General features: G+C 36.0%; 8 protein-coding genes and 1 long non-coding RNA gene across 16 annotated transcripts; 6 read left to right on the top strand and 3 right to left on the bottom strand.

Moving 5' to 3' along the window:
* The first annotated feature begins 235810 nt into the window (after nt 1-235810).
* On the top strand, nt 235811-291880 carry LOC149790422 (innexin unc-9-like). Of its 4 annotated transcripts, none has more exons than XM_089972474.1 (3): nt 235811-235929; nt 283187-283397; nt 288093-291880. In XM_089972474.1, the coding sequence occupies exons 1-3, from the start codon at nt 235877-235879 to the stop codon at nt 289098-289100; spliced, it is 1272 nt and encodes a 423-aa protein (XP_089828600.1). In that variant the 5' UTR covers nt 235811-235876; the 3' UTR covers nt 289101-291880. The 4 variants fall into 4 exon arrangements, with proteins under 4 accessions (XP_089828600.1, XP_089828598.1, XP_089828597.1 ...); XM_089972472.1 differs by lacking the exon at nt 235811-235929 and adding an exon at nt 247456-247550; XM_089972471.1 differs by lacking the exon at nt 235811-235929 and adding an exon at nt 260224-260460.
* Nucleotides 291881-301389: 9509 nt separating this feature from the next.
* LOC149790421 (innexin unc-9-like) lies at nt 301390-304765 on the top strand. The gene is made up of 3 exons (XM_089973458.1): nt 301390-301505; nt 301822-302032; nt 302681-304765. The coding sequence occupies exons 1-3, from the start codon at nt 301453-301455 to the stop codon at nt 303674-303676; spliced, it is 1260 nt and encodes a 419-aa protein (XP_089829584.1). The 5' UTR covers nt 301390-301452; the 3' UTR covers nt 303677-304765.
* Nucleotides 304766-313543: 8778 nt separating this feature from the next.
* LOC149790420 (innexin unc-9-like) lies at nt 313544-319504 on the top strand. Its single transcript, XM_089973457.1, has 3 exons — nt 313544-313708; nt 315687-315897; nt 316585-319504. Exons 1-3 carry the CDS (start codon nt 313674-313676, stop codon nt 317590-317592), a joined length of 1254 nt encoding a protein of 417 aa, XP_089829583.1. The 5' UTR covers nt 313544-313673; the 3' UTR covers nt 317593-319504.
* Nucleotides 319505-328132: 8628 nt separating this feature from the next.
* Nucleotides 328133-341252, bottom strand: LOC149790419 (innexin unc-9-like). 2 transcript variants are annotated; one of them, XM_089972470.1, is made up of 3 exons: nt 341048-341252; nt 334070-334265; nt 328133-332694 (listed from the first exon to the last, which is right to left on the bottom strand). In XM_089972470.1, the coding sequence occupies exons 1-3, from the start codon at nt 341092-341094 to the stop codon at nt 331660-331662; spliced, it is 1278 nt and encodes a 425-aa protein (XP_089828596.1). In that variant the 5' UTR covers nt 341095-341252; the 3' UTR covers nt 328133-331659. The 2 variants fall into 2 exon arrangements, with proteins under 2 accessions (XP_089828596.1, XP_089828595.1); XM_089972469.1 differs by lacking the exon at nt 341048-341252 and adding an exon at nt 336298-336398.
* A 23049-nt stretch (nt 341253-364301) lies between these two features.
* LOC149790418 (kalirin-like) lies at nt 364302-900648 on the bottom strand. Of its 2 annotated transcripts, XM_089972467.1 has the most exons (67): nt 900498-900648; nt 847226-847300; nt 844838-844952; nt 834386-834476; nt 831114-831215; nt 828306-828419; nt 825475-825706; nt 823298-823479; nt 820660-820782; nt 818846-819037; nt 818240-818371; nt 814940-815068; nt 814041-814142; nt 813242-813364; nt 791070-791261; nt 769670-769839; nt 718071-718129; nt 701752-701867; nt 697784-697945; nt 696877-697059; nt 696130-696249; nt 691329-691520; nt 688467-688613; nt 687463-687574; nt 686629-686744; nt 684374-684499; nt 682593-682778; nt 682038-682159; nt 680989-681055; nt 678334-678443; nt 676652-676721; nt 673856-673945; nt 671464-671598; nt 669805-670065; nt 666674-666775; nt 665350-665489; nt 655943-656069; nt 588416-588662; nt 573681-573771; nt 569793-569922; nt 472297-472503; nt 465235-465318; nt 456147-456256; nt 453120-453186; nt 449342-449445; nt 448893-448962; nt 447983-448072; nt 446988-447080; nt 444343-444471; nt 442084-442119; nt 441350-441511; nt 440126-440306; nt 437446-437491; nt 426429-426996; nt 414307-414530; nt 412608-412746; nt 405423-405638; nt 402893-402989; nt 401816-401950; nt 398636-398803; nt 395393-395477; nt 393326-393526; nt 388676-388814; nt 382973-383148; nt 377166-377345; nt 373475-373610; nt 364302-371949 (listed from the first exon to the last, which is right to left on the bottom strand). In XM_089972467.1, exons 1-67 carry the CDS (start codon nt 900562-900564, stop codon nt 371926-371928), a joined length of 9219 nt encoding a protein of 3072 aa, XP_089828593.1. In that variant the 5' UTR covers nt 900565-900648; the 3' UTR covers nt 364302-371925. The 2 variants fall into 2 exon arrangements, with proteins under 2 accessions (XP_089828593.1, XP_089828594.1); XM_089972468.1 differs by lacking the exon at nt 465235-465318.
* A 6103-nt stretch (nt 900649-906751) lies between these two features.
* On the top strand, nt 906752-921017 carry LOC149790417 (U6 snRNA-associated Sm-like protein LSm5). Its single transcript, XM_089972465.1, has 5 exons — nt 906752-906868; nt 913107-913202; nt 915894-915921; nt 917714-917786; nt 920506-921017. The coding sequence occupies exons 1-5, from the start codon at nt 906826-906828 to the stop codon at nt 920536-920538; spliced, it is 273 nt and encodes a 90-aa protein (XP_089828591.1). The 5' UTR covers nt 906752-906825; the 3' UTR covers nt 920539-921017.
* A 4445-nt stretch (nt 921018-925462) lies between these two features.
* Nucleotides 925463-955408, bottom strand: LOC149790416 (uncharacterized). 2 transcript variants are annotated; one of them, XM_089972462.1, is made up of 9 exons: nt 955259-955408; nt 946676-946757; nt 942357-942475; nt 940090-940183; nt 933267-933336; nt 930653-932026; nt 929599-929777; nt 928271-928444; nt 925463-925968 (listed from the first exon to the last, which is right to left on the bottom strand). In XM_089972462.1, the coding sequence occupies exons 2-9, from the start codon at nt 946723-946725 to the stop codon at nt 925854-925856; spliced, it is 2175 nt and encodes a 724-aa protein (XP_089828588.1). In that variant the 5' UTR covers nt 946726-946757; nt 955259-955408; the 3' UTR covers nt 925463-925853. The 2 variants fall into 2 exon arrangements, with proteins under 2 accessions (XP_089828588.1, XP_089828589.1); XM_089972463.1 differs by having other exon boundaries at nt 928271-928441.
* Nucleotides 955409-955488: 80 nt separating this feature from the next.
* Nucleotides 955489-989930, top strand: LOC149790415 (death-associated protein 1-like). The gene is made up of 4 exons (XM_089972464.1): nt 955489-955656; nt 968566-968668; nt 972396-972453; nt 988113-989930. Exons 1-4 carry the CDS (start codon nt 955587-955589, stop codon nt 988239-988241), a joined length of 360 nt encoding a protein of 119 aa, XP_089828590.1. The 5' UTR covers nt 955489-955586; the 3' UTR covers nt 988242-989930.
* A 22096-nt stretch (nt 989931-1012026) lies between these two features.
* Nucleotides 1012027-1032670, top strand: LOC149790414 (uncharacterized). Of its 2 annotated transcripts, XR_016423839.1 has the most exons (3): nt 1012027-1012048; nt 1030583-1030685; nt 1032330-1032670. It is a non-coding gene; the product is annotated as an uncharacterized LOC149790414 (long non-coding RNA). The 2 variants fall into 2 exon arrangements; XR_016423838.1 differs by having other exon boundaries at nt 1030583-1032670.
* Nucleotides 1032671-1076619: the final 43949 nt, after the last annotated feature.

Below are 1076619 nucleotides of genomic sequence, written 5' to 3'. Positions count from 1 at the left end.
TTTTGTATACACATAGCATATAGGCAACGCAACGATTTTATAAACCTGTAGTCTTGTTTGCAGACTGATGGTTCTGCGCTCCCACACATTTGCGCATAGTCTGCCAGAGGCTAAATGTGCTTTAGAAATTCCACTTCCAGGAGGGCTTGGCTATTTATTGTGAGGGCTTTTCTGATGCAGGCTGGTGCAGCACCTATGTCTTCTTGATACTGATTATGAGAGTGTGAGTGTCACAAGCTGAAGAGAAATTGTCCGGATTCCGTGTATATCAGTCTCAGATCTGGCATTCAGGGAAAAGTCGTTAGCAAACATAAACAGTCACTTCCTGTAACTTTTCTTCGACTGTAGTATCCTCACACTGAAGAGATTTCCATCATTCTGGTATCAGATGTCGATCGTACTGTCATAGTCACGGAAAGCATCAGCAAGAATTGCAGAGAACACCTTGCGCAATTGGGTTCAGTCAACATACAGACTTGCTTGACTGTTGGTGGCTGAGAATAGTTTAATTGACTCTGTCGCACACGACACCAGCGAACATTCCATTATGGAATTGCTAAACTTTACAAAGAATTTATCTGGGCAATAAAATTTGTCCATGATTTTGTTGAGGCCCCAATGTCTACATGTGTCAAAAGCTTTCGGCAGGTAGAAGACATGTCGGAGTTGTACTTGGCATTTCTCCAGGAGTTGACGAGTTGCAAACACGATGTATGTGGTCCCTCGTCCTTTCTTGAAGCCACACGGACACTCAGTCAGGAGCCCTTGACTGGTGTGATGCACAAGCCGATTCAACATAATTCTGTCCTGGATTTTTTTGGATACTAACAGCAAGGAGATGGTCTGATGGCTGTCACAGGATTATCTGTTGAATTACTACTTATACATGTGGGCGTTGGATACATAATTGTATTCCTAGGGTATAGTTTTTTAGTCTACATTGACTTGAACAGTCCAGTCATTTATGTGTCATGTACCAGCCTCTGGCTTTGGAGGTTTCTGCTAGTATAGCATCTGATACAGATGCTTTTCCATTTTACTCAGCACTGGGTGATCAGCAAGAGATATGTTGAGTTCAACTTGGGGCAATCGATCAAGTGTCTCATCTTTGATAGATGATTATTGAATGATGTGTTCTGTCATCTTCTGAGAAATGCCTGGTTCGTGTTCACCTGTCTCACTTTGGAAACAATGAGCCTTTATGGTACTTTTATTCCATGCTCCGGTATTCATGCTTTTATGTCGCTGCACACCTGCTGTTTTATGTCGCTTGCGCATCCCCACTGGATAATAATGTATCTGTTGGAAGGGATAATGTTATGTCTTGCATGTGAGTTGTATTTAAGTGAGGACCATTTTTCCCTGTCACTTTCGAGTGTTGAAACCATCTGTGACATTCTTCGGCGATGACAAGGTTTTAAAATCAGCTGCTGTGGTGCACGTACTGGACGTCAGCTTGGCACCATTTTCATTTAGTGAAAAGTTGACATAATAATATATCTTTTGGCGAAAACCCCATGCCATGACGATCATCCATCCGGGGGAGTAATGGCAAAACCTTTTTAAAGACGATAGTTATTGCAATCGCATTGAATATACTACTGTGTCATTTTTATGTACACCCTACTATGTATCATAAGAAGTCTATTGAGGAAACCTCCCTACATATAATGCCACCTATTTGGGAGGAATAGAGATGACAATATCTTTACGATAGCTAACATGGCGATCATATTTCATTAAAGACCCATTCGACCCAATATGAACTCTTCTGATGAAATCACATGTCAAAGTTACTTTCCTTTTAAGAGGAGGGTCGAAAACAAGACGTTATAAGAAATATTTTAGTGAAAACTTCATGTTCATGTTCAGAGGGAGTAGCGATAAAAAGGTTTTTAAGATGGACATTGTGTGGTGGTCATAATCAATGTCAGGAATGGACTATTTTTATTTTTAAGACCAACTAGACATCATAATATGTCTTCTTGTGAAAACCTCACGTCAATAAGACGTTCTGTTCCGGCGGAGTTGTGATAACACGTTTTTCAAGATGGCTGCCTTGTCGACGTCTCGGATGTCAGATAAGCACCATTTTCATTTATGGCCAACTAGACCCCATAAGAAATGTTTTAGTTAAAATCACATGTTGATAAGAGAAGTAGTGATAACATGATTTTCAAGATGGCCGCCACATCAGAAGTCTGATCGGTACCACTTTTATTTTGGACCAACCAGACATCGAAATAAGTATTTTAGTGAATACCCTATCTTGATATGACCATCAATTCAGGTAATATGCACTCCCTTTAAGGAAATATGCACTCTCTTTAAGGATATATGCACTATGATATGCACTATCTTTAAGGAGTCTGGACATTTTTAAAATAAAACGTTCCCTACTTAACAATGTCGAAATGATGGAGTAACGCCATCTACACTTAGAATTAAACTTTAGCTTCTAAGAACAGGTTCTTTTTTACCTAAATTGACAAGTCGTATAATACAAATTAGATACATTCATACCTAATATGAACATTTTTTACAAAGCCCCGCAACTCTCTTTCTCTCTCTCTCTCTCTCTCTCTCTCTCTCTCTCTCTCCACATTCCACATATCCTTAACATTTATGCTCCATCGAACTGTTTCTTCTACATTTTCGTTTTGTTTTTGGGGGTGTAGAGGGTAACATCGTAATAAAAAAAAAAACATTTTATTACTCTGTAGTCTACACAGGAGCTGTAATTTACGATACACTGACATCGTAGTAGATGTAAACGAACTTTTGCTTGCAATTTGCTGCGCTTTGATGATCTGCGAATGGTCCGAAAAGCTGTCGGTACCACAGTGAAGTTAATTTGTTTCAGTGCAACGTACTCTTTTTATATTCTATTTAATTACTTAGGACGAATTAACAAAATATGATGACGCAGTCCCCCAAAACGGGGTCTTTTCTTTATCTTTCAGAGGTGCACCTTGTTGATGAGTCTTCTAAGGCTCTCGACTTTACAAAACACTCACATATATGACCTCTATACGCGTGAGTTTGAGCCTCATCTCGACCATCGTGGGCATGTGGGAAAGCTTGCCAGTAGTTTCCCGTGGGTCAGTGACTCTTCGTGGAATCTTTCTGGGTTCTTCCGCCACCATATATACTTCCCGCCGTGTACAGTTTATCATGTGGTGAAAAATGGCGTTTAACTGCACAAAAAACAACCCAATTCTGTCTGATGTCTAGGATTTTACGCACATGCCATGTGTGACGTCTATACATAATTTGCTTGTATTCAATATATATTATATCAACGGCTTTATGAGATATCCAACCAAAAACGTCATGTGATATAAAAAAAACACAACAATTATGCTAAAATTAGCTCCAAATTGTTACGTAATCTGTGAGCGTATTATACGGGCGGCTCCATCTTTCAAACACGTATGTGTGTGTGTGTGTGTGTGTGTGTGTGTGCGCGCGCGCGCTCAAGCTTTTGATAACTTTCAATCATATTTCTGCAGTGTGACGGTTATAATGATTTCCAGCACTGGTACATCATGCCGCAGACATGTAGCATGATGTCCCACCCAAACATATTATCCTGACACCAGGCCGACCAGTCCTAACACCAACCTCTTAATGCTGCACGACAAACGAGGCAGCTGCTAGCACGATTTGTATATGTCTTTGGTGTGACTCAGCAGAGGTTCGAACCCGCGACCTCCCGCATCTGAAGCAGACGCTCTAACCACTTAGGCCACAGGAGAAGTAAACATGAGAGATATAAGAGCCTAGATAATGTAAATCACCTGCGAAATTGTAATGCTTCTGCACCTCATGCGGCTGCAGGTAGTGACACTGATGTTTTTATGTCAAGGACAAATTACAATCCTAATTAATGTTACTGAGAACATGCCATCATATTAAGAATGTAATTCCTTCAGCAATATTCCTCCATGCTGGTCGTATAATATTACATAACAACTGTTGTACTTCGTTTTTGATCATCATACAGCCATACTTTATATTGTTGGCAGGTAAGCCCAATGAAAGCAAAACATTTGAAAACCTGGTTGACTTTAATCGACAGGACTTAAGGCCATAGTGCAATGTATGACGAAGAACGTTGCCCTTATTCCATCAATATTGCTCTCATACGTGTGTCGCTAGAACCAGAATATAAAGAGATTGTACTTATCAGAGACCGTATTCGATCATTTTGACCGTACCTGGCACTGCCTGACTTTGTTACCAAGTTATGCGAATACATCTGTAATATACATTTACCGACATCATAAGCGTGAATCGTCTTCCTTTGAAACATAACATTCCTCTTATGGGTCTTATGATTACAAACTAAACCCGTTTCCATAATTCTTATTACAGTCCCTTTTATTTAATGCTTTTGTTACACCTTATATTCAAATCAAGAATCGAAAATTGCGACTTCTGTTTCGAATGAATATAATACAGTTACAAAAATTAAACATCAATACGTTTATGATTTATTTCTTGCTGGTATCATGTCCACTTGTGGAGAGACACGTTGTCTTAATATAAGTGCTGAATATAATTGTCATTCTATTGGATCATGTATACAGTATGTGTAGCTTCGTTCTCCATGACTTACTGTCATTCTATTGGATCATGTATACAGTATGTGTAGCTTCGTTCTCCATGACTTACTGTCATTCTATTGGATAATGTATACAGTATGGGTAGCTTCGTTCTCCATGACTTACTGTCATTCTATTGGATCATGTATACAGTATGTGTAGCTTCGTTATCCATGACTTACTGTCATTCTATTAGATCATGTATACAGTATGTGTAGCTTCGTTCTCCATGACTTACTGTCATTCTATTAGATTATGTATACAGTATGGATAGCTTCGTTCTCCATGACTTACTGCCATTCTATTAGATCATGTCGGCTGTATGGGTAGCTTCGTTCTCTATAACTTGCTGTCATTCTATTAGATCATGTCATCTGTATAGGTAGCTTTTTTCTCCATGACTTGATGTCATTCTATTAGATCTTGTAATCTGTATCGGTGGCTTTGTTCTCCACGACTTACTGTCATTATATTAGATCTTGTCGTCTGTATTTGGTAGCTTCGTTCTCAACGACTTGCTGGCATTATATTGGGTCATGTCTACACTATAGGTAGTTCTGTTCTTCATTATTAACTTGCATTATCTTTGATCATGTCTTCTGTTTTTGTTGTTGTTGGCGGCCAGTATTAATGGTGGAGGAAGAACCCTGGAAAAACCCGGGAAGAACCACCGACCCACGAGAAGCTACTGGCAAGCTTTCTCACATACCCACATTAGCCGAATCCAAGACTCGAACCCACGCAGACAGAAGTGAGATGGCAGTGATCCGTAACGGACAGCGCTTTAGACCACTCGGCCACTCGGGGCCCCCATATCTTCTTAGTTCCCCATGCCTTGCTGTCATTTTATTTGGTCATGTCTTCGTGTTTTCTGTATGGGTAACTTAGTTCTCCGTTACTTATGCTATTGTATTAGATCATGCCTTCTGTATATTTAACGCGCTTTATAAACGTGTTATGAGATGAGCATATTCAAAACTGTATTACGTGTTATGCCACGAACATATTCAAACTGTATTACGTATTATGCCACGAACATATTCAAAACTGTATTACGTGTTATGACACGAACATATTCAAACTGTATTTATTACATTGTTAAATATGCTGAATCATTGTTGGATCAACCACTAAAAGGTTACATTCGATGCCTTAAATTTATAAATCAGAAGCCTATGTTTAAACGCATGCGCATGCATGACATGTAAGTAGCAAGAGGTTGAAAACCACAACAAGGTCATAAATCAGAAGCGAAATATGAGGGGTGGGGAGCGTATAAATGAGGGCGAAACAACCGAACTTTTCCAAGGTATCTTTAGGTGGCAGGGTCCATTTTCGTAAATTGGCCCCTGGCAAATTTCTTAACTTAAGGCTTATGGTGTGACTTTTTCATCTATTGTTGCTTACTGACTAAAGATATGGATACATTTGTGAACTAGGTGTTTCGGGTTTGTGTTGTTCTTGAAACTGATGTTAGGCACGTACACCTTCTTTAGTTACTCTGCATTCTGTAGACAGTGAAATACCAATAGTTGGCTAGGAAGAAGAGCTAGCCTCCACAGCAGTAAACAATTGCATCAGCTGTTTAGTACACACTGTTTTGCAAAATTATCATCTAGGAAAAGTGCTTGAGTTTGCCCCGTGAGCATCAAATGGTGTCAAAAATGACCTTCGGGCATGAATACTGCAGGTTTAAATTTGGGGTTGGGGTGTATGAACTTCTTCCAGTATGAACTGCCATTGACTTCTCTGGTCAAGCGGATAATATTCGTATGCTTTGCTTTAATATAAGTATCCAAACATATCGACCTTTCTGATCTCATTTGAGTATTTTATTTTTTACGACTTTTTATACTAGGCCGGTGATTGCGGCATTAAATTTGTGCATAAAAACCGGCCCCTGCCCCCTTTACAGCCAGATGGTTAGAATTATGCCCCGGAAACGCTTTCAACCCAGGAGCTTCCAGGATCTTCCCCACCTGGGCGCCCACTGTGAGTTCCATGTCACAAAATCGTTGAACTACTTTTTTCCGTACTAGGGGTCGGCAACATACGGCACGCGTACCTCAGTCAAGAGGTTTTGTGTGGCACGCGAAGGGCAGCCAAAAATCTGATTTTAACCGTGTTACTCTCTTACCGGTGGCACGCGCTCGTTCATTTTGTAATTAATCCGGAAAAAGTGGCACGCTATGCAAAACACGTGGCCGACCCCTGCCCTAAACGATATTTATGTATCCGGAAGTGGGATATAAATCATATAAATACTGGCAAAATACAAGGGGTGAAACAAAATGGCGGAAAATCCCTTATTCAAAAGTTCAGTGTGAATATTTCATTTAGGGACAGACCATTTTTCTTCGTGTATGTTTGTGTGTATGTGTTGTTGTTGGGGCGTGTTCTAAAACAAAATCTTGCACTACAGAGACGTGCATTTTTTTATTTGGTTAAGCTAAACCCGCTTTTAAAAATGTTGCATTATGGCCTTAGTTACTTTATATTGAACAATGAGAGTAAGATATCTTGCCGAATAATACAATATGGCGGCCGATCCTGCCAGATGTGGATATGTGGATCACGACACGAACCCGGTACTCGTGGTATATATATATATATATATATATATATATATATATATATATATATATATATATATATATATATATATATATATATATATATATATATATATATGAGCTATAATGTGTGGTTTACTATCGGTTTAATTTATCCCTTCAAATGGAGGCAAGACTTTCATTTAAGCCATGCAAAAAATAAATTATGGCATTGGCACATTATCACTAGTACGTAACAGGTTTTATCTTTCCGACAAGAGAAGATATCAAACAGCAAGTGAATTACAAACTTAATGGAAACATTCTTATGTCGCTTGCAGTTTTACATAATAGCAATTAGGTTTAATTCAAGGAATAACGCAAACACAAAATCACAATTAACTGCACTAATGATACCATTATATTAAGTTTTCTTTTCCCTGCAACAATAATTTCACGTGCTGGTCGTGTTGTACTGCATTAAAATGTATATTTTGCCTCGACCTTTGTGTTTTTCTAGTTTTATTTGGTAGATAAAATGCTTGTTGCAAGAAGCCTTCAATAGGTCCTGGACTTTTAATAGATTGGACAAGTATGTTAACATCGATCAAGGTACACATTGTAACAACATCATTTACCATTACTTTTGACAAGAATAAGGATACTAACTGAATGACTTGGAAAACAAGAAAAGAAAAATTATATTCTGCATCAATTTCGAATATTTTGAAATAGCAGCAAATATGGTGTTGCCTGACATGATGATCAAGTTACGTATGTCCGGTAATTGCTGAGAATCAAACACAATTGTCAAACGAACTTTCAGATACGTCACTTCCTTTCATGAAATATTACCCTGTCGATAATTACAGAACTTTGAAGAAGAAAAACTGCCAGATGCTCTCTTTATTGAGGTAAGAAGGCGGAGGGTTATCTGATACTTTCTTGCACACCTGCTTCAGCGACGTAGCTCAAGTCGATTATATCACAAAAAATCAGAGATACTATTGATCAAGAGCCAAAAATAGTGCCATCAAGAACCATTCCGGGAAGGTGCTATTTTTTACGAAGCGCTCACGCGGTGTGTATCAATCGGGTTTTTTAGTGCTACAGAATATCTTTATAGGATGAGGAACATCGCCCGTCTTAATATTGTTAATGAATCAAGGTCAAGGTCACACTGATGATTCCGGCATAAGCGAAAGCACCATTGTCCGAGGTGTATTGCAACATAGATATTGTCTTCAATCTGAAGTCTGTTTGTTGCCTGGTAAAACTTGAGGTAATCCATTCAAATCAAGAAGAATTATAATTTCAGAGACACCAAATTATTACATCATAATCATGTATTGCAGATTGTTTTGCAAGAATAAAATCTGGATTTGATGCCACAAAGGAAATAACATTAACAATTAAGCAATAGATAGATAGATAGATATGGGTCGTCCATTAATTATGTCAACACAATAGCGGGGGAGGGGGTTTGAAGAAGTTTGACAATTGTTGACATGGGGGAGGGGGGAGTTCAAGATAAATTGACGTCAACAATGTTATTTTTTACAATAAATTTAATAAATCAAAAAATAGAAAATTAGTCGGTGCGTTGGTATGGCACACACTCGCTCGCCCGTCAACCTCCCACCAGTTTAATCCTATACTGGTTGAGCTCTTGCCAAGGAAGTCTAGGAAGCTAGAATATAAACTCTCGATTTTTTCATGAATTCAAAGTGTTATAGTCAATTTGAAATCTGTTAAACAAGTAAAAAAATGTATTAAAATTTATTTGTAGACCTTTTAATTTTCATAATTCTATATTTAGCATAATAGCCAGCCGTATAAAATATTGTTAGTTTGTAAGGAGGTAAAATTTTATTAGGGGGGTCATTGAAAGTTTGACAGTTGTTGACAAGGGGGGGAGGGGGTAAAAAATTGCCTAAAAATTGTTGACATAATTAATGGACGTCCCCTATGGACAAATATTAGAAGTTACAATGGTGGGAAAATACTAGTGTTGCCATCATTCCATATCAAAGTACTCGTACATGCAGATCGAAATGGTCATATATAATTCATTCAATTTTGATCTGAATTTTTTTCTGGTGCCCCTCTTGGGTTGGTGCCCTAAGCACGAGCGTAGTGTGCTTCCGGGGTAATCCGGCAGCACTGATTGTCACTGAACCCTCTAAGGACCTTTTCCTGTTCCTTAATAGTGTTTTTGCACGCATCATCCAACCATGATTTGTAGAAAATATGTAAGAATCATACTAAAGTTTAGTTATTGTTTCCCCAGCAACATCCTGGAGAATCTTTGTAGTATCAAAATAGCTTGAAAAACAGTCTTTTGGGGGAAATGTTTCATAAAACTGAGGTAGGTAAGATATTGATATACGAGTTATTCGCCAATTATGCCTGTTGAATTCATCATCATCATCATCATCATCATCATCATCCACAGCAACAAATATAACAACAGTCTTAATGTTAACCAACACTACCTGAATCTCATCACATAGAACTGCCACAGAATAAATAGTGTTGAATAAGTTGTGACAACTAAGAATAGAAGACATATTAGACATGTCCATTGTGACAACTAAGAATAGAAGACATATTAGACATGTCCATTGTGACAACTAAGAATAGAAGACATATTAGACATGTCCATTGTGACAACTAAGAATAGAAGACATATTAGACATGTCCATTGTGACAACTAAGAATAGAAGACATATTAGACATGTCCATTGTGACAACTAAGAATAGAAGACATATTAGACATGTCCATTGTGACAACTAAGAACAGAAGACATATTAGACATGTCCATTGTGACAACTAAGAATAGAAGACATATTAAACATGTCCATTGTGACAACTAAGAATAGAAGACATATTAGACATGTCCAGCTTAAGATTTTTCCTGCGGTTTTTATATTTCTATTCTACTTAGAGTCGATTATTACACAAAAAATTCATTTTGCAACTCCCCCTCTCCCTCCCCTCCCCTCTCTCCCTCCCCTCTCTCCCTCCCCTCTCCTCTCTCCCTCCCCCTCCCCTCTCTCCCTCCCCTGCCCTCTCTCTCTCTCTCTCTCTCTCTCTCTCTCTCTCTCTCTCTCTCTCTCTCTCTCTCTCTCTCATGCGACAAATCTAAGTAACCACTTGCGAAAGAGTATCTACAACATTTTGATGTCATATGGGATTGTGGGGAGTGGGGGAGAAATCTCTAAGAGCGTGTATATTTGACGCAAGGATCTGGCAGGTTGCATCATATAGAACAGTACCATTCCCCTATGTCAAGCGGGGGGTGGGGGGTGGTACTGGATTCTTACCACTCAGTGGTAATCGAGCAGAGTACCAGTCTTGAGGTTTTGGGTGATGGGAGAGATAGGGAAGAGGGAACATGGGATAGCACACTTAAATTTTAGAGACATGACTGTAATATTAACATGGAATATTTCTGTGTTTTTTTACATTTTTTTTATATCACATCCTTGAACTTCTACAAATATTTCCTCTGTGTACTGACACTGTCTCGATATTTCCGGCTGTCAAGATTATCCAGTACTTACCCGGTGTGAGACAGTTGATCAAGGTTGCTTTTACCAGTACCCCTTTAGGGATGGTTATTTCACTATATGTGCTTCGCGGCATCATGGATTCTTTTAATCGGCAGAAGTGCATACAGACAGTTTTAGATTTCGAAAACTGGAACCTGTTCTTTTCGGTTCGCTCCTTAATACTGTCTTAAGCATGTAAGTATTCACGCTCTTTGCTATACACCGGATCAAAAAACGTCGTCGACACATAACGAGCAAACATTTCCTGGAGTAAAGCATTTTACTCTGTTGTTAATTTATACATTGAAACGGATGGCTACCAACATGGCGCCCTAAAGTACACCCATATCTAGTGAAAGCTTTCAGAAAGGGTGCGTGCCACCGACCTTAAATCTGAAACCTAGGTTGAATAGATCATTTATTATACCATAATTCCTTATGGCATCAAAGGTTTCTCGATGTCAAAGAATACGGCTATTATATGATCTTATTTATGGAAACTAATAAATGCTTCAAGTCTGACTGAGTGGTCTACTGCGCTTCCCTGACGTCTGAATCTACAATGTATGTCTGATAGTAGTTTGCCATTTATCATTCGCTCCCTTGGTTTTAAAAATGGAGCTTGTTCACTCAAAACTGTTATTGGAATGTGGGAGCATCCTCTGATGCCAACAATACAAGAAGTGAGTTTGCTCCTGACAGGTGACTCCTAAACCGATAATATTATCGCCTAATTCTTCTTCTACCGTGATTTTCTTGCCTATTGTAAATATTAACGAACATATCTGCATCGACATATTAAGATTTCTGCAAATGTTATCACGAGAAGTGAAGCTCTCAAGTTTAACTCTCTGATGTTTTCATAAGTAAAATATTAAAGTCATTCCAACTACATAATACACTTTAAAACAAAATATTCACTTGATTGAAATTGATTCACAACGTCAATTAAATCGACTACTTCGGCCTCTTCACTAGCCAAGGTTCCGATATCTTAGCCTCTCTACACCTTTGCGGATCGATCAGATATTTCAGTGTTTAGGGTCTGTGAATTTCACAAGAAAAATGTTCCTTATATGATCGAGACATGGGAGCACACAAATGGAATGGACTCATAAATAAGCAATTTTCCACTTCCGGTCAGGAAAAATACATCCTATACTGAAATACATCTCTAATGGCTTCTCTCTAAAATGTAGTCATATGTTAAACTTACAAAGTATCCTTTTGAAGTCAGTTACCTCCACCATTTTACACGCTACTGGTTAGTTGACAGTATATACAAGGGGAGGCAACTCATGAAATCCAATAGATATCGCTAGGACAAAGCAATGAAATATCTAATCTATCCGCCAAGATGTAGATAGGTTACCACATCGGAACCATGGCTAGCGAAGATGGTGCTTCGGTAGAAATATACTTTTATACATATAGAGATACTTTTATATAAGGTAATATTTTTTTCATTAGGGTTGGTTGATACTTTTATGAAAGGTAATATTTTGTTTCATTAGGAATGGTTCTTCAAACGACGGATCGATAAAGTACAAGGGAAAGTTATGGTCCGCTTTGGACATATATCACTTCATTCAGCTCTGTATCATCTCTCAGACATTTTTTTTTTTTTTTTGTTCATTAGATTGGGGCACATGGGTAAAAAAATTACCGTTATGCTTAGGGATTTATCTACGGGCAGGTGAGGTGATGATAGAGACCAGCCCATGCGGCCGTGTAAAATCGATGTTTATCTTTCCGCGGTAAAAACACGGTGCCGTCTGCTTTCTCTCACCCTAATGATGGAATATATTAAACAGATTTGTTGGTGATACAAGGGGCATATGTGCTACATCTTATCTTGTCTATAAGGCGGTATCGCACAAGAGGTTCAATAATCTTCATTACATGTGTAAATGCCATCTCTGTTTAAAGGCAAAGAATTTATATGAGATTATATTAGCTTATGACGCAGTTTCAACAGACATATCAGGGCTTTGACTATTGCTGTCTGCCATTATACGCATTTCTGTCGCAATAAGTCCCCGTTGAACTTTGATATAAATGAATACTTATCATTTTTTGCGTCCAGTCTCCAGTAGTATTTTTGATAAGATATTGCTATATCTCAGTTATCACAAATATAATTATAGCTTGCAAACCTGCTCAAGAATACGTAAATGGGGTGGGATAGATTATATGGAATGCAGTTCTAGACCAGTTGATTAGCAACTGTAACACGCTATTGGTTATTAACTATAGTCTGAATATACCTCCACGTTTATTTCTACCCGCCCCCGCCCCCCATTTACAAAACGAAAAGGACATATTTGATAAAAGATGCATACAATTAAATTTAGTCAGTTCAATTATTGATTTATAATTTTAAACCTGATTATGCCCAGGAGGCCCTAACACTGTTATCGTCTGCGCGTTTCATTCCAAACGGAGGTTTTTAGTGTAAAATACTAACCTGCTTGCCCGTCATTTCCAGTTCCTGGACAAGTCCATTTTCAACGAAGGGGTGTTTTCACGTTTACTCGTGTATGTAGATAGAAGGAAATACTATGTCGTCTGATTCCGTTATTTACAATCAAGCAAAGGAAAAGAATGACAACTACACATTTGCCTTTCACGTGGATTTAACACACAGTGTAAGTTCTATGTTCATGTGTGCAAAGGGATACAACTCTAAACTCTAAATGATATGGTAATTTACGGAATTATTTGGCAGTTACCGAATAGGATGAACTACGTCGCTATGTTGTCTGAGGAAAATAAACTAGCCCATAGTGTACGCAATATGGCGCCGTATTAGTGTGGAAAGTCTGTTAAGCATGAAAGGCGTAAAGGATGCTAGTGATAGGGCCATTCTGGTCATAGCCAGGTTAGAATTTATAAATAAATGAATGAATTGAATAAGTTATGTGCACCTTTCATCAAGTTTGATTTTCTTTTATTGAAATCGAGGAGGGTACAAGCAAACGGGGAGGTATAGTCAGACTATAACTGGGGCAGTCTTGGATATATCATGCAAATATTTGAACTGTCTAGCTTTATCATCTTTTCTGTGTATTTTGTCTTGACCCTTCCAATTTATCCTTGGTTCTTTATCCATCCATTTTAACAGTGGGTACTAGGATAGGGAGTATCAAGACAATATTACATATTTCACTGACATCCTTTCTAATGCAAATTTCTGCATTTGCAAAGGGAAATATTGTCCGAGAAAGTTTTCTTTCTCATAATTTAGGATTAAAGCTGAATCAGATATATCATTATGAGTAATCTCCATAGGATAAATTAGATACCAGCAAGAAGTAAAAGATACTTGATGAGAACAGTTTATCTTATACAGTATCCCATGAGTTCATACATCGTATACAGTATCCCATAAGCTCATACATCTTATACAGTATCCCTTGAGCTCATACATCTTATAAAGTATCCCTTGAGCTCATACATCTTATACAGTATCACATAAGCTCATACATCTTATACAATATCCCATAAGCTCATACATATTATACAATATCCCATGAGCTCATACATCTTATAAAGTATCCCTTGAGCTCATACATCTTATACAGTATCCCATGAGCTCATACATCTTATAAAGTATCCCTTGAGCTCATACATATTATACAGTATCACATAAGCTCATACATCTTATACAGTATCCCTTGAGCTCATACATCTTATACAATATCCCATAAGCTCATACATATTATACAGTATCCCATAAGCTCATACATCTTATACAGCATCCCTTGAGCTCATACATCTTATACAGTATCCCATAAGCTCATACATCTTATACAGCATCCCTTGAGCTCATACATCTTATACAGTATCCCATAAGCTCATACATCTTATAAAGTATCCCTTGAGCTCATACATCTTATACAATATCCCATAAGCTCATACATCTTATACAGCATCCCTTGAGCTCATACATCTTATACAATATCCCATAAGCTCATACATCTTATACAGTATCCCTTGAGCTCATACATCTTATACAATATCCCATAAGCTCATACATCTTATACAGCATCCCTTGAGCTCATACATCTTATACAATATCCCATAAGCTCATACATATTATACAGTATCACATAAGCTCATACATCTTATACAGTATCCCTTGAGCTCATACATCTTATACAATATCCCATAAGCTCATACATATTATACAGTATCCCATAAGCTCATACATCTTATACAGTATCCCATAAGCTCATACATCTTATACAATATCCCATAAGCTCATACATATTATACAGTATCCCATAAGCTCATACATCTTATACAGCATCCCTTGAGCTCATACATCTTATACAGTATCCCATGAGCTCATACATCTTATACAGTATCCCTTGAGCTCATACATCTTATACAGTATCCCTTGAGCTCATACATCTTATAAAGTATCCCTTGAGCTCATACATCTTATACAATATCCCATGAGCTCATACATCTTATACAGCATCCCTTGAGCTCATACATCTTATACAGTATCCCATAAGCTCATACATCTTATACAGCATCCCTTGAGCTCATACATCTTATACAGTATCCCATAAGCTCATACATCTTATACAGTATCCCTTGAGCTCATACATCTTATACAGTATCCCATGAGCTCATACATCTTATACAGTATCCCATGAGCTCATACATCTTATACAGTATCCCTTGAGCTCAAACATATTATACAGTATCCCATAAGCTCATACATCTTATACAGCATCCCTTGAGCTCATCCATCTTATACAGTATCCCATAAGCTCATACATCTTATACAGCATCCCTTGAGCTCATACATCTTATACAATATCCCATAAGCTCATACATCTTATAAAGCATCCCTTGAGCTCATACATCTTATACAATATCCCATAAGCTCATACATCTTATAAAGCATCCCTTGAGCTCATACATATTATACAGTATCCCATAAGCTCATACATCTTATAAAGCATCCCTTGAGCTCATACATATTATACAGTATCCCATAAGCTCATACATCTTATACAGCATCCCTTGAGCTCATACATCTTATACAATATCCCATAAGCTCATACATCTTATAAAGCATCCCTTGAGCTCATACATATTATACAGCATCCCATAAGCTCATACATCTTATACAACATCCCTTGAGCTCATACATCTTATACAGTATCCCATAAGCTCATACATCTTATACAGTATCCCATGAGCTCATACATCTTATACAGTATCCCATAAGCTCATACATCTTATACAGTATCCCATGAGCTCATACATCTTATACAGTATCCCATAAGCTCATACATATTATACAGTATCCCATAAGCTCATACATCTTATACAGTATCCCATAAGCTCATACATCTTATACAATATCCCATAAGCTCATACATCTTATACAGTATCCCATGAGCTCATACATCTTATACAGTATCCCTTGAGCTCATACATATTATACAGTATCACATAAGCTCATATAAATAAGCATTTAGTTAACAGAAGTCATTTGCTTCATCACTGTTACTGCCTGATTCTGGCTGTAAAAGAACAGAGGAAACAAGAAGCAAGGAATATCTCTTATCCCTCTCTCTCTCTCTCTCTCTCTCTCTCTCTCTCTACATATATATTACGGCTACGCCTTTTAACATTTTAAATATATATATATATATATATATATATATATATATATATATATATATATATATATATATATATATATATATATATATATATATATATATATATATATATATACGGATATGTACTGTCCATTTTGAAGGTCGATATAAACTGGTGTACAATATCATCAGTCAATATGTAACCAATTATTTGAAAAGATCAAACATTTTCAACCTTTGATTCCAGTAGAAATAATTATTAAAGCTTTTGTAATTTCAACGCCTTTTGTGGGTTTTTTTTTCTTTCTTTCTTTTTCGTTTCTCTGTTTTGTGTTTGCCTTTGAAAAGACTCAGCTAGAGTCGAAAGCGCTCATGCTGTTAGAAAGTAGTTTTGCACTGTTCAAGATTAATTTATTGCATTGATCTTAATCAATCCCTGATACAAACGCGATTCCTTGTTGGATTCAGTAGTGCACTTGAAAGGACAGGTGTGTGCGTGTGTGTGTGTGTGTGTGTGTGTGTGTGTGTGTGTGTGTGTGTCACCGTGTGATTTGTTTATGATGATTTCTATGATGGATATTCACTCACATATGCGTCATGTAAAGACCATTGTCGTAAAACAAAATACATAATGAGCAGGTTTTGATTCAAAAGTTATTCTTGAACTCGTTTATATTTTCATTGTTTAAACGAAGAGTTTTAATATCATGACATTTCTGTCCAATAATTTTAACAGCACGCAAAGAAGCATTTTTAAGGAATGAGCAGGAACATGTTAGAAGATACAAAAGCACAAAGACAATGTGTGATTGGTTATTACCTGAAGCAATCTGATTAAAATCAGATCTCCGCTGTCCAAAGTGAAGATCTAATAGCAACTGTGTAGAGGTCATGTTTTGTTGACCTTTGAATTAGCCAATAGAATTGCAGATTTCGGAAATTAAAAAGTGAATTTAACGTTTCTGTTAATTGATGAACGTTTATTAACAATGGAATCATGAAATTCTGATTTTAGGATATTGAGTTGGTTTAACTGACTTATTATCTGATAGATTCCACACAAATATTTTCGACTGAAACTAAAAATAAAAAATAATCTAAATTTTAGGCCAATATTTTAATAAACCTGGCTAAAGTCACCATCACATTATTAGCAATTTATACTCCCTCTGATATCTTCTATTTTGACAGATCATATTCAATGAATGCAAGGAATAGTACCCTTGTTAGACATTGCAGTTTGAATTACTTTAGTCTTATTAATTTTCAAGTATACTCCAGTGAATAAATACCACTTGAATTAGCATTATGTTGTATTATCTATTGTTGAGGGACATATATTTCATAAGTAATATCTAAACAAGAGTGTTGATGTGCTTACTAAGTATTAGATGTCACTTCCTTACTACTTCTATAACGTATCCTTTCTATCTCTATTATGTCTCCTTGCTACTTCTAAAATATATCCTTGCTTCTTCTAAAATGTATCCGTGTTACTTCTATATTGTTTGTTTGCTACTTATATAATGTATATCTGCTACTTTATAACGTATCCTTACTACCTCTATAACGTATCTTTGCTACTTCTAAAATGTATCCTTGCTACTTTCCTGCTACTTCTTAAACGTATCCCTCCTTCTTCTATAATGTTTCTCTGCTACTTCTATAATACATCTCAGCTACTTCTTAAACGTGTCTTTGCTACTTTTATAATGTCTCCTGCTTCTTTTGTAACGTTTCTAAGCTACTTCTATAAATGTATCTCTGCTACTTTTTTAATGTATCACTTCTACTTCCTTGTTACTTTTATAGGTGGCGCTATACAGTTTCGCATTTTGCATAGGGTTAGGAATTTAAAGAAAAAGAATGTCCCCGGCTTTCCTCACTGGTTATACTGGCTATTTAAAAAAGACCTTGTATATCTTAGGTATAATGCAAAGAACCTTTAATTCCCTTTATTTTGGTGTATGATTGATGGGTGTACTATGGGTTATAGAGTATACAGCTTGGCCTTACTTCAAATGTGCACCTTTCAAAAAAGTGCTAGCTCTACTTGGTCATTTTCACTTCCTGAACTTCAGAGGTCATTTGTATAAAAAAGAGCCGATAACTTTTTTTACATTTTATATATTTGGTAATTCATTCATTGCACTTTCAGAAGCTGGTATTGTCTAGTCTGGCAAAATTCATTTTCCCTATTTTAATAGCTGCTATGTATAGTGTACTTTAGACTAATTCAGACTGATTTTTTAACACAAGGGAGCAGTCATTTTAGTTAGCAGTGTGCTTAAATCATGTAAAATTTCCAAAAGTACAATATCCAAAAGAAATATCATCCACATTACATTAATGTAGCATAGAGGTATGCAAACATTCTCTCCACTGTGCATGTTTTAAATGCGAACTACTTCACCTTACATACGTCACTCTCTCAAAAGTACTTATTATCTGGTGAGCGCCACCATAAAGAAGATGTAGGTATTATTTTTTATGATTTAATTATGTTTATATGGCTGAAACATTTAAGTCGCAAGCATCAAAACAATCCTTATGAATAATTCTCCTGCTTTTTTCCCCACAGAACAGTATTTATGAGTGTCAGAGTCTCTAACAAGTCCAGCCTCCCCCCCCCCCATGATAAAAGTGAGCGATTTTAAGAATGCACATTACATTTTGTAAACATAGCAACCAATGTTATGCTGAATGATAGGAACATGAAACTAGCCAGAATTATTTCTGAGATATCAACAATGAATTTTACAATTAGAAAAGGGAGGTAACTCATCAGCTTCATAAAGGTCAAAGGTCAAAGTGTAAAATATTTGCCTATTGTTTAATATGGAAGAAGCGAATTCACTTTCTCATCATTTATTTTTTTATTTCATTGCAAATAAATGAAAAGAAACATTTTCACCATATATTTCTGTCACTTATTGCAACAGTTTTAAATTTAAGTTGACTCTATTCCTATATTCTAAGTCTTCTAATTTCCCCATAATTAAGGTCACTACTCACACAAACATACCTCATGGCAAATTATGTAAGCAAGAGAAAAATGATCATAATTAGCTTATTTTCATGCTTAAACGCAATATGAATGTACCATTTTATTCAGAACATCATACATAATTATATGAAAATAAAAAAAAATCATTGCAAACATTTTTTTATTTTCTTTAAGGTGGCGCTATACAGTTTCGCATTTTGCATAGGGTTAGGAATTTAAAGAAAAAGAATGTCCCCGGCTTTCCTCACTGGTTATACTGGCTATTTAAAAAAGACCTTGTATATCTTAGGTATAATGCAAAGAACCTTTAATTCCCTTTATTTTGGTGTATGATTGATGGGTGTACTATGGGTTATAGAGTATACAGCTTGGCCTTACTTCAAATGTGCACCTTTCAAAAAAGTGCTAGCTCTACTTGGTCATTTTCACTTCCTGAACTTCAGAGGTCATTTGTATAAAAAAGAGCCGATAACTTTTTTTACATTTTATATATTTGGTAATTCATTCATTGCACTTTCAGAAGCTGGTATTGTCTAGTCTGGCAAAATTCATTTTCCCTATTTTAATAGCTGCTATGTATAGTGTACTTTAGACTAATTCAGACTGATTTTTTAACACAAGGGAGCAGTCATTTTAGTTAGCAGTGTGCTTAAATCATGTAAAATTTCCAAAAGTACAATATCCAAAAGAAATATCATCCACATTACATTAATGTAGCATAGAGGTATGCAAACATTCTCTCCACTGTGCATGTTTTAAATGCGAACTACTTCACCTTACATACGTCACTCTCTCAAAAGTACTTATTATCTGGTGAGCGCCACCATAATGCATCCCTGCTACTTATGTAGTGTATCTCTGCTACGCCTATAGTGAATCATTGCTGCTTTGTTTTTTATATATAAAAAACAGGCATGTAATTGATGCCATATTTACAAAGAAAATTATTGAAGTGCTGTCCTTTGATACTATGATATCTGACATTTGGATCGATATTTTGGATTGGTAATATAGGTTGGGAGTTTCATATTTTGAGATTCAATTTTATGTTTTTACTCATGGTTAGATACTACAATAATGATAACCTGTAGAAACCCTACGTTGTTCGAATCTAGTCAAAATGTCAGTTGTATAGTTATACTTCGTAGAAACTGAGTTTATATAATGGCGTTAAGCTTTGTAGTAATAAAACTCTATAATGCATCAATAACGTAATGTTGAAGCAAACGATTTCTTTTAACCTGAACTGGCAATGGCCATTATGCATCAGTGGTGAGATTCTCTCGATGGGTAGATGGCTTACTGGCCAGGGACAAAGGAAAAGCCCACTTTGGGTGGTTTGAGTGAGGGTCCAAAAAGATGGAAACCACACTGTTATTGTACTTTTATGAATTCAACTGGGCAAGCGTGGAAATTTACCGGCGAGTGTTAGGAAACCACGAGATGGAAACCACACAAGATAGGCTATACATGGCGGCCAGTATAACTGGTGGAGGAAGAACCCTGAAAAACCCAGGAAAGAACTACCGACCCACAAGATGGAAACCACACTGTTATTGTACTTTTATGAATTCAACTGGGCAAGCGTGGAAATTTACCGACGAGTGTTAGGAAACCATGCAATCATTAGGTTAAAAATACATGACATGCTTTTATCCAGAATGCGTAGGAACCTTTACGATTTGTTTTTGTTGTTGTTGTAGGGTTTAACGCCATTTTTCAGCACACGATAGGCTATGCATGGCGGCCAGTATTAATGGTGGAGGAAGAACCCGTGAAAACCCCAGAAAGAACCACCGATCCACGAGAAGCTACTGGCAAGATTTCTCACAGACAGGTTACTATGTCAGATTGGGTCATTGGGGTAATGTGATCTTATTTTATTGATTTTTTTTTTTTGTTCTGGGGTTTAACGCCATTTTTCAGCACAAGATAGGCTATACATGGCGGCCAGTATAACTGGTGGAGGAAGAACCCTGAAAAACCCAGGGAAGAACTACCAACCCACGAGAAACTACAGGCAAGCTTTCCCACGTACCCACGCTAGCCGACCCTTGGACTCGAACCCACACAGACAGAGGTGAGATGGCAGTGATCCGGAACGGTGAGCGCTTTAGACCACTCGGCCACTCGGGGCCCCTAGGGGTAATCTGAAGTATTTTGTCACTCTATATGACTTTTTTTTCCCTTCAGGTTATTGCATTTTGTTAGCATTAATCTCGTTTCGGGCACCTGTGAACTCATTCAGAAGATAGAAATCAAATGAATATTAGGCACTGTTTATATCTTTGATATGTTTGTTTTACAATTTATTACATATTTTTGAATATCTTTTAACCCATCCCCTCCCACAACCTTCATCTACAAATATACTCAATCTTTCTAGCACAAAATGTTCACTTACCATATAAACGTCCATGCAGAACCCCAAAGGACCAGTAGGTTCTTATAATATCAAATGTCCTCTTAATTTCTGACCGTGCCGCTGGTCATTCTCAAACTCAGAATACTAAGATTTTAAAATGTTAATTAATGTAAATGTACCAGCAAATATCAGTTTTATTTCTCCCCCCATTAAATTCGGTATCTTTACTAGCATGGCAAATAATTATGACAATAGTAATCGTTACAGTGGAAGCAATCTGATTTTGTGTTTTGGGAGTTTTGAGTGTGTGTGTGTTTGTTTGTTTTAGTTTAGAATACGATTGCGAGAAATATTTTCATTAGCGTGTGTGCGTGTGCGCGCGTGTGTGTGTGTGTGTGTGTGTGTGTGTGTGTGTGTGTGTGTGTGTGTGATTTGATTGTTTAACATAGCCTTTAACAAGTGTTCAGTCATATCGCTACGATGTCTGCAGTGTGTCAGTTTATAGTGATGCCTTGCACTGGGGCATAATGCCACAGACGTAACATGATGTCCCACCCAGTCACATTATCCTGACACCAGGCCGACAAGTCCTAACACTAACCTCTTAATGCTGACCGCCAAGCGAGGCAGCTGTTAGGACCCTATTTTATAAGTATATGGTATGACTCGGCCGGGGTTCGAACCTGAAACCTCCCGCATCTGAGGCGGACGCTCTAACCACTTAGGACACCGGAACGATCAGCATGTGTCTTAAAGGTTTGACCGTACTTGATACATTTGTTTCATCAATTTCAGGTCAGATTTAGATTGCTGCCGATCATATCAATGGGTTCTACACATAAGTTTAAGTATTCTTGAACATTTTAGGTCGGAAACTCAAGCTCAATTTAAAAGTCCCATATGGGATACGTTTTGGTGCACATAAGCAATACAGATTTCGTGAGCTTGACCGAGTTATAAAAATTTCCTTTATTCTGTGTTCTAATTACAGTTACAGACTGCCAAAAGGTTTAGGGAGTTTTAGCTTGAACTTGGGTATTTTCCCCAAATAGTTTCCAGAAAATGCAGCCAGGCCTCAGTTTCGTTCAATTTCTCAAAAGTTCTCTAACTTTCAGATTTGATTTGATCACAATTAAGACTTTTCTCTCAGAATTTGGAATGTTTGTCAAAAGCATAGATGCTAGAAAGGACGAAATAATAACCCCCTATCTTAACAATAATGAATTCTTAAATTAGATTAAATCATTACATTTCATAAACGAAAACGTCATTTTCATTGCAACTGTAGTCCAATGATTACATTTTAGTCTATAATGAGATGTGAATATTCGTTGTTACAATCCAACCAGTACGAAATATACTATAAGGTCTCACTCTGCATATGAATATACTGGACTTTAAGTGAATGGGTTGCCGTGACTATAATCAATATATTTCATAACGAGATAGTTTCAGGTTCATGTCATACTGTTGTGACATTAAAGTGGAATAAGCGCCAGCAAAAGCTTCCAAAAAGCTAAAGATTTCATATTGGATATTAAACTGGTATGATACAAAAATGGCAAAAGTGCCAACAAAAAGGCTAAAGATTTCATCTTTCATATCAGACTGGTTGTTGTTGTTATTGTTGTTGTAGGGTTTAACGCCATTTTTTCAGCACAAGATAGGCTTTTCATGACGTCCAGTGTCAATGGTAGAGGGAGAACCCCGGGAAAACCCCGGACAGAATCACGGACCCACGAGAAGCTACTGGCAAGCTTTCTCACACACCCACATTAGCCGAACCTGAGACTCGAACCCACATTGACAGAGGTCAGATGGCAATGGTCCGTAACGGTGAGCGCTTTAGACCACTCGGCCACTCGGAGCCCCATATAAGACTGGTATGACACTAAAGTGGCATAAACGCCAGCAAAAAGCCAAGATTTCATACTGGATATCAAACTGGTGTAATACAAAAGTGACATAAGTGGCAGCAAAAAACCAAAGCTTTCCTATTGGATATCAGCTTGGTGTGATACGAAAGTGACATAAGTATCAACAAACAAAAAAAAGATTTCATCTTGCATGTTACACTCATACACTGGTATGATACTAAAGTGACATAAGCGCCAGCAAAAAGTCAAAGTTTTCATATTGGATATCACACTGGTATGATACAAAAGTGACATATGTGCCAGCAAAAGCCAAAGATCTCATTTTTTGCATGTCATACTGGCATTACGCAAAAGTGATGCAAGTGCCAGCAAAAATGAATAGATTTCATGTTGGATATCTCACCCGGAATCAATCTAGGATATATATTGTGATACACCTGTTAATTCTCGATCCTCCTGTTACATTTCGCGGTAGGAGAAACTAAGCGAAAAGGAGAAACCTAGGATTTGGCATCGGATGTTAGAGGTGAGTTAGTGTCTAAGATAAAGCATGTTCTTTCGATAATGCTTATCATGTCTGTCAACTGATGAGCTGTTTCATCAGCAAAGCAGTATTATAAAAGATGATCTTTAACTGCGATAACACAGGAAATGAGACCCTTGTAGGTTACGAAAAACAACATGTTTTGTAAAGGGAATAATCGATAGTTCTGGTATTTTCGAGCTCTCTAATACACTGTTATGGTACAATTGACCTTACGCCAGAAGGCAGATCGCTCCGCCTACCGAACACGTGACTTGACAACCTCTTAACCTCCGACAAACATTCTGTGAAAATGGCGGGCGTGATAACATTAAAAGATATACCAGACGATATTGGTGAGCAATATTATTTGCCATATGAAACAACATTGAGACAGAGACAGAAAGCGAGAGCATTTATCCATCGCTTGCACTTCTCAAAGTTACGTCGGTATGCGGAGAACATACGTTTGAAAGAACTGCTTGATATGGGTCTTTAACTAAATATCTTTCATTTGATCCAGTATGACTCGAATACTTTTCATGCTCAGATCAAACTTGTTTTTAGTCTATTAAACAAAATCCCCTTCAATGTAAATGGAAGTTGATCTGACTTAACAGGTTGCATATGTGCTACCAGTTCTAAAAATAGGTTGTAGTATCGTGATATCGTGAACGTTACAGAATACGAAATGCCTGGGGTCGGTAGTCATTGTATGTATTCTCTTCCCGTTAACGCACTATCGGTACCATTTGAAAGAAGCGGATAGTGTCACAAGATAATAAATGTCTGCAAAGTGGCAATGAGCATTGCAAACCAATTCAATGAGATATTAAAATAACGTCTGGACGAGTGAACAAGTTTAAGAGTACTGTTTGGATACAAGTGGAAAATAAATAATCTTCCCACTGAAATGTATTTTATTCTTATATCCATATACTGCGTGTCTTCATTGGAGAAAATATTTATTCAAATTCATTTAAATTGCTACAAGAACTAAGCAAAAATAAATTAAAAATTATTTTTATATCACTCTGGGCTCGTGATTGTGGAATAGACCCAATGCGTCTTCTGGAATGTCATAACGGGATTGTGGAATAGACCCAATACGTCTTCTGGAATGTCATAACGGGATTGTGGAATAGACCCAATACGTCTTCTGGAATGTCATAACGGGATTGTGGAATAGACCCAATAAGTCTTCTGGAATGTCATAACGGGATTGTGGAATAGACCCAATACGTCTTCTGGAATGTCATAACGGGATTGTGGAATAGACCCAATGCGTCTTCTGGAATGTCATAACGGCGACTGACTAGAGGCAATTCGTTTTAACCGTGGGTAGCGTCCTTTATCGTTGGAGGAGATGGTTCTTTGAGTTGAGTAGACAAAAGGCCGATGTTTACCAATCCGACGCATCACACCACTTTGGACGCAGCGCTGGCTAGACGAGTAGTCAGATGGACTGGGTCTGATCAAATGGCTAGACGAGTAATCTGATGGACGGGGTCTGATGAAATGGCTAGACAAGTAGTCGTATGGCCCGAGTCTGATCAAATGACTAGTTATACCAAGATTCAACAGCAATGTCGCAATTTTAAATTTTGCCGATCTTCATACTTTGCAAGATTTGCAATTGTAATTAAAGAAACATATTATTCTTCTTGTTATTGATCTTATTAAGAACATACACTTTGGGACCCGTGCCAAGATTCAGTTGAGTAAAGTTTCATCTTTGCTTGAGCATATCGCCAGGTGTAGCCCTGACATGGCTAACTCAGAGACAAGACAATAACTGAGCGTAAATATGTCCCCTTTTGGGGCTAGAAGGTGGGTGGAACGCACAAGTGACACAATAATAGTATTCCGTTGTGTGAAAACACACTAAAACCCTATTTAAAAAATCACGTGAGACCTGGTCGCGACAGAACCATGGATAATTCAACCACTAACTCGAGGAAACCATTCTATATCAGGAAAATCGGTCACGAGTTCTCGTTATTGAATCCAGTCACGAGCATCAAAAGTTAACCAAGCTGTCACCTTGTGTGATAGCAAAAACAATGCAAGGCTCGGTCGGAGAGCCTTAAGGTGGGCTAATTGTTAAGTGTAACTACAAAGCTCCGTCTGACAATCTGCCTCGATCAAAACGATTTGTAGATATTCCTATTAATGTAATTCTACATACATCTCTCAGCTCACCGAGATGTATAGCACGACCTGGCAGAGAATAGGATGACTGTATTGAGACTGAGATGCTTACAAATCGCAGATTACAAAACACCTCACGTATGAAATTAATGAACATTCGCCATAACGGCAAGCTGATTTCTACCAACACTTACATTCTGACGTTGGACTGTGCCATCTTATCTACATCTATCAAAGTCGGATTATTAATTATCGCAGCTGGCACACTCGTCCCTAACTATGTGCATGGTTTTAACTGCTAGAAATATGCCCACCAAAGTGATGGCGGCAGCAAGAAACCAGACTACCCCAGATGTGGACATAAAGTTGACAATAGATGCACTTTTAATATCTCTTGTGCGAATTATCATGATGACTATTCCCCTAACTGGAAACACAACAAGGAGTTTCAACGCGTGAAACAAAAAGATATTAGGCAAGGAATTTGTGCACACCTTCACTTAACACAGCAGGCAAACCCTTTGCCAGCGCTTCAAAGGTGTTGAAGAGACCTTCCACAAATATTATCCACACCCAGACATACAAATAATAACCAGATGGATATTCCAAGTTCAAAGTCTCAACGCCTCAAAAACCAGTGCGAGCCGCCATCCAAACAGGGAGTGAAGCAGACATTGCACTGAAGCAAACACTAACTCGAATGCTATAAACGAAGAAACATCCTATGAAACGAGAAGCAAACAACCTTCACCAGTGGCATATAAACAGTATGACACAGGATACCCAGCTCTACTACCGAGAAACCGGCTAGATCCCGCCCACCAAAAGAACAGCATATTTCAGGCGCTAGTGGAAACACACGCTCCAAGCAGAATAAAGTAATGACTAATGACACTACTAGACTTCTAAAAGTACCTTACAATTCATTTAAGCTGTTTAATACATTTTGGTGTCTAGACAGTACAAACACTAAACAGTCCCACTATACCACGCCAGGAAAAACTCCCAGAAGTCATGTTCGTCCACCATTTCCACAAGTATACCTGACATGATAATTACGGCTGTCAACGGGTACCGGGGTAACCGGGTACCCGACCTTAGTGAAAAACCCGGGCATTGAATATTAATGACGAGTACCCGTTCAAAAAAATAATTTGTCGACAACACTATCAAAATAGCATATATCATCAGCAGTAGGCTGGTCTGAGTTGCAGCTCCAGTCTATATTTAGGAGTAGGACCACTATGCATCAGCGGCCCACTGCTAAACAACTGCTGCACGCTGGGCTATGCGAACGGCTTCACAGTTCAAAACAATACTAATATGTAGACTACGCGTGTTAACATATCACTTATTCATCAGTTTCATCACCCTACAACAATCCAGGTTTGTGAAAAATTTGACCGTGGGGTAACTAGTGCTGTACATGTCTTTCATGTTCTAACGGTCACCCGTTAAAGGGTGCAGCGGGTACCGGGTGAAGTTTTCCGTGGTTTTTGACAGCCCTAATGATAATACAACTGTATTGGCGAGGTTTACAATGAAATATTGGCGAAATATGCCTCCTACTTAAGGAACATGATCCAATAGATGTCTACCACCAGGAGACTCTTTTAAAAGGAAATGACAGAGTTAGTCCAGCAAATGTCAAATCTTACAACAAATGTTAAAAAAGATATCGATAAGGCTTCTTGGGGAATGGTGTCCATCATCATAATAAGAAACCTCGTCAAAGGAAATTAATCTTAGTACTAAATTACATGCTATAACCGTTCGAGTGTCCATTGACAAGTCTCGCACTCAGCATATCTTCACGGAAGAACTTAATCAATCAATCAATCAATCAATCAATCAGTTAGATCTTGGCCATCTTATTTAACAGTTAATGTGCGTTACTTGACGACTTCAACGGTCACCATACACTTTGGGGCTAAAAACAACTCATTTAGTGAGGGAAGAGAGTGTGTGTGTGTGTGTGTGTGTGTGTGTGTGTGTGTGTGTGTGTGTGATTTTGATTTTTAACCTAGGTTTAAAAAATGTTCTGTCATATGACTACGATGTCTGCAGTGTGGCAGTTTATAGCGATGTCTAAAACTGAGCATCATGCCGCAGACATGTAGCATGATGTCTAACTCATGCCCTCTATCCTGACACCAGGCCGACCAGACACAACACTAATCTCTAAATGATGAGCACCTAGCGAGGCTTCTGTTACTCCCGTTTTTATAAGTATTTGGTATGAATCAGCCGGGTTTCGAACTCGCGACCTCCAGCATCCGCTCTAACCACTTGTGAGGGAAGAAAATAGAATACTTATTTCAAAATACACTCGTTGTCTTTTTGCATACGTCGCATACTAACCTGCATCCTGCTGTCGTATCCTAGTCGTCCTTAGACATAACCATCTGCAATCCATCTCTTTTACTTGACTTCTCTTCAGGAGTTGTTGAGGACCTCTTTGGTAGTGACTGGTTCTCAATATCCTTCAGACGTGTTACTCATACACCACTAGGGCTATGGCAGAGATGACAAACGAACAAGGCAGACTGGGAAATATTTCAATCTTTTTGAGGATCAAATTGACACTCGATCATTCCGAAAACAGAACCACAAAGGCTCAAGAACGATGATTGGGATACGATATAATAAAAAAAAAATGGCAATTCATAAAAGTGTCAACGAACCACGGCTTGATAATCTTGCAAAGACACAATGAGAGAAAGAAATAAAGGCCCTTAAAATGTTTCGCACCAGTCCAGTAGCTAAAATTGATATTGCAAATATTCTAAACTGCTGTTTATCCAAATACCACCATTGTAGCACCCCCACCCCACCCCAGCACCATCTTGATCTCGTTACTGGATAACACCTTCATTTGTATTGCTGGAATTATTAAAATCGTCTAACTGGATTGAAACCTCCCAACAAGTAATTTTATCTTCTCTTTGGCTTTCCGTTCAACACTAGAAGACCATAAACAATATGAAATTTGACAACACATTTTATATCCGAAATCTTCAAGAAACATAATTCCCTCTGGCAATAAAGACGAAATATTCTGTTTTCATGGTTCCCTAGTCATATAAGTATTACTGGTAATTAATCGGCAGACAAAGCAGCCAAAGCTATGCTGCAAGCACCAATTTCCGGATGGAATATTTCATTGAATGACTACAAATGCCGTATAAATCACCATGTTCTTCATAGGTTGCAAAATATTTGGAATGAAAGCTCCACCGACAAGCTATAGAACATCAAACCCAACATTAGAGGATAGTTTTCTTCCAGCACTTCCTGGAAGGTAAACCTTGACTGCGTAGTGTCCATTGACAATAAAATACTTCATTATTGAGTACATTAACTTCCACCCTGCGACACAGAAGTATTTTTTTATGAACTTCGTGAGGAAACTGTGTGATGATTTACCATCAGAGAAAATGTTAGACCTTTTTATTCAAATTCACTTTATATAAGCAATTTGTATAATGTAACTCAGTGATATTGTTTGATACTAACTAGCTAAGGTAACACTGTACAGGTGTACAGGCATACATTATTTATCGAAATGATCGTTTTTCTGTTGAGGGTGGTGGTTTGGTTTTTATTTTATAATCGAGATTAATTTCAACTGATCCAGAAGCAAAGCTTAGAGATAATTTGCATAATTTACTTTCTATCATAAGAATTTATAAGGCACAGAAGTAATTTCTTTACTAACTTTTAATATAACAAACATAACTACTCTGTGTGAATCTTTTGTTCTGCCTTTTAGATACTCGCACATGCTTTAAACAGTATCAGCCGTTTGCTTTCTGTTACCATATGCTGATCGAAGTTGTCATGTGATGATCGAAGTTGTCATGTGATGATCGAAGTTGTCATGTGATGATTGGAGTTATACCTACTGCACAGTCAACCCTTGTTGCAACGATCAAGTTGGTTTCCAGCTATAAATACATGTTGCAGCTAATCTGTATTATAAAAAACTAGGCTGTGTCAGAACAATTACCTCTCTTGTCCACTGTTGTCAAGATGGCATGTGTAAACATTTGCATTCAATGCAGTTAATGTAATCATCAAGGGCATCTAAAACCCGAATAACGGCGGAATCCAGCAATGTTTTTGCCATTGTCGGCAAGTTCACAGCTCAGGTCACTGTCATTGTAATGAGCAAAACATACAAAATATAAATGTTTGCTTCTGGGAAATAGCAATTGGAGTGATGAGCTGAATATTCCGATTTTAAGATCAAATTTACCATTTAACACAATTCCCCCCCCCCCATTTTTTATATTTAAACCTTAAAAAGGAATACCGTTTCAAAGACAATTGACCCTACAATGCTATGATATCTGAACAGCTTTTCTTTTTTACATTTAGTGTCTAAGCTAAAGTCGCAAAAGTATATGCCTGTAAAAGTATTGCAAAATGAAAGTAACCGGGTATTGCGCTGTCGTTACATCAGCTTCATACATATCCTCATGCGATATATTTCCGTTTCCTATAGTCCATGTGCTCAGTTTTAGTTGACAATTGTTTATGATCTAATGGTTTATTATTAGGTACATTGGGAGGTTATCCTATGACAAGGATATATACCCCCAGCCGTCTCCCTCCAGTCTCGGGACTCTGTAGATAAAATGTATTATACAAATTATGAAGATAAACCATATATAGGTCTGAACCATCTCATACTTAGCCTAACATAGCTACATTAATTATACACATAAAAAAGACAGTTTATGGACCGCTTTCAGTATGTACATGAAGATGTACATGCCCCCGTCCCCATCTTAAGTGCGCCGGACCTCCCCCCACCCCCCCACCAAAAAAAGAGAAATTAATCCGGTCCTGCCATTGATTTTCTTGCAAAGTTAAGTACAATTTTCCCTTCAACTTCTTTGTCAAAAGCTATATCAGATTTATAAATATTTCGGTTGTGGGAGGGCAACAAATAAAAACTGCGCAAGCCGACATCCCGATTTTGTGTAAGATGATCTATGTATATCCACGTTACGATTAAGCTGATGCGTCAGTCTGGATGTTGTTTAATGAATGCACATTGGTACGGGATAATAAAGCGAATTATCGCGATATAATCAACTTTTGATGTTATTTTAGTATATCCCGTAGATTTCTGCTTGTGGGCGCGACCTGTCCGTCACTCTCTGAGTCTCTGCCTTTCAGAGAACCATCAAAAGGTAATAATATATATTTCTATAATTAAGACAGGATATGGATATTCGTTGACGAAGATGTTAAGATAATAACCATTTAGTGACAAAAATCAATCTTTGTCTCCATTAACTCTAATCCAATCAACGAACGCTGAATATTTTTCATTTTGACAGTTGCAGGTGCTTTCAGTTATGAGTTTAACTGAATCAAATAAAATTGCAAACAAGCCAAATTATTTTAAGCCCTTTTGTGAAATCTAATACAGTTATTCAGTGTTACGTTTCCGGTACGAAGTATAATTTTCGTTATCGCAGATGTAGTGTAGTTTCCCTTTTCATTTACTCTGTAATGACACATTGGTATTATTTAGCGGAAATAATGCTTTTAGTAGATCGAACATGTATGTTCCGCGTAAACTGTAGACCGTATCTCTCTTACGTAGCCGTTAAAGACGTCATGCCACGGCATTGTTCTTTATGTTATTTGATATAATTATTCATTTCAAGTAGGTTCATAAATAAAGCCGCTTTGAACGTTTGCACTGGAGTTAGTCATTGGAATGATGGAACAGTTGACTTGTTTACAAATGCATATAAAACTTCCTTTTCCAGATCAAATATTTCATAATGAGATACCGGGTGTATCGTAATGTTTTTTGGCAGGAGATGAACTGATGATGAACAGTTTCACGCTTCGTTATTTGAAGCAGCTGTCGTATATTAAGACTGATAATTCAGCATTAAGCGTTACGCGAAAGCACAGATGTAAGAAATGCTGGAAGCTCAAGCACGTTTATAATTAGTGGAGAGCTATGCGGATAACGAGTAAGAAATCTGTGTCATAGAACATAACCAAGCTGCATATCTGGAAAAATTAGAAGAAGAAAAAAAAAACAATGCAACGAAGAAGAAGAATTTTTACGTCGAACATTTAGCTGCAGGTTCCCTGCATCCACCCTGAACCATCCATATGTTTTCTACTTGTGATCGCTAAATCCCATTTTCAATTTTATTAATCAATCGACCAGAAAGAATAATAATAATAATAATAATAATAATAATAATAATAATAATGACTTTGTATAGCGCCTAATCTTTAGAAACTCTAAGCGCTTTACAAAATTAGACAACACCTATAATATAAAAAACATATATATAGATATGATTACAAAAAATAAAACACCATGAAATTAGAAAACATTAAAAATATGCTGAAAATATTTAAGGTAGGAAACATTATTAGGTCTTTAAGTTTGTTCTTGCAGTCGAAATAGGTGAGTTTTAAGAGCACTCTTGAATGGAATCACTGTGTCTCTTTGTCTAAGTTCAGTAGGCATTCATTCCACGTTGCTGGCCGCTGGTATGCAAAAGAAAATTGTCCTTATGACTTCGTTTTCATAGTGGGAATAATATGTATACGATTGTCAGAAGAGGAGCGTAATTATCTTGCTGGTGTGTACGGGTGAGGCCGGATAGGTATGTTGGAGTGGAGTCCGTCAGTTTTACGTAGCACAGAGAACAAATTTTCTGTTTGATTCTGGATCGAATAGAGAGTAGGGTACAGAACAGCGGAGTAGGTGTACTCTGATCGTGGTACTCTAAGTATGCTCCGAGCAGCTGTGTTTTGAACTTTTTGAAGTTTCTGGAGTAGATATTGAGATGAACCAGACAGTACTGAGTTACAATAGTCCAGTCTTGAAAGTACTAATGAACAGTCTTGAAAGTACTAATGAACATCCAAGTGTGGTAGTGACATCAACTGAAAGATATTTGCGAATGGAGCTGATGCGTCTCAGCTCAAGATATGCAGCCTTGCATATGTTCATGACATGTTGGTGCAATGTGAGAGTACTGTCCAGAATAACATCTAGGTTTAGTACTGACTGTGTGAATTTAATGTTGGTGTTGCTGATATTTATTGTTTAAGGTAAAGGATGTGACTGAAAAAGTCTTTTGTTGTGATCGGAATGGGCTCAGTTTAACATCACCCGTATGCGACCTGTTACATATCATCCATGATTTCACATCAGAAATGCGCCTCTCTACACCTTGGATGGTAGCAACAATTGGTAAGATACTGGATGATGATATATGACACTTGAGAGCGGCTGAGTGTATATAATGAAGAGAACAGGTCGAAGAATAGACCCCTATGGAACACCACAACACCACAGCTGGGCTGGAGTGCATTCCATTTGCAGAAGCAATTTATGTCCTGTTGACCAAGTAGGACTTGAACCACAGTAAGGCTGTATCATGAATGCCAAATACATGCTGGAGATGATGAAGTAATATATAATGGTCTATTGTGTCAACTGCTGCAGACAAATCAAGGAGGGCGAGGACTGTAATATTTCTGCTATCCAACGCAAAGAGAATATCATTAGCTACTTTAAGAAGAGTAGTTTCAGTACTGTGGCAAGGGCGATATGAAGATTGTACATTGCTAAAATTTGAATCTAGATGATATATAAGTTGGGATAAAATAACTTTTTCTAAGAATTTTTACATGAATGGGAGATGAGAAACTGGGTGGTAGTTCTTTAAATCGTTATGGTCGACTGTTGGCTTCTTCAGCAGAGGCTTTACAATGCCAGTTTTGAAAAATGATGCGAATTCCCAGGATGAGATAGAGAGGTAATAATAACATCAGTTAGTGAATGTGATACTGGATCTAAGCACTCAAGCACCAGTGATGCTGGAATTGGATCAAGTTCACATGACTTTGGTGCACTTTGGTCAATTGAAACTGTGTTGTCAAGCTTATCTCTAGTGGTGTGTCCTTTGTCACGGAAGAAATTTGCAAACAGGTCCGGAAGGTCGACTGGAGAGAAGGTAGTTGGAAGTGGTGTACATTTGTTCCTTGACATTAGTTTATTAGTAATCTCGAAGAGCTCTTTGCAGCTGGAACTTTCCATGATCTTAGTACTGTAGTGGGCTGGTTTCGCTGCATGGACTATGTTTGTGACCTTCTTCTTAGCGGCTTCATAGATTTGCTTATGAATAGTGAGTCTGATGGAAAGCCAAAGCCTCTCAGTTTTACGGTGGTCTCTTTTAGCAGTGAGAAGCTGGTCCCTAACACTACTAAACCATGGAGAACACTTTTGATTTGATACTCCGCGCTTCGTGTCTGGGGCATGTTTGTCGAGCAATGAACACAGGCAAGTATCGAGTTGTTCTGCTAGGAGGTAAGCAAGTTGTTAGGTTTGCTTGGATGTCATGAATTAGTTTGGTTTTATTTATCATACGGAGGTTTCTCTTAGTAGCAAATAAAGGTAAAGGGTTAGGGACAGATACGTCAAGATGGCATATAATGCAGAGGTGATCTGATGCAAGTTCGTGGGATACCAGGGAGGACCGTAGAATATTAGCATCAGGTCTATCAAGAATCCAGTCTAAAATGTGACCATGTTTATGGGTGGGTTGGTTAACTGACTGTTTGAGGTTGAAAACATTAATGGAATCTAGGAGTTTTTATGTGTTTCGGTTTCCGGGACAGTCACAGTGAGAGTTGAAATCTCCAAGAATAATCAGGTTGCCACCTATCGAATTTCCACACTCCAGGAGATTCGGAAACTGCTCCAAAAACAGAGATTCAGTCCGCTTGTTTTTTCTACTAGGAGGAAGGAGGTATAGGTAGATAAAATGGACTGACCTTTGTTTCAGTGTAAGTTTAGTTTGGACTAGTTCAAACGATGTGTGGTAGAAATTGAAAGTTGTGGTCTGGTTAAGACGTTTGATCATGGAGTTCTTTGTGACGACAGCAATTCCACCTCCGCAAGAGTGGCGGGGGAACGACTTGATGGAGTGACCGGTGAGTGTTAGATCCGCGCACTTGGGCTCATCACCCGATGTTTTTAGCCATGTTTCTGTGAGGAGAAAGACGTCTATATTCTGATCGTTGATAAAATTAATTATTTCTGCGCGCTTTTCCGGCGGTCCTACTCAAATAAAATGAAGTAAAGACTCTTTCAAATGGGGGGGGGGGGGAAGGCAACGTTATACAGGCAAAATGAAACTTTTTTTTGTACATGCAGAACTGGTGGGTGGATAAAAGGCGACCTAGAAAATGTTTTTTTGTATTACAAGAACATAGGTTTATGCTACTTGACAATTCAAAAGTTTTATACAATAGCAATGTCATAGTTATCATTCAGTGTATGTAAAATTTAATAAATATGCTTATCTCCCAAGTACAGACAGTAAATAGACGAACTCCTTGGTGTCAATTTATGTACAACGGGCCAAGAAGTTTAATCGTTTCAAAGATAAACTGGCTGTAAGAGCAGTCGTTCAAAAACTCACTAAATAAGCCATTGTGTTGAACATTCAACTGTTCGTCATACTGTAATTACTCCCTTATAAAACGAGTTTAGGTATAAACTGCAAGAACCCAGATCTGCCGTCGCAAAATGTGCCGGAAGATCTGGCTTTATGCAGTTTGGATTAATGAGTACAACAAACAACCTAATGCGCCGGCAGATCTGGGTCTATGTTGTTTGCAATTGGACTCAACTTATACTTGAGTACACAATGCACTGCTGAAGAATTTTATAAAACAACGCTAATATAATATTCTATGCATTACAGTAATACATTAAAAGTTCTAAACTACATCAATACGTTTTCTTTTAGAATGGCCAGAAATTTAAATAAAAAAACAGCTTGTTTTTACTTTGAATATGCGGGAAATATTGGATTAATTCATATAGCTGAATCACAGCTGCTGAAAGAGTAAAATCCCAAGATTTATCACTAAATAATTTATGACATGTTTATCGTCAGCTATCAAAGCATGCAATTTGTAACGAAAGATAGATTGACGACCCCGCCTTTCTTATCAAGCAATAAAGTGAAAACGTTTCCAGTATGAGCTAAGAAACGAAATCTGACTAAAACCATTAAGAGATAAAACGGATCTGTTGTGTCATTGATAATATCTTGTAAATTAAAGAATGTTTCACCTATCTTGTAATATTTTAATATTTTTGTGATCGAAGTTGACGCAGTAAAATCTTTCAGACAGTAAACTGGCGATATTTGCCATTTTAAATTAATTTACCTAGCCTGACTTTGCAAAGACGTTTGAGTAGACTGTGTCTCGAATATTTTCTGAAGAGAAGAAATCAACTGATGTGCAAGACCCTGTATTTTGTAATGATTACTTAACTGCTATTCGATCGTAAAGTCTGTGTAACATGGTCGTTCACACTGCTACACGTAGGCGACCAGTCTATATAAAGAAATCTCGAATACCAGAGGAGACAGACTCTACCATGGTTGCTATATTAAATCTTCGAGTAGGAATCCTAAGTGATAGTACTCACACTGTGTTACAGAAAACTCAGAAATGATCCCAGAGATTGTTATATTTCATTTTTGTTTGAAATAATACTTCCTGCGAGAAAGCTGCTGCTTTCCTACAATAAATAATTGAGATGGATCTGCAGTGCTCCTGCTATCAATCATTTAAAAGCAAGACTTGACCTAAGTGGATCGAGCGTCCGCCTCGGATGCGGGAGGTCATGGGTTCGAACCCCGGCCGAGTAATACCAAAGACTTATATATAAAAAAATGGTACGGTACTAACAGCTGCCTCGCTAGCGCTCAGCATTAGGAGGTTAGCGTTAGGAATGGTCGGCCTGGCGTCATGATAATGTGAATGGATGGGACATCATGCTATATTTCTGCGGCATGATGCCCCAGTGCTAGACATCACAATAAACTGCCACATGGCAGACATCATAGCGATATAACTGAAAAATTGTTAAACCTATGTTAAAGATCCAAATCACACACAAAAGCTGAGAACATTCGTTCGTTGAGGAAACAATAATGCTTTTAATATTGACCCTGCTAATAATACTTGTTGTCTGTAAATACTGGGGGGGAAAAAGGTTCATCATAACGACGAGAAAACTGATATATTATCGTGATTGTTCCATTGTTTCGACAAATTTGTGTGTAGTGTCTACTAATATGAAATAATTAAGAATATTTCTTTTACTACACTTATCGAAAATTGGAATACGTTTCCGTTTGTTTTGTCAATCATTTGACAAACTAAACGTTTAAACATACATTGAAAAGATTATTTGTTTTCCATGTGAAATCTTTCAGAAAAGGAAGATGAAATTCATGAATTTCGGTAATGTTAAGATAAAAGACCAAGGAGAAACATGAGGACACATTGTATCAAAATGAGGAAGAAAACAAGTTCACATACGAACATCACTAAGGGGTTGCTAATTGAGGGGTTTTTATTGGGCTTTTTTTGAGGGGGGGGTGTTTCTGCTTTTAGTTTTTGTTTATTTTTGTGGACTTTTTTTCCAGCATGTCATTATCAACTTGATAATGTAAGATCTTCCTGCCCTTTTCTATTCTTTTTACGTATGGTGCACTCATTATCATCAGCTACGATTAATGTCAAAAACAGGATAAAGGTAGCTTTCATAGCACATTTCTTGTGACTCTGACCTTGCCAGAATGAAGCATGCAGAAATCATAGCTCGAGGCAAGCTGATAGTGAAGGCTGAGGCTAGTTGATGGTGGTGGTTGAAGCAAGTTGAGGGTGGTGGTTGAGGCAAGTTGCCAGTGAAGGTTGAGGCTAGTTGATGGTGGTGGTTGAGGCAAGTTGAGGGTGGTGGTTGAGGCAAGTTGCCAGTGAAGGCTGAGGCAAATTGGTAGTGGAGGCCAATGGTATTATATACTTAACAGTAAAAACACATGTGCAGTGATTATGCCTATAAACTTATGTGGTAATAAACAAGAAATACTTTATGAAAAATAGTCTATACAATCTATTGTCCAAAAATCAGCTTGGAAAAGCTATATATGGTAGTCCTACAAGACGTTCCGAATGTGTACGAGAAAAAAATTTATGATGAGTAGATAGCGTTCTGGTACTATGACGTCGTTCTTTCCCTCACAATCTACAGGGGAAAAAAAACGAACTGGCCGCCATTTTGGGCATGAGTCATGGCGCGTTGTGTCACACCCGCCTAATTCGTAACCTGCCACGTTCGTGGAAAATCCTCGTACATTCAAATCGTTTCACATAATTGCATTATTCAAAATATAGATGAGATCTACTATACCTGCCGTGATATTGAATAAACAATATAATTCATTGCACATTGAAACGTCGAACGCCTTTGCAATTCTTTGCATATGCATTTAAAATGATGTTGCATTCGAATGTTGTGACTGATACAAAATTACATTTATTTCCAAAATAAATACGTTGTTCAGAATCCATATATAGAAGATTGGTCTACTAACGCAGGAAAAAAGGCGGGTCGAAATTGTATAATGGTATGAAAACGTTATGATCTTTAAAGTTCATATTTGTTTTATTGCAAAAATGAAACTGAACAGGTTAAGACGCTATCCGCACTTGCTATGAAACGTTTCCACCGCAAGCTAAAAAATCAATCACGTACACACACACACACCTCAGTTATTTGACATTCAGTGCTATTTAATTGAGTTTTGTCTTTTAGGGACGAACGAATCTGAATTCAAACCAATATGTAAAATCGACAAATTGTTTTTGTGTCGTATTTTATACACACGATATCATTCCGTTGCCGTTGTACGAGTTCCTTCGTATCCATGCCTATTCGATAGCGCCCAAACTTTAAAGTTGCCACTCCGGCCATTGAAGCGTGCCGTTCCATATCGTTTCCTAACGTTTGAAAGCAGTTCCTCGTAATTATGAGTACCGCACCGTTTACGTTTCATACCGTTTCGGGCCTTAAAGTTTCATACCGTTTCCGGCCTTTAGGTTTTATACCGTTTCTGGCCTTTTGCGTACCGCATCGTGGGGACTGTTTCCAGTATGGTATTACTCATTTCTTTACTATAATAGTCGCTTAATGCATTTTAAATATGAAATCTACTATGCACACAATATGGCAATAAAGGAATTGTTAAACTCGACATACATTTTATTTGTTACTAAAAATGCGCCATTTAATCAGTCCTGTTTTAATTTTGATTAAAAAAAGAACAACCGTCCAGTAACTGATGCTGTCATTTTCTTAGTGTTAAATAGACTGCGACAATAAATGATTTAACTAAGTATCGTGGTTACAACAAAGAGCGGATATTAAAGTGTTTGTCATAAATTACTGTAACAAATATTGCCGAAAGTTGAGAAATACACTGAAACGTTAGACAGGCACTTGCTGATTATTTTTAGAGCATTGACATTGACAGGCTGGCAAATTATACTGTAAAGACTTGCAAATTATACTGTAAAGACTTGTAAATTATACTATACTGTAAAGACTTGCAAATTATACTGTAAACACTTGTAAATTATACTGTAAAGACTTGCAAATTATACTGTAAAGTCTTGTAAATTATACTGTAAAGACTTGCAAATTATACTGTAAAGACTTGTCAATTATACTGTAAAGACTTCGCGTTTTGTGTTTTCAATACTGAATTTTTAAACATTATTCATTCATGTGTTCAAAAGTGTGGCGAAGTAGACGGAAAGATTAAAATTAAACCAATGAATCGCGAGTGACCCAATCGACAACATATATCAGTTAGTTACCTGAAATCTCCATAACCAAACCGACCAATAGAAAGACATTAATAACTAAACATACATACATACATACATACATACATACATACATACATACATACATAGACAGACACACACACAGACAGACAGAGAAGTATTTATAACTTTGTTCAGACCTAGTTTCTGTGTAATAGAGAAGTAGTGATACAGCAGTGTTCTTTCCAAGGCTTGCTCTAATTCCACGCTAATTTGCACCTAACAAGGTATCAAAAACAAATTAAAGCCTCTATTTATGTTTTGCCTGTAGTAGAATTTGTGGGAATATTCTTACAAATATTGACCTTAATTTTGTAACATTGTTTAACTACTCACACCATGTCTTCGCTATTAGCTTTCTCCTTGGTTATAAGTATTGAAATTAGAAGCTGAATGATTGACATATTGAAATGGTATGTTTGAGATTGCTGCCTTTCTACCGAAATAGAATCACGCCCAATTATCTGTCAATGAGATAAAAAAAAGATATCGCAACTTGAGTCTTCTGACATTAATTGATGGTGGTCGGGATAACATACTGGATGCCAATAAATACCGTATCTATTAAATATCATCGTACCTATTAAATATAATCGTACCTATTCAATATAATCGTACCTATTAAATATCATATTGCTTCTTAATATACAAGAGCTTTATTGTGTTTCTAAGAGTATCAGCGCAACAGAGTACGCAAAGTGCGATTAAATGGAAGAACGAGGCGGTTATCTCTTTACCTTCCAACCTGCTCACTTTATTTCTTTTTCTTAGTTTGTACTTTTGTATGCCATTTTTCTCGTCCTTCTTCGTTGCCTCTTTCAGGTGGTTTGGTAATTAGCGTGACAGAGTCACTCTTGAGAGGGTCAGAATCACTCTTGAGAGGGTCAGAGTTTGAATCCTATCACTGGATCAGTCCACGTCTACTATCGTGGTTTTCTCATTGACAAGACACTTTACTCAAATTAATTCTGCACGTAATTAACGTCCCATGAGTTGCTATGCCACAGCAAATAAAACAAAACAAACAATCAACAGGGAGCAAAATTTTATGGATAACCATTTCTTCCTGGATGAATATACGTTCAAGCAGTACAAATAAATCTAAAAAGAGAAAGGTAAGACGGAAATACAGAAAGACATATATAGGCAGGGACACATTGTTCTTATACAATCAAGGTTTTTCCTTTATTTCTTATATAATATGGGTTTTAATTATTGGGTACAAAAATAAAATTTGCATCTTTTGTAATGCAAAAATGAAAATCTTATCTTACAGCCACGATCCCGTCCCGATGTGCCGTTAACGTTCTATGCGATTAACATTGTCCAAGATAAAGTAATCCGCTTAACCATTCCATTTATCATGCCGAGTTTTGCCGACATTATCAATTGTTGACCAGACACACAAAGAGAACGTTGAACCCAGTTATGTGCAGGTGTGCCAATTAGTGGTAAGAAGACATCATTACTTTCCACGAACCACTCATTACGCGAAACGTGCGATCAGTCATGACCACATATAAGATAGCGTTCAAATGCCTTTATACCATTACAAAAAATGTAGCTACACGCGCGGTACATAGGGCGAAGTGAACTTCAGCGTAGTAATCTGCAGATAAAAATAGCAGCACAAATTTTTCTTTTGTGCCTACATGTTTTATAAACACGTATCCATGAAACGTGTGGGTGGAACTTGACGAGTGTTCCTGGCTTGGGACCTTGTTAAGACTGGTTGGCCTGACTTATCGAGTATTCACAGCAGACTTGCGATTCGTATAATAAGAATATGTGGACCTGACATTCGTAACTATCACATCATAAGCAAACATCTCATTCATACAGTTGCGGTCGGTGTCTTCGCTAAAATCTAATGACAGTTTGGCTTCATCCTGTTACAAGATGATGTGAGAGTGTCGATCACCTCATTGAAGTGGCCAGTGTGGTGCACACGGAGCAATAGACATATCAGCAAATGTAGCTGAATTAACTCCAATGTATAAGCTGTAATAATTCCATTGTAAAATCTGTACTAACTCCAATGTATCAGCTGTATTCATTCCAGTGCAAAATCTGTATTAACTCCAATGTATCAGCTGTATTCATTCCAGTGCAAAATCTGTATTAACTCCAATGTATAAGCTGTATTAACTCCAATGTATAAGCTGTAACCGTTGCACTATGGAGATATAGACAAGGATTCCTTTTGAAAATAAATACATGGAATTCAATAAATCTAAAGTTTTTCATTTGAAACTTTTTCATTACAAGTGTTATCCGAACACACATCAATACACACACGTATTCATATATATATATATATATATATATATATATATATATATATATATATATATATATATATATATATATATATATATATATATATATATATATGAGTGCATATTTGTATTAAAATATTAATTCTGCCTACTGTTGTCAAGCATTCTTCTATATAAATCCAGTAGTAGCACTTTCCGTTCTGTCTGGTGTACATTTACAATTCCCTCCCCCCCCCCTCCGAAGAAACAGTAACACGAGAAAGAGTGAAAACAACAAGCTTTGAAAAAGACAATAATTTATTTCCCTTGACAAATTCTGTAAAAATGAAAAAATATGAACTTACGGTTTTAAGAATCAAATGCAAAAATAATCCAAGAATAACCCACGAATAAAATTTTAGAAGTCCTAATAACAAAATGTTCTAATGATTTCAGGACGGAGTCCCGACGAAGAATGCTAGATGGAAGACGATGACGTATGTTGTAATGTGTAGTGTTGAAGTCTACAATTCCTCGTAAACAAGAAATATCACTCCAGTTTTGGAAATCTGAATAATTTTTATAAAAACTGTCCTTGCTCAAGAATTTAAAATGAGCACACGTATTTTCCAGGGAGAAAAAGAATTAATCCTTTTGAATGCAAGTAATGGGAAATAACTCCAATCAGCAAAATATACAACTTCAGTGTAAAAGCCCAACTACTGAGAATATCTCTCCAAAACAACGGTTATATCGTATTCTAAAACGCAAAAAGGGGATCACGTGATCATGTTCCAGAACCAGAACCTCGTTGAAATTATTTACTTGTTAAAGATCACGTACACCCAGTGTGCCCCTGGCGAAAACCAATCATTTTTCTCTAAGAAATAAAATTTTGAAAATTGTTTACATCTTATGTAGTCCCGAAATGATCTCAACAACAACCAATCATTTTAAAATAAACATATAGCCTATTTAAGTTTTTGCTACTAATTTTGAATCAAGGTCAGGATCTAGGTCAACACCAGGTGTTTACTAAAACGAACAGCCAAGGTCAAACTATTTTCTGGAAAAGATATCATCTATAGTGAATAAATTTACATTACAATAGCACGTAATGAAAAATAAAATAAAAAACGGACAAACAAACGATTAAGATGAAATAAATATATATTAAATCAGACAATTAAATCAATTATACATAACAATGTGTGTGTGTGCGCGCACGCATGCGTGTGTGTGTGTGTGTGGGAGAGAGAGAGAGAGAGAGAGAGAGAGAGAGAGAGAGAAAATATGATATGGCAAATGAAAATCCTACAAATCCTTCAAACCTTTCAAGAACAATGGATCGCGTGATTCAGGGATTGGCTAAGATGAATGCAAATACTAGTCTATAACCAGCCGAGACTCTTTCAACTCCCACGGAGTCTTTGTCAAAGGCAAACGCAAAACAAAGATATCACAAACAAAGAACACAGAAAGTGTTGAAATGACAAAACATTAGACAATCATATCTTAAGGAATTAAATCATGAAAAATGTGTGATGTTTCATCTAAATGAATTTAACTTAACTGATAATGTTGTAAACTATTTCTTATTTACCTGATAAGCGAGGAGCTATAACGGGATCTGTTTCTTATTGTAAAGCAGTGTAACCGCAAATTATGGCGGATATTTTATTGTTTGTCTTAATGTGGGTAATACCATGGTAATAATAACACTAGGAAGAACTACCAATAAAAAAACACCACCACCCCCAAAAAACAAAAACAGTAATAAGCATGGGTAAGTTTAGTGATTAATGAGCAAAAGGAATGTATTACTTAACTACAGAAGTGTTGGCTCAAAACAGATATGATGAATTTTTTTGCGTGTGGTTTGCATTTTCCTTGTCTTCTTGGTTTAAACCGGATGGTTTCAAGGTTCAAAGACGGCGTATCCAGCAAGATTCCTTTGGTTCAGGAACTCCAGATCGGTTTTGAGCAATTTCAGTAAGTATTCCGCATCTGGACTTTTGTCCAGCTTCTTTGTCATCCAATCAGATATGTGAAGATTGATACTCATGTTTAGCTTTTCAGTTTCTCTGACTTACTGAAGGCTGCAGATAGTACATGTTTATCATTCTTTCTTTTGTACGTTCTGTTTGGACCAAGTAGTTTAAATTTTGCGCTCGTTGCCGTGCTAGAGAAGCAATTGGGCTTGGGCAACAATTTCTCCATCTACATAGAAAGAGCTTAATTGAATTTATGATACAGAGAGAGAGAGAGAGAGAGAGAGAGAGAGAGAGAAGAGAGAGAGAGAGAGGACCATGGGTTAAATCGATGAATATGCGTCGTAGAAAGTACTGTATCTGCAATTGAGATCAACCTTGAAATAACAGGCCAATAGTTGCAAACATAAATTGTGCTGTGTGTGTGATTTAACATTTTTTTTCAGTCGTAACGCTACGATGTCTGCAATGTGGCAGTTTGTAGCGATGTCTGGCACTGGGGCATCATGTCCCACCCAGTCACATTATCCTGACACCAGGCCGACCAGTCATAATATTAACCTCTTAATGCTGAACGCAAAGCGAGGCAGATGTTAGAACCATTTTTATAAGTCTTTGGTATGATTCGGCCGGGAATTGAACCCACGGCCGCACGCATCCAAGGCGTACGCTCTAACCACTAAGCCACCGGAGCGGGCAAACAAAAATTGTTGATTTATATCACGGAACTGTGCGTTTATCCACATAACCGTTACACACTCAAATATAATGAGATATAATTTTAGGTGCCACGCCACAATTGCATTATGACGATTTAATTAACATAATTAACATACTTCTTTAGAGCACTACATTCGTTTCCAATTCTTGCAAGGAGAATATATTGTATAAACTCGATTATCAGTCGAGTCCAACTTTAAACCACTTAGACCCTGAGTGCCGGTAGATCAGGTTCTGTGCTCTTTGTTCTACTGATTATTCTTTGCAAACTGCATAGATCTAGGTCTGCCCGCTCATCATTCGTCGGCAGATTAAAGTCCGTGCATTTTATAATCGGCCTCTACTTGTAAGCCAGCATATAAGCTAAGAGTTTCCTCTCGGCATTGACATAGATTGAATCAGTTTAGATTTGCTTGAGTTATAAGTCCTCTGATTCACATACTGATGGGGCAAGATTCAGGAAGAATTGACGGGACAAGATCTAGAAAAAATTGGTGGGGTAGGATTCAGGAGAATTAAACGGGCACGATTCAGGTAGACGACATAGGGCAATATTCAGGAAGAAATAATGGGGCAAGATTCAAGAAGATCTGATGGAACAACATTAAAAAAAAGAATTGAGTTGGTAACATTCAGGAGGAATTGATGGGGGAACATTCAGAAAGGTCTGTTCTACTCCCAATCTCAGTTTAAGGATAATGTTATTAGATTCAGATGGAAAAACAACGGGAAATATAAGTAGGCGATCAAGTAAGTAGGCAGGAAGACAAATATTTAGATAATTAAACAATAACGTAAGACGATACTTTAGGGGCTCACTAACAGTGCTCTTCTGTGTTATTATAATACAGTTTTCATATCCAGTCTTGAAATTCAAAGAACATTATAATAAACACAGACCACGACATTGGTCATTGCCTACATGCACGAATTTATATCATCTCACAGCGGTACACCAGAATGTTACGCACGAATTTATTTCATCTCACAGCTGTACATCAAAATATTACGCACGAATTTATTTCATCTCACAGCGGTACATCAAAATGTTACGCACAGCAGTGTTGACAGAAATGTAAATTTATTTTCCATTTGTTTTCAGCTATCGTGGAATGTAGATACCAATCGATTCCCGCCATTTCAATACTATGTTCGTATCATGTTTGCAAAAGGCTACCTTAAATAAATCGGAGGAATGCGGCTTATATAACAAAAATCACATGTATTTGAAGTGTTTGATATTTTACGACTCTTTTTTGTGGAACATGGGCATGCATTTTACCTTAAATTATTTCTTTTTCGCATTGCTACAATTGTGGTACTTAATGATTGGTTGGCATCATCATGTGTTTACTATGTTGCTAGGCTTCTTTAAACACTAATGCATACAGACTATCTTAACAAATGATTAATCTGCATTCTCTGCAGATAAGGTAAAGGGAAATAAATTGGATCAACGTGGGAGTTTGTAATTTTTAAGCACCAAAATTAGATTATCTATATAAGACGGATATGGTGTAAATTAAGCACGCGGGAGTACCTTACATGCATTTTGTCAGATAGGTGTAACAAGAAATGCCCGCATTGATCTAACGAAGTACGCAGTGTTTCGGTGAATAGAATAAATGATCTTTCGGCTGCGCACGGCATACGTCAATCAATAATCGCACAAAACATTACAAACACCTGCTGCCCAATCTGATCATTCAGACAGACGTCAATGTTTACCTAACTGCATTTTGCAGATATAGTGTGATGATTAGACAGGACTTTGTCTAACATAGTCATTTTGGACTATACAGCATACACAGTTACGAACTGACATAACTCCAATATAATGTGCTCCATTTTCTTGCTTTATCGAGAGAACAAAATGTAAATTAAAAATACATAAGTATGCTAATTGGTAGATTGACCTTTTCCATTAAATCCGTGGCGTCAGTTATATAATGTATGGTGAATTTTTAAAGAGTTGATTAGATGGTACCCAATACTTAATGCCATGCAGACTAACTGAGAAATCTGTTTAGAGATAAAGATTTCATCCCAAAAGGGTTAATTATTCTTTAAGAAAATAAAAAATGCTTAAAATAATATACAATAGGTTCTTATGATGTCCGAAATTTTATTTTTCCATTATTTTATTCAGTTACAACTATTAATCTAGAATTTTTTTTAAATGAAACGTAAAATTGTATTTAAGACAGACATTGGCTCCTGGTGTATTCATTCTCAACCTTTTCTCATTAGCAGATAAAAATCAAAATCTACCGTAAATAAGTCCAACCTTCGTGCCAGTGCTTCCTTGTTTCTAGACCAAGAACTTCTCGGAGCATTGGACAATCTAAATTTCCACCTGCTATGGCACTATCAATGTTTGTCTTGCTGACTCTTTTTGTTTTGTTTTGTTTTAAATTTTGTATATACTGTATGACAGACCAATACGGTCCCATTTCCAATTCAACTTTCATTATTTCTAATACATACTTTAAACTTGTTGAAAATAAGTTGGTAAGATCTTGCAGACGGCATGGAACAAACAATGCTCCTTACCTTAAAAGATATGGCGTCGTCAATGTAAAAATTGAATTGTCTGGAATGAACTTTGACCTTGCGTCAGCGTAAAAATAGTTCACACTAAGTAATTGACAAGACCCTAGTCTTCCTTGTCTTATCTTGAACTTGATGTATGAATTTTCATGCCAATAATTGTCCTATTTCAAAAGCACATTTCAAATCACAAATGTAAGGAATTTGAAATGAAATATGAAATGTGATTCATCTGGAACTTTTAAGCTTTGAACAATAATGGAATGTAACGTAAATACATGTAGATTACAAGGCGTCATAATTTCCTGCAATCGATCTTCGTTAAACATTAGAATAAAATGTAGTCCCTCGTCATAGTCCGATTCTAGTTTCCAGCAAGCTGAATTTATTTTTCAACCAATGGGACAAGCTTTTCATTTAACGTGACGGCCACGAGTAAAAAGCACCTGATAATGTCCTAGAAAATGCACCAAGAACTTATGAATCACGTGAAGCTAAACTGTATTTCTCGAGGGACGAATAGGTGGATGCATAGGGTAATTCTGGAAGTTAAGACGTAACTTTTGCCATCATTTTCTTTTACGGTCTTAATGAAGCGAAGCAAGCCAGTTCATCCTATGTTGGAGATAAGACTTGCTCTCTATTGCTAACAAGGCACTTGTCCTGAGAAAGTCACTAGAAAAAACAATTCGAGTACCAAGCCAAGTTTCATCCATCAATAGAAGCTATATATATATATATATATATATATATATATATATATATATATATATATATATATATATATATATATATATATATATATATATATATATATATATATATATATATATATAAGTCACCTTAAATCATCCAAATAATGCACAAAACAGCAAAAGACAATCATTTCATATTGTGTAATTATAATCGGTTTCCATGCCTCAATGCCTATCAAGTTTTTCGTCACGAATATAGGTATACCAATACAGCGAGCACACGAATATAGGTATACCAATACAATGAGCACACGTTTACTACAGCTATTACGAAATAAATAAATAAAGAGACAATATGCTTTTTAACCTTTGTGATATACTAATAATTATCCAATTTTTTTCTCTATATAATAATATTTACAAGTTGCTGGGTTTTTTCTTATAGTTATTTTAGAGCCTAATGTAAAATCGACTGCGGTGCGCGTGGCTTTGAGATTAATGTCATTCGGATGCTAAAAAATGCCGTGTCTAAGTAACAGACAAAGGAAAAATTTAAATATGATTACGAAACAAATTCATTTTCAAAAATAAAAGATAGCAAGGTCAAGAAAATATCGCGACCCAAATCTTTTTACCTTTGTTACTATTAATATTATTATATTCCCGTTTTGAATTTCTTTAAAATGTTGGTGGATATTTATTTCAAGCACAGCAAACAATGTCCTTTATTTCGTTTTTGGAAAGATGACCTCATTCGGTTTATCTCTATCAAGTACTGCAAAAACACCAACGCAAAAATCAGACTGAATCATATTCTGACCTAAAAGATCAGATTGACATTATGTACTCCTTTTGTTGGCACACGATACTCCTAGACCCCGCCTCTTTTTGAGGATGGGGGTAGACTTCTTAAAAATGGACGTACAATTTTGTAAATTTGTTTTCAAAGCTTCGGTTTATTTTTTGTATGAGGAATTTTGTGTTGCCAATAATCTGAGAACATTTGCGTCTAAGACAAAATGTATCCTTCCCCTCATTGAACCCCTTTTTGGAAATAATGCCAACAGTATTTTGGCGCAACTTCAAAATCTCATCGTCCTTTATATTTTAATGTAATGATACTTACTTTTTTAATTCTGCCAAAAAATACAAATTGCCTTTTTCATAACCAAATATATTCCATCGGAACAAATTCCTTACATCCTAGTTCTGAATATTTAATACTGAATCAGTATATATTATAAAATTTTGAAATATTTTGCCGAAGCAAATATACAAACGAACAGACGAACAGGTAATTTTATACTATATATTTTATGGCAACATTTCTTCCCAATTTACAAAGTTTTGTTTCAATGCTGACTTCAGTGCACCTTAGAGTCTATTTTACATAGCTAGGAAAGTAGTTTTGATTCAAATATTTTCATGAAATTTATCCAATTAATTGACACAGACGTACATACAAAATGGCGTCAAGAGCTTTCAACTTAGCTACCATACATGTGGAGAGCTCTAACCCGTTTAGACCATTCTTGGGCTAGCATAGTTAGACAAAACAGAATGTCTCGACAAAATAACTGAGTAAATAGGATATAGTCTTATATAATTCTTAGTATATTGTCTTTTGTATTTATGAGTATATTTTTTGATAAATGTTTCATGGTGTATGGTTTAAATGGGATGTTAGGTCTTAAATCACAATATGGCTGTACCAATCATTAAAAACAGTGTGCATAACGCTATCAAAGACTCGTAAATAATACCGCAATTGTCTGTTTAAAGAACATTTTCTATCTTTGTTTAAACTCAAAAAGAAACTGTCGTGAATTTATGTTATATGTTCCAAAAGATTTTTTCCCTTCATTACCTGAGAGAGTTCTTCGTGCAAAGGAGAGATCTGACTCAGGAGGATTCAAACATTAATCTTCGTTCACGTGGTTGTACCTTAGATAGAATCAAGACACACAAAAACAACGAGCTATTGAATCACTGTATAAATTTCATATTTATAAATCATATAAAATGCCTACACATCACGTGTTGTAGCTTTTATCTGTACACGACAAATTACTTTTCTATACACAGACGTAAGTGAAAATATTGTCTGGCGGAAGCAAGTGCTACTGTTGCATCATGTTATCTTCCAGATGACGCAATATACCTAGAATTATAGAAAAAGATCTAAAAGGAAACTAGTGTTTTCCAATGAGGTTAAATAGTACATACGTAGTAAAATTTACATAATCTTATAGATATGATGTATTGCAGATGTACGGGATGCTACCTTTTACCGAAATGCAACAAATTATTTTGCTCTCAAAGTAATTGCCAATGCACGGAAATTTGAAGGGGCTTTCTTCATACAGATGGCTGGAATATTGGTGCAGTTTCGGCTAGTTAGTAGTTTCCTGCTTAGATGGTAACAGTATATCCCTCTTAAGGTTGCTGAACGTATGTTATTCACCAAAATGTATTCTATTATTTTTTTTATTAGTAATAGTAGTAGTATTGCCGTTATTATTATTATTATTATTATTATTTACATCAAAAAGGGAACACGATAAATAAGCAATACGCATGGATTAGCTGACTCGAGTAAATGACATTTACATTAATTCTTTTTTTCTATCGATTGATTGCTAATACATCGGTCCAAGGTATGTAAGTTCAGTATTTTAAATTAAAAAATATAGAATGTATCTATGTAAAAGCTATAACGGTGAAAAAGTACCATGGCTTTGTAGACCTTCAATGACAGTGAACAGTGGAGATAAGTGACCTTGTCGACTGCCCGAAGGGATTGGCTAGTCACGGTGTAGATAGGCTCACCCTAATGATTTCCTAGTGCAGGTGGTTGCATCGTCTCTGCTTTCTTGACTCTGGGTGTGAGACCAAAATTGTTATTGGCTGAAGAGAAATGGTCCATACTTTGCTGCGTATCAGACTCAGATTTTGCTTAGGATCGAGTCGTTGGCAAATAGAAAATCACGAACAGTCCATTCCTGTAACTTCGTCTTCGCCAGTAGTCTCCTCAGACTGAACGCTTGCCATCAGTACGGTATTTCATGTCGATCCCAATCTCACGGTCAAGAAGCGCATCTGTAAGCATGGCAAAGAATAGCTAATGTAACCGTGAATAAACTGGTGCATGGGAATGGTGCAGATGACTCACTCTCATCCACAATACGAGTGAACATGCCATCGTTGAACTCCACAATCATTACTGTGAGTTTCCTTCGGCCACCAAACGCCACCACGACCTTACAGAGAACCTCACGAATGCCTGTGTCAAAGACTTTTCTCAGGTTTACGAATGTCCTGTACGTGTTCGAGCGCTGTTCCTTGCATTTCTCCTGAAGTTGACAAGTTGCAGGCACCATATATATTGTCCCTATTTATTTCCTGAAGTCACTCTTATTTTTAGTCAGCAACCATTGATCAATGTGATGCACAAGACGATTCTGTAAATGTCTAGCAAGGACATAATTGGCTATTAACAGCAGGATCGTCTGCTGCATTTCCGCTTGTAGAAACAAACGATGGATGCATCCTTCTAATCCTGAAATGTGGTTCCTTAAGTTTACACTGCACGGCAGAGTCAGTCATTTTCTGAGCCACGTGTGATCCTCCGGTTTCGTAGACGTCTGCTGGGATAACATCTGCTCCAGGTGCTTTGCCATTTGATAGCAGCTCAACTGCTCTCACTGATTCAGTCAGCGTTCCAGGATCAGCAAGAGCCATGTGGATTTCAGTTTGGGGCAGTTGATCAGCTGCCTCATTTGTGCCTTGATCTACATCCTGCAGACGAAGTGTGTGTGTGTGTGTGTGTGTGTGTGTGTGTGTGTGTGTGTGTGTGTAGAGTATATATAGAGAGAGGTATAAGCTTGTAGAGTCTTTGCTTCACCTAGAAGATGTGTATTGTGTTTGTTATTATACAAGACTCCTTTGTAACAATGGGGCTATTGTAAAGACAGTGATGCTGTTATAAAGGCAGTGAGGTTATTGTAAAGGCAGTGATGCTATTATAAAGGCAGTAAGGCTATTGTATTTTCTTTACTGCTTGTTTGTTTGTTCTAGGCGGTGGCTGCCATTTTGTATGTACTGTGCAGAAGAATATCAGAGTTTTCAGTCATTTATGACCGGTGTCAAGTATTCTTGATTAAATCTTAGGCAATGTTGTTTTTTATTTCACTAATGTAAACAGTTAAGTATTTATCATAAGATTTACATGATTAAAAATGCATGTAAGGATGATAGCGGCTTGAAATTGCACTGAACTAGCTTGATCTACTGTTGAAGGTTCTACATCAGCGATGTTCTTTTAACTAAATAAAATATATTTTCACTAGTGAAATGAGAGATGTTAAAGTAATACGGCGGACTCAGTCTCAGTATCAGGCAAAAGTAGTGCTATGAAAACTATAACGTTCAGATTTAATGCTACATAACAGATAACAGACTGGTAGCGTTAGAAATAGTTTTGATGTTATCGTGTAGATTGAAGAATATTTGGTGAATCTTGAAATAGTTTGATGTTTCGTAGGAGACAAATATTATACTTTGTCATTAAGATAGTGTGAATTAATGTTAAGGTGTAGTGCAGATAGTGCACTGGGAAAGTTTGAAATTTCCCATTTATATAACGAGTCTGATATATTATTTCTCAGCAGCGGTATCAACCTTTCTGTTTTTGTATAGGGGAGCAAGAATCTCTCTCTCTCTCTCTCTCTCTCTCTCTCTCTCTGTACGTTCAACTATTACGTTTGTATTGCAATTACGTAACTAAATTTCTAAATTTTCTATTTGACTTCGGAATTTTTACTTTGATAAATGAAAGCATCCTTGGAATAATTATTTCCTGACCTTGTGTAACATTAGGGAAAAACAACTTAGTACGGTCTCTCCATCTGTCTGTGTTTGTGTCAACATTCAATTATTAAGTTTGTATTGCAATTGCTGTGACTAGGTTTGATTTGTTTCATTATGATTTCAGAATATTAGGTTTGATTAACAAAGGCATCTTAAAAGTAACTACTTTTAGATTTTGTTTGGCATTAGAGAAACCAAGAGTCCCTCCAAGGGATTACCACTCTACAGGTCGAAAAGAAATTCCAGAAATTCAAAATAAGACCGAATCATAATGATAATCCATTCAGGAGGAAAAGTGATAAGAATGTTTTTAAAACAGTCGTCATAGGCTCATAGCAGCCATATTTGATGTACATCTTGCACTATTTTCATTTGAGACGAGCTAGATTTCATAAGATGTCTATTGGTGACAACTCCATGTTGATACCGCCATCCATCTGGGACCTATTGTAGCGAAAATATTGGACATCAGAGCTACCCCACTTTAATTTACGATCAAATAGACATCATATAAGTCTTTTAGTGACTGCATCATGTTAATACAACCATCCATTCAGGATGAGTGGAGTAGCAATATCAGCATTTTCGAGATGGGGCTATCTTAAATTAAGAACTAACTGGATGTCATAAGAAGTCTTTTAGTGAAACCCCCATATCAATATGACTTTCTGTTCAGGTATAATTCTCATAAGAAGATTTTTTTAGATGGATGTCATGGCGGCCAAACTGGATAACTTATCGGCACACTAGTTATTCAGAACCAGTTAGACACAATGATAAGTCTTTTAGTAAAATCCAATGTTGATATGACCATCCATTCAGGAGAAGTATTGAGAACAATATTCTCAAGATGGTTGCCTTGGCGGCCATCTTGGATGCCATATCGGCACTATTATAATTTCAACATGAGCTAGTTATAATCATTTTAGTGGAAACATAATGGTAGTTTGACCAGACTGTAGGAGTAGCGATACAGTGATTATCAAGATGGTTCACGTGGTGTGGTGGCCATGTTGAATGTCCAATCAGCACTGGTTCTACACAGTTTGTAGTAATCCTCCAAATAGTTTTGAAGGAGTAGCGATAACCGTTTTGTGCTAAGGGATTGCAGGACCATCCCATAAACTCTGGCTTATGTCGGTATTGCTGATGAAACTTAATACAATACAACTTCGATAAGCTAAATATCAATCACTCGATTAACCACATTAATCAAATTCTCACCTTCATTCCAATACTCATACCATCACTTCAATACTCAGTCGAATACGCGCCCTTTCACTCGATTAATGGATTTCTCTTAAAATAATACATTCACTTCAATATCCACCTTTCTTGTAATATTCAAACCTTCACTCGAATACCTACACATTCACTAGAATATTCAATTTTACTCGAATTCCCGTAATCACTTGTCCATAATTTTCGATCTAATATTCGCTTTCACTCAAATGAGATATTTGGCCACAGAACACTGTCTTTCAATCATCATACATTAACATGGATGTATTCATCGAAAACTCGAGCATAAATTGAGGGGCTTTTTTAAGATTGCGGTACATCGGCGTTACTTTCTCTTCGACAGTTGTTTCATAGCCTATATTAAGCACGGTTATGTAACAATTTATACAACTTTTAACATGATTTTCACAAATGTTTGGCAAATAACGTTTCGAATTATATTGTGATCGGGTTTCGAACATTATCTGTTTTCTCTCGTTGGTTTCCTGCGAGATCGTTATGTCATTTTGAAAGCAAGGAGACTCTTGTATATATGGTTCGACACACCAGTGTGCATGATAATGGTTTGCTTTTTTAAAAAATCGAGTGTTCTTATTTGCTAGTTTGTTTTTTAATGGCACTTTATATATATATTTGGTACTAAACAGCATCGTTATTGTTTGCTTATGCAGGGTTGTGAGGTGAATTTGTAGATGAATGAGACAACGAGATTGAACAGATACGTGTATATATGTTTGCGTGATTCGGTGTTGTACGGTACCGTAACACTAGTATGTTATATATTATGTGCTTTACGGCACAGTAACGCCGATTATGCTATTTATTGCCAAGGCAATTCGAATAAAATACCTTGCATGTGGACACAGCGTTGTAGCAAACCGGGCATAATTCGAGCCTACACCCTTTCGGTTTCAAAGTCATTACGCTAACCATAGAGTTTATACCTCCATTAGTTACCTCTTCCGACATAGAAGAGAGCACACAAGACCTGTATAAGTTGACCAAAAGCCCCAGTCAACAATCCTATTCTAACAGTCACGTGTTTCTTATAGAAAATCGTATATAGATAAACTTCGACAACTCGAACATCGCTAACGCGAATACGACAATGTTTTGCTCAGTCTCGGCATGGCAATAAACCCTGAAAAACTCGAAATAAACGAAAACTCGTATAAAATATTAGGTCCCTCATACCACTTGGAGTTCTCAAAGTTACTGTATCTTCAATAGGATGATATCCTTCGGTGCTTGAAGTTTAATCCGTAATTTTGTAACGTAAGCTTATATGTCTTATGGTATCACGTGACATTAGAAGGCAATACCTTTAATAGCTCTTCTTTTTGAAGTTATTTTGTGAGTAATGTCAGAGGTCGGCATGTTCGCGAGTACTAATGCTAAAAGGTATGTTTCAGCCTGTCAGGGAGCGATAAAGAGTTATTACAGGGGCGTAAGGGAGCAGCAGGTGATCTGGTTATTTTGACTGCTCCGAGTTTATTACCGAAGAATTCGCATTTCAAGAGATAGTGTCGGATCTCGGATTTCTAAAACTAGGTGATACTGTTTAGGTATTTCAGTAACTTACAGGTAAACAATAAATAGATTCTCACGTGCCAACATAAAACGCAAACATTTCACAATAAATTATCAGTATATAACCTTTAGCTCAAATGCGGATCTCGTGTGGACTTTTAGATATAAACACTCTCAGGAATACTGGGCAAAAGTAGACGATACAATATAATTCGTGACAAATATTAAGATTTATGATTTTTTTTAAACTATCCCCTGTCTGGTCGTCTAGATACTGTTTTATGGCGAAAACTGTTTATAGCAGATTCATGTGATAAGAAATCAAATTTCTCTCTTGCTTTCTAAAGATAAAAATTAAACTTGAAACGCATTATTGTGTAATCTGATGTGCGATGCTATTTGATAACTGCCAATAAATGTCTGAATAATGAAATAACGTTATCATTGATTAAACAGCACTCGTTTGTTTTCTTCACAACAGCATGAAGTGTACCATGCACAGTCTACATTAGTCATAATAAAAGAAATTCAACTTTTCTTCTTGTATAGTAAAGCATTACAACCTTTTACAATATTTATTTAAATTAATACAATGAAGATATGGCATCTACTTCCAAAATAGGGAACTAGATATTGATGCAAAGCATATTTCACAGTTGTGAGTCTCTTTCAGAAGAAAAAAAATTGGTCTTCGTGTATTTGGGCCAAGCTGGCATGTGCATAGTTCTGTAGTGAGGGTGAGACAAATACAATCGTTATTACATTTTTTACCGGTACCCACACCCACACAACCCCATGCCCCTGAAATCAAATAAGCAAACTAGGCCTGATACAAAATCCAGTGGGTCTTTACACACTACAATGGGGGCCCCGAGTGGCCGAGTGGTCTAAGCGCTGTCCGTTACGGATCACTGCCATCTCACCTCTGTCTGCGTGGGTTCGAGTCTAGGATTCGGTTAACGTGGGTATGTGAGAAAGCTCGCCAGTAACTTCTCGTGGGTCGCTGGTTCTTCCCGGGGTCTTCCCGAATTCTCATTACTGGCCGCCATGCATAGCCATGCATACTGGCCGCCATGCATAGCCTATCGTGTGCTGAAATATGGCGTTAAACCCCACAACAACAACAACAACAACGACACTACAATGGGCACATGAGCCGTGGTGGTTCGGTGGTTAGAACGCTCGACTCGCGACCGAAAGGGTGAAGGTTTGAAAGCCATCGTCTCATCATCCCGGGTCGGCTAGAGTGGTATGTTCTTAGGTAGAAAGTTTTGTCCCAGGTGCCTTGGCAGCAGATAGCATAATTGTGTTGCAATGCGGCAAAACATCATACCAGACATTTGATTCATTCTGAAACATTGCTTAGACGCATCACATAGTATGCCACTTTCTGCTCGTGAATTTGATCCTACGCGAATAGATTGTTGAGACCACCAATTCCTTTACATTCTGGAAGATCTTTAGCCTTGCTAAAAACATTAAATTTCCAACATTCGTGAAAGAAATCCATAGTAAAATCTGCTAATGTAATTATAATAAAACTGAAATTTCAATCAATGCTGAAAATACATATGATACAATTGAGTAATTAATGACGCATTAAGAATTTGGCGTCTCAACAAAACCACTTCAGTGATAGAAGGTTTCTTATCAGAATCGTAGTCCACTAAAAAATGCATTTTACTACTGACAAATAAAACTGCACACAAAGTCAACATTGAATTTTCAATAAATGAAGTACGTGTGTTGCCAATAAGTTTAGAAAGAGATATACCATTGACGAATGTTGGTAATTAACCTTAAACCACGCTTAACACAAGATCTATTATATTCCCGATCGAGGATCAAGTGTTCGGCTTTATCAAGCACAAAGGATGCCTGCATCTGTGCCAATTTAACCTAAGAAGAAAATACTTACATACACAGATAGATAGCACAAAATAGGCAAGTACGAGAGTTCTTTGGAGTTATCGTATTCAGTAGAGAACATCTTTCAGTTCCTTTAATAGCTTGATGTGTTTTAATCGACATTAATTAGGAGGCAAGTATATAATTAAAGAGATAAAAATATACAAATGTGCAACATATTTTTCACGTAAGTTTGTTTATTTTTATTCTCTCTCTCTCTCTCTCTCTCTCTCTCTCTCTCTCTCTCTCTCATCACAAGCAAACGTTTGGGCAGCAAAATGGCACTAACGCATGGATCCATTCAAAGATCTGTATACATTCCAAGAATGTAACACTATTAAACTAAACATGCTGACAAGAATAACTCAACGCAACTATTAGAATATAGTTTTAGCTTAATTTATCTTCAAAAATGTAACCAGTCGTCATGCCATTCCTAAACAGATAGATGACATTCAACTATATGTGTGCAATATTAAGTGCTTAATTGTGGTCATTACTTTCCAAAGTTAACTAACTGTGTAATCTTCAAACTGAGACACATCGTACGGTTACAATTAGACTAAACTTCAATATAAAATAAAGCAATAAAAAGACACACCTAACTACACTGACTTCAACAAAATCATAAATCAAAGATTTCAGCTACTAAATGAAGTTCCAGCATAATGGACTTTTTTAAATAAAAAACAAACAGTTTCAAAGATTAATAAAATTAACATTTATTGACAGAAACCAATGTGAACGAGAAGTAAACGTTGATACACTTTCATATGAACATAGTAAATTTGTCTCTCAATCAGGTGACATCTTATCCAAGACTAAATGGGGTTTACAAACTGTAGTAGAAAACTATCAAAATGATTACTGAAGACGTGTGTTTTAGATGGTTTGGTCTCACTAGAGCACATCCGCCGTTCAGTGAGGCGCTGAAGAAAAAAAAATTCTCATGAGGGCTAATCCCATTAGGGCGCGAAAAAATCTCACAATAGGGCGCGGAGAAGAAAATTATATATATATATATTATAATATGTACAAAAACGGCGGTCTCGTCACTATTAGAAAATAATTGCTAGACAGAAACCAAAGAACCATCAATACACATAATTTTATACAACTATTATACCGTACACCGGATTATTCTTTTTTGTACGCAAATAAACAAGTAGATAAAAAATGTAATGCAAATTAAAATATATAAAGTGGTCATTCCTAGCACAAACACGATATTACATGAATAAAACAATATAGATACACATATAACACAAACACAATACTGTAATAGATTGATCCTTGGTCAAGATCACTATAATTTAGAGACCATGTTATAGAAACCAGTCGCAAGACCTAGTGTCTGAAGAAGGAAGTATATGTCATAAAGAAATATACCGGGAAGGAAAACAAAGAAACCAGCTCCAGGGACAGTATGAGTACGACACATCGTAAAATAATAAAATGCAAAGATCAATGATCAGCCCCCTGAACGAGAATAATAAATACTTTGTTTCTTCAAAATTCTGTTGATTAGTTCGCGCTCTAGTATTACTAGTTCTTCGCGCTCTAATGGGATGCGCCCTAATAAGATTAGCTCTAGTAGAACAAAAACATTTTTTTGCGCTCTAGTGAGACGTTACCGTTTTAGATGTTGATATTCAAGAAATTACGCAAGATCTTTCTCGAAATGAAGGTCCGAGATTTCAAGTCACTTTAAAAAAAATGTATATCAAATTATTCATAGCAAATTGAGAGGAAACCTGAATGGAAAAATACATAGTACACTATACGTGAGATTAAGAGCGCATGGAAAGATACATTTTACACTATGCATGATGAAAAGTATATGGGAAGATATATGGTACGATACGCGTGAGAGGAAACGTATATGGAAAGAGACATAGTACACTTTCATAAGAGGAAAAGTGTATGGAAGGACACATGATACACTATGCACGTGAGGAAAAGTGTATGGTACGATACATGGTACACTATACATGAAAGGAAAAGTGTATGGAAAAATACGCGGTACGCTATGCAGGAGAGGAATCGTGTATGGAAAGAAACATAGTACACCATGCATGAGAAAAAGTATATGGAAAGATACATGGTAAACTATACATGAGATGGCGGGAAATATATTAGTTTCATTTCGGTAGAAGGCCCATTTTCTGAACTGATAGTTGAGAGTATTTTCCTTCAACACGAAAAGAAAAGAACCGAAATTATGTAGCCCATTTCGTGCAGACTTCGGTGAACTTCGTAATTTGCTCGGAATTTTGATCACGTGGCGGGTGGTCAGCTGACCGTAATAGGTGGTGGGCAAAATATGGCTAACGCTTCAGCATCAACTTCTGCAACTACTTCAACATCGTTTATCGAGTTGAAAAATGCATATTCAACAGCGATGCTGCCGCAGATATTGACGAAATTTAATATTGGAACCATCGTGTCTTATTTTCTGGAAACCAGGGCGGATTTCAAACCCATACGAGAAAGTAGCTTTGAGCTGTTTACATCTGGACATGTACATGTGAGTAAGGAAACGGTGTCGAAGTAAACAAATTTAATCCTGGCAATCAAAGAGCAATTTGTTCAAACTATTTCTGTGCATCCGAAAACGTCACTATAATAAAATGGGTTTCATATGAGTTTATCAGATTTGTTTGTGAAAGTCTGTCGATAATTTACATATAAATTTCAATCATTTAGTTAATTTTATTTCTGAAATATTTCTTAACAACGATGGACGCCATTTTATTATGTACATGTGCCCACCAGCGTTTGATTGGCTGGAGTATAAAGTAACTCGGGAGGTTATTCGGATAATTACGGTGCAACTCGGTATGAAATGGGCTATACGAGCAAAATATACGTACTGCAGCTACCACAATCTGACATTGATTGATGGTGGTCGTGGTAACATGCTGGGAGCCAATCAAATTTGCCCTTATCTAAGAAGAGTTTCATAGGGTCACTTGAACATTTGTTGGTGGGGGGGGGGGGCTTCCTTGAACTTCAAAACTTGAAACCTTAAACACTGGCAGTAGGAAGAATGTGGGGAGGGAGAGAGAAAGAGAGAGAAATTAGAGTTTATTACATTCCTACTTCTATATCCACTAAATTTTTCCCAATGATCATATTCATTAGTGTATTGACACACAATCTTCATTACCATCACGCACTCATTCCCTTTATTCCTTCGCTCTTTTCTTCCACTTTCCGCCCACACCCATTTTGTCATAACTTCTATCAGATCTATTCAATGTATGCATACAAACAAAATCCATACGTGAGTGACCTCACGAAGGCATCAAAACGTACTTAAAAGGAATGCATTCGTATTGCAAATGACGTACGTCGAAGTAGAGAAGGAGAAAATTAAAGAATCTGTCTCTTTCCTTTTATTTCCAAGTTTGCTTTTTATTTCCTGTATTACACTTGTAATCATTGTGAACCACTTGAAACGTACAGCCGTCTAAATTGTGCCTCGTTTTAAGAATATAAATTTTGATGTTACTGTCATTTGTGTTCTTGCTGAATAATTTGTTTTTGACTGGGTCATTTTGAGTCATTTTGTGTCCTGGCTGAGTCATATATAAAAACATGCAACACAATCGTAAGCGAAGCGGCATAAGCCATCTTGGAATCGTGAACGAATTTATTCCGCTTCGCTTTCATATTTCACCCCTACACTATCAAAGTTGACCAAACAGAAGAAATAAGAGTGTGGAACACTGTAATGTTTACTTTTGCCAATTGTTAAAAGCCTTCATTATTTTCTCAAGAACCACTAGTTCCATCAAATGTATAAGCAGTTATGGCTTGCACGGTGGCAGTTAACATCTGTTGGTATCACTGCTCCGACAAGACCGCTATAACAATGTAACAACATATGCGATCCAGATGGTGATGGAACGATGATTTGTACATTATAGCCCGTCTTGGACACACAACAAAATTGATCCCCTTCCTATTTACAAATAAAGAGTTACTTTAGTCGTTGTAGCTCTCCTTAACAAACAATAATTAATATCGTATATATGTGTGTAATTAATCTTTACCATAAACCCTTTGTTTTTGTGTATCAATGCATGGTTGACTTGACCACAAACCATTTCATTTGGTTTTGTAGTGGTCTGAGTGCTTGTGTGGGCAATACGCCTGGGTGTTACTTTGCATTTTTATGATTTTAGCGACTGATCCACAAGGAATCATTACGAAACTCAGACATCTAAAAGAATTTTATTGGGGCTAGTATGTCACTTTAATCGCTCTTGAATGGATAATCAAAATATGCTTGTTACCAAGAAATTATTCAGTGTGATTAAAACTGATATCTTTAAATTCAGCATTTACGGCAGATTGTGGTTTTCTTCAGAAAGGATAACAATAATCTGTCTATTGGGGTGTACTTTAACTGGTCATAAAGTATGAAACACACGATGTCATGTAAATACTAGTTTATATCAATATATATTGCACATAGCCGTATTCCGCGATGTGTTTATTGTGTTTGTATGTATTTTTTTATATAAAAAAACAAGGTATTAGACGCCAAGATAACGGCTTTATCATCCCCCACACCACCGCTAGTCAAGAGTTATAGGCCAATGAAGTTTCGCATGGCGGCAGTGTTTGGAAGTTTTGGCGATTTCGGTCATAATACATCAAAACGGTGTGCAAACAAATTCTTCGGTTTCAGCATAACCAAATCCTTTGGGGGAAAAAAGTGTTATGCAAATGTTTCCTGGAAACGACTTCTAAACTATGCTGCAACGTGTCTGGGGAAAGTGTACTAGTCTAAATTGAATGCACTAGATTCAACATGTAAACATATTAAACTTTCTTCTGTGAAATTACATTAATTGTAATAGCATTAATCTCTATCCTTTCATTCGAATATGCACTCGAATGCCATGAACTCGAACTATATCCCTCTTGCAAGTGTTTTGTCTTCTTGGAATAATGCAGGCATTAGATATCGATGAATAAGGTAAAGTTTACGAAATGATTAATAAATAATAATTACGACAGTTCATTTCCATCAGGAATTTCTTTTTTGGCTTGAAGGGATGAAGACATTTACAACATTAACAAAACATAACTTTCAAATCACAATCAAATATTCAGATCTCTAACAATACAAATACGAAAGTCAGTAAACAAACGACGATGCAGGGGTTTGCATCAGATAATGTTTTCGTTTTCGTATTTACTGGGATTCAGCTTTAGTTCGGGGTTGATACATTAAATTGTATCGCTCGATATTCGAACTCCTCTTCTTGCGTCGTTCAAAATCCAAAATCAAAGAATGGGCTATTAGTGTTTCCATGGATATGTTGCAAAAATAGTGGCTTAATAAGAAGCATGTCTGAGCATTTCCAGTCGAATCTTATATCGTCTTGGTTGCACATACAAAATCACTTGTGTTCTGGGTTTTACCATTGATAATTAACACAGTAACCAGACGATCTTTATTATAATTTATAATTTAATTTTTTAAAATCAAAATGCAGATGTTATGCAGGACGAACAAGCACTGCTTTAAAAACAAATATTTGTAACCGAATTTTTTCAAGCGAAGCGATGATTTGTTTGAACCAGAACAAATCATCAAAGAGCCACGGGCAGGTTTTTATCATGGTCGCTTCGGCATGATTAATTAATCAAATGTTGCCGAGAAACCAAGGTAATTAACCGGATTCATTTTTAAGGTCTAAGTCATCCCTATGGGTTGTTTTCACAGACGTAACGATTGTTTACACAAATACCCACAATGCAACAAGCGCTCATCTTGCGCCGCCATTTTGAGTCCCTAACAAACCTTTCTCAACACGAGTCATCACGTATATTCAAGTTAATAATCTGATTTAATTGTCGATTAGGATACTTACTTAATCAAAATGATGCATAGATTATACTTAAAATTAAGTGCCGCTGTAGAACGAAAATAGAAATAGAACTGTAAGTTACTTGGCTTATATCGAAAGACAGAAGAGTGAAGCTGAACCGTAATCGAGCATATTGCTATCATATATAAATGCATTTATTTTTTTAGACAAACAGACAATATTGTCTTTTAAAAACATATTTTGTGTCTTGACCCTAAGCTTGTCACCTTGAAAGAGTATTTCCGGACAATGATCTTCGGGATACAATTAGTTACGGATATAAAATTTCACAGCATGTGTATTATGCCAGAACTTTATATATATATATATATATATATATATATATATATATATATATATATATATATATATATATATATATATTTATTTATTTACAAATGGCTTTTTCACGTGAACTATACTCAAATGATTGATTTCAGCCCATGTAAATTGAAAATCATTACATGCTTCTACTTGTTTGTGCATCCATTTGTTTATGCATCTGTTTATTGATGGACTTATTTGCTTATGAAAGAATAACAAAGATGGTTGAAATTCCAATACTGTACTTGAAGAAAAAAAGGAGAAAAAGAAAAGGCACAATTTGTCTCGTGCAGTTGATATGAACAACAGAATGTGATGTTATAGTATATCCTTGCGCACAAAATGAGACATGCCTTCATAATTATGTGGGATGCAAAATGTTGTTAGGTGCCGGTTTGTATGGCTAGAGAATAAAAATGGCGGACATGAAGTACACACGTTTTGTGACGTCAGGTGAAAACAACGGATTGGCGATTTGTAAGAAATATTTGTTCGCCATAATTTACACCATCGTTAACCAAGAGTAGTCGATCCAGCTCGTTGGACATTGACTTTTTGGCACGTGTAGCTAGCCGAAACAGTTTTTTGAGCAAATGACCTCTTGCGGATGAAAGATGTGTTCCAAGATAAATCAAATGGCGAACAAGAGAGATCATGACACAAAGGGCCATGCAATGGCTGAAAAAGCTAATCCAGGAAAGTCAGAATTACTGAAATGCTGGACGCATTCTAATACGAAGTCTACTGTGTAAATTTTCTCTGCAGTCTACCGTGTAATTTCTCTCTGAACCTGTAGTGATCTCGCCACGTAGTTCCCGTTGTCTCAAATATACATCGAAAGAAAAAATAAAATAAAACATTTATTACATCACTCATGTGTTACAAATATCCACTGGACATAATCTTAATGAATCTTTTCACTTTTTTACATTAAACGTTCAAGAGGCATCTACCAGAAGAAGCGACACCATAACAGAAGAAACGTGTGAGGATCTTCCAAATTCCGTCTTTCTTTCGTTTTCAACCATCCAAGGACATGAATACTGACAACCAAGAACATCAAGCAACATGATTGATACCTTGGGTGCGAAGATACGATTGGCAACTCTTGCATAGCAACTCCAATGAACAGAATTTCAGTTGAATCACAACCATCGATCTATGAAAGTGATGAGCATCATCCTTCAGCTTTCTGATATCTAAGTAACTTAATTTTCATTTATCAATGTCAACGCTGATATGCTCTCAACGTTACTGCAGAATACCTGCACGAAGCTCGAATGAATGTTCCCTATCAACCAAACAGTTAAAATACTAAACGGTAACGAGGAGACGCATTCCGACACTTTTTTCAGTCTGTGCAAAGTATGCTACACATAACTACAATTTACTTCCATGCTTTCCACATTATCACGCAAAATGTGCGTCATATGTTACGAGTCATGGAAGAGGTCTGTGTACGTGAAAGACAAAAGAATTACGACAAACTTATATAGACATATGCAACCTGACAGAGTGTACGACAAACTTATATAGACACATGCAACCTGACAGAGTGAATTATCTCCACTATGTGTGCTCTTGGCAGATAGGTATGCTAAACATTTGTGTTCAATGAAGGGGTATCATTATGGAAGTGTTAAGACAATAGAGGTATAATTTACCGTGCATTTGCTATACATTATATGCCACGTAAATAAGTTATAACCAAAATGCATTTCACGTATGAAAAGTCATTTATGACTTAATTGGTTCAGTGCTATATATGATATGCTTAATCCTATTTTTTTCTTTCTTTGTGGACCACCAAGAGAATTTAACTGGTTGAATCCTATATTACGTATGGGAGCTTTTTCATCGCCGAATCTCGATCCCTTTCATGTAATGGATTCTTAACGTTCAATTTCAAATTAAGTTCTGCCAGACTTACAAAAAAAATCTACCGGTACTCATAGTTTCAAATTTTTTTCAGTAAACTCAGTTTTTGGTTCACTCATTGAAATAAAGAATCTTGCACTCTCGCTAAAATTTAAAGTGTTATGGCTGAAATGATAATGGGAAGGATCGGACCCATTTTTCTGAACACATGAGTTGGCATTCACGTATTTTTTTATATTTGTGTGTGTGTGTGTGTGTGGCCAAATTATATTATTCTCGGTGTGAAAGTAAAAGCAAGAAAGCTCGTTCAATTGTAAAAGAAGTCGAAAAAGTCAGTTGATGCAAATGGACAAGACAATTGTTGAGATGTTATTTTTGTCGCATTATTAAGTCTTCGGCCGGATAATATGGCTGGTTTATGGTCCAAAACTCGACATACATACACATAGATATATATAATATTCACCCTATATGTTACCGCTTGCATAGCTATATATGCAACATATGTTCCCTTGTACAACTGAAAATTGCAGGTATGCGATGTCGAATGTTGTTTTGATTTGCTTTTGCATTTTGAAGTTTGAAGATCATCGCTGTTGCTGAACATGATTTATCACCCTTACTGATAAGGTTGTCACATTCTATCTCGATGTTCCTGCAGATTTTGCATCAAAGCAGACATTAATGTGGACAACAGCCTTTTAACAAGAATTTTATACGTTTATATTTCTTTTCTCTTATATGCGCAAGAGTGCCTAACAGACTATTAACTCGAAATACTTTTTTGTATTACACCGGTATAGTCTTAATACCAAGTCATCTCTGCTATATGTACCAAATGTAGTAGTTTCTGTGTAGTATATTCTTTTCTTGAGATAAAAGATGAAATGGTAATATCACCACTCCAGATCTTTTTCAGAACGAAGTAACCGCGAAAATGCTGCTACAAAGTTGTCAGGTGAAAAGGTAGGCAACATCTTTTCTGCATATGGCAGATTTCGCATTAGTAGATTCTGTAGCAATTACAGCCCTGAAACATGCATGATTTCGGATAGATAAGAACCACAAGAACTTCTTCCACTGATGTGGCCACGTGAACAGTTCCTGGCGGTGTTCCTAATTAGTTAATTAAGAAGAACGTAATATGTGTCTGTCAAGATATGTAATTAGCTAAGTCAGTTAAATGTCACACACACACACACACACACACATATATATATATATATATATATATATTTGGTGGTTTTGTGCCGAATTCATCATAGTCCAGATTAAAACGAGATCAACCTTTGCCACATACAGTGTCCTTCCACGACTTATAATCTCACACACACGTGCTATTTTTTCTGCAGTAGTAGACGTAAAATGAACAGGCATATGCAGATGTGGTGCTGGTGTGCCTACTGAAATAATGCAGGGAGGGACTATATTAAAAGGTGACAAATCCAGCCTGCTTTTTTGGGTGTGGGGGTGGGGGTGTTTTGTTTTGTTTCGCTATGTTTTGTTTTTGTTTCAAAATTGATCTAGGTCATGATTCACTATCAGTTACCGATTGAGATATCTTAATTAAAAATTGATTTTTATTCAGCGAGTTGACGAACGAGTCTTACGTTGTGCACACATACACCCACACATAAATAAACCAGCCAGTTAATCAATACATACAAATATAGGCGCATACATAAACACACTTATACATGTATAATTCCATTTTTTTATAAATTGACTGCGTTTTCTACATTTCTGTTGGATGTAAACGGTCACGTGATACTGATCTGGAATTTTTTACACATCGATAAATTCTGTGGACTACTTTTGGTTCCAGATTTCCAAATCATTCGATGTGAAGTTTTATCTATATCAACGCCGTACACCCTATTAATAACAACAAGCTCCAACGACCCACTCCTGTGATTTCCGATCAAAAATTACAAGCCACGGTTTAAAATCGAACATTAGAAGTTAAAACAATGTAATTGCACAGACTTTCCGGCACTCCAACACTCACCTCTTTTACCGAAGAAGGCATATGGCAGGCTTTAGAAGCCAATCTTCGAAACGTATTGCATTTCATCTCGACAACATGTTACAGCAGCGATTATTAAAGGTCAAAGTCATATGTCAACCAAGGGATGTCACTAAAAATGGGCACGTTTTTGCTTTTAAAAGATAGAAATACGTAGAAAGTAACAACGATGTTGCTAAAACAACAAGCGCCATACGCAAGCGTAATTTTTTGGTGGAAAATGCATATTCCTCGTTCAACCACAACAACCATTTTTTATATATTACAATAATGATCATATCAATATATCATTGGCATGACCCTCTCTGACATTCTACCCCGTATCACTGTATAAAAGGATCGATTAATCTTGGCTAGCGAAGATAGGGCTATGAATTCTATCGCAGTTAAGAGGCTATTGAAAGAAAACTTCGATGTACATAAAAGTGAATGTTTTGTTGATTAAATCTGCTGATCTGATGTTAGAAAGGAAATTAATTGGAATTATAAGGATCAAATGATCATAGCTGGGTATTTATTCATGTGTAAATTTACCTAATCACTCACAAAGTTTGCATAAAGTCATTCGGACTTTATTTACTTTGTTGTTGTTGTTGTAGTGTTTAACGTCATTTTTCAGCACAAGATAGGCTATACATAGCGGACAGTATAACTGGTTTGAGGAAGAACCCTGGAAAACCCCGGGAAGAACCACCGACCCACGAGAAGCTACTGGCAGGCTTTCTTACATACCCACGTAAGCCGAGTTTGAGACTCGAACACACGCAGACAGAGGCGAGATGGCAGTGATCCGGAACGGTGAGCGCTTTAGACCAGTCGGCCACTCGGAGCCCCTATTTACTTCGTGAGTGATTAGGTAAAATTTACACATCGATAAATACCCAACCATGATCATTTAATCCTATAATAAAGTAGTCAGTTACATACATACATACATACATACATACATACATACATGCAACATGCATGCATGCATCCATACATACATACATACACACACACAAACATACATATATACATACATACACACACAAATACACACACACATACATACATGCATACATACATACATACATACATACATACATACATACATACATACATACATACATACATACATACATACATCGTTCCATTGATTTATTTATATTTACCTACATACATATATACATACAGACGTACGCGCATGAGTTTTTAACTCAGCGTTCACATTTACTAATATAGATTACATGTGTATTTTCGTTTCTACTCACATACGAGGGGAATTTGAAAAGTTATGAATATTGTGTTAAAACGTTATGTTTCTTGGAACTTGTCAATAAATTTTAACACCAATCGATAGACAAATTAACGTTCTTTAATAAGATCTGCAGCTGCACGTGTAGCACGATATATATATATATATATATATATATATATATATATATATATATATATATATATATATATATATATATATATATATATGTGTGTGTGTGTGTGTGTGTGTGTGTGTGTGTGTGTGTGCAGATAAATGCGTGTGGCGTAACATGGGTACATGACCGTGCTGGAAAAATGTCGGAAAGGAGACAAAATTCTGCTACTAAGCAAAGACCATACTGTAAAGTCAACACGATCTAGGGGTATTTCTTTATTGTTATCATGGCCGACATGGATGAAGTTTGCAAACGTAATTCTCTGTCATGTCATATAAAAAAGACGTTCTTTCATCGTTTAAAAGAAAGTCGCAAATCCATATAAGATGACCGGCTTTCTGAACGACCTTGTCTGCGACTTGCTATTGGGAATTGGTTGCTGTGTAGGTGACAAATGATGTTGACACTGGATACACATTGGAATATATTTTTGTATTATAGTGGAATACAATTTTATTATCACATTGGCATATATGTTTATTATCACAGTGCAATACATTTATATTACCAAACTAGCATCAATTTATATTATCACATTGGAATATATTTCTATTATCACAGTGGAATATATTTATAGTATCACAGTGGAATATATTTATATAATCACAGTTGAATAAACTAATATTATCACTGAAATATTGTTATATTATCACACTGAAATAACTTTATATTATCACATTGAAATATATTTATATCACAGTTGAATATATTTATATTTTCACAGTGGAATATAATTCCATTATCAGAGTAGAATACATTTATATAATCACAGGCATTAATTCGTCTACAGTTTATGATATATTACAAAATTATTTGAAGCACAGAATGTTTGTATGAGATGGAACCCGCATATGCCCATCAAAAATATAATGCAGATGAAATCGCCAAATAACATATCACCAAGTATAAAACATTGATCAGAAACTTTTGGATTAGACTGTCAAAGGTTATGAAATATGGATATGCTTGTTCGAACCTTACTCAAAAAGAGAAAAAAATATACCGGATCGGAGTTATAGAGCAAAAGACATAAATCGCTCCTCATAGTCGAACCGTCAACTGAGCTTTATACGCATTGTTTCTCGATGCAAAAGTCCCGATCATGACTATGCTAGTGTCACTGTGCATTTTCATGCATCCAAAGTGTTACCAAACGTTATTGAACACTAGTTAACCACCCGTCAGCGCACCGATACTCTAGATATACATGTGTACCATAATAACATACCGGCTCTTAAATACGCCGTCGGGACTGGCGACCTGAAGGTCCACATCATCCACACATTGCAATATCTTCATAGTCTTGCAGCCGTAATGGATGAACCCGGTGTCAACGTGGTCCAGTGCCTTATAGCAGTTATGCAGTGTGTGTGTGTGTGTGTGTGTGTGTGTGTGTGTGTGTGTGTTTAACGAATCTTTAACAATTGTCCGGGCATGTCGCTATGATGTCGGCAGTGTGGCAGTTTATAGTGATGTCTAGAATTGGGACATCATGCCGCAGTCATGTCACATTATCCTGACACCAGACCGACCAGTCCTGATACAAACATCTTAAAGCTGAGCGCCTAGCGAGGCAACGGTTAGTAAAATTTGTGTAAGTCTTTGATTGATTCGGCCAGGGTTCGAACCCGCGACATCTGTCATCCTAGGCGGACGCTGTAACCATTAGGCCACCGGAAAGTTTGTTCTTAGTCATATTCCTGTTCTCTGCGATCACTCGCGGAATTTATCGAATATCAGAACTGCACATCATATGTCGTTGATTTCCCTTGCGTTTTATACAAAATCTTTCATACCAGGCGATTTCTGCACTTTTTAAGAACGTGGCCGCATGGTCACAATAAGTCCTCACTTTGGATTAACAGAGAAAATGGACACTTTATAGTATTTACAACAGTACGTCTTTTACTGTGAAAGGTAAGTTAATCATTTACATAAAACACCATAGAAGCAAGCATGTAATTAATTACATCGCTATAATGTAAACATGGTGTCATTCCATCCCTATAAAGTAAACATGTAGTTATTACCTCCCTCTAAAGTAAACGTGTAGTAATTGCGTCACTGTAGATAGAGTAAACATGTAATAATTACATCCATATACAGTAAACATGTAGTTATTACATCCCTATAAAGTAACATGTGGCAATATGTAATTACCACGTTACTTTATAAGGATGTAATAACTACATGTTTACTTTATAGGGATGCAATAACTACATGTTATAAGGATGTACCCTATAAAGAATAGTAAACATGTAGTTATTACATACCTGTAAAGTAAACATGTAGCATTTACATCCATATAAAGTTACATGTGGTAATTACATCCCTATAAATTTACATGTGGTAATTACATCCCTATAAATTTACATGTGGTAATTACATCCCTATAAATTTACATGTGGTAATTACATTCCTAAAGTACGTATTCTTCATGACATGTATCAGTAATATCAACTGCCCGCATTGATCTGGCAATGTGTGCAGTTTCAAACAGTGTGTCCAATTAGCTAATTAAAATGAACGTAATACACGCCTAATAATATAAGTAAGTAAATAAATCAATTATAAAGTAATTTAAATGCTACAATTTTTCAATGAATTAGTAACTTGTTGGAAAGCTGTGTAATCTACACGAGATTTCAGATTGGCAGCACTTACTGTTGAAAGAAAGCAAGTTTTTTTTTATAAAAAAATACCACCTCCATACCCACAGCCCCGCCTCGAAAAGGATCCATATTTTATAATATTATTTTCTTTCAATTTCAGCAAATTATATATTCCGATAAATCAGTTTCTTTCTGAGCGTTCCAAACTATACGTCAGGCATGTAAGAACTCGTGTCTTTCTGAAACACATCAAACTTAGATCTTTTTTAAAAAATTTTAAGCAGCGTTTTTAAAATCCTGGATTGCTAGTTATTTAATAAGTTCGTTTAAAACAGAGGTATGTTTTCTCATCGGGTAATGCATTTGCTGTTAAGAAAGTGTACTTACTGAAATCCTCTCTTAAAGTTAATTGCCAAAATAGTTAACTGCCAAAATCGTTAACCGGTCCTAATACAAGTGAGATCAAAAATAGATAAGCAAGCTCGCTCCAACAGATAGCGACATGCGCAGCCCCGACTCAGACACCTACGTGTTATTTATTGGTAATTGCATCAATCGTATCAACTGTTTTCTACTGGAGTAGCAACACGTTATCCATAATTTTACTGTGACGCCATCGCTGACATTCAACCAATCAAAAACATCTATCTGACGCATTCGAGTAGGTGATGAACCCGGTTTTCGTCTGGTTAGGCTCATGACTATGGTAGTCAACAAAATCCTTAAAGCCTACCGTTGTTGTATAAACAACTCTTGATTTACTTTGTCTTCCGTCATCTCCTTGATCTCGTCCCAGTGATATACTGACAGACTAAATAAATAATTATACTCATCTCATCTTCTGTTCCAGTTTTCTGTACTGGTGGGGATTTTTTTTGCCTTCCTCTTTACCTTTTGCCCTATGGGTTCCATCTCAGAGATTGTCTTATGATGTATTGTTAACAACATGTTTAAAATTATTCACAAGATTTTCTAAAGTTTAGTTTTGAGAACCTGAAGGGTAAGAACCGTGCAAATGTTCCACCACCGAAAACGGGAACCCAGCCTGGCTTTACCCGTATGTTAAAATTATACATACATACATACATACATACATACATACATACATACATACATACATACATACATACATACATACATACATACATACATACATACATACATACATACACACATACATACATACATACATACATACACATGTGATTTGCATTTATACATAAATACACACATACATATACGAATGACTAGTTCAACATACGTTTTAATCGTACAACCAAAACAAGATCCGTCCTTAGTTCCATCAATTTCATCTAAGTCTGTACCTTTCTATGCACCCATAAAACTGATTGCTTACTTACCTACTTACTTACTTACTTAGTTACTTACCTACTTACTTACCAACCTACCTCTAGAATGGTATGATATACAACAGGTGTTGCAATATAAGTAATAGGGTAAAATACATAGTGTAGGTCAATGACGGATGCTATGATATACCTTTGTTGTTGTCTAAATATGCAACTTCAAATAAAGATCAATAATTGATAAGGGAAATTTGACGGCTTTTGGAAGAAGTTAACAAACACTCCCTGGAAGTTGTCCAGACATATAAATATTGAAAAGAGACAATCTGTCCGCTATTTTTACAAAGCATAGAACAATACAACTCGAGAAAAGATATAAAAAAATCGTACTTTAATTCTTTTAAATTTATGAAAATATGCTGACCAGTTAATCTGGATTTAATGGTTTTATACAAGTATATACCATTGTCTGAAGCATGAAAAGAAAAGCAAATAAAAAATCATAAAGGCGGATAATTCAATGTTAATGACCTCCAATTCTTGCCCAAATTGGCGCCACATTACCGCAGTATTTCTTTATTCACATAGATCTGGACAGTGCATGTGCAAATGTCAGAACGTATTGTCAGAATAAACAATGATGGAAACTTGGAGTTCAGAAGTTTACAGTGCTTCTTTGTGTGGACACCAAACTAAAGGCAGATATAATTAACGGTTGAAAAGTGAGTGAAACAAGGTGAAAAGACGTCGCTGATCATGACGCAGGTCATGGCTCAAATTCTGCTTAAACTCTTAGACATTTTTCTAACAACGCGTATAATAAGATTTGCACGTCTCAGATTTTACACCATACTCTTTCCGTAGCGGAGTCTCAACAAAGTGGCCAAAGCCATTAATTAACATAGCCTTAGTTCAATACAATGAAAACCACTAACTTGACTGATTCTCTGTTTCTGTGGTTGTTGTTGTTGTTGTTTTAATTTTAGGGTGGATCGTCAGGTTATAGACATAACAGGCTAATAAGTAAGAACAAATACAATTCAATTCCACCTGCTAAATGTGCATGAGGCCAATCATGTTGGACGATCATTAATCTCGTTTGCATGTAAACTATTTTATTCCCAGATTCTTTGTGAATATAGATAGTATACATGGGATCTCTTTGTGTATATAGATACATTGGATGATACAAGGCCAATCACTTTTTGTATTTTTGTATATATATATATATATATATATATATATATATATATATATATATATATATATATATATATATATATATATATATATATATATATACACATGCTGTAGATGGTACAAGACCGATCGCTTTGTGTGTGTGTGTGTGTGTGTGTGCCGTATTATGTGGTCCACAATATGATTGGCGTCACAAGGTGTCATGAGAGGTAACAAAGGTGGTGCGACCCTTGGGCCATCGAAAATGCCCACATGTGGCCCTCGGGATGGTTTGAGTTTGAGACCCCTGCTGTAGATGATACAATACCGATCGCTTTGTGTATATATATATATATATATATATATATATATATATATATATATATATATATATATATATATATATATATATATATATATATATATACTGATAATGGGCATGGTAGGAGGCTGATTGCTTTGTGAATATAGACTCTGTACATGATTTGCAAGGCCTGTTTCTCTTTATGTATGGATACTGCACAATGGTACAAGACTGATTTCTTTGTATAAATAATGTATATGGTACAAAGCCGATCTCTTTGTTTGTATAATGTATATGGTACAAAGCCGATCTCTTTGTTTGTATAGATAATGCATATGGCATAAGGCCGATCTCTTTGTTTGTATAGATAATGTATATGGTACAAAGCCGATGTCTTTGTTTGTATAGATAATGTATATGGTACAAAGCCGATCTCTTTGTTTGTATAATGTATATGGTACAAAGCCGATCTCTTTGTTTGTATAGATAATGTATTTGGTACAAAGCCGATCTCTTTGTTTGCATAGATAATGTATATGGTACAAGGCCGATTTCTTTGTACAGATAATGTATGTGGTGCAAGGCTGATTTCTTTGCATAGATAATGTATATGGTACAAGGCCGATTTCTTTGTATTAGATAATGTATATGGTAGAAGGCAGATCTCTTTGTTTGTACAGATAATGAATGTGGTATAAGGCCGATCTCTTTGTGTATATCGACTGTAGACGATGCAAGGCCGATTTCTTTTTATATATAGATACTGCACAATGGTACAAGGCCGATTTCTTTTTATATATAGATACTGCACAATGGTACAAGGCCGATTTCTTTCGTTATTACGGAGACAAAACCACCATTAGTACCAAAACCAATCCATGCTGTTGGTCAGATCTTGCAAACGGCGTAGACTGAAATGTTCATCAATTGATACTTATCGCCAAGATTGCTGTGATATGAACAACACGAATTAAATGGCACACAAATCGAAAAATAACACTCCTTGATGGATTTTAAGAGATTCACAGCTCTACAAAATATTCTGAAAGTGGTAAATTGTACCCAAAATCGTCAGGTGGTAAACTTTTCCCGAAATCTCACGTAGTAAATTGTCCCTGAAATCGTCAGGTGGTAAATTCTACCCGAAATAATGAATCATAATATGACCACAGTTTCATAAGAATTTTCCTTACATCAATCTACACGGGAATTGACTTTCGATTTAACATTTTTAAACCTTCACATCTCCCGCAGTAATTCGATTGTTTTTTCCTCAGTTAGGAAATGATACGTAAATTGCATTAATCGAGTATTGGTGCAAACAAAATGATTGCAAAAAGGGAAAAACAAACACGCAAACTAGTACACTCCCATGTTTTCAATTAACTTGGAGTAACCTTCCTATGAACGCCTCTCAAATTTTATATGGCAAAATAATTTAAGGCCTCGGATGATATCCCAAGTACTCGCCGTCAATAGATCACTTTAAAAATTTCGTCCATAGACACTCTCGCAATCCTACTAATGTGTAAAGAACTGATCAAATATTTCCCACGAACTAATTGGTGGGTTCGTGATGTGGGTCTGAAAGAAAAGACGTGAAATTTCTCACCTTCTCAATGAAACAAAGAAACACCGTTTATCACAAACATTGCCTCGACAATTTATTATTAGCTGGTGGCAAAGCGCTTCTGTTTTCAGCATGCTTGAAGCATAAAAAGTTATGAGACCAGACAGTTTTAGTACGAATCAAATTTACAGGGCTAGCTGTGGAAAGGTAGTTTACATTTTATCAAATGTATTTTGAAAGTAGCTGACCACTTTTGAAATATACTGCCAGGAATTTTAAAATATCCAAAACTTGAACGTGTTTCAGTTGTAACAATCATTAAAAAGAAAGGGAATATTGGTAAATTACTTAATATTAGTATCACCAAAAAAAAAGGAGAACATTATCATTGCATTACATATCCGTAACTCCTATACACAAGAGTTACTAGGTGACGTACATGTATATGCACAGAAGTAGTCATGAGGCACGAGACATATCCGCTACCATGGCTGTGGGTTTTTGACTCAAGATTTGATTAAAACGTCTCGACGGTACATATGGAGTCGTAAGATCGCCATGAGGGCTAAAGAAAACACGAAGAACTATTGATAAATCAATATGTGGTAACCTTAAAGCACACGTATGGTCGTAATGAGGTACAGATGTCCGACAAAACCGAAGGATTACGAATAAACGAACGATCTTCTATGGGCGGCCACTCTAGCTTGACGGCGCATTAGGAAGAGTCGGGTAATGCCAGAATATGATACGACAGAATCACAGCATGATTTGAAGATAAGAGCAGACGGAGAGGAATACAATCTACCAGACGAAGAGGAATATGCTCTTTGGGCCATCCATTTAGTACGTAAGCAAAAATCTAACAAAGTTTGCTCCACCCCACCCCCGTACACATGCGTACTTTTTTACAAGACACCCCCCCCCCCGCGTACGTACGCTTGACGCACCCCCCCCCCCATTGTTTAGAACGTCCTATATTTAATCCACGCAGAAACGATGAAGGATTAAAACTGTTAACGTTTTTAATAAAACAGATAGTCCACCGACGTTGAATGTAGGGCTGCATCAAATAAATAAGCTGCGTAACGTTAAAAAGCTTTGTCTAATGTCTGACATAATTCAAACGCCAACTGAACCCAGTCGAACAGGTTACGTATTAGACAAATTATTACCGAGGTTTCACCCCCTCCCCGTTTCCAATGCTTATGTACATTATCTGTAGGCCCCTCCCCCATATGAAAGCGTATGCATTTGGGTTAACCCACCCACCCTCCATGCGTACTTGCTAAATATTTACCATAACATACTCGCTTATAAGAAGAACCCAACTGCAAACTGCAAGACCCAGATCAGCCTATCCACAATGCATCATCCGATCTAGGTCTGCGCAGTTTGTTAGGAGTAATCAGTAGAACAAACACCAAAGATTCTGATATGAATTTGCATTATGCTTCGGCAGATCAGGATCTTTGTTGCCTGCAGTTGGACTCATCTTATAAGCTAATGGTACTTAAAATGAAGGCGCTTGCCTAAATTCTAAAGCTAACTTTTGTGAAGGAACTGATGACATAACGGTAAAGGTTTTCATCCGTTGTCTTTAGCCTAATTTGTTAAAATTTAATATCTCTTCTGTTTTCCATCTTGGTAAACGTGTGTTACGAGATATGTTTCTGGCTTTGAAAGAATCATTCAAATCGGTCATAAGAGAAGTGGGAGAAAATTCGTGAAGGCGGCAGTATGACGTTCAAATTTTAGAGGTTGGCTTTCCTTCTGTTTTGACTTTTTTTGTTCTTCTTCTGAAAATCTTAAGCTACCTATGTCTTTGAAAGAACAGTATCTCCTTTTCTGCAAATTCCGTTACAGATTCCCAGCCAGCTTGTACCAGAGCTTGTGAGCTATCTGGTACGATTGTCTTGAATATTTAGTTCAATTGCTATCAAAGTGTATATACTATTTGGTAAAAATGTTTGCATGATTAAACTTATGGAAATAAATATAACAACATTGACAGCCAAAGAGTTTATCGATGACTAAATTTGTTCAAGGTTTGAATTGAACAGTTAATTTTTTTATCACAGATACCCCTCCCCCCTCCCCCCCCCCCCCCAACTACATCTATACTCCAGTATCTGTGAAAGTTAACTCTGAACAGATAAGTGGAAACAGACAAAAAATTCTTGATGGACAAAATGATCAATCTTTTTTCGATGCCTTGGCAAAAGGCAAAATTCACTTTAACTAAGGTGACTTCCCCCTACGCCCCAAAATAAAAGCCGTTGGTTTTTAAAGATATCACGATCTTAACGATTATTTAGTGTGGCTTGACGAATGTGTTATGCCGTTACTGTGGTAGGTGTGAGGTGGGGTGCTTCCAATATTTATTTAAATTATTATAGAAGTCCCACTCAGGCTGGACTTTTGTTGGAAGTTAAATTAGTGAAAGATAGATGTAACGCTCCGATCCCCTAGTCAGCAATGCCGACGACTAAATGATTGAATTCAACTAGTAACAATTTAATGACAATTCAATAATCAAATGATTAAAATTTCCCAAGTACTTTCCTTCCGCTCGACCCTGTGATAGCCTATTGCATCATTTGATTTGTAGTTTGAGATAGCTTTCTACATGTCTTTTGTATTCTACTCATCTGTATATACTTCTCTCCTATTCCTCCAATTCCATCTCCTCTTCCTCCCGACTTTCTCCAAATTCATTCTCTCCACCGACCCCTCGATACTCCTCCTCCTTCTCCACTGTCTCCTCCTCAACTAATTTTCCTCTTCGTCCTCGTCTCTTTTCACCGACTAGACTTGTCGACTCCGACTGCTCTGCTATTTTCACTTCCGTCTCTCCTCTTAGAAACTCATGACTAAACTAAACCGAATGTTCTGTCCCCCTAAAAGCTTCCTGTGAAAACAAAAGGACGGTACAATATTTTCCTTAGCCCTCTCATTTCACACTACACACATCCTATTATCAGATAACGGCTATTAAATTTCGGCCGTCACGCATTCATTCACATCCAAATACTCATACGTTCTTGAATGGTAAAGCAACGTCATAATAAAAGCACAGTATCAATTACTTCTCATACATACATCAATAAATTGCGTCACATTAGTACATATTCCTAATCCCATTACACTAAACAATATCACACCAATCAGACGCGTTTCTTTACATTACAACTCATACAAAGTACACAAATATTCAAATATCCATGCTCTGATATACATCCATATTAACTAATCTTACACACTTCAACCATTTTCCAAATTCACAATTCAAGCATTTGTCAAATCTAACATATCACAGGAATTAATACACTAGTTTACTACGAAGTAACCTAATAGCGAATTAAAAAATTAATTCTGACCACAAGCTAACAATCCACATAATTCACTACATAATACTCAAACTCATTTCCCAAATACGCATGTAATTAAACACTGCAAAGGTAATTATACGTACTAAACGATCCTAGTAATTAAGTATACATACTGCACATAATTACAATTACAATGGCGTAATATTCGGCAAAAACTGAGCAAATAACTTACTGACCTTTACGAAGCTTTGTCTTTCCCTAGAATCTCCTCTCTAAGTTTTCCCCGCCAATCACGAGTGGCTTTCTCGGAGTAATCCTATTTGATCAGCATTCTTCCAAGAACTAAATTTTCGCTTGCTAGTTAGAAGCTATAATTCTGATAGAAATTGTTATCACACCCTCCGTTTCAATTCCGATTGGATGCCTCTTTTATTCGATCCAATCGAACTTAGCGGACAATGCCCTTCTCGCTGTCTGTCCACGTGGAGACGGATTTAGAACAAGTCCCGTCCCCTTGTCGGTTCCGCTGATGTAGGAAAAAGCTGTAACACGAAGGTGAGAAGTCGCTCGATCTAACGCCTATGCCGATTCAAGGTGCCGTGTCGTCTCTTCGGTCACGGTAACCTTGCGTAAGAGATTAAATCTAGCCTGCGGCATGTTCAGACATCAACATGGCTTGTAATAATATCTTAGTTTAACACGACTTACGAACTTGGGTTGAGAAAACGTGACATTCAGTATCGGTTTGATGGGGAGGATACAACATTTATGGATAATAATTACAATTATCCTATCTCCACCAAAATAGAAACTTGCCAGTTTGTCTGTGCACACGACAAAAGTATTAATTATCCAAACATATTCTGGTTTTGATCGATGATTATCGGGGTAAATTGTTGGGGGGTGTCAGCTAAAACAGTATTGACGATATGATTCATACTAAGCGTTACCAACTAAAAGATTGGCTATACATTTTACTGGATTTTCCAAGAAAAATGGTTTTTGATCATCCAGTGCACTGTTAGATCAGGAATGTTTATTCACTGTGCTGTCAATAAACATGAATAACAATATGGCCAAGAAAAATGTGCCATGGTTCGACGAAGGCGTGTTTTAATGGCATGTATCTCGTCCCATTCAGATGAACCAAGTTAAATGTCACATTGCGAAATATAATTTATGTCTTCATTTTTATTGAAATTGTGTGCTATTTTACATTTAATTGGGAAGAAAAATTATGCTACTAAATTATATTTCTATGTGAATATAAGCAACATAGAGCAGAACATAAAAACGGTAAACAGCTGACATTATTGAGCGGGGTACAGTAAGAAATCGGCTACTTCAATCTGCTTTACATGTCGCTAGCCAATACGTTTGAGCAAAAAATAGCAAATAAAAATAATTCTCTCGCTCGTGTAAATAACGGATATATTTCACAAATACCAGGAAATATATCCATTATTGACTCCTTTCAAGCAAACTTCCTCTCTATATTGCGAGTTAAGCATCACCAACTACAACATTATCAAAGATGCAATCCATATTGCGAGTTAAGCATCAGCAACTAAAACAATATCCAAGATACAATTCATATTGCGAGTTGAGCATTACCAACTACAACAATATCCAAGATATGATCCATATTGCGAGTTAAGCATCACCTACTACAACAATATCCAAGATATAATCCATATTGCGAGTTAAGCATTGCTCATTACAACAATATCCAAGATACGATTCATACTGCGTGTTAAGCGTCACCATCTACAACAATATCTAAGGTATGATTCATATTTCGAATTATACATCACCAGTCAAAACAATATCCAAGATATGATTCATATTGCCAGTTCAACACCAACAGCCCAAATAATATACAATATATGATTCATATTGCCAGTTCTATACCACGAGCCAAAACAATATCCAAGATATGATTCATATTGCCAGTTCTACACCACCAGCCAAAACAATATCCAAGATATGATTCATATTGCCAGCTCTACACCAACAGCCAAAACAATATCCAAGATATGATTCATATTGCCAGTTCTACACCACCAGCCAAAACAATATCCAAGATTTGAGTCATATTGCCAGTTGTACATCACAAGCCAAAACAATATCCAAGATATGATTCATGTTGCCAGTTCTACACCTCCAGCCAAAACAATATCCAAGATATGATTCATATTGCCAGCTATACATCACCAGCCAAAACAATATAAAAGACATGAATCATGTTGCCAGCTAAGCGTCAGATCGGTGCTTTATAAAGCCATCAATAACAAAGAAAAAAATAAAAGTCGAATGATGGTGCAAAGTACGATGAGAGGAGACTGAGAGGTTCACCTAACTTTATTCCTATAAAGTACCCTACTGTAATAGCATGTCACTATCATATACACACTCCACTGCGCATGCGTTCGCGTGTTTAAATTTAAAATGCGTAGAGGAAGATCTAAACACAAAAATACATCGTATAAATTTATATTTTCTAGTATTAAGAAAAAGTTCTCAGCCTAACGCAAATGATATATACACCAGTCGTGTTTTAGATACTGATATTTGGGGCGATATAGAATGTACGAAGCGAACTTAAATGATTGTACATTAGCTCTTGTACATACCACTTAACATGCTCGCGTTATTCATTATTTATTTCCTACCTTGTGTGGCAGGCTCACATAGACTAGTTGAGGACAAGAGTTATTATTGCATAAATGTATTAAAACCAATGAAATTATCAAACTTTCAATATATTGAAATATTGCTAAAACAGTCTTATCCGCCAACGTAATCAAATATGTACACATTTGGTCATTTTTTTTTTTTTTAATTACTGAGGTTAGTTCATCACTGCTTTTTTACAGTTCCTGTATCCTATTGCCATACACTATGGTATATCCAATAATTTAAACCAATTAAAAACATAACTTTTGCATGTCATGTTAAAACCATATCTATATATCTATCAGCTATTATGTCCTGGAAGACTCGTACGATAAAGGAATATACAGGCGATATATTCCATTAACCCATCATTTAACACTCCGCCATTATCAATGTTGACCAAACAGAAAAAGAAAGAAAGCGTCAAGCAATGTAAGGTATTCGTATTCATATTAGTGCTAATAACGTTTTCGTCATCCCCACAAGAATCGCACATTCCATGAAATATACGATCAATCATGACCCCCCTGGAAGGTTCTCAGCCTCCGTACCATAGTAATTAACAATGCCGCTATAATAATGTGATCAATATGGCCCAGAGAGGGTACGTGTCGAGCTTTGCAGATAGTCAGGGCAATGAATCGGTTTGTATTGAAGCATCGCGTACCTCATTGCATGCATGTACGGGATGAAGTCGTAAATCTAATTTCAGACATTTGACGAACAAGCAATCGTCTCAAAAGTGATAAACGTCAGCTTTTTCATATTTAAGGAAAAAGAATAGGTTTATTTAAACTTTGATATATTCGATGGCGTTGTAAAATGTTTTCAGTAGAGAAGCTTTAGAGAAATGATTAATATTTGATAGTTTGGCTCCACCTGCACGGTATTTTGCGCACGATGGACACAGATATTTAACATTTTATTGGATCATATATTTTTCGTGACATTTGTTTTTCTAATTCATTGTCTTTAGTTAACACTTCCAGAAAGAAACGAAAATGGCAATCATTGCAACACAAATCCTAATCAGTAAGTAGGCTTTGCACTATCGTGTATTTGTATATGGTATAAATCCAGCAAACGATTCTGATAAATCTCTTCCCGAATAATAAAGATACTGACCCGATAGGCAGCTTTGCGAATAATTTAACAAAGCCACTGCCTGTATGTGCAACTTGGACAATATTGTAAGACACCAACTAATTTGGTGTGCAACGTAGAGAATATTGTAAGACACCAACTGATTGGATATGTAACTTAGACAATATTGCAACCTAGACAATAATACTCTCGAAGCAATGCTATTCATAAACTGGATATATGGGGGGGGGGGCGAGTGGTCTAAAGCGCTCTCCGTTACGGATCACTGCCATCTCACCTATCTGTGTATGTTCGAGTCTCGGATTCGGCCGATGTTGGTATGTGAGAAAGCTTGCCAGTGGCTTCTCGAGGGTCGGTGGTTCTTACCGGGGATTTCCCGGGTTCTTCCTCCACCATTAATACTGGCCGCCATGTATAGCCTATCATGTGCTGAAAAATGGCGTTAAACCCTACAACAACAACAACAACTATTGTTTGGGGTACGTATTCTGCATATTTGTATCTTTAAAATTTGTGTCAAATGCCACTAAGTTGGCATGAAATGGCCAACGAACAGGACAATAGTTTTCTTGAACATCGATATCTTTATGTTCTCTATCAATCTGTCTTTGATCCTCGATTTTGCGTTCGATGTTAAAGTTTATTTCATGCAGCTTTTATCGACACAGTTGAAAATGATATATTTTCCCGCCTATCTTTCATACATGTGACAACTTTTATTGGTTAATTAAAAAGATGAACGATGATACATGAACGGTCGTGTTTCTTGTCTAAGTATATTAGATTCAAATGCCTCAAAACCACGGGCAACCCAAATTTCTTTTATGTAAAGTTTTGATTTTATAAAACAAAATTGGTACATTCAGCTACCATTCTTATTTTTAGATGTATCAAATAGTGTTTTACGTCAGCAGGCAAATAAAGGTACTTCGTTATACGAAATAGCACATATGTCCGTATCACGCGTAAAAGCAATTTGTCCGATACGTCATGTTTGCAAGCAATAAGGACAAGGTACTTGAAATTTATAATAAAATTAATTCATCTTACTTTTGATCTAATATTTCAATTACATGTTACAATAATTTTACTTTTTGAAAAGCAGCAGGCTATTTCTAGCTATCAAGTAGGTTCTTTCATACTACATTGAGGTTCCAAACCCCCTAACAAGTATGTGTTCTTCTGTCACACTACCCTGAGGCTTAAAAACCCTAACAAGTAGATGTTCTTCTTTCATACTACATTGAGGCTCCAAATCCTAACAAGTATGTGTTTTTCTTTCATACTACCTTGAGACTCCAGACTCTAACAAGTATGTGTTCTTTATTCATACTACCTTGAGGCTCAAAATCCTAGCAAGTATGTGTTCTTCTTTCATACTACCTTAAGGTTCCAAACCTAACAAATATGTGTTCTTTCACACTACCTTAAGGTTCCAAACCTAACAAGTAGGTGTTCTTCTTTCATACTACCTTAAGGCTCAAAACCCAAACAAACATGTGTTCTTTATTCATGCGACCTCGAGGCTCAATATCCTAGCAAGTAGGCGTTCTTCTTTCATACTACCTTAAGGCTCCAAACCCTAGAAAATAGGTGTTCTTCACTCAAACGACCTCGAGGCTCACAATCCTAGCAAGTAGGCGTTCTTCTTTCATACAACCTTGAGGCTCAAAATCCTAGCAAGTGGGTGTTCTTCTTTCATACTACCTTGAGGCTCCAAACTCTAACAAGAAGGCGTTCTTCTTTCATACTACCTTTAGGCTCCAAACTCTAACAAGTAGGCGTTCTTCTTTCACACTACATTAAGGCTCCAAACCTAACAAACAGGTGTTCTTCTTTCAAACTACCTTGAGGCTCAAAATCCTAGCAAGTATGTGTTCTTCTTTCATACTACCTTTAGACTCCAAACTCTAACAAGTAGGCGTTCTTCTTTCACACTACCTTAAGGCTCCAAACCTAACAAACAGGTGTTCTTCATTCATAAGGCCTTGAGGCTCAGAACCGTAACAAGTATGAGTTGTTATTTCATAATAGCTTGAGGCTCAAAACCCTAACCAGTAGGTGTTCTTTCATACTAACTTGAGGCTCCAAACCCTAACAATTAGCTGTTCTTCTTTCATTCTACCTAAAGGCTACAAACCCCAACAATCTGGTGTTCTTCTTTCATGCTATCGGCTCAAAAACTAATTCATGTCTATGGCAAGGCAACCTCTATAAGAGTGAGTACAGAATTTTAAATTTGTATTGCTTCCATGCCAAAGTATCATGGCATGGCTATTACATATCAACTGTCTCTCAATGCCACCATTGTTTTCACATGTACGTGCTTGACTCTCAACTAAGTGAATTGTTCCGAAGACAGTATTGTATAAGCCTGATTGATTCTTGCTAAAACAATTAGTCTCGTACTTTCTGTCGGGGTTTTGCAGGCAGTCTTCTTGACAAATGCATGGATCATAGCCAGGGTTTATTTTGTTTTTGTAGGCGGTGGGGGGGGGGGGGGGTTGCAATATAAATGACAAAATATAGTTTGTGTGCATTATGAGACACGTGGTGGTTGTTTATCATACTGGATATACAAAACCGACTGAATAACTGACTGGCCGACCGACCGACTAACCAACTAACTTAGTGACTGACTGGCTGATTAATTGATTTACTTACTTAATAGTAAAACAGATCACTTATTTCATTACCGCAATATATTCTGCGAACAACAGTAACTCAAATGGAATGTTTTTTATGATAAAGTTTCGGGAATTGGAATGGAATATTTACGACATAGGTTAGGTTCTACTGTAAAGGAAGACAACAATGTCTCTCCTGGGGTGTACTTAATCAGACGTATTATAGGCAATATACGATAGCTACTGACCATATGGTTCTCATCATTGACCACGGGTCAATAATTGTATTGGTAAATGCAGCTGAATTAAGTTGAATGCACTAGACTTAATCCTGCTTAACGTAAACATACAAAAGTACAGCCATATGTCCGCAACAGTGTAAACCATATTGTATTAGTAATTGAAACGTCCTCGGCCTTTTCTATAACACGCTAGAAAGCGATGATGTTCCAAGTGTAGATATTATGATCTTGTTCTATAAATATCTAGCCTTAGGCTAGTATTCGAATTCATCAGCATCTGTACCTGTATATGTCCTTGCATCGCGTCTGTGCATGTCTATATCCTTGCATCGCGTCTTTACATATACATGTCCTTGTATATTATCTGTCTCTTGGTCTCTTTCTTTTGGTTGTTGTTGTTGTTGTTGTACGGTTTAACGCCATTTTTCAGCACAAGATAGGCTATACATGGCGGCCAGTATTAATAGTGGAGGAAGAAACCAGGAAAACCCCAGAAAGAACCACCGACCCACGAGAAGCTACCGGCAAGCATTCTCACATATCCACATTGGCCGAACTCTTTCTTTTGGTATACATCTATTAGATTCCGTACGAAGGTATTGGTAGCTAGTTTGAAGGGTATCTAAACGGCTAGCTAGCTAGCTATTAATATATATGGCTATGCAGATTTCATGTATGTGTAGATAAAACAGCATATACTCAAATAGATTCACGGAAATTGATCAAAACGATTGATTACAATAGTCAGAAAGACACTTTGTAATTTTATAATGTTGAACCCAGACCATGCTCTATGATTACCCCATAGTCGTGCTTTATTGTACTAATTATTTGATCTACGCATGAGAATTAATTAAACTTACGGGAAATTCGGCTTGCACTCCCCAAATCCCCGAATCAATGTTATCGGGGAACGTTAAAGGTGTATCTGTGGCGTTGCTTTTTATCTTTGATTCTTGCTAATTCGCCAAAACATACAAGTTTATGGTTAATTTGCCTACATTTTCCAACACAAGAATATCCCTATATATGGTAATTTATCAATTCTGTTCTCACTCTTTCAGAAATGTCTGTAGAAAAGAATCAAAGTATCATTTATATCAAATCACTCGGTGTTCTATGCTGAAGTATGCTTAATAACAGTTCAGTTCTTATTTTTATTTTTTAGTCTTTATTTGAAAGATGTCGTTTCTATTCTTTTATTTGTATTAGCGATTTATTTAGTTTCATCCCTTGATTTCCATATCTACTAGAAATACAACAGATTTAGAGCAACCTATACAAATATGTAGACCAGTCCGCTATCCATCAAAACAGTGTCTTATAAAAGTTTATTAACTTTATGCATACAATTACAAGCGTTTTCATGAATTGAATGTGAATTGTACGAACTCAGTTTAAATGGATTGAAAGTGCATTGTACGAAGAGAAGAAAGACTTTATCATATGTTTAATAAACAAAAGAATACCGTGCACAGTTTTCTCGAAGACTTTTAGCATATGTTGAATAATGCAATATGAATTCCGGGCCCCATATTCTGGACAATTTTTAAGCCCGAAGCTCAAACTTATGTTTGAAGTCCGAAAACTTCGGAATTCTGTAACTTTGATTACGATGAAGTTAGAATCATAGATTTCCCGGGATCTTCTTAACTTTGATTCCATGCGCACTCTCCAAGTATCACATCTAATTTCGGGGCTACCGAGTATGACCTTGAGGTTCGTAATGCAAACATTTCTAAACTACAGGGACATATCTATGACCACAACACCAATTTGATCCAGATATCGTCACGGTGCAAGGAATAATGAATATATGCTTTACACTGTAGCAAAAATATTTTTTCAAACAAAATAATAATCAGAAGAACCCTGCAAACCACTGGCTAGGAACACGTATATTTGGTTCGTACCCGCGACCTCCCGCATCCGATGCGGACGCTCTAACCTCTAGACCACTGGAATTCTTATATTTAGAATGACGTCGAAATAGTACAAAGAAGTAAACGCACTTCGAGCATGAGAATGCGCATTAAGTCAAACAAATGTCTGAATTCAAACTATTATGAGTGATTACGTCAAAGCTAAATAGTTAAAGAGCAGACGTAGATATGAAAAACTGTGTCATAAATGCTTCGGTACTATCCTAGACATACCATCATCATTTGGGTCTAAACATAATTGTTGTTTTTTTTTAAATCATTGCCTTCATTGTTTTACGTCATAAGAGATAATGAGTTCTTTTGATAAGACATACCTAATAAATTGTGTACTGCAGAAGCGACTTTGTAAACAACCTTCCAACAGTTGAAAGTGAAAATAGTATATCACACGGTCAAACGACGTAACAAAAGAAATTATTGCCATGGTATTGGGAGAACAAGCATATTGGCTCGTAAAGATCTTCCTTAGTTTTGTTTAAAACAATGGATAGTTCGCGCTGGTTTTGCAAGTCATTCAAGTTTTACGTACTAGAATATTTAAAGAAATAATATCCAAGTAAGAATGGTAAAATCTCAAAGTTACTATAATATTCTAAACCAATTTTACATATACATTCAAATAAAGCACCGACACATACAATTTTGATAACACGCGGTAACAATGCAACAAAAGTGAAACCATACAACCGGGGAAATTTGTTCGTAGCGGTTGTTTCATATTATTTTATTTTTTTAAATTTTCAACACACATAATTCATAAATAATTGTAGAGGCTGAAGTCAATAGAAACGCATCCTGGTTTTCAGGAAGTGAGTGATACTAAATTACTTCACTTAATTATGAAACCAGTTCATTGGAGTTAATCCTCGAGCAGATTGCACCATCCACGTTCTCTAAATTTCAGTCGACCAAAACAGACCAGTTAAAGATCTATGCTTCCCGATAGGGTTTCAAAACCGATCGGTTATACCTGTAGGGATGGTTAGGCCACACTATCTAAGCAGACACGCGATTGACTGAACAGGTGCATATTCGTAAGTCTGTTTACCACCATAGCCAGTTAAGCAATGCCTGAGCTTTGTGAAGTCTTTGGTAACCTAGCTCATCTTTAAATACAGCAATTCTAACCGAAACGGAAAAGGAAACAAGGACAGACAACAACAACGATACGGAAACACACCAAGACTCTGACTTAGAAACGGATATAGAAGAAGGAAATGACCAAACAGAAGACGAAACAAGCTTAGAGGAAATAACCAAAGAGGAAGTACAAAAATCTAAAGAGGCTCTGGCCACAACCCAGACCCCTACTAACAAATATATATAATAAACTCTAATCCAACAAACTTAAGATAACAATACATACATGTGGATATTATAAATTACAGTGATGCGGCACCTAGTTAAGTGTAGCCTTAAAAATGAAAGAAGTAAACTTCCGAATTGCGACTATTAATAGTAACGGAATAGATAAAAAGCAAAAGTAGAAAACTTACCAAAGAAACAAACTTTGATTTGATCCTGATACAATAAACGCACAATGGAATCTCGCCAGAACTAAAATACTTATTAGAAGACAAACTAAATGCAATTGTTATCTGCAACGATTATATAAATAAGGACACTAGGGGTGGAGTAGCTATAATTATATTTTAAAAAAAAAACAAGGAATAAGTTGGAAACGTTTTGATGAGGGTATTTTTTTTAAATGTGTCTAATACATATTAAAATTTTAAAAAATGGCATATATATTATATATATATATATATATATATATATATATATATATATATATATATATATATATATATATATATATATATATATATATATATATATATATATATACCAGCAAATAGAAGCAAAAAAACCCAAATTTTTATTGAAACCTTTTTACTTATTTACAGGAATGCGCAATGGAAAACTTAATTCTAAGGGGTGATTTTAACTGGGTAGGAGATGAAATTGACAGAATATCTGATTTGACAACAGGTGATAAGCTTTTTTTTTAGAAAAGAAATGATCAACCTAATAAACAAACATAAAATGTGCGATATATATAGGAAACTGAATCTAATAAGAAGGGAATATACCTATAAATACAAACTTGGCCAAGCAAGCAGACTAGATCGATTTTATGGGACAAATTTTAATCCAACAATATATAACAATGCAAAAATAACTGATTTTAAATTATCTGATCATAATATGGTGTTTGTTGAACTAAAAATAAAAAACAGATGTAAGTGGGACCAGGACAGTGGAAAATAAACAAAAAACAATTAAAGGACGTAGAATTCACAAATATAATAAGAAATGAAATTGATGCTTTTAAATATATAGAGGCTCTCGATATAATAAAGAAATGGGACATTTTAAAGAAGTTAATAAAAATAAAAGCCATGCAATATTCAAATACAAGGGCAGAGAAATTAAAAAAATATACGAAACAATTAAAAATAAATTTAGATAAAACAAGGAATGAAGAAGATAAGAAACAATTGATAAATAACATAAAGGAAATAGAAGAAGAATTCCAGGGAAGAACTATCATGGTGGGGAAATTCACGAAAATATACAAAAAAGCGTAGGGTCTATATAAACTGAAAGAATTGAGGGGGGAAGGGGGGATAAAATCCTTTCAAAACCATGCTGGCCTTAGCGGGTATTGAACCATCGACCCTTGGATAGCGAATTCAGCGTTCTACCAATTGAGCTACCTAGGCTCCCTGAAAATGCCAAATAAAAGTAAACTATGGTGGTCTGTCTCAAATGGAAACAACTGAAATGTGAAAAATATGGCCCTTTTTATGTTTTGACGTCAGTATTCTGATTATTTGGGGTTTTATGTTCCATGTTGGTGTTATGTGCACGACCAACGTTGATACATTAGGACGCAGTCGCCGCTCTTTGATATCAAGCAGCCCAGAACCGGGGACCAGTCTCATTTTGTAGTTCGTATGCGATTGTATACCTTCTCGACACCAACGTGCAGAATAATGCCAGCAGCAGTATACACAGAATGAGTAACTGCAATACTATTCGTTTAGTACTACCGTATCATCACATGTGTGTCCCAAATTATTCCGTATCATCACATGCATGCAAAAAATGATACGTACCATCAAGTACATGCACCAAAACGATAATGTATCGTCGTGTAGATGCACCAAATGAGTTTTTTTCAAAACAATTTTCTACGTTAAACCTTATTGAGACAGCGGGTTGTTGCCTTGGGTTGACGTTTAAAACCAACGTGTATAATTTGGGGTAGCTTCAACAAATTATAACTAATATAGAATGATACACCGCAAGTAGTTAAGTGGGGCACCCTAGCGACAATGGGAATTAGCATTACAGAGACCCCTCGGCAACTCTAGCGACAATGGAAATTTAACATGGAGAAAAATCGTGGGCAAATCTAGCGACAAGGGGAATTTAACATGGAGAAAAATCGTGGGCCACTCTAGCGACAAGGGGAATTGAACATGGGGGAATAAAGTGTGGGTCTATCTAGGGACAAGGGGAATTGAACATGGGATTTTTTTGATTTTTTTTTAAAAAAAATAAAAAAAATTTTTAAAAAAATGTGTAGGCAATTGAAAGTCATTCTCTTTTCGAGAAATGTGGGTGGCCCTGAAAAGGGCCTTTGGGTTTATGTTAATGTATTCATTAACATAAAGGGCATCTGCGGCATCTTCTTGTCCTCAAGCTGCGTCTTACTCGATGGCCATAAATCAGTGTCCTCTTGAGGCAACCTTGTCTTTCTACGTACACTCTTCGTATCCACAGACTGGTGTCTGACTTGTCGACAACGGTCCACTTGGACCGGACATACATGAGCATGTCCGTCCTAAACATCATGGAAGACACAAGGGTGGATGATTCGACTGTGGTCCACATCTTGAAGCGACGAGAACAGGTGAATCAATGCAGTGAACTGCGCTTATTTATAGGTACAGGAAGGATTGAAACGGATTGAATTCATTCACCAATCCGAACACGCGTTACAAAATTCAGTCAGCTCGCATCCAATCCGAAGAGAGCAGTCTGTAACGTCACGTGGTCTATATAGATTCGTTAGCGCTTGTGTGCAGTCAATCTATGCGACAGTGATTCAACATGACGGAAACTCAGAAAACGATCCATTGGGGTGCACCAGCAGGGGAGACTGCCCAAGGGAACCCGGATTTACTTTCAGAAGAGGTGAATTGGGATTTTATGGATTTTCTTACCTCGCAAGAATTTGTTCCGGAACCTTCGTTACCTTCTTCATTACCGCAAGTGGAGAATTTTAGACAGAGACAGAAAGAAGAATTGGAGAAATTTATACAACGACAAAAGGAAGCGGAACAAGCTTTTCTCCTACAGCAGCAAGAAGAAGAGGTAAGAAAAAAAAACAACAGCAACAACAGCAAGAAGAAGTAGCAGCAAAGAAACAAGAGGGTGAAAATCAAACGGTCACGGTACTGTTGGACATTTTAGCGGAGTTAAGAAGTCTGAAACAAATGTATCAGACTTCTTTATTACGACCGAAGAGAATACGACCTTCCCGAGCTAAACACGTCAACCCTGTGACTAAGCCTACCGTACCACCCTTAGTGATTTCAACCCAATCATCATCAACATTACGCAGTCCAGAAGTAGGCTTTGGCCGTGGCAAAAGCTTAAGGCAGTTAAAGTTGATTGCTTAAACTCACCCCTACACCAAAAAAGGCCCTTTTCAGGGCCACCCACATTTCTCGAAAAGAGATAGCCTTGCAATTTGCCAATAGCTCAAAAAAAACAACCCATTTTACCCATATAGTACGTGTCTGTGTATGAGTGCGTGAGTGTACGTTCTTATTTTAAAATCATAACTCAAAGACACTTACCTTATATAATTAATTTATTCTTTTATCCATCGTTACAATCCAATTCACAATTCACAACAGAACACTTTAATTAAAAGTTCATTAACTTCTTCTTTCTCCTTGTTTAGTCTCTCTGTTTTTTGAATTTCTTCACCGTCTTTTCCTCTTCTTTCTCCTCATTTTCTTCCCTTCTTCTTTACTTCTCCTGTTTCTTTGCCTCTTGTAAATAGAATTGTCTTCTTTCTTCCTCTTCTTCCTCTGAAGAATCCCTCTCTTCCTCTGAAGAATCCCTCTCTTCTTCTGAAGAATTCCTCTTTCTTCTGACTCCTCTTGTTTCTTTTTTGGGCAATCTGGAGACCAATGTCCTTTTTCTTGACAATAATAACAGGTATCTTGACTTTTGTCTTTTTCTGCCCTTTTTTTTCTTTTTTGACGGTCTGGACACTCTGAAGACCAATGCCCTTTCTTCTGACATATATAGCAAGTATCTTGACTTTTATCTCGAAAGGAAGGAGAGTAGTCCGTCGGCTGGTCTGAAGAGAATTTCTAATGACCCCTCGCAAAGCTCTAATGAAACGTTCGATTTGGCTAGTCTCTTCCATCGTTGTGCTCGGTTTGAGAGTGAAATGAATAGTGAAAGGACAAGACACACACCCTTTTATATACGCTGGTCTGCCATGACTATAAATTAGTCCATGGTGTTTAAACTTGAGTCATCTGACGTTTTTCACTCAAGATGAAACGATCCTATTCATTCGAGAAGAAAGAAGAAGAAGAAAGTAAGAGGCAGAAACGTGATCTATCGCCTCGTACCAGGGCTGAAATCTTGGCACAAATTCATGCCAGTGATTTTGAAGAGGACATGAGTGAACCAGAATCCGAACCCTCTAAACCAAGTTCGTCACCCTTAGTCAACCCTGAAAAATACTATTCCATTCGAGAGACGGAAAAGCGCTCCTCTAGAAAATTTAGAACCACGGCTTACAAATACACGGTGAAGTTTAAAGATTTCAAGGCTGAAGTGCCGTTAGAGAAAGCAGAAGCGTTCATCACTGGGGTGTGGGATTCTTTGCTCATCGCACTCAAGCGACAATGTCAACCCAAAGAAGACGATCGCTTGAGACTTTCCATACAACACGACGGTTTGAAATCCCCTGTTTGGATCGAGTTTAGCACCCCTGCAGAATTGACCGCTTCCAAAGTCATGGACAAGATTCAACACGTACAACAATCTAATGATCAGTTTGACATCACCGATGGAAAAGCCACACTGGACATGACCCACGTCTCTCCTCCTTAAGGGACTGGACGCAAAAAGATATTATTGGTGGACGACCTTCGCAACACCAAAAACAAGTCTCGTCCGAATTAACAACCCTCATGACCAGATGTGTTTAGCCCGTGCCATCGTGGTGGGACGAACCTATGCCAACAAGAACGACACGGTAGAATGGAAAAGAACCTGGAAAACTATTCAACGATCCGATCGAGCCAAACAACGAAACGAAGCAGAACTCCTGTTACAACAAGCCGGACTGTCCAAAGACACACCCTGTGGCATTCCTGAAATGCAAAAATTGCAAGATGCCCTAGCTCCACGATACACCTTGAAAGTGCACCCTCAAGAAATGCGCGGGCCTCTGTTGTTTCGAGGCCAAGATTTTAAGGACGGAAAATACATTCATGTTTATTATCACGATGACCATTTCGATACTATTACCAGTATCACTGCATTCCTGGGATACAGTTATTACTGTGAGAAATGTGATTATGGTTATAATAATCGAGAGCAACACAAGCATTGTGGATGGAAATGCTCAGGATGTTTGGCCTCTCCACCCTGTCTGAGCGAAGGACCAGTGCCTTGTTCAACTTGTCTGCGCACGTTTGTCAGCCCTACCTGTTACCAACAACATTTGAAGACGCAAGGTTCACAGAAGAAATGTGCTTGTCAACTCCTGAGATTGTGCCCTACGTGTGGACAAGGCATACTTACCAATAATGCCAAGGCACACGTATGTCGAGGAAAGAAAAAATGTCACATTTGTCACCACATCGTGGACTTGGAACACCAATGCTACGTGCAAAAATACCAACCCCCACCAGAGAAAGAGGACGGTCACAAGAAGAAAGGCAATTTCATCTTTTTCGATTTCGAATGCATGCAAGAGACCGGCATTCACATTCCTAATTTCTGCGTGGCTCATCGAGCGTGCGAGAAGTGCATTCAAGAACCTACCTTCAGTCATTGCCCTCACTGCAGCAAGATTCCCGGAGGGCGTGAAAAAATCTTTCGGAGACCGAACACGTTAGCCGATTTTGCCCAATGGGTTTTAGACCCCGTCGACAAGACGTGGAGCCAAGAAGACATCGAACGTTACGGAGATTGTCATCGTCATGCCACGGTGATGGCTCACAATTTTTCCGGATACGATGGACAGTTTCTTTTGAGATACTATACGGAACAAGGCACCGAGTGTCCTAAAGTGACTTTGAACGGAGCCAAGATCATTTTCATGCAAGTGGGACAAGTACAGTTTAAAGATTCGATGAGCTATTTGGCCATGCCTTTGAGCCGAATGCCTAAAACGTTTGGAATCACAGAAATGGCTAAAGGGTACTTTCCACACTTTTTCAATACGGAAGCCAATCAACACGCCGTTCTACCCCATTTACCTGAGGATCACTATTACGACCCCGACAACATGCGTACCGAACAACGAGAAGCTTTCTACGCTTGGTACCAGGCTCACGCCTCGGACCCTTTCGACTTTCAGGAAGAAATGCTAAAGTATTGTCGTTCCGACGTGGACATTTTACGGCGTTGCTGTGGAAAATTTCGAGAACTGTTCATGGAACACGGAGGGGTCGATCCTTTGAAAGAAGCTTGCACCATTGTCAAAGCGTGTTCCTTAGTGTACCGGCAAGGATTCATGCCTGAAAATACCGTAGCTGTCATCAGCCCTCAAACGACCCACTATGTCAAACGTCAATACTCGGTCAAAGCCCTACGTTGGTTACATTACTTGTGCGACAAGGAAGACAAATGGATTCAGCATGCCCGCAACGGAGGGGGTGAAAAGACCATCGGAACGTATTCGGTAGATAGCTGGGACTTAGAAAACCCCAAGATCGTGTACGAGTTTAACGGTTGCTTATTTCACGGATGTCCCGTCTGTTACCCTGATCGTAGCACTAAAAATCAGTTTTTGCAACGAACCATGGAAGACTTGTACCAGGACACTTGTCAGCGGCGCCTAAAGTTAGAACAGCAAGGATACCAAGTGGTGGAAATGTGGGAACACGAGTACGATCACCGTATGAAAACCGATACCGAGTTTAAACGCCTCGTGGAAAGTTACCAGTTCATGGACCCGCTGAACCCGAGGGATAGTTTGTACGGAGGAAGGACCAATGCCACCTGTTTGCTGTACCAAGCCGACGAAGAGAAAGGAGAAGAAATCAAATACTTGGACGTGTGTTCGCTGTATCCCTACGTGTGCAAATATTGTCGTTTTCCTGTAGGGCACCCGCAATTGTTAACGGAACACATCGACCTGAAAAACATTCGACAATACGAAGGCTTGATCAAGTGCAAAGTTTTGCCTCCCACGAACCTATACCATCCCGTCTTACCTCACCATTGTCAAGGCAAACTGATGTTTCCCTTGTGCCGTACTTGTGCCGAAACGTGCAACCAAGATCAGCCTTGTCAGCACACCCAGGAAGAACGTGCCTTGACGGGAACCTGGGTCAGCGTAGAATTGTTCAAAGCTCTGGACATGGGATACCAACTGTTAGAAGTGTACGAAATTTGTCACTTTCCCAAGACACAACAATACCACAAGGGTGACCCCAGTCAGAAAGGCATTTTCGCCGACTACGTGGATGCCTTTTTGAAACTGAAGCAAGAAGCCAGCGGCTATCCGTCCTGGTGTCACACTCCCGAAAACCAAATACAATTCAAAGAGAAATACTATGAACAAGAAGGCATCTCTTTAGACCACATCGAGAAAAACGAAGGCAGGCGATCGTTTGCCAAAGTGATGTTAAATTGCTTGTGGGGTAAAATGGCACAACGACCGTGTTTACCCAAGACGGAATATTTGACAGAACCTTCCCGCTACTTCCAGATGATTCACGACAAAACCAAATACATGAAACACGTGGACGTCGTTCGCGAGGATTTGATCTTGGTCAATTACGAAGAAGATCTGGACTTTGTACAAGACGACCCTTTTGGAAATGTCATCATTGCGGCTTACGTGACAGCTCATGCTCGCTTAAAATTGTACGAAGCTTTAGAACTGTTAGGGGAACGCGTCCTGTACTTTGACACGGACAGTTGCATTTACATCCATCACCCGATTCAACAGCACCCTGACATCGAAGGAGACCGTTTAGGAGTTTCGTCAGTGGTGGTCCCAAAAATTACGGCTACGAATACCGGGACAAACAAGAAGTGCACACGACGTGCAAAGTGAAAGGACTGACTCTGAATTATCGTACCAGTCGAGTGGTCAACTTTGGGGTATTGAACGAAGCCTTGCAATCGGGAGAGGATGGAAACTTTAAAGTGACCACCTATCAACCGAACAAGATTGTACGTTTACCCACTCACCACATCGTCAGTCGGCCCTTGGAAAAAATCTATCAAATCGTGTACCAGAAGCGAGTTCGACTTCCCAATCATTTCACCTTACCGTATGGACACGTCGGTATTGGTCTGTATATAAAAAGGAACCCTTGGCAAGATCGATAGTTCATTGTGACTACCAAGACCAAGCGAACAAGATGAATACTTTGAAAGAGACATCGTTCCAGTTTGGGGAATGTAAAAAAGTTGTATCTTCCTCTAGTGTGACTAATATTGGATGGATAAGAACCATGCATTGCGACGGAAAATGTCCGGAGGGAAACTGCGATTGTCCATGTGGTTACCATTGTAATTGCGTAACGGAGTTTGCAGACGAGTGCGATTGTGAGCCTTGCGATGGGAACGATGCTGTACGCTGTGACCTTAGCGATGCCGTAAAGCATCATGGGAACTTTGTTCTCACTACCCCTATCATGGAAAGTGATGCTGTGCGTGTCAAACCTGAGGGATGCGAAAGTGATGCCCTCGTCCTCTTGGACATTTTACTGGGTTTCGTTTTAAAAGGGGATGTTCACCTTCACGTCTACCCCCCTACGGATGTCATCCAGCCCTGAGCAAACTCCGGTTCATGTCACCCAACCCTCATCGAAACGAACCTGTGAAAGACGAATATTCGTTCTCTGTGCGTTTGTCGGAATACTGCGACTTTGAAAATCGTCTTCAATCGTTCAAAGGAAAATGGCCTAAGTATCTGGGAGGACCGACCCCCGAAGAATTAGCCAGAGCCGGATTTTTCTACTTGGGCGAAGGAGATAAAGTCAAGTGCTTCAGTTGCGGTGTGTCACTTCACCACTGGGAACCGCAAGATTCGGCCTACGTAGAACATGCTCGATGGTCACCGAATTGTCATTACTTACCCTTAGTGGGACCGAGACATTAAAGTAACGTACCATGTCGTTGACGAAGAAGAAACCAGTTTGGCTAGGAGTCAAATGTTGGACATCACCGAGACCAGTATTTAAACTTCATTTCAAAAACGATATTGAATCATTACCTAAAGAACTGCAAGAGAAGATTTACAAGGAAGTTTGGCAGGGACTTGCCAGAATGAAATCTCAATGGGTCACTGTAGAACTTTTGTGCCGTGAAATTCACAAGAGGAAAGTGAAAAAAGTCAACCAGTGTGTTAGATTTCTTTGGGTCAAGGGTGCATTCGTCCTATTGTATTACTCTAGACCGTTTACATCAAAAGAGTTCAGTGAGATTCTTGGACGTTACCCTAAATGGCAGTGGTCAGAAATTACTCACTATGTGGATTACTTTTGCTCTAGGAGAAGATTATGAATTGTACGGACTGACCTATTCATGGATACTTTACAAGAGAGAAGAGTCGTGCTTTGCCTGTGGAATTGAGAGAACGCATTTACCGAGAGCTGGTCAAAATACAAGTCAAACGTAAAGAACAATTGCATCCGTTACGTCACAAGATTTTTAACCACTGGTACCTGAATGGTATAAGAGAACTGATTCGTCAGAAATTGTTTCAGTGGTCAGACCTTGTTCAATACTTCCAGGCCCCCGATGATCCACGTGTTGATCATTTTGGTTACTTCGAGATTCACCTAGTGCAACACATTGAGAAAGACAAGGTAAAGGATTACCGACATATTTTACGTGGAATCTACTTAGCGGAAGAGGAAACTTCTAAACAAAGTCTGACGTTTCGGTTACAGTATGCAACATTTAGATTCCCCATTGGAGAACGAAGATCTCTGGCTAGAAAGTACGTGTATTGCTTCCGAAACAAAGAGACTATAAAAACAGGCTGCCATGCCGCGACTTATGTCGTATGTAATCCAACAGATTCCGTGGAAGGAACTCAATGACCATATTCAAACCGTGGATCATTACCATCGATTATTACAAGAACTGTATCCATTCAATTTGGGTCGACAAGTGGTGTGTGTCTTAGTGACTTGTTTTCTGGGATTTCGTTTACCAGCCGATTCCTTGTGGACTCTTTACGAACAGTACTTACCACCTCAATGGCCTTAAATGGTCACGAGAGACTCCTTTTGCTCAAAGCCTTGCGTTTTCATCTGGATACTTCTCGACCTCAACAGGAAAAAAAGATTCGTCAACTTTTAGCTGCCCAAGACGTGTATGACGATGTGTGTGTAGCTTGCGACTTACATCCCCATTGGACAGATGTTCGTGCCTGGAAAAAATGGGATTTTGAGGCTTGGACCCAAGAAGTGGCCCAGTATGCACGAGAGTTGTTCAAGGAAAAAAGTTACTTTTCAACCTGTGTTAGTGACGGTGCCAGAAGAACCCGTCACCCAGGACAGGACTGTCGTGGACAGTCCTGAAAGACCCTTTCGGGAGGACACTTGTGTGACCTTACCCCCTACTATAGAACTGGTTAGAACATTACCCAAAACATGTTGTACAGACACTTGTGTTTATTCCACGTTAATGGTTATCATGTGCCTTTTATCCTTGTACTTAAGCCTTTGGCTTTTATGTATTTTTGTCTTTCGTATTCATGTTTGAAACATTCAATAAACGTGTTCTGAAAAAAGTATATAAACTCTCGTCTTGTTTGTTTTCGTGTCACAAGTGACATTCATAACACTATGCTACCTCTGCTGTCTCTGCTGCCTCTTCCTCTACTGTCAAAGTCATCGACGAACACTTAGATCGTGCCAGTTGGGAGGCTTTGTATCTTCGCCATCCCTTTAACATGCTCATTGCTGGACCTAGCGGTTCAGGCAAAACCGAATTCGTCAAACGTTTGATCGAACATAAACATCATTTGATCGATCGGCCACCTCAACGGATCGTGTGGTGTTACAAAGAGTGGCAATCGGCGTACAGCCTCTTGCGAGAAAGTCAAGGCGATTCCATCGTGTTTGTGGAAGCCATTCCTAAAGAAGACGGCGGTATCGTCTCTGACTCCTGTCAAACCCATTTGGTCATTTTTGACGACATGTTAGGAGAAGACGAAGAAGAAATTAAACTGTGGTTCACGCGCAAAGGGCATCACCGTAATGCCAGTGTCGTTTACATCACCCAAAATTTGTTTCAACAAAGTAAAGCCCATCGCACCATCAGTCTCAATGCGCATTACGTGGTCTTGTTTAAAAACCCTCGAGATAAATCGCAAGTGCAAGTCTTAGCCAAACAGTTAGGAACGCCTTGGCTGACTCAGGCGTACGACGATGCCACTCAAACTCCACACGCCTATTTACTCGTCGATTTGAAACCTACGACCCCCGAGGATTTGCGATTTCGTACCCATTTGTTTCACCACTGGTGCCAAGACGGAGGGCCTGTCCTGTACACGTCTCCGTCCTCGACTTAATTTCACTCCAAAAAAAAAATCTATAAAAACCTCAGACCCTTTTTCGTCTGTCTCACACAACGTCAACATGACGTCCCTTCAGTCGCATCTTCCCGTCAAATTGATTCGTGCCTTGTATGGCATCAGTCGAGAAAAAAAAATCCACAAATACGAGCTCGTGTCTTAGAAGCTAGTCTCAAAGAAGTCTTACGATGGTTCACGGTGACGGCACGTCAATTACTCCAAGGAATCATTCAGATTCCTCATCAAACCAAACCCTTCTTCGATCGAAACAAAATCGCTTTGGTCCAACTGGCCGATCCCCGCATCGACACTCAAACCAAAAAACAAATCATTTTGAAACCTGGAGGGAGCGGTACTCTAGGAGGGGTCATCATTCGCTCTCTCTTAAGATGGGATCCTAATGCCCCCAAAGTTATACCCAAGAAAAAAGTCCAACGAAGCCCCAAGAAGAAAAAGAAAAAGACCAGGTCCCCAAGGAGAACTTCTCCAGTGGCGGGACCCTCCTCTTACCAGACACCACCCCGGAAAAAGAAAAGAAGCCCCCAGAAAAAGAAACAGAGAAAAAGTCCCCAGAAAAAGAAAAGTCCACAGAAGAAAACTAGTCGCAAGAGAGGCACTTCGGCCAGGACGCAACTTTACACTCGCAAACCAGTGACTGCGTCTCCGGCATCCTCACGTTCATCCACTTCTCCGTTGATGACACCAAGAACTGAAGAGTACTTGGAGACGTTGATTACACCAAGAACTTCTCCGTTGATGACCCCAAAAAGAACTTCCCCAGTGGCAGGACCCTCCAATTTAGTGGCAGTGGCTGCTGCTCACAAAGTACCTTCTCCCAAAATCAAAGTCCAAGAAAGATCGGGCATGTTACAAAGTTTACTGGATTTGTCCAAGCAAGAACTGGCTCGATTTAGTCCGTTACGTACCCCTGCACGACGTGTCATGCCTGTCCTCAAACTAATACGACGTAAAGACAATCAGTGGCGACGCGTTCCAGTATAAAAAAAAGGCCTGTGACCAAGTCGGGGTATCAGTGTTTTTGGTGCTCCTGAAGACTCAAAGATGTCACCCTCCAGAAAACCCCAAGGAAAGAAAAGGAAAGGACTACCACCACGTTTAGTCAAACATGGGTAGATGTTCTCTGTCCTGTCCAAAGCTTCTCCACCTCTACGAAAAAAACTCATTCAATCGGCCTCCAAAGAGGTCATCGATACCGTGTGCGAATGTTGTTTGAACGTCTTGAAAGGCACGATCCCTTTGTCCAAACACCAGAAACAATGCTTAGGCAAATATCGTCACGTTCTTCGCCAAATGGTTCAAAAGAAAATTTCCATTCGTCAAAAAAGGAAGATGTTGGTCCAACGTGGAGGCATTTTACCCCTCTTGTTAGGTCCCATACTGAAAGGAGTCTTGGGAACCATGTTGGGAGGACTGGTGGGAGCAAGATAAAAAGGCCTCGGAAGTCCCAAGATCTAAGAATCGACCCCTGACAACCCAATGGAAGGACGAAAACTAGCTTTAGTGCCTTACAAACGATGGATGGAATACCATCGGTGGCAAGAACAACGCACCCCGCATTTACCTCCCAATCCCCATTTGAACGAAATGTCCCAGTTACAACACGAATTGCAGTCCTTAATGGATCTCCAAGATTTGTCCGAAACAGAAAAATCGCAAAAGTACGGTCAACTCTTGCAACGACTGCAACTCTTTCACCAGAAAGCTTTAGACGAAACAGCTCTACCCACTTTGAAAGATTTTAAGACCTTGATGAAAATTCCAGCACCATCACCAGTACCAGTACCAGTACCATCACTACCAGTGACCAAGACAGAAAAAGGAGGAGAAGAAGAAGAAGGGTTTCAAACTCCACCAGAAAAAGTACGCAACTTAACAACACCACCTACCTCCAGAATTGGATGGATTAAAAAGATGATGGCCACCCCTTCTTCATCACAAGAGAAAAAGAAAGTGAAGACAGAAATGAAGACAGAAGTGAAACAAGAACCGATATCCCCCGCTCAGACATCCTCCTCTTCAACACCTATTGCCGGTCGCACACGCAAAGCATTGCAATCCAAGAAAATACCCCAAGAGAAAAAGAGTAGCATCCTCAAAGAGTTGGTGCCTTATTAACACACCAACAAACACAAAAAAATAAAAAATGGAAAAAGTCTTAGGCAGCATTTACTACGATCCCTCGCATCCTGCAGGTTACGCAGGAGTTCAAAAATTGTATCGTGCTGCCAAAACTCGACTGTAAAGTCTCCGTTTACCTCAAGTGCAACGATGGTTACAAGAACAAGCTACCTACACTTTACACAAACCCATTCGACGCAAGTTTGCCAGAAGTCGCACCCGAGTGGAAGGCATCGATCATCAATGGCAAGCCGATTTAGCCGATGTCTCTCATTTGGCCAGCTACAATTGTGGCTACAAATATTTGTTTTGTGTCATCGACGTCTTTTCCAAATTTGCCTGGGTCGTGCCCTTGACTTCTAAATCGAGCAGCGAGTTAGTGCGAGCCCTGCAACGGGTGTTGAAACAAAGCGGTCGTCACCCTCTTCGATGGCAAACGGACAAAGGCACCGAATTTCTGAACCAAGCTTTCCAAAAAGAATTAAAGAAACGTGACATTCATTTTTTTACCACCGAGAATCCCGAAACCAAAGCCAGCATCGTGGAACGTTTTCAACGCACTTTGAAAGAACGCATGTGGAAATATTTTACGCATCACCACACTCTGAAGTACATCGACATCTTACCGCACCTGGTGCAAGCGTACAACCAATCTTACCATCGAAGCATCGGACGTGCCCCGCAAGAAGTGACTCCCGAGAACGAAGTGTTGGTGTTTGAGCGCCTGTTTGGTACGTCCCGGACGAGAGCTGTCCCCAAGAAAAGTGGAGAGTTGACCGTAGGAGATTGGGTGCGCATTGGCAAAACCAAACGCACTTTCGACAAAGGTTACTTACCTAACTGGACGACCGAATTGTTTCGTGTCACTGGACGAGTGCATGGCCGTCATCCTACCGTCTATAAATTGGAAGACATGAACGGAGAAGTGCTCAAAGGAACGTTTTATTTGCCCGAGTTACAACGTGTCACCAAAAAAGAAGACGACGTGTTACGACATCGAAAGCATTCTCGAACGCAGAACCCGTAAAGTGGGCAAACGACGTGTCAAAGAAGTCAAAGTACGTTGGAAAGGATATCCACCCAGTTTTGATTCTTGGATCGACGCTTCGCAAGTCATCGACTATAAAAAGAAGTGACCATCATGCCTTTTCACACAGACGCAGCTACGTCGACCACTCCTTCACCCAGTTCTTCTGTGCAAGATTTACAAAAACAACCCTTGTGGGTGTGGTGCGGAGAACGTGTGCCTAAAACGCAAATCGTCTTTTTCTGCCAAATCTTCGTGGTGTATTGTGTCATCGGGACAGCCATCGCCAATTTGAGTTTGCAACAAGGAGACAAACAATTGTGGGCCATTTTATTGAGCAGTTGCATCGGTTACCTGCTTCCTAATCCCTCCCTGAAATTCACCTCGAACGGGAACCACGGGAACCTTGTGTCCAGTGCCAGTGCCAGTCACCACTCCAACCACAACCAGAACCCCATTTTGGGCGGAGACACGCTTCTGACGTCCAGTAACCCCTCGGACAGCCACAGAACTCTGGAATTATGAGTCACGAAAACCAATTTTACTTAACCTTACCCAGTGACAGTTCCATGGAGGGAAGTGGCTTTAGTGGAAATCATTCACCCGACCCAAGTCCTCAATGTCCTTCCCAATCAAAATGAATTTGATGTGGAAGTTTATGACGAGCAAATGCAACAGTGGTTGGATGGCAATGTCAAATATGACAAGAAAACCCGTTCACAAAATCAAAAGTACACCACCTATCACTTGTTCATTCCCCCAGGCTATTATTTTAGCGGTCAACACCATAGCCACCAGGTTTAATGGCGTGTTTCTGAGAGCTTTGGAGATTGCCAAAAAAAGTGTCACCCTGGAATACCACAAAACAGCTCGTCCCTTCCTGATAAAATTTCCTGATGGGGGTAAAATCATGTCTTTCTTATTTTGTCCTGAATTGTTTGACATGTTGGGCGGAGACATGAACATGAGAATGACCATGATGAAGAAAAAAGAATTACCCATCGTTTATGACAACGAGTCTTTTAGCAGGTTATTTCGTACCCCAGTAGAACTGAATCAAGGACTGAATTTGATGTTCGTGTATTCCGATGTGGTGGAGTACAACGTGGTGGGACACACCTCGGTGCCGTTACTGCGTGTCATTCCTTTCAAAGTGGATTCTGCCACGAACGCTGACGAGGAAGGTGGAAACACTTATCACGTCCACCGCGAATTTGTACATCCTCACTATTTGCCTGTCAGCAAGTCGTATTTGGACACGGTCAACATTACTATAAAAGGAGATTTGGGACAAAATATTCCATTCACCAAAGGAAAAGTCACGATGAAACTCCATTTTCGAAAACGGTTCTCTCACGATTCGTAAGTCATGTATCCAGTGTACCGAGGGGTTGCTCGACAGCGAGGACACGGTTTAGGAGATATGTTAAAATCGGCCTTTCGTTCGGTGGCTCCGGTGTTGAAACCGATGGTGACACGCGGATTGCACGCCTTGAAAGATGCGGCACTGACGCAAGGCAAAGAATTTCTCCAAAATGTCATCATCGACAAACAAAACCCTAAAGAAGCCTTCATGAGGGCTGGCAAAAATGTCTTGCTGCAAACGGGCAAAGACATTTTAGGCCGACGAGACATACCTATAAATGCCCTGCACGCTACCGAGTCAGGCATTCAGCAAGGACAACGCAGAAAGAGACGACGAAGAAAACACCCTTTCACCAGACTTCAAGCTAGAAAGGCCAAGAAAAGAAGAACCGTTCGAGACTTAGACGTTTTCGATTATTGAGAAAGAGAAAAAAATGATGCACCGAGAGTCTTGCGCTTGTTCCAAGTCGGAACTGGATCTGTTTGCCATGCCCCCCACGATGATGACGATGCAAGAATCCCAGTGGGTGGAATTTCACCCCGTCTCCTCATTGACAGCCTCAGCTCCCATCGAGTTTGAAATCAAAGGACAGCCCGAAAATTACATCGATCTGAATAGCAGTTACTTGTACTTGAAAGTCAAAGTTGTCAAAGAGGACAATTCGCCCCTAGATGGCGATGAGGTAATAGCTCCCGTCAACAATTTCATGCATTCCTTGTTCAGTGGAGTGGACTTGTACTTGAATAACAAACTAGTCAGTAGCAGCATGGATACTTACCCTTATCGTGCCTACCTGGAAAATCTCTTGACGTACGGAATAGATGCTAAGAAAACTTATCTCAATGCCTGTGTGCTATGGGAAGCTGACGAAGCTGAAAAGTTTGAAACATTCGAAACTAATGCAACCAAAGACAACAATGATGGATTTGTAGAACGAAGAAACAGAATCATGGGAGCCAACAAAAGTTTAGAACTGATGGATCGTTTGCATTTGGACATGTGGTTGCAAGATAAATATTTGCTAAACGGGGTGAATGTTCGCCTGAGACTGAATCGTAGCAGTGCCGCTTTCCATTTGATAGGTACTACTGCTTGCAAAACTGTCATCGAGGAAGCCAGACTCTACGTACGACGCGTGGAAGTGTTACCTAAAGTGGGTAACGACATCAGTCAGACGTTGAGCAGAACGACCGGCAAGTATCCCATACGACGCGTGGAAGTGAAAACCTTCACCATTCCCAAGGGACAGCGATCCATGATCGAAGATCATCTGTTCCAAGGACAGTTACCCAAACGTTTGATCGTTGGTATGGTCGAGAATTCAGCCTTCAACGGAGCTGTCGAAAAAAATCCTTTCTACTTTCAACACTTTGGTGTGTCAAAGATCGAAGTCAGTCGCGATGGCAGAACCTTGTGTACCCGACCTTTCGAACCTAACTTTGAGAAGAAGAATTACATGAGATCGTACTTGTCCCTGTACGAAGCTACCGGACAATTAGGAACCAACACCAGTCACGGCATTACGTACGACGATTATGACGGAGGCTATGCTTTGTGGGCTTTCGATTTCACTCCAGACCAAGGCAGCGACGAGGGACATTTCCATCCTATAAAATCCGGCCAAATTCGTGTGGAAATTCAGTTTGCAACCCGAGACCCTGATGTAACGGTGAACGTCATCCTGTATGCAGAATTCGATAATACCATAGAAATCAACAGTTTGAGAGAAGTTATTCTAGACTATTAGAAGCTATGGAAGACTGTTATCCCTCTTTACCTAGTGGAGAAACTTTGGAGATGGAATGTGAGGAGACCATAGAAAAAGAAGAAGTGATCATGATGAAGTCAAGATGGCCAGAACAAGAAGCGCATTTAGTCTCCTGTTTTGCCAAACACTTGGTGGAAAAAATGACGGAATTGATCAAGAAAAATTGCTATGGATGTCAAAACGATCATCCCAGTCAAATTCAACACGATAAATGCCTGATGCTGAATCAAGAAGAAAAATTGGACGAGTATCTGGACGAGGCTTGGAGTCTCATCTCGGACGAAGACGTGTGACACCAGTGGTATAAAGACTTGCGTGAACATTCTTGTCCACCATTAACCACTCAAGAGATCCATCGTATCGAAGCTCTCCTGAATCAAAGTGAGGAGACGAAACGAAGAAACGGTTATTTGTCAGACATTTTCAAGCAAAAAGTCAGGGTCGAATTGATGACTTATTATTACCTGTGAAGAAGAAAAAAAACCCACACAAATCAATGGATACCTGGGAACTTTATTACCTTTTGAACCACAGTTCGTATACGGCTTCTTGGAATCCTGTCGTCTGTGCTAAAGATGAACTCCCTCATCGCAAACCTCAAGACCATCTAGCTTACGTGATCAACACGGACGACAGTCATCTCCCAGGAACCCACTGGGTAGCCGTTTACTTTCCTCAAGAAGGATGTGTGGAATATTTCGATTCGTATGGATTGCCCCCTTTGGAAGACGATATCATCGACTTTATGAGAAGAAATGCTCAGACCACCCGATTCAATAATGTGAAATTACAAGGCACAGATTCCTTGGTGTGTTGACAGTACTGTGTGTATTTTCTACATCATCGCAGCCTGGGCTATTCGTTAGAACATTTAGTGACTCATTTTGATCCTCGTTCTTCTTCTAGAAACGATGTGAAAGTAGATCGATGGTTTTGTGACCATTATGTTTATCTTTTGTCTCAAGCTAGGAAACGTAGTGTCCATCAATGGCCTAATGACTTCCAACAATGGAAATCACAATTTCATTCACAACGTTGTCAGCCCTGTTTAAAGTAGAGTGTGAATTGAGAAAAAATGTTTGTCATTTTTTTTTAAATGTTTGATGTTATAGTGTTGGATTATTGTTAAAAAATGTTAGAGTTGTTGTTTAGTGTTAAGTGATTTTTGAATAAAAATGTTGTGTTTTGAAAAAAATGCCTTTGTCTTTTGTTTGGCTATAAGAATGTTTGATTCATGCTCTTTGACTTCTTACTATCCCTCTCATGACACTCATTGAACGTTGCGGCTCGAAAACCGTGGAGGGATGTTTTCCTTCACGTCCGCGCTTTGACTTTAAGAACCGGGGCAGTTTCCAGTCTAACCATCCATTGTCGACTCATCCTCCTACGAAGATGTGCTCCAAACTAGCTAAGCTAAACGAAGCCTACGTGAATTTGCATATGGTCAGACACAGTCTGATACCGAAGCCAGAAGAGATAGAGAATGTGAGAATGTTAAAAGTCACTGAAGACCTGATAGAAGAGCTCTTCAGAGAAGAAGTGAACAGGGAGAAAGAAGAATGGACAGAGAAGTACAGACTTCAGAGACAGCAGCAACAGCAACAACAACAACAACAACAGCAGCAGCAGCAACAGCAGCAGCAGCAACCTGAACCCGACAGAGGCTTTGTCGATTGTCGTATCGACACCAAAGAGTTCTTCTGCTCTTTCCGAAGAAGCAGACCTATCGCCAGAAAGTCTATCCTCAGAGGACATCGCATTCTTAGAAACTAAAAGATTGCCATAGCAAAGAAAAAAACAGCCCTTTTCAGGGCTACCCCAATACTCTAGAAAAGAAATAACAATCACTTTGCCAATGTGTGTAGGTAGAGTAGTGTGAATATAAACACTAACTCTTTTTTATAATGTGAGGGTATGTGTTTGTGTATAGGATTGCGTGTTAGTAAGTGCTCACGTACGTTGGTGTGGATAGTAGATTAAGATCATGTCTTTCTTTTTGGTGTTTGAGGTGTGGGGAGAGTAGATTTAAGGTTAGATTGGATTGCTTTGCGTATGTGAATAGTATATTATTTGTTTAATAAAATTTTTTAGAATAGTGATGGGTAGCATAAAAAAGTGAGTGAGTGGTTCTTTTAGGTCCGCGCGTTGTTTTTTGGTTATGATCTAGGTAAGATCAATTTTATGTTTTTAGGGGGATGTTTTCCTTCACGTCCGCGCTTTCACTATAAATTGAAACTCGCTGGACAGTCTAGCAACCCTGTTCATTCGTTGACAAAACAATGAATACCAGAACTGTGAAACTGCTAGAACTCCAGATGCACCTGGAATATGCCAGGCGCATACTAAATGAACTGGCCGCGGAGGCCATTGTAGAAGAAGCAAGAATGAAAGAGGAGGAGGAGGAAAGAAGAAGAAAAGAAGAGGAGGAGAGAAGAAACAAAGAAGAGGAGAGAGGAAATTTCAGAATCCCAGAGACAGAAAATTGGGATTCTGAAGCCACATATCCCGCCTCTGCACTCCCAAGAAGAAAGGTGAAAGGAGACTGGGGAAGAAGATGTGTGTGTGGCGCCAGGCCAGGAAGGTGCCATCATTAGATAGGTGCATCTGGAGTTCAAAAAAAAACCAACAGCCCTTTTCAGGGCTACCCAATACTCTAGAAAAGAAATAACCATCAATTTGCCAATGTGTGTAGGTAGAGTAGTGTGAATATAAACACTGACTCTTTTTTATAGTGTGAGGGTATGTGTTTGTGTGTTTGTGTTTGTAAGCGCTCACGTAAGTTTGTGTGAATAGTAGATTATGGGTTTGTTTATTGTTTCTTAGCGTATGTGGAGAGTATAGTTTGGGTTTTATTATATGAAATGAGAAAGTAAGTGGGGGATATTTTCCTTAACGTCCGCGCGTTGTTTTTGGTCATGCTCTAGGTAAGATCAATTTTATGTTTTAGGGGGATGTTTTCCTTCACGTCCGCGCTTTTCGTATAAGAAATCACAAAGTTCGTCGTTCGCACCATTCTACGGAATAACAGATACAAAATGGAAGTGTCGGAGTTGTTTAATGATTTAAGAAATGTTTATTTTTGGATGATGGATGGAGAATATACTACTGAAAGGATAGAAAGAGAATGGAGGTTGAGAAAAAGTCTTGACTATGTCAATAAACTAAAATTAGCGAGGAAGATGATAAAGGAGATGATAGAGGAAGAAGTTAAGAGATTGAGAGGATTGATTAAACCAGAGTATGTAAAAGTGGGGACTATAAAAGAGTCTATGGACAAGGTAAAAGCAGTGAGATGCTATTTAGAAGAGCTAGAGAAATGGTCAGATTGGAAGTTTGTGAAAAGGGGCATTGAACAACTAAAGAAAGCGGAAGAAAAGATGAAAAAGATAATAGAGGAAGAAGTGCAGAAAATTAAGGACAGGTGGGCAAAAGATAGAAAAGAAGAAGAGAATAGAAAGAAAAAAGAAGAATATGAGAGACTGAACAATAACTGGATAAAAATCCAACAGAAGTTCCGAGCCATGGGGCACCCGGACTGGATACCGGAAAATGAAAAGAAGAGGAAGAAGAACAAAGGAATTTGGGGAAAGATTAGGGGCTGGATGAGGAAATGGAGGAAATAGAAGAAAGCCAAAGGCCCTTTTCAGGGCCACCCAGATTTCTCGAAAAGAGAATGATTTTCAGTTGCCTACCCCTTTTTTAAAAAATTTTTTTTAATTTTTTTAAAAAAAAAATTTAAAAAAATCCCATGTTCAATTCCCCTTATCCCTAGATAGACCCAAACTTTATTCCCCCATGTTCAATTCCCCTTGTCGCTAGAGTGGCCCACGATTTTTCTCCATGTTAAATTCCCCTTGTCGCTAGAGTGGCCCACGATTTTTCTCCATGTTAAATTCCCCTTGTCGCTAGATTTGCCCACGATTTTTCTCCATGTTAAATTTCCATTGTCGCTAGAGTTGCCGAGGGGTCTCTGTAATGCTAATTCCCATTGTCGCTAGGGTGCCCCACTTAACTACTACCGCATCGGCAAAACGAATAAGTGTATATATGATGGTGTAGGATATAATGGCACGTGAGCACAACGCTATATATATATATATATATATATATATATATATATATATATATATATATATATATATATATATATATATATATATATATATATATATATATATATATATATATATATATTGTCAGTTCTAACAAAGTAAAGGTAAAGAAATAATCTCCACAACAAATCCTTCAGAAGATAAACTCTTAAACTAAACGACAGACATTTGACAACATAATATCAAAGTAGATAAAAAAAAGTATAAAGTAATTAAATATAATGTCCTTAAAACATGGGGACTTTTTGGTAGAAATAAAGCATGGAGGAGACATCAAACACATTCTGACAAAATAACGTATTTCTCTGCTGACTAGAAAAAAGCAAGTTATTATTAATCAGAAGAGAACCGCTCCGGTGGCCTGGTGGTTAAAGCGTCCGCCTCGGACGTGGGAGGTCGCGGATTCAAACCCCGTCCGCGTCATATCAAAGACTTATAAAAATGGTACTAACAGTTGCCTCGCTTGGTACTCAGCATTAAGAGGTTATCCTACATGTGAGACAGGATGCCCCAGTGCAAGACATCACTATGAACTGCCACACTGCAGACATCGTAGCGATATGACTGAAAAATTGTCAAAGTTACGTTAAAAATCTAAATCACACACACACACACACGTACACGCACACGCACACGCATACGCACACACACACACACACACTTTCCTTCGATAAGGAATTTCACTTGTACCAAGCGACCCTTTATATCCTATTCACACACTGTTTTAAAAATTCTGCTTTTTTATATCTACTTTCAACAGCCACCTCCATTAATAAAACACTAAATGCCATTCCAAGCTGGTGCAAGATACCTGAGAGAAGGGTTACTGTGTTTCATCGTGTGAGAAAAGAAACAATGTTTTGTCTTCTGATAATTTGTGTAATCTACGAAAAATTCACTACGTGAGAGCCCTGCTTTTTCGTTCATATGCCAAGCTCGTTACATGAGTGTAAATCAGGTGAGATCAAAGAGATAAACCAGTTCTCCGTATCAGATGTTAACTGTGCACATCTTGAATTTACGCACCTAAATGTTGATCATTTCTCTTCGCATGTAACTCATAAGCAGATGTAATCTGCAGGACTGGAAGGCAAAATAGGCAAGAACTATGATCAGAATGAGCGAACACGTACACGTTGATATCACAGAGTATCACACGGATTTAAAAAAACAAAACAAACTCCTATTCCAAAGGTCCTACATCATTTTCTAGTTTATGTGTGGCTCAGTCTGTGTTTTTACTTCTCATTTTTTTCTTTTTTTATTTTTATGTGTATTTCCAGTTTCCATCTAAAACCAAACTACCTTAAATTGAATAATATATAGATAGATATATAGATTGAAAGGTAGGTAGGTAGATAGGTAGATAGATATATAGATAGATATGTATGTAGGTAGGTAGGTAGGTAGACCTTAGAACAGGTTCAGGATCCGAAAAACAGCATATGACGACAGTACACATGTACATTAATGACGTGACAAAAGTTGGACTACCAGCATACCGAAGGTTCAGTATTCAATATCAAACGTGTATAATCTGCCAAAGTGCTAATTAAAATTATATCGTGGTAGTATTAATTGCCCTTTCTGAAGAATACTAAGTCGCTGACTATATATATAATTTGTTACCAGCCTTATTTTCATGAGCAAACCTAAGGATGAAACGGCATTTTTCTTAAATGTTGATGCAGTTGCAAAATGTATTGTGAATAGTCGTCTATACCTTCAATACTGTGTATGATGGGCACAGGGCCGACAAGAAGAGGCGGGGCAACAGAAGATACATCCTGTTCGGCCGGGGCCCGTAAGGGAGCCCAGGAAGAACAACACTTTTTAATTGTATAAAAGAAAAATTTTGTTTGAACAAGAACTAGGAGAGCCCGAGTATGTCTTACCCCAGGGCCCGTGATTGCTCTCTACGGCCCTATACTATTACTATTGAACGAAATATCCCTCATTATGAGCTTTTATTATTTATGTAGAATATTTCCTTGACAATATATACTACATCGGGTTAGCCTGCTCCGGTAATCTAGTGGTTAGAGCGTTCGCCTCGGATGCGAGAGGTCGCGGGTTCGAACCACGGCTGAGTCATATCAAAAGACTTGGTAATAAGCCTCGCTAGGCGTTCAGCATTAAGAGTTTAGTATTAGGACTGGGCGGTCTTGGCGTCAGGCTAATGTGACTGTGTGGGACATTATGCTACATGTCTGTGGCATGATGCCCCAGTGCTAGACATCGCAATAAACTGCCACACTGCATACATCGTAGCGATATGACTGAAAATTTTGTAAAGTTAAGTTTAAATACAAATATCTCTCTCTCTCTCTCTCTCTCTCTCTCTCTCTCTCTCTCTCTCTCTCACACACACACACACACACACACACACACACACACACACACATTCTGTTTCACTTAATATGCGGTGAGAAAGCTTGCCAGTAGCTTCTCGTGGGTCGGTGGTTCTTTCCGCGGTTTTACCGGGTTCTTCCTCCACCATTAATACTGGCCGTGTGCTGAAAAATTGCGTCAAACCCTACAACGACAACAAATTAATATGCCACGTAGTGTCTTTGGGTACAATCAAATTTTAAATATCGAATCTCTCGAACAGCATACGACAGTAAAGGGCCAGTGTCGTCTGCAGTTATATTCTATTTCAAAGGAACTCTTGCATGGAATGATGCGCACCACTGTACTGCACTCAGTGAATAATTGCTATTCTATTTGCTCTGCACAGTCGTACACTTGTTATCATATGCAATGAATAATGCCACTTACAGTAGCTGTAGTTAATAGCCTTGAGTGAACATAAAAGTGGAACACTGAAAATGTTATTATCATGTGGAAGAGAGATAGAGGACAAGGATACCTTTTGGAGAATGAAAAAACATACACCATTGCAAAGAAGAGTTCGAATAGGTTAAGAATTCGAGATCGATCATGGTTACGTTGATGTAGGTTTAAGAATGAGAGCTGCTGTACGCATCATTCTGGTAAAATATGCATTTTGTAATCTAGTAACTTGTGCATTTGGTTATCTGATAAAGTGTGCAATTTCTGGAAATCAGCTTAACTACTTAATTCAGGGAAATGCGGTGTTAAGATAAATACTGAGGACGAATTTGTGGACATTTTGAGTGTGTGTGTGCATGTGTGTGTGCATATATATATATATATATATATATATATATATATATATATATATATATATATATATATATATATATATATATATATATATATATATATATATATATATATGAGAGGTAATTAAATCAAAGTCATTAAGTTCTCACATACTGTCATTTAATTACTTCGATCCGCCTTGCAAATAGGTACGTTTCATGGTGAGAGAGTGTGTAATATTGAATGAAAGCAATACTTGCAAACCTGATAGTTGTTTCATGTGCCAAACTCGTTACGTGAACCTAATTCAAGCTTGATTGAAGAAAGATAACGCAGCACCAGACCACAGTCATACATTGCTTTGATACACACACACACCTGCATGTTGATAAGCATTTCGTTCGGAAGCAGTGTTGCTGCTGTTGTTGCAACCCAGTAGAGAGTAACCTATGAAATGAATGCACACACACACTCAAAAACACACCTGTCATGTGTGTGTGCATATATATATATATATATATATATATATATATATATATATATATATATATATATATATATATATATATATATATATACATACATACATACACACACGCACATACATACATACATACATGCGTACGTACGTATATACATACATATCCACCTTATTCGTATTTACCCACATTCCCACCACTCATTTCCCTACCAACATATTACTTATTTCATTACTAGATTGATTTCGTACGTTCTCGCTTACTTACTAACATACTTACTTACTTGCATCCTCCTAGCAATAAATGAAAGAGATATGAGACTCGTTAGATCTTGATAAACGTCAAATATTCGTTTGCATAATGAATCTTCAAAGTTCACGATAAATGCCAAGATAACTCGAATGGTGCATAAATATACAACATCTGAACAAGATCGCTCACGGATAATGGGGTCTTGTTGGCTTTGTAAAGAACCAAAGCAAACATTGGAAGCTGCTGAGAAATATCAATAGGAAAGACAGACATACACGTTGCGGTAGACCTCTACCTGCCGTTAGATTATTATAATCCATTAACTCAAAGTTCCTGAGAAGACTATGCAAATCACAAGAACAGGAAGCAGAGGTATTACGTTATGTACAATTTGAAAGCAGAGGTATTACGTTATGTACAATTCGAAAGCAGAGGCATTACGTTATGTACAATTCAAAAGCAGAGGCATTACGTTATATATATTTCAAAAGCAGTGGTATTACGTTATGTACGATTCAAAAGTAGAGGTATTACGTTATGTACGATTCAAAAGTAGAGGTATTACGTTATGTACAATTCAAAAGCAGAGGCATTACGTTATATATATTTCAAAAGCAGAGGCATTACGTTATATATATTTCAAAAGCAGCGGGATTACGTTATGTACGATTAAAAAGTAGAGGTATTACGTTATGTACAATTCAAAAGCAGAGGTATTACGTTATGTACAATTCAAAAGCAGAGGCATTACGTTATATATATTTCAAAAGCAGCGGTATTACGTTATGTACGATTCAAAAGTAGAGGTATTACGTTATGTACGATTCAAAAGTAGAGGTATTACGTTATGTACGATTCAAAAGCAGAGGTATTACGTTATGTACATTTCAAAAGCAGCGGTATTACGTTATGTACGATTCAAAAGTAGAGGTATTACGTTATGTACAATTCAAAAGCAGAGGTATTACGTTTTGTACATTTCAAAAGCAGAGGTATTACGTTTTGTACAATACAAAAGCAGAAGCATTACGTTATGTACATTTCAAAAGCAGAGGTATTACGTTATGTACAATTCGAAAGCAGATGTATTATTTTATGTTGAATTCAAAAGCAAAGGCATTACATAATGTACAATTCAAAAGTAGAGGTATTACGTTATGAACATTTCAAAAGCAGATGCATTACGTTATGTAAGATTCAAGAGCAAAGGCATTACATAATGTATAATTCGAAAGCAGATGCATTACTTTATGTTGAATTCGAAAGCAGATGCATTACTTTATGTTGAATTCGAAAGCAGAGGCATTACGTAATGAAGAGGCAATGTCGTATGTAGAATTTGAAAGCATAGCCAAAGTGTTTATGTAGAAATGAAAAGCAGTCAATGCTTATGTAGAATTCGAAAGCAGAGGCATGTGTAATTCAACAGCAGAGGCAATACGTTATGTAGAATTCGAAAGCAGGTACAAAATTTTTTGTGATCGATTCGAAAGCAAAGGCAATGTTTTATAGAATTCGAAAACATAATCTCAGGATTAAACAATCCGATCCACCATGTATCGATTAAAAATAAAGATGAAGGGCCCATTAACAGAACGCTGTTCTTGATTATCAACATAGAAACAGCAAAGGATAACTTAGGGAGATGTCCTAGAGTACTTGCATATAACCAAGCAAAGATTTTCACAGTATATTTGCGCCAATTTGCAGAGTAAATATATTCCTTGTAAAATGTTAGAAATCACGAAAATCAAGTTAAAGAGCAAAATTACGTTGCCAGTAGAGGTATAAAAAAAATTGACATTTAAATATAAAATCGCATTAAAGCAGATCAGATGCCCCAGTCGTTAAGCCCTGCAATCATATATGTCAAACATAATAAAATTATTAGAAGGTATCTGACCCTTCTGGTCAATAGTTAGGTACAACTCTCTCTCTTTCTCTCTCTCTCTCTCTCTCTCTCTCTCTCTCTCTCTCTCTATATATATATATATATATATATATATATATATATATATATATATATATATATATATATATATATATATATATATTCCGGAGACCAAAAAGCCTCAAGGACATCCTAGTCAGGGCGAAGCTAACGCCAATCACTAATCAAGACCACCTTAGTCTATCTGGCCCCTGTGGCGACAAAAAGGTGCAAAACCTGTCAACATATGATAAAGACCAGGACATTTTCAACCACAGTGACTAGTGAAAAACTAAATATACATGGTCCAAACAAAACGTGCAAAACAGAGAATGTCATTTATCTCATCACATGTAAGAATTGTAGCCTTCAGTATGTCGGATAAACTGCAAAGCTACACAAAAGGATTAACCTTCATAGATCTGATTGGATGACAAAGAAGCTGTACAGAAGACCGGTCGCAGAACTCGTCTACCCTGGCCACACTTTCAGTGATATAACACTTATTGCAATTGCTCACAACCCCAACTGGAGCTCGAAACCAGGAAAGAAGAGGAATCTTACTGGATACGCCGTCTTAGAACACTGAAACCAAGCGGTTTAAACCAATGAGACTAGAAGAAGGCAGCCATGCACAGATAAAATTATCTTTTGCAGTCGACACATTTTCTTGTAAATAATTCTCTAAATTTGCCTAATAGCCTATAATTACTACTATAACAAAGAAATATCCGGGATATAATGTGTCCTTATATAAATTTTCATAAAACAACATATGTCGTTATGGCTCATCGATTTCTAAATTAATAAAAATATATTCCAGCATCTGCAACAAGTTGAAATAAACTAGCTGAAAAATAATACATTTATAGGTTTCATTCTTGTAGAAACAGCCGTGCAAACGTTTGCAAACACAACGGGTTTTGTGTTTTATTTGTTTGTCTTGTCTATGTTTTGTATTTGCCTTTGAGAAAGACTCATTTAGAGGGAATAACGCCAAAATTACTGTCTATAAAAAAATTAAATTTTTGTGCAGGAAGGAGGTTCATGTGGGTAACACCATGAGTTACCGCACTGATTGACATCAAACCACGTGACGCCAATGAGGGAGAGGACACGAAGAGTAATGCATTCCTTGTTTTCCTCTAACATGACCTGACAAAATGATGGCGTGGTACTTGGTTTTATATCCAAAGTGTAGGATGATCTGGACCTTTAAGCTGAATAATTGTTTTGTTTTTTTATACAAAGAAACAGATATAAATCATGACCATTCGTAAAGCAGTCTAACCTCTAAAGCAGTTGCGCGCGTTTGTCTAAAACAATCCACGTTTGACGGTCAATGATCTCGCTTTCCACCTGTTGCTGTGCCATACTCTATTCCCCGTCCTGACAGCTTTACATACTGCATAGTAACTTATATTTAATCGAAACCACAACAATTTCAGCTTATTTTGCAATAGAAAATGCGACTTACGCCAATATTAGGAATCTGAGAAATAAATTTAAATTCATTAGTAATCGTGACTAAAATAACTCCAAAGCATGCGAAGGTTCCTTATAGTGATCGCCAACAGATCACTTGGAAAACTGAGAATGAGATCACAAGTAAAACGTACGACAATGAGATCACTAGCAAAACTGAGAATGAGATAAAATGGACGACAATGAGATCTTTAGAATAAATCAGAAAGAGATCACAAGTAAAACGGACGACAATGTTATCACATTCAAAACTGAGAATGAGATTACAAGTAAAAACGGAAGACAATGAGATCACTATCAAAACTGAGAATGAGATAAAATGGACAACAATGAGATCACTAGAATAAATCAGAAAGAGATCACAGGACGACAATGTGATCACTAGCAAAACTGAGGACAATGAAATCACTTGCAAAATATACAAGAACATCATCAATAGGAAATCTGACGCTAGTGAGATTGTTCGAAGTTTTTAGAAGAATCGAGAATAATTAATTAATTATGTTCCCAATGGACGAATTAGCAGTTCCACGGAGTAGTTCTGAAAGTGAAGATAGAATGGTTACCATTATTTTTCGCATTCTTAATTAGCAAAGTAAAAATGGCTTTCTTAATGGCATAACTTTTCCCTCATATAACGAAAATATGTCAGAATTTCCTTTATCGACTCATAGTGTTATATTGATCCAAAATCGATCGAAACCATAGTTTCAGTTTTCAAAAGTGCTCAGACTGCAACTTTACACGAAAATACTATGATCTCCTCAATCATTTCAAAACAAAGTTTTTCAGTATTTTCCTTGCTTTTCCTTTTGTACCTGAGCCTGGATGTCAAAACTTGATATTTTGGCGGGAGGGATATTTTGGCTACAGTTCGAAAGAAACAAAACTTTATCATAACTGTCATAATGGTCAATTACGAGTCCTATCATATTGCTTATAAAATTGGTTATTTTTCGTTTTAGAAATCAGTAAAATGAGAAATGAACTGACACACATGACCTGATGCGAATAGCATCTTTATATGGAAGCAAGCACTTCCAGTGGCATACTTTTCTTTCTTATCCACCTGACGCCATCCACAACTACCGGAACATTAATGCTCGCAAAAAAGATAGGAGTGTGGTGTTTTTTTCAGACGACACTATCTGTTAAATAAACAGTAAATCTTGATAATCATACCAGTATGATGTATTACAGATGTTTGGGGCGGGATGGGGGGGGGGGCTATGCTCACCTGTTCATTCGAATGGCACAGTTATTTTGCACTTACAATAATCTTAACAACAAAGACGTTTAGAAGCGAGCAATCGCACATATGATATACTTTGGGGAATTTTGGGAGAAATAATAAAGGAAATATGCCTCCAGTGGTGTCCCAAAGCGAACTCTTTTGCCAGCCTTTCGTTCCATTGTGCATTTCATGCGTAATTGGCATACAACAAAAATGTATGTCGCAAGAATGGCGCTGTTCTCTTTAAAGATCATGATTATTTATTTTCTTCTAGTTAGTAGTAGTGGTCGTAGCAGCAGCAGCAGTAGTAGTACAAGTAGTAGGTGCATTGGTAGGGGGATTGGTAAAATTGTTTCAATCTTGCCATTCCTGCGGCCATTATCGTCAGCTCGGAGTTTTGTTGATGTGTATGTTTGTTTGTTTAGACAACTTTGGATCGAAGGAAAGACGGAAACAAATTTATAATATTATTATTGCGTCATGTTTTCATCACGATTTTGTCTCACTTAATTTGTTGTGAAAAGTAGAACTCGTTGATATTTGTGATGTTTCTGTTTTTACTTTTCCCTCATCACAAACTGTAGGTAACAAAATGCAATAAACCTTTTTTCATGTCTCCTACTGCTCAATACCCTCCCCTTCTTAAAAGCACGAGCGTGAAACAACCTGAACGCTTCCTGTAGTTAGTTTTCTTTTCAGAAAAATGGTTAAAGATATGCCGTAGAAATGCTTTAACGTGGGAAGTTCCAGGGACCTCGCCCACTAGGACTCTACCAGGGTTTCCACCCAACATATCACTTTCCTACTTGTTTTCGACGCCCCCTCCGAATAAATATATATGCATACATACATACATACATACATACATACATACATACAGCATACATACATACATACATACATACGAATTAACGATATTCCTGAATCCTTCTCTGCGACTGAGCCTATGTAAATTCGCATATCCGTTTTTGATGTTAAGAACAGGGAAAGGAAAACAAAAACGTGTGGATAGAAAAAGGAAAATTATTTGAAGAAGAAAAAATATTTTTAGATAGGATTCTAATGCTTAGTTGGAAAGTTGTAATGGATTATTTCTGAAACATCAGGTCCTCCCAGTTCGTCCTGAACATCACAGAATCTGGGAGGGAAAAAATTTATCCCTCCTAATTATTTGTTTTTTATAATAACTTCAAGCTTAACTTAAGACTTATGCTGGTGACACTGAATCCAGAAAGAATTCAGTGAACTTAACGACGTCTCCAAATTTACTGTATGGATGAAGATGACTAGCGCACACAAAACACGAAGCTCTCACATCTTTTATGATCTGTGTTATTTGCAACAATATCTTTATGTATAATACTCTACTGGAATGTGGGACCAAAGGAAGATCATAACTCAAGCATAATATAATCATTATTTGTGTATCCCCACTCACTGTATGAGTCATTACCACACTCTTCGTCATTAATTGGCATCACTGACAACGTTATAAAATCACGCATTTGCTAAACAGCTTCGAGAAACAATATTTTGGAGGTTTTGTGTCCTTCAACTATAAGCTCTGGTTTATATTTAAAGTATAACAAGCTGACAGTGAGGAACTGAAAACAATAATTATACAAATATTGAAAGAGATAAAACCACAAATAGTGTAAGATATATCATATATGACGTCTATAGCTAGAAAAGTCCGTAAGTAGGTCACATTTAGGTTATGTGCGTGAAAATTTATTTCGAATGTACACTTATTATTTTGGTGTATGTCAACCAACATATACTCCTCTACTTAGGATATTAAATGAGAGAGAGAGAGAGAGTATTTCTATTAAAAATTCCATCCCAAGGTGAATTTTGCAACAAATCCATGGATGACAATAACGGTTCTCTAATACACAGAACTAATATCAATATTATTTTTTATTATTATGACAGAATGTTTCAACATAGATCTTGCAACTCCCCCCACCTCCGACAAAATTATGCCAATATTAAAGAGCGTTAGAAAATTATGTTTTAATTAATATTTACAGTTCAACTTTTATTGAGAGAAATAAATAATATGTTTGACGCATTGTTAAAACAGCTACGCCTAATAATTTTCTACGAAAGATCTCGCTTTAATTTTCATCTTTGTCCATAATAAAAATATATTATCTTTGAAAATATACATAAATATGCACTTCCTAGAATACGCTTTTAAACTTGTTTGTAAGCAATTGAAAACAATACTGGCAAACTATCGATATGGCAACCGATATCGATTTTCCGATAGATCACTACAAGGTTCTTGGTATTACTGAAATCAAATATTGACACACTATCACTATGTCGACAGATCTTGGTTTTCCGTGATATCAATACCACAACAATGTGGTTTTCACTCCTAAAACAATTGAGAATATTATTAACAGGATTTCAATATGTCGGCCGATGTTGCAAAAGAGAGGTCCAAGATCTTACACCATATCAGATAGATTAGAAAAAAATATGTGGTTCACATATGTATGACGTGCTTCTGACCGCCTGTGTAATATTTTTTTCTTTCTTGAAGGTGTTTATTTAACTGCTGTTTTTGTATGCCGCAAACACGAAAATGTCAATATATATCAATATTATCTTTTACATAGCGTAGGAGCACATCATAAAATTATATGTATCACAACATTACCTTTTTATTGTGTCGCCACCTTCCAAGATATTCTCTTATTCGGATCCATTTCATATCGGCAGTTGTATTCCAACATCTCACATTCGAACTGTAAAGTATCCGTCATTTCCGAATAAACATCAATCCATTGCCACTCAATTCCTCCTCAAATAAAGAATCGGGGTGTATATACATACGAAATTCCTTAACTCACCTTTGAAGTTTATTCTCGATGCATAAGGATTCGAAATAAACAAATTTCAGAATTATAAGTCTGCTCAAAGCAAAGCGTGTGCAAGAGACCAAAGTCATTGCAACGGTTCCACGGTGAGAAAATTACCGAGGTAGTAAAATGCACTAGTTCATGATCAAAGGCACTCTTTCTCTCACGCCCTGAGTTTCCGAATTTAGTCCTACCACACGCTACTGAAGCCTATTCTATTAGAAGTCGTCTGCTACTCGTATCGCGCGCCAGGCGCGTGCGCTAGTTCCGAACAGATATATCCGCATTGTTTCTTATTAGAAGCCGACATAATTTTCCTGAAAAATGCATTGGTTTTCAGCTGTTTGTAAACATAATAGTACCAGTATTTTCTCACAGACTTGAGAATGTTCCTACACTTTATTTCCTCGAGTATTTATATCATTATCTCAAAGCCACAGAAAGAGAATCGTTGGATGAAAGAAATACTGTACTGGCGAGCGTCATACTGATAGATACTAAAATTGTATATATATAAATAACTAGAGATACATGGAACCGACAGGTAAATAATACGGGATATCTACGTTCTTTGAATAGGTACTGAATGACATAAGAGTCCAACTCATAACAAAACACTGCGGGGAATTGCGCCCAAAGAAATGGAAATGTAGACTCGACGACATTATCGAGTTTTGATGGGCCTTTTCAAGATCTGTTTCTTCACATTTTTTATTTAGTTGCCGTGAGCCTTTTATAATTTTGAATTACTTTTAATTATAATAATAATTACTTAAATTATCTTTAAGAATTTTGGCGGGTTGGCAATTCAAAGGATAAATTGTAAGAAACAGATATTGAACGAAACGTTCTATGAGATAAGCAAAATAGTATGAAAACAAAGCCTTTCTAAATAAGTGCATTTATTTGGATAGATGGTTGTTAGTTCTAATATTAACTTTCAACTTCGTTCATCTCAAAAGGACATATTGAAATAGCCAACAAAACTACCCTAAAAGATCGACATTAAACCCATTTCAAAAGTAAGCCTATTTCAAAATGAGGTATTCTAGTTCTGGAACATTGTGCCATCTTTAAAAAAAAGTCGCTAATAGTTTTATTATGTGTCGGATATACACAGAAGCTAATGTGCAGACAGAGGGAATGAAAGTTATGACTTCATAAATTTCAAAGGAACAGCTGATATTTAAAATTATTTATCAAAATCAAAAGAGGGAGCATGTTAACTTTATTTTATGTAAATTCAAGAATCAGTTAAAATAGAATTAGCATGCTCTCTATCAAAGTTGACAAGTATATTTTTCTTCCAATGTACATAAGTAACTTCAGATACCCAGAAACTATTTTCTAATATTTTTGCTGGAATTTATGCCGTCCCGGAAAATAAGCCGAACAAGTATTGTTTACTGAAAATAAGCCTACCTCGAATGGAAAGCGTCTCAGAAAATAAGCCGAACAAATATTATTTAATGAAAATACGCCTACCTCAAATGTAAGCCGCCCTGGAATAAAATCCAAACAAATATAATTAATGAAAATACGCCTACCTGAAATGCAAGCCATACCGGAAAATAAGCCGAACAAATATTGTTTAATGAAAATACGCATACCTCAAACTGAAGCCGTCCCGGAAAATATGCAGCAGAGAGATTGTTTAATGAATAATCCGCATCTTACTTTTGACTTTTCAGCATTATATTATCCAACAGAACACATTGGCAATACCGATATATTGAGGGTCCCTAAAATGGAAAGGTTATGTCACTTCTTGCTTTTATGACGGACTGTTTCAAAAGTCCATACCTCTTTTAATTGTATTGAAGCCCTAAAGATACGTTTAATTAAGTCCTCAAGATACTTGTATTGAAGTCCTAAAGATACTTCTACGGAAGTACTCAAGATGCTTGTAACGAGGTCCTAAATGTACTTGTATTGAACCCCTAACTATACATGTATTGAAGTACTAAATATACTTGTCATGAAGTCCTAAAGATAATTGCAATGTAGGCATAAATACACTTGTATTGAAGTCCTAAAGATACTTGTGATGAAGTTCTAAAGGTTCGTGTATTGAAGTCCTAAAGACACTTATAATGACGTTCTACAGACACTCCCAAAATGTCTTAAAGATATTTGTTTGAAGTCCTAAAGGTACCTCTAATGATGTTCGTCCTAAAGATACTTGCAAAAAGTCCTCAAGATGTGTGTAATGAAGTCTTAAATATACTTTTAATGACACATACAGATACATTTAATGAAGTCCCAAACATATTTCTAACGAAGTCACAGATGTTTGTAATGAAGTCCTACATAATAAAGTCGTACAAATGCTTCTAATGAAGTCGTACAAATACTTCTAATCAAGTCCTACAAATGCTTCTAATGAAGTCGTAAAGATACTTCTAATGAAGTCGTACAAATGCTTCTAATGAAGTCGTACAGATACTTCTAATCAAGTCATAAAAATGCTTCTAATGAAGTCCTACGGCTACTTCTAACGAAGTTCTAAAGGTACTTGTAAAAAGTCTTAAAGATACTGCTAATGGAGTTCGTCTTAAATAAACTTGTAATGACGTGCTAACGACACAGTAAATTGTTTTATCAATTAGACAGGAGGTTTTGTATTAATTGGCAATTTAAACAATACAAAAGACATGACGTTTTGTATTAATTAGCAATATAAATTATGTAAAAGACAGGATATTATGTATCAATTAGAAATATAAACTATGCAAAAGACTGGAAGTTTTGTATCAGTTATCAATACCAATTATACCAAGGCAGGAGGTTTTGTATTTATTAGCAAAATGCACTATATAAAAGACAGGAGGTTTTGTATTAAATAGCAAAATAAACTATACAAAAGAAAGGATGTAAAATATTATTAGCAATATAAACTACAAAAAAGAGAGGAGGTTTTGTGTCAGTTGTCAATAATATATTTATACAGACAGGAGATTTTGTATCAATTAGCAATATAAACGATACGAAATTCAGGTTTTGCATCAGTTATCAGTATCGTATCACTACAATGCATTGTATCATATCGCTGCACTAATTAAGCCAAACAGCTACTAATGAATTCCATTGTGCTTCCTAAGAAAATCAGACATATTTTGGCTCTGATGTTATTCAAGAGATTAGCTAACTGTTGAAGAATTCAGCTTACATTGAACAGAACGCACACTTAAAACGAGAATAAGATGTTTATTGAGTTTAGTTTTTAAAAATTTAGTAGGATGGCAAGCAAACAGGCGTGAATCTGTCCGTTCCGTAACGGTCATTCCCTCTTAAACTGACTTTAGACTAAAGTGTAACTATTTCCAGAAAATGCAAAATAACCCATGGCGATAGTTTGGATAAGTTATGGCCAAGTTAGTGTCTACTATAATTCTTTTAAAAACGTATTTGTCGATCTAAATGTATTAATTAATGCTGTGGACTTTATTTTTGTTTAAATATAGAAAAATTAAGGAATTAAGGAAATTCATAATACACACAGTCAGTATTGTGATGCCCGTAAATGCCTGAACAATGTAACTCATGTATTCCGTTGAGCAAAACATTCATTAAATACCATCTTTTAAAAAAGGCCAAATGAAGTGAATGAAGTAAAACATCTATATATTAGATTTAGTTCCGAAACAAATCGACTTAATTTTGATTATTCTTGAATATTTGTACAGCCATTATGTGGTATAGTATTCAGCTCTCGTCTGTAATAAGAAAGTAAAACTTTGAGTCAGTATCTCGAATTGAAAACTCTTGTTTCATGTGTTGTTTCATCTATGAATATGTCTCAAACTCATTTTGAAGTGGTCTCCATTTTAGCGGACGAGCATGTCTCCAAGGATTGGTCTTTTATTGTTTTACGCTTATTGAAGTACGAATCTGCAAAATGCTCATTGAAGTATGAATCTGCAAAATGCTCTTTGAAATATGAATCTGTAAAATATGAATCTGTAAAAGCTCAGTGAAGTATGAATCTGTAAAATATGAATCTGTAAAATGCTCAGTGAAGTATGAATGTGTAAAATATGAATCTGTAAAATGCTCAGTGAAGTATGAATCTGTAAAATATGAATCTGTAAAATGCTCAGTGAAGTATGAATCTGTAAAATGCTCATTGAAGTATGAATATGTAAAATGCTCATTGAATTATGAATATGTAAACTGCTCACTGAATTATGAATCTACAAAATGCTCAGTGAAGTATGAATCTGTAAAATGCTCATTGAAGTATGAATATGTAAAATGCTCACTGAATTATGAATATGTAAACTGCTCACTGAATTATGAATCTACAAAATGCTCAGTGAAGTATGAATCTGTAAAATGCTCATTGAAGTATGAATATGTAAAATGCTCATTGAATTATGAATATGTAAACTGCTCACTGAATTATGAATCTACAAAATGCTCTTTGAAGTATGAATCTGCAAAATGTTCTTTAAAGTATGAATCTGTAAAATGCTCATTGAAGTATGAATATATAAAATGTTCATTAATTTATGAATCTGTAAAATGATCAGTGAAGTGTGAATCTGTAAAATGCTTATTGAAGTATGACTCTGCAAAATGCTCTATGAAGTATGACTCTGCAAAATGCTCATTGAAGTATGACTATGTTAAATGCTCTTTGAAGTATGAATATCTTAAATGCTTATTAAATTATGAATACATAAATTGCTGATTGAAGTGTGAATATATAAAATGCTCATTGAAGTATGAATATACAAAACTCTCATGGAAGTATGAATATATAAAACACTCATGGAAGTGTCAATATCTAAAACGCTGTGCAAACAGTATCATCTAAGATGGCAAAGTAATGAATATTCTTTTTAAAAGTGTTTCCAATATACGATTATGTTGACCCTTGTCGAGCCATGCATGAATATATATAAAATAGCGAACGCTATCAATAATTTGCATGCAACCAATTAGAAGACGGTAACCAGTTGCTCAAAAACATGATGCAAAACGAATTCTGGTTATTAAACTCCTACGCGAGAGGTTTCCATCAGATCGCACACTATAATTTCACGAAGTGAAATGGTGGAGAAATACTCATATGATTAAACTGGAAAGTTAAATTCAATTTTTTTAACGTACTTTTGTCTTTGTTTCCCGATGTCGAACTTTGGACTAGAGCCTACATTTTCCAGCGAGTCTACAACATTTCTTATTAAAGAAAAGAGGTTTCATTCCTTCGCTTTTAAAAGTATAATATATAAATATATCGACTTAACAGAGTTTTTCACCGACCCCCCCCCCACACACACACACATACAGGGAGAGAGAGTCGCGATTTTTTGTGGATCTAATCAATGTTCAGTATGTTCAGTATGTTCAAGCAATCACATTTATATCAGATTGTGTTGATGAAAGCTGCTGACAAAACTTTTCTGAAGCTAAACAAGAGAGGTTGCTTGCGATTACTATCCATGAAGAATACTTTTAAACCAAAACAAAAGAAGCACTTGTTGTTGGTGTTATTGTTGGTGTCGTTTCAAAACAAACAATAGGCAGGAGTCTCATCAGGAATTACCAAACGAAGTTGTCGCACAATAGTTGGACCTATACAACTGTGACTTGCGATTCTCGAAAATCTGCCTTTGTGTGTATGTAGCCTGTCTCCGGAGGTGAGAGAGAGAGAGAGAGAGAGAGAGAGAGAGAGAGAGAGAGAGATTCTGGTTGTAGTCTCAAAAATAGAATGACTTGACTTACTTCATCAATCATCTGGTCTGAATCTGCACGGTTCGATTCAACCAGTTTTCTTCCGTAACGTATCAGTAGGTATCCTTATTGAATTCCGTCGAAAAACACTTCCACCGTCTCTATAAATTCCAGCGCAAATTTTTTGGTTTCAGCTAATTCCGCACGCCCAAAAAGCGCTCCGGATCCAACGTTTCAACAACGGTCAAAGACGGCTGCCACTGTTTTCAAGGGAGAGTAATCTAAGTCCTAACTATTAAAATATTCAAACAGATATTCAGTTAGAATTGGAGCGGAAGAGAATGCTATGTTATTTCAGTTTTTGTTTCAGGCAACACATTTATTAAAAACACGAACCTACGAGTATATGCCTGGATCCAAACTTAGCTAATTGCTAGGCGAAATTATCTAGTTGGTTCCGCCCGAATCTTCGACTCATCTTGACTTTACTAGATGTTAAAATTGGAAAAATGTAGAATATAAAATATTAGAGCCGGAGACTGACTCTCTCTCTCTCTCTCTCTTTCGTTGTTCGTCTAAAAAGGGCCGAACAGAGGAGGGAGCGGGAACCGGAACCGAACAACATTCTTTAATTATTTTTTCTTTTTACATTAAAGAATTGTCTGAACAAGAACTATGAGTGTTTCTTACCCCAGGGCCATGATCGCTTTCTACGGTCCTGGATCTAAACCAACATTATGTCAGTGTAGCTGACGCATAGGCTAATCCTCGGCAAATGTCGGAAAAAGCACCTGTGGATGGGTATACGTTATTATAAATAAAACAAATTCAGTTGATATAGGTATAAACAAAAGAAATAAAATGGTCCGGCCACTGAGATGGATGGAAATCATAATGAAGTAAGAAATGTTATTCATACACATAAACTTAGCCCACACTTTCAACAGAGCAAATTTTAATTTTCACGGATTATTGTTTCTTTGACATTCACTGGAGATTTTTACTGCACACAAATAAAAACACTTACAAGAGTGCACAATCCTGTTCTTGGAGTACAGTGTGTTTTATATAGAGTTGAAAATGACAGTGGAATTAAGAATATTTCGTTTAGTAATTTTGCCCTTAAGAGCAGTGTCTACTATCTAAAGGTGTCTACAAAGACAGGTGTTGGTGTAAATTGTAATTCAAACTTGACTGATTCGTTACAATATTTTTTTATATTTAATAACCTAAATGCACCCTTTTTTTAATGCACACGTTGAATCATACGTATCAAAATATACACGGAATAATCGCCTGGATCGAAACGTCCGTATGATTTTGACAGAAATAGATATTTCTGGCTTTGTCATCATTTGTAAGAATAATTAGCTATGTGTGGTTTTATCTTTATTAGTAAAAATAATTTCCAATAATTAAGAAATAACTTTATTAAAGTATCAAAATAGCGGGTTAAAATACTCACTTGTTTCCCATAAGCTATAGAACCAAATTATATGTCTTTTGCTTATGATGACAACATTCCTTGCTATTTTGTATAGTCTATTAGTCTATTTTTGCCTTGTGTACAAAACCTCACTTGAATCTTACATTTGTTAATTTCTTGCAGAAAGGTGTTTATGTATATATGTATATATGTATATATATATATATATATATATATATATATATATATATATATATATATATATATATATATATATATATATATATATATATATATATATATATATATATATATATATATATGTGTGTGTGTGTGTGTGTGTGTGTGTGTGTGTGCGTGCGTGCGTGCGTGCGTGCGTGCGTGCGTGTACCTAAGGTTTCGGCCAATTGACAAAAAAATAATAATCCAATGGTTACCATATGAAAAGAGGCAAATGTCACCAGAATATTCTGTTCAAAATAATATTAATTTTGGACACACCGGATAACACCCGTGTTTTCGTGACTTGCAATATGTCGGCCTATTCTACGCATAGCTTTGAAAAAATGCAATGTTTATTAATCGGGCTATGGAAATAAAAAACATTACTTTGGAATATTTCTGTTAGCATTTCGGTCGAGTAATTAGATCAGGTTTATAGCTGGTTTACAAAATTCGCCGCCTTAGAACACTGAAACCAAACGGTTTAAACCAAGAAGACTAGAAAAAGACAGCCATGCACAAAGAAAATTATCGTTTTCCAGCCAATTCGTTTTCTTTTAAATAATTCTCTAAATTTGCTTAATAGCCTATACTTACTACTATAACAATGAAATATCCGGGATATAATTTGCGCTTACACATATTTACATGAAATAACAGATGTCGTTATGGCTCATCGATTTCTTGGTAAAGAAAATATTTCCAGCATCCGCAACAAGTTGATATAAACTAGTTGAATCTTAATAAACTTAAAAGTTTAACTCCTGAGGAAACAGTCATGTAAAGTTTTGCAAACACAACGGTCTTTCTGGATATTTTTTTTTGGGGGGGGGGGGTTATTGTCTATGTTTTGTATTTGCCTTTGATATAGACTCATTAAGAGTCAAAAGCGCTCAGGCTAATTAGATACTAGTTTTGCACTGCACTACATACATACATACATACACACACACACAGAGACAGACAGACATACATATATACATATGTATGACATACATATGTATGTGACATACATACATACACACACACATACATACACACACAGAGACATACATGCATACATACATGCATACATACACACACACATACATACATACATACATACATACATACATACATACATACATACATACATACATGCATACATACATACAGGCATTTCATCTGCAACCTGGATTTCCTCAGCACATACAGTACATAGAATATCTACTATATATCTTTTTTTATACTTCACAATTTGCTTCTAATTTTTCATTGATGATAATTTAAGGATTGTTGTTTTGAAATGTTGGGGATCAAGAGATAAAGTAAAGACAATGAATGATTGCGGCATGTTTGAAACAGTAGATATAGTCAAGTTATTTACTTATCATCAGATACGATCGTTATTGATAAATGGGAGAAGCATATAAAATCGACCTGAGATAATGTATGTACCTTCGATTCCTCGTATACTGGTTAACCGCCCGCAGTTATTTTTCCGGTGGTACGTATCAAGGTACTTTTTCATTACACCGGTACGTTGATAGTTTCCGTCAGCAAGAAATGTACATAAATTCCTTAGTAATCTTGTGGCGATTTCAATAATATTAGGAATTTCATGACAGAAATAGTTTATAAAATAGTTGATATGTTTTTACAAAACAGCAGAATTTGTCACTAACTAATATTTTATATTATAAATTTAATTTTATTTATTGTCTTTTAATAATATGTATGACATGTGCCACGTATGTCAAAATAGTGGCGAAATGCGATTTTCTGAAAGATATCTAGGACAATTCAAACTTTTGAAAACATTTTGGATTTTTACAAACAAATTGATTTTGTTTAAGATTATTTATTAGCGTACCATAATGTGTGAAAAACATGTATTCCTTTGTAAGTCTAACAATCACCCTATGATTTTGTTCTGTTTGAATTTAACGTAATTTCTCGAGTGAATTTAAAAATTCCCTTTTGTTAAGTGTGTTTTATGTTTACTGGCCCTCTCTGATGAATATGTTGCTAGGGTGTTGGCATCCCACTCAAAGTTTCCCTGCCTGTTATATTAACAGCGTTAGTAGTCAATTGTAGGCTTAAGCGTAAACACTTTTTATTTTTATCGACGAGCTCTCTCACGTCAGCAAAATGTCTTTCAGATTGTGTCAGTTTTAGTGCAAGCCAAATCACCCCACTTCAGTAACAGCTTTAGAGTATAACTAAAACGACAATTAACATACAAGCAGTAAATTCCTCTATAGTAAAATACTGATCATTCAATTGCCGGGGGGGGGGGCGAAGATGGGCTGTTATGTTCATTTTACCTGATATATTGTATATTGTATCTTATATCGATACAATTAAGTAATATATCATGGTATTATTTTGCGATAAATCAGAGATAGCTATTTTTCCAGCGATTGACAGACGGAAATTTAAAAGAGAGTTTCAGGACACCAAACTGATGGTCCCTAATATAATTTTAATACGTATCGCGATATGATCGGTATACCGCGGTATACACTTTTCGAGTCACCCAGCTCTAGATAAATTAAAATCTACATTTTTACTTGGAAATAAAGACTTATATAACAAACTTCACTAATGATCATGTAATATTTCTTAATGACCTTACCGTATATCTAGATATGTGTTTATTCTTATAATTATCATAATATTCCAAGAGTCCAAGAACAAGAGAGGTTGTTCTTGATGTGTGTGCAGAACTTAACTTGATTTACATCTGAAGGGAGAGAGATATCATTTTTTACAAAATGATATAACTTCGATAAATAATAGTCCGATTTAGCTAATCAGACCAGACATTTCCTTGTTCTGGACATTATATCATTACAGTGGAAGACGAAACCGTCAAAGTACATGTCTCTATGACTCACAGCAAGTACATGTCTATATGACTCACAGCAAGTACATGTCTATATCACTCACAGCAAGTACATGTCTATATGACCCACAACAAGTACATGTCTATATGACTCACAGCAAGTACATGTCTATATGACCCACAGCACGTACATGTCTATATGACTCACAGCAAGTACATGTCTATATGACTCACAGCAACTACATGTCTATATGACTCATAGCAAGTACATGTCTATATGACTCATAGCAAGTACATGTCTATATGACTCACAGCAAGTACATGTCTATATGACTCATAGCAAGTACATGTCTATATGACTCACAGCAAGTACATGTCTATATGACTCATAGCAAGTACATGTCTATATGACTCACAGCAAGTACATGTCTATATGACTCATAGCATGTACATGTCCTGGTAAAGATGACTTTTGCTTAAAACAAGTGGAAAACAACAACAAAAAAAGCATTTTATAAATTTCAGCAGAAACTTTATCGTAAAGTTTTGTTATTTCCTAAAATAGAGTTATTCATGGCTTACTTTGCCAGCTGTATTTTAATCAAGTATTTCATAGACTTCATTTCATGCATCATTATAAGTGCTTATCTTTTATATGTAATTATGATGTTGTTCACGGTGTTCAAACATGACATCTTTGATTATAAGTGCTTATCTTTTATATGTAATTATGATGTTGTTCACGGTGTTCAAACATGACATCTTTGATTGTAAGTGCTTATCTTTAATGTGTAATTATGATGTTGTTCACGGTGTTCAAACATGACATCTTTGATTGTAAAAATAATATACTCTTGAAACAAAACTGATTTTTAGCAAGAGAACATGAAACATTTTTCAATTGCTTAAAAAGAGAAGTATTTATTTCAATAGATAAACAAAGGTTATCAACATTGCATTTGTTCATAATCCCCGAGGGAGCAAAGCCAAGGGGATTTAGTAAAGGATGTTTTAATCTAATGATATATACCTTCTTCTAAGTCATTATTTCGAATATAGAATAAAATATATAAAAAATTTATACACACGAAATGTGAAGTGTCCACTCTGTATTGCTTCTTGGAATGCTACGTCATACTTAGCGCTGACGCTTTATTGCATCCCACTTTACATCACGCAAGCGTTGGCTTATGAATCCTACGTCATGCCCTGCGTTGATTCGTATTACATCACACAAGCGTTGGATTATGGATCATACGTCATGCCCTGCGTTGATTCGTATTACATCACACAAGCGTTGGCTTATGGATCCTATGTCATGCCCTGCGTTGATTCAAATACATCAGACCAGCGTTGGCTTGTGGATCCTACGTCATGCCCTGCGTTGATTCGTATTACATCACACCAGCTTGATATGTGTCTTACTAAGCCTGACTACATCGCGCGAGCAAGGTGTTCCGAATGATCTGTCAAAGTGACCGTTGCTCATGGTGATAACAATAGGTATCTAGACTGGAAATATATAATGCTTTAAGATGTTCATACAAACATGGTGCCTGCAGATGTTTTCAGGGGTTTAAACTCTTTCACGGTGTCATTTTGAACATTTCCTGACATAGATAAAACTTCAACTTAAATGTTTACGATGTTTAAATAGCATACTAACATCTGCGAACAACAGTGTGAAAGATCTTTTGTGTGGTATGGGTTTTCAGATTTCGAAATGAAAGTGAAATCCAGTCTTTAAGACTATCAAAAGCCTCATCCTGGAAGAGAACTTCCAAAAATTAAAATTAAGCTAATTAAAATATAATTCTCCCCACATGCTACCAGAATTCTTGACTAAATTTACACACTATGAGACTCCGTATGACGCAAGCAGTAATGATATCAAGCTCCAAAACTTTGCATTCTTCGGACTGTTTAGAACGATTAACACCTGGATTCCAATTAATTCTCATACACATATCATTTTTGAATTCTTTGCTTGTCTGTCGAGTAATTGATACCGAGCGAATCGAAAACTGATACGCTTTCGCCCTTGACTTACCTAATTTTGCGATTCAAATGTGTTTTTCAGACCTTTTGGCTACTGTTGCCCGAACTCCAGAGAAAGGGAATTTGTATTAGTGTTGGAAAATATCGGTCAATAACAGGAACTGTTTGAAACAAAGTTTGATAAAATTAACATAGACTGAAACACTTTTGACGTATTAGCTAGGTTGCGACTTTAAAAAACAAATCCTGAAAAAGGCAAGCTTCATGTACAATTCGGTATTTTTAAAACAGCGTCGTTGCGTAGCTTCTTTCATATTTTGCTGCAAGTAATCCACATCCTGTATTTTGTTCCGCAAACACCATTAAAGTGTGTGTGTGTGTGTGCATGTGTGTGTGTGAAAGAAAAATGTTTCAGAATTGCAATAACGTATCTAAGGTAAAGTTCAAAAGTGGTGTAACATAATCGATATACTACTTTATTTCAAACTCATACCAAATTACACGGTTTATTCACTGTACCAAATGATGTTAAGTACTGGAACTATTTAATTGTTTTCACTGAAGCCCGCATGCCGATATGCTTCAATGCAACAAATGAAACTTTTAAAATCTTAATTATTTTGAATTAAAGTCATACTGCATTGATAAAAAAGAATGGCAATCGTAAATGATGTTTGTTATGTAATGAATACAAAATCGCATGCGTATTATTTTAGGGTATAAAGCATTTATTATAGTACGTGAAGGACTCCCGATACTACTTATAGAAAGACATTATAACCAGTCTAAAATGGGTGAACATATGATAGAGTGTAGGCGGATTGGGGAGGCCATGCTTGGTTAAGCGACACAATAATGTATTAAAACTAGCTTCTCATACATCACCCTATCATTAAGTGGAATGAGATGGAGAAAAGGTTCTACTCGCGCACTGTCGGAGGCTTTTGACTCTGGTGTCTGCGTGCAGGACTCGCGAGAAAGCGTACGGTTCGAATCCTACCATCGGATCAGCCTGGGTCGGTGTGTTGCTGTGTTGTCAAACACCAAATCAACAACATATCATACACTGTGAGTTATTTTCATTAGCTTGATTTATCGCAGTAATAAAAATAAAAAAAAAACGGTTTAATCAAAAGGTAGAGTATGGGTGATACATGTTTCAAGCACGTGTCATTTTATAAAATGCTTCTGCTAATGATAGTTTTTAATATAAAAAAATGTATTTGAAACGTTAGTAAATTTAAAAAAGACATTATTTTCACTTCACACATCTTGCCCTCACGTGTACCTTCTATGAAATCAATCTCGTAGAGATAAAGGAAATTCATTCAGGAAATATCCAACGTTTGGGGTAACTTGGTTATATGCTTCAAACACAGAAGATATATACATACAAAGGTGGCGGACGCATTTTATACAGGAGATGCTACTCTGAATGGTAATATACTATTGGTCATCGATCAATTAATTCTAAGGAACAGAGTTGAAAAAATAATAATTTAAGGATGCGACGAATTATCACATATATGATTTGATCTTCTCAAGGCTACAGGGCATGTTCGACTCGTCTAGCGCGTATCATGGGTATGAATATGTTCTTCAATGCTTGTACGACTTTCCTAGGGGCCGAGTGGTCTCACCGTTACGGATCACTGCCATCTCACCTCTGTCTGCGTGAGTTCGAGTCTCAGGCTCGGCTAACGTGGATACGTGAGAAAGCCTGCCAGTAGCTTCTCGTGGGTCGGTGGTTCTTACCGGGGTTTTCCAAGGTTCTTCCTCCACCAATTATACTGGCCGCCATGTATAGCCTATCTTGTGCTGAAAAATGGCGTTAATCCATACAACAACAACAACTTTCCTAGGGCATACCGTGGATATGAACATGTTCTACAGGACACATACGACATGTCTAGAGCGTATCATGTATATGAACATGTTCTACAAGGCATATATACTCATCTAGAGCGTATCATGGATATAAACATGTTCTGTAAGACACGTACGACCCGTCTCTTTTGCGAAATATCCTTAAATATTCAGTCATCAGAGGCAGCAAACCCCGGCAAAGCACTATACAACAAATAATTGCAATCTCAGGTTCGATAAAATAGCATCCACCAAAAACTTGCAAATATTTTCGGCATCAGACGCAATTATTGGTTAGACTTCAATGTAACTAACGTTCTCTTATGTAACATATTACCTGAATTCCAAGGTCCGAATTGCAAAGCCTATTGCACTGGGGTTAATTAGAACTTCTAATTTAACAGAGAGTGTTATGCCATTTGGATATATGTTTACCATCTGTGCATGCTGCTAAATGCTTTATTGCTCTACACAGGTGTGTTACCTATTAGCGACACGTGCTTTAACTTGTTCAACGCTTTGCAAAGTATGTTGAGAACGAGAAGCTCGTTTTCCTGCAACTTTGAATGTAAAACAAAACCCAAATAAACAAAAATAAACATTGATAATTGATTTGGATGCTGAATAACTAATCAACCAAATAAATCAACTAAATATTCAATTAATGATGTTAACTGATTAACTAAATAATTAATCAAATAACACATTCATTCACTCCTGTCAATTAAGGAATGTGCTTCACTCTTCTTGCAGAGGATTTTCAAAAGTCTTTTAAAATTTAGAGAAAGTTGTAATATCAGTATAAACTATCAAACTAGGTCAATTAACTAACCAAGTAACTAATTAGGCTAAATTATACGATACTAAGCAGCAAACATACTAACTAAACTAGCGAAACAAACTAAATTAAGTAACTAACTGAACTAGCTTCATAAGTACCTAACATTCTAACTTAACTAACCTACTAAGTAAGTCAACAAGGTAACTAAATTATTAATTAATTTAGTAACCAATTCATTAACAAACACTAAGTGAGACATCAGATGAAAACGAATAAATCGAAAGTTACATAACTATAAAAATTAAAAATACATATGGTTCGTCTTCTACTAAGTATTCGTCTGCAGTTACTATTAGCTTGACTAGTATTGTTAGTGAGACTAGTATTGTTAGCTACAGTAGTATTGCTAGGGAGACTTGTATTGTTAGCTTGACTTGTATTGTTAGTGAGACTAGTATTGTTAGCTTGACTAGTATTGTTAGCTTGACTTGTATTGTTAGCTTGAATAGTATTGTTAGTGAGACTTGTATTGTTAGGGAGCTTGTATTGCTACGAGACATGTATTGTTAGCTTGACTTGTATTGTTAGCTTGACTTGTATTGTTAGCTTGACTAGTATTGTTAGTTTGACTTGTATTGTTAGCTTGACTAGTATTGTTAGTGAGACTAGTATTGTTAGTGAGACTAGTATTGTTATCTTGACTAGTATTGTTAGCTTGACTAGAATATTAGCCTGACTAGTACTTTTAGGACTCTAGTATTGTTAGCTATACTAGTGTTGTTAGTGATACTAGTATTGTTGGCTTGACTAGTATTGTTAGCTTGACTTGTATTGTTAGTTTGAATAGTATTGTTAGTGAGACTTGTATTGTTAGGGAGCTTGTATTGCTACGAGACATGTATTGTTAGCTTGACTTGTATTGTTAGCTTGACTTGTATTGTTAGCTTGACATGTATTGTTATCTTGACTAGTATTGTTAGCTTGACTTGTATTGTTAGCTTGACTTGTATTGTTAGCTTGACTAGTATTGTTAGCTAGACTGGTATTGTTAGCTTGACTTGTATTGTTAGCTAGACTGGTATTGTTAATGAGACTAGTATTATTAGTGAGACTAGTATTGTTAGTGAGACTAGTATTGTTATCTTGACTAGTATTTTTAGCTAGACTGGTATTGTTAGTGAGACTAGTATTGTTAGTGAGACTAGTATTGTTAGCTAGACTAGTATTGTTAGTGAGACTAGTATTGTTAGTGAAACTAGTATTGTTAGCTAGACTGGTATTGTTAGCTTGACTTGTATTGTTAGTGAGACTTGTATTGTTAGTGAGACTAGTATTGTTAGTGAGACTTGTATTGTTAGCTAGACTGGTATTGTTAGTGAGACTAGTATTGTTAGTGAGACTAGTATTGTTAGCTAGACTGGTATTGTTAGTGAGACTAGTATTGTTAGTGAGACTAGTATTGTTAGCTAGACTGGTATTGTTAGCTAGACTGGTATTGTTAGCTAGACTGGTATTGTTAGTGAGACTAGTATTGTTAGTGAGACTAGTATTGTTAGTGAGACTAGTATTGTTAGTGAGACTTGTATTGTTAGCTAGACTGGTATTGTTAGCTAGACTGGTATTGTTAGTGAGACTAGTATTGTTAGTGAGACTAGTATTGTTAGCTAGACTTGTATTGTTAGCTAGACTTGTATTGTTAGTGAGACTAGTATTGTTAGTGAGACTAGTATTGTTAGCTAGACTTGTATTGTTAGTGAGACTAGTATTGTTAGTGAAACTAGTATTGTTAGTGAGACTTGTATTGTTAGCTAGACTTGTATTGTTAGTGAGACTTGTATTGTTAGAGAGACTAGTATTGTTAGCTAGATTAGTATTGTTAGTGAGACTTGTATTGTTAGTGAGACTGGCATTGTTAGTGAGACTTGCATTGTTAGTGAGACTTGTATTGTTAGTGAGACTAGTATTGGTAGTGAGACTTGTATTGTTAGTGAGACTGGTATTGTTAGCTTGACTTGTATTGTTAGTGAGACTTGTATTGTTAGCTAGACTGGTATTGTTAGCTTGACTTGTATTGTTAGTGAGACTAGTATTGTTAGTGAGACTTGTATTCTTAGCTAGACTTGTATTGTTAGTGAGACTTGTATTGTTAGTGAGACTTGTATTGTTAGCTAGACTAGTATTGTTAGTGAAACTTGTATTGTTAGTGAGACTGGTATTGTTAGTGAGACTTGTATTGTTAGTGAGACTGGTATTGTTAGTGAGACTTGTATTGTTAGTGAGACTGGTATTGTTAGCTAGACTGGCATTGTCAGTGAGACTAGTATTGTTAGCTAGACTGGTATTGTTAGCTTGACTTGTATTGTTAGTAAGACTAGTATTGTTAGTGAGACTAGTATTGTTAGTGAGACGTATTGTTAGTGAGACTTGTATTGTTAGCTAGACTGGTATTGTTAGTGAGACTTGTATTGTTAGCTAGACTGGTATTGTTAGTGAGACTTGTATTGTTAGCTAGACTGGTATTGTTAGTGAGATTTGTATTGTTAGCTAGACTGGTATTGTTAGTGAGACTTGTATTGTTAGCTAGACTGGTATTGTTAGTGAGACTCGTATTGTTTGCAAGATGAATTTTGTTAGCGAGACTAGCATGTTTCTATTCGCTTCATTCATGTAGTTTAGAGATATGCTGCGAATATCGAGGAAAACTAGCTTAAGGTACGTGGTATCTATCCTGTTCAATAACACCGATCAAAATACCTCGTTCTTTAAAAAAAGACTGGTAATATTACATTATATTCAGCATTAAAAATGCTGTAGATAAAGTACGACACAGAAGCTGCTGGAAACATGCTGCAAGTATAACGTTTTCGTCGGTTTGTAGGCTGATCCATTCGTATGATTCCCACATTCATGTTAGGAGCAGAACTCCAAGGTCGTTAAAGATATCTCTGCGAAATTTCATGAACTTATGAGACTAAGGGTCTAACCATACATGCATCATTCTTTATAAAGAAAATTCCAAATCGACAGCAACTACACATATCAAATTTTGTATGTATGTATGTATGTATGTATGTATGTATGTATGTATGTATCTATGTATGTATGTATGTATGTATGTATGTATTAAAATAATAAATAAGCTTCAGATTTCTAGTTAAGAAATGAGCCTTCTTTGATGACATTGGTACTCGGTAAAAACACATGCTGACTCGAACTGTAGCTGTTACCCAGCAACATTTTCTATAAAAGATATCTTTTTAATAATGAATTTGTTCCAACGTAAGTAAGTACACAAGAGAGTATGCTTATCACTTCCCAGCGTTTAAAATAAACATACATTGCACACGGACAAATTATTTTATTAGCAAATAAACGGAAAGTTGTTTAACGCTGTTAATTGAGACAAATGCATTGTATTAGTGAATAGCAAAATGTATACATTTTGATGTTAGATTGATATGTTATGTATAGATGAATGAAGAATCCATCAAAGATTGTCTGTTTCTGCAGTGTTCACTATATTTACGTACAACATATAATTCAATTCTCTGACCATGGTCAGGCCTCGCGAGAATAGGAATTTCCCTCGCAAGATTCTCTGGCTATAGTCAAGCGCTCAGGGAGAGCAGCTTCCTTCCCAGGATTCTCTTAATCAAGCTTGATGGATCATTTGTTAGCATTTCCTATCAACAGCATCGAATGCATGACCGGGGCTATCACATTCCTTGAACCTCATTCAAAATGGGTCATAGAGAAGTGATTTGTGCTGGTTCTGACTTCATCGTTTCGTTAGCCTTCGCGCTCCTTGTTACACAAATAACAACATCTCTGTGTAGTAGAATTAAACATAACTACTGTTGACAGGGCTATTGACCTCTCAATATTTTTAAATTAACTTTCGCAGATTTGTGTTTCTTGTCAATATTTTATGTTAAATTGTAAAACAATTCTAAGTAAATATAATTGTATTAGTATAAATGTTTGTTATATTGAATCTAATGGATAATTTAAAATGATACTTCTTTCTTTGACTTTATAAACTGATCGAGTTATGCACTCTTGACCCTAGATAGGGACCCATAATAATGTCAAAATCAATTTCAGGAAAGTTTATAAATAAAAGTCTCCTGACCAAATAGTATTGTCACACATTTAATGCACATTTTAGCATAAAGGGAGGAATATTTCCTAAGAGTCCATATAATTATGTTTCATATTATCGAATGTTACTTATCGATATTGCATACTATCGATGATACATATTATCGATATTGCATACTATCGATGATACATATTATCGATATTGTATATAATCGATGTTGCATATTATCGATGTTGCATATTATCGATGTTACATATTAACGATGTTGCATATCGATATTGCATATTAACGATGGTACATATTAATGAAGTTACATATTATTGAGCTTACATATTATTGTGGTTATACATTGATGTTACATATTATCATTATTGTGGTTATACATTGATGTTACATATTATCAGTGTTACATATTGTTGATGTTAAACTTGTTGACGTTACATATTGATGTTACACATTGATTGATGTTTAAAAAAAATGTTACATACTGATTTACGTTTTATCGATGTCACATATCGATGTTACCTATTATCGATGTTACATATTGTTATGCACATAATGCTTGTCATAATGTTAAAGAAAGCTGGAGATAAAGTTATTCAACTACATATTTGTATACATTTTAGTCTGTACCTAACGTAAACCTTTACTTCATATAGGTTATTTTAATCCAAATTGAAAACAGAAATTATATCAGAAAAGACAAGATGTTTTTCAGATAAATTTAAGAAATATGCACTTGGTTCATGTAGAATATTACCAATTGAATATATAACAAACGTTTATGTCAAATAATACTGTTTTTTACATTATAAACCGTATTTCCTAATCGAGATAGAAGAAAGACAACTTAATAAATCGTAGTGTGCTACCAAGCTATTGCTAAGAGAAAGGTAAATAAACGAATGCGACAAAAAATAAAGTCTCCCAATGGCGTGTAATCATACAGATGTAGGCCTGACATTCGCTTCCCACTGCTTTATTCATACAGTTAATAGCCAAACCTTTGCTGCCCGCTGCTCTAATCATACATTTAAAGTCATGACCTGACCTTCACATTGCTCTAATCCTACGATTGAATGCCTGACATTCCTTTTCCACTGCTCTAATCATGCAGTTTCAGGCCCGACTTTCCCTTCCCATTGCTCTACCATACAGTTGAAAGGACAGCCGTCCCTTCCCACTTCCCTAATCAGACGATTTAAGGCCTGACGTTCCCTTCTCACTGCTCTAAGCATATGGTTGAAGGAATGATTTCCCTTCCCAGTGCACTAGTCATACGGTTGAAGGCCTGACTTTCTTTCCCACCGCTCGAATCATACGGTTTAAGGCCTGACATACGATTCCTACTGCTCTAATCCTACGGTTGAAGGACTGACATTCCCTTCCCACTGATATAATCATACAACTGAGGACTAGATCTTCCATTCACACTGATCTAATCATACCGTTGAAGGCGTTCCCTTCCCTTCAAACAGCTCTAATCATACGGTTGAAGGCCTTCGATCTCCTTCCTACTGCTCTGATCATACAACTGAGGACTAGACCTTCCCTTCCCACTGCTCTAGTCATGCGATTGAAGGCCTTCCCTTCCCGTACCACTGATTTAATCACACTGTTAGAGGCCTACTCATCCCGCTGATCTAATTATACCACTGAAGGCCTTCCCTTTCCTTCCCACTGTTCTAATCATACCGTTGAAAGACTGATCATCCAAACCCACTGCTCTCTTGTCAGAGATTTTATTAATGTTGTATAAAACTGCATTTAACTAATACTGCATAAAACTGCATTTAAATAATACTGTATAAAACTACATTTAATTAATACTGTATAAAACTCCATTTAATTAATACTGTATAAAACTACATTTAATTAATACTGTATAAAACTTCATTTAATTAATACCGTATAAAACGCCATTTAATTAATACCGTATAAAACCCAATTTAATTAATACTGTATAAAACTCCATTTAATTAATACCGTATAAAACTGCATTTAATTAATACCGTATTAAACTCCATTTAATTAATACTGTATAAAACTGCATTTAATTAATACTGTATAAAACTACATTTAATTAATACTGTATAGAACTGCATTTGAGGCCTGGTTTAATACGGATATGATTAAGTTGCCATTCTAGTAAATTGCTGCCTTAATTGTGGCGCTTGCTGCTTGTAGGATACCTGTACAAAGGTGGAAACCCAATTCGTCACCGGGATCATTTGCCTATTTACCGTCTTAACAAACTCACAGAGATCGCAAATTTAAAAACTGTTTAAAAGGACACTTCATTATAGATGAGACTTGTGCATGAAAGACGGTAAGAAGATTCTCTTGGGGAAACAATTTCGTAATCAGGCTTTATACCGAGTAGCACAATTGATATGTATCTCTTCGTTCTTAGGTTCAATACTGGGCTCCGATATGTGTAAGGGAAGGCGGATGTTTATCCTCCAGTGTCAGTGGAATCCTCCGAGTTCTCTTCTTTTCGCCACCGTGAACTACTACATCATGCCAAAACCTGTGACGATTTAAGACCTTTTGTATAAATTTTATATATAAAAAAACTTATCCGAACTTTAAAAATAAGGTTAAAAATAAAGACCACTTGTCTACTGAGGACACAGACTCAAAGTTTAAAATAGAGATCACTTGTCTACTGGAGACGTACACAGATTCAATGTTTAAAAAAGATATCACTTGTCAACTGGGGACGCAGACAGACTCAGTGTGTAAATTAGAGACCACTTGACTAGTGGGGACACAGACAGACTCATGGATTAAAAACAGAGACTACTTGTCTATTGGGGACACAGACTCAAGGTTCAAAACAGAGACCACATGTCTACTGGGGACACAGACAGATTTGAGGTCAGTAGTTTTAAATATGAGTAATACATCATACGGTGAAATTGGTTACTTGTAGTGTAAAGGAATCGTGAACAACAATTTTATTCTTCTTAAAGATTGTGATTTTGTAATTTTGTTGTTGTTGTTGTGGGGTTTAACGCCATTTTGCAGCACACGATAGGCTATACATGGCGGCCAGTATTAATGGTGGAGGAAGAACCCGAGAAAACACCGGAAAGAACCACCGACCCACGAGAAGCTACTGGCAAGCTTTCTCACATACCCACATTGGCTGAATCTTAGACTCGAACCGCCGCAGACAGAGGTGAGATGGCAGTGATTCGTAACGAAGAGCGCTTTAGACCACTCGGCCACTCGGGGCCCCGATTTTGTAATGTAATAATATTTCAAATATATGGGTTTATGAAATAACATCTTTTATTTTTAGGTATAAATTCCCAGATAATTAAGTAGCTTACAGTGGAATAATTTTTCGATATATAGAATGCGAAACTAATTGAATCCGTGTGGAACTAAATCTTAGAAATATGTTCAGACGTGGTTAAGTGACAGGTATATATCTGTAAATATTTACTTTTACTGGTAAATATGTCTAAATCTATCCTATTTTTCTGTATATTCTTGAAATAAAAGTTTGACTAATCAACAATGATATCTTACATTTATTACTGTTATCGAGTACCCTTCACTAATTACAATCCCTGCAGCGACTCCAATAACATACATCTCGAGGTACTCGGAAATGTCAGTCTTACTTTTTATATTATGAAACAAAGTCAAGACGCCGGTCATTAAACCAAGAGTAAGATAACTCCGAAAGAAAATAAGCCCAGTCAGTTACTTTCTTTCTGAAGGGTTTAGAATTATTTATGTACAAAGCACCCTCGTTGTCCCTTTTAATTATGTATGTGGATTGAACATCGTCCTATTTGCTATTTTATGAAACTTAATAATAGATTCAGCTTCAGTTATAAAGAATACAAATCACACCGAGAGAGACGATAATAAAAGTGTCATGCAAATTAAAAGGTGCCTGGTTTGGCTTAAAATAGGAAACTGACAGACAGTCTGTTAGATCATTCATGTATATATATATATATGTGTGTGTGTGTGTGTGTGTGTGTGTGTGTGTGCGTGCGTGCGTGCGTGCGTGCGTGCGTGTGTGGTGAGGGTGTGAGGGTGTGGGTGCGCGCGAAGTCCCTTTCTTTCTCTTTTGGGTGTAACGAAGTCCTTTTATGGTACTGTATATGTGTGTGTATATATATATATATATATATATATATATATATATATATATATATATATATATATATATATATATAATCTTTTCACAACAATAAAACAAACATTTCGACAAAACTATATTTAGCCTCTTTTTAAGAAGGGTACCAAAGGGTAATAATTCTAGTAGAATATTTTTAAAGGACTTCCTTATAAAGAAGCTAATTATTAATTAATAAAAACATAAGAATGAAAAGGCCATAATGGTCTTGTTCCATCATTAAGAGACTTACAGCAATATGTCAGCTTTCTGCCATATTACATCACGAAACTCATCCAAGAGTCCCATGTGAGAAGTTTCATTCGCCCGGGTTCCGCTGAGTAACACAATGAATACGTCTTTTTTTTTTTTTACAGAGAATGGATGGAAGACAATATATTGCTTGCGGGATATATAGAGGATATTGCGGAAATTGAAGACCAGCCCCATCGCCAATTTTTACAGAGGACCTGGAGAGGTTGTGGTTGCTATCTTTGCATATCGAGTTTTTAGTCTGTATGCTTTTTGGCAATGCTCACCTTTTTGATCTTTTGGGTGAAACGAAGTTCTTTTCTGGTACTGTTGGGTGAAACGAAGTCCCTTTCTAGTACCTTTGGATGAAGCTAAGTTCCTTTCTGGTACACTTGGATGAAGCGATGCCCCTTTCAGGTGTAGAGGCGTACAGAAAGAAGTCTCATTTTGGAATCACAGCTGATATTTTGAGGTAACTTCCTTTCTTTGTGCATCAAAAAATGTCCAGGCAAGCAAAGCGTGTCTGATTTTAAAATTGTCTAATTTGAATTTGAGCCAAATTTACGACAAGAAATGCTGTGCGGCAGCAGAAACTATATAAGTAGTAGACCCGGTAAGTGACACTGTGTGACAGCAGGAACAATATATGAAACTAAATACAAGGCATGAAAGGAGTGAAAGGAAGATTGTTTATTCATGGATAAGAAATCTAAACCTGTTTAAAGTATTTCAAAATGTGGACAATTTTATAAGTCACCTGCTGCATCCTTCTCACGTATGATTATAGACATTTCTAGAATTGGAGCTATGTAATACCCTTTCAATGTAATATTACACTGGACAACAAATTTTTACAAAAGTCATGTTACTGAAATAAAATTAGTCAATTCTTATCAATTTTTATGTGCTGAACACGAATATGACAGTCAAATTGCAAAATTGGCTCTAGTTTTTTTGTAATCTGCAAGAAATTAATGTTTACATAACGAAATGCATTCCAATAGTAAAAGGTCAACTGTAATAGCCTACCTATAAAAAATCAAGTCATTGACTACATCTTAGATTTCTTCGCCTGTCTCTTGTACAGCTGTTCGGGAGCATCTCTGAGGAGTGTCCAGCAGTAGTCAGCCAGCATTGTAGTGGACCATTTTCCCTGGTATCTTTGTTCCATTGTTGCGATATCTTGATGAAAACGTTCGCCGTGTTCATCACTAACAATACCACAGTTGCTAGGAAAGAAATCCAAATGGGAATGAAGGAAGTGAATCTTTAGAGACATATTGCAGCCAAGTTTCTTATACTTCATCAACATGTCTTCTACTAGTTCCTTATAGTTTTCTGCCCTAACATTTCCGAGGAAGTTTGTAGAAACTAGGCGAAAAGCATTCCATGCTTGTTTCGCGTCACCTTCCAGCAAGTTGTTGAACCGGTCATCTTTGAAAAGCTCTCGAATCTGAGGACCCACAAAAACTCCCTCTTTAATCTTTGCTTCGCTGAGTCGAGGGAATTTTTCATGCAGGTATCGGAATGCTGGCAAAGTCCGGTCAATGGCTTTCACGAAGTTCTTCATCAAACCTAGTTTGATGTGAAGGGGTGGTAGCAAGATTTTCTGAGCCTCAACCAGAGCTGGGTGTTGGATATTCTTCTCTCCAATGGCTACATTCTGCCTGTGAGTCCATTCCTTCCTCATGTAGTGCATTTCCCTTGCTCGGCTATCCCACTCGCATAAGAAACACATGTATTTTGTATATCCTTGCTGCAGTCCCATTAAAAGGGCAACTACCTTCAAATCACCACAGAGGTGCCAGCTGTACTTGTTATACTCAATGGAATTCAGTAGCTGCCTTAAGTTATCGTATGTCTCTTTCATGTGGACAGCATACGCTACTGGAATAGATGGAAGAATGTTTCCATTGTGCAAAAGCACAGCCTTGAGACTCAGTTTCGAAGAGTCCACAAATAGTCTCCATTCTTGTGGGTCATGAGTGATTTTTAAAGCATTCATGAGGCCCTCAATATCGGAACAGAATATCAGATTACTTTCCTTTCTGAAGAAAGGCTCCAATTGCTGGTGGCGCTTTCGATATGCAGTAATTGTGACATCTTCTTCTAGAAGATTCCATTGTTGGAGTCTTGATCCTAGCAATTCTGCCTTGTTATTTGATAAGTCCAAATCACGAATCAGGTCATTTAGTTCTTCCTGTGTTATTCTGTGTGGGGTTGATGATGCACCACAGTGAAAATCTGGATCACTGCATGCTGATGGACCAGGAGAAGAACAGGTCGACTCACCTTTGTCTTCGTCAGATGAATCAAGAGAATATTCTGCTGGAGGTTCTGGAATAGGAAGTCCCTCACCATGTGGAACTGGTCTCAATGCAGACGGAATGTTTGGGTAGACTATTCTCGACTTCTTTCGCTTCCTTATTCCGCCGGAAAGAGGAGGAACCAAGCAGAAGTAACAGTCATTTAGGTGGTTGCTTGGCTCTCTCCACACCATTGGGACTGCAAACGGCATTGATGACCTTTTGCAATTCAACCACTGTGAAAGCTGTGTTGTACATGTAGCACAGCATATATGCGGAGCCCAAGGCTTGTCTTGGTCACCAACCTTGCATCCGAAGTAAAGATGATATGCCTTCTTCACTTGAGAATTGATACTTTTCTTCTGGTTGGCAAATGTCACTTCCCCACAAATATAGCAAAAATTGTCCGCGGTATTAACACACTTTCGAGGCATTACTGTTCTTTATTGTACGTAAATGGATAAAATAATAAGTTTTATGTAACAGTAGCTTGAACTGTCTCGCACAACGTCTAAAATATTTTAAATGCTGAACCTATCTGATTGGGCTTTATATAGTACACTGCTTACGTCAGCTTCAGCAGCCGCCTGGCATTAGTATAATAGGCCTACACATGTATAGTACACTGCTGACGTCAACTTACTTCAGTAGCCGCATGGCATTAGTATTGCATTGCATCAGAAAATGATGCAATCAACTGTGGATGATGTGAGCATGATGGTATTATGCAATGTTACATCATTATTCCGGATGTTGCTGCAGTCCTACTGGAGAAATTTACACAGTGAAACATAGAAAATGAGGTATATGAATATCTTCAAAACGAGAGCCAATACAAATTTTTCACGGTTATATTCGTGTTCGGCACACCAAAATACTACAGATTAGGGCCTTTTCAAGTCAGTAATGATTTCACTGTTGACCAGTGTTATCAATTCTGGTAGATTGCATTAACTTTATCATACGTAATCGCCAATTTCGCAAAGTTGCTTTTTAGACATACGTCAAGAAGGCTGTAGAATCAATTACATCACTCAAATAGTGATAAGGTTATCGTCTGAAATAGCTGTAGAATCCATGAAAATACTCTCGGTGATGAGGTTATCCTGTTGAACAACTAGTTGGAGAACGGAGTCTTTAATGACACTGCATGGCTCCTTATTTTATATTTGTGACAGTGTTTAAATATGCGCATTTGCGACACTTTCTAATGTATGCACGTTTGAGACACTGTCCATTGAATGTATATTTGTGACACTTTCTAATGTATGCATATTTGTGACACTTTCTATTTATGTATCTGTTACACTTTTTATTTATCCATATTTGTGACACTGTCCAATGTACGTATATTTGTGACATTTTTTATTTATGCATATTTTTGACACTGTCCAATGTATGCATATTTGTGACAGTTTTTATTTATGCATATCCGTGACACTGTCCAAAGTATGCATTTTTATGGCACTTTCCAATGTATGCATACTGGTGACATTTTCCATTTATGCATATTTGTGACACTGTCCAGTGCATGCATATTTGTGACACTTTCTAATTTATGCATATTTCTGACACTGTCCAATGTATGCATATTTCTGACACTGTCCAGTGTATGCATATTTGTGACACGTCCTACAATATGCAGATTTGTGACACTGTCCAATTTATGCATATTTGTAACACTGTCCAATTTATGCATGATTTATGGTGACGTTACTTCATCCTAAAATGGGGTTCCGAGTGGCCGAGTGGTCTAAAGCGCTCTCCGTTACGGATGACTGCCATCTCACCTCTGTCTGCGTAGGTTCGAGTCTCGGATTCGGCCAATGTGGGTATGTGAGAAAGCTTGCCAGTAGCTTCTCGAGGGTCGATGGTTCTTTCCGGGGGTTTTCCCGGTTCTTCCTCCACCATTAATACTGGCCGCCATGTATAGCCTATCGTGTGCTGAAAAATGGCGTTAAACCCTACAACAACATCATCCTTAAATATCTCTATGGTCCGTTACCTATTCCTCAAGAATGCGGCCTATAATATTGTTGTTATTGTTCCAGATTTAACGCCATTTTCAGCGCATTATAGCCTATTTATGACTGCCAGTATAACTGCTGCAGGAAGAACCCGGGAACACACACCGACAGAAAGCTACTGGTAAGTTTTCTCACATACATACCCACACTGGCCGATCCCAGAACTCGAACCTATATAATTGTTACGGTCTTCCAAATAGTGACTTTGTTGTTTCCTTTCCTTCTAATTCTGGCTCTATCGCATCTCTTTGCTTTAGTTCGACTACATGATTGTCAAAAAGCATTATTGCTTATATGCTTTGTTCTGAGTCAGTTTTATGATGCACCCGAAAACCTTGAGACACATAAAGATTTTTTTATATATCTACACTGCAGATTATTGGAACCATACGTGTGCTTTCCACCATTTCTAAAAAATACTACAGGATCTACTTGTTCCATTTGCTTCTGTGTTTCGGTTGGGATTCGAACTAAGGTCTTCTGAGTTGCAGTCAGGCAAACATACCACGAAATTTCAAGTTACAGACAAGTTTTTCTGATATTTCAATCGCCTTGATTATAGTAAAGAAGAAGCATCCAATATATCTATATCTGAAAGGTGTTCCAAGAATCGGAATAACGGACACCTCAGTTACTTCCTTTCCGATGAAAAGCTTTTCTTTTGAAAATTAAAATTATTCTATACGATCATCATAAACGCAACGTTTCTGAAGAATATATTTTTGCTTAAATGCACCAATGTTGAATGCATGGGATAGTCTGTACGGAGTGTTTTTAATATGTCATCTCAAAAACTGATGTTCGAAACATGAGTTATATAAATATATATATATATATATATATATATATATATATATATATATATATATATATATATATATATATATATATATATATGAGACAAAATGTGTTTCGTTCCGCTTTTATACAATTTGTCTCTGTGAATTTGTTTTCGAATCTACATTTGTACAAAAAAAGTGCATTATTCTGGATGCACATTTTTTGTGTATAAATGTATACTTCCTTATTATTATATGTGCACAAGTAGAATTGTCTTGCCTGGAATTAAATCTTCAAGAAAGCAACATTTGAAATATGTTGAAGGCAGTTGATTACTGATTTGATTGTTTTCTTTTGTGTGCTTGCTTCTGGTTTTAGTTTTCTCGATATTAATTTGTGCAATGCTCTTTGCTTAGTTTGGAATCTACATTTGGTACAAACAGTTATTCTCTATTGTTTTGAGTGAATATATTTTGGTTATTATATGGACTGAAACCATACACAGTATATTGAAATTCGTTATTACAAGGACTGGAAGTTTATGCGGTATATTGAAATTTGTTATCATAAGGACTTGAAGCTTACACGGTATATTGAGATTCGTTATTCCAAGTGACTGGAGTCATACATAGTATAATGAAATTCATTATTAAAGGCACTGGAAGCATACACGGTTATTGAAGGTCTTTACTGCACGAACTAGACGCATACTGGTATATAGAAATTCGTTATTATAAGGACTGGAAATATAAACGGTATATTGAAATTCGTTCATATAAGGAATGGAGAATACACGGTATATTGAAATTCATTACTACAAGGACTGGAATCTTGCACTTAATATTGAAATTCGTTCATATAAGGACTGGAGAATACACGGTATACTGAAATTCGATATTACAAGGACTGGAAGCATAAACCTTTTATTTAATTTCTTTATTGCACAGACTGGCAGCATATACGGCTTTTTGAAATTCGTTACTATTAGGACTGGAAGCTTACACATTATACTGAAATTCGTTACTATTAAGACTGTAAGCATACACGGTATATTGAAATTCTTACTATTAGGGCTGGAATTACACAGTATATTGAAATTCGTTACTATTAAGACTGGAAGCATAAATGGTTTATTGAAATTCGTTATTACAAGGGACTGGAAGCTTACGGAGTATATTGACTGTCTTTATAATAAGGACTTGAAGCGTACTCGATATATTGAGATTGATTATTACAATGACTGGAAGCTTACACGATATATTGAAATTCGTTATTACAAGTACTGTAAGCATACATAAAAGGGCTCAGCCATTTAATGGCATTAACAATGAAAGAGTTCGAGCAGTCTGTTGATGCTATTAACACTCATAGAGCTCGAACAGTCATTTGATGTCATTAACAGTGAAAGAGTTCGAGCAGTCTGTTGATGCTATTAACACTCATAGAGCTCGAACAGCCATTTGATGTCATTAACAATGAAAGAGTTCGAGCAGTCTGTTGATGCTATTAACACTCATAGAGCTCGAACAGTCATTTGATGTCATTAACAGTGAAAGAGTTCGAGCAGTCTGTTGATGCTATTAACACTCATAGAGCTCGAACAGCCATTTGATGTCATTAACAATGAAAGAGTTCGAGCAGTCTGTTGATGCTATTAACACTCATAGAGCTCGAACAGCCATTTAATGGCATTAACAGTGAAAGAGTTCGAGCAGCCTGTTGATGCTATTAACACTCATAGAGCTCGAACAGTCATTTGATGCCATTAACACTGAAATGTCTCAGTCATTTAATGTCATTAACTCTGAAAGGGTTTAAACAGTCATTTGATGCCATTAACTCTGAAAGTGTTCAAACAGTCATTTGATGCCATTAACACTTGATAGTGTCCAAACAGTCTTTGATGACATTAACAACAAAAGGATTCAAACAGTCATTCGATGCCAGTAACTCTGAAAGTGTTCAAACAGTCATTTGATGCCATTAACACTTGAAAGTGTCCAAACAGTCATTGATGACATTAACAACAAAAGGATTCTAACAGTCATTGATGACATTAACAACAAAAGGATTCTAACAGTCATTCGATGCCATTAAGTACAATCCAGTTTCGATTGTAAGTATGAATGCCATTAAATTCACGCATTCCTCATAAAATAAATATATTCAATGCGCATTTTATTGCAGGCTGTCTTGATATTCTCCAAGTCTAATCTCTTAATTTGTAATTGTGTGCCAAGAGGTTTAGTGCATTTTACATAATTGATGCACTTGTTCTGTCGGACTTGCTATTTTGGAGAGAGGATTCTATTAATAAATTCGTAAGCTAAAAATTAAATCGACTGATGATATCCTTTCAAATAGATCGTTTCAAACACGTATTTCTCTCAGCCTGATACGAAACAGTTATGCCGTTTTTTGTCTTTTCCTCTTTGAAAACACGTATAGTTGTCTTTCTCACACTATCTTTGAAAATGCATACACTTGTCATTCTTTTATTATCTTTGTAAACACAGGTACTGGCCTTTCTCATACTGTCTTTGAAAACACGTATATTCGTCATTCTCCGTCCGTTTTCAAAACACATCTTCTTCTATTTCTCCTATTATCTTTGAAAACATATCTACCTGTATTTCTCCTATTATCTTTGAAAACACATCTACATGTATTTCTCCTATTATCTTTGCAAACACTTATGTTTGTCTTTTTCTTAAGCTTATATCCCCACCCACGCATGTCTTTCATTTTTTTATTGATAGTATCAGCATAACGTTTATACATGTCTCTTCTATTGTTATATAAACTTACATTGTATGTTTAAACTTTGTCCATGATTGTAGATTGTACTTTAATACAATGGTCATTTATTCGAATGCTTAGGCAGCAGAGTTCAGACTCAGTTGTTTACAGTTAAACTTGGTTTTTCAGTTGGAAATGTGTCATATTCTTTTGGGAAATTTGTCATATTCTTTTGGGAAATGCGTAATATTTATTACGTTGTTGGTCAGATATGGGTATCTATCATTATGGGTTTGGTCAATGATTATTCATTCCTATTTTAGATCAGTCTCTGTAATTCATATGCTATCAGATATTACAAAGGTGTTATATAATTTGAGAGGAATCATTTGTTTTAATTAATCCATTGCAATTACAGTGAATGTGCTCATGGAGTTTTGGACTTGCACACTCTTTTGGAAATAGCGGAACTCGTTCAAAGACATTCTCTACTGCATCATTGTGATACATTCAAAGATTATTAAATTCATTCGGAACTTTCTATATTTTCGGAATATTCTTTATTTGTTTACGTGTGATAGGACATTTAGGACTATGGGATTTAATTCACAAAACTATGTGTTTCGTGAATTTTCTATTTTTATTGTTGAGGAAAATGTAACTGATTTTAATTAAATTGTTGGTTTCACTTCCTATCTGTAACATACTTTTAGACCCCGAATCATAATGTCTGTTTTAAAATGTTAGCATTTTCCCTTTGGGAACACCTCGAGTTTCGCAAATATCGTTAACTATACATGTTTTGCACAAGGCACATATTTTATTACACATAAAAATTATTGAGACGTTTTGCTCCCGAATGTGAGCCGTCTCTAAAATAAGTCGTCTTGAAGGTAAGTCGTTTCTAAAATAAGTCGTCTTGAAGGTAAGCCGTCTCTGAAGTAAGTCGTCTTGAAGGTAAGTCGTTTCTAAAATAAGTCGTCTTGAAGGTAAGTCGTTTCTAAAATAAGTCGTCTTGAAGGTAAGTCGTTTTTAACATAAGTCGTCTTGAAGGTAAATCGTTTCTAAAATAAGTCGTCTTGAAGGTAAGTCGTTTCTAAAATAACCCGTCTCTAAATTAATCCGTCTCTACAATAAGTCGTCTTGAAGGTAAGTCGTTTCTAAAATAAGTCGTATTGAAGGTAAGCCGTCTCTAAAATAACCGGTCTCTAAATGAATCCGTCTCTACAATAAGCAGCTGACAAGTTTATAAAGACACTGACGACGACACAGACAGTACTGTAACGATATTAAATCGGCTACGCTACCCCGAACCTCACTTTCTTGGGTTCTTTATGATAGGTATTGACCTAGTGTTACCCAGCCGGATATCGTCGTGTTTCGTAGTATTCCTGGCTTGTTCTCACCGCCTGGTCGCCAGCTAGATCTTCTTCTGAAACGCAGTTTGAATCGTCGACTGGTTCGTCTCATGGATCGCTGACTAGGTTGTAGCCTGCGTCGTCGACTGAGTCGTGGTCGCAGATCGTCACTGTCTTAAGATCGACATAGAGACGAATAGGGGCGAAGTGGTGAGAGAAGAGTGATCTTCAGTAACTATCTGTATTCTTTCAAGTTCGTGATAACAGGATCCATGTGCTTGCTGTTCTGCACTGGTCAACGAAAGACTTAGTCCCTATCATTTTTTCTGCCTTTTCCTGTTCGTCTAACTACGGCCAAATGTGCTTGCACCGGTTGGGTGGGTTATACACTGACGATGACCTATACAGTACTTATAAGACAGTGACGATGACCTAGATAGTGTATATAAGATACTGATGATGACCTATATAGCACTTATAAGACACTGACGATGACCTAGATAGTACATATAAGATACTGACGATGACCTAGATAGTACTTATAAGACACTGACGACGACCCAGACAGAACTTACAAGACACTCACGACGATCCAGACAAAACTTATAATACACTGACGACGACCCAGAGTACTTATAAGACTGACGATGACCCAGATAGTACTTATAAGACACTGACGAGGACCCAGAGAGTACTTATAAGACACTGACGATGACCCAGATAGCACTTATAAGACACTGACGATGACCAAGATAGTACTTATAGGGACACTAACGAAGACCGAGAGCGTACTTATAAGACACTGACGATGACCCAGAGAGTACGCTTAAGAGACTGACGATGATCCATAGAGTACTTATCAGACGCTGACGATGACCACGATAGTACTTATAGGGACACTAACGATGACCAGGAGAGTATATATAAGGACACTGAAGACTACCAAAAGTACATATATATGACATTTAAAGATTATCAGTCTCTACCGTATTATTAGCAATTAATGAATTTACATAACACTGATGCTAAAAGATGAAATACATCCTGCAAATAATGTGAAACTAGAGACCAAAGATATAACGAAATGTAAAGCATCAATCCATCTCAGAAAGAGATTGATGTTGAGGTACATGGATATTTACTCTGAAGTAATAAGAAGAAACATCGGAGATGTTGTTCAAGGCTAAGATCTAGTCCAGTCATGTATCCCGGCAGGCAGATGGGACTGACAAGAGAAACACGACTAATGACTATATCGTAAGCTTCGTATCTGCTGCGCCTTCAAAGCAAAACGAGAAAAACAAAGACAAGACAGATTCTGGAAGAAATAAATTGATTTTGGCACGGATTGAAGCAAATTTACTGTAACACGTTTTTAAAGATTTATCTAGGATAATTCTCCCAAATTTACTTTTAAGCGTTAAAAACGCGATGTGAAGAGGTAGTTTGCATTCCCATTAACTTGGTATCATTCCAGGGTTAACTTGTTTTCTATTTTATGTTTTGCGATAGAGTCCTTGAATAATGAGCTAAGGGGATAACTAACTACTTTAATCTTGATATTGCCTTACCGCAGCAACAAAAGCTCTTATCTAAGGACTATTATGTGCTAGAACGTCAAAGTCAATGACCATAAGGTTGAATGCCAATTATGACGAAAACATACTGCTGGGTTAAGAAGATTGAAAATTAGTGTATGTGTGTGCGTGTGTGTGTATGTTTATGTGTGTGTGATTTGGATTTTTAACGTAGCTTTAATAATTTTTCAGTCATATCGCTACGATGTCTGCAGTGTGACAGTTTATAGTGATGTCTAGCACTGGGGCATCATGCCGCAGACATGTAGCATGATGTCCCACCCAGTCACATTAACCTATTAATGCTGAGCGCCTAGCGAGGCAACTGTGAGTAACACTTTTGTAACTCTTTGGTATGACTCAGCCGGGGATCGAACCCACAACCTCCAGCATCCGAGGCGGACGCTCTAACTACTAGGCCACCGGAGTGGTCTGAAGAGAGAAAAGCTGTATATGGAAATATACTCGAGTAGAGTCTTGTTCGCTACGAAAAATGGTCACGAGATGACCCATACCATACTGTGTAAAAAAAATCAAATTATTTTTATTTGTGCAATCGACATTCTGGCTAAAGAAAATCAGACTTGCAGTAAAAGCAAATCACTTTACAGCTAAGATGGTGTCACAATATTAATTAATTAAGTCTACGTTGATTCAGGGTTAACTCTGAATCCAAGCACAAATAAAGAAAAGTTGTTTTGTATATGGAAAATGTTTACTGTTCGGGAAGACTGTGACCATGAACTTATTCAGAAACTCATGAACGTATTCTAGATTGTGGAGCCCAGTCAAGTCTTTCGACAAAATATGAATGCCAAAAATGATTACGGATGATTGCTTGTGGAATGGTGGAGTAATTTTAACATTTTAAAATGTTTATATTTTTACATAGCTAAAGGTCCAAAAATCGCTTAAAATGTACAAGTTAGTATAGAAAATCAATGTCCCGTAAGGGTCATTATTAAGAACACTAAGAGAAAAGCACATTTTTCGCTGACTGACCCAAATCTAATAGCTGAAATTCATTGAAAAAAAATTGCACAGGTTGGAATCATATACTCTTTTAATCAAATATACGAAGAACCGCTCATGTCGGTAAACGATTTGTTTTCAGAATGCCATAAGTACTGAGATCACGTCAGTTTTCCACAAGAAAAAGTATATGCGAGCGATTTACGGCAAGCCGTAAAGCGCCAAAGATTTCCCAAGGTTTTTATCTTTTTTTTTTGGTTGTTGTTGTTATTGTTAATTTTATCATTATCGTTCACATTAAAAATATTGTGATTATTTACGTTGCCTAATCATATTTCTTCATTATGTACAAAAAGACAGTGTGTGTGTGTGTGTGTGTGCGTGTGTGTGGTTTGGATTTTTAACGTAGCTTTAACAATTTTTCAGTCATATGGCTATGATGTATGCAGTGTGGCAGTGTATAGTGATGTCTAGCACTGGGGCATCATGCAGCAGACATGTAGTATCATGTCCCACCCAGTCACATTATTCTGACACCAGGCCGACCAGTCCTAATACCAACCTCTTAGTGCTGATTGCCAAGCGCCAAGACAAAAGTGGCAAATTACGTCCGATCTCTCCTAGAATTCATACATAGAACAAGTGACGTAATATGGACGACACCATAATATAATGATCACCTCATTTAGAGCAGCGTGTTAGGCGTAGATCATACAAAAGGGGACCGCCTTTACCCTAAAATTCAATGTGCAGTTTTACCACATTAAATCTGGCTGCTAGGCGAACCATGCAGGTACGTCAACAACTTCCAGAATATCGGTCTGCTGTGCATTTCCCGGTTCTATTATGCTCATAAGGCACCAGTAATCATAACAGATTTATCTTCCTGATCATCTTTGGAGGATGTGATAGAAAGAAACCGTATTTGGATAAGTATTCCCGTTCTCAGGAAAGAAGAATGTATATAAAACAATTTCTCTACAGCATTGAAACATTTGTTTTCGCACAAAGTTGGAACATCGGGATTATTGGTTTCGCGTCAAATGCTATGTCTCATTATATATAAAATGCAAATAATACTATTATACAGGTCAGAGAATGTTTAATTCGTCTCTAAGGACGTTCGAACCAAGGTCGCTTTTCCTACACTCACCTGTCCATATTCCATCATGACTAAGTAAGTCGGTGGTACATGCACTCGTGCGTAGCAGACACACACGACCTAGTCATTAATTATCTCAGTGACTTCCAAGCATTTTCGGGCCACCACGCACTTGTTTATCCTCAGCGCCCCCTTCCTTCACGTAGAAAGCTTTATCCAGCATTAGCGCCCCTACTCTGTAATCCCCCCACGGGGCGGTACCGCCCACTTTAGGAACCACTAATATATCTACAGTCATTCCGGATTCCTACGAAAGACATCAAGATTTGGTGTATAAAAGTGTGTGTGTGTGTGTGTGTGTGACGAAGTTACTTCAAGTAACTCAAACTGAGAAAGTTGTTTTAGGATCTGTTGTCATCTTGTCATCACATTGTCAGATATATTACACAGCTCAGCTAATGTACACAGTATTCTCCACGAATTGTTGTAACTAGAGATCTATACGCACGAGGTTAAAACGTCAGCTTATAAACAATGATCGGACTTTTGAAACACAGGGAGAGACAGGTCATTTATAATAACGACAGTAGTATCATCTTTGTAATAATCATTACAAAGTTTTAAATAATGATTAATAGATTTGATTTGAATGATAATCCTACGTTCAGAGAAAAAAGTTTGAAATAACGGTTAATAGATTTGATTTGAATGATAATCCTACGTTCAGAGAAAAAAGTTTGAAATAACGATTAATAGATTCGATTTGAATGATAATTCTACGTTCAGAGAAAAAAGTTCGAAATAACGATTAATAGATTCGATTTGAATGATAATCCTACGTTCAGAGAAAAAAGTCTGAAATAACGATTAATAGATTAGATTTGAATGATAATCCTACGTTCAGAGAAAAAAGTTTGAAATAACGATTAATAGATTAGATTTGAATGATAATCCTACGTTCAGAGAAAAAATGCATTACTAATGAGCTGATTCTCATCGATATAATGAGGAAATTCCTGTATATATGAAGGTGTAAACCTTGAGTGATATGAAAACTGAGGAAGACGATTTAATTATTTTACTTCGGAGAAAAACTTAGAGAAATTGAATATGCAGATGTTGAATCAGAAACCGTACGCGATGATTCCTTCTAGTTATAATGCATACAAAGTTCCGAAATTTCAGAGAAAAAATTATTTAGCGAAAAGTCAACATTTCGTGTCTTAGAGAACGTGTATATTATGAGAAAATAAAGCAATCACATAAACTATTCAGTTCAGTTGGTCACGCCATGAAAATACAATAGTGATATACAAATGAATGTTATGCTAGGCCGTGAAAAAAATGAATGGATTTTCCCCAAAAATTACCTTTGATGTCTCATCAAAGTGGAATACCAGGAATATTTTTTCACTGTCCTGTCAGTCGCCACCGATAACTTTATGGTAAAGAAAATTTGGGTTATCTTGCTTGAGTGGTCTAGTGATAAGTATGGCCGCCTCGCATACAGACGAACCAAATTCAAGTCCTGAAATCTATATACACTTTTCTTAATCATTTTTTTAATTTGCTGTTTTACCCTGCGTAAGGAAGGAAAATTATTTTACAACTGGTATTTTCTCTACGAAATTACACAAAACCCAGAAGAACATAAACGGTAAATCAGTGGCATTATCACGTGGGACAAAGTAAGAAATCTGCTACTTCAAATCTGTTATACATATTGCTAGCCACAACGTTCGAGCGTAAAATGAAAAAACAATCACGGATATATTTTACCCGCCCGAAGAAATATGTTATTCTTTCGGAACAAGCAAATGTCCTATATCTTTTACGAAAATACCTGCAGACAAATCAGCACGCAAATAGTGTCGATGTACAACGGACTAAGACTCTCTCTCTCTCTCTCTCTCTCTCTCTCTCTCTCTCACACACACACACACACACACACACACACACACACACACATGATGTTTTCTGATCTTCTATTTATCTGCAAGACAATCAGTATCAGGAAACGTTACATGGGTAATTGTAAAATTGCAAAACATGTAGTTCGAAGCGCAACTTGCCTGGCACCTCTGAACCTCAAAGCGCCCGGAGTTCGCTTATTTTATTACAAACTCTCTCGCGCTTAGCGATCCAACATTTGCAAAAACTGAAAATCAGCCTGGACCACCCTCTGAATCTCTAAAATTTCGTTTCGCACTTAGCGATTCACCAGGGGGTACGTTTACGCACAATAGAAAATTATAACAATTACCCAAGATAAGAGATATCCAACGTCATTCAACCTGGTCGTCAGGTACTCCCTTTTGCTAGTTTTTTTGTACAGTATGGTGGCTCGTACGGTGATATATATTCACACAAAACAATGTATCCTTATTTTTCACACAAAATTTATATGAAATCGATAGAGATTTACTGTAATAACTGATCTAGAAAATCCACCTTGCTAAAATTAAAACTATCAGACTTTTTATATCCTAACGCAAATGTATTTATCCCATCGGAGCAGTATATTTTATCATCAAAATTACACAAACCAGATTTTATAACAACATCTTTTTTTTTTATGACAGTTTTTATTTTATGACAATTTCATCTTATTGCCATCATCTCAACATAACTAGAATGTCCGTCTAGCGCAGCCTTATAATTACCGAATCATATCACCTTTACCTACCACATTTTTTTTTATACCCTTAGCTCGTTTCATAACTTTATTATCAGCTACTTTATACAATTTATTTTACTATGCAATCCCATAAACTATACGATAGGAATCAAAACTGTCTCATCCTTAAATTTTCCTATTACTGTTTTTATTATCATCTCAGTGAAATCTGACGGGTTTTATTTTGATAATCTGAAAGATCAATCATCACTCGGTTATCGCAAAAGTCTTGATAAATATCATCAGATTTTATATTGTACATAAGCGAGTCAGTATCTGTAAATGATAGCTCTGCATTAGGGCACTTAACCTCAACAAAATCGTAATGAAATTGGTACATTATCCATTTTGATATCTCATGTTATTCATAAGCATGAAATTGGTACATTATCCATTTTGATATCTCATGTTATTCATAAGCATGAAAAAGTGTTTTTTCTTCAAATTCTGTTTTGGCAGCTGCCCGTCGTGCTCTGTTTGAGTCTATATAACTCTTCACCCAAGGTGACTGATTGAATTTCAACACGCGATGAACTTTTCTTAATACCAGACCATGATCAAGTGCCTGTTTTAAAATTGCATAATGCAAAACGTATCTCCGTTTTTCAAGAAGATTAGGAACTGCTCTATAAACAACAGATTTACCACTAGTGCTAGAACTAGACGAATAATTTCTCTCTGTTTCTGATAATAAACTGTAATCAATCAGCAGCCACTCTGGATAGAACGGATAGTCGTTATATGTTGAGCACGAAACTCAACAAGATAGTCAACTTCAATGAGATAACTAACATTATCTGGTATAGTTTTATCAGTGTCATCAAAAAACTGTTGTTCACTAATCAGCCTAGACCAGCCAACAAGTATATATTCTGACATGGAGAAGCCATACAAGTTATTGCTATTTAGATAGGCTATACAACTTGATGGAGCTGTACTATCATAGTCGGGTAGATATTTATTAATACAACTTGATGGAGCTGTACTATCATAGTCGGGTAGATATCTATTATTATCCTTAGCATGTACATTAGTGATGACACTTATTCCGCCTCGGATTCCACTTTCGACAAGGTTCAACATATCAGGATCTGTTAGCAGCTCCAGTTTTATTTTACTGTGCTTGAGTAATGAATCGGAACTTAATCCGGGTGCCACACAAACTCGTCTAGCTATGCTGTCATAAACTGCAGACTATCAATAAATCTTAACTTGCCTAGTGTCACTGACATGTACTTCTCAGTGTTATTTGGATGCACTTTATTTTATTGTTGTTATTAATTTTTTGCGTTTTATTATATCCTTATTACGGAACGCTTCAACTATAATATGAACGTCATATCCTCTGAATTTGTGAAATACAACAGGAACGAAATCCGGTACGGTATATTTTGAATTATATTTGTCATGTGCTGAACCACGATATTTTCCAGCAATATGGCAGTGATCTTTTATTTTATCTAGAGGCAAAAGCGCCTGCTCATAAAAATGGCATATTTCTGCTTTGGAAAATTTAGCTTCTTGTTTAATTGTTAGGGGTTTCATTGTTATTGTCTTAACGAGTAACATCATCATGAGCTAAATTTCGTCGAGAAGATTCCTTAGCAACCGGACAGCTGGTTCCTCCCCACGATATATACGTACTGGTTTTGATAAAAATGAATCAACTGCACAAACGATCTCATACGCCGCTCCAAAGGGAATATGCTCATTTATTTTTGTGTCGAGGATTTATCAGGGTTATTGTCTACTCCTTGCTCTGGAAGCAAAACGGACACGAAATCTTCATATAATATTAAAGGCACTTTCATCTTATGTCTCTAATTTGTAAATTGTATTATTTTTTTCATCTTCACCATGGATAGATATTTTCTGAATATTAGAGCAGTATTCGATGTGTTTATTAAATACGTGTTGGGATATACATCCATGCAAACACCTGACACAGAAATATTTCTTTCCCTTATGCTTGTTAAACTGACATCCGAATCGCCCATTAAAGTTTTTTATCCACCCGTAGTGATATTTATAAAATGGTAAACTTAATCTCTGCTCACATAAAAGATCACTGATATATCTTGGATATATCTTTTGTTTACCGTCGACAAAGTCCTTTTCTTTATCTTTTGGGTGTAACGAAGTCCTTTTCTGGTACTGTATATATATATATATATATATATATATATATATATATATATATATATATATATATATATATATATATATATATATATATATATATATATATATATATATTCTAAAAACTTACGGTCGGGGCCCACTTGTAAGCAACACGCTTGCTGCGGATGATATATTAGCCGAACAGACCAACATAATCTTGCCCAATGTGTCAGTCAGGTTGCTATATAACTGATGTCACTGTTGGTCTAATTACAGGCATAGAAAAACATTTCATTTGTGACGTCATAATGTTTACGTGTTTATCTGATACCGACCGTTAAACACATAGGGAATAATTTAGTAGCCGACTCAAAAAAGAATTGATCGACTTTTTAAAAATACTTTTAATGGAAATAAATTCAAACTATATTCAACGTTCAATCTTACAAAATGTATACAATCTTTTCACAACAATACAACAAAAAAAATTCCGACAAAATTATATTTAGCCTCTTTTTAAGAAGGGTACCAAAGGGCAATAACTGTAGTAGAATATTTTTAAGGGACTTCTTTATAAAGAAGCTAATTATTAATTAATAAAAACATTATGACGGAAAGGCCATAACGGTCTTGTTCCATCATTAAGAGACTGACGGCAATATGCCAGCTTTCTGCCATATTACATCACGAAACTCATCCAAGAGCCCCATGTGAGAAGTTTCATTCGCCCGGGTTCCGCTGAGTAACACAATGAATACGTCATTTTTTTTATTATAGAGAATGGATGGAAGACAATATATTGCTTGCGGGATATATAGAGGATATTGCGGAAATTGAAGACCAGCCCCATCGCCATTTTTAGCAAAGAACTGGAGAGGTTGTGGTTGTTTTCTTTGCATATCGAGTTTTAGTCTGTATGCTTTTTGGCAATGCTCACCTTTTTGGTAGTTTTGTATGAAACGAAGTCCCTTTCTTGATCTTTTGGGTGAAACGAAGTTCTTTTTTGGTACTGTTGGGTGAAACGAAGTCCCTTTCTAGTACCTTTGGATGAAGCTAAGTTCCTTTCTGGTACACTTGGATGAAACGATGCCCCTTTCAGGTGTAGAGGCGTACAGATAGAAGTCTCATGTTGACATCACAGCTGATATTTTGAGGCAACTACCTTTCTTTGTGTATCAAAAATGTCCAGGCAAGCAAAGCGTGTCTGATTTTAAAATTGTCTAATTTGAATTTGAGCCAAATTTACGACAAGAAATGCTGTGCGGCATCAGAAACTGATAAGCAGTAGACCCGGTTAGTGACACTGTGTGACAGCAGGTACAATATATGAAACTAAAGACAGGGCGTGAAAGGAGTGAAAGGAAGATTGTTTATTCATGGAAAAGAAATCTAAACCTGTTTAAAGTATTTCAAAATGTGGACAATTTTATAAGTCACCTGCTGAATCATTCTCACGTATGATTATAGACATTTCTAGAATTGGAGCTATGTAATACCCTTTCAATGTAATATTATCAATTCTGGTAGATTGCATTAACTTTATCACACGTAATCACTAATTTCGCAAAAGTGCCTTTTAGACATACGTCAAGAAGGCTGTAGAATCAATTACATCACTCAAATAGTGATAAGGTTATCGTCTGAAATAGCTGTAGATTCCATGAAAATACTCTCGGTAATGAGGTTATCCTGTTGAATAGCTGATTGCAGAACGAACGCCTTAATGACACTGCATGACTCCTTATTTTATATTTGTGACAGTGTTTAAATATGCATATTTGCGAAACTTTCTAAAGTATGCATATTTGTGAAATGTCGAATGCATGCATATTTGTGATACTTTTTATTTATGCATATCTGTGACACTGTCCAAAGTATGCATTTTTGTGGCACTTTCCAATGTATGCATACTGGTGATATTTTCTATTTATGCATATTTGTGACACTGACCAATGCATGCATATTTGTAACACTTTCTAATTTATGCATATTTCTGACACTGTCCAAAGTATGCATATTTGTGACACTGTCCAGTGTACGCATATTTGTGACACGTCCTACAATATGCATATTTGTGACACTGTCCAATTTATGCATATTTATGCATGCATTTATAGTGACGTTACTTCATCCTTAAATATCTCTATGGTCCGTTACCTATTCCTCAAGAATGCGGCCTATAATATTGTTGTTATTGTTCCAGGTTTAACGCCATTTTCAGCGCATTATAGCCTATTCATGACTGCCAGTATAACTGCTGCAGGAAGAACCCGGGAACACACACCGACGGAAAGCTGCTGGTAAGTTTTCTCACATACCCACACTGGCCGATCCCGGAATTCGAACCTATATAATTGTTACGGTCTTCCAAATAGTGACTTTATTGTTTCCTTTCCTTCTAATTATGGCTCTATCGCATCTCTTTGCTTTAGTTCGACTACATGATTGTCAAAAAGCATTATTGCTTATATACTTTGTTCTGAGTCAGTTTTAAGATGCACCCGAAAACCTTGAGACACATAAAGATTTTTTTATATCTACACTGCAGATTATTGGAACCATACGTGTGCTTTCCACCATTTCTAAAAATACCACAGGATCTACTTGTTCCATTTGCATCTGTGTTTCAGTTGGGATTCGAACTAAGGTCTTCTGAGTTGCAATCAGGCACACATACCACGAAATTTCAAGTTACAGACAAGTTATGCTTATATTTAAATCGCCTTGTTTATAGTAAAGAAGAAGCATCCAATATATCTATATTTGAAAGGTGTTGCAAGAATTGGAATAATGGACACCTCAGTTACTTCCTTTCCGATGAAAAAGCTATTTTTTTGACAATTAAAAGTATTCTATACGATCTCCAGAATCTTTACAGAAACTGATGTTCTAAACATGAGTTTATATATATATATATATATATATATATATATATATATATATATATATATATATATATATATATATATATATATATATATATATATATATATATATGAATGAGACAAAATGTGTTTCCTTCCGCTTTTATACAATTTGTCTCTGTGAATTTGTTTTCGAATATACATTTGTAAAAAATTAAAATGCATTATTCTAGATGCACATTTTTGTGTATAAATGTATACTTCCTTATTATTATATGTGCACAAGTAGAATTGTCTTGCCTGGAATTAATTCTTCTAGAAAGGAACATTTGAAATATGTTGAAGGCAGTCGATTACTGATTTGATTGTTTTCTTTTGTGTGCTTGTTTCTGGTTTTAGTTTTCTCTATTTTAATTTGTGCATCGCTCTTTGCTTAGTTTGGAATCTACATTTGGTACAGACAGTTATTCTCTATTGTTTTGAGTGAATATATTTTGTTATTATATGGACTGAAACCATACACCGTATATTGAAATTCGTTATTACAAGGACTGGAATCGTATGCGGTATAATAGTGAGGTTCGTTATTACAAGTGACTGAGGCATACATGGTATATTGAAATTCATTATTACAGGCACTGGAAGCATCCACGGTTATTGAAAGTCTTTCCTGCACGGACTACAGGCATACCGGTATATAGAAATTCGTTATTATAAGGACTGGAAGCATAAACGGTACAGTGAAATTCGTTCATATAAGGACTGGAGAATACACGGTATACTGAAATTCGATATTACAAGGACTGGAAGCATAAACCTTTTATTTAAATTCTTTATTGCCCAGACTGGCAGCATATACGGCTTTTTGAAATTCGTTACAATTAGGACTGGAAACTTATACATTATACTGAAATTCGTTACTATTAGGACTGTAAGCTTACACAGTATATTGAAATTCGTTATTTTTAGGACTGGAAGCATATACATTATATTGAAATTCGTTACTATTAAGACTGGAAGCTTGCAAATTATAGTGAAATTCGTTATTAGAAGGGACTGGAAGCTTACAGGGAATATTGACTTTCCTTATAATAAGGACTTGAAGCATACTCGATATATTGAAATGATTATTACAATGACTGGAAGCTTACACGATATATTGAAATTCGTTATTACAAGTACTGGAAGCATGCATGAAAGGGCTCAGCCATTTGATGTCATTAACGATGAAAGAGCTCAAACAGTCATTTCATGTCATTAACACTCATAGAGCTCGAACAGTCATTTGATGTCATTAACACTGAAATGTCTCAGTCATTTAATGTCATTAGCTCTGAAATGGTTTAAACAGTCATTTGATGTCATTAACACTGAAATGTTTCAGTCATTTAATGTCATTAACTCTGAAAGGGTTTAAACAGTCATTTGATGTCATTAACACTGAAATGTCTCAGTCATTTAATAATAAACAGTCATTTGATATCATTAACACTGAAATGTCTCTGTCATTTAATGTCATTAACTCTGAAAGGGTTTAAACAGTCATTTGATGCCATTAACACTGAAATGTCTCAGTCATTTAATAATAAACAGTCATTTGATATCATTAACACTGAAATGTCTCTGTCATTTAATGTCATTAACTCTGAAAGGGTTTAAACAGTCATTTGATGTCATTAACCCTGAAAGGGTTTAAACAGTCAATTAATGTCATTAACTCTGAAAGTGTTCAAACAGTCATTTGATGCCATTAACTCTGAAAGTGTTCAAAGAGTCATTTGATGCCATTAACTCTGAAAGTGTTCAAACAGTCATTTGATGCCATTAACTCTGAAAGTGTTCAAACAGTCATTTGATGCCATTAACACTTGATAGTGTCCAAACAGTCATTGATGACATTAACAACAAAAGGATTCTAACAGTCATTGATGACATTAACAACAAAAGGATTCAAACAGTCATTTGATGCCATTAACACTTGATAGTGTCAAAACAGTCATTGATGACGTTAACAACAAAAGGATTCAAACAGTCATTTGATGCCATTAACACTTGATAGTGTCAAAACAGTCATTGATGACATTAACAACAAAAGGATTCTAACAGTCATTGATGCCATTAACACTTGATAGTGTCAAAACAGTCATTGATGACATTAACAACAAAAGGATTCTAACAGTCATTGATGACATTAACAGCAAAAGGATTCAAACAGTCATGTGATGCCATTAACACTTGATAGTGTCAAAACAGTCATTGATGACGTTAACAACAAAAGGATTCAAACAGTCATTCGATGCCATTAAGTACAATCCAGTTTCGATTGGCAGTATGAATGCCATTAAATTCACGCATTCCTCATAAGATAAATATATTCAATGCGCATTTTATTGCAGGCTGTCTTGATATTCTCCAAGTCTAATCTCTTAATTTTTGCAATTGTGTGCCAAGAGGTTTAGTGCATTTTACATAATTGATGCACTTGTTCTGTCGGACTTGCTATTTTGGAGAGAGGATTCTATTAATAAATTCGTAAGCTAAAAATTAAATCGACTGATGATATCCTTCCAAATAGATCGTTTCAAACACGTATTTCTCTCAGCCTGAAACGAAACAGTTATGCCGTTTTTTGTCTTTTCCTCTTTGAAAACACGTATAGTTGTCTTTCTCCCACTATCTTTGAAAATGCATACACTTGTCATTCTTTTATTATCTTTGTAAACACAGGTACTGGCCTTTCTCATACTGTCTTTGAAAACACGTATATTCATCATTCTCCGTCCGTTTTCAAAACACGTTTTCTATTTCTCATATTATCTTTGAAAACATATCTACCTGTATTTCTCCCATTATCTTTGAAAACATATCTACCTGTATTTCTCCTATTATCTTTGAAAACACATCTACATGTATTTCTCCTATTATCTTTGCAAACACTTGTTTGTCGTTTTCTTAAACTTGTCTTTCATTTTTTTTTTTTATTGATAGTATAAGAATGACGTTTAAGCATGTCTCTTCTATTGTTATATAAACTTACATTGTATGTTTAAACTTTGTCCATGATTGTAGATTGTACTTTAATACAATGGTCATTTATTCGAATGCTTAGGCAGCCATAGTTCAGACTCAGTTGTTTACAGTTAGACTTGGTTTTTCAGTTGGAAATGTGTCATATTCTTTTGGGAAATGTGCCATATTCTTTTGGGAAATGCGTAATATTTTTTACGTTGTTGGTCAGATTTGGGTATCTATAATTATGGATTTGGTCAATGAATATTCATTCCTATTTTAGATCAGTCTCTGTAATTCATATGCTATCAGATATTATAAAGGTGTTATATAATTTGAGAGGAATCATTTGTTTTAATTAATCCATTGCAATTACAATGAATGTGCTCATGGAGTTTTGGATTTGCACACTCTTTTGGAAATAGCGGAACTCGTTCAAAGACATTCTCTATTGCATCATTGTGATACATTCAAAGACTATTAAATTCATTCGGAACATTCTATATTTTCGGAACATTCTTTATTTGTTTACGTGTGATAGGACATTTAGGACTATGGGATTTAATTCACAAAACTATGTGTTTCTTGAATTTTCTATTTTTATTGTTGAGGAAAATGTAACTGATTTTAATTAAATTGTTGGTTTCACTTCCTATCTGTAACATACTTTAAAACCCCGAATCATAATGTCTGTTTTAAAATGTTAGCATTTTCCCTTTGGGAACACCTCGAGTTTCGCAAATATCGTTAACTATACATGTTTTGCACAAGGCACATATTTTATTAGACCTAAAAATTATTGCGACGTTTTGCTCCCGAATGTGAGCCATCTCTAAAATAAGTCATCGTGAAGGTAAGTCGTTTCTAAAATAAGTCGTCTTGAAGGTAAGCCGTCTCTGAAATAGGTCGTCTTGAAGGTAAGTCGTTTCTAAAATAAGTCGTCTTGAAGGTAAGCATATATAAAATAAGTCGTCTTGAAGGTAAGTCGTTTCTAAAATAAGTCGTCTTGAAGGTAAGTCGTTTCTAAAATAACCCGTCTCTAAATTAATCCGTCTCTACAATAAGTCGTCTTGAAGGTAAGTCGTTTCTAAAATAAGTCGTATTGAAGGTAAGCCGTCTCTAAAATAACCGGTCTCTAAATGAATCCGTCTCTACAATAAGCAGCTGACAAGTTTATAAAGACACTGACGACGACACAGACAGTACTGTAACGATATTAAATCGGCTACGCTACCCGGAACCTCACTTTCTTGGGTTCTTTGTGATAGGTATTGACCTAGTGTTACCCAGCCGGATATCGTCGTGTTTCGTAGTATTCCTGGCTTGTTCTCACCGCCCGGCCGCCAGCTAGATCTTCTTCTGAAACGCCGTTTGAATCGTCGACTGGTTCGTCTCATGGATCGCTGACTAGGTTGTAGCCTGCGTCGTCGACTGAGTCGTGGTCGCAGGTCGTCAGCAGCAGAGAGGGTGAATCCCACAAGTTATTTCGCTTAACAGAACCTTCTATCGAGAACATTTTAGAAAGAGATATTATTTTCACAAAATAAACCCTCTACTCAGAAACCATTACAAAATGGGCTTTCTCTGCTGACTTGAAGGGTTATCTCATGAAAATATCTACCTATACAACTATTTGTGTTATACAAGGGTCTATCTTGCGAAAACACTCGGGGATGTTTAGCCCTCTCTGCTTCTCTGTGAAAGTCCCTGGCAGGGTTTGCCTGTAGTCGCCTGTCTAGTTAAAAATTGTATCTAACCCAACTCGATACCGTGTTCGAGGATCATGTAAATTTATCGTTACAAATCCATGTGGTTTTGCCTGAGCACGACTAAAGAAATGTCTAAATTTATTTATATCCTTGTCGCCGCTGCACCAAGTCTGATGTATATTTCTCACTGTATGAGTATCAACGCCGTTAAACAGCGCAAGAATGTTATAGTTGTTCCTGATCACTTTCGGGATTTGTATATATCGTTGAGTTACATAAATCACATCCACGTTTTTATGTCTGCCGCGTGAGAATATCCTGGCAGGGTTTGTCTGTTTGTCCAACATCACATCGTCGTACACGACTAAATTATTGATGCTCCCGTCAATATCATCGATACCCGGCGACTCATCGATGTCAGTAATAAATTCAATAACATCATCACCGTCATTTATCGATTTTGCATTCTCGTTAAACTCTTTTAGCACGCTGTAGCATCGCTGATCGTCCACTGATGGAGCTACCAAATACAATTTATCCCACTTCATCCACTTCATTATTAAATTAAGTAGCAACTGCGTCTTACCCGACCCAGATGGACCTATAATAATCATTCGAATTGAGTCTGGTAGCACTGAGTTATGTTTGATTGGCTCTCGTCGTTTTGTAGCAGAAAAGTCAGTGATCTCCATTAGATATATTATAAAATAATATGGATTTATATTGTGTGAAATGTAGAACACGTACCCCAACTGCGGACATAACAATGATTACAACAAAAAATAATCGACAAGCGCTTACAGGCAAGTGTGAACGATGCGGCACAAAAAAGTTTAAATTTATTCCGAAAAAAAAGCGAGGCGGTGATATCGCAGCTAAGTTAACAAAGTTACCCGGAGCTCCGTGGGCGAAATACCCAGGAGAAAAACATCTTCCGGGATATAATTACTGTGGTCCTGGAACCCGACTTGATATCAGACTTGATGCCTTAGATCAAACAAAACCAGGTGAGTATCCTATAAACGCTATCGATAAGGCGTGTCATGCGCATGATGTAGCTTACCGAAGTAAGGATTTGCAACAGCGCCATCTCGCATATGTGAAATTAATTCACGCGTTAAATGCAATCACTGATAAATCTTTCAAAGAAAGGTTAGCTTACTGGTTAATAAAATCCGCAATGAAAGGTAAATTAGCCCTAGGTGCTGGTATATAATGGAGTCGATTTATTATTCCCCAAAGGGATATTGGAGAGGTAGCGCAGCAATTAGTAAACTCGCTGAAGCAGCAAAAGTTACGCGAGCTACTGCTATCCCGACAGGCAATATGGCAAATTTACCAAATTTACAAACCACCGCCTAAACAAATTCACTTTGCACATTTTGATGTTACTGTGCCAAATGAAGTTCACCAAGCCGATATATTATTTCTGCCACATGATACTATTAAAATCCGAAGACGTCAAAACACATACAAGTACGCGTTAACTGTAGCTGATGTTGCAAGTCGATACAAAGATGCGGAACCGTTAGCGACTAAAACAGCATCTGAGGTTGCTTCTGCGTTTGAACGAATTTGTCAGCGAGGTGGTCTGCGATGGCTAAATCTATTACAAGTTGATCCTGGCAAAGAATTTCAAGGTGCAGTATCATCGCTGATGAAGCAACATAACGTTACCATCAGACGAGGACATACTGAAATTCATCGTGATCAGGCAATTGTTGAGCGATTTAATCGAACACTTGCTGAGCGGTTATTTGGATATCAATACGCGAAGGAATTTATTCAGGATACGAGATCTCGCGAATGGGTTGCAAGATTATCAAGTGTGATAACTGCGCTAAATAATGAAATTACTCGAACAACCAACATGAAACCTGCCATCGCAATCACAAAAAAATATATACCCGTACAGCGTGATTCTTCAGCGCAGCCAATATTAGGTGATGTCACTGTGAGATATTTATATGAACCAGGTGAACTTGAAGGTGGTAAACGAAGAGCAACTGATCCTATCTGGAGTGTTACTACACATAAGATATCTAACATAACAAGATCCTCAGGTAGACCCGCAATATACAGGTTGGATTCAACTGCTCCTCAACGTGGATTCACACGTGAGCAATTACAAGTAATTCCCGAGGACACACAATTACCACCCCGATCACTTAACTAGCACCAGCACCCCGATGACCGCGACTGTTATCTTTTCTATCTACGGTAAATTGTCTTGAATTTTTATTCGAATACTGCCATAGCATTATACAATTACAGCTCGCACAGTGATTATTCTGCTGTTGTTTCAGCGCAATGACGAAGTCAGTGTCGAGGTCAAAATCGCGATTATTTTTTGTCACTCTGTTTGTAACCGGCTAAGTTTCTTTTTATTATGTCGCTGTTGTTTTCATCGCTATCAGTTATTAACTCTTCCAAGACAATTCTTCGCAGTTGAGATATTCTTCTAACTCTGGACACAGTTAAGTAAACTAAGTTTGACCATTCGATTCGATCATCAACGATCCAGACAGTTGTATCACTGATAGTCAGTCCTTGAGATGAATGAATTGTCATTGCGTATCCTAGAGTCCACGGGGATTTATTCATTTTTAGTGCGTCTTTGACAGCATTAATATCGACTAGCACAATATCATTCAATACTAAATTTTGTTTCCTTGACTCTGTCAAGTTTCCAGGAATATCAACATCTATATTCTATAACCGCCTATCAGCTGGTCTATAACATAACGGCACTGGCAACATTGGAAACTTTTCTTGTTGTAATTGAAATAGCTGCTGTTGAAGTGTGTCTCTGACTGTCTTTCTACTTGCCACTATCAAATCGTCTGGTTTCCATGTTTTCCAAAAGTCGCTCATTGAAGTTTCAGGAATCACCCCGCGCATGATTTCACATTGAATTTTATTCGGTTGTCATCTGATTAATGTTTTAAATTCCTTCAACGTTGCATCAAGTGCTCTATGATCATCAAACACTTCTTCGTAATAATTAACAAAATCTTTTAACCAATCATGTGGAGATACGCCGACAAACGGAGGTGGCTGACCGTGATCGCCGCACATTATCACTGCAGTATTCGCTGTTAGCAGCCAATCAAGAAACGTTTTTAACGTTTCCAACGGTACCGTACATATCTCATCCCAAATTATTTTCCCGGGAATATATTTTGTTCCCATTCAATCTGACGTCCATACACCACCGCTGTATTTAAAAAAGCAATGCCAAGTGCAAGAATTAACTCCTCGTTGTTTCATCTCCCTGGCGAGTCTGTGTGTAGGTGTTAGCACAATTATATCTGACGATTTTCCAAATAATTCAATCGCTTGAGTTGTCTTACCAGACCCGCCCGGTCCGTTCAAATAAACAGTTTTGTGTCTAGTGATTGGATCATGCACAGTTGGCGCGGAAGACATTTCTGATAATTCTGATTTACAATAATTATCCTTAATCGTAACATCAGCGCGGATTCACAATATCCATGTAACATCTCCGCTTTTATTCTCCACGAACTCCATGATTCATCGCAAAAGTCTTCGACTTTCTTTGTAAAACGAGCCAGTGATTCTGAATATTTTTTATTGATATAAAATGAATCTGTTGCAACTCTAACTGCGGTGTCAGAAAATCGATTTATCATTGATAGCAAATTTATAGAAACATAAGCCAGCATTGAAGATCTCAAATGTGTGTATTGAGGCGATTCTCCGCCGATATAACTTACAACTGTGCCCAACTTTTCCCCGTTGGACAAGTAAGCATCCTCCCGATTACAAAATATATTTCTCGCAACGGCGTCAGCAATTATAAAATCCAATTCAGCATCATCGATAATCAGCCGCGAGTGATGTAGTTTATGATCATATGCATCACCTTGAGTAAATTTACCGATTATTCTTCGTCCAAGATCTTTTGCTGTTTTGTCACTACTGCTGACTTTGATCTTAAGAACTTTAGGAGCCTCACCGACAATGACATCCCTGGGAGTATTTGGACTCTCTCGTGCATATTCTTCAATGACTTCATCTACACTGATACACTCCGGTGTTGGTAACCAAACTGAAGTCTGCGGTCGATATGATATGATTGCTTCACTGACAGTCAACGATACCAGTATTCGGCTGTCAAGCATATATCGCAATAACACTATTGGTACATAACGCTTTTCACTGAAGTGTCTGTCAAACCAAACATAACAGCACGGATGAAGCTTTTCAGCAAATTCAAACGAAGTTACACGAGCAAATCCTGTCAAGTCAAAGTCGGGTAAAGGACCGTTTATAGCAACTCGCGTCATCGAGTTCGCGGGATGTCCAAATCGCTTAAAATACTCGCGGCACTCGCCCATCCCGAGAAAGCTTCCCGGGTAGCACGCAATCATATCCACAGAAATCATATCCCGGTAGTCATACTGGGTATTCCACAGTCCGCCGTGTCTATACTCGACACAACTCAATTGTATATCCGAAAGAAACTCACTTCGGGTTGGTCTCCATGAATTTCTTTCTCTGGCAGCGTGGACGACAACACTCGGAACTGTAAAACAATTAACCAATAACTGCTTGGTGTTTTCTTTCGCATATTTCTCTGCGAGTTTTTTCATTTGTTGTTGCAACGACTCCGTCCGGTATAATTCACCGTTGGGTTTTACAAATTGATCATACTCGCCATCTTCGGAACTTTTAAACAACCACATCGACACAGGGTCGGTTTTGCTTATCTGTTTGATAGCATCGAATATGTTCCCGCGATAATATTTCACAACACGATTCCGCGGAAATATCGTAACTGCGTTAGTCCAAGCGTGAGCGTTATGATCAATGATATTTATAGGAGCCCCGTATCGATTATATTTCGATTCGTATAATACTTCCTTTGTTATCGTTGTTACGGTTATGGGAAATCTTAATGCGCTTTCTAGCTTGGCGACATCGTTTATTGATGCTCCTGTGTGTTTGACCCGCTCAGCCCACGCTGTTATTTTGGACTGTCTTAACGCAGTCAGACCGTTTCCCCGCATCGCATTTTTAAAATGTTCCATTACTCGCTCGGCTACACAATTCAGCGACAACGACGAAGACGTCCTCATCGGAGTGAGTTTATCAATTTTTGTTTTTTTTATCGGATAGATTCCATAAATGACCGCGGTCACAGGATATGCTCGAGCGTAATATGGTTTATCAATCCCGGTCAGCATTCCTGGTTTGGAGTCTTTACTTAACAAAATGGTCTTTCCGCTAGCAAGGACAGGGTCGAGTTTGTCACGGATAATCCAAGTATCGGAATCTGCTTGCACAATAAATTTTATTCTGAAAAAATATTTCCGACCACCTTGATGTTCATCAAAGGCGAGATAATAATTGTTTTCGCCCGTGCATCATTCACTGTAGCGTCGATGACACCTTTGGTGACTTTGTCAATGTCGCGGATAATTTTAAATGACGACCACACGTGAGATGCACCGTCGTCGCGGAATTCTTTTTTTGGCATTCCTGATAATATCAAACAGATCAGTCAGGGAACGTCGTCGAGAGTCAGGGGTTAATCCGTCAAGATCGAATCTTCCAGTACCAATGGTAGATAACCTCGAAAACTCCTCCATGTTATATTTAAGACAAATATTTAAATAAGAAATATTATATATAACATGAACCGGTGCAAGTGGCTTGGTACAAAATCATCAACTCGCTGTAATAAATCCTGCAGAGGTGAATTCTGCGGGACACATTCCCAAAGCGTACGACGTGGAAGTTCAGGGCCAATACCATGCCTGCGATGTGGTATTGGGGTCAGGGGTAAAACACAGTTATGTGCGGGTTGCGGAGGAAAACGATACCGTGAACTCAAACGATATTACAATAAAAAAATAACGATGCCGCGTTGAAATCCGAGCGCGATTATTTAAATAAGTTTTCAGACAAATTATAAATTAGACAAATATATTATTATATAGATGAGCCAAGAATTCATCCGACATCCAACCATTAAAAATTATGAAGCGAATCGTAATGGAATAGTCAGACACTGTTGATTGAAAAAACCAGTTGGGGTTGTTAATAATTCTGGTTATCTTAAATTCGGCACTGGGAATAAAAGCTATTATAATCACAGGTTCGTGTTCGAGTGTTTCCATGGAGAGATCAAAGACGATCTTGTAATTGATCACGTTGATGGACAAAAACTTAATAACTCTCTTCAAAATTTACAAGCCATCACACAGAGCGAAAATTCTACACGAGGGGGTACTGGTAAATTTAAGAGTGTTGTAAGGAGAGCTGTCAGATCTTTCAACATAAGTACCTGTGAAGAGAAAATATTTCACTCAATGAACTCAGCTGCCAGGTATTTCGGTATTAACTCGCACTCGGTTCAACGTGTCGCAGAAAAAATAAACAAATCTGTCGTCTCAAAAACATGTGGACAAAAGATTATTTTTCATTATCACTAAAATCCTCGGATTTCCAAACGGAGATAACTCCGTTAAGTATATCTCATGCGATTAGTTCCCTCCCTTTGTGCAATACTCTTTGAGATTGTGTAATACAGGTAAATTTATCCAGCGCGACTTAGCGGTATACAATTATTATTTATAACACTTCCGCGTTCACAGGTATTTTTCAATTTAAATTCAGCTTAGAATTTAAATTCAGCTTAGAATTTAAATTAACGATATACCACAGACGGGTTAAAGGTTCTTCGTGTACAGGTAACACAATCTCCAATTACTTCCCGTTGATTTTATCAAAGTGACTTCGTCAAGGTGACTTTGTCAACACCCGCGCGTGTATAATATTTTTTTTCATGGATAAAATATTTATTTTATTACACTTGTTCGGGGTTATGGTTCATCTGTATTTTCCACACGATCATATTTAAGAAAGAACATTTTAAACAAGTCACGCTGAGCTATTTTTGAACTTCCAAGTATCAGTCGGTTTATATACTATAAGGTCCGAATTATGTACGGGGTTTCGAAACCCAACAAAGTTGCACAACTTTCCCCGTTATCGCCCCTGACGGGGTGGTCTTTTGCCACTCGCGGGATTGATTTTGGGGGAGGGAGTGCAACTTTGTTGGGCGTAGAATATAACCCCGTTAGGATAAGTCGTCTTATTGTAAATAGTGTACCGTCCTTACTGTAAATACTGTAAATACTATATGTTGTACCGTCCTACCGATAAGTTAGAATTAAGTTGTATAGTGTAAATATGCTTTACTGTAAATATACAATGCTGTAAATATACAATACTGTAAATATGCTTCTACTGTAAATATACAATGCTGTAAATATTGTAAATACTATATATATCTGTACCGTCCTAGGATAAGTTAGAATTAAGTTATATAAATACTATATGTCTGTACCGTCCTAGGATAAGTTAGAATTAAGTTATATATGCAACTGTTAATATTGTAAATACAATGCTGTAAGGAATGTGCATAATTGAGAATTTGATCTCTATCACGTACTATTGTGGTAATATGCTTGCGTCTGAGATTATCCAACTGTTGCTGTGTTAGTAAGAAATCTTCGTCTCCGTATTCATCAATAAGCAATTTAACGTTAATTTCTTCTTGTGCAAATGCAGCCCTAACTGCTTGCTCGAGTGCTTGTTTGTCATACACAAAAACATCTGTGTGGTGGTACATATTTGAGATATAAATCTATAGATTTATCAATCCAATCTAAGATCTAAATACGCGTATATACTCGCGGATTTGATGTACACTGCAATGCGCTATCACAACATGATCTTTTATCAATACTTGCAGTTGCGCATCAGTCAGTATAAAATCGTCATGACAGTATATATCGACCATTATTTTTTCCGGGGTAACTTTTCCGGTTCTGACAGCTTTATCAAGAAGTTCTTTATCATGTATGAAACATTTCACACGGTGATACATTATATAATACTTGCTTGATTAATTGTGGAAATCTCCTGCGATTTTCGGTATTTTTTTTACTATATTCGTATAATTTTTACTAGCCCTATAAATTTCAGTGTTGCAGAAAATATATTTTTACTGCAATATCTTATCAAGATGATCTCGTGAAATGCACGAGTGAGCATAATTCATGATTTGGTCTGGAAGACACATGATTATCGTGATATGATTCTCTCATAGTTGTTCCAACTGCGATTCTGTCAGTAAAAAATTATCGTTGCCGTATTCATCAATAACTATTTTAACACCGCCTATCAACGATCCGCTGAATACTTTTTTGATACATTCTTCAAGTACTTGTTTGTCGTGTATAAAATATTTCACGTGCGTGTACATGCTATTTTTTTTATTGTTTAAAATAATTTATTGAAATATTTTTTATGTTGACGGTGACATCACTGCTATCATCATCACTGTCGTCGTCAGTTACGTCAGTGACATCACTGCTATCATCAATGAAATCATCACCACTGTCGTCGTCAGTGCTATCATCAATGAAATCATCATCACATTTTTTCTTCAAGGACATTATTATAATATAATATTATTAACTGAAAATCGTTTTACGATGAAAGTCCCGAAAATCGTTTACGGTTTCACAAGCAGACTAATATGTAGTGTTTCATTCCACAAATCAAGAGGATTCCCACGCTGGTCTGTCAGCGTGAAATTTATTCTGGTCAGCCACGGATTATGACATCATAGATAGACCGGATTGATTGGCTCTTGCACAACCAGAAATCCAGGTGGTTCTTTCGGAGTAAATGAATAAAGAATAAATCCTTGCTGGGCTTGATTTGATACTGTCGTGTCTGTGCTGTAACTGCCATCAATGACATCACACACAAGATTGACCGCGACCACTTCAGTTATGTTTACGATGCCCGGGGATACATGACGGCCTTGACCGGTTGGGTTATTGTTATGTCTGAGGACAGTTGGCTCCGGTAGTGTTTTTCTGTGTTGTGCGAGTATGTCATCGAAGGACTCATTGATGAGGTCAGTGACGGATTTTTTCAACTCGGGAACATTATACCCAGGAAATTTAAAATTTGGCAGCGTGGCTTCTGTCAGTGAATATGCAGCTAGAAATCGTTGTTTATAACGATTTATGTCATCAGTGTAATCAATTGTTGCCTGAATTACTCGTTGGTTAATATATTCCATGTCGGTGGCAAGCTGATTTAATATTTCAATCCGCGTAATAATTTCGCTGCGTGAACTTGTTATATCGAAAAGATGTTCTTGGAAGAGCCGCCGTAGCTGCGTTAGTTGTGTTTTATGTTCTTGATTAATGGTTTTAAAATGTTCAATAACATCGATTAGGCCAATACTCCTAGTTGCTTCTACTCCTAGTAGTTCATTAGAAAAAATCCACTGAATGTAGTCCTTGTTGATGAATTTAAACAAACTACCATCCGATGTATTTTTCATATTATCCAGATATGTTTTATATGACGGGATAACGTCAGTGACATAGTCAGACTTTTTAGGTGTTGGTGGTATTGGTTGTTCCGGTGGAGCGACTTCAGGCCATCCTAACACTGTTCTGATTGAGCTGTTGTATATATCCACGGCGTGTTTATTTCGATTGCAGATGACAGCGTTGGCTCATTAACAGTTATTTCTATTTTGGATTCCTTCCCGGTGATGTTTTTATTCGACGTTGTAATTCCTCATTGATTTCTTCGATTTGATAAGACCCGGTTGGTAACCCAATGACGTTCCAGTCTGGCGTGCCATCGGGTTTATTTTTGTATGCAAACACAAACGAATTATTTGCTCGTAATTTACCAAACGATGCTGATCTGATATTGGGCCAACTGTGATATACTCGTAATTGTGCTAACGCGATCTCGCTTACTGGAATTGCAGTTGGAAAATTAATACTGAATTCTTTCTTAGTTGAGGTTACTGTTAGCAGAGAGGTTCGCGACGGACTTGTCTTTGCGACTATCTGCTGAAGTAGCGACTCTGTCATTATTTATCTGCTGTTGTTTCAAATCAAAATTTTTGGTGTAAACCCCGTACATCTTGGCCATTTGCGCGAATTCGGAATCTGATATGATTGTGTCGTCGAGACTAGATGATATCAACGATGACAATTTCATATACGCGCTTGTGGCATCGATGTTTAATTTTTCATACTCGTGTAATTTTGTTGACGAGCACGAGGATATTTTCTTCGCGATGATATTGGCAACTCCTGCAATCTTCGTAGATGTTGAAACTGCAACTGTGATCGCGATTGCAGTTGTTACTGGTGTTAGCGTTGACAATAATTTCCCCGTGGACGCAACTACCGCGGATACCGAATACACTATTGTGTCTAACATGGTTACACGTCGACGATATTTTTTTATCTTTATCGTGCATGTGTCAATGATGGTTTTTAACTCTGAATGCCATTTTTGCACCTGACTGTATCTGTATTGTTGCGTCGTTGAGGCCATTTTATTATTTTACGCAGTAACTAATTGAGGCGTTTCAGCTACAAATTCCAAACACCACCAGTAAGATGTTGAGTTTAATGTCTCATCAGCTGCTACCAACATAAAATCCTCTTCGGTTCCTTTATTTAAAACAACAGACACAACCCCGGAATACCTGTCAGTGGAATGACACCAGGGACATGTTGTTGTAAAAATTTCAAATTTAGCGGCACTGAACACAGAAAACCTATACACGCCAGTGGCTGTTGCGATGTATTTGAACGTATTATTTTGTCGAGACCATGTTGCAAATCCAGATGATACCGTGTACACTATGTTGGTAAAATGCCCAGAAGTAACTCCAGTGGGGACTTTAATCAAACTGGTTTTTTTAACGATATCAGGAATCCCCGCTACGATGTTTTACTGTGTTTGTTTGATCGTGTCAATGTTCGTCTTGATATCAGAAAGTTTCATGTCGATGACGGGAGGGGTTCCAAAGAACTTATCCGTGGCATCATCGGTTTTTTGAAAGTTTCTTCGAAGTCTTGTAAAAGCACCCACGTGAACATCATACTCGGCCCGCAACGTTGTTAGTTTACCGTCAATGGTGCTAGTGCCTGTGTCAACATATTGTTTGTTAGTGGCGTCGGTTGGCGAGGTTGGATCTGCCAGCGTTGTTATTTTGAACCCGCCGAGGTTAAGTTCACCCTGCACCGGATTTTATTAATCGCTGTCCGATTAACAACGCAGCGATGCTATGTTGCGCATCCACGTATTGTTTGTTAGTGGCGTCGGTTGGCGAGGTTGGATCTGCCAGCGTTGTTATTTTGAACCCACCAAGATCGAGATGACCAGTCATTGTATCGCCGGATTTACTTACACGGGTTAGTGCAGCTTTTTGCGTATCATCTCGAAGCGCCGCGATTGATATCAGCGAATCTCTGATTTTTCCGCTGTCGGTGAACACAGGAAGGTTACCCGGGATAGCTCCAAGAACCCTACGAATTATTTCATGCCATTTGATATCGCTGGTTTTTAGTTTTCCGTGCCGGTCCTGAAAAATAACAACTTCATCTGGGTCTATCCCGGTTAACGTTAAAAGATTATCGATTTCATCTTTGGTCGCATATTTTGATAAATCCACGTCGGTGCGTTTTTTTTGTCTTTGTTTCGATGAGAGATCTTCCGTAAATATCAACCATTATTTGATAGAAAACTGTTTAAATCGACCCATGGTATACTCGTGCACGATTTTGTGAGGTGAACTCGCTGATTTCGAGATCGCATCAAGAACATTTAATACCTCACGGCCACATATCGGAGGATCGGTCAGTGTTTGTGTTGGTAACGTTGAATACCAAACCTTTGTCGTTGACTTTGTCAGGGGGATGCTTTTTGTATATTTTAGAAATTCATCTGGTGGTGCTAACCCATACGAATCAAAATAGATAATTCCACGTGGATCGATCGCGTAAGCAACCCAGTGAGTTCCTGGACCATAGCTGTTATCAAGATTAATAATTCCGGTTTCTGGATTATTCAGTTGTTGTGGTAATTGATCTCGCATAAAGACGCCTCTGAAATTTTTTATATTTAATTGTTTAACAGCATCGAGCAAATCAAAATTGGACATCGGTGTAAAAACACTTAGAACATTTTTGGGTACGATGATGGTGGAGTTCCTGGAAGTCTTAGACCTCTCCCCCGTTTCTTTTTTGATCGCTCCACCAGTGACTTTTTGTGCTAGTTTACTTCCTGCGTAACCAACTGCTCCTAACGCAGCGGCTTTAGCGACTGCGGGGGCAGCAGCAGCTATCAACGCTGGTATTGTTGCGAGAAGAGGAAATATACCACCGGTTTTAACCATATCTTTGACCGCGGCTGGAGAGAAATCAAGTTGAGCTCCAGTCGCTGCTTGTTTTGCTTTATTAAAATGTTTTAGCTGGGTTTTAGTCAGCGATAACTTGTTTGGACCACCCATTAGCTGATCGTGCTTTAGTGTTATTTTTGTCCCACATGTACTCGCGTTTTTCGATTGTAATTTCTTGACCTGACCAGGAGTCAGAATGACATTAACGTGACTGTATGACATTTCTTATAACTCTGCGATTGATCTAATTGCATTGCATTTAGCAATGCTACATGTTTTCCACTGGTACATCAACGAATCTCATTCGGCCGCCAGCACCTTCAAGCAACATTGCTTTATCGGAAAGTATGACCGCGATTGCTCTGTAATTAGCTATAGCTCCTAGGTCTCTATTCACTGCAGCCCGAAAGTGTATATCAACGACAGACTGTCTGGTTAAATCAAGATGCTCTAACGAGAAGTAATAGATTGGATAATGAGATATAAAATCCAATTGTGATATTTGCAAACCAGTATCGATATTTAGATCACGCGCTAGATATTTTGTCAATCGTTGATATGCACGTGCAACATGATTATTACCAAAATCTAACAGTATGTTCTCAGACGGTTCTTGATGCCCGTTTATTCTCAGAGAAACGTCAGTGATACCAAGTTGATCAAATATCATATGCGAACGTGTTTCATTACCCACCCATGCAGCATCCTGAAGAGCAATGAAAATATGTCGCGGCGCGGAAACTCCCTGCTGTGATGCTATATGCCATGTGAATAAACCGTTATTGGTATTTTGAATACTATCTGTGGTTGTTGTAAGCCACGATAACAACACTTTTCCACCTTTATCCATAAAAGAAAGCAGTCGCTGTTCTTCAGTAATTGCAGGAGTCATTACCGGCATCCACAGTGATAGTTTTGTTATGTTTACCTTACCAGCGTCACCTAGAGGTCGCCATAGCGCATCATTGTCGTTGGCTTTTCTAACAAGCACGACCGTATGGTTTGCTCCAAAAATTACCTTTCTGACATCTCTGCAAAATCCAAAGATATTCGACAGCAGAATGGCACATGAAAAATTTCTACGATTACCTTTCAATATTTGTCTACGCGTATGGAAACCTAAATTAAATTCTTCATTAGAACCATGAACCACAGGCCACACATCAGCTTCAGCGTTGTTGGCAAAGTTTCTTGGTCGTCTAATATTGTACTGATCACTGTTAGGAAAATTAGAAGTGTCCTTGGCAAACATCATTGATGGAGCAGATGATTTTGTATAATCATCAGAATATCTCGCTAGACCAATTATTGTTGTAGCAACATCGACATCCTTCTGAATCGATTCAATATTTTTTCCATCAATCATGTAGACAGCACTATCAAACAAGGCCATAATTCCGTTATTGACAAAACCGATTTTAACATTGGGTCCGTATTCTGTGTCATCGGTTTTTATAATTTCACCTTCTACTTCAATAAATGCTTCAGCGGACAGAAAATATCTACTTGTATCTTGAACCTGAAGTTCAATTCGTCCTCGTTTATTTGGCTCTCGTGCGTCATAAGAGTAATAGTGATAATCACGCACTAATTCATTTTTAAGGACCGGTTCGTCCATGTCGAATGCTTGGTCGGATTCCCGTTTAAACATTTTATTATAGAAGTTATCGTCTAAAACGAAGACCACTTCCCACCACCAAACTTGTGTTTATTTGTTCAGGATTTATCAGCGCTGCTAGTTTTTGATTTGCGGCTTCATTTATTACTTTACCAACATTTGCAGGCATGTCTGCGGTGGCTGGTAATTTTACTGGTGGAGGTTTTCTACTTATCAGTCGCGCTAGTCTGTCCTTGATTGCCAAGAATACTTTACTGGCAGCGCTACCAACAGCGCCAGTAGCTTTATCTTTGATAACATCAATAGCTTTCATTGATAATTGTTTTGTGATCGGTATTGCTTTAGGTGCCATCCTCGCGAATAAACCCCTGACAACATCGCCGAGTCCGTTTCCATAAGTCATCCTGTATACTTGTACTCGTGAATTTACAATCCTGACCATGACTGGTCACGATGAGAATTGTGTACGATCATTTTTATTTAATCAGTTATTTCTCTAATCGCGGCGACTTTCAGTCGCTGTCCGCGAGTTCATCAATAAGTTCTCGATAAATGTGAGCATCCATGATGCCGCCGCGAAATAATCGCTGACAGATATCGGCCGCTTCATTAATTATTTCTGGTGAGTTGTTTCCAGCCTGCGTTCCTCCTAAGAGAACTTCTAACCGTGATACATCATTGATGATATTATCAGGACAAATATTTAAACCCTCTCCAGTTTTTGGTCGTACAATTCTCGGGGTTAAAACATCTTGCGGTAAACATTCAGGAGATGTTGTTAAACCAATTATCGGCGACCTAGTTTTCTCGGATTTTTGACGACGTGGACTTTGTTCAGATGCAACCTCATATTCACCTAACGGGACTAGGTCAGGGTCTATTATCCTCCGCCGTGGTTGTTGCAAAGGTGTAGAAGGTTTCTGCTGGGGGGGGGGGGGGTTCTAGTTGTTTTACATATTCGTCATAAACTCTTCTTACTTCATCAAGGAGACCTCTGTATTCTAAATCATCGTCTCTGGCTTGTCTTTTGTTTTTATATATACGATATATCCATTTAATAAAATTATCATCGTTTATTTTTTCGAAACCGGGTTTTAAGATACTAGATTTATTAAACATACTAATTAATATTTTTTGGGCAATTCTTCTCTTGTAGTATTTTTAATATCTTCAGCAAAACCCTCCCTAAATTTTGCAATCAGTCCAATATTTTCCTTTATTGGTTTAGACGCGAGTTCAGTACGAATTTGTCCAATATCTTCAAGTATTTCTTCGCCGACGGGTGGAGGTTGAGCTGCAGCTATATCAGTTGGAAGATCTCGTAAAAGTTTTTTTGTTTGTTTGGCTCGCTTAGCGGTTTTTTGTAACACTGGAAGAATACCCTTTCTTCGTTCCTCTTCCTCCTTGATATCATCCTTAGGTTCTCCCAGTAAAGCTCTTTCGGTGACCACCGCAGCTTTTTCAGTAGCTGTTGTGACGGGTTTAAATAATTCTTCTGCACCTGTTGCAAATTCAACTTGTGCTTGCTGCCGTTCTTGAAGTTTTTGGTTTACACTGTCTCGTACAGGAAGAAATTTTTTATTGCTTCTAGTCGCTCTCGAGCTAGTCTAGCGGAATGTGCTTCTCCAATGTTGGCCATTATTGTTAACTTAAATTTTTAATTTACAGCAGCAGATAAGGGCGACTACAGGCAAACCCTGCCAGGGACTTTCACAGAGCAGCAGAGAGGGCTAAACATCCCCGAGTGTTTTCGCAAGATAGACCCTTGTATAACAGAAATAGTTGTATAGGTAGATATTTTCATGAGATAACCCTTCAAGTCAACAGAGAAAGCCCATTTTGTCATGTTTTCTGAATAGAGGGTTTATTTTGTGAAAATAATATCTCTATCTAAAATGTTCTCGATAGAAGGTTCTGTTAAGCGAAATCGCTTGTGGGATTCACCCTCTCTGCTGCTTCGTCACTGTCTTAAGATCGACATAGAGACGAATAGGGGCGAAGTGGTGAGAGAAGAGTGATCTTCAGTAACTATCTGTATTCTTTCAAGTTCGTGATAACAGGATCCATGTGCTTGCTGTTCTGCACTGGTCAACGAAAGACTTAGTCCCTATCATTTTTTTCTGCCTTTTCCTGTTCGTCTAAATACGGCCAAATGTGCTTGCACCGGTTGGGTGGGTTATACACTGACGATGACCTATAGAGTACTTATAAGACAGTGACGATGACCTAGATAGTATATATAAGATACTGATGATGACCTATATAGCACTTATAAGACACTGACGATGACCTAGATAGTACATATAAGATACTGACGATGACCTAGATAGTACTTATAAGACACTGACGATGACCTAGATAGTACTTATAAGACACTGACGATGACCTAGATAGTACATATAAGATACTGACGATGACCTAGATAGTACTTATAAGACACTGACGATGACCTATATAGTACTTATAAGACACTGACGATGACCTAGATAGTACATATAAGATACTGACAATGACCTAGATAGTACTTATAAGACACTGACGACGACCCAGACAGAACTTACAAGACACTCACGACGATCCAGACAGAACTTATAATACACTGACGACGACCCAGAGTACTTATAAGACTGACGATGACCCAGATAGTACTTATAAGACACTGACGATGACCCAGAGAGTACTTATAAGACACTGACGAGGACCCAGAGAGTACTTATAAGACACTGACGATGACCAAGATAGCACTTATAAGACACTGACGATGACCAAGATAGTACTTATAGGGACACTAACGAAGACCGAGAGCGTACTTATAAGACACTGACGATGACCCAGAGAGTACGCTTAAGAGACTGACGATGATCCATAGAGTACTTATCAGACGCTGATGATGACCACGATAGTACTTATAGGGACACTAACGATGACCAGGAGAGTATATATAAGGACACTGAAGACTACCAAAAGTACATATATATGACATTTAAAGATTATCAGTCTCTACCGTATTATTAGCAATTAATGAATTTACATAACACTGATGCTAAAAGATGAAATACATCCTACAAATAATGTGAAACTAAAGACCAAAGATATAACGAAATGTAAAGCATCAATCCATCTCAGAAAGAGATTGATGTTGAGGTACATGGATATTTACTCTGAAGTAATAAGAAGAAACATCGGAGATGTTGTTCAAGGCTAAGATCTAGTCCAGTCATGTATCCCGGCAGGCAGATGGGACTGACAAGAGAAACACGACTAATGACTATATCGTAAGCTTCGTATCTGCTGCGCCTTCAAAGCAAAACGAGAAAAACAAAGACAAGACAGATTCTGGAAGAAATAAATTGATTTTGGCACGGATTGATCCAAATTTACTGTAGCACGTTTTTAAAGATTTATCTAGGATAATTCTCCCAAATTTACTTTTAAGCGTTAAAAACGCGATGTGAAGAGGTAGTTTGCATTCCCATTAACTTGGTATCATTCCAGGGTTAACTTGTTTTCTATTTTATGTTTTGCGATAGAGTCCTTGAATAATGAGCTAAGGGGATAACTAACTACTTTAATCTTGATATTGCCTTACAGCAGCAACAAAAGCTCTTATCTAATGACTATTATGAGCTAGAACGTCAAAGTCAATAACCATAAGGTTGAATGCCAATTATGATGAAAACATACTGCTGGGTTAAGAAGATTGAAAATTAGTGTGTCTGTGTGTGTGTGATTTGGATTTTTAACGTAGCTTTAATAATTGTTCAGTCATATCGCTACGATGTCTGCAGTGTGACAGTTTATAGTGATGTCTAGCACTGGGGCATCATGCCGCAGACATGTAGCATGATGTCCCACCCAGTCACATTAACCTATTAATGCTGAGCGCCTAGCGAGGCAACTGTGAGTAACACTTTTGTAACTCTTTGGTATGACTCAGCCGGGGATCGAACCCACAACCTCCAGCATCCGAAGCGGACGCTCTAACTACTAGGCCACCGGAGTGGTCTGAAGAGAGAAAAGCTGTATATGGAAATATACTCGAGTAGAGTCTTGTTCGCTACGAAAAATGGTCACGAGATGACCCATACCATACTGTGTAAAAAAAAATCAAATTATTTTTATTTGTGCAATCGACATTCTGGCTAAAGAAAATCAGACTTGCAGTAAAAGCAAATCACTTTACAGCTAAGATGGTGTCACAATATTAATTAATTAAGTCTACGTTGATTCAGCGTTAACTCTGAATCCAAGCACAAATAAAGAAAAGGTGTTTTGTATATCGAAAATGTTTACTGTTAGGGAAGACTGTGACCATGAACTTATTCAGAAACTCATGAATGTATTCTAGATTGTGGAAACCAGTCAAGTCTTTCGACAAAATATGAGTGCCAAAAATGATTACGGATGATTGCTTGTGGAATGGTGGAGTAATTTTAACATTTTAAAATGTTTATAATTTTACATAGCTAAAGGTCCAAAAATCGCTTAAAATGTACAGGTTAGTATAGAAAATCAATGTCCCGTAAGGGTCATTATTAAGAACACTAAGAGAAAAGCACATTTTTCGCTGACTGACCCAAATCTAATAGCTGAAAATCATTTAAAAAATTGCACAGGTTGGAATCATATACTCTTTTCATCAAATATACGAAGAACCGCGCATGTTGGTGAACGATTTGTTTTCAGAATGCCATAAGTACTGAGATCACGTCAGTTTTCCACAAGAAAAAGTATATGCGACCGTTTTACGACAAGCCGTAAAGAGCCAAAGATTTCTCAAGATTTTTATCTCTTTTTCTGGTTGTTGTTGTTATTGTTAATTTTATCATTATCGTTCACATGAACGATATTGCGATTATTTACGTTGCCTAATCATATTTCTTCATTATGTACAAAAAGACAGTGTGTGTGTGTGTGTGTGTGTGTGCGTACGTGTGTGTGATTTGGATTTTTAACGTAGCTTTAACAATTTTTCAGTCATATGGTTATGATGTATGCAGTGTGGCAGTGTATAATGATGTCTAGCACTGGGGCATCATGCAGTAGACATGTAGTATCATGTCCCACCCAGTCACATTATTCTGACACCAGGCCGACCAGTCCTAATACCAGCCTCTTAATGCTGGTTGACCATTCGGTGCTCATTAAAAAACTTTCAGCCTACAAGTTTTCTCCAAACTCAGTTGCCTGGTTCACGTCGTATCTCACAAACAGACACCAGGTTGTTTGCACGGGTAAACATATATCCGAACCAAGTCATATCTTAAGTGGTGTTCCTCAAGGATCTATATTAGGGCCTCTTCTTTTTCTACTATTTATCAATGACTTAGCCTTGTATCCAGAGCACGCTAACACAGATCTTTTCGCTGACGATTTGACATTGCATTTATCTGATAAATCTCTAGACTCCATTAAAAATAAACTTCAAACCGACCTCAACAATATATCAGTTTGGTGTCATCAAAACAAAATGCATATTAACATCTCTAAAACGAAATGTATGACAATTGGAACAAGGCAGTGTCTATCTCCTAACATGGATTTACTTCTAACTCAAATTGGCTTAGACGTATCTATTGTCAAAAATCAAAAACTTCTTGGTATATACATTGATCAACACCTCAGATGGAATGCGCATATCGATCACTTATGTGCAATGGTAGTCAAAAGAATAACTCTATTAAAATTGCTTTCAAAATTTCTACCTCCACAATCATTTGAAATTTATTTTTCGGGTTATATACTACCACTGATAGATTACGGCTGTACCACATGGGGAAACATCAAATTATAATCTGTCCAGAATTGATAGACTCCAGAAAAGGGCAGCCCGAATAATACTGAAACTGCCTGTTATGACTCCCTCAAATGTTTTGTTTTCATGTCTGAAATGGCTACCTATACAAAAACGTATTCTTTATTTTAAAGGAATCATGACATACAAGTCTTTAAACGGTCTTTCTCCAGATTATATCTCTAACATAATTGAACTAAGATCATCAAATACTGAGCGTAATCTCCGATCGACGACAAACAACGATCTCCAGATTCCTTGGTCGAAAACCAATCATTACAAAAGCTCATTTTCTGTATCAGCACCTACTGTATGGAATTCCTTATCAATGAGGATACGTAATTCAACATCCCTTGCTTCTTTTAAATTATCATTAAAGAAATTCTTTCTAGACCAGCTGGAATGATATATTAAAAGCTCTGAATAGAAAACTTTAAAATCATATCCATAATTGATATATATTTGCATGTTTCCCAGTATTGTCACACATAGTCATTCATGTCAAATATGTACGAATGAGTGTGCGATGATACATGGTTATGTGCATGAACTTCTATTTTTATTATTTTATTACAAAAACTGAGGACCACATGGCAGATGGGTCAGCCATGACCAGATGTGTTATCCTCGTTAAAGACAGTTTTATTATATTATTATTATATTATTGCCAAGCGCCAAGACAAAAGTAGCAAATTACGTCCGATCTCTCCTAGAATTCATACATATAACAAGTGACGTAATATGGACGACGCCATAATGCAATGATCACCTCATTTAGAGCTGCGTGTTAGGCGTAGATCATGCAAAAGGGGACCGCCTTTACCCTAAAATTCAATGTGCAGTTTTACCACATTAAATCTGGCTGCTAGGCGAAGTATGCAGTTACGTCAACAACTTCCAGAATATCGGTCTGCTGTGCATTTCCCGGTTCTATTATGCTCATAAGGCACCAGTAATCATAATAGATTTGTCTTCCTAATCATCGTTGGAGGATGTGATAGAAAGAAACTGTATTTGGATAAGTATTCCCGTCCTCAGGAAAGAAGAATGTATATAAAACAATTTCTCTACAGCATTGAAACATTTGTTTTCGCACAAAGTTGGAAGATCGGAATTATTGGTTTCGCGTCAAATGCTATGTCTCATTATATATAAAATGCAAATAATACTATTATACAGGTTAGATAATATTTAATTCGTCTCTAAGGAGGTTCGAACCCAGGTCGCTTTTCCTACACTCACCTGTCCATATTCCATCATGACTAAGTAACATCACAAACATGATGCTACTAAGTCGGTGGTACATGCACTCGTGCGTAGCAGACACACACGACCTAGTCATTAATTATCTCAGTGACTTCCAAGCATTTTCGGGCCACCACGCACTTAGTTATCCTCAGCGTCCCCTTAGCGCCCCTACTCGGTAATCTTCCCACAGGGCGGTACCGCCCACTTTAGGAACCACTGATATATCTACAGTCATTCCGGATTCCTACGAAAGACATCAAGATTTGGTGTATAAAAGTGTGTGTGTGTGTGTGTGTGTGTGACGAAGTTACTTCAAGTAACTCAAACTGAGAAAGTTGTTTTAGGATCTGTTGTCATCTTGTCATCACATTGTCAGATATATTACACAGCTCAGCTAACGTACACAGTATTCTCCACGAATTGTTGTAACTAGAGATCTATACGCACGAGGTTAAAACGTCAGCTTATAAACAATGATCGGACTTTTGAAACACAGTGAGAGACAGGTCATTTATAATAACGACAGTAGTATCATCTTTGTAATAATCATTACAAAGTTTGAAATAACGATTAATAGATTAGATTTGAATGATAATCCTACGTTCAGAGAAAAAAGTTTGAAATAACGATTAATAGATTCGATTTGAATGACAATCCTACGTTCAGAGAAAAAAGTTTGAAATAACGATTAATAGATTCGATTTGAATGATAATCCTACGTTCAGAGAAAAAATGCATTACTAATGAGCTGATTCTCATCGATATAATGAGGAAATTCCTGTATATATGAACGTGTAAACCTTGAGTGATATGAAAACTGAGGAAGACGATTTAATTATTTTACTTCGGAGAAAAACTTAGAGAAATTGAAAATACAAATGTTGAATCAGAAACCGTACGCGACGAGTCCTTCTAGTTATAATGCATACAAAGTTCCGAAATTTCAGAGAAAAAATTATTTAGTGAAAAGTCAACATTTCGTGTATATTATGAGAAAATAAAGCAATCACATAAACTATTCAGTCCAATTGGTCACGCCATCAAAATACAATGGTGATATACAAATGAATGTTATGCTAGGCCGTGAAAAAAATGAATGGATTTCCCCCAAAAATTACCTTTGATGTCTCATCAAACTGGAATACCAGGAATATTTTTTCACTGTCCTGTCAGTCGCCATCGATAACTTTATGGTAAAGAAATTTGGGTTATCTTGCTTGAGTGGTCTAGTGATAAGTATGGCCGCCTCGCATACAGACGAACCAAATTCAAGTCCTGAAATCTATATACACTTTTCTTAATTATTTTTTTTTAATTTGCTGTTTTACCCTGCGTAAGGAAGGAAAATTTTCTCTGCGAATATACACAAAACCCAGAAGAACATAAACGGTAAATCAGTGGTATTATCACGTGGGACAAAGTAAGAAATCTGCTACTTCAAGTCTGTTATACATATTGCTAACCACAATGTTCGAGCGTAAAATGAAAAAAAAGAACATTTTCTTGATCAGAGCGAATCACGGATATATTTCACCCACCCGAGGAAATATATGTTATTCACTCGGAACAAGCAAATGTCCTATACATTTTATGAAAATACCTACAGACAAATGAGCACGCAATTAGTGTCGATGTACAACGGACTAAGATTCTCTCTCTCTCTCTCTCTCTCTCTGGCTGGCTGGCTCTCTCTCTCTCTCTCAAACATACACACACACACACACACACACACACACACACACACAAACATGATTTTTTCTTATCTTCTATTTATCTGCAACACTATCAGTATCAGGAAACGTTACATGGGTAATTGTAAAATTGTACAAAAATATCATTCGATGCGCAACTTGCCTGGCACCTCCGAACCTCAAAGCGCACGGGGTTCGCTTATTTTATTACAAACTCTCTCGCGCTTAGCGATCCAACAATTACAAAAACTGAAAATCAGCCTGGGCCACCCTCTGAATCTCTAAAATTTCGTTTCGCACTTAGCGATTCACCAGGGGGTACGTTTACGCACAATAGAAAATTATAACAATTACCCAAGATAAGAGATATCCAACGTCATTCAACCTGGTCGTCAGGTACTCCCTTTTGCTAGTTTTTTTGTACAGTATGGTGGCTCGTACTGTGATATATATTTCACACAAAACAATGGATCCTTATTTTTCACACAAAATTGATATGAAATCAATAGAGATTTACTGTAATAACTAATCTAGAAAATCCACCTTGCTAAAATCAAAACTATCAGACTTTTTATATCCTAACACAGATGTATTTATCCCATCGGAGCAGTATATTTTATCATCAAAATTACACAAACCAGATTTTATAATAACATCTTTTTTATTTTATGACAGTTTTTATTTTATGACAATTTGATCTTATTGACATCATCTCAACATAACTAGAATGTCCGTCTCGCGCAGCCTGATAATTACCGAATCATATCACCTTTACCTACCACATTTTTTTTTAGTATTCCCTTTGCTCGTTTCATATATTTATTATCAGCTAGTTTAGACAGCTTATTTTACTATGCAATCCCATAAACTATACGATAGGAATCAAAACTGTCTCATCCTTAAATTTTCCTATTACTGTTTTTATTATCATCACTGTGAAATCTGACGGGTTTTATTTTGATAATCTGAAAGATCAATCATCACTCGGTTATCGCAAAAGTCTTGATAAATATCATCAGATTTTATATTGTACATAAGCGAGTCAGTATCTGTAAATGATAGCTCTGCATTAGGCCATTTAACCTCAACAAAATCGTAATGAAATTGGTACATTATCCATTTTGATATCTCATGTTATTCATAAGCATGAAAAAGTGTTTTTTTATTCAAATTCTGTTTTGGCAGCTGCCCGTCGTGCTGTGTTTGAGTCTATATAACTCTTCACCCAAGGTGACTGATTGAATTTCAACACGCGATGAACTTTTCTTCATACCAGACCATGAACAAGTGCCTGTTTTAAAATTGTATAATGCAAAACGTATCTCCGTTTTTCAAGAAGATTAGGAACTGCTCTATAAACAACAGATTTACCACTAGTGCTAGAACTAGACGAACAATTTCTCTCTTTTTCTGATAATAAACTGTAATCAATCAGCAGCCACTCTGGATAGAACGGATAGTCGTTATATGTTGAGCACGAAACTCAACAAGATAGTCAACTTCAATGAGATAACTAACATTATCTGGTATAGTTTTATCAGTGTCATCAAAAAACTGTTTTTCACTAATCCGCATAGACCAGCCAACCAGTATAGATTCTGACATGCAGTAGCCATACAAGTTATTGCTATCTAGATAGGCTATACAACTTGATGGAGCTGTACTATCATAGTCGGGTACTGACATGGAGTAGCCATACAAGTTATTGCTATCTAGATAGGCTATACAACTTGATGGAGCTGTACTATCATAGTTGGATAGATATTTATTATTAGCCTTAGCATGTACATTAGTTATGACACTTATTCCGCCTCGGATTCCACTTTCGATAAAGTTGAACATATCAGGATCTGTTAGTAGCTCCAGTTTTATTTTACTGTGCTTGAGTAATGAATCGGAACTTAATCCGGGTGCCGCACAAACTCGTCTGGCTATGCTGTCATAAATGCAGACTATCAATAAATCTTAACTGACATGTACTTCTCAGTGTTATTTGGGATGCACTTTATTTTATTGTTGTTATTAATTTCTAGGCGTTTGTATTATATCCTTATTACGGAACGCTTCAACTATAATATGAACGTCATATCCTCTGAAATTGTGAAATACAACAGGAACGAAATCCGGTGCGGTATATTTTGAATTATATTTGTCATGTGCCGGACCACGATATTTTCCAGCAATATGGCAGTGATCTTTTACCTTATCTAGAGGCAAAAGCGCCTGCTCACAAATATAGCATATTTCTGCTTTGGAAAATTCAGTTTCTTGTCTTAATGTTAGTGGTTTCATTGTTACTGTCTTAGCGAGTAACATCATCCTTAGCTAAATTTCGTCGATAAGGTTCCTTAGCAACCAGACAGTTTGTTCCTTCCCACGATATATACGTACTGGTTTTGATAAAAATGTATCAACTGCACAAACGATCTTATACGCCGCTCCATAGGGAATATGCTCATTTATTTTTCTTGTCGAGGATTATCAGGGTTATTGTCTGCTCCTTGCACGAGAAGTGAAACGGACACGAAATCTGCATATACTGTAAAAGGCACCCTCAGCTTATGTCTCTAATTTGTAAATTGTATTATTTTTTCATCTTCACCAGGCATATATATTTTCTGAATATTAGAGCAGTATTCGATGTGTTTATCAAATACGTGTTGTGATATACTTCCATGCAAACACCTGACACAGAAATATTTCTTTCTCTTATGCTTGTTATACTGACCTCCGACTAGCCCATTAAGGTTTTTTATCCACCCGTAGTGATATTTATAAAATATTAAATTTAATCTCTGCTGACATGCTAGATCGCTGATATATCTTGGATATATATTTTGTTTATCGTCGACACCAAATACATTAATACCTCCAGATAACAGGAGATTATTCTATTTTTTGAATTTTGAAAATTGATATTGAGAAACAGGAAAGACGATCCCGCTAAAGTTTAGATTATTAACATGACCAGTATAATTTTATACTCGATAAGGATGATCTTCTGCTGGAAATAACGCTGATAATGTTGCTCACTTGAAACATTTTTTATTATAATTATTTACATTAATGCAACATTCCGAGTTTTTATTTTAATTGGCAACTCGACATATAAGCTACCTCGCAATGGATCATATTTCACAGTGTGGAAAAGTATTTCCGTTATCTTATCAAATTTCAGGTGAAACCCAGATGTAGTGTACTCATATTTTTTCTTCAATATCTCCTGAAATATATTATCTAAACAACGATATTAAATCTGTAAGAATTAGATTAGATTTTGATATAATATAAGGATTCTCAAGCTGCTCTGCTGCAAGGTGCTCTCACGTAGGCGTCTGATCGCTAAAACCATCTTTGGCTTGTTGTAGGGTGTGAAGGGGCAAATTTCTGGCGATCTATGAAGAAAAATGTACATTAGTTGAGACCAGTGAACAATTAATTAGATTTATGGGGACAAGCGCGTATCAAATCGCCATACTGCCATATAGATAATGTCTTTTCGAGGGAAGAATTTCATTCTTAATTAAGCATTTGTTTGTACAGCAGCCAGACGGACTATTAGGGACACGGTAACTTTGATTTCATGGTAAATTTGTCACAAATTGAGAATTTCCAGTAACCCGTAGTCGCAAAGTAGAAGGTCAAGTTGACCCCGACTATGGCGCCTCTGGAAAAAGGCTGCAAATATATTTGATTCTGATTAGTTAAGCCAAATAAGGGGCGTGTTTCCCACATTAAATTTCCTAGTTTTAATATCGCCACATCGAAATTTTAATCATCTAAGCTTTTCTGCAAGAGAAAACAAGGCAAGAAGACGGCGAGAAAATTTGAAGAGAAATTCTCTCGTAAAACTGTTGTCGAGAAAAACCGACGAACAAATTTGGTGGTATAAGCGAGGAACGCTGAAAGCTCAAAGGGAGAAAATAGCTCCTGCGACGTATGGTGCGACGTATTAATGCTGCGACGTATGGTACGATGTATTAATTCTGAGACGAATTCTGAGACGTATTCTGAGACGTATCCTGTGACGTATCTGTGAATCTACTTACTACACACAGAGTGAGGACCGAAAGAGGCAAGACCGACAAAAGTCGAAGGAACAGCTATAGTGGAAGTAGAGTGAACCGGAGAAACAGGTTATGCAATCGTACATGGCATTGACTTCGATTGTTCACTCGATCCTACGATGAACTAAATCTATCAGTAAAACGGATCGACTATTTTATTTAAATATATCTGTGTTTTGTTTGTAATTCGGTCAAAGTTTTATATCTAAAACAGAGTAAATTCCTGATGTAATGAATTTCTCACAGTTATTTTATGTAATTGAATAAATTGTTTATTTACATGTACGGGGGCTCGTGTTGGTTTGTTCTATATATCTGTTCAGATATCTATCTATTCCACCTATAAGTTTCACTACTTATATTTATATTTACTCGAACCGGGCAATGATATCGAGGGAGGTCAACCTCTAGAAAACGAAAAGAAAATTAAGCGTGACACCCGCTTACATAGGGATTCCAGAGATATATTCAGCTTAGAAAGTTTTTTTAGAACTGCACTATTATTTTAAAGCCTTTGTGCGTGGTAAGCTGGGATTGGCTGAAGCAGATGATATACGTTTGTGGCAGAGAAATTTGTAAGTAAACGTTTATTATCGAATCGAGAACTGTTATCAAAACCTGCAAATGCGATTGCATTTTAATAGCACGATATTTTTCTATCAAGAACAGGCTTTCTTTACTATATCAGCAAGTTTCAACATCCTATATCTACTGTCTTATATCTCTTTAATTGAGTGTGCTGCGAAATTTGTCAATTAGAGATTTTGGAAAGCACAATAGTATAAGATGGAAAATTTATACCAGATGCCGATAATCGTCAACGATCTTGCCAGAAATCAAGAGATTTTCTTGTGTCACCAGAGATATAATCATTTTGCTGGCAATGAACTGAGCGTTGTGATAAAAATAAAAACAAAAAATTCGATCGGAATTTATATGCCGAATGGTTATAGGATGAAAGTGAAAGGTGTTAATGATAGCGAATACATCGGGATTTTATCTGAACCTTGTTTAATGGTGAGAAATATCCAGGCGGAATCAGAGGTTACCATATCAACGGCGGTGTTACTGACAATAACATCGCCAACTTGTTTCAACCACATCCGATTTATGATTTATGCGAGACCAATGACAAAGGAATATTAAAACAACAAAAATGTTGTTGGAAGTATCTGTAGTAGCGGATATCTGACTGTAATGATCCGTGAAACTAACAGTGATTATATTAGATATTCCACACACCGGTTTGTATTAAAATATATTTATGGTCAGATTCCTTATGGATTTTTTGTGGATCATAAAAACGGCATTAAAAACGATAACCGGCTACAAAATCTTGATCGTGTGTCACAACAAGGAAACTTACGATAAGGTAGGGAGGTAGGATTGATTTTAAACCTGCTCGTCCAGTGATATCAACTAACTTAGAGACAGGAGAAGAAAAAATAGTTCCTTCTATTTCAGCAGCTGCAAAATATATTGATATTTGTTCAACATCAGTCAAACGTGTTACAGATGGCATTACAAAGTCTGCCTTTTCAATGATAACATTTGATTGAATCTTCTTTCACTACGAATCACCTGCTATTTAAAATATTTGCCACTTCACTATTTGTTAAACAAAAATTGAGATATTTATTTAAGGTTTTTATGTCGTATTCGACAAATATCTTTCCATGTCGAAGTGTATAATCAAGTTCCATACTGCTTAACAAAATCAATTTTTTCTCTCTTTCTACTTCAAAGCCAGCTACCATGTTAACATCACCACATAACACAATTCTTGCAGCCTTTTCTAGCTGTAAGGGATTTATAATATTACCTCGTGTAATAAATATGTCCATATTTTGATAATTAACACAAAATTAGAGTACAAAGCACTCCATTTATATTAATCAATTTTCAGAAAATATTTTTGATCTTTCCAAACATCAGTGTGCCTCATAATTCTGTCCCTATCATATCTTACAGATGTAGTTTTATATTTATCAAGCTCTGATACCTCAGGATCTGTCAGTAGCAGATCAAACGCCGATCATATTCAACGAGAAGATTCACATACTTTTTGTCGGTTTTTTTATTGCTCATAAACAACTTGACAGTGTCGAATAAGAAGGTCATATTTAAGATTTTTGCTCTAACAATCCCTCTTATTTCATTCGGCATTTTATTACAGTAAATTAGATAAAAGTCTTATGCATAAGATGTCTCAAACAAATTTTTGTTTGCGAAAAGACTGTTAAATTTTTACACTAATATCGATCGTGAAAGAGGGAATCAGCCAGCGATTCAGAATTTGACAAACTCCAATACTGACAGTCGGCTAATAAAACTGTCTCCGTAACCTCTATATTTAACCAAACTTTTCATACCTTTTCTTGTTATCACTCGTTCGATGATAAATATATCCTGATGTGTCCGCTGTAGTTTCTTTTTGTAAATACTTCCAATAATTTCTTCTTCTAACGAATCTTTCAGCTTATAAGTCACAGGTATTGTTGTTAAAATTTTATCCACAACGAATACTTCCTCGGACCAGTTAGGAGTGAATCCTTTTTCAAACGTTTTCCTCACCAGTGAAATTCTAACTCTACACACATGCTAAATATGTGTCTTCAGTACATAATGTCATTCGCTAGTATTAGGTTATTAATAGCTTCATTTGGTGACATACCAATTGTTTTAAGTTTTGTGTTATTGTAATCCGACACGATCTTTGGCAGATCGTCAGCATACATGTTAGTGTTTTGGGATGTAGGTTGCATGTAGATCGTTTCTTTTAGAGTACGATTAAATTTTTCGACGACGACACTTTTCCATTTGTTTCTTGTGATATATTTGACGATGTTATTTTGTTCCAGAAAAAGCTCGAATTACTTATTTAAAAACTCCGCTCCGTGATTGGTCCATACTTTATTTAGTCTTCTTTCTGTGTTGATAATATCTCTCAACGAATCATTTATGGCTTTACCTGTCTTATCTGTAACAGGCACACTAAACACGTACTTGCTAAAAAATATCTATATTCCTCAGGTACCTTTTGTTGTCATTGTGCTTTGCAATGTGTGACATTTCAGCTAGATCTATTGCCCATATATCATCAATTGAGTTTGCGACAACGTTTAGTCGAGGAATTTTTTTTATGTTTGTTAAGTTCATGTGCAAGAGTGCCCTGCGGTCCATCATCATAAAGTACATATTTACCGAGTGGGGACTTTGCAAGCCCCAATTTACACTTCGCTCCAATTATACCTTGTGCTAGCTTACGATCAATTCGCTCTCTAATCCCCTTTGGTCGCACATTGCTTAGCTTATCGAGCATAACACGGTAACATCCCGATTTATCGCTTTCGTTGTCACGGTAACATATATCATGTCGCATTGCAATTTCATCGACCTGGTTATATGGCTCCTTCACCGGGATAGGATTGTCATTTTCGTCAAGTCGTTTGTGGATTCCATGGACTGTATCCCTATGACGTGGCAGGGTCCATTCACCTTTATGTTTTGGTAATATACCAATTAACTTGTGAATATCTAAGCCGGATCCAATTACAGCCCGTTGATTGCAACACTGGCAATAAGTTACTATTTTATCTTGTTCGAGACACAGATCGTGGTCCGCTTCACATGTACACGATTTGCTTCCAAACTGATCTTGCATTTTTGTTATAATTTAATCGTCGACTAAAATAGTATTAGGCATTCTTGGTATATCCTGATCTCCAGGTAATAATGAGTTACATTGGAAAAACATGCTATTTTTCAGGCCACATATATCACAGATATTGTTCATCATAAGTCAGTTATTTTTAGTAGTTTCCGTGGTTTCATTTGTATATTCCGTTTCACTTCTGCATTTCAGGCAATACATAGATATTTTTATATTTTCTTGTTAGATAAAATTGCAATTTCATCATTTTCCAGACTTAGTTTTCGGGTATAAATTGTAACATAAATTTCATAAAATCACGCGCGGAGTGCTTTGCATCGAGTCATTTGGATTGGGATGTTTATTTGATAAACATAATGCAGTAATATCCACACAATACAATTCAAAATGGCTGTAGTTGATTAGACACATAATTGATTTTTGTACTTTTGGGACGCTAGCACGTACTGTTTGATAATATCACTTGGTGGTAGCCCAAACGAATCAAAATAGGTGTCTTCATAAAGAGCTACCCAATGCGTGCCAGTTCCGTCCTTGAAATTTTGGATATTTATAACATAACTTCTCCCTCCAGATTGAAGTGATAACTCATCTTAAGAAAATACTCCTTGAAATCCTCTGACATCCTTCAGTTTATCTAAGATCTCAAAGTTGCTCAAAGGATGGATCGCAGAATGATCGACCTCCTGGTACCGGGTAGCATTAGTCCCCTCCCACGCCATATCCCCAGCAGATTGGGAAGTAGACTTTCCGCTATTCCTGCTAGCAATTGACCTATGAATCCACCTTGGATCGCTTTCCGGTTCGTCTTTTATTTTAGTTGTTTTAAGTTTCTCTGCAGCCAGTTTGAACTGAGATTATCACAATTTCATCAATTTCGTTGACAATTTATGTGCTTGTATTCCCGGCTTCCTTTGATGACATTAATAACATCAATCTATCAATTATTTCAGCTGCAGAGTTAAAAACTTTAAGTCCATGACATTCTTTTCCAGGTATTTCCTCTGGAAGACATTTGTCTTGCCTTTTATCAGTATCCTTTAATGACTGATAAAATGGCCATTTGTATGAAATTTTCATAGGTCTATAATTGCTAGCAGTAGAAAACAGAACACCAGCAATGAACCTTTTTTTTTGTTCATCCCTTGACAACTTTGTGACCATAACATCGGTAAAACTGTTCTTTCTCTTGCTAACTCTTCCTGTCGCTTTATTAAATTAGATACAAGATTTTTTTAGTTCTTCTTGATCTCCTATTCGCTCAATAACATTTGTATGTCCTTCTTCAACTAGACAAAACATTTTAAGATGTTCCGGTGATACCGCATACAAATCTGGCTGTTTGCCAAGTACTGCTTCGGTCACTGGTCGAAAAACTCTAGTGATATAGACCCTGACGTTTCCGCTCAACCTTATTTTTGAACGCTGCTTTAGTTGCAAGAAATTTATTTGGAACCTCTATTCGTTTTGAGTCCATTTTATCGTTTAATCATTTTGTTAGACTAATTTTAGTTGTTTACCGATAGATTAATTTTCAGGCTAAAAACCTGTCCATTCCACATCTGAACATTTTGATCTCTTGCTAGCTTATCAAATAAAAAGAAAATGTGTCCGCCATCACCAGTTGCGTTATGATTAAATTCGGCAAATTTGGCTTTCAATACACCCACGCACTGTTCTCGTACTATATTTTGTACGTCGATTTTGTCTAGTCCAGCACATATTAGGAAGCATTCCGTATTTCGCCTGATAAATCGATCAATATTGTAGAAGCCTTGAGCTAGGGAGAGGGCACTACATTTTCTGTTGCGCGAGAGGGAAAAATAAGATTTTATCTTGCTTGTCTCAAAATTGTTGAGCGGAATGTCACCAAAGACAATTAATTTATGCTCGTCAGAATCTAGCTCGGAAACAGGAATTAGATATTCGGCTTGTTTAATGACAAATATATCACTGCCAACGCCAAGTTCATTTTTCAGTTTTTTGTTGTATTCGCTAAGCAGTTCGCATTTATTTTGCTTCAGATTTATTGTGTAGATATAAACTCGATCGTAGTTTAAGAGGTCTTTAAGTAATAGATTCATAAGACGGTTAGTTTTGCCTGATCCAGTTCGTTCTACTATTAAATAATTACAGTCCGGTAGGTCGTGGTTATGTTGATGTTTGATTAAGCGCTCAGTTTCAAAGTTGATTATGCTCATTCTATACCAGGTATTCACAAAAAATATATCTTGCAGTAATAATAAGAATGAGCTATTACACAAAATTTGGTACGTTAATTGACAGTTTAACCGACAAAACAACTTCAGCTACAACCACTACGGGGATTAAATCTGGGGATACAATGACCGGTAACTTAAGCATGTCAGGTCAGAGAGTAACTTTGAGATAACATATCCACCTATCAACTCAGATAACTCGATGACAGTAAGCCTTGCCCACCTTAGTGTGGTCAGTATGGTAAGTTGCCACTAACTGGTGGAAAGGTGACTGGAAATATCAACATGAGTAAAAACAGGATTGAGAATCTAGAAACTGGATACTCCATCCCAACATAAATAATTCACAAGCGGCAAGCTATGCACAGCTTAGCTCGGTAGGTAATTCTAAGTTGTCATTAGCTGGTGGGATGATGGCTGGAAGTGTAGATATGGGTGGGAAATTAATCAATCATCAACTTGATAACACTACTTTGACCAATAACTATTCTGTAACAACTGTAAGGTTTGTCACGGACAGCTTTTAATAAAGTCCGGTGAAACTATTGTGGGAATTCTGGACATGGGCTCAAATAAGGTAACACCTACGGCAATTCCATTCGCGGTGTCAGATTTAACAAACACAAATTACGTTGACGATAATCTAGCAACGAATATTGCATCACGAGTAGCAAAATCTAGTGATACGATGACAGGTATGTTAAGCATGGGATCGAATAAAATAACAACAACTTATAACCCAGTCGCCAAATTTGATCTTACAAATGAAGTTGACGCTGAAATAAGTGTAGCATCGTTAAATACAATTGCTACCACAAATGCTAATTATCTTAAAAATTTCGGTGGTACAGTTACAGGTACGATCGATATGGTCGTAAAAAAGATAGGTTATACGTATGCACCCGTTTCAACATCCAATCTTACCAATAAACAGTACGTGGATAATATTGCCGAATTGCAATCGATTGGTGGAGGTACAAAATGAGTTTTAAAAAAATAGTGTAGGTCACATTCTACATCTCGCAGATGCTATAAATAATCGTTGGGGTTTTGTTGTAACAGCGTCAAGTTATTACTCGGTGTGAAGTTCTATGTGACCCACTGGTATGCGTTCGGGTGGGATGCTCCCAATATTTATTTGAATTACTGTGGAATTCCCTCCCTGGCTCGTTTTGGTAGGAAGTGAAATTAGTGATAGAGAGAGGTAAAGCTCCGAGCCCCCAGTCAGCAATACCGACAATTAAATTATTAAGAACACCAAGGTGAAATTGAAAAGAATAACAATTTAATACAAATTAAACGATATTAATTTCTCAACCAATCTTCTTCCTCTCGACCATGTAGCAACCTATTTCATCACGTGATTATAGTGTGAGATGGCTTTCCCCTGTACTTGGTTTCTACTCATCTGTGTTTACTCCGCTAATTCCTTTCCTCCTTCCGGCGTTCTCCGTACTCCGATTCTTCCTATCCTCTTCCCCTTTTGTCTCCTTTTCTCCTCCTCCTTCTCTCTCTCTCTTCCTCCAGCAACTAGGCTTGTTCTCGGCCTACTGCCTTGTTCTATCCTTTCTCTCTGAGACTCGGGACTTGACTACCCGGTAGTTCTGTCCCCAAAAGCTTCCTGCAAAAAACACAAGGACGTTAGCATTTGTGTTAGCCATCTCGCCTCACACTACATCAACGAACAATCATCAGATAAAGGCTATCTACATATTCGGTCACGCATTCGTGCACATCGAAAACCACACACGTTCTTATAGAAAACAACGTTGCAATAACACAAACAATTTAATTCAACAATTGCAAAATCTAGAATATCACATAAATAAATACACTAGCTTAGCACGAAGTAACTAAATAGCGAATTACAATATGAATTCTGACGAGCGAGCAATCTACATAATCATAGCTCATTTTTCAAGTACGCATGTAAATTAAACAATACAAAGGTAATTCTACGTACTAACCAGTCTAGTAAGTAAATATACATACTGCACATAATTACAATTACAATGCCATCACATTCTGCAACAATCGAACAAATAACTCATTGACCTTTACGAAGCTTTCTGTCCTTGAATGTACCAAGGTTTTTCCCGCCAAATCACGAGTGGCTCCCGGAGTGAGTATATTTCTGCTTGACCAGTACGATGGCTTACAATCACTAATTCCTTCCCAGCCCAAATGACTGTTAAATTCTGGTTCGAAATGATGGCCCCACCCTTTCTCAGTTCTGATTGGATATCAATTCTACCCAGTCGGTCAAGCTTAACAGACGAGTCTCAGGCCATCTGTTAAAGCGGGGAGATTTACAACAGCATCAAGGGTCCTTTGTTCTAGAACAAAGCTTCTAACGTCTACATGTTAGTTTTGACACCTAAAGAAGAGAACTCTTGTACAAACACGAATCGCCACGACAGTACAGGGTCGACATACTCTTGGCGCTAACCCATTCCTTTGTTCCTGACTTACGTAATCGCGGGCAGGCAAACGTGACACTTGGATAATAAACCAGTTAATGCATTTGCGTTTAACAGCCCTCTATCTGACGGGTTAGAGTGGGTCACGGAAAGAGAAAAGGTGACTTTTGATCAAAATAAAGTGTCCAGCGGCCGTAGCAATATGGAAATTTCATCTACGTGGTCGAATAAATGCTGATTTTAGAGACAATTGTGAATTTGAATTACAAGGATCGAATGATGATTCAACCTGGACTAAGCTGAAGTAACAACAAACAAATACTCATATTTCAGGATTTATGTTTCAACCGTGAGGAATGGTGATTCTTACCCAGGTTTGTCGCTGTTTCCGATATATACACTCGATGACATATTATAGGTCATTGCGATTTTAATGTGATTATAATCTATAATGTATATTGATCCTCCGTCGATCAGAATGACAAGCGTTTTACAACGCTATAGTAAACCCTGAAAACAACATCGAAATAGCTGATGTTGAGGAAGCAAGAGCGATAAATATAATTGCTCGAATGAAAACATTAACTTTCCGTTCACCCGGTTTAACTGAGAACAGCGACAAATTTGCCAGAGTTTCAGAAATGAGAGGCCCTTAGCTAAAATACGCAATCAGAGGCTTTGATATAATTAGTATATACTGTCCTGTAAATGACTGTGAGGAAAGACGATTAAAAGTTGAAAAATATATTTGATAAATTCACTGCTTGAGTTCAATAAAGAAAACGTTCTGACGATCAGTAAATCTAACCTTATAAAAACAAAATGTCATGGTGGTGGAAAACCAGAGCAAGAGTGACTAAAGAAGATTCACGACCTTGACAAACTAGCTGAAACAAGAAAACACAAGTTTCTTAAAAATCACAAGCTCAAAGATGTGTGTGTGTGTGTGTGTGTGTGTGTGTGTGTGTGTGGTGATATGGATTTTTTTAACATAGCTTTAACAATTTTTCAGCCATATCGCTACGATCTCTGTAGTGTAACAGTTTATAGTGATGTCTAGCACTGGGGCATCATGCCGCAGACATGTATTATGATGTCCCACCCAGTCACATTATCCTGACACCAGGCCGACCAGTCCTAACACTAACGTCTTAATGCTGAGCGCCAAGCGAGGCAGCTGTTAGTACTATTTTTGTAAGTCTTTGGTATGACTCGGCCGTGGATCGAACCCACGACCTCCCGCAAGCTCAAGGACACATGTGCAAAACGTCTAGTATTTCGTGTACTCGGCATGGATTATTATAATAAAAAGTCGCTGTTTTTAAATAATAGATAACAGTACTGACACTAACCTGCAAACAACAGCATATCTAGGTCTGACAGACTCTCACACCGGCGATGAAGAAAAGTATGACGTATATCTCATTAATGCTGCACTAAACGTAGTATCATACATTGAAAATAGGATTCAGTTCTATGATGATGTCGAACGAAATACACTTCATCAAGAGCGTGACGATATTACAGCTGTGAAACCTGTTATTGACGAAGATTATGGAATACATTATACTTCTAAACAAATTGCGTTGAAAAACTATACAAAAGAAGCTGGAAAGTTACTGATAGAAAACAAATACAGAAATTTCAAAGAAATGACTGATAGATACCTAAATCTACTCACCATAGATGTACAGTAGACTGATATTCTCTGTCTTTCAAGTTTTGCAACAGCATACTCAATTCTTAGGCAGCATCTAATACTTTAAAATTTTAAAGTGGGTCAGTTCTATTATGTTGTTATTTATATCGACGAAACAGAAGATATTTATCGTGATAGAGTCAATGATATTACTGAAATACCAACACATTTTAACCTTCCATTTTCATCCTCAGTTATAACAGATATCAGATAAGATGATATCTCGTATGTATGCTAAGTATAGAGCGTTTCTTGCAGATCCTGTCAATAACAAATTTAGTTTCATCTGAAAATATTTTTACTACGGCTATTTAAATATTTACAGAAACAGTTTCATAGTGACGAAAAAAGAAATAATAGACTTCAATCATATTTAATCTGGTCTCCAAGACAAAAATATAGACGATCTGATCATATACTATAAATATAACCATAAAACATTTTTTTTACTAGTGGTAGTAGTAGTAGACGATAATTTCTATGCCAAAACCCTATTTTATAGTAGGACGAAAGCATACTCTGCTGTTAGACTAAACAAAAACGAAAACAATTTTGTTGAGGCACCAACGTCTATTTCACTAAGCTGTCAAGTAGTAGTAAACTATAATGGGCGTGTCTCATATATATATATATATATATATATATATATATATATATATATATATATATATATATATATATATATATATATATATATATATATATATTAATGCACACACACACACACACACACACACATATATATATATATATATATATATATATATATATATATATATATTAATGCACACACACACACACACACACACACACATATATATATATATATATATATATATATATATATATATATATATATATATATATATATATATATATATATATATATATATATATATATATATGTCATACATACATACATACATACATACATACGTGATATGTCAATAGATCTTGAGAATGGAATTTAAATCGTTATTATTATAAATAAAAAGGACTTATTAATGAATCAATCAATAGTATAATTCAGTACATATCATTGACTAATAACTTCATCAATAGTAAAGTAAATACATATCGCTGGCTAATGACTCTATCAAGAGTATAAGTAAATATATATCAATAACTAGTGACTATCAAATTCTGACCTTTCAAAAGTTGCAGAGATAAGTACCAACTAAATTCAAGTGTTCTCCCAGCAATTTATAAAAAGAAAAATTGATTGGGCCTGTAAATTTTAAATTGAGAACCTATTTATTTTATTATAATTTTGCTTACACTATTATAATATTTCTTATTCTATTACAATATTCATTATTCTATTATAAAGTTTCTTATGTAGATAACCTCATTTTAGCCATAAAGATATTTCCAAGAGTTAAACAACAGCAAGCCGGGTAATGTCAAACTCCAACGATAATTAAACTTTACAGCAAAATGTATTTATACTAACTTCATGTTTTTATATCATATTCAAAACTCTACCATATTGCGGCTCACAGAGAGCTCTTTATTATTAACTAGCTATTCAAACAGCAACATATATCTTGAATGATTCAGCGATTATATATGAAATCCCTTATCGTGTTTTGACTGAAACATCTTTCTAGCTATTCTTTGCGTACCCTGATTATACAAGGCCCAGCGTGACAATATTACGAAACATTCAAGCAAAGAGCTTCACGGGTCCAAAACTTGAAGACTTTCTGAGCGGCAGTGAAAGATGTGAAGACATGCCATGATGTAATTAAATATATGATGACTTTCCATACTTTAATGAAAGACTTGGACTCGAAGACTTGCTGTGATATAATGAAAGACGTGAGTACTTGCCATGCTGTAATTAAATATTGGATGACTTTCCATACTTTAATGAAAGACTTGGACTCGAAGACTTGCTGTGATATAATGAAAGACGTGAATACTTGCTGTGCGGTAATGAAAGACTTCAGACTTCTTGTGCCGTAATGAAAAATGTGAAGACATGCCATGCTGTAATTAAATATTGGATGGCTTTCCATACTTTAATGAAAGACTTGGACTCGAAGACTTGCTGTGATATAATGAAAGACGTGAATACTTGCGGTGCGGTAATGAAAGACTTACAGACTTCTTGTGCCGTAATGAAAAATGTGAAGACCTGCCATGCTGTAATTAAATACTGGATGACTTTCCATACTTTAATGAAAGACTTGGTCTCGAAGACTTGCTGTGATATAATGAAAGACGTGAATACTTGCTGTGCGGTAATGAAAGACTTAATTACTTTTTGTGTCGTAATGAAAAATGTGATGACTTGATATGCTGTAATTAAATACTTGAAGACTTTCCATACTTTAATGAAAGACTTGGACTCGAAGACTTGCTGTTGAATACTTGCTGTGCGGTAATGAAAGACTTAAAGACTTCTTGTGCCGTAATGAAAAATGTGATGACTTGATATGCTGTAATTAAATACTTGAAGACTTTCCATACTTTAATGAAAGACTTGGACTCGAAGACTTGCTGTTGAATACTTGCTGTGCGGTAATGAAAGACTTAAAGACTTCTTGTGCCGTAATGAAAAATGTGATGACTTGATATGCTGTAATTAAATACTTGAAGACTTTCCATACTTTAATGAAAGACTTGGACTCGAAGACTTGCTGTTGAATACTTGCTGTGCGGTAATGAAAGACTTAAAGACTTCTTGTGCCGTATTGAAAAACGTGAAGACATGCCATGCTGTAATTAAATACTTGAAGACTTTCTTTTACGGTAATGAAAGACTTGATGGCCCTCCGTGCAGTAATGAAAAACGTGAATGCTTAATGTAGGATAATGTAAGAAATGAATATTTTTGCGGAATATGAAGATTTGAAGAATTTAAGTGCGGTAATGAAAGAGGCGAACACTTGATATGCGGTAATGAAAGAAATGAAAATTGTATTGCGGAATATGAAGATTTAAATAATTGCATGATGATCTGTAGAAGACTGACATATGCAAATATGTGCATACATATATTTCAGATTCAGGTAGCTTTATCTCAAATATATTTTAGAATCTGAGTGAAAATAATTAATATCTGAAAAATGTTACTCAAAAATCTGTCAACTGGAATAGTACCGTTTGTAAGTGTATCGATATTATGCCGACTCTCTCTCTCTCTCTCTCCTTTTTTTTGTACCGATCGTTATTAACTAAATTTATTACATTGATTTTATCCAATAATAACAATAAATCAGCTTAAATCAACTTAGCTTATAATTATAGCATAACAGCAAAGGGTACTGTATTGCTTTCTGCCTTTTCCCCAAACCCTTTTGTTATTCATCTGTTGAAATTTGTATCTGATGTATTTAATTTTCTTGCAAAAATAGATATCCATCGTCATCGTCGTGGTAATCATCATCGTCGTCATCGTTGTTATAACCATCACCACCATTATGACCATCATCACCATCATCGCCGTCATCGTATTCATCATCATCATCATCATCATCATCACCGTCGTCGTCATCATCTTTAATATGTCCGAAATTAGTGTAAATGTTCTAAGATTCGGTCTTCCTAGCTTGTGTACAAAATGCAATCGTTCGAAGCTACTGTAAGGCGAACCCCATTGCCAGCACGGGGCATATTAGGAATAGCCAACAACATAAAAAAATTATATGAAGGAATTTTACTTTTTTAAACGGCACCTTAAAACCTATATAGACTATATCACGCCAATCGAATTTCGCAAGGGTTGGACTGGGCAGGTATCGAATCCGTGACCCTTGGATTAATAGTCCGAGGCTCTACCAACTGAGCTAAAGGTTTAGTTTTGATACGGTAAGATGTACTCACCGTGATATTCATTTAATAAGCAGTTTTCACGAGTGTGTATGCAAAAGATTCTACAATAATGAGGATGTAATCAGCATATCACTGTAAACGATAAAGTTATGACGGTGTGAACCACATTGACCTAGATTTAACGGTTGAGTTACCCTCATTGACACTGATGACGTAAGATAGCTGAAAACAAGAAAGCCACTCAAGCGTCAATTTTAGGGAGTTGTGGCCTAATTTTAGGATCGTCAAGTTGTTCTTAAGATACATCCAGTGTAAGTGCAACAGGATAAATTTCCATTAGTATCTCAAGCGTGAATATTAGGTCACATTGACTTTGTTTTGGCAACATTTATTTAATTTATCTGAGAGACATCCATATATCAATTTTTACAAGTGTAGGTGAAATCAAGACCAATTTATTTACAGTGTAAAGAATGAATCGCTGCAAGCTATAGTCGCTAAAATGTGAAATTTAAGTTAAATTGACCTATATGTTTCATGGTTGTGTTACATGTATCGAAATGCATCCACATTCCACTTTCCTGACTGTGTGTGAAATAGGGTTCAAGATAAAGAGGGTGTAACGAACAAACAGCTCAAAAGACATAAATCATTCAGACGTGAAACACATACTGATCCAGCTTTGTATATGGCTGAATGATCGTAGCCAATCTATGTTATCATGCGCGCAAGTGTACATGAATATGATTTATGATAGTGCGGGTGTATCGAGTGGATAACTGAATATATTCGAGTAAGGCAACGGTGTAGTTCGAGATACTGATCCAGTATTGAGCATGGCTGAGTTTCATTTCTTGAGACACAATCACGTAACAATTTTCATCCCTGTTCATAAATAAGGGTCCTAGGTATTTATGTAACGAATACACAGCTGAAAATATTTATTAAAAAAACACACTAAAACGGAATAATTGGGTCATATTGATCTAGTTCTGGTGCGGCTGAATTACTTTTGTCAAACTGTATTAGTTTTCGTGAAAGGACGGGTGAAATATGGTCTAAGATATTCAAGGTGTAAAGAAACAACAGATGAAAACACTAAAGTCATTTAAGAGGAAATTATGTCACAGTGACCTCAGTTTGGAATTAAGCTACCCTTCCTAAGATGGATTCATATATCATTTGCCATGAGTGAAGAGATAATACTCAAACTTTAAGATATTCCTCCTCTAAATAAATAAATCTGTTCCTATCGCAGATTTCAGCATTATGCAAAAAAGACTTTTTTTAAATGTCTTTTCCCGGAGACTGCTCACCTGTACATAATGCACCTGTAAAAGCCAAATAAAGCTGTAACCTAAGTGAATAAACCGTACTTAAATTTGCCATTATAATTCCTGCCTTGTCTTGGTGATTTGGCTGATCTGGGTTTTTTGTATAACTCAACCAGTTCCTAAGATATACTTTTGAAAACCACCCAACCCCCACTACATTTCTTTATGTTGAAAAAGAAATTCAAATTAAAACTCAGGAGAACTGTAATGAATCGAGAGAAGCAGGGCGAGATATGTACTACATAATTTGGTTTTTTATTACTATTTGGTATCCATTGAATTGTGACGCACTTTATGCATCGAACAATTCTATTATGAAAAAACAATCATCAGATTTTGGGACTGATGGATGGAAAATAAAATTGATTGCAGATATCCATTCTGAATTATGCATGCATTTGTTAAAAAATACAACTATCAATTTTAAATGAAATAATTACACTGAAACCACTTGTTCTCTAGTTTGTATAGAGATACCGTACTCGCTTATAAGTCGTCAAACTGCAAATAGCAAATATTTTGATCTGTCGTAGCATACTGAGCCAGCAGATCAGAGTCTTTGGTGTTTGTTCTACTGATTACTCCTAACAAACTGCACAGACCCAGGTCTGCCGACGTGTAATGCGCCGGTAGATTCTCTGTATATTTTGCAATTCGACGATATAAGAGATATATGGAGTAGTAAGTATGGCTTTTTCAGATTTTCGAAACAAAAATTCGGGTGAAAATGAAAGGCAGCAGGATAAGAGGTCAAGGTTAAAGTCATTAGCAATAGGAATGGTCATACTTCGGACGTAAAGATGAAATGTACTTCGGTATCGGACGTCACGTTAAAGAATAAGAATCAACTGAACTTTCATTTGCCATTAGAGTAACATATAGTGGCAGCGCGATCGAGGGGTTGGGCGAAGACAATTGCCGCCAGACGCCAGGCGAAAGGGGCGATGTCGGGAGATTTTAATTGTTTTTGGAAGCTGAAATTTGAATAGTAGTTCACCTTCACTGTAGTGTAACGTGGACAATTCTTCACAAATTTATATTTTAGAGGCGGGGAGGGAGGACTTGTGACATAAAAACTGTTTTCTGTAGCAAAGAAGGGGGAGGCAACTCAAGAACATTGCCGCCGGGTGCATGGTAACGGCGTCACTAAAGAACATTTCCTCGGATTCTCGCACCGCCACTGTAACCATGCTTAAAATATTGAGCCTTTTTATTATCCAGTCATAATTATATCTACCCTTCATGTATATTAAACCCTCGTGTGTATTTACCCCTCATGTATATTAACCTTTCATGTATATTTACCCATCTTGTATATTAAATCCTCATGTATATTTACCCCTCATGGATATTAACATCTCATGTATGTCTACCTCCCATGTAGACAATGTGAGGCACGTATATTTTCATCACCCTCACGTTTTATTTTTTCAAACTTTGCATCCACATCATCCCATCTCCCCCATGCAATGTTTCTCAATCGAATACAGGGAAACTGTTCTTATATCTGGCATGCTGCCTTTCAGCTAGTACAGTTGGAATATATCGCTTGTCTTCCTTAGAGAAGACCGATGTTTTTCATATATGAATTTGCGCAATGAATGACTTATACCAAGACTGAAAGTTATTTCCTCGCTAAAAAAAAAGTAATTAGTTCTAAGATAATTGTTGAGTCAGTTGAATCAAATAAAATATTAATTAAAGAACATGTAAACTTTGGATGGATATCAAGAAAATGGTAACCAAACCGCCTCTTTCCATCCTCATTTGACGTTCGAAGGTAAATTTGGAAAATTATTCCAAATAAATCTTGTTTAAAAAAAATTTGCTGTAATAAAATCTATTAAATCCGTGCCAAATCAAAATTATCTGCTTTCTGAAAGTTATGTGTATGCCCTGCGCTTGCAAAAAGCTCATTTGTTACGGGACTTTCAATTGTATCTCTAATTAAACTGTACCCTATATGTTTTTTGTTGAACAAAAACAATTATCACCGGCACAGACTTTGATTTCGAGATCATCTTTATTTTAGGTGGTCGCCAGTGCCTCGTTTGCGTTCAATATGATGGGATTTGACGAGATTAGTGGATAAATACAAAATAATGGCTTACGATGGGATCAGTAATGCAGTATGGTTTTGACACCATGTTTGTAAAATTTTAAAAATCTTTAAAAACAAAGTTAAAACCAGAAACAGATTTCTGTAATATTCTGGCAGTGAGCAGTCTGTGATGTAAGTTGAAAATCAAAGAAATTAAAGCTCCATATGTGAGAGACTTGACTTACAATGTCTTGGAGACACTAAACATTTTTGAGCCTCTGTATGTGTGTGTGTGTGTGTGTGTGTGCGTGTGTGTGTGCAAGCAGTGAATGTATAATAGGCGTCCTGGAAGCCTTTTGTCCATTGACATTACCCCCTCCCCACATACGTCCTTTATGTACGTAAGTATCTGGCACCCTGAAATCTTCAATTCATGCGAAGGTGATGAATAAATATAGTCCTAGACTACAATATTTATAATGAAGTCAATACAATATGAAGAATAGGCCACAATGTATCGTTTGCTATAAGAGAATGAGAAATGCATGTTACAAGTACTGACGGAAGAGGAATGTGTTCCGACTGATTCTGTAGGTTTAGTGTTCGGTTAAATAGTTTTACAAAGATTTTTGTCGGCCTTTTAAATATTGAACATTTTTCTGTTTTGCTTTATTGTAACGATCGAGAGGAATTATATTTGTAATTGTACACAAGTACGATCGAGCCAAATGAAATTCTCAGGCAATGCACGACATTTGTTGAGAACTCCGAGATACTTTGAATAGACTGATCATTCACTGTTTGCTGTGATCATTTTTTTTTCAAACACGAGGTGAAACAGTGTTCCGGAAAATATTGTCACATAAAAAATGTGTGGTATCATCAGTCTTGCCTATTCAATCCAAAATATAAATAGCTTTATTAGTAATCAGTAACATGACCATTCACTATAAATATTGTCACCGACATTTTTTGAGTTAAAGAAATAAATGCAAAGTGCATTACTTTCAAAACAGGTAAAATATCTTTACCCCGAAGGTATTTGACTTATGACTGTTCGCTTCTGTACAAAAGTTGTGTCTCCTGTACTACCTGACCAATAATGTTAAAAGACCAGTCTAACATGCTGCATCTCTCTATCCGACATTATCTGAAGCTATGTAGGGTAAAATAGTCATTTTCGAAATTGAATTTATTCCTCCAGATTAGGTCATCCATAACGTTTCTTAAATCACTCATATTAGTTTTTCATGATCAACCTATGAATACGGCTGAATTTTATGTGAACTTATGAAATGAGTTCGGAGAAGGGGAGTTGCTCTGGAGTTGCTCTTGTTACGTGTTTAGGCTCGAATAAACAATAACACAAGAAAGAGTGAAAACAACAAGCTTTGAAAAAAATATAATATTTATTTTACGGGAAAAATTCTGGAAAATATGGAAATAATATGAACTTACGGTTTAAAGAATCAGATCCAAAAATAATCCAAGAATAATCCAAGAATAAAATTTTTGAAGTCCTAATAACAAAATGTTCTAATGATTTCAAGTTCGATTCCCGACGAAGAATCCAAGATGGACAACGTTGACGTATGCTGTAACATGTAATGTTGAAGTCTACAGTTTCTTGTGGAAACAAGAATTATCACTCCAGTTTTGGACATTTGAATAAATTGTTATAAAAAGTGTCCTTGTTCAAAAATTTCACACACGTATTTTTCAGGATAAAAAAAATAATCCTTTTAAATCCAAATAATCTGAAATAATTCGAAACAGCACAACATACAACTTCAAGTGTAAGAAAAGGCCCAGCTTCTTCTGATAATAACTCTCCAACACAATGGTTTTATCGTCTTCTGAAACGCAGAAAGGGGGGTCACGTGATCATGTTCCAGAAGCTCGTAGAAATTAGGTACTTGTTAAAGATCACTTATACCCATTGTGGCCCTGACGAAACCCAATCATTTTACTCTAAGAAATAAAAAAAACAAATTGTTTACATCTTTAACACGTAGTCCCATCATGACCTCGACAACAGACAATGATTTTAAAATAAAAATAGAACTTCTTTACGTGGTTGCTACTAATTTTGAAACAAGGTCAGGATTTAAATCAACACCTGGTGTTTATAAAACGAACAGTCAAGGTCATTATACCTGTATTTTATCATCATTATGCCTGCATATTCTCATTTTACTTGTATATTCTCATTTTACTTGTATATTCTCATCATTATAATTGTATATTCTCATCATTATACCGGTATATGCTCATCATTATACTTGTATTTTCTCATCATTATACTTGTATATCTCATCATTATAAGTGTATATCTCATCATTATACTTGTATATTCTCATCATTATACCGGTATATCTCATCATTATAATTGTATATGCTCATCATTATACTTGTATATCTCATCATTATAAGTGTATATCTCATCATTATATTTGTATATTCTCATCATTATACCGGTATATCTCATCATTATAATTGTATATTCTCATCATTATACTTGTATATTCTCATCATTTTACCGGTATATCTCATCATTATAATTGTATATGCTCATCATTATACTTGTATATTCTCATCATTATAAGTGTATATCTCATCATTATATTTGTATATTCTCATCATTATACCGGTATATCTCATCATTATAATTGTATATTCTCATCATTATACTTGTATATTCTCATCATTTTACCGGTATATCTCATCATTATAATTGTATATGCTCATCATTATACTTGTACATATTCATCATTATACCGGTATATGCTCATCATCATAATTGTATATGCTCATCATTATACTTGTATATTCTAATCATTATACTTGCATATTCTCATCATTATACCGGCATATCTCATCATTATAATTGTATATTCTCATCATTATAACTGAATAATCTCATCATTTTACTTGTATATTCTCATTATTATACTTGTATATATGATCATATTTGTATATCTCATCATTATGCTTTATATCGCATCATATAATTGTATATTCTCATCATTGTACTTGTATATCTCATCATTATACTTGTATATCTCATCATATAATTGTATATTCTCATCATTTTACTTGTATATCTCATCATTATACTTGTATATCTCATCATTATACCAGTATATTCTCATCATTATATTTGTATATCTCATCATTATGACTGAATAATCTCATCATTTTACTTGTATATCTCACCATTATACCGGTATATCTCATCATTATACTTGTATATCTCATCATTATAAGTGTATATCTCATCATTATACTTGTATATCTTCATCATTATACTTGTATATCTCATCATTATGCTTGTATATCTTCATCATTATACTGGCATATATCTCTTATGCTTAGCATGAATTATTACGAAACTAGAACAACTCATTCTGCAACAGGCCTGTCCAACCTTTTGACCATGAGATAAAGGCAATGCTTTAATCGACATAGAGTCCGTGACTTCTTGGTGTAATTTTAAGTTATACTTCCATTCCAGTTTTAGGAGAGAGTTTTACAGTTTTGCTATCCTAAAGCTAGCAGAGAAATAATAAACGAGAGAATTGTGAGATATTAGGTACATGATGTATCAATACTTGAATTTTCGTAAAGGATAAGAAGACTGAGTAAGGAAAAAAGCTGGTTTTGTAGTTTACCATTTCATCTCGAGAAGAACTCTTTGATTGTCATGAATAGCAATAGGAAAACGAAAGAATACAAAATTATTAGAAATAGAAAGAAAATATTGCAAAACAAAGACAAAGACATATCTGTGATAAATATTCAACTCTACCAGTTACAATGAATGCTTTTGACATAAGTCACCAATGACTGTGAATAGCGTCATTTGAATTTCATGGATTTTCCAATGTATAAATATATATATATATATATATATATATATATATATATATATATATATATATATATATATATATATATATATATGGGACAAAATAGTAATAGCAAACAGGTCAGTACGGGACAGAATAGCAATAGCAAACAGGTCAGTACGGGACAGAATACTAATAGCAAACAGGTCAGTACGGGACAGAATATTAATAACAAACAGGTCAGTACGGGACAGAATAGTAATAGCAAACAGATCCATACGGGACAGAATAGTAATAGCAAACAAAACAGAACAGGGCAAGCACTCAGTCAGATTATTTATTTGTTTTTCTCATTTTGTCACTGAAAGTCAAATATTGGTGGCTTCGATCCCCATTCAAAGTTCGTCTCTCTGCAAGGGCAAATGATCATCGATGAAATTCTGAATGCATATAGAAAGGTAATCTATATCTACTTGCAAAACAAAAGTAGATTTTCTTCTTCTTGTATGTATGTATGTATGTATGTATGTATGTATGTATGTATGTATGTATGTATGTATGTATGTGTGTGTGTGTGTGTATGTATGTATGTATGTATGTATGTGTGTGTGTGTGTGTATGTGTGTGTGTGTGTGCGTGCCTGCGTGCGTGCTGCGTGACTCTTCTACCCAATAGATAATAAAAGTAGCCCATGTCCTACACTGATAAAATAATACTAGCCCATGTCCTACACGAATACCGCAGAAGAAAAGCTAATTTCAAAGCTCTCCTGTCTCCAATCAATGATAAGGATAGGCAATGTTTGCCCAAGAAGAAAAGCACCTAAACCCGATTTTCTCATCATGACAAATCCAATAATGTGTTAAAAGCGCTGTTAAAACCACTCATCCACCACCAAACCAACCATGTTCTACCACATTGTTCACGTATTTATTACATTGTTTTCCCTTTAGCCGCTTTTAAAAACCATCTCATATTTCTCCTGTACACTCTTTGGCATTATAAAACTTTCATAACTCGTTAGCAAACAGCAAGCAAGCAAGAGAAAGAAAAGCAAATCGACTGATTTTTCACAGACAAAAAACTTTAAATCAGACTACAAGAAAATTATGGTGTTATATATATATATATATATATATATATATATATATATATATATATATATATATATATATATATATATATATATATATAATTTTATTAAAGAAAACGATGCATATTTTTATGTCGAGATGATATTTTTGATTGCTAATCTAAGGTATAAGTTTTAAATAATGAATATATTCAAGCAAGATCCTTAAACGTGACCGGTATTTCCATCAGCAATGTTAGAAATCCAATATCTTGTGTATTTCGTAGAAATAAACGAGGCTGAACATAACCATCATGAAAGTATTCACGAAAAGAAATCTCGTTCAGAAACTACAGCACTGTGTTCTAATCGTATAATTTCATGAAGTTTCTAATGAATTTTGCAGTTCCACCATAGGAATTGCAGCTGTCGAAGAGGTTCTGTAAATTCCATTTCAATGCAATTGCACTATACATTGTGCATTCTAAGAGTTGCACGTTCCCTTTCATCAATGCCATTCTGCTTCTGTATATCACCATTCTTATATTTCCAAATCGATTAGGGTCTGAATGATTTTATCGACTATAACCCCAAACCGCCGTTTAAAAGGCTCGTCATGTGCAGGTGGTCAAAGTCAGTATTATCATGTGGCCATGTTTGTTATTACCTTGGTAATTTTAACACCTGTATTTCAAATAATAAAAACGATAAAGAATTGTATTGTTGTTATTATTATTATTATTATTATTTCACAATGCTAACGATGCGATTTTAGGCTGGTCTGTTCTTATCTTAAGATCGATATGTATGTATGTGTGTAATTTTGTTTCTATAAAATATTTTCAACGTAGCTTTTTTCAGTCATATCGCTACGATGTCTGCAGTGTGACAGTTTATAGTAATGTCTAGCACTGGAGCATCATGCTGCTGACACCAGGCCGACCAGTCCTAACACTAACCTCTTAATGCTGACCGCCAAGCGAGGCAGCTGTAATTACCATTTTTGCAAGTCTTTGGTATGACTCGGCCGGGGATCGAACCCACGACCTCCCGCATCCGAGGCGGACGCTCTAACCACTAGGCCACTGGAGCGGTCTAAGATCGATATGTAAAAAACCTTTGCCTACTATTCTCGCTGACCTGCTTTCTTCAGTGAGTCGGGTTGTCTTTTAGTTTTTTTTGGTGGTATTACTCCAAGTGTTCCCACTACAATTTGATCTGCGTCTGTTACTTTCTCGCTTCTGGCCAGAACACGAACTTTGGTACTTTCTCGTAATGCTTGCTTTTAGAGTGAGAGTCCTCTGGTATTAGTTATAAATATCTTTGATGTAAGTCAGTTTTCTCTTTCTTTGTCGACAAGTAGTATGTCCGAGGAGTGTTATATCATGTGGTAGGTCTGGTTGTTGATAGTTGGACTTGATGTTTTCAAGTATTTTCCCTGGCTTTTGATTGCACCACTTGTCTAATTCATGCCATATTTCCGAGAAGGTAGAGAGTGTACCTCAAGGACTAGTTTGCCATGTCGACTTTTTCTTACTGGCGCTAGTTTCCTGTATTTATTTATCTGGTGTATAACGGTATCATCTTTGCTCATGCACATTTTGCAAATAGGACAGACTTCTTGAGTTTGTGCATTCTCCCTCAGCTTATTGAAAATCTGGTCTTGATATGCCATTTGCACTTATTGTCTCTCTTGTGGACTCTACCATCCGAAGCCATTTAAATGAATCATAATCTGTGATTTTTATAATCTGCCAATGCATTGCCGCTTCTCTCTCTCTCTCTCTCTCTCTCTCTCTCTCTCTCTCTCTCTGTGCGTCCCTAGTGCTAATACTTACGTTTGTTTTCTTTATTTTTTAAGACACGGCCTTCTTTCTGCACTGAAGATATGAATACTTCACTACTCCTAATATATTCTCATTTTCTTGTTTCTACCTCAATGCATTAATTAATTCACCCACGTTTATGAAGCCTCTTCATCCAATACTCATGTGAGGATACAGTCTTTCTACGTCGTGCGTTGAATGCGTGGATGGTCATTGCCCTTTCTAGTCAATGTTTACAAATGATTTTTGTTCCAGTCTGAGATATCGGCTGTTTAACTGATGAAGCTGATTCAAACTTTCCTATTGTGTTAATGGCTTCGATCGTGTTGCAGCTCATCGGCGCTAAATGGCTTCGTCCGCGTTACCTCCGTGTACATATGAACCTAGTAATTAATCAAGTTTGCATATAATCTTTCTTTATTTTATTATGAAACGTAATAGAAAATATGCTTTCATAAAAATCCATTCAAATTTGAAAAAACGATTCCTCTTGTCAAAATTTGCTGTCATGAATAAAAGCAGATGAACCTTTCAGGACTTCTCAAGAAAATATCTTTACCCAGTTTGACTGGAGTCATCAATGTTAAGTAGACGCTGATGAAAATATATGATAAAAGCAAAGCCCGTAATAATGTTCAAAAAATGCTGCCAACGAAAGCTAATGTACATCTCGTAGCAGATGTTTACGCAATAAAAGATTATCAACGCGACAGTAATAGCAAGTATGATTTGGATTTTTAACATAGCTTTAACAGTTCTTCAGTCATATCGATACGATGTATGCAGTGTGGCAGTTTATGGTGCTGTCTAGCACTGGGGCATCATGCCGCAGACATGTGAAGTCATATCCCACCCAGTCACATTATCCTGACACCAGGCCGACCAGTCCTATCTAACCTCTTAATGCTGAGCACCAGGCGAGGTTGACCAACAAGTTGTTCTTCATCTTTTTTTTTCTTCTTTTTTTTTTTTTGACTGGCGGCGGAGACCAACGGTATTATCGCTACTTGTGCTGAAGCGTTCGCAGGTGTATCTGCGGATGATCGGACCGCGCGCTATTAATTAATAAATTTATTTAGACTTACCTTTGTATCCAGACGGTAAGTATAATCCCTCTTCTAATGATCCTCTGCGTTAAATCCTTTAGAACACTCACTTTTTTAGTATAAATCCCTGTCAGAACAGAATACCTGTGTATTCATCGGCTGTTGACCTCAGATTTGAATTACCCACGCATGCGTGTAAAGCAGCATCACCACATGACAAGAGTAACGTGTGTGACAATCAATACAAATCATATGTTAATCTAAAATACCTTCAAAGATGACTTCACGGTGAAGTTCTCGTCAAAGGTTGAATTGCTCTTTTTTTAGATGCTGGACTGTCAACATAGCAGCATGTAAACAGAACACAGATTTCACTTCCGGATCATCACCAAGGCCTTATTACTCACTGTGCACTGTCGCCGAAATACACACAGACAACAACACCCTGAGCTCATATTATCAAGAATAAACAGTTACCTTTAAATCCCTACCAAAAATGCATTAATAAAACTCTTCTATCACCACCAAAATGAGAGGAAAAAATGTTCTAAAAATAGACTAGAACTACATTCGTGGGTACTGAACTGGAAGTATTAATTGTGAACCGATTCCATGTATCACAGGAAACTGACTAATGCTTGGGTGAGAGCTGTGCCGTTACGGCAGAAATTTTAAGAGAGAGAGATACGTCATGTCAGAAATGTGAGATAGAGTGAATGATAAATAAATTGTAAAAAGACCACAAACTGTATTCAGATGTGAAAATATGCTACACAATAATAATAATAATAATAATAATAATAATAATATAAATTTATTATTATTACTAGTGGTAGTATTTTCAATCATATTTAATAACATTTACAATAGTATAAATGGAAAGTTGACATACATACACATCTACATATTAATACTTTACATTACTTATAAGAAGAACATGGTTATTATGATGAACATTATTAATAACATTTGCAATGGTATTTATGAATACATACATACATACATACATACATACATACATACGTACGTACATACATACATACACACATACATACATGTTAAAAATGCCTTCATAAAAAAGTTGACGGTACACTAAATCTTTGATATATTACTTGAAGATGGAATCTGAAGGAAACAAACTTGTTTTCACGCAGTTGTACAGCCTTTCCTTTTGTTTTGATGGGCGGATCTTACTTTTATATATATAAATAAAACACATTGTATTATGTGGGTAGATCTTTTCTATAAAAAAATATTAAAAAAAACATAAATACTAAATTCGATGAACGGGTCCTTTCTGGAGCAATGGATATTCGGATTTTTGGAATACCCCTCCAGATTAGACAGGATTTTTGTGCAACAAGAAAATTTACCGTTATAACCATCTCGGCAGGGACTTATTAATGTTTTTAGGCTAAATATAAGATGGTTTGAGTTATATGTCGGTTATTTAATAAATGTAATTTTATCCATGACACCCGGGGAGTTTCAATAAGGAGGCCCGGGGCACGTGCCCTCTGTATCTTCGCTTAATCCGGCCATGCATCCCCATACCAGAACAGTCTTTAAATATCCAGGATTAAATATATTCATACCCCTATACGAGAACATTTCTAAAACTGCTTTAAAATCGGTTAAAGCGGGGTTTGACAACTTCGTACTCCTATAGGACAATGTATCTAAGACACTATTACATTTCTGACACAATCAGTTCGTTAAAACCGTTTAAACAAACCCATACCACTGGTAGGAACTTAATCCGATTTTGACTGATTACTGTTTTTGTACTATTATCGAGTTGGTGATTGTGTACAAGATGGTAATAATGGTACAGCAACAGTTAATGTCTGGCTTAGTAAGGTTTATACTGATTGGTTTGTCCAGGAAACTATCCCCTCCCCTTCTCCTCGAACACCCAAACCACCAAGTGTTTTATAAAAGACCCGCCCATGTATATATATATATATATATATATATATATATATATATATATATATATATATATATATATATATATATATATATATATATATATAGAGAGAGAGAGAGAGAGAGAGAGAGAGAGAGAGAGAGAGAGAGATACATACATACATACATACATACTTGACTCATATGCATTTAGTATTTTAGCATCTATATGTGGCGTGTCTTTCACGTTTTTTTAAAAAAAAATATAACGATTCTGGTTTTCAGCGGTGGTTTTGAATAGATCTTGAAGCTTTGATGATGTACACGATCAGAATGGCGCTGTTGAAAGAAGCGGTGCAGCCTGTGCGATGCACAGTACATTTAGCGAAATGGTTTTGAAATGAAAAATTTGTAACAATATTAATTATTGCATCTTTTCGAGTTTCTCATATTGTGATCTTGAAAATTCCGTTATAAACTTCATCAAACGGAGAAAGGGTTGTCATTATTACTTTCGTAGCTTCTTTCAATATGTAACTGATAATAATATTTTCAACCTTAATAAAAATTACTGTGAGCACAGGAGTATAAGCCAGTCGTTTCTCTTTTTATTCTAATTTTCATATTTCTTTTATCTCACATTAGATATCTTTAAAATGGACATAAAATATATTTACGAAATACAAAAATGCATCAACATATTTATGATATGAATGCTTTTATATATATATATATATATATATATATATATATATATATATATATATATATATATATATATATATATATATATATATATATATATATATATATATATATATATATATATATATATATATATATATATTGCTGTGTTTGCTTATGGTTTAATTAACTTGTAGTGGAGAAGCCTGGTAAACCTGCGAAGGAACCACCGACACCCGGGAATCTACAGGCAAACTTTCTCAAACACCCACACTGAGAAGAGTAAAGGATTAAAGAAAACTTCATAGGGAAAAATCGCCTCTCATTTACTCATGTACGTCAAAGATTGATTATTTTTAATGCATATTATTTTTAGAAGCTCACATTTTCTCACATGTTAGAAAGGATTCGATATCAATGATTATTTTCAGAAGACACCAACAAATTAATGGCTAGCAACTAGTGGCTTGGCAACCACCATGCAACTCCCGCAACTGTCGGGGTGGGTGTAGCATATCCAGCGTGAGTAAAACAAAAAACTTCCATGAAATTTTTTCTTCCAGTGGGTGGGGGTGGCATAATTAGCTTAGTGGAGATGGGGCAGAATTTCTTACTACGTTACTACTAAAAGCAATGCAAGATGTTTTGCCTTTTTCGAAGTACATAACCACTTTCTTGCAAATTAAAAATAAATATTCAGCCTAATTTAGCTTTTTAAAAGAAAGTTTGAAAGACAATTACCAGAGAACATTTTCAATTTGTGTGTGTGTGTGTGTGATTTGGCTTTTTAACGGAGCTTTAACAATTTTTCAGTCATATCGCTACGATGTCTGCAGTGTGGCAGTTTATAGTGACGTCTAGCACTTTGGCATCATGTCGCAGACATGTAGCATGATATCCCATCCAGTTGTATTATCCTGACACCAGGCCGACCAGTCCTAACACAAACCTCGTAATGCTGAGGGCCAAGCGAGGAAGCTGTATGTACCATTTTTGTAAGTCTGTGGTATGACTCGGCTGGGGATCGAACCCAAGACCTCCCGCATCCGAGGCGGACGCTCTAACCACTAGGAGCGGTCTGAAAAATTATGAGGACTACTTTCGGTAACGATGCTCAAAAAAGAAATGTAGGTGCTTTAAAATATATATATATATTTAATGGAATCAGCTGATTTGACGTAGAAAGGAGAAAATTTGGAATTTTAAAGAGTAGATATTTCTTGAAGTATAAACCTTACCTAATTGCTCACACTGTTAACGTAAGAATTTATTAGTCTTTATGAGTTGTAGCATCACATACAAAAGCTTTCATCGGTCTATGATATTTTGTGTTAAAAAAAATGGGAGTAAAATTCTGTGCATGAATTTAATTCCAAAGACCACAAATTCTAATAACTAATTTGTGAATTTAGTTGCACAAGCAAAATGTATCAAACGACTATCATTAAAGTCACCTCACGGTTCCCAGTATGTTGTTACTTGGGACAGGGTTCAGTGTAATATTTAATAATAATAATAATAATAATAATAATGGGAAAACGGGAAAGAAAGAAAGAAAGAAAGAAAGAAAGAAAGAAAGAAAGAAAGAAAGAAAGAAAGGAAGAAAGAAAGAAAGAAAGAAAAATAAGATGATGATGATGATGTTTTTATCACCCTCTCCTAAAAGCATCCCGTACCAAGGAAGTAATGACTTTTCTCTTGCCATCTCTTACACAAAGATTATATAGCCTTCATTACTTAAGTTGTTCAAACAAACCATATTAATAACCCGTAGGCTATACCATTATACTTCACTTAATCAACTCGCTTGAGTGATGGATGAACATTCGCCATACTGATTCAATCATTCACACAAACACTGACTTCCATACACTTTCATTCATTCCTTTATTGCCCCGAGTTAACATTAAAGTAAGTGGGGATACTGGATAGAGTATACATTACTTACTGCAGTTGTGTTATTTTAAGGGAAATGTGTGTACAGATATGTACGGAATATCTGTAAAAAGTCCTGTCATTTAAACAAATCGTTACTTCTACGTTGACAGCAATTTTGTTTTTTGTTTCCGTTTCTTTTTCCTTTACATAACGTCACCATTAATGAATGTATAGAGGATCTTATATCGGAAATGATTTAATATTGAATTTATGAAACGAGTTCAATAATGTCCTGCTTTTTTTGCTTGCCTTTCAATGGGTAATTATTTAATACTGAATTTATTAAACGAGTTCAATAATGTCCTGCTTTTTTGCTTGCCTTTCAATGGGCAATGATTTAATATTGAATTTATGAAACGAGTTCAATAATGTCCTGCTTTTTTTGCTTGCCTTTCAATGGGTAATTATTTAATACTGAATTTATTAAACGAGTTCAATAATGTCCTGCTTTTTTGCTTGCCTTTCAATGGGTAATGATTTAATATTGAATTTATGAAACGAGTTGAATACTGTCCTGCTTTTTTGCTTGCCTTTCAATGGGTAATTTTATAATATTGAATTTATGAAACGAATTGATTAAAGTCCTGCTTTTTTGCTTGCCTTTCAATGGGTAATGATTTAATATTGAATTTATGAAACGAGTTCAATAATGTCCTGCATTTTTGCTGCCTTTCAATGAGTAATGATTAAATATTGAATTTATGAAACGAGTTGAATAATGTCCTGCTTTTTTTGCTTGCCTTTCAATGGGTAATGATTTAATATTGAATTTATGAAACGAGTTGAATAATGTCCAGCTTTTTTGCTTGCCTTTCAATGGGTAATTTTATAATATTGAATTTATGAAACGAATTGATTAAAGTCCTGCTTTTTTGCTTGCCTTTCAATGGGTAATGATTTAATATTGAATTTATTAAACGAGTTCAATAATGTCCTGCTTTTTTGCTTGCCTTTCAATGGGTAATGATTTAATATTGAATTTATGAAACGAGTTCAATAATGTCCTGCATTTTTGCTGCCTTTCAATGAGTAATGATTAAATATTGAATTTATGAAACGAGTTGAATAATGTCCTGCTTTTTTTGCTTGCCTTTCAATGGGTAATGATTTAATATTGAATTTATGAAACGAGTTGAATAATGTCCTGCTTTTTTGCTTGCCTTTCAATGGGTAATTTTATAATATTGAATTTATGAAACGAATTGATTAATGTTCTGCTTTTTTGCTTGCCTTTCAATGTGTAATTTTATAATATTGAATTTATGAAATGAGTTGATTAATTTCCTGCTTTTTGCTTGCCTTTCAATGGCTCGCAAAAGCTGGACATTATTAATCGAGTTTCATAAATTTCAATATTAAATTATTACCCATCTGAGATTCTGTTTATCACATAGTTTTTATTTCACTGGAAACTATTTAGATTGAATGAATAACGAATAATTTCGTTCATTCTGACAGACTTTACTGACTTCAATTGTTGTGCTTAAAAATAGTCCCAAACAATGTTTAACAAATATTAACGTTTAAAAGTAGATTATACTTTCCTTACAAACTACAAGTCAAAGAGCAATCGTCCTTCCCAATAAACGGAACATATTACACATACAAATTCGTTTTTCAACACAGAATGTCGAATGCGCTTGAGTTGACGATCCATGTTTACGTGAACTAAACATTACATTGTTGCGATATTTACGTGAAACGTTTACTGGATGCAGAAATTCCCATATTTACTGTTTGTGACCGGATATTTGCCGTATTTGATTTGGAACAATAGACTACAAAATATGTAAACAAATTTAATTTTGAGTCGGAATTGCATCACACATTTAACGCGAAAATATGCATTGGTTGGATAAACTTCTGTCAGTTCGGAGACGGTTTATTTCCACATTCTTCTGTGAACAGAGGTGAGTAAGTTAACATTTAAACCACGCTTGTATATAGGGTGGATAATTTGCTACAGGTATACAACCCCTCCACCCCCACCCATATACCCGCTATCAAATGAGCAATACCCTTAGTTTAATGTGTTGTTGTTGTTCCTCTTCTTCTTGTCTTGGGCTTTTAGCCATTTTTCATGTTATGATATGTTATACATGACATAAGAAGCCTCTGTGGTTGTAAATTGACCATGTTCAGATAGACGAGACCATTTTTATCACAATTTCTTTCGTGACTCGAATCGAAAAATGGCCGCCAAAATGTTCATTGAAAACAAAACAATTCCACAAGGCGGGATTCAACAAATTTTATCACGCTCGCAGCCAACTAGCAAAGAGAATACTGCGCGATAAGTTCAAGTGCTTATTCGGACCAATCAGAATCAAATAAAGTGATATGTTCACATGTTTTAATATCAAAATTATTAAACTTCACACAATGTAGGCAAAGTGTATGACTATGTGATAAGCTGTGCTGTCAATGATAACACACCATGACGTCATCATTAACATGATGTGTCAATCACACGTTTTATCACACCATGACGTTATAAAAATGGTAAAAAATGTAACGTCCAAAGCTTGTAAACAAATAAAGATTTTAAAAATGTAACACAGTAATCGTAATTCGTTGTAGGATAAAAAAAAGAAGCTGGCATCTTACTACGGCAGTGATTTCTAATGATATTAACTAATTTTGTTAGATTGTTTCACTAACATCTGCACTTGTGGTAAAATACAAGTGTTAAAGAGAAAATTGTAAATCACAGTTTATCATTTGATGCCTCCTCCACTGTAAAATGACATTACAAAATTAGGAATCGGTTAGAAAAGCAACTCTGATGAGTTTAATTGTACTATGGGTTTTACTATAATTATGTTGATATTATGTTGAATTGTTTCTGCTGCTTCGACATGCTATACACAACTACGACACACACTGATTTTATAAACTTGAGCATTAACATTTCCACATTTGCAAGAGACACCTTAGTCAGGTTAGATATGGGAGGTAAGCATCATATGAATGTAATTCTTTAGATCTATTCGATTTCTTGCTCTTTATTCGCCTGGTATATACTTCGAGACAAGAAATTCCGATTTTGGAATTACTTAGCAAGAAAAGCAATAATAATAATAATAATAATAAGAAGAAGAAGAAGAAGATGATGATGAAGAAGAAGAAGATGAAGAAGAAGAAGATGAAGAAGAAGAAGATGAAGAAGAAGAAGATGAAGAAGATGATGATGATGAAGAAGAAGGTGAAGAAATTTTAAATATGACAAATATCAGAGTAACAAGAAATGTTTCAATTTCTAATCGAAATCGGGTGAAAACTGTAATGTTGAAAAATGATATAAAATAATATATTATTAAAATATATATTTGGTAATGCTTGATTAAGACTGCTAAACGAAGTTTATGGAAATGTTTAGACAGCGATATAAATACATTTCAGTGCAAGAACTGACTGTGGAGATTAATGGAATGGATTAGGTTTTATAAGTATCTTAAAAGTAACCTTAGCTGACCTTGGTGTGTCGAATTTAGTTTGGTCAATCTTTTGATTACAAGAAGGAAATTTACCAGTAAAGGCAACCACGGGAAGGCTTCTCGGAATTAAATATCGCAACTGGGAAATTTGCATTTCAACTTTTCATAGATTTATGTGGAAGTAAGACAGTCTTAAATCAAGGAGGGAGGGGGCTAGTTTTTTCAATCATTTAATAAGTTTGCTGACAATAAAATCTTATATTATGAACATATCAGCAAACTCAGCGTCGACCTTGGCAAAAACAAATATCACACACACACACACACACACACTGTGCATAACGTATTTTTCGAATTGTCTATATTGTAATCATTTGAATTTCCACCTTATTCTTACTGGAAAATTGCTAGTTGTTTTCAGTACTGACGTTTATCGTCACCCTGTACTGATACAAAATAAAACATCGTTATGTATCTGTATCCACATGAGCTTTTGATATCAAGGGAGATAACGATTGTAAGGCTTATCAAGAATTCGAGTTATTCACCTTTACATGTTCTTTTCCGATCTTTGGGCTAACTTTCAGTCTTCGTCTTCTTATTAAACAGCGCCTTTGAAATGAAACAAACCATGAAAAATCTGCTTAACGCTGGTCAGACTTTCAAAAGTCTTTTTTTCTTCTTCTAGGTTTGACTGTGTCATTTGATTACTGTTAGTAAACGAAAAGGTAAACAAACTACACACGTGTCGTTAACAACGGAGGCTGCCAAGGTTATTCCCTAACTGTCTTCTACAGTAGATGTAATGAGTAATCTGATTGGATCAGTTTCTTTCAGCTGCATCCAATGAGATAGTATAGCGGCAGACACCCATTAAGAGTCGATGTGAAACAAAGTGGATCGATGGTCCAAAGCCAGCAAATATACTGAATTAATTATTGAAAAAGTGCAATTATTGGGCGACAATACTGAGCTTTCCACCCATGAGATTCACTCAATATTCAGTCAAACATTTGTATTTTTACCAGAGGTGGAATAGTGTAGCCTTGTAAAAGTTTTAACAATAATGACTTGGAAATATCGAAATAAGGGTAATCAGTTGCAAAGTGAGTATATTACGTACATGATGTATGCGGCAGACATACGAATAGCTTTACGTAAATTATACATACAGCGGCAGTGCTTAGCCATAGAACATGTACTTTTGAGAGAGTGACGTATGTAAGGTGAAGTTGTTTGCATTTAAAACTTGCACAGTGGAGAGAATGTTGGCATACCTATATGCTACATTAATGTAATGAGGCTGACATTTCATTGGATATTGTACTTTTGGAAGTTGTAAATTATCTAAGCACACTACTAAGTAAAATGACTGCTCTCTTGTGCTCCAAAAATCAGCCTGAATTTGTCTAAAGTACACTATCCTTAGCTGCTATTAAAATAGGGAAAATGAATTTTGCCAGACTAGATCATACCAGCTTCTGAAAGTGCAATGAATGAAATGCCAAATATATAACACGTAAAAAAAGTTATCGGCTCTTTTTTTTTTACAATTTACCTCTGAAGTTCAGGAAGTGAAAATGACCACGTGGACCTAGCACTATTTTGAAAGATGCACATATGGAGTAAGGCCAAGCTGTATACTCAATAACCCATATTACACCTATCAATCATACACCAAAATAAAGGGAATTAAAGGTTCTTTAAACTATACCCAGGGCCGGCGCCATACTATCTGGCGTCCTAGGCAAGGTTAGATTCTGGCGTCCCCCCCCCCCCCCCCCCGCGGTAAACTGAAGGTTTCGTATACGCGTGATTTCACGGAAAAACTCGTGGCCTATAAAAACACGCGAACGTAATTACGTCCTGAAATTATCGTATACGCACGATTTTCACTCACTCATTTTCCTTGTTCCGGTCAGCCTGGTGTTTCGGTCAGACTGAATCTACCCGATTATTTGTCCCTGTATGAAATAAACCAGTAAAACTGAAATTTACTTATTTATTTTTCAAAACTGTCGTTGATTTGGAGAAATGCGCCCCCTGAAATCAGCGCCGTAGGCGGCTGCCTAGTTTGTCTATATGGTAGTGCCGGCTCTGACTATACCTAAGATATACGAGGTCTTTCTTAAATAGCTAGTATAACCAGTGAGGAAAGCCAGAGAAATTCTTTTTCTTTAAAATGATAACCCATGCAAAATATGAAACTGTACAGCGCCACCTTATAGTCTTTCCAGATGCGGTAAACGGCAGCCGTGCGATGTTTAAAGGATGGTTCAAATTGTTAATATACGTTTTGTTATATACATTTTAGACCAGAACAACAGAGCAAAGAGTTACTTACTAGAATTCTAAAACATGTCCTCTTCCAAACGGCTATGAATAGTATCCCATTTTTTCTTTCTTTAATAGACCATCCATTTCGGGTGGGTGGGTGGCTACGGGTGCAATCATAACTTATAATTGGCAACTGTTTAGTACATCTACACTACACAAATTGGTGATATTTTTTTCAAGAAATTTAAATACAAACATGTTTATTGCTATCACTGCGTAACTTCTCACAATGTGTACTTCCAGAAGTGGGGGCCCCGAATGGCCGAGTGGTCTAAAGCGCTCACCGTTACGGATCACTGCCGTCTCACCTCTGTCTGCGTGGGTTCGAGTCTCGGACTCAGCCAGTGTGGTTACGTGAGAAAGCTTGCCAGTAGCTTCTCGTGGGTCGGTGGTTCTTTCCAGGGTTCTTATGGGTTCTTCCTCCACCATTTATACTGTCCTCCATGTATAGCCTATCCTGTGCTGAAAAATGGCCTTAAACCCTACAACAACAACAACAACAAGAACAGCAACAACTTCCAGAAGTGCTGGGCACATCAGTGTTCATTCTTGATGGTCGATTTTCATCTATTGGCGCCATATTAACAGCTGCAGAGTCTGGTTTTGTGTGTGATGTCATGACCACGTGACACGCTTTTTGGAAGAAATTATGAGATTGGTTCCAACGATTTCGCACGTTCATAGTCTGCTAGACTACCAACCAGTCAAAAATTCAGTTCCAAAATATGAGCCGCATATTCGTAGAATCTTTTCAAAGGTGCCGTGTAGCCGAGTGATCTAAAGTGCTCGCCTTCAGCGACCTCTGCCATTTCACCTCTGTCCGCGTGAGTTCGAGTCTTGGGCTCGGCCAATGCGGATATGTTAGAAAGTTTGCGAGTAGCTTTCCGAGCGTTGATTGTTCTTACCGGGTTCTACTTCCACCAGTTAGATTGGCGGCCATGCATAAGCAATCATGCGCTGAAAAATGGCGTTAACAACAATTTACAGTTTCTGAGACAATGGTTTTATATCTTATGAAAGAAAGCATTTATTTGCATTGAAATAATTTAACAAAATAAAAGCCAGGACGCACAGAGGGACGGACACTGACGCACAGAAGGATGGACAAAAGTAAATCATGCATACGTGCGTGCGTGCGTACGTACGTATGCACATGCAAACAGACATACATACATACATACATACATACATACTGAAACTTCTCTTAACTGAAAAGAGTCGAGACCTAAAATGTTTGCCGTTTTACAGAGGTGGCCGATATAAAGAGGTTTGATTAGCATTAGAACAGCCTTATTGAGCCTAAATTACACGTATTTGGCCAGTCTGCAGAAGAGACCGTGTTTTAGAGTGGGCCGGTTCAGGAAAGGTTTATACATCCTCGACGCTTCAAGTAAATTACAAGTCAACGGTATATTTCATATTATTTCTTATATATAAATGGGAATAAATCTAGTTCCAATATACGAATATTTTGTGTCTAATACGAAGGTCGACCCAAAAGATATCGAATTTGCCTTGGAACAATATTTAATTTGCCTTTGAACAATCCGCCCTCTGTTCGTTGGCGATTCATAACACCATATTTCGCTTAAGCTTAAAAAAAGATCCTCTGTGGGCCTCAAACTCGATGTCTTAATTTACTCAGCGCCTGATGTTCCCCTGTCGTTACAGTAATGGTTCCCTGGGGAGGGAGGAAAAGAAAAGGGTCTAAAACAAATATGTAGAACTTAACAAATATTAGCTTTGATAAATAAAGAAGAGGATGTATTAATTAAGCTGGAGACATTTTGTTAACAGTGACACCTCAACATTTTCAGGCAAATGCACGTCTCTCTGTATCCCCCTACCTCACCCTTGGCTAATTTAGGGAAGGGAATGTACATGTTCATTACTGTATCTGTAATAATGAGTAAGCCTGTAGAATGAGTCAGGTTCTCAGTAGAGAATAGATAAGGGTTTGGTTCATTACGATTCTTGCATTAGGGAATGGATTAGGATCTTGTTCATTTTACTTTCTCATCGACGTTGTACACAATTAATACACAGGTGCATCTGATAGTCTTTTTAAGATGCAGTTGAAAAGTGCAAAATAAGTGCTGATTTCATTTTTATTTTTCGTCCCCAAGATACTTGACCCGGTGGACTCAAATGATCAGGGTGCAACGAAATTAATCAATTGCTATATATTTTTTTTATAACATTTCATGATATGTATGTGTGCTGGCGGCAGAAGATATAAGTATTTTTACTCCATAATCTAGCGATCGCATGCTAAGAAATCGGTCATATACACATTTCTTTTCTTATATAAAACGTTTCGGACCATATTCGCTTGCCTTCAGTCACCCTTGGTACATTACTTACATTCACATATAAGTAATTAAAATAGGTGATTCTTCCAGTACAGTGCATATATAACTATGAAAGGAGAAAACATTGTTTCCTGAATCTTACCTCTTGATATTTTCAACGAACATATCCCTGACACTGCCAGCTGGCAGTGTATTGCTGTGACATAAAAGCAAAGAGCGCTTGCAAAGAAATTCTAGGAAGTTGATTTCTCGGGCAACAAAAATATGGGGAACGGATTATGCGTTGAGACCTCATCATCGTGGAGCGTTTTTGATTGGTGAGTAACGATTTGATCTTATAATATTTAAACTCTCTCTCTCTCTCTCTCTCTCTCTCTCTCTCTCACACACACACACACACACACACACACACACATGTATGTATGTATGTATGTATGTATGTATGTATGTGTGTGTGTATGTATGTATGTATGTATGTATGTATTACTAAATCAAGATTTACCCCAGAAGTATAAGTCCCTTCATTAAAGGTAAGATAGTTTCGTTTCATTCGAATGCAACGTTTTTGACGAACTCCCCATTCTCTCAAGTATGTATGGAGAAATTATTTACAAACTTTGTCCATTGTACTTGTACCTACCAAAATCTACCTGTAGCAGAGAGATTTTTAAATTCAGTTTATTTTTTCTCCCGTGATTTTCGTTTTCAGAGCATTGAGAAAGGTATATACTGTAATCTTGGATTAATAAGATAGATCATCTTGGATTAGTAAGGTAGATAAACTTGGATTAAAAGGTAGATCATGTTGGATTAATAAGGTAGATAATCTTGGATTACAAATGTAAATAATCCTGTAATCAAAAGGTTGATAATCTTAAATTTAATTGAATATTGATAATGTCTTTAAAAGGTGTGATCTTTGCATGTACAGAAAAAAAACTATCCGATGATTAATTACTGTTACAACCACATTTCAAAAGCAGGCTGAGAATGACATATAAATATATTGCTTAATTATTTAGCAATGTAAGTTAAAACCAAAAGTAAAAGTTTGTTTATAATTTTTTTCTCCATTGTATTTCAAATAGAAGAGAGTAAATTATCAATCTGTGACGACTAGTTACTACAGTCGAGCAGCTTAGAGAAAAGGAACAAAAAAGGGGATGGGGATCGTTTTCGTGTCTCTAACACTAGCTATGACAGATCATCCTGGAATCTGCTGAAAGGATGAAGAATTTCGCTTACAGATGTTATCCATATATTTACTGTCGTTTTTTTTTTTTTTCTTTTCCATCCATCAAGACGGCTGAGCTATTCGACTGCATCACGTGTCAATACAAAAGTTTCTACCGAATAAACAAACGTTCTTTCTTACAAGTGTGGAATTCATTTCCACCGTTTACTATTTATCAGATTTTTTAAAAACAAATGCATGACCATAACCCAAAAAGGTTGGAACATATAATTGCGCGCGGACGCGCACACAGAGACGCACGTGCGATTCCCGTATCTGTCTACAAGCATATCCGTTTTTGTTGGAGAAAATAAATCTTCTCCAAGTCACAAAAAAGAAAACTAGTATTTCAAGAGCTAACTTTCATTTTACATTGATAAATTGTAATTTAGATTTATTTGTAAATAACATCAAGATAAATGTTCATGCGAATGAGAAAGTACTTTCTGAGCACAATGTCTTCTTAGGCAAAGAATAAAGTCACTAGTGCGCGGCTTGGAGAACGATTATGAATATACATCACTTTGGTTTTTCCGAAGCTGATTGATTGATACAGTGACACTCTTTGCAAATGAATAGACATGACTTTGATTTTCCTAAGCTAATTGATGGATACAGTGACACTCTTTACAAATGAATAGACATGACTCTGATTGAAGCATCAACAATCTATTTGATTACATGAGAAATGATGCATTTTGCAACGCCTAAATATAAAGTAAATAAAACAATTTAAAAATTCGAAACTATTTTTGAAAAGGACTATGTTTCTAACTTAAACAAGCAAGTATTCAAAATCAGGCATGTGATATAGTCGTATACACACTGGAAAAACCTAAATACAAAAGATACAAATGATAATCATTTTTCTTTCTATGGGGTACACAATGACATAAATAAAGTTTAAACGAGTTTCAAGACTAAAAGAATGAACGGTAAAATAATATCTACACACAAAATGAAAAGAATATGATGAATCGGATAGTAGTTTGCAATTGTCTGAAAATAATGTACCATTAGATAATTCCATTTGTAAAGAATTAACAGAGACACATGCCATGTCATTGTCTGCAAACTGGTAACGTGATACCAATTTTGGACTTTTTTGAGGGTTAATTTTGGTTCTTAATAGGTTTCTAAACTTGTTATGTATCACCTGCTTTTAACAACAACACACATCACCCACCCACCCAGCCCTGCCGGCAGATCAAAATGTACAACATCTGCAAAGTGCATGATTAAAAGTTTAATTACAGTGATCGCATAATCCTTCACGCACTAAAGCACTCACAAATGTAGCCAAATATAGCTGGGCAGGATTTACGAGCGAACTCTACTATCATAAGTTACTGAAATGTTTGCTTCTATTGTGTTTGAAGAATCAAACAGCTGTTACCACGTGGTATGGCGTAATAAAGAAATAGAAGCTGATCTTAAAACAAAATGGACACTTTTTGGGATAGATTGAAATGTATTGAAAGCAACAACAATGAATGACACATATGTATGGTTTACTTGAACAACAACCAAAAATAGGTGTGTGTGTGTGTGTGTGTGTGTGTGTGTGTGTGTGTGTTCCTGACAGGTCCTATTTATTAGGCCCCTCTAAACGTGACTTTCTGTCGAGCACTTTCCATAAACACAATAGCGAATCTGTAACACATCATGTGTGGTGATGACACTCAATAAAAAGTTTCACAGTTTTGCATGGCCTTAATCCCAACAGTGGGACTTTTATTTTCACCTGCTTTATATATGTAGTGATCTCGAAAGACAACGAATTCGTTCCCAATGATATAGAAAATAGTTTCACCTCTGACAATAACCGAATCGCATGCCTTTTAATCTTTAATTGTGCACCATCCTTATATACCAAGCACGCTCAGTTTCTAACATTGTATAAATAAACTATATAAGCTTTACTTTTTATGCGCGAAGAAGTCATTTGATAATGTTTTCGCTGCACTCAGCTAAATGAAAACAGCTGCGATGCTGGTTTGATAGTCTGACAACGGTATTAAATATTTTATGTTAACATTCTCTATCACAATGCGAGTTTTTGTTCGTGAGAAAATATTATACAAGCCAGTGAATATTGAGTTTAGTATTCTTGGTTAGAGATACGCATGTATTAATTTTATAAATATACTGCGCTAGTGACTTTTTTTTTCTTTTTTAGTGTTCTTGTCTAGTGATACAAATTAATACCTTATGAAAGTGTTAATTTGTATCACTAGACAAGAACACTGTTAATGCCCTACGATATTCAGTTTCCGGTTTTAGTGCATTGAAGTCTTTATCTCTCATGTCTGCTGCTTATTTTCAAAATTTTCCCCAGCAACTTGAAATATTTACGAATATTTATTTTTTGTTTTAAAACATATCCGTATGATGCGAAAAAATCAGTATAAATGTTCAGTCTGACGTTTGTAGCGCCATGGTTAATGTGGTGAAAAGTATTTGGGAAGTGTTAGCATGGTAGGGTCGAATCAAGTAGCAAACAGTATGTGACATCCTGAAAATTAAGACTGTAAATATTATCTGTTACCTGTTAGGGTTTCGCGTATCTGTTTCGTTATCTCGATTGTCTCTTGTGTTCCTTTTTAGACTCGACATCGCTTTGTTAAATTCGAGAAACTTGACCTAAATTTTGATACTCAGGCAATGTTGAAATCAATCCTCAAGCGTGCCAGGGTTCCCATTTGTTTTCCAGCATAGATGAATATGTGAAGAGAGTTAACACTTTCAAATAACCAGTATGTTTGAATGTGTGAAATTTCACTGCAATGTAGGCGGGGGTGGGGGAACACTCAGCAACAAAAATACACAGGTCATGACAAATTCTACAGTGACATGTATAAACTTTAAAACAGTTTGAAGACGAACAGAATATACGTTAAAATAGTAGTATGAAATGAAAAGGGTATGCTGAATCGTTGTGTAACAACTGGTGACGCAGAATTTTTTTTCTAATATGGAGTTTGTTTCTACAAGCGGGCCAAGTTATGTACACGAGAGAGAGAGAGAGAGAGAGAGAGAGAGAGAGATTTATGGAGCTATCTTATTCAAGAGTTGATCTAAATGCTACGGCGAAAGGAAAGTCGTTCGGTGTAAGGGCGCACATTTCACTCCCGGGAAACAATCAACGCCTCTCTAACATAGACGATAACATAGACGATAACATAGACGATAACACTGTATCATCATATTCTAAAATTTCAATGATTTCCTTTAATTATGTATAAAGAATTCCTACATCAAGGATCGCCACAAACACAGAGGAAACAATAATCCAAAACTAGATTAGGACTACATTCGTGGGTTCTGGCTCTGACTCGGAATGTGATCCGAGTCCTATCATTCCAACTTTTTTATTTTCAATTTAACAAACTGCTATATTTGCATGCCACTCATATTTCATCCCTTCTCACCAAATTGTATTCATTTTTGAGGAAATGTGTCTCAACAAATTTTATTCATTTTCATTCAAACTATTCTCACCGAATTGTGTTCATTTCCACTGCAACTCTTCTCATCAAACTGTATTCATCTCCACGGCAAATCTCACCAAATTGTATTCATTTTCATGGAAACTCTTCTCACCAAATTGTATTCATTTTCATGGAAACTCTTCTCATCAACGTGTATTTTATTTCATGGCAAAAACTGGCTCTGAAAACTGTCAGGAAGTCTGTGGCATTGACGTGTAAATTTTGGACAAAAGCAACACTTGAGATAACAAGTTGTGTCGGGTGATGTTAATAACTATAACAGGTTGTACAGGTTGTATAGGGTAATGTTAATAAACATAACAGGTTATGTGGGGTGAAGTTAATAACCATTAAAGGTTGTATAGGTAATGTTAATAAACATAACAGGTTATGTGGGGTGAAGTTAATAACCATTAAAGGTTGTATAGGTAATGTTAATAACCATTAAAGGTTGTATAGGTAATATTAATAACCATAAAAGGTTGTATAGGGTAATGTTAATAACCATAAAAGGTTGTATAGGGTAATGTTAATAACTATAACAGGTTGTCTAAGGTAATGTTAATAAACATAACAGGTTATGTGGGGTGAAGTTAATAACCATTAAAGATTGTATAGGTAATATTAATAACCATTAAAGGTTGTATAGGTAATATTAATAACCATAAAAGGTTGTATAGGGTAATGTTAATAACCATAAAAGGTTGTCTAAGGTAATATTAATAACCATAACAGGTTGTGTGGGGTGAAGTTAATAACCATAACAGGTTGTGTAGGGTAATGTTAACCATAAAATGTTTGATAGGGTAATGTTAATAACCATAACAGGTTGTATATGGTAATACTAATAACCAAAACAGGTTGTGTGGGGTGAAGTTAATAACCATAACGGGTTGTATAGGGTAATGTTAACCATAAAATGTTGTATAGGGTAATGTTAATAACTATAACAGGTTGTATATGGTAATACTAACAAAACAGGTTGTGTGGGGTGAAGTTAATAACCACAAAAGGTGACTGTAGCAGCAACATAGAGCTACAGCAACGTTCTGCTTCGCTTAACGGTGATGAAGTTATATTTCATGTCTTTGAGGTCACTATGTTCCAGTGCGGTAGTATGACCAAATCTGGGGACTTTGGCCGGCTATATTACGCAATTTCTAATAAGACTTTAGCATCACCACCTCACTGCCAAAAGCATCTAAGCTCATCCGGCTTTAAAGCTTTGTTCCAAATGCAGTACCAGACGTGAAAAGATATAACATAGGCCTTGTTCTAAATTGGACCTAAAAATATCTGTCATATGTTTCTTTCATTTTACGGATCAATACAATGTAAGAAAATGTAGTTAAAATCAGCACCAGCCTTAGCAAACACGGGGCCCGATTTGGATCATTTTGGCGGGGCCCCTGGATTTACGCACGAGGCAATGCCTATTGGTGTCGTGTCTTGGTACTAAAAAACACCATGACAATGCCGATTGGTGGCATGTCTTGGTAATATAAAACAATGGCAATGCCTATTGGTGGCGAGTCTTTCTGCTATAAAACACCATGGCAACGCCTATTGGTCGATATTTTGTTACTATGAAACAGCATGACTTTGCTTATTGGTGGCGTGTCTTGGTATTATAAAAAGTATTAAGAAATGACAACAACGTCCATAATACTTTGGCCAAACATTTTGCAAAATGTTCTTCCTATTAGGTTGCTTTTCATGCCACGCAAACTATACATAGTTCATACAGAAAGATAGTTTCCGACTTATTCCACTGTTTTCGTGACGGCTGCAAAAATCTCGAGTGAACAACACAAGTATGGTTGGTAATACGGTTATTATCGACGTCCGTGAAATGTATGACCAATCCATTTGTTTAGTTCTGAAAGATCGTTTGCTTTGTTTGTTTTCGTTCTTCGTTTTTTTCTGTTTTTTTTTTTTTTTCTTTCTTCTTTTTTTTTTTTTTTTTTTTTGGTGCTTCGGATGGTTGTGTTTAATATGTAAACAAACAACAACAAACAAACAAAAACACAATATTGGTGACCTAAAAATATCGTCCCAATAGTATTACTAAAATTTTTATAAACGTGGACCTTTTCATATTGGTTACTGTAGATGTAGTTGTATCAAAGCATTTTAAAATTGCTATGTTTAAATGTGATTTAAAATTATTTCCTAACTCAGCGCAAACTTTCAGAATATGCTTATTTGTATTATTCTTTTTATAGTCTAATTTCGAAGTATTTTCTAATGTTATGTGTATAATTTCCTTTTATTTTCTTCTAATCAAGTTGAAATTCAAACCGAAAGCGACAAAATTAGCAATTCAATATTAATGCACCCGTTTATATTTACTCCATACGATATTAGCGTTTACTTGAATTGTCGCTGTCTAACGATGGATCCGCATGACGATATTAGCATGGAAGCTGTACAGCACACGTGTTACAGATATTTGTGTAAATGTTTTTATATCCATGTATATACATCTGGTTCACTGCAGAAACGTTTAACCACAAACTATGCAAGCTTCATCAAGTTAATGTTCTTTCCCTAAATACCACATTACGCGAAAATGCTTGAAGGATTGTGCTAGTTTTACGACATGGAATTTTTTCTGCTCCTTGTCTCCTCCCTATCTGTAATTTCACATTAATTTGCTCTGGTCTACCTGTGGGTTCTGTTGTAGAACCCGTGTACTGTGGGTTCTGTTGTAGAACCCGTGTACTAATAATATAGGAACCAGTCTAGAAATGAGTGAAGATGAAATTGCGTACATAAGGGTTTGGCTGGCTTTGATTTGTTGATAAAGAAGAGCAAAAGTTTTAGTAAAAATAATCGTTTAACAGATTATCTTAATTGTAAAAAGAAAACAGAGACAATGTTTTATTTATGGAACTTCAGTTACAGACTTTACTTTGGAATACTCTTTACTGAAATTAGCACCTGGCTTTTTTGGTGCGGGAATGAAAACACGTGTTTCAGACGCGTTTAAAAATGCCGCGGAACATATGGCTTTCTCCACATACAAATTTGCATCAAGGAATGGGCTCGTGCTGTTGAATATAAGTTTGATCTTGAGCATCGAGACATTGAAAGGTATTCAATTTTTAATAACATGTAGTTTGCAGAGACGCGGTGCCCAAGTACTTAGTTAGCGTACCGGACTCACGACCGAAAGGGTACGGTTCCGAATCCCACCAACGAACCAGCCTGGGTCAGCTATCCTGTTGTTCTTGGTCAATGCACGTTGCTCCAGTTGCCTCGGCACTAAATAACCTGCTTGTGTTCAGGTGTCGTAAAACACCGAACGAAACCAAACCGGAGTCCCGAAGAACCTACCACGGGAGATAACCCTAACGTTACAGATAACATGACTGCGTGCGACATACGCTCCAATTACGCGAGAAATACGCTCAAAACACGTGGTGGCTAAATGCTCGTCAGTGATACGTTTTGCTAAAGGTCTCCTTTTAGTTTATACTTTCCAGAAATGTTGCTGCCCATGGAAAATGTTGTTTATCTGTCTCCTAAAAATAAATAACATCAGATAAATGTGATGCGGGTCATTAGCCATTTGTTAAACACTGAATGATTTGTGTAAGCATGCGGGGCCCAAAGTTTCTGCCAAAAGTCTTTGGGGTGGGGTGGGGTGCATAATCAAGCGGGGTGGGTGGTCAGAGGTTCTTGCTGCGCGACTTTGTGTGTGTGTGTGTGTGTGTGTGTGTGTGTGTGTGTGTTCGTGTGTGTGTGTGAGAGAGAGAGAGATGGATATGTATATACCGTCAAATATATATAATGTTCTCTATGCGATATTATTCAACACGTCATCTGCCTTCATTTCAGTTCATTCTTTCTGTGCATAATATCGACATTCTAGAAGCACTAGAACTTGGTTAAGCTTGTACCAGCTACTAACCGATATTCTTCTTACGTTTATTTTGATGGGATCTTGTCAGTGTGGAATATTAGAGAAGTCAGGATCTTGTTGAGCATGGCATGCTGTTGCTTGAAACATGATCCCAACGTAAATATAATACGAGTGCAAACGTATGAAAAATAATTTAGGAATTTTTTGTGTAATCTTTTTTCCAACACATATATTATAATGTGTTATATATAATATACATCATGTGTCAAGCACATAATTGTATTTCTTAACAAGTATTATGATATCACTGGGATTTAAAAGTGGAATTTTAAAACTCGAATCATTTTCAGTTTGTAATATGTCTGAAAAGTGATTTGTTCCTGAAAGGTTACATTCATTTCGTTTTTTTTTTCTCCAAATAAGTAACGTCCAGCGAGTTATAACATCAAAGTTTGTTACCATTCCAGCAGTTAAAACCACTGCCTACCTACTTTAATTTGTGACCAAACTACGCTTCATAATCCATTTTCTTTCCGTTCCTGTTTATCTATTCGTGTCCTTTCACAGAGGAGTGGGATCTTAATTTCCATTTATAGTCTTTTTTCAAGTCATATCCTATTTTAGAAGAGTTTTATCTTAGTGTTATCATATTGTAAAAGTGGACTACATTACATATACATGAAGACAATCCAAGATGAAATACCATCATTAATTCTCCGCATTTCAACTAGTAGACACAAGACACGTACTTTTTAACGAATGGCTACAATAGGGCAGGCTGTACCAAACGCACAACCTTCTGCGATCTCGTAAGTGCAGTGCTCTCTCTCTCTCTCTCTCTCTCTCTCTCGTGTTTTCACCTCCCAAGAGTTGGTATCTGATACGGTTTAACTGAAGAATTCCTCGCGTCTTCACCTTTGACACATATTCTAACGCAGAGGTGGGCAAACTTTCCAGTGCAAGTGCCGCATACACAAATTTACACATTGTCGCGGGCCGCATAGTTCATTAAGTAAAATAATTAATATTTGAAATAGCAAAAACAAAAGGTTTTTCTAAATAACATATAATTAATTTTCAGTTGTTACTATGTTGTTAATATTTGAAAACTTAAACTTCAAAAGAAGCACATTTATTTGATAAACAGAGTAACATAAACAGAGTCAGTACGAATGATGACTTGTTCCTAGGCCGCATGAAAACCCTTGGCGGGCCGCATGAAAGCCCTTGTCATTTTTGTTTTGCACCCTGTACAATTGACTGTTCTGTGCTGTGCTAGTGATCGTTTGGTGTTCTAATTCATTTTGCTCTAAACTTGTGAGCGTAATGACTTTTGTGTTGTTCACAGAGTAGTTATAAGTCATTTAAACAAAGTTATATACAAGTGACATCTCCAGCACTATATATGTCTTAAAGTCAAAGTTATATTTAAGTACCATCTCCAGCACTCTCTATATCTTAAAGCCATGGTTAAATTTAAGTACCATCTCCATCACTCTCTATATCTTAAAGCCATGGTTAAATTTAAGTACCATCTCCAGTACTATATATGTCTTAAAGCCATGGTTAAATTTAAGTACCATCTCCAGCACTATATATATCTTAAAGCCATGGTTAAATTTAAGTACCATCTCCAGCACTATACATGTCTTAAAGCCATGGTTAAATTTAAGTACCATCTCCAGTACTATATATGTCTTAAAGCCATGGTTAAATTTAAGTACCATCTCCAGTAATATATGTCTTAAAGCCATGGTTAAATTTAAGTACCATCTCCAGTAATATATGTCTTATAGCCATGGTTAAATTTAAGTACCATCTCCAGTAATATATGTCTTAAAGACATGGTTAAATTTAAGTACCATCTCCAGTACTATCTACGTCTTAAAGCCATGGTTAAATTTAAGTACCATCTCCAGTAATATATGTCTTAAAGACATGGTTAAATTTAAGTACCATCTCCAGTACTATCTACGTCTTAAAGCCATGGTTAAATTTAAGTACCATCTCCAGTAATATATGTCTTAAAGCCATGGTTAAATTTAAGTACCATCTCCAGAGCTATATGTCTTATAGCCATGGTTATATTTAAGTACCATCTCCAGTAATATATGTCTTAAAGCCATGGTTCTATTTAAGTACCATCTCCAGCACTATCTATGTCTTATAGCCAAAACTAAATTTAAGTACCATCTCCAACACTATATATGTCTTATAGCCATGGTTATATTTAAGTACCGTCTCCAGCACTATATTATGTCTTATAGCCAATGTTATATATATGAATGAGATGAAATCACGCAATATCTCCGCTATCAGTCTGTTTGCTGACAATGTATGCAGCATAATTTTAACATAACTCAAAGTAAAAACAATTAACCTATCAATAAAAATTCGCGTTAGCTCTGAGTGCGATTACATGTATTTTGTTGATTTTTTTTTTTATATTCCTCCCCACATTGTGTTTTGCAAGGAGAAGAGCTGTCATTATCTGTGAAGGCTGAAAGACCTTACTTGCATATTGTTTTTCTCGTTCAAGTCACTATTAGAAAGGAAAGGAAACTTTTTAAGAGTGAGTGCGTGCACAGAAGGACAGTTTGTGTACATCTCTCTCTCTCTCTCTCTGTGCAATCTTCTCACCGCAAGATCATTATACTAAGGGTGACACTCCATTTGTTTTCAATTCAGTTCAATTGATTCGTCCATAATACCAAATTACGACCTGTGCTGGTATTTGGTTAAGCTCTTGTATCAGGTACGAAATAATCTTTTTCTTACAAGGTCTTATGCGAGTGGAAAATTCGAAGGATAATGTTCATGTTGGCAATTGAATGATAGTACTTTCTAGAAGACCTAATCGTAAATACGATAGGATTGCTAATATATCTAACATAATGTTTACGTTTACTGATGTAATCACAGAAACCTTTGATATAATCTTCAGTTGATTCACCTGCTTCTTTACCCCTTCGGTGGTGCTCTATTGCTTGCATATATATATATATATATATATATATATATATATATATATATATATATATATATATATATATATATATAGTGAGAGAGACAGAGAGACAGAAACAGAGAGAGAGACACAGACAGACAGACAGAGATCATGTGGATGTCGATAATCTGACATTAACAGCCTTACATCTGCGCGTTATCGCAACGTAATATGTGACTTCTACAAAGACACTCGAAAAGCAGTACTTAGCGTCATGCGATAATACCTTTAAAAGACCCGGATGTTAACTTGTAGGCGCGAAAGATAAAATACTTTGTTAAAATGGCCCAAACATGGGTGCCTTTATCGTGGACGAATGAACAACCTGCTGCTATCCCGTGAGCTTATTCTCTCTCTCTCTCTCTCTCTCTCTCTCTCTCTCTCTCTTGTTTTGTGTGTGTGTACTCACCCCCTAAGAGATCATTTCTTACATGGTTCAATTGCAGGATTTCATCACGTCTCCCGCCATTTTCGTGATACAGGGGAGTACAGTGACTGCCATATTTTAACCTGTTATATTTTAATTCATTTGTATGAAGCTTGCGAGCATCATGGCTTTGGGTATTTGTTTCTAGAAAAAAAAGTTGTTAATCATTTGCGCTTAGGTTTTAGAAAACATACCTGTAACGTGTGTACAATTTATGGGTCAAGTACCAGGTCAAGAAAATCGACGTTTTCATAAATGTATTCTGTTTCTGCTTTTTCGGAATCAATGTTCCCAAATCTGCACCAGGATTCCAGTATCGCAAATTATTATACTGATGCAAGTCTTTTTCGGAATCAATGTACCCAAATCTGCACCAGGATTCCAGTATTGCATGATTATTAAAGTGGTGCAAGTCTTTTTCGGAATCAATGTACCCAAATCTGCACCAGGTTTCCAGTATCGCAAATTATTATAGTGATGCAAATCTTTTAAGAACTTATTTACTGTAACGAGATGTATTGGGTTTAGAAAAATGCAATGTCCGTATACCGTTGTGTACGTTCCTCTTCCAAAAGGCGTCGATTTTTAATTTATTTCAATACATAAAACAGGAATCTGTATCACAAACTTTTGTGAAAATTGTTTGTATCAAAGGTTGGGAATGTGAAACACTGGATGTTACAACTTTGTCAGTCATCTGTAACTGATTAACATTATATTGTATAAACATTTAGAAATTAAGAATTGTTGTTAACACTGATTCACGTGAGTCTTTAACATCAATTATTTTACATTAATTCGTATATAAGTTGACTTGTACAAGGATCGCATCCGTATCTGTCATCAGAGTCATGATATTCATCATCATCTCTCTCTCTCTCTCTCTCTCTCTCACACACACACACACACACACACACACACACACAGAGGAACAACAGCCTTAGGTTTAGTACTAAATTTCTAAAATATATTACAATATTAAGAGGAATGCAACCACTGTCAGAGACGATTTAGATAGCTCGAGGATCAGGATTGCCTTGTTCCAGTTATCAAAATATTTGGTATATACCATAGAGCCTCGGTTGTTGTTATTATTATTATTATTATTATTATTATTATTATTATCACTATTATTATTATTATTATTATTATTATCACTTTTATTATCAATTATATCATCATCATCATCATTATTCTTATTATTATCTTCGTCATTATTATTATTATTATTATCATCATCATTATTATTATCACCATTATTACTATTATCATCATTAATAGTATCATCATCGTCATCATCACCATTATTATTATTATTATTATTATTATTATCCATCAGAGTATACTGCTGGGTATTACTATAATCGCATCACAATACGGGATGAAAGCCATTTATTAGTTATATTAAATTATCAGAACCTCTATGCCAACAGCTTGGTTGTGATAGAAGATGCAAGCCAGTGTAATATTTTCATACAGGGATCATCCAGCCGATTTTAATTATTCTTTATCCAAAAATAGCGACACTTATTTGTTTTACGAACAGCTTTATTCGTTGCCCAGAATTTTTTTATGTGCATTCATTATCTTCTTTATATGGAAGTAAGAGCACCCTAAATCAGATATGGCTGAGGGTATCTTTTTATACAAAATTAATTTATTCCCAATATATCATAAATTACGATGATGTCAACCGACTCATTGTCGACCTTGACACCATAAAAATAGCATTATACATACGTCAAAAAATGAACGGAATGATTTTTCCCGAAGGCCTATTTTATAACCGTTAATGTTTTCTACGAATTATTCCTAGAATTTTGCTTTTCAATAATGATACCCACTTTCTCACTTTACTGTATAAAACAAATTTTACGTGTAGCTATAGCCACGTGTACACAGATATCAAGGGAGGTAAGGGTTACAAGCCTTATCAAGTTTTCGAGAGTTATTCACCTTAACATATTCCAGTTCATTTGGAGAGAAAAGATCTCACTAAGCGGGCGAATGAGGGCGGGAGAGGAATGGGTGGTAGACTTTTTTGGAAATTCATCTTTTTATGAAATTGGAGTCTTTTAAACGAAATATAACAGGGATCTGCCAAACCAAATTAAAAATATTGTCAGTTGAAATTTGACCATCGTTTTGTTCTTGCGCACTTTTATTGGGTATTATGAACACTTTGAGTAAATAGACACATATACTTTTGCTGTGGTGTCCTTTCGAGGAAAGTCAGGGCCCTTTTGAAACCACCACCACCACTTGATTTGATCTGGCCCTTATGTTTACTTTGTAACGAACGGTCTTCTTTACTTACAAAGCCGTTCTCATGAACCAGCATCACATACGCTTTCAGAAAGGTCATTAGCTTGTGGACCTTAGTTGTCATATATATTTACCTGTGTGGAGTACAGTGTGGCTGCCGGTCATAGATGATAAGATCTTCCTTGCTAGGAAATGGTCTTTGATCTACTTAGTGCATCATCGACGACTGAAATGTGCACATACGCTTAAACCAAAACAATATTTCGAACATCTAGACGTTCGCTTGCAGATGCGCAAAGTCAAATGACCAATCAGACATCTCGTTGCTTAAACGTCTTCCATTTTCAATATGCTGATTTCCATAATGTTTACGTGCCTTGACTGGAAAGAAAAATTAGCTTTAAAAGGTTATAACTATATAAATGGACATGAGACACGTGTCGTTCTCAACAGGGATTGCTATTATTAGTTTTCTCAGATGCATCCGATCAGTTATCAAGGGTCAGTGTGGAATAAGTGGATTCACAACCGTTGGCCAGCTAAGATAAACCTATGCATAAGACAACCCAAATTTATATTTCAAGAAGTCGTGCTTGTTCAATATTAACACCCAAACAATCAGAAGCAATCCGAAAGCATGTTGTCTTCTCTTGGAAATAATAGATGTTTGATATTATTTTCTTGAGCTCCGAGAATTAATATCATATATACATATAATCCACTGTAACATTTATGAGCTGCAATAAGACGTTAAATAAAAGGAGACATACAGCCATACAGACACACAAACACAAAAACTGCATTCACTCCTGATTGGCATCATAACTTAGAAGAAAGGACAACTATTTTATTTAGTTTAAATACGTGTGCATCGCTGTAGTATAATATATATATATATATATATATATATATATATATATATATATATATATATATATATATATATATATATATATATATATATATATATATATATATATATATATATAATAACAATTCAATAATCAGATGCTTCAAATTCCCAATTACACTCCTTTAGTTCGACCATTCAATAGCCTATTGCATCACTTGATTTTCAGTGTGATATCGCTTTCCACCTGTCTTCGTATTCTATTCATCCGTGGTATTCTTCTCTCTTCTATTTCTCCCAACTTCTCATCTTCTTTCTCCCTGACTTTCTCCAAACTCCTTCTCCTCTTCCTCGACTTCTCTATACTCCTTCTCCTCCTCCACTTTATCCTCCAAACTCCTTTTCCTCCTCCACCACTTTTTTTCCACCTAGTAGACTTCCTTCGACTTCGACTTGTTCAGCTAGTCTCATTTCCGTCTCCGACACTTGAAGACTCGGGACTCAATCAAACCCGAAGTTTTGTGTCCCCTAAAAAGTTGTTTTGTTTTTTCCGAAGCTGTTTTATTCCTTAGAATATGCCTCTAGATTTTACCGCCAAACTGAGAATGGCTTTCTCGGAGTAATCCACTATTGCTTAGTAATCTGTCTAGGCCTAACCAAATTCATTTACAAGTTCTGAAAGTATAATTCGCGTCGAACTGTAATCACGCACTCTATCTCAATTTCTGATTGGATATCGCTGTGAACCGATCCAATCAAACTTATCGGCCAATGTTCCTCTCGCTGTATGTCAACGTGGGGACGGATGAGAACACGCCTCGTTCACACCGCGGCCTTCCCTGATTTTAGGACTAAGCTGTATCACATAGGTGTGATACGGCAAGACTTTGTTAACTGATGCGACCTGTCGCCTTCGTCAATTCAGGTTTCCGGTCTTCTGGCTGGTCACGGTAACATTGCGTAAGAGATAAACACTAGCCTGCGTCAATCTATAGACATCAAACACATGGCCGCAGTAATATTTCTAAGACAGTAGAGTATAGCTTGTATATGACTTTATAGTTGGGGCTTAGCAAACGTGACAGTGTGTTTTAAACCGTACCGGACCCTAAGACAGATGCTATTTCACCCAAAGGATAAAGTCTCAAAAGAAAGATATTTGTGAACATATCTATCATGTTAAGTGCTAAGGACATGGTGAAAGTCAGTGTCATCACGACTGTACTGGGGAAAGGGAAAGGACATTGGAAGTGAAATTTAATGAACATAGAAGACCAAGTTCAAGCTCGTCTGAAGTATCATGGCACATCCACAATGTCTGCCCTGGCCATGAGCGTTAGAGTCGAACTGTATCCGTGCGCACAGACCTACGCTGAACAGGGACGAGGGCCGTTACAACCTGCCGTATATCTGGGACAATCTGTTACCATCGCTCAGCATTCCATCGGGTGATGTTAACAGTCAGTAGAGATTAAATCAGTCTGCTGATGATGAAGTCCTTAGTGCGAGAACGAAAGCTTCAGGTTAGCTTTCTTACTACTCTGTGTGTGTGTGTGTGTGTGTGTGTGTGCGCGCGCGCGATTGAACGGTTGAAACATTATCAAAGAAAAGGACACTAATACGCGAAAATATCACAACTGAAGCACATCGCGTTTCTTAGTCCATATTATAAGTTCACAATTCGTTTTTCACAATCAACATCAAATATTTGCTATCCAAAGTTAATGTTTCTTTTGAAATATTGGTACTAAAAAATAACATCGAGGCTTAACACCTTCCTGACAGGCCACTGTTGACAAGCATAGTGGCAGACTTTCAAGTAAAGATGTTGCTTCTCAGCAGGTGCTTGATAGATTCATAAAAATCACTGTTTATTACACGAACATCCACTGATAGAGAGCAGACTTGAATACTGTGCAGATGAAATGGACGCATTAAAAAGGTATCACTGCGTTTATTAATTTCTTCAAAGTGGATATTGGAAATACTATGGAAATAGAAGGGAAACTGTGACAAATTATTCATCAGCACACAAAGCATATTTATGATATATGATTTATTGAGAATGAACATCGAAGTTAACGCTTGATGCAGAAAAGTATGTAAATGGAAACCGCAGCTAGGCAATTTCTTGTGATCTACGCTCCCTTATGATAGGATGGGAAGATATAGCATTTTTTTCTATGTTCGTCTTTATGCATCCATAGGTAGGTCAATGATAAATGTAGCAAGAAATGTTACGACTGTAGAGTTTGTACAGGTATGAAATTGACATCTTCCATGGTCGGGTTTACGCTGTCGATGTTTCTCTCATCTGTTTAGTGTCGACTCGCGGAGAGAATACAATAATAGAATCAGCGAGGGGTGCTATAACCACAGGAGTCTTACGTGTTATCACTATAGTAAAATGAAATGTCTGACAACACGAAATCACCTTATCGGTACTGTAAATTAACACTGTGAGTGCAAGCGTGAACCCAACCATCCGCTCGATTAACTTTTCTCACGCGTCTTTTATCGCTTTAGAATCACAAGAAAGATTTTGTGACCGTAATGGTGAAAATAAAGGTTAGTTTGCCGGATTAGATTTTTGCGATGGTTGTCCGAGAGTTATGCGTTGGTACGTTACTGTCTTTTGAATGGATATGTACCAAGGCCTTATTACTCACTGTGCACTGTCGCCGAAATTGGTGAAATTTCTTGTTTTTGAGACTTGTCAGTGCTGTATATCTCTGAGGATGTCTGAGGCATCTGTTATGTGGAAGAAAACTTCGGTTACGGTCGACAGTAAGCCCCACAAATTGGGTCTACTCCACAGCAGGAAGAAAACAGACATCATTATAGAGCGTTGGATCATCATTGGTTTGATGGAATCGGCATAAGTTCATGCAAATTTTCCTAGATTTCGAAAATTTGAAGCCGTTTTATTCTGATCATTTCTGAACACCTGTTAAGCTTATTTGTCGTTAACGTTCAATGGTATGCGTACTTTTTGATATATGGTAGATAAAATGGTCGTCGACAAATATAACGCACGCATTTTCGCAGTAAAGCTACCTTTGATGTCGAAGAGGGCGAAGGACAGTATGTTGCCCTGAGGATGGCTTTCAGAAAGTTGCGCTGCGTTAATCATCTCTGAAATTTCCATCTTTCCAAAAAGTTGTAGAAAAAGTAAAGCATACGCCCCTTAGACCTAAGTTGAATAGAGAATATTCAGTATGTCGCACTTCCATCAGCTTTCTCTAAGTCAACAATGAAGACAGTTGTATGTCCGTTCTTTATCTGAAAGCTTCTCTTATAAATGCTTCAAGTGTAACTGCATTGGAATCTCGAATACCACAAAGTAGTAACATATGTTTAGTGTGGATTCAGACGCCATAGATGGGGAATAGCTGGCCGGAATCGACACTAAACGTCTGTTAGCATTTGGTTGGAATCGAGATACAAGAGAAGTCGATCGTTTACCAGGCATGTAATGGTTCAGTCGAAGTGGGATGGGCTCGATAGTCTTCTATTTCTCTGGAATGTGTAAGATTTATTGCAATCTCAGATTGAGACTTTATGTTGCTGCAATGACATTGAAAAATTTAGGACCTTTTCCGTTCCTTGATTGCGTCTTTGTATGCATAATCAAACCATGATTTCTTGACACATTCTTGAATTGCCGATTATTATTTTTCGGGGTGGGGGGTATTGTATATCGAGTAACATCCCTGGAGTCTCTTTGCACGATTGTGGAATTGGATCATCTATGTTATCAAACGAATCAACTGTCAAATTTGGTTTGCAAAGGGACTAATGGCATGTGTTCCAGTCTGCCTTGTTCAGTCTTTATCCCTCCCCGTCTCCCTGAGGTTTGGAATATTACTTCCTTAGTATACTGGAAAGTGGTCACTATCATGTAGGTCGTTACCAAATTTCCAAGTGAAGTCAAATAAAATAGATGGATTACCGATGGTCCGATCTAAGAACGAGTAAGATCATGTGACACGATACATGTAGGTAAATGACTTATCATTTAGAAGGCAACGATTGTGTTTGAAACAAAGTCTTCTATTTTCCTTTCGCTCTCATCGTTATCTTTGCAGCCCAAAGTATATGGTCACCCCTAAAGTTGCCTAGTAACTTTTCAATATGATGGTTAATATCAGTGTAATTCATTGAAGAAATTGCTTTGAGGGATATGTAATGAGGAAAGTTTAATGAGTTTTGTGTACGGACACACAAACGGCTATAGGAAAGTTTATGGACACAAAAACGGCTATTACAAAGTTCACGAGTTTGTGTATGGACACAAACAGCTATTGGAAAGTTTACGAGTTTTGTGTATGGACACGCATACGGCTATAGGAAAGTTTACGCGTTTTGTTATGGATACACATACGGCTATATCCTGAAAGGAATACTGAGATCGATTTGGTTCTGAGGAGTTTTCTTATTGATGATGAAAGTCACTCCTCCTGCAGCCTTGTCAGTATTTCTTGAAACAAATATATTCGCATCAAAATCGTTATATATTTGAATCTGCGTGGTAACTCTTCCCAATTAATGCGAATGCAATCCGCACGCAATTAATTGGTTATTTATGATGCGTACCATCATGAAACAAATTAAGGCTGCATACTAAAATGTTTAGAATGTAATCTTGCGATCCGGTTGATTAAATAGGTGGATGTACAAATAAGCAGACATTCAAAAAGAAAAGGGCATGAATTTATCCAACTTCGTCTTCGACAGCGCGAAATAAGTTTGTAAGAATGTTTGTACGGCACTTCAACACAAACGTGGCTGTATAAACTGCTATGCGATTATGAGCAGCAACTGATAGAGAGAGAGAAAACATCAGACAAATAGAGATTTTATGATTATATGGGAACAAAATGACAAAAAAATAAGCCACATATTCAATATCGTGGTACTGTCGGCTTTCGTTTGCATTTTCATATTTTAAACACAAAACTCCAAATCTTTCATTTTTATTGTGTTTTTCTAGGGAAATAAATTATTTGTTAAATTTTTAAAAGGTTGTTGTTTTCACTCTTTATTTTGTTAAGCAATACTGACTCGTTTTTTCTATACGTCCACACTAAAAATAAACACGCGTGTTGTGTGTAAAGTTCACAAAATAGAAAAGCTTATCTCGATAAATCATTCAATTGCTGCTCAAAATAGATATCACTTACACCTGGTTGATCTATAAATAGGACCACGTTATAAGCATTACGATTTAATTAGCATCAACGACCATCGAAAGTGATGTAACTTTTGGCATTATTATAATTGACTGATTGTATATAATACAACACTTTCGTATCTTATGCTTGCAACGCTGAAAAAAAAGAACAGTGGTCTATGGCGTTCTCCTTTATTTGTTCACCGACATCTCAGCTCTTGTGCTCGAGTGTTTGGGGGGCAGGGTCCAGTTTTTATGTACAAATTTAATGCCGCAATCAGTGACCTAGTATAAAAAATCATAAAAAATCAAATACACAAGTGAGGTCAAAAAGGTCCATATTTTTAGATACCTATATTAAAACAGAGCATAAGAATAGTATTCACTTGACCAGAGAAGTCAATGGCAGTTCATAGCAGAAGAGGTTTATGCACCCCAACCCCTATTTTACACCTGCATTTTTCACATCCAAATGCCATTTTTGACAGCATGTAGTACTCACAGTGCAAACGCAAGCCCTTTCCCTGGATGAAACTTTTGAAAAACATTGTCTACTAAATAGTTTGATGCAATTGAGAATAGTTGTCATCCAAGCCGTTTTTGAGATACTCGGCTTGCCTTGAACCCACGTGTCTACTGCTATGGGAGGCTAGCTCTTCTTCCTAGCCAACTATTGGTATTTCACTATCAACATACTGCAGAGCAGCTATGGAAGGTGTACATGACTGACATGAATTTCAAGAACAACACAAGCCCAAAACACCTAGTTCACAAATATATCCATATCTATAAATAGTAAACAATAATAGCTGAAAAAGTCACACCATAGCCTTAAGTTAAGAAATTTGCCAGGGGCCAAATTACGAAACTGGACCCTGCCACCTTGAGTCTCGACTCTCCCAACGTGGGCATGTACGAAAGCTTGCCAATAGCTTCCCATGGGTCGGTAACTCTTCCCGCGGGTTAACCTGTGCTCTCCCTTAGCCAACTATACTGACCGCCATGTATAGAATAATCACTCGCTGAAATAAGGTGTTTTAACAATACCCCAAAAAAAAACAAAAAAAAAAACAATATACACAGCAACGTTCTGACGAAAATATTCGTTATATTACAGCCTTATATCTTGTTATAGTAACTGAATATATTAATTATAAAATTAGGTGTTGTGAACGAAACACCAAGTAATCACCTTAAGTAGACTATAATTTCTGTCCAATATTGAAATACGAAGCTTACACTCTTTCATTTGCACATATACATACACACACATACACATGCACGCACGGTCTTAGATGGTTGCGTGTGACTGGCACCAAAAAGAGTATTCATTGAGTGGGTTATTTTAATAGTTGACGTAAAGTGTAAATGGTAAATATATTTGTTAGGCATGCGATACAGAGTGTTTCATTGATGTGTCATTTGGAATGTGTATAGAAAACACAGCCATAATACTGATCTCAGCGTGGGTATTTCCCTGGTAGTACACGTACCTGTCATGAAGAAAAGAAAAACAAAACACTGTATAGCTGATGTAATCATTCTTTCTATACAGGTTAACCATGACTCAGTCTGTTTGACACATTACTGATACATACTGTTATAGATATATCATTATAAAGATTCACCACATTACAAAAACATAATATTACAGATACATAATATTACAGATACATCACACTACAGATACGATATAAATACAGATACACCACATTACAGATACATAATAATACAGATACAGCACATTAAAGGTTCATAATAATACAGATACACCACATTACAGATACGCGATAAATACAGATACACCACATCAACGATACATAATATTACAGATACACCACATTACAGACACACCACATTACTACACCACATTACAGATATACCACATTACAGATACATAATATTACAGATACACCACATTACAGATACACCACATTACCACACCACATTACAGATACACCACATTGCAGATAAACCACATTGCAGATACACCACATTACAGATAAACCACATTACAGATAAACCACAGATAAACCACATTACAGATAAACCACATTACAGATGCATCATATTTTTTAATGATACTAGCAGCTGCCTCGCTAGGCCCTCAGCATTAAGAGGATGTTAGTGTTAGGACTGGTCGGCCTGGTGTTAGGATAATGTGACTTTGTGGGACATGATCTCTCTCTCTCTCTCTCTGAAACTACACCGCTCTGGTGACCTAGTGGTTAGAGCGTCCGCCTCGGAGGCGGGAGGTCGTGGGTTCAATCCCCGGCCGAGTCATACCAAAGGCTTACGAAAATGGTACTAACAGCTGCCTCGCTTGGCGCTCAGCATTAAGAGGTTAGTGTTAGGACTGGTCGGCCTGGTGTCAGGATAGTGTGACTGGGTGGGACATCATGCTACATGTCTGCGGCGTGATGCCCCAGTGCTAGACATCACTATAAACTGCCACACTGCAGACATCGTAGCGATATGACTGAAAAATTGTTAAAGCTACGTAAAAAAATCATAATCACAAACACACACACACACACACATTCACACACACACACACACACACACACACTGAAATAAAGTGAAAGTAGATGACTAAAGGCTGATACGAATGACATGTTTTTATTCTTAGATTACGTAAGTGTGCATGATTCAGATTTATTTTCCTTTTCTTTTTTATGCTTGACTTTACTTTCAGATCGGGTTAAAACTCCAACGTATGTTAAGTTTATTTCTAAGAAGAATACTAATCGAGTGGGTTCTTTTTATAGCTGATGTAAATTGTAACTGATACATTTATTTCAAGGACACTTTTTACAGAACTTTTCAATAAAGTGCCATTTAGAATGTTTATATAAAAACACGGCCATAATACTGTACAGCGCTGTGGGTATTTCCTTGCTAGTTAACGCACCTGTCATAAAAGAGAGAAAACAAAATGTATATAAAGCTGATGTAATCATTCTTTTTATACAGATGTATACTCGGTCTGTGTGATGCCACATTACAGATACATAATATTACAGATACGTCACATTACGGATACATAATATTACAGATACGCCACATTACGGATACGTATTACAGATACGCCACGTTACAGATACATAATATTACAGATACGCCGCATTACAGATACATACTATTACAGATGCACCACATTATTGATACACCACATTACAGATACATAATATTATAGATACATAATATAACAGATACACCACATTATTGAAACACCACATTACAGATACACCACATTACAGGTACATGATATTAGAGACACATAATATAACGGCTACAAATTATTACAGATACACAAAATTAAGGATACGCCACATTACAGATACACAACCTTACAGATATATAATATTACAGATACGTCATATTACAGATACATCATATTAAAGATACACCACATTACAGATACATGATATTAGAGATACATAATATTACGGATACAAATTACTACAGATACACAACCTTACAGATACGTAATATTACAGATGCACCACATTACAGATACATTATATTAGAATTACATAATATTACAAATACATAATAGTACAGCTTGCTTAGAATAAAAAATGTAATCTCTCAGTTTCCTAAACGCATAAAGGCATGCTCAAAAACATTTATATTTGTGGTCATTTTATGTATTGCACATGGTATTCATCATTTTAAATTCGTAGACAATGCTATGTAAATTATCCCCAATTAAAAAAAACACTGCATTCTCGTTATATAAAATTTAAAAGCCTTTTAAAGTGTAAGTATCTGGCGTCCATCTTAAAGTTTCGTAAATTTACAGCCGAGCTCCATATATACTAAAATGCAGTTTTAGTAGGTACTAACGTTAGTTGTTGTGTACTTAGAGATTTTGCCTAAAAGTTGGGTGACAGTGTAAAATCATAACTGCATTCAGGTAATCGTATCATATTATAATTGAGTGCAATTTTTAAGAGTTTAGAAGAACAACACATACAGCTTGCATTAAGTGCTTTTGAAATCTATGGAAAAAGTTATAGATAGCAAAGCCAATATTGCCTCATTCCTCTTCTGAGAAAAGTTTTCAACAGAAAATTGTGGTTTTACTTTAGCGCCGACTCACTAGGTAAAAGCGAGAGTATAACAAGTCACTGATGCGTCTGAATTTGCATTTGACCTGGATGAGAACAAAAAAATAGAAATGATGACATAGAATAACAATTTATCGTACATGTAAAACACCTAGATATTTATAGTATCTTTCTGGACGAAAAAGTTTTTCCGATTGGTAATACCTTCCTATAAAATCAGAGTCCATTTCATTCAAAATGTCAAAGGCGATCCTGTAATTTCAATCTCATTTCATGGAAAATATCGTTGCGTCCCGTGCTTAACAGTTCGTGGATAATGAGTTTACTCTCTGAAGGCGCCGTGAAAAAGTTACTTTGGTTACCTATCATTCGGATATGTGTCTACTATGTGTGGCTTTTCGGATTTCTCGCATCTGAAAGATTATTTCACAATGCAACGCCGCTTTAGAAGGTCAATAATGTAAGTTGTTTACTTAAGATACGAAGATTATGTCGTATGCACATGAACGCCCGTTACATGTGAATTTTATTACATAAGTTATAATAATAATAATAATGAGGACTTTGTATAGCGTCTAATCTTTCGAAGCTCTAACAGCTTTACAACATTAGACAACACCTATAACACAAAAAAAACAACATATTAATGATATTATTGCAGGAAACAAACACCATGAAATTAGAAAACATAAAAACATGCTGTAAATATTTACGGTAGGAAACATTATTAGGGCTTTAAGTTTGTTCTTGCAGTCGAAATAAGTGAGTTTAAGAGCACTCTTTAATGGGATTACTGTGTCTTTGTGTCTAAGTTCAGTGGGCAATTCATTCCACTCGAACGTTGCCGTTGAAATTTTAATGTCATATGTCCAGAATTCCAATTTCACGTGTTGTATCAAAAATGCTTGTCCTTAAAGTTCCATTTCTAGGTGGAGATTTTTAGATTGTATCTGTTGAATTAAACATCTAGTGGTTGAAAGTATTTTTTTTTATATCGAGGTTTTTTATTGTGTCGTTTGATTTACACGGCGGTGGTTGAAATTTCAATGTCACATGTCGAGAATTCCTAATTTACGTATTGGTTCAAAGAATTTATGTTGAAAGTTCCATTTCTTATGTTGATTATTTAGATTTCATCTGTTGTATTAAACAGCACCGGTTGAAAATTATATGTCCAATGTCGAGTTTGTTGATTGTATCTTCTGAATTACACGGGGGTTGTTGAAACTTTAATGTCATGTGTGGAGAGTTTCAGTTTAACGTGTTGAATCACCTTGATCGTGCTGAAAGTTCCATTTCGTACCTTGAGTTTTTAGACTGTATATGTTGAATTACACATTGGTGGTTGGACATTTTATTATTTTTATATGATGAAATGATTTGTTGGTGTTAAAAATAACATAACACAGTGTCCACTTTAACTATTCAAAATAATATCGAGTATTAAGATACATCATTCGTTTATTCAATTATGAGGCACCATTACGTTTCATGCATTTACAGTTTGAAAGTTACCATTCACAGGTCGAGAATTACTAAGAATTTCTTCGCTAGAGGTCGCTTTTATGAACGGACCGCGTTATATTTAAACAAGGAGACTGCTTCTCGTTGCTGTGAAATTAAACAGATGAAATCTAAATACTCGCCATATGAAATGGAACTTTCATCACAAACGGTTACATTCAGCATGCGAATTATGGATTCTCCACATATGATATTAAAAATTCAACCACCGCTGTGTAATTCAAAATATACAATGTAAAACATCGACATAGGAAATAGAACTTTAAACCACCACTGTATAATTCAACATATAAAATATAAAATCTTGATCTAAAAAATGGAACTTTAAGGACATGCAATTTGATCCAACGCGTGATATTGGATTTCTTGACATACGACATCGAAATTTCAACTGCAACTTTCTCATTGGACTAGCTTTTGTCTGCTACGGCGCCTCATAGTTGTCTATATGACTTCGTTTTCGTAGTGGGAATAATGAGTATACGATTGTCAGAAGAGGAGCATAAGTTTCTTGCTGGTGTATACACATGGGTGAGGTCGGATAGGTATGTTGGACTGGACTCTGTCAGTGAAACATAACACAGAGAACAAATTTTGTGTTTGATTCTGGATCGAATGGATAGCCAGTGTAGGGTACAGAACAGCGGGGCGAGGTGTGCTCTGATCGTGGTACTCTAAGTATGATCCGAGCAGCTGTGTTTTGAACTTTTTGAAGTTTCTGAAGTAGATATTGAGATGAACCAGACAGAACTGAGTTACAATAGTCCAGTCTTGAAAGTACTAATGAACATACAAGTGTTTTAGTGGCATCAACTGAAAGATATTTGCGAATGGAGCTGATGCGTCTCAGCTCAAGATATGCAGCCTTGCATATGTTCATGACATGTTGGTGCAATGTGAGAGTACTGTCCAGAGTAACACCTAGGTTTCGTACTGATTGTGTGAATTTAATGTTGGCGTGGCTGATATTTATTGTTTGAGGTAAAGGATGTGAATGAGAAAGTCTTTATGTTGTGATCAGAATGGCTTCAGTTTTATCATCATTCATCTGCAGTTTGTTACATGTCATCCATGCTTTCACATCAGAAATGCACCTCTCTACACCTTGGATGGTAGCATCAACTTCAGCTGGGTGGCTAGATACTATACATGTATTATACGTGATAAACTTATGGCAGTTAATATTCTTTGTTATTAAATGAGTTTCACAAATGTCGTGTCTAATGTACGTTTTTTCAATGGAATTTAGTAAAATGTGTACAAAAGAAACAACACTAAATGACGGTCTTACAATTTATATCACAGTGTCACCTACAAACGTTATGGCGTGACGTTAATTTACTCAACATTATGAGCACCATTTGATAAATCAGATAAAGCAATAAAGCATGCAAAACATTACAAAACATGGAAATGTAATAACAGGCTGCTTTGTTATTGAACGCTTCATCGTAATTCACAGGATTAAGTATATAAATTGAAATCTAACATTATTTACATTTAAAATGATAATTTTGTTTTGGGTATGTGGGACACAGAAAAACCTTGAAAAAAATTAAATCATCCAAAGACGAACATTTGTTCCATCCATGCATTATTTGGAACAGAACTCAAGACAAAAAGGCGAAAAACTGAGCTTGTCAGTCTATGCGCAATTCGTAGAGTGCCTTGAATTGCACCCGCTGTTGTAAGGGCGACTAAACACTATTGTTTTGGTTGAGAAAACACGGTTAATTTGAGGAATTGTGCCGGTTCATTTTTGACACGATCGATTCATGCCTTACCTGTATTTGACATCACAGTATTTCTAACTTTCATATTCAAAACCAAAAAGGTAATCGTTGTGCAAAAGTAACTTATATAAAGAGTGTACATGAACATCTTGACTGTAGAACAATTGAAATACTGACTGTAGGTGCAAATGACGCATCAATGGTCAAAGAGTTAAAGTGTTCCTCAAAGAAGGAAAACAATTCTTAATAATTTGGGAACATTAAACTGGAAAATCCAACTATGCGCAGGACCGCCACTTCTGTTTGTATTCATTTAATCCTTACAGGAACCACGACAGCTGAACGATGATTCGTTGTCAGGCATGCGATATTCTGTAGATAGTTTTCACAAAATTACTTCCATTGACGTACGTAACGAATCACTGCCTGCACAGACCGTTTGACCCAGAGGTCAACCTTATTTCTACTTATGAATTCATGCGTTGAATATTGACAAAAATTATGTAAATATATTGGTGAAAGTTAAAAATAACAGTGGAGGAGTTGCTGGCTCTAAGGCTCTGTTTGCGCAAACAAGAGCAGGAGTTTTGGTAAGAATATTGCAGATATCAAGTAATGGTGACCGATGCGTTTCCATAGTAAATAGGGCACAACCTATATATAAAGAATTGTTGTTGTTGTTGTAGGGTTTAACGCCATTTTTCAGCACAAGATAGGCTATACATGGCGGCCAGTATTAATGGTGGTATAAAGAATTGTAAACGCGACGACAACTTTAGGAAGATAAACCCATCCAAATAAACGTAAACTTGAAGCACTAAAAGGGGAACTCAACCAAATAAACGTAAACGTGAAGCACTACAAGAGGAACCCATCCAAATAAACGTAAACGTGAAGCACTACAAGAGAAGCCCAACAAGATAAACGCAAACATGAAGTGCAACAAAAATAAAAGGCAAAGATGTTACCACTCTCTAAAATACAGAAGGCAAAGATGTTACAATTCTCTAAAATAAAAGACATCGGCACCAACTATTAAAATCCCTAAAATTTACAGTCAGGATGCCAAGACTTTCTCTGGTTGTATATTATCATAAAGTTCTTTAATTGAGTTCACCTAAAAACATTTTTTTTTAAAGTCTGTCTCACATGTGCAAGTTATTTCAAGAATGTGTTCTAATGTCACCGGACTTTGGCAGGGTATCCACATTGGTCGAGATTCGTCTTTCAAGAGGTATGGATGAGTCAGGTGCGTTTGTCCTACACGCGATCGGCTCTGCAAATTGTTCTAGATGAAGGATACCTCCTTAAGAAGATGGCTTTTAATTTGCAGAACTTGTGTGTTGAGTTTTCATTCCATATATTTTGGCAAGTATGTAAGAACACGCGGATGTATGTATTTGAAATCAGGATAAGGAATCTTCCATTCAAAAACGGATGACTGCTGTGTAACTTTCACTACTTTATCTACACTTTAACATACCAGTGTAACTAGGAAGCCAAAAACAGTACATACTACATTTTACAGACTGCATAAGCAAATAATGTTCAACATGATCTGGGATCAGATTTTTGGTTTTATGAGGCTTTAGGAGTTTGATTTTAGAAGTGGAATCAAACGTATGGGTACATAATGCATATTTCACGGGTGACTTGCCCAGTACCTATAGTTGTATACAGCAGCCGTTATCGTCCTTATAGATCTGAATTAAAATATAGGTACAATACATGCATTGTTATCCTTTGTTAAAATTGCCTAATGGTGTAATAGCTACGACGTGTGTATTACCTTTGGCCGTACTATATTGCTTTGATCACATTTCGTGACTTAAAATAGAATATCGGGTACGACTGTCGAAGCTACATAATTACACATCCCAACATTGAATGCGGGTGTCAGGTTCAACACACTTAAGGGAATTGTTGTTTAATTTTTAAAACTTTCAAGTTCCCCGGACATGGGAAATGGTCTTTGCGTTGAGACTGCTGGAGCCACAACGATATTTGACTGGTAAGTACTGTGTTTTAATATATTACTACAAAGAAATCGGCTGTTATTCTTTGATCCACATCATTTTATCATTAGTTTTGAATTGATAATGGTACAATACTGATATTGGAGTTGAGCTTTTTTCTTTTGCATATGTTGATTCGGAATTAATGGCATGTTTATCATATTATTGACTATATCATGCCGAAGAATACGTTGAGTTATGTGCCATACTCAATGACGCACCTAGGCAGCGGACCCAAAGTAACACCGGGATGGGGTATCGAACCCGCGAACCTTGGATAACGAGTCTTACGCTCTAGTAACAGCTACCGCGGCTCCCTGGAGTTCAAATGCAAACCAAGTTTGCTCTTTCACTTACGAACATCATATACTAACCCAAGTGACCACAAAGACTTTAAGAAAAAATATCCCCCTATCCAGCCCTTACTTTATACAGAGAATCTTAATTTTTGCTGCATACGAGTACTGTATCTTATTTTAATTAATTTTTTTTAAAAAAAACGCACGATAAGTTGTTCTTTATTTACTTGTCATCATTTTCCTGAGTAATCGATAGAGAACAGAGACAACAACCGTAAAGGTAAAAAGAAATTTCATACATGACTGGAAAAATTTCAAAAATTGCTAGTCGCCCCAAGAAAAGAACAGAGTACAAAGAATCATCCGCAGTGTATGAAAAATCCATAGGCGTGACCAACCGTATTACATAGCGTGACCAATCTACACTTTCTTGAATTTAACCTCTCTCTCTCTCTCTCTCTCTCTCTCTCTCTCACACACACACACACACTTCACCAAAGATTAAGTCTTTTTGTATACATTTCATTTATGGCATATTGTTTGACAACAGCTCTTCCTTGGAACATCGGTCTCACTAAACAAGTGATGATATACATGTACAATGAGTTTTATTTTTCAGCACGGAAGAATAAATGGAGCATTACAAGCATACATTTACCCATTCTAAAATGACAAATATACAAGAGGACATTTAAAACGCACCTCATCAATGCTTTATACGTTTTTATTGACGGGATCATTGCATTTCGTGAGTTCTTGAATGACGACAATAGATATCAACAAACAATCGATCGTCATCTTTAATGACTATGCAACATGGCGGCGTGGTAAATCTATCTGCACTGGTCGATTTAGCCGCATATCTGCTGCCCGTGGCCAGTGATTTTTGGCTCGGGTCAGCCGAAATGTTTACAAGCGAGACCTTCAGACCATCAGTTATTTCACTACGATTCATGTAAATTTTGTCTGATCATCCGAGTTGCGTACCATTTCTTGTGTAAGCAATCTTTTATAGCTGATATCGTGCTTGTATGGACTATCTGTTATTTAATGTTCATGTTTATTTTGTACGGCAAGATACCATGCGACACAGTATGCCAACTAAGCTTCCACAAAATGCTATTGGTTGAAATAAAGTTTTCGATCAATCGTAGCACTTGTTGCTCTCATTGTTCGGTTCTAATCTCAACATGTGAGCAATCTGTCATTTTATATTGACTCTTTCAATTTTGGATAGGTGCTTGTAGAAATGAAGCAACTTTTATTGCTTTAGTTCAAAGCAGAATAATCTGATTACGTGTTGTGTTCTGGTCAAATTTACACAGATGGTCTTTAATGTCATTGTGTGTAGCCTTCTTGTTAAATTTAAACGGCGGTCTTTCATTTAAGCACTGTCATTCAAGGTTTCTCTTTTCCTTGTATTCACCTTTTGACAATTCCTGCAGGGTTTTTTTAATAGTAAAGTTGTACGATAATTTAGTGCATGAAGTATGGACTATATAAGGACCAGTTGTTTTTGTAGTTGAATATCCCTACTTGCCTGCAAGAAAGTGTACATTTAGTCTAACTCTGTATCAGTCTTCAAGTTTGCATTCCATTTCATCGGGCTTCAAGGGTGTGTGTGTATATATATATATGTATATGCATACATACATGTGTGTGTGTGTGTGTGTGTGTGTGTGTGTGTGTGTGTGTGTGTGTGTAATACATATGATGAATAAATACTAAAATGAATTCCACTATATTATGAAAATACACATCCAGTAAGACAGCTTCCGTATGGCGTTGCAAGGAACGATTCCCTTGTAGAAAGAAAAATGGATCATCATATTTGAATTTCAAAAAGAACATTCAGCCCCTAAATACATGTAATAGAATAAATTATGAAAACATGTCTCATTGTAAGAACATTCAGCCCCTAAATACATGTAATATAATGATATATAAAAACATGTCTCATTGTAAGAACATTCAGCCTCTAAATACATGTAATAGAATGATATATGAAAATATATGTCTCATTGTAAGAACATTCAGCCCCTAAATACATATAACAGAATGATATATGAAAATATGTCTCATTGTAAGAACATTCAGCCCCTAAATACATATAACAGAATGATATATGAAAACATGTCTCATTATAAGAACATTCAGCCCCTAAATAACTGTAATAGAATGATATATGAAAACATGTCTCATTGTAAGAACATTCATCCCCTAAATACATGTAATAGAATGATATATGAAAACATGTCTCATTGGAAGAACATTCAGACCCTAAATACATATAATAGAATGATATAATAAAACATGTCTCATTGTAAGAACATTCATCCCCTAAATACATGTAACAGAATGATATATGAAAACATGTCTCATTGTAAGAACATTCATCCCCTAAATACATGTAATAGAATGATATATGAAAACATGTCTCATTGTAAGAACATTCAGCCCCTAAATACATGTAATAAAATGATATATGAAAACATATGTCTCATTGTAAGAACATTCAGCCCCTAAATACATGTGATAGAATGAGATATGAAAACATATGTCTCATTGTAAGAGAAAGCTGTAAAAACAGCACGTTGTTGTTACAGATTATACGGGCGATAACTTCAAAAGTTTTTAGTCCACTACCCTCCTTTTTTATATATGTATGTATATATATATGTATATATATATATATATATATATATATATATATATATATATATATATATATATATATATATATATATATATATATATATATATATATATATATATATACTTCCCGATATATGTATATCTGTCCAAAAGTGTTATGTATATGGATTTTTATGTATATGCTCGCATAGGTTATGTGCATAATGTTTGTATAAATGTTTATGAATCTAAAATTATTAATTGAAGACACGGACGTGAAATGATCGTATCTCTCTCTCTCTCTCTCTCTCTCTCTCTCTCTCATATGGGGGCGTTTCATCAATATATATATATATATATATATATATATATATATATATATATATATATATATATATATATATATATATATATATATATCAGGTATATCTCCGCTGCTTTCGACGTACCCATTGTTCCACATCATATAGAAAAATGTCTTCCAACATTTAGAAAGTTTGAATAAATATATTTCTAATTTTACAAAATTCACATAGGTTTTAGTGTCTCGTTCGTTTGCTTTCAGTTTTATTAGCTACATCATTTTTAAATTCACTCCTACGTCGTCATATCTGAAGTCCCCTTATAGACTACTGATACGCAGTTGTGCTTCGCCATGATCTCAAGCTTGAATCAGGAAAATCGTTGGAATCATTTGAGACATCTTGGTTCCAATTGCTATAGCATTTGTCTAATTAGCGACGGGGGAGGGGGATTTTATTTTTTCGCAAAATTGTCTTTCTTCCATTTCAGGAGGCGTTATAACCCTTTTCTTGTTTCACATTTGTCAACATGACAGATATGATTTCGTCCGAGCACAAAAGCTAAAAACAAATTCATAACATTTGTGCGCAGGCTTTTAATTAATGAAGATATGTCATTTAATGTTGTTTCTGCTTTTCTCATTTTGTAGACAGATATTGCCTTGTACCTTAAAACATCGACATACATGTCTTCTGTTTTAGCCAACTGATTTGTCCCTGAGATATTACCTATATTGTGTATCTTTCATGGATGTATTTTTAACACACATTTTCTTACACACACACACACACACACACACACACACACACACACACTTTTAGATTGTAAGGACGACCGTGCCTTTTTCACTGAATTATAATGCGTATAAAACACTCTTGACTAACAGGATTAAATCGAACGATGTATGTCGTCTGCTTGTCTTCTCTGATCCAAAGTTTTTTTCTTCTTTTTTCTCTTGACTCGAGTTCAGAAAAAAAGATCCATGTATCATCACGTGTGACAATTTCATTCAAACGTCTCCGGTCACACTTTTCATATATGGCGAGTAGCTTTATCGAATTAATTTCCAGTCAGTGTAAGCATCCGTCAACAAATGCTGGATCCATCTTTCATAAACCTTTCTGAGCTTCAAATGATTCTGCTATATATATATATATATATATATATATATATATATATATATATATATATATATATATATATATATATATATATATATATATATACATACATACATACATACATACATATATATATATATATATATATATATATATATATATATATATATATATATATATATATATATACATACATACATACATACATACATACATACATACATACATATATATATATATATATATATATATATATATATATATATATATATATATATATATATATATATATATATATATATATATATATATATATATTTTAAAACCACCTGACGAATTAATGCCCGTAATAATAGAAATTTATTATATTGCGTATACTGCGTCTTCATCCATTGCGTATCTTGCGTCTGTATCCATCGTGCACTATATAGCACCCACTTCTCGATCACCAATCGCAGACAGCAGCCTTCCAGAACGCGAATAATTCGGGACCATCTCTAAGATGATTAAGGCACCTCAAAATTATTTGCAAATATTGATTAAAGTCGTGAAGAACCCGGGCATTTTCTGCCACCTTTTGACGCCCAAAACAATCACGTAATTGAGTCATAACTAAACTGATCGTGAGTTAAATGTATCGGGTTCTAACCAGAATATTCGGAGGGTGCAGTATGGATCATTCGGGTGCTTGCAATAAACATATATGCTGAGTCAATCCAAACGCACAGTAAATTAGTTTGGTCTAGTAAACTTTTATTTTCAAAGTCAACTCGATATCTGTATCTTTCCTTACGTGGAAGGTATGAAAACCAGTCTAACGCCACAAGAGGCCAAAATGGTGGTGGCAAACCGTAGCCGCTTACTTCATGAAATCGATATGAAAGTTACTTATTTTCTCAGAATTGTGAGTATTAAAATCATTATGTCTTTAATCTGCTGAAAGACAAGAAAAAACTACGGCATTAATGAAATGTGACCTGGTACTCGCGATTTGCATTGCTAGTCCCATGAGTACGCATATCTAACAACCCACATTTTCAAATGTTGTAGAGAAAGAATTTTTTTTTTTAAATGAAAGTCTTATACTGGTCGTAATAAAAAATACAATAACGAAAGAACAAAAATTTTCCATATTTACATATTCCGTGAACAACTTCTGGAGTTGTGTTGTATCACGGTACTACCACGTTAATATGTTCTCTGCTTGATAAATCAGACTGGCCAGATTGCCGGGTTTTACAAAATGTATCTGACTTTCATTTAATATAATTGTATTTCCATACAATAACATCAAAAAGGAGTTTGTTGTTGATATACTGTGACGAATGAACTTCCTATGTCGTCGTTTGAGCTTTGTGAAGTGACTAGTAATGTAAATGCCGACTACCGGATCAGATTTCATCAATGCCGTAGTTACGTCTAGTCTGTCAGCGGATTAAAGACATAAAGATTATAATACTTGCTATTTCTGAGAAAATAAATAATTTTCCTATCGATTTCATGCAGGTATACGTCGATATAATATAAGTGCTGTGATGTGATTTGGATTTTTAACGTAGCTTTAACAATATTTCAGTCATATCTCTACGATGTCTGCAATGTGGCAGTTTATAGCGATGTCTAGCACTGAGGCATCATGCTGCAGATAATAAAATAGTAGGGTTCCAACCCGGATCTTATCAGTAGCTAGTCTGGCACCCTAACCACTGATCCACCTCGGCTCCCTGCAATGAACCGTGTATTATTTAATATTTCTCAAGAGTGATTCAATAAGTTCAGGTCAAGGGACAATAAAGAGTTATCAATTGATCTTAAAGTAATTCGATTCTTCATTTTTCGTGTTGAAGTTGTTAGATTTTAACTTGACACATTTTTGACTAATTTTAGATTAACTTGAGTTACGATAGAAGACAAAATTATAATATCCCTTTGCTTCAATGCTACACGACATAACATTAAGTGATTTGTCGGTATTTTAGGATACTGCTTCGCCCCTATGTACGATATATACGATACTTATGTTTGAAAAAACGAGTTTTCTCCCTTTAAAATCGCGATGATTGACAGAGGGCGTTTGATATGTAGTGAAAACTTAATGAAAGTTCTGTTAGAGATGTTGATGTTGGTAACCACCAAGTTGGCGAGTAAACTGGGCAGCGAACTATAATTAATATATTTTACGCGGACGGTCACTGCACTAAGCGGAAATTTCTATTTTGCAAAAGACATATACAAAGAAATTATGAAAACAATTATTGACAACGTATTTTCTTAAAAATCATACAGTACAGAATACTGAACCCAATAAAGAAAACAAGAAAACACGAATATAATCGCGACAGTTAAGGACAATAATGTAATCAGATCAGCGCATGGGACACGTTCCTAATGAGATAGCCAGCAGTAGAACATAATGTCTCTCCTCTCCCACCCCTCTTTTGCAACCATAGGGCTGATTTTAGCATGAAGCATAAAGGTCATGGTAAATAAAAATTAACTAAATTCATTACAGTGTATGTATGTATGCATGTATGTATATATGTATGTATGTATGTTATGTAATGTAATGTAAAAAAGTTAATTGATATTAAAATACCTGTTTATATAGTTCATACTTTAGTTAACTGGTATAGCAAACAGTTGCATTGTGTGTGATAGGGAAGTGTAATATCCAGTGCTTTCCATGTAACCAATGGGATGAGGCGGGGGGTGGTATTCTTTCCCCTTTGTTATTATATATATATATATATATATATATATATATATATATATATATATATATATATATATATATATATATATATATATACAAGTTAAATCATAAGCTTGGTCAGTGTTACGTGGGGTTACGTCTGCCACCTAATGCGTTGTTTCTTAACAATTTTAGTTTTGCTGATGATATGTCATTTATAAGTCCTTCTATCACGTGTTTAAGGAAATTATTAAAGATATGTGAACAATACACATTTGATAATGATATCATCTATAATACAAAAAAGGTCTGTATGCATGGTCTTTCAGCCAACTTCGTTCAAATTACCATCTCCTACCCCCTGTACATCTTAACGGCAGTGCTCTTATGTATGTCAAAAGTTATACGCACTTGGGTCATATTTTGAAATCCAATCGGTCGGATAATGAAGACATGATGAGACATTACCGTTGTTTGTGTATTCGAACAAACATGCTTCTACGTAAATTTAAGAATTGTTCATTCAATATCAAAATTAGATTATTCAAATTTTATTGCTGCACCATGTATTGTGCTCCTCTGTGGATAAACTTTAGTGAATGTATGAAAATAAAACTAGTTATTGGTTATAATAATAGTCTTCGTTTTCTATTAGGTCTTCCTAGGTGGAACAGTGCCTCCAGCATGTTTGTAAATTATAATGTATTCAGTTTTGATGAAATAATGAAAAAGTATGTTTTCTCAATGATGACAAGAATATCTAATAGTAAGAACTGTATATTGAAATCTCTTTGGAACTATGACATTCATTTTAATTCTCATATTATTAGTAGATGGAACAAATTCCTCTTTAAATGTGTCATTTAATTTCATTCTTAACAATGCATGGCACAGTTAATTGTTGTAGATGTATCTGTATACTTGGTACGTATGATATATATGTTCTTTTATGTTTACAATGTTTTTACTTTATATCTATATTTTAATTTAGAGGTATGGACTTTGTAGTCTGAAATAAAGAATTCTTATCTTATCTTATCTTATCTTATCTTATCTTATCTTATCTTATCTTATCTTATCTTATCTTATCTTATCTTATCTTATCTTATCTTAAAATATAAAATAATATAATATAATATAATATAATATAATATAATATGATATGATATAATATAGTATAATACAATATAATATAATATGTAACACATGCATACATTTGTACCAGATCCGGTACAAATTTTCATGTTGCATGCGTGGCCGTGTTAAATCATTCCTATCATTTAATCTTGAAGAGCTCATTACAGGTAAAAAGTACAACAGCTAATTAATTAGGTAATTACGCCAGGAAAAAGCTTTGATCCTGGAGATCAGGAAATTACATATACCTGTAAAACTACATGATTCAACAATTCTAATCGCGTGTGCAAAGCGTCTGATATCAACGAGGACAGGTGTCCACACTATCAGAAAACTGTATATGCAACATGCTGTCCATTAATCAGGTATACACTTTTATCTCTTCATCTGACACAGTTACATTGATTTAAAAAAATATAAAAAAGACCTCCAGAGTCTTTTAACCACCATGATAGTTATTAAATCCAATTAGATAACGATATACCTGTATCTTTATTTTATCTAAATATTGTAATCAAGATCGTTATCCTACATAGCTAATACATGACTAGGACAGAATTCACATTATTCATGGTCAATGAAATAGCAAAACGTTGACGGTTACTATGTATGTATGCGCGTGTACTTGATTACGTAAATATGGATACATGCATTATGTATGTGTGCATAGATGTCTTGGTTTTAACGGCGCGTCATTTTATAGTGCAGAATAAAAATTCCGCCCCGTAAATACAAATCAGAATACAAAGAAATCGCGAAAAGTTAGGAATATAAACCCTTCTAATAAACGGAACATGAAACCCTAAGGGATGAATGGTATAGCGTTTATAGTCTCTTCAAGGGTTGGCTGTTAATGCTAAATTGCCTTTTGGAACCAGTCTAATCAAGTTTAAATAATGATTGAACACGCTCTAAACCAGTGGTCCCCAAACTTTTTTGGGCCACCGCCCCCTTGGTTATTCTCAGCGCCACCTACCTTACCCAGTAAAAAGCATTATTCAACATTAGCCCCCCCCCCCCCGTAATTCCACCGCCCCGCAACCCCCCCCCCCCCTCCATGGGTTATCTTTATGACATCATTGCATCTGACAACGGGATCTTTCGGAAATTTGCTCAAAGTCCGTTCGCGCTCATCTGCGTGATAAATTCATTTATAATGCACCAAGAAAAATTAATATTTGTAGACCTATCACTTGAAGGTTAAAAAGGTCATCTGCAAAATGTGATAAAAATAACAAAATTAAGATTTTTTTATCCATATCTTTTGTGTGGGTTTTTTAGTCCGTTTTGTGGGAGCAGTACTCACCTGTTGTTCCGAATGATATAAATGATGCAAGTAGTCAGACCGGATATAAGCTAATTTTACAGACTGATTTATTTATATATATCATGGTCTACATTATTTTCACTTGGACTCGACTTATACGCGAATACACACGATGATAGCCCATCCATTAGCCATAAGTAAGCAAGTAAATAAGTAGGTACTAGATATGGTTGATTGACATTTAATTCAATAAGGTCGCTGAAGAAGTCATCTAAAAAGTTAATAGTCTGGTTGCTAAGTTTATTAGATGCAAAAGTCAGACATTGGCTGGATTAATACGTCATGGTGGTTACATTGTAGTTACTCGGCTATGTTCATTTTGCAAGTTATAAATCTCAAATTAAAATTTTGTTCCAGCTTTGCTATAATCATTTTTACATGCATCTAACTGGTTGTTCATACGAAGGGAACAGCCATTGACACGGATCGACGAGTCTATTAATAGTAACCATGTGATTTTGTGGCGCAATGGCTAGGGTCAGCACTGATTTCATATGCAAAATCAAAGATTAACTTCTGGTGGCGGCCATTCACATCCTGTCGGTGTTCTACTAAGACACGCGGTACTAATTGTATGGAAAAATGGGAACCAGTCTGGAAATGTGTGAACATAAAATAGAGTATATATGGGTTTGGGTAGCCAGGATTGGTTGATAATGAAAGTTATTTTGTAGGGAAAAGAATCTTTTTAGAGCTTATCCTAGTTGTAACAGAAAAAAATAGAGACACTGTTTTCTTGAAGGAATTCCAGTCCTTAAACAGTTTTGAGCTTGGAATACTCATTACTGAAATTAGCACCTGACTCTTTGGTGCGGAATTGAAAACACATGTTTCAAACACGTGTAAGTCCAGAAAATGATGTTGCTCATATCCTTTTCTCATACATTCAAAGACATTTAATTTCATTTTACATCGATATTATTCGATAAAACACTTTTCTTTTGTCGATGCATATAGTGTTTGAATACGCTACATTAACGTGATTCCCATCCACAGGCGTTAAAGTATGTCATCAGTGATTTAAAAAATTTAATCCATGGGCTGTTTGTGTAAACACTACATAAAATGTAAACTTCAATCATTATCACTGCTTTCAATCCTGAATCGATTGTTTAGTAAATGGGACCTATGACTTGTTATATAATTCTCGTAACAACGATGATGCAATCTGTATCACATACGATGTTATTTAATTGCGAATTAATCCAACTTTTAAAAAAAATATTTACCCTGATAGGGATATTTATAAAAATTTCAACAACACGTTTATAACATGCATATTGTATGCATGTATGTACAATTCTTTTGTTGATATAAATTTCAGAAAAAATCTCAAACAATTATAGTCTTCTCTATGGGGTCATACTGGTGATAATAGTGTCTTATGATAATAACATTAAGAATAATACGAACCTCATTCAGTTTTACCATCCCTACATTGTTCAGCGATTTCGCTTTTCAAATTAACGATATTCATCTGTCGATAATTGTTGACATTTCATATAAAAATCACAACCAGCCGTAGATGAGACTTATCGTATACGCTCGCTTACACGCTTGATCCAGTTACACACACACACACACATATATAATATATATATATATATATATATATATATATATATATATATATATATATATATATATATATATATATATATATATATATATATATATATATATATATATATATATTGACATTGCAAGGAATTGTAGAATATATAAATAGTTGGATACTATAAACATAGAAGTTGCTGAAAGAGTCCATTTTGTTTTTTCTTTGAAATGATCATTTTTAAATAAATATTACTGTCATATCACTAGCATTTTCAAATTGATATAATGACCAATTATTTACCAAAAAAGCCATAAATTAATTATTTACAATAACGTCATTCTTTATCCATTTGCTTCTTTTGATTAGGTGAAATACATATTATTTTTAACCTTAATAGAGGGAGCCACGGTAGCTAAGTTGGTTGAGCGTAGGTCTTGTAACGCAAGTGTCGAGTGTTCTCTTACCGCACAGGACAGTCCTAGTATGCTATATTGGTGTGTCCTTACGAAAGGTAGTTAGATCCTATCACCGCGGTATATAGCCAATAAAAGTGCTGATAAAAATCAACCACTTGGGAGTATCAGGATTAAAAGATATTCAGGTGTGGATTAGCGTAAGTTTTTGTCAAAATTTAGATGAGTGAATTAGGAAAGAAAATGCACATCATCTGTGTAGTATATGCGGCCACATAAAATATTGTCCCCTTTGTATCAACTGTAAACACCAGTAGCCAAAAGGTCTAGAGAATTGACTGCTTGAATCAAATGTCGCGGCCACATTAAAAGTAGAAACAAAACAAAATTGTTCACTCTGGACACATGGTACTAATGATATGGAAAAATGGGAACCAGATTGGAAATGGGTGAACCTAAAATAGAGTATATATGGGTGTGGCTGACCAGGATTGGTTAATGATGTAAGTTATGTTTTAGGAAAAAGAATCTTTTGAGAGTTTATCCTAGTTGTAAGTGATAAAAAATAGAGACATTGTTTTATTGATGGAATTTCAGTCCTTTAACAGACTTGTGTTTTGAACACTCATTACTAAAAGCAGCACCTGACTCTTTGGTGCGGAATTGAAAGCACATGTTTCAAACACATGCAGGTCCAGAAAATGCCGCGGCTCATATCCTTTCCTCTACACAGAAGCTGACATCCAGGTTTCATCTATACCGATAAATATAGGTTTAATCATGATCACTCCAAAATTTTAAATTATTGAATTTTTAATATCATGGTGTTTGCATAGGGTTACTATGGAAACTGAATTAGTACCTTGAGTCCTATAAAGTATCAGCTCCTATGTCTGTTAGGTCTTAAGAGTTGACGTCTTTTACCAGACGTGGCGGATTTTAATTCGCTCCTAAACGTCCCCTCCCTCCACCACAGATCAACAAAAAGAAGGACGTGGAGGAGGAGGAGGAGAACCCTTGGTTCTCATGGACGTTCACGCAGGTAAAAACATAAATGGCAAAAATATAAGTGGTACCTTTGTGTACGATGTATATATTTGTGTGATCATCTGAAATGAAAGAGAAAATCATTATTATTGCATGCAATACAGTGAATAAACTAGATCTGCCAGTTTTTATAATGATAATGTTTACAACCATGTTTACGACCATAGTCCCCGTACCAAACACCCCCCTCAACCACCACCACTCACCCCCACCCCCACCCCAATAAAACAGTTCCTTTCCAATTTAATCACACCTATGGTGTTGGACGATTTCAATATTCAATAAACATTTTTTTTTCTCCTGATGGTCTGTATTGATAAGCATTTATAACTAATGCACCTGTAATCATCAGGTAAGTGCACAATGTCATTATTTGATTATTTAGAAAATGCTAAGGCAAATAAACCTGCTGTATGTCTTTTGTACAACTACCTTGAACTTGATTAATATTATCCTGTTGTTTTTAACATGTGTCAGTTTTTGCCATCAAGTGTTCAGCGCTTGTGATCCACTGATTGACACTTCAGCTTATATAACAGTAAAATATCCACATGGTATCACAGTTTAGTAATGACGCAAATGCGCCATTGTATATTGTTTCCATTTTCAAGGCAATTTAAATACTGGGCTATTTTCGTCATGTAATCAAATATTTTGAATAAAAGTTACAATAATTTTCATTATGAATCTGGTCTGATTTTTAGAGGTTGATTTGTTCCCATGCTTTTAAAAACAATTTTTCAGTTTTTAAAATAGGCTTGCTTGCAACATTTTGCTCAAACTTGACAACTAACTTTACGCAGTATATATGGAATGCAAATCCGAGTCGAAAAGAAATTTGTTTACGTCTTCTGTACAGTCTATTGTTCCGGTCAAATACCGTAAATATCCGGTCACAAATGCATTGCAGTAAATTTGGGAATTTCTGCATCCAGTAATCCTATTTCCACATAAAAATCGCAACAATGTAACGTTTAGTTCTGCAAATGACATTTTAGGGTAAACATGTACTCTAGGCCTACTGTTTACCTTATCAATGTGGCATCCCGTAACATTAATCATTCTGTTTTGAAAAATGATTTTGTCCTTATAAAATGTTCAGTTTATTCGGATGGAAGCTTTTTCTTTAATTTATAGTAAAAATGCACAGTTCAACTTTGTTTGGGACTATATTTTATGCACAACAAATGAAAGGTGCACCGTCTGTCAGAATGAACGAAATTATTCGTTCTTCTTTCTATCTAAACAATTTCCACTGAAATAAAAACTGTGATAGAAAGAATCTCAAACGGGTAATGATTTAATATTAAATTTATGAAACTTTTTGAATAATGTCCAGTTTTTGCGCGCCAAGGCTAGCAAATGCTGGACATTATTAAACTCGTTGAATAAATTCAATATTAAATCGTTACCCATTTCAGATCCTGTATAACACGTATAATATCCGGATGTAGAAACTGTTCAATAACATTATAACATAAACTATCTTGATGTGGAAACTATTCTATAACATTATAACCAAAACTACACGGATGTGGAAACTGTATTATAACATTATAACACATAAAATAATAAATAATTTGTAATATATCTGAAATGAATAATTAATTATATGTTCAAGTTTTCTCTACGGTTCAAAAACCCTGAAATTACATCATATGTAATTGACAGATAAATACATACAGTGGTTGTGAATAATGCCACTCATCGTGCTAAGACCGCGATTACTCGGACAACACATACTAGTTTGCTCGACATGGCTCGAATGTCTCGCCCATTTCATGTGCAACACTTTCTAACATCTCCAACCACTGAAAACTCGAAACAACCAATAACCCGAATCCATAGTTTGGGCTTCCAAAGCTTCGACTTTTCGAAATGTTGTTGTATCTTTTTATTTTTATTTTTGGGGCAGGATAAATGAGGTATTGTAAAAGTATTCATAGTTGTGTCCAATGGATGCCAGATGGTTGACAATATATTGATGACAATAATATATCCCACCATAATCGAGGCATTAATGCATAACGTTACTGCATAAAAGGTATTTTTGTCATCGGGACAATATACATAATAGTGAAATTGGTTGTATGTAAGTAATAATCTACTCACTCTTTGGTTTAGTACTTTAGTTAAATAAAAATGTTGAAGTGTCTATTAATGGGTTCTTTCATATACTTCGATCCTCAGTGAAAAAATAAACATTCGTAAATATATATTAACGTCATATTTTCATACGCTATTTTGCACCATATATTTAACTGTTGTGTGCGTGCGTGCGTGCGTGTGTGTGTTTTAATAACAATTTAAACAGTAAATATGCTAAGACGGGCAAAAGCAATTGCTAAGCGGTTGAAAATGATCCCAAAATTTCTTTTGAATGGATCTAGTTGCCCCATACTGTCTTATCTGCATATGTCGACGTCAACTCAATTAGAAAATTATTTTGAGAATGTGTTACTTGAGAAAATCTTCAATTTTTATTTTAAGCAAAATGTTCTTTATATTATGAGAGAGTTTGATACGGCATTTTAGGGATTTACCAGTTTTACATATACCTTTTTTATATACACTTATTTTATATATCTTTATTTTATTTACCTTTTTAGCCATTTTTTACATCTTTACGTGTTATATTTTCTCTTATAGGAGTCATGGTTTAATTGTTCTCGAAGGTTTTATCTTTCGGTATTTTTAGCAGTTTGTACATTTACCATTTTTGCAACCTAACTTTTACTCTGCACTGTATAGCCCAACAAGTTTGCTGATGTACGTTGTACCGCATAAGTACGTACGTGCGTACGTGCGTGCGTGCATGCATGAATACATATATACATACATAACCATCAAGTCTGAAGAGCTTACTTCACTACGTAAATAGACCTAAATGAATTAAATAATTAAATAATGCTAAGTAAATGTATGACAACTAGATATGTCTGTCTGAACAGTATGTAAATGTGTGACAGCGGTATCTGTGTCTCAGTATTATGTAAAAGTATAACGGAAGGATCTCTCTCTCTCTTTCTCTCAACAGTATGTAAATGTGTGACAGCGGTATCTGTGTCCGTGTATCATGTAAAAGTATGATGGAAGGATCTCTCTCTCTCTCTCTCTCTATCTCTCTCTCTCTCTCAGCAGTATGTAAATGTGTGACAGCGGTATTTGTGTCTCAGTATTATGTAAAAGTATAACGGAAGGATCTCTCTCTCTCTTTCTCTCAACAGTATGTAAATGTGTGACAGCGGTATCTGTGTCCGTGTATCATGTAAAAGTATGATGGAAGGATCTCTCTCTATCTCTGTCTCTCAGCAGTATGTAAATGTGTGACAGCGGTATCTGTGTCTCAGTATTATGTAAAAGTATGACAGAAGGATCTCTCTCTCTCTCTCTCTCTCTCTCTTTCAATAGTATGTAAATGTGTGACAGCGGTATATGTGTCTCAGTATTATGTAAAAGTATGACGGAAGGATCTCTCTCTCTCTCTCTCTCTCTCTCTCTCTCAATAGCATTTAAATGTGTGGCAGCAGGATCTCTGTCTCTTAATAGTATGCACACAAAAAAAGATCCAAAACTTTTTAAATGATCATTTAATAATCGAACAAATAAGCTTTACAAAATAAACGACAGGATAAACTCTACTTTCCGGATGATTTAGAAGTACATTTTACAAGGATTTGTTTTCCAGAGAACTTCATTTATACCTTTGACTTTTTAAAATATATCTTCTGACTTAGAACAACAGTTTTTGAGAGGGATTTTTATCCGAGTCTTCTCTAACAGCATAATATTTTGACAGTTGGTATTTCTACATCTAAAGTTTTTTAAAATATAAATTAAAGCCCTTTTGTCTTTGTTCACTATTTTTCAAAGCTTTACATCAGAGATTTAATATTTGATTCGTAACACTACTGGGGCTCCGAGTTAGCTAGTCGTCCAAGGCCCCGGGTGGTAAGTGATCCTAGGTCCCTTGTGTGCAATTGTCTAAGGCGCTCGTTTGTACAGATCACAAGTACATCTCAACCTTGTCCGCGCGAGTTCTAGTCTCTGTTCGGAAAAGGTGGGAATGTAAGACAGCTTGCCATACCGATTAGATAACTGGCACATTTACAGAACTTAACAAACCCAGAACAGATTAGAAAAGGAATCTTGTTCTTGCACTGTTGGTCAGCACCTTAAAAACTGGTACATGGTATGAACTTCTGGTCCATTAATTGGCATCCCCACCATATTGTTATTGCGTCATTAAATGTTCTGGGCCCAAGGTGGCTGAATGGTCAAAGGCACACACATTATAGACCGTTCACACATCTCACCTATGTCTTCGTGAGTTCGAGTCCAGGCTCGACCAACGTGGGATTGATAGATCTTCCCGGGTTCTTCTTCCGCCCAATATATTGGCTGCCATGTATAGTCCATCGTGTGCTGAAAAATAACGTTAAAATCCACAAAAACCACACAAAAACCATTAAATGTACTATTGTGTTATGAAGAAATGTTTTTACTGGTGCTTACTAAGAAATCTCAACACATCAACTGTTTTATTTCTTATTACCATGTATGTGAGAAAGCTTGCCAGTAGCTTCTCGTGGGTCGGTGGTTCTTTTAGGGGTTTTCCCTGGTTCTTCCTCCAACATTAATACTGGCCGCCATGTATAGCCTATCTTGTGCTGAAAAATGGCGTCAAACCCTACAACAACAACAACACGGATGGTAGTTTTCCATTTAAATACGAGACTGTGAAAAAAGATCCTTTTATTTTCACAACTGAAAACATAAGATTTCTCATAATGCCACGCGAAGCTCGTTTATGTTTGCCGACAAAAAAGGTGTACATGCCTTACGTTTCAGACATGGAAATTAATCTTTGATAAAGAAATTTAACCAGACGCCATTTTGCGTCTCTTTGAGGCTATTTCCTCTTACTTCACTAACAACAACGACAAACACGCTGTGGTGCATTGCTGAATCGGACTTACAGATTGGGTCAAACGATTAAAAATTACAAAAATGTAATTTACTGCGATGGATTAGTCTACCCAGTCCTAGCGCTTTCTTAAATAACGTTTATTGATTTGATCAACCTATTAAAGAGTGATGAATTTAGGTAATAGGGGTGGGGTGAGCGTGTTGTGCTGAAGAGTGAATTTAATCTTCTAAACTTATATTCACTAGCAAGTTTGGTATATATTAAAAAGAAATTTTGCTTTATCTTGTGGTACCAAATACGATATCTTTTCACTTCGCCACTCGTTATAATATCACGTTTTTGGTACAACACTATATATATAACATTAAGGTCGTAAATTCGATGAATGTCATAAAATTAAAACTGATCCGTGTTATACAGTGAAACAGACTTATCCTTCTTCCTTTTCTTCAGGTTGGACAAGGTCCTCGGAAATATCGGTGCTTATGCAGGAATAAAGTTAAGACGAGATGACGACTCTATAGATCGACTCAGCCATCACTTCACAGTCGTGATACTTATCATTTTTACGGTGATAGTCAGCACGCAACAGTATGTTGGAGACCGGATACAGTGTTGGTGTCCTGCGCAGTTCACAGAGGCTCACGTGGCCTACACAAATCACGTGAGTTTAATCTGTTTTATTTTGTAGTATAAGAAACAAAACAATAATTGCTTGTTGAAAGGAGAGGGAGAGTGTGAAAGTGAGCTGTTATGTATACTGACAATATTCCTGTATTTTTTATTGGAACCTCGCCTTTTGCTACTTTCATATGTTATGCAAATGGATTACAATTGGATTTGTGTACATATGGATTACTAGGCTGGTTATCTGTTTCGGAAACAGGATCCTACAAGAGTGCTCAGTTCAAAGAAATTTATGAAACGAGTTAAATTTCTGTGTTTTGCGAGCTTTGGCGACGATTTTCTTAAATTGCACATAAGTAGTTTGCAAATGCAAGATTCGGTTTATCTTATGAGGCAAAATACCGGTTTTATTTGATCTAGGCTCTACTTTATAGTGTTGTACTTTGCCACGGTTTGACTTCTAAAGAAAGCACAATTCTCGTCTTTTCCTTACTGGTTATCCTGGTTATTTAAAAAGAACCTTGTACATTTTAGGTATTCTTAAAATAATTTATAACCTAACCCCCACAAAATGGGGTATAACTGATGGGTATATTTTGGGTTATATTTTTGGGTTCATATACTGTTCTTTGGACTAATTCAAGTTCATTTCTACTAATAACATACAAGAGAAAATTGACATTGTATGAAAGTAGCACAGAAGCAGTTCAACATTATCTCCAGTGTGTTTTGTTGCAAATCCGCACAACTTCACCTTATACCTGTCCCATTTTCAGAAGTACATAACTGTAGAGCGGAACCATAAGGACAATATAGTGCAGTGAAAAGACCATACAATACATTCAGATGCCGATGTCTTACACCTTTTCTTTGCATTAGGTTATGACATCATTTATGACGTCATTGGCTGTTATATGTTACATATGTAGAGGATCTCAAATAAGTTGTTGTTGTTGTTGTTGTAGGGTTTAACGCCATTTTTCAGCACACGATAGGCTATGCATGGCGGCCATTATTAATGGAGGAGGAAGAACCAGGGAAAACCCCGGAAAGAACCACCGACCCACGAGAAGCTACTGGCAAGCTTTCTCACATACCCACATTAACCGAATCCAAGACTTGAACCCACGCAGACAGAGGTGAGATGGCAGTGATCCGTAACGGAGAGCGCTTTAGAACACTCGGCCACTCGGGCTCCCTCAAATAAGTAGTGATTTCATAATGAATTTATGAAACGAGTTGAATGATGTCCAGTTTTTGCGAGTCTTGGCAAGAAAAAGCTGGACATTATTTAACAAGTTTCCCGAAAATAATATTAAATCATTACCCATTGGATATTCCGTTTATCACACAGTTTTTTTTAATGGAACATAGGAGTGAAAGAAGAAGAAATAATTTCATTCATTCTGACTCAGACGATTCATCTTTCATTTCTTGCGCGTAAAAATAGTCCCCTGAAATTATTGCGCTGTTTTATAACTAGCAGAATTTATTAGTTTTGATTTAAAGAATCATAATTCAAAAAGAGTAACTGTCCATCCGAATATATAGAATATTTGATTCAAACAACATATTTTTTCAACGCAGTATGTATATGCAAGTTAGTATGATGTCACATAGTTTTAGTTCGGTTAAATAAATGTTTAACAGCGAGAGTGTGTCACTATCAATTTCACTTTTAAGTATTCAAATTGTTGGATATGTGATGGGACGATGCAGATATTCCAGATTTGCAGTAATGTATATGTGCATGGATATTCGTATTATTCGATTTGGAACAATAGACTACAGTAGACATAGAGAAAGTCGGAATTGCATCACATGATAAGAGCTAATTTACGGCGTAAACATATAGCGGTTGGATAAAGTTCTTTCATTTTCATTTTGGACACCGGTTTATGTCCACATTATCCTGTGAACAGATATTATTATTTTTATTCCTATAAGTTAACATTTAAACCACTCTTGTATATAGGGTGGAGTCCACGTTACAGGTATACTTGCAACCCTCTCCACACGCGCGCTATCAATTGACCAATTCCGTTGGTTTTACTTTTTGTTGTTGTTGTTGTTTGTTGTTTTAACTAATTTTTGTCAGCGCATGATGATCTCTGTACATGGCGCAATGTGCCCGTGTGGGGCTAAATGGGACATATAAAGACGTGACTTTTTTCCAAACTTCCCTTTGGGTTCGAAAAAATGGCTGCAAAAGTGTTAGTAGTAATAGTAAAAACAAAAATGTTCCGGTAGGCGGGGTAATGAATTTTCCCAAGATCGGAGCCAATCAGTAAAAAGTATGCTGCGCAAGAATTTCTTCGGCCTATTTGGACCAATCAGAATCGCATAATGTGATATTTAACATGTTGTGATATCAAAAATATAAAACTGCACATACTTTATATAAAGTGTACCGACTATGTGATATGCAGAGGGTTTTAAATGGAAATTGATTTAATGTTGAATTTATCGAAGAGTTGAATAGATTCCAGCTTTTGCGAGCCGTATTTAGTTTCATAAATTTAATATTAAATCTATACCCAAGTTTTTTTTTAATGAAATATTTTCGCGAGAAAGAGGAAGACATAATTTCGATTATTCTGATTCAGCCGCTGTACTTTTCAATTGTTGTGCGTAAAAAAAAATAGTCATATGCGCTTGTTGAATTAATAACCATTACATTTTAAAGTAAGTTAAAAGATATATATTGCAAAGAGCAAGTAGCCTTCCAAATCAATTGAACATTTGACACAGACCAAATCATACTTCAACACTAGGTCTCCAATGGAAATTGCTTTGTGATGTCACAGTTCATTCGAGTTAGGTTAGTCGAGTTATATTCACTGATTTCGATGATAATGTTTAAAATGTTTCCACCTCTCTCTCTCTCTCTCTCTCTCTCTCTCTCTCTCTCTCTCTCTCTCTATATATATATATATATATATATATATATATATATATATATATATATATATATATATATATATATATATATATATATATATGGAGGATGCAGATAAAGCATATAACGGACTGAGGATGCAGATAAAGCATATAACGGACTCAGGATGCAGATAAAGCATATAACAGACTGAGGATGCAGATAAAGGATATAACGGACTCAGGATGCAGACAAAGCATATAACGGACTGAGGATGCAGATAAAGCTTATAACGGACTGAGGATGCAGATAAAGCATATAACGGACTCAGGATGCAGATAAAGCATATAACAGACTGAGGATGCTGATAAAGCATATAACGGACTGAGGATGCAGATAAAGGATATAACGGACTCAGGATGCAGATAAAGCATATAACGGACTCAGGATGCAGATAAAGCATATAACAGACTGAGGATGCAGATAAAGGATATAACGGACTCAGGATGCAGACAAGGCATATAACGGACTGAGGATGCAGATAAAGCATATAACGGATTGAGGATGCAGATAAAGGATATAACGGACTCAGGATGCAGATAAAGCATATAACGGACTCAGGATGCAGATAAAGCATATAACAGACTGAGGATGCAGATAAAGGATATAACGGACTCAGGATGCAGATAAAGCATATAACGGACTGAGGTAGCAGATAAAGCATATAACGGACTGAGGATGCTGATAAAGCATATAACGGACTGAGGTAGCAGATAAAGCATATAACGGACTAAGGATGCAGATAAAGCTTATAACGGACTGAGGATGCAGATAAAGCATATAAAGGACTGAGGTAACAGATAAAGCATATAACAGACTGAGGATGCTGATAAAGCATATAACGGACTGAGGATGCTGATAAAGCGTATAACAGATTGAGGATGTTGATAAAGCATATAACGGACTGAAGATGGAGATAAAGCATATAACGGACTGAGGATGCATATTTCTTATAGTAACGTCAGCTATTTAGCGTTCGCACACAAAATATGAGTAGTAAAATAATTCTCTAACCAAATCAAAGAATGAAAGCACATACTTGGGTACCCCCCAAAAAATGAACAGAGTTGAAAAACGTATTATTCATATTGGGATTCGAACATAGTCCTCTTTTACGTGTCTACATGCTAACACGGCATCATGCGGTATGCAACATGTCGGATGAAATTCTTTGGTCATAAAGTTGTCGGGGTCTGCTGAATAAGTTATTGGATGATAAAATATGACTGATAATTTCCTCTTGTCACGTGACAGTCATGTGATAAACACAAATTTTAAACAGGGAAAGAGGAGACTCATGGCCATCAAACACCTTCTGTTTGATGAAGTGTGTTGGAAGTGTGTTGGTGTGTTCCGTCGTACCGTAATGAATATGAGGAGAAATGTAATCGGGTCACGAATCGATAAGTGCTGAAATAAATTTAACGTCCTTTTTTTAAATTCCTGAAATTAGTCAAGCTTTGAGAACTTGGGTTTTGGAAACGTCTCGAACGGGTTTCAAGTCAAGAACTTTTTCGTGAAGTTATATTTTTTTTGTTTGATTCATAGAATGTTCTCTTTGAATGAAAACAATATTTTGTTTATCTTTTCCAGGTCATAAAAGAAGTTGATTACAACTGACAAAATAAGTTAATATATAGGCACATATTTGAAATAAGTAAGCTTATAGACATGTATCTTGAAATAATGAGGCATATAGGCACGTATTTTAAAATTAAATATACCCACAAATACTGGTGTGTCATTGTTATGTTATATCAGAGTTTTAAACTCAAAACAATTTTTTTCTTGCAGTTTTGCTGGGTGTCCAACACGTACCATATTCCATTTGAAGAAGTCATCCCCATCCACGATGAACCCAAAAAGGAGACGATGATTACATATTATCAATGGGTCCCGATGATCCTTCTCTTCATGGCCCTAATGTTTAAAATGCCTAGGTTGATATGGAAGACCATGACGTCGACTGCAGCATTCAGTCTTGACGACCTGTGTACCATGCTCTTCGGAATACAACTCTGCAAAAAGGATGAAAGGGACGAGAAAATGGCGGACGTGATTGATTACCTTCATAACTACTTCCAGACAGCGACACTGTATAGTAAAGGCTATTGCTATTCCTTGCGTATGAAAATTGCAAGATATTCTTGTTTCATCTGTGGAAGACGTTACGGAAACTTCTTTTTCACCTCAGCGATTTTCGTGAAATGCCTCTACGTCGCGAATGCGATTGCTCAGTTTTTTCTCCTGAACGACTTTTTGGGTGCAGAGTTTAGTTTGTACGGATTCGAGGTCCTGAATGGAATGCTAGCAGAGGATAATAATCACGTTGCCCATTCTCCAAGGTTCCCGCGTGTGACTTTGTGCGATTTTAAAATTCGGCAGTTGCAGAATATTCATCAGTACACAGTTCAGTGCGTGCTTCCAGTGAACCTTTTCAACGAGAAGATCTTCATTTTCATCTGGTTTTGGTTCCTTTTCGTGGCTTGTGTTAGCGCATACGGATTGGCCATCACGCTATACAATTCGCTCGTTCCACCTAGAAAAATTCATTTCATCAAAAAGCATCTAAAACTGAGGAAAATGTATGCAACAGACAAGGATAATCCCAGACAAAGTCGTGCGGATAGGTCTTTGATAAAGCAATTCGAAGCCGATTACCTGAAAGTGGATGGTGTATTTATACTTCATGTTGTGTGTAAAAACGCATCGGACATCGTGGCTGGAGACCTTATAGCAGGATTGTGGACAAAATTCCAAGAGTGTAAGAAGAATGACGCAAATGGCGAGGGTTATGTCTGAAAGAAACAAAGAGAACGACGAGGGGTGTGTTTGAAGGATGCCTAAAATCAAGGAAACGTATCGGGAGCATTTATTAATTCTGCAGCAATTATTTTATGATTTGAAAGAAAAGAGAGAAACGTTCCTTTGATAGGGAGCATTCGTTTTAAGAATGAAAATTGATTTTATGAGAAAATACTCACTTTGAAATTGCATTGGATAAAGCTCCCAAAAGTTTGTCACTAAACAATAAGAAGAACAGGTACGCGTTTTGCTCTCAATCGGACATCATCGTCCTTTTTCCATCGTATGCTAGAAACATTCGGATATAAGTAATGGCGATTTTGTAAAACAAATTTTTAGCAAATCAATATCAGCGTGAGGAGTGGTGGGGGTATTGCATACCTGCATGATCCTCACTCTTTATACACTGTTACTGTTTATTCGAATAAACAGTAACAACACGTTGTTACATATCAATGCATACGAACATTTTACTACATTTCTCGTTAAGGACACAGTGGCAAATGTACAAAAATAAAATAATACTGAGTTACAAATGAAAACGTGTTGTATAGCTTTCCACGTTTTGTCAACACTTGTCCCTTGTACAATCATCATCAGAATATTTTGCTGACATAAAATGTTAATTTCTTTCTTAAATGAGTCCTGTTTGGTGATTCATTTCTAAATGTATATTTGTGTGTGTGTGTATATATATATATATATATATATATATATATATATATATATATATATATATATATAGAGAGAGAGAGAGAGAGAGAGAGAGAGAGAGAGAGAGAGAGAGAGAGAGAGAGAGTCTCAGCTGCAATATACTTGAGTTAACCAAGTCTTACATGCCATGCCAAGAAGAAACTGTCTCATTTATACATCAGATTTGTACGGACTGTTGCAATCATTCTTTATTCACTTTATAAAATGAATAAAGATTTACTGTTTTTTGGACACTTCCTCAAAAGATGGGATATATTTTCTACGAGCCTTTTATAATGAGAGCAACATTCCGTGCAAAATCTTAGTTTGAAATCATCAAAATTTAGGACCTTTACTTACAAGGAAAGAAGATTAATTCACTCTCATTCAGATTAACAAATTCTTTTGTTTTGTTTTTGCTTTTGTTGTTTTTTGTTCTTTAACAGCTGAACGAATGGAGTTTTTACACTAATGTAAAACACTCTTTTATTGGTGCGCCTTTTTGTTCATCTTTAAAAACGCCCGGTATTACGCTAAGTTCAGCTTTTACGATACTTTAAGTCTTTTGGCGTTCTTTGTTAGAATTACCTTCTTTGATTGCCCGACGATATCCTGCTGTGTGGCCTAGGACGTTAAAGTCGTTTCATTTGAGTCGCATATTGCGTTCGAACAAGATTTGCTTTGATGTGTTCTTGGGCTCTTGTCCGTTATGCTATTCTTTGAATTCGCTGACTTCCAATCTCATCAGTAGACTTCCAGCCTCATCAGTAGATTTTCAGCCTCATCAATAGACTTCCAGTCTCAACAGTAAACTTCCAGCCTCATCAGTAGCCTTTCAGCTTCATCAGTAGACTTCCAGTCTCATCAGTAGACTTCCAGCCTCATCAGTAGATTTTCAGCCTCATCAATAGACTTCCAGCCTCATCACTAGACTTCCAGTCTCATCAGTAGGCTTCCAGCCTCATCAGTAGATTTTCAGCCTCATCAATAGACTTCCAGTCTCAACAGTAAACTTCGAGCATCATCAGTAGCCTTTCAGCCTCATCAGTAGACTTCCAGCTTCATCAGTAGACTTCCAGCTTCATCAGTAGATTTTCAGTCTCATCAGTAGATTTTAAGCATCATCAATAGACTTTCAGCCTCATCACTAGACTTCCAGTCTCATCAGTAGATTTTAAGCATCATCAATAGACTTTCAGCCTCATCACTAGACTTCCAGTCTCATCAGTAGACTTCCAGCTTTATCAGTAGACTTCCAGCTTCATCAGTAGATTTTCAGCCTCATCAGTAGATTTTAAGCATCATCAATAGACTTTCAGCCTCATCACTAGACTTTCAGCCTCATCAGTAGCCTTTCAGCCTCATCAGTAGCCTTTCAGCCTCATCAGTACACTTGCAGCCTCGTCAGTATATTTTCAGCCTCATCAATAGACCCCTGGCCTCACAAGTTTTTGTCTTAATTTCAGTTTTTTCACTCTTGTTATTGGAATTCCTCTTGCCATCTCTGTCATGAATGTTCAGCTGTGTGTTTTTCTACGTTTTTCATTTATCGCGTTGGAATATATATTTTGTATGGCATCTTTATATTTATTTTTCACACTGGAAAACATTGATCCATTTAGCATTGAATCATGCAAAGCATTGTACACATGTGATGCCAATTATTTATTTTGCACTGAAATCCATGTATGTATTTAACAATAACCTGTTTGATGGTAAATTTGCATCCTTTGAAGACATTGGTATTTAACATGAACTATTTAAAATGAAAACGTTTCGTAATAGAAGATGTCGGTTTATTTAGCGTACAAACTTTCAATGTTATTTTTTTTTTACTTGAAGACCTTGATTTGTAAAGCATGAAATCCATTATTGTAAAAACTGTCACACTTTAAATCAATAATTTTATTTAGAACGACATATATAAACATTTGACACAACTTAATTCATTGAACCGAAATTTATATCATGACGTTTTGAAATTTATATCATATCATAATTCATTAAACTGGATTTTTTTAATCTTGTTTTGATTTCGTGTGCGATCTCAATAAATAAAATTTAAAGATTTGCTACATATACAATTGTTTCTCTTTTTTTCTCTTGGTATTTCTAATCCTTCTTTCCCTATCAGATTTAAGAATATTTACACATTTATTATATTGTACGTTTACTTCGTTTGGAAATTTAAATGCATTACTCGTTAAGCTATTTTGATCTTTTTGCACAAGGACTCATAATAATTGAACAAATAACTTAATTTGTCTATGTTTCACGATACAATTAAAAATAGCTTTCATGTTGTTTTTATTTTACAAAGGCGTGATAAAACTTGTAGTTTTGAGATAATGGCATGTCTCACCTGATACAAAACAACTTTGGACTAATGCGAAATTCGGATAAAACATGTTGGTCTCTTTACGGACTTGTGGCATCATCGATTAAAACATTCCTTTCTCTTCGGTTAATCGCATAATCGGATTAGCATCTTACCCACATCCACTACTTAATATAATCTGTTAAATGTTTTCGGTTGGTTGTGTATGTTAGAATTATTGTGACATTATTGGCTGCAAGGCCTCGGACGTAGAATAAAATGGCTGGTGATAGAGTAGCGCGTTATTGAAACATGCTAGTCATAGAAGCGTTTAATTAGGTTTTATGCTTTTTTCCCCACGTTGATAGTTGTTGGTGCATTTTGGCACTATGTTCTCAGAGCAATTTTATTAATTTTATCCAGTTTTCCTTAGTTCAACCCCAAACCTACCATTCTGAGGCTATTTACAAAGGGAAAGACGTTATAATGTGAATATATCGAGTTATTTTGTGGCTATTCAATCGTACTCATAACTCTGATACATACATACATATATATATATATATATATATATATATATATATATATATATATATATATATATATATATATATATATATATATATATATATATATATATGTGTGTGTGTGTGTGTGTGTGTTATTAAGAAATAGAAACAAATGATTTATCATCCGGAAACTGTAGTATTTTTTTAATGGAAAATTTCCAACTTTTTTTTATTAACATTCTAATGAAATCGACAGTAGTATATCGACCAACAAAAAAACCTATTTAGAATTGACATTTAATGTACCCTATTGTAAACTATTGAACCTAGAACCCATATGATTCTGGAAAAATTAAATTCAACATCCTACCTGTAATTCTAGTTTGTTAGTTAGATGCAGTAGATGAATATTTTATGAAATCACATTTCAATCAATCAACCAATTAGGATTTAATCCTCTCCGTATTTTCGTTGTGAATTTTCATGTGTTTGCTCAAACACAATTCTCAGAAAACTGGTGACGTAATTCACAGTTCCATGAAGTTCAATTCAATACTTTAAATTATTTAATTAAGTAAAACCACTGCGACAAATGTGACATGCAAAATTTTGTTTACGTTTGAAAAAGATCACATGGCCTTAAGGTTAGATAATGTCAAAGGAGGTCAAATCTATACGAAGTCATTGAAAAAACAATTTTTGCCTGATTTTTGCATTTTTTTTTTATTCATGTTTGTTCTTTTATGAATTTTGTTTTAGTTTGATCTGGTTGCAGTTATATAATTTAATTACAAAATGGTATTGCTGTTAATGATGAGCTGTTAGTACTTATACGTTTCATCGTGTTATAAAAAATATATAACACAAATTTGGAATGTCATAGGCATATTTATAACATAGAGCATTTACTTTACTTCCATTCTTTCATGGCCAATCCATGTTCCCTCTTAGATGTATAACATCCACAAATTAACCTGTTTTACTTTCTTCTCAACTTTAATGGAGTACTTTTATTTTATAACTGTTCAGAAAAGAATATCGGAAGCTATAATAGTTTAAATCGGGTATGTCACGTTTATAAAAGAACAGTACGTGCGTTTAGCAGGTCTGAAGAAAACGTCTTTCGAACTTTATTTCAGAAACAAATTAATATAAAGTTAAAGTAAACGAAGTTATAACGACAGCTTTCCTGCAATGGTAAAACAGCCCTTTGACGCTCTATTAAAAATTATAACAGAGCTTTCCTGCATTGGTAAAACAGATCCCTCGACGCTCTATTATGCACTACAAGTACTTTAAGACACTTGTATTTAAATAACGAGACGTTTTATGACCCCAATAATTATTGTCGAGAGCCGTGCTAAGTACATCAGGTTGATGAAGACCATCTACTGAATATTGGATATTCTATAGTTGTTCTGAATATTATTTTAACGTGAAACATGCATGCATATCTAGCCGTTGGAACTGGTGACATAACTTTTTTTACTTTTTATTTATCCTGGACGAAAACAAAATCCATTATCAACATAAACCGTTGTTCACGAGTTTTAGATTTAATTGATTGCATAAGATAATTGATAACATACTTTATCTGTGACCAGACTGAATATTTTGATAATGGTGTGAGAGATAAGGCTCCGCCTAGCAGTATGCCAAGCACTTTTTCCTTCCACTTTATCTCGATCCGATGATGTCTTATATAAGGATTTTATTTCTAAAGTACAACGTCGAGAAAGATTTCGTGCCATATTCAATAAGGTATATAAAACAACTGCAGTCGCCTTTTTATTATTTTCAGCTATTTAATTAATTGCAAGCGTGGTAATGTCGCATTAAAGATCACTTTCCAATCTTCCAAAAGCTTTTACTCAGAAAAGATATCAAATTTAAGGGTGATACCGGTAGATATGAACACGACTTTGTACAAATGTATAAATGCACAGATATCATTTAATCTCTCTCTCTCTCTCTCTCTCTCTCTCTCTCTCTCTCTCTCTCTCTCCAAAACACTGACCGAAACACCCATCTTCTTATCCACCCTTTGTCTGTATACAGACCAATTTTCGTCTCCATTCTATGTTATTATTTTATATTACAGTGTATTGTTTGTTTTTATAACACATTTGGCAGGTCATTTGAAACTGGTTTTCATTTAGCACACTTAACCCTGTACAAACTTAGATATTCATTGGAAAAATAGACAGTGCTTCTAACTCAGTTCCTGTTCAAACGAAGAAAACAAATCTAGCACTTGGGATTCGAAACTTGAGGCACTGTGCTTTTGGGATCTGTACATTTTTTCTAAAAGTAAATATAGTTTGTAAAACGTATGGACTTTCAAGACCTACATAATTGCATATACTCCACTGATTATATTATGATTGGATTACACCACCCTCTACGCCTAATTTAAACGTTTTTTTTTAATACTTTATTTGCAGCGTTCTTTACCAGAGTTCTGAATGAGAATAGAACATACGCCAATCGTTTTGAGCGTTGAGAACTAAAATTTTACTTTAGAAAACTCCAATATTTATTCCTTTTTCTGAGTCAACTGAAACTTAGCATATGGTTTTAGAATGTCATATTTTGTGTCTCAACATTTCTAAAAACAACATTACACGCTAACATTAAACCCTTCTGTTATAGCATAGTACCTCTTATAAGGCGATTCTGGTAATGAATCTTATTTCATTAAGTTGTAGTAAAATTATATGTACCATGCACTCCATTATACGACGGTTTCACTATAAGGCGGCATGTACAAGCACTGTAACATTCGAATACTCTATTATTCAACGTAACTACTTTGCCGGCTTTTACTTTTCATCCTCTCTCGTTGTGTTTAGGTGTCTCATCGTGTTTAGGTCTCTCGTTGTGTTTAGGTGTCTCATCGTGTTTAGGTCTCTCGTCGTGTTTAGGTCTCTTAACGACTCCTTGGACCAAGCAAGTTCTGTTCAAACTTGAAGAAGAAAACAAAAACAAAAAAGGAGGACTATGGTCTTCATAGCAGTCGTTAACTCAATTGTTCCATTTTGGAAAACACTATAAAGATGGAAATGAGATTTCAAAATATACAGTTGCTTTTCATGTGTGTTTCATAATATTTATTCGTGGTGAACAAATCTCAGATGTGACGAACTTCCGAAAATATTCACATAGCATTCCACATACAAAGAAGCGGTATGCGCCTGCAGCGCAAGACTAAATAGCACGTCGTATGGCTATATCGGAAACAGCGGAATGTCGGATAACCGAAGGTCGGATAATCAGGACTCTACTGTACTATTTAGTTATCTTTAAGGAATGATGATCTACTATTGACGGATTTATGTAAATTATCACCGTTATGTACAATAAAAAAGACTGAAGTTCAAGAAGTATGGTATAACGGGATGATTAGGATAACTGGCTCAATTTCTCTCAAACTGTGGAGACTAAAGACGCATAAACTAACACTTCGAACTGGTATGTGTATACATACCTGAAATTTTTATAAGCAGAAATGATGTCACAGACATTCAGTTCTTATCGTATGCTTTGAATATTGCCCCCAGACAGGATTAAAAGTTCAGTCTTTAAAAAAAAATGAATAAATTATGAAATCATAAAACCGTTTTAATTACAATTTTAATTGAATGGTGTCTTTTACCAAATCAAGATGACCCAATAACACATTATGTTATCTATGTTACAGTCTATAGGACAAAGTCAGTGCCAGATAGACCGGTTGATCATAACTTGATCGTAATCTTTGTAATCTTCTTAGAGATAGATTACAAATTTATTACTCAGTACAATGGCTTGTTTCAAACCACGCATGGTGACACATTTTGTACTTATCATACGTACTAGCTTATAAGACAAATACAACTGCAAACTACACAGACCCAGACCTGCCGTCGCATAATGCGCTGGCAAATTTGGGTTCTTGCAGTTTGTTAGGAGTAATCAGTATTAAAAAAATAACATCGATTCTGATCTGCCGGCTCACCATGCGTCGGTAGGTTAGGGTCTATGTTTTTAGCAGTTGGACTCAACTTATAGGTGAATACAGACAGTACAAAACGTGATTACCGTTAAATGCCATGAAACGATCGTCTAGATCGATAATATTTTTTTATTAATAAAGACTGTTATATCAAGAAAATTACAACGAATTTTCAGATTCTCAAGATGTTATCAGGTTAACATCGTGTAGGTATTTAAGTTTCACCATACCTACAAGGAATGAGATGAGTGGTCATATTTGACTCACTTGGTTTGGTTTGCACATCAAGATTATTTAGTACTGAGGCAACCGGACTAAAATTTCTTGCCCATTGACTCATCACGATGGCAGCCCCGGCCGAATCCTACGGTATGATTCGTACCCTTTCGGTTACATGCACTCTAACCAGTGAGTCAACGCGTGTCGGAGAGTCGAACCACCGACAAACGTCCATAAGCATAATTTGACCATTCTAATTATCTTGTACCCGATCTCAGAAAACGGTTCCTTGGTTTAAAAGCCAAATATAGGTATATCCCAAAAAGGGCAATCTTTTTTAACTCAATATCTGACAAAGAAATAAAGCAACAAAATGCACACAATAATAACGACCTATGATTTCTATTCAACATTGTTAGTGCCTGGAAAATTAAGAGATACTATCAAACAAACCAGTACTATACATCACGTTTAAATCTGGCATGCTATGTTTGACATTTGTCCTTGAAGACATCATATCTTATAAAAAATACCATGCTTTGTATATTTGCATTGAAAATGATCATATTCATTAGCAGGTATTGTCTATCCAGTGTTCTACAGAGCTAACAAATTCAGTTTGGAACCAACGGACCGTTGTCCGGTGCAGCACAGTGTACATAAATATGACTTTATATGACTAAACATTAGAAAATACCATTTGTCATACTTTGGCTGGTATTGTTTAAATGTTATCAATATCATATCTATCATATCATGCAAAGATTACATTCAGATCATCATGAACTATTATTCAAGTACTTGTTAAGATAATATCTTATATATATATATATATATATATATATATATATATATATATATATATATATATATATATATATATATATATATATATATACATACATACATACATACATACATACATACATACATACATACATTAACAGACAGAGAGAGAGAGCGAGGGCAGCATAGATCATGATCTACCGGCGCATTAGAATTTTTAGAACGTTGCAGCTTGAACACTTAAGATTCAAATGTGAGACACATCACGTATTCCTTTTAAAATGAAATAGAAACCCGGTCCAACACCGTTTCAGACACGTGGTCTTTCATCGAAAACTAGGGGTAGAAATTAAGCTAACTCCATTTGTTTTGTTGAGAACTTCACTTCAGAAACTAGAATAGGTACAGTGTACCAATCTAGAAGGGTTGGTGTTGGGGGACATTTGATACGCACTGAATACTTTCAGATCGGCCAGTTGTTGTAATATCGGCTTGAAATTTTTTCTTCTAATTTTCCAAGGCTCCAACCAGTTCCTTCAACGTCTACATATATTCTGTCCGTGCGAATTTATTTTTACGAAAGGACAAAAATATACATGCCTACTCCGCGCGGAACTATTTATTAAAGCTGGTTGTACCCTGATTTAGCAAGGGTTATTTTGTAGAGGGGCATCAACAAAGCCTATTTTGGTCCTTCAGAAAGTCTGCACTAACTTTAATTAAGAAATACACGTGTTGTATACTGTGATCATCTAGTGCAAAAAAAAAAAAAAAAAAAAAAAAAACAACTGGGGACCTCTAGTGTTCCGACTTTATTAAAATCCACGGTTACACATGAAAATCTGACAGCGACCACTTAGGGGTTATGTTCTGGTAACCCATGTTATTTCCAAAATCGCTAATTTTATTTACCAATCAGATGAACTCTTATATATTCGTATTTGGAGACTGAGCAGTGTGGATGCAGAGCAGGGGTGCACAACCTTTTTCGGCCAAGGGCCAGATTGCATTTTCCAAGACCACTCACGGGCCGCAAACACTAATTTCTTTAATATAATTACTGTTCACGGGCCAGATTTCTGTGTTGTTTTAATTTGCCCCGAGGGCTGGACAGAACACGTTTGCGGGCCGGATTAGGCCCGCGGGCCGGGGGTTGTGCATCCCTGATGTAGGTCATGAATGTTTACAGAACGATTCGATTCACGTTCAGATTTTTGAAAGCTGTGTTTCCATTGGCTAATTCAAAGGTCATATGAACATGACCCTTAAGCAGTCGTCGTCAGATCTTCACGTAGGATAGCGGAGATCTAATTTTAATCAGACTGACTAGTGCTCAAATGATTTTCTCACTCGTTAACATTGATGTCGACCAAACATAAATGAGTAGTTTGAAACATACGAGTAAATGGTGAGATATCATGGAAAATTAATTAGTGGTCTGAGCAGTACCGGTGAAGGTTGAGATATCATGGAAAATTAATTAGTGGTCCGAGCAGTACGGGTGAAGGTTGAGATATCATGGAAAATTAATTAGTGGTCTGAGCAATACGGGTGAAGGTTGAGATATCATGGAAAATGAATTAGTGGTCCGACCAGTACGGGTGAAGATTGAGCTATCATGGAAAATTAATTAGTGGTCTGAGCAGTACGGGTGAAGGTTGAGATATGGAAAATTAATTAGCAGTCCGAGCAATACGGGTGAAGGTTCAGATTTCAAAGAAAAGGAGTTTTATACGAAGACGACCCAAATAAATAAATGAAAACGCCCAACAGGAAAATAATAATAATAAAAAACACAACATACTTACGTCTTATGGTCTGATAATAACAACAAACTGGATTGAATATCGTGCGATATGATGTCACAATGATATCACAATGATGTCACAATGAAAGCAGCATATGTTGAAAAAAAATAATCGTACTACTCTGTTATGTGCTATGCTTGGACCAGACGTCCTCTTGTCTTTACCCAATTACTACGGGGCCCTCATAGTAAAAATCTACAGCGAGCAATCATTTTCGTCTGGAAGTTTCTATATGCAGTTAAGATGCAGGTCTTTCAGCACTGAATAGATTTTGGTTAAACTATATCAGTATTACATTTTAGAACAACAGTTAATATTTAATTTAGGATAAGTAAATGCGGCTACATAACCACGTATGCATACATTTTACTTTCATTTCGAAACTTTCCGCACATGTCATGCTCTTTCGTATTATATCGGTGTCGTAAGTCTGTTTTGACCCTTGGTCATCGATACCTCAGTCCATCGTCTCTGTGCATAAGTACGCGAGCGCATTGATTGGATCCCACCTTCGTTTTTTAAATCAACGATTGAAATGAAATTAGAAAGGAGAAAAAGGTTCTGTATGGCGGCTCATATCCGCTTCATTGTGACGTTATTTGTATATTGTGACTTCTGTCGCCTGCTATCTTATAACTTCGTCAGACATGTACCCATGTCTGCAAATAAAGGCAAGTAAAGAATTCCCGTCGTTTTCTCTTCTTTTTTATTTAGATATTAGGGAACAATTCACAGTCTACACTAAAACCGCTAATGAGAAAATACCGCGGAAAATGCAACATAAACTGAGCGTGATGCAATTATCAAAGCGTAGGGTTTGCTCAAGGTGGAGTTCTGCCTCCAGATTTACATCGTTGTGACAAAGGCTTATTATCCTGCCAAAGGGACGTAATCCATTGTTAGAATTGTGTGTCTCGAGTGAATGCCATCTGGTTTAAATTTACGGTATGCTATTCTGACGTTTAGTGCGTAGATGATTTTATGCTTCAAAAATACTGTTTACACCACCAAACTAGACGTCACCGAAGATCGCCAAATGATATGATAATATTTAATATAGTCCTTATGATCAGCTGCCTTTCATAAACATTCATTTCAGGAACTGATCTTTAAATACGATACTAAAGCACAAAGTCAATGGTATAATGAGTTCAGAAATTCGTCGAATTTTGACTTCTTTCGACGCGTCGAAATCTAAATCTAAGAAATCTCTAATAACGTTGTCAAATTATAGACCTGACAATGATAAGAACACCTTTTTTTTCGTTATATGAAAATATATGATGACTTGAAAATTAAAACAAAAATGCGTGACTAAAACAATATCAACGTATGTGGAAAGGCTTGGAAAAGAGCGTGGAACACAGATACAGTCTATGTTAAGGTTGCTGTTCAGTGGATTTGAAAGATATGAAGAATTGCTTAGAACACAGACACAGTCTATTTTAAGGAAACTGTAAGAGATGTTAAAGATATGAAGAAAGTGATATAGGCAAAGATGTGCAAAAATAATTGCTTTATATGTGTAGCAGTTTCCTTGTGTATTTCCATAAATGTGCTCATTTTTAATTTATATAGACAAAACAAAGCATATGGTAATGACCAAAGTGTGTATACGGACCTTACTTTAAGCTGCATCACAAAGGGGAATCAAACAGGCAATACAAAGGGGAATCTAACAGGCAATACACATGCTCTATTGCAATGCAAATAACTGGGCCGACCTTACATTGGTATAAGTCTTAAATAGATAAAAGGTTATATTTTGATATACAATTTGTTAGACAAGGACTGCGACTACTTCACTATTGAAAAAAGTCGACCTGTCACATCAGAGTATTTGTTGACCTGAACGTGGAAATCCTTTGTCTTTACTGCAGAAGTCTAACAATAGAAAGACTACATGGTATTCCGAATGGTGAATCAGAGGATTGAAATATAATCGTGTGTTATAGGTATAGCTAGCTCACATTCAAAATGGCGGATTTATATACCTGAGTAGAACGAGCGACAGAAGTCAAATATGGGAAACGGTCTCTTTATTGAAGAGTATGTGCCCTTCACCGTGTATGATTGGTAAGTATTCAGTTTTATTACATGTAAATGATTTATTTATTCATTTTAAACTTATCATGTAAATATGTTTCGAAATTATTTATCATAATTCGTAAGGTGTTTAATTGAAATTATGACTCTTGAATAAAAATGGGAGTGACCAGTCTATCAGTTATTTTCTTATCGCTATCTATCTATCTGTCTGTCTGTCTGTCTGTATATATATCTATATATCTGTCTGTCTGTCTGTCTATCTATCTATCTATCTATCTATCTATCTATCTATCTATCTATCTATCATGCATTTTTTTAAATTTGTTAATTCATTCCGTTTTAGGCTTGACACGCACCTTGGTCGTGTGGGGAGCTCCGTCGGCTCTAAGTTGCGCTGGGATGATGACATCACGGACCGTCTAAGTCATCGTCACACGTGTATCATTCTTCTTTTCTTCGCCGTATTTCTTTACAGCAATCAGTATTTAGGTGAACGGATTGAATGCTGGCCGCCGGCCGATTTCGAGGACTGGCACGCAGATTACGTCAAAGAGGTACAGTGTATGTCTTAAAGGAAGAAAGAAAGATAAGGTAGACAGACTGACAGAAAAATTCATAAATAAAAAATGAAATTAGACGGGTAAAAGATTCAAGAATGGATCGCTTATAAACATCAAGAGACACATTTTTAACCATTGCAATACAAAACAAAAGTTGATTGATTGATTGATTGATGGATGGACTGATGGATGGATGGATTGATTGGTTGGGCGGGCAAATGATTAAACAAACAGCAATTGCATTGTGCAAATTAAACCAATAAAAGATTTGATAGTGACCTCGAAATGCTGAATATTTGTTTTAATTTTTTTTAAATCTCACACGTATTTGCTTTTCCAAGTCCAATACCAATCAAGGCATGCGCATTCAACAAACACTCTTTCTCATGAAGTTCACTTTTATTAGTATCGTCCACGCACGTCTTGCGATACTCTCAAACGTGTCGTCATTAGATCTGAAATACATCAGACATAAAAATTATTAATTAATACAGTACACCACTAATTTCAAGTCTGAGACATATACATTATCAAATGCGTTTCATATATTTTGCATTAAATAAACACTGATGTACGATTGTTTGCTTATCGCGTATCGTTCAACATCAACGTGTGGTGAAATCCTATTTCTTTGCATTTCAGATCTGCTGGGTTTCCAACACGTACTACATTCCCTTTGGGGAACGGATACCCAGAAACGAGGAGGCGAGAAAGGAAAGACAAATAAAGTACTACCAATGGTCGCCCTTGATTCTGTTAATTATGTTCTTTATGTTCAAGATCCCTCGCATGATATGGAAATGGCTGTCGGCCAGAACGCTCAGTCTGGACCATCTGATGACGACGCTGTCTCGATGTAACTTCAAAAAACGAGAAGATCGTGAAAAGCAAGTTGACGATATCGTGGACTATCTCGATGATTACATGAGAACCACGACGCCATTCCATCGAAACTGCTGCTACTCCATTCGAATGACGTTGTCCAGGTACATGTGCGTCGTCTGCGGAAGGAGATATGGAAACTTCTTTTTGACGGCAGCACTTATTACCAAATGTCTGTACTTTATTAACGTGATTGGAATATTCTTCGTCCTTAACTCTTTCTTAAGTGCAGAATTCAGTGTATTCGGGATAGATGCGTTGAAAGGACTCGTTACAGCCAATCCACAGCAGATACGAACCTCGCTCAGGTTCCCAAGTATAACGCTGTGCGATATGAAATTTAGGCAACTCTCAAATGTCCAAACAACTACGGTTCAGTGTGTGCTACCAATTAACATTTACAACGAAAAGATATTCATTTTTCTTTGGTTTTGGTTTCTCGTCGTTGCCGTTTTTACTGGTATCGGACTTTTGAGATGTATGTACAACTTTTTTCTTAAGCCAAGGAAAGTATTCCTGATTAAGAAACATCTGAAACTCCACGGGGAGTACCCTCCCAAGAAAGGGAAGTTGGCCATGAAGGCCCTCATTAAGAAATTTCAGACGGAGTTTTTGAAATACGATGGCATCTTTGTGCTGGAGCTTGCGGTGAAAAATTCGTCCGATGTTCTTGTCGGGGACATTATTGTAAAACTTTGGAAAAGGTTTTATGAAAGAGAAAACCCCGAGGTCCACGGAAATGGACAGATTCATTAACATGGCGTTCTTACGGAATCTTGCCGGATTCAGAATGTTTGTGACTTCTCATTTTGTTCCGTGTGCAGTCTTTAAAATGAAAAAAATTCACATGCCACTTGAAAAACATTGTTATTCAGCTTGTTCAGATAGAAGGTACGTCAGTAAATCATTGTAGAAGTGAAATCTCTGGCTCTCAAAATTTATCTAGGAATACTTTCTGCCAGTTATTGAACCAAAACAATAGCATTGAAAACCTAAAAGGATATAACCTGAAAACCACTACTGATGCAAGTGGCATGTCTCAATGGACCATGTCTTTTATGTCATCTTCTATATATATAATGCACTTGAAAATCACTACTGATGCAAGTGGCATGTCTCAATGGACCATGTCTTTTATGTCATCTTCTATATATATAATGCACTAGGTATGTGCACTACCCGCGGCCTTGTGACGATGCCAAATGTTGCATATGCGTTGTTTATGCCACAGTTACCGAGGCAACATTTCTTATTTGCTTTCTTGTATTTCCACACAGTGGGTATATAAAGAAAATAAAATAAAATTCACTAACAAACACGCATTACTATGGAGACAAATTCCATTGTCTTCCATGATGGATTGGAAATACTGTTCCAAAAAGCAACAGCAGTCCGATTATAACTGTTCCCATCAGATTGTGAATTTTCAGTGGCTGATATAGAAATTACAGCAGAAATACCATTATTAAAAAAATTCCCACAAAATGCAGTAAAAAGTGATGACTGTTTTTGCTGTTTTCACGATGTAAAACATGGCATTAGATTCCGCCTTATAGACATTATTCATGTATGTTATTCACCGGGCAAGGTTTTCTTTGAGGCTGTCTGTTATAGATAGTATACAGTTCCGGTTGATTACAGGTGCCATTAAAACTTCGTTAATGTCCTTGTTTAGTACAATGTTCGCAGCTGAGATTTAGTATTTAGTAAGTCCTACTGCACAATGCGTTTTTATTTCCTTTTATAAAAAAGACTCAAATTTGGAAACACAAGTGACAACGAAACTTTTTTAAGCTAGATTTTATTTCGTATTATTATTTTGTGCATATATAGAAAGTCTATCTTGGTCTTGCCGTTCTTCCATTAAGTAATTATCTGTACTTTTAGACTTTTGGTAATTACCTGTACATTTAAACTTTTTGGTAATTATCTGTACATTTAAACTTTTTGGTATTTATCTGTACATTAAAACTTTTGGTAAGTATCTGAATTTAAACCGTTGATACTTATCTATACATGTTATATTTTGGTAATTATCTGTACATTTTATCATTTGGTAATTATCTGTACATTTTATCTTTTGGCAATTATCTGTATAATTCAGCATTGGTAATTATCGATACATTTTAACATTTGGTAATTAACTGCAGCAGCAGGGGGGCGAATCGGACATTTTGTTCAAACGTCATTTGGTTTAATTAATACTTTCTGCACTCAGCGGATCCGGTGTCGTCAGCGCCCGGTAAAAAAAAAACGACGTCGTCGACGCTGGGGATCGTCCAAACGTCATTTGGTTTAATTAATACCTTCTGCGCGCCGATCCCAGCGTTGTCAGCGTCGGGTAAAAATGCGCGACGACCGCGTCGATGTCATCGCCCCCCCCCCCCCGCTGCTAAGGGGCTACTTACCAATGTATTTGAACAAAATGTCCGATTCGCCCCCCCCTGCTGCTACTGCACATTTTACCGATTGGTAATTATCTTTACCTTTTAACGTTTAGAAATTATTTGTACATTTTCACATTTTGTAATTATTTATACATTTTAATGTTTGGTAATTATCTTTTCATTTTAATAACGCTTATTGTGTTGCACTCACTATTTTTGTATTAAATACTTTTTTTCGAGAAATGTATTGTTTTTTTAATGCTAGAATCGTATTTTGAAAGTCTCAGTAAAATGGAAGAAAATGTAAAATAGTAATTCTTCCTTCACAAATGCATCCTGACATGGAAAACAAGTCACCCCCACTCCACGCATACCTGGTGAGTGCGTAAACGTTTGTCGAGTAAATACAATCTCTCTCTGTCAGACACACATTCACGCACACACGCACACAAACGCACACGCACACAAACACACACACACACACGTGCTAAATACCATCTCTCTTATCAGGGTCTCATATTCACTTAGATTCAATTGCTCGACAGTATGATATTCTCCATTTTGGAGTTTCGAGTGCCTGTAGGCCACTCTCCAGTTTGGAGTTTCTATTGTACGACAGTCATACACTCTCATGTTTGGAGTTTCGATTGTCGGACGGTAGGACGCTCTCCAGCTTGGAGTTTCGAGTGTCTGGCAGTAGGGCACTATCCAGTTTGGAATCGAAACGGATACTTCTTGTAGATTCCACTGTGAAGAGAAAGAGAGATCATTTACGACAGTGATAAAATTAATAAGACTGGACTATTTGGGGAGAAAGGGACATACATTCGCAATAGAAACAGTCTTGGCTTACTAGACGTATATTTTTAGAAACAGTATGTAGTGGCATGTAAGTTGGCAAACAGAAGTAGCACAGCATTAGATTCAACACCACATTCAAAGTCAATTGAAATAGAATAATTTCGAATGAAATCAAAATCGATTAAGTCAATATAATACATATTTTTATCGGCGTTAAATTATATATGATACCAAAGAGTTGCAACTCCACTATATATATATATATATATATATATATATATATATATATATATATATATATATATATATATATATATATATATATATATATATATATATATATATATACATGAGTGTGAAGAGTGAGGGAAGTATTGCAAATACAAGCTAAATATGTATATTCTTAACAATAAGCATGATACCTTAGATAAATATGGAAAAAAAGAAACATTCCATCGAATATTATGATGCTGAACGTATATGTGTTTAACAAAGTTCTGGTTACGCATGTGAATGCATGCGTTTAGTAATGTTCTGGTTACATGTGTGAATGTATGGCTCTAACAATGTTCTGGTTACGTACATGCATTTAGTATTGTTCTGGTTACGTACATGCGTTTAACAATGTTCTGGTTACATATGTGAATGCATGCGTTTAGCAATGTTCTGGTTGCGTATGAGAATGCATGCGTTTAGCAATGTTCTGGTTACGTACATGCGTTTAACAATGTTCTGGCTACGTGTATGCGTTTAACAATGTTCTGGTTACGTATGTGAATGCATGCGTTTAACAATGTTCTAGTTACGTACATGCGTTTAACAATGTTCTGGTTACGTATGTGAATGCATGCGTTTAGCAATGTTCTGGCTGCGTATGTGAATGCATGCGTTTAGCAGTGTTCTGGTTACGTACATGCGTTTAACAATGTTCTGGTTACGTGTATGCGTTTAAAAATGTTCTGGTCACGCATGTGAATGCATGCATTTAACAATGTTCTGGTTACGTACATGCGTTTAACAATGTTCTGGTTACGTGTATGCGTTTAACAATGTTCTGGTTACGTATGTGAATACGTGCGTTTAACAATGTTCTGGTTACACATGAGAATACATGCGTTTAACAATGTTCTGGTTGCGTATGTGAGTGCATGCGTTTAACAATGTTCTAGTTACGTATGTGAATACATGCATTTAACAATGTTCTGGTTACGTATGTGAATACGTGCGTTTAACAATGTTCTGGTTACGCATGATAATACATGCGTTTAACAATGTTCTAGTTACGTATGTGAATACATGCGTTTAACAATGTTCTGGTTACATATGTGAATGCATGCATTTAACAATGTTCTGGTTACGCATGAGAATGCATGCGTTTAACAATGTTCTGGTTACGCATAAGAATACATGCGTTTAAAAATGTTCTGGTTGCGTATGTGAATACATGCATTTAACAATGTTCTGGTTACGTATGTGAATACGTGCGTTTAACAATGTTCTGGTTACGCATGATAATACATGTGTTTAATAATGTTCTGGTTACTTTTGAGAATACATACGTTTAACAATGTTCTGGTTGCGTATGTGAATGCATGCATTTAACAATGTTCTGGTTACGTACATGTGTTTAACAATGTTCTGGTTACGTGTATGCGTTTAGCAATGTTCTGGTTACGTATGTGAATACATGCGTTTAACAATGTTCTGATTACGAATGAGAATATATACGTTTAACAATGTTCTGGTTACGCATGATAATACATGCATTTAACAATGTTCTGGTTACTTATGAGAATACATGCGTTTAACAATGTTCTGGTTACGTATGTGAAAACATGCGTTTAACAATGTTCTGGTTACGTATGTGAAAACATGCGTTTAACAATGTTCTGGTTACTTATGTGAAAACATGCGTTTAACAATGTTCTGGTTACGTATGTGCAATACAGAGTGATTTGTTTTGCTTCATTTGCCAGTAGATAAATGAATTATACAAAACGTTTTAAGGCTGTCACAATATTGAATCGTATTATGCCTTACGCATTATATCAGCAATATCTTTCATTGCCCTTCGTTAATTATAATTACCTGTGCTTGTATTTCACTGACCTGTACTTTATTGACTTGAGAATGGGAATATTCAATCACTAAAGATACAAGCTAATAAAACAAAGGAGAAAGGAAATAAGACTAAAATTTCCCTAAAAATGTACCGTATAAAACAGATCAAAAACACTTCGAGAAATAGTTAAAGTTTGGAATTATCGAATGTTGCTGATTTTTAACAATCGTAAAGTGCCAATTGTTTCGGTAGACTGCGTATTGGCTCTATAGAGTGCATATTGGATCTATGAGTGTGTATTGGATCTATCAAGTGTGTCTTGTGGATCTACATAGTGTATATTGGATCTTATAGAGTGCGTGTTGGATCATATAAAGTGTGTATTAGATCTTGTAGAGTGTGTATTGGATCTTATAGAGTGCGTGTTGGATCATATAGAGTGTGTATTAGATCTTGTAGAGTGTGTATTGGATCGATAGAGTACGTATAGATCCTATTTCAACTCCCCATCAGTTTACGTTATGACCACACGTGAGAGAAGACGATTCATACAGTTTATACAGAAAAACACCCCATTGTAAATAATAAAGGGAAGGATGATCATATTCTGTGTGTGGGATGTTTTATTCATTTATTAAAAGCATATCACAATAACAATCAGGACTCATTTGTAAATCGTTTCTTTGTAACAAATCACATATGTCAATATGAGATTGTATATAACCTAAACAATAATTGGCAAGGACATAAAACTTCTTTATGTGTCCGACAAGTGGAGTTAGTCAGGTGTAGTTAAGCGTTAAGGTAATAATATATACATAAATATATATATATATATATATATATATATATATATATATATATATATATATATATATATATATATATATATATATATATATATATATATATATATATATATATATATATATATATATATATATATATATATCTGTGTGTGTGATCTGGACTTTTTAACGCAGCTTTAACAATTTTTCAGTCATATCGCTACTATGTCTGCATTGTGGCAGTTATAGTGATGTCTAGCACTGGGGCATCATGCTGCAGACATGTAGCATGATGTACCACCCAGTCACATTATCCTGACACCAGGCCGACCAGTCATATCCCTAACCCTTAATGCTGATCGCCAAGCGAGGCAGCTGTTAGTACGGTATGACTTGGCCGGAGATCGAACCAACGAACTCTCGCATCAGAGGCTGACGATCTAACCACTTGGCCACCGGAGCAGTTATGTATGTATGTATGTATGCATGTATGTATGTATGTATGTATGTATGTATGTATGTATGTATGTATGTATGTATGTATGTATGTATGTATGTTTGTATGTATGTATGTATGTATCCCGATAGCAAGATGTCTGAAACAGTACACAAGTAATTTATCATTTGTGCCAGTTTTTTATTCGTCCATTAAACGCCATGAATCTAAAATCCTAACTACAAAATGAATCAAAACCAGCTGATGTTAGAAGATACATACACCGTCTTGACGCACAGAATGTTCATTTGAAAGTAACTGAAATTAACATTCTACTCCAAATGTTACCATCATTGCACGTTTGGAAGAAAAAAAGAATTGTTGTAAAAAGTCACAAATATAATATAAAGAAAATGATATTGGAAATGGAAAACTAAATACGAGAGATGAAAAGATTGTGCAAAAGAAACAAGAGTAATATGATTTTGTAGTAGATGGAAATATACGAGAGCAGAATGCAAAGAGAAATGCACACAAATGTAGAAAAAGTATTGTAAAGAGGCTCAGTGTATTTGCAACAAAAAAAACCCATCAAACTCTATGCATAGGAGAGCATTGCTAGAACACTAATGTTGTAGATAGGAAAGCTAAAACTTTGTTTTCCGTATACTGATTCCAGATTAAACATTAAGTCATTTTAAAACACATGATTTTTTATTGATTGTTGAATCGTACATGTATTATCAGGTGAAATCCAATCTGAGTGAAAATAATTACTGGCAGTTTAGAAAAATGGAAAATAATCCCTCTTTTTTTTTACGACAGTCACTTTTAACGATTTTGAATTTGACCTTCAATATAAGCTGGGCTTCCACCTGAGTACTAAAGCACTATCAAGCCTGACAAGCCAGACATATGCTTACTTACAAGCCGGACAGGTGAAAGCCAGACAGTTCAGACAAAGCTTGCTTACAAGCAAGAGAGGCCAGACATATGTTGGCGTACATACCATACGTGTCAGAGAATGCTTGTTCACAAGCAAGACAGGGACAAACCAGGCAGGTCAGACGAATGGTGGCTTACGTGCCATATATGCTAGAGAACGCTTGTTTAAAAGCCAGACAGGTGCATATCAGACGGGTCAAACACATGCTTGCTTACAAGCCAGACAGGTCAAACACGTGCTTTCGTACAAGCAAAACAGGACAGACAAATGCTAGCTTAAATGCCAGATATATCACGTAATGCTTGTTTACAAGCCTGGTGAGTGGAATCCATGTGGTTCAAACAGATTCTTGCTTACAAACCAGACAAGTACAAGCCAAACGGGTTGGACAAGTGTTTGCTTACAATGCAGGCATGCTTCTTTCTTTTGATGTACCACCATGCCATTATATTTGGACATTGAACTTCTGAACTTTTATCAAAATATTAAGCATCTTAAAGATAATATGACATGGAACATTATTTCATGTAGCTATCATCAAAAGTTGCTCGACTTTTTAGTGCATGAATGACTTAGAATGCTTTTGTAAAATTGGAAATAATTCAGTGATTTCATTTCAGGGTGAAAATTGTATTCACAGATATTGAAAGTATTGATAGTTTTGAATGCAAGTTCTATGTAGTATAGTAACAATTGCGCTCCAAATATTTAATTGTAGAATTGTTGTGTTTTTATTTAATGAGCATAAGTTGTCAGGATTTTACATGTTTCCTACATCACCACCTGACCTGGTATCCTTCACATTACTTTAAATTGTCTTGCATCCTGATCTTTACGTGTTTTCTTTTATTTATACACACACGCACAAGCACATACACGTACATTCATAACTACTGTACAGTAAGACACTCGAATAAAAACCTATATGTGTTTTAAATTGCATGTTGGTTGCTTGTTTTTGTTGTTGTTGTTTTTAAAACAAAATACTATTGTGTTGTTTTTGCCCGCCCCCAAATAAAAGTAAAGAAAATGCGTTTTAGGAAACAGATATAAAAATATAAAACCAAAACATGAATGTTCCAAAGGTTGACAACAAGGTCACTTTTCTTGTTAAACTCGTCGCTTCTGTTATTCACTTTGGTGACATATTTTTCCAGCCTTTTATATGATAAAACACAATTTCTATAATAGGTGACATTTTGAAATTTTAATGCACAACGTGATCTGTATATATAACATATTGCAAGCAAAATCAGAAAATGACTTGTTACGTGTTTTATGCTCTAATAAACAGTAACAAAAGAAAGAGTGAAAACAACAAGCTTTAACAAATTTAACAAATAATTTATTTCCCTGGAAAAACACTGTAAAAATGAAAAAATAAGAGCCTACGGTTTTGAAAGATCAAATCCAAAATTAATCGAAGAATAATCCAAGAATTAAATTTTAGAAGTCCTAGTAATGAAATGTTCTAATGAATTCAAGTTCGAGTCCCGACGAAAAATCCAAAGTGGAAGGCGATGGCGTATACTGCAGTCAGTATTTAGCTGATGTGTACAGTCCTTTTAAAATCCACAAACAATAATATTCCGGGGTTTGAATTTCGAATAAAATTTAAATAAGTGTCTTTGTCAAAGAATTCTGTATGATCACTCAAATATTTCCAGGAAAAAGAAATAAACTTATAGAATGCAAACAATTTTAATAAAAATTATAATGTAATTCCCAAACTGGTCACAAATACACACTTTCCAGTGTAAAGAAAAAGCCCCAGCTGAGAAATATCTCTATAAACAAAGGTTATACAGTAACTTAAAACGCAAAACAGATTCCTGGATGAGGAGCTCTCCAGAATTTTCAAGAAGTATTTATGTCTAAAAGCACCTTGATAAAAACCAATCATTTTACTCTAAGAATAAGAAAAAAAATAAGCTGTTTACTTCTCTCAATGATTTTTAAATCAAGGTCGGGAACTAGGTCAACATTAGGTGTTTGCAAATTAAGAGTCAAGGTCAAGCTATTTTCTGAAAAAATATCGAGTTCCTAGTAAACAAAACCACAATATTTTGACATGTAATGAAATTAAAGATAAAAAGGTTTTAAAACTTACAAACAATTAAATTAAATCAAATATAAATTAAATCAAATATACGTAACGAAATACGATCATCAAAGTTGGCATTGCCTATAATGACATCGTTAGCGTAATTCTAAAATTTGGGTCGTAAATTTGGATCCATTCCAAAAATGATTTCCAAAAGTGCTCAGTATGGCTTAGAGAACACATTTATCCCTCATACTGTTTTAGATTGGATACGTTATCTCGATTAGTAGACTTCGTGTATTTACGCATATCATCCAGCAGGGCCTCAATGCCTAAGATTTGTTCTGCCAAATAAACCGGAAGCAATCAACATTTTTTAAGACCACCGCCCGCCTTTTAGTAGTAGAACAATGCCAGCAACAGCGAAATTTGGCGGAACATTTTGTACATCTAACGGGCTCAGTCGGTGCCTGATATACAAGTCATGTTGACCTACCTTTTAAACGATAGTTAGTACAAGTTAAAATGAATACACGTATGAAGATGTATGAATGTTCGAACACTTTTGATTCAGGAATTTTCCTGAGTGTAAACTGTTAGTTAAGGTTATTTTACATCATGACAAAGTAATTTACAATGACGGTATCTTGGTGAGTATTACCTCCTAGATGATACACGCACGCATATATACATGCATACAGACAAACGTAAAGACAGGCACTCTAATAGACGTACAGGAGCATACATACAGACAGGCCAGACGTTTTGTTCTCGCCTGATCACCACAACTATTTCTGTGTTCTCGCCTGATATTTAAGTCCACATGCTTTGCAGCAAACAAGCTTTCATGATTTAATTGTTAAACGTAATCTTGCATCAGGCAGACAATAGAGTTGAATGAATACACATTTGATCCACGTTACCTCATGACTTATATCTTCAAATAGACTGCACGTAAACTTACCTGTAGGCTAAGACTCGGTGTATTAGAACAGAATTAAAGGGGCTTTGCCAAAATAAAGGAAGAAAACCAATCTTAGACATTTGACCTCAAAACAGGCAGTTCATACCGAGTCATGAATATTCAACTTCTTTGATACCGAGGGAATCTCTCTCTAAGGTCACGCCGACTTAAAATAGAATCATATTACGTCACAAACAAGGACGACACATTTTCTCTGCGGTATGCCAAAGACTTCAAACTGCAAGCTAGAGAGCTAGCAAATTGTGCTCAAGAACTTCTGCGAAGTTCGTTGATGTTTGAAACTTGACCAGATTTTCCGTGCATCATGTTTTACAAAACCCTAGCCGGTGCATTTGACTTGTAAGTATAGTAGTAAATAAGATGACTTAGGTAGTAAATACCATTTTCAGTATGTGTCTTAACCATATATTTGGAGAGAGATATTTTTAATTTTGTTCAATACACGATGTAAATTTCATGTACAGTGAGAACACATTTTTGTTGTTGCGTGGCATTATTGTGTTCTGTCCCCTTTAACACGATAAAAACATCTAGACTTTCTATTATTAAGATGAATATCAAGACAAAAAAGTAATTATGTTTTGTGATGTCTTGGATACATATTTTATTTATTCATTTATTTACTTATACAATCCTCTCTTTCGTGTAATTATCTATCAATATCCTTCAACTTACGTACCTAGCTCGTGTCAATAAATGAATTTATTTATTTACCTAACTCTCTTTCGTTATTTCGAACTTTCATTATGTCGATCCACTTATCTCTCTATCTATCTATCTATCTATCTATCTATCTATATATATATATATATATATATATATATATATATATATATATATATATATATATATATATATATATATATATATATATATATGTCTGTCTGTCTGTATGTATGTATGTATGTATGTATGTATGTATGTATGTATGTATATCTATCTGGCTGGCTGTCTCATCTCGTCTTATCTCATCTCAATGACGACGAGAAAAAGGTTGGATTAATCTTTCAGGAAAGGAAATTAATGTCGGAACTCTGCTGATGATGTATCCATTGCCTTTTAAGTCTTTCTTTTGATACCTGCCATTTTCATCTTGTTCGTACTAAAATTGTGTGCGATAAAAAAAATATAGAATCTATGGTTTCTCTGTATCTTTCTTTCAGTCTAATGTCTGTCTGTCTTTACATCTATCAAACCAGACAGCAACATATATCTCAGATTATTTTCTGTCATAGAGACAGAACATTAAATTTTCAGGGCTGAAAATGTTTTTTTTAGGAAAATAAAATGTCCGGTCCGTAAATAGCCTGAAAGCAACTATTCTTTTCCTGATATATATATATATATATATATATATATATATATATATATATATATATATATATATATATATATATATATATATATATATATATATATATATATATATATATATATATATATATATATATATATATATATATATATATATATATATATAATAATAATAATAATAATAATAATAATTGGAAAAATTATCTTGCGGTAAAGTAAAAGAAAAGTCTAATTCGAAAGATTATCCCCCTCCCTAATTAAAACGTTAAACGGTCGGTCTACTATGGGCCAACATTCTACACAAACTAGCCTTAACGCCATTCTTTACAAAAATACCAAACTGTCTCTTATAGGCATCTTTACTATACGAAGTTTTGTAACCATTTTCTTAGAGTTTTTTCTTCTAAATTTGTAATGAAATCTCTCAACACAAAAACTGTCTATGTTACGTCATGCTGAAAAATGGAGTAAGGCCCACAACAACAATAATAATAATAATAACGTTTATCAATAACTTGAATGCGGCATATTAAAAAAGTCAGTGTTAGTTTGTATTTTCTTAAAACAGTTGCATTTAAATGAAAGGACTTTAATATTTAGTGTGAGTGACCATTCTGAAACTCATTTGATCAGCCAGTGCAAACGCATAGAGACTGATTTCAGCGAACGGCCTTGTTAATTTGAAAGTTTAAGTGAGTACTATGGAAAACCTGTAGCAGTTTTCATTGGTCCGCGGATCTCCTAGACAAATTAGATAAAATAATTTGTCCAAAACAATCGTTGTCATTGTACCTTTCGTCGTAGTCATATTAGCCGTAGCTGCAAGAAAAGAATGATGGAAATTAAGGAAAATATTATTAAAAGTAACGTATTTATTGGGTAATCATCAGATCATCATCCTCGTCGTCATCGTCGTAATCGTCATCCTCCTCCTCCTCGTCATCACTCTCATAATCAACAACAACAACAACACTATCACCAATCCATTATTTTTTTCGTATAGTATAGACAATGCCCTTGGGAACATCGGACGTTTCGATGGGGTTAAGCTACGTCGTGACGATGACGTCGTTGATAGGTTCAGCCATCATTACACCCCCCTACTTTGCATGATCTTCATAATATTCACCGGAATGGAACAGTACATAGGATCAGTAATCACCTGTTTTTGCCCCGACGAATTTGAAGACCCGTGGGTTGATTATACGTACACTGTAAGTATGACTGCTTTTTAACGTATGCGCACCCTACCCCCACTAAGGCAAAGCAGTACGCCATTTGTGCAGGTAGAGGAGGAAAGAAACTTAATAAAGATGACGTCGATATATGTGAGTTCATGCCATAAAAAAAAGTTCCTTCGGGCATATATTTTGATTTCTGAGTTTTCGTGTATATTAAAATGAGAAATCTTTCGTTAAGAAAATTAATTTTATTCGACGACGGAAATATAATAGATATTGACAGTGATTTGACAGTTGCAAAAAAGCAACAACGTTATCACGCTCTAAATTCTTTTATAGGACGTCTCTTTTCAACGACGAAGCCAAAATTGGGTGTGAAAGGTAAAGAAAACACATGAGGATTCTAATCTGGAAGACTGATTCTAAAATAACATTTATAACTTAACTTCGCAGCACCTTGTACGTTAATTGTAGGTTGCTGACGCTTGTACACAATCTCTTTTCATCGTTACGAAATTATTAGCACATATGTTGATTAATAGCGCCATGACAACGTGTCATAACCTTTTCGTAATCCTCATGTCACATTTTTGGTGGCGCATTGAATCCAAAATCTCCTTGAAAATGATACTATTTCACATGGGTACTTTTTTCTTCAACACCCCGTGTATAAATCCGCCACTAGTTTTAATTTCTAACGAATTTTGTGATTATTTGCAGATTTGCTATCTTTCAAATACGTACTACGTTTCGGATGCACATCCGATACCATTCAACGAAGAAGATCGAAAATCGTTGGAGATCAAATATTACCAGTGGGTTCCATGGATACTGATCCTGATGGCACTACTTTTCAAATTTCCGCGTGTGCTGTGGAAGGCCATGAGCAGAAGTGCAATCAGCATTGATTTGTTGATTAATGAACTGTTTAAGGCGGAATTTACACACAAAGAGGACAGAAAAAAAAGAATATCAGATATTGTTGATTATCTCGACCGATTTTTAGAACAGAGAAAGACACATACTAAAGGTTGCTGCTTTTCTTTGCGCATGACTTTTGCTAGATACACGTGCTGCATATGTGGCAGAAAATACGGTAACTATTTATCCTTTGCGTCATGTTTCACAAAGTTAGTATACTTTTTAAATTCAGCCGGACATTTAATAATCTTAAACTTTTTTCTTGGCGGTAACTTTAGTATATACGGCATTGATGCCTTGAAAAACATCCTTGATGATAACTCAGAAATCCCATCTGGATCGCTGAGGTTTCCCATTAGGACCCTTTGTGACTTCCAAATAAGGCAAATGATACATATTCAACGTTTTACAGTACAATGTGTCTTACCAATCAATATGTTCTACGAAAAGATATTTCTCTTCTTTTGGTTCTGGTTTCTCTTCATCGCCATTTGTACATTTATCACTCTCGTCATATCAGCGTATAATTATCTGATTCCACCCAGAAGAAGGGATTTTTTGAAAAAGCATTTAAAATCAAGCAAACTTCGTTGTATCGATAACAATCCAGATAATTCGCAGACGAAACCTTACCGTGAAGAAGAGTTACGACGCTTTGAACAATCTTATCTACAACAGGATGGCATGCTTATTATGCAAGTCATCAGTAAAAGTGCATCGGATCTTTTGGCGGGAGAAATTATAACCGGACTGTTCAACAAATTCAAAGACACCTACGTTACAGACGAGGATGAAAGTAATTGTTAAAGGTTTGGAAAGATAGATAAAATTGCATCGCTTGGTGTAGGTACAATGACATAATATTCGGTTCAGTTATGTAAAATCAAGATGCACAATTGCAGAAATCATTTTAGTGCAAAGTATCAATGCCGGCTATGATATGTAATTGCTGTATATATTTGGAACATCCTCGTCTATTTCCGATTGAAGTCGAATGTATTCGATTCTTAGAAAGCTATCAATTTTTTTTATTATGCAGCGGAACATACTAAGAAAGTTACGACAAAAGATCCTGATGATGCTGGTAAGCAAAGTCAGTCTATATAGTCCGCTTGACCCGCTGCCAGGCTCGTCGTTTCGAGTCATCATCGAAACCATTTTTGTTCTTTCAAGTTCGACGAAAGTAATTTTTTCGTTCAAGTTTGACGAAAGTAAATTTTTAGTTCAAGTTGGACGAAAGAAAGGTTCAAAAATTTAACAGTAAAGTCTGCTTGTTTAAACATTATTACTTGTATATTTCGTAATACTTTTGGTGAAATGTCTAGATATGAGATAAAATCAAGAACATGCCATTCGGCAGGATTTTGCAGAACTTGGTATTTCGTAAAATATTATTTTGAGAGAAGCGATAGCGCTACCTGGGTGCCCGAGGCAGTATACTGGGAAACTTGTTGGTTGTTAAACAAGGACATCGTAGACTCCTTCATCCACAATTAAACGTGATGGAAAATGTTGACGTTATGTCTGTATTAGTTTAAGCTTCGGGTTAAAATGAGCAACCTTGAATTAGAAAATTAAAATATGGCAATTAAAATAATATATTTAATACACAATCGACTGGTTATCTAATATCCATCAATTTCTTTTCCTTGCCACATGCAAGAAATTAGATCAACTGACTGTTTGGACTGAGTAAAATGCATGCAAGGATAACTGGTTACATATACAGGGAAGGGAGTAGTACCCTTTTTTCATGGGCTGTGACGTCACCACAGATTATTCTGTTTGTTATAAATACATATGAACCGCTCCGGTGGCCTAGTGGTTAGAGCGTCCGCCTCGGATGCGGGAGGTCGTGGGTTCGATCCCCGGCCGAGTCATTCCAAAGACTTACAAAAATGGTACTAACAGCTGCCTCGCTTGGTGCTCAGCATTAACAGGTTAGTGTTAGGAATGGTCGGCCTGGTATCGGGATAATGTGAATGGGTGGGACATCATGCTACTTGTCTGCGACATGATGCCCCAGTGCTAGACATCGCTATAAATTGCCACACTGCAGACATCGTAGAACGATATGGCTGAAAATGTTAAAGCTACGTTAAAAATCCAAATCACACACTCACACACATAAACACATATGTACTGTCAAAACGAGTAAATATTAAAATTGTAAAAATGTAAATGTAAAATATTTTTGTAATGTTCAAAACCGGCCGAAACAAAGCAGACATTTTAAGACTCCATTTATCAGTGTCCAAAATATCGTCATGATGGTTTGTCGGTTCATGCTTGTACACTTCCTGTAGAAAGATCGGTGCCAGTCTTGGTCAAGGTATCTCACACGATGATTAAATCTCGCAGAATAACTTGATAGGACAAGATTGATGTCATCAAACCGAAAGCTTAGACCGAAAAGAAGTCTAAATTTTACCTTCTATATATGTCATGAAATAATCGATTCCAAACAATTTTATCTTAGCCTCTAGCCAACACGAAATACGAAAGTGACGTGCTGTTCAATTTTAACTGGTTCACTTTGGACAAAACAAATGAAGCATCATTTATATCCACCACTAAAATCGTATCCAACCTCATCTCTAATCCCAATGCAGATAAAAACTAAACTGTTTCGGGGAAAATGAATTTTGACCATTGTAACATATCATTAAAACTAAATGTGTTATTCGCTTTATTGTAAATAAATCCTTTTGAAGAAAAATTGCATTATGTATTATATTTTCGATTTAAATGATCTTGGAAGCTTTTGTATTTGCGAGCGGAATATAATACATTCATATCTTCCTACCTGCAAATAAACATACAGATGCATTCATACTCCATGCATACAGATACATACAGATGCATTCATACTCCATGCATACAGATGCATACAGATACATTCATGCTCCATGCACATAGAGACATACAGATGCATTCATACTTCATGTATACAGATTATATAAATACCTTCATACTCCATGCATACAGATACATACAGATGCATTCATACTTCATGTATACAGATTATATAAATACTTTCATACTCCATGCATACAGATACATACAGATGCATTCATACTTCATGTATACAGGTTATATAAATACATTCATACTCCATGCATACAGATACATACAGATGCATTCATACTTCATGTATACAGGTTATATAAATACATTCATACTCCATGCACACAGATACATACAGATGCATTCATACTTCATGTATACAGGTTTTATAAATACATTCATACTCCATGCACACAGATACATAAAGATGCATTCATATTCCATGCGTACAGCTACATATAGATGCATTCATACTCTATGAAGACAGATTACATATAAATGTAATAATACTCCATGCAGACAGATTACAGTGGGGGGTGGTGTTTGGGATATTGCAAGATATAACGCATTCCTTATTTTCCAAGTTTTTCAACGTGAGCGAAAGACTTGACCAGAACTGTACGCCAATACAATTATAACTATAACTACAACAACGCAATCCACACTACAACAACACAATCCACACTGCAACTATACGATCACCGATCCGGTGGTCTAGTGGTTAGTGGTTAGAGCGTCTGCCTCGGATGCGGGAAGTCATGATTTCAAACCCTGGACGAGTCATACCAAAGACCTTAACAAATGGTATTAACAGCTGCCTCGCTAGGCGCCCAGCATTCAGAGGTTAGTGTTAGAGCTGGTCGGCCTGGTGTCAGGGTAATGTGACTGGGTTGGACATGATGCTACATATCTGCGGCATGATGCCCCAGTGCTAGACATCACCCTAATCTGCCTCATTGTAGACATCGTAGCGATATGACTGAAATTTTTTAAAGCTACGCTAAAAATCTAAAATCACACACACACACACACACACACACACACACACACACACACCCCTTGACACAGCTACACGATCCACACTACAACTGCACAATCAATACTACAACACAATCCACACTACAACAAAACTACAATCCACACTATAACTAAACAATCCGCACTACAACTACACAATCCACACTATAACAACACAATCCACACTTCAACTACACAATCCACAATACAAATACACAATCATATCTACTTCTACGCAATCGTAACCACACTTAAACAACCACAACTGTTTCATTTTGAAAAAATAAGATCGAGACTTGGCTTTAAAGGTCACGTGATATTTTGTTTTGCTGTTTTATGTTCTTTTAACAATTATAATACTATACGGTGCTAACTATACGCACAGCTACACAGCCCCATCTACAAGTACAACTAAATAATTGTCACTACACCAATAACTGACGCAATCGTAATTATATCTACAATCATTGCTAAACCTATAACTACACAAAAATCTAACTACACCTACAAAAACTATCATCACTACACCTAAAATTGACACAGTCCTAAGTATATGTATTTATAAAACCCTAATTATATGTACATCTAATCAATCATTAATAGACCTGCAACTACACAATCCTAACTAAACCTACAAAAAACTCTCGTAACTACACCTACTACTGGAACAATCCTAACGACCCCTTGCATAACACGGTCCTAACGATACCTTCATCTACACGATTCTAAGGACCCTTCAACTACACGATTGTTACGACACCTTCATCTACGCGATTCTAACGGCCATTCAACCACACGATTCTAACGAACTTTCATCTATACGATTCTAACGACCCTTCAACAACACGATTCTAACGACCCTTCATCTATACGATTCTAACGACCCTTCAACTACACGATTCTAACGACCCTTCAACTACACGATTCTAACGACCCTTCATCTATACGATTCTAACGACCCTTCAACTACACGATACTAACGACCCTTCAACTACACGATTCTAACGACCCTTCAACTATACGATACTAACGACCCTTCATCTATACGATTCTAACGACCCTTCATCTATACGATTCTAACGACCCCTCAACTACGCGATTCTAACGACCCTTCAACTAAACGATCTTAACAACACCTCTAACTACACAATCCTAACAAAATCAAAATTATGCAATCAACAGTACACTTTCATTTTGCACAATCATGACAACAAATACAAGTATGGGAACCCTGGATGCACCGAAAACCACAATCGTGTGCATCACCACACAATCATAACTACGCCTTCCACTATACAAAACTTTATCACATATATATGTACTACGATAAACTGAAAGCAAAATGCAAGAACTTTTCAGGCAAATATATAGATGAGTTAACGGTCTAATTTTGTGCATATTTCTTCAAAGTCTTTTAGTGCATTGTTTAGTGTCGTCAAAACTCATGCGGGCGACGTTTTGTTTTTGTTGGTTTTAATGGCACCTTTAATGCATTACTGACTATATCCTGCTGGGCAAATGGGAGCTAAGTAAGAGCCTTTCCCAAGGACACCTCGAAGCAGTCCACCGACGGCTTACGCATCAAACACAGGGAAATCTCATGATCAAGGTGGCATAGGATCGTAACATTTCGTGTCAATGTTGTCAGATCTAAGTATGCGAGCTTGCATGACAGATATTTTGCTGATATTCTAGAGGTCAGTGCCCCTACAATTATTACCCGTTTAAAGTCTTTGTTTTACAAACAGCATTAATATGAAACTGTAAATTAATATCTGGGCACATATAAAAGACATCGAGTCCAATCATTCCGTATGTACTCACTAGAAAGAGCCATAGTTTTTTTTTACTGTGGACAAAATAAAGACTATTATCGTATATTGTCATTGGAGTTTGCAATATTTTTTTAGGGAAAAGAAAACAAGAAGATATTTTAAAAAAACAAAACAAATACACACGACGTGATTGACAGGAAATTCTATATGCATGTAGATATCATAGTGAGGTTAAAATGGGTGTATTTTATTAATTATCTGGCTGAAAACTGGAACTATCTAATATTCGGTAACTTTGCGGAATATGAACAAAGGCGTTTCCAATCTCTAGCTGGTATTAAATGGGCTTTTTGCATGATAAATCAAGACTCGGTGTTAAGGATCACTGCCTGCTGGTTAGATTTTGTCTTGGAGTTTTAAATACTGTTAACAATTTGTAATTTAGAATATGTAAGATCATATCTCAGCAACGATTACATGTTGCTTGTATGAATAATGAGGAGATCGAAGGAAAAAAATACAACCATCAACGGTACCAATGTAATACAATGTGCTCTGTTCCCCCACCCCATCTCTACGATAGGTAGTAGTTTTGTTTGTTTGTTCGATATTGTTGTTGTTATTGTACTGTCCTCATTTGCAACTCTGAGGTCAGCACTGTGACTCATACCTCGAAATCATGCCGATAATGCCACCCAGACCGCCTGGGCTGTTTACGAAACAAGGATTGACGGAGAAATTCGTAATACATCAAGCTAGTTTTAATTGGTATTACTTAGACGATCGTACAGTTAATAAAATCTTATAAATGGGCCAGGCGGTCCGTTTTATTTTTTGGCGGAGAAACATGAGGCGAACAAAATGATGTTCTTTTGCTAGAAATGACTACGCCAGTGCATATTTTTGTCTCACAGAAATAGCCGAGGTGGTCCGAATGTTTTTTTATATTATTTTTTTATTTATTAATCAACACCCACCATACTGGAGGCGGTGAAAGACTCGATCATTTCTTTATATCCAACATGTAATTTTGCCACCTGAATTTGTGCATTAGAATTTAAAGTATGAAAGTAAATTAGTTTTGCAAAGTTTTATTTAAACATTGCGTTAGTAAATGGTAAATTTCTAATTTTACTTTTAGATTTTAAATTTGACGACTGTAAAAAATAAAAACAGATAAACATCTGGCATGGTTTGGTTTGGTCTACGTTTAATGTTTAAGACTTGCCAAGGCAAAAGTGACATGTTTAATAATTGTATGAAAGGCTAGCCATGAATGAAAAAGCAACCATACCAAGTAGTATTCAAAAGAATGGCGTTCGTGAACATCTATCTTTAATCTCCATCAAGTCGAGAAATAGCCAAGGATGTTCCGATTGAGATCATGGACCGGATTACCTCCCTTTAAGTCTACTGACCAACATGTTTGCGTGTAATGTCCATCGAGCCATTCCAGAAGTACCAATAATGTGTTGAAATTTATAAACTTCATTTCTTTTTCGATGGAGCTTCATACACTGAAGGGAAAAAATACAACCTTTAATAATGAGATACGTAGTCTTGCTTGGCTTTTTCTCCATCAAGCAAAGAGGGATATTCATCCAAGGTAACAGTCCGAATCACATTGCCTAGAATACACGCCACCTAATGATCCGAACGTCATTAAAGAGTATAGTTTACTCTATCATTAAACCTTAAGTTTTGCATAAACAAATTTTATCCTTTCCAAAGTACACCCATCCCTCCCTCACCTCTTGGTCGGTACATTGACCAGTCCCTAAAATAGCATGCCCTTCATGTACAATTGATAGAATACAGCTGAATCAAAATTTTGACCTTCATATCAGAGTACAAGATTTGACCCTTATATAGAGTATACGACTTTATCAAAGCCCAGCAATCCCCTTGTCGTATACCACATTGCTCAAAATTATTCAAAGAAAGGCAGGTGTCGCTAGTAGAATAAAATCGAGACCTATTAAATCGCGGAGATCTGACATAGACCGATAAGATGTTATGTTCTGTTGAACTTTTTATTCACCAATCAATTACAGTTTCACATTTATGAAAATAACATAAGATTGCTAACGATAACTTTCCTTAACACAAAATGAAACGCTTTTTCCCCCCGATAGATTGCTAAAAAATAAGTGGAGGGGGAATTCCATACATGCCCATCAAATCTACTTACGATAAATATATATTGATTTTAATCAAATTGTTGTTGGAAAAATTACAGTCAGAAAAAAAAGCTGATAAACGCGGTCTTCATCTGAAATTTTTTGTTTTGTGTTGACCTACTTTGTGAGCATGAATATGCTTAAAACAATAAACAACTAGACTGAATTAAATTGATATCTTAATAACCATATTACCGCCATATCAAAGCGCCAAACAAATTTTCGTCCATTTGTTCTCCCATTTTACTTCAATGCACAGTCTAAATCTTGGATCTGGGACAAATTTCCTTGTTCAGAAATGTGGGCCAACGAATATGTTGCCAAACACGTTTATAAATCAACGGTGGAAACTAGCCTAACAGTTTTATAAATCAACGGTGGAAACTAGCCTAACAGTTTTATAAATCAACGGTGGAAACTAGCCTAACAGTTTTATAAATCGACTGTATCTTGTTATCACACTGTTGTATCTAAGGGGATATTTCATGTTAAATGCAATTTGCGATGTTGTTTTGCAAAGCCATGTTGACAAATGTTGAACAAGTGAAACAAAATTGGAATGAACGCAACTTCTTTTAACATACAGAGATCTGATTTAACATCTAATTTGAATAATTTAATATCTATCTCTCACTTACTCACACGCACGCACGCACATACGAGTTTTGAACTATTGACGGAGCTAGTTTTCTTTTTATTCCTTTCGCTGCTGAAACATTCATGAACAAAGAAATGCGCAATATATGTGACATTTTAAAATACGTTATTCTATTTATTATGCACAGTTTCATAGATTCGAAATTGTGACAGGACATGAAAGGGAATGTTCAACCAAATGGCGACGGTTGCACTTTAAAATTATGTCCCTGTTGTCCCTACCGTTGCCATAGCTGAACAAAGCTGGGAAAACATAAATGACAAAATTCTGTAATAATTATCATTGTAAGATGTTTTCTTGCAAACCCCATACAAACTGGATCATGTTCCAATCAAGCACTGACCCGCCAGAAATGTATTAGGTTAGATTGGCCAAGATCCAAACGCCGACCATCCAGGCGTTAATATTTGATTGGTTAACGTTCAATCTCTAATTATTCGCACGTTATGGTTTGATTGGCTTTTGGTTTGGTGTTGTGAAGTTTAGCGCCATTTTCAGCACATAATAGGCTATACATGGTGGCCAATATATTTGGAGGAGGATAAACCCAAGTAGAACCACCGACCCTCGGGAAGTTACTGGCAAGCTTTCACTTGTAGCCTACGTTGGTCGAGCCTAAGACTCGAGCCCACGTGAGCAAAGGTGCAATGTGTGAGTGATCTGTCAGGGCAAACGACGCAAACAACTCGGCCAGCCTGGGCTTTTCTTGACTCGCTCACTTGCAGACCCAAACCATTTCGACTTTAGGATTTGTTTCGTTAAAAGCTTAGCGCAGACTATTTAGACATTACAATTTGATTGGTTAACAGCCAAACACCGACTATTTAGACATTAAGATTGTATTTGCTAACAGCCAAGCACTGACTATTTAGACATTAGGATTTGATTGGTTAATAGCCAAGCACCATTTAGACATTAAGATTTGATTGGTTAACAGCCAAGCGCCGACTATTTAGGCATTAAGACTGTATTTGGTAACAGCCAAGCACTGACTGTTTAGACATTAAGATCTGATTGGCTAACAGCCAAGCACCATTTAGACATTAAGATTTGATTGATTAACAGCCAAACACAGATATTTAGACATTAAAATTTGATTGGTTAACAGCCAAACACCGACTATTTAGACATTAAGATTGTATTTGCTAACAGCCAAGCACTGACTATTTAGACATTAATATTTGATTGGTTAACAGCTAAGCACCATTTAGACATTAAGATTTGATTGGTTAACAGCCAAGCACCGACTATTTAGACATTAAGATTTGATTGGTTAACAGCCAAGTACCAACTATTTAGACATTAAAATTTGATTGGTTCACAGCCAAGACCGGCTATTCAGACGTTAGAAATTTTAATTAAGTCAGAGTTTGCACATGAAAACGTTTTTGCAAATGTAGAGCCAAACAGGACTAGAACAAAACCACTGCGTCTAGTAGAGATGGGTAACTCAATAGACGACTCCAAATGACGTATATTAGCAGGCATTTGATAGGTTACTGGCTTTCATTTAAAAAATGGACGAAATTAATCTTCCTGGCTACTCTTTGATTGTGAAGGAAAGGTTTCAAGCGCGATATAAGCGCGGGTTTTCTCCTGTAGAGATTATGAATAATTAGATCAATGCCCCCACCCCACCCTCTAAAAAAATGTCAGATCCTCGAAGAAACTATCTCCCTAAATACACCAGTCCGACTCCCTATTTTGGGATTAATGGAACTCATCCCTAATTCTGGTGTGTTGCTATGGCGTCTATAGCCACAAAGGATTTATTTACACATAAATAAATATATAAATAATTACAATGTTGAAAAATCTGAAATTTCATGCGAAATTATGAAGATGAATATTACTGATTTTTGGGCGGCCTTTTTCGTGATGGGGGTATTTCCTAAATCCAAACACGAAATTAAGAAAAGAACAAAATTAATCAATGCTAAAAACAAAAACAAAAAATTACAATGCCATAGAGATCGAAGTTTCAAGCGAATATGTAATGCACTAAACATATATTGTATTGACTGTGGCATCATGTGTGCATAAACAAAGAAAGAAAACATTGCGAAAGTCAAAATTGAATAAATCAAAGAAAGCAAAGCACTCTATGTCCGTCTTTACCCTTGTTTCACTGATGAACTTGAGCAATTTCTATAATTTAGTCATCAATTGTAAGTTTTGCATTTGTTGGCAACAAAAGAAAGCAATCCAATTTTTCCAGTTAATTTTAGGTTAGCTTAGAAAGTATTTACATTGTCAAGCCAATCCAAATTTAGCAGATTAAATATCCTCAGTTTCCTTCACAGGCAGAACGTATTAAGAAGCAGGCAAAAATGTACATGTCGAACTGTCCCAAATCATCTTCAGAGTCTTTTATAATGTCCCAGTACTCTTCTTTAATTAAATTCATAACAAAACATAGTTTCTCACATTGCATTCGAAATGTTCCAAACCGTGACAAAATTGATCAAGACTAATTTCGTTAAAACAAATTATGCACTATTTTTGAAAATAAATCTCAGGATGGGTAGGGGGCGAATAAGAGAAAGAAATGTAACACTAAGGGAAAACAAAGAGAAACTGGTGATATATAAAACTGAACTAAGGCCGTGATCACACAATAATTAACACTACATTACATTCTACCAGGATACAGAGGAACGGGATACTAAAAGGCCCCTCGATTTTACTGTCAAACCCCTATTCGTCGACCCACAGTACTATGTATGTGGCATCCCACTCGAGCAAGTAATATATAGCTGACCTTGAGAAAACTGGAAATCAACTTCTGAAACACACAAACTATACAAGGAATGGTGATGTGGTTGAAGGGAAGACTTGCATTGTAATTTGCTTAAAACTAAAACAAAGTGGACGAGAAATAAAAGATTTTTATTAAATTCACATAAGCAATTCAGATCAATGAACAAATGAGAATAGCAGTTCTACGCAAGCGAAATGTCAATGGACGTAACAGTATAAATCAAGATAAATAATTAAAACAACTCGTTTTACTTACTAGCATGTATCATTACAAACGTATGTGAGCAACGAGCAGCTGGTTAGGCACATGACACTGTTGTCATATTTGTTACATATAATTTCATGCGAGGCTGACGTTTTTTCTTTTGTTCATATATTAATCAATATGAATCACATATATTTGTACAAAATGTAGAGAATAATGTTACATACATTTGTTTTCTATTTATTTACATAGTATTAAGCAAATCTCGACACCAAATAAAACACGCACGCACACACGCTTTCTCACAAAAGTATGCATAATAGATACACACGAATACACCCACAATCTCATACCCACGGATCACTTTCTTTGGAAGCTTTGAATCATTATAATTTTTCTTTTAAAGATTTCGTTTATACAGCAGGTAAATTCAGAATCGTAGTAAGAAATGATGACACTCATCCCCCGTGCACAGCAAAACCTAATTCTAGGGCCCCTTCCTAATTTCCTAATTAAACAAAATAGTTGTTTTATGGGACCTTTTCGTCCACACTGGGACTTCTCACCGCACCCCACCCCGCAATTGCGAAAGTTGCTTGGGCGGTTGTTACGTTGCTACGCCACTGGATACAATTTATACACGTGTGATCGGTATGTGTGGGTGATTTGGATTTTTAACATAGCTTTAACAATGTTTCATTCCTATCGATACGATGTCTGCAGTGTGGCAGTTTATAGTGATGTCTAGCAATGGGGCATCATGCCGCAGACATGTAGCATGATTTCCCACCCAGTCACATTACCTTGACACCAGGCCGACCAGTCCTATCTTAATGCTGAGCACCAAGCGAGGAAGCTGTTAGTACCATTTTTATCAGTCTTTGGTATGACTCGTCTGGGCATCGAACGCACGACCTCCCGCATCCGAGGCGGACGCTCTAACCACTGGGCTACCTGAACGGTCACGTGTGATCTGAGGATTTCGTGTAAATAAATCGTCAAAAGAACAACAACAAAAGTAATAATTAGTATTGCAATATCCAAATTAAAATATAAATATTAACAATAATTCGTGATATTTGGGGTTAAAGTGCACTGGATTTAACGCTGTTTCAGTGATACATATCTTAGCATTGTTAAGGGCAAACTTAATAAATATGTACAGTGTGCTACTATATCAGTACAAGGCAATAAACATAAGTTTACAACAAACCCCAAGATAAATGATTATCCGATTATCAACTAAATGTTGAAAATTGTAGTTAGGAGTAAGGGAACCTGACTGTCCGAGTCGTCTAAGGCGCATGCCTTTACCAATCACGGCCATCTCACCTCTGTCCGCGTTAGTTCGAGTCTCCAAAGTACGTATGCGTGAAAGCTTGAAAACAGTTGCCCGTAGGTCGGTGGTTCTTACCGTGGCTTTCCCGGGTTCTTCCTCACCAGTTATACTGGACGCCATATCCTTTCATGTGCTGAAAAATGATGTTACCCCCCCCCCCACCATAATAATATTGAAGTAAATGGAACAAACATTTAAACTTTTGAAATTTGCTCAACCGTTGTATATCCTTCCTGATAATGCTTTATTCTAGACGAACTTAGTAATAAAGAATCTTTACAAAAGTAATTAAGATAATACACATTGTAAAAAGCGTGGGAGATGTTATATCGGATCATTTGATTCGAAAAGTGTAAAATAAATTTGTTTTTAAACATATTATCCACTGTTCTTGGTTAGAATCCCCTAAATCGTCTTGCACATGCAGTGTCTAGACAGCTTATTGAATACTGCAGACAGAGCATATATAATGTCAAGATGGTTTTCAACGTCTAAACCACCTCTTTTCAATACTCTTAGATGGATGACAATCAAGGGTAAAGTTACTTTCAGAAAAACCGTTCTTACTTGTAAGGTCTTAACTAATTTAGCGGACAGCAGGCATGTGCAACCTGTATCATGTGACCTGCTTTTATCTACCATACAGGGTGGCTCCCGGGTACATTTAGAAATCGCCATCCGGTCCGCGCCCTCCATGAAATTGCACATGCTTGAAAAAATATTTTGTAAGGAGAAGTAAAACAATCAGCCTGCAAAAAGTAACATGTGTGTGTGTGTGTGTGTGTGTGTGTGTGTGTGCGCGCGCGTTTGAGTGTGTGTTATTTCGATTTTTAACGTAGCTTTAACTATTTTTAGTCATATCGCCTCGATGTCTGCCATGTGGCAGTTTATTGTGATGTCTAGCACTGGGGCATCATGCCGCAGACATGAAGCATGATGCCCCACTCAGTCACATTATTTTGACACCAGGACGACCAGTCCTAATGCTTTGGTATGACGCGGCCGGGGTTCGATCCCGCGACCTCTCGTATCTGAGGCGGATGTTCTAACCACTAGGTCCAAAAAGTTATACCTCAACAAATATTTTAACGAGTAACCCTGATTTTATGACTGTATAACATGTGTATATTGTAGCCGTAAGATATATATATGGTGGGTGGGTGGATCTGTTGTTGTGTATGTGATAACACAATGCTGACCTAGTATAATTTCTAATATTTTTTCTTCTATTTGTATACTTTACTAATTACATACTTATAAGCTAAATATGTTATCCTGGATTTATATTATTATTATTATTATTATTATTATTATTGAGTATTTATGAAGTTAAAAAATATATAAAATATATAATTCTTCTATATAATTTCTCTCTCTCTCTCTCTCTCTCTCTCTCTCTCTCGATCGATCGATCGATCGACGGTAAGCTAGGTACTTTGATAAAAAAAAAATTGAAGATGTAGAACGTGAAACAGCAAAACTCCTGACTTGAACAATCTGGTCGTTCCCATATTCACACAGCTGCGATGAAAATACTACAAAATAAATATATTTCATTAGCAGTCACGTGACAATAGATAATATCTGATACATGGACATAAAGATCAAGTGCTGCTTGAATATTTATTCAACGTAATCTACAGGTTAATTTGTGGATTTAAATTAAGAATTTAAAGAAGTATCGCAACTATGCATATATTTTACTTGTTTTCATATTTAGAATAATGTTTTATTCACTTAAGGCACAAGTAGACGCAAACGTGAGAATGATTTTTAAAAAATTCTGAATTGTTTTTAGCAAATAGCGCGAGAAATTTGAGCGCAGACAAGATCATTCTTGTTTTGGAAGTGGAAGTAGCTATATAAGAAAAACAAAGCAAATGCTAATTTATCTTACATATTGTACATGAAGTAAAATGAATCACACTAAAAGAACGACGAATGTTCTCTTACTGTCAAATATTTATCACACAGACATAAATAACAATGCATGCATTTCATATCCTACTACTGCAGCACGTGCACTGCATGGACGCTGAGTGCGATACCGATGGCCAAAATGTTTGCTCGTATAAACTTCACCACTACATATTCTAGGTCTCAGAATCATTAGAGTCGCTTTGTAAAATGATAGGTTCACTAGGTTTTACTTGTGTGACTCCGTTTCTTTCCATAAACTTATCCCAAAGCCCAACCAAAATGTCTCCAGCTAAAAGATCCGATCCATTTTTGACAGCTAACTCCATTAAAAATATGCCGTCTTGCTTCAGATATTCGTCCGCGAATCTGATTATGTTCTTTCTTATAAGGGATTTGTTTTCCGATTTAAGGGGATATCTCCCTCTGATACGCAGATGTTTCTTAATGAAAAACAATTTCCTTGGTCTCGCGACAAAATTGTAAATAGCTCGTAAAAAGCCAACGCCTGTTAGAACAGCCACTAAAAGAAACCAAAACCAGAGAAAAATGAAGATCTTTTCATTGTAGAGGTTGCCTGGCAGCACACATTGAAGCGTCCATGGTTGCACAACCTGCATATGACGAATCTGAATGTCGCAAAATGTTACGACAGGAAATCTTAGAGACATTTTCCTGCCACTTTCGTGATTCGTGCTGACGAAACCTCGTAAAACCTCGAGACCATATAGGCTGAAATCGGCACTCAGAAAGTCATTCAAAAGGTAGAACACCAAAACAGCATTTGCTAGGTATACGTATTTTGAGATGAGTGATGTGGTCAGAAAGTAGTTCCCATATCTTCTTCCACAAACAATGCACGTATACTTAGCCAACATCATTCTTTTCGAATAACAACAATTTCTGTGGTATGGCGTCGTCGACATGAAATATCCGTCCAAATAATCGGCTATATCACCTAACATCGCTTTTCTTTCACTTCGCTTAGAGAAAGCGCACTCGACGAGTCTTAGCATCACGTGATCCATGCAGAGCGCGCTGCCAGAAAGAGTTCTCCAGATAAATTTTGGAAAGTAGAACATAAAAGCCATACATAGGAGGATGAGTGGAACCCATTGGTAATATTTGATTTCGTGTTCTTGTCTATCCTTCTTTTGCATAGGGATTGATTCGTTCCACGGGATATCATACGTGTTGGTCAGCCAACATATCTGAAAATAAATAATGGACTTACCTTAGCAGTGTTTGTGTACAGTTTAATGACACATTATGTCTTGTGTACAGTTTAATGACACAGTATGTCTTGTGTACAGTTTAATGACACATTATGTCTTGTGTACAGTTTAATAACATTGCTTTAATACAGCTTAACTACACATTATGTCTTGTGTACAACATAATTACACATTGTTTCATGTGTACAGTTTAATTACAGATTATGTCTTTTTCTTTAAAATTCTTTATATTACTTAAAGTCGTGCACTTTTAAGTATTCTATTAAATCATGAACTTTCATTCTTTGGTCTGACTGTGGTACTTCTGATGTGTGGGTAACTGGGTACAAATCAGGGCCGGATTTAGGCATAAGCTAAACAAGCTCCAGCTTAGGGCCTCACAGTCTGAAGGCCTCTAAAATTTTCAAAATTGTTTTACAGCCTTATTCTATGTTAACACTTACCAAATAGGGCCTCTACAGCTTCCCATACCCTAGGGACTCACCATGTCTAAATCCGGCCCTGGTACAACGGACCTCGTTAAGCAGCCGAAACAGATCTTGTCGTGTAAGAACATCAAGTCATGACACAACTACTCTGTGTACGTCAATTAAGTACAGTAAAACTACTCTGTATATCAGTTCAGTACAGTAAGACAACTTTATTGTCGTCATTTTAGTACAATGTTACTGCAACAGGTAAGTACAGTAAAACTACTCTGTACATCAATAAAGTACAGTAAAAATTACTGTGTTCATCCTTTTAGTACAATAAAATTACTCTGTACATCAGTTAAGTACAGTACAAGTAACATAGTGTTCGTCCATTAGGTAGAGTAAAACTATTCTTTACACCCGTGAAGTACAGTAAAACTATTCTGTACGCCCGATAAGTACAGTAAAACTACTCTGTATACCCAGGTACAGTTAAACAACTTTTTGCACGTTAATTTATTACAGTAAAACTACAATGTGTACGCTTGTTAAATTCATTAAAACTACTATGGTGACGTCAGCTAAGTACAGTCAAATTACTCTCTCTAGCTCAGTTAAATACAGTCAAACTAGTCTCCACGTCAGTTACGTACAGTAAAACTCCTCTGTGTTTGTTTGTTAGTACATTAAATACATTCAAACTAGTCTCCACAACAGTTACGTACAGCAAAACTACTCTGTATACGTTAGTATAATTAAATTAGACCAATAAGGAACAAAACAGACTAAATCTTTAAATGAATGACACTATGAAATATTTTCATAGATTCTGACAAAAAGAATAATACAAGAATAAAATGTATTATTTTGATTTCAAAAGACCTTTCAGCCTATAAAGGGGCTGACAAAATAAACAAACGAATAAACGTTTTGCATACCTCCCTGGTGTAGTTTCCGTGTGACCAGTGGAAATTGGGAGGAAGCCAGCACCTCATTTTTTCACCTACTACCTGATGAGCGGCTGCCACCATGGTGAAAATCACAAGTATCAAAAAGGTCAAACGGTGGCTCAACCGGTCAAAAATGTCATCGTCTAGTGCAACTCGATTCGGACCCGCACCATAGGCCTTCAACCTAATAATAAAAATAAAAATAATAATAATAATAATAATAATAATAATAATAAGAAGAAGAAGAAGAAGAAGAAGAAGAAAAAAAGGATGATGATGATGATAGTGGCAATAATAATGATGACGATGATACTACTACTACTACTACTACTACTAATGATGATGCTGATGATATAATAATAATAATAAGAAGAAGAAGAAGAAGAAGAAACAGAAGAAACAGAAGAAGAAGAAGAAGACGAAGAAGAAGAAAAATGATGATGATAATGGTGGTGGTGGTAATGATGGTGATGATTATACTACTTCTTCTACTACTACTATTACTACTACTAATAAGATTAGATTAGATTGTAAAGTTAAAACTAGGCTAGATAAACTCCATGAGCATATTATACTGGGGTGCAATTGCGGAGGTACCATCTGGCTGGAGTGGGGTTAGAGGATGGGTATATAACAGACTAGTACATAGTATACCCCTGCGTGTTGTCTGGCCTATCGACAACAATATCCGGGGCATAATCTGGCCTAGCAAATATTATGCCCGGATATATAAAGGGGTTGGGGTTGGGGTGGGGCTGATACAGCAGCAAAGCAAATACTGGCTACAACGCATAGTATATTGTACTATACTCCATGTCTGATTCTTTCGAGAGATTCGTACAAGCTGAAGTTACTTGGGACAGTATTTGCTTTCAAGTATACATCTCTGAATGTTTTCATGTATAATTCTAAAAGAAATGAACCAGAACCAGTATGGTCTCGATATCCATTCAGAGGAAGACCTTAGTGGTAATTCCAGTCAAATTGTTTTTTAAAAATTTAGATAGATGGCGTTATTTGATTTAGCGTTTAAAGACCTGTTCACTTTTAAAATCGAGGATACTGCGTTTCGCTCCAGTTGCTGTGAAATGACATTGTATACGGTGATCCATGCAGATCTGTATTTTCAGACGGAAATTATGATTAACTCTAACTGCACAGACTGTTATCTCGCGCATTTGAATCTCTCTCTCTCCCTCTCTCTCTCTCTCTCTCATACTTTGAAAGAAAACATCTTTACTCCTGCTAAATGGAACGAAAAAATGTTATATTTATTATAAGCGTTGAATTTTATTTTTTACCTTAATGTAACTGAATTGTTGTTCTTAATCCCGGCTTGAAAGAAAATCCCCCAAAACCCCAAGCAAATTAATTGGTCGGTCGTGTTGCGAATCGTTCATTTTGGAAATTGTTACCCCAGCCTTCTACATTAACTAAGGATCAACTGCCTGCCCCCTCCATCCCCCATTTCCCTCTTTCACTCCCACTGTCCACCGATCCATGATTTATTGATTTTATTTTTTTCCTATTCATCTGAGGCATGCTCATGTTGCGAATCGTTTTTCTGAAATCTTGAGCTCTGAATCCATGCCACCGATCCCCACCCCCACCCCCTACGGTTTAAAAAGAAAACCTGCAAGAATTGAACTTTAACCTATCGTGTTATGAAATAAGTAATGACTGCTGTATATGGTCATCATTTAAAAATAACCTAATTCATGTAAATACAATTTAAAACATTTCACATAGCTCCGACATATAAAACGGTATACGAAATTATCATGCTTTGAAGATCTGCGAGTATGATTTATTAGTACCGACTTGAACGGTGGCTTTTTAGATACAAAAAAGGCGTTTGGCAAGTAAAGTGGCTTTAAAAAGAAATTCTGACTTGGTTATTCAGATTACATACAAAGAATTATAACTGACCAGAAAATACATGTTATGAATAAATAAATGAGGACGACCAGGTTCTAGTAGCTACAACGATAGATTTCATTCAGAGATAGTTTACTGTCAATTTTATTGTGTCACGTGATGCCAACTGTTATCGTGACTGGACGATGTTGCAAGACCATGTGTATGGCTAGTGCATGAATATCACGTATGAAATGGTAGGACAACTGACCCGCAATAAACCCTTCCGTACTGACATCTTGATCGAACTAATTTATTTCAGGATTAGTTCAAATTCAGGATTAGAGCAAAGTACTTACCAATCTGAAACCGATCGAAATTCCTTATAAACTGCCTGTTTCCTTGGGGGCATTGTTAGATCAGCGTATTCCACCCACTTTGACGATCTTTGAGACAAACCGCTTTCGTGCAGTAGGCTAAGTGTTTTTATATATTGTGTAATGTAATATATAAGAAGTGTGAGACCCAGTCTCCTTTGTTTTACCTAGTCTATTCTGAGAGGACAGGAAAGATTTATATTTGCGATGAGGAAATCAGAGTTGCCTCCCTTCTGAAAGTGATAAACTCACTTGGGAAAAATGCACACAGATGCGCTTCAAGCTTAAAGATAAGGATGATGACAATAATTGATGTTAGATAACATTTTAACCCGTGTTTTAAAATTTCTTATCGTACAAAAACAATGTTTTGACGTACTAGATATTTTGAAGTTGAGTTAATTTGCAATCTTTCTGTAAAATGTCAGGCATTATTGTTTATTGTTTCTCAATAAAAAAAATGCCATCTTAAAATGTGAAGGACTGCCTTTTCTGTATTGGTTTTTCGAAATAAATAAAAAAAAAACCACTAAAAGTGTTTGTCTAAAAGCATTCGCAGCGAAATAATAAAATATTTTATCTAAAGAGAAGATTAATGAAAATTAATTCGAATATAAAAGATAGTGTTCTGTAATCAAAATTAAATTAAATTAATTACATGGTTCATGAAATCGGGCAACCGAAAATCGATTTCAAACTATACATGAAAGGCCTTCGTTTTGCAGCTGCCATTTATGCAGATTGAGTGTAAGAATCTTCCTCTTCAGAACTTCATGAATGTTGTAAAATATGACGTTAATTTCTAAGATAAAGATAATGGTGAATCGCAGGAAATATATTATATAACTATATTTAACAAGTGTTTACAAATATTGATAAAGCTCACGGAAAGGCGAAGGATTACATACGTAGTCCTTTCTTTTGTTATAAACTAATAGCATCTAGTTATTTTTGCGTCACATGAAGTGATTTTAACCAATGTTAATGCTTGTTACAAAATTATTACAAAGTCTTGTAAAATTTTGTACTTATTTGGGATTTAGGGTCATTATACTTGGCTCTGTTACCCACATTTTCGCATTGTTTAAACGATTTCAGGTCGATAGTGCCCGGATGTACAGAACTGAAGATAAGTTATATACTGTACTCAATCGTCTAATAAAGTGACCACACAGCAAACCGCCACAAATTTTCTAAAATTTTTTGCTTGAAAACTACAGTACAGACACGTTGACTACGTGGTTAAGGTGTTGGACATGTGACCCGAAGAGTGAGGTTCGATTCCCACCATCGGGTCAACCATGATCGGTTACCGTGGTATGTCATTTGACATGACACTTCACTCTATTTGCTTCCATGTATACTTCACAGTGCTGACGGGCTGTAAATACCAAAAAGAACTTAAATTAAGATTGCAACATTGCAAATTAATTTCCATCCACCTACCCCCATACCTCCAAAAATAAACCCGTTATTGTTTCCTGAGAATCAGTTAAATTAATTTTATGGGATACACCCTGAATAAAGTAAGCAAGAATAAGTCAATATACGCATTAGTCGTTGTCGTTAGCGATACATCTCTCTTTACCGTATATATCAACAGTGACACCTCTCCGTACCGTATATACCCACGCATAATACCTAGTCAAGTACGATCAGCATTAGCCCGCGAAATCAAACCGCCAAATCTAATGTTATTACTGATTGACGATATGTGGGTCTGATGTCACCTGTTCATTAAAATGTGCAATTTTGCTGCATGCAATTTTTCCCCCGGATCAAACATGCGTTCACTTTAGACACATACCGGTATTTTATAACAGCCATATCAAGCGCGAAATTCAAACTGGCCACAGGACAGGTGGTTGTGCTATTCCACGTTGTTTTACAAGTTACCAAACATAGGATTTGCTCCAGAAATATAATGTACATATCACCAAACGAACTCTTCAGTCTACGGTAGCTCCACATTCACGAGAAATACCGGTAAGTATATAAAATGTACACCGATGTGTGCAGCCAAACTTTGCTGTAGATTTTAGCAGCTTTTAATGAACACGTGATAGCAGCCCCTAAACCGAAAATCTATATCATCACAGGTGAGGGGCTGATTTATCGACCTAGATCAGCATAAACGTAGACATGTAACATAATGTCCCACACAGTCACATTATTCTGGCATCAGGCCGACCGTCAATAACATGAAAATCAGACTACCCTCTTTTAAAAATATAGTGAAAACATCGCAGACCCGGATTGCATTATGAGACCGTAAATACAGATTTATGCCATGAGCAGTTCTCTATGAAGTTTACGAGTGAGCATACTGTGGTCTCCTGTAGGATTCTACAGAAGATGGTTCAGATTTACCAAACTTCTCAAGTTTTCTTCCTCAGATAAACAGTGTGTGTGTGTGTGTGTGTGTGTGTGTGTATGTGTGTGTGTGTGTGATTTGGATTTTTAACGTAGCTTTAACAATTTTTCAGTCATATCGTTACGATGTCTGCAGTGTGACAGTTTATAGTGATGTCTAGCACTGGGGCATCATACCACAGACAAGTAACATGATGTCCCACCCAGTCACATTATCCTGACACCAGGCCGACCAGTCCTACCACTAACCTCTTAATGCTGAGCGCTAAGCCAGGCATCTGTTTGTACCATTTTTGTAAGTCTTTGGTATGACTCGGACGGGGGTTGAACCCACGACCTCCCGCATCCGAGGAGGACTCTAACCACCAGGCCACCGGAGCGGTCACAAATAAACAGATTATATTTATCTCTCTAATTCTTCGTTATGCAATCATCAGTTTCTCTACTTAGAAATAAGCTAATATTATGAATATTAATAAATTTAAAGTGCTTTGATTTTTGGGGAAAGAGTTTATTTTTCTAAATATTTTTTATCATGAAAATCTGATAGTTTCTCAGATTGAGGAATTCCTCTATTCTTTCTTTGAATCAATAAAATAAGAAACACTAAGGTGTGCAATTACAAACAAGAGATCTTGCTTTATTTTGATCCATGTACCTAAAATAAAAAATCCTTTGTAGGAAGCAAAATGTCATAAGCAAAATAATATAATATTTTTATTAGAAAAGAAAGTTTTAGAAATTTAGTGAAGCTTCGGGCAGGTTAGATGTGTGTAGTTTGCAGGCGAATATTTATTTAGTCAGGAATGCTTTGTTTAAAGCTGAAGTGTGTTTTGTGTGTGTGTGTGTGTGTGTGTGTGTGGAATGGGCTTATTGACATAGACGCTCGAGACGTTTGTAAAAATTCAAGACCATGAACTTGCCGAAATCATACATAGTTATTGGAATCGCAAACTGAAGGAGGTGGGAATGTAACGAGAACGGGGAAGAAAGTTATTTTGTTTTTAAATCGTCCACTCACCTCTTTATTTAATATGTGTGATGCATTGCAAAGAAAGCATTGAACATGTGAAAAACAGCAGCCTAGAAAAAAGATCAAACACCCATCTAGAAGACAGTGCTGGAAATTTGTACAAAAAGGAGATAGTTTGGACACCTATCCTGGAAAGACAAAATAAGTTCGGGAAAAAAAGAAGAGGTTGAACGTCTTCTGACGATGATTAAACGCTTCTTGTTTGACAAATAATTGACAAATAGATGACAACTAGATGTCGAAAGGAAACAAATAATCATCATGTTGATAACAGAGGGGAATAAAATCACATACAAATGTCAGTTACACAAACGTGAACTGTTATTATCATACAAACTGAATGTTATGTCTAGTTTAAATGCGTTAAGGGAAAATATTTATACAAACATAATTCGCAAAAAAAATCAATTTATAAATGAATACAAAGAAAACAAACTAGTAGAACAAAAGGTCAGTCAGTCTGTCAGGCTTACATGAAAGATAAGAGCACAGTCTCTACATGCATCTTAGTCAAGTCCAACAGAAACTAAAATAAACCTTATGCTGTCGCATAATGCGTTGGCAGATTATAGTCTTGGCTGCTTCATGTACAGATTAGTCCAAAGAAAATATATAGATCCAATTTTGCTGGCGCATAAAGCGCCGGCAGATCTGTGTACAAGTTAATTGCAGTTGGATTCGGTTTATATACGGCAGGTGATTATGCACAGAATGCATGGCACAGTTCGCCCACTAATACCTTTTTACGAACAAAAAAAAAGAACCCCTTGAAACCGTTTCTTCAAACTGCGTTTCTATTACATCCCGGACACCATAGTTACAACAGTTACATAAAACCAATTCTCCATTAGCTAAGGTTCCTATATCTCTTTAAGAACCACGTAATTTTTACGTTGGTGGGACTTGTCAACTCGATTTCAATACGTCTATGCTTTTTACCGTGGCTCTGAAGTCCCAATCATTTCTGAAACTGCATGCTACTTTTCCACTTTAAAAGTAATCGAAAAAATTACTTTCAGTTATGCGTAATAACTACATAATAATGTAAAACAACATGACAATGGTATGTAACAACTTTACAATAGTGTGCAACAACTTTACAATAGTGTGGAACAACTTTATAAAATTAACTATAACCTTAATATACATTGACATAACTCAAGACGTTAGGAAGTAAAGGAAGAAGGACGGGGATGTATATATATATATATATATATATATATATATATATATATATATATATATATATATATATATATATATATATTAATAAAATGATTTTAGATCCGTAGCAGATCGTCTTGATCGAAATCAATCAATACTTACCAGTTCTGCACAGATCGAAATTCTGCATATTTAGCCTGATCTGCCATTTATGGTCTTTTGGATTTTTGGTTTATTTTGTCTTCATTCACTTTTATCCTACTCAAGACGGAGTACTGTGTTCCCTGCTTCCCATGAAGAGTCCTTTGGATTTGTTTTATCAGTCATGTACTCCGTATTGGAAATCTCTGTGGACCTCTGATAAATAGTTTCGCGTGCCAGTACAGAACTAATGTTTTATCTAATCTGAACTGATATTTATCGGATCTTTAACTGTGTAATCTCATACGCTTAATACAGATTGAACCGTATCATACCGCAGGCTTGTACCGTATCACGCTGTATCTATTTTGTAATACTGATTTATTTTATACATGAATATTTAATTAATATGCATATTTTTTAGATAATTGTATCAATATTGTTTGGTAGGTCCACTGCAGATGGATCACATTGATTACATAACAGTAAAAGTTATTTTTGTATCGCTGTTTTTTTATGTATTTAGGAAACGTATTCAGCTGTATACAAAATATAGTTGCTCACATTAAAGAATATAGGATTTCAATAGGGTGAACGGATATAAAAACTCCCAGACTGTGCTACTATTTAAGTTTGCAACAAATGCACGTCAAGTCAGATATAAATCCTGAAAATTTTGGGCTTAAATAAAAATGAGATATTAGCATGTCATAAAATATTTATATTTTGTGTTCAGTTGTAAAGACTATTGTTTAAGTAATAATTCAAACTTTAAAATCAAGTTTAATTCTGCTTCGCTACAAAAGGTTTTGAAAATCGTTTGATGCGATACGATTACTTTTAAATGTGTCTGTTCTATCGACTGTGTAATGCTTTCTACGAAGTGTCTGAAGCTACCACAGAACACTAGAACAAATTAAGTATCACAATTCGCAGGGTCAGACACATTGTCATTATTACCGTATATCCTATCGCGAATTTTGCATCATATATTGGGTGCCCCGAGTGGCCGAGTGGTCTCAGGCGCTCACCGTTCCTGATCACTGCCATCTCACCTCTGTCTGCGTGGGTTCGAGTCCAAGGCTCGGCTAGGGTGGGTACGTGGGAAAGACTGCAAGTAGCTTCTCGTGGGTCGGTGGTTCTTCCCTGGGTTTTCCAGTGTTCTTCCTCCACCAGTTATACTGGCTGCCATGTATATCCTATCTTGTGTTGAAAATTGGCGTTAAACCCTACAACAACAGCAACAACAACAACATCATATATTAAGCGATACAGGTTATATATGAAGGTTCCTCGGGTAGCTGACGTCTCTCCTCTGTCCGCGTGGGTTCGAGTCTCTGTTTGATTCGGCCATCGTGTGTGTGCGTGTGTGTGTGTGCGAAAACTTGCCAGTAGCTTCCCTTGGGTAGGTGGTTCTTCCTGGGGCTTTGCTGGGTTCTGTCTTCACCAGATATTCTGGACGCTTTGTATAGCCTATCGTGTGCTCAATCTGGGCTTTGAGCCCAGAAAACAAAATAACAGGTTATATGGCCCGCATTATACGGTATCAGTAAAGGTTTGTTCCTCTGATCCTTGACTACTTGCACGAGCTACACGTGCACGACAAAAGCACCGTGGCAGGGGACAATATGTACCTTTCCAGACACACGTTGTGTGGCGGTAATTGGTTTTTAAATTACCCTTAATGTATTTTCTTTGATATATGATGTCGAGGAAATGGAAGGTAAGTGACATACCGAGGCTGCTGCTCAGGTCTGGTCTGAGTGGGTATCGAACCAGCGACAACTGGATTGGAATTTAGACACATTATCTACTTATGGTACATTGCGTGTACCTATCTCAGCTCAGCTAAAAACTATATAAACTGAGGTCTTTATAAATATTAATCCGGATGAAAACAAAACTGAATGACCATGCAAAGAACAAGGATTTTATTAGTAATGTTTACCAGAACAACAAATTTACAGACATGTCACGAACAGTGCAGCGACAAGGTTTAAACAAGGTGAGTTTGTATGTATGTGTGTGTATGTGCGTGCGTGCGTGTTTGTGTGAGTGCGTGATCTGTTTGATTCCTATTATAACCGATTTTATTTTCCTTCTTATAAACCATTAAGTGTAGACAGTTTTGATATCCCACTGGTTGGTCCAAGAAACGTGCGTAACCATACGATAAACTTTAAATTGCTCTTATACACCAACATAATTTAGTATTCTTTGTCATTTATGTTTAAAATGCCTCTCTCCCTCCCCCACCCCCACAGAAAAGATTTGGTACAGGTCAGTTTCCCAACACAGCCAAGTTTAATTTCAGACAGGTGTATACATAGGGGTTCGATACAAAGAAAATTAGGAGTCTAAACTGTAACAATATAACACAGGGCAACACACGAGTCCGTACCCCTCGGATAAATTAGCAGGGTTGGAACTACGAGGTGTGCGGACTCGTGTCTTCCCTTGTGTTATATTGTTACAGGTTAGACTCCTAATTTTCTTCGTAACGAACCCTTATGGGTGTATACACATATCATTCTTTCCTGTTCTACACTTGGAACATGCCACCTTGTTCATGAAATTCGAATTTATAGTTTTTTCATGTGCATGTAGTCTCGAATATGCTAATGTCACAGTAGCCTGGATTGTGGCGATGTGATAATAATAATAATAATTTGAATAAATAATTCCACCCAAATGAAATAATGAACGCAACAATAAGACTGACTCTGCTAAAGATGTCAATGCAAGAATGAGCAATTTCTCAAGTATATATATATATATATATATATATATATATATATATATATATATATATATATATATATATATATATATATATATATATATATATATAAGAGAGAGAGAGAGAGAGAGAGAGAGACAGACAGACAGACAGACAGACAGACAGACAGAGACAGAGAGATAATGGTAAAACCAGGAAGAGTCAAAAGTTTATTTGTAGAAAACTCTAACTTGTCAACAAGATAAAATCTGTCACAAAAACTGTAGACCAGGTATTTCCATAGTGAATGCCCGTGTGGTAGACTCACATTAAGATAAACGTTTTCATAGTGAATACCCGTGTGGTAGACTCACATTAAGATAAACGTTTTCATTAATAATGACCTGAATATTGAACCAAAATTCTTATTAAAAAATAAGCCATCATGTTGTTTCAATGTCTATAGTCAGGTACACAGTAAACTCAACTTCGGACAAGGTCAGGTACCAAATACAAATCTCTGTAACATAATAATTATTAAGAAAAAGTCAACAAATAATACAAATTAAATATACATAATACCTCCCCTCGTAGAAAACTAGCTTTACACTTTAGAGTTTCTAACTTGTCAAATCCTCTTGACGTTTCTCCAGACCAATGAAACTTGGTTTTCGTACTCAACAAATCTGTCAGGGGTTCAGCAACATTGTAAAAATTGGAGCCAAATATCCGATAATATCCAGCCATACCCCAATATCGCATCAGCTGCTCTTTACCAATAAGCAAAGGGAATTCAGATATAGTCTTGAGATTAACCTCTATTTGTGTAGCTTTTCAGTGCCACACAGTATGTTGTAGATATTTAACACATGCACGGCAAAACTTACCTTCGTATAAAGTAATTGTCAAGTTTACATCACCGAGTCTATCATAGAACTTCCGGAGGGTCTCCATGTGATCATTCCAGGTGTCGTTGTAGATGATGACGTCATCGACGTGAGGGTCAAAATTATCTAGACCAGATGTAACCATGTTCATTAAACGTTGAAAAGTACAAGGCTAAACTTTCATCCCAAACGGCGTCGCTTTATGTTGGCAAATCCCCATCTGGAGTTACGAAGGCCGAAATGTCTTTTGTACTTTTCGTCAGTGTAATTTCCCAGAATCTTTTAAACGGGTCAAAATTGGTGACATATTCTGCATTTCCAATTTTGTCAATGCAATTATCGTTTCTTGACAATGAAAATTAATATGTTTTGGCCACACAGTTCACTTTTCTATAGTCAGTGCACGTGCGAAAAATATTATCTGGTTTCGGCACAAGAATATATTCTGAACTTCAGTCACTTTTACTCGCTGTATGAAAGCATTCTTCAGCAAATACTGAATTTCTTTTTTTCAAACAGGTGTGGAATTTACAATTTCATCGTCAAGTAGAGTTGATTTGTTCGCTAAGAATCATATGAAAACCAGTTCTTATATTCAAGTAATAGCTGCTTTAGTTCACTCTCTTCTTGTAGCTGTAGAGGTGAAAGTATCTGGTCCAGATTTCTGAATTCCGAAGACTGTTTACACCAAAGTCACTACAGTCCGATTTCATTCCATTGCTTAAAACCTCAGATTGTGAAACGATTATACTTAAACTTACCGCATGATTAGCATGGCTAAATCGATTAAAAAGCTCCTTTAATATTAACATACATGGAATATTAATGATGTAATTTAAGTCACTTACTTTCTATCTAAATTTATAAGTCAATAATACTTAGGCTAAAGTGGGTTTTCAGGTATGGGCAAGAGAGTCAAACTCGATCATCAGACTGAATACTCGTCTCCATTATTTTTGCCTTACCTTAGTTTCAATTTGACCTGGTCTTAGGTAAGTGATCGACACAGTCTACCATTATTCTGGTAAATGGTTCGTCAAATGCAGGAATAGGATGCAGATGAACCGTTTGTATCTTCTAGCTGGGTCTACCTACAATCTGACAAGTGTGATAATATCTAAAGTAATTATAAATATCACTTTTAATTTTTCGTCCATAAAAATGATTCAAGAACTTGTATTAAACCTTATTGACCCGCAAATGACCAGTCAAAGGAATTGCATGGGCTAGACTAAGAATTGTATGTCTATACGATCGAGGAACAGCAATCTGATAGCTCACTGACCAATCGGCACCAGCGAGTACCTCACTCAGATCGTCTCCATTTCCTCAGACGAACCCCATTTTTAAAATAAATAACAAACGGGTTTATGTGTCCTCGCTTTCGCTAATAGCCCTCTGAATCAAACGAGAGATCTTGTGATCTTGTTAGGAAATGAGTGATTTTCCTTTGTCATCCTCATTAGAATAAAGATAATGAATAATCCAAAGAGGATCACTGTAATAAATACTTTTTAATTTTCCACAACAGGATCAAACGTGACCTCGTTAAAAGCATTTGCTAATAAATGCGTCAGCTAAAGGAATACCTTCCTGATCAACATCATTCTTAAGATCTTTTTTCTCCATGTCTCTAGTAAATGCACAAGCTGGATATAATTCAGGGATTTACTTTTCAATAGGATCAGCTTTCAGATTCAATCGAGGCTTGTCATTAAAAATGGATTAATAACACCCAAATCTCCAGCTAGGTCACTGCCTAGTAGTAAATGAATAGCATCGATTGGTAAAGACGGCACGGTTCCAACTGTCACGGGTCCTGAGAATAAGTCTGATGACAAGTTTACACAGTGGATAAGAAAGTATATAATGTCACACTCTACTCTCTGAATAAGAATACATTCATTAAATGAAGACTTTTCATAAATGGCAAAGTATCTGAAATAAAATGCTGAGAAGCTCACGTGTACTTCACGATTGTAATAGGGATAGGATTGGCAGAATCTCTGATAAGTAATATAGATCTTTCGACATGAATGGCTTATAAATTTTCATACTGAAATCGGACTAGGGTTTGTTTGACCCAACAAATATATTTGCTTTCAATAAAGATTTTGGCCTTGACCTCTTAGAAATAAGAGCTCTTGGAATAGGTCTGTCTTGATTCTATTGTTTATTTTTCAATCCGTAACAACCAGAAATAACGTGCATTTGCTTCTTGCGAAAGGTGCATATAGGTAGAGATAAGGATTTCTGATCAGTCTTATCAGAACCTTGATTCCTAAATGTCGTGCCACTTTGTGTTGAGACCGAAATACCAATAAAATGTTGTGTGACTTACTAAAAAAGAAACTGAGTCAATGAATAATCTTCAGCTTTAAGAGCAGAGTTGTATAAAGATTCGACCTTTTGTTAGTCAAGATAGGTTCTAAAATCAATGTGGACTTGTCAGATGCTATGTACAGACCCGAATCACTGAAATATTACGATCCGCCAAGGTGTAGCTCGATTGTTATATCGGAACAGTAGCCATTGAAGATGACACCTGTAATTTCTAGAGATAAGCTTATTTATCAGATTTAACTAAATCGGATCGGCAATAGATTCTCGAGCGTAGCAAAACAAAAACTCACCCAGTCATAAGTACAGTCATCTTATAAATATGCTTGGATTCTTCTCTCTACATATTTCATGGAATCCCTCGACCGTGTAAAGTTATATTCCAAGTATAGTCAAAGTTGGAAGAGAAATAGAGATTCCACGGTTGTAACAGATATTAACAACAAGATGGAAGGTCAAGTCACTAATATGCATTGATCTCGCTCTCTATCGAATTAGTCCCATCTCCGTAAGCCAAGGTTCGATAACCCTATCTACACCTTGGCATTTCGAGCAGATATTTCTGAGCTTCGGGGCTGTAAAATTCGTTGGATGCGGCGGCAAACATATATTAGAAATCGGTGTACAGATATTACGTACTTCTGAGAGAGTGACAGGTGCAATATGAGGTTGTTTGCATTTTGCAACATGCACAATGGAGAGAATGCTGGCATACCTCTATTTAACTTCAAGCATTGTGGGTGAAATTTCTTGGGATATTTTAATTATGGAAATAGTTCGTGATCTAAGCATACAGCTAATCAAAATGGCTGCTCAATGTCTTCGAAAAATCAACATGAATTGGTATCAAAGTACACCATCTTTAGCAGTAAATAAAACAAAGGAAATCAAATTTGGCAGACTAGACAATAACAGATACTGAAATTGCAATGAATGAATTACAAAATATATTAAAAAATATAAGTTTTCGGCAAGTATTTTTTTTCTCACAGATTTCCTTTGAAGTCTAGGATTTAAATATAACCAAGGCCAAACTGTATCCTCTATAATCCAAATTACACCATTTAGTCATACATAAAAATAATGGAAATTAAAAGTTCTTTTAAGAGTACTTACGATATGCAATATCTTTTTTTTTAAAATTAACAAGATAACCATTGAGAAAATCCTGGAAAATTCTGTTTATTGAAAAAATCTAACGCTACGAAAATTAACGAAACTGTAGAGCGCCACCTTAACAGCGTGCGAGTCCTGGTCGTATTTATCATATTCGATCATTTAGGTGGGTGGGGTCAGTTAACGAAATTAAAAAACATCATTCTGGCGCACATGTCATTATATGTAAAGAACCCGATACTGGGAAATTATATTTTCTTGAAAATTCTAACCCTAAGCAAGATACGAAACTGTAGAACTGTAGAGCGCCAGCTTAACTGTGCGCGAGTCCTTATCGTATTTATCATACCTGGTCTTTTTTATGGGTTGGGTCAGTTGAGAATATTGAAAAATATTTATCCTGGTACACAAGCAATGATACGCAAAGAACCCGAAACTGGCGTACCAAAATCCTTCATGTATACGATATCAACATCACTGGTCGCTAAAGATGAAATTCAGTTTTAAGCGTTCCACATCTGTGCAACCAAGTTCTTAACAGTCTTTGGCATTTGTGTTTTAGATTACATTTGTCATTACAGATACGTGATGAATTCTGAACAGCGCGATGATTATATTGCGGAATTTATCGACAAGGATTAAATAAGTGGTGGAATAGATGACAAGGGAAGTCGAGATTAATGACTATTTTGGTTCCTCTTGTTTATGCATATATGTGTGAATATCGTGTTACCAGACCCTCATATTCACTCAAATATTATCTTGATAAGGGACCAATAGAAATCGACAGTTGGGTGAACCCTGCTGTGGCAATACCAGCTCGAAGCCAGCTTGGAATTATTGCATTACGCACGTGATAATACTGGGTCTCACACTGCACCACCGGGTGTGAAAACTCCAGAGATTGTTTCTACAACGATCGAGTGGAATTCACCGACAAATCCACATCTGTTGTATTCTCCGTCAATTATATCGAGCCAACAACACTAATAGCGTAAACGAGGAAATTCTCGACTTTCGTTTAACAAGGACGATTTCGGGTAACCGTTCTTTTTGAGAAAGAGGACCATTGCAGACACAGAGTAAATGTGTTTGGTTTTATTTGGTGCTTTATAGCACAGCAGAACAAATTAGTTCTTTAGTGCCGAGGCAATCGGAGTAATGTGCCTTGTCCAAGGACTCACCACAATAACTGGTCCGGGCTGGTCCGATGGTAGGATTCGTCCCTTTAATTTCACACGCACGTTTTGGAGCCCGTAACTTTAGTTTGGTACAACGCAGAAAAGTCAACGATGGCTTGATGGATAGAATAAATATCTCAGGAGTAAAACAAGCCATATAGCATGGTCGTGTGCCTTTAAAGACGGAAATGGCAGAAGGAAATCGAGGGTCATGGGTGGAGCGAAGTATTTGGAAGTTCCGTACCTTCTCTCTTATATATTATGATAGAGAGGGTCCTATGTCAGAACGGGTCATGGGGGTAATCTCAGGTATTTTTGTCACTCTGTATGATTTTTTCCTTTAGATGATTGTTTTATTTTTTCTTAACATCAAGCTCGCGTCGAGCACCTGTGGTCGTATGTCGAGAAATCCAATACCACGTGATGGATAAAATTGCCTGTCCTTAAAGTTCCATTTTCTAGATCGAGACTTTAGATCTTATATGCTGAATTATACAGTGGTGGTGTAAAGTTCCATTTCCTATGTCGACGTTTTACAGTGTATATTTCAAATTACACAGCGGTGGTTGAAATTTAAGTATCATATGTCGAGGATCCTTAATTCACACGTTGTATATAACTCTTTGTGATGAAAGTTCCATTTCGTATGGTGAGTATTTATATTTCATCTGTTGAATTTTTCAGCAACGAGTAGCAGCCTCCTTGTTTAAAAATAACGCGGTCCGTTCACGTGAGCGACCTCTAGCGAAGAAATTCATAGTAATTCTCGACCTGTGAATGTTAACTTTCTAACTGAAAATGCATGAAACGTAATGGCGCCTCATAATTGAATACACGAATGATGTATCTTAATACTCGATATTATTTTGAATTGTTAAAGTGGACATTGTGTAATGTTACTATTAACACCAACACATCCTTTCACCACAAAAAATTCTGACAAGCACAATAAAATGTCCAACCACCGCTGTGTAATTCAACCGATACAATCTAAAAACTCGACATACGAAATGGAACTTTCAGCACAATCAATGTTATTCAACATGTTAAATTGAAACTCTCGACATATGACATTAAAATTTCAACAACCGCTGTGTAATTTAGAAGATACAATCTAAAAACTCGACATTGGACATCGAATTTTCAACCAGCGCCGTGTAATTCAACAGATGAAATCTAAATACTCAAAATATGAAATGGAACTCTCAACGTAAACTCGTTGAACCAATATGCAAATTAGGAATTCTCGATTTATGACATTGAAATTTCAACCACCGCCGTGTAATTCAAACGACATAATCTAAAACCTCGGCATAGAAAATATAACTCTCAACCACTACTGTTTAATTCAACAGATACATTCTAAAATCTCGACCTAGAAAATGGAACTTTAAGGACAAGCATTTCTGATACAACACGTGAAACTGGAATTATGGACATATGACATTCATATTTCAACGGCAGCGTTCTGATTGGACCAGCTTTTGTCCGCTACGGCGCCTCATAGCGCCTCATACTATGGCACCCCAACGAGTTGGAGTATTCGCAGGGTGAGCTGGACCAATTGTAGAATGCGCTGGAGTAATAATAGAGATGGAGAGATCGTAGGTTGAGCTGATAATCGTAGCTTGAAGTTGAGCTGTATCGCAGGGTGAGCTGAAGGAGAGTTGGAGAGATCGTTGGGTGAGCTGGAATATTCATAGGATGAGATGAAGCATTCGTAAAGTGAGCTGGAGATATTGTAGGTTCAGCTGGAATAATCGTAGGGTGAGCTGAGAGATCGTAGGGTGGGCTGAACTAATCGCTGGCAGGCCCGGAGATAGCAGGCCGGAGAGATCGACGGGCAAGGTGGATGAAATCGTACGATGAGCTGAAGAACACGATCTGGAGAGACTGTCGCGCGATCTGGAGTAATCAGCGAGTGAGCTGTCGAGAGCTGGAGAGCTTGTAGGGTGAGCTGGATAAATCGTAAGGTGAGCTAGAAAGATCATCAGTCACATAATGCGATTTCAGTAAATGAATATGGTTGTCACAAACGTATATCAAAAGCTTGGAACTTTGTAATTATTTCGGGTTGAGATTCATTACACTTGGCCCGGTTACCAAAGTTTTAATTAATTTTTTCTTCCTCATGAAATCAGGTCGACAGTTCCAGAATTTACAGAAGTGAAAATTCTATACTCTATCGTGTGGACAATAATCAAAGGAACTGACAACTCGGTAAACTTCCCCAATTTTAAACAAAATTGTTCTTTCAAAACTGCAGTACAGACGCGGTGACTGGTTAAAGCGATGAATTCGTGACCAGAAGCGAGAAGTTCGATTCCCACCATCGGGTCAACCCTGATTACTTAACATTGTGTGTCCCTTGACAAGACACTTGCTCAGCTTGCGACCGCTCCGGTGGACTAGTGTTTAGAGCGTCGGCCTCGGATGCGGGAGGTCGCGGGTTCGAACCCCAACCGAGTCATATCAAAGACTTATAAAAATGGTACTAGAAGCTGCCTCGCTTGGCGCTCAGCATAAAGAGGTTAGTGTTATAACTGGTCGGCCTGGTGTTGGGATAATGTGACTGGGTGCGACATGATGTTACATGTCTGCGGCAAAATGTCACACTGCAGACATCGCAGCGATATGACTGAAGAATTGTTAAAGATACATTTAAAATCCAAACCACACACACACACACACACAATCTACGCTCTTTGATGTATAATTCAAAGTGCTGATGTGCTGTAAAATACCTCAAAAGAACGTGAATGAATAATGCAGCAAATTAGTTCGCACCCACTCCTCCTCATATGGGGCCCCGAGTGGCTGAGTGGTCTAAAGCACTCGCCGTTCCGGATCACTGCCATCTCACCTCTGTCTGCGTGGGTTCGAGTCCAAGGCTCGGCTAGCGTGGGTACGTGGGAAAGCCTGCCAGTAGAGCTTCTCGTGGGTCGGTGGTTCTTCCCTGGAGATCTTCCTCCACCAGTTATACTGGCCGCCATATATAGCCTATCTTGTGCTGCAAAATGGCGTTAAACCCTAGAACAACAACAACAACAACTCCGCCTCACAAAAAATCCCTTAAAATTTAATTAGAAGCATAATTCTTTTAATTTCAAGGAATACACGCTGATTAACATATGCAAATCTCAGTATGCCAGTAGTGCAACTTCTCTACATATGCATACTACCCAGCCATGTACGATAAACATAGACCTGGATCTGCCGCCAGTAAATGAAAATCGAAAATCTCTCTCTTGTGAGAACAAGTACAGCGAAAAGAGTTAATCCTGACCACATAATGAGGCTGCATACCTATATATAATCTTAGAACACTTTTCTGTGTGTTTTACGATGGCGCATAATGTTGCCTCCTGTAGTCTCCAACAGAAGATGGATCCCTTTTCACCAAAATTCTCGAAAGTACCTCCGCAAATAAACAGTTTCTATTAATCTCTCCGATTCTTCGTTACGCAATCGTCAATTTCTCAGAAATAAACTGATAGCGGGAATACTGACAAAGTTAGGGTGTCTTGATTTTTAGGTGAAATAATTTTTTGTTTCTATGAAGAAAATTTTAATATTTCTCAAATTTGAGGTATTCCTTTGTTTATTTTAAATCAACAGTGAAAAGCTTTTAAAAAATAACTTGGCTATTTTTGATGATATATTCTGACCTGTGATGAAATTATCAGTAAGGAAATAAAAAGCTGAAATTTAGTGGCCTAGTGAAATGTGATTAGAACTGCAGATCTGTTTATTCAGGAAAGCCGTTTTTTTTTTGTTTTTTTTTTTGTTATAATCCGGAAGGGGGGTAGGGGAAAGGGTACAAAACAAATGCATGCTAGATGTTCATAATAAATTCACAACGACGAATTGGCCCAAAATCATCAATAATATTTTAAATATTGATTTGACTGGGGTGGGGGTCATTGTTAAATCGTCCACTCACTTCTAATTTAACATTTGGGGCGTGTTTCAAACACATATTTGCTCTCTCTCTCTCTCTCTCTCTCTCTCTCTCTCTCTCGTGCACGAGGGACACAAATAGTGGAAATCTGGAGCGAGAGAAATTAGAAATTTCGGCTGGATAAAACCCTCGAACTAGAATAACTTCCACCAAGTAAGCTACAACATAACGTACAAGAATCTGGGTTCTTGTAAAGGTGTGTGTACAGAATCCATGGAATTTATCTACAGTGTTCACAATACCAATGATACAAAGTTTTAATAGCCTGACGTACACTATATTTCATGGTTAGGAGGCAGAAACATAATGTAATATATGCTTTTAATTTATTTTTAAAACCATCCCCCACCCCACTCCTCTCTCTCTCTCTCTCTCTCTCTCTCTCTCTCTCTCAGCGGATGTTCGCCTGTGGCATGTGGCGATGTCTCTGGACATGTGAATAATCCTAAAATTTACAGACAAACCGACCAACCTAAAAAAGAGAGAGAGAGAGAGAGAGAGGATGAAATCAATCTTATGATTGGTAGCAATGTTAAATACTGCAATATATAAAGAACAATATTAACTGTAAGTAAAATTCAGACTTTGAATCGGCTCTTCCCGAATCGTCATTTCGCTTTGACTATATTCCCAACTCGTTTCAATTGTACTCGACGGTGGCTGAATGACTGCCAGTTAACTTCAGTATTCAAGAAGCTAAACACGCATTGTTCAAAGTGCTCTATTCTTTTTTTCGTTTAAAGCAACTTGAATGTTTAAGTCAAGAGTGTAAAGCAACTTTAATGTTTAAGTCAAGAGTGTATCTTTTATTTATTTGATCAACATAAATGAAAACAGCGCCGAGTAAAACGAAAGCAAATTATCCATTTCCAAAGAGAATTGTGAATAGCTTCAACAGGTGCATAATTACATTTTTTAGTGGGTACACTAGGCAGGGATGTAACGATTTTACTCCCTCTGTTAATAGTTTCCTGTAGTCAATCTTAATTCCGTTGGAAATGCAAGTGTGTGTTTTGCATGTGATATAAATAAATAAAATATGCGTATATGTGTGATTTGGATTTTTAACGTAGCTTTAGCACATTTCAGTCGTATCGCTACGATGTATGCAGTGTGGCAGTTTATAGTGATGTTTAGCACTGGGGCATAATGCCACAGACATGTAGCATGATGTCCCACCCAGTCACATTATCCTGATACCAGGCCGACAAGTCCTAACACTAACCTTTTAATGCTGAGCGTCAAGCGAGGCAGCTCTAAATACCATTTTTGTAAGTCTTTGGTATGACTCGGATGGGGATCGAACCCACGACCTCCCGCATCCGAGGCAGACGCTCTACCCAGTAGGCCACCGGAGCGGTCTATAGTAGTATGTAAGTACATTTTTGATATACCACTTAACTGTATAAATGTTTCATTAAAAGGAAATCACGTGAAACGACGTGTAAGGATCTAGATTTGGTTTAAGTAGCGGCGAACCATATTGGGCTGGGGTTAGATAATTACTACAGCATGTTAATTCTCTCTATGTGATCAGAAATGTTGTTTGTTTTAATACATAGGTGTTGAATGTTTAGGTCCTTGAGCATTGGGCAGTAAGAGATATGGTAATTGCAAGTTAGCTGCTCTCTGAATACAGAAATGGTGCTGTTAAATAGCTTCTCTCCCTTCAATAGCCATTTCTCAAACTGTCTGTGGTCTATGAAGTCAGATTATACTGAACTGGGGTCAGACAGCAATAAAATGTTTTCGGTTGGGTGTGGAGACGAATGGTTCTATCTAAATTGAGAGGTGTTGTTTGGCTGTGACTGCTTCGATGGCATAGTGGTTAGAGCGTCGAACCCCGGCCGAGTCGTACCAAAGACTTATAAGAACGGTACGCCTGGCCTGGCGCTCAGCATTAAGAGATTAGTGCCAGGACTAGCCGGCCTGGTGTTTAGATAATGTCTAGATGGTTCAAAATCCAAATCGCGCACACACTTTTCCTCCTAAAAGTGTGTACGTGCCCATATTATTTGACATATTGTTTATGTTTCTCAGTTTTCTTTAAGGTTCTGTTTCCTGTTAGTTTCACAAGTCTGTTGTTTCTACATATTTAACAAAATTGTTTTAATTGTAGCCAAACCAGTATGTATATTTTTATGTTTAAGGAAAGTTATTTTTCTTTGTCAAATTTCTTATCCTGTTTACTGCTTATGTTTCCTTTTGAATTAAACGGTTGGGATTCTTACTTCGTTTTGTACAATTTTTCTCTTGAGAGGTAATGCATTTTTACTCCCTCATGATTTTTAAAATTAATTTGTTAAAGTAAATCTTACCCATCTTATCATCAAAGTCGACTGTATTTATGACGACCCATGTTCTGCTGGCTATCCATGCCGGTGGGACCTGTATTCTTTCAATTGGTTTTAATTTAGAGTAAGAACACATTTTTATGCTATTCTGTGTTTTTTTTTTTTCTCAATTAGTTTAAAGTTGGGTTTCTCCACACCTTATTTACAGAACTCTTGCTCGTTTGTTATAAGTCTGTGTGGTAATCTGTGATGGTTCCCACCCCAGTTGCCCATTAATCATATCTGCTTTTGCTTTGTTGACCACATGCTTTCCAAACTCACCATTTTTTTTCTTCTAAATGTTTAAAGGAATAACCATCGTTTATAAAAACAAATTGCAGTCATCTGAGTGATGTAACATTCTATTTCTTTATTTAATTTTTGCATTGATAGCCTTTTTAATTTTAAAAAAAAATATTATTTATTATTATTATTATTTATCCGTATGCAAAAAGCTTCGATTTTATCCATTGTAGCACTGACAGTGAACTTCCTAGTCTCGTCGATCTCTCTCTATTAGAATGTTTTTGTTCCATTACATGTATCGATGAAGTTATATTTTTAAACAATATTTTGATTCATTTGTAGATGTTTGAGTCCATTCATTTATAAGACTGTTTCCTAATAACTTGGTTGTGTTCTGTCAGAAGCATGTTGTTAATATTATTGCTCCATGTTTGCCGTTACTTTGCATGAAATCTGTCATAGTTTGCATCGCTCATGTATTATTTTCAATAATTCTTAATCATTATTTTAAAAAAAATTAAAACTCTTGTTTCGCTAGTATTTTGCTTCATATATCATAATCGGTACTTAATAAAATAACGGATCTGCATTTTTCGAATATAAACCTTCTATATCTCCTTTTCGTTTGTATTTTATTGTAAATATTCTTTCAATTATTTTCTTCATTTCCCCACGTAAATAAATATTCTATAATAATTCCGCAATGGGTATTTTTGTATTTAAAACGGGGGGTAGGGGGTGGGTAAAATTACGCCCATAACCCACCTAATCCCTACGTATTCCCATTATATGCTTCTTTTCTTGCTTGTATAATTTCTTCGGAAGCTGTAAATTAATCACAACTTTATTTAGTCGCTCTCAATTATCTCCTGAGACTGGGGACAGGTCGTTAGGGGTTACTGGTCGAAGTGCATTTGGCCCGCAAGACTCACCTGTAATTAAAGACCTTAGGTCGCATGTTCCAGTCTCCCAGGAATGACAGCAAGACGAAGAAGTACTTACTGTCATCGCCAAGATTTGAACGAGTTTGATATAGACCTATTTGAGATGGTACCCCCTCCCTTCAGGTCCCCTGCCTCTTCCCATCCGACATTCAAGGCGGCAGAGGAGGAGGAGATATCGGTTTTGACAAGGCAGTAAATGAGGTTTATCGTCTTTTGCCCTTCAGTCTCCGAGGACGCTCAAACTCGGTCCTGATTTGAGCAACTCTCTGGGACTAACTGTCCCCTTAGAGCTCTTGTTGCTTCCTCGTTCGGTTACGAGTTAGGAGCTTTCCGAAAGTTTTATTAAGGGCCTAGACTTTTGTAGACAACATAAGGGGTGGTCTGTCCACCAACTATTCACCCTCTGCGTTGAGACCTGTGATCTTAGTAGCTAGCAATACGGTACATACCCTACCTGGCTCATTAAACCTCCCACTTTGAATGCCGAAGTGGCACAATTAGGTATTTCCGTGCGGATCTGGACTCGCCTTCCAGTTAAAACACTGATGTCCTTAATGATCATAGCCGCGCATGCTGACCACATTTCTGTAGCCTCTTAAGGTATCTTTATCGCCAGTTAGCCTTCATCGTTTGTTGCAAGCAGTGGTAAAAATATCAAGGCATGCACTATCCATACATTGTTGTATTATATGAAGAGCTTCTCCACCTCCGCATGAATGTTGCTGTGGACACATCCAAGTTCTTACTGGAGCACAGTGAGAACCTTCCGAGGGCTGCCCCGTTGGAGGCAAAGACTCTTCGGAAGGCTCATTCCATTCGTGGCTTCTCAGGATTTGAGAGCAAGCAACAACGGTCCCCTACATCAGACCATTGCCTAGCGAAACCGGTAGAAAAACAAAATCATCATGACAGGCCACAGGGTCTGTGGATAAACATATTTAAAGCCACACAGCCCCAATCAGCGTTTACTCCTCGGCAGTCGGGCACCAGGAAGAAAGTTTGCGGACCCTTCCTGTTTCCGACGGACTACGGTGGTCAGCCTTAGAGACTCGCTCCTCTCTTCAGTCGGTTTCCGTAGGTGCATGGCTAATTCTCTTTCCAGAGGCTTATTTTGGTATCACAAACGATGGTTGGATATTTTCCATCATAACAGGTGGATACTCGTTTCGGGATCTAACGCATCTTGTAAAGTTCCCCATGTTCTTTCATCAGTTGAATCTGGCGCCTTTGAAGGAAGAGATGGCCTATCTTCTCAAAAGACTGCAGTACAGAGGGTGTTCAATGACAAATATCCGACCTTTAATTCCAGTACTTTCACTGAACCAATAAAAGTGGGAACGTTTTGTCTAATTATCGAAAATGTCTTCCTAAAAAGTTTCTGCAGGAGAAACCTTTCAAGACGAAGACCACCACATCAGTCAAGAATGTAACAAGACCTTGAGACTGGGCCCTCTCCTTCTATCTCCATCATGAGTATCTTCACATCCCCATCTGTCTTACTCACATGAAGTACCTTTCCCCACCTGTTTTGCTTGGACGGGGAGGTCTTTAAATTTCGTGCTGGGGCCCCGAGTGGCCGAGTGGTCTAAAGCGCTCTCCGTTACGGATCACTGCCATCTCACCTCAGCGTGGGTTATTGTCTTGGATTCGGCCAATGTTGGTATGTGAGAAAGCTTGCCAGTAGCTTCTCGTGGGTCGGTGGTTCATTCCGGGGTTTTCCCGGGTTCTTCATCCACTATTAATACTGGCCGCCATGTATAGCCTATCGTGTGCTAAAAAATGGCGCTAAACCCACACAACAACAACAACAACAACAATTTCGTACCCAGCTGTTCGGCCAAGCATTCCGCACCTAGCGCTCATATCGGGGTCACTGGAGTAGTTGCAGCCCACTTGATGTCGCTGGGTATCCGAATTCTCCAATACTTTGTCAATTAGTTGATGGCCGGCTAGAGTCCCCCTGACTAGATCAAATTCGCTGTTTGTCCATAGTAACCTGGCTGGGTCTTTCACTTCATCTAAGGGTTTTGTTTAGGTGTGGATACAGTTTCTCACGAACAGAAGATTAGTCCATGTCCATTGAGACAGAGCAGGCAAACTCATGTTCCTGTTGGAGGGACCGAAAGCCAAGACCACGCAGTTGGCTCGTCTTTTTCTTACTCCGCGGGAGACTTTTAACACCGCAGCGGTTCTGGTTCCCCCATGTCAGACTGCATTTGTGTCCTCTCCAGTTTCTCATTGTGATGACCTGCCAACCATACAAGGACCCTCTGAATGTTTAGATTCAACTAGGTCTGGATTTCCACTATCATTTGATTCGGCGACAAATCGGGGCCTGTTTATGGTCATACTCATCATGAATCCTCCGAAACTACACTCGTATCTGCACGCAGACGCGTCAGATCCAAAGTGTTTTTTTTTTTTTATTATCTGGAGCTGGAAGAACTGACTCTTGAAGGTTTGTGGTCGAGAGAGAAGCTATGTTCCGTATCAACAGTTTACAAATGAGGGCAATGTTCTCAGCTCTTCAGAGATGCGTTGACAAATAAGAGGTCGCTACGTGATGATGACTTCTGGCAAAACGTCGGTGGTAGAGTACTGCAGGAGACATAATGCACACGGAATATGAGCCTCCTTTGCTGGACAGCCTCAGAACTGATTACCCTCCGAGTTCGCCACATTCCTGGCAAATAATATTTGTCGGACAGTCTTTCAGGAAAGGGAAATATAATCTTCACGGAATGGTCTTAACGGATTCCATTTCAGACTTTGGGGTACATAATTGGCGGACTTGTTTGGTCAATGTTAAACAACAAGCTCCCCTTTTACGTGTCGCCAGTCCCCCGGTGAGAGGGCCTGGACAGTTGATACTTTCAGCATGAAGTGGGATCATCTGTTTGCTTACGCCTTCCAAGCCATTGGGATGATCCCACTGTTACTTTATACAAACAAATTATTATTTTAGTAGGTGGAAATGATGCCTGTGAGGGAAGGTCACTAAATCAAATCAGAACAGATTTTGAAAGTTTATTGTATGCTGCTAGGTATTGCAGCCCAAATACATGTAAAATAATGATATCAGGACTACCTTCTCGTGTGGACACCAAGGCCAAAGAAATCAATGATCTGATAATTGACCTATGTGAAGACTTCAACCTACAGTACATTCCACAATACACATCTTTCTTTCTTCAGAATCAGGATGTCAACCTTAGTCTCTACCACAGAGACAAAATTCATCTAAGCAGAAAGGAACCTCTCAACTACTGAGAAATATTAACATATATGCCCCCATTTTCAAGCACTTTAATGAAGAGTACTGTCTCTACTGTGGAGAAACTGGGCACATGACACAGGTATGCCATCATGGCAAACAGATCGAGTCTTTCTGGTGCCATAAATATGGACACAAACAAAGACTTTGTCCATCAATGTATACATATTAGGAAGCTGGCAAAGAGGAGAATGTACCTAGTGAGACTCTTGACTCTAACTATTCAATGGACACTATTGTAGATGCAAATGTAAATGGATTTTCAGGGTTTGTATGTGACTTTGAAGATGCTAATATACATGAACATTTAAATATAGAAATAGGATGTAAGAATGATAAAAGTAGTATGGAGACAATCTCAGTGAGTACCCCATTGCATGATGACATACATATAATTGATATGAAACTAAATACAAAAGGTTTTAACAAAGGTCACTTAAATGTACAAGGTATAGTGGGAAAGATAGACCAGATTAAGTTAATGTTGTCTTCCAAGGAAAATAATATACATGTTTTAGGACTCACTGAAACCAAATTAAATGCTAACCACAATGATGATCTATTTCACTGTCAAGGCTACAATAAATCATTACATAGGGACAGAGAGACAGCGGGGGGGGGGGGGGGGGGGGGGGAGGGGGTCTTGTTGTATACATTAGGGAAGATGTAAATGTAAAAAGGTGACTTGACTTGGAGTCACATGAAATTGAGAGTATCTGGGTGGAAATTTTTCAAAATAATGCAAAATCTTTCCTAGCTAGTTTCATTTATAGGCCACCTTCCTCCAAAGCATTTTGGAATGATAACTGTTTGAAACAAATGGAAAATGTTTTAGCACAGGAGAAAGAAACATATATACTTGGAGATATAAATAAGGACCTTCTCAATACTCAAATAAGGAACAACTGGATGGAATTTATTGAATCATTAGGCCTAGACCAGCTGGTAAATGAGCCTACAAGGGTAACAGAAAAATCGAGCACTCTTATTGATCACATTTATACCAACCTGCCAGACAATGTGGCTTGTGTTAATGTACTGAATGTTGGTCTTAGTGACCACTATCCTACTTTTTTGACAAGAAAGGTTAAATGCAAGAAAAATAAGAAAAATACACATAAAACAATCACTTATAGATCGTTAAAAAATTGTAATGAAGAACAATTTCTCAATGACCTATATAAAGTTCCATGGAATATGATCCAAAATTTGGATGACATAGATGAAGCCATGAGGGTGTGGACTGACTTATTCATGGATGTAGTATCTAAGCATGCACCACTGAAAGTACATCGAGTAAAGACTGAAATTCAACCTAATTGGCTTACTACTGAAATCCTAGATGCTATGAAAACACGAGACAAATTCAAGGCTATGGAAAACCATGCACAATATAAAGTATGGAGAAATAAAATAACAAGTATGATTAAAAAAGCTAAAAAAACTTATTATCAATCATTGCTTGAAAACAAAAAGAGCAACACAAACTCCATTTGGAAAGTCTTCAATGAACTCACTGGAGGAATGCACAAAAAACAGACAAATAAAATTCACTCACTTCAGGTAGATGACACCATAGTCACTGATGAAACTGACATTGCAAATGTTTTCAATGATTTTTTCACCAACATTACCACAAAGTTAAAAGAACCAGTGATAGAAAACAACTTTAATGAACTGAAAAGGTTCTGCAGCAGCAAAATCTCTAAGGAGGTATGTTTCTCTATCCCACCAGTGTCAGAAAACTTTGTTAAAAAATGTCTCAGTGAACTTGATACCAAGAAAGCTACAGGACTTGATCAGATTGGTTGTTGTTGTTGTTGTTGTGGGGTTTAACGCCATCTTTCAGCACACGATAGGCTATACATGGTGGCCAGTATTAATGGTGGAGGAAGAACCCGGGAAAACCCCGGAAAGAACCACCAACCCACGAGAAGCTACTGGCAAGCTTTCTCACATACCCACATTGGCTGAATCTTAGACTCGAACTGCCGCAGACAGAGGTGAGATGGCAGTGATCCGTAACGAAGAGCGCTTTAGACCACTCGGCCACTTGGGGCCCTGATCAGATTGGTCCAAGACTCATTAAATCTTCTGCCTTCGCTATTGTAGATAGCATAACATTCATAATTAATTAAAGTATTGCAACCTCATCTGTCCCCAAAATGTGGAAAACTGCAAAAGTAACTCCTATTCACAAATCTGGTTCTAAGGATGATGCTGATAACTACCGACCAATCTCAATACTACCAAACTTGTCAAAATTGATTGAAAAACATGTCCATGACTCATTCATGTCATATTTAACCAAACACTTACTGTTACACCCTAATCAATCAGGCTTTAGACAGAACCATTCCTGTGAGACTGCCTTGATCTCCCTAACTGATAAATGGCTTCAAGCACTTGACCAAGGTAGAATAATAGGAACTGTATTTGTAGATTTCAGGAAAGCTTTTGACATGGTGGATCATGAAATCCTTTTGAAGAAACTGAAAATCTACCAGTGTAATGAAAGAACAATTAGATGGTTTACTTCTTACTTAAATGAGAGAACACAACATGTTTACATAAATAATGTTCTGTCTGAACCTGAAACAGTTAGATATGGAGTACCACAAGGCTCAATTCTAGGTCCATTACTATTCATTTTATTTATTAATGACTTACCACTTTTACTAAGAGACTCAATATCATCTACAGATCTCTATGCAGATGACACAACATTGTCAGACATCCAAAACACAAAGCATGAACTCTAAATTTCTTTACAGAATGCACTAAACAAACTGGAAAACTGGTGCACATGTAATGGCATGGTGGTAAATACTGGAAAAACTAAAATATTACTTATCTCAAAATGGCAAAGAAGGACAAATCTTGATAGTGATGAACTATGTCTGACATGGAAGGATACAAATCTCCAAATGGTCTGTCATGATAGACTACTTGGTATTCTGGTAGATAATAACCTATAGTGGACTGAACATATCAAACATATCAGTAAAAAAGTCAATTCAAGTTTATGGCTTCTCAGTAGGATAAGACATTTTCTCCCTGAAAGGCACAGAAAACTATTTTATGACAGTTACATACAACCCTATTTGGACTACTGTAGTACAGTATGGGGTAATTCAAATGATAAAAACATAGCAAAGCTGGCACATCTTCAGAAAAGAGCATTTGAGCTAGTATCAATCCAGAAAGAAAGCAAGGAAAGTTTAGCTGGTAGGTTAAAAATATTACCTATTAAAGACCGAATCTGTTTGAGAAAAGCCAAATTAATGTACAGTATATCTCATAATAGTGCTCCTGAATATTTACAATCACTATTCCAGTATAGGCTACCTGGTAATACTCCCCACCTGCGATCCATGTCTACCAAACAGTATAAAATTCCCAAACCAAATAAGGAGTTATTTAAAAAAAGTTTCCAATACTCTGGAACTCTGCTCTGGAATAGTATTCCAGTTGAGATTAGAAATGCCCTCTCTATTTCCTTCTTCCAAACCCAATATATCCAGTGGCTTCTGAGACGCAGCTAAAATAAATGAATTCCTTTGTATGAGGGCCTCAAGGTAGATTAGTTTTTAGCTAATTGTGTTACCCTCTTTAAATCAGGTCATTATTATTATTATTATTATTATTATTGTTACTTCATAAAGCAAGGAACTTCATTGATCAACCAATTTTGAAAATCCCCCTAACTGCTGGTGGATCATCCCAGGATGTGTTCCCTAGAAAATAGACCTTCTGTCACAGCAGAGGGGCTGTCTCCTTCAAAACAGTCTGCGGATTCTCTACTCTCCACCTACATGCTTGGCAAATCTCGAGTGATCTCTCCGCCACAAGTCTTCAAGCAAAGTCATGTCCATCATTCAGTCCAGGAGATGACCTACATCCATGGTGTATGATGCCAAGAGGAGAATCTTTTGTGATTGGTACACAAATGTGTCAAGCATAGCTGTCCCTCTATGAGTGCAGTGGCCTATTTTCTTCTCTTATTTTTAGTAAAGAAACAATTCCTACTGAAGTAGAGCAGTCCTATCCATCCAACATGGCATGATGCCCCAGCGCTAGACATCACTATAAACTGCCACATTGCAGATATCATAGTGATATGACTGAAAAATTGTTAAAGCTACGTTAAAAATCCAAATCACACAACACACTGACCATAAATGAAGCTAAACATTTGAGTATTATGGTGTTGTAGCCAACAATGGGATGAATAGCATATTTTACAACAAAAGGTGAAATAAACAACGTGAAACTTAAAATGTTAAGATTTTTAATGTGATCAGTATTACATTATATATAAATAGAATAGGATGATATTTACAAGTTACTACAATAAATGTTTCTCTGATTTATTCACAGCAGATCAAAAAGCAAGTGATTTAATGATAAATGTACAATTCAACTGCATATATTAACCTAGGGGTATGTGTCAGTGCTCTATTATTTTGAGATGATGAGTTGTCTCCCTTAATAGTTGCATTTGTAGTATTATATGGCAGCTATTCTGTCATTCAGTAATGTTGAAAACATTAGTAAAAAATATCAAAAAGCAATACATCGCACAGAATTTATTCTTTGAAATGCAATAATGAGATACCATTTATTTTCACTTAAGTCTGGTATGACGGCAAACAGGAGACTGATTTACCATAGCATAAGGCAATGGCAGATCAGGGACTGTTGTTGTACTCAATTGATTGCTCCTAACAATCTGCATAGACCTGGGTCTGCTGGCATATTATGGGATGGCAGATCTGGGTCTGTGAAACTGGATAAAAATTATCTGCGAGTATTTATGGTAATAACTATGCTGGATTTCAAAACAAAAACAAACTTAATGTGTTTAATACCATTAACTCGGTACTGTAAACAGTCCCCCAAACCCTAATATTTGATGTGTTTAATACTATTAACTTGGTACTGAAAACCCTCCCAAAACCCTTAATATTTGATGTGTTAAATACCATTAACTCAGTAATGAAAACCCTCCCCCAAAAAGCCCTAGTATTTCATGTGTTTAGTACCATCAACTCGGTACTGTAAACCCTCCCCAAAACCCTTAACATTTGATGTGTTTAATACCATTAACTCAGTAACGAAAACCCTCCCCCAAAAAGCCCTAGTATTTCATGTGTTTAATACTTTTAACTCTGTACTGTAAACCCTCTCCCAAAAATCCTAATTCTTGCTGCATTTAACACCATTAACTTGGTACTGTAAACCCTCCCCCAAAACCTCTAATATTTGATGTGTTTAATACTATTAACTCAGTATTGTAAACCCTCCCCCCAAAACCCTAATATTTGATGTGTTTAATACCATTAACTCAGTATTGTAAACCCTCCCAAAACAAACTTAACATTTGATTATGTTTAACACAATTAACTCAGTACTTTAACCCCCCAAACTTATTGTTTTATGTGTTTAATACCATTAACTCAGTACTGTAAACCCCCCCCAAACTTACTGTTTTATGTGTTTAATACCATTAACTTCGTATTATGCTTCTTCCATAATTTATTTTAGAATCAACATGTTTTCAGCTGGCTCCCAGCCAACTTATAAATTATGTGTGGTCAGAACACAGATTATTTTGCCATCCAGTAACATCTGATGAGGACAAAATATTTACACTTCAAGGGAATTCTAGCTTGAGAGACGAATACTAACATTTTAATCATAATCATTTAGCATCATTAACTCCTCTGAACAGCATAGGTTACATTTTGGTGCGTATTTAACTAGGAATTTCGTAGTGGAATTTCTGCAAGTAGTTGAAACAGGTGAATCGGGTAATGTCAACAAAACGCTCTAATTGGGTATGTATCTATGTATGTAAGGCACTTTTACTTTCAATCAATCAGCACTAAATAACATGTTGCATGCTGATGTGCATTATTACTACAACTATCTATGGATTTCAAGGGTTTAACAGCAAGCACATAAGCACAATCCTGTCTATTTAGTACTGAGCAAAAGCCAGGAACCAAAAATGATAGACAAAAACTTTTAAACATTTTCCAGGAAGACAAAACACATCCAACTCCCAAGAAAATATGCAAAGCAAAGACAAAGCGTAGTGTCATAATCTCTGTACACAAACTGCTCATTTATAAACAGTCCGAGACCTCATTTTTTAATGCATATTACGGCACAAAGGGTTTCATCCATGAATTGCTTCTTACAACATGCAGGAGGGTACAGTGGAAATTTACTTGATATTACAGTACTTACCACATGGTATCCAGACAAAAGTACATAAACCAATTTGTAAGTGCTTTTAATTCAGTTTCTGAAGTGAAGTATTGGCTGCACCAGATGTAGGTAACACTGATCCAATTTTGAGATGATGATGTAGTACTCTGTAAAATGGGTCCTTAGCCAGAGGATTTAAAATAGAGTTGTATGACACACTGAGGTCACAGTGACCTAGCTATGTTTGGAGCAATGGTATCATACATATCTCACAGCATCAAAATACCAGTAGGATGTCTTGAGAAAGAGGCCTAAAATGTAGCTCAAAGTCAAGGATATATGAAATGTAGATCACATTGATCTACTTTTCATGTGATGACATAGTACTCAAAACTGATCCATAGACAAAGCCAAAAGAAATTGCACAGTTATTTCACACAATGACCATATACCAAGGCCTCTAAATTGCTGAAGCATGGCATGTAGGTCATGGTGACCTACTTTTAGCATGACAGTTTAAAACGGACAGAAAAATTCACCTAAAGTACTGCAAAACTAAGCCAAGGAATGAATGAGATAAGGTCAATCAGGAGGCTAATCATATATACCCCCTTCACATTTATTGTGGATCATACAAAATATGACTAGTGTCCTCTGAAGGTAATCAATAGGTTTACCTTACAGTAAGAAGAAGTCCTTGACCAATTGAGCAAACATAAACCAAGAACTTTACCCTCATACTTTATTTTGCTTTAAATCTGCAGTGAAAATTAAATAACAAGAAATTCAATGGAATGCTTTCTCTCCTGATTTGTCATGGTATAAATGAAAGAAAAAAACCCTGCAAATTGATGATAGCAAGAAAATAAGGTCACTGTAACCTACTTTTGTCTATTTCATGACTGTATATAGAAAAGTAGAGAAACTGTCTTTGAGCATGCAAAGTTTACCATAACCTATTTTTTTGCTCATGGTAAGCAGTACCTATGAGATGAATATACTTGTTGTGTTTCATGGCTGTACCTACAGCTGTTTCTGAGATGAATATACTTGTTGTGTTTCATGGCTGTACCTACAGCTGTTTCTGAGATGAATATACTTGTTGTGTTTCATGGCTGTACCTACAGCTGTATCTGAGATGAATATACTTGTTGTGTTTCATGGCTGTACCTACAGCTGTATCTGAGATGAATATACTTGTTGTGTTTCATGGCTGTACCTACAGCTGTATCTGAGATGAATATTCTTGTTGTGTTTCATGGCTGTACCTACAGCTGTATCTGAGATGAATATACTTGTTGTGTTTCATGGCTGTACCTACAGCTGTATCTGAGATGAATATACTTGTTGTGTTTCATGGCTGTACCTACAGCTGTATCTGAGATGAATATACTTATTGTGTTTCATGGCTGTACCTACAGCTGTGTCTGAGATGAATGTACTTTTTGTTTTTCATGGCTGTACCTACAGCTGTATCTGAGATGAATATACTTGTTGTGTTTCATGGCTGTACCTACAACTGTATCTGAGATGAATATACTTGTTGTGTTTCATGGCTGTACCTACAACTGTATCTGAGATGAATATACTTGTTGTGTTTCATGGCTGTACCTACAACTGTATCTGAGATGAATATACTTGTTGTGTTTCATGGCTGTACCTACAAGTGTATCAGAGAAACTCAGTTATACATGTACAAATGTAATGATGATGTCCATGCGAATAAAGATGACAATGATTGCTACACCTGACCTATGCTGCACAGGTCAGATAAAAAAAATGGCTACCTTAACTGTAAGGTCAAAGGTTGTGCAAGCAGGCTGTTGAGTAATCATCTTGGCTTCATAATTTGAGGTGTTTTAGGAAACATGTGTGAATGAAAATACGGTAATCGAAACCTTAATGCAAATTTTCTGTCACCATGACCTTGACTTCCACAATAGTGGAGCAAGCATTTGTTACATAATGAACTGTCTAAACTTCAGTATGTTTCACCCCAAGCATGAAGATAATGCATCAGTGGGTTTAGGAAATATTAGAAAATGAAACAAATGTACTTCATGCAAATTTTCCATGACTGGGACTTTGATCCCAAGGAAAATGAGGTGAGCAAACATGTTGTAGAATGAATTGTCTTAGTGTTATAATAATTTATGCCAAGTATGATGAAAACCAAGGGGTTTAGCAAATATATACAAATGAAAAAAGATCAATAAAAACCACAACAAACCGTTGACATTGTTGACTCTGCTTAGTCTGGAAGAGTGACAGCTCTATCCCACTTGACAAAAAAAGGAACAAAATACAAAGAAGTAAAACTGAAATACATATCTCCTACATAGGTATATAAGTAAAACCTTAAACACAAACTTGAATCAGCTATAACAGCTATTTATAACAAACTCAAAGAAACTTTAGCCTCAGACCTTTTTCATGTCCCATACTTGGCAAACAGTACTCTGTTTGATACTTTTCGTAATCCAGTTTTACAATGTCAAGGAAATAACAAGAGTCCCTTGAGGGGCTGCTGCTCTACTGTAACATGCTGAAATAAAAATTAAATCCTTACGTACAAGGAATAAGTAAAAGCTTGAACAAACATGAACCTGTAACTTTCCCATGGACTGTATGTAAAATCAGTAACATGGATTTAATAAATGTATTGGATAATATGGTCAGGTATATTGTTTAACAAAGTGAAAATGAAATTTAAAATTTCTTACTAAATATTTTTAACAAAACCTTATACACAAACTTTAGTCTGCTGTCTTCATACAACACAAACTAGCCTGCTGTGTGTGTGTGTGTGTGTGTGTGTGTGTGTGTGTGTGTATATATATATCTATAGCTCTTCATATGAACTATAATCAAAACCTTAAATATAAACTTTAATCTTGTTGTCTACATCCATGACTGCTCCACTGGCCTAAGTGGTTAGAGTGTCTGCCTCAGATGTGAAGGTCATGGGTTCGAACCCCAGATGAGTCATACCAATGGCTTATAAAAAATGGTATCAACAGCTGCCTCGCTAGGCATTCAGCTTTAAGAGGTTAGTGTTAGGAGTGGTCAGCCTGGTGTCAAGATAATGTTCCTGGGTGGGACATGATGCTGCATGTCTGTGGTATGACAGCACTATAAACTGCCTCATCTCAGACATCATAGCAGTATGACTGAAAAATTGTTAAAGTTATGTTAAAAATCCAAATCACACACACAAACATTGTCTACATCCACCAATGCAAATGCAGGCATAGACTGCTGACAGCACCATACTGGTACTTTAAGACTGGGTGTTAATTCACAGCTACAGACAATCAAAAATAATATTACAAAGGCCAAGTTGTTTAGGATTAATGTAATGTTCTTTATGACTGATGGAATACAAAGCCCTGTTTTTCCCATGCTCAAAAAGAGTTAAGATTTCCAGTGCAGCATCCAAGAATTCACAAGAAAGAGGAACTCCCAACCATAACATGGACATTACCAGAGCTTACGGTGGATGGGGTGGGGTGGTGCGGTGTTACTGAGTTTCCTAATTTACCATTTTGATGTAGTTCTGTAGCTTTATTATTGGCAATGATTTAGTATTGCGCATCCTGAAAGTTTCCCCACATTCAAGGAGTTTGATGTACCCCCTTCAAACAAAATCAGAATTGTGTCAAATAGGATGAACCTGTTGCTTGATCCTCCTAACATTATAGGGGACTTATCATTGCTTGTGATTTACCTACAAATAATATATAATAATAATATCCATAAATTGTACATATATTTTTAGAGGTATATTGTATGCAACAATATGAATTTGTGGTAACATAAACATCAGCAGCAGTCCTCCCTAGGATGCTTCAAGTTCAGATGCCTGACAATGTGATAGCAATTTCAGTCAGTTCCTGTCTAGGCACAATTACAAAATGGTTAACTTCCTGTGAATCCCAGTTCTACATAAACCGGGCTGAGTTGTTCTGGATTAAGGAATGACTGGTGCATTCAATGCAAAAGATAAAACAATTTGAATTTGTAAGAGCGATTATCCACCATGTTATAAAAACTTGGAATTTATTTCTTCCATACGACTCCTCTACATTAAACTTTTATTTTTGCTATAGCTGCTTACAGATGGTGCAATTCCCATGATGCAACACTGAATTTTGTGCCATAAGGAGGTAATCTCTTACAATGTATATTAATGACTGGTCCCCTATCTTTGTTTTTGTGCAGGAAACAACTGCAGGGTACCAGCCAATCTGATTTTTTTGCATTTTGATAAGCAAAGTGACATTTCATCATTTTTGAATTTATACAATATACAGTTATACAATTTAAAGGCTACAACAAAGTCATCTTCCACATTCAACCCAAACTTTCAAATATAACATAAAACACTGTGGGTCAAACATTTGGATAAAATAAATAACAGAACAGGTACACTGCAGAACATGCTTAATTCAAAGTTTTCCACTCCGTTTTGTTACATGTACAATTTTCTTAAAATGTAAATACTCTGCATTCATGTTCACATGTACTAGCATAATGACTGATTTCAATATATATAAATGACTATGAATTAATATATATGCATCGAAAGAGTACAGTGTTCCCTCATTATATGGTGTCTCTGTATAACACAGTTCAAAGTTTATTATACTACTACTCCTTCTGTACAAGGGTATGGTCGAAAATCTTGTTAAATTGTTTTCTTTTATCGGGGCTATTTTAGTTGTTTCATATGATTTTAATTCTTGCCCAACTGGAATCGAATAAAACTGCAATTTCATGGAATACCCCATTTCTTTACTTTTATGCACTATTTTGACAAGGCCTTGTTAGAACACATCTCAGTATAATGCTGTCTTACTTACAACACAATGCACTATTTTGACATGGCCTTGTTATGGCACCATTCATTATAATGCAGTCTCACAAAATGAGATACTTCTATGGCAACCATGAACAGCGTTATAAAGAAGAGTGCTGTAACCATGGCCTCCATTACATGATGCCAGTTGTATGTCAGAAATTGTCACATAATATTTATATCACTCAATTTTAGTACCCTAATGATAATAACACAATATATACAATCTCATTACAAGGCCCTTCACTGCATCATCATTTATGTTATAAGGCAGGTATTGTCATATATTCCATTTCATCGTTCAGTAGTTGAATCATGTGTATCGTGTGCTTCATTAAAAGCCAGTCTTACGGATTCGTTAGACCACACTATAATGAGGGAGTGCTGTTGTTTTGCATACAATATACCCAATACAATCACTCTTACTTATAATGTACTCTGCTGTGAATAGCTTTATAAATAATAAAAAAATACCACCAAGTGGCTGTCAGAGATGATTAATTATAGCAATAATTGCCAGAAATAGCATTCAATATCATTTTTAAATAAGAAATTTTAACGTCTTGATTGTAATATAATTGTCGTACAATAAAATTATTATATGACAGAATGTATTTGCACAGAGACATGAATCCTCACCCAAAAAAGGCCATTAACTCACTGTATACAGCTGTGGTATGTAAAATCTTATTTTCAATATCAATTTTCCAACTATTACTCCAGATTTTCTTTTTCCCCCAGATGCAAAGAGCAGTTACTTGCAAATAAGGATGGGTAACCTTTTCCAGAGTTAGCTCCCTTACACATCACAAAGCATATTGACACTAATCTTCAGATGATCTTAACACCTGCAAAAGCAAGAAAGGACCATGATAGGTATCATTATAAAAATTAAGCAAAATAATTAGTCTAACATTAATAATGCTAAAAGCTGTTTTTTTGTTAATAATAATAATAATAATCATCATCATCACCATCACCATCATCATCATCATCATCATCATCAGTATAGAGCTAACAGCATTACTTGCTATGTAAATCATGATATCACAATATGTCCCTGCTCAAACATGGGTATAATTAAACAATTGTTGTTTATAACTCTGTGAGCTTAAATTAAGTAACAGAAAAGAAATAAAAAACCAAAACGTTTTGTAAAATTCAACAAATAATTCATTTCCCTAGAATAAAAAGTGAAGACTTAAATGAAACTTATAGTATTATGAATTAAATCCCAAATAGTCTTAAAAGTTCTATCACATGCCCAAATATATGAAATTTCAGTGGTATTCCAAATAAATTATAATACTGAATGTGTTGGTGTGCCTGTAGTCTTGAATGTGCTACTCTGCCAATAGCCTGGAATGTGATGATATGTTAACAGTCTTGATGTATCACAATAATATAACCCAAAATGTCCTTGACTGAATTCACTATAATTCAAAATTAATAGTTTAATCCAAAAAAATTGTTCAGCACTGTCTTTGTAATTACATTAATAATAATTTGAATAAATAATAATGACTTTGTAATTAAGTTAATAAAAGTGTGAATAAATAAATCAACCTAAATTAAAAATGGTACACACCAAACTGATTCTGTTTCAGATGTTAATATACAAGAATGAGTAATATTTAAGTATACAAGTTTATATACCCCTCCATATCACCTAGGTTGCAATTACCATTATCTGGAAATACCAGTATTCTGTCAGCTTAACAGAACATTTCATTTGTGAACTTTCTAAGGTAAAAAATATGGACTATCTTTAACTCAGACTGAGGTAAACATGTTTAGAATTAATCATGATCTAAATATTTCATGTATAATTATTGATAAATATTAGCTACCAATATGTATTATGTTGTTTGCAAAATAAATGTCACTGGTCAGGTATACAATTAACTTGATTTTGGACAAAGGCTAATGTTTTAAATACAGATATACATAATACTGTATAATCATTGAGAAAAGACAAGAAACAATACAAAATAAATGTACATAACTTATACCTACCTATATATATATATATATATATATATATATATATATATATATATATATATATATATATATATATATATATATATATATATCTATCTATCTATCTATCTATCTATCTGTGTTGGCTACTGTGGTGTGTACTTGCGTGTGGCACTATACTCCAATTGCCTTGGCACTAAATAACCTATCTGTGTTGATGTGCCATGAAGCAAACCAAACAAAACCAACCCTACATTGGTTGAACCAAGACTTGTAGGCAAGAACCCAGAACGGGACTTGTACAGAGTAATGCTGTTTGCGCATATATCTTGATCAAGTCCTTAAGACACATTGTGGGGATTTGTGTGTATGTGTTTGTGTACACCTCACCTGGTGTGATCGCCTTTTGACAAAGTCAGCCAGACGGGCTGTAGGTATGGGTTTTTGATGAAGATGAGAACTTTTATTCATTCTAGCTTTCTTCACCCATGAGCTCTCCTGACAGACCTGGACTGTTGGACGCTTGCTGGAAGATTATAAAACAATCAAGTTCATAATAACCCCATTACCTCAAATCATTTGAGAGAGAGAGTTTGTTTAAATAACTACAATTGTGTGATACTTATGCCAGTATATGTTATTGAACTACACTCAACAAAACAAGACTCTTAAAGTCAGTACACTTTGTACATGTTACTGAACTACACTCAACAAAACAAGACTCTTAAAGTCAGTACACTTTGTACATGTGTACATTGCATTTGCTTTGTACATGTGTACACTGCATTTGTGACCCTATTCTTGTATATTGCTGAGATGGCAATTACAACATCATATGTAACAACACTACACTCATCAACAATATATTAATTGTCAGAGAAGTGTAGCATTTAAGTAAATTTTATGTTTATTGTTCAAGTAATCCTTCCATTATTATACACCAAATATTATGCAGCTGACCCCAATTGCATCACCATTATACACCTAGAAACAATTTGTTCAAACATAAGTATGGCATGGTAAGAAGCCTTACTATATTATTGTGTATATATCATATATGTAATCTTCTACTGGCATACACATTCTACCAGAATAATGCAAATAACACGTCAAAAACAATTACACATGTCACTATACTACACTCAGAAATGCTTGATACCAGTACATGTGTAGAATGGAAGGTATACTTTGTGTATACATTTGAGTCTCCACCAGCAAAATATATTTGCCTCAGATTTTCCACATGATTACACTGTGTATTGAGCCTTAGATTGTTCACTTGATTACACTGTGTACTGAGCCTCAGATTCTCCGCATGATTACATTGTGTACTGAGCCTCAGATTCTCCACATGATTACATTGTGTACTGAGCCTCAGATTCTCCACATGATTACATTGTGTACTGAGCCTTAGATTCTCCACATGATTACACTATGTACTGAGCCTTAGATTCTCCACATGATTACACTGTGTACTGAGCCTTAAATTCTCTACATGATTACACTGTGTAATGTACCTTAGATTTTCCACATGATTACACTGTGTACTCTACCTTAGATTCTCCACATGATTACACTGCGTACTGAGCCTAAGATTCTCCACATGATTACACTGTGTACTCTACCTTAGATTTTCCACATGATTACACTGTGTACTGAGCCTAAAATTCTCCACATGATTACACTATGTACTGAGCCTTGGATTCTCCACATGATTACACAGTGTGCTGAGCCTTAGATTCTCCAAACGATTACACTGTGTACTGAGCCTAAGATTGTCCACATGATTACACTGTGTACTGAGCCTTATATTTTCCACATGATTACACTGTGTACTGAGCCTATGATTTTCCACATGATTACACTGTGTACTGAGCCTAAGATTTTCCACATGATTACACTGTGTACTGAACCTTAGATTTTTCACATGATTACTCTGTGTACTGTACCTTAGATTCTCCACATGATTACACTGTGTACTGAGCCTAAGATTTTCCACATGATCACCCTGTGTACTGAGCCTCAGATTCAACACATGATTACCCTGTGTACTGAGCCAAGGATTCTCCACATGATTACACTGTGTATTGTACTTTAGATTTTCCACATGATGACACTGTGTACGGCACCTTAGATTTCCACATGATTACACTGTGTAGTGTACCTTAGTACTGTACCTTAGAAGTTCCACATTATTACACTGTGTACTGAGCCTTAGATTCTCCACATGATTACACTGTGTACTGAGCCTTAAATTCTCTACATGATTACACTGTGTAATGTACCTTAGATTTTCCACATGATTACACTGTGTACTCTACCTTAGATTCTCCACATGATTACACTGTGTACTGAGCCTAAGATTTTCCACATGATTACCCTGTGTACTGAGCCTCAGATTCAACACATGATTACCCTGTGTACTGAGCCAAGGATTCTCCACATGATTACACTGTGTATTGTACTTTAGATTTTCCACATGATGACACTGTGTACGGCACCTTAGATTTCCACATGATTACACTGTGTAGTGTACCTTAGTACTGTACCTTAGAAGTTCCACATTATTACATTGTGTACTGAGCCTTAGATTCTCCACATGATTACAATGTGTAATGTACCTTAGAACTTGCACATTATTAAAATCAAGTGTGTTTGGTATTGTAAATCCTCTATATAAATTATACTTAGTGGGTACTGTATTTAAGATCTTCCAAATGATTACACTAGGCATGTACTGTATCTCATATCCGACACATTATTACACTAAATGTGTACTGTATTTTAAATCTGATGCATCATTACACTAGTCTTTACTCTAACTTAGATCCTATATAATTACACTCAATGTGTACTATATATTAGATTCTACACATGATACATTAAATGTGTACTGTACTTTAGATCCTACAAATGATTACATTAAATGTGTACTGTAGCTTAGATCCTACACACTATTGTATTAAATGTATACTGTAGCTTAGATCCTACACGTGATTACATTAAATGTCTACCATACCTTAGATCCTACACATGATTACATTAAATGTGTACTGTACCTTAGATCCTACACACTATTGTATTAAATGTGTACTGTAGCTAGATCCTACACATGATTACATTAAATGTGTACTGTACCTTAGATCCTACACATGATTACATTAAATGTGTACTGTACCTTAGATCCTACACAGTATTGTATTAAATGTGTACTGTAGCTTAGATCCTACATGTGATTACACTCAGTGTGTAATGTACCTTAGATCCTACACATTAATAAAATAAATGTGTACTGTATCATCAATCCTACACATGATTACACTCAGTGTGTACATAAGATCCCACACATGATTAAGTCAATGTGTACTGTACCTTAGATCTTACACATGATTACACTCAGTGTACTGTACCCCTTAGATCCTACACATGATTACATTAAATGTGTACTGCACCTTAGATCCTCCACATGATTACACTCATTTTGTACCTAAGATCCTACACATGATTACATTAAATGTGTACTGCACCTTAGATCCTCCACATGATTACACTCAGTTTGTACCTAAGATCCTACACATGATTAAATATGTACTTTACCTTGGATCCTCTACATGATTACACTCAGTGTGTACGTAAGATCCTACAGATGATTACATTAAATATTAGATATGTACAGTACCCCTTAGATCCTACACATGATTATATTAAATGTGTACTGTTCCTTAGAGCCTACACATGATTACATTAAATGTGTACTGTACCTTAGATCCTACACACAATTACATTAAATGTGTACTGTACCTTAGATCCTACACACAATTACATTAAATGTGTACTGTACCTTAGATCCTACACATGGTTATATTAAATGTGTACTGTTCCTTAGAGCCTACACATGATTACATTAAATGTGTACTGTACCTTAGATCCTACACATGATTACATTAAATGTGTACTGTACCTTAGATCCTACACATGATTACATTAAATGTGTACTGTACCTTAGATCCTACACATGATTACATTAAATGTGTACTGTAGTTTAGATCCTATGCATGATTACTCTCAGTGTGTACTGTACCTTAGATCCTCCACCAATATACTGCTAATCAGGTCCTTGGCCTCCGGGGAAATTCCAGCAAAGAATTCCTCAGGAAAACAGTAATCATTCCGGAGTATATTGGAGCAGGTTTCTTCTTCACTCTCATCAAGGAATGGGGACACTCCACTCAGCATCACATAAAGGACAACTCCTACACTCCTGTGATTGAGGTTGAATTTGTAGGATTTTAGAGTTATGTCAGGTCTGAATATTGTGACAATGTCAGCAGAATTAGACAGAAAGTACAGTAAAACTTCTAAAAACTAATTATCAATTACTGGAGTTTTACAAGATACCTGGTTTTTATGAACCTATATTTTGTATAGTTAGAATGTGATGAACTTCAGCACTGGGATCAATCTGAAAAGAGTACATTAATGTTATAGTAGGATGTAGACCTATGCATGGATGAGAGGGGATGCACACTGACACCAGATGGCACTGTTGACCTAGTCTAGGATGTGGACCTATGCATGGATGAGAGGGGATGCACACTGACACCTGATGGCACTGTTGACCTAGTCTAAGATGTAGACCTATGCATGGATGAGAGGGGACGCACACTGACATCAGACCTGGTCTAAGATGTGGCCGATGTTTGGATGAAAGGACATGCACTCAGACACCAAAGGGAGTGTTATCTTGACCTTAGTCTAGCATGTGGACAGGTGTATTCTGTAAGTCAGTCCACTTTGGGGGTTTCCATGAACAGTGTATCATAAAGGAGTACTGTACCCATAAATATAAGGGTCCCAAATAATTATACTGAGAAAAATAATGATTATAATGGATGGGTAACTTAGGGTCACAATGAACTAATTTTTCTTCAGAGATGTTGAGAGTTATGGAGTTAAATACAAATACAAAGTCTTATGGATAGTTGAGGCCAAGTGGTCAAAGGCACCCTCTTCTGTCCACATGGGTTTGAGTCCTGGCACAAGCAACATGGGCATGTGAGAAAGCATTACGCCAGCAGCTTTTCATGGGTTGTGGTTCTTCCTGGGGTCATCCCAGGATCTTTCTCCAACATAAATACTGGCTACCATGAGTAGCCCATCATGACCTGAAAAATGGTGTTAAACCTACAAAACCATTGATGGATAGTCACATTGATCATGGATAGTCACATAGTCATACAGATGCATCCACATGTACATTTTGATGGCTAGTTATATAGATGCATCCACATGTACATTTTGATGGATAGTCATAGAGATGCATCCACATGTACATTTGATGGATAGTCATAGAGATGCATCCACATGTACATTTTGATGGATAGTCATAGAGATGCATCCACATGTACAATTTGATGGATATTTATATATATACATGAACTTGTACATTTTGATGACTAAAGAAATAAAAATGATAATGATGTGACTGATAAGTATGACCACAGTACTTTATCTATATGCAGAATTTTCTGATTTGATGTACAAAAGTTGCCAACATTACGTAAATTGACGTACCCCATTGTTATGTTTTGCTGATTAACACAAAAAACAAAGATTTGGTCTTCAAATCATTGCCAGTATGTAAGTTGATGCACCCCAATGTTATGTTTTGCTGATTAACACAAAATAAAGGTTTGGTCTAACTACTTTACTGGCTAGATTACAACTCCCAAACAGGAAAAACACATGAACATCAGTTTCTTACACTGATGTTATCATAATGCATAGGGCTACAACTGAGTGTGGAGTCTGGAGCTGACCTAATGTGGCCTCTAACTGTTGCATCATTTGTAGCAACGGATGTTACAGTGATTCTCATGAGAAACTATTATTTTATGTGCATTCTTGTAGCGCAACGAAGCAACAATATCATTCGTTCAGTGTATGCCTTGCATTGTTCCAAGATACTGTCAGCATTTGAATAAAAATGGTGTCCAAGGCAAAAAAGATAAAATAGATCCAAAACAAATGAAACTGTCATTTGGACCGTACTTTTACAACTGACTGTTGATAATAGTATTGTTATTGAACCAGTGGAGCCTTCATCATCCGAAGATGAGGTAATGGTTACTTGTAAGATAAAACGTAATTTTGTGCAGCAACGGTTGAAAATATACAGCTGGCTTTCGAAAAGAAGTCAAGTGAAGAATGTGACGATGAAGACACCTTTGTATTTTGCCATATATGTACAGAGGTTAAAATAAACCTTGATGACCAAATGTGCAAAAAACAGTAACTTTTAGAACAGTACACTGGCAAGGCATGCTGGGTTGCCAGAACACAAACTTCTGATTAAAGGTCCACAACACCAGGCAGATTTTAATGCAGTTTTACTAACAAGACATAGCAGCGAAAGTGCTACTTAACACATTAACCGCTGGAAGTTTTTGTCGTTTTCACCTGAAATTCGAGTAGGAAACACGTTTTGAAAGCTATTTCTGAATGCATCTTAACACATCAACTTTCAGGTGATCTTCCAATAACATAATGCCTAGTTGTGTTAGAAACATCCTTTTTCATTAGCTACTTGGCTCGCACATGAGCAGCAGAATGGTAAAAGTTTCAGGTTTTGTGTTTTTTTGCTTAACGGACCCATTTATTTTCGTATTGAGACCACTCTTTATTCCAAGTGCCCATCTTATCCTACTTTTTGCAAAGGTTCATCTGTCTGTTTGCAGTTCATACTGGTTTGCCTTAGAACTGAGACCAAAAAGTATAAAATCCAGACACAAAATTGGATTCTGACCACGGGCGAATTTTGGGTGGAACAAAATATGGTCCAAAAAATGAGGTTTTTCTCTCTGTATTTTTTAGTGCAGCTAGAATTTCCAGATTATTTGGTACCATTGTAGAGCTATTTTGTAATTAAATTGTTTCTCTGATAATGCAAAGCTAACTTTAATGCATTAGGACAGCATCAACGTCCTGCAAATCTGGCCCTCTTAAGCTAAGACAACCTTTGACCACATCTTTATTGCTTGCTTTATCAATTCCTGCAAACAGGAAATGGAAGTTAGCCAAGATTGGTCTCCATGGTTAGAGATACTGCAAAATCATATCATTTGTCCATTGCTAACGGACAGCAGTTTTGCATGAAGTCTAGGCTTGTAGCAACTGCTCTATACTTGCAAGTTTATAAGTGTAAGAAATATATATATAGTCTTGGGTTAATTTTCCCTGTAGTCAGTCAGGTAACCCAATCAATCCAATGGATGAAAATGAAAATGCCCGAGTAGAAGTACCATCCTTTCTTTTAGTTGAAAGAGCACCTGAAGAGCAAGAGGAAGTGAGACCTCTTTTATCAGAATGGCTAAGTGAAACCTCTTTCTTCAGAATGGCTAGGTGAGACCTCTTTCTTCAGAATGGCTAAGTGAGACCTCTTTTATCGGAATGGCAAAGTGAGACCTCTTTTATCGGAATCGCTAAGTGAGACCTCTTTTATCGGAATCGCTAAGTGAGACCTCTTTTATCGGAATCGCTAAGTGAGACCTCTTTTATCGGAATGGCTAAGTAGATGTAAAGTAACATGATGATTCATAGAAAGAAGGATCCATTAAAGACAAAAGTTTCAAAACGAAAGATTGATGTCCCAGAAAAAAAGCCTGCTCTTGACTTTGAAACCAGGTGAATAGAGATAAAGTGAACCATATGGAAGAACAGGAAGTTGTTTGGGTTGCCTAGGAAGCAAGTCTTATATAGCAGGTTTGGTAGTAAGGCTTCTGACAGTGGTTTTTGAAAGCTGATTTGTTAAACAATGTGAAAACACAGGGCAGGTTCCATTCTGGACAAATTGGCAGGGTCTTTGGTTGTTACAAGCTGAAATTAGCTAGAAGATCAGAGGGGTTCTTCTTATGTCCTCCCTTCTTTTAGTTGCAAGTCGTGGAAGGTTTCCTGTCCATGTGTAATGGGGATATTTTCAATATGCTCAGATATATGATTTTTTGTAAAAGGTTGGGGTGAAGTCAGACTAGTTGTTGTGAGAAGAAAGACCTGTGGATTCTAGGCTCTTGTAGTTACCTGTAATTACCATATATACTCACAAAGTTGTGTAAGTACATGAAACTGGACGACATACACTCCAAGCATAAGTAGATTTAGTACAAGGAGTTTGCAATGGGGAGATCACTCTCTTCTAACATTAATTTTTTAACCATGTTACAATACTTCTGATGCTGAAACTTTGTAAAGGTAATTGATAACATCTTTTTATTTTTTGCCTGGGAATGATTTGCATGGTAGAAAAAAATATTACAAATGTACTGGAAGAAGAAACAAAAAAATAAAGTAACACACAAATCCATATTTCCTCAAATTATGTCAGTAAGGAAATAATTTCACAAGAGACCCAAGTGACTGGAGATCTACATAATAGCCAAATGCAAGAACACTTGTTCAAGTGAGTGGGAAGCTCTCTGGAGAAGTTTTGTCTAATGCTGTTGATCACTTATGATAGAAACAACTGTTTCAAGGTTTCTCTATATTTTCTATCTTTATCCATAATTGACGGCACATCTTGCATTATTTATCCAGTACTGCAAGGTTTTTAAGCTAGGATCCTTTCTGTCAAAATTAGTGGAATTTTGTTGAGCATTTGTTCAGATAAAGTTGCTTAAATATTTGTATATTTACAGTAATGGTTGAAATATTTATTTTAAATATCTTTAAGTTAAGGTGTTTGGTCAAATTTGGACAAATTCTAAAAAGTGATTTTTCTTGAAAAAGTTGCTTAAAGTTTGTTTTTCTTTTTTTAAGGAATGTTAGCCATATTTGATGGTCAATTGGCATCATTTTGAAGAAAAAACTGGAAGACTTTCATACCAGGATGCTTTCAGTCAATTTGGATGTTGTTTGTTCTACAGAAGTCATTCAAAAGGGTTTCATTTCTTTGTAAAGGTGACCTCATTTGTATCAACAACAAAATAGTTGATGTCAGGATGCTATCTATCAAATCTGGACAAATTCTGTGAAGCAGTTTTGGAGAATATCTATTGGAAGCTTTTCCTAATTTTAGAAATTCTCAATGATTTTTGAGAAGCTGTTTAAGGTTTTTCCTATTTTTAGTAACAGCAGCCATGATGGAAGATGCATTGGCATCAACTGAACAAATCTGAGAGGTCTTGGTGCTAAATGTAAATTTATGTGCAAGTTGGTAATGTGGTCTTTAATTCACTCGGCCCAGGAGGTTTTTGTCGTTTTTGCCTGAAATGCAAGTAGGAACGATATTTTAGGGGTTATTTCTGAATACATCCTAATAAATCAACTTCCAACAGATTTTCCAATAGCCTAATGCATAGTTGTATTAGAAACATCATTTTCCATTGGTTATTTTGCTTGCGCATGAGCAGAAGGGTAAAAGTTGGATTTTTTCCTTTGCTTCTTTATTCCAAATGCCCACCTTATCCTAGTTTTTGCAAAGGTTCACCTGTCTGTATGCAGTTCAGACTGGTCTGCCTTAGATCTGAGGCCAGAAGGTCTAAAATCCAGACACAAAATCAGATTACAACCATGAGCAAATTTTGGGTGAAAAAAAATCAGGTCCAAAAAATTAGGTTTTTCCCTCTGTATTTTGTAATGCAACTAGAATGTCCAAATTATTTGGTATCATTGTAGAACTATATCTGTCTGCTTTTTTGTAATGCCACCCACTTTGGTGTATCTTAAATGACCTTGATGCTGCAGAGCTTGGAAGTAGGGTACAGCCTCATCACGCCTACAGTCGGAATTGGGGCCAAATGAGTTAAGAAGACATTGTAAGCACCAATTATGAATGGAAGACAAAAAACGGATGAAGAACTTCACAGCTAGGTGAGCTAAAAGAAAATTTCTTACCAGATATCTGTGAGTAATCCCACAGGGGTGCCACCAACTATCTCTGGCGCTAAAAATTCGGGATTTCCTGGCAGGGGATGAATGTAATAGTTGTTGTAGATGTGTCTGGCATCCCCAAAATCTATCAGTTTAATATTGGTGGACCCTGTACCAACCTCAACCAATAGATTCTCAGGCTGAAAAGAAATGTTGGGATAATTTACTAAAAGACAAAAGATGTCCGAGTTATAATTCTCACAATCCTTAAGCACATGATTCAAGTAATGTTTACAATTAAAAATCTTAATCTCTGGGTTATAATAGAGCCAATCCCCATACAGTGATGAAGCCCCTTGTTGGGCCTCAATTTTATTAAAGTACCTTGTGGGACTAAATATCATTTTGTTCCAGCCTTCACTTTCATTCCACCCTGATATAATAAATAATTTGTAGCTTTTATACAAAATACTGGGTATAAAGGAAGTAAGCTTGTCATATGACTCAATGGTTTTAGACTGGTACCCTGTCAAATACATGCCATAATCTATTAGAGAGCAGCCATGATACTAAAGCTAACATACCCTTCTTACTTCATGGTGACTGGGTCACACTAACTTGAGTTAAATAATCCTGTGCTTCCAAACTGTTGGCTTTTGTCATTTTAATATTTATCAGTGGCAATAATCATCAGTAATTAACAGATAATCAGATTACTTACTTCTTTGTATGGCTTACAGTTAGGTATTTTAAAGGCATGTAAATGGAAGAAATGTCAATGTGTTGAAGTTGGAAAACAATAAATATTTCAGATTCTCATCTATAAACCCCAATGTGTGTTCACTTGGGGGGCAAATTTTATATTTTTTGCACTAATGTGCTGGCTGCATTAGAACTGTAGCTGTACTTGAGGGACATCTTTGAACAAGAACTCATATGTGCCAAGGAATCCTGGTTGTAAAAAAAAAAGAAAGGTAGTTGCTAACAAGGGAAGCCATTCAAGAAGGGTTCACTGTACAGTACCAGTCAATCTGTCATATATTGATAATCTGTCATATACTCATATAATTAAAGATTATACTATACCAGTCAATCTGTCATAGACTGATAGAAATAAACCTCATAGAATACAAGTCCATCTTTGGTATAATGACAATTCAGCTTCTCTAAATAGGAACTGATCTGTCATGGGGGTCATGGATGGCTGAATGGTCTAAAACACTCACTTTTACAGATCACTCGTATCTCACCTCCGTCCACATTGGTTCAAGCCTTAGGCTCTACCAGCGTGGATATGCTAGAAAGTTTGCCAGTAGCTTCATGTGGTTTGGTGGTTCTGCTCAGGTTTTCCCTTCACCAGACATACTGGCCATTATGTATAACTTATCTTATGCTGATAAATGGCATTAAGCCCACAACAAAACTAGCTTTCATATACCAACAAAATTATAAAGCACAGAATATGAGTCAATCTGTCATACTGACAGAATGAAGCCTCAAAGAATATTAGTCAATCTCATATACCGACAAAATTAAAAAGCACATAATAGGAGTCAATCTGTCATATTGACAGAATAAAGCATCAAAGAATATTAGTCAATCTCATATACCAACAAAATTAAAAATCATATGAGTCAATCTGTCATACTGACAGAATAAAACATTAAAGAATACTAATCATTCTCATATACTGACAGAATTAAGCAAACAGAACATTAATCAATCTGTCATACTGATAGAATAAAGATTCAAAGAATATTAATCAATCTGTCATACTGACAGAATAAAGATTCAAAGAACATTAGTCAATTTCATATGCTGACAGTGTGTGTTTTTGTGTGTGATCTGGACTTTTAATGTAGCTTTAACAGTTTTTCAGTCATATTGCTACAATGTCTGCATTGTGGCAGTTTATAGTGATGTCTAGCACTGGGGCATCAAACTGCAGACATGTGGTATCATGTCCCACCCCATCACATTATCATGACACCAGGCCGACCAGTCCTAACACTAATCTCTTAATCCTGAGTGCCAAGCAAGGCAAGTGCTAGTACAGTAGAACCTCTCTTGAAAGACCACCCCTACTGCCAAAAAATTATGGTCTCTCAAGACAGTGGTCTCTTATAACAGGTCAAACAACTATATAATCAATAAATTTGTGCATGGAGAATATGGTCTTTCAAGACAGGTGATCTCACATAGAAGTGGTCTTTCAAGACAGGTTTTACTGTACCATTTTTTTACAAGTCTTTGGCATGACTTGGTTGGGGTTCAAACCCGTGATCTCTACTGAACAGAATAAAGTATCAAAGAACATTAGTTAATTTCATATACTGACAGACTTACACATCACAGAATCTTATTTAATATCATATAGTGATATTTCAACCTCAACAAATGTGAGTCAATTTGTTGCATACTGATAACACAATTAAACCTCATAGGATAAGAACTGATCAGTCATGTACTGAGAGAATTCAACCTTGTAGAATTCAACAAACCTGTCATGTACTGAGAGAATTCAATCTTGTAGAATTCAACAAACCTGTCATGTACTGAGAGAATTCAAACTTGTAGAATTCAACAAGCCTGTCATGTACTGAGAGAATTCAATCTTGTAGAATTCAACAAGCCTGTCACATACTGAGAGAATTCAACCGTGTAGAATTCAACAAGCCTGTCATGTACTGAGAGAATTCAACCTTGTAGAATTCAACAAGCCTGTCAGGTACTGAGAGAATTCAACCTTGTAGAATTCAACAAGCCTGTCAGGTACTGAGAGAATTCAACCTTGTAGAATTCAACAAGCTTGTCACATACTGAGAGAATTCAACCTTGTAGAATTCAACAAGCCTGTCATGTACTGAGCGAATTCAGCCATGTAGAATTCAACAAGCCTGTCATGTACTGAGAGAATTCAACCTTGTAAAATTCAACAAGCCTGTCATGTACTGAGAGAATTCAGTTTTGTAGAATTCAACAAGCCTGTCACGTACTAAGTGAATTCAACATGTAGAATTCAACAAGCCTGTCATGTACTGAGAGAATTCAATGCTGTAGAATTCAACAAGCCTGTCACATACTGAGAGAATTCAATGCTGTAGAATTCAACAAGCCTGTCATGTACTGAGAGAATTCAATGCTGTAGAATTCAACAAGCCTGTCACATACTGAGAGAATTCAATGCTGTAGAATTCAACATGCATGTCATGTAGTGAGATAATTCAGTTTTATAGAATTCAACCTTGTAGAATTCAACAAGCCTGTCATGTACTGAGAGAATTCAACCTTGTAGAATTCAACAAGCCTGTCATGTACTGAGAGAATTCAATTTTATAGAATTCAACCAGCCTGTCATGCACTGTGAGAATTCAACTGTGTAGAATTCAACAAGCCTGTCATGTACTGAGAGAATTCAACCATGTAGAATTCAACAAGCTTGTCACATACTGAGAGAATTCAACCATGTAGAATTCAACATGCCTGTCATGTAGTGAGAGAATTCAGTTTTATAGAATTCAACCTTGTAGAATTCAACAAGCCTGTCATGTACTGAGAGAATTCAACCTTGTAGAATTCAACAAGCCTGTCATGTACTGAGAGAATTCAATTTTATAGAATTCAACCAGCCTGTCATGCACTGTGAGAATTCAACTCTGTAGAATTCAACAAGCCTGTCATGTACTGAGAGAATTCAACCATGTAGAATTCAACAAGCCTGTCATGTACTGAGAGAATTCAACCTTGTAGAATTCAACAAGCCTGTCATGTACTGAGAGAATTCAATTTTATAGAATTCAACCAGCCTGTCATGTACTGTGAGAATTCAACCATGTAGAATTCAACAAGCCTGTCATGTACTGAGAGAATTCAACCATGTAGAATTCAACAAGCCTGTCATGTACTGAGAGAATTCAACCATGTAGAATTCAACAAGCCTGTCATGTACTGAGAGAATTCAACCTTGTAGAATTCAACAAGCCTGTCATGTACTGAGAGAATTCAATTTTATAGAATTCAACAAGCCTGTCATGTACTGAGAGAATTCAACCTTGTAGAATTCAACAAGCTTGTCATGTACTGAGAGAATTCAACCATGTAGAATTCAACATGTCTGTCATGTACTGAGAGAATTCAATTTTATAGAATTCAACCTTGTAGAATTCAACAAGCCTGTCATGTACTGAGAGAAATCAACCTTGTAGAATTCAACAAGCCTCTCATGTACTAAGAGAATTCAATTTTGTAGAATTCAACAAGCCTGTCATGTACTGAGAGAATTCAACCATGTAGAATTCAACAAGCTTGTCACGTACTGAGAGAATTCAACATGTAGAATTCAACAAGCCTGTCATGTACTGAGAGAATTCAATTTTATAGAATTCAACAAGCCTGTCATGTACTGAGAGAATTCAATTTTATAGAATTCAACAAGCCTGTCATGTACTGAGAGAATTCAACCTTGTAAAATTCAACAAGCCTGTAATGTACTGAGAGAATTAAATACGAGTCACAGAATATGAGTAAATTTGACCATTTCAATACAAAATTAAGAAACCATTTAAAAATGCTGATGTTTGTATGTATGTGTATGTGTGTGTATGTATGTATGTATGTGTGTGTGTCTGTGTGTGTGACTGTATGCATGGATGTATTTGTGTGTGTGTGTGTGCATGCATGTATGTATGTATGCATGTGTGTGTGTGTGTGTGTGTGTGTGTGTGTAGGTATATATAGGTATAGTGTTGAAAAACACAATCAGTGCCAATTAAATGTTATGGTGTAAAAATGTAACAGTAAATTTTTTTTAAAAATCCAACATTTTCTCATTGAATTTGCAGTTACACAATTGGGGTTTTGGAACCAGTAGGTACACCTATACTGTGGTGGCCAGCCAGGTGCCTAGTTTAAAGGTACTGTTTGTGCAGTGGCATTTAAAACCAATAATATGGGAAGGTCTAAAAGTCTGTTCAGATATTTTGGATCATAACGGAAGTCACCTGGTGTGCCTAAGAAAAGCAATTAGAGGTAAAACAATTTTCTGATCACTGTGCCCTTTCCCCCTCTTCCTCCCCCAATTCACTGTCACAGCCAGAAAGAAAATAGCACAACTGATTTCTTCTTCATTTTTATACCTGAGCCCTGTTTTTAAGCAATTACCTGCCAGAAATAGCAATTAATGGTTTCTTACACAAAATATTATTGAACCAACATCTATTAAGCAGACACCAATTTGAAATGGCTCTATTTTTCACCTCTGAGGTGATAAATAGCTTAGAAATTTACAAATTTGTAAATATGGCACATTTGTATCATGAAGAATTTTTGGGGAATGTATTAGTATTTATTCATTCCACTACACTAGGCTGCAACATTTGGAATCAAGTACAAATATTTTCATTTGCAGTTTAAATCTACTCACTACATGTTAACATATTCTTATAACAGTACAATATGTTTCTACTTCTTTATCAGGGCCCCGAGTGGTCTAAAGCACTCTCCTTTATGGATCACTGTCATCTCACCTCTGTCTGCATGGGTTCAAGTCTCAGATTCAGCCAGTGTGGGTATGTGAGAAAGCTTGCCAGTAGCTTCTCGTGTGTCAGTGTTTTTTTTCCGGGTTCTTCCTCCACCAATAATACTGGCCGCCATGAATAGCCTACCAAGTGCTGAAAAATGGCGTCAAACCCTACAACAACAACAAGAACAACTTCTTTATCTCTTTACCTTTATGTCTAGATGAGCAATTCTGCAGTTGTGTAAATACTGTACAACATCCAGAAGTTGTTGGATGAATTCAGCACATTCTAGTTCATCAAACTGTGATTTGGAGCAGATGAAATCAAACAATCTCCCAGCATGCATCCTAGAAGAAACAAAACAAAGTATTAAGAATACTGGTGACTTGGAGTACTGATGCGATGACTTGAGAGTACTAATTCTGAGGGCTTGGAGTATTAACCTAAGAGATGAGCATAACAGAGTAATCCTGACATAATGTTTCTTAATTGTTTTGATTTAAACAAAAATCCAAGTTACAAATATAAAAAATTCTTTTCTTTTCTCCATCTCTCAGTAGAGATTTTATGACAACTTTCATAAAAGTTTTAGAGAAAACATTTTTGAGACATTTTCATAATGAAATAATGACCACTGTCTGTGAAACCATCAGTGGAGGTAAACAAACTGGAGTTCCAATTTATTATCTCTGATGGTTAAATTTAAAATTATGCAAATTTTAAAAATATTAAATTTTAATTCTACAAGTCATAAATGTAATTGAATAATTTCAGATGCTGATTGTCATAGCTGTTAAGATTATTAAAAATATTAAGTGCAGATAAAAAGGAAATGATCATGTTTACATGAAGGAGTTTGTCATTTACCATATATACTTCTATATAAGTTATGTCCAACTGCGGACAACACAAGACCCTGATGTGCTGCAGATCAGGGTCTTTGCTGTTTGCTCTTGTTATCACTGGTAACAAATTGCATAGTCCTAGATTGCTGGTGGACCTGGATCTGTGCAGTCTGCAGTCGGACTTGCCTTATAATAAGAGTATATATGGTAGATGACTGCTATAGGAAGAAGCTTGCAGAGCTAAAGCTTTCCTTTCTAGTCTGTGATAAGCTTCTATACTACTGAGACAAACATGGGCAAACTCTTTCAGCCAGACAAATATCTCCTCTGAGTCTTCATTTTGGGACACTTGAGTACCAAGCAAATGTTATCAAGTTATATCCTGTATTTTCTTGCAAGCAGAGTTTTTTGACTTGTAATGTGTCATGGATATTTAAAGGTTTTACGACTTGTAATATGTACTGAATATTGAATTGTTTTACATGTAATATGCAAATGATATGATATTGCTATGATGTCTGCAGTGTGGCAATTTAGTCATGTCAAGCACTGGAGCATCATGCTACAAATATATAGCATCATGTACCACCCAGTCACATTATCCTGACACCAGACTGACAAGTCCTAACTCTAGCCTCTTAATGCTGAGCGCCAAGTGATAGTTGTTGCTGTTGTAGGGTTTAATGCCATTTTCAGCACATGATAGCTATACATGGCAGCCAGTATCAATGGTGGAGGAAGAACCCAGAAAAACACCAGAAAGAACTACCGACCCATGAGATGCTACTTGCAAGCTTTCTCATGTACCCACATTGACCTAGCTTGAGACTCAAACCCATGCAGACAGAGGTGAGACGGAGTGATCCGTAATGGTGAGCACTATAGACCACCTGGCCACTCGGGGCCCCGATCACCAAGTGAGGCAGCTGCTTGTACCATTTTTATGTCTTTGGCATGACTCAGCCTGGGACTGAACCCACAAACTCCCACATTTGAGGCAGACACTCAAGCCACTTAGGCCACTGGAGTGGTCTGAAGGTCTTTTGACTAGTAGTAATACGTAATGAATATTTAAAGGTCTTCTGACTTGTAATATGTAATGGATATTTAAACAGCATGTGTAAATGTGGGAGATTTTAGATTATGTGACAGGAACATGGGTAATATGCCATGTTGATATGTTTATGATTATGTATATTACAACACACAACTGTGTTATATCTTTCTTTCTCTCCCTTTCTACATACACACACACACACACTGCTCTGTTGAAATGTTTATGATTGTGCATATTACAACAAACAATTCCTCCCTTTCCACACACACACACACTATGCCTTGTTAATAAGTTGATGATGATTATGTACTTTACAACATACAATTATGCTCTCTCTGCATGTATCCCATAATATGTATGCTATACCTGTATTTACATGTAATTACATATTCTTGCCTTTTATGTATATATAAGTGTGTTTACACATTTTTGCCTGTCTATACATAGCAGTGTGTTTACACATTCTTGCATGTATGTACAAATCAGTGTGTTTACACAATCTTGCCTGTATGTACAAATCAGTGTTTACATATTCTTGCCTGTATGTACAAATCAGTGAGTTTACATATTATGCCTGTATGTACAAATCAGTGTGTTTACATATTATGCCTGTATGTACAAATCAGTGTGTTTACATATTCTTGCCTGTATGTACAAATCAGTGAGTTTACATATTATGCCTGTATGTACAAATCAGTGTGTTTACATATTATGCCTGTATGTACAAATCAGTGTGTTTACATATTCTTGCCTGTATGTACAAATCAGTGAGTTTACATATTCTTGCCTGTATGTACAAATCAGTGTGTTTACATATTCTTGCCTGTATGTACAAATCAGTGAGTTTACATATTATTGCCTGTATGTACAAATCAGTGTGTTTACATATTATGCCTGTATGTACAAATCAGTGTGTTTACATATTCTTGCCTGTATGTACAAATCAGTGAGTTTACATATTATGCCTGTATGTACAAATCAGTGTTTACATATTATGCCTGTATGTACAAATCAGTGTTTACATATTATGCCTGTATGTACAAATCAGTGTGTTTACATATTATGCCTGTATGTACAAATCAGTGTGTTTACATATTCTTGCCTGTATGTACAAATCAGTGAGTTTACATATTATGCCTGTATGTACAAATCAGTGTTTACATATTATGCCTGTATGTACAAATCAGTGTGTTTACATATTCTTACCTGTATGTAAAAATCAGTGTGTTTACACATTCTTGCCTTTATGTACAAATCAGTGTGTTTACATATTCTTGCCTGTATGTAAAAATCAGTGTTTACATATTATTGCCTGTATGTAAAAATCAGTGTGTTTACATATTCTTGCCTGTATGTACAAATCAGTGTGTTTACACATTCTTGCCTTTATGTACAAATCAGTGTGTTTACATATTCTTGCCTGTATGTACAAATCAGTGTGTTTACATATTCTTGCCTTTTATGTAAAAATCAGTGTGTTTACATATTCTTGCCTGTATGTACAAATCAGTGAGTTTACATATTCTTGCCTGTATGTACAAATCAGTGTGTTTACATATTCTTGCCTGTATGTACAAATCAGTGAGTTTACATATTCTTGCCTGTATGTAAAAATCAGTGTGTTTACATATTCTTGCCTGTATGTACAAATCAGTGTGTTTACACATTCTTGCCTTTATGTACAAATCAGTGTGTTTACATATTCTTGCCTGTATGTACAAATCAGTGTGTTTACATATTCTTGCCTTTTATGTAAAAATCAGTGTGTTTACATATTCTTGCCTGTATGTACAAATCAGTGTGTTTACATATTCTTGCCTGTATGTACAAATCAGTGTGTTTACCTATTCTTGCCTCCAATCATATTAAGAAGCAATGAAAATAAACATCAACTGTTACTTTCTGCATACATTAACTCTAAACAATAACACAAAAAACCGTAGAGATGCAATGTAAATACTTACTAATGCATTATTACAATCAGACTGTCACATGTCTCATATAGGTCCAAACACACTGTAAACACAACTGCATTATTACAATCAGACTGTTGCCTGTCTCATAAAAGTCAAAGATACACTGTAAACACTTACAACTGCATTATCAGACCTGCCAACCCTGACGAGTCCGTCTCAGTAAGGCAGTTGATTTTTTTCCATAAGATTGACCAGCTTTCAGTAAGGTGTAACAAAATATCACAAACTGCTATTGTAAAGCTGGAAAACATAATTAAAAGTTTGGTATTTGAACACGCAGTGACGATAAACATATTGAACTGAAAAGTTTGTAAAGTACGCGTAGACTTTATTTACCACTAGTACGGCTGCCCAAAATTTAGTTCCAAACCCTATGCAGTTCAATGCTTGTTGCTTTCTCTCAACTTGATGTAATTCTTGTGAATTCTTTTTCCATTTCACATGACGATGGCAATCATAACTCTGCTGCAAGACGTACTCAAACTGACATGCGATGTCCAATAAACATAAATGTGTCCCATCCAGCTTTTATTCACAAGAATCTGAATATTCCTTTCTATTCTTTCAGCAGGCTTATTTTCATTTTTGTCTTAAACATGCATCGCTTGCTGGATGCCATTTTAAAAAATCTCTAAAATCAACAGTTTGATCATGCAGACGCTTCAAATGAAAAAATAGGAGCAGTTCAAAGCATCTGAGGTGCTACTTTAAAGGTATCTGGTTCCCTGACTAATTTCACTAATTTTAATATGAAATCCAGATCCAAATCAAACACAGATGAACCACTTATCCGGATTTTTCAGCAACAATCATTTTTCTGTAGCTTTTGCCTTTATGTTGTAAGTTCATATTTTAAGGGTAATTTTTGTAAGACTTATGGCAAAACTTTATGGCAAAATCGTAAGGGTTGGCAGGTCTTCAATATTATAATCAGAGTGTTACCCATCTCATATAGATCAAAATACACTGTAAACACTTACAACTGCATTATTATAATGAGACTGTTGCTTGTCTCATATAGGTCATAGACTCGAACCAGATTAACATGTTGCAAACTCTGTAGTGTATTGAATTCTGTCTCTACGGCTTCTTTACTTTGTAGACCACTATTAATCAATTTTGCAGCAAGCACCTGCCCGGAACATTTTTGTATGCACCTTTTTACCACAGCAAACCGTCCCCTGAAACAAAAACATCAAATGTTTATTAAAAATATCATTCCAGTTTTCAACATGTACATAGAATATCCAGAGAAGTGAGGTCTTCCATTAATGATCTAAAAAAAATTGTGAATTTCATCTTTTCAATAGATACAAAACAGTAAGGCATTTTTGTGTAACCCCCTCCATTATAGATGGAGGGAAAAAAGCATTACTCTTGCCAGTGAACATCAACCTAATATGGAAATATATTCAAGTCCACTCTTCGCAATTTCCCAAAGATTTAAGGAAGCCCCAGACTTGGCAAAAAATTTGAAATGAAGCAAATTATCAAGAACATGTCATATTCAGTTTCCATATTTTTTCCATTAAAATTTAGCAAGTAACTGCCCCTTTTTTAACTCTAAAGTTTGACTTTAAATCATATTATATTGTCACGAAATCTGTGTTCTCTGGGTACATTTCCAGTTATGCTTAACTCATTAACCCCTGGAGGTTTTTGCTGTTTTCACTTGAAATGTGAGTAGGAAACACATTTTGTGGGCTATTTCTGAATACATCCTAATACATTGAATCCCAAGTGATTTTCCATTAACCTAATGCCTAGTTGTGTTAGAAACATTGTTTTTCATTGGCTATTTCTCACTTGCGCATGAGCAGAGGGGTAACAGTTGGATTTTTTATTTGTTTTTGCTTAACGGACCCATAATGTTCGTATCGAGACCACTCTTTATTCCAAATGTCCGTCTTATCATACTTTTTGCAAAGGTTCATCTGTCTGTGTGCAGTTCAGACTGGGCTGCCTTAGATCTGAGGCCAAAAAGTCTAAAATCCGGACACAAAATCAGATTCCGACCACAGGTGAATTTTGGGTAGAAAACAAATCGGGTGCAAAAAATTAGATTTTTACCTATGTATTTTGTAGTACAAATAGAACTTCCAGATTATTTGGTATCATTGTAGAGCAACATCCGTCAACCTTTCTATAATACAACCCACTTTAGTGTATCATACATGACCTTGATGCTACAGAGCTCGGCAGTAGGCTACTACCTCATGACCAGAGGTCAATGAGTTAAAGCATTATCATACTTTGTTTTTTTTGTGTGCATGTTGAGTGCAAGATGAAGCATTGCTGTAAAATGACTGCAGTAAAATGTGTGACCTTTGAGGTCATAAAGTTAAGTGAGATTATCACAGAATGAATTGTTTTAATTTAGTTATTTATCATCCACAGTGAGAAGAAAATCCATCAAGGAAATTTTGGAAATAATATGTAAATGAAAAAACTTAAAAGCAAGACCCTAAATGCAAAGTTTCTAAGACGCTGACCTTGACCCCATGGTAAAGGGCCAATTCAGCATATAATATAATGAATTTCTTAACTTCATAATGGCAGAAGCCAAAAATCATGACAAAGTATTAAACAGTTGTGGAAATTTATGCAAATGAAAGACTTTAATAAAAACCTTTTTGAACTGTTGATGAATTGTTGGAAAAGTAATTGCTGTTTCAATTCCCATTAGTCATTTGCATGGACTTGCTAAAACTTTAGCAGAATGTTATGTTCTGTTATTGTTATTATTACTACAACAACTTCTATTACAATCAAGTGTTATTTGGGATTCCATACAAAGTTTGAGACATACATGTAAAAGAGTTCTTCCTAGGGTCTACAAAATCATGTACACTTCATAAAATGACTTATACATTATCTTCCATTTTCTCTTATTTTACAAATTTTTCAAAAGGAATGGACTCAAAGTACTGATCTGAATGATTATGTGTTTTACTTGAAGCATTTGAAGATCTATTTTACCTCCAAAGTCTTTATTTGAAAGATCTGGTTTACCTTCCTAACTCTTCATTTTCAAATATCCATCTTACCTTCCTAACTCTTCCATTTCTGAAAAATCATTCTCAAATGTTGTCTTCCATATAGCATAGCTGGCATCTTCTCTTTCACTCAATTCTAGGAAAGAAAGATAAATAGAAAAATAAATGTGAATCAATTAAAAACAAGAGCATTTTATATAAACAAAGGTTCTTTTGTGAGTAGTGTTGTGATTGCATGGTATTTCACCTGTGAGTAATGTTGTGATTGCATGGTATCTCAACTGTGAGTAGTCTGGTGATCAGATGGTATCTCACCTATGGGTAGTGTTGTTATTACATAGTATCTCACAAGTGAGTAATGTTGATTACATGGTATCTCACCTGTGAGTAGTGTTGTGATTAGATGGTATCTTGCCTATGAGTAGTGTTGTTATTTATTTCATGGTATCCAACTTGTTGTTGTTGTTGTAGGGTTTAATGCCAGTTTTCAGCACACAATAGGCTATACATGGTGGCCAGTATTATTGGTGGAGGAAGAACCTGGAAACCCCCACTGGAAAGAACCACCGACCCACAAGATGCTACTGGCAAGCTTTATCACATACCCACATTAGCCGAATCTGAGACTCGAACCCACACAGACAGAGGTGAGATGGCAGTGATTTGTAACGGAGAGCGCTTTAGACCACTCGGCCACTTGGGGCCCCCAGTATCCCACTTGTGAGTAGTGATGTGATTACATGGTATCTCACCTGTGAGTAGTGTTGTGATTACATGGTATCTCACCTGTGAGCAGTGCTGTGATTACATGGTAACTGGATCAGTGTTGTGATTACATGGTAACTGAAGCAGTTTTGTGATTACATATAGTATGTACATTGTGTATTTGTCATTTTTCACTTGTGCTGGTGTAGTTTTCATCTGACTTTGCAGTGCAACATCCAGGTATTAAACGTCCAGTCAGGCTTGAGCTCCACTGTGATGTGGGTATTAACTTGTGATACATTTGTGGAGGACCGAGTCCTTACTTGCTGTACAGCTTTGAAGATGGAGATGAATACGCCAAGTAGACACCAATTTTAGGCATGTAATGATGAGCCGAATTGTCATTCAGTGATTGAATCTTTGTCCCCCATCCACCTTTACAACAGAGCTTTAATGTTAATGGACAGACAAGGTAAGTAATAAAGTTTTGTGGCTTGTATTTCAAAGAGCATTAGAGTAATTAACTGCTGAAATGGATGTAAAATGTAATTGTGACCTTGACCTAGAGATACTAACACCTTGACAGTGCTACAGTTGTGACCTTGGCTTTAAGGATAATACCACCTTGACAGTGCTACATGACATGCCATTAAATTCACAACAATAAAGTGGATGATTGATCATGGTACAACATACAGCTTTTGAATTAAAAAGACGAAAAAAGGAAGATACTGACCTGTCAAGATATGGTACTGAAAGTGGTAGGCAATATACAGCTCTACCAAGGCAATATACAACTCTACCAAGGCAATATACAACTCTACCAAGGTAATATACAACTCTACCAAGGTAATAAACAACTCTACCAAGGCAATATACAACTCTACCAAGGCAATATACAACTCTACCAAGTTTCATCTATTTATCTCAAACAGCTTTTATATACTGGTAAAGAGACATGACAGAAACTCACAAATATTGATATATGACCGTAATCTTGAAGATAATGGTAACTGCACCCAATGTGGCATATGAAGCAAGCTGATACAGACATAAACCAAGCTCCATCAATTCATTATAAATGGTTCTCAAGTTATTGGGTGGAAGGGAAAATGTGACAGAAAACTTGCAGATTGAACCGTGCCTTGATCTTGAAAACAGGACTCTCCACTGTCATGCATGACATACTTTTTAGTGATTATATACAAATACACAAAGTTTCATCCCAGTTTCTCAAACAGCTCTGGGGCCCTAAGTGGCAGAGTGGTCTAAAGTACTCACCATTATGGATCACTGCCATCTCACCTCTGTCGGCGTGGGTTTGAGTCTCAGATTCACCCAATGTGGGTACGTGAAAAAGCTTGCCAATAGCTTCTCGTGGGGCAGTGGTTCTTTCCAGGGTTTTCCTCCACCATTAATACTGCCCGCCATGTATAGCCTATTGTGTGCTAAAAAAATGATGTTAAACCCTACAACAAACAGCTCTATAGTTACTAAATGACAAGAAAACTTAAAATACTGAGCTGTGTGACCTTTGTATTGTAGATAGACCCAACTACGTTATTTGAAAGACTGACAAATCAGCTCAAATGACCTTTTGCTAACTTTATATGTGGGACATTGAAAATAAGGTACTCAAAATTATCCCTTGTATTTCCTTGGTCATTATGTTTTCCCAATTGCATAAGCACTCAAAAGCAAAAAGGTATGAAAGCCTGTCTCCTGGACCTGTCGAAGCCTCATGATTGAATCACTGTCTCATATCCCTCCTGGGATTTTGAACTCTGGTAACTTTTTAAAGGATTAGAATTGTTAACTTTCATTGAAGTCCCTCAGAAGATTGCAAAAACATATTTGTGAGAACTGTGTGTATTTTACCCAGTTAGCATTTTGTGTAATTTCAACATTGACACAAAAGTCTATGTGAGAAAAATTAAAAAGTTTGGATTTTCTTTAGTTAATAAATCCCAAAGTAATGAGTTTACCATAAAACCAGGGCTTGTCATGAAACCAGGGCTTATCATGAAACAAGCTTACTGAAAACAAGGGCTCATCATGAAACAAGGGCTCATCATGAAATGGGCTTATCCTGAAACATGATTTTATCATTAAACCTGGGATTATCATCAAATCAGGACTCATCATGAAACATGAGAGCATGAAATGGGCTTATCATGAAACATGGGCTTATTATGAATCCTGGGCTTATCATGAAAAATTATTTTATCATTAAACCTGGGATTATCATCAAAATCAGGACTCCTCATGAAACATGAGAGCATGAAATGGGCTTATTATGAAACATGGGCTTATTATCAATCCTGGGCCTATCATGAAACATGAGTTTATCATTACACCTGGGTATATAATAAACCGAGGGCTCACCATGAAACATGAGAGCATGAAATGGGCCTATCATGAAACATGGGCTTATTATGAATCCTGGGCTTATCATGAAACATGGGCTTATAATGAAATGGATTTGTTTTGAAAAATGGGGTTATCACGAAACATGCTTGCCGAGAAAGACAGGCTTATCATAAACATGGACTTTTCATGTGGGTAAAATGAGAAACTTGGAAGACTCACCAGACTCTGTGGGTATACAGACATAGTCAGATGATAGACTTGGGTGACTACGGCCAATAGTGTTGTTGGCAAAGACTCGGAACTGATATGTTACACCTGGTGTCAGGTCTCCTAGAACCTGAGATGTGTTTGGCACATAGGGTATGGCAGACAGCCAGTGATCACAACCTGCAATGTAAGAATTCAACCTTGCCAATAAAATGTTAAGTGTAAATAGAAAAGAACCTACAACTCAGAATGGACTGCCCATATGAATCATACAGATCTAAGAGCCGAATGTAACAGAAATTAGCTATGAAATTTGGTTGGAGGTTCTTTATGCCACAACGTCTCCCAACAATTCATTTACACTTCACTTAACTGTCATACGAAACTCTTAATTAAATCTTTTCTTTTATTGATGTCAGATAAAAAAAGATTTCTTTTTATTGTCCTATCTTGAAAAACCTTGATGCCAGAAATTAAGCACTCAGTCAAATCTACCGAGTATGGCAGCCACATATAATGTCTGGTTGGTAAACAGGTTCACATACAACAGCTGATTGGTAAACATGTACACATACAATGGCTGGTTGGTAATTGTATACACATACCATGGCTGCTTGATAACTGCATACACATACCATGGCTGGTTGATAATTGCATACACATACAGTACTATGGCTGGTTGATAATTGCATACACATACTATGGCTGGTTGATAATTGCATACACATACTATGGCTGGTTGATAATTGCATACACTTACTATGGCAAGTTGGTAATTGCATACACATACTATGGCTGGTTGATAATTGCATACACATACTATGGCAAGTTGGTAATTGCATACACATACTATGGCTGGTTGATAATTGCATACACATACTATGGCTGGTTGATAATTGCATACACATACTATGGCTGGTTGATAATTGCATACACATACTATGGCTGGTTGATAACTGTGTACACATACTATGGCTGGTTGATAATTGCATACACATACTATGGCTGGTTGATAATTGCATACACATACTATGGCAAGTTGGTAATTGCATACACATACTATGGCTGGTTGATAACTGCATACACATACTATGGCTGGTTGATAATTGCAAACACATACTATGGCTGGTTGATAATTGCATACACATACTATGGCAAGTTGATAATTGCATAAACATACTATGGCTAGTTGTTGTTGTTGATGTTGCTGTTGTAGGGTTTAACGCCATTTTTCAGCACACGATAGGCTATACACGGCGGCCAGTATTAATGGTGGAGGAAGAACCCGGAAAACCCCGGAAAGAACCACCGACCCACGAGAAGCTACTGGCAAGCTTTCTCACATAACCACATTAGCCGAATTTGAGACTCGAACCCACACAGACAGAGGTTAGATGGCAGTGATCCGTAACGTAGAGTGCTTTAGACCACACGGCCACTTGAGGCCCCTACTATGGCTGGTTGATAACTGCATACACATATAATGGCTGGTTGATAATTGCATACACATACTATGGCTGGTTGATAATTGCATACACATACTATGGCTGGTTGATAATTGCATACACATACTATGGCTGGTTAGGAATGGCACACTGTTACATTTGGGTACAAAGGACACAAAACACCAAGTAAGGGTCCAACAACTTTAAGTAAAATAAAGCTAAAATCTTCACAAAAATCAAAACCATTATTGCTTACAGAACCAAGCCCAGCTACATAACTGCCTGCTTTGCCATTCTTCTCTTGTTTTCGTAAGGGTTAGGGATAAGGGATCTTAAATAATTTAACATTTGTGCCTTTTCCAAGAGCATGAAATGGTCCAGGCTCATTTAGCCATTGGAAGATAAACAACAGAATTGAACCTGTTGACAGGCTGGTATCAAACATCCAGAATGCTGGGAATAATGTTCTGGCCAACTGTCACTACTAACAGCTAGAATCTGATATGCACTTAGAATCTGATATGCACTTAGAGTGAGATTAAGCTCTTTAACACACACACACACACACACACACATATAACAGCTGATTAGTAATAACACCCAGATATAATTGGTGGCTGGTCATGTGTGTGATTTGGATTTTTAACATAGCTTTTTTTAAAAATAGTCATATTGCTACAATGTCCACAGTGTGGCAGTTTATAGCGATGTCTAGCACTGGGGCATCATCCCACAGACATATAGCATCATGTCCTATCCTGTCACATTATCCTGACACCAGGCCAACCAGTCCTAACACTAACCACTTAATGCTGAGTGCCAAGCGAGGCAGCTGTTAGTACCATTTGGCCAGGGAGAGGCCCATGACCTCCTGCATCCGAGGCAGATGCTCTAACCACTAGGCCACCAGAGTGGTCTTATAGTTGTGAAGCTGAGCTATGGAAAATACGGTATGAGACTGTATTATAATCAATCTTAGCTCATGACATTGTTATTGGAGCAAAACATGAATACTCTTGCATGCTTAACACCCCCCCCTTTCTTTTTGTTAAAACTAGCATAGAAATTCAAACTAACCATCTGTCTCATGTAAACAAACATTGTATCATCTAGTTTTCATTAAATTATTTTACATCTTTTATGATAAATAATTTGTCTAATGAGAACACAATGTTTGTTTACCTGGTGCAAGAAAGCTCATAACCAGTCATTCCTGTGTCAGAAATTATCTCTTCCATGACTCCAAGAACAAAATGGCAGATTACATGAACAAAGATGAATCTTTTCAGCATTTATTGAATGAATGATGTTGCTCTTTGTGCTGATACAAATGGTATTCAAAACATTTATTTCCAAAAAAGAATTTGGTAATTTTAACTACATTCTGAGATGCTGAAAAGTTACTGAGCTTGACAGTGATTATCATGAGCTTAACAAACTATAACATGCAATCCATTTAGTTATTTGCAATGAGAATAGGAAATTCAAGTCAATGGGTTATCTTAGTTTTGCCTTCATCTACTTGGCTGAGCCTTAAATGTAACTTGGGACCAGGATTTCCTTGTCTTGATGTCCAGCACTGTGTTATTCTCCTTTAAGACAAGTATGATCTGACCTGCCTCTTTGTACATTATGGTACATCCTTTAATCTTATCTTGCCTGCTTCTTTGTATAATATGATACAGCTCTGAACCTGATCTTACCTGCTTCTTTGTACTATATGGTATATCCCTGAATCTGATCTTACCTGCTTCTTTGTACTCTATGGTATAGCCCTGAATCTGACCTCCATAATGAGAGGTAGGAGGGGGTGACCACTCTAAATGGACTGCTGTCCCAACTTGATTCATTATCTGAGGTTTTGTAGGTGGGCCAGGACGATCTGGAAATAATGTGGAGAACACAGACTTAGCTTTTTTCAAAATGGACATGAGTGGAGAGATAAAGGGCTGACAACAAAGGTGGCGCTCTACAGTTTCATATTTTGCATTGGGTTATACTAGCTGGTATTGTTCAAAGATCCTTGAATTCCCTTTATTTTTGGTGTATGATTGATGGGTGTAATATGGGTTATAGAGTATACAGCTTGGTCTTACTCCAGATGTGCATCTTTCAAAAACCGCTAGCTCCACTTGGTCATTTTCACTTCCTGAACTTTAGAGGTTAATTGTTAAAAAATAGCTTATAACTTTTTTTACATTTTATATTTTTGCACTTTCAGAAAATATTTTCTAGTCTGGCAAAATTAATTTTCCCTATTTTAATAGCTGCTAAAGATGGTGTAGTTTAGACTAATTCAGGCTGATTTTTTCAGCACAAGGAAGCAGTCATTTTAGTTAGCAGTAAGCTTAGATCATGTACAATTTCCACAAGTACAATATCCAAAGAAATGTCAGCCACATTACATAGAGGTAAGCCAACATAGATTTCCAAGACCTTTTTTTTGCTAACATTTTGTATACAAGTTATGTTATATGAGAAAACAATGAATGCAAAATACTAAAATATTGTTTAAAAATGAAACGGGTCATCAAAAGAAAGAAACCAGGAAAACTCGACTACATCCAAATCTAACAACCTTGGACAATTTTATTTGTGATTATGGAAAGAAATTAAAATGTTGAGTTTATTTCAATTTTCAAAAACTTTTAAAGACCTCATGGTGATCTGTTTGATTTTCCCAGATCTTAAAGGCCATAAAAATGCTACCTCATTTTTCCCAAACTGTCAAAGACCTTCAAAGACTGTATGAACCCTGATGCTTAAAAAATATGAAAATATATTTTCCTCTAGCAAATTTATTTTACAAGGAAGCTGCCCTTACCCATTACGGTCATTGTTGCTCTAGTAAAAACTCCTCCAATTTCACTGGTGGCAACACAGGAGTATTCTCCACTATCTGACAGTGTAACCTGGGAAATCTGCAATGAGGAAAGCAGAAGAAAAAAATTGCCGCTCAGACTCTTTTGGATAATATAATTTAGTTTATATATTTGGTTGAAATCTGTTCCTATTAAGAATGTCTTATGTTTGATAAACAGATACATGTTTGAATGACATGTGATAAAATTGGTACGATATTGTAAACACACAATTCAGAATATTACAGTGAAATTTCCCCTGAACAGCTCTGCTGTAACCCAGCTGACTGGCTAAATGTTTGGTGTTAATATGTTTGCTCTAATCTACCATGGTAAATGAACCTACTCAAGGTAAAAATATATTCATAAATATATGACCAGTTCACTGCGAGCTTAATGGTAGACATACTTAAGCTGAATATTATTGTCCATTAAACAAGGTTTTAATTGGAAGACTCATTTTGTGACATGTCCATTAATTATGGTTTTAATTAGATAACTTGTTACATGATATACCATAAAATGATATGAAAAAAGCATTGCTATTAAATTAAAACATGAACTTGTTGCTATGTGATCGGGTCGAGACACTTGAAAATTTGTAGCTATGTGATTGGGTTAAGAGAGCTTGTACATTTGTAGCTATGTGATCGGGTCGAGACAGCTTGAAAATTTGTAGCTATGTGATTGGGTTGAGAGAGCTTGTACATTTGTAGCTATGTGATCGGGTCGAGACAGCTTGAAAATTTGTAGATATATGATAAGGTTGAGAGAACTTGTACATTTGTAGCTATGTGATCAAACTGAGACACCTTGTAAATTTGTTGCTTAGTGATCCAGCTGAGACAGTTTATAAATTTGCTTACCATATGAACCTGGCAAACCGTTAAAAAAAAATCAGTGTAATCAAGTGTTACATATCTCACCTCATGACTATTTTGATGTTTTCCTCATCTGAAATTCTATTACATTTTCCCTGTCGCTGCATTTTAATGTTGCAATAAACACATCACACTATACCAAACATTGTTTAGATTTACCATGTTGAAATGTACTCATGCTTATTTGTAATGAAGGGGAGGATATTTATTGAATTATTTCAAATCTATTAAGTATTAGTTCTTCTAAAAAATATAAAGTCACAGAACTGTATTGACTGCTCAATGAATGCAGCTGTTTGATTAATTCACTACATTACATATTTAATCAATTCTTTTGTGCGTTTATTTATATATTCACCATGCAAGAATTGCACCAAACGTTTTTAAAACTTGGTGAATGGGCAAACACATGAAATTAAAAGCAGGCTTTATTCTAGCTGACGTGACTCATAAAGTGAAACTCTTTATTTAGACAATTTAAGAAATTAGTTAAATTATTTAAAATTTAGAACCATTATATAAACAACTGAGGGAGACCCCCCTGAACTATTATCACTGATTAAAATATGAAATATCCAACCAAATTATGCAAGAAAATGCCTGAATAATACCAACAATTAAAAGTTAAGATACAAAATTTACCTAATGTCAAATGATATGATTAATACTCGGAGAACTGTAATTGGAAAAGGCCCACACATGCAGTCATGTTCTGCATACAAGTTCTGGTAAGTTTATTTCAAGCATGGTGACTTGTACATTTTCTTTAATTTTTCCAATGCTGGAATATCATTGGAAATATTTTCAAACATCTTGGTGTAAAAAAGAAGCCCAATATTGTAAAAACATTTCATTTCACCCAAGGCAAAACCCTATTGAGCACTATGTAAAAAAAAATCGTTAACACAGTTGTACACAGCAAAATGTGCTACTAGTTTTACCAGTGGTGAGTCGGTGGATGACACTACAATGTGATTACTGAATATACAGTACTTGTTTTATAAGTAAAGTCAAACAAACATAAAACCTGATCTGCCATTGCATAATGTGCCAGCAGATTAGGGTCTATTTGTTCTCATTACTCCTCACAAATTACACTTACTCGGATGTGCCAGAGCATGACGTGATGAGTCTATGCAGATTGTGCATGTGATTTGGATTTTTAACGTAGCTTTAATAATTTTTCAGTCATATCACTATGATGTCTGCAGCGTGGCAGTTTATCATGGGGTATCATGCTGCAAACATGTAGCATCATGTCCCACCCGGTCACATTATCATGACATCAGGCCAACCATTCCTAACACTAACCTCTTAATGCTGAGCACCAAGACAGGCAGCTGCTAGTACCATTTTTATGTCTTTGGTGTGCTATGCAGTTCGCAATTCTACTCATAAGTGTGTAGATACAGTTTCATTCAAACACGGTCTGAAAAATTTACTCAAAGACTAGAATAGATTTTTATTCTCCATAACATTTCATAATGATGATAGGGAGATTCGCGATGTGCAATGTACAATGGTACCAAAATCTTAGGGTGTATCGTAGATTCTACAGGTGTAAAAGCTTGAAATTCAACTACTGGTGTGATCAAAAAGCGCTAAAATGTACCTGTAATGTTGCCACTCCATCCTCTCCATATGACATCAGGGTTCTTCCGTTCGGCACAATAACAACGCTATCTTTAAATTTCCACATGATGCTTGGACGTGGCCTGCCACAAACACGACACATCAGTGTAGCGGTGTCACCCGCCTGGACGGTGATACTGGTGAGAGGAGTGTGTACAGATGGTGACATTTCATACATGAAATCGGGTGAGTGGAGCTGAAATAAACACAGTGGTTATAAACTGTCACTTGAATAGTTGAGCAAATCTGAATGGTTTTCATTTAAAAGGATATGAAATGGGAAACGTGAAGAAACTCTTCAGCTGTTTTTTGGTAGTGTCATTCAATATACATTGCCAGGTGTATGGCTCTTTATCTTTTGAATTGCTGCGGCATGTTGTTTTGCTGTTGAATAGAACAGATATTTCTCAGAAATATTTTAAGAAAATCTTAAATAAACAACTCTCCTGACCCTGCTGTTTCAAAACATTTGCAAGCAAACTGAACTCTAAAAACACTCAAATCTGATAGGATCTTTGGGCAAACCTATAACCATGAAATCTAGCCATCTTGTACAGGAATACCAGTTAACATAAAATCTTGAGGTTTCATCATTCTAGGTTTATTCTGTAACTATAACAAGTTAGAATAATTGGAACAGACAGTATATACTGTTATTAGATTCCTCTATTAGCATGTTAAATTTCATATATTCTGTTATTAGATTCCTCTATTAGCATGTTAAATTTCATATGTTCTGTTATTAGATTACTCTATTAGCATGTTAAATTTCATATATTCTATTAGATTCCTTGATTAGCATGTTAAATTTCAAATATTCATTTATTAGATTCCTCTATTACCATGTTAAATTTTATATATTCTATTATTAGATTCCTCTATTAGCATACTAAATTTCATATATTCTTTTTTAGATTCCTCTGTTAGCATGTTAAATTTCATAAATTCTATTAGATTCCTTGATTAGCATGTTAAATTTCAAATATTCATTTATTAGATTCCCCTATTAGCAAGTTAAATTTCATATATTCTGTTATTAGATTACTCTATTAGCACGTTAAATTTCATATATTCTGTTATTAGATTCCTCTATTAGCAAGTTAAATTTCATATATTCTGTTATTAGATTCCTCTATTAGCATGTTAAATTTCAAATATTCATTTATTAGATTCCCCTATTAGCATGTTAAATTTCATATATTCTGTTATTAGATTCCTCTATTAGCATGTTAAATTTCATATATTCTTTTATTAGATTCCTCTATTAGCAAGTTAAATTTCATATATTCTGTTATTAGATTCCTCTATTAGCATGTTAAATTTCAAATATTCATTTATTAGATTCCCCTATTAGCAAGTTAAATTTCATATATTCTGTTATTAGATTACTCTATTAGCACGTTAAATTTCATATATTCTGTTATTAGATTACTCTATTAGCATGTTAAATTTCATATATTCTATTAGATTCCTTGATTAGCATGTTAAATTTCAAATATTCATTTATTAGATTCCTCTATTAGCATGTTAAATTTTATATATTCTATTATTAGATTCCTCTATTAGCATACTAAATTTCATATATTCTTTTTTAGATTCCTGTTAGCATGTTAAATTTCATATATTCTATTAGATTCCTTGATTAGCATGTTAAATTTCAAATATTCATTTATTAGATTCCTCTATTAGCATGCTAAATTTCATATATTCTGATATTAGATTCCTCTATTAGCATGTTAAATTTCATTTATAGAGTATCTCAAATTGGTAATGATTTAATATTGAATTTATGAAACGAGTTGAATAATGTCCAGCTTTTGTGAACCTTGACTTGTAAAAGCCAGACATTATTCAACAAGTTTCATAAGTTTAATATTAAATCATTACCATTTGAGATTCTTTTTATCACATAGTTTTTATTTCAGTAGAAATTATTTAGATAGAAAGAAGAATAAATATTTTTGGTTATTCTGACAGACGCTGTACCTTTTATTTCTTGTGCATAAAAAATAGTCCCAAACAAAGTTGAAATAGTAAAAGTAGATTATACATCTTTTGCAAACTGTAAATCAAAGAATAAGCATCCATCCAAATAAACGGAACATTTTACAAAAGACAAAATCATTTTTCAACACAAAATGTCCAATGCTTGTGATGTCACATTGTATGATATGGTACACAGCAGCATACTCTACACAGTGCCAGTGTTTACCTTGAAATGTCACATCACAACTAAACATTACATTGTCGTGATATTTTTGTGAAAAGAAGAATACTGGATGCAGAAATACACATATTTGCTGTAATGTATTTGTGACTGGATATTTGCAGTATTTGATTTGGGGCATTAGACTATAGAAGACATAAACAAATCTCTTTTTGAGTCGGATATGCATCACATATTTACCGCATCAATATGCTGTGGTTGGATAAAGTTCTGTCAGTTGGAGAGACCGGTTTATGTCTACATTCTTCTGTGAACTAAGGTGAGTTTTTTTACTTCTGTCAGTTCACATTCAAACCACACTTGTATATAGGGTGGATTCCACACTAAGATATACAGTCTTTCCACCCCCACCTGCTATCAACTGAGCAATACCCAAAGTTCTGCTTGTTGTTATTGTTCTAGTTGTGGAGGTTTTAGGCACTTTTTATGATATGTTATACATAAAACATGGGGGTGGGGTGGGGGGTGTAAATTGGCCATATTGAAATGGACAAGACCATTTTCCCCCAATTGGCTCGCGAGTTGAAACGAGAAAGGGTGGCCAAAAATGTTCACTGAAAACAAAAAATTCCAGAAGGTGGGGTTAGAAAAGTTTTCCCACAATCAGAACCAATCAGTAAAGAGAATACTGCTCAATAATTTCATGGGCTTATTAGAACCAATCAGAATCACATAAAGTGATATTTTAATGTGTGGTAATATAAAAAATATGAAACTGCACATACTATAGGAAAACAATACCTATTATGTGATAAATTCTAATATAAGATTCCTTATTAGCATGTTAAATTTCACATATTCTGGTATTAGATTCCTCTATTAGCATGTTAAATTTCATATAATTCTGATATTAAATTTGATATGTATATTCATTTGTATTGTTAATTGACTCTTCTCCATGATCATATGTTATTTATATCTGTATATCTGTATTTTGTATTTGATCTTTGTCCAAAATCAAGCTAGGGGTCTACCTGGCCAGTGACATTTATTTTGTAAACAACATAATACATAGCTAATATTTCTCTATCAATACAGATTAAATATTCAGATCATTATCAATGGCAACAAACATGTTTACCTGGATCTAATTGTAGGATATTAGTTTTTCACTTGAAAACTCAAAAACTTGTTGACAACTTTGAGTGTTTTAGAGAGGAGACTGACCTATAAAGTGGCTCTATTGTTGTGTCTTAGAATATTATACAAAGATTTTTACATGAAAAATTACAAATTCATTTGAAACAAACAATCTTATTATTTTGTGCAGATTTTAGTTTGGATGGATTTATTTATTCAAATCATTATTCACTGGAATTACAAAAGGGCTCAATAATATTCTTGGAGTAAAACATTAATTTGGAATGATAGTACAGTGTGACTGTGCTATAATATGGTGGTTAGCATCCATAAAACCAGACAATGTTATGGATTGAACAGTATTATAACCAACCAAGTCAGTTAACTGAAGAAAATGATGTTTACCGCCCAAAAATGGTGGGTGAAAATATATGTGCTTTTGAATAAATGAAGACAAACTAGTCTGAAATACACTTGTATATTGACAAGTTACATTTATATAGTTCATTCCATAGTCTATTAAGTACTGTTAATGAGAAATCAATGAATTCAAGTATAGATCACATGTTATAAAATTCATGCATCAGTCACATCCTGTTAGAAAACACAAATAGCTGATATATAAAAAATGGTATTTCTTGTTTGATCTATATCCGATTGACACTAAACTATTCACTATTATATTGTTGTCAATAGCACATGGCTATAGTTGTTTACATGCTACATGTGCATCTATTTAAATTGGCCAAGATTTTGGTCAGCTGGAGACAGCTATCATCTTGCCAAGGCTACCCAGGGAATGAGGCTATTCATAGGAAAATGAAAGCAAGTGGAAAAAATAAAAAAATGTAACAAACTTCTTTGTGAGATACCCCATCTTCAATTAACTTGAAGGCCAGATAGCTATGGTTTCAAACAATGGGAAATTTAATTTGCGTTTATGCTGCCATTGGTAGAAATTGTAAGCATAAACCGTTTTCCTGAAAAATGGAAACTTTCATGGCACAATAAACGTGTTCCAGTCACTTTGGAAAATGCAACAATCCATCAGATTCCATTGCTTTTATTTAAATTTGGTGCTGATTTCCTGTAATGAAAGGTCCTTTGTTTTTATTGCAGATTGTAGTTCAGGCTTTCTTGATGTATGGTGCATGTGTTATTAAAGTCACTGCTAAATGATAACTTTGGATGACCAAACAAATATCCAATTATTATTGCTGCAGCAACACCAAATAATTGTAGAACATTGATACTCTAAGTATCAAAGTTGATATTAGTTTAAACACAGCATTTTGTTGTCAAAATGTTTTGAGAACATGGAACCTGAGCTCATATGGGCACATCTGGTACGCTTGTTCCCAAGACATACAAGACCAAGGTGAATTAAGAGGGGGTCATTAGGATGGGTTCAGTCTCTGCCCCTCCTCTTTATATAGATGTTTTTGACCCATTTTCCATTGTTAAGGAATGAGACGAGTATAACAGTTTATCTAGATCATCCCCAACGTATATTTGACTGAGACTGGGGATCTTTATCAGTGGTGGAGCTACCAATATAGTTGATTTTGGTACAAATCCTGGTTGGCAAAGAAGAGAAATGGAATTGTAATTGTCAGTAATCAGAGATGGTCAGTGCTGATGTCAAGTCATGAGGCTCACTCTGTCTTCTTGCAGATGGCATGTCGATCAGAAACACTGTCATGAGTGTAAGGTTGTGGAAGGAAGTCTCACTTTATGGTTACACTGGGGTTTGGCCAAAGACCACAAAACACACAACAAATTCCATCTGGGCATAAAAGCAGGAGACTGGTCTCTGCAACTCAAACTAGTTAACAGGATCCAAACCGACCAATATGAACTGACCAGTAGCTGATATGATCTGACTAGTCATCAAGATGAACTGACTGCAATTGGTCACAACACAATGACCCATCAAGAATGCAAACTGCCCAGTGACTGGTGACCAGTCAGCAGACATTAACTGATGATTGGACTGGTCAACAGAAACTGACCATTGACATAATTGGCCATCAGTCTTTGACTGGCGACAGGACTGGTCATTGCCTAGTGATTGATCATTGACTGGTCAGGCAACATAGACATGTCAGAGCCTACTTTATCTGCTTTAACACCCAGAAGGGTATGGTGTAGCTCTTTGAACTCAGTATAGCATGGTGTGCTGCCATGGAAGTGTTGGCTGTAGTGCAGTTACTATCATGGTAGAGAGAAACACATTACTTTTTGAGGCATGTTTGACTTCTCCCTTGTTTAGAGGGGTAGAGGGAGGTGATCTACTCAAACAGTCACTTCTTCTAGAAGGCACTCACAGGTCTCTGAAGAAACTGGTCCCATAAGCTTCTGGGACCCAGGAGTGCTATTCTGACCTGAACAGCTAATCACCATGCAGCTATATCCTAGGGGCTCTCTAAGGGAGAAACCTGGACAATTCTGCTGAAAAGGGAGAGGGACATTTTCTTTGCTCTCTATGTGCATCTGAATTTGGTTAGATTCCAAATTTCTGTTGACCATAAATTACAAAACACACAATGATTCTTTGTGTGCATTTTGATCACGTAAGGCAATATAGGTGAGTGTCCCAAATGGTTCTTCTTGTGGCCACTGTTTGCCACAGACTGTCCCCACATTATGCTCTGAAATGAACAGTGGAAGAAAATGATGAATAATGATATTTTAATGATGTCACATGTGAACTCGCATGTTGTTTGTATGGTGTGTGCTATATACACCCCAGTGCATGAATCCATCTGTGCACAAGGTTGTTGTTGTTGTTGGGTTTAATGCCATTTTTCAGCACACGATAGGCTATATATGGCGGCTAGTATTAATGGTGGAGGAAGAACCCGGGAAATCACCAGAAAGAACCACCGACCCTCGAGAAGCTACTGGAAAGCTTTCTCACATACCCACATTAGCCGAATCCGAGACTCGAACCCACACAGACAGAGGTGAGATGGCAGTGATCCGTAACGGAGAGCGCTTTAGACCACTCGGCCACGTGGGTTGTGCACAAGGTAAAGAATAGGAACTTACCTGTCTTTTCTTGTAGTAAAGTAATTAATTAATTACAAATACACATTACAATAACAATACAATGAGAGTCACAAGAACAATTATTGACATTCAAAGGTGAAGAAAACGGATTTGATTTTTAGAAAATTAAAAACGACGAATATATAATTCCAGTATGTTAGATAAATCATTCTGCTGCTCTATTTCAAAAGGCTTTCCATAATGAATGCAATTGTTAATGAAGGGGTGGGATACAGCAATGATAAACTAAGAGGTCCCTTACAGAATCACATTCTTTAATGGTTACCAATATATAAATAGAATCAAGAGAGGATAAATGTAACACCAAGAAAATATTTGTTGAAGGAAGACTGCAATATGGTGAAGCAATAGCAACTTTAGCAAATTTTCTAAGGTCAAAGATTCAACATGCATCCATTAACATGGAATCCTGAAAAAGATGACTGTTCTGCACATGGGCATGCAAGGTGCATGAATAGACAATTTCTATGGGATAGTTCTCTACTCTGTGGGAGGATGTATTCACATCAAATGGATGAGGTTTCTCAGCATGAAAAAAAGTAATAGCTATATGCAATAGCAACAGTTAAGATATTAGTGCTAATAAAATGCCAACAATTTTGCATGCCTTCCTTGGTTGAACATTATTGGTAGATTAAACGCTGTTTCTCAAGTAAAAATTTCTCCTGTTACACAATGAATAACAATAGTCAAGTACACTGAAAATTGTAAATCAGGGTCTATGATGAATGTTTGATTACTCTGAACAAACTGCATAGACCCAGATCTGCTGGCATGCTATGCTACCTTTGATGTTCCTTCCTTAGTCCTTGGAAGTGTTCTGCTTTTTCTGTCCGTGCTGACTGGGCCAACAAAATCCGATGTTCTGGCTTTCTCTGGCTTGAACACAGGCTTCTTCAACTTGAACATTTGCCAGGTGCTCCTCCTGAAATAGATATTCCCGAATGTTCCATGCTTTCCATTTGGCCGAAATTCACTAGGATGACTAAACAACTGGAGTAGCAATTATTTTCAAATTATATGAATATCAATATGTGTTCTCTGTAATTTGTTTCGTATACTTCGACACCATGACATGGACTTCAAGGAATCCTTTCAAAACCAAAGGAAGTTACTATTTTTATTGAGATTACAGGCACTATTTAACTCCACTTTTTGTTTTCTGCAGAAAGATGCAGCCTTATGAAGGCATTTGACAAAGGACAACTTTTAATAGACAGACTGCTAAGTTTTAATGGAATCAAAATAATTAAACATTTTATCGTCATTTTTAAAAAAAATAAGGCTTTTTGTTAAACAAGATACAAAGTTTCATATATATCAGGACAAATTAGGCCATATTGACCTATATTCTGGGCATGGGGGTCACCTATTAGTATTCATGATACATTTGTGTACGTTCATTACCCTATTGTAAAATGTGCAATAGAAACTAATGAAACAAGGTCAAGATGGTAATGAGATCGCTCATCTAGCTCACATCTGCCTAAGAGCCAAATGCAAGAGCTGATGGCCAAGAAATCTGGATTAGTGGGATCCTTTTAATTTCACATGTTATGAGGAAACAAACCTGTTTTTAGACTTGTCAACTTTTGGTATCTGCATCCATATCTGATGGCACATCAGCATCATTCAGCCAATCATGAAACGGCTTATTTATATATATATCTTTCTATTTTTAGTAATGGTGGCCATATTTAATTGCAGATTAGCATATTCTCTGAAATTTTGAAGGGTCTTTAAGCAAGGATTTTATAGCAATTTTTTGTTTTTTGGAAGATTTTCCTAGTTTTAGGAACAGTAGTTGTATTTGATAGTGGATTGGCCTTCTATGTTTCAGTTAAACTTTGTCCAATTCAGTCAGTTCATTATGTTGTGAGAAATTTAAAAGTTGTTCCAGTTGTAGCAATGCATGTTTCCACAACAGATGATCAATAAAGAACCATAATGTAAGCTCATTTTAATGTAATTGGTTGAGAGTGTGTGTGTGTGTGTGTGATTTCAATTTTTAATGTAGCTTTAACAATTTTTCAGTCATATCGCTAAGATGTCTGCAGTTTGACAGTTTATAGCGATGCTTAGCACTGGGGCATCAGACATGTAGCATGATGTCCCACCCAGTCACATTATCTTGACAATAGGCCAAACAGTCCTAACACTAACTTTTTAATGCTGAGCGCCAAGCGAGGCAGCTGTTAGTACCATTTTTGTAAGTCTCTGGTATGACTCAGCGGGGGTTCAAAACCGCGCCATCCTGCTTCTGAGGTGGATGCTCTAACCACTAGGCTATCGGAGCAGTCTGTGTGGTCGAGAGAGCTAAAATCAAAGAAAATTGGTCAGTTTAAATAAATCAAACCACTGTCTTCTTAAATTCAAATGCTTGTTCAAAAAATATTTACAAGTGGCATAGGTTCCAATGTATACATTACAAATACTGAAACAAGTATGAAATTGAAACTGTAAATAAAAAATTTATGAAAATTACTTTAAACTTCCTTCTCCATCCCTTGGACCAATCACATATGAAGGCACCCAGCCTTCAGCTGCTGGGGAAGCCATGTTTGCTGGTCTGTGAATCAGGAACATGTTATACTGGTTTGTAGCAAGGATCTGCACTGTCTCCCCTTTAATTACTGATACTTCGTCCTCCTTGACTGCTGTATAGTCATACAGTATCTTACCATGGGTCATGTTCCCATCATGTCTTAGCTGTAATGAAGATGAAAACTGTATACACTCACTTATAAGTCTGATCCAACTACAAACAACATAGACCTTGGTCTGCCATTACATAAAGTGCCAGCAGATTAGGGTCTGTATTGTTTCTTGTTCTACTGATTGCTCCTAGCAAACTGGAAAGACCCAGATGTGCTGGCACATTATGCAATGACAGATCAGTGTCTATGCAGTTGGCTGTTGGACCGGTTTTATAACCAAGTATATGCAGTGATAATCAAACGAACTGACCCATGTCAACAGTAAACATACGTCATAACAAATTTGGTGAGCAGTTAATCCATGCAAACATCTTATTCTTTGGTTAGCAATTTAATTCCAATGTCATTAAAATATAATCTTTTGTTTTCACAATTCCTATGAAAGGCATTTTTAATGTCTAAAATTGTAGATTTTACCAATTTTAAAACCTTTGCCTATAAAATACAAGGAATGGTATAATCTTATTATTTTTAGTTATCAGTTACTGAATATTTCATAGACATTCAATACTGGAACTTGCCAAAGATGTGATTGCTTTTGTTATTACACTAATTAAGGACTATCTTAACAGATAGAATTTATCAAACTAAATTATTTCATCTTTAGTATTTGCTTGTTATTACCTTAACATAGCTTTTCATTACACAGTAAAGATGTAATAAGTACTGGCTCCAAACTGGATGGGTTAAATTATACCATAACATGTAACTTTCACAATCTGAAAACTTTTGTAAAATTTTCTTACTGTTGTTCATCTTAGAAAATGGTACAATACTTCATAGTGTGATCAATAATAATAATAATAATAAGTAAATAATAATAATAATAATAATAATAATAGTTAATACTACTACTATTAAATCTTTAAATGATATAAATTATTTTACCATTCAGGGACTGAAGCTTGTGCAATTATAGAAATACAATACTTTTTCAAATTAATACTGCTCATGGTAGAAAAAAAGTAGTGCCCATTAAAGTGAGGTGACCTTATACTAAAGTAATTGAAACATAAAATAAGGTGAATGACCATTACTACTTCATATGGGAGGTGGCCTTATAAAGAGGTACCTTATAGCAAGGGATTACTTTAATGCTATAGGGACTTTATATTTACCCATATAAAATTTGCATCTGTACAGGGACTTTTATATTTACTCAAGTAAAACTTGCATCCATACAGAGACTTTAATATTTCCTATATAAAACTTGCATCCATACAGGGACTTTATATTTACCCATATAAAATTTGCATCCATACAGAGACTTTAATATTTACCCAACTAGAATTTGTATCCATACAGGGACTTTATATATACCAAAGTAAAACTTGTATCCATACAGGGACTTTATATATACCCAACTAGAATTTGTATCCATACAGGGACTTTATATATACCAAAGTAAAACTTGTATCCATACAGGGACTTTATATATACCCAACTAGAATTTGTATCCATACAAGGACTTTATATATACGAAAGTAAAACTTGTATCCAATTGCGGATTGCATACACTCATTCCATTTATCATATGCTTTGGTCTACGATATTCTGTTGAAATCCAAGGTCAAAAACTGGCACTGACTCAGGTCTTCCCTTTTGTAATATGCTGGGTCTGTTATTTTTTCTTGAAATCAAAGGTAAAACACCAGCATTGACTCCTGCCTTCATCATGGTAGATCCAAGTCTGTTATTTTCAGTTGGGCATGAATTACATTGGCTTTTTATTATAGCATACCTCATGATAATGTAGTCAGTATACAACACAGGAATGGTGATGGATCCCATCTTTTGGTTAAGGGGATATTGAACCTGCCTAAGTATTATGCAACATATTTATGGATATCATGAATACCATATATACCGGCCTACAAGTCCAACAGTGAACAACAAAAACTTGATCTGTCATTGCATACTGTGCAGACAGGTCAAATTCATTTTTGTTCTACTGATTATTCCTGATAAACTGCATAGACCCAGATCTGCTGGTGCATAATGCACCAGAACATCTAGGTCTATGCAGTTGGACTTATAAGCAAGTATATATGGTAATTTTATAGTGAAGGGAAACTATGTACAAGCAAATGTGGCAACTATACAACATACCTTGGATGCAATGATTCCATGCTGTGTTACATCTGCTACATCTGGAGTCAAGGTTAAAGGTTAAAGATTAGTAGAGTTCAAATGCTGTTCTTCTGCATTCAACTATTTTCGTTTACCTATTTCATGCAGGTGAGGGGAACTTCATTGTTCTTCACTATGCAATGCAATCTTCATTTCAAGTGTCAGTCACAAATCTTGATTTTCAATTGCATGCTTTTTAAATACAAAATTGTCAATTACCAAATACCTGTAACTAGAGCCACTTTCATGGTAAGCCATGGTAGACCTCAAGGCTTTTTATTGTATATTCTTCCCTGCCTTTGATTCCCCCTCTCTGGACCTTGACTTGTGGATTTTAACCAAAATCCAATAATGTTATGTGTCAACCAAGTTGACGACATCTACCAAGTTGGTGTGCTGAGTTGGTAAAACAACTGAAAACTTTTTTAATTGGAATTTTATATATTTCACCACTTACCGCCTCATGCTGACCCCAGGGGAGGGCCCCAAAATAATGTTCTCTTCCAGATGGTTACCAAATAGGCAACATAATTATAAAATTTGATGAATTTCCACCCTTGTACTAAATAATTACCTTTATCTTACTGAAAGATTTCTAGGATTAATTTTTAACAAGTTTTCATGAGAAACTGCACGCTGAAGTACATGTTCCAGAATGTGAAGTAAACAAATTGTGCCAGGTGTTTTGTTGTCCAATTTTAGTAAAATTATTATAACTTTTGAACTAGCAGTGCTAGAAACTTAAAATCTGGACCAAAATACTGAGATGGAGTCAAAGGCTGACAGGCAAATGGAGAGAAGACAGATGGAGGACATCATGATTTGTGGCACTAAAGTGTTGGGATAAATATGGTCAAGCAACAATTATTTCCTAAAGTTCAATTCCATGAAATCCTTTCAACATTTCTCCCACCTTTTTCATTCATCGCATGATCAACTGTTTTTATGAATGACAGAATACATAACACTAACTTTCTAAATGATCCATTTCCACAAAGCAGATGTTTACAAATCAGAGCCAACCTGAGAGCGAGGTTTGGTTTGGTGTTTATGGAATAACACCATATAAAAGTTACTTTTGGTGCCGAAGCAACTGGATTAAAGTGCCTTGCTCGAGCTCACACCACTGTGGCTGACACAGACCGAATTGATGATGGGATTTCAACCTGCATCCTTTCGGGTAAAAGCTCCATCATATCCTCTGTGCTGCCATGGCTACAACTGGGGCAGACTTGGTCATATTTTGTTTTCAGAAGAATATACAAGGGCTTCATGGGTGTCTCTTCAGTGGCAATGCCATTACGTGTCCAAACTGCAACCAACTTAAACAAACTTTAAAGAAGTTTCACCACAGAATCTTAATGTTGACTGTGCTGCCATAAAACTATCTCAGTCAGAGAGGTGATATCCATGCCTTATCATTTTTTTAAACTGGCAAGAAATGTTTTTTAAGAATATATTTATTTAAGCCTGAAAATATATTTTTAAAATGCTAAGTTGCATGTAGAAAAACGAACAATTATTTTGGTAAAAATGTATTGGTATTCAAGTACAAACTTGGGCTGGAAGAAATACCTGTGAAGAACTTTCAATTTTAGCAGGTTCCATGACAGTGAAAAAGAAAGCTGTACATCACGCTGTCTGTTTGTGGAATGAAATAATGGCAACTAATTTGGCACGCTGAGCTTCTCTGAGTTAAACCCACCTAAATTTTTTTCCTTGTTATCAAAAATTTCTTACAAGCGTTTAGGTTATTGTTTAAGTCGGTTGGAATTATCAAATTTAGGTCACTGACATCCAGTTTCAAGGCATAAAAAACAAAAGAGCTGATGAACAAGATTTGATTTTATTTCTGCCACTATAAACTAATGCACAAAACTGCCTGATAGGTAGCAAGGATAGGAAATCAGTCATAAATTTAAAATAATAATATTTACATTACTAAATGACACACACACACACACACACTTTTGCTTTAGACACCCTTCATTTTCATCTTTTTAATTTTGTTATCATCGTAACTCATGAATGTGATGCACAGGCACTGCCTTTACTGCCTCTTTTCTTCATGATATTGTGTTATCTATTATATTCTGTGTAAAACAGGAAATTAATACTGTCAGCAAAATACCAATTTGTTCAAACACTTGAAAAGTCTCATCTAGCTTAAAAACAACAGAAATCAGGTGAGATAAAAGACACTTTTTCTTGGTTTAACCACTCCACAGAACTGTTTCCCCAAAACCAATATTAGTCCACGTTTTACTCAAAATCTAGTATTACTGTAACTGTGCTGGCTGTATTGCCCGTCATGGACATGCGGTCATAGTTTTGTGCATCACGCTAAACCAAGTGCATTTTATAAGCTTCGCAAGTTCAAAGTATTCAATTGTCATATAACTGTCATGGTAACCACATACCTTTTTGAATATTTCCATTCATGAATTATTTATTTCATCCAGTATACGTATCGTATATACTCGGGTACAAATCTTGTCCAACTGTAATAAACAATCTTATAAGCGGGTATAAATGGTATGTTGATTAGTCCGAACAAAGTGCATAAAACCCGATCTACCAGATCTTTATGCAATGGCAGATCTGGGTCTATTCAGTTTAAGTTGGATTCCACTCAGAAGTGAGTATATACAGTAAATTACCATAACTGTATATTATAGAACACTGTTTGCTGATGGACTACAGCTGAATCCAATTCAATAAACAATTAAATGTATTTTATTTTATTATGTTTCAGAATTATAATCGTAACTGTTAAAATCAAAACAGGAACATTTTCTTTCTTGTAGAATCTGAATATAATTTCATCAAGGCTTAAGATGCATAATCTTGAAAAGTATATTTACTTTGTCAGGCAAATTTACATTTTTTCTCTTAATTTTTATTTTTGGTGCCATGTTTGTTACTTGCAAGTGATCAGAACAAATTTGTGCCTGATGCCACCACTAACAAGTAATTTTGCTCAACATGGGCTATATCACAAGTACATATGTACAAATATCTTTAAGGTTTTGTAAATCATACCATTTACTGCTGATCATGGATAAGCACTCAACCTCGCATATTGGTGTACAAAACATTTTTTCAAGAACTTAAGATCCTAAACAACACAGATTCTCAACTTAAGATCCTAAACAACACAGATTCTCAACTTAAGATCCTAAACAACACAGATTCTCAATCTTCATCTATACAGATAGGTATGAAGCCAAATCAAAGAACATGTGAGGTTTTTTTTGTTTTACAATAATGTACAGTATGCACAAACTGTATTAACCATATTTAACTTATGCTGGTGGAGTGATGTTAAGTGAACTTTGCATGTGAAATCACTTGTCTCTGGCTGTACTTCTCTCAAGAGATGTAACTTTCACTCAACTCCACTTCAGGAGTGGATTATACTGGGCCATTTTGTGGATTACCTCTATACTCCACCCCTAAATGACTTTTTACAGGTGGTAATTGAGACTATTATCCAACAGCACTGTTTAGCTCATACCATAACTCCACCAGTAAATCTGAGATATTTCACTGTGTAGTGGGGTGTAATCAGTGAATATTACACAGACAGTAGTGGAAAATGGCCAATACATTTTGTGTCTACTGTATGAGGTATAACTGTACATGAGGTCCTCTAAAACATGCATTGGCTAAAAAAGAACAAAGATGATGACTTACAAAAAAGGTGCAAAGTTCTTAAAATTGAAAAGCAAAAGAATTATCTTAACCATTTAAGAACCGAGACGAAATGAGACTATTTTCAAATCCAAATGTACTCTAAAAAAAAGTAAATACAGAATATTCTATTTTAAATGTGACCACACAAGTGTATGAGAATCTGGGGTAGCCACAGGACCCATTTTTTCCATTTTTTCAAAGCTGGTTACCCTTTCTGCATTGGCTGTAATTTTTCTGAGCCTGTTTTTTTCCCCACTCCAAGAATGTCAATCAGTAAATTTATAACAATTTGTTCTCTAAATTTGTGCCAACATGAACAACTTTCCTTTTCAAAATTTTGTCAATTTTTTAACTGAAGAAAATGATAATTATTTTAATTACTTATAGTTATCAGTATGCTTACAGAAAATGAATCATTTATTTGCTAGAATGAAAGAATGTGAATCTGTGGCTGAGAGGTTTAAAGCTTAACCATAAAAATATATTCTGCAAATCCTGGCCAAGTATATTTTTTGGAGAAAAAAAATGTAAGTTATTAATTTGTTGTTCTTATGTAGAAGCAGTGTTGAATGCTAAAACATATACCCCTTTGTACAAACCTTAAGATCTGAAATCTCCTTTCTAGGTATTATGGGAATTGTGGAAAATGCAGTTGATTATGTGTGGGTTAAAGTCAATCAAGATATCTCTCTAATTTGTGACCATATTAAAAAAAAAAAATTTCAAAGAAGGCTGAAATGAGGTCAACATTTACACTGATTTAACTCACATTGTCAGTTACTATGGTGACAAATTTGCAAATTATACCCAAACAGGTTTTATGTACCCTATAAAAATACCCCAAAACATTGCTTCATGCAGCAGACCTACAACAATTCCTTAAATGTATGTACATTTTTTTATTCTGAATATTGGAGACAACTGTGAATTAAAGACAAATTGTAAAATCAGACAATTTTATGTGGTTTAAGTATTTCATGGCTATACTAGTTAAATAAGAGTTTAAACTGCAGAAAGTGTTTCACTCAGATATGGGAGGTCGTGGGTTCGAACCCTGGCTGAGTTATACTAAAGACTTATAAAATGGTACTAATAGCTACCTTGCCTGGCGCTCAGCATTGAGAGTTTAATGTTAGGACTGGTTGGCCTGGTGTCAGGATGCTCGGATTAGGTGGGACATGATGCCCCAGTGCTAGGCATCACTATAAACTGCCACACTGTGGACATTGTAGTGATATGACTGAAAAATTGTTAAAGCTACATTAAAAATCCAAATCACACACATACACACTAAACTGAGGAAAATTTTCAATTCATTCTCAATAAAGAACCACTTATCCACATTACTAGTTGTACAATACATACATAAATGCATACATATAGATTAGATTGTTACACAATAACAATCACATCCTGTACTTAGCTTTTTGTATAAATTAAATTATGATTTGAAGTAAATGTTATACACCTTAAAACCCATTTTCATATTTGAAAATACTACTTACAGAAGATACCATTACATTCATCCTTTCAATTACCAGTAATTAGTTTTCATCAGTTGCTAAATATTTTAATGAAAATAAGAACCGAGTGCTTTCATTTTTATTTATCACATTCTTTAAGGACAGATGATGTACAACAGAATACTTTTTCCCCCTAAAACTGCAACAATCCCAAAGCAAGAATAGTATTTTTTTTCAATTTTGGAAAACTAGGTCACAGATCCTCATTTCTTTAACATTATAAGGTAAATTGGATGCCAGTCCATACAGATTATGTTTCAGACTTCTATCAATGCATCCTGGGGAAAGTTCATACATGAATGGAAATTAAATGCATCTTGGGATTTTGAAGAATGATTGGTGTCAGAAGTAGGATATATTTGGGGTGTAGGGTGTTTATATCAAAATGCATATCATCACTAACAAAATATTTTGAAGTTTGGATTTTTGGTGTGATTAATCACGAGAGACATATTCAAGTCCCTTGAGTGGATTCATGCTCTGATTTCTAAAATGAATTTCCTGGAAGCCAAGATATGTCTATTTCCTTTTTTTTTATAACTGCTGAGTTTTGAAACCATGTATAATATTCTTGTGTGATAACATTATTTTCAAACTGGCTACTGTGATGATTAGATCAGCACCATTTTCAGCTAGACCAACCAAACATTAGAATTATTTGGTAAAACCCCATGGTACTATGATTGTTCATTCAATATTTTCAACATGGTCACTGTACAAGATTGGCACCATGATGTCACAAAAAATGTTCGTTGAAAACCCCATATCTATATGACATTCTCTTTTCGAGGATTTGGGATAATAAGACTTTTACTATGGTTGTATAGATGGCCATTTTCATTTTAGACAAATTAGGCATCACAAAAGTCTTTTGGTTAAAACCCTGTCTCGACATGACCATCAATTTAAATAATACACAATACTTTGAAGATGGCCAACATGGTTGCCATATTTGAGGTCAGATTGGTCCCGTTTCACCAGCTAGATAGCATATTAAGTTTTTTCTGGTGAAAACCCCATTTGTATAGGAACATCCATTCAGGAAAAGGAGCAATAACAAAATTTTCAAGATGAATACTGTGCTGGCCATATTGGATGCCCTAGTGGGATGCCCAAGTGGGATGCCCAAGTGGGATGCCCTAGTGGGATGCCCAAGTGGCATGATGTTTTTATTCAGGGACAACTAGTCCTCAGGTTCGATGTATGCATACAGTTTCAAGGCAATCCCTCCAAGTAGTTTAGGATGATTATTGTTGTTTTAACACCATTTTTCAGAACACTATAAGCTATACATGGCAAGCAGCTGAACTGGTGGAAGAAGGACACAGGAAAACCCTGGAAGCTACTGGCAAGCTTTCTCACATATCCACATTGCCCAAAACTCAAACCCACGTGGATAAAGGAGAGATGACAGTGATCAGTAAGGTGAGCACTTCTGACCACCCTGTGATCGTGGGCACTTGTTTAGAAGGATTAGTTAAAACAAACTTGTTTTAATGAATGGACAGACTGATGACGGATGACTGATGACGGAAAGATCCTGAAGCATGATCTTCTCATTTATAACCTCTAGTGCTAAAATAAAATGGATCAAATTTATTTGAATCTGTCTGAGATATATGGTATTTATTTCTTCACGTCCTTAAACGAATCCTGTCATGAAATTCTTTTCTTATGAACTCTGTGCAAAATAAAACTCCATTTAAGTACTTTGCTAGCCACCAGTGAACCTATGCATATTAGCTTTCAATAAATCTTATTTATCAAATTAAACAGAGTGGAGAAAAGCTTTGCTAATCAAAGGATTTGAGATCTATACCTAATTTACGTTTTCCACTTTAAGGAATAAGGAACTTGTGATTTGTACTAAATGGCAATGTATTAAAAGGCAATGATTTTTGTTTTTGTTAAAATTTAAACTGGTTTAGAAGAACAAATTAAGTAGCTTTTAGCAAGAACATTAATTGACCATAATTAATGCTAATCCCTGATTAATGAATGTTCACATGGATCATTTAAACCCCAGCCCTCACAAATCTGTTTGATCAGTAAACATTTCTGCCAGTTGCTATCACAAGTGGACTTGCATTAGATGGACATAATAAAACATGTGATGACATGCCCTTTCATGGTTAATTGATGTTTATTATGTTAACAGAGTACCTATGAAGACCCTGCACTTGACGAGGTACAATGGATGCCAGCAGTAAGTATGCTCATGCATTCTTCCATTCATCAATTGTTAGTGCTGCTGGACATAAAAATGTGCACGCATGCTAAACAAGCCTGGTATCCCTGACCAATGCACTCGTTTTAACACCAGTGATATAAAATGATCAGCCTAGTGCCTAAAACACGGTCAATCAGAAAAGGCTGTGTTGGTCAAATCAATGAATAATTATTCTAAAAAACAAGTTCTATTTCAAGATTGTTGATATAATTCATTAACTGCATTGTCAGGTGAAAAGTGGAATGATTTGCAAGTTCTTTCATCGTATACAGCTACTATCTAAACATCAAAAATTAGATGACAACGAGTGCAATTGTAAAAATGAGTAAAAAATACCAGAAATCCTGAGAAAACAAATACAAACAAGTACAACCCGAAAAGTATGTAATGTTGTACACATTACTGAACTGTAAAAGAAATACAAAAGTGTGCAGATTGGTGAAATGTAGGCAGGAGCATTAAAAGTGTTATGATAATCCTGTTGATCGGAGGAAAAAATGGAACCCCATGGTTTTATGACCAAGTTTAATACCTCTGTCATTAATTCTGTATATAGCCTATGGAGTATGTACCAAAGTACATCTAACCAGATCATTTTAATTTTGAAGTTTGTTTGCTTGCGATATCACTGTTGACTAAAATAGTCATCAAAATCTTTGAATGGGAGGCAAATGTTTTTTAAATACAAGATCTTGTAAAAAAAAAAAAAAAATTCTGATAACAAATTTAAGATTCTTTGGCCTGAAAAAAAAAGTTGCATCAAAATGAAGAAACAGTGAAGGTAACTGTCTGCCAGATCTTGTTTACTGCAACTTTAATTAACACATGTCTGATACGGAGTAGGCTAATACCTCTAAATGAATCGGCAGACTGTACTCTAGAATGTCTACTTATTAAAACCAATGAAAAGATCTGCAATTACTTGCTAGTAAATTTAAAAGTCTGATTAACGGTTTATCGGACTGAAATTTTTAAGTATTTCATATATTTGAAATGACAGAACAAACTCAAAGAATGAGTTGCCAGTCCATTGCAGATCAACTAAGAATGGGGATACAAGTTCATTACCAGTTAACTCATAATGGGGGTTGCAGTCCACTGAAGGTTAACTGAGAAGGGTGGGTGGGGTGCCAGTCTATTGAAGGTTAACACAGAATTGGAGCTGCTACCCATTGTAGTGATGATGCTTAAAATCCTTGCTTGACAGCTCAGCAGTAGTGCCAACATGTTGGGAATCTGCTGAAATTTAAAGATCAATGGTTGATTTATCGAAATAGACCAATCATCGATATAAACCACCTGGAGATCTTTCTATGTTTTGACACATTGTAATTTATGCTGTCACCATGTTATTTTATCAAATCTGTCTGGCCTGATACTAGTGATCAAAAGACAAATCAAGTCATGTATATTAAATGGTTTTTCCATGCTTTGCAGCAAACATTAGAAACGATATGTACAAACTTTTTAACCGTTTCTAATCAATTATGCAGAATCCTAACCCAATGTTTGGTCCTTTGACTTTTCTATCCAATCTTTCATTCTTCTGATTATATCTCAAATCACCAGCAGCAATTAACACCCTCTAAACTTTAAAACCAGCACTGATTCAGTCAACTAAATAGTAGGTTTCTTAGTACCTGGTGACACATAAATGTTAAAAACAAGTTGCATTGTCCTATAAAACAATTTAACACCTGGTATAAGCAATTTCAACAGGTGTAGCCATGTATCATGCAAAACAAACATATTAAATTTCGATCAGTTGGGATTGCTATGCTATTTGTTGCTATGGCGATGGTGATAAATAGGGAAGTACAAAAATCTACAGTACATTTACTATGTTATATTTACACATACATATGAACGATGCACATACTCTGCAAACATGTCCGTATAGGAACTCTCTCATACATGTGTACTCTAGGATTAGCAAGATTCCTTTGTTGCACACTAATATTTTTAACATGACATGAGCAATAATGTCCTTAAATAAATAACAGAATCGGCTGAATTCAATTAAGTCATGCAGTTGTGGCTACGAATGTCACTACAGCATTCCAAATGTCAGAAATCACAGTCAAGCATAATGATAAAAGTTACTCCGACATTCCCTTTCATGGCTGCCTCATTTGCCGTTGATTGTCTGTAATTATCACCTTCTATTTCCGCAAAAAATATGATCACATTTAACACCATTCGGAAAACTCCATGGTAAGATGTTGAAGGAATTATCTCATATTTTTGAGAATGGAGAAATTTTCAAACACTCTCCCTATGGTCAGGATGAAGTGTTTTTCTCACGACTTACCACATTTTGATCAGAACTGTCTAAGTTATCCACATTTAATTGTTTGCCGGCAGATCCACTAGCAGTATTCCCAACTTTAGTCCTCTGGCTCTCATTGTCTGCAGAATTATCGAACGAACTTGCATCCGCTTTTGAACTCGAGGAATTTTCATTTTTTGATTTGCGCAAAGTATTCCTGAATCCTTCAAATATAGTTTTCTTTGGTTTTGCAGATTCTGATCCATTTGAAGAACTAGCATTGATATCTGATAATGATGGATTTGAGGAAGATCTAGCAGAGTTCAAGCCTTCAAGATTGTTGTCTGTTGTGTGACCAAAGTCTTTTGGGGTTTCAATTGGTGAACTAGGACATGACATTTTTTGCTGGTCTTTAAGCCCTGAAGTGTGGACTACTTCCTTCAGAGGATCTGGTACAGACTTACAACGAGAATGTTTTGGGGATTCACGAGTTCGACATTTCAAAAGATTTTTGGCTGTCATTGGATTATCTCCTCTTCCTGGTTGTGGCTGAGACTGTGTCTTTCGAAGTTGTCCCTCTTTAGATGTATTTCCTAACTCAGGAGCAGATCTGAAACAAATATAACAAGTTGAAGGGCATGGTATAACAGCTTGAAGGAATGGTGTAACAGCTTTATGTAATAAATGATATTTAATAAAGTTGAAAAATGAACTGATGTCAAGATATTTCACTGTCTGTACTGATATCTAAGACACGTCAAAAGTGAGACTTCACTGAAAATCTGAAGAGCAATTTATCCGAGGACAGTAAAAACTTGAATTAAGTTTGTGTGACCTAATTATCATGCACTTGTGGAATGAATTTTAGCTTTGTTATTTTTAAAGTCTGTCTTAAATTGGACCCTGTTTGAAGTTGAATGTTTCAACCCAAAATCATAGTTCAGCATCTATTAAAGGGTTTTTCTTTGCCGAATTAGTTTTGTTTCCAGGTGTGATATCAACACCATGAATCACAGTTTGGTGCCAGAAGTGGCTGCAACAATCAGAACCAGATTTAGAGATCAGAAGGATAACTAGTGTCAGAAGTGTGATATTACTACCTGGCGTGAAAGCTGCCTGTTCAAACATGGGAGTTACTACCAGGGATCAAAATTTGCTGTCAGAAGTGTGATGTCGCAATGATGGATTCAAGTCTTGGGTACTGCAACAGAGGTGGGGTGTTACTACCAAGTACCAAGGTTTGGTGTCATAGATCTATTTACCCATACTGACACATCAATCTACTTTACAGTAAGGCCCAAAACTGTAATCACATTTCTGTATTTACCATCATAGCTGGTCTGTTATCAACAGCTGCCATACAAGGTAGTGATGTGGTTATTCCTGGCATTGTTGGTCCTTGCCTCCATATATAATTTCAACAATTTGCATGTACTGGCTGATGCAAGGTCACTTTCGTTGTTTACCAGTCTATCTTCATTTTTATGAAGATCATCATATCGTTTAATCTTGTAAAAGAGTGATCACAAAACCCTCTGATTTATTTTCCTTGTCATAAATTATCAACACTCCATAATTTAATGTTTTCACATACAGTCTCATTCATAATCATGCAGATGCTTAACAATACTGCAATGCAGCAAAATCAAGCACCTCAGTGATAGATAAAAGAGATTAATGTGATGTGATGTGACTTTGGATTTTTAATGTAGCTATAACAATTTTTCAGTCATATCGCTACGATGTCTGCAGTGTGGCAGTTTATAGTGATGTCTAGCACTGGGGCATCATGTCCCACCCAGCCACATTATCCTGACACCAGGCCGACCAGTCCTAACATTAACTTCTTAATGCTAAACGCCCAGAGAAGCAGCTATCAGTACCATTTTTGTAAGTCTTTGGTATGACTAGGAAGGGGATCGAACCCATGACCTCTCGCATCCGAGGCAGAAAGAGATTAATAAATGGATAGAGCTAAAATGCTGCATCATGATGGTAAAATACCAATCCGGTAAAAGTCAATGCGTTTTACTCTATCTTACATATTATGTTACAAATTTCCAAAGAAACTATGGTGAAATTAAAGCTGGAAAAACCCATATCTGAAGAATGGTATGTCAGAAATGGTTTACCAAAATCAATTAAGTTGGTGTTGGGTGTCTCCATAGCAGGATCAAAGTGCAGTGTCTGAGGTTTCAGGAATGGGATGTTATGGACCAAAATCAATGTTTTTGTCTGAAGTGACATGTTTTTACAAGTCAATACATTTTAGTGTCAGAAGTGGATTTACCAGTAATCAAATTCTGAGGTCAGAAGTAGACTGTTACAACTTGTGATCATGGTTTAGTATCAGAAGTGGGATACCAGAATGGAAGTATTGCTAACATCAAAGGTTTGTGTGTGTGTGTGATTAGGATTTTTAACGTAGTTTTAACAGTTTTTCAGTCATATCGCCATGTCTGCAGTGTGGCAGTTTATAGTGATGTCCAGCACTGGGGCATCATGCCGCATGATGTCCAACCCAGTCACATTATCCTGACACCAGGCCGCCCAGTTCTAACACTAACCTCTTAATGCTGAGCGCCAAGCGAGGTAACTGTTTGTACCATTTTTGTAAGTCTTTGGTATGACTCAGCTGAGGATTGAACCCACGACCTACCACTTCCGAGATGGACGCTCTAACCACTAGGCCACCGAAGCAGTCAAAGGTTTTGTTTTTAAAAGTGCGATCCAGCATTAGTATCAGTTGTGGGATGTTAAGCAGGGACTGCAGCATGGTGTCAGAAATGTAACTGTTTTTTACTATAAAAGATATGCAATCTGCACCTGTGCAAACTGTTACTAGATGTGTTAAACGTATTGGAGGAGAGATGTAACATACATACAAGAAAACATATGGGAACCATAGGGAGATCTCTTTCCAACTGATGGGGACCATAAAGACAATCTCTTTAAAATTAATGGGACCATAAAGGCAATCTCTTTAAAATTAATGGGACCATAAAGGCAATATCTTTAAAATTAATGGGACTGTAAAGGCAATCTCTTTAAAATTCAAGGGACCATAAAGGCAATCTCTTTAAAATTAATGGGACCATAAAGGCAATCTCTTTAAAAGTAATGGGACCATAAAGGCAATCTCTTTAAAAATAATGGGATTGTAAAGGCAATCTCCTTAAAACTGAATGAATTATAGGAATCTCTTTCAAATTGATGGGACCATAAAGGGAATCTTCGTAAAACTGATGGGAATTCTAGGTGGGAATCTCTTTCAAACTGATGGAAAACGTGTGGGAATCATAGTTGGGTATGTCTATTAAAACTGATGGGGAACATAGGTGGGAATCTCTAAGAAACTAATGGGAATAATAGGTGGGGATCTCTTTAAAACTGATGGAAATCATGGATGAAAATCTCTCTAAAACTGGTGGGAATCATATGTGGGAATCTCTTTAAAACTGGTGGGAATATTACAGGTGGGGATCTTTTCAAAACTGATGGGAATCAATGCTGGGTATGTTTTTAAAACTGGTGGGAATCACAGGTAGGAATCTCTTTAAAACTGATGGGAATCATAGGTAGGAATCTCTTTAAAACTGATGGGGATCATAGGTGAAAATCTCTTTAAAACTGATGGGAATCATAGGTGAAAATCTCTTTAAAACTGATGGGAATCATAGGTAGGAATCTCTTTAAAACTGATGGGAATCATAGGTGAAAATCTCTCTAAAACTGATGGAATCATAGGTGATGGGAATCATAGGTGAAAATCTCTCTAAAACTGATGGGAATCAGGTGAAAATCTCTCTAAAACTGATGGGAATCATAGGTAGGAATCTCTTTAAAACTGGTGGGGATCATAGGTAGGAATCTCTTTAAAACTGATGGGGATCATATGTGAAAATCTCTTTAAAACTGATGGTGATCATAGGTAGGAATCTCTTTAAAACTGATGGGGATCATAGGTGAAAATCTCTTTAAAACTGATGGGAATCATAGGTAGGAATCTCTTTAAAACTGATGGGGATCATAGGTAGGAATCTCTTTAAAACTGATGGGGATCATAGGCAGGAATCTTCTAAAACTGGTGGGGATCATAGGTGGGAATCTCTTTAAAACTGGTGGGGATTACATGGTAATATATTTCAAATGAGTTTTGTTTTTAAATAAAAAATTCATTATACACAAAATGCTGTATTCTTATCAAGAAACTTTAGAATTAAAATACACTGTATAATAAAGCTGAAGATGATATGTCAGGTACTAAAGGAACAAGGGTTGCAAGTGTTAGATACGGGAAAGGTTAAAGTGTGTATTAGCAAGAGCAGAAATAATGTTGCCATAGAAACACAAAGTTCAACAGCAACATGAAAAGAACAAAATACAGAAGAGAAACACAGTAAAATAATTACACAACAAGAGATGTGACAGCAACAGAGTTGGTTAAAAACAGAAAAAGATTGGTTTGCATGGCAGAGGATCAGCATGTTAGGAATGCTGTGTATACCTGCTTTTATGTCGAGTCCAACTACATACTACTCTGACCCAGGTCTGCCATCACATAATGCACTGGCACATCTGGGTCCATGCAGTTTTTTATGAGTAATCATCAGAACAAAGAAGACAAACCCTAACCTGCCAGCACATAATTATGCTGTCTGCAGTTGGACTCGTCTAATAAGCAAGTTTGAGATGGTAAGTATAAAACAGAACAAAAAATTTCACTCAAAATAGTGGATAAATCTTGGAGTGGATAATTTCTGAATTGGATAAATTCTGCAGTCATCCTATGATTGTCACTATGGTTACAATAAATTCATAACCATACAATTTACGAGTGTAACTTTCAAAGTTTATACAAGTATTAAATACTGATGGGACTACAACATGGAGGTACAATATGTAATTGATGTTGTCAGTTTTAATGGCATATTTAACACATTCTTGCTAAGGAAAAAAGGTCTAAGTGCTTTTCTCAATGACTCACCCAAAATAGTTGGCCTGGGTGGGTACTGAACCATGAACCTTAGATTAAGAGTAGATGCCCTAACTACTGAGCTAAAGTAGGTCTCGTAGCTGACCTTGAAATAACTGGTTGTTAAATGTGACCTACTTTTAAGATCTTCTCAATACAAAGGACTGCAGAGGCATGTTTCACCATGCTGTCATGTTATTGTGAGGATTCAATCTTTCTGGAATGGAGATAATGTGGAGGTTTTTTTGCTTGTGTTTTAAGGCACATCAACACATGAAGGTTACATTCTACATAAGAATGTTGAGCATAAAGTGCAGTGTGCAAGGAAATACCAAGGGAGATAACCTGGGAGGAACTGGATTTAAAATTATATGGTTGTGGCTATTGTCAGAAAAATTATAAGAAAGTTTAATAATCACACTAGCAATCCTGCGAAAGAAAAAAAACCAGCAAAAATATTGGGAAATCTTTAGCAATTTATGTCCTGCCACAAATTGGCTACATAAGCTTTCTGTATTACTGTGATCTCTGTAATTGTGTTGCATGCAAACGAGTCTTAAAGGGAGAAATGCTTTACTGGATGAAAAGAATTTCCAGGAATTCAAGATAAGCCATTTCTTCTTGAAACATCTCTGATATTACACAGCGACACGATTTTCAAATTAACTTCCATCATGGACATGCTGGATAACAGACAGGGACCATTTTCACTGAGGATAAAGTAGATGTAAGTATATGTCTTTGGTCCAAACCCATTTTTACAATGATGATCCATTGAGGGAAAAGTAACAACAAGATTTCTAAGACAGTTGACATGGAAGCCATATTGGATGTATGACTAGAACCATTTTCATTTATGACCAGCTGGATATGATAAACCTATTCATGCAAAACCGATGTTGATATAGTCATCAATTTGGGAGTTGACATAACACTATTTTGAAGATAGCCACCATGGTGGCCATATTGGGGGTAAGACATTTTCATTTAGGGCCAAACAGACACCGTAAGTATACTGAAGAAAACCCCATGTCAAAATGACTTTTCCTTTTAAATGGAGTAGCAAAACCAAGATTTTTACGATGGCCACATATTAGGCATCAGACTGATCAACAAAATATTATAAAAAGTCTTTCATGGAAACTAAATGGTATGACCATTCATTTAGGAAATGTAATGAAAACAAAATTTTCAAGGTGACTACTATAGGATGTTAGACCCCAAAACAGTTTTCATTCATGACCAAGTAGACATAAGAAGTGTTTTGGTGAAAACCCCATGTCAATATAGCTATCCATCTTGGAAAAGCAATATAAAGATATTCAAGATGGTTGCTGTGGTGGCCATATTGGATGTCATATCAAGCCATTTTCATTTAGAACCAAGCATACGTCACAATAAACCTTTTAGTGAAACCCCCATGTTCTATTCATCCATCCAGGAGTAGCTATAAGAAATTTTCAATATTTGATGTCAGATGAGGCTATTAAAGACCATTTAGATAGCACAAGTGTTTGGGTGAACAACCCACATCAATTAACCTTTGTTCCAGTATTTTGTTGCAATAAGAACATTTTCAAGATGGCTGATGTGGTTGCCATATTAAGTACCATTTATATTTAGGACTAAGTAGACACAATGAGAAGTCTTTTAATGATGTTGTTGTTGTTGTAGGGTTTAATGCCATTTTTCAGCACACGATAGGCTATACATGATGGCCAGTATTATTGGTGGAGGAAGAACCCGGGAAAACCCTCGGAAAGAACCACCGACCCACGAGAAGCTACTGGCAAGCTTTCTCACATACTCACGTTGGCTCTTTTAATGAAAACTCCATAATGATATGACCATCCATTCAATAACAAGATTTTCAAGATGGATGCCATGATGATCAGATTGACATAATTTTCATTTGCACCAAGTAGACAGAAAAAATCTTTCAGTGAAAACCCAACGTTGATACTACCATCAATTCAGGAGGAGTAGCAATACAAGATTTTCAAGATGGCTGCCATGGTGAGAATAATGGACTTTAGATTGGCACCTTTTTATTTAGACATAAGAGTTCTTTCAGTGGAAACCCCATGTTGATACGACGACCATTCATTCAGGAGTAGTGATAACAAGACATTCAAGATGGCCACATTAGCTGTGCTAGCAACACCCTTTTCATCGAGGACCAACTAGACCATGAGATGAATGTATATGTCAAGTTTCATGGCAGTTCAGGAGAAGTACCGATAATAAACTTGTGCTAATGTGGGGAAGGACGTCGGATGCCAGAATATCTCAATCTCATGCCTTTCTGGTCTATGATGAGTAAAACTAAAATTCAATTTTGAGGTATAATTTTCTTTGTGTACTTGGTAAGAAATCAACAATCTTCAACCAGAGTGAATTTGATCAAGTTGTAAATATTCAGTCAGCTGTTTTATGGACAAGTAGTACTTTAATTGATAGTTTTTATTTCATGACCCTTACTTTGGGCTATATATTCTGGAATCCAAGAAATTACATGCCAACCTATCCATTTTTTACAGTGATTTTGGATTGATTGGACCCTTAGCTATGTAAAATTATCAATTTTCAAACATTTATTTACTTCAACATTCAGAAGTGATAATTCTTAATTGAAATTTTTAAAAGGAGTGGCATTTTCTGGCTAATACTTGTATTACTTAATGAATATTCAAAAAATTTAGATATACATTTTTAATGGACCCTTTTCACATCCTATGTGTGGATGGTAATTCCTGAGACAAACTGGGGCCAACCATATAAACTTATCCAAGGCCACTGAGAAAATTTTAGTAAAGAGCAATCACATTTTGCAATGTCATAAACTTTTATTGCATACTGCAATACTTATCATTGCCTGTAAGAAAACACAATAAATATGGGCTGACTACATATTGTTGGCAATAAATTCTGGTGAAAAATTATTTTAAGAAAATCTTGTTTCTGCACAGAAATAATATCACTTAAATGAAGATAAATTTATGGTCAAGTTTTTCTTACTGAGGGTTAAAGGGGTTAAAGGTCACTCTTCTATTAGGTCCTGTCTTTATGAAATATCAGCAATGATAAAGACAGCATCATTCCATGCAGTCATTTTTGAAGGGATCCTATTCTTCATTAGGTAAATTGTTGAAGATTTTATAAAAGTTCTTATATTGCTCATCTGTACAAGAAATATCACCAACTACAATTTCATTGAAACTTTGAGATATGTAATTAAAAGCAGAAAGAAAATACAATTTTTTAAAGTTATAAGGTATCATAAAAGTGATTAAGTATCATTAAAGTGATTAGGTATAATTAAAGCAATTAGGTATCATTAAAATGATGAGGTATCATTCAATTGATAAGGTATCATTAATGTGATTAGGTATCATTAAAGTGATTAGGTATTATTAAAATGATGAAGTAATATCAAAGTGATCAGGTGCCACTAAAGTCATTAGGTATCATTAAAGTAATTAGGTATCATTTAAAGTGACAAAGGTATTTTTATCATAAAATTACAAAGTTGTGAGTTAAACATTTCAGTTCTCTTAAGCTGCTCACACCGTTTTAACTTTCTCTGTTTGATTCCAGCTTCATTTTCATTCAACCATTAGCATTTTTTGTCATAATTTTGAAGACTCATCTAATAATTTATTCATCAATTTATTCTCATTTGTTTATGTATAAATTTTTCACAACTGACTAATTTATTCATCATTCATTTATTTATTAATCTGTTAGCTTCTTCATACATTCATGTGCAGGATTCACTGCAGTGAAACCCATCACCTCATTAGAAGTGGAGAGTAGTTTGAAAAGGAGGTAACAATGTGAAAAAGGAGAAAAGATGAAAAGTGTGTACTGTGATGTTATGATAAGGCTTGTTACATAAAGAGTTATCTGCCCATTTTAGAGAAAAATGATTTGGTGTGAGAGTTAATAAAGTCAATCTAAACAAAACTTTCTAGTTTCTACCTGCTGCTTCTTATTCGTCATCTGAAAGCAATATTAATTTATTGAATAATAATAATAATAGTTAATAATAATAGTAATAGTTAATAATAATAATAATAGTTAATAATAATAATAATACCATGTAAACATGCTTATAAATCAAGTTAAACTCCAAATGTCACCGATCCAGATCTGCAGTTGCATAAAGTAGTGATTGATCTGGGTCTGTGCAGTTTGTTGTGAGTGATCAGTTGAATAAACAATATAGACACTGATCTACCAATATACTATATACTGGCAGATCAGGGTCTTTGTTGTTTGAAGTTGGACTTGACTTATTAGATTGTATATGTGGTAAAAATACTAATGGTAAATATACAAGTAAACAAACATGAACTGGCTTCATTGCAAACCAGCCTCACCTACTTAATGGCTATATATACAAACCCCAAAAATGTTCCAACATTAAGCTACCTCCTCAAACAGGCCTCATCTATATAAGGGCCAGAAATTTTGGTCAATCAGGTTTTGCGATTTTTCTTTGTACTACTGCTACTATTTGAAATATTCCTAAAACTCGTTCAGGAAGTTGGACGGTAATGCAGTTGATAGAAATACTCCATGTCTCATAGGCATTTCAAGACCTAATCTAGTTAAAAAAATTAAAATGATTTATGTGGGGTTTTTTTTGCACTGACAATAATTTTTCGCCACATAATCGGCTATGCACTGCAGCCTGTATAACTTGCAGAGGAAGAATCTACAAAAACCATGGTGAGAGCCACTGACCCATGGGAAGGTTGGCCAGAGACGCAAACCCTTGCAGACAGAAACAAGAAGGGAATGATTGGTAAAGGTGATCACTTCAGATCACTCAGTCGCCTGCAACAACATGTTATTATTTCTAACAGTACATAAATCATGTTTCCATTAAGGACATACCAGTTATTTGAAGGCTTGTAAACGACATTAAATACCAAACATTCACAGGAAGATAAACATGGAATAGATGGATACAGTAACTAAGAAGAATGTAGAGTGACGACTGCCCTAAATTATACTTTTGCGATTTGAATTTGTAAATGTACTGTTCTGAAAGCCCGAGTTTGGTGTTAAAGATCACCTAGATCACAATCAAAGGTGAAGAAAATACCATTCTCCAAGTGAAAAAAAGGCAAATTTTCTTAATATAAGAGGGTTTTAAAGAATGATAAAAAATGAAAGTATTAGAGATTAACGGATTACGGTTGGATTACTAAAGCATAAAACAGGGATATGGGATACATTTTTTTTGGTGATGTCTAAGAATGCATTATCTCCCAAAGCTAAAGCGGTACAGGCAAATCAACCAAAATATCACAGGATATTTAATGATGGATGTAAATGGGAATTTCAGCGCTAGGAATTAAGTTCAAAGGACATAAATATACGTTCTGTCCTTCCCATAAAGTTGGTTTTAACATCTGGCAAGAATGACATTATGCATCATGCAACATATTAGAACATTAAACACAACAATAAGTACGCCGTCGTTGATATCCATGTTTAAGAAATTTGCATGAAATGTGGATCAAGATATATGTGCTGAGGCAGTTCGTCAACTTTGTAGCCAAAAATAATCTTGCGTTTACAATATCAGATCATTTTTCAGATCTAGTCAAAATATTTCCCCGACTCAGAAAATGCATGGACGAAAATGGATGAAAACTTGCAGAGTGGTTCAAGCTTTGGGTCCTAACTGGGATTACAGAGTTGACGACATGTGCCGCAATGAAAAATTTGCCATTCTCGTTTAAAATCCCCTTTCTTTTGACGTCAGAACTCTTGAACAAAGCTTGAAAATCTCCTAAATTTGTCTTATGCTGACTTCTCTTCTCTCACATGCATTATTATATGATTATGAGAAAATACTAGTTAAATATCGATACTGACTAAAGCTGACTATGAACCAGATCCAGGATAGAAAATTCCATTGTGTAGCCCATTTCCTGTACAATAAATATAAAATCTGGTGAAGTTTAGGTACTAAGGTAACAAATCCCATTCCTTTCATTTCTGAAAGATCATTCCATTTGAAAATATTCTTTGAGAGAAAAATGTTGAGGTAATCATAAGAATACTTACAATTCTTTTGTCAATTCTTTCATAAATGCGATTGGTGATTGCAATGCTGAAAATAAAGGTAGGATTAAATTGGATTTTGAATATAGCGTAAAATTTAGCCAATCAAGTCCTAGGGCTATACAGATTATTTTCCAAGCCACTTGTCCTGGACAAGTGATTTTTTAAGAAAAAGACTTATCCTAACCAATTCTTTTATTTATTTCCTTGTTTGTTTTCACTTTCCAGTCTAATGTCTAATTGACTCTACAAAAAGGCTGCATTTGCAATAACATGGTTATTAAGTTATTATTTTTATTATTACTAGATAATTAGATGTCATAATGCTTTGTATGTCTTCAGTATTGTCATATATTGATACAATTTCTGGTACCTACTGCTAAACTGTTCAAATTATTCAACACAGAATAAAGTTCGTTGCTGAATATACTTACAGACAAGTCCAAATGCAAACAACATAGACCCTAATCAGCTGTTACATAATGTGCCAGCAGATCAGGGTCTATGTTGATTGTTCTACTGATTTCTCATAAGGAACTGCATAGATCCAGATCTGCTGGGACATTATGCGGTAGCCAACCTGGGTCTGTGCACTTTGCAGATGTAGATGGAAATATGGAGTATGGAAATATATTGTTGTTGTTGTAGAGTTTAATGCCATTTCTCAGCACAAGACAGGCTATACATGGCAGCTGGTATAAATGGTGGTGGAGGAGGAACCCGGGAAAACCCTGGAAAGAACCATTGTCCCACAAGAAGCTACTGGCAAGCTTTCTCACACTGGCCGAAACCAAGACTCGAACCCATGCAGACAGAGGTAAGATGGTAATGATGATTGCTTTAGACCACTCGGGGCTCCATATGGAAATATATGCTGGTTAATTTATTTTATTCCAGTCTTTCAAAAATGGCATTTTGGTCCAATACATGGTCATTCAACTTTACAAATACATTTGTTTTGCAAGCCTCAATTGAAATTATTTGGCAAGTTTGATAAATTTCATATGGAATGAACTTAAATGTAAAGAGAACATATTTATCATATGATGAGGGATACTCTATTTGAGTGTGTGTGTGTGTTTGATTTAGATTTTTAACAATTTCAGTCGTATCGTTACGCTGTCTGCAGTATGGCAGTTTATGGTGACGTCTAGCCGGTTACATTATAGTGACACCATGCCGACCACTTGACAAAACCACAAAAATGAGAAAATACATTTGGATGACTCAATTACTATGCCTTCACCTTACGTGACATCATTTGTGATGTCAAGATGTGCTATTATATGATATACAGGCAGAAACCATATATACTCTCTAACAAGTCATATTTTGGGGGGGAATTTGTATGGGCAGGGATATCTGGTTCCTGCTAATTTGGGGTTGTCATATAAGAGCAACATACACAAATCTGAAAAATCTAGGGGTAATATTGGCAACTCTAGATGTTTGTAGTTCATACAAAATGCTGCCAATTCAAATATTTTGACATTTTCATTTCATCCCACTATTCCCATAAAGAAATGTACACAAAGTACTGTTTATCGCTTTCATTTTTCACAACACAATACTGGTATCTACATTTATTTGACTTTTAATAATTTGAAAATATTAAATATTACTCATTGCAAAGTGAAGTGTCCATCAATGCGGTTTACTGTGGGTATTTACTAGTAAGCATATTGTTTCCCTTTTCATACAACTCTAAACAACCCATATTTGTATTATATTTGGTGTCTTGTTGCATATACTCTGTCAATGATGCAATTTAAGTTTTCACTTGATTCATATTTGCCTTTTTCATCAGTCAGATTTAATTTGCAGGTTACATGTCCTAAAGTATCTGCCAGTGTACATGGACCAATAAACTTTCAGCTTGAAAAGGCAGCAACCGCTTTGTTTTCCCAGCTGACCATCCTTTGATTTAGCCACGAATTTGATACTTGCTTAGTGGCAAGTACAATCCTACAACTTCTTGTACATGACTGACTACCTACTCTGCATTCCCAACTGTTTGACTGAGCCCCAAAACCGATACTTATTCAATGCCAAGTCTAGTCCTATACTGCTAAAAGAGGGTGCTTATTTGAACTCCCTGCACTACTGGCACCTTTTCCGTAGCAGCAAATCCTTTAATAGATTTCACGCAATGCATATCAAAGTATCACTGACAGATCCCAATCTCAGTAACGCATACTTAGATGACAGTCAAGATAAGGAACTGGAGTCAAACAATGTTTGACCCTGGAGGATGATTTTTTAAACTTGATTTGGTGCCTCAGACAATGATAGATTCTTGGACTTTGTTAAACAGTGAATAAATAGGTGTGAAATATATTTTCAATGTTTATTTGTTAAGGAATGAAAATATTATGGTACATTCAGAATTGGTTCATTATTTTTATACTGTTATATCACCTATGAAAGACTTCATGGATTTATCATATAAATGTATTAAATTGTCAAGCATGATGAATTTCTATGGATTATATTACAAGATGAAAGAAAAATATGAACTTTTCTTTAGCCTTAAAAAAAGGCGGGGGTGATGGGGTGTAAAATTACAGTTAAGTTGTCTTACAAGACCGTATATATGGTATACTGACCTAAATAACAAAGCAAATCACTTATATCTACCTGTAATGTACTTTTCAAAATTTTGGACATCAGTTTTAACACCTACCTCTGAGGAAATCTCCCTGCATCTCTAGGATTTTCTGGATTTCCTGTGTCCAAGTGTGTTTGACATCCTCAGCAGGTGCTTGTATTATAAACTTTATATCAGAGCCTGGCGTTAAGTCTGTCAACAAGAACTTCAGTGGGTCGTTGTCTTCCACCCTTTCTGACATTGACATTTTATTAACCTACAAAGGAGATGAGTATTTTCCTTCAAAACTCAAAAATTCAAATAAATTCGATATTTGCAAACACAACTTGCAATACCAGATGAAGTCTTAATTATTAAGATGCTTATCACTCCTTTGAGAATGTATCAAGTAACTTGATTACCAAGACTAATCTGTGGTGTGATCAATTATAAGGACTTTTTTTTTAGATGAAAGTCCTTACTGTGACCAAGTATGTTATCATTTAAAAATGTGCACTGAACATCTGGAATTTGCTAAGACCATAGTTTATTTTGACTGAATAAGTACAACATTGACTTATGGACAGATTAATATGGTGCTAAATATGACCTAAATGCTTAAAGACTGAACTGTTCTGTGTACAATGTATGCATTTTAAAAATGCATTGACGCATTTTTAGGCAACATAAAACGAATGCACAGGCTGATTATCCAGCATGGATTCTTACCAAAAAGCATAAAATAGAACGAATATAAAAATATTGCAAAATTCATCTGAAAAAAACCCTACAATGCTTGGAAGTTTATGCTGCACTGACTAGATTAAAAAATATGCCAATACTAAAATACCCTAAAAATGTGATGATGGGCTGTGACATATACCAGCTATCAGTAATTTTGATTTGGCTATATCTTTTTTGCATGTCTTACTTTTTAGGTATGCTGTATTTCTAAGAAAGAAATATTGACAGTTGATGGGGAAATGGTTTCTGTGTATGAATGTCAATGTTAAAGAATATATTTTGAATTCATACTTTTCAATTTAGCATTATGAAAAATAAGTTAATTCTGTTGCAACTGATATCAAATTTTATTCTTCACATATAGCTTATATGTGTTTCCTTTCATGAAGACACCAGTAACTGTCCACTGCAAAGAAGATGTGAATTTAATATTAGCATGGCTTTCTTTTGAATTTCTAGAAAAATAGGATTTTACACTGTGCAACACAAGTGTTTTAAGAAATTCTAAAAGTCAATCAAATGCTGAAATAAGAATTGTCTACAAAAGATTTTGCCAATTAGGCACTAATTACCTACCTTAATACTATTTTTAAATATGTAATTAGCATTAGACATGCTTCCTTTCTTCTTTTCGATCATCTCACTGAAGATGATGATCTGTTCAAACAGGAAAACCCGTCTTTCTTTGAATTTTGGCTGCGTTAATTTTGAGCTAATTTCAGCCACCAAAAGTGTATCCTGAAAAAACATCAATTAATTAACATGTTATCTGTCATTTTGCTTACCTCCTAATTTTTTTATGTAGTCAGTTTATAAATATTTTAATTAAACATTGAAAATGTTACCACGGAAGTAAATGAAAATTATACAGAATATATTTGATCTGAGTTTTTCTGCACTCGAACAGATGAAAAAAAGAGATTACATACAAGAAGAAATTTCTTTTTTTGGAAAATATAATGTTTCAAAGAACTGATTTAAAAATTCATAATATTTTGAAATTGTATATACTGGTAAATAATTACCTTTACTAAATTATTTTTACTTAAACAATTATCAGTAGTTTGAAGCACTACAAAGAAGCTTTCTTTAAGTCACTAAGACCTTGAATGTTGATCTCAAAATCAAAAAAGTCTCTTTCTTGAGTGCATGCCATCCACAGATTCTGGTTAAGGTGACTGGTCTTGTAGATAGTTTAAAAATTATGAAAAATGTAACAGATATTCCGATGTATGTGCTTATGGCCAATATCATAATTACATATTAAAATCTGCAAGATTTGAAAAATTATCAGCATGCATCAAACTTACCTGAAGTAAGAGTTTTCCTTGAGCTGTGATCTTACCCTGTAATTGAAATAAAAATTGAATTTCAGTTAATTATAAACAAATATGTCTGTTGTGACTCAAAGGTCATAAACTAAGTAAAAGAAAGAACAAAAACCATAAATTTTGTAAAACTTAAGAAATAATTTAATTATCAAAATCATAAATAAAAATGAAAGAGGAACTTAACATAATTATGAACTGAATCCAAAGTCATCCTAAAAAGTTCTATTCAAGTCCAAAAGAATCAAATGTTTCAAAGTGAATTTCAGATCCTCAAATGTATGTATTACAATGGCATTCTCCATAACTCTTCTGAATAATTCACAATAGTCATAGAATAATGTTCTAGTCCAATGAACACTTTGTAGTTCAATGAAAAATCCTTACATTATATCTAAACACAACCCTAAATACATCTGTAGATTGGCTTTAACGTATGAAATAAGAATCTATAATAGGAATGAATCCTAATTAAGAATGATTCTAACTGCTGAGTTCTCTCCTTTATATATATATATATATATATATATATATATATATATATATATCTTTTTGAGTCTACAGCATTATGACTATATGTTGCAATATACCCCATGTGACAGATCTTATTTTTCAATCTAATATTCATGTGACCTACCCCTGCCAATGGGAAATAACCTGATTCTTCTAAAAACTCACCAGAAAATGAGAAACTTGTCAACAACTTTTGACAACTTCTATTTATAGATCCTATGTAATCTACAGGCACTGTAACATCTTAAAACTAAATCTATATCTGTGCACAAAATTAGCTAAGCAACATCTTCGTAGATAATCACAACAATTTATAGTCATGAACAAAAATTACACAAAATATAGGTAGTCATGAGCCAAGAATTGCAAAAAAGGTGAGATATTAATAACACATGAAACAGTCTATACATGTAGAAGTTTCAATACAAATAATAAATCTTCATGGAGTAACATCAAACCCAGAGATGCCAAGACAAATCCATATCTTTTATATCAGGTCCGCTGCCCAACCCTAACCCCAAATGGGTATAACAGGAGTCCTTCAAAGGTACTGACGCTAAACTGGGGAAAAACAACTTCCAGGAATATAGCCATCATATTCGATGCATGACTGGTACCATTTTCATTTAGGACCAACCAGAACAGTGTTCCCAAACCCCATGTCATGACTCAAATCAGGATCACGAGGATGTTCTGGAGGGTCGCTATGTTGTTTTTTGTCGGGTCATGAGGCTCATACAAGATACTTTTTAGGTTGGGAACCACTAAACTAGTCCATGAGATGAAAGCCAATCCTCCAAGTAGTTTAGGATTATCAATCATAATCTTGTTTTAATGGACAGATGGATGATAATACTATAATGAGGGAGTACTGTATATATATATATATATATATATATATATATATATATATATATATATATATATATATATATATATGTCATGTACTTAATTATAAGGCAGTCCCCCTTTATTTTGGTATACTCTATTGCTCCCATGGGCAGTGTTATAATGAGGGAGTACTATATATAATGTACTTTATTATAAGGCAGTCTCCCTCTAATGTGGTATACTCTATTGCTCCCATGGACAGTGTTACAATGTGGGAGTACTATATACAATGTACTTTATTATAAGGCAGTCTCCTTTTAATGTGGTATAATATATTGCTCCCATGGACAGTGTTATAATGAGGGAATACTATAAGGCAGTCTCCCTTTAATGTGGTATACTCTACTGCTCCCATGGACAGTGTTACAATGAGGGAGTACTGTATATATAATGCACTTAATTATAAGGCAGTCTCCCTTTAACATGGTATACTATATTGCTCCCATGGACAGTGTTACAATGAGGGAGTACTGTATATATATATATATATATATATATATATATATATATATATATATATATATATATATATCATGCACTTCATTTTAAGGCAGCCTTATTAAAAGTATACTTTGTTGCTCCCACTGATTACACTATAATGAGGTAATACTGTAGTTAGGATCCCCATATGTTAGTCTGGTCATCTTTTAAATACAGTCAAGACAAAAATAGTATATTTATCAAATGATATATTCCCATCCCCAACATTTTGACAAACTTGTAAGGTCTGTCACCTGGTTTTATAATGGAAGACATATGGTATAATAGTAAAATTGCCACCTAATTTAGTGAAATGCAACCAAAAGCACCAATCAAATGAGAGTCTGTGAAACTTACATCGAAGCCCTGCAGCCTGCCCACTTGCATCATGTCATTAGCAGCTTTGGGTACCACACACATGACCTCACATGCCTTCCTGAGTGCTGAAGCATCTAAACCTGCCTTTTCTGTATACTTTAGAATATCCTACAATAGAAATAGATAATTACATGCAAATCCACAATGATCTAAACAAGATGAAAGAAGGAGAAACCTATACTTAGTGTAGTGGATGTAAAGCCAAGTCCCCATTGCAGTCATAAAAAGTCTTCCACAGAGGTGAAAAATTTATTAGTGGTATGAAAATCCAGTTGAGTCATGTACATTGGTATCGAAGAATGACTACCAAATTTATTGTTTTGTGTGCGCAAATAAGGTTTTCAAGAACACAGATCAGATCAGATCAAGAAGATACAAATTTATGAAAAATAGAAAAAAATGTTTCACTGGTCTGAAAATATAATCGAGTCATATACATACAGTATCTCCCAAAATATGCCTAACAAATTTTGTTTGTCAACAGTTCTTTTTAACATTAAAAATAAAAATCCCGGTTCTTATATCGATTAATTTCCATAATGATAAGCCCAAGCCACATCAACAATCTTCAAATTCGTATGCTGAGTAAAAATATTTCTCTTTTAAAACGGTGAAAAAATAAGTACTTTTTTAATGTAATGAAGCAGGTTTTCCCTATCTATTCTTTGAAATTCCATGTATAAGACTGTCTCATTAAGGGCTTTCTCAGATAAGTTCCATACTTTGGTAAAAATTCAATTCTAAAATTTCTGGATATAACTTAATCTAAATTTGGGCAGAGTCTTCACATATTTTATTATAAAATAACTATATACCGACACACTGACACAAACCACATCATTTGATGGAATAATGTTAAGTCTACAGTACAGACCCTTGGGCAATTGTCCAGTTACCGGGTTCGTGACAAGTCCAGGAGATTAGACTCCAAAGCTTGTTTGTTGTGTGTTTTGTCGCAATACAGAGTTTAAACAATTTGGAAAACAGTAACGTGAGAGAAATTGATAAAGTCAACAAAAGTACAAGTGACCTTCAAAAATCTTTATTGATTTACCACTAATCAGAATTTTCATTTGGTATTCTCAATGTAATCCAAATTTCCAATAGGTATTGTCATTGTAATCATAATTTTGAATAGTAACTGAAATTGTAATCAGAATTTTCAATAGTTACTGTCACTGTTGTAGAATTTTCAACAGAATTTATAAATTGTAATAAGAAATTATAATTGTAATTGTAACTGTAATCAGAATTTTTAATAATAATAATAATAATAATGTAATCAGATTTTTCAATATTGTAACTGTGTGTGTGTGATACGGATTTTTAACGTAGCTTTAATAATTTTTCAGTCATATTGCTATGATATTTGCAGTTTGGCAGTTAATAGTGATGTCTAGCAATGGGGCATCATGCTGCAGACATGTAGCATGATGTCCCACCCAGTCACATTATCCTGAAACCAGGCCGACCAGTCCTAACACTAAGCTTTTAATGCTGAGCGCCTAGTGAGGCAGCTGTCAGTACCGTTTTTTTAAATAAGTCTTTGGTATAACTTGGCTGGGGTTTGAACCTGCAACCTCCTGCATCCGAGGTGGATGCTCTAATCACTAGGCCACTAGACCGTTCCTGCAATTGTAACTAATCATAAATTTCAACAGTGATTGTTGTCAGGATTTTCAACAATAATTGGAATCAGAAATCTGAACTGTTAATCAGAATAATGAACAGGGATTGTAATTGTAATCGTAATTTTTAACATAGCTTTAACAATTTTTCAGTCATATCGCTACGATGTCTGCAGTGTGGCAGTTTATAGTGATGTCTAGCACTGGGGCATCATGCCACAGACATGTAGCATCATAAACAGGAATTGTAATTTTAATCATAATTTTGAATATTAATTGTAATAATTTATAAGAGCCATCATAATCATAATTTTCAATATTGATTGTAATCATTATGTCACTAGTAACTGTAATCACAATTTTTAATAGTAACTGCAAAGTTTTTAATAGTAATTGTAAATCATAATTTTCAATAGTGATTCTAATCATAATTTTTTATAGCAGCTGCAATCATTTTTTTAATTGTAATCATAATTTTTAATAGCAATTGTAATCATGATTTTTAATAGCAATTGTAATCATAATTTTTTATAGCAATTGTAATCATGATTTTTAATAGTAATCAGAATTGTCACTAGTAATTATAATTTTCAATAGCAATTGTAATCACAATTTTCAAAAGTAACGTTCATATTAATTGCAATTATTTCAAGTTACAAGCAATTAAGGAACACAAAGGGCCCGAGATATGCCAATATAAAATGAAATCTTTTCAACCCCAATTCTTTTTTTTAAAAAGTGAGGGCTTTTCCTGCAAGAAAAATCAATGGATTTCAACATGACTAATGAATTCCTCTGCTTCTATTTCTAAAAGAATGGTTTTGTACAAAATAAAAGAGAACAAACAATGAATTTTCTTTTTTACAATCTGTCTTCAATATCCCACTCTGTCAAAATAATTATACATAAAATAAAGCAAAACATCAACATGTATCAAATCTGGAAAATGAATAGATAATTACTTAGCTAAAGTACAAAGTGCTTAAAGTTTCAAACCTTCAGAAGTAACTGATATTTCATAATTCTCTGTACAGGTTTAATAAGCAGGTCTGCCAAGTGAAGCTTGTGACCCAGCTTTTGTCGGATTTCCTGGTGAAGAAAGAAGAAAATACATCAGAAATAACAAGAATATTGAAATAAATAGTCTAGCTTCATTAATTTGACTACCACTAACACAGCAAGATATGCACTTAGGATGCTTTCATAGGATTTACAGTGGCTGACAAACTTTTAAAATGTTACTTTTCAAAGGTTCTGTTAACCAACACATTTAGATGATAAATACTGTAGCTTAATGAAATCAGCATTATCGGTAAATCAACCCGATGTGTAATATTATTTAACGTGCAGCACAATGGGTCAGCCTCTGCTTTTTCCTACCGATGCCATACGATTTGAAAATCATGATACAACAGTAAAATCCCATTAAACTGTCCCCTTGAGAAGAGATATGGAAATTTATAGTTTAATTGGAACAAAAAATTCCTGCATCACTGACATCCACATGAATCTTTTATTTTACACATTTACCGATTTTTCAAACATTAACAGGCAGTCAACTGAAGTTAGTCATTAACATGCATTAACTGAAACCTCACAAGTGAGAAACCTTAGTAAACCTAAACCTCCTTTAAACTGGAAAAGATTCCTTTAAACTGTCCCAAATAACTCTGAATACAGGTAGTGCAGAATATTGAGAAAGAAGATTCTTACTGACTTTCAAAATAAATTTGATTGGTTTAAATTGTACCGAATACCGTTAGTGCAGAATATTGAGAAAGAAAATTCTTTTTGACTTTCAAAATATGGAATTAAATATAATGTACTTTATCAACAACTGATGCTATTCAACTATTCTGTGCAGCAATGTGGTTACAAAAATACATTTTAACAATTTTCACTCAAAGTCCAATTCAACATCACGCAACAGGCACACACTTCATGTTTGAAATGAAAAAAGGTTATAAACATTATTTTGCATTTACACTCACCTCAAAATATGTATCTACATATTCGGCTACCACGAATTCTGACTTTGGTTTGTTCTCACAATATTTTACATACATATACAGCCGTCTTTCCTGAAACAAATTTTAGATGTTCCATTTAAATGCCAGAAATAAGGTGATAAAATTACTTAATAATTAATCATTTGATAAATACTTCATTACTTAAGAATTAATAGCCTGATAATTACTTAATTACTTGACACTTGCTTAATTACTTTGTAATTATTTTTGTTAATTACTTGATGACTTAATAATTACTTGACACAGTTGCTTAATTACTTGTAATTATTTTTTATAATTACTTGATAAAATTACTTGCATCAGCTATTTAATGCTCAGTATGCAATGGAAATGAAAAAGTAATGTATTCTGTCACTTATACATCAGATCCAACTACACAGATCCAGATCTGTTGTCAAACAATGTGCTGGCAGATCTAGATCCTGTAAGGAGTTATCAGTAGAACAAACAACTCGGACCATGATCTGCCAGTGCATTATGTTATGACAGATAAGGGTCTTTTTGTCTGCAGTTGGACCTGATGTCAAAGTATATACAGTATGAGCAATCCAATTCTCATGGCTCTGTAATATGAACAGAAAAATAAAGCTTCACAAGATTATATCGTCTTGTTTTAAAAATAATTTATGGCAGATTTTTTATGTATGTCATCGTCTTAAAATCACTGTAAAAATTTCATGCAAAGCCATAAAAAATTTATTAAATTTTTTTTACCAATTGTATAAGGCATTTTGCAATGTTTTATATTTTTAACATTATTTCACAAGATAAGCACATGTATGCTTTTTCTATAAAAAAATCTTTTAGGAAATGCAGATCAAAATCTTGCACTGACTTGTGAGCACATTGGAGAAAACATTATGATACATACATATCTAGTAAATGTGAGACCCAGCCTCTCCGCATCTTCTTCACACTTTTCTAACTCTGATTGAAATGTTCTGAAATATATAATAATAATAATAATAATAATAATAATAATATCGATTTCAAAATAGTTGCCACAAAATTCCAGGAACTGTTGAAAGGTATATCCAATTTCAATTTAAAAATATGCTTTTTTTTATCTTAAGTTTATCGTAATCAGGAGAAAGGTGATGGAAAAGATCATAGAGTCAGTAAAATTAAAAACTCCAGAGTTCCTTGTTTTCAAAATTCAATGCAGCAAAACTTTACTGCTAGATTATCCACTCAGTAGCAAAGTCATACAATGCATAGCAATCTACAGCTTACTACTGTGTATTTTGAGTCCTAAATGTAATACTAACAAGCATAGCAATGCATAATTGGTATTTATCAAGAACTTAAATATCAACTTACTCTTTATGCCAATCATATATTTGGTGTATATTTCCAAACACAATTTTGTCTTTCCCATTCATATCATCTGGCATTGGATTTTCACTCATATACTTCATGTAACCCTGAAAAGAGAGAAATACATGAACTTCTTGATATACACACACATACACAGAGTAGAACTGGTCTTGAAAGACCACACACCTTCTACAAAAACATAATGGTCTCTCGTAACTGTTCATAACACCATGTAATCTGTACCTGGAGAAACTGGTCTCTCAAGACATATTTTATTGTGACGAATATGGTTATATCATATTGAACTTAAAACTAATCGTAGACCACACAACAAATTTTACTTACATCAGTGATTCACACAATACAGTGTCTTGGTTGGATCATTGTGTCTCTACACAGTCTGCTCATTCCGCTATAACTGATATGAGAATACTTCACACCCTAGTAGGGTCTGACCATCGTCCTACTTTAATGACTATTAAGACTGATCTACTTCCCAGATTTGATTCATGCCCCAGTGAACTCTTAAACTTGAAATACAACATCAACTGGTCAGAAATTACTTCTGATGAAAAACTGAATTATACTCAGACATCTACATTTTTATTAAGCAAGGTTGAGATCCCACATTGTGTTGCGATCTGTAATGACCATGGCTGCACTAACCAGGTGCATACGAAACAGATAAATGGATTATACACTGATATAGTAAAAGCTTTGTTGAGCTCTGGTAATAGCTTGACTAGTAAATCCAAACGCGGTCACTGGGTTATACCAGACTGGAATGACTGTGTCAAAGAACTACACGAATTTGCACGAAATGCTTACCTTATGTGGCGTGATAACGGTAAACCTTGTCATGGCCATCTCAGTAACCAAATGCGCCAAACAAGAGCACAATTTAAGTACGCTCTTAGATTATGTAAGATGGAGGAAGTAAAACATCGAGCAGACTCGTTAGCACAAAAATTTGAAAATGTCGACCAACGTGAATTCTGGAAGCAAGTTAAACAAAATACTACGACAATTTCCAATAAACTACCAATTTGCATTGATGGAAACCATGGTCAGAATAATATATGTAACATGTGGAAAAATCATTTTGAAGACTTACTTAATAGTGTTAAAAATGAATCGAATAAGAAGCATGTGCTTTCAGCATTGAATACCCCTTCTGCTCCTACTGAGGAAATCACATTATCTGAGATCCAAAGTGCAATTACAAGACAAAAAGGCGGTAAATGTCCAGGATCAGATTTTTTATATATATGTGGAACATTTTAAATTTTCAGATACTAGACTTCATGTGTTTTTGATGATTTTATTTAATTGTATGTTTGTGCATAACTTTGTACCAGATGATTTCACAAAAGTTACAATTATACCGCTACTAAAGAGCAAAATTGGTAGCCTGGTGGACAAAAATAACTACAGACCCATAGCTCTTACGACCATTATTTCAAAAATATTTGAATGCATCATACTGCAAAGATGTGAAGTCACAATCTCTGATAATCAGTTTGGTTTTAAAAAGCAGCAGTCAACAGATTTATGCATATATGCCTTTAAGGAAACTGTTAGCTATTATGTGAATCATGGCAGCCCAGTATTTGCATGCTTTTTAGACGCTAGCAAGGCATTTGATAGGGTCAATCACTGGACACTCTTTAAAAAGTTGATTGATATTAAAATACCTGTCTACATAGTTCATATTTTAGTTAACTGGTATGGCAAACAGTTGTATTGTGTACGATGGGGAAGTGTAATATCCAGCGCTTTCCATGTAACCAATGGGGTGAGGCAGGGGGTATTCTTTCCCCTTTGTTATTTAATATATATATATATATATATATATATATATATATATATATATATATATATATATATATATATATATATATACATACATACATACATACATACATACATACATACATACATACATACATATATATATATATATATATATATATATACGAGTTAAATCATAAGCTCGGTCAGTGTTGCGTGGGGTTATGTCTGCCACCAAATGCATTGTTTCTTAAGAATTTTAGCTTTGCTGATGATATGTCATTGATAAGTCCTTCTATCACAGGTTTAAGGAAATTATTAAAGATATGTGAACAATACACATTTGATAATGATATCATCTATAATACAAAAAAGGTCTGTATGCATGGTCTTTCAGTCAGCTTCTTTCAAATTACCATCTCCTCCCCCTGTACATCTTAACAGCAACGCTCTTACGTACGTCAACAGTTATACCTATTTGGGTCATATTTTGAAATCCAATCGGTCGGATAATGAAGATCTGATGAGACATTACCGATCTTTGTGTACTCGAACAGACATGCTTCTAAGTAAATTTAAGAATTGTTCATTGAATATCAAAATTAGATTATTCAAATCTTATTGCTGCACCATGTACAAAATCTTATTGCTGCACTCTGTGGACAAACTTTAGTGAATGTATGAAAAGAAAACTAGTTATTGGTTATAATAATAGTCTTCGTTTTCTATTAGGTCTTCCTAGATGGAACAGTGCTCAATATGTTTGTAAATTATAATGTATTCAGTTTTGATGAAGTAATGAGAAAGTATGTTTTCTCAATGATGACAAGAATATCTAATAGTAAGAACTGTATATTGAAATCTCTTTGGAACTGACATTCATTTAAATTCTCACATCATTAGTAGATAGAACAAATTACTATTTAAATGTACTGTTTTCCTTCTTAACATTGCATGGCACAATTAATTGTTGTAGATGTATCTGTATACTTTGTACGTAGGATATATATGTTCTTTTATGTTTACAATGTTTTTACTTTATATCTATATTTTAATTTAAAGGTATGGACTTTGTAGTCTGAAATAAAGAATTCTTATCTTACACACACACACACACACACACACTACCACCATGAACAGTTTAGGGGAATATAGCTTTAGACTATTCTGTCTGTCTATATGTAATGTATATATTGTTCCATTATCTTGTTCTAATTTTGTAGAGTCATGTCTTTATTTGGTGTTTAAGCAGATCTGGGCAACTTCCTCCAGGACACGGGCTAGAAAAGTGATTTTTTAAAGCCACACCCTAAAATGTAAATAAGCAAGCAGAACCATATTGTCAGCAGGATCTAGCCCGGGGGTTGGGTGGGGGCCATAGTTTTCCCAACCCTATGTTTAAGGTATGCATCGCATTATATGATAATTTCTTTGTGTGCGGCGAGTTCCACATCTTTTGATGAACTGCACTGAAACTTGGCAGACACAAATAATACATATGCCAATATGTACGCAGGGTTCCATTGTTGTGCTCTGATTAATCTTTTAAGAGTTGTGCCCCTTTTGTGTGTTGCAAGTTTAATTATTATGCAACTTTTCTTCCTGGATGACAAGGCTCTTGAAAATGTTAATGAATCTTCATGTTTTACAGACAATTTCTGGAGAATCAGATACAGTTTTTATTATGAACTTGTAGTGAATATTTTCAAGTAACCTTGGTGGTTTTCTAAAGCTAGATTTGTACTTCTGAAATATTTAAGAAATAACATTTTTGAAAATCTAGATAATTGCCTGAGACGGTTTTGTGGGAAGGACTAGTGAAGATTCATTAGGACCAGTATATTTCTCAATCTACCAGTCCTTCTGGCCACAACGAGTGCTTGGCTAAATTCTATACTTGCCGGTGGTCCTTGTACTGGTCAAGGGTAAAAAAAAAGGTTGTGCTTAGCAAGGGTGAAAGACAGTTAATTGGGCAAACATCAAAACTTACCTCAACAACAGTTCCTAAATCTTTCACATAATCCCGTTCTGTCTCTATCAATTCTTGCATCACATATCTGAAAAGCACATAAGAATTACACTTTTACCATATAACATTTAATAAAAGCCAATGTTTTATTTTTTAATATTAATCATATGCAACATTGCCTCACAGAATTAATATGGCATCACATCATAAAATCCATGGCCATCTTAATGGATGTATATAGCACTCCCTTGTAATGCTGCCTATGGCAGCTGCAGCATTTAATACTTTATAGTGATCCTGCCTTTGTATGAAGCAAATTTTAAATTTAAGTTCTCCCTCATTATTACACTGTCCATGGGAGTCATGGAGTATAATTCTTTATAATGAAGAACATGATGCAGTACTCCCTCATTATAACACTACCCATGAGAATCCTGTAGTATACCAACCTATGATATCAGTGTGCTAATGATTGCTTATAACATGCAGCCATAAATGGGGATTTTTATGCAATTTGATAAACACATGTATTGGAGAACATCTGTGAATCAAAACACAAGTACACAAGTATAAACAAGTATATATACAAATACGTATGAGATATCCCTAAATACCCCTCTCTAAAACATGTCAGTATGTCAAAGTTTTGTGCCTATCACATACTGTAAGCAACAAAGAAATTCTCAATTTTATCATTAAATCAACTAATCTGCATATCCATCATACTGCCAAATCAACACCTGATAAAGAAAAATTCAAAGTTTGCTAGGTTAAGTTTAGAGACTATTTCTGTGTCAAAACAGCAATACAGATGTTGCCCAGTAAGCTTAATTCAAAGGTGACTAAGTTTTTTGTTGTTGATGGACAATCAATAGATGTCACTAACTACCAACAGATGTCACCAACTATCAATAGATGTCACCAACTATCAACAGATGTCACCAACTATCAACAGATGTCACCAACTATCAACAGATGTCACCAACTATCAATAGATGTCACCAACTATCAACAGATGTCACCAACTATCAATAGATGTCACCAACTATCAACAGATGTCACCAACTATCAATAGATGTCACCAACTATCAATAGATGTCACCAACTAGAAGCATTAGCTCATTATGATTTTCCAGTTGCTTAAACACTTGATAGCCTCAAAACCCAAGATGACATACTGGTAGGTGTGTTATCTATGGGACTTGTCAAGGCCCTAGAATTGAATGATTGCCCAAAAGTCTGTTGTACAGATCTTACCTCAGCCCCTCACAACATGCATTTCTGTCATATTATTTCAACACGAGAACTTTAGAATAAAAAATGTGAAGCCTAGGCCCAAATTTAGAATAGAATAAAAAATGTGAAGCCTAGGCCCAAATTTAGAATAGAATAAAAAATGTGAAGCCAAGGCCCAAATTTAGAACGAGAGATACTAGTTACAACAATAAACTTTTACTATCCTCCTCCAAGATTCACTTGGGGACAAGGTCCACAAAACATTTACCGTCCAACTTTACTGGATATGCCAATTAATTAGGTGTTATGTAGTTTTAAAGAAGTAGATCAGCTCATTAATTATTAAAAACAGTGGAGTAAAATAAAATATTGTAGTTGGGTGAAATTCTACAGTGTAGTTTTGTGAAAGTAAAATTGTTTTATAAATAATTAGTTCGAAAGGAAACCAGATAATCAAAGAACAGATAGTAATGCTAAATGCAACAGGAAATCTGCAAGTAAAAATGACACAATAATTAAGTACATCAATATTTTCTTTTGTCCCAGCCTGATTTCTCCTTTGAATATGGTTGCAATGTTCATTTTTGCAGAACAGATGTCTGGGAAGAACCATTAGAATTTCAGGATCTCTGATACATGAGCATATATGAGTGTATATACTAGTACAGTAGAACTTGGATTATCCTTCACGCTATTAATGATCAGGGCATTGTACTCAAGATATTAGAAACAAGTACATGTACACATTATGATTTTTTGATGCCCCAGTCTATTGTGTAACATTTTTAATGTACATATTCTATCAGCCACCTATTCTCATATATGTCATGCTCTTGGTCCTGATAATGAAAGTTCTATTGTACATAATAGTACATAGATTAGTACACACAAGTACTTATACTAGTACATATGAGTACATACATTAGAACATACTACTAGAAATACTATAACATGCATGTACATATACTAGTGCATATGAGTACATATATTAATACATGTACAATTACATATACTATTACATTTCAGTGCATATACTGGTACATATGAGTACATGTACATGTATATACGAGTACATATACAAGCATATATATGCAATATTGCTCATAAAAATTATGCAGCAGAGTAATCCTCCTCCTAGCCACCTGCTTTTTACAACCATCTCTTGACATGCACACACACACACACACAACAAAAGAGTCACCATGGAAATGCAAAGCTTGCTAAGGATTGGCATTTAAATCCATCATTATTCATCCCATTTTTCGGAAATTTGAAAGTCATGACTTTTATCTCTTTCTGAATGGTTTTATTTGCAAATTAAAATAATCATTTCCCCCTGAACATCTCCAAAAAGTTAGTATTTCCCTCATTTATGTATGATGTCAGTCAGAAGTGGGCTCTGTAGACTAGACTGCATTGTATCCATACTGTTATGGCATTTTTTTATTTTTTTTTTGTCATTATGCTGCCATTGGAGATAAGTGTTCACAAAAGTCTAGCTTTGAATTATCTTTTAATGTATCATTGGGGAAATCACGTCAGTTTCAAGGTCTGATTGATATCTATTTAATCAGATGTTACTGAGTACGAGTAAACAATACATTCATTAGATTCAAACTGAAATTTCTTTTACCAATGCACTTGGTATCTGGAAACTGTATGTACTTGGAAAATTATGGTGTCTGGATAATTGAAGGGTCTTGATATTTGGATTAATAAAGTAGATGAAATTTGCTCTTCTGAATTTGTTGGTGGCTGCTTAAATCAAAACATCAAACTTCATAGTCACTAAAATAGGTGGCAGTGACCTACCTTCTTTTTGTGAGGTATTTTAGTCTCTCTGCTTCCTTCTTGTCCTGAGTAGATTCTTCCCCACCTGTCTCTCCACCTGAGTCTGACCCAGTTTGGTCTGACTGGGGATCCTGAGAAGGGAGATAACTGATTGTGAACATATTAGAGGAAGAAATTATCTTCAAAATCTACTCCTTTACAAAGAATTTACTGATTGTTTGATTGATTGGTTATATAGTAATTTATGTTTGACTGTTAACTTTATTAGCGATAATGCAGCACAGTCAACCACAACAAAATGCTGAAATGCATAATGTTATGCAATATGACAAAGACAGACAATCCAAGTCAAGGAATAAGCTGAGTACTATTTTCAAAATCTCTTCATCTTCACTTTGTATCCATATCAAATAATACAATCCTACATATAATAGCTAACAATCATTATTAATGTCTACACTATCAGGATATCAGTTCTTAGTACATCATTATCATTATTAGCACAATAAAATAAAAATTCTTAAAAATCATGGAATGACTATCAATTTTCCTCTTCAACAATTTAAGGCAGTTAAACATTTTCTGTGCTTAAAAAATGCATTGATAAATATATGTTGATGTTGATATTACTGAAGAAATCCAACTAAAAACATTCTGATTAAGAGTAAAAAATAGATAGGTAGCTGCTATACAATAAAATCACCTTGTGGTTATCAGTGGCAGTTTTGTTCTGAAACCCATCTTCAAGTTGGAAAACAGACATTAAACTTGTAAGCAATTACCTCAGGCATACAACCAAGTGGTATATAATAATAAATTTTTTAAAAACTCAGCTGTTCTATAAATTGTTTTAGAACTACCTTTCTTAGTTAACTGCATCTGTTTCAATTATGTATAGGCTTAGACACCTTTTATTGCTGTTCTTAATTTACGAGGTATTTAAATTCTATTTCATTCAAAATTTGTTTCATTTAAATTCTATTTCTGAATCATGTTTACATTTTAATGATATCTTGTGCTTTTTAGCCATAAAGCCAACATTATAAGATCAGGAAATCTGGGCAATGTCCTAAAAATTAGTATTTAAACAACACTTCAAGATATACATCAACTAGTGTGGAATAAATAACAAGATACACAACACCTAGTGTGGAATACATGTAAGAGTTTAACGTTGTTTTTTCTGAGTTTATCGTGGTATAAAATGTCAGTTGCTGATTCACACAGCAAATAACGCCCGAAGGGCGTTATGTAAGCTGTGTGAGTTGGCAACTGACAGTTTATACCACGATAAACTCAGAAAAAACGTTAAACTCTTATAACTGAAATTTCAATTATTCATTATGTTATTTTGTTTGCATCATTAAAAAATAGAAATCTTAATTGAGCGTAGTAATACATGTTTGGGGTTTTTCTGTTATGTAGCTATATATAGCACATGGGATTGTCCTGCTTGATCGTAATAAGGTCATCGTAATACCAGTCCTTCAACCAATGGAAGCCAAATTTATTCAAAATTTTTATATAGAAAAAATGTAAGAATGTTGTTTTCCTCTAATGCTTACTTCATGTCTGCCTTCACTGGCAGTGTTTATCTTATGCTGTACACGTGACTCTATTTATAGAAGTTGAAAAGTAGTTCTCCTTACAGTTCATACAGAAATAAAATGTGATTCATTTTAATCACGTGGTAACATTCTGACCAATGGAAATGTTACTTTCCTGTACCAGCTACTGCCATTGCAATTATAATAAGATATACATCACTTAGTGTGGAATAAATAATAAGATATACACATAGAGTGGAATAAATAAGATATAAATCACTTAGTGTGGAATAAATAATAAGATATAAATCACCTAGGGTGAAATAATTAATAAGATAAACACCAGCTAGAGTGGATTAAATAATGAAATAAAACTCTTTGAATGAGAAAGTGATAGCTTAAAGAAAATGTGATTGCCTAAAGAAAAAGAGGAACACAAAACAATAAAGTATGGACTAGAGCTGAAACGAATATTTGAACATTCAAATTAGATTACTTTTCTGCAAATATTCAAAAAGGTATTTGAATATTCATTGTTTACCCTGCAAGTTGGGCAGCATTTTTTAATAGAAGGCAAACTGTAAATGATGCAATGTTGAATTCATTAGTTTATGAGGAGTGACTTCAAGCCTGTTAAATCTCCTGAAATTCAAAACTCTGATTTATAATGCAATCGGGGCCGTGATGTCTAAAACGCTCATCATTCCGGATCACTGCCATCTCACCTCTGTCTGCATGGGTTTGAGTCTCAGGCTCGCCTAACGTGGGTATGTGAGAAAGCCTGCCAGTAGCTTCTCATGGGCCAGTGGTTCTTCCCGGTGTTTTACAGGGTTCTTCCTCCACCAGTTATACCGGCCAACATGTATAGCCTATCTTGTACTGAAAAATGGCATTAAACCCTACAACAACAACAACAACTACAATGCAATCATCATGCCAAATTCTGAATAGTCAGATTGCTTTCATCACTGCCATTTCTATTCTGAATAGTAAGATTGCTTCAATCATTGGCATTTTTAATCTGAATAGTCACATTGCTTCAGTCATTGCCATTTCTATTCTGAAGTCATATTGCTTCAATCATTGTCATTTCTATTCTGAAGTCATATTGCTTTCATTACTGCCATTACTATTTTGAATAGTCACACTGCTTCCATCATTGCCATTTCTATTCCAAATAGTCACACTGTTTTCAACATTGTCATTTCTATTCATTATACTCATGAAAAGACAATGTAATATGGTAAGTTGATGAAGAAAATGAAATACAGGTCATATCAAAGATGGGGTAATGCAAATATCAACATGGTATAGAATAGGGGTCATATCCAAGACAACAAGGCACAGAATACAGGTCATATCAAACACAACATGGTACTGAAAAGGGGTCATATCAAAATATCATATAGAATAGGGATCATACCAAAAACATGGTGTAAAATAGGTGTCATATCAAAGACAACATGGTACAGAATAGGGGTCATGTCAAAGACAACATGGTACAGAATAGGGGTCATGTCAAAGACAACATGGTACAGAATATGGGTCATATCAAAGACAACATAGATCAGAATAGGGATCATATCAAATACAACATGGTACAGAATATGGGTCATATCAAAGACAACATAGATCAGAATAGGGATCATATCAAATACAACATGATACAGAATATGGGTCATATCAAAGACAACATAGATCAGAATAGGGATCATATCAAATACAACATGCAATTTTTATTGTAAACAAGTAACTTTCCAAAGAAATATTAGAGATGGACCCAGCATTCACTGAACAAGTAATTGAGTTTAGTCTTTACAATCCAGCTTCGGTACAAAAGAAAAATTTACGTTTGTATTGAGTTTGAAGATAACCAAGCAGAAAAACACCTATAGTCTTTTTGTTTGAATTCTTAAAAAATTTACAGGAGACCCCCAACAATGTCATTTAAACCAGATTTTCTATAACAGAGTTTACACATGCTTTCAATTTAATAAATTTGTTCTACTGAAATTTACACATGTATTCTAAATATTTACAAATCAAGTTTTGTGTGCATACTTTTGTAAGGGAAAGAACTCTGTGCAACCCAAACCTGTTATCTTTAACTGTTAATACAATGGATTACCTCCATTAATTTTCTTTAAAGAGAGAAGATAAGTACTTTATATAAAAACTGACTACACGTACATTGCATATGATTTGAAAACTATTTTTAATGGCACCAAATTTCCTTAATATATGTAGATCTTACTCTCAGTGATTTCAGACTATTTACCAAGTTTACTATGAAAAATGCAGTCTTTAGAATGTAACAAATTCAGCCAAGTGGATGCAAGATCATTAAATTACAATATGTTGATCCTGCTTATCAAACTCTTGAAAATTTTGATTCCATGTCTGATCAAGCCTGAAGCCTATATTCCAAGTCTGATCAAGCCTGAAGCCTATATTCCAAGTCTGATCAAGCCTGAAGCCTATATTCCATGTCTGATCAAGTCTAAAACCCCTATTCCAAGTCTGATCAAGCCTGAAGCCTATATTCCAAGTCTGATCAAGCCTGAAGCCTATATTCCATGTCTGATCAAGTCTTAAGCCCCTATTCCAAGTCTGATTAAGCCTGAAGCCTATATTCCAAGTCTGATCAAGCCTGAAGCCTATATTCCAAGTCTTATCAAGCCTGAAGCCTATATTCCAAGTCTTATCAAGCCTGAAGCCTATATTCCAAGTCTGATCAAGCCTGAAGCCTATATTCCAAGTCTGATCAAGCCTGAAGCCTATATTCCAAGTCTGATCAAGCCTGAAGCCTATATTCCATGTCTGATCAAGTCTTAAGCCCCTATTCCAAGTCTGAATTCCAAGTCTGATCAAGCCTGAAGCCTATATTCCAAGTCTGATCAAGTCTTAAGCCTATATTCCATGTCTGATCAAGTCTTAAGCCCCTATTCCAAGTCTGATTAAGCCTGAAGCCTATATTCCAAGTCTGATCAAGCCTGAAGCCTATATTCCAAGTCTTATCAAGCCTGAAGCCTATATTCCAAGTCTGATCAAGCCTGAAGCCTATATTCCAAGTCTGATCAAGCCTGAAGCCTATATTCCATGTCTGATCAAGCCTGAAGCCTATATTCCAAGTCTGATCAAGTCTAAAGCCCCTATTCCAAGTCTGATCAAGTCTAAAGCCTATATTCCAAGTCTGATCAAGCCTGAAGCCTATATTCCATGTCTGATCAAGCCTGAAGCCTATATTCCAAGTCTGATCAAGCCTGAAGCCTATATTCCAAGTCTGATCAAAATCCAGTCTGCAATATGGCCGTCAGAGTGGTAACAAGCTCAGCTAATCAGGTGCAAGATTACCTCTATGGTAATGGGGCCCCAAGTGGCCAAGTGGTCAAAAGCACTCACCGTTATGGATCACTGCTGAGATACCTTTGTCTGCATGGGTTTGATTCTCGGATTTGGCTAATGTGGTTATGTGAAAAAGCTTGCCAGTAGCTTCTCGTGGGTCGGTGGTTCTTTCTGGGGTTTTCCTGGGTTCTTCCTCCACCATTTATACTGACCATGTATAGCCTCTCTTGTGCTGATTGTTGTTGTAGGGTTTAATGCCATTTTTCAGCACACGGCTATACATGGCAGCTAGTATTAATGGTGGAGGAAGAACCCAGGAAAACCCCGGAAAGAACCACCGACCCACGAGAAGCTGCTGATAAGAATTCTCACATACCCACATTGGCCAAATCTGAGACTCGAACCCACGCAGACAGAGGTGAGATGCCAGTGATCTGTAATGGAGAGCGCTTTAGACCACTTGGGGCCCCCTCTTGTTCTGAAAAACGGCCTTTAATCCTACAACTACAATCTCTATAGTATACACCAATCTCACTCATTTCTGAATTCATCTAACAGCATGCTGATATGACACCATATGACTTCTAGAATGGCAAAAAAGCTGAAACAATTAGATACAAGTTCACGTTATTACTATGCATGGAGCTTGTTCATTATAAAACTTGTCCAAAAATCTTGTTGCCGTAAGCATATATTACAAGTTTGATTAAAATCTGATCAGACAAAAATAAGGCTTCCAGTGTAGTAACAAAGTGTCAATTAGTTCAAGATTGCCTTGTTAATATGCATAGATTTCACCCATATTTGAAACTATGATAATGACAATGCAAACCTACACTCAAAGTTTGATCAAAATCAGATTTAAATTATGGCCTTCAGATTGGTAACGGATGAATGACAGTTTAGCAGAGACCACAAGATCATCTGAACTTGCGGCAAGCGGGAAACATGAATCATTATTTGATTATGGTAATAGATGTCATATGTACTCGCATGAATTACAAAATTTAACAGAGGCATGCATCATTTTACCAAACAATAACAGTGAAAATTTAGTTATATTGAAATACCTTTAATTCGCCTTTAGTATATATAAAACAGAAATGAAACCATGCAAAATCAGGAACAAACATGCACGGTTACAAATATGTCTCAACAATTATTATCTAAACTGTTAAAATAGAAAGAAGTCTCTTGACGGGACTGATGCCTGACTGCCCCAAAAGATGTCCAGGAATTCATATTAAGACCATTTCTTCTTTTTAACTGTCAAGCATTGAAATCTGATATTCTTGGGCAACAGAAGATTTTAAAATTAGCCACCAAGACAGCCATTTTGGATCCAAGATCTGCACCATTTTCATTTCATTTAGGACACAGTGGACACGATCAGGAGACTTTTAGTGATGTGGCCATCCATTCAGGAGAATTAACGACAAAGTCTTCAATATGTTCATTGTGGCAGTCATATTTGAGGCCAGCTTGACACCATTTTCATTCAGTATCAAGTGGACATGGTAATTAGTATTCTGCCAAAAAATCCACATTGATATGACTTTTTAATCAAGAGTAGCAATAACAATATTTTCAGAACAGTTGCTATGGTGACCACATTGAATGTCAGATCAGCCTTTTTTTCATTTAAAGGCAAGTAGAGTCCACAATAAGTCTTCTGGTAAAAACCTCTTGCTGATACCAGTTTCAGTTTGGAGGGGGTAGCAACATGATTTTCAGGGTTACCATTCTGGCGGCCAAATTGGATATAAGCTTGGCACAGTTTTTATTCAAAACCAACTAGACACCACAAGTAGTCTTCTAGCGAAAACCCCATGCTGATATGACTGTATATTCAGGAGAAGTAGTAATGACAAGATTTAAATGATGGCTGCTGTGGTGGCCATACTGGATGTCAGATGGGCACCATTTTCATTTACAACCAACTAAACATCATAATACATCTTTTGATGAAACCCCATGCTGATAAGACTGTTCATTCGAAATGAGCAATGATAAGAATTTAAAGATGGCTGCTGTGGTGGCCATATTAGGTGCATTAGTAGTATCAACTAGACCTTGGGATGAATGTGTTTTGACAGTTTTCTTGCAATCCTCCCAGAAGTTCAGGAGAAGCAGTGATTACTAACTTGTGCCAAGGTAGTCTGGTACTAGATGCTGTATAATAAACAGGTCACTCCATAAGCTCTTTTGGTCTTTGAGCTAAAACCAGATAATAATCATACATAAAATTTTCATGGCATTACATCACTTAGCAAACACTTTTGCCATTTTTTGCACATTTTAAAAACTTTCATGACAAAAAACTTGTAGGCACAATTTAGCAACAAAGAGTACTTAAATGGGATTGATCTTCTATCAGCTGAAAACATCCAGGAATTCAAGGTAAGACAATTTCTTCCTTTTAAGCACCACTATCTGAAACCATGTTTATATTTTCAGTAATAAAAAGATTTTCAAATTGGCTGCCGTATTGGACACTGTCAAAGACTGCAATGAAAGATGTCTTTTGGTAAAAGTCCCATGTTGATGTGACTTTCTTTTTTGGAGGAGTATGTTAACTTGAACAGGATTTTCATGATGGACACCATGGTAACCAAACTTGATATCAGATAGGCACCATTTATAGTTAGTACCAGCTACACGTAGTAAGTCATTTGGTGAAAAATAAATGCTGATATGACCAGCCATCTAGGAGAGTTAAGATTTTCAAGATAACTATTGTGTCAGCCATAAGGTCCTTCCCCTTCTTCCTAAAAGTGTTTTTATTAATTTTGCACTGATTTAAAAATTCGGATAGAAGGGTAGTTTTTTTGAAAAACTTGTTATATATTATAATGATTAGTATATATAATGTAATAAGCACTTCAAGTACTGGGCTATTAACCAGCTCAAATAGATGCACAAATCAATTTTGGGAATTAAAAATATTTTTTTTTACCCTGTGGGGAAACTTGTGGGGAAAAAGCACTAGGGTCAGCAACAGAAACTGGGGATGATCAGCTGACCAGAAACATGCATACTTTTTTTGGCTTGAGATAAGTGGGATTGGCACCATTTTCAATTATGACAACAAGACATTACAAGATGTCTTTCAGTGAAAACCACATTCCGATAGAACCATTTATTCTCGACAAACTAATACATGTACAACGATTTTCATGATGGCCACTGTCACAGCATACAGAATGTCTGTATAAGATATTAGGATCACCTAGACAGCAAAAGAAGGTGTTTAGTAAAAAAAATCCCACATTGATATGACTATCTATTCAGCAGTTTTAATAATGAAAATCAAGATTGCTTCTGTGGTGGCCATGCTGTGGTGGCCATCAGATCAGCACAATTATATAATGAAGAAGACATTATTTTTATATTGTCACTCTGACAAGAGGACATCTTTTATATTTTAATATAGTCACCTTGACAATTGGATATATATTTTATTTTTATATAGTCACTCTGACAATTGGATATATATTTTATTTTTATATAGTCACTCAGACAATTGGATATGCATTTTATTTTTATATAGTCACTCAGACAATTGGATATGCATTTTATTTTTTAAACTAAGCAAATATACCTTGACATATACTTTGCATTCAAAATTGAATTTGTCCAACTGCAAGTGCTTTTGCTAGATTTTGCTGAAAAATTCAAAACTGCTGTAATGGCTTTAAATCTGAGTAGATAACTATATATGATTACAAACATGCAAACCAATTTTGATTTTGTCTACCTTACATAGATTTTTTCTACCGTACATAGATTTTGTCTACCTTGCATAGATTTTGTTTACCGTACATAACTTTTGTCTACCTTGCATAGATTTTGTTTACCTTACATAGATTTTGTCTACCTTACATAGATTTTGTCCAATCAATCAGGCTAATGCTAATCTGTATGCAACAGGTTGAAGTCATACATACTAAAAATAACCTTAAAATTGAACTGGTACGACAACGTGGAAATAGAAGCAGCTCTTCTGTATATGATCATGACGATGTGAAAAATATAAAATATTTGTGACTATGCTGAGTAGCTTTTGTGGTAATTGCATTAAAATCGATTTGGGATGGATGTATGTTCATGCAGATTTACAAACAAATGTGGGTGCGGTGGAGGAATGACATTTCCCATGCAAACTGAGTGGCGGGGGAGGGGGTCACAAAAAGGGCTCATGCTTCTAGTGTCCTCACCGTTCTCTGTTTGACGAGATTTTCAATCTCATTTGCGAGATCGAGAGAACTCTCTGCCCGAGTCTTAAGAGACAAGGTTGATGCCTGGAAGAATTACACAAAGCAGATGTAAAGATTTACAATTCATCTATCTAGGAGTTAACATAAGATATCCTTCATAAAAGATGCAAATGTGGTGAAAAATTCGTTCATCAAACAGAAGCCCATTCAACGATTGAAAGACATTAGTACATGTATGTAGATGGTGTTGCTGCATCAGCAGCCAGAATGGTTCTAGCTGTACACTTATCTGATAATACATAGTTCTAAAAATCAATATAAAAATAGGAAGTCATTTATTTGCTATGATGGAACCAGTGATTACCAAAATTGACCATGTTTTCTCGAACTAATGTCAGCATATCATTTAAAAATGTGTTTGATGATTAGATGTGTGTGCCGTTTTCTGCCGATCTGTTTTCATTAAGTAAATGACATTAACTAATGAAAGGTATTTCTTAAGTTGTATTACTGATGCAATGAAACTGCCATGCAGTCTCCTATTTCTGAATGGAAGAACCCAAACAGGTTTTAAGTGTTGCATTAATCAACATGTTTCACATACTTTGCAATATATGTGGAATGGAGTTTATATTATTTTCTAAAGACACCTCTCCCTCGATAACTCATGCACAATGGGGTGCAAAAACACACACTGCAGAGAGGGTGCAAGTTACTGTTAGACCCGTGAACATTTTAAGAGGATGTCATCCTGGGCATTAATAACCATTTTCAATGACAAAAACTGTGATATTATACACTCATTTAATAGTCTGATCATGGTTTTCTTCATGTTAAACATATGGGGTCAATTTGGGGGTGGGGCATTTAATTATTAAAAAAAAGGACTTCCACCACGCCCCATAGTATAAGTGGTTTCCCAAAGTTATCTGGGCATGAATTATTGAGAGAGGGGGGTACATGGCCATAGCTGCTGAATTATATGTTGCAAATACTTGGCAACAAAACGCTGAATATTTTCTATACACCTGGCACTATATCTGTAAAGGAGTTTTTATATGTTCTATATACTTTGCAAAATATGTTGAACATGTTCTATATAACTGACAATAAATGCTGAACAAATTCTATATACTTGACAATATATGTTGAGCATGTTCTATATACTTGACAATATATGTTGAGCATGTTCTATATATTTGACATTATATGTTGAGCATGTTCTATATACTTGACAATATAGGTTGAACATGTTCTATATACTTGACAATATATGTTGAGCATTTTCTATATACTTGAATATCTGTTGAGCATGTTCTATATACCTGACATTATATGTTGAACATGTTCTATATACTTGACAATATATGTTGAGCATGTTCTATATACTTGACAATATATGTTGAGCATGTTCTATATATTTGACATTATATGTTGAGCATGTTCTATATATTTGACATTATATGTTGAGCATGTTCTATATACTTGACAATATATGTTGAGCATGTTCTATATATTTGACATTATATGTTGAGCATTTTCTATATACTTGACAATATATGTTGAACATGTTCTATATACTTGACAATATATATGTTGAACATGTTCTATATACTTGACAATATATGTTGAGCATTTTCTATATACTTGACATTATATGTTGAACATTTTCTATATACTTGACAATATATGCTGAGCATGTTTTATGTACTTGACATTATATGTTGAACATGTTCTATATACTTAACAATATATGTTGAGCATGTTCTATATACTTGACATTATATGTTGAGCATGTTCTATCTACTTGACAATATATGTTGAGCATGTTATATGTACTTGACAATATATGTTGAACATTTTCTATACACTTGACAATATATGTTGAGCATGTTCTATATACCTGACAATATATGTTGAACATGTTTTATATACTTGACCATATATGCTGAGCATGTTTTATGTACTTGACATTATATGTTGAACATGTTCTATATACTTGACAATATATGTTCAGCATGTTCTATATACTTGACATTATATGTTGAACATGTTCTATATACTTGACATTACATGTTGAGCATGTTCTATCTACTTGACAATATATGTTGAGCATGTTATATGTACTTGACAATATATGTTGAGCATGTTCTATAAACCTGACAATATATGTTGAGCATGTTTTATATACCTGACAGTATATGTTGAGCATGTTCTATGTACTTGACATTATATGTTGAACATGTTCTGTATACTTGACAATATATGTTGAACATGTTCTATATACTTGACAATATATGTTGAGCATTTTCTATATACTTGACTATCTGTTGAGCATGTTCTATATACTTGACATTATATGTTGAACATGTTCTATATACTTGACAATATATGTTGAGCATGTTCTATATACATGACATTATATGTTGAGCATGTTCTATATACTTGACAATATATGTTGAACATTTTCTATATACCTGACAATACATTTTGTAAATGCTCTATATACCTGGTATTACATGTTAAATGATATTTTATATACTTGGCAATACATGTTGAATATCTTCTATATACATGATAATATATCTTGAATGATATATTCTATATATGTGGAATGAAAACTCCACAAACTTCGAAGCATCCAACCTGCCACTGGAAAGTGGCATCATTTATACACAAGATATTTCAGAGACGAGATGGTATTGTGTCATCTATATACCTGTATGCTTCCTGAAGGGCAAACCTACCGATGCATTGTATACCATGTGTATCCACTTCTTGTCAAGTGTATTGACATCTATTACTGAGATGCAAATTTTACAATGTGAAGCAGAATTCTGATGATGTTCTGCCACAAAAAAAATATTGGGCTTTCTAAAAGAATACATGACAATTTAAGGACTACACACTCTCACTTTTAATTTCTCTTGTATATTTAGGTAGTTTTTACCTCTAATCTATGTTTGTGTGTGTGTGTGTGATTTGACTTTTTAATGTCGCTTTAACATTTTTTTAGTCATATCGCTACAATATATGCAGTGTGGCAGTTTACAGTGATGTCTAGCACTGGGACATCATGCTGCAGACATGTAGCATGATGTCCCGCCCAGTCACATTATCCTGACACCAGGCCGACCAGTCCTAACACTATCTTGTAAGAGAAAATATTTACTTTTATTTGAAATGGTTTAAATTGCCTAAGATTTTTAGTATTTTCTAAAATTTATACTTTTGGAACCTGTGGAAGATCTTTGCCTTAATTCTGAAGGATTACAAATTTGGTTTATCTTATAAATTCTAAAACTAACCTTTTAATCAGCAGTATATAGCCAGCAATGTGCTGATGTAGCATCAAACCATTACATATATATTTACATTTAAATTCTTAAGAAGGTAGATTAGTTCTTCAGCTGTGTTACCCTCTTTAAATAAGATTATTATTAATATTATTACATGGCAGCCAGTATATTTGTTGGAGGAAAAACCCAGGAATAGCCACTGACCCATGCGAATCTAGTGGCAAGGTTTCTCACATACCCGTGCTGGATCAGCCAAGACTTTAACTAAAAAAAACCACTATTTATCAATGGTTTATGACTAAATTTTAATTATAGCCAGATATGGAATGAGAAATTCCACACTGCTGTCATTTTTATACTCACTATAGATAATGGCACAAGTTAGTATTTTTTAGGGTAAAAGTTGGAGATTACTTTCGGAAATTCTTCCGCCAACCAAGATTTAATATACTTGCACTGGTTCTAAAAACAAGCATTTTAAAAATAAAACAATCTAAGTCTTAACATGTTAAAGTAAGATGCCATGTTTACCTTCACACTAAATATACTTCATTTTTATATGGCATGTTACATGTACTGCAAAATCAACCAGTGATATTACTACACCACCTTTGTTAACTATTTCCCAGTACAATCTAAGCATACAACATTACAAATTATATATATATATATATATATATATATATATATATATATATATATATATATATATATATATATATATATATATACACACACACACACACATACATATACATACATACACACACACACACACACAAATAATACTATCATGCAGGTTTGAGAATTTTTTATTCATACTATACGGAGATTCAAACCTAGGTCTGGGTAAATGGCACCCATCGTCCTGCCTGCACACACCAGTCCATATTCCATCACTGCTACTGAGTTGGCATAGACTCTTGTATAGCTGATAGCACTTCATGTTCTGTCTGTGTATATTTATAATTCTCTCTCTCTCTCTCTCTCTTTTGAGATTATGGAAACTACAGTTCTGAGAGGAAATTCACTAGCCTTGGGCAAGTAGAAACTGTTCATTTCAAGCCCACCCCACATATAGTGAAACCCTTTAAAACTGAACCTTCTGTATAGTGAAATCCTGTAAAGAGAAATTATTTTTGGGTCCTGAATTCTCCCTTACCTATGACCATAATTATATTCCCTGAAACTTTTTACCTCTCAAAACTGAAGAAAAAAAATTTTTTTCACCATATAAATTCCTCCACCCTCACCCCCAATAAAACTGAAACCCACTTAAAACTTGGACATGCATCTTAGCCGATAAAACATTGACATTTTAAGATGCTCCAGAAATAGCACGTGGTCATGCATTAAGTGCCAGTGATCTGGCACATATGGTCAATATTTTTTCCTGCCTGAAAGAAGGATCTTTTGGATTTACTTCAGTGATGATTTACTTACTGTAAAATCCTTATTGGAGTCAATGACCTGGAAATGTCCTAAGGGCATGTGAGGAAGAACAATACTTAAGAAGTGTGTTGTCCTTGAGTAGATTAATCTGAAATCTCTGCACATTAAAGAAGGGCTAGCATTTAAGTTAAATAACCGAACATTTCAAGATAAGCTTATTAAAAAAAGCTTCTTTATAAGGTTCATTAAGAAAAACAAAACACTGGTCTCACATTTTTGAAATTATGCACTCTATAAGAACATGTTCTGTTTCATTGTCGGTGGATACTGCCTGGTCAAGGTTCGGCTTTTAGAAGGCATGCATAAGTCTGGTACTTGTGTCCTATATGTGAGCGGCAATGCCACAATACCACCTCATCTCTTTTCTTCTATATAATGGATACCATCCTCCTATGAGTGATCTTTGCTTGTTCATTGCTGGCATAAATTATGCATAGATTGGGGGGGGGGGGGGGGGATAAAAATGAAACATTTTGAATGTAAAGGTGAAAATGAAAGGTACTGTATGTACTTCATTAGAAGACTAGTCTGACTCCATATAACACAGACCCTGAAATGCTCTTGTATAATGTTCTAGGTGATTACGGTCTTTATTATTTTTTTCTCCAGATTACTGTTAACAAACTGTATAGACCCAGACCTGCTGCATATCATGTGATGGCAGGTCTGTAACTGTGGACTCTGCATCTGGGCATGGCTTATAAATGAGTAAATAAGGTAGCTTTCGATGGGAAGAATTACAAAATTATCAGCCAAAAATGTGTGAGATATAACATGTTCCAGTGATAATTTCTAGATTCCCATTTACCTTTTCAATTGTAGATGTCACCTGTAAAATTCCTACTTGTACCTGTACAGGTATAGTCACTGCAATGTGACTACCTGGGGGCAATACCTGATTAACCCTGCTCAATATATACCAGACACTGACTGATTGGTTCATATCTTTGACCACAAGGACATCTGACCAAATAAACAAAACATGATCTCATCAGTACTTTTAATTGCAGTAACATAGTTTCTATAAGGAAGTTTATCTCATTGTGTCCGAGAAAATTTGAATAATATGCCCTTTTACAAACTGCATTTCAAATATTTTTTCTTCAATTTGTCATTTTTGTTTCAAGTGCTATTGATGGGGTTTTCAAGTCCCTTCCATCAAATGCGAACGTCATAACAGAGGGATATTTCACTCCAGCACAGTCATACTATACACTGCCTTTCCCTGCGTAACCCATTCCCCACAAAACCATAAATCTTCGCTGTGTGGTGGTGGCAAAACCCATTATCCAGCAGACCTTAGTTGGAACATTTGCTGGGCAGGTAAAACTTTCTGTCATGTGCCCAGTGTTTTCTTTATAATATAAAGGTTAATTTTATGATTCTGAAAATTAATGAAAATTCTAAAGTAATCTGGCAAGTTTACCATGGAGTTTTTTTTAGCCCTCCCTTGCACTGCAGTTTTTGAGTAAATGCAGGAAATGGGTCAGTGCCTATTCTGGATGTGCAACTATGACCTAAATCATCATGCCAAGAAGAGTGCCATAAATGGTACATCACTCACCCATCATACGGTAATATCATCATACCTTTATGTAAAATCAGATACTTGGGTCCCAAATGAAAGTACCTGTTTAACTGGTGTACCATGCCACTATTCCTAAGCAACAATGCCTTGCAAACTAAATTATATGCTATAGCCTACAAATACAGGTTCTTCTAAATTGCAAGCCAAAGTTTGGTCAAGATGTCTGGTATTATACAAGTTACTGTGTGGGGTGATTTTCTTTTGTTTAGTCCTTCTTACACTGATCATGGCCTTTCAAGTCCAAATTTTAAAAAATTTCCTTGCTCCTAATGGACGTTATTTATAAAATTTTGGAAATGGTACATGGTGGAGAACGCTAGCCATTGTGCAGAAACCAAATGGGGAATAGATGGAGGGGGGGGCTAGACAACAGCGCAGGTTCCACCTTATGGCTGGCATAGAATAAAATACACAGTCCTCAAAGAGACTGATGCTTTACTGGGTGAAAAGAATATTCAGAAATTCAAGATAAGACCTTTGTTAGCTTTTAACTGTTGAGTTTTGAAACCTATTCTGATATTCTTCATCAATACCAAGATTTTTAAATTACCTGCCGTTGTACACATACTGGATGTCAGCTTGGCACAGCTAATGCAGTTTTAAAATATAAATACTGATAACATCCGGTGCACCTATTCACTCATGATGCAATAACCAGATCCACTGCAAACATTTAGAAACAATTATTTCAAAAGAAAAGTATCAAGTACATGGTACACTTACAAATTTGGCAGTTAAATCCTCTTGATTTGACACCTGTGATCCTAACACAAGCATGTGACTGGGGTCCTGAACTGGCATAGGGGGTGGGATTTCGATGTCTGGCGCTTCGTCTGTTGGTTCTTCATTAGTTACTTCTAGGTTGGGTTTTGGTGTTGCCATGATAACCTCAGGTGCCACCACTTTCTGATCTTGTACCTCACTGCCATCCTACAAAAAGAAAAGAGGTAAATCTGACTTAACAAAAACAAACAAATATTTAATAAGATCAAAGACCAAATTCAAAGAACTAAATCTTATTTTTTTGTGTATTAATGTAGCTTATGCACTACTTTATTAACAGGTGTCCTTAATGTTCAAGTGTTCATAAATGTAGGTTTCATTGTTATTCGCATGGGTCCTAAATACATCTACCACTTGATAAAGAAGTGCCCTTTTTTAATATAATCCAAAGAACTATCAAGTCCTCTTCAAGGTGGAGGAATCTCAATAACCCAGGCTCCTTAAATGGACAACCACTTCATCCATGCATGTGCAGCAAGAATTGAATCTCCGACCAAAGAGGTGCCAACGTAGTGTCCTAGTATTAGTATTATAACAGGGTAGAACTAATATTCTGTGCCCAGAGCCTAAGGGCTACCAGAAGGCTGATTCTGTGCCGAAAGCCAAATGGTTACCTGAAGGCTGATTCTGTGCCAAAAGCCAAAGGGTTACCTGAAAGCTGATTCTGTGCCCAGAGCCTAAACAAAAAGCTACTTGAAGGCTGATTCTGTGCACAGAGCCTTAAATGGCTACTCGAAGGCCGATTCTATGCCCAGAGCCAAAGGGTTACCTGAAGGCTGATTCTGTGCCCAGAGCCTAAAAGCTACCCAAAGGCTGAATCTGTGCCCATGCCTAAGGGCTGCCTGAAGGCCGATTCAGTGCCTAGAGCCAAAAGGTTACCTGAAGGCTGATTCTGTGCCCAGTCTTTCCTTTTTCTAAAAAGACATTACTACACCAAGGATAACTCCAAATATTAGTATTCAATTATTTTGAGCAGACAAATAGTAACGACCTTTAACAGAAAATGGTTAAAATATAGTTCTGTTATTTCATAAGTTCTGTTATTATTTCAAAAACTATTTACTATGGTAAGAATTGAATTTGATAGTTTTAAAACATTCATAAAGTCGTGCAGCTTGAAAATCACTTACACACTTTTCATTTAAGGTTTTGCTTTGGCATGGTGTAATCAGTTTCAAACTTCACTACAAGCAAAACCTGTCAAATATGACATTTGAATCTTAAACGATTTCAAGCCAAAACCATCTGCTGGTCCATTATAGTTTGCTGATGCATTGTGGGACAACAGATCTGTCTAAGCTTTTCACAGTTATGTCCATGTTAGATACAGTTCAATATGGCATTAAGTATCTGTTAGTCTTGTCCACCACAATTTTTTTTCTTTTCTGGTGAATTGCAAATGGGTTGTTTTTACTGTAATGGTGTGAAGGAAGCATGCTCTTGAGCTAGTTACTCTGACAGATTTTACTTCCTGAAAATACCATATGTACTCAATTACAAGTCCAAATGCAAACTCTGAAGAGATCAATATTCCCATTTTCTAATTAATATAGGATGACAGTATGTCGAAAGCTTATTATTCAATACCAAATTTCTGGTGAATCTAGTCCCATACTACTTCTTGAAAATGAATGTGACAGTCATATATTTTTGAAATCGTAAAATCATTTAAACAAGGTATAAAAAAAGGCTGTAAAGTGAATTATTAGAAAACACGGATAAACTTAAATACTGAAACTGTGTTATTTTCAGTTCCAATCAGTTTTTGCTTCAGTTTTTTGATTGACCTTCCATTTACACAAGTGATTTTTCTTTCTTTAAAGATTTTCACCAAACAACAGAATTTCACACCACTCCAATGTTTTAAATTAAATTTTCTAACAACAAGCTGACTTGCATCAAAATGCGCATTACATTTAAATGATGGTCATTTCTGGCCATGTCTGATGGTAATGTTTATTTGTTAAGGTCCTCAAACAGATGCAGGTGGATGATAATACAGGGGTCAGTTATTAGTTACATCTTTCCACTGTTCTATTGTTATTATTATTATTTTGTTCTAAGATGGTTAAATTAGTATGTTATTCCATGGTACAGACCCTGATGCAATGGTTCCATTAGTCTTTTATTTCACTGTATATACCCTGTGTCAATGGTTCCATTAGTCTTTTATTTCACTGTATATACCCTGTGTCAATGGTTCCCTTAGTCTTTTATTTCACTGTATATACCCTGTGTCAATGGTACCCTTAGTCTTTTATTTCACTGTACATGCCCTGTGTCAATGGTTCCATTAGTCTGTATATACCCTGTGTCATTGGTTCCATTAGTCTTTTATTTCACTGTATAGACCATTTGGCAATGGTTCCATTAGTTTTTTTTATTCCATGGTATAGACCCTGGGGCAATGGTTCCATGAGCCTTTTATTCCATGGTATAGACCCTGGGCAATGGTTTAATTATAGTTCTTTATCCCACGGTACAGACCTTGGGGCAATGGTTCCATTAGTCTTGTATTCCATGGTACAACCCTGGGCAATGGTTCCATTAGTCTTTAATTCCATGGTATAGACCCTGGAACAATGGTTTAATTTGTCATTTATTCCATTTTTCCAATTGCAGGTCTGATGTTGAGCAGCAAACAAATAGGACAATCTTATAAATTTACCTCACTAATGTCAGCTGGCCCAATTCACCATATAATCATTGCACCAACCCCAGCTATTGTTAACTAAAGAATCAAGTTGCCCATATCTACCCCTGCATAATCAGCTAACAGTGGCCAGTATAGAGCCCAAGCAGTTTTTAGTTGTGACACCTGTAAGTTATTGTCCAACAAAGAAACAATGTAAGTAAATCGTATCCCCTCTGACTTTTACTTCATCACAGTGTTTATTTGACAAGTCAAAGATTGACTCACAAAATGACATTCGAGACCTATAATTTGATGCTTCACTGCCCACAGTATGGGCTGGTCCAAGATTTTTGATCTTTTGTGCTCTGACTCAAAAAACATCCCTTCAGACCAAAAGGAACTGAGATGTTGTGTATTATGAAGGAAATATTTTTTCTACTGACACCAGTGTATTTCATGCAATTATCATAAGCATATGAAAATATTTAATTTCAACAACATCATGAAATGTAATAACATTAGAAATTTTTTTGTCTGAAATTTCTTGCATCACACACAAACACACACACACACACAGACACAGAGACAAACACACAATGCTGTAACAAAAATGGTCGGACTAAACATCTGAACAGGCGAGTTAAAAGTTAAATGTGTCAACCTCTTACCCTCTGGTGCCATTTGGAATCACAATGTAGCAGCAAGAAAATGACATCCACACTTGCTAATTATATCTATTTTATACCACGTTTTATGCTAGAAACATTTGGAAGATGAATTTTAATTCACAGCAAAATCCTTTCCAATTGTGAGGTCACTGGTTCCTACATTAAACTGTCATGTTTACATTTGACCAGTCTGTTTTACAGACTAAATGCCACCAGTCTAAAACAGAACATGTGCAGTCAAACTCATATAAAGTATGGATTCAGAGAAATGTGGGCATATAGACAGAAAATTAAGTCAACTACCACAATTGTAACCATCATCTGACTAAAATAAGATTAAGTCCATTTATCAGTGAATTAAGTCCCTTTACAAGTGAATTTGAGGCCAGGTAAAAATGTTTGGTTTAGTTTTGTCTGTTTAACACCATTTTCCAGCACATGATATGTTATACATGGTAGCCTGTATATTCAGCCGAGGAAGAACATGGGAAAAACCATGACCCATGGGAAGCTACTGACAGGCTCTCTTTGAGCATATGCACATGTCTGTGTTTGGTTCCCCCCCTCCCCCGCCAGACAGGCTGCCCCTTCTTATATACGGGCAACCATTTCTGCCATCAACATACTGGTATTATAAGTAGCCTTTTACCTTTTTTTTTTACCTCTACAAGAGAGGCCACCTTTCCAATGAAGATGGGGCAGCTTCAGAAGATGAGAACTAATGAATCTTCAATTATCATGTATACTCACTAATAAGTTGATTCAAACTGCAAACAACATAAATTCTAATCCATTGTTGCATAATTCTATACAGATCAGGGTCTATGTTGTTTATTCTACTGATTACAAACAAAGATCCAGACCTTCTGGTGGATTTATATTTTGGCAAATTTATGTCTGTATATTTGTAATGCCACTTGATTTGCAATGAAGTACAGTGTATATATGGTATGTGAAGTCGCCCAATTTGCCCTGATTGCGCTTTAATGCCCAATCTGCCCTGGTTGCGTTTAATGCCCAATTTGCCCTGATTGCACTTTAATCCAGTCTGTCTCAGCACTAAATAACCTATTTATTTTGCCATACTGTAAAATGCCAAACCAAACAAATTATGTTCTGTACCCTCTGCTACAGAACTTTACTTGACATGTACTTGAAAACATTCTGGCCATTCAAAAGGCTACTACTCCTTGACTCAAAAACTCAGCATTACCAGTCATAGTCATTAAATTATTACAAATTACACATATTTGACACACACACACAAACACAGACATATCTGCCACTTTCAATTCTCTTTGTATTTAAAGTATTTAATGCAAGATATCAAAATATGATGCTGAGTACCTCTGATTAAAAAAAAGGGAACCTGACTGAACTTTTTTAATTTACACTTTCAAAAATGTTATATATAAAAGAGAAACCATGTGGTCAGAATGTGTATCAGCTGAATGAAGAAAAATATATCAAGACAGTTTGTTATGACTGAGTGTGTGTTTGTGTGTGTGTGTGAGAGAGAGAGAGAGAGAGAGAGAGATTTGGTACCCCATGGTTCAAAGTGTATTTTGACCTCGTTCCACATGGACAAATATAGGACAGTATGTTCAGTGGAAAACGTGTTATGGATTCCTCCATTGTATAGATCCACCCATCAGTATTTCTGTTCTCTGTGATCCTGATACTTTTGAATCATGATGATGTGGTCAATCCTGAATTTTCCATGCCATGGTCAAATCACAGTAAATAGCACAGTTACCAGTACACATGGGAATCTGTATGGTCATCACAACTATTACTCACATAACAGTTTGATTGACAGGTGTAATGTTAGATCACATTTGATTGATGCATGTTTTAATGTGTAAATATGACAACTGGGTGAGATCATGTACCTTTTTCATTGGTCATAATAAATTAGCTAGCCATGTTTTTCTGCTCACATTTCAATCTGTCAACATAAAGTTCAGCTAGGGTTTCAGTCACTCACCACAAAAAAAAGGAGTCTATATTAGGAAGGTTTCAGTTACTACAGATATGTCAAAGAGTACAATTTCATGTTTCATACTCCGACTGCACTCAGCAGTGAAAAACACATTCAGCATGTAATTAAAAGGGCACATCTAAATCCTGAATTCAGACCTGCATTTAACCAGTTCAATGGAATGATTTACATGACTGGTAAATAAATATACAAAACAATTTTTAAATACTCCAAAAATCTAAAATATTTTTTTTAAATCCAAAATGCTATGTCAATTAAGATTTTCAGTCATGCATACATACAACTTGCGCGGAATAAACATAACAAGACTTTTTTTCTGTACAAAATCATCTGTAATGAAATTTTACGCAGAGAAGTTTCAATTTGAAGTTTTCTAAATAAGATGGGTACACCTTGCTGAAATAACTCACTTGATGTGCATTTGTTATTCAGTCTTTTGTGCAATACATTTTTTAAAAATATGTCAAATAAATATCCACATATCCTTTAATATATTTACAAATTAGGCAATGAACAATATCCCTCTCAAGTGTAGTTTTGCATCAATGAATCCTTGTGGTGTTATCGGTGGTAATGTAGTGTACTGAAATGTAGTCCAGTGAAATGTTAATTTCCTAAGATCCTTTTAGGAAACATTCAAATAAATATCTAAGCCCATTACAAGTAATGTCCGATTCCATTCTATAAAAAATAACAGATTTCATTCTGCCCTCACATCCTTGTTAGTATGTACAGTACTTATTTTTGCTGTGTCATCAACTCACCTTCTCTTGATTAAAGTTACAAAATGTGAAGTGTGGGAATTACACATCCTGATCCATTCTTCCAGAATATAAAATTTAATCCATTCATTTCCATAGTTTGCGATGCATAATTTTTCTCAAGCATCATTACATTCTATACAAATCCTGCCCTACAAATTATGTATTAGAAACAACCCCCAGCTTCCTTTCTTCGATGTGAAAACTGAGATCTTTATCGTATCATTGTAAGTGCATACATCTCAACAAGGAAACATTCCACATGTAAATGGTGACCAGGAGGGAAAGTAGAACTGAAATATCACTGATCTACTTTTAATATCCCTCTGAATCCAGTAAGAAGTCCAAGTCTACATTCAGTAAAAAATCAATAATGTTGGAATTTATCCACCTTTCACTACTGACAGGGTTACATATCAATCTATATGTATCACTGTAACCAATATTATTTCTCAGCTGTCACCAGAAGCGATGTAGACTTTTTGATTCTAGGAATAAACTGTGCCATGACAGACTATATAGAATTTTTATTTATAATTTTTTTTCCCCTTGAAAACCCATGTAAAAGTCCTCAGCTGGTGGGGACAGGTTTTGAATAAGTTGTGTATTAAAATGTGCATGAATTTAGCTTAACACAAACTAATATCTATGAAAAATTGCATATGGTGTACAGTCTTGATCGTTTCCAAAAAGGTCTGTTGAAACAAGGTTGGCACATCATCTAGAAATGCGAATGGCATACATAAACTCAACACTAGTTTAGACATTATGATTAAATTGTCAACATTTTTCCACTTTCACCAAAACAGAGCATGTCCGTCAAAGCAAAGTAAATTGTTGTAAGTAGGTATGGGCAGACTTCAATACCAGGATTCAACTTCTCACTGCAGCAGCCAAGTATATGAGAAAGATACAATGTACACTGTACTTGAAAATACATGTACCGGAAAGAGCTCCATAGATATGGTCAATGAATATACACAAAATAGAGCCAACACAGTCCCAAATTACAATGGATGCATCAATCACCACTATGGTAACGCCCCTTTTGTAATCTTCAAAACAAAGAATACATTTCTTGGCCGTCCACCACCACCACGTGCTTATTACCTCCTTGACCCTTGCAAAGAAAGTTAAATACTGGATCGCAAATCTAATAATATATATATAGCTGTAATCCAATCCATCTAAAAACCTCTTTCCTTTCAGGTCACACTGTACTGTCATGATCAGAGACAACAACTAAAGTGGAAATAAAGTGTCAAGGGAAGGGTGGTTGGAGGGCCAAGATAATTACTGTGTACAGCCAGTTCAACATGCATAACCAGTAGTATAGACATTCCAATGTAAGGCACTCTTCTGAAATTTTATCTTATTGGCTGCCTGCATGTCTGTCCTTTATATCAGTCAAATACCCATGTTGATATACTTAAGGTTTATGACCCCTCTCTCATCATTATTCCGTCAATGGTCAACTGGTCGACTTTGGCCAAGTTTTCACACACACACACACAATCATATTGGTTATTCAAGTGTCGAGTGATTAAATCATTTTACCTACTTGTAAATACAATAATGTGATTCAGGTACTCCTATTAAAGCCTATAAAGTTTATGAGACAGTGTTTGACTTGTAATCCAAGGGTTATGGGCTCAATACCCAAGCCAGACCAGGTCAGTTGCCTTGGCATGACCTTGAGAAAAGCTCTTAGCTTCCATTTCCTCAGCATGTTATAGCCAATAATGCATCAAAAGTGCCATCAAAACATGCAAAAAATGGACATTCTGCTGTCTTCATTTTAACTCGTATGGTCAACATGCATGGTGAAATGACCAAAAATGGACATAAACTTCTGTGATTTGCTACACTTAGTTTATTCCCGCTGTTTTGGCATCCTATGCAAATATTTCAGACAACATCACGTGTATACACAATCTTTTAAAAATAATTTTCTCCATGGAGCAATGTATTATTAATTTGCTTTTTATAAAAATAACTTACTTTTTTTTTTAAAGAAAAGAATTTTGATATATATATTTTTAAATGCAAAAATATTCTTTTGCCATAACTAGTTGAAGTTAGAAGTATGCCATCACATAATGCACTGGCAGATTTAGATTTTTCTTGTTCTGTTCTACTGATTACTCCTAACAAACTGCACAGACTCAGATTTGCCTGCAAAGTATGCAATGGCAGATTTGGGTCTGTGCACCTGGACTGGACTTTATGGAGTTTATCAGCTGTGTAGGTCTGCAAATCAAACAGCTGTGATTCTGCTAATTAATACAGAACCCAGAAAACTCAATTCACAAATGTGTTTATGAAATATGGATGCCCCCGCCTAGTGCCAAAAATGAAATGAACTTCACTGAGGTGTCATTGACATATTTGGACATAAACACATGGGTAAAACTTCATGCCCTTCCCACTGCTGTGAAAGGACCAAAAAATACATTAGTTTCCAAACTTTGTACAGTATAGATTAATAGATTATTATCAGACTTTTTCAAATGCAAACAAAACACTAATAGTTTTAAGGGATATAATATCCAGTTTTTGGTTCTAACATATAATGAAACACCTATACCAGATTTCGATTTAAATGGGCCTGACATTAATGGGAAAGTTAGCAATAGGTTCCCATGGAAACAAAAGTGTTGCTAAGAAACAGAATCAAAGAAGAATAAGCAAATCCAGCCTTTATTACTCTGTATAAGATGACCTTAAAATGTTATAGCATGTATACTCTTAAAAGTCCAACAAGGTCGATGTTAAAATGCTGTACTGTAAATACTCTTAAAAAATATCACACTGCAAATTGCAGAGACAGATCTGCCACTGCATAATGCATCAGCAGACCTGGGGTTATGCAGTTTCTTAGGCATAGTTAGAAGAACAAGCAGCATAGACACTGATCTGCCAGCACATTATGTGAAGGCAGATAAGGGTCAATGTTGTTGCAGTTTGACTAGACTAAACGGTATCAATGGTAAATCTAATAAATGGACAGACAAATGAACTGACAGCACCGTGATTAGATTTGAAAAACTGGGGACCATAAAAGCAGTTGCCTGCTTAGTGAATGTCGCTGATTCAGGAGACATCCGAATATACATGTATACGCAAAAATAATTCATCACACATGGGCAGTTATCTGTTAGTGTTAATGAAACACTACATTCAAGTGTGGCTTCTACATTTGTCATTAAGAGCACTTTCTGACATCATCAAAATTGGTGTGAAGCACTTATGTTCATTCATTGAACATTTGGGACTTGAACAATAATTACTTTCTCCCTGTCTGGATAATTTGTTTGCATATGAAAATCATAATTTTCCCCAAAACATCTTGTCAGGAAAATTAATATTTCTATTTTGCACTGACGAAATCTGCAAATTCAATACCAGTTCGAAGTGGGAAATGTTAACTAAGGCCATGCTGTATCTTTCCTTGCAAAAATGAAGCACTTATATGAAAATTTTGCCATGTTTTCTTCAACCAAGTTCTTTTTCTGCAAGAGTGACATGCCCTTGAATAAAAAACGATGATGAGTCTTGGTCCTGAAAAAGTACTTAATTCTTATTTGACAGTAAAATCATTTGGCTCCCTGTACAAACTAGTTTAAAACTATTCAGATAAGATGGGAGAATGGCAAGAATCCATTGATCCACAATGATCCCCATATAAGATGGGAGAATGGCAAGAATCCAATGATCCCCAGATAAGATGGGAGAATGGCAAGAATCCATTGATCCACAATGATCCCCATATAAGATGGGAGAATGGCAAGAATACAGTGATCCCCAGATAAGATGGGAGAATGGCAAGAATACAATGATCCCCATATAAGATGGGAGAATGGCAAGAATCCAATGATCCCCAGATAAGATGGGAGAATGGCAAGAATCCATTGATCCCCAGATAAGATGGGAGAATGGCAAGAATCCACTGATCCACAATGATCCCCACATAAGATGGGAGAATGGCAAAAATCCACTGATCACAAAATAAGATGGGAGAATGGCAAGAATCCATTGATCCCCAGATAAGATGGGAGAATGGCAAGAATCCAATGATCCCCAGTGAAATTAGAAACTTCAGATTTGGTTAATTCTTTGCCCCTCTCAGTCAACAGAAGAGACCAGATAACCTCTGGCTGTTTTTCAGAATGGGGAAAACAATCTTTAGTTTACATTCAAATATTTTAAATTTAATTTTTTTATGACAGTTCACAAAACATGGTGTGCTAACATTTGTATGCTATTACCACATTCTGAAATAGGGTAGATGGAAAATTTTAAGGTTCTGACAATGACAATAATGACGATACAAATTGGGTGATAACTTATTTCAATGACAGCAGTGTTTGGAGCATGGATGTACATTCGATCTGATTAAGAAGCATCACTTGACTACTGTTTGCATTGGCTCCGATAACTCAGGCCCAAAAAATGTGTTTTCTAATTTGCACTGGGTAGAGTGTGTGTTGTGTGTGACTTGGATTTTTAATGTAGCTTTAACAATTTTTCAGTCATATCGCTATCTGAAGTGTGGCAGTTTATAGTTATATCTAGTACTGGGGCATCATGTTGCAGACATGTAGCATGATGTCCCATCCAGTCACATTATCCTGACTCCAGGTCGACCAGTCCTAACACTAACCTCTTAATGCTGAGCACCAAACGAGGCAGCTGTTAGTACCATTTTTGTAAGTCTTTGGTATGGTTTGACTGGGGATTGAACCCATGACCTCCCCCATCTGAGGCAGATGCTCTAACCACTAGGCCACCGGAGTGGTCTGTACTGTGTAGATAGTTTTTTTAAAACATTATATATTTTAATGATTAGTGTATATATATACTATGCTAAGTGCTTCACGTACTGGGCTAAACTGCCTCAGTTAGATGCACAAATAAATTTCAGAAATTTATTTTTACCTGGGGTGAAAAAAATTGCTAGGGTAGGCAGCAAAAACCTGGGACAGTTGGCCGACCAAAAATACAAACATTTTTTTTTTTGCCTCATGAGACAAGAATGACTGTCTAGTGTTTGGGAGATCCACTGATTTTTGCCCTAATCCTGTCATGCTCTTTTTCCACATGACAACATATGCATGTCGATTTCATACTCATTACATTAGATTTCAAATTAATTATATTACATTTCATAACTTTATTATATTTCATACTCATTACATTAGATTTCACATTAATTATATTACATTTCATAACTTTATTATATTTCATACTCATTACATTAGATTTCACATTAATTATATTACATTTCATAACTTTATTATATTTCATACTCATTACATTAGATTTCACATTAATTATATTACATTTCATAACTTTATTATATTTCATACTCATTACATTAGATTTCACATTAATTATATTACATTTCATAACTTTATTATATTTCATACCCATTATATTAGAGTTCACATTAATTATATTACATTTCATAACTTTATTATATTTCATACTCATTACATTAGATTTCACATTAATTATATTACATTTCATAACTTTATTATATTTCATACTCATTACATTAGATTTCACATTAATTATATTACATTTCATAACTTTATTATATTTCATACCCATTATATTAGATTTCATACACAGTACATTAGTTAACTGTCACCAGTCACACTATTCATTTTTCACATATTAACTGCAAGCAAAGTCCTGACAATAATTTATAATATTAACTCTGATCATGTGGCAATACAACTGGTGGAATATCTGATGGAATACATGTTAATGTCAAGTCTCTATGCCAGTTAAATACTAAAATGATAGGGATGCAAATACTGTGGAGGTGGGATTGGAAACAGTATGGTCCCTTGAATATGCAAGTACTGTGGAGGTGGGATTGGAAACAGTATGGTCCCTTGAATATGCAAGTACTGTGGAGGTGGGATTGGAAACAGTATGGCCCATTGAATATGCAAGAAATTGGACACTAATACTTTTACCCTTTATGATTATCTTTAATATCAAAATGAACCCAAACCAACAAAAAGTTGTATGTGCTTCTAGCTGACATTTATGCATTTTCTCATTATATTGTTTTTATGTACATTATTCTACAATATAACTGTTTAGCCAATCTTAGTTATATCACTTGTACACCAGTCTATTACTGCATTTGGACAGGTGAACTAGACTGGTCAACATTTGATATAACTCTCTTCTTCAGAGACATGAATCTCCCCAACAGTTGAGGTATTTACCAGCCTAACAAAGTAAACAAGTTTGTGACAGTTCTTGGGATTGTTGCTATATTTGTACATAACCTTGTCTGGATATTCATTAAATAAAGACTGAATATACAGTACTGACAGACTTGGTTGGCTTCTTCATCTCCAGTTTGTAGAACACTATTCACAGGAATTCTGCAGAAGGGGGCACCTTGCATGTGAACTCCCAGTATAAGTACAAGATACAAGAAATTTTATTTCACATCAGTAGTCCAAGTCAAACACATAAAAGACTAGCTCTGTAGGTGCCACTTTACTGTCAAAAAATATTATTAATTATAATATTTCATAATTCGACAGGCAGGTACACAGGTAGTACATATTTACAGCGTAACAGTACACATGTAAACATTACAGTGCCAACCGTAACATCAGATTAAAAAACAATGCAACAGTAGATTAAATACAGTACAACATCAAATTAAACTACAACTCAGTAAGTGCCTGGAGAGGCATCTGTTGTACCATTTTTATAAATCTTCGGTACGATTCGCCTGTGGTTCATACCCGTGACCTACATTTTATAGGTCTTCAACACAGTAGTGGGCAATGTGCAGAATCACAACTTTTATATGTATGAACATATGTAACAAACACATGACAAACAGGAATAATCTTAACAATTTAAATATCAATAAGACTATTTAATTGAAAAGCATGCACTGATTAAATGACAATATTGCACACAGCTAAAAGCCTTCACTTGGTAAAAGTGACCTCAGGAGAAATAAGTCTAAACAGAAGAACTGCTTACTTAAAACAGGTAATAAGGAAGCAGGATTTAAGTCAGACTATCCCAGTAAAAAAGGCAACCTTACAGTTGAAGTGCCACTGACCATGTCTAAATCAGTCTGTCAAATTCTTTAAAATCATCAATTCTTCTTAGCTCATTGGGCAGGCTGTTCCATATTCTGGGAGTGTCGAATTTGACAGAGAGTTTATCATACCTAGTGGTTATTACTCTTGGTACTATTGAGAGTTTATCATACCTAGTGGTCATTACTCTTGGTACTATTGAGAGTTTATCATACCTAGTGGTCATTACTCTTGGTACTTTTTAGAGTTTATCATACCTAGTGGTCATTACTCTTGGTACTATTGAGAGTTTATCATACCTAGTGGTCATTACTCTTGGTACTATTGAGAGTTTATCATACCTAGTGGTCATTACTCTTGGTACTATTGAGAGTTTATCATACCTAGTGGTCATTACTCTTGGTACTATTGAGAGTTTATCATACCTAGTGGTCATTACTCTTGGTACTATTGAGAGTTTATCATACCTAGTGGTCATTACTCTTGGTACTATTGAGAGTTTATCATACCTAGTGGTCATTACTCTTGGTACTATTGAGAGTTTATCATACCTAGTGGTCATTACTCTTGGTACTATTGAGAGTTTATCATACCTAGTAGTCATTACTCTTGGTACTATTGCTAGATTTTGGTTTCTTAGATTGTATTTTCAGTTAGTGAGACTGACTGGATTACTTAAAATTAATTTAAAAAAATTTCTTTCTTCTTTTTCAGAGTTATAATCTTGCACACTTCCAGTGCCATATATCTTAATTTACTAATGTGAATAGTAGGAAGGTTTGTTTTTCTTAAAGAATCATATGCATAAGTAAAATCATTAAACAATTTTAGTGCCCAATACAGTATTTTATCCATTTTGTCCGAGTTATATTTGTGATAGAAATACAAAAAAGAGGGCAGTTGTTGAATTTGACCTAATAAAACATTTATTGTTTTTTTAATTTATTATTGTAAGGTTTAAAGCCATTTTTCAGCACAAGAATTTCATGGCCTTATTTGGACCAATCAGAACCACATAAAGTGATATTTTAATGTGTGGTAATATCAAAAATTTGAAACTGCACATACTAGACGTAAACTATACCTACTATGTGATAATGGAATTTATTTGGAACACTACTGGAATTCAATTGGAACTTTACTCATTTGGACTTGTGATATAACTTGCCCAGGTTGGCTGCCTTGGTGTGTTCTTGGGAAAGGCACTTAGCTCCTATTTCTTTCTATGATACAGCCAATGATGTGTTAAAAGTACCACAAAAAACCCTCCTTGATGTTGTATATGAAAGTAATTTAGCTGATACATGGCCGAGCCCAAGTCACTTTTCCATGCAGACATAAGTGGGATGGCAGTGATCAGCCAACCAGGGCCCTTAGTTGATATATGTATTCACTGAATCAAATAAATGGCAGCAATGGAAGCTTATCATTTCGCTCTATTTAACAATCAGTTTTAACTCTGCAACAATAGAACCAAAATACCACCTAAACTTGCTTCAAAGTTGAGACCAACTGCAAAATGCTGTCATTCCATGCCCTGATCTGGATCTCAGCAAGTTGTCAAAAGTAATCAGTGGAAGAAACAATACAGACCCTGATCTGCTGGTGCATTATGTTGTTGTTGTTGGGTTTAACGCCAATTTTTCAGCACACGATAGGCTATATATGGCAGCCAGTATTAATGGTGGAGGAAGAACCTGGGAAAACCCTGGAAAGAACCATCGACCCATGAAAAGCTACTTGCATGCTTTCTCACATACCCACATTGGCTGAATCCGACACTCGAACCAGCGCAGACAGAGGTGAGATGGCAGTGATCCGTAACAGAGAACGCTTTAGACCACTCGGCCACTCAGGGCCCCCTGGTGCATTATGAGATGGCAGATCAGGATGTATATTATTTGCAGTTGGACTAAACTTATAAGCAAGTAAAGACAGGACTTGCTATTGTTGACTCCATGTAAATAAAGACTTTCAAAGAGCCTTCACAAGCCAAATACTAGCCTCAAAATAGACTCCATTGCCCAAATAAATGACATGTGCATTTAAAAACTGAAAAATTCCCAATTTCTGAAGTAAAGTTCTAAAAATCTTATTTCCTGTTGCTATTTTTTTTACCCCTGCCCAATTTTTTTTATTATCCCTGGTTAGTGATGATGTTTAACTTACATTCTTGTCTGTGCTCATCCTTCTGTGACGTATCTTTCTATAGATTGCATTTGTCCGTTTTAACATTCTTAATCCTTGTTTGGAGGATGTGCTCATGTCAAAATTAAATCCACTGTGACTGCAAACAATTGCTTTAGACGAATGAATCAGCACTTTTCCAGTGTTTGGTCTTTAGAAAGCTTTGCTCAAGTTAAGTACCGTCTGACATTATGATGTTCATATTAGATGTCGGTGCTCAACAAAGTTCCAATTATTCGAGCTACGGTATTGCACTAAAGCAGAAAAGAAACTGCAGAATGTAAAAACATTTGTTTTTCCAAAGTCCTTAGAAAAACAGCAATTTTACATAAAATGCATTGCATACTGTAGCTGCATTGTTCACGGAGGTTTCAATTAATTGCCACATTCAGTGATCCATAAACATTTCTCATTAAACAAAAATTGCTGCAGATGAGTGAATCTTCACTTTTGAAAGCTTAGTTCTTCTGAACACTTGCACTGTGCTTGTTGTAGTGTTCCTAAATTAGAACCTAATAATGCTATAATATTAGACCAGTCATCTCATATATTGAAATACCATGAATAACTAAATGATGTTAAAATTTATTTGCAATATAATTAAGTATATACCCTGAAGGGAATTTCTCCTTGCAGCATTTTGTATCTACCTGTAGGGCTGTATTTAACCCTATAGAATGTATACCCAGCTATAGCATTACCTACTTGTAATGCTGTTACTGTAAGTCATAAAATCGTACAGTGAATATAAGGGAGATCACACTATAATGGCGTACCTAATATGAAAGATATGGGATTGAACCCAATTCTATCACTGGGTGGCAGATTTGGGTCTATGAATTGTTTGTAGAACAGTGAGTGTATTACACGGATAAATATGGCATTTACCTTTAAGCAAGGATAGAAAAAGACCAAGTCAGTAATGATCTGTCATCTGCGATTACTAAGGTAGCATCTTTCACATTCCGATAATAATTCAAATGTCTGGCATCATCAGAAGTTGCCACCAAAATGTCTGAAATTAGTGTGTAATCATGAGGACTATACATTGGGCAATTTAAGACGTCATGAGTATGGTACTGCAAGGGCGAAAACCCTTGGGTTCTAGGGGTCTGTGAGAAGATTAGAATCCATTCCATGCACAATTTTCAGTACTGTCAAAGACCTAAGCTTTGATATGACACCCAAGGTGACAGGTCCTGTCTTATTTGTTTGAGCCCACTGATCTTTCAACTCAAGACCCAACCCAACCACCACCAAACTGTCAACACATGTGCAAGGTGTATCTGGAGTAGTTTAAGAATCATATCAAGCTGAAAATGACAATGACAAAAACATAATCAACACAGACACATAATCAATCTTGACAAAAGCATAATCAATAATGACAAAAACATAATCAACCATGGTAAAATCATAATCAACCATGACAAGAAAGCATAATCAACAATGACAAAAGCTTAATCAACAATGACAAAAAAGCATAATCAACCATGAAAAAAGCATAATCAATATTTACTGTGTTGATTTCCACCCTTTGAAACTGGTTGTTTATGTGAACTCAATTTAATCAGAACTTAATCTAGGGTCTACAAATGGACAGACAGATATGCACACAAACAATAATGAAGTACAAAATAGGCACGTTAAGTACATGCAACTTATTGTATAAAAAATACACACCACCTTAACAAAATCCTAGAAATGCTATTCCTCCTTCAAGCCCAAGTCTTGCATCATTATTTTTTTACATGTTGTTAAATTAACAATCTTCAATGGAACCACATGTCCCACCTGCCAAAACTGTCTTGCAAAATCTGTACCAATCTTGAGTCCACCATCTATGCACAAAGGTGACAGGGTTCATACAGAATTCTGAATGATAAATTCAATGACTTTTCCCAAACATTCAAAGACCACAAATATAGATTTCTAAGACCTATTTTTGCTAACATTTTGTATTCAAGTCATGTTATATGAGAAAACAATGAATGCAAAATACAACAATATTGTTTAATGATGAAATGAAACTGAACTGGTAATCAAAAGAACAAAACCAGGAAAACTTGACTACATCCAAATCTAACAACCTTGGACAATTTTATTTTTGATTATGGAAAGAAATTAAAATGTTTCAGTTTACTTCAATTTTCAAAGACTTTTAAAGACCTCATGGTAACCTGCTTGATTTTCCCAAACTTTCAAGGCCATGAAAATGCTACCTCATTTTTCCCAAGCTGTCAGAGACCTTCAAAGACTGTATGAACCCTGGGTGATACCATACTAACGCAGGTGAGACAAAACTCGTTAAGATTTGGTAAAAGTTCAGAAAAGAGTTATCAAAGAATAATAATAGTAGAAGTGGCATACTGGGGATGGGCTTAAAGGCTAATAATTGTACAACTGGATGTGCTTGCTGGATGATAATGGTACAACTGGTATGCTGGTAATGTGCTTGCTGGATGATAATGGTACAACTGGTATGCTGGGGATGTGCTTGCTGGATGATAATGGTACAACTGGTATGCTGGGGATGTGCTTGCTGGATGATAATGGTACAACTGGTATGCTGGGGATGTGCTTGCTGGATGATAATGGTACAACTGTTATGCTGGTAATGTGCTTGCTGGATGATAATGGTACAACTGGTATGCTGGTAATGTGCTTGCTGGATGATAATGGTACAACTGGTATGCTGGGGATGTGCTTGCTGGATGATAATGGTACAACTGGTATGCTGGTAATGTGCTTGCTGGATGATAATGGTACAACTGGTATGCTGGGGATGTGCTTGCTGGATGATAATGGTACAACTGGTATGCTGGGGATGTGCTTGCTGGATGATAATGGTACAACTGTTATGCTGGGGATGTGCTTGCTGGATGATAATGGTACAACTGGTATGCTGGGGATGTGCTTGCTGGATGATAATGGTACAACTGTTATGCTGGGGATGTGCTTGCTGGATGATAATGGTACAACTGGTATGCTGGGGATGTGCTTGCTGGATGATAATGGTACAACTGGTATGCTGGGGATGTGCTTGCTGGATGATAATGGTACAACTGGTATGCTGGGGATGTGCTTGCTGGATGATAATGGTACAACTGGTATGCTGGTAATGTGCTTGCTGGATGATAATGGTACAACTGGTATGCTGGGGATGTGCTTGCTGGATGATAATGGTACAACTGTTATGCTGGGAATGTGCTTGCTGGATGATAATGGTACAACTGGTATGCTGGGGATGTGCTTGCTGGATGATAATGGTACAACTGGTATGCTGGGGATGTGCTTGCTGGATGATAATGGTACGACTGGTATGCTGGGGATGTGCTTGCTGGATGATAATGGTACGACTGGTATGCTGGGGATGTGCTTGCTGGATGATAATGGTACAACTGGTATGCTGGGGATGTGCTTGCTGGATGATAATGGTACAACTGGTATGCTGGGGATGTGCTTGCTGGATGATAATGGTACAATTGGTATGCTGGGGATGTGCTTGCTGGATGATAATGGTACAATTGGTATGCTGGGGATGTGCTTGCTGGATGATAATGGTACAACTGTTATGTTGGGGATGTGCTTGCTGGATGATAATGGTACAACTGGTATGCTGGGGATGTGCTTGCTGGATGATAATGGTACAACTGGTATGCTGGGGATGTGCTTGCTGGATGATAATGGTACAACTGGTATGCTGGGGATGTGCTTGCTGGATGATAATGGTACAACTGGTATGCTGGTAATGTGCTTGCTGGATGATAATGGTACAACTGTTATGCTGGTAATGTGCTTGCTGGATGATAATGGTACAACTGTTATGCTGGGGATGTGCTTGCTGGATGATAATGGTACAACTGTTATGCTGGGGATGTGCTTGCTGGCCGATAATGGTACAACTGTTATGCTGGGGATGTGCTTGCTGGATGATAATGGTACAACTGTTATGCTGGTAATGTGCTTGCTGGATGATAATGGTACAACTGGTATGCTGGGAATGTGCTTGCTGGATGATAATGGTACAACTGGTATGCTGGGAATGTGCTTGCTGGATGATAATGGTACAACTGTTATGCTGGGGATGTGCTTGCTGGATGATAATGGTACAACTGTTATGCTGGGGATGTGCTTGCTGGATGATAATGGTACAACTGGTATGCTGGGGATTTAAATCAAAACCTAACAGAGTCTAATCTAACTGTTTGATCTGAGCATAATATTTATCTTGAGAATTTATAACCTTTATCATTTTATTACAAACATTTTTTTTTTAATCGTACACTAAAGATTAGCTAATAACATCATGTTTTTATTCCATAGCTTTGTTCAATAGTAATTTGTCAGTAATAAACAAGATATGAAACAATCAACTGGTAATCATTTTTTATTCATGGAGTAAAAACTTGCAGATGCTAATGTTTAGTGGATTCAAAAAAATAAGATCAACAGTCTATACAAGGTGATATAATTGCAATTGACCAACACTTCTGTAGTCTTTCTTCTTAGACTGGTTCAATATATATTGTTGGACCAGAATGAATTTTTGAATTTTATTATGAAGTGAAACAGATTAAAGAACCAATATGTGTGCAGCAAAAAAATGGCTGCCAACTGCCTATATATAAACTTCACAAAGACTGTCGAATGAAGCAATTTGAAGTTATTACTACTAATTATAGAAAATGGATACCTATTGTTTATTACATGGATATAACCGTCTAAAATGAAATTATTGCTAAGAATGCAGGTTCTGGCGAATTATGTGAATACTTTAGTTACAACAGTTAATGTTTGCCAACTGCAGTTTTTGCAAAGTGCCAAGGTGTGAATTTCAGCTCAAAGATTCTCAGTTTGCTAGAAAATAATTGCTGGACATTTTTCAAGTAATTTACAGGCTCTTCAGCCTTAACATGCAGTGCTCAAGTATTTGCTTTGATTTTGGATTAGGTCCATTGCATCCCTACAGGGAGCTCTGTTTAGAAAGTATTTGCTTTGATTTTGGATCAGGTCCATTGCATCCCTAAAGGGAGCTCTGTTTAGTAAGTATTTGCTTTGATTTTGGATCAGGTCCATTGCATCCCTACAGGGAGCTCTGTTTAGTAAGTATTTGTTTTGATTTTGGATCAGGTCCACTGCATCCTTACAGGGAGCTCTGTTTAGTAAGTATTTGCTTTGATTTTGGATTAGGTCCTTTGCATTCCTACAGCAAGTTCAGTTAGTAAGTATTTGCTTTGATTCTGGATCAGGTTCATTGCATCCCTACAGGGAGTTCAGTTTATAATGCTTATAAAGAAAACCATGCAAATCAAATGCCAGTAGCAGGAAAGTTTGTTTAGAACTACGTTTCAGTAGCAGTCAAGCCTGTTTAGAACTGTGTGCCAGTAGCAGTCAAGCCTGTTTAGAACTGTGTTCCAGTAGCAGTCAAGCCTGTTTAGAAATGTGTTCCAGTAGCAGTCAAGCTTGTTTAGAACTGTGTTCCAATAGCAGTCAAGCCTGTTTAGAACTGTGTTCCAGTAGCAGTCAAGCTTGTTTAAAACTATGCTTCAGTAGCATTAAAGTCTGTTTAGAACTGTGTGTCAGTAGCAGGAAAGCATGTTTAGAACTATGTTTCAGTATCAGGAGTGAGTGAGTGATTGATCTGGAATTTTAAATAGCTTTAAAAATATTTCAGTCATATTGCTATGTTTGCAGTGTGGCAGTTTAACATTATCCTGTCACCAGGCCAACCAGTCCTAACACTAACCTCTTAATGTTGAGTGCCTAACGAGGCAACTTTCTGTACCATTTTTATTAGTCTTTAGTATGACTCGGCTGGGGTTTGAACCCGAGAACATACTGCAACTGAGGCTGACACTCTAACCACTAGGCCACTGGAGCAGTCTTCAGTTGCAGGAAAGCCTGTTTAGAACAATGTTTCAGTAGCAGGAATCCCTCTTTAGAACCATGTTCCAGGAGCAGAAAAACTGTTTAGAACCGTGTTCCAGTAGCTTATTTAGAACTGTGATGTAGTAACAGGACATCCTGTTTTGAACTATGTTCCAGAAGCAGGAAATAATGTTTTAACAATGTTCAAGTAGCAGGAAAGCCTGTTTAGAACTGTGTTCCAGTAGCAGGAATGCCTGTTAAGAACTATGTTCCAGTAGCAGTCAAGCCTGTTTAGAACTGCGTTCATGTAGCAGGAAAGCCTGTTAAGAATACAATTTTAATACTCCTATGATCAACAATGAATGTAAAGAGAACAGTTTTTGCTTGTGCATTTATATTTTGAACACGCTTGGTTAGTTACATGATATTCATTTCAGCCCATAGATTCTCAGGCATATGCTAACTAGAAAATAATTACTAAAAGTTTCTCTGACTTGAGTCAAATATGGCTTTTTTGTATCAGACTTAAAAAACCCCATTTATTATACAGTTTCCTAATACAACTGCAATAAAGTGATCTGCCAAGTTGGCAACTTAATTTGTCCTGAAGTGGCAAGTTGAAAGGTTCAGACATGTTTATTTTGCCTGAGGTAGACCAAACATTTTTTGTTTGCCCCATCCCTAGTGCATGTCTTAAAGTTGAGGATTCAAAAAAATACTGTATATTTCTTGTCATATAAACTGCATTTCATTGAAAAACAATATGAATTGTTTGAAAATTTTATGAATTGCACAAAATAATTATATATTTTAAATTTTTCATTAAAAAGCCTCAATTGTTTCATTTAACAATTTTACATTTTAAAGAATCTTACCCAACACATATATATAAGCCTTGTATTTGATTGGCATAAGCTTTCATAAAAACTTATATTTTAACCATTGTACAAATAGGTGAGATAAGCAAGACAGGAACATCACCACTCAAACAGTAGACCTGTAACAATATTATTCAAAGTTTCGGTTGAAAACAGTGTGTGTGTGTGATTTGGATTGTTAACATAGCTTTACCAATTTTTCAGTTGTATCGCTTCGATATCTGCAGTGTGGCAATTTATAGTTATCTCTAGCACTAGGGCATCATCCTGCAGACATGTAGCATGATGTCCCACCCAGTCACATCATCCTGACACAAGGCTGACCAGTTCTAACACTAACCCCTTAATGCCGAGCACCTAGCAAAGCAGCTGTTAGTACCAATTTTATAAGTCTTTGGTATGACTTTTGGTCGGGGTTTGAACCTGTGACCTCCCTCATCCAAAGTGGATGCTCTAACCACTTGGCCAATGGAGCAGCATCAGTTGAAAACAGTAATAAATGTAATGATGTGTACCATTCAAAAACATTTAACATTATTTGCAATGAAGAAACAAGCTGCTAGGTTCTACTTGTGTTTTTGGGAGTAACCTTGAACATAGCCAAGACAAAGGGAAGTTGTTTCCCCTACAGCTCCGACAATTTAGAGAAAGTTAAAATTCATTTACATGTCAACACCATCTTGGAATGACATTTAGTTTCATCATCGGGAAAACTGTTCTGAAGCAGACAGTTGATGAGAATGAAACAGGAAAAAGTACACCAACTCTGCCTGTCCTTAAAATACAAAAAAGAATTTTCAGAGTGTATGCATTTCTATTTTCTGAAACTGCACTGATAAAGTTATAAAATTTAAAAACCTAAGGAAGTTATCACTTCTACTTAAGAAACTAAGAACAGATACCTTTCTGTAGCATAATAGGTTATGAGTCCTTGGCTTTTGACATTATCACAAGGCCTTATCAGAGGAAAGGTATCTAGACTGGAGTCATGTGATCAAATAAATGTTGACAATGTGTCAAAATCCTTCTGTACAATGTCAGAAGTTTCTGTTCCAATCTGGAATCACGGTTCAAACAGGCTCCCCTCCATGAATTCAAAAACTTCTCTTTTTTTCCTCAGGTATTATTCTGTGTGATTCTGGATTGGCAGATTATAGTGTATGCAGTTTGCTGATGTAGCTGACCTGTGAGGATCTACAGTACACTACACAAACCACTGACTATTATCAAGACAACATACAACTCTATCACCTAGAATGAAATATGTTCGTTGCCTGTAAATCTATTGGCAAGTATTTCTGGCACTTCAACAAATCATCCATTAAGACACATCAATTATAAAGATTGGTAATTTATAAGCAGCACAGAAGGCTGCAAAATTGGCAGTTCAATTTGTTCTCAAACAGTTAAGGCCTGTAGACACATTAATTAAACTCCACTACAACCTAGGCCCTGAAACTGGAGTCTTAAGAAGTGCTCTGTATAATTTGCTTATTTATCTGCAAAAGTTTTACAAAATACTGATTCACTCCTCAAGTATGTTCTAAAATAGTGGTCCCTAAACTTTTTGTGCCATGGGGCACATTTGAGACAGTGCTAGGCACCATCCTGCCAGGAGGTAAACCACTAGTTACAAACAAACTCTCACATGCTTTGGCATCTGCATAGTGTTGACATACCTTGCAACTTATAAACTTAATGTACATTCCCAACTCCTATTTTGTCCTTCGTTGTTCATTATAAACTCTTTTCGTAAAAACAAAACTTTGATTACTAAATTAAGGAGCCTAAAACACAATTATGTTGAGGTTCTTAAAAAAAAGATCTACCCATTTTCTTGGATTGGATACAGCAGATTATGACCTTTTATTCATTACCATACAAGTCCCAATGAATCAAATTCTATAATGCAACACTTGATAAATTTCAAACAGCTACAATCAATACAAATCTTCTATCTCCACTGCAATAATTACAAGACTGGGAAACTGGCAGCAGGGATAAGGAGCCAAACATGATTTGCCATACAATGTAAACACATCACATCTTCTAGCCAAGTCACACCTCTTGAGATACAGTCTTAACTGGCCTTAATCAGCGGGGATAATAAAGCAACATGGATGCATTTTTATTCTATCCACAAGCACCTTTACAGAATGGATATAATTAGACCTGAAATCTTTACCCTCCAGTGTATGTAAAATTGACAGATGTTCTAACTAGATCAACAGTCTTTAATTGCAATAAGCAAATAGTGGGCCGGTTTATCAGCCTTCTGTCAGATCCATTTTCTTGTAGTGGCTGGAAGAGGGGAAGTTTAGGTACCTTTTATCTTGACACAGGTTCTTTATTAAAGGTTAATGATTTTGTTAGGAAGACAGTCTTTTTTTAACATATCAAGAATAATCAGGTCTGTAAATCTATTGCTGACTTCCATTTTGGAACCACAACAAGCCAATAAATTTGTCCAGATCTTTGTAGAGGCTGGTTCTAAATACTATTGCCAGCAGAGATAAACTAGTCTGTTATTTTTTTGGCAGAAATATCTGCAGTGTATTCCAGCATCAAAGGTTTTGTTCAGTTTGGTATTTTATGGTACAGCAACACAAGCAGGTTATTTATGTCAAGGCAATTGGAGCAAAGTGCCTTGCCCAATGTTATACAAAGGTAACCCACTTTTGATAATCTGATGGTAAGATCTGAACCCACATCCTTGCAAAAGTTGGGCATGCCAGTCACCGAGTCACTGGCTTCTGCCTCCATTTCTTTCTTCTGACAACATGCTGGAGATCACGCTAGTCCTGTTCTGCATCAAGGATAATGCTTGGTTCTGTGGGGATTAACACCATTGTTTCAGCACATGATTGACTATGCATGGTGGCCGTATACTTGGTGGAAGAAGAATATAGCAAAATGTTGGGAAGAACCACCGACCCATGGGGAGCTACTGGCATGTTTTCTCACATACCCACATTGGTCAAGCCAAGACTTGAACCCATGCTGACAGAGGTGAGATGTGAGTGACCTGAATAGGCAAGAGCCTTGGAACACTTGGTTACCTAAGCTTTTCCAAAAGACCATGCAATATTTCATATGCAATATACCAAATGAACAAAAAACTGCAAGGGGTCTATCTAGACTTGCACTAAATAAACAAAAACCTGCTAGGGTCTGTATAGACTTGCACCAAATAAAAACCTGCTGGGATCTATCTAGACTTGCATTAAATAAAACAAAAACCTGCTAGGGTCTGTATAGACTTGCACCAAATAAAAACCTGCTGGGATCTATCTAGACTTGCACTAAATAAACAAAAACCTGCTAGGGTCTGTATAGACTTGCACCAAATAAAAACCTGCTGGGATCTATCTAGACTTGCATTAAATAAAACAAAAACCTGCTGGGGTCTATCTAGACATGCACCAAATAACAAAAAACCTGCAAGGGTCTTATCTTGAATTGCACCAAATAAACAAAAACCTGCTGGGGTCTATCTAGACTTTCACCAACTGTCCTCTTTTTCAATAAATTTTCCCTCCAATTGTTGTGTTCATGTAAGACACAACTTGCAACAAGTTATATTTTTACTTGTTAAAATCAAATCTGTTGTTCATTTGGTTTTAGTACTTCCCTGACAGTCTCATCAATAACAGCTAAATAGCTGTTAGGTATGTTGCATTAATGACCCAATTTCAGCAGTACAGATTTTTTCAGCAGTTACTGAAGCTACAATAAAGGCCCCTTTTCAGCAGTTACTGGAGCTACATAAAGGCCCCTTTTCAGCAGTTACTAAAGTTACAATAAAGGCCCCTTTTCAGCAGTTACTGAAGTTACAATAAAGGTTCCTTTTCAGCAGTTACTAAAATACAATAAAGGCCCCTTTTACGCAGTTACTAAAGTTACAGTAAAGACCCCTTTTCAGCAGTTACTAAAGTTACAATAAAGGCCCCTTTTCAGCAGTTGGTAAGTTAAAATAAAAGGCCCCTTTTCAGCAGTTACTAAGTTACAATAAAGGCCCCTTGTCAGCAGTTAGTAAATTACAATAAAGGCCCCTTGTCAAGAGTTAGTAAATTACAATAAAGGCCCCTTTTCAGCAGTTAGTTAGTAAGTTACAATAAAGGCCCCTTGTCAGCAGTTAGTAAGTTACAATAAAGGCCCCTTGTCAGCAGTTATTGAAGTTACAATAAGCAGCATTTTAATCACTGTAAAGGCATATTATAAATTTAATAGAAAATTATAGGTAGAAAATTTATTAAAAATGGGACTTTAAATGCATGTCTGGCTTGTAGGCTGAGTCATTTGAACAAGTGATGGAGCACCACAGAAGACTGTATTTACTGAAGTCCTGTGGGTCAATGGAAAGGGCAGATCAAGTTTCCACCTCTTTCTTGCAAGATCAAAGGCAGTCTAAATTTGCCATTATCTAAAAAACTAAACATCAGTTAAAGTCTGACATTTTTTTTGGCTTGGCTTGGTGTTTTTTTCATCTTTTTCTATACACATGAAAGTTATACTGTGCCAAGATGAGCTGCACAAAGTGCCTTTCCCAAATGCAGACCATGGAAGATAATCTGGGAATCAAACCTGCACCCTGCTGATCACAGTACAAATGCCTCAACCTCTAAGCCACTGATATATAATTACTCCATTAATTCCAATTTATTTAAGATCATACATTAACTCTAACCATATAAAATTCATTATCAACCACATACAATAGTTGAGACGTCTCAAACCAAAGCTATGGTGGCTTAGAGGTTTGTGCACCGGACTTGCGACCTAAAGAGCGTGTGTTGGGATCCTCAACAGATTAGCCCAGGATGGCTACTGTGGCATGTCCATCTGCAGGGTACTATAGTCCAATTGCCTGGGCAATAAATAACCTACTTCTATTTTGGTGATGTATTACACCAAACCAAAACCTAAGCATAATGGTTATATTAAGTTGTTGTTGGGTTTAACGCCATTTCTCAGCACACGATAGGCTACATATGGCGGCCAGTATTAATGGTGGAGGAAGAACCCAGGAAAACCCCGGAAAGAACTGGTCCAACCCACGAGAACCTACTGGCAAGCTTTCTCACATACCCACATTGGCTGAATCCGAGACTCGAACTGGCACAGACAGAGGTGAGATGGCAGTGATCCAGAACGGAGAGCGCTTTAGACCACTTGGCCACTTGGGGCCCTGATTATATTATGCAAGTTGTGTATAGAATCAGATAATGACATAAAGCATCATTATTTTAACTGCAATGAAATATTTTTTTAAAAATGATCCCAAAAAAAATGCATTTAAAAATAGTGGATAATAAATCCCAACTTGCACACAAATTTAGCAAATATTCCAAAATATATCTTGGCCTCATTATAACCACACACCCTACATAATGACAGATTTATTAGGCTGGCCTCTGGGCCTATCGCTGGGAAATAATGTACCAGTAATTACCATCCATCCAAAACCACTGTGACTTTGAATGGATGGTAATTACTTGTACAGTATTTCCTGTGATTTTGGCTCCATTCCTGGAACCAAATTGCAATACCTGACCCTTTTTAGCAAACTAAAACTATCTTCTATATCATGATACGTACAACTGGAACCATAATTTCTCTAAATATAAGTCATTGGCTGCACTGCCATCTGTTTGAAAAAAAGGTGGTTTGTGTGTGTGGCCTATTATACGATTACATGATAAAGCCCTTACAAATACACAGGAAAAGGCAGTTATTCGAGGGTAACTAGAAAAGTAATATTAATTTGAGAAACTCTAACTGCAAATCATAGAAAATTAATATATATATGTGTGTGTGTGTGTGTGTGTGTGTGTATGCAAAACAACATTTTAACTTGGGTCAGATTGTTACACAGATAAACTGGTACAGGTTAATACTGAATGTCAATATGACAGTTGATGTTTGCTCTTACTTTACTGGTTCAATAAGAGGTTTCAAAAGTGTGACACAATACTGCACTTATATAAAATCATGTTCAACAAATAGAATAAATGAACAGAACATATTTTAAGTGCACAAAAGATTGAACATAATGTAAACAAAATGTAATGGAAATATGGTAGTGCATTATGTATATCCAAAACAATATTTTAACTTGGGTCAGAATGTTATACATATAAACTTGTACAGACTAATACTAGACGTCAATATTATTTTAACTTGAACCAGATTGGTATTATTATAAATTGGTAGGACTCTCTTAGTCTTGGATTTAGTTTCACAACTCAAGGTGTGGAAACTACTATGTTCTCATATCCTTGGTTAATTGAAAAATTCAGTATTTATGACTTATTTTTCCAGTATAATTATGACTGAATGTTTGAATGTAATATACCCTAATGTTCCCATGTTAGTAAGCCTGAATGTTTAGGTGTAATATGGCTTACTGTTCCAGTGGAATTAGGACTGAATGTTCCAGTGTATAATGTCTTAGAGTTCCAGTGCAATATGGCCTAATGTTCCAGTGTAATTAGGACTGAATGTTCCAGTGTATAATGTCTTAATGTTACAGTGTAATATGGACTAATTTTACAGTGTAATATGGCTTAACGGTTCTATTATAATGTGGCTAAATGTTCTGGTGGATTATGTCTCAATATGCCAGTGTAATACGGCTTAAAAGGTTCTATTATAATGTGACTCAATCTTACAGATTATGGCTTAATATTCCAGTGTAACAGGGCTAAATGTTAAATGCAGTATGATATGGTTAATGTTCCAGTGTAATGTGGCTTAGTGTTCCAGTGTAGTATGGCTAAATGTTCAAGAGTAATATGACTAAATGTTCCAGCATACTATGGCTTATTGTTCCAATGTAATATGGTGGAATGTTCCAGTGTAACATGTCTAAATATTCTAGTGTAGTATGGCCTACTGTTCCAGTGTAATATGGCCTACTGTTCAAGAGTAATATGGCTTAATGTTCCACGTGTATGAATTACAGTTCCAGTGTAATATGGCTGAATGTTCCAATGTAATAGGTGTAAATGTTCCAGTGTAGTATGGCTTATTGTTCCAGTGTAATATGGCTGAATGTTCCAGTGTAACATGTCTAAATATTCTAGTGTAGTATGGCCTACTGTTCCAGTGTAATATGGCTTAATGTTCCAGGTGTATGAATTACTGTTCCACTATAATATGGCTGACTGTTCCAATGTAATAGGTCTAAATGTTCTAGTGTAGTATGGCTTACTGTTGCTAAATGTTCTAGTGTAGTACAGCTTAATGTTTGAGTGTAATATGGCTTACTGTTCCAGTGTAATATGGCCTAATGTTCCAGTGCAATATGCCTTACTGCTCCAGTGCAGTATGGCCTAATGTTCTAGTGTAATATGGCTGAATGTTCCAGTGTAATATGGCTTAATGTTCCAGTGTAGTATGGCTTACTGTTCCAGTACAAAATGGCCTAATGTTCCAGTGTAGAATGGCTTAATCTTCTAGTGCATTATGGGTTCAGTGCAAAATGGCCTAATATTCCAGTGTAGAATGGCTTAATGTCCCAGTGTAGTATGGCTTAATGTCCCAGTGTAGTATGGCTTAATGTTCCACTCAGATGTTGCATATGTATTGTATGAGAAGTATGTTGCAAATTACCAACTCTAACTGCAACAGGAAAAAACATAAAGTTGTTTTCAAGAATGGATGGGGGCTAACAACTGCATAACAATTCCCTGTATGACTGATCATTTTTTAAATGTGAAGTTGGGTTTTTCTTTTAGCATAGTTCAATCCACCGGGAAATATTGTGTGCACTTTATGATGTTTTGTATGGATCATATGGAAATACAGTTGATAATCTTTCATATGAATTCCATGGAAACATAGAGTGCACTTAGATTCACTATCATGAACTACACAGAAATGAATTTCTTTAAAAGGCATAGCAATGTGTGTTGTCTCTTGATACAAAAATTAGCACTGCAAGGTGGTCCATTATTAAGCATAAGGAGGAGATAAAAGGCAGGGTTTCCCTATCATAAATCAGGCCCTGCTGCAGTTAATTATCTGGACAGGTGCTGGTCAGTCATGTATTAAACATAGGTCTGCTAATTAACATGTATTATTACCATATACACTCATAAGTATATCACTGGGTAGACTGCTTTTTCAACCTTTTACTTCTTGAGCAATGATAAATCAATAATATAACATTTCATGCTAAAATACCCCCATCCTAGTAAGCTTTTACCCCATTTTTAAATAACTTCGGCCTAGAACTTAACAACTTTCTCAGAAGCCAGGACTAGTATATTGAGAAATTAACTAGTCTTGCTAGATCTTCACTAGTCCTTCTCACTATTAACCGACTGATGACAACTGATACTTTACTAACCATCAAACTATTGAAATTGTGAGAACTAGTAGTTTGAGAGGAAATTGACAAAATCTGGCTTCAAGGGCCAGTCCTCTGACCTTGAAACCCCAAAACATACGGGTTTCTTTACTGCCTTAACTGCAAGTCATCTGCAAAGTTCGGTCAAGGTACTAACTCAAGAACAGAAGTTATTCTGCAAAACCCCATTTTTCTTCAAGCCATAATAACCTTGAACTTTGGAACTCTAAATCAATAAGCCTCTTTAATCCCTCCACAAACTATGGCCAGAACATGTTTAAAAATAATACTATGCAAAAAATATTCTTTATTATTTCAGTTAGTGACCTTGACCTTTGACCTATTTACTCCCAAATCAACAGGCTTCTTTGCTAGTCATCCACTAACTTTGATGAAGGTGTCTGAACAATAACTAACAATTTTATGCAGAAAACAGTTCTCTTCTTTCTGTCACAGTGACACTGAATGCCCAAATCAATAGGCTTCTTCCTTACCCCAAGTGCAGGACTTCTGTGAAGTTTGGAAAACAAGATCTGGCTTTGAGCTTGAGATTTGCTTGTGACCAATCACAAGTGACTAGTTTTGACAAGTTGTTTCTGATTGGTTGATAGTGAAAACTCAGCCTCAAACATGGGCTCAGACCCGGATCTATGCTGTTTTTGCTATGATACTTGTTATACACAGGTAGATGTGGAATGCTTAGAAAGGTTGATATGCTAAACTTACACAGGTAAATATGGAATGTTTACATTGCTAGTTATGTTGTGATATTATTACACAAGAAGATATGGTATGATTACCTGGGTAGATAGGTAGATACACTTGAGTATATATATGGTATGATTACCTGGAAAGAAAGATTCACATAAGTATAGACATGGTATGATTATATGGGTAGACAGGTAGATTTACATGAGTATAGATATGGTATGATTATATGGGTAGACAGGTAGATTTACATGAGTATAGATATGGTATGATTATATGGGTAGACAGGTAGATTTACATGAGTATAGATATGATTACCTGGGTAGAAAGATAGGTTCACATGAGTATAGACATGGTATGATTACATTGGTAGACAGGTAGATTCACTTGAGTATAGATATGGTATGATTACATGGGTAGACTGGTAGATTCACTTGAGTATAGATATGGTATGATTACATGGGTAGACAGGTAGATTCACATAAGTATAGACATGGCATGATTGCACTGAAGACTGGTAGATTCACTTGAGTATAGATATGGTATGATTACATGGGTAGACAGGTAGATTCACTTGAGTATAGATATGGTATGATTACATGGGTAGAAAGATAGATTCACATGAGTATAGATATGGTATGATTACATGGGTAGGCAGGTAGATTCACATGAGTATAGATATGGTATGATTACATGGGTAGGCAGGTAGATTCACAAGAGTATAGATATTGCATGATTACATGGGTAGGCAGGTAGATTCAAACGAGTATAGATATGGTATGATTACATGGGTAGGCAGGTAGATTCACATGAGTATAGATATGGTATGATTACATGGGTAGGCAGGTAGATTCACTTGAGTATAGATATGGTATGATTACATGGGTAGACTGGTAGATTCATGTAAGTTGTTGTTGTACGTTTAACGCCATTTTACACCACAAGATATGCTATACATGGCGGTCAGTATAAATGGTGGAGGACAAAACTGGGAAAAACACCAACCCACAAGAAGCTACTGGCAAGCTTTCTCACATACCCACATTGACGGAACCCAAGACTCGAACCCACGCAGACAGAGGTGAGATGGTAGGATACTTCCACTTGACTCTACCTATTATTCCAAATTATCAAGTGGATACTTCCACTTGACTACATATTATTACAAATTTCTCAGGTGGATACTTTCACCCGATGATACCAGTTATCAAGGGATCATAGATCATCTGTCTGATTTGTAAGGAGTTTTCGGGTGGATAACTTGGCCACTCGAGGCCTCCAGTCACATAAGTATAGGCATCGCGTATGATTACATGGGTAGGCAGGTAGATTCACACAAGTATAGATATGGTATGATTACATGGGTAGAAAGATAGATTCACATGAGTATAGATATGGTATGATTACATGGGTAGGCAGGTAGATTCACATGAGTATAGATATGGTATGATTACATGGGTAGGCAGGTAGATTCACAAGAGTATAGATATTGTATGATTACATGGGTAGGCAGGTAGATTCAAATGAGTATAGATATGGTATGATTACATGGGTAGGCAGGTAGATTCACATGAGTATAGATATGGTATGATTACATGGGTAGGCAGGTAGATTCACATGAGTATAGATATGGTATGATTACATGGGTAGGCAGGTAGATTCACATGAGTATAGATATGGTATGATTACATGGGTAGAAAGGTAGATTCACATGAGTATAGATATGGTATGATTACATGGGTAGGCAGGTAGATTCACTTGAGTATAGATATGGTATGATTACATGGGTAGGCAGGTAGATTCACATGAGTATAGATATGGTATGATTACATGGGTAGAAAGGTAGATTCACCTTAGTATACAAATGGCATGAATACAGCATGACTTATTAGCATCCTCTGGAATTCCTGGGTTACAGGGTTCAATCTATAGGGCAACTTCCAACTTATTTGTTTGACTAATGATGTTGCAACTACAATCTCTTAATATCTTATCTGGTCCAGTGAATAACAAACCACCTCTGTGTGAACCTGCATGAAAGGGACTACAGACACCACACTGCCATCTGCTGGCAGAATTTGTATGCCTGATTTGTCAGAAATGAAGATAAAACAAGAAATTGATTCATGGGGCAGGCATGGGGCTCCACCAAAGTATCCTTATTCCAAAACTTTACCCAATGAATAGATCAGGGAAAGATTATATATACCATCCACATAACAATATATGGCTTATATGTGCACAGATTTATCAGAACAGGTTTAAGTGAATAGGTTTATGTGCAATGTGCAAGACGTGAATTTTAGTGTGACGGTTCTTGTATGTCTACACTGCCGACTTGTACATCTTTACAGCAAGCCCTGCATGTCTATGCAGCAGACTAGTATCACTTGCTGACCAAAATGGATGAAGAAAAAGAGTTGACCATTTGGTTAGATGAGCAAAAAAATCCAGAATTTATATAACTGCAATTAAGCAAGGTATTCACATACATGTATACATGCCTAAAGATATGTATACCAAATTTCATTTATCCAGATCAAAGGCTGCATCACAAATGCACAATAAATTGCAAAATTGTTGTGATAGCCTGAAAATCTGTATGTGCGTGTGAATTGGATTTTTAACATTTAAATATTTTTTCAGTCATATCGCTAAGATATCTGCAATGTGGCAGTTTATAGCGATATCTAGCACTGGGGCAACATGCTGACATGTAGGATCTTGTCCCATCCAGTCACATTATCTTGAGACCAGGCTGACCAGTCCTAACACTAATCTCTTAATGCTAAGTGCCAAGTGAGGCACTAGAACCATTTTTATAAGTCTTTGGTATCACTTGGCTGGGGTTTGAACCCACGACCTCCAGAATCTGTGGCAGATGCTCTAACCACTTAGGCCACCAAAGCAGTGTGAATGAATGCTGAAAAATCAAACCAAGAGATGGTGTCATCAACATAAGGCTATTTATTGCACAGAAAGAAAACTGGACTTGACTGACAATCAAGGGCCATAACTCTGCTAAAAGGTCTCCTTAACATCAAGCTGCCTACTACATTTGTTTAAAATCCAGATGGGTGGAAGTAATACTGTCTGGGCCTGAAAATCAGGGGCTATAACTCTACTAATAGTAAACCTAGAAATCTGATCACTGAATTGGTCAAAATTAATTATGAGCTAAAGACTGACAACAGATACAAGTAATGATTGAAGTACAGACATTGAGGCCCAATTTAATAAATTTAATAACCAGCCCCCAAAGAAACTGGAGAAAAATGTAGATGTCATTGCATATGTAGCCATGGAACCCTTTTGAATGCCCTAGAGAAGCTCCAGATTTAGGAAATAAGTAACAGCAATTACAGATGGCTTTATTAGGGTCCCGCTTGATGTCACTGAAATCGTATAGCAATCAGGTTTTCTGACCAGCTAACCTTCCATCCATTAATAATATTCTTTTCACAAGATAATTTGACTGGAAATAATAACCAAATTTAGTGATATATATTAATAAGACCCTGAACAAGTCCGATTTCCATTCTACCATCAGAAGTTATCACCCCTGCTTGCCTATCTTTCTAAGTTTAGTTTCCAAATCACAACTGTTTTCAAGACTTATTGGATTTCAATGAAATATGTCATGTGGTATTTATTAGTGAGTGCCTGAATGAGTATTTTCAGTGTTTCATGAAATTTACTGGAGTTATGCCCCCTGAATGCCCATAATTTTATGGCCCTTAAGGCCTACCTGCATAACTTTGTTTCTCAACAAAGGTTAATCTGTTTCAGGCAGGTGCCAATCAAAATATAGTGAGTGGTGCCCTGTATGATGCACCCCATAGCTAATAACTAGTATTTAATGTTTCATGAACAAAATTAGCTACAAAATAAAGTATGGCTGGTACCACTGACTGAAATTGTTCACTTGGAATCAAATTTACAAATTCTATTGCCCACATACTACCTCACTGTTAGTTATCATATTTAATTTATTAAACAACAATAACGCTATGTACCTCAACACAATATATTCAGCATTTATTTAAAAGTGTCAGTTACTAGATGGGGCTTTGTTCTTTACGCTACAGAAAGCTACTAAACAAACGAAACTGCGACAATCTGCAGATAGATAATTTACTGGTATTGGGTACCTTGATTTTGGATTTTAGATATTGCTCATATATGGCTGTTGAATGTTTGGCTGTAACACTGACATTTTTGGGGGGTTTGTTTTTCTACAAGATAACATTTGCAGACATTACCTACAGTGTGTGCACAAAAATACTGCCCCATCTTACACACTGGGAAGAGTGTAGTAGAAATAAGCATTTCATCTAACAGTGACATCATAATTCAGAAAGCATATATTCATGGACAGCTGGCTGGCATTTAATAACACTTTTTGGTATACATAAGAAATTAAAATCAATATTAATTTTTCACCTATAAATATTGGTACATAAAAGGAAATTCTGAAATAAAATATAACTTTGACAAGATTAGAAAGGACTCCTTAATCACTGATTCTGACTGGATAAACCATCCATGGTTCTTCCACCCAGTGATTGCTGGTGTAATTGATTTTACCCAGGGACTTAAACTGTTGCATGTCTTCCCAGAACCAATTTTTAACTTATATTACTAACATGTGCTTGCAGCACTAAACAATATAAAATGATGGTCTAGGCATTAAATCCACTAAGACTGTTGAGTTTGGCTTTTTCAATTTTTGTTCTAAAAATCCTTGTGTTGTGGTCTAAAAATAGTGTTCTTTATGGGAAGTGTTGGGGTTTTGTTAATGAGAATACTTTCCCTAAATTGTAAACAAGCAATGTTTTTTGAGGTTAGATTTTGGAGGAATCTGCTACACCTTTTTAAGCAGACAAGGTTTCAATCAGGCACAATCAATTTTATAACAATACCTGGATAACTGTATCATGTATTCTCTACATTGTGCCATCATAGATGGGCTGGCTGTGTAGTTTGAGTTCGTGAACTCTTTGCTGGTTTGTTGACACCATGATATGAGTGCTGATGTACAATGCACTGGGAATCAGCTTGCATTTTTTAAAATGCTAAACCATGTCTGACATGTCCCTGCTTGGATTCTCCTTTTTTTTCACTATTCTGGTGTAACTTTGATACTAATTTTCACTATTCATTCTGTAAGCCACAAAATCCCATGATGCCATTATTTAATTTTTGTATTTTTCTGTGAGAGAATGAAGCTTTAAATGCATGTATTTCAGAATAGATTGAATTCGGTTGCATCTGTGAGATACCAATTTGCAAATACGTGGATTTTATGATTTGCTACCACTGTCGTGTCATTTTATTTATTATTTATTTTTCTGTACATGTAATATGAAACTAACCAAAATTAATATTATTATTCAGTTTAAATGTTTTGCATTCCCTCATAAATTCAAGGAGTATGTGGCAATATTGAACAGAATCAGAGTAGCTTATAACACGAGTCCAACTGCAAACTGCGCTGACCCAGATTACATTAGGAGTAATCAGCAGAGTAAGTTAGACCCTGACCTGCAGGTGCGTTATGCTACAGCAGATCTTGATCTTTGTCGTGTGCAGTTTGACTTGATTTGTAAGCAAGTATGTATTTACAGTGGTTCACCTGACTCGTATAGCTTTCACTGGTTCGGAACTGAAAGCCAAATGTGGGACTGGGAAAATATACAACAAAATGAAACAAAATCGTGCAGCCCGAAGTTTAGAGGGTAACTGGTGCAGTGAAAATTGTCAAAGGCATATCAATAACAAAAAAAAAGAACACAGTTTAAATCCAACACCAACACTAACAAAACTAAAATTTATACAACTCTAGAAGAATGTTTTTAGGTCAGTTTCATCTAGTGTCCGTATAATGTAAATTTTTTGATGTCATGCACATTGTTGTAATCTCGATGTCACTTACCTGCTAATTAAAGGAATGAAATAAAAATGTAACCACGTGATGTAAATGAACCTTGAACCTCTCCCCCTCCCCAGTTTGACATTTGCTGTTAGAGTGTAAGATTCTCTATGCAGATATAGTCCAGGCAACCCAAGGTTACAAAATGTTCATCTTTTTTTAAGACAGAACTCAAGAAATTGGTTATAATTTCTCAACAAGTTGCCAGAAAGCCACAGAAGCTTAGCTGATAGTGTGTCCACTGTCATTTTCTGGTTTATTATAACAGTCCATTTCAGTAAAAACTGGCAACTGTGTCCAATATTTGCAATGTCTAGTTTTAATATTTCTTAAACGAATTTAACAAATAAAAAGGAGGAATTTTGTATTCATGTGTTCACAGATACGTAATTTCAAAATGTATGGAGTTAGTGACATTATCAAAGATGGTGAACTACATTACAATTTTACTGCTTGAAAAGAGACTCTCCCATGCAAATATCTCGACCATGCAACTAAAAAAAAAACTTTTGATTTGAAACATCTACAAGTTAACAGTGTTTGAGACCTACTGGCGACAATCTGGTTAGAGATAATAAATGGATGAATAAAATGAATTAGTTTTAGTTTTTTTGTGTAAACTTCATATCTTTTTCATTTTGTTTTTATCGGTAGGGGGTACAAATAAACAGGAGTGTGTGTGAATACAGTATAGTCAGGTCGAGTACATTAGGGACTGATAATATATCTTGTAAATGAAAGTACATCTTCCAGCTGTACATCAGATACCAATTTAATGCTTATTTACTGAAAGATTAAACTTCATTAAGTGTTTACACATCAAGATATTGCCAACTGTGACATGTACGATAAGCCAGCCCTGCAAAACAAGATACATCTGTAGCAATTTACTTTTAACACACTTCATTATTACTAGAGCAACTGAAATTGACACATTACTATTGGAAATATAAATAAATTTACGTGTCCAAGAAGTTTCCAGTTGTAAGTAAAACCTTGCAGTTGTCAATGTAAACGCTAGAAATACTCGCATACACACTTTGTGCTTGTATACTTAATGTATCCTGAGTGATTCAGGGGAGAATAGCATGTTATTACTAAGACACGTTCACAAAATAATGTTTGTTGTCATTGTTATTTTGTAATATCTTCTTGCATCTCATGAATTGATTATCTGGAGGATCTTTAGCAATTAAATTTGTGTGTGTGTGTGTGTGTGTGTGTATATATATATGTATATATATATATATGTGTATGTGTGCATGTTTTGTATTTTTATTGTAGCTTTAACAAGTTTTCAGTCATATTGCTATGATGTCTGCAGTGTGGCAGTTTATAGTGATGTCTAGCACTGGGGCATGGCATGATGTCCCCCCACCCAGTCACATTATCCTGACACCAGCCCGACCAGTCCTAACGCTAAACTCTTAATGCTGAGCGATAAGCGAGGCAGCTGTTAGTACCATTTTTATAAGTCTTTGGTATTACTCATCCATAGTTTGAACCCATGACCTCCCACATCCGAGGCAGATGCTCTAACAGTAAACCACCAGAGCGGTTACATTTTTGTAATGACTGTTGCAACTTTGTGGTATTATTTATGACAATAAAGCTCTCCTCTGTTTTAACATGGTGGTGTGGATCCCTGAATGATTTGACTGCAATATATACCTCATTGTGGTCTAGCAAGATTTATTGAAAATTCAATTACTTCATTTTAACATATTTGCACATTAATTTGGTTGGACAATGTTATTTTAAAAAGTAAATAAAGATATAATATTACGCTTAATGTTTTCTTTCAACCCTATTCATGATACCGTGGTCAACCAATTAAAATACAATGTTTTAACTTTGGGTTGATGTTATATCCGGGATTATCTTATGACAAGAAAGCTGTACTAGTTATGTGTCTGGAATCACGCTTTAACCCTTTACCTCATCGAGCATAGTTACAAAGTGCAGCACGCATTAAATAGAAAACCTGTTACTTCTTCGACTCCATACGCATGGGCCTGCCTGTGAACTGTTAAGCAATGTAGTGTATGTTATGTTTAACAGCAATTTTAACCATTTTACATTTTTGGTACATATCTATTATATGTGGAAAAATTTAGGAGTATAGTCCGATTGTTATATCTGTGCAATTATTTATCACAGAAGAATTTTTTTATGTGCTTTAAAATCTTGAGAGAACTCATTCACCGTCATGTCAGTGAGGCCGTGTGACCAACTGTAGCTGCCATTTCTCATACTCAAAATTTACAAGTTTTTTGTCTGCATCTACATCACTAAGTCACCTGAATTTGATAACTTATAAAAACTAATTGCTGCCTACATCAATATCAGGGCCTTTACCTAGGTTATTGAATCTTTCATAGTTGTGATTCTAATCGTGAAAACTTCGTACGTACTGAATAAATCCGTGACCACCATTTTGGAGAGTGGAGATTACGACCCAGTTACTTTAAATAGCAGATATCGACCAGTGCATAAACAGTGACCACGTGATTGTCATTTGCAGAAATGAATGTAGTATCTAATAGGGGGTTTCCCCGAAGGTGGAGCTATGAAAACTGGCTTAAAGTGGCTGATGTTTACAGCCAATGTTAAAAGGCGCTTCCATGTGAATGGTGTAGAGGCGTCCAAAGATGCTTGCATGAGGTAAAGGGTTAACAACAGCAAGCTGTGCATGCTACATGTGGAACTGTGTTACAACAATGGAGTGCTGTACATGGTATATCTGGAATTATTGTAACAAAAGAGAGCTGTACTTGTTATATCTGGAATCGTGTTAAAATAAAAGAGAGTTGTACATATTATATCTGGAAAGATGTTAAAACATGAGAGAGCTGTACATGTCGTATCTGGAATAATGCTATAACATTAGACATGTTATATCTGGAATCATTTTAAAATAAAGGGAGAGCTATACATGGTATATCTTGAATTGTCTTACAAAAAAGAAAGCTGTACGGTTATAAACAAGAATATGCTTATTTACTCAAAATATCATAAGACATATTATTTTTTTAATTTCTGACTTGGAAAACATGCATTTGAAAAGTTCAGCCCTGCGATCTGATGCAGCAAACAAAAACAATGCGTTCAACTAAAATGTTTGTAAAGTATAACAGTTTCAGAAGCTGCAGTACCAAACCCAATTTTGAAAGGGCTTAAGTTACTGTCCCTTTCATTTTCTATGTGGTATTTCTTTTTGGTTGATACTTTTAGATAATGTTATGAGCAAGAGCTTGATCATGCAAGTACTTTACATATAAACATGGGTATATTAAAGCATCTGAGGTACTCTGTAAAGTTAGTCTGTTTCCCTGACCAGCTCCACTGAAGGAAGGCTGGAATCAAAACCAGAATCTGGACCAAAAAGCAATATCCAGATTTGATTGCATCCATTCTTTGTATGTTTTGCTATTCACCAAGTCCAGAATTAAAGGGTCATCTCAGCTGGCAGATCTGGTAAACTATTTTACAAAATTTACATCACGTCAGTTTGTACCTATGTTACTACAATCCGATAAATAGTATTCTAAAGATAAAGGCATAATTAATTAACTAATAATAATTGCAGTTTCTTGCTCATCATTTAGACATATTTTTTTTTTAAAGTTAACTGTACAAAGTGTTAATTTGTGATCAACAGAGCCACATGGCTTTCAAATGAAATTATATAATTCACAGTTCAGTTTTTTATGCCATGATGCTGTTTTTGTACCCTTATTGATTAAATTGGGACGTATTTCAGAATAAAAGCATATAAAAAAAAATAATTGTTTTTGTTGAAAAATGGCACTTAATATAATATATTCCATAACACAATGCAAAATACATGTGATACCATAAAAATGACAAATATTTTAGGCACTTTAACATGCAAATAACGGCAAATGTCAAGCTATTTCACCAAACATATTAAACTTGCTTCCAAATATTTAAGAATTTCAAATCTGGCAAAGATTTTAAAAATAACTGTCTGTAAGTAAAGTTAAAAAGACAGCAATGGTTTTTACATAAAATATGTTCTCACTGGTGCAAAATCAATATTAGAGAAAAACAATGAGTTGGAAAGAAATATCTACAAACTTGTAAAGAAAATCCTGATTTTTAATTATAACCTGTGATTCTCAAAAGTCAAAATCAGCAACTTCCATAGCTTTACTAAGTACAGGAAGGCTGGTATTTTAAAGGAAAACAAGACTGATTCTATTATTGCACAAGATAGGAGGGCTATTTCTAGTTTCATGAATTGCTCATAATAAATTCACTGTGCATCTTGACAAGGTACATTAATATACCATGCTTACGCAAAATCAAATTAGAAAGAAAAAAAGTCTCCAGTGGTAAAAATAAGATCCAGCAAAGACTGGCTGCCTCATTAGTAGGTGTCTATCATGGTCATTATTAAACTCCTGTGAGATCCTTATCATATAAATTATTAAACAAATGTCATATCCTTATCATATAATTTATTCAACTCATTTGAGATCCGGTATCATATAAATTATTAAACTCATGTGAGATCCTTATCATATATGCATAAATTCCAATTCTGATCAAAAACAGACCAGAAATATGGCTTCCAGATTGATAAGCTTTGCCAATCAGATTTAAGATCACCTCTTTAATGTCTTGCTCATTATCCAACTCTCTCAAAATCTTGATGGACATATTTCATTTTGATCAGACTCAGATCAGAAAGAAAGACATGGGAGTACATGTAGTAGCAAGCTCACTCACCGAAAGGCATAATCACATCGTTAACATGCATAAATTTGAACTTCTTTGAGATGCTGATAATATAAACCTATATTCCAAGTTTGATCAAGATTGGATACAACACATCACCTCCTCAGAGTAGTGTAGCAATGAGCATATGTTGATGAAGATATGGATATGGATTAGGATAATAAAGGGATTAGGGTCAATTCCTTAGGGTTGCTTGGCCTTAGAGCCAGGTGAGCTTAAAAAAATCAATAGCATTTAAGAGAAAAAGACAGGCAAAAAAATCAATAGCATTTAAGCGAAAAAGATTGCTTAAAAATCAATAGCATCATAACAGAAAAAGACTCCACCTAAAAATATAAATAAAATCTTAAAAGAAAAAGACTTGTCTTATAAAATCATTACCTTCAACCTCAGCATGTATTTTTTTTGGTAAAACATTCTTTAGAAATGAAGGCAAAATTGTAGAAGCAAGCATATGCCAGCTGATGAGTGGGTTCAACAGATGGGCTAGTCATCTAACGGTTCTGAGTTTAAGCCCACATGCAGGATATTTTTCAATGCCTGATTTAAAATTTACATTTTCCGATCCATTGGTTTAAATCATTCCAAAACTATTTAGCCTTTTGCAAGTTGATGCTATTGTCTGCCCAGATATAAACAAAGGGATTAGGATATATAAAGGGATTGGGATAATAAAGGGATTATGATACAAAAAGGGATTGACACAGACCAAGCTTAATGAAACATAATTTCCACTGTTGTGTAAATATTGACAGCAACAAAGAAATATTATGTAACGGAATCAATGTTTATTATCTGTGCATCAGTGTTACTGATATTTTCAGTAGCAGACCAGTCAGAATATATTACAAAAACTGAAGGTCACAGCATTACCATGTTAAATTTGTATTATAACAACGCATGTTGTAACACGGTCATACTGTATTGAATCTTAAATATATTCTGCCCAAGTTTCATATAACAATCTGTCTTTATATCTCCAGCAATGTACAAGCTCAGTATGTCTCATGGTTCGTAAATTGAAACTATTATTGAAATTAACATAAATTTTTCAATATACTTTTCCGGCGGGACAATAGATTATGCCTAATAACTTGGAACAATTGAAATCCAAGATGCTTTTTGTGCAATAATTTCCAACTGAGACAACTGATTAAAAATGACCAAGAGTCTAAATGCCATGGCAGTAGAAACCTACTTGTGCTGCTGTGCAGTAAATTAACACCAAACCAAACTAAAATAATAACAGTAGTCCAATTAGCCTTTACACATTCTCTGTCAATACCTATTCACCTTTTAAACCTGCAGCATTTGTACATGTTTTCTGCATTTCTGACCTATTCTTTAAAATCATTTTTGATCTACATTTTCTGGGCCACTATTCAGCACTCCAACTGGGCAGAAAACACCCATATCATAATATGCAATCATAACCCATAGAATACAAAACGTAACCCATAGAATACAAAACATAACCCATAGAATGCAAAACATAACCCATAGAATACTAAACAGTCTCTCAGAACAAGGACATACTGTATACAGTAAAATCTCTCTTGAAAGACCACTGCTATGAGAGAGAGTCTGTCAGGATTTAATGTATATTGCAAATCTTTGAAAATATATTACCCTCCTACTTTGGCTGTTTTATTCCTTAGTTAGTAAACAGGACGTATTTTGTAATCATCAAATTTAATTAAAAATTTTGGACTCTCTTCAACAGAGATAATAAAGAATGTTACAATTCTCTATGCGTTTCTTATCATGCTATCTGATTTTGTCTATCTCTCTCCTTTCCTCTGCAGCTTAATATTTGTCTGGATTCTGTTATTGTGCCAAACCTGGGAGCTAATTCAGACTGTGCCTCTGTGTGTATCACAGGAGAAATACAGCATTTTTGTGGCAAGAAATCTATGGTACTGAGACTGAATGCTGAATTGCTAATGCCGGGGACTCACATGCACCTAATTTACTGCTTATTCCTGTCCTGTCAGATTAGTCAATAAATGGATGCTACATCTTTCTTCTGAATGACAAAATAGGTTGTACTTATGAAACATGTCAGACAGAAAATTGGGGCTAAATGGCTGTCCAAATGTTTATCACATGAGTAATTGGAAACTGGGGGGGGGGGGGGGGGGGAACATTGTTATGTGGAGCTACATATGTGTAGATACATTTAGACAAATATAAGCATTTTCATGAAATATGAATGCTCTGATGTAAGTGACCTTGTTTTGGTTGCAATGAAAAATATTTTTTTAAAAAAAAAACTGACAAACAATTAAATTGAAATAAATATATATTAAAATCAGATGTAATTAAATCAAATATACGTAAGAAGTGACCTAGTTTTGGGTGGAAACTGGCATTTTTCAAACTTGTACCCACAAAAGTTGCATGAGACTGCAGCCAACAATGTACAAGAAAATGACCTGTATGTAAAGTTGATTAGCAATTAAATACAGGTCACAGCAAGATTTAATTTTATTTGTGTTGTTCTCATAAAGACACATCGATGAAGTTGCATGAATCTTATAGCTAACACACGTTTTTGTAAAAACGCACCCCTCTCCCCCTACATTGACCCAAAAATGTCAAAGTCTCAAAAAGTTCGAAAGTTCTGAAGAAAGTTTAAAAAGTTGCTACATTGGCAAGAAAATTGGCTTCATCATACACAAATTTGCGTTTCACATTTCTTTTGTCTCTTAAGTGGTTATTCATTAACTGTTTTAAAAATGTCCAAATCCCCCAAAAGTTTCTAAAATGTATACAAAATTGAAAAAAATGCTGTAATGGCCTGAAAATTAGTGAGGTTGTCTACATATAAAATTTACTGAGGTTGTCTACATATCACATTTAATGAGGTAGTCTACCTATCAAATTTAATGAGGCCTGCACATAAAGTTTAATGAGTTTGTCTACATATCAAATTAAATAAGCATGTCTGCATATAAAATTTATTGAGGTTGTCTGTTAATCAAATTTAATGAGGTTATCTACATATTAAAACATATCTGTAATTTTCATTTGTCTAAACTGAGTAGCTTGTGCACAAATTTGCTAACAAATTTTTTTTTCTTCCAAAAATTATTTTCAATTATTGCATTAGCCCTAATTTTTAATACAATCTCAATTTTCATTTGTATGCACAATAAATTCATTCAAAATTAGTATCTTTTGTTCTCTAGTTTCTTGGACAGATCACTAATATTTATAATAAGGTAAGACCTGGGTCCAGACTAGTCAATTTGTCAAAAAGCAGGGCTGGACTTGTTACCATATATACCCATTTATAATTCCAGAGGGTGGACTTGTTACCATATATACCCACTTATAAGTCCAGTCCAGCTGCAAACTGCACAACTCAGATCTGTCCTTACATAATGTGCCAGCAGATCTGTATCTATGCCAGACAAAGATATTCTAATGGTCTCTCAAAACAGGTGGTCTCATAGCAGTGATCTCTCAAGACAGGTTTTACTGTATTTGTCTTGTACTAAGGTTTGCAATAAATAAACAAGAACAACAGCATAGTTTTGCTGAGCCTTAAACCTTAGGTGACACTGAAAAAAGCACAGCACTAAATCAATTGTTTTGCAGCTTTATTGTCCAAGGTTTGATTCCCAGTTAAGGCATAACTCAAAGTTACATATATGTCTGCTCATGCAAAACTTGGGTTAGGGTTCTTTACATTCTTCTATTTTATTATGCCAACATACGAAACATCCAAACCTGTGCCTGGAGCTGTGTATGTGTGGGGGATGCAAACTGGTGGGTTTGGGCTACCAGATGTTGAATTCAGACCGCCCCGTGTGATTCTATTTTCAAAACAAAGCTGCATTTTGCAATGGAGAATAATTAACAATGACACACAACAAGGAAACGGGAAAAATCATGGCCTGGAATAATGATAAATATCAGAAAACACAATCCCTGACTTCTACAATTTATGGGAAGCTTATTTTCAATTATGTATCCCACATAAATTGCTCCCATCTGGCATCTCCTAAAAGATTATCTGATGAATTGCATCAGCTTAGCCATACAGAAGCAAGATATACAGCAATAAATAAAATGGAGGAACAGCAAACTTTGTTATGCCAAGATATGAAGAGCAGCTTTCACCAAGAATACCATGAAAAGTATCTGATACGCCCACACCATGTTTTGACGAAACCACTTTTCTTTTGATTGTGGTAATCTTAATCTTTAACCTTCTGACCTCAAAATAGACAGGTCTTTGATATTGATTGTGATACTGAGTATATGCACCTTCAGCATTAGTCAGGGGTTTCCCATAACGTTTAGTTCTGTTTGACAAAAATCTTCATTTTGTGATGAAATCACTTTTCTTTCAATTACTGTTATCTTAACCTTTAAACTTCTGACCTCAAAATAGACAGGCTTCTGCTGTTCATTGTGATAACGGATATATGCACCTTCAGTGCTAGTCAGGGGTTTCCCCTAATGTTTAGTCCTGTTTTACCCAAATCTTGATCATCGTAGTCAGTGTCTCCTAGGTATCCTTCGCTTCTGTATTTATATATTTTCATGAAAATTTGGTAAAATATGCCTGCAGGGTTTTACGGTGCACATCCATTACCAAACAGATGTAAATAAGCAATTACACACTGTGACGTCCATGTCTATAAAGGCAATAGCAATGCCAAAATTAACGAAGGCAATTACAATTTTCAGATGGCAATTGATTTCACCGATGGCAGTTTACATAGTTAGGCTGTGTTTGTAATGAATTTCATTGCATTGTCATTTCAAAGTTTAATTAATAACAAAAGGGATTTAATTTCTGAAGAAAGAAGATTGTAGAGACATGATTAGGCATTTAATTATTTTTATCTTCAATAAAATAATACAGAGAAACAAAAATTTGATATCAGAGTGCAAAATCAAAATATTATACTGCAAATTATTGGTAAGTCTCGTCTATTTTCTAGTACATTCTTTGTTCCATTGAAATCTGTTATGTCCCTCAAGATTTTGAAAATGTGGAGACATGTTTTACATTGCTCTTGGCATGCGAGGAGCAAGACTCATGCAAAAAAATCACCGTTCAGAATGACTTTGTAACAGCCATCTTTTCAAGAAGGTCCCACCTTAAATTACATTAAACTTTCGTAACTTCTTTTCAGTGTACAAGTCGAACGCACACCAGTATTTACTCACCAATAAATGTGGTCTTAAACATAAATAAAATTCTATCTAAAGATTTATCTTGTTCCAATCTACAAAACTCAAATTTCATTTATTTCAAACTAAATCAAAGACCGCTCTGGTGGCCTCATGGTTAGAGCATCTGCCTCGGATGCAGGAGGTTGTGGGATTGATCCCCAGCCAAGTCATACCAAAGACTGACAAAAATGGTACAAACAGCTGCCTCGCTTGGCACTCAGCACGAAGAGGTTAGTGTTAGACTGGTCAGTCTGGTGTCAGGATAATATGACTGGGTGGGACATCATGCTACATGTCTGTGGCATGATGCCCCAGTGCTAGTCATCACTATAAACTGTCACACTGCAGACATCGTAGCAATATGACTGAATGTTGTTAAAGCTATGTTAAAAATCCAAATCACACACACACACACACACACAGACACAGACACACAAATTAAATCAAAACTTCTCTAGCATGTATGCATGTATACAGGTATTGTCATCACAATCCTGTCTATATAGTTTCAAGGCAGGTACCAAAAAAAGAGAAAGAACCATATATACTTGCTCATGAGTTGAGTTCAACTGTAAACTGCACGGACCCAGATCTGCCTTTGCTTAATACACCAGGTCTTGGTCTGTGCAGTGTGTTAGGAGTAACCAGTATAACAAACAAAACAGACCCTATCCACATGTGCATTATGCTTCAGGAGATGAGAATCACTGATCATAGCTTGACTTGATATATAAACAAGTATATAATGCAAAAATTATAAACACATTAGGAAGTATGCCTTTTCAAATAAATGCAAACACAGTTCTACAAGATAAAAATAAAACATTACCAAACATACATGCTTTTTGAGTCAACTGCAAACATAGACTGTGATCTTAAGCCAAGCTTGCCATTTCATACGTATGCTTGCATGAAGATCTGTCATAAATACATGTGCTACCTGAGAACCTATCCCCTCCCCATTTCATGTTATAAATTCCAGTTCACAACAGAGTCATTACTACACCTCAGTTCAAGCTCTGCCTCAGATATTTACAGTTTCTAAGCATGTTCTGAGATAGTTGTTCCATTGCAGGGCCCAAAAGATCATGCAGGCAATAAACACTTCAACAAGACTTTTAGAGATCTTGATGTTATCAGAAGAACTTTTGCTGGAATTTGTGGTAGAAATTACAGAAGCACCTGAATCTGGGATTACACAATTACTAACAGAGTATGGAATTTCTGATGGATACAATGTGGTGATTATGGAATAGTATAAACATCAGCTGTTCAAAAGCTTAAATCATGGCTGATACAGATCTCTGCAGCAATTGCCGAATACATCGCATTGTGGTCAATCTCCAACACATTTAACTGATAGCTGATTGATTGGTTTCACAAACGAAAAGACAAACACAGAACAAAATATGATATACCAGAAAACGTTGCAAACTTCCAAAACAGAAAAAGGATATCAGAAAATATGCCATAAACTGCTATACCTCTTTTTCATTGGTGAAAAAATGTGAGATTGTTAAAACCCTCACTTTAGTTTTGGAGAAATTCACCTTTACGGCTGAAGGCTTGTTACTATAGGCAGATTAAACAACCTATTTTATTTGATGATGTAATACAATGATGTAATACAATGATGTAAACAATATGTACCCTGTAATAAAATCATTTATATTTGGCTTTACGGCACAGCAACACATGTAGGCTATTTAATGCCAAGGCAGATGGAGTAAAATCTACACTGACTGAAAAGCAGGATTCATATCTGAACCTTTTCAGTTCTGAGTCCAACATGCCAACCACTGGGTAACCATGGCTCCAGCCTACATTAGGTACTTTTACAACATGCAGGTGGGTGGGTTGGTCCTATTCTATATCTGCAAACACGGGGTAGGTGACAAGCACTAGTGACATAATTCAAGGAAAGATTCATGATGTTTTTGTGTAATATCCATGAGTTATGAAACTCCTGGCCTTTTATATTATTTCTGTTGAGTTATGGTACTCCTCTTAACAAATTAACCCCTAGCAACGACTTTATGGGGCAGGAGGTAGTAGCCTACTGCCGAGCTCTGTAGCATCAAGGTCATGTATGATAAACACTAAACTGGGTGGTATTATAGAAAGGTAGACAGATGTAGTTCTACGATGATACCAAATAATCTGGAATATCTAGTTGCACTACAAAATACAGCTAGAAAAACCTCATTTTTTGGACCCAACTTTTTTTTAACTCAAAATTTGCCCGTGGTTGGAATCCGATTTTGTGTCCTGATTTTAGAATTTTTGGTTTCAGCTCTAAGGCAAACCGGTATGAACTGCAAACAGACAGATGAGCCTTTGCAAAAAGTAGGATAAGATGGGCATTTGGAATAAAGAGTGGTCTCCATACAAAAACACTGGCTCCGTTTAGCAAAAACAAAAACAAATAAAAAAGAAAAAGAAAAAAGCACCAAAAAACAACAAAAAACCTCAAACTTTTACCCTTCTGCTCATGCGCGAGTCAAATAGCCAATGACAAAAGATGTTTCTAACACAACTAGGCAGTATGTTAGTGAAAGATGACTGGGGATTTGGTGTTTTCGAGTCTATTCAGAAATAATTTTCAAAATGTGTTTCCTACTCGATTTTCAGGCAAAAATGACAAAAAGCTCCAGGGGTTAAGTTGTAATAAGCCCAGTCAGTCCACCTGGATGGGTGTTTGGTGTTGTGTCGGTGTCATCAGACAGAGCTTCTTGAATTAGGATTCTCTGTAGTTTTGCAAACGTGTGGAAGAATTTGTAACAATGCATGGGGTATAATCATCAGAAATACTTAAATTACTGGAGGCATGAAAACGAACAAGTAAAGGATGTAGCTGTTCAAAGAAATTGATTCTGTCGGACCATGTCAACGATCCCAACTTATGCTGGCAGCCTTCAATATTTCCTTGTCTATAACAGCATGGCCTGATTTAGGTGATGATGTTAGAATCAATATCCGATGATAACATGTACAGATTCAGTTTACTGGGAAAGTGTAATCATGGACTTTTGACAACTAGCTGACTATAGTACCACAAGCTGCAGTGGGGGCAAAATGTACATGCATGGATACTGCACAGTTATTTAACCTTCACTTTAATCAGACTTGAGGAACAGGTCTCCCTTTTCCTTGTCATACAGTGACATGTCAATCTTTTGGCCAGGAAGAATTTCCTGCTGAGATGAAAAGTGTCTCCCATCCCTCACTAAATCTCTCTGCATACTCAAAATTAATAATAGAACTCTCCAGAATTATTTCAATTTTATTTAAACACCTTGCTCCCACTATAGCATATTCAAGTAAAGACTTCTTGTGTCCATGTAACTGTAAACTGCTAAGCATATCATTTTAGCTGCTAATTTGACAGACAATAACCATAAACAGATAACTGGATTATACTATGTGTGATCAGCAGTAATTTGGAAAGGATTAAAGCCAAAAATGGATTATAGTTGGATTATTAAGAAGCTCATGCAACAGTGGGGTCAATCCGACTTTGTTCTTCCCTGTTTTTCAAGATGTATTATACTACATGTTATCAGAAATAATATGGATAGGATTAAAAAAATAAAAGGATTATGGTTGAATTATTAAAGAGCTCATGCACCATAAAACAATCAGCACCACTGAATCTGTATCTGATAGAATCAAGACGATTCTGTTTGTGCAATTTGGATTTGGATTTTTGACTTAGCTTTCAATAAAAAAATTCAGTCATATCGCTACGATGTCTGCAGCGTGACAGTTTATAGTGATGTCTAGCTCTGGGGCATCATGCTACAGACATGTAGCTTGATGTCCCACCCAGTCACATTATCCTGACACCTGCTGACCTGTCCTAAAACTTAATGCTGAGTGCCAAGTGAGTTATCTGTTAGTATCATTTTTATAAGTCTTTGGTATGACTCAGCCGAGATTAGAACCCCCGACCTCACGCATCCAAGGTGGATGCTCTAACCACTAGGCCACTGGAGCGGTCCAAGAAGGTTCAACGCCAGGCAGCAAGATTTGTATCTGATGCCTAAAAACCAGTAAAGCAGGATGTATTACCAAAATGTTAAATGACCTGGGTCTACCAACACTCCAAGACAGGTATAGCAGGATTTGTTTGACATATCTCTACAAAGTAGTCGAGGGATTATAGTGCCAGCTCTCTCACCAAATACATTTTTAAAAACCAATAAGACAACAAAGTCCAATTAAAGCCAAAAGTTATCTAATTTTGGAAACCATAAACATGGTAGAAAAACAAGTAACAAATAATAGTAGATGTTTTCTAGCTGAGCAATGTAGAACAGAGAAATTTAGAAATTCTTTCTTCATAAAAACAACTGTGGACTGGAATCATCTGAGTGAAAGTATTGTGTGTGTGCGAACAGTGGAGAGCTTCAAGACAGCTCTTAAACAATTCTAATACCCTTTTAGTGGATATTTTTTCTGGTGCAATTTATGCCGTAACAGTGGCCCAGCACTGAATACATTCAGACATAGTGACTTTACTCAGATTCTTTCAGACTGAATTTGCAACATAAAACAATCAACATTACTAAGATTCGGTCAGATTGAATTTGGTTGTTCAAGTTTGCGAGATAGATCATAGTGCATGTGATCAAAAGCAATTTGGAAAGGATTAAAAGATGTTAATAGATCATGGTTGGATTAGTCATCACTAAAGAGTTCAAACGGTATAAAACAGGTCAGTTTGACTACGGTACTTAAGTTTCTTACGGTATCTAAGTGGACATGATCTCCCAATATTAAAATGCCTACATCTAAACAACACAAATATCACATAAAATTAAAAATGGATGGAAATGGGCATTTCCGAGCTTGGAATTTAGTTAAAAAGACATGAACATGCATTCTGCCATCCCTTTAAAGTTGATTTCAAGAACTTCCCAAATTTGACCCAGACAGAACCAATCGTGAACAGTTCTTGCAGTCAGTCAGCAATATTAATCTACTCACAACAGGAAACAATTTCAACTTTTTGTTGGACTAGACATAACTGTATTAACCTTGCCATGTTCCAATGCAGACACTGAAAGGACTTTGTCTAAAGAAAAGTCAGTAAAACTCTAGAGGAAACCTGGATCCAGTAAACAATATATTATTTAAGTGTTAAGATCGGCAATGACAAAGACTGCTGCCAATGTAATCCAGGTGATGACCTACCAGGAAAGGTTGAAAATACGAGTGGAACTTATAAGGAGAATATGTATGCCGACAAGTTACTGTGAAAGAACTGTTTCCTTGCACATGAGCAGAAGGGTGAAAGTTGGAGTTCCTTTTTTTTTTTGCTTAATGGACCCATCAATTTTGTATCAGACCACTTTTTATTCCTAATCCCCATCTTATCCTACTTTTTGCAAAGGTTCACTTGTCTGTGTGCAGTTTAAACCAGTTTGCCTTAGATCTGAGGCGAAAAAGTCTAAAATTGGATTCTGACAATGGGTGAGTTTTTGGTGGAAACAAATATTAGGTCCCCAGAAATATGTTTTCCCCTCTGTATTTTATAGTGTAACTAGAAAGTCCAGATTATTTGGTATCATTGTAGAGCTACATCTGTCTACCTTTTTATAATACCCCTCACTTTAGTGTATCTTAAATGACCTTGACACTACAGAATTCGGAAGTAGGGTACTACCTCCTGACACATAAATGAGGTGTTAGGGATTAATGAGGTAACAACAACCATCCAATTTTTCATTTTACAATTCATAAGACCCAAACTTTCGTCAGTTACCTGCTATTCAGTTTCCTTCCCTGAACACTGAATATCCAACTAGAGAACAGATACTTTGTCCATTTTTTTTCACAGCATAACAAGTTTGGTTTTGTGTTGTATGGCACAGCAATATAAAATGGTCATTTAGCACTGAGGTAATTGGAAACAAATGCCTTGCCCAAGAACACACAACTGTAGACATCCCTGACTGATCTAATAGCAGGATTGGATACAAAAGCCTTGCCCAAGAAGAGAATGGTAGAAAACCTGGATTGATCTTACATGGTTAAAAAAATGACATAATTTTGTTAAAAGGGTAAATATGACGCACTGTGTTCTATTTGCCATGAACTTGAATTGCAATGTTTTTGAAAAGAAACAAATTCAGCATTCAGTAAAGAAAGTATATTTAATAAGACAATGACATGTATGTATGTATGTATGTATGTACGTATGTGTGTGTATGTATCATAGAGAGATTGATAGATAGATAGATAGACACCAATTTAAAGTATAGTTCTAAAAATATGAGGCAAAAATTGTGAAACCTTATGAAAACATTCTAAAATCTATAGAAATATGTAGTCCTTCAAGATAAATGGCGGTGGGGGGGGGACTCACTAGGTCAGTGTTATCTAATCTGCAAACTTTGTATTTTCAGCTGTTAAGGTGTTACACTCCAAAATTATTAGATCTTATTTCACTTGCGCTCTTGATAACTGGTACATAATTGCAAGTAATTATGTAATTGCAAATAATTACATGTTAATGAAAGTAATTCAACCATTCCAAAACATGGAGTGACTTAATTACTTTCAGCTGTTCATTTATCACACCCTCAGTATCTTTAGCCCTGCATAACCTATACATGAAAACTGTTAAAAAGATAGGTCAATATCACCTCATTTTTTATAGACGATTTACTTTTTTTCATCTACATTCATGAAAAATGATGTGGTTAGATCTCTTGGTGCAACTGTGACCTAATTTTCAAGTTTTGGAGATTCTAGTAATTTCCACTTTATCAGTCTGTATATTGCTGACTATGCCAAATGTGCCCCTGCTGGCAAACGGATTGAGTTTACAAGTAAACACCTTGTTACTTAACAGTGTATCTCCCTCCCCACTGGCTACTATCAGTTTCTTCCTGATAAAACACTTACTGGCAAATACCATATCAAGGAACTATCATTTGTAAGCAATATGTATCATTAAAAAAACATGTACCAAAAAACCCCACAAAAAATTGCATTCAGTGTATGCACAACTATGAATCGACATACCGAATTGCATACTCCTTTTTCAATCATTAATGCTGGGGAAACTAACCTAAAGGTAGAACAATGTGACCTAATTTTGGAACAAATGTATGGTACACACAAATATCCATCAACTGACCTAAATGCACAACCATACCAAAATAGTGTCACACTTAAATAATAAAAATCATACTCATAATTATAACAATTATATTCATAATTATAATGCTTAAGAACAGTACACAAAAAACCCAAAGGCATGACCGTTGACATGAAATTCAGTGTCATAATGACAATGTGTTGACATAAGTTTAGCTAAATAAAATGTCAGGGAAAGGTTTACAAGATGGCCACTACAGTAGCCACATGATGCTGGATTGGAATAATTTGCACTGGGCATCATACAAGTCCATAAACGAAACAAAGTACAAAAATGGTTGCAATGATGTTTGAGTTGATCCCTGAGCCAATTAGGTCTGGTTTTCCAAAAAAAATGGTTGCAATGATCTTTGAGTTGATCCCTGGGCCAATTAAGTCTGGTTTTCAAAACTCCTTCACAAAAGTCTTGATATGGCGGTGGTTAGACCTGTACAATTTTTGTTTAGAACCAATTAAATATTGGAGGAAGTTTTTCTTAATGAAAACTATGGTGGCCATACTGAGTATCAGACAGATATCATTTCTATTTTGAATCAACCAGACATCATATTAAGCCTTTAAGTGAAACAAAATGTAAATATGATGACCCATTCAGGACAAGTTAGTGATAGTTTCAAGATGGCCACCATAGTGGTTGTTGGAGGGCAATTGTCCAATGGGACGTTTTTCATTTTAGGACTGACTAGACATCACAAGTATCTTTGTATACATTTTATGTTGAGACAATGGTCCATTCAGGAGTAATGGTAACCAGAGTTTCAAGATGGATTCTATGGTGGCCATATTAAATACAAGATTAGTACCATTTTCATTTAGGACCATCTCCAAACTCCATCTAAATATGAACACATGCTGAGAAGTAGCAAAAGTATTTTCAAGATGACCACAGCAGTGGCTGTAACAAAACTGGATGTCTGACATGATTCAATTATCATTTAGGACCAACTGAAAACCCAATGTCAATATAGCCATTCATTTAGGAGCAGCATCGTAATGTGTACAAGAGGTCCCCCATACTGGACATCAGATTGGCATCACTGTCCTTTAGGACCAACCAGGCAGCATAAAAAGTGTTTTATTGAAAATTCCACATCAATATGACTGCCATTTTCATTTTGGCAAACTACACATTATATGAAGACTTTCAAAGAAAACCTCATGTCAATAGGGTCATCCATTTTGGAAGAGCAGCGATAGAAAGATTTTCAAGATGGCTACCCTGGTGGCCATATTTGATGTCCAAGAACACCATTTTTATTCATTCGTTCATTCAATCATTTATTCATTCAAAAGGTCAAAACATAAGCTCCTCTTGTCTTTGACCTGGAGAGCAAAACAAAATGTAGGTGCCTAAGGAAGTATTAACTGTAACCAAAATGGCAACATAGTTCTAATGATCAAGATGTCATTTACATTAGCAAAATGAGTTACTGACTGCAACATGCCAACATGATTACATTGACATGGCAACTAACTCCATATGTTTCCCTTTTGACATGTTGCTACAATACATCACCCCAAGAATGTAAATTTAATTATCATGTCCACATATTCATGTCAACAAACTGCAACCATGAACTAATTTAGCAAATTGATGAAATTGTCTCTACTCCAATTTTTATAAAACTGTGGCTGAAAAATATATATTATGCATATCTTTGACTGAATTTTCCATACTTAGAGAACCATTTAAAAAATTTTTGGAGGGATGGGGGGTCAGGACCTGCCCCCCAAATAGCTAGGAAGAATTACTCTAGCTGTGATTTTTTTACAGAAAAATGAATTATATCCATCATACTGGTTGAGAAAAAAAATCCTAAGCTCTCTCCCCCATCTCTGGAAATTCTATGGTCAATCCATTAGTTGATTTGAAAATAAGTGGACAATCCTGAACTCAAACAGTCTACATACATTTTGTTCAAAATGATATATCAAATTTCTTTGAATTTTGTCACTTGGTCTTTTGACAACATATTATGGTATGCCAACGAGGTGTGTGTGTGTGTGAGTGCTTATATTTCTTTGAATTTTGTCACTTGACCTTTTGACAACATATTATGGTATGCCAACTGAGGGGGGTGTGTATGAGTGCTTATATTTCTTTGAATTTTGTCACTTGGCCTTTTGACAACATATTATGGTATGCCAACTGAGGGGTGTGTTTGTGAGTGCTTATATTTCTTCGAATTATGTCACTTGGCCTTTTGACAACATATTATGGTATGCCAACTGATGGGTGTGTATGTGTGTGCTTATATTTCTTCAAATTTTGTCACTTGGCCTTTTGACAACATTATGGTATGCCAACTGAGGGGTGTGTGTGTGTGTGTGTGCTTATATTTCTTCGAATTTTGTCACTTGGCCTTTTGACAACATATTATGGTATGCCAACTGAGGGGTGTGTGTGTGTACTTATATTTTCTAACTTTCTGAACCTCTCTTAGGATAGATCTTTTTTTTAAAAAATATGTTTGGCACAAAACAAAGAAACTACAAAGGATTTCCATGATTAAAGGGCTGTAAAACTGAGCCAAGTGGAGTGTTTCGTTTGTTTTGATTCCAGACTGCAGTATGGCAAGATAGGATTGAACTAATGTATTGAGAGAAAAATATCCCAGATATAGGATTTCATAGATATAAAAGTCATTAGTTATCCAACAAGTACTCAAGAATACTAATGGAAGGGAAATAAAAGACACCCATCCTAAATAGGGTATCAAGTTGCACGATCATATGCAATATACAAGATAAAATTACCAGGTGTCACCATTATGCGAGCTTAGGAGAAAAGTAAATATTAAAAGTCATGCCCCTGTTGGTGTAACCTATTTTACCTACCTGAACTGAATACAACACTTGAACAATGTAATGATGTTTGTGGGAGTCATATAAGTGGAGTGCCTTGTAGGTGATGCACCTTATAATAGGGTCTGCTTTAAGGCGAGACACGTTATAACAGTGACTTGTTTTAGATGAGGTAACTTATAGCAGGGACTACCATACTGGTGAGGTACCTTATAAAAGGGACTGCCATACTGGTGAGGTACCTAATAAAAGGGACTACCTTGCAGAACTCTGAGGCACTTTGTTTTAGGAACTGCCTTATAGATAAGGCAGAGACTGCCTTACTGGCAAGGCACCTTATAAAAGGGACTGCCTTATTGGTGAGGCACCTTATAATAGGGACTGCTTTATTTGTGTGGCACCTTAATAAATGGGACTGCCTTATAGGTGATATATTATACTGAAATATTTTATACATAATATTACTACTAAATAATGAAAAGGGATCCATGACCATACCTGTCTCTTACTGATGAACATTATTTTAAGGAAATACTGTACAAAGCGTATGCGATAACACTGATGACAAATCTACCTGTGTATACACTACCTCTAAATGTTAACAGACTGAACAGTCCAGAGCCACTGGTCAGCCATTCCATGTAGTACAGTATAACCTCTCTTGAAAGACCTGCCTTCTTCCCATAAATGTATGGTCTCTCAAGACAGGTGATCTCTCATAACAGGTAATACCACTATATAATCAATAAATTTGTACACTGAGAATATGGTCTTTCTAGACAGGTGGTCTCACATAACACTGGTCCTTCAAAAATGGTTCTACTGCACCATTAAATTCTATACATCTCAAAACCTTTTTTGGGTGGTGGGGGTGGTGTGTTGGGTTTAACACTATTTTTCAGCACATGATAGGCTATACATATCAGCCCATATAATCAATGATCCATGGGAAGTTACTGTAAGGCTTTTTCAAACATCCATGATGGTTGAGCCAAGACTCTAACTCACACAAACAGAGGTGAGATGTGTGAGTGATATAACAGGCCCCGGTTAGATGGTGCATACTGTACCATTAGATCAGGGTCTATCGAGTCTGTTCATTTTACTAATGATTTCAAGCAAAATGCTAAAAAGCAAAAACTCAGATCTATTGGTGCATCTTGCTGCAGCAGTTCTGGGTCAATGCTATATGCAACTGTATGTACAGTAAAATGCAGAATGTTAAAAGAATTAACCACAGTTAGGAGTAATAACCTGAATGAGGCTTCATTATAAATCTGCTATTCCACATGATGATGGGATAATCTCATAATTCCCTCAAACAATCATTTAACTGAATTGAGTCGTTCCAGTGACAATTGATATTGCACATGCATTTCAGCAGAGACATTTATAAATCTGACATTCACAACACCCCTGCTTCCTTTGCATGGCAGTGTTTTCAAGTGAGGTTACTGATAAGGCACTAAGTGTCCAGGTAAATACTCATTTATGCAGGTACCTCAAGTCTGGGATTTCATTACTGTACCCCAAGTCAGGGATTTCATTACTGTACCTCAAGTCAGGGATTTCATTACCATACATCTCATAGTAAATTGGTGACGACACTTTATCTGGTTATTTAAATACTGATAACTTTCAGCAATAAATTTTTTAAGACGAATTTGTTAAAAGGCAATTTTATTATATGTAAAAGTGGATTTTATCAATGTAAAAATGGCATTTCTATCACATGTAAAAATGGCATTTCTATCACATGTAAAAATGGCATTTCTATCGCATGTAAAAGCAGGCATTTCTTTCACATGTAAAAGTGCATTTTTATCAATGTAAAAAAAACATTTCTATCACATGTATAAAGTCATTTCTATCACATATAAAACCATCTGATGTGTTATTGTTTTTTTGGGGGGGTGGGGATATACTGCAGAACTGGTCTGCACATCTGCATCAAATATTTCATTATCATGAAACCAAAAAGCGATGTTTCATAAAAAAAAATTGTCATGAAAATCTCCACAAGGAATGAGCTAAAATTTTATCTGAGTTTTGTGCTGACCAGAAGCAATTTCATACATTTAGTGTTTGCTCCTTGAGTTTGTTAATAAATTTCTTGATGAAATATTAAATTTGTTAATACTTATTGATGAAATAAAAAAATTTGCGCAGCAGCAATCTACACCTGCATAAGCATTATATCGGAGAATGACCAGATAAATTTTAAAAGATATCTGTGGATGTATTAATTCTTCTTCATGGAAGAAGTGCATCACTTCTTTTCTCCTGGATTATATTGTTTTCTAGTTGACCAAAATCACAAAGTTGAGCAACACCATCTTCACCCCCACCTACAAACCTCCTTTGTTTCAGTTATTGCTACAAAGGGGTACAGATTTATCTGCTAATAACTTGGACACTGTTAACGCTTAATTAGGTAAAAAAAACAAACAAGATTTTGGTAGAGTTGGATACTGTTGAAGAAAATGTTAAACCAACAACTGGATAACTGGAGTACAGCTATCAATTACTATGACTGATAGGGACGGTGGTAGTTCCTTGTTAGTGGTTTGACACCATTTTTCAGCACCCAATTACTATGACTGATAGGGATGGTGGTAGTTCCTTGTTAGTGGTTTGACACCATTTTTCAGCACCCAATAGAAGAAATATGGCAGCAATGTAATAGTAGTGTTAAAATAAATTGCTGCTCTGTTCCAGATAAGAAAAAGAAAATGCAAAAAAAAAAAAAAAAAAAAAAACCCCACCAAAAACAAAGAAAAGAAACCCATGACTATAAAATGAAATAAAACTGGGATTGAAAGGATTGTTTTTTAGATTGTATCTGTACAATTTAAAGCATGATTCTACCATTCAAAAATGTCTCAAAAGATTTAAAAATTGAGCAGTTTGTGAAAGCTTTCAAATTATACAAAACAGGACGAAATTTTATAGATAAATAAATGTATAAGACAGCAATTGGTTTTTATCTGACATTTTTGAAAAAAAGAGCAGTGGCTTAGCTATGTCAAAGATAGACTGTGAGGCTTATGTATAAACATGGTCATATTTTTTAAAAATCTTCACAGTAAATTTATTTTGCTTTCATTGATACCAAATATGACTTTATTTAATGGAAGATGAATAATTGCCTAAAAGAGAGCATTGGTATGTGTTTAACATTTGCAGCAGAAAAGCGGTTTACGAGCAAATGGTATGTGTTTAACAGAAGATGAAGAAATGTGCAAAATATAAGCAACAGAGAAAATATCCCTCGATTTGACTGTCAATATCACAGCTGCTCCTTGAATTCATTGCTTCCATAATAGAATCCCTTTCTCTAAAAGCTTCCAAGAATAAATAAATGTGTTCTAGCAGAAGACTCACAAAATGGCTTTCACCCTTGGACATTAACCTAACAAGACACCGGAACACAATATTACTGAGCTCTTCCGATCAGGAGGTGAAAAAAGTTCTGATTTTTCCACAGATAATTTGTACTAATGATAACAACTTCAGTAAAGACCGGCCTATAAGGTAACCTGCAAAAAGTAATCACTTTACACCCATTTTTGAAGAACTGTATAATTTACATATCTAACGGTTATGCACACTTACAAGTGTCGGGTCCAACTACAAACAATACAGACCCTGATTTGCCACTGCATGATGCACTGGCAGATTAGAGTCTATATTGTTTTACTGATTACTCCTAACTGAACAGACCAAGATCTGCCAATGTATTATGCAAAACAAGCATTCAAAATACAAAGGCAGCAAACAGGGAAATTCTTAAAATGCAAGGTCAATAGCTTTGTAAATAAAAATGCTTTCTTTCAAGAAGTCCAAGGTGTTCTTAGGTGAAATGTAATAAAAAGCATCTCACAGCAAACATGCTGTCTTCTTTAGTAGTCTATTGTGACATGCAGGAGGGTAAACAGACTTATTTTATATTTCCAAGTGTGTGTGTGTGTGTCTGTGTGTGTGTGTATGTATGTGTGTGTGTTTTATTGCAGAATTGAGCCTCAACTTGGGAATTCAAATTCAGTTTGCCACTCTATATTATGATAATGCATATCAACAGGTACAAATCAGGATAAATCCAAAACAAATATCATTATTTCACTTACACTTCTGAACATGTTCCATAGGAAACAGATACAGCAATCAGCCTTCATGTCCCAGGCTCTGAATCTGTTTACATTGGAAATAATTGTGACCCTGTATTATTGATTATGCACAGTTAGTCAATGTCTGTTCTACTTTAAAGCATGTATAACAAAAATGAATCTGATTTATTCCCCTTGTTACAAGCTTATAATCACAGTGCTTTCATTTTTTTTTTTTAAATTTCATCAAAACTTAAACAAAAACCAGCAGCAAGTTTGACAAAAACCAGGAATTTTGTGTATGGCACATTAGCATAATTTAGTTGTATAATATATGTTATGTCAGCATTATCTAACAATTGCAGACCTACATAGAATATTTCATGAAAAACATCATTTTGGCCATAATTATCTTTCGTTAAACTGACTTTTTTGTTGACAGTAATTGACATAATTCCAATCAGCCAATGAGCTGCACGTGTCAATTTCAAGTAGACTAGAAGAGTTACAGGATATCAGGAAATTCGAGATCCAATATCACAAACTGTCAAGATCACTGCAACAAATACACAAAATATATTAATCAATTTTGGCAGAAATATGACAAAACAGTAATGGTAATTGATCACTTATTTAAAGAAGCCTGTATATACACAACAAGGCCGGATACTGAAAACTGAAGTGAGATGCAAGAAAATGAGAGCATTAATAAAGTAAATATCAAACCTGGTTAAACTTAGCTGTGACATCTCCTATATCTTCAGTAGGGCTGGGATGTCTGGACCCTGGGGTAGAAATAGTGTCTCCCATATGTTGGTGACAAATGTAGCTCCCTAGGGATATATGCCAGCTTGCTTTCCAAGCTGCAGAGTTATCACTATTAGTATATATACACACAGAACACTAAAACAACTATAGCACAAGACTCAACAGGCTGGCAGAGTTACTACACAGTACTGTATATTGGCAGCAAGTGGCAAAATATCCCAGAATGCACTAGGGTACAGCTGATCAACATGACATAGTGGAAGAGACAGAATGAAATTGGGAGTTAAGCAGTCTCAGCTAACTACACTTTCTTATAGTCTGTTTCTTAGGAAGTGCTCCTTTGAGTTGCCAGGATTTTTAGTAGCAGAGTTTACTTTTAGTTACTGGTTCAAAACAATTTTATATTTTAGCATATTTATTATGTTATTATTTGAGAACTGATCAGTAATTTTGTTGTTGTTTGTGGGGTGGAGTGGTAATTTACATTATTTCTCCCCTTTTACTTGTACCTGTGCATTACCAATGATACACTTTGGTATTGTGTATTTTAGTTATTTCTTAAAGAAAATATATTTAGACTGATATACTGTAGTCATACTAAATGAATACTTACAGACATTTCATTTTTATCATGGTGACGTCATAAGCATCAAGAAAAAGTAGAAAAATAGACATGTGGAGTCAAGCAACAGTCCAACCATGGGGTCTAAGACAAGTTTTATTCAGTTAAGTCTCTTTTGAAGACAGTCTTGGAAATATCCTTAAGTTCTAACGGCTTTTTCTGGACATTGTCCCATAAGTTTAACATGACTGCCACATATTTGTGAAATTCAATATAAAATACATTCAAAAGGAAATATAAGCTTTGACAAACAACAAAACCCCAAAACAATTGTGGGATTCATGACAATGATTTTTAAATTCTTGGTTAAAAAATGAACCATGAGAATATGTACATGAAATTTTCTACCCCATTTTTATTTTTTCATTAAAAAATCTACCATATTCAGGAAATTCCTCCTTTATTCCAAATTGGGAGGGGGGATTCCCTGAAATTTTTCTTTTCAGAATAAATCTAATGCAAAGGTGTTGGGTCAGAAAAACTTGTAAAGGAATTTAAAAAACAAACAATCTAAATGAATTTTTTCCCAGGACAAGCCAGTTAGAACTTGTGGGGCCCCGAGTGGCCGAGTGGTCTAAAGCGCTCTCCGTTACGGATCACTGCCATCTCACCTCTGTCTGCGGCAGTTCAAGTCTAGGATTCAGCCAATGTGGGTATGTGAGAAAGCTTGCCAGTAGCTTCTCGTGGGTCGGTGGTTCTTTCCGGGGTTTTCCCGGGTTCTTCCTCCACCATTAATACTGGCCGCCATGTACAGCCTATCGTGTGCTGAAAAATGGCGTTAAGCCCCAAAACAACAACAACAACAACAAGTTAGAACTTGTAGTAAGACAGTCTTCTGGGATGTTTTTAACAACACTTTCCAGGCTTTGTTTTAACTATGTCATGATATAGGAACAGAGTCCAAGGGCAGTCACAAGGAAACACCAAGGCAGCCAACGCAGGCTGACCTGGGTGGGCACTGAACTCATGACCATTGGTTTACAAACCTGATACCCTAGCAACTGAGCATTGACTCCCAGGGAAGATGGTAAATTTCCCCTGTAGAACCATGAAAAACTTAAATGACACATTATAATAAGAAGTGTTCTCTCTGGGTCTTGATTAGGTCTTGGGGCCTAAAATGAAACGTAAGCAGTGTTCTCCCTTGGCTTTGATAGCTTTTGGGACATAAAATTACACGTTCTAATAAGCAGTTTTCTCCCTATGTTTTGTGTTGTTCCTGGGCCTTGATGGGTCTTTGGGCCTAATGTGACATACATTATAGTGTTTTACCTAGGTCTTTTTGGTCATAGGGTCTAAAATGACCCATGTTATAAGCAGTGTTCTCCTTTGAGCCTGACATTCTACTGGGCAAGAAGAATTTCCAAAGTTCAAGATAAGACCATTTCTTCCTTTTAACTATAAACCATCTTGGATATTTTCTGGCAATAAAAAATGTTTCAAATTATCTAATGTGGTGTGCATACTGGATGTCAGCTTGGCACCATTTTCAATTTGGACAAACTAGACATTACAAAGCCAATGTTGTATGCACCCAGTGAGTAGTGACAACAATATTGCTAACAAAATCAGTGTGGCCATCATATTGGATGTATATGGCTGGCATCCAACTGGCACCATTTCATTTAGAACCAACTAAGTATCATAAGAAGCTAAATGGTGAAAACCCCATGATGATATAACCAGCCATTTATGACTTTCCATCTGGAAGATGATGGCTACTGTGGTGGACATACTTGACTTCAGATCACACTTTTTATTCAAGACATCTTTTAGTGAAAACCCCATGCTGATAAGACTATCCATTCAGATGGAGTAGCCATAACAAGATTTTCAAGATGGCCACTGGACTTCAGATAAGCACAAAAAACCTGAAGACAACCAATACTGACACTGCTGACACCTGTTGGAATGAGTGACCCTTATGTAATGCTTATGCTAAAAAGCAGGAGAGAGAGTAATTTTTTTTAAATAAAAAAACTGTTTGAATCTGCTGTTGTTGTTGTTCTAGGGTTTAACGCCATTTTTCAGCACAAGATAGGCTATACATGGCGGCCAGTATAACTGGTGGAGGAAGAACCCTGGAAAACTCAGGGAAGAACCACCGACCCACGAGAAGCTACTGGTAGGCTTTCCCACATACCCACGCTAGCCGAGCCTTGGGCTCGAACCCACGCAGACAGAGGTGAGATGGTAGTGATCTGGAATGGTAAGCACTTTAGACCACTCGGCCACTCGGAGCCCCGCTTGAATCTGCCATGTATATGCAACAATAGGTAGACTAACCCGGTGTATAAGGATGAAAATAAACATAACCATGATCTTGTGCCTTGTTTTTGCAGGACTGAGTTTATTTTTCCCCCTTAACACATTATTAGCTACATCATGCTGAACAAACTGGAGCTAAGTGCCTTTTCGAAGGACACACCAAAGGCAGCCGGCTAGTCTTGACCTGGGAAAGTAGTGAACATATAAACCCTACCAAGTGAGCTACCAGGGTATACACAGATGATCGTTCTTTTTTTTTCTTAGTATTAACATTACTCTGAACACATTATTTGCTAAATCATGCCATGAAAATGGGAGCTAAATGAATTTCTCAAGGACATGCAAGCATGACCCAGGCTGGTGTGAGTGAGGATCAGACCCATGACCTATGGATTATGAATCAGATGCTCAACCCAAAACTAAAATGCTGCACACATACAACTCCCTAACAGCTAAAAGAATGTCCCAGTCACACAATGTTCTTTTATTGTTTAAGGTTAAGGTGCCCTAAGCTTAGTACATTGGTCACTAGAATGTATTACCACAAGAGAAAATAAAATTAGGGCTTTTTTAAAACCTGCTAGACTTTGCAATGCATAAACAACTATCAGAAGCCCCCCCCCCCATGCATAAACAACTATCAGAAGCCCCCCCCCCCCATGCATAAACAACTATCAAGCCCCCATCCCTCACCCAGCATGCATAAACAACTATCAGCAAGCACTCTCACCCAATACATAAACAACTATTAGAAGCCCCCAAATATTTATCTTCCAAATGAAATAATTGGCAGATTGAACTGTGAGTGAAACTGAAAATAAACATTACACTTAACACTTAATGATACAGTACACAGTAGCTAGGCAGATCCTTGTAAATACCACAAATGTTTTCCTGAGGCAACAGATTTTGGTGATGATAGGTACAGCTATATGTGCCTGGATCCTAATTTTGTACTTTGATCTCTTCTGATAACAACCCTGTGATTCCACTGCCCCTCCAATAATGCAGGTATAGTTAAGGAACCCACTACACTGCTTCAATGTTATTTTATTACTGCCATAGGTCCCTTATGGTATATACTTGCTAATGAGTCAAGACCTACAGCAAACTGCATAGACCCAGATGTTATTGCATAATGCGATGATAGATCTTGATCTATAAAATTTGTCAGGAGTAACAAGTTGAACTAAAAACACAGACCCTGATCTGCTGGTCTTTTTATGCAATGGCAGATCAGGGTCTATGTTGTCTGCACCTGGACTTGATTTATAAGTACATACAGTACATAGAAGATCTTGACTGTTGAGAACCAGTTTTAATGAGGCTTCACATCATTCAAAAATGAAAATATTACCTGGAAATTTTGACCTGGATTACCTAAATGGCAAATATAAATCAAATCATAATTTTTACTGCAACAACACAAAGACAAAATATAATACAAATACAAGTTGTTCAGACCTGCATGAAAATGGATGCAAAACACTTGCTATTAAACACCCGAGGATAAAACGATACTAATGAACATTCACTCTGTGCAAAGTAATATTTAATATTTTCAATTATTAAATTACAAGTAATGAATACCATAATAAAACAGATAAATGCAGTGCATACCATAATCCATATGCCATTCTTGATGGGAATATGCCATAACAAACAAATATTTGAATTTATAGTATTTTGTATGTCCTACAGACATCTAGTTTCAAAAGATGCACCTAGATTCATAACATTTTGTTCTTCAAAAACTTTGCATGTTAGGAAAAAACATTGGTTTCTTATTTTATTTTATTTTTTGTCGAGTGTAGTTTTGGACACAAGTTTAAAATAATTTTATGTTTAAATCCTACAGTTAATACCTTTTTTAAACATTTGTGCCAGCTAAGCATCGATATTATCGTTGGAAAGTGTGCCCCAAAACCTACAACTCAAAATACATGTAATAAGATCTGTCCCAGTACACAGTGCACAAAAAAATAACTTAATTTTTTTTTATATACGGTGTCCAGAAGTATATGGTAAATACAGTATATGGTTCATAGAGAGGTGAATTTATAAAAAGAGGGTGGGGTGGTTGCTGAGGAGTGAGTTTAATCTTATCTTGATTCAGGAGCAAGTTATAATTTCTGAAAAAGATCTGTGTGAATACCAGATATATTCCAACTTGTGGTACAAAAAATGATTTTGCCACTCCTTAAACTATCACAATGAAATAATATCCAGAACTAATGTAGGAAAAGACTGTATAGTAAGTCAAAATTTGAATGAGGTACATGATGAATTCAGAATACCTATCTATGCCCTGAAAATGCAACAAGGTAGACACCCAAATCAAGCTGGGTGATCTGACTGGACAGGAGTCCATTGGAATGCTGATCTGACTGGACAGGAGTCATGTGATAATTGATTGATATATTCTTCAGATGAGTGAGAGGTCAATATTGGGCCAGAAACTGCATTCACTAAACTTCTCAACCTGTACAATCATCAAAATTAGGGCAACAAGGATGACAATATTCACTCCAAATTTTCTGCAAATAAGATCTTTACTTGTTCATGGCTTCCCCACTGTAAAGTCTCCCCCACTGTAAAAGTCTCCCCACACTGTAAAATCTCCCCCACTGTAAAGTCTCCCCACACTGTAAAGTTTCCCCAGCCAATAAAGAATTTCTCTGTTTTGATGCTCCTGACTTGAGTGCATATTCTTGGTCAAATATTGAATCTGTTATGGAGTGTAGATGTTATATTGATCCAAGTTATTTAAATTACAATAGTAATCATTATTACATAATCATTAATCATGTACAATCAAGCATGCCAGCATGTATGTATGACAATTACAAAACACAAGATTCCCCACCCCCGCAAAAAAACCCAACTATGATCTCCCAGTCTCCACCTAGACCCCAACTCTTTCAAGTTTGTAAACAGCTCAACCCCATCTTCACTAGCCAAGGTTTTGATGTTAACTTTATCTACACCAATGCTAGCGACATCTACTAGATTTCATAGTTGTCTCCCTTAGAATGTAATGCTAACTAACCAATAGTGTGCAACAGTGGTGCATTGTATATTGGCCATATGGAAGAGGCAATTGACTTCAAAAAGGATACATTGCAAGTTTAACATTGAAAGTATGACTACATATCAGAGAGATTCATTACAGGTGAATCTGAGGGCAAAGATATATTTGTACAAAACACAGACTTGCAGTAGAAAAATGCTTATGTACAAGTCCATTCCAGTTGTGTGATCCCCTTCTCTTGATCATATAAGAACAGTGTTCAAATCAGTATAACGTGATTTTGATTGGATGTGGTGGCTTGTTGCCGCATTCAATGAAATTCGCAGACCTGAAGCACTGAAACATCTGATCAATCCACCAAGGTGCAGATATGGTTAACATATTGGAACCTTGGCTAGCAAAGATAATTCAACCCTGGCTCTAGACCAAGCTAGTATTACTTTAAATGTGGGAAATCTTTTTTTTCTTCTATTCAGTGACAAATCCTGAGAGCTATATCTGTGTGGATTTTAGATGATGGAAGGCAAATAACAGAAAGTGGATTTTGTTATGCCTCTTGTGAAGTTTTCTAATATGGTTGCATTGAAATATGACAAAACTTGGCAGGTATTCATTCATTCCCATACACATTAGGCATGATTTATGAGCTTTTTGACTCTAGCCAGATATCAGAGACAGGTTTTCATTGCATAGGATAGGATTGTTTGTTTATCTTTAAAGACTTGAGTGAATTAAGTATTTTTTTGTACCTTCTGTAACTGCAAACAAATAAATTAATCTTTTCTTAAGTCCATAAACAAAGGGTAAGTACAGTAGTTATATTGACCCACAGTGTCCCTGGAGTCGAGTATTACAAATATTTCTTTTCTGAAAAGATCGGGAGACGGAACTAGTTTTATCTTTAGAAAGTCAGTATATAAAATACATTGATAACATTCTCTATGATACATATCGGGTGCCTCTTTGGTTCCACTGCCTTCCTTGAATACTGTGTTTATTATTTATTTTTAATCAAATACTTTGTATAAATCTATTTTATGGCAGGAAAATGCCTGTTAACTACTATCAATGTAATCAACTTGAGTACACATAATTTCATCTGTGGAGAAGGAATTATAAATACATCAGATAATAAAATCTAAGAATATTTATACATATGGTATTAGTATTAACTAAATAAGGGTCTTGTCTTGTTACCATATCTGACATGAGATACTTTGCACTTAAAATTTTTTAAGTTGGGTACATTTTACGAGGTTGATGCTCGTCTTAATACTGATAATAACCACAACAAGACTATCATAAACAACATCATATTTATATACTTGTCATGTTGGCTCTCACTGTCAAAGCTGGAAGCTTTTCCACTTCTGAGAAAGTGCACTGTCTCTCCCAATCCTAAGGTTGTACTGAATAATGCATGTGAAAGATTCCCTTGTGAGACTGATTTAACCCATTAAGTGGTAATGTAACATCATATACACATGGTGGTAATGATATATCAAATATGCATAGTAGAAAGGCATAGCTATAATGAGATACCAGATTTGTATAGTGGTAAGGGATAGTGGTAATATCAGATATGCATAGTGGTAAAGCATAGTCATAATGAGATATCAGTTATGCATAGTGGTGAAGCATAGATAATGATATATCAGATATGCATAGTGGTAAGGCATAGTCATAATGAGATATCAGATATGCATAGTGGTGAGGCATAGATAATGATATATCAGATATGCATAGTGGTAAGGCATAGTCATAATGATATATCAGATATGCATAGTGGTAAGGCATAGTCATAAGGAGATATCAGATATGCATAGTGGTAAGGCATAGATAATGAAATATCAGATATGCATTGTGGTAAGCTTGTGTCAAAGACATCAGATATGCACAGTGGCAAGTGTATGGTAACAAGATATCAAACATGCATATCAGTAAGCATTTGGTGATAAAACATATTGCTTTTAAGTGGTTAAGTGTCTGGTAACAAAACATAGGTATGCACTCTGGCAAGGCATATAGTAAGTGAGTGTAAACGAGATGCTACAATAGAGGAAATGCAAAAAATCTCATTATGTTCCAGCTGGATTTTAGCAGTTAGTTACTTTCATCCTATAAGCCACCATCTTCAACACAATGGGCCACATGACCAAAAATGTCAAGTCTGTGGACCATTACGTGATATATATTACAATAATGATCAGATACATTTGGCCTGTGGGCCAACAGTTGGACCACTCTGCTATAAGGGATGCTGTGAATGATAAAATGCATTCAGTAAGGGAAATTTTTGTGAATTCAGACTAATAAGAGTAGAGTGTGCTAATATGTGATGTGGGGGTATTAGGGTCAATATGGTAATGGGATGTGCGCTTAGTAAAGACATGTTGGATTATTAAGATAAATTTGGTAATATCATGCAAACCATCCTCTTTAAGAAAATAGCCCACCTATCAGTAAAAGCTTAACTAACTATGACCACCACTTGAAGGCATATGAAGGTGAATGTTGGATAAACACAAGCCTGATAAACATTTGCAGACACCATTGGTAGTACAAGAGGATGAAAATGTATAGTACATATACACTCACTTAAAAGCCGAGTCCAACTGCCAAACTGCACAGATATGCCATTGTGTAATGCACGGACAGATCTGGATCTATGCAGTTTGGAGTATCAGAGGAACAACACTGGTGCATTATGGGATGCCAGATCAGGATTTATACTGAATGCAGCTGGACTTGACTCCATTACTTCTCTAATGGGAGTACAAGGAGACTTACTGGATAAGTGTTTAGTAAGGGGAGTGGTCAAAGGTATGGGGTGGGGTTGGTGGGAGTAGGTGTGTGTGTGTGTGTGTGTGTGTGTGTGTGTGAGTGTGCTTATTATGATACTATTACAGAACTAAAGCACCAAGTCAGAAACAGTAGAATTATTCCTCGGTAGCACTAAGAAAGATTGTGATGGGCAGTAACTCTTACAAGCATTTCCTTGGATTAACTTTCTTTCATGACCTAGACCTATGAATCCAGAAAGAATAGTTCCATTAAGTAAATCAATTTTACTTAGCACTTACTGTCTCCTTACTTACAGCTACCAGTTGTTGCTTGGTGACAGTGATGTCAATTATTATTTGTACAACAGGTGATCATCCCTTAGCTCAATTAACTAAAGAGGTCCGAAAAAAATCGGCTAATTATAGTGAGCCAATCGTAATTTGAAGCTCTGACAATTCAAAAAAGCATTTGTTAGATTTAGCTGAAACTATGAAGCCAGCTTGCTATATGGCAAAACAGGTTCATTTTAAATGTAAACATGTTTCTGCAACAAGTAAATATTTCTGTAATGCAAATGAGGGAGAATATGGTTTTGAGCAAACAGTGGAATTGTATATTTTGGATTGATGCAGGACACCCCTACCAACACTTGTCATACCATACATACAAGTTGAGTCCAACTGCAAACTGCACAAACCTAGATCTGCCATTGCATACTGCACTGGCAAATCTCCATCTATTGCTGTTGTTAGGCACAATCAGTAAAAATATAGACCCTTGACCATTGAATTTTTGACCACAAAATAAGCTTCTTTCTTACCCAGATTGTGAGCCATCCACAAAACTTTGGTGAATATATATTGCTGAGAATGAAAACTTGCATGAAAAAATTCTGTTAAGTGTGTGTGCAGCCTTTGACCTGAAATATTTTTTTTTTCGACTTTCAGTACCACTCACCTTGACCTCTTGCTTATTTGGCCCTAAAAAGGACAGGCTTTTTACCACAAGTGCAAACCATACCCAGTTTGGTCTGGGCTTGTGTTTTAGATCTAATGTTTTTCTTCTTCTTTTGGTCACAATGATCTTGACCTTTAACCTTTAGTCAGCAAAATTTAGAGTATTCTTCCTGACCCAAAATGAATAAAAAAATTGGCTTCAATAGATGGTATAATACTGATGTTACTGTGTGGAAATGAAACACATAACAGGCTGATGGATCCATCCCATGAAATACATTTCCTGGTGGGGGTGGGGCGATATAAAAACAGCAATAACAACAATACCTCTCCTTACCTGAATGATGTCAGTAATTCTGTCTAAAAGGTAACCATTTAAAAGTATTTCAATATTTGTAATCCTGCAATTATGCATAACATACATTAGGGTCAATAATCCAGGAAACTGCTGGCAGCTGTATGGCTATAATACACAACTCCACCATTTGTTTCTGATTAAAAAGTAATAATAAAGTTGGCAAAACTGGAGTCCTAACACTGATGAATTATTTACAAGGTTTTTATAAACTGTGAGGATGTATATACCCAAACAAAGTAACCATTATCTCAGGACTTGGGTTTTGAGGTGAATGCTCTTGAGTGCAGTCATGCTCTCCCAAATCTTGTTGTTCAAAAGACTTCCAGATGTTTTCTGAGTGAACTTCTCAATTAATTTTTGTCTCAGATTTCATGTTTATAGGTTCCACCATTTTGACATTTGACATACCATTTGCAGCACTCCTGCATTTTACAAAATATAAAGCCTGTTATCAGAAAAGTATAAAATTGTACATTTCTCTGCATGGAAATGCACAACATAGATGATGTGCAATGCAAAGCTATTTTCTACTGGGTGTTCAATTTTCCATTGAGTGTTCAATTGGTGTTCAAAAGTTTCCACTGAGTGTTTAATTTTCATGGTTTGCTGCAATTACCAAGAAAACTGGCAACCGCTGAACAGAAGTACCCACAGTGGGTTGCAAAACACTGTCTTGTAGTCTTTTTCAAAATACAATAAATATTAGGGACCAGGGTCCCCAGTATCAAAACTGTCAACCAGTCTTTTAGTCTTTTAACTAACTCTGACTTTTGCTCTTTTGACCCTAAAATTTATATTTTTTTTTCCTTACCCCATGAAGAAACCATCCAGAAAGTCTGATCCAGGTCTGCAATTTAGATCTGTTATTATGCTTATAAATTTTTCTTCTTTCAGCAAAAATGATCTTGACCTTTAACCTTTAGACACCAAAATCTATTGAGATTCTGCAGTATACTGAAGAGTTCTGTACTGAGGGACAATAATATTAAATTAAAGGGGATTGTTACCCTCAAAACTACAGGAATGCTGACCTATAGCATAATTTTTGTAACCGATTTGTTAAACAAAATTTAATGTAAGTAATATAATACAGATCCATCACTTTTAATAGACCCCCACATCAGACAGTCCATTTTTATGGCTCTCATATACAGTGTTATAGTGAGGGAATACTGTATTTCTGCTGAAACATTTTTTCAACTGCACCCTCCTCAGTAACCGATAATACGAAAATCAAACAAGTTCCTCAGCTGGTCTAAATTTTTACAGCTCGGACTTTTCTAGGAATTTTATGTAAATATCAAAAGGAAAGTAATCAATATTAGCGATCTAACTCATCATCCCTGATGTTCTGGACTAAAACATATGCAAGTTTCTTGCTGAATATTGATCCCTCGGAAGGAACTATCAAATGGATCTATTCCATACTTCACCAAGGTGTATGGAAAGTACACTGCAAGCTAATGTGCCTCATCATGGATAATATGAAACTGACAACCATAATTATAACTGATTGAATAATTGAACATGTGGTAAAACCAGAATGAATACTTGTAGCAGTAGTAGAGAATCAATATCAACTTTCTTCAAGTGTGGTAGATGAAAGGAAGCAATTCACATAATACTTGTACCAGATTAATAAAATATTCAAATGTAAGAGAAAACGGTAAGAGTCAAAATGAACTTCTTTCAGTTGTTCCCTTTATGGCAATGGGACAAAACAGATTAAAACTAAAGCGGAAAAAAGAAACCGAAAATGGCAGAAAAATCTACATGAAAATGTGATAATGTATTTACCATTGAAACTTACCTAAACTGCACACAGGACTGACCCTGGAGTACCTAACACCTACTATCAATCGAAAAACAAAAAAAGAAAGAAAGAAAGTGAGAGAGAGAAGAGAGAGAGAGAGAAAAGACAGACAGAGGTTTTATAGTGTTACTTTGAGGCATAATGACAGCCAGGACTTGCACCCAAAGCAGCCACGGGATAATGCACTGAAAAATTAATGTCTGTGCTGCTCACCTGACATCACATTTGTGAACAGGTCTTCTATAAAGAGTTATTCATAATGGTCATGTGTCCTTTATTTATGACAGTTTATCTATCCAGTCTGATATTTTGAATGAACACATGGAATGGATGCCAAAACACTTTCATAATCAAAATTTTATATCTAGTCAAACATCAATATATGAAATCTAGCACTTCCATTACAAGATTCATTCAGCAAGATATAAGTATTCACATAATGACTGGTAATACACAACTGGGTAAGACAAAATGGCAGACACTCTCCGCTTTACACGTTAAAATGCAAATATCTCATTTATGACTCAAATACATAAAAGTTTTTAAAAGTTTATATTAATGAGATACTGTGTAGTTTATTTATCCAACCCATAGACGGCTATATTTTTGATTAAATAATGATGATTCAACATTCATTTGGCAGGATTATTGTCAGGTGCAAGGGAGACAATTGCTATAAACAGCGTGCTGTTAACAATTATCTGCATATCCAACAACTGCAGCAAAGAGATTCCCAAAGCACATTAACGATAAAGTTCTCGTCTAAAACATTCACAAACCAAACTAAGTTTTGTTTAACAAACTTGCAAGACAAGCTAATGATGATGTTTTCAGCAAAAAGATTTGCAAAGCAGTCTGATAATTAACGTTTTCATTCAAGTAATTAGGTTAATGGGGGTATTAAATGTTATATTTTACATTATAGGGTTGTATGGAATGGCATTAGTGTCTTGAACCTGATACAATCTTCACCTTTGGTTCAGTATATATTGGGTTAAAGATGTTAATAACATTTCGTATACCTTGGTATGCCAATCGGTAACTAAAAGCATCCCCTCCCAACCTTGCTGGTAAGGGAAAAAAACAAATAGAGAAAATTTCCAAAGTCTAAGTTTTAACAGTTTTGAACACAAGCTTCAATTTACTTTGGACAGTTTGCCAATAGTACAGTCTAGCAATATGTGAAATGGTAGTTGTTGGTAGTTGTTTAAACCTTACCACCTTGCCTTTCAATTGCCTCTATGACAATTATCTCTGCTGGCCTAGTGGTTAGAAGGTATGCCTCTGATGTGGGAGGTCGCAGGTTCGAACCCTGGCCAAGTCATACCAAAGACTTTTAAAAATGGTACCAATGGCTGCCTTGCTAGGTCCTCAGCATTAAGGTGTTGGTGTTGTGTGGTTTAACGCCATTTTTCAGCACACAATAAGCTATACATGTCAGCCAGTATTAATGGTGGAGGAAGAACCTGGGAAAACCTTGGAAAGAACCACCAACCCATGAGAAGCTACTGGCAAGCTTTCTCACATACCCACATTGGCTGAATCCGAGACTCGAACCCACGCAGACAGAGGTGAGATGGCAATGATCCGTAATGGAGAGCGCTTTAGACTACTCGGCCACTCAGGGCCCCGCTCAGCATTAAGAGGTTAGTGTTAGGACTGATTGGACTGGTGTCAGGATAATAGGACTGGGTGGGATATCATCACTATAAACTGCAAAAACTGCAGGCATAGCAGCGATATGACTGAAGAATGTCAAGGCTACATTGAAAATCCAAAACCCACAAAAAACAAACACTCTGACAATTAGCTGTATAAACAGCCCCACTACATGAAGAGGGGACTTTGTGTAACGTTTCTACAAAGTGGACAGTGGGTATGCTTACACTGTGTAAACTGCCCCACTACATGAAGAGGGGACTTTGTGTAACATTTCTACAAAGTGGACCGTGGGTACACTTACACTGTATAAACTGCCCCACTACAAGAAGAGGGGGCTTAGTGTAACGTTTCTACAAAGTGGACTGTGGGTATGCCTACACTGTGTAAACTGCCCCACTACATGAAGAGGGGACTTTGTGTAATGTTTCTACAAAGTGGACCGTGGGTATGCTTACACTATGAACTGCCCCACTACACTGGCTCTAAGCAGGACTGTGTACTATTTATACATCCAACATATTGTGGGTATAAACTGATGCATTTCTTTTTGTCATCTTCTAAGATTACTGAAAATCATGTTGCTTGAAAACAAAAGAACCATCAACCCATGATAAGCTACTGGCAAGCTTTCTCACATACTCACAATGGCTGAGCCCAAGACTTGAACCCATGCAGACAGAGTGGAGATGGCAGTGATCTGTAACGGTGAGTGCTTTAAACCACTCAGCCACACGGGGCCCTGGTTTGGGATTAAAAGAAATTGTGTTTTTAACATGAATGTCATGGCAGGAATTGTGCTATTAATTTCAAGCTTCATGACTTCAATGTCATAAAATATAAAATTAATTTTTTAACTAAAACAAGAAATCCTGAATAGAGCATAATGTTCAAGTGCTGTTTTTGTCATCTTCTAAGTTTACAGAAAATCATGTTTTTTTTGAAACATGATTGTCAGGATTTGGGATTATAAAATCATATTTTTAGCATGACACATGTCAATTGGCAGGAACTGTGTTATTAAATTCAAGCTTCATGACTTCAATGTCATAAAATATGAAATTAATTTTCTAACTGAAACAAGAAATTCTGAATACAGCATAATGTTCAAGTGCTGTGCTGTTTTTGTCATCTTCTAAGATTACAGAAAATCGTTTTTGAAACATCACTGTCAGGACATTTCGGATTATAAAATCATGTTTTTAGCATGACACATGTCAATTTGCAGGAATTTGTTATTTATTTCAAGCTTCATGACTTCAATGTTGTAAAATATAAAATTGGTTCCCCCCTCCAAATTCAAATGGCTGGTCCCTAATATCACCATACCAAATAGCTCCATGTGGTGAATAAAATTTATACAGGGCTACAAAGCTGAAGTGATCTCAATAATTTTTCAAGATATGATCCTGTGGCAACACCAAACCCCCACCACCCCATGGCAACAGCTATCCCTCAATACCCATATGTTGCATGCCCCTAGGAATTACTTGAAATCCACCATCTGACACAGATCTGTCCTAATTTGTAGGCAAGCTTCCACTTGACATAAATTGTCAAGAAGAGTCTGGATCAATTTGCTTCTCTGTTTAGAAACTCCTATATACATGTATCTTAGCTCTAACCAGGCCTGCCTTTTTATGTGTTAGATCTCGGCAAGAAAAATCAATAACCACAAGAATATATTCTATCTCCATTAAAATGCTGTGGATAAAGTGTCAGACTGGGTCCCTATCTCCATTAAAATGCTCTGGCAAAAGTGTCAGACTGGGTCCCTAACAGACTCGTCAACATTATACCACCATAAAACTAGAGAACTGTCTTAGATGGGCCTCATAGGCTTAGTTCATAATATACCACACAGGCACTGGTGTACTTGAATTTGGTTAGACTGTAGTGAAGAACCTTCATGCCCCAGCAATTTATTCGTTCTTCATTTTTCAAATTCATTCCACTTATAAAGTCTACCATATGGTCTGATATGTGAACGTGAAACATGGCCTCCCATCCATTGCTTAAAGTATAGAGTGGAAAACTGACTTAATTATGATAAAAGCTTGATCAGAAAACAAGCTCAATTGCAAAGATAAACCCTGATCTAATGTCACATAATGAGCGGATGGATCAGGGTCTATGTTGTTTTGCAAGACTGATTACTCCACACAAACTGCAAAGATCCAGCTCTGCCAGTGCATTAAGCAGTAGCTAATCTGGGTATGATCAGTTTGCATGTGGACTTGAGTATATTTATATACATATAGTAGGTATCTATAACTGCATAAATGATGACTAAATTTTCATCTATGAAGTCAGAGGAATCCAAATTACCAAGTCTCACAAAGATAAACATGCAAATTTGAAACAAAACAATTTTATGTGTGGGAAATAGCTTCATGGCACCTTATAAAAACATGCAACTATAATACTGTTCTAATCAATAAGTGAACATGTAAATCATCATTACTGCTATCAATGGAAGCAGTCAAGTAAGTACATCAATTTTAAACAAATCAATTACGGCTGTATGTAAGGTCATATGTGAGCCTAACCCAAAGTGAACCTCTGCAGTATAAATCATACACAAATGGTAGACACGTAGACAAATATTAAATTCCTCATGCAAACGTAAATGGAAATACTGTAACTAACGTAATAGTGGCATTGTGTGCTTACAAATATAACTTAATGTTAAATTTGATGGAACCGAATCTCACCATGATGAATGGACACTGACAGTGTGCTATGACATGTAGAAGTATTTGCTTTATTTCCGTTAATTTTGGGTTTGGGTTTTTGTGGGTTTAATGTTATTTTTCAGCACATGATGGGTTGTAAATTTCCACTCCACTTGCTTGACTTACTTAACTCAATTGGTCATGATACATAAGGCATGCATGGTGTAAGTTCTGAGAAAATTGTGATGTTGTATCAACCAGTTTCCCTTACATGATGCATGCTAGGATCAAGACATAGTCGAATGGAACAACTGTATGCATGTTTGTTTTTGTTGTAAAAAAATGTCTTATGTAAACTTATTAAGGAATGTGAGGCTATTTCACTGAATACAGTAATTCTTTTGGTCATAAGTTCGTGGCTGGAATTCATGAAAACAGAAAACCTTCGAAGTTTTACTTGAAACTCTGTTGATATGGTTTTAAGCATGCCGAATCAGGAAGATCTTAATACAAGTAAAAAGCAGAAATGTTCATGCATATGTGGTCTATAGAGCTTGGGTGATACAGAGGAACCAATGATAACATTCTTCATTACAGCACAAACTGAAATGTAACACAGTCATGTTATCTTCACATCATTTGTTCTAACTGTCCTTAATTCTCTGATGCTACTCAAAACATCTTCAAACCGGACGCAGATAAAAATCAAGGCATGTTTCATAACGTATAGCTTACTGAACCTATTATTGTTCTTACGCAGCAATGATAATTTTTGTTGAGCATATAGCTATCTGAATCCTGACCGTTTCAGACATAAAACAACTTGTCCCCCATATGCACACTTTTATCTAAATTTAGATCACGTGCACTGTACAGCAATAATCACACGTGCTGTATAGCAATAATCACATGTGCTGTACAGCAATAAGCTAAGACATTAATGTGCAGTGGTTCCCATGTATTTCATCTGAGTTTACAGAAATTCCTTAAAGTCTGGAAAGTTTTTTTTAATTTACTTGAAAGTAAGGATTTTTTTATTATGATTTCACCTTCATTCTGATCAGTCACGCCATACATGGTAGCAGAAAAGTTTTCTTTCCCCTCCCAAAAACAATTAAATTTCTCTAGAGTTGCTGGAATTATATGAAGGTCAGATAATCTCTAATACAGCCAATGGATTTTTAAAAAATAATCTCTTACATCTTGGGATAAATTTGTGAATTTCTCTTACCTTCACTGCTTTTTTTTGGGGTTTTGAATACGGCCGACTATCTTCTGGCACTTCTTCATGCTGTACTCCCATACATGAACACAGTTTTAGAAGTGACGACTTTCTTCTTGACCTACATGTGTTTTCCTTCTCCATTGAAATGGTTCTGGTTTTTGACATAATTCAAGACTTTATTTCTGTTAAGATCCCCAATCTGTGGCATTATCAGATATTTAAGGAATAGAAGATCCAGAGTGTTTATACTGAATGAACTGTTTGATTTAGCTAATGTGAAAATCGTTGAAACTTTCTGTCACCTAAAATAATCTTGATTTGCAGCAAAACATATGCTATTTGTACAAAAAAATTATCCGTTGTGAATCCATACATTAATATGCCACTAGAAAATGCTGTGTAAATGTTCATTTACAATTATTTCATTTCACTGCCTACTGTTCATGTTAAATTCCATGCATTCACGTTAAATGCCATGCACTGAAAGTTCATTTGAAATTATTTGACATTGGTGGATGCTGTGCAACTGTCAAATTTTTTGGTGGGAGAATGTCCATATTTTTCTAGACATGCACAGAAAATATAAACTCCAGCAATTCCTCTGCAACAATGAATGATCTCACCAAGAAATAATCCCTGCTATATCCAATACAATGTCATATGGTGCAAATCTATACAGGAGAAAAAACACAAATTCTTTGTAGCACTGATACTGTCCAATGTCTCCTTGCCACTTCTACCAGTAATCGCCAACCATTCTGACTTTAGATGATAAAGCTGTTTTATCGGATTACATGTAAACACTTGTCATCGAGTGAGAGACACAAACACTTGTCACTGAGTGCTTATTACAGTGTTATCTAAATACATGCATTTGCACAAGACATCTGTTGTAGCTGAAAGGATGGCATGTATAATGAACTGCAATGTGTCTTCATATCAGAGGTCTTCCTATCAGTACAGACATCACATCAGTACAGTACAATATAGTGTTTATATCATTACAGGTGTCATATTGGTACAGTAGTCTTTATATCAGTACAGACTTCATAGCAGTCTTCATATCAGGACATTCTTTTTATCAGTACAGACTTCAGAGCATTATGGTACAGTCATCTTATCAGTACCAACTTCATACTGGTACAGTAGTCTTCATAGTAGTACAGACATCATGCCAATGTTGAAATTTTTTAATTTACCAGCAGCAGATTACATGCATTTGGCACATCCTCATTCACATCTGAAAATTTATCACGTAATTTAAATTTTCATGTTCAGAATAAATAAAATCCAGAAATTACAAACAAGCTCTGATCTTATAATGACTCGTCTTAATGTTTACGTCACTTTGAAATTCAAGATTTTTATATTAGATATGATTCATGTTTTCTTTGGTAGAGAGCGACTTCTCTAGTAGGACTAATAAACTTGATCAAGAACAAATTAATTAAAAACAAACAAAAACAATATGTCCAGACAGAATCTGGAAAACCTTTTTTTTTGGATAAAATTCTATTCCAGTGAAACATTTTTAAATATTCACCATTCTGATGTTTACTCCAAAGTAACAAGGATCAGCTGCACCACTCAATCTGTCTAAATCTTGTTATATAAATATGATGAAAAATATTCTGTCAAGTAATAATGACATCTAAAGGACCAGAAGAAGCCTAATTGGAGAGTTCCTTCATCAGCCTTGATTTTTGGTATATACTTGTTTTTTTTTTATACACACTATATCCTCCATATCCTACAAGACAGTTTTCCTATAAAAAACGTTAACTGTACTTTTAAGTGTTCACGATACCTGCGGTATGATCCTATTGGTGAGGTCCTTCACAAGTACAATAGAATGGTCATCTACTTTACTGTTTTTAATTATCATATTCCTCCAGTTGCAGTTTTAAATCTACCCCCTTCTGCAGGATAAAGCAGGACCATGAGTTTTCAGAAGTTCTGTATAAATTACTTGTTGTTAACCGATAAGCACTTGTCATAACAAGTTCATTTACAATCAAGTTAGAATTGTCTGTGACATCTTTTTTTTCCAAGAAATAAAATCTTGTGACCAGCAAGGCTGATTTTTCCTACATTGAATAACTTCTCCGAATTGTAATTGCAAATTGACATGTACATTTGAAGAGAAACAATGTTGGTGGGCCTGTAAAATGGTAGCAACAGACAGAATCTGAAGACTAGATTATGGTCAATTCAAATTGGCTTCCAGAAGTTTCTTGTATGTTAGGATCACCATCAGTGCCAAATGTAAACCCCATTTTCACCTTCAGATTAGCTTGGTGAATGTTATTTAATAATGAATGTATCATTATTAGATATCAAGGTTTTAGAACATTCTTCATACAGGTATATGTATCATGACTGAATATCAAGTTTTTAGAACATTCTTCATATAGGTATGATGACTGGATAAATAGTTTTTAGAATATTTTCCATATATGTATCATGACTGGATATAAAGTTTTTAGAACATTCTTCATATAGGTATGATGACTGGATAAAGAGTTTTTAGAATATTTTCCATATATGTATCATGACTGGATATCACGCTTTTAGAACATTCTTCATATAGGTATGATGACTGGATAAAGAGTTTTTAGAATATTTTAGATATATGTATCATGACTGAATATCAAGTTTTTAGAATATTCTTCATATATGTATCATGACTGAATATCACGTTTTTAGAATTTCTTTATATATGTATCATGACTGGATATCAAGTTTTCAGAAAATTCTTCATACGTGTCATGACTTGATATAAACTTTCAGAATATTCTTCATATATATATATATATATATATATATATATATATATATATATATATATATATATATATATATACACACAGAGTTACTGAATATCAAGTATTCAGAATATTCTTCACATATATGACTGCATGAATATAGATCTTTGAGAGATATTCTTCATATATGTATCATGATTGGATGTCATAGTTTTAGAATAATCTTTGAATTGCTGATGGTAATTCAATACAGTGGTCGCTCCGTATAAAGCAGTCTTCCTGTGTCCTTGTAAGGTGGATATGGTCAAATAAAAGACCATGTATACTGTACCGTCACTATAAGGTGACCCTTACATATAACACATACCCTAATATAACTAATAATAGGACTGTTCTATTGAGGAATCACCGTATTTAAGTTTCTAAAATACAGCAAACAATGCTGAACAAAATGACATTCGAACCTGCAGCATTCTACTTTCTCCTTACTAAAAGTCTAGATCAGAATGTTTTATAAACAAATTTCACTCTTCATATTTACCAGAATGTCCCAATAATGTCCCAAAATTTCTTTCTAATCTGCTGATGAAGTTGCAGAATATCGCTATAACCTCCCTATCAGACTGTCCCTATAATGTCCCAGAAGGTCTGTATAATCTGGCTATAATATCCCAGAATGTCCCTATTATGTCCCTATAATATGTCTGGAATCAGTGGATAATGGAATATTTTTACTTGTAACACAATGAATACACTTAGGCAGTCTGAAATATCTAAACTGTCCTTCATTCCCATGATATTATTACACCAAGCTACATATATTTTGTTCTCCTTCACTGAAGACTTAGAAAGCTTTTGAATAAAGCCAAGGCCTTAAAACAATGAAGTTCAACTTATATGAATTCACTCCTTAGAGAATATTTTTACAGTCAACAAGATTAGACCAACAATTATCTATTCTGAATACTGGCATTTAACTTATGTGCCAATGAAGAGAAAAATATGAATTAACACCTGGATTTAATTACTAAGACATAAAGAAAAAAATAACACTTGGATTTAATTACTAAGACATAAAGAAAAAAATTAACACCTGAACTTAAGTTACTTAGACACAAAAAAAAAAATTAACACCTGGTCTAGTTGCTTCATCATCACCAGTGCTGATGCTACGATTTTCCAATGACAGCATTTTCAACAACCATACTGCTTATAACATGCATCCTTAAGTTCCTTGGGACTAGAATTTAAAAAAAAAACAACAACATTTAGCATGGAGTTTAACATGTATGCTCTATCACTGATGTCTTTTCAATTGCATTTGATAACATCCATTTTAATCCAAATGCATCTACAAAATACATCTTACTCCAATTGTGTTTACAACACTGACTCTATTTTAATCCAAATGCATTTTACAACACCTAATCTACTTTAGTCCAAAAGAATCTTACAACACCTAATCTATTTTAATTCAAATGAATCTTACAACACCTAAGCTAATTTAGTCCAAATGCATCTTACAACACCTAATCTACTTTAGTCCAAATGAATCTTACAACACTGACTCTATTTTAATCCAAATGCATCTTACAACACCTAATCTATTTGAATCCAGATGAATCTTACAACACCTAATCTATCTGAATCCAAATGCATCTTACAACACCTAATCTATTTGAATCCAAATGAATCTTACAAGATCTATTCTATATTTAATCCAAATGCATAAAAAACATTTCTTTTTATCCTAACTTTGCTGATGAAATACACAATTTCATGAAGGCACCAAATACAAAATAAAATGCTCACAATTTTCTCTGTGATAAAATTTTCATTCAATACATGCTATATTTTGGAAAGTATACTGTCGTAAGTATTTCTTAATACAAGTCCGTTAAATAACATTTTCAAATATTAATTAAAAGTTACAGATTCATTCTAGTTTTCTGAATGAGTTGGAAAATCTTCAACATTCTATGGTATAGTTCATTAAAGTTTTCAGCATTTCAGTTAAAAATTTTAACTACTTATGTGAAAAAATATCTCTAATTTGCTTTTACCTGAACCAGCAATTGTACGCTTCATTATTCCATCTATTACATTTAATGTATAATAAAAAAAATGTCAGCTGTAAAATTCATTTTAGCAATTCACTCATTTAATACTTTGGGCCTAACTTAAATAGATAAATGTAATGATGAAATTGCAGAGTATAACAAACTGAAGGGCTGAGAGTGAAAATTAGAATTTATGGAGCCAATCACAAACAAAGTAACATTTCAGCCCACTTGTTTCCAATTATACATCTGGTGTCTCAGTTGCAGACTTGTAAAGTTTTACAAATATGATACTGTTATACTCTTGCCATAAACACAGTTTTATCACAGTAATACATTCCCCACCCCAGCCCCCAGCTGATATGTAAAAATATGTCCAGTCTGTACTTGATAATCAACAAATCCAAATATAAATTACCTTCATTGCACCCCTTTAGTGACACAAATCTGCTTAAAATAATAACAGCATCCTTAAGTGTTATCTGTTGATCCAAGTTCTTGTTATCCTTGTTTAGCTTTAACTTAAAATTCTTTTCGACAGGTCATGACATTTGAAAATGATTCATGTATTTGGGAAAATAATCTCACTTCCTGCTTTTCCTTTTTGCCTTTGGCTTCTATGAGTGAAATTCTGAACTACATGAATGTAACATTCATTTATCCTTGAGATTTCAACACATTCCTTGAATTCCAAATGTATCCCTTTATTTCAGTATATGATGCAAATCTTGAATGATCATAAACATGGCATTGTTCACTTCTGATGAGGACTCAGACAATCTCCTTGATGAAAACATTTTACAAGGTTACCTGTCAGGCATGGTACTCTGATAAAAAATATGTAAGAGCATCTGAACCTTCATCCATTCAATGAAGAGTTGAACTGGAGTTTTCTATTATCCAGCAATGGATTCAATTATCCGATTTATACAATATACCATAAATAAGGCATTTTTATTCCAATTTTAAATCTGCAACTACACAATACTTATACCACATCTTATTCTGATAGGATCATGTGTTGAACCAATAGTAACAATGTATCATTTTCTTCGAATAACCAACTCCAATGCAGCTTTCATTTCGAAAATAAATTATGCAGTAAAAAGTCCAGAAATTGGCTTTAGCTGCCAATTCACCCAAAAGAAACCTCATAATTTCTTGTACACTGACTCTTAACAAAGAAATCAAATAAAATTTTGTTCCACTGTTGTGTAACCATTCATCTCTATTTACACGAGGAAAGAAACTATCATTGTTTCTTAAATGGTGCGGGTCAATTAAACAGAGTCCAACAGACATCAATAACAATGAATTCCAAAATTGTATTTCACAATCAGATTGTAAACAAAGCAACTAGTTTTTTCCAAGGCTGCAGTGATCTGAATCATGATTTCAACAATGAGGTCACTGTATTTGTTATTTAAAGAAAAATGTTGATACCAAATCTAATACACAAAATTTGTTCATCAATCCAGCCTATGAAGGCAGCCCAGTATTGTATTAACCAAGCCGTTCTACATCAATACTCTCCCATGTTTACCATGATAATTATACCGAAACACAATTATCCCATTCACAACATGCCTTGTATTATTCAACAATTAACAGTCTACCTTTCTTTCAACATTCTGAAGTACTGAAAAACTTTTTGCGACGTGTCCACTGCACTTGTTCTTGCACTGATAAATTCATAATCCCAATACACATGCTGCATCATCATTTTTCAGTGCTGTATATAAGTAGCAAAGCGATTTTATTTTATCCCTCCACGTAAAATAATGTATCTTCTGCATCTGTTCTTTCCTTGATTAATACACAATCAATACACAACCCAATACACAACACATGTTGCTCCAATCTCTTCTCTAGGCTGTCTGGCCTTTAAAAATAGCATCAAGCATAATCATCTCATTAAAACGCGTCTTGCATTGTCTCCTTTTATTGATTATGGTTCAATTTCTCTCTCAGTTGATCACCAAATGTCACTGACGTGTACAGGCTTCAATTCGATATCACGATCAGAATAGTTATAATAGGTAAATGATCACCTATAACCATCTCACTCATGCTCATAGATTCCAATGTATATGGAAATTAACTAGGTCCCGTTTCAATACACAGCAAGTAGCATGAAATATAATGTCTTTCCCATGGGGAGTCAAATCAAGAAAGCTTCTGTAAATATCTGGGTTGAATTTATCCTGGTGATTTGCAAGTATGATTTGTGCTGCATTAATTTCTAATGGCTATACCAATTATTTTGCAAACAATGTCATCCAGGAATACAAAAACTAATACATTGAAATAATTTACATAATACTATACATTATGCAAATTCCGTCAAATACTCTAATTATGTATGGTCTGAATGACAGAGTTAACAAGCATGATCAGTTACAAAAAATTAAACGCATGTCTGTTTCTTTCAACATACACTACAAGCTGACGTAAAGATGAAAACTTTTAAACCAAACTTTTGAAGAAAAAAATCTTTTTCACTCATAAAGTTTTTAAAAAGTTATGCATCCAAATTATACATCCAAATGCTGGCCAAAAGTAAGTAATTTTATTTCAGAAAGGAATAATAAACAAAAAAACTCTTTGGAATAAAAGTGATCACTCCTTTCTTGATCAATGGCCTGTGCTGTAAATAGTTACCCAGTAACCTGGTTTGAAGGCAGCGAGAACTTAAAATTAGCTTAAAATTTAAATTTAAAATTAAAATTTTCTTTAAAGAAAGGAGATATGTATCTTTCTGTTGTAAAATCATGAACAGATGAACAAAAATCCCCCTGAAATTTTGAATCATTTGTTCCACTGCATATTCGTCTCTAATTCTATTTTGTCCTTGTTCAGGAAGAACTAATTTAATCCAGTAGGAAGTCTCAAACTGAAGGTTGTCTCAATGATGCGAAGGTAAACATTTCATCAAAGAATCCAAGCCATACTTTATTTCACAGTAAACAGGTGAAGTTAAATTCTCTGCCAAAAAAACCCCACCCCAAAAAACCTCTAGCAAAGCTATAGCTGAACTGATTAATGTCTCCATCATTTAATAATTAATAACAGTGTTTTATCACTGTTCATAATAGTAACATCTCTCACCATATGCACTGCATCAGTACAACATCAATACCATCAGAATCTACAATCTGTCCATGTGCAATGGTTTAAATCTAGACTGATACAAAACTGTATCTGTTGTCAAAACCAATATAGGCTGGTTTCCAAACTTATATTCTAGACTGCCACAGAAAGCTTGAGATCAATCTTACACCATTCCTCTCTCTGATGTGAAATTGAGTAATACTAAAAGCAGCCGAAATGGAACGCAAACATTATAGTTACAGCCGAGATTGATCAATTGATCTGGTATCTGGAAAAACCTATACTCACATGCAGTGCACAGCTCCAACAAACAGCTGATCTGACAACAATTAAAGGATCTCCCTCACTCATCACATATACATAGAGGTACCCCAAACTCTACAAGGTGGGAGTATAAAAATGCAGAGGAAGCATTCCACACAGAGTTCACCTTTTCATGCTGTTAATTCTCATCTGAAATTTAAGTAGTTCCTTTAAAGTGACACAGTTAGTTTCCTTTACTCAAAATTATGATTTCTGCATCAGATTTTCTCCCTCTACCTTTACATGACCATTGTGGTTGGGACAATCTTTTCAATTTTTCTGATTTTTTTAATGTAATCATTTAAGTTATTAAGAACACATTATAGTATAGATCACAAAGAAACACAAACTTTAATTAGAAATAAAACACTACAATATTTATTCTGAATCTTTAAGGTTACTGTAAAGTTGTTTAATAGCATTAGATCCAAGTCTTGGAAAACAGAAAATTACAGGAACTTCAGATGTGAGAAGATTGTGAAAATTTGGGATTCAGAAGAAAAAAATCCACACAAAAAATCAAGAGTTTGAATTTGCCTCTGATTACAGTATGTACTAGCTTATAAGAAAAGTCAAACTGCAAACAACAGAGAACATGATCTGCCAAATCATAATGCACCTGAAGATCAGGGTCTTTCTTTGCTCTTCTGATTACCCCTTACAAACTGCAAAGACCCATATCTGTTGGTTCATTATGTGACTGCAGATCTGGGTCTGTGTAGTTTGCAGCTGGTCTCATCTTATATGTGAACAATATGTACATCACCCTGACCGACCCTTCTCACTCATGAAATCATGTCTCAATGCATTACACTTTATTTGCCCATAATTGCCATATTGTGGCTCTAACATTTCTGGGGTTGGGGGGACAGAAAAAATTCAAGAGATTTGTCTCTGTGTGTGTGTGTGTGTATGTTGTGTGTGTGTGATTTAGATTTTTAATGTAGGTTTAACAATTTTCTAGTCATACTGCTACGATGTCTGCAGTGTGGCAGTTTAAAGTGATGTCTTGCACTGGGGCATCCTGCCACAGACATGTAAAATCATGTCCCACTCAGTCACATTATCCTGACACCAAGCCGACCAGTCCTAACACTAACCTCTTAATGCTGAGTGCCTAGCGAGGCAGTTGTTAGTACCATTTTTAGAAGTCTTTGGTATGACTCATTTGGGGATCAAACCCATGATCTCCCGCATCCGAGGTGCTCACTCTAATCACTAGGCCACTGAAGCAGTAGAGATTTCACTGTCTTTTTGTGTGTCCGTAAGGCTTTTTGTTCCCAACCTTTTGGCTAAACCTGTTTATAGGGTCCTGGTTGCTTTAGAACTACAGGTTTGTCTCTCTAATCTCGTTAAATATGCTTATTGGGTCCTGGTAACATAGAAAATGCTTTAGAACTATGGGCTTGTCTCTCTAATCTCGTTAAATATGCTTATAGGGTCCTGGTAACATAGAAAATGCTTTAGAACTATGGGCTTGTCTCTCTAATCTCGTTAAATATGCTTATCAGGTCCTGGTAACATAGAAAATGCTATAGAAGTACAGGCTCATCTCTCTCATCTCATTAAATATGTTTACAGGGAGAGCATTGTCTGCCTATCTTTGTGTCTGTCATATTTCTGCTTCCATATTAGCTTGGTATGCAACTTTCAGTCATTTATCCCATTACCTAAAACAAGTATGTTAAGCTGCTTCTCTATTTGCTGAATTTTCTATGTGATTAAATTTCTGTACCTATCTCCTCGTATCTACTTTACAAATATTTCCCATTAACACATTAACCCCTGGAGGTTTTTGTCATTTTCACCTGAAATTCGAGTAGGAAACACATTTTGAAAGCTATTTATGAATACATCCTAATACATCAACTTCCAGGTGATTTTCCAATAACCTAATGCTTAGCTGTGTTAGAAACATCATTTCTCATTGGCTATTTGGCTTGTTCATGAGCAGAAGGGTAAAAGTTGGATTTATAAAATATTTTTTTATTATTTATTTTCCTTAATGGACCCATTACTTTCGTATCAAGACCACTCTTTATTCCATATGCCCATCTTATCCTACCTTTTGCAAAGGTTCATCTGTCTGTTTGCAGTTCATACTGGTCTGCCTTAGATCTGAGACCAAAAAGTCTAAAATCTGGACACAAAATAAGATTCCAACCATGGGCAAATTTTGGGTGGAAAAAAAGATTGGGTCCAAAACATGAGGTTTTTCCTTCTGTATTTTGTAGTGCAACTAGAACCTCCAGATTATTTGGGATCATTGTAGAGCTACATCTGTCTACCTTTCTATAATACCACCCACTTTAGTGTATCATACATGACCTTGACGTTACACACCTCGGCAGTAGGCTACTACCTCCTGCCACGTAAACTCATCGTCATGGGTTAATGTGTAAAGGAACAGGTCAGAATTTTTATAAAGTACGAATTGCAGTTACGCTTCCCCCTAACCCTTTCCTGAAATTATTTTAAAACCTAACACTCATGTCTTTAGCTTCCCATCTTACACACTTATGTATGTATACAGAGGGAGTGAAGGGTTCCCTGACACTGTTGCATGTAACTATGGAGATAGTGCAGAAGGAATTTGTCAAGCCAAAGCTCAGCTGATATTGATTTCTCCTACATTTCCATGTCTTCTGCTACAAGAGATCTCATTATGGCTTCTGCCACACAAGGCATGCCAGAACATCTACAGCAAATGGTCACTCACTCTTTCTTTCTGTCTCTTCTTCTGTCCATTCTTCCACCATTTTTACTTGTCACCTGTTACAGGGGTTGTCATTATGTATTTTGTTACAAAGGGAATGTGCAATATTTCAGTGGTTGCAGAGATGGCCATAGGTTGCTGACGGGTCTAGAGCATTTTACGTCTTCTGCTGATGAGTTATTACATAGGGAATGAGGGGTCCTGAGTGGCCGAGTGGTCGGTTCTTCCCTGGGTTTTCCAGGGTTCTACCTCCACCAGTTATACTGGTCGCCATTTATAGCCTATCTTGTGCTGGAAAATGGCATTAAACCCTACAAAAACAACAACAACTAAGGGAATGCCAATAGGAAAAGCACAAAATTTCAGCAGCTACACAGGAGGCCCTGGGTGGCTGAGTGGTAAAAAGCGTTTGCCTTGACCAATTACTGCCACCTCACTTCTGTCCATTTGGGTTAGTCTTCAGTTTCAGGCTCGGCCAATGTGGATATGTGCAAAAGCTGATAGTAGCTTCCTACAGGTCGGTGGCTCTTACTGGGGTTTTCAAAGGTTCTTCCTCCACGAAGTTATACTTGCTGCCATATATAGCCTATCTTGCACACAGAAATGGCATTAAACCCCAAAATAACAGCAGCAGGAGAGGCACTGTTTATCACTGCTTGTACAACATTTCTATCACACATCCAAAGTGCCCATCAAAAGCTTTATAGGTGACTCAAACTTGATGCCAATACGATTTGCATGCTTTCAATTTAATGGCTTTACATCAGTATTTAAATTTTGATTTCTTAATTGTACTTATTAATTAACTTATTAATAACAACAAAGATAGTACATTCTGATAGCTCCAAATACATGCATTCAACAAATTTATCAACTTTTATTATTGCTAAATGCCACCATGAAAATCCTCTCCAAAAAGGGAATGAGGAATGCAAGTTTCAATGTAAATGGGAGTACCCTCTTCTGATTGGATTACTCCAGTTACTCATCATAAGTACATTTTAAGACCAAGCAGAGGAGGAGAATCCCATGCGTATTAAAGCGCCAAAATATTTTGATGTAAAAGCAGTCATATATATACATTTCACAGCTGCAGGACAGCTGCATGAATTCAGATTAATAAATGTAGGCAACTAGTTGGCTACTGTCTCAAAAATGTGGGTACTTTTTTTTTTTTTTTTTTCCCCTCTCTCAAACAGGACACAGCCGCAGTTACAAAAGCCTATAAAACCAATCCTAATTTAGAGGCTATATTTCAGAAGTTCCGATTCTTGCTTTTTTTTCTTCTGGCGAGTGGAGACAAAGTAAACTTTCAAAATCATATTGTCCACAGACTATATTTAAACCCGTTATTTTTCTGACAGTTCAATGCCTTTGACATCATCCAGAAATTGAAGAATTAAAAAATCCTAATTCTACAGTAACACATAATTTTTTCATTAACAGAATGCTATGTTATGCTGAATCAGATTCCAAATACTGAAGTTTGTAACTTTTGATGCTGAAAGTTTATTAGAAATAAATCATAATGAAGCATTTTACTAACTTGCCATTTCGGCAATGTTTATATTTGAAATGATTTTGTTGCATGGGGTGGTTTGTACAATATGTGACACAAATATCTGAGCTTCACCACCCACAAAATCATACAAGCAATACAAGTCTTTAAAAGTAACTAATCCAAGTCAGATAATATTGGATAAATATTTGGGCAATGAAATGGTACTAGTGCTTGTTAAATGTGATCGTTGGTTTTAACAGCGTCTTTTGCACATTAATTGCTTTAAAATTCTAAACAAGTGGGAACCGATTATCTTTCCCAAGGGTACACCAAGGCTGCTGACCTAGTCTGGTCTGGTCTGGATGAGTACTGGATGAGTACTGAACTTGTGACCCTTGGATTATTTGACAGATGCTCTGCCAAATGATCTTCCATGGCTTGCACCATACCATGGAAATCTAATGTTTGTACTCTAGGGAACAGTACATTAGAAGCAATGGTCATAGTAAAGGGTTATAGACAAAACAGCTCATTTTACAGAAAATGAAACCATGCCAAATATAAGCTTTGTTTTAGGTTTCAAAAATAATGTGCGATGTTTCGGTTGAAATACAAACAGGACATCATTTACTAATGATCTACAGTATATCATTAGAAAATTCTGCACTTGTAAAAAGATCCAAAGCTTAAAAATTTTCAACTCGTATTTTCCACTATTTATGTAAGTAATAAATTCAAATCTCCTTCACTTTTAAGAACTGCTTAACTTCCATACAAAATGTAAATACTAATACTACTATTGCTACAACATGTGGTTTAGTTAACAGATTTTATTATTTAATAATGGTAGGGTTTAGTGTCCTATGAAAGCAAGTACAACATTACACTTGAACTCGGTAATAACATCTGTACGAAATTTTTAATATGCACTTACACTTATCAACTTTTGAAAGAAAGCCTCTTTGACATAATGCAAAAAGTTCTGTTAACAAAACAGATTAACACAACTAACTGCTATTTATGTGAAGCAAGAGAGGTAACTATAAATGTCTGACCTGGACTGATATTCATACATGCATAGTTATCACCCTTGTTCAAGAAGCTTATAACTGCATGTTCTTGTTTGTTGCGACACAGCAGAAATTATTGCTTCAAGAGTATTTTCATCGCAAATTAACAAATTTAATGTAATCCGACCTGAACAGACTTGATATTTATAAAACTCTTGTGTTTATCATTTATTTTGTATTTATGACACAATGGAGTAGAAATCAAGAATCTCTGAACAAAAGTCCTCCACAAAAATGCATAAGAGTCCAGGGTAAGAATTAAAATGCTGTATGTCAGATGAACACCACTTTCATTTAGAACCAGCTAAATATTGCTATAACGGTATTTTAGTAAAACAACATGTTGATAAAAGCATCTGTTCAGATGTGGCCATATAAAGATGCTTCAAGACGGATGTCATGGTAGCCATTTTGGAGGTTAGATCAGCACAAAATAACTGTACAGTAGACTCCTGATTATAAGAAGTACTGGGGACAGGTAGAAAAGTTCATATAACACTGGGGTTCCAATAAACAAAGGTCACGAAGGTGTAACTGTACATCAATCAACAGAAACAGAAGCACCATTTTAGCTATTCTTGTATTCTGCTTCCTTAGGAAGTCATTTCACTGGCATAGCATAAAACAAAAACAAAATCATTACTGAAAAATCATCATAATAATCTGCATTGTCATTGTTGTTATCAATTCAATATGCATAGAAATGACAAACACTGAACAAAATGCATAGAAATGACAAACACTGAACAATATGCATGGAAATGACAATGAACAATATGCATGGAAATGACAAACTGAACAACATACAATGGAAATGACAAACAATGAACAATATGCATGGAAACACTGACTGTTTTTTATAGATCTGACAAATTAATAGATCACCTGATAACTGAGTCCCCCCCCATATGATATTTACTTCTATTGTTTTTTAATTTCAAAACATACTTGAATAAACTTGTAAGTACTTACACATTTATTGAAATCATCTTCCACTACATAATTATTAAATTTGCCAAGTCCTGTTAAGAGCTTATTGGTGTTTTTCTGCATTCAAAAGTATGAGTGGAGAATGTGACATGCATATATTCTCAATCATGGCCACTTTAGTCTGGTTCTCTGTAAAATCATTATCTTTGTTCTGCTGTTACCTGAATGAATAATGGGGTTACCAAAAGGAGGGGGCCCCAAGTGGCTGAGTGGTCTAAAGCAATCATCATTACGAATCACTGCCATTTCACCTCTGTGTGGGTTCGAGTCTCAGGCTTGGCCAATGTGAGTACATGAGAAAGCTTGCCAGTAGCTTCTTGAAGGATGGTGGTTCTTTCCTGGGTTTTCCTGGGTTCTTCCTCCCCCATTTATACTGGCTGCCATGTAAAGCCTGTCTTGTGCTGAGGAATGGTGTTAAACCCTATAACAACAACTACAACAACCAAAAGGAGTGTTAATTACTGGATTAGTGTGAAACAAACAAAATATCCCACTTTTCAATTAGTCAGTACTCACAGTCCATACCAACAGGTGTCCTGATTTAAGAAGTCAAACATGCAAATGTTGATACAACTACCCCTTCATGTGGAGTAGTGATAACTAGATGTCCAAGTTGGACACCATTGAATGACACCATTTTCATTTAGGATCAACTAGACATCAATTAGGATCAACTAGCCATCATTCAGGATCAACTAGACATCATTTAGGATCAACTAGACATCATTCAGGATCAACTAGACATCAATTAGGATCAACTAGACATCATTCAGGATCAACTAGACATCATTTAGGATCAACTAGACATCATTTAGGATAAGAGATGCTGCAAATTGTTAGCAAAATCCTCATGTCACTAAGCCAACCCCTTCAGAAGGTGTAACAAAAACAAGATATTAGATCGGTACCATTTCCATTTAGGACCAACTAGACATCAGTCTTTTGGCGAAAACCCTGACCAAACACTAAGGCCAAGTATCAAAAGCAAGATTTTCAGCAATGAATATAACAGCAGCACCATTTTCATTTAGGACCGATTAAACATCACAAGAAACCTTTTGGTGAAAACCCATTATCAATATGACATTCTATTCAGGAGTTGTTATAACATGCTCTTCAAGATGTCTGTTGTGGTGGCCAGTTTGCAAGTCAAATAGGTGCCAATTTCATCTAGGTCTGACTTTCAGTGATGGTTATGGCTTCATTCCAGCAGTTGTAACTTTTGTTGTTGTTGTTGTTTCTTTATTAGCTGGTGCCAATATCAATAATTAAAATTTCCTATGATAATGAATGCAGTCCTCATCACAACCTCACCACCTCTAAATATTAAACATTCAAGAAAAAATGTAATATTTTAGAATGCACACTGAATCTTTCTTGACAGCATATGAATGTATATGTGTGAATGCCTTAACCTGCAGTGCATAAATGTCAGACTGAGTAACCAAAAAGACCACTCCAGTGGCCTAGTGGTTAGAACTTCTGCCTTGGATCCTTCTGGTTTATGACAAGTACAGCCAACAATGTCTGAACATTCTGCATTACTATCACCCTCGAAATAACTTTAATACTGTAAAAGGAATTTATTTTATACTACAAATCAACTGGAACAGAGGTAAATTTTGTTCTCAAGAAAGTTTTAATTTGAAAAGAAACCCCTGCACAATCCTTTGGAGTTCTACAAAAATGATATGTGTGCACAATAAGTACTTACCTGTTACTTGTCCATATATACATCCAGAACTGTCTGCAAACCCATCTGTTGGGACATGTGTAAACCTGTCTGCTGGGACACATGTCCAAGCCTGTCTTTTGGGACACATGTTCAAACCTATCTACTGGGACATGTCTAAACTGTGTATTGGGACACATGTCTGAATGTGTCTATTGGGACATGTGTCCAAATGTGTCTATTGGGACAATGTGTGAAATGCCACTTCACAGCTCGAAAAATCCGATACATCTCCCATTTTCCCTGAATAACATTTTTAGATTTTGAATAATGCAAAAAAAATAGTTTTCCTTCCAATGCTTTGTAAGATTTTGAGTATGTGACATGAAATTATATTTGTCCAGTAGAAATTTATTCCAAAGATCCATTCCAGCCATGCAGTTCAAATAAGATATCACAAAGAAAAATATGAATGTACTATATGTTCATAGGCCAAGTTAAATATGGAAAAAAGTCGCAAGACTACTGTCTATTCTGGAAATGAACATTTACAGGTGAAATTTCGATCTTCATTTCTAAAATGGGTAAGAAATTTCTCAATATAGGTGGAGCATAATGAAGAAATACCAGTAGAGCTAGATGTTTTGAATCCTTGGTTAATACAACATTTTGTACTTTGGGCTCTGATATCATGTAAATCATGGTTGACAACATTTTGTACCTTCGGCTTTGATGACATATTAATTAAAATATTCAACAGACTGATTGATTATTACATATCTGGCATACAGTATTTACAGGGTTCAAACAATTAAACCAGGAATGTAAGCTCTCATTTCCATTTCTTAGAGTGAGCAAAAATCTTGAAAACAATCAACATCTTATTTATTTTAAGTACCAATTCTTTCCTAATTATAAACATTTGTGAAAAATAAAGACATTTAAAATGAAAGAAAAAAAACTTTCTTATTAGCCAGAGTTATATCCTTTATAGCATTCAGGGAGATTTGCTGTGGAGGCAATTCAGGGGTGGCTATTTCTGTATAAAATAGTAAACTCTCCTGTTACAATCTAGCATGTGCTCAACGACTACATAATATGGTTAAATACTGGTTTAAATGTTTCAAGAAAAAGTTACCTAAATTTCAATATATAATACTATGGAGATAAGTTATGGAATACATGTAAACGTACCATCTTCAGAACACATAAATCACATTCATAATACTGTGAGGTCAGTGATTTATGTGGTTTTGGTTTTGTCAAAAAATTATATTTTTTAAGAACTTCATTTTTTGAATAGAGTTTAAGCATATTAAATTGCTTGTTGAAAGAAAATAGACACAACTTCGACAATTAGTTGGGGATAGAAAAATAGGCACAACTTTCGCAAACTAATTGGGGATAGAAAATAGGTACAACTTCAACAACTGGGGATAGAAAATAGGCACAACTTTGACAACTAATTGGGGAAAACATCCTGTTGTTTCCAAAGAAGAATCTTTCATTGGATCTTTAAATCTGTGGTGTGTAAAAACCATAAAACCAAAAAAAAAATTGCTCCACAAAAAAATGGCCAAATTACAGTAGATCTAGAGGAATAATTTTAAAAGGGAAATGAAAAGGACAGCATAAAGTCCAGGGCCTGCATGTCATGCCAACAATAAAAGCATTGCTGAAAATATTAATCAAAATGTTTTTCTGTTAAAATGACACCACTGCCAACAGAAAAGTGACTACTCAGTCTCTGTTCCAACAAATGTTGGCCTGAAAAGAAAGAAAGAAAGAAAAAAACACCAGAGCCATTGCTATTCTGCCATAGAAAGGATGACTGAAAGATGGGTAGACTGAGGTATATGGCTGAAACTTTTTAAATTAAAGTATACTTTTGAGCCAAGTTTCACAAATATTTTCCAGTACTTTGCCTGAAATAAAATAGATATACAACATGCATTTTTCAGCTCCTCCTACCTTGGTGACCTCAAGTTTCCTTATGACTCGTCTCTCAATTTTTTCCCCACGCTGTGCCTCTAGAATGGTTGCTGCATTTTTTTCCATCTTCTGACTGCTCAATTTTCTGACTGGATTAGTCAACCATTTTCTATAAATGAAAACGACTGGTTTAGGAGTTTTCTCTAATAAAAGTATTGATTTGCGTGTCTGATTTGAATTTTTAATGTAGCTTTAAAAAAATTTCAGTCATATTGTAACAATGTCTGCAGTGTGGCAGTTTATAGTGATGTCTAGCACTGGGGCATGACGCTGCAGACATGAAGCACTATGTTCCACCCAGTCACATTATCCTGATACCAGGTCGATCAGTCCTAACACTAACCCTCTTTTATGCTGAATGCCTAGTGAGGCAGCTGTTAGCATGATTTTGATAAGTCTTTGGTATGACTCTGTCAGGGTTCGAACCCGCGACCTCCTGCATCCGAGAATATTGATGTCTCAGTGGGCTGAAGTAATACTAACATAAACAAGATTAGATGGAAGAACATATACCTCCATATCTATATCTATTCCTGATCCATTAATAATTAGCATAGCATCCTAAAAATAAAAAATAATCTTGAGAACATTCTTAAAAACTTTTCCTTTCTTTGTACGTCGCTAGTAAATATATTAAATCTTGAAACATTACTTGTGGAATTACTGCAGTATCTTTCTTTCAGAAGTATATTTGACTATTTTTTCAAAAATTACCATTAGTGAAACCTCTAAGGGAGATAACTGCTACTGGTCAAATCATTTACCTATACTATAAATACCTTCCTTGACACATAAACAAAAATTTTCCTTTCTTTGTATGTCACTAGTGAATATATTAAATCTTGAAACATTACTTGTGGAATTACTGCCGTATCTTTCTTTCAGAAGCATTTTTGACTATTTTTTTTCAAGTACTACCATCAGTGAAACATTTACGGGAGATAAATGCTACTGGTCTAATCATTTACCTATACTACAAATACCTTCCTTGACATATAAACTAAAAGGCCACTGGATCATACTTTGTCACTAAATTTAGTAAGATCTATCATTTTTGTTACTATTATTAGAAATACAAACTGTTGGTACAAGAAAATGCATTGATATGGGGGAATTATCAACATTAAGTGGCCTTGTTAACTGCTTTAGTTTTAGGTTATACTATGGATGCTTGCCAGTGTCAAATTGATGTTTTCTTCCCGGTTTCAGATGATTTGTGTGTGTGATTTGGATTTTTAACTTAGCTTTAACAATTTTTCAGTCATACTGCTTAAATGTCTGCAGTATGGCAGTTTGTAGTGATGTCTAGCACTGGGGCATCATGCCACAGACATGCAGCATCATGTCACACCCAGTCACATTATCTTGACACCAGGATGACCAGTCATAACACTAATCTCTTCATGCTGAGTGCCTAACAAGGCAGCTGTTAGTACCATTTTTTATAAGTCTTTGGTATGACTCGGCTGGGGTTTGAATCTGTGACCTCCTGCATCCAAGGCTAATGCTCTAACCATAAGGCAACCAGACTGGTCTAGTTCCAGATGACATTATCATACTGAATTAGTGGTATGGTGCCACTCATTTGCTTCCTTAATAAATCATGACACAATGAACTTATGGGGAGGATAAATACATGATGATACAATCATAAATTTTATTCTATTACTTAATAATTAAAAGTTAATTTGAAATTTTTACAATTTTGTAATACGCCTGCCCCAAGTTTAACAGCCCTCAATGTAGGCACTAGTAGAGCATGGACAAAAATGGAGATTACTGACCTGGATTTTTGGTAAAGATATGCAGTCTTGAACCAAAAAACTGCAGAATCCAATATTTTCTGATTAAATTTCACAGGACCAGGACTTTTGACCTTTGACCCCTTAATCTATAGATTTTTTTCACAGCCCTAAGTACAAGCATACATGTGATCCTTTTGGCTGTGTGTGTGTGGTCTCCAAATGCTCAGTGAAATCTCCAGCAGATGAATAATTATTGCATTTAAATTTTTCCATTTTTATTCACACCTTCCTTCCAGTGATGTATATTAACAAGATTACTGCCTGTGATCATGTGAATTTGAGTTTATACACTTATTGACAAAGAGCTTATGCGCTCTGGTGGGAAAGGTTATGACCTGCTGAGGAAACAAACAGCATTCTCAATGATCATTCTTGGGATTTTAACTGGAGCTGATATGGATATGTGAAGATTAAAGTATAAATTATATATATCATTATATATTATATATTGAAGGAGCTTGGTTTAGATTTACTGTTATGGATACTGCGGATCAGATGATGAATGGCAAGTACAGATTCAATTTAGGAACAAGGTTTCATATACATTAATCTGTGCCAATAAATAATAGTTTCTCTATCATCAAAATTAAAATATTAATATGCAATAAATGTTTCAAATATTTTTTTAAAATATGGAACAAGTTGATAACTGCATCAGCGAAGTCAGTAGTTTTGTAGCACCCCCACCCTCTGCTCCGATTTGGTGTAGATTTGAGGATACACATGCAGTATTTTCTACAGTTAATTGATTTGTCTGCCTATAGCAAGGTACGGTACACATCATGTATGCATTCTGTGGACCCTGATCATCATGCTAAAGTAGAATCTCACCCTACATAAAGACTCCCAAATTCAACACAGACTGTACGAATCTTGAACACTTCTGGCTGGCATTCAGTGACCAGAATCTATATCTATAGGCAGGGAACAATTAAAACTTTTGGTTGACTCTTTAAAGTTGTAGTAACAATACTACATTACAATGCAAACACTGAAAGGACCTTTACCATTCTTAAGAAAATTCCAGCAACAGTATATCAAGCTCCTAATTGTTAAGATCAACAATGATGAGGACTGACCCAAATATAATCCAGTCAATGATCTCCTAAGAAACGCCAAAAATGTTTGTGGTACACATAAGGAGAGTATGAATAACAGCAAGTTATTGTGAAAGGACTTTTATGTTAATATGATACGCATGTTTAAAAAAATCAAATTTTATTGTTCAATAGCTATAAAAAAAAGGTTGATGAAAAGCCTTCCTTTTCCAAAAGTAAATTTACTTTTCTGTTTTCTAGCTCTCTTTTCTAGCCAAAAAATCTGATCAAGTAACTTATTCAAATCCGGAAGTGACTGTGCAAAATCAATTTTTCTCTTAGCCATAATGACCTCGACCTTTGACCCTAAAATTAATAGACCTCTCTCATACCTTCAGCGCAAGAATTATTCATTTATAAAACCATTTTTCTTCTTTCGTGTACAGTGACCAAGACCTCTGAACTTTTGATCCCCAAATCAACCTGCTTCTTTCTTACCCAAGAACTCAGTCATCCACAACTCTGATGAAGGTACATGGTCAAGAACTAAACCTTTTGTGCAGAAGCATTTTTATTTTCAGTCACAGTGGCCTATTTAATGTAGGTCATCCTCAAAGTCTGATAACAATGGAGAACTTGCGATATTGTGTGGAAATGAAATACAAAACAGATGGATGGATGGATTAACAGACAGATATACAACATAATATACTCCATTTTATTTTGGGTGTTATAAAATATCAAGGACATTACGGCACACAGTATGGCTTCCCTATTTCAAACATTCTCCCCATTTTAAATAGTCAGTTTTGAGAGATCTGATATTATTATATTAAATGGCAACAAAACATGTGGTCATCTACAAAGGATATCACTTTACAGAGTGGATGGTTTAGGAAGGTTCTACTGTATATCACAAAGCACTGAATCTATGAATGCATGGCCAGCAATGCGCTCGACAGTACCTTCAATGCACAGTTTCTGAGAAATAGAAAATCCTCACTTCAAAATGCATCTCCCCTTACCTGAAGCTACTAGAGCGCCTCTTTGTGACGGGCGAACTTCCTGATATGTTCAGCGAGGCCATCGAGGCACTAGGACTGTGGTCAGGTGATTCTGAAGAAAAAATTTATTGACAGTGTTAGACTTTATTGACAACCATTGTTTTTACTTAGCTTTAAAATATACACTCTCACAACTTGTGTAAGCATGTCCATATAATGCTACAAACTTGGTACAGGATGTTCAGTAGAGAGTGCGAACCTGGGGAACACCTTGACTTTCCTTGTGCATCGCAGAACCAGGGATCAAACCTGAAACCATCAATGTGTAAAGCAATTGTATTTACCTATTTATCCTGATCCATTGTGTAGGCTGGTCATTACAGTGGGATAAACTAAGGGGAAGACATAGGATGCATGGTAGAATCAGGATCAAACTTGAAACCACCAATCTGTGAAGCAAAGCATACTGACCACCTCAATATCCTGAACTATAATGATTTCCTGACTGAAAACTGTACAGACCAGGATCTGCTGCTGCATAATGCACCACGAGATCTTGGTCTATGCGGTTTGTTAGGAGTAACGCGTATAACAAACCATTCAGTCAGTGACTTATATGGTGGCAGATCAGGGTGTATGTTGTCTGCAGATGGACTAGGCTTATAACTGAATACAAGGAACCAGTGAAAACAGTGTTTGCTTAATTGTGCTAATATCCTTGCTAAATACCATCCACAGAATTATTTCTTTTGCAAATTAATTGACTTTTTTTTGTAATGGCTTGAATAATTGACTTTTTTTTGTAATGGCCTGAATATCATATCAATTCATCAACTTGTGACTGTGATAAAGTGTGCAAAATTGAATGGCTCTATGTCCAACAGTTTTTGTGCTATAGTGCTAAAATGGGTTTTAGATGAGTAAAACAATTAGACAGACATACACAAAGACTCAGGATGGACAGTTTTTGGTTTTCAGGTGGGGCATAGAAGTCAAACCAAACCAGTTTACTGCTCCTGAAAGGCCACAAAATGTCATCTAGTATATATTTTGCAAGTTATTTTGGTATGCAAAGATAAAAATTGTTTTATAAATGCAAAAAGCTGGGTATGACATGCCTCCTCACGAACTCTGAGTGTGGTCACTCATTTATTTAAAAGTCCTTAGCTTCAATAATGACAGCATCTATTTAGGATTCGGTCAATGTGAGAAAGCTTGCCAGTAGTTTCTCGTGGATTGGTGGTTCTTCCCGGGTTCTTCCTCCACCATTAAAACTGGTCGCCATGCATAGCCAATCGTGTGCTGAAAAATGGCATTAAATTCCACAACAACAACAATTTAGTAAGAAAAAGATTTAGAAGAAAAAAAGACTGTGGTTAATATACAGCGTGGATTTGCATGCAGATAAACATGCATATGAATGTCAAAGTGACTGCTGTGTCAAACAAAAGTTGTCAAGATAAAAATTATTTTTGAAATGAAAGCACTGTAAATCTAAAATTAATTTAAATTTTACATGCATAGAAAAAAAAAATCTTATAAATTCAGATTTGGTATTGTGTTTTAAAAAAATATATGCATTTGCAGTAATAATCCTGTCTTCCTGCAGGTTACTATCATTTTATAAAGGACCCTCATCTCACCCCAAAACATTTGCCATTTTTAATCAGGCAATATCAGACCTGGTGATTAACTAATCAACCTCTGACATGCAGTGCCAAGACCTTCTATCAACCCCAACCTGTCAATTACACCACATGTATTACTATCTGATACACTTCAATACATATCAAATAGTGCAAACCTTTAGGCCACCTCTCTGAAAAGTGTATGGAGCTATTTAAGACACAAAATTGCCAGATTCAATTAAAATTAACCAGCAGGGGAGATTGTTATCATGATATCCACCTAATGAACCATAAAACTGGGGCACCAATAATGGATAATAACAGTCTTGATATAGAATTTATAAAGGTAAATACATTTGAAGAATTATTCCTGCTGATTCAGTAGTTTGGTAGTTACATAAGCAATATTTTCAAGCTACATATATATAGAGAATAAACATTTTTGTGTTCCAATATTAAATCAATATGAAATACTTTAGGATTAAATGTCATGGCTGGGTATTTATCGAAGTGTAAATTAAGCTTAGTTAACAATGAAAATAAAGTTTTAAAAAATTATTTAAAAAATGTGTACCAATATTTAGAGATGCTTAAATAATTCTAGAAAATAAAGTTTTACAAAAATTATTTAAAAAATGTGTGCCAATATTTAGAGATGCTTAAATAATTCCAGAAAATAAAGTTTTAAAAAAATTATTTAAAAAATGTGTACCAATATTTAGAGATGCTTAAATAATTCTAGAAAATAAAGTTTTAAAAAAATTATTTAAAAAATGTGTACCAATATTTAGAGATGCTTAAATAATTCTACAAAATAAAGTTTTACAAAAATTATTTAAAAAATGTGTACCAATATTTAGAGATGCTTAAATAATTCTAGAAAATAAAGTTTTAGAAAAATTATTAAAAAAATATGTACCAATATTTAGAGATGCTTAAATAATTCTTGACCATTATCAGGTGGCTACTAAATATCTAATCATTGGAGATAAAAATAATTGAAATTATAAGAATCCAAAATTAAAAAAAAAAAACAGGCATGTCTTGAGGATCAAATCCTTTTATTCTGGTATCCACTAATATAAAGTACATGCTAGAAGTGTTCGGATATTGATCTTGCACCTCCAGTTTCCTGGTTTGGTCCTGTCATTGTGTTCATCAAGAAGTAACATATGAAGTCTCCTTCAAGTAAAACATTTAACAAGATCAATTATGGGAGTACCAGAACTCTGCATTTTCCCAGCATATTTACAACCAATTACTTACGACAATGTTCCAAGCTCTCTGATGAAATTCAAAGAGAACAGATTTAAGATTGTGATCTATCAGATATGGCAGCCATTTGTAATGCTATATACCAATACCAGGCAGCTATGTATAATACTATACACCAATACCAGGCAGCCATTTATAATATTATATACCAATACCAGGCAGCCAGTTGTAATACTATACACCAATACCAGGCAGCCAGTTGTAATACTATACACCAATACCAGGCAGCCAGTTGTAATACTATATACCAATACCACCCACACCAAAACTGCCTACCCTTCTGAATATGAGCTTCTCACATGAGATCTAACTCAGGTTAGTCTCACATGCAATTTAACATGCAAATTAGGTAAAACTCACGTGAGCAAATAGATTCTAATAAGAAAATCACACATGCAGGAATTGTTAACATGAGCAAGATCTTGCTCGTGTGAAAATGGCACGCTTATAATTGGCTGAAGATCCAAACAGAAAATATCATGGCAACATTCAGCAAAAAATGCAGGTGCCTGGGTGAGCTCCTTGTGGGACACCTCTTTCTGTACTGTACTAATGTTATCTTTGGTTGGTCTGTGACGCACATCATGAGATTCACAAGCTTCAAGTATGTCATCAAAGTTTACAGATTCAAAATCAGTTGATGCTTTCATAAATACATCCCTTTCCATGTCAGGAACATACTCCATAAATGTACTGAAAAGACAGTCACTGTCAGTATGACTGTTGCCTGGTCCATCCATTGCACTTGACAGAAAAGGTAAAGTAAGCTGAATGGGAAAATATCTCTCTTGTTTGTACCCAAGAATAATTATTATGGCACAAGCTTTCAAATGTTTGTCAGTCATGATGTGAGAAATTGCTGGACCTTTAATATGATTGCCAACTGTGCTTGTTTCATAGAATGTATGCCAACAGTCTGATAGTGCATCGTGCAAAATACCACCTCTGTCCTCCCCAGCCTCTTTTGACCATTGGGTATAAGCACTTGTTTGTAATACAATATACCAATATTAGGATGTGCATTGTTACTATGCAAACAGTAAAAGTTAAACCCATATACCAAATAAAGAGCAATGCAAACCAAACTGAAACACAAGAGATCGGTAATACAAAAGAGCAAGATCATTGACAAAATTGATCGTGCTAATATTCCTGGAACTGGATGACCCCAAAAAATGGCAGTGTGAGTTTAAAACTAGACCTTTCCCTTGACATTGAAGAAAGGACTCCAACTGTGGTAAGCAACTATTGCTGATCGATAAGTGTACAGAACTAAGTGTTATTAATTTATTTCAAATTGCATTAAAGTTATATCGCTCCTCAGAAATTGATACTTTCCTTAAGACCGAATCATTTTTCCTGTCCCAATTAAATGTGTTCTTTTTCATGGAACTTTAACTCTGTATACAGTGAAACCCCTCTACTCTGAAAATGCTAAGAAATGTTGGGTCCCAAATGTAAATGTTATACCAAATAATTTGTTTGTTTTTGTTAGCTTTAATGGTACTTTTAACACATTATTGGCTATACCATACTAAGGAAATGGGAACTAAATACCTTTCACACAGGCATACAGAGGCAGCTGACCCATGTTGGCCTGGTCAGGTATCAAACCTGTGATCCTTGGATTAGGAGTCTGATGCTCAATGAACTGAGTTACAGCAGCTCCTATACCAAATGTACCCTTTAACAGCTCCTATACCAAATGTACCCTTTACAAACTTAATACCAAATGTACCCTTTAAAAACTTTATACCAAATGTACCCTTTACAATTTTTATACCAAATGGACCCTATGAAAACTTATACCCAATGCACTCTCTAAAAAGTTGATACTGAATGGACCCTCTAAAAACTTTATACCAAAATGGATTCTCTAAAAACTTTATACCAAAATGGATTCTCTAAAAACTTTATACCAAAATGGACCCTCTAAAAACTTTATACCAAAATGGATTCTCTAAAAACTTTATGCCAAATGGACCCTCTAAAAACTTTATACCAGATGGGCTCTCTGAAAAACTTTATACCAGATGGGCTATCTAATATACTTTATACCATGTGGGCTATTAAATTTTTTATACCAAATGGGCTATCTAAAAATCTTGTTGTTAAATGGGTTCTCTAAAAGACTTAAGCTGAGCAGGTGACCAACTAACCTTATTCGGCCAACTAAAAGTTTATTTCCCATTGCACTGGATTTAAAATTAGGGTAGGTAGTTTTTTTAAAAACCTTATTTATTAGTAAATATAATGCACTAAGTGTGTAAAATACTGCACAAAAGTGGCTTAATTATATGCACAAAGGAAGTTGGGGAATTTATAAACAATTTTTAAAAAAATATTTTACATCTGATTTACCATGGGAGTAAAAAGAGTGCTAGAGTTGTCAACAAAAAACAGGGATGGTCGGCCAACTGGAAACCCTATTTTGTGTGCCTTACACATGTACAATCTTTAGCAGAATTAAGTAAAACCAACACACAAATGAAATCCTAACTATTACAGATATTTGTTCCAAAACTGTATTGGCTATTTATGTGTTGTCCCAAAAAAATAAAAATTTACGCATCTGATGTTTTAAACTTTTAAAAATAAGAATGACCACACTTCAAGCAAAAATTCATAAGAACTATTCTCAACCCAAACACCCATCCCTTACCACACTTCAAGCAAAAATTCATAAGAACTATTCTGAACCCAAACACCCATCCCTTACCATACTTCATGCAAAAATTCATAAGAACTATTCTGAACCCAAACACCCATCCCTTACCACACTTCAAGCAAAAATTCATAAGAACTATTCTGAACCCAAACACCCATCCCTTACCATACTTCATGCAAAAATTCATAAGAACTATTCTGAACCCAAACACCCATCCCTTACCACACTTCAAGCAAAAATTCATAAGAACTATTCTGAACCCAAACACCCATCCCTTCATTTTCCACACTAAAGAAATATTTACCCATCTAGGAAAGTATAAAGTACAGAGGACTAGAGAAAAATCTAAACTTGAATTTGCTGAATAATATAATCCATCTGTAAAAAGATATACCACTGTAGTTTTTTAAAATTCAACTCAGTCTTTATTAAAGTGAACAAATTGCAAACTCATGCCATTGTATAATACTCCATTAAAAAACACAAACAATTTAACGTTCGTAATTTTACATAATCAGAGATACTCTGATCAAAACAAGAAATCTGTTCTATCTTAATATATTAACATAAACATTGCTACTCCATTAAAACTCAATCAATCACTTTCTTGATGTCTAGGCAAAGTTCCATGTTTGCTAAACACCGAAGTTTGGCTATATGACAGTCTAGTACACTGTAGTTAAGTGTACTGTAATTATCACAAACAGTCTAGTACACTGTAGTTAAATGTACTGTAATTATCACAAGTTTTTCCTCTAATTCTCACTTGATTTGACTGAATCCTGACTGGTTTGATGTCCATGGCCTGATAGTCAATACAGCCATGAAATCTGACACAAAAAACAACAATATTGAACCAACCAGTGTTCATGCTCCAGCAAATATTTGCACACAGCCAACCCTGTATGATTAATACATATTAGGCCCAAAGGGGCCAACCTTGTATGTTTAAAAAATGGTTTGGTTTTGGGTTTTTACGAGGTTTAGTTCAATGTTTCAGCACTTAACAGGCTACACATAGTGGCCTGATTATTTGGTGGAGGAAGAACCCTGGAAGAAGAACTGACTTATTGGGAAACAAGTGACAGGCTTCCTCACATACATTATTGTTGTCAAGACTGCAGACAGGTGAGATGTGTGAGTGATCCATAAAGGTGGCTGGTTCCCAACCTTTCAAGTATAAGGATCCCTTCTTAACTTCAAAAAATTTTGTGGACCCCCACATGCTACAGATTTTAATTTTAGGCTCTGTTAATTGAGAAACTACATAATAACAAAAAACTATTATGAACTCAGTAACCATTATAAATGAATTCATCACAACAACAAAAACAAACATTTGCAAAACAGTAGTATTTGTGTGCGACATTATTTAGTCAGTCAGTCTCAGAACCCTTGGAATAACCCCTAGTGGCCCACTGGTTGGGAACCACGCACTGCCTTAGGCCACTCTGCCACCTGGGGCCACATATAAAATGGACATTGGCTTAAGGTCTCTATGGATAGTTTTTTATTTTGACACCTCCCATATTTTTAATGTAGTAGGCATGAACCTAATTAAGATTAAGGATTTTTTAAATTCCCACCAAAGCTAAATCTGTAATTTGGTTTAGATTTACTTTGAGTTAGGCTGGAAAATGGGTTGGCTTGTTTGGTGACTGCCTGTCACAGTTAGCCTAGCAATGGAGATAAATGCGTAACTAAGGCTGCAAATGAACAGCTGACTTGGCTTACGTGCATGTCTTCTACAGAGGTAAATAACTAAAAATCGAGATGGTTGAGGGGTGATGAAAAGTATGCTATTTTGTTATAGTAATAGTGAGCTTTATTCATGTATAAGGCGCATACTGATTGTTATAGCTGCCTGTCACAGCAAAATATTCAAAATAACTCTTTGCTGTCAAAAATGAATGTGAAAAAGAGGGGTTGGTGACAGTGTTGGTTCAGTATAAAAGCCACCAGTTGTATAAGGAATTAACCTGATTGCCGCAGTCAAAATCTTGCATACTTTCAACAAAAATCATTAATTTATTTTTATTTGTATCTTCAGTGTAAAATTATTCTCATTTTTCTGCAATAGGTCATTGTCGGATGAAAATTCACCAGATAAACTGTCCAGGAAGACTAATATGCCATCTTAAATGACAATCTGCCGAAACTTTAGAAAAATTAAAAGTCTGGGATAGGCTACTATCATGACACTTAACTTGGGAAACTATGGTAACACCAGCTGGTAGACTGGCACCCTGTTGTTTTATCCATTAAATGCAGCAGCCCTGCCAGTAATAAGAAAAAATTCTGGAGATCTAGGTAATCTAAGCATTCCAAAGACTTTATAAGAATTAGATAAAAAGTAAATAGCAATTTGGCAACTGGCTGAAGAAATGCAGCAAACACAAACACAGAATGTAAACATTCTAACAGTTTATATTTTTGTTTTGGTTTCGGGATAAATCTATTATGGTATATCCCTGTTAAAACAATTAAGAGTTTTAGACTGAAAATCATACCCACCACCTGATCCTGCCACTGTGTAGTGGATAGAATAATACATTAGTTATCATGATAGTAGATCTGAAAGATGGAGAATTGATTATCAAGACTGTAAACTGATTATCCAATTATTTTTAAATTTGCCATCCACGCCCCTTCCAGATTCCAACTGTGAACATCTGTCTCAATATATGATCAAAACACTTTCTGAAAGGATGAAAATGAATGTTGACATTTTACTAAACTTTTAGTGCCATAAAATGGCCTTTTCCATTATTATTACACATATGTACCCCAAAAGACAGTTGCAACTAATAATTTAGCTGGCCTATAGTCCATCCCCTGAATTGTTTTGCTGATATAATGAACAATCACAAGCCACTTGTAGAGAAGTTCCATACAAGAGGATTTTGTTTTGATTTATTTTCCTTTATGTATGGTAAAGAGAACATTGGGTAGTTTTATAAAGCCAAGGAGATGCTACAGAAAACTTCAAGATTTTTGAAAGGTAAATTTTTGTATAGATCTTTTTCAGATACTATTTTTAGCTGGCCAAACCTATCCCGTAGGTGTTATAGAAAGGTAGGCAGATGTAGCTCTACAACAATACCAAATAATCTGGAAGTTCTAGTTGCACTACAAAATACAGAGGGAAAAACCTCAGTTTTTGGACCCGATTTTTTCCCACCCAAACTATGCCCGTGGTCGGAATCTGATTCTGTGTCCGGATTTTAGACATTTTGGTCTCAGATCTAAGGCAGACCAGTATGAACTGCAAACAAACAGATGAACCTTTGCAAATAGTAGGATAAGATGGGCATTTGGAATAAAGAGTGGTCTTGATATGAAAATAATGGGTCCATTTAACAAAAAAATAAAAAAAATCCATCTTGTACCCTTCTGCTCATGCGCGAGCCAAATAGCCAATGAAAATGATGTTTCTAACACAACTAAGCATTAGGTTATTTGAAAGTCACCTGGAAGTTGATGTATTAGGATGTATTCAGAAATAGCTTTCAAAACGTGTTTCCTACTCGAATTTCAGGCGAAAACGACAAAAACCTTTAGGGGTTAATGTGTTAAGACCACAGAATCTTAAGAATTTGTTTTGATTGATAACACATTAGAAAATAATCAACATATATGGAGCAATCCACAAAAGGGGGCACACACTTGGTGATATGTTCTAAATTTTCATGTTAAAAAGCTAAACATATAAAATAGTGTTCTTGAGGCAGACCCATCTCTTGTTCATACATATAAGAAAGGGCGGAGCCTACTGTACTCTGAATACCCTATCAGAAAAAGTTCTGTAAAAGGGGGTGGACAGCTTTTCAGACCACTGTTGTGTCAAAGTTTACATAATGTGCAGTTATTTACAACTGTGAATAACTGTGGAGCGAGCTTAATTGAGAAAAATCTTGATCAAAGTATGAACAAATCAAATGTCTATTGAGAATATGGCGCTATAGAAAATTCACTCATTGTTTTTCCAAAGCAAAAGCAATCTTCTTGGACATCAACAGTACAGACATTATGACCATGTGACAGACAAGAATGAAGGGAGTAGACATGAGCATTAAAATATGGGGTGTCCCAGGGGCTATCCAGTTTTCTGGAATCGTTCGGTTCAGCCTAATGGAATTCTTGTCATATGGTTGGGGTATTTGCGATCGAGAACAGAAGCAGCTTTGCAATAACAATTGGAATTATATTATTGATATTAAATATAGAATTGACATTTTCAGAGCCAACAATTCTGAATATACTAATAGCCCCATTGTGTGCCTCATCCCCCACTGTGTGCCTCATCAAAACGGATAAATTAAATTGTTTACAACAGAATTTAATAGACAAATTCAATTCTTTGCTACCGAAAGAAATATCAACATAGATTAAACACTATTCCAGTTATTGTGCCAGCTGTCTAAAAAAATATCATGGTCCTTTCAAATTGGACAAACTGAACCACCCAAATACATCCTGGTCACAGTAGAACAGACCCAAATACATCCTTGTCACAGTAAAACAAACCCAAAGGGTGAAGAGAACAGGTCAGAATACAGTAACAACTACCCTATATGCAGGTTTGTAAGTCCAACTGTAGACCCAGATCTGCAATTGCATCACACAGCAGATCTGGGTCTATGAAGTCTATTGGAAGTAATCAGTAGAACAAACAAGACTGATGTGCTGGTGCATGATGTGATGATAGATCAGGGTCTATGTATTTTGCCGCTAGACTAGAGTATGTTGGCATCCGAGTGAAGCTTTAAAAAAATTCTAGTCTACAAAACCATGGGGGCCCCGAGTGGCCGAGTGGTCTAAAGCGTGCTGCGTCACGGATCACTGCCATCTCACCTCTGTCTGCGTGGGTTCGAGTCTCGGGCTTGGCCAATGTGGATATGTGAGAAAGCTTGCAGGTAGCTTCTCGTGGGTTGGTGGTTCTTTCCGGGGTTTTCCCTGGTTCTTCCTCCACCATTAATACCGGCTGCCATGTATAGCCTATCTTGTGCTGATAAATGCTGTTAAACCCCATAACAACAACAACAACAACAACAAAACCACGTAAACAAATTATGTGTACAGCTGGTAAATCTGATGCTACATACTTTTAAAAAGGGAAGGCTAATCACTGCATTCTTCAAACATGCATAAAAAGCAGATTTTGTTCCTTGTTTCAATTTTACATCCATAATATAAATAACTATAAATGCATCAGAGATGTTTTCTATTTTTTTTTTAAGTGTTTATCAAGGATATTTCTCATCATGCTATTCACGCCATCACTACACTAGTTAAGTTCCGTTAAATAAATTTCTTTCATTTGTCTACATTTTTCATGAAATCTATCTGAGTTGATACACACCAAGATTGTCTTGCTAGTACTTATGTAAAACACTAAACTGGACATGATAATATTTTCTGAAATAGACATCAAACTAGACTTAACATATATTTTCTAAAATAGATACAAAACTCGACTTAACATATTTTCTACAATACACAATGAACTGGATATAACATATTTTCTTACATATACAAAACTGGATTTTATATACATTTTCTGAAATAGTTGCATTTGAATGAAATAACTGATTTTTAGTGCAAGGAAACTGACTGAATCACACCCGTTTGCTCTGTCATCAGCTTGAACTCAATAAACATTTTATTTTCTGTTTAGGTTTTAAAGCAGATTCTCTTGAATGTAAGTCACCTTCTTCACTAGTTCATAAATCTTTCAGGGAAAATCAAAGAAAACATTAATGATATTCTAAGTGACTACATTAGGATGTAATAACTGCTGATTCACTCAATTTGTGTAGTAATATCTAATAAAATCACCACTCATATATCAATCATTAAGAAGCTGAGACAAAATAAAACTTCAAAGCTTGAATCATTCTCATTATAAAACAGCTGGCTTTTAATCCATCAATTTGTTTTCACTGGCTAATTCCTTATGATAGATTTTAAATGTCAGCATAAGCCATGTCATCTATATCACACCACAAACAAACAACTCCATTCTGTTTATACAAGTTCCTATGGTCACAGGCAACTGATGTGTGGTCAATGAAGGCAGATGTTTGGCAGAAAATAATTAATAGAAAGAATTAATGTAATTTTTCAGAATATGTGTACTTAAGAGTGAAATAAATTAGGCTTGAACACTACACTATTCTCATTTTAATTCTGTTTCCATAAAGATATTACTGGCTATAAAAAAGGATCTCTTACCAGTCCAAATTTTTAAAATCAGCACCTACAAAAAGACTCTTCTCAAAATTGACAAGTGCATCAGGTCATTTTCATTCTTTGAAATGTTTCCTTTTGTACAGATTGTTCTGCTAATCTCAACATGGACAGATATTAACAATACAGTATACGAAAATGAATTATTCATCTCTGCCCTGGAGCACTGAAACTGCAAAAAAATGAACACAGCAAGTGGAAGTTATTTGGGCATGAAACACAACATTCTGACTGAAAACAAAATCGCAATAAAATAATAAAGATCAAAGACAAAAATATGTGCATTCCACTAGAAACTATAAATTATTTTCAAAGACGAAAGAATCCATTGATTACCCACTGGCAAAAGAGCTTTTTATGGTGAATGATTTGAGCAACAAACCACGATGACCTTACACACTATGTTTGCAAAGGTGTCAGCTTCTTTCATGTACAGTAAATGGCTGATGTCAATTAAATCTATTAATTAGCTTGTGTGATTAAGTTCTCAACAAATGCCTGAACAAAGCATAGCTTAATGGCAGCTGAGAAAGCAGAATGAGTACAAACGCTTTTCCAAACTTCTGATCTCACATTTATCATGTGTTATACTCAATGACATGAAGCAGTCTTTTGTTTGCATAAATATTTTTATGTGATTTTTCATGTATTTTCTTTTGCACGCCTTTAATATCAAAAGAAAATCAGACATCTTATCATTCATAGTGCACAGTTAAGGCTTTCAGTATGATCCGACTTTTGTAAAACAGTTTCCATTTCTATATTTTGTCAAATAAAAAAAAGGAATCCAAATGATCTCATCTGGTTATGAGCATGTTTACAAGAAATGTCAAATTTGGAACAATTTAACACATTAACTCCTGGAGGTTTTTGTCGTTTTCGTCTGAAATTCGAGTAGGAAACACATTTGAAAGCTATTTATGAATACATCCGAAAACACCAAATCCCAGGTGATCCTTCAATAAATTACTGCCTAGTTGTGTTAGAAAAATAGTTTTTCATTGGCTATTTAGCTTGCTATTTAGTTTTTCATTGGCTATTTAGCTTGCTATTTAGTTTTTCATTGGCTATTTAGCTTGCTATTTAGTTTTTCATTGGCTATTTAGCTTGCTATTTAGTTTTTCATTGGCTATTTAGCTTGCTATTTAGTTTTTCATTGGCTATTTAGCTTGCTACTTAGTTTTTCATTGGCTATTTAGCTTGCTATTTAGTTTTTCATTGGCTATTTAGCTTGCTATTTAGTTTTTCATTGGCTATTTAGCTTGCTATTTAGTTTTTCATTGGCTATTTAGCTTGCGCATGAGCAGAATTGTCAAAGCTTGATATTTTAAATTTAATTTTAATTATCTGTCCCATCAGTAAAGTTAAAACATCCTGTTGTTGATTTGATGACTTTGCTTAACTTATGAATGGTATCGATAGTTCTGTTGTAAACTTAAAGTCTTTTTAAAACAACACAAAAAATGTAAAAACAAGGCGTCAATCTATGTTGTTTTCCCAAATTTAAAGATGTTCTACTGGATCAACTTGTGTTTATAACTAAAAGGAACATTTATTTAGAGCTGCATTAGACTGTAATATTCTTACTCATTTAGTCTTTTTTCAGTATGTTTTATACAAAAGGCAATGCGGAAAAAACTGTTTAAAACTTCCAATCAGCGATAAAAAACACCTTCATGTGGTACCTTGAATTAGCAAGTGATTTGGAAGGTGAACCAAGAGAGTGTTGTACCATTAAAGTATATTCTTGTTCATTCATGGCTCCAAAAACAATAAAACAAGATAAACTGTTTATAAAAAGGTAGTAGAAAATTATCGCCATCCACTAACTCTATACATACATGTACTCTCATAGAACTCTGTTCATCACTTCTGTAATTACTGAACTATAAAGCTATTTAGGTTTCAATTCAGTTAACATAGATAAGTTGTTGTTGTTGTTATTGACATTTTTAGTCTATCGTTATTCTTTGTGTTGAAGTTGAGATAAAACACTATACAGATTACAACAGAAATAATATTGTATGCATCATCAATGTATTCAGTCAAAGTGACTTGAAAAATAAAAAGTCTCCATGAAATACACAACATGGGTATCAAAAACACATTCTTATTTCAACATTAATTACATCTGCACATGCCCGAGAGAGAGAGAGAGAGAGAGAGAGAGAGAGAGAGAGAGAGAGAGAGAGAGAGAGAGAGAAAGAGAGAGGGAGAGAGAGAGAATTTGTATGTGTATTATGCAATGAAGATTATACTATTTTGTCAAAAAGTGAATAGTCATTGCTGATAAGGTGAGTTTTCTGCCATAAATGCTCAAATCCAGCCAAAGAGTATTGCTATAGGCAAGGGGTATTTGCTTGATAGAGTGGTGTCAAACACTGGCTCAATTCCGCTAGAAGTCATAAGTTTACCCCAAAAATTTCCAAAGAGTTCTATACAACTTGAAATGTAAATTAGAAAGCCCGATGTATCCCTTCTATACATAAATATTTCGCTAATCAATGCAAAACCACAGATCTCACAACTTGCCAAATATCTATCAACAGCACATCTGCATGGTTTCTCTTCAACAACTTTCCGTACTGTCAGCAGTTCAAGCTGTAGAAACTATAAAACTATGTCGTTAGTTTGCATGGATTATTCAGAATATTTTTGTAAACGTGTGTATCCTCAGTTGCATTGCTAAATTTCATATTACTATGAATGGATAATACAGTTCCCTCCTTGATACATCACCATTTGCTATTAATTTACTGCCTCAAACCGTATTTCTTTTTGCTCTGACAGCGCCCTAACAAATGTCCTCAGTATGAGGTTCCATACGCAAGTTCTCAATATCCACCAAATACAAGAACATGTGTGTGTATGTGAGAGAGACAGAAAAAGAGAGAGAGAGAGAGAGCACTCCAAAATGAAACAAATAAACTGGATACCTTCAAATTCTAGACTTGCTCTAGATCCTGGTGCCAAAATCTTGGGAATTGGCTTCAAGGTTGCTGTGGGAACTAGCCCTTGATGGATCTCACGAATCTCACCCCCTTCAGTAGGGATCGTCCTGATAAGACACCAGTTTGGCTGCCCTGGCGATGCATCGAGCACCTCCACATGCTGGCCTCGGTGAACTGTCAATTCATTAGTTTTTGTTGCTGAGAAATCCTCAACGACAATTGTTACATCACTCTGAAAATGTTTTAAAAAATCCATCAATGGCCTGGAAAAAGTTAATAGCACTGCAGCAATCTAGAAATAACAAAAAATATTGTATTAGAAACTGTAATTCAAATATAGTGAAACCTCATTACACCAAAATCCGCTTTTTGTTTTTTTCTCCCAAATCTCTTTTTGGCTGAGTTTACAGTCTCCTGTCGGATGCTAGTGTTAGCTGAAAAGAGGCTGTGAAAAGCATTTCAGACTTTAATTGCTCATATGTATTACTTATTATATATGTTCATGTGCTGCTGTGATAACAAAGCCAGTTTTGACATAAAATGTGTTCGTTAATTATTACTTTCCCGTCATTTCTTACAACATTACATTCCTGACAGACTGAAATGGGGCGTTACTCATCTACTTAAAAAAGTTAAAATAGCACACAAAGCTGAACATAAAATATTATCAACAGATGTGGCGCAGCTATTTCTAGCACCAAACCTGTCAATTGCTGGCTCCCAGATATGTTATGAATTTTAAAAAAGAGAAATAAGAATTTGTTTTTATCTGTCCTTGTTTCATGAATTACCTTTTCTATCCTAATACCAGTTTAATGGATCATGAAACAATGATGTATCTTTTTTTGTTTTGTGCTAATTGCAAATGGTTGTTGTTGTTGTTTTAGGGTTTAATGCCATTTTTTCAGCACACGATAAGCTATACATTGCAGCCAGTTTTAATGGTGGAGGAAGAACCCAGGAAAACCCCAGAAAGAACCACCGACCCACGAGAAGCTACTGGCAAGCTTTCTCACATACCCACATTGGCTGAATCCGAGATTCGAACCCACGCAGACAGAGGTGAGATGGCAGTGATCCGTAATGGACAGCGCTTTAGACCACTTGGCCACTCAGGGACCCTGCAAATGGTCTTTATCATCTTAAAAAAATTACCAAGAAAATGTTTCACATGAGAATATTTGTAAATTCCCAATGTTGGAAGTTGTTACGTGATGGATGATGAGTTGTTGCTGTTGTTGTTGTAGGGTTTAATGCCATTTTTTCAGCACACGATAGGCTACACATGGTGGCCAGTATTAATGGTGGAGGAAGAACCCGGGAAATCCCCGGAAAGAACCACTGACCCTTGAGAAGCTACTGACAAGCTTTCTCACATACCCACATTAGCCATCTGAGACTCGAACCTACGCAGACAGAGGTGAGATGGCAGTGGTCCGTAACGGAGAGAGCTTTAGACCACTCGGAGCCCCCCAAATTTCAGTAAAGAATTATTCGGTTAAACCAAGCCGATCTACTGGTAATCTGAAAGCCAAAACAATATTCAGTCCCAAATTATAAATCTACACTAAAATGAAGCCCATAAAACTGAATCTTACTCAAAATAGTACCAAGTAGCTGCCAGATTCCAGTTCAGAGGCCAGCCAACTGACTGGAAATAGCTTATGGGCATACATGATGCACAACGAAGCCTGGCACACAAACTGGCACAGATTATGACCATTGCAAACAACAGACTAATATGTCTATAGTCGCAGTTTTCAAAGGAGACTATATTTACCAATCATCTCAGATCATTATGCATACATGCTAACGTCCCACGATGATTATTGAAACATACATACTACTCTTTTGCTCATAAATGAGCTTGTGATGATATAGAGTTATCGGACCACTAATTATTTTACAAACTGAGAACCCATCTACTTTTGGGGGAAAACATAAAGAGTGCTAATTTATTTTGAGATTCTAGTAAATTAATTTGATTTTCTTCCATTATACATTTCACAAACTTCAATCAATGTACTATAACAAAATATGTACTTTTCTTTTGATATCCAGTATTTTATTTCCTACTGACCAAACAACATATGGACTCTTGTGTAGCATGATTTCCACCCAGTCACATTGTCCTTACACATGTCTGACCAATCCAAACACTAACCTCTTAATGCTGAGTGCCTAGCAAGGCAACTGTTAGTACCAGAATCGAAGCATGTGTTGTTTGTAAGCCAAACAAATGAACAAATTTTTGTTTTTCAATACAATAAAATCAAGTTATGTGGGAAATTAATTAGTGGCCTGTTCCTTAAACCTGTTTACCAAGTTTTATTTTAATGGGATGAGAAATTTAGTCCACACATGAGGAGGTGGAAAAATCAGCCAATCTGATGCAAGACGACCTCATCAATCATGTGCAAATCTCAGTTATTGTATAAATTGACAAAGACAATGATGATATACGCTTATTTACCCAAGTCTGAGAAAAATGCAACTGTAATTTGGTCTCCAGAATGAGCTCAACCAATCATACACAGAGGATTTCAAATGGGTAATGATTTAATATTAAATATATTAAACTTGTTTGAATAATGTCCAGCATTTTGCTTTCCTTTCAATAGGTAATGATTTAATATTAAATTTATGAAATACTTTTTTAATAATGTCAAGCTTTTGCATTTAATGGGTAATGATTTAGTGAAGTGTCGAATTTTGAATTGCAGTGAACTTTGGAGTTGAACGCATTGAGCATTAAAATTCATTCATATTTAAGCCAGAAAAGTCTTTGTGAAGGGTCACTTCGACCTTTCTTCGTTCATCTCCCCCCAAGTCAGTGCAAATTTCAAAGGGGCAGCATTCCAACTCAGTGAAATTGACCGGGGTATCTTAACACGGTCCTTAGAAAGTAAACATTTGAGTACAAACCCTTACCACTTGGTAGGAACCTATGTCTACTTATTTTTTCAAAGGGGAATTGTTATGCACTGTCGTTCACAGATTCTGAGCTGTCTAAAGCTGATGAAAGGAATTATTTCTTTGGGAAACATTAGGGACTGCTGCCTACCATTGGGCAGAATAAATTAAGGCTTACACTTTGGGGCAATCAGACTTTAAAGTGACCTTAGTTGAAATTCTTCAGTCTGAAAATTTCCTGGAAGAGGAAAAGTAGTGTTTTCCTCGTTAAACAAGAAAGGGACTGTGTTGCCGTCTTGTAAAAAGATAGGTTTTAGTACTAGGATGCACAAGTTCTGAAAGAGAACAGCAATAAGGAAGTTCTGAAAGAGAACAGCAATAAGGTACATAATTTTAGTTTCAGGTAATATTCTTTTATTTGATTGTTTGTTTTATGCAAATGTGTTTGCTATGACTAGGTTCCATATTATGTATCGTTTATTCAGTTTCATGGAAATGTGTTGATGCTAGAGTTGGTATGCAATTTATTTTTTATTCACTTTCAAGTGTTGATGCTAGAATCATTATGCAATTTACATTTTAATTTTCAAGTTATTAGTTCACTGGTAGAATTTATTGCATGCGATCCAAATGTTCAGATGTGTTGGATTTCATAGGGTTATATGAAATAACTTCCTTTGTTTGTTAGGATACAGATCATTTTGAGTTAACGATAATTACTTAATTACATCTGATTGTGTAATGTCTGAATAATCTTGTACATTAAGGATTGCTGTGAGTTACTATTTGTGAATTTCATGCAACAGTAATCAAACATTAGCGGCATATGTAAAAGAATATGGTAATATTGGACAGACGATCATGTGGTAATTTAAGACCTGCCGCTGGAAGTGAGATCAATGTCCTACCATACTAAGTCAGAATTTATGCAGTGTGTGGATAGTCAACATGTTCTGAGTAACGTGGGGGAATTTTATGTACGTCTTAGAGAGTGGGGTATACAGAAATTATAGGGCAATTTTGTCCTTTAAAGAACAGCTTTCTGGGAGAGAGATGAGACAGTCTGAAGACAGAAGTCTGAGGAAAAGAAGTACGAGGTCAGAATAAAAAGACCAGGAAGTCCATGAAGGGGTAAAGCATAGAGATTATGAAGGCTGAACTAGAAGACGTTGATATACGGTCAAAAGGAAGGAAGGTAATGCACATCTATTGTGGACATTGTGCTATTTTCACCCCTCATTATTATGATGAAATAAATCCAAATTGGACACTCCTGTTAAATTCTACTAATATAACCTAATTTGAATTGGAATTGCCATTATTAATTTGGTTGATTCAATTTGTTATTTTCTTGTCAAAAGGGGTTCGTATTGTTTTATTTCTTGTTAAAGGGGGCTGGTATTGTTTATTTCTTGTCAAAAGGGGCTCGTATTGGTTTATTTCTTGTCAAAGGGGGCTCGTATTGTTTATTTCTTGTCAAAGGGAGCTCATATTGCTTTATTTCTTGTCAAAGGGGGCTCGTATTGCTTTATTTCTTCCCAGTATTCTTGCTCAGTTTTCTGTTGAAATTCTATTCTACTTTCACTCCCGCTGGGCTATAATATAGAGGGAGGTCATCCTCTAGATAATGCCAGCCAAATCCAAATAACCACCCCTCTTACTAAGATGGCGATGTTACGGATTTAATATTAAATTTACGAAACTTGTTGAACAATGTCCAGCTTTTTGCTTATCTTTCAAATGGGTTATGATTTAGTATTGAATTTATGAAATGAGTTGAATAATGTCCAGCCTTGGACTTGTGAACTGTCATACCAAAGACTTATAAAAATGGTACTAACAGCTGCCTCGCTTGGTGCTCAGCATTAAGCGGTTAGTGTTAGGACTGGTCAGTCTGTTGTCAGGGTAATGTGACTGGGTGGGACATTGTTACATGCCTGCGGCATGATGCCCCAGTGCTAGACATCACTATAAACTGCCACACTGCAGACACTGTAGCGATATGACTGAAAAATTGTATCTACGTTAAAAATCCAAATCACACACACAAATTATCATGTAGTCACACTGAAAATATATTAGAACTGGACTCTTGAGAATGATTTGTTGTACATTTAATTGTTTACCAAGCAGTTTGTACTACATCTCTTGTAATTATCATGAAAACAACATTTCATAAACGCTGCTACATTTTCCTAACATCAATTATGCTTTGATTGAAATCCTCCAGGCAGTTGATCGTTAGAGCAAGTACCATTACTTCCAAATACAGAACTGTAAAAAAAAATCTCAAAAGATGTAATTTTAGCAATTAATCCCTACTCCCCCCCAAAATTCACAATATGCATCAAAACAATCTTTGAAAAGCCATTGCTTATAATCGGCAATCTAACAAAGTGACGGAGGCTAACGTAGGACTGGAAAGTTAGTGAATCCACAACAGGTACAAATATTACGATTACAATGTAACCTAAAGGTTAAAATAAAAATATTTATTCCATATTTAAAAAAACCTGCTATAAATAATAAATATTCACACTGACATCGACTACAAGATGGAAATGACATGTACAACAAAGGAAAGAAACTTTAACGATGTATGCAGAAGAACAATGCGCTACATATAAATGATAAAGATGCCAAAATATGTATTATGGTGAGACTGCAGGGTATAAAACTTGCAGAACATAAAACATTACTAGATTTTGCCTGAATGAGACCCCTTATCAGTAAATTAGCTCACATAGACTTATTGTATCTTACAGCAACTACCAATGTTACAAAAAAAAATCTCGTATCTTGTATACTTCTCAATTTTGGACTTGCCTTGCAAATCTGATCTTGCCCAAAACTGAATTTGAGTTTGTTCTGGTGGACTTGTAAATCTCTGGACATCACACTGACCCTGACCCAACTGTCAACAATCTTGACCCAGATATATCCTCACATTGTGCACATGAAATCAGTACCCATTTTATTCTATCAATCAATCAATGTGAAGAGTGAAGACCATAATATGCAGCAGATGTAGGCTGATGCTAGTCACAGCTTGGTGTGTGCCATATATAGGGAAATACCATATATACTCACTTAACAGTCCAACAGCAAACTGCACAGACCCAGATCATCCATCGCATGATATGCTGGCAGATCTGGGTCTCTGCAGTTTGTTGGAGTCTTCGGTAGAACAAACTACACAGACCCTGATCTGCCAGTGTATTATGTTGTGACAGATAAGGGTCTTTTTGTCTGTAGCTGGAGCAGACATACTAGGGGTTATATATGCTACTGTACATAATATCCAACAGACATGCAGAGGAAAATCCAGGTCATCAGTCAGGCTAATAAATTATACCAGTAGGTTTAAAGAAAAATGACATGGAGATTGCATTTATTGAAAGTGACTAGGATTACTTCAGGAGAGAATTCTGCAGACCAGATATATCTCAAATTGAGCATTTACTGTCTGGAATCAGAATGCAAAAATAACTATATAATGACAAGTTTAATTTTCTTTTGAAACAAACTGACACGGGGAAAAAATATAGCGGCAGGTCAATTAATGTTAAAACAAGTACAATGAGAGGTACATTACGACACCTGCCATTTTTAATAGTCCTCGATGTAGGCACTAGTACAGTATCACCGAACAGATTTTAACAAGCTTGACTTTTGGTCACAGAATTTGGTGTTGTGGGATTGGGATTTTTAATGTAGCTTTAAACAATTTTCAGTCATATTTCTACCATGTCTGCAGTGTGGAAGTTTACAGTGATGTCTGGCACTGGGGTATTATGCCACAGAAATGTAACATGATGTTCCACCCAGTCTCATTATACAGACACCCGAGGCCGACCAGTCCTAGCACTAACCTCTTAATGCTGAGCGCCAAGTGAGGCACCTGCTAGTACCATTTGTACAGAAACAATCATCAGCTTATTAGACGTGACATGATTATGACCCTTTACCTTAAGATCCCAGAATCTAAATGGTTCTTTATTTCTCTATGTACATGCCATGCAGAATGTGTGGTAAAGAAACAAACTCTAAAACAAAAACTATTCTTCAAAACCAGTTTTTCTCTGAGCCACAAATGAATTTAACCTTTGACCTGCTGACTACAAAACCAATATGCTAATTCCATACAAAAGTGCAAGCCCTCCACAAACTTTGGTCAGGATACAAGGTCAATAACTGAAATATTTCTGCTGAAACCATTCACTTACAATGACATTGACCTTTGATCCCCAATTCAATAATTTTTATTCTTTCAGTCAGTGACCTTGATATTTGACCTTCTGACTCACAATTGCTAAGCTTCTAGTAGTTAATAGTGTATTTGAACTATGTAAAAATGGGTATGGGTCATAGATTCCATTACTGAAGGTACTTTTTTTATTGAGTTCGATCCTTCATTTCTTTCACCCAATATCCATTGTTTTCACGTGACGTCACAAAACGTGTGTACTTCCACAAATGGGCACCTAATAACATTGTTCTTCCCACATAATTACGAAGGCACGTCTCATTTTGTGCGTAATAATATAATAATACATCACATTCTGTTGTGCCTGTCAACCGCACGAGACCAAATGCGTGACTTTTCTACTTGTTTTCTTCAAGTAAAACATTTAAATTTCAACCATCTTTGTTATTCTTTCATAAACAAATGCATCGATCAATAAACAAATGCATACTCAAATGGATACACAAAGAAGTAGAAACATGTAATGATTTTCAACTTTCGTGGGCTGAAATCAATCATTTGGTTATCGTTCAAGTTAAAAAGCTATTTGTAAATATATAATTTCATATTTCTAAAAGCATTTCAGGAATACTTCGTTTTGACATTCAACGCAAAGTCATGTTCCATTAGGCACGTGTTTCGTTTAAACACACTGACGATGAAACTTCTTTGAATGGTTATTGCTTTCATTCATTATCATCCTATATCCATCATCTCCACCACAAATACAATATCTGACCATACTAATTAAATTGGTTTGTCAACTGTCTCAGGCACAAACACCTGTTGACGTGAAAAGTATTTGTACATGAAAGTTCTGGCATAAAACACATGCTATGAAATTTTAATTCGTAACTGATATTGTATCCCGAAAATCATTGTTCAGAAATACTCTTTCAAGATGACAAGCTTAGGGATATGATACGAAACACTTTACAAATGTAAATAATGCCTGTTTGTAAACAAAAATAACTGCATTTCTATTTCATAGCAATATGTATCATCTCGGTTCAACTTCACTATTCTGTCTTTCGATATAAGCAAGGGAACTCCCAGCTTTATTTTTATTTTTGTGCTATAGGGCACTTAATTTTAAGTATAATCTATGTGTCGTTTCGATGAAGTAAATGTCCTTATCGACAGTTAAATCAGATTATTATCTTGAATATACATGATGACTAATGTTGACAAAGGTTTGTTAGTAACTCAAGATGGTAGCGCAAAGTGCACGTGTGTTGCATTGTGGGTATTTGCGTACTCAAACATGAAAACATACTCAATTGTGAAAACAACCCATTGGTTGGATTTATTATGACTAATTCATTACAGTGTGAATTCACATAAAATATGCATACTATTATAAGATAATTTCATATCAAATATACAGCCATGATAAGATGTTTTCACATAAAATACACACCCATTATAAGATCTGACATAAAATACACGCCCCTTTATAAGATGTCATATAAAATATACACCCCATTATAAATGGTTTCACAAAAACCACAACAACCCATTATAATATAGTTTCACAAAAACCACACAACCCATTATAAAATGGTTTCACAAAAACCACACAACCCATTATAAAATAGTTTCACATGAAATATATACTCCATTATAATATTATTTTACATAAAGTATACTCCCCATTGTAAGATGATTTAGCAAGAAAAAGAAAAAACAAATTGTTACATGGTGTTGAATGCAGTGTACCACAGCACACCTCTTGCATGTGCACAGTAGGGTCCAAACACAAACTTTCCTAAATGAGAACGTGAGTTACAGAGAAACCTCTGAAAAATTAAGAGATGGACATTGGCTGCAGGGTGGGGATAAGTGGATGAATTATCATTTAATAATGGTGTTGGGAATAATGGTAATCTTTAGAGAAATAACAATGTCAAAACTTGTTATTGTTATATGAGTAACTTAATGATTCTGTGATGGTTTCATTGCAAGTTTTAGCTAAATTTCTGCAAATCCTTGAATAAACGTCTGTGAAACTAAGCTTTTCTTCATGAACCTCCTATGTCATTCAGTTGGTTCCTTTGCTAGCACTGACAACAGTGTTGTTGTTGGGTTTAACGCCAGTTTTCAGCACCAGATAGGTAATAAATGGCAGCCATTATAACTGGTGGAGGAAAAACCCAAGAAGAACCATTGACACAAGCAGGGGAAGCTAACTGGCAAGCTTTCTCACATACCCACATTGGCTGCAGAGTCTGAAACTCAAACTCAAGCAGACTGGTGAGATGGCAGTGATCCGTAACTGTGAGCACTTTAGACCACTGGGCCTCATGGGGCCCACTGACCGCATTTGGTAATGAGCATGATAAAACTATTGATTAATGTTAGGTACTTTAATTAGGTTACATGTACTTGCAGTGTTCAAATGATTCAAATGAGTTAACCTAACACATGACCATAATCGCTGGCCCATATGCAGGTGGAATTTACATGCCTTTTATCTATCCCAATTGTTCAATTTGATACGAATGACTAATTAATGTGATATTAGAATGGTAGTCAACTTTTAATTGATTGGAACAATTTCACAGTTCTGTTAAGTAATGGAGATCAAAACAGTTGGTATTTAACTAGGTCCTCATGGAAAAGCTCACAGGTATTGCTATGACAGCCGACTGACACTTTTCATGTTTGAATAAAAGAGGGCATATTACAGGTACACTGATTACAATGAAACTGAATTAAAAGACAAAACTGAATTCTAGCTGACATGACTTATGTAACAGGCATCTTTTGCCACCTGAAGACATTGCTGGCATTTTAATTGCTCCATATTTCTGTCATTTAATGTTATTAACACTGTACTAAAAACTGGCTGGGTTTTACTTTTAAAGAAAATTTAATAAAATATGATTTTTAATAACAGTTACTAATTTCACTATTGTCAATAAAAAAAATTGCCAATTACTTCTGTTTTTGATGATAAAATGAATGACAGATCAAAGTTTCATTGACCTGTTTTAATGATAATATGAGATATCAAGGTTTCATTGACCATTTATAACGATAAAATGAGACAGATATCAAGGTTTCATTGACCAATTTTAATGATAAAATGAGATATCAAGATTTCATTGATCAGTTATAATGATAAAATGAGTGAGATATCAAGGTTTCATTTACCAGATTTAATGATAAAATAAATGAGATATGAAGGTTTCATTTACCAGATTTAATGATAAAATAAATGAGATATCAAGGTTTCACTGACCAGTTTTAATGATAAAATGAATAAAATATCAAGGTTTAATTTATGTTTTGATAATAAAATGAGTGAGATATCATGGTTAATTTACCAGTTTTGACCACAATTTTATTCACACTCAGCAAAATGGGGCCAGTGGTAGGGTGGGTTGATGGTATTTTTAAAAATGGGATCCATACCTACCCCCACATTAAAAGCATGTAATGAGTTATCTAGGTGTGTTTAAATGAGGTAACCGTGTACAAGACAACTTTTTCATATGTAGTACAATTTGTACGACTCTGGTAACAGCACTGCATAGTAGGAATTAAATATTTGCCTTGGGCTCTCTGAATAAAATATCCAACTTGATGCAGGATGGTTTGTAGATTCTGCATAATTTATCAGCACATGATGGGATATACATACCCGGTAGCAAGTATTTTGGTCTCGGTAGAACCCTAGAAAAACCACCGTGCCACAGGAAGCTAATGCCAAGTTTATTCAGTGGCCAAACTGACGACATGAACTCGCACTGACAGAGGTGTGATGCAAGTGAATGTGATTGCTGTAGACCCCTAGGCCACCCAAGAACCCACAATGCAGGATGGTGGATCACAAATGACGGCTACCTTTATTCTAGACATACATCATGCACACAAAATTGGGGTTTCAGGATAAATCTCCTTATCGATCACAAGTCTGATGTACAGAGAGATTTGATACAGTGCCAAACCACTATAAAAACAGGAATATATCAAGAATGACACCTCACTGAGAACCTAAGCATTTATTGCTCATAATGCTCAAATTAGAACTTGGGCATAAATAATTTTTCCCACTGTGTAGTCATGTGATCAAGCAACACAGTGCTCCTGCATGATAATGCTTTCATGAGGAACCCCCCGAGTCCACCTTGTAGAGTGAGACTGCACATTATAATCAAGTGTGTGTGTGTGTGTGTGTGTGTGTGTGTATATCTATATATATATATATATATATATATATATATATATATATATATATATATATATAGACAAACACACACACACACACACACAATAAAAATAACATGGTTTTTAAAGTGTTGGCATAAAGAAATTTTATATACCAATACTACTGCTATATCAAATTGTGACCTGCCCATGGCACATTAATATGCATATATAAATAAAGTTTCAACAATAAATTATGTTTCAACAGTAGACCATAGGTTCTATATTCTCTGAATCTGTGACGAATTTCAACTGACTAATCATTAGCTATGTAACAGAATAACAGTAAAAAAAACACATTAATAAGCTCTGGCTTCTAAATGAATCAAACTTGGGACACAATTTCATTAAAATCCTCTGTGCTCTCTCTCTCTCTCTCTCTCTCTCTCTCTCTCTCATGTTTAGGGGACAGAATATGGGGAAGTATGTGGAGTGAGAGAGAAAAACAAAACTGAACTTGCAGCAAGTAACCTACAATAACCTGACATTTCCTAACAGTTAGATGTAAACATTCTATGGGATTCAATACAGTGTTTACAAAATCAATGTCACAAAGTTGCAATAGTTGTGTCAATACTATATGGTACATTTTTTTATTAGGCTTTGTTTGTTTCTATTTCTTTCTTCCCACTTTATAAAACCTATTAATAACTGTCTGAAAACTGGTAATTTAATATTAAAATGTCAGAAGGCAGCTTTACCACTCAACCTTTCTCTCTCACTGAGTTAGTTGGTAAGGTAAGAGACTAATCAAACAATACACATAGGAATGGGAACCAAATAAATGCCTTCATGGTCTCCTCAACCCCACCACCACATCCCCCTCGTGCCCCCCCCCTCTCCCTCTCCCCTCTCTCTCATATGGTCTGTCAGCATGTTTTTACCACACTCTCTCTGGACAATCATAGAAGGATAACAGTAAAAATCTGTGAAGAGTGAAGACCATGATATGCTGGTGCATTACATTGCAGCAGATGTAGGCTGATGCTAGTCACAGCTTGGTGTGTGCCATATATAGGGAAATACCATATATATACTCACTTATCGGTCCAACAGCAAACTGCACAGACCCGGATCATCCATTGCATGATATGCTGGCAGATCTGGGTCTCTGCAGTTTGTTGGAGTCTTCGGTAGAACAAACTATACAGACCCTGATCTGCCAGTGTGTTATGTTGTGACAGGTAAGGGTCTTTTTGTTTGTAGCTGGAGCAGACATACTAGGGGTTATATATGCTACTGTACATAATATCCAACAGACATGCAGAGGAAAATCCAGGTTGTCATTCAGGCTAATAAATTATACCAGTAGGTTTAAAGAAAAATAACATGGAGATTGCATTTATTGAAAGTGACTGGGATTACATCAGGAGAGAATTCTGCAGAATAAATGCCTTCACGGTCTCCTCAACCCCACCACCACATCCCCCTCCCGCCCCTGTCTATCCCTCTCTCTCTCTCATAGAGTCTGTCAGCGGCCATCAGGGTGGTTTGAATTTGAGACCACTGCTGTATATGTCACATCTAATATCAAGACCTTGCAAGTAACATCCAATATCCAGACCTGGTATGATACACTGTCACATCCAATATCCAGACCTTGTAGTCACAGCCAATATTCGAAACTTGTAGTCACATCCAACATCCAGACCTTGCAGTCACATCCAACATCCAGACCTTGTAGTCACATCCAATATTCTGACCTCATAAGTCACATCCAATATTCAGACCTTGCAGTCACATCCAACATCCAGACCTTGTAGTCACATCCAATATTCTGACCTCATAAGTCACATCCAATATTCTGACCTCATAAGTCACATCCAATATTCTGACCTATTCGGAAGTTACTTATAATACTCCAGAACTATCATTAGAACTGATAACCTAAATATTCCCCTGCAGGTTTGGCAATGTGAATATGCCCCCCACCCCCCTCATTAGACTAGCTGTGGTGGCACAGTGGTAAGCATGTTGAACACCTGATAGTTAGGGTGTAGGTTCAGACCCTACCATTAGATCAAACCTGATCAGTTACCATGTTGTATATCTGGGCAAGGCAATTTATTCCAAAAATACCAAATAACCCACCTGTGATGTTGTGTCATAGAAACAAACCAAATCATATCAAACAACCTAACTGAATCGTGTTTTATCTTTTATGGACTTGGGTGCAATATCAAATGGTATCTCATATGGTCCTGAAGATATGAATGATGTTCCCATTATTATCAAAATTCCCAGGTTAAATGATTTTTACTGTATAAACTCGAACACAAGTCATATAAAAATAAATAGACCCAGATCTGACATTGCATAATGCACCAACAAATCTAGATCAATGTTAGGAGTAATCTGTAGCAAAAATAGAACACAGACCCTGAGTGTTTGCACATTATGTGATGCCAAATCAGGGTCTGTGTTGTTTGCAGCAGGACCTGACTTGTATGTATGGTAGAAAGGCACCCACTACTAACCACCAGTGGCAGTTCTCCTATTACAAATGGATGCCATTGATTGCTTGTATTTTTGTTGTTCAGTAATTGGTTATAAATACGCTGGGAAATTGCCAAGTTCTGGTACTCCTTTCCGGTGACCTAGTGGTTAGATTATCTGCCTTGGATGTGGGAGGTCACCAGTTCAAACCCTAGCCGAGTCCAACTAAAGACTTATAAAAATGGTACTAACAAATGCCTTCTTGGCACTTAGCATTATGAGCTTAGGGTTAGGACTGGTCGGCTAATGTCAGGATAACGTGACTGGGTAGGACATCATGCTACATGTCTGTGGCATGATGCCCATGTGCAAGACATCACTATAAACTGCCACACTGAAGACATCAAAGTGATATGACTGCAAAATTGTTAAAACTACATTAAAAATCCAAATAACCTACGCACACACACTCAAAGGAACAAGAGTGTCCCCTATGAAAACTTACTGTCTGTTGGCCTTTTAAAGGAAAAAGAGTGTTCCTATCTAATCATGATGTATGTCTGACTTTCAAATCTACAAGTGTCTCCTATCAAATCATGCTGTATGTCTGCTTTTCAAATCTACAAGTGTCCCCTATCAAATCATGCCATATGTTGGCCATTGAAAGCTACCAGTGTCCCCTATCAAATCATGCCATATGTTGGCCATTGAAAGCTACCAGTGTCCCCTATCAAAGTCCCCAATCAAATCATGCTGTATGTAATGGCCTTTCATAGCCACAAGTGTGTCCCCTATAAAATCATGCTGTATGTTGGCCTTTCATTGCTGCAAGAATGTCCCCTATAACTTAATGCTGTAAGTTTGCCTTTCAAAGCTACAAAAGTGTCCCCTACAAAATCATGCTGTATGTTTGCCTTTCAAAGCTGAAAGAAATGTCCCATTCAAATCATGCTGTAAATTTGATTTTTCAAAGCTAAGTGTCCCTATGAAGTCAAAAGAACGAGTGGGCAAAACAGCTTTTTAACCATTATCGCCATGTGTTCATTGTAAGCTGCCTGATTTTAACTCTAATCCTCAATTTGATATCCTATAAGCCACGCATTTAGTACGGTACTATTCTCCCTCTAAAAATGCTCTTTCTAAAAAACATCATCCAAGGATGGTAAACATGCATAATATCCAAAGAATGGGATTCTGTAATCCCTGACCATTCCCATAAGCTGGGTGTGGGGGAGGGGCAGTTGGACAGAAAGGCAAACACAAATCATGATATAAATAGAGATGGAAAATATAACCATATATGTTTGTTAACGTCCAACACAAATGGTTCTCATTAAACATACTGCTTAAAATGATAAAATGTTTGGTACTGTGTCTTGCATAAAAGAAACAGACAAATACTGATAACAGAGACTTGACTGTAAAAATATTAATCTACGTGTTTGAAGCAGTTCTTAATTTGCTTTGTCTTTATCCTAATAAAATCAAAGTTTTACTAGTAAAATCTGCAAATCAAACCCTTTATCTACAGACACAATACTCAAGATCTTTCTTTGGAAATAATTACATGAACCCTGATCTGGGTAATAAAATAATCAGCTTTTTTTAAAAAAAAGATTTAAACTGTTAGTTAAATAGTAAGTCTTTCACCACAATATGGTGGCAATCCTTTCAGGAAATAAAAATAATTACAACAGTGTCCCTTATAATAATGCCCTCTCTGATTGAAGCCATCCTGAAATTGTTGCCATGTTGTACCCCTCATAAGAGGCCACCCCTCTTGTAAGGCCATGCACACATGTTAATTATAAGTAATTTGACTATACACAATCCTTGATTGGAAATGCAGTATTTATTTCAGTTTAATTAGGTGCATGTGAGTGCTATCCTCTTAAAATAAATATACACATGAATAACACAACATGTAATCAAGTTTTATGACTGCTAATTCTGTTCCATCAATGTAACATGATTTGCATACAGGTTGGTCAGAAATATTTTGATTCTGCTGGAAAAAGACCAAATGTCAATATTAACACTACTTTCAGGCATGTCAATAAAATAAATTGGTATAGAACTTCAGTTAGGTTTATTGTTGTTATAGGTTTTAACACCATTCTTCAGCACATGATAGGCTATACATGGCGGCCAGTATTAATGGTGGAGGAAGAACTCATGAAAACCCGGAAAGGACCACCGACCCACGAGAAGCTACTGGCAAGCTTTCTCACATACCCACATCGGCCAAGCCCGAGACTCGAACCTACGCAGACAGCGGTGAGATGGCAGTGGTCCTTAACGGTGAGCGCTTTAGACCACTTGGCCACTCGGGGCCCCGGTCAGGTTTATTAACATTACAGCTGTTTATGCACAACAATGTAACATAGACGAACACTTCGGTCCATAAATTTTATAAGAGGTTGTCTTCATTATGAGTCATAAACGACCATCTCAAGAGTGCCGAGAAAATACTGGGGTTTCTCCACTGAATTCTTTCACTTTAATGGTCATAATGTATTTGAAATTAAAGATAAACAATTTTATGTTAGGTCAGTTTGCTATCCATTTAAAGAATTCACTTATTTCGTCACAAATCACGTAACTTACTGGTTCACATAACATCCTTTCGGACATCCTCAACAAGCATCCGTGTAAATAACCTCTGATTGGTAACATGATGGTATTTGACAACAGGATAGGAAGTCTGTCATGCGCAAGCTGAATTTCAAGTGCAACTAATTGGGTTTTTGGTAAAAATAGAACCCAAAATTTTACTCAGGTAGCAGTGAAAGTGGATGGGCATGGATGCTTTGTCTGTAAATTCATAAATTTGTCAAATGTTGAATATATAAAAGTATATACATTTTCTTTATTCAGAATACAATATAAAATGACTCCACATTGCACAGCTTACTATTTGATTTACTGAAATGACAGGACAAGTCGCTGATCATCAAATAACGAGTCAGACAGACGCATCATATGTAACACAGGGGTGATAAAATTTTAAAAAATTTACATTATTGTACCAACCAGCAAAATTTCTACAGGTTAAAAATCAGTTTTATGTACTTGCAATGTTAAAAAAAGCTATTTTAATTTTTTTATATAGAAAAGTAATGTCCACTTTTGATCTGGCTGGAATGTAGTGTTTTCGGAAATGACAGGAAATTAATAATTAACAAACATGTATCTCATGTCCAAACTGTCTGTAATTTCACAGTAGAAAATGAACATATATAATAAGTAATTTTCATCAGCAATTAAAGTCTGAAATGCTTTTCACAGCCTCTTTTTAACTAACACTAGCATCCGACAGCAGACTGTACACACATCCAAGTGCAATCTCTCATCCAAAAATAGTCATGCCGCATATAACAGTGCAAGATCAATTCCTGAGACAAATTTATTAAACAACAAGTGGTAATCAGACAATGCATACATATAGTTGCAAGTTCCAAGACAATCATGCCGTTCTAGTCTGATTTTAGTGACCTTTTCCTTCCAAAGAAGCCTACTTGAACCAAGACACGTGATTAGTAATGGAATTTTTAAAATCAGCTTTAACTAAATAATGGGGCATACACTTATGAAGGTTCGGTAGCTATTATGTTGAATACAGTACATGCCTGGTCTGAAACTCGATAAAAGCAGTTCTGAAGTAAATAAAGCAAGCTTGACAGCTTTCATAATTTTTGCATCCCAAAATACATTTTCAACAGCTTTTGTTTCTCCTTTTCTATTCCCTCACAATTTATTGCTAGGGATAAACAAGATTCCTTTTGTGATAATGTACAAAATGGATTAATATGAGCTGCAATACTGAACAAAGATCAATATCAGCTGCAATGCTGTACAAAAGAGATCAATATAAGTTTCAATACCGTACAAAAGATCAATATATGATGTAATACTGTATAAAAGATCAATATCAGCTGCAATATTGTACAAAAGAGATCAAGATAAGTTTCAATACTGTACAAAATATCAATATATGCTGCAATACTGTACAAAAGATCAATATCAGCTGCAATACTGTACAAAAGAACAATATCAGCTGCAATGCTGTACAAAAAAGATCAATATAAGTTTCAATACGGTACAAAAGATCAATATAAGCTTCAATACTATACAAAAGATCAATATAAGCTGCAACACTGTACAAAAGAGACTAATATAAGTTGAATTACTGTACAAAATATCAATATCAGCTGAAACACTGTACAAAGGATATCAATATAAACTGCAATAATATGCAGAACAGATCAATGAGTTGCAATACTGTGCAGAAGAGATCAATATAAGATGAAATACTTTGCAGAATTGATCAATATAGACTGCAATTCAGTACAAGAAATCAATATATGCTGCATTTCTGTACAAATATCAATTAAAGCTGCAATACTGTACAAAAGATCAGTATCAGCTGTAACACTGTACAAAGGATATCAACAAGCTGCAATACTGTGCAGAAGAGATCAATATAACTGTAATAGTGTGCAGAAGAGATCAATATGAGCAGCAATACTGTACAAATGAGATCAATATCAGCTGCAACACTGTACTAAAGAGATCAATAACATGAGCAATACTGTACAAAATATCAATATCAGCTGAAATACTGTACAAAGGATATATATATATAAGCTGCAATACTGTGCAGAAGAGATTAATATGAGCTGCAGTTCTGTACAAAAGAGATCAATATCAGCTGCAATACTGTACAAAGGATATCAATGAGCTGCAATAGTGTGCAGGAGAGATCATTATGAGCTGCAAGACTGCACAAAAAGATCATCATGAAATGCAAAGCAATACTGTACAGAAGAGGTCTATATGAGTTTTATGTTGAACTTGGATAATATCATGCTAATAGGAATAAAACAATGAATAAAATAACACTGGACAACAAATTTTTACAAAAGTCATGTTACTGAAATAAAATTAGTCAATTCTTATCAATTTTTATGTGCTGAACACGAATATGACAGTCAAATTGCAAAATTGGCTCTAGTTTTTTTGTAATCTGCAAGAAATTAATGTTTACATAACGAAATGCATTCCAATAGTAAAAGGTCAACTGTAATAGCCTACCTATAAAAAATCAAGTCACTGACTACATCTTAGATTTCTTCGCCTGTCTCTTGTACAGCTGTTCGGGAGCATCTCTGACGAGTGTCCAGCAGTAGTCAGCCAGCATTGTAGCGGACCATTTTCCCTGGTATCTTTGTTCCATTGTTGCGATATCTTGATGAAAACGTTCGCCGTGTTCATCACTAACAATACCACAGTTGCTAGGAAAGAAATCCAAATGGGAATGAAGGAAGTGAATCTTTAGAGACATATTGCAGCCAAGTTTCTTATACTTCATCAACATGTCTTCTACTAGTTCCTTATAGTTTTCTGCCCTAACATTTCCGAGGAAGTTTGTAGAAACTAGGCGAAAAGCATTCCATGCTTGTTTCGCGTCACCTTCCAGCAAGTTGTTGAACCGGTCATCTTTGAAAAGCTCTCGAATCTGAGGACCCACAAAAACTCCCTCTTTAATCTTTGCTTCGCTGAGTCGAGGGAATTTTTCATGCAGGTACATGTAGCACAGCATATATGCGGAGCCCAAGGCTTGTCTTGGTCACCAACCTTGCATCCGAAGTAAAGATGATATGCCTTCTTCACTTGAGAATTGATACTTTTCTTCTGGTTGGCAAATGTCACTTCCCCACAAATATAGCAAAAATTGTCCGCGGTATTAACACACTTTCGAGGCATTACTGTTCTTTATTGTATATAAATGGATAAAATAATAAGTTTTATGTAACAGTAGCTTGAACTGTCTCGCACAACGTCTAAAATATTTTAAATGCTGAACCTATCTGATTGGGCTTTATATAGTACACTGCTTACGTCAGCTTCAGCAGCCGCCTGGCATTAGTATAATAGGCCTACACATGTATAGTACACTGCTGACGTCAACTTACTTCAGCAGCCGCATGGCATTAGTATTGCATTGCATCAGAAAATGATGCAATCAACTGTGGATGATGTGAGCATAATGGTATTATGCAATGTTACATCATTATTCCGGATGTTGCTGCAGTCCTACTGGAGAAATTTACACAGTGAAACATAGAAAATGAGGTATATGAATATCTTCAAAACGAGAGCCAATACAAATTTTTCACGGTTATATTCGTGTTCGGCACACCAAAATACTACAGATTAGGGCCTTTTCAAGTCAGTAATGATTTCACTGTTGACCAGTGTAATGTGGAACATTTCATATCCTACAAGTGTTCTTTCTAACACTTTCCACATTACAAGAAATTCACAGAACCCTAATAATACTCACTTCCATGTTGGGTCCAACTTCAAACAACATGGAACCAGTTTGCTGTTGCATAATGCTCTGGTAAATCAAAGTTGGTAGTTCATTCTACTGATTACTCAAAACAAACTGTGCAGACCTAGATCTGCTGGCTCATAATGCAATGGAGGATTTGGGTCAATGCAGTTTGAAGTTGCACTAAACTTTTAAGCAAGTATATATGATAAAATCCACAGACTTTCTCATAAAACTTTCTTTTGTGATGTCGGAATGATTAAAATTAAAATAATTAAAAACACATTTGCATTTTATTTAAAAAATTAACAGCTGATTTAATTTCTTTTTAGGTATTCATTTAACATGCAGATTCAATGAAGAATTTTTAACTCCATTCAATAACTCTGACTTCCTTTAGGCATGGAGTATAATGTACATGTCTGAAGACAGATATTGGCTTTAAAAATATCTGCCATGTTGGCAAGAGTCTAAATAAATTATATTATTTAAGTTCTCTCCTGTAAAGATTTCATTTTAAAAGATGGTGCATCATATTGGTAGTAGCTGTAGCAAAGACCTGCAAAAAGCTGTAAAATCAGCCCTAACAATGAATTTGCACAAAAATCACTTCATCTGAACATTTGGGAATTCTTAAGCACTTTTACAAAATGTACGAACCTCTGAGATTGACCACAACTGCTGCTTATTTGGCAACCTTACAAATATAATTCATTACGGGATGGTTATTTAGAAATGTGTACCAAGGATTAAGTGGGCTGGCACATACACTCTGTACAACACAAAATTCATCACATCTTAGTAAGTTCTGGGATTAATGTATACACCTAATTTATTAGCCTAGAGCAGGGGTGCACAATCCCCTGCCCACGAACGTGTTATATCTGTCCCTCAAAGCAAATTAAACCAATGCAGAAATCTGGCCCATCACCAGTAATTATTTTAAAGAAATTTGTGTTTGCGGCCCTCAAGTGATCTTAGAAAATGCAATCTGGCCCTTGGCAGTAAAAGGTTGTGCACGTCTGGCCTAGAGGTAATACACCTGCTACACAACCCTGTAATATCGGGTTTAATGCTAAAGACCAGCATTGCTAAAATCTGTGGCAGCCAATCAGGGTTCATTTATTCTCTATTAATTAAGCAAAACCACAAACCTGAGGAATTAATTACCTTTCTTGTGAAACAATGGGATTATTGTGTATATACTCTACAGTTTGTATGGTGTAATTTCAACATAATGGACTACCATCTCCCAATGCATTATGCAATGGCAGATCAAAGTCATTTGTTGTTTGCATTTACGTCTCGAATTATATATGAGTATATAAGGTATTTCCCCGATCCACGATTTTATGTACTTGATGTAAATATAATGTTTCACAAAAATGCACAAAAAGTAACACCCCCAAAAATCAGAAGAATTTGAAGTATCTGGATAATGAATCATGACATTGTTTCATTCTCTAATGAACTCTGCATAGCTTGTTAATACAGGGAAGACATGATGATAATGTGAAAGCAGTTGTTATGATTACATAGTATGTAAGTATGAAATTGAACTATATCAAAGAAAACTTGCAGAGACATAGCTAAAGTTGGCTACTAACAAAATACACAACTGTAATAAATTGCTGTGCAGTGACAGAATCAATAACAAGTTTGCCTCATGTTTCAGAAAATATGCCATCGATTCAAAATAACCACCATTCAATTTATGGTTTTCCAAAATTTTGTTTACATAATTGTTTGCAAATTTCTATAACTTAACAGCTTCATAACTAACTGTGTATTAATTTCTCTCAATAGCAGCTTCATAGCTAAATGTGTGCTAATTGCTAACAATTAACAGCTTCATAGCTAAATGTGTGCTAATTGCTATCAATTAACAGCTTCATAGCTAAGTGTGTGCTAATTGCTATCAATTAACAGCTTCATAGCTAATGTGTGCTAATTGCTATAAATTAACAGCTTCATAGCTAAGTATGTGCTAATTACTATCAATTAACAGCTTCATAGCTAACTGGCTTACTCTCATCAGCAACTCATTGGAGACTTTACTGGAAAAGTGGCTCATTGAAAGCTACAAAGAAATTATTTTTTAAAAAATGTATTACCAGTAAAACAACTAATCCTTTCTGCCTGTACTAATTTATCCAGCTGTAACCATGCTGGCTCATGTATTAGTTTGCTGCACATGCCATCAGTGGGTTTCAGGTTCAAATGATGCAAAATATTTGATTGGTTGGTCCAAATGAGATTTTGTATAACTGATTTTTTTCCCGGTCCTTTACCAAAAGTGAACCATAGCTGCATGGCTTAATTGAACTAATTTAAAAAACTCCTTGTCAGCGTCACTCAACAACACAATGTTTCAGATGGTTAGATATGGATTATATATGCTTACTCATACACAATATAATTCTAGCACACTACATAATTATTCAAATCATCTGCATTTCTCTGATGTAACATGCTGTAAATCTAAACAAAGCACAACTAGTAAACAGCACATAAAGGCAGCCATTACTGAAGCATGAATTCTAAGCAACATCCTGGGACAAAAACAAATATTTGGTGAAATAGAAAAATTGCAAATGATCTTGAACCAAATGCAATTAAGGTTAACATGTGACAACAATCTGAATGTGATGATATTTTAAAATATTAATAAACGCTGTTTTATGATCAGAAAACTTACAAGGTAGGCATCTAGAAAACTGAAGGGTCGGTATATTTAGACTAATGAAGGTAATTATATCTGAAGCAGTTCAAGTGAAAAGAATTAGGGTTACTTTTTTTAATATATTTTATTAAAGGCATAATACTAGATGTAACTCTGAAAAATGATCCATAAATAACACCATTTAATATATGAAATGATACCAAGTTTCATAAAAAATCAATAATGATTCTATTTGTTTTAATGGCCGAAAGCCCTAGTTGTGATGAAAACATGCACTCCTTCAAGATAACTGACAAAGAAGGTTTGATGCAAATCATTTCATTCCAGTGATGTATTGCATTATCATGTGCATAAACAACATGACCTTTGACCAAGAGATCACTGTCAGGATGCTGAATATCAATTCTCCTGATATGCAATTAAAATATTTTGATTAGATTTTCATTTTAATATAGAACCAACATAATGCTGTATAATAGTCCTTCTGTGAAAATCTGATGATGCACAGCAAGCTCTTCAGACACAATCCAGTGCAAATAAACTCTACAGACACAATCCAGTGCAAATAAACTCTACAGACACAATCCAGTGCAAATAAACTCTTCCGACACAATCCAGTGCAAATAAACTCTCCAGACACAATCCAATGCAAATAAACTCCTCAGAAATCCAGTGCAAATAAACTCTACAGACACAATCCAGTGCACAGCAAGCTCTTCAGACACAGTCCAGTGCAAATAAACTCCTCAGACACAATCCAGTGCAAATAAACTTTCTGACAGAATCCAGTGCAAATAAACACCTCAGACACAATCCAGTGCAAATAAACTCCTCAGACACAATCTAGTGCAAATAAACTTTCTGACAGAATCCAGTGCAAATAAACTCCTCAGACACAATCCAGTGCAAATAAACTCCTCAGACACAATCCAGTGCAACTCGTTAGACATAATTCAGTGCAAATTAACTCAGACAGAATCCAGTACCAAAAAAAATCCTTGGAAAGAATCCAGTGAAAACTGCAGATAACAAATTTCCCAGACAGAATCCAGTGCAAATAAACTCCCCTGACAGAATCAATTGCAAATAACAAACTCCTCAGACAGAATCCAGTGCAAATAAACTCCCTTGACAGAATCAGTTGCAAATAACAAACTCCTCAGACAGAATCCAGTGCAAATAAAGTCCCTTGACAGAATCAATTGCAAATAACTCCTCAGACAGAATACAGTGTAAAACATAAGCTCTTCAGACTCAATCCAGAGTAAATAACAAATTCCTCAGACAGAATCCAGTCCAAATAAATTCACCTGACAGAATCCATTGAAAATAACAAACTCCTCTGACAGAATCCAGTGCAAAAAACAAGCTCTTCAGACAAAATACAGTCCAAACAACTAGTTCTTCAGACAGAACATGGAGCAAATAACTCTTCAGACAGAATACAGTGCAAATAACATGCTCCTCAGACAGAATGCAGTGTGATAAAAACATTCAGATAGAATATAGTGCAAATAACAAACTTTTCAGACTGAATTCAGTGCAATACCAAGCTCTTAAAAGTGAATAAAGTGCAATAACTATTTGCTCCGACTGAGTAGAGTGCAATAGCTTTTCAGACTGAAGACAGTGAACTGACAAATTCTTTAGCCTAAGTAATGTGTAATAATTAGCTCTTCTGAAAGAGTACAGTGCAATAAAAACTCTACAGGTTGAATATTGTGCAACAACAATGGCTCTTCATACTGAATACAGTGTAATAACAAGGTCTTCATACTAAATACAGTGTAATAACAAGGTCTTCAGACTAAATACAGTGTAATAACAAGGTCTTCAGACTAAATACAGTGAATTAACAAGATCTTCAGACTGAATAGTGTAATAACAAGGTATTCAGACTAAATACAGTGTAATAACAAGATATTCAAACTAAATACAGTGTAATAACAAGGTCTTCAGTCTGAATATAGCGTAATAACAAGGTCTTCAGTCTGAATATAGCGTAATAACAAGGTGTTCAGACTGAATAGTGTAATATTTAACAAGGTCTACAAACTGAAGAGTTCAAGAGATGTTCTAAAACATGGGTTTAAAATGGCCCCTATAGCATGCATGTTGACAGTTGGATCAGCACCATTTGCATCAAGGTCCTACTACTACATGTTCTTTTCGGTTTAATGCCATTTCTCAGAGCAAAATAGGCTATACGTGGTGGCCAGTATGACTGGAGGTGGAAGAACCTGGAAAAACCCCAGTCATTGTCGTCTTTTTTGTTGTTGGGTTTAACGCCATTTTTCAGCACACGATAGGCTATACATGGCAGCCAGAATTAATGGTGGAGGAAGAACCTGGGAAAATCCAGAAAGAACCACGACCCACGAGAAGCTACTGGCAAGGTTTCTCATATACCCACACTGGCCAAGGCAGAGACTAGAAACCACCTGGACAAAGGTGAGATGGCAGTGATTGGTAAAGGCGAGTACTTTAGACCACCTAACCGCCCAGGGTCCCAACTATAGTGCAAGTAGTGTTTTAAACAAAACCCATGATGATACAATTATCTGTTTGAAGAAGTAATGAAAAACAATATTTGCATCATGGCAACAGTGGCAGCCATTCTGGTAATTAGATAACCAACTTTAAGTCACTATATCCATCCATTCAATTCCCCATGAGCAACATCAACAAGGTTTTCATGATGGCAACAGTGGCAGCCATTCTGGTAATTAGATAACCAACTTTAGGTCAATATAACCATCCATTAAATTCCCCATGAGTAACATTAACAAGGTTTTTATGATGGCAACAGTGGCAGCCATTCTGGTAATTAGATAACCAACTTTAAGTCAATACAACAATCCATTCAATTCACCATGAGTTGTTGTAGTTGTTGTTGTAGGGTTTAACGCCATTTTGCAGCACAGGATATGCTATACATGGCAGCCAGTATTAATGGTGGAGGAAGAACCCAGGAAAACTCCGGAAAGAACCACCGACCCTCGAGAAGCTACTGGCAAGGTTTCTCACATACCCACACTGGCCAAATCCGAGACTTGAACCCATGCAGACAAAGGTGAGATGGCAGTGATCCGTAATGGATAGTGCTTTAGGACACTCATGTCCCCAATTCACCATGAGTAACATCAACAAGGTTTTCATAATGGCAACAGTGGCAGCCAGTCTGGTAATTAGATAACCAACTTTAAGTCAATATAACCATCCATTCAATTCACCATGAGTAATATTAACAAGATTTTCATGATGGCAACAGTGGCAGCCATTCTGGTAATTAGATAACCGACTTTAAGCCACTATATCCATCCATTCAATTCCCCATGAGTAACATTAACAAGGTTTTCATAATGGCAACAGTGGCAGCCATTCTGGTAATTAGATGTTCTTTATAACCAACTTTAAGTCAATACAATCATTCAATTCACCATGTGCATACATGCTAACCCCTGGCAAGGAAAATGTGTTATCCAAGTGGATAAAAAGAGTAATCCACATATAACATGATACAAATTTAATAAGCATATGTACAAAATGATTTACTTATCCCTCTGGACTTTTAACATCAATTACTGCTTCAAGTTTTTGTATGTAACACATTGAGCATTAAAAAGCAACAGACTCTCAAATTGCATTTCAAAACACTTTGTACCAGCTGAGACTATAAATGTTTTGCACGCCAGTAGAGCACTAAGTGCTGGGTTACAGAACCTGGATCTGATTTCAGTTTTACTTACATTAACAGTACTGAACAATCTCTCATAGTCAGCATTAGAATTGTAAAGAACCTATATTCCATTCATAACCCAACAAAGAAGAGGAAATTTGTATCTTACAGTTATTGGGTCTTTTAGCTGGAAAAGGTGAAAAAAATCAACTATGTCCACGTGAAGTACATTGTCAGGTAGAATACCAATTTGATACTTCAGGAGTTCTTCTATTTATCAGCAGCCTTTCCTGCAGCATGGTGCATAATATGACAGAGACAACCTGATATGAACAATGATGGAGACAGTTTCAAAAATAAAACTTGCCATTTTTTAATTAAAAAAAAAATCAGCTATTTGTGGTAATGCAATATTGCAAGATTTTCCCAATGTATTGTGCAGTGTTCTCTTACAATACAGAGTACAGGGTATCTCAGTAATGCACATTCTATCATATAACGTGTCTGGTAATGGATTCTATTTTAGGGATTATTATAAAGCATCCCTCAGTAATGCACAGTCTATCATAATGTGACTGGTAAAAGTTCCATTTTATGGATATCAAGTATAAAATACCTCAATAATGCATAGTCTATCATATAAAATCTCTGGCAATGGATTCCAGTTTAGGGATATAAAGGATCAAGTACCACAGTAATGCACAGTCTATAACATGTCTGGCAATGGATTCCATTTTAGGGATATAAAGGATAAAGTACCTCAGCAATGCACAGTCTATAACAGGGGTCTCAAACACGTGGCCCGCGGGCGACATGCGGCCCACAAGGGCATATTGTGCAGCCCACGACGCATTTTGGGACTTTCAAAAAATTAACTATTCATTTATTTCTTTTTCTCTCGCCGCCTTTTAAACTTTAACATTAGCGCCATTTAACCATAAGAAACTCTGACTTATTTATTCGTAGTCTTTCTATTAATTGTTGCCCTTAATGCGGACTTCCAGTTCCGGTTTTTTAGTAAAGTGATCGAGTTGATGTTGAATTATAAAGTTGATTTTGCTGCATTTTTATAAACATAAAAGCCCGTATATATGTCTTCTGTTTCGAAAAAAAGAAAACTCACGGACAAAAAGAGAGTTTTTCAAGTCAAATGGGAGGATTTATATTTTGTCACTGAGGTCAGCGATAAAATTCAATGTCTCATTTGTCAACAAAGGATAGCTGTTCCGAAGGAGTACAATGTGTGTTGGCACTATGAAACAATGCACCGTGAGAAATATGACGCTTATGCGGGCAAAATTAGAGATGATAAAATTATGCAACTTAAATCAGCATTATGCAAACAAATAAGTTTCTTTACCAATGTTAGTCAGTGCAACGAAGATTCAGTAAGAGCAAGTTTTGCTATAAGACTGTACAGTAGGGATCTCAAACACGTGGCCCGCCAAGCCGTATCCTGTGGCCCGCAAAACGATTGGTGTCACAAGGTGTCATGAGAGATAACAAAGGTGGTGCAGCCCTTGGGCCATTGAAAATCCCCTCATGCAGCCCTCAGGGTGGTTTGAGTTTGAGATCCCTGGTCTATAACATGTCTGGCAATGGATTCCATTTTAGGGATATAAAGGATAAAGTACCTCAGCAATGCACAGTCTATCATATAACATGTCTAGTAATGGATTCCATTTTAGGGATGTCAAGTATAAAGTGCCCCTCAGTAATGTAGAGTCTAGCATATAAAGGTCTGGTTTTAATGGATTTCATTGTTTCATGGATTTCATTTTAGGTATGTAGAGTAGGTTAGTAATGCCAGAGTCACCAACTGGCATGTATCTGGCAACGCAGTCTATCATATAATGTGTCTGGCAATGGATTCCATTTTCGAGATAAATTGATGCACATTTGATACAGAAATAACCTGGCCCCCTCAAAACAGTTATAGTGAGGGGCAATATATGTATGTGTGAAATGTAGTCGCAACTTTCTAATATATAAAGTAGAAACAATAGATGTACATGCACACACTGCTAATTTTCATCATTTTTAGCACCTCTGTTTAGCACCTCTGCTGCTATTTATCATCCATGAAAAGTCATTGCAAAAAAATTCTTTTACTGCATCATCTGTATATATATAATCATAAAAAAAATTGTTTCTCTATATAATACAAGGCCCTTTTGAAAAGATATATGGTATGCACTTGCTTATAAGTAAAAAATAAACCGCAAAGAGCAAAGTTCCTGATCTGCTGTAGCATGATGCACCTGTAGGTCAGGGTCTATGTTGTTTGTTCTCCTGAATACTCCTAACAAACTGCACAGATCCAGATCTGTTGACACATAATGCGATGACAATGCTAGTTTGCAGTTGGACTTGTCTTATAAGCGAGTATGTATGGTAGGTTAAATGAAAAAAATCTTATCATCATCAAAAAATGGAATGTATAGTTTGTGAAGAGAAGGTTGCATTATTTTATGCCAAAAATAGTAAAACTTGTCTTCAAAAAAACCTACAATGACATGTCTTGTGATACCAGTCTCTCTCTCACTCTCTCTAACACACACACACACGCGCGTGCACACACACATGTGCGCGCGCGCGCACACACACACATGTGTACATATATAAATGGATCACCTGTCTCTTGTGAAATTCATTCTTTTCATTGTTCATTATCAACTTGTTCACTATTAACACACAAGATGGTCTCAAATAATAATTGTTGAAGTTATTGCAGATTTATCTCCCATGACCTATAATTATTCTTCAACATCAGTACAAGAAACCTAAAATATAGCTGAAGGGCAGTAAACCCAAATTTTCATTACTTCAACACTCCCAGGTGATAAGGTTACATCCGATTAAAAGCCTTATCTTCCACATTTCATTAAAGCTATCTGGGATCCCCAGTGGTCTTGGCATAATCAAGATAAGGTAATGGAATATTAGGAATACACAATACAAAAATAAATAAAGTTTTGGCCCAGTTTCAGTGGTCTTATAAGCAGCTATGAAAGTATATATAACACAGAAAGTGCTACTTACCATCTGATAACTTTCTAAACTGACATTTCAAGGGTCATTTCATGGTTGCAGGGTCAAAAGGACAGTAGGCATCTAGAGTTTTTACACATCCAGGTTTTTGCATAGATATATCTGATGGTCACCATTGCAGAATGTGAAGCAAGGAAGAGATTTCAATGCCTTATTTAACATTCAAGCCTGAGCTTGAGTTTTTGTGCAACTTTCATCAATTAACTTAAATAATTAAAGTCCATTATCTCGCACAGAAAAAAAGATCAGTCCAAATTTCATTCCGAAAATATGCCTTAAATCCAGCTATATTTTGGGGTTGTAAGTATTTACAAAACAGAGTGAAGTAAGTGACAACAGTATTCACACACCCTTCCATTTCTTTGTATCCCCCCATTGATTTTAAAAACAAGGCTGGTGACCATGCAACATCAGCAACTCCCATTTGTTTTTAAACATCAACAAGTTGACACTGTTTGGATCATCCTGGTGAGGATCAGGTGAGTATTTATAAATAAATGAATGAAAGGCTTGGTGCATTTCTTATATACTGCTCTGGTGGCCTAGTAGTTAGAGCGTCCACCTCAGATGCAGGAGGTCGTGGGTTCGAACCCAGGCAGCTATGTCATAACGAAAGACTTGTAAAAATGGTACTAACAGCTGCCTCCAAATCACACACACATAAACACACATTTCTTATATCACTGATGCTTTTCATTTTAAAAATCAGACAGGGGTGAGTGTGTGAATACTAAAACTGTTCTAAGTGTTTGTGTGTGTGATTTGGATTGGTAACATAGCTTTAACAATTTTTCAGTCATATTGCTACGATGTCTGCAGTGTGGCAGTTTATAGTGATGTCTAGCACTGGGGCATCATGCCACAGACATGTAGCATGATGTCCCACCGAGTCACATTATCCTGACACCAGGCTGACAGTCCTAACACTAACCTCTTAATGCTGAATGCCAAGCGAGGCAGCTGTTAGTACCATTTTTGTTTGTCTTTGGTATGACTCAGCCAGGGATCGAACCCATGACCTCGTTCTAAGTGTAGATATTTTTACAGGTAAGGGAATCAAGTAATATGTGTCTATGTATGTATTCTAGAATTTATCAACATGTCAGAACAATGCTAAATGGTAAGCACAAAAAATATAAAAGAAAAAATTGCAAATAAACAAAAAAAACTCCAACATTTGTGAGATTATACCCTCTCAAATAAACAACAGCATGCAGCAAAACAAAATAAAAGATAAAAGGTAATGACATTAAAACTCATCAACAAGATATATAAAATAAAAGATACAGGTAAAAAAAAATATAAATTCCTTAAAGCATAGGGTCAAAGTAGTAGTGATGACCATAACTGATTATGCATTTACTTTTTCTATGCAAAGACAAGGGCAGTAAAGACAAGTGCAGTAAAGACAAGGGCATTAGTTCCCAACATGTTTTGGATGAGATAATAAATAATAGCTTTTCTGAAACTCATGATCCCGTCTGACAGTTTGATAAGTTTTGCCACCCTCAAAAAAAAAAACATCAATCCTGGTGACCCTTCATTACCCTCCAGAACGCTGAATGATCCTGATTTGGTTGTAACCTGAGGGTTGGGTACTAGTGGACTATGGGAATTAAAAATCTAATATAACAAGACTATAAAATGCTTGTCATACAGAATATACAATAATACAATACACTTGGTCTAATTTTAGTTCTAATGGTCAATTCTGATCGTTTTTAATACACTTTAAAAAAAACTGAACCTCCTGCAAGACATTTTCATAGTAGCAATTAATTCAATGCATCCCAGAACCGAAGATTTTGCAGGTATATTGGTACATGCAAGTGGGGGTGAAGGAAGAAGAGATGGTGCATTCAATCTGTCCGATATACTCTAGAAAACTGTAATCTTCAATATCAACAGTTCCTATTGTTAAATGACAACACGAGGTCTTTCACAGTCTTAGCTATAATCTAAACATATTCATCCCACTTTAGTTAACATCTTTAAGTTTACAACTTTTACAATTAACATACACAAAACAAGTTCATCTAAGGTACTGAGTATTTTCCCAGGTGGGGTGGGGTGTCTTTTCAGCGTAAATATTTTTTCTTTTATCTCAAGATAATATTTTCTCCAAATAATATTATGGATGTATTGGTAATATGGTTTTTTTTACAATGAATCCAAGCAAGATATTATTCCGATTATTGACAGATGGAAATAAAATAAAAATAATTCAGGCCCCTGCCCCAAAACACTGAATTGTTTAGTCCCTAATATAACTGCGGTATACTGTGGTATGTATTGCAGTACATTCTGAAATACTGCCGTATACTGTCATAAAAAAATTGTTCTTAGTACCCGATCTAATATGTGGCCTGTATTGTCAAGCTCAGTCAAATAATTGTACAGATCAGGAGAGATGCGGACATGGTTACAAATACAGAAAATTTTGTAGTAGAATTATAATCCATTAAATAAACACAAAAAGGGTCAAGACGTAAATCCTAACGTAAACTATCAGCATTAAAACGTGAATAGTATGGTCAATGATCAGTGAATTTGAGGACAGGTGATGTCAAAAGAAATTGGCTTCAATAACTCCAACTTGGGATTTTTACTGGCTGGTCTATAGTTGAAGTAGACATTGACTGTTCAACATCTTGTCAGACAGATCTACGAATAAATTAAAAAACTTTATGCTCCATATTTTGTTGTCCTTTACAATTAATTTCCAACCAAATTATTCAGTCCTCAGGCTCAATGAAATTTAAAATCACCAATAAAGCTGTCTTGTAGTTTGCATTATGGCTGCTAGTGTTTGACAGGAATTTGGAAACCACTAGTTTACCAAAAGCAAATATTCTTTCCAAGCTTTCACAGTTTCATATAAATTTCGACCTAAGTCATTGTTTTAATGCCATATGAATCTTAAATCCAGGAGAATCTATTATCACAAAACTGAGTCCTACAAATTTCTGAAATATGTATGACGATGACATGAAACTGAAAGTATAAGAAATTATATGTGCTTTTCTACAAGTCTATATTCAGATGGGTGGAGAGAGAGAGAGAGAGAGTGAGAGAGAGAGTGAGAGAGATCCGTCCCTCTTACATAAATTAAGCTAAATTATCAACGAAAAACTGCACAATATATCTGTCGCAAGTTACCATATTTCATGAGGAAAACATAAATCTGTATACTTGAAATGATGATACATAAATGATACTCAATAATGTTTCAACCAACCAGATTACTTAATATCTGAAAGGATGCTTTTGATTGGTTGAAGCTGAAAACTCATTCTCAAGCTCAAGATCAAAGGTCATCATAAAACGTTATTCAAACATTTTGAATAATATTATTACTCCAGATCTGAAATCTTAGTTAAAATGTACAAATGCATCCTTCTGGCTGGTCAGACTATTTTTTAATAAGGTTTAAAGTCAAGAAATGTTGAAGTAACAAGAATTTTGGTCAGCGTCTATGCAGTTAATTACTCAGGATGTTAAGCAAACAGTGTTGACATTGATCTGTCAGCTCATTATTCCCTTATAAAGGGTCTGCACCAGTTGCCATACAGAAGCAAATATGTATGATCTACACGTGTCAACAGTTCAACAGAACTTTTCAAGCTGGAGACACCAACTGTTTCTTATCATAAATGTTAACTTTTTACAGTGCTAGTTGAAAACAAAACTGCACATTCAGGAGTTAGTATAATTTATTAGTTGTTGTTGTTGTTATAGGGTTTAACGCCATTTTTCAGCACAAGATAGGCTATACATGGCGGCCAGTATTAATGGTGGAGGAAGAGCCCGGGAAAACCCCGGAAAGAACCACCGACCCACGAGAAGCTACCGGCAAGCCTTCTCACATATCCACATTGGCCGAGCCCGAGACTCGAACCTATGCAGACAGAGATGAGATGGCAGTGATCTGTGACGGAGAGCGCTTTAGACCACTTGGCCACTCGGGGCCCTATAATTTATTAGTAGTATTTTTCATAGCACTTTTACATGACTGGGAAGGACATTGTCTTAGCTCTTTAACATAATAGGGAAGGACTTTTTTCACTGTTCTTATACACAACAGGGAAGGACTTTCATAGTTCACTTACATGTCATGGAAGAATATTTTCATTGCTCTTCTACACAACAAAAAGGTCTTGTTCTACAGCTCTTTTACACAAAGAGTTTTTCACAGCTCTTATTCACGACAAGGAATGACTTTTTCATAACTTACATGACAAGGAATGACTTTTTCATAACTTACATGACAAGGAATGATTTTTTTATTGCTCTTCTTTATGACACAGACTTTGTTTTAGAGCTTATTTATGTAATAAAGGACTTTTTCATAGCTCTTTTCATAAAAAAGGACATTTTCGAAGCTTTTAGATGACAAAGATGAAAGGACTGGTTTTAAAAGAGATTTGTTGGATGATAACAGTGGGCATCAGATTGGGAAAAGATATAGAAGAGCTTTCTGAGCAAATATCTTGCCTGCAAATAATGTTATGTATGTTGGATGATCACTAATTTTGCTACCATTGCAATCTGTCAATATCATCTCTCCCAAATTGTAACATCATGTTTGACAAAACCCTTTTTAGCACAGAAAGAAAACTAATAATCTGATTCTCACTCAAAACTGGAATATTAAAAGGAAATAATAATGGTTAATGTAATTATAAACAACAAGAAGAAAAAGTAAAATTTAAGAAAAACTTATTTAAAACCATGAAGTCAACTCACCTTTATAATCTTTCTTTGTTTCCAGCGAGACACTTTCACTAGCATCATTCCCAATGACTGGAATGCCATTTTTTTCAAGCCAAATGGATGACACCAAATTTTTAAGATTTTTCACAAACAAGGTCGATTTGGAATGAATTATTCTTCACAAATCAAGCAGGTAAACACTTAAATCTTCATGGGTGAAGAAATTTTTTCCTTCTTGTATACCTTAATTCCTCTCAACTATGATACTGTTCATTGCTTTTTCATTCAAATATCAAATTAGAGTCATTCAGTTAATAGAAGTTTTTGTTAAATTTTGCTTACAATTCTTTTTATAAAAAAATTAAGATCAAGCGGGAAAAGCTGAAACTTTTTTGAAGTTAATAGGAAACAAAATTATTGAAGGCAATAATAAGGATTAAGAAAATGTAATCATGCTTAATGGAGAATGAGTATGTGCTTCCTTAAAACATACTGCTAACTTCTGAACAGAAAAATACCAAATCTGAAATTTCCACTCAAACTGTTGAATAAAAACCTCTTGATATGAAAATAACTTCATTTCCCAATCCAGATCTGACACTTTTTGACAGCTTGTGGTAAATATGACATTTTTAAAAATCTGAAAATATTATTTCTTTAATTACCTTGCCATTGCTAAGAACAATATTAAACACATAAATGAATCTTGCACAAAACAAATTCCACAAAACAAGAATCCCATGATACCACTGCTGATGAGAACTAATTCTCCTGCAACATCTTCCCCATTCCTATTAGAATAACATTTCCAAGTACTGATGTATCAATCCAATGTCATGAGTGATGTTGGTACTGACAGCTTATTTATGGCTGCTGCATGATTACTGGGTTTCTTTTAACTTGTTGTGACTGGTTCTGCCTCAGATCTGCCTCAAAATCAGTGCTACCAACAACAGAAGAAAAAAAAGGGGCACAATGAATGTGCTACAAGGAATCAGCACTCCATGGCTCTTGACTACTGGTACTCTGATAACAGTCATTGACATAAGATGTACACCTGTATATTTTTAAAGACACAAGGACACTCTATGGCCAACTACTCTGATAACAGTCAGTGACAGAAGATGTACACCTGTATATTTTTAAAGACACAAGGGCACTCTATGGCTGACTACTCTGATAATAGTCGTTGACAGAATGTATACACTTGTTAAGCCTTGCATATGAGGGAGGCTGGGAATAATTGAAAGGGTGATACTATAAATACCATTTACAGCAGTACAATTTGTCAACGTGCTAAAAAACTTCAATGGGGAATATTTTACCCTGTAAACAAGTGCAAAAAAGTTAATTCCACCTGAAGAGGAAATTTCATTTAATATATAAAGAAACTGACGGTTCAAGTGTATCACTTATCATATATGTTGGTCTTTTTTCTGTAATCTGAATTGTTTTTTGTTAACTGGGATAATCAGGATCAATGTAGGGCATGGATAAATGTAAAACTGCATTGGAAATATAAATTAATAGCAGCAGATGCAAGTATATGTGATTAAAAAGCTTAGTATTTAACTGGAAAAATTGCATCATTCAATACTGCTGTCACAACAAAAAACCAGCTAAAAAGTAAAATTTGAGTCAATTTTGTGTAAATGCAATTACTACAAACATATGTAAGAACATGTTCCTTTAAAGAAATTTGACTTTTGGGTAAATATGGCATAGTTATTAAAGGTAAGAAAAGTCAACAGCAAAATAAATAAAAAGCTTAAGATAAAGCTATTTCTAATATAAACATACACATCAAATGCAGCAAGATTAAATAGAAAGATCTTAATTTTTTTTGAAAAAATGCATTTTAAAAAAACAACCTATAAATTCTTAACATTTGTTCAATAGCTGTAATAAATACCCACATTACTTGTAATAGCAATTACTGTTAAAATATACCATATACACTTGATTAGAAGTCAAGTCCAACAGTAAACAAAACAGACCCTGATCTGCCAATTAGCACAGTGTGCCAGTAGTTTGGGGCCAATGTTTGTTGTACTGATTACTCCTAACAAGACACAAAGATCCAGATCAAAAAGCGCATTACACCATGACAAATCAGGGTCTGTGCAGGATAACTTTGAAATGAGCATGTATAGTATGCAAGCAGAATTATTTGTGACATTGTGCATTTGTGATGGGAATTCCTTTTTTAAAATGGGAGGGGTTATATTCTAATTTAAATAGATACATATTAATCACAGCTGGTGTGATTTGTTAATCTGTGCTCGATCTGCTCTCAAAATTAGACGGGTTCTTTCTTGGAATAGGATGATCACATGTACCAATATGCATTTAAATCTGTTCTGTAAATCTTAAACTGTCATTCAGAAACTAAAATGGGTACTCAATTATATATTATAATTCACTACAAGAAACACTGGATATAGCGGGAGACAGACAGGATGTATGTAGAAGTTGAAACCTCGGTTAAAAGACTTTAAAATTGAAAATGAAAAATTCCATGCTGTTATTACAATCAATGGCTCAGTCTCCAGGTGTTAAGTATTCACATACTTTTATTAGACTGGTATAATGCATTTAATTACAAGTGGTCTGGTTCCTAAAAATATCTCTTGGCATATTAATAGCAACAATAAATGTTAGTATACACAATGATTCTTTCTAAGCAGCAATTCAATTTCTCTTAAGAAGCTACCACAATAGCTATTTCATGACATAAAGTGCCACAGATATTCAACAGAGAAGGGGGGTACAACCCTGCTGAAATAATAATGTCAGCAGGTGTGACTTGTTCAAAGTGAACTTACAAATTTATCTAAATAGGAGAGCAATTACATCAATATACTATTGCTCCATGTGCAAGGATACTTTTGCTAAAATGAAAACCCAACCCAGTGGTGAGTTAATGAGGACTATAGTGGCAAATAATTTCTCTGCACAAACTGACTACTGGTATACATCATTGGCTTACAAATTTCGTTAAAATTTAGGGCATGTGAATGCATCTGCTTCACCTTTCAGAGATGTAGATAAGATTTTAATCAACTGAATTTAAATTTCATGAATTAACTTACTAGTTCAGAACAAATTTCGCTTAGTAAACATTATATACATACTCTTACAGATAAAATCTTAATCAACAAGATGTTTATTATGCCTATGTGAAATTGTAAAACATATTAATGACAAAGACCAAGTCAGAGTGCACTTGATTCTAAGTCTCTTTGTAATGACTGTTTTAGCCATTATTGAGTGCAATAAATGCAGTACACACAGGACATCCGGAAGGTCTCCCATTTTGCATAGTTTAAATTTACATAATCAAATGTGCCATTATAAAATGCTGAGCATGCTTACTGTACACACAAAATGTCACAGATGCTTACAATAAAACTGTCTTATGAACTCTGAGCACATTTAACAATGATAATAATAAATACTTTATTATTTCAGGAGGGTAACTCAGTAAGTATATTACACTATTTCCCTGAGAACTATTGTCAATACAAGAGAGAACACAAAAATAAATTTATTACAAAAGCACAAAGTGTATATAAAATTCATTAACAGAATAAACTGGAGTGGGTGTATTTAAATAATTACAATAAAACTGCTTCTTGAGCAGTGACACGTTTTTGTTTTGAGCACATTTAACGTATGTACTCACATACAAACCGAATAATTTAGGATAAAATAAAGGCCTGGAAGGGGGGGGGGGGCAGCTTATCCGTTGGCCAATGTCGAAACTTTACAGTTTTTAGGTCTTTTTGTTGACTATTTTAATGATTGTAGATCTTGGGACTGGAAACAATAATTTTTTCAGTGTCCTAAGACATAGGCATGTAAAAAAAAGTAACTTTCGGTGACCCGACAATTATTAAACTGTTATAAAGTACTATTATTGATTTTGTCATTATTTTGTACGTGCATATTTTCTGATTTCTCCAACAAAAGTTAAATAAAGGTAAATACAGACTTCGTAATTCGCAGGCCGGTTGAGTTTATCAGGTAGACCATGCTGAACTATAATGTACAGTGCTTACACAGTGCAGAGCATGCATAGCGTCACTTAAATCCTTACTTATTCCCAGAGAAGCAGGTTTTGCTTTATTCATTGTTTCGACCAAATTGAATTCTTCCAGATAACATAATAGCTGTTTCATTTATGCTGTATCTCGCACTCATGAGTTACTCTTTTTCAATGATATCAGTGATACTACAAATTGAGCTAATATTCTAAAAAGGTTATGCACTTTTAATTATACAAGGCACATAACCATCATAATTTACAAGTTCACGAAGACTGGTAATAATAAAGGCTAAAATTCTCATATAGATCAACGAAGATCAACATGAATCAATTGTAATTTTGTGTTTTAGCTGAACAAACATCATAACTTTCCACACAATGGAAATCTTGATGTTTCGGCATCTCTTATGTTGAAAGTCGGTGAATATGTCTTTTGTTTTGCAACAGCAGTACAGGCCAGTTAATCATTAAAACCCTGAAACTGGCTTGTGTTAAAAGGGAAATCTGACCGGTAACTATACCAGTACTTTGGTGTGTAATTGCCTTTTATTCCATAATATTAGCATGATTACTGTAGTTTTGTATAACAGGGTGTAAGGCGTACCTATTAACTTTCAGAAGCCAAGGAGGGAGACTAAATAAAAAAAATAGAGATTGGGACCTAAAATCGGGAGGTTTTTCATGGCATTTTTAAAACCTTGTTTCCACTAAATATTGATCGATCTTCCTGGTCCAATATGCGTCAAATTCGCACAAAGTCTTGCTGTTTCTAATTGTGACATGCCTTATTTTCCCCCTGGACGTGCCCTATTTTCATATTCCGGTCAGTTGTGGTCAAACTGCACAATTAATAGCTAAAGATTAGTCCTAAATAAACAAGCAAGAAAGCCATCACAACTATTTAAAAGTTAATTCTTATCCATGCAACTATTTTGTGAAAATGATTAGCCCTCCACCGTAATTCAAAGAAACTACATTCTACACTACTGTGTATTACACAAGCACCATCATTTGATTAGCAAATTAAGGATTCCCAATTTTGTTGAACTAAAGGTACCAAAATAGCCAGAATCATGGTACTGTACATGTAGCAACTATTTTCCCTTTTTTGTATATCCGACCTTATTCCGTTACTGTCAACTCGTAAAGCATTTAGTATTATTTATTATAACACATGTACTCTTAATTAGTTTTTTTGTGGACACATTTGCTGCATGGTATGTATTTTCATTCCTTCTTATAATTTAACGATGGTAATTAACCTTGGTATATATGGTGTAAAAATGCCAGGTGTTCACGCATGTAAGTTTTTTTAGTGGGAAGGGCACTATAGCATATGGAATTACAGCACTTGCAATGATCATTCTTGGGATTGAAACTAATTGTGGACGATTTTATTGCTTCGGTTTATTTTTTTATTATTGTTGAATCTTTTAAAAAAAATCATTAATTTACATGAATAATCTTTAAACTTAACATTCTATTTAGTGAAGAAATTAATTCTTTATAGTAAAATAATTATTTTGTCACAACAATAATTCACAGGTGATACAACAGAGCATGTAGGACTATTCTTGTTAAGAAGAAATAAAAATCACACATCACATAATGTAATAATCGGGAGTTCTCTGCAAAAATCAGAAGATGTTATAAAATCGGGAGGTAGGCATGGAGGGACCCCAAAAATTGGGATGTTTTATTTCCTCCCGGCATGAAAGTTGACAGGTATGGTGTAAGGCCACTTACATAAAAGCAAACTACAACTCAGCTGTTACGGCATTAGCATAACTTTCAAAGCATTATTTCCGAAACTTTATTATTGTATTTTGGAGATATCATTAAAGTTTAGCACAATGGTGCCCATAATTTGACTCCAAGGGATGTACTTAATTCATCGCGTAATCAAACCTACAATGTACATGCAGTGGTGTCGTAAATAGATTCAGTAGCCTTAAATTGCGAGCATTAAATCAAACCATATTGTTATTCGTTGTGTTGTCATATTAGGATTCCATTTCAATGAATTAGGTATTTACAATTTCAAAGCAAAATAAAAACGTAATTACTGGTGCACTGATATAAAAAGTCCATTGCAATAATGCATAAACAAACAATAAAGTCAAAAGGGAGAGGTAGTTACATAACTCGCGACTGCTAAATTCTTGTTATCATTCGATAACATTATACACAAATCTAAATTAAGCAGAAACAATAAGAAAACAGAACATTAAATAAATTACATTTCAAACAAGTCTATACCATTTCTTTTTAATAATCATGCTTACCAACCTCAAGATATACATGCAATATTTTTAAACATAAGTTTGCCTAAAAAAACGCATTTAGAACTTACCTCGTGCAGCTTGAGATGAGTTGCATGTCAGCTTATATGCAGGTCATGCACTTTTTAGTGTTATACCTGTTCAGTTTGGGGGTCGGCTTATATGTGAATGGGCTTATATGCGAGTATATATGATAGATTTGTTTACGATCTAATTGCTTTAGGGAGTTTATTTGACAGAACAGCAGATTCTGTAAGCAATTTTAGTTTATTCCTCATGTAAAGTACTATGGTTATTTATAGTAGTCCTTTCCTGGCTAATTGGATGATGTACACCTTGTTTCAATTAACAAGTTTTACAATTGACAATGATCAAGGTAATGATGCTTATCATTAATCAAAAGTGATATGAATTAGGGTGTATGCCTTATGTTTGTAACAAAGTTAATGGAGTACTATTATAACTTAACAGTTATTTTCTTGGTTTTGTTGCTTTTAATGGCACTTGTTGCACATTAATAGCTACATCAAGCCAGGGAAATGGAACCTTTTCAAAATAACACACAGAGGCAGCTCACACAGGCTGGCATAGGTAGGTATCGAAACAGTGAAACTATTATGGTTATTTAGAGTAGTCTTTTAATGGCCGATTACATGCACTACATCTTGTTCCAATTAACAAATTTTACAACTTCAACACTCAACCAACAAGCTTTACTGCATCTCCCTAGAATCTGCTGATAGGACATGGATTGAAGTAAGTTAAGAGCAAACCTCTAATAATGAGTAAAGAGAAATTGCTGAAAAGGGTCAGATGGTGTGTGTGTGTGTGCTTATATATATATATATATATATATATATATATATATATATATATATATATATATATATATATATATATATATATATATATATAATTGCTGCTGGGTATTATGCTATTGGTGCCATTTCTGAGGTGAGTAACATAATCAAGTGTGACAACTGCATAATACAAACCCATCAAAACCAGTTCAATTTCAGAAAAATAACTGACCTATAGGAACCTTTAAAAGCCAATAATTGCATTTAGATTCATTTCTCTTTCATCAGATGTCTGACTTATCTGAGACAAAGAAAAATGAAAGAAATCACAAAATATTGAGATTATCTATCAATTCTTTATGGAGGAATATGCAAATGAGTATAGAATAAATAAAGAATTTGGAAGCAATTTCTGGAAACCAAAAGTGATTGCCCAAAAATATTTTGTGGAACCTGGTGTAGACACACCTCCCTGCCAATTTGCAGTAACACCAGGAAATCCTATGCAAAATATATGGCACGTATTCGAACTGTATAATTAAAATAAAAATGAAAAATTAAACTAAATAAAATCAAACCTGAATTGCAATTTGTATGGGAATGCATTATGACAAGTCCACTCTATTCGACAAGGAATCTTATTGTGTACCATTACCCAATATGGCAAACTCAGATGAGAGTGACATGTCCACAGATATCGGAGTATTTAGATAATACATATCCTGAATGTCAGACATTGTTTCTAATTCATTTAGGATAAAAAGTAAACGGATGCCTTGCCAGTAGTCTTCCACAGCAGAGGCAGTTTGCAGTCATGTGATTAGTCTTTCAGATACGGTTCACATGGCCCATTTGAATTGTCATTCACAGATAATGTACACTCCAGTCATGTGATTAGTCTTTTAGATATGGTTCACGTGGCCCATTTGAATTGTCATTCACAGATAATGTACACTCCAGTCATGTGATTAGTCTTTTAGATATGGTTCACATGGCCATTTGAATTGTCATTCACAGATAATGTACACTGCAGTCATGTGATTAGTCTTTCAGATATGGTTCACATGGTCATTTGAATTGTCATTCACAGATAATGTACACTGCAGTTATGTGATTAGTCTTTCAGATATGGTTCACATGGTCATTTGAATTGTCATTCACAGATAATGTTCACTGCAGTTATGTGATTAGTCTTTCAGATATGGTTCACATGGTCATTTGAATTGTCATTCACAGATAATGTACATTGCAGTCATGTGATTAGTCTTTCAGATATGGTTCACATGGCCATTTGAATTGTCATTCACAGATAATGTACACTGCAGTTAGGCAGTCTTTCCCGATGACTGGTACATAGAGTCATGCAAAGAGTCATTCCTAATTACAGTACATGGTAAGTCATTCCTAATTACAGTACATGGTAAGAGTCATTCCTAATTACAGTACATGGTAAAGTTAAATAGTTTAAATATAATAAATAAAAAGTTTTAAAAAAATAAATGCTTTCAACAAACAAAAAGTGAACAAACAAATAGATATGTAAATAAATAAATAAATAAATAAATAAATAAATAGGCTCATAAAAGTTATTGAAATCAAAACAAGATGGGTTACTCAATTGAAATTCTCTTTCCTAATTCACACTGTAACTAAAGGTATTGACTGAAATCTTCCTGTGGTGCATCCATTTTAATCCATTAAATAATAAGCTATACTGTATGTACTAAATAAAATCAATAATAATATACAGTATATACCTTAATTATTGTCAACATGTTTTTGTTTTGTGATTTCATGGTGTTTGTTTTTGCAATCTAGTCGCTGAACATGTTTTTGTGTTATCTTATATTGTAAGTGTTATGTGTTATCTTAAATTGTAAGTCATATGCATTATCTTACATTGTAAGTGTTATGTGTTATCTTACATTGTAAGTGTTATGTGTTATCTTAAATTGTAAGTGATATGCATTATCTTACATTGTAAGTGTTATGTGTTATCTTACACTGTAAGTGTTATGTGCTATCTTACACTGTAAGTGTTATGTGTTATCTTACATTGTAAGTGATATGCATTATCTTACATTGTAAGTGTTATGTGTTATCTTACATTGTAAATGTTAGGTGTTATCTTACATTGTAAGTGTTATGTGTTATCTTACATTGTAAGTGATATGCATTATCTTACATTGTAAGTGTTGTGTTATCTTACATTGTAAGTGTTATGCATTATCTTACATTGTAAGTGTTATGTGTTATCTTACATTGTAAGTGTTATGTGTTATTTTACAATGTGTTATGTGTTATCTTACATTGTAAGTGTTATGTTTTATCTTACATTGTAAAGTGCTTCAAGCTTCTAGAATAGGTAATGTACTAAGTCTGCATTATTATTGTTGTTATTATTATTGTTATTACTGATATTATTATTATTATTATTACTGAAAGTAACTTCTGATATTATGCTGCTATGACTGTAAATGATGCCAGAGGCCATCATTTTAGAGAATAATTAAGAACAAAATTTGCAGTCAAGATACATACCTATAATTATTTCCAAACTGCATTATATTGAAAACTGCAATATGTACAGAAACATGATGTACTGAGAACTGCACTACATATGAAAATGGGATATAGTGAGAATAGTGCAATATACTGAACTGTGGAATAGAAGGCACACTTTAAAAAAAATTAATGGTGTTCTGAAGATTTATCACTAAGATTCATATTGTTTTCTTTCAACCCTGATGTTATACATTGATATAATTTTGGCCATGGGATCCTTAGTGGTGTGTGATGTGTGTGTGATTTGGATTTTTAACATAGCTTGAACACTTTTTCAGTCATATCACTACGATGTCTGCAGTGTGGCAGTTTATAGTGTGATGTCTAGCACTGGGGCATCATGCCGCAGACATGTAGCATGATGTCCCACCCAGTCATATTATCCTGACACCAGGCCGACCAGTCCTAACACTAACCTCTTAATGCTGAACGCCAAGCCAGGCAGCTGTAAGTACCATTTTTATAAGTCTTTGGTATGACTTAGCCGGGGACTGAACCCATGACCTCCCACATCTGAGGCAGATGCTCTAACCATTAGGCCACCGGAGTGGTCTTCCATAGTGGTAATGTGTTATATCCAGAATCACATAATAACAAAGTGCATCATAATAAAGGAGAACTGAAAATGTTTTTTGAATTTTCCTTATCATATTGGTGCTGGAGCCCTTGTGATATTGGTAATGGGGCCATTCTTAACCCCTATAAACCATTCTTTGCTCCTACAGACCTTTCTAACAGATAAAACAAGATATTCTTTCTTTAAATCCCACCTTTTATATGGCTAAGAAAAAGAAAAAAACTCTGGAATTACTATAGGGCACAGACACACAAACGGATGCACTGTCATGCAAACAGACAACAAAGTAATCATAACGCAATGGTTCACTAGGCTGATCTTGATAAAAACTTGAATGAGATTGCAGAAAATATGGTTTTTTTATATCAGGGTCTATTATTTGTTCAAGTATTTTTCTTTTTCACAGCAAAAGTTGCACATTATTTCAATCAGACTGATGCTGTTTTTTGCACATTAATCAAGCTCAAATGAGATATATGGCATGCAGTTATTGGCATCATCAGGGTCTCCAAGACTGGGTGGCAATTGTCCAACATTTTAACCAAAAACTCACAAGGCAGTGTTCACCAACTTGGACTTTCCATGAATGACATTGAGTTTAATAGAGATTTCTGTGTTCCGTAAATTATGCCCTATCTCAAAAGAACTTGACATTTTATGCAAAGAACTGCCATGAATCCAAGAAATTGCATTTATTAGACCAATATGGCATTAACAACATTGCAAGCTCTAGGTAATATGGATCCAGCAACCACTCAACTATAAATTTTGACAGTGGGGGAGGTAAAGCACTCAAAATCTGTACAATGTATACAAGGAAAGTAGTATAAAGATAAATTAATTGTGAAAACTTCATGACTGCTGTGAAGTTATTTGTAGACATTAATGTGGACTAAATGCCATCATAAAACTGGCTATTTAAATTTTGTATGTAAGTAAGTGTGTGTGTGTGTGTGTGTGTGTGTGTGTGTGGCTATGTATGTATGTATTTATGTGTGTGTGTGGCTATGTATGTATGCATGTATGTATGCGCAATACTGACCATATTTTGCAACAATGTAAAGATAAAGAATTATAAAACTACTTTTGAAAGATAAACCCTTTCAAATCAATGCAAATATGTATACTACATGGTAAAAAGTCAAATAAAGATGTTAGAATTCTTTAATAGTCTATCAAAGAAAATTACCAACATATTCCATGCATTCTGCAATTACCATAATTCCATATACACCACTCCCTTGATAACTCGTGCACATCGGGGTCCAGAAACATCGAACGCACTATAAGTGAGGCACGAGTTATCGAGGGACCTATAAAATAAGCCCAAAACCAATAAAGTGATTGACGACATAACGGAAAAATAAGGGGGGGGGGGTAGGCAGATTATACTGTTGAATACTCACTTTATAATCGTTCTGAGATTAACTGTTAATAAATATCTCTTCATAACGGTGTACTTTATTATTTTCTCATAGGACAACATTAATTTCAGGATAAATTACATTATATTGAGGCGATCATCGAAAACATTATTCCACGTGGTTTCCGTTTGCTTAACAGGTGTACCACTTCACACATTGTGTACTACGTCACTAATTTTTATGTTGAATTGGATACATTCTAGTTTTATTGTTTGATCCAAATTAGACGTTTTTTTATATACAAAAGATCGACTCTTTTCGAGAAACAGTGTTGATCGAACGATAGATAGATAGATTTGAATGCGATAGAAGTAAAATGGAAAACAAAAAAAAAACGGGTTAATCACTACTAACATATTTAATTGGTCTACAAATTTAAAACAACGTAAATCAGAACAAGTTAATACTTGCCGTTTGTGCCACACTTGACAAATATCAATTCACTTTTTGAAAAAATCAGTTATTTTTTTTGTTTGTGTGTTACTCCTTGGTTTCTCTGCCGCCGAGCAAAATCCCTCAGATTTCTCAACTGCATGAGCTTTACGTAGTCAACATTTTGGGTCTCCAGCCACCTTATGGCAATATCAAAATATTTGATTGCTTCTTGTGCAGAGGGGTGGGGGTGCAACATCCGCGTCTGCATCACTTTCAACACTTGTGTTACTCCAGTTAGAATCGTCTTCTGCTGCAAAAATTTGTTCGCTATAGAAATAATTATAGTTTCATCTGACATGTATTCGGCTGTGGGGCAATCATTGTCAGCACAAATCCACTCCTCCATATCATCAAGAGAAACGAACATCTCAGGACCATGAGTCTGTACAAATTTCTCCCAAACAGCCTCGACATTAATGACATCAGTTTCACTGAAACATTCGAAGTCACTATCATCGTCGTTGTCTCTGTTACTGTTTTGCTTTACGTCAAAGGCTGCTCCAAGACCCTTAATCCAGCACCCAAGGTCTCTTGTAATTGATTTTTTTTTTAATGCCACAAACACTTCCCCAAGTTGTTGATCAAAACAAAGCCGACATGTACATGTAATTAGGTTCTCACAGAAGTACTCAAGGGTTTCGATGTGATGGTCGATTGACTCTTTTCATGTTTTCAATGAACAGAATATGTTGTGATTATAATGTTTACACTGAAACAGATTAAAGGATTAGAACGTGACTTTCACATAGGAAGACGTTTAACTGGTATTTATTTCATTCTCTGTTGCCACCTGTTAGCATTTACCAGAAGTTTTCATTGATCGCTATTTCACCAGACTGTTTATTTACAGTATAATGACAACTATTTATCATAAAAACCTACATAATATATGATATCTTTAAACAGGTCTCGCTAGGATTTTAAAACTGGGTCTTTCTGCCTCTGAATTCAATCACTAAATATCAGTACATTTTCTCACTCGGCCGCCAGTCAAAGCCTTTGAACTAGCCGCCTAGCTGTTGCATCATGTTCTTTTTTTTCTTTTTTTTAATGTACTCTTATAAAATGGCAACAGTACATCAAAGAGTGTTTCAGTCACTGAATTCTGCCATTGTAAATATCAGCACAGTTAACTGATCAACACATTTTCCCACAAAGCAGGTGGCTGAAACAGGACCGGCAAATCTTTGAATTTTCCCGTGCACCTATTACATGCGTACAGAGGACTCCCGCTTCAGTGATGTTCTGCGTCAAAGATCAAAAATTGGCGTCCAAATACGCGTAATTAAGTGTTTTCGAGATCTCTGAAATTAATTCTTCTATAGAACTTGCAAATTTCAAAATATGGATTATATTTTTACGGGCATTAATCACCATTTTCGATGACAAAATGAGCAATGTATCAAGGTTTAATTTATCAATTCTTATCGTAACTTTTTCATGTTCAGCATATTTTAAAGATATTTTAAATACATTTTCTCTGGAAAAAATCGGGAGCCAAGATGGACACCGCGTTATAAGCGGGATCGCGAGTTATCCGGGCACGAGTTATCGAGGGAGCGGTGTATATTGTAATTACTGACATACTACACACATTCTGCATTTACTGGCATATACCTGCAAATACCAACATATTCCATACATTCATCAAGTACCAACATATTTATATAAATTATGCAATTACTGACATACTACACTCATTCTGCAATTATTAACATATTACACATATTCTGCAATTACTGGCATATTCCATAATTCTGTTATTACCAAAATATTATAAACATCCTACATTTACCAATGTGTTACACACATGCAATTACCAACATATTACACTCATTCTGGGGGGGGGGGGCCGAGTGGCTGAGTGGTCTAAAGCACTCTCCATTACGGATCACTGCCATTTCACCTCTGTCTGCGTGGGTTCGAGTCTTGGATTCAGCCAATGTGGTTATGTGAGAAAGCTTGCCAGCAGCTTATCGTGGGTCGGCGATTCTTTCTGGGGTTTTCCCCGGGTTCTTCCTCCACCCTTAATACTGGCCGCCAAGTATAGCCTATCATGTGCTGAAAAATGGCATTAAACCCTACAACAACACTCATTCTGCAATTATTAACACATTACACACATTCTGTAACCAACATATTAGACACATTCTGCAATTACTAACATAACATTCTGCAATTACTAACATATTACACACATTCTGCATTTACAAACATATTCCAATTAATCTGTAATTACCATATTGCACACATCCTGCAAATACCAAAATATTATACACATCCTACATTTACCAACATATTACACATATTCTGTAACTACTGAGACACTATATAGATCCCACTATAATGAAATGTTAATACAAGATAAAACACAACCCGTTTACACTTTATTGGTATTAAAATCCTTGCACATGGATGATAATGTAGGTTTAAAAAATCAGATCTCACAGAATTTACTCAATTCTAACATAACTGATTAAATCTCGGAATATAATTTCAAATCTCACACTACACTGTATGTACTCTGAAAGCATCACATGTGCGGAACCTCTCTTTTGCAAACATAAATATACAACCCCAAGATGAGGCTTGGATTCATGTTTTATGGCAAAGCGAAACTTTGGAAATTGTACCATGCAGCAGTAAATTAGTCAAGTGCCTTAATTTCTGAAGGAAACACCCAAAAGGAGCCGATCTGAGAACGGTATTAAAACGCCAAAAAAACTGACTTAAAAGCACAACATAACCAAACTCACTGAGGAGAGAAAAAGAGGTCATAGTGACCTGATTTTATTATTCAGTACTATACTACCCAAAATATACCAAAATACAAATTGGCACAATTCTGCAACCAAAAATACCCAAGAAACTGCAAAACTTAACTAAGTCACATAGACATGAAATATTGATTATAGAGATCTTGTTTTGGTCAACTAGTGTTTTATTTACCTGGACTCATCTACACAAAAAAAATGAATGATCATGTGACCAAGAATACACACTAATCTGACCTTTGAGGAAAGCTTAAAGCTTAATCGATGGATCAGGGCAACAAGTTTTCTCCCTCTGACATCCACAACAGGTCATTAATATGCTATAATTAACACATATATTCCATTGAGTCAAATTTTTGAATCATGTACTCAGTAAGGGGTTTACACTCAGAGCAATTAGTTACTGTGTGTGTGTCTGTCCATGTGTGTGTGATTCTCTGTGTTTGTGACCTCGTCATTGAATGTTTGGCGTTATATTTATGATATGAGTTTATAGCATTCATTGTAATGCACACTGCAGTTAAGAAGTTATTCTGAGTAAACACTGTACAATCAATAAATAATAAATAGATTTGCACCAAAAAAAATGAAATATGCATACAAAATATATGGTAACCAGGATGCAATTTTCCAGCTTTGAAACAATGTAGACAAATTGCTGAACTTTCACTGATTATATGAACCTATTCAATAACAAATCTAATTGACTTGAAAAGTTCATACCACACAACTGTGTTCACAGCCTATAAGAGGGGTTGGCAACTTAATTTACATAGCATGCCACTTTTTTCCTGATTAATTATAAAATGAATGAGTGCTTTCTTTTTGTTGTTGTTGTTGTTCTAGGGTTTAACGCCATTTTTTAGCACAAGATAGGCTATACATGGCGGCCAGTATAACTGGTGTAGGAAGAACCCTGGAAAACCCAGGGAAGAACCACCGACCCACGAGAAGCTACTGGCAGGCTTTCCCATATACCCACGCTAGCCAAGCCTTGGACTCAAACCCACGCAGACAGAGGTGAGATGGCAATAATCCAGAAAAGTGAGCGCTTTAGACCACTCGGCCACTCGGGGCCCCAAACGAGTGCTTGCCACCAGTAAGAGGATAACACTATTAAGATTTTTGGCTGCCACACAAAACCTCTTGAGCCATCTTTTGGTACGTTTGCTGTACGCAGATTGCTGACCCATGGCCTAAAACAATATAAGCAACAAAGCTCATTATTTGTTTAATGTTAATGACAGAAAACAAACCAGTGAAATTCCTTTCTCTCTATTTGAGAGAACTGAATGCAATCTATTTATTTCTGTGGATATAAAAAAAAGTTGTGGGTGGCCAAGTGGTCCAAGGTACATACCTTTACAGATAATTGACATCTCACCTCTGTCTGTGTGGCTTCAAGTCGTGGGCATGGGCAACAAGGGTATGTGTGAAAGCTTGCCCGTAGCTTCCCATGGGTAAGTGGTTCTTCCTGTGTTATTCCTCCATCATATATTCTGACCACTTTCATGTTGTGAAAAGGAATGTTTAACCAATAACAACAAGAACATCTCATGCACTGCTGACCTATCCAGGCAGAGGCTAGGTAAATCATTTTGCAACAGCATCTGGAATGTGATGTTTATGCAGTAGAACAAATATCAAAACCCCAACATATTTGCCACAGCAATTTCATATCTTTATACTTTTTAAATGTAACACAGTTTCATCCAATTTTCAGGAAATATTCAGCATTTTTATGCAAGGAATTTTATTCCACAAAGAACAAGTATCAGCGGCATGGAATTTTGGCTGCACCTCTTGCGATTGTAAACAGTACAAACAAATGGTCTTGTCAGGTGCACATATACCCACTGATGAATTAGCTTGGGCAATGTCAACCAGCTTTTAAGCTGATATATATAATCAGCAACTGTTAAAAAATAGATTAGCACAGAATCGGCAAAAGGGCAGATTCCATAATACACAAGTTATAGTTAACTTATTAATTTGTACAAGGGTAGCAGGTATTGTCAGTAATTTCCTTTTTTACTGACAGAAAGCCTGTGGCCATGGAAACTGTTTTGTATCTGTAGGAAAAATAACGTGAACAATTTGGTTGTTAGTCATTTCTGCCTCCCCACCCCAACTTGTTCTAGACAAGATTTTCCATGCACATTTGAAGATTACATTATAATTCCATCTAAATTTATTAAAGTGAAGATAAGAAATTACTAATATATTTTTCAAGGCATTCATGCAATGCAGAGCATGGTGACTAGGACGAGTACAACATCCTATCAAACGGAATAACCTGAAATAGCCTTAATGGCTGAGGAAAAAAATATCTGACAACTAGCAGGTTGCACATTATAATTTTTTTTTTTACAAATCTTGTCAAGGATGAGAAAGGCATATCAACAGATGATAAGTCTATGTCTATCTGTCTGTCTGTCTGTAATCCACATAATGGAAATGGATGTAAACACACCACTGACAAACCTTCTACAGATGATTGTTATGTTTTTATTATTGTATGGTTTAATGCCATTTTTCAGTACAAGATAGGTTTCATATGGCAGCCAGTACAAATGGTGGTGGAAGAACCTGGGAAAACACCCGAAAGAACCACTGACCCACGAGAAGCTAAGGGGAAGTTTTCTAACATACCCAAATTGGCCGAGCCCGATACTTGAACCCTGGATGATGCAGACCGGTGAGATGACATTGAGTATTTTAGACGACTTGGGGCCCCTTTTACAGATGAAAAGACCATCAAGATTATATGTGTATCAATAATGTATCATATCACAGGCTATTCCTGGATTGTTTCAATATGCAGCAGAGATGTATCAGTATACCCATAACTGTGACATCATTTATCTTCTTTCCTGTGTATATACGATATATATGTATATATGGCTTGATTCCTATCATCCAATCAGCCCAGATCCTAATTAACATGTATGGATCTTGCTCATAACTGATGTAATCTGAGATCATGATTATACAAGCTCAGCCAATCAGATGCACTAAGTGATCACAAGCTCAGCCAATCAGATGCACTTGGTGATCACAAGCTCAGCCAATCAGATGCAATGATTGCTCACAAGCTCATTAATATGTAGGAATGTTACTCATGATCAAATTTTACTGAAATCTTGATAATACTATCTTACTAACTAATCTAATCATATTCTTTAAATTTAAATGTCCTCTGTAGTGTTCACAAAGTCAGCAAATCATATGGAAGATCATCTCATTTATATGTCTGGGTGTTTCGCAATCAAACTCATCCAATATCTCCAAGACAGAAGCTTACATGCTGAATATGATCAAAATCTGCTTGGAAACATGGCCTCTAGCATGTTCACAGGCTCAGTCAAGATCATGTAAGATCGGCTCATTAATCTGTGTGGATGTCACTCATGATTAACTAATCTGATGTCTTCTTGATAAATATGCTTACATTTCAAATCTGATCAAAATCTGATGAGAATTAAACTTCTCAAGTGTTCAGAACTGTTGAAGTATGGACATGCAATGAATAAATGAAAAATGCCACAAACTGCCTTAGGCATTGATGTGAGCTAAAGAGCCCTGGTTTTTACAGACCAAGCACAAGTAAAAAAGTGCATGCAAAGAATCCTCTATTTTTATGGGTACAAAGCATTTTTTCTTTTGACCTTGACCTCTGGTCTAGTGACCCAAAATAAGTTGGTGCTCTCCTGTCTCAAATGCAGGCCATCCACAACAAAGTTTGGTTATGGTTGGTGGCATTAGATTATTGTGTGGGAACTATTTTCCTTCTTAGAGTCTGCCTGACCTTGACCTTTGATATTTTAACCCCATAAATCAACAGATGTCTTCTTTATCTGAAATGCAAGCCATCAATAAAGTTCAGTTATGGCTTGTTGTATACAATTTAAGCAGTGTTGTGTAATCTGTTTTTCTGTTTTTTTATTTACTGTCTCCTTGATTTGATATTTTGAGCCCAAATTAATGGGTGTCCTTCCTCCCACAAACCCAAGTTCATCCACAAAATTTGACCAAGTAAGTGACAAAACACTCAAGAGACTTCAGAGAAACAAATTTTCTTGGTGGTTCATACAGATATTTAATCAGGTAATTCAGGGACTTTCCAAAGACAAAAATGAAATTGTCTGCTTCACCCTTTTTCCTTATGAAGCCTTACTGGCAACCACATTTCAAAATACATTTCCCACACTGTGAGTAATTGACAGTTTTTATCAGCCTTAATAGCACAGTCAATACAGTGTTTATTTAAACATCACTTTAAGGTGATTTTTTTTACAATCTAATATTCAGCTCAGTACCAGTGAGTACTCAAATGACCCAGCTGGAATTCATGCTAAATAATTAAGCAACTGAACAGGGAGGTGCAATTCCAGGATGATCAAGTTTCTGACTTGTTTTCTAGATTTTGTTTTTACTGGTTAACAAATATTTTCCAACATTTATACATTTGTTTCAAAATTCAAGTTCTTTTCAAAGACTACGGTGTTTACAAGTACTTACTGTAGCAACCTCATATTCAAGCATTTTTATTAAAGGTAAACCATCAAATCTAGGTGTCTACAATTTCAAGACTGTAAACAGCTTTTCTTAGTGTCACTTATAATTACCTTGCTGTTTGACCATTTGACCCCATAATCAATTAGTCTTATCTCTGTGGAAACCATTTAAAAGGTTTGACCAAGATATTTGGTATGTATATTTTTATTTTTTTTATACAGTTTTTGTACTGTTTACAGTTTTCTTTATTCAGTCCCTATGATTTTGACCTTTTACATAAATTAATAGATTTCTTCCCTGTCCCAAATGTGAACTATCCTAGTTATTCTAACAGATCCGAGTGGGGGGGGGGAGAGATGCAAATTTCAAAAGGTGGAGGAGCAATGAATACTCTACATCACTGTTAGACTGAAAATGTTCATTAATTAAGTGGAATTTATTAGAAGGGAGGGTTCATTATGGACTAATTATGATAGTTACAAAGTCTGGCAATGGATGGTAGATGGTAGAGAACTCAAGTTATAGTTTTAAATGAAATAGGAATCAACATCATATCCTCATCAGACCTTAAAGAAGGTATATAAAAAAAAACACTTTACTGAAATATTTGTGCTAATGCATGTAATTAGGAACATCTTAGGCTGGTTCTTCAATTCTAAATCTAAATCTGTTTTGGGGGGCACCGAGTGGCAGAGTGGTCTAAAGCGCTCTCCGTTACGGATCACTGCCATCTCACCTGTCTGCGTGGGTTCGAGTCTCGGATTCGGCTAATGTGGGTATGTGAGAAATCTTGCCAGTAGCTTCCTGTTGGGTCAGTGGTTCTTTCTGGGGTTTTCCCGGGTTCTTCCTCCACCATTAATACTGGCCGCCATGTATAGCCTATCGTGTGCTGAAAAATGGCGTTAAACCCTACAACAATAACAACAACCTCTGTTTTGTGTAGGTATGTCTCTGAATGTGCACTCCAAAAAAAAAAAAAAAAAAAAGAAATCTGTTCAGATTAATATGCACACTGTTATGTATATTTGGTTTAACTTATATTTGATTTAATTTAATTGTTTGTTAGTTTCAAATTATTATTCCATTACATGCTATTTTAATGTAACTTTATTTACTGGATTTGGTATTATTCAGTTGACTGATATTTTATATTTTCAAAATAAACATCTTTATAGAAACATTGTATCTAATACTGACCTTAGAGTTCCTGACCTTGATTCAGAATCAGTGATAGTTTGTAGTTAACAACTTTTTAAAAAAAACATTTTAAAATTCTTTCTCAGAGTAAGATTCTTAAAGTGGAATTGAGGCCATACTTGGAGTATGAGACAAATAACATGTATTAGTTAGGTTTTATCCAGAGGATTTACCCACATCCGGGCATCTGTTTTGCATTGTAGCTAGATTTGTTGTTGATATTTTTGAGAAATAATAGTTATTCTTGCCTTAACACTTGAGAAATTAAAATGTTTTATGCTGTGACCAGTTTTGGGCTAATTTTTTTATTTTCTTTAAATTATTTGGATTTCAAGATTGTTTTCCCTGGGAATACTAGTGCTCTAAATTAATTCTTGGACAAAGACATCTATCAAAGTTTATACAAAGTTCAAACTGGAATATTATTTTCTCTGCTATTCAACAAAGAACTGTTGACACATCAGTACGATGCTGACCACAGCATATGTCATCACCTTCCATTTCAGATTTCAATGGGATTCAGTATTACTAGGACCTTTTTATTAGGACTTCTATTTTTTAATTCTTGGAATTGTTTTGGATTTGATTTTGTAAGATGGTAAGTTCTTTTTCTCATTTTTACCTTGTTTTTCTAGGGAAATAAATTATTTGTTATATTTTACAAAGCTTGTTGTGATCACTTTTTTAAAGAACCTAAACACATGATAATATGCATGATTCATCACCATGAGATGGGAGGGGGAGTAGAGAAAGTTAAGCACAACATGTTCTGAACAACTACTCCTTCACAGATTTATATGATTTTGATCTATCCCAACTCTTATCAAAACAATGAAGGCTTGCACATGGTCTCCATCATAGGAGAATAATGGGGTTGAAGTTTTATTTCTGGGTTGTAGTCAAAACAGTTGTCATCAATCAATGCCTTCAATGAGGGGTTTTCACACTGGTTTATAAACCAGATGGTGGATTCTTTTGTGAATCCAGTTACTGCTTTAATTATGTGAGTATCAATATTTCACAGTTATGTATAAAAAGCATCCTGCTGACCATGGGGTCTTATTTGTGAATATTGTTTTGATAACAACCTTTGGCTTATGTATGCAACACAAGAAACTTATAAAATTGTACTCAACACCAAGGTTCCCCACTAAAAAGAATCTGAATACAACACAGTCCCTCATAAAACACTGATGACAGTACCTATGTTACAGTCCTCTCAATGCAACACAGTCCCTGATACAACGCAGATAGCCTTGCCTGTTATTACAGTCCTCTCAATACAACACAGTCCCTGATAAAACATGGATGACAGTACCTATGTTACAGTCCTCTCAAGGCAACACAGTCCCTGATAAAACACAGACAGCCTTGCCTGTTATTACAGTCCCCTCAATACAACACAGTCCATGATAAAACATGGATGACAGTATCTATGTTACAGTCCTCTCAAGGCAACACAGTCCCTGATAAAACATGGATGACAGTACCTATGTTACAGTCCTCTCAATGCAACATAGTCCCTGATAAAACATGGATGACAGTACCTATGTTGCAGTCCTCTCAATGCAACACAGTCCCTGATAAAACATGGATGACAGTACCTATGTTATAGTCCTCTCAATGCAACAAAGTCCCTGATAAAACATGGATGACAGTACCTATGTTACAGTCCTCTCAAGGCAACACCGTCCCTGATAAAACATAGATAACCTTGCCTGTTATTACAGTCCTCTCAATACAACACAGTCCATGATACAACACAGATTATCTTGCCTGTTATTACAGTCCTCACAATACAACAGTACTCTTTTATTGATCCTCTTATCTTTGCTTAAATATAAAGTGCTCTTCAATAATATACTTGGACAGAAACATTAATTTGGAATTAAAGTTAATTCAAACAAGGACATTTTGCCTATATTATTGTGAGTCATCAAAAGACTGTTTGGCACATAGTTCCAGGCCACTACAGGCACATCAACGCATTCAGTGTTCAATCTTATTTGGAACACCACTGGAATTTAATTAGAACTTTATTCATTAGGACTGGTGATGTTTTTGGACTATTTGGGAATCAGTTCACAATACTGTAAGTTCTTCTTAGATTTTAACTTTGTATTCTAGGGCCATGAATGATCTGTTGAACTGTACAAAACTTGTTGGTTTTTGCTATTTTCTGTTATTTTGTTTAAAACCATAGAATTGCAATACAACAAAGATCTAGATCTGTCATGGTATAATGCGCCTGCAGATCAGGATTAATGTTATTTATTCAACTGATATTACTGCCAACAAACAGTACAGATCAAGATCTCCCAGCACTTTATTTGATATTAGATCTGGTTCTGTGTGCTTTGCCGTTGGACTCCTCTTATAACTGAGTATGGAAGATACCAAAAAAATTGCATGCATTATTCATATGATATCCAATAAGGGCATGTGCCATCATTTTCTAACAGGATTGATGACATTAGGACTCTTAACGAATATTTTATTGTAGTTTTGACTAAACTGGTGTGGTTGGTTGGGACCATATTAAGGTATCATGTGTGTATGATATCAAATTAAATATTTTAAAATAATTACTATTTTTTTTCACAACATTAAAAAAACATGTTCTAAAACATAAGCTGCAATTATAATAACATTTAAAGAACATTTTCATTTAAGAGATTATTGTCCAATGTATTGCAGTGAAGACATCAATTCTTCCTTGATTTAAACATCCACAGCTAAATAAAACTGCTTTTCTCACAAAAAACATTGCCAAAACATCTGTGCCAATGTTTGTATTTCCAACTTTGATATTAAGTTTTGGAGCTCTAAGCTGAAACCTTGTAAGCACATGGTGTTGGTGGTCTTGGAAACTAAAATGAATGCAGCTTTTGCCAATAAAAATCCTATTAGCAAAACATGTTCTTAAACATAATTTTTGTTACTGAATACTGCTGACAGCTAATACTTTCAGTTACTGCCAGAAACAAATGACTGTAAAATTGCATTTCAACATGCAAGTTTGCAATGACTGACATTAGTAAAAATGTATGGACCTGAATAGTGAACTAATTCTGTCAACATCTAGCTATACATTTCACTTCCAGCATTTCAATAACTATCATATATACTCACTTATGAGGAGAGTCCAACTGCTAACAGCACAGACCCTGATCTGCCATCATATAATGCTGGCAGATGAAAGGGATATGTTTATTCTACTGATTACTCCTAGCATCATATGCTCAAATCTGCTGGGGGCCTTATGTGACGGCAGATTCAAGTCTATGAATTTTGCATTTGATCTGGACTTATAAGTGAGTATATATGGTATTTGTCTGGTGGTATAAGCAATTTTCAGCATGAACAATATACCAAATATACTTGCTTATAAGCCAAACTGCAAATAACAAAGATCATGATCTGCCATAGCATAATATGCCTGCAGGTCAGGGTCTATGTTGTTTGTTCTTCTGATTACTCCCAACAAACTAAACAGACCCTGATATGCAACAGCAACTCTGGGTCTGTGCAGTTGGCACTTGGTCTAATTTTATAAACGTGTATATACCGTAAATGGTGATTTACAATTCAGGTGAATGTACTGTTTCCTCCTGCCACTCTGCCTTGAAGTGGTTGATATCTGCTAGTGTGCAGTATTTTTGAGGTGACTGGTGCCATCAATAAAAATTTCTTACGAAAGACATGCAAAAAGAAATCATTCTGCAATAAATAAAATGCTATTAGTATGAAAAGAATTTTTTCCAAAAGAGGGGAATTATGAAGAAAAAACCCACTAATGATTAATCCCTCAAGCTGAATGGAATTCAGAATAAGAAAGGAAAATTCTGTAGGGCAGACCTTTTCTGGAATTACTAGTTAATCAAATCTATTTTTCATGTTGCTTAGAACATAAATTTTACTGACAATCTAGTAAAGAAGACTGATATACCAAGATGGACACATTACAATCTTAATTATTTTTCTATTCTGATATTTCACCTAGATTATCTGGACAAATCAAGAACTAAAACAACTATTATACAGACACCCACCCACCCTTCATAAAAGACTGAACTTGGCTTATAAAAAAATGCAGATTATTTTTGGTCATGGAGAATTTTAGTACTAGTGGTTGTGGTAGTAGTAGATGTAGTGGTTGTGGTTAGTAGTAAAACCAGCCTTCAATGACCAATGCTATGACAGACCAACTACACAGATTTACTGATAATATAGTATGATGACTTGTCAACTCAATTAACCCCTGGAGGTTTTTGTCGTTTTTGCCTGAAATGCGAGTAGGAAACACATTTTGTGGGCTACTTCTGAATACATCCTAATACATTGACTTCCAAGTGATTTCCCATGAACCTAATGCCTAGTTGTGTTAGAAACATCATTTTTCATTGGCTATTTTGCTCGCGCATGAGCAGAAGGGTGCAAGTTGTAGGTCTGTTTTTTATTTTGCTTAACGGACTCATCATTTTCGTATTGAGACCACTCTTATTCCAAATGCCCATCTTATCCTACTTTGTCTATGTGCAGTTCATACCAGTCTGCCTTAGATCTGAGGCCTAAAAACATAAATCCAGACAAAATCAGATTCCAACCCCAGATGAATTTTGGATGGGAAAAAAATTGGGTCCAAAGAATTAGGTTTATCCCTCTGTATTTTGTGGTGCAACTAAAAGTTCCAGATTATTTGGTATCACTGTAGAGCTACATCTGTCTACCTTTCTATAATACCACCCACTTTAGTGTATTATAAATGACCGTGACGCTACAGAGCTTGGCTGTAGGCTACTACCTCTTGTCATGCAAACGTGGCGCCATGGGTAATGAGTTAACAAGGATCTTGGAATTTTTCTAAAAACTGTCAAGGAATGGCTAAATTTGTAATTTATGTGCAATGTCGATGCACAAGTGATTAAATACACAAGGAATATTCAAATTTGGTGATGTCATCAAAATGCACTCATTAACTCATTCACCCATGGAGGGTTTTGTTGTTTTCGCCTAAAATGCATATAGGAAACACATTTCAGGGGCTATTTCTGAATACATCCTAATACATTGACTTCCAAGTGATTTCCTATTAACCTAATGCCTACTTGTGTTAGAAAATTCATTTTTCATTGGCTATTTTGCTCCTGAAAGAGCAGAAGGTTAAAAGTTGGAGTTCTTTTCTTTTTTGTGTGCTTAAAGTACCCATCATTTTCGTATCAAGACCACTCATTATTTCAAATGCCTATCTTATCCTACTTTTCGCAAAGGTTCATCGGTCTGTGTGCCTCAGATCTGAGGCCAAAAAGTCTAAAATACGAACAAAAAATCGGATTCCTACCACGAGAGAATTTTGGGTGAAAAAAACATTGGGTCCAAAAAAATTTGGTTTCTCCCTCTGTATTTTGTAGTGCAACTAGAACTTCCAGATTATTTGATATCATTGCAGAGCTACAGCTGCCTACCTTTCTATAATACCACCCACTATAGCATATCATACACGACCTTGATGCTACAGAGCTCAGCTGTAGGCTACTACATCCTGCCATGTAAATGTGGCGCCAGGAGTTAATGAGTTAAGTGGGACCACCCGTCTTGTGAAACAAGATTACTGAGATGAGATTCATTGATTATGTGTGTGTGTGTGTGTGTGTGTGTGTGTGTGTGTGTGTGTGTTTGTGTTTGTCATTTGGAATGTTAACATAACTTTTTTAAAAAAAATATTATGTCTGCAGTGTGGCAGTTTATAGTAATGTCCCACCCAGTCACATTATCCTGAAACCAGGTCGACTAATCCCAACATTAACCTCTTAATGCTGAGCACCAGCTGCAAGCAATTATAAATGGAGACCAGTCTGCTCTCCATCTGGTAAGCCTTTATTCTTACGAAAGAGCCAGAAAGCCATGCACTTATACAAGTCTGATTAAACAAATGGAAAACAAACTTCCAGCAGAAAGTATAGATCTTCAATAAATACAGTCAGCTAGCTATATTCTTGACTGGACATTCTTTTTCATTAAAGAGAATCACTGGCCTGTCCACAAATCTCTTCACAAGCAATTCATCACTATTGTGAATAATCAGAGAGTGACTGGAAAATTCATTACATGAGATAATTTCACCCAGCATTTGAGTTAGGCCTGTAAACCCTGTATTTGACTACATGTAGTGCCTGGGCTGGTCCAGCTCACCTCAAAGATAACAGCCCATGAGATATGCTAGTATGGCTGATAAGACTGTAAGTATTGATTGACAACTAGCATACATACAGCTTCCTGACTGGCATTTTATCTTATTTCAAGACTTGTTATCTATCATACATACATCATACATACTGGTACATTTAAATATACAAGGAGACAAACAGACACCTCTGCTTTTTTCAGAGTTGTCCTAAAGAACTGGTCAAATGCATTGCATATCATCATCTGTCAAGTGATGACTGGCCTCAGTATTCTGGCATTTTTCTGCGGCTTTTGTTTAAAAATGAAAATTGCAAACTGGTACTTTCCCTGTGGTATTTCTCCCATGGTTAAGTCTATGAGACAAGTTTTGTAAAGAAATTTAAAGTGTGAAAGTGAACTTTAAAAAAGCATTGCCAAATATAAATCTGCCAATTTGTTTTGTAACAGTCAGTTATACACTTGCCATCAGGTGTGGAATGGAGTATCTCTTTCTGCATTAGGGTTTAACAGCACATCAGCACAATTCTGGCTAATCATGTAGAAAAAACCTTTCTGATGTCAATTAACATTACTTTATCGGATTCTGATCTCATTACCTATCATTACCTATCACCAATTGATAGCTATAAATTGGGACACCTTATTGGACTGGTTCCCACAAAATGAACCATAATACCAGTAGTATGGTAGTTTGCAGTCATAATAACTAAAGAACTATCGATTGGATTTTGCTCCAATTTTAGAGTTATCTTCCTTTACTTTATCAGACTTACCTTACTGTATCAAACAGGGGCAACAACACCCTGAAATATTGCCATAAAATGGTGAAAACTGAACCTTTCTTCAGTCCCGTAATGTAAAGTCTTGTACCAGATCTGATTTTAATCCATGAAGTACTTCCGAAGTTCTTTAGCAGACACAAAATTTAGGGCCAAACTGATACGTCAAACAGGGCTCATAACTATGTCAAATTTTGCCAGAAAACTGAAAACAAAACTTAACTTAGGTCTTTTTCATGCAAAGTCTCATATTTAATTTTGTTTCAACCCATTACATCCTTCAAAAGTTATAAAATGGAATAACAATTGTGATGATGGTGATGTGGTGAGACAGGACTTGAGGGACAGGATGGGACAGACATGGGCAAAATTATGCCAACTCCATAGATACTGAGAGAACAGAATACAAAATACCATCACTTAATTGTAAATTTTTAGTTTTTAATGGCACATCAGCAGATGAAAGACTATTTAATAATGAGGAAATGAGAGCATAATGTCTTGCTCAAAGACAGACATCAAATGACCCAGACTGGTCTGGGAAGAAATCAAACTTGCAACTCACTGATTGTGAGAAATTCCTGCTCATGTTTTCTTAATGATGTATATAACTAGTTTAAATTGAAAATGTTTTTTTTTCTGATGCTGTTAATAATAAATTGTATGTAGAAAATACAGGGAAAGCCTGCTATAACATGCTTTCATTATAATATGAATTTGTATTCAACACAGTTAAAGCATACATTTTGACAACTCTGTACCAGTTTTTCGCAACCAATTTTTGAATTACTAAAAATTTTACTTACAAAGTAAACGAAAGTTTGACTTTCTTAAATGGTGAGATGCATGGCATTCATGAAAAAAATACATATGTGTGTGTGTGTGTGTGTATGTGTGTGTGTGTGTGTGCATGCGTGCATGTGTATATTTTTAAGTTAGCTTTATACATTTTTCAGTCATATCGCTACTATGTCAGCAGCGTGGCCGCTTCTAGTGATGTCTAGCACTGGGGCATCATGCCACGTACATGTTACATGATGTCCGATGCAGTCACATTATTCTGACACCAGGCAGAACTGTCCTAATGCTAACCTCTTATTGCTGAGGGCCTAGCAAGGCAGCTGTAAGTACCATTTTTAGAAGTCTTTGGTATGACTTGGCCAGGGTTTGAACCTGCGACCTCCAACATCCAAGGCAGATGCTCTAACCACTAGGCCACCTGAGCAGTAAAATACATATCAAATCACACTGTGTTTAAATTGATAAAGATGGTCAAAGAGTCTATTTCACTGCAAATATGAGGGGCATTGAAAATATGAAAAATGGTGTCATGTTCCTTTTAGTGAACAGTAAGTACATCAATGCAAACAAAGCCATTAGAAGTATGGCTAAACCACAGGACACTCCATAGCTGATAAATCAACATTTCTGCAATTTAATGTCCAGTGACCTAGACCCTGGATATATCACAGACTCTACAGTGAGATGCTCATCCTAAACAGTCTATTCTGTGCGTATGTGCTATTAACACTATTAAAAAAAACAATTCGGTTTTTTAAGACAGTGCAATCAATGATAATACATAAAACAGTTCTAATTCTGGAAGCTACTGGCCTCTTTAATGCTTCTACATGATTTATTGATATGTACCTTCTGAGCCAATTATTAAACATGCTAACAGTACAGTAAATAATAGACCCTTCTGCAAAATAAATAGACATTCTCACTGAAGGCCTACCCTACCGATAATCACTATTCCAGACTGAAGCATGCTGCTTTTATCAGACATTGTTATGCTTTCTCAGCATCTGTTCCCATATGCTAATACTTTCAAAACTGATTACCAGTCCCGAGTTTATCAAGATTCTATAAGACAATATTGACAAAACATCACAATGGTTATAATTGAGGACGTATACCTGGCTCAATACACTCTCCAACAGGTAGTAAGAGATGATTAATGGAGGCCTTTAAGCCTTGGGGTGCATCCTGTCATAACGTTCCACATTAAAAGATCATAGAAATTTTAAAAGAGTGCGATTTATATTAGGGATTCTACCCATTTTGGCTCTGGGCCTATCTTTGTTTTGTATACTTTTTTGGGGGACATCTACTTACATGGTACTTTGCCAGGAATATGCTGGTATGCCAGACCCATAACTTATTATAAATATTATTATACCTACCATACCTACCCATGGGAAGGTAGGTAGGTAGGTAGGTATGTGGGTGGTTGGGTGGGTAGGTAGGTAGGCCATGCATCTTGTTTAATGAAACATCAGTACAGTCCTGGCTGTATAGTTGTACAGTGCACAGTACATTTAGGCATCCCCCAAAAGTGCAACAGTATAACAGTAAAAATTCCTAAAATGTAAAGCCAAAATTGCACACTTCTGAAAATCTTACACATTCTATAATTTAATATCATAATAGGACACATCCCAGGGCAAAAATGTTCCCTCCACTAATTGCCTGTTACATCATTCCCAACAACAACAATGAGGAAAAGGGAAGAGGGAGAGGACAAGACAGCATAAAGATACAGATATGCTGGTAAACTATTGATGGCATCAATAATTTTCTATCTTGTGTCGTACTGATACTAATCAACAGCATTCATTTTTATTATGCCATAATGAGCAAAAAAAGTTTAAAATTGGTAGATTTTCTTCATAAACCATAATTGTTAAAACCTCTGCCTAAATGAAACAGCATAATGAAAACACTTAAAAGATGTCCTTATTGAATATGACTGCCCCATCACAGAGATTGGAAACAGATAAAACCAGAAAACCTGCAGTATGCTTAATGGATGGATAAAGCATGCAAGGGTAACTGATATATAAATATACTGCTATTCTTGCATGAAATTAAATATTTAAAGTTATGATCATTGCTATAAAATTTTGAACAAACCTGCATGATAAAATTTACTATATAGAAGTCCTTTCATTTAATTTTTGCATCAAGTTTTATTAAATAATACAAATCTCTCAGAAACTGACAAAAAATTATCTAAAGCACTTTAAAAAAACTTTTATGCTGAAATTTTTACCCCCAAATGAAATTTTAAGAAAAGATTACACTGAGTGATACAATTTTTAAAAGCCTCATTTTCAGAAAATTCATTGTCAGCAATCATTCTCTTGTTTGGCGTAGCCCTGATCTTTGACTATCACACCATTCCACTTGAGGTGACTTATTTTTTCTTCTCATGAAAGATTCTTAAATAACTAAATATTACAGAGGGATGTAATAACACCAACCATCTGGGTTGTCATGCATGTACTTTATTAAACAAGTTCTGAAATTTAGTTTTGCTGGGCTTCACTCACTTTGCCAATGGCCCATCCATCCCTGAATCACAGATGCATTGAAAAGTTGCGCCTTAAAGATGAATCATACTTCCAAGTTCCAAATAAATATTAAGCATAATTGTTTCCTGTTTATATCTTGGTATCAACAAAAGTATCTCTCATTTTTTCTTTTCCATACGATTTACTGGAAATAATGCTTTTACAGGCATGACCCATGTCGGGGGTTTGGGAATCAAAAATCATGTTTTTTGCAAGATGTGTTCTGGTAGGCACGTATTTCCCTTGATAAAAAGGGAGGATCATTCATTTCAAAACCAAATGATGAAAGAACCCTATAGCCAGCCCTCACTATAAAGCCATACTTTATAACACAGTCCCTCATGTAACATGGATCTGATCATGAATCGTTTTGATACTAGATAAATTTAAGATGGTTGAGCAATTTCACTTTACTGCAGCGCTTGGCTCACTCTACCTTATTACATGTGTAAAGTAAGTTTATATAAAATATATCCTATAACAGTGTTAACAGATCTTGCTTATGATACACTATAATGTAACTGTGTTTATGATTTACCACAGTACAAGATGGATTTACATGCCATATGGTATGCCTCACAAACAATACAGCACACTTGGATGGCATGCAAGCAGCAGATTTCTTTTAGTGCAACAAAAACTATTTTAGAAAATTCTTTCCCTAGCCAGACTAAGGCTTGACATAACAAATCCCCATACATTTTGCCAAACTCTGTGATGGAAGCTTGACACATCATACATCTGTCCAATTCTGTCTGTCTGTCTGTCCAAACTAAAGATCAAGCATAATGCTTCAGTTTGTCAAATTTAATTGCTACTAAAGTTAGTTACCATCTGCATCTAGCTAAATCAAAAGCCAACTCAAGAAAAAGGGATCTTTCATTGCTATAGGTGGTCAAATATCACTGATGCTTCAACAAATCACAATATTTACTCTGGCAATAGTCTCTCACGACGCAGACTGGAACTATCAATCCTGAATTATGGCAGAACGAAACAAAAAGTATTTAATATGAACCATCCTAAAAGTAAACACTTACACGACAACAATATATCCGTTTGAATGAAGTAAACAAGGTCATCTACAATAAATCACTCTAGAGATTTCTTTTTGGCATTCTCTTAAATTGATTTGTATTGTTCACTCTTGCCAAATTCCATTTTGGGGTTCTATAGAAGGTGTTTGAAACAATTGTGTGCATTTTACATGGTCAATATTTGAGCAAATTTCAATTTTGGTAAGAAAGTCTACATCAGAAAACTGGAAGTTACTGCTGGACAATATATTTTTTTTCAAAACCTGCCTTCAGTTTTCACTGTTGTTCTAACTTTTCTAGTAGGTAAATCCAAAAATGAAATGGCACTCACATAAAAAATCAACTTGTACTGATAGCTGAGTGCAAACAAATACTGATCATGTATTCCTGACAACTAGGTCTAGTCCATTATAAACATTCTCTGGATGTCATGGAATTTTGAGTAGTAAAATGTCAGTGCACTGTATATGAATGAAAATGTACAGTATTAAATAGCACTGAGGTCTTGCTAAGCCAGCAGTACTGTAAACCAGTATTAAATAGCACTGAGGTCTTGCTAAGCCAGCTGTACTGTAAACCAGTATTAAATAGCACTGAGGTCTTGCTAAGCCAGCAGTACTGTAAACCAGTATTAAATAGCACTGAGGTCTTGCTAAGCCAGCTGTACTGTAAACCAGTATTAAATAGCACTGAGATCTTGCTAAGCCAGCTGTACTGTAAACCAGTATTAAATAGCACTGAGGTCTTGCTAAGCCAGCAGTACTGTAAACCAGTATTAAATAGCACTGAGGTCTTGCTAAGCCAGCAGTACTGTAAGCCAATATTAAATAGTACTGAGGTCTTGCTGAGCCAGCAGTACTGTAAGCCAATATTAAAGAGCACTGAGGTCTTGCTCAGCCAGCAGTACGTTAAGTCAATATCTAATATCACTGAGGTCTTGCCCTCCCAAACTCCACGTCTCCCAATGACAGTAAGAGCACACTCATTTCCCAAACAGTCCAGAACCAATTTTTAAATTCAGAAACCTTGCTGGTTTGAACCAAGGAGTGGGAACAGAAAAGACTAGAATGAACTGAAAGGAATGGGAACAAAATTAAGATTATCATGGTCTCAGCATATAATGTCATCCAGTCAGAATTATCCAACTTAAGTATACTTTACCAAAACTGAAAATACTTTGTGAAGGGATGTTGCAACAAGGTCATATTAATTGTATGCAAACGTATTTTTAGCATTATATAAACTGTGATTTTATATGACCTACCTTAGCTCCACCACCACTGCTGCTACTATCGCTTGTCCCTGATGTTGCTGTAGAGTTTACAGATGTCATAGAATCCCTTCTCTCCATGCTGACTTCATCATAAGAAGTAGCGTCACTCTCCAGCTCCCTAAAATCAGATTGAGAAGTTGTCTAAATATGATTAGAAATGCATAAAATAACATTGGGTCTCCTAATTGGTATTTCTCTCCAAATACCATATATACTCCCTTATAAGTACAGCCCAACTGCAAACTGTACAGACCCATATCTGCCATCACGTTATATGCTGGCAGATATGGGTCTATGCAGTTTGTTTGTAGTAATCAGACAAACAAACAATACAGATCCTGATTTCTCGATGCATCTATATAACCATATCAGGGTTTATTTTGTTTTTTACTGCTGGACAAGACTTATAAGCGAGTACATGTGGTATCTTATGTTATTCTATTTTCTTCATTTTGTCAACTACCACAACTTTGTATCATTGGTACTTTCCAAACCCATACATGTTTTCTAAAGAATATCTTTCTAACCTTCGATTTGATTCAGTTTTGATGTTTTACTGCACTGCATCACAAATAAGCTATTTAGTGCTTGAACAATTGGAATAAAGTGCCTTGCCCAAGGATACACTATGCTTGTCGACTTGTGTGATCCAATGGTAGAATTCAAACCTGTACCCTTTAGGTCATGACTACAACCTGCTTGCTATCCACCCACCTCAGCTTTTATCTCCATTAGATGCCTCCATTACTTGACAATTGAGTGAAATCCCAAAACTATTTTAGCCCCCAAACAAAATAATATATTGTAAAATAAAGTCCTAAAACTAAAACTATGAAGAAATCAACATATGTAAAGAAAACAATATTTGACCGGAAAACACTGTGGGTTGATAAGATTTGCCTTAGGTAAATATCAGTCACCTATTTTCCACAACAACTACTGAGGTTACTGTCTGAAACCGAGAATTAAATTAAAGAGCTGTTTTTCAGATTGAAGATTGATAGCTTTAATATTTTCATGAAGTCTAATGAATTTTGTTTATTTTTATTTTGTGTATTTAAATACTATCTAAATAGTACTAAATACTAAAATCATTAAAGTACCATATATTGGTGAAATTCTTTTACCATTATGAATCTGACATCTATTTCTCACTTCTATCAATTTCTACAATGTTTTTCCAAACTTTAACAAGAGGCAAAGTCACTACATCCAAAAATTTAGAGACCAATAGGACCTAAGACCCCTCCAATTTGTTGAAAGTTCAGTGATAAACTGTTATGTGAAAATGATTGATGTGTTGGATCTATCTATTGTACAAATGACTCAAATAAATGTCCACTAACCTTGGCACATTGTGGAACTAAAAACTGAACAACAAAGCGAACATATACAAAACTACTCTATATTGTGTTTAAAGGGTTCTATCAGTGACGAGATCTGTCACTGCATTATGCACCAGCAGATTTAGGTCTATGCAGTCTGTTAGCAGAAGTAAGGAGAATACACACAGACCCGATTTGCCGCCTGCACATCAGATTATGTTGTCTGCAGTTGGAAAACTTAAAAGAGAATACATGTATATAAAGTAGATATATTTTAGAGTATTCATGACAAACTCTAAGACTTAGAACCCACTGAAACTTCTAATATTGGAAATTATTCTGAATAATTTTCTTCCTCACCCCCACCCAACAATGGAATGATTGGAATTTCTTATACTTGATACAGATGTGACCCTAAGGTCAGGTTTCAATTCAAATTGCCCTGCGGGCTAAGGGACTTAACAGACATGATGTGCTGCATGTCATAGAAAGTAACTACCTGAGTAAACCTTTCTAACCTTGGATTTATCCCATCATGATGTTCATGCTGAGGTCTTGAATTATTTAAAAGAATCAAGTTTATATTTTTAACAAATAGACTTTATATTTTAAGAATTTTACACCTGTTCTGTATTGATCTTTGTTCTGTATGCCTTTTCAGTGGCGGCCTAAACTTAACTGGAACAATATAACCAGGACTGTGTTGATGTGCCATTAAACCCTCTCTCTCTCACACACACACACACACATACACACACACACACATATATATATACACACACGCACAGACACAGACACACAAGATATACACACACAGATTACACACATTTTATTTACGTTTCTTGAACTGTACCTTTAATTGACACATTGCTTGTTCTGCTTAGGTGCTATAAAAAATGCTACTACATACATCACCCTTGTTATAATTTGGTAGTCGATTTCCATAATAATGACTACATTATGTAGTGAACTGTGGTATAAGGAAAATGATCACAACTTTTATGAATGCATGTCACATGAACAGGGGTGCAGAGTTGAGTAAATTGAAAATGCCAGCCAAAATGTACAGAAATAATTTCACTTTACATAAATGTCCACACAAAAAAATGTTTTAAAAAAGAAAATAAAGAAATAATACAAAACTTCGAATTATTTTACTTCAACCATTATTGTCATATATTTGATAGACCAGTTCAAATACAATGGTTTTATTCTTGTCACTGGTACCTTAGTGGAATTGCATTATATCTGGAATCATGTTATAATGATGGGGTTTTTAATGAAGGAAAGATGTATATTCAAATTTACTTAAATCAATATCCCCCCATAAAGCTCAGATGATAACTGTACAATTGATGGCAAGCTCACCCCTCCTGTAACAAAATGTTTGTTAATTATCTGCAAAATTAAAGCTTTCTCCATTGATTATCTATCTTTCAAACAAGAGTATGGTTAAAGTTGAGACAAAAGTACTGTAAAAGTTAAAGTGTTATCAAAATATTTCCAGTGTTCATATGTTACACTCTAAAACCCATTAACTGGTAAAGTATTTGACACATAATCACATGGGTGCAGGATTAATATCCACCCATGCCAACCCAGATGGCATCATTATGGTATGCAATGCACTGGATATTATAAGTCACTCAAGTTGTACTAACATATCTCAAATTATAACTCAGACACAGCTATTAGGCACAGAATTAATTTTAGCCTTCACATGACCCTGACCATGGGGCAGAACGCTTGACCACGATGATACATGACACATCTAGTCATGACATATCATTAAAATATATCACTAGTTCAGAATTTGTGTGTTTCTGTGTGCATGTCATTTTGGATTTTTAACGTAGCTTTAGTAAGTTTCCAGTCATATCACTATAATGTCTGCGGTATGACAGTTTATAGTGATGCCTAGCACTGGGGCATTATGCTGCATACATGTAGCATCATGTCCCACCCAGTCACATTATCCTGACACCAGGCCGACCAGTTCTAACACTAACCTCTTAATGCTGAGTGCCAAGCTACCAGTGTGGTCCATTCAGAAGTTGTTCTTCAGGCTAGGTTAAAAGTCACAGAAATATATTTTTCCTTGCCATGACCTTGACAAAGGGCATGTGGCAATGATAAACAGAACTACATTTTCCTTTGCCATGACCTTGACACTGGCCATTTGGCTATGGTATATACCATATACAACATAACAGGATGAATAACTGCCTACAGTTTCATTAAAAGTTCTTCAGTGTTAAGCTCCAGACTAGGACACATGTAACAAAATTACATTTTGCTTTGCTGCAACCTTGACCTTGCAGCAAGATGTATGACTATATTATGTGCCATACTATATAGTCATGATATATAGTTGGCAAAAGTTTCATGAAAATATCATCAGTGGTTTCAACGTAATACTCCAAACAAGGTTATATGTCACAGAATTACATTTCCCTTACTGTGACCTTGACTTTGACCTTGTAGCAGGGAGCATGACTATGGAATGCAACACACTGTCAAGTCACAGAACATAATTTGAGCAAAGTTTCATGAAAATTCCTGAAACTGTTACAAAGTTAGAATCCAGACAAGTAAATTTTAACAGAAGGATAGATTAAAAATGACGCAACACAGTATGTCCAAGTGGAGACAAGCATATAAAAAAATTTACATGATGGACCCCTAGACCTGTCATTGAAAAATACTGTATACTATTTAGTACAGAATGACCTTAGTACAGACATATTTCTAAGAACTTATTTAATATATGCTTCTAAAGTCATGTAATAATATTAATGGGGAAACCATCAATCCCATCATTTAACATCTAATATATTCTTCAATGACTGGATAAAAAAGGCTTATTAATTAACTGCCTTGTGCTTCTGTGAGAAGCAATTATTTTAAAATAGGTTTTACAGACTTATGTAGTACTGCTCCACTTAATTAAAACAGAGGAAAATAAATGACTGAAAGCAGATGTGTTCCATGCAAAATCTGCTGTAGCAATTAATAGACTAAAGACAGATGCTTAGTGCAAACTTGTTGGTGACCTGAATAATATTTGTGGGAAAACCTGTGAACTAGCACCAGAATATATGACCTGAAGAAAATGCCAGGAAACCCTTGCTGTATTTCCTGTAAAGAAGGATCTAACTCTGAAGGGTTGCCTCCCCCCACCCCCGACGTGCTCAGTTTGTATTAGCAGTGACAGCAACAAGAACTATAGAAAATAATAAACATGTACATATGTACAACATTTAATGGCACATTGGCAAAATCCTGGTTGTTGTTGTTGTTGTGGGGTTTAACGCCATTTTTCAGCACACGATAGGCTATACATGGCGGCCAATATTAATGGTAGAGGAAGAACCCGGGAAAACCCCGGAAAGAACCACCAACCCACGAGAAGCTACAGGCAAGCTTTCTCACATACCCACATTAGCCGAATCCGAGATTCGATCCCATGCAGAAAGAGGTGAGATGACAGTGATCCGTGACAGAAAGCGCTTTAGACCACTAGGCCAATCCTGGCTAAGCAGTGTCAGTGAAAAGTCAAGCTATAAAAATGTCAAGGTAAAAGGTACTCAAATCTTGAGGAAGGAGAAATAAAAGAAAACACTGTACATATCATTTACATTTTCAAATAATTATTTATTGATTTCAAATATAAATACTGACTTCACCTTGGTCATGATGAAGAATTATTGTTGAAAGATTTTGTACAATTTGTGCTCTGAAATACCGTAATGCTGCACATTTATTTTATATTTTGTAAAAATATGTTCCTGAAACTGGTGAAAAACAGATAAAGCAATATCTACACAATCTTAAAGAACATTTAATGCAAATTGTTCACAAGAGCTTAGCACAAGTATTTATTTTTTTTATTTTTTATTTACAATATTGATTCTAATCAAGAAATAAAACTGCCCTATTTGGAACACCTTGGATGTTGCCCTAAAGACTACTTTGTACATGCCATGCTATTCCCACAGGTATTTCAACATTTTTGTTGTTGTAATAAATCAATTAGGATTAGTACCACTTAAATTAATCCATTTCATCAAGTCACCATGACTTGTCAACAATCCATTCAAGTCAGTACATGCTTCATTAGCACAGATGGGGTAACAGGTTACAACCCAAAGCGACTTTTTATGGATCATGTCCAAAATTGTTCACATGAATTAAAAAGGTGACTTGTCTACCTAAAAAGTGATTCTAGTCCTGAAAAATGATGCTGAGCTAATCAACACCCTTTTCACTTTGGACGAACTAGACATCACTAAAAGTTCTTTCGTAAAATTCCCATGGGAATATGGCTATCAATTCAGAAGAAATAGCGACATGATTTATGAAATGGCCACCATGGTGGCCATGTTGGAGGTCAGATTCGCACCATTTCAATCAAGAACTAACCAGATACTAAAAGAAGCCTTCTGGTGTAAACTCCATCCTGTCATAACCTTTCATTTAGTGGAGATTTTCATGATGGCCCTAATGGATGCTAGACTGTACCATTTTCATTTAGGCCCAACTATACATCACACGTCTTTTGGTGACGTCATCATTCATCTGGGTCATATAAACAAGAGCACAAATTTCAACATATTTTGCCACAGTTTATGTCAGATCAATGCTCTTTTCATTTGAGACAAACTATCCATAAAAAGTCTCTCAGTGAAAACTCCATATGATGTGACTTTCCATTCAGGTGGAGTAAAAAAATGATCTTCAGGATCGCTTCATTCATGGCCATACTGGATGTCAAACTTGCAAAATTTTTATTCACAACCAACTAGGCATCATAACAAGTCTTTTATTGAAAACCCCATGTAACCATTCAAGTGGAGCAGAAATAATATCTGCAAGAAAGCCACTACACCATAGCCGTATCGGATGTAAAGCAGCACCATTTTCAAGGCCAAGAAGTTTTCTGGTGAAAAGTTCATGGCAATAGGACTTTATGTTCAGGTGAGTGTAAGATTTGCAAGATGACTGCCATGGCAGCGATACTGAAAATCAGACTGGCACCATTTTCATTAGGGATCAAGATGACGTTAAAAGTGAAAAAGAGTAGCAAAAACATTTTCCAGAACGTTGCTATGCCAGTCATTTTGGAAATCAGATTGGCACCATTTTCATTTAGGGTGAGAATAAAATCTAGTGAAAACTCAACATCAAGGTAATGTTCCATTCAGAAGGATTAGTGATATAACTGTTTTCAAGATGGCTGCCATGGTATCCGTAATGGACATCAAATCAGCACCATTTTCATTTAGGACTATACATACATCACAAAAAGTCTTTTGGTACAAGCCCCATGTTTATATGACTATCTAATCAGTAGCTGTGGCAGTAAGATTTCCAAAGTAGCCATTTTAGCAGCACTATTTCACACAGCAGCCATTTTAGCAGCATTATTTCCCACAGCAGCCATTTTTGCTGCATTATTTCACACAACAGCCATTTTAGCGGCATTATTTCACATAGCAGCCATTTTAGTAGCATTATATCACACAACCATTTTAGCTGCACTATTTCATACAACAGCCATTTTAGCAGCACTATTTCACACAGCAGCCATTTTAGCAGCATTGTTTCACACAGCAGCCATTTTGGCTGCAGTATTTCACACAGCAGCCATTTTAGCAGCATTGTTTCTAGGGCCTAACCGAGTAGATAATTTTCACCGAGTACCGAATCCGAGTATTTGGATGTACCATTTGCCAGATCCAGGCACGAACCGAGTAGTAGTTGTCAACCCTTTCTTGAATGATGGCTTTCACTTACAAGTAAATGTCGGGTATTATAGTACGAGAAAAGTGCATGGCCGAAGGGAGTTTATATTGTGGTTCCAGCACCTTCATGAGTCGAGCGAAGCCAGTATCTTCAACCAAACAAAACAGTTGCATATCAACTGCTATCATTTCTCCTATTGATTTAGTTATTGCATACTTGCGGGATCATTTTGTCCAAATGGTGTCATTTTCTCTAAAAAGTAATCGAGGTTACCTTGCTCTGAGTGTTTCCTCTTTAAATCTTCTTCATCATCATCTCTTTCTTTTGAGGTTCTCTGTATATCTGGTGTATTCGTCATACTCAGAGTGATGGAAGGATCGAAAGTGATTTATTAGAACTGAAGTTCCATATGAACGAGCATTTTTGCCGCCTCGTGTTAGCCTTTCATTGCAGACATCACAATTTGCCTTCGATTCGTCCACAGCATTTATAGTGAAAAAGTTCCAAATCTTGCTACTTAATTTCGGAGTAGACATTTTTCGATGAGTATTTTAATATATATATATATATATTTATTATTTATTAATTTTATTTTGAATACGTAATAATTAAATTTTGTTAAGATTTTTTTACAAATGGCGTCTCTACACTCAAATATTTACCGGAAGCAGAAAAGTTATGCCACCTGGGGAATGCTAGTGAAATTACTAAAGGAAATTGAGTTAAATGAATTATCATCAATCATGATTCATGAAGTCCAATGGAATGTCAACTGTTTGTGTAATTATAATTTATTTTTAACTAAATTATTATGTATTAAAAAACATTTTTTAAAAAGTTTGATATTTATTGAATTATTTTACTTGTAACCATTTGTGCGCGTATTATTTGCCGAGGCGAATGCTTCCGAAAAACTGGATATTCGGCCAAGGCAAATGTCTGAGGCGATTTCCGGTTAGGCCCTAATTGTTTCACACAGCAGCCATTTTAGCTGCACTATTTCATACAGCAGCCATTTTAGCAGCACTATTTCATCTGAAACCATCTAGACAATGGGATCAATGTGTGTTGTGTGCAGTTTTATGACAATCCTCCAAAGAGTTTTGGATAAACAGCAATAACAAACTTGTACAAACAGATAGATGGACAGACAATGGACAGACAACTCACAAGATTTGTTGTTTTGAGGTTTAATGCCATTCTTCAGTACAAAATAGGCGACCAATATAACTGGTGGATGAAGAACCCTGGAAACCAAGAACCACCAATCCATTGTAGCATGCTGGAAAGATTTTCACATACCTGGAACTTGAACCCACATCTGAGGTGAGATATCAGTATTTGGTAAAGGTGAACGCTTTAGACCACCAGGGGTCACTCAAGTCAAGAAGGGCGTTCTTTGTGCAAAAAGTTGGAGAGGTAATAATTATCAATTGTATCAATTTAGGGTTAACTAAACCTTAGAGTGTATAGAAGCTTTCAATCTATACAGTAATCACTTGGTCAATGTATACAGCAATTATAGTGTCAATATATACAACAAATGCTTTTTATGGTTATATTGGTTTAAAGCCATATTTGGGGACAAGGTAGGCTATACATTGCAGCCAGTATATCTGGCAGAGATAAAGTCCAGGAAGACCCTGGAAGAAGCACCTACAAACATGAAGCTACTGGCAAGCTTATTCACATATCCACCTGACATTGTTTGTGTGTGTGATTTGGGTTTTTAATACAGCTTTAACAATTTTTCAGTCATATTGCTACAATGTCTGCAGTGTGGCAGTTTATAGTGATTTCTAGCACAAAAGCATCATGCCACAGACATGCAGCATCATGTTCCACGCAGTCACATTATCCTCACACCAGGCTGATCAGTCCATACACTAACCTCTTAATGCTGAGTGCCCAGTGATACAGCTATTAGTACCCTGTTTAAAAGTCATGACTAGGCCTTGAACCTGTGATGTCCCACATCTGAGGCGGATGCTCTAACCACTTAGACCACTGGCGCAGTCAGTTCTTCTTCAGACTAGGATACAAGTCTCAGGAATACATTTTGTCATGCTGAGATCTTTATAAAAGGCAGAGTAATGACTCAAAACCATGGATGTTGGTGATGGCTAGCACTTGAGACCACTCAGCCACATTTACTAAATATCAACCATATCTGTGCAAAATACATATTAAAACCGACTTCATTTACTCACAAGCCATGACTATCATTCCAAATGACAAAAATCATCATTTCAGGAACAAACAGTTGGAAACCTTTAACTAATCCATTACAAAATTTTGTATGCATTTGAGTGGGAAACTGAGGCTTACCTGCTGACTCTGTTTACTGTGCTGGGTTTAAAAATTGGCGTCTGCTTGTCCTTGAATGCTTCATGCATATACATCATTCTCTCCTGGATCAGCTCGCGTAATTTCTTCACCCACTGCTGTTTGACTTCCAGGGATGAGGCCTTCATCAGAAAAAAAAGAAAATTCATTCAATTACCATTATAATTGTCATGGAGTATAAATTATTTACAGAACAGATAAACACAATTTCTTTAGCAAGAGTCCAAGAAAGGGCTGATGCTCTAAAAATTTAATAATAATTATATCCGTACTTAACCCATCAAATGTACACCCCCAATTAGTATTCTGTTTCTTCATTATCTAGAAGAAAAAAGTTCTAATTCAGCATTGAGCTGGATATTAGTACTCAATGAACCTAATTCTTTAACAAATCCATTGAATGGACTAACACTCTACTGGGCAAAAAGAATTTCCTGGAATTCAAGATATGACCATTGTGTCCTTTAACCAATGAGTGTTGAAACCATCTCTGATATTCTTCACTGGTAAGCCGATTTTCAAATTAGTTTCTGTTCTTGACATACTGAATGTCAGACTGAACTAAGAAGGCATCATTAATGGTCTTTTGGTTGAAAAAGTCAATTCATAATGATCATCCATTCTCAGTGAGTAGTGACAACAAGATTTTCATGACTGATGTCATGGCACCATTTTCATTTAGGACCAACAAGGTATATCATATGAAGTATATTGGTGAAAACTCCAAACTGATATAGCCATCCATTTGGACGAAAATATTTTGAAGATAACCATAAAATGGCCATGTTGAAAATAAATCACTTTAGATACCCTAAGTGGCCATATTGAGGGTTAGTCATTTTAGACACCCTAAGAGGCCATGTTGAAGGTTAGTCATTTTAGGCACCGTGAGTAGCAATGTTGAGGGTTAGTCATTTTAGACACCCTAAGTAGCCATGTTGAGGGTTAGTCATTTTAGATGCCCTAAGAGGCAATGTTGAGGGTTAGTCATTTTAGGCACCGTGAGTAGCAATGTTGAGGGTTAGTCATTTTAGACACCCTAAGTAGCCATGTTGAGGGTTAGTCATTTTAAATGCCCTAAGAGGCAATGTTGAGGGTTAGTCATTTTAGACACGCTAATTAGCCATGTTGAGGGTTAGTGATTTTAGATACCTTGAGCACAATCTTGTAATCATAAATGGGCCTATCATATGAGAAATACTGTACCTAGAGTACAATCTTGTAATCATAAATGGGCCTATCAGATGAGGAATGCTGTATCAATCTTGTAATCATAAATGGGTCTATCATATGAGAAATACTGTACCTTGAGCACAATCTTGTACTCAGAAATGGGTACTCTTCCCGTCCACAAGGCAATCTTTGTGGCATCTCCTTCGATGTGCTCTGTGATGTTGATTTCAGAGATCTGGAAATAGTATCAAATAAAATATATAACTATTTCATTGAATTAATATATAAAAAAACGAATTTTAACATTTTAGCAAGCCTGGAAGACTAAAATACTGGAAATGGATCGTATAAGCAATTTTGTTCATATCAAATATTTGAACGCAAGGATTTTCCTTACTGCATGGTTTTCTAAGGTAGCAACAACCTGCTATGTATTGGAAAGTAGACTAAGCATGTGGAACCCAGAATGACAATTTTGGCTCCTGTCAGCTATTGGAAACCAAATAAATATTTGACTCCCACAACTTCTACTTTTCACATCTTGACCCTAAAATCTGCTCCAATGACCTTGGACCTATCAACATTAAAATCAAGAGGATTATGTCTCTACTCATGTGTAAGCAATATGTGAGGTCTGCAGAAACCGGCCTTCTCTATGGTCAGGTGAACAGACAGATACTACTATCACTGCATCAACTTCAAGTGATAACAAAACACTGTATCAAAACTTCTGAGTTCTTAATCTATCTTAATGACTAATTTTGTTGCACAGGATTCTTACATGATCATGCCGTCATTTTGTTTTACATGTAATTTTGGGACCTAGCCAAATTCAAACATGGATACTACATGCTGATTAGAGAATCTTCGCGCTGCTTTTATATATTTTCCAATCATACAGGAATCACTATGTTCCAACAGTTAATATCCTTTCATGGGTAATTCACTTACTTGGTTATTGACTAAGTCAACTTTTGTAAGATCAATGCTTCATGTGCAGTTCAAAATAACATGATCATTCAACAAAATAACATGATCATTCAACAAAATAACATGATCATTCAACAAAATAACATGATCATTCAACTATAATTGTCATTGTTATGTCATTGTTATTGTTATGATGTCATTGTTATTGTTATGATGTCATTGTAATGTCATTGTTATTGTTATGAAGTCAATGTTTATGATGTCAATGTTATTGTTATGATGTCATTGTAATGTCATTGTTATTGTTATGAAGTCAATGTTTATGATGTCATTGTTATTGTTATGATGTCATTGTAATGTCATTGTTATTGTTATGAAGTCAATGTTTATGATGTCATTGTTATTGTTATGATGTCATTGTTTTTGTTATGATGTCATTATAATGATGTCATTGTTATTGTTATGATGTCATTGTAATGATGTCATTGTTATTGTTATGATGTCATTGTAATGATGTCATTGTTATTGTTATGATGTCATTGTTATTGTTATGATGTCATTGTAATGATGTCATTGTTATTGTTATGATGTCATTGTAATGATGTCATTGTTATTGTTATGATGTCATTGTAATGATGTCATTGTTATTGTTATGATGTCATTGTAATGATGTCACTGTTAATGTTATGATGTCATTGTTTTTGTTATGATGTCATTATAATGATGTCATTGTTATTGTTATGATGTCATTGTTATTGTTATGATGTCATTGTAATGATGTCATTGTTATTGTTATGATGTCATTGTAATGATGTCACTATTAATGTTATGATGTCATTGTTTTTGTTATGATGGCATTATAATGTCATTGTTATTGTTATGATGTCATTGTTATTGTTATGATGTCACTGTAATGATGTCATTGTTATTGTTATGATGTCATTGTAATGATGTCACTGTTATTGTTATGATGTCATTATAATGATGTCATTGTTATTGTTATGATGTCATTGTAATGATGTCATTTGTTCGTGAAGTGTAATTAATGTGGCACTATAAACCCAGCAGGAGAATGGATGTCAAATGAAAGTGTCTTATTACAATTTTAATAATTTCTATAACAGTCCTGTGAAAGAAAATTATAAAGTCAAAAAAAATTCTGTGAAATCATTGGATATTTTTAGCAATTACATCATGCCATAAATCGGACATGCAGACTTTCTATTGCAGAAACCAACATGATCTTAACTGTCGAACTGAAAAATTAACTCACCTACACATCCTTTTCTTTCTGTATTTGATAAAAGAAGTCAATGATTTTCAACCTATGCAAACTGATGCATTCTTAAATACTCATTCAGCTATTATCTGACGAGCTATTGTTGACAGGTCACTTTTTATCACACTTTTCTAAGCAGGGACCTTTTCTTGATGACAGATATTCGACTAAGACTAGTACAAGAACCTGTATGCCAAACAATGAAATTTTTTGAGATTTTTGAATTGTTTAGACCCTTAACTATGTAAAAATATCAAAGTTTCAAAATGTCAACATTCACAAATGACCCTGCTTAATCATTAATGAATTACCATGATGTTGGGTTTACAAGATCAAAGGTTTAAAATATATACAAGAAAACTTTAAACTCTCTGGCTCAAAACTCTTGTCTTTTAGCAACTATCTGAAGTAATCAACATTTTTAGTACAAAAAAATATTAACATGCAATTCCAAAATGGATCATTGGCACTAAATAGCTACATATTTTCACTATGCCTCTGTAAAAAAGCATTTAAAACTGTACCACCTATTGCAAAAAATCTAGAAGCTCTTAGTTCACATTACTAGAATGTATGAATTTATTTGTGCACCTTTCCCATGTGCTCTGACACTATCTGGACAATTGCTCAAATGTAATTCTTGTATATATTTTTTCATATACCACCACCAATGGCAAAACTGTCACCTGTAAAATTTCAGTGCACATAAGCAATGGTAGCGGTAACAATCACCTGCAATATATTGAAGTGTTACAAAGCTTTCCATCCATTTAAGAATTCATCCTCATATTTTAGAGGATTCATGAACTCACAAAGCTTGAAAATTGATAACTCACATTACATGTATAGCCCGACTTTTACTGGTGGTTATTTTACTGTTTGTTGCTGGAGAAATATGTGTGCCCATATTTTTATCTATTATATGTTAATCTATATTATCATTTCAACCACCACCACCATCACAAAGTCGTCATTCTTAAAATCTTAAATGGATCTTTCACACACACACACACACACACACACACAAAAGGTAAACATCCTTTAACTGCACTCACCATCATCTTGAATTTGTACATGTACTTGGTCTTCCCGTTGCTGTCTTTTGATTCCTTGGCAAAGATTAAGCACATGTCAAACAGGAAGATGTGTCGTTCTCTGCCCTTTTTAATCAGCTGTTTGGGGTCCCAGACAGTGAAGTTGTCCTGGAGTAGGACTTCTCCAAGGGCTTCCAAGCTGTCTTCAAGGCCTTCCAACATGCTCAGATGCATGGCGTCATTGGCCTTCTTTGGAACATTAGCCATCACTTCTAGGCCGTCCTGAAGGGGAAAAAAGGCAATAGATAACGCAAATGTAACAAGAGAAACAAGTGGACCGGAGATCACTCATCTTAAATGCAGAAGCATTTGGCCAATGCTGCTTACTGCATGTTTTGAAAATGATCAGCATTATTTTCCAATACCCTGACACTTGTTTGTTAGGATGTTTTCTGTCATAGTTGTTTAAAGTCTATTAGTGTTGTTTTTTTTCTTCAAAAAAATAAAGTGGATTAAGTGTTTTGCTGCTTTTAGTAACAGCGGCCATATCTTATGGTGAATCAAGATCATTTGAATAAATTTCAATGTCCTTCAACCAGGCAAACTTTTCCGTCAAATTGGGAAAATTCTGAAAGGCAGCCTGGAAATTGTTCATTATTTTTTATTTCTAGTAAAAGCCGCCATATCTGATCATGGATCAGCATAATTTAAACCAATTTGAAAGCCATAATGCACCAAATAAAAACACCAAACCAGTCTGAGAGCCCTTTATGCCATGGTGCTTTGTCAATGTTATCAAATTCTGTTGAGTATTTTTGAAAAGTTTGGGTTTTTCCATTTACAGTAATGGTGACCATATCTGACGGCCAATTAACATAATTTGCACAAAACATTAAAGTGCTTCAAGATTCTTTCAGTCAAATTTGATGAAGTTCTCTTAAGTGGGTTTTGAGGAGTAGTTAAAGGTACAAATTTTTAGTAATGGCATCCATTTTTGAAGGTGGATCGACACAAATTTTACCAATCTGAAAGGTCTGTATGTCAAGATGCTTTATGTCAAAACTCAATAATTCTGTTAAGCAACTTTTAACAAGTTTAAGGTTTTTCTACTTTCAGTAACAGATGTCATACTTGATGGCAAATCTGAATTATTTGTAAGAAAAGCTCATAGCATTTCATGAATGAATGCTTTGTCAAATTTGGTCAAATTCTGTTGAGCAGCTGTTAAGTTGCTGAGTACCTGTTGAGAAGTGGTTTTACGATTTTTTCTACTTTAGTAAGAGTGGACATATTTCAAGGCAGATTGGCATCCTATTTAGAAATCTGAAAGCTCTTTATTTCAGTCAAATTTTCTCAAAAACTAATGAGTAATTTTTGAGAAAATGTCATTTAAATGTTTTTTTATTATAAATGTTTTTCTATTTGTAGTAACTATGACCACTACACTACACTACCACCTTGTTTAGAAAAACGATTTTCCCATAAAATTCACATTTGAAACCCAAAACTTGGTCGGGCCTTCACTTCAGAATAGTGGGGGTTTCAGCTTTTATTGCAGGTCAGAAATTTCCAGGACCAGAAAATGATTCCATTAAATGAGGTTTTCAGTTAACTAACATTCCAGTCTTGAGAGGTTTTCCTGTGTTTTGGCCATTTCACGTTATTGATGGGAATACTCACCTTAATTTCGCCTGTGTGACCCTCACAGCAAGACAATAGGTCTTTCAGCAGCAATTGATACTTTGTGATTCTCTGCACGGGTTTGATGAGGTACGACGCTACAGGCTCAGCAAGTTTATGCTTCTGTTGCAGCTCCTATGAAAGAACAGAATATGACAAGTATTTAATAGATATGAAATTTTGGAAAAAAGCAGAATGTTATAGCTGTCCCCCATTACGTTATGGCAGTTTGGGACACTGGCCAGTGATTGCATTATGTATGGAAGAGTGTTACAGCGAGAGCAGCGTTATGTATAAAAACATTATAATGAGAGCTGTATCCTGTGAATTTATTACTTTTCATTGGGTATCACTTTTTGTAGAATAATGTAGCTGCTAAAAATGCTAAGGACCTTCCCCCAATCCATGAATTTTAGTAATGACAACAATGTAATTTTCCCCCAATCCATGAATTTTAGTAATGACAACAATGTAATTTTCCCTCAAACCATGAAATTTGATCCAAATGAAAACAAATGCATATATGATATTATGCCACAATCTGATTCTGGAAAACCACATACAATACAAACTCACACGTCAAGTCAAATTGCAGAAAATAAGACCCTAATCTGCCATTGCATAATGCAATAGCAGATTTGGGTCTATATTGTTTGTTATACAGATTACTCATAGACTGCACAGACCTGTATCTGCCACTGCATTATGCAATGGAATATCTGGGTCTTTTAACTTGGACACACCTAGTATTATCTGAGGGGCCCCGAGTGGCCGAATGGTCTAAAGCACTCTCCATTACGGATCACTGTCATCTCACCTGTCTGCGTGGATTCGAGTCTCGGATTAGGCCAATGTGGGTATGTGAAAAAGCTTGCCAGTAGCTTCTCATGGGGCGGTGGTTCTTTCTGGGGTTTTCCGGGTTCTTCCTCCACCATTAATACTAGCCGCTATGTATAGCCTATAATGTGCTGAAAAATGGCATTAAACCCTACAACAACAACAACAACAACAACAAAAACAATGTATTATCTGAAGGGGCATATGCTGTATTAGCATTTTAATTCTGTCAATGTCATAGTTGGCTTGGTCAGACTTGGGTATTTTGATCAAATAAATACATACATAATTATTTAACTTTTTTTTCCCTTCTTATTTATTCAATTTAAGTTACTCCTCCCAAAGTTCTATATAGTTTTGCAGCACATGATCCCTCAATGCAGAATTGTTTGAGAAACAAAATAAAAATTGCCCTTCACTTTCAAATTGGCTGTATTTTAATTAGACTTTGTATTCTCCATTTTGTTTCAAAAAAGCACTGAATAGGGGATTAACTGGCATGCCATCTGTATTTGTCCATCCAGCATGTACCATGGATTCATATTCAACATAATTCTTGGGTTCAACATCATCCATGGAAATCGCTCAGTGATATTACCAATAGCCCTTTCCCAACTCCAATAATCTGATATACTTCAAAACATTCAAAATTATTGGCATCATTGCTATTATCAGTCAGTATTTGCCAAAAGAAATCATGTTGGGAATCAGCCACTTTGGTGTATCTAGGTAACTCATAATTTAAACAAACATATGTAAAACTTCTTAATGAATGCAAGGTCAAAACTATGACAGAATTCTTGTTCTAGCACCCCATGTACTGATCAAATTTAGTTTAATAACCATTAATGTCAAGTACCCAGATGTGTATACAAGCACTTTAATGGTTAAAAGTTAAAAGAAAGTTTGATGTCACTAAGAGTACATTTTTATATGCATGTATTTGAACTAATTTGCAGGATTTCTCACTCCAGGTGTGCAAATTCATAAAAGTTTTTTGTGATTTGCTCACTTGTGCACACAGGCAATATCCATGATGAAATCTAAAACACTTGCAAATGTAATGCTCTTTCTGATTAGCCAGATGCAATGCTCTTCCAAACCGGTCAAAATGTAACACTTTTCCTGATTAGTCAAAATTCAAAATTTGCAGTGGTAAAATTTCCTTATATCATTTTGATATGGTTCTTCCCAAGTGCAAGCTGTTTAGAAAGTTTGGCAATTGAAGATGATGAACATCTAAAGACTGTTGTTGTGTTGAAACCAAGCTGATAACAGATAGCCAGAATGACAGATAAACACTATAATATGCTCCGCCTTTTGCAGGTATACAAAAAATTATCCCATACAAGACTGTTAATGTTCATTTATTATTATCTAATCCAAATCATATAATTAGAATTTGTCCTTTTTTTTGTTTAAACATGCAATAATAATTGTTGTAATACAGTAAAAGATTATCAACATTTCACAACTGGTGGTGGAATCTTGAGAGAAGACAGACAAAGAGACTGATGGACAGATAGAAAGGTAGAGTATTTAGATCTTTAAGTACCTCAAAGAATGTCCCAGCATGGTCTACCAGCATCTGGTTGGAGTCGGGTTTGTTCTTGCAGTAGGTGACGTAAATGGAAAATTTCTCAGCCTGTATCGTGAAATACATAGTTACAATTATTATATACCAGAGGGTATTAAACGAATATGTAGCGCATTTTCGCTATCATCAGTCTCCAGTAGTCATTGTTAACATCATGCTACAAAATATATTCAGACTAAAGTGATCTTGGCCCTTTGTAATTAAAGTATTTTTTTTGCACTATACATCATTTCCTCTGAACATTTAATCATTTTAAAATTCAAAATAAACTTGCAAATAGAAAACTGAGGCCAATATTGTACTGAGATTGTCACACCACCTACCTACCTATATCCTATGTCTGAGGGGTCCAACCTGTAACAATATAACACAAGGAAAGACACGAATCTGCACCCCTTGATATTTCCAACCATGCTAGTTTGTCCTAATTATGTCAGCTAATTTTCCATTTAGGTCAGTTGTAATCAAGAATAGTTCTATTTCCAAAACATAGAAAAGTTAACAACTGTTCGCCAATTTTGACGAAATGAATATACATGGAAAAAAGATGTCGTTAACCAATTCGGATAGTTTTTGATTTCACCATTGACTGAAAAGTATGATCCAAACAACCTCAACCACTCTTACCATTCACTCAGTTCAGCCTGTATCATGTAAGACATTGTGACAATTACTACATACCAGAGTTCACTGATGACTAAATAGCTCATCTTCACTATCACCAGTTTGTAGTCAATGTTTAAGCATAAAAAGTTGTATATGCCAAATCATTGGAATAATACTGAATCTTGAATAACATTGGTCCTAAACATCAATGGGTTCATAAAAACCAGACAATATCAATGTTCCATCACTTTTTGAGCCATTTAATTTCTCCCTTGAACTATGAAACCCAGCCATTTTCACATGTGTGTGAATTAATTTGATGCTGATTGGTGACATCCATGGCTGAAAATTTCAACACATGATTTGACGTCACCACTGTAAATGTAAGAAGATAACATCATGCTATGTCGGATTGTCTTCTGTCCAAGTTCATACTTCAGTGTAAATTCCTGTGCCCCAGCTGGTCACCAAAATTCACCGAAGTCTTACTGTTATCAAATACACAATTTTTCTTCTCAAAGTGGACATGCCTCGATTTACTTGCTCTCAATTCAACACATGTTCCAAAAATGCACTATAAGCGTGGGTACATGTTACCACAAAACAAGAAAGGGGTGCCATCCCAGAGCCATTGAGAAGACTGGAAGGGAGGTGTAGGGTCATGGTTTAATGTCTGAATACTTGCTTTATAATCGAATTGGGAATAATAGTCAATAAACAGCTTTTTCTAATGAAACTGTTCACTTCCTGGAATAAAGAGGTTTCAACAAATCATGTACACATGTGCCGCCTCATTGTGCACCTGCAAAACATTGTGTATTACATCAATACTTTTTGCACAACAAGGTTCATTTTGCTAAAAAAAACTACAAACATGTTTCTTCAATAAACTGCCAGCACTGCAACTTGATTTTTTACAACTATTTTCTTAGTGAAATAATGATGCCATGATTTCATTTCAAGTAATAGTGGAGTTTCTGCTCATCCATAAACACGTCTGAGTGCCATTCAGTAATTTTAAGCTCACTACAACTTTGGAATTGCCTGTCCTTCTTTGACTACATTTGTGGATGACTGGGATAATTTAAGGTAGTTTATTTGTCACTATACAATAATATTTACAAGTGTTAGAGTGGTAAGTTGAAATGAGTTGGCCAGAAACACAAACATGACTGTTAGCTCTTTCGCACTTACTTTGAGTTGATACAACTGGCATAATTGGTGTGAAAATACTATGCAGGTCTGCCTTCAGTTAAGTGTAACAATACATCAAGTATGGCTGCAAAATTATATATATATATATACACACACACACACTCGGTGATCAAATCCTATCTGGTCATGAAATAAGACAAAAACTTAACGTTAGCCAGGAAAATATGAAATTCAGGTCACAGTGAATGTCTGATCATTACCATTTTCCATCATAAAAGATCTTCTGGTGAAAATGTCATGCTGCTTACTTACCATTCAAATGGATTGGCGATACCAAGATTTTCAAAACAGCTGCTGTTGTGGCAATAATGGATGATTTAAATTAGATATCATAAGAAGTCTTTAAGCGAAACCAATGTGCAGGCAGATCTGGGTCCATTTTTTCTTCCAAGTGCGTGTGTGTGTTTTAGATTGCTAAATTAGCTTTAACAGTTTTACAGTCATACTGCTACGATGTCTGCAGTTTGGCAGTTTATAGTGATGTCAAGCACTGGGACATCATGCTGCAGACACACAACATGATGTTCCACCCAATCACATTATCCTGACACCAGGCTGACCAGTCCTAACACTAACCCCTTAATGCTGAGCACCAAGCGAGGCAGCTGACAGTACCATTTTTTCAAATAAGTCTTTAGCATGACTTGGCTTGGGTTCGAACATGCAACTTCCCACATCCAAGGTGAATGCTCTAACCACTAGGACACCTGAGCAGTATTTCTTACAAGCATTCATTAGAACCAACAAAATATATCCTGATCTGCTAATGCATTATGTCAAGGTTTATCAGGGTCTAGTTATTTGCGGCTGGTCTTGACTACATGTTTATATATATATATATATATATATATATATATATATATATATATATATATATATATATATATATATATATATAGAGAGAGAGAGAGAGAGAGAGAAGTTTCAACTCACCCATGTCACAAAACAATGCCCAACATCTTCTGGTATTGTTTCATATTTCTCTAACTCCTTCAGGAAAAGACTGAAAAATTATTTTAAAAATTCTGTAAATTTTGAGATGTCCTCAAAAATGTGTTTTTAATGCCAGAGAAAATCTGACTATATATTCTGTAAGTCAGCTCCTATGGTTTAAATATGTGTGTGTGATTTGGATTTTTAACATCGCTTTAACAATTTTTCAGTCATATCGCTATGATGTCTGCAGTGTGGCAATTTATAGTGATGTGTAGCACTGAGGCATCATGCCACAGACATGTAACATGATGTCCCACACAGTCACATTATCCTGACACCAGGCTGACCAATCCTAACACTAACCTCTTAATGCTGAGCACCAAACGAGGTAGCTGTTAGTACTATTTTTATAAGTCTTTGGTATGACTCAGCCGGGGACTGAACCCACGATCTCCTGTATCCGAGACGGACGCTCTAACCACTAGGCCACCGGAGCAGTTCTAAGGTTTAAGAACTTCAAAAGATGCTGTGCATTTATAACTTATTGCATTTTGCAAAACTTATCTGAAGATCCTAAGTAGATTCACAAGCTATTCCAAAAATGTAATCACAAACTGTTAGCCAACTAAAAAATTGACAATAAAACTAGATAATTTATCACGAAAATGATATAAATATTAAACATGATTTACTTGCAAACATTTTACATCGATAACATGCTGAATTAACAGTGTAAATAACTGATGCCAGAATACCCCTCTATGACTAACACAATATATATGTCTGACAGTCGATGTCACAATCCAAAATATCAGATATTCTGAATACATCTTGCTTTTTTGCCGTGACTTTAATGTGACAACAAATTGCAACAGCTGGTTGAAATGCTACTACATCAGAGCCTTTGGTTTGCTAAATCATTATTTTTATAAAAATTGTTTATAGTTAAATTATGGGGTCAAAAGCACTTTGAATTGGATGCCATGATAAATCTTCTCTGAAAACAATGTAGCTCAAAAAGCTACAATTTTAAACTATTGCAGAAAATCCGAAGTTATCCAAATACTCATAATGCAGAATGGTGAGACTGACTTCAAAGATTTTCCTCATTCAAATTTTGTATATCTTATTTTAATAATTATCATACATTTTTTTTACAAATTAACATTTTGTATGCTTTTTATACAAATTATCATTTAATGTTTATTTATTTACAAATTACCATTTTGTATTTTTTGTGCAAATTGTCATTTTCTATATTTTATGTAAATTATCCTTTTGTACTTTTGTTTTTGTAAATTATCATTGTTTTTTAAGCAAATTGTCATTTGTTACATTTTTTATTTTAAATTATCAGTACATTTCTTTTACTAATTATCATTTTGTTCATTTTTAATTAAATTATAGTTTTGAACTTTTTGTACAAACTATCATACTTCATTTCTGTAATAGAAATCGTCATTTTGCATTTTTGCATATTTATTGCTATATATTTTTGTTTACATACCCTATGAAGTTTCATTTGTCTAAAACTATGATCATTAATCCAGTTTTATTTCAAGTATGTGCAACCAAATAAGCAAAAATGAAGAGTACTTATGTTTGTTAAATTCACAGATTTGCAGAGACTGGACATGTGGTTCCTTAGATTCAAAGATTTCTGCTGACGTGCCACTTACAATTTGTGAAATTCATAGATTTCCTCCATGTTTCCAAAGATAACTTTGTATTTGTTCTGTATTCCTTGTGGAATCAGGTTGTCTGGGTCCTTCATCTCATTCAAATAACACTGAAATGGGACAATACATTTATTACATTCATTTCAGTAAGGCAATGACCATTTCAGTAAGGCAATGGCTCTTTAATCTTCATGCTGCTGGAGAGGAAATGGAAAATTTCCAGTCACTTCTTTGCTTAAGAAGTCTGTACTCATTGGCTCTGTATTTCCATTTGTCCCAGATCATCAAGCAAAAATTTCAAAAATAAGGAAAACAAAACAGGAATAACTCTGCAGAACTCTAACAATCAAGGATTCATCAAAATCCACAGCATACCAAAAAATTTGTTTAAGTCAAATGCATGTAATACTCAAAGGATCTGCTGCATGGGAAAAAATATTAAATGAGTTTGACAATCAGGGGCTATAACTCTGTTAAACCATGATATATAATGCTGACAATAAAATAAAATAGAGTTATTCTGCAGAAAAGAAAGTGTGATGAATGGGTGGAAGGAAAGAGAGAGAAAAACATGCTCAATTTTATGTCCCTCTTTTCTACAAAATGTGATGGGGAGGCAATCATAGAAGTTACTGTGTGGATACAGAAGTGGGTGGGTCAGACAATCAAGGGTTGTAACTTTACTGAGTGATGCCACAGAGCAGTGATTATCATATTCATCCAAGGCCTTCTCAACATAAAGCTGCATATCAGATTTAGCCGAAGTGTAATAATAATTAATAGAGTTGTTGTGTGAAAACAAGTGGGTGGGACCAACAACTGAGGGCTACAACTTTGTAAGAATGCGGACAATCAAACTTAAGGCAAGTTCTTGTCAAAATCTTGCTGCACATCAAGTATGGCTGAGACCCAAAAGTAAATATTAAAATGGTGAGCAACTGCTTAAATAAATATACCCTTGACTCTCCTGCATTTCACTCCTATCCCTGTTGATGGAGAGGAGTCTATCATCAAGAAAGGGCATTAATTCTTCCAAAAAGGTGAGCAAAATTGTTGGTCAACGTGAATATCTGATGTTGATGACCAGGATAAATACTAAGCTTCTCACTAAAAACTAAGAGTGGTTATATCATTATTTTATATCATGCTTCCAGCTTTAAGCAAAAAGGGGCAAAACTCTTATATAAATACAGGCACACAAAGGGGCAAAACTCTTATATAAATACAGGCACACATATTTAAATGAGGACAACAATCAAGTTTCATAGCAATCTGTATTAAAAAAAAATGCAAGACATGTTGCCTCCACAACATTCTGTCTTCCACAGAATTTACCTGGCCAAAAAGGGCAAGAACTCCAATACAAATTTAAACAGCACAGTAATCTGTTGAAATGCCCATCATTAAACGATGACCATAACATGTATAAACTTTTCTGAGAATCCACTGTAAACTTAAAGCCTAGCCGCACTCACAAAATTGTGTCATACACTACATCACAAAAATATCAAGAACTGCAAGCAATCTGCTTAATCTGTGCAACAATTTGCATCTACATGATTCTCTTGTACCTACATCCAACTGCCTGTAAAAAACAGCAGTAAGTTTTGGTTTGGTGTGGTGCTTTATCGAATAGCAACACAAATAGCTTATATTTAGTGTGGGGAATTTGAAATAAAGTGTCGTGCCCAAGAACACACTATGGGTGCTGATCCAGGCTGGTCCAATTGTATAATCTGAACCTGCACCCATTTGGTTTTAATTCCAGCATGTTAATCACTGAGCCACCATGGCTTCCTACAAGTGTATAAAAAAATGGTGGAGCACAATGATTTGTCCATCTTCAGACGATGAGCTTAATATGTACAAGTTTGATGGCAATCCATCAAAAGTAGCAGGACCAGTTGCAGTCACATAGTTTTGTGACAAACAGGTGGATGTGCAAAATGTTTCCTATACAACCATCTACTGAGAAAAGGGTATAGTTATGGGAATTACTGTGCAAGGAGCAAAAGTAATGAACAAACAGAAAGACTGGATATCAGATAGACAAACCTCAATTTAATGTTCCCATTTTGAATAAAAGCTGGGAACAAAGAACAAAGCCCAATTTATCGGCATTTTTGAGAGAAAAAAGCAGGGCACAAAGAACATAACACTGTTCAAATTGAAATGTAGTGGTCAGATTGATAAAGGGACATAACTCTAAGAAGAAATGGTATTGGAAACCCTTACAAAAGTACAAGTTGCTGAAAAATGATTTACAGTAAAACCTGCCTCCAAAGACCACCATTATAAAAGGCCACCTGTTTAAGTACCAGTGATACAATCTGTCTTGAAAGACCACTGTTACAAGAGACCATCTCTCTTGAAAGACCATTGTTATAAGACCACCTGTCTTGAGAGGCCAAATTTTCAATGCAGATTTATTGGTGTTATGAACTGTCATGAAAGACCACCTGCCTTGAGAGAACATATTTTTGGTAGAAGAGGTGTGTGTGTGTGTGTGTGTGTGTGAGATTTTGAAAAAGGCTGCATTGCAATTTTGTGAAAAAGATGGGAGGCAGAGGAAACATAACACAGCATGAAATAGCTTCACGAATACTTAAAATTCAAAACTAAATGAGGTCAATGGCCTGCATGACCCTTACATACCTGGATACATATTTCCAGATCTTTAACATATGTTCTCTCGGTCTGTAGCAACTCAGCCATAATGAACCTGAAAGAAACACGATTTACAAATGAACTGCTGCCAAGGAAGAGTCATTTCATTACTGTTATAAATCTGAACTTGTTAGAATCAAAACACCATTTTTCAGATCTTGAAATATAAAGAAATTTCCAAAAAGAAAACAAATTGAAAATAATTCTTCTGCATAAAATATTAAATATTAAACAAAAGATTACAAAAAATTATACCATGGATTCATGCCTTTTGGGTCATGAAACATTGTTTTTCACCAATATCTTACGAATTTTGCAGCCAAAAAATGTTTATACACTAACAGAGGAAGAAAAGGATTCTGTGTTTGGAAAAATCAAACAAAAAGTGTGAATGTTGAATTTATGATGCATGCACAGCCTGGCAGAGGCATACAGTCTTAATGCTTTCTTTGAAAATCAAAAAGAGACAATGTCTCCCTTTAAGGTTTTGCTTTCTGTAAGACTTGTTTTAGGCAAATCAGGCAAAAATATACAAGAAAAAAGGTAAGCTTTCAAATTCTTAATTTTTTAATGAAATTTCTATTTTTCAAGAATAACATTTAATTTTCACACCTTAAAAAAATTCAGTTCAATTCTATTTCCACACTGTCAAGTTAGTGTGATTTGTAACCAGGCATGAACTTACCAACAGGTCTTAAGTCTTAACTTAAATTTTAAGTTCAGAATCTAACAATCTGATTGGTTTAAATTCAATTCTGAATTAAAACTGACCAATCAAATTCTCAAATCAAGACTTAATACAAGACTTGGTGAAAATGAGGCCATGCCCTAATTTCACCAACAGATCTTAAATTCTGACTTTTAGTTAAGAACCCAGCAAGTGATTGGCTGAAATTTAAGTTTGACAAGGCTGACCAATCAGATATCGTAAGTCTAGACTTAAGACTTATGTTGGCAAAATTATGGCTGATGATATATAAAAAACTAAGAATATGATGACAGTCAGAAATCTGGCAATTTTCAGTATGAATTCTTACTCCCGTCTCCTTGCTGATCTTCTCTTCTCCTCAGTCAACTCTTTTGGAGTTTGCTGAAAAACTTTCTCCTCTATGGAGGAATCACTGTGGCGCTGTTCTTCCTTCTCATTTGAACTGGGTGGCTGGAATAGGTACATTTCTTTATTTAATTTATTTATGTTCTAGATACATAAAAGATATAATAGCAAGCCAATAAAACAGATGATAAGTGCCAACATTTAGGTTTCATGAATCTTAACATTTAATCAGTATGGACTTGTAAGCCTGGAATATTCTAAATCTTGTAAAATTTTAAATGGCTTGATTTCATTAACTTTAACAGTCTATTTCAGTTAAATAAATATCTCACCTTAAAAATAAAAGTTGTGTTACCATCATCATAAGCAAAGTATATGAAGGTTTTACTATTTGCTAAAAATGAGATTATTAAAAAAACAGTTGATTCAAATTTTCTTTCTTTTTTTGTCTTTGCAAATTTGCTTAAATTTGAAAAAAAGGAAACTTTTCTTACAGATTTTATGTAGAAATTATTACAACTATGATCGACTAAATTACCTCTTCTTCCTTAACTCCAAGTTTTTCCTCAAGCCGGACACGATATTTCTCCATCCAATCTGTAAATTCCTTGTGTCTCTTGTCAACTGCATTGCACCAAGCTCGGATGTTACTGGCATGGATGTTTCCCTTGGCAATAAATCCATCAGCCAAAGACAGAAGCAGCTTTACATTTTCTTTGTTTTCCTGCAATTCCAAGTTACTGGATAAAACAATGGCCAATATCCCTATCCTGTAATCTCAATTCCGTCCAAGGCAAAAAGGTTACTTTTTCAAGCATTAACTTATTGTCATGAGCCCTGGTTTGAAGAGCTTGTTACTATGTCATTTGTAAAGAAATACTTTTAGGCAATGAGTGCATCACAAATGGTCCCATTCGCTATAATTTTCTCTTTGGGCCTTACACAAAAGAACTAGTACGGGGAAACCAAACTTAGTAGATGACGAGCATTCTAGGGCCATGACTCTTCTAAATGATGATGCGGAATGATTGACAAGGGCCATAACTCGAACCAAAATTGAACAGACAATTATGATTTGGTTCAGTGTTTTACTGCAGTGCAATACAAGCAGGTCATTTAGTGCTGAGGAAATTGCCTTGCCCATGGACACACCATGATAGCAAATCCAGGTTGACCTAACGTTAGTATCAGAACTTGAACCTGTACCCATTCTATTGTTAGTCTTGCACACAAGCAACTAAACCACAACAACTCAAGATAAAACCCATAAAAATTACATCTGGATCTATGAAACATTGTTCATATCAAACTCATCATTATATGTTAAATGGTTCTTGAACTTTCCAAATTATACTCTACAGCCAATTAATATGAAGTTCATTGACAAGGGCAACAACTCTTTCATAATTGGTGCCAATAAGGCAAATCCCATAAAAGGCACATCTAGGTCTAAGAGTCAATGTTCTTGCTAAATTATATCAGAATACACTGAATGGTTCTTTAGCCATGCTAAATTACAAGCAATATTCTAAGTTTCCATGTGATGACAAGAACTTGCTTGACAAGGGGCATAGCTCCATCCAAAATGGATTAGACTAGACTGAAACCATAAAAGTTACGTTGAATGGTTCTTAATCTGTATCAGTTATAAGCAGCATCCCATATGCAGATATGAAGTTAATTATGAATGGAAATAACTCTATCCAAACTGTAGCTGACAGGATAAATGCATCAGAATATAGTGAATAGTTTCTAATATAGGGAAATGCATATGGATGCCAAAGTGAATGTTGTGTTCAGCTTCTACAATGGTGATCTTTACAAAAACTGCATCTGTTTTAGATTAAACCAATGAAAGAAAACTATGCCAATTTTATTCAAGTACATAGATTTACTCTGGAATGTAATAAACAATGTCTAAATCTACAAAATGCTCAGAGGTAGTGCCCTGGTAAACTTGAAAGTGCAAATTTATACAATTTGCCAATTTTACAAGGTTAATTTGTTACAACAATTTTTTTAGAAGTGTTCCTTCTTAATTATTCCTTAAAATTATTAATGTATTAGAATTTTAGAAATTATTTCTGTTAACTATTTCATGAATTTCATTCTGATTTGCTATTATATTCATTGCTATTCTAGTATAATAGGAAAGTTTAAGCATTAAACCATTCTGGCTATCATTTATGTGTGCACCAGTCTAGCTATCATTATCTTGTGTAAACCAGTCTAATTATCTATGCTAAGTGTCACATGTGCATCATGTGATGTTATGATCATTTGCAATATGTATTGTTACATGCAAGTATTCTAAACGACCTTGGCACTTCGTCCTCTGAATTCGTACAACTCCCTCAAGAGGGTTTCAGTTTCCTGCAGGTTACTTCCAAAGGATTTGTGACTATTTAGATAGGCCTCTCCATAGTCATGGATCCATTCCAGGACCTGCAAAACAAACAACATGTATAAGGAACAACCATGGCCTGCATGTCCAGCCAATCCCTATGTTATATTCTAAATTTCAAGAAGGTTCTATAAAATGGTACTGACATAAAAGGAAAGCAAACACCGAGGTGACTCTAAGGTGAAGAAGGATGTATGGACAGATGGGCACACAGATGCAAAAAGGATCCCCATGTCCAGCATTTGCTTATGCAGTTTTGACAAAACTATAGTTCCATTTATACACAGTTGTCTCCCTTGCTATAAATATTAATTTGTTCCCTAGTTTATTCAAATTATCTTTTACTTGGAGATGATCAATAGCAGAGCACGGCACACTGCAATAGCAGAACGTGGCATATTATACTATCAGACCATGGCATACCGTGATAGCAGACCACTGCATACTGTAATAGCAAACCCTGCCATACTGCAATTGCAAAGACATATTGCAATAGCAGACCATGGCATACTGTAATACCTGACATTGGTATGTTGTAATATCAAACCATGGCATATTGTAATAGCAGACCCTCTCAAACTGTAATTACAGACCATGACATATTGCAATAGCAGACCATGGCATATTGTAATACCTGACATTGGTATGCTGTAATATCAAACCATGGCATACTGTAATAGCAGACCCTGTCATACTGTAATGACGTACCATGACATATTGCAATAGAAAAACATGGCATATTGCAGTAGCAGACATAGCATAAATGCAATAGCAGACCATGGCATATTCAGATCTGCCAATTAAATGAAAACTGAATCTGGGACTGGGTTTCACAGGGCAGTTTTGAGGGGGAGAATGACATCATAAATACCATCTTTTGAACTGTACCAACCGAATTGAAACTCCTGAGTGTTTTCATTTTGGTAGTGGACTTTATGTTTAAACTTTCTGAACACAGAGCAAACCAACCACATTTCAAATCAACTTCACAATGGCAGATATTGATATCGGGATTTCACTGAAAAACAGAGTTTTACTGAAAATAATAGTTACTCATCAAATGTGGAATGGGCAAAGATGTTTTTCTTTATAATTTTATTTTTTCTATAGAAATCCATGATGTTCCTGGATAAATTGGAATAGCTGACAGGTCTGCATATTGTAATATCAGACCATAGCATAGTGTAATAGCAGAACATGGCGTATTGTAATATCAAGCCATGGCATATTGTAACAGCAGTTGATGGCAAAATGTTAAGGCAGACCAAGGCACAGTGTAATAGCAGACCACAGCATACTGTAATATCAGATGTGGCTTACTGTAATAGAAGACCAAGGCATACCGTAATAACACACCATGGCATACTGTAATAGCACACCATGGCATACTGTAATATAAAACCATGGCATATTGTAACAGACCAAGGCAAAATTTAATTGCAGACCATGACATATAAACTGTCAACAAATTTCATGTACATTGTCTATATGTGCCTAAATCCAAGAACTATGAAAGCAGCACATTCAGCATTTACTGTAGTTTTTGGCATTTTTCTACTTAATACCTTTAAACCAATCTCCAGGCAGTTTATGGCATTTTTCTACTTAATACCTTTAAACCAATCTCCAGGCAGTTTATGGCATTTTTCTACTTAATACCTTTAAACCAATCTCCAGTGTTCCTTAATGAAATATAAGATCTCCAACATTTTTTTAATTCCAACAATGTTACATGCAATAAAATTTCACATTCTCAGTGAATATGTTTTAATTCTCTGGATAAGAATCAGGCAGATTAGACACGTATGAAGATCTCCATTCGTATCCTGACTTCTGCTTTCTTTATAAGGAAATACATAAACAATTTAGCTTTATACACAATGAGGGAGACTATTACTGGTTGACAAGTTTTTGGTAAAGAATTCTAGAGCATTTTCAAACTTATCTCAAACATTTTGCTTCTGAGGTTATAACATGAATGAAGCAAGCCTTGTATATTCTTGAAACTTGTTAGCTATATATAACTGCGGTGTTTATGACTTTTAACAGATTTTGGTAAATTGTTTTAAAAAAACGAAGCTTAATAAATAAGTGTAAACAAATCCAAGTCTGATCAAGAATAACATATCGGGTCCAACAAGTCAGGAAAATTCTACAATTCAATTCATACCTGTTTTGCACTCTGCTCAAACAGAACATACTGATGACAAGCTTCCAACTTCTTTTTCTTCACTGTCCAGAACTCAATCACCACATTTTCCTGTTGCAGCAGCTGATCAAGAGTGGCTGAAAAGTGAAAGAAACCACTTTCCCAATTCCATTAAACTCCATTAAACTCTAATACTACTTTATTTAAAATATATTCACCTTTACAATTATTGCTTACTAATTTTTTTTAACCTATATTAATAAGTACTGTTCTTAAATGATCAACTGGGTCAATTAATTCAATGTGCAAATTTGTGATGTTTGCTTTACTCAATACAAACTGAACAAGGTGTTTGACTACATCTTTTCTGCTGTTCTTCTAAAATCTTTTGTGACTAACCGATGAGAGATTTATTCTGGAGAATAATAACAATACCAAGGAGCATCTGAGAATGATTTTGAACCCTAAAGCTCAAATGCCCACCATTTATAATCCTTTTACATCACCATTTACCACTTCTTTATTGCATTTTCTCAAAGAAGTTATTTGGTAATAGTGGGGGGGGGGGTACAATGTGGTGGGAGGTGGATAATGACTTCCTACCCAATAAAGAACCACATGTCAACCAAAGAGAGAGACTTTTAAATATTACACTAATTGACTCTGTACCTTTGACATGCCCCTCTGGGCTTCTGAACTTCATTTAAATATTACACTAATTGACTCTGTACCTTTGACATGCCCCTCTGGGCTTCTGAACTTCTTTTAAATATTACACTAATTGACTCTGTACCTTTGACATGCCCCTCTGGGCTTCTGAACTTCGTTTAAATATTACACTAACTGACTCTGTACCTTTGACATGCCCCTCTGGGCTTCTGAACTTCATTTGCATCCCCAGGGTGTGGAGATTCCTGTTGACATACTTAAGGAAACTCTCTGCTGTTCTTCTTGCCAGGGTACAAGCCTGAAATTTAGCAAAAAATAAATCATGATCTTGGGGTTTAACACCATTTTTAGCATATGAGAGCTATGCATGATGGCCAGTATATCTGGTGGAAAATGAACCCAGGAAAACCCTGGGAAGAACCACTGACCCATGGGAAACTACTAGCAAGCTTCTTCACATATCCACACTGGTCAAGCCATGATTCAAACCCAATCAGACAGAGAGTGAGATGTCAGCAATCTGCAAAGGCGAATGCCTTAGACAACTCAGCCACCTGGGTCTAATACTGATCTTAAGAATTTGTCAATTAATGGAAAGTAAGTAGATGAGAATGTTTATGTTCATGAACTTAAAAATAAATGCCAATGTCTATTATTACACTTATGTTGGGAATCAAAATCAATGACACTGGCAATCAAAATTCCTGAAATTGACACAGAACAAAACATCACTACAAAAGTTAAGTGTCACTGACCCCAGCAACAAAAATCACTGACATTAACATTATGAACAAATTAAATTACCGACATTAAGAAAAAAATCACTGACACTGACATTAATGACAATGAGACTTCATATGTGTATAATTTAGATTATGACGCTACACAAGTAACTTAAGAAACGAATATACTGACTCAAGAAGCATATATGAAATTCAATTTATCTGAGAATACATGTGGTTGGTGAGAAAAAAAAAAACAATTAATTTGGAATGACCCTGAAAAGTTGAAAATATTATAATCATAATATTTTGCACCAGTAAAAAACATTTTATTAAGAAAATTCTAATAATTTTGTTTGCATATATCTGTGATACAAATTTTGTAAATCTCAGACTATTTTTGTTTATTTTATTTTCTTGCTGAATTTGAAAACACCACAATTGTGAAATTCTACTAATTTATAGTACCTTAAGAAAGGCTTCTTTTTGCTCGTTGTGTTTGTTAATAAGCTGCAGAATATATGTGGGTTTGTCAGCTGTATTTGCACGCTCAGTGCTGCACCAGTCCTCATCTCTCTTGTAGTCCCTGTCAAGGCTCTCCAACACTGACCACACCTGCCAAAAAGAAAACAATGTTTAGAGCTTTCCTGTCAATAAAGACACAACATTTGTAAGTTTTCTGTCAACAAACTGATAACATATAAAAATTACCTGTTGATAAACGAAAAGATTTAGAAGATTTCTGTCAAGAAAAGAAAACATTTACAAGTTTTCTGTCCAAAAAAGATGATTTTAAATAGTTTCCATGAGGAAAATAACACATTCAGATTTTCTTTATTTTATTCAATGACCGTAAGGTTTAAGGAATTCTATGTGTGTGTGATTTGTATGTGATTTGGATTTTTAATGTATCTTTAACATATCGCTATGTCTGCAGTGAGGCAGTTTATAGTGATGTGCAGCACTGAGGCATTATGCCACAGACATGTAGCACGATATCCCACCCAATCACATTATCCTGACACCAGGCCAACCAGTCCTAACACTAACCTCTTAATGCTTAGCACCAAGTAAATTCAATTTTGGAGAGGCATTTAAAATATCTTGAGATTTCTTTGCCTGAAATAATGACTCAAAAGAGAATCTTAAGTGTCTGAAAACTGGTCTGTGCATTGTCATATGAACGTCTCGTGAAAGAAAAATGGTTGCAAAACAAAACAAAACAAAAACTTTTATTATCCCCCAAAAATTGTCAATGTCCCTTGGAGGGACACTAAGTTCCCATAAAATTCTGACCAAGGCAAAACAACTTTAAAATTTGTTTTCTGTACTAAGTGTCTGAATGGCCTCTTTTGATTTGAGCCTCCTTTCAATGACTCTATAGCCAATTTTTCCTTAAGTCAGCATTTCTATATTACAAAACATGAAACATTATCTTTTTAATTCTTCAGATGAAAGAATCTAAGTCTTCCCTAAAACACATACATCTGAAATAAATGTGCAGAAGGAATTTTCTATCTAAAAGAATACTATCTTTTTTGTCAAGCTGGCTTTTTTATTTACATAATAAGTAATAAGCTTTGTGACTGAAATTAACCTAGGAACACATTCAAAATTACTTTAATCTAGTGTGGTTACAGACATTCAGATGTACATACAGTTGAACATGTCAAAGAGATTGCTATGCTGAGCTCCCATAAAGGATGGCTCAATAATTACATCCAAACAAATACGATTCAGAAGAAAAATGTAAGACAAAGTTATGTAGTTCAAATAAAAAGGTGAAATTTTAGGGTCATATAAGCAGATACCCTTTGGAAATAAATGGGTTTACCAGAATGCAGTGTTTTGGAAAAAATGGGTTTACAAGAATGCAGTGTTTTGCCTGAAAACTGTATTTTGACATACCGTCATTGTATCTATTTGTTAGCAAACTGATCAAGCCAGACCTGATACAATGTTGGAAACAACTTGATAGAACTGAACAAGTGAGACTTGATACAATATTACAAGTCAGATACAATGGTACATTATTTGACAAGTTTTGCAGAATGTTTAATGAAACCTTATTATTTATGATGGTCCCATCATCATTGGTGAAATTATACCTATATCCCACACTCAACAAAGACAGGTGAGTGTATCTGCTAATACAGGTGAGACAATCTGCTAATACAGGGGAGACAATAAGCTAACAATAATAGGATGTAATGGCTTCAAAGTTTCCAATGCTATATCATAGATTAAATCAGAAATTTTAAAATCCAACCACTTAGATACTGCTTTACATTCGCATCTGGAACAGAATGATTCTTTTACTTTTCGAATTCAAATTTTGCTGTTAAAGCATCATAAAGTTTCCTAGTTTCCAGCAAGAATACCAAAAACATTCTCAAATCCTTAAATACAATAACATATCCCTATTATAACAGTACAGAAACTGTCAGAAATGTAATTCTCTGTGTCACTATGGGGAAGAATCTCACAATTGTACCCAGCTAGCTGTACTTCCTATAAATCCTTAACTAAAACACATTATACCTATTTGAATGGTATAGAAACTGTCAGAAATGTCATTTGTATCAATATGTCATCATTTGTTTCAATATGTCATCATTTGTGTCAATATGTCATCATTTGTGTCAATATGTCATCATTTGTGTCAATATATTACAATGAGGATAATTTCATGATAGTGTCTACCAACCAGTTCCAATAGTTTAATCTGTATTTGCAACCATGAATTTTGACACAAAACCAGATTTCATATTATCCTGCCTGGTTGATATGCATGCATCAAAGAAGCCACAGCAGCCAAGCTGGTACAGCGATGAACTAGTAATCCAAGGCTCACAAGTTTGATATCTGCCCAGGTCCGCCTGGGTTGAGTGACTTGATGTGTTCTTGGGAAAGGCACTTAGCTCACGTTTCTTTATTATGAAATAGCCACACACAAAAATGTGTCAAAAGTGCCATTAAAACCTACCCCCAAATCCCCAAAAGAAAAGAAAAATGTGTCAGAACCATTTTGCTGACAGCTATGTTTATTTGCTATGAATTCAACATTATGTCCTCATCAACTCAAAACATAAACTTATGGCTGGCATTACGTTTAGATGAAGAAATAAAAGGTTTTACAGAATGCTATATGCAGGCAAAACCTCATGATCCAATTTGCAGAAATGTTTTAAAACATTTCACACCATATCTAAACATCTGTCTATGAAAACAATTGTGACACTAAATTCAGCAGAAAATTTAACCCATGTTTTGTTGTGTACAAAACTGGCCTCCACCCCGCCCCCCATCCTCTTAAATGCAAGATCTTACCTGTTCTGCTGTTTTGTACCATGTCATGGATGCCATCACTAGCTTGTGGCGCTCCTCTGCATGGTACCTCAGCTGTTGCCAAGCCAACCTGACATTTTCCACAATGGCACGTACCAGGTCAGCATTGAAATGCTGACCTTGGATCATGACCTCTGCTTTCTGGGTCACCTGTATCACACTGTAATGAGTTTTCTGTGGAAGAAAAAAAAATCTTAATTCTAGCATACAAGACAGCCAATCATGACCTCTGCTTTCTGGGTCACCTGGATCACACTGTAATCAGTTTTCTGCGCAAAAATAATAATCTTAATTCTAGCATACAAGACAATGGCTAGAGCATGCACAGCTGGACATTAATGGTTGCCCAATTGTCCAAAGCAAATTTCACTTAGGTCTGGGCAAGTGAAAGCTACAAGAGCTTTTCAGACTGGACAAATGATTATTAGGTATTACTGATGAAAATAATAAAAGGAGAATTTTGCCATAATCATAACCCAAATGATGCAATAAACTACAATTTTTTCCCATGCACAAATTTGCCCTTGTACACTTTGAAATAATAGCCAAGGTTTTGGTAAAATAATCCATTAATTGCTCAAGATAAAGGCTTAAGTAAAATGTAAATCATTGCCATCGTCAGTTTTACTTGACCCATTCCGTCCAAGAGACATTTCCATGTGAAATGAAATAATATTACCTGCTCAAAGTTATTGTTGTTGTAGGGTTTAACACCATTTTACAGCACACGATAGACTATGCATGGCAGCCAGTATTAATGGTGGAGGAAGAACCCGGGAAACCCCGGAAAGAACCACCGACCCATGAGAAGCTACTGGAAAGCTTTCTCACATACCCACATCAGCCGAATCCAAGACTCAAACCCACGTAGATAGAGGTGAGACAGTAGTGATCCATAATGGAGAGCACTTTTGACCACTTGGCCACTCAGAGGCCCCCTGCTCAAAGTCAATTCCAATTGCAAACAGCACAGACCCTGACCCACCATCACATACCTGGACTGGAAGATTAGGGTCCATGTTGTTTATTCTACTGATTACTCATAACTGCATATACCCAGATCTGCAGGTTCTTTAAGTGACAGTAGATCTGGGTCTGTGCAGTTACTAGTTCGACTTGACTTATAATTGAGTATATGTGGCAAGCAATATACTTACATTACACTAATTATAAACTAAATATTTTAAGATCTGTAATCCAAATGAGCTGATTTTGCAGTATCAGTGAACAATAATTCTGTCAAACCTAATGTAACCTTATTTTATTACATTATGTAAGAACCTTATTTTATTACATTATGTAAGAATCAACATTCATTTGCTTACATGTGTCAAACACATTAATGAAATGTTAGATGTTATTTTGGAAAGGACTTTTATCATTGAAACTGAAGGAACATGGAACTAGAGCAGGGGTCTCAAACTCAAACCATCATGGCGGCCGCATGAGGGCATTTTCGATAACCCAAGAGCCACATCACCTTTGTTATCTCTCATGACACCTTGTGACTCCAATCATTTTTCGGGCCACATGATATAGCTTGGATGGGCTCCATGTTTGAGACCCCTGAACTAGAGGGAAAAAAGGTGCATATGTATTGGGGTTAACAGCATGTCCGAACAATCCAGGCCATGAAGTGCTGATTTAAAGTATGTTAAAGATATTTAAAATAAAAAATTGAAAAATAATTTTACATAAAAAGTTTTTTGCAAATAAACAATCTCTATAGTCCAACAAGAAGATGATAAAAGGTAAAGATGTTAAAATTCATCAAAAGAGATACAAAATAAAGATATACTGGTAAAGGGTATAAAATCCTTAAAAATCAGGGTCAAAATTTGTTCTCAGGTGGTGTATCATAAGTCTTTCAGTGAACATCCCATGTTGATATGACCTTCTATTCAGGAAGAGTAATGTCAAGATTTTTAAGATATCTTATGTCATGGCCATATTGGATTTAAGATTGACACCAATTTAAGATAGACACCAATTTCATTCAGGATAGTGATATGACCATCCATTCAGGAGGAATAACAATAATAAGATATTACTGTGGCAAACATTTTGGACATCACATCAGCACTATCTTCATTTAATACCAACAAGACATCATGATAAGTCTTTTGGCTAAATCCCTCACTGATATGACCATCCATTCAAGAGAAGTAGTGATAACAAGATTTTCAAGATGTCTCTCGTTTTGGCTTTACTGGACAACATCAGCAAAATTTTCATTTGGCACCAAGTAGATATCTCAATTAATCTTTCAGTGAAAACCACATGATGGATATAACCATCCAATCAGAAATAGAAGCAATAAGATTTTCAAGATTGCCACTTCGACCACCATAACTGGACGTCACCTGACATAATGAATGTCAGATCAGCACAAATTTCAGTGAAAACCCCCGAGTTGAAATGACCCTTCATGTAGGAGGAGTAGCAATAAGATTTTCAAGATGGCCAATCTGGTGGCCATATTTGATTTCTTAGCAGTATCAGTGTCATTTTGGGCCAACTAAACCATGTGATGCAAGTGTGTGCAAAACTGGAAAGAAATCTTCTCATTAGTTTAGAAGGAGTAGTGCTGACAAACTTCTGCTATCCGATTAATGAACAACAGACCATCCCATAATCTCAATGATCAGTACAGTTAGACAGAAAATAACAAAACTTTATTTTAAAAAGATTTTAGTCCCCTATTCTTAATCATTAAAAAATTTGATGATATTTTATATTTTTGGCCAGTCTTCTCAGTCTCAATGAAAAGGATTTGATGAAAAATACCACTTCTATCTATGATGAAATACAATACCATTAATTATGATTTGTATTTAAAGACAATGTATAAAAAATTAGAGGGTAAAAAAATGACACTAATTACATTCATCAAACTGTTTAAAATTAAATTCCACTAGATTTAAAATATTTAAAACATACAATAAGCGTCTGTTTTGTTTTTGGTTATCATGGAGATGTTAAACAAAATTTTTCTGATGAAGGATTTGTTTTCAATGTTTTGTTTGTTTAAACTGTGTGAAAACTCCTAATGTTTCTAATTCATATTTGTTCTATATGTAAGCAATATAGCTTAAAGAAATGATATACAAACTAATGAGCAGTGATGTGTGGTTCTCCCAGTTTTCGACAGTCTCACTCTAACCTGTCAAGGTCACTTGCAATAATCAGGAAGCCATTTCTCAACTTTACAAAAACCACATTAGTCCATCTCATGTCTTATCATTGGATGACTACAATGTTGTCCAAAAATGTTAGTATACAGATAAAAATATTATTAAAACAATCATAACATTTACAAGGTATGAGCAAATTATTTTGGAAAAAGACATTTTGACCCCTGAAAACAAATCATATATACAGTTTTTAATTGTTGTTTTGTGACAAAATGAAAAAAAGAAAAAGATTAAAGATTATCGATTTTTCATTTCATTAAATTTGTGCAATTTTGTGTCCACACATTGACAGATTTGAACCATATGAGTTACTATTAATGTACAGTTGACAGTAAATCTTACAGTACAAGTACCTATTGCATGGTAACTCTTATGGTAAAAGGACCTATAACTCTTATGGTACAAGTACAATCTTGATCATAACTTTTATGGTACAAGTACCTATCTGATAATAACTCTTATGGTACAAGTACCTATTAGATGATAACACATACAGTACAAGTACCTATCTGATAATAATTTGTATGGCACACGTACCTATTGGATGATAGCTCTTACAGTACAAGTGCCTTTTGGATAAGAACTCTTATGGTACATGTACCTATTGGATATCTCTCACAGTACAAGCATCTACTTGATGATAACTCTTACAGCGCAAGTACCTACTGAATGATATCTTTCACAGTACAAGTATCTACATGATAACTCTTACAGCGCATGTACCTACTGAATGATATCTTTCACAGTACAAGTATCTACATGACAACTCTTACAGCGCAAGTACCTATTAAATGATATCTTTCACAGTACAAGTATCTACATGATAACTCTTACAGCGCAAGTACCTACTGAATGATATCTTTCACAGTACAAGTATCTACATGACAACTCTTACAGCGCAAGTACCTATTGAATGATATCTTTCACAGTACAAGTATCTACATGACAACTCTTACAGCACAAGTACCTACTGAATGATATCTTTCACAGTACAAGTATCTACATGACAACTCTTACAGCGCAAGTACCTACTGAATGATATCTTTCACAGTACAAGTATCTACATGACAACTCTTACAGTGCAAGTACCTACTGAATGATATCTTTCACAGTACAAGTATCTACATGACAACTCTTACAGCGCAAGTACCTATTGAATGATATCTTTCACAGTACAAGTGTCTACATGACAACTCTTACAGCACAAGTACCTACTGAATGATATCTTTCACAGTACAAGTGTCTACATGACAACTCTTACAGCGCAAGTACCTTCTGAATGATATCTTTCACAGTACAAGTATTTACATGACAACTCTTACAGCACAAGTACCTATTGAATGATATCTTTCACAGTACAAGTATCTACATGACAACTCTTACAGCACAAGTACCTATTGAATGATATCTTTCACAGTACAAATATCTACATGACAACTCTTACAGCGCAAGTACCTACTGAATGATATCTCTCATAGTACAAGTATCTACTTGATGATAACTCTTACAGTGCAAGTACCTATTGGATAATTCTAGATCACACATAACATTACAAAGTAAAAGCACTCTAGCAAATGACAAGTACAAACCTCAATAGCCAGCATGAATTGATCCTGCTCCTTCTTGAGTTGTTCAGCCTCCATCAATGAATTGGGACACATAAAGCTGGCTGTCAGCATGGATTCACCATTTCGAATCCAGGATATCACCTGAATATAGTGACAAAAATTAATGCCATTCCTTGACTGAATCCTGAAATAAGTTTTTATTATATTTGCTATTTCTCATTTGAGCTCCTGGCAAAACAGATTCATTGAAATTTACTGAATTTGTCAATTTTACTTACAAATATATAAAAAAAATTGACAAAAAAATAAACCTATGCAAGGAATGTAAAGATAAAATTGATAAGCTGATAAATACCAATTTTATCACAAGATGCAAATAAAAATCTAGAAGCAGAAATAGATGTTTTGTCTGTGGTATAACTTTTCTTCTCGCAACGAAAAATAGGTTAATATGCAGCTATACTTTTAAAAATAAAGTTGTGCTTGCCAAGAGATATCCATTCAGCAGACTGCCAAGCTTCTTTTTTCAAAAATCATTTTAAAGAGAAATAACTCTTCTTCACTCTAAAATCAGCAATCAGATACAGTTGTGGTCAGAACAGGTTTAATATTTTTTATTTTTTGCCTCTTTTTCAAACCAGTTTACATTGTTGTGTTCTCATCCATAACGTCCAATCCTTCTGATTATGGTACTGTATACAACAGACTATCAAGCACCTAATTCAAAGTCAAGTATATATGAAAAAAACCATTATGAACTTCTCAAACCTGTCGAGCCTCTATTTCAAAGTTACGAAGCTGAACACACTGCTCAAGACGTATTCTCTTGGATTCAGCCAATGTTTCCAGATCGACTTCTCTTTCATGTAGATATTCCAAAAGCTCTTGAATTCTGGTTGGAGCATCATAATGGGAATCGGCCATCAGATGAACTCCTGTGTTCTCAAACAGCTGAGAAGAGAAGAAAAACATTTTCTCATGTGAGATTTTTACAGGATCAAACACAAGACTCTAACCCTATGCAAAATAGGAAACTGTAGAAATTATTTAGGTGAGATTATATCTAAGTTAACAGAACACACTGCAACCAAGAGATTGACCCAGTTTTCGATCTTGGATAAATGTTTGTAAAATGTACAACATTTGAGAAAATTAGTTATAACAAGAAAATTACATTTCCTTTCTTCTATTCTTTATCTGTCTATTATTACATGCTATGGACAGTCTAACAAGAAAGATAACTCCAGCCAACAAAAAGACTAAATCGATACAATGGCAAACTCAATAACTGTACTACCATATTTATGTTTAAAGTAATGTATATACCTTTACCATCTACTGCTTCAAAAACTTTTTTACCTCTATGCAAAATGTTTTCAATGCTGATGCTGTTAATATCCCTAAATGATACCTGCACGCCCCAACCTATGTATCCTGGAACCGCAGTGGCTCATTGGTTAGCATGCTGGACTCAAGACTGAAAGGATCGGAGTTCAAATCCTATCACTGGACCAGCCTGGGTCAGCTACCATGGTGTGTCCTTGGGCAAGGCACTTAAGTCCAACTGCCTCAACACTAAATAACCTACTTGTTTTGCTTCACCGTTACGCACCAAACAAAACCAAAACCTATGTAGCCAAGAGAATAGTAAGTAACAATTGATATCTCATGTCACCTGTGCCAATTCCTGTCCTCGCTGAAGAACCTCATAAGTACAGTTCTGCATGTGTAACACACTCTCATTGTGCATGACAAGCATCTGCTCAGCCTTGTTGCCATCGGTAACCAGCTCCTGATGTTGAAGCTCTTCGGCCCACAGTTCCAGCTGCGATGAAACCTGCAACAAAATGCACAAATGCATTAAGAAAACGTCTACAAAAGGGATTGGTGAAAACATTTTTTAAAATTTTAAAAGTATTTAAAAATGTCCTCTTGAATCGTTCTACAATTTCACAAATTTCATCAAATTTGACTAAAATAACATCCTGATTAACATAACATGTTGTTGTTGTTGTTCTTGTTGTTGTAGGGTTTAACGCAATTTTTCAGCACAAGATAGGCTATACATGGCAGCCAGTATAATTGGTGGAGGAAGATCCCTGGAAATCCCTAGGAAAAACCACCTACCCACAAGAAGCTACTGGCAGGCTTTCAACATAAGTTGTAATAAAAAGTTTTCAATTACAAAAAAAGTATCTAACATTTTGCCTCAGAAGTAAATTTAACCCAAGTGAGGTGGTGATATAAAATTTTTAAAAAAACAGGTTTATCATATCAACCATAATATACAGTAATTGACCTATGCTGATCAGATGGTAGGATTCTAACCCACACCCTTTTAGCCACAAGTTCAACATGCTAACCACTGATCTATCATAGTCTGCAGCAAGTGACATACTGTATCAATCAATGATTTAATAAATTACAGTAAAACCTGTCTTGAAAGACCACTGTTATGTGACATCACCTGTCCTGAGAGACCACTCTCTCAATGCACAAATTTATTGACTATACAGCTTTGCTACCTGTCATGATAGACCACCTACCTTGAAAGACCATACTTTTTTTGGCCAAAAAGGTGGTCTTTCAAGACAGGTTATACTGTATATATCTGAAAAACATGAAATATAAATTCTATTCATCTTTAGGCAAGGTGCAAGGTACCTTACTGGCCTTGGCACAATAGTCTTTAAATTGTTGTTGTGCCATAAAACACCAAACTGATGCAATCATCAATATTTTACAAAACACCAATTTTGCCTATGAACTTTTCTGGGGCTTGTATAACAGTGTAGAATGATTTTTATGAGAAGATCAACACTTCTGGGTGTTATATTACAGTGTGATGTGATTATACATTAACACTTCCAGCGTTTCTGCTTGGGTTGTGCTACTGTCGGTACATTGTATTGACACGGACGGAAAAAGTCATTACAAGACCAAATTTTACTGTTACAAATGCTAATCAACCAGTTTCATTAATGCATAGTTTATCAAAATTACATTGTAAACAATACTTAAGAGTAAGAAAATGAAATAAAAGGGTTTCTGACCTTTACATGAGCTGTGTACATAAAAGACAGCATCACAAGTCAACACCATAACACTATAGTTTGTTCCACACAACATCACAAATTTTACCCAATCTGTATCTCAGTAAATTATCAGCATCTTTAAATGCAGCTAAAAGTAACTAATTCATTTAATATGAAGTATTTAAAATGAATTAGGAAAAGATAAGATAAAATTTGCCATGCTGTGTGGAACAAATTGTAGTGTAATCAAATTATAATATCGTCACTGTCAGACAATTAATCCACACACAAGCAATAATTTTCCTTCAGAGTTCACTTAAAAATAAAGTGTTTCCATGCATGCATAAAATGTTTAGTTTTAGTGGCTTGGTGCAAGAAAATTTCTTCAACTTCAACACTGGCTAGATAGCAAGAATTAGTCATCTAAATAAAAACAGGCAAAATCTAAACTGAGCCAGTTTCCCTGCAAACAAACATGTGATTATTAATTTGTTTTGAACAAAAGTAAATAAAAGTACCAATGGCAATGGTATACCAAAAAAATCAACTTCATAACAAAGAAATATCTGGATATCCAAGCATTTATTTCACAACTTAGAGACTATCAGTGATGGTTTTCTAATGCAACTGATTTAGTGTTGACACTGATGCATGGAAGTACAAGAACAACTGCTGGCCATGTTTATTTCAGAGATTCAAAAGCTCTTGACATACAAAACCTTCATCGCTCAAAATATGCAGTGTGCTGGTTTCTTGTTGCCGAATAATGATAGAACTTGTAGACTTATTTGGCTGTGTTCTAATAAGCATTTTTTTTTACAGCTTTAGATGTATCTTGAGATGCAAGTCTATACAATTACGAGCACAATGAATGTGTGTGTGTGTGTGTGTGATTAGGATTTTTAACGTAGCTTTAACAATTTTTCAGTCATATCGCTACGATGTCTCCAGTGTGACAGTTTACAGTGATGTCTTCTAGTACTGGGGCATCATGCCACAGACATGTATCATGATGTCCCACCCATTCATATTATCCTGACACCAGGCCGACCAGTCCTAACACTAACCTCTTAATGCCAAGTGCCTAGCTGTAAGTAACATTTTTGTAAGTCTTTGGTATGACTCAGCTGGGGTTCAAACCCACAACCTCCCATTTTTGAGGCGGACGCTCTAACCACTAGGCCACCAGAATGGTCACACAATGAATGTGTAAGAAGAAAAAAGATTGTCTTCATACAAATGTACCCCTACGCCTGTATGTCTCTCAGTGATGACACTTGCTGCATCAAAAGAGGCAAATAACTTTTTCCAGTGGAACCTGTCTGTCTGCCAATGCCTCCTGAACTTTGCAATTGTTTCAGCTTTTCCATCAAGTACTGTTAAGTTTCCAATAAACACAATTTTAGGTTTTCCATTTTGAGTCTCACATAGATAGACAATCGATTTTTGCCTATGGAAATATTCAACATTTCGTCAATTACTATACCTACTTAGGGACTATGCAATAATAGCTTATCAATTTCTTTTATGGTAACTTTGGGAAGGGCAATTTCCATTTTCATACTCCTTGCTTCTTAATTTCTTTGCGGTAGTTCTTGATTTCTCTGTTCCTGAATTTGAAATATGTGCCATAGAAGGTGAAAAAGCATTTGATGGGTAATCCTTTGAAACTGGAACATTATGTTTGCTTTCATCTACAGCACTTGTACTTGGAACTGGCATAGATTTATCATCAGTAATTTTAAAAACAAAATAAAACATTATTGATCGTTGTGCCATGATTACAGAAACTTCAATGAAAATGAAATGATGCAGAAAGTGAAATCTTGGAGTAATGTCAATGAAACAGAAAGAGGGGTACTTTAATATTTTTTTATCTTGAATCAAATATCACACCCTTGCAAACCATCACAGAAAAGCTGACTCTCTTCTTCTAGTGCTGTGTAGTTGACAATAATCACTTATCAAAGATGGCAGGGATATAGGACTACAAGTGTATGACAAGAATAAGTCAGCTTCTTATAGCCCTTGATGTTGATACAGTTAACATTTAAGACTTAAAACATTTTTTACAGTTTGACGGTACATGGATATCACCAGTCATCTTTTTTCAATACAAAGGCAATTTTTCTTGGTAAAAAACTGGCATGTGCCAGTGTAACAGAAGCTCTGCCTTCTGGGTATTATATCACAGTATGACATGATTTATATGATATATTAGCACTTATGATTGTTATATTACAGTATGACATAATTACCACTGCTGGTGTTATATTAGTGTGATATGAATTTCTTACACAATTAACACTTCTGGGTATTACATTACAGTGTGATGTAATTTAACATATTAACACTTAGAGGTGTCATATCACTATACAACATGACTTATATGATATGATTAACTCTTCCTGGTGTTAGAACATTGTGACATGATTAACAATTCTTGGTGTTACATCATAAGAGTACATGATTTTTATGACATGAATATCACTTCTGGCTGTTAAATCATAATACAACATTCCTATTAACACATAATATCATGATATTAATACATGTAAAAATATTGAATTAAATCTGCTATGTACAGCCAACTAAAATTTTCATGCACCTCCATTGCATCCCTCTCGAAAAGACGCAGCTGGAGACAAAGGTCAAGCTTCATCTTCCGTGTCGCCCATAGCTCTTCCAGCTGAGAGCGGCTCTCATTCAGCTGGTTCAACACACCTGAAAACATACAGACATATGAACAGACGATATCCTGTAATGTTTATTTCACACAACTCCCACTACTCTCCTAAGAACAGCCCATGACAAGGTTGTTCAACAAACAGGACAGACACATTTACCATACAATGAACTGAAATTATCTTAAGTATCTGAGGTTTTCTTGTGTGCCACTGCCCAGCTTTAAACATAAATAGTAACCTTTTCAAAACATAACACATAAACAGACACATTAACAGACAATGAATTGGAAATACAATGCAACCTCCCAATATGATCACTTCCCTTAAACAATTACCCCCTATATCAAGCCAGGTAATACGGTTCCCTACTCTACATTAAATTTATAGATTTTACCTCATTTAAGGAGCGAGCTCTGTTATATCACCAAACAGAAATAATTCCAAGATGCATCAATAATTTTGCTGTTTTGATGCACATACTGATACAAAAAAAGTATAAATTCAATAAGAAATGATATTTATGTACAAAATTCACTTTTAATCTTCAATGGCTATGAATAATATTAGTCATTTACCTCTTTCATCTTTACTTCATATATGTACAATGATATGTAACAATATGTGACAGGTGTATCATGATATGTAGCACTGTAGTCCAACAACGTAAGACACATCACCCGATATTTTTGTTCTGGGGGTGATGGGTCTTATTGCCTAACTAACTGCACTGTGTAGCGTGTTTTGATGTCAACTAACAGTGTAACGAAAGTAAAATTCTCAGGAATATCACACACAACTAGCAACCAATAATGATGCTTGTCTACAAAGTAAAGTTATAATGTTTTTGCCAGACTTTACTTACCCTGATGTCTTTTCTCTAATAAATTCAAATTCTCACAAAAGAAATGAACCTGTTTTCAAGTTTCATTGGTCCACATTTCAGTTGGCTAGAAAGGATGAGAGCTGAGAATGCCAAAATTGGGTTAAGTTGAAATATTATTCTTTAACTAAATGAATAAAACTATATTATGCCTATTGGAACTGTAAGCAGCATTTCGTTTGTTCAAGAAACAAATCCCCCACATGAACCTACTTAAACATATTTTGGCATACCTCAACTACTGTCGCATTGCAAAAATTCAAATGTATGTCAATGGAACATGAAAATGCGTCCATTTGCTAGTGTCATATTTTCATTCCGCCAGGATAAAGACAGCTCAGTAAGTATATTAATTACACATAAATTAGTGGAAGAGTGTCGATATAAGCAGCCAAGTGTGTGAGATATTTCCTGAAACTGACTACTCATTCCGATGTCAACTGACATCAGAACAGGCTATACAAGGCGGTTATTTGGGTAGTAAGACATAGCACATGTGCTATGCCTAACATTGCAGGACTAGTAGCACTGATGCATCAAGATATGAGACAATATATGACAGGTATATCAAGATATGTGACAATGTGGCACAACTGTATCATGATATGTAACAAAATGTGGCACAGGTATATCATATGTATCAATATGTGGCAAATGTGAAGTATAATGTTGCAATATGTCGAACAGGTGTACATGTATCACAGTAATGTAAGTATATGTGGCACAGGTATATAATGATACATAACAATGCAAGGCACAGGTGTATCATAATGTAACCGTAACCATATGTGGCATAGGTGTATCACAAAAATATATTTGGCACTGGCATGTAATATGTAACATTTTGTGACACAGGTGTAACATTTAACTTCTACCAAATAAAATCCTTGCCTTCAGTGGCTCTTAAAGAGAAGTTAGTATGATAGCGATCGAGTTTATATTTTTGTACAACCCAAAACCCTAAGTGCATATGTCTGTCTGTTCAACATATAAATAAATCATGATAAAAGGGACATAACTGTATCAACAACTCTGACAGTTGGTTCAACAAACAATTAAAATTCAAACCTTAACAAACTGTGGACTGAGGAAATTCACAGCAATGCTGTAACAAACAAGTCAGAACTCTTACAACCTGTTAACTACAGCAAAGCATTCTTTAAGTATGCATAAGCATTTGCGTGTGGGGGGTGCAAAATAGGAAACGTTACTAAGCATTTTTTGGGGGGTACAAAATAGGGAATGTAAGCTACATCTGGAAAATTGTAAAAAATCAGGCTGTACAAACTGACAGCACCATATATATCTGGGGGTGGAGGGTTGGGGTGTTGTTATAGTGTCCATATCCCAATATCCAGTCCTCAGTAATTACTTTTTTGTTGTTGTTGATCTATCTCCCTTCCCACCCCCCATTTATACTGTGAATGCTGCCTCACAAATTTAACAATGATTAAAAACAATGATTAAACCATTAAATACATATACAAAATTTTAAGTACGTGACCTAATGTTGTTCCCTATACACAATGCATTTTATTACAAGTATATGAATGATGGAGCTGACAATGCAATAGTGTGCATGCATGTATGTATGTATGTATGTATGTATGTATGTATGTATGTATGTATGTATGTATGTATGTGTGTGTGTGTGTATGTATGTATGTATGTATATATATGTATGTAAATCTGTGTGTGTGTGTGTGTGAGTGCATGTGTGCATGCATGCATGCATGCATGCATGGATGGATGTATGTATGTATGTATGTATGTATGTATGTATGTATGTATGTATATGTGTATGTGTATCACATTTAAGCAGCAGCACATAAGCATGACCCTGAATTTAGTGCCAAGCAAATGTTTGTACTAACCAATTAAAAACCTGAAATCCATTAGCTCATTTTCTGCTATACTGTGTATGTATGTATGTATGTATGTATGTATGTATGTGTGTGTGTGTATGTATATAAATAAATAAATATATATATATATATATATATATATATATATATATATATATATATATATATATATATATATATATATGAGAGAGAGAGATCTTATAAACTGAGGTGAGGAAGACCATTTATTTGGAAGGGTATTTTTGTGGAAAAGTTCTGATGTACCCAGAAAGCTTCGAAAGAAGTTTTCTTCCTTTATTATAAACAAGAGTCCCTTGATTGGACTGATGCTCTGGTCATGCATTTGTGCTAATGACATCATATGACAGACAAGGAAAAAGGACTATACCATAACTTCTGGTCTATGACCAGTAGAGCTAAAAAGGACTTCCTTACTCAACATTTGATTGGGTCTTGTCATAAAAGAGAACGGACTATCCTGGGTGCAGTATTTCAGAAGGGGTCCTCTGCATTATCTGAATAATTGTTGAATGTTTTCTTCCTTGCATGGCTTTATCTACCACATGCTTTTTATGTCAGTGCAAGAACAGACATTCCTGCTTACCCTTTGTAATGAAATGGATGCTACCCAAACGATGATTGTTTTGTCATTAATACCACCCATGTTGATATGGCCATCCATTCTGGAAAAGTAGCTATAATAAGATTTCAGGATGTAATGAATGTCAGGTTTGCATCAATTTCATTTATGACCAACTGATAGCATAGAAAGTTTTCTAGCCATAACACCATGTTCTTATGCTTTCCCTTTTGGAGTAGCAACAAATCTATTTTCAAGATAATGCCCTTTGTGGCTATATTGTATGTCAGATCGGCACTATTGTCATTTAGGACCAACCAGACTTGATAACAAATCTTTTGATGAAAACCAAAAATCAACATAGTCATCCATCTAGAAGAATTAACAATAACAATTTTCAAAATAGCTTCCACATGGACACTATATTGGGGGTCAGATTGGTACCATTTCAAAAAAGGACCAACTGGACATCATAAGATGCCTTCAAGTGAAAATCCCGTCTAAATGCCTTCAAGTAAAAATCTTGTCTAAATGACTTTCTGGTTATGAGCAATACTGATAACAAGATTTTCAAAACAGCTGACATGGTGGCCACATTGGTCATTAGATTGGCACCACTTTTACTGACTAGACATCATAAGAAGTCTTCCAGAGAAATCCCGATGTTGATATAACTGCATTCAATAGCAAGATTTTCAAGATGGTATTACATGTTGAATATATCAAAGTTAGACTGGTACCATATTCATTTAGTATCAGCCAGACATTAAAATATGACTTTTAGAGCAAACAAAAACATTCTGATGTAAGCATTTATTTAGAAGTAGCAATAACAAGATTGTCATGATGGCCACTATGGTGACCATAATGGATGTCTGACTAGCATTATTGTTGTTTAGGCCCAACTAAATGTATCTTAAGACCTGCAGTGAAAATCCCAGAATGCATTGCACATTCAAACTGGATTTTGAATCATGCAATCCCAGTGTACAGATGACTCCTATGAAATACAAGAGGAGGCATCGGATCTATTCTACATCCCTGAACCTGCAAGGGAGTTTTCCAGGTAACAGGTAGCCTTGTATTCAATGCAGTGTAGTGTTTAGAGACTGTCTATCAACAGCTCATTACTTTTCATACCTGACAGAGAATTCCCAGCTTTACCATACCAAATTGTTTACATGTGTGGCATTGGGACCTATCTCTTTACTACAGAAGCTTAGCTACTTCACAGTGCACACCAACAGGTAACACACTTTACTTGCTAATTGAATGTTTTACCGTAACTCCCCTGATAGGTGCATTAAATATTGCAAACTTTGAGGGAGAGAATGATTCTTTTTTTAATAGTTTTATTTTCTTTCCAAAAATTGTCTACTTTTTTTTTGTTTAAAACCATTTTTAGGTAATTGTTTTAATAAAACAAGTGATTGCAAAAGATAATCCCATTTTCCATGACATGGTAATATACTTGCAAATGCAAATCAGGGAACACCTTTATTACCAAATGAACAAAAATGATAGATCCTCTTCTTTGCAGACTGGCACTGCTGTAACTTGTCACCTCACAGTCCGGTCCATCTGTAACCCAGTCTTCTTTGCAGACTGGTCCCTCTGTAACTTGTCACCTCACAGTCTGGTCCATCTGTAACCCAGTCTCCTTTGCAGAGTGGCACTGCTGTAACTTGTCCTCCTCTGCCTTCTGGCAACTCTGTAAGCTGGCCCCTTCTGCGCACTGGATCTAATGTAATCCAGTCTCCTCTGTAAATTGGCCATTCTGTAAGCTGGCCATCTTTCCTGACTGGCAGCTCTGTAGCCTGGCCTCATCTCCAGATTTCCCGTCTACAGATTAACCCCTTTGTAACCAGGCCTCCTCGCTAACTGATCCTCCTGTAACCTGGCCTACTTATTAGGCCCATTCACGTTAACAAGAGTAATATTGTGGATGATGTAATATTCCAACGTAATCACACGAGTACACAGCTGATGGTTGAGCAACGCTGTCATGTTGAAGTACTAGGTCAACAATGAAATCAGTGTAGATAAGCCGATATTTGTTTATTTGTAACAAATTAGAATCATAATAAGGGCTTGTTGTTGTTGCAAAAGGTTTAATGCAATTTTTCAGCACAAGATAGGCTATTCATAGCAGCCAGTATAAATGGTAGAGGAAGAACCTGGGAAAACCCCAGAAAGAACCACTGACCCACGAGAATCTACTTGCAAGCTTTCTCACATACCTCTATTGGCAGAGCCCAAGACTTGAACCCATGCAGACAAAGGTGAGATGGCAGTGATCCATAACAGTGAGCGCTTTAGACCACTCAGCCACTCAGGGCCCCTCAATAAAGACTTGAAAATTAGAGGCATCTAGATATATCAAATGAGAAATATTTTTCTTTAATGTTTAAATTTTTTTTACATCCATTGAGACTGGCATGCTCAGGGATTATTTAGAGTCTGCAACACTAACATCATGTATTTATCTACCGAAATAGAGACCTCTTTTTTTTTCTTCCCTCAATTACATGTATCTATTGAAATAGATACCTTTTCATGTAATTATATCTTAATTACGTGCATCCATTGAAATAAATACCTCTTTTCAGGTCATTACATCTTAACTGCATTATCTATTGAAATCAATATCTGTTTTCATGTCATTTCATGTCATTCATGTCATTACATCTTAAATGCATCTATTGAAACAGATGCCTCTTTTCAAGTCATTATATCTTAATTACATGTGTATTGAAACAGATAACTCTTTTCAAATCATTAAAACTTAAGAACATGAATCTGTTGAAACAGATACCCCTTTTCTGGTCGTTAATCTTAATTACATCGATCTAATAGTATCTAAATTAAATATGTCTATTGAAATATATACCTCAATACAGGTCATTATATCCTAATTACTTGGATCTATTGAAACAGACACCTCTTAATTAAATGGATCTACTGAAACATACCTCTTTCAAGTCAATGAATCATAATTAGGCAAACGAATGAGTCTTTCCTATTGCACTGGTTTTAAAATTTGGGTAGGTAGGTTGATTTTATTAATAAAAAAACCTACACATTATAATAATTAGTATATATAATGTACTGTGTGCTTAAAGTACAGGCTCAATGATATACACAAATCAATTTTTCTCTTTTTACCGAGAGTGGGGGTGGCATGCTAGAGTTGGCATTGAAAAACAAGGACAGTTGGCCAACCAGAAACAGACATGGGGGGGGGGGGGGGGGCTTACATGTATCTATTTTGACAACCTTTTGTGGGCCCATAGTTTTATAATGGATGAAAATTTTGCACTAGTTGACCCCCATATGGGGGAAAAAAATGCAGACTCAGCCATGGTGCTGCTGATAACAGATTTTAAACATCTTAAAATCACCCTGTAAATGTGTGGGCAAACTGAAGAGGAGAAAACAACATGTCTGCTGTCAGAGCTTGGAAACGATTCAACAGTGCTTACATGTTCCCCATGTTCATGATTGGTTTTGTGGTTTTTCTTTTTGACTTCAAGGTCACAAAACAGGATCCTGGCCTAGTAACCTATCCGTATTAATATGGAGAATACTCCCTATCTTAGTGGGTGGTATTGGAAAAGACAATGAGAGGGGATCAGAGTTGTCTCAAAGAGGAGACTTGCATAATATTTGGTGTGCAAGGTAATAACAGAGGGCAGGGTTAATTTTTGTACAAATCAAGGTCCTATCCATAAAAGTGGTGACAAAACTGATGGCTTGGAGGATTCATGCAATACAGGATTTTTAATAATAATAATAATAATAATAATAATAATAATAATAAATAATAATAATAAATAATAATAATAACAACACTAATTGATGGCTTGGATAGATCAGGTAATATAACATTAAACAGGATGATAATAATAATGATAATAATAATAATAATAATAATAATAATAATAACAACAACAACAACAACAGCAACAACAACTGATGGCTTGAAGGGTTCAGACAACATATGTGGCACTCTACAATTTCGTATTTTTGCATAAGGTTAGAATTTCAAAGAGAAAGAATTTCCATGGGTTTCCTGACTGGTTATAATGGCTATTTAAAAAAGACTGTACATCTTAGATACTGTTCAAAGAACATTTAATTCCCTTTATTTTGGTGTATGATTGATGGGTGTAATATCGGTTATAGGGTATACAGCTTGGCCTTGCTCCAGATGTGCATCTTTCAAAAACGACTAGCTTCGCTTGGTCATTTTCACTTCCTGGACTTCAAAAGGTAAATTGTTAAAAAAAGAGGTGATAACTTTTTTACATTTTATATATGTAGTAATTCATCCGTTGCACTTTTAGAAGCTGGTATTGTCTAGTTAGGCAAAAATCTTTTTTCCTATTTTAATAAGTGCAAAAGATAGTGTATTTTAGACTAATTCAGGCTGATTTTTTAGCATACGGGATCAGGCATTTTAGTTACTGGTGTGCTTAAATCATGTACAATTTCAATAACTACAATATCCAGAGAAATGTCAGCCACATTACATCAAAGCAGCATAGAGGTATGCCAACATTCTCTCCAATGTGCATGTTTCAAATGCAAACAACTTCACCTTACAAACATCACTCTCTCAAAAGTACATAATAACTGGTGAGCATTAAAAAGGATTTTAATAATAATAATAATAATAACTCCTGCTTTGTTGGATTCAGGTAATACAACATTAAACAGGATCTGAATAATAATAATAATAATAATAACAATGATGATGATGATAATAATAATATTAATAATAGTAAAAAATAAATAAATTCAAAATATTAACTTCTGAGATATTGATAAACATGTTCTTTTGATGATGATAAACAAATATCTACATCCCTCTAAATACATGTAATCTTAATAAATTTTTCAGCAATATCACTACAATGTCTAGAGTGTTGCAGTTTATAGTGATGTCATGCACTGGGGCATCATGCCGCTTACATGTAGCATGGTGTCCCACCCAGTCACATTATCCTGACACCAGGCCGACCAGACCTAACACTATCCTCTTAATACTGAGTGCCTAGCGAGGCAGCTGTTAATAATGATGATGATGATGATGATGATGATGATGATAATAATAACTGATGCTTTGGCAGGTTCATAGATACAACATTAAACAGGATCTGAATAATAATAATAATAATAATAAATGAATAAAAAGATATTACTTGCAAGATATTGATAAACATTTATTTAGATGATGATAAACAAACGTCTACATCCCTCTGCTAGCCATGAAATGATATACCTTCAAAAGTAATGCTGTGTTGTACATGTACTGGGTTGAAAGCTGGAAATGAAATGAACTTTATGGTCTTCAATTTTAAGGCTGCTAGGTCCATTTCAGCCTATGCTTTCATTTATCAGTCCACACATTTTCAATTGTAAGTGTCCAAATGTGGCAAAGAATAATGATGGCTCAGTGGTAATTATTCCGAACTTGCAACCAAATGGGTCACAGATTCAAAATCTTACAAATTGATCAACCTTGGTCAGCTACCATTATGTGTCCTTGGGCAAGGCATTTTAAATGAGATGGCATGATATGTCCTTGGGCAAGGTGCTTTAAATGAGATGGCATGATGTGTCCTTGGGCAAGGCACGTTAAATGAGATGGCATGATATGTCCTTGGGCAAGGTGCTTTAACTGATATGGCATCATGTGTCCTTGGGCAAGGCACTTGAACTGAGATGGCATCATATGTCCTTTGGGCACGGTACTTTAACTGATATGGCATGATGTGTCACTGGGCAAGGCATTTTAACTGATATGGCATCATGTGTCTTTGGGCAAGGCACTTTAACTGATATGGCATCATGTGTCCTTGGGCAAGGCACTTTAACTGAGATGGTATCATGTGTCCTTGGGCAAGGCACATTAACTGAGATGGCATCATGTGTCCTTGTGCAAGGCACTTTAACTGAGATGGCATCATGTGTCATTGGCAATGTTCCCTCTAAGTTGTGTGCACGCATGGCCACGCAGCTGCTCAAACATCCCCATGCATTGCAATCAATGAAGATCTATAAATTTTGCTCAAGTCACCGTAATGGTTGCACAATGCAGCTTGCATAGCATGCACATCTACCATTTGCTCAGAGGAACTTTGGTTCTTGGGCAAGGCACTTTCACTGATATGGGATCATGTGTCCTTGGGCAAGGCACTTTAACTGATATGGCATCATGTGTCCTTAGGCAAGGCACTTTAACTGAAATGGCATCATGTGTCCTTAGGCAAGTTACTTCAATTGAGATGGCACTAAATAACCTACTTGCAATGCCGTAAAATACCATACTAAACCAAACCAGATGTGGCAAATACCAGTGAAGATCAGCATGCAACACATGTTCAGATAAGTCATTCATCTAAATATGCTAGAAATTACATACAATAGTATTTATGGGAAACTATATATAAGCTGAAATCTGCAACATCTGAAAAATCAACTTGTCATTAATCAATGAATGCTTCAGAAGCAGTTATAACATGCAAATGGAATCTATATGTACACGCTTTTAAGTCAGGTCCAACTACAAACTACACAGACCCTGATATGTCATCACATAATGTGCTGGAAGATCTGGGTCTATGCAGTTTCTTAGGAATAGTCAGTACAACAGTCAACAAAGACCTTGATTTGCCATTGCATTATGTAATGGCAGATCAGGATCTATGTTGTTTACAGTTGGACTCAACTTGTTGGCAAGTATATACAGCAGGTGTTTTTAAAGCATGTATGACCCCTCTGTTTACAGATGATAACTTTCTAATTGGAGTATTGATATCTTTTAATAACTGGTATTTATATGTAGATCAAAGTAATCCAAAATCATCAGGGGCCACAGGTGGCCAAGTGGTCTAAAGTGTTCAAATTTACAGATCACTCACATATCTCATACAAGTAAAACCAATATAGGTATCTGAGAAAGTCTGCTGGTAGCTTCCTATGTGTCTGTGGTCCTTCTCAGGTTTTCCCTGGGTTCTTCCTTCTGGATATACTAGCCAACAACTATAGCCTATCTTGTGTTGAAAACTGATGTTAAACCAAAAACAACAAACACTTTCATAAAATAACATTTACTGCAGGGCCTGAAATGATGTGATGACTAAATTGTGAACTGCTGTGGTGGCTATATTGGACATCAAATCAGCACCATTTTCATCTAGGACCAACAAGAGATCACAGTAAGTTCTCTGGTGAAAACTCCATGACAATATGACTTCCCATCCATAAAAGTCATAAGAAGTCTTTTAGTAAAAACCCCATGTTGATTATGACAATCTGTTCAGAAGAAGTAGCAATAACAACATTTTCCAGTTGGCATCTATGGAGTCCATATCTGGAATCAGATCAGCACCATTTTCATTTAAGACCAATCAGAAATCATAAGAAGTCGTCTTGTGAAAACTCTATGTCAACATGATTTTCCATTCCTGAGAAGTAACAATTACAAAACTTTGAAGATGACTGCTGTGGTGGCCATATTAGATAATCAGATCAGCACCAATTATATTCAGGACCATCTAGAAATGTTTTAGTAAAAAAAACAAAAACATGAGCATTATATGTCCATGTCTTCCAAAGGAGTAGCAATAACAAGATTTTAAGATGGACAATGTAGCGGCCACAACGGATGTCCAGGTGACACCATTTTCACTTTTAGGAACAAACAGACCATGGGATGAATGTATGGATGCTAAGTTTCATGGCCATCAATGTAGTAGTTTAGAAGGAGTAGCTGTGGAAAAAACGTGCTAACGGATGGATGGATGATGGGCAACAGACCATCATCATAAGCTCTCCTCACCAATGATCAGTAGAAATAAATACAGATGTTGAAAATAACAAAGATGATATCTGAATCATCAATGAAAAACCCCCTTAATTCTGAATGTTACTCCTGAAACATTTTCGTAAAGAAAAGTCCTTCAAAAGAGTTGATGCTCTACTGGCCTAAAAGAATTTCCAGGAATCCAAGACAATTTATTGGAATCCATGACCATTTCCAGGAATTCACAACCATTTCTTCTGCTCTTTTATTCTTTTTTTGTTGCTGTGTATATTTTTTTAAGAAACTTCAAATTCTGTTTACAACATTATTTTTTAAAACATTGTTTTTACATGTTTTGAGCAAATGTGCACAATATACCTGCTAAGTACACTACATAATTCTTCATCAAGACCACTGACCTTGACTGAACCTAATATTATGGATAGAAAATCGATGAACTTTTCTCAATGTCATTCTCAGACAATGTCAAAATATACCTGCATGTTACAATTGAGTCCAATCCTTAATATACTTCTAAGATATTTTTTTATACTTAAGCATCAAATCATTCAAAGTTTTCATTAGAGATAGGTAAAAAATGGGTTTGATAAAAATCCAGTCATACGGGTATGTGTTACTGTGCGCAGTTAATGACCCATGTCATGACCTTTGACCTTAAAATCAGCATCAGTGCTGAATATCGACTTATTTATTGGAATGCAACTAAACAGACATCTTAAGTATTTAAGTGAAAACCTAATTCTGCTACAATCATCCATCAGTATCTACGGGGGTGTAGAAATAAGATTGTCAAGATGGTCACTATGGTTACTGTCAGATCGATGTCAGTTTTAAATAGGACCAGCTAGACATTACAGGAAGTCTTTCAGTGTGAACCTCACACCATAATGACCAAACGTTCAGAATGTACAGTTGACAACAAGTAGAACTGGGTACCAAAAATGATTCTGTATCATGGTATACCATGGTATTTCCTAACATACTGTGATATGTACCATGGTATAGAACAATTATATTAGGGATCAACAGTTTAACTTTCTGGGGCAGGGGCATGTGATTTTTTTAAAAAAATCTGGTTCTCTGACAGCTGGCAAAAAATATCTTATTTGATTTAAAGCAAATGAACAATATATCATATCTGTTACATTATTTGAAATAAATCTCAATAACCATTATAGGATTTGAAAAAATCTTAATTATCTTGTGATAAAATAAAGTATATTGGTTCTAAAGAAAACTACCCCCCCCCAAATGGTCATTAACTTATAGCAGATGAATTTGTAAAAGGTATGTTAACAATTTTATAAGTCGTAATCCAACACTGTAACTTAAGTGGGATGATTAAGCTTATACTAATGCTGAAACCCTATAAAAAGACATTGATCTGATATTAGAGCACTTGTTGATAAAATTAAACAAAGTGTTGACACTGAAGCCTACAATTTACCAGCTAGATTACTGATATAATAGGCACAGAAACACAGAGTGGAAAACCAGCACCCAGACAAGAAAGGGCCAGTAAACATAAAACATACTGACTCAACAAATGAGAAAACATTGAGTGGACTAGAGAAATTATGTAAAATTCAAACAGAAAACAAATGCTCTCCTGAAAATAGTAGGATGATTCTTACAAAGGAAATTATACATGTACATATTACATTAATATATGCTAGTAAATAACTAAATGAAATCACATTTTCAAAACTTTGTTTCATCAAATTGTTTCAAGAGTTAGATTTGGCCGGAATATCTTTCACAACATCCCATTTGCCCAATATGTTGGCATAAGTGACACATGTCAAATATGTAATTTCAAGGTTCATAAATATACATGTATTTATAATATTCAAAATTAGTTGTGACAAATATAACTGTTTGCAAAAAAAGTAATATTTTTTTAATTATTTTATGACAAAAAATAAAAAGAACTTTTAATATCAATAAATTTCCTTACTAACGGAAACTAGTGAAGTAACATTACAGTAAAAATGTGCCATGATATGTACTACCAGAAACAAATACAGCAATAAACATACACCAATAATAACCTCTAATAACAATAAAGATGGGCATAATGGAAGTCAAGTGGCACCATTTTCATTTAGGCACTAACCAGGCCTTGGGATGCATGTATCTGTCAAGTTTTGTGGCAATCATCAAGGCAGTTCAGAAGTGGTAATAACAAAATTGTACTAAAAATATGACCAAGGAAAAGGATGATAAATGATGGAAGATAGGCAGTCACATAAGTTTTTCTGATCCAGGAATACAAGAAAATACTATTTCTTTATTTTTGACTCACAGGTCCTGAAACCACCTTGGACAATTTTACACAAGAAAAAATTTGAAATTAGCTGCTGTGGCAGCCATTCCAGATTTAACTTTGGCGCCATTTTCATATAGGACCAACTAGACAGTTAAAGGTCTTTTGGAGTAAATCCCATGTGATTGTGATCATTCATTCAAAAGGAGTAACAGTAACAAGATTTTCAAGATGGCTGCCATGATGGCACTACTGTATGTCAGATCAGCCACTATTATCATTTAGGACCAACTAGTCCCAAAAAAGGTTTTGGTCGTGAAAACCAATGTCAGTATGATCTTCCATTTAGAAGGAGTAGCAATAACAAGGTTTTCAAAATGGCTACCATGGTAGCCATAATGGATGTCAAAACAGACACTATTTTAATTTATAACCAGACAGATGTTGTGATTTGGACTTTTTAATCTAGCTTTAACAATTTTTCAGTCACATCACTATGATGTCCGCAGTGTGGCAATTTTATAGTGATGTCTAGCACTGGGGCATCATGCCACAGACATATAGCATGATGTTCCACCCAGTCACATTATCATGACACCAGGCCAACAAGTCCTAACATTAAATTCTTAATGCTGAGCACCAAGCAAGGCAACTGTTAGTACAATTCTTGTAAGTCTTTGGTATGACTTGGCGGGGGACAGAACCCATGACCTCCTGCATCCGAGGCGGACGCTCTAACCACTAGGCCACCGGAGCGGTTGACAGATGTTGTAAGAAATCTTCTGGTGAAAAGCCAAGGTGTATATGATTGACTTCTTAGGAAAAGTAGCAATAAGATTTTCAAGATAGCAACCAAGATGGCCATAGTGGATGTCAGATTGGCACCATTTCAAAAATTCTCATGAGGAACCACAAGAAATCTTTTGGTAAAAATTCCATGTAATAATGAACATCTGTTCAGGAGGAGTAGTGATAAAAATGATTTTCAAGATGGCTGCCATGGTGGCCATAATGGAGATCAGATTGGCAAATTTTTTATTTAGGACCAAAAGGGCGTGAAATGAAGAATTATTGATAACTCAATGATGATGTGATTTTCCATGCAGTCATAGTAACAAAAACAAGATTTTCAAGTTGGTCACTATGGTGGTGTTACACATTGTATGTCCAAGCAGCACTATTTTCATCTAGGATTAACTAGATCATGGGATGAATGTTCTGTAAAGTTTCACGGCAATTCTCCAAGCAGCTTAGGAAGAATTGTAATAACATACATGTGTTAACAGACAGATTGACAACAGATGAGTCAAAAGCTCTTCTGATCTATGACCAGCAGAGCTGAAACATCATAAAATTGCAACCATGAACTTGAGAGCAGCTGAAAATGGCCACTGGGTACTTTCGAGGTCTTTGTCTAACATGTAACAGAAAAGGCAGAGGATTTTCCAATTGAGTTCATCTGTGGAAAGCATTATAAGGATTGTAGCTTTTGTGCTGACACAGGCCAGAGAGAAATCCAGCATGTCAGGGACTAAACTGTAGGCACATTGCAATATAGCCAGTGATATAGAAGATATATTATTTCCCTTAAATGATGATCCACTTGTCAAACTATTTGTTTAACAAGGATCCATATCGTTTTCTTCCCTCCTTTTATCTGTTTTACCATATCTGGATAAAATTTTGTTTGAAAGATAACGATATAATGAATATGCACCCTCTCTAGCTCATAACCAAAGTCATGAATGATCTTAATAATATAAATCAATTTACAAAGTTGTATAGAAACTATATGTAAAATATAGTCTACAGCTCAAGGGAGGTAATGAGTTCATACAAACAGATGCAAGGTATCTCATCAATATAGCCTACATCTGAAGTTTGATCAAAATCAGATTGAAAAAAAGATATGGTTTCTATAATAGCAACAAGCTAAGCCAATCAAATGCCAAATCATTTCATTAATATGCATGGTTCCTATTAACTTTCAATATTGTCCATGAGATTCAACATATAGATTAGTATTCCAATTTTGATTTAAAAAAAGAATAAAAATTATAGCTCCTAGATTGGTATTAGGCTCAGCCAATCTGATACAAGATCACATCAATAATATGTATGGATCTTTCTCATTATAAAAACAAAATGCTGAACATCTTGATAAGTCTATTTTTCAAGTTTGATCAAAACTGGATCACAAATACAATGTCTAGAGTAGCCACAAGCTAGGGGAATCTGATTCAATATCACCTCATAAATACGTGTGGATCTTGTTTGTTAGTGAAACTGTACAAGATCTTGACGATATAGGCCCAAGTTTGATCCATCAGATCAGAAATCTGGCTTCAGGTGGGGTCGAAAGTTCAACCTATTATTAGCATGCATGGATTTCACTCCTCAACAAATTTTGTTCCAAGATCTTGATGAGATAAACATATATTACAAGTTCTGATGAAACTCGTATCAGACACAGAACCTCCAGAGTAGTAATAAATTTTGCAAGCACCTATTCAGTATGGGTCTGCTCTATGTTGAACTCCTCCAAGATCTTAATAATAAAAGCAAATCTTCAAGTCTGATCGAAATCCAATCAGAAGTACGGACTCAAAGTCTGTAACAAGCTCAGCCAATCGAATGCAGAGTCCCCTCATTAATATGCATGGCTCTAATCTGAGATATTAATGTTAAAGGCACACTGAGAATGCCTTCATTGCCAATGTCACTGTTACGACCAAAAAAAGTGATATGTGTCTCTCACCATTCACGAACGTGACAACTATACATAAAAGAGAAATATATAGAAAAAATTTACACTTACCCTCAATGTGAGTGTAGTCATTATTCTGGTTAACCTTGTCTGGGTCCAAGTTGAAAAGCCTGCGAAAAGATCGAACAAAAAAATCAGCAAGGTAAGCCAATCTGAGCCACACCCACAGAACAATGATGGCAGATATCCTCACAGCTCGAGCTGAACCGAGAGCCACCCACAAAATAAAGTTCAGTACTGCTAATATTGCTATCACAGCTGGATTGGGACTTCGCTGTTGTAAATCCTGCAGTGTTAAAATTCTGGGTGAACTATTTGAACGAGTTAATAATCTCAATTGGCGATTCAATGATCGACTTGGAAACTGACTTGAATTATTTGTTCCTAGACGTCCAAGAGATACAGAATGAGCCAGAGATTGAGTCTGACTCATCTGACTTGGTCTCGATGGGAAAACTGACAACTGCGTTTGTGATTGATTTGAACTGTTTGATCCCGGCTGTCCTAGAGATACAGAACGCGGAAGAGAATGAGTTTGATTTATTGGATCTGACAGACTTTCTCTCGATGTTCTTGATTCAAAAAGAGTTTCAGAACGAGATGATATCAAATTATGCGATAGACTTGATGCACATGTTGGTGTTTCCAAAGCTGCTGCAAGCCTACTTGTAAAAACACTGGTTGGTGTGTCACATGTTGATCCACTTGAATCAGAACCAGCTACAACCTGACTTGATGAACGCTGTCCTAGATGGTTCTGACTTGGTGAAGCTGACATCATGGTTCCCGAGTTGGAATCTTTCAAAGCAGAACTATTTGATCTAACATGCCTCCTGCTATCAGACCTGGCACCTTGAGACAAACTTTGTGAAGAATTATCTGATGAACTTGACTCCTGGTGTGTGAGACATTTTGGTCTTGTTGATAGTATTCTTTCGGCATGTTGAGGCCTCTCTTGTCTCATTAGTGGTCCCTTGTGAGGTCTGACTGGTATAGAGGATGCAGCAGATGCTGCTACTGGTGAGATTTCTGGGCTTGCTCTAGGCCTTAGGGAACTGAAAATTTTTGGTCTCACAGAAGACTGTTGCCCTTCAGTTTGATGGGAAGACTGACCATTTATCATCTGAGCTGAAGTTTGATTATCACGGCTAAATGACAACCTTTCACTTGAATCTTTGTTCCTTTCAGGTATTGGATGTGGTGGTTGACTTGATGACCGGTGAGCTTTTTTCAGTACTTTAATACGAAAAAGGGACTTCCCTTTTTGCATCTGTTTTGATGTCGGTTCCGGAACAACAGGCAAATGACGCAGTTGACCATGGCTAGAGGATCGTCTATGTGGTGTTAATCTCTGATAGCCATACTGATTTGAAGACCTACTACTCCCATGCCATGATGACCTATGACTCAGGTCTGAAAAGGGGTCAACTTCAGGATCAAGGTCAGAGCTAAATGACCTTGACAGCAGACCTCGATCATCCTCCTCAATAGAGCTGGAATCTTTGCGGTCAGTGGCTGTTAGCTTCTTCCTGCGTTTCATTTTTGAGGTTTGTGAAGTACAGCTGCACAGTAACACCATGGATAATCAACTGTATATATAAGTGTTTGCTGTTGCCACGGTAATTCTGTATCTAAATGAACCTATTATTGCAGCACACAGATCCTATGTTCAAAGGCTACATGGAACTGGACAATTAGGAAGACAATTTTTGAATCTCTGTCATTGGAACTGTGCCCACATCACCTGTAAGTAACAGACCACATGTCAACCATTGCCTTAAGTTATTGAACAGGCGTCAAATGTCACCTGCAAGTTATAGACCACATGTCAAACACTGACATCAGAAATTGATTTTGTTTTTCTCCTTACATGATAGAAAAGAACATGACTAAAACAAACAAAAAAATTCAGATGCAAATTGAAACAAAACAATCTTGCAAATGACTGGATTTAATACACAATTTTGAAAGACTAAGTGGATAAGAAAAAAATTTAGGCCACCTTCCTTTATTGCAAATAGGAAACAAAATGATCGACCACAATACACATATCTGCTGTCAACCTTAAATGTTCTGAAAAATAACTGACAAGATCTCAAACACATTTCCCGTATGCAAAATGTTTTCTTCAGATGCAAGCAATTAAATCCAGAGGAGAACATGTAGCAGTAACACAAAGCCCAAGCTCATGGCAGCACAAGAAAAACTTCAACATGAAAAGACTTGCCACTGTCTAATACCAAAGCTGATCAATTAGAACTAGCATTTTTACTTGTTTATGAAATGCTATTATACTAGAAAATCTTCACACCCCATGGGATGTTCTTAATGGATACCAGCAGAAAAAACTAATTTACTTTTTGAATTGAATTATAGATGATGAAAATATTTTTTTGCAAGCCTACAGGCCATGACAGTTGCTCTCTCACCTCCATATGACCTCCAAGTGTCCCATGGGATCTGCTTCACAGGTAACAGTGGGAAAAATAATTTACTTTTTATCTGATTAAATAATTAAAATGTTACATTTTTATGCATGCTGGTTAACAAGCTTTTAAACTTTCTAATCAATGAACAAGCCTACAGCCCATGACAGTGTTCTCTCACGTTCATATGACCTCTCCTTCAAAATTTCCACATGTCCTGCAGTATGTTTTACCTGTAATGGTTGGGGGAAAAATCAGCTTTTAAATTAATCAATCATTATATTTCTTTTGCAAGCTTATTGACTCTGAAAGTTAAAATGAGAGCACACTCACTTTCACATGACCTCCTCTTTGGTAACTTGGTTCATTGTATCACTGTGTATCATAATGCATATCCATATTATCTTTAAATTAGAAAGCAATAATGCACACCCACAAGACTTAACATAAATTAAACAGCAATAACACTCACCCACTAGGCTTAACATAAATTACACAGCAATAACATTCACTCACAAGACTTAACATAAATTAAAAAGCAATAACACTCACCCACTAGACTTAACATAAATTACACAGCAATAACACTCACTCACAAGACTTAACATAAATTACACAGCAATAATTCACACCCACTAGACTTAACATAAATTAAACAGCAATAACACTCACTCACAAGACTTACATAAATTACACAGCAATAATGCTCATAAGATTTTACATAATTACAAAGCAATAACACCCACCCAACAGACTTAACATAAATTACACAATAATAACACTCACCCACAAGACTTAACATAATTACACTCACAAGACTTAACATAAACTGCACAGCAATAACACCCACCCACTAGACTTAACATAACTTACACAGCAATAACACTCACTCACAAGACTAAACATACATTACACAGCAATAAGTCACACCCACTAGACTTAATATAAATTACACAGCAATAACACTCACTCACAAGACTTAAAATAAACTGCACAGCAATAACACCCACCCACTAGACTTAACATAAATTACACAGCAATAACACTCACTCACAAGACTTACATAAATTACACAGCAATAATGCTCATAAGATTTTACATAATTACAAAGCAATAACACCCACCCAACAGACTTAACATAAATTACACAATAATAACACTCACCCACAAGACTAAACATAATTACACAGCAATAACACTCACCCATTAGACTTAGCATAAATTATACAGCAATAACGCTCACTCACAAATTATGTAGCAAAAATGCACATCCACAAGACTTAACTATTGTAACATAAAGTACATCTTGCCCACATTGAAAAATTGCTATGGTCATCTCCAATTTTTCTGCAGAAATTTTGTGATTATAACAACATTTTTTGGGTGCATTTTTCGAGTACAACTAAGAACTCCTTTGACTCAAATGTCTGAACAGCAATTGATGGAAACTGATATTGTCTTCAATCATTAGAAGAAATTTGTTTATTCAAGTTCCTGACTAAAAGGTTATGAACAAAAATGTTAGGATTAACAAGGATTCTCCAAATTAAAAGTTTATTTCATCAATTATAAAAGAAATAATTCATAACATATATATTTTGCTAATAAGTCAAGTCCAAATGCAAAGTATAGAAATCCAGATATTCCTGTCCATTATGTGTGATTGTGTGTGATTTGAATTTTTAATGTAGCTTTAACAATTTTTCAGTCATATCGCTACAATGCCTGCAGTGTGGCAGTTTATAGTAATGTCTAGCACTGGGCATCATGCCGCAGATATGTAGCATGATGTCCCACCCAGTCACATCATCCTGACACCAGGCCAACCAGGCCTAAATGCCGAGCACCTAGTCAGGCAGCTGTTCCCTGCCCATAATGCGATGTCAGATCTAGGTCTCTGCAGAATGTATGTAAATACAGTAATTAGTAGTAGAATAAACAATACAGACCCTGATCTGCCACTGCACATTATGCAAAGTTAGTTCACAGTTTATTTTGTTTGCAGTTGGACTCCACTTACAAGTGAATACAGAATTATCTAAAGGTTTGTGGCTCGCACATTCCTGTACTTTCTCTTATCAATATATGCCTATCAGACCCCTAGATATTTTTTAATTGTTTAAATTATGCAAACAATTTTAGAATTTAGACAAGTCATCAGCAGACTGCCCTTGCCTGAAAACACAGCCTGTTTTATGATCGCATATTTGATCAATATCACTGGTCAACAGTGAAATCATTACTGACTTGTAAAGGCCCTAATCTGTAGTATTTTGGTGTGCCGAACACGAATATAACCGTGAAAAATTTGTATTGGCTCTCGTTTTGAAGATATTCATATACCTCATTTTCTATGTTTCACTGTGTAAATTTCTCCAGTAGGACTGCAGCAACATCCGGAATAATGATGTAACATTGCATAATACCATCATGCTCACATCATCCACAGTTGATTGCATCATTTTCTGATGCAATGCAATACTAATGCCATGCGGCTGCTGAAGTAAGTTGACGTCAGCAGTGTACTATACATGTGTAGGCCTATTATACTAATGCCAGGCGGCTGCTGAAGCTGACGTAAGCCGTGTACTATATAAAGCCCAATCAGATAGGTTCAGCATTTAAAATATTTTAGACGTTGTGCGAGACAGTTCAAGCTACTGTTACATAAAACTTATTATTTTATCCATTTACGTACAATAAAGAACAGTAATGCCTCGAAAGTGTGTTAATACCGCGGACAATTTTTGCTATATTTGTGGGGAAGTGACATTTGCCAACCAGAAGAAAAGTATCAATTCTCAAGTGAAGAAGGCATATCATCTTTACTTTGGATGCAAGGTTGGTGACCAAGACAAGCCTTGGGCTCCGCATATATGCTGTGCTACATGTACAACACAGCTTTTACAGTGGTTGAATTGCAAAAGGTCATCAATGCCGTTTGCAGTCCCAATGGTGTGGAGAGAGCCAAGCAACCACCTAAATGACTGTTACTTCTGCTTGGTTCCTCCTCTTTCCGGCGGAATAGCGAAGCGAAAGAAGTCGAGAATAGTCTACCCAAACATTCCGTCTGCACTGAGACCAGTTCCACATGGTGAGGGACTTCCTATTCCAGAACCTCCAGCAGAATATTCTCTTGATTCATCTGACGAAGACAAAGGTGAGTCGACCTGTTCTTCTCCTGGTCCATCAGCATGCAGTGATCCAGATTTTCACTGTGGTGCATCATCAACCCCACACAGAATAACACAGGAAGAACTAAATGACCTGATTCGTGATTTGGACTTATCAAAGAACAAGGCAGAATTGCTAGGATCAAGACTCCAACAATGGAATCTTCTAGAAGAAGATGTCACAATTACTGCATATCGAAAGCGCCACCAGCAATTGGAGCCTTTCTTCAGAAAGGAAAGTAATCTGATATTCTGTTCCGATATTGAGGGCCTCATGAATGCTTTAAAAATCACTCATGACCCACAAGAATGGAGACTATTTGTGGACTCTTCGAAACTGAGTCTCAAGGCTGTGCTTTTGCACAATGGAAACATTCTTCCATCTATTCCAGTAGCGTATGCTGTCCACATGAAAGAGACATACGATAACTTAAGGCAGCTACTGAATTCCATTGAGTATAACAAGTACAGCTGGCACCTCTGTGGTGATTTGAAGGTAGTTGCCCTTTTAATGGGACTGCAGCAAGGATATACAAAATACATGTGTTTCTTATGCGAGTGGGATAGCCGAGCAAGGGAAATGCACTACATGAGGAAGGAATGGACTCACAGGCAGAATGTAGCCATTCGAGAGAAGAATATCCAACACCCAGCTCTGGTTGAGGCTCAGAAAATCTTGCTACCACCCCTTCACATCAAACTAGGTTTGATGAAGAACTTCGTGAAAGCCATTGACCAGACTTTGCCAGCATTCCGATACCTGCATGAAAAATTCCCTCGACTCAGCGAAGCAAAGATTAAAGAGGGAGTTTTTGTGGGTCCTCAGATTCGAGAGCTTTTCAAAGATGACCGGTTCAACATCTTGCTGGAAGGTGACGCGAAACAAGCCTAGTTTCTACAAACTTCCTCGGAAATGTTAGGGCAGAAAACTATAAGGAACTAGTAGAAGACATGTTGATGAAGTATAAGAAACTTGGCTGCAATATGTCTCTAAAGATTCACTTCCTTCATTCCCATTTGGATTTCTTTCCTAGCAACTGTGGTATTGTTAGTGATGAACACGGCGAACGTTTTCATCAAGATATCGCAACAATGGAACAAAGATACCAGGGAAAATGGTCCACTACAATGCTGGCTGACTACTGCTGGACACTCCTCAGAGATGCTCCCGAACAGCTGTACAAGAGACAGGCGAAGAAATCTAAGATGTAGTCAATGACTTGATTTTTTATAGGTAGGCTATTACAGTTGACCTTTTACTATTGGAATGCATTTCGTTATGTAAACATTAATTTCTTGCAGATTACAAAAAAACTAGAGCCAATTTTGCAATTTGACTGTCATATTCGTGTTCAGCACATAAAAATTGATAAGAATTGACTAATTTTATTTCAGTAACATGACTTTTGTAAAAATTTGTTGTCCAGTGATATTCAGATAGGTTACTCTGTGTGTTCGTGGTTTTTGGATTTTTAACGTAGCTTTAACAATTTCAGTCATATACCATTACGATGTCTGCAGTGTGGAAGTTGACAGTGATGTCCGACACTGGGGTATCATGCCATAGAAATGTAGCATCATGTTCCGCCCAGTCACATTATCCTGACACCTGGCTGACCAGTCCTAGCACTAACCTCTTAATGCTGAGTGCCAAGCAAAGCAGCTGCTAGTTCCATTTTTATGTTTTTAGTATGAGTCTGCTGAGGCTTGACTATGCGACCTCCCACATCCAAGGCAGATGCTATAACCATTTAGGCAACAGAATGGTCGGACAGGTTACTAATGTGGATATATGTAATACTTGATCATTATGATAACACTCATTCAAGCACAGTCAAATAGTCAAGTGCACCATGAATTAGTCTTGGTCACCAAGGAGTATGGCACATTCCTAAAGGCTTAATTAACATCTTGATGATAAATACCCAGACAGGTATTACAAATGTGTATTCTGCAGTGTTAATGCTAAACCGCATCAAATGTAAAAAAATAAAAATATTTTTTTTTTTAAAAAAAACACAAAAAACAAAAAAGGCAACTGGTTCCCAATCTGGGAGTAAAATAACCCAATTTATTCCATTCTTATGTAAAGCTCAGTCTACTGTGCCAATTCAATATTTTTTCTCACTTATCAAGCAAAAAATGCAGGTTTTAATACTTTTAATCGATAAGCCATATAAGAAACATTTCAAACATCTTTGCAGCCAATCCTCTAGAGTAACATTAGACACACACATCCCTTTATCTTCAAATACTATCTACTTGAAATTCAACGAATAAAAGCTTAAGATTTTTTAACAAATATTTAAGGGGTCCTGGGTGGTCAAGTGGTGTAAGGTGCTTGCCTTTATCAATCACTACTGTGTATAGCATATCATGTGCTAAAAAATGGCCTTAAATGCACAAAACCCACAAACACAAAAATTTAAACTGCAAGGTATCACACTCAAAATGTTATGTGTTTCTTCCTTAGGAGAATAAAGAAGACTTGTACATTTTCTCTTGATTGTATCACTCTTGCTTCAGGGATGTTAACAACCTGTTATAGTCAGCCAATCAATTTAAACCAAATTCAATAAATTTCTTACAAGTCACATTGACTGGACAAACTGAAAGGAAAAGGGATGTTTGCGGTGCACATCTTCACATGTTATTTCAGCACATGTTACTTCATGATGTTTCCAATACTTGTCCATGATTTAATACATGATGGTTTCCAATACTTGTCCATGATTTAAATCTTGATGTTTTCCAATACTTGTCCGTGATTTAATACATGATGTTTTCCAATACTTGTCCATGATTTAAATCATGATGGTTTCCAATACTTGTCCATGATTTAATACATGATGGTTTCCAATACTTGTCCATGATTTAAATCATGATGGTTTCCAATACTTGTCCATGATTTAATACATGATTACAAAGATTGCTATCTTGTATTTAAACATGTTTAGACTTGAATGTCATCAATTACTTATTTTATTAAATGCTTTTCGGAAAACAAGTAAAATAGATACATGTAATTCCATCAGCAATATGAACAAATCCAACACAAGAAAACTATTCTGAACAAGTCTCTAGGACTATAAATATTCAAAATTCTTTGTTGGACCCATAATGATTCCCATGGTATTATGACACCTTCTGCCTGTTTGTTCATCTCCCCTTATGTCTGTGTACCTTTCTGTTTAAAACTATATTTCCTCGTAAACCTCCAGGTTGATATTCATCGAACTATCTCGATAGTTTTTTTTTATGTGATAACGATTAGTGAGAGAGGTACAGTTTTGAAGGTCACACCTTAGCAGACCCTCTGAGAAAGTCGGATGTCAAATACACAAAAATTGCAGTCACAGTGCAGTGGCATTTTGAAAATATCTTTTTGATCAAAATTTAAACATGCGGCCACAGTGAGAACATGTAATGTATTTCAGCTATGCCTTGGCAGAGGACGAGTGTGTTTTGGATTTTTTATGTAGCTTGAACAATTTTTCAATCGCTACAATGTCTGCAGTGTGGCAGTTTATAGTGGCAATGTCTATCATTGGGACATCATGCCACGGAAATAGAGCATCATGTCCCACCCAGTGTGTGTGTGTGATTTGGATTTTTAACATAGCTTTAACAATTTTTAAGTCATATTGCAATGATGTCTGCAATGTGGCAGTTTATTGTGATGCCTAGCACTGGGGCAATACGACGCAGACATGTAGCATGATGTCCCACCCAGTCACATTATCCTGACACCAGGCCGACCAGTTCTAACACTAACATCTTAATGCTAAGCGCCAAGCAAGGAAGCTGTTAGTACCATTTTTTATACAAGTCTTTGGTATGATTCTGCTGGGGTTCACCGTGCAAAATCCCGCATCTGAGGCAAGTGCTCTAACCACTAGGCAACAAGAGTGGTCTGGAATAGGAGGAGAGATGTGATACAAAAATAAAAACACACTGAGATATCCAATAGTAAATCAAATCTAATAAAATGCGGATATTATGTTCAATGGCCACTGTATATTCTCACATAAAGTCAGATCCAACTTCGGACTACACAGACCCAGATCTACCATTGAATAATGTACCAGCAGATCTAAGTCTCTGCAGTTTGTTAGGAATATTCTGAAGAGCATATTAAACACAGACATCAATCTGTTGGTGCATTGTGTGATGGCAAATCAGTGTCTATCTTGCTTGCAGCTGGACCCAACTTACAAGTGAGTATATACGGTAAGCGCTTTCACCCACCTTTAACTATAAAGCCATTATATTCATGTACAAACAAACCTTGCTTGGGGGATAGGGAAAATACATGATAATTATCTGTACTGTCATCCTAAACGTTTGAGTGTAAGCATGTTTACTAAACATTAATATTTTTATTATCTGTATCAGGGAAACATGGTTGCATCACTGCTCCCAATTTTGGTTATTATTTCTTAACACAATTCCAAACATCTGCTAAGCAGACAGATACAAATAATTTAGTTTCAGAAAACTATACCATACTAATTATAATTATTGTTCTCTGACAGAAATTATTACTCTCCCTTCAGATTGTTATATAAACTGCAAGTGGTAAAGTTATTTATATATGTTTGACATTCTGTTTATTCCCCTTCCCACAAACAGGCATACTTGCTACACTGTTGTTTTGTCAACACAATGGCTGGCAGGTATCAGAGCCCTCCCCACCCCACCCCAAGAAAATAATTCTGCAGATGCCCCTGCTAGCAGTTATGGACCCCAAATGCCCCATTATAACAGGATTCCCTTCATGTATATGTAACATTTTTTCTTTTAAAGATGTTAAAAATAAATACTGGATAAGTGATAATGGCAACCACCAATGGCATGCCATACCTTGCAGTTTGGATGGGAGTCATTTTGAGGAGGTTTTCTTTGTGCATTTTCTTTGACACCTGTAGCACCATTTCATCCAATGCACTAAAACAACTTGCAATGACCCTGGTTGTATGGATATATGTATGCATGCATATATGCTAGCATGCAAGTAGTTCTGATCAAGGCTTTCAGAAAACATTAAAAAAGATTATAATTCAAATTTCTTCTAGGTTCTTGTAGCATTTAATCACTTTTAGTCTTCAAAGTTCAAAAAGCACCATTCAAAATCAATGTGTTCATTCAAAATTTGGACCTAAATCTGGACACAGATATCTCAATGAATCGACTTTATTTACACAGCCTTGCTGGAGCGGGGTCTATTCTAGCGATGGAAATTTAATGGGGAAACTTCTCACTGCTTTTGAAAAAAGGAGGCAAATCTTCTGAATATAAAAGGGATTTATTATCATTATTATTATTATTATTATTATCAAAGGCAGAGCTTGAAAATATGATTTGTAATTTTCATGCAATTAGTCATTTTTCTGGCAAATTTTGTTTAAATAAATTAGTGCAAATCCCACAATCAGCTATCCTTAGAAAAGATCCTGCTTGGGTGAAGCTGGTGCTCAATTCATGCATGCAGATATTGGGGAATAATCGCAGACAATTATTTTATTAAATGTACATGTAGCTCATTGCTAAACATATATCTAAGAATTAAATGTAAGATACATTATGTGTAGCAATGGATTTATTTTATGGGTAATGTCAACTTTATGTTATTTTATATGTGCATTTTGTTAGTGAAATGCATTCAAAAACAATAATTTCAAAGTTTCAAGATCCAAGCCTAGCAATAAAATTTAACAACTTACTATACAAATATGACTGATTAAAGAAAGAAGGGAGATGAGAGAAATGAAATCAGAAAGAGGAAAATAATATCATCATACTACTACTACTATTATTATTATTATTATTATTATTCTACAAACATTATTGTTATTGTCATTATTTTATTATTATAATTATTATTATCATTATTATTATTATTAAGACATCATCATCATTATTATTATTATCATCATATAAACATTATTATTATTATTGATATTATTATTATTATTATTATTATTATTATTATGCTAATCCCCTAATAAGGAACACAATAGCATCAAACAAGCAAAAGGTTTAGTTCTCAAATTTGTTTTCTTTTCAAGAAAGGTTTAGGCAGGTTTTCTGCCATATAAATACTGGTGGGCCCATATGTGCTTACCTACCATGCACATTTATATTCACCAATGCTTTGATTACCCCGATTCTGAAGTATGTTGATTATTAACAAGGACCCCAAAATTCATGTTTAATAATGGACTGATGCTTACAGTTAAACACAACTTGCCAATTCAAGCTGAACAAGCTTCGATAACATTCCATTTCAAACCAAGTCACAGTCAGTGGGCAAAATGAAAACCAAGGATTATTTATATTACACCTACACATTGCCCACCTTAATACATCACAACAACTTCAAGTCGATGAATACTAATTAATGTATCTAAATACACCAGCTCTCACCTGTGATTAAATATTTTAAACTTAAATTATTGACAAAACAACATACGCTACCTATCACTTTCACAAAATTCCCAAACACATTTATAACAAACAAGTTTTGAAAGGGTTGTCATCCGACTGATTGAAGCAATAAATCTGGGCATTTACTTTTCTCATGTTGGTGACTAAAACTACAATATTAAAGTCAGCCAATTTGATAAGGAAATAAAAAAAATGTATACTTGCACCTTTAAATATTGAGACCAAACTTTGACCATTCTGAAATTCACTTCTTATTAAAGGCACTGTTTAATTAGTGAAGGTCTGATAGTTTCCTTGCTGGACAGCGGTATATAAGTGGACGTAACTACTGAAACAAACATTTTGAATACAGATTCTTTGTCATCTAACATGTTTTAATATTTTATATTATTCAGATTTTTTTAAAGCATGTTTCTGCAGAGCTTTGACAAACAGCAGCAAATAATGTTGATGAATCATTACAATATGTGTACCATACAAATCTATTTCAAATTACAGCCTAACTCATGCACCTGTATCATTATGTACAACATAATTATTTCTATTTTGCTTCTCTTACTATCTGCATCTGCAACATATCACAGTATCTGGACCAGAATTGCATTCCTAGAACACAAATGCACTTTTACTACCACCTGTAGAAACCTTGGCCTGGGGCCCCGAGTGTCCGAGTGGTCTAAAGTGCTCAACGTTACGGATCACTGCCATCTCACCTCTGTCTGCGTGGGTTCAAGTCCAAGGCTCGGCTAGCGTGGGTACGTGGGAAAGCCTGCCAGTAGCTTTCGTGGGTCGGTGGTTCTTTCCTGGGTTTTCCAGGGTTCTTCCTCCACCAGTTATACTGGCTGCCATGTATAGCCTGTCTTGTGCTGAAAAATGGCGTTAAACCCTAGAACAACAACAACAACAAAAAAAAACACAAAAAAAACTTGGCCTTCCTTCCATACTGACTCAATGCATAAATTAAACCAATAATTTGATAGGCGACCCATCCACACACACATATTTATGACCAACTACAAACTGAAACTGTTTCCTCAAAGCATGAAATATTGGTCACAGCGACCTATTTCTGGTTGAAGGGTACTGCAATTGCTAAGAGCAATTCATGCTAAACTGTTTAACTCTTCCCCCAACCAAACATGCTTGAGAAACACGTATACACAAATTTTACAAAGCTGCCATGGACAGGCAGAGAGATGGATGGATGGATAAAAGTAAAACCACATTAAAACCCTTAAACATTCTTGGCAGAGCATAAAAATGTATTCAGTCTTTCAAAGTGGCATGCACTGCATGCAAACACTCACACAGATGTACTCAAATTACCATGCTGGTCTGGAACTAGCCAAAAAATGTAAGAAAGCAATCAACATTTTCTGACAGTCAAATTAAACTAGGTTATAATTCTACACATAATTGGCATTTATTCCATTGCATTTCTTCTTAAAATTGGTCAATGAATTGTCAAACATTGTACATGTAACTATTCAAGGATTCCTGTCTAATATTAACTAATCTAGGACCATTCTGGTGGCCTAAATAGTAACAGTGTCAACCTTTGATGTGGGAGGCAGTGAGTTCGAACCCCAACCAAATCATACAAAAGATAAAAATGGTACTGGCAGCTGCATCGCTTGGCGCTCAGCATTAAGAAGTTAGTGTTAGGACTAGTCAGCCTGGTGTCAGGATAATGTGACTGGGTGGGACATCATGCTATATGTCTGTAAATGATGCCCCAGTGCTATAAACTGCCTCACTACAGACATCATAACAGTATGACTGCAAAATTGTTAAAGCTACATTAAAAATCCAAATCACACACACACACACACACACACGCATCACATTTTTTACAGGGTGGTGGGTCTTGTACAATACTCACATCTAAAAGTAATCCTCCTTTATAGTTCCCAATAAAAATAAGTACCCAGTTTTATAGTTGCCAATTAAAATGAGTACCTTGTTTTACAGGTGCCAATTAAAATGAGTACCCTGTTTTACAGGTGCCAATTAAAATGAGTGCCCTGTTTTATAGTTACCAATTAAAATGAGTACCTTGTTTTACAGGTGCCAATTAAAATGAGTACCGTTTTAGAGTTGCCAATTAAAATGAATTCCATGAACAGTATATTATACACCTAGCTGATGTTTAATAGTCCTTTAGTTAGATACTGAAATCCGTTTGCAGAAACTACTTTTCTTCTTTCTGTTGAAATGACCTTGATCTTTGTTCTTTTAATTCGTAAATCAACAAGTTTATTGTTTGCCCCAATTGTTGTTGTAATTGATGTTGCAGATTTAATGCCATGTTTCAACATGGGATACATGGCAACCAGTATATCTGTTGGAGGAATAACCCAGGAAGAACCACCAACCAATGGAAAGCTACTGATAAGCTTTCTCACAAAGCCATGATGGCAGATTTGAACCCACATGGAAAGAGGTGAGATGTCAGTGATCTGTAAAGGCAAACATTACAGACTAATCAATCGCAAGCACTATAGACTAATCAATCATCTGAGGACCCTGCCACAAGTGTAAACTATCGACTAAGTTTGGTCAAAAGTCTGTGATATAGAAATAATGTCATTGTGCAGAAACCTTTTTCTTTCAGTCACATTGACCTTTGTATCTGACTTATTGACACAGTAACCAACTGATCTTCTATCTTCCGACTCCAATTTTTACTGGTTTCTCCCATATGCCAAGTGTAAACCATCCAAAATTGTGATGAAGAACAAATGGTATTGTGTGGGAACCACATTTCTTCTGTTAGTCATGGTGACCTTGACCTTTGACCTTTTGACCACAAAATCAACAGAATTCTTCAGTAATCCCAAGTGCAAGTCATCTACAAAGTTTGGTAACTAGAATCTGGAAAACTATAGTTATTACAAAGAAACCTTTTTTTTTGTCAGTGACCTTGAAGTTTAATCTTTCAGCACCAAAATATATATGGTTCTTTCTTAGTCTAAGTGTAGGCTATTCACAATGTTTGGCAACTGTGGATGGTGGACAACTAGAGTTTTGTGCTTTCTGATAACAGACAGATATCTGGATGGACATCACAAGATAATCTGCTTCATCTAATGACAGATGTATAAAAACATGTCTGTCTACCTTCAACAGTTAGAGAGGCTTGATAAACTCTCAGCCTACCCTACTATATATGGTCAAGTTACGCTGGCAATGACTCAAATGTTATCTTTAAAGTTTAGGAAAAAATAATCTAAGCCGGTACATGGCAAAAATGTTTCTTTTAAAACCTCAGTTATCTCTCCGTCAACATTGGTCTTATTTGGCACAAAACAGATGCAAAAATAAAAATACTGCCGTTAGATACAAATTTGTACACAAACACCCCAAAAGTTAAAAGTTTACTATCAGATGCTGTAATTCAACTTGTATTCAGTTTTGATCACAGCATACATCGGAATAAACACCAATTTCATATTAAGAATCTCTCTCTCTCTCTCTCTGAATGCGGCATTGACTTGTTTTTGTTAAAATTAAAATGACTATATTTACATATCAATGATTCATAATATTCAAAGTTCAGATTAACTCTAGATCCATGATACCAAATCCCATCTTGAGGTCACATCATCTGCAATCCATAAAATGTGAAAGATCAACATCTTCATGTCTAACTCCTTATCTGTCTCACAAAATCTCATTATGAATTTTAATAAATCCACAATCCACTTGATGTGTCTCATAATCCTTGAACTAAAGAACAATGTAATGCAAAACCCAATATATTTTAACACAACCCCCCCAATCCTCATAATGTGAATGAAAGTTGTCCTTATGCTCAACTCCAAATCTAACACTATTCCAATATAAATCAAAATCCACAATCCACATGACATGTATCAAAATCCTTGTATATGATACCATATCCACAATCCACATAATGTAGATGACATGCATCCTACTGCTTAATTCCAGATCTGACACTATCTCATTATGAATCGATACAATCCTCAATCTTATACATAAGGTGGATTAGGATCTATGTGCCAACTCCAGACTAATTTGATATATTAATCCCAATGTGAATCCACATTTCAGTAATGCAATTAATGTAAATGATCAGCATCCTTTTGATCTCTGACTGCATTCAAATCGACAGTGGACACAAATCATGTACAAATGGTCCTACAATTACCTACAGAAGGAATGATTACAACAGACCACATTTCAAAGCAAAACTTTTGAATCTGAAAATTTGTCAAGTTCTCAAAATAATTTACTTGTTAAACACGCTACTGATTCAAATGATAAAATCAAAAGCGATTCTGCAAGATGATTAATAAACGTCATGGGTAATATAAAGGTCTCACATTTTTATATACTTTTATCACACTGATGTATATCATTTTATCAGCCAATGTGGGTAAGTGAGAAAGCTTGCCAGTAGCTTCTCATGGGTCAGTGGTTCTGAAAAATGTTGTTAAACCCTACAACAACAACAACTCACTGACAGAAAGCCAATTAATCCAATTGTGCAACAACACTGATCCCCATTTTAAAAAAAACGTAACTCCTTAATAAAGATTTTGTACACAATGGCAAACTATCTCCAATAAATTCAGTTGACAAATTATCACTAAAGAAACAGCACTTTCTACCTGATCCCAATCCATATAATTTCACTCATTTTTGTTACCAAGCAACCTTTTATTCGATGTGCCAGAATGTTTTTCTTTACTTCTTCCCTTTCTTCCAGATACTCATTCAATCAACTCTACCAATTGTTAAAATTCATTGTTCCAATAAAAATCTGTTACAATCACATGCCAAATCAAGCCCCAATAATCCCTGACATTCATTATACAATTATCACTCAATGTAACCATACCTTTGCCAGATTTATTATTTCTAAAATCTATGTCAAACACACAGACTCATTCACCTATATTGATTTCATTCTAGAAAACAGTTTCTGGCCAAATGACCAAGCTTTATTCATTTTCTGAGTAGCACAGCTGGCATTTGGCTAACCTGGCAAATTCAAGATCCTGCTGATGAGGCTGAATTGTAATGAAACAAAATATTGAGCTTCAGGTGTCATTTTGTGTGTTCATATAATTACAGTTTATTGCAGGTAGCACATCAGAGCTGCCAAGCATTACAAGACCTCAGTAATGCAGTCAAGTTTTACTTTCCATTAGTTAAACCAGTTTTCAATAAGGTTTAACAAAATATCATTACTGCTAATGTCAAGCTGGGAAACATGATCTGTTCATGATTGTGTTCAACTAGACATAAAAAATTGGTAAAATAAATCTGAACCTTAATTATCTCCAGTACAGTTTCACAAACTGCAATTCCAAAGCCTACAGAGTTCAATGGCTTCTTGCTATCTCTCAACTCGATGTAATCCTTACAAAAATTCCATGTGGGCTGTGGTTATGGCAATAATCTTTCCTACCATGTGCCATACTGAAATCAACATATTCTTGTCCTTATTGCTTTGTCTCCCAAGAATCTGAAAATATATCACTTGATAGATGCCATTTTTTAAAAAAAGTAATAGCTTGATCATGAAGACATTTGGCATCACAAGTGTTGTTTTTGTTGTTGTAGGGTTTAACGCCATTTTTCGCACAAGATATACATGGCAGTTTTTCAGCACAAAATATACATGGCAGTCAGTATCAATGGTGGAGGAAGAACCCGGAAAAACCTGGTAAAGAACCACTGACCCACGAGAAGCTACTGGCAGGCTTTCTCACATACCTACAGTGGCCAAGCCAAAGACCAAAATAAGTATAGTTTGAAGCATCTGAGGTAATCCTGTCAAGTTTGTCTGATTACCTGACCAACTTCACTAAATCTGATGTAAAAACTAAGATACAAATTAAGCACGGACAAGACAGATTCCGGATTTTACTGCACTCACATTTCCATAATTTGTGCCTTTATTCCGTAACTCTCTGTATCTTTAAGGGTCATTTCTGTTAGACTTAAAGCAAAATCGTATGGGTTGACAGCTATGACACATATATTTGCTAACAAATCATGTCCAACTGCAAACAACATAGACCTTGATCTTCCAATGATTAATGTGCTGGTCAAACAGCTGATCAGGGTCAATGTTGTTTGTTCTACTCATTAGTCCTTAACAAACTCTATACACCCAGATCTGTCAGTGCTTTATGTGAGGGCAGATACAAGTTTGTAGTTGGACTCCAACTTATAATTGGGTATATATGGTAAAAATAATTTTGTACACCTGGATTCAAAATTATAGTTTACAAGTCAGCTGCCTGTATGATTGGATAACTTTGTTTTAATAATTCTTCAATACTAATAGTAGCAATTCAAACTAGGTATAAGAGAAAATTGTATAATTAAGCACTGCACATGTTCCAATTATAAGTCCTAGCTGAAATTTTCCTCATTTATTTAGATATGCCATACAAAAGAGACAGAAATGTCATGGATGAATGACCAATTTTCGGGTGTTCACCAATTTGTACTTGTTAATTCTGGGTTAGTGTAATTGAATCAGCTTAATATCATATGGTAATGGATCAAAACTTACTGATTATGAATCCATAACCCGATTATTTGGATAAATTTTTTTTATATTAAATTCATCTAGTCTTTTCTTTCTTTCATGCTGGGTAAAACTGACATTTTGTCAAAATATTTAGCAAGCTTTTGCACATTTTCCATCCAACAATGACAGATGGCATGCCAAAAAGACACTTTACTGTTTGTAACTTTATAAATAGCATCATTGACAGAAGTCAGCTATTTTATAAATTTGTTTGTACACTGAAACTTTCTCACAAAAGCTGCAAGTATGTACAAATGAGATAAAATTATTATCTATTTATAATTATAAACACATGAAGAAAAAACCCAAGAAAAGTTATGAAATGTAAAAAATATAAAACATGTAGAGTAATACAGTATTTTGCATGAATAACAAGATTCTGAAGTGTGATATTAGAGTGCCAATAAAACCCAAGTTACCATAGGTGTGTGACTAATAGTAGAGTAGTGGTTCTCAAAAAAAATTCTCTGACCAGTTGTACACTGCTGAGGGTCTTAGCAGACCCCTTAATGATTGCTGAGGGTCTCAGTGGACCACTCACTTAATGATTTTTCCAAGTGTTGATTGTACCATTAGATACTGTAAATCTTTCCACAGACCACCTAAATGCACCTTACATCACTCCCCCCACCACATACCAGTTCAAGAACCTCTGATATAGAGTACATATAATATTAACAAATTTCTAGTGTACTATTACTGACATTGTAAAGATTTATAAAATTACTGGTACATGATGAAACATTTCCAAAAAATTATGTTAGAAATATACATCTGGAATTGGAAGATTTATAGAAATATAAAAAGGAGGACAAAACTGGTATTTCAATAATCCAATAACCTCCATTAAAAAGACAATTAGGAATCCAGTTGCCATACCTTTTTGTTCAAATTCATTCTGTGTTAGTGTACATGTAAATATGAGACTTAATAGATGAATTCTGAAACACCAACAGTTGTGTCCCCTATTTGACTCTTTTGTTAGCTTTGGCTACAGCTGATTTGTACCAAGGACCAAAAAAGTAATTTAGTTGGACAACTTGTCAGCTGAATTTGAGATTTGCATTTAAGAAAGAAATTAGTCAATTTTCTCTGCAGAAAACAGGCATATAAAACTAGATTAACGTAAATCAAATTATTTTGCAAAAATTCAATCTGGTTCTGTTTGTGTTGTATCCTTCTTACACTGCTGCCCCACCATACAAATACATTCTGATGTTTCTGTTAACAAAATGGTCAAAGACCATGTGAAAAGATGGGGCTTACATTAAACCAATTTTTGTTTTAATCAGTTAATATTTAGCTAACATGCACCTATGTTTTTCTCCACTGGAGACTGGCAAAACACCTCAATTGTCCTCACAACCCCACCAACTTTTTAATGTTTAACAGAGTACACTGTACATATGAAACATTAAAAATATCAAACTATGGTGTACACTGTACATAAGCAACTATTAAACAGCAAAATTATTCATAATCTCATTGAAAACTACTTTCATATAAGAGGAGTCCAAATTTAAACAACAGAAATCCTAATCTGCCGCTGCATAATACACTGGCAAATTAGAGTCTATATTATCATTGTTGTGATTTTTTAAACTTATTACTGGAAACAAGCTGCAGAGATCCACTTCTGGGCCTGTGCAGTTTGCAATATATATATATATATATATATATATATATATATATATATATATATATATATATATATATATATATATATATATATATATATATATATGGTATATGTTCATCAAGTCACAGACATGCATCTCCCAGTAACAGACAAATGCTCCTTTCAACAAGTTTTTCTTGCATAACAAATTGCATACATTCTCCACCTCCCAAGACTTTTTGAGTAATAAAGATCAGGAACCAACCGTATATCCAGCCTAAAAAGTTTTAATGAAAATCTCCAAGTTGAAACTGTTTTAGGGTTTAACGCCATTTTTCAGCCCACGAAAGGCTATACATGGCGGCCAGTATTAATGGTGGAGGAAGAACCTGGGAAAACCCCAGAAAGAACCACCGACCCATGAGAAGCTACTGGCAAGCTTTCTCACATACCCACATAGGCTGAATCCGAGACTTGAACCCACGCAGACAGAGGTGAGATGGCAGTGATCTGTAATGAAATTCTCCAAGCAGTGTGGGAGAAGATGCAATCAACTAACTCTATTCCCAGAATGGAGGATTTTAAAAATTTTAAGAAATGTCCACAAAAATGGGCCAGAGGAAACATTTTTTTGAAGCTTATTGAACACACCTGCCAAGCACATACCTCGTAAAACCGTTTCATCAATATTATCAAAGCAGTGGGGGGGGAGAAGCAATGATGAGCTAAATACACAAATGCATTCTTCTTTGTCAATCATTGGAGACATTTCCACAAAAATGGGGCAAGAGGAAATGAGACTTTACTGTACATTTACACCAACCAGATATCTAGCTAACCAAGTATTAATGAAATCCTTCAAACCATTTTAAGTAGAAGGTGATGATGGACTCTATTTCCAAGAAAAAATAAAACCTCACTGTGAATTTATATCTACTACATATCTATCCTAGCAAGTTTTAATAAAATCCTTGATGCTGTTTATCAGCACAAGTGATGACGAATTCAATTCCCCAAATGCCCACTCCCTTTTTTCTTTACAAGAAATTTGCTAAAATAAGAACCAAAAGACAAAAAGTTAAACCTGACTGCACAACTGCACCAAGTAAAAACTTGCTACAAATGTTTAATAAAATCTGAGCAGTGATGCTGGAGGTAAAGCAATGAATGACAAGTTTTGTCATGGACAGACAATATCTGATGGACAGACTGACATATAGGAGCAACAAAAACCCTGCTTTGATGAAGGGTGGGGTTACAAATTACTCCTTTCCATTGGTTTTCCTCCATTGCTGTTACTCCTCTCCTGACAAGATGAAACACAAGATACACAATTTTGCTGAGAAATATTTGTCTTCTCCATTACAATGCATCTCCTGAATGCTACAGTTTAAATAGTTCTGACAGTGCTTCCATGTACATATTGTTCATAAAAAGAAACAAGACATTACTCCCAATCATACACATTACTCTGATATACGGTGACTTGATATTGTCCCAATAATATGCATAACTCTGATACGAAGTGATATTGTAGTGTCCCAATCATACACATTATTCTCATATGAGGAGACCTGATATTGTCCCAATCATATGCATTATTCTAATATGAGGTGATATGGTAGTGTCTCAATCATGCACAATACTCTATGAGGTGACTTGATACTGTCCCAGTCATACATATTACACTAATATTAGGTGATATGGTAGTGTCCCAATCATACACATTACTCTGATATAAGAAGACTTGATATTGTCATAATCATAAATATTACTTTGATATGAGGTGATATGGTAGTGTCCCAATCAAACACATTAATATAAGGTGACTTGATATTGTCCCAATCATACACATTACTCTGATATAAGGTGACTCGATATTGTCCCAATCATACACATTACTCTGATATGAGGTGATATGGAACTGTCCCACTCATAGGCATTACTCTGATGTGAGGTGATATGGTATTGTCCCAATCATAGGCATTACTCTAATATGAGGTAATATGGTATTGTCCCAATCATACATATTACTCTGATTTGAGGTGACATGGAACTGTCCCATTCATAGGCATTACTCTGATGTGAGGTGATATGGTATTGTCCCAATCATAGGCATTACTCTGATGTGAGGTGATATGGTATTGTCCCAATCATAGGCATTACTCTAATATGAGGTAATATGGTATTGTCCCAATCATACATATTACTCTGATTTGAGGTGACATGGAACTGTCCCATTCATAGGCATTACTCTGATGTGAGGTGATATGGTATTGTCCCAATCATAGGCATTACTCTGATGTGAGGTGATATGGTATTGTCCCAATCACAGGCATTACTCTAATATGAGGTAATATGGTATTGTGCCAATCATACATATTACTCTGATCTGAGGTGATCTAGTAGTGTCCCAATCATGCACATTATTCTGATGTGAGATGATCTGGTATTGTCCCAATCATACACATTACTCTGATATACGGTAATATGGTATTGTCCCAATCATAGGCATGTGCAGTGTAACTGCCACAAATGAACCAATGAACCAAGTGCAAGTGCATCGTTACTTGATAAAAGAAACCAGCACAGTGTATGCATCACTTCTTGATTACATAAATGATGATTTAAATTTAATACTGTAACAAGTGCCAAGATATGTCTGCACAGCTTCATGAATGTGTGAGAAAACAGCAATGCATACACGGCTCATGTAAACAACTGAGTCAGTCAAAGACCTGTTCTGGTGATAGAACTGTGCTTCATTTCTAGGGTTCCAAAATGTTAAAAAAATGTCTTACACTGATGTTATCAATGTTCACACTGCTCTATGGACAGAGGGCCTTTGTACCATGGGGTGGTAAAAATGGAAGAAAACAACAAAAAAAAACCCTTTGTGAAGAATTAAGTAAAAAGTATTAATGCACTGTAAAAAAATAATTAAAAATTTCATAATTTGTTTACTTCAGAAATGTAATTACATTGTAAAGAATGATTCAGCAGCAAATATTATAAAAGCTTCCTTTTTTCATCTTTCTTGGAATAAAATTAGTTTTATTCTTCTTTAATATAAATAAGCCGAATGAATACCAATGCTGCCATAATTTTAAAGAAATCCCACATGCCACTCCAAATTTTGTTTTATCTCCATGTTTTTTTTCTTCTGATTTGAAGAGTACACTAAAGTAGAGGCGAGGAACCAATCCATTCTTCACAGCCAATATGGCGAATATAGCAGTTACCATTCACATCATAAAATGTATACATATCAGCCATGTTTGATCTGGTTTTCTTTGTTGTTGCTGAGAAATTGGTAGAAAGTGAGTAGCGCTCATACCCAGCTACAAATACTTTCTTAGGCTTAATTTAGTACATGCACCAGGCTTCAGTTTACATACGCAAACTGCATGTCAATGTTTTCCATGTCCCAAGTTCTGTTTAATGTGAAATTGATACACATGAATGGCAACTCTGATGCTACAACATGATTCTGCGGAGAGATAATTTTTACATACTACGTGACTTGCAATAATTCATTATACTGTACTAAAGTGACATCATGACACGAATATGACATCATAACACATTTATGGTGACACTGTGCATTTCAATCACATCTGACTACTCTAAAGCATATTAATTTTAAACTTCAGCACTAATTTATGTAATAAATTCTGGAAATTGTGGCGAATATAAAATCTGTCATAATCATCCTAAAATTTCAAATTCACCGCACAAAGATCTCTATAACTGAATATAATCATTTTCAATTAAACTTTGGAAAATAAAGATCCTGGAGGAGGGAGTAATACACCTAGAAATATGGTTCTTCAAATTTAAATTTTTGATCATTTCATGACTTGATCTAGCACCCAAGATTGTACATATCTCTATCAATCAAATACGCATCATTTCATTATATTATATCCTGGGTTTACAAATTGAGACCAACTGTAAATAGCATAGATCCTTATGTGCCACTGCATAATTTGCTGGCAGATCAGGATCTGTGTTCTTTGTTCTACATTATATGATGGCAGATATGGGTCTGTGCAGTTTGCAGTTGGTCTCAGCTTGAACCCATGTATACAATAAGCCATCTATGCATTATTTTATTGCAAATTATCCCTTTAGTGTCATAATGATTTATCTTCAGACTAATTTACATTTCTTTTATATAAAAGCCATTTGCTATGCGACATAACAAATCATAATCAGCATTAAACAGGAAAACTGCCACCTAAATATCACCACGCCCAATTTATTAAAATCCACCTTGTAGAAAGAAAACAGTTAAAAAACAATCTGAATTTACACATAAAGCCAGGAAAATATGTATGAAGATTAAGAAGATGCAAGACTCACCTTTAGATCAATACATCTAAAAACAGGAAATCTTAACCATAGTGACTCCACAAATACTAGCTAACATGTCAAGAGATATACAAATCTCTCTCTCTCTCTCTCTCTCTCTCTCTCTCTCTCTCTCTCTCTCTCTCTCTCTTATAGTTTAACTCAATCAAATGATCAATTAGCAAAATTAGACACATGGGTAGCTCTCTCTCCCTCTCCTACTTTAACTCAAAAAAAGATCAATTAGCAAAACTAGATGGGAGGGTAGGTCCCCCTCCATCTATCTGTCTCTCTCTTAAAGTCTAACTCAATCAAATTATGAATGAGCAAAACAAGACTCAAAGGTAGATCTCTCTCTCTCTCTCTCTCTCTCTCTCTCTCTCTCTCTCATAGTTTAACTCACTCAAATGATCAATTAGCAAAACCAGACACATGGATAGCTCTCTCTCTCTCTCTCCTAGTTTAACTCAATCTTAACTAATCAAATGATCAATTAGCAAAACTAGACACATGGATAGCTCTCTCTCTCTCTCCTAGTTTAACTCAATCTTAACTAATCAAATAATCAATTAGAAAAACTAGATGTATGGGTAGGTCCTTCTCTGCCTGTCTATTTGTCTCTCTCATAGTTTAACTCAAATGATCAATTAGCAAAACTAGACACATGGGTAGCTCTCTCTCCTAGCTTAACTCAATCTTAATCAAATGATGAACTAGCAAAACTAGATTAAATAATGAATTAGTAAAACTAGACACAACTCTCCCCCCCCCCACTCCTTCTCTCTCAACTCAGTCAAATGATTAATTTGCAAAACAAAACAGTAGGGATAATTCACCTAAAACTGATTGAGGGTAAAACAAATTATCATGGAAGGATCCTTACAATACTAATAAATCCTTCAGATATAAAAAGCAGCAATACTGCTCCTTCTGTAATATGAATCATTCTCTTTATGAATTCCAACTCAGTATCTTTTCCGCTATCACTGATCGCTCACACTTTAAGCAATAGTCTCAAACAAATTCTACATCACATGAACCCATATACAAACTTTGAATTTCAAAACCCAGAGGAAAACATCAAAAACAGCTTCTCTGAATATGTTACTAATATAACCTGACTTGTAACAGCAAAATAATCCTGTCTTCCCCGTTTTATCACACATGAATCAAACAGGTAAATGTGCAAGTTAGCTGATGTGCTATTACATATATTTTGTCAAATCATGCAGGTAAATTTACCATATGGCCTCACATACAAGTCAGTTCCAATTGCAAACAACAGAGACTCTGATCAGTCACTGTCTGCAGATCATAGTCTACTTTATTTCTGTCATACTGATCACTCCTATAAAAAATAAACTGCACAGACCGAGAAATGCTTATGAATTGTGTTATGACAGTTCTGTTTTTATGTCTGCCGTTGGTTTCTATTTATGAATGAGTATATACAGTATTATATTTTCACCTCCCATTGGCTTCACATTCCAGTTTGAGTTTTACACCCAACTTGTTACTAAAAACTTGTGACAATAAATCAAAATAATGAAGGATTGGTTCAATATAAATGATCAAAGTTTTACATGCAATTTTGTTGTTGCACTGCATCATTATTTGGTTTAGATCTTTGAATGTAAAGCCTCAAACCAAATTTTATTTCAGCTCAATAAGCCCATTACAAGTTACCAAGCAGAAATTAAATTTATGACAGGTCTGAATAAAGACTGTGATTATGGCAGATGCATACAACTGTGGTCTAAAAGAATAAAATTACAAGTTTTGCTGATCTGAATGCATACATATTTTAAAACAGATTTATAGCCAAAGTTTAAAATACACAAATAAGCAGCTGTAATAAAGCTCTGTTAATAAACAAATCAACTTCTTTATTCACTTTATCTTCATCTTATTTCAGGGGTCCTAGGGGGCCAAGTGGTCTAAGGTGTTCTCATTACAGATCACTCACATCTCGCCTGTCTGTGTGGGTTCAAATCATGGTTCACCCAACGTGGGTATGCAAGAAAGCTTGCCAGTAGCTTCCTTTGGGTTGGTGAGTCTTCCTAAGTTTTTTCTCCACCAAATATACTGGCTGCCATGTATAGCTTATCATGTGCTGCAAAAATAGTGTCAAATACACAAAACACAAAATTACCTTATTTCTAATGTGTTGTCTTTAACCTAAATTACCTTATTTCTAATGTATTGTCTTTAACCAAAATTACCTTATTTCTAATGTGTTGTCTTGAACCAAACTTACCTTATTTCTAATGTGTTGTCTTTAACCAAAATTACCTTATTTCTAATGTTTTGTCTTTAACCATGCTATAACCCTGTCAGATGTTCTTTATATACAGTGGGACCGCTATGAGGGCCTTGTGGTTAGAGTGTCCACCTCAGATGTGGGTGGTCACAGGATTGAACTCTGGCTGAGTCGAACCAAGACATAAACATGGTACTAACGGCTGCCTTGCTATGCACTCAACATTAAGAAGTTAGTGTTATGACTGGTCAGCTGGTATCAGGATAATGTAACGGGGGGGGGGGGATTCATGCTACATGTCTGCGGCATGATGCCCCAGTGCTAGATATAACAATAAAGTGCCACACTGATAACAGTGATATGACTGAAAAACTGTTAAAGCTACGTTAAAAATCTAAATCACAAACACACACTCTATATACAGTACTTTAGGGAAATATGGTCAGGAGTGTATTGTAAGAGTGTGCAACCCAAAGGTAATTTTTCATTGGAAGTTCATTTCCAAATTAGAAGGCAAAATGGAAACCATTCCAGCAAATAACAAGAGTACCGTGACCATAACATTATACAATCATGTTGAGTTTAACTGTCCTCTATGTAGATAAATTAATTTTTGTTGCAAAAACCCTTTATCTTCTTTCAGTCACATACCTTTGACCTTTTGATTCCAAAATCCATATATTTCTACCCTTCTTTATGTGCAAACCATCCAAAAGTTTAATCCAGGTCTAAATCGCAATGAATAGTATTGTGTGGAAGCCATTTTTCTTCATTCTGTCAGTAACCTTGACCTTAGACTTTTTGACCTCAAAGTCAACATGCTTTTTCTGCACCCCATGTCCAATTCATCCACAAAGTTTGGTAACTGTAGATGCTGGAGAAATCACAATTCTTTCAGCAATGGCGATCTTGACCTTTGACCCTAAAATCAGTAGTGTTCTTATTGACTCTAAATACAAGTAATCTACAAAATTTGGTAACTGTAGATGATAAAGAACTTGAGTTATTATGCAGAAATAAAATTGGCTGATATATAAAAAGAAGGATTCCTCTGCCTTGCAGCTGACATGTACAAAAGAGCGACTTCTCTATCCAAAAGGAATTCTAGAAAGATACACAATGTATCAGATGTTGAAGATCTTGTTCAATCAACATGCATAATAAATATGTTTCCTAAAATGGAACTTTCTACATTTTAAAGTAAAAGGAGACCCCATAACTCAGTCCTATGGAACATTCTGTCTGTTAAAGCAAAATGAGATTCCATAACTCAGTCCAATGAAACTTTCTGTCTGTTAAAGCAAAAAAAAAATGAGACTCCATAACTCAGTCTATGGAACTTGCCAACTGTTAAAGCAAATTTAAACTCCATAACTCAGTCATATGGAACTTTCTGTCTGTTAAAGCAAAATGGGACTCCAGAACTCAGTCAAATTATGAATGTAGAATAATACAAATCAATGAAGTCTTTCATCTTGTTGCTATAAATCTGTACAGCATATTTACTTGAAACCAAGTCATACCAACATGAGATTTTGCGTGGAAACCACATCCTGATGCAAAAAGATAGGGTATTATCAGCACAAAATGGGCTTATGATGGGACAGATATGGTACTGGATTTTCTGGATCATCTCCAACCTAAGACATTTCGTAGATTTCTGTCATCTTCAGCTTTCATGCTACACTAGTCATTGTCCATCTTCAAAGCAAATACCATGTTTTCAAACAGTCAAATTATGTAAACAGCAAGCTAGCCTGTATAAAACTTATGATAATAATAATAATAATAATGTACAGAATTTTCTGGATGGATTCCAATTAATAACACCTTGCATATTCTAGTCATTCTCAACTGTCCAGCTACACTAGTCAGTGGCTGGCTTCAAAGCAATTAAGGGAGCCATACAAGCTCAGCTGGTGGAGCCCCAGATACATGACCCGAGGATTGCAGGTTTGATACCTGCCCAAGCAAGCCCAAGTCAGCTGCCTCAATGGAAAATGAAAATTCCCATTCCTCTACAATATAACAATTGATACATTAAAAGTGCCTTTAAAACCCAAAAGAACAAATCACGTTCGTTTCCTTGAGTTAATCATGATTTTCTCACACAGTTTCACTCTTTTTTTTTTCTCTTCAGCAATGTTAATTCTGAGCTTAATTTTTAAATGATTTTTTTGTTGTTATTGCTGCTTTAATTTGGTGAATAAAACAACCTTATGACAAGGTATATTTAGTGCCATAAACTGTATGGTTTGTGTATTGCAATACAGAATGGATTATTTATTGACGTGTTAATAGTTTTAAAGGTCAAAAGATAAAATAAACAGGTATAATAATAATACAAGCAAATGAATCTCACTGTGATACTACTACCTGATTTCAAGACTGTTCTCAGTTTGTAATTAAGTAAAAATGATATTCGAAGAGTAACAGAACAGGTTCTAGAAAACAGCATTTCACACAATAAAAATTTTGTTTTGGTTAAAATTTCATTAACTTTTATTTTTCCATGATAGTCAGATCAGTAAGAGGTTATCCCTGATGAACAAAAAAATGTAGTACATGTCTCTAAGGGTGAGTGAATTTTTTCAAGATTTTATCACCCTCCTGTACAAAATATGATTGTATTTTTGTAAGATTTAAAAGAACAGGTGGTCTCTCAGGATAGGTCATAACACTAATATATTCAGCAAATGTGAAACAATTAGCAATGTATACCAAAAAATCCCCACGGACTGTTAAGGATAGTGGTTCTCCTACTACTATAGGAAAACCTTAGACCACTGCTTCTGCCCCCCAAAAAGCATGGGTTCTCAAGACAGGTGGTCTCTCAAGATAGGTCATAACCCTAATATAATTAATAAATCAGTACACTGAGAATCAGGTCTCTCAAGACATGTAGTCTCATAGCAGTGGTCTTTCTAGACAGGTTTGACTGTAATGAGAAAAAAGTGAATTCAAGAAACACCACCAATCTTCGACCACAGAAAACAAAGAGTCTTACCCAAATTTAAATAGCAACACATGAAAAGTGAAGAAAATAATGGTAGATATTTCAAGTTCAACCCAAGAGCAAATATTTAAAACATAATTAAGAGACTAATATCATCTTTTAGGTTAAATGAATTAGCAACAAGAAAAACTGTTGTTTGATATATTCCAAAATATGGATTAACCCGATGGAACACAGCTTACACAAGTCCTGATTCTGTGGTTTTGTGAGGTTCAATGCCTTTTTCAGCATATGATAGGCTGTACTTGGCTGTCAATACATTTGGTGCAGGAAAAATGCTAACGATGGTTGAGCCGAGACTCAAACTAACATGGATCTAGGTGAGATGTGCGAGTCGTGTGAAAAGGTGAATGCCAAAGACTACTTGGCCAACTGGGGCACCTACTCAATTCTTTCATTTTGTCGCAATTATGGCAAGAATTATTACTGAGGAATAAGTATTAATACGGAATGTTTGACCTAATTCATACATGTCATTTCGCATCAAACCAAACTAACCACCCTTTGTTCATCACTAAATTAGGAGGCAATCGTAACTCAACTGGTAGAGCATTCAACTCGTAAACCATGTGTTGTGGGTTCAATACCCATAAAGACAAGCTAGGCAGTACAATATTTATTGATAAAAGATAAACTGACATGGCAACAGTTGTAGTGGTGTTAGGGATGATGAGAATGAAGATCAAATAGACAATTATGAGCAAGATGACAACAAAGATGGCCACCACTAGACAGGAGATGATTGTAAATTATGGCATCATAATTGTTTTTTGCTGTTATTGTTTTGGAAGAGGAAAATGAGAACAATCACAAAAATGATGATGATGATGACAATGATGAAGAAAATATGATCATGGGTGAATTTTGTAGTGGCAGTGATGGTACATAATGGTAAAATTATTTTGATTGCTGTTATTGTTATTGTTATTGCTGATGGTGATGATGATGATGATGATGATGATGATGGTGGTGCTGCTGCTGCTACTGATGCAACCACAGATGCTCTAGTTAATGCACTTATAATGGTAAAAGTGATAGTACACTGGTATCTACTATGAATACAGCAAAAATGTAATACTATATTTTACTTTTCTACACAGAATGTATATGGATACATTTGTGTGAAATTGCATGTGTGTCTGGTTACCTGCACGTCTTTTGAGAGGCTGAACAAGTTAAAATGTATGTGTCTGTCTGCCTGTATGTCTTTTGATGGGTCAGACAAGTTAAAATGTATTAATGTCTGGTTGACTGCATGTCTCTTGATTGGTCAGACAAGTTATTTTTTTGCATGTCTGGTTGACTGCATGTCTCTTGATTGGTCAGACAAGTTAATTTTTTGCATGTCTGGTTGACTGCATGTCTCTTAATAGATTGGAAAAGTTAAAATGTATTTGTCTGGTTGACTACCTGTCTCTAGATAGGTCAGACAAGTTAAATGTATGTATGTCTGGTTGGCTTAATGTCTCTTGATAGGTCAGACAAGTTACAATGAATGTATGTGTCTGGTTGGCTGTATGTCTCTTGATAGGTCAGACAAGTTAAATGTATGTATGTCTGGTTGGCTTAATGTCTCTTGATAGGTCAGACAAGTTACAATGAATGTATGTGTCTGGTTGGCTTAATGTCTCTTGATAGGTCAGACAAGTTACAATGAATGTATGTGTGTCTGGTTGGCTGCATGTCTCTTGATAGGTCAGACAAGTTACAATGAATGTATGTGTCTGGTTGACTGCATGTCGTTTGATAGGTCAGACAAGTTAAATGTATGTATGTCTGATTGACTACATGTCTCTTGATAGGTCAGACAAGTTAAATATATGCATGTCTGGTTGGCTGCATGTCTCTTGATAGGTCAGACAAGTTACAATGAATGTATGTGTCTGGTTGACTGCATGTCGTTTGATAGATCAGACAAGTTAAATGTATGAATGTCTGGTTGACTACATGTCTCTTGATAGGTCAGACAAGTTAAATGTATGTATGTCTGGTTGACTGCATGTCTCTTGATAGGTCAGACAAGTTACAATGAATGTATGTGTCTGGTTGGCTGCATGTCTCTTGATAGGTCAGACAAGTTACAATGAATGTATGTGTCTGGTTGGCTGCATGTCTCTTGATAGGTCAGACAAGTTACAATTAATGTATGTGTCTGGTTGGCTGTATGTCTCTTGATAGGTCAGACAAGTTAAATGTATGTATGTCTGGTTGGCTGTATGTCTCTTGATAGGTCAGCCAAGTTACAATGAATGTATGTGTCTGGTTGGCTGCATGTCTCTTGATAGGTCAGACAAGTTACAATTAATGCATGTGTCTGGTTGGCTGCATGTCTCTTGATAGGTCAGACAAGTTAAATGTATGTATGTCTGGTTGGCTGCATGTCTCTTGATAGGTCAGACAAGTTACAATGAATGTATGTGTCTGGTTGACTGCATGTCGTTTAATAGGTCAGACAAGTTACAATGAATGTATGTGTCTGGTTGGCTGTATGTCTCTTGATAGGTCAGACAAGTTACAATGAATGTATGTGTCTGGTTGGCTGTATGTCTCTTGATAGGTCAGACAGGTTACAATGAATGTATGTGTCTGGTTGGCTGTATGTCTCTTGATAGGTCAGACAAGTTACAATGAATGTATGTGTCTGGTTGGCTGCATTTCTCTTGATAGGTCAGACAAGTAAATGTATGTATGTCTGGTTGGCTGCATGTCTTCTGATAGGTCAGACAAGTTACAATGAATGTATGTGTCTGGTTGGCTGCATGTCTCTTGATAGGTCAGACAAGTTAAATGTATGTATGTCTGGTTGGCTGCATGTCTTTTGATAGGTCAGACAAGTTACAATGAATGTATGTGTCTGGTTGGCTGCATGTCTTTTGATAGGTCAGACAAGATAAATGTATGTCTGGTTGGCTGCATGTCTTTTGATAGGTCAGACAAGATAAAATGTTCAACTAAATCTTACAACATTTAAGATTCCATGTAACCATGGCAGCTGTAATAGCTGAATTTCACATTATCTCTTCATTAATTTGCCTGGCATTTACAAATTACTTATTTCCGACAATAAATGGTGCCCTTCAACAACTGCACTTCCAAAATTATGAGCATACTTTACCCAAACACACATTTCTAGGTTCATTTATCTTCATTGTAACAACAAAACTATCTAGCTTGGTTGAAGTAGGAAAAGCAATGCACTAACACTGACTGTGTATTCCTCATCATTATCCCTCTGAACATAACTACACAACGTCAATAGATCCACAGACACAAATGTCATGCTGTGGCAGCTGCAAAATATTATTCATTTAAAATCCATCTGAATGGAAAGAAATCCTGTATCCTGCAGAATAACTCCATAGAAATATTTTGAAAATCACATAATAAACACTGGAATGCCTCCATTGCTGACTGGCTGCAGCAGTTGAACTAATCATGTGTATGAGGAGTTAGTGAATAGGGAATTCCCCATTTAGTGCATAGAACAACAGAGAAGCAGTCAAATCCTGTAATGTTGCTGATGATTGAACTATGCATCATATAGAAAACCAGTCTGACTGTCTTGACAAAGAAAGGTATGCTTGTATACTTGGCTAAGCTACCTGCTTCATGATGGACAGCTCAGGTGTAAAGGTCATAGTTGAGATGGGAAGATCACAGGTGGAAATAAAGTCAAACCCTAAAGGGCTGGGGATGAAAGCTATTAATAGGATTAGAAACAAAGTTCTATCTAAACTAATGTATAGAGTCTAAGTATACATGCCTTCAAGTAAGATTTCCTTTCAAAAACTTTGATTTATTGAAATACCCAGCTTCCACACCTGCTGCATGTGACAGTTCATTCTACAATAAATACCCCTCTCTGCTTAAGGTAACTCTATCCATCCATCCATTAATCCCTCCCTTCCTCTCTCCCTCCATCCACCCAACCATTAATCACTGCTTCCCTCCATCCCTCCCTCCCTCCCTCCATCCAACCAACCAATCAATCAACCGTCCATAACTCTGTCTCCTCCTAAACAGCTAGGTGGAAATTCATAACACCATCAATTAATCCCTCCCCCCTCTCTCCCTCCATCCACCCATCCATTAATCCCTCCCTCCGTCCAACCAAACAACCAACTGTCCATAACTCTATCTCCTCTTAAACAGCTGGGTGGAAATTCATAAAACTTGGTAATATAGTAACAGGTCCCCCATGTGGTAAACCACCTGTAAGAGGGGCATGATTTTTTGTAAGGGCCATCTTCCTTGGTGCCCCTTGGAGAAACAGGAGTATACACAAAACTGCAATTATATGAATAGTACCATCTGTGATATTTTCTTGTACAAACCATATGGGTGCATCTGTACCTGAATGCTACATCACCTGATACATGTAACAGCTTCTGGGTTACAATCTCTGGGGTCGTGTATAGGATTTTTTATATAAAAAAAAAGGTGGGGGGGTAGGGGAGATGAACAAAAACCATAGAGATTTGTTGTTTTGAATTTAATGTCATTTTCTGTGCATGATAGCTACACATGGTGGCCGGTAAAATTAGTGGAGGAAGAACCATTGAAAACACCAGTAAGAACCACTAAGTGACAGGATTTAATGGCAAGTTTTCTCATATACCCACTGTGGTCAAGCCTGAGCCTCAAACCCAAGCAGAAAGAGATGAGATGGCAGTCATCAATAATGGCAAGCGCTTTAGACCACTTGGCCACCAGGGGCCCCTGCTATGGAAGTAGTTCCAGTCCACTCAATCATAAACTGTAAGTACACTGGCTGATTATTCATTTTGTGTTAACACATTAACCCCTGTCAACGAGTTTACGTGGCAGGAAGCAGTAGCCTTCTGCTGAGCTCTGTAGCATCATAGTCATGCATGATACACTAAAGTGGGTGGTATTATAGAAAGGTAGACAGATGTAGCTCTACAATGATACCAAATACTTTACAAGGCAAATTTGTATTTATAAATGTATACATGAAACCTATGGAACTTGGCATTTATACAGGTGTTTGTTATATGCTGGTGATCCATGCAGCTGGTTTGATTGTACACAATACACATACATGTGCATCTTGAAACAATATAAAGACTGGTCCAAAATCCAATTTTGTGCACAAAATTCACGGTGCAAAATTATTATCTTTACAGTACAAGAATCCATAACTGGTTATATATTGATTCCACTCCATGCCTACAAGTCTCATAAGCATCATGGAACTAGTCATCACCATATTTACTCCAATAAAAGAATTGTTTCCTTTAGTAAAATCAGCCCTTGATGATGGTGGTGGTGCTGCTGCTGCTATTGATGCAACCACAAAATATCCTTTTCATTAAAGACAAACACTGGACACCACCAAATTAGCACTCAACCACTAGAAATTTGCATTTCAAGTAGAACTCCCAACTCCTGAAGCAAATTTATCATTTATCCTTATTATCTGCACTGTACCTATCATTCTACCTTATTCATTGCAGCCAATCTATTATTTCACTATATTCCTTGAAGTTTATCTATTACCTTATTCCTATTTTTGATAATCTTAAAAGTTTCTGCTTCAATTATTCTTATTGAAAATCAATTTAAAATGTCTAGGGTATGAAATGTCAATAAATGTCAGCAGCTGACCATGTCATATAATTTAGCTTTTGCCAATTTCACCAGTGATAATCAAATACCACCATCACTTATTTTATGACCCACTGCGGATTAAGGAATGGTGTGTGTGTGTGTGTGTGTGTGTGTGTGTGTGTGTGTGCATGTGTGCGTGTGTGTGTGTCTGTGTGTGTGTCTGTGTGTGTGTGTGTCTGATTAGGAGTTTTAATGTAGCTTTAACAATTTTTCAGTTATACTGCCACAATGTCTGCAGTGTGGCAGTTTATAGTGATGTCTAGCACTGGGGCATCATGCCGCAGACATGTAACATCATGTCCTACCCAGTCACATTATCCTGATACCAGGCTGACCAATCCTAACACTAACCTCGTAATGCCGAGTACATCTGTGTCTGCTGTACAACTGTAATATATATATATATATATATATATATATATATATATATATATATATATATATATATATATATATATATATATATATATCTCTTTCTCAATGCTAGTCTGGCATAAAAGCAGATGGACATACCACTTGCAAATCAGGCATGTCTACTTGTCTGTCTTTTACAAATCTCCTCCCCAAAATAAGTATCATAAAACAATCCTTCATCATAGTTTATAAAAAATAACAGATCATGAACTGAATATCTGGACCTTGCATATGTCTGTATCTAGGAAGGAAGATTACAAATGTATTTTGGTATGTATTTTTCTGTGATTCTGTATTTTATGAATTTGGATTGCCCCTCTCTACATCATAAACATAAGTATTAAATATAACTACTAAACAGTCATATAACACACAAATGAAGATACAATACCACAAACAAGGTTTATGTATGTATCTGCTCTCTCTCTCTCTCCTCTCTCTCTCTCTCTCTCTCTCTTTCTCACACACACACATACACACACACACTGCATCATAAAAATATGCATTAAAAACAATTACTAAAGTCAGATAACACATATCATGCCTGCAATGCTACAAACAAGGTCTGTGTATGTTCTCTCTCTCTCTCTCTCTCTCTCTCTCTCTCTCTCTCTCACACACACACACACACACACACAAAGTGAATGAAAAGTTCCTTTGAGAACTTGGGGGACTTAAATTTCCTTAACAAATTCCCAGCATGCTTCAATCTGGAAAGACTTTTTTCTGTTCTCAAGACTTTGTGACCATGTCAAAGATAAAAAGGACAAATTTACAGCCACTGCAGAAAGCCTTATATAAAGGCTATCCTATTCCTAATTTCTTTGTGAGATAAGGTGGGAAACAGAAAAGCTGCTAAAATGATTTGATCAACAGGGCATATTGTTTTTATCAGGCACAACAGCATTAACATTTCAACCTTATCAGACAGACCACTGCTGATATTTCAGTGACCAGGCAATGTTTACAGCATTGCAACAATGAAAACCAGATTTGACCATGTTTACCAAATGAATGGAGGAAAAACCTCATACATCAAGACAATATATGCACAAACTTCTCCAAGCTTTTGAGTCTTCTTTGCTAATCGACACAATGAAGAAACTATCTGGAGTAAACAAAAATATTTTATCTTCCAGAAAAAAAAGAAAAGAGAAAATTGGTGAGGTTTTGGAATTTTGTGGCACAGCAGAACAAGTAAATTACATAGTACTGAGGCAAGCGCCTTGCTTAACCTGGGCTACTTTAATGGTAAGATTATAACCTGCACCCTTACAGCATGATAAATGGAAAAGAGTGCTTTGCCCAAGGACACACCACTGTAGCCCAACCTGGGCTAATCTAATGGTTAGATTCTAACCTGCACCCTTACAGTAGGGAAAATGGAGTAGTGCTTTGCCCAAGGACACACCACTGTAGCCCAACCCGGACTAATCTAATGGTAGGATTCTAACCTGCACCTTTTCACTGAGGCAACTGGACCAAAGTGCCTTTCCAAAGGACGTATCACAGTAGCCTGACCAGGTTCTGATCTGATGGTAGGATTTGAACCTACACCCGATCACTGAGGCAACTGGACCAAAGTGCCTTCCTCAAGGATACACCACTGTAGCCTAACCAGGGCTAATCTGATGGTAGGATTCAAACCCATACCCTTTCTATCATAAGTGCTGCATTCTAATAAGTTAGCAACCATAGCTCCTGCCTCCATTAGTTGTCTATTACAATATGCATGTTGGTACAACAGGCTTTTCTAAAATCGTCTTGCCTATAGTCTGTTGAAATGCCCAGATTTTGTTTTAACTAGAAAGCTTTCAATAATATTTTTAAGATATTTAAGTGATAAATTGAAGAGCATTACAGGATATTGTTTAGTTCCTGTCATGTTTCAATGACAATATAAAAAATACTGTAGTTTCTATCCTTGGACTTAGAATCTTATTGTACTAGGTGTTTAACATGAACAGTAAAACCTATTGTTAAAATTAACATAGAAAATTGCACCCAAAAATCTAGGTCAATGGCACAACCCAAAATAAAAAAAAAAATAAAAAAATTACTGTACATGTAAAAAAATAACTGAATCTTCACAATAAACTGAAATTGTATCAATCCTTGCAATAAAAAAATGAAAAAGTGCTTGTTCTCATCAGTATATTACCATGATTATAAAAGTGACTAAAAAATTGAAGATTTTATACAACTTTAGGGTCAAAGTAACACCACCCTAGTAGCTTAGTTGATAGAGTTCTAGACTTGTAATACACATGGTGCTGGTTCAATACCCATGAGGCATCAGTTGGCAAAAGCATCTTTTAAACAATACTTAGCTCCCATTTCCCTAACCTGATGTTCCCAATAACGTGTTCATAATAAGTACAGTTAAAAACATAACACATAAATTAAACCTTGCACTTGTATATAGATGTATATACATTCATATTTTAACATATTACTCAAAATAAAAATAAAAAAGCACATGCCTGATAACAAGCCAATCATTCTACCCTACTTAAATAACTTTGGTTCTGCCTAAATGTATATTCTATTTCTAAAAACAGTATAAAAAAATTGTTTAAGGCAAAATATATCCTAATGAATATTTCTTCTCCATTATACCATTCTGGGAAATTTTTATTTCAGAGAATTTTTTCCAATTAAAAGCCAAAGCCATACTTATCAAACTACAGACAGTACTCCCTCATTATAATGATGTCATGGAGTACATGCCTTATACAATGACAACCTTATCATGAGGTATATAATACATAAAAATTTTGTGTTACAAAGTGTGACCCATGACTGTACCTGCCTTAAACCAGGAAATGTGTTATAAATTAGAGATTTTACAGTGAGGGAGTGCTATAACAGGCATGTTCCAGATCTTATTATACAAAAAATACTGTAATTACCATCTTCAACTCCCCTCACACACACACACAAAACAAAAAAACCCACAAAAGAATGATGGGCAGAAAAGAAGTGAACTCAGACTCATTAAGTGTGGACAACCCAAACAAATCTTGCCTCAGCAGATAATGGTAAAAGTTGTGCCACACCTGAACTGCTTGCAGTAATTTGACTTCTTATCTTTAATAACTGTAACCAATAATGGATACTGAAGCTTTGTCCTGACTATTGATGATGTCAAACTTAAGTACTCTCTCTACTAAACTGAACAGTGAAGATCAACATATGCCCCAATATCAGCGAAATAAAAAATCAAAGAACAAAGAATTAACTGAGTCCCTCACAAGGAAAGTTGCTCTACTTGCTGAAGTGAATTTCCAGGAATTGAAAATCCAATTTTTTCTCCCTTTTGACTGCTGATCCTATCTCTGATATTTTTCAACAATTACAAGATTCTCAAACTAGCTGTAATTGATGTTAGATTGGCACCATTTCCATCCAGAACTAACAAGACACCATAAGAATCTGTCTGGTGGCGACTCAATATTTATATGACTTTCCATTTTGGGGAAGTAACAATAACAAAATCTTCAAGATGGCTGTCACAGTGGCCATACTGGATATCAGATTGGCACCATTTCCATTTTAGACCAGCCAGACATCATAAGAAATCTTTTGGTGCCATCAGCAGCCATCTAGAGAAGTGGAGCTGTCAACCCTCAGGACCAGACTTACAATTTGTGAAAAGAAGGATAAAAATTAGTGAATTTTGAACACAATTAGTGCATTATATTGAAATCCTGAGAGAGAAAAACTAAAACATATTATTTACACTGATTTCATATGTACAAATTTATTTGCATACAAATTTACTGATATACACAAACTTCACACTATTTGTCATGACATGTAGCTGTGGCAGACTTCCTCAACTGAACTATGGTAGATTTGTTTTAAAACAGTTCAAGCTTCTTGCCTGCTCTTTAATCTTGGTGACCAAAATTCATGCAAATTTTCAGCACCTAAGGAGGTGCCAAAGTTTGCTTTATTTTTCCTCATAATAGGAAATACTCTTTCACTGTCACTGTTGCTGATCTTCAACTGAGAAAGGCAGGTTATGTTCAACAAGAAACTCACAAACAATGCTTCAGCATTGGTAGCTTGCAGGGCTTAAGTAGGTGGCTTAAAGTACTTCAGAGCTGGGTGCTCTTCATTTTTTCCATATCTATGTGCTTTTTGGAAGCTGTGTACTTTTCACATGGTTCTGCCACATGCCAACAGGGGATATTGCTGCTTACAATTCAACTGTCATACAAGTACTATATAATAATATTATTATATAGTACATGTATAACAGGTACATTGTAAGCAATGATATAAGCCTCTGTGCACATTCCCAATTCTAAAATTCACGGAATACTACTGTACAAAAAGCATTATGTACATCGATGTTTGATGGCTGAATGCAAGGCCAATTTTTGGTGCAGTTCAAACTATATTTAACTTTTGTGGAATACATATGTTTTTCAGTGGAGGTGAAAACATTTTAATGCTGTATAGCTTGATTACGAAATGGTATTAATCCTTTAGATGAAATGTCGAACGATTAATGATTAGTGGTGTTGGCGCATGCGCAGAAAAATATGAACTCGAGTAAATTACGATAAATGCTAATCTTACAATATCTCAGAAATTCCTACACTCGAAAAAGCTGTCATTTGGTGTTTGTCTTTAAAAAAATACAGTTGCTATGAGTATGTAAATGTGCCATTTAAAAAAAAAAAAAAATTTTAAGTTTGGCCACGGTTTTCTTCATGGGTATTTGTACAATTTCTAAATTTAGATTATACACTTTACAATGCTTGCTACAGGGCAAACCAACAACTGAAGATAATTCTACTAGCATCTTAACTAGCAATACATGGACCATTATGGGTAAGAGTGACCACTGCTTACTTGCACTTAACAGGATAAAATTTATTTTATTCATGAATTAAGCCATCTGAGAATTTGGGAATTCATTATTTTTTTAGCATGCGGCATGAATCCATGAATCGCTATCTCACGTCGTGAAAATCATGCCAAAATCATAAGGGTTGGCAAGTCTGGAGAAACAGCCATAAAAAGATTGTCAAGATGGCCATTGCGGTGGCCATATTGGAAGACAGATCAGCACCATTTTCATTTACGATCAACCAGACATCATATCTTTGAAATAAACACCATTCTGCATTCTGATATGATCATTCATTCAGTCTAGTGATAAGATTTTAAAATGTCTAGTGACAAGATTTTAAAATGGCTACTGTTGTGGCAAGTGCAGTGACCAAGCATCACCCTTTTCATTTAGGACCAAACAGACATCACAAGTAGTCCTTCAGTGAAAATCCCATGTTGATATGGCCATCCATTTTGGAAAAATGCCAATAACAATATCATCAAGCTGGCAGGACTTTTCATTTAGTATCCAACTAGACATTGGGATGCATGCATGTGTGTAAATTTTGATGGCACTCCTCCAAGATTGGCACCCTTTTCATTAGAACCAGCTAGATATCATAACAAGTACTCTTGTGAAAACCCCATTTTGACATGACTATCCATTCAGGGATAGTGGATGGTATGTCAGATCAGCATCAATTTCCTTTAGAACCAACTCGACTCCATAAGTAGTTTTCTGGGGGAAAAAAAAACATGTCATTGATTGGCCAATTAGGAGTAGCAATAACAATATTTTCAAGATGGGTGTTATGGTGACCATACAGGATGTCAAAACGGCACCATTTTCATTCAGAACCATTACAAGAAGTTCTTTGTGAAACGCCAAATAAACCCACAAGACCTGTAACCTAAAAATGTTACTTGTCCTGTCCATAACTAATTGGTCCTACATTTTTTCATACAAGAAGGCAAAATGTAGTCAATGACTCCATGATAAATACAACTAGTCCTGAGTATCAGGGAAGATAAATGACTGTTTGGTTGTGGAGGCGAACCCTCCCATCTGCTGGGGTGTCCTAGTCATCCCCTGTCTCTGAACAGTTTCATTACTATTGTAACTCATCAGAGGGAACAATATGGGTTGATTCATTTGTTCAGTTGTTCCAAAGTCATGAATATAAGCCTCTGGCATGATGACTTAGATAACGAAATACAGAATATAACGATAAACACAAATAAGGTTCGCATCACATAGTCAAATTTATTGAATTTGCTGAATTCTGATAAACATGGATCTATTTACTGACCAGGACGATGATGCTTACTGTCCAGTTGATCCATATCCAAACATAACTCTTCTAGAGGATGGGCATCAGAATCACTGATGACCATCCTGAAACAAAGAATGAGAAACAGAATCCACATCAACTGATATGTTACAAATGACATTATCAGAACCAGACCCAGCCTCCAAAGATGAGGCTCTGGCATCCAAAGTGCAGCTGCCCAAGAAATCAAGTTTGCAGAAAGATGAATTCCAGCAGTGGCTTCCTGGAACTGAATAAAATGCATCTACATCAGCAGGGTGCAGCTGAACAATTAACAGCATTGTCCCAGTCTGCATCCTGTTTCTATATTCCACACAAATTCTGTAATCCAACTATTTTCTAAACATCGTTTTCATTTGACAGTGTCATATTCCTTTTGAAAAGTTCTATTTCCATTGTCCATGTTTGGTTATTAGCCTCTGCTGGCTTGGGGGGGGGGGAATCCAAATGCCTTTAGACATCCCTTTGGGAATCAAAAGTAGCACGTGTCATTAAATATATCATAGTGTAAATTAGTTTTTAACAGGAGTTTCAAGCATTTATTGAATGACTGAATGAGTGAGTTATTTATCTTCTCATCTCACACAGATTTGCCCAATCTCAGCTCTGTCTGCGTGGGTTCAAGTCTCAGACTTAACTAATGTGGGTATGTGAGAAAGCTTGCCAGTAGCTTCTCGTAGGTCGGTGGTTTTTTCTGGGGTTTTCCCGGGCTCATCCTCCACCATTAATACTGGCTGCCATATATAGCCCATCGTGTGCTGAAAAATGGCATTAAACCCCACAACAACAGCAACAACAACAGATTTGCCAGTGGTCATTAGAACAAATCCTGTTGTTTATGTGCAACTTGGTTTCTAATATTGCTTTTAATATCATACTTGTACTCAGTATATGATGTACAAATCTAATTGGTCTGCAGATAGACTGGCTACCTATTTTATGCCCCAGGATGGACTGGCTACCTATTTTTTATGCCCCCAGGATGCCATGAAATTAGCTGGAATCGGATCAGCAGACATGTGCTAAATTCACATGCTGTCTTGGTGCAAGCAATGGGGGCATACAAAAGTAGCATCATCTTCAAATCTAAGGGTTATCTGAATGTATTTTATTTCAATTAAAATTTTCCATAACCTTGTCCCAAGTATATTGGTTGTCTCCCTTCTTTGAAACAACTTTCCTTCAAACCACTTTCTGTCACACCAATCATAAATCAATTTTGATAAACTGTTAAGTGGGAAAACAACTGCAATAGCTAGTAAACACAAAGGTTTCAATTTTCTCAAAGCAAACAATTCAGAGGTGTTCACAATCTTGGCATATACAATACACCATACACAATACAAGCATGTTAAATCCCGATAAAATGTGCAAAAGTCTAGACACCACATTTTCTCCTGTGAGAAAATTGGATTTGGCCAAGAGAAATTACCTTAAAAGATTTGGCCAAGAGAAATTACCTTAAATTTTAACTACTGGATAAAGATTGCCAAGTGAAAGAAAATCATATACTGGTGTTAAAATTTGGCACAGGGCCTGTTCAAATTTTACTGGCTTCTAATTTCTTCAAGATAACCAGCCATATCTCACCATCTATAACATGTGTATTTTGTATTGTAGCTTGTTAACTGGCTGATACATATACTAACAGATAAGAAGGTCAAACGTACAAGAGAGAAAATCTTAACATACCCACACACACAAAAAGCAGCAAAATTTGAAATATGTATTGTAAAAATACTAAATTTGTGTTTTGTAAAACATACAACAACAATGCAAAAATGTAATAAAAACAAAAAGTCTTCAAACTTCATAAATTTGCAAACATCATCTAACAGCAAAAAAATCTTATCAGGTAATCTTATAAGCCCATAAAACCAACCCTCCTTTGTATAGATTTAGCACTTTTCCCTAATTGTGCAAGATAGTTTGGACTGAAAAATCCAAGACCAACAGTCAGGAAAGCTAATGAAAATTTATAACTAAACAATTGCAGTGGCATCTAATCTGCTCAGAATATATGGATGAAAACACACCTAACAAAGTTCATTTGTCTAGGTCAAATGCTGTTTCATAACTGAATCAAGAAGGCTTGATATACGTAGTAAAAATAAAAATAAGTTATTTTTTTTATAAAAACTGACAAAGATTCAAAAATCATGGAATCAGGTCAAATACACTATAGTGTGTGTGTGTGTGTGTGTGTGTGTATATATATATATATATATATATATATATATATACACACACACACACACACACACACACACACACACACACACAATTCTATCGAATATCATCTATCTCTGCCAAGTCATGCTAATAAGTTTCATCGGAGACTGGGATGGATAAAATACAAAATAAAGACAAACAGACTGTGAGGATGAAATCAAGATGCCTTGCTGCAAGTGGTGGTTGTGGGGGGGAGGACTAAATAACAATGGTTCCATAAACACAGCATCTCATATATGATCCAGGAGATCATGTGTAACTCCTTTAGCTGACCTGAAAAAGTTCAACACCAAATCTGCCATAACTGCAAAGAAATTTATTCCTTTCATATCCTGTATACTGCATCAGCCGAGCTGGGTCCAGATAAGACTATAATGAAGTATGACACCAGGGATGAGTACCAGTATGCTTCTTGCCAACGGAGTGGCAAATTGAGGAAACTCAACGATAACACATGATTCCTTAATAAGAAAACACATAAATAAAGGTGCAGTCCTTAACAATGAAAGGTTCTTGCTTTTATATAAAGCCAGAATATCATCATTGGCTTGAGGTACAGGTCTTTATAGGACAAAAGGTAGGGTATATATCAGCACCATGTTATTAATTCATTATATGAATACCTCTTTTGATGGATGGAAATTATACAAGATTTACAATGTTTTCATTCATTTACAATCTAGTTCACTACAGAAGAGTGTGTGTGCATGTGTGTGTGTGTGTGATTTGGATTTTTAACGTAGCTTTAACAATTTTTAAGTCATATTTGCTATGATGTCTGTAGTGTGGCAGATTTTAGTGATGTCTAGCACTGTGTCATCATGCCACAGACATGTAACATGGTGTCCCACCCAGTCACATTATCCTGACACCAGACCAACCAGTCCTAACATTAGCCTCTTAATGCGAATGCACCTTGTGAGGCAGATGTTATTAACATTTCTATAAGTCTTTGGTATGACTGCAGGGTTCGAACATGCAACCTTCCACATCTGAGGCAGATGCTCTAACCACTAGGCCACCAGAGTGGTCCACTACAGAAGCCAACAATATTACTTGATTGTAAATTTGCTAAGTGTAAAATCTGAAAAGAGAAACTTGCTCGACTTTACACTTCAACTACAGCATAATACTTATTTGAACTGAATTGATATAAACGGCATAAAGCCGTGTATCAAGTAAGCAAGGACAACACTCGTAATGACTTGGAAAACTAGTAAATTATTATTTAAAAAAAATAAATCATGCTTTTAGGGTGCTAGATTAGTCAGGTACTAAGTTGAATTTAGAATGCCAAGTTGGTGAGGATAATGACCACAATGACTTCGTTATCTGAGCTTCTTATGACAATGTTAGAATTGTGTTTATAGATTGAGTAACGATTAAAATGGGTTGAGAATGTCAAACTGGTGAGGATAATGCTCACCATGACTCAGACATTCTACTTCCCTATGAACATATTTCGACCTATAATGTAAGAAAAGTATTATCTATTTGCTGTGTAATGAAAATTCTCAGGTATGCATGTAGCATAATAAAAATGCATAAATACAGAAAATTAATACATAAATAAATGAAAGTATTGGTCTGCGAGGAGAACAATCACTTGGTTCATAAAGGTGAATTCTTTTAACAAATGATATAACAATCTATACTTTGCTTATAAATATATGTTATAAATGAATAAAATTAAACAATTTGGAAGCGAGAAATTCAAGGAAAGTTTCCTTATATAAACATTGCTTTGTGCTTAAATAAACTTTAACCAAACATTTACTGTCCAAAATATTGCCTAAAGTTCCAAAAACTTTATACAGAAAGTAAAAACTAATCTTAAATAAATAAATAAAACCCACAATAATTGTGTTGTGTCTAGTTTGAAAGCTGCCGAGCTGACTGCATATAATGCCTTATAAAGTTCTTATGAAACCAACAAAAGCCATTAACCCTGAGAGCCCACAAAGCCCACAAAGTTTGTTAGAACCTTCTACCAAGCATTAGCCAATATGGAAAAAGTGCATTTAATCAGTTTTTACAAGGACTATATAAAGAAATTAAAAACTCGAAATTTTGCTAATTACTACCTTATGATTATATTGCCCAAAAATACATTCAGTTCATTTTTCATGGCATATACCATTTTTGCTGCTGCGGCTCATAGCGATGGTTCAGAACATGTGTTTAAGTCAGGCACTCATCCAATACTACCAAGGTATACCATATAACAATGTTAGCATGATTTTGTACCAAGTAAAATAAAGAAGAGGTAATAAAAAATTAAACATGATGACATAAAAAAACTAACAATAGAGGGCTATTAACACAATGAGTATGTACTGTATAGTCTGAAATGGTTAACTAAAAATAATTAGTCAAATTATTAAGGATGCCAGCTGCCGGCATTGATACTCCATATTTTCATCAATTCAAAACCTGTAGACAAAATACAGGACCAGAGAAAATATTAATGTTAACTGGTGAGGCAAATTTGCTAGTAATGCACTGTTTAAAAAATATGGAGACCAATATGATTAGTCATAACAAGCTACACAGACTCAGATCTGTAAGACGTATGTGATGGCAAATCTGGGTCTATGCAGTTTGCTGTCAGATCTGACATCTGTTCGAGTAACAATGACTTCATAGCTAAAATGATTAAGCCTCACCATGACTTCACAAGCAAGACAACTGTCTCACTGTGACTTCACAAACAAGACAACTGTCTCACTGTGACTTCATAAACAAGACAACTGTCTCACTGTGACTTCATAAACAAGACAATTGTCTCACTGTGACTTCACAAACAAAACAAATGTCTCACTGTGACTTCACAAACAAGACAATTGTCTCACCAGACTACCTAAAAAAGAACAATTACCAACTATATCTGCTGCAAGAGCCATACAAAAGTTTTACTTTGCATGAAATGTGTGCTGATGGTCAATTAATCTTAACATTTCAACGCTGAATCTGATGGTTGAGGATTTGAAGAAAGACATGAAATGATGGAAAAATAGATGGAGAAAAGGTAGGTACTATGCTGTGCTATCACTAATTTTGACTGGATAAAAGCAATTTAAAAAAACAAACATTTTACCCCACAACTGCTTAAGTAAAATAAAACACACAACAGTATTCATTATTGCACAACATTCCAACCTTTATTTTCTATTGCAAAAATTTACAATCAGAGCTTACATGTCAAGCAGACAATTTAAAACCTTTTACCAAAACTTTAACCAAACAACTGATAAAGAGACTCCACCATCAGAAAACTTGTCGCTGTTTCTTGCTTTCCTTAAACAAAGGTACGACAAAATCATCTTGGTCTTCACCTATTCTGAAGACAATTCAAGATCCATTTCTTTATGTTGGCTCCTTTTCCTTTCCCTGTCAAGACTCTTATAAATAAGGATGTCAGCAAAACTGACATCTTTTTATAAATCTATAGCCATTAAGGTATGTAAGGCCAACGACTGACCAATTTGCTGGTCTAGTCCTTTCCATATAATGGTATATTTTGTGGTTTTGGATGCAAAGGTTTTGGATTTGATGCTTGGCAGTGGGCATGTTCTCCCCTTTCCTGTATAACGTGTTTACCAACCATCCATTTTTTAGATGGTTTTGACAATCCTGAAGCTGTGCCCGGATTATTTGGAGATTTTTCTTGCAGGCAAACCTCAACAATCTGGTAAAAGATTGCAATCAAGGTACGTCTAGCCAATGTCTGACTTCCTGTTCCAAACGTTTAAGTAATGTGACTTCGTCACATGGTTGCTAAACTTGAGTGCAGTTCCTTCTAAATTCAATACTTGGCAGCATTTTTGCTTTCTCCTTTCCCATTATATCTCACGTCTTGAAAAATCATCCAGTGTCTGTGGCCTTGTGGATTCTTGAGATGGCTTTGACCAATTGGACTGGGTGTGTCTGGACTGTTAAATATTTCTGAGACAAATCAAAAACTATAAGACAGAAGTATGGCAGTCAGGGAAACAAGGCTACTGATTAACCATCCTAGCAAGTCTGGACCTTTCAAGGTCAGAAATAGGTGTGCTTGGCTTCAGTGAAACAATTCCTTGGGTGATACAATTCTGTGTTCAGTTCGGTGAAAAAATTTTCCATTTTCCATTCTCATAACAGTATTCTACAACCAACATCCAAGTACGAGGACAATCCTGGGATACCGTATACACCAGTCATGTTCAACTGCAAACAACAAAGACCCTGATCTGCAGTCGCATGATGCACCAGCCGATGAGAGTCTATATTGTCTGTTGTACTGCTTACTCATAACTAACAGCATGGACCCAGACCTACTGATGCATCATGCAATGGCAGATCTGAGTCTATGCTGTTTACTTGACTTATATGCGAGGAAAGATGGTAGTATATCTAAATCTTTCCTGCTGGTTCTCATTTTCTTTGGACAAATCTTTCCATTTCGTCTCATTTGTTTCAGAAACTCTCTCCATTAAAAGCCAATTTTCACTTTCTTCAACTTTACTGCACTCTCAACAATTTCTGACCAATGTTTGTAACCCAAACTTCTTAAATATATACCTACCATATGTACTGGGATACAGATAGGGGACAATTTCTTTAACCAGACATACTATAAATCTTTGCAATGACACAGTTTCATGATTGATCATCAAAAATGTGTCATGTATATTTCTGTCATTTCCACCACCAGCTAAACACATTACACATATTAAAACTACAAGTCAAGCAAATTTCTGTGAAAAAATGGACATACCACCTAAAAAGAAAAAGGAAAGGACAACAAAAAGAACCCCTCAGAAATTACACAGTGCCTGGCAAGACCTGTGTTGGCCTGGCTGTGAAGATCTGAGAAAGGTAATTGCAATTTAGATTGCATGACTTTCCCAAAGAAAGCAACACTGGATGGGAAATGTCCCATCCTTGGGTGTATATTGCTAGATTGGATGGTAATTTTTCCATATTGCAAAATTTTTGTTTAGATCAACATACCTATAACTGGTGAGATCGGGTGGGGGTGGAGGGGGTGGGGGTGCAATTATTCAGGAACTATTACTATATCATTTTTGTTATTACAGCAGTAGCAGAAGTTGTTATTGTGATTGTTGACATTTTTAATAAATTCCGGAACATGTGACAAAGAATGAAAGTTGCATTGTATCCGAAACTTATTCTTATATTTGCATCACATACTCTAGAGTGAGAGAAAATAGTTAGATCAGTAAACCTTGACTTCAGTGAGTGCCGCCTTGTTAATTTCTATTTGTCTTTGCTGTCTATCCAAGTAGGAAAAGGAAGAAATTTTATCTTACATTTTTACCTGTTTTAAAAACATGCAAAAGGTCCTGAATTGTTCCCTCATTTATGTTTTGAATATTTCTCCAACCCCAAAAAAACCAACTAGTTTGCAACTGGAACGCATTACATCAAAAATTAAGTGGTGGTGTTTTTTTCAAATCAGGAAATTGCTGCAATAATATGCATCATCCTGTTTATTTGCCAGAATCGATGACAAAAACAAACTAACCTGAATCAGAGATCTATTTTCTACCAGCCTTATGACTGCCACAGAAGAACTTCTAACCACATTGTATCTTTGACATTTACAATAATTGAATAATTTCATCCATATCATTACTCATTATTTAGACAAGTCATGACGTTGAAAGTTTTGTATCATTTTGTACATCCATTAATAAATGTTATGTTCCATTTTGTTTTTTTAGACTGTGAAAGGCTGACACCAAGGGTACTGAATTACTTTAGAACAATTGTTACAAAAGGACTTTGCCTAAAAGACTTCAATTTTAATGTGGCAATCAAAATATATGGAAAAGTGAAGAAACAAAAGCTATCATTGTTTTAACTTCAAAGACACACAAGTCTAACAACAAATCAAGTTATAACACAGAGAAATAAAGAATAATATGTAAATAAATGTACTTCTTTTATACCATATTTCATTTATATAAAGTTTTTTTTTAAATAATTTTATGATGCTAATGTGAGCTTACAATCACAAATTTCTGGAGCATCTGCATAAATAGCACTAATACAGCCACCTATTTTTATGGCATATTTCATGGCAAGATTTACACAGACTTATAAAAGGGTCATACAAAAGTTACTATTGTTGCATACCTAAATGGGGTGGGGGTGGGGATGGGGAGGGTGAAATATATTCACATTAATTTATATGTGAATATATACAGTATTTCACATATTCCTGAGAATGCATCAGAACAGTGAAATCTATCCATACGGCAATATTCAAAATTTTGTCCTTTACAGACTAGTGTCATTTATGTGAAGTTAAATACATGTGAAATTTTATAAGGGGGGGGGGGTATAAATTAATAGATGTTTGCAAGTGGTTTTCTTTTTTGTAGATGTCCACTATTAAATGTTTTAATGTAGTTAACTTAAAATCAACTTTCATCTGTAACATAAGTATAATACATGTAGTAACTTATAATTTTTTTTTTAAATCAAATTTTTTGTGTATTCTGAAGATAAAGACAACTTTAGGACAAAAATGTGTGACATTCAAGTGCCAAAAAAAAAAACAGTGATGCAAATATTTCTGTATCAATAATTTCTCTAATGTTCTAAATACAAATGAATAAACTAATTTATAACAAGAGTACCTTGAAGGGACTAGTGCTCTAGTGGGCAAAAATAATCACCAGGAATTGAAGAATAGACCATTTCTTTCTTTTTACTATTATGTGTTGAAACCATTGTTGATATTCTTCACTGTATTCAGGACAGGCAGTGATTAAAAGATTTTCAAGAGGGATGCCATGAGCAGCCATATTGGACATCAGATTGGCACCATTTTCATTCAGGACCAACTCGACACCATGTAAAGTCTTTTAGCGAATATACCATGTTGATAAGTAATTTTTAGGAGACACAATAAGAAGATTTTCAAGATGGCTGTCATGGTGGCCCTACTGTATGTCAGATCAGTACCATTTTCATTCAGGACCAAGTCTTTCACTGAAAACCCAAGTCGCTATGATGATCCATGCAGTAGGAGCAGAAATAACAAGATCTTCAAAATGGCTACTGTGGCTGCTTTATTGGATGTCTTAGCAACACCATTTTCATTTAGGACCAACAAGATCATGGGATGAATGTGTACACAAAGTTTCAAGGCAATCCTACACATAATTTATACAAGCAGCGACAATAAACTTGTTCTAACAGACGGATGGATGACACACAACAGACAATCCCACAAACTCTGTTGGTCTATCAACGGAAGAGTTTCAAAAACAAAAACAAATGAAGAACACTAAACAGAAGATACAGGAATCATCCCTACCTCAGCTGCTCCAATAGATTCTCCCCTTCCTGTACAGTATTCATTGCTGCCTCAATGGTTGTCTCCCTTTGCTGATTAAACTGCTCCAACAGCTGTTGTGCCCCTTCAACCGAATCAGCAATTTCAGAGCTTTGTAGTTCCTGTTGCAATTCTTCCAGCCAACAGGTCAGCTAAATGAAACAGCACAGATTTGTCAGCAGAAAAGTAAATGATATTTAGAAAACTGATCAAGAAAACCTAGCATACTTACGTTTGATAGCAATTCCATCAAACCTAGTGTACACTTGGAAATCATGGGCTAACATGACCAACATTCATTTCAACACTCAATTTTAGATATAACAAGTAAAAAATTTTTAGGAATTTCACTTTGTCTTTTAGTTCCTGGCATAATGTCTTGTACGTTCAGAGATAAAATTTAGAATAGAATAGTGCTTGCAACCGGCCAGTCTTTAAAGTCTGCAGATACAATTATATGCTGAACTCTTCTTAAGTAGGACCATGTCCTAATAAATACATTAGATTGGACATATGATCCCCAAGAATACTCCAGGTTCAATGTAATTATGAACAGTGTGTGTGTGTGTGTGTGTGTGTGTGTGTGTGTGTGTGTGTTTGATTCAAAAACTGGTTACTAAAAGCAGCTCTGCCTACTTTATTTGCCCTCATTACCCTTAATACAGTGTGACTATGCAGTCAACACTAAAGAATACTCTTTGAAAATTTATGGAAATGCATGTTTCTTTAACTCATCTGGCCCCAAACATTTTTGTCATTTTTGCCTGAAATGTGTGTAGGAAAGACATTTGTGGGGCTATTTCTGAATACATCGTAATACATCGGCTTTCAACAGATCTTCCAAGAGACTAATGCCTAGTTGTATTAGAAACATCATTTTACATTGATTATTTTGCTTGCACATGAGCAGAAGGGTAAAAGTTGAATTTTTTTTTTTTTTTTTTGCCTAATAGACCCGTCATTTTCATATTGAGACCGCAGTTTATTCCAAATGCCCACCTTATCCTAGTTTTTGCAAAGGTTTACCTGTCTGTGTGCAGTTAAGACCAGTATGCCTTAGGTCTGAGGCCAAAAGGTCTAAAATCTGGATCCAAAACTGCATTCTGATCTCAAGCGAATTTTGGGTGAAAAAAAAAACGGGTCCAAAAAATGAGGTTTTTCTCTCTGTATTTTGTAGTGCAACTAGAACTTCCAGATTATTTGGTATCATTTTAGAGCTATATCTGTCTGCTTTTGTTTAATACCACCCACGTTGGTGTATCTTAAATGACCTTGATGCTGCTGAGCTTGGAAGTAGGGTACAGCCTCATCACGCCTACAGATGGGATCGGGGCCAAATCGGTTAAGATATGGGTAAAATAATAGGAAGTCAAATTTACAAATTTATAGCTTTAAAGGTTTTCAGTCTGGACAAGGAATCCAAAACAATGAAAATTTTGGATGATGAAAATTTTGGGGTTTTTTTAAAGAGGTTTTGATGTTCCTCAAAAATTTGACCACAGTACAAAACTATTTGCAGTAAAACTGAAGGCATTATCTGGCAACTGGTTCAAGATGATGTCATGGAGTTTAGCAATGCCACCTATAACCTTGTCCTCAACGTCTGAACAATCTGTATACAGGAACATATGCCCATAATAAGAAACTCAGATTTCATCAAATCAACTCTGTAATAAGCCAGCATAATGGTTGAGGACTTTTTATAATACAAAGATAGAATAATATTTTTTTTTGTTTTAAATAACCAAGGTAATATTTTGGGAAAAGAAAATTCTGCAATATTTGCAAGACCCATATATACAACTTATCGATGATAACGAAATTCATATTCCAAAGGGTGGAGTTAAATTTTGGTTTCTAAATTCTGGTTTCTAATTCTATATGGTTTTGATATTTCAGCCTCAAGACAGATAAAACAATGTTTGCTTGACCTCTAATAGAGGCTTTCCAAATGATCCCAGACAAATTCTGTGTCCCTGACTGTACATCAGATTTAGCATCTGCATTTAAAATTTGTGAGCTCAACCATACATAATTGAGTCACAACTGATTCAGAGCTTACAAAAGTCCTGTATGGTCAAGTAGGTCCAATCAGTGTTTGCCATGACTCATAATAACTACAACAATTTCTGACATTTGCCACAGGAATGTCATATATATAGAAGTAAAGTTAAGTTTCAGTCAAAATTAAGTCATAAAACTGTGGTTTCCTCCACAACTGGGATTTTAGAGCTAAATGTATTAGTTTCCACACAAAATATATGAAACCAAAAGGAAGTACTGCTGAATAATGTCAATTCATGGGATCCTATATATAGTGTATAAAGCATTTAAAGGAAAAAATGTACATGTACAGGAAATCTTTATGTTGTAACGCTTTCACAAATCTATTAAAATTTTACAAGTATAGCTTGTGCAATATGATAGCTTTAACTGCTTTGCTCCCCAAGTTTCCCCTGGTTTGAATGTTATTTATTTTCTACTTGGCTGCAAAAGTTGTGAGAACAAAACCAAAACGTTCCAAGATGAAGCGTATCTCTGCACATTAGTTACATGGTTAATACTTCAGGAGTGACAAAGATCCATACATCAGTGAACAATTTCACTGCATCATTATAGACATGTGACTTTTTACTATAACAAAGATTGTGATGATGTGCTGGCAAAGTCTACACAAACCTACCCACGCACCTACCTATATATTTATATACATAATATAAATAGAAAAGTAATTTAGCATGCTTTTCAGTTTTCATTAATAGAAAATTAAAAAACTGCATGTATGTATGTTGTTTTCACCTTGGGAAAATAAACACTTAATACTAACTGTGCACAGGACAAAATATTAATGGACAAAAAGTCTATAATAATGTAGACTAAATGTCACAGACCAGACAACATGGCATTTGCAAGGATATGAAACAGGCCCCATTACGTCCAATGTGAGTCCCAATACAATGTGCACAGCAAAGATGATTGTCATATGAATGATAATTCAATATTGATTTTTTTTCTGCGATGCAGAAATTCAAATAATCAACATTATGCAATTTCTTTACAAACAGACTTTACATTATCTGCATCTAATTTATACTGTGTACCTGATTTTTGTCATATTGATGGTTGTGCCTACCTGATTTTTGTCATATTTTTTAAAGCTATTTAGTAAAATTTGCATCAAGGGCACAACCTTTTTTATGAGCTCAGAATGTTCTGAAAGTGAGTTTGCCGACAATTTCATGGAATTTTCCATTAGAAATGACCCATATCCTTGGTATTCTGTTGCATCACAGATCATGTGACAGTTTATATATAGAGGTTATATCAACAAAGTCTTCATTCCTATCTTAAGATCAGTCTGAGGAATCATTTTTAGCTATGTTCAGATATTTCTTGAGAGGAATCATTTATTTACATTATTCATTGAAATTACAAAGTGCTCACTGATGTTTTGGACTTTGGGATTATTGAGAACTCGTTCAATGACATTTTATATTGCATCATTGTAGCACATCAAGACATTCAAGACTACTGGAATTCATTTGGAACATTCTGTACTTTTGGACTCATGATAGAACATTTAGGATTATTTGGGATTTAATTCACAATACTGTAACTTTTGAATTTTCACACTGTATTAGAGGGAAATAAACTGACTGTTGAATATAAATTGTTGGTTTCACTCCTTTCTTTTAGTTTAAAACCTAAAGTTGTAACACTTATATTATTAACTCCTCCCATTTTAATACATGGGTAAAGTTTGAACAACGGTACTTAAATATGCACCTATACAATATTAAGCAACCAGAAAGTCACATATTCCCATACTTCTGGCATGTCAATTCTCTGAAGTTCAGCATCAAAATCTACAATCTACAACCTTCAAAATCTATAAAGTTAAATAAATTTCTAGAGTTTAGGAGAAGAAATAACAATCCTACACCTGAAATTCTGTTTTCTGTTACTCCTTTCATTTAAAACTTTTATGAAATTTACAAACAAAAAGCCTCAAGAAAATCATAACATATCTCCATAACCACTGACCCGGTCAACACAAATTTTGGCCTTTCTTAGTTTGACAAAGTCGTTATGTATTAATTCTGAAGCATATCAATCTTAAGATTTTAGATTTCATTTGTCTGAAATGTTTTAAATAAAGCCAATTATAAAACCAACTTCTATGTACAATTTAGTTTTAATTAAGAACATATAATTATAATTTTCATGACTCAAATGGGGGTCCCCAAGTGGTCTAAAGCGCTAACCGTTACGGATCACTGCCAACTGATCTCTGTCAGCAAGGGTTCGAGTCTCGGATTCAGCCAATGTGGGTATGTGAGAAAGCTTGGCAGTAACTTGTCGTGGATCAGTGGTTCTTTCAGGGTTTTTTCCCAGGTTCATCCTCCACCATTAATACTGGCTGCCATGTATATCATGTTCTGAAAAATAGCATTAAACCCACAACAACAACACCACCAACATGACTCAAATGTGTATGAAAATATAAAGGAACAAAAACTTCTATGAAAAATGACAGTGGAAAGACTAAAACAATGTTGTACATCTACACCTTATTTATTCTGGCTACAACGCTTCAATAAAATCCTTGAAACTCTTTAGAAAAACTGATGACAAGCGTCTCTCTAAAATTCAACTTCGAAAATTACACCTTTTCTCAAACAATTTTCCAGGAAATCACCCAAAAATGAGATATTGTGAAAAAATGTGAAGCCTTCTTGTGCATCTTATTACAAATTTTTTAGCCAGCAACAGTTTCATAAAATCCTTCAAGCAGCATGAGAAAAGCGACGATAATCTTCTTCTCAAAGCTAGACTTCTCCAAGTACATGTATGTACCTTTTAGAAAATTTTTCCAAATAATTACCCAAAAGTGAGGTTTCTAAGAACGTAAACCCAACTGCACATCTACATTAACTATATATACTTCCCTCTCAATAAACTCAAAAGCAAACCATTAATATATAGCCACTACTGAATAGGGAAGGGCATCAGATACTGAGGTAGACTCAAATTTCGGTTAACAGTTGCAAGAAAGTAGAAGCAGTGACAGCAACTTTCATTAATACATGTATATGGAAATTTTAATCTCCACTATCCTACAAAATATTAATCTAATATTTATCCAAAATATTTTAATATTTTTTATATTAGACCTCAAGAAGTTAAAGTCAATAAATTGAGGAGAGACATTTAGTATAAATTATGCTGATACATCTTCTGTGCAGTAAAGGTTGAGTTGCTTCCGCTTAAAGGTCAGATCCTGTATATTAATTGTAATACAAGAGTAACAAATTAAAGCATCAATGCAATAATTATGCTTCTAACCCACCAAAGCCAACCCCATCAGTATGTTTACACAGGTTCAATCTATACGATAACAATTTTAAATGTCAACGATTGTCAATAATACATGCAACTTAGCAAAAGCATATATCATCTGTACAAAAATCAAAATCCTTCAGTACATGGCATGAAAATGAATAAGACGTGTGCGTTTTATTTGAATATGCAAGTTAATTTCAACTGTATCGATGCTATTTTTATGAACCATCTGGTGGACCACCCATGAATGTTACTGTGACGTCTGCACCTTTCATGTATTTCAGTTAATTTAGACAGTTAATCTATTAATTAGCTTGTTTCATTCTGTCAAAGGACAATTAAACTACCAACAAATGTCAAAATAAATTCTATTAGCTGTGGATTAATTAAAACACATATTTCACTTAACAAGACTTCAGTAATTGGTATCCAAAAGTAGGCATTTCCCAACATTTTCATTCAACCATGTCATTGGATATAGTTATGTATTGAGAGAATTTTGTTAAAGAATAACTTACAAAATATATGCTCTCTTCTTCAAATGTGCAAATTTATAATGTAGATTCCAAAATGTCCATGCACATTCCATCGTTCTCAATGATAAAAGATGCAATAAGTTAACCATGCATTTACCACTTTTAGGAGCCTATTTTTTTAAAACACTGAGTAATAAGCAGGTTTATGAGTTACCTGGCTGTGCTAAAATAAGCAGGTTTATAAATTATAAGGGTTTGCTAAAATAACCAGGTTTATAAATTATAAGGGTTTGCTAAAAATAAGCAGGTTTATGAGTTACCAGGGTTTGCTAAAATAAGCAGGTTTATGAGTTATCAGGGTGTGCTAAAAAAAGCAGATTGATAAATTATAAGGGTGTTCTAAAAAAAGCAGATTGATAAATTATAAGGGTTTGCTAAAATAAGCATGTTGATGAGTTATCAGGGCATGCTAAGAAAAGCAGATTTATGAGTTATCAGGGCTTGCTAAAAAAGCAGATTGATAAATTGTAAGGGTTTGCTAAAATAAGCAGATTTATGAGTTACCAGGGTGTGCTAAAATAAGCAGGTTTATATATTATAAAGGTTTTCTAAAATAAGCAGGTTTATGAGTTATCAGGGTGTGCTAAAAAAAAAGCAGGTTTATAAATTATAAGGGTTTGCTAAAATAAGCAGGTTTATGAGTTATCAGGGCATGCTAAAAAAAGTAAGGAGTTATCTACAAAGGTAAAGTTTCAATTAAAACCTTGAAGCAATAAGGACAATAAGCCAATGAAAAGTTGAATTCTCTAAATTCCCATAGTTTATGATAATTTTTCCAGAAATTAAAAAAAAAAAGGGTAATTGCCAACAAATTAAATTTTTTGTGCATCTACACCAATCTTATATCTAGCCCAATAGATTCAATAAATCCTCAAAAAGCTGTTTAAGAAAATCCATGACTAGCTATATTCTCAAAACAAACTTTTCCCAAATACTTTTTAAATATAAATTACACACCAAAACGGGCAAAAAGAAAAAAAGTAAAACCTTTAATATCAACCAAATATCTAGCCTGCAGTTTCATTAAAATCTTCTAAGAGGTGAGCTGTAGGTGAAAATGCAATTACGAACTAAATTCACCAAATGCCCCCTTTTTGGACAGTTTTTCATTAAGTAAAAATTTCCCCCAAATCGGTCAGATGAAAAAAGAATGAAAAAGAAAAATATCTGTAAATCTAGACCAAACACATATTTAGCATACAAAGTTTAAATACAATTCTCCAAGCAGTGTGAGATGCTTAGTGAATACATGCTATATCACATATGGACAGAACAATGCAATGGAGCAATGACAATCCCATCACTACTATTCACTAAGTATGGGAATCACAAAATTAGAATTACTTTTGTATGTGCAAAAACAATTTGAAACCTAAAAAAAGAATTAACTATCAAAACTTAAAATCTTTCAACCGGCAACATTATTGGAATCAGTCTTTTGATGTGCAATACAGAACAGGTGCAGCACAGGAAAGTTATCTCACAACCCTCCTTAAAATCTCTTATTCCCTATTCTATGATCTGTTGTTCATAACAGAGAAATGTTAATACTGGCATGTAAATAATGTTTTTAACAAAGCAAACATTACAAATCATTCACAAAAGTGAAAATCAATTATGCAGGCAAATGTTACAGTCCCTCTATGCATTAGGAAACTTAAAGTCCCTCTAACTTACTATGCATTGAGAACCCATACAGTTTCACTAATTTACTAAGCATTATGAACTTTACAGTCCCTCTAACTTACTATGCATTAAGAACCCATACAGTCTCACTAACTTACTATGCATTAAGTACCCATAGTCTCACTAACTTACTATGCCTTGAGAACCCATGCAGTCTCATCAAATTACTATGCATTGAGAACCCATGCAGTCTCACCAACTTACTATGCATTCAGAACCCATGCAATCTCATTAACTTACTATGCATTGAGAACCCATGCAGTCGCATTAACTTACTATGCATAGTTTCACTAACTTACTAGGCATTATGAACTTTACAGTCCCTGTAACTTACTATGCATTATGAACTTTACAGTCCCTCTAATTTACTATGCACAATGAATCTTACAGTCCTTCTAATTTACTACACAATATGAATCTTGCAGTCCCTCTAACTTACTATGAATTATGACCCTTGCAGTCCCTCTAACGTACTATGCATTATGAACCTTGCAGTCCCTCTAACTTTCTATGCATTATGAACCTTGCAGTCCCTCTAACCTACTATGCATTGTGAACCTTGTAGTCCCTCTAACTTCATATGCATTATGAACTTTACAGTCCCTCTAACCTACTATGCATAATGAATCTTAGAGTCCCTTTAACTTAGTATGCATTAAAAACTTTACAGTCCCTTTAACCTACTATGCAGTTCCCCAAACTTACAATGCATTATGAACTTCAAATCATTTGATTCAATGTACCACTGAGTATTATATGTCTCTCTCTCTCTCTCTCTCTCTCTCTCTCTCTCTCTCTCTCACACACACACACACACACTCACTTTAACACATTACAAACAATATTATTATAAGAGAGTGCTGTATGTCTCACCCACCAACCTGTATTGTGACAGATTACAAACAGTATGGTCAATATTGTGAATATTGTAAGAGTTCAATGCTAAATTTCAAACACAAAGCCTTTATCTCACACTATTTTTTAAATCTGCCCAAGATCACTCCATTTCATTCTGTGACAATGGTATGGTGCTTTACAGAAGGGAGAGTAAAAATATACCTAGGTGAATAAAATGAAATTTAGTTAGGAGTCCCTGATATTTAAGGTTGGAATTTTAGTCTAGCTCTAGTTAGATCAAATTTAGTTTGGTCAATTCAAAGATAATAAAGTTTCAGAAAAGCAACAATTTATACAAGTTTCACATCTGTCCAAAGGAAGAGCAGGAAACTAAAATCTAGAAAACCTCCAAAATAAAATAAAAGAATTGTGTTTGTAAAATCCACAGCCCAAACAAGTCTAAATAAAACATACTTTATTACAAACTGCTAAAAGAGAATGAAAACTGAATCAACATCTATATTTGCCTATAAATAAGCATGCCAAATTTTATTTTACTACCTTAAATAGTTTTTCCAAATTTCACTAACAATGATTTTGTCAAAAAGTCGCTAGTTTTGCTTTTAAAATTGTAATGGCCTGAAAATCTAATTAAAATATATACATGTGAATGCAAATATCTAGCAAACTACTTATTAATACTAATACTAATAATCCAAACAAATTGTATTTGCCTCTTTAAAGTGATTTATCCTTAATCATGCTTGCAAGGTTTTTGTCAAAAATGTCTAAATTCCCAAAAGATCTGTAACTAAATTGGAAAAAAAAGTTTTAATGACATCAGTCTAATCTGATTATCAACATATTAAAAGAAGTATGCATGCCAAATTTCTTCCTCCAGTAGTTTTGGCTTCAATGTTTCTCCAAACTTGTGTACAAAACTGAATAACAAGGGCACAGTCACCAGAATCTAATCAAGTCTTGGGATGCACCCAAAGTATTTAAATATAAATTTGGGCTTGGCTTGACTCAGTAGTTTTTGTTACATTTTGCTCATAATATATATATATATATATATATATATATATATATATATATATATATATATATATATATATATATATATATATATATACACACTAATGGATGGACAGAGAGACAAATGTGTGTGTGTGTGCATGATTTGAATTTTTAATGTAGCTTTAACAATTTTTTAGTCATATCACTAAGATGTCTGCAGTGTGACAGTTTATAGTGATGTCTAGCACTGGGGCATCATGCCGCAGACACGTACCATCATGTCTCATCCAGTCACATTAACCTGACACCAGGCCAACCAGCCCTAACACTAGCCTCATAATGCTGAGCGCCAAGCAAGGTAGCTGTTAGTACCATTTTTATGTCTTTGGTATGATTTGGCTGGGGATCATACCCATGACCTCTCGCATCCAAGGCGGATGCTCTAACCACTAAACCACCAGAGTAGTACGAGAGATAAATGACACACATAAATGGGCAGACAGCACAAAACTAATATATCCCCCCTCAGCCCCTACATTCAAATATGAAATAATACCATACTAGTTATATTTACTATTACCATCTTTCCTTACATGTCAGGTCCAGCTGCAAACTCAACAGGCCTAGATCTGCTGTCACATAATGCCCTGGTAGATCTGGGTCTATGCAGCTTATTATGATTAATCAGTAGAACAAACAATAAAGACCCCAATAAGATGCCCCATTATTTGAAGGCTGAACAGGGTCTATGTTGTTTGCAGTTGGACCACAACTTATAAGTGAGTATCTAGTAAAAATCTGTCTTCTTTTCAAGCAGGTGGCTGTTCATGGGAAAAAGAATTTAGCAAATAACATTCACCTTCATTAGCATCAAGATGTGACATCATAACAAGTGACCCTAGAGGCTCGAGATCACTCAAATGGCTGACATTTGTCTCAAATCATATGGATAAGCAGTTTGTCAAGAAATCTGATTAGAAGGATGCCTACTGTAAAAACTTCTATATATCTGTTAAGTGGTTATAAAAACAGTCATTTGAAGGTTCATCCATTTGTTTGTATGTACATCATTATTTGACAGTAGTATGCATGTAGTGGGTTATGCAGCACATCTGTAAAATAAAGGCAATATGACGCCAATTAAAAGATAACTTCTATAAATAAAAAGATAAATAAATAACTGCAAAGAAAAAAAACTAAGGAAGATAAATGGTTTCAAATAACTATAACTTTATCAGCATCTAGACCTTCATGTCAGGATTCTTTCTGTATAATTTGGTTTGATTTTGTTAAGGTGATTCTGATAAGCTATTAATGGTTTTTCTATTTTTAGTAAGTGACCATTTTGGATACAGGAAAAACATAATACATGTATTTGCAAAACCAAAACATTTTCATACCTGGAAGTGTTGTCAAATTTGGTAAATTTTGTTTAATGGTTTGCGAAGGTTTTTCTATTTTCAGTAACACTGGCCATATTAGATTGCACTTTAGTTTGTACAAATTGTTGTTGTTGTTGTTCTAGGGTTTAAAGCCATTTTTCAGCACAAGATAGGCCGACTCACGAGAAGCTACTGGCAGGCTTTCCCACATACCCACGTTAGCCGAGCCTTGGACTTTGTACAAATTGTAATGGCCTTCATATCTGAATGCTGTCAAATTGGGTCAAATTAAAATTTAAAAGTCAAATTGGGTCAAATTAAAATTTAAAAGTAATGTCAATTGTTTCTTTTTGCTGGATCAGCACAAACTGTATAAAACTGAAAGGATTTTAAAACAGAATGTTTCTGTTCAATTCATTTTGAGAAATAATTGGAAGAGTTCATAGAGCAATGGCTATCATATCTGAGTGTTGATCAACATCATTTTTGTATCAAATTAAAAAGTATTTAGAACAGTCGTCTTTCTGTCTATTTTGGTTTAATTCAGATGCAGTTATTGAGAAAGTCATTTTAATGGTTTTTTATTTATTTGGTAGTGTTCATATTTGATGGCGGAGCAGAATCATTTTTTTATCATTTTGAAGGCCTTCATATCAGGGTGCTTCCTGCCAAATTTCACAAATATGTAATCTGGACAAATGGATGCTAAATATTACTGAGTGGTTTTGGAGAAGTCAGAAATAGCAAATGTTGACAGATGACCCCATGGACAGATGATATAATGTATGCAGGACAGTAAGCACATACCAAGTGAGATAAAACATTTTCTATACACAGTGGTGTAACACACAGCACAGGGCAATGTTAATGAGAATGCAAAGTCTTTAATATTGTGTACTAAACTGAACCTCAAACTCATGTTCTTTGGATATGAAATGTATGAAACTTACTGAATAAGTAACACATTATGCCAATGTATGCTGAGGATATTATTCAATTAAATTTCGTATCAAACTAACATGTGCAGAATCGTTTGTGCATAACATAAATGCTAGGAAAATAAGGCGCTGGTTGAATATAAGAGGAGATTGTACATGGTAGGTATCCAGTATGTTTTCACTGTATACATCTGTAAGGGACAGGAGATTTTGGTTGAAAGTTATCTTTACCTTTAAAAATTCTTTAGAATTTATGTATTCCCAGTCTTCTGATCTGAAATATGCAAGTCATGTTGATCTAATTTTGAAACAAAATAAGGTCAGGGTCAGATTTCACCAACAGAACCTTAAGTCTGGACTTAAAACTAAGGACTTTGTTCATCATTCCAATCATATGATTTGTTGAAATCTAACTCTGACATAAAACTGACCAATCGGATGTCACAAATCAAGACCTAAATTTTAGATTTATGTTGACAAAATTGGGCCCTGATCACTAAAGAGAAAATTTATTCATAAACCTTGTGTGTTGTTGTTTTCAGCTATCGGAACCTGTTGAAAATGACTGAAAAACAGCAGCCCTATTCACATAGGCTTAAACACACATACATAAACACAAATGTAAAAGCATGTCCAACTGCAAACAATGTCGTAACACTGTATAATGTATATTCTGCTTGATGCACCTTGCCAGGTCATCAAATTTAAATATCATGAAATTTACAAGACAAATCTAAAATATTTGATGCTAATTAAAGTTTGATCACATGTACAAAGTCTGCCACATGCATAATACAAGTTCTTACATTTTTACTTAAAAAGTTTCATTTTCTGTCATTAGCATTTTAACACAGGATATTTTCATTGTCTATATTAACAAGAGGTATATTTCATTGTGTGGGACCAAAAACATGATATTTTAAGGAGTGGCAAACTTGATCCAGAATCAAAATTTAGATGGTTCAACTCACTGGCAAAACACACATCCCCACCAATGTTTAGTAAATTCATCTCACTTTCATAGGCTGATCATATAAATATAAGATTAATATAAATTTATTTGACTTTAGAAAGCAGCAGAATTTGTTTACCTCATCTGACACAGTAAACTACATTCTTGTTATTCTGAAACTATCTGACCCTATCCGAAAACAAAGTCTGATTCAGCAATCCATCACAGTGGGTTCTTCAACGTTATCATAGAAGTAAATGAAAATAACTTTCAAAGAGATGTGAACGGCATTTGGTCAAATTTCTTTATCAAAGATTAATTTCCATGTCTGAAATGAAAGGCCGTTTCTATTTATTTGTTCAAGCTCATAAAGTACTCACTTTTGTTGTTGCATGTACAACTTTTGTAGGCAAACACAATCAAGCATGATGGGAAATTTTTCACATGTGAATATATAGGAATGAAAAAAATATGATAATTATTTTGTCAGTGAGTCTTTATATTTAATATATAAGCATATCATAAATGCATCTATTACTACTTGTTCTCCATACAGATAGAAAAGAAAAAAAAAAAATTAAGAATTCTTATAATGGTAAATGGTATGCCTAATGAATGTGTATTGGTAAAATGATTAAAGCCTGTAAAAGATCCTCAGAATTGTCATAATGAGTTAAATGTTAAATCTTCTAGGAAATATCTGTGTGTTATTCATTCAAAGTGCACGATTTTGAACTATTAATATTACCCGTCTTTGTTAAATCTTTGGGGAAACGTCTGTGTGTGTATTATTCAAAGTGCACAATTTTGAACTATTAATATTAGGCACAAATTCAAACCATACCTAATTAAAAAAATTACCAAAATAATTCAAACCATACCTAATTAAAAAATTACCAAAATAATTCAAACCATACCTAATTAAACAAATTACCAAAATAATTCAAACCATACCTAATTAAACAAATTACCAAAATAATTCAAACCATATCTAATTAAACAAATTATCAAAATAATTCAAACCATACCTAATTAAACAAATTACCAAAATAATTCAAACCATACCTAATTAAACAAATTACCAAAATAATTCAAACCATACCTAATTAAACAAATTACCAAAATAATTCAAACCATACCTAATTAAAAAAATTACCAAAATAATTCAAACCATACCTAATTAAAACAATTACCAAAATAATTCAAACCATACCTAATTAAAAAAATTACCAAAATAATTATTCAGGAGCTCATCTAAAGATAATCTAACAATAGAGTTGGCAGACTATAATCTTGGAATTAAAAATATTATTTATGGCCTGTCATGGGGAACCAGTTAGACGATGCCAACAAATCTTATGTCTACATTGTTAGTTATATCCATGATTTTAAACAGATGGTGTATACTGATTTGCCAATGAGACCAAAACTCTACCAAATATCAGTTCAATTATCTCAATAATAAATTTTTTTAAACTTTTCAGGAAGTTCAGAAAAAGGAAGCATCATTGCACTACAAGGTTCACACAGTACACCACCCCATCATATACCTCTCTAATTAAGCCTTGTACATGATACCATAGAACCTACAATTGGCTACACAGAGTGTGTGCATGTGTGTGTGTTATTTGGATTTTTAACACAGCTTGAAATAATTTTCAGTCATATCACTATGATGTCTGCAGTGTGGCAGTTCATAGTGATGTCTAGCACTTGGGCATCATGCCGCACACATGTAGAATGGTGTCCTACCCAGTCACATTATCCTGACACCAGGCCAACCAGTCCTAACACTAACCTATGAACACTGAGCGCCATGTGAGGCAGATGCTATTACCATTTTTATAAGTCTTTGGTATGACTCAGCCGGCGTTCAAACCCATGACATCCCAGACAGCTAGAGAGATTCATGACAATATTTGTCCATAAAAAAAAAACATTTCAATGAATTTTCATTACATGCTGCATTACTGAATGGTAAGATAAACAAAGATGGCCAGTTACCATCTTAGTTCAAACATATGAAGGCTTCACTAATGTTATTTAGCAATATAAGATAATATCTATCAACTAAACATAGGCTAATCTATTACAAATCCTATTTTCAACCATACCTAGACTACTGTAATGTTGTCTGGGGAAACCCTTCTGACAAGAATATTTACAAATTATTCCGCTTTCAAATAATAGCTCACATACTCATCTTAGATAATGCTCAAAACATCTCAAATGCAATGAATATTAAAATGCTAAAAGTGAAAAAATATTTTTGAGAAAGGTTAGTCTTATGCCTAAAGTTTCAAACAATATGGCCCCATTATATCTCAATGAACTATTTCATGCTAGAAAACAAGGTAACACTTGTTAAGATCAATTTCAGCTAACCATCTTTCCATCCCAGAAGCAATAAAAGAACTCTAAAGAAAACTTTTCAATATTCAGAATCACCAATCCAGAACAGAATCCGAAATGAAATCAGAGAAAGTAAAAATAAAAAATGCATTTAATTCAGTGGATGAAAAGTGTAACCTGTTCAACATGACAGATACAATACAAATTTAAGTATAAATTCATTAATAACCTTCCACTCTGTTGTCTCACTATTGTATATACATAATGTACCTAGCATGTTCATTTCAATTTTCTGTTTATTGTGTCGTTACGACTCACAGGTCACAAACTTAAGTAACAGAAAAGAAGCAAACTTTGTAAAACTCAACAAACAATTTAAATATTAAGTGATAAATCAAAAATGTGAGAGGAACTTACAGGATAATGGAGGAAATCCAAATCAGACCTTGTAAAGGTCTTTAAAGTCCTAAACGAATAAAAAGTATCATATAATTTCAATACTGGAAATGTACCGGACCTCCAAAAACCATGACATAGTCAAGATGGCATTGTCCAGAATTCTTTTGAATAATTTATAAGTTCCAGATTAATATTATTAATATTATTGTCCAAATAATGAGCACTTTCTATCACCACTGACCAGTTCTAACAAATATTTTTCCTCTCTAAGTACAACATAAAATAATCTCCAGACATCTCAGGAACACAAAAAAGTGAATGACTCGAGAAATCGGAATGAAACTGAATGCTTAACTTTCTCCTTATGTACATTGTAAATTGCAACTGTATTTCACAATGGACCCCATATGACAACATACACTATTGATTTACAACATACTAAGTCACGACATACTATATTCACATGACCTCACACAACCAATGGGGAAGCCACAAAATTCTTCCCGAAAGTCCATATCCCATCAGTCACAGCGAAACTATGCCATAGGTGCCATTTTAAATCTTATTAGTATGAATATCATTAATAATTGTTAACATGTACGTAAACAACTATTTATTGATCCTTCATGATTTGTGTTTTCAGCAGAGCAAAATTATGCACACAACTGATATAACAAAAAATATTCTATACAGTTTATGACCAATGAAAAAAAAATTACGAAAATTAAATCAAATCAAATACCAGAAGTTACAGAAAACAGAGATATACATGATAATGAACATATATAAATACAGCTTATTATCTGTGTGTGTGTGTGTGTGTGGTGGGTGGGTTGGATAGGTGGACATGTACTCTGAATGTAAATATTCATATAATATGCCACAAGGAGGATTAGTTTCATGCAACTAATTGTGTCACTCTCTTTAAATAAAGTCATATTACTATTTCATTATTATTGTTGTTGTTGTTGTTGTTATTATTATTATTATTATTATTATTTTACTGGTGGGTGTAATTAAATATCAAATCAGCATCATTTTTTTTCTCCAAATTTTACTTTAAGTACTGATTCTAAATATGACCTGTCAGCTGTGAAAGAGACATTTAGGGCTCAGGGAAAATTTCCCAAGCACTTGTCCCCAAGATGAGTGAGTTGCAAGAATAACTCATCTTAGTCCTCATCCTAATCAACACAGAAAACTAAAGAACCAGATACTTGATGCCAGCTTGGTACTAAAATGGGTCAAAGCCATGAAAATATCATGTTCTAATGGCTCTTTAGATAAATATGATAACAGATTTGGTTGGTTTGCAGCTCAAATTGCAGCTGCACACATAGTCCTTGATTTCTTAGAAGGTTTTGTGTTTACAGTAAAACCTCTCAGTAACCTTGATGCCTTAAGTTTCATTTTCAACAAACTATCACAGATCTTTATGAGCTAGATATGACAGGAGGTAAGAAACTGATAATGTAACAAAGTTATGATTTTCGTCTAGTCAGACACCATTACATTTCCCCCTGATCACCAGTATTTCAAAGACTACAACAATGTCAATACAATATCAGGCCAAAGTAAAGACTCCAGCATTTATTTATATAAGTATGTAATTATTTTTCACAAGAAAAATGTCATTAACTTGCATTTGAAAGAATTTTTAACCATTCCAATTTCCACCAATTTTTGTATTGAATGATCCACACTGGTCAAACCTCCTTTCTAGACAGATACGTACAGGTGCCATGAAAAGGGAATATTCTGATTGGCCAAAAGAATTAGTATATTTCTAGGTCCTTACCACAACTAGATTTTGACTGATGTATAAACAGTGATGAAGGAGGTATTTTTTATTTGAACTTCCTGAAGCTAAGAAGGTAAACAAGTCACTTATGTACTTGATTTAATTTGAATATTTTTTATGATCATAAGCAGCAGTAAACTCCAAAGTCCAAATTTAGACGACACACTGTGTAGCATGTCAATGCTAAATAATGCCACGTGGTGATGGATAAAGAAGGTCTTCATTAATTGGAACTGAACAAATCACAGCAGAGTTGCTATAATTAAAAAGATTATCTTTTCCAACATGGATTGTCCATCCAGCCAACGGATGGGTATGGTCAATTATGTCTATTCCAGAATGAAATGTCTCTTTCAGGCAATGGCAGGGCACGGTCAATTTTGTCTTTTTCAGGCAATGGCAGGGCATGGTCAATTTTGTCTTTTCCAGCATGAATTGACCATCCAGATTTGGCTGGGTATGGTCAAATTATATCTATTCCAACACGAATCTTTCTTCCAGCCAATGACACAGTATGGTACAATTTGTTTATTCTAAAGGACATGCCAATTATTTTCCACTTTAATATCCAAGAAGTTAGAATAATTAACATGGGCTAGCAATACAATGAACATGAACCTATCTGAAAGACTGCTTTGTTCTCTAAAAATTTCTGACCAGTTTCTACTGATGCCAGTTAACTCATTAACTCCTGGAGGTTTGTGTCGTTTTTCCTGAAATGCAAGTAGGAAACACATTTTGTGGGCTATTTCTGAATACATCCTAATACATCAACTTCCAAGTGATTTTCCATTACCCTAATTCCTAACTGTGTTAGAAACATCGTTTTTCATTGGCTTTTCGCTCACGCATGAGCAGAAGGGTAAAAGCTGGGGGGGTTTTTTGTTTCGCTTAACAGACCCATCATTTTCGTATTGAGACCACTCTTTATTCCAAATGCCCATCTTATCTTACATTTTGCAGAGGTTCATCTGTCTGATACCAAAAAGTCTAAAATCCAGACACAAAATCAAATTCCGACCATGGGCAACTTTTGGGTGGAAAATAAATTGGGTAAAAAATTGTTTGGTTTTTTTCCTCTTTATTTTGTAGTGCAACTAGATATTCCAGATTATCTGGTATCATTGTAAAGCTACATCTGTCTACTTTTCTATAATACCACCCACTTAAGTGTATCATACATGACTTTGACGCTACAGAGCTCGACAGTAGGCTACTACCTCCTGCAATGTAAACGCTGCACCAGGGGTTAAGGAGTTAATAATGTAATGACACTCATGTACTTTACTGATCGAATTAAAATTGAAAGTCAAATAGGAAATATAAACTGACATTTTAGCAGTAGACTGTGTTCTCAAAAGGACCAAAAAAAAATTTTTTTAAGGTAGATCTAATGGACACGTAATTGTTCATATCCTGCCCCTCAATAAATTAAATTATAGGTCATCCAAGAAATTTACAGAACACATGAATGAAGAAAAAGAAATATAAAGTCTAGTAAAATTCAAGAAATTTCTTATATGTCACCTATAGTTAATGTAATTAATGATTAGTATTACTATTGGTAACATTTTTAAATTGGTACCTGTACCAAAAAATCCTTTCAAGTCATTAATGACATATGTATATACTGTTAAGTAAAGATGAAAAAAGAAAATCAATCCTGTGTAACATGATATCAATGATTTTACATCTCAAAGTTTTATGATGGAATACATATAAAAGATAGGATTTGTGTAACTTGGAAAGTCAAATACCTTCATAATTTCCTAAATTTACATTAATAATAATAATAATAATAATAATATCATATCAAGTGTATTTTAATATATCATTCTCAACATTGCACCTTATTTCATTGTGAAACATTGTATTTTTATTAGTATTTTTAATATTATTATTATTAACAACAGCAACAACAATTCCCTGCAAAGAAAGATGCCTGTTTGAAAACATTATATGCATTTGAAGTCCCCTTTTTAAGTTTAAAGTACCAATTTTGGAAGATAAATAGCATGCTCCTTTTTATTCTGGGGGAAACACTATATTCTGTTGACATTTGTAGAGGTTAATTTGTTTCTAAATGTAGTGTGAAGGTCAGTCTATGCCGAGAAACCCTTCTCGTAACCTGCAGTTTGGTGAAGCGTGTGTGTGTGGCTAGCTTTTTAAGCTTTAACACAACCACAAACTCTGAAATGTGGATTACAATTCTTCTTGTTTTTTGTAGGTCCATCAGAGACAACATCAATCCTCAGAAACTTCAATTGTTTCCATTCAATTAGAGATTCTACTTCAAATGCAAAAGGGGACCCGAGTGGCCAAGTGGTCTAAAGCGCTCCCCGTTACGGATCACTGCCATCTCATCTCTGTCTGCCTGGATTCAAGTCTAGGATTCGGCCAATGTGGGTATGTGAGAAAGCTTGCCAATAGCTTCTTGTGGGTCGGTGGTTCTTCCCGGGGTTTTCCTGGGTTCTTCCTCCACCATTAATACTGGCCTCCATGCATAGACTATCGTGTGCTGAAAAATGGCGTTAAACCCCACAACAACAACAATAATCAAAGGCAAAAGATATGACACTTACAGTAAGCCTACATCATTAAAAATTATCAGTCAAGTAAAGGTACCGATGTAAAGAAAATCCTAAAATTTCTATGATTATAATTACATCTAAATAAAGCTACAAGTCGTAAAAAAAATTTGGGACACTGAGCCACAACTTGAATTTTCTGCTTAAAATAAAACAACCTTCAAACACTTTGAGCAATAGCAATAGCGATAAATGTCTGGGCCTGAATCTCAGACTGAATTTCCACTATCATCAGCCAATCAGAAATGCCCTTTTAAAAATGCAACATCATTTGTGATAAATCGAAACAAAATCTCAAATTTAAACTCAAGTTCAAGTGTTAATAATGTCCAGGCCAGAAGCCACAGTCACAAAACTGTCCAAGTACAAATTTTAGCATTCAAATTTCAAACTTACTAACCTTCTATAACTTCACTCTGACAGAGCTCGGAATCACACACATTTTTATTATTTAATTATTTGTACAAGAATATCAATGAGATTTATCGACCCTATATCTGATTCTTAATTTATGGAGATTGATTCTTGTGCTCAAAAGATTTTTGTAACAATGGGACCAGGGTCCAAGTTTCACTAAATTTCTTAAAGTTTTCACATCAAACAATGATTTTATATTAGCTTGCTTACGACACTTCAAGCAATATTGTGCTTTTTATGGGCAGTAGCCATAACTAAAAGGATGCAAAATCAGCATTCAGTTTAAAAACTTGGAGACATATTTATTCTGGAAAATAAGCTGAGTTCTCAAATTTCTGGAAATCATGAGGAAAAGAAGTTCTTTAAAATAAAGCAAGGTTATTATCCGGAGAATCTGATACAGTATGATTCCATTTTAGTCCAATATGACTGCTGAATGTTATTTGAAAACTTGTTACCAACTAAGCAATAGGTAACATATTCCAAAAATCTAAATTGCAGGAAGAGACTTTCTGAATGTTTAGTGACACAAGGAACAGGTCTAATTTGTTCATTGCTAGAGGTAGTTTTTTTTTAATGATCATCATCTCCAATACTGGTGCATTTCAACATTTCCATTCTATGCAAAATTTTGTTTCCTTCAATTACATGAAGCCAACATGCAAATCTTTTCCAACAGCTGTCAATCCAGCAACATTATCAAATGCAGGGCTTCTGCAAGGATGATTTTCCAAAAGGAAAAGTGTGGCCCACTGTATAATTTTCAAAAAGTTGGAGAGAGAAAGCAGAGAGTGTTATGTGTATTTAATTTATATGGTGTACTTAACTAATGCCCATGATTGTGAGTTGTAAACATAATGTTTACCTCCACCACACAAACACATTGATGAAATTTTTTATCATTCTCACTAATAATGCTCACTAATAATGCAGTTAAATACATAATGCAGTTGGAAGATATGGATCCCAAATATCACATCATAATGATGCAGAGCTATACTAATCTATGTCCAGGTGATTTTGTAAACTGTATCATTTTTCTCATTTTAACATCTTTAAAGAACTAAATTTATTTAATCCTTTCAGGGGTTGTTATGCATAGTTCTGTTGTACAAGACAATGAAAACTTACTGCATGAACATGCGAGTAGAAAGACACCGTCATGTCCAGTGAGGATCTGCGCCTGGCCAGTGCTGCAAGAAAGCTGGACATGCGCTCTTCTAACTCCTGGGCCTCACGGTAGATCTCTTTTGGATCACACTCCCCAGTCTGTGCTAGCTCCTCTGCAGCCTGAAGCAGTTTCTCTGCATTTGTTATAGTATTCTGAAAGGGAAAGAACATTCAGTTTAAATAAAGACCACAAAATTGACAAAAATATGCAAAACAGGCAAAAAACACACAAGATGAGCACAAAAAAATGCATGGATCCTGTCTTTCCAACAGTATACTCTACCTGTCATCTCAAGTGGCTCAGTGGTTAACATGCCAGACTCATAAATAAAGGGTATGGGTTCAAATCCTACCATCTGACCATTTGTCCATCGTGATGTGTCTTTGAGCATGGTACTTTACACAAATTGTCTCGGCACTCAAAACCAACTTTCATTGCTGCGGATTCGGCCAATGTGGGTATGTGAGAAAGCTTGCCAGTAGCTTCTCGTCGGTTGGTGGTTCTTTCTGGGGTTTTCCCTGGTTCTTCCTCCACCATTAATACTGGACGCCGTGTATAGCCTATTGTGTGCTGAAAAATGGCATTAAACCCCACAACAACAACAACTTTCATTGCTGTGCCAAAAAGCAACAAACCAAATGTAAATGCATTCAGAAAGATTAAATCTGTCCAGATCTTATAACTTTTTAACTATTCTTCTGTCTGAGAATGTGAGTACCATAATCACAAGAAATTATACACATGTCTAACCAACAACCTTCTACCTGACTACTTGACAAAACAGTACAAATTAAGATGCAATCATGACACTGTAAGACTACGTTTTTGCCTTCTTTACTAATTTAAGACTGCATCCTGAAACACAAGACAAGTTTGTCCTAAAAGAAACAGCAACAGCAATGTGAAACAACTAACATCTAGTACATAGGTTTTAATGAATTGGAAAGAATTCCCCAATTTCTCTACTATAATACAATGATTTTTGTTGTTGGTTTTAACAATTATTAACACATAATTGGTTATATCATACAAAGGAAATGGCAGCTAAGTGCATTTCTCATGGATATGTCAAGGCAACCAACCTAGGATGGCCTGGGCAGGTATCAAACCCACAACCCCTGAATTACAAGTATGATGCTCTACCACAGTTTCCAATAAAAAAGATATGCATAAAGAAACCATCTTTGGACAAGGATACATATCAAAATATAATTTCAAAATGTATGCAATGCGAGCTTCACAAATGTTTATTTTTATCAACCCTGCTTCCTGAAGTCCTATAGGGAACACCATTTTAACACAATGCTTTTGTAATAATAAAACCTTTTCATAAACCAGACTGCTTACAGATCTATAGTTCTTTTGTAAAAGCATCAAATCAAAGCTAAATAATTAACCAAACATACAAATTTAAATGGTCAAAAATGAAGTAATGTCCTTACCAGTCACAGGAAATCTGGAAGCATAATATCAATTATTCCTACCATTATGAAAATGAACCCATAGCTCTACTGGGCTTTTATTACTGTGTGAAAATTACAACATACATCATATCTATCCAAAAGTATGTTCAGATCCATGTGAAAACAACTGAGACCCAGACAATCTATCCCACAGTTCCCAGCTGATCTGTGTCGCAAAGAAGCATTCTATGGATAGTATCATACAAGAGTATAACATTATTTTCCTGTGCATTTATGTATCATTAAGAATGGATTTATGTGTTTTTCTTTTTAGAACAAGCATATATGGGGTCATACACAACTGCAAAGTTTTTGCTGAAGCAAGATAAACTACCACTGTCACTCCCAGTAAACATGTGTCAGTACTGGATGACTGAGGTTTCTTGAGCTAAATTAATTCAAATCTTGTATCAGATTTTGAGGAGAAGAAGTGGTGATATAAATAAAAACATTTGTGCCCTTGAGTTTACTACTGTTTGCTGATGCTTTGAGTTTAAATATACTTAATGTAGGTGATATTTTCCATGCATGTGAAAAGATCTCCACAATAGATCAGGTTTCAAAACATAACATACTGTTGTTTGTTCTTTCCTCCTGCAAAGACTGCAATATTCACACAGACTTGGTCTTATTCATTGTGTTCATTATATCCTGATAAAATAGGATAATATCAGCACAGAAAATGCTCCTAAATAAGGCAAAATGTGGCACACAGCTGCTTTGTCCTAGCTTTCTGACAATCTGTGTGCCAGTTTTGCACTTAATTTTCTTTTCTTCCATGCACCACTGTATGCCACTTTTATCTTTAGATGAACAACTTACAACAGTGTTTTATTTTGAACAGACAAAAAAAATCATATTTTTCTTATCCATATACCGATGGTTACATTATGAAGACTCCAGCTTTTAAAGCATTAAGTGCAGTTAAATATGACTTAATGGACACCTTCGTAAGACACCTGGTCTGAATTTCACCAGCAGAACTTAAGTCCAGATTTGAATCCAGCAATTTAAATAGGTAGCTCAAATTTTATTCAGATTTAAATTTAAGCTAATCAAACTGCAGGATTTGATACTTAAATTATGAATCATCTTTAAGTTTACTTACATATTTAATTCAATATCAACATCCGTCTACAATGAAAATACTGGTTCCTCAAGTGTCCAATGAAACGCATAAGAAGAGGTCCAAGTGGGCATGATATCACTCACTTAGAGCCAGATGCAAGAACACATGGCCTGAACAGCTGAGTCAGTAAGATGCTTTCTGTGGAAATTCTGTCCAATGTCATTTGCACACATTATGAAAACAAAATTCAAGGTTCATTTCTTTTCTTTTGCATCTTCATATATACCTGATAGCACATCAGCATCATTTGTCCAATACTGACAGGTCGTTATGCAAGGATGCTTTCTGTAATAGTTGGATGAATTCTGTTAAGAAGCTGTTTTTGTACTTAAAGTCATTGAAATGTTTTTCTATTTTAGTAATGCATTTATAGTGGTGGCAGATGGGGAACACTTATACAATGCTCTATATTACAAGATGTTTTCTGTCAATTCTGGTGAAATTCTGTCCAGCAGTTTTTGAGATAAAATTTTTTAAATTTAAAAACAAGTGTGAGTCCTGCATGGAAGGATTTTTTCCCCTGAGATTAGGTGTGTCTCACAACACTCCCATCACTCACTGAAATCTCTCACGTAAGCAAAATTATTAACTAAGCAAAAACTTTCTTTCCTTAACCATTTTGCTCCAGTGTAGTGTATTTACAGTAATACTGCCTGAACTGGTATGTAGTTGCTAATTTCACCCACTTATGATGTCAGCATGGTCAGCTGGCTTCAATGAAGTCTGCAGAGGTGGATCGTACTATGCCTGGGCAGAGGTAACTCAGGTTTAAAGATGTTAATTGATTATGGCTGGACAAATCAAAAACTCAAGAGGCATAAAACTGGGTCAGTTTGACATATTCAGTAATTAAATGTGGTTGAGCTGTCTCAGTGTGCCAATGCCAAAACACCAAACTCCAAGCATCTAAAATATCAAACAAAATTCAACGATGGATGGAAACGGGAAATTCAGTAGTTGCAGTCAAGCTAAATGGGCATGAACATGCACTCTGCTCTTCCTGTAAAGCTGATTTTAAGGTCTGTTATGGTGGTAAGAATAACATCATGCATCATGCAGAAATAACAACTAATAAAACCATACTAACCATGACAACATGCATGCTGTCACATAAATACATGTTCCTCTAATCTGCATCCAATGTAGATAGATATATGTGCCAAATCACTACTCACTAGCTTTATAATGGACATAGAGTTTCTGTTTCTGGCAGCAGATACTTTTTCAGACACAATCCCTTACACATAAGTCACATATATTCTTGGGCAAACAGACGAAAATTATTCGCATAGCAACTAATGTGCTGTTCATAAGAAATAATAATAATAATAATAATTTATTCTATAGACTCACAGTCATGAGTGGCCATCTGTAGAATGGAACAAGTAACCATTATTTTTAGGCATGAACGACCCCATGGGAAATATTTACATACTCACCACTGAACATGATTTCATCATTTGTAAACATCAATGTAAACCAGACTTGTCACTAACTACCATGCCAGCTGGGATGAGTGAGTCTTTTTCTTCTTGTATAATGGGTAGTACATTACAGAAAAGTTGACAGATGTAGTTCCACAAAGATACCAAATAATCTGGACATTCTACTCATATCACAAAATACAGAGAAAAGCATTTTTTAAGAGCCAATTTGTTTACACCAAAAATTTGCCCAGCATCAGAATTGGATTTTGTGCCTGAATTTGATACTTTTTGGCCTCAGTTCCAAGGCAGACCAGTCTGAACAGCACACAGACTGGCAAACCTTTGCAAAATGTAGGCTATGTTGGGGATTTCAAGTAAAAAGTGGCCATGACACAACAATGATCAAAAAAGCACAACAAACAAAAAGAACTTACCCTTCTGCACATATGCAAGCAAAATAACCAATGAAAAATGATGTTTCTAACACAACTAGGCACCAGGCCAAGCAGAAATGACTTGGACGCAGATTTTGGGGATGTATTCAGAAGCAGCCCCCAAAATGTGTTTCCTAATCATATTTAAAGGCAAAAATGAAAAAAAAATCTACAGGGTTTAATGAGATTAAAAATAAAATCTCCATCGTTTAATGAGTTAAAACATTAGACCCAGACAATACTAATCTTCTAGACCAATAAAGCACCAATCTTGGGCAGCTCTGACAGGCAGGCAGCAGTCTGAATCCACCCATAGGCAGGGGATAGCTTAAAGTTCTTGGTGGACTCAGCAGAGATGCAATGAAATTGGCATAATCCAACACTGACACTAAGAGGGATATTTTCCACAATATGGAAACATCAGGCTGACTTTAGAGGACACTTGGCTCCAATAACAGTATATCATTCCCCCCCTCTCCCCAAGTGTTTAGATCAACAATCATGAGGACTGCCACAAACATAATCCAGCAATGATCTAAAAACTGCTGTAAATGCTTGTGGTACATATAAGGAGAGCATGAATGACAAGTACTATGAATGAACTGATCTGATAAGATTATGTGGTTATTTTAATATTTTTCAAAAATGTAATTTTTGTCCATTTGCACGATGAATATCAGGTCGATGAAAATCCTCCCTCTTTCAAGAGAAAATCCTCCTAACCAAATTTCTTAAATCTCCTGATTATTATTCTTATTATTCTTCTTCTTATTCTTATCATTAGTCCCGTCCTGATGTGTTTTCTGTCACATGTATGTTTAAAGTTTTTTTTTAATAACAGCAGTCTTACTGCAAATCAGCATCAACTCTATAAATCTGAAAGCATTCTATGCGAGAATACTTTAAATCAAATTTTGTCAAAATTGAGTTGCCCGAGTAAAAGACAATACCGTTTTTCTAGAAAATGGTTAAAGGTTCTTCCACATGTACTGTAGGCAACTTGGGTCATATCTGAGGGTGTATCAGCACCATTTCTACTAATATTACAGCCCTGTATTCCAAAATTTTTTCTGTCAATTTTTTAAAATTAAATTCTTTTGATCAGCATTTTTTTTAATGGCAGCCATATCTGGTGCCAGATCATCATTGTTTCTATAAAACCTGAACGTCTTTCATCATTGGATACTTTCTATCAAAGTTGATAAAATTATGTTGAGCATTCTTTTTTAAGATGCAGTTTAATAATTTTCACATTTAGTAATAAGGTCATATTTAATGGCTGAGTGGCACTATTTGCACAAACTTTGAAGTCTTTATTGGCAGAATGCTTTCTACCAGATTTTCACTGAAACTGGTTTTCTCATAGTTTGGAAGATCAAAATAGCAAATATTGATGGATGGCACACAGCAGTCTCAGAAAGATATCAGAGCTTGGTTCTGTAGCCAGGTGAACCAAAAATTTGACTGCTACCTCTGATTAATAAGCAATTAACTTGAAGAATCTGGATGCAAAAAGTGTCTTATTAGGGTAGAAGTAAATAAATATACAACAAGCACATTCTAAAAGACCAACAAAAACAACAGTATTCTGGTAAAAGTATCAGTATACTGATAAGGGTTGAAGTATACTGACAAGGGAAGAAGGATACAGAAAAGTGCATTATTGACAAGTATAATAACAAGGGAAGAAGTATACTGACAAGGGAAGAAATATACTGGCAAGGGTAGAAGTATACTGACAAGGGGTAGAAATATACTGACAAGGGGTAGAAATATACTGACATTGACAAGTATACTGACAAGGGAAGAAATATATTGACAAGAGTAGAATTATACTGCCTAGGGTAGAAGTATGGTGACAAGGGAAGAAGTAAACTGACTAGAGTAGAAATATATGATGAGGGTATAAGTATAATGACAACTGTAGAAGAATGCTGACAGGTTCTACAATAGTATCAACAGCAGAACTGCCAAGAGCAACAGTATACTGGCGAGGGTAGAAATATCCTCATAAATATACAACCATTCTCCAGGTTCAACAACAGTATCAAAAATAAATTTATACTGCCAAGAATTGAGGTATACTGCCAAGAGTAAAAGGATACTGACAAGTGTAGAAATATACTCATAAATATACAACCAGTTTCCAGGTTCTACAACAGTAGCAATAGTAGAAGTGTACTGACAAGACCAGAAGTATATTGACAACAGCAGAAGGATACTGGCAAGGTAGAAATATATTCATAAATATACTACCAGTTTACAGAAAATTCATCAACTGTTTTAAAACAGTATCAATAGAAGGAAACTGACAAGAGTAGAATTATACTGACAAGGGCAGAAGTATACTGACAAGAGTAGAGGTATACTTACAAGGGTAGAAGTATAGTCGTTAATATACTACCAGTTTACAGAACATTCAGCAACAAAGACTGGGTGTATACTGACAAAGGTAGAATTATACTTTTACAGACAAGGGCAGAAGTATACTAACATGGAAATAAGTATACTAACAAGGGTAGAATTATACCTTTACCGACAAGGGCAGAAGTATACTGACAGGGAAAGACATGTACTTACAAGGGTATGAAGTATATTGTCAAGGGCAAAAGTATACTGACAAAGGTAGAATATACTGACAAGGATACAAATATACTCATAAATATACAACCAGTTTACAGCAAAGGTCTGCAACAATGCCAAGAAAATTAGCACATTGACATGATATATATATATATACAGTCAAACCCACTTATCTCGACCTCGGTTATCTCGACAACCCGCTTATGTCGAGCGTTTTGGTCCGGTCCCGAAAAAATTCTTCTTTGTTATGCTATTTTTTACCCGCTTATCTCGACCTCTGTTAAGTCGATAACCCGGTTATGTCGGGCATAAGTTTCGGTCCGAAGTAACATGTGGACCCGCTTAATTCGACGAAATGCAACTTTTTAACGTCAATCTCACAGAAATTGTACAAGAAATAGTCAGCAAAAGCGATCGATTTGTAGAAAATATGAAGTAATATCAGTCTGCTTTTGTTTACTCCGGTGCTGATCTGTAACGAACGATTCAAAAGCACTTACGTTTTCATACATATGCTCGGCACCGTCGACACTTGCCACAAACAATTTCATTTTTTTAATGCATTCAGCCATTTCACTGTAGCTTGGGATAGTGATAGGCTGATCATCATCATCATCATCATCATCTTGCTTGCATGATTGTATCTGCTTCGTTGTCACCGATTGGATTATTTCCTCATCAGTAAGTTCACCATAGGCATTGGCATCATCATCCACGTGAACATAATTCGAAAATTCATCCCGAGCAATGCCTATGGAGTCCGCAATCTCATCAGCCATCGCTTCAAGACCTATTTCTGATTGAGGCTCTTTAATTTCTTGTGCAATTAAACACTGCTGGTGAAATTCTTCATCAGAAATTTCCGGAAAAATACAATGGAACCAGCAGTTTTGAATGGTTTTCGGCGATACACTGTTCCAAGCTGCACGGGCATACATGATGGCGTCTAGCAGAGTTGGTTTATAGGATCGCTTTTCCTCATTTGCACTCACAGTCAATGTACATGTACATGTACATGTATTTTCAAAAACATTTATTGATCTTTATCTGCGAGATACTGTCATATATTAACCTGGATATAATACAATCTTGGTTATTTTGCACCTAACACCGCGTTATGCGTGAATGGCGGGTGCCTGAAAGCAATCGGTGGATGTTTCTCTCTCACTCTCTCGTTTGTGATTTTCTTTGATCCATTTTTCAATCTGATAACATATTCAAACCTCTGAGTACAACCAAACATGATTTGTTTTTCAATATTCACATCAATTATAAAAATGCGTCGTGTGTTATCTGACATAAGTGATGCACACTACAGTAATGGATGCATACGCTACATGTGATATAAGGAGTTCATAGATATATTTTTTCTTTAATAAATTACTTATGATGATAAAAAAGGAATAAATGATAACAACACCAGGTTAGTTCATTTCATTTTATTATCAATTAAGCGTTTTGTTTATTTTATTGTAACATGCAGTGGGAGGGGATTCCAGTAAACACCAGCAAGAGACAGGAGTAATGCTCAAGGACATTTTTAAAATTACCGGTTTTTATGAACCCGGATATCTCGGGACCCGGTTATGTCGACGATTTTTTTACACCCCCGACGTAATCGAGATAACCGGGTTTGACTGTATATATATATATATATATATATATATATATATATATATATATATATATATATATATATATATATATATATATATATATATATATATATATATTACATCAGATTCAACAAGAATATCAATAGTAAGAGTCAAATAACAAGGGTAGAAATATACTCATAAATACACAACCAGTTTACAGCGGAATGACAAGAGTAGAAATATAATGTCAGTGTAGAAATATACTAATAAATATATGAATAGAAGCATTCTGACAATTTTAGAAGTATAATGACAAGAGTAAAAGTATACTCATATATATCCAACTATACAGTAGGTTCTACAATGCTGTCAAGAGGCTCATGCAGGCACATATTGCTCACTTGTTGAAATCTGTCTTAAAGGAGACCAGAAACCAATGGAAATATAGAATAATAATAAAAGTACTATAGCAGAAAACCTTATTCTGAAGTATCATCTGCGACCGTAATGCCAATATTAAAATATTGGCCTATCTTCTAGGAGCTGAATTTCCATGACCTCGTATGCAAAATTTCTGCGCCTATTCAGTTACTTTCGGGATGTGACGTCATAGTAGCGACTCCAGCAGCCCAAGTGGGAGTTGCCCGAGTAAAAGACAATACCGTTTTGCGTTGCTTACGGGTGTAATAGAACATTAAGAAAAGCCTGTGGACAACATTTTTTTTTTCTTTTCCGAAAGATAAAGGCATAATGAATGAATGGATACATTATTACAAACGAGTCGATTTCAAAGCAACACCATACAGCCCTATGTGCTCGTTATATTTCTCAAAGAACTGTTACGAGAGGGATTCTGAAAAAATGGCAGCTCAAGGATACGCAAATGCTAGGCCTAGACTAAAAGTTGGCGCTGTTCCAGACATAACGTTGAATATTTTAAATCCTGGGAAAAGTGTTAAACGTGCGAGTTACGAAAATAGGCAGAAGGCCGAGTAAGTGACCACAAAATGCAACAATCAATTCACAGACCTTTTATCTACATCAGCAGTGCTAAAAATAAATCTGATAGCCCAACACCCTAGGCCCCTCTGGTTTTAGTTCTGGCCCATCCTGTATTCAATGTGAGGTGCCCATCAGGCTTGTTGAAACAAAAATTGTTTGCCTGAGGAAACTTTAATCGTGCTGGTGAAATGAGTAAATGTATTTTCAAGATGTTGACATACATGCCTTAACACTGCACAATCTAAATCAAATCACTACTGTCCAAGGTGAAATTTAGATTTGATTTTAATCAAATGGAGGCTTTGCCAAAAATAATATTCTAAACCTGTCCTGTTTCGAGAAAACACAATTTTCAGTAATCTTATAAAAATTACAAATTTTAAAAAAAAATCATTGTATACATGTAGTATGTATAAACGGTAATCTGTAATGATTGGAACTGATATAAAACTATTCCTTGGGCAGTTTAAATAGCAGCAATTAAAAGAAAAGAGGTCAAAGTTTCACATTAAATTGCTGACAATAGAAACTGGGGGGGAGACACTATTGACCCAACCCCCAACCCCTTGCCCCAATGTGCGAGCGCCCATGGATAGGACGTACCTTTTCTCTATGTGATACGCCTTATTATTCCTCCAGGACAAGCCCATTTTGCATATTCTGGTCAGCTTTGGCTAAATTGCAAAATAGCTAAAGTTTTAATTTAAGTACGCAAACAATAAAACCAGTGTGACTAATGAACAGACTCCTTATCCTTTCATTGATCTTGTGAAAAGGACTGCCCTTCGGACATACTTTAAAGAAACCATGTTCGACAGTGTGTATATGTGTAAGCACCAGCAACTGATTGCCAAAATAAACGATGCCTATTTTGTTGTTACCTACGATGTCATGGACTTCAGGTTTAAGTCTTAATGCATGTAACACTGTTTGCTGAACAAAATATTTATTCAGAATTAGTTCTTTAGGGCCATATATACTGCATGGTATATTTTGTTTTATTCCTTGTAATTTAATCATTGTAATTAAACTTTACATATACGGTAGAGGAATGTCAGGTGTTAACTGGCCGAGTTTCTTCGACGGAAATGGAGATGCGATTTTGTTTGCAGAGAAAATTTCACAGTGATCATTCATTTAAGCTAATTGGTGACAATTTCATTCTTTTAATTTTTTTTATACTATAGTACTGTTGTAGTTGTTTAAAAACATCTGAAATTTACTTGAATAATGTTTAATTTTCACGTTCTATTTACTGAAGAAGAAAAAAAGAAAAAAACTGTTGTGTGATATTAATTATTTTGTCCAGTGTCACATTTAGACATGTGTGCATGTGATTTGAATTTTTAACGTAGCTTTAACAATTTTTCAGTCATATCACTACAATGTCTGTAGTGTGGCAGTTCAGACTGTGGATTGCATACATTATATCTATTTATAAATGGTTTGTTGTTGGGTTTTTTCTTCTGACAAATGAAAATTGACAGACATAATGTAATAATCGGGACTTCGATGCAAAAAATTTAGAGATATTACGAGATCGGGATGTAGATGAGGAAATACCCCCAAAATCGGGAGGTTTTTCTCCCAGCTTGAGAGTTGACAGGTATGAACTGTCCGGGCTTGTGGAATTTCAGTCAGGGCTTGAGTTTATTTAAGTCACCAGCCCGGGGCCTGTGCCTAAAAAATTTCTTTTAGCACTGACTAGTACAGTACATAAACTATTATATCAGACTGCAGATTCAAGTTTTGAATGTGCAACCCAAATGTGGTCTCCTTCTGTCTGCCTTGCTCGCCAACGTTTATGTTTGTATTCAAGGACTGGCTAGTATTGCGTCACGGTACCACGTGATCTGCGTCTCATCAAAACTCGGAAAAACTTGGCAATTTACGGAATCGTGGTATCTTCCATGCAATAAAATCACTACCTGCTTATGATATTTAATTTATAAACATGACAGTCGGATTAAAATCTGTAGAGAATTACATAAGTAAAAGGAAAATTTTGATTTCTAGTCTCCTTTAAAGACAAATGCAACAGCTGTTCATCAAAAAATCCACTTGGATGCTTCATTTTGAAATTTCTTTCAGTGCTTTTACTGCATACATTAAGAAAACAATTGCTGCAAGGTTTCTCTATTTTTCTGAGTACAACAGAATATGATGTCCAATAATGAAAGGTCTTTATGCCAGAATGATTTCGGTCAAAGTCAATTCAGCTGAATGGTTCTTTAAGAAAAGTCTTTAGATGTTTTTTTTTTGAGTTGTCATATCTGAATGCAAATCAACATCATTTACATAAATATCAACGTCCTTTAAGCTAACTCTGGGCAAATTCTGTTGAGTGGTTTTTGAGAACTTTTAAATAGGTTCTGCCTTTGTTTGTAATAGGTACCATATCTGATAGTGAATCAACATCACTTGCAAAAATATGAAAAATTTATAGGTCAGTTAGTTTTCTGTAATAAACATTTTAACACAGCAGTTTCTGAAAAGTGATCTACAGATATTTATATTTTTAGTACTGACAACCACATATTTTTTATGATAACTTAGTTTCACCTGTTTGAAAGCCCCTCATGTCCAGATGATTTCTGTCAAATTTGAACTAAAAGTAAATTAAAGATTTTTCTATTTTTAGTAATTGCAGTCATATTTGACAGTATCTTGGCATCATTTAAACATTTGAAAGTCCTTTAATACCAGGATGTCAAATGTGGTCAAATTCTGTTGGGTGTTTTTTTTTTTTTTTCTGTTCAGAAGGCATTTAAAGATTATTCTATTTTTAGCAAAATTGCCCATATTTAATCGTGGTTCATCATTTGTTAAACTAATTAAAGATCTCTTTGTGATGATGCTTGATATAAAATATAATAAAATCCTGGACAGCTGCTTCTGTTGAGAAATTATTTCAAGTTGGGTCTTGAAATGTTTTTAGTAAAGACAGCCATTTATACAAACTGAAGACCTTGATGTGACAGTGCTGTCTGTCAAATATGGTGAAATTTTGGACAGGTTTGTTCAGAAGATGTTGTTTAAAGGTTCTTCTATTTACAGTAATGCTGTCCAAGTCAGATGACAGTTCAGCATTCTTGCTAGGATACTTCGGCAAAGTTTTCTTGAAACTGGTTCTGTGGTTTTTGAGAAGTTGGAACATTATGGTGACTGCATAACACAATGTTCAACAGATGCATATCCATACCATAAGTTCACTTGCCCTTATGACCTGACGGGTTACTCAAATAGACCAAATGCCCTGATGGACTACTCAGATAAACAAGATACTCTGAGCCACTGAAATGGTCAAAATGGCTTGCTTCCTTAAAAAAGTTTACACTATCTACAATCAGAAACAACAAAATGATTAATTAAATACTGCACAATGCTCTGACATAATTTGTATGCAAATGAAAATTGTTATTTTTCCTGAATACCTTTGCCCAGAGAACAATATCTCTACTGTGTACTGATATGCATTGCAACCGGAAGTATACTGGGAAAACCAGGCTGCATTACATTTTACATGCAAATGAAAGACACGTGATAATGTTTTGATATTTTCCTTTACAAATAAAAGATAGCAGTTTCTGTTATGGTGTTGTTTTATCTTTTGTTTGCACTGACATACTGCAAATGGAGATAAGTGTGCACAAGGGCTCACTGTGCTACACACATGATTAGAAATGAGTTATCTTTCTTCGTAATAATTATATTAGAAAGGTGTTCTCTTTCTTGATAAGAATTACAACACAACATACTTTCACACATGCACCAACTTAGTCAAAATAATGGTGTTGGTATACAATCAACTAAACTCAGTCCTGAATAAAATGTATAACCTCTACACAGTAAAGGAAGCAAAGTTTGATTGTTAATGAAGTATGTCTGAAAAGAAAAACTAATTTAGCCCTCTTACATACTAACTAATGCCTAAAATTGTTTAGATATGGCGACAGAGTAGAAAGAATATATTGATCCAAGGAGTCAGCTTGATTGGTAAAAAGCTGGAATGGACTGAGGAGCTTGGGCTATGATAGGGGTGATCAAAGCAGTTTCAAAGTTTGACAGTTATCCATTCAGTCACCTGTTTGGGGGCAAGGTAAACATTCCTTAGTTTATGATCCAACATAAAACAGATTCCAGTGAAATCAAGAACAAATTTTGAAAATATCAAGACTGAAAATTAGAGGGTTCAGATATCGTCACTAGAAATGTGAGGGTCCAGATATTTAGACCAATCATGGCAACCATGGTGACTAATTTTAATATAAACGACATCTGGATGTAAAAAGTATGAGTCACCTTCTACTCTACACATGAAATCACATCATGAAGAGTGCCACAGTATCCCTTTTACACCAATAGCAAATACTACTCAACAGTGTGTATTGTGATGTGATTTGGATTTTTAACGTAGCTTTAACAATTTTTTAGTGATATTGCTACGATGTCTGCAATGTGGCAGTTTAAAGTGATGTCTAGCACAGGGACATCATGCCATAGACATGTAGCATGATGTCCCACCCAGTCATATTATCCTGACAACAGGTCAACCAGTCCTAACACTAACCTCTTGATGCTGAGCGCCAAGTGAGGCAACTGTTAGTACCATTTTTGTAAGTCTTTGGTATGACTCAGCCGGGGATTGAACCCACGACCTCCCGCATCCGAGGCTGACGCTCTGACCACTAGGCCATCGGAGTGGTTCCTACTCAATAGTACATTTCTAACTTAAATAGTTTCAGGAACCATGTAAACAGGAAATTTTAAAGTAAATTATGTTCCTCTAAAACTATTTATTAAATCTCATAACATTGGGAATTACTGCCACTCTGGAATCCATATACATCTCTCCCTTGATAACTCGTGCACAACAGGTCCACAAACATAGAATGCACTATAAGTGAGGTGCGAGTTACTGAGGGACCTCCAAAAATTTTAAAATATTGCTTTGACATTGATAAAACCATGGGGGGAGCGGCATTAGGGAACTCGGCTGTTTAATGACTGAATCCTCATTTTACACTCACATCGATAATAATTTTTAATAAACGCACTTTTTCTAATGAAGTTGTGTTCATCATTCTGTTCAAATAACATTTATTTTCAAAATGTCCATCTTATGAACGATAATTCCAAAATGGTTTCCACAACCATCACATGTAGGCGAAAAAATCTGTGTATTAAGTCACTGCTTTTTGGTTTCTTTATGAGTCTGGTTCCCATATGGTGTTTAATATTATCCAGCCAAATCGGGAGTTGACAGCAGGGAACTAGACTAACTGTTGATACCCTACCAAACAAGATTCCTTTTTTCAAAAGCATGCAACATTTATTTCATAAGACAATCGTTTACGTCAAAACTCAATTTTTGTATTGTTCAATTAGTACAATATTGATGTCCTGATTTCATTGGAAGTAATAATGAAACTTCTTATCATCCTTGAGGATATCTCTAAGTGCCAATTCAAGAATTCTCTGAAACTTGCTTGCCCACAATGGTCTGTATCTCTGAAATCAAGCTCTTTATTTTACGAAGTATTAATTTCGCTTGGCTGCCTTGTTATCTTTGATCACAGTTATGAAAGAGTCTGTTAATTTAAAGTAGTTTATGTTACATACACAATAACATTTAAAACTGTTTGATTGATCAAATGAAGTGAGTTCAACTGAGATATGACCGGGGCCGCTAGATTTAGAGTTTGTAGGATTTTCGTGCCTTTTAACTTTTCTTTTATTCCACCTCCTTTATTTGATTCAAAAGACATAATTAACGTGATAATACAAAGGAGGCCAGCTTTTAATTCAGTGCAACAATACAACAAATACTTCCGGAAGGCAGTTATAAAACACGGTTGGCACTTAATTAGGTTCTCAGAAATATACTCGTGGACATAGCTGTTATAGTAGATTGACACATTTTACGTTTAATTACAAGAGAACACATTGCATTTATGATGATTACACCTAAAAGGAACTAAAAGATAGAACTAGAACACAAATTTCAACTGATCAAAAATGTATTTAATTTATATTTAGTTATTCAAGTACTGCCTCCACTTGGCAAAAGTGACATTTTCATTGATCAAAATTTCCTTACATATAGTTAAATGCAGTGCACTAGGAATGTCGTTTGGAAAGAAAATGTGAAAAAAAAATTATGACCTATGTTTAAATTTGATATTTCATAGTGTTGATTAAAATTTCCAGGTCCTATCTACCATTTTCGATAATAAAACAAGTGATACATCAAAAGTTTCCGTTAGCAATTTTGATCGCGATTTCCTTCAAGTTCAACAAATAGGGAACAATTTTGGGGGTATTTTCTGGTTTTAAAAAATGGGATCCATGCCTGACCCCGCATTACAAGTGGGTTGGCAAGTTATCAGGGAGCAAGTTATCGAGGGAGTGGTGTACTGTAAAAGTCTCCCTGTCTATACTTTGTTAAGACAATGGAAAGTAACTCTTGCATATTAACTCCCCTGACCCAGCTAGGTGGAACTCCATATATGTACTGGATATAGCCATTTTAACTTCAGCAATTTCAAATAAAGGATGCACACTCTGCAGGAAGGATTTAACTATTTTTGGAAAAGCATACTTTAATATAACATTTATTTTCTCTGTCAATCACATTACCAAAACAAATTTATGTTAGAAGTACCCAAACACATTCATGTTAGAAGTACCCAAACACATTCATGTAAGAATTACCCAAAGACACTCATGAAGTAACCAAACACATTCATGTTTGAAGTACCCTACGCATTCATGTTAGAAGAACAGGCAGGAGGAGGTAATGCTAAGCATCCAACCTCTACCTTCCAATATTCTGTCGGGTCAAAAGAACTCTCTACCTTTAAGGGCGAAACTCTCCGAACGAAGCTGACACAACTGAATATGTGTATATACATGTGCAGGGAAATACCCTGCATGCCCCCACACTTGAAAAATAATTACAAAGAAAGGTTTTCTAAGTGAATCCAGTGAAGTTAATTGACCCTGCTGAGAATTCTGTTGTGTAAGGAGTGGCATAGTCTTGTGACTGTCTGGGAAGCAACCATGGGATCAATGAGGTTCAATTATAAGTTTCGTAAGTCCATGTCACACAAATAGAAAGTGGAAATAGTACACCCGGCATGCCAACCATGCCGCTTTATTCTTGGCCCTAACTTCTTGCTTTCAAAAAGAAAAAGAAAGAAGTTAGCCAGGTGGGAAATGGAGGCTGACAGTGGTGTGCCATCATTCACACGACACAGTCACAAACAATGTGCCACTTCCCCTCATGTTTTCAAAGTGGAAGGCCAGCTAGCTGTTGAAATCCTCTTTGCAACTGATCACTAGAACAGCCATGCATGAAGTTAAAATTTCTCCATATATGGATGAAAGATAAGCAACCAATTCTATTTAGAAGATTTGTTATTGTTGTTGTCATGGGGATTAACACCATTTTTCAGCAAAAGATAAGCTTTACATGGCAACCAGTATAATTTGTGGAGGAAGAACTCGACGAAAGCCTGGAACTAACCATAACTCACAGGAAGCTACTGGCAAGCTTTTTTATGAACCAAAATTGAAAGAGCAGAAGACTCAAACCCACACAAAGGTGAAATAGCAGTGATCCATAATGGTGAGTGCTTTAGACCACCCAGTCACTGAGGACCCCCATGATGTTAGAACCGTATGTTTAAAGTCTGATAAAATCAATTCAATAAAATCTTACTGTATCTGCAACTTTCTGCATATCTGACCCTGACATTCTCCCAGGGACCCTTGAGGAAAGGCCCAAAATCTACATGGTTTTTACATGGGAAACAATGTACCATGCAGACCAACCAACAATGATGAGTCCGTCTCAGTAAAGAAGTTGATTTTTTCTGTAAGATTGACCAGTTTTCAGTAAGGTGTAACAAAATATCAATAACTGCTATTGTAAAGCTGGAAAACATAATTAAAAGTTGACGCATCGACGATAGACATTATGTTCAACTTCAAAGTGTGTAAAGTACGCGCGGACTTTATTTATCACTAGTACAGTTGCACAAACTCTAGCTCCAAACCCTATGCAGCTCAATGACTTGCTGCTATCTCTCAACTTGACATAATTCTTGGGAATTATTTATCATTTCACATGACGACTGAAATCTTATCTCCCACCATGAGACATACTCAAAATGGCATGTGATGTCCAATTTTCGTAACTGTTTCCTTTTCAGCTTTTATTCACACAAATCTGAGTACTACTTTTTATTCTTCTATGTCGATTAGTAAAACTTTTCTTGAAGCTTATTTTCCCCTTAAACATGCATCTCTTTCTGGATGCCATTTTTAAAAATTCTATCATCAACAGTTTGATCATGCAGATGCTTTACATGAACCAATATGTGCAGTTTAAAGTGTCTGGGGTGCTTTTGTAAAGTTAGTCTGGTTCCCTGACTAATTTTACTAATTCTAAGATGAAACCCGAATTCAAATAAAACACGGATGAACCAATTATGTGGACTTTTCAGCAACAATAATATTTCTGTAGTTTTTGCTAGTATGCCGTAGGTCTGTATTTTAAGGGTAATTTTCGTAAGACTTACGGCACAATCGTAAGAGTTGGCAGGTCTGTAACATGTATAAAGAATCTCCCCTCAGAGGTTTATGTGGAGAAAGTATTATGGACAAGACTGGCAGATGGGTAAATTGATGGACAAACTGAAGTGCAGTGGCACCCCGCTATAAAACAATAATTGGGGTATAAAAAATGTTTCAGAGAAAACGCACTAGCATATATACATGTATTCATGTTAATGTAAACAATCATGGCATTATTGGACAAATACTAAATGGAATGCAGTAATAACACTTATTCAAAATAATGTACAGATAATATATTTATAGGTTATTACTTTGCATTAAATAGTTTTTAACTTTTACTAATTTTTATTGGTTTGTCCGATAATACATGCTGACCGATAATACCCCGACTGACATTATATCACGAATAGGGTATCAACACTGCTTACTATTGTGCCGTCATGGCATGCAGTTCATCCATAATGCATGTAATTCCATTGAAAAATTGCACACAGATTTAAACTGTTCATTAATTCTGGCACAGATCATTGTGTCTGAATTCAACATCTAATGTATCGCATGTACAGAGTATTAACACCATTTATTTACCACCTGATATCGTACCATCATGGCATGCAGCTAATCCATAATACATGTAATTCCATTGCAAAAATTGCATACATATTTAATAATTTTGTCATAGATCATTATGCATCTGAATTCAATGGGAAAAATTAACAGCAAAATTAGGTTAAGAAAGACAAAGCATATGTACGGTTCATTATGCTTCAGGGTCTATGAACGGTGTCTATACAAATTTCATACTGCTAAAATTGTCTCATATGCATTTCTGTGTACCTTTATCAATTGAAAGTTCCCAATAATTAACACTTGTATGCCTATTTATTTGAATGACTACAGTAAGAATAATTAACAATCAACACATGCTTTCAGAGTACATATAACTTTTAATTCAGATTTTGTGAATATTGTAAGAAACATGTGAAAACTACTAAACTAATCATTGCACAAAGTGCAAAGTCAATCTAGTTGCATGACTCCATAATTTAAATTTCATCATTTCTTTAAAAAAATCTGTCTATTGGAGTCTGCTTCTTTGCCACAAACTGTTGGCTTCTAGCAAAGTCAAGAATGCTTCTGAGTTGGAGGATTTTTATGCTGTCCACATCTCAAGTTTCCAGCCACCTCAAACTGGCTTCTAGGTGCTCCACTGCCTCCGACACTTTTGGTGGGGGAGTTGGGGTGCCATCGTCATCATCATCATCATCATCACCATCATCATCATCATTAGCATCACTGGTTTCAAGCTCTGGTTGTGCAGCTTCATTCTTCCCGCTGATATTTGTGACAATTTCGTCATCTGAGATGTACTCATATATGGGGCAGATGTCATCTGCTGAATACCAACTGAGGATATCATGATGACTGTGCTCATATTCTCTGAGTGCTTCTTCGGCTAAACGTACATCGTCTTCAGTGAATCCTGTTAATTCAGGCTCATCGTCACTATCATGGTGTGTAGATAATGTAAAAGCTGGACTAAGACCCTTTATCCAGCACTGTTCAATGAACCATGATGAGAAAGCATCCCAGGCTGTCCACTTGATCATTTCGTGATGATAGTTTTGCTTAAAAGCTGATATGATGCCTTGGTCCAGTGGCTGGATTTCTGATGTAGTGTTTTTCGAGAGATAAGAGACTTTAATTTTGCCATCACGACTGACAAGAGCTTTTTCCTCCTGCCTGAGTTTTTGTAAATGAGCCCAAATGGCTGGAATGAACGTTTTATGGAACCAGTCTTCAAATATGGAACTATTCATCCATGCATTCTTGCTGTTAGTGTATTCAACAGGAAGGGCTTTCATATTAACATGATGAAAACATCTGGAAAATTTCAATTTTCCAATCATCAGAGGTCTGACTTTGTGGCTACCAGACTTGACGCAAAAGAAGAGAGTCACTCAGTCCTTCCTCGTTTGTGACTATCAGCCTTGGTTGCGAGGGTGTGATTGGGTAACATTTTAAAGCATAAACCAGTCTCGTCACAGGTAAAAAGTTGATCAGCTGTGTAGCAACCTTCCTCCTGCAACTTTTTAAGCTCAAGTGGGTAGGAATTGGCAGCATCTTTATCAGCTGAGCGGATTTCCCCCGACACGAGAACTTGTCTGAGAGCGTGCCTTTTCTTGAATCTGTCCAGCCAGCCATTACTCGCCTTATATTTGGAATCCTCTCCATTGATACGGTGATCAAATTTCTCTGCTTGAGCTATCAGAATTGGGCCAGAAATGGGAACTCCTTCTGAGTGAGCCTGGACAAACCATTGGTACAGAGCTTGTTTCTTTTGTCAATAGCAAAATTAACCCTTTAACGCTGTAAACTAGTTTCCTCTTCTAGAATGTAGGGTAAACTACAGAGCTTTTCTTCTTCTGTCTTCCACCCTCGCAGAGTGGACTCGCTAACTCCTAGATCTCTGGCACGCTGAATTTGTTGTTTGCCCTTCTTTAGTTGATCCAGGGTGTACAATTTCACTTGGGCAGAGAACAACTTGTGTTTGTATTCTTGCTTTTTGATAATGGTAACATATTTTTTTTATAAAAAATAGGAAATTAATAACAAGTTCATAAGCAAACACCATACATATGTAAAACCCGAGAACTAAGTGCTGTCTGCCTGCATTGGTCACAAGTCACTTATAGTTTTTTTTATCTGAATGCATGTACAATTTCATACCGTTTCAATTTGCAGCTAATAAAGCGGACATTATTTACTGTTCAACTGATTGCGTCTAATAACAGTGCCAAGCCCAGAAAACACGTTGGTGGCTTTCGTTTTTTTATGTTTATTAAATTGTGAGAATCTTTTATCAACCACCGTATTGTCTGCTGCTTGATTATGTATGCAGTTAAAGAAGAAACACATGTCGGCTATTGTTTGAGCAACGATTGTATACAAAATTAATTGAAGACAATCACAAAGACTTACTGGCTTTACTCATGGATCATAATAAGCTACATTTCCCATAATGTTTGTTTTGGCATAACATTTCAAGAACCTGGTGAAATTGTTTAATTTTAGAAGCCAAGCCACGATAATATTATGTTCAAATTCATATGCAAACTCTTCCCCAAAATGATAATAAACGCTTTACACACTATTTATCATACTTTAAGAAAAGTATTTTTCTCGGTATGAGAAAAATACACGTATGTGTATTTAAAATTTCAGGAACCATGCCACGATTGTACTATATTTTCGAATTCATAAATGATCTCTTCCCAAATATGATAATAAATTTTTATACACTATTTCACATACTTTGAACCAAAAATATTTTTTCATGTGCGAATGAATATATGAAATTTCTGGAGCCATGCCACAACCGCATTATGTTCGAATCTGCGTTATCGCGGGGCGCATTATAGTAGGGTTACAGTGTATATCCCTGCAAAAGCATGGGGATAACACATGTAAATATATATGCACATGGAATATGATGGCTGCTATAAGTTTAGTATCATCTGCACATTAGGAGGATGAAAACCAGTTGTCATTAATAGTCATTTATAAGCCGGATCCAACTGCAATCTGTATAGACCTAGATCCGCTGTCACATAACACTCCAGAAGATCTTGGTCTATGCAATCTGTTAGAACTAATCAGTAATAACAACAACACAAACCTGATCTTCTGGAGCATTATGCAATGACAGATCATCATCTATGTTGACTGCAGCTGTACCCAACTTATAAACAAGAAAATATTTCTTGGTTCCTTCAGAGCTGATGTAATGACAGCAATAGAGTCTGACAGCATGACAAGCAAGTCAAAATATTAACTTCGCAGAGTTGATGTAATTACATGGCAATAAAGTCTGACAGCATGAAAAGCAAGTCAAACAATGAAGACAACATACCTGTGCAACAGACTCAAAGTGTTCATGACTTTTCTGTAGAGCCCTAGACCTCTGCAAACTTCTTCCAATAGATGTGTTTTTCTTCAAAAAGACATCTCCATGATTATCCAGCCAGTCTATAACCTGCAGATAAAATAAACATTATTATCGTAAGTTGATCTTGATTGCTAGATCATGTCAAATTGTTAACATCAGAAAATCTAGAGGATCCAGATTTTCTAACGCCGACTACATGATATTATCTACTACTCAGATCAAATTATTGTGATAATGATTTCTTTGTTATAAACCAATAGATTTTCATATAATTTAAAAGAAACAAAAAGAAATTAAACTTTTTAGATATGGTCTTCATCTTAAATCATAAACAAAATTACATTTTGATCTGCTGATATGTTTACAAAATATCGCTGTTTTATGAACCAACCACATGTTATGTAGTTTCAGTTTCGTTTTCCTACTTCTATGAAATGATATTAAAATCTTTAGTAAAAAATGTGTAAGTATGTAATAAAGATAATCATTATGGATAAGTGGACACTACTGTCCAATATACAATTAAACCTCTCTAGACCAGACTGTCAGTGGGGACAATGCATGTATGTAAGAAGGACATTTGACTTCAAACAATTATCCAAAAATTTAATTTTCTTACAGGCATGGGATCTTATTAGGATGTCTACTGTACTATGTCTAAATTAAACATCATGAAATAGTGACAGGCATGATAGTACTAATGATTAAAATAACACTGTTCCTTAAATTACAAACAAAAAATAGTTATTTTTATTCCACTTACCTGCTTGACATCCTGTTGGAAAAGTCGGAGTCCCAACCTCTGATGTAGTTTGACTTTCTTCGCATGCCATAATTGTTCTAGGTGTCTTTGATGAGCAAGCACCTGCCATGATGGGAATGTAGTTATCAAAAACATGAACAATACAGAAAACGTTTGATTCAATATTCAACTTTAAACCATCACTTGGTCCTGCAAATCCTACTACAATGTTCACATTATACTTAACTCTTAAACAACTTTATACAGGCATTTATAAACACATTTGCAATTTAGGACAGGTCAATCTCATCAGAAGGGAATAACAGGTATCTCATGTACATCAAATCAACAAACAGTGACTTTATTATGAGTATTCTTCAAAAGGTCTACACACCACAACTGTGGATAAGTCCCTTATGCATCCATATACTTGGCTGGCAAGCTATACTTTATGAATTGTCCTTAATTATAACTTAGAAACAACATGTCCTTTAATATTATGCACACTCATTTTCAAATATCACACATAATGAGCCAGGTTACTAAGTTACTTTAATAAGCAATATTCTAACGTTCATGCTTTTCCAGCAACTGCGAATATGATGTAAGTCTGTGTTGGAACATCTTATAACACACTACTGTTTGCTAATCATTGAAAATTCACGATGAAACATTATCTTCCATTAAACATTTTGTTCTGTTGCTATTGTTGCTGTTTTCTGTTTTAATTGGTTAATTGCACCAAACTCCTGAACTTACACAGGAATTTTAGTGCCCCAATTCTAAGATTTAATTGCATTTCAAATTTTAAACAATGTTGTCCCATGTATCATACATACATTAAGTGGGTTTTTGTAAAATTCAAATTAGATAAAGGTCCATAAAGCATTGTTCATGGCTCTTGTGCGAGTAGTGTATACCTCATGTACAACATCCAGTACATGCCCAGCAGCCTCAGAGTAGTCAGCCTTGGCAGTGAGAGAGTTACTACTACCAGATGTCACCGGTGTCTGTAAGGTGTCCAACAGGGCTTTTCCATCACCACAAACCTGGTTGGAAATAAGAGAAAATAACAGTATCAACACACAAAATATCATGACTGATGCACATTGGTTGTTTAGAAAGTAGCTTTTTTGTATTATTTACTTTTTTAAACAAATTGCTGTTAAAAAAAGAAGATAATTTTCACAATCATAAATTTTAAGAAAATTAATCAAGACAACTAAATATAATACTCCCTCACTATAATGCCCTTTATTACAGCATAGTACTTGTTGAATGGCAGATATCATCAAGGATACCATTACATCAAGTGGTGTGAAATTATATCTGTATGAACTTCATCATAAGGTGTTCTCGATATACTGCAACTGTAACTCCCATAAACAGTGTTATAATAAGGGAGTATTGTATATAATGTCCTTTATTAAAAAGCAACCTCACTATAAGGCAATATATGATATGGCTTCCATGGACAGTGTTATAATAAACAAGTACTAAAAGGTCTTTATTATACATAAGACTTACCATAAGACAGCATATGCAAGAGTGTTTTAATGAGTGCTGTATTTATAGTGTACTTCATTATAACACATTCTTGCTAAAATGCATTATACAGTACTACTCCCATGGATAGTGTTTTAATGAGGGAGAATGGTATGCATAATATACTTCATTATGAGAGCCACATAATACTGCAGAATACACCATGTATCAAATGGACAGTGTTATAATGAAGGAGTATCGTATTATAATATACTTCATTATAAGGCAGCCTAAGAATACTGCACTATACACTGCGATCCCACAGAAAGTATTTTATAACATGGGAGAGAAGTCTGAAGAAATCTTATTCACACAAATATGGCTATAAAATAAAAGTACTATATATGAATACATTGTGAAAATTGTAGGACACTAATACAATGAAAACATATACATGGAAAGTTGGAAATTTCCAGTATGCATTGTTAAAATTTTGTACAAGTCTGTGTTAATGCAAAACCCATTCCTAAATTTTACAAAACAAATTGTTTGTCAATTAAATTACAAAGATAATGTAATAGTTTCAAAATCAGACACTGGCTATTTAGGAAAGTGTTGTTTCCATTCACGTACAATTGCACATAAAATATGCATTAACAGCATTTAGCACACACAAAACATCAGCCCGGTAAATTCCAGTACGCATTGTTAAAATTTTGTACGAGTCTGTGTTAAAGCAAAACCCATTCCTAAATTTTACAAAACAAATTGTCTGTCAATTAAATTACAAAAATAATGTAATAGTTTCAAAATCAGACACTGGCTATTTATGAAAGTGTTGTTTCCATTCATGTACAAATGCACATGAAATATGCATTAACAGCATTTGGCACACACAAAACATCAGCCTGGTAAATTCCAGTATGCATTGTTAAAATTTTGTACGAGTCTGTGTTAAAGCAAAACCCATTCCTAAATTTTACAAAACAAATTGTTTCTCAATTAAATTACAAAGATAATGTAATAGTTTCAAAATCAGACACTGGCTAGTTATGAAAGTGTTGTTTCCATTCACATACCAATGCACATGAAATATGCATTAACAGCAGTTGGCACACACAAAACATCAGCCTGGTATGTGCAATTACATAAAGAAACTGAAGCCCAGTACATGTACTAAATCAGGTCCAAGTATGCAGATTGGTATCAGTGTGTTACTCAATTTTGTTGTTGTTGTTACTGTTGTTGTTTTAACACCATTTTTCAGCGTATGATAGGCTATACATGGTGGCCAGTGTAAGCTACTGGTATGCTTTCTCGCATACCCACATTAGTGGCAACTAAGACTCTAACCCACATAGACAGAGGTGAGATGGCAGTGATCTGTAAGCACCTTTGACCACTCAGGGCCCATTACTCAATTTGGAAATACAACATGTGGATAGCTGCCACCGTTAGATGTGAACACGGCACAAATTTGATGGAGGACCAAAAGATACATGTTGATATGAACATCTGTTCAGGATTAGTAATAAAGATTTTTCAAGCTGGCCACCGTGGCTGCAATACTGGATGTCCAATAAGTAACATTATCATTTAGGGGCAGACAATGGGCCATCATATAAACCCTCCTGGACAATGACCAGCAAGCAAGTAAAAACAAAATCTGCAGGGGCACAGTGATTTGTGTTGATATTCACCGCTCTTCCTGTAGCTGTGAAACTCTACAGACCATGTCACACATTGTAACCAACTGTCCACAAAGTTCCTAGGTGGACTGCAGGCTCTGCACCTTGCTAATGATGATGATGTTAAATGGCTGTGAATGCACTGCACACAATAAATAAATAAACTGAATTCACTTATTCATTAATGATAGAATAATCAGCATACATGTACACACAGAGATGGAATTCTTATATTTCTCTCAGATATGTTGTGCACGGGTATGACAAGATCACTGTCAACTCATTATTGTATCAGTCACTGACCCATCATATATGTTGTGGTAGTTCTATATCAAATACCATATTTAAAGGATTGTAGGTCGCTGTTTGGCTGACAGTAATTACAGCCAAAATAAATAAAGTCTTTCAATAATTGCCAACCCAATGACCCACATGTACAGTCTTTCAATAATTGCCAACCCAATGACCCACATGGCTCAACCACATCTTACTTATGCTATGAGAATAAGAGAAAAGCGGGACAATGTTGTGATTTGTTCACAGAGAGTTCTACAGTGCCAGATTACCCATTAAGCACCACTAAGCACGTGTTTAGGGCACCAGCCCAACAGGGGCACCAGAAGAAAAAATTCAATTAATTGTTGATAATAAAATTGATTGTATTATATAGGACCATTTTGATATACATGAACCAGTTTTGGAATGATGGCAACAATGATATTTTCTCACCTTTTAGGCTTTTAATACTGTTGTTTTGAGTTTCACATTTTGTAGGAAGGGGGGTACCATAATATTTTCACTGCACACGAATAATAAAAATCATAATAATAATAATAATAATAACAATAACAATAATAATAACTATAATAATAATAACAATAATAATAACAATAATAATAACAACAATAATAATAATAATAATGGCAATCCTCCCAGTGATCCAAGCAGCAATAACAAACTTGTGCTTGTGGATGAACGACAGACAACTCCCCATCACAAAAGTTCTTCTGGTCTATGACCAGTACAGCTAGAAATCCTCTTACACACCTCTGCATAACACTGGCTAATGGTTTCTATAAGGACTTGATGATGCTGTAATGCTTCTTCTAATTCTTCTATTAGAGTAGGTATCTGTGGATTCTCACACGCCTGTCTCCAGCCTATCACCTGGGCCAAGTACTGCAAAAATGACAAAGTAACGTTGTCCATTATTCATTACTACTGTTCCACAGACAAATATTATTTGTTCTTGACCTGAGGCACAAAATATCCTATTGGCTTCTTATACTTTCTTCTGAAGTATGTATTTATGCTGGTCTGTTTGTATGTGTACATGCATGTATGTATCTGTATCATTTAACAGCATATCAGAACAATCCAGGCTACACAGTGCAAATTGAAAGCTATAGTCTAGACAAGTATAGCTTAAAAAAAGATTTTAAAGAATGTCAGCACTTTTCTTTCCTTTACCATGTGGAAATTACTTGCTGCCTTTTTGTTGAACATCTGGAGTATAATTTGTACACATGAGAAATTACCTGCTCTGCTTTTTTGTGGAACTTTTGGAGTATAATTTTGTTCACATGAGAAATTAACTGCTCTGCTTTTTTTGTGGAACATTTTGGAGTATAATTTGTACACATGAGAAATTACCTGCTCTGCTTTTTTGTGGAACATGACTGACATGCTTAGTACTGTGCTTCTGTCATCCAAGGCAGCTGCAAGACTTTTCCATTCTCGCTCCAATCGGGAGGCCTGCATGCGTATCGTATTCTGTGCATAATGACCGGAATCACATAGCCTTTGGGCCATTCCTAATATTCTGGTTATATTGACATACACATTCTGGAATGAAATGTAACATGTAATAAAGGGGTCCAATACAAATTCTGTGTCTTGCAAATTAACAGAGCTATGATGTATTATTAACAAAATTTAACACATAATTTTCTCAACTTGCTGATGACAGTAACAATTATGCAACTACTGCCAGAAACTGAGATCTTCTATATTTTAGAAATTTACATTTTCTGTGAATTTTTTGGAAAATTGAACCTCACAGAATGGAGAAAAAAAATTATTGAAAAAAACTCTAAAATTGTGAAAATTAAACAGTACACAGTTCTTAAGTCAGAAATTCATAAAAATTTAACCAACTGCAAGTTTTTAAACATACGGCATTTTTCACATTCTGAAAAATCAAATTTCCCCAACATAGTTCTGAAGTACTCAAAACAACATAATATATCAGGGAAGTGCATGAGATGCACTAACATAATTATAGGAAAATCTTACCTTGCTTCTATTTCTATGAATCTTGCTAATTAGTAATTAATTATATAAATTTGATATAGGAATTATGATGGTAAACTTTACATCAAAAATATTTTAAAAAATAGATTATATTTCCAAAAATCAAATGTTGACAATACCTATACAAATCTAAGCACTATGAATACATATGGTGAGACAAGTTCTGGTAATATTACATTAAAAAGAAATCAATAAATAAACATAACTTGTATCATATTGAAAATCGCATTCTTTTTGTCAATCATCAACAAATGCCCTATATCACTCTGAATACATATAATCCTAATTATTAATACATGCAGTCTTTGCTTCTCTTTATCTTTTAACAGTGAATTAATTCAAAACTTCAAAAAATAAAAAATTAATTGCATTTTCCTCTGATGAACATTTTCGAGCCCAATGATTCTGTATTGTTTTAAGTGCTACTAAACAGAAGCTAACCATATGAAGGGAAATAACACCTTAGTAAATAATATCCTCTCTGGATAATAGTTATGTCCCTTAATATGTTTTGACTGGATTTTCATGGTCAAACATATCAAAGAACTAAATACATAACAGTGACTTGATACAAGAAAAACAAATTATTCTAAGTACCAGAGAGAAGACAGCATGTCTAAGGCTTTGTTGGTTGCTACATGCTAAAATAGTATTCACACTGTGTACTGTAATTTGTTTTCCTTAACTTTATGTAGGTCAGGCATGTGCAACCTATGGCCCAAGGGCCGCCTATGAACCTGGTTTTATCTGGTTACATTTACATCACACAGGTATATTTAAAACTCTCTATCTGGTATGTGCCCTGGAGGAAGGTGTATACTGTTTGTCACAGTTTTCATTTATACAAAATCACCATTCTGAAGGTGTGGTCCTTCATACAAAGCTAGAAATATAACTTGTGTTCACAAATTCTCAATCAAAGAGACTAAAAACTGACCTAATGACAAAACTTAACAGACGGACACAGATAATGCCTTATGTATATACCATATTCAATGTGGACCATAAAAACCAACTGATCTCATACACTCCCAAAAACTTGGACACAAGACTTAACACTGTTTACAAACGAGAAATGATGCCTTTGCTGACAGAAAAATGATACCCATATCTTGCTAAACGCTGATCCAGAGGAGACAATAATGCATGCATACCACAGCACTATTGGCAAATTGACCATGCTCTGATTCTAACTCTTTTGCCATCTGGTGTGATGTCCCAATCTCCGTGTAATTTACAAGAAATAGGTCACGATTGCTGCAGATCCATTCAAACATCTGGTAATAAAGAAAATAATCACAATCTGTTAAAACTACTCTTTTTCCAAAATCAACTCAATAAATTCTTAACACTTTGCTTGTGATACTTTTGAGAATGTCATGGATATATGTATGGCTAAAGATCCAAGCATGACCGGATTACATTTACTGTAATATGTCACAGCCAAGGTAACTGACATGCTGTAAGATATTAACAAAAAGCCCAAACATGCCTGATATTACTTACCTGGCTTATATAAATTCACAGTTGACCATCTCACTATGCAGGTTTACATAAAACTGTAAGAACAGAACCTATATAAACCACCTTACCAATTTCTCTTTGACAGACATTTGGAAAAATATATATAAGCGCTTACGATGCTTAATCCTACCTTGGTAGTTGTTGTTGTTGTTGTTGTAGGGTTTAACACCATTTTTCAGCACACAATAGGCTATACATGGCAGCCAGTATTAATGGTGGAGGAAGAACCCGGTAAAACCCCGGAAAGAACCACCGACCCACAAGAAGCTACTGGCAAGCTTTCTCACATACCCACATTAGCCGAATCCGAGACTCGAACCCATGCAGACAGAGGTGAGATGGCAGTGATCCATAATGGAGAGCACTTTAGACCACTCGGGGCCCCATATGCAATACAGAGCTGAAATTCTGCTTGATTTCCTGTTTTGTTTACGATGCTTTGAATTATGCCCTTTGAACTTTTTAACTGAATCTGATATCAAATGGTTTTGCACACATTAGTTGCAATTCATACAGATAATTTTGTTTTGCAGCAGGACACACATCTGTCTACCTCTCAGTCTTTCTCCCAAAATTTCATTATTGTATCATGCCCTGTAAATAACCATTTCTCTAGCTGATGAAATTAGTACATGGGCTTCATTTGCATAAATGTTCGATTGCTTGAAATATTGGTTCTTTTTAATAATACTGCTGAATTCTGAATATTCTCTTTTAATTTAATCTAAATTCTACATATTTTCCTTTTAATTAAATTTTAGTCATATCTGATACTTAATTGCAAGAAATTCTTATTGTACTAACATCAAAACACTAAAGTTTACCACCAATGTTTATAGCCCAGATAAAGAAAACTTCATTTAAGTATCATTTCAATCTTATAAGTAAGAAAAAAGGGGACTACAGACAATATAAAAAGCCTCATGCTGATCCATCATGATCCTAAGTGTGGATTACATTGTTTAAAACTGATCTGCTGTCCAGTCTTAGAATGGGCAATGAATCAGTAAGTGTAAAAATCAAAGGAGATTAATAATATCAGGTTTTGTATTTATTCATTTTCAAATAAAAAGAACATCTATCTTTGCTTACGATGTAGCGTTTAAAAAAATCATTCCAAAAGCATGACTGACATATCCTTAGTAAAGTGGGCCACATAATTACATCTAAATCGTTCCCTTTAATTATGAAATCTGACTGATTCATCAAATTGTGATTAGGATGTACACAACTGTATTCCTTCAGATCAATTACTTAATTTGCCCAGATGACAGGGTCCCATACATACTCATGTACAAGTCATGTCTGACTGCAAACAATATAGACCTTGATCTGTCACTGTATCACATACTGGCAAATCAGGGTCTATGTTGTTTGTTGTTCTGATTATTCCCAACACAACCCATATACCCAGATCTGCCTTCATATAATGTGACAGCAGATCTGGGTCTATGCAGTTTACAGCTGGATCCCACTAATAAGTGAGTACAAATGGTGTACCAAGATTCTATTGCAGGTTTAGAAATGGTCAATACTCTATAAAATATTACAAAAAAAGCATAAGAATAAAATAATTCAGCATAATATTATTTATGTATCTCAACAGAACAAATATACAATTTAACATAATTTGATTTGTGTAACACAACCGAATAAATATACAATTTCAAACAATTTAACATTATTTAAATTGTGTATCACAACAGAACAATTACACAATTTAGGATAATTTAGTAATGTTTGAGCATAATAACAAAACAATTATACAATTAAGATAATTTAGCATTATATAATATGTGTTTCACAACAGATCAATCGGAAATGGTTAAATGGACCAAAGAAAGAAAAGGGAAAAGAGAAGCCACTGTACCCATAGGATGAAAGAAAAAACTGAAAGGTTCTTTTATTACACTAAGATAAAGGCTCTCTCAGTTACTTAAACCATAATGGTCAAACATTTCTGAAGTACAATGTATATAAAATATATAGACTCTTTGAATCAATAACTTAAAGTTAAGAATGAATGAAATTATGATCAGAAATCATATATCGGGTTGGAAACTTAACTTCTTTTCTGATCGCTGCAACTGTTATTGCATCTGTGGCAAACAGACTTGGTGCAATTTTTTATACAGACCAGGAGATTGCTATTATGTTCTAATGATATATTGTGATATTATCCAAAAGCATTTTTGAATATCAAGACATCTAGTAAAAGAAAGCACAGAAATACTGTTTGAATTTATGAAATTGCAAAGGACTAAATACCTTCTCCACATCCTGCTCAAATATCTTAAGCTGCAAACACTGCTCTAGGCGAATTCTCTTCACTTGCCAAAGCTGACTTAGGTGCTGTTTAGTCGAGTGCAGATTCTCAAGTAACTGACGGATCTGTGGCACTGCACTCTGGAAATCGGCATTCCCTGATATTATCTGCCTCTTAGTAGAACCTGGAAAGATAAACGTGGGAGACAAATATTATGACTTTCATGAAACAAATTTAAAGCTACAAAGATAGCAAAGCAGTCATGATAAACCCAGTACAATCCAAATGGTACATGAAGCCATGGTGGCTCAGTGAAGGCACGTTATTCCAACTGCATCAGCTCTAAAAATAACCTGCTTGTGTAACTGTGCCTTAAAACACCAAACCAAATCAAATGAAATGGTGTTCATTAAAAGTGTCTGATTAAGCTTATCGGATAAATGAAGGAAAATGTTTCCACAGTGATTTTGCTTCATGATTCTCATGTGTCTAATAACATGGAACTCAACTGAGTACCATGGAAATCAAGTGCAGTAACTGAATGAGCACCACTGGACTCATAAGTGCAGTGAACCAATGACTATCATGGTGCTCGAAAGTGCAGAGAACAACAGAGGCAGCAGTAACAAGTGCAGTGAAAAAACAAATGGAGCTCATAAGTAAACGCAAGGAACAAGTGAGCACCTTTGAACTCACAAGTGCAGTGAACATACGAGTACAATGAACAAATGATTACCATGCAACTCGTAAGTGCAGTGATCAATTGGGAACATCAAACTCATAAGTGCAGTGAACAAATGAGCATCAAGGAACTCACAAGTGCAGTGAACATGCAAGTACAGTGAACAAATGATTACCATGCAACTCGTAAGTGCAGTGATCAACTGGGAACATCAAACTCATAAGTGCAGTGAACAACTGAGCAGCAAAGAACTCACAAGTGCAGTGAACATACAAGTACAGTGAACAGATTACCATGCAACTCGTAAGCACAGTGATCAACTGGGAAATAAAACTCACAAGTACAGTGAACAACAGAGATCATTTTCCATTAAAAACGAAAATATTATTAAGCATAATTTCTAACCCAAAATGTATATATTATTCTATTCATGTTTCATGTGAACATATACCAGGACATGCAGTATTCACAGCCGAGAAAATAAAGTAGTTTCAAAGTTTGTTTCCATGGTAAATGAATGACAAATCTAAACAAACCATAAATATTAACAAGAGACCCTTATTTCGTTATAAAATATAGTTTAAAATAGTAACAAGAGATCCCCTTTAATTAAGTTGGAAAATTTAATTATAAATACAAACAAGAGATCCTTTTTCTTTCAAGTCTGCCTTTGACATAGAGCTTAATCAAGGTTGTGGACAAATGGACATGGAGAGAGGTTCTAAACTGTCTGCCAAGTCAAGCTTTTACCAAGGTAGGCTAGACAAAAATTATCACAAAGTTGATAAAGCGAAGAGATTAAGAAAGTACCAGAACTTCTGGGCAAATGAACACAATTAGCTCAAATGCAACCCAGGAAAGACTGATATCATGCAATTTCTGCACTGAGTATTCAGAGAAATAGAAAAGTGTGCAGGGTAATTCATTCACTGATGGGTATAAAAACTTTCACAAATCATCCCTGTAATCACACAATGCAAGCTCCCAACACATAATGGCAGAAGGATACGTGACATCCAAACAGCAAGTTTGTACCGCTGTAGCAGAGCAAATTATGGCTCTTTAAACAACAGCAACTTGAAGAAGCTTTAATGTGAACATTCAACTTTTCATAAGCATTGTTGGTGAAATACAGTTGCTTTGTTAATGACAATGAATAATAAACAACGAATAAGAAACTGAACTGGCTTCTGTTTGATTTTAGCAGGATCACTGAAATATTGGCAGGACAAGTACAAAATTATGTTGATCTTGTGAGTTAGTGAGAGAAAAAAAACAGTTTTGAGCTGTGTAGTAATCTCCATGGCTACTTTCATCTGCTATAAATTATAGTTCTATCTGCTAAAATTGAGTTCATGTGTTGTCAAGGACTGTTGTTATTTCAACTGGTTGGAAGTAATTATTTGAAAAAACTAGAAGGATATTCCTATTAATCTGCTGAAATTAATTTTAAGACTGACATTTAAACAAAGGTTTCACAGTTACAAGGTCCTTTACCTCCTTGTTGGTCAAACACTTCCCCTGTAATTTTTGTCAGAATGTGATATCCCTCCATTGCCAACTGTTCTACTGGGGCCATTGTGACCCTTTTCTTCAGAAAGTTGTGCTCTTCAAGCTTTTTCTGGGCCCCTGTCAGGTCATCTGGGAGTTCAGGATCCGTGAGGATTTGACCAAGCTCATCCAACTTGTCCAGAAGGTCCAAGGCTTTCCAAATAAATTCCTCCAGCATCTGATAATACAATCAAGATATGAAATATTGTAAAAAGAAGTTCAAGAATTCATGCAACTCTGAACTTAACGAACAGCTTAGTGACAAAGACTAGATCAAGGTATGTTGGATTATATGGCTTTATATGAATCTGTGTTCTCAAAGTGATCAAGTACTGTCATTAAGAATATGCACAGAAACGTCTGCAAACTGAACAGACAGCAAAGCTTTTATCAATCAAACCAGCAAACATACAACATGGAATGTCATCTTTAAAAGATTAATATGTTGCCAAATTTTGGACTTAATGCTTAAAATTACATTGTTTCAAATAATCTGAATGCATTAAAAAATTTTTTATTCATTTTAGCCAACTGCAAAATACACAAATATGCTACTAATCAAGGCCTCTGTGTATAACAGCATGCATGAGTGGAAGACGTGTATAGCTGCACGCATGAGTGGAAGATGAGTATAGATGCACACTGTGGTGGAAAGACCTGTGTATACATGAACATAGGGATTGAAAAACCTGCGAGTAGAAGAAAACAGGGATGGAGAGACCAGTGTACAGATGAATACATGGGTGGAAAGACCTGTGTATAAGATGCATACATAGGTGGAAAGAACAAGTGAATCTTGTATACCTGTGATAGATCCACACAAGGGAAGAAGACCAAGTATATATTGTATACCTGTGTTGTTATTGTTGCTGTTGTAGGGTTAAACACCATTTATCAGCACAAGATAGGCTATACATAGTGGCCAGTATAATTGGTGGAGGAAGAACCCTGGAAAACCCATGAAAGAACCACCAATCCATGAGAAGCTATAGGCAACCTTTCTCATGTACCCACGTTAGCTGAGCCTGAGACTCAAACCCAGGCACACAGAGGTGAGATGGCAATTATCCAGAACAGTGAGCAGTTTAGACCACTTGGCCAATCGGGGCCCCTGTATACTTGTATAGATGCATATAGGAGTTGAAGGACCAACCGAATCTTGTATACCTGGGTAAAGATGTGGAAGACCAAATGAATCTTGTATACCTGTGTACAGATGCATACAGGTGTGGAAAACCAAAATGAATCTTGTATACCTGTGTACAGATGCATATAGGTGTGGATGACCAAATGAATATTGTACACCTGTGTACAGATGCATACAGGTGTGGAAGACCAACCGAATCTTATATACCTGTGTACAGATGTATACAGGTGTGAAAGATCAAATGAATCAAATAAAATTGTGTACAGATGCACACAGAAGAGGAAAGATCAAGTGAATTTTATATGCCTGTGTACAGATGCACACAGGGGTGGAAAGACCACATGAATTGTATATACCTGTGTATAAATGCACAATGGCATGGAAGACAAATTGTATATTATGTACCTTAGTATAGATGCACAATGGGGTGAAAACATCTTCGCTAGTGAAGGTTCTGCTGTGTTAATCCTATCTTCACCTTGGCAGATTGTACAGATATTTCAGAACTTTGTCCATGTGACATATCTTAGATTTCATGAGTTGTCTCCCTTAGTATGTAATGCCAAATAACCAACAGCATGCAACAGTGGTGCATTATATGTCTGCTGAAAATGGTGGAGGTAACTGATTTCAGAAAGATATTTTGTAACTTTAACATCAAAAGTATGACTATATACAAGAGATAACAGAGTTACATGTATATTTGATGGACAGGATATATCTGTACAAACACGGACTGGCAGTGGAAAATTGCTTATTCCCGAGTCCATTCTAGCAGTGTGCTCCACTGTCTTGGTCTTGTAGGAAAAGTGTTCAAATTTGAACAACTTGGCACCCAAAGCACCAAAATATCTGAACAATCTGCCAAGGTGACAGGGCTAGCACACTGGAACCTTGGCTAGCGAAGATGGGGCAAAAAGAACAACTGAATCTTGTATACCTACCTGTGAATAGATGCATACTGGGGAAAAAGACCAAGTGAATCTTATATACCTGTGTATAAATGCACACTGGAGCTGGAAAGAACAGCTGAATCTTTTATACCTGTGTATAGATGAGCACAGGGGAGGAATGACCAAGTGAATCATGTACACCATTGTACTGATGTACACACGGGTGGGAAGACCAAGTGAACCTTATTTACCTGTATATAGATGAAGACAGGTGGAAAGAAACAAGTGAATCTTGTATACCTGTGTATAGATGCACACAGGGGTGGAAAAAACCAAAGGAATTTTATATATCTGGTTAAAAACACACACAGGGTGGAAAGATCAAGTGAATTTTATATACCTGTGTATAGATGCACACAGAGGTAAAAGACAAAATTAATTTTAAATACCTGCCCTCCACTTCAAGAAGAAAGGGTAAAATTAATACCCTTAACATTTTTAATCTGAACCTAGAATCCATCTGAAAACATTAAAGAAGGGTATCCCTTTAATATTAATCACTAAATTGATTGAATGTGCAAGATTAACCATTACCCATGGTTTCTGAACTGTAAAAGTGGCAGAAAGACACCATATTTAAACCTAAATCTAGCCCAAATATGTATCTGCACAATATCAAAGTATGGCAAACTGCCTTCTACTGAAGTAAAAGTTTCAACAAAATAAAAGATACTCACAAGCCTCAGCTGAATCCATTGCTCATGTTCATACTCCAGGGTTCCATCAAACTCCCGCGTCAGCTGTGAGGGTTCAATAGCTTTTGACAAACTTTCAATTGAAAGCATCATGGTCTGAAAACAGCATTAATATTTTTGTCAATAAACAGTATTGAAGGACCTTACTAACAATAAAACTAACATTAATGCAAAACTCAACCAGATGGTAAAACACGGGTAACATTCCATACCAATTCAATATTCATGACAGACATAACTAGACATAATTAATATTTCCTTGGAAGAAAAAGAAAAAAGTTTATAACTGTGCTTTCAAAAATTCTCAATAAATTTTTTATTCTTTGAGGATAAAATTATATCATCCTGTCAAATATTTCCTAGCATTTTTATTCTGTTCTGTTCTTAAAATATGAATCATATCATACTACTGAGGTAATAATGCAGCCATCACATGGAGTCACACAGTAAATATGAATCATTTCATACTGCTGAGACAATAATGCAGCCATTACATGGAGTCACATAGTAAATATGAATCATATCATACTGCTGAGACAATAATGCAGCCATTACATGGAGTCACACAGTAAATATGAATCATATCATACTACTGAGACAATAATGCATCCATTACATGGAGTCACACAGTAAATATGAATCATATACTGCTGAGATAATAATGCAGCCATTACATGGAGTCACACAGTAAATATGAATCATATACTGCTGAGATAATAATGCAGCCATTACATGGAGTCACACAGTAAATATGAATCATATACTGCTGAGATAATAATGCAGCCATTACATGGAGTCACACAGTAAATATGAATCATATACTGCTGAGATAATAATGCATCCATTACATGGAGTCACACAGTAAATATGAATCATATACTGCTGAGATAATAATGCAGCCATTACATGGAGTCACACAGTAAATGTAAAATCAAACACCATCAAAAAACATCTTCCAGTGACTGAAACTCTCTTCCCCCATTACTTTTCACCTGTCATGGTAAAACAGCCATAATTATGCGAGGTAGAGTTTATCTCCAAATGCTAATACGAGCAGGGAACATATTCCAATGAACACACATGCAAATATTTCACAAAAATAAAAACATGCATTCAGTGAACATGAATGCCCGCCCCATCACAGTGACCTAAGGACAACATTTAATAGGATAGACAAGGTTCCCCTATCTGCTCACCACTGTGAACTAAATAACAAATGTGATGAGATAGACACGGGTAACTCTATCTGCCTACCATTCTGAACCAAATATCACATTTTATGGGATAGACAAGGGTAACCCTATCTGCCCACCATTCTGAATCAAATATCAAATTTGCTGGGACAGACTGAATTAACCCTATTTACATCACCATTGTTAACTAAATATCATATTTTATGGGTTAGACAAGGGTAACTCTATCTGCCTCACCATTGTGAACTAAATATCAAATTGTATGGAACAGACAAGGTTACTAAATATCAAATTGTATGGAACAGACAAGGTTACTAAATATCAAATTGTATGGAACAGACAAGGTTAACCATATCTGCCTACCACTGTGAACTAAATATCAAATTTTATGAGATGGACAAGGGTAACCTTATATGTCTGACACAAACTGTATGGAACGGACAAGGGTAACCCTTTATGTATATGTCCTACTACAGTGAACTAAATTCCAAATTTTATGGAACAGATAAGGATAAACCCATAGGTTCCCTTCCACATCCATGGCAGGCATAACTAGACAATCTCAGAGCACAATTAGCATTTCAACGATGGCGCAACATGAAAACAAAATGTAATTTAAATATTGTTCTATATCAGCATATAAATTAAACTTCTTTTTATATAAATGCCACCTAAAACAAAACACTTCTGAATAATGCAAAAAGTTCAAACTCATAAACTAAGGTATTCCTGATTACGGTTATGTTATATTCTAAACCTTCAGCAATCAAGTTCTTCTGTTACTATGTGGAAATGGTATCAAGGAGTTGATCACTGACAAAAACACTGTCAAATACCACTGTAAAACAAATTTAAAATCAAACCTACTCAAAATGAATTTAATATCAAAGTTTGTACCAAATGATCTCTATCATACAATTTCTTCTTAAAAATTTGATGAGATATAAATATAAAAAAATCCTACAGTTCCATGTGGACCTGATACTGCTTGCCTGTAAACCAATGAAATTAGTTTTTGTCAAGTCCCCTGATCATCAATACTGAATGATGATGAAGACAAGCCAACTGGAATATGTAGGTGACAGTGATCTACTTCTGATATGATTGCATAATACTCCTCAGGTAGCATGCACATAATCTTTTATGGTGACAAGAAATAATGTCCAAAAAAAGGTAGTAACTTTAGTAAGTCAAAGTGACGTACTTTCAACATGGTGTAGAACTCCTAAAAATGCATGAACTTATTTCTTGATTGCAGAGGCAACAGCATTTGAGTTGACCAATACATAAAATTTGATTAAAGTCACAGAAACATGAAAAGTAGTCTCCAGTGACGTACAGTTATTAGGTATAGTTCTGTAGTGCTTCTCAGGATGCATGCTCATACAGTTTCAAGGCCAAACAAGCAATGATGTTTGAGAAACTCATTAACATAAAAGGTGTGCCTTTGTTAATGCTACTTTTGAAAGCAATGGTTCCAACAACAACCTGAGGTTCAGTGTAAACTCTCTTACACTTCTGGAAAGTTGAGTCAAAAACTATGTGGGCAAATAAATAAAGATATGGTCCATACTGCTATTCAATTCAAACTATTTACCTCAAAGTTGTATTTGGAACTGCCTATACTCGTCCTCTGCTTTTCCCAGAATTTTTCAGGCTTGATGATGTAAGCAATATTAATGTTTCCAGGAAAACATTCCTGAAATAGTCATGTTAAGAAAATAAATGAATGCAAAAAAGTGTAAAAATAAATTCAATAAAATTATAAAAATATAATTCTTTCATCATGCTACCAGAATTTATGACCCTTCTACAGCTGCATACAAACTTCTTTAAGACATACAAATGATCTTATTTACCCCTTTTGGAATTCGTTGAGAATGTCACATATATTAAACATAATGTTAGCTTTTAAAGTAGAGAAACTGCAATAAACCATTATAGATAATAGCTAAAGTGTATGTCAAGGTCATCATGTAGGCATTTATTCAAATTTAATTAATTTTTGTTCTCAAATTTAATTCTAAAACAGTTTAATGAATTTTGTACTCAATCCTGACTGCTGAATGCTCAATATCATAAATGTCATAGAAAAACTTCAAAACAATCAATATGGACTTTTACAATGGAAGTCAGGTACTAAACTGGCTCAAGAAAAGAGGTAATCTGGTCTACCATAGCAAATAACAGGGTAGTACGAGTTGGTTTTCAACATGAACTGCTTTCAATGTGACATCACAACATGCAACATTAAATCTGGTTTGAACTGGATCACAAATCTGATTGATCTTGCCCAGAAATATCCATGTAATTTAACATTAATTTTGCTTCATGCAATTCTCATAATAATATGGATGTATGAGGATGCAAATAGAGTGAATAATTGCCTTTTAAAGGTTTGTGTAATCAAATTCTAAAAAGTTATGTTTATTACTAAAATAGTTCAGAATGTGTACATGACCTGTATGACTCTGAGAAAAGCTGCACTGGGGGAGCTAACTGTTCTGTTTAATGGCTGAATACTCATTTTAAAACAGCTTTGGAAAAAACTGTCAATAAAATACTTTTCTAATGAAGTGATTCAATTTATGTAAAAATGACCTTCGTTTTCACGATGTCCAACTGCTGAGAGATCATTATTATTGTTTTTCCAACAGGTTTCAACAACCTTCACGTTTGCATGAAAACGATGTGTATTACATCACTGCTTTATGTTGTTGCTGAGTAGTCTCATTCCCTGATCTTTACTCTCCCTGCTTGCTATCAATGATTACATTTGTGAATGATTATTCCAATTTAAGGTAGTGTAATTATATTATGTTTTCAAAAAAAATTGAAGTAGTGTTCAACTGATCACTTGTAATGAGGTGACCTAACACAAGACTGGGGCTGCTAGCTCTTACACAGGTTGGATTTGCATGCCTTTTAACTTTTCACTTAGTCCATGCCCTTTATTTGAAAAAAAGGCATAATTAACACTGTAATACAAGGTAAGCTTTTAATTCAGTGCAACAATACAACAAATACTTAGATAAATTAGGTATCAAAACACTGTCGGCACTTAATTAGGTCCTCAAAGAAATGCTCACAGATATAGATGTTATGATAGACTGACATATTTCATGTTTGAATACAAAATGGCTAATTGTATTTATGATCAATACATTTAAGCCAAACTAAAAGATACAATTAAAATGCATTTCACTTGATAAAAACTTATTTCATTGGTATTTATAAAATGCTGCCTCAAGAAGGCATTACAGACAATTTCAATGATCAAAATTTTGTTGCATAGTTATTTATGGTGTATCAAAAATTCTGTTTGGAAAGAAATTTTAAGAAAATACATATTTCTTATTAAAGCTGATAATTTCATAATGTTGATTCAAATTTCCAGGTCATATCAACTGTTTTGGACAATAAAACAAGCGATATATCAAGGTTTTAGTTACCAATTTTTGATCACGATTTTCTTCATGTTCAACAAAATAGGGGTCAAGTTTTTGGTACTTTCTAGTAAAACAAACTGGGATCCACAACTGACCCCATGTTATAAGCTGGTTCACAAGTCATCAGGACAAAAGTTACCGAGGGAGTGGTGAAATACTTTCAAAATGGCTGACATGATGATCAATTACTACATTAGATTGGAACCATTTTCATTTACAACTAAATATATATTGCTTATTTTCTGATGAAATCTCCATGTCAAAATGACTTTGTTTGGGAGGAGTAGTTACAAGAATTTCAAAATGGTGGACATGGTGGCCACATTCGGTTTCAGATCAGCACTATTGCCATTTTGGACCAACTAGACATCATGTCTTCTGGTGAAAATCCAATATCAATGTGACCATCCTAAGAGGAGAAGCTGCACTAACAAGAGTCCATAATGGTCTGCACTAACGAGAGTTCATAATGGTCTGCACTAACAAGAGTCCATAATGGTCTGCACTAACAAGAGTTCATAATGGTCTGCACTAACAAGAGTTCATAATGGTCTGCACTAACAAGAGTCCATAATGGTCTGCACAAACAAGAGTTCATAATGGTCTGCACTAACAAGAGTCCATAATGGTCTGCACTAACAAGAGTTCTTAATGGTCTGCACTAACAAGAGTTCATAATGGTCTGCACTAACAAGAGTTCATAATGGTCTGCACTAACAAGAGTCCATAATGGTCTGCACAAACAAGAGTTCATAATGGTCTGCACTAACAAGAGTTCATAATGGTCTGCACTAACAAGAGTACATAATGGTCTGCACTAACAAGAGTTCATAATGGTCTGCGCTAACAAGAGTTCATAATGGTCTGCGCTAACAAGAGTCCATAATGGTCTGCACAAACAAGAGTTCATAATGGTCTGCACTAACAAGAGTTCATAATGGTCTGCACTAACAAGAGTTCATAATAGTCTGCACTAACAAGAGTTCATAATGGTCTGCACTAACAAGAGTTCATAATGGTCTGCACTAACAAGAGTTCATAATGGTCTGCACTAACAAGAGTTCATAATGGTCTGTACTAACAAGAGTCCATAATGGTCACTGTGCTGGCTATAATGTGTATCAGATTAGCATGAGTTTCATTTAAGACCATCCAGACATCATAATAAGTCTTTTGGTGAAAACTCCATGCTGCTAGGATTTTCCAATCAAGAGGAGCAGTGTCTGCAAAATTTCACTGATGACTGCTGTAAAGACCATACTGGAAATCATAGTGGCTTTCTATTTATTTATAACCAACTAGACCTAATAAGAAGCTTTCTGGTGAAAACACCACACTAATATGGCTTTAAATTTTGAATAAACAGTGATAAGATTTTCAACTGTTGCTCCCCTTACAAATGGAGGATTGTCCCCCTTACCTGTAAAGCCTTTAGAATCGGTTTTACAATCTGCCATGTTGATCCCCTCATGTCAAGAATGACACTGAATCCCTTCTCTCTTACTTCATCACTGCAATGGAAAAAGGGATATAAATAAATACAATGTCTTTAAAAACTACATCAAGCAACAGTTTAAGCAGGCATGTCATAGTTATTCATCCTTTCTTGTTCTACTATTGCCAGGGCCACGAGTGGCCAATTGGTGTAACGCGCTCTCCATTATGGATCACTGCCATCTCACCTCTGTATGCGTGGGTTCGAGTCTAGGATTCAGCTAATGTGGGTATGTGAGAAAACCTGCCAGTAGCTTCTCGTGGGTTGGTGGTTCTTCCCAGGGTTTTCCTGAGTTCTTCCTCCACCATTAATACTGGCTGCCATGCATAGCCTATCATGTGCTGAAAAATGGCGTTAAACCCAACAACAACAACAATCTACTATTGCCATCACTACTATCCACCTTCTAACTCGGAGCTGCAGGAGCTAAGTGGTCAGTGAATCAGATTCATAAATCAGCAGGTTGCAGATTCAAACTGGTTCGTCTCTGGGCAAAGCACCTTACTCCAACAGCCATGGCACTAAAAAGTCTTACATTTGCTGATATGCCATTGAAAACCAATCTAAATTAGGTGAATCCAAATTTGTTTCACCATTATGAACATCCAGCAAATACCCCAAATAATATCTTACAGTCTGATATATGCATGCAGGTATGGAGATAACAGCACATAAGCACAATCCTGGCCATATGATGATGAGGGAAAAAGGGTTAATTTCATTAGTAGCATGGTTCCCACACTTTTCTAAAGATAAATTTCCAGGTCATTTCCAAGGCTTTTTCCATGATGAAATTACTTTTTTCAAGGTTCACATATGACCATTACTGAATGGAATTAAAGAACATTTTAGATTATAAAACATGCATTTTCTAAATCTGAAGATGTTTCTTTTTCAAGACTCTCCAAAAACATCTAAGTCAGAAAAGATCATGTACAAAACCACAAAATGTATCACATGCAACAAGTTTGATCATATTCCTATAAAATGGCATGTAAAGTCATTTCAGTGTACAGAATAAAAATTTTAACTTTATTTTGCTGCATTATGTTGCTAAGTGGGAACAACATAATGAACATAAATTACGTTCTGTTTCCTTTCAAACCTTTAATTCTAAAGAATTATATAGAAATCTATATATGCATCTCATAGAAAGTAAAATTTCTATTACAGTATATAAAATAAAAAAAATGCAAATAATTAGAATCTTGTCTAGTAACGAAAAAGTTTAACCCTGAATTTATCTGTGCCAATAAAATCCCAAACAAGATTTTTCAAACAACCTAATCTCTATAAGATGATCTGGTTAAAAATCCACCATTTAAAAAACATTTTCAATAGCGCTGATTTAAATTTTGACAAGAGACCTTCAAAATTATATACTGTTGTATAAACAAGGACTGAATTTTCTGTAAAATCAACTTGTCTTCTTGTAATTCATTAAACCAGTTTCCAAACCTGTATTGATACAGGGCTCGTATCATTTTTTAATATATACAATGCTGTCTGTCATTTCTGTGCACCAAAGGTTTCCATCTCCAATATTGAAGCAAAACGCATACCGAATTCGACCAATTGATGAAAATATAATATTGCAATGCTTACCATTTGAAAAGAGGCAATTGTCACCAGAATATTCTGTTCAAAATAATATCAATTTTGGACACACGGGATATCCCCGCCCACATTTTCATGACTCGCAATATGTTGGCCAATTCTGTGTACGGCTTTGAAAAGATGTAATGTTTATCCATCAGGCTACAGAAATGAAATACATTACTTTGGACTGTTTCTGTCAGCAGTTCAGTCGAGTAATTTGATCAGGTTTATAGCTAGTTTTATAAAATTCAATGTAACAATGCCAATAAATGGCAAGCGATATTAAGCCAACTAAACCGATCTTGTAAAAAAATCAATAAAGTTCAACATTTTAAAAAAAATAAGCTATTATGTGGAAGAGAAACAACAATGAATAGGGTGCAATGTGTTTACAACATTTTGTTTATGGGGAAAAATTACTAAAGAATTTAGAAACAGACTATATGCCAGGAAATGTCGTAAGAATCCCATTCTAGTGGCATGCTGACATGTTGGGTAGAAGATGATTTTGTATGTGTGGGACAACTTCTTGCAAAATTGGAAATTTTGATTAAGATGCATAATTTTTTTAAGGTATACATTATAGGGCTGTAAATAATATGTAAAATGTAATATGTATAGGGATGTATGTATTATGTATAAAGCTGTATGTAATATGTATAGGTCTATTATGTAATATGTACAGGGCTATCTATAATATGTATAGGGCTATATGTAATATGTATAGGGCTATATATAATATGTATAGGGCTGCATGTAATATATATATATATATATATATATATATATATATATATATATATATATATATATATATATATATATATATATATATATATATATATATAAAGGGCTATATGTAATATGCATAGGGATGTATGTAATATGTATAGGGAAGTATGCAATATCTATAGGGCTGTATGCAATATGTATAGGGATGTATGCAATATGTATATGGCTGTATGCAGTATGTATAGGGCTGTACATAATACGTAAAGAGCTGTATGTAATATGTATAGGGCTGTATGTAATATGTATAGGCTGTATGTAATATGTATAGGGCTATATGCAATGTTAGGGGTTTTTATATAAAAATTCAGCTCCTTCTGATTGCAATCTCACTCTTGGTGATAACAGTGGCAATAATGGCAACAGAGAAAACTGTGATGATAAACAGAAGAAAGTAGGGAGGAAGATTATAAAAACCACAATAATAACAATTACTAAGTCAACTTCTATGGCAAACTATCAATCCACATGTACTTTTAACAGTCAGACAAAAACTACATTGCCCTTTGTGGCAGTCTTTCATTTGATACAAAATGTAAGTTGATATGATGGAAAAAACACAATATTTTGGTCAAGACTTAATGAGAATAATAGGTCATTATTAATTTAAACATAAAATGAACACACATGTATGATCCTCTATACATCCATTATACAGTTCTAAACCAATCAATACAGTGGCACAAAACTACAAAGTATTATTTTTCCCCCATGGGTAAAATAAACCCCCTTATTACTGTATTGAATGATGATATGTTAAATACAAAGTGCAAATGTCCTCTCATCACATTAAATACTGTAACTGCCATGAGGAAAAAACATTCAAACAATAATCTTTACAATTTAATATGAGATATAAAAACAAATGAAAATAGAGAGGGAGACACAATGGCTGCAAGCCATTTAATCAGGCAACAAGTATTATACTGTAACTACAAAGCAGTCAATTTTAACACATTATGCCACTATAATACATTGTCAAGTCCATATGTGTTTCCTGTAAGACTTGAAAATGCCAGTAGCCAGGCTTTCTTTATTGTTTTATTCTGTTTAAAATATGAATTTGTTTGTGTTTGTGTTTGTGATTTGGATTATTAACGTAGCTTTAACAATTTTTCAGTCATATCGCTATGATGCCTGCAGTCAGTTTATAGTGATGCCTAGTACTGGGACATCATGCCACAGACATGTAGCATGATATCCCACCCAGTCACATTATCCTGACACCAGGCCGACCAATCCTAATACTAACCTCTTAATACTGAGTGCCAAGCAAGGCAACTGTCAGTACCATTTTTTAAAAGTCTTTGGTATGACTCAGCTGAGGATTGAACCCATGACCTCCCACATCGATGGCAGACGCTATAACCACTAGGCCACTGGAGCGGTCCCTATCATGTGATGCAGAATACTATATGAATTTGTGTATTCTTGATTAGTGACAAATGTGAAACTGAAAAAAATGCTAAGTATTTAAAGTGGACAATACTGAATACCAAATATTTAAAGGTTACTGCAGTAGTATGGGAAAATATGATGAAGCGTTTCTGAGTAATACTGCATGACTCTGGGAGTGTAGTATTAGTCTGAAAAATGAGTTCCGTAACCATTTTAATATATACTCATTCCATTTTCCTACCTAAGGATTAATAATAAAAGAATGTACTACTCGACATTAGTTAAAAAAAAATCTTGTTTTGGTCTACTTAAAATTGAAATTCATAGTCATATTATGAATGAATGCACATTGAAACAACTTTTCCAGTTGGTCTGTAATGGATGGATTTTGTTTTTCTGTCGATCCAACTGAATTCTGTTTTTCAGCTTGTGACAGACTGGATTTATTGTGTCAATTCTGTACAAGGTACATCTGATTTGAGCATTGGAGGGGTCAGTATTGAGGAATGAATTGCACTTGTGTTTCTGCTTTGTCATTGATTTTTTGGAATCATGATGTGGAGAAAAAAATGATTTCTTTTAAGTTAAATTATAAAAAAATACGCTATGAAATAAACATTTCATTTTAAGTACCATATTCACTCGCGTATAAGCCCACTCACGTATAAGTTGACCCCCCAAACTGAACAGGTATAAACACTAAAAAGTGCATGACCCACGCATAAGTCGAACCACAATTCTGGGACATCACAAGATGCATGGGGTAAGTTCTAAATGCAGTTAGTTACACAAACTTATATTAACAAAAAGTACACATATACTTATTTCGAGCATGGCATCTATGATTATTAAAATGAAATGGTATAAACTTGTTGGAAAAGTAGTTTATTTAATTTTACGTTTTCTTATTGGTTTTGCCTAATTTAGATTTGTGTATAATTTGATCGAACGATGACAAGAATTGATTAATCATGAGTTGCTGTAACACTACCTCTCCCTTTTGACTCAATTATTGTTTGTTTATGAATCTATGCATTGGACATTTTATATCAGTGCACCAGTAATTACGTTTTTATTTTGCCTTGAAATAGTAAATGCTGCACCTAAATTTGATCCCAGTATGACAACACAACGAAAAACAATACCGTTTGATTCAACGCTCGCAATTATGCTACTGAGTGTATTTGCATAATGGCGCCACTGCATGCACATCGTAGGTTTGAACAAGTGCTGAATGAAATACATTCCACTGAACAAAGTACATGCCTTAGAGTCAAATCATGGGCACCACCGCACTAAATTTTAATGACATCTCCAAAATACAATAATGAAGTTTCAGAAATGATCCTTCAAAAATTATCCTAATACCGTTAAAGGTGAGTTGTGGTTTGCTTTGATGTAAGCAACCTTACATCATACCTGTCAACTCTCACACCAGGAGAGAAAAAAACTTCTTAATTTTGGGGTCACTCCACGCCTACTTCCCGATTTCATAAGATCTGAGAACCCCCAATTATTACATTATGTCTTTGATTTAAATTTCTCCTAAAAGAGAAAGGTCCAACATAAATAGATATATCATATGCAATCCATGGAAGGCATGTTCTGTTGTATCACCTGTGAATATAGTCCTACATGTAAGACGTATCACACATTATTTATGTTTTAGTGCTATGACCCTGATGCCCAAAACATAAATATCAGCATCAAAGTCTTGTATGACTACTGTGAATATTATCGTGACCAAAATAATTACTTTACCAGAAAGAATTCGCTTCTTCACTAAACAGGATGTTAAGTTTAAACATTATTCACGTAAATTTATGATTTTTGTCATCTACAACAATACAAAAGTCAGGAAAAAAACCAGAACAAAAAATAAGCCACAACATAAATTTGTCAGCACTTAATTTCAATCTAAAGAATGATAACCGTGAATGACGAAGCTCTATTACCACCAAAGAAACGTAAGTGAGCACCTGGCATTTTTATTCCGTATATACGAACGTTAATTACCATCGTTAAATTAAAAGAAGGAATGAAAATACATACCATACAATATGTGTCCTCAAAACATTAATTGTTAATGTTGATGTGGGGTTTAACGCCATGTTTCAGCACACGATAGGCTACATGGCGGCCAGTATTAATGGTGGAGGAAGAACCCAGGAAAACCCCGGAAAGAACTAGGGACCCACGAGAAACTACTGGCAAGCTTTCTCACATACCCACATTGGCTGAATCTGAGACTCGAACCAGCGCAGAGGTGAGATGGCAGTGATCCATAATGGAGAGCACTTTAGACCACTCGGCCAAAACATTAATTCAAAATATGTATGTTTTATAGTCAGCAATACTAAATGCCTTACGAGCTGACAATAAATGAATAAGGTAGGACATAAAAAGAGGGGAAAACAGTTACCACATGTACGATACCATGAGGCTAGCCATTTTGGTACCTTTAGTTTAACAAAATTGGTAATCCTTTATTTCTCAATCAATTGTTGGTGCTTGCGTAACACACAGTAGTGTCGAACATGGTTTCTTTGAATCATGACGGAGGGTCAATCATTTTCACAAAATACTTGTATCGATAAGGACTAACTTCTAATTAGTCGCGCAGTCTTTCTTGCTTGTTTATTAAAGACTAATCTTAAGCTATTGTGCAGTATGGCCACAGCTGACCAGAATATGAATATAGGACACGTCCTGGGAGAAAATAAGGGGCATCACAAGGAGAAACCACTCATCCTTTGCGAATTTCGCCCATATTTGACTCGCATTCATTGGACACCATAGATCCCTCACAAGGATCATACTCTATAAGTAAGCTCTGAAACCAGCCAGGGTTGAAGAGCTATTATATCAACCAAATAAGAAGGTGTACAAAACCCTAATCAAAACTCATAAACCTTTTTCAAAATTCTGTTTCAATTTTTACAAACATGATGCATGCTATGGGGGAAACAGGTACACACCAAAACTTTCGGCAACAGGGGGTCCTCTCTATGATGGAATCTGAGAGGGACCACACAAAAAATTAGACCGGAAGATGGATTAATAATTAGTGAAAACAAGGCTTTAAAAATGCCATGAAAAACTTCCTGATTAATGTATTGGTATAGTTGCTGGTCGAAATTCCCTCTAAAACAGCAAATTTCAGGGTTTTAATGATTAACTGGCCTGTATTGCTGTCGGAAAAAGAAAGACAAATTCAACTATGATACAAAGGAGACACCGACACATCAAGCTTTAAATTGTGTGGAAAGTCTGATGTTGTTCAGCCAAAACACAAAACTAACATAGATTGTAGATTGGTGATGATCTTAGTTGATCTATAATGAGAATTTTAGCCTTTATTATTGCCACTCTTCGAAAACAAGTAAGTTATGCTGGTTATGTGTCTTGTATAATTAAACGTGCATACCTTTTAATAAATATTACCTAAGTTTGTAGGATCGCTTTTATCACTGAAAATGATTTTTTTTCTTTAGGCATATGTCTTGGAACACAGCATAAAATTATTTTTTCGTGTCCCAACATTTAGAGCCTTTACAGTAGTCAACAAAAAGACTTAAAAACTGTCAAGTTTAGACACTGGCCCGTGGATATGCCGACCCCCCCATCTTCCAGGCTCTTAATTTTTCCTAAATTAGTCGACTTTTCCTAAATTAATCAGCTTATACGCGAGTATATACGGTACAATAAACAGACTGTGTAAATCGATCCTTTAAGATATGCATTCAAATGTATTGCTGTGTAAATCAATCCTTTAAGATATGCATTGAAATGTATCGATTAGTACATCAATCTTTTCAGATATGCATTAAGATGTATTGCTGTGTACATCAATCATTTAAGATATGCATTAATATGTATTGCTGTGTAAATCAATCCTTTAAGATATGCATTAAAATGTATTGCAGTGTACACCAAACCTTTAAGAAGTGTGTTAAAATGTATTGCTGTGTAATATGTGTAAATCAATCCTTTTAGATATGCATTAAAATGTATTGCTGTGTTCATCAATCCTTTAAGGTGTGTTAAAATGTACTGCAGTGTAATATCTGTGCAAATCAATCCTTAAGATATGCATTAAAATGTATTGCTGTGTAATATCTTTGTAAATCAATCCTCAAGTATGCATTACAAAGTATTGCTGTGTACATCAATCCTTTATTTGTTGTTGTTATAGGGTTTAACGCCATTTTTCAGCATAAGATAGGCTATACATGGCGTCCAGTATTAATGGTGGAGGAAGAACCCGGGAAAACCCCGGAAAGAACCACCGACCCACGAGAAGCTACCAGCAAGCTTTCTCACATATCCACATTGGCCGAGCCCGAGACTCGAACCCATGCAGACAGAGGTGAGATGGCAGTGATCCATGACGGAGAGCGCTTTAGACCACTCGGCCACTCGGGGCCCCCCAATCTTTTAAGATATGCATTAAAATGTATTGCTGTGTACATCAATTCTTTAAGAAGTGTGTTAAAATGTACCACTGTGTACATCATTCCTTTAAGATACACATTAAAATGTATTGCTGTGTAATATCTTTGGAAATCTATCCTTAAGATTTGCATTAAAGTGTATTGCTGTATACATCAAACCGTTAAGATATGCATTAAAATGATTGCTGTGTGCATCAAACCATTAAGATATGCATTAAAATCTATTGCTGTGTGCATCAATCCTTTAAGAGATGCATTAAAATAGGTCAGCAACCTATTCTGCATAGCATGCGACTTTGTTCTGAATTACAAAATGAACGAGCGTGTGCCACCAGTAAGAGAGTAACACTGTTAAAATAGAGATTTTTGGTTGCCCTTCGCATGCCACACAAAACCTCTTGACATGCCATCTTGTGGTACACGTGCCGTAGGTTGCTGACCCCTGTATTAAAATGCATTGCTGTGTACATCAATCCTTCAAGAAGTCTGTTAAATGTGTTGCTGTGTACATCAATCCTTTAAGAAGTGTGTTAAAATGTATTGTTGTGTACATCAATCCTTATAGATATGCAATGAAATGTATTGTTGTGTACATCAATCCATTAAGAAGTGTGGTAATAAGTACTGATGTGTACATGTAAATCCTTAAAGATACTTTAAAATGTACTGATGTGTGCATCAATCCTTTAGGATATGTTACAATGTGTTGTTGTGTACATCAATAATTTAAGACGTGTGTTAACATGTATTGCTGAGCACATCAATCCTGTAAGATATGTAAAAACGTAATGCTGTGTACATCAATCCTTTAATGTGTTAACATGCACTGCTGTGTGCATCAATCTTTAAGATATGTTAAAATATACAGCTGTGTACATCAATCCTATAAGTGTATTAAAATATATAGCTGTGTACATCAATCCTATAAGTGTATTAAAATATATAGCTGTGTACATCAATCGTATAAGTGTATTAAAATATATAGCTGTGTACATCAATCCTATAAGTGTATTAAAATATATAGCTGTGTACATCAATCCTATAAGTGTATTAAAATATATAGCTGTGTACATCAATCCTATAAGTTATTAAAATATATAGCTGTGTACATCAATCCTATAAGTGTATTAAAATATATAGCTGTGTACATCAATCCTATAAGAGTGTTAAAACATACAGCATTGTACATGACACTGCAGTATATTTTAACACAATGTACAATTCTTATGCAGTCAATCCTTTAATATATGTTAAACTGTATTGCTGTGTAGATCAATCCTTCAAGATCTGTGTTCCAATATACTGCTGAGTACATTAGTATATTTTAACACATGGAACAGCTGCAATATAATCAATCTTTTAAGATGTGTTGAAATGTACCACTGTGTACATCAATCCTTTCAGATGCATGTTAAAATGTATTGCTGTGTACAAGTAAATTTGTGGGGCCCCGAGTGGCAGATGATAGCCATCTCACCTCTGTCTGCGTGGGTTTGAGTCTCAGATTCGGCCAATGTGAGTATGTGAGAGAGCTTGCCAGTAGCTTCTCGTGGGTTGTTGGTTCTTTCCGGATGTTTTCCCAGATTCTTCCTCCACCATTAATACTGGCCGCCATGTATAGCCTATCGTGTGCTGAAAATGGCATTAAACCCTACAACAACAAGAAGTAAATTTGTACATTATTACACATTGTACAGCTGCAATACAGTTAATCCTTTATGATGTATTAAAAATATTGCTGTGTACATTAATCATTTAAGACACATTTTAATATGTACTACTGCATACATCAGTATATTTGAACATAATGTACAGCTCTGATAAAATCTCAAGCTCAATCATTATAATGCTGGATGCAGATCACAATTATTTCGTCCAGGTCAGTACCCACAAATGCAGTCCCAATCTATTTTTATATTTATCCAGCCTTACTGTCAACCAGCCATTAGTCCAATGCTACCCTGAAAGTAAGAAAAGCTCAACAATTCTAAAACTGAGGTTGAGAAATGTTTCCTTCACCCTCGATAAGTGTGTTTGGAACTGGCAAGATTCTGGTTGACCATAAATTACAAAATGCACAGCACTTTTACTGTGTGCACTTTGAACTATTGAGGCAAAGACGTTCAATCAAATTTACCTTGGGACACTGGCCAGGTATGTCATAAGTCGCCGCAGGTCATCATACTTCAATCTTTCTGGGTGAGTGTGAGAGGGAAACGTAAGGATAGGGCCACCTCTCTTGTCACGTCCACCTGTAAAAAAACAAACAGTTAATGAGACTTGTATGGGTTCAATTTTCTTTTATTTTATATACACTGTACTACATACTCTTAAAACTTTAGCTTGACACTTGGAGTTCTAAGATATTATCTTGCACGGAGGATCACTAACCTTCGCACAAGATAGGAATCAAAGAAAGTGAAAAAATGAAGCAAATCCAGTGTCCTCTTCTTGGAGCATGTGATCCTTTTGAAGCATGTGACATAAGCACAACTAACTGGTAGTATGCAATCATATCACAAACAAACTGTTTTGCTGTCGTTGTACTTGGTTTGAATGATATTATAATTTAATGCAACTGGGATTTGACTGTCATTAGTAATAGACAAATTATTCATTATGGAGGGAAGGGGTTAAGAGAAGGTGGCTAAACTATTCTCTCAGATTATTCATTAAAAAAATGAATAAATAATTTAAAATGTGTTAGTGACATCAGCTATTGACATGGCATTTTAACACAATAAAAAATGAAATAACATGAATATTCCCCAAATCGGGGTATCACGTTGCCGATATAACCTGGTTCTTTGTGGGATCATTTGAGTCTCCATAGGCATGCAATACAGATTATGTTTCCCAGTCAGAGTTCATGAAATTTAATGTAATGGTGGATCAGGTTGTATCTGATGAATTCATTTCAATTATATTTCATTCTATTGTCCAATTAATTGTGGGCTTAATGTGTTCTCAAATGAAATTACTTGATCAAGCATACTGGTAGTTCCATTATTCAAAGCAACAGTATCATCCAGAACCAAAAGGAACTAACTCTCAGTATTAATAAATAAAAGTTGGTTTAACGGTACTAATATCAAGAGTACCATGGACATGGACATGTATCCCAGTAACAAACACTAATTCTTCACTGGTGGATAAATCAATCAGACTTTGATGGAATTTTTCTAAATATTTATATAGATCATCCATCATGTTGCACAACAATGTTATCAATGGTGGCAACATGCTTATCAATCCAATGATTGGCATTGTTGATGATAATTCCACACAATGACAGACCAATTTTTGGTGGTGTTGACTTATTTGTGTGATGCTGTCATTGCAACAAAAAAAGTGATGTCACAGTATTTGATGTTGTTGTTGTGGGGTTTAACACCATATTTCAGCACATGATAGACTATGCATGGCGGCCAGTATTAATGGTGGAGGAAGAACCCGGGAAAACCCCCGAGAAGCTACTGGCGAGCTTTCTCACATACCCACATTAGCTGAATCCTAGACTCAAACCACGCAGACACAGGTGAGATGGCAGTGATCCGTAATGGAGAGCACTTTTGACCACTCGGCCACTTGGGACCCCCACAGTATTTGAGGTCAGCCTCACAAAATGAGAAATGAGGCCAGTTATAGGAGTGCAACTTCTCCCAGAGAGTTTAAAATTCTCGTTAAAAAAAGACAACTGGACCTAAGTATTGAAACTATCGTGTGAGGAAATAATAAACAAATAAGCATATAATGTCTGGACAACTATAATCCTCATATAAACACAACCAGGTAGTAGGCAATCATCTCTCGGCTGTATTAAATAATAATGTAATTCAAACCAAATAGACTGGCTTAAAACCTAGTGCCTGTAATATTATTGTCTATTACCAACCAGTTGTGGATATGTCACATGACCCTAAAGGTGGCTATGTTCGCTAGAAGTACAGAAATGTACAGTAAACCTTCATATTAATGAGACAATGCATCAATGAGAACATTTCCTTCAATAGGAGTTTGGATAGTGAAAATGGCCAAGAATGCAAGGTGACCAGTCAACAGATGAGAAGGAATGCCAACACTTTCTTTTCAGGCCACATTTTCTTTAATGGTATTATGTTGTATCCTTAAATTTTTATTATAAATAGTATATAAGCCCTTGGGCACAACTGAAATTGTGAAAACTCCTGACCAGCGTACAACCCAATAATTACATTATATTGTGTGTTACAATAATCATTTCATTGGTCTTTTTGTTTATTTTCTTGTCATTTTTATCTTTCAGCTTGGTTCTTTTTTTTGCTGCTTTTTAATTTTTAATCTTTATTTTATAACAACATGGATTGTAGCAGTCAAATATTTGAGTTTATGCTATCATAATTTTGCATTTGACCAGAATGGGCAAAATGGACACATGCAAAATTTTACCTGCCATGCTATATAAGTTTGACCTGAAAAATGCCAGGCACCAAGGTAGGCAGATGTACATTTAAACAACTGTTGTATAACATCAATAATTTCCTACCTGAGAGATAGGCCACTCTCTCCCTCAGAATAGGTACAATGTCTGCTGCCTTCAGCCCGTCTGTTCTTCTGCCACCTGCAACAAATAAACACTTGGTGTAAAACTTTCAGTTTTGTACAGGGCTTGAAATATCTCTTTAAAAAATCTGCTTCCCCACCTGTTAAAGTGCTAAAATGGATGTTACCAGGAACTTGTTCTGTGACCCTTCTAACACCAGTTCTTAAGTAATTAAAAATTGTAACAAGCCTGACTCACTGTGGTAACTACTGATTAGTGCTGATGAGTACAATTTGATGCACTTGTATGACCTTGATCAAATCAAATGAGAAACTTACAGTAAAATGAATGGACTTCAATGAACCAAAATGGCACTATTCTTGACAGAACAAGCATATGTGTGTGTGTGTGTGTGTGTGTGTGTGTGTGTGTGTGTGTATATGCATGCAGTGGCGGCATTAGGAGTATGCGGGGCCTAGGACCGAACATGACCACGCAGGGCCAGAGTATCGGTATCTCGATTGGTATGCTACTACAAACACTGATTATGTCTAGACTAGATCAACTTTCGCGATCTGCATGCATTACATTTGGCCTGTATCAGCGTTTCCAATTTACCGGAAAATACAGCTTGACAAACTCATAAGGACAAACTTAGACCTGAAGCGCAGGGCCCCCTCAAGAGCAGGGCCTGGGGCAGTCGCCTTACTTGCCACCCCAAATGCCTGTGTGTGTGTGTGTGTGTGTGTGTGTGTGTGTGTGTGTGTGTGTGTGTGTGTGTGTGTGTGTGTGTGTGTGTGTGCACATGCATGTGCGTGCGTGTGTAGGTAGGTAGGTAGGTAAGCATTTAACATCACCTTAGCACAGTAATGGTTATTTGGTGAAAATTAAAGGAAAAGTGTGAAAAAGAAGAATTTGCATAAAAACTTCACATAAACCCTTCCAAATTGTACAAATGAAGTACATGTACTACAAGATAAAAGATGAGAGGTCTAAAGCTGCATGGATTCTGTAAAATATATACAAAATACAATATAAAGTTGAAAAAAATTAAAATTTTAAATATATTCTCAAATTCTATATATAAACCACCTTCCATCAAAAAGTCCCAGAATTTGTCTGATGGGTCATGTCATAAAGTTCCTAAATCAGATTGATATCAACAACTTCTGTCTCACAGGGTCATATTACATGTAGATTTTTCCTACAAGACTGAGCTCCACTGCCAGTGGACATGAAGAGTATGCTTTCTGACTGAAGTTCACCTTTGAAGAGGTATGCAGGGGTCAGGTATGTGTGTCAATGTTATCAGCACAATACTACATAAGCTATGCAATTTGTTATCCTTGTAATGAATCTACTGAATCTACATGATTCAGCCTAAAACCAACCACAATGATCATTCATCTTAATTTCTGGTATTTTTGGGTGCCATGCAGGGAACTTTACTGCACCAAAGATGAAAACATAGGGTTGTTAGCACAAGGGTGCAGCCTATAATGAACCCTAGACACGTGTCCGTTATGGACAATTATCGTTAATGTGCACATGTCCTTTATGACAAATGTCCTTTACTTATATGTTAGGTACATTTCCCTCTGTATATGATGGAGACCACTATGGCACTACATCATTGCTAAAAAAATACTTAATTTTTTCAACCATTATTCTAGACAAACTTTAACTGTATTAATTTTTAAATGCTGGTAGATTTTTACATGGCCAATTAAACCATTACTTTTTTTCAAATGAAGCAATGCTTCATTATACATATGATTATTTTAAAAAATAAATAAATTTGTCACTATCTTTCTGTAATTCTGTCCTGGGAATTATAACTTTAACGCTGTACAATAATCAAAACATATGAAAGAAAGAATGGAACAAAATTCACTCCAAATAACTGAGTCTGCAAATATGATACAATACAAATATTACCAAACTGTGGCCAAATCAACAAAAATAAACACCATGGTTCAACGTCACTCAACTAACTTACATTTACAAAAAGAAACACAAGTGCCATGGCTGTTGGACAAAAAATGTGGGTTTGATCGATCCTTGCAGAGATTTGAAGATCTTTCTCTTTTTAGTAACAGCAACCATTTTACAAATCTGAACGGCCTTCATAATGTTTGTAAAATTTTGGTTAAATTCTGCTATGTGGTTTTACTGGGGAAAAAAAACTGTTTTAAAAGTTCCTGTCTGAAAATGATTCAGCATTTCTGCAAAATCAGCAAAATTCTATTCAGTTTTTATTTTAACGTGTTCCAATTTTAGTAATGGTGGCTGCATTTGACTGCAGATTGCCATTACTTACAGAGACTTAAAATATATTCATGCTAGGATGTTTTATGTAAAATTATTGTCAAATTCTGTTCAGCAATTTCTGGAAATCATTGAAAGATTTTTCTATTTTTAACTTTGACTTTGATGGTGGATCAACATCATTATTTCAATATGAAAAACATTCATGACAGGATGCTTTCCACCAAATCTAATTTATTACTTTTATTTTCTCAGAAATGATGCCCATATTTGAAGGCTGACTGGAATCAGTTATGCAAACTTGAAAGGCCTTTCATGCCTAGTTCGATTGAAATCTGAATAGTGGTTTTTTGAGAAGCAGCTGACAGACAAGACACAGCACATGACATACTCCTAACATGGAATCTCACTTGGCCTAAAATATCACTAAAACACTAATCAAGATGATTATCATCTTTACAGAGCCAGCCCTTATGAGTTTCTACTTTATGACTACTAATGATAATATCCTAAACAGTCATAAGAGGAGTGTGTGTGTGTGTGTGTGTGTGTGTGTGCACGTGCACGCACACATGCTCATGTGTGTGTGTGCACATGTGTGTACACACACACACACACACAGTAGAACTTTGATTATCTGTCCGGGTGCATGACCGAGACCATGTTGGATATGAGAATAGATGGATAACAGAATATTTACATTAAAAGTATTATACAATAGATCAGGTCATAAGAAAATCATAATATCTACATATGTACATGTACCTGTTTTTTAAGATTTGGACTACAATGCCCTGATGGTTAACAGAGACTGACAATCGAAGTGTGTGTGTGTGTGTGTGTGTGTATACCCAAGGGATGAACAATTCAAATAGAAATGGGTTCAAGGTCTACAAGCTGCACAATACTACTGTGATGTGTTACTTGTAATAAAACCCAATTCATGTACTGTGGTTTCACTATCTGTGAGAGCACCAATTTTTGTGGATTTTTTGGTTCATCCACAAAATGAATTTAAGCACTCCACAAAAATGAGGTACCTGCTTAATGTAGAATGCCTTCTTCATTTAGGACTTCCCTTGCTCATGCTGACTTGGATGTGTGTATGTGTGGGTGCATATATATATATATATATATATATATATATATATATATATATATATATATATATATATATATATATATATATATATTGACTGGGACCTATACCCTTTGACAATTAGGCTAAGCTAGGGGATTAGAGAATAATAACAGCCTCTAATTCAAAGTGTTTTCTGAAAGAACTGAGATAATTACATTGTATTTTAATCCATTTCACTTTAATCCATTTAATTCAAAGAGTGTGTAGCCCCTGATTCTATTGTTATATGGAGTGAGTGTTCTCTTTAACTGTGGCACTTCCACAGTACCAATGCATAAACAAGTTAACAAAACCTGAGGCTAATTTTTTATGGACAATGACCTTCCCATTTCATTTCTGTTTTAAACTTTGCAAAACAGAGAGATTTTTGCAGCCTTCTGAAAATGAAACTACTCCAGTCATGAAATTGTTGGAGATCATGATAGTTCTGAGCCATGCTATCGCAGAATGTGAATGAGGGTTCAATCTCATGACCTGAAGAAAGGAACCAAGCATTTAAATTTTCATCTCAACATAGCATTTTTTTCCTACTATGATGAATAGGGTTTGTTCCTTTATCAACAAATCAGAGCAAGAATATTTTTTTGAAGCTATCTTGAGGCTGGATGTTTCTTCCACAAATTCCCTTGCCATTCTCCCCCCCCCCCACATGAAATCATCATTCCCCATAAAGCAAGACACACTTTAGAATGCTCTTTTTCTTAAGCACACCATTTTATGAGGCATATACACGCATAACATTGATCAGTTTAAAGTATTTTTGCAAATGTTTTTTAAGTACAGCATTTTCAACATTGTTTCAAAGAACTGTACAAATATATGACCCTGTCAGGCAAGTTGATGTTGAATCAAGTGATTGTTGGAGCCACTTGCATTGGTCTGTGTATGGAAAACAAATTCTTTAGAACTGATCACATCAACTGATCGCATCAAGTCTTTTAATGAAAATCCCATTACCATCTGTTGATGCTGTTGTTTTGGGGATTAACACTACTCTCAGCACATGGTAGGCCATATATGGCTGATAGTAGTATACCTGGTGGAGGAAGAACCCTGGGAACTCCCAGAAAAAATCACCAACCCATAGAAAGCTGCTGACAGCTTTCTCATGTACCCACACTGTTCGAGCCCGAGATTCATACCCATGCGACATTACCATCTGTTCAGGAGTAGCATAAACACAATTTTCAAGATGACTGATTTGGTGGCAATATTTGATGTCAGATTGGCACCATTTATCTTTAGGACTAACTAACTATATATTATAGGATATAATCATCCACAAGGGAGGAAAAAACAATAACAAGATTTTCAAGGTGGTCACCATAGGCTGGCTCAACATCATATATTTTGGTTTTGAGATGACCATCTATTCACGAGCTGTAGCAATAATAAGATTTTCAAAATGACCACTTCGAAAGCCATCATACATTTTCAACCTGCATGCTTGTCATTCAGAACCAAATAGATCTTGGAATGAATGTTTGAGTAAATTTTATGGCAATCCTGCAAATATCTTAGGAAGAGTATGATTAACAACGTTTGCTAACAGATGACAGATGTCTGTAGTGCTAACATTTGATAAAGATGCTATTACTTGTCACACAATAATACCATGGTAAAACCATTAATACACAAATCAATAAGAGTATAGGAAAGCTCGGGGATTTGAGGCTCATGTGAGCTCGAGCTCGAGCTCAATAATTTTTTTTTGAGCTTTTTTTTTTGAGCTTTCGAGCTTGAGTAGTATGAAAAATAATTTTCTTCATAATTTATTTAAACATCATTCTTGTTAATATAATAGTATTTCAAAAAGACAAGAGCATGCAGAGATTTATCCGATAACTTTGATTGCAATTTTGAACAGAAATTAGTAGCAACTGAAAATGCTCTTTCTGAATCAACTGAAGTCAGTTTGACTGTACTGATGGCATCTGATAATCGCCTCAAATTTTCAGTCAGTTCACCATTACTTTTTGACAAGGAAAATTCTTGGCGTAATTTCTTAAATCGATTGGTTTGAAGAGATCCCTGAGTGCTAGAAACTTCCAATCGAAATCAAAGTTCATCTTCAAGCGAGAGCTTGTTATGGTTAATTGTTATTTTCTCATCATGTGCTTCTTCATTTGCAGTATTTGCCGATGGAAATAGCCACTTCATCAAATTTGTCGCTAATTCAATAGAAGTTTTGGATGGAACATTATCCAAATGGTGCAGAGAAATCATAAGATCCATAAGTTGTTGATTAACTCTACCATCAATGTAATGATCAATATTTTCTAAAAGAGTTCGACTGATCTCTGTTCCTTGTGCAGACAATTTTTTCCTCATGAAGCTAATAGCAACATAAGCGGTTCTCAGAGAAGCTTTTTTTTCGCTCATAGCATTAAGAGTAACCTCAACCGGTTTCAATGCCAAAACTACGGATTTCAATAATTCTATGTTCAAATTAGTTAAGAGATGCTTGAATCCGATTTCACTCAGCACTTCATTGGTGACATTGTATAATTTAATAAAGATTTCTAGCATTTTTAGCATGGAATTCCATCTAGTTTTGCAGTCGAAGGACAGTTGTTGTTCTTTGTTAAATTTTTCGGAGCTTTTAGCTTTAAACGCATCCAATCGTATGGCTGAGCCTTTGAAAAATTTAACGATTTCTCTCACAGTGTTTATATTTTCCTTCCATGATTCGCTTTCTATCTCAATTTCTTCAGCACTCAATTCATCGTCACTTTCATCGAAATCATCAGTCTGTCCAGTTTCTTCACGTGAAAAGACTGATATTCTTTAACCTGGGCAATTTTCTCTGTAAAAAGTTTTTGTAACACCCAAATGCAATCTGTGATCAAGGCAGGCTTGATACAGAGCGGGCGATTTTTCTCTGAACTTGATCATGACACTTGCTCCATCACCGGTAGAGACAACAATATCCTGTTTGAATGAGACACCAAAAGAATTAAGATGTTCCTCAACTAGCTCGTTCATTCTTTCAGCATTACAACTTCCGTAAATTCTGACAAGACCAAGATTGATACATTTTGATGAGACCATATGAAGGTTGATGTTGAGAAATTGATGATTTCCGATACTTGTCCATTCGTCCAATGACATTGAAAATCTCTTTGATTCTGAGAGTTCTTTCTTTATGTCCTGTATGACTTGTTGCTTCACTTTTTCTTCAAAATCGCGAATAAGGGCCATCACCGATCTTTCATCAGCAGGTAGCTTCATTCCTCTTAATGACAGCGATTGACGAATAAATTCTGAATGAGTGATTTTCCGAATCGAGAATCCATCTACTGCAGCGAGTTTCGAGACTCTTTCTTCCAGTGAAGTTTTGACAACAAAGTTATCTATTGTTCTCATTTTCTTCGGCTCTATTTCAGGCTCATCCTTGTTGACGTCAATATGATGAATGCTAAGCACATATCGACACATTGTTGAAGTGTTTCCTTGTGGACATGAAATTGTCTGCTTACATTCATTGCAAGCTGCGAAATTATCCTTTTCGCGCTTGTTAAAATAAGTCCAAACAGCTGATTTCTTATTTTTTGACATCACTACTGCTTTAGAAATAAAATATAAGTAAAAATTAACAAACAAAGAGCAGATACAATATGAAAAATTGCTCATGACACGTTTATGTTGTTTGAACTGTTCAAAAATCAGTTTAAAAGAAATCCCTCGGGCGTCAGTTTTGCGCCTACTGCCCCTCCGGCACCACTCATCGTCAGGCCAAACGCTTGAGAAGTTCACCGGTTCTCTCGCTTGCAGAAGTTGAAAAACCCCTTCTCCCCATCAGCCGCAATCATAATAGTCGGAATGATTATCTTAGGAGCCCCCAGCAATGACCGTTGCAAGGCAACGACCGCCCACTGGTCAACCAACACATGGGGAAGCATAGGCCGTGTAAATCTATAAAGCCACTCATTCCCACAGTCAATTAATTATCGCACGGGTTTATCCAGTCCGATAATATAAAAAAGCGGAGAATTTTTCTAGGCATAAGCTCGAAGCTCATCGAGCTTCGACCTCGAGCCCCCGAAAATGCTCCAAAATTATCGAGCCTCAAGCTCGAGCCTAGGCTCGTCCCAAATTCTAAAGTCAATCTATGCGTTTCACAAACAATAATACCATGGTAGAACCTTTCAATACAATCTATATGAATTTCATGCACAATATTGCCATGGTAAAAACTGTTAATACACAAGACAATCTGTATGCATTTCATACACAATAATACCGTGATAAAAACCATTATTACACAAGACAATTTATGCCATTTCATACACAATCATACCATGGTAAAAACCATTAATACAAGTCAATCTGTATGCATTTCATACACAATAATACCATGGTAAAAACTGTTAATACACAAGACAATCTGTATGCATTTCATACACAATAATAACACTGTAAAACCCGTTAATACACAAATCAATCTATTTGCATTTCATACACCTGATATCTGTCTCCAATCAACAGGGATATAACAATACTCTGAGACTTTAAATTTGGCAAAAAAATGCAAAGAAATTGGAAATCTCCCTGAAACTACTCAAGATAATGTGCGTGTGCAGGAGTTCATGTATTCATTAAAAAAAATCATTTAAATCATTATGAGGATGAAAGCAATGCTGACTGTAGGTTTATGCAACTTCATGCATAGATCTGTCTTGGTAACACTCTCATTACAAATTGGTAAATGTGACCCAATTTCTGTACAAGTTAAATTGTTTGCTTGGGTCAGTCTGACAAGATATTCATGTCACAATATCAGGAACTGCAGTGGCTCCTTGGTTAATGTGTCAAACTTTGGACCAGAAGTACAGGTGTGAATCCTGTGCATACCAGGCCAGCTTGGCCACCATGGTATGTCACTTTACTCCAGCTACCTTGGTAAATGAATAACCTTTCATGTGCTGTTAAACAACATACAAACATGTGGCAAAGCATGGAGATGTGGGGATTCTTATTCTCTTAAGTACCATTTCCTTTGTCATCTTTAATTAAGTAATATTATTTCTTTTTCCTTCAATGAATGCCAAGACTCATTTGTCTTTGGTACATACATATAATCCAGTCTTGCTATCTCCTATATAACATTAATAACAATGCCCTGTATAGCGTAGACAATTATGGGAAAAGAGACAAATATTAGATCAAACTAGATGTATCCCACACAGGTTGCAGATAACAAAATTATCTGGCACAATCTATGAAGTACAAATTTCCCATGTGAAATAACAAACAAATGATTAAAATAAGAATGGACAGAAACTGCTAACTTGATCTTACATGAATAATTTTGAAGAAGCTGGCATGGCCGTAGTCTGGATGACTTATTTTGTAGGCCAGGTTCAGCACCAGCTAGAAATGTTAATGAATGGACAGCACAAAAGATACTAATGCTTGCGTGAACAGGTCAGTGGTTTCAAACAATTGGGTCACAGTGTCCCAGCTTTGGTAGCTTATAAACCTTGATCCCAAGATATAGAACAGTTGAAGCTTTGGTGGCAATGAAACTCAGATACAAGTTGTTAAGAAATACTAGTAAACCACCAAGATGCTGATCAGAATTACCAGCTTTTGTGTGCAGAATGCCTCACTCATAATTCACATGCATTGAAACATAAAGGGGGAAAATGTTGAAAAGTAACTGAAATAAGAACCTAGTGACAATTTTAAAGCAATACTGGATAATTCCTGAAGGCAGGTTGCAGTAACCATTTTTTTCCCATCCAATAAATTAAGTGACATATAATAAAGTGATCTGGATGACATAATCTATATATAAGCTGTTTCAGAGTACAAGACAAAGCCAAGATTTTCTGGTCAAAGAGTATTGTCTTATAGGAAGTCAAATATGGTAAATTGATTTAGGACACCTTTTCATCTGAACATTCACTTGCAACACAAGACTGATCTCAATAGGCATGTAGAGATAAAAATGGCATCATGCACAAATATAAACATATTTCTCCTTAACCTATTTCCTGGAAATCAAACAGTCACAGTGACCTATTTTGTTTGGTATAAATGATGCACAGTATGCTGGAGTATTATGAGAATTTTCATATGGTGATCCACTGTGATACTGGACAGATTATTACAATACATATTGCAATATATTATTTAAAAATTCTGCAGAAAGTGCAATTAATATCAATGAGTGAACAAGTCAATGATTAATATAGGTTTGATTTCTTTAACTGCTCTATAAATGAACAATGATCAGGAAAACATCTTATGTGTGGACAAGTCAAAGCATTACATAACAGCAAGGTTATTAATGAATCTCATAAATTAGATATTTCTTGGATAATTTCAGCCAAAAATATGATTTTGCTTTTTAATTCAACACCAGCTCATACACAACTGCCGACTCCAAGAACACTAATTTGGGTCACTGTTATCCTACAGGCAGGATATGATATACATTTTTATCATTTTCTTGGCAGACACATCTTACTGAAATATTTTGGGATTTTTCAAACAAAAGACATTGAAATAGACACAAAATTCAAAAGGAAACAAACTACTCTGGCAAAAGCAGAAACATTAGTTGCATACTATTAACTTTGGTTTCACTATTTTTCATGAAGTACTACTTTTGGGGGATTCTGTGGCTACTCCAAGCCACAAAATTTAAAGGTCCAACTGAAAATAAGCTAAACCTGATTCATGTAGAAAACCCTTTCCACATACCATTACGTGTATTATTTAAAAAAATTTGGCAATCAAAAAAGCTCAGCTATTTGATAATTCAACTCAGTTACTATAATAAAATATTACTAATACATGTACCATGTGTTTGTTTAAAAGCAACTCTTCTGAGAAGAAAAAAATTATTAAAGGATAATAAACATTTTGTATTGTTGCAGTTAGCATGTACAGTATGTATACCATATCTGGTAATTCCATTTAGTTGACACATATAGTAAATTTATTCATACAGTATCTGGAAATTCCGCTCAGATGACATGTACAGTATGTATTCAGTATCTGTTAATTCCACTCACATTACATGTACTATATGTGTACAGTATTTAGCAACTTTCAGTTCCACAGTGTCTAAATGGAAGTGTTTTGAGATCAGTAAGGTCTGATAGAAAAGTGAAATGGAATAAAGTATTTAAGTAACAGTACTACAGTAGAACCTGTCTTGAAAGACCAACCCTTCTGCCATAAAATAATGGTCTCTCAAGGCAGGTGGTCTCTCAAAACAGGTCATAACACTATATAATCAATAAAGCTGTGCATGGAGATCATGGTCTCTCAAAACAGGTGGTCTCTAAAGGAAGCAATCATCCCAAGACAGGTTTTACTGTATTAAGAATTGAAAGAACAAACAAAAAGTTGATTTAACTCTTTTATACTGTTCATTCATTTAGGTGAGACTGGTTTCTTTAATACTTTATGAAACAATTGCATTAACTTTTATATTTTCTGCAATGCTGTGTTGCAAGATTTAATCACAGTCATGATTCATCTCATAAATAATCTACATAAATCACCGATAAATGCAAGCATTTATGCTTCCAATTACTGGCAGCAAACTTTAATGTCAAAACGTAAATCCTACTAAAAACACATCTCATTTCATCCACAATATTTTAATCCAAATATGACTGCAAATTATTACTGTAGAACTATTGCTTAAATCATAGGCACTAATTAAATGCCATGAATAGTGCTTTAAATTAAAAATCATACAGATGTGCTGCAATAACCATCTGGTTTGTCTGATGATGAGCACTTGGTATCAATGATTGATCTTGGCAGGTGTTTGATTGGTGCTCTTACCTGCAGAAGTATAACTTTAGCCACCATTCAAGCAACCACCATTTCTTCTTTTTGCATTCTTTACTTTGGGTATTTGCAGAGGTTAGTCAATGAATTGAAATACCTGGTAATATCAAACTTTGACAGACAGAATCCATATGTATATACTCCTGTATAAATCCAAGTGCTAACTGCATAAACCTCATCGCAAAAATATCCTGGCAGATCTGGGTCTATTATGTATGTTAGGAGTAATCTGTAGAACAAACAACATAGACCTTATCTGCCAGTGGACCGCTTCAGTGGGCTAGTGGTTAGAGCATCCGCCTCGGATGTGGCAGATCATGGGTTCAAACCCCGGCCGAGTCATAACAAAGACCTTTAAAAAATGGTACTAACAGCTGCCTTACTAAGTGCTCACCAGTAAGAGGTTAGTGTTAAGAATGGTCAGCCTGGTGTCAGGATAATGTAACTTGGTGAGACATCATGCTACATGTCTTTGGCATGATGCCCCAGTGCTAGACATCGCAGACATCGTAGCAATAGTCAAGAATTTTTTGTAGGGCTACATTAAAAGTCCAAAACTCACACACAAAAACACACACATCTGCCAGTGCATTATACAATGGAGGATCAGGATCTATGCTGCAGTAGGACTTGACTTAAAAACTTATAAATCACTACATAAGGTACCCCAAAAATATCTTGTTTACTTTCAAAACAAAAAAATTGTACAGTTGGGAAAATAAATGAAACCACAGTATTGAAATATCACAAAACCAGATAATTTCACAACAAAAAAACTTCTGAATTAAATAAAAAACACAATTAGTTCCAAACCATGAAGTCAAATACCCATTTCATTAAATTTGAATTTCATAATAAGCAGAGCCAAATTTTGAATATGCAATACAGATTAGTGTGAGAAAAAGAAATATGGACTGGGACACAAAAACTTTATATTCTTCGACATGGTAAAGGCAACAGTTATAACATACTGCCAATACCACTGGTATGATACAGTATGAATAGAGTGTGATTTCACTTGTGCTGGTGTAACTTTCACCCAACTACACCCCCTTTAAAGTGTGTGTGAGACGTGTGTGTGTGTGTGATTTGGATGTTTAATGTAGCTTTAACAAATTTTTCAGTCATATCGCAACAATGTCTGCCGTGATGTCTATCACTGGGGTGTCATACCGCAGACATGTAGCATGATGACCCACTCAGTCACATTATCCTGAAACCAGGCCAACTGGGACCCCGAGTAACCGAGTGGTCTAAAGCACTCTCCGTTACGGATCACTGCCATCTCACCTCTGTCTGCGTAGGTTCAAGTCTCAGATTCGGCCAATGTGGGTATGTGAGAAAACTTGCCAGTAGCTTCTGGAGGGTTGGTGGTTCTTTCCGGGGTTTTGCCGGGTTCTTCCTCCACCATTAATACTGGCCGCCATGTATAGCCTATCGTGTGCTGAAAAATGGCGTTAAACCCTACAACAACAACAACAACAACAACACCAGGCCAACTAGTCCTAATACTTACCTCTTAACGCCTAATGAGGCAGCTGTAATTTACCATTTTCTTTTAAGTCTTTGGTATGGTTCAGCCTAATATTACAACTGAAGTCAGACCTATGCTTCACTATGGTATGGTAATTAATCTCCAACAGACTTATGACAAGCTTGGTCATCACCTGCTGTGAGGCCTTTGAAGACAGAGCAAAATACTCAAGGTAATAAACTAACTTGTGAAGAAAACACCAAATCTGGGACTGTCATGTTGAGTGCAATTACCATTAAAACTCACAAGCTGAAGTTAAGAATTGCCTGAACTACACCAGTATGTCATTAACTACACTCAACATCACTCTTCACCAGCATTGAGTGTAGCATGACCAATCCACTATGTGTCTACTGTACTCCTTAGCTACGATGTCATAGCCTCAACTTGATTTATTGAGGCAGGAGTAAGGGTACTAATATTAGTACTACTGTACTCCTTAACTTTATCTCTGACATCATAAGAATAGCGATACTATTTTATAATTTTTAGGAGTAAATGCAACAGGTTTACAGCAGTAACAGAAGATGCAACTTAGAAATGCATTATCAGAATATTTACAGCAGTGGGTGAAGATGCTACCAACTGAAGAGTACTAGATATGATAAGTAACAGTAACCTGAACCTACTGATGCTGTTACTGCTGGGCTGATTCACACACTGTATATCTAGAGGTATAAGAAGGGGGCATATCAAAACTGAACAGTCCATTCAGGCAATGTACACATGTATCTATTATCCTGACTGCTAATTGTAACAAAAATAAACCAGTCATAGCAACCTAATTTAAGTATGTGTAATTGACCTTGGAGGGAAAAATATACCATAACGTCTGAATCTCCATAACCTAATTAGCGAGAGTCAAAAAGGTTGATCATACAATTCATAAAAGTCCATTTCCTACCACCTAGTCAAAATTGTTTTATCACAGAATTTGTTCCATTTCTCCCTCTCCCTCTCTCTCTCTCTCTCTCTCTCCACACAATGACCATACTCCCTATTTCAGTGAATTTCTTTTGAAAATAACATAAGCTTTATATTTCTATATATTTTTTAGGTGGGAATGGAGGACCATAATCAGTATATGATTGTTGTCTTTATTACTTTTAAAAAAAGAGAGCTAAAAACAACTATCTTGGCCTGAATATATCAATGCATAACATTTTCGGGTCATCAGTGCTGTTCTGATGACCCAAGGTAGCTTTTGGCAAAGCGATCAGTTAAACGATGATACTTTATATGCTCAATTACTGTACCCATCGTGCTGTTACAGATTTCATCTGGAAAATAAATGATCAACATTTGATACTAATTTTACTAAAATTCTCAAAAAGTCTCTTTAAACAGAGATTTTACATTATCTTGCTGATGATACTGCAGACAATATTTCTTTTCTTTCTGTCAAATAAAATGGAAAGAATGGAAAGTTATAAAATTTAACAAATGATAACTTTTTTCAATCTTAAAAATTTTGAATAAACCTGAATGTAAGAAAACCTCCAGGGAAGACTCGCTAAATGAAACTTCCTGATTTTATGACTATATTAACCCTTCATGCATGCTGAATGTTCTTTGAATAAATCATTGTAACCAAACAAGCCATAAAAAAAGATATAAAAAATCTCAACCAGAGAAAGACATCTCAGTCTGAGAAAGAAATTTATAGATGAAATGGGCCTGGTTAGCAGAAAATGATGACGTGTTTTAGTCATATCCCAACATTGCTGTTCAAAACTAACTTAGAAAAATCAGTACATGTATTCACGTATATGTACCAATTCGTGGTTCTCTAAAAATAAAGTAAACTATTATATATGTCTTCTCTGTTTTCACTACAGGTGTATTTCTCATTTAATATACATTGATTTAAGATGGTAACTGTGCCGACGAAGCACGTATTTTACCACCCACATTTATTACCTACACCCCATCCTTGCATTTTTTTTTTTGGTACATGCATTAATTTTCTTCTGCTAACTGACCTGGTTGCTTATAACATGGTTCGGTCTACAATGTGGTTGGGTTCTATGGCTCCCAACTACCGAGTGATAGCAGGGTCACACTGTATATATGAAGCATATCTACAACAAAACTTAAAGAACTTTCATTTCTTTTAAAATCATAAACTTCGCATCCAAGACTACCAGATCTCCTGAGGACAAGAGGTCTAAGTTGTGAGTCGGTCCAATTGAAAAGGAATGCAAATGTTCAAAATTATAACAATGTACGCATGTTTTCCATGTCTACAAATAATCAAGGGAAGTAAATGATGTTCATTCTTAACAAATAAAATCTTAATTTTCTCTTACTCTGTGATTTTTACAGTGGGGCCTACAGCTCCCAGAAAGAGCATTCAGTTTGCATTTGTTTATGGACCCTCTGGCCAACAACAGCTGAGCTTCAAACCCTGCTGAACATTGCTGTGATCTAAGAGTGGTCACATCCAGGGTGGTTACTAGGAGAGTTTCTGCTGTACTTGCACAATTTATGGCTCAAAATCATACATGTACTTCTTTACCAAACACTAAGTTTAAAATGCAAGCTAATATCAGTGCCTTCGTGTTAGGGATGCAGCAATACATTGATATTTTCATGGTGATAAAATGTATCGTATTATGAATGTCAAATCATGATCATCAGGATATGATAAAAGCATTACATTCTATACATAAAGGAATAGCTAATAATAAAGTGAATTTCAGTCCTCCTCAAAGAACTGGAGTTAATATTTGCATGCAAAGAACTATGACCACTGACATTCTCTTAAAGTTTCAAGATAATTGTATACCAAGGTGCATCTCAGGGAGATTGAACTTGGAGATGTCTAAATGTTATCTTCTACAGCATATCAGAATTAAATGGATCTCATCATCATCAAATTATATTAAAGACGCATTCGCCCAGAGGGCATGCGCGTCTAGTTAATGTCTGAAGTCAGACTATTTAATTAGTTGTGGGGGACGGAATGGTGCCATATCCCCCACACATTAATGTGCTCAAGCGAGCACTATTTAATTAAGCCATCCAGTCTGGTTCAATATGAATAACTCATAGATCCTGGTGACTTGAATGTAAGGCTGTACCAGACTGGGAATACACCCAACACACACTCATGGTAAAAAGTTAGATTTCAGTCTGCGATTGAATGCACAAGGTGTCGACCCAAGCAGTATGTAACATGTCGTGATTGGTCGCAGCAATGATGTCATATCAGGACACATGGTTTTTGATGGATGGAAATGGTTCCACATCTCCATCAGTGTAAGATGTCCGAGCGAGGCAAGGAAGCAAGAACTCGGCAAGCCGGCCATGGAAGCTTTGTTTTCTGTGTTGTTCCCTGAGAATGCTGTTAATGGATCTCAGAGACATCTAACTGTTATATACAACAGTGCATCTCAATGAAATGGATCTTAGAGACATCTAATTGTTATATACAATAGTGCACCTCATTGAAATGGATCTTAGAGACATCTAATTGTTATATACAACAGTGCATCTCAATGAAATGGATCTTAGAGACATCTAATTGTTATATACAATAGTGCACCTCATTGAAATGGATCTTAAAGACCTCTAACTGTTATATACAACAGTGCATCTCAGTGAAATGGTTCTAAGAGACATCTAATTGTTATATACAACAGTGTATCTCAGTGAAACAGATCTTAGAAACATCTAATTTTTAAATATAATAGTGCAAGTCAGTGAAACCGGCCTTAGAGTCATCCAAATACACTTTGTACCAAATCATACATATCGCAATATAATGTCTGTATATCATAGGACAAAAGTGACAATAAATGTCTCTTCTTGGAGTGATTCCTGCCAACCAAATGACATATGACCTCAATGGACATTAGTTGCAAGACTTTCTACACATAATCTTTCATTTGAATTTAATGCAATAATTGGTACTTTTAGCTAAAATCAAACCTGTCCTAAATGTCACCTTTACTTGGTGGTCACCTGTTCACAACGGCCATTCTAATTCAGCCCTCCCCACCCACTCTCTGCAAATTTCCTATATTAATGTCCTGCAGTTAACAATCATCTGCCAGCCATGCTCAGCTGCCAGTTGTTTCCCAAACAAATGATTATTTCCTCTGCCTTTATGCAATTATTGATATATATTACAGTGACTGCTACCATGTCTGCAGTGTGACAGTTTATAGTGATGTCTAGCACTGGGGCATCATGTCCCATCCAGTCCCATTATCCTGATACTAGGCCATCCAGTCCAAACATTAACCCCTTAATGCTGAGCTCCTAGCAAGGCAGCTGTTAGTACCATTTTTTATAAGTCTTTGGTATGACTCAGCAGGGGTTCAAACTCACGACCTCCCGTTTCCAAGGTGGATGCTCCAACCACTAGGTCATGGATTGGTTTCGCCTTATGATGGCATTGTTTAAATAAAGGAATATCATGTGGGTTCATGTGCAAACATTTCTTGTCTCACTTGTACTCCATACCCCAGTCATAGAAAAAGTGCAAGTCAAAGGTGTCAATATGCAATTTTTTCTTTTTTAAAGCAGTTTTTATTATTAGCATATAGGGTCAAAACAAATTCATTTACTGGATGGCAGGAAAACTGGTCATGTTATTGCAGCAGAAATGGAAGTTTCTTTTTGTGCTGGTGTGACAGGTATAGTTCGAGATCTTCATCTACTTGCTTGTTAATTAACACTATCTCTAAATAATAAGTTCGAATAATAACATACAAGTTACATACTTTTCATTCAGATCAGGAATCATTCAATATTTAAAACTTGTCTGTAAGGGCTGGTGATGTTTTGATCTTGACAAGTTCATTGACTTGCTAATGCAGATATTTTTGAAAAGCATGAATAGCTGTTTAAACGGATAACTTACATCAGTCTGCCAACCTAAGAGTCAGTGCTCTGTTGTACCGTTATATATAGGCTGTTCATCAATTGTGAAATTACTGGTGTCATGGTGAACAAAACAAAGATCAGTGATGAATTTCAGTCAAAGATGATTTCATTAATAGGATGGATTCAGATCAGCAGGATACAGTAATGTCATGTGGATTTTGAATCTAGGATAGAACACCATATACACGTATTTTATTATCAGCACACATTAAACATATTAACATTAACAATAATAACAACTTTGTTGTTTTAGATTTAACACCATTTTTCAGCAGATGGTAGGCTATATATATGGCCAGTATAACTGGTGGAAGAAGAACCTGGAAAAACCCAAGTTCCACCGACCCACGTGAAGCTAATGGCAAGCTTTATCATGTATCCACATTGGCCATGCCTGAGACTCCAACCATGCCGACAGAGGTGAGATTGCAATAAAGGGTGAAGGCAAGCACTTCAGACCACCAAAATGATATTCGGTGCATGTTATTTGTTCAAAAGCCATTTTACAAGGCTTACCTGTGTATAGAGATCACTTTTGCAGATATGCCAGTTCTATCTTTTATATGGTTGGCCACTATTCGCAGGTTTCACTATTTATTATATCTAGTCTAAAACAAATAATGGCTTGCTCAGTGTACAAATATTAGCCTGATGAATTTTCCAGGGGGCCAAATGGTCCAAAGTGCTCATTCTTACAGACTGCTGACATCTCTCTCACCTGTCTGCAAAGGTTCAAGTCCAGCTAAGCCAATGTGGGTATTTCAGAAAACTTGCAAGTAGCTTCCAAGGAGTTGGTGGTTCTCCCTGGACTTGTTCTGGATTCTTCTTCGACCAGATATATAGGTCACTATGTATAGTTTCTGATTAGCAGAAGCATTAAACCCATAAATCAAACATATTAACTTTTTTTGCTCATACATTCAATCACCCACCACTCCCATGTATGCGCTCTTTCACCCTTTCTTTTTCTTCCCTTTTACCCCTTTTTTCATTCATTAAGTTGTAATTTATATTCTTTTTAATCTGTGCTGTTTGGTTTACAAAACTGTCTTAGCTCCGGAAAGGTCTGTCAGAGGTGCATAAGAGTTATCGCAAATGGAGTTGTTTCACTTGTTGTCCATAGTATACTGTATCAATGTTAAACGCAGCCAAAGCTACAGCATTTACTGTAACACCATGGATGATTTTATTATGGATGTTTGTATTCTGTGTGAGTGTGAGTGTGAAAGCCATGCATATGATAAACTCAAGGTGATAATTACTTCATACATTCCTGTACAAGAATATGTATGTGTAAAATTTCTGCTGTTTTCATGGATAATAACATAAAAATTATATCTATTAATGTTAGAGGCCTGCAAGGTTCAGTCTTAAAACGAAGGGATATTTTCCACTGGGTAAAACAAAAGAATGTATCTATAATATGCTTGCAAGAAACTCATAGTACAAAGAACGATGAAATATATTGGGCAGCTGAATGGGGATACAAATGTATATTTAGCCACTGCTCTAGTAAGAGTGCTGGGGTTGCAATATTTTTTAGAAATACTTTTGAATTTATAATCCATAGAGAAAGATGTGACAGTCAAGGGAGATTTATTATTTTGGATATTACAATTAATGGCAACAGAATAACCCTCGTGAATTTGTATGGTTATAATAATAATAATAATAATATAATAATAATAATAATAATAATAATAATAATAATAATGCTTTATTTATAGAGGGTGACTCATTAGTCAAGGACTATTCTCCCTTGAGGCCCTCTTAAGGAGAGTATAACAATGCACATTATATGAAAATGGCAATAATTACTGTTTATTTTAACATGTTTAGTATTAAAATACTAAATTTCATTATCTGTTAGAAACACATACATGCTCATGATATCTTTTCTTAAATATTCTAATATTTTCAGCAGATTTTACATGTAGTGGAAGCTTATTCCACAGAACTGTGCCAGAGTATTGAAAACTCTTTTTAAATTGCTCTGTTCTTGGTTTTGGTATTAGAATGTTTCCATGTGATATTGATCTCAACTGGTATTGTGCTGAAAAAGGCCTGAATAAGTCTTGAAGATACTCTGGTGCAGTTCCATGTAGACATTTATATAAAAGAACTGCCTTGTGAAAATCTATCCTGTCATATATTGTGAACCATTTGAGTTCTGTAAATAATGCTTTTGAGGGATGATCAACAGATGCATCTAAAATTACACGTGCTGCTCGTTTCTGAAGTTTATAAATCCTGTCAAGCTCAGATTTGGCACAGTTTCCCCATACATTAGAACAATAATCCATTGTTGGAAGAATATATGACTTGTAGTATAGATTGCGAGTTTCCATAGGTAAATATTTCTTGATTCTGCTGAGAAGGGCAATTTTGGATGACAGTGTTTTACAAAGCTTATCAATATGGTCATTCCATAACAAATTATTATCTACAGACACACCTACAAGCCTTTCATGTTTGACATTTTCTAATGGATGATTATTTATTGCAAGAGACAGTTTTGGGTTCCCTGACTTGTGTAGCTTTTGTGATGTCCCCAAAATCATACATTTTGTTTTACCTTCATTAATTACCATCCTATTTTGTTGTGCCCAGTTTTGGACTCTGATAAGGTCTGAGTTTAATTTCATTTGGATAACTTCAGTATCAGAACTAGATGTATACAAAGTTGCATCGTCTGCAAACAAATCTGTGTTTGTGGATTCATTATTTAATGGTAGATCATTGATATAGATAAGGAAGAGGAGAGGGCCCAAAACTGAGCCTTGAGGGACTCCTGAATGAATAGTGCGAGTTTGAGAGCTAATATTGCCAATGCTTACTTGTTGAGACCTTTGGTTTAGGTATGATCTAAACCAGTTTAAAGAAGGATTGTCAAATCTGTAACAGTTCAACTTTTGCAGCAGAATTTCATGATCAACAAGATCAAAGGCTTTCTTGAAGTCAAGGAAAACAATCCCAGTCATATGTCCATTATCCATTTCCTTCAGCCAAAGATCAATTAATTTGGTAAGTTCTGTTTGGCACGAGTGGTACTTTCTAAATCCTGATTGAGCTTTATGAAATAGAGAGTATGTTTCGAAAAATTTATAGACCTGAATGGCTATATGCTTTTCAAATAGTTTTGACAATACAGGTAGAATTGATATTGGTCTGTAATTTCCTGGATCCTCCTTTTCTCCTTTCTTAAAGATAGGTGTAACCTTTGCACATTTCAATGTTTCTGGAAAATTACCACTCATTATACTTAAATTTATGATATGCGTTAGTGACTTTGTTATTACTGGTGCAGCAATTTTAAGAATTCGTGGACCAATACCATCCAATCCAGAGGATTTATTAATATTAACCTTAATTAGCATATCAAAAACATCACCTTCACTAACATTAGCTATTGAAAAATAATTTTCATCAGGAATTTTAGCTTTTATAAATAATAGAAGAGCATCAAGTTCAATTGGGATATTAGTCTGGTTCTGAATACTCTTACTGGAGATGCTTATGAAGAAATTGTTGAACATTTCCACAATGTCTTGTACAGATGTTGCTATATCATCATTTTGCTTAAGTCTAGGGGGAAGGCAACTGTTCTTGCGTGGGTTCAGCTCTTTTAGATGCTTCCACAATGTTTTGGTACTCTTACTTTCATTGATAGCCTGTTTATAGTAGTTCTCTTTTGCCTTATCTATCAGGTACTTAGTTTTATTTCTCCACTTTCTATAGCTTTTCATGTCTTTTTTCTTGTGGAAATTATCTCTTAGGTGCCTAGCCTCATTGATCTCAGGGGTAATCCACTTGGGTGTAATTTGGTGTTTAACCCTTTTTGTTTTAATTGGGGCATGCTTGTCTAAGGCTGCATTGAACATCTGATACCATTTGTCCAAGGCAGTGTTGACATCAGCTATAGTGCAGACTGATTGGAAAGGTTTGCAAACTAAATCATTTAAGAACATTTCCTCATCAAACTGTTTGAAGTCCCTGTATTGAATTTCAATGTGTTGGCCATTTTTAGATGATTTTGGAACATGTCTAGTTATACAGACTGGGTAGTGGTCACTCAGTGCATACACTGGTACCTTAATTTCACTTACGTTTTCAGGTTTATTAGTATAGACATGATCAATGATAGTAGCACTTTTATCCGTTACTCTAGTTGGGGTGTTAATTAATTGAGTAAAGTTGTAAGTTTCAAAGCTACTTATCCATGTTAATGGTGGAGTTTTCATATAGTCAATGTTAAAATCACCTAATATGATAATTTCTAAATCTTCCTTAAGTAATGCTTTTTGAATTTGAACCTCAAATCTATCAATCCAATCAGCTGTGGAACTAGGTGGCCTGTAAACCGAACATAAGAGTATTGGCTTTGATTGGGCAAGGGTTACTTCGATCCAGATGCTCTCTACCCCAATAGTCTCTAGATCAACACGTCTGTTATAACTAATGGAACTGTCTACATAGAGAAGAATACCCCCACCCCCCATGGATTCCCTATCTTTTCTTTCAAAGTTGAACCCCTGTATTTGGAGAGCCAAATCATCAGTATCGTCGGAAAGAAAGGTTTCACATAGGCCTAGAATATTGACTGATCTAGTTTGCTGTAATATTAACTTTATCTCATTCAGTTTAGGGAGGATGTGTTGAATATTTAGGTTGATTACTTGCAGACCTCTTTTGAGGAGGCCAAATACATGACAATTTTGATCAGAGGATTGATCTTCAGATAAAGTAGTATGCCATATATTGTTTTTAGACTTGACAGATTTCTTTACATTGCCTTGATTATTTACATAAACATATGAAGAAGATAACATACAAGATCCATCTGTTGTACCATGACCACATGTAGTGGATATTTGAGAATGTTCAATATGAGACTGATTTACATACATACAAGAAGACATTGACATATTAGACACTTGGGGGGCCTCAGAGGGAGAAGTAACTTGAACAGTATCACACAGTTGTTTACATGTTAACAAGTTGCACTTTGTACACAAATCAGATAGTGCCTGAAACCTGTTTATAGAATTATAATTATTACATTGAAAAGTGTACACATATTCTAATGCATTTTGTTGCTGGATATGTGTTGCATAGGCCTGTACATCATAGCCTTCTACCTATTGGTATGTGCACAACTTTTGCTTATGTCCTAGTTCATTACAAAGATGGCAGCGAATCTGTTTTCCATGCAGACACCGCTGTGTTACATGACCGTGCTCTCCACAATACAAGCAGTTGTCTGACTCATGCCTAACCCCTTTTATAAGTCTTATGTACTGGTCTATATTCCTAAGGAGCATGGCAGTACCTCTGTTGGACAAGTGGATTTGGTCTCGCTGGTACAGTTGTTGGTTCACTCGATTGTCTTTGAAGAAGGTCCAGTATTGCGGAACAAAGAGTATTTGGAAATTTTCACACAACATACTTAGGGTGTCATTTAGTTGAGTCATAAGTGCATCCCTTCTTGGCGGTAGACCTGAGATGATTATTTTACACTCTGCGTTTTTGGACCTGATGGCATACAACAAACTTTCATAATCATCCTCAATGCCCTTCAAAGATTGGCCATTACTGTAATTATTGCCACCAATGAGAAGAATTACAGTATGATATGGTGACATATCCATTTCCAATATTTTTCGGTAATAGTGTTAATAGTAGCACCTCTATGAGTTTTTACGTCAGTTTTATATAACCCTCTTGTTCTTACTCCTTTGATTATTGATGATCCTATGAGAAGAGATCTGTCTTTAACTGTGTTGTTGATTTTGACCAGTGGGGGGTTCAGTTGCATTGTTTGAACTTCTTGATTTCCATGACTAGACTGACTGAGAGTTTGGTGACTGCTGTATTTAGTATTTGTATTTAATTTAGCTCCTTGTTGTGGGTAATTGGAGGTTGTCTTTAGAACAGTTTCTTCAGTACCTGGATTTGATGTCGAATGAGACACATGATGGTCAGTGTTTACAGCATGTGCTTTAGTTAACTTTTGGCTCTGCCCATCTAATACCTGTAGAAGAGACTCATCTTGTTGAATTGGTGTGGTTGCATCTGTTTGTGTGCATAATGATTTTTTTCTAATAGCTGGTTTTGGTATGGTCTGAGTGCCCTGACATGCTTTCTGGTCCTCTGACATGTTTGTGTATTGCGTTGTCTGGGTTTTCTGGCACACTTTTTTGGCACCTGGTTTATCCATTTGAACACTGTGTAGACTCTTTGATTTTAGTGCAGAGAGTTCCTGTTCTAACCTTTCTACTTGGGCCTGGAGAATACCTATCACTACTAAGCACTGTAATGTTGTAATGTTATAATGATGATAATCCTAGCTTTTTTAGAAAGTTAAAGGAGGAGACTTTATTTTTTGAGAACTCATCAATTATAATGTGCGGAGACTGGAATACTGTTCAAGACTTAGATTTGGATACTTATAATATTTTACATGACAAACACCAACAGTCTAGGGCAGCGATTCAAGACCTGAAAAACGAATTGGAATTAATTGATCCCTGGCGAAATTCCAACCAAGACTTAAAGATGTATACCTGGAGGCAAAAATCTCCCTTGAAACAAAGTAGACTAGATTACTTTCTTGTATCGGATGACATTCATATGAATACAGCTGATGCATGTATCTTACCAGGGTACAAGACTGATCATTCAGCTATTGTTTTGAGTGTGGCGTTTTCAACGTTTCCAAGGGGAAAAGGATATTGGAAATTTAATAACCAACTGTTGAGGAACACTGAGTATACTGATTTGGTCAAAAAGTGTATAACTGACACTGTAAATGAATATTATGTAGGGGGAAATAAAGATGACTCTCTCCATGTTTCTCTTTCCTGTAACGACCAAATGTTCTTTGAAATTTTGAAAATGAAAATAAGATCTGAAACTATATGTTATTCTATTAGGAAATCAAAAGAGAAATGGGAAAAATTAAAGAAAATTGAGCAGGAAATAATAGAAATTCAGGGGGGACTGTCGAATAACATAAATGAGGAAATTCTGGAAAATTTAGAGAGAAAAAAAGCAGAATTAGAGGAATCTAGGAAAAAATACATAGAAGGTGTTATATTAAGATCTAAAGCTAGATGGTATGAATTTGGGGAAAAAAGCACAAAGTACTTTTTAAATCTTGAAAAAAGAAACTATGTTAATAAGACAATAAAGGAAATTATTTTAGATGATGGGACAAATATATCTGACCAAATAGATATTTTAGAAGCACAAAAACAGTTTTATATGGAATTGTTCAAAAGTAGAATAGCTCAGCTTGATGACGAGGCTACTCAAGAAACTCGAAATAGATTTTTTGATCACAATATTAAACTTAGTCGAGAGGAAAGAGAATCATGCGAGGGTCTGCTTACAATTAATGAATTCGGTATGTCTCTAAAACGGATGGAAAATGGAAAAAGTCCTGGCTCGGATGGATTCACTGTAGAGTTCTATAAATTCTTTTGGAAGTCTCTGGGGGGATTTATATGTAGATCAATAAATTACGGATATACTGTAGGAAAACTTTCAGATTTTCAGACTCAAGGAGTCATCACATGTCTACCAAAGGAGGAAAAAGACAGAAGATATTTTAAAAACTGGAGACCTATATCACTTTTAAATACTGATTATAAGATTGCTTCGGGAGCAATTGCAGCTAGGATTAAAAAGGTTCTTCCATCAATAATCAGCGATACTCAGAAAGGATATATGAAGGGTAGATTCATTGGAGAAAACACCAGACTATTATATGATATCATGGACCAACTTGAGAATGAAAACAGATATGGTTTATTATTGTTAATGGATTTTGAAAAAGCCTTTGACTCAATTAACTGGATCTTTGTGGAAGAAGCTCTACAATCTTTTAATTTTGGTGATTCCGTTTGTAAGTGGTTTAAACTGTTTTGTAATGACTCTAATAGTTGTGTTATAAATGGACATATGTCATCTTTTTTTAGACTTGAAAGAGGATGTTGTCAAGGAGATCCCCTTGCACCTTATTTGTTTATCATTGGGGTTGAGATTTTAGCTATAACTTTAAAGCAAAACGTGGATGTACGGGGAGTAATCTTTGACGCCAGTGAATATAAATTGGGTCAGTATGCCGATGACGCTTTTATTCTTCTTGATGGATCTAGTTTTTCTCTTGAAGCAACTATGAATATCTTGCAAGGTTTCTCTCTATTATCGGGACTTAAATGTAACATAACAAAAACAAAAGCTATTTGGATTGGAAACAGGAAATTTTCTAATGAAAGAATATGTCCCGAAATGGGCCTAATTTGGTCCTCTTCGAACTTTACACTCCTTGGCATAGAATTTTCTCCAGATTTACAACAGATGGTGGAAATTAATTATATGAAGAAACTAACAAAGGCAAAACGAATACTGGCAAGCTGGAGTCAAAGACATCTGTCAATAGTTGGTAAAGTAATTGTTGTAAAGACTCTTGTTCTGCCCATATTCATACATCTTTTTTCAGCACTTCCTAACCCATCAGCAAAAGTTGAAGCAGAACTAAATCGCATGTTATTTAAATTTGTATGGGGTGGAAAAGTAGAGAGAATAAAACGTGATATACTAGTTTCCCCAGAAAACGAGGGAGGACTAAATATGATACACATATTTTCATTCATTAGGTATATTAAGATAAGATGGGTTAAAAGATTGCTGGAAAAGGAAGATGGAACGTGGCAGAACTTAGTCAATACAACTATACTCAGAAATAAAAAGGATATTTGGAATTTAGGGAGAAGGAAATTAGAAGAATTTAGTAAGTTCATTAAAAACAGTTTTTGGAGAGATGTAATTTTGGCAGTATCTAAATGGAAAGAAGAACCGCAAAGTCCTAACGAGTATCTATCCATGAGTATTTTAAATTTTGTCCCCCCTAAAATGATTTATCAATACAAATCCTGGACAGAAGCTGGTTTTGAAATTCTGAACGATACAGTAGATGACCACGGTAATTTAATACCTTTTGAGATAATAAAACAAAAAACTGGAAGTGATGATTTCTTGAAATACTTCTCCTTAATATCCAGAATTCCTAAAGCATGGAAAGATGCCATAAAAAACCACCTAGTACATAATAATTTTGATAAGCAGGAGGATAAAATAACGAACTTGCGAAAACAAGATTCACTCAAGTATGTTTACAAAGATCTTTTACAGGAAACTAAAAGGCAACACACTGCGAAGCAAGAAGCTTGGATGCAAGTATTTAATAAAAATGTAAGTAGTGAGGAGTGGTCTGATATATACAGCCGGGCAAAACGCTGTACCAAGGATACCAAGTTGATCTCTTTTAACTTTAAATTAATCCATAGAATAATCGCTACTAATGATTTTCTTAAAAGAATTAACATATTTGATGACAACAAATGTACTTTCTGTAAGAGTGAAACTGAAAGTATTCAGCATCTCTTTTATGACTGCAGTATTACTTCACAATTTTGGTACCGTTTTATTGAAGATTTTGCACCTTTTTGTCCAAATATTGTACATCTGTCCAAAAAAGAAACATTTTTAGGAAGTGAACAACTGGACAGTTTGGGTAATTTTCTGCTTATTTTGGCAAAATATTATATTTATACTTGCAGATTCAATATGAAAAATCCTTCTATTTTTGCCTTTAAGCAAATAGTTGCAATGCATAAGAACATTGAAAAATACAATGCTAAGGTAAATAAAAAAGAGGACCAATTTCTTCAAAATGGACCTCAACAATGAACATTTAACTTGTCTCTGTCTTGATGGTAAACAGGAACAAAATATTGTAATATCACAAAGGCCATGTCACCTAGATTGTGTGCCATATGCATGTGTATATGCGTGTGTGTGTGTGTGTGTGTGTGTGTTTTCTTTTTTACTTTCTCTGTAGATTATATTTATTATCCCTAGATTATCTGATAACCAGAAATGTTTGATTGTAAGGTGACCCTGGGATGGTTCCCCGACCCATTGGTCAACCTATTACGGGGTTAATAAAAAAAAAAAAAAAAAAAAAAAAAAAAAACACCATATTAATATTCCAACAATTAATATATTAGGAATTCTGGCAAAAATTAAACTATTCAATATACATACTACAAAAATAGCACCAGAAAAATTATATGCCTATATTTATTAACTGTAAGCAATCCTAAAATATTACTCAGTGCCAGAATAGAACCAGTAACTTACATTCCACAACACAGAAAATTTCACAAGTGTGATTAGCCCAATTTTCAATGTCCATTATATTCATTTACTTGTTTACTATAATATACATGAAACTAAAGGAAATCAAAGAAACCATGGAAATTAGGATAAAAATTCTGGTAACCTTCAGGCATGTTCAATTATAAAAGTCATACCTTGTTTATAAGTCAAATCCAACCGTAAAATGCATGGATCCAGATCTGCTGACACATACAAGTGCCAGCATATCAGGGTCTAAGCAATTAATCAGTAAAACAAATTACAAACAACCTGGTCTGCCAGTGCATTATTCCATGATGGATCAAGGTCCATACTGTTTGTAATAGTGATGTGACATATGAGCAAGTACCTACCATAATAGCAGTAGTATAATAACAATAATAATAATAATAATAATAATAATAATAATAATAATAATAAAGAATATTTTCAAAGGATGACTCATTTAGTTACAAATAAGAACTAACTGGCCCTCTATTATGAAGAGCTATAATGTTGTCTCCACTAAAGTTAATGCACAGTATCACAACACCAACCATCAGCTGTTATTGCCTTATATTATAGGAAAATCAATATTATATTTTCTGATTCTTCTTGAGATATGCAAACCTGTGAAAAATGTTAAGTTGCATTCAATACAAAGCAGCATGGAAAACAAACAAGAAAATAAAATGTTTATAAGTTGAGCTTCTTGGTATTTGTTAGATTGATGTAGGTTGTTGTGCACTAGTTTTTAACATTACACTGTATAAAGAAAAATGAAGGAAATTAATAATTTGATCAAGTTTAACTCATTTGGCCCCCGAGACTTTTGTCATTTTTGCCTTAAATAGGGGTAGGAAATGCATTTTGGAGGTTAATTCTGAATACATCCAAATACATCTGCTTCTAAGACTTTTTTTGCTTAGACTGTTGTGCCAGAAACGTTTTTCATTGGCTATTTGGCTCACGCATCCCCAACTTAACCTACATTTTGTAAAAGTTCACCTGTGTACAGTTCAGATCAGTCTGCCTTAGATCATAGGCCAAAAGTCTAAAAACGAGACACAAAATCCGATTCTGACAACAGGCGAATTTTTGTTGTTAAAAAATCAGGTCTCAAAAGATATGTTTTCCCCTCTGTATTTTGTAATGCAAGTAAAAAGTCCAGATTATTTGACATCATTGTAGAGCTACATCTGTCTGCTTTGATGTAATATCACCCACATTGGTTATCTTAAATGACCTTGACGCAACTGAGTTCCACAGTAGGTACAGCCTCATCAAGCCTACAGGCGAAATCGTGCCTGAATGAGTTAATGATTGACATCTCAAAGAAATGGACAGTAAAAACATCTGAATGCTAGCTATTTGCAACATTATAAAGGGTCAACAGAAACCTGTACAAAAGTAGAGGTCCTCAAGCAGTGGTACAGGTACCACTTTTTGCACAAGCTGTCATGGAAAGGTTTACAATGGCTAGCTAACAGTGCAATCAACATTAGGCAAAAATCATTAAGTGGTCCACTGAGACCCTCAGCAATTACTAATTGGTTTGCCAAGACCCTTAGCAATATTCAAGTGTTCTGCCAAAACAATGTTTGAAAACCAGTCCTATAATGCCATTAAAAGTCAAGGGCCACTCATATTACCTGTAAGTTTAGTTTCTAATCCCAGCTTCTTTAAAATTAAAGAGATTCTGATTCCAATAATGCTTTCTTAATTTGTGTTTGATTCAGATAATGCTTTCTAAAACCCCTTCAACATTCTTCTACTGCCCTTAAATTTTCATATACTTTGAAAAAATAACGACATTCTAGCATCCTTCCTTGCACTAACCATGTAGCCATCTTAGTACATCAACACGTGGGTCCCACAGAGCAGTGCATCTCACCTGTGCAAAGCTTTATGATGATGTCCCTTTCAATTAACAAAGGCAAGGCAGAAACAAGGTCTATTCTAAAACCAAAAATAGTGGAGGTGAGAAGATCGCAGTTTTTATTCTAGAATTGTTGTTGTTGTTGTTGTTGTTGTGGTAGGGTTTAATGCCATTTTTCAGCACAAGATAGGCTATACATGGCAGCCAGTATTAATGGTGGAGGAAGAACCCGGGAAAAACTGGAAAGAACCACCGACCCACGAGAAGCTACTGGCAAGCTTTCTCACATAACCACCTATTCTAGAATTGAAAATTTTACTTGGAAATCTCTACATCCTCTCTATTTAAAAATAAATATGAGAGGAATGTTCTGAACATAGAAGGAACATGAATGAAGAAATAAAGGCCTGAAAATATGATGCACAATTTTTATATATTCTATTAATATTCTGGCAGTTTTGTAGAAACTAACATGAAATAAATAGATCCTGGATTAACCCCTGCATGTAAAAAAGATCTTATTTTCTAAATATGGTGGTAATCAGCAAAGCAGATGAAGGTAGAGTTACAAATATTATATTCTGTTTGTTAATAACATAGAATCTTGCTATCATCATGTCTACTCCTTGCGATGTTCACCAAAAAAGCAATACCAATGTCTTCAGCACTAGATGTTGTTGTAGGGTTTAATGTCATTTTTCAGCTCAAGTTGAACTACCTACACATGGCGGCCAATATAACTGGTGGAAGGAGGAAGAACCATTCAAAACTGCGAGAAGAACTACCAACCTAAGAGAAGCTCCTAGCAAGCTTCATCACATACCCACGTTAGCCGAGCCCAAGACTTGAACCCATGCAGTCAAGAGGTGGGATGGCAGCGATCCAGAACAGTGAGCGCTTCTGACCACTCAACCACATGGTGCTACTTCTGTTCTACTTAAGCGAAAATATCTGCATATTTCACACAGACAAATAGACAAAAGAAACATAAAGTTATTTTAAATAGATTCAAATTAAGAAAAACTGTTTTAAGCATTTAGCTCAAAGATGTCAGGGTTTTGCTCCGGTGTGTGTAATCAACTGCTAACAGTTCAACTTAATGAAAGCACTTGATCCTTATAACATTCACTCAAATGGAGCCATATAATCCAATACTACTTTGCTTAATCACGAGCTGTATGATGTGTTCAAAGATGTATGATTAGCATCTTGATGATTATGACTCAGTCTGATAATGTAAGTTTTGTGTTCCACTGTTTGCACAAAATATCATAACAAACTTCACAAAACGCAATTAGTTCATGACTAAGAAGAAAAATACAAAATTTGTCAAATTTTTGTATAGAACTCTGGTCCTGCTATTTACAGATGCGGTGAAAGCAAAAGACAAAAATTAAAGAATGACAACTCTTCCTTATCTAATCCCATCTGATTACTGTGATCACTATTGATGGGAGGAATAAATGGAAGTCAATTAAATCAATTTTTTTATTTTATGGCCTACATGTCAAATGTCTTTTTTATTTAAACATGTTTACTTGGTTTTGATACAGCCTTGATTCTGATCCTAGAACATTCCAAAAATGTTAATTTGAGAGGATTTATTTAAGTTATTCATTGGAATTACAAAGTGCTCATTAATGCTTTCAGATTAAACGAGTATTTTGGTATTACTGTGGATTCATTTCATGGTATTTTGGATTATATCATTGTGAAACATCAAGACTGTTAGCAAATCAACACTATTCCAGGCTACTGGTACATCAGCATTTTCAACACTGGAATTCATTTGGAACACCACTGGAATTCATTCAGAATACTCTAACTTCTGGACTTGTGACAGAACTTTTTAGGACTACATGGTTTGGGATTTAACTCACAATATTGAAAGTTTTTAAATAATCACTTTGAATTCACGGGAAATAAATTATTTTTTGAAGCTTAGTGAACTTCCTCATTTCAGTTACTTTGTTTAAGACTGCAGATTCATAACAGATGTACATGTATTTGTCTGTTACAAAAAATCAAGAGTAAAGTATGTAGTACTATATTTATTTTTACCACAAGAGTAATGAAGACAATAAAATAGATGTATTTGTTTCTTACAAGACATGAAGAGAATGTAGTACACGAATGTTGTCAGAATCCACATACAACACCATAATTCTCCCATTACAAGCCCTGCTTAATTATGAACACATCCTCAACATTTACCAACTTTTAGCAATTTGGGGATTTTCTTGATATGATAAAGCTTCATTCATTACCCATTTTGTTTTAAACAAAACTTATCAAGCAGTCCCCTTGTGCTTATCATTAGAAGATGTATGTTAATTTGAAACTTTTGGAAGTCTATCTTTGCTTTTAATCAAACCTTATCAGCCATACCCCTTGGACCTATCATTAAAAGGCATGTTAATTCAGAACTTTTGGAAACCTATCTTTGTTTTTAACCAAACCATATCAAACAGATCCCTTGGACCTATCATTAAAAGACATGTTAATTTGAAAGCTACTGGATGGATTACTGGGAAAAGAGAGATTTGGTGAATGATCAACTTTGATCAAAATATGTGTAGATATTAAATAGTAACATTAACACTGAATCATCATTTATATGTGCCTGATTTCAGCAAAAACACAAATAAGGAAGGAATATGAAAATTTATTTACCAGTGGCATGACATTCTCTCTCTCTCTCTCTCTCTCTCTCTCTCTCTCTCTCTCTCTCTCTCTCTCCATTAATTTTTTGTTGCTTTTGGTTACAACACTTCATTCAGTATCCGTTCATTATCAAAACAAAAAAAATTACTTTTTTCTCAAAATATACTTGTGCTGCAACTTTCCTCAAACCAAAAATTAGTTTAAACATATTTTTTTACCTTTAGGCAATGTAAAACTTTTGAATAACTATGTTCAAACCCTCTTTTCTTGAAAAACTGCTTGTGAGATTACCCCCTCCATGACTTAGGGAGGGAAAATTAGCCTAGCACTAAAGGACAAGTTATGAATGAATCAGTGTGAATCAGTGTGGTAGACCTTAACACAACAAACACACCTATGGCTTAACATACTTCTAGAAATTCCCCTGTGGCTAAGGAAATAAAATGATCATGGGGTCAAATTCCCCTTTCAAGTTCAAGTTCCAAATACAGTCCCTATGCATAAAAGAAACCTCAGAAATTCAAAGAACTAAAGATTCCTTTTTTCAAATAAAATTAGCTGAGTTATACAAGATAAGGCTGTATGGTACTGTATACAGTACATGCATTTGTATGCAAACGAAACAGTGCCTAGCCAAAACATTAGTCAACATTTGGTTTGAGGTATTTTTTATGGAACCTGTCATACCTTAGTGAATCACCCCAACATCCCCCTTTGACTAAAGTGAAATTGATGTACATGTACTTGCCATGGCTGTGAAATTGATGTACGAGTACATGTAATTAGGCAGTGAAATCATTATACGTGTATTTGTCATGGCTGTGAAACTGATGTACATGTACATGTCATGGCTGTGAATCTGATGTACCAGTACATGTAATTAGGCAGTGAAATCATTATACATGTATTTGTCATGGCTGTGAAATTGATGTACATGTACATGTCATGGCTGTGAAACTGATGTACCAGTAAATGTATTTAACATCACTTGAGTAAGTTCAACATTACATGAATGACTTTTTTTGGAAAACACAAGGTTCAAGTTTATACCCAACACGGTCAACTTTGGGACATTATATACATGTACTGTTAAGCATTTGAGTTATTAACTGACAACTTTTTTTTAATTTATTAGAAAAAAATATAATTTTGTAATGACAATCAAAAAACACATGCTTTGTATAAGTACTAGAAACTCTAAGGTTTAATGTCTGAAATTAAATGCAAACAGGGTAAATTTAATCACTAGGTGAACTAGGCAGCCACCGTGGGCTTCAAGATTTGGGAGCGCAAAAAAGGCATGCCCAAAACTTTATTTTAAGATTCATGATATGTTGTTCAAAGTGAAAATAATAACAATGTCGATATTGTCAGGTTATTCGTTTACTGACATTAAATATGTAGACTAAATAATGAAATCAATAAATATCAAGCCAATTGTGTATTAATACTAATTAATGATGCCATATTATGCAGTATTCATTTTTTAAAGTTTATAAATGATGCCCTGGGGGGGGGGGGGAGACAAGATGGAAGGCTCGTCTAGGACACAAAACACCCTTGCACCAGCCCTGATTGCAAATATAATCTTTTGCCAATCTGAAGCCATACTTGGTCAGAGCTTGCAAGCCAGAATAGCTATCAGTTGTGTGTGTGTGTGTGTGTGTGTCATTAGGATTTGATTAGGATTTTTAACGCAGCTTTAACAATTTTTCAGTCATATCGCTACAATGTCTGCAGTGTGGCAGTTTATAGTGATGCCTACCACTGAGGCATCATGTCGCAGACATGTAGCATGATGTCCCATCCAGTCACATTATCCTGACACCAGGCCAACCAGTCCTAACACTAGTCTCTTAATGCTGAGCGCCAAGCAAGGCAACTGCTAGTAACATTTTTTTGTAACTCTTTGGTATGACTCGGCCGGGGATCAAACCCATAACCTCCCACATCCAAGTAGGACGCTCTAACCACTAGGCCACCAGAGCAGTATAACTATCAGTTGATTGCTGCTTCAATTCCTGGGCTGTACAATGCAGATTTTCTCCAGGCATTTTACTCACATTGTCTTGACACTAAATATTCTTTTATGTGCTGATGTGCTAATATATGGAGTTTATTTCTACACTGTAAGCTCTACATTCTTTTCACAGCTACACGTGCAATTTACAAGTCTTATCAGATATAAAAGAACACACTGGTGAATCTGAAGAGCAGGCAGCATCAAATACTGAAAGTTATTTATTTAGTCTTCCAATCTGACTGAATAACCTCCTCAAAGAAGCTTTTCCACCTTTGTAGAAGACAAATAACTTGTAACTGAAGTTTCAATACAGGATTATTTTTTAATAGCATAATTGTAAAACAATAAAACTTCAGTCTTTTCCATAAAGTAAAGAAATAAACTGACATCCTTGACAAAAGCATCGTTATTTCCATGTTAGTCCAGACCATTAAAGTGTATTCCAGATTTTACATACCTTTAACAATGATTTCTGTGATAAGGATCTTTGCAACTAGGCTCCAACTGCTCTGATATATCTCCACTTTGAGTACATATACTGATCAAATTCTGCAACCATTCTGCATGTGACCCTCATCATAATGCCCATTCAGTATAACAACTATGGATATAATGCAACATCACTATGGAGCCCCCACCCCCATGATGCTAACTAAACACTGTACTTGACTTGCACAATCAAATGTATGACACCATGGGCTGAAAGAATACACCAAGCTTAGTTTGTACATCTATTACAGTGTTCATTCCAGAAATGTAAAGTTGGACCCAATGGCCCAATTATGTGATGGCAAATCTGGGTCTGTGCAATTTGCAGTTGGTATCGTCTTATAGCGGAGAATATATGGTATCGATATGACCCATATTTGCAGTGGTTCCAGCATTGCACACTTTGAAGTTGTTGTTGTGGAGCCTGACTAGAGCCAATTACCTTGTCTGCTAATTAACAGTTATTTTAATTGACATGGAAACTAGTAATCTGTGCTATACTCAATCAACAACTGATTCTAAGTATATAATAATATAATATATAAAAGTGAATATTTATTGCAGAAATTAATAAATAATTAATAAATAAATATTAATAATTTAATAAATCCACAAAGCAAGTGCCTGTAATCATTGTCAGCCTCACCTGCCATGGGCCTTTTATATTGGGATTTGAATTCCACATGCTTGTTGTAACTGGTCCTCTCTAGAATTTATTTTGGACATTTCCATCTACATTGTTCCTCCCTGTACACTACTTTGGTTCTGTTCTGTCAAGGCTATTTTTTCAGCACATGGCAGTCAGTAAATCTTGTGAAGAACCACTGACCCACAGGAAGCTACCAGCAAACGTTCTCACATTAACACGTTGGTTAAGAGACTGTAACTCACATGCAAATATATGAGATGGGTGTGATCTGTGAAGGCAAGCGTCTTAGACTACTTGGTCACCAGTAGCCCATGTATACTACTTAGGAATTAAAGGCAGAACTTTTTTCGCCCAAGATTTCATCCTCTCTTCTTTACACCATCTATGAATCTACTCTTGCCTGGTATGGAAGCAAATCAAAATCAGAAAGACATTTATGACAACCAATGAAATGGATTGTCACATAATTCTTTGGCAATGAACACACTGTATTCAGTAAGCTTGGGATGCACTTGATTCAGTCTAAAGTCAACCGTAACCATTTTATGATGAAGTGAAAAAATATATATTTAAAATACATTTAAAAATTAATTTATGGAGTCCCAACAAATACGGTGTCCCCACGTATATGGTAAATAAAGTAAACGAATACATGAACCAAAATTATTGTTATATGCTTGACTGGTGTTACACTTGCATATGATGTAATCATTAAACTTTTTATCATACTCACTGTAACATCGCCCTCTTAGTAAGAGGGGTGGTTAAATAGATTTAGCTGGTGTTATCTAGGGAATGACCTCCCTCGATTTTATAGCCCGGTGGGAGTGGAAAGATAGAATATCAACAGAAAAATAACAAAACTGAATCAATAACAATTAATAGCGGTAACTCCAATTCAATCTAAGTTATGTCAACTGAACTTAATAGCAGTGTCTCATTTGGATTTATTTCATCGTAATAAAAAGTGTTGAAAAGAGTGCAATGTCCATGACTGATTGCATCACCATCCTCTCTTGACACTTGTATCACATCTTCCTATTCTCTAGTCTTCCTATTCTAAATGCTTCATCTGTTCCTGGACTTCCTAGTCCTTTATTCTAAACATGTCATCTATTTCCAGACTTCTGACTTCCATCTTTGGACTGTCCTGTCTCTCCCAGAAAACTGTTTCCTTAATGCTGTTCTCTTTCTAAAATTGTGCATCCTAGCACTAAAACCTGTCTTTTTTTAACAAGACAGACATCTGGTCCCCTTTTTTTTTTAACGAGGAAGGCACTATTCTTTTTGGGCTTCCTCGGAGCCAAACTTCTCCTCTCTCAGGATTTTCAGACTAAAGAATTTCAACCAAGGTCATCACTTTAAATTCACATTACTTCTGAAGTGTACACCTTAATTTACTCTGACCAACTGTACACAGCGGTTCCTAAATTTTCCTAAGATAATCATTTCTTTTGTCAGATTCTGAACACTCTAGAATCTCTGACCTACGTTGCATATCAATTTCCATTTGAAATGGATAATTTGACATGGGTTCCTATCAGCTTATGGTTGGTAACTCAAATGCTTACTTTCTCAGGACAGCATTGCAATGCCCTGGTCAAATCTCAATGAGTCATGGATGCTAGCCTTTCAAGTTTAACAGTGACATAGGGGGGTGGATTAAAGAAGAAAGATCAAAGTGACTTTTCTGGCTTAAATGTGATAAAATCTTATTGCTCAATGCATTCAGCTTTAAGGTTCAATACTATTCAAAATTCAACACTTTACACCCACTATACTGCATTCATCAGTAACAGACTAGAACTACTGTGTTATTACTTTATTAAAGTTTGATCATTCCTAGCTGTTATACTACAGTTTTGTACATAATGCAGTCTGCCGTTATGGACTCCAATAACCATATGATAAAGAGGGAACACTAGTTTTAGATTTTGCAACAGATGAATTTGAACATGTGTCCAAACTTGACAGTCATCCTATAGCTGAACATCAAAAAATTATTTTTGTGTTCGACTCTGGAAAATATCTGGCATGCTAAACACACACGTTCAAAAACTTAAAAGTTATTTTAAAGCATGTTAATAATCTATAGCATCTGATTCTGGACTCTCATTTTACAAACTCCTTCGTCTGCAAAGGTTCGTGTCTCGGTTTGGCCAATGTGGGTGAGAAAGCATGCCAGTAGCTTCTCATGGGTCAGTGTTTCTTTCTGGGGTTTCCCGGGTTCTTTCCTCACCATTTATACTGGCTGCCATGTATAGCATATCTTGAACTGAAAAATGGTGTTAAACCCTACAACAACAACAACAAACTCCTTTCGCATTTCTAAATACTGCAAAGCAAATGATTTTAATGTCCTTGAATTTCCACTGAATAAATCAAAATTCAGCATGTTAGTGACATAAAATTTTCACAAGTAATTAATGCGTTATATTTTATCAATAATTTCTAACAACAAATATTTTTATGAATATAGCTTCCTCTTAAGAATAAATCTTTGCCAATTTTTAATAAAAATAAACAGTTATCTGTCCATCAGATAAAGTACTAAAAAAAGATACTGAAAATGTATAAAAACTAGAGGGTATGAAAATCACAGAAAAAAATTATAAAAATAAGAGAGTAAGAAAATCACAGATACAATGACAAAATCAAACTTTAACATCTACAGCAGCTTTTGCTGGTACAAATTAAACAATTAACCTAACAACATACAGCAGGTGACACAAGATAAAATGCATTTGAATATGGCATGTGCCTGGTTGAAATAATAGCCACATTGATTTAAATTATCTGCCTGACTCATATGACAAACAAAATCAATTATTTGATTAAACAAATCGGCACTGAAATCACTTTTATTCAAGTTTCAACTGGCAGACTTTATAATATTAGCAAATTTATCTAATAAATCCAATAGGTTCTTTGGTACTACTGTATGTACTCGCTTATAAGTCAGGTGCAAACAACACAGACCCTGATCTGCCTTCAAATAATGTACAAGCAAATCAGAGTATATCTTGTTTATTCAATGAAGTACTCCTAACAAACTTATAAGCCAGTATATACAGTACATGCATTCTCAAAGTGTGCATACCTAGATCACTAAAGAATAATGGAAATATTGTTTCACCTGGCGATACAGTGTGCAAATTTGAAAACAAAGAAGAAAGACCATATGGAGATGTGCAAATATCTGTAACCAGGCACTAATCTGCACAAGTGACACTAGAAAAGTGACTTGTTCTGAGCAATATTTTACATGTCCCATTTTTCAGTTTTATATTTTTGTCATTTTCCACTCTCAAATGTCTACAATGCTAAGGGCAGTGCATATAATTATGTGGGAAGGACTATACTGTACTGTTCATTATTAGGTACTAGACTGTACTACAATAAAACGTAACAATATTCATTTTTATGTAATGTTCCTTCATATCCATTGTAAAGAGGGTTCAATCTAGGATTGGACCTGATGGGGCGAATGACTCAACAAGGTTTCCAAAAGGGGCCACCAAGAATTTGATATGTATTTGATACGTCCAACATAGCTTGGTACCGTGGTATTCCAGATAGGTGCAACAGTATACCACAATTATACAGACAACCAACAATTCAGTGTTCTGTGGCAGAAGCCTGGCACCATAGTACATGTTATATCTATTAGTTGCAAAAATTATTAAATATCTCAAGATAAAAGAAATTAAAATATTTCAGCTCAAACAAAAGTCAGTGCATCCCCGAAAAATGAAATGGTCCGTACCTTATAGTAAATGTCAACTGGTAATTGTTGTATAAGTTGCAATCTAAAAGCTCTAACAAAAGTAGCATGATACTTCTTGGACTATAGTTGGTTCTGTGAAAGGCATCATACTGACAATGCACAGCATAATGATTAAAAAAGGAAGCACTTATAGTGAAGCCTTCAGTTTTCTTACTGCACTGTTGATATACTAGGCAGGGTGGGATGCCAACAACCAGGCAAATATTAGAGTGAGCCCGATGAGTAAACATAAAACACACTCAACAAACAAGAAAATATTTAGTGGACTTGAGAAATTACATCAAGATCAGACAGGAAATGCATGGCCTCTTGAAAATCACAGGTTGATTCAGTCTTGCAATGGAATACTTAACACATTCACATACACTAGCAAATAACTAAAACATAGCATGTAATTTTTGTGATTTAACAAACCATTTGGACTAGATGATGGCACACATGACACATGTCAAATATATGACATGGGGATCATAACTATAATTATATTAATATTCACCATTAATTTGTGACAGACACAACCACAATCTTAACTATTTTGCCACAAATAATGAAAATACGCTATGAACAAATCAGTTTCATACAAGTATGAAAATGGTGAACGATCAAATGTGATGGTAAATAAAGGTACATCTTCATGTGCTTCAGGAAATAAAAAGCATTCATCTCTAATGGTCAGCCAGCTGAAAATGTAGCACCCACAAGTGGTGTTCATCATCCATGATTATTACAAGACTGGCTTACATACATTCTGTTTGGAAAATAATTTAAAGAATCAAAATGCTGTTAAGTGTCCTCAAACCAGTCTCAACAATTGGCTTGTCAAAAATTGTTTAGATGCACATCTCCAATTTCAAGGGGAAAAAAGGGATGACATGAAAGCGGAAACAGAAGTATGAGTGTTCACAACACTCCCCATGAAAAATCAAAGACAAACTTTATTGACATTGGAATATTTCAGTGAGGGACTCAGTTTTACCTTGTTTTATTACTGAATTTGTTACTAAAATCTGCATGATCAATTGAACTTTATGTGGAAATGTATATCAAGAAAAAAATTATGATATATTGCAACATGATTCAAAAAATTAAGTTAGTACAGTTTTGTTCTAGGATGTTTAATTTTTCTGTTTAACGTCTTTTACATAAACATCACTCTTTCTTAAAAATCGAGCCATTTACAAAACACTTGGCTAACAATCTAGTTATCTATTTTTATACACTAAACTACCAATTCATGCATATACTGCATTCCTGAGACTGGGACTTGAATCAAGCCATCAATGAGGCGCCAAATCTTCAACAAAGTCAAACAAATCAAAAATGGTGATTCCTGCATGGGAACCTATGCAGCACAATCATATGCATACAAAAATGAGGGGCCCTGAGTTGCCGAGTGGTCTAAAGCACTCTCCATTACGGATCACTGCCATCTCACCTCTGTCTGTGTGGGTTTGAGTCTCTGATGTGGCCAATGTGGGTATGTGAGAAAGCTTGCCAGTAGCTTCTCATGGGTCGGTGGTTCTTCCTGGGGTTTTCCCGGGTTCTTTCTCCACCATTAATACTGGCTGCTATGTATAGCATATCTTGTGATGAAAATGGCGTTAAACCCTACAACAACAACAACAAAAATGATGTGCGTCTCAGGGTGTTTTTCTTTGCTTGGATGTCAATATTTAATTCACATAACTGTGAGACACAGGTAAGTAGAATATGCATAAATCGGAGTTTACCATACATGCAGGTGTATTTGTTCTTTTAACTATATCCACATTCTAACCAGTCCCTTCTTTCCTCATTTAGATATCTATTAACATGTACTATTTATCTTTCAGTCTTGATAACTTTTATTGACAAACTGTTTTAATATGCAAACAAATATAAAAAGCTCTATATTTCTAAAATAAATATATGTTGTACTCAATTTATTTTAGTTCAAATGTGATATTTTGGAGCAAGTTCAGATCCCCAAGGTCACAAACTCTTTAAGAAAAGTTTTCAATATTCAGTCATTAATTCCAAATAGAATCCCAAAGGAAATAACAGAAAGTACAAACATATAAGCATTTAAGTATAATCTAATTCAAGGGATGAAAAGGGGCGCCTGTCTGATTTGACAAATATATTACTACTTAATGTATAAATTCCCAGACCTTCTATACTAACGTCTCACTATTTTTTTTACTGTATATACACACTGTATACAGTTGGGGTAAGTGCTTATAAAATTTTATAACTATTATTTTTTTATATATTTTGCACACAACTATGTACATGTAGTCTGTGTAAATATGCTGGGACACACAGGGAGGATTATTTTCAAGGAACTAATTGTCTCACCCACTTTAACACATTAACCCCTGGAGCTTTTTGTCATTTTTGCCTGATAATCAAGTAGGAAACACATTTTGAAAGCTATCTCTGAATAGACTCGAAAACACCAAATCCCCGGTCATCTTTCAATAACATACTGCCTAGCTGTTAGAAACCACTTTTCGTTGGCTATTTGACTCGTGCATGAGCAGAAGAGTAAAAGCTGGAGTTCTTTTTTTTCCTTTCTTTTTTTGCTAAACGGAACCATTATTTTTGTATGGAGACCACTCTTTATTCCAAATGCCCATCTTATCCTACTTTTTGCAAAGGCTCATCTGTCTGTTTGCAGTTCATACCGGGCAAAATTTGGGTAAAAAAAGTTGGGTCGAAAAAATGAGGTTTTTCTATCTGTATTTTGCAGTGCAACTAGATATTCCAGATTATTCGGTATCATTGTAGAGCTACATCTGTTGACCATTCTATAATACCACCCATTTTAGTGTATCATGTATGACCATGACGTTACAGAGCTCGGCATTAGGCTACTACCTCCTGCCCCGTAAAATTGCCGCTAGGGGTTAATATGTTAATAAAGTTATTATTATTATTATTATTATTATAAATTTTAATTTTCCAGTCAGCCTGCCCTTTGTAATGCCATGGTGTTTAAAAGTTCCACTTGGGATCCCAAAAAAATGTGAATAAAGAGATGCAGTAAAAGACCATAGTTTTCAAGCAACTTGCTACTCTCATATTGCTGCACTTCAGCTGTATAGTATTTCAATAATCATTTAATTGATTTTGATGCTTTAACTACCTATCTATAACCGTACATTCAGAAGAAAAAAAGTTAAGTTGTGGTGCAATAAGTACTGATAGAATATCCTTTACATTTTTATGCACCACCCTGGCACAGCTTGATTTTTCTAAAGAAACGATATTTCTGTTGTGCCAACTGTGCAAAAATCATTCTTAGATTGAACCCTGTTCATTGTACTGTTTCAGTTGCCTAAATTGTTGAAGTAACAGCTAATCTTTATTGTTCAAATTATCAAATGTTAAATAATGTTTCTTATCTTTAATGCCAGTCCCCCAAAACATGGCAAAGAGCACCTTAACTTCTGGTATTCCTAGGTACTGCCATGAAGAAGCCAGAAAATAAAATAAATGCAGTAAAAAGCAGTCGACTGGAAACTTGCAGAATACATCACCGAGCAATAATCAAAGAATTATTAATGTTAAAAAGATATATAAATTAGTCAAAAAGTTAATGTTCTATAAAGAACTATCAGATAATGTTGCAAGCTGAATGATAATAAGTGAAATGAGCATAATCATCCAGAATGGAAAATTCCTTAGTCAGCACTTTTCAGATAAACCAGATCATCAAACATGCCAATACTTTTGTGCATAAAAAAATAAATAAAAAAAAACAACAAATGCCAAGGCAAGAAAAGATTATTTCTTTGTTTTCTATTCTATAACCAATTTTAGCCAACATTATGCTATATCCCTAATTTTCTGTCCCTCACCCATTGGTGGGATGTGGGCACAGTGGCCCATCACTTGAATCAATGGTGCAACCGTGAAGATTTTTGACTATACTACAAAATTCTGAAAACTTTTTCAAACTGAGGAGACATAAACACCAGTCTGGTGTTAAGAAGAAATCAGACCCAGGACATGCATCAGCAAACTTCTTAGTAGTGAAACATGTTTTTTTTGTTGTCTCCAATCACAATTTTCTGTGAATTACTGCACTGGCATGTTAATATTGGCACATACTAAGAGTCGATTCCAGACTAATTACTACTAACAATACAGCTAAGATAAGAAACTGTCAGACAGAAAACTTGCTTGATCCTGCAGAGGTTGGGAAAGACAAAAATGCAGTGTGAAAATCTTGCTAAGAAAATAGAACTTTTTAAGATTTTTTTTCTTAAATTGCCATTATCTGGGGATAAACTTAGTCATCTGATGGAGAAATGGACCAATTACAGGCATCAAGCAACCTAATATGTGCAGCCCTGTATTAATCCTTGGGTTATAATGCTTTCAATCATAGTGTACCACTAACATTGACATGAGATATAAGAGCACTCTTGATATCAGGTACTTGTCTAACAAAATTGGACTAGTCCCTAAAAATGAAGAGCACTGTTGATGTCAGGCACATATCTGACAGAAATGAACTAGACCCAAGTATCAAGGAATCCAATTTTTACAGCCCTGTCAAGAACAGTTAATGCTTCGTCTATACAGCTTTCCATTACAGTGTGCCACTAATATTAACTAGAGATCAGGAGTACTCTTGATGTCAGGTACTTGTCTGACAGAAATGGACAAGTCCCAATTATCAAGCAATCCAATTTGTACAGCCCTGTCAAGAACAGTTAATGCTTCATCTATACAGCTTTTCATTACAGTGTATCACTAATATTAACTAGATATCAGGAGTACTCTTGATGTCAGGCACATGTCTGACAGAAATGGACTAGTCCCAAGTATCAAGCAACCCAATTTGTACAGTTCTATTACAAGCACATAATCCTTGGGCTATGAATCTTTCTATCACAGTGTTTCACTAACATCATCAAGAAAGATGAAAAAACTCTTCCAGCTGCGCATCTCCCCTTCAATACCTTCCCCTCTGCCCTCAGTTTCTTTCATGTAAATCCAAATTCACGTATCTCTGAACCCAGAGGCCTTAAATGCACAGTCACTCTATCAAAAGGATAAAAGTTGAATTTTTTTTTTGCTTAACGGACCCATTATTTTTTAATCAAGACCACTCTTTATTCCAAATGCCCATCTTATCCTACCTTTTGCAAAGGTTCATCTGTCTGTTTGCAGTTCATACCAGTCTGCCTTTGATCTGAGACCAAAAAGTCTAAAATCCAGACATAAAATCAGATTCAGACTACGGGCGAATTTTAGGTGGAAAAAAATCGGGTCCAAAAAATTTGGTTTTTCCCAATGTATTTTGTAGTGCAACTAGAACTTCCAGGTTATTTGGTATCATTGTTGAGTTACATCTGTCTACATTTCTATAATACCACCCACTTTAGTGTATCATACATGACCTTAACATTACACAGCTCGGCAGTAGGCTACTACCTCCTGCCACATAAACTTGCCGGTAGTGGTTAATGTGTTAATCTTCATCTTCGGTGCAAGACATTTCTCTGCATGATACCCAAAGAACACATAAACACCAAAGAAAACAAATTTTAAAAAAATATTGCCACACTGGATTTCAGGCACACAAGCCAAGATTACGGAATAGACTGCTCAATGCCAAAATGCCATATGGCAAGCAATTTCATAGGCTAACAGAAAAACGTCTTATGGACCTGCTTCATGATCCTTATAAAAAATGCAAAGAAGATAAAATTAAATCTTCTGTGAATAAACTGCAGCATTTAATTCCATAGTAGTATACAGGAAGGAGAAATGTACACTCGAATCTACTAGAGCAGTATGGTTACTCAAGGATGAGGGAATTCATGTCCCAGTACGGTAGGCTCTCAACATCAAAGGTCAATTATGATCACAAGCTGTAGGGTAGTGGTTTTATTGTTTTCTACAAGAAATGCTCCCTTTTCCAGCAGTATATACTTCGAATCAGTAACTGCTGAGTAGCATTAGAATACGGTTTGCATCAATTTTCTTGTCAAATATGGAGGCAACTAATATCTACAAATAAAAGAAGAGATACATCCTGGCACAAAAGAAAATCCCAAGCATCATCTGGGTATTTCAGCGGACAAGAAAATTACAGAAACCATGCTGCAGTCAATACAATAACTGACTCGAAGCATAAACTGCTGAAAATATTAAGAAATTAACAAATCCACAACACAAATGCTTGTTATGATAATTATAGGTTACTGCATTTGTTACATTTTGTATGGGATAATATGAACAAGTTTTTCGAATGGAAATACTGCATGACATTGGGAGTGCAGTATATCCATCCGACAAAATGAGTTCATATTTTTCCATACAAATGCAGAAACCTTTTAATTATATGCTAATTTTTTTACTCTGCCTAATGCTTAATTATATTAACAAAATACACCACACGAAACAAAGTAAATGAATGTAGGCCACATTCCAAACTAAATACACAAGCGCATATTCATCATTACACAACAACATTATTACTGCACAAATAACTCCGCCCAGATAAATTTGAACTTTGTCGCATGCTCAACATAACTTTCGAAAGAAAATTGCTTGTCTAGTTATAATTGAAATTTGGAGTCATACTGTGAATAAATGCGCACATACTGTGAATAAATGCGCATTGCAACAACGTTTCCATTTGTTCTAAAATGAACAGATTTTTGTTGTTTTTTTTTTTATTCTATGAAATTTTGTGATTATGGACTAGTTTTATGTGACAATTCCACGTGAAATATATGGGATTGAAGAAGCGAGGGAGAAGAATGTTGACATCTGCAAATGTGTTTCTGTTATTGAATGTCTGAAATCATAATGTGGGAAAAATATGAAGTCTTTCAAATGCATTTATCAAAAAGACACTATGGAATTGAATGCATATTTCATTTTGAGTGCAGTAAGGAGGATGTAATTGAACTTATCATCGAAATTACAGTACAATTTTGAAATGTGTAATCAAGATTGAGAACCTATGGCATGGCTCATGTAATTCGGATTTGCAGAACTAAAAAAGTACGTTTTGAGGAAATTCAGGATGTAAAACTATTTTTTTTTGCTTGCCATTCTTATCGCCAGCCAAAAAAGACAGTATATGACTTGTCACTTGTATGTTATTTGTAAGGACCCTTTCTTGCGTCTGTTGTATACTGTAGCTATCCTAAATCAGAAACACTGTATTAACAAAGTTAACACGGAATTTGCCAAAGCAGCTGGTATGTGGCAGTCCACGAAACATCTGCTTTAGTTCATTCAGAAACAAATTTAAACAACCACAATGTAAAGCGCCTACTATGCAAGTGTACATGACTTGTTTACAAATCGAAAGTACCAGCATCTGCATCCATTGTTTTGTTTACAATAGAAAGTGGTTCCTTTAAACACATGAATGCAATATGTGTATTTGCATTCAAGTTCAGCACTGGGTAATATTGAATGATTCTGACAATGTAAATTTAGCGGAGAAAAAAATGAGCATATGTTTGAATATCTTGATTAAAGAAGATACAGGTAAGGCTATTTGTGACCCCTGATTTTCCTAAATAAATGATCCAACTTTTCTATATGGAAGGGGCCACTGGGGGTCACTTTTTCCTTTTCTAGAATGAATACTGAAAATTTAGTTGTTTTTTTTTCTCTAATGCTTTAAAAAAATACCCACTGGAGATAGCTGAAAAAAATTGACTGAATATACTCCATGGTACAGTAACACTGTTGATATTCTCCAAAAAACTGTCTCCATTGGTCAAACATAACATGGCACATTTGTAATGTACATGTAGGGTATGCCTATATGATTATCAGAGATTCACTAAATGTGCCAAACTGTCTTAATTCTAATTTACTAACTCTTCAGAACTGCCAAAATATACAATATCCAATAGTTTGATTTTTTTAATCCATTTGCACATTTACCATGCACATTTTAAATGACTCTACCTCTCTATCAGGTCTGTACTGCAATATTTTTTTAATCAAAAGCTATTTCAATTGGAAATACACAAATTTGTAACGAAAATATATGTACCAAAATTGGAATTAACTTTTCAATGCCCAATTTAAGACATTGGAAGTAGATTTCTCTTTGAATTTGGAGGATACGGTAAAACTTAACTACTACATGAAGCTGAAGGAAGAAAAGAAATTGCTAGACTGGTGGAACAGAAGAATTTTATCCTTTATTGGAAAAATTACTTTGATAAAATTGTTAAATTTGCCCAAAAATATTTCATCTTTTTGCTGCTCTACCAAGACCTTCACACCATACAGAAAAGGAATCGAACATTATTTTTCAAGTCCATTTGTGGTGGCAAAACAGAGAGGATAAAAAGATATATTCATATAGCTTCCTTTAAGAATGGGGGATTAAATATAATTCACTTGCACTCATTTATGCGTTATAAAATGACTGTAAAACTTGGAGGTATACTATTATTAAAATTAGAAAGAAGAAAAAAAAAATGAAAGCCTCTAAAACATTTAAATAAATATCTTTTGGCATGGTGTTATTTGAGCTTTTATCACAATGGAAAAGTGATCTATCGACTTTTCAGGAATACTTGTCAAGATATTCTTAATTTAGCAACTACACACAATTTTAAATCATACGTAAGGTGGAGAACAAGTGGTATGTACTTATTAAACAAGGATCTCTAACATTTTGATGAAAAAAATACAAACTAATAATTTTACACAGTACTTTGCTCTTATTTCAATGATATCAGTAAAGTGGAAAAAGAAAATGAAAAGTCTCTTTTAAAATGGAAATAGTTTCCATGTACAGAGTACTTATAACACAACTTAGCTCCTGAGGCTAAGAGCAAAGACTGCATTTATTTATAAAGATCTGATAAGAACCAAAATACATGAGCCAAATGGTAAACATGAAACTTGCTCCAGGCAGCCAGGGTGTGCAATTGGTGCAAATGAATGGACCAACTCTTTTGTTTTGGCTAAACATTGTACAAACGACACAATAATGAATAACTTTAATTTCAGATTTCTACATATAAGTATTGCCACAAACCAGTTCTTGGAAAAGATTAATTTAATTGATAATAATAAATGCAGATTCTATAAAGAGTGAAAACTGCGAGCTGAGCATTTATTCAACGACTATTCAGTTACAGAACATTTTGGGAAATTAATTGTCGAATAGATCCAAACTTAGAAAGAAATGTAGGAAATAACTTGGTCGATCTTAATTTTGCATAGTCAAATCATGTTGTCCATCAAAAATCCCAAATCTCACCCACTATAAAATTGTGTTTTATCACATAAACAGCTGGAAAAATATGTTGCCAAAGTGAATAACAGCGGTGATGGGAATAAGTGGACCATTCTGTCAACTTTTGGTTTGATTTCTTAGTTTTCCTTTGCTTTTACATCAAATCAACAGACAATTTAAAACACCATGGGGTATGTAAATGAGTGGTCCTTTGTGCACAATGTTTGTGAGTGTACATGTCTGTATGTGTATGTGTGTGTATTTTGTGTCTAAGTAAGGGAACGTACGTAAAGATGAGGATGGAAAATAAAATTTCAGGTGGCGATGATGAGAAACATAAAATCCTGACAACTAATATTCAAATAATAAACAAAAACAACAACTCTTCAGAACTATGGAAATATACGCAACTTAATAGTCTGAATTTACCCATTGCACATTAACTTTGCAAAATGTCTCTTGAGAGATCTGCTTTTGATGGACTTCGAGACAGAAATTTTCACAAAGTGAACAAGAATTTCAGAAGGATATAAGCCGTGATTTTTGTGACAATTCTTACAATTCTATAAACAGCACTGACACATAAATGCCGTTTTAGTGAAAGCTATAAACATTGTATACAATGCAAAGCGGGTGGAAAATGAATAGGCAACAGTATTCTCTCTGTTCTTCATATTTCATTGGTTACCTAAATCTGGTGCCCACTTGACCCATGTCCTACATGAATAACAGTGAGCTGTCCCTTGCTCACCTATTCTTGGTAATGCATTACTGGCTAAATATATCAAACAGCACCTGTATGACTGTTTGACAATTTGGTTATGTTAGGGGATCAGTGACTTACAAAAGTATCTAATAAACATTTTTCACCCTGAAGGAAGAGATATAATTACACTGTATTATAATCCATTTGCACCACTCTCTCGATAACCTGCTCACAACAAGGTCCAACACATTTACTGCACTATAAGCAAGAATACAGACTACAGAGGGACCTACAAAAAACTAATAAAGGAATCTAAATCAATGGCAGGAGGCAAAAGGAAAGAGGGATGGCATGTTACACAGATGAATATTCGTTTTATAATCATGGTGAAAACAAATGTCAATAAATATATCTCTAAGTAATGATTTAGTTTGGGTTTCTTTTGTTTTCATAAATTACTTTAAATATCAGGATAAACTATATTTAAGTGATTGTAAAACAACATTATTTGGCAGAAACACTTTGTGTATTACATTTCTGCTTTTGTGTTGAATTAGATACATTCCAGTTTTACTGTTTGTTCAAAAATAAACAAAATCTACTTTTTCAAAATGACTGACATTTATTTTAAGAAACAATGTTGAAGCAGCTTGTGTTATTTTCACTTGCTGATTCTTCTATCACTAGACAGTGATCGATCAATCATTACAAAGAAAAACTGGTTGACATATTTGGTTACAGCAGAATACAACAAAATAAACTCACAACAGTTAATCAGTGCCACACATTAATTTAATGGGTCTAAAAAAAACTTCTAAACAAAAATGAGAGCACAGTAACATTTGCAATTTATGACATTTGACAAATATCCCAATTCACAGAGTGACAGCAAATTTTGGGGGTTTTTCCAAATCAGCACTAGAATTTCTAGTCATCCATGGCATACCATGAAATTAGAGTCATTATCCATATTTTTTGCCACTTTCTCTGCCTGAGCATAGAGTTGCTCGAGAGATACAGTAGGAATGCCTTGTTCACATTGCTGCATGAACCAACTAATCATATACAGCATCTTCTATAGTAAAAAAGCGAGTATAACACACATCCAAGTATAACATGCACTCATGCATTACCCTCAGTTGTTCTACCGTGTCTACAAAATATCTTACATTACCCATGGACAGACACACACCACAGGTTTTCATAAAGAATAATAAACAATCAAAATATAAAATAATATGGGATGGTGATTCGTCCTTTCTGTTTACCAATGAATCCCTAAACTGTCTAAATTTAAATCCACATCCACCGCATGATAAAGGATATACTGCTACAGAGCCATTTCAGCTAAATTGGGTCAATTCAAAATTAGTTTCCTCACCATGAGTTGTCTCAACTATTCCACAATGATGCCACGTGCTTTCTTTGTTAAATGCAGGAACAAAGCTATGCCAACCCATTTTCATAAATTATTAACCGCTCAGGTGGCCTAGTGGTTAGAGCATCTGCCTCGGATGCGGGAGGTCGTGGGTTTGATCCCCAGGTGAGTCATACCAAAGACTTTTTTAAAAAATGGTACTAACAGCTGCCTCGTTTGGCACTCAGCATAAAGAGGTTAGTATAAGGAATGGTCGGCCTAGTGTCATTATAATGTGACTGGGTGGGACATGATACTACATGTCTGCAGCATGATGCACCAGTGGTGGACATCACTATAAACTGCCACACTGCAGACATCACGACTGAAAAATTCTTAAAGCTACGTTAAAAATCCAAATCGCACACATAACACATTTTGTCATATATTATTATTTACAACATATTGAGAAAATAAAATTTAACAACTGCAAATTTCACAATGCTGATTCTAACTTTTCAGACACTAACTGCCATTTCAGCAATAAAACAAGCAATATATCAAGTTTTCATTAACTAATTCTGATTGGGGAGTGGTCTTACCGGTTTTGACCAGTCACCATGGGTTACAGTCTTTAGCTCTGACAATGATGGTATGTGAGAAAGCTTTAAAGTAGCTTCCCATTGGTCGGTGGTTATTACGGGTGCTCTCCCTGGTTCTTCCTCCACCAGTAAAACTGGCCAAAATGAATAGCCTATCATGTGCTTAAAAATGGCATTAAACTCACAGCAACAGCCAATTCCGATTTTGATTTTATTCACATTCAGCAGATAGAGGACAATTTTCTTGATATTTTCTTTTAACAAAAACATGATTCATACTGGACACATTGTTATAAATGGGTTCTTAAGTTATGGAGGGAACAGTGTAGTCCTAAGTACGATATGCAGACTATGTGTTTTCTGTACATGTGCCACATCTACAGTACTATGACATGAACTAGTTATGAAACTTGAGACTACAATTTTTACTGATATCAAAAAATACCAATGAATCTCCAATGTCTTTCCTGTTTTTCTAAATTTCAGCAGCATTCAGAAAACAAAACTTCTAAGTATTATTTTAGTAGACACAGTCAAAAACAATTCTGGGGAAAAGTATACTTTTATAATGCACAATGACAAACAGTTTAGTAATTTTTATATATTTTTTAAAAAAAATTAATGCTGTTTCAAAATTGTGAAAAATATATTACAAAATTACGGCTATTTTTTTAAAAATAAAAGCAGTTTTAACAGTGTACAAGATATAGTAAAAACCCATGGTCTTGTTGGGCTAGATAATTCCAAGTCAGGGCAAGAGAAGAGATTTTGTTTAACTCAAGTGTCCTGGACCTGTGTCTGAATCAAAATTTCTTTCAGAACAGCATGCAACCAGCTTTCTTTAGAAAACAGATTTTTAAATAAACATAATGTTCTAAAGCTATTATTAATGGTCTTTTCCTCCAAAAATATTTCAACATGCTCACAGAGTTTAATTCGGTAGAGTAACTTGAATTTTCTCAAAAACTGGTCAAGACCAAGGCATTCACCACAATGAATGAAGCAAACATCATAAGGGCAGCAACAAGCAATGGCTCATGGCATATTGAAAAACCAACCTGTTGGAAATATGTGCATCTGCAGCTGACCTATAACCGCCCTACTTTTCAGTATACAGAAAAACTTGTCAAAACCTTGACTGCAGCTATCTGCAGGGAGGCATGCTTTATGTGTGCATCGAAATATGCATAACTTGAGGGACTGACCATTTCAATTTTGGGGTGGAGTGATGGTAGCCAAGATATTATTTATTGTTTACCACAAGATTTCTTTTTTTCTACCAGTATCATGAATATTATTAGCTTTATTTTGTTTTAGGAAGAGGAAGAATACTTTTAAAACTATTTGGCAGCCAAACATTTCTTTTACCAACCACCATGCTCTACAAAATTAAACAGTCAGTCTCTCAATGCACCCACTCTTAAATCATGAAAGATGAGGCTTGAAATCCTCAAACCATTAATGATAAATTTTAAAAGTGTAATAATTCATCCTAAAGCTAAATATACGAACTTATATACATATCCATTGGATATTCAATTAATATATTTTAAAACTTACATACCTTTCATTAATATAAACAATTCAATGTAGGAAAGATTAAATCTGAAAAACATAAAATTTTACCCTTGGAACTTTATCTGTAAAACTGCATTCAATTAATTCATTCCATGTACATATACTATTTCTGCATAAAACGACAATTTATTATGTAAAGCATAATTAAATTTCTCATTTTGAGGGGAAGGAATGAGTACGAATAAATTAAACAGCAGTCCCTTTTATATAACTCTCCCTCCCCTTTCAGCTTCAGCAACCAAGCTGAAACGTGAACTCTTCCATATCAAGTTTTAATAGCAGTCTGTATTTTCGATTTCCCCTCCATTTCATACTGTCAAGTTTTTATCGGTATTACAGCTTATTCATTAAAACAGTATTCCATTGTAACCATTTAAAGGACCCGCTAATTTTCCTACATTGTCATGCGAGTAGTGTGAACTCGATGACACTGAGTCCATGCTAATAAATATCTGGAACACTTTTACCTGGACGATAGTAAAACTCCACATCTCTGTCGACTGAAGAATCACCTGAATGCTCACTTGAACTCATGGCCAAAAATATTAAACCATAGTTGCATCAAAGTTACATAAATCCATCTTCATCTTTTGTGTTCCTCTCCTCGGCAGCCATTTTAATAACATAAGCTCGGCAAAGATCGGTAACTTCCGCCAATTTGGACGGAAAGTGCTGTTGTTCTCAGATCTTGTGCGCAAGCGGGATGGTTTAAAGATGTCAACAAATTATCAAAATCAAATACATAAAACCGATATACTCCAGCTTTTAAAAGAAAACGTTATTTTCTATATAATAAAATGTCATAAATTTGAGATTCCTTATAGTTAATCGGTTTAGATCATGGCTCAATTTGTTTGCTACTATTTTTAAATGCTGGTGATAATCTGCATCCCGCGCCTATGGAACGGTGTAATAGTAATTTTTTTAAACCTTATTTGATGTTTACAGGTTTGTCTTGGGAGAAGGGTGAGTGGGAGTCTGCTTACCACCAAAAAAAAAAAAAAATTAACTTTAAAGAGACTGGTATATGCAATGGAATAATGTATGTATGTGTGTATCATGTACGTATGTATGTTTCAACCAAACCAACACAAAATATTGTACTAAATAATCCAAGCAAGTATCTCTAAAAATCAATGTAAAATCTGGATATTTAGTGCCTACAAAATAAAAGAAACGCATGCGGGACCTTTGGTGTACTGCAACCAAATAAACGCATTTATTTTAGCAAAATAACCGATCGTTGTAAGCGTGTTGTATAAATCTTTGAACATTTTTTGCAAGAAGCACATGTCAGCGGGGGGTGATGGTCTTTCTTTCTATTCTATATTAGTGATGTTGTCTTAAATACTGTTTCACGATATAGCCATTGTCAGCAATAATGTCACGATAGTATAACTACGTTAATACTAATTTTCTACGCAGCGCACCGAATACGAGTGACTACGAGGTTACAGCTCACAGACAATTGCATGGGAGGGTGGGGGCTGACTATTGCTATTTATATTTGACAAGCACATATCCATGGACACGTACTAATGCTAAGGACATGGCTGATTATGGTAAACATGGTGCTCTGTATTAGTGCTCAGTATGATAATTGCGGGTGGGGGTTGGAACGATGGATCTCATCTTCGCTGGCCAAGGTTGTGGATCTATATCGCAGATCTTTACTTTTGCCGGTTACGGCGACCGCGATAGCGATATAAAATAACGTCACTGTTTATATACTTTATACAATTATATGCCTGTGACAATTTTATGTGATAAATAATGAAATACAATTAGATGAAAAATAAATACTTTCTATAGGAGTATGCAAGTTCACAGTGAATAATGTAATTCTCAACACTATATTATTTAAATTTGCAGTTTATTATCATTCAAAGAGATATGAAGTACATGTTTGTGGAAGAGTATTCGGGTAAGGGATATTTGTGAGTAAATTACCTTTACTATTGCTACTACTACTACTATATGTATCATCATCATCATCATCATCATCATCATTATTATTATTATTGTTTATTGTTTTTCATTTTTAAATCATTAATTTATATCTATGTGATATCTTAAATACAATCCTTTTTCTGTTTTAAAAAAGAAAACTTTTACGCGGTTCTTTTATTGCTTGTCGTTTGGTCTAGAGTCCTCTTTCGTAATATCTGTATTGACCTGACTCACACAGATATAATGTATATTTACTTTGCTGAATAACTAAGACTCGACTCATACATCTATGTACTGCGCATTGCATGACGTTCTGCGTCCCAATGATTCAGTTCGCACTTTTCCATCGTCGCTACGCTCCTTTTTCTTATTAAGGCTGAGCGGTCGAAGTTATATACATGTATGTTTTATAATCAATTCTGTCCAGGTGTCATTCATAGTTAAGCAAACTCTTACTATGCTTATCCGATGACGTAAAGTTTTCCACCCGATTTGGGAACTGATTCGATCCCACTGCTAAAAATAATTATCTCCTCTTATTTGATCAGCATATAGATTTCATACATATAAAAACTTTTTGGATAGAATTTGTGACAACGAATCTAAACTATAGTTTGGTATTTAATATTCCAGCTGCGAGGTTTGTTCTTTTCGGGACGGAAAATACCATACATAGTACAATGGGAATTTATTTACCTATATGGAGACTCAAGAATGTCATGAAGTCCAATTCGTACTCTCTGGCCAATGAGCACAACATCGCTAGTTATTTTTCGGCTGACCTCCATCTTGTAGACAGTTTAAATGACTATTCGAAGAAAATTGTCTTCGCTTTGTGCATGCGTCTTGAAATTAACATTTTTCATTACATGTATGGTTTTATAATAATACCTTTAGATGTAGAATTATTCATATTCAGACATAAATTTCTCTCTCTCTCTCTCTCTCTCTCTCTCTCTCTCTCTCTCTCTATCTCTCTCTCTCTCTCTCTCTCATTTTGTATTTTTTTTTTTAAACTTAGCATTATCGTTACCCAACCACCCGAAGGTTTTCGGGTACATTTTTTTGTCATTTAGAATTATTTTATTCCTTTTCTAGCTCCGGTATCTGCTGTATTCTTATCGTTGCCAAATGCCTTGCGGCCTTATCTTGATTCTATTTTATTTATTTTACAACAGTATAAATCTTTGGAATTTATATTCTGTTTAATGTGGCCGTTGCTACTTTTGTTTCCCGCAAGGATGTCTCATACCAGTGTTTGTTTTCATGAGCGTGTTGTGTGATTCAACACCTAATCATTCTCAAAACAGCAGTAAGTGATAGTATTAATCATCATCATCCAAATGTGTTTTTTCTTCTTCATATTTTTAATTATTCAACTCTAGTGTTCCCATAAGGCATGCGTTATTCTTGTAGATGACTTTATTAGCAGAGCTTCTCCACTTTGGCAGAATGTTGCTTTGTACACATCTAATAGCACAGTAAGAACATCGTAAGAGTTGATACCCTGAAAGCCGGGGCCCTCTTAGACGAACTCATTCCCCCGTCATTTCCCAGTAGTCGAGAGACCAGCAACAAACGTTCTTCCATCCGCTCTTAGCCTGTCAAAATCGGGCAAAGAGAGAAATCATCCCGACAGGCTACAGGGACCGTGAGCAATGTCTTTGAAATTCATGGAGCCAAAATCAAAGCAGCAACCATGATTCAGATGTCCCTCATGGTTGTTGTACCCTAAAAGGGGCCGACGCAAGGGCCGAGAGAGGATGTTTGCGGGCCCTTCATCCTTTCCTAAAAGAAGGAGACAATCATTATGACTCTCCTTCTCCTACAGTGTGTCCCTTTGGTTCCCGTAGATGCCAGGCTAAACTCTTTGAAAGGTTTCGTCCGGCATCACGGACGGTGGCTGGATCCTCTCTAGGATTAAAGGATGATATCGGCTTTGGTTATGAGATTTAGATCTCTAGTAATCCCCACCCCATCCATGTCCGACCATCAGCCGAATCTGGTGCGATTAAACGAACATGTGTTTTTCCTTCTCCGGAAGGGTACACTAGATAGGGTGTTCAACGTGCAATATCTGGACTTCTATTCCCGATTATCCTAATACCAAATATGAGGGAACATTTCGGCTAATGATCTACATTTTCTTCTTAAACAGATTTTTGCACGGTGAACCTTTCCAAATGGAGTCCACGGCTTCCGTGATGAATGTCATAAGACCCGACAACTGGGATGTCTCCATCGATTTACAGGATGCGCACCTTCAAATCCATATCTTTTCCCCACAAATGAGATCAATAGGTGGACGACTGGTTTAACCATAATAACCGGTTGGAGTCTCTCAGGCCAGTTCTGTCTTGCATTTGGTCCATAGTGACTAGGCTGGGTCTTTTGCCAAACCTTGATAACAGAGCAGACGATATCCTGTCCTTTTTCGAGGCACCGAGGGCCAATATCACGTTGACGTCTCTTCTGTTTCTTTCTCCTTTGAAAACCGTGAAGTCTGCAGCGTACTAGGTTTCCAAAGGCAGACCGCTCTTGCGCCTTCACGTATCTCCATCTGATAAACTGATCACCACACATGGACTCTCTGAATTATCATTTTGATCTACGTCTTCATTTTCCATTATTATCTGATCTAGTGCACAAATCTGGACCGGGTTATGTCCGAAGTAATCATTCTCGGACCTAAACTCCACCTCTATTAATTCGCAGACGCGTCTGATTCGGAATGGGTCGATCTTCAAGAGCGAGAAGGATTTATTCTTCAGAGTACCTGGATCCTGGAAGAATTTGCTCTCTACATCAATAAGTTGGAAATTAGCGCAGACTTCATAATCCATCTGGGGGGGCCTTTACAAAATAAGACGTCGTTGAGTAATGGACGTTTCTCCGACAATACTTATGTGTTAGCTTTCCTTAAGAAACAGAGGCACACATACCCTTTTTATATCTGCATGCAAGTTTGGAAATTCTTTCAGTAGGCAACCTCCGAAGGGATTGCCTCTGAGTTCTTCATAGTCCTGGCAAAAATAATATTTTGTAGGACAGTCTGTCTATCAAGGGCAAAATATTACTTCATGGAATTTTCTCTGCAAGAAGGTTCCTTGTTCAGAATTCGATGGAGACCCTTGTTGGATTTATTTGCGATAAAGGTAAGCAACAGTCTTTCAATTTACGCATCACAGTCCCCAACCAGAAACTTTGGCAGTTGACGCATTCAGTTTTTAAGTGGGATCATGTGCTCGCTGACGCGTTCATGGTGATCACACACGTACTTCAAAACATAAGGGCCTCCACGGCTGAACTTATTTTAATAACCGTTATATAGCCCCAAGATTCGTGGTCAAACCACCTTCTCGACTTGCTTGTAGTCTCTTTGGACACCTGTCTTCATCATTTTACTGTGACGTCATCACCAACATTCAGTCACTCAAAACTCGCTCTTTGACTCATTCGAGTGGGTGATTGACTCGATTTTTATCCTTTCCGGCCTTTGACTTTGATGTGTTGGGTGTTTTGATTTCCACGCCATGAGATATACGTATTTTGATGTGAACTGCATGAAGAAACTGTTTATAGATTCCATACCACATCTACCCGATGAAATCTTTGACTTTTGGAGGGAAAGCGGTTGATATCAAATAAAAATAAAAAATAAAAACCAACAAACATTTACCATGTTTTATGGGTTTTACATTTGTTATCTTTATCTTTTATATATATCAATTTCACAAAAGTGCAACAGTTGTACGTTTTATATTTGTTCTTGTTGTACGTCATGTTTACATTTATTTTGTAAAGTTTATATTCCAAAAGATTTGCGCCATCCATTTTTCCACTGATGCGCGTATTAATTTTAAGAGTGAACGAACTCCTTACAGCTTTATATTTTTTCTCACATAACTAAATATTTACTACATATAACATGCTAAAAGTTATTCGAACGATTTGTAAAGAATAATATTAACAAATTTTGTAATAATGCAATCTGAAAATAATCAGCAAGACGAAAGTAACGCTAGGTTCGAAAACGAGAGTCTAACATGGTACTGCATGTTATAAATAAATCGCTACCCAATATGATCGACCGGACAGTGTTGACCTAATGTCATATCTACGAATGGTTGAACAAGATTTTGTCCAAATTAGTGGAGTACCTACATAGTTTGTCAATTCAACATGCAATTTTTTTTTTTTTTTTTTTTTTTTTTTTAATACATAGGTTGCAAATTAGCGGGCAGACTGTTCTCAAATGTTTTCATTTTACGACTGCTAAATGTGACGTAACATGTCTCCACAATAGAATATTTGTTGTTGTAAGCGTTTAAGCAAGCCACCACTCCTAACCCACGATGAATGGTCGAACTGATGATGCCTCTAGGATATGATTCATACAGTGCGTGGTACCACGTTTATTAATTTCTGCATGCATGCATGCACACACACACACACACACACACATATATATATATATATATATATATATATATATATATATATATATATATATATATATAAACTTTTGTCATAAATGAAAATGTGAGCAATCAATATGTGTGATTTAGTATTTACTTGTCATAAATAAACTTTTTTTCCCTAATAGAATGTTAAAAAATTAAATGAGCGAGAAATGACTTTTTAAAAAATACCATGTTTTTTTTCTCATCTTTTTGATAAAACGTTTTTTAAAAAAATTGGACGATTTTGTTTTGTCTTCGGATATTATTGAAAAGGTAGATAATTTAATTATACACATCAGCCTGAATCACTGTTACACAAACGCTTTTTAATCTTCATTTGTTTTTCAAACAAGCCTTTGTTTTTAAAAAGTGAATCTTGACAATGACGACTACTTTCTCGAATCCATCACAGCTCTTGCCTCTGGGTAGTTATGCACTTAAATTTGCCTTAAATAAGGGATGAATTTGATATTTTTAAAAATTGTAGCGTTCTTTTATTGCCATGTTTTTTATTTATACTCGTGACAATGTTGCAAAACAGTAGCAGCATGAAGGCGTAACCTATTTTCGATGTTAAGAACCCATTCCAGCTCTTTACTCTAGGTTAGTTTGTACTTTCATCTTGCTTCATTACATGGATACTTTGCCTTTCTTGAACTTAGCTTTGTTATTTAATTTGTTGCGTACTATTACTCACAAAAAGGATGCAGAAATAGACCAGTACGACGCTGTGTTTTATGGATGTCAGTTTGTCTCGTCATATATTTTCGTTAGTCCTGTATGTAAGACGTAATCACATGCTATTTATGTTTTAGTGATTCGTCTTACTACTCAAATAACGCTCTTATATAGCATGTTCCGATGTATGTTGACATCGGAACGAGTAGTCAAAGTTTTAGGAATATCACACTTGGCAGTCCATGTGGACACTACCACAAATTGATATGTAATTAATATAATTTCTGTGCTGGTTTTATCCTGGTTGAATCAAAATCTGACACTCACAAATGGATGCATTTTCATGTTCCATTGACATACATGTGAATTTGTTAAAATGTGACGGGAGTTGAGGTATGCCAAAGTATGTTCAAGTAGGTTCATGGTATCACGATACCAATTGTTTTTCCATAGACCTCATTGCTAATGTTTTGTGATATATACTTTCCATCCTACCTCATCATGCATGTCACACACTGTCATAGAGAATAATGTTAGATTGTCAGTTTGACAAAGACAAAACCAGTTACTCCATTGTATTTAAGAGAAATAACTCTGCTGGAACTAGACAGGGGTAAGAGTTATCTTGTCACATTTTCAGCCATGTGTACCAAAAGGCTTAACTTTTTCTTAAGCCTAACAGAAAGTACAGCTCTTACATAATTCACCAATCACAGCTAGTGTTGTTTATTTCTGAATACAATGTTCCCTACACATTAAGCTCTGCCCACCTGGGTTTGTATATTTGGTACCATTATACCTATAGCCAACCTTAATTGTTTCAATAATCTGTGATATAGCTCGGGACTATACAAGGAACAAACTTAGTCTCGCTTCTCAAAACAATTTTATGAGGTAACAAACTGTGTCATATATTAATGTGTATGTAATTGTCTTTGAACTATTTCAGCTGCTGTTTTCATATTTGTGCTTTACTACCAAACTATATTTTGGGAATAAAATGAATTGTTTTAACTATGAGTTGTACTCTATTTATATCAGCACTTATTGAACTTCACATGGGTGATATGGGTTAAATCACATTATATCATATTATGTAATAACTAGGTCAAAGGTCAATGTACCAAATAGTATGTACCTCTTCTACTTCAAAAAGCACAATTTTCTTAAAATTAAGGACTTTATATTTCTTTGGTAGATGCAGAACTTAACACCAGAGACAGGTGGACATAACCCAGTCTTATTATAAAGTATAAGCTTTGAACACTTTGTACTGTGTGCAGATACATGAGGTCACTAACCCCCTGTCCTCACACAAAGGTCTACCTACCCATCCTCTTTTAACACAAATAGAAAGCTTCCCTCCTTTGTGTTGTGAATAAAATTCATACAGTAAGCCAATCAGTCACCAAATATATTAGATCACAGCTTCTGAGTGGTTATGTTGGATTTGGGGAATAAAATACAGAAAAATGCCAAATATAAACAATAAGTACAGTGAGTCACATGGAGTTAAAAACAAGAGGAAAGTGTGTATCTAAAAGGGATATGTAGCTTATGATAAAGGAATTAAAGCTGGTAAAAGCAGCAGAGGCTTAACTTTATAAAAAAAAAGCCTAATAGAAAGTACAACTCTTAAATAATGCACCAATCACAACTAGCAGTGTTGTTGTTTATTTCTGAATACAATGTTCCCTACACCTTAACTTTTGCCCACCTGGGGTACAGTTTGTACCTTTATACCTCATGCGTGGGATATATTTCTTGAACGAAACAAAATGTTGCTTAGGAGTCAAATATTCATAATATATTTTTATTCATTTCACTAAAGAATATTATTTCAACTTAACCTGATTTTGGCATTCCCAGCTTTCATCGCTTTCAAGCCAACTGAAATGTAGGCCAGTTAAACTTGTAAACGGGTCCATTTTTTGTGAGAATTTGAATTTGTTAGAGAAAAGACATCAGAATAAGAAAAGTCTGACTAAAATATGACTTTACTTTGTAGAAAAGTGTCTTTATTGGTTGACATTTGTGTGAGATATTTCTGAATATTTTACTTCCGTTACAATGTTAGTCAACATCAGAACACACTACACAGTGCTGTTAGTTAGGCAGTAAGACCCTGACACCCAAAATATAAATATCAGTGTTGAGGTCAAAACTTGTAGGACTAATATTTTCGTTAGCGCTTTTCATTGTTTATTTGGTTTTAAGCCATATTTGACCAGCAATATATGAAGGACAAAATATGTAGATACTTTTGTTCTGAATATGTGATTAACAAGTAAGTAATAAGTGATTTCATTCTTTTTAAAGTGCTTATAAATTAGTATTTCTAATATATAAGCTGGATCTTGTAAAGTGCCTGGCTAGTCATAGAGTTTAAGACATCAACCCAGATATTTATGTTTTGCGTTAGAATTCTTACTGCCTAAATAACAGTGCTTGTTCTGAAGTCAAATAACATCATAATGAAAAGTCACATTTTCAAGAATATCTCACATACTTGGCAGCCCATATTGATGCTTTTCTACAAATTAAAGTAATAATGTTTTAGTCTGACTTTATTTGCTCTGTCTTTGTTCTAATAAATTCAAATTCTTACAGAAGCAAATGGATCTGTTTTCAAGTATTCATTGACCTACATTTCATTTGTCTGGAATGCAATGGAAGCCAGGAAAGCTGAAATCGAATTAATTTGAAGTATGTTTCTTTAACCAAAAAAATAAAAAATATATTAATATTGAAGAATGTGTTTAGATTGTTTCTTTTCAAGATTCTTCTCATCCTTTTATCCCACCAAGAAATATGGCTGCCATTACTAAAAGTAGACAAAAAGAAACATTTGCACCGCAGAATTTTACCAACTTTGATACCAAGATGCAGAGGCTTTTTAGCATTAGACAAATGATGTTGCCATCAGATAAAAAAAATGGAACCCTCTGAATTCTCAAACTGTTGTACCTGTATTTCCACCATCATCTGATCTAGTGGCTAAATAAACCTTGAAACATTTGTTTTCATCACATCACATCAAATGAGTATCCCACTGACTTGAATTTCTTTGCTTGCTAACTTCACTTGCATTCGACTATTAGGCAGATATCTTTCAGGTGAGTGATCTCAGGTCTGCTTGGGCCTCTTTAATTTTTTTGGGGTGGATATGTGTATGTCTTTTAACAGGCCAATAAAACAATTTTAGATGAATCTATTTTGTTGATAGTTTTGTAGATTTCTGTCATGAAAATAAGTTGAAAATTCCAGTACCACGTGTATTGTTAGAGTTATTTCAGGTAACTAGCCATCACACTTTGAGATACTTGATTATAATTGGAGTCCAATTGCAAACAACAAAGATGCTATCACATAGTGCAAAGTATGTAACCCTCGAGTTGTTAATGAATCACTTACGTCCATCTACTCAGATTAAGGAAAGAGTATAAAGTATATATGATGATAAAGCAAAGACAAGATGTTGCAGATAGTAATTTGAAGGCCTGTTTATTGTGTCTGGTGCTCTAATTAGGTCAGAAATGTGCCTTTTCAGCATTTTTTAAGTTTTTTGAGCTTGTTAGATGCATCTGGCTTACTGACTAAGTCATTGTTTTTATTGCTTTGTCAGAAAAGGACAGTATCTGTTTGATATTTGATTTTACTACTAGTCACTTTATTGTAACATCCTGGTTTCATGAAAGTTAAATACATGTAACTGCATGAGATCCCAAGTTAATAAATATTTCTATTTCATTTTATGATCCAAACCATAAATAGATTCTCATGTCATTTACTCATTCATATATTTCATAATTCATATTTTTGGTAATTCTCCAAATTATCAGCTTTTAATTAATTACTTTAACCCTAACCATTTGCCTTGTCTTTTTATTTCTTAGTATAGTGATGTATTGATACCTTGGTATGTTTATTTCTTAGTATAGTGATGTGTCCATACCTTGGTATGTTTATTTCTTAGTATAGTGATGTATTGATACCTTGGTATGTTTATTTCTTAGTACAGTGATGTATCCATACCTTGGTATGTTTATTTCTTAGTATAGTGATGTGTCCATACCTTGGTATGTTTATTTCTTAGTACAGTGATGTATCCATACCTTGGTATGTTTATTTCTTAGTATAGTGATGTATCCATACCTTGGTATGTTTATTTCTTAGTATAGTGATGTATTGATACCTAGGTGTGTTTATTTCTTAGTATAGTGATGTATCCATATCTTGGTATGTTTATTTCTTAGTATAGTGATGTATCCATACTTTGGTATGTTTATTTCCTAGTATAGTGATGTATTGATACCTTGGTATGTTTATTTCTTAGTATAGTAATGGATCCATACCTTGGTATGTTTATTTCTTCGTATAGTGATGTATCCATACCTTGGTATGTTTATTTCTTAGTATAGTGATGTATCCATACCTTGGTATGTTTATTTCTTAGTATAGTGATGTATCCATACCTTGGTATGTTTATATAAACTTAACAGCAGAATGGTGAAAATGTCACTTCCATTTTTTCTGCCATTAAAAGATGTCTTAAATTGAAACATTCCTTAAAACGTAATACAGAAAACTCATGCAAAAAATAAATTTTGATAAGAATCTGAATGTGGAGTGTTGTTGTTTTTGTAGGGTTTAATGCGATTTTTCAGCACATGATAGGCTATACATGGCGGTCAGTATTAATGGTGGAGGAAGAATCCGGGAAATCCCCTGAAAGAACCACCGACCCTCGAGAAGCTACTAGCAAGCTTTCTCACATACCCACATTGGCCGATTCCGAGACTCGAATCCATGCAGACAGAGGTGAGATGGCAGTGATCCGTAATGGAGAGCACTTTAGACCACTTGGCTACTCGGGGCCCTGAATGTGGAGTGTAATGAAAATGATACATTATTATGACTTCTAAATATTTATATAATTTTTTTAAAACCTATTTTCCTGAATGTTAGTTTCTCAAATTATGTTTCTTTTCTAAACATAATTGGGGCTATAAAATTTGAAAAATGAAGAAAAAAAAGAGAAAAAGAAATCAAGGGAGATAATGTGAAAGGGATTTCTTAAGGCCCAGTTATTTTCATAATCATTAAAGGTGAGGATCAGTTCCCAGGTCTCACTGTTGCAAAACATATCAACTTGTGTGTATACTAAATCCCATAAACCATATGCTCAGTAATTTTTTAAAATTTGAAACTTTAATCTTTAAATTTCAAAGGTTTTACTGTTTGATTGATAAACCTTAGTATACAAATGATATTCTTAATGTTTCTTATAAAATTTGTTTACATCTTCCAAAATACTAGTAACTGGATCAACTTTTTAAAAATAGTTCTTGCTTTATTATTTGGTTGGAAACTTTATCATATTTTTTTGGCCTTGCATGGAGATTCTCAAGGATATGAATTTTGCTTGTATGAGGGATACACCCAGATCTGCCATCACATAATGTGGCAGCCAATCATGGCCGTTACAACTTTTTTAAGGAGTAATCAGCAATAAACAACATAGACCCTGGACTGCCAGCACGTTATATAATGGCAGACTGGACTGCCAGCACATTACTGTATGTAATGGCAGACTGGACTGCCAGCACATTATATAATGGCAGACTGGACTGCCAGCACATTACTGTATGTAATGGCAGACTGGACTGGCAGCACATTACTGTATGTTATGGCAGACTGGACTGCCAGCACATTACTGTATGTAATGGCAGACCGGACTGCCAGCACATTATATAATGGCAGACTGGACTGCCAGCACATTACTGTATGTAATGGCAGATGAAACTCCATGTTGTTTGGAATTGGACCCAAGTTGTTAATGAGTGTACACAATGTATAATCTTTTATTTATAAGCAAGGAAGGTATGAATTGCTTTTCTTCATTTGAAATTATGTTAATGGAATAGTGCTTATCTTCGTTTCAAATTATAATAATGAAATATTGCTGTCTTTTCTTTTTTTCAGAGTTGGTCGACAAATGTATTGGATCAAAGATTCATATTATTATGAAGAATGACAAGGAGATTGTTGGCATTCTTCTGGGATTTGATGACTATGTCAGTATCCTTTGTACAAGTTTATGTTGTCATGGCAACTATTTTCTTTTTGTTTGTGTTGCATATTTGATACTAGGGTGAAATATGCCAAATATCGATACTATTCTCAGTACACATCCCACAATATGATGCATTATCAATACAGTTCAACTTGATGATCTTTTCATTTTGAGAAGGTCTTTCATTTGTAGAATGGTACCATTTTACATGTGTTGACATATTGTATTTCCTGTAGGCAGACTGCAGACAGAAATATATTTGTCATCTGTCATTATTCCATTTTCATCCATGTCGTTTTTCAGTCTTTCATTTTCATCCATGTTATCTGTCATTATATCATTTTCAGCTGTGTCATCTGCCAATATGCCATTTTAAGCCTAGACTACATTTCAAAGAAAGTTCTTCGAAACCAGATGTCAGTGATTTTAATTCATCCCTTAAGGCCACTTTCAGGCTGTTCCATTTGATCATATGTAGGACTCATTATGCCCATTGTTTTTGACTGCACAAATGTTTTAAAAACATAATAATAATTCATGTCTTCACTTAAATCTGTAAGGCATTAGGTGTCATCTTCTGAAAAGAAATAGTGCATAGCTGCCAAGTGTCCAGTTTTTCCCGTATTTGTCCTGTCATTTTGACCTGAATACGGGTGTATATTTTTCTTGTTAAAAATCAGTTTTTTGTAATAATTAAAAAAAAATTACAAATTTCCCTGCAGTTTTCTGTATAGAATGGGGGCCCAGTTCCATTATTATAGTAAATTTATTGCATTTATATTGGGTTGTTGGGTTCTAAAATATGATTGGTTCATTTGAAATGGAGGCTATTGTGCCAGTCTTTAAGTGCAATATTAGATTGCACACAGCATATGCCACTATGACTGTATCTATCTTCATCTTGGCAATGCAGAAGGAAAAGCAGAAAATTCAGAATTTTCTTCAGTTTAGATTCGTGAAACCTTCTTGCAAAGGAGAAATTCTGTGTTTTTGTAAATTGTGTAATTGCAATTTCACTATTGGGCATGGAGTAGCCCATGACATTTAACTGCCTGATAAAGCAAATAAACATCAGATTGCTGCTTCATCATCAACACTGCTTGAACTTGCAGTTTTTATAAATACCAGTTATAGCAGAGTTATTGCCCTTGATTGTTAGACCCACATGCTTTTGCACATGCCCAGTATTGTTTACCATTGATGCAGCACCTCCTATTTATTATTGGATTTCGGTTTAAATTTAGCATGCATCTTGATCTTCATGGCACCTAGGCCAAGTATGACTATCAGCATTTTGTGCCTCATCATTTAGCCAAGTTATAGCCCCTGATTGTCAGATCCACCCTTGATTTCAGTGGAGTGACACCTTTATTTGTGATTGGCTTTGAGCCTGAGCCTAGATTATCAGGATTCTGCTTCATTATTTAATAGTGGTATGATTGCTCCTTGTTTACTGCACATCAAGCAAACTTGGCATGTAGATTGATACTGGTGATACCTCAGGTGTCAACATTATTTTTCATTTAGTACAGTTATGACCCTTTATTGTCAAATCCATTTACTTTTATTTTTTTCATATAAACGACCTTCTTTTTAGGATTTTAGACAGATTTAGCATCCAGCTTATTACTGATGAGAACTTGGGAGTTTTATTATCAGTATATACTCAGCATACCACATCATTTCTGTGCAGTAATTCTCTAGCTGTGACAGTTTATGTACATAACACCATGGTTTAGTTTGATTTTTTGGCATTTGATTTCTGTCATCAGTTAGCACAGGATTCTGATTGTTAGATCTTTTTTCTTCCACAGAATAAAATCCTGTAATTATTATTGGAGTTAAAGAAAATTTTGTATGCAGCCCAATATAGATGTAACTTAAAGGAACATTTTGTATGCAGCCCAATATAGATGTAACTTAAGCAAATTTTGTATGCAGCCCAATATAGATGTAACTTAAGCAAAATTTTGTATGCAGCCCAATAAAGATGTAACTTAAAGCAAAATTTTGTATGCAGCCCAATATAGATGTAACTTAAAGCAAAATTTCGTATGCAGCCCAATGTAGATGTAACTTAAAGCAAAATTTTGTATGCAGCCCAATATAGATGTAACTTAAGCAAAATTTGTATGCAGCCCAATATAGATATAACATAAGCAAAATTTTGTATGCAGCCCAATATAGATGTAACTTAAAGCAAAATTTTGTATGCAGCCCAATATAGATGTAACTTAAGCAAAATTTTGTATGCAGCCCAATATAGATGTAACTTAAAGCAAAATTTGATAATCTTAACCTTGTATCATCAGGTGGAGTTATATCCCCTGAATGTTGGACTCTTATTTTGCACACAGCTTTATACTGTTGATACTTCACCTGGGTTCCATTAACAATATTCTGTCTCATCATTAGTATCTTCCTTTGCAAAGGACCTTACCCATTTGCTATATCTCCATTGTCACTCTACCATTTCTTCTGCAGAACTTCACTCTCTTTTAAAAAAAAAAATACAAAAACTTGGGACATCATTTCCTGAAACTTGCTTGTTGACCTTGAATTTAAAATAAATGGTCTTTATTATTCTTTTTTAACCCTATCAGCTATCCAGTCAGTTTGTTATGTTATTTTTCAACCAAGTGAAATTCAGTCATGTGAATTTTTGTGTTTGTTAAATTCCTTGACCATTGACATAGACATGGTTTTGGAAGATGTAACAGAATTGTAAGTATCAGAGCATTTTTATTTTGTTACATTAGGTATTAGAGCATTGTTTTGTTATATTAGATATCTGAGTATTGTTACATTAAGTATGAGCATTGTTATTTTGTTAGATTAAGTATGGGGCCATCTATTTAGTACATACACATGGAGGGGGGAGGGGGGATTAACCCAAACGGATACACTTACGTATTGGGGGTGTGTGGCTACTTATAATGTATGTACATGTAGGAAATGGTGGTGGTTGTGAAACTTCGATAATAATTTATCTAATATGTAGCCAGTTAGACTGTCGGCATTTGATTTTAGTGGAAACTAGACAAACTTACGTTGGTGGACTGTTTTATTAAACACATTAATATTATTAATACTTGATTGTTTCAGCATGGATTAAATCTAGGCCGTTCAGTAGAATTGGGGAGTGGGTGTCAAGCATATGTAGGCAGGTGGTGTATGTAAGAAAGTATGCATGTGTAGGGGAGAGGGGTTAAGCTTTGCCAGATTTTTGCATACATACTAAACAGATGGCCCCTGTCTAAGCATTATTTTGTTGCATTAAGTATAAGCATCATTTTGTTGCATTAAGTATGAACATTGTTATTTTGTTACATTAATTATCTGAGCATTGTTATTTTGTTACATTAATTATCTGATTGTTATTTTGTTGCATTAAGTATCTGAACATTGTTATTTTGTTGCATTAAGTATCTGAACATTGTTATTATGTTACATTAAGCTAAAAAGGTTATAGAGTCTTGATTAATTATAGCAATTGAATGATATTTAGACAGTGTTAGATGTTGGTTTTTTGTGCTGTGTTTAATATGTCAACAACTTTAAATACTACTCGAGTACTTAGAAAAATTTGTCTTACTCATGGATCATAGAGGATAACTCTGTTGGTATCAACAGTTCATCCTGGCGCGTAGTCATCCCCAAAACAGTGGTACAAAAAGTCCAGATTATGCTCTTCAACATCCTCTAACCACACTGACAATTGCATGCTACATATATAGTGTGTCAAGGAAATTCATTTAAAGTGAACAAGTCACTTTGGCCAATCCAAAAATGACGTTGATGCTAAGTGTTGCAGAAATTACCAAATCCAGAAGACAGAAATTTATGGCTAGAATGAAGAGAACCAATATGTTGGGTAAGATGCTTAACAAATCAGTGTAAATTTTCAAAAGGGCCATTGTAAGAGGCATATGATATTCGCAACAACCTGGGGCTGCCATTTTGTGGAGTTTTTATTCTAGTTGGGGGGGGGACTCTCGATGGCGAAGCTCACCCAGAGCGCATAAACTTGCAGTGCCCCCCCCCACTTTGACAGCCACTGAAGTATCTTGCACCAGCTATGTGCATTCAAGTGTTTGAAAAATAAGATGGTAATAAGATAGTAATGTTTGATTAAAAAAAGTCTGTTGTTGAAATTGTGGGTTTCTTTTCTTAAATTTAAAGGCTGTTTATATTTTCTTAGCAAAGAAATAAAGAAAGAAAGAAAAAAACAGCAGTTGTCAGCAGTATTATCAGCAAGATTGAGTATTCAAATAGTTATGAGTGAGTATTCAAATAGTTATGAGTGAGTATTCTAGTAGTTATTAGCGAGTTTTCAAATAGTCATGATTGACTATTCAAATAGTCATGATTGAGTATTCAAATAGTTATGATCGAGTAATCAAATAGTTATGATCGAGTATTCAGATAGTATGCAAGTAGATTATTCATTTAACATTTACAGTTTCACATGTAGTTTTCTCCATACTAGTCTTAAAACATTGACATAATTTTTCAGTGAGAGCACCCCCGAAGGCAGAAGAGTGACAAAATTGGACCAAATTTTGTTGAATGGAAACAATATCACAATGGTGAGTATCAACCAACCACAATACAATGGTAAGGTCAGTATTTCCCTTTACGCACAGTTGTGCGTCAGGGACACACGCTGGAGAAAATTGATGCACACATTTTGTTGCCGTTCGTTTTTTTGATGCAAAGGATTTTCATAATATTATCAGGATTTATTTAATACCCAATGCATTGGACGATGTATGGCATCGTATATACTTTGAGTATAGGCATTGACTGGTTCCCCGCTTTGTTTGCTCCCTGTCTTGCGCTCCTCTATTCGTATAGCAAAGTGCAACGCAGGGAACATATAAAACAATGAACCAGACTAGCATAGGCAATGTTATGACTGAGTAGCTTCCCCTAATCTCGCAAGCTTCTCGCGATTTCCATCGAGCTCAGCAAGCTGTCATCTAGATGTTTAATCTCAAGGCTTGTTGCACTAGAAAGTGATCACCAGATTAAAACATCATGCACTAAAATGCAATAGCGAAGAAAGTGAAAGAAGCAGAACATAAAAGAGTACCCGTGGAACTAACTTTAATGAAAAATGGAGAAAATAATTCCCTTGACTGGAATACGGCACATTCATTATGATTACCGGTGCGACTTCTGATTGCGTGATTGCAAAGACTGCAAAAGTGAATAATCTTTTCGTGACAGGATTTTAGAATTTTCAAAAATCTGCCCTCGTTTGCCATAAGATATCTGGAGAACACATTATAACCTAAGACATTATTTCACAACAATGAAATCAGTAAACTTGCAGAGACAAATGCGTTTTTTGGATTACAAAGTCAGTGGGTCATTGCAGATTTTGTTTGTTTTTAACTATTGCTGCAATAAAAGAAAGATCTTAAAGTTCAAGTGTAACTTATTAGAAAGAAGATGAATCATTATCCTCCTGGATATTTGAATAAATGTGTTGTAGGACGAAGTACAATGAAACCTATGATAGTATACATTTTATGAAAGGCAGCATAGATGTTAAAAATGTTAAAATAAAAAACGTAACAAAAACGCATTTTATTCTCAATAAATAAAAAACAAAAAAAAATGTTCCAGTAGTTTTTAGGCAACACAAAAATCCATATTTTACTTATTTACATGCTACATACCAGTTTTAAAGTTTTAATGATACAAATATGAAAAAATGTCAAAAGTTTTAAACCGTAGTCCAGATAACATTGAATTTTTTTTTCACTCAATGTCGTTATCACCATCTGACTGATCTGACCACTCTATGGTTTCCTCCATATAATTTATATTGTCCAGCTTTTCCTTTAGGCAGAGATTTGCAATACACAAACACTACATCTCGCACTCTCTTGCACTGCATACGGTTTCGCTTTTTCGTGTGAATGAAGTCATATAAAAAATGCAAAAAAAATAAAAAATGTAAAAAAAAGCATTTTTCGATGTAAAATAAAAAACGAAAGAAACGTTTTTATCATCTATGAAAGGCAGTAAATTAACTCCCATTTCGTTAGAAAGATTTATTTGGCTTTCTGTATTGGCTTATATGTAATGTGTTGGGCTATAATACTGCTTGAGGAGACTGTTAAAAGTACGACTTTAAAAGAAAAAGGAACTAATACAATTATTCTGTAAATGGATAATGCATTTGTTTGTTAATTGTGCATGTTGGTATATTTGTATGTTTAGAGAGAGAGAGAGAGCGAGAATGTTGTGCAAGTTGCAATATCCTATTTCAAGCTGAAAAAGTACGAGTCATATGAAAATTTGTCAGTATTTTTTTGACCCCCACATTTTTTATTTGACCCCCAGTTTTGACACCAAGGGTTTTTTTGTACCCTCAATTTTACACCCCTGGGGGATACACTGGGTAAGGTTAAGATCATAAGGGAGTCAAAATTTAAACTGGTCTTTAACATTTATCTTGTGAAATGAGGCTTTTTACTTCTAAAGACAGGTACTTGCTTAGCAGATGGTTATTACTGCAGTGCTATTTATGACAGACTCTGTACACTTGATCCTTCAAGGCTAAGACTCCAGCATATGCTGCCATGGATACTTGCTTGTAAGTCATGTCCAAGTACAATTAACATAGACCCTGATATAGGGGCCCTGGGTGACTGATGGTCTAAAGCACTTGCTTTTATCGATCACTGTCATCTCAGCTCTTTAAATGTGGGTTCAAGTCTTGGGCTCAGCCTATATGGGTATGTGAGAAAGCTTGCCAGTAGTTTGAGTCGGTGATTCTTACAGAGGTTTTCCTGGGTTCTTCCTCCACTAGTTGTACTGGCCGCCATGTGTAGTCTATCATCCACTAAAAAATGGTGTTAAACAGAGACCTTATCCACCATTGCAATAATATGCTAGCAGATCAGGGTCTGTGTTTTTTTGTTCTACTGAATGCTTCTAACAAACTGCGTAGACCTTGATCTTCCCACACATTACACAACAGCATATTAGGGTCTGTGCAGTTTGCACTTGATCCTGACTTTCAAGCAAGTATATATGGCACCAACCTGTTGTTAGTGAGCGACGAGTTTTGAATTTTGACATTTAAGGAAGGTTTGACTATACTTGAAACATGGGTATTGTAGACTAGGTTTGAGATTTAGGTGTCAAAATATTTTTTTTTGTCCTTTCCATATTCATGCAGTACTAACTAAATATCATTATTTTTACTACATGTCTTTGATTGTTTGGACCATTGTTATTGCTTTTGTAAACGTTACTCCACTTTACCTTAAACCTTCGTCTTGTTTTCAGCTCGTGCCCGGTGGAGATGGTCCAGAAGTATAGCAAGAGGATGTTACAATCTACTGTAAAGTCTGGACAATAAACTTGTATACTTATGAAGTGAAGATAGTGTGCATTTAATTTTTAAATGCACTTATCAGTATAAAAATGCTTATGATGCGACATTGTTACAGAGTTTTGATACTCAAACTTATCAGTGCATTTTAATGTGGTTTTGCATTAAATATCATTACTTTAAGAAAGGTTTCTATGCAGAATCATCAGAAGATAAATAGTCCTTATGAAATCATCAGTTACACGGCAAAGAAAAACTTTAATGACAAAGTTTAGGCCTTGAACTTTCCTTTCCAGTTTTAAAAACACATGTGCTTGCTTTGGGTAAAAAAATACCCGAAGGCCAATATGCATATATTTCCCATATATGCTAATTTGTACGGATTTGATTACTTACCAGATTTCACAGTATGTTGGCAGCTTAGCTGTTATGTCATTGTAAATAATCATTAAAATTGTGCACATTTGTTCTTGTTTTCTTTTATCTTGGCGTTATTTCATACCTTTAAACAGCTCACTTAAAATGTACATAATCCAGTCTACATTAATGCTAGATGAAGCCTGCATTATCTTTAATGTAAAATTAGATAGCAGAAAGAAAAGTCTCCATCACAAGCTGTGATTTATTTTAAGTTGTATTTTATCAACGTTTTCGTATCTTTTAAATTGTATAAAACTACATTGCTTCATTCAGTAAGATTGGCAACACACAAACACAGACTGCCTATAGAGACTGGCAACACACACAAACACAGACTGACTATAGACACTGGCAACACACACAAACACAGACTGGCTATAGAGACTGGCAACACACAAACACAGACTGACTATAGAGACTGGCAACACACAAACACAGACTGACTATAGAGACTGGCAACGCACACAAACACCGACTATAGAGACTGGCAACACACACAAACACACAGACTGACTATAGAGACTGGCAACACACACAAACACAGACTGACTATAGAGGCTGGCAACACAAACACACAGATTGACTATAGAGACTGGCAACACACACAAACACTGACTGTAGAGACTGGCAACACACAAACACACAGACTGACTATAGAGACTGGCAACACACAAGCACACTGACTATAGAGACTGGCAACACACAAACAGACTGGCTATAGAGACTGGCAACACACAAACAAACAGACTGACTATAGAGACTGCCAACACACACAAACACACCGACTATAGGGACTGGTAACACAAACAAACAGACTGGCAACACACAAACACAGACTAACTATAGAAACTGGCAAGAAATGGCACTACATGGCAAAATCTAACAGTCAAGAAAAGTTGCATGCTGTGAGCAATGTGTGCAAGTATTGTTTCAGCTGTTGAAGAGCTTGCCGACAGACATTTAACTGAGAAATACATCATCTTTACTTGACTGAATTAAGTATACGTTTTCTAAGAGCAATCTTTCAAGAGCTTAGTTTACAAACTGAAAACTCAATGTTATTCCCTCTTGATATGAGCATTCGTCACCATGTTGATAATTCCAGACAGAAATGGCTTTTCATTAACATTTTCCCTCTGAACTGACAGTGGCTAATGCATACATGCCAACCCCCTGAGAGGTATAAGCGTAATTATTGCTGTTATATCTGGCATAATTGTGTAATTAGGGCTTCAAAAGTGTAATATATATATTACATGCCATAATGACAGCGTTTACTACTAACCTCATTCTGAAGGTGATCAAAATTCTTGTCACTTGGGGAAAATTCTGTATGGTTTAGAACCAGATGCAAACACAAAATATACTGAAAAAATTATTTATATTCAGCACTCACTTCAACTATCACTGAATGATCATGAACTGGAATTCTGCAATGATCATGGTCAGATGTTCAGAGTGCTGTATTAGATTATTCTTTTATTCTTATTTTAAAGTTTGTAAAGTGGTGTTGATTTGTCCCTTTTTGTGATCTGACATGTTTCAAAATCTGCTCTAACACTTTCCGCCATATAACAACTTGCACCATAAACAGACCTGCCAACCTTGACGAGTTATCTCAGTAATGCAGTTGACTTTTTTCTTCATATGCTTAACCAGTTTTCAGTAAGGTGTAACAAAATATCAACTGCTATTGTAAAGCTGAAAAACGTAAATGAAAGTTCGACGCAGCAACGATAAACATTATCTTCAACTGAAAAGTTTGTAAAGTATGCGTAGACTTTATTTACCACTAGTACAGGGGCCCCGAGTGGCCGAGTGGTCTAAAGCGCTCTTCGTTACGGATCACTGCCATCTCACCTCTGTCTGCGGCGGTTCGAGTCTAAGATTCAGCTAATGTGGGCATGTGAGAAAGCTTGCCAGTAGCTTCTCGTGGGTCGGTGGTTCTTTCCGGGGTTTTCCGGGTTCTTCCTCCACCATTAATACTGGCCGCCATGTATAGCCCATCGTGCTGAAAAATGGCGTTAAACCCCACAACAACAACAACAACAACCACTAGTACACTTGCATAAACTTGAGTTCCAAAAATCAATGGCTTGTTGCTATCTCTCAACTTGACATAATTCTTGGAAATTCTTTTTACTCTTTACATACACACGTTCATTCCTATTTCCAGCACGTCCTAAATGAAAATAGTGATGCTCTGACATCCAGTATGGCCACCATATCAATCCTATTGAAAATCATGTAATCTCAACTTTTCCAGAATGAATGTTTTTTTAACCAAAAGTCTTTGTATTGTTAGTTGTTAATGAAAATGGTGCCTTATCTGACATCTGATATGGCAGCCATCTTAATAATTGTCTTAGATAATTCCAATTGTAAACGATTGTGCTTGGACCTGACAACTAATATAGCCAATGTGGTGAAATTCTTGTTATTGTTTCTCCTCATGTATGGCTGATTATATCAACATGGGGTTTTCACTAAGGGGGCGCTCACCAATTAATATGTACTTTTGAGAGAGTGACGTATGTAAGGTGAAGTAGTTTGCATTTAAAACATGCACAGTGGAAAGAATGTTGGCATACCTCTGTGCTACATTAATGTAATGTGGATGATATTTCTTTTGAATATTGTACTTTTGGAAATTTTATATGATTTAAGCACACTGCTAACTAAAATGACGGCTCCCTTGTGTTAAAAAATCAGCCTGAATTAGTCTAAAGTACACTATACATAGCAGCTATTAAAATAGGGAAAATTAATTTTGCCAGACTAGACAATACCAGCTTCTTAAAGTGCAATGAATGAATTACCAAATGTATAAAATGTATTAAAAAAAAGTTATGGGCTCTTTTTTATACAATTTACCTCTGAAGTTCAGGAAGTGAAAGTGACCAAGTAGAGTAGCACTTTTTTGAAAGGTGCACATCTGAAGTAAGAACAAGCTGTATACTCTATAAGCCATAGTACACCCATCAATTATACACGAAAATAAAAAGAATTAAAGGTTCTTTGAATTATACCTAAGATATACAAGGTCTTTTTTAAATAGTATAACCAGTGAGGAAAGCCGGGAAAATTCTTTTTCTTTAAAATCCTAACCCTATGCAAAATGCGAAACTGAAGAGCGCCACCTAAACAAGTGATGAAGTCTAGTTGGTCCTGACAACCAATGTAGCCACCACAGCAGCCATCTATAAAATCTTACCATTGCTACTCCTCATAAACAGAATGACACATCACTGAAAATTAATTACAATATCTAATTGGTCCTACATGAAAATTGTGCTGAAATGACCCCGACCCAGATGAACATACTGAGAATCGTGTTCTTAACTGAACGGACGGTCATACCAACATGGAGTTTTCACCGTTAAGTCATCTAATGGTTCCTGAATGTAAATGGTGCATATCTTAACATCCAATATGGCTGTCACAGTGGTTAATTAAAAAATATTATCACTCAAGAATATCAGAGATGAATTCAACACACTTAACAATTAAAAAGAAAACATTTTGTCTTATCTTGAATTTCTGTAAATTCTTTTGGGGTAGTGTCTGTCCCATTGAGGGAATCTTGTTACTGCCATCTGTCCATTCATCCAGAAGCTAAGTTAAACCTTTTCCTTCAATGTTGTTGTTGTTGTGGGGTTTAATGATAGGCTATGCATGGCAGCCAGTATTAATGGTGGAGGAAAAACCCGGGAAAACCCCGGAAAGAACCACCGACCCACGAGAAACTACTGGCAGGCTTTCTCACATACCCACATTGGCTGAATCCTATACTCGAACCCATGCAGACAGGTGAGAAGACACTGATCCATAATGGAGAGTGCTTTAGACCACTTGGCCACTTTTTTGCTTCAAAACAAACAATTTCTATGGATGGATGGTTATCAGACTTTGCATATGACTTTATCAGCGGACCTGACACTTCAACTTCACATGTATTACATATCTGAGCGCACATTCATACACACATATACATATATATGGATTTCAAATTAATGACAAACATTATAATTCTTAGTTAAAGACATTTTTTAAAACTACTACTGAAAATTGGTTAAAATTGTTGTTGTTGTAAGGTTTAATGCCATTTTTCAGCACAAGATGGGCTATACATGGCAGCCAGTAATAATGGTGGAGGAAGTACCCGGGAAAGAACCACCGACCCACGAGAAGCTACTGGCAAGCTTTCTCACATACCCACATTGGCCAAACCTGAGACTTGAACCCATGCAGACAGAGGTGGGATGGCAGTGATCCGTAATGGTCAGCACGTTAGACTACTGGACCACTTGGGGCCCCAGTTAAAATTAAAACAACAAAAATTATTTTTCAACACTTGCACATTTTTTCTTGCATTCAATTACATGTCAACTCTCAAATTTATAACAAATGAATACAATACAGACTTACCGTTTTAATCATACATGTGATGACTTAACCGGATACTTCTGTGGCAAATAATAAAAAAGGCAATTTTCTTTTCTTACTTATAATCATGTTTATTAAACTTCTGGATATAATTACAATTATCATTCCATTTTAAATAAATTGTTTGAAGAAAATCTGCAACTTTAGAGGCAGATGAAATTTTTTATATTTTTTTATAAAACAGGCCATGTAATTGTTAAGATTTTAAATGTAATTTTACAGCAACTCTTTTGCAACAATATCAAGTACATTTCTGAATATTTTCTTTTGCAATTTATGACATTTAAAATTAACTGAAACTTTTACCCAAATATTTTTTTAAAATTCTTTGTTCAAAATAACTAACTTATGTGAATTCCTTGTTTTAGACTGTCATTCTTAGTTTCTGAAATTGTGAATTTACAGAATGCTTAATGACCCTTGTTCAAACTTTGTGCTATTTTTTGCTAAAGCCTCTATCAAGATCAGCATTGGTCCGCAGGATGTTATATTTGTTCCTTTTCAGTCTGTCTTCAACTGAGCTTTTATCTACATGCCCAGATATCATGGGTCTGAAAGTACAAAGAGCAAGCATCATATTACTTTTATAATTATTAAATAAAAGATTTTTGAATCGTTCATTTACATTCATATTTCAAGCTATATGGAAAGATACAACACAGATCTGAATAAAATCATAGTAAAAATTGAACACTATTCACCTTGCTTTGTGAAGATATGGCATTATATCCACGTACCTAATTATCATTAACAGAGATTTATTACATATAACATTATATCTATGTACCTAATTATCATTAACAGAGATTTATTACATATAGCATTAACTCCATGCACATAATTATCATTAACAGAGATTTATTACATATAGCATTATATCCATATACCTATTTATCATTAACAGATTTATTACATATAGCATTATATCCATGTACCTAATTATCATTAACAGAGATTTATTACAAATACAGCATCTGGAAAGAAACATATTTTGTGTGTGTATTGGAGTTGCGATGGTTCAGTAGATAACATGTTGGACTTGTGACCAGAGAGGTGCAGGTACAATTCCAATCATTGGTTGGTTTTAATGGCAGTTTTAACACATTATTGGCTGCATCATGCAGAGGATATGAGAACCAAGTGCCTTTCCTAAGGACATCGAAAGGCAACCAACCTGAGCTGGCCTGGACAGGTAATGAACCTGTGACCATTGGAATACAAGTTCGATGCTTTATGAATTGAGCTGCCACAACCCCATTGTTAGGTCAGCTACTTTGGTGTGTCTGTGGGCAAGGGTATTCTATCTGACTGTGCATGATAGTACCTTTTACGTTTGCTGTGCCTTACAACAATACTAAAATCTTATTATTTCTCAATTTAAGTTGTTTTTTGAATTTCCATGAGAAACCTAAAAAATCCCAGATATGAGACAGATGCATCCAAAAAACTAGACTATACATGAAAGAAAAGAATATCCGTCCAATGCAAAACAAGAGCCCCACGAATGGACAAAAGCAGCACCAGCAATACTGGATTTGTAGGAATCAACATGTGGTCTGTTTCCTTCCTCCTCTTATTCCTTTTAATTGATAACTGCAGGTATCTGAGATAGATCCCACTATGTCAAGTTCATAAAAGAAAATCTACTTTTAATTGACAAGTACTGAAGGCATGTGAGATAGATCCCACCATGTCGAGTCTGTAAAAGAAAATCTACTTTTAAATGATGAGTACTGAAGGCATATGAGCTACATGTGATAAATCTGGTAAAGTTTGTATAAAAAAACCAATACATCTACTAGTTTGAGTAATCATAGTCAAAAGATGAATGTACTATAACAATCTAGGGTTCAGGGTCTAAGGCACTCTCTTTCACAGCTCAAAGACATCTCGGCTCTGTGTGGGTTTGATTCAAGGGTGAGATAACTTGCTAGTGGATCAGTGGTTCTTCCCAGGGTTTTCCCATATTCTTCCTCCAACAGACATAGTGGCAACTGTGTACAGTCCAAGGTGCTGAAAAATGGCATTAAACCCACAAAACCACACCAAGAAGCTATACAAATTTGATCAATGACATTGAGCCTGATGTCATGGCTGGAACCTTACTGTATCTCAGATACTGTCAAGATGTACCCAGATGCCTAGTCTAGTAAAATCCAGGATTACAATTTTTTTTATTTGTACAAAAATGAACCTGCCTTAAAGGTAAAACTGCACTAATTTGACCAATCATGTATTATTGCGTTCTACAAAAATTATTATTTTTGAAATTCTTCCTGGATATTTTCTAACTAATGAAAACTGATACTGGCATTAGAAATCTGCATAAAGCCTCAACAGAAAACAAATCTGAGAGTAACCCCTGACCTCGACTAGGTTGGTTAACTAACTCATTCACAGAAGTGAAGAGATACACCAAGATACTAGATCAGAATCATTCTAATTTGTCAAGTTATGGTGTTAACAAGCCATATATATTACTGTGCTATTTTCTCTTTTTTTATTCACAGAAAAATGTTGCTTATATCCTTTTATTTGTGCACATTTTGCCAAACTGCATCGTCTGAAATGATTTTTTTGTCTTGACTGTAATGGAGTTCACAATGCAGATGCCACTGATTTCTGGTGCTTTGTTTAGTGCTTTACAACACAAAAACACAAGATGTTATTCAGTGCCAAGGCATCTGGAGTAAAGTGCCTTGCCAAAGAACATGCAACAGTAGCTGACCTTGGCTGATTTGATGGTGGATTCAAACCTGCACTCTTCTGGTCACATGTCAATTACAATAACCACTGAGCCACCACAGCTCCTACTTTTAGATGCATAATGCAGGTATGACCTGACAGACATACTTTAAAAAGTGTGAGGAGTCAAAATCTTTCTTTTGATCTTCTTCTTCTCTCTTTTCCTCTTCCCGATATCGAGTAACATTCTGCTTCCGCTGATCTTCACGCCATTTTGCATTATCCATCATTTCCTCAAGGCGTCTCTTTTTCTCTTCCTCACTTAGAACACGACGACCACTACTAATAGGAACAAAAAGAAAAAAAATCGTCATAATTTCTCCTGGCAAAAGCTATGTGATTTGTCATTTCTTTTGTTGTGTGGCCAAAGGTAAATGAAGTAAGTGTCACTTCTTTTCATATCTGGTAAATAAAGCAAAACAGACTCTGGGAAACTAGAAATGTGTTCACAGAACATGGAAACCCCACTTCAATGCCAGAAATGGACCTAATCAAGATGTGATGGATGGAAGGATAAGGGTCATGTTATATACCCTACTACTATTACCATAAGGCATAAACTAACCCATGTGTTCTGTCATTTTCATGAATACAGTTAATTCTACATAATCACAACTCAAATTTTCACAATTTTCTTCATTTGTCTGGCCAAAATATTGAGTTTTATGCTCAAGCGATCATTTACAACTATTCAGTCATTCATAATTTACCTTAAGATGGTGTGAGGACTCTGGATTAGCCTACTCTCATTTCAAGTCTGTGTCAGCATAAATGTCAAGTGCTGTTTTAACCTCACATGCCCATTGGGCATATATTTTCACCTATATTTGCCAGCCCTATCTCATCCAGTGTGTGACTGGAATTTAACAGCTAGATTACATTTCCAAGTTTGAAGGAAACTGTGATCTTAAATAGATTCCAGTATTAGTCTTGATGGGGTTTCACTGTACTACCCACACAAAAAATGCTGAATTTAGAGAATCATTTTTAATCAGAACAATGAAAAACTTCAAAACATATCCAAATATTGTCATGCCAAAGATGAGAATATGTTGCTGTTTGAGTATTACCTCCTCTCAAAAGATTATGCACCAGTCTAGCATCTGAAAATTTCCATCATTCTTCATCATGAAGATGCTTGCTAGAATCTGCTGTACCATAATGCCTACTGCATTGCAAGTTCAAGATCACAATGTACAATGCATCAAAATCTCCAAAATCTGTATCTATACCATTTATCACACCACACCTCTCATTTCAACAGCTTGCATATAATAAAAAACAAAGACCAATATCTGCAGTTATATAATGACAAATCAAAGCATGCTCGGTTATTTTCTACTGATGATTATGAAGCATAGTTTGTCAGCAAATATGGGTCCACACAGTGCAACTGGCCATGTGTACAACCTGCATGAACACAAAATAAATCAAACCTTTTGTTCTCTGGAGATCTAGTTTTTGATTGCTTTGGGGATGGCTTCATTCTTTTTGGGGAGGGTGACCTTGACTTTCTTCCTTTAGGTGACCTTGATCCAGACAGCTTTGATGACCTTGACCTGTCAGAAGAGCTAGTTTTTTCAAACTTCCTAACTGGTGAAACACCTCGAGGCATCTGAAATATATTTAAAGTTTACAAAATCTGTACCAATTTATGATCCCCATATTTTTTATAAAGTTAACAGTGCTCATAGATTTATATATTATGTACATGTTACGCCATAAATAGCAACAACACCTCCTTATCAGGATTACAACATTAGATTCTGTCATTCTGTGACTGAGAAATTCTTAAGACTGCTTTTCTTTACCCTCGTCCTGTTACTCTGAAAACCTCGGCTATTTTCCTTTATTTTTTGCTGAATGTCTTATATAGTCGATTTCAATGGCAAATATCTTGTACACGCATGATTATTTTATTGAGATAATGAACCATCCCATACATAAAGGTTCTTATGGATACAAAATATTCAATTCCCATATAGGTCAGAATGCTAAAAATGTTGTGAGAGATAGCTTTATTTCTTCACTACAAATAGGAAGCAGTATTATCCCAGTTGGGCTTGTAATTCTAAGGGTTGAATGTTCAATATCCACCCCAGTCAACCCAGGTCAGCTGCCCTGGATTAGAGACAGAAAAATAACTACCCTTTATTTGCCTTGTGTATAAGATTAGACATCGAAAATTAACTGTATGTACAACTTTACTTTTACTCTTTACTTTTACTCTTAAATCTGCAGGTAATTGAGGAAATTGCCATGCATTTCAAGCATCAAGAAATACAATTTTGGGATTTTTTGAAAAAGGTTTGACAATGTCTAGAATATAAGCAAAGAAATGAAGAAAAAAAAAACTTTATTCAAAACTCAACAAGCCATTGATGATGATGCTAATGACTGCTGTTTTGTTTCCCACTAACATGGGCTTGACAATAAGTTCCCTTTATCAAATTGACAATATATATATACATATAAAAATATTACTCATACCACAAGCCCATATCCACATGTTTTATTCTTTTGTTGACCATCATTAGATTTCCTGTCATCTTCTGACTTGAAGGAACTCTTTGGTCTCTTAGTCTTTACCCTCTTGTTGCTATGGTGATCATCCTCTGAATCTGAATGCTTCTGCTTTTTGCCATGGTGATCATCCTCTGAATCTGATGAATGCCTCTGCTTTTTGTCATGGTGATCATCCTCTGAATCTGATGAATGCCTCTGCTTTTTGCCATGGTGATCATCCTCTGAATCTGAATGCCTCTGCTTTTTGCCATGGTGATCATCCTCTGAATCTGAATGCCTCTGCTTTTTGCCATGGTGATCATCCTCTGAATCTGAATGCCTCTGCTTTTTGCCATGGTGATCATCCTCTGAATCTGAATGCCTCTGCTTTTTGCCATGGTGATCATCCTCTGAATCTGAATGCCTCTGCTTTTTGATATGGTGACCATCCTCTGAATCCGAATGCCTCTGCTTTTTGCCATGGTGATCATCCTCTGAATCTGAATGCCTCTGCTTTTTGCCATGGTGACCATCCTTTGAAGCCAAATGCCTCTGCTTTTTCCCTGTCTCTTTGCTGCTACCTCTACATTCTAAGCCAAAGTTCCTTTTATCAAACTTTTTCTCTTTGCTTTTTTCATCTATGTCAGAATGTCTATGCTTGTCCGATCTTTTATCTTTCCTATTACTGGAATAATTATCATCTTCAGAATCTGAATAATTTTGTTTCCTAATCTGATCTTTTTCTTTGTTGCTATGGTAACCAACTCTCTCTGATTCAGACCATTCCTTCTTTCTTTGTTTACTTGTATCACTGTTTCTACTATGACTATCATTGTCTGAATCAGAATCCCTCCTCCTTCTTGAACTACCAACTTTTCTGTTGCCATGGAAATTCTCACGATGATCAAAATCCAAATCTGAATACCTCTGCATTCTTCCTGTATCCATGTCTCTATGTTGTCTATGTCTCTCATGATCACTTTCCAAATGTCTTCTTTCTTTTCTATTCCTCCAGTCCTCATTATTTCCTCCTTTCTTCTCTCTGTCTCTGTAATTTTTCTCTTTCCTTTGAGAATCGTCATCACGTGAATCAGATTCATGTTGTTTACTTCTGTCACCAGTTCTAGATTGTTGTTTGTCTCCCTTTTCCACTAAAGCAGGACTTCTATCTCTCTGACTCTCTCTCTGACGTTCTGACTGAGATTTCTGCCTACCATCCATCCCAGAGTTTTGTTTTCTATTTATAATATTTAAATACTTTGCCATAATATCATCATCACTGTCGGAATCGGAATCTCTATTTTTGTGCTTTTTCTTGGCCTTCTTATGTTCTTTGCTTTCTTTTTTCTTTTGGTCTATCTGAAAAGAAGGTAATGCTATTAAGGGCAACACTCAATTTACACCAAAGATGCATTCCTAAAGTCATGGTGTAAATCAAAATTGACATAAACTGAAAGTAACATAATGCACTTATGTTAGCTCTCACAGCGTGTGATGCCAACTATGGCATAAAGATGAGTACAGTGATGCAATTTTTGTTATTTTTTCTTATAAATCACATTAAATTGAAAATTGTAATCGAGCATCACTGGTATGTTTCTGACCCCAGCTAATAAATATGACAAAAGACTGAAGGAATCTAATTCAGGTTGGTACTAACACCAAAATAATCACTGTTATGGGGTTTGAGGTGTTTAAATAGTTGTCTTCTGGGAGGTTCTACTTAGTTCCTAGACCATAACTTATCTCAACTGCAACCATGAATATTATGTTGTATTCCGTGACATCATTAATGTATGTTTTACCAAATATCTAATCATCACATCAAAACTGACCGGAAACAACCAAGACAACAAGAATGAGATGACAAAAGTAAACAAATCCATATAATTTCTATCACAAGGGCGAGAATTTATAATCAGTATTACACAAAACTGTACATGTACCAATTTCCTAGCAGAGTTGATACAGCCCATGTTACATGATTTTGCAGAGAATACTTTGGTTGGTGTACAGTACTTCTTTGGAGGTTCACCAATGATGTTTAATGCTGTGTGCTGTTTATGTGTGTTTCAACAAATACATAATTCTTTCTTTACATCCGATATAACAATGTTCATCTGGTGTTTCATGTTCAATCATATTTCTGTATCCTAGACTGGACCTAAACGAGTTGTTTTCACTTACATAATCATATTGATATTCATCAATGGGCCAAACAGAACTTTCATAAAATCCTATTTATTCTTAATGGCATATACGCTGTATAGCTAGCATATTTGGAATTCTTTGGAAACTCTGTAGACTGACTAAGTCTCATTTATAAAACTTATTCAATTAGCAGACAAACAAAAGTGATAAAAAAACTAGTTGTTTTCAGAATAGTACATGCAGATAAGCTATACATAATAGAAAGAAAACTTCCACTACGACCAATGATTTAACTGATCTCATAAAACACGAACCTTAAAAAAACTTGGTTGTAATTTTCTTTAATATGTCAAGGAATTTTAAGCACCTTTTCTTTTCGTAAATGTACTAAAATTTACTATGTAACAAAATTCCCTATAAATATCATAGAATGAACTTTATCTGTTACCATTTGCTGTAATCTCTTCATCTTGACTGGATTCTGTAGCAACCTTCTTTTGGCCTCCTCTTCTTTTTTCCTGAAGATGAAAATGAAATCTCATTAGAATCAAGTCTCTTTGAGCTGAATGACACCAAGTGAAATGGTTGCGCTCACTAAATCAACAGGAATATGTTATCTCTCCTGCCACAGAGTGAGAGCTTGAAAAAGTCTACGAATGAAACACTTTTCTGCCAGAATTTATGAATGGTAAATTTACACGGCAAAGTCTTTGAAAATTAAATTATGCCAAATGCCTCAGATAATATTAATAACAGTAATAATAACAACAGCAACATTGACAATAATAATAATAATAATAAATGCAATAATAACATAATAACAGTATTCTGTACATGGAATTTATTCAAGAACCAAGCATAAAAGGTGAATCTGTTTAGTATTTTTCCATGGGTGTCTGCTTAAGACATGTCAGACTGTACGTTGGGTCTTAACACAATTTTGACTTTCAGTCAACACAAAACTGACTCTCTGTTTTATAAATGACATTTAAACTGCCATGACTGTATATATAGTGTCAGGTTGAGATGATCTGATGAACAGAACCACTTGGAGGACATGAGTACCATGAATGGGCATTATACAACTGCCCTATGTTTAATAGTCCTTTATGTAGCAGTTCTACAATATTCTGATTGCACGAGGCCCCTTGACCATCTAGTTCCAGACTGGACCCATGATGTGAGGTGCCCATCAGGCTTGTCAACAACAACAACAACAAAAAAACAACTAATCTGCATGAGAAAACTTACATCTTGCTAACGAAATGTGGAAATTTATTTTGAAGATGTTGAAAGACTATTACATTATTAATATTTATCCCCATGTATGAATATAATCTACTCATCATACTTCTATCGAAAATTGTAAAGTTTTAACATACATGTGATTTGAAAATACCATTTTGGATATTTATGTGCAATAAAGAAACAGTCTAGTGGGTACCAGAAATGTTCCAGCAATCACTGCAGTGACATGTTGCTGCATAATGGGATTAAGGCAAGCATGTAGACACAACAAGTTAACTGAATACTTTATTGTTCTAATATTGAGTGTGTGTGTGTGTGTGTTTTGGAATTTTAATGTAGCTTTAACAATTTTTCAGTCATATTGCTATGATGTCTGCAGTGTGGCAGTTTATAGTGATGTCAAGCATTGGGGTATCATGACATAAATATGTAACATGATGTTCTACCCAGTATTATCCTGACACCAGGCTGACCAGTTTGAACACTAACCTCTGAGACAAAAGATGTAACATCTAGACCACTGGAGTGTTCAGTATAATCCAAAATGTGTGTGTGTGTGTGTGTGTGTGTGATTTGGATTTTTAATGTATCTTTAGCATTTTTTCAGCCAGATCATAATGATGTATGCAGTGTGGCACAGTTTATAGTGATGTCTACCATTGGGGCATTATGCTGCAGACGTGTAGCATGAAGTCCCACCCAGTCACATTATCCTGACACCAGGCCAACCAGTCCTAACACTAACCTCTGAATGCTAAGTGCCAAGCGAGTCAGCTGTTAGTACCATTTTTGTAAGTCTTTGGTATGACTCAGTCGGGAATCAAACCCACACCCTCCCACATCCAAGGCAGATGCTCTAACCCCTAGGCCACCGGAGCTGTCTAATCCGAAATGGGGATGTTTCTGGGATATTATAAGTAATAAAGGGATCAAATATCATTATGTTTGCTTTTGAGTCTTTGATTACAAATTGGTCATCTTGTGGCAGAGTTGAGATAAAATGGGAATATCGATGATAATAAATGATGTTGGTAAATATTTGGTTTTATTTTTTAATGGTTTTGTTCAATTGCTATAGCATAGTTTAAGATGTTTCAAGGAAAAGTTTAATTTAATAATAAAATAAAAGATTTTTAATAGTAAAATGTAATGAATAATTATTCAGCTGTCCATTTCTCACACTTACACTAATGTCATCAAACACTGGTTGAATATATAAAGCAGCACCTACGAACAGCAACATCAAATGTCTATAGAGAAAATGTACAAACCAAGACATTTCAGATGCTAATGAACATAAACACTGTGGATCTACCGAGCAAGAAGGACAATGTCTGAGTGATTAGAAAATGGCTGATTTCAGGACCTGAATGAAACTTTGCTTTACATGAAAAATTTTCAGATTAAAATAAAGACTCCAGTCAATTTAATGTAATTTTGTTTTTATCTTTGCATATTTTAAGTATAGCAACTGCAACATTGAATGACCAATAATATTACAAAATGGGCAATTTTAGTCATATGGAACTTGTAGTAAGGCCTTTTGGAATTTGAATCAGGGCTTGTGTTTTTAAAGTCACCATCCCTGGCCCTGAGTCTAATTTTTCTTTCTTTGAGCACTGTGTAGACGACTGAAATTTTAACAGAGAAACCATTTCCCTTTTGTCCGAGTGATTCTTTTGCCTTTTTGACCATGAAACTGACAGGGTTCTTTTCTTACTCAAACTGCATGCCATCCACAAAGTTTGGGCCATGTCTGTGATGTACCACCAATGCTACTGTGCAAAGCCATTTTATTCTTTGAGTCAGTGACACTGACTTGTAACCTTTTTTTTGAATTCCCAAATCAAAGGGATTATTCAATACCCCAAGTGTGAGCCATACACAGAGTATGGTAACTGTAACTTGTGGAAAACTTGACTTACTGTGTGGAAGCCATTTTTCTTCTTTCATCACATTAACCTTGACCTTTTTACCCTGAAAATCAAAAGTTCAGGCTATCCATAAAGTTTGGTGACTATTGATGGTGAAGACCAAGAGTTATTGTGTGGAAGCCATTTTTCTTCTTTCGGTCACATTAACCTTGACCTTTTTACCCTGAAAATCAATAGTTCATCCTTACTCCTAGTTCAGGCTATCCATAAAGTTTGGTGACTATTGAAGGTGAAGACTAAGAGTTATTGTGTGGAAGCCATTTTTCTTCTTTCAGTCACATTAATCTTGACATTTTTACCCAAAAATCAATCGAGTTCATCCTTACTCCTAGTTCAGGCTATCCATAAACTTTGGTGACTGCTGATGGTGAAGACCAAGAGTTATTGTGTGGAAGCCATTTTTCTTCTTTCAGTCACATTAACCTTGACATTTTTACCCTGAAAATCAATCGAGTTCATCCTTACTCCTAGTTCAGGCTATCCATAAAGTTTGGTGACTGCTGATGGTGATGACCAAGAGTTATTGTGTGGAAGCCATTTTTCTTCTTTCAGTCACAGTAACCTTGACCTTTTTACCCTGAAAATCTTCCCTACTCCTTGTGCAGGCTGTCTGTAAAGTTTGGTGACTGTTGATGGTGGAAAGAGCAAGTTATTGCATGGGAGCCATTTTTCTTCTTTCAGTCACAGTGATTTGACCACTGACATTTTCCAGCCTGAAATGGATAGGGTTCTTCCTTATTCCAAGTGCAAGCTACCCCATTGTCTTCCAAATAAGCAAGAAACAGAAAAACAAGAATGGAAACAGCCACATTTCAATATCTACCTAACACTTAAATATCTATTTCTCTTCCTTCCTGTTCCGGGCTATTAAAGCTCTAGTGAAATTTAGATCCTCAAAAGATGTCTCCTCTAGTTGTAATAGCATCAATCTGAGCTTAGTTTGTTCTGTGTATTAGGAGTGAAACGATATACCAGAATATCGGTATACTGAGGTTTGCTGTTCTGGCATTACATACCACAATACAGTTTTCTGTACCATGATTTTTTTCTTTGTCTTGGTTTTATCCAACAAATCTCTGTATACTACACATTTTTACAGTTTCATTAAAAAATCACATTTTTTTCTTCACAGATGCATGCTTAGCATAAGATTGCAAGAGAATGTAAAACAAGATGCACAGTGCCATTATTCAAGCAAAGTTTAATTTGAGGTGGTAGGTCAAGACCAGGGTATATTTTTCCAGTTATAAATAATAATTTATAAACTTTACTTTGCCTCATATATTTATGTCCTGTTCATAATGACACCAAATGAACAGTACTCAAAGAATCTGTGTTTGCAATGACACCAAATGAACAGTACTCAAAGAATCCATGTTTGCAATGACACCAAATGAACAGTACTCAAAGAATCCGTGTTTGCAATGACACCAAATGAACAGTACTCAAAGAATCCATGTTTGCAATGACACCAAATGAACAGTACTCAAAGAATCCGTGTTTGCAATGACACCAAATGAACAGTACTCAAAGAATCCATGTTTGCAATGACACTAAATGAACAGTACTCAAAGAATCTGTGTTTGCAATGACACCAAATGAACAGTACTCAAAGAATCTGTGTATGTAATGACACTAAATGAACAGTACTCAAAGAATCCGTGTTTACAATGACACCAAATGAATAGTACTCAAAAAATCCGTGTTTGTAATGACACTGAATGAACAGTACTCAAAGAATCTGTGTTTGCAATGACACCAAATGAACAGTACTCAAAGAATCCGTGTTTGTAATGACACCAAATGAACAGTACTCAAAGAATCCATGGTTGCAATGACACCAAATGAACAGTACTCAAAGAATCCGTGTTTGCAATGACACCAAATGAACAGTACTCAAAGAATCAGTGTTTGTAATGACACTAAATGAACAGTACTCAAAGAATCTGTGTTTGCAATGACACCAAATGAACAGTACTCAAAGAATCCGTGTTTGTAATGACACCAAATGAACAGTACTCAAAGAATCCGTGTTTGCAATGACACCAAATGAACAGTATTAAAAGAATCCGTGTTTGCAATGACACCAAATGAATGGTACTCAAGAGTCCATGTTCATAAATATATAAATTCCTATAAAATAATTTACATACAACAAAGCATGCAGCATCTGCTATGGCTGATATTTTAGCTTCAAAGAATAAAAAAGGGGTAAAACATCTGAACAAAGAGCAGCCATATTGGATGTTTTCTATGTGAAATAAATGGTTAGTCAGATCAAAGTGCTTATTTTGTTTCAAAAAATGGATTTTGAAATTATTTTCAACAAGAAAGCAAAATGTGCAGTGCTGTTTGAAGTCTTACAAGGTAAAGTCACTCAGAGATGTTGTATTTTTCAAGTAGTAAATGTTATAGTAATTTTTTTTATTGTTGTCATTAAGTGTTACTGTATTGCAATATGTTTGGTATATCATAATATATCACATTATGGTTTTGGGCATATTGCTGCACCCATAATGTGCATGAATATTGTTCTTTGCTGAAACCCCCTTTCACAGTCTGGTGTCTGTAGGGGCAAATGCATAGCTAAACACGGCAGCTTGAATGAGTTGGGAAACTGTTCTTTATGGTTGTTATGCAAAGATTTACACAGCTGATAGGTAGGGTCTCTTGAATATCTCTCTAAAAAAATAAAATTGTTCACTAACATGAACTCTGACAATGTTTCACTTTCTTGAATCAATGTTTTGCTTGTTAATATGCCAGATTTCTTATCTCTTCCATAATGCTGTATTGGGTTTTTAGGTCCACCAATGTCATAGTCTGCTTGTTCAGAGACTGAGGTATTTTGATCAAATCAATGTCCATACGTTTTTTATTTCTCCTAATGTCTTATTTATTCATCTTAACAGCTTTTAAAAAAATCGACATTGCACAAAGTACATTTTTTGTATGTGCAACTTTAATTTGCAGGAGTTCTTATCCACCACTATTTTCCATGTGCATGAATTCACACAAATTTAGCATGATTTGTGCACTTGCACACCCTATTAGCACTTCTGCCAGTGACCTTGACCTCTGACCCCAAAGTCATTTGGCAAGACATCCAGAAAGCTTGGCAACTGTAGATGCTGGACAACTAAGGTTATTGTGCAGAATGGCATCATCATAACACAATATGCTATACCATACGGCTGGCTTATAAAAAAACATAAATCTACCTATTCCGTACTTTACTTCAAATCAGCACTAATTATGACATTATATCCATTCCTAGGCTACTCAGTACTACTGGCTGGAAAGAATTTCCATGAATTCAAGACCATGCAATTTCTTCCATCATACTCCTGAGTGTCAAAACCATCTAGGACTTTTTTAAAAGCATTAACAAGACAAATTTGCTGCTGCGGTGGACATACTGGATGTAAGATTGGCAACAGTCTCATTTAGAACGAACAAGACAGCAAAAGAAATCTTCCAGTGGAAACCCCATGTCAATATGACTTTATGTTTTGCAGGAGGAATGATAACAAAAATTTCAAGATAGCTGCCATGGTGGACATTTTGGATAACAGACTGGCACCATTTCCATTTAGGACCAAATAGATTTCAAAAGATCTTAAAATTTCTAGTAAAAATGTCATGTCAATGACACGAGTAGCAATAACAAAATTTTCAATATGGCTAAAGTACTATGAAAACTTTCTGCAAATAAAGTATATGCAAGATAATTTTATACAAGATGGGTTGTAAACGTCATCCATGGAAACATGGTGCAATTTGCAACAAGCAGGAAACTTTCCCTACAATGGCCGTGACCATGTGAAGGCAGATCACTTCATGAAAAATTCCAATCAATTACAAATTTCAGTATCTAAAGGTATGCCAATGCTTCAAAATATTTACTTCCTTTTAATGAATTGCATTTAATTATGAATTAATTAAAATGTAATCATTGAATTTATTTAATTCAATTTCCATAAATGTACCTGAAGTATATCTAACCTTTAAAAAAAATAAAAAATTGTGGCTTATTGAGTGTCTTTTATGAGGAGTTTTCACTGTAAAATGTTGAATTTTGAATTGAACCTGATAGCGAATAATGGATCCTCTCGCATTTTTGTCTGCATATCCATGGCGATGTTGGCTTGGATTCGTTCATTGAACAATGCTCCAACATCATCTGCAAAGGGAACACATATTTAACAAGAGATCCACTTACATCACTCACCTATCTCACGAACATAACAGCTGACCATTTCGCTCAAGGAAGCATATATAGTACTGAAAACAACCTATGCATACTGTCTCCAAAGCATTATGTTGCTTGCCCCTATTTTGTATAGCAACAATTCTTTCCAAGATAAAGGCATAGCTAATATGCAGTCCAATTGCTCAGTATTGAGCTCATTCAAGATCTCAATGATATATATCTATTTACTGAAAATTTGATGAGAAATATTGTCTCTAGATCTAGTGAAGTAAGTTGTCAATCAGATGCAGGATTGACTCATTAAAATGCACCGATTTCAACAACCTATTTTTAGAAAACGATGATATAAGCTTATTTACCAAGCTGAAAAAATAATAGATTCAAATTCGGTCTCCAAAAGGGTATCATGTCCCTGCTCTGCAAATAACATACCTTATACATGTGCACAGATCTTGCTCGTAATCTAACTCACTTAGATGCATTGATAATCGAACTCATCCAATCACATCATTTAAATGCAATAGTAATCTAACTCATCTAATCACATCACTCAGATGCACTGATAATCAAACTCATCAATTCACATCACTTAGAGGCTTAGATAACTGAACTCATCCAATGATATAAGACTAATTATCAAGTTTTATCAAAATTTAATCAGAAACAAAGTTGCAAGCGTTATGACAAGCTCAGCCAATCAGACGCAAAACCATAACAATAATATGTGTGGATCTTATTCAACGTGAGTAGTAACTTTGGTACAGAGGTCGTGAAAAATGAAAATAATGACATCACTACCATGGTTCATGTTCAAAACACAAATATTCATCAATATATTGAATATTCTTCATGCCATCCTAAGTCATGTAAAAACGGGATACCATGCAGCAAGTGTTAAATCGCTACACAAAAGCAAACCCACAATTGCTCTGAATAAGACAAATAATCTTAGATTTCCTAATTAACTCTTACTAGAAAGAAAAAAAAATATTATAAAAAGGGTTCATCAACCAAATGTAATAGACCTAGATGTTTGCACTGTTGTTTTATTAATGAAAATACTTCTTTCAATAGTAATAATAAGAAAGAAACTTTTAATAGTAAATAATAAGAAAGAAACTTTTAATATGTATTGTGATACTAACTGTGCAACATCAAATGTTATATATTTGATCACATGCAAAAAATGTGGCATCCAATATATATGACAAACGAGTTAACAAATATCCTAACGTATGAACCAACATAAATCAGACATAAAAAATTATGTCAATCAATCATTTTCATCTCATATTGCTGCACATTTTAACAAGAGTTCCCATACTTTGCAAGATTTCTCCTTTCACCTTAAAGAATTCACTGTCTTCATACAGTATATCCAAAAGGTCCAAATTCCAAAACACTATACAACATTCATTAATCAATTTTTTTCTTTCTTTTTAATTATGTTTTGTTTAAAATTAGTTAAGAATATTTCTTTACTATTCAAATTTAATTAATAACTTAACTAATGAAAGTATTAACTAATATCATAAAAATAAGTTTACAAATTCTTCAAAAATAAAAGTGCATTTTGAAACTAATTCTCAATAAATTATGATTAATTATTTATAAAATACTTGATTACAAGTGTTATGCACACCATCATTTTTTATTATATAAATTGAGTTGCAATGAAATACTGAACATTCAACAATAATATATGAAGATATAATATTTTATTTTTTATTTGTATTTTTAAAATTTGTTTTATATATTTTTTAAATGAACATTATACATAAAATATATTAATGAAACTGTTTATCTCTATTTATTCATAAATTATATATTTTTGGGGACTGCTTATATAAGATACAAATGAGCTACTTTCAACATGAATGGCACTGACTTTACAGCTGCTCTTTAAATTTGAACAATGATGGTATTAACATCATTGGAATAATATTCAAGGTAGATAATTGCTACCAGTCTAACCATTTACCAAAATTTGATCTTTCTGTAGAAATAATAGGATGCTTTGAATACATAAACAAATACAGATACAATATTTCACAAAACAAACCTGATTTTATATATATATATATATATATATATATATATATATATATATATATATATGAAAATATATTAATTCAAAGCATACCCTCTTTTGAATTGTCTTGCTTTTCCATCGCTTTATCAATCCTTTTTCCAAGAAGATAGTCCTCATCATCTGGTTTATCTTCTTTGTACATCCATTCCAGCTTCTGGCCATCCGATTTCCTGGGAAAAAGAGAGTAAAAATTAAGAAAATAAAATTCACATCTCAATATAAACCAAATATGTAAAGATATTTTATTTATTTTCCAAAGAGTTACTGAACCATGTTAAGACTTTAAAATCTTGCAGAGATTATGTTAACAAAAAACTCTGCATCCTGGACTCACAACACATCAATCCAGGTGAAAACAGTTCCATGGAAAGAAAAATTCTGAAAACCTATGGCTGTAACTAGGCTTTAAAATTTGGATGCCTAGTAAACATATCATTGGTTGCCTGGAACATCACAACAGTTGACTCTTAAAATGGCCTGTAATCAAAATTATTCAACAACTTTTTTGTTATAAAAATAAATGCACATTTGTTTGTAAAAAGCATTTAGACTGGTCAAAATCCTATCATGTGTGTGTGCTTTTTGGATTTTTAATGTAGTGTTGCAGTTTATAGATGTCTAGCACTGGGGCACTATGCTGCAGACAAGAAGCATGATGTTCCATCCGGTCACATCATCCTGACACCAGGCCGATCAGTCCTAACACTAACCTCTTACTGCTGAGTGCCAAGTGAGGGAGCTGTTAGTACCATTTTTGTAAGTCTTTGGTTTGACTCGGCTGGGGATTGAACCCATGACCTCCCATGATGCTCTAACCACTAGGTCACCAGAGCAGTCCCAATCATGTGATGCAGAAAACTATAAGCTGTTGGTTCAAAGCCTGAAAGGAAGTAGTACTTATGTATTTATGCACTCTTCTTGTGTGATTCAATAATATTGTAAACTGGTTTTTAAAACAAAATAGTTCTGGAACTTATTTTCCTGAGATTTATTATTGTTATATTAGATATACGTAATTATAAGCAACGAACTTCCAATTTTACAGGTTTAATGAAGCCATGGATTAACAGCCTTCACGTATGTATGTATGTATTCCCGGAAACTAAAATACATCAAAACTCCTAGATTTCATTAATATTTTCAACCTCAAACAGTCACTTAACCAACCCACCCATAAACATGGTCACATTTTAGACTGGATTCTTCATAGACCTGATGATAACATTCTACGGTCCTCCCTGGTATCCCATGACCTTGCATCAGATCACCTCTGCATTTTAAGCCATCTTGACATATCAGTCCCTAACCCTCCACATTTATCTGCTATTAAGAGAAACCTCCGTATGATAAATAGAACCAAATTATTGCACGACATCCAAGCTAACCTAACAACTTGCTTACCTCCTACCACAGAACAACTCGATAACTGTCTGCATTCATTACTTGACAAACATGCCCCAGCTACCAAGTGCAGAGTATCAATTCAAAAGTGTTCTCCATGGTGTAGCAGTGTTAGGGACCAGCTTCGCACTGCTAAAAGAGACTGCCGTAAAGCTGAGAGGCTCTGACTTTCCACCAGACTCACTATTCATAAGCAAATCTATGAAGTCGCTAAGAAGAACGTCACAAATATAGTCCATGCAGCATAATCAGCCCACTACACCACTAATATCATGGAAAGTTCCAGCTGCAAAGAGCTCTTTGAGATTACTAACAAGCTAATGTCAAGGAACAAATCAACACCACTTCCAACTACCTTCTCTCCAGTAGACCTTCCGGACATGTTTGCAAATTTTTTCCGTGACAAAGTACACACCATTAGAGATAAGTTTGACACCACAATTTCAACTGACTCATTGTCACCATACAGTTGGGATACAGAATTTGAGCGGCAACCATTAGCAGCATTTGAACCTGTCTCTATGGATTTCATACATAAAATCGTGATGAAGAGTGCACCAAAGTCATGTGAACTTGATCCAATTGCAACATCGCTGCTGCTTGAGTGCTAGATCCAGTATTGCCTTTGCTAACTGATGTTATTAATACCTCTCTCTCATCTGGGGAATTCCCATCATTTTTGAAAACTGCCACTGTAAAGCCTCTGCTGAAGAAACCAACACTAGACCATAAAGATTTAAAGAACTACCGCCCAGTTTCTAATCTCCCATTCATTTAAAAAATCTTAGAAAAGGTTGTTCCATCCCAGCTTGTATCTCATCTAAATTCAAACAGTCTTTTTAGCAATGTACAATCTGCATATCGCCCTTGCCACAGTACTGAAACTACTCTTTTAAAAGTAGTTAATGACATTCTCTCTGCATTGGACAGCGGAAAGATTACAGTCCTCACCCTCCCTGATTTGTCTGCAGCATCTGACACAACAGACCATGATATAATACTTCACCATCTCCAGCATGTATTTGGCATTCATGATACAGCCTTACTGTGGTTCAAGTCCTACTTGGTCAACGGGACATAATTGTATCTGCAAATGGAATACACTCCAGCCCAGTTGATCTATGTTGTGGTGTTCCACAGGGTCTGTTCTTGGACCTGTTCTCTTCATTCTGTACACTCAGTCGCTCTCAAGTGTCATTGATCACCATCCAGTGTCTCATCAATTGTACGCTGATGACACGCAAATATACAAATCTAGCCACCCAAATGAAGTTGATGCTACCATCCAAGGTGTAGAGAGGTGCATTTCTGATGTGAAATCATGGATGACTTGCAACAAGCTGCAGATGAATGATGATAAAACTGAGGCCATTCTGATCACAACACAAAGACTTTCTCATCCACACCCTTTACCTAAAACAATAAATATCAGCAACACCAACATTAAATTCACACAATCAGTACAAAACCTAGGTGTTACTCTGGACAGTGCTCTCACACTGCACCAACATGTCATGAACATATGCAAGACTGCATATCTTGAGCTGAGACGCATCAGCTCAATTCGCAAATATCTTTCAGTTGATGCCACTAAAACACTTGTGTGTTCATTAGTATTTTCAAGACTGGACTATTGTAACTCAATTCTGTCTGGTTCATCTCAATATCTACTCCAGAAATTTCAAAAGTTCAAAACACAGCTGCTCGGATCATACTTAAGAGTACCACGATCAGAGCACACCTCCGCACTGCTCTGTACCCTACACTGGCTATCCATTCGACCCAGAATCAAACACAAAATTTGTTCTCTGTGCTACATTTCACTGTCGGACTCTAGTCCAACATACCTATCTGACCTCACTCATGTTTACACACCAGCAAGATACTTACGCTCCTCTTCTGACAATTGTATACTTATTATTCCAAGTATGAAAACAAAGTCATATGGACAGCGTTCTTTTGCATATCAGGGCCCAGCAACGTGGAATGAATTGCCCACTGAACTTAGACACAAAGACACAGTGATCACATTCAAGAATGCTCTCAAAACTCACTTATTTCGACAGCAAGAACAAACTTAAAGACCTAATAATGTTTACTACCTGAAATATTCTCAGCACGTTTTTTTATTTTTTTAATGTTTTTCTAATTTCATGTTGTTTGTTTTTGTAACAATATTATTATGTTTCTTATCTTATAGGTGTTGTCTAAAGTTGTAAAGCGCTTAGAGCTTCTAAAGATTAGGCGCTATACAAAGTCCTCATTATGTATGTATGTATGTATGTATGTATGTATGTATGTATGTATGTTCCATCAGCATGATAAAACCAATCATGTGTTAAAAACAAAAACTACTATTACATTCATTTCCCTTTTCATACGGGCAAGTTGTACAGTGCACAATATTGAATCAGGACTCAAATATGAATTTTGTACCAGAGGAATACAAGTACAGTACATACAAGGTGCATTAACTGTGCTACACTTATGCTGGTGAAAAGTGATGTTGAGTGTAATTCAGTAACATATACTGGTGTCATTTCTTGTGAAGCTTCCAAAGCCTCAAGAAGATGACAGCCAGTCATTAATTAATCACAAAGGAATACTTGCATCAGCTGTTATTATACATTGTCCATATGCTCCGTGTGAACTTTACATGCGAAGATTTTTCTGAACACATAGGCAGTCCAATACATTCAAATTCAGAGTGTAACCAAGCGTATATTACGTAGCTCTTATTTCATGGTAATTAAGATCATACTAAAAACTATTTTCTTTTGTAAAATATTTGCATGTTTGGAAAATTAACACAGAATATGTCATGATATCATGAAGTGGCCTAATGGGCTACCGTAATTCAAAAATATGGTTGGCGTAAATCAGCATTCTACTAGTTAGCCCCTGGGTTACAAATTCAAGATCTGTCCAACCCTGACACATTCCACACATATACCAAAGTTAACATTTACCCTTTTTCTTGTATCAACCTCTTTACTTTCTGTTTTTCATCTTCATCCATTTTTGCTCTGTCAGTGAGTGATTTCAATCAATCTGTAAAAAATTAAAAAAGCTGTAATATTATGATATGTAAGAGTGCTAAATTTTGTACAATAATCTATCTGTAGTGTAAATTTTACATTACAATCTTTTGTGGTCAGCATGACACATACCCATTAAAACTGATGTATTGGCTAGTTTTGCAATAAATTGTTGCCTACAAGGGAAAGAATCTGTGCTAAATCTGAGTTTGACAGGATTTATAAACTTCAGAAACAAGTAGCACATGTAATGTTTGATGCATCTATTGATCATCCCTCAAAAACATTATTTACTGAACTCAAATGGTTCACAATACATGGCAGGATAGATTTTCACAAGTCAGTTCTTTTATATAAATGTCTACATGGAACGGCACCAGAGTATCTTCAGGATTTATTCAAGCCTTTTTCAACACAATACCAGTTGAGATCAATATCGCATCAAAAGCATCTAGCATCAAAACCAAGAACAGAGCAATTTAAAAAGAGCATCCAGTACTCTGGTACAGTTCTGTGGAACAAGCTTCCACTACATGTAAAATCTGCTGAAAATATTAGAGTATTTAAGAAGAGATATCATGATCATGTATGTGCTTCTAATAGATACTGGAATTTAGTATTTTAATACTAAACATGTTAAAATAAACACTAATTATTGCTATCTTCATATAATTTGCATTGTTATACTCTCCTTAAGAGGGCCTCAAGGGAGAATAGACCTTGACTAATGAGTCACCCTCTATAAAAAAAAGCATTATTATTATTATTACTATTAATTTGCTCTGTTTGAGGCATGAATTAAATTAGTATTACAACCCACTTTGTTTATAGTTAGTGCAATTTTAACACAAGGTCATTATGGTAAAATATCCAGAGTTGAAATTTACCAGGGGAAACTTTAGGAAATTGTATTCCATTTGAAACAGGTACCATAAAACGATACTTTCCATAATGCTATTAATAAAGGCAGATTGGGGAGTGTTTTCTGACTTTCATGGGAGTGATCAAGATTTTTGGTGGGTAAAGTAGTAATCCTGACTGGCTAAGCTAAATGATGAGGTATGCATTCCCAGACAGCATTCAGGGGTTTACAATACATCCCCTTATAAAATTAACCAGTCTGAGTTTCTGACTCTGAAGAAAAATGGCAAATATATTTTCTCTATAAATAAATCATCATAAGGATGAGTGTCAGAAAGTTGAGGAGACAAAAAGAAAGAGATTCAGCTGCATAGGAAGGTGTGAATCTCAAATAAAGCACAAGGAAAACAGCTCTACACTCCCGTATTGTACACTGGGAAAAGAGCACAGTCTGCAACCAAGAGGCTTGATCAACCAAAGGAGCTAAAGAAAGAGACAGAGAGAAGGAAAGATATTGAAACACAGACCAATCATGAGCAATGAATCCTCAACCTGTCAAAGATCAAGTCATGATTCATTGGTACTATACTCAGTGGGAAAAAAAATACAATATGCATAATGTTAAACTTATATATATATAAACCGAACTTTTGTCCATGGTTGCAAGTTGTAAGAGAATTTCACATAGATAACTTTTGTCCATGATTGTAAGCTGTACACTACATGTTTATAAAGTAAAGGTTAAAGGTCAGTCTTGTTTACAGTTAGACTATGTTTTTTTCCATTGGAAATCTTCACATTCTATAACATTAAAGGTTATGCGAAAATGTGTATAAATAGGGATTTGATAAATAATTCATTTCCATATCAGTCAGTGTGAATCCATGATCTTAGTTTGCATTTGTGTTCAAACAAAACTTGAGAGGAACTATTGATTTAAAATATTCACTGGAATTACTTACGTGCTCATTGACTTGTTGGATTTATACATACTATCTGGATTTCATTCAAAGATATTCTAGATTGCATTATTGTGTTACATAAGGACATTCAAGATTATTAAAATTCCTTTAGAACATTCTTATTTTTATGACATTTAAGATTATTTAGGCTTTAATTCACAATACTGTGTCTCTTAAAATTTTACTTTTTATTCTAAAGAAATGAATTGCTTATTGATTTAACCTACATTGTTGGTTTCACTACTTTCTGTTATTGTGTGTGTGTGTGATTAGGATTTTTAATGTAGCTTTAACAATGTTTCAGTCATACTGCTACAATGTCTGCAGTGTGGCAGTTTATAGTGATGTCTAGCACTGGGACATCATGCCACATACACGTAGCATGATGTCCCACCCAGTCACATTATCCTGACACCAGGCCGATCAGCCCTAACACTAACCTCTTAATGCTGAGCACCTAGCAAGGCAGCTGTTAGTACCGTTTATTGTAAGTCTGTGGTATGACTTGGCCGGGGTTCGAACCCGGGACCTCCCGCTTACGATGCAGATGCTCTAATCACTTGGCCAATCACTAGGCCACTGGAGTGGTTTCTGTTATTGTTAAGACTAGAGTCATAAAAACAAAAAGAGGGTCACATTGCTAGGGTCTGGGGTCTGGGAAGGAATCTTTCACTGACTGAATACATTTGGAATTTGCCTGGTTTAATGTTGCATGGAAACTCATGAATAAAAAATATTTGTGGAACCTGACCATGTTTCAGATGATGTTACAGCCATAACTCAAAAATGATACTGCATCAAATATTAGCTAAACCAACTTCGAAATATGGTGAACTGTCCCAACTGACAGTACTTCAACTTAATTTATGACAAAAAACTACTGAAATCAAAAGACATAAAATCTCCAGGAGACAACAACAACAATCCTGACCAAATCATGATGCTGAGCAGCTGATGTTATTGTTTATAGCAAAGTTATTTACGGCATATGTATAGTCCAGGTAAGTTTGCCATTATGGCATATGTATAGTAAAGGTAAGTTTGTCATTATTGCATATGTATAGTCCAGGTAAGTTTGTCATTATTGCATATGTAAAGTCCAGGTAAGTTTGTCATTATTGCATATGAAAAAGTCCAGGTAAAAATGTCATTATTGCATATGTATAGTCCAGGTAAATCTGTCATTATTGCATATGTATAGTCCAGGTAAGTTTGTCATTATTTGTCATGTTCTACTTATGTAAGTAAATTATGAAATTAATTAAAATAATTAGATTATGTTTGAAATTCTTGATTTTACAAATTACAATCTACTGTCATATCATCAAAAGCAGTGTATAAATACATGTTTCACTACTGTAAATTATTTGGAAAGCTTTAAAACAAAAATTATGTAAAATTTAATAAATAAAATCTAAAATCTCTATCATTAAAAGTTAAAGCCAATATAGAATGTTGGCAAATGCTTTTTGGCACGTTGATACATCACACTTCCTTTCTGTGTACATGTATATATTATGATTTGCCAATGATCATACCTGTCCAATCAAGTATCACCAAGTGACATAATTACATGGATTGTGCTTTAACAAGGGAAAAGAGGAATAATTTGCATCCGAATCACTTAGATCAAAGTGTATTTTGCTTTTATATAATTATTCCAAACTATTCCAAATCATCTGTCTGACTGTCTTCAACTGCATTATAGTAATGATATACATTAGTACTGTTTTTTTTAGCACCTTCCTGTATTGCTAGGAGCCTGATGTTCATAGCAATGCTGAAAATAGCTCAGTGCTTAGCAGGTCAGGTATGCAATTTTGCAGAAAAACCTCTTAAGGAGCTACAAAGAGAGTGAAATAAACATATACAAAAGAAATACCCCACCCCTATCAAAATCCCTGAAGGGATTAGTTAATACCCTGTTCAGTTAAATGCTTAGATACTGTGGCAAAATCTTAAGTTTTTAATTAAAAAAATTCCTGGCCATTTAGGAACTTTAAACTTGGTTATTTTCTATTAATTTCTTGACAAGGGATAACTACTAACTACTACAGTAATCACACACTCCCCCATTTGTTCGTGTCACCCTAACAAATTTAAAAACAAAAATAAAAGCTCAAAAGCATAAAAATTGCATAAAACTGAATTTGATTCGTAATTTGCAGCCTGACTGTTGCCACAAGTCAACTTATTTGTGTTTCACAATACATGGAAACTCTCAATGTAAAGACAAGCAGAAAGAATGCTCACTATCCTTTTTCGGTTTCTAAGATAATCTTTTCCAGTAAAAACTGTCATCTGCATCCAATATTTGCAATGTCTAGTTTTAATGCTTCTACAACAAACTCTGAGTAGTGTAAAGCTCTCACCGTTCCGGATCACTGCCATCTCACCTCTGTCTGTGTGGGTTCAAGTCCAAGGCTCGGCTAATGTGGGTATGTGGGAAAGCCTGCCAGTAGCTTCTCGTGGGTCAGTGGTTCTTCCCTGGGTTTTCCAGGGTTCTTCCTCCACCTGTTATACTGGCCGCAATGCATAGCCTATCTTGTGCTGAAAATTGGCGTCAAACCCTAGAACAACAACAACTACAACAAAAGGAGCAAATAAAAAGGAAGAGCTCTTTATACACGTGTTCAAAGATATGTAACTCCAAAATTGTGATTATCAAAGATGATGAACTACATCATGTCTGTTGCTTGAAAACAAATACCCACTCACACATACATAGTGACTATATTATTAATGAAACTCCCATTTGATTCAAAATGCCATCCAGTTGACACTGTTTGGGGCCCCATATCAACAATCAGGTTAGAAATAATAAATTGGTGAATAACATGACTAGGTTTTGTACATTTGTTATATCCCTGATGATGTGTATTTTTTAAATTCATAGGGGGTACAAACAAACCAGAAAGTACATGATTCTGTGCCAAGAAGGACCATTTATTCAAAAGGTATATAGATCTCACGTTGATAGTTGTGTATCCAGGTTGTTGCAAGTTCTTGAACACCCAAGCTGTCAACAACCATATGAGTTCAATAGGCTCACTTACCTATTAAAAATAAGTTACGGGTATGGTACCAGCAATAAACACTGCTGAATACTTAGACTTAAACCAAAAGACTCGTAAAATCTAAGCCTTACCCAGACTTTGAAACTAAAATATTGTAGATAATCTAGTCACTAACAATTCTACATGTTCTGTTGTTAAAGTTTGAGTACTGAACATTTGAGAAACTCTTTCTTATAAAATGCTGTTGTATTTAGAAACCACCTGGACAAGAGTACTGTGAGTGCCAAGTCAGCGGAAGCTTTCAAATCAGCACTCCACCCTAAAAAAGATGCAAAATCCCTCTGTAGTAAAATACCAGTATTGATTACGGATACATACAAATACAGATACCGATAATCTAAAACCTTTCGCCACAAGGGTATGTATTGTTGCCTTACAATTTAGAAGCAAATCATACATATAAAATATAAACCTATCTTTATATATTATATGTATGATTTTGCCCACAAGTGCTCTACGCAAGACTGATGTAGAGAAAAAACAATAATCTGAAGGAAAAAAATCATACAGAGTGACAAAAATACCGTAGATTACCCCCATGACCCATTCTGACATAGGACCATCTCTATTATATTATATAAGAGCAATGTTTCTAACTTCCAAATACTTGACTCCACCCATGACCCTCGATTTCCTTCTGTTATTTCCATCTTTAAAGGCACATGACCATAATCTATGGCCTGTTTTACTACAGAGATATTTTTCTATTCATCAAGCCATCACTGACTTCTCTGCATCATACCAAGCTGAAGTTAACGGGCTCTGAACAATGCAAATTTCGCTTGCTGGGACAACGTTGAGACAGATGACAACTGGTGAAAAGAGCTAAGTATACCATATCTGCAACTCTTTGATAATCCCTTCTTTAATTACAGAATGGGGCCCTGAGTGGCCTAGTGGTCTAAAGCGCTTTCAGTTACGGATCACTGCCATATCCTCCGTCTGCATGGGTTCGAGTCTCAGATTCAGCCAATGTGGGTATGTGAGAAAGCTTGCCAGTAGCTTCTCGTGGGTCGGTGGTTCTTTCCGGGGTTTTCCCAGGTTCTTCCTCCATCATTAATACTGGCCGCCATGTACAGCCTATCGTGTGCTGAAAAATGGCATTAAACCCTAAAACAACAAGAACATAATTACAGAACAGTGGTAGATTGTCTTCTTCACTATACATACAAGCAACTCTCATTTTCAAAACATGTACACTATGGGGCACACATGTCAATGGCGAAATATGATTGGCTCAAAAGGTTATACTTAAATAACATCCATGCAACAGAGAACCGTTTATGATGTAGATTATTTGTACCGAGGCAAAAATTTGTAACAACATGATCACATCATGTTAGAAATCATCTGAATGTGTTAAATTAATGAGAGTATACATTAACCATTTACCTCATGCAAGCGTCTTTGGATGCCTCTACTCCATTCACATGGAAGCACCTTTTGACACCTGCTGTAAACATCAGCCATTTTGAGCTGGTTTTCATAGCGCCACCTTCAGGGAAAACCCTCCTATTAGATACTACATTCATTTCTGCAAATGACAATTACGTCAGATCACGTGGTCACTGTTTATACACTGGTCAATATCTGCTTTTTAAAGTAACTGGGTCATAATCTCCACTCTCCAAAATGGCAGTCATGGATTTCATTCAGTACTTATGAAGTTTTCATGATTAGAATCACAACTAAGAAAGATTCAATAACTGAGGTAAAGGCTCTGATATTGATGTAGGCAGCAATTAGTTTTTATAAATTATCAAATTCAGATGACTTAGTGATGTAGACGCTGACAAAAATTATGTAAATTTCGAGTATGGGTAATGGCAGCTACAGTTGGTCACATGGCCTCACTGACATGACGGTGAATGAGTTCCCTCAAGATTTTAAAACACATAAAAAATTCTTGTGTGAAAAATAATTATACAGTTATAACAATCAAACTTTACTCTTACATTTTTCCACATATAATCTATGTGTACCAAAACTGTAAAATGGTTAAAATTGCTGTTAAACGTAACATACACTACATTGCTTAACAGTTCACAGGCAGGCCTAGGCATATGCGATCAACTAGGTAACAGGTGTTCTATTTATAGTGTGCTGCACTTTGTCACTATGCTCTATGAGGGAGAGGGTTAAAGTATAACCTTTAAAGCCAATCATACTTTGCCGTTGACCTGTGTGCCCCATAGTGTACATGTTCTGAAAATGAGAGTTGCTTGTATGCAATGTATGCAATAAAGATGACAACTTTTAATTATTCCATGAAGCAGGATTCCTAAAGTTGAATTGAGTTAATGGTAAGTAAAAACTTACTTTTGTATCTACCACTGTTCTGTAATTAAAGAAGGGATGCATCGTAGAGTTGCAAACATGGTATTTGTAGCTCTTATCACCAGTTGTCACCTGAGCTTGACGTTATCCTGGCAGGCAAAATTCGCACATTTTGGAGCTCGTAACTTCAATTTGGTACAATGCAGAGAAGTCAATTAAGGCTTGATGAATAGAAATATATCTCCAAAATAAAACAAACCATAGAGTATGGTTGTGTGCCTTTAGAGATGGAAATAGCACAAGGAAATTGAGGGTCATGGGTGTAATAAAGTATTTGGAAGTTACATACGTTCTCTCAGTATGACAGAGAGGGTTCAATGTTAGTCCTACAATATAAGACACATCACCCATTATTTTTGTTACTGGGGTGATGGGTCTTAGTGCGTAACTAATGGCGCTATTTAGCGTGTTTTGATGTCGACTAACAGTATAACAAAAGTAAAATTTTCAGGAATATTACACACAACTGGCAACCAATAACGACGCTTTTCTACAAAGTAAAGTTATAATGTTTTTTTCAGACTTTACTTACCCTGATGGCTTTTCTCTAATAAATTTTGCTGGCCTACATTTCAGTTGGCTGGAAAATGACAAAAGCCAATATCAGGCTAATTTGAAATATTATTCTTTAACGAAACGAATAAAAATATATGATGCCTTTTGGAACTGTAAGTAACGTTTCGTTCCGTTCAAGAAACATCCGACATGAACCTACTTAAACATACTTCGGCATACCTCAACTACCACTGCATTGCAAGAAATTCAAATGTATGTCAACAGAGCATGAAAATGCATCCATTTACTAGTGTCAAATTTTCATTCCGCCAGGATAAAGACAGCATATTATGTATATTAATTACACATAAATTAGTGGAAGCGTGTCAATATAGGTGGCTAAGTGTGTGAGATATTCCTGAAACTTTGACAACTCATTCCGATGTCAACTGACATCAGAACAGGCTATACAAGGACGTTATTTGAATAGTAAGACCTAGTACTATAACAAAAACATGTGATATGCCATTGTAGGGCTAGGTCCAATGTCAGAACGGGTCGTTAGGGTAATCTGAGGTCTTTTAGTCACTCTGTATGATTTTTTTTCCTTCAGATTATTGTTTTTTTTTCTTTCTTCTCAACATCAAGCTCTCGTCAAGCACCTGTGATTTCACCTATATCTAATTAAAATTGTAAACAACGACACAAGTCTCTCTGTCCACAGCTGCAAAGGTAACGTCGGTAAGATGAATAAAGTTACATATCAGTTTTAGATCACTCACAAAAGTTAACAATCACGAACACAAAATCTGTAAATGGTCCTTCCTGTCCCAAAAAAACAAAAATCCTTTTCTACGTATGCTAGCCAATGTGAACTTTCTTTTCACAAAATGCAAAACTCTTTCAAAATAGCCTTGTACTGTACTCAGTACATCAGAGCGTTAAACGTCATTGATTTTGACTGCGGAATACTCAAATTACAGTTACATCTATGATAAAAGCAGAAGATTCCGAACGATATGCGCAACTATTGCAACGTCATAACATAAGCATATCGCGTAAACAAGTAGCATCTAAAACATATTTTGGGCAAATTGACGAAGTCTAAGCATGTCAGAGAATTTAAACATGCCAGAGGCTGAGGAAGACCCTAATTTGAAAGCTGGCCATCCACCAGCAGGTGTTGTATTATGATTGAAAACTGTCATTGGTATAAAACATGCAGAGTACCCTGCCCATGTGGCATGTTCATTTTTCCCAGATTCCATTTGTCAAACCTCGTAATGTCATATGCGTCATTTTATCATCATCTGGATTTAATGTTATAGCGGTATTTTTAGTGAATATATATGAAGTGGCTGGCACAGTTATCGTAAAATTGTCCATGGCTGCCGTGTATGTTGGTTTTAACATTATGTTTTAGAGCGTCCCAAATTTGTTTAGATCGACTTGTAGACAATTCGGCCCAAAGATAATTCGGCCCAGCTTGGACCGAAAATAAGACAATTCAGCCCAACTCGAAAGACAATTCGGCCCAACTTTGCGATAGTTTTATAAAGATATTTTTCTTCAAACAGCAAGTAGATACAATGTAAGATATATATGTTTGTTAGTCCTACATGTAAGACATAGCACATTTTGATTCTGTTGAGGTGCTATGTCTTACTATCCAAATAACGGCCTTGTATAGTGTGTTCCAGTGTCGTTGACATCGGAATGAGTAATCAAAGTTTCAGGAACATCTCACACATTTGGCAGCCTATATCGACATTTTCCCACTAATTTATGTGTAATTAATATACTTACTGTGCTGTCTTTATCCTGGTGGAATGAAAATATGACACTAGCAAATGGATGCATTTTCACGTTCCATTGACATTTGAATTTGTTGCAATGCGATGGTAGTCGAGATATGCCGAAGTAAGTTCAAGTAGGTTGCTGTTTGGGATATGTTTCTTGAACAAAACAAACCGTTGCTTACAGTTCCAATTGGCATAATATATTTTTTATTCGTTTCATTAAAAAATAATGTTTCAACTTTATCCGATTTCGGCATTCTCGGCTTTCATCACTTCCCAGCCAACTGAAAAGTAGGCCAAAGAAACTTGAAAAAGGGTCCATTTCTTTTGTGAGAATTTGAATTTATTAGAGAAAAGGCATCATAGTAAGTAAGGTCTGACTAAAACATTATAACTTTACTTTGTAGAAAAGCGTCATTATTTTAGTTGTCAGTTGTGTGAAATATTCCTGAAAATTTTACTTTCGTAACGATGTTAGTCGACATCAAAACACACTACACAGCGCCATTAGGTAGGCTGTAAGACCCTGACGCCCACAACATAAATATCAGCATTGGGTCTTACAGGTAGGACTAATATGTTTGTGTGTGTGAGAGAGAGAACACAAACTAACATATAATGCGCTTTCTAATTAAAAGACTTAAATACATTTATTTTTTATGCTAAAAAAATATATGCATCTGCACAACGACATTTTCAATTTAAGTCGTCTGGTCAAATTATCAGTAATTGATTTATCAAATAATAATACTTGACAGATACTATTCACCAGAATACATTTACATTTTTCTAAGAGTAGCGACACCGTACATGAGATATTATACTAATATATTTGATTTTAGGCTCCAGATTGTAACACTGCTTCATATATGAACGCCATATTTTCATGACCAAAAGGGAACCAAGAAAGCTGAGTGAAAACGATTACAGATTTAATGAACAGTCTTTTGTCATATGTATCTGAATGTGATACATTATATTTTTGGAGTGACAAAAAAGGCATACACATTGTAAACTTTCGTGTCTCTATTTTGAATCGGAAACTTATGATTAGAATGGTATTAATTTGACAACTTAAAATGTTTTTGGTGCTTTGAATATTCATTATTATCAATTTAAATGAAATTTAAAATATGAGAAATTTTGGTAAAGATGCATCTTACGTTGTGCACATTTATCTGTCTTTTTCGTAACTCATAATAGCAAAACTCAATAATGTTCTGAATTAAATTTATGTGAAATTATCACAAAATACCAAATCATGCAATTTGCAACCATTTTCCCGGTATCATTTTATTTGTAAATCATAACAAATAAGTTCAAATACAAGAAGATCTCTTGTAATGTATGTATTTTCCTTCAGAATTAAGGTTTTGAGACCAAGTGGGCATGTGCCTGACAAAATCGACCTTCTTCCACAGGAGATATGATGCATCTCATTATTGTCTACGTAACTCCCAAAGCATCACGTCCATCTCTACTATACTTCTTTTCATCAGACGTCCTTTCTCCACAGTAATATTTGTCTTTGGGACGGTTTTCCTAAAGATATCAGAAAGCTCCTAACCATTATAACTTCGGAAAACATTTATCTAGTTCACTAAATGTTTCAAATTGTATTCTCAACCTATTCTATTTTAAAAACTAATTAAAATGAGAATGAATAATCAAGTTACCTAATGCAGGGATTTTGAACTATACGGTACAAACATATTAACCCTTTACCTCATAGAGCATAGTGACAAAGTGCAGCATGCTATAAATAGAACACCTTTTACCTAGCCGACCGCATACACATATGCTTGCCTGTGAATTGTTAAGCATTGTAGTGGTGTTACGTTTAACAGTAGTTTTAACCATTTTACGTTTTTGGTACACATCTATTATATGTATAAAAATTTAAGAGTATAGTCCGATTGTTATAGTTGTGTAATTATTTTTCACAGAAGAATATTTGATGTGCTTTAAAATTGAGAAAGAACTCGTTCACCATCATGTCAGTGAGGCTGCGTGACCAACCCTAGCTGCCATTTCCCATACTCGAAATTTAGTTTTTCATCTGCGTCTACATCATTAAGTCATCTGAATTTGATAATCAATAAAAACTAATTGCTGCTTACATAAATATCAGAGCCTTTACCTAAGTTATTGAATCTTTCGTGGTTGTGATTCTAATCATAAAAACTTCGTAAGTACTGAATGAAATCCTGCCTGTGAACTGTTAAGCAATGTAGTGTATGTTACGTTTAACAGCAATTTTAACCATTTTACATTTTTGGTACACATATATTATATATGGAAAAATTTAAGAGTAAAGTCCGAATGTTATAGCTGTGTAATTATTTTTCGCAGAAGAATTTTTTTATGTGCTTCAAAATCTTGAGAGAACTCGTTCACCGTCATGTCAGTGAGGCCGCGTGACCAACCGTAGCTGCCATTTCCGATACTCGAAATTTACAAGGTTTTCGTGTGCGTCTATATCGTGTGTGTCTATATCACTAAGTCATCTGAATTTGATAATTTATAAAAACTAATTGCTGCCTACATCAATATCAGAGACTTTACCTAATTTATTGAATCTTTCATCGTTGTTATTCTAATCGTGAAAACTTCGTACGTACTGAATGAAATCCGCGACTGCCATTTTGGAGAGTGGAGATTATGACCCAGTTACTTCAAATAGCAGATATCGACCAGTGCATGAATAGTGACCACGTGATCTGGCGTAAAATTGTCATTCGTAGAAATGAATGTAGTATCTAATGGGGGGTTTTCCCCGAAGGTGGTGCTACAAAAACTGGCTCAAAATGGCTGATGTTTACAGCAGGCATCAAAAGGCGCCACCATACGAATGGAGTAGGGGCGTCCAAAGACGCTTGTATGAGGTAAAGGGTTATATAAGAATTGTAAAAATACATGTTAAAAATAAATGCTTGTTAAAACTATTGTCAGTTGTATTATAAAATTGGGCCGAATTGTCTTTTAAGTTGGGCCAAATTGTCTTATTTTCGGTCCAAGTTGGGACAAATTGTCTTTGGGCTAAATTGTCCAATAGCTGTTTAGATCTTAATTTGCGTGGCGTGTTCCTCATAACCTAACATGTTTGATTACAGATTATGAGGTCCTCAGCATAGTCACAGCATTTTTGTTGGACCTTGGCAGAAAATGTTGACTTAAGCAGCCTCATGAATTCAGATCACAACAATGTTGAATTTACTTTATGCCATATTTGCACCCAAGTCTTCAGTCCAGAAGTGTGTTAGCTGTTCAAGCCACTAGTCCTACAATGTCAGAAATAGGACATGTTTTAGTGCTATGTCTTACTACCCAAATAACGACCTTATATAGTGTGTTCCAATGTCTGTTAACATCAGAATGAGTAGTCAACACTTGGCAGTCTATATTGACACTCTTCCACTAATTTATGTGTAATTAATATACTTACTGTGCTTTCTTTATCCTGGTGGAATGAAAATTTTACACTAGCAAATGGATGCAGTCTCATGTTCCGTGTACATACATTTGAATTTCTTGCAATGGGACAGTAGTTGAGGTATGCTGGAGTATGTTTAAGTAGGTTCATGTGGTGGATATGTTTCTTGAATGAAACGAAACATTGCTTACAGTTCCAGTAGGCATAATATATTTGTATTCATTTCATTAAAGAATAATGTTTCAACTTAACCCGATTTTGGCATTCCCAGCTTTTGTCATTTTTCAGCCAACTGAACTGTAGGCCAACAAAACTTGAAAACAGGTCTGGTTCTTTTATGAGAATTTGACTTTATTAGAGGAAAGACATTAGAAAATTACTTTGTAGAACGCATCATTATTGGTTGCCAGTTGTGTGTGATATTTCTGAAAATTTGACTCGTTGCACTGTTAGTCGACATCAAAACACTCTACACAGCGCCATTAGTTAGGCAGTAAGATCCATAACCCACCAAAACAAAAATATTGGGGGATGTGTCTTATGTTGTAGGACTATTCATGCCAAAAGTATTGTAACTTGTTGCTCCCATTATAACTTGATTATAGTAAAAGTTGCACAGGTCATATAGGCACTCAACACCGATTATTTCAGTAATGGGTGTCATTTAAAGGACTTTGATTCTTCATACCTTTAAGTGGCAAGTATTCACTTCATTTGGATTCTTTTACATCCACATTCCTTTGGAAGCTTATTATTTAGATGCCCAAAGAAATGCATACGGCAAAATCAATGTTAAAGTATGTAGACATTTTTGGACAACATGAACCATTAGGTTTGATTTCAATAGAATCTGGATTGATTGTCATGCACTGTGATGTCACAATGAACACTACGCGTATTGATAAACAAATTCATGCTATACTATATTGTGATGATTCCACTTGAAGTTCTCTTTTCTTGACCCAAGTTTAGTACATGGCCACCATTGTAAATAAAAACTCATAGAGATCAGGAGTAAAGGATATAAGTTGTCTTTATGATTGTCGTCAATTAATTCTGTTCACAGTTGTTGCTCAAACAATAGCCGACGTGTTCATTTTTTAACTGCATACACAACAAAGCAGCAGACAATGCAGTGGTTGATAAAAGATTTCCCACAATTTAATAAACATCAAAAAATGAAAGCCGCCAACATGTTTGCTGGGCATGGAATGTGTTGATTGTTAATTATTCTTGCTGTAGTCTTTCAGACGAATAGGTGTAGAAGTGTTAATTATTGGGAATTTACAATGAATAAAGGTACGTAGAAACGCATCTGAGAAAACTTTAGGAGTATGAAATTTGTATAGATACTGTTCATAGACCCTGAAACGTAATGAACCATACATTTGCTTCGTCTTTCTTAAACTAATTTTGCTGTTAATTTTTCCCATTGAATTCAAACACATAATGATTTGTGACAAAATTACTGAATAGTTTAATTATGTATACAATTTTTGCAATGGAATTACATGTATTATGGATTAACTGCATGCCACATAGTCTGGTCCCAGCTTAGTATGCTCCTTGTTTTGCACTATGCTATACTAAGTCAGGCGAACACCGACGCCATGTTGTCATGTGATCAAAACAAATGGCCTCACATGGAGAGATCTAGTTAATCTAACCATGGCACATTAATTCTTTTACTATTCTCTTTCTTAATGACACAATATGAACTTTACTTATCCTTTGATTTGAATTATCTTGTCTTAACCACCAATTCATCTAATTTTGCAAATATTTTTACTAGTAGCTAAAGATGAAGGAAAAGAGTATACGCAACGATATTTTCATAATATTGCACATTTTACACAGCATTATCCCAAAGGTTCCTTCTCCATTCGATTCCTTGATAAATTTTACCTTCAAATTGATATGACGTGGAGTATGACAGCCTAAATATAGCCAAAGATTAAGACAAATATATCACCACTCCTTTACAAGGGTGTGAGTGTACTGATTGTTTTGCAAATATTGAACACTTCAAACCATGCCATCTAAAGTATTCTAGTTGCAATAAATTCCTCGATTATGTTAACATTGATATTGATATCTCATTGTATATGACAGCTTGGACTTAGCCAAATATCAGGATCGAAAAAGCAACCCTAATACATGAGGGTTTGAATGTGACTCTATTTTATTTTTTTGAAAGATAATGATAAATTGTTAATATCAATCCCCCTGTTGAGGCTCCATTCATAGGTCCAACACCCTTTGAATAAGGTCTGCTTGTATAAACCTTTCTTTATGAATGCAGGCTGTTTAAGGATGGCAATGTATTTTACACATCAGAAATAAATATTTTGCAGCAAAAGGAAATGCAGATCTTTATTATGAAAACAAAAGATGTGCAAATAAACATATGATTATACATATATATGTATTATGTTACATTATGTTTAAGGTTGTACACCACTCCGTCAGGAACTTGCACACTGATAATTCATGAAACCGCTTATAATGCGGGATCATGCATCCATTTTATTTTTGTGCCAGAAAATACTGCAAAAATTGATCGCTATTAATGAAGAAAATCGTGATCAAAATTGTTAGCTGAAACATTGATATATCACTTCTTTATAGTTGAAAACAGTAGATAGGACCTGTACATATTAATAGCATTTTGAAATTATCAGCTTTTAATAAGAAGTCATACACACCGCTCCCTCGATAACTCGCGCCCTGATAACTCGCAAACCTGCTTATAACGCGTGTCTGGCGTGGATCCCATTTTTTTAAAAAGAAAATATTTTTAAAAAATGAAGAAAATCGTGATCAGAACTGGTGAATGAAACCTTGATATATCGCCCGTTTTATTGTCGAAAATGGCGGTTAGTGCCCGAAAAGTTAGAATCAACATCATAAAATTTTCAGGTTTTAATAAGGAATCACATATCTTGTTAGATTTTATTGGAAAAAATATTTTCTTAGTTCACTGTAAATAATAATACTGTATATGTATACGGCGAAACAGCGATCAATGAATTATAGTAAATGCTAACAGGTGGCAACACTGAATGAAATGAACACTAATTAAATATGTCTTGTCAGGGGAAATTAGTGTTTTAATCTTTTCATTGTGTTGCAGTGTAAGCAGTATAATCGTTGCATGTTCTCGTCTATTCAAACATGAAAAGAGTCAATTGACCGTCACATCGATGCCCGCAAGCACATCTGTGAGAACCTAATTAAGTGCCGGCTGCGTTTTGATCGACGACTTGGGGAAGTGGTTGTTGCATTGTAAAAATCAATTAAAATAGACCTGCTTTGTTTTATCACATTATGTCTGTCTTTTGTATCAAATCAGGTAAAAGACCTACAATACAAAAGTCCAGAGGAATGCAAATCCTACATGCATAAACTCTTGTGGTCAATATCGTGTCTCAACATCAGTCAATTTAATTGGACCAATCGAACATGGTTTCAAATAGCATGTACTTATTGTCATTAAAGTATATACTAATCAGTAATTTATCCTAATCATTTGTAAATGTGATCATGGAGAGCAAGGGAATCAAGCGAAAGGCGTACTCGGTGAATGAAAAGCTTACTGTCATAGAGAGGGTTCGTAATGGTGAATCAAGATCAAAAGTTTGTAGTGAACTTAAACTTGCCGAGTTGACACTCAGAGGTTGGTTCAAGGATGAGCAGAAATTTCGGGATTATTTGCATGAAGTTGATTCTGATGATGGATTTAAATGGAAACGGGCACGCACTGCAAATGACACAGAATTAGATGATGCTGTGTACACCTGGTTCACACAGCAACGTGAACAAGGTGATCCGATTTCGGGAACAATTCTCAAGGCCCAGGCAGAGAAAATGGCCAAAACTATGGATACTGATTCAGATTTCATGGCAAGCCATGGATGGCTTTGGAGATTCCAGCGCCAACATGGAATAAAACAAAATTCGTTGTCGGGAGAGATACGCTCAGCAAATCAGGCGGCCGCATCTAGTTATCCCAACCAACTCCGAGAGATACTGACTCGTGATGGATATACAGATGACCAAGTTTATAATTGTGATGAGGCTAGTCTATGCTATCGGATGATGCCAGACAAAACTCTAGCTACCAGAGATGATACACACAAAAAGGAGGGTTTCAAGCTGAACAAAGAGAGATTAACACTTTTGTTTTGTGTTAACAAAACTGGCACACATAAAATGAAACCATTATGTGTTGGCAAATACAAGTCTCCCCATTGTTTTCATCACATGAATATGGACAGCCTTCCATTTGTATATAGAAATAGTGGAAATGCATGGATGACTGCAATAATATTTACGGAGTGGTTTTCTAAGATGTTTGTCCCCGCCGTTAGAAACCACCTGCAATCCAGGGGCTTAGAGGAGAAAGCTCTACTGCTATTAGACAATTGCCGAGCAAATATTGTATTCTCACTCGCGTATTTGTATTTAAATATTATTTTTTTTATTTTTTTTTACATGTCTGACGTTTAGACCCATTAAATTCATGGTTGGTAATGGTTTATCTTTGTGAATTTATTTTTTTACATTTTACTCTATCTATCTATCTGTCTATCTAGTGATAGCAGATTTTTTTTTTAGAGCAACACATGTTTCGACGTCGTTTTTCGATATGAATGTTATCTTTTTTGATAAAAGAAATCTCGATTCATTTTGAACAAACAATAAAACTAGAATGTATCCAAATCAACACAAAAAGCAGTGACGTAATACACAATGTGTTTAGCGATACACATGTTAAGAGTACTGATACCTCTTGGAATAATTGTTTTTGCGATTTTTTCAAGATAGTTTATCCAGAAATTAAAGATAATTTATAAAGAAAAACGAACAACACCTTTATAAAGAAATATTTATTCACAGTTATTTTCAGCACGATTATAAAACGAGTATTTAACAATGCAACCCCCCCCCTTTCGCCTCTCTCCGTCGATCTCCATCTCTTTATTAGTTTTTTTTATAGGTCCCTCGGTAACTCGTGCCCTTGCTTATAGTGCGGTCGATGTTTTTGGACCTCGTTGTGCGTGAGTTATCGAGGGAGCAGTGTAATTGGTTTTAAAAAAATTCCGAAGGACATCCTAGTACACTTTAATTAAAGATAGCCTAGGAAATTTTGATCAGTGAAAATGTCACTTATGCCTAGTGTAAGCAGTACATTAATATTTGAATGCCAATTAAATAATTTTTATTAAGTGTTTTAATTTTGCTTTAATTTTATCTTTTAGTTCTTCTTAAGTGTGATTATCATAAAAAAATTTGTATTTGAATGTAAAATGTGTCAATCTACCATAACAGCCATATCCGCAAGCATTTCTCGGAGAACCTAATTTAAGAGCCGACCATGTTTTCATAACTGACTTGCGGAAGTATTTGTTGTATTGTTGCACTGAATTGAAAGCTGGCCTCCTTTGTATTATCATGTTAACTATGTCTTTTGAATCAAATAAAGGAGATGGAATATAAGAAAAGTTAAAAGGCATGCAAATCCTACATACTTAAAATCTAGTGGCCAGTGTCATATGTTGGGTGTACTCTTTTCAATCGAACACTGTTATAATGTTATTGTGTATATAACATAAAGTACCTTAAATTAACAGTCATTTATAACTGACCGAAGATAGCAAGGCAATGAATACTTTGTAAAATAAAGAGCTTGGTTTCACAAATACGGACCATTGTGGGCAAGTGAGTTTCAGAGAATTCCTGAACTGGCATTTAGAGATGATAAGAAGTATCACTATCACTTCCAGTGAAATCACAACATCAATATTGTACTAATTCAGGGATGGTCCTGGCTTTTAAAAAGCTGTCGCCAAAAAATCGCCAACCTCAATATTTTGTCGCCAATTTTCAAAAAGTGTCGCTAAAACAAGTAGTGTACATTTTTCCAAGTGTTAATTTAGTCTATTAATGTAACAGGCAATGAAAATTACAAAAGATGGGTTAGTTAATACTTTAATTACAACAAGCATTAACAAAATGTTACAAAGTGTTACATGAAGATCCGACGCGATTTTAGGGCTGCCCACTTGTTGAATGCAGTTTCAAAGTCTAATTTTTCACATCTGTACATGCTGATTCTCATTAAATTCTCGAGAGATGAGAGGCAGAGCTTATTTCTGATGTCAGTTTTTATGAGGTTCATCTTACTGAATCCACATTCACAGTCCACAGTGCTGACAGGTGACACCAGTAGTCTCTCAGCAGCCCACCCCTCTTTATGGCTAGCTTCACAAAGCTTGTAGTGAATTGTTCCTAAATCCCAAGAATGATCACTGAATGCTGTATAAATTTTCTCGACAAGCAAAATAGGATCTCCATTCCCACGAATGAAACTTACACGAGTCAACACCTGGCAATATTGGACCGTATATATAAGCATAAATTCACACCCAATTTAGGGATTCTTTCACTCCTGTATTTTGAGAAATAAATAATTATTATTAATTATGCAAAACTGTTTTTTTTTTTGTTGCTATTTCTTGTTGCGGAGTTTAAGTCTCTGAATCCGTAACATGGGATTGATGGCAAAAGAAAAAGATCAATGAGTAAAATGCTGCACTGGCGACAGATATAATTGTGATTGAGATTTTTTCCATTTGCTTTGTATTTACACACAGTAGTTGGTATTTCAAAGGTTATCAGTTTTCTATGAAGGTTCAGCAAAACTATTGTATTGGTATATGTAAAAAAAACAAAAAAAACAGAAGGATTAGCCATACATTTAATTGTATCTGTTCTATTCGCGTCTTCAGAAGTCGGTCAGTTGTAGGTATAGTGCGGTAGCATGATTGACTGTATCACAGCATACAGTACTCAGCCCAGATGTCAGCATAAGCAGATTATGATGTAACAATGCACTGTAAAGATGGGGTTGTCAATAAGAACAAAGGATCGTTTGTGTAACAGATTGATTCCAATGCATTGCTTAGTCAAGTTTGTGGCTTCCTTTCGTTCTCCCTTTTAATTTATCCAGTCCAAATCCATGATTGTATGTACAAATTAAAGAACCAAAAAGTATGTCGCCAAAAAAATCGCCAGATGGGATATTTTTGTCGCCAATAAGGAAAAAAAATCGCAATTTGCGACATTGGCGAAGCCCAGGACGATCCCTGCTAATTGAACAATAGAAAAATTGAGTTTTGGCATAGAAAATTGTCTCACAAAATAAATGTTGCTAGTTTTAAAAAAAAAAAACGAATCAAAAACATATTGTTTGGTGGTATATCAACATTTAGTCTAGTTCCCTGCTACTTTGACTTACATCTTGGCAGGATAATATTAAATACCACTCAGGGAACCAGACTAATAAACAAAACAAAAAGCAGTGATGTAATACACATGTTGGACATTTTAAAAATAAATGCTTTTTATACAGAATAAGGAACAACTTCATCGGCTATTAACAATTATTATCAATGTGACTGTAAAATGAGGATACATTCATTAAATAGCCCAGCTCGCTAACACCTACACACATTTGCCATCACCACCATTTGTGGTGTCTATGCAGATTTTTATGTTTGGAAGTCCCTCAGTAACTCACACCTTATAGTGTGATCTATGTTTGTGAACCCCGTTATGCACGAGTTATCGAGGGAGGATTGTGTGTGTGTGTATGTATATATGTATATATATGTATATATATATATATATATATATATATATATATATATATATATATATATATATATATAAACCATTTTCCCTATATCCATACCTGCAATCTTGCCAATAAAATGTGTATCTTCTATGGCAGCATACTTTGGTAACTATGAGGAAATCTTAGACTATTTAAGGAAGGGGTGATTTATAGTAAAAACATTTTTTCTGTCCCTTGCTTGGGAATGATGACCAGGATACAAAAAAGTGAATGACAACCTGGATACAAAAAAGTGACCTCTAATATTGTGGCTGATGACACAGATTAACTTTGAAAATATTTTTTGCATAAAAGTAATCTTGACTGGCTGAAGCAAACATTGGAATATGTCAGAATTTAAGGTTATTAGATGTTTAAATAAACACACAGAAATTAATTATTATGGTAAGTACTAAATACAAATATAGCTTTTAAAATCGAGAAGTTTACTGACATGTATGAAAGGATTTTTTTTCACATTTTTAAATATTTAAAAATTTGATGTTCTGTATTGTAAATATTAATTATGTTCCTTTAATTACCCAAGGTACACAATTGCTGCATAATGTTAATAAATCTTGTCATTTTGTTGAAGATTCGAATGCATGTCTTTCTGTCGCAGATTTGTTTGTATGTGTAGATCTAATTAAACAAAATAATGATTGATACTTTGGTACGACAAAGTGGGTTCAAGTCCAAGGCTTGGCTAGCGTGAGTACATTGGAAAGCCTGCTGGTAGCTTCTTGTGGATTGGTGGTTCTTCCTTGGATTTTCCAAGGTTCTTCCTCCACCAGTTATACTAGCCACCATGTATAGCCTATCCTGCGCTGAAAAATGGCATTAGACCTAGAACAACAACATAAGTTAACTGCATATAATGCTGTTAAAAAGAGGGTGGACATACATTGTGCTGTTCACTGTACTTTTTTTTTGGTTGGTGTAGTTGTTCTTGCAATAGTAAAGAGCAGAATGTGATACCAAAAGTAAAGAAAAGGGTAGCATGGTGCAAGGGATATGCTATGAAAGATTGTGGTAAGCCTGAAAAAAATCAAAAAGATCATAGCTTGCAAACAAAATGGCATGGTGATGTGACCTGCTACAAAAGGATAGGGCAACACTAGCTTATAAAGTCAGATGGTCAAAGACCTACTGTATTGACGATTTGCTATTTCTTTTCAGTGAAGGCTGGTGGAATGAGGGTGGTACAACACAAACGCCATGCCTCTGGAGATAAACCAGAGGAAAAACCTAGTCAGGAGGACATTGAGGAATTTGGAACAAGGTAAAAGAGTCAAAAGTATCACTGACTGTTGTTTTCATCTTAAGTCTAAAGACTGTAATCTTAAAAAAATTTTAAAAAACCAGTCTGCTTAAAATCAGATCTCTGCTGTCCTACAACAACTGCTTAAGTGTTATGTTCTGGTGATCTTTGAATTAGCCAGTGGAAATGCAGCTTTCAAAAATCTGAAAGTGAATTAAATCATTCAGTATACACACATTCTCTTTATCCACGCTGCTCAGTCTCCAAATGCAAAGACAAGACTTCATCTGATTGGTTGATAAAATTAGCGATTATGGTAATAACTTAGGTTACCAAAACATGACCCCAAAGCGATCAGCCAGATCTTCATGAATAGCAGTAAAGATTTGATTTTAATCTGATTACTTAAAAAACAAAACATCAGTGAAATAATACGACACTCGTAAACAATCTCACACTCAACTAAGACTTGAAACTTAATTTTTAAGTCTTATTGGCAGATGTGTGAGCACAAACATGTCAGAATAATAAGTCAAGTCAGGATTGAAATAAGAGAATATTTTGTCATACCTGCTTTTAACATTGTGAAACAGTTGTCACTTTTTAGGCACTGGCTATTAAGACTTTCACATTTACAAGTGTAAATGACATTGTTTTGTGTTTGCTGTGTAAACATGTACAAAATTGGATTTAACAAGTGTTGTAAATTGTACATTGTTTAATTTTTTACATGTAAGCATGAACAAATTGGTATTTTATATAGAACTGTCACATTTTCAAGAGGAAACAGTATTGTTTAATGTTTGTCTTGTAAGTGTGTACAAATATGTTGTTCTATTAGGACCATCGCATTTCCAGATGTAGATGACAATGTTTCATATTTTTCTTGTAAATACACCTCTCCCTTGATAACTCGGGCACAACAGGGTCCACAAACATAGACTGCACGATAAGTGAGGCGCGAGTTACACGGGAACCTCCAAAAATTGAAACAAATCTCTTTGACATCGAGAAAACTGGGGGGGGGGGGGCATTAGGGAACTGGGCTGTTTTTTAGCTGAATTCTCATTTTACAATCATGTTGAAAATAATTTTTAATAATCCGCTTTTTCTAATGAAGTTGTTCATTATTCTGTTTAAATAAAATTTATTTTCAAAATGTCCAACATGAAAGATTGTTCCAACTGGTTTCAGCAACCATTATGTGTACTCATAAAAAAATCTGTATTACGTCACTGCTTTTTGTTTTCTTGATGAGTCTGGTTCCCATAGTGGTGTTTAATATTATCCTGCCAAATCGGGAGTTACAGAGCAGGGAACTAGACTTACTGTTGATACACCACCAAACAAGATTACTTTTTTTCAAAAACATGCAACATTTATTTTGTGAGACAATCATCTACATTGAAACTCAGTTTTTGTTGGCTTAGTTAGTACATTATTGATGTTGTGAATTAATTGATTCGAATTAAGAATGAAACTTACAATCATTGAGGATATCTCTAACTGCCAGTTCAAGAATTCTCTGAAACTCGCTTGCCCACAATGGTCTGTATCTGAAATCAAACTCTTTATTTTATGAAGTATTCGTTTCTCTTGACTGCCTTGTTATCTTTGATCACAGTTATGAAAGAGTCAGTTATTTTATGTTACATACACAGCAACATTTATCAGTGTTCGATTGATCAAATGAAGTGAGTTCACCAGACATACGACCGGGGCAGCTAGATTTTAAGTTTGTAAGAATTTTGTGCCTTTTAACTTTTCTTTTATTCCACCTCCTTTATTTGATTCAAAAGACATAATTAACGTGATAATACAAAGGATGCCAGCTTTTAATTCAGTGCAACAATACAACAAATACTTCCGAAAGTCAGTTATCAAAACATGGTTGGCACTTAATTAGGTTCTCAGAGAAACGCTCGCAGACATAGCTGTTATGGTAGATGGACGCATTTTACGTTTAATTACAAGAAGACACATTGCATTAATACGATTACACTTAAAAGGAATTAAAAGATAGAACTAGAACACAAATTTCAATTGATAAAAAAATTAATTTGTATTTATTTATTAAATTACTGCCTCCACTTGGCGTGAGTGACATTTTTTATTGATATAAATTTCCTTACATATCATTAATTGCGGTGTACTAGGAATGTTGTTTGGAAAGAAAATGTATAAAATTTTATGACCTATTTTTAAATTTGATATTTCATGGTGTTGATTAAAATTTCCAGGTCCTATCTACTGTTTTCAACGATAAAATGAGCGATTCATCAGGTTTCCGTTACCAATTTTGATCATGATTTTCTTCAAGTTCAACAAATAGGGATAAATTTTTCTGGTATTTTCTGGTTTTAAAAATGGGAACCACGCCTAACCCCGCGTTATAAGCGAGTTATCGAGGGAGTGATGTATGTGTAAAGTTAGTATTATGACTGTCACATTCACAAGTGTCAACATCACTTTTTTGTTTGTTATGTATATGTGTAAAAAAAATCAAATCAGTCTATTAATGACACTGTTTCGTGTTTGTCGTGTAAACATGTGCGAATTGTGATTCTCTTTGGACTTGAATTTACAAGTCTAAACAACATTGTTTCATGTCTGTCATGTAAACACATACAAAATTAATATTTTGTTACAATTCACATTTATATGTGTAAACAACATTGTTTTGTATTTGTCATGTAAACGTGTACATAATCGGTATTCTATTAGGACTGTCTCTTTTACATGTATACATTACATTGTTTCTTGTTTATCTTGTACACATGTAGAAAATCAGTGTTCTCTTAGACTATCATATTTACATGTGTAAGCAAGATCATTTTCTGTTTTTGATGTAAATGAGTACAAAATTAGTATTCTTTGAAGACGGTCGCATACACATGTGTAAACAACATTGTTTCTTTTTTGTCGTTATAAATATATACAAAATAAATTAGCATTCTTGTCAACAAGAGATACTCCATATTTTATTTCACAGAGATATAAAACAGTGGAATAAATTAGAAATACAGTAGAACTAGTTTAAATCGGTGGTAGTACCAGTACATTGTGTAATCATCACTGCATAAATTCATTCACTGAAACAGGTTTTAAAAAATATGCTCACTCATCCAGTCATAGATTGCAAAACTCTCATCTTTTTTTCTGGGTCAAAAATAAAATTGCAAAAATGCAATGTGAAACTAAACATGATGATGTGTGCTTGTGACCTTAGAGCTATGAACATAGTAGAGGGATTGAAGGTTCTAAAGTTCTGTACTGAGCTGAGTTAATCCCACACATGGTTTCCTTTTTTTAATTCTTATTTTGGAACAGTAGATACCAGGTAAATTATAAAAAATTATAATTATTATAAGTGAATGTGTCTAGCAAACATCAGCTTGGCCTGTCTGTCTAGAAAGTGATCCAACATAGAATGAGCTTTCTGTATCTTTTGACAACACCCAGTGCTAGTAGTGAGTGACCACCTGATATAAATAGATGACACTGTGGTTCACATCCCATTGACTTTTCAGCATGACTGTACTTTACATGTGAAAGGAAAATATGCAGTAGCTGATGTTACAGGGAGATATAAAAATGTTAGACAATTTCATGTCAGCATGATTTTTGCCCAGATATTCTGTCAGTGAGAAAATGAAAACAAAGAGAATGGAAAATAAAAACAATTGACACATGCTTTTGTGATGCTTTATGGTATGCAGGTCATTTTATCACTGGTTGTATTTTTCAGTCCTCCAAAACCAGATAAGCATCATCAGCAAATGATTGTATCAGGGGCCGTAACGAAGGTAAGTTAAAGTCCTGCTTTCATGACACATGCTTTTAGGGTGCAAGGGAGTTTTAATGCATAAATTTAATGCCTCATTTGCAGTAAAAAAATAATATCCACATGTGAGGTCATAAAAGGTCTATCTTTTTTTATTTTTTAAAACAAAGCATAACAATATTATTCAGTTGACCTGAGAAGTCAATGACAGTTCATAGCAGAAGTTTATGCATGGAACCCCAAATTTATACCTGCATTTTTCATGTCCAAAGGTCATTTTTGACATGTGGTGCTCAGAGTGCAAACACAAGCCATTATTCTAGGTGACACTTCTGCAAAACATTGTGTACAAACCAGGCTGATGCAATTGAAAATAGTTGTCATGCAAGCTGTAGCTCTTTTCTTAGCCGACTGTTGGTATTTCACTATCTAGATAACTGCAGAGTAACTATGGGAGTTGTACATACCTCACATCAATTTCAATAACAACACAAGCTCAAAACACCTAATTCACAAATATATCTATATCTTCACTAAACATTAACAGCTGAGAAAGTCACACCATAGCCTTAAGTTAAGAAATTTGTTGCCTGTAGTGGTTAATCAAGGTAATTATTGGTGCGTGCACATTTACTGCTGGTTATCCCAAGGTTACTCAAAGCCAGTTTCTTCAGTGCAATAAAATTTGGTTTTTAAGGGTGGACAATGTTAATAGCTTTTCACGGAGATTGTCAGAAGAGTGATTTTAGAAATAATACATACGCAAATTTAATTAGCTCTTATCAACTTAAAACCTCTACATTGATATGATAGCAAAGAATTTTCTTTTTATGCTTTTTGTCTTTTATCCTTGTCACTGTGAGAAGATTGATGGGTAGATGGCTAGATAGTATGTCAGCACAATATAGGATGCAAATGCCTATTAATAGTCCATATTTCAGACTTTAAATTCATTTAAAGTTGAACTGTGGAGGCAAATGATTACTGCAAACGTTTTAGTTAGAAAAGAGGGCCATGATCACTTTAGTCTGAATTCATTTTCTTCGTGAGCTTTGAATTTTAAGGTCATAGTTACCAACCAGAACCAGGAGCAGGGTTCGCATGGTCATTAAAGGTTAGTGAAAGTCTTTGAGAAATGAACAGCTCAATTCAAGGCCTTGAACATCATTGATATTTCACCTAGGTTATTGAATTTTAGAGATTTTGCTTTTTAAAAAAAATGATTGAAAATTTTGCATTTTAGTAATTTATTTTTCATTGTGTGACGATTGAAAGTATGATTGGATTTTCTGTCATAGCAATTCCACTGTTATCTTAATCGACATTAAGTAATCATATATCTCACATAGCACCCCTTTCATATGGTGTCATTAACACTCTTTGACATCACTAAGTTTAATTGTCACATTGGGTCCTGGACAAGATGTTCTGTTGTAGTTTGAATCATGCATGCAAGGACGTTTTACAAATGCGTGTTTAAAATACAGGTTACCTAGACAATCCAGAAACGCTGAAACCCAGTAGATCATCTTCGAGGATTCATTTCAGCAAATGGATCTACTAGCTAATAATAGTAATGGCAATTTATTTAAAGCCATGAATTATATCAGATTATTGAAGCTAGAAAAGTGTTAAAAGAGAGAATTTTAACCGCTGCAGCTTGTCAGAAATTGAGCTTTAAATGGAGTGGGTCACTTGTGTAATCAGAACCGAAACTGACATCATTTTGAATGCTCCAAAATGTGTTACACTGCAAATGTAAACTTGTGACCAATCTCAACCAAAACTGACATCATTTTGAACGCTTCAAAATGTGTTACACTGCAAATGTAAACTTGTGACCAATCTCAGTACACCATATAACAAACTCATAATTTTTCAAACAATAGATATGTAATTTTAAAAGGTCTGATCACTAGCATAAGAGGTGTAAACCTATGGATGAATTGTTTGGCGATTGTTGGCTCCAATCTATGGACTTATAAACACAGATTAACTCCTTATTCATGAGGAGTGTTTTAAAGTGTTATGTAGATATTTTATTTAATACTCAGTTTACAGGTACACAAATGAGTTCAAATGAAACAACGAATATTAACATGTATTTATATTCTTTGACTCGCCTGGATTGTGTTTCATTTTCTTAGTAAATTAATGCAAGGTGAATTCTAATTTACAATTGAGGATGATTTATGGCCAAATTATTCTAGATAGGAAAAACATGGGGATATAATGTTTTCACTGTCTCATAATTCACTTGAAAAAAATGTAGGGATATCACACATTTATTTAATTTAGGGTACTATAAAACATGTTTATATTTTTGACATACTGGCAGATTCCTACAGTCTGGAAAATTGTGACAACATGCTATAATTTGATTTTGTTTTTTAATCAGCTTTTGAAAATCCTAATCATTAATTGAACAGATGGGATATCTGTTGCAGTAGTCAGTAAAGCACTGATTCAAATAAGAGAAAATTATCCAGAGCTTATGTTAGTGAAAAATCTTATTTTGGAGCCAAGAGATGTTTCCTATGAGCAGCGAAAAAATGTACATAATAAACATAAGAAAATTTTTCCAAACTTATATCTGCTGGCTAACCTAGTTATTTATATGGCCCACCAGCAGGGGTGTCTCAGCACTATTCATAAAGTTGTGAGGAACAGATTAAACTCAGAAAAATCAACAGCTTATACAACTAGATGCAACATACTTTAAAGATTTTGATTTAAATAGGACTCTTAACAGAGTGTTGCTGGAAGATGCATATTGAAGTATTAGGTATATAGTGAACTATGGCCATTTTGTCCTCTCCCTACTTTTTTTTTATACTACTTACCCCGTATTTTCATAACAAGTGGATACACTTAGATAAAATCCTGGCAGCATTTCTAAAGTGAAAGCACTGAACTTGCAGCTGAAGAAGAAAGTATACAAGCTAAAGGTTCAATGGTTAACATCTGGGTTACAATGACATTCTGTTTAAATATCATTTCCCTTTTATATTACGTTTATTTATTTTTTGTACTGTTGTATTTGTTTCTGTTATTTAAATTAGTAACTGAAGCATAACACTTGATACAGAGAGTAGTCTTTGAAAACTGGAAACTGGTCATTTAAAAGTCATTGAATTTCAGCTGTCCAGATCTGTATGAACCCTGCAGGAGCCCAAAACACACACACACACACACACGCACGCATGTATAAGTATTAGAGGAGTCACAAAGCATGATTTATTTCACTTATGCAATCCTTTGGTGACAAACAAGTCAGAAAAAATTGTGCAATTAAAAAAGAACCTCTTCATGTGTAGTCTTCTGTAATATTTGCATGCAAACGAGGGTCCCAGAGGAGGTCGACTTTTATTTACATTTATGGTTTTAAGTTTGTACTGAGGTGCTCAGAGATTTTTCTCACAAAAATTACACGTACCCATTCCTAAAAGAGATTCACATTCAATTTTATGTATTGTCAGCATATTGCTTCTGCTGTATGATGGTTCCATTGATAAGTACAAACTATGCTATCAGTTCAAGTTCTAGATGTTCCACACCTTTTGTATTATGTGGTGTTCATAAAGCAGTGTTTCCCTTTACGCACAGTTGTGCGTCAGGGACGCATGCTGGAGATAAATGACGCACACATTTTGTTGCCGTGTTTTTTTTTTACGCAAAGGATTTTCATAATATGATCATGATTTATTTAATACTCAATGCATTGAACGATGGATGGCATCATATATACTTCGAGTATAGGCATTGACTGGTTCCCCGCTTTGTTTGCTCCCTGCCTTGCTCTCCTCTATTCGTATAGCAAAGTGCAACGCAGGGAACATATAAAACAATGAACCAGACTAGCTCAGGCAATGTTATGACAGAGTAACTTCCCCTAATATCGCGAACTTCTCCATTGAGCTCAGCAAGCTGTCATCTAGATGTTCAATCTCAAGGCTTGTTGCACTAGAAAGTGATCTCCAGATTAAAACGTCATGCACTAAAAAGCATTAGCGAAGAAAGTGAAAGAAGCAGAACACAAAAGAGTCGCTGTGGATATATTTTTAATGAAAAATGGAGAAAATAATTCGCTTGAATGGAATACGGCACATTCATTATGATTACCGGTGTGATTTCTGATCGCGCGATCGCAAAGACTGCAAAAGTGAATAATTCTTTTGTGACAGGATTTTAGAATTTTTAAAAATCTGCCCTCGTTTGCCATATCTGGAGAACACATTATAACCTAAGACATTATTTCACAACAAAGAAATCAGTAAACTTGCAGAGACAAATGCGTTATTTGGATTACAAAGTCAGCGGGTAATTGCAGATTTTGTTGGTTTTTAACTTTTGCTGCAATAAAAGAAAGATCTTAAAGTTCAAGTGTAACTTATTAGAAAGAGGATGAAGCATTATCCTCCTTGATATTTGGATAAATGTGTTCTAGGATGAAGTGCAATGAAACCTATGATAGTACACATTTTATGAAAGGCAGTAAATTAACTCCCATTTGATTAAAAAGATTTATTTGGCTTTTTGTATTGGCTTATATGTAATGTGTTGTCAATAATATTGCTTGAGGAGACTGTTAAAAGTACGACTTTAAAAGAAATATGAACTAATAAAATTATTCTTTGAATGGATAATGCATTTGTTTGTTAATTGTGCATGTTGGTGTATTTGTATGTTTAAACAAAGAGAGAGAAAGCGAGAGAGAGAGAGAGTATGTTGTGCAAGTTGCAATATCCTATTTCAAGCTGAAAAAGTAGTAGTCATATGAAAATTTGTCAGTACATTTTTGACCCCCACATTTTTTATTTTACCCCCCAGTTTTGACACCAAGGGGTTTTTTGTACCCTCAAGTTTACACCCCTGGGGGACACACTGATAAAGTGTCTTATAAATTTTTTAAAATCCATTTGAAACCAGGAATTAAATTATCCAATTTATTGAATTTTTATTTAGAGCTTGGTCTATAGTCTACTCTCGTTTATCCAAGAAAATTTGTCACATGAAAATTTAGTTCATTAATTCAACAGTTTGATAAAGCATATACATGTACCGTATTACCAGTTTTGTATGGTAGGTATAATAAATTAATGTTTTGAACTACCACAACACTTTGCAATACAGTTGCATAGGGCACATGCCTGGCTGTTAAGTGTCATGATTACTTATCTTATATCACATTGTTTAGAAATTTAAGCAGATACATGTGTTTACAAATTTAACAGATACACGTGTTTACAAATTTAACAGATACACGTGTTTGGAAATTTAACAGATACATGTGTTTACAAATTTAAACGTGTTTGGAAATTTAACAGATACATGTGTTTACAAATTTAACAGATACATGTGTTTGGAAATTTAACAGATACATGTGTTTAGAAATTTAAGCAGATACATGTGTTTACAAATTTAACAGATACATGTGTTTACAAATTTAACAGATACACGTGTTTACAAATTAAGCAGATACACGTGTTTGGAAATTTAACAGATACATGTGTTTACAAATTAAAACATGTGTTTGGAAATTTAACAGATACATGTGTTTGGAAATTTAACAGATACATGTGTTTGGAAATTTAACAGATACATGTTTACAAATTTAAGTAGATGTGTTTGGAAAGTTAACAGATACATGTGTTTGGAAATTTAACAGATACATGTTTACAAATTTAAGTAGATGTGTTTGGAAAGTTAACAGATACATGTGTTTGGAAAGTTAACAGATACATGTGTTTGGAAATTTAACAGATACATGTGTTTGGAAATTTAACAGATACATGTGTTTGGAAATTTAAGCAGATACATGTGTTTACAAATTTAACAGATACATGTTTACAAATTTAAGTAGATGTGTTTGGAAATTTAACAGATACATGTGTTTACAAATTTAACAGATACATCTGTTTACAGATTTAACAGATACATGTTTACAAATTTAAGTAGATGTGTTTGGAAATTTAACAGATACATGTGTTTAGAAATTTAACAGACACATGTGTTTGGAAATTTAAAAGATACATGTGTAATGATTTTGGATTAATAAGTAATGTGCATGTTTTGTTTATTTTGTATGAGAATAAGGAAGCTGAAACACAAGGGTGTCAGTTAAGTTGGAAAGATCCATTTAGGATTATTTTAAACACAATATTTGGGTTAAACAGCAGTCTGATAAAATCAAACTAATACACTTGGACCTGGCGTAGAGTATCATAAATCCATGAATATTGCCCAACTGTTATTATGGGGTTTATGTTTGTTGCAAACAATGAATATAAAAGCCAAATAACATGCTGGCTGTGTTGAAAATCTTTTCACAAGTCTTCTTAAAGTGATAGTCATATTAACTTAAAGTTTTCACTAAAACACTTCTCTATATACAGCTGGTCCTAAATATACCAATGTGACTTCCTAGAATTTCACAGGTATTATGAAAGCTGCTTCTGCAGAATGGATGGCATTACCAACACTTCTGGCTATGCTGGTCATAGAGATGGCCTGGCCTGTTTCATGTCATCTGTCCACTGGCACAAGTTTACCATGAAACTTTACACACACATGCATCCCAGAGCCTATTTGGTCAAAAATAAAAAAATTGCTGCTTGGACATCCAGTATAGCTACTACAGTGGCCATCATGAAATATTATTACTACTACTTCTGAATAGATGGTCATATCAGCATGGGTTTTAACTTTCTTGTTAAGTGATGTCTAGAGGGTCCTAAATGAAAATAATGCCAATCTGACATTCAATATGATCACCATAGGAGCCGTTCTAGTCTAAGGCTAGGCTAGCATGGGCATGTGGGATAGCAAGTGGACGTTGTTTTGATCTGCCATCTGGTATGACAGCCATGTTGAAATTTATATGGATACTCCTGATAAATGCAAATATCAACATATAGTTTTCACTAAAAGACTTCTTATAATATATAGTCCCCATAGCAGCCATCTTGTCAGTCTTGTTGAAACTTTTTCTTCTGAATGGAAAGTCATACAAACATGGAAATTTTCACTGGTAGTTTTTATTATGGTCTCAACTTACCCTCAAATGAAATTTGTGCAGATCTGGCTTTCACAATAACCATCATTGGATGAAACGATATATCAACATCTGCTTTTCACCAGAAGACTCGTCTTATGTCATCTAGTTATGTTGTTGTTGTAAGGTTTAACGCCATTTTTCAGCACACAATAGGCTATACATGGCAGCCAGTATTAATGGTGGAGGAAGAACCTGGGAAATCCCGGAAAGAACCACCGACCCACAAGAAGCTACTAGCAAGCTTTCTCACATACCCACATTAGCCGAATCTGAGACTCGAACCCACGCAGACAGAGGTGAGATGGCTGTGATCCGTAATGGAAAGCGCTTTAGACCACTTGGCTACTCAGGGCCCCCTGATTCTGAATGAAAATGATGCTGGTCTAACACCCAATATGGCAATCGTTGTGGCCATTTTGAAAATCATGTTATTGCATCGCCAGAAAAACTGATGGTCATAGCAACACTTAGTTTTCACAGAATTACTTCTAATGTCTAGTTGGGGGCCCTGAGTGGTCTAAAGCACTCACCATTCTGGATCACTGCCATCTCACCTCTGTCTGCATGGGTGCGAGTCCAAGGATCGGCTAGGGTTCTTCCTCCACCAGTTATACTGGCCGCCATGTATAGCCTATCTTGTGCTGAAAAATGGGGTTAAACCCTTAAACAACAATAACAATATCTAGTTGGTTCTAAGTGCAGATGATGAGTCTTGTATCAAATATATGTGCCATGATGACCATCTTGAAAATCTCCTACTACTCATCGAGAATGGACTGTATTGATTTCCACCAAAAGTCTTCTAATAATGTTTAGATTGTCCAAAAATAACCTCAGGAGCTAATGTGAAGAACATCAGGGATGGTTTCAATACTCAGTAGCTGAAAAGAAGAATTGGAATGGTCTTGAATTCTTGGTAGTTTCTGACAGTAGAGCATTGCCCCTTTTGAAGGACTTGTTTTATTGGATGCAGATCTAAAAGAATTTTGTTACCAATATTCTTGTATGAATTATGGCATTGACAGTGTGGTTTTCACTAAAATTCCACGAACAAAAAAATGGCACAGACCACAAATATATCTGCGCTTTTGTGAAGAAATTTTAAAAAACAGACCTAATTCATCTTGGGGTCAAGTCTAAGGTAATTGCTTCCATCCTTTTTGTACTTAATTACCTTTACTGATTACTGCCATTTCATGTCTATCAGCATGGGTTCGAGTCTTGGGCTTGTGAGTATGTGGGTATATGAGAAAGTTTGCAAATGGGTCAGTGGTTTTTCCTAGGGTTTTCTTGGGTCTTTCCTCCATCAGATATACCGAATTTCATGGACAGCGTAGCATGTGTGCTGAGAAGTGGAATTAAACCAATAACAACGACAACAAATAATCTTTTCAAACACGGTAACTTGTACAAATGAAATGATTGCTTGAACAGATTGTGTAAATAGTAGCATTTCGATGAACAGGTTGCAAGCCAAAACTCAGACATTGATTATTTCGTCGCAGATCATGACTTGTGGTGTTGAATGTACAGGCTTGTTCCATGATAATATAAACAAGTGTGAATGGAGTTTTTTTAATTTAACCCAGGCTCTGGATACATGTATTTCTGGAGAATACTTGCAGTGATATCACATCAGTAACTTCACTTTCTTCCCAAACACAAAATATTTTCAGATTTTATCTAAGTTTTCATTTGGTTACATCTTGCCAGTTTCTGCGACAAGTTCAGTGATATTCTATCCAAGATATCAGGTTAAAAGGTCAAAGGCCATGACAAAGAATTGGGTATTGACTTCCAGGTGTCTTGTGAACATGTCAAATCAAACATAAGGAAATCCTTATGTTACCAGTATATAGTGGTGTTTCTAAAAGAAAATGTCAGAGAGAGGTAAATAATCAGCAAAGAGAGATGGCTTTATCTTGGATTCTTGGAAATTACTTTTGGCCATTACAGCATCAGCCCCTTTGAGGGTCTTTGTTTAATTTTTATGTTTGAAGGCAACAAGACCCACTTTCTTAAACCACCGATTTAGGTACCAATGAAAATGAAAGTTTTTCCCAAAATCATGAAAATCAATCAGATTAAAAATTCAAAGTATGATTTTTAAAAAAATTCTTGCATGTATCATTGAAGAAGGCCAATATTGCCATTGCCTCTGTACATCACTATGTCCACCATTTCCTCTATCTGTCTATCCAAATTGCTGGGAGGAGGATTTCAGCTGACATATATCAAGATGATAATTCAGAACTTGGTTGACATGGTGAAAATAATTCAGAGTTTGTAAGAAGAAACATTAATTTTGAAAACTGGTTTTCATCCAGTCTTTTACTATTTAATTGATCTGCGAGGGTAATTTTAAATTATTTCAATACTTGCCTCATTGATGTGACATGCCTTCTACCCCAACATGAAATGAGGCCCCGAGTGTTCTAAACTTGTCACTGTTACGAATCATTGTTATCTCACCTCTGCCAGCATGGGTTCGAGTCTTGGGTTCAGCCAATGTGGGTATGTGAGAAAGCTTGCCAGTAGCTTCTCATTGGACGGTGATTCTTTCCAGGGTTTTTATGGGGTCTTCTTTGATTTATACTGGCTGCCATGTATAGCCTATCTTATGCTGAAAATGGCATTCAGCCCTACAACAACAACAACAACAACAACCAACATGAAATAGTTGGCTGTCATAGTGATTCCAGCTAGAGTTTGCTTCAGAATGTAACAGTGATTACTCCACATCTTAACTGGATATATTTTGAAAGCCATGGAGAATGTGTCCTTTGGCATGACAACACAGTCAAATAAACATGCTCATTGCCTTAGCCAATTACAATACAGGAATGGTGCTCACATGACAGTAACATAAGCTTATTAGGTCAAACTAATTTCTTGTTAAAATCACATACCATAGACACCTCCTAAATGGTTACTTTTGCCTTACCTGTGGAGTGTTCATCCAAAACTTTGCAGTAATACATTTAAAGTGAGAAAAACTTGAAATTTTTTAACAAAATGCTAAGTTTTTAAAATTATTTTCTCTTTTATTTCAGACATTTTTTTCCCTCTCTTCATGATCTGAATATAATGTTCTAGACCATACAATTTCTGTGTACATAGCGTTTCTGGACCATACAATTTCTGTATACACAGTGTTTCTGGACCATACCATTTCTGTGTACATAGTGTTTTTGGACCATACAATTTCTGTGTACATAGTGTTTCTGGACCATACAGTTTCTGTGTACATAGTGTTCTGGACCATACAATTTCTGTATACAGTGTTTCTGGACCATACAATTTCTGTATACACAGTATTTCTGGACCATACAATTTCTGTGTACATAGTGTTTCTGGACCATACAATTTCTGTGTACATATTGTTTCTGGACCATACAATTTCTGTGCACATAGTGTTTCTGGACCATAGAGTTTTCATGTATTGATTGTTTACCAATGATAATAGGGTTCTGCGGATTCACTGACAGGTGCTATCAACTAAATGACATTTAAAATTACCATGTTGATGAATTAACCAGTGCGAAGAATTTGATGGGTTTTGCTCCAGTGGTTTACAAGTATAATTCTAGTTATAAAGCCCAGGTTCATTGCTGTTTGATGGCAGTGGATAAGATGTTCCTTCCTTACAAGGAAAGCAAAGCAACTCAAACTTGACTGATACATGAGTCAACATGATCTGTATTGCAAGTGGGTTATCAGTTTATTGACTTAGCTTGATTCTTCAAATGTAATATCCATGAATGTTGAAATGGATTCAGTATTTGTATAGGACATCGAAGATTACAATTCTGGTCTATCATTGAGAGCTTTTGCATTCTGTCCCCATTTCCCTTCCCAAAGCTATTAGAAGAGTTTGCATCTTAGCTATCTGGTACCCTTGATAGTTAAATTTAACATTTTGTAACATCTTAAGTTTTAATAAAAAAATAAAACCCAACACTCCCTGTCAGGCATCTGCCACCTTAAAACATACCATTTCAAATTACTAAACCTAACACACACACCATAAAACTAGGTTTTGTCTTCTCAAACAATCACTAAAATACCCCCCCCCCCCCATTATTAAAACAACATACAGCTAGTAACTAAAATCAAGACAATAAATTCCATTCAGTTACTTATATTTAGGGGACAGACTAAAAAACTTAAATTAAGGAACCATAAAAAAACAAAAAACAAATTTTTAAAAATTAAAACAAACCTCATCTTCCTGCAACTAACACTCCCAAACCTACCATGTTTCCTCTCTCAATTACTAAAAGCATTAAACAGCACAGATCCTCTCAATTCAGCAAATATTCAGAACCTTTCAGAATTAAGCTCAGTCATTCTACATTCAAAGTTCATGCAAGACGACAACTTTAGATCATAACAATAGACTAGTCAACAGACACCTTCCTGAGGATCGGTACCTGCCATCCTGCGCACCTCCTCTCAAGCCAAGACCAGACATCATTAACAGCTTGCAATGCACGCATTAATTTTTACCAATAAAAATCATGAGTGAGTGTCAGTTCCAATCCCACTCATCCCCACAGTTGGTTCTAGATTACTTAAACATGAGTGTGTGTTGGGTCAATTCCCACCCATGATAGCCCACCATTCAGATAGCATTGGACAAGATGTCTCGCTAACTGATGACTTAATTATCAGCACTTCTTGAATGCATAAAGTCCTGGGGCATGTGGCTCCAATTCCTTCCCCCAGGAACAATTAACATCCTGCTGTGCAGTAATAAACCAGAGGCACATGCACTTCATGTTAACGCCTCTATAATCCACATAATCAATCAACCAACATTTGATGTGAAGCTTTATCTGCAGTTTTTTTTGAGTTCATTAATAAGCATATTCTGAACAAATTCTTAGAGTAATTTCCCTTCATTGCCTTAGCATAGGCATTAATATTGTACTGTCTGCCAAATTTGTCAATTGCTCCAGTGGCATAGTACTTAGAGAATCCAACTTGGATGCAGGAGGTCGCTTGTTCGAACCCGGCCAAGTCATACCAAATTAAAAAATTCGTTCTAACAGCTGCTCACTGGGCGCTTAGCATTAAGAGGTTAGTGTTAGGACTGGTAGGCCTGGTGTCAGGATAATGTGACTGTTTGGGACATCATGCTACATGCCTGCGGTATGATGCCCCAGTGCTAGACATCACTGTAAACTGCCAGACTGAAAAATTGTTAAAGCTATGTTAAAAATCCAAATAACACACACAAACCCACACACACAAAAAATTTGGCTTAAAGCTTTGTCTCAGCCAGGGCTGAAATCAGTTGAATATTTAGCACATTCTGCATCTCAACAAGGGCTTAACCCAGTTTTATGATGAACCAGTTCTGCATGTACTTCCAAGAGTTAAGTCCCTTGATCATCTTGGCATATGAATTATTGCACAACCTTGCTCTTCATTGGTTGTAACCAGATTTGCATTGAAACTTAATCTCCAGAAGAGCTGATGAGTTTCGTGATGAATATGTTTTGTACATTTTTCAGTGGCCTCAATGGCCTTAGCATGGGCACGGCTAATGCACAACCTTGTGTACATAAAACCTTTCATACAGTGTTTATAATTAGATTTCAAATAAGAAGTTTCATTTTGAATAAAATGCCAGAGGAGCTCAGTCATGAGTACATTCTGCCCTTATTTCACTGAGTTATGATCCTTGCTCACCTTAAACTTTTTTTACCAGTAATCAACATTTTGGTGAACACTGTCGCATCCACAGTTTTCATTTGATTAAAGTCTGTGTTGATAAGCAGATGTGACATGTACTTGTGTTTGTGTGTCTGTCTTTGTGACAGAATTGTTTTTAAGAACTAATGAAATGCAATGAAAGTTGTGCATTATAGATGATGATACAAAAGAAGAAGAGTCAGTTTTGGTGCTTGCTTGTCAACAGTTTCAGAAATATAACCATCATGCACACAATGTATGCATCACCAGTGGTTGTGTTGTATTACATTTTTTCTGTAAATTAGAAAGGTCTAGTGGCTATGTAGTGTAAGTATTTGTATGGTGTTGGCTATCTTTATTATTGTTGTTGTTGTTGTTGTTGTTGTGGGGTTTAATGCCATTTTTCAGCACACGATAGGCTATACATGGCGGCTTTATTATTGTTATAAAGGTACCATTACAGCTGTTGACATTTGGTCTTTGTACAGAAGAAAAAGATTGGTTTTAGTCAAGGAGAAAACATTTAGGGGCTGTCATAACCCCTTTTTTGATAACGTAACATAACATGTAGGATTCATAACATAAATTAGAGGATATACGGCTTTTTAGAACCGTGATTGATTGAGAATGAAAAGCGACATTGTAGTAAAAGGAGTCTTGAGAGCATATCCTGGTTGTAAAAATAGTGTGTTCCGTTGATGAAACTTCAGGCCTTTGACACACTTGAAACACTCATTACTGAAATTGGTGCTGGATTCTTGCATTGGGAAATTGAAAATATGTGGATGATAAAATTGTTGTGGCTTGTATGGGTTTTTCCGCCACACAGAAGCCTGCATGAAGAATGTCTGTACTAAGAAATATAGGTTCGATCTTGAACATTTAGACATTTAAAGTTATTCAATTTAATATGGTGTTTCCATAGGCTTACTACATGTATAGAGTTGAATTGCTACCTCCCATCCTTACAGCCTTATGTGTTGCTACTTATCCACATACAATTAAGTTGGTATAAATACAAAATTCTGGTTCTGTTGGGGAATAACAAGCAAACTAAATACCTTTGGTCTACCGCAGAAAGACTTTTGGTGGGAAATTAAACACACTTTCAGGTCTGACAAGTGATGGCATGGAGGGGGTGTAGTGTGCAGATTTTTAAGTGTTGGGTAGGGTGTTTTGGACATTCATTAAAATCTGTTCAATACACTGTATACATTGTTAGATGTTTTTTTATTTATGGAGTAATTATTTTCACCAGTTCGATATGTTTTGAACCGTGCTTCATATTTGATCGCTTTGGTCACTACCATCATGTCGATGCTGATGACCTCTAATTCATTAGGTGGATGACCAGTTTCATTCAGTAATATTTTACAACTTTCCTATTTTAATTGGCTTATACCTGCCTTATTATAGTTTTGAATTTTTTTTCTGGAAAACTTCAGTAATTTCTGTCTTTTTGATCTCTTTTTTGAAGTGATACATGCACATATAGATGCTCATATTGACTTTGTACTCATTTATTGCATAATGTAACAAGGCTGAAAACATATTTCACTTTAAAATTGAGGAGAGATAAATCATGATAGCAAACAAGGTAACTCTTGATGAGACATTTATTTTAATACTTTTTTCTTATTGTCTAAATTGAAGATCAAATGTTTGATTGATGGCTAAGACATTAATGTGACTTTACTTATTTTCTGTTTTGGTATAAAACATTCATATAGCACATTGTAATCAAAACATGGCTTTCTTTACAGAATATAGAATGACTGTCACATTATTTTGGGGGGTGGGTGTATTTATTTTGTTCACCTAATCATGTTATTTGATACACTAGTTACACCTAGTAATTTTAAAACAGACTGTAGTACACTCCTTAACTGTATTAGTCATGCGGTATTTCAATTATAAACTATATTCTGAACAAACACAACAGTAGACCCAAGGACATTACAAAGTGCATGTATTAACATTTTGTTTTGTGCACATGGACTCGAAATTCAAGTTAATTGTGGGTGAATGCGCCTTGAGGATGAACTTTGAAAAATGTAGGCAGGTGATACTTATTTATAGTTGTTGTTCATTTCAGATTTTTTTGGCACTCAGCATAAAAAGATTCGTATTATTGTAGGACTATGCAATAGCCAGTGATTCGGAAACATGGTAATTATGTCATGATGAATAGATATTTTAAAACTAACTCATCCACATAAGTGCATTATCTGTGATAAACATGAGCATTTCCAGGTTCCAAATTGCGTCAGAAAATCAGGGTCTATGTTGTTTGTTCTACTGATTATTCCTAACAAACTGCATAGATTCACATGCACTGGCTCATTATACAGCAGTGGATCTGGGTCTGTGCAGTTTGCACTTGGATTCAATTTGTAAGCGAGTATACACAGTACCTGGTTTCTTTGGCCTTCATTAGGCACCAAATACCATCACATGTTGAGAGAAGTTTCAGTCTTGCATATTTTCAACATGGCTTCCAAAATGCTGAGTCTGGGTACTGTATTTTTATTTCAGGCAGCCAACTTTGATTTTATATACATGTAATGTACTAATGAGAAGGTGTGGTTATCTCTTTTCCAATGATAACTCAATTACTAATGGCTGACACTTAACTTAAAAGTGCTACCATACATTTCAGAACTTCTGCAGTTCAGAGACTGATCTGATGTCTCAAAGTGCACATCACAGACTAATTTGACTTGCCAAAGTTGTTAGTTTTTGTGCAATTCACAGACTTATGTGACTTCTCAAACTTGTTACAGTTTTTGCAGTTCAGACTTGTTTGCTTTGATTATTATCATCTTTAATGTTTAGAATCCAATGCTGGGTTGCTTTTATTTATTGTAAAGAAGTTGGTTGTGAAATTCTTTGCTTTTAAAAGTTGTCACATATCTTATTTTCAGGGAGATCGTGATTTCCCACCAGAGGCCGTGAAAGTCATGCACGAGAAGCCTGTGCCAAAGCACGAAAACCGTGCTCCACACACACATGGAAGCCAATGTCAGCATCCCCTTCATCAACCAAGGAAATAAATTACTTGTAAAGATTACAGCTGGCAATGGAAACAAATCAGAACCATAGCGTGGGAGTTGTACAATGAAATGTTGCTAAAATAAATAAAGAAGGTTTTGGAGAAAAAACTGTTTTGGAGTGGAGTCTTTGATGATGGTAAATGGGAATTATAAGAGAAGCTGAAATGTCTTAGGAAGACTAATCATTTTTTACATCATATATTATAATCTAGGCAGGAGTCATTAGAGAAGTTGTATTTTTCACATAATAGAGAAAGAAGAATTTAATGACAAAAATCATAACTAATTATCTTGACAATGATATTTTTTGTTTCATGAAGCCAGTATTGACACCTTTCTGATATAATCTTTTTTTCAAACCAAACTCTTTCTTTGAATAATGCATTTTTTCTTGAGTGGAATCTTAACAGCACAGCTTTAAGAAAATTTTATTTAGTTTATAAAAGGGGTGTAATTTAAATTCCATCTCTTTGGTGTGGTATACTGTTATTTATGGGACCTGATAGTATACATTACAAGGGAGGATCCAAAGTTATTCTTGGTTATGAAGACTAGTTTTAGATGTTTTATTATAGGTTACCGCATTAAAGATGCGAAAATGTCATGGGAAGTGTTTGTTCAGCATCATTTCCTTCATGTTGTTGGAAAATATCAACTTAGTTTTTGCATTTAACAGATGATAGTAGCTGCATTGCACTCAACTGATACAGTTTTTCATTGTATCTCGTTAGGCTTATTAACATTACATATTATGGTAATTTTCAAGTGATTGAAATCGGTTCTGAAGACCAATTTGTGATTTTCACATTCAGTCAGGATGATGACAACTGTATTGCATTTGACAAAAACTGCTGGGTATCAGATTTGACTGGTCAGCAATTTGTCCCAGGATGCATTCTGTTGAGCAAAATGTGGCATTCACTCAGATGTGGTACAGTGCGGGCAAAGATGATACAGTGTGACCTGATTGGGTCAGATGTAAGTTAGCTGTTCTTGTCTGTTGACTACACAAATTACAAATTGATGTTTTGATAATGCAAATTGGTATTTTACCTGTATCAATGCTGCAAACTGATATTTTACCAGTGTAAATGCTTCAAATTGATATTTACCTTGTGCAAGTATAGCAGATTGGTATTTACTATGTGCACACACAGCATGTTGTTATTACCCTGTATAAATACTGGATGTGAAACTTTCATCTTGTATAGGGTTGATGTACTTCTGCAAACCTTAATTCTATACACTTTATATAAATACTTATAACACTAGGTGATTATATGGTACATTTTCACTTTATATTTTGCTAATATGCACCTTTTTTTTGCAATCTAGTCCTTCCATTCATCCAAAAATATACATATAGAAAAGCACTTGAATTGTTATATAATTTGATTCCTTAACCTGTGAAATCGTTGTTTTAAAAAATATCTGATTTTTTGTGTAAGATTCCCATTTTTTGTCAGCAATTAAAAAAATTCATTTATTATTACTCTAGCAAATTCAGGTCATTATTATCTTCTAAAAATATAAACATTTATTTGTCTTTTTGTCGATCTAATGCTAAGTGGTAGATAAAATATGAAATAACTGCATGTTGCTATGTTGAAATTTGTTATGATGATACTTTATTATCATAAATCTGGTAAACATCAGATGTTGCTTTTCTGAATAAATGCATCAGTTTCACGATGTTCTCTTTATTTTGCCTCAAAAGATGTTGTGTGATGTTCAGATGTAATTTAGATCCTACAGTGAAATTGTAAACGTTTGCGTCAAATATTTGGATTAGTACAGCGTGTTATAAATCACTAACATATAATGTGGGATTTATTTTTTGTATACTTTTTGAGGAGCTTTCAATATGGATTAAGATGATAATAATGAAGCTATGCAGATTAAGATCATGATAATCCACTCATGCAGATTAAGATTTTGATTAATCCAGTCATGCAGATTAAGATAATGACAAGTAATCCAATCATAAAGATTACAGTACTCATACCATTTTTATGTCTTTGGTATGACTCGGCCAGGGTTCAAACCCATGACCTCCTGCATCTTAAGCAATGCTCTAACCACTTAGGCCATTGGAGCAGTCCACAGGTACAGGTAAACCTTTTACAGTTATATCTGTTGTTGAATTGTTATGTCATGGATAATTCACTGTTTATAGGAAAAGAGGAGAGAAAAATGATTTATTTGGTTATTTCTGTTGCTGGGGCCCTGAGTGGCCGAGTGGTCTAAATCGCTCTCCGTTACAGAACACTCCTTCTCATGGGTCGGTGGTTCTTCTTGAGTTTTCCCCAGGTTCTTCCTCCACCATTAATACTGGCCACCATGTATAGCCTATCGTGTGCTGAAAAATGGCATTAAACCCCACAACAACAACAACAATTTCTGTTGCTGTTTACGTGTATCCAGGTACATATTTTACAAGTTTTAGTGGTACATTGTCTTAGCTACTGTGTATTGTGTTGAATAAAGGTTATTGACTTAAGCCTGTACATGCATTGACAACATAAAGAAATATTGCAGTGCGGTTGTGCAGTGGTGGATCATCAGACTTCTAATGATTTCAAGTAATATATATATATATATATATATATATACCAGTATCTACTGGAACATTATTCAACAGAAGATGTAGGTTTGAGCTATAGTATTTTTCCCATTATCAGGCATGGGGCCAGCAAGACAAATTTGCCGACAAAATTTGATAATATAGATTTTATCGTCAAGCATGGGCATATCATCAGATAAATATGGCATTTTGTGTATACATTTTTTTTCTTTACATAGGTAAATAAATTAATCTACTGTTTATACTTGTGCATAAGTTGATTCCAACTTCATACAACATAGACCCTGATCTGCTGTTATATGTATATTATGCTAGCAGATCAGATTCTGTGTTGTTTTTTCTACTGATTACAACTAACAAACTGCATAGCTCCAGATCTACTGGTGCATTATTCGACAGCAAATCAAGGTCCTGTGTTACTTGCTTTGGACTTGCCTTTTAAGCAAGGATAGATGCCTGTCTTAAATGTGGTTTAATTTACTTTTGTAAATGTGACCGCTCCAGTCTGCCTTGGATGTGGGAGATCGTGGGTTCGAACCCCAGTTGAGTCATACCAGAGACTTATAAAAATGGAATTTGCAGCTGCCTTACCAGGTGCTCAACATTAAGAGGTTAGTGTTATGACTGGTTGGCCGGGTATCAGGATAATGTGACTGAGTGGGACATCATAATACATGCTTGTGGCATGATGCCTCAGTACTGGACATCACTATAATCTGCCACACTGCAGATATTGTAGTGATGTAGTGATATGACTGAAAAATTGTTAAAGCTACGTTAAAAATACAAATCACTCACACACACGTCACCAGAAAGCCTTTTGTACTTGTGTAGGTCGCTGTATACAAGCATTTTATGGATAGAAAACCATATAAAGTTTGATTCAATTTTCAGTTTTAAGTTTAAATAACTTGAGAGTATTCATTTTCATTCTTTATGGTAAATAACTTAATAGAGCTTTTTTCATTTTTCAAGGTAAATAACTCTAGAGAGCTTTTGCTATCATTCTTTAAAGTGAATAACTCTCAAGAACTTTTGTTATGATAATTGTTTTTGCTATTTAAGATGTGTTGCTAATTAGTGTTTTGTTAAATTATGCTTTTGAAATTATTTACAAGATTTACTAGTTTACTATCTGAACCAGACTAGCTGCACTTGGCATCCTGACTGCCATCTCTTGGTCAATTTACATGTATAACAGAAATTACACTTGTCCACTGATTAATCTAATGACCCTGTTTGGTTGTTGTTGTTGTTGTGGTGTTTAATGCCATTTTTCAGCACACGATAGGCTATACATGGCAGCCAGTATTAATGGTGGAGGAAGAACCTGGGAAAACCCCGGAAAGTCCCACCAACCCACGAGAAGCTACTGGCAAGGTTTCTCACATACCCACATTGGCTGAATCCAAGACTCGAACCCCCGCAGACATAGGTGAGACAGCAGTGATCCGTAATGGAGAGCGCTTTAGACCACTCATCCACTCAGGGCCCTACCCAGTTTGGTGTCTACCTAATAGTTTTGCTCCATATTGTGGTTAGAGCAATAGTTCAGTCACAGCTGACCAGGTCACCTACATGGCTGTAATATATACAATTTCATTTCTTTGTAAGGTGAATTATCTTTTGACCAGTTTTCACCACATAAACTGTCCATGTCAATTGCCCTGACTTTTTTCTCAAAGAGCCCCCCCCCTCCCAATTATTAAAACTAAAATTAAATTAATTATAAGCTATGACAATTGGTGAGCTGGGTGTTCGCAGAGAAATGAGAGAGGTTAGTTAGATGATGTATGCAAGGGAATTATGCTAATGAGAGAGGTCAGATGATGTATGCAAGGGAATTATGCTAATGAGAGAGGTCAGTTAGATGATGTATGCCAAGGAAATATGCTGGGTTTTAAAATTTTAAGAACAGCTTTCTGTATAGTTTTTGCATGTCTGATGTTTTTTTATTATAGCATTCTGACAACATACGACATGCAAAAAAAACCCCTACCTGTTAAATTAGTCATGGGTGTTGTTTCAGAAAATATAAGCCTCACTTAAACAGGTATTCAGACACTTAAAAGTTCAGTTTAATTACAAGTTACACAGACCCAGATCTGCTGTTGCATAATGTACCAGTAGATCTAGGTCTGTGCAGTTTGCAAGGGATTCTCAGTAGAAAAAAAGAACATAGACTTTGATCTGCTGGCACATTATGCAATAGCAGATCCAGTTTTGTGTTATTTGCATTTGGACTACGTGTAATCAAGTATATGTGACATTTTAGGAATGAAAATTAATGATAATAATAATATAAAGAAAAAAGAAGCAAATAACAAAATCATCTTCAAATACAACTATTCATGCCATGTAAAATCTGTCATTGGTATTGTAAAATCTAAGTGATTTTACAATCTGTCCTTTTGGTACTGTACAATCATTGATACTGTACAATCTCTTTGGTACTGTACAATCTCATTGGTACTGCACAATCTGTCATTGGTACTGTACAATCTGTCATTGGTGCTGTACAGTCTGTGTCATTGGTACTGAAAAATTAAAGTGATTGGTACTGTATAACCTGTCATTGGCGCTGCACAGTCGAGGTAGATAGTGCGTATGTGAAATTTAAACTATACAAACATCAGCCTTCCAGTTTTCTCTAGGCAGAAACAAAGTGTACATACAGAAATTAATTACTGTAAAAAAATAAGTATATATTTATAAAAGTATATATATTTATGTCATTCCGTGGCAAGAGTCAGGCTTGCTGATTTGGTAATGGATTTGTCTGGGAATAAGTATATTTATCTTTAATAGGGTGTGTGTCTCAATTTGTAGTTCATTGCCCATGCATGCCTTTTTTAACTGTCTCAACATGTCCTTGTGAAAGACATTTAGTTTGATGTACTGAGCATGATATAGGAATTGTTTTAGATTTTTTTTTAGAATGTTGTAGAAATACAGTTAACAATAGAACAAACATAAACACAATGGACCAACTTTATCTTAGCAATTTCCTGATCAGGTGAGCTTGTTTGTAAAGGTTAGATGTAATGTATATCATTCTACAACAAGTTTACTTCAATTTATATAGAGCTTTACCAACCAACCATAACCTGGCAATTCTGCCCAGTCAGACAGACTTGTTTTTAATGTTTGCCCAGTCAGACAGACTTGTTTTTAATGTTTTCCCAGTCAGACAGACTTGTTTTTAATATTTCATGAATTATATTAATATATGTGCACTTAGAGCTAAATATTTTTTACTAGTCTGAATGGTTTGAAGGTAAGGAAACAATTAAATAACTTGAAACCTGGCATTATGTATATTAATTGGAAATTTCACTGTTAATTGGTGCAGATTGAACACAAGTGTATATGTCTATCAGTATTTAAAAAAACATACTTATGCTCATTGTCAAGATTCTACAGCGTGTTGCCATGTTTTATGTTGCCACCACTGTATGTGGTCATTGCTGTTGTCGATCCAGACTTCAGTCATATCACTCCACTCAGGTGTTTAGCATTCTTGTTGATGTTCCAGACTTCATTCATATGACTCCACCCAGGTGTTTAGCATTCTTGGTGATGTTCCAGACTTCATTCATATCACTCCACTCAAGTGTTTAGCATTCTAGTTGATGTTCCAAACTTAAGTCATATGACTTCACTTGGGTGTTTAGCATTCTTGTTGATGTTCCAGACTTCAGTCATATCACTCCACTCAGGTGTTTAGCATTCTTGTTGATGTTCCAGACTTCAGTCATATCACTCCACTCGGGTGTTTAGCATTCTTGTTGATGTTCCAGACTTCATTCATATCACTCCACTCGAGTGTTTAGTGTTCATGTTGATGCTCCAGACTTCAAGTCATATCACTCCACTTGAGTGTTTAGTGTTCATGTTGATGTCCTAGACTTCAAGTCATATCACTCCACTCTTGTGTTTTGCATTCTTGTTGATGTTCCAGACTTCATTCATATGACTGCACTCGGGTGTTTAGCATTCTTGTTGATGTTCCAGACTTCGTCATATCACTCCACTTGAGTGTTTAATGTTCTTGTTGATGTCCTAGACTTCAAGTCATATCACCAATTAAAGAACTTTACAAGTAAATGTACTCAGTGTCAATGATACTACTCTTGCTGACAAAGTGATATTTCATTATAAATCTCCATCTATTAATGCATGTCTGGTGAAGGAAATGTTTAAATTTTAGTTATTTCATTTCATTGGTTAAAAAGAACCTTTTGCAATGTGTTATTATTCAGTAAAATGTCCTGTTTTTGTGTTGACATTGTTGTGACCTCAATATCAGATGGTCTCATTATAACGCAGATCACTTATAATGCCACAATTACACAGCTTTATCAAGAATGTGTGCTCTGCCTTATTCTTATCTGTGATTACACAGCCTTATCAAGAGTGTGTGATGTACCTTATTATCTGTGATTACACAGCCTTATCAAGAGTGTGTGCTGTACCTTATTCCTATCTGTGATTACACATCAGTATCAAGTGTGTGCTGTACTTTATTCTTATATGTGATTACACATCTGTATCAAGAGTATGTGCTCTGCCTTATTCTTATCTGTGATTACACAGCCTTATCAAGAGTGTGTACTTTACTTTACCTTGAAAATGTCCAGAATGAAAAATCTTGTTAATATGCAGTTTTCATAAAATGACTTCTTATGGTGTTTTTAATGAAAATGTTTCTGCTCACCATGGTAGCCATTTTGAAAATCTTATTGCAGCTTAAAAATTTATGGTTTTATCAACATGGGCTTTTCATTAAAATATCACTTTTAACAGTCATCAATTAAAAAGAAGAAATTGTTCTTTTGCATCAGTAAAGCATTGGTCTGTTCAAGGGACTCTTGGTTTCCTGCACATTTTAAGCCTTCTGGGGGACTTTTTATTGTATATGCCCTTCATGAAATTCAGATGAGTGATTGCTTAGTGTTTGTGTCTTTGCATGTACATGTAGTTCCCATAATCTAGGCTAAGATGCAGGAAACGAGTAGCAGATTCACCCTTGATAATCTTAGAATGTTGGAGCAATTTTTTAAAAAATATTTTGCACAAGAAAATATTTTACTTTATATTGAAGAGATTGGTTCTAAATTTTAATAACCTTTTTCTCATTAAGATACATTTTCCTTGGCTAATGGATTGGAATGAGGTCAAGAATTAATGTTTGAATTATCGATTACCTGTGTCACCGGGGCCCCTAGTGGCCCAGTGGTCTAAAGCGCTCACTATTCCGGATCACTGCCATCTCAGCTCTGTCTGCGTGGGTTCGAGTCCAAGGCTCGGCTAGCGTGTGTAAGTGGGAAAGCCTGCCAGTAGCTTCTCGTGGGTCGGTGGGTTTTCCAGGGTTCTTCCTTCACCAGTTATACTGGCCGCCATGTATAGCCTATCTTGTGCTGAAAAATGGCGTTAAACCCTAGAACAAAAACAACAACCTGTGTCCCCATTATTACCCCTAATACCTATATAAAGAGACAGTCTGTCATTTGAGATTCGACATTGTGTACTGCTCAAAATCAGATTTGGGTAATTCCTTTGTGTGAAAAAGATCAGTTGACTCTTTTGACCACATAGATTTAGTACATACACTTATAAACTGTTAGGTCGTGTATCGAGTTATGAAATTGATCGGTCCTCCTTTCTTTCCATAAACCATACTGTGTTGATATTTAAACAGGAACTTTTGTTCTCATGTCACCAAACTTTGTGAATGGTATGCACGTAGGATAAAAATGAAACCTATCCATTTAGAGATCAGATGGTCACGGAACAAGGTCACTGAAAAATTAAGATAAATGGTCTCCACACAAGAACTCTTAGTTCTAAATAATGTACCCAAGACCACGCTTTGTGGTTAGATTTAACATTGGGTGAGGAAAGCCTATTTATTTTGGCATCAAAAGGTCAAGATAACACTGACTATATGAACAAAGGTTGTTTTCAAACAAAACATTTGATCCTAGATGATATACCTTCATCAAACACTATTGATAACTTGCACTTCGGGTTGAGAAAAGAAACATTAAATATGCAGTAAAATTAGAGAAAGTTTTGTCACAATAAGTTTAGTTATAGATAATGTACCAACCGCTCTGGTGGACTAAGTGGTTAGAGCGTCCGCCTCGGAAGCAGGAGGTCACTGATTCGAACCCTAGTCGAGTCGTACCAAAGACCTTATAAAAATGGTACTAAAAGTTCCCTTGCTATTAAAAGGTCAGTGTTAGGACTGACTGGTCGGCCTGGTGTCAGTATAATGTGACTATGTGAGACATGATGCTACATGTTTGCAGCTTGATGGCCCAGTGCTAGACATCAGTATAAACTGCCACACTGCAGACATCGTTGTAGTTGTTGTTATGGGGTTTAACGCCAGTTCTCAGCATATTGGCCGAATCCGAGACTAGAACCCAGACAGAAGTGAGATGGCAGTGATCCGTAACGGAGAGCGCTTTAGACCACTCGGCCACTCGGGGCCACGCTGCAGACATTGTAGCAATATGACTGAAGATTTTTTTTATAGCTACATACAAAATCCAGATGACACACAAATCACGATAAAACTTTCTTGATACTTTGAGCATTTGGAATAAAGATAGTTTTAAGTTCGTTGGATCAATTGAGAAAAATCACTGTGACAGACTGGAGAAATTTACACCACAAAATGGAATCAAGCTGTGAGGATAATTTACTGTTTCTGAATAAAATCTATAAGCATGTTGATAGTTGGTTTGATGTTATTCCACGATTCCCGAGATCAAATAAAAATAATTTAAAAAAAAAAAAAAAACCAGCTCCGTGACTTTGCGTAATGTATTGGATGAAGGTCTCAAATCGATCTTTTACAACTACCTCGCAGACAGGAATGGTGGTGGTGGTGGTTATCATCATTTTTCATCACAATAAACTGTACATGACGGCAAGTGGTGGAGGAAGAATCCGGGAAAACCCCTCTAAGAACCACCGATGCAAGGGAAGCTAACGACAAGTTTTCTCACCCACATTGGCAGAACCTGAGACTCGAACCCACGCTATGAGAGGTGAGATGGCAGTGATTGGTAAAGGCTAGCGTTTTTTACCACTGGGCCCGAACAGGAATGACATGAATCACTTCTATGAAGTCAATATATGGGCGGAGGTCAGCAGGAACATTTTCAATACTGTGTGCCAACAGCACCACACTGCTCACTGAAAAATAAAATATGGGCAGAACATTTGAACAAACATTCTCAGTCAAAAGTCATATATCAGTGAGGAGGCAAATGACAGACTGTCCAAAGTGGAATGCAACATATCACTTGATCCTCCAACGCTGATTAAAAACAGCAATTTTCCTGTTGTCAAATGGCAAAAAAACACCTAGTGAAAATGCTATTCCATAAGAAGTATATAATACCCGAGGCTCGCACGGTGCACTGAAACTGCCTGAACTCTTACAGTCAATATGGAGTCAAGGAACTTACTCCAGGAGTACAAGAATGCATTCATCATCCACCTGTTCCGGCTAAATGGCACCAGACAATCCTGGGACAACCATCGGGGCATATCTCACCAGGCAAAATCCTCGAAAGAATCTTGCTCAATCGCCATATTAATTACAACAGTCAAGGGATCCTGCCTGAGAGTCTGTTTTGGCTTGAGGAAAGAACAATGAACCATATATATGGTGTTTGAAGGTCGTCAAAATCCAGGAGAAATGCCAGAGACGGCTTGAACCTCTATACAACATTCATCGACCTGACAAAAGCCTTTTACACTGTAAGTCGTAGGGGACTTTGGAAGATCATGGCAAAATGTGCTCCCCCATGGACATTCATCGTGAGGATTCGGCAATTCCATGGTGTTATGGTCTCTCATGGAACAATTCCCAGTCCCCAATCAAGTCAAGCAAGGCTGCGTGTTGGAACCAACTCTTTTGTATGTTGTTTTCTGCAATGCTTACTGGTGCCTTCTGAGATTATGACATTTGTATCAACATCAGATAATGGACTGACAGCTAGCTCTTCAAATCAGAGGAGACTAAAGATGAAGACATTACAGGAAGTGGCTGTTCGTGATCTTCTATTTGCTGAAGACTGTTCCTTGACAGCCAGTTCGAGTCTGACATGCCAGAGAACGTGAAACATTTGTCTTCATCGTGTGACAATTTCGGCTTCACAGTCTGTCAAGAAGACAGACACCACGCACCAACAAAACCTTATCATTACAAGAAATGGCCGAACACTCCTGGCAGTGGACAAGTTCATATATCATTGTAGAACACTGTCACGTGTAGATCACGTCGATGATGCTAACTCCAGATTCCTAAAGCAAGTGTGGCCTTTGGCATACTCCATGCAAAGGCTAGGGATCGCAGAGGCATCAATCTACAAACAAACTGAAGGTCTACAAAGCCGATGTTGCCGATCCTCCTCTGTACGTTTGCGGTATCTGGACAATGTGTACAGACGAGAAGATATATATATATATATATATATATATATATATATATATATATATATATATATATATATAGAGAGAGAGAGAGAGAGAGAGAGAGAGAGAGAGAGAGACAGAGACAGACAGAGACAGAGACAGACAGAGAAATTCCTTTTATATCGGTTTCATAAAAGGAAATATTTAATAAAACGCGTATGGAGTTGCACAGAAGCCTAGGCTGCTACCAAAACTTGTTACAACTAATAATGTGGTTTAGTTTATTGACTTTCCTTTAAAAAAAAATTATTGTTGGATGCATATAATGTAAATCGCAATTATAACACAAAAATGGTCTACAACAACACCCCACCCCACCTCCTTTTTCAAGCGCTCAGTTAAAATCTATTTTGTGTGTTTTTTATTTATGATGTTTGCTTGTTTATGATGTTTATTTATTTGTGAGGTTTGTTTGTTTGTTTGTTTGTTTGTTTGTTAATGATGTTTGTTTATGATTGTTGTTCATAGAACACAATTTTGAAATCATTAGGTTCGAAACATTGCTCGCTTAATTAGTGTTTTGTTCATGTAAACTATTTGTGAAATTACCACATGAAACTTCATTAATAAATCATTCATGAACATCATAAGTTCATTTTCAAAGCAATTGTATTCCAAACATTTTTAATATAAATTCTGTGTGATTATCGTATTACTAATTAAGAAGTGAGAATTTATTCAAATTTGTGTGGCCGTGAAAAACAAGATTAAAAATTATATGAACATTTCTATATTTTCATTTTGTTTAAATACACCGATTAGACCTTTTGTGTTATAAATGTTTTCGAAATAATTCTGACCAAACAATGCGTCAAATGTATTTTATCAGTGCTGTTGTCTGCTGAACGTTTATTTCAGGAAGGGCCTATCTTGCGTATACATGTCTCTGATTTCGTACACATGCATACAAACGCCATAATATGTTATTGTTATCGTGGGTTTAACGTCATTTTCAGCATGGCTGTCTATGTATTAAAAAAAAACGGAGTTTGAACCGGGGTAGAAACCAAGACCCACGGGAAGCTATTGGCAAGCTTTCTCACATACCCACGCTGGCCAAGGCCAAGACGAGAACTCATGCAGACAGAACTGACGTGTCTGTAATGGCAAAAGCGAGCAGCTTACTCTGGTCTTCGCCTTCATTTTGACATACAATAGTATAATTTCGTCATCACAGAATTTCTCAAAATGTATCTGGTAAAATGTTATTGGTTATAAATATTTAGTTTTAAAAGCAAAAATTGCAGGCTAGAATGATTTTCTTTGCTAACAAAGATACAAGTCTGAAAGGATTAAAAAAAAATAAGAAACAAAAGAGCAAATCGCCTACTCGAATGAGTCAGATGGTGATGTTTGAATGCGATTGATGATATCATGTTGAAATTTTGAACAGACGAAGCCATCGTTAAAAAAAATTAAAAATAATCTGAAAGAAGGAAGCATTTATGTTGTAATATAAAAAAATTTAAAATACGGTAGGTCGGATCTGTAGTTTAGTTATCGTGATTAGAATGCAACATGCCTGATCCGCGACACCATTTTCAATCGGTTATCACGATGCCCTCTCTTGTCATGATCTGTTTACGTCTTCCATCATGTTAACATCCAACTTGGAAATGTCATTGCCCTACAAAGGCATACATTATAACTTTAGTAGGTGGACGTTTTATCTGCGTAATACTTAACGGTGTGTTATAAAATGAAATCGATCAGTTGCAATGAGAAAATTGGGGATGAAAATAAACAAACAAATGAAAATCTTAACGCGTGTAACGTTATAATGCACAAAAAACTTCTCAAATGTTCGTGAAATTGCAGTTAATTAATGTCATACTTAGAATTCAGTAGTAAATACTGGCAGATGTAAAGATTCCATTGAGAATGCTAATCGCAGAGAAAATACAAAATAGAATAATACAAACTGGAACATACAGCATTGAACCAGAGACGTCATTTCAACTTTTTTCGGGTGGGTGGGGTCAAAACTTGATGGGCTTATTAATTTTCGTATAAAAGCTACAGCAATTTACAGCACATGCAAATTAGAGGGGGAAGCCACCCCACCCCCTCTGCTCCCGTCCCCCCCCCCCGTCATGTTTACCCCGACCCAGAGTAGCCGAGTTTGAAACATGTATAATCAAGGCAATTCTGACGGGTCATTGTTTGATGTCGAACATTGCTGAAGGCTAGCACTAATCCGTTACGTAAGATTGTTGTGGCTAGAATCGACGGACCGGACATTGGAGTTGCGAAGTCACAGACAGCCAATTATCACCTAGGTGTCGAAATGTTTCCAAGATCAAAAGAAATTGCCTGAAGAAGTGGGAGTGTCCTAACTTCTTTCCCCTGCAAACAGACAGACAGGTTGAACTGGCCGCTAAGACGATTGGACAGGGGCACAGCGCCACCCAATCAGAATCGAGATAGGGGGGAGACCTTGATTTGGGTAGAATGATATCCCTGCGTTTTCCGGCAAAAGTTAGTTCGCTGAGAGAAATTACCCAGAGAAGAGGTTAGCGTAGCTCCGAATAGCCATTCGTTATTGGCGGGAAATTCTTAGAGCGGGAAGGTCTAAGTACAGAAAGCTTCAAAAGGAAGCTTTGAGGGACAGACCAGTTAAAGTTTGGTCCCGTTGTCTCGGATAGAGAGACGGAGGAAAGGAGGGAAGGAGAAGAAAGGAGGAGTTGAAGTCTGGGAGCGGAATTGGAGGAGGAGATAATAGAGAGGGAAAGGAGAAGAAAGGAGAAGTTGAAGTCTGGAGCGAAATTGTAGGAGGAGATAGTAGAGAGGGAAACGGAGACAAAGGAGGAGTTAGAGGAAGGGAAAGAAGGAAGGAATCAGCGGGAAAGAAATAGATGAGTAGATGCAAGGACGGGGGAAAATCGAACTCACACTGTAAATCACGGGATGAATTAGGCTGTCACTTGGTCGAGGGAAAGACGAGTGATTGGAAGTTATCGTTTTTAAATTATCACATTTATTAAATTGTTATTGATTGAATTTCATCTTCGTGTTCTCTATAATTTAACCGTCGGCATTGCTGACTGGGGGCTCAGAGCTGTAAATCTACATCATCACTAATTTAACTTTCTAACCTAACGAGCCAGGGTGGAACTTTCAATTTAATTTAATTAAATTATATTGGGAGAGCCCCACCCCAATACGACAGAACGCCACAGTGGGCGCTCCGTCCGGGATTTGAATTAGACATAAATATTATTTTACGATCTAAAAGTTTATTTGTTAGGAAGTATTAGTGAACAGTGTGAGATATTTTCCATCCTATGTATTTTGAATTTTTATGATTTTCTCATCTTGTGTTTGTTATATTTGATATTTGCATGTTTGGTAGATCTTTAATTACTTGCAGTAATTGTGAAGCAAATATCGAGCAAATATCTTACCTGAACGAAATTAGTTGTTGTCGACAGGTAAGTATTTGGCTGGGAACTTGTAATATCTGTCCATTGTTAGTAAGGTCGAGACAAGGTATCACTTCCTATTAGTATAACAATATGGCTACAGAAAGGCAAATGATCAAGGAGTACCGTGCCATGGGGTCGGAAGATCTCGGCTACGAGGGAGATCGCCTGGCAGCATTTATTGAAGAAAGAATCAAGGAATGGAAGGCAGAAAAAGCAGCGGACAGAGAGCTGGAGTTGGCCAAGATATCCGCGGACAGAGAAACCCAGAAAGAGCTGGAGCTGGCCCGGATATTAGCGGCCACAAAAGAACGAGAGCTTGCTCACACTCTCGAAATGGAGAAGGTCAGGTTAGCGGCTAGGGACAATGATAGGGACGACGCCAGCACAAGTTCTGGAGGGACCGGACGACCTTTCATCGACCACCGAATGGTCCAGATAAGTATGCCGCGGTTCAGCGATAAGGAGGAATCTATCGACGATTTTCTTGTTCAGTTTGAGAAACTCGCTCACGCTCAATAAATTCCTGAACAACATTGGGCGATTAATGTCTCAGTTTTTGCAAGGTGCAGCTCGTGAAGTCTACCACGGCTTAGCTGCAGACGATGCTGACGACTATAATGCGCTCAAAAAGGCCCTTCTCTGCCATTATCGGCTGACCGCCGAAACATATCGCAAACTTTTTCGGGACTCGGCGAAAAAGGCAACGGAGACCCACTCTCAATTCCACACCCGTGTTCGAGGGTTATTTGAGAAGTGGATGAAGATGGCCGAAGTCGAACGATCGTACGACGGGCTACGCGAGGTTATACTCAAGGAACATGTCCTGAGTACTTACCGTCGCGAGTTGACAGTCTTTCTAGCAGAGAGAGAGAGCACCGGACGCTCGAAGAGATCGCTAGCATGGCGGAGCGATACGAGCAGGCCCACTCGAAAAGTGGAGGTTCCGTGGGTGCGGATCGACCCCGACCCACTGAGTCGCGCCGTGTGGTTGAGGTAGAGCCGGCTGTCCGTAACCGTCAGGGCGACGGGAGGGTCGGAGGGGGATCTACAGGTAGGGATGCCAACCATAGACCTGGACAGGCCTCACCCACGAAAGCGGGACTTGCAGGTCGGCGAGGGCCGCCGACGTGTTACAACTGCAAGCGCCCGGGGCATATTGCCAGGGACTGTCCCAAGGGCAGGCAGACCCAGGTGAATGCCGTCGCTAGGAAGGAGCGCGAGCCGGATGCAAGCTGTAACCCAGCCAACCTCGCGTCTGCTACTGTCAACGGAGAAGGTGCCACAATCTTGTATGACACTGGGTGTAGCGTCCCAGCCCTTGTCGACAAGAAGTACGTTAAGCCCGAGGATTACACAGGGGAGGTAATCGAAGTTCAGTACGCGAACAGCGCGCGTGACTCATTACCAGTGGCTGTCATTGACCTCGATTCACCGTACGTGAAGGGGAAAATTGAAGCTGCATGCTTGGATGGTTTGTCGCATGACGTCATACTGGGATGTCGTTATGTGTTGCCACAACCGAACCCCGAAACCTGCACACCGATGCCGGTGAGTGCTGTGGAAACCAGGTCCAAGAGTCGACAGACGAAAGCGAAGCCGATGGAAGTTACATCGACACCGGTGAGTAACGTTCTTCCGGCCGAGCTGAGGAAGCTGCAACAGGAAGATGCAACTCTGGCGCAGTTGCACAAATACGCTGCAGCAGGAACGGAGAGAGAAACTCCGAATGGCGGGGTGAAGTTCGCATACAAGCAGGGGATCTTGTATCGCTACGCCAGGAATGGTAACGAACACTTTAAGCAAGTCGTCGTACCAAAGGAGAAGCGAGGGGAAGTGTTGAAACTCACGCACGAGAGTCTCATGGGTGGACACATGGGAATTGCCAAGACGCGTGACCGTCTTGTTAAAGGATTTTACTGGCCAGGGGTCCAGGGAGACGTCAAACGGTTCTGTCTCTCCTGTGACAAGTGTCAGAGAATGGCACCGAAAACGGATCATCGACCCGTCCCCTTGGGGAGTACACCCCTTATCGATGAACCGTTTAGACGCGTCGCGATGGACTTGATCGGACCGATACAACCCGCGTCGTCGCACGGAAATCGGTATATCTTAACGGTCGTAGATTACGCTACACGCTATCCGGAGGCCGTTGCGCTGCGTAATATTGATTCGGAAACCGTCGGGGAAGCGCTGTTTGGGATTTGGTCAAGAGTTGGAGTGCCCGACGAGATCCTGACCGACCAAGGGACACAATTCATGAGTCGCGTGATGGCAGAGGTAAACCGACTGATGTCAATTAAGCACCTCACGACTACACCGTATCACCCTCAATGTAACGGACTGGTCGAACGGTTTAACGGGACCCTAAAGAACACGCTCAAGAAGCTGTGCGAAGGCCGCCCCAAGGATTGGGATCGGTATATTCCTGCCATGCTTTCGCCTACCGGGAAGTACCTCAAGCGAGTTTAGGGTTCTCTCCCTTTGAACTCCTGTACGGGAGGACCGTACGCGGCCCAATCGCCATACTGAGACAACTGTGGACGGACGATCACGCTGTGGAGGAGGTACGCCCCACCTACCAATACGTTGCGGACTTGCGCAACAAACTGGAGGAAGTTTGTTCCCTCGCACAGGAGAACCTCAAGCGAGCGAAGGCGCGTCAGGCGAAGAATTACAACAAGCGCGCAAAACCACGCCAGTTTGAAGTAGGGGACAAGGTGTTGTTACTGCTGCCCAAAGAACACAACAAGTTGCAAGTTTCCTGGAGGGGTCCATACGTTGTCACCGAGAAGGTCGGAGGTCAAACATATCGGATACGGCTACCAACGAAGGAGAAATTGTACCATGCCAATCTCCTCAAGAGATACCGGGAAAGAGAGACCGCCAGCGATTTTGTTATCGCCACGATAGTCACCGAGGACGCCGAAGGCGATACGGAAGGTGCCAACACTGTTCCGAGCTGTCCGTTAACGAGGGCTGAGACACCCTCGGACGTGGAGTGCGACCCCATGTTGACTGCGGTATATCGGGAAGAGATTGATACGTTGCTGGCCGGGTATTCCGATGTGCTTACGGAAATACCCGGGAGAACGTCGCTTGTCGAGTTCGGGTTAAAGCTGGTGGATAACCGGCCAGTTCAGCGGAAACCCTACCCCTTGCCCCACGCAAAACGACAAGTCGTAAGGGAGGAGATCGAGCAGATGATTGCTCTGGGAGTGATCGAACCCGCCGACTCTCCGTACAGCTCTCCGGTAGTCCTAGTGCAGAAGAAGGACGGCACCCATCGGTTTTGTGTCGACTACCGGAAGCTAAATCAGGTGACAGAATTTCAAGTCGAAATGCTACCTGACCCGGAACATATTTTCGCTTCTGTCTCGAAAGCGAAATATTTCTCCAAGCTGGATTTATCCAAGGGCTATTGGCAAATTCCGGTAAGGGAGGAGGATAGGGCAAAGCTAGCTTTTGCTATTCCCGACGGGACCTACCAATGGTTGTTCATGCCGTTCGGGGTACAGAACGCGCCCAGCGTCTTTACTAGGATGATGCGGAAGTTGTTGGAACCCTTGCGCGATAGGGGTGTCCACAACTTCATGGATGACCTCTTGTTAGCCACAGCAACGTGGGGTGAACACCTCACTCTGTTAGCTGACGTTTTGGAGCGGCTGCGTCAGGCGGGATTGACAGCTCGCCCTTCCAAATGTCACCTAGGGTTCCGGACATTGGACTATTTGGGACATACCCTGAGCCAAGGTACGCTGTCCCCAGAGAAGTCGAAGGTGGAGCAGCTGAGAAACGCCGCACGGCCCACCACGAAAACTGAGGTGAGGTCATTTCTGGGATTGGCCGGGTATTTCCGGAGGTATGTGGCCAATTTCAACGCGATTGCGGGACCGTTGTCTGACCTAACCAAGAAACGTGCCCCGACTAAGGTTATTTGGACAGATGCGTGTGAGCATGCTTTCCAAACGCTGAAGGATAGACTTACATCCGACGCAGTTGTCCGTCTACCGGATCTGGCAAAAGACTTCGTTCTTCGCACCGACGCATGTGACACGGGACTGGGAGCAGTACTACTGCAGGAGTACGATGAGACGCTTTTTCCTGTCGCGTACGGCAGCCGGAAACTGTCTGCTGCCGAGAAGAACTACTCCGTATCGGAGAGAGAATGCCTCGGAATCGTGTTCGGTATATCACGGTTCGAGCGGTACTTATACGGGCGGAAGTTCATCTTGGAGACCGACCACCAACCACTCGCGTATCTCGCGCAGGCGAAATTGTAGAATGGACGATTGATGCGATGGTCGCTGTTCTTACAACAATACCAGACGCAGATCAGATACGTGAAAGGAACTGAGAACGTAGGCGCCGATTTCATGAGCAGGAGCGCTGGAATGGTATAGATCGCTGTATATATATATATATATATATATATATATATATATATATATATATATATATATATATATTCATGTTCGCACTCAGTGTGTAGTGTCGCGATAATTTTGTTCTTTATTTCGTGTATTAATGCCATTGCATTTGAAGTAATTTTGAGGGAATAAAATCCCGATTTTATTCTCAAGCGTGGGGGGGTGTCATGTTTACCCCGACCCAGAGTAGCCCAGTTTGAAACATGTATAATCAAGGCAATTCTGACGGGTCATTGTTTGATGTCGAACATTGCTGAAGGCTAGCACTAATCCGTTACGTAAGATTGTTGTGGCTAGAATCGACGGACCGGACATTGGAGTTGCGAAGTCACAGACAGCCAATTATCACCTAGGTGTCGAAATGTTTCCAAGATCAAAAGAAATTGCCTGAAGAAGTGGGAGTGTCCTAACTTCTTTCCCCTGCAAACAGACAGACAGGTTGAACTGGCCGCTAAGACGATTGGACAGGGGCACAGCGCCACCCAATCAGAATCGAGATAGGGGGGAGACCTTGATTTGGGTAGAATGATATCCCTGCGTTTTCCGGCAAAAGTTAGTTCGCTGAGAGAAATTACCCAGAGAAGAGGTTAGCGTAACTCCGAATAGCCATTCGTTATTGGCGGGAAATTCTTAGAGCGGGAAGGTCTAGGTACAGAAAGCTTCAAAAGGAAGCTTTGAGGGACAGACCAGTTAAAGTTTGGTCCCGTTGTCTCGGATAGAGAGACGGAGGAAAGGAGGGAAGGAGAAGAAAGGAGGAGTTGAAGTCTGGGAGCGGAATTGGAGGAGGAGATAATAGAGAGGGAAAGGAGAAGAAAGGAGAAGTTGAAGTCTGGAGCGAAATTGTAGGAGGAGATAGTAGAGAGGGAAACGGAGACAAAGGAGTTAGAGGAAGGGAAAGAAGGAAGGAATCAGCGGGAAAGAAATAGATGAGTAGATGCAAGGACGGGGGAAAATCGAACTCACACTGTAAATCACGGGATGAATTAGGCTGTCATTTGGTCGAGGGAAAGACGAGTGATTGGAAGTTATCGTTTTTAAATTATCACATTTATTAAATTGTTATTGATTGAATTTCATCTTCGTGTTCTCTATAATTTAACCGTCGGCATTGCTGACTGGGGGCTCAGAGCTGTAAATCTACATCATCACTAATTTAACTTTCTAACCTAACGAGCCAGGGTGGAACTTTCAATTTAATTTAATTAAATTATATTGGGAGAGCCCCACCTCAATACGACAGAACGTCACACCCCCAAATGACGTCCCTGCTTAGAACTAATAGAAAATGGAAATATAATAATGTAGGAGAGAATATACAGCATATAATAATAGAAAATACACGCGTAGAAAGTAAATACCTGCATAAAATTGTGGCGTTCATCCCCCTCCATGTATTTAGGTGTCCACCCCCTCCATTTATTTAGGTGTCGACTAGAAGACAATATAACTGACTTCTACAAGCAGTAAAAAAAATTATACAGGCTGTTTCTGACAAAAGGAAAATCTACCTTTCCTAACTTTTTTATCATTCTCAATATGTATGAAATATTGTTCTTTTTTATGTACAATATATGTCACTTTGTCATTTGTTTGTTCCTTTATTTACTTGCAAGGTGTTTTATTTCCAAAGCGTCAAGGACAACACATTATTAGTTTGCTGTTTTGATTTATTTTACTCTTTTTTTTTTTTCTTCCCTCGCGGCACATCTGAATGTGGCGCAATACAAGAATCGCTAGTTCATTACTCGCCAAGGTCGGCTGCCTCAGTGAGTCCTTGGAAATGCGCTTGACTTTTATTTCCTCTGCATGATACAGTCTGTATTCTGTTGAAAGTGCTTTTCAAAGTCCGTCAACAAACACACATTTATATTCAGCCCAGGTTGACATCGACAAGGTTATCGATCGTTCTAGTTTGCAGACACGCTTTGACGTCATAAAATTGAACCGTTTTGTTTGTTCTATTTTCAACATAACCTTGATTTGTTAATACTGTAATTCTGATCTAAGCAGGCAGCCCTGTTCTGAACGTTGTTTTTCACCGCATTTGTATGAATATGAATTTTCCCCATATGTGCCCCCTTCACCCCCCCCCCCCCCCCCCGTTAGGTATAGACTGTCGGTATGTAACTGCAGCTAAGAACTATTTATCTCGCACTAATAACCGCGCCCTTGGGTCAGTGACCGTATTTTGTATTTATCCTCGTGTGTTACGTCACAAGATGGGCGGGCCAGACACGGATAGAAGCATAAAAAGTATTCCGATATGTTTGAATAATATTTTGATAAATATAGCGCATTAAAACATCACGTGGTTTGAGGTTGGAGATTTTTGTGGTTAATGGCATTTTACTAGGCCTGTTAGTCTATACAAGGCAGCCAGAAGAACCCCAACCGAGAAGAATCACATACACGCTACGCTACTGGAAAGCTTTCTCACATACCCAGGTTGCTCGAGAGATTCGAGCAGAGGTGAGATGTTCTTAATCTGCAATAGCGAGCGCCTTGGACCACCGATCCACTCTGGGCCCATCACGTCGTTTGAAACAAATGTGTACAAAATAAGACCATCATTTCCTTCCTGTCTAGTTCTGAATTTTAAACTTGACTACGTCCATCATGCAAACCTATGAAGATAGCTACCTACCTACCTAACTACCTATCCAATGAATGTCCTCCGAGCTACTTATTAAGACATGATATTTTTACAGTAGATCGAAAATATGTTTTTTTTTAACACATGTTTACATATTCAAATAAAAAAACATGGAGTGGGTAATCATGTAGATTGTTTTGCGATGATTTTACGCTGACAGTAGTCAGATGTATAGTGTAACAAAGAAGAAACAATTATACCGTCTAGCTGCCCTGAAATTCCACCCGCAGTATATTTTATACTGTCATATTTGTCAGCACGTCATGTATACTCGAAGCAAAGCACAATGAAACCAGGCAATAAACCTCTTGCAAGCAGCTGTTGTGTGTTAGACTTGATTAAGGACATTTTTTATGAGGGGCTGAGATATTCTCTATAAAAAAAACGGGATATTTTATTTTTATTGACACACACACACACACACACACACATATATATATATATATATATATATATATATATATATATATATATATATATATATATATATATATATATATACGTAGTATAATGGATTATAATGTGTTATTTTTTGTATATATCACAGCAAGAATATTTGTCAAGCCATATGATGGCAGGAATTTTATTTTCAACAAAATCCCAGTCCCTGGAATAATAGTAATAATAATAATAATTAAATAAATAAATATTATATGGCCAATCCTCTATTAACCCCAAATAACAATGTATTTTAGCTGAATTTTGAGGATTATTTAAGGCTTTTGCTTATGATCACCAGAACTCTGTCCCTTCCACATAACAGAATATTAAATTCTACCAAAAAAAGACCCCAAAAGCATACGAAGAAGAAAAAAGGATGACGAAGATGACCTCGACGGGGACGATGGTGGTGGTGGCTGAAAGCGTCTGCAGTGTGTGGATTTTCGGGGCATAAATGTAGCCATCTAAATTTTCTGGTTGTTTTGCGCTCATTTTCTTTTTTTTTTTGGGGGGGGGGCGAGGTTTTGGTAGTGTTACCAATCGAAATGTGTAGAGATTTAAAGAACCAAAATGAGGACATGTCGGGGGGGAGTGGGGGCAGAGGACGTATGGCAACCCTATGAGTGTGGTCACTGTATTCCCCACCCCACCCACCGCCCAGATCCACCCGTCCTCACAGTATATAAGTATAACGCCGTAGTATGCAGTAACCAGAGAGGATTGTCATTGAAGGCAAATTTTGTTTTGTTATGTTCTATTCTATGTCTGTGATTTTTTTAAATTGATTGAATAGCCGAGTTGAACAATCAAGAAGAAATTTATCGAAAATCGTGGACAGAAATTACGTAATTTGAACGACAGGTCTCACAGACAAAGGGCGATATCAAATCAGCAGTTAGTGGTTGTAATTTGTTTACCTCATTAACAAGTTAACCAATAAAAATATATACATTGTACATTACGCACACATACCTGGAGACTGGAGAACACCTTGTGCTGGGAGAACACAAAATAAAAAGAAGTATCTACTAATAAAGCAGCTGACATATACATTGATAGCTGTGAAACGAAAATGATAATTGTGGAAACCGCTCCCCCCCCCCCCCTTTCCTGGAATATATCACAAGAGCAAACCTATGTATATATTAGTATTTGTCCTTAACCTTGGTTGCACGAGGTAATTTGAGGTGAGTGTTTCTGTTTGCCTAGTACTGATAGTAGAACCCATACTCATTCCTCGTGGACAGGGTACTAACATGAGCGTATATGTGTTAATGGAGCAAGCCGAACGTGATTCACACCCGGCGCTCTTTCAGCCTAATATCAACAATTTGAATACATTCCTTGCATATAATCCAATAAATTGAGTAGCCTTCTTATTTAACTCAGGAAGTATCGAAAATCATCGTAGAAATAGTTGTAAAATCTCGTTTACCTTTTATATCCGATATTTTCGGTTAGATTGTCCGCGATATTAGTTCAAATAATGATTACTTCCGTTCTCAGCCTCGTTTGTTTGTGTGCCATATAATGACATTGAGGCCTTGTCTGGAAACGTAAACAAATCGTAGTAAAAATATGGTGCGGTTTGAGTCAGTAACTGTGCGCATTAAAAGTAAATACGATTTATCGGCGACTTTGAAATTTCAGCAAGAAGCCATTATTCGCCACTTGATTGATAATAACATAGAATAGAATATCCAAATATGGTATGGCAAGCCTTACGTAGAAAAGGGTCACGACGAGAGTCTCGCGTTATCTGTCATGGCGGACACGGTGAGGTTAGTGTAACCAGACCAATATATTTTATCGTGTTAGAGCTTAATACATTCAAATTAAGCCAAACTTTTTTCACAACATGATTATACTTATATTGTAGATTTCTGCAATTTGTTTTCTGACTTTAGTGATGGTTGTTTTTGTTCCATTACAGTAGCCCCAACCACAACAAATCAAGTTGAGGCTACGACATCATAGCTAATGACAATTCCCTATCCAAACAAGCGTGGGCAACCTAAAATCATTTTGGGACAAGTGAAATTTTCAAGATCAATTTTTGGAATATTTTCCCAGATTTATCTTTGCAGGGGTAGTTGGTCAACTCAAGAAATGTATATATGTATGTGTGTGCGTATGTATGTATGTATGTATGTATGTATGTATGTATGTATGTATGTATGTATGTATGTACGTACGCTAAATATACAGTGCCGGATTAAATCATACGGAGGCCTTTAGTTAGACAGTCTTAATCTTTGGGACCCCCTTTGCAAATTATCTCCTAATACGTTTTATCAATAGTATTTGTATCCTCTGTCGCAGAGCCCCTAAAAGGCCTGGGGCCCATAGGCAAGTTCCTACTCTGCCTATTTGGTAATCCGGCACTGTAAATATATTTTTCAAAATATTTAATTTTAGAAAAATAATAAATTTTTCTTCGCGACTACAAACGGTTAGTTGTGGGGAAAAAAAAGAATGCATGCCCGACCGGAAAAGCCATTCGTTTTCCTTTTAAAGAATCATGATGTGCATAAATATGACCGAAATTTTGTTAAAGGTACGTAAAATTCCAAATCACGCACACGCACATTGTGCATAGATATTGTGACAAATTACATTTGCGGTTTCTACAACGTCTTTTTTAATCGACTGGTATCCATGTAGGGGCATTGGGTTAGGTTACAGAGGGAGGTTAGATGACTGTAATGCAGTCACAGTTAAGGCATTCATTGTGGTTTTCTTTTATATGAAGGCTTGTTAAACTAAAACGTTGGTATCCGATACATTCCGGAAATAACACGGACTCTATCTGTTTATCACTAATAGGTTATTTCCGGGCAAGTCGTCTAGACACCCTCTGGCCATGTCTTCTGTCACATCTGTAACATTATTTGGGGTTTGTCCTTGTCTGGAAAGAGTCTGACGAACACATATTCAGTCAAATAAATTATTGTCACATATTACTACTATCAAATTAATCTCGGTACCTCAGATTAGCCGATGATTAATGATTAAGTCAGTGGCATAATATAAATGTACATCCCACTCCATTTTTCTTATGTCTGTAAACAGCACGTCACATTTTATCGGGGTGGGGGAGGAAGGTGATAGTGATTTAAAGATATTTTGAGTTACTCATCGAACTGATAGCTATCCTCATGTGAATCATTACGCAATTCCATTTTGATAGCGTGATTACTGTGATTAGTATGTTTTCGTTAAGTATATTCAGTCGAGTCGATCACCTGTGCAGTTTGTCCAGTTGAATGGGCCAAAAGGGGTATTTGGACTAGCCGAATGGGTCACCTGGGCAGTTTGTCCAGCCAAGTGGGTCACCTGCGCAGTTTAGTTTGTCCAGTTGAGTCGCTGACCGGGACAGTTTTGTTTGTCCAGCCGAGTGGGTCATCGGGCAGTTTGTTCAGCCGAGTGGGTCACCGGGGCAGTTTATTTTGTTCACCCGAGTGGGTCACCGCGGAAGTTTAGTTTGTCCAGCCGAGTGGGTCACTGGGGCAGTTTAGTTTGTCCAGCCGAGTGCGTCACCGTTGCAGCTTAGTTTGTCCAGTCGAGTGGGTTATCGGGGCAATTTGTCCAGCCATGTGGGTCACCGTGTCAGTTTAGTTTGTCCAGCCGATTGGGTCACCGGGGCAGTTTAGTTTGTCATGGACGAGTGGTCATCGGGGCAGTTTTCCAGCCGAATGGGTCATCGGGGCAGTTTAGTTTGTCCAGCCGAGTTGGTTATCGGAGCAGTCTGTCCAGCCGAGTGGGTCACCTGGGCAGTTTGTCCAGCCGAGTGGGTCATTGGGCAGTTTATTTTGTTCAGCCGAGTGGGTCACCGGGGCAGTTTAGTTTGTCCTGGACGAGTGGTCATCGGGGCAGTTTTCCAGCCGAATGGGTCATCGGGGCAGTTTAGTTTGTCCAGCCGAGTTGGTTATCGGAGCAGTCTGTCCAGCCGAGTGGGTCACCTGGGCAGTTTGTCCAGCCGAGTGGGTCATTGGGCAGTTTATTTTGTTCAGCCAAGTGGGTCACCGGGGCAGTTTAGTTTGTCCTGGACGAGTGGTCATCGGGGAAGTTTTTCAGCCGAGTGGGTCACCGGGTAAGTTTAGTTTATCCTGGACGAGTGGTCATCGGGGAGGTTTTTCAGCCGAGTGGGTCACCGGGGAAGTTTAGTTTGTCAGGCCGAGTGGGTGATCGGGACAGTCTGTCCAGCTGAGTGGGTCACCGGGGCAGTTTCGCGATATGGCATAGAAGTTAAAGTCCATAACAATAACAATTTGCGTCCAATTTTAGGAACATTTTGACATCAGAGTTCCTTGTTCAACGCGGATTTATTGTAATATTTATGCTAGCAAAAAGACTATCTCATTAAAGTATTCTTTTGTTACAAATTAAAAAGCATCCTGGTCATGCTTTTGGAATTACTTGCAAAGCATTACTCTACACATGCCCAACGTAATCTAAACCCATCCCGCTCACCCCAATACACAGCACTACACACAAACACACACACAGACACGGCTGCATGCATGCATACATACTTACATACATACATACATACATACAAACATGCATACATACATACTGTTACGGGGTACAAAAGTTGCAAACAATAACATCCAACACAAATTATATTAAACATAGCTCTTTCTTGTTTGCTGTGCTACCTCTCTTCCCTTGTTAGCAGCGTTCTCAGTTGCAGGGTTTCATTTCTTCGGCCCATTTTCTTTGATCAGCGTCAAATTCTGAGAGAAATGTAAGAATATCCACCGAATATCTTCATTAGCTTGATGATTGTAAGTTTTAAGCTTGACTTTGAATGTGTGGGGGTGGGGCGGGGGGTGCGGCTGCCATTCTTTTTATCTACGTCAGTAGTGAAGGGGGATACTAGAGCGACAATGGGAATTAGCATTACAGACCCCCCTTGGGAACATATAGCGACAAGGGAAATTTAACATGGAGAAAAATCGTGGGAACATATAGCGACAAGGGAAATTAACATGGAGAAAAATCGTGGGACTGTTGAGCGTCAAGGGGATTTGAACATGGAGAAAAATCGTGGGAACATATAGCGACAAGGGAAATTAACATGGGATTTTTTTATATTTTTTTTAAAAAAATAAAAAATAAAAAAAAGGGGTAGGCAATTGAAAGGCTATCTCTTTTCGAGAAATATGGCTGGCCCTGAAAAGGGCCTTTGGGTTTATGTTAATGTATTCATTAACATAAAGGGCACCGCATTGGTCTTCTTCTTGTCCTTAGGCTGCGTTTTACTGTTGGTCCGTAAATCAGCACTCTTTTCAGGCATCCTTGTCTTTCAACGTAGATCCTACGTATCCACAGGCTGGTGTTTGTCCTGTGGACAACGGTCCACTTGGATCGGACATACATGAGCATGTCCGTCCTAAACATCATGGAAGACACAAGGGTGGATGACTCAACTGTGGTCCACATCTTGAAGCGACGAGAACAGGTGAATCAATGCAGTGAACTGCGCTTATTTATAGGTAGAGGAAGGATTGAAACGGATTGAGTTCATTCACCAATCCCAACACGCGTTACAAAATTCAGTCAGCTCGCATCCAATCTGAAGAGAGCAGTCTGTGACGTCACGTGGTCTATATAGATTTGCTAGCGCTTGTGTACAGTCAATCTATGCGACAGTGATTCAATATGACGGAAACTCAGAAAACGATCCATTGGGGTGCACCAACAGGGGAGACTGCCCAAGGGAACCCTGACTTACTTTCAGAAGAGGTGAATTGGGATTTTGTGGATTTTCTCTCCTCGCAAGAGTTTGTTCCGGAACCTTCGTTACCTTCTTCATTACCGCAAGTGGAGAATTTTAGACAGAGACATAAAGAAGAATTGGAGAAATTTATACAACGACAAAAGGAAGCGGAACAAGCTTTTCTCCTACAGCAACAGCAGCAAGAAGAAGAGGTAAGAAAAAAACAACAGCAAGAAGAAGTAGCAGCAGCAAAGAAACAAGAGGGTGAAAATCAAACGGTCACGGTACTGTTGGACATTTTAGCGGAGGTAAGAAGTTTGAAACAAATGTATCAGACTTCTTTATTACGACCGAAGAGAATACGACCTTCCCGAGCTAAACACGTCAACCCTGTGACTAATCCTACCGTACCACCCTTAGTGATTTCAACCCAATCATCATCAACATTACGCAGTCCAGAAGTAGGCCTTGGCCGTGGCAAAGGCTTAAGGCAGTTAAAGCTGATTGCTTAAACTCACCCCTACACCATAAAGAAAAAAGGCCCTTTTCAGGGCCACCCACATTTCTCGAAAAGAAATACAATTTCAATTTGCCAATAAATCAAAAAAAAAAAAATAACTCACCCATTTTACCCGTATAGTACGTGTCTTTTTGTATGAGTGCGTGAGTGTAGCTTCTTATTTTAAAATCACAACTCAAAGACACTTACATTATATCATTAATTTATTCTTTTATCCATTGTTACAATCCAATTCACAATTCACAATACAAAACTTTCAAAAGTTCATTACTTCTTCTGTCTCCTTGTTTAGTCTCTCTGTTTTTTAAATTTCTTCACCGTCACACTCTTTTCCTCTTCTTCTTCCTCCTCGCTTTCTTCCCTTCTTCTTTTCTTCTCCTGTTTCTTTTTCTTCACCTGTCTTCTTTCTTCCTCAGAAGAATCCCTCTCTTCTTCCGAAGAATCCCTTTCTTCTTCTGAAGAATCCCTCTTTTCTTCTGACTCCTCTTGTTTCTTTTTTGGGCAATCTGGAGACCAATGTCCTTTTTCTTTACAATAATAACAGGTATCTTGACTTTTGTCTTTTTTAGCCCCTGTTTTTGTTCTTTTTTGACGGTCTGGACACTCTGAAGACCAATGCCCTTTCTTCTGACAGATATAGCAAGTATCTTGACTTTTATCTCGAAAGGAAGGAGAGTAGTCCGTCGGCTGGTCTGAAGAGAATTTTCTAATGACCCCTCGCATAGCTCTGACGAAACGTTCGATTTGGTTAGTCTCTTCCATCGTTGTGCTCGGCTTGAGAGTGAAATGAATAGTGAAAGAACAAGACACACACCCTTTTATATACGCTAGTCTGCCATGACTATAAATTATTCTATGGTGTTTGAACTTGAGTCATTTGACGTTTTTCACTCAAGATGAAACGATCCTATTCATTTGAGAAGAAAGAAGAAGAAGAAAGTAAGAGGCAGAAACGTGATCTATCGCCTCGTACCAGGGCTGAAATCTTGGCACAAATTCATGCCAGTGATTTTGAAGAGGACATGAGTGAACCAGAATTTGAAACATCTAAACCAAGTTCACCACCCTTAGTCAACCCTGAAAAATACTATTCCATTCGAGAGACGGAAAAGCGCTCCTCTAGAAAATTTAGAACCACGGCTTACAAATACACGGTGAAGTTTAAAGATTTCAAGGCTGAAGTGCCGTTAGAGAAAGCAGAAGTGTTTATCACTGGGGTGTGGGATTCTTTGCTCACCTCACTCAAACGACAATGTCAACCCAAAGAAGACGATCGCTTGAGACTTTCCATACAACATGACGGTTTGAAATCCCCTGTTTGGATCGAGTTTAGCACCCCTGCAGAATTGACCGCTTCCAAAGTCATGGACAAGATTCAACACGTGCAACAATCTAATGACCAGTTTGACATCACCGATGGAAAAGCCACACTGGACATGACCCACGTCTCTCCTCCTCAAGGAACCGGACGCAAAAAGATGTTATTGGTGAACGAGCTTCGCAGCATTAAGCGTAGCCTCGTCCAAATTCACAATCCTCATGACCAGATGTGTTTAGCCCGTGCCATCGTGGTGGGACGAACCTATGCCAACAAGAACGACACGGTAGAATGGAAAAGAACCTGGAAAACTATTCAACGATGCGATCGAGCCAAACAACGAAATGAAGCAGAACTCCTGTTACAACAAGCTGGCCTGTCCAAAGACACACCCTGTGGCATTCCTGAGATGCAAAAATTGCAAGATGCCCTAGCTCCACGATACACCTTGAAAGTGCACCCTCAAGAAATGCGCGGGCCTCTGTTGTTTCGAGGCCAAGATTTTAAGGACGGAAAATACATTCATGTTTATTATCACGATGACCATTTCGATACCATTACCAGTATCACCGGATTCCTGGGATACGGTTATTACTGTGAGAAATGTGACCATGGTTATAATAATCGAGAGCAACACAAGCATTGTGGATTGAAATGCTCAGGATGTTTGGCCTCTTCACCCTGTCTGAGCGAAGAACCAGTGCCTTGTTCAACTTGTCTGCGCACGTTTGTCAGCCCTACCTGTTACCAACAACATCTGAAAACGCAAGGTTCACAGAAGAAATGCGCTTGTCAACTCCTGAGATTGTGCCCTACGTGTGAACAAGTCATACGTACCAATAATATCAAGGCACACGTATGTTCAGGAAAGAAAAAAAGTCACATTTGTCACCACATCGTGGACTTGGAACACCAATGCTACGTGCAAAAATACCAACCTCCACCAGAGAAAGAGGATGGTCACAAGAAGAAAGGCAATTTCATCTTTTTCGATTTCGAATGCATGCAAGAGACAGGCATTCACATTCCTAATTTCTGCGTGGCTCATCGAGCGTGCGAGAAGTGCATTCAAGAACCTATTTTCAGTCATTGCCCTCACTGCAGCAAGATTCCTGCAGGACGTGAAAAAATCTTTCGGGGACCAAACACGTTAGCCGATTTTGCCCAATGGGTCTTAGACCCCATCGACAAGACGTGGAGCCAAGAGGACATCGAACTTTACGGAGATTGTCATCGTCATGCCACGGTGATGGCTCACAATTTCTCCGGATACGATGGACAGTTTCTTTTGAGGTACTATACGGAACAAGGCACCGAACGTCCTAAAGTGACTTTGAACGGAGCCAAAATCATTTTCATGCAAGTGGGACAAGTACAGTTTAAAGATTCGATGAGCTATCTGGCCATGCCTTTGAGTCGAATGCCTAAAACGTTTGGAATGACAGAAATGGCTAAAGGGTACTTTCCTCACTTTTTCAATACGGAAGCCAATCAACATGCCGTTCTACCCCATTTACCTGAGGCTCACTATTACGACCCCGACAACATGCGTACCGAACAACGAGAAGCTTTCTACGCTTGGTACCAGGCTCACGCCTCGGACCCTTTCGACTTTCAGGAAGAAATGCTAAAGTATTGTCGTTCCGACGTGGACATTTTACGGCGTTGCTGTGGAAAATTTCGAGAACTGTTCATGGAACACGGAGGGGTCGATCCTTTGAAAGAAGCTTGCACCATTGCCAAAGCGTGTTCCTTAGTGTATCGACAACGATTCATGCCTGAAAACACCGTGGCTGTCATCAGTCCTCAAACGACCCACTTTGTCAAACGTCAATACTCGGTCAAAGCCCTACGTTGGTTACATTACTTGTGCGACAAGGAAGACAAGTGGATTCAGCATGCCCGCAACGGAGGGGGCGAAAAGACCATCGGAACGTATTCGGTCGATGGCTGGGACTTAGAAAACCCCAAGATCGTGTACGAGTTTAACGGCTGCTTATTTCACGGATGTCCCGTCTGTTACCCTGATCGTGGCACTAAAAATCAGTTTTTGCAACGAACCATGGAAGACTTGTACCAGGCCACTTGTCAGCGGCGCCTAAAGTTAGAACAGGAAGGATACCAAGTGGTGGAAATGTGGGAACACGAGTACGATCACCGTATGAAAACCGATCCCGAGTTTAAACGCCTCGTGGAAAGTTACCAGTTCATGGACCCGCTGAACCCGAGGGATAGTTTGTACGGAGGAAGGACCAATGCCACCTGTTTGCTGTACCAAGCCGACGAAGAGAAAGGAGAAGAAATGAAATACTTGGACGTGTGTTCGCTGTATCCCTACGTGTGCAAATATTGTCGCTTTCCTGTAGGGCACCCGCAATTGTTGACGGAACACATCGACCTGAAAAACATTCGACAATACGAAGGTCTGATCAAGTGTAAAGTTTTGCCTCCCACGAACCTATACCATCCCGTCTTACCTCACCATTGTCAAGGCAAACTGATGTTTCCCTTGTGCCGTACTTGTGCCGAAACGTGCAACCAAGACCAACCTTGTCAGCACACCCAGGAAGAACGTGCCTTGACGGGAACCTGGGTCAGCGTAGAATTGTTCAAAGCTCTGGACATGGGATACCAACTGTTAGAAGTGTACGAAATTTGCCACTTTCCCAAGACAAAACAATACCACAAGGGTGATCCCAGTCAGAAAGGCATTTTCGCTGACTACGTGGATGCCTTTCTGAAACTGAAACAAGAAGCCAGCGGCTATCCTTCCTGGTGTCACACTCCCGAAGACCAAATACAATTCAAAGAGAAATACTATGAACAAGAAGGCATCTCTTTAGACCACATCGAAAAAAACGAAGGCAGGCGATCGTTTGCCAAAGTGATGTTAAATTGCTTGTGGGGTAAAATGGCACAACGACCGTGTTTACCCAAGACGGAATATTTGACAGAACCTTCCCGCTACTTCCAGATGATTCACGACAAAACCAAATACATGAAACACGTGGACGTCGTTCGAGAGGATTTGATCTTGGTCAATTACGAAGAAGATCTGGACTTTGTACAAGACGACCCTTTTGGAAATGTCATCATTGCAGCTTATGTGACAGCCCATGCTCGCTTAAAATTGTACGAAGCTTTAGAACTGTTAGAAGAACGCGTCCTGTACTTTGACACGGACAGTTGCATTTACATCCATCACCCGATTCAACAGCACCCTGACATCGAAGGAGACCGTTTAGGAGCCTGGACAGACGAGCATCCCGACGACAAGATTCTAAGTTTCGTCAGTGGTGGTCCCAAAAATTACGGCTACGAATACCGGGACAAACAAGGAGAAGTGCACACGACGTGCAAAGTGAAAGGACTGACTCTGAATCATCGTACCAGTCGAGTGGTCAACTTTGGGGTATTGAAAGAAGCCTTGCAATCGGGAGAGGATGGAAACTTTAAAGTGACCACCTATCAACCGAACAAGATTGTACGTTTACCCACTCATCACATCGTCAGTCGACCCCTGGAAAAAGTCTATCAAATCGTGTACCAGAAGCGAGTGCGACTTCCCAATCATTTTACCTTACCGTATGGACACGTTGGTATAAAACATTGGTTGTAAGAGGATAGTTACCCCACCAGAAAGATGACTTCGCCACAGCAAGAATCGAGTGAGAAACCCGATGAGAACTCCAAGTTCAAACCCTACCATTTTCCAGTCTTCTTACCTGACTATTGTGATTGTGCCCGTCGATTGGACACGTTTCAGAAATGGCCTACGGATAGGGAAGGATTACCTTCTTCGCATGTTTTAGCTAGAACAGGATTTGTCTACTTGGGACCTGAGTCAGGATTGGGATACGAGGTACAGTGTTTCGCTTGCGGACTGAAGTTACGAATGGATCTATGTATCTATAAAGATTCAGCTATTCTGGAACATACTCGATGGTCTCTGCACTGCCCTTACCTTTCTATGGCCTTTCCACCCATCACACTACGGTACAATGTTGACGGTACCTTAGAGACGGTACCTTCCAGAACAAGATATAAAAAACGTAAAAAAGGAAAGATGTACAAGCTGGAGACTGCATTGCGACTAGTATAAAAAGGGGGCTATGGTCAAGATCGATAGTTCATTGTGACTACCAAGACCGAGCAAACAAGATGAATACTTTCAGAGAAACACAGAACAAGTTGTTAGAAAGGCACAATTCAAGTGTGAGGCTTCGGAAGTGGAATGCGATTGTGAGCCTTGCGATGGGTACGATGCCGTACGTTGTGACCTGAGCGATGCCGTAAAGCATCATGGGAACTTTAGTGTTCCTACCCCTATCATGGAAAGGGATGCTGTGCGTGTCAAACCTGTGGGATGCGAAAGTGATGCCGCTCGTCCTCTTGGACATTTTACTGGGTTTCGTTTTAAAGGGGAATGTTCACCTTCACGTCTACCCCCCTACGGATGTCATCCAGCCCTGAGCAAACTCCTGCCCATGTCACTCAACCCTCATAGAAACGAACCTGTGAAAGACGAATATTCGTTTCCTGTGCGTTTGTCGGAATACTGCGACTTTGAAAATCGTCTTCAATCGTTCAAAGGAAAATGGCCTAAGTATCTGGGAGGACCGACCCCCGAAGAATTAGCCAGAGCCGGATTTTTCTACTTGGGCGAAGGAGATAAAGTCAAGTGCTTCAGTTGCGGTGTGTCACTTCACCACTGGGAACCGTAAGATTCGGCCTACGTAGAACATGCTCGATGGTCACCGAATTGTCATTACTTACCCTTAGTGGGACCGAGACATTGAAGTAACTTACCATGTCGTTGACGAAGAAGAAACCAGATTGGCTAGGAGTCAAATGTTGGACATCACCGAGACCAGTATTTAAACTTCATTTCAAAAACGATATTGAATCATTACCTAAAGAACTGCAAGAGAAGATTTACAAGGAAGTTTGGCAGGGGTTTGCCAGAGTGAAATCTCAATGGGTCACTGTAGAACTTTTGTGTCGAGAAATTCATAAGAGGAAAGTGAAAAAAGTCAACCAGTGTGTTAGATTTCTTTGGGTCAAGGGTGCATTCGTCCTATTATATCGCTTTAGACCGTTTACATCAAAAGAGTTCAGTGACATTCTTGGACGTTACCCTGAATGGCAGTGGTCAGAAATTACTCACTATGTGGATTACTTTTGTGAATTGTACGGACTGACCTATTCATGAATACTTTGCAAGAGAACATTCGTGCTTTGCCTGTGGAGTTGAGAGAAAAGATTTACCGAGAGCTGGTCAAAATACAAGTGAAACGTAAAGAACAATTGCATCCGTTACGTCACCGGTGTTTGAACCACTGGTACCTGAAGGCTATACAAGGATTGATTCAATTGAAAGTGTTCCATCGGACAGACATTGATGAACGATCCTCTAGTTTTAAAAAGGATTGGTTTGGTATGGACGATTCTACCTACATCATTGTAAACGTACTGCATCGAATTCCAGAGGAAGAGTTAACGAATTACCAACATCTTGAACACAATGTCAACTTAGTGAAAGAGGAAACTTCTGAACGAATTGTAATGTGCAAATTAGTGACTAAACGATTTAAATTCGACACTGAAGTAAAACCATGTTTGTGCAAAGAGTACATTTCTTGTGTCAGACCAAAGAGGATTTAGTATGACCTATTCATGGATACTTTGCTAGAGAACAATCGTGCTTTGCCTGTGGAATTGAGAGAATGCATTTACCGAGAGCTGGTCAAAATACAAGTGAAACGTAAAGAACAATTGCATCCGTTACGTCACCAGATCTTTAACCACTGGTACCTGAATGGTATAAGAGGACTGATTCGTCAGAAATTTTTTCACTGGTCACACCTTGTTGAACACTTTCAGTGTATGAATGATGATGATGGACCAGACGTTCGTAATTTTGGTTACTTGGAGATTCACCTACTGCAACGTACTGAGGAAGACGAGTTAAAGGATTACCAACATTTGTTACATGGAATCTCCTTAGAAAAAGACGAAACATCTAGACAAACTCTGACGTTTCAGTTACAGTATGTAACATTTAAATTCCCTACTGGAGAACGAACATGTTTGGTTAGAAATTACCTTTATTGCTTCCGAAACAAAGACACTATAAAATCAAGTTGCCATGCCACGGATTATGTCACATATCATTCAACAGATTCCGTGGAAGGAACTCAATGACCATATTCAAACCGTGGATCATTACCATCGATTATTACAAGAACTGTATCCATTCAATTTGGGACGACAAGTGGTGTGTGTCTTAGTGACTTGTTTTCTGGGATTTCGTTTACCAGCCGATTCTTTGTGGACTCTTTACGATCAGTACTTACCACCTCAATGGCCTTAAATGGTCACGAAAAACTCCTTTTGCTCAAAGCCTTGCGTTTTCATCTGGATACTTCTCGACCTCAACAGGAAAAAAAGATTCGTCAACTTTTAGCTACCCAAGATGTGTATGACGATGTGTGTGTAGCTTGCGACTTACATCCCCATTGGACAGATGTCCGTGCCTGGAAAGAATGGGGTTTTGAGGCTTGGACCCAAGAAGTGGCCCAGTATGCACGAGACTTGTTCAAGGAAAAAAGTTACTTTTCAACCCGTGTTAGTGACGGTGTCAGAAGAACCCGTCACCCAGGACAGGACTGTCGTGGACAGACCTGAAGACCCTTTCGGGAGGACACTTGTGTGACCTTACCCCCTACTATAGAACTGGTTAGAACATTACCCAAAACATGTTGTACAGACACTTGTTTTTATTCCACGTTCATAGTTATCATGTGCCTTTTATCCTTGTACTTAAGCCTTTGGCTTTTATGTATTTTTGTCTTTCTTATTCATGTTTGATAAAAAAACATTCAATAAACGTGTTCTGAAAAAGTATATAAACTCTTGTCTTGTTTGTTTTTCGTGTCACAAGTGACATTTCTCACACAATGGCTACCTGTGCTGTCTCTGCTCCCTCTTCCTCTACTGTCAAAGTCATCGACGAACACTTAGATCGTGCCAGTTGGGAGGCTTCGTATCTTCGCCATCCCTTTAACATGCTCATTGCTGGACCTAGCGGTTCAGGCAAAACCGAATTCGTCAAACGTTTGATCGAACATAAACATCATTTGATCGATCGGCCACCTCAGCGGATCGTGTGGTGTTACAAAGAGTGGCAATCGGCGTACAGCCTCTTGCGAGAAAGTCAAGGCGATTCCATCGTGTTTGTGGAAGGCATTCCTAAAGAAGACGACAGCATCGTCTCTGACTCCCGTCAAACCCATTTGGTCATTTTCGACGACATGTTAGGAGAAGACGAAGAAGAAATTAAACTGTGGTTCACGCGCAAAGGGCATCACCGTAATGCCAGTGTCGTTTACATCACCCAAAATTTGTTTCCCACGATTTTTCTCCATGTTAAATTTCCCTTGTCGCTATATGTTCCCAAGGGGGGTCTGTAATGCTAATTCCTATTGTCGTTCTAGTATCCCCCTTCACTACTTACGTCTTTCTGATGTTTCACCTTTTCTGTCTCTAACTCCAGCTCTTTAAGTTTAAGTCTGTGCTCCATTCGCAACTTCTCCCTTTCAAGGTCTAAGTTTTGTCTCTCAATTGCGCATTCCCTCTCTAACTGTAACCGATCACGCTCAGTTTGCTTGTTGGTGTCCTTGGATGATTTTAGTTTGTTATGTGTTTTCTTTAGTTTTCTTACAGGACGCTCTTCCTCTGTTTACATGTCATGTAGTTCTTGTAACGTCGCCCTCTTAGTTAGAGGGTGGTTAATTGGGTTTGGCTGGTGTTATCCAGATGATGACCTCCCTCGATATTATAGCCCGGAAAGAGTGGAAAAAAGAATGGAATTTCAACAGATAACTGAGCGAGAATACCGGGAAGAAATAAACAATACGAACCCCCTTTTGACAAGAAAATAACAAATTTAATCAGAACAAATAAAAACGGCAATGCCACTTCAGGTTGGATTAACTAAGTAGAATTTAACTGGTGTGTCAAATTTGGATTTATCCACGATCGGTTGTATCACCTTCATTCACTTTGACCGTATATCAACGTCTCCTTATTCATCCTTCCTAAACTCTAAGATCTGCCCCTTCATGGACTTCCTGCTCCTTTTATTCTGACCTTGTTCTTCTTTCTTTCTTTCCCCCGTAGACCTGTCTTCGGACTGTCTCGTCTTCCTCTCAGAAAGCTGTTCCTTGTCGCTGTTTCTTTCAGGACTTGTGCGTCCTAGCACTAAACATGCCTTTCTTTTTACACGACGAACACCTGGTCCCTTCCTTGTTTCACGAGGAAAGCAGTAACCACGATTACACTTTCACCGTAGTCGACGAAGTTTCCTCTTGTAGGAAATTTTCAGACTAAAGAATTCCGACTAGGGTCGTCACTTTAGAGTCAGATTTCTCTAAAGTGTACGTCCAGTTTATTCTACCCAATCGTAGGTGGTGGTCCCTAATCTTTCCCAAAGAAATAATTCCTTTTGATCAGATTTAGACAGATCAGAATCTGTGTACGACAGTGCGTGACAATTTCCCTTTGAAAATATAAGTGGACATATGTTCCTACCGAGCGGTCAGGGTTGGTAGCTCAAATGTTTACTTTCTAAGGACCGTGTTAAGATACACCGGTCAATTTCACTGGATCGGAATGCTGTTCCTTTGAAGTTTACACTGATATGGGTGGGGGGTGAACGAAGAAAGGTCGAAGTGACATTTCATAAAGACGTTATGGCTTAAATGCGATAAAACTTTAATTGCTCAATGCATTCAGCTTTAAAATGTTCTGCAATTCAAAATTCGACACTTCACAGTTCTTCATCACTGAAGTCTCCCTCAATATCTGTGAATTGCATCAAATTTGTTTGCTGTTTCCGTCTTGTTCTATCCCTTGCAATGCTGTGCTCTTCAACGACCGTTCCTACTTCATCGATAAGGTCGTCATTTCAATCCTTATTTTGTTTATCCTTGGCTTAACATGAATCACACCCACACAGAGTTAGATCTTATCCAATAGCAATTTGCAGCTACATTACTCAGACAAAACTTTGGTATTTGTGCTCTTTCAATATTACTGTCAAATTTCCAACAATTTTGCTATCCCACCGCTGCCACCATAATTGTTACGTGTACAAAAGTTGCAAACAATAACATGCAACACAAAGTATATTTACAGCCAGTTTTTAATATTCACCAAAGCTAGGGCACAAGACGACTACACTTTACAGAGAACAATTTGGTAGTTTTACACCAGGGCAATAGTTTATCAAAACAACAGTGATGATAAACGCAGACTCCAAATCCAATGGGTCAGAATCTTTATCGGTATCAGATGTGAACTAGGTAGTATTTGTTTCTAACATTACCACGTCTGACCGCTTAAAATCGTTTAGATTATAACTACCATGTACACCCATATCTCTTGTCTTAATGATAATCAATATACAATACATTGGAGGGAAATGTTAAGCATTAATACGACGGCAACACATACAAACATAATACATACATACATACATACATACATACATACATACATACATACAGACATACATACATACATACCTGTGGATATAAATTATATTTAATTTTGGGAAGATTTAAAGTCTTGTGCACTGAGTATAAAAGGAAGTCATGAATATTATCTTCAATCTGCTGTGCAAAGATAACAAACTGAAATAAATCTGCATCACCGTATCTATCTCTTTCTCTTCACCTTTCTAACATGTCACCTGAGTATTGAATAGTCCGGTTCAAATGTCAGTTCCAACCTTCACTTTTGGTCTCTTTCATGGGATGGGTTAAGCAGTTCTGTGTGCGTAATTGTTGTGACAGTCTTATTAACGGGTTACGCTTTGTAATACTTAATGTAATACAGTGGAGATCTTATTTGAATCTGATTGCACCATTATGTGATGGAATCTGTTTATGTCTATTCGTTAGTTTAGTTTTATTATTTATCATCGTGTACACACTCCATTCTATGTTTATTCCGTTATTTTATTATATATAAATTGTGTACACTCCGTTATATGTCGTGATAAAATGTGTTTATGCCTATTCCTTGGGTTTCATTATTTATCAATATGTACAAACCATTTTATGTCGTGACCTCTTCCTCCTTCCGTTTTCAAAGTCATCTCATTCTTCTCCATTTTCATTTCTAACGTGTGAGAAGGATTTAAGTCACCATTTTTGCAAACAACATGAAATAAAAAAAGTCCTTCAGTGCAGTTCATCTGACAGAGAGGAAAATACCGTACATTTCTTTTATATGATGTTTATGTTCGTGAAATATGACCCACATCGTTTTTTTTTTTTTTTTTTTTTTTTTTATCCCATCTCAAGTTGTGTATGTCCCTGCGTGTAACGGCAATGCAGGACATGAAAGACCTTTGAGTACATAGCCTGGAGACGAGACGGTCTGGACTTGGCAGGATTCGAACCCATAGAATATTGATTATCAGTCGATCAGGCTATCCACTGTACTACCAAGCCTATGTCCACGCCTAGCCCAACAATAAAAAGGAATTTCTGAAGTGTAATCATTTTAACCATTACATAATTTCAAGTAAGATTTACTTGAAGAATTTTTTTGTAAAAAAGCGCTAAAAACCCCACTATTCCAAACCCTAGCAATTCGCGCATTTGCCTCAAATAATTTTTTAAAAAATTGCACAAAAGGTTTTGTGCGAGTTAGATTGTCACCAGATTTAAAAAGAATCTGGACCTAAAACGTGTTTTCATTTGTATATTTTCTTAAATTCATTTTAACTTGCAAACAAGATATCTTTTTATTTAAAAAAAAAAAGAATGGTGACAACGGCTTTAGTAAATAAATAGTATTTCTGCATTAAGAAGGTTGTTAATTGTACAAATTATTTCCTTTGTTTTTATATTCGGTGAAAGATAAACCATGTAGTTGATAGAGATTCTAAAAGATTAATTCGTTCCTCTGGAAATATTTCGAGTGTTCATATAGAAGTCTTGAACAAAGACATTTCTTTTTTCTAAAAATCGGATTTCCAACACCGGATTATTGTTTGTGAATAAATAACACAGACCTGTAGATATTCCAACACTACAAAGGATACAGTATACGTCATGGCCTTCAATCTTGGATTCTTCGTCGGGACTCGAAGTTGAATTCATTAGAACACTTCATTACTAGGACATCAAAAATTGTATTCGTGGATTCTTCTTGGATTATTTCTGGATTTGATTCTTAAAAATGTAAGTTCATATTTTTTCAGTTTTACAGTATTTGTCCAGGGTAATAACTAAACTGTTAAATTTGTCAAAGCTTATTGTTTTCACTCCTTCTTTTGCTACTGTTTTCTCGAGCTTAAACATGTAACACAAGAATTGGTATACCAACATTATCTGAAATGTGCATGTTGCATATGTAAACAACTGCAATTTACACCTACCACTCTCTCTGAAGTTCATAATATCCGAAGAGTGCCCCCCCCCCCAACAAAAAAACCCAAAAAAACAACAACACACATGTAGTATTATTGTATGATTTAATTTTGGCTGTATGACTAAAACATTTAAGGCGCAAGCATGAAAATAATATATCCCATATTTTCCACCACAACAGTATCTATTAGTGTCAAAGACCCACACAAGCCCAGTCCCCCTCCCCTTATGATGAAATGTGATCAGTTTTAAAAATGCACATTACATTTTGTCAACATAGCAACCAATGTTATGATGAAGGAAAGGAACATAAAACTTGCCATAATTGTTCCCCAGATGTCACCGATAAATGTTACAGACTCAAAAGGGGTGAATTAGGTTCAAAGAGGTCAAAGGTCACAGGTTACAATAGTTGCTTATTGTTTAATATGGAAGAAAGCGAATTCGCTTTGTCATCCTTTATTTCTTAAATTCAATACAAATAAATTATGAGAAACATTTTCACTAAACAACTTTACCTTACACTCATCACTCTCTCAGAAGTTAATAATATCTCCAGAGCCTCCCATTAGAGGTATTCGTTTCATACACTTGTAGTCTCGTATTGCTCCGCGTCAAGACGTGCTTGAACGATACAACTGTTTTTGTAGACCTTCCAACTATCTCGGTTATTTCTGCGAGACAAAAAAATATGCCGAGCTATGATCCGTAGGATTGATCTCGAAGGTGCAATTGGACATTTACCAGACCCTCGAACGGCGAAGATCCCGGGAGCCACGTGAGAGGTCTGATCGAATACGACTACTTCTCTGATAGTTTTAATAATATGGCTGATAGAAAACATTACCAATTGTTTTGTCGAGCGGGTCTTGGCAGAAGCTTGACACAGCGTAGGTAACTGTCTCCTCATTATGACTGCAATTAGTTTGCTTATGAAAGCGTAATCTCAGCTGCTCAAAAATTAAAATAAGAATCTTTCCTTAAACAGATTATCTGACAAACATTTTATGCCATTGGATACGACCACCTATTTTTCGGAAAGAAGTAGAATGTAGACCGCGATTTTCTTTTCGACCAGACTACTTTTTTGGTTGTTTTTTGTGGTGGTTTTTGAGGGGTTTTTTTTGGAGGGGTGTGTGTGTGTCTTTGTGTCTTTTATATGATAAGATAATCTTTTTTTTCAGGAAAATTGTTATGTATATTTAATTTAATTTATATTTGATTTAATTTATTTGTCTGTAAGTTTTAATATTTTTATTATATGTTAAAGTTATGTAATTTTGTTTACTGGAATTTGATATTTTCCAGAGGGGCCCCGAGTGGCTGAGTGGTCTAACGCGGTCTCCGTTACGGATCACTGCCATCTGACCTCTGTCTGCGTGGGTTCGAATCTCGGATTCAGCCAATGTGGGTATGTGAGAAAGCTTGTCTGTAGCTTCTCGTGGGTCAGTGGTTCTTTCTGGGGGTTTCCCGGGTTCTTCCTCCACCATTAATACTGGCCGCCGTGTATAGCCTGTCAGATGCTGAAAAATGGCGTTAAACACTACAACAACAACTACAACAATATTTTCCAGAAATTAGTGTGACCTGAAGTTTTGTAAAGTCGAAAAGACCAAAAAAATAGAACTTTGTATTTTTTTGGTGACCTAGTTCCTGACCTTGATTGAGAATCAAGTAAACAACTTCTTTTGTTAAAATTCGTTCTTAATGTATGATTGATAATAGTGAAATCGAGGCTGAGTGGGACTACGTGACTGTACACGTCAATAGCGTCTACGATGTTCTTAAAATTCTGGTTTTACCGGAGGGTTGACCATCATCCGGGCATCTGTTTTGCGCAGTATTCAGGTATTATACCGATGTCTATTGTCACGTTATAAGTAAGGTACAATATCCATATTGCAATATGTATATGCTAGACCCTGAGACTAATTATTCGCTTCATAAATGTTGCGAGTGTAAGCCGACATCAAAGACGGGAGGAAGCCAGTTGTATATAACATGGCCATAGGAACTTGTTACTTGTGCCTTATTCTGCTGAATGCGATTCACATGTGAGTGACAGGAATTGCCGGTGTTGGCTCAAAGGAAATTAAGTGGGGGTCGTAAATCCACACTTGGCAGACTGCCGGGGAGGGAGCAACAACTGATAATTATATAGACCATGGGTGAATCGACATCCACTCGGAATTGAGCAAGGCGTGTCCAGCACTGGAATCGCAAGTTTAAATAAATTATTTGAAACTAAACATCAGAAGTCGCTAAACCATCTTGCGGCAGTTACATAAGGAAGTTTTAAGCTACTCCGACGTCATTAGAAATTGGCGGGAAACATTGTTATTCTGGGAATTACAAAGGGGGAGCTTCGGAAAGGTATGTGACTTATTTGCTCGATTGTCGCAATCTATTACAACAAGGTAATTGTACTTTAATTATGTGCAGTATGTATACTTCATTACTAGAATCGTTAGTACGTAGAATTACCATTTATTAGGGTTTGATTCATTTGTAGTGTTTTACATGCATATTTTGAGATATGAGCAATATTTATGTAAAGAATTAATATTGTAATTCGCTATTTGGTTAATTCGTAGTAACCTCGTTCATTTATTTATGTGATATTCTAGATTTGCAAATGTAGAATTGAATTATATCTTTGTGTAATGGTCGCAGTGGGCATCATTAGTTAATATGAATATTTGACTATTTGTGTATACTTTGTAGGAGTATAATGTGTAAGGATATATCAGCGCATGGATATGTGGATATCTGTGTACACTTTGTTGAAGTGTAATGTACAGAAATGCGCCTGATTATGTGTTATTGTTCTGTATAATAAGATTGCGAATCTATATATACCGATGTGATGAAATATATTGATATATGCACGATAAGCAGTTGATACCGTGTATACCATACCAGAAAGTATGGGTATTTCGATGTGCACGAATGTGTGACCAAAGAAGGTAATGGCTTATCTGATGATAGATTGTTGCTTAGTGTGAGGCTAGATAGCTAGAGGAAAATAATAATGTCTTTATGTGTTTTCGGACAGGAAGCTTTTAGGAACAGGAGGAACTGTAGGAGACAGAGAAGGGAAAAACCCTGGTAGAGTGGTCCCGAGTCTCTGAGAGACAAGTAAAGGAGAGAACGGAAGAGGTTGAAGGACGTGGTTGTTGGACTGAAGGAGTACTGGGTACCAGTCAAGAAATACTACAGAACATGAGATGAACAGAAACACAGGACAGAAGGAAAATCTATCACACTAAGTCAGATGATGAAATAGGCAGTCACTTGGTCGAGTGAAAGACGAGTGATATGGTTCTGAATATTGAATTTCATTTGAGGAAGGATTATCTGTAATTGAATAGCATTAAATTTGTTATTTGAATTTCACCTTTTGTGTATTCAGTAATTTAACTGTCGGCATCCCTGTCTGGGGGCTCGGAGCTTTGCATCTATATCACTACTTCAATTTCTAACAAAAACGATCCAGGGTGGGTCTTCTGTAATAATTAAAGATAATACTGGGAGCACCACACCACAACCTAAGGTAGTCTACGACGAGCCCCTTTACATCTGTAGAGAATTTAGTCAGTTGGGCGTTTAAACGCTTGATGCCAAGGTGTTCGTTTAGTTGTAACAGTTACATTTTAATTTTTTTAAAGTTGTTTGGATTCTAAAAGATTAATTCTTTTTCCTGGAAATATTTTATTTTAGTGCTCATACAGAATTCTTGGACTAAGACATTTATTTAAATTTTATTCGGTATTCAAACACCGGAATAGTATTGTCTATGGAACAACTAAAAACTGTAGACACAACAACACTATACTAGCAATAGCATACGTCATCGCCTTCCATTTTGGATTTTCGTCAAGTTTCATTATTATCAGGACTTCTAATTTAATAATTTTTGGATCATTCTTGGATTAATTTTGGATTTGATTCTTAAAACCGTAAGTTCTCTTCCTCATTTTAACAGGGAAATACATTTTTTGTTTAAATTTTATAAAGCTTGTTGTCTTCACTTTTTCTTTGTTACTGTTTATTAGAGCCTAAACACGTCTTGGGAGTCGGAATATTAAAAAAATCCCCTTACCCTCGTCCCACCCACCCAAAATTTTTAAACATTTCAACCTTAATTCTTTCCAACCAATCAGTTAATTAAAGATAGTGACTTCTTTTACAACGTTAATCCATGCTTAATGAATGAATTGTAAAAAAATTAAACAACAGTTGCTGAATTAGGAAATGGGATTTCACTCCCATTAGATCCCCGGCAACAAAATATTCTCTCCCAGTCAAGCAAATTGTTGATCTTCAGTTTCGAGCTGTCTCCGTTTCGAGCTGTCTCCGTGTCTGAGAGACTTCTTGACTAGGTTATAAAATCAAATTATATAACTTATCTCAAAAGCAACTATATTTTCCCCTCAATTTAATATATATATATATATATATATATATATATATATATATATATATATATATATATATATATATATATATATATATATATTTTTTTTTTTTTTTTTTAACGCGCCGTTATCACGATTTTGCGTTATGTGCAGTTCACGCACCCGTTAGCATATAACCGCGGCCAAACCTTAACACATAAAGTGTTTTTGTTTTCATTTACTCTCAAGCGAGTTCAAGTCAGGGCATTGGCTTGAGGCTACTGACAAGGAAAGTTTCGACTGCGTACAGTGCGAGAGACAGATGGATGCCCGGAGCGATATATGGATTGGCAGACTTCTTACTAAATGACCTTCCCATGCCAACTCTACTACCCACATTTTCTTTACTATGAAACCCTTTATTATTCGATATTTTTTCCATTCTGACAAGGTTTGCAGCAGAAGTCTCATCTGATTTGATTTTTAGATTTAATGTCTGACTAAGTATAGCATCTAAACATGGACATAACGGCACGCTTAAACGTATTTTCCTTTCGTAGGAACGCGTCCAGAAGATATATTTCCTCAAATTATAGCATATACTAAGTTTAAGATATATTTCGGGTCTTGTTTTGGATATCATTCTTTTTAAAATGTGATACAGGGCTGGATCAGGTCAAGTGTTTGGAGCGCCTCCCCCACCCCGATCCAGAGTTTCGAAACGGCACAAAAGCAGAAGTCTGTCTGGTTACTTTAAGCGTGCATAATACCCAATAAACGCACGCAAGAATAAAACGATGGTCAAATGTGAAGTGACAAGTAACTCTATGTTTAAGTGTGTGTACTTTTTTTTTAAAGCCGGCACTGTGGTATTAATGATTTACACAAACTGAAACGAAACTGCAATTTCGAATTAAACGGAAGAACAAACACAGGCAAATGGAAGAAAGGAAATCAGTGGAGTATAAAGAAATTATGCACCCTCCAATTCAAAACTTAAAAGTATGGGGCCCCACTGGACCTGGTTCCCCACCCCTGCGGGAATTGTTTGTGTGTTTGCATCGACACTGACGGAAACCTTTACAGATACCATCTCACCTCTGTCTGCGTGGGTCAAGTCTCAAGATCGACCAGTGTGGATATGTGAGAAGGCTTGCCGGTAGTTTCTCGTGGGTCGGTGGTTCTTTACGGGGTTTTCCCGGGTTTTTCTTATACTGGCCGCCATGTATAGCCTATATTGTGCTGAAAAATAGCGTTAAACCCTATAACAGCAACAACATACATACATACATACACTGACGCGCGCTTCACAACACACGTATAATCGTATAATAATTTTATATGCTCTGTGGCAGATATATACATCAGTCCGTCATACGTGACAAAGTTCATTGACTCCAGAGAAATCTTATCCGTTGTTTTCACGTAACGTCACAAAACGTGTATACTTCCATATCCGCCATTTTGATTATCCAGGCTCGCAAGCCGTCACCTGGACATTGAACACAATTAATTTTACTATATGTTCTCTACATTTGCTTCTCAGTACTGACCTTTCAACTGTGTGACAATCAATACAAATCATATATTAATCTAAAATACCTTCAAAGATGACTTCACGGTGAAGTTCTCGTCAAAGGTTGACCTGCTTTTTTTTGAGATGCTGGACTGTCAACATAGCAGCATGTAAACAGAACACATATTTCACTTCCGGATCATCGCCAAGGCCTTATTACTCACTGTGCACTGTCGCCGAAACACACACAAACAACACCTTGAGCTCATATTCTCAAGAATAAACAATTACCTTTAAATCCCTACCAGAAAAGAATAAATAAAACTCTTCTATCACCACCAAAATGAGAGAGGGAAAAATGTTCTAAAAATAGACTAGAACTACATTCGTGGGTACTGAACTGGAAGTATTAACTGTGACCCGATTCCACCTACGAACATTGTTCATCCCACATAATTATGAAGGCATGTCTCATTTTGTGCGCAAGGATGTAATATTGCATGACACTAAAAGTATTTCGAGAATAATCGGTTTTAACATTCGATACAAAATCATGCTCCATTAGACAAATGTTTCGTTTTTAAAAGAAACTTCTTTGAACGGCTATCGCTTACATTCAGTATCAACCTGCGTCCGTCATCTCCACCACAAATACAATATTTGACCGTACCTATTGAAACTGGTTTGTCAGCGGGCTCTGGCACATGTACATTTTTTCGGAAAGTATTTGTACATAAACGTTCTGGCATAATACACATGCTATGAAATTATATTTCCGTAACTGTTATTGTATCCCGAAGATCCTTGTCCGGAATGACTCTTTCAAGGTGACAAGCTTAGGACCGTCAAACAAAATATTTTTTTTTATATATAAAAAACACAATATTGTCAGTTCGTATAAAAATAACTGCATTTCTATTTGATAGCAATATGCTTGATTACGGTTGAACTTCACTCTTCTGTCTTTCGATATAAGTCAGGTAACTTAGAGGGCCCCGAGTGGCCGAGTGGTGTAAAGCGCTCACCGTTCCGGATCACTGCCATCTCACCTCTGTCTGCGTGTGTTCGAGTCCAAGGCTCGGCTAGCTTGGGTACGTGGGAAAGCCTGCCAGTAGCTTCTCGTGGGTCGGTGGTTCTTCCCTGGGTTTTCCAGGGTTCTTCCTCCACCAGTTATACTGGCCGCCATGTATAGCCTATCTTGTGCTGAAAATGGCGTTAAACCCTAGAACAACAACAAAAAAAAAGGTAACTTAGAGTTTTATTTTTATTTTCGTGCTATTGGGGCACATAATTTCAAGTATAATCACTGTATCGTTTCGATTAAGTAAATATCCTAATCAACAATTAAATCAGATTATTAACTTGAATATACGTAATGGCTGGTGTTGATAAATTTTGTTAGCGCCTCAAAATGGCGGCGAAAAATACCCGCTCGTTGCATTGTGGGTACTTGCGTACACAATCGTGACGTATGTGAAAACAATCCATAGCCTACGAGAAAGCAGTTGAAATATTAAGAATAGGAAACTGGAGGGGAAATCATCCTGGATTGCCTTTTCTCCTACTGAAAGAGAAAGTCAAAACATTAGGAATTCTCTTTGAAAAAAGGAAGAAAAAGAAAACTAAAAAAATTTTAATTATGAAAATAAATGAAAATATCCAAATCTGGGCTCTAACGCCACTATGTATAATGGAGCGAGTACAAGTAGCAAAAACGTATATGTACTCAAATATGAACTACAGTACATATTTAAACTCTATAGATATAGGGAACCATATTTTATATAAAATAGATAATGAAATTATTAACTAGATCTGGAATTTTAAAACCCATTACATCAAGAAATCAACTATGTACAGGGCAAAACTAAGAGGAGGATTTGTCCAAACCTTATGTTAATAAAATATACTAATGTCAAAATTAGGATTAAACGGTTAACTGTACAACCACAAACTCCTTCGGAGGCCTTATATATATATATATATATATATATATATATATATATATATATATATATATATATATATATATATATATATATATATATTTTTTTTTTTTTTTGATTTTACCATCAGGAACAGACAGGACATATATAAAAACAATAAACTCGTTATAAAATTAGAAGTACAAAGGAAATTCAGGTACATAAAGGAATTATTATGTAGATTTAAGGATAAAAAGGAATTTTTGGAGAGTGATACAAATAAATCTTACAACTGGATAAAAGAAGAATTAACAAAATAATATAAGGAATAAAGTAGAAGAGGAGAATTATGGTATAATCTGGGACAGAATACGGAGGCACTGGGCCAACATCGGCTCTTCAAAAATTCAAAGTTTAATATTTAAGTATTTATTTTGCACAATGCTTGGTTAACTGGGGAAGTAGCAATAAGAAGAAGAATGATAATGAAGATTGGTAAATGCCCGATGTGTAAAAGGGTCAACTTTACTAAGTACCGTGCGATAGCATAGTATGAAAATCAGAAGGGAGATAGAATTAAACTGATAATGGAAACATGCAACAATAAAAAAGAGATATCGAAGGAATAATATCCTTTATTTAGACGGAAACTTTGATTTTAAAAAACCTAATAATTAAAATAACTGATTACATAACAAAAAAAAAACGATGCCCTGTGGCCAGTTAATAAAAAATAAAAAATAACTTAACTTAGGCCATCAATAACTAAACTATAATTGCGACTTCACATTCAAAATTTAATTATAACACTTCCTTCCTTCGATGTATCTAAAACTAAACTAATAAGATAAATACTAAGTATATGCGCTCTACCTTTGAAGTTATGCCTCATTGGAGTCGTCAAAGTGATCGAGAGAGGATGTGAAGAGGAGCTTGGGTTTGCCACCCATTTAGGGTGTGTCACCTCTAAGCGCGGGCTGGAGCCCTCATCCCATCCCTCACTCGGGCCTTTGAGACGTTTTATTTTCAATGGTTCATTTTTATAATACTCCTTGATTGGGCTTTTTGGTTTCAAAATAAAAAATGTAACTAACCAACGTATATAGGACTAACTGGGTAACCAAGTAGACTAGAATACTAACATAACAATAATGAAACTGATGTCAGAAGAGAAGTCCAAATGACCGAGAGGGTGGGAGGAAGAGCTTCGGTTTGCCACCCATTATGGATATGTCACCGCCAAGCACGACTGGAGACCTCACCTCATCCTTCACTCAGGCCTAAATACGTTTTCTCTTTAAACATTTTTTTTAAACTTAAGGAGGGCACAGGGAACCCTCATGTGGGTGAAGTATGAATGAAGTTGCACAGACGTCGCAGGGCTCCGAGTGGCCAAGTGGTCTCCGTTACGGATCACTGCCATCTCACCTCTGTCTGCATGGGTTCGAGTCTCGGATTCAGCCAATGTGGGTATGTGAGAAAGCTTGCCGGTAGCTTCTCGTGGGTCGGTGGTTCTTTCCGGGGTTTTCCCGAGTTCTTCCTCCACCATTAATACTGGCCGCCTAGTATAGCCTATCGTGTGCTGAAAAATGGCGTTAAACCCTACAACAACAGCAAGACTACGTCACAAGGCTCCACGCGAAGTGAACAGGTTTGCGAAAGAGTGTCAGAAAAACCCACATGGAGTAAATGGACAAACATAACACTTACACGGGAACTAACAAGTGGTTACCCGCTCTAACTTAAGAATTAACTCAATCTTTAAATCCTTTCGGAAATTTTATTAGTTGATTAAGATAAATAAGAGAAAGAGATGGCCTAACCCGAGACAGGAGATATATAAGGAAATAAAGAAAACGTGGACCCTGACTCGGGCACAGCCAGTCTCATTTATGATTGAACTAGGTCAACGAGGAACCACACATAATTGACCGTACACATACAACACTGGGTTTTCTTTTATTAAAGACCCAGTACACCGTTCTCTCGTCTAAATTATAAATTGATGCAAAAACTAAGATAATTATAATGACAATCTTGGACTTATGAAGTCTAAAAATCTATGATATGATAACTGAGATACATTTGATGTAGTTATGCCGTTCCCACATACAGACTATATAGCACACATACAATATAGCAATGACACATATAGCATACATTGGAACATAGGAGATCTCTGGCAAAGATCACCAAAATAAACAAGGGAAGGAACTCAGATATAGGGGATCAAACCCCGTATCGGATGAACAACACTTTAGAATGTGTGTGTGTGTGTGATTTGGATTTTTAACGTAGCTTTAACAATTTTTCAGTCACATCGCTACGATGTCTGCAGTGTGACAGTTTTTAGTGATATCTAGCACTGGGGCAACATGCTGCAGACATGTAGCATGATGCCCCACCCAGACACATTATCCTGACACCAGGCCGACCAGTCCTAACACTAACCTCTTAATGCTGAGCGCCTAGCGAGACTGCTATTAGTACCATTTCTGTAAGTCTTTGGTATGATAACTTGGCCGGGGATCGAACCCACGACCTTCCACATCCGAGGCGGACGCTCTAACCAATAGGCCGCCGGAACGGTCCCTTTATAATACACTAGGGACCAAAAATACCCAATAAAAAATTAGTTTCAAGAAAATATTTGATCAAAATTCTTTTTCTATTAAAAAAAAAACCAATATACACACCATTGGTGGTAACACTAACACATAATAACAATTTTATATTTTTGGGATGGGGGAGGGGGAGGGAGCATCTGTCTGATGCACCCTACCCAAAGAAAAGAATTCACATTGGAGAGGTTCAGTCAGTAAAGTTGTTTTAATAGCATGATCTCGTTCTGACTGCGTATCAGTGGTTAAAAATTAAAGTTTTCGAGGTTCGAATATGTGATATCGAGGTTCAGCAATGCGTTCTTTTGCATACCAGGGCCCAGCAACGTGGAATGAATTGCCCACTGAACTTAGACACAAAGACACAGTGATCACATTCAAGAGGGCTCTCAAAACTCACTTATTTCGATTGCAAGAACAAACTTAAAGACCTAATAATGTTTCCTACTTGAAATATTCTCATCATGTTTTTTTTAATTTTTTACATGCTTTTCTAATTTCATGTTGTTTGTTTTTGTAATAATATTATTATGTTTCTTATCTTATAGGTGTTATCTAAAGTTGTAAAGCGCTTAAAGCTTCTAAAGATTAGGTGCTATACAAAGTCCTCATTATTATTATTATTATTACTATTATTATTATCTTAGCAGCTTATTTGTTTCTATCGCATGGTTTCAACTCGATTTACGGGATCTCGGGTGGTCGAGTGGTATATGGCGCTCGTCTTCACAGATAACGTACACATTTCACCTGTCCGCGTGGGTTTTGAGTAACCAACGTAGATATGTGAGAAGCCTTCCCAGTAGTTTCACGTCGGTCATTTGTTCTGCTCGTGGTTTTCCTGGGTTCTTCTTCCACCAAAAATACAGGCCGCCTATCATGTGCGGACAAATTGCGTTTAATCCACAAAATTAAAACACCCCCAACAAAACAAAAAACCTGATTGCGTATTTGAGACAACAGTAAAACATGTTCTCGAAATGATGCTAAAAATGTCTTTTGGTAAACAATTTATTTCTTCTTACATCACTTCTTGGAACTAAACACACTTAACAAAAAAGTTTAATCTAACTTCCATTGAAGGCGATCAAAAGATTGCAAATAGTTTTCTTTTACAAGTTGCTTGAGGTTAACCAATTATGAAATCGCTGAAAATGTGAGTATGTACATTGCTGCTGACTCTAGCGCCCGGTTTATAGAGAAATCATGTGATTAAATCAACATTCTGATTCGCTCTTTCAATTTCGAGATAGAGTATTCGAGGCTCGAAGTCGAAACTCAACATCCAGCCTTGAATACTTGCATTCGAACCTCAGGAACGCGATATATTTGTATGTCATGTACCTACTGTTCTTCTAGTAGTTCGATTGCTCGAAATTCACAACAGAGACAGACAGTGCGAAGTAATACGTTTTACTGCATGGTCATTTTAATTCGAGGTCTCTATTACACGAGATCGAAACATCAGTTCTGAATAAACGAACTGCCTAGCAGGACAGAATTCCATAACGTGGAGACATGTCGAATTATCGATGCAGTAATGCACGTTCCAGAAGTTCGAACAGAGAGAACCACTTCGATAAGCTGTTTAATTGTTTTTTTTCTTCAGACCGCGTATTTGCGTATTAGAGATTTTTGCGAATAAAGTTCTCGAGCTTCAATGAGAAAGCTAATCTGAAAATTTGTTTTATTCGAGTGGTCTCGAAGAGAACAATTTGTAGCACTCTTTACCTCTTTTTGGTCCGTGAGTAAGCAGTCTTTCTTGAACTTCGAAATCAACTAATCAGATATGATCTTATGTACATGCATATATATATATATATATATATATATATATATATATATATATATATATATATATACATATTAACACACGTACGCAAGAACGCAAGCACTGGTACAACTACAAAAGTATACTCGGGGTCTCAGACATTCATTCTCTTTCTATCTCTTCACACACACGCGCGTTTTCATAATTTAAATTTCTCTTCAGGGTCAGTCAGTGTGAGTTCAGTTACAGAAAGAACCCAATGATCATTATATATTTTTAAGCCCCCAAAACAGGGCCGGATTAATGCCTTTGTGGGCCTTGAGCACAGCAAACATAGGGGCCCCATAGCTACCCTGCCTTGTGCATAGATATGGTTACAGTACTATTAACAAAACTCCCTGTAAATAAGACGATAATATACGCCCCCCCCCCCCGAATTTGCACGTGTTGTTACTTGTATAATGTAAAACTACTGTTGCCTATATACAAAAATTAACAAGCACGTCAGATTCACCCCAATAAAGTTTTGCCCCCCACCCCAAACAGCTGATGTCCTTGTCCTTGAGCCTCGGGGTCCCTGGGCACGTTGCCCGCTTTGCCCTATGGATAACACGGCCCTGCTCCAAAATGTGAATCGCTACTAGAGATGTGATTAAAACAATGTTAATTGTTTCCCCCATCCCCACCCCCAAAATGCATTTAAGCCTACAAAACACGAAACGTTTCCATCTTACGTCATTGTAATCTTTGAGGATTTTTTTTTAAAGTGTAAGGTAAGTTTCGAATTTTTGCAATGGAGAGCTCAAATTCACACCATAAAAAGCTCGATTACGAAAATTACACACATCACGAGATTTAAACAAATACATTCAGGACCGGCGCCAGACCCGGCCAGAGTATCTGGCGCCCTAGGCAAGGTTAGATTCTGGCGCCCGCCCCCACCCCCGGAAAATATCAATTTCAAAATTATAAACGACGATTTTTTAAAAAAAATGCGCCCCCTGAAATCAGCACCCTAGGCGGCTGCCTCGTTTGCCTATATGGTAGCGCCGGCCCTGAATACATTCCACAAAACGCTATGGGTCCGAAGGATTGCCATTCAATTGGTGTAAAGAAGACATATACACAGTTACGGAACGCGGATTGTCCTATTATGAGAAAAGGGTGTAGTTGAGCAATATCGAATGAGTCTTTGCCTTTCAATCAGTACATTGACCTTGTTAGGTACAATGTACTCTAGTCTTCTTAATCCGATCTGCGGACAATGTGACAAACTATAAAGCGATTCTATGAGTGGGGAAAGTGTTCTAGTTTTCGTTCACTTGCAAGTCATGCTTGTGAAGGGCATACGAAAGATAGCAAGCCGGTGATTATGTTAACCATCCTAAGAGCTGTTGGTAATACTTACAGTCGTCATAGGGTAGATGGGTGTGGTCTAGTCAAACAGTACATAATACGAGGAAAATTTTAGACTATTAGCTTAAATACAGCTGTCATTTAAACGTGCAGGTACAATTTGATTTGCGGATATGTATTTAACTGGGTGAAAAAGAGACAACTTGATAGACCACGACAATGAGATATAATCGAGACATTGCACTATAATTTTCGCGTTACTAGGAGACTAGGCAATATGTAACGAGCGTTACATTCTGCATATACACTGGACCTGGCGTACACTGGGTGTAGCAAAAATCAGTATGTCATTTAATGAGGGATGCCACATTGGTCTTCTTCCGGTTGACACAGACGGATGACTAAGAGTCATGTTATACACATGCCTGTAGCTAGCTGGATAGTACTATTAATATCGAAGACGATTTCCAAACATCGAAGTTTATATCATCCGGTATCATCAGTCCTTTGTTTTAATACCCGTCTATAGATAATGAAAAATGTACTTAGCATTAGCTATTTATCCTAATTAAAACTTAAACACACACACACACACACACACACACACACACATATATATATATATATATATATATATATATATATATATATATATATATATATATACATATATATATATATATGAGAACTAGTGTAGTTACTGCTCCGGTGGTCTCGGATGCGGGAGGTCATGGGTTCGATCCCCGGCAGAGTCATACCAAAGACTTACAAAAATGGTACTAACAGCTGCTTCGCTTGGTGTTAGGACTGGTCGGCCAGGTGTCAGGATAATGTGACTGGGTTGGACGTCATGCTACATGTGTGCGGCATGATGCCCCAGTGCTAGACATTACTATAAACTGCCACACTGCATACATAAAAAAATTGTTACTGCTACGGTAAAAAATCCAAATGACATACACACAAACACACACACGCGTAGTTGTGGTACAATGATGTCGGACATTTGTGCGTATCAAAGGTTTCCGTCACCAATATTGAAGCAAAACGCCGATTGACGAAAATAAAATACTGCAATGCTTGCATTTGAAAAGAGGCAATTGTAAACAGAATATTCTGCTGAAAATAATATTAATTTTGGACGCACGGGATACCACCCCCATGTTTTCATGACTCGCGATATGTAGGCCTGTTCTGTGCACAGCTTTGAAAAGATGTAATTTTTATCCGTCGGACTTTAGTCGGTATCTGTCAGCAGTTCAGTCGAGTAATTAGGTCAAGTTTAGAGCCAGGTTTACAAAATTGAACGTAACAGTACAAATAAATGGCAAGGTTTAAGAAGGAAACTAAACCGATCTTGCACAAAATTTAGTAAAGCTCAACATTTAAGAAAAAATAACCTATTATACTGAAGAGAAAGAACAATGAATAAGGTATAATGTGTTTACGTCTTGTTCATGGGGGAAAAAATACTAAAGAATTCAGAAACAGACTATATGCTGGGGAATTTATTGAGAATCCCGTTCTAGTGGCAAGTTGACACATTGGGTAGCATATGAATGTGTACGTGTGGGACAACTTCTTGCAAAATCAGAAACTTGAATTAAGATGGAGTATTGTTTTAATGAAAGCATTTCCATCTTTTATATAATGTATTTATTTGTATGATTCACAAAGATATATAGTAAATATAATTGTTTGGGTTACAGGTTAGAGAAGGTCATGAAGTGGGTCTTCATGTTGACATTTAAAAATCACATTTTCATACGCATTTCAAGTCGAAATGTGGGATATTTTTGTACACTCAATGAATATCACTTTTCTTAATTTAAGTACTATCGTTCATTCTTGATACAAACTGGATTTTTGACCCTAAAAAAGACCCTAGAAAATACGTGATCCAATGTTTATAAAAATGACGTATCGTTGCGCAGAATTACGCGACGCGCAGAACTGGCTGAAATGGTGGGTACGTTTTTCCGCCAGTGTTCGAGAAGCCACTTCCAGCACAGTAACTGACGGTGAATATGACATGTATGTATACATGCATCTAGGCACGTACGTTTCTTCAGTGGATTCTACGATGCGATGAACGAGCCACTTATTTGTACAATTAATTATATACATTTTAGTGGCGACTTAATGACATGTTCGGTAGTTTTGATGAACAGTTATTTACATTGTTTTGTGTGTGACATTCTCGCACTGGATTAAATTATACATTTTGTGTGTGACATTCTCGCACTGGATTAAATTAGTTTTAACGTTGTACAGTGTAGTCCTCTTCAAATACACGGAGTGCTCTAGAGGAGGCAGCTTGTGGTGGTGGTCAACATAAAAAGGGAAATATTAGACCAAAGTCTTACATTTTATACATCTTGCCATTAACATATCACAAGGATATCGCGAATTTTGGTCAGAGATGTAAACTCAAGGCTCTATAATTAATACAGAATAGAAAATTAGAATACCAGCTGTGATAGAATATATATAGATGAAGAGCATACACAGAAAGACATGAGAGAGAAAAAATATGAAAATAAATCAGACTGTTCATTTTGGGAATCGTCATAATGTTTGTCACTGAAAGTCCTGACATTTTATTATTATTATTATTATTATTATTATTGTTATTATTATTATTATTATTAAAATACATGCAAAATTGTTTAATTGCCTTCGTCATCTTGATGCTGAGAACCTAGCGAGGCAGATGTTAATACCATTTTTATGCCAAAGACCTATGGTACTTAGAGTTGCATCGCTAGGCGCCAAGTATTAAGAGTTTAGTGTTAAGACTGGTCGGCCTGGTGTCAGGATGATGTGACTGGGTGGGACATGATGCTACATGTCGTAGTGATATGACTAAAAAAGTATTGAAGCTACGTTAAAAATCCAGATCACCCTCGCTCACACACACACACACACACACACACACACACACACTCACACTCGCCTTCATGATAAAATGTTGCTTATGGCCAATACAGACCTTCATACCTTTTTATTTTGGGAACTACATGTACTGCAAAGGTTGCTTAGGACTGACAAAAATCCATTTTTTTCAAACAGTGTATGCAGAAAAACAGCTCGTGTTCAGTTTCTCCAAGTTTTATACAAAATCCACTTTGCCACAAAATGGAATAGTGATAAGTGCAAGTAATATCTCCTTTTCACTACATACAGACTCCATATTGTTTCTGTTTGTTTGGGGAAGGGGAGTTGACGCCATTTTTCAGCACACGATATGTTTGTTATACATGGCGGCCAGTATTAATGGTAGAGAAAGAACTTGAGAAAACCCTGGAAAGAACCACCGCCCCCACGAAAATCACTCCTTATTGTAGGCCTAGTACACAGCATCAAAATACGCGGACAAACAGGAATGGAATTTCGTTTAATTATACGTTATTCTTTCACATGCTCACTGCTAAATGCTGAAAGAAATGGGGCATCACCATTACCATAATTTTTAGCCATCTTTTCGTAATCATAGAACCGTCCCCCACCCACTTGTACTGAATTATGCATTACCAATAGCCCTTAATCATAGTACCATACCCCATCCACTTGTACTGAATTATGCATTACCAATAGCCCTTAATCATAGTACCATCCCCAACCACTTGTACTGAATTATGCGTGATCTATAGGCTTTGATTTCATTTTTATACTATCAAAGATTGTTTAAATGGACGAACCTTTAACACTTATGCGTAATTTTGGTTGATACAACCTGGAGACAGAAACAAAGATTTTTCGTCTAAAATGATAATTAAATGGCTTTTTATGGTACATTCTTGCTGTGTACAAGAGCAATCCGTACTAAGCACACGTTTTATTTTTGACAAGGGCATGTCTGGATGCATGGTGGCCAGTCTGTATACAAACTGATTTGTCGAATAACTATGTGAAAAACGGGCATACGAGAGAGGAGGATAGAGAGACTTAATTAATTAAAATAAATAATTACTTTCAAATCTATTTCACAACTTTTATATAACACTAAAATACTTCGTAGGAACGATAAATGCAACAATATCCCAATTCATCCTAGATTTATAAAAACAGAAGTAATTTCTACCATGAAAATACTTTTAATATTTTACTGGAATGCGTTAGCATTATCGTTGAATTGCAACTGACCCTACCGCCAATCCAACCACCCATCTGTCACGCGTACAAACTGACCAATTACATACCAGCACTGGTACGACCTAATTAGTTGATGTAATAGTTTCCAAGCAGATAAGTCTGTGGGGTTGTGTGTGTGTGTGTGTGTTTTGGATTTTTAACCTAGCTTTAAACAAATTTCAGCCATATCGCTACGAAGTATGCCGAGTGAAAGTTTATAGTGATATCAAGCAACGGGGAATCATGCCACAGACATGCAGCATGATGTCCCACCCAGTCACATTATCCTGACACCTGTCCGACCAGTTCTAACACTGACCTCTTAATACTGAGCGCCAAGCGACAAAGCTGCGAGTACCATTTTTACTTATCGATTGCATGACTCCGCCGGGATTCGAACCCGCGACCTCCCACATCCGAAGCCGATGCTCTAACCACCGCGGCATTGGAGCGTTACTGACTTTTACAGCCGCTGGTGTTAAAATCTCAGAATTAAAAACATGTATGTATGCATTTCTGTTAGTTACGAGCAAAAATATCATGACTTTAAAATCACATTGGACGGAACACTCATGCCGTTCGTTGAAGAAACAAAGTTTGTTGGTCTTGTCTCCGGCAAAAAAACTGTTCATTCCACCCATTAAAACGTTGAAATCTAAATGCTTGAAAGCGCTTGACTTATTAAAAGTTGTAGCGCACACCGACTGGGGTGCATCTGCGCTAGCCAAGGTTCTGATAACCCGAGAGAGAGAGAGAGAGAGAGAGAGAGAGAGAGAGAAACCTTGACTAGGGAAGATGACTGGGGTACTGATCTCAAAGTTGTCTTTAACCTATATCGAACCATCATTAGATGCAAACTGGATTATGGCTGCGTTGTTTTATGGTTCATCCAGTTAGTCCTATTTAAGTATGCTTGACCCAGTAGTAGTTAAGTGGGGCACATTAGGGACAATGGGACTTAGCATTAAAAAGACCCCTGGGTCAGATTAGGGACAATGGAAATTTAACATGGAGAGAAATCGTGGGTCACTTTAGGGACAATGGGAATTTAACATAGAGTTTGGTTCTGTCTAGGGACAAGGGAAATTAACATGGGGAATAGAGTTTGGGCTTTTGGGATTTTTTTTTTTTTTTTTAATTTTTTTAAATTTAAATTTAAATTTAAATTTAAATTTTAAAAAAGGGGTAGGCAATGGAAAGGCTATCTCTTTTCGAGAAATATGGCTGGCCCTGAAAAGGGCCTTTGGGTTTTCTTCTTCTTCTGCTTCTAATTTCTTCTTTTTCTCCACCAAGTTCTTATTTTATCTCCAACACTCTTTCTCTTCTTCTCTTTCTTTTTCTCCTGCTCTTCTTTCTTCTTCTTCTCTTCCTCCTCTTCTTTCTTCCTCTTCTCATTTTCTTCTTCTTTTTCAATCTTTTCGTTCCATTTGCTTATTCTTATTCTTTCCTCTTCATCCTCCTTCTCCTCCTTTATCTCTTTCATGACACCACTAATCTTGTCCTTTACCTTTTTTAAGTTATTAATTTCCATCTTTACACGATGGGGACTATAGGAATAATGGTCTTCAACCAGTCTTATTAACATCTGCTCCATCATTCCTAAGTTGTCTAAAACGTCTTGTAATGTTTGTATTTTGTCCATTTGGTTAGAAGCCATCTTCTTTTTTTATTCTTTGCAGAATGGTTTGAACGACGAATACTGTGGGTTCTTATACTTAAAGCGCGTACGTGAAGGAAAACATCCCCCTAAAACATAAAATTGATCTTACCTAGATCATGACCAAACAACGCGCGAACGTGAAGGAAAACATCCCCCTACTTTTTCATTTCATATAATAAAACCCAAACTATACTTTCTCATTTCATATAATAAAAACCCAAACTATACTCTCCACATACGCTAAGAAACAATAAACAAAATCCATAATCTACTATCCACACAATCTTACGTGAGCGCTTACAAAACCCAAACTATACTCTTCACATACGCTAAGAACAATAAACAAATCCATAATCTACTATTCACACAATCGTACGTGAGCGGGTACAAACACAAACACACAAACACAAACACACAAACACAAACACACAAACACATACGCTAAGAAACAATAAACAAATCCATAATCTACTATCCACACAATCGTACGTGAGCGGGTACAAACACAAACACACAAACACAAACACATACGCTAAGAAACAATAAACAAATCCATAATCTACTATTCACACAATCGTACGTGAGCGGGTACAAACACAAACACACAAACACAAACACATACGCTAAGAAACAATAAACAAATCCATAATCTACTATCCACACAATCGTACGTGAGCGGGTACAAACACAAACACACAAACACAAACACATACCCTCACACTATCTTAAAAAAGAGTTAGTGTTTATATTCACACTACTCTACCTACACATTGGCAAATTGATGGTTATTTCTTTTCTAGAGTATTGGGTAGCCCTGAAAAGGGCTGTTTTTTTGGAACTTCATGGACACCTGGTTAATGGTGGCACCTTCCAGGCCTGGCGCCACATACACATCTTATCCCCCAGTTACTTTTTACTTTTTTGGGGGAGAGAGCAGAGGCAGGATATGTCGCTTCAGAATCCCAATTTTCGCTCTCTGGGATTCTGAAATTTATTCTTCTTCTCTTCTTTTCCTTCTCCTCCTCCTCTTCTTTGTTTCTTCTCTCCTCCTCTTTGTATCTTCTTTCCTCTTCTTCTTTATATCTTCTCTCCTCCTCTTCTTTTTTTCTTCTTTCCTCCTCCTCTCTTATCCTTCCCTCCTCCACAATGGCTTCCGCGGCCAGTTCATTCAACAGGCGCCTGGCATATTCCAGATGCACATGAAGTTCCAACAGTTTAGACAGTCTCGTGTTCATTTTTGGTGTTGATCAATCAACAAGGGCAGCTAGACTGCCCAGCGAGTTTCAATTTATAGTGAAAGCGCGGACGTGAAGGAAAACATCCCCCTAAAAAAACATAAAATTGATGTTACCTACATCATGACCAAAAACAACAACGCGCGGACCTAAAAGAAACACTCACTTACTTTTTTATGCTACCCATCACTATTTTAAAATTTTTTATAAATCACTTCATTAGACTATCCACATACGCAAAGCAATCCAATCTAACTCCAAATATACACCTCAAACACCAAAAAAACATAATTTTAATCTACTATTCATACCAACTTACTTAAGCACTTACTAACACACAAACACATACCCTCACATTTTTTAAAAAAGAGTTAGTGTTTATTTTCACACTACTCTACCTACACACATTGGCAAATCGATCGTTATTTCTTTTCTAGAGTATTGGGGTAGCCCTGAAAAGGGCTGTTTTTTTGTTTGCTATGGCATTCTTTTTTTAGTTTCTAAGAATGCGATGTCCTCTGAGGATAGACTTTCTGGCGATAGGTCTGCTTCTTCGGAAAGAAAAGAAGAACTCTTTGGTGTCGATACGGCAATCGACAAAGCCTCTGTCAGGTTCAGGTTGCTGCTGCTGCTGCTCTTGTTGTTGTTGTTGCTGCTGTCTCTGAAGTCTGTACTTCTCTGTCCATTCTTCTTTTTCCCTGTTCATTTCTTCTCTGAAGAGCTCTTCTATCAGGTCTTCAGTGATTTTTAACATTCTCACATTCTCTATTTCTTCTGGCTTCGGTATCAGACTGTGTCTGACCCTATGCAAATTCACGTAGGCTTCGTTGAGTTTAGCTAGTTTGGAGCACATCTGCTTAGGAGGATGAGTCGACAATGGATGGTTAGACTGGAAACAACCCGGTTCTTAAAGTTAAAGCGCGGACGTGAAGGAAAACATCCCCCACACGGTTTTTGAGTCGCAACGTTTAGTGAGTGTCATGAGAGGGATAGTAAGAAATGAAAGAGCATCAATCCAACATTCTTATAGCTAAACAAAAGAAAAAGGCATTTTTTTTCAAAACACAACATTTTTTATTCAAAAATCACTTAACACTAAACAACAACTCTAACATTTTTAACAATAATCCAACAATATAACATCAAACAATTTTTTTCAAAACACAACATTTTTTATTCAAAAATCACTTAACACTAAACAACAACTCTAACATTTTTAACAATAATCCAACAATATAACATCAAACAATTTTTTCAAAACACAACATTTTTTATTCAAAAATCACTTAACACTAAACAACAACAACTCTAACATTTTTTAACAACAATGCAACACTAAAAGTTTCTCCACTAGGTAAAGAGGGATAACAGTCTTCCATGGTTTCTAGTAATCTAGGATGACTTCTCTCAAACTGTTGATTTCTATGGTATTATCGAATTCTGCATACAGGATGACGTTCACCGTTTCATCAGGGTCTCGGTCTTTAAACTGAATTTCCACACGAATCTGGCCGGATTTTATAGGGTGGAAATGTCCCTCGTCGCTGCCTTGGTCTGGAGTGAAATCGAAAGCCCACAAAGCGTAGCCTCCTGCATAATCCTCGTACGTAATACCGTGACTAGTATTGGTTCCTAACTGTCCGGTGGCTTCGTACAAGGACAAGTACGATCTCAAGTAATTCTTCTTTTTAAAGTCAGGTTCGAAAGGTCGGGTACACAAGGTCTTGCCATCGCGACTGACTTCGATTTTGGACACGCCAAAGTGTTGAAAGTAGAAAGGATTTTTTTCGGCAGCTCCGTTGAAGGCTGTATTCTCGACGATACCAACGATCAAACGTTTGGGTAACTGTCCTTGGAACAGATGATCTTCGATCATGGATCGCTGTCCCTTGGGAATGGTGAAGGTTTTCACTTCCACGCGTCGTATGGGATACTTGGCGGTCGTTCTGCTCAACGTCTGACTGATGTCGTTTCCCACTTTAGGTAACACTTCCACACGGCGTACGTAGAGTCTGGCTTCTAGGATTTTGGTTTTGTAACCGTCACTATCAGCCATCAAATGGAAAGCGGCACTGCTACGATTCAGTCTCAGGCGGACATCCACCCCGTTCAGCAAATACTTTTCTTGCAACCACATGTCCGAATGCAAACGATCCATCAGTTCTAAACTTGTGTCGGCTCCCGTGATTCTCTTTCTTCGTTCTAGAAATCCATCATTGTTGTCTTTCTTTTCATCAGTTTCCAATATTTCAAACTTGGTAGGTTCGTCAGCTTCCCATACCACACAGGCATTGAGATGAGTGTTCTTGGCATCTATTCCGTACGTCAAGATATTTTCCAGGTAGGCACGATAAGGGTAAGTATCCATGCTGCTACTGACCAGTTTGTTATTCAAATACAAGTCCACTCCACTGAACAAGGAATGCATGAAATTGTTGACGGGAGCTACTGCTTCATCGTCTATAGCACCTCCAGTCTTATCTAGAATTTTGACTTTCAGGTACAAGTAACTGCTATTCAGATCGATGTAATCTTCGGGCTGTCCTTTGATTTCAAACTCGATGGGAGCGGAATCGGTCAGTGAGGAGACGGGGTGAAATTCCACCCACTGGGATTCTTGCATCGTCATCATCGTGGGGGGCATGGCAAACAGATCCAGTTCCGTCTTGGAACAAGCGCAAGATTCTCGGTGCATCATTTTTTGTCTCTTTTCTCAATAATCGAAAACGTCTAAGTCTCGAACGGTTCTTCTTTTCTTGGCCTTTCTCGCTTGAAGTCTGGTGAAAGGGTGTTTTCTTCGTCGTCTCTTTCTGCCTTGTCCTTGCTGAATGCCTGACTCGGTAGCGTGCAGGGCATTTATAGGTGTTTCTCGTTGGCCTAAAATGTCTTTGCCAGTTTGCAGCAAGACATTTTTGCCTGCCCTCATGAAGGCTTCTTTAGGGTTTTGTTTGTCGATGATGACATTTTGGAGAAATTCTTTGCCTTGCGTCAGTACCGCATCTTTCAAGGCGTGCAATCCGCGTGTCACCATCGGTTTCAACACCGGGGCCACCGAACGAAAGGCCGATTTTAACATATCTCCTAAGCCGTGTCCTCGCTGTCGAGCAACCCCTCGGTACACTGGATACATGACTTAAGAGTCGTGAGAGAACCGTTTTCGAAAATGGAGTTTCACCGTGACTTTTCCTTTGGTGAATGGAATATTTTGTCCCAGATCTCCTTTTATAGCAATGTTGACCGTGTCCAAATACGACTTACTGACAGGCAAATAGTGAGGATGGACAAATTCGCGGTGGACGTGGTAAGTGTTTCCACCTTCCTCGTCAGTGTTCGTGGCAGAATCCACTTTGAAAGGAATGACACGCAGTAACGGTACGGAGGTGTGTCCCACCACGTTGTACTCCACCACATCGGAATACACGAACATCAAATTCAGTCCTTGGTTCAGTTCTACCGGGGCACGAAATAACTTGCTAAAAGACTCGTTGTCGTAAACGATGGGTAATTCGTTTTTCTTGATCATGGTCTTTCTCATGTCCATGTCTCCGCCCAACATGTCAAACAATTCAGGACAAAATAAAATGGACAGGATTTTACTCCGTTCAAATTTCATCAAGAAGCGACGAGCTGCTTTGTGGTACTCCATGGTGACATTTTTGTTGACATGCTCCAAAGCTTTCAGAAACACGACATTAAACCTGGAGGTTATGGTGCTGACCAAATGTTGACCACTAAAATAATAGCCTGGGGGAATGAACAAGTGATAGGTGGTGTACTTTTGTGTACGGGCTTTCTTGTCATATTTGACATTGCTATCCATCCACTGTTGCATTTGCTCGTCATGAACTTCCACATCAAAAAAATTTTGATTGGGAAGGACATTGAGGACTTGGGTCGGGTGAATCATTTCTACTAAAGCCACTTCCCAATGGGCTTCGTGATCTAACTGGATGGCTTGAGGTAATTTGGCCGTGTAACAGCACAACGTGTTCTTGGGAAACACCTCCATGGAACTGTCACTGGGTAAGGTTAAGTAAAATTGGTTTTGGTGACTCATAATTCCAGAGTTCTGTGGCTGTCCGAGGGGTTAGTGGACGTCAGAGGCGTGTCTCCGTCTAAAATGGGGTTCTGGTTGTGATTGAAGTGGTGACTGGCACTGGCACTGGACACAAGGTTCCCGGGGTTCCCGTTCGAGGTGAATTTCAGGGAGGGATTAGGAAGCAGGTAACCGATGCAACTGCTCAATAAAATGGTCCACAATTGTTTGTCTCCTTGTTGCAAACTCAAATTGGCGATGGCTGCCCCGATGACACAATACACCACGAAGATTTGGCAGAAAAAGACGATTTGCGTTTTAGGCACACGTTCTCCACACCACACCCACAAGGGTTGTTTTTGTAAATCTTGCACAGAAGAACTAGGTGAAGGAGGAGTGGTCGACGTAGCTGCGTCTGCTGTGTGAAAGGGCATGATGGTCACTTCTTTTTATAGTCGATGACTTGCGAAGCGTCGATCCAAGAATCAAAACTGGGTGGATATCCTTTCCAACGTACTTTGACTTCTTTGATACGTCGTTTGCCCACTTTACGGGTTCTGCGTTCGAAAATGCTTTCGATGTCGTACACGTCGTCTTCTTTTTTGGTGACACGTTGTAACTCGGGCAAATAAAACGTTCCTTTGAGCACTTCTCCGTTCATGTCTTCCAATTTATAGACGGCAGGATGACGGCCATGCACTCGTCCAGTGACGCGAAACAATTCGGTCGTCCAGTTAGGTAAGTAACCTTTGTCGAAAGTGCGTTTGGTTTTGCCAATGCGCACCCAATCTCCTATGGCCAACACTCCACTTTTCTTGGGGACAGCCCTCGTCGGGGACGTACCAAACAGGCGCTCAAACACCAGCACTTCGTTGTCGGGAGTCACGTCTTGCGGGGCACGTCCGATGCTTCGATGGTAAGATTGGTTGTACGCTTGCACCAGGTGCGGTAAGATGTCGATGTACTTCAGAGTGTGGTGATGCGTAAAATATTTCCACATGCGTTCTTTCAAAGTGCGTTGAAAACGTTCCACGATGCTGGCTTTGGTTTCGGGATTCTCGGTGGTAAAAAAATGAATGTCACGTTTCTTTAATTCTTTTTGGAAAGCTTGGTTCAGAAATTCGGTGCCTTTGTCCGTTTGCCATCGAAGAGGGTGACGGCCGCTTTGTTTCAACACCCGTTGCAGGGCTCGCACTAACTCGCTGCTCGATTTGGAAGTCAAGGGTACGACCCAAGCAAATTTGGAAAAGACGTCGATGACACAAAACAAATATTTGTAGCCACGATTGTAGCTGACCAAATGAGAGACATCGGCTAAATCGGCTTGCCATTGATGATCGATGCCTTCCACTCGGGTGCGACTTCTGGCAAACTTGCGTCGAATGGGTTTGTGTAAAGTGTAGGTAGCTTGTTCTTGTAACCATCGTTGCACTTGAGGTAAACGGAGACTTTTCAGTCGCGTTTTGGCAGCACGATACAATTTTTGAACTCCTGCGTAACCTGCAGGATGGGAGGGATCGTAGTAAATGCTGGCTAAGACTTTTTCCATTTTTTTTTGTGTTGGTTGGTGTGTTAATAAGACACCCACTCTTGGAGGATGCTACTCTTTTTCTCTTGGGGTACTTTCTTGGATTGCAATGCTTTGCGTGTGCGGCCAGCAATAGGTGTCGAAGAGGAGAAGGATGTCTGAGCGGGGGATATCGGTTCTTGTTTCACTTCTGTCTTCACTTCTGTCTTCACTTTCTTTTTCTCTTGTGAGGAAGAAGGGGTGGCCATCATCTTTTTAATCCATCCAATTCTGGAGGTAGGTGGTGTTGTTAACTTGCGTACTTTTTCTGGTGGAGTTTGAAACCCTTCCTCTTCTTCTCCTTTTTCTGTCTTGGTCACGGGTACTGGTGGTACTGGTACTGGTACTGGTGCTGGACTTTTCATCAAGGTCTTAAAATCTTTCAGAGTGGGTAGAGCTGTTTCGTCTAAAGCTTTCTGGTGAAAGAGTTGCAGTCGTTGCAAGAGTTGACCGTACTTTTGTGATTTTTCTGTTTCGGACAAATCTTGGCGATCCATCAAGGACTGCAATTCGTGTTGTAACTGGGACATCTCGCTCAAATGGGGATTGGGAGGTAAATGCGGGGTGTGTTGTTCTTGCCACCGATGGTATTCCATCCATCGTTTGTAAGGCACTAAAGCTAGTTTTCGTCCTTCCATGGGGTTGTCAGGGGTCGATTCTGAGATCTTGGAACTTCCGAGGCCTTTTTATCTTGCTGCCACCAGTCCTCCCAACATGGTTCCCAAGACTCCTTTCAGTATGGGGCCTAACAAGAGAGGTAAAATACCTCCACGTTGCACTAACATCTTCTTTTTTGGACGAATGGGAATTTTCTTTTGAACCATTTGGCGAAGAACGTGACGATGTTTGCCTAAGCATTGTTTCTGGTGTTTGGACAAAGGGATCGTGCCTTTCAAAACGTTCAAACAACATTCGCACACGGTATCGATGACCTCTTTGGAGGCTGTTTGAATGAGTTTTTTTCGTAGGGGTGGAGAAGCTTTGGACAGGACAGATAACATGTCCCCATGTTTGGCTAAACGTGGTGGCAGTCCTTTCCTTTTCTTTCCTTGGGGTTTTCTGGAGGGTGACATCTTTGAGTCTTCAGGAGCACCAAAAAACATTGATACCCGACTTGGTCACAGGCCTTTTTTATACTGGAACGCGTCGCCACTGATTGTCTTGACGTCGTATTAGTTTGAGGACAGGCATGACACGTCGTGCAGGGGTACGTAACGGACTAAATCGAGCCAGTTCTTGCTTGGACAAATCCAGTAAACTTTGTAACATGCCCGATCTTTCTTGAACTTTGATTTTGGGAGAAGGTACTTTGTGAGCAGCAGCCACTGCCACTAAATTGGAAGGTCCTGCCACTGGGGAAGTTCTTTTGGGGGTCATCAACGGAGAAGTTCTTGGTGTGATCAACGTCTCCAAGTACTCTTCACTTCTGGGTGTCATTAACGGAGAAGTGGACAAACGTGAAGCTGCCGGAGACGCAGTCACTGCCGTGGCAGGTCGTGGTTTGCGAGTGTAAGGTTGCGTCCTGGCCGAAGTGCCTCTCTTGCGGCTAGTTTTCTGTGGACTTTTCTTTTTCTGGGGGCTTCTTTTCTTTTTCCGGGGTGGTGGTGGTGTCTGGTCAGAGGAGGGTCCTGCCACTGGAGAAGTTCTCCTTGGGGACCTGGTCTTTTTCTTCTTGGGGATTCGTTGGACTTTTGTCTTGGGTATAACTTTGGGGGCATTAGGATCCCATCTTAAGAGTGAGCGAATGATGACCCCTCCTAGAGTACCGCTCCCTCCAGGTTTCAAAATGATTTGTTTTTTGGTTTGAGTGTCGATGCGGGGATCGGCCAGTTGGACCAAAGCGACTTTGTTTCGATCGAAAAAGCGTTTGGTTTGATGAGGAATCTGAATGATTCCTTGGAGTAATTGACGTGCCGTCACCGTGAACCATCGTAAGACTTCTTTGAGACTAGCTTCTAAGACACGAGCTCGTGTTTGTGGATCTTTTTCTCGACTGATGCCATACAAGGCACGAATCAATTTGACGGGAAGATGCGACTGAAGGGACGTCATGTTCGCACTGAGAGTGAGACAGACGAAAAAGGGTCTGAGGTTTTTATAGATTTTTTTATGGGGAGTGAAATGAAGTCGAGGACGGAGACGTGTACAGGACAGGCCCTCCGTCTTGGCACCAGTGGTGAAACAAGTGGGTACGAAATCGCAAATCCTCGGGAGTCGTAGGTTTCAAATCGACGAGTAAATAGGCGTGTGGAGTTTGAGTGGCATCGTCGTACGCCTGAGTCAGCCAAGGCGTTCCTAACTGTTTGGCTAAGACTTGCACTTGCGATTTATCTCGAGGGCTTTTAAACAAGACCACGTAATGCGCATTGAGACTGATGGTGCGATGGGCTTTACTTTGTTGAAACAAATTTTGGGTGATGTAAACGACACTGGCATTACGGTGATGCCCTTTGCGCGTGAACCACAGTTTAATTTCTTCTTCGTCTTCTCCTAACATGTCGTCGAAAATGACCAAATGGGTTAGACGGGAGTCAGAGACGATGCCGTCGTCTTCTTTAGGAATGCCTTCCACAAACACGATGGAATCGCCTTGACTTTCTCGCAAGAGGCTGTACGCCGATTGCCACTCTTTGTTACACCACACGATTCGTTGAGGGGGTCGATCGATCAAATGATGTTTATGTTCGATCAAACGTTTGACGAATTCGGTTTTGCCTGAACCGCTAGGTCCAGCAATGAGCATGTTAAAGGGATGGCGAAGATACAAAGCCTCCCAACTGGCACGATCTAAGTGTTCGTCGATGACTTTGACAGTAGAGGAAGAGGGAGCAGAGACAGCAGAGGTAGCCATGGTGTGAGAAATGTCACTTGTGACACGAAAAACAAACAAGACAAGAGTTTATATACTTTTTCAGAACACGTTTATTGAATGTTTCAAACATGAATACGAAAGACAAAAATGCATAAAAGCCAAAGGCTTAAGTACAAGAATAAAAGGCACATGATAACCATGAACGTGGAATAAACACAAGTGTCTGTACAACATGTTTTGGGTAAAGTTCTAACCAGTTCTATAGTAGGGGTAAGGTCACACAAGTGTCCTCCCGAAAGGGTCTTTCAGGCCTGTCCACGACAGTCCTGTCCTGGGTGACGGGTTCTTCTGGCACCGTCACTAACACAGGTTGAAAAGTAACTTTTTTCCTTGAATAACTCTCGTGCATACTGGGCCACCTCTTGTGTCCAAGCCTCAAAACCCTGGTCTCGGTGATGTCCAACATTTGACTCCTAACCAATCTGGTTTCTTCTTCGTCAACGACATGGTAAGTTACTTCAATGAACAATGAACTATCGATCTTGCCTAGGGTTCCTTTTCATATACAGACCAATACCGACGTGACCGTACGGTAAGGTGAAGTGATTGGGAAGTCGCACTCGCTTCTGGTATACAATTTGATAGACTTTTTCCAAGGGTCGACTGACGATGTGGTGAGTGGGTAAACGTACAATCTTGTTCGGTTGATAGGTGGTCACTTTAAAGTTTCCATCCTCTCCCGATTGCAAGGCTTCTTTCAATACCCCAAAGTTGACCACTCGACTGGTACGATGATTCAGAGTCAATCCTTTCACTTTGCACGTCGTGTGCACTTCTCCTTGTTTGTCCCGGTATTCGTAGCCGTAATTTTTGGGACCACCACTGACGAAACTTAGAATCTTGTCGTCGGGATGCTCGTCTGTCCAGGCTCCTAAACGGTCTCCTTCGATGTCAGGGTGCTGTTGAATCGGGTGATGGATGTAAATGCAACTGTCCGTGTCAAAGTACAGGACGCGTTCTTCTAACAGTTCTAAAGCTTCGTACAATTTTAAGCGAGCATGAGCTGTCACGTAAGCCGCAATGATGACATTTCCAAAAGGGTCGTCTTGTACAAAGTCCAGATCTTCTTCGTAATTGACCAAGATCAAATCCTCTCGAACGACGTCCACGTGTTTCATGTATTTGGTTTTGTCGTGAATCATCTGGAAGTAGCGGGAAGGTTCTGTCAAATATTCCGTCTTGGGTAAACACGGTCGTTGTGCCATTTTACCCCACAAGCAATTTAACATCACTTTGGCAAACGATCGCCTGCCTTCGTTTTTTTTCGATGTGGTCTAAAGAGATGCCTTCTTGTTCATAGTATTTCTCCTTGAATTGTATTTGGTCTTCGGGAGTGTGACACCAGGAAGGATAGCCGCTGGCTTCTTGTTTCAGTTTCAAAAAGGCATCCACGTAGTCGGCGAAAATGCCTTTCTGAGTAGGGTCACCCTTGTGGTACTGTTGTGTCTTGGGAAAGTGGCAAATTTCGTACACTTCTAACAGTTGGTATCCCATGTCCAGAGCTTTGAACAATTCCACGCTGACCCAGGTTCCCGTCAAGGCACGTTCTTCCTGGCTGTGATGGCAAGGTTGGTCCTGGTTGCACGTTTCGGCACAAGTACGGCACAAAGGAAACATCAGTTTGCCTTGACAATGGTGAGGTAAGACGGGATGGTATAGGTTCGTGGGAGGCAAAACTTTACACTTGATCAAGCCTTCGTATTGTCGAATGTTTTTCAGGTCGATGTGTTCCGTGAACAATTGCGGGTGCCCTACAGGAAAGCGACAATATTTGCACACGTAGGGATACAGCGAACACACGTCCAAGTATTTGATTTCTTCTCCTTTCTCTTCGTCGGTTTGGTACAGCAAACAGGTGGCATTGGTCCTTCCTCCGTACAAACTATCCCTCGGGTTCAGCGGGTCCATGAACTGGTAACTTTCCACGAGGCGTTTAAACTCGGGATCGGTTTTCAAACGGTGATCGTACTCGTGTTCCCACATTTCCACCACTTGGTATCCTTGCTGTTCTAACTTTAGGCGTCGCTGACAAGTGTCCTGGTACAAGTCTTCCATGGTTCGTTGCAAAAACTGATTTTTAGTGTCACGGTCAGGGTAACAGACGGGACATCCGTGAAATAAGCAACCGTTAAACTCGTACACGATCTTGGGGTTTTCTAAGTCCCAGCCATCTACCGAATACGTTCCGATGGTCTTTTCGCCTCCTCCGTTGCGGGCATGCTGAATCCATTTGTCTTCCTTGTCGCACAAGTAATGTAACCAACGTAGGGCTTTGACCGAGTATTGACGCTTGACATAGTGGGTCGTTTGAGGACTGATGACAGCCACGGTGTTTTCAGGCATGAATCGTTGTCGATACACTAAGGAACACGCTTTGGCAATGGTGCAAGCTTCTTTCAAAGGATCGACCCCTCCGTGTTCCATGAACAGTTCTCGAAATTTTCCACAGCAACGTCGTAAAATGTCCACGTCGGAACGACAATACTTTAACATTTCTTCCTGAAAGTCGAAGGGGTCAGAGGCATGAGCCTGGTACCAAGCGTAGAAAGCTTCTCGTTGTTCGGTACGCATGTTGTCGGGGTCGTAATAGTGAGCCTCAGGCAAATGGGGTAGAACGGCGTGTTGATTGGCTTCCGTATTGAAAAAGTGTGGAAAGTACCCTTTAGCCATTTCTGTCATTCCAAACGTTTTAGGCATTCGACTCAAAGGCATGGCCAAGTAACTCATTGAATCTTTAAACTGCACTTGTCCCACTTGCATGAAAATGATTTTGGCTCCGTTCAAAATCACTTTAGGACGTTCGGTGCCATGTTCCGTATAGTACCTCAAAAGAAACTGTCCATCGTATCCGGAGAAATTGTGAGCCATCACCGTGGCATGACGATGACAATCTCCGTAACGTTCGATGTCCTCTTGGCTCCACGTCTTGTCGATGGGGTTTAAGACCCATTGGGCAAAATCGGCTAACGTGTTCGGTCCCCGAAAGATTTTTTCACGCCCTCCAGGAATCTTGCTGCAGTGAGGGCAATGACTGAAGATAGGTTCTTGAATGCACTTCTCGCACGCTCGATGAGCCACGCAGAAATTAGGAATGTGAATGCCAGTCTCTTGCATGCATTCGAAATCGAAAATGATGAAATTGCCTTTCTTCTTGTGACCGTCCTCTTTCTCTGGTGGGGGTTGGTATTTTTGCACGTAACATTCGTGTTCCAAGTCCACGATGTGGTGACAAATGTGACATTTTTTCTTTCCTCGACATACGTGTGCCTTGGCATTGTTGGTAAGTATGCCTTGTCCACACGTAGGGCACAATCTCAGGAGTTGACAAGCACATTTCTTCTGTGAACCTTGTGTTTTCAAATGTTGCTGGTAACAGGCAGGGCTGACAAACGTGCGCAGACAAGTCGAACAAGGCACTGGTTCTTCGCTCAGACAGGGTGGAGAGGCCAAACATCCTGGGCATTTCAATCCACAATTCTTGTGTTGCTCTCGATTGTTATAACCATAATCACATTTCTCACAATAATAACTGTATCCCAGGAATCCGGTGATACTGGTAATGGTATCGAAATGGTCATCGTGATAATAAAGGTGAATGTATTTTCCGTCCTTAAAATCCTGGCCTCGAAACAACAGTGACCCGCGCATTTCTTGAGGGTGCACTTTCAAGGTGTAGCGTGGAGCTAGGGCATCTTGCAATTTTTGCATCTCAGGAATGCCACAGGGTGTGTCTTTGGACAGGCCAGCTTGTTGCAGCAGGAGTTCTGCTTCGTTTCGTTGTTTGGTTCGGTTCGATTTTCGAATGTTCTCCCAGGTTCTTTTCCATTCTACCGTGTCGTTCTTGTTGGCATAGGTTCGTCCCACCACGATGGCACGGGCTAAGCACATCTGGTCTTGAGGGTTGTTAATTCGGACGAGACTCTTTTTGGTGTTGCGAAGGTCGTTCACCAGTAGGACCTTTTTGCGTCCTGTCCCTTGAGGAAGAGAGACGTGAGCCATTTTCAGTGTGGCTTTACCATCGGTGATGTCAAACTGGTCATTAGATTGTTGTACGTGTTGAATCTTGTCCATGACTTTGGAAGGGGTTAGTTCTGCGGGTCTGCTAAACTCGATCCAAACAGGGGATTTCAAACCGTCGTGATCTATGGATAGTGTCAAGCGATCGTCTTCTTTGGGTTGACATTGTCGCTTGAGTGCGGTGAGCAAAGAATCCCACATCTCGGTGATAAACACTTCTGCTTTCTCCAAGGGTACGTCGGCCTTGAAATCTTTAAACTTCACCGTGTAGGTGTAAGCCGTGGTTCTAAATTTTCTAGAGGAGCGCTTTTCCGTCTCTCGAATGGAATAGTACTTTTCAGGGTTGACTAAGGGTGGTGAACTTGGTTTAGAGGGTTCGGATTCTGGTTCACTCATGTCCTCTTCAAAATCACTGGCATGAATTTGTGCCAAGATTTCGGCCCTGGTACGAGGCGATAGATCACGTTTCTGCCTCTTACTTTCTTCTTCTTCTTTCTTCTCGAATGAATGGGATCGTTTCATCTTGAGTGCAAAACGTCAAATGACTCAAGTTCAAACACCATAGACTAATTTATAGTCATGGCAAACCAGCGTATATAAAAAGTTTGTGTCTTGTCCTTTCACTATTCATTTCACTCTCAAACCGAGGAGAACGATGGAAGAGACTACCCAGATGGAACGTTTCGTCAGAGCTTTGCGAGGGGTCATTAGAAAATTCTCTTCAGACCAGCCGACGGACTACTCTCCTTCCTTTCGAGATAAGAGTCAGGATACTTGCTATATCTGTCAGAAGAAAGGGCATTGGTCTTCAGAGTGTCCAGACCGTCAAAAAAGAAAAAAAAACAGGGGCTAAAAAAGACAAAAGTCAAGATACCTGTTATTATTGTAAAGAAAAAGGACATTGGTCTCCAGATTGCCCAAAAAAGAAACAAGAGGAGTCAGAAGAAAAGAAGGATTCTTCAGAAGAAGAGAGGGATTCTTCGGAAGAAGAGAGGGATTCTTCGAAAGAAGAGAGGGATTCTTCAGAGGAAGAAGAGGAAGAAAGAAGACAATTCTATTTAAAAGAAGCAAAGAAACAGGAGAAGAAAAGAAGAAGGGAAGAAAATGAGGAAAAAACGGTGAAGAAATTCAAAAAACAGAGAGACTAAACAAGGAGAAAGAAGAAGTCAATGAACTTTTAATTAAAGTGTTCTGTGGTGAATTGTGAATTGGATTGTAAAAAATGGATAAAAGAATACATGAATGATATAAGGTAAGTGTCTTTGAGTTTTGATTTTAAAATAAGAAGCTACACTCACGCACTCATACACAGACACGTACTATAAGGGTAAAATGGGTGGGGTTTATTTTTGAGTTATTGGCAAATTGAAATTGTATTTCTTTTCGAGAAATGTGGGTGGCCCTGAAAAGGGCCTTTTTATTTTGGTGTAGGGGTGAGTTTAACCAATCAACTTTAACTGCCTTAAACCTTTGCCACGGCCAAGGCCTACTTCTGATGATTGGGTTGAAATCACTAAGGGTGGTACGACAGGCTTAGTCACAGGGTTGGCGTGTTTAGCTCGGGAAGGTCGTATTCTCTTCGGTCGTGATAAAGAAGTCTGATACATTTGTTTCAGACTTCTTAACTCCGCTAAAATGTCCAACAGTACCGTAGCCGTTTGATTTTCACCCTCTTGTTTCTTTGCTGCTACTTCTTCTTGCTGTTGTTGCTGTTGTTTTTTTCTTACCTCTTCTTGTTGCTGTTGCTGTTGCTGTAGGAGAAAAGCTTGTTCCGCTTCCTTTTGTCGTTGCATAAATTTCTCCAATTCTTCTTTCTGTCTCTGTCTAAAATTCTCCACTTGCGGTAATGAAGAAGGTAACGAAGGTTCCGGAACAAATTCTTGCGAGGTAAGAAAATCCACAAAATCCCAATGTACCTCTTCTGAAAGTAAGTCCGGGTTCCCTTGGGCAGTCTCCCCTGCTGGTGCACCCCAATGGATCGTTTTCTGAGTTTCCGTCATGTTGAATCACTGTCTCATAGATTGACTGCACACAAGCGCTAGCGAATCTATATAGACCAACTGACGTCACAGACTACTCTCTTCGGATTGGATGCGGGCTGACTGATCTTTGTAACGCGTGTTTGGATTGGTGAATGAACTCAATCCGTTTCAATCCTGCCTCTACCTATAAATAAGCGCAGTTCAGTGCATTGATTCACTTGTTCTCGTTGCTTCAAGATGTGGACCGATGTGCAATCTTCTACGCTTGTGTCTTCCATGATGTTCCGGACGGACATACCCATGTATGTCCGATCCAAGTGGACCGTTGTCCACAGGACAAACACCAGCCTGTGGATACGTAGGATCTACGTAGAAAGACAAGGATGCCTGAAAAGAGTGCTGATTTACGGACCAACAGTGAGACGTAGCCTAAGGACAAGAAGAAGACCAATGCGGTGCCATTTATGTTAATGAATACATTAACATAAACCCAAAGGCCCTTTTCAGGGCCAGCCATATTTCTCGAAAAGAGATAGCCTTTCCATTGCCTACCCCTTTTTTAAAATTTAAATTTAAATTTAAATTTAAATTTAAAAAAATTTAAAAAAAAAAAAAAAAAAAATCCCAAAAGCCCAAACTCTATTCCCCATGTTAATTTCCCTTGTCCCTAGACAGACCCAAACTCTATGTTAAATTCCCATTGTCCCTAAAGTGACCCACGATTTCTCTCCATGTTAAATTTCCATTGTCCCTAATCTGACCCAGGGGTCTTTTTAATGCTAAGTCCCATTGTCCCTAATGTGCCCCACTTAACTACTCCCAGTTCACCATCAGGCAATGCGGCTGGATGTTAGCAGAGCAATAGTCATCGCCAGTTTAAGTTTCTTGTCTGAAGCCAATGAAGCCACCTCTGTAACATCGCACACAAACATTAATTTTACAATGTACCCTAAAATTGAGATCAAGCCCTTTACACCCTGTTTTTTTCACTTCTTCGTCTATTCTCCAATCCAGGTATAAAAGTGTATAGAAAAATAAAAGAAATGGCATTCCTACCTTTAACATTTTAATATTTTCCTGCCATGACTTTTTACCCTGCATCAAAACAAAGAACTACACAAGAATTTACACTGACGGTTCAAAGGATGAGGAAAATGCTCCAGCATATTTGACTAGAGGAAATCATACTGCAAAAGTTCGTTTGCTGGATAATGCATCGATATTTTCAGCAGAAATCAAACCAATAGATCTTGCCCTGAAATATATCGAAATCAAAAATATTTTGAATTCAATCTTCTCCTATTCACTATCAGTATTTCAGTCACTACACATTAGGAAGTTGGGAAACCTATTATTGACGAACATTCTAATTAAACATAGGGAGTTGTGTACCTCTTACAATATATTATACTATTGGTTACCCAGCCATGTCGGTATTAAAGGTAATGAAAGATCAGACCGCGGTGCCAAAATAGACATATCTCTGCAACCATCTGATCTTAAAATAACATTCAGTGATTTTAAACCTGGCATAAAACGGGCTTTATTTATTAAGTGGCAGGCATCATGGAATGATGCCGTCAATAACATGTTTTATTTAGTAAGTGGCAGGCATCATGGAATGATGCCTTCAATAACATTCTCCGTGTGATTAAACCCTCCTTAGGCGAATGGCTATCTTTCAACAAAACCGTCCGTGGGGACGAGGTAGTCATAATTATCTATATAACCCACTCCTGCATGTTAAAAGGTGAAGACCCACCGACCGCGTTTCTTGCAACGAACACTTTGCCAGAATAAAAAGGAGCTTTTTCATACAGTAAACGTGTCTTGCATTTTAAATATCCTGAAGGAAGTTTACATGTATTGTAAAATATAGCTTGTTAATTAGGCTTCTACAGATACCATTTACAGAACATGTTGATTGGGAACCTCCACATCCTCGCAATCTTTTTTTATATTTATAAATCGCTTATTGATCGTGAATCACTGTTTGTACATTTATCATTGATAATATAACCTTTTTGTTACGTTATTTAATCTTACAGTGCTGGTGCGCCGTAAAATATTAACCAACCAACCAGCCAACCAATCAATCAATCAATCAATCAATCAGTCAATCAATCAATGAGTAACTTTTAACAGTATTATTTAAAATGATGAAATATATAATTGTATGAGATTTAATGGTTGTAATCTCTTTGTCATATTTTAAAATTTAATAAACAAAATTGAGTAAATATAGAATTGAATATGCACGTATTAATTCTTGAATATGATAATGAAGTTGGAGGAAACAAAGATTTCCTGGACAGAGTCATCTGAATGTTCGGCAAAATAGTGGCGACACGAGGGTTAAAGGGTGCCCGTGTACAATGTTCTTTACTGGTACACCCCTATGCTACACAGAATAGTTTTTGTCAGATTCTACCACCCACACCACCAAAGAAAAAAAAAAAGTTTTGTGAAAAACAGACCCCGTTACAGGTGAAGGTGATAAACTGTAAATTTAAGCAGGAAAGAAAAATTCCCGGCAGCGCTCCCTTCATCTAGCTGCTTATTGTCATGCTGAGTTTGTAGCAAAACATAAACGAAAATACTGGCTCAGCCATTCTTACCTATGCAAAACATTGAACAGTCCTATAATAACAATTGGAAAACGCCGAAAACTGGCTTAAGATTCATTGATAAACCCAAAACTCCATTTGTTGTTACCAAGAGATATTTATAAAAACTTCGTCCACTTGAAACCTTTCTTTATCTATGGAATTATATCCACAAACAGTTTGTACATGAAGTTACACAAAATCATATAATATGGTTTTATCACAGATAAAATAACTACATGCTTTAATTTGTTCCCCATATTTATATTTAACCAAGGCCGGATTAAGGTGTTTGGAGACCTTGGAGCAATTTATTCTGGCGTTGTGACTAATGTTATCCTCTCTATTTCTAAATCTAAATATATTTTACGGCAATCTATATGATCCAAAGCGTTGATCACGTTTTCATTTATGTGCAAATCCAAACGTACCGCCACCCCACCCCCCTTTCAATTATAACATTTATAATAAAAACTAGGTGTAATATTTTACAATGGTGACATGTACATGAAAATATGAACATTCTGGCATGACTGTATCCAAAATTAGAAGATAAATTAATGTAACATTGAGATATGTGATGTTTTGAAATGCTTTATGAACCCATCATAACACCGTCAGAGAGGAGTGAACTTTACAATGGCATTGTCACGTTAGCTAGGAAATTATCATATACATGGGGGGGGGGGGTGCGTGGTTATTTCCTATTTGCTGAAGTATCAACTGCAAGTCAACATTTAATTTGTAAATAGACAAATCTTATAAAGTCGTATTTCGAGTCTGCCTTTAGGACACACACACACACACACACACACACGCGCAGGCGTACGCGCGCAAGTATAATCCAAAGATAGCACTTTCCGTTTTTACGTTCTATTTGGCATCTTGTAGAATCCAGGGATAGCACTTCTGTTTGGTGTCTATTTGTAATTCTCCGTAATTAATTCAATATACATTGATTTCTATCTATGAATTTTGAATGATCGTGTATTTAGATGAGAATGAATTAATAGTTCGGCATGCTAGTGTGTCTGCTACGTACGGATACCTATACCACCGACTTTGTAGCATCATTGTTTGGATATGTGTGTCTGGCTGAGATGGTATAGGGATTGGTGCTTATAGGCAAGGCGGTGGATGCCGTTTAATGGCGGACCCAGATTAGAATCTCCGTAGAGGAAAAATTAAAAATATTCTAACATGTACGATACTATTATTTACTATATATTGAAATTAATATCTGTATCTTTTTGCTTGTCACCTAAGAGGTTATGTGTTTATAGTTTTATATTCAAATCCTTTGTAGAAAGTTTAAAAAATTAAATAAACTTAAATAAACTGTACCTTCTATTATTATATGAAAACTTAATTTAGAAACTGATTACTGGTAAATTCCTTCAACTGAAAAGGCGAAGAAGAATGCATATTTCAAAGACAGTTAAGCCCACGCAGTTCACCCTTTTGTCATTTGGGTTGAACAATAGGCCTGCTACTTCTACATGGGTTGTTGAAGTAGGTTATTTACTGAAGTAGTCAAGATTCACATTTCAGAGTAGTTCATTAGTAAGTGACCTCATCTCTCTTTGATGACAATTTGTGGATGCATGCATGCGTGTGTGTGTGTGTGTGTGTGTGTGTGTGTGTGTGTGTGTGTGTATGTTTAGGCTCGAATAAACAGCAAAAAAAGAAAGTGAAAACAACAAGCTTTAAAAATTTAACAAATAATACCAATATTCAAAGGAGGAGGAAATAACAAATTAGATATGAATAATTACCGCGATATAACTATAATTCCAGTGCTTCAGAAAGTTCTAGAACAAATTATATATAGTAGACTACTTATAGTTTCTAAGCAGATTTCTTTTCCAAATCCATTGCAACAGGGTTTTAGAAATAATTGCGGTAGTATCACTGCAGCGTTCTGTATTAAAGAATCTATATGCTACTATTTGCACAAAAATACTCCTGTCTATGCTACATTTCTTGATAATGCTAAAGCCTTCAACACAGTTTGGCACAACGGGTTATTCTACAAGTTGTACAGACTTGGCATCAAAGGGAAGACCTGGCGCATTACGAAAGACTCGTTTGAGAGAGTAGCAAGCTCTGTTTTATTTGCGGGCAAGCTGTCCAAACGCTTCGATATTAGGCAGGGTGTAGGACAGGGCCGTATCTTGTCTGCCTGGTTCTTTCTTGTAATGATAGATGATTTGATCACGGAATTAGATCACACTTTGCGAGGTCTAAATCTTGTCGATCTCCACCTGCCTTGTGTCTTATTAGCAGATGACACAACTGTAATGTCTAACTCGCATCATTCAATGCAACAGCTGCTTGATACAATTTCCGACTATGCGAAAAGGTGGAGATTAAGATATAATGCAGATAAAAGTCGCACCATCTTGTTTACTAACAAAAGAACGACTGGTATACCTTCTTTTATGCTCGACAAATCTCCAATTCCGCCAGTCAAAAGTAAGAAGTATGCCGGCATACCTCTAAAATACAACTTAATACCAAACGACGCGATAAAAGAAGCATGCGATAAAGACAAACACTTGTTAAACTCTTTATATTTTATTGGTATCAGAGATGGAGGAATGAACCCTCTAACAAGTCTGAAGATTTGGAAAAGAATTATTCTACCCTCGGTCCTATATGGATGTGAACTATGGTCAGGTATCACAAACTCAAATATAGAAGAACTTGAGTTATGCCAGAGATATGCAGCGCGACGTATGCAAGCTTTCGATAAATATTCGCCTACGGAGGCAACGAGTAGTACCTTAGGACTCTGGTCAATGGAAGCATACATAGATAGGATGAAACTGCTCTTTTTCAACCGACTGTGTAAGGGCGATGGGACTTTTATCTGGAAAAAGATTTTCATTATGCGCTTATGCCAGTATCTGAACAACACGCTAAAACAGACGGGATTTATACCAGATATTAACAGAATAACTAAGAAATATGGCATGGGAAGTGTTCTTTTAGACTATGCAGCAAGAGTACAAACAGAAGAAAAACTCTTCTGGAATCGACATATTATTGATATTATTCAAAACCATGAAGAAACTACCTGGATAGCAAATATGGAACTAAGGGGTCATTTAATTCACTTCAGAAACATTCATTTGGACTTAAAACCAAGTGGTATATGGTTTCTTGGGCGTAAATTTCCATCCATGTAATGGCCTCTCTCTGAAGTAATGAAACTATATATCATGCCTGTTGGTAAAGTTATGGTATGCAAACTCTGTGGAAAAGAGACTGACGACAGAGCGAAACATCTTATTTTAGGTTGCGAAATGCTGCTTGACGAACGAAACGTTTTCTTTGAGAGAGTGATTGACTTTTTAGAAGTGAGAGACGGGGTTAACTTATTCAATCAAGAAGAAGATATATTGTTGGAGACACTTCTTGGAAGCAGGGTTGACTGCATGTCCTCTATTGACGATGATGTATCAGATAGACTCATGTTGGTGACCGCAAACAGCATAGCTTCATTCTACAATAAAATGTGTGCCCTACTATCAACTAACATGTTCTAACATGATATAAAAAGTAAGTAGTAAATTAACATTAAAAATAAACAATTAAAGGCCAAAGTCTTCTTGTCAAATCCGCAAATTTTGTTGTATGACAGCTCTGTGTGTGTGTGTGTGTTTATGTATTTGTTTATGTATATTTCCTAGAGATTTCTATATGGTTTTCTGTATTTATATATCTCATTTTGTAAATGCATTAGTTGACGATGTATATATATATCATGCTTGCGTTCTCGTCTATAATGTGTCTCATAATCTTAGGATATGTATAATATGTATCTTCGTAACCTGATATAATCTTTGCTGAAGAGGTAATTACGTCATTTAGACAGTCATAGATAAATGCATGCACGCACGCATATGCGCAAACAAGTATATATATGCATAAATACATGCGTCATATGAAGAAAAAAACTACATATAGAATTACACTGTTATAAGTTTTTCATTTCATTTTCGTTGCTATCTCGAACTTAATGTTAAGCACATAACACTATAGACGTATTAACTTTTCGAAATATTATCATCATCAAGCAACTGTTAAAAGATCAGTGCCATGCTCAGCCAAATGATTGCAGATTTGCATAATTGCAGGTATTGAGATATTTCGTTTTGTCAATACGGTAACTGACACAGTATTACTATTGTATTTTTGTAAATTTTCTGTTCTATTTTATAATATTGTATTATCCTGAATTTGTTTAATCTGATGTAATCTCTTTTGAAGAGGAAATAAAGTCAGTCATATATATATATATATATATATATATATATATATATATATATATATATATATATATATATATATATATATATATATATAGGTGGCGCTATACAGTTTCGCATTTTGCATAGGTTAGGATTTTAAAGAAAAAGAATGTCCCCAGCTTTCCTCACTGGTTATACTGGCTATTTAAAAAAGACCTTGTATATCTTAGGTATAATGCAAAGAACCTTTAATTCCCTTTATTTTGGTGTATGATTGATGTGTGTACTATGGGTTATAGAGTATACAGCTTGGCCTTACTTCAAATGTGCATCTTTCAAAAAAGTGCTAGCTCTACTTGGTCATTTTCACTTCCTGAACTTCAGAGGTAAATTGTATAAAAAAGAGCCGATAACTTTTTTTACATTTTATATATTTGGTAATTCATTCATTGCACTTTCAGAAGCTGGTATTGTCTAGTCTGGCAAAATTCATTTTCCCTATTTTAATAGCTGCTATGTATAGTGTACTTTAGACTAATTCAGACTGATTTTTTAACACAAGGGAGCAGTCATTTCAGTTAGCAGTGTGCTTAAATCATGTAAAATTTCCAAAAGTACAATATCCAAAAGAAATATCATCCACATTACATTAATGTAGCATAGAGGTATGCAAACATTCTCTCCACTGTGCATGTTTTAAATGTGAACTACTTCACCTTACATACGTCACTCTCTCAAAAGTACATATTATCTGGTGAGCGCCACCATATAAGGAATTAAAGCACCCCTCCCACAAAAACAAGAACAAAACTAAAACAAACAAACAAACGTTTTGCCAGCTCTGGCACAGGATCCAGTTTAGCCTTGGGGGCGGGGTGTGTGGGCCGGGTCACTTTAGATAATGGGGCCCTTTTATATCTGCAAATACACCCTGAAAACTGTATATAAACCGTCCTTTATCTGTGTATAATTATTAAAGCTATATCAGGCTAAGTATTAGCAGGGCCAACAGCAACAAAAACGGGAGGGGGGGGGGCAACTGGGCATATAAGTGGGCTCGGACTGAACAACACTTTTTAATTTTATGAAAGAAAAACTTTATTTGAACAAGAACTAGGAGAGACCCGGGTTTTTCTTACCCCAAGGCCCGTGATCGCTCTCTACGGCCCTGAGTATTAGACAATTTAGACCTATAAATGGTTTATTTTTTAAAAAAATGTCATTTTAAACACGGGGAGGAAAATTGAGTAGAATCCACATGCAAAGGTCAGAGGGACGACCACTCCAAGGAACATAGTTCTTAAACATATACACAGATAAACACATACGTGGAAATTAATAACTATTAAGGCGGATGTAGATGGGTGTACAAAGAACAGTGGACCTAAAAATCGAATAATATAAACTGTACTAGTTATCTATTTACAAAAAATAACTATCTACCTACATTATTGCCCAGCAATCTTCAAACTTATTTGATAGTCAATATTTACTGGAGGGGTGTCAGGGTGGTACTGCAGATAGTATTCTGTGACATACTTAACCCATTCAACCAGCGCCGTCACGCAGAATATCAGAACCGTCTTTATCCCAGTTATGAACGAACATGTTCGTAACCTGCTCTTATGTGCCCCAAAAAAATCATACCCTACTCTCAAACAGCGCCACCCCTGTGACAAACTGGACGCTCCGTGTTCTCCTTGTCCATATCCATTTATGTACATCTGATAATTTTAAACTAAATTCACAATGCAATATGCCGGTCTAGAGGATTAAAGCTATAGAATTAGTGACCTGAACCTGATTACTGAGTGCTTCTAATCCACGTTGTAAACAATATTGAAACACTACACAATAACCTAAATATAAAACAGGATCCTGTAAATTAGGATATATACAAAGTAGATCTTTCCGGAGATATATTTAACGAGGTCAAGTCGATACAGTTAAAGGTCCAAGTTTGTGGTTCTAAAACCAGGGTTGCGACCCAACAAACTGGGTCGCATGCTCTGTTGAGCCGGTCGCCAGTTCAACCTTAATAATTTGAAATTTCTTACCTAGGTGTTTTTTGTTTTGTGTGCATTTGATGGGTGGTGAGGATGACACCACTAAACTAGTCTGGGTCACCGCCCAAGCAAGTTTCTGAACCAATGTTCCTAGCTATTCGCTTGAAATTATTATAGTTACCGATAAGCAGATAAATTTGGGTCTACGCATTTTACAGACTGGATCTTGTAAAGTTTACAGTCTACCTACACGACCCTGATTAGGGACGTATGTCGGAGTTGAATTTATTGTTGACTTTATTTCTGGCAATAAAACTAAAGTCAGAACGGGTAATGTTCGACATACGGATTAACACAGGGGCTCGTATTGTTGCTTACAATTTAACTGTCGGTCAAACATTAGTATATTATTTTATACTAATGAATGACTGACACTTAACCTGTAAGTAACAATAGTAGCCTTGTGCAAACTACAACAGACTTGACGCCAGTATCCAGTAAATGAAAACATATTAGTTTACTCAAGTCTTATCCGTCATCTTGCCTTAAAAGAGTTTAATTTCGTCATTGCATAATTTCTCAAAACGAATACGGGAAAATCTTTGGAAGACATTTTAACATGTTATTGGTTATAAATATTTAGGTTTAAAACAAACATAGCAGGCTAGAAGGATTTTCTTCGCTATCATAGACAAAGATCTAAAAGGATAAAAACCGAGTCAATCACTTATTCGAGTGTGTCAGATAGCGGTGTTTGATTGGTTGAACGCTAGTACTGACGTCACTGTGAAATTATCAATACAGGAAAATAATAAAAATGAACAAAAAGACTCAATGATTATATTGGGTCACATGACGAATATTTCATATTCACTTCGTGCAAATGATATGTCTTCTTCCAGACTCCCCCCTCCAAACCCCCATAAAAACCGTAATAATTATAATCTCCACCCCATACGTCAGAAACTACTTGGTTTTCGGTTTTTAGACACATCAACACACGCAAGCTATTTGATGCAGAGGTAGTTGGGGTGAGATGCTTTATCCAAGTACAAAACAAGCTAACCGGAAATGACTGATCATATCAAAGGATTCGAACCTTCCCTCTTACGGTCGCGAATCAGGCATTCTAACCACTGAGCCACCGTAGATGATTCTGCCAAATCGAAATTTCGATAAGATTTCCTTGTCTGGATAAGAAGAAAAAAATGTATTACTGAAAATCTTGAGTAAAGTTCGTGGAAGCTGACCCATGTAAGGATAATACATTTTCGTTTTAACTGATACAAACATACCGTGAGTGTTAGTATTATCATTTTCAATAATATCAGATGTCCCAACAGACTTTGCTTATTCACTAATATCACGGTGTCCCAACTTATTTTACTATTCATTAATATCAAGGTGTCCCAACATAATTTGCTATTCATTAATATCAAGATGTCCAAACAGACTTTACTATTCATTAATATCAAGGTGTCCCAACAGACTTTACTATTCATTAATATCAAGGTGTCCCAACAGCCTTTATTATTCATTAATATCAAGGTATCCCAACAGCCTTTACTATTCTTTACTGTACTTGTTATATCAAGAGTCCAAACAACGCTGGCTATTTACCAGTATTATGGTGTCCCAACAGTCATTGCTTTTCACTAATATCAAGGTGTCTCAACAACATTGACTATTCACTAATATCAAGGTGTCTCAACAGCCTTTACTATTTACTATGTACCAACAGCCTTTACTATTTACTATGTACCAACAACCTTTACTATTTACTATGTACCAACAGCCTTTACTATTTACTATGTACCAACAGCATTTACTATTTACTATGTACCAACAGCCTTTACTATTTACTATATACCAACAACATTTACTATTTACTATGTACCAACAACCTTTACTATTTACTATGTACCAACAGCCTTTACTATTTACTATTTACTATGTACCAACAACCTTTACTATTTACTATGTACCAACAGCCTTTACTTTTTACTATGTACCACCAGCATTTACTATTTACTATTTACTATGTACCAACAACCTTTACTATTTACTATGTACTAACAGCCTTTACTATTTACTATGTACCAACAGCCTTTACTATTTACTCTGTACCAACAGCCTTTACTATTTACTATGTACCAACAGCTTTTACTATTTACTATGTACTAACAGCCGTTACTATAGATAGATCCCATATGATGTATCAGCAGCCACATCTGTGGTAAGCTAGCAGACTTACTGTAGATTTTATATAGTGTTTGGATGCTGAAATAAATTTAGTGAATCAAGAGAAACTAGTACAAAACATAAACAAATAAACTGAACGTAAATCAGACTTTCAGCTAGTGTCTATATTTGTATTTTTTAACTTAATTGGACCCCTGCGGTGGTATAAGTGGTTAACGCGTAAACTTCGGAAACGGGAGGTCGCCGATTCGAACCCCGGTCGAGTCATACCATAGACTTATAAAAATGTTACAAACAAATGCCTCGCTAGACGCTCAACATTCAGATGTTAGTGTAAGGACTGGTCGACCTGGTGTAAAGATAGTGTGACTCGGTGTGACATCATGCTGCATGTCTGCGGCATGATGCCCCAGTGCTAGATATCACTATAATCTGTCTCAATACAGACATCGTAACGATATGATTTGTGTTAAAGCTACGATACAAATCATAATCACACACAGACACACAGACAGACACACACAGACACACACATACACACACACACACACTTTTGTCTCAGTGTGCCTTGTTCAAAACCACCAGCTTTGCTGGTCACATATGGGAGAAACTGTCTCGTTGTCCAAATTTGAGGTCACTAAGGCAGAAGATCGTCCGCTAGTGACCTTAGCAGGAAGCATTTAATCACTAATATCAAGCTGTACCAATAGCTCTCATTTCCTACAAATATTACGATATGTTAATATGTTTTACTATTTAGTAACATCAATATGTCTCAACAGCCTTTACTCTTTACCAATATCATGTCTCAACAGCCTTTACTCTTTACTAATATCAAGATGTTCAATAGCTTTTACTATTTACTAATATCAAGATGTTCAATAGCTTTTACTATTTAATAATATCAAGATGTCCTATTAGTCTTCACGATTTACTAAAATCAAGATGTTCCAGCAGCTTTTACTATTTACTACTATCAAGATGTCCCAACAGCCTTTACTCTATACTAATATCAAGACGTCCCAATAACCATCCCTATTTACTAATATCAAGATTCCCCAATAACCATCCCTATTTACTAATCTTAATATGTTCCTATAGCTTTTACTATTTACTAATATCAAGATGTCCCAATAGCCTTCACTATTTACTACTATTAAGATGTCCCAACATCCATTACTCTTTA

This window comes from Sinohyriopsis cumingii, chromosome 10, assembly GCF_028554795.1.
Source record: "Sinohyriopsis cumingii isolate HCF-2022 chromosome 10, ASM2855479v2, whole genome shotgun sequence".
NCBI lineage: Eukaryota > Metazoa > Mollusca > Bivalvia > Unionida > Unionidae > Sinohyriopsis > Sinohyriopsis cumingii.
This window is presented reverse-complemented; position numbering and strand designations above follow the sequence as displayed.

What these genes read in the sequence shown, in the direction of transcription:
- LOC149790418 (XM_089972467.1), bottom strand. Translation starts at nt 900,564, where the DNA reads ATGAGTTCAAGTGAGCATTCAGGTGATTCTTCAGTCGACAGAGATGTG. An exon ending in TCGAGAGGGATGCAATGGAG is followed by an intron (nt 697,946 to 701,751) that starts GTGCATGAAAAT and finishes ATTTTGTTGCAG; the next exon opens with GTTTCATCGCAGCTGGAACT. An exon ending in ATCTGGAAATATGTATCCAG is followed by an intron (nt 678,444 to 680,988) that starts GTATGTAAGGGT and finishes GTCCCATTTCAG; the next exon opens with TGTTATTTGAATGAGATGAA.
- LOC149790420 (XM_089973457.1), top strand. Translation starts at nt 313,674, where the DNA reads ATGTTTTACAAAACCCTAGCCGGTGCATTTGACTT. An exon ending in CTAGCCGGTGCATTTGACTT is followed by an intron (nt 313,709 to 315,686) that starts GTAAGTATAGTA and finishes TTTTTCGTATAG; the next exon opens with TATAGACAATGCCCTTGGGA. An exon ending in GGGTTGATTATACGTACACT is followed by an intron (nt 315,898 to 316,584) that starts GTAAGTATGACT and finishes GATTATTTGCAG; the next exon opens with ATTTGCTATCTTTCAAATAC.
- LOC149790421 (XM_089973458.1), top strand. Translation starts at nt 301,453, where the DNA reads ATGGGAAACGGTCTCTTTATTGAAGAGTATGTGCCCTTCACCGTGTAT. An exon ending in CCCTTCACCGTGTATGATTG is followed by an intron (nt 301,506 to 301,821) that starts GTAAGTATTCAG and finishes ATTCCGTTTTAG; the next exon opens with GCTTGACACGCACCTTGGTC. An exon ending in ACGCAGATTACGTCAAAGAG is followed by an intron (nt 302,033 to 302,680) that starts GTACAGTGTATG and finishes TTTGCATTTCAG; the next exon opens with ATCTGCTGGGTTTCCAACAC.
- LOC149790417 (XM_089972465.1), top strand. Translation starts at nt 906,826, where the DNA reads ATGACGACTACTTTCTCGAATCCATCACAGCTCTTGCCTCTGG. An exon ending in GGGATTTGATGACTATGTCA is followed by an intron (nt 913,203 to 915,893) that starts GTATCCTTTGTA and finishes CCATTGACATAG; the next exon opens with ACATGGTTTTGGAAGATGTA. An exon ending in ATGGAAACAATATCACAATG is followed by an intron (nt 917,787 to 920,505) that starts GTGAGTATCAAC and finishes TCTTGTTTTCAG; the next exon opens with CTCGTGCCCGGTGGAGATGG.
- LOC149790416 (XM_089972462.1), bottom strand. Translation starts at nt 946,725, where the DNA reads ATGGATGAAGATGAAAAACAGAAAGTAAAGAGGTTGATACAAGAAAAA. An exon ending in AGGTTGATACAAGAAAAAGG is followed by an intron (nt 942,476 to 946,675) that starts GTAAATGTTAAC and finishes TCTTTTTCCCAG; the next exon opens with GAAATCGGATGGCCAGAAGC. An exon ending in AGATCTCCAGAGAACAAAAG is followed by an intron (nt 928,445 to 929,598) that starts GTTTGATTTATT and finishes TGTTCCTATTAG; the next exon opens with TAGTGGTCGTCGTGTTCTAA.
- LOC149790415 (XM_089972464.1), top strand. Translation starts at nt 955,587, where the DNA reads ATGTCAGAGAATTTAAACATGCCAGAGGCTGAGGAAGACCCTAATTTG. An exon ending in AGCTGGCCATCCACCAGCAG is followed by an intron (nt 955,657 to 968,565) that starts GTGTTGTATTAT and finishes ATTTCTTTTCAG; the next exon opens with TGAAGGCTGGTGGAATGAGG. An exon ending in ATTGAGGAATTTGGAACAAG is followed by an intron (nt 968,669 to 972,395) that starts GTAAAAGAGTCA and finishes TGTATTTTTCAG; the next exon opens with TCCTCCAAAACCAGATAAGC.
- LOC149790419 (XM_089972469.1), bottom strand. Translation starts at nt 336,350, where the DNA reads ATGCCCCCAAGGAAACAGGCAGTTTATAAGGAATTTCGATCGGTTTCA. An exon ending in TTTCGATCGGTTTCAGATTG is followed by an intron (nt 334,266 to 336,297) that starts GTAAGTACTTTG and finishes TTTTATTATTAG; the next exon opens with GTTGAAGGCCTATGGTGCGG. An exon ending in ACGGAAACTACACCAGGGAG is followed by an intron (nt 332,695 to 334,069) that starts GTATGCAAAACG and finishes ATTTATTTTCAG; the next exon opens with ATATGTTGGCTGACCAACAC.
- LOC149790422 (XM_089972471.1), top strand. Translation starts at nt 260,387, where the DNA reads ATGTGTGGCTTTTCGGATTTCTCGCATCTGAAAGATTATTTCACAATG. An exon ending in CGCTTTAGAAGGTCAATAAT is followed by an intron (nt 260,461 to 283,186) that starts GTAAGTTGTTTA and finishes CCTTTTCTTCAG; the next exon opens with GTTGGACAAGGTCCTCGGAA. An exon ending in ACGTGGCCTACACAAATCAC is followed by an intron (nt 283,398 to 288,092) that starts GTGAGTTTAATC and finishes TTTTTCTTGCAG; the next exon opens with TTTTGCTGGGTGTCCAACAC.